We start from the raw sequence: 1,138,831 nt of genomic DNA, 5'->3' as shown, positions 1-1,138,831 counted from the left end.
TTTGTCCACCAATCTTGCAAAAGCCAACATAGTCACCATTAGTGACTATGGCATCATTTGTCTGCTTTTGCCTGGGTTACATCATCTTGCGCTCAACTGTTGATGTTCATCCCTGGGGACTTCTGAACAGAGGCACAGGGTTGAAAGTTTGAAAGAAGCAGCCCCCTCCACTTCACCTGTGTGCTTTTGCCACTGGTCTCTCCCATCAGAAACCAAAGGCCACCCTTCAACACACACTTCTTGCCCTCTGCTGAAGTCACATGAGGGCTTTACAGGTAAGTACACTATGTCCAACTCTTACACTTCAAGTGTTGAAATAATGTATTTTCTGATGCTTGAAAGGGCCTCTAGCGAAAGATTGCTTTTCCAGTTCACATGCTTTTCTTTGAATATTGCAAATTAATCAGGGTGCTTGTACCCACCAATCTGAGTATAAGGGCCTAACACAACAACCAGCGCTGCTCATGAGTACCAGCCGGTAATACACACATCTAATAGAAGTGACAAGGCACAGTTCTAACCATACCTAATCTGACAAATCAAAGGCATTTTATTCTTTATGCTACGACCCCCCCTATTAACAACTGAGAAATGTAATGTTCCACATTTTAATCTGTATTGGGGGGTGCAGGCCCTAAAATTAGCTTTTTGGGAAACAACCTCACGGCAGCTGGTGCTGTTAGGTCTGTGACAATGGAAATACCTTTCAATCCCTATTTGTTCTGTATAGCCATTGTGCAAGGTATTTACCTTGAATTATCACAGTGAAAATTACCCAGCTGTATAAATGGGTTGTTGTAAGTAGCTTAGTATATAAATATAACATTTTAAGTCACTCTGGAGATGTTAGCTAATTGAACAGCAATTTTCATACTATTTCACACTGCTTCCAAGATATGGTCACCTGGTTGGTTTGTTGAGTTGGACCTTGTGCTACATGGTAAACACAAATCAGTGCCTCTGTTGTGTAGTGGTGAATTGTGTAGTGGAAAGAATTCACCTTTCTGAGCCACACAGTGGAATTCAAGGACTGTGGAACAGGTGTATTAGTTATGTGACACTGTAACTGGTTTTGACCTCACTATAGACAGCAGATTAAAGGGTGTGGCAGGGTGCCCAGTGCTCAAAAACCAAAATACCTACTTCTGGTGTTTACTGCCTTCAGCATGTCTGATGATGTGTCAAGGAAGTGGGGGGATAGGTAAAGCTTTTCATTTTTTGCCAGTAAAGCATCTTTCAAGATAAAGTTATAAGAAGTATAAGGAGAAGCAACTGTATAAACCTGTAAATTTCCAAATATTTCCCCCCCATGGGGAAGACCAGCTCCAGTCACGATTTTGTTTCACAAACCTTTGAATCTGAGAGGCTCCACAGCCTGTGCAGGGGCACCAGAGAGGGTCTCCGTCTGGGTCAACCAAGCAATCATCCCACATTGTCTTTTCTGTTTCATTTTGATGTCAAGCTGTTTTGGGACAAGAGAACCTCTTGCTGCGAGTGGCCTCTTTTTAAATACATAGGGCATTATGTGCACTTGGAACTGGAACTGGAACTGGAGCTGGAGTGGTAAGGAGGACCGGGTGTAGGCGTGAAATGATGTGGTTTCGGCCATGACCGCCAAAAACGCACTGATTGCAAGAAAGGGGAGAGGTGGAAGAACAAAGTCCTAAAATAACATCATACCCGTATTTGGAAAAATTTAAGGAGGAAAAGATGACTTTTTTGAGTTGATTATTGGTTGTTTTAATGACATTTTAATCAGTTTCTTGCTTTCAATTGAAGAGGAAGAGGCACTCTGTTTCTGAAGAAATCAGTAAGGGGGAAGAATAGAGATGCAAACAAACAATGAACCACATGCAGCACCCTTAAGAGAACCACAATTAACATTTTTCCCATAATTCCCAACAAGTATGTATTGTTCCTGAGAAACTGCATTTATTTCATTACTAAATGAAGTGTTCTCATTCTTGATTCTGCTATCAGGTAAATGGCAAGGAAGAGACTGGGGGGCATGTCTTGCAATGGGCAGGATGAAGCTTCACATCTCAGCTGGATCTTTCACCAGCATTGACTGCTGTACAGGAGAGCCTGTCAGACATGTGAAAAGATCTGTATAGACAAAACAGAAACCAGAACAACAGTACTGATGTTAATTCTGACAGGTTTTAGAACAGTAGCTGCCTTGCATCTTCAAACAATATGCTTCTAGAAGGAAAGCAAAAAAGTTCATTTGACAAGAATCAGTCTCCCATCATCAAAGCACATATGCAGGTAAGAAAACAGAGCTGCCAGCAGAGAAAAAAACAGAAATTATCAATATTTTCTATGGCTTAAAAAGTCGGAAAGTCTTCGAGGCACGGACAGAGTGCAGGAGAGCATTCAGAATTGTGGGACTGGAGAGAGGGAGCAGGGCCAATGGAAGTTATGTCAAGGCCATGGATTTGGGGTCTGGTTAGCCTCATGGAGAGAGAAAGTCCTGTCTGATCCCAAGGTCTGGCAGGTTTGCGTGAAGGATGTGATTTTCTCACTTGCACCACTACACCCACATCCAGAGCTTAGATGTACAGCTTGCTTTAATTGCTTCCCTGAAAATCCCTGCTGCAGCATCCATTCCCGGAGACACGTTCAGACAGTAGCAGGGTTCGTCTCTTGTGGCGAGTGCAAGGTTGACATCACGGCACCAAACGAAACCGTACACCACGCTCATCGTCCAAGTTTGCTGCAGAATGTCCTCTATCATCCTCATCAGTGAATTTTTCTTAATTGACTGTGAAAGAGGGTCACAACGGTTTACCAAGAAACTGCGCACATGCACACACTTAATACAACAGAAAAGTAAAAGGTACAGTGGGTGGGAGGGATGAACATGTAGTCCTGTCCTAGAAGGTTCCAGAACGATAACCAAGTAATGCAGAGTTCCTCTGAATAGTCGAGCAGGTTGAATATCACTATGCTAGTACAAGTATTACTATATATGACATGATAATGGCAATGAAGGAAACAAATTTGGGGGTTAGGCTAATAAAACAATCCTAAAAGTTTCTTGTATGTTACATTTACTAAAGAAACTTGTTGCCCCTAAGCAAACCAAATCAAAAGTTATTGAATTACTCTTAAAAGGTACTTTAACTTTTCCCAGGAAAAAAATCTTCAGTGAAAATCTGGCGGAAACACGAATGATGTGCATCTGAGCGCGCGCTCAAAATGCGATAAAGTTTTCTCGCGCGCGCTTGCGGGACTGTCGCGAGTACTGCGGGAGTCCACAGATGTGATGCTCACTAACTGTCCCGCCGCGACGAGCTCGAGGGAGGCACGAGACGAACTGCACCCACCCACTCGCTCGCTCGCTCGCTCTCCCGCTCGTTCACGCGAGCCTCTTTCCTCGTGGCCGCCGGGTCGTCGTCAGGGCACAGTGCCCCAGCTGACACCGTGCGGGACCGGGGCGACACTTCGACTTGAGCTCCCAGTGGTCTCCTCAGGCGTGCGTGTCACTGCAGCACTGCGAATATCGACGTGAAAAAAAGCCTTAAAAGGGATAAAAGTGGGGGGGAAAAAGGAAGAGAAAGGAGACAGTTGTTGAAGTTTCGCGGGAGAGAGTTTGACTCACTGAGGAGGCGAGTCGTCAGTCTGAGGTGAAGTTCATTACAGACTCGCTTTTGTCGCGGTGTTTTTGGCTTTTCCTGTTGTTTTCAACTCAAAGTTTATACTTTTACTGGTTCAAAATGACTGAAACGTAAATCCGTTTGACAAATCGACTGCTCGCTCGACCAGAGTTACCGGCGACAAAGTCCCAGAGTTTCACACACGGAGCTGCACGAGGAGAGACACCCAGTGTGACTGAGACACCTGTTGCTTTCTGGAAAAGTCTCTCCGGGGTGGAAAAGTCACAGGTCGGAAATGATGAGCCACTGAGATGTGTGATAAGGAAACGAGTGGCTCCGCACCCCGGACATGATGATCATGGACGCGGCAGCTCTTCTGAGAGCCTCTTCCTAAATTATTAACCAAACAGAAACACACCGTCTCTGACTGAGAGACTTTGCGGCGTCACACTGGCTCCTTGTGGATGTAGTGTTTTTGTGCTGAAGAAACTCGTACCGACTTGAGAAACTCGGGCGGACAGAGGACCGAGCGGACGCGTCGGGTCCCTGCAGCTGGGAGTGAAGAGCTCCGTGTGTGTGGCGCCCGGCACCGGCGCGCAAGTAAGGCTCCTCTTCTTCTTAAACACTCGCACTGATTGCACGAGTCCGGCCTGCTGCCGTAGTAAAAGTACTTTCTTAAGTTAACGTGTATTTTAGAGTCGCACTGATCCTCCTGACACGGAGAGCCTACATTTCCGGACACTTGGTACTTTATTGCTGAAGTGTGTGTGTGTGTGTGTGGCTCATCACTGAAGTGGTCCTGGAAAGCAGGGGGGGAGGCCGAGTGAGACGCGCACAGAAGTGAACAGCTAACAATGTGTGAGGCACCACGGTCACGCAGGGAGATGGCTTTTAAACTTGTCCCATGATTCTGTTAAGATGCAGAAAATATTAAACATCTCAAGTGTCACGGGCTCCTCTGTCTCAAAATTCTGTCCTGCAAGCCTCCTTTGTTTGTCTTCACAATATAATTTTGTGTGTATAACTCCATCGAGTGCTTGCGGTAGTGTGTTGGTACCCAGTATGAGACAATTTGTTAGACCCCCTGTAAGGCGACAATAAGATGATCAAATTGTGACATGAGTCTCTTCCACTCGGTGATCGCAAACGACAAGACTCGACCCAGTGTCCCGGACTCCTGGTCTGCGAGAACGCCGGTATATATGCGCTCATCATAGCGGGGCTGAATTGCATTAAAACACCGCATTTCTTACGCACGCTGCCCCAGATTTAATTAACTTGCTGACTAACTGGTGTAATCGTGGTGTCGGATCACATCATCTCTTTGTTTTTTTTACGTGAACCATGTATAAGAGCCAATGCTTGCATCGCCATGCTTAACACTTTTCTCTGTAAGCACTGTTTTCTTTTTGCCAAAATACAGTAATCAATGCCTTCACATGACATGCACTCTGGCAAATGTTTCTAAACATTTTAGGAGATATTTGTGTTTGTTAGATGTAAAATACATACAGTAGAAATTTTACTCATACATCCAAATTGTCTTAATTACAGAACTATTTTTCCTTAAAATTGTATGTCGTTTTTTTTTATATAACTTAAGTAACAAACTATGGCGGTTACAAATTTGGGTAATTCATTCTGACCGTGTTTGAATTTGAATATTTTAGTTGTATTTCTGGATATCCTATCTATGAATATTCTAGAGAAGTTCAACTCGAAAAAATTCTGCTAATATTTCTAGACAAATTTATCTCCGTTCCGGCGGAAAAACTGCCTTTTTCCTCTGCGTTCGCTTACGCATTGTGACGTTAACTTTCTCCAGCGAAAATATAAAGTTTAATGCAATCCACAGCAAATTAAAATGTTACCGAAAGAGAATTTAAATAGTCACGTTCGATATGAGTCAAGTCAGTCTTTTCCAAACACATGCACACTGAGTGTTTGCTTTTTGTTGGAATTTTGAATATCCGTTTGTTTATTCACTGATTTACACGCATTTCTGACTTTGGCGGATCTTGTTGCGTTAAGCCGCTTGAAGAAGAGAGTAGAGGAAACCTGGAAATGTTCCTAGGACAGCAGTGTGACCCAGTCCCACTTGAAGACACACTGCACATCTCACAGTGATCCATGAACTTGAAAGGCTGATTATAATAAAGTACCTCCTCCTCTTAAACGAATATTGCCTGAGAAAACAATAAACAAACCTTAAAAAAGCTGATTTACCAAAACATAGACAATGTGGCAATGTATTACTTCAGAATAGTGGTAGTATTCCCAGAGATCTTGCTGTAGAGCACTTCACAGAAGGATTGCCTTCTGGCAGGAGTGTGTCAGGATCTTAAGCCATGCTCTTTCAGCAAGGGCAGCAGTTTGGTTTACATAAGTGTATGTTTTAGAGTCCCAACAGGCAGATTAAGTATCTGTTTGATTTTTTTTTTTTTTTTAAAGATATACACCTGAAGAAGAGTTTCTCTCCTTAACCCTCTTTAAGAAAACAGTTTGTGACCTAAAGAGACTTTTGGGAGTTTGAATAAACCTTCTCAGATCTGAGGGGTAGAGTCATTTCTGAGCTGCTGTCAGTAGCTGGTTCATGTTCTGAGCTCATAGCTGATGATGGCATGCATGATGTCCCCTGGGCAACTTATCACCTCCCTGCCTTTGGTCGGATTGCACTGGGGCAAAACTAGTGCCTTTTCCAGCATGAGAGCCTTGGCCCAGGACAAGCATTCTCAAAGAGTTCCAGCACAGCCTACCTCCTTCATTAGCTGGGCTCACAAATAGAGCCCTCAACCCCCTTCTAGACCTCATAGCAGCAAAGCCCACTCTTTTGCAGCAGAACCAGAGAACAAGGAAGATGGGTTCAGACATGTGTCCCAGTTAGTGTGATACCCTTTACCTTGACCCCAAGCTTAGAGCAGCTTCCAGTTAGCTCATCTTTACCAGAGTCTTGAACCTGAGAAACTTGGTCAGGTGGACAGGGGTCCTGGTCAGTTTGTGTTCACAAGCAAATGCTGTCACAGGTGGTGATTTGTGTGTTTGTGAGTTTCTTTTGCTACTCTAATAATATTATTATTAAGAAAATGTCCCCCACAAGGAAGTGAACACTTCACAACAGAAATTTTGGGAACATGTTTGTGGGAAAAACATAATCTGTGTACACATTCTTTATATCAATTTCCATGTTTTGAAGTTTTGTTGTTGTTGGGGTAAAAATTCTTTAGTGATAATGGGAGTTAGTGTGTAGTCCCCAGAAAGGTGTGCTTGAGATTTTGTGGGGAGAGGACAGGTATGGTATATCTGGACTCCAGTATGAAAGACTGATGTTGGTGGATCACATAGTGTCTCTGTCAACCTGAAAAAGAGAACCAGAAGCCACTGTAACAGACATGAAAGTGTGAGGCTTCACGGTGCGACTGCATGTAGAGGGTCATTAGTGGTGCACAGTGAGTGAGCTTTCCAGGGGCTATGTTTCCTCTTCAGGAGTAGGAGGCCTGTGAACAGTACTGATGCATGGAGAAAAACTCATCACAGCACACCTGCAGCACTGGATCTGCAGTAACCACACACACACACACACACACACACACACACACACACACACCTCATTCTCTTTCAGTGACAAACACACACATCCTCACACACAGAGGTGCTTGACCCTGTCATACACTGTCAGTCTGTTGTCACAGCGTGTAGGGATACATTTCTTAGATTATAGGGGATCTGCATACATCATCAAATTTTCATCATTTGTTTATGAAACTTAATTTTTTAGGGTGTTAATCCAAATTGGTTTATATCCTCATAGTTTTATTCAACATGTTTTTTTCTCTGTATTGTTGTAGGTGTAGTTAACTAGTCTCTTTGGAAACCTGAGTCTCTTGCCAATTAGGATTCCTCATTCTTCTCAGCAGTGACAGACACTGTGTAACCTTTGAACCATTTCACTGGAGCCTTTCTTCCCTGGGTTAATACCAATGTGAACGCTGTCAGGGTGTCTCCCTGAAGCCTGGGCGTGACCACGGAGGGGTTCAGGGAGCACGCACACTAGTTAAAGAGCTCTCCACAGTGGACCCACAGAGCTGCGAGTCCTTTATGCAGACTGGGCCTTTTCTTTAAAGTGCTAATCAAGCTCTTGCCCCAAGAGCCTGAAGCTGCAGGACCACACAGCCTCCTAGATGGGTCACTTTGAGAGCTGCTGGCTCCTGCTGCCAGCAGGACCAATAGGCCCTTTGAGTCTGTCTTGCTGTTCCTTGTAGTCTATTGTATCAGGAACAGGGCAAACAGCCCAAGGCACCATGGTGTTGACTGATTTTAGTTTCCACTTTGCTCTCGAGTCTTTAATAGACAGTTCTGAGATAGTTAATGTGCACATTGCATTTAGGGTATGCACCATTTGCCAAGTGATGTGAAGGTCAGTACCTCTGAAATCTTCAGGACAGTAGTCCTTGGACTGGACTTATCTAACCCTGTGTGATGGTGAATCATCTGATGCTGTGTACTCACAGAAAGCCTCATGTCACTCCCCTAGCAGTTTGTGAGTCACTGAATAACCTGAGTGTGAGGGGTAGCCTGTCCATCCAGGCCCCAGCCCAGACTTTGAAGCACAAGGCTCAAAGGCTGTCTCATCCCAGCAACCGTAAAACTAGTAGTTGCTGCGTTTTGGTCCCACCAAGCATGGCCTTCAGGAGAACCTGCCCACGTAGGTTGTGTACTTTGCCATGCCTGTGCCTTATATGTGTCATGCTTGGAATCTGCCAAGGAGCATTCTGGTTGCACCTCCATTACTGCTACGGAATGCCTGTTTGGATCATCTGATGCAATACGACAGAAATTCTCTTTTCCTCCGGGGTGGCTTAATGATTGAATTCTGCCAGACAGAAACGAGTTGGACCTCAGATCCGGCAAAACTGTGGTTGAAAACCGTTTGCACTGACAAAGGCTCATGAGGAAGTAGCTTCTGTGCACCCCCACCCATTGTGTCATAGTGTTGTGTCTGTGTTTGAAGTAGGCTCAGTGCTTCATGCCATTTCTCTTGAAAGGTCCTTGTTCCTGGCCAGCAGAGTGGGCTACACATAGTGAACTTCTGTGTAGTAAAATCAAAAATAAATAAGTGATTTTCAAGTTGCAAGACTGAAGATTTCCACGGTACTCCCAGTGAAACAGTGTTGTGTTGGCCCAGGTTGTCTATTATTCATTTTCTGAAGTATCAAGTCAGCAGATTTCCAAGGGCTGTGACGTCATTTATGTTTGTCTCTTGCCAATGACAGTGGTTCACTGACAGCTCTGTGATACCGATTAATCTGGAAAAAAAACATGCACCATTACTGATATGGGCATATAGAGGCATCACATCTTCCCCCGAAATACAACAAATCTGGTTGCATATACCTGACACCCTATGTCAAGTGATGAAGGCCCTTAGTCACAGTTCCCTTCAGTTGCCTTCTTCTTCCAAGTGGTGTGCCTCTGTTTTGCTAATGTTTTGTGACACTTTGGGTTTACACAATGCTATTGGTTATGTCAGTGAAAAGTGAATCTCCTCAGACATGCAGATAAAATTTGCTTTTGAGCTCTTGTTCCCCCTCTGCTCTCCCTCATTCTTTTTTACTCTTTCCCGTTCTGTTCCCGTCTCTCCCTCCCTCCTCTCTCTTGCAGGTTTGGATGGTGTAGTCCCGGGGCGATGAAGCTTGGGCCCAAAGCTTTTGCCTCCAGCGTGTTTTCTGACTGATTAGTCCCTCTTTGTGTGCTCGTTTACAAAAACATGCCGACTCCAACACACTGAAAAGGGCTGTGTGATGTGGGGGTAAGGGGGTTGGGTGAGAGGTGGATGTGGATGAGAGTGGGTGAGGAGGGCTGGTAGTGGATTATTTAGCAGTGTTGAAAATTCACTCCCTCCCCCCGAGTCATCTTATTTTTGTCTGTTGTCACTACCCCTGACCAAGCACTCTCCTTGATGAAGAGGGGGACGCTATTAGAATAAATATAGGCACACAGTCTTCAGAAAAACAGGCTGTGATGTCTGTAGCGCAGGTGTAAAAAACACATGCTGCAATGGGTCTCTGCTCTCGAAGCCTGTCTCAGGCCTATCTGTTATTTCCAGGGTATTTGTGCATGTGTATGCAGATTTTAGGTATTTCTATTCAGAAGATACCTGTCTATTTCACATGTTACAGACTTGCTTAGTTGTTGGTTTACTGAGACAATCTAGATTAAAGTACCTTTGTTAATGATACAACAGTAGGCTTTTTTCTGAGCCTGGAACCTGTAACCTTTTCCTTAAATGTTCACATCCTTAACCTTTCTGTGATCTGCATTTGATTCAATTCAATTTATATTTATGTTCTTCTCTTCTCAGCAAAGTCATAATATACTGTGTTGTGTGTGTTTGTATGTGCATGCATACAAGTGCATGTTTTGGAAACCCAGTAGCTATTTTTCTGACACATCAAAGTAGAATGCTGCCTGATTGTTGGCTGAAAATTCTATCTTAAATTGAACTGTAGTGTGATTTATTCCACCAGTAATTGCCTGATATTATCTCTGGAAGTTAAAACATCCCAAAAAATTAATTTGAATGGCATTTTACCATTGGTGCGGCTTTTCCTGCATTGGTTTTAGTGGGGTTCATTAGTCGAGCTAGGGCAAGGATATGATACAGTAAAACTCTACATAAATGTGCTGTGTTGAACACAAAGCACTCTCCTTTTTCAAACACTTAGTACTCAGTACTCAGTAGTTAACATGTAATCTGTATGGCTCTTTTCCCAACACTTTCAGGCTATTGGGATTTGCATGTGGGCTCTGTGAGCTGTGGTCAAGCTGGAAAAGTGAGAGCTGAACTGACTTGTGGCTGGTTAGTTTGCCCAGATTTGTTTTTCTGTAACATTTGCTGGAAATAATGACATTGAAATTATATTAGTTTGCACTTCACTGTTGGTGGCTTATGGTCTTGGTCTGGCTCTAGACCCAGTGCCCTTTTTTTTTTTTTTTTAGAACAATGAGGGATTTTAGTAGTACGAAGACATAATGACCAGGTGTGAGAATTGCCTATCGTTCCTGAGAAAAGCTTGATGCAAGGCTTACTCAATCTTTCTTTGAGGAGCAAGCAAACATACAGAATAGATGCTTTCTGTTTTACACAGATACTTTAGTGCCTGTCCAATTTAAATATGAAGAGTTTGATCTAATACATTTACGCATTTAGCTGATGCTTTTCTCCAAAGTGACTTGCGATGATAAGCTACCTATAATTTTTTGTCCATTTATACAGCTGAATTATTTACTGGAGCAATGTAGGGTAAATACTTTGCTTGAGGGTATACTTTGTGTTCTCTGAGCTGACAACAGGATGCTGAAGAACCAAACCTTTTCCTCCAAGAATTCATTTTAACCTGCATTTAAAAGACTTCAACAGGTGGATATGGGTGGTGGTGGTGATGATGTTACCTGCCAATGCATCCCTTCCTGCAGCATTTAAGTATCCCCAACATGACATGTACAGCCACAGGTGTGGTGTTTGATCACACTTAAGTCACTATGTGTGGCTCTGTCACAAGGCCAAACAAAACACTGCCCTTCTGCCTCTTGCTGTTTGTTTACCTTTGGATCAATTTTATTATATAGCCCTACCTAGCAAGTACTCCACAGAAAATCCATGTATCTGTGGGGAAACAGATACTGCTGACTGCTGAAGGAAACGAGAGTGCTGATGTTGGGTATCTAACCACATGTAACTATATAAGCACTGGTAGTTGTGTATGTAGGTGTGCACAGACATGACCTCATAATACTGTAGCTCCTCATGTAGGGCTCCCACTGACCCTTACCTCTCTGACTTTGATGAACCAATGAGGGAACTGTGGGGATCCCATTGCAACCATTCCTTCCTGCATCCTGTCTGGCCTGCACATACTACGGAAGGAAGTTGTGCCTTGGGGCAGTCGCCGTGGTTACTGGCAGCAGAGGGAGTGTGTGTGCCCTGACTTTGCAGCTCCACTTTACTGAAATTCTGGGACATTCTGTTGGACAAGGGGGGCTGGGGTGGGTTGCCTGAAGTAGGGGTGAGAGGGAGAGGGGGAGATGAACATATCAAGTACAATCCAGCAGGAAAGGTTGCCCCTCTCTGGTCAGTTTCTGCTATTACAGTATGTGTGCATTTGTTGTGTTTTGGGCTGTAAAGCAGTGAAAAAACAGAGTGAAAGATGCTTGAGTTTCCAGAAAAGGTACATTGCTGAGTTGATGAACTTTGAGTGGATGTGCATATGTTGTAGCTCATTAAGAGTCCAAATCACAGACTCTCTAAATGTAGTTTGAAATTATTACCAGGGTTGCTTTTGCTATTTTCAGATGTTAAACAAAAGATAGAGATGATAAAGGAACAACATGTGGAGGGGCTTAGCTTTACACACAGGATTTGAGTCATATGGATCAAAGCCAGAAAGATTTTATAAGCAAAAATGAGCATATGTGTGTCCTTACAAGCAGTGCTTGAAGCACACAGGTTAGACACTGCTCACATTCTGCTGTCTCTGCACTAGACAGCTTACTGTTACTTTTGGTGACTGTGTTTGTGATAGTGTGGCACCTACTCTAAAAATTATATTTTTTTATCTACTAGACAGTTTTTGTTCATGTTAAAAAAAAAAAATGTTCTTTTATTTAATTTCTTTTGATCTTTTATATGTTCTTTTAGTTCTTTTGTATAAGCAAAATATATTATACATTTGTCAAGTTTTGAAAAAATAAATGCGTATAGGAAACTACTCAAAACATGGGACTTCTTAAATAGTATTACATGTGTGAAATAAAGTAATGAGTGAATGACCGAGCTAACAAATAGGTAAGTGAATAAGTGAATGAGCTTGTCCTTCAGGTGAAAGTAGACAGAGGAGCTAAAAGGACTGAAGAGATCAAGGTGCAGGATGGATTTTGTATAAACTATCATAATTCCATCCTTCATCTAGGGGATGGAATACATCAGAGTTTGAGGATAGAGCTTCGAATGTAATTTTGCTCTTAGTGCTTCTAAAAGATAACCATATCTTTTTTACCCTTGTCATGGCTGGGGTTTCTTCATTGCTGATCTTTGCTTAGTGAGATGTTATACTCAAATTCAGCCCCCACCCCCACAACCCCTCCCCAGTGCCCTTACGCTCTGGTTCTCATTTGAAGATGAATTAAATTTATTCAAGCTATCTGACAAATCTATAACAAACTGCCAGTGCCTTCTATCAGCCCTGTCCTACCTCTGTCATCTGCTGCTGCTGCCCTTTAGGAGCACATGCAGGACCATCCAGCCATTGTGGATCCAAGTGTTCAGGGCTGTGGGACGAGCACGCTGACCATGCTGCCAAACTCCACAGAGGGCCACTCAAGGAGCACAGACGTACACTCTGTGATTAAAAAGTCAGATATTGTAAATAAACAAATAATATAATAACTGCCTATCCAACCAGAATGTACATGAGAAAACTAGAGCATGTTCAGTTGATAAAGTGGGGATAGTGTATAGGTTTCTGCACAAAGTACTGTACATGTAGTGTCAAAGACAATGGCTCCTGTATGTGATGCAGTGGCAGACAGAGGGTGCTCTTTCCCAGCCTTTGGAGTGCACTGCATGGTGGGAGCTGTGAGGGGAGTCCACAGGAGAGTTGATGAGTGGGGCCATTCGTAGGGAACATGGGCCTCCTTCCTCCTCCCGGGTTGTCTCACTCAGCGTGGCACACATCCCACCCTAGGTGCTGCTACTCTCCTGCACATACCACTCCACTGTAATTTATAGCTTGACTCAGTACTGATACATGCATTAGCTCTGTGGTCATTTTGGTAATAGTACATGTCATATCTGGATTTCACAGCCCCTGCCACCAACGCTTGAAGGGAATATCTACACCCACAGCAGTTAGACTGATGGGGAGGGGCTGTTGTAGCATGATGCTAAGAGCTAGAGGGCAGAGACACAAGCAGACTCTCAGATAACGATGAACAGATTGTAGCAGTGATCTCACCATGAGATCTGCACCAGGTTTGCATCCTGTGCTTCAAACACTGTGTTCTCATCACAGGTTGATGTTTTCCGTAAGAGCAGCCATTCTCTCTCTACTGATCTTCATCAAGACACTCCTCTTCTCTGATGTTTCCTCTCTCCTCTATTGTTCCTATTGCTCTGACAGTTTCTCCATTGAAGCTTTGGAACTTACGGCTATTAGTCACAATTTTTCTTATTGTACTAAGTCTTATTTTTTTTCCCCTGTCGTCCAATTACCTACTTGAATTGGTAGAGCACTTCTCCATATCTTCATAGTCTTATTTAATTGTCTTATCTAGTTCTTTGACTTATAAATGGTTGTCTTATAGAAAAATCCTGTCCAGTGGCTTTCTGCCTCCTCATTTAACATGCACATTGAATGGAAATAGTTCACGTCACTCTCGAGTTTTGTTTCACCTCAGTATTTTTTATTGTGCCTTGGTTTGCTAATTGCCAGAGGTGTTGTAATTTTCTGTCTTAATTTTTAACACACATAGTTGTTTCCCCATTGAAGCTATTAAAAATTTTCTTCCCTGTCTTCTCTCCCTCATGTAACATGTACAAGGTGTACAACCTGAAAGAAAGTAAGTTATTTTAGGCAACATCGTTTGGTGAACGAGAGAGAAACCCACATGAAGGAGTGGGGGCTGATTTTTTGTGCTTGGCCTGGGTCCACCAGGTGGCTCATGTGTGCAGTGACGCTTTTGTGCTGATGCCTGAAGCAGAGATGCATAGTTACAGGAGGGTACAGGGTCTACACGAGGAACAGATGCCTTGGTGGAGGGTGCTGTAGTATGCAGCACTAAGAAACACTAAAAAAATGCTTTGCTTTGACTAGCCAATCTAAATGGAAACGGTGAAAATCATTGTCTTTGTCAGCACATGACTGACCATGCTGGTGTGTAAGTGCATGTCAAATGATGTGTGTGTTGGAGAGCCAACAAACCACTGTGGAGGAGACAGATACGGACTTGGTGCAGGTGAAGAGAACAGAGATAGTGGATAGATAACGTGCAGTCATCTCAGGTTAAAAAAATAAGCTTTCAGCTGTGTATGAGCAGGTCAGAAATTATCCAGTTTACGTGTGATGCGTGTTTATATGTGTTTTTGAATATGTGTACCTACGTATTTGTCAGGAACAGAGATGCTTGGGCAGAAATGTGTGAGAATGGTAGAGGTAAGCTGGGCTGCTGGAGGAGTTAGTTCACACTGTGAACTGAATGTGCTGAAGAGTGAGCAAGCAGAAATGTGTGGTGAGAGAGTGAAGAGGAGGGAGGAGAAAGGGAGGGTGAGGGACAGAGCACCAGGAAGAAGAGACAGGCACTGAGGGTAACTGTCATTATTAAAGTCTCTTGTCACTTAACTCACCCAAGTTATATCTTTGCTTCTGCTTTTATCTCCTACTTGATTGTGTTCACACACAGACACACACATGCACCTGAAGGAAGAAGTAGTATAGCTAATATGGTCCATGTAAACTCGTTCACACGTAACTGAAACATGTGTATAGCAAGAGCATTTAATCAGACACCATGTGCTAACCTCACTGTAACAGTGTTGTTCATCACGGGCCGTTCCTCAGTCAAGTCTGCAGACTGGATTGCAGATGTCTAGCAACAAAAGAGTCCATCCAGGACTGTCTTCCTCTGTCCTACTATCACTGTTACTATTCCCTGTTTGTACTGGATGCTTTGCATATCCCTGGTGTGTTTGTTCCTTCATACACCCCCAACACACACTGGCTACACATGGAGGCATGGGGTGGAGGAGATAAAGTTGCCATTAAAGGCCCAGTTGGTATCTTGGATGTGGGCCAAAATGGGCAGAAGAGGGGGGTTAGGAAACTGATGCACATGGATCACAGTTTTGTCTTGCTTTCATGTGGATGCTGTCAGGTAGACCCAGGTATTCTGATCACAAATGTTAATCTGAACTCTACACATCCCCCAGACTGGTATATGGGCAGCAGAAGATCTGCCAATGAAGCAATAGGACATATGACAGGTAGGCTTCTAGAAGGAGTTGTTCCCTGAAAGTATTTCAGCTAGAGTTGTTTCATGGAGAATGTCCTGCTGTGTGAATGGATTTTAGTGCCACATAGGGGGATTGTGCTTTTATTGTCTCTGATTCTAAGTTATGGAATTCCTTCCTAATACACACAGTGCCTTCAGAAAGTATTCAGACTCCCTCCACTTTTTCCACACTTTTTGTGCAGAATTTTTTTTTTTTTTTTTCCTCCCTTCAGTTGGCATGTAGGACTCCATAATGATAAATATATTTTTAGAATTTTCTGCAAATTGATTAAAAATAACTGATTAAAATCTTCCATTTACATAAGACTCATATCCTTTACTATGATGCTTTAAATTGAGATTAGATACATCCTATTTCTTTTGAACATCTTTGATTTTTCTCTAAAACTTGATGATAGTCCATCTGTTTTCAACTCAATTCAATTGAATGGACATGATTTAGAAAGGCACACACCTGTCCATATAAGTTCCCAAAGTTTGTAGTGCATGAAAGGAAAAAAAAAAAAACAAGCCATTAAGTTCAAGAAACTCTTCATAGACCTCAAAGATAGAACTGTGTCAATGCATATATCCAGAAGAGGATATATAAAAGTCGCAATGCATTGAAGGTTCCTCAGGTGCATTGTGGCCTCCATCATTGTTGAATGGAAGAAATTTTTAACCAGTAAGACTTTTCTTAGAGCTGGACTTCCAGCCAAACTGGGTATTTGGGTAACAAGGGCATTGGTCAGTGAAGTGAAAAGTACCCAATGGCCAGTCTCGCAGAGCTTCAGAGTTCCTGAGTACAGATAGAAGATCCTGCCATCTCCGGATTAATTTATCAATCACGTCTCTATTGATTCTGGTGGAGTGGTTAGACAGAAGTTTGGAGTTTCCCAAATGCCACTTACAGGGCTCTGAGAGCATGAGAAAAAATAGATAATCTGATCTGATGAGACAAATACCAAAACAAATGCTCAATGTCCAATGTCATGTTTTGCAAAAACCAGGTACTGCTGATCACCTGGTTAATACCATACATATTGTCAAGCATGGTGGTGGCAGCATCATGTTGTTGGGATAGGAGACTGCTCTGGATTGGGGGAAAGATGAACAGAGCCAAACACAAAGAGGTCCTTATAGAAAATCTGCTCCAGAGTGCACACAACCTTGGACTAGGGAAAAGATTCACCTTTCAGCCTGACAACAATCCAAAGCACATAGTCAAGACAACACTGGAATGTCTTCTGAAGAAGTCTCTGAATCTCCTTGTCTAACTTAGCTAGAGCCTGGACATGAACCCCATAGAAAATCTGTAGCGGTACCTGAAGATTATAGTTCATTGACACCCCCACCCACCTTGACAGAGCTTGAGAAAATATGCAAGAAAGAGTTGGAGAAACTGCCCAAATCCACGTGGGCAAAGCTGGTAGAAAACTCAGTTCCAATTGCTGTTTAAAGATGGTCCTACAAAGTATTAAACAAAGGGTCTGAATACATATGTAAATTGGAGATTTTACTTCTTTATTTTTAATAAATTTGCAAAAGTTCCTAAAAATGTGTTTTCACTTTGCTCTTATTGGGTATTGTGCTTCAACTGATAGCAAAAAAAATCAATATATTTTGAAATAAGTCTACAAAACAAAGTGTAGAGAATACAGAGGGGTCTGAATACTTTTTGACGGCATTGCATCTGTGATTCATCCTCATTACATTAAATCTAATCTCAAGACATTTTACCTGACAGGTTTTATCCTAAAAACGGATTCATTTTCTTCATTTATCTTTATTTATTTTCCTTTTTTTTGTTGTTTTGTGTATTTATATTCATTTGAATGTTTCTTAAAGGGTCATTGAGAATTTTGAAATGCAATTTTGAATAAAATTTTTAATGATTTTTGCATATCAGGTTATTTGCTTTTGTACTTATTTGTATTAGTTATTGTAGTAGAAGGTGGCTATCACTATAACACAATTAGTGAAAATGGTATTTGTAACAGTAAAATTTTGTTACACTGCCACAATTGTTTATTCTCAGCTGGTTTGTAGCAATATTGTAGAATCATGTAGCAGATATGCATGCAGGAAAGAGGATGATTGGGGAGGAACTGCATTATTGAAGGAGAGTGAGGGTGGACCCTGTAACCAGGGACTCTCATTAGGAAGCACTGCTCCAAATGGACCCTGATTAAACGTTGTTCAGTATGATGAATGCATGTCAGAGTTTCAGTGTCCACCAAGCTAAGCAGTTCACTTCATCAGGGGTGAGGTAGCAGGGATGTTATGTTAGTGAGACTCAACCTGTCATATAAGGCTGTTATGGGGTAGCCTACCTGTTAGTGAGACTCGGCCTGTCATTCTGGTATCATGAAATATTCCTGCTTTCACTGAAACCACCAATTCAGTGCTGCCCCTTTCACTGTTCCTCCCTTAATGTGGGTTTGGGGACAGGAACAGCCAACTGCAAAATCCAGATCGTCATCTCTTTTGGGGTTAATTTTTGGAGGACTGGGTGCTGCTGCAGAAGAAAGCACCCTGAAGGAGCCCTTCGGAGATTGTGAAGCCCTGGAAGAAATGTTTTCATTTTATACATACATCATAATGTACTGGAAAACAATAAGAACAGCTAGTGTCATTGCAGGAAAAGTCATAGAAATGGCTACATCAGACATCATATCCCGAAGACCTTGCCAATTGTGCAGCCTGAATTTAATTATTTGTGTGAGACAAGCTCGATCTTAACAGTAGGAAGCACAAGTGTCCTTGTTTCGCTGTTGCTGCAGCCCGTTGGCTGTGAACCCAGCAGGAGCCCAGTTCTTGTAATTGCTGCTGAGTGCAACCCAGAGAACCAACTGCCTGTCCAAGACCCGGGGGGTCTGTTGCCCGTGTCTGTCACTGCTGCTAATCCCAGCCTACCGAAAACAAGCGTGCTATGGATTATGTTGGCAAGAGGTGAATCCACAGAGTCCACATACTGTTTGGTCTTGGGCTATGGCTCCTCAGGTTCTAGCAAGGCATGCTGATGGGATCTTTAAAAGGCTTTAGATAAAGCCCTCAGGACTCAGGGCTGGGTGTGACCAGATGGACTCCTCCTGAATTCTGTATGCCCAGTGTCATTTGGTGGACGCATCTATCACTGGGAGATCAGGGGGATTTGTTCCACCTTTGGGTCAAAGGTGTACTGTCTGCTGTAGAATGTCCCAGCACCCTAGAGTTCAGGGACACGTGTAGTGTGTTTTATGGTGCCTTCTCTGGACATGTATGTAAAGGCAGGGGTTGGGGACAGTTGATTGATGACAGCCAAGAGTGAGATATGTGTGCCTCATGGTTATCTCTGATATGGTTGCATCTGTCTGCCTGGCTGCTGGGGGCAGACTGTGGGCTCTTTGACGTTTTTTCAGCTGCCCTCCCCTCAAGAGGCACAAGGCCTGTCACTGAAGTCCAAGCGATAGGGTTTCCCCAGGTCAGAGACAGGGAACAGGTGGGCAGCCTCCTCCTTCTGACTCACATGCCTCAACTGTGGAGGAGTGTTACAAAATGAGTTGAGATTTTGCCCCAGTATTGAGGCCTGTCAGGTTCTCTGCTAGTGCCTGGAGAACTGGCCAAGCCACTGCTGACTGCACTGGACTTCTGCTCACTAGACATGCCAGGAAAGACATCAGGAGAACTGAAGGCTGAACTAATTGGTTCAGTCCTGGTTTCACAGGTTCTCACATGCTGCAGATGCTCTGTATAGATCCCTAAACAATCGCCTCTTTTCTACTTCTCTGGGGTCTTCACACACTTAACTGCACCATCTGCAATTCTGAATTCACTGGAACTAAATAGTTGTGGGGGGATGCGGTACACAGTGAGTAAATCTGGTGCCTCACAGCTCCTGAAGTGCTTGGTAGGTGTGTGGTTCCTGTTCTGCTCAGGGTGCGGGAAGTTTCCATGTTTTTTTCCCCAGGTTTGCCCCCCCCCCCCAGACATGCGTGGTTTGCCAGTGCCTTCTTCCGTGCAAGTGGTCATTATGGGTTGGGATCAACTCAATGGCATGTCCATTATCAAACAGTTGTAGGTCTGCTTCTTAAACATTGTTTACAGTTCCACTGTTCATTGTAAAACTGCTATAGCCTAGATGTCACTGGAAAGCAGGGAAGGCCGTATGAAGCATAACTAAGATGAGAAGTTTATGCAAAACTAGAATAATCTGACAATTATGAAACATAGAAACAGAAGAGTTGCAATCGCAGGTTCACCATTTATGCAAGAAAATTTATTCAAAATTAATAGTTTTCACTGCATGTTAAAGGCAGGTAAGGCTCAAAGATACACTAGTTAAACTTATACAAACCTGGTAATATATCACCCCATTTTATCATAAACCCGAAGATTTAGCCACAAATAGACTGTGCTCTTTGATGTGCAGTCATAGATTAGGACTCATGAGCGCCCTTCTTTCTTCAGGTGTGATAACTGCCCCTGTGGGATTGATTGTATTTCCTGTAGCTGAGGAAACATAGGATGTAACCACTATAAAATGAATCACACACACACACACACACACACACACACACACTTTCTGAACCGCTCGTCCCATACGGGGTCGCGGGGAACCGGAGCCTACCCGGCAACGCAGGGCGTAAGGCCGGAGGGGGAGGGGACACACCCAGGACGGGACGCCAATCCGTCGCAAGGCACCCCAAGCAGGACTCAAACCCCAAACCCACTGGAGAGCAGGACCGTGGTCCAACCCACTGCGCCACCCTAAAATGAATCAGTAGTTCCGAAAACTTGATGAGTGAAACTCATCTAGAGGGATTTTTTTTTCTGCATTCAGGGACCCCCTTGGGCCAGCACAAAGACCGTTCTGCCTCACTGTTGCACTGCTTACTCTTATACCCTGACCAAAATACTCTGTCAGAACACACTCACAGGTTACACTGTATGAGTTTCATCATGCTTTAAGTTTGGAGAAACAGGGTTAATTTGCCCTGAGCTCAGCAATGCAGCCAGCATGACCAGATATGACAGGTTGATTTATGGCAGGCTATAAGTAGCCACGTTGCCTGCAGCTCTGAGGAGGGGGTGGAGTCTTAGTGACACCGTGGTGAGAATGGATTGTGGGTGGCTGCGGGCTGAATCTCAGTTGCGATGGGACTGAGATGCCCGGTCTTCATATTTGTTTGGACCAGGTCCAGCAGACAACAAGCATGGTTCAGTAAGTCCATGCTGAGAGAACAGGGAACTGTCCAAGCTGCAACGGTGCTATGCAGAGGGGAACAAGGGGACAGAGACCAGTCTGCTTTGCCAACCTCTGCATTTGACCACTCTTACAAACTCTAAAGTGGAACAGCCTCACAGTTGTCTTACTTTTCTAAATATACTTCTCAACAATGGTCAAGCATGGCAGTTTCTTCACTGCCTACTAAATTTGCATGCTGCAGTTCTTTGCCTTCTCTGCTAAGGGGTTTTGTGCACAGACCCAAAGCCAGGGACCACAATTTGGCCTTGATAACTGAATGTGGAGTATTTCCCATCAGAGACTGGAGCCCTCTGGGGGGGTGGGGGTGGTGAATAAGAAGGTGTCTCTGAGAGCTGTGTGAGACAGTGGAACTGGGCCCAGGGGAGGGATACTGACAGCAGGAACAGAGGCCCACTGTTCTATGGGAAGTCCCGTGAAGAGCTGCACTGGTCTGAGTGACAGACACCTCATTGGCTGTCGGTTGTCATGGGGATGATTGTTGTACAAGGTAGCAGCCGGGCAGGGAGCTAGCACAGGTGGTTGGGTTGGCCTGAACAACATTCAGTCGAAAGCTGGGGGTGACATCATTCATCTGATTATACTTTTTAAAAATCTTGAAAGCTTTTTTCCCCCTCCCCCCTTGAAAATTTTCGGTAATCACTCTTTCCTCAAAAAAGTGTTGAGGCGGAGGAGAAGGCAGCTGACTTTGATCTAAGAGAAGCTCCTGCAGGGACAGGCCTGGGACTGAGCCAGATTCTCTCCTGGCTGGCAGCTTGCAGGCTTTGGTGATTAATTCTGCTGGGAGGATGAAAGGCCCTTCATCCACCGCTCCTCCTCCTCCTCTGGGGACCGAGGGACATGTTTGGTACCACCTCTTTGGCCAGCTGCCGTTCGGGTGCTAGGGGTAGGTGGAACTGGACTGGGCATCATAGATGACTGGCCTGACAGGTAGAAGAAGAGAAGTGATGGGTGTGTACCCAATTTTTTTGATTCTGGTTTGTTTGTTTTCTACTCTGCCAGTTTTCCCATGAGACAGGGCACCTTGTTTTGAGCTGGATCCAGCCTGCATCTATGTGGACAGATTACAGCATAAGAAATAGGAGTGAGTGTGCCCCCTCACATACAGAGAGAGAGAGAGAGAGAGAGAGAGAGAGAGAGAGAGCGCGCGCAAGTGTGGACACTAACATATAGAAAGAGAGAGAGAGCATGCACACTCACATACAGTACATGGAGAGAGAGAGCATGAGCATTAACATAGAAGAAAAGAGAGACTATGCCCACTCGCACGGAGATGAAGAAAGAAAGCATGCCAACTCACATACACAGAGATAGGAGAGAGAAAAGTAGAAAAAAAACACTGGTGATGAAAAAAGGTGGCCTAGCTGCTGTTATTCTAAGTACTGAAAGCTTGGTATTATTATACTATGTGCCTGTTAGCAGAGGTGCTGTTCACCTGGATGTTGTCAATGCGGCTGATGTTAACCTCTCTGCGCACAATTAGCTTGGGACTATTGGCATGAGTAGGGTTGGCCTGTGGCTTGTAACCTGGGTGTTACCTGTATGACTCCCTCAGACAGTGTGTGACTACACCACATATCCTTACTGATCAGTCTGCCTATAGAAGGCATGTCAGATTTAGTTTGTAATGGACAACAGTTATGTTCCTGTTTATTATAAACTACTGTTCACCATCTTAAATAGGATGGCAAGTCTGAATTGGTAACTGAACCTTTGAGAGGAAACTTTTAAGTCACAGAATGGGAAAGTGCAGTTGGACTCTTGAGACAAGTGCTTAACCTTAATTGTTTAAGTAAAAGAAATCCAGTTACATAAACTGCATGAACTATAAAACATTTCATTTTGAAAAAAGTCTCCTGAGCAATTAATTAACTTTTTTGATTATAAATACTCAGGGTAGCTTAGAACAAAAAATAAAATGGTCCCAGTGCAGCTAACAAATATATACTGGCTTCAGATAAATATAAAATTTACGGCAAATAACACATATGATATGCATATAAATAGTTTTAATAATTTTAATGTGACTGGTAAGTATGTAATTGAGCTAATTATATTGTTTTTTTTAAAACCCTACATGCTAACCCTTCTCCAAGTTTTAACAGTACTGATGACCTGTTGCATTTCTACAAGCTCCTGTGGATACAGAATAGATGCTTCCAAGGTCATTGAAGGGTTTAATTTATAATATTATTTTCCTTTTAAAAAGTAACATAATAAATTGGTTTTAGAGTAGAACAATTTCACACTGCACGCAGCCAAAATATATCATATGCTATGGTCGTCTAAATTAGCATAGAAGCCTTTTCAAACGAATGGCCCATTCAGAAGGGGTTCTTTTTGTTTCAACATAGAATACTGTGATGGTTCCATACTTGAAATGAATAAGCATCAGATTTCTTCATCATGCACTTATTCCTGGAAATGACAAGCAGCATGTTAGCCTGCAGATATCTGCTCAGATTACCCTATTCGACTTTAAATTGGAGGAATTTAAGAACGCTGCTAATAGAAAAGGAGTAATATGATAATTGGAAAAGCACCTAAAGTTAAATTTAGTCACTCTTGCTTGTCTTAATTTGCTGTAGTTAAAAGCTGTTATGTCCTGAAACTGTTAAAGACAACTTATGGCTAGAACTTGTCTGTATGATACACGTAAGAGAAACAAATATAAAGGACTACCCAAATCTATGCAGTTGTTTCCTGGATTCGAACCGCACTTAGTTGCCTTTAGTGAGACACTCCCCCATGGGAAGGCAGAGGCCAACTGAGCTCTCTGTCGTCTTAAGCCTCCAAGGGTGACTGAAGAAAGTGGGGGCAATAAGGTGAAAGCAGAGCTGGAATGTGCGAGGAATGTGTGGAATGTGGGCTTTTCCCTGCTGGGAGCCAGAGAGCAGTACAAGGAACACAGCACTCTTCGTTATTGTCCTTGGGGCTGACCACCACGGGCTCCTGGGGCTCCTTCACATGTTTCTTTTACAGCTTCTGCTGCTGGCATTGTTTCTTTTTTGTAATTTCTCTTCACTATCTATTCATTCCTACTGATTCCGTGTCCTTGAGAGATGCAGCTCTGTTGCTCTTCTTGTGTGACTATTTGCCTGACTTTGTTGGTTAACATTTAATGCATATTTCTAAAGTATCTTGTCTGTGGTTCTAATAGAATTGTTGCCAGTTCTAACTATACAAAGACAAATATAGTTGTAGCTTTGAGCAAGGTTTTTAGTTTATGTTAACTAAAAATCTTGCTCAAAGCTACATTTTGTGTGATGCAAGTTATCACTCAATAATGCTTTGTGTTTTGAAGTTCCTTATGTTCGCCTGCTTTTTCTAGGTCTTTTCACCTTGCACTTCTGCTGTTTTCAATATGTTCTCAATGAAGCTGTAGAATTACGGCTTGGCAAGGGTTCAGAAGAAAGTGGACTTGGTACTGCTCTTGGGTAGGTAGGTCAAAAGTGAACTAGAGCAAGATTTGCACTCTCACTATTAGGAATATTAATTGTTCCTTCTCAGCCACTCACTTTGCATTCATGATGGTCATTGACAAATGTCATGTCAATGGGTTAAATTTTTTTTGTTAATGTTCTGCCTTCAGTTGCATTAAACTATAAAATTAATTGGGTGTGATTCAATATGCAAGCTGCTTTCACTTATTGCAGTGAGGTCTGATGTCTGCTCCTTTAAATATGAATAAGATGGTCGAACAAAACCATCCGGGTCAACTGCAGCCTGTATTCTTTGAATTAAAACCAGGGAGACTGGGTACTGCTCTGTGCCCCCCCAAACATATTTCTTCTGAGTTCTGAACACTTTCGCATACAATATTAAAACTGTCGTTTCTGTCCACCAACCCCCAAATTTTTTTTGTCTGAGGCATTCCTCTCCATCTCATAGGAATAGTCTAAAAGCACTTAATGCTAATGTCTTCCTTAGAATTACTCAGTATTTGTGAACCAACATCTACAAAATCCTTAATCGCTGTTTTAATTTGTGCAGAGACTGCATTTTAATCTTGGATACTGAAGTCAGTGTGATGCCTGTGAATCTTCTCTGTGAGGAAAGTCATTGGTCTTTTTTTTTTTTTTTTTTGTCTCTTGGGGTACAATGTGAATTTCCTAGTATGCCTTTAAGTGAAATCTTATGTCGCTATTGGAGCTTACAGCAGAAAATATGGGAATGTCAGATGCACCCCCATTAATGTGAGAACACAATCAGTTGAAGTCATGTTTTTCTTCCTAAGCATGTATCCCTCTTGGAAAAATACACAGTTCTATCTCTATTACCAGCTCTCTACACACCTGCGATATTGATTGTAGGCTCTTGTTATTGTCTTACCTTTTGCACTTTGACTGCTGTTTATATTGACTGTCTCAACACACATAGATAGACACAGTCTGAAACCGCTTGTCCCAAGCGGGGTCGCGGCGAACCGGAGCCTAACCCGGCAACACAGGGCACAAGGCTGGAGGGGGAGGGGGAGGGAACGCACCCAGGACGGGACGCCAGTCCATCGCAAGGCGCCCCAAGCAGGACTCGAACCCCAGACCCATCGGAGAGCAGGCACAGGCCAGGCCCGCTGTGCCACCGCACCCCCCCTCTGAACATAATCATCTTTCATTGTTTACTTGATGCTTTTATCCAAAGCAATTAGGTTTACTTGTTCTATTTGCAAGTGACTGACCTACTTAAAGCATGGGTGTTTGAGTAGATGAGACCGTCATTCGAACTTCACTGGAACCTCTACTTTGCTAAGAGTAAATTCTATGGGATTTCAGACTCAGTGAGAAGAAACAATTGTTGAAAAATAAAATCTACTTTTAAAGTGAATGAATGACTACAGTCACCAGCCACTTCATTAGGTACATGTAGCTAGTAACAGGTGCCACCTACTTGTCTCAGAACATTTACATTTATTCATTTAGCAGACGCTTTTGTCCAAAGCAACGTACATCTCAGCAAAAGTACAATTTATGCATTACATTAAGAGTAAGAGACATAGCTGCAGACATGTGACTCAGTAAACCTAGTTTGTTACCTACCAGTTGCTGCACCGAGGTTCATCGTTCAAGTAAGTGCATAAAACACAGGATAGACAAATGGTGATACCCTCCTACCATTTTTTTTAAAAATAATATTAAGATACGCAAGCAAATACAATGCCGGAGTAGTGGCTGATAAAAAGCTTTATCTGCTAATGCTCATGAAGTTACGGTGCATGAACATTTACACCGTAGGTTAGCTGGAGAGATCTTGGATGAAATGGGTTCAGAAAAGGTGAGTTTTCAGACCCTTCTTGAATGTAAACAGTTTCTGCAGTTCTGAGTGAGAGGGGAAGGTTGTTCCACCACAACAGAGCCAGAACCGAGAACCTCCATGCCTTACCTTTCATGCGTGGGACCACCAAGTGAGCAGAAGTAGCCAAGCGAAGGGGTCTAGCTGGGGTGTAGCAGTTGATCAAGAGCAACATGAATTCAGCAACAAGGTGCTAGACACATTTTACATTGTCTTTGGTCGATGCTGGTATGACGTCTTTATAGAGTTGCTGCAGGTTTTTGGTCTCACGTTAATTTTGGTAACATCACATTCCACTTCATCCCAAACATGCAGTGCTCCGCTGGCTTGAGAGGTTGGCACTGTGCACATTGGGGGGTGAGGTAAAGGCACCATCATGTTTGTGAAACCACACTGAGATTGTGTGTTTTAGGACATGCCACGTTATCCTGCTGGACGTATCAAACTCAGAAAGGCTAGACTAACTCTGAAGGAATGCACCTAGTCAGCAAAAAAGTTTTGGTAGCTTGTGGCATTCAAACAATCCAGTTAGTACTAGAGAAGCTGATGTGCCAGGAAAATATTCCCCACAGCTTTTCACAATCACCATCAATTTGTACCACGGACATCAGGTAGGATGGGTCCACAAATTCATTATTACACCAACTCCTGGCATACCAGCAGAATGTCACAACAGAAAATGGGATTTGACAGACTAAGCACCATTTTTCCACACTTCAATCATGTAGTTTTGGTGACTGCATGTCCACAGAAACTTCATCTTCTTGTTATGAGCTCCCAGGAGAGGAACCCAGCATGGCCTCCTGCTACTATAGCCGGTCTGCTTCAAGGTTTGATGAGTTGTGCATTCTGGAGATAGGCTTCTGTTTACCACTTGTACAAAGACATTATTTGCTTACTTGTGGCATGTTAGCCTCGCAGAGTCTTTCCATTTTTGTCTGAGCTCTATTATCAGTGAGACTTTTTCAGCCATAGGAATTTAGTGGTGTGCATATATTTCACACCATGGTTTTTTTTTTTTTTTTATGGTTGCCTTACAGCTTTCAGTCACAAATTTGCTATAATTCACCTGATCTAACTGGAGTACAGAAAAAACTATCCACAGAGCAGTACTATTTTTAATTTACTAAAAAATGGCAACTGTCAACTAGACCTACCTAAGAGACCCCCTTTTAGCTTTATCAAGAGGTCTGCAGAAGGGAGTCAAGACACTAAACTTGATCCAACTGGTCTATTTATCTTAATGCTCCAGAGACTGGCTCGTTTCCTGTTGTGAAATGTTGCTTTATCCATGCTTCAGCTCCCCCACTAGGACAACAACAAAAACATTTTGTTGGCACAATCCACATTCCTCTCTTTTAAATAGTGCTTCTGTCCAGTATTAATTCCCTTGCTTCATAGGGTACTTTTATGTAAAACTGAATGCTTTTGTTTCCCCTAGATGTCAACTAAAATGAGTATGGTTATGCAACTGAATCCTTAACTGTCAAGCTTGCCATTTTTGCTTCCTGGCTCCAGTTTTTGCATTGTGTATACCAAATGCAGGCCTAAGGTATGTCCAGGATATTTTAATAAAGGTAGCACATGCAGCATTCTTCACATCTGTAAAATGCAATATTTTAAGTTGGAAAAAAGTTGAGACATTTGAGAATGATATAAGTATGTGTGATTTGCCACTTAAGGTTCAATGTGCTTTATGCAGGAGCGAAGGTGGTCATCATATTCACCTGGTAGGAATGGTAAGTCAGTACAAAAAGAGGAACTAGGTCTTTATGAAGATTAGACACATGTGCAGTAGAACGCCACCCTCCTCTTGTCGTCATCCATCACCCTGCCCTTCTTTCTCTTGCTCATCATTTCTCTCTTCTTTTATAAGTTTGTAAAGATCAAGTCCCTTAACACACCCGTAGATTCAACAGCCCTCCTAACCCATGCGCGCACACGCAAAACCATTCAGTCCTAATCCCACTTTACCACACACACACATATACCACCCAACCCCCCCCCCAAAAATTAACCACTCCTTATACATACAGAGCCATACACTCCTAATCCTTCTACTAACCAAATATGCATTTTGCCAGAACTGTTGCCCTAGTCTTCCCCTCCAAACACATACAAGCTCCTATAAGTGTACACATCACATTACATAGCTCAGTCACATTTTTCTTACCGTTTATAATTCTTTCTTTGCATCACTTTTTACCACACAGCAACTAATCCCAACGCCACCCCTCACACAGCGTGAACACTGACACCTCCCTACCGTACACGCTGCAGGCAACTCGCACTCCTGGCATGGGCCTGGTGTGCAACATACGGACTGAGTCCATGCACTCCTCTGTGCCCCTGCTGCACACTTAGCTCCTTTAGTGCAGAGAGCTCCTAGCACCTGGACAAGCAGGGAGAAACCTGACTGGGGTCAGCTACCAGAGAGAGTGATAACGAGAAGCAGGCTAACCGAGAGTGCGCTTACAGTGATCGTACTAACAGGAAACAGGCTAACAGAGTGCAACAACAGTGATCGTGCTAACGGGCAACAGTGTAACAGAGTGCGCTTACATCAACTGCACTAACAAGGAGAGTGTTAGTGTCTTTTTACAGCAAGCATGCTATCAGAAAGGAGACTGACAGGGTCTGTTTACAGCACTCGCACTAACAAGAAGCAAGCTAAGGAAGAGCAGTGATCATGCAGTGATGCTTTACAGATACTCTGGTAATGACCTAGCTAGGAATACACTGAAGGCAGAAACCTGCTCCCCCTGTTCTCTGCTTCAAACAGCCTGAGCAGAACAGATGACAGTGGATCACAATCTGACCTTGTCAGCAGTTTGACAATTCTTTAAAATTCTGTTGTGATACACATACATGTATATAGCATAATTCAGAATTTGTGCTAGTGTTTAAGTAACAAGGAAGGTTACATTTTTAAATGGTTTTTTGCACGTGTCCAATGTGAGAAGGCAAATAAAATTGTATTTTGCATACATGTTGTAAACTTCTATTCTCAACCTTGCTCACATGCAACACCACTTGTGAAAGTAATGCACAACAAAGAAAGTTCACAATGACAAGTTAAGCAGAGGGGGGTGGAAGCATATATACAGTCATATCACCCCTCCAGTGAGAATGGCCTACTTGTAAAACTGATGCCTATATCAGCCAGTCCAATAAGAGATATTTCCTTCTGCTTTTTTCCTTTTTTCTCCATGCTGGGTGTTTTGACAGCTTGGAGCAGTTGAGCAGCCTGGCAGCAGGCCTCCTCCCTGTGTGTGAAACAAGGGGGATGAGGTGAGCTCCAGCCAGACCCTAGGAGCTCACACTCCAAGCAGGGGCATCACATGATTTAAGTCCAACAGGCCCTCTTGACCTATCAAGGATGGGAGGTGATTGGGTAGGAAAGTAGGCCCTTCAAGCACAATACCACAATTATTAGTTCAAAAATGAATGTGCCACCCACAATTCAGAGCCAGAGAAAAATCTTGGTTCTAATGTACACAACATGCTGTTGGTCCTCAAAGTTTCCCCGAGTCATTATTTCATATGTGTTGCCCATTTCCTCTAGGTGAAGGACAGTGTTGGCAGAAAATTGGTGACGTAAATGTCAGAGATCGACTCGAGCAGCACCCTGCTCCTGCTGATGCCCATTTTTGTACCAACAGTATTGTCCCAAGTCACTGTTCACACAACCTTCCAAATCAATTTAGCCATCTACATAGGTTGCATTACCAACAAAAGCAGCATATTTTAAAAATACTGATGCAGAATTACATCTATAAGGAAAGCCAAACCATAAGGGCCTTGTAAACTGCAACGCGAAGATGAAGGACAGTCTGTAAAACAAAACCCATTAGCTGTCTTCTCATGCACTCAGCTGTAGCATGCATGCAAATCCAAGTTAAGGAATATGGGTTATCCACTTCAGGTTTTCAGAGGTGGATGACTTGATAAGCAACAAGAATGGTCCATTAACAAGTAAACTGACAGGGCTTACCCTTTCCATGGAAATTTACCAAAAACAAAAAAAAAAAAAAAAAAAAATTAGTAACCTATATTCTCTTGCCTTTCCAAAAAAAAAAAAAAAAAACTTGCTTGGAAAAAGGGTTTCATACTCAGATCCCTATGACAGTAGCTGTGGATTTTACCGAGTACTTGCTAAATGTTAGGTATGTCTGAAAGAAGGAAGCATCCACCCTATCAGCATTTGTGGCAAAATGCCAAACCAGTGTGGGCATTAAGCACCTTCATAAACATTTTATATATTAATACAACCTTTGAGTAGCATTCTAGTGTATACCTAACAACACTGATATGACATATATTCAGCATTAATACATTTATAACTGGTGACTGATAAGTTTACATTATATTTGTTAAAGATTTTCTCTGTAGAATAAATGCTATTTCTTGTTTATTTTGCCTGCTTTTATTTTTCAGCCCATTGTGCTACATAGACTTAGTCCATGCTTAAATAAAAGTGCAGAGTTCATCTGAGCCAGTAAGAGTCTGTAAGACCCTTAAACAGAAGCAGGCCTCTATAAGGATACACAATAGGAGCCACAGCTTCCCGCTTTCTGTGTCAGGCGCAGTTTTAACACTGCCTACTCAGTTTTTGCAGTTCAAAGTCAAACAGTGACTCACAAATTCCTTGGAATTTTCCAGGAATATGTGGCAGCCAATAAGGGAAAAAGCAGAAAGTTTCATTTAGTACCATTTCATTTTTAAGTCACGGTTTCACTGAACAGCTTTATTGCAGTTGTAGCATCCTTTCATGTCAATGTATGTGCAGTGGAGACAACAATCAATTGAACTCAAAGGCACCTAAAACTTCAAAGGACTATACTGTAACTTTGTAACACCTTTCAGCTACTGAAGCTGTAAAAATCCTCTGCAAGGAAAACTCACATGTTGTTGCTAGTATTCTAACCACTTTCAGAAAAAACAGATAGAGGTCAGATTCCTGGTGTAAACTGTCAATTGCTGATCTTCTACAGCTACCCAAATGTGATCATCCACAAACATTTAAAATCAATTAAAGCACACATGGGCCATCCCTTATAGCTTTCAGTTGTGCTGCATTTTTTCCCCTCCAAACATTATTCTAAACTTGATTTGAGAACTGACATTTCCCATATAGAATAAGAGTTTGATAAGGCCGTCCGGAGAACGATTTGTCAATATGACTAAAGACGTTTCAAAACGTATTTCTTAATCCATTTAAATTAATTGCTTTACTGTACATCGATTCATCACAGTATACCCAAGAGCATAAAATGCTTCAAGATTTGTGAGGCTGAACTTTACCGTCATGAATGTACAAATCTACAATTTAGAGGTAAGGACGAAAATTCGGCCAATATATATAAAAAAGCCGGTTCCTTTCTTTAGCCTATTTATGATGAGGAACCCCCTCCCTCCCTCCACAGACACAGACACACACACACACACACACACTCACACACACTCACCCACCTCCTTTTTATTCCTCCGTCCCGCTGGATGAAAGGAGAGAGAAAAGGGGGGGGGGAAGCTTAAATGGTTTGAATGATGGTGAGGAATGTTAAAAAGTGTCTGCGTTGAGATGGAAGGGGAGGGAAAGGGGTTTGGCGGGTTGGTATAAGAGGGAAGGGGGTCCCAGGGGAGCCCCCCTGGTCCACAGATCTGGTATGCGTGACTGGGCAAGGAGAAGAAAACCTGAACCTGGCTTCTTAACTTCGGGAAACAATGGCAACTCAGGGGGACGCACGCTTTTCAACACTGGGAGCGCTTCGATCTGGCACCGAACACACACTCACTAGTGACTAGGCTGACAGAACCGAGCACATTAAAACTTCATATTGAAACAAACAAACACACACACACACACGCACACCCCGGGAAGCATGCACGGCCGGCGTTGCCAGCCTTTCGAAGGGAGCACTTCGGTAACAACTCTTCTTGGGAATTTTGGGACAGCCTCCGAACGCCACACACACACACACACACACACACACACACACGCACACACGACACAAATATCAGTTCTGGCATTTTCACAAAACACAAAGAGCTCACAGGAAGCAACCATTTTGGATCGCCTGGTAAATAATACAACACGCCTGCAGACGCACATCGTCGTCGACGGTCAGTTCGCTCGCTCGCTCGCTCGATCGCCGGTGCGGACTGCCGACTGTCCACAGCGAAACATTTACCGTGTATGAACGTTACACACGGCGAACGCAGGGGAAACATCTCTTGTATAAAAATGAGAGAAATGAGCGTTGGAGGGAAATGAGGCGTCGGCGTGTTTCAATAACAGCGCGAAGACATGACGATGAGATGAGCCCCACTAAACAATAGACTTCAAATTAAATAAACACTTTTTATGAACATACTTGATATTATCGGTCTTTATTATATAAATATCAACTTTAATGTTTACTGTAAGAATATAAAACAATTTAAATTCAGATTTCTTTTTTACAAATACATATACAGTACATTTTAACACAGTAGCTTTTCAGCAGGACGTAGATGTCGAAGTGGACACATCATGTTACACAGGCCCGACACACACTGGCTTGTTAACCGAGAACAAAAATATTATCTTTCGTAGTCGCCAGCCCCAGATGCCCAATTTAGACGATTTTTAAAGGGGGGGTCGACGTTTTTACCGTATTATGCATGTGATGTGTTGTTGCATTGAGAAGAGCAAATCAGATGTTCAATTCAGTGAAATTACTCGAACGATAAACCGATTTGCGAAGAATTTTTTTTTTTTCTTAAAAAAGGAAATCACTTCAATTTGAAGTACGATGCTCTGAATTACAGCTATTAATTTTAAGATCTGCTTACATAAGCATAAATACATCAGCTGAAGGGACCCCTTATTCAAAGCTTCAATTCAAGGCTTCGCGGCCTGTAAGTTGTGCTAAACAAAACAAAACAAAAAAGGCTTTTTGTATTCAAAAATCTGTATTTTATCCAAATTTGCATAAACTTGCTATTGTCTAGATTAAGCAGGCTGTGCTTTGAAACTTTCGTTTCTATTATTGGTAAGTATTCGAACGAAAACAACAAAGGTAGTTAAAGATTCATTCTTTTTGTATTCTCCAGAGACGCGGTGGGGGGAGGGGATTATTTTTCTAGGCACAAAATTGTCTCCACTTTTTTTTTTTTTTTCTCTCTTCTTCTTTTAAAGAATACAAGGTTTGCAGTAAATAACCGAGGTAGCCAAAATGTTTTAGACGTGATACTCGGGGGAGGAGGAAAATAACTTTAATATTGTGACTTCTGCAAAGTGGAAAAGTTTGAAACAACGTCTGTACCACAGCAGGAATAGTTAATGATACTGATCTTTTTTTTTTTTTTGTAAATCTACTAGGCGGAATTTTAAAGTCACAGTTATGCAGTTTTAATACATTAAAAATACTTAATTTTGAACAACAGGGTTTTTGAATAAAGAATTCCCCCGCCCACTCGCCCCTCCCCCCTCCCCTACCGTCGCCCGCCCCAAGTCTTACAAGTTTCACCTCACTTTTTCACTTTCCGTCATCTGCCACAGTCCAAGGTTTAAAACTTTAAGGCAGGGGAGCTGCGTTATCCTCTCTAGCCCCCTCTTCGTGATTTTTGTACATCCATAGAGGTCGATCCCGGTGAGCTGCGTGAGGTGGTCAGCGATGAGCTCCAGTCCTTTGTCTGTAATCCGCACGCACTGGCCGATGTTCAGGGTCCTTAGCTCGTGCATCTGCCGCACCATCCGGTTTATGCCGTCGTCGCTGATGTGGCACGAGCACAGCGACAGCGACTTGAGCTGGTAAAGGCCTTGGGCGATGTACGCCAGGCTCTGGTCGCCGATCTTGTCGCAGAAGGACACGTCCAGCCCCAGGAGCCGCAGGGTCCCCATGGCCAGGTGCATAATGCCCGTGTCGCTTATGTTGTCACACGAGCGCAGGTTCAGGCTCCACAGGCTCGTCATGTGGGACAGGTGAATCATGCCGGCATCCGAGATCCCCCCGCAGAAGCTCAAGTTGAGAACTTTGAGCTTGGTCAGGCCTTTGGAGATGTGCTTGAGGGACAGGTCCGTCAACTTCTGACAGTCCTGCAGAGTCAGGTACTCGAGGCTGAGGCAGCCCTCGGCGGCGCTGCGGGTCATCCCGGCCAGGTGTCCGATCCCGACGTCTGACACATGTCTGCAGCTGCGCAGGTTGAGGCTCTTGAGTCTGTGCAGACCCCAGGCGATGAGCAGCAGACCCGTGTTGGTGATGTTGCTGCAGCCGCCGAGCTCCAGCACCTCCAGGTTCTTCAGATATTGCGCGATTCTGCCCAGGCTGGAGTCCGTGATCTGCTTGCAGAGGCTCAGGTTGAGCACCCGCAGAGACGGGATCTCTTGCACGAACGCGTGTCCGAGGCCATTGTCGGTCAGGTTGTAGCAGCCGCTGAGGTTGAGGCTCTCGATGTTCGGCATCCCCTGGATCACGTAGCTGAGGCTGCGCCTCAAGCTGAGGATCTGCACCCTCCGGATGCCCCGGGCCTGGAGGCTGGGGAAGAGGGACGGGTTGGCCCGCCGCAGATGCAGCTTCGCCTCCACCCCCCGCCACACAGACTTGTGGTAGGACGCGTCCCTCCACGCCGTGCACACTTGGGCCACCCTGCCTTTGTCCCTCACGTCCAAGTAACTGAAAATCATCGCTAGAATCTCTGGGAAGAGGCACGAGATGTGCGTCTCCATTTTAGCCTAACATACAAGAAAAATCTCGGTCAACCCAACCGCGGTCGCTGGTACGGCAGGCTATCGTTCTTTATCCTGGGGAAGAAAAAATGTTTTAACACCCTTTTCCCGTTTCTTTTTTTTTTTTTTTAAACAATTATTTAAACAAATCGATCAACTCCACGTCCCACGTGACCTGTCTGGGTTGCGCAGTAGGATTCAAATGCAAAAAAAAAAAAAAAAAGAAAAAAAAGAAAAAAAAAATCCAGTTCCGATACAAACCTCAACCGAAGGAGGAGGGAAGAGCGGAGCGCTCGCTCACACGGCGGCGCAACCCGATGTGTGTTCCGAAGAGCCTTCTGCTTCCTGCCGGGGATCCAGGCGGTCGTACATTTTCAAAAAATGCGTGTAAAAATCCGAACAAGAGACAGAGAAGAGCGGGGCACGTCGGTCGGAGTGTGTGTGTTCCGAGCGCGGCGCTCAAAGAGAGAGAAGGTCTCGCCTCGCCTTGGCGCTCCGCTCGCACGCCTTGCCGAGCCCAGGGGCTTCCTGCTGCCTTTGTCTGATCTTTTCAAACTGACTTGGCAGGGCCGCCAGCACCGCGAGGCCGCGGGGGAAACGCGCGCGCCGCCGCGCCGAAAACGCCGCTCCGCGCGCCACGAAACACGCGTGAAACGCACGACACACGCGAGCCCCTCGCGCTTTATACACACTCTTTAAATGACGGAAGCGGAGTGTATTTGAACGGATTTCGTTTTGTGTAACTGGGCTCCCCCTTCCCCTCGGAGGCTCTTGGTTCGACCCAGCTCAGCTGGAACAGTAAGAATAGTTCCCCTGGAAACCAACTTCTTACAATTCAGTTCACTTTACCCTTAACCCATTAGCTGTCGACGTGTAGCAGTCGGCTGTTTTGTTTGCTTGCTGTTGTTAATTCGACGGCGAACCGCGGATCAAAATGCCATTCTTGCCATTTCTCGGTTAAATTGGCGCTGCGGCTTAAAAATCTGCTGAAGATCATGACATGATGTTGTTGTGTAGTTGCGACGTCGGGTTTTTTTTGTAGCATCAGATCAGTCGAGTAACACAGACACAGTTTCAGAACAGTTACCCCTAACATGATGAGCAAATATTATTATAGACGTGAGCTGGAAAAACTGTGTGTAACTAAACCTTTATTTATTTGCATTTAGTTGTTTTTGTTTTGCGTTATTTCTTATGATCGGGTGTAAAATTGAATTATACAAACAAAAAATGTAATATATTATATGGGCTTACTGCTGGTAACTTACAGTAGTATGTCTGCTCACGCGCGCTATTAGTTAGTTAATAATTATCATTGAGAGATATTCTGCCTTTGATGTAAAATTAGATATTTTTGACACTCTCAATTGTATTTTTAGTCCTGGCAACATTTCAGTAAAATGCTTCAAGTAAGAGTGGTCAAATGTTTCTGCAGGCTTTGCAGCTTTATTTAAACCACTAACAAGCTTAGTATTGAGAGGGAAGGTTAAATTAATTTAATCAGGATAACAGTTTAGTCAAGTGCTTATGTGTGCACAGATACACTACTAACTACTGTGCTGCACTGAAAGCTGGCACTGGCTCTGCATCCCTTTGGAAATAGTCACATGTGGTGATACCTAATAACAATTAAGGAAAAAGGTGGTTTCCTGTTACTTTTATTATGTCAGTAATACACTGTTTCAACGTGAGCAGCTCCTGAAGGAAAATGTTCTCATGTGAGTAGGAAAGACACACTCCTGCTGTCGCTACCTAAGACGATTTTAAGGCGGTTCAAGAAGGGAACGAGTCGTAGCCGATCCGTTGGCGTAAGTCAAGAAAAAACATGAGTGCCACGTGAAATTTGAAGGAGTCTGTTTTCTTAACAGGGGTGCGGTGGCGCAGTGGGTTGGACCGCAGTCCTGCTCTCCGGTGGGTCTGGGGTTCGAGTCCCGCTTGGGGTGCCTTGTGATGGACTGGCGTCCCGTCCTGGGTGTGTCCCCTTCCCCCTCTGGCCTTACGCCCTGTGTTGCCGGGTAGGCTCCGGTTCCCCGTGACCCCGTAAGGGACAAGCGGTTCTGAAAATGTGTGTGTGTGTGTGTATGTTTTCTTAACATCAGAAGTATTGTCTTGGTGCATTTTCCCAATTTGGCAACATTTTGTTGTGTAACACTCTACACATTACTATTGTGATAATCTGTGTGGTTTTATATTTGCATATTGGTTTTTCTCCCCCCCTACCCAAAAGGTAGGTTTTTTTTTTTTTTTTTTTTTTTTTTTTTTTTTTTTTTTTTTTCAAGCTTCCGAGTCTTTTTACTTCCTTTCCTGTGGGAGGAACCCGGTAAAGGGTTTATTCCTGGTTGTGAGTTCACCAAAGATTAATTATTCCAAGAAGCCTCGTGTCCTAAACTTCCACACTGACCTCAAGCAGGGAGTTTTAGTTGTTACTTGTTCTAATGACAGTGTGGATGCCATACGAAGGAAATATTACTTTTAAGTTTCGTAGTTGTCTAGATTTTTTTATATAACACATTTAAAACAGCCCTTAAGTCTTTGCCCAACACGTCCTAAAAATGCTGTATTTTCTTACACGTATCTCTGAATTCACTTAACTTCCAGTGTCAAAGAAAAATGTCAAAGCTAAAAAAAGTATAACCTTGGTAGGCCTGGTTCTCTTTTTCCTTCCCAGCTTTCAAAGAACAGAATTGGATGCGTTTCCTCTGACATTGAGAGAGCATAAATCCTCACCGTGGAGGAGGGTTTTATTCCAAGGCCCTCTCTCCCCACAGCTGTCGTATGGGCAAGTGCTAGTTAATATGACAGGAAAGCGTTTGCAGAAACTGCTGGAGTGTGGCAGAGCGGCCAAGGAGAGGAAGTGAAGAGCTGCACAAACATGTTGATGTTTACAGGGGAAAATGCAACGCAGCATAACTGACAGCGCACCCGCCTCATGCCCCCCTTTAACAGCCAAAGAGGGCGGTGGGGTGGGGGGTAAATAACCATAGGTAAAAGATTCACCCTGTTACACAGCATGAGAATAAAATCAGAACTGTCTACAGCTAGTATTTTCACTCCTGAGATGCTGGATGGGAATACACCTTTAATTTCTTTGTGTCTTTTTTCGGTCCTCCTACACAGTGCTGGCAGAGTGAGCTGCTGCAGGCTGACAGCTGGGCCTCTGGCGCCGGAGTGTGCGGTGGGTCCTGACACCCCTCGCGCATGAGGCTGAGGGCTCGGTGACAGCGCCGGGTCGCTGGGGGGTCCTCACACCGACCTGTCTGACAGAAAGTGCCCCACCCCCAGTTCAGCTCAGCTCTTTGCCGCCGCATGTCAGGCCCACCGCTTCCAGCTTTCCGCCAAAAATAATGAAATCATGGGTGGGGTGGGAAGGGGTGGGGAACTGGATAGACAAGTGCGACATGCAAATCTGAAGGTGCAGGGAGGATAAAAAGCTCCTGGGATGCTGATCATGTGATGTGGAGTACAGATTCAGGCGAGGGTGATAATTGGATAATTGTGTGCCACAGAGTTCAGCTGAGAGCACCGCTCGGGCTTTCGGTTTCCTAGGTGACGCGCATACCTTCTGGTGCGCAGGTGAGAGCGTCGACTAGTTCTCGGTTTTCTTACCTCTTGGTTTCCAGAGGCCGAAAACCTTGTTCATCAAAAAAAGTTTGAACGGTTATGTACTCATTGCCACAGATGTTGGGCGGTGGGGTAGCTGTGTACTTCGTGTCATGGTCAAACTAAGGAGCACGGTTTAAATGTCTCCAGATGTGTCCCCAGACAAATATAACCTGAAAGTCCTGGAAGTAACTTATACACTGGGAGAAGTACCATACCAAGTCTCTTTACAAAGCGGTCGAGCAGCAGTTTGTTCTATTAAGTCAAGTACATGCATTATGCCCAGTCCAGTGTCCAACATACAGCATCCTCATTGTCTCAGTGAGGAAATGAGAAACTTTCAGTTCTGGTTTTACCTGGGCAGGGGAATCAGTTGCACCTGCATTTAGAGAACTAAGTGTGCAAAAACGATGGAGTCTGTAGTCATAAGAATACAGCTAATATGGATTTTAATAGGTAAAGCTTTCTGGAATTGTCCTTTTTTTTCCTATTTATGTTTACCGCTTTTGTCCGAATCCTTAAAAATTGTTTTTCTTTCCCCCAAACCTTACATAAATCAGTTGATAACCTCAACGAGGGACCGAATATAACAAAAACATAGAAAATCATACCAAAATAAAACACATTTTTGTAAAGAATATAATAAATGTTTCAAGACATTACATTTCTTCATTTAGCTGACACTTTTCCCCAAAGCCACTTACGGTGTTAAGGTACCTACAATTGTTTACCTGTTTATACAGCTGGGTAATTTTACTGCAGCAATTTAGGTTAAGTACCTTGTTCAAGGGTAGTACAGCGGGAGATGGATTCTAACCTGCGATCTTTGGGTCCAAAGGCAGCAGCACCGCACACACATAAACACAGTACAGTCATAGCCTGAAATACACCCATTCGAGTTCGGAGAATTCCGCTTAAATTTCATTGAATACCTCAGCTTCAGCTCATGAGGCATTTCTTTCTATTTACACACACTTTCTGAACCGCTTGTCCCAGGCAGGGTCGCGGGGAGCCGGAGCCTAACCCGGCAACACAGGGCGTAAGGCCGGAGGGGGAGGGGAGAGACCCAGGACGGGACGCCAGTCCATTGCAAGGCACCCCGGGCAGGACTCAAACCCCAGACCCACCGGAGAGCAGGACCCGATTCAACCCACTGCGCCACTGCTCCACCGCGCCCCCCTCTCTTTCTATTTATGTGTTCCTAATTTGGATTTTGTGCACCTTTCGACAGCTGAGCAGCTGGAGACATTTACACTTACATTTACATTACAGGTGTTTTTCTCCAAAGCGACATACATGTCAGAGAAATACAATTTGTACATTTATTCATTTAGCAGACACTTTTCTCCAAATCAACTTACAATGATTACTAACATTTAGTTGACACATTTTTTCCAAGGTGACTTACATTGCTAGGTACATTAAACTCCCTACAGTTATTCCATCTATACTACATGTATATTCTATCTATACTCCATCTACACAGTGGAGCAATGTAATACGCACAATTTAGAATCGCCAATTTGCCTGAAACATGTCTTTGAGAGGAAATCCACAAATACGCAGGGAAAACATGCCAACTCCATAAACTGAAAGGGGATTGAACCGTTATCGAATCTCAGGGCCCATGTGCTGAGATACACCATGTTTCACTTGTTTGGTAATTAATATCTTTATTGGTCTCGTTAGGTTTGCATGGTTTCCCCATGTTTGGGTAGGATTTCTCTAGATACCCTGCCCCCCCCCCCACACACACACACATTCCAAAGATGTGTAGTTCAGCTGGATTGGTGATGCTAAATAGCCCGTAGCGTGTGAATGGGTGAGTGAGTTTGTGCATGTTTGGCTACTCTGCAATGAACTGGTGAGCATTGAAGGTGTACCCCTACTCAGCCTTGCACCCATTGCCTCTGGGATAGGCTCCAGTTCATTGTGACCCTGCTCAGGACAAGCAGTTTTTTTATTCTGATGGATGAATGGAGGTTCTGTTTTGTTTTTTGCATTAAAAGTTGAATCAGTACATAAAAACTAAGTATCAGACTGGCGTACCATCCTAGGTGCGTCCCCTCCCCTCTCAGCCTCGCGCCCCGTGTTGCCGGGTAAGGCTCCGGCTTGCTGCGACCGACCCCGCTCGTGACAAGCAATTTTTGACAATGGATGGATGGAAATTGAGTATCATATGTATGCATACTTTCCTGTAAGCATTTGTTAATCGTACAGTACTTAATAGCTGCAAAAATGCATTGGCAGCCTCTGGTATCTGAGGACTATCTCTTGTGCCTGGGTCCCCTCAGGGCTGTTGTTAGTAGGGTGAATGGTGGTGGTAATTCTGTGAGCTCACAAATTTTACAGTAGTAATGATTTGATTTGAAAGGGGGGGCACATGAATATTGTTTTAGGGGGCCTACAATTCCTTGCTCCTCCACCTCTGGATGCTTGGTGATCTGACACACAAAATGTCCAGAATCAAAAGCCCAAAGTTATACATTGCGTTGGAGAAAAGTGTCTGGAAAATTACAACTCACACATCACATCATCTGAAACTGCTCGTCGCATACGGGGTCGCGGGGAGCCGGAGCCTAACCCAGCAACGCAGGGCGAAAGGCCGGAGGGGGAGGGGACACACCCGGGACGGGACGCCAGTCCGTCGCAAGGCACCCCAAGCGGGACTCGAACCCCAGACCCACCGGAGGGCAGGATCCGGTCCAACCCTCTGGAAAATTAGTAAATGTAAATATAAATAAGGACACGTAGACCTGCTGGACTCTCACTAAAGGAAATATGGTTGTGACTAAATGGTGGTTGTTTCACATAATGCTGGGGAAAAAGATACTGCCGTTGTACCCTTGCAGGAGACGGTGAACCCAACACGCTACTGTGAGCATCTAGCTATATTAACCAAGAAGCATGTAACAGTAAGCTGCAAAAGTCATTTCAAATCAAGCGTCGCTATATAGAAAATAAACATTTCGTAATCCTAGCCCAGGAGAGTCGGACATGGTCAGAAGCGGCAGAATCAACTACTCCATAGTGAGTTAAAGTGTAATCAATTAAAAAAAGTGACTGATTAGCAGTCAAAAGTAAAAAGGCTTCATAGAGCAAAAGGGGCTGAGTGGGTGAACAGACAGGGGAAGAAAGGAAGACGAGGAGGAGTTGAAGGACAGAGCGAGGGAGAGGAGCTGACATAAATGCAGGCAAGCCTGGACCTGGGGAGGGAGGTGGTAGGAACACTTTAAAGTTCCTTTTGCAAACAGGCAATGGAGCCAAAAATGAGCTGCTCTCCTGTGAAGATGCCCATCCCGGGGTCCATCGCTACCAGGCCAAGGAAAACCCCCCCATCTGAGTCCGAGCTCTTCGCGCAGAGGGGCTGTAGATGCCACCACCCTCGCGTCCTCGTGCGGGGCAGTTGTTCGGGGATCGGCCCTGCGTTCCGAGACTCGGCTCAGCGAGCTCTGCTTACGCCACCGCAAACAGATTAAAAGCTCTCGGCCTCATTTTCCTTTGTTCCAACTTCTTGTTTTAAAAAGGAAGGAAAACTAATACTCGAAGCTTACAGCATTCTTAAAATGCGAACTCATAACCTGTGTGTGTGTGTGTGTGTGTGTAAGGTTATTCCAAAGATACTGCATAGTGTTTAATTTAATCTTCATGCGTCGTGATTTTTATATTAACCCAGCCTCGTTCTCAGACTTTACACTTATTGACAATTTTTTTAAACGTTGGATCTCGAGTTGCTTGGTGAAGATGGTGGACTAACCCATTTAACCCCCCCCCCCACACACACACACACACACACACACACACACACACACACACACACTGTGATCCCAGTGGCTAACAATTAACAGCCATCATATTAGTGTCTCTGTAGTTCTGTAGCTGCAGTTTATGTTTGGCTCCACTGTAACACTGGATCTGTCAGCAAACATCCCCTTTAAAGTACCTTGATTTTCCACAGGATGAGAAAAGCAGGCAACGCAACGCTGCGGCTTGGCTGCGGTGCGTGGATGGCGAAGCGCGAGGCGGTGAACATCTGTACAGCGCTCATAATAAGACTAATGAAAACCTAAATAATTCATCCATTCTAGCTGGCATACATTGTTTGTGTCTGAATTAAACATTACAAGCTGGAACACTGTCTAAAAAAAAAAAAAAAAAATGAGTCGACATGAATCACAAAACAAGTACGAAATTAAAAAGAACAACGGCTTTTGTTTCCTTTTTATTAAACCGGGCTCGCAGTCCTCACCTCGCACACTTCTTCAGAGTTCTCCTTCGGAAGAGTTATCTGTGTCTTCTACCCGAGAGAGGACTCAATACGGGTCAGGTTAATCAATCCAGAGAGGAATCCAAGACATTCAAGGAAGTTTTAATCAGGCCAAGCCAACGGAGACACACACGGCAGCCCTGACCCCCCTTCGTAGTTTGGATTCAGCGCTCTGTACGTGGGATGTACTGTACATGTGGTCTCTGTAAGGGATGAAGAGAGTGTGTGTGTGTGTGTGCGCGCGCATCTAAGGATGCATGTCCGTGTATTCTCCTGCATTCTCGAGTGCTCTGAACTGAAATCCCAGAATGTTCGCAGCATTTTTTTTTTTTTTTTTTTTTCTTTCTTTTTCTCTTTTCCATTGTGGAAATTGCCTTTGATGTTTTTCCCACCCTTCCCTGTGGTCTTGTATTTATGGCTCACTGGTGGTTTGGGGGTGACATTGCCTCTGCATTCCCTGGGGATGGTGAGGTTCGGGGGGTAGGGGGTGGGAGACTCCTACAGCGGGGCAGCTGAGCGAAGGAGGCAGGCCCCGGAACTGATGGCTGGCCAGAAGAGAGGTGCCAGGGGTAGATTGGGCAGGATGCCCAGTCCTGCAGCCTCCTCCGCTGGCAGCCCACTGAGGGATGCATGCCCCCCCTCCATCCCCCCCGCCACCATCCAATACTTTCATGTAGCCACGATGGGAAGGGACTGCACAGAAATGGTGGCTTTTAGAACCAAATATTTACAGCAAAGTAGATGAGTAAAGCAGCATGTTACATGTGGCATTGTACACATACGCCCGCTCTAGTCAGTCCTCGCCGCATGTGGGGCTTCCACACATGGCCAGCAGGGGCAAGTTAGGTTAATAATCTGTTCTCTTTCAGCGGCTAATTTATTTTTGATTCTTTATCGTCTAACTGCGGGGAACGGGTGAGCCTCTGTGATTATGCATCGTTGGTAAATGTTATTTCCTATGGGCACGTTTAAGAAATGGCAGAATGTGACCGTCATCGTGGTTTCCTTGTCGGACGCAGAAATGAAAAGGCCGCGCAGAGCGGCTTTACCGAGCGGTTCGCTGCACGGCTAGTTCCGCCCGCCTGAGTCGACCGCCGCCGGCCCAGGAGGGCCGGAGAGAAGCGCGGGGAGAGGAGGGAGACGGACCGAGGGAGAGGCAGAGCAAGATAAAAAGGGTGAGCGAAGGCTGGACGGGAGAGAGACGGCGACCGTGCGAGAGACAGATGGGTACGGGAGACAGACACGGAGGGGTTCTCAGAAAAGAAAAGTTCTCGTCACAGAGGGAAAGAAAGCGACGCGTGCATGTGCGGTACGGTGAGACTGTGGAGTGAGTGGGAGGAAACTGGAGGAGAGAAAGAGAGCGCGAGAGAGAGGGAGAACTCAGCGCAGCTCGCGTGTCTTTGATTTGGAAGTCTGGCAGCTATCTGGGTTAGTCACAGGCAGAAGCCGGCGTAGGCCCAGACTTAATGATATACAGCAGACACCTTACCACGGAGATCTGTCAGAGCTGCCGTCCCATTGATCTCCCAGCGCCTGCCGCTAAGCACCCTGGGATATGCAGCTGGGCCCTCGCCCCAGCCCCAGCCCCAGCCCCAGCCCCAGCCCCACTTGCTGGCCCCCGCCTCCCGTCCCACTGAAAGGGGTGGGAGGGGCACGGGAGCGGGGGATTTAAATAGCCTTACGAGCATCGTAGCCCATGGTGGTTGTGCGGCCACGCAGGCAGCTGCAGTGTATTAAACGCTCAAGTTTGTTACTCTGCCGCTTTTCGTTTTGATTTTTACAGTGAGAGAGCATAACAGTGTGTGTGGGGGGGGGGGCTTATGCCTGGCTTTGTTGCGCATGATTGTTACCATTAAATTATTCACTGCGGTTTGCAGTGGCCAGGACCGCCCCCGCTAGTACCGTGCTTCCTGCTGCCCACTCGGCCTAGTTTGTCGGTGGGGTGACTTTTGCATTGATTTTCAGTTGGGGGGGGGGTATATTGTAACACTGCAGTTTCACTGTGTATGAACTGCACAAAATGTAGCGGCAACAGATGTGTTTTGTGTTTACAGAGTGACCTTTCTGTCTCTCTTGTGGGAAACGACCTCTCTGCCAAAATGCATTCTTCAGAGTTCAGACCCAAAGTGACAAGTGTGATCATTCCTGAGTGGGTTCCAGAACGCAGCCTTCAAGGGAGTGGTGGTGGGGGGGGACGACACCACAGTAAGAAGTGTCCATTCAACTATTAAGATTCCATGCGTTTCCCATCCCAAAAGCCTGAAAAATGGACAAATGTTTATACACGCGCGCGTACGCGCACACGCACGCACACGCACGCACTCATAAACACATACAGAAGGAATTAGATTCATATGTGGTTTAAGAGCGAATTTATTATTTGGTAATTTGTTAAAGTGAGCCCTCTTGCGGCAAATTCATAAATAACAGTTATTTATTAGCGCGATCCACGTTGAAGGAGGAGTACGTACTGCATGTATTTTTATGCTCTGCCTGAATAATAAATCTCTCTCACAACTTACATCCAGCTCTCTGAGTCGGGCCTCGAATTTCGTACTTCATCAAATCATGTTCCGTGTTGTAAGTCTTTGACTGTATTGCATCATTCAGGGCAACTGCTAACACTAAAAGCGTACTTTTAAGGCCGCAAACGTGACGAAAATAACCGCGTGAAAATAAAAACGCTGAGCTTTTCGCTGATAAAATACGAATCTCTGTTGAAATTTCGTTCCGGCGCCACGAATGCGACTCACTGTTCTTTGCGTGCGACGATGATGATGAAGGACAACGAACGTGAAGGTTCCGGCTCTGCTTCGGGAGTTTACGGCCACGTACGAACCCTCGTCGCGTTCAGTGACACGATGACACTGACAGAAGGTCCTCGCGAGGCGGCCGCTCTTACGCTCGTCTTTTTATACAGTATGAGCTACAGTATAATCGACGTGCCCTTCAGCGCGTGGCTGATTCAGCCACCAGGGGGCAGTGCTCACTTTCCAAGTCCAGCACCGGGGACTCATTCTTCGTCGTTACAAGTGATGAGACTTTCTGCTCTTTCATTCAAAACATGGACATTATTATAGAGCGGTTTTAATTCGCATGTAATTTTTTTTTTTTTTTTTTTTCACAAATAGGTCGCTCAAGAAATGATAATACCCAAATCTTTGCTCAGCAAAATGGCACTCGGTCGCGATCCGTAACTGCTCGTCCCGTTCGAGTCCAGGTAACCGCCACCAGCGCGGCCGAGAGCAGCGCATGAACACAAAAAAGTAACAATACAATTACAATTTTCATTAATCATAACGTCTTTCTAGAGGGTGGCGCAGTGGGTTGGACCTGGTCCTGCTCTTCGGTGGGTCTGGGGTTCGAGTCTCGCTCAGGGTGCCTTGCGACGGACTGGCATCCCGTCCTGGGTGTCCCCCCCTCCAGCCTTACGCCCTGTGTTACCGGGTTAGGCTCCGGCTCCCCGCGACCCTGTAGGGAACAAGCGGTTCGGTGTGTTTGTGTATAACGTCTTTCTTTAACAGTGAGTATAATTTTAATTTAGCGCAGCGGTCAGAGGCGCCAGCTTCGGACTCGAAAAATCCAAGGTGGAATCCGCACTCGTAATGTAGTACCCAGCAGGGTACTTACTTACCCCAACTGCTTCAGTAAAAATGATCCGACTGTATAAGTGGCTAAATCTCTTTCAGTGAAGACTATGATGACATTAAAAACAGTTTACTCTACAAACAAGGACAGATATATTGTCGGGACCATTAAATCACAGAGAAACGCATGAATCAAGTGAATGACGGTTTTAATTTTTAAAAAAATTATATATGCATTTTCTCTATCGTAAGATGATAGGCTAATAATAATTACTCGGATAATTATTTTCTACTTATTTTGTCAAAGTATCCAAATGAAATCGATTTCCAACGTATCCACACTTATTGAGTCATGGTATAATATATATAATTACCGGGAAATTTAGACACAAAATGAGTAATTGCGACTTAATTTTGGATGGTTAACTTAGGGAGACTCTCTGTCTTTCGCTGTGTGACAGTGGACGGCCACGTCGAGGCGACGGTTTCCACTGTCGCCTTGGGAGGGGGGGGGGCGTGAAAAGGCGACGACGCTAGAGAAGCTCCGCTTTGTCATGCAGAGGCAGTTCGGAAGCCGAAAGCGCGAGAGAACCACTTCCCCGATCCACGGGTGGAGGGCAAAACACAAAGAGTGTCCCGATTTTCCGCACACAACACTTTTTTTGTACGTCGCCTAGAGTCCTTTTGCTGTGCGGCTTCGTGGTTCCCACGTCCACGTTAAACCAGTTTCTCAGTTTAAGTGACTTTTTTCCTTACTGATGCATAAAAGTCAGCCTCTTTGCATTTTGTAGAAATTTTCATACAATTATCATTTTACGCAAAATGGGTTTAGTTTATACCAGTCCAGCCAGTGTGTTTTGATTACATGATTCTTTAATCGTAATACCTGTTACTGGTTTTACTGTCTTATTGTTGTCGAGAATGTCGATCCGACGAGAGGAGCGAACAAAAAACCCTTATTTTTTTTTCTCTCTCTGTGAGAGAGAGAGAGAGAGAGAGAGAGAGAGAGAGAGTCTCCGCGCACCTCTAGGAATGACTGAGTTTCTTCAGACTGGTCTTCAGTGATGAAGGAGAAGAGAGGGGGGCGGCTGGTATCGGATGCGATGTGAGGAGCGAACATCCAAACTTTCTGGGGGGGGGACGGTAGTAACGATTCTCAAAACACTCCACCCAGCATCATTCAAACACACACCGATGGACCACAGGCACACGAACTCTGCTGACTACCGATACTGACATTTTTATCATGCATCCTCCCATTCTTAGTAACTACTGCCTAGAGCAAGGTCGCGGTCAACCGGAGCCTATCCCAGTAGCAGTGCAAGAAGCAGGGTAAACTTTGCACTGAAGGCCAGTGCACTGTAAGGCAAACACGCAAACACATTCACACACACATTTACACACCAAGAGCAAATTAAAGTCACTGTTTCGACTGATCACGTGTCTTTGGACTGTGCTAGGAAACCGGAGCACAGGAGAAGAACATGCAAGCTGCACAAAGTGAACTGAATTTGGATCTACCTCCGAACCCACAGCCCAATACTGTGAGGCATCAGGGCTTCCTCATATACGTTGGCAGTATGGTTTGCATGGATGAGTTATTCTTTTCTTGCTTTTATGCGGGAGATATATTGCTTTAGAAATGAAGGTCATTAATTGAAAGGTATTTATGCCGAACTTACTTTGAATGAAATCAGTCACTGAAACCAGGACCTCACGCACACAACGAGAAACGGGAAGAGAAAGAGTGTAGAAACTAATATGTGCACAGAGACATAAAAGTTTTTTTTTCCTATCTCCAGTAAGACAAGTGTGACTTAAAAAAATATGATTTCTGAATGACGTGTGTTTCCAATATTATATCTGATTCTGCAACATTTCCTACTTCTTCCCTCGTGATACTCACCCACCTCCCCCCCCCCCCCCCGCCCAGTGTGGATCCTGTTGTACGGGATGTTTAAACAGCCCAGTATCTGTGTCCATTTGGTGGCCCCCCCACCGCCCCCGTTCTCCTCCATTGCGGTGACACTGCAGCCCCCCCCTCCCCCCCTTCACCCGTGGACAGAGAGGGGTCCTGTTCCCACCGCCGCTCCCCTCCGCCTATTGTGATCTCAGCCAAAGAGCGGGTCCGCAGGAGGGGGTGGGGGAGGGTGGGGTTGGGGGTGGAGATGAGGGACACTTGAGGGAAGAGAGACAAGTCAGATAGTCTGTGGGTGTCACTGGCCGAGGGACTGTGTTCAGGAGGCCTGGAGGAGGCAGAGGAATGCGGCCGAGTCGCGCTTATCTTTTTCTTTTACTTACCTCGGCTCGTCTTCATCTCTCGCTCTCCTCGTCAGCATCATCATACCTGCTTATTTAACCATGTTCTTACTAGGGTTTACCTGTTTTTTATTCTTCTTCGCCTTCGGACTCTGACAGTACTTTTTCCGGCAAGACCAGGTGACCTTAAACCACCTGGAGTGTCTACGAATTATTCAGGCTGAGCAACTGGCACTTAAACCCGGGCTTAAAAACACAGCAAGTAAACGGGCCCGCAGACCTCATCTCTACTTGCATATATATTTTTAATCGCCTCACGGTTTCTGAGTAAAAACTTTTCCCACTCAAGAAGGATTTTTAAAGAAAAGTTAATCATTATTTATTTTTTTTTTTCCTGACTTCAGAAGAGCACTTTTGCTTTGCCGCTTTGGCGCAAATGGACATGGATGGTGGGAGCCTCCCGGGACAGCGCTCCGGACTACAAACGCTGCTGGTGGTCGCCCTCATCACGTGCGGCTGTCAGCTGTGGGTGGATGCCAACTCCTGGTGGTAAGTCAATAGCTTCTAGTGAGGGAAACTTTAATGCATACGTCTGGATCCACTACTCCCACCGCTTGTGTCCATGCACAGGGTTGCGCACGGCAGCAAAAGGGGGGGGGGGCACCGCTATAATAGTGCAGCGTGGGACAAATGTGGAGCCTTTATCATAATATTTACCTTACAGCTTAGGAACGCAAATGGTCAGCCTCCTCGCTGAAGAATGGGCTGCGCAAAGAAAAGACATCCATGTTTACCCAGTCGGGGGTTTTCTTAAGGTTTTACCGTTCTGCACTGGAAATACCATCATTTCTGAGGTGGACGCGGGAGTCGCACGCTGGTGTTCGCATCATTCGTTTTAGCTTCCTCCGAACACCAGATATAGCATATAATTTGTGTGTGTTTATTTGTGTGTTTACATTCATTTCTGTATTTACATTCATTCAAAACTACCGGCGATCAGTCCCCTGGATTAAATGTTTTATTCCCAACCTCACATATTTGACTGCTGCGCTCAGGATACTGTGGATTTCGTGCGCCAGTTCGCTGTCGGAATTTGCCAGAATTACGACTTGCTTTTTGAAATACTTCAATGACTGAAGGAAAGGCGCAGGACGTTCGAAAAAAACACGAGCTTGATTATTCTGAGTAACTTTTCTGACGCTCTTTCTTTTCTGTACTGTAGGTCTTTAGCGATGAACCCCATCCAGAGGCCAGAGATGTACATCATAGGAGCGCAACCCCTGTGCAGTCAGTTATCAGGTCTGTCCCAGGGCCAGAGGAAGCTCTGCCAGCTCTACCAGGACCACATGGTGTACATAGGGGAGGGGGCCAAGACCGGCATCAAGGAGTGTCAGTACCAGTTCAGACAGAGGCGCTGGAACTGCAGCACCGTGGACAACACGTCTGTCTTCGGGCGGGTCATGCACATCGGTGAGTCCCGACCCGAAGGGCTGTGGAACGGCTTTGTCCCTCCGCTCTATTTATTTATTATTATTATTATGTTCTTGTTGTTGTTTATTTATTTGACACCTTTGCCCGCGGCCAGTTACGATGTTACACAATCAACCTGACAATTATTTACCCATCATGTGTACACCAGGGTTATGTGTGTGTCTCAGTTCGGGGTAAGTAACATCGATGGAGCCTTGCTTACTGTAACAGGATCGGCATTCGACCCAAGAACCGGCTTCAGACTGCGACGAAATAGCCCACATTATAATAATGATGAGGGGGTGCGGTGGTGCGGTGGGTTGGACCACGGTCCTGCTCTCCAGTGGGTCTGGGGTTCGAGTCCCGCTTGGGGTGCCTTGCGATGGACTGGCGTCCCGTCCTGGGTGTGTCCTTACGCCCTGTGTTACCGGGTTAGGCTCCGGTTCCCCGCGACCCCGAATGGGACAAGCGGTGCAGAAAATGTGTGTGTATAATAATGATTATTATTAGGACGCTGCAACCTGGTGCCCCTCTGACCACGTCTTCTTGTATGATTACTTTTTACTGCTAGTACTTCTTGTTGTCAATTTTGTATTGTCAAGGATTTAAAATTCTTTCGTGTCATTTACTGTAAGTCGGCAGCACAACAGACAGAGTTCGACGACTAATCGGACCGGTTGGACCGATTCATTGGGGGCCGCTGTCTCTCGAGTCGAGTGTCTCTAGGAATCTGAGCGAACGAAACGGACCTTTAACTATGTGCCGCGTGCCAGGATAGGCGCTGGTGCCTCGGTTTACAGCAGCCCTCAGCGGGGTGTCAGTTCCGCTCGCATTGATTGAGAAGAAACAGCGTGTAAAACAGGGTGCGAACGGGTGTTTTACCCCACTGCGGGGATAGAGCGGTCGGGACACCCCCCGCCCCACCCCCACCCCTGGCATCTCTCCAAAATAGCATGGGTCGGAGTTATTTTCAGTCAATCGTAAGGTTTATATTGAGGTGTTAGCTCGGCTATTGTCTGAGGGTGCTGTTGAAATGCAATTATAGGATGACACGAAGTCGGCAGATCCGGCCATCTATTTGAAGTCTTCCACGAAAGAGTCATAAAGTGGCGTCCTGACGGACCGGGGTGGGGGGGGGGGGGAGGGTGAAGCGCTGAGGCTGTGGGTGTGGGACGGCCGTACAGCCTTTCCTTATCAGAAATAAAAACGAGAGGAAATATAGCTGAACAGCCATGTGTCATAAAGTGCCAAATCAAGGAGTAGTACCTTTTCCAAGTGACTAGTTGCAGAATAGTTTATTGTAGAATAGCTGACAGCATTAATTGCGCAGTTGCTATAGTCTATAGACAATATAGTCTATATAATTCCCCCTAGGCTTAAAGGCCAACAAACCATCCCTACCTCCACTAATTCCTACATATGGAGAAATGTTAAAAACACAACATAGTTATGGGCAGGGAGTGAGGTACCTGGGCGCTGCGTATCGGGACCCTCCTTAGGGAAGGACCTTTGAGTCCTCGTTCGGATTTAGATTCGGATTTATCTGCGCTCCGCATGAATTCCAGTGAGCAAAGAACTCAGACGGGACTTGCAAAACAGATGGGAGGCAGCTAAGGATCATCACAAAATAAAGAATGTTGTCCCTTCGAATTCGTAACGCTGTTTTTTTTCTGAGGTAAGAGGAAGCAATTGAGACATTGTTGTGAAAGTGCTTTATACCCCACCCAGCCTGCTCTTTCCTAGCTTCGCTGCCCCATCTCACTTTTTGGTTCTTAGAGCTGATTGGATGGTTAAGTTCAGAAAGGACTCTGACTGCTGGCAAACGTCTGGTGATGGCAATGTTCCGAAGAGACCGTGGAACTAGTCACAGTACTTTAGGGGAACAACACAACCTACGCTTTTTAATGGGCTTCAACTATCTGCTGCCTATTTACTCCCGGGACACTGCTGTTATTTTCTTTTTATTGTACAGCAGAAGCATCCCAGACTCTTTGGTATTCAGGGGTTTTGAAGACAGGGGCATAGCTGAATGTTTTCTGGTTGCAGTTGTTGGCCGTTATTTTCCAGAGTTGTAGTATTTGGAAGGTATCGTGCTGATGAATTGCAAGCTAATGGTTCTTTTCCCTTTCTCCCTACCTCTCTTCGGCAGGGAGCAGGGAGACAGCTTTTACTTACGCCGTCAGCGCCGCGGGTGTGGTGAACGCGATCAGCCGGGCCTGCCGTGAGGGAGAGCTCTCCACCTGCGGCTGCAGTCGTGCTGCTCGACCCCGTGACCTGCAGCGAGACTGGCTGTGGGGCGGCTGCGGTGACAACGTCAATTACGGCTACCGCTTCGCCCGGGAATTTGTGGATGCGCGCGAGCGTGAGAAGAACCACCCGCGGGGCTCCGAGGAGCACGCACGCACGCTCATGAACCTGCAGAACAACGAGGCCGGCCGCCAGGTGAGAACGGCATGTGTTAGAACCTTCTTCTCCTGTAATAAAATCCTAGCTTGTTGGGTTCTTCTCATCTCCTCGGTTTTGGAGCGGCGTTCGCGTTCAGCCAAAAGCCCGGATTTGGACTTCCGTCGAATGGTTTCGGACAGGGATTGTGACCCAGCAGGACCCACTTTCCCGGTACCTCCCACACCGCTCACAGCCCGGCACAAAGGGTTAGGTGCTGTGGCAAGTTTGCAGGAGTTAGAGCCAAGCTCTACATTTTTTGAGAGAACCTGAGGAAGGAGTGTGGCCCTGGCTTATGATCATAGAGAGACAGCAAAGCTTTAAGCTCATCTGCAATGCGGGGAAAGGGCCACCGTCTTTGCTGTAGTCTTTGTTTGTTTGTTTATTTATTTATTTACTTACTTACTTATTTTTTTTTACAAGAAAATGGCCTAATCGTGCAGCCTAGTTCTTTTAAAGGGAATCTCACCAATGGCTGTTTGAAAGACTGCGTCAGTTTGCTCAACTTCTCATTGGCTGCTTTATTTATTACTGAGGTCAACATCTGAATCAAATCAGAATGGAAACCCAAGCCTTGGTTAAACAAACTAACTAACCGGTGCAAAGGGACAGTTACTGAAGCCAGTCAGTCGGATATGCGCTGAAAGCAACCACAGCAAAATCAACAAACATCCGACACACAGTTGAGCACTGCCCTGCGGAGAGAGGATGGGGGGGGGGATTCATCGTTTTTTCCAAGGGACCAAATGGCTGCGTTCGGAGAGTGACGCCCTTGGAGTCCGGTAGGTCACGGGGTCACAACGCATTCCTTCTGAGAAAAGAGAGCTGACCCCTGGACTTGCCATTCTGTAATTGTGGGTGGGAAGGTACAAGGAGGGGTGAAAAAGCTTTAGCTGCGGTGTACTGCCTCCACCGCTAGCGCTTAGAGTTTATGGTGAAAATAGAGTGGTTGTGTAAGGTGGGGCAGATTCCACGTTTCAGTCGTGTGGAGGACTTTGCCAGTTATACCCGCTTAGTGCAGCGAAGGTTAACAGACGTGTCCCCCGACTGCGGTGCGGCAGATTCACTGCCGCCGTAATAGTGGCGAAGTTCACAAAACCAGCGCCGTCACTAACATGTAGAAGAATGGCGCTTGTGGCCTCGGTGGGATTTCGATATCCTCTTTTCTGTGTGGAGTTTACGTGGAGGCTGGTACAACGCTTAATCTGACACAGCCCGACAGTAGCGGCCAATGTGGACATCGTCAGTCTCCTTGGGCAGCAGCTGTGGCTTTTCGGTACACGCTATCAGGCCAGCCCCTGGACTCCTGACCACCTAATTCATGCTATTGCCATGACAGTCGGTGACTCTCACATTACGCTCGCGCAGGTCTGGCGAGTGGTTCACGTGGCGCTCCGGTGCACCTTCTTATCTGGAGCTGGGATCTGTTCCAGTCACCATACCCTTTGGTGAATGGGTTTGGTAAAGGCTTTTTACGAGGGGACGTGTTCCCGGTCGTTAAAGAGTTCTGAGCAGAGACCCTCTTCCCCTGACTAGAACTTTGTCGAGGTCAGAAGGTCAAGGCCTGGACTAGAAGGCGGAGGGGAGATGTTCCCAGCTGGGAGGAGTTTGAGGGTAAGGAGATTACATCTGTACCATCAGATCAGGGAACCAATGAGCTGTGACTACTGGCAGATACCATTACAAAGAGACTTCTAAACCATTTTTGGAGGGTGGGGGGTGTTTTGTGTGTTTATTCGCCTCGGTGCACCTCCCCCGCCAACTGCGCCGTCCTCGGCCTTGTTTGCCAGGCGTTTGTTCTGCGTGCTGGGGCTTAGTGTCACGGGCCTTTGTGGAATAGGCAGAGGGGCATTCTGAAGGGATCGATTCCCGCTCTTGCTGCGTTGTGGCTTAGGGAGGTGGACCATGGAACTGGGGGTTATTGCAAGGTTCCGGTCCCATGGATCACAATGCGGCGCCCACCCCTCCCGCTTTTGTCTGCCCCAAGTGAACCCACCGGAATTGTCCGTGGCTCTGCGTCCTTTACGTACAAAGTGAATGTGCAGGTGGGGGGTGTTGTCTAACACGCACAGAACCACATAGCCAATTACAGACCCACACACGTAGGTCTAATCCCTCAGTTAGAGCCCCTGGAGGAAGGACGCTACGATTTTTTTTGGAAAACTGGTTGTTTATTGTCAACTGATCCTCCCAGCTGGTTCGTTTTAGTTCATTTTTTTGTGAGTGGTGAAGTACGGGTTGCATGGTCCTCACCTTCTCCCTTATCTCTCGTTCACCCATCCAGAGAGAGCTCCCTTGGGATGGATCAGTCTGTCCCTCAGTGGCGTCCAACAGCCAAACCAAGCAGCTGGGGGCTAACAAACTGCTGGCTGTGAAAAACTGTTATAAGTGAGCCATACTACACTTTTAACATATCTAGTTCTTACATCCAGGATGTACCATCTCATAAACACAACATTAAGACCTTCCAAGTGGCAGGATGGCATAGCGGGTGACAGTGGTTCTTCAAAGGTCCTGGGCTACGGTCTTGAACTTGGGCTTGAGTCCAGTGTCTTTTATCTTCGAATATGTGCTCTGTTGTTTGTGTTGGATGTTTGTGTTTTATTTCTGTGTTAGTGTGTGGGTTTCCTCCCCCACGTAAAAAAATGGCACTTGCCCCCTTCCCTAGGACCTTCTAGAGTTGTAGTAGATGGGTTCAACATTTTCAATCATAGGTACCGAATAGATGGGCTTTCTGGGGGGGGATGGCAAAGGGGCAATTGAGGACAAGGAAGGGAGCTGGCTTACCATATTTTTTAGGACCCTGCAGGTAGATCACATGAAAGAGGGAGGGGTGAGATTGCCTCCCAGCAGAAAACCCTAATCAGCTTTTTTCCGGCAGTCGCGTATATGGCCCACACATCAAAAGTACCTTCATGGCCATAAAGGATGGGTAATTTTTGGGGAGTGGCTGACTCAACACAGTTGACTCAGTAGGGGTCTTTAAGTGAAGGTGACACAGTCCATGTCCTGTGTGGCCAGACTTTTAGGTGCAGAGGGACAGGTATAAACATCTTTTGGGAGGGGTGAGCTGGTGGGATTGTGAGTTAGGGCTGCCATAGCCTTTGATGTGGCGGCCCCCGAGCAGTCAGAACGGTGCGGACAAAGAGGGTAGGAGACTCCTGAAAGGAAGAGGAGAGGCAGGGAACATGTGTCTGTCTGCACGGTGCTGGGGAGGGGTTAGGAAGCTGTGGTGGCAGGGGGTGGTGTAATCAAGAAAACCAATGGAAAAAACAACCTCTGGCTCAACTACATCCAGATTTAGGGCAAACTCTTTGACCCTAGCATAAATAACCGGTGTGTTATTGGTGTGTCTGGGTTTGTGTGCATATGTGTTTTAATTTTGTTTGGTCCTCCGGTTTATCTGAGTTTCTTGCTGAGCATCAATAATAAAACAGGATGTGGGGTACTACAGGATCTATTTATTGAGATAACACCAACAGGCATATTTTAACCCAGTCTTTCATCCTGTCTGAGTTCAGACTGAGATGGCTGGATAAGTAGTTCTGGTTTACTTGAAACAACCTCTTTCATTTTCTGTCTTGTTGGAATTTGTTGATGCAGTGCGCTTTTTGTATTCTCTGAGATGTATGTTGCTTTGGAGAAAAGCATCTCAAATGAATAAATGTAAAAGTCAAATTTGTTTAGCAGTTTTGAAGTTGTGGGGGGGGGGGGGGGGGGGTGATGGCGCAGCAGCTTTGGCCGGTGCCCGCTGTGTGGCGGTCCGGGGTTCGAGGCCTGCCCGGGGCGTCCTGCGATGGACTGGCATCTCCCCCAGGGTGGTTGGGGCGTGACCCTGCTTGGGACAAGTGGTTGTTGACATTGGTTGCTTTTGCAGTTAACTGCAAGGAGGGTCACTCACTCAGATCATGGAACAGATTGTCTTATAGGGGAAGCATAGCATCGCTAGTATAGCTGCGGAAGGATATTCCCTTCATAATATCATCTCCATAACCTCTACATCAAAGCACTGATGGTCTCTATGTTGGGGTACAACCGGTCTGTCAAGGTCAATAAACTTGTTACAAAACTGACCATGTAGTCAGTTATGTAGGTAGTTATAGATGTGTTGATCCAAAGTTGCTCTAAGAATCTATGTTTAAACTTGATTTATGCGGAAAATTTTTACTGAAGCAAATATTTTTATGGAAAAAAGATTTTAGCAATTCACCTCCATGCAAGGGTAGAAAACCGCTTTCCACAACTCAAACCCCCGTTCCAGAATAGGGTTCCGTAACACCCCGGCTCAGCTTCTGACCAGAGGTCTGCGCGGTTCAAATTGTGCCGAACCCGGTCCATCTCGTTGCCAAAACACTCGTGCTTGTAGTTGTTGCCCTTTCCTGACCGATGACTTCCTGTCATGAGACAGTGGAGGTGGAGCTTCGTCGACCTTCTGTTGCTCTTGCACAGGGCCGAGGGCCGAACAGTCTAAGCCCTTTACTCGCTAGTTTTATCCACACTTCCACTGGATGGATGAATACAGTCTAATTAAATGGCCAAGTTTATTTCTGCATTTAACAGAAAACAAGAGAATCGGGATACGTGGAGGATTTTCAAACGGAATAATTTTTTTCCTTTCTCACCATTTATTTGTTCTTTAGATCAAATATTTATTTCTCCAGTCAGCGTGTAATATTTGCTTAGAATGCTGCAGCTGGGTGTCAGTGAATGAAGCGGTAGGAGATCCGTGGAATTCGGCTAACTGCAGCCGTTGTGTGCATGTCGGGGACGTAGGTCCATTCGCTCCTTTGTCCTCCCAAGTGTTCACACCTTTGGTGCCACATAATGCTTTGAAAAAGAACAGAAACTCAAAGGAGCTTCTGATGTTGCTGGTCCTCCTTCCCTCACACCAAGAGCGGGAATCGTGCGCTCATGTTGAGGGCCGGACTTCAGGCTGCAGTTAACGCATTGGCCACAAGAGGTCAGCTTTGAGTCGCTTATCCATCATGGGTTAGGGTTAGGGTTAGGGTTTTTTTTTTTTTTTTTTGTAAAGCATCACCTGTATGGTACAGTACTGTACTCTGTTAAGTGGACTAGCGTGGGGAATGTTTTGAAGTGCTCGTGTTTCTGGAGACTTCCGCGTGGAGTCCTCTGCTGGTCGGCAGGGCTTTAAAGTCACAGGTGTGTCGGGATAGTGGGTTAAGGGGCTTCGCGGGGTCTAAGGGAACATAGAGCTGTCACGTTCAAACATGAATGCAGAGTTGTCAGGTGAAAAAAATAATCACCTGTTTTATATTTGCATGACCAGGAGGACAAGTTCATGCTATCGGATGTGTATTCCGAGGAAATTCCTGTCAACTGCCTCGGGTGCCATAGCAGAGGTTTGAAGCTGTGAAACTTTCCATGTTGCTAAAGTTCCTTTTGTTAACAGTATCCATACCTCTGCCCAGCTTGCTGTCTTTGTCCTTCATGTCTCTAAACAGATATCCTGTCTTCCTGTCCCTTCCGTGCAGGCGGTGTACAACCTGGCCAACGTGGCCTGCAAGTGTCACGGCGTATCGGGCTCTTGCAGCCTGAAGACCTGCTGGCTGCAGCTGGCCGACTTCCGTCGCGTGGGCGAGTTCCTTAAGGAGAAGTATGACAGCGCGGCAGCCATGCGCATCGGCCGCAAGGGCAAGCTGGAGCTGGTCAACAATCGCTTCAACGCACCCACGCCGGAGGACCTGGTATACATCGACCCCAGTCCGGACTACTGTGTGCGAAATGAGACCACTGGCTCGCTGGGCACACAGGGCCGCCTCTGCAACAAGACGTCCGAAGGCATGGATGGCTGCGAGCTCATGTGCTGCGGTCGCGGGTATGACCAGTTCAAGACCTACCAACACGAGCGCTGCCACTGCAAGTTCCACTGGTGTTGCTATGTGAAGTGCAAGCGCTGCACCGCACTGGTGGACCAGTTTGTCTGCAAGTAGCCGAGGCAGAAGGGGCACCAATCACCGCAGGGAGGGCGAATAGAATGGACGGGCACGGGTGGATGAGAGGGACGGTGGATTTTAAAAGAACAAAAATGATGGAAATGAAGGTTTATAAGTGACTAAACGGATGATAGTAATTTAATGAAAGTTTCTGACTCGAAGTTTAAAAAGAACTTTATGTTTCTGGCTTACCATCAATCTCCCTCTGTTTTTTGCTGGTCCGCAGCCTTCGTGATTGGTGGGAATTGCGGACCATCCAGCCACATTAGCTAATGTCTCAATCCTCTTTTAGTGGCTTCCTTCGATAGGAAGGTGATTTTTTTTTCTGGCTGAGCTCTCCGTATAGACTGCCCCTCAGAGAGAGCAGGTGCTGGAGGGAGGGGAAGGTAAATGAGGTGAATGATTCCCACTCGATTTCAGTCCAATTGCCGTCGCAACCGTCGCCGAACTCGTCCGCCCATTCTTCACCCTCCTGCCAGGATTTGATTTTGCGCTCCGGTTCTGTCCCGATCACCATCTCTTTCTCCTGCTGAGTACCCACCCAGTGTTTGGAAATAAACCCACCGTTCACAATTCAAGTATGTATTTTTCACCAGAGTGCGTTGTTGTGTTGGCCCTTGGTCCCCCATAAACATTGCACCGCCACGGAAACACTCAGGCCACAGCGTGAACGCACACCTCCTACTGGCAGCGCAACCCATCGCACGCTTCATGCTTCGTATGGGTGGACCGAGGTGTTGCCCCGTGCTACGGGTGACGTCGGCTGCGGGATGCGAGGATTTGCGGCGCGGTGCAAAGTGAGGTTTTTCGCGGAGCTCAACGTCGCTGAGGAAATGCTTTCAGAAAAGGTGGAAAAGGGACCCGAACTGTACTGGAGACACTGGAAATGTCTGGAAACAGAACACTGATGAAAAGCACAACCGCTCACAAATCAGTCACCCGACCCCTGCTGGCCGTGCACTGTGCACTTCGTGCTGCTGAACGCTCGGAAATCAGTACGCGACCGACGGTAAAACTATCTCTTTAACTAGGAATGTCAGGACAGCGTATGTGACTGGAAACATGCGACCGCTGCTCAGGTTCATGGGATAACTGTCATGCCAACAAACTTGACTGAACAGAAGGTACAGATACAGAGAAGCATATTAGTGCTTGTTAAAATTGGGAAAGGAACATTTGTGAGGCGAAGGATGACTGATGTTCTAAGGCATGTGGAAATCATGAACATTTTTATTCACTTCTTTTCATGTTATGCCTCTTATGTATAGTTTCTCATACCGTTATTTTGACAGACATGACTTTGTATTGTTATTGTTTAACAAGGTCTCGCTCCACGGTAACTGCTGGGAATCACAGTGACAGTCGCTTCTTCCCACAGCTTGACCAGTCACAAGTGAGTCTTTATTGTCCCCGAGTGCTATAGGGCAAACAGAGAAATCTCTCACGGGCAAATCTGACTTAAGAGACAACAGGTCGACTGTGATTCGTGAATATTTTCTCGGTGCGTGTATTTAATTCTTCCCCTTTCCAAGCGGTAACATTAAAACAAGTATTAAACTGAAATGTTTTACTACACCTGCTAATACCTGTAAGTTTACACAGGCTTTTTTTTAGCTTGTCCTGTCAATAACATAAAGGGACAAATCTGTGAAACAAATGATTTAAATCCGTCCGGATGCTTTCAACTGTACAGCCTTGAAAAAGGTACTTTAACAACATACTGCGGTACTATGTCATATACGTGTATTTATCCATGTATTATTTTTCATACAGTTAATTTGGAAAAAAACACACAAACTTAAATAAAACCAAAACAGGTAATATAAGCCATGATAAAAAGTAAAGGTGCCTTGAATTTGTCACGGTTGTGTTTTTGCTTGGGTTTTTTCATCATGTACATTTCAGCTTTCCTTCGTACTGAAAACCAAAAAGGTTGGTTATCTTGCATCTACAGCAGGATGCCATGTCTTCTGTGGTGTAAAGAGTATGTTTACCCTGTGGGTCTCCTTGCATGGCACTATGCTGCCCTTGCCATTACCAGTTGTTAAAGGAGATTTTGTATCCAAAAAGCTGAGTAAGTTAAGCAGCTGAAAACAAAAAAGTGGAATTCTGGAGATCAGTTATCTAATAAATGACCTTTGCAAAGGTGGCAATTGTGAAAGGTGTTGGAAATCCGTGCTGAAATGGTGCAAGCACGCCGAGCACCTGGTCCCGGACCTTTCGCTACGTCACAGACCGGTTATTAAGAGCTCTACAGATGGTGAAGTACTCCTGGGTAATCCTGCTAATTGGCCAAGGCAGCTCAGAAGGTTCTGCGCCTCATGACCATGTTCCTCCAGGGACTTTGCGTTACACTGTCTTCACAAACTAAGTATTTGGATAACTGAATTATCTTTCCTAGAGAGAAGATATGACACCTTTTTGGGGCAGAAGGTGGCGTAGTGGTTAGAGCTGCTCCCTTTGGACTCAGATTGCTGGTTCAAATCCTCCCTCCTGCTGTAGTATCCCTCAGCAAGGTACTCGCTCTGAATTACCCCAGCTGCAGAAACGGATAAATAACTGCAGACAACATTGCAAGTCACTTTGGAGAAATGTGACATCTAAATTAATAACTGAATCATAAAAAAGAACATGCATGTATTCTCAATGGAATATAGGTTAGGTTCTGTAAAAACTCAAAATATAAATGCTCTGTGACGCTTCCATCCATTCATTATTAATAACCGCTTGTCCAATGCAGGGTCACGGTGTCTGCAGCCTCTCCCAGAAACAGGACGCAACACAGGCTACTCGCCCCAAGGTGACACCAGTACCTGACAATGTATCAGTTAATTTTATTATTTTTCATTAACTTCAAAACGACACAAAAACTAAAACTCCTTTAAAATCACAGAAAAGAAAAATGCGTCAAGGCGACAACCTCCCGGTTCAGCACATAATCATGTCTGATATTTGCCAGCTACAGACACTACTTTCAACTTTATCATCTTCACAATCGATAAAAGTTTAACAAGACAGAGGCCCTCAATTTATTTACTGATAAGGTTCTGTATAAACCTCAGATAAAGCCATAAAATATAAAAGTATTCCATGGATATAGCCATAGAATGTAAAAAACACGTCGTAGGACTTTTCATGTTGACATTTTTATTAATTTCGAGCTATTTTAAAATGAAAATAAAAATACATTTACTCCCATTTCCCCTATTCTGTGAAGCCTGTTTACCAATTAATTCCATACAGATGTAGACTGTTCCTCATTTTCCTACTGAACACTGAAATCAGGAACACAATAAACACCATAGAACCCGGTGGAATGAAGTTGGTCTCTCACCTGTGCTGTGTTCCTGTACCTTCTGAGTGCGTTGAAAACAGGGCAGTGGAATTGCAGTTAAAAATTATGTATGGATGAGTGACCCAGTGTAAGTAGTGTATCCAGCAGTGTAAGTCACCGCGGTGAATAAGGTGTGTGGGCTCATAACACTACCTGGAGTTCATTGGAAGTTGCTTTGGAGAAAAGTGTCTGCTAAATAAATAAATGTATATGTAAAAACACTGGACAATGTTTGTATCTTCGAAAATTCGTAACTCGAATGTTCACACCACTAGAGTAAATGCTAGAGAGTACTGTGAAACACTTTTGCATGAGCTTGGTAACAGGTATTTGCCTCCATAGCTTCCCCCCCTCCCTCCCAAGTACAGGCTCAGTGTTACAAGTCAGTTTTACCTCTCTGTGACTGGGAGTTTATTGCCTCCGTTTTTCTTGGGTGATTATTTTACCGCTAGTCGATAACAGATCAAGCCGTGTTGCTGTTGTACTTTGTACAAATTTAAGTGACTGGAATGGAGTTTGCTTTGTAGGATTAGCATACACCCTATTTTTATTGTTTTTCTTATTTTTTTATGTGACACCACTGTACAGGGTGACTTACGGTGGCACTAGGATTGTTACTTTATCGTTTTTGAAATGACATGATATTTTAAGGCATCTCTGTGTTACTCGCTGCCATGACTAAGGCTATTAATTTATGTTATCGGAGCAACAAGAAGATACTGCGATTAAAAGACCTTGTGAAAGCACATTTATCAAGTAAGTTATATTTATAGCCCAGTTACTTCCATTCACACGAATCTCATTTCCGTCAAGTCAACGGCGTCATCAGGAAAGCCTATTCTCCATGTTTTTATGGCCAGTATTTGGCCCAGTTTCACTCATTTCTCAACCCAACAACCAACAAGTCTCATTCTGCTTCCCAATAATTCCTTTTTCTCACTCCAACCAAAGCTAATCTTCCTTAGTACTGGCTACAAATCCATTAGGTCATGCTTGTTTCCTAAACCACCAGTTCTGCCGTCTATGCGTAATATACTCCGTGTCTTACTCCGTTTCTCTTCTGTGTACTTTTCATTCATATGTATTAAATCACTATTTATTCAAAACCAGTTCTTATCGGTTATAAACTGGAATTGCAATTTACTGAGTCATATTTTTGAGAGTGCTCCAGTCCAGACCACAAAGAATCACTTTTTTCCCTAATACAGTCACTTGTGGTGTGTTTCACTTCATTCCATAAAATAGGTGCACTCAAATACATTACTTTCTTATGGATTTTTCAAAGTCACATACACTTTAAAACCAATCTTTGTAAAAAGTACTTAGTCATTTCATGATCTTTCCTAGATGCTCATCTTTTGGTTTTCTACTAAGAGTTTTTTCTCTAGTGCTGCTTTCTGGAACAGAGCATTAGGGTTTTGATGTTTTCCCAAAGCTAAAGAAATTGAGCGCGTAATCTTTATATATTACAGCTTCTTAGTGCTCGGAGAAGGACACACACGTAACACACACGTAACACACACCTGACCATATAATGAGAGAAGTAATGAGAGAAGGATGCAATATGTTCCCAGATGTGAGAGCAATAATTTCTGCCATGCATGACATGCTGCGTGTTTCCTCTGTTGCCTTGAAGGCAGGTAGTGGGTGTTCCCTATTGAAGCGCTAAACGGAACAGTCTTGGTTTGGGCGTGCCGTCTTGGTTTTTGTGGGAGCTCCGACCGAGTAGATAATGGATCTGCGGTATGTCTCCCTGCATGTCTCCACCTAACCGCTGTCCATTTTGCCCTCAGGTGAATGCCATGGGTATTTCTTCATTCATTTCATTATCAGTACCTTTCTATGTGGATTCTGAACCATGGATGCGACACCCAGGCGTACCTTTTCCAGGAGAGAAACCATGCAGCTGTACCTTGGTCTGAACCTCTTGTGTGAACACATGGACTTTGGACATTGCTCGGGTGACACAAGCCGGCTAAGCCAAAGCAGTGCCCCTTCTTCTGTCCTAAACAAACACGCACGCTCGTTCTTTCTCCCTCCCAGACACATACTTCTCGTTCAAACATAAGCAGGCATGGACCCACACAGAATTACACACCCACAGCTTAGATTTACTCAATCCATTAGTGTCGCACACATAGAAAGGATCACCAGATCATTTTTAATTTTCTTTCAACGGAATGGATCCAATTCATCTTATTACATCACTTTGCCAATCTGATTCTGTAACTGCCCTTTGACCCCTCACACTTCTTTTAGAGGCGTCGCACAGGAAACCTGTGTTCCGAGATCGGTGATGACTTGGCTGCGCGATCAAGTCTTTCGAGTTTTATTTCCTCATCGACAAGTCCAACCACTTCTTGCACAACAATCCCAAATCCATTTTCAGCTAAAGCTTTTAAATGTAGATGAAATGAGAAAAAGGGGTTCAGTGTAGACTTTAGACTAGTTAGGTCACTCAGACACAAGTTGTGTGTGAGGCTACCTGTAAACATGATGTTAAACCCACCAAACACAAAGAAGATCTGGACATTTCAACATCTTATTCTTATTTGAACATCTTAGGGAAACAGAGTTCCTGTTAAGACGTCATAACCAGCATGTTATCAATAATTTTTTTTTTTAAAACGATATGAATTATTGAAGGACTTCAAAAGAAGTTTGGTTCTTTAAACTTACTTAAGATTAACATTTAGCAGTGGATTTGAACAAGACAAAAATTCGACACCTCAAGAGAGGGAAGTACACGACTACACATAACGGAGTTAAATCATACAACTGATCATGATAAATAATATAATACTGTAAAATAGACCAGGCAGGCTGAAGATTTATCCGAAAAGGAAATTCTGCCAGCCAGATTATGTTAATTTGAACCGAGTAAAGAAATGATCGTTGTTTTATTGTTTTATGGGTTAAGTATATGTTAAAAAGAGTGTGAATATTAAAAACCATAAAGCTTCATACCACTCGTACAGTATATACATGCGCTTCTTTCATTGGTTTTATTCGTACCTGAAAGAACAATAACATGAAAAAACTACAACTACCGCTATGCTTTTCGTACAGGGTATTGGGTAGCGGAGCACAGGTACTGTATGTCTATGAGGGTAGCGGAGCTCTTCCCGATCCCTCAATCACGTGTGACAAGTTTTGCCTGCTCATTGGTTGGTCTGCGCTCACGCGAGGGGCGTCACATACGGCGCTACGGCATCAAAGGACTCAAGTCAAGTGAAGTCAGTTCACAGGAAAGCTTCGAGGCAGTTCGTGGAGTTGCTGGTTCCTCCTCAGCACTGGCTTCCTTTAGCTTGTACGTCACTCGGAAAGATCGGCGTTCCCCAGGCCGTGGAAACGGTAAATGTGCTTAAATTGTTATTTCGTTAAGTGTCTTCTTGTGTCTGGTGTCTGTCAGGAAAGCAGAGGAAGCTAGTAGTAGGTAGCTGCTCGGTTACTTACGGGGCTGTAGTGTAGCTTAGCGGAGGAGCTACAACAACAGAACAGTGAGTGAGAGCAGAGTCAGAGGAGTCAGGCGAGGACGACATGATTATTTCTGTTCTCTTTGTGTTCCTCGTCACCTCTAGAAGAGCAGCCCCCTACACGCCACTTAGACGGATAACAGAAACGGCGAAACAAAAAAGCTAAGGAGGTGTCCATATGAGTATGAGGACAGGACACTGGACGCGGCCGCTGTCTGACAGGGCCGGTAAACACACACACACACACACACACACACAGAGGCCCGGGAGAGTCCGCGTCCGTTGCGCGTCCCGAGTCCAGTCGCGCCGGAGCCGTTTGATTTCTTTCGCACTTAGTGACACAGAGAGAAAGTCGTCGTGTCTTGTTGTTGTTGGAACTTATTTGTCACTAGTGGTTCCACTTGTCAAGCTGTGTGTCTCGCAGTGGAAGCGCTCCGTTTGAATGAATGTCTCTGCGCGGCTCGCCTCGGGCCACGAGGTAACTTGGGTGAGAAGTGTAAGTGGTGTTTTCCCAGCACACACGGTGACGGTTACTGGGTCGAGTCCCCTCTCCGACTGGAGCGGCACTGACTGGTTGGTTGGCTGGCTGACTGATAACTCTTCTTCTTACCCTGAACCGCCGGTACAGTGAGAATACCCTGGTGTGTGTAAGTAGGTAAATCTATATCGGACAAATTCTGTTAACTTAAAGAAGATGATGATGATGATGATAATGCTGCTTTTCTGCAATTTAGCACAGCAGTTGATTGAACAGTTAGTTTACTGTGCATCTGTCATCTGACTTCTCTGACTGGGCACCTGGAGGAGGGGATGTCAAACTTTTTTTAAAATAAAAAGATAAAGGTGAAGATGTCATTTCCATTTTTGTTCATCTCTACATTGCATTGGTGTTTGTTACATGAGGCTATCGGTATAGTTTAAGCGACCAAACATCGACTTTGTCCTAAAATTTGGAAACTCCTCTATAAATGGGAAGAAAGCTTCCCCCCCCCCCCCCCCCCCTCCTCTGTAAGATCCTGATGTATGGACTTTTTTTTTTGTGTGTGTGTGTGTGTGTGTAGTCCAGCAAGGTCCTGTCCTTGCAGAAGTAGACCTCACAGTACCTACAGCACGAGCTGAACTGTGTGTGCAGTTGTGGGAGAACAAATACACCGTGGAGGAATCTGCCCCGTGTTACACACTACTACTTGCAGTAGTAATTGGCCAACACGTGACGGACGCTCCGATAACGTGCCTCGCGCGCATCTCTAGTAAATTATTCTTTCTCCGAGCAGCACGTTTGCATTTGTTCTCCTCCTAATTTGCAGGCATTGCTTCTGTTCGCTCTAAAAATAGGTTTGATACCGGTCAAGTGACTCAGCCCACAGGTAAGCATCTTAACCCTGCGAAAGAAAGTAACGTTAACTGCTAAAGCCCGTTGACGCTGCATATGGTGCCCTGCCTTACCTTCTGTTTATACAGATTTTGCCAGCGCCCGCCAAACAAATGAGTCGCAACCCCAGTCCCGCGTGTGTCGCAGTGCTCAGTGAGGAAGTTAACTCCGGAGATGAAAGAGTGGATTGTGAGGTGCTTACTAAACTTTAAAAAGAAAAAAAAACTGCTACAGGTGTTTGTGTCAGTGACTTTTTTAACCTATTAAGTTGAAAAATGCACTTAGAATTTTGCCACAGGAGGCTTTTGTTACTGGGAATTATATCGAGTGGCAAAGGGGATCTATTCTCACTTTCCTCCTCTGGTTTCATTGCTTTATGAATAAATCCAGCACATTTATTTTGGTTTGTCCTTTGGGTTAGATTCTGTAAAAACATCACGTATAGTTATTATAAGTTTTTAGTTTTTTTTTTTTTTGTGCTGCGTTACAATTTTGTCAATCCCTATAAATAAGTAAAGCCTGATTGTTGACTGATAATGCAGATGACAGCACAAACATTTATCTTATCAATATCGCTTTGTTTATTATCTCTACTTTGGTCTCCATGGTGAAAGTACACATTTTCTTTCTGGTGCTATGCAAATCACCAGCACTCAAACATCACACACTGGCCTTTCAGCGTGACAGAAGTAAGTTTGTGTTCCTACACTCCTGTTTGGTATAGATGAGTTTTTCTAACATCTGCCCAACTCAGTGAGTCATTACAGGTTGTGGTCACTCCACTGCAAAGATAAATATTAGAAACTAGAAACCTGAAGGAAGTTTACAATTTTTTTTTTTTTTTTGTAAAGGCAAGACGTTTCCATTTTATATCTTGACTGTGCTGCTGTAAGTTGTAATTGTATGCATCTCCCAGCTCTTTGACCCCATTTACACTTTGTAAATTTCAATCATGGGACTGGCCTGGCTGCTGGTTTTCAGATGCAATTCAGCACATGCTATTGACACCCGTGTGTCTTGTGTTGTGTACCTTTGGTGCGTTTCATCTGTGTGTAAAATGAGTTCTTTGTCATGGATGATAGGCACTTTCTGGGTTTGCGAGGGCAGCCAGAAGTCTGTTGAATGGTGTCATAGCACATGTGGTAGCATATTGGTTACAGATGCTGCCTTTGGAACCAGTGGTTGCAGGTTTGAAACCCACCTCCTGCTCTTGTACCCTTCAGCAGGGCACTTACATTAGATTTGTTCCAGTAAAATTACAGGTCTTTAAATGGGTGAACAGTTGTAGGTAGCTTAACATTGTAAGTTGCTTTGGAGAATAGCATGAGGTAAAGAATAAATAAATGTACAGCAGTGAATCTTGATGGCCCTGTTACTTAACTACCATTTCCTGTCACTGTACACATTAGTGTACTCTATTCAAATGCCTTACTTCAGTAGAGTGTATGTACTTATTTAAACATATGTGTGTATGTTTAACTGGTCTGTGTAAGTTCACAGGGATGATTATGGCACAGTTTTTAAAAAAAAAAAAAAAAAATGGATCATGTGATCTTTTAGGCCTGCTGTGGTTTCTATGGTGGTGTGAAGGACAAGCGAAGGGCGGCCTGGTCAGCAACCCTAAATGTAGGCTTGGGTGAGGCCAGTCGTTGCCTCACTGATCCCATGTGAATGATTACATTTTTTGGCAGGTCAGATGATGAAAGAACAAAGAGGCTAGTGTTGGGTGGGTGCGGGTGTGCGTATGGGGTGGGCACATGATCACGTGGCTGACGCACCCGGAGACGGCTCCACCAACAACTCTCTTTAGATAAGTCTTCGGTCATTCTGAAGACCGATGTTATACAGATAATTTTTAATGAAGTTTAGACTCAGAAATTGGCTACTCCTGACTTAGTCATGATTGTGCAGGATCACAGCATTTAAAACAGACTTACTAGCCAGCAGGATTTCTTAGTCTCGGTCCATATGCCAGACATCTATAGATCTCCTACATTCGGCTGATCTCTGAATTGTCTGCTCTGTGTACTTGGTAACACATCCTTCTGAACGTCTATATGCATCTACTCATGCTGGCATGTAAAATCAGTAGTTTTAATAACTGGAGCGAAGCCTGTAATTTGTTTGACATGGTAACAAACTTGAGTATGACATTCCTAAAAGTTTGCTATCCATGTTGTTGTGGTCATCCTGCTTCACCAGGTTTAACATTTTAAATTCACCCTTGCAAGTGTTTGGTCTGTGTTTGAAAGGTACATTTTGCAAGCTTCTGTAATGTGGTGTGCAAGCAGTGTGCATCACGATGCCTGTCCTGTGTTGGCTGCGAAGAGCCCTCTAATTACCATGCTGACGTACTTCAGCATTAAAACCCCACTGTATACTTAAACCAAGAGTAGCTGCTTTAACTGGGTTTTTTAAAAAAAAAAAAAAAGTGTGAATCATTTCCTCGTTTCTGTCTTCCCATGGCTGCCAGAGACCCAAGGGGTATGACTTTTAGAGACGGCAGAAACGCTGGTCTCGATGGGTTCTGTTTGTTAAACTGGTGAAGGATAATTTGATGCTGCTGTGTTTCATTAAAGGAAAGAAGTTTTGTGAGTACATTGCATCTGCTTCTTCCCACAACACAAACCAGTTTATACCACCTTGGGCTGAAACAGTCCCAACCTGCTTTTAAACATCTGATAAGGACTACTTCATTGGTTGGAAATAATGGTACACTAGATACAATTTTTTTTTAATTTTTTTTTTTTTAAATGGTTGGGTTAATGTCGTCATGTCTGTTCTCATGAGTGCTTTTTAAAAAAAAAAAAAAACCCCCACCTTGGCTGCTCTGATTGTACCCACCAGTTAAACTTTCTGCCCATGGTAGCAGAAGTGCACTTTGGGATGAATGCTTTGGCTAAAGTTCTGCCTCTGTCTGACCCATACTTTTGAAAAGTGGGTCAACGCTGGTATTCTCTGAAGATATATTTGGCAGCGGTACAAGCTGAACGATGTCATGAGGTTTTTGGTGTCATGAATCTACTGTTGATGGCATAATGAAGATGCTGCTTGAGTCATCGCAACTGAATTAGGTGATAACGTGCATACTTTAGTTTTCATAATGTAGGGCAATAAAGTGTTTGTGGACTCCCGCTATTTCGCGAGGCCCTGTGGGCTTGTGGCTGTGACTTGTTTGCAGACTAACCTGCCTGCTTGGCTCTATCGAACAGCTCTGCTTGATGGAACTGGGTCTGAGCATTTATGTGTTACTGCAGAGGCCACCCTCATCACAGTGTCCCTCAGAATGAGAACAAAGTACGTTCTTTCTCGGTGGTGGTGGTGGTGTAATGTGGGAGGAGCTGTTCGGTCCTCAATTGTTCTGCTCTGCAGGGAGTCCGCTCCATCTCGGCCACCTTGTGGGGATGCTTACCTTAGACCGAGGTACCGCTCGCTGTGCTTCGGCTGGTTCGTTGTCATGGCCCGGCCCTTTGCAACAAAACTGCGGGTACTCATTGGAATTTAGGCCCCGGGTTAACGCAGCAGGGGCTACGTGGCCTTCTTTTCCTCTGAAAGTGTGGTTCTTGCTTGGCGCTGCTCTAGTTGAACCAGAGTGCTGCTTGCCTTCTGATTTTTGAATTTAGCCCAGTTCAGGGCAAACTGTTCCTGCAGCTTTCAAGACCCTTTGTGTTTGGATTGATAAAGGCCTTAGTTATGCCTCAGTAGGGTGTGTTTTTTTTTTTTTTTTTTTTTTTGGGGGGGGGGGTCTGTACTTTGCTCTATGCTTTTGTGGCAGGCAGGTTTTACTCTACTTCATAGAGTAATGTGATCAGTTCTGTGAGACTTTGTCTAAGTACTGACATTAACCTGCTGTTGTAGTAGATGGAATTTACTTAGTGGATGCTTTTCTCCAAAGCGATGTACATTGCATGCTAAACGTGACAAGTGTGTATTGGGAGTAATGGAGAGCAGTTTTCTTCCTGTTTGGTGGATTTATTATAGAAAGCAAATTGCTTTATGTAATGTTGTGTAGACAATAGATACGCTGACATTGAAGGATGTGTTGCCGGAACTTCTCAAGCTGTGGAAGTTTTGTAGGAAAAGCATTTACCAGGTGGCATAATCAAAGTAATTTCAGCGTTTCTCTTCTGGTATCATGGATTCCAGTTGGAACCCTACTTGTAGCTGTTTGAAAGTGGGTTACTGGTTCACGTATACAGTGAGACACCCAAGTCCTTTGCTTCCACTTCCTCCTCTTGCTTTCTCCTTGCATCCTTTTCTGCAGAACTGTTCCACCACCCCTATAGGTCCAGGGTGCAAGCTTTGGACACAGCATCTTCTGTATCCATACTGTCCTGTCTATAGGGCTGCTTGTGCCATGTCTCTTCTTGATGTTGCTCTATGTAATGACATTTGCTAGGGCCACTGCAGTTGAGATGGAGGTCGTTGACATCTTCATGTGAAAATTTCGCTATTGTGATGAAACGACTCTGTCCCAGATACACTCTGTATCAGTGATCTTACTGACAAGTACTTCATGCCAAAAAAAACAACACACTGGAGAATGTTGGAGTTAATTATGGGTTATGCACCCCCAGAAATGGCTGACTCAGTAGTCCCCTAGATACAGGCTGGTGCTGAGTAAAATGGAAGATGGTGAGTGAATGAAAGGTCTCCTCAACTTGACTGGAGTTTGGGCCTGATTTCATTTCTTGTTAATGTTTGTTGCTGTCAGCACCTGCTGTAAATATCTGTATAGAGCTGTGATTGCAGAAGTATTTTGGAAATTAGCGTGGAGTTTTGGTTATGTCTCTTGCTGTACTTTGAGAGGATTCAGTGTGTGAGGTGCTCATAGGAATTGTAGTCAAGACATGGCTGACATTGAGAGAGCATTGATTGTGGAGGTGTTTGAATCATAGTCAGAAACCACCTTGCTTTTAATCCAGTTGTCCTCTTCCTAGTGACTTAGATACTGTGGGTCAAGATGCGCCCGTTTTGACAACTGTGTGGTGTGTGTTCAGTTTTAAAGAGTCAATGTAGTCCTTCATGTGTTTAACATCGTTGCTGTCATCTGCACCATCTGTTTGGTCTCTAAGATGTTGGGGGGTTTTTTTTTTTTTTTTTGCCTTCAGCAGAAGTCTTTTGGTTCTTCCTGGCACATTGAATCAGCACAAGAGGCCAATGGAAGGGTCCTCCTCACAAACCCAGCTGCCTGCACCCCTTGTCTGTTGCATGAATTATAGCTGCACAGTATTCCTGGAGTAGGAGCTGAGATTAGGTTTTTATTGTCAAAAAAATTCTTGACACAATCAAGAGTATGATCTGGAGCTTTCACCTGTTAATCCAAGGCTCTTAATGATGTTGGGTCTAGTGTTGTGGGGAATTGGTGGATATCACAGTAGAGGGGATGGGAGGAGTGAGTTCTGGACATCATAACTGTCTCTGGTGAGGCTGGCCAGGCATGACTGCTGTGTTTTCCCCTTAGCAGGTCTATATGTTTTGAAGTTCTCATTTTCTGTTCTTGTTAGATGATTCCTGTTTTGTTCCATCAGCACCTGTTTCACGCATCCTTTTTTTTTTTTTGGAAAGGACAAAGACTGCATCCTCCTCTCTTAGAGTAGGAGTTGGGATATGTAAGGTGGTTTTTGGCCGTGGCGGTTTCTAAACTGTTCATTTCGATACCCAGGCAATTAAATTTAGTGGCGAGATTCCACACTGTGTACCCTACCATGGTACAGGGCTGAGAATTGCTCCCCTTAGTGGTTTACTTGGGAGTTTGATGTGCTGGTTGTGTTCCTGACTGCACTTTTGGAGCTGCATGTGTTCTGTGAGGCAGTTCCTACCTGATGGATTGGTTTTTCTCTTGTATATAATTTTGGCTAGTTCATATTCTGAAGTCTTCTAGTGAAGCTTCTAAAGTTTTGCTGATCACATACAGAAAAGAAGCTGATCTGTCCTAAAGGTGTATTTGAAATAATTGTCAAGTGTTTTGTCCCCCCCCCTCCTGTAAATGTTGAGTCTTGTTAGATGCAGGTTTTCCACAGGTACTCGCTTTTAATTTTGTAATATGATACCAAGTGTTGTTTCTATGGCGCTTCATCGATTTTTGTTTCTGCTGGACTTCATGACCCAGGGACTTGTATTCATCTTCTCTTTGCAGACAGGACAACCCAGTGCCTTGGACCAGGAGTACCTTACCAGGGTCCCCCAGAGCAGCGAGGCCAAACATCACCCCTTCAGCCAAAGTGCCCAGAGGCCCGTTACTTTAACAGCGTGTTCCCTCGGAGGCAAGCTGGAAGGCGGGGAGGTGGAGGGAGGCGAGACCGCAGCGTTCATCCTGCGGCACAGAGGCTGTACGTTCAGGATGGGTCCCCAGGAGCCAGCAGACGCGTGTGCTACTTCCTTGGGCCGGAATCAGTCCTCCCTAGACTGTCCCACGCAAAATGGGGTAAGTGTATGTGCCATACGGGTTTGTTGGGGTCTGGTGAGTACAGGCCATTTGGATCCAAGTCTAAAAGCCTTCAGCATGTTTTACACTGAAATATGCTGGATTGTTACTGTTTCAGCATTTTGTTCTTCATCCACATCATAAGGAAGCAGGTAATTTAAAGGATGTCATTCAAGGTTTCTGCAGCAGGTCTCCAGCCCACCTTGTCAGATTAGACACTTTTAATGCCTAGTGCCTGGATGGACGATGCAATGACGGCCGTTGATCTGTCGCTCTTTAGAGCTCAGATGTTTTTGGCCTGTTGTTTGTGACGTGGGGGGACCACCCTTGAAATACCTGGAGCACCCGTTTCTCTGAATATGTTGTGCCAAAATAGACTCGGGACCCTGCATAAGGACACTTCCAGGAGCTGGAATGCTTCTGAGGGCTCATTGCAGGCAGTGATCTAAATATGGCCCTGGGGTTATAGCCAGTATTTCATGCAGTACGACAGCTAGAATGCTCTCTGCGAAGAGGATCTGAGCACTGCTGTCTTAACAGCTCAGCATTTTGTTTTCAGTTGTTGAGCCTTTGCTCTGTAATCTTTATTTCTCAGGTTTGTTGTCTTGTGAGCTATAGTGGCCGGCGTTCACATGCTAGGTTTGATTGGCCTCTGAAGAACTACCTCATGTTAGTTTTCTGTAATTTTGAGTAGCCCAATGCGGGCAGGTAGCAGTAAGAGCTTTATTTGGAGAGCTCCGCTTGCCTGCAGCACCGTGGGCCGTTTGGCAGGGTGTAAAGCTATATGAGCCATGCGTTGGTGGAAGAGGGAAAACGCACCCTTGGCTTTCAAGGCCAGGTGTACTTTCAGCAATATGGTTTGCTCATTAATTTTTAAACAGACCGGGGTCCAGTAACAGAGGCGAGGTTCTCTTAGTTTGCGTGGTAAGACTTTCAGTGGCTCCAGGTCACCCATCATCGTTATCTTTGCGGCCCATGGCTGTGTCGCCATATCTTGAAATTTCCAACATTTCCCTTTTACACAGGCTTAATTCCGCAGAAACAAATCCACCCAGCATATGTTCTTTAGCAATAATAACAAATTTGTCTGTGGCTGTGATCACTCACTGCTTTGCCCCTCATGGGAGTGTGAATCATTGTTTTTGTGTGTGTGTGTGTGTGTGAGATTTCCTTCAGTATACAGCACAGCTTCACCATTGCAGACGGCACTCTATGGCCAGAGTTCAGGGTGGAGGGTGAAACGGTAAAATATCAGTTTGGCAAGATGCTCAGATGATGTTGTAGTTATAAATGGGATCAATTTATTACAGGGTAGACTACTCTGTGGTTGTCGGAATTAGTGTTTTATATGACAATAAAACCAAATATCCTGACAGTTTTTCACAGTATAAAATGACCCTGATGCTTTTATCCCAGAGCAGCTTGGGATGTGGGTGTTTTCACTGTTTGCGTGTCACTGATCATATGGGTACTTCAAGATGACCATTAGTGGACTTGGAGTATAATGACTACATGAGAATTTACTGCATTGCTTAACCATACAACTTGTACTGGTGATTCAGAGCAAAGACTGTGGCTCCAGTCCAGAGTGTGACTGAAGGTTCTGCTTAAACATGATACTTAAAGTACAGCCTTAATGGGAAGGTACAGATATATTTCCTGTTATTTACCCCCTACTCTGATAATTTTACCTTGTTGTAAGAGATTACAATGGTTTCTCCTTGGTTTTTTGTTCTGCTTCTTTTTTATCTTGGCACCAGATTTTGGAAAATGTGCTGCTGCCCCCTTGGTTAGCATCTCTCGATGGCAAAGCGTAGAGCTGTCCTCCTAGGAGGTGGTAGGTGTGTATTTGGAGGCAACTTTCAACAGGTGTAATTTAGTTGTGCCATCTGAGAGCAGCCATACAGATACCTCTGCTGCCTGGACCTTGCCTGGTCCACAGCCTAAATCATTCAGGAAATTCTGTTTGCGCTGATGGATGTTTGTTTTGGACTAGACTTGAGCAGGTATGAGCTCTCCAGGTATCCCTTCCCTCCCCCAAATCCCCATGGGGTGACTGGGGAAAACGGCTACCCGTTGTGCCTAGAACAGTTAGAGCTACTGCCTTTGGACCTAAAGGTTGCAGGTTCGAATCCCAGCTGGACTGCCCTTGAGCATGGCACTTATTCTAAAATTACCCAGCTGTATAATGGGTAAATAATTGTGAGTAGCTCCACATTGTAAGAGAGAAAAGTATCAGCTAAATGAGTAAATGTACTTTTTGTCTAGAAAGATGCATATCTGGTGTCTTAATGTACTTCTTGAATAACTGCAGTCAGTCATCTGTACTTTATTTCCATTAGTGCTGTTTGTTTTATTAACATAGTACGCTATTACTGCATTCAAACTTGTGCTTCCTCTGAGCCTTGTACACACATACTCAGATGCTAATATTTAACATCGCTCTTCCGTGAGATCATGTCCATCGCATCTGAATTATCCAGTATAGTGCAGCTGATGAGTAATTTTGGTTGGTGAGTAAACTTGATGGTGATGTTGCTTGGGTAAAAGGGAAAAAATGAAGTTGTGGGGTTTAAAATGAGCAGAGCTGTTGTCAACTGCGTGGCGAATTGGGCGAAAGTCGGGGTGGGGTGGGGAGTTTACATGATTCATTTTTCTCAGACTGGGAAGTTTGGTGTTGCAGTTGGCCTGCATCACATGACTGCTTTTGGCTGTACGGAGGTTACGCTGTATAAAGGTCAGACGTTAACCCACACACAGAAATGTGATATTTCGCAGGGAGGTGGATTGCAAAAAAGTGGTGTGAAGGGTACGTTTCCTCAGTTGGTGACACAGCTTGTTTTATCTTGGGTTTTAAACTTTTATTTTTCTAGAAGTTTTTCTCCAAAGCAACTTCCAATGAACTCTATGTAGTGTTACTTACTTACACTGCTAGATACACTACTTACACTGGGTCAGTCATCCATATATCAGTGGAACACACACACTCTGTCACTGACACACTATGGGGGAACCTGAACAGCATGTCTTTGGACTGTGGGAGGAAACCAGAGCACCCAGAGAAGACCCACACAGACTCCACACGGACTGAACGGGGGATCGAACCCACATCCTGTCACACCACCCAGGCGCTGTGAAACAGCAGCACTACTTGCTGTGCCACCGTGCTGCAGGGTTTTAGTTGGAAAGTACTTTTTTAACACCAGTATTTAAACATTTTGAAAGGTCTGACACACCTTTATTCAGGGATCGTGCCTGAGAAGATGGTTTACAAGTGTGCAAATTGTGGAGGAGAACCTGCACTACAGGGTTATTAAAAAAACAAAAAAACTGGTTACGCAGGGTGGAGAGTAGAATGTTTTCTTTTTAAGCAACAGCAATGTAGGGCAACGATGAGTACAGAGTCTGAAAGCGGGTATGCCCAGGACGAGCACACTGCTAGTGAAACTCTTGTTTGTGTCTGCCCCCTGTGGCCTGACATGTTGACCTTTGACCCTGATGAAAGGAGGACATTTGGCTGCTTTGGGATTGGGCTGTCTGGCTTGGATGCCACTGTTTAGACCCAGCGCTGCTGAACTTGGAGAAGAGGGTTAACGTGGTTGCTAAGGCATGTGGCTTCCTCTAGCTTGAACCTTAAACGTGTGGTCATTTCTAGTAAAAAGCATCCACACCAACCGGGGTGTCTCTAAAAGAGTAGCATGGGGGGGTTGGCAATCATATTTTGAGGGGGGCCGGTGCCACCCCCAACACCATTGGACTAAAGCATTGTCAACCTGACAGTGCTCGATGTCATTGGATCAGAGCGCTGTCAATCGCTGCCTGATTTGCCGTACGGGATCACGGTATCACGTTTCTCAAACAGGAGACATGACTCGACCATAGACCACATCTCTTCATGGTATGAACACACTCAATTATATATTTTGAAATATGTGGACTGGGGTGTCGTTTTCTGCTGCAATAATATGCAGAGGTGAACGCCAGATAACGGCAACAGTAGTGAGTGATGAATCTACCGACAGCGGAAGGCTACTGAAGCCTGGATTGCCCTAGTAAAGATGACCCTTGTGGGTATAACAGCTTCAAAAGCTCCCAAGAGTCCCATTATAATGTTATGTAGCTAGTTGTTAACTTAGCTAACTGATTACTAATTCTTACAACTGGTTCTTGCCCCCCACCCCCATGCCACCTCATTTAAAAAAATTCTGGAATTGCCGTTGATTCACACACACAGTTTGTTGGTCCCTTTCACACAGCCCCTGTGGTGCCTGTCTAGGCTGTGTGTGGGGGTGGGGGTGGGTAGGGCGCTGGGCTTAAACTTCCACCAGAGCAGTGGTGGCGGTTCTCTCCCACTCTCGCCGCCCTTCGCGTAGACCTAGGATAGAGAGGCCGCAGGGTGTGTGACCGCTGTGCTGATTGCAGACCCATCTGGTCTCTGTACTTCCATGAAGTTGCTGTGATGCTGCTGATTTGTTCTTTGAATTTGTCCATGTGTCCGCCTATGCTTCAAGATTCGCTTTAGTTTCATAGTCAGTGTCTGATTTTTATTTAACCACAATCATGTCAGTATTGCCCATCACGAGAAGCCTCAGTTTGTGTTTTTATTCGCAGTACGGCACCTGTGGCAAAGCTGCTTCTCTACTTTTGGTGCCACGGACACAAAATTAGATTGGTCTCAACCGCCTTTCAGTTAAAAATATATAGCGTGTCCAGTTATGCCACCTGACGCTACACTTTCCTTCCAACCTGGCTTCTGGGCCTGGGCAGTCACCAGCCTGCTTACAGGGAGTGTTTGGCGTATGTCAGGTAATCAAAGTTATTAGGTAAATGATGCTGCCTTCAGTAAAAGACGGCAGTTTTGGAGTACTCAAGTATGAGTCTTTCATTTGGTAAATAAGATGATGAAATGATTATCCATTTGATGTGCAAGTGTTTTGTGGGTGATGCTTGGAGTTGAGACACTGCGTGGTCCTGGGAGGAAAAGGGTGTTGGATTTCACCATGTTTGTCGTCGTCATATCTTTAATGTAGGATAAGCATTGGAAAACTCCCACTGAAGATGGTTATGCATGTGTTCGGTCATCCCTATGAATAGCCCCTTCCGGTTTGTTCCGGTACACATCAGAACATTATCGACCCAGCATCCCATAACGGACAGGGAGCGAACGTGGCTCTCCGCCTTCCATACTTCCTTTTGCTTCTGTCGTCAGTCCGGCTGAGCCGGGGTAAAAGTGGCTGTCCGGAGTACGTGTCAGACGTACACAGCAGGACCATAGTCGTGTCTGCAAAGGAGCCCTGGATGCACATGGTCCAGCTCTCCCAGCATGGACTTTGTCAGGGAGTCAAGTGCACCTTCAGCTATTACCTGTTCGAACTTCAACTTGCCCTGGATGCAGGGCTTATCTGATAAAGTACTTCATATGATCTGTATGATTAATAATCAGGTGGAGGTTAATCTGTTTTAGAATTGACCCATTCTGTAATCCTGCATCCCAAACCTGGGGGGTGTGACTCATCCGGGGGTCGATACCTCCAGCAGTTCAGAGCCATGACCCTGACCATACAGACCCCCCTTGTCAGTGATCCTGTCATCCTTTTGTCTGGTTTCTAACGCTCTTGTTTTTCCAAGGTGATGTGACAATTCTGAGAATGCTAAAATTAGCCTTACTAGTTTTTCTTGACCTTTAGCATTCTTTTTAATAATTGATAAATAAAAATGTGTAAACAGTTCCTGTAACTCTATGTGCAATAAGCATTTTTGCCTATATTCACTTGTATTTCTCCGATGCATTTCACAGCATCTGTGCTTTCGTGATTCAGATGAAGCATTGTAAGCCCATGTTTTTCCCCTTCTGATTGGTTCCAGAACATTTTTAATTGGCGTTTGAATCAGATTGAGAAACGTGTCCTAATGCATATTAACGCTATTGTGATGCTTATGAAGCTCCTTTCTGGAGCAGGTGGTCAAGTGGCTTCGCCTGAATAGTAGTTTAATAAAGGAGGACCATGTGCGTTCCAAACCTCCAGCTGCTCTTTTCCACAAATTCCACTATTCCACTCAAGCATGCGAAAAGATGGGCTATCTGAAGAGATGGTTTCATATGCCTTTTGCTCCAGCAAGATGCTAAATTTTTGTCTGTGTGGAGAAGTGCTTCTTGAGTTTTTTTGGCAAAATCCTGCATTAGTCACGAAGGGCTTTATTTCTCCATTATATAAATCTATGTATGAGTGAATAATTCTAACAGAATAGTTCACGTTTCATTGTGCATGGAAGCTTCAGACCTTCAGAAGGTTCCTCGGTGATGACTAGATGTGGACGAGTCCATTTATACTTTGTTACTCCCCCTGTAATGTGTGACACAATTGTTCCACATAGTGTTGGGAACAGACGGCTCACCTCTGACCTTTTCACAACATGCTTTGGACCATCACTCCCTGTTCTCCTTCTATAAATAGCACTGTGCTGCAATCAGTAATGAATAGCTTCGGACCTGAGATGGCTGTCTAGTTCTCTTGTCCGCGTTGATTGGAAGCTTTGTTCACTCTTTTGCCCCATGTGAGCTTTATCAATATGATCGTGTGCTTTTCTGTGTTCGGGTTCATGATGGGAGTGAGAAATTGATGTGCGCTTGAAGGAACTGGAGTGCGCGCGCACACGTCTGAACCGCTTGTCCCATATGGGGTCACGGGGAGCCGAGCCTAACACGGCATAAGGCCGGAGGGGGAGGGGACACACCCAGGACGGGACGCCAGTCTGTTGCAAGGCACCCCAAGTGAGACTTGAACCCCAGACCCACCAGAGAGCAGGACCCGGTCCAACCCACTGCGCCCCCCCCCCCTCGAACTGGAGTGCTCTCTGTTGGAAATGCATCTTCCCTGTGTGAGGGCCTGGGGAAAAAGGTCAGGTGTCCATTATAAAGACAACCTGCATCTTATCTCAAGGTTGCCCTATACTGAGGGGGCAATACAATGTAAATCCGTTCAGCTAATTATCTGTCGTGCTCCCTAAATGTGATGCAAGTCCTTGTCTGTTAATGTTGCCTCATCCATCCCTTTGCTTTCATCAGTAGCCTTTGTCCTTATTGTGCTGTCCAAGTCAAACTGTCCTTGACCAAAGTACCCTAGGAAGGGCATTATCTGCTCTGCCCTTGAGATGGGTCATTATTGTGAAAGTCTAACTATTGAGGATCTGTTGCAAGTGCAGCATCCCTTTTGCCCCCCCCCTCCATGCCAGTGGCTGTCTGGTGTAGGACTCATCTGATCTCTGACCTGCAGGTGAGCAGCACAGCACCAGTAATTCTGCCACAGGGAGCCACACGTGATAAGTGTCAGCTCAGATTAGTGCTCTTACTTCTGGACCATCCTGGTCCAGTCCTGCCTTAGTAATACTTACGAACAGCTTTTATGAAGAAGTCAGCTGTAGATCTGTATTTATACATTTCCTTTTTTGTTAGGGATTTTCTATTTTGGCCTTTGTGGAAGAAGGAGCTCCCTTATCTGGTGCCACAATAAACATGGCACTCATGCTGCTTTCAACCCAACATATATTTCTTCATCACAAGGCTGCCTAAAGAAGCCTACTTGATGCTTCGGGGTTGTTTTGTTTTCAATGTCTGGGAATGGGGTGGTAACTCTGTGTAGTGCAGCCCTCTGTGTATACGCATGTCTGTTTTTGACAGTTGGGAGGATGGCACTTATGGATGGGGGTTTCATGATGATGGATGATGCTGCATTAATATTTTATTTGCTAGTACATTAATCTCCCTGTCCCTCCCACTGTTACCCTGTTTGTTGCAGCTGTAGTTTTGTGTTGTGGAAATGGCACTGCTGTGCTGCTGTTTGTCTTGCCTGAACCCTGCTTTTCATAAGTTAGTGCAGCCACTGCAAGATATTAGTTTGCATTTGTGACCACTGGCCTGGCAAGGCTGTTTCAAAGCCCTGCTTGGAATTTTGGAAGGAGGACTGTGTGACAAAACCAGCAGGAGGAACAAGGGTTTCAAAATACTGTGTGTGCTAAAGAAAATAGTTTGTGGGCACTGGAGCAAATCTCCAAATGTGAATTTCAAAAGAAAGTACAAGGTTTTTTTTTTTTTTTTTTTTTTAAAAACTTTTTATTCATTTAAAGTGTCTTTGGTATTACATTTGATGCCTGACTGTGTGTGCCTACTTTAGATGCCGGAACTTGATCAGCAGACGGAGGAAGAGGACGACACAGAGGAGCAGAAAAGTGACGAGGGCTTCATGGGCATGACACCGCTACTGCAGGCTCATCACGCCATGGAGAGGGTGGAGGAGTTTGTGCACAAGGTACCCTATGGTCTTAACTCTTTTCTGTTGCGCTGTATTGCAGGCTGTTCATGGCAGCAGATATATATTTATTTCGTCCTTCGTAAGAACTTCCTGTCCAGCATAAATAGACCAGCTTTGCTCTCACTACTTCTTGAAATAATGGTGACTCCACTTCACCCCCCAGAGTGCTCAATGTGTGTTGGTAGGAATGGAATAGGATGAGGCAGAGCACTGGTGAAGCTACCCGCTCAGTTTCCGCATGCTGAAATGGAAATTGAGCTGTTGGCAGAAGGAATGATTGGTGAGAGTGGCTATAGCAGTGGATTTGTCTGCTGAATTGTTCCCGCCATAATAGAAAATTTTAAGCAGTCCATTGCACCTTTGTGTTAGCTCAGCAAAGTGCTATCCCATGATCCTTTGCTGAGAGCAGAAGTAGCAGACTGCACTGTTAGAGCAGGAGCAGTGAGCATCCACTGTGTACTACAGGCAGCTGGATGTTGCTCCAGAAAATAGTTCTTAAAGTATTGTCTACATTTAACCCAAGTCATATGTACACTTTTTGCGTAAAGTAATAGTTTTGGAAAATGAATGGAAATGAAAGGCCTCATTGGCCACCAGGGAACCTGTTTAATTTGACAGGATATTTCCAGGTACCAGTTGTATATCGTGAGGTTTTGATATTCCTGTCTCGTCGGGCACATTCTCAGGGTCTGCAGCCATTTCCTTTAGCAAGGGCTCATAATGGCTTCTCGCTGGTGCTGTGCTTTTTCCCCATTCCCACTGAGCTCCAACAAATGTAATTGCTGACTAATTGTTTAACTGAACCTTTTATTAATTACTGTCAGCTGCTAAGTGCTTTGAAGTGGTTCATGTGAAGATTTAATGCAGTGATGAACTCCCAGCTCAACTGTAGTGAAAGTGGCAGGGCCAGGCTCATACCCTGGAGTGTGAATTGACATGAGCACAGCTGGGGGTTTGGTTAAATCTTTTTGTGCCATCTTGTTCCAGGTGTGGGAAGGCCGGTGGCGGGTGATACCCCACGACGTCCTACCCGATTGGCTGAAGGACAACGACTTCCTCTTGCATGGCCATAGACCCCCCATGCCTTCTTTCAGGGCCTGCTTCAAGAGCATCTTTAGGATCCACACAGAAACGGGCAATATCTGGACACATTTACTGGGTAAGAAGGAGCCTTTCATGGCCCTTGTCACCTAGACTGACAGCTGTCCTGTGATTTGTTTATGACTCACTGATTGAATAGCAGGACCCCGTAAGGACTTTAAAACCTGGCTTGTTCTTGGCGGAGAGGTTGTAGCTCTGCTCTTGAGAATGGTGGAATTTGCTAATTGGAGTCTCTTTAAATGAGTGTTAACTTTTGGCCTTGGCATCTACTGTGGGTGCAGGATCCTTTCTTTCTTCAGTAACTTCCTCAGGTTGCTTAACAGGAGTAAGTGCAACATCATTCTTCATATTATTTCTATGGGGAAAAACAATTTGCATTTGGTCACAGGTGACAGAAAAACTACGATGACATGTAATTAAGATGATGAATATTCTCCTGTATAGTTGTACACAACATAGTCATTCTTATTATTTTTTGGGATGAAATGGAATAACACGGTTGCCTCACTGGAGTAAGTCATGCTGGGGACTAAATGAGTCTTTATTTTTGAGCTCTGATAGGTTTCTGCTTGCAAAGGGAGCAGGACTGATGAACAGCCCTTCCACAGATACTGTTAGATTGCCATCTAGTGTAGTCTCTGCCTCTATTGAACAGAAACATGTATGTCCCTTTTTTTTTTTTTTTTTGTGTGTGTGTGCGCAATCAGAATTGGAAGTTAAACAAGACCTTTTAACACATTACTTTGAAATGTAACTTGTAAGATTTTGCAGTTCAGAGTTTCTCAGTCTTGCGCCACTTAACAGCCGACCGCACATACAACTGTGGTCCCATAAGATTATAATGGAATGAAAACTTATCGACTAGTAACATCATAGCACAGTCTGTTACGTGTTCGTGGTGATGCTGGTGTAAACAAACCTGCACTGCCAGTTGTATAAAAGTATTGCACATACAATTATGTACAGTACATATTTGATAATGATAAACAAATGTTACTGTTTATGTATTGTACTTTTTATTGTTTTAGAGTGTACGTTTTACTTATAAAAAGTCCACTGTAAAACGGTATGCTGTGTTGTGCCAGCAGCAGCGTCATAAATCTTGTTTACCGCATTTCTTGACTGCATCGAGGCTATACCATTTAGGTTTGTATACTGTAAGCACACTCTATGATGTTCGCACAACGACGAAATCGTCTAACGAACGTGGCCCTGTTAAGCAACCCATGTCTGTATGCATTACTTACACTAGCTTCCTAGCTGCCTGTGAGCTACAAGTGTATCACTGAAGTTTAAGTGGATAGTACAGTACTGCAGGCTGGTTTTTATGAAGGTTTTTCCATTCCAGTGAAACATTCAGATCTTGGTTGAACTATTTCCGTAAGTGAAGTGATACAGCTTTTGATGCTGCTGTGGCTGTTGGAGGTTTAAAGGTAGCAAAAGTTCCTGCATCAATTGCAGTTAGTATGACCTAGTATGTGCTGCAATGAATGTACTTTGAGCTGCACATTCTGAAGAACACCTTATTAGAATGTGTAATTCTCTTGAAAAGATGGCAATACTTGGAAGAATTACAGGAAAAGGAAGAGGACAATTAACCACCAGATGGATGGATTCAGTCACATCGACAATGAATCCAACCCTCTTGTGGTACTGCGTAGTCACTGAGAGCTGACATTGACTCAACGCAATCAGCACTAACGAAATTTGCAACGGTCTATGACCTTGGTTGTTCAGGTGTTTGTTCTGCTTTAAGTACCAAGGACTTGGCTGTAGAGGACCAAGTCCTTGAGCATGGCAGGAAAACTGAAGCCCATCATTGCTGAAGTGTTTAAGTGGACTGATTAAATGTCTAATAAGTCCTGCTTTCTCAAGCATGCTGTAGGCCTCTTGGTGAGTTAATGCTCTGAGTCAGCAGCCCCCCCCATCCTGCTGCAAGAGCCTTTGCTTTCAGTCAAACAGCATCCAGTGAAGCGCAGAGTTTGGTCCAGGAGGAGGACTGTCAGACCGTGACCAGAGCACTCTTCCTGCCAGCTCCCTGGCCTGCCCACTTCCTTTGATATTCATATGTTCATTCAACTGTTACAGGGGTTGGGGGGGAGGAGGGCTGATGGCTACATGCAGGATTTACCTCAGACTGTTCAAGTCAACCCCCCTGCTTTCCTCTCTCCCTAGGCTGCCTGTTCTTCCTGTGTCTGGGCATCGTCTACATGTTTCGGCCCAACATGTCATTTGTGGCCCCCTTCCAGGAAAAGATAGTCATTGGCGCCTTCTTTCTAGGGGCCATCCTCTGCCTGTCCTTCTCCTGGCTCTTCCACACTGTGTACTGCCACTCGGAAGGAGTGTCGCGCGTCTTTTCCAAGTGAGTCTAACCCTTCCCTCTCTCATATAGACATGGACAGACGCATACAGAATAGTTCAGAAGCACTGTTTTTAGCTTTATCTAGCACAGGGAGGTACACTGAACACATCTCCACAGCACTGGGTGGTTGTTTGGGACACAAACTTAAGTTGTCAGTACAAGAGGTGAGGGGGAGCCTTGCTGTAATGGTTGGTGTAAGGTGCCAACCTAAATTGGTCCAGTAACATATTGAGCTGTGTAACTGAAATAAACTGAAATTCAGCTCAGATGAGAACAATGGCAAAGCAACAAACTGGAATGCCCCTCCAAGTCTCCAGGTGTGCCCTGTCTCCTTCTGAACCTGGTTGTACCTAAGAAGTAACCAGCCCAGTATGGCCACATTGTTAGTTTGTCAGGCAATTTGAATGTATTGGCATGATGCTCAATAGTGGTATTGATTGGATACAGTTCCTCAGGGTCATTCCCATGATGCACTGCTTAGCATTGATGAAGGCTAGAGAGAAGTCAGTTGTGAGTTGTATTCCAGCTGTGAAAGTATGCCAACAATATGCTGTCTGAGTTGGGGGCTCTGTGGGGGTACTCACTTCTCTGTCTCCCAGGTTGGACTACTCTGGCATTGCCTTCTTAATCATGGGATCCTTTGTGCCCTGGCTCTACTACTCCTTCTACTGCTCACCCCAACCTTGTTTCATTTACCTGATTGTGGTGTGCATCCTGGGCCTTGCTGCCATCACCGTGTCGCAGTGCGATTTCTTCGCCACACCGCAGTACCGTGGAGTCCGAGCTGGTGAGTATTATGTAATTCTGTGAACATGTGTTCATCCCCACTGACTTCAAATTGGGAGCCGCACTTGGGAAGAACACTCCAGAACGTAGTAAAGAAAAAGAAACCCATAGATATGCATGCTCACTTTCCTCCCCAAGTGTTCTGTGTTTCATTGCAGCCTGATCCTCTGCTCCTCAGAGCTAATTGGTCTCAGACAAACTACCTAGAATATCAGTGCATGGCCCTGTACTGGGGCTTTTTAGCTCATCCTCTTCAGGTTCTACTCATGTACGAAACCTGAGAGCTAGTAGAACATTCAGAACAAACCTCACAAAAACTTCACACTGAGAAGATGTGTGCGTGTGTGTTGACAACTCTCCGTCCTCTCACCCAGGGGTGTTTGTGGGTTTGGGGCTGAGCGGTGTTGTCCCCACACTTCACTTCGTCATCTCAGAGGGGTTTCTGCGGGCAACCACCATAGGCCAGATGGGCTGGCTCTTCCTCATGGCCACGCTGTACATCACGGGTGCCTGTCTTTATGCTGCCCGCATCCCGGAGAGGTTCTTCCCTGGGAAGTGTGACATCTGGGTGAGTTAAACTGGCGTGTGTGCGCACACACAGTCTACATTTTCAGGCTGATTGACATGCTTTCTCTGAGCAATGGCTCAGACTGGAGACTCTGGTCCAGGAGATCGGTATGCAGTCTTGGAACTTAATTCAATCAATTGATGAAACTGCTGAAATGCACATTCAGTGTTCACTGATGTATTTAACAAAAGGAAAAACTTGTACACCTCATCTGGAGCTGCAGATATAAAAATATGGATAGCACTTCTTCCTCTTAACCATCCTCAGATTGTTCTCCAATCATTTTCCTCCTACAGTTCCATTCCCATCAGCTTTTCCACATCCTTGTGGTGGCTGGGGCCTTTGTCCATTTCCATGGCGTGTCCAATCTGCAGGAGTTTCGCTACACAGCTGGCGCAGGCTGTACAGAGGAAGGCGCCCTGTGAGAGACCGGTGCCTGTGGCGCCTGCGATCGCCACCAAGGGGAGATGGCAGAACAGGGAGAAATGTGTCTTTCTCATTCAACCGTGGATGAACATAAAAAGACATTTGGGGACAAGGTTTCTTTTCTTTTGGAAAACTAATTCTTGTCTTTTTTCTTCCCCTCCCCCCCCTTTTTCAGTTTTATAAAATAAACTGTACCATCAAGATGTGTTGAAATGAATTGTATGTATAGATAATAAATTATATAGTTGCAGAGTCATAATTATTATTCTCAAAACACACTATTTTACTGAATGCCATATTACAGTATGGACAGATAAAGAGCATTTAAAAGGCAAAAAAAGAAATTCTTGACTTGTGTGTGTTAAGACTTTTCTTTTTTCCCCTTCTCCTTAAAGGAGCTGGGTTAGCTGCTTTTAAAATAGTTTTTGTAAATAAGATTTCTAATTTTTGGGTTATAGATTTGTATATGTATGTATATATTATAAAAGATAAAATAGATGAAAATCAAAGTTAAAATTAAGAAGAAAAACATATGCATAAACCTTTTTTGTGTGTGAGACCTGTTGGAAATGCAAGAGTTGACGTTGGTTTTGCATAACGAGGTGAGATCTAAGTGGATGGGGTGAATCCACGAGGAGCCTGTCTGACCAATCCTGAAGGTGTTAAACCTATAGCTGGTTGGGGTGAGGCATGAGTGCAGTAATTCTCTCGCACCGCTCTATGGCCAGCCGTTAGTGATAAAATGTGCAGGTTGCTCTTTTTCGGCACTGCAGTATATTCGCATACATAAGGTGGAGAGGCTCGTCCTGCTTTAGGGTTTTGGCAGTGTGTCACGCATGGGATGTTTACTGTTCAAACCCACCTAGTCTGAGTGGACTAAGCTGCTTTTGAGGGCTTCCTTGAGTTCTCCAAGTCTTCTATCTGGGCCTCATCCTGCGTTCTGAAAGGATGCTCTGCTGTGCTCATCTGGTGCCTCAAGTTTGCGGGGCTACTTGTTACCCATCTTGAGCTCTGCCCACAGCTTAGTGGGGGAAGAATGAATCCTCCAGAAAGGTCTGGCTCACTGCACTGCTTCTCTATGAAAAATGGAACATCCTGAACTTTACAACTCCCTGGGTGGGGTGCAGAGTGGTATCTGTTTACCTGAAGCCTCACTCTTTTTATGAGCAGACATTGTAAAGCTGAGGAGGCTGAAGGGCAAATACAGAAACATGCTGTAAGAGCAGCCATTGGAATAGTTAGGTTGACTGCCCTAGGTTTGATTTGGATTGGGTCATGTTGGTGTGGGCACATTTTGATCTTGCTATCAGGGCAGCGTCTCAGTGTTCCATCAGTTTTTAAGTTTTTGTTGACTGCGTGTGCCCCCCCCCCCCCCCCCCATGTTCTTTGTGGACTTTGAAAGAAAAGGAAAAAAGCTTCTGTACTGTATTGATGGCTGACTGCAGGAAGGGATTTGAGTCTTCTGTTCAGTCTAGTCCAGCAGAGGCTGTTCTGGGAAGCTTCTCATGGGGGCATGGTGAGCCTGGAGAACTGCAGACTTGTCTCCCTTTTGTGTTTTTGTGGTGGTTTCTCATGGTGGGCTAACAGTTCGAACACAGTGCAAGTTAGGCCTGTTTTGTCGTCTGTTCAGGCCTACCTGTACCAGCCCTGAGGGGGGGGGGGGGGCTCTTCTATCACCTGGGATGGGGGACAACCATTTTTGCAGCACGTTTGTTCTTAAGACTGCGCCTCTGCAACACAAAACAAGGGAGCTGTAGCAATGACAGGGCATCCATCCCTGGTCTCAGCTGAAGTCTTCCATGTTGTAGAAAGACTCAAGCTTGACCCTATAAGCACCAGAGCTCCTCCATAGCCACCAGAGAAACTATTTTGTGTTCGAAACAGTGGTTCAAGGTGGGGTTCTTCAAACTTCTCAGTCCAAGAAGGAACCCGGAGAGCTCGGCACCCGAGAATCTGTGACAGATGTTGGAGGACCAGCGGGCTTCTCCTGAGAAAACACACTGAACTGCAGCAGGGAGCACGAGGGGGTCTGCGCTGCCTCTTCCTATGTTGTTGTCCTGGCGTTTCCTGAGAAAGGGGGACTTGGGGTTTTCTACTTTTCATCTTCCTCAGTTAAGAGGCCTTGTTTCACTGTAAACTTTCAGAGTTGGCAGATGAATCGGAGAGACTGGGTTTTTTTTTTTTTTTTTTTTTTTTTTTTTTTTTTTTTTTTTTTCTTCTCTCTCTCTCTCTCTCCCCCCCTCCCCCTTAAGTTTTTCTGTTGGGGAGTGCATAATGTTTGTTAAAGCACACATAGTTCTGGAAGAGTGTGATTGCGGTCTGAACTTTTTATCTGCTGTATTCTAATAAAAACTTTTTGAATCTGTAGACTGTGTAATCTGTCAACAAATTTAGCCAGCGACGAAAAGCTTTTTTTTTTTTTTTTGTTGCAACTCTACTGCCATCGTGTGGCATTAAAATGTTTAAATCATTGTTTGTTTGCTCCATGCCGCTGCCCCAGTGCTATAATTTTCTCAACGCTGAGTGATGATGTCTGCGATGGGAACCATCAACTTTGGCGCCATTAAAGCGAAGCCCCGGCTAGAGAACTGAACACCAAGCACCTAATAAGAGGAAAGGAATCAGAACGAGCTTTATTGCCAAGTATGTTCACACATACAAGGAATTTGTCTTGGTGACAGAAACTTCCACAGCACAGACAGAATGACAGCGATAAGACAGATAAGATAGAGTATGTGAATAAGGGATAAAAAATATAAAGTACCCAATATACAAAAATTAGTCACTAGATACAAATGCAAGGAGGTGTGAGTAAGAGATACGTGATAAATAGTTATAAATAGTGTTGTGTATTGCACTGGTTTACTCTCTGGGGGGGATTTAGCTGTTCATGAGGTAGATGGCCTGAGGAAAGAAATTTTCTTGTGCCTGGTTGTCCTGGTGCTCGGTGCTCTATAGCGCCGGCCAGATGGCAAAGGTTCGAAGAGGAAGCGGCCTGGATGCGAGGGGTCTGGAATGATTTTGCCAGCCCTTTTACTGACTCCGGACGAGTGCGGTTCTCCGAGAGCTAGGGGGGATGTGTCCGATTCCTCCAGCCGTCCGAACTATCCGCTCTAGTCTTCTGATGTCTGATTTCGTAGCCGAGCCGAACCAGACAGTTATAGCGGTGCAGAGGACAGACTGGAAGACTGCGGAGTAGAATTGCAGCAGTAGCTCCTGTGGCAGGTTGAACTTCCTCAGCTGGCGAAGGAAGTACAACCTCTGCTGGGCCTTCTGCACAATGGAGTCTATGTGGGGCTCCCACTTCAGGTCCTGTGAGATGGTGGTGCCTAGGAACCTGAATGACTCCACTGTTGCCACAGTGCTGTTCATGATGGTGAGTGGGGATAATGGTGAGGCGTTTCTCCTGAAGTCTACGATCATCTCCACTGTTTTGAGCGTGTTCAGCTCCAGGTACTGTTTCTCACAAAATGGCACGCGCTGTACCTGGGGAGGGTGTGTGTTTCTAGACTTAGCTGGTCAGGCTGCACTAGGACAGGACCCTGGGTATTGTGAGAGAAAATCTCCCCCCCGATTACTGTTGTAAACTACGCGTTTGTCTCAGCGCGCGCCTCCTTCCGCGCCGTGAGCGCGCGCGTGCCAGCAGCGAACGAGCAGAAAAGCACTGGGAGAAACCTGAGGCGATTGCTCGTAACCACATCGTCCAAGGGCCTCTCCAAAACCATCAAAACGAGCGGTAAAACACTTTGAAATTAGCATGTGTGTGATATTTCTAGCGATAGGAGACCGGAAGAGTGATTTAATTTTTGAACTCCAAATATACAGGTACTCCCCGCACCAACTGCACAACTTTGAACCTTTTTTTGTTTGAAGACAAATGGTGAAAAACTACTCCAGGTAATTTTTAAACTAAATTTTTTATTATCGGCATCATAGCTGTCTTTATCATGTGTTAGACTCGTTCGTTATGTCCTTGGAAAGAAGTCAGTAATTCGTACAAACTTTTTTTTTTTTTTTTTTACCCCCTATCATTACTTGTTTCCACACGCCGTCACGCTTCACTTAGTTTATTTGCGTTGTTATAAATTATTCTCGAAACGTGTAGCTGTTCCATTGAATGACCTGTGGTGTTTCCCGACGGCAAGTTACTGTAACTTTCGCTCCTTCATTACGTAATTTAGGTCTAGTTAACACGGTCCACTTTCGGGCGCTTTGTGACAGGAAAAAAAGACGGACCAAGCACTCATTGCTCACGGTGGCTTTTTTATTATGATGAACTCCGTTTTGAACAGGCTACAGCTCCACTGAGTCTAGTTTCACGCTTCCAAGGCCCCTTCTGGAAGTTTCTGACGTGTACGGCCCTCCACGGCCTCCGTCCGCAGCTTCACCTCTGGCTGTGGAACCACAGATGCATCGTTTCGTCCCACCAGAAGAGGGCGGTGTTATCGCTCCTGTTTCACGGAGAATCCCTGACTGGGTAAAGAAGCTACATTTTGCAGTTACGTGAGTCTCACTTGTACGTCTGTCACCTTTCCAGTATTGGTCTTCCTCTAAAACAATTGTGTGGTTGCTATAAACCCAGACACATAACTGATCAGTTATAACGAGCAGTAAACCCACAGACAACAGATTGGTTATGAAATGAGTAAAATTTATTATTAACATGAAAAGATTTGTTGGCTCAGGTGCCAGTTTGTATGCTGCTATGGAAATGTGTCCTTACAGCTCTCCTCAGTGCATTGACTGTCTCCAGGTCAACTTCCATTTCATTACATTCCACAGTTGTTCACCCTTTCCCTGCTCTCCTCCTTTTTCTGCTGAAGAATGTATGGTAAAGCTGGATGGAATAACCACAGACCATCTTTGAACCCTCTGTAGTCTATCTGCATGTGTATGTCTTTTGGGTGCAATTATATAAGAATTCTTTGGTTGCTTCAGAGATTATTATAGGACTTGGAGGGCTGTATTTGCAGTTATGGAAACCATAGGAGGTGAGGGGGTCAGGCTGATCCTTGTCACTTTTTTTGTCCTGGGATAGTGAGGTGTGATCCAACAGTGGGCGACAAGGAAGAGGACTTTGTCCTAGGTTATCCGTATCTGGATGTCTTGGTCTTCTGCTCCCTCTGTGGTCACAGGATCTGTGAGACGTGGATTCTTACTTTCCCTGTATGTGGCTGCGTGTCAGTTGGCTTGCTTGGCATGGCAGTGAGTGGCAGCAGTGGGGCCACCAGCAGGATTTGCATATTTGGAGGCTTGTTGTTTCTGTGTTCCACAGTGCCTGTCTGTGTATCCCTGTCTTTGCTTTCTCCTCTTTTGTATTATCTTTGGTTACATTTTTAACAAAAAATTAAACAACTACTCGTGTTATAAACCATTCTAACGGTTAAACATACTCAAGAGATCATTTGAACATCCTTGCTCACTTTATTATAATTCACATTTTTAACAGTTAATTCCTAAAGCACCTTGTCTTTTAATTTTAAAGATTGATTTTAAAGGGTATTTTTATTTGTATTTTGCAGAAGTAGCAATACACACAAAAAAATAGCTTGGGTTACATTTTAAGGAGGAATTTAATCATTGGTACAGTTCACAAAGGTTTATGTCTACATATGAATGTCGGATAACCAATTTACTTTGCACAACGTACTTGTGAATCAGGCTATGATACTTTCTCCATTACTGAATATTAAATTCTCCAGAAATTTCTTTTTTTAAGTGGCATGTGGAAACAATCCTCTTTTTTGATTAGACAAATTTTTGGACCAACTCACTGTAATGAAATAAGCATGTAATTGTAATTAATATTTTTGGAGGTACAGGAAAAAAAGCAGTGTTTCATTGAAGTGGATTACAGTTGCATAGACCCTTAATCAGTCAGCTACATTTTTCACTTTCCAAGCAACACCTACAAAGAGAATAAAATATAATATTAATAATAATGGACCCAAGCATATCCACAGAGGAACAGATCATCTTAGAACTTAGTTATATCAGCATATTCCAACCTCAGGAGTTTTTATTACAAAACCTTCTTTTTTGCCCTTTAGTGCTGAGGGAAATCAAACATAGCCTTTTTAACTGTAAGCACAGAACTAAAGCGGAGGAACAGAATCTTCACTCTAAGGCTGATTATGTTATCTAACAATCATGAGTGCAGTTATGTGGAACCAGAAAGCTGTTAATTGCCACCAAAAAAAGAGCCAGAAATACACTTTTTACCCAAAGTATTCTCCTGACAAGACACAGCACATGCAGAAGGTACCAACTCATTTTGTTGTTGTAAAATTTCTAGAAGTCTTTTCCTGTGGTTTGATGTTTTCTTCTGCATGTTTGAAAATTAGCGCTCTGGTACTTGAGCTCCAGGAAGCCTGTTAGACTGCATTGTGCAGCGGTGTCCAGCAGAGGGCAGCATACCTGCAGTATTGCATTGTAGCATGCGGCGATTTTCCTCCACATTGACACTATTTGAAGAAGTGTCAAGAGTCTTGCTTGCAGGATTGAAGACTTGCAACCAGAGTCACACTGCTGTGGCTCACACTTCACAGGCTTTGTGGAATGTTAACTGGATTGCATTGTGTTTTGTTATCTTGGTTCTTCTATGCCATATTTCCAAAATACAGGAGAACTGTTTAGGTTTCTGTTACACCATATCTCTTTACCCCCCCTCTAAGAGTTCTGGGGTAAAAAAGAAACAGTTTAATGACAACAAAAAGCCCTTTCATGATTTGTTTGTGAAGACTGAGAGCTGATTTGAAGTCCTGCAACAGTTTGTGCTGCTCTTAGATATGCAGGCTGTAATTATTGCTGTGGTGCCTCTTTCTGGAGTTTTCCACTGCTGTGTTGCATTGCATCCAACTTAGTTAAAAACAAACAAAAAAAGTGTCCATCCCCTGTTCAGCTACTTTAATCCTTGAGAAAATCTCATGGGGCTGGGGAGTGTGAAGTGATCTTGTCACCGCAGGACCACTGAGGCTGTGAGGGAGGCCAGGAACAAAGCCACAGACATGGAAATCTGACATGCTCCACCACAGTCTTTGGCATTTTCCTGAAATGCAGCCACAATGAAAAATTGACATTAAGGGTGAGGTAAGCCTTAGGCACACCCACTGTAAACCAAATCTGGATTCCTATATCTCCACAAATGCATGCTTATTTGTTGCTGGTGTTAATGGTAATAATGGTTAATGACAATTCATTACTAATGTTTCCAAGTGAAATGATTTCTCAGAAATACCAGAAGTGTCACTTTAACAGACTAGCAGTCAGTGTAGAGAGGTCTGACCTCAGGGTGGAAGGAGTGACAAGAGTCTGGTCTCCGACGAATTTTTTGTGATTTCATCCTGTTGCATTTGACCGAAGCATTATGTATAAAGGGGTTAAGGAGTAACAACAAAAGTATGATCAAGAGTTGCCGATCACCACCAACCAGCAGGTCTAGGCCCAGGCAAAATGAAACGACTACTAAAACGTACATTAATGTGATTTGCTGCATGGACTGTCCAGTCGTATAAATGAGCAAAGAAATGAAATTGTAAGGTTTGGAAATTCACTGTTTAACTATTTAGGTAGCTGTGGGGGGCAGGGCAGACAGGTGAGCTGCACACAGAGATGGAAAGTACTATTAAAGTGGACCCCACAGGTGGCCATTTCTAACAAATTCATTCACAGAGAGGCCAACTGACATGGCCTCTCAACAAGGATATATTTGACCTCCTTGGGCTCCAGGGTAATGGGGGGGAACCGGCGGGCGCAGTCACATTCTCCTTGGATCACCAGCATGAGAAGGTTGCTGTTGGCAATCTGCTGCATCACAAACATTCTGGAACACAAGAAACAATTGCACTTAGAACACTGGGATAGAAACACGCAATTACTCAGCTTCATCTGTTACTTCACTCCTCTGCCATTTCACACACCACATAGTGGTGCCATGACTAAAAGGGAAACAAAGTGGAGAGTGGCTTCAGTTTATTGCTTTGCCACTACCTCATCTATGTAGCATATCATTTGTGTCTGGAGAAGGAGGGGTGACAGCCTGTGGCAAAATCTCATGCAGTCAGTCAATCAAAGTTGAACTGCTGAGCTCTATATAGGGTCTTAAGTCTCTGACACAATGGACTTCAAAGAGTTCACAAACAAATGTATGAGTGACACAGTGGACAGTGAACTATATTTCCCTGGCTTAGGCACAGGAATATTTTCACTGACTTGTTTGTTTCATTCCTAGAAGTACAAAACCCCCCAACCAGTGATTCCATGCCTGGAATAGTATACATGGTGTCTTAGCCAAGACACCAAGCAGCCATTCCAGTCTGCTGGTTCCCCAGGGAAAGGGAAGGGCAATGTCAACAGCAGCCAGCAACAGCTGGGGGAGCACCAGGGGCTGGATCTCTCTGGCTAAATATTGAAGGGGTGAAATAACGATGGGGTGAAATATAATGAAATGAATTTAACCATGCTGGCAGTCAGTCAGAGATGTGGAGGAATGGGCATGTTGCTCCACAGGTGGGATTGTAAGAGACTATGGCACCCCATTGTGATGAGGTGTAAAGATGGTGTCTCTCTTTCCCAGTGGGGTACCAGCGAAGGACTAGGGTTTTGTCCAGCATAGAGGTTGCGTAGGTGTACGTTGTGGGAACAGAGAAGGAAGAGGGTTTAGTCCAACACTGAAACTGTGTGTGGGTGGATGGAGGTTGTGAGAACGGAGATGGACGAGGGTTTCGTTCAACATGGAAATTGTGTGTAGGATGTTGTGGGAATGGATACTTTAGAAAGTTTAGAACTATATGGAGACTTTGTGGGTGGAGGCTGTGATGTGGCTCTCTTGGTGCCCCTGCCCTGCCACGATAAATGTGGCACTTCCTCCTCTGTTAACAAGGCTCTCCTGATCAGAATTCATTGTTTCCTGCTTTTGCCACCCAGTATCCGTGGAGATTGGAGTGGTATACAAGAGGCCTTGATATGGTTGATAACTGTCGTCTTTGGTATTTTGTAATGCATAAAAATCTGGTATACTCTTAGGTGCTAAGAATTTTCATCACTTCTGATTAGGATTTTGTGTGGAGCATAGTTTTATAATTATGCTGTAATGTGATCAAATACTGCCCCCTGTTGGTGATAGTTAGCTGCACTAATTGCTCTGTTGCTTATTGAAGTGGATTTCCCTGTATGTAAATACAAACACCCATTCAAAACAAACAGTAGTTTTGCCTTTATCATATGTTATTATATCAACAGCTCATGAGCATATATCGATATTAACATAAGTGCCATTGAGTTGAAGCTGACTCATGATGACCACTTGCGTGGTTTCCAAGGGAAGGTAGATGAAGGTGCTTTAAGATTTTCTTCTTTCACACATTTCTTTTGACTGTAGGAGGAAACCCACATGAACAGAGAGAAAACCTACAAGCTCCACACAGATTGAGCTGGGATGAAACCTCAAATCTGGAACCACAGTCCAGGTGCAAAAAGGTGCAGCATTTTGACTGTACCTGCTGCACTACCTTTCCAATGAGCTGTGTGTTTTGTTTTCTCAAAACCTGTAATAGGCATGGAAAATCTTTTAAGTCCAAAAGTAGCAGTTGTCATGTGTGAGACATATGGATTTTTAAGATAACAATTAATCAAATTAAATACTTAGGGCTTTTAGTGACACAAACCAACATTCATTTCTAGCCATCCAAAATTGAGCTTCGGTAACCTGTGCTGCAGTATGAATTTGCCCGTTAGGTGGAGCTTCAGTTCTTATATTATGAATGTCATTCCTATTGGGTGTTGAGGTGCTTCTGTACTTAGAGCTTTGAGCTAATAATGATACATAAAGGGAGATGGTCTCCGTGTAATAACGAGTGGTTCAAGCCTGTTCCTCCTGAACTTTTCCAATGCTTTCCTGCTTACCCACTTTAATCCTATGTGGGATTTTTTCCTTCTGCCCTCAAAAGGCAAAGCAAATGTGAGTGGAGTAATGGATGAGCTAGTAGTTCATCACTGTGCTGTCTTCTGCTACACTAGTAATGAGCAGTAAGACCGGGACCAAGCAGCTGGTTTGGAAAGTATAGAATTCTGAGCCTTTCCCAGCCCCTCTGAGCACCCAGAGCTCATGGCCCCCACATTAATTTTGCATGGTAATTGATCACATTAAACCATTGAGTGTTTGAGTGCTGGGGCAAAAATGTGAAGTGTGTCTGGCATTCTCTGGGAGGGAGTGATCAGGCCTGGCAAACAGAACTGGAGGAGAGCGACAGGAGCGAAGGAGAGAGCGAGTAGCTTGCAGATGAACATGCGAGGCACAACTGTGCTGTGTCAGGGATGAAGGGATGAGCAGCAGAGTTGCAGAGGCTTGGTGAGTGCATAATCTCTTTGTGTTGCAGCACCGATTCCGTATCACTCATTCATCTTCTGAGTGTGCAGATGTAGGTTACAGCAAAGGGTAGTGAGGGGGCAGTGGCTGTACCATACTGACAGTGAGGGGTCTCTGAGGGGCAAGGGAGGAGCTCCACACACAGTGTGTTGTTGTCCTTACTTCTGGCACATTGCACACTGGACGAAGCTGTTAGTCTCTTTGACGGAGGGCTCGTAGACGAAGCTGGAGTATTCTGTATCGCACGGCTGCATCACGTCCAGCTTCTTGTGCTTGTGAGCTGGGGGCAGAGAGGTGTCTGTCAGGCCCCAGCCATTCACACCCACACATGGACCTGTGGTCCCATCCCACCCACACACAAGAGAACATGGCTCACTCATACAGTCAGTCTTGACTGTGGTACATGGTACCATGTGTCTTTTATTATGCACAGAATTTGGCTCTGCAGTGTTTGTCTCATGAGAAAATATTCAGTGACTGTAATGTGTTGTCCTCCACTGTCCTCACCACGTGCTTGGCACAAAGTCCTCCCCACAAGCCCTGCACAATGAGCAAACACGGTGTGATGGTTGTTCGGCATGCTCACATGGTGTTCTCTTGTTATGCTAGTGTCAGGACAGACTCGCTCACAGTTTCTAGGTTTGTGATTTTATGTATACGTGAGCAGCTGCCCTTATCCATAGCGACGGAGCAGTGCACAAGGTCGAGGTACAATAAGGAGCCTCCCACTCTCCTCACTCCACACAGTCACATGCACACAGGATTACGTAAGTCTCTGCCCCCCACGCTGCACAGTATCTCCAGGGGGTGTGTGTGAGTGGATCCGTCTCCATGTGTGTAGGTGAGTATGTTTGGCAATGTTTGCATGCATATACAGGTGTGTGTATGATGTGTGTGAATGCGTGTGTGGAGGTGCATGTAGAGTTCTGTGCACGAATGTATCTGTGTGTGGGTGAAACCCAACGTGTCTGTGTGAATTTAACTACTGAAAGAGAATATCTTGCCATCACCAATATCACAAACTTTGGTTGTGTTCAACAGAACTTCATCCTTGTGTGTGTGCACATGTGCTTTCCAGTGTTCCCAGTAGACATGTTTCATAGTATTTAGCTAAACTGTGCATAGTGAACTTAGCTGTAAATATCTTGGGCAGTGTTTTTTTTTGCAAACATGATTCTTCACAGGACAACCACTAACAACTATGGCAATTTTTCAGAAATTGGGGGTATTTACAGAATTTCATGTTTAGGCACTGGAAGGAGAAACCATGTGGTTTATTGGCTCTTTCTGGAGGCCTGGCAGGAACAAGACACTGAAAAAGGTATTACCCCAGTTGATGCTGTAATCTCAGTATGGCTCATGCTGATGGAAACTTGCAATACACATATTTGCTGTGGCAATTCGTATTGTTTGAGACCTACAGACCTTAAATTCTACAGAGAAATGTTCTGCTTTACCTCCACTTGCCTTGCAATGGGGTACACTGAGAAGTATTTTCACGGATCAAAATAAGGTATAAACTACTGATATGCTGTTACTGCTATGAGCATATATGGCCACAGTAAACTTTATCAGAAATAAAGGAAGCAACATGTGAAAGGTAGATCTACCTGCAGTTGATATGTATACACCTGACATGGTTGAAAACCAAGGGCACACTCACAAACATAGCATTTCCTCAATATTAAATGGGAACATCAAAAAATGGACAGCATGGAGTTCTGTGCTATTGGCAATACTTACATGCATGAAAGACAGCCTTCGCTATGAGGGAGGAGCCACAGGGAATGTGGGTAGAGTTGTTTGTGATTGGACGACAGGCCACAGTGAAAGAGGACATTAGGAAAAAAGCAGATGCCCGGTGATGATTAAATGAAATGACAAACAGATGGGATAGTGATGGGGGTGGTCAGAGATGAGAAATCCATACGTGGATGGACCATCACGTACAGCAGTAACATGAACTGAATAACGAATAGAGGCTATACGTATAAGGTTGTCGACCAGAGTGCTTGGTTTTCGTCCTCTTGACACTCATTTTGTAATCTGAGAGCAGTACACAGTCTCTTGAATTTATTCAAACTTTTCAGTAAGGACTTTATCCAACTTTATAGGCCCAAAAAAGATCTTACTTTTCAAAATAGATCTTCAGATCTGCACTTACCCTCTGCAAGATGGTCTGAGTGCCACAAGCCGCAGATGTTAAACTCTAGCAAGAACCTGCCACCATCCAAGAAAGAGAAAGTGACTGTTAAACATATCTGATAATCAGATGATGGGTTTACTGTCTTGTGGCTTTGCATATGGGGTTGGTGGCATATAGTGGGGACAAGTTTGAGAACCAGAACTGCAAACAAGGACATGGCAATCTTACAAACTGGTCAGGGACTAAAGCAGGAGGACTAGAAGCAGAAGACTTACAGCATGAAGTTAGTGAGGAACCATTTCAAGGCTGACATCAGCCCGTAGAAGGGCTATGGAGACACATGGAGAAGAGGGCAAGAAAACAATCAATCAATTTTTAATACTGCTGGCTGCATGGCCTTGAAGTGCAGTGCCATTTTTAAGACACTAATCCAGAAGTAAGGGTCTAATCTTTACCAGCCATCATCTTTATCTGTAGAGGCTTAGGAAGAATGAAGAATGCTTTAAAATGATGACAGCCCCATAGCTATCCAGTCATCTCTTTAGATGTGTACTTAGGGTTGCTGGTGCATTTGTACATAGAGGGGAGGAAGGTGATGGTTGCCGTAGGAACATCAGGCCCTTCTTGGATCACATTTTTGGTTTTGCTAATGATTGCTGTGGGTTAGGTGGGCACTCGAGCTGATCCTACGTCAGTTGATAAGAGCAGAGAGTAACCGGAGCAGAATGTTCTGACCAAAGGACAAGGGACAGATTTGTCATGGATCAAACACTCAGAACATTACTTCTGAGTCTTCCCAATTATCTGATATCAAAGATGGTAGGAGGCCTGCTGGCTGAATTGCCTGGAGGTCCATCTTTTTATACTAGGAGAATGTCATTCTCATCCATAATTTTACCAAGATACAGCTATTATATGACATTATATTATTGTTGATGTTCTTACTAAGTACTGTTTTCTGAAATCATTACATCAAAGATTCATCATCATAAGCAAAGATACTTGTGTAGAGTGGGCATAGCACTACATTAGTTTGAAAGTGCAACAGAAGAACTAGAGTCAGGAATCTACAAACACTTGGTTAGAAGTTGTCTTCTGTTGTCTGTGGATCTCCACTGTAATTTAGGTGAAACTGTATGTACCTAGAAGCAACAACATGTGCAGGTGAAGTAGCTACACAAAGGAATGACGTGACAGAAAAGGCATTGCACACTAGGGGCATGGTGGCTGGCACACATACACTGAGCAGAGGCCGCGCGCTGCTGGTGTGGTGGTGACTGCTTTTACACATGGCTTGGTAGTCATACAGTGTCACCCTGTGAAGAAAAGCACATAATTCTATGTACACAAATACATACACACAAATGGAGATGTATAAACATATGTGAACCAGTTGAGTGTTGCAGGTCTTTAGTTATGTAGTATTCAGAGTAAATGTTTCACGTGCTCAAGAAAAAATGAGTATTTTTTTAAAGTGGTATCAGTATGCATCAACTGGAATAGATAGCTTCAGGAAAACACATTTTAAAAACTGCCATTGTTCCTATGCAACAATCATTTTTAATACAGTACAAGTGAATAAAAATAGTATCTTACAGGGAAGTATCTATGGGAAGCTGACAATTGTGTACCATTAGCTGTGTCTGTATTTGGGGGTTAGTTTTTTACCTCTTGAACATGCCCATCCTGAGCAGCTGGGACATCACAGCCCCATCCACCTCACCAAAGAACTTTCCAATCTGCAGGTAGAAACAGATGGGATTGTTGTTAAGCTCACCTTTGACCTCTATAAAAAAAAATTAAGGGCTTCAGAGGTCCCAGGCTCCCACTGTGCATACTATCTTCTGCATTTGTTTGCATGCATGACTGTACATTTTTAGCCCAACCTTTGACCCCCCCAACATTAGCATATTTGATACCTCTGTTTCTTCATCAGTTTTGTCCATGTTCTGGAGTACAGTGAACAATTAGAGAGGAAAATATTTAGCAGGTCCTTGTGTGACTCCAAAAGGCTTCTGTAGCAGTGGATTAATGAGAATCATTTAATGATCGGGGGGTGCAGTGGCGCAGCGAGTTTGGCCGGGTCCTGTTCTCTGGTGGGTCTGGGGTTCAAGTCCTGCTTGGGGTACCTTGGGAAGGACTGGTGTCCCGTCCTGGGTGTGTCTCCTCCCCCTCCAGCCTTGCGCCCTATGTTGCTGGGTTCGGCTCCAGTTTGCCGCAACCCCGCTTGAGATAAGCGGTTTCAGCCAATGTGTGTGTGTGATTTAATGATCATTACTTCACAGTTCAGAGATGAACTGAGAAATCCTCTCTTTTCTGGGACCAGTTTGCATTTCTGCTTACAAAATCCATGGTTGTATCAGAAAAGATACATTTCCAAATTTTTAATGATCTAGGGCAGTATCTAAATGAGAAATTAAAGAAATCAACATGTAGCTTCTTTTCCTTCTCTTTGTATCTTCATGTTAAAAAGAGTCATTTTGCAATTTTCACATCTCATTATTCCATTCATTTAAACCTGGCATATTGTATCTGGTGTAATTATCTTGTCTAAATATTTCACCGTTTCACTATTGAGGTGAAAATAATCTCCCCTTTGGTGAAGGCTGCTCTACATGACAGACAGCAATTTTCTTCTTCAGTGACTCCCTCTCAGAGGGAGAGGGTCAGGTGACAACCTGGAGTTTAGTGCTCAACCAATTGGGCACCTAGAGAGGCATCATGTGGCCTGACAGTTTAGAGAGCTGTATTCCCCACCCAAAATGAGTCATCTTTACAGCACACACTCATACACACGCAATTCCGAGGAACACCTGCACTTACACCCACGGATGTGCACACACAAACATGCAATCTTATATGATAAATTTCTCCAGTATCATAATTGTAACATAAACTGGAGGATGAAAAGCTGTCAGAGGATGACATTTTAAATCAGTTATTCACAATTATCTACTAAATACAGTTTTACTGTGTGTGCCTGATGCATGTGTCAGTTTATATGGATTTTTTTCCCCTAAAACATGAACAGCACAGAATTTCAGAGCACATATATATATTTAAAAAAAAAAAAAAAAAAAGCAGTTTTTAAACATTCAAAATGTTCACAATCTAAGCAGAGACCTGACACCATAACTGAACCCTAAACTAGGACAAGGGTTCAAAATGAGTCAGGTCAGCTTGGACCACTTGGTTTAATTTTATACAAGATGCACAATTTTTTTTCTGATGAACCAATTCATTGCCTTTAAGTGTATTTGTCAATGGGTCCCATTTTAGTGTTGCCTAGCAACGTGTTCTTCAGCTCCTGTATTCCACAGGCTAACTGTAGTGATTGTAACAAAAAGAGAGGCAATTAATTTTTAGCTTGGTGTGCGTTGGGAATCTACATTCAATGTGTGCGTGCACCTGACTTTGGCGGACAGGGTGGTCACATGTTGGGATTTTAGCCTGTGCTCCTTTAACTATACTCCTGAAAAGAAGTACTTTTACACAGCATAGTCTTTAATTCAACCAATTCAATTACTTGTCCATATCCATATCACTCACACACACACACACACACACACACACACTGTCTGAAACTGCTTGTCCCGAGCAGGGTTGTGGCGAGCCAGAGCCTAACCCGGCAACGCAGGGCGGAGGGCCGGGGGGACACACCCAAGACGGGACGCCAGTCTATCACAAGGCACCCCAAGCAGGACTCGAATCCCAGACCCACCAGAGATCAGGCCCTGGCCAAACTCAACTGTGCCACTGCATCCCCCCATATCCATATTACTATACCCCAATTTCATTAATGGTTCTGAAAATGAGTACATTTAATGTTGTTCTCGAGGAATAAAGTTCTATCAACTTTTTGGTAAAATTCAAGTAAAATTGGCTGAAAAAACATTATTATGCCTAAATTTTTGAGTATCAAAGTACATACAGACTGTCTTTCTGCAGCTTTATTTCGTACATTGACTGCCCTACTGACTTACAGTAACATTTATTAATTTAGCTGATAGTTCTCTCTAAAGCAGCTTACAATGTTATGTTAGTTACAATTATTTACTCATTTATACATCTGAGTAATCTTTTTTAGTGGAGAATTTTTTTTTTTTTTGAGCACGTACCTTACTCAAGGGTACTACAACTGGAAGTGGGATTCAAACCTGCAACCTTAGGGTCTAAAGGTAGCAGCTCTAATTGCTACACTACCAGTTGTTCCTTTGCAGAAAGAATGATGCCATGCAGAAAGAATGATGCCATACAGAAAGATCAAGGGAGAATGAAAGGAGAGGTCACAGTTGACTAGAAGGTGTATGAGTAAACCCTGCAGGTGATGGTGGAATAGGCTTGGGGATGAAGGTGCTGCATAAGGAATGAAGTAGCAGTTGGTCCCTATTACAAATGTAGCTGTACAGGACTTATTTCACCCCCAGTGTATACAATTCCAACAGCTGGAGCAGAGCAGGTTAAATGTTTTTCTCAAGAGGGACTTGAACTTGCAACCTTTTGGAGAACCACCAGGTGGCTGAGTACAGACTGTGTCCCATTTTACAGGGTTTCACTTGTTCCTGTACCATAGGGCAGGAAGTTTGTCTTGCCTGTGTCTTCAAAGCAGAAGCTCTTGTTCCCCTCTACCTCACTACTGCAAAACTGTCAGGTGCCACTTTGTACTCAGTAAATAATTCAATTCACTCTCTTTTCTATGGCCACTTTCTGCTGTACTTCCAGCCTCCATACAAAACATAAATCTTTCCAAGCTTTTAAGTTCTTGCTGAGGTAATGTATGAGCATCCAGTGTATCTGTTTTCCAGCAAAGAGGTAATTCTGGCTTACTTTCTCAGTTCTCTTTTATACTGTAGACAATAATACAGCAACTTTACCAAATAGTCCCACATTATTGAGATGTTTAAAATATTATACTGATTAAAACTTAAACATTTAATGCTGCAGAAGAAGTACTTGGCTGTGTCTAAACATAGTAATACTTAATAATTTAAGCAGTTGTAACTATAGCACCTTTTTTTTTTTTTTTTTTTTTAAAAAAAAAAAAAAAGAGGTACTGTTTGCTTGCGTATTTCAAGCTGCAAATAGCTCACAATACTTTGTTTTATATTATGGCCTGGTTTTTAAAAGTCTTTGCAACTCAAAATGTTAAAATTATTAAATATTTATAACACACTGAGATGTAGTCATACCTGTAAATGTTTTTTCTGCCTGAAAAAGTAGCATTTGAGATTACTGTAACAGTAACACACTGGGAAAAGAGCCTTCTGTCTGTCCAGTATTGCTTCCTCTGAAATATATAGTGTTAAACCATCTGGGTTTATGATAGAATCTGAGATGATGTTTCAGGAAACTGATATGCATGTATTTATATCACACATCTTGCAGTGCACCTACATATTTCATCAGTAATGTAACCTGGTGTTGCTGGGTGTTTTGAGTCTTTCACCATCAGACAACCTCACTCAGACAACCCAAACAGAGTTGCCTGCGTCTAGGTAGTGCTTTTCTGAACCCTCGGCTCACCTCTCACGATCCAGTGCCGTCTAGATACTCTTTCTGCAACCTTGGGAACAACTTTCATGGCCTTCCTCTGGCTGCCTGTAATATCCAACATACCATAGGCTCTATACAAAGAGTTCCCTGCAAAGCCCCGACAGCCTACTGTGATGGGCACACACTTTGCCCTACAGCCTTTTGGAGAGCACTGCTCCAAGAGTTGCTTTTACTTTGCCATATTTTTTCATTTGCTCTTATATCTGTTTTTCCCCCAAGGAACTGTAAACTCCAACAATATGATTTGCTTAGAAGCTTCTGAAAGCAACAGGAACTCAAATTGTTCTCCCAAGTCAACCATCAACTGCCAGTCTTGTGCCGTTAGCAGGATTCCTGAATTGACACTGGTTACTGATGTAAATAGTACGGAGAGTAGAGTACACACACACACACACACACACACACACACACATTTTCAGAACCGCTTGTCCCTTACGGGGTCACGGGGAACCGGAGCCTACCCGGTAACACAGGGCGTAAGGCCAGAGGGGGAGGGGACACACCCAGGACGGGACGCCAGTCTGTCACAAGGCACCCCAAGCGGGACTTGAACCCCAGACCCACCGGAGAGCAGGACTGTGGTCCAACCCACTGCGCCACCGCGCCCCCCTTCAGACTGTTGAACTGTTGAACTCTAACTAATTCAATTCAATTCAATTCAATTTATTTTTACAGAGCGCTCTTCTCACGCAGTGACACAGAGCACTTTAACACAGGCATAAGAGTACTGATATTAAATTGGATCACGCAGAGCTGTTTACATTTATTCATTTAGCTGGCGCTTTTCTCCAAAGCGACTTACAATGTTAAGGTTACAATTATTTACCCATTTATACAGCTGGGTAATTTTTACTGGAGCAATTCAGGGTAAGTACCTTACTCAAGGGTACTATAGCCAGAGGTAAAGGTCAAACCTGTGACCTTTGGGTCCAAAGGCAGTCATTCTATACACTACACTACCAGGTGCTGTTATAGTTAAGAACAGTCAGCTGGGAAGAAGGGCCCCTCATGTGTATGGTTGTGTGGTTTGAGCAGGATCATGGCATGAGAGAAATTGAGAAAAGAGATCACTGCAGAATGGCATGGGTAGTTCTTGCTCATCCTCTTAGATCTCCTGCCCCCACTGGGATTTTAACAGTGATGCCAGAGGACCTGCTAAGAGCTGTAAGCTTACACTAAACATATAGCTGCTGATTTAAAAAATACTCATGTTTAAGTTGTATGTGATTCCCTTGTCCGATGCCCCCAGGAGTGGGATTAATGCTAGAAGTTTTCCCAAATCCCATGAAGGCTGCAGATGTTCTCTGGGGTGATAAGTAGGTGACAGACGGCTCAGTTCAGGGCCCTGCAGCTGTGGAGTTCCCTGGCCTGCAGTCCCACTATGCTCTCTGTTTTTAATGAGGTCTGGGGCTGGTCGTGGGTGCAGGGGAGATTACTGTAGGCTAATGTGGTTTTTTTTTATTATTTTTATATGAAAGATATTGGCTCTTAAGTAGGCATGGGTTCAGACCACCAGCATAGTCATCCATGTTTCTGGCAGATATTCACTATGTTTAATATTGTATGAGCTATGGAAACGATGCACAAATCATCATGCAATTGGAAGTTCATCATTTACCATTTAGAGAAATGCAACTGCGCTGCCGTTGGCTTCGTTATTGCTGGCCATAGCTTTCCTAACATCCCGTTATTTTTTCCTTGTATAGTTCTTTTACAGCAGTACCTTGTGGGTAAGGAGGAAACGATGCTTCCCTAATGCAGGGCTTGCACTGGACTAATTAGCCTTGTGCTATCAGATGCCCTGGTGTTCATTTGCATTGGTTGTTTATGAACCTGTTCTCTATCCCATCTAAAGCCCGTGGGGCAGGCAGGGAATTGGTCGAGGGATTAAGTATTATAAGTTTCTCAAATCCCACACACATCGCAGATGTTACTCACGTATTGCCAGACGGCTGCACCCAGCATGCTCCATCTGCGGTGTGCCCTGTTCCCCCACCCACACAGCCTGCCCACCTTCCCTGGATAGGCCTGAGAGTGTCAGTTGGGGCACAGCTATTTCTTATACAAAACAGTTGCCAATAACCTTGACCCAGAGGATACATCTGTCTGGTCTGGGGTCTGGTTTGCCCAAGGTTTCAAGTTAGTATTACTCTTTTACTCTTATTATCGTAACCAAATCCTAACTGCTACATGTGATACTGTACTGTGCTTACCTCCTTCTTTTCCTTAGAGATCAGAATGAATCCATTGCTATCCATTAGATAGCAGCTCAGTTCCTAGTGTAGAAGAGAAGATTAATGGATGATGGGCACCCGGATAGCAGTCTCCTGCCTAATGCCATGACATTGCCAGTTCTAGCTCACTGTTTCCCTCCAGCTAAATGTAACAGAGAGGAAAAACCTGAAAGTTCACACACTCTCTGACAATATTAATTACCATGTCCACTATTTAAGTAATCAAGCTTGTAATTAAATGACATTGATGCTTGAGTAACAGGCCAGATTGAGTTTGGAATCGATGGATGTCTGTTGCAGTGTTTGTAGTCCATTGTCAGAGTACTTAAGTTTGTAATAGTCAGTGTTATTTAGCCGCAGTGCAGCCCCATTACCTACATAGTGGTACACAATGTTCTGCAATAAGTACACAGGCCAGGCTTACTGGCTGAAGGGCAATGAATTACGCCAACAACAATAAGGGACCAACTCACAGGACTGTCACAGCTGATTGGACACAAGCCTTCCACTGAGCTGCACTGGGGAGCGAAAGAGAGAGAAAAGACAGAAAGAGAAGGAGAGAGAGAGATTGTATTAGTTTCCCAAAGGAGGAGAAACCCTGAAATTTTGTATGGGCTTTGGAAACAACATGGCAACAGAATACCTAAATGCACAACAGACTATATACCAGTATGTATTCAAATTACCAAGGGAAAAAAATAACACAGACTGGAGTACCCACCTGACATCATCTAATGATCTAAGGGCACTGAATGACAGCAGTTAATGTATGAGTTGCCTGTCAAGAAGGGGCTGGTCATTCTTTCATTAGTCATACTTACAGAATAAGTCTGTATACTTTGGTATGGGCCCCTGAAAAGCAATGCCCACATCATTCCCCACATGGGTTTCCAGGTGACACCCCCCCCATGTTAAATCCTGCATGACTGAGGATGACAGTGTTCCATCACAGTATTGCTAAATTTGACATGTTTTTCTTGTGCATTTGCATATTAAATACCAAAGTCATTCATGGGGCATGATTGACTTGCTCAAAACACTAGGAAATCTGTTCTCCGATGGTTTGTGTGTAGGACATGTTGCTCATAGTACTATTGAAATGGATCATTTTTGAGGGGAAGTATTTCAAAAGTCACCCTGCACCCTGTAAACTATACTGACTGTGGTGATGTGTTTCTCCAAAGCATCTTACAATTACACACACACACACACATTTTCAGAACCGCTTGTCCCAGACGGGGTCACGGGGAACCGGAGCCTAACCCGGCAACACAGGGCGTAAGGCCGGAGGGGGAAGGGGACACACCCAGGACGGGACGCCAGTCCGCCGCAAGGCACCCCAAGCGGGATTCGAACCCCAGACCCACTGGAGAGCAGGACTGTGGTCCAACCCACTGCGCCACCGCACCCCCTATCTTACAATTATTTACCCATTTATACAACTAGGTAATTTGTACTAGAGTTATGTGGGGTAAGTACCTTACTCAAAGGTTCCACAGCAGGACATGGGATCCAAATCTGAGTCCTTCAAGCAGCTCTAACCGTTACACTACCTGCTGCCCCACAATATTCAGTAACCATAAACAGCTAAAACATAATCCATACATTTTTCAGACCATGTTGTGATGTGATCACATAGCTAGGCCAGCACATCTGAGTGTGTGGTGCAGGCATGGCTGCATACTGTCTGTCCATTTTTAGTGCACTGTATGAGATGCCAACGCCTCCCCCATGTGGTCTGTACTCAGAAAGGCCCTCTTCCTGGAACCCAGCTCAGCTGTTCTTCTGTGTGATGCATGCAGTGAACTCAGATTCCAGTTGCACTGTTATAGTGCTGTAGTGTGGCAAAGTCCACATGTAGAGAAAAAGGAATGCGAGGAGTTAGCGACAGACCCACTACTGGAGGTGGTCATCAGAGCTCTATACTGTAGCGTTACCATAGTCTGTAACTGCTTACCCAGTGCGTAGTGCTGCGCTGCTTGAATGTTGACATTTCTTAGTATATCCTGCATGCTTTGCATTTTATGTAGTGTGTACTACCTCAACCTCTGCCTTAACACTGGTACATGAAGCAGTATGTCTGCCTTCCGCTGAAGGGGGATCAGTCCCCTCTACCCCAAAGAGTGAGCCACATGCAGGGGTTGGACAGATAACACTGCAATTGCATGACAGGTTCCACGATAATGCTGGCAGGGTTGTGACTCTCTGCAGGTGTGTGTATGACATATGGGGGGTGAGGGTCTCTGAGGTGTGATCCTCTCTAATCCCTTAAATCAAGAGATGAAGTACTGTAGGTGCAGATTAGTGGGCACTAAAACACCAGGCCACCAAAGAGACTGAATACATTATTTGTGGACAAAGGAAATGGAGTCGTATACGTACATCCGTGTCATTGGGCTACAAGATGGCATCAGGCAGCATACGAGCAATGGGGAGGGGGAGGGAGAGAGAGAGAGAGAGAGAGAGTAATCTGGAGACACATTTCTTAAGGTTAAACATTGTCACTGACAGAGCACTTGCTGCATCACAGAGAGAAAGACATTGTTTTCTGCCCCTTATTAAAGAGACCTACATACAGTAGAGATTCTAACTGAGATCCTGCTAACTGAGCCTTCACTGATGCCTCCAAGTGGTTAAATTTTGGACAGACTAAAAATGTGATAAAGATGTAGAGGATGGGTCTCTTGAAATGCCCAGGCCTGCTCAGGACCTTGGCCATGATCGGGTCTCACCATATAACTATACAGTCACTGTTTTCAGGGACTGAAACACACCCCTACAGTGATACAGGGGTAGAATTCCAAAGGTACTTACAGTATATATACTTTTTACATGGGTTAAAAATTGTTACAATGTGAAAATGTCAGTTTTGTGTTTCCATCCTTTAATGTTTATATTGTGAGCATATTTTACCAGTTATTTTTTAGGAACACATGTTTTTAAATCATTGCTGTCCCATTCCATATACTATCAGTGTTCATTTCTTCAGCAAACTTAATGTTCCTGGGATGACAGAAGGGGGAAAATGGTCACATCAAAAATACATTTCAATGACAAGCTTGTCCCTGAAAATGGAGACAAATTTATCTTCCAAAGCCTATTTAACAACCTAAAGATTAGAGAGGTATGATTATATAAACCATATAGTACGTCAACTTAAGCACAGATGGTTTATGGCATTAGACCACATAATGAAAGTACTTAATACTTAGACACATAACATGATTTTTTAAAAAAAATTTAAATATATTTATGAGAGATTTATCTTACAGATGTATAATTATTGCACATATACAAGCTAAAGTAGTTTCCAATTTTATTCTCAATAATCTGATTCCTCAAAACATTTTACTAAAATTCTGAGGATGTATAAAATACAAAGGGTGACTTTGTGGAAAGACTTGATGACTTATCTTTGTGTAGACATTAACAAGAAGAGGATGCATACACTACATACTGCATTCTTTAAAAAAAAAAAAAAAAAAAAGGGAATGCTGAAATGCAGAAGAAAATCATACATTCTGACTGTCATGCAGGGAATGTTTTTGCACATAATTTACCCACAGAAATATTCAGCAAACAAGGTGGTAGCAAAACAAGACATGGAATCGGCTTCACTTTGATCAGAATATGAATGTTCCCTGACCAGAACAGCAGGTTTCTGCAATGCAAACATCTACACAAGATTGCTTGTGACCTTGGACAAGTTGTTGTACACAGAGGCACAACAGGGTCTGGACACATTACTCACACAGCTAATGTGCCTTTAGGATGCACCAGAAATATGTCCTTATTCAAATGAGCCAGCACACTCATGGCGTGACGCAACTGAGGCTGAAGAATACAGCTATAGGGTTCATGCGCTTGTAGGCAGGCATCACATTAAGCTAATTCAGGAGGACATGTTGTTTGCTTGCTGTTCCTTAAATTTGCCCTTTGCTCTTGGTTGTTGATCTGCTTTAAGACTATTCAGGTGTTTACATGTGAAATTTGGAAAATTTGTATCTGCAAGGCAATCAGAATAATAGCATTTTACCATGCTCCATTTAATCAAAGCTCAGGTAAGTGATCTTAGTATCTTAACATGTGATGTTTCTAGCACTGGCAAAGGTCACATAATATGAAGGATGATACAGGTTCTTAGAGGGTACCTTCTGAGTGAGCAAGTTGTACCTGTTGTATGATTTTTCTTTAAAACTTACCTGTCTGGTCGTTTCCCAGAACCTTTTCTCCAGCATGGCCAGCGTCATCTGCACCCCGATTGCTGCGAGGCAAGAGTGGTGTAGTGGTGAGCTGTGGTTTGTCAGCCATTCTCTAACAGGCAAGGTCTGGGTGACTCCCAGGTAAACATACTTTACTAGTTCACTTTATTTTCTCTGTATGTCTTTGCTTTTTACTTGTTAACAGAAGAGTATTTTCCTTTAGCATCTTTCTAATGTCCCATTTCATAACCTAACAAATTAGACTGGGAAATTGTTCAGACAACCTCTCTGAAAGCTTGGCGTGGGTTGGGGAGTGGGGGCAAGGTCGAGGTGGTGTCGAGGCCGTAGCTTGGTTGCTGACACACAAACGTGAGTCAGTTGTCACTACGATGGGAACAGAGTGCTTTTGACTGGCCCAAGTAGCCTTCAAAGTCACAGGATGAAATGAATCTGCGGGGAATACCCAGGACAGAAACACAGTGTGCCTGGCCTCTCCTTAGCCTAATACTGTCAATTCTATTTGCAGGGGCAGAAAGCAGAAGGCCCATTATATCAAGTAAAACAAAAGGTGGGACAGAGGGTTAGCTGAACATGAGACTCCAGATAGGTGTGCAGGTACTCAGTGTGTATAGTCCCTGGCTCTTCTTCCTGCTAAAATTTGTGCAAGAGAGCCCTGCAGCAGACCACCTGATCTAGGCTACACGTAAAGGCCCATTATAATTTCTGCTGGCCACTGTGCAAAACATTTGTAGAAACAAGTGTTCTCCATGGTCTGTATTAACACTGTACTTTCCTGCAGTCATAAAAAAAAAAAAAGCTCTGCATGCCGTAAGAAGTAACGTGTTCATTCTTGTCTTCACTGCTATCATGGCCCTTGGGAGATACATTTGCTCCAATTGCTCGGCAACCGGCAATAGAGAGAAAGCTAATTAAAATGATCTGGCTGATTAGGGGAGATATTACAAGGCCTGCTGCTCCACAACGATGTCTTACTGTGCTTAATCGGAGCCTTCCATTACCAGACGAAGCGGAGGACCTGTACAAAATGGAATGGGTTTAACTGTGGGAATGTGCCAATTGGTCTTTGAACAGAGCAGAAGAAGCTGCATTCTCATGCCTGACGGTATTTATGTAACACAAACACAGGCAAATGTTATGCCATTGGCTTCTATGGGATTCCCTGTTGGCGCAACCCCGTGGAATAGCCTTCCCCCCTTTTTTTTTCTGGGAATCTTTATTTCCACCTGAGCCATTTGAAAAGAAGTTTAAAGTGTCTTCCCCTCAGAAGAACAGTGCATCTTCAGCATTCAAGGAACACATCCCATGTCCTCAGTTTACTAATATGATTTCACAGGGAAATATGGTGACTTCCACTCTCATTTGACCAGTCTACCACATGCCTTAAAGATAAAACCATCACAGTCAACCAGATGGATACTGGTTCATTAAGCTCTCTACTGACGATTTATATCTCCAGAGATTAATCACCCACAGTATTTGCCTTTCAGATTAAAACGATTATGACAGAGAAAGCAAGCTGAATTTGTTGAGCAAGTTTAATTGCGTCCCTTAATCATTCTGGCCTCATTTGTCCACTTATGCCAAGTTACGTTCTTCATTTATATATGGCCCTGCTGCATGTGTTCACAGAAAGGAGGTGTTTAGAAGTACTTTGAATGCATTACATGTCTATAGCACGTCTATGCGTCCTCCCAGTGCATGTGTTGCTTGGTGTGGAGCTGTGGCAGAGATGCATGTCTTAAACATGCAAAGAGGAACCTCTGTTTCTGTGGTGCGTGGAATGACTGCTGTGAAGTCCCTGGAGAGAAGAGGGTAGATTGTTCTCTTCAGACAGGGATGTTCATCACTGCTACTTTGGGGAGTCACTGGGCTGGTGGGGATGGGGAGCCGCAAAAATCACACAGCTTGGTAATGCAGTTCCCCAGACACAGTTTGACTCTCATTAAATGGTAATACAGAAGAACAATCTGTAGCAGTGATACCTGTGGACTTCACAGTACCTTCTTAGGATAACCTTATTATGCAAGGGCAATGTATTTACCTATAGTCCATTAGCTGACAAACTAAAATATTTGTTGTCATTTCCTGCTAATATCTTCCTATGGATCCTGTGTGGGGTTTGTATGTTCTCCCCATGTCTATGTGGGTTTCCTTCCACAGTCCAAAGACATGATATTCAGGTTCAGTCACATTGTGAGACCCATTGTAAGTAGTGTATCTAGCAGTATAAGTCCCCTTGGTGAATAGGGTGTGTGGGCTGATAACACTACGTAGTATCCATTGAAAGTCACTTTGGAGAAAAGTGCGAAATAATTAAATTAATGTAATGTAATCTTTGCTATCCCTAATCTTAATATCTGCTCTCTTGAGTAAGACAAGGCATGAAGCAATATGACGGATGAATGATCGGTCATAAATGAAAAGCTGAATCTTCTCGATGACAGCCCATCTTAAGACTAATAGCAAAGTTGGCACACCCACCTCTGCCCCTGAACATCTTGCAATCCTGGATGTAACAGAACATGATGAAACAGATGAATCTGAAAGAATGTCTAATAATGGCATGACATTCTTCAGTTGACCAGCAAAGCCTGAGTGTTTGTTTTGATAAATGTGTAGAGGGTAAAGCTGATCCACAGCAATCAGCTAGGATGAATTTAACAAAATCTTTCTGCAGGACAATGGACTTGCTTGTAGGTGCTGGACTGGCACTGTCTTGGGTTCAACGTGATGGCACTTCTATTTGAGGGCACACTGAATGCTGCTCTGGATTCCGTGATGGGTGAATAGGCCCTGTCCTGATCATTCACATGTACTACCATCCGCTGTTGAACTTGGCCACTGGATGTCATTTGTACAGAAGGGACTCTGTGTCTGGGACGTAGTGCAAGCGTGCATAAGTGTGGCATTGTTTTACTACAGCTCTCTGTATTCACACTGCAGGAACCATTACATAACACAGGGTCTGCGGTGTACATTACCCTATGAGCTTTTTTTGGAACCTGACTATTCTGGCCAGAATGTTTTAGTGGGGATGCCAATGTTGGCATCTGAAATGTCACACTGGAGCTGTCAAGTGTGCTGTGTTTCCACGTGCCGGGAGTGTTATTAATGAAATGAAGAGCCATGTATGGAAGGGCCTGCTCTTACAGAAGAGCGAGTCACTTCCAGAGTTGTGTGCTAATGAGTATTTTGGTTAGGTGATGGTGTTCTCCTCTTCCTGTAGTGGAATTCCAGGTACTTAGATGGGAAATTGCAATATCTATTCCTGGAGGGCTAGATAACATATTATATAACATAAGATTACATTACCGATGGTAAGCAATGGCTAACTACTCACCTACGGTCTTCATTAATTATGGTGACTTGTTAAATGATATTATTCTTTATGAGTTTCCACTTTCTCTGTTCAACAAGCATGATTTGGCCAGTTCCATCTGAGTTCCACTGAGAAGACAAGCTGAGGTGAATTTTAAACACACACTTGCTGAAGGGCCAAACATTCATCTGCTGTGCTGATGCCTGGGTAAGCTTTAAATATACTTTATGCCAAATCAAATACTGCTATAATGAAATTCACAATGCCAGAAAGAACTGTAAATACGCGGTGCAGTTGCTTCACTCATTTCTTACACTGGCTATTTGACAATGGTGTGACAGAAACCTGGAAATAGGCTTACAAAGTAACTTAATGTGGACCAAGTCACAAAGAACAGAATTTGAACTAAATCCAGGGTGATGGAACAAACCATACACACCGTTACTGATAGTCTTTGTCTTACTGTTAGCTCAGGGTTTTCTTTTGAATTATTAAATACAGATTATACATTTTACAGTTTGGGCCTATTTCAGAAAATGTGCCTTCACTTAGCAGAATGCAAATCAGGAAGACAGTAAAACAAGGTGCACGGTGGACAGTGATCACGGTCCCCTGCATACTGGACGGTTGGTCAAAACGTTTCTTTAAAGGTGTAGTATATCCTACACTTTCAGCAGCATCCTGAATGTAGTGAAATAACACCTAACACTGGGACAATGTCCGTTTGAGGCTGAAATTACACTCAGTGTGGCAAAAGATACCCATAGCTGTTTCAATATTGATTTGTGTTTAAATGACACTAGCAGGGGGATTTTTGGTTGACATAGCTTCTTTGAAACATCAGAGGCTGCAGGGATAAGGCCAGGTGTCTGCTGCCCTGGGCTGTAACTTGCAAACAGTGAAACTTGGCCCTGTCCTGCTCCCTGGTGCAGCACACACTGTACCCAGTTCTCTCAAGCTTGTGTGTTGGGTGCATTTGTGCCAGTCCATTTTTCACACTGGGTGCTACACATGTGCAGCATTAACATCAGGGATAAAGTTAGTGCAGGTGATGCAGCAGTTTTCAGATTTCTTAGGTGTGGTGGAAGACAAAGTGAGCCAAGACTGTGTCCTTATATCCATGTTATGAAAAGGCAATTTTTTTGTAGTTTTGAGCAGTATTAAGAAAACAAGGATATAATAAATATATGAAAATGTGTATGTATGCACTACATTTAGTCATTTGCCCATTATTGGCAAATGAATAAATGCAGTGCAGGGTCATGGTGTGCGGAGCCTGTTCCGGAAGCAGAGGGTGTGAGAGAGGGTGCACAGTGGGTGAGATGCCAATCCATTGCAAAGCAAACTCGACACAGACTGAGCTGGGCTTGAATTCATGACCAAAGTTACAGTCCAGGAGCTGCAAGACTAGCACCACCTGCCGTGTCACCACTTTATGCATCTTTGTGTATAGTTGATGATGCACAAATGGCAAAAATAGTAGCATTTTACATCAACAAAACTGAAAACCTGATATTGTTCAGTAACAATTAGAGGATTATATTAAGAATGGTAAACACTCGATCACACAAGGTGGAGACAGGGATCAGTAAACCCTCCGGTGCTGTAGTGTGTATATGACTGCCTCAGTGGCTTTAATGCTTCAGAAATCAGGGCAAAACCCTTAGCAAAACAAGAGCTGACACAGACGGGTCTGTGAATGTTCCCAAACATTGCAGCAGCATAAGGTGTAGCTACAGCATTCAACATGATTGCTGTTATCTCTGGATACCACTCTGTCTTGTGGCCTTTCGCCTGGGGGTCCCCACTATTAATCTTAGATATACAATCCTGATAGTCTATGTAGTCACAACACTTTTTCCCCAGCAGCAAGCTTCCTTTCTGCTTAGTGTGTTCTCAAAAAAACCCATCACCCCCTGCAAGAAAAAATCTCATCTGATGGCAGCACAGAACAGCAAGATTTTCCCTGTTTGCTTTAATCTCTGACCATGAGGAAAGGATTATTTTGTAGAAACCCTTCCGCCCCCTGCCCCGCTTCCATCAACTTCCTGTGTTAAAATATGCTTTCAAAATGGTGAGGTTTTACATATTCTACTGTCTTCTTATGTTACTGCAAGAGAGCATTTTGCACTATATACAGTGTATGAACAATCTGACAAATTTTGTGAATAGCCACATCTGTACTAACTCTTCACGATCAGTTAACAGGTGTTAATTGCTTGTATGAAATATCTGGAGGAAAAGACCAATTGCTTTCATGAATAAAATATTTGCTGCAATAAGAAGTGCAAAAGCTTAAAAAGTCATCAATATCAGTGTCAAGTGATATTTGAACTCATTTCTAAAGAGATGCCATTTTCAAAATTTTGAACAGCTCACTGTATAATTATCGATTTAGAGTTGTTAGCTGGGTATTCCTGCTGATTTGCTGAGAACACAGCTGCCTGATATGACGATGCTGTCTCAGTACAGTGTCATATTTTAGACAGACCCTTTAACCAGGTTGAGGGACAAGAGCATCTGAAAAAGGGGAACTGGCCTCTCTGGTTACCATGGGAATCCAGGGCCCTGCGGTAGCTGAGGCCCTCACTGCTCAGACTTACTGTACAACATAGTGAATTATTGAGAGCTCTGCTTGCATTATTTACCCTTATTTTCATTAGCAAAACTTTTGCCTTGTAAAAGTGTTGCAGGGTTTGTATGGTGACACAGCAGTCCATCCCACTATTGTCACAAGCATCACATAAAAACAGCAGGATGATTTTGAAACGTGTTTGAAACGAATTTGTGGAGATCACACTGCCTCCCTGCTCCCAGCCATAGACAAGCATCAACAGTGACTGTGCCATGTGTTGCCACACAGCCCCATACTCGAACCCCACTCCTGCTGCCTCAGCTAGAGACTCTGAATGCAAACTGCCCCCCTGGGAATTTCCTTCTGAGAACACAATGTAGCTGTAAGGAAAAAAAACTTCCCTTAAAGTGGTGCATCCATTCTTTCTCTGTCTGTACCTTTTTCTCTGTCTCTCTGCTGTACACACCAGTACACATTCCTTCCCTGCTCTTTCCTACATGTACAATGTTCCATTTAGGATGCTGCAGTGTGTGTTTTTCTGCAAAAAGATGTCCCATGTCATGTTGTTATTTTAGCTTCTGCCTCACAAACCCCCCTCATGTTCTTCCCCAGCTTGTTCCTCTACCTCTTACCCAGGCGCTGTGGTTTTTAATGGGTTCTCTCCTCAGTTTCAACCTCAGTGCCCTCAGGGGAACCCATGCTGATTTTAGCTCAGCAAAAATATAGCTGCTTTTATGCTTTTTGAGAAGCATTTCTAATTACTTTTACAGCATTTTAAGTATATTAAATATCTTCTGCCTTGTATTTAGGAATGTGACTGCATGTGAAACGAAAAATTAGAACAAAACTAAGAACCCTGCTTAACAGTTTAGTCATTCAATTGTGAAGAAGGAGAAACAGCAGAAATCTGATGGTTTTACTCATTTTTGTCATTTAAGTCAATCAACCGGATATAACTGAATGAAACCCTCAGCAAACTACAATACATCATGCCAAGCTTTACATGCCGTGGTACAAAGTGAATAACAGGAAACGGTCCACCCCATTGCACAGCTCTCTTTTCCTGTTGCTTTGGAAACAAAGGCGAATAGAACCCGAGCCTCCAGCATTCCTTCTGTGGAAGAGAAATGCTGAGTGACACTGTCATATCAACATAAGCCTGCTCTCCACAACCTGATCTTGTTTCAGCAGCATCACTGATGGGGCAGAACCTCTATAAGACAAGTACACATATTACCCAGACATGGACAGCACAGAGTATCAGAGAGGCACATGCATGTGTACTGTGTCATACTCACTGCCGCATCTTACTCTGCTCCCCGTCAGTGTGGGTAGAGATGCCTGCTTCAGGAGTCTACAGTAACCAGAGATACTAAAGTGGTTCCCATGAATTACTGCGTGAGTATGACAATATTGCTCAGCCACTGTAGAGTGAGTGCTGTAGTGCAAAATAGCAACGTATCTCCAGATGCCCCAGGTGGGAGGCAAACATCGTGGGTGGACAATTTTCAGATCCTTGAATGAAAGCCGTGTAAAAATTCAAGTCATTATTGCACGATCGTGATCCTAGACCCTGGTTTGCTGCCTTCCATCATTCATCTATAATTGAGCAAGTTTTTAGATGCACATTAAAATTTAACACAAAACCATTGACCAGATCTCCTCTGAAAATATCTATTTATAAGCTACTGAAACCTGTTAGCATGAGAACCGCAATGGATAGTTTAATCATTGCATTAGCTGTAATAGTTTCAACAGTAGTCAAGGACTGCTGAACTTAAATAACACAACGTTGTAAGAGAACACAATTCAAAAGACTATTAACCTGTACACCTGTACAATTTTTAACACATCTGTATTCCTTTAATTTTATGTATTTTTTCCCTACGCGAACTACAGACAAGGGTCCGCTATCACAAAGTTAACCAGAGCAACTTTTAACTTCTCCATTCATCACTTCCATTTTAATATAAAACCCTTTATTGAATAAAGTTAAAATTGTCATGCATTAACTGAAATGTGATAAAACCCATTTAATAAAACCAACTAATTGTAAGTACTGCATGATGGATACGTAAAACAGATTTTAAAACGGCGCTCTACCTCATTTAATTTTATATATATCTGTACATTGTACAGTTAAAACGTTTAAAGACTGGCTACCGTATCTGCTAATGAGTTGCAACTACAGCAGTGCCACATGGTGGCCTGTCTTAGAACTTGTTGACTATACCCAATAGTCCCCCAATACTGCTGTCAAAAGCTTTAGCAAGACACCTACCGTAAACTGCTACAGTAGAAAGTAAGGAGTGGTATAAATAGTTTAGTAGAGTACTGCATGCCTAAGTTGCTTTGGACAAAGGGTGAATATGTTGCAACTCCAGGACTTGTATTATTATTATCATCATCACTATTATTATGACTTAATAAAAAGCCACACTTATCTAAATTTAATCTCTGTACAACTTAGGTGAGGTCTCTAAAATATAAAGATACTGTAAGTAACTGATACTGCATCTTTAAAATGAAACATACAAAGCTCAACTGTATTCGCCTACAGAACTTGAGAGATATCAGAACCACAGGATGCTGTACACCCACTCATACTGTACCCACACACATTTAAGTAAAGATGCATGTGTGCCCGTAAAAACGTTTATGCGCGCACACACACATGCATACATTCACACACAACAGACATGCTTCACAAATGGAGGTTGACTTTACAGAAGTAGTGTCTTCTTCCAGCTGCCCATATGTGCTCCACGCAGAGGACCACTCCATGTGTGCTCTACTGCCTTTCTACTATTCAGTGGAAAGCAGGCAAGGGAGAGCAGCTACATGGTCTAAGGTATCAGGGCGATGAAAGCGTCCACAAGTTTACAGGCATGCTAGCAGAGGAGAGCTAGGGAGAACACAGTTGCCCGGTCTCCCTATAAATTTCCATTCCGCGCACAGAGCAGGCAGCCTGCAGACGCCTGCCTCCTGGGAGTGAGAAACACCATTTATATCGGAGGGCTTGCTGAGCTGGGGGGTGTGGCTGAGTAGAACCAGGGGCATGAGGGGATGGGTACTATGTTGAGCATCGGCCTGTAAGCATGTGGCTTACCACAGATGGGAACACAGGAAAATATCATGCTTATCTGTGCTTCGCTGACATCCTCTACAGAGGCCACATTAGCAGCACAAACTGTATTAGTGTTAGAAACAGAGGCTCTCTTGCACTCTCTTGTATTGGGCTTTATTTGTTCATACTGTTGTGGAGGAGCTGTTTTATTTGGAAAGCAGCTATGTTTTGAAACAACATGATTTATTTATGCAATATGCCCAAGAACTTTGATTAAAGGGTAATGAAAGTGGTCCATTTTTTCCACTTTCTTCCTCTTCTGTTTGATCAAATTCTCAGTCATTATCTTTCGAAGAGGAAAACCCCACCAAGAAATTGTTGAAATAACTGCATAAGTCTCCAAATATAGTTCATTTGCTTTCCTAACACATTAATAATCACTGACACTGTCCTGTCCGTCCCCTATTCGGGGATAACAGGAAAGCTTCAGCCACAGCCTTTGCACATGTCTGTATACTTACTGTATGTTCATGTGTGTTTCTACTCATTCTTTTGGACACATTTTGGCTGTCATCCATACTTTTCTGTACAACTAGGAATGGATAACTGTGTGTACCAAGCATCATCAAACAACAACTATGGCACCACCTTAGAAAACCAACAACAATTTTACCAACCAGTTTGCTCAATTTATATTTCTGATAATGTGACATAATCAAACTGTTTTGATACATTTCTCCAGTTTTTCACCATGAAACCTAACTTCACAGCAAGCTCACTGCAGTTCATCATAAGTAATTGGCCAGAACAGAAAGCTAAAACTGTGGCGTTGCATAGACTGTTGAACTTTAATCTGTCTTTCCCAGCCATCAGTCAGACAAATGTATAATGATTTTCCCCAGTTTCACTGACAGCATCACTTTCTCTTCTGGGGAAAAATAAATCGGTTGGAACTAGGCTTTCCCTACCTAGTACACTTAATTAGCGTGCATTTTGTGCGCTGGTATTGATACAAAAAGGTTGTTAGTTTTTACAATAATTGTACCCTATGGTAAAACATTACAAGAAGATCCAGTTATCTAGCAAAATACAAGTGTTTAATCTCTGAACAGTGGCAAGCATTTCCTGTACAATACAACAGCCATATAGTATTTTAAAAAGTAAGGATAAAGTCTTGGCTGAATTTAAGTGTTTGTTAAGTGTACATTAGCAGCTTTTCACGTCTAAAGGCTGTCTGAAGGTGAGAACAACCCCTTACTAAATGATTACTGTCAGAAGTAGGAGCCTTAGTCCATAAAACAAGAAGAGTCCAAAAACATGAGAAAAAATGATTAAGCATAAAGCTGTTATAGAAGGGACAAGCAAAAAAAAAGAATATTTCTGAGTGTGACACAGAAGTTACTTTGTACTGTGGTGAATAAACATCTAGACTGTAAATCAATACCCACTTCTAGTTTCCTGTGACATTTGTCATTCTCATGCAGTGCTTTTTAATTGTTTGATTTATTATTCTGATTAGCTGGTATACTTACAAAGGCAATTCATCTGCAATGGTTCTGTTGTGAAATTGCTCAGAGGTTACAGGCAAGTATTCTCATGTTTTTCCTTTAATTTTCAGTAGTAAGCTTAGCTAAAATGCCATTGTTTACGTTCAGTGTTTGTATGAAAGCACTTATTTAGCAGTGTTTATCACAACCTTCAACATTCTCACCTGGGGCATCTGCAAAAAGCTGTTTGTTCATTTTTCTTTTATCTCTTGGACAGCTTCTGGTCCTTGTATACTGGTTTAGAAGTTTCTGCATATTTTCATTCTACTTGAGCATGTAAGCACTATATTGCTTCAACTGTTTCAATTACGGAAATAATTTTGTAAATTTTAGCCTGTTGCTTGATTTTTAGGTCATTAGTTGTTTTAAGAAAGCTGGAAAACCTGTACACTTCATGGCCTGTAAGGATCAGGAATGAGGACCAAGGTTTTCCAGACAGCCAAAAAGGTATTTAATAAACTGGACCACAGAATCTAAATGAAATATTACTGAAAATGAGCTGAATGGTTTTTTAATTGAATAGCCACTCTGCAAGTCATGAATCATATCGATGCTACAGCAAAGACTCACACCCCGAACATGGATGGCATTATTCTTTAATCATAAAAGCAGTTATTGAAAACAAAGGCAAGAAATAAACCAATAATAACATTTTACAGATAGGACAAATTGGAATAAGAAGTATTTTATGGGGATGGATGTTCCTCAAGGCACTGAACTGGAACCTCTTCTTTTTTGTAGTACTCAATAATGAAAACACTCCCTGTACTCCCAATAAAATGTTTAAGTTGAACATTGTTTTGAAAATGGAAGACAAGACCTGCAATGGCCTATTAATGCATGACAGCTGAAAGCAGTAGTAGTCAAAATATGAATGAGTAGTACTTTGAAAATAGTGTTTATGTGTTTTTGTAGAAATGCCTGTAATCAATTTGCCCAGCCCAGACAATAAAGCATGACAGGCTGCTGAGGCAGTCATTAAGGATCCGCTGCTGCTTGTGTCAATGAACGGATGTTTGGTTGGCAGTAAAGTGATTATATGGTGTGTACAAACATAGACGGAGCGTGATTCATCCTCAGCTTCGTCTGTCTGGGGACACAGGGGGGCGGAGCTTGCCAGCCAACTGCTGTGACTAGCAAGCAGGCTTGGAACAGGCAAATATTGTATGGTTGTTCCTGAATGGGGAGCTAAATGATAGGCATATAAGAAAGATACATAACAGCCATGTGGCTCAAGACACAAATGCTCCTGCCCTAATTCTGCTTATGAATTTTCTACATCAGAATGTGCAGAACAAGAAAAGCCCACTCTTCAGTGTAATTCTAGCTGTTTCACACAACTCGCTGCAGAAACCAAGAACATACATGCACGGAATATAGAGGATTTTTAAATCCGTAATACTACTCTAATAGTACTCTGATAGAAACCAAAAAACATTTGCCTAATTCACATCTTCCTTGGGACACTGAATATGACTTGAAATGCAATCCTGCAAACAAACAGCACTTATTCATTACTGAGGTGATACTCATAGCTGATCCAAGATCAGCTGGATACCAAATCTTTAGAAGTGACAGTTGTATAAACGCATACTGTGGAAGTAATACGGTTCAACTTAATTTACCCTGAGCTTCTTGTATATCTACAGGTCATTATGGGAAAAAGTTCAATCATCCTGCTTAGCCAAGTTAATCTGAAGAAATACAGTGACATCCACTAAAAGCTAAACTTGTGTATAATTATGGCCAAAATTTTTAAGAAAATGCCTGAAAAAGGGCTGATTGGCTAGATGGATTAGTCACGGTTTTTCCCGGTGGAATCTGATGTTTCAACAACAAGGGTGTCTGAGGGCTAGTGACTTGTATCACATGGGATGAAACAGCTGTGTTGATGAGACTCCTCTCTCTTTTTTTTATTAATCCCCCTTGACATCTACTGTACATTTCTGGAAAAAAATAAAAATGATCATAAAAGGCAACAGTAACATAGTGCCACGGTCACCTCACAAAATAAGTGATAACCGTCAGGCTGTACTGCTAAAGGTTCAAAGTCACAAAGGGAGCTTAGTACCTAATGATAAACTAAGGTAATATAACTTAGTTAAAATGGAATGCTGTAGAAATTTGTACAAATGTGGAACAAGTTATTGTACATATGTGCTTACATATGTCACTGTAGCCAAAATAATATGAGCAATGGAACTGCACTCTAAATAAGAATGACACCCATTAGTACACCCAATACAGGCTGCACTGTCATGTTTCCACTTCACATCACCTGACTCCAGCAAGAAGGGACTTTCACTGGATATAAGCACCATCTCGCTGGCACGCAAATTAATGGCTCTCAGCACTAAACACCGTACTCCTGCTCCGGCGTCCTTTGTTTCCCAAAGCTACGCCAATATCATTCCTTTGTTCTCCAGCATTTCTGTCTCTCTCGCTCTGTGCTCCGAGTCCTCTCTCCTCTCCGTCTGCCACAGCCCCCGCTCCAGCAAACCAACAGTAGCGGCGATGGCGGCAAGCGAGGACACACCGACTCAGGGTTACAACGCATCCCTGCTTCTCCTCAATGACACTCTCGCTGTTTTGCTCTTTCTCTCCTTTGCAAACAGCTCAGCTTGCCCCCCATGGTGGAAGCAAAGCAGAAATGCAATGGCATGACAGCCGCCTTTTGTCATTTCCAAGCAGGAGTGCAAGAGAGAGGAGAGCGAGAAAGACTAAACAAAGGGAGCGAGAGGATCCCGCCTGTGCACTGGGTGTTCCTCATCCTCCGTAGGGTCCTGAGCTAGATCAGCTGATCCACACACACATGCACACACCCACACTCGCACACCCCTCTCTCTGTGCTCCCTCCATCTCACTCTCAGTTTACAGGCTCAGAGACCACCGTGCTCAAACATTACTATCTGTAGCCATCCCAGCTTCTTGCATGCGCACACAAAGACCACCGCACACACAGATGTATGCATGCAACATGGCTGGCTGCACATGCCAATGGAGGACAGCCCAAGAACACACAGGCATGCGCTCACTGTCAAGACTACCCTGAGGAAAACACACACACGCGCGCACACACACGCTCTGCTGCTCTCGTGCATGCTGGCACACTGGAATCACAAACAGAAGCAGAGGGGAGCTGGAGACGGCAGAGAGCATTGACAGGCGTAACGCTGGCACGAGCTACCGAACTAGAGGATTGGAAAACTGACAGTGGCACAGGACTGGGAAAATTCCACCCTACACTTCATTCTCAGAGGATTAAACTTTACCACACAACGGACTTCCTATTCTTCAATTTTTATTTCTTTAATTTTTTTAATTATTTCTGGTTGACAGCAAGATCTGTTTTCCACACCAAGCGGATTATGAAAATAGATTTTTCTTTTTCTCTTGCATTTTTTCTTTCCTTTTTTCAGTCCCCTTGGTGAACTACAAGGGGTAATCCTGTGACTGGCAACTAAAAGGTGAGTGTGTGCATGCGCGTGCGTGTGACTATTCGTGTGTGAAGGCATGTAGCTAGGAGGAAGACGAGCACGCTGGAGCCTCTGAAGTGAAAGAGTGACCTGGGGATTGTAAGGTGATGGGGCCATATCCATAAACAGCCATGTTACAAAAGGCGGAATACAGCTCCGTTGTGTCTGTTGCTTTGGTGGGACTGCAGCTAAAGCCCCCTCTTGTGCCCTTTTATATGCCCCACGGGACAGTCCATCTGTGTGGATCTCGCATTTGTGGTCGCAGGAGTGTAAGAAGTCCTACGTGGATAAATGTTAATTGGGTAGGACGGATGAAATTGTTCACAGAAGGTGATGTGGTGCTGCTGTATGTGTGTACCAGTGGGGATTCCTGCAGGCACAGCGCTCAGATGGTGGAGCTTCGGTGTCAGATAATGAGGAAAGCTGCCGTTATCTGCTGCGAGAAGGAAGATGTAACTGATGTAGCTACGCTGTGGTGTAAGTGGGAGGGGGAGTCTGGAAGATAGGGATTCTGGACCAGGCTCAACGCAAAAGGTGGTTTGTCTGTGTGGGTGCATGTGTGTGGTAGTTCCAGAAAGACACAGTGTAGTGTGTACCTCTTAGTGTGTTTGTGTCTAGGTGTATGCAGATGCATTTCTGAGAAAGATACTGCCACAGTCTATACAGCAGTCTGTTTTGTGTTGATACCTGACAAACTGATACACAGTACACCCTGCACATGTCTGTTTAATTGTGCGAGAGAGAACTTGTGCATACATACGTTTTTGACCTTGTATATGCTGTGTGTGTTGGTGTGTTGGCGAGAGTACGAGGACACGTATGTGTTCATCTGCGTACTCGTTGCAGTGTGATGGACCGGCAGCTGGTCCGCGGCTGTCAGACTCAACACATTGATCCGTGACGGATCAGAGACGTTGACCCGGATCTCAGTAGAAATTGTCTGCTCACGAAGCCGTCGGCAAGGGTGTGCGTCCAGCCTTTTGTCCTACCCAAAACGCTCTCCTGGATGCCCCATAATCATCGAAATGCACAACAAAAAAACAGCACAACTAAACAGTCACAGAGCTGCCCACCAAATCATAGTGTGCGGTACGTATCTTTGTGTAATAGTTAAGTCTAAGTGTCAGACATCGGCTGTCTGCGGGAACTCATTGAGGGTTTATGACACACACATGCATGCACACACGTACACCCAAACTGTTGCATGGCTCTGCACTGTTCCCTGCATCCTGCTTCCCTTTGTGAGGAAGGATGCTCTCAATAATTGATGCTACCGGGCCCATGCTGCTTTTGTTCTCATGCGCTGCTTTGTTCCACAGTTTACAGCCGACAGGGAGTCGTGCCCATCGCTACCTTTCGACAGTCTGTGCCCATCGCTGCCTCTTGACTGGCTTGGTGCGTCACAAAAAAATGTAATACATGAAGAGCAACGGGTAAAAAAAAAAACAAATACAAATTAATGAGTCAGAAGGCTGGCACTCCGAAATGGGAGGAGAGACTCAGGAGAGAGGTGCATTTCCAACTGTGTGATGTACCAGAAAGAGATTGCCTTCCTCGCCTTTCTCCTTCTCTGTGCGAGACACAACCTCTGTGCTGACCATGTGCGTGCTGCAGCGTGTGCGCGTGTGTATCAGAAATGAAGTATAGGGACAGCTAGTAGTATAGTGGTTAGAACTGCCTTGAGACCCAAAGGTTGCAGGTTTGAATCCCACCTTCAGCTATAGTACCCTTGAGCAAGGTACTTAGCTTGAATTGCTCCAATAAAATTACCCAGCTCTATAAATGAGTAAATAATTATAAATAGCTCAACATTGTAAGTTGCTTTGGAAAAGCGTTGGATAAATGTAAACGAAGCATTATTGTGTGTGCTGGAACAGAAGTGGGAGCAGTCCTGCATGCTTTTGCATGTGCTTATGTTTGAGATGAAAATCCATTTCTGTGTGCATGCCCTGTAAGACCAAAGCCCTGCAAGAGAGAATTTTAGACAGCAGAGCTGAAGAAGATCACATGACTCCCTGGCAAGGAAAAGACTTTGACATTGCTGTATTTACACTGACACTTTGACTGACACCAGAGTGTCTGTGTCCAATGGATGCACACCATATACAGAGTGCGTGATGCAGAAGAGCTGGGGGTGGATTGTGAGAATGTTGCATGTCAGCGCTGCAGCCAGTCGCTGAGAAATATCAGAGAGAAGCAAAAAAAAAATAACTCAAAGATTTTTTTTTTTTCTGTTCCACTGTTGATCACACAATAAAGCTAGGTCACTGGCCTCAGATGGTGCTAGAACAAAAGGCCATTTTACATGCTGTACTCAGTCTGTGGAAGTTTCATTAACCAGCACAAGAACAACTCTAAAGTAGGAGAGTGGATGCCAGTAAAAGCTCAGGAACAAGCAGCAAAGAGGAAAAAAGGGGGATGTGGGGTGAGGGACAAGCATGGGCAATATGTGAGATTTCACTTTGCTACCTCTAGGTAAAACAGAGGACAATAAAAAGAGATGAGTCACTGAAGAAGTGGCCAACATCATGGAGCGCAGTGATGGAATGCCAATCACACATACAGCACTGTCATGTCGTGCAGGTCTGGACACTTCGGCAAGCAAAGAAAGGAGCGGGCGTGTGGGAACGAGAGGCTCTCTCACATGGGTCATTATGCGCGGGCTGAGCCTCCGCTGTACAGGCCTGCCAAGTTCCCACACTTCTAATAATACGTAAACACTTGTAAGACGACAGCTGAGGGGTGTTGCTAACGGAAGCTACTCGTGCTAATGCAGTCATATTACCTTTTCCCTCAGCCTCCCCCCACATTTCTTTATGGACATGTATGCATGGTAAAAACGTATCACGATGTCTTGCAACATGTCCTTAAGCGGCAGAAATGGTTGACAGCATCCAACAGCAGAAAGTCAGGAGTGTCAGCACTCTAGACATCAACACAGGAAAAAATGTTTTCTCTCATGGCCTGTCGGTCGTCACATCCTCCTACTTCCTTATAGCTCACTCCCTGTCTCCTCTCACATAGCTTGTGTACTTTTAAGATTGGCAAGCATCACAGGTCCCTGCCATCAACAATGAGAGGAAGACAGAGATGTACGTCGCTTTGGAGAAAAGCCTCTGCTAAACGAACAAATGTAAATGTAAGACAGATATCATTAATTTCTACGTATTCAATATCAATGGTATTTAAAAGCATGCTCAGCTTCTCTAGATGTTGCTGGAGATGGGCTAGAATTTCTCACCTTCTTACTCCAAGATAAATTAGGCAAAACTAGACAAAATTAAGGAAATAGGCCCCAGGATTATTGATATGTGGCTCCAAGCTCTTTGTAACAAGTAACCTCTGACCCTTGTATGTCACTGCGCTGCTGCCCACTGACCCTGAACCACACTATTTCGACTCTGCTGACATGCCTTAAGCAATGTTACCCGAACTGCTCCAGCAGAGGAACATCTCTCCATATAAAAAGGTAAAACTGTAAAGCATTCCAAATACAATTTCTGGCAAGGAAACAAAATAATGTAATATGTTATCACAGAGAGGCCTATGTACCTCTCCTGCAGCCTGTCACATGGGCCAAGACACAGACCAACGTGGAAGCTTTCTCATCAGCCTTCGCCTGGCTGAGCAGAGATCCTCACTGTTGATGGCAGCCAGCGGCAAACAAATGGTGAAGTGCAACTGAGCACTCCCCCCCCCCCCCACTCGCAACCCACCACCCCCGTCCAACCAAAAATACCCTGCATTGCTGACCAAATGCATTGGGAGGAGGTGCACAGGATGTTACATCACCTCAGTGGGATTTCAAGGGGTCCCAGAGTGAAGGACCAGTTGAGGCGAAGAGTGCAAATCGAGACCTTTGACTACCACAAGAAACACAGGGGCTGCATGGCTGCCCCCCTCACTGCACCTGTTGTGTGGTCTATTCTATGTCATGTCTTCCACATACAATCCATAGCAATGGCTGGGATATCTCTTTGAGATACAAAGATGTCACCCGGAGAAATTCAACTTGTGTACCGATCGGGAAATCAGAGACGGTGGTCTGGCTATGTGGACTGGGACTGAGGGACAGCCAGTCCAGCGTGACACCCCACTGTACATGTAAAAAGGTACAGCATGCCTGAACCACATGGTAGTGCTGAACAAACAGCTAATGGGGCAGCAGATGGTGTAGTAGTTGAAGCGTTTGCCTTGTAATTGTAGGCCCTGGGTTTGAATTCCTGCTGCTGTGTAGTGTCCTTGATGAAGGTACTTGTCATGAATTTGCTGTTACAGATCCAGCTGTAAAGATTGGTAAATATTTATACCTTTACATTTATTCATTTACCTGATGCTCTTCTCCAAAGCGACTAACAACAGTGATCAGTGTTAGTCACATTTTTAAGTAGTTATAATACAAACCAAACATTGTAAGTCGTTTTGGGGAACGGTGTCAGCTAAGAACAATACTAGATGTAGCTGAGAAGCAGTGAGAAAAGTGGTACTGTGCATGTCAGATGGGGGACAGGACATCAGCATTGCAAAGAGTCATACATTTCTTGTCTCTTGTAACCCTCCCTCCTGCACAGACCATGCTGGGCTGTCAGTTCAAACCACAGGAAATGAAATTCAGAGATGGACTCAGTGGGAGTCACCCCATGTAGGAGTGTGGTTGTGTGTCCTGGGGAGCAGGTTGTGTATGAGCACGTTTGCTTTTGAGCACTGCCAGGAGAGATAATTACATGTTTTTCAAATTTTTCAAAATGCCACCTTTTCTGTTTCTGATGGACCTGTGAAAGACAAATTCCTCATTTCAGGGGGTGCATGTGAGTGACTGTGTGGGTCCACTCACCGGTGTCTCCCACCTGAACTGCTCCACTAGAAGGAAATTGCAGTGCAGCGAGGCTAGTCTCTGGGGGGACTCACAGTAGGGTTCCTCCTTTTGTTGAGGAAGGCCACAAAGAGAAAATCATAAAAGACTAACCACTGGGTCCAAAAACAGCAGCAACATTAACAACACCTGTTACAGACAATACTTCTCTTATGTCCCTTCTTTGTTTCAACAGGGCTTGCCAGTGCTGCTGCCTCATTAGCCTGTTCCCTCAGCGAGGAGTCCGGCGACTGGGCAGAGCCGTGACAGCCAGATGCCACTGCTAAACTAAAGGTGGAGCCAAGTAGGTTCGACATGTGCCTCCTCAACGGGCCCACCCAGAGACACCAGGGAAAAGTGCCTCAAAGCAGCCCAGGTGAGCCTGACAGTACTGTCTGCTGCGCTACGGTGAGCATAGTGCTCTAATGACAAAGTTTGGAGATCAAATCCAGATAAAATGGGAAGGGTTCTAAACCCACATTTCTTTAGTACTATGTTCAGCTTTGGGTAAAAAATGGGAGCGTCATAAGCTACTTTAGGTAAAAATGTTATAAATAAATAATAAATAATGCTATGCAAAGCTTCATCTGACAGTTCAGCAGCGGATTAGTTCTGTGCCAAGCAATCTTGGTTGAGTCCAATGAGAGCAGTGCCTGAGTATTTAAGACTAGTGTTAAAGTAAGACTGGGTGGGCAGGGTGAGTGCCTAGGACTCAGAGCCGATTCCTAGCGATCACTAGGCTGACATGGTTGTCAGGAAAAAGGAAAGTATGGAAGTGGTTTACCACTGTTTTCATCCACATTTTTTGGCTATAAGTTCACACAAACACATGGAGAACATGCAAACCCTGCACAGACTGAGCAGTGATTGAACACTGGAACCAAACATCAGCCCAGGTGCTGTGGGGCTCCAGAGTTGTCTCCAGTGCCACTGTGCAGCTATAAAGTCAGATACCTTTAGTAAATCTTGATCCTCAGTGATACAGTATTGGACTCCATCTAACAGATCACCTAAACCACTCCTGTACACCTCTGCATGCAGCTCCTGATCCCTTCTGTCAAATATTAAGAGTGTTTTGTGTCATGGTATGTCAGTATTCTTGATCAGAGTGAACAACTAGTCAAGGATGCAACTGGCTAAGAGGCCAAGCTGGGACAGGCAACTTGCTGATCCTGGCTTTTTAGGGTGCACAATAGGTCAAGCTGCAGAATTTGAAGGATGCAAACAGCTGAGCCAGCACATTGTTGAGGAGAACTTTGTGCAAGGCTTCCTGTGTGTTCAAATTGAGTGGGAAGATGAAAACAGTATTTTCTAAAAAAGTGCAGAGCAAGAGAAAGAGGATTAATAAACTTCCATTTTTAATCACATTGCCTTTTCCTTAATCCCTAAATATTCTTCAGGTATATGAACATTCTCAAGAAAGAGAATAAAAATAAGGACATGAAATCAGCCACCATAGTGATGACTGAGGTGTTGACAGATGAATGCTGATATGGCAAAGGTATGAAAGTGGTAGGGGTGGAACAGGGCTAGGTACCCTGTTTACACAATGAGTGCTCTGATTCCTGCAGTTGTACTTGTCAGCATGAATAACATTCAATTCAATTCAATTCAATTTATTTTTATAGGGCGGTCTTCTCACCAGAGTGACACATAACAGTGAAAAAAGTTTCAGGGAGTGGTATAATAGAGAAAGGAAATGGTACAGTGCAGATTTTCCTTTTCTAAAGCAACAGGTATACATAACTATCTGGATAAGCCAGCTGACAACCGTGGAAAGGAAAACAAAGAACTCAGGCTTGCAAAGGGGAGAAAACTAAACCCCCGTAGGTCTAAATCTCAATGTCTGAACACCTTTCTTCTGTAGATACTGACACTGTAGATGCTGACATTGCTGTCACATGGCGTGGAATGCAAACCTGTTCCTAACACCACCATGCATACACTATGCTCTACCCTATCACACGTGTCCCCTTCTACCTTCTCCAGTTTGTAGCTCCGCTTCTATTGATACAGCTGTCTCACCCAAACACTCACGCAATACTTGCAGTATTTAACGCACATGAAAACACACGTGATTCAAAATGTGAGAAATCACATCCAGCTCACCAGCCTCCACTGAACAGAACGTTGGCGTTCTCATTCCAGCAGCCCATGAGCAGAACAGCAGAACAGCACGCTCACAAGGCAGTCCTCTCACCCAGACTGCTCTGAGAGCTGTTTATGTGTGCTGTACTCAGACCCAGATACCATCCTCATAATGTGAGTGCAGATGTCCCTGGTCAAGCAGAGGATGCAAAAGCAAAGGACTTGAGCTCGAGAACCATATGGCACATACACACTCACACACCCATGCGCACCTGTCACCTTGCCCTTCCCTGCTTTTTCCAGGTCTGAGCTTTTTTTTTTTCTGGTAAAGCCACCCAGATACACAGATACACATGCACACAAGAGATTATACAGACAAGTATGGATCATGCTAGTCTGCCAGTCTGCCAGACATCCTGTTGTCTAGGGTGCTACTGTGGTGTGTGAAACCCATTCACACGAACCAAAGCTGGCTAGTCCTAGAGTATTCGTCTTCTAATGAGTGTTAGAACTTTAGAAATCAGTGGATTCTCGTTGCATTAAGCAGAAAAGGATAAGACTTCAATTTAAAATGAAAAAAGGTGAAGGCCTACATCTTTGGTGCTTTGGTTGTCCTAGGTGGGTAGACATCATCATAAAATTCAGCAGAACAGAAAAAAATAATAATTTGGGAATTAAAATTGAACCAACACAGCCATCTTACAGCTGAGACCAAAGACAGAAAACAGGAAGCCCAAGGGAACTGAGCAGGAGCTGAGACCCGAGAGCACTGAAAATACGTCTGGCTACATTTGGTAACACGTTTGCGCTTCTTTGACAACACTTATCAAAGGTATAATTAACTTACAAACCAGTGCCAGTATGTTAATAACACCTTTTCTGCTCTGCATTCTAAAACAGGAGGCTTTCAGATTTTAAATATACCTTCCATAAATTAGCAATCTGTTTCCTTCCGTTTCTTTCATGGCTTTAATATTCATCTTCAACACTCACATCCCTTAATCAAGCTCTCACTATCTCACACACGCACAGGCTGATATAGAACAGTCTACTTACAGCTTATGGTTTCTTAGTTGCTCTTAAAGAACAATATCTGTACCAACGCATGTTCAACACAGCAAAAGAGTTGAAGCGAGATGTGAGAAAGCCCTGTTGGGGTAATTCTCTTACTTGCAAAATATGTCCATGTAGTTTGGGCTGATTATATCATGGAACCTACATGACTCAGCTCCTGTGTTTCAGTGGGTAATAAAGGGTGTTAGATTTAGGCTGTCCCTGAGAAAGTGAGCCACTGCCCCATGTAGAGAAGGACACTGCTGTGCAGTAGCTTGAATCTGGGTTTAGGATTGCAGGCAGTTTACCTCAGCCTTTCCTGCCTCTGCTTCACTTGGCCCTGTTTCTCATACTTCCCCAGCACAGCTCCTCTGCTGGAGCGTGCTAAGCAGAGAGCATGCAGCAGCAGGCAATGGGGTAAGGGAGGGGGATGATAAACTGTGAGAAACAGAGCAAAGAGAAATCAACACCCCACCCCCCCACAGCACCTCAAAGAATATTTCCAAAGAAAAATTAGTATTATGTTGCTGGCAGCATCCCAAACAGACCCTGGTCCTATCGGGGTCCACAAATGCTCCAGACCCTATTGTGGCCTGAAGTAGGCCAGTGTCCGCAGGGGCTTGTAGGCTAACATTGGCCTTATTATCCATAGTGGAGGATTTTTACCAGTTAAAACTGCTGATGTACCCTCCCCCTGGTTTGCTTTATAACCCCCCTGATGGCACACTCTAAAGGAGAGAAATAGGAATAGCTGCGGGACGGAAGAGCGAGCTGGGAAAGAGCCTTAACCTTCAGCAGACGGTACGAAACATTACCCCAAATTCGTTCCTTGTGATGTGATAATGGGGCAAGAAGAGCTTGGTGGCCAGCTGTTCAAACCTTTGGAGGTGACAAGGGTGAATGTGATGTAATGGCTCTGTGTAAAGCCACCTAGGCCACCTATGTTTCCATGCACCGACAAGACCATGTCCAGGGAAACCTGATAGTCATCAGTGCCTGTGGATTCAGGTTCCAGTGCCCTCGTCATGGAGCGTCGTCGCTCACCATCTAATTAGCCTGCCTCATGGATTATTAATCTCTCTCACACACGCGGTGTATCTAAGCATTGCCAGGTTTATTAAGAAAATATGAAGCACAGAGTAACTGATCTCCACATATTGTAAGCTGTGATGTGTCAAAGCATGGGCTAAAAGGACAGGTTCTTGGTTTGTGACAGGGTTCCATGTTGAGGACCCCATTGTAAATTGACTTTGTCCTAAGTCAAAAATCATCTTATACGACCAATAATGACATACAAACAATTAAGATACGTGAACATTACATTATATAATAGGCTTTGTAATATAAATATATATATATATTTTTTTAAACAAATTACACACATTTTTCATGTTAAAATGATACTAATATAGTAATAATGTGTGTGTATGGAAGTGCCATCCAGTCAGACCCATCTCCCTGTAAACACTCGAGTGGTCTTCTAGGCAAGGGACAAAGGGGAGTGGTTTGTCGATGCCTTCCACACATCCTTGGGGTGCATAAACACAGCGAAAAACATGCAAAACTCTGCTCATCTTCAGCTGGAGTCAAACCCATATCTACCAAGCAGCTCAGGAGCTGCGAGGCACCAGCTTTACCTGCAGTGCCATTGAATCCCAATAACAACATATAGTGGTATGAATACAGTACAGTATTATGATGACCTGTTCATGTGTCTCTGTTGTTTTCTGGGTGGCACAGTGGTGCAGTGGATAGCACTGCTGCTTCACAGCACTTGGCCTGTTTGGATGCAAGTTCAAATCCATCACAGTCTGGGTGGAGTTTGCGTGTTCTCCCTGTATCTGTGTGGGTTTCCTCCCACAGTTCAAAAACTTGCAGTTCTGGGGACCTGATGATGCTAAGTTGTCCTTAGTGAGTGAGTGTGTGCATGTGTCGCTACCGTTCAATGGAATGGCATCCCATCCATGGTGTACCCACTAACCTTGTGCCGAGTCATTCTGGGATACGCTCCCGACTGCCGCAACCCTGACCAAGGCAAGTAGTTAGCAGAAGTGAGTGACTATCATTTTCACTTTCTTACTCTTTTTCTTTTCAGCATCACCAAAACACTCACTTTTTGTTTGCTAGTCATTTTAAAGAAAAAGTAACTTGAAGGGAATCAGAAACTAAAAATTCTGTAAACAAAATGTAGTTGCTGGTAAACACTGACCAAGACCCAAAAAAACAAAGACAGGTGCCTTGCAGCAATTCAGCCAGCAAGTATTATTGTACAGCAGATAAAGCAGTCATTGTTAAATGTTATGACCAAATGTCGAGACTCAGAAACAATATAAGGTTAACAGGGTGGCTGCTGTAAGTCCGGGTAGTTGTAAGTCAAATATGTCTTAACTTAAAGACTACCTGTACAGCACACACTAATTAACAGTCCACTACATTTTGGAAGATGACCAGTACAACCCATACTGGAAATTAGGTATAAGAGGCATATGATTTAGGATGAAAAACTGCCTAGTCACAATCCACACCCTTTTCCCTCCTACAGCTCCAGCTGCCACACACACACACACGTATACACACACCTCAACTCTATAAGCTGGCTCTGCCTGACAGCTCAAACATAGAAATGTTCATGCAGCCACCTCACGGCTCCCCTGCTGCCCACTGAATACTTCACTGTGTGCCCACCTTCGGATCTAATTTTGAAATGGCACCAGCGAAGCCTCACCCTCCCCTACCCCAACCCCACACACACACACACACACACACACACTCCCTCTGAGAGCTCACTTCCCAGCTGACAAGTTGTGTTTCTTCATGTTTCTCAGTGTGAAAGCATTCAGTGACAGTCTGACTATCAGCAGTGCAGTAGGGGTGTGGCAAAATGCTTCGTGACATCAGCTCTATTTGTGGCTGTCCTTGCCGTAATCGAATTGTCCTTCGAACAGAGTCTAGAATAGAAACTCCTGATGCAAAGGTCATAAGCCTAATGTTCTGCATCACATAGACACTGATCTGGCCTTGGCTGATATTGCTCCTTCACTCCCATAGCTTATGTAAGAACTCGCCCCTCCTGAGGTTTGACAAACAGTTGCCAAGGACCTGCTCACTTACTTGCCATCTCACCCTCATGATGGGCCTTCTTGTCTACACATACTGTATCAGCTTCGACCATAGATGGTCCTGTGACTCATGACAGCTCACTGACTCTCTCTCTCTTCCTGTGCACACAGCTTTAATCTGGTTGCTGTGTGTGGTGGCTGGCCAGCTGGGCATGGGGGTTGGCTGCCCGTCAGTATGTATCTGCAATGGCACGAAAGTGGACTGTAGTGGTCGTGGCCTGGTCACCCTACCCACTCTCAACTTACCAGCCGGCACCCGTACCCTCCTACTGTCCAACAACCGACTGGCGTCGTTGCTGCCTGGCTCCTTCGCAAACCACAGTGGCTTGGAGCATCTGGACCTCTCCAACAACTACCTGGATGGCCTTCCAGCAGCCCTCTTTGAAGGACTTGGCAACCTAACAGAGCTGGAGTTACGCAACAACAGCCTGACCATGCTGGACCGTGACCTCCTGAGGGGCCTGGGCCGCCTGCAGCGCCTCGACCTGTCGCTCAATGGGCTGTCCTCTGTGCCCCTTGGTCTGCTGGACGAGCTTCCAGGCTTGGCCTGGCTCTCACTGGCTGGAAACCGGCTGCACGCACTGGAGAGGGCTGCTTTTGAGCCGCTGGCCGGCCTGCAGCAGCTCCACCTAGGTGGCAACCCTTGGGAATGCGACTGCAACCTAAGGGACTTCAAGCACTGGATGGAGTGGTTGCTGTATAGAGGTGAGCTTCAGGCAGAAGCTGGGGGTCCGGTGGTGGGAATCAAAGGTTAGACTGATGTGCAAATACAGAGGGGTGCATAAAAGAGTGCTGCAGTTCTCATGTCTGTTTTTTCCATCATCCAAAACACATAAGTTCTGAAGCTAATAAAGTGGGCTCCTCCCCTTAAGTGAGATGCTCTGTCAACATGGGAATGCCAGACAAATGGTGCAGAGGGGCAAGGAGTGGTATCAGACAATGAATGACACCAATCAGTCTGCTTGAAGCAGCGATCATTATGCATCCCACCCTAGGTTTGCCATTGTCCTTCACCCTAACTCCCACCCACCCTATATTCTGCACGCCGTCCAATTCCCTGGCCTCTAGTCTATCTGTCATTGCTGTCTCTTTTGAAGCTGTAATTGGGATTGACTGAATTTGTCTGTTTAAAACTGTTTATGCGTGTGCAATTGTGTGCATGTACACGTGTGAGCACACTCCTCTACGGATTTATTCATTCTGTACATCTGTTCTTTTTTAATCACTGAGGGGAAAAAAAACACATTTTTGCCTCACTGAGTTTGCCTCCCTTATAATCATCCTCAGAGGATTTTATGAGGAAATAAGCCTTTTTAGTTTTTCCAGTTTTAACCACTTGCTCTCCACCTTTGGTTCACTGTGGCCTCAACATCTTCTACTGTCACCACTAGGCCAGACCCCCCCCCCCGAGAAACATGCTAAGAAACATTCTTACTACTATTTCATTAACTTTCACTTAGTTGACATCAAGTAACACTATAAAGCAGTTTATTCTTGCTGTTTTAATTTGTCGTAAATACCTTGGTAATACAGGGCAATACAGCAAGAATGCGATTTAATCTGAGAACCTTCAGATAGTCTTCAGTCGCTATGCTACCTTCTGTTGCTAGGCATGACACGTGAAATACTGTTGTCCTCCACAAGCTGACAGATGAGCCACAGTGACAACAGTGATTCACACATTCACTCACATACCACCAGTGTTACTTTACAATAACTGCACACTCCTGTATCTAGTAACCGAAGCTGCCTCTAACATCAATTACAGGAACACGGGATTGAGTTCTAACTCAAGAATCCTAGGTGTCCATTACCACCTAATCCATATATCAAATTCTTCGTTTTTATGACTGATCGCAAAGAGCAATAAGACAAATGACTCTTCACAGCAACTGTAATGAACACTGGACAAAGTGCATCGGTGATGCATTTTTCCTTATCACGATGCCTGATGTGTGCTTTATGTGACATGGTGACCTTGGAGTTCATCATCTTTCTCCCTCCCACCCCTCTCTGGGGGGAGCAGGTGGGAGGGTGGATGCTGTCGAGTGCACCCTCCCCAAGGACCTGCGTGGGCGGGACATCAGGGGTGTACCAGTGGAGATGTTCAACTACTGCCTCCAGCTGGAGGATGAGAATGGGGGGACACGAGGGGGCACGCCACCCTGCGGTAGGGCCAGCCCCCCAACTGCTGCCCAGCCCTCGGAGGGCCCACCCCCAGCGACAGCGGACTGTGTGCGACAGCGGTACCGGCCGGTAAGCGTAAGGCGGGCCATCGGCACGGTGGTCATTGCCGGTGTCGTGTGCGGCATCGTGTGCATCATGATGGTGGCAGCGGCTGCCTACGGCTGCATCTATGCATCACTCATGGCGAAGTACCAGCGCGAGCTGAAGAAGAGGCAGCCATTGATGGGGGACGGTGATGGTGATGGTGACCAGGAGGAGAAGCAGATCTCCTCAGTGGCTTAGAGCAGAGGTGTATTGAGAAGCCACATGGATGTCTCCTATGATGCGATCCTGTTGGTCTTTTCTGTCTTGTCTTATTCCATGTTTGGAGGATTACTTCCTTGCTCAGTCACTGGGCCGACTCCTGTCCTCCAGTCAACTCCCTGCCTAAAATCTCTGTAAGGGGGTTCCTCCTCCTGTAACCAGCTTTCTGAAAGCCCGGTACCACTAGGCACATTGGAGGGTCAGAAACAGACATCAGTTTATGCACTCGAATTTTAACTGCTATGAACCCCTTTAACATGACAACACAGAGAACTGTGAATGAAAACAAAGAAACCATGACCCTCCGTACCCCTCACATGTCTTCTGTTCGAAGCTCCTTGGCGGAAATTTAATAAAGGGAGGATTAGAGGACCCCACTGTTTTCTTCTACTCTCCAGCTCGTCCCCTTTCGGAGAAGCGCAGTGTCAGGGAACTAGAAATTTGTCCTCCATCTTGAAGGCATTACTGCAGCCTGAGCAGTTCCAGGCAGGTCTGCACTGGACCGCCATGTCTCTCTGTCTCTGCATCTGGAGCATCTCATCAGTGACAATAATACAGATGAGCTTGTATTTCGGAGATCACCTCTATACTGTACAGTATAATACCATATTCTCTGCCATGTGATATGACCTCCATTTCTTCTGTACAATTTTCATTTTCATATTTCATCATTAATTTCTAAACTTTTTCATCAAGGAGGATTAATTATTGTCATTAGTTTTTTAGCATTTGGACAGATCTTCATAAGAAAAATTATATACAGTAAATGCTAATGACATTAGCAGTTCATAGGTGAATGCTGTTTTGTTTGTTACATGTGTATTAGAGCTGTATTAAGCTAGATCTCAGTCCAGTGGATGGTATTTCCAGTCACTCTTCCAGGTCACCTGACTAGAACAGGAGAAGCGGAATACGCCTCCTGGGTATTCTGTCACCACGGAGACAGGCTAGAATTGGGGAGATGGCTGAGGTTTTAAGAGAAATGCTTCCTGTTCTGGAGGACATGCAGGTCAGTCAAAAGACCCTCCTTTTTGCCACACACACACACACCCTGTTATTTTGTGTTTTTTGTTCCTTTTTTTGAGATTAGAGGTGTTGCAGCCTTTTAGAGGTTGAACAATCAAGTCAGATGTTTGTCTTGTGTTATTGGACCACTTAGAACCACTGGAGTAGACAAGAGTTTCTTTTTGATGTTCTTGATATGAGCAGCTTCCATTCAGCCTCTCTCAGAGCACGCAACTCATCTCACGTAGTTCCAGCAGCCCTACAGTTCTCTCTCCTCTTAACAGGCAGACATTTTTAACTAAGTAACATCAGTGACTGGTACATTTTATTAAATGGTCTCTCAACCTACAGAAGGTACTAGAAATTTACTCCTCTGTAAAGGTCTGTTATTAATAAATAAAATATAGAATAAAGCAGGTTTTCAACCCAGAACACTCCAACATAAGGGATGTAATCAGGTCCGAGATGTATTTTTTATGCCCTTCAGTGCTGACGATGCTGCAGAGGGGACTAGACGTGGAATTCTTGACCTGAATCTGTCCTGATTCTGTGTAATACAAATGGTCCCTGCAGCTGTCTGCACACATCAAACACAAGTGGGACAAGGGATGGACTGGGGCACAGGAGAAAAGAAAAAGAACTTGTGCAGGTAAATCAGAGCTGGCCTATTGGGCTTCACTATCAGTCTTCCTGTGATGCTGCTTGCTGCTAGCTCCAGCCACATAGGTGCTGGCTCTGTACTGTATTTAAAGAGTCCTCTGACAGAACCTCTCAGCATGGGTGAAACTCTACCCACAACACTTGCACCCTATCTTGTTCTACTTCAACACTCAGTCCCCTTCTGCCACTGTTATACACACACACACACACACACACACACACACACACACAGAGGGTCTCTACACAGCCGCTGACCGTCTGACGGCAGAAGGAGGGAATGACTTGGACACGAGAGGCACTTGTTTCAGAATTTCTCATGGTCTTGGCTGTAAGTGTTGTGATTTACGCCAGCAAAATTGTTTTTTTTTGTCTCAGAGTGGTGCATTTTGGAATCATTATTCAAAAGGCATTTTTTTATTTGACTGTATGCTATGCAAACCTGTGAAGCTCCTGGAATAGGGCTGGGATGTTTGGAAGGAGTGGCAGTTGGATAGACTTGAGATGTAATTAAAACAATAATACATTTAGAAAAATTTGCCTAATGCTGACCATGTTAGGGTCATATCTCACAGAGGTTGTGATGTGCTATGAGACATATTTTATTAATAATATTGTTTGTTTAATACCAAGAAACCATAGGCCTGAAAACAGACGCTTTAAAAAAATAAAATATTGATGTCTATCGTGCATTCAACAAATTTTTTTTTCCCTGATTCAGAATAATTGTAACTCTCACTTCAAATGGTGCTCTAGTACTGTCGATTTCATGCGGGAGAAAACCTCACAAAAAAAACAAGGACCTGATCAACACTGGACACGCATTTGGGATTTACAAAGTGGAAAGCAGCTCCTTTCAAGAAACTACAGCGCCACCTGCAGGCACCAATGAGAACAGCACACAGAGCAGCAGTGCAAAGCAGACACAATATTCAGGAAACTTTAGAATCGTCAATGTGTTGCTAACTACATCTTGCTTGGAAAACATGAATAAACCACTAATCCGATTTGAAAAATAATGGCCCATAAGACATCAGTGAGATTCACAAACTATGTATTGTAACAGGGTGTTTGGTCAGTATTCAGTCTATTTGCATTTCTTACCAAAGAAAATGCCAGAATAATACAACATGTAACCTTTTACAGCTGAAGTGTGTTATGTTTCTGTGAATAGTGTGTCTTTGTGTCTGTTGTTATTTCATAAATTATCCTAAAATTACATTTACCAGTTAACCTTGAGCGTGTAGAAATATCTTGAGCGGTATATTTAAAAAATCTATAAAACCTATAGAATAATCTAAAACCTCAGAGTGACTCTGTGCTAAACCCAGTGTTACTTGTATTGTTTGTGAAATAACAATCGTAGAAAATACTAAGATGATTGTTGTTACTGAAATGGCCCCTCCCTGTGTACAGCCCATGTTGAGAAGGCTTTAATTTGCAGCTTTTTAGAAACGTAAAGGACGAGGATAAGCACTGAATTATTGGTGATTTGTTTTGAGGCCACAAAATGCACTTTATGGATGCTTAACACGCTAACAGTCATGTAAAACAAGACTATTTAGCATTCAGCAAGAGAGCAGCCAACTGTATAACAACAAAGCACTTTTAGTGTTTGCAAGTATTGCTGTAAAGATAAACTTTAAAACCAGATACTTAAGCTAGAAGTTATGGAGCAAATAGCACAGAATTTTTTCTCAGCCTCCTCTTTGTTATGGTTGCATCTTTCTTCCCCTTTGCCACATCTCCCAATGTTGACCTCTTAGCGGTTACTGAGCGCCATATCACGCTCCAATCCATGACTAACTATGATTCACTGTGTGTGGCCAGTTGGAGAAGGATAGCTTCTCCATTTCTGCTCTCGTGTGTTTAGACAGAGGGAGCTTCCCTGTGAAACAGGCTCTGTGCATCTCCTTCCAGTTTAATCATGTGTTTGATTATTTATTAGGTTTATCTTCTTCCGTTATTTTTTCTAAAGATGTTATAAAGAAGTTATATGGGATGAAACAAATTGCCTCTTTATTTTTTGCTCAATATTAAAACTTGTTTGAAATACTGTTTGTTGGTTGTGGAAATAGACATGTTGATAATAAAGAATGTATTTCCTTAAATCATGGTGTCACATATGTACTGGCTGCACATGTAACATCACCTACTAGCTGGAATCCTTCAGTATCACAGTGAGTAGCACTGGTGCCTTACTGTGCCTGAGCTGAGGATTTGGATATGGGTTCAAATGCAGCTCAGTCTGTGTGTAGTTTGCTTTTTCATTATGTCAATGTAGGCTTCCTCAGGATGCTCTAGTTTCCTCCCATAGTCCAAAGACATGTTTCAGATGACCTGGAGACTCTAAACTGCCCATAGCGTTGGAATGTGTAAGTGAACGAGTGTGTGTTCAAAGTGTACCCTGTGCTTCTGAGATGGGCTCTGGTCCACCATGACCTTGCAGCAGACAAGCAGTTATTGATTATGGCTGCATGGATGGATATTATTACATTGCTTAGTCAACACTTTGATCCAAAGCAATTACAATTCAGAACAGCAGAATTCTTCCAAGGACTGAGACAAGTAGTAGCCATATGAACAGTCCTAATGACAACTTTGCACAGAACTGCAGATGACAGCTGGGCTCACTACAACCACGCTGTTATAGAAAGCAAGAGGCCTTTTCTGAACCCTAGTGAACCACAGAAATAGGTCTCTTATAGTGTTGCCCCCCCTCCTTAAAACACTGTTTCGGTGGACCTACACACATGTGCTTGACACTCTCTATTTTGTCCACAGACAGACAGTAATGAGCAGAAGAATTACAGGTTGTCTACAAGTGAGACTAATGACAGTTCATATCTTCCCCCCTACAGGTATAATTACACATAGAATTAGAAAATTATAGCCTGCAATTAAATTTTTAAGAGATGTATTTTATAGCTACAACTGAAAGGTAATAACACATTGCAAATTATACCACTTTACTTGAAGTTACTACTAAAAAAATGTAGTCTGCAGCACATTTAAAGTTGATCACATTCTCCCATAATCAGACATATATATCATTTGCTGCTTCACCCAAAGTTTCAACAACTCAATCTATCATACACACCTTTCTCTGTCATTCGTATCTATATCCATCACACAGCCACAACCCAGAGTCAAAGTGTGAAATTCAGCACTGATGCAGCCATTGCTGTGAGGGGTGCAGAGATGAAGGGTAAGTTCAGTCATGACTTCGGGTTAACATTGTGCTGACCTTGCTCAGGAGTATAATGCAGATTTTGCCATCTCCCAATTACAGCTCATTGCTAACCCCAACCCAACAACCTGTGTCACTCCTTGATTTCTATGTTGCATCTGAAATCTTCCTCTCTGTTAGAGGCCCCTTTTAATTAATCCATAGTTGGTAGCTTTTTGGCACCATTATGTGTGATACTAGGGTATGAGGCATGAAAGAGTGACAAAAAGCCAACCTAGGTATAGCTCCCAGGAGGGTATTTGCTTTTGAACCTTTTATAAAAGGTACCTATTCTTAATTGCCTTTATAAATTCCCAGGTGTATACAATCTTGAAAAAAATATATTGTAATATAATAGTAGATACAGTGCTGTGAAAAAGTATTTGCCCCTTCCTTATTTTTTTGCATATTTGTCACAGTTAAATGTTTGAGATCATCAAACAAATTTTAATATTACACAAACATAACCCGAGTAAATACAAAATGCAGTTTTTAAATGATGTTTTCATTTATTTAGGGAAAAAAGCTGTTCAAACCTACCTGGCCCTATGTGAAAAAGTAATTGCCCCCTAAACCTAATAACTGGTTGTGCCACCCTTGGCGGCAACAACTGCAATCAAGCGTTTGCGATAACTGGCAATGAGTCTTTCACATCGCTGTGGAGGAATTTTGGCCCACTCTTCTTTGCAGAATTGTTTTAATTCAGCCACATTGGAGGGTTTTCGAGCATGAACGGCCTGTTTAAGGTCATGCCACAGCATCTCAATCGGATTTAAGTCCGGACTTTGACTAGGCCACTCCAAAACCTTAATTTTGGAGCCATTCAGAGGTGGACTTGCTGGTGTGTGTGTGTCCTGCTGCATAACCCAAGTGCGCTTGAGCTTGAGATTGCGAACTGATGGCCGGACATTCTCCTTCAGGATTTTCTGGTAGAGCGCAGAATTCATGGTTCCATCAATTATGGCAAGTCGTCCAGGTCCTGAAGCTGCAAAGCAGCCCCAGACCATCACACTACCACCACCATGTTTGACTGTTAGTTTTACACCAGATGTAACGGGACGCACACCTTCCAAAAAGTTCAACTTTTCTCTCATCAGTCCACAGAATATTTGCCCAAAAGTCTTGGGGATAATCAAGATGTTTGGCAAATGTGAGACGAGCCTTTGTGTTCGTTTTGGTCAGCAGTGGCTTTTGCCTTGGAACTCTCCCATGGATGCCATTTTTGCCCAGTCTCTTTCTTACTGTTGAATCATGAACACTGACCTTAACTAAGGCAAATGAGGCCTGCAGTTCTTTAGATGTTGTTCTGGGTTCTTTTATGAGCTCCTGGATGAGTTGTCGTTGCGCTCTTGGAGTAATTTTGGTAGGCCGGCCACTCCTGGGAAGGTTCACCACTGTTCCAAGTTTTCTCCATTTGTGGATAATGGCTCTCACTATGGTTCGCTGGAGTCCCAAAGCCTTAGAAATGGCTTTGTAACCCTTTCCAGACTGATACATGTCAATTACTTTGTTTCTCATCTGTTCTTAAATTTCTTTAGATCGCAGCATGATGTGTTGCTTTTTGAGATCTTTTAGCATGCTTCACTTTGTCAGACAGGTTCTGTTTAAGTGATTTCTTGATTCAACAGGTCTGGCAGTAATCAGGCCTGGGTGTGGCAAGTGAAATTTAACTCAGCTTTCCAAAAAGGGGGGGGGGGGGGCAATTGCTTTTTCACATAGGGCCAGATAGATTTGGACAGCTTTTTTCCCTTAATAAATGAAATCATCATTTAAAACTGAATTTTGTATTTACTCGAGTTATCTTTGTGTAATATTAAAATTTGTTTGATGATCTCAATCATTTAACTGTGACAAATATGGGGGAGGGGGGGGGGGCAAATACTTTTTTCACAGCACTGTATTGTATGGATATAAGGGGGGGGGGGTGTGATGGCACAGGGGGTTTAGCCAGAGCTCATTGTATCGCGGGTCTGTCGTTCAAATCCTGCTTGGGGTGCTTCGCATGGGATGCCCGTCTGCCGCGGAGTGTGTCCCCTTCCCCCTTTGGCCTTGTGTTGCTGAGTTAGGCTCCCGTTTGCCCCGACCTTGCACAGGACAAGCGGTTGTGGACATTGTGTGTGTGTGTAATATTATATATATATACAGTATATAATATGTTATATATCTTGCTTTGTGGGGGTGCAGTGGGTTGGACCTGGTCCTGCTCTCTGGTGGGTCTGGGGTTCGAGTCCGGCTTGGGGTGCCTTGTGACGGACTGGCGTCCCGTCCTGGGTATGTCCCCCCTCCCTACAGCCTTACGCCCTGTGTTGCCAGGTTAGGCTCCGGCTCCCCGCAACCCTGTATGGGACAAGTGGTTCAGATGATTGTGTGTGTGTGTGTGTGTGTGTGTGTGTATCTTGCTTTGTGACAGTTTGGGTTCTTTTTGTTTCCTGTATACTGCATCTGAACAGACATACTGTACATTTGCTTGATTAGACGGCATTATTATGTCATTTGAGGGGGGCGCGGTGGCACAGTGGGTTGGACCGGGTCCTGCTCTTTGGTGGGTCTGGGGTTTGAGTCCTGCTTGGGGTGCCTTGCGGCGGACTGGCGTCCCGTCCTGGGTGTGTCCCCTCCCCCTCCGGCCTTACGCCCTGTATTGCCGGGTAGGCTCCGGTTCCCCGCGACCCCATATGGGACAAGCGGTTCAGACGATGTGTGTGTGTGTGTATTATGTCATTTGGTTTGCATATTTTATCATTACAGGAAAGAAAAAGTCATGTAAACCCACCCCCCACTGTTCTGCAACTGGTTGCTCCCAAAACCTGGCACACCCTTGCATGCTTCAACAATTCAATCAGAAAGCTTGCACACAATTCACCATTTTGTGTTCTCAAAAGCCTACATAATTGAATGCAAAAAGACAAGTGGATGTCACAGCTGTATTTCTGAAACTTAACTATTTCTTCATTAAAATAACTGCCATACATGGGCAAGAGGAATACATTGCATAATGTAGCCAGCACTCCACACAGAAACAGTGAGTTTACAGGACAAATGTAACTTGAAAATATGGCTGACAGCAGTGTCAGGAGCGGAATCTGACCCATAGGGTGCCTTACCTGCAGCAACAGCCACCTTCTTGTTGACTGTCACGGTCACGACAGTACTGGCAATGACTATCTTTCCATCTGTTGAGAAGAGACAGAAGTTTGATCACAGGACAAACTATGTGTACCAACTGACTCTGTGCTATATATATTTCAGCCTAAGACACGAGGTAAAGACAATTAAGGGTCATTCGGGCTCATAGGCAGGGATATTTTCAGGGAGCTCCATTTATGAATCCACATAATTGTGAAGAGCATTCTCACAGGGAACAACCTGGTAATACAGTATTCCAGAGTCATTGTAACTGACCAGAAACAAGTGTTACATGGTTACTCTGATTTGTTCTGAAAATGTAGGCCTGTAATGCTTTCTTGAAGCAAAAAAGTTAGGGTACTTTGAGTTTGAAACTACTGCTTTAGAATGTAATAATATAATAATCCACTGTTGATTACTGGGAACTCTTGGGAATCTTAAGCAGTGTTGCTAATGATGAGAAACTTCTAGGTGACATTAGACATTACCTATGCCTCCATGGCTCTGAAACACATCAATTCTCACAAAGAATGCATGGTGTGATGAACAGCAAAGAAATGATATGGTAGCTATCACCATGTTGCCCCTGTGATGGGACTGATTCTGAAGAAGTCTCAAACTGATTTTGTCAACAGGATTACTCCAAGGATTTGTATTGAGGCACATAAGTTTTCACGGGTGTCTTGTGAGCAAGGCACATAACTGCTGAGCTTCATAGAGAAGAATACTGAATAATGGCTAAGAAAGACAGGAATGAAGATATGATAAAGCAGAGACTGGACAAGGATTTTTTAACAAGACACCAGGTATGAAATACAATGGAACACCCATGCTGTACGCTCAAGACTGTACGTGGAGGGTTGTAAACCTGGCTAAGATATGAATACAGAGTGGAGTGAAGAGGCTGATAAATCTTTTGTGTCTGTATGTCCACACCCATAAAGCAGCAACTTGGAGACTTCAAAGCAAGACATCCCTTCTCCGTCTCTAAACCTGCAGTTGCCTGACAGGTAGATAAGTGACTCCTGTATCAGAAGCTTGAGATGATAACAGCTGGGCCATGCAGCGTAGCCATGAGGTAGTGCAAAGAGTGTAGGCCTATGCAGAGATGCAAGAGCATGCTACAGCACCAGTGGAGCTGCTTAAATACCGTCCTTGTACTCCTGCTCAAGGTCCTCTGTTCTGAGGGAATCATTATAGTCGTACTCATAGTCCTTGAAAACATCTGAGGAGAGTTGGAACCCTTTCAGTGCCCTTTATGAACAGGGTACACAGAGCTGACACACCAAGACAGAAATGCACTGTATTAATGAGTTAAATTAACAAAGCACTGAATATATCACAAGATCCTCTTGTGTCTTAAGGATTATAGCTGTGCAGAATATAGTTACTATTATGAAATTACAGGATGTCTACAGCAAGGCAGCACCACCACTGTTACCATGGTGACTGCCATGAAGGGATTTGCTGGCTGGTACCTCGGGTGTCCTCTCTGGGAATGTAGAAGAGGAAGTTGCCAGGGGGGTTCTCTGCTGCCCGACGATACCACAAGGGAAAATGGTCCATGGTGAAGATACTCTCCTTGTCTGAATTGGTCAGGAACTTCCTGAAGAGCCAGAAAATCACGGGGAGAAAGGGGGAGGCAAGATCAATTGGCTAACAGCATAACTTAAAGGCTCACTGTAAGTTTACTTTTTGTATTACATCTCCAGTGACCAATACTATAGAAAAGCTTTGTTTTCTCATTAACACCAAGTCTGTTTTTAGCCAAATATTAAGCACAGGTTATTTTTACCCACATTATTAGTGCCATTTTCTTCCTCAGCCATACTTTGCGTTAAACATGAAATATACAATTTGTACAATTTGTACAATATATAATTTGTATTAGCATGCAGTTTCAGTTAACCCCATCTACAGCTCCTAGAATCAGGGTTCTACACCATGAATGAATCCACACTAACAATAACCCATTCATGACAGATGACCTGAACCTCACTCTGTAGCATCAAGAGCTTACCCATTTCTTCAGGAGTGGCCTGATAACAACCATTAATTTCCTCACTCAGATTACAGTCTCGGCAGGCCCATTAGGGTCAACTGTTCCCAACTCACAGGAGGATAGTGGCATAATGGGATATATGTAATCAGATTAGACAAGGTGGACAGTTAACAGCCACAGTGGGGCACTAACAGCTCAGAGCAGTGCTGCTTTGGCAATGCCACTGGCCCCTGGCCCTCGGCCCCGAGCAACGTGTGAAGAGATGACTGTCCATGAGTTCATCCATAAGCAACCAGTACTGCGATTGCTGTTTCTGAAGACATTGTTTAAACAGAGTTCCATGCAGCAAGAGTCACCTACAATGTTTTTAGCACACATTCTAGTTGAAAATAAATGTGTATGGATCACAGTTCTGCAATAACCTGACAGCTGCATTGGTAGAGGAAGCTAGGCTATTTGAAATTTATTATTTACTGTCCTTAATATTATTTTGTAAGACAGAGATTGCCTATCAAGTTGTCAACAACATACAGTGCCTCCAGAAACGTGTGTCCTTAGTGTTGACAGGGGTGTGTCCACTGTTGCTGTGACTGAGCTCATTTATTTGGTTTCTCATCATCCTGTAGGTTGTTTTCCTTCACTTTTGCAAGGATTAAAGTCTTTTTGACAGAATCAAATCTTTGTACGTGTTCAGAATATGATGCTCAAATGATGAAACTTAGGTTTTCTAATGAAAAGTTTTGGCTTGATCCAAACATTTTCCTGGCTATCTACTGTATCCTTAAACTGCTCATCCAGCACCACAATTTAAAAGCAAAATTTTCTGATCTTGTTTTTGAAAACTCCATCTTTCATATCCATATAGCGCTATAGAAAATGCTAATGCAAGAAGCACACACACACACACACTTTCAGAACCGCTCATCCCATACAGGGTCACAGGGAAAGGGAGCCAACCCGGTAACACAGGGCATAAGGCCGGAGGGGACACACCCAGGACAGGACGCCAGTCCGTCGCAAGGCACCCCAAGCAGGACTCGAACCCCAGACCCACCGGAGAGCAGGACTGTGGTCCAACCCACCGCGCCACCACACCTCCTATGCAAGAAGCATTTCAATCTTAATTTTGTGGATACATCAGCACATCTCAGGATCTTTTCCCAGAACATAGCACTACCCGTGCTTATATTTTCCTTATACAGTATTGTTATTTAATGGGGGTGCGGTGGCGCAGTGGGTTGGACCACAGTCCTGCTCTCCGGTGGGTCTGGGGTTCGAGTCCTGCTTGGGGTGCCTTGCGACGGACTGGCGTCCCGTCCTGGGTGTGTCCCCTCCCCCTCCGGCCTTGCGCCCTGTGTTACCGGGTAGGCTCCGGTTCCCCGTGACCCCGTATGGGACAAGCGGTTCTGAAAATGTGTGTGTGTGTATTGTTATTTATTTAGCTGTAAATCTTAAACTTCCAAAATGATCATGTTTTACACACCTGATTCTACTGACCTACTTGGTTTAATCAGTCTAACTTGGGGGTTCACTTATTTTTGCACCAGCACTACTTCTGTTTTTCCTAATACAGACATCATTTCCAGTAAACCAAAACATGAAATTGGTAATTACACACCTATATGTGATGAGAAAGACTAGTTCTGAATAAATGACTTTTTGGTAAAACTAAGGGACACAAGCGGTTCACATAATATAGCCTGGTACTTAGTACCAGAGCAATTAAGGGTACCTTAATTGTAGTACCTTGCTCAAGGGTACTACATCAATAGGTGAAATTCAAACACTGGTCCTTCAAGTGCAGGAGGCAGCTCTACCCACTATGCTACCAGCTGCCCCTGCTGTATTGTGATTACTTTATTACCAGGCTAGTTTAATTAAGTAAGGCTATGAAGCTTGCTTACTTTAATTAATCTGTTAATTAAAAGTAGTATTAATAGTGCTTTCTCAGTTGCTTAAAGGACACATATCCCAAACATCTTAACTTACAGATAACTACTGTGGTACCTCCTGTCTGTAGTAGCTGATACCACTGTGCAAGTCACTAAGGTGGGCTGCTGGGTAACTATGGATAAATGTGTCTGGCACTACTTTCAGGTCCCATCTGTGGAGTTAATTAGCAGTCCATGTGTAAAGAGTGTGTAAATATGGCCCCTCAGCACTCATTCCAGGTTGCCTACCTGGAAAAGAATGAATGGCTAATGAGTGTTGGGACAGCTGATACAGAATGCCTGAAATTAAGCTACCTTATCAGTCCTCAGTGTTGCATGTGTGGAATAATGTAAAATGTAACAATTTTAAAGTCCCAGCTAAAGTTGCTTAAGGCTTAGCTGAAACTGTACCAGTTATCTCAGGACACAGTTTTTTGTTCATTTTGGGATGTTTTTCAGTCAGTGTCCCAAACATAGGATATGACATTGATTCATTTGGCCATGCTGTTCCTTTCTATCCTATGAACACCCAAGGTATTTTCCTGTTTTGTTCTGTTAAAGCTATGAAATTGCATACTTCAGCAGTACATTGCCAAACTGAGCCAGATACAATGATTATGTTCTACTGGTCAGTTTGCTATTGGCTTGTGTTTACAATATCACAATATTACTGGGTTTTAGTATCTGTACATGTGGAGATTATACTTCTATGGTGTACAAGCCTAAAACATTTACCCATTTTTGCTGAAGATATTTCAAATTGCTTATTGCATGCAATAATGCTGCTCGACTGAATAAGGAGATTAACCTTTAAATCGAAAGTGTCTTGCTGAGTTGTTCTTGCAGTTTCTTGGCATGAAACAGGATTGCAATACATGTGATTGTTTTGTTAAAAACAATAACTACTACAGGAAATATACATAAACATTACAGCTGTTAATTTTGCTTGTTTGTAGTTTGCTGAAGTATGTCACGTTTCTCCTGTCTAGAGTGCCTATATTCCGAGGCAGCTTACAATGTAGCAAAAAGGAAGTAGTTATGCCAAAACACAAGAATTACTGCTAGATATTTTGTCATTCTTGGGTAGCAGGTGGTGCAGTGATTAGGATGTATCTGCCAAGAAACAAATGTATTATGATGTCACTCACTTTGCAACTCTCTTCTCTGTGCCAACAAATCTGGTGATACGCATGAGGCCTGCTCGTGTCCCTAGGAATGATGTCTCTATGCCTTCCTCCACACTGAAGCCAAAGACAGGGGGTGAAGATACGTTAGAGCCAATTAATTTTCTAGGTACAGAACACACAACGTATGAAACTGATTAACAACATTTTTTTTAAAGTACCCAGTCTCATTGAGCAATAATGCTGTCCAATAAGCTTCCAATGGGGCAGTTACCACAGCATCAAAAAGGACTTCTTGCAAAAGTTCTTCATCACCTAGGATACAGTCACAACAATCACAAGCATTACACCACAGCCCTCAGTGTGATTTTCTCAAAAAAAAAAAAAAAAAAAAAAGTTCACAAACTCACATTCTAGATCTGGTTCCTTCCCTGTCAGGTAGCGGATGACAGCCTGCAGCTGGGTGTATTTGCGGTGTTGCGGGTCAATATCAGTCTCGCAGTAAGTCCTGCAGAAAATTCATGGGTTAGAAATTAATTTGGCTGGGAAAACCAGCTCTCCAGGTGGGTACCTCCACTCGCCAATCGGGAGTACCATGAAGTACTCCCTGTGATGACACATAAGAGAAACTACATGGAGTGGAGGTCTGCTGAAGAGGGCACTTGCAGCTTCTCTTTCACTTTTACAACCCAAGAGTAGTACGCTTGGTAATAGAACAAGCACAAAACAGCTCCCAAAGATACTGTTATAATGTGAGTAAGCTATTTTAGATAACGAAATTTGTTCCCACATTTTTAACCTACCTTAATGCCACATGATTACTATATGCATTCAACCATGCCTTTTAGTGATAATTATTCTTTTTATTCTAGCCCTATGCTGCAGACGGAAACCTTCCCAGACATACACAAAAAGAACCACCAGTAACTCACCATTCATGAGACAAAGTGACATCAGGCTGCATCAGGTCATGGAGGCCTGTGGGGTAGGGGAGACATCATAATCAATGGCTAGCAGAGGTATGGAACACTAAATACAGTAAGACTTGATCCTGTAACCTTATGGCTACAAATTCAGGCTCTTTAACAGGATTAAACCAACTACAAGCAAGGATGTGGGTGACAATGAATGCCTGCTGGCAGTCATCACGATACAGTTGCATTGAGCTGAAGGCCGCAGACATACCTTCCTCTATGGACACATTGCCCAGCAAGATGTATTTCCCATGGCCTCGTGTCAGAACTATGCCCAGGCTGCAAACACATAACGTATAAGTGGAAAATATTGGGGATTGCACATTGTAAACAGAGCTAAGTGATAGACATGAAATCCCAGGGCAGTAATGTATGGCTGAAAATGTTTTATAAATTGCATTTGTGCATTTTGGCTTTTATAAATGTTTGATACACTGCAGAACTACGATACCTGAATGGAGTTTCATTGATGGAAGTGTAGAAATAGTCATTTTTCAGAAAAAGAACCCTCCTCTGTTAGAAAAAAGAAAAGACCAGTGTAACACTGTGCCGTTCAGGGTTTTAATTCTCCACTTTGATTTAAAGATTTACACACAAATTCTTGTTCGTGATTAAATAATAGAAAAATCCATTCCCCAGACACCCAAGTTACTGCAGCCCTGTAGATACCTGATGGAAGGAGACTGTAGTGGGATGGGTCACTTACCCCTTTCTCCACTGTGGCTCTCACATCCAGGGATAGCGAGCCTGTCTCACCTTTCACCATGGCTGTCCTCAGCTGGGTAGCCAGCACACACACACACACACACACACACACACACACACACACACACACACACACACACACACAATATGGTAACAAATGCAAGTATACAAATACAGGCACAACAATAAAACAATACATTTTCTATCAAAAAGGCAAGTGGGAAGAACGTCAACAGCTGTTTCACCTTAAGGGTCGTACACTAGCATGGTCTCTTGCTACAGTTCAATGTTCCTGTAGAGAAATAAAACCAAACTATGGCCCACACACCATGGATGATGAATATCTCCACATAGGCACAGAAATCAGAGAAACATTGCAGCAGCATCTCTCTGTGACCACATTTCTCTCCACTAATTTAACAAGTACATGTTTATATAACAAAGAATTTATTGTATCCCCAAAATCAAACACCCACTCACCCACTGGAAATCTGGACCAGTTCTAATTAGTGTGGGCAGACAATGATCTAATCACCAACCAATTGCTATCTGTCAATGTGTGTGTATGTGTGAAAGGTATATTTATGTATGAACATATTGATGAGTTCAAGTATGCCTGTGTGTATGTGCATACACACACACACACACACACACACTTTACTGATGTGTATCTGTGGGTCTCCTCCTCACACTCACAATTTCATCAGTGTCCTCCCACTCCACCTCAGACAGGTCCACACTGTTGTAGTTAGGTTTTGGTTTCAGCTTCTTTCCTTCCTTGTACTACAAGTAGAAGAGGGCCACAGGACAAAGGTCAAAAAGAAGGTCAATCATCCCTCAGCTTTACACAGCTGACCTATCTGAAACATGTGTAACAGTTTGCACTATCTTTACTGTGTTAGAGAAACCTAGATGGTTTTACCAGTGGTCGGAGGTCAGGATGAGAGAGGATATAGCCATTGTTGGTGTTCAGGAAGGCGTAGCCATGTACTCCAAGCTGGAAAATTTAAGTGAAAAGGAAACATGAAAAGAAATGACAAAACACACACCTCATTTACTATTAGCAGTTCACAAAAATGGTTTAACATGACTATATTTTTCTGTAATAAAAGCAAAAGAGTAAACAGTGAGATGTGGAACCTTGTAACGGGGGGCCAGCTTCATGAGTTCCCTAAGTGGAACGTCTGTCCCCACCACTCCCAGGAGAATACCGTGAGATCGCTGAACACATACAAAGAAAAAAAAAAAAAACATGTAGGGTAACCAGAGTCTCCAGAGACACACAAGACAGCTGCTTGGCCACAAGGTTGAAACCTGAATTACTCTATGGAAACTATATTACTGTGTTCATCAGTAACTATGCAAGCCGAGTGAGTTAATTGAAATAATTGTGCTAGAGAATGAAAACAGGGCAACAGGTCTGAGGCTCTATTGTGAGCTAATGCCTCTTCACCCACCGTTTCATTCTTCTTGCTGAAGACAGGCATGGCCACAGTGGTCATTAGCAGCAGGCTCTGTGCTTGTGTGTTGAACAGCTGTGGGTAGGTTAGAAGACAGTACAGTTAGATAGAATCCTCTTTTTTTCTTTAAAAAAAAAAAAAAAAAAAAAAAAAAAGCCATGTAAAATCTAAGAGACATTTTTTGAAACCAGACTCTATGAAACAAACACATACTATTTAAAGCAAATCCTCTGTACATCTGTTGTACCTACAGGGGGCACCACTACACTCCAAGGCTGGAAGACTCAGCCTGGGTAGCTGTGATTGAGTTTACCTCTGCTGTGTTGGGAAGCTGTCGTCAGTGAGTGACAGGTGACATAAGATGCAGACAGGAGGTCAGCGGGGAAGGTCATGTGACAAAAACAATGGAAAGCTCAGACAGAGACAGAAGATGAGTGCTAACCAAATGTGGGGAAGAACATTACAGACAGCCATCCAGTGCTGCCAGACATATGGCAGAAAAATCAAAAATGCACATAAAGTGAGAACATTAAACAAACATCAGACACAGAATATAAGTGGAAATGAGGGAGGAAATTAGAGTGATAAAACAATGTCAAATAGGTAAGTGGTCACTCATGGTTGATATGATCTGACAAGCATGAAGTGGACTCCTTGTGTCTACTGATTACAGTACGAATAAAGTTGCCTAGCTCACCACACTGTCCATGTATGCTTCGGTCCATATGATGTCATGGTCATGGTTTATGACCATTGGCCGGCTCAGGACGTGCAGGTACTCCATGACATTTTCTTGCACATCAGCTAATGTTGAAATATGAGTGTAATAACCTGCAGAGCAAAGACAGACAAACACACCACTGAAATGCAGCCATCCACTAGTTTTCAATGATTATTATTAGCATGTACAACTGCAATAGTAGTAATTGAATTGATAATTTTGTCAAAAGTGACTTGCAGTCACCAAGGTGAAAGGCATCAGTTCAATAAAATTATGTTTAAAATTCTGTAATTTTTTTTCTTGGTCAGTTTTAGTTGAGCTCAGTATATGTTTGACTACACAGTTACAAAATATTACTTTATAAAACTTGGAACTGTTGAAAATAATTGTTTAAAACATATTGCTGAAGGACCCCGAATGTCCACTAGGTGACAGAACACCTCCCCAATAACTGTTTCTCATGTTTTCAATGCAAAAGACTGTTAATTGCACCAGAATTTCTAAATAGGATTAATATAGTATATACCACATACTATATTATATATTAATAAATACACACATCAAGATTTCTGCAGCAGCACCAGAAAGAAAACAACAAACTAATACAGCCTATATGAGTACAAATGAGCAAAACAGAATCTCAGATTTTTTACACTCTAGTTTCTACAGTCTGAGTAAATAATAAAACCCTTTGTTGCATCAAACACAATGTGATAAAACCGTAAGAGAATTCTCTATACCATTTAGCCAAGAAAAGAGTACAACAGAGCTGCGGAACCTTTGTTTACCTTTGTTGTTGCAGGCAATCCACTTGACGTTGTCTGCAAAGGTCATTTCCCGGCCAATCAGGTAAGTAAATACACGTACCTAAAAGTCAATTAGATATGGATTTCAAAACTTTAACACTAGGACATTCAGGAAAGCATCAGTAGCTATCATGATCATGAGTGACATAATATCTAACAGAAACAAAGTCAGTAATAACAGTTTAGCACATTAATAGCATCAAGACGTTTAAAAGCATAAGAAAAAAATACACATATAGTCAAAGGCAAAGAAAATAATTTTGCCACACACATTGCAATGAAAGGAAGATTGAGAACAATACAGTATCAAAAGTACTTCTATAGGCTCTTTGTCACATTACTGGAAGACACAGTCCTAAATTGGAGACAGTCAGTCAGATGGTCATTAACACTAGTTAAAATTTGACAGAATAATTATATGACTGAAATCCTGCCATTGGACCCATGGCAATGTTCATTTTCTAAGATCAGTATTCAGACCCTTTTTTCTGGCCAATTGTAGTCCTCGAACACTTGTTGGAAGTCCTCCATGGCACCATCTGTAATGAGCATGATTGCTTGATTGCAAAGGCTGCCCTGACCATTTGCTGTTGCCTGGAAAACATGACAGGGAATGAGACCATTGCCTCCCCATAATGAAAACTGCTTCATGTTTAGAATAAAAGTTCAAGTAACTGGCCTGAATAATGTGCATGTGTTGGTTTTTGTTCTGGTTCTTAATTACTGATTATTCTGTTTTTCAGTGCAGATTCCAAATATTGGTGACAGAAACCAATTACACATCAATATCTTTTTTGTTGTGGTAAATTTCATGGTATTAATAGAATATTTGCAGTGAATATATAAAAAAGATTTTTCAAGCTGAATTACACAAGGGCCATTATTTCAGTTACACAATTATTACAGTGCTTACAAAGTACTTTGTTGTGAATCAAGTAACTAAGGGATTAAGTCATCAAAAGTGAGCTACATTTCTAACTTATTCAGTTCTGCTTAAGTAGCAACGGTCAAAAAAATTAAACAAGTATATAGAGTACTCCAGTTATTAGATTTAAAATGATTTGAAGCATACAAATAACTACTAGCTAAACCTTGCCAACTTAGATTAAGTAAGCTGCAATAAGAATGAGCACACGCAGGGGTTTTCAGGACCAAGGTTGAAGGCCTCTGCCATAGACTAACTGCTGTAGAGGCAAGAGACACACACCTCATTCAAAATACGGAAAGACTCCTTCAAAGCCTTTTTCACCTTTCCCTCCCCCTTGGCATGGAGTTCATCCACCAACAGCTTGAAGTGCTTAGGCAAAAAAAAAGTGACTGATAAGCACCACATACAGAGCACAGAATCAGCACCATGGACAGAGCACACAATCAGACAAATCACACAGCCCAGCAACAACGTCAAGAAGACAGCTAATCACCCACTGTATTACTACGTAGCACTGGATACCAAGAGCCATTTAAAATACACGGCTACACCCTAATATTTCCTTATTTTGCCTAAAAGTGAGTATTACACTCTAGAAAGAAAAACATTTATATGGCTTACTGTTTGGTCAAAATACACATGAAATTTTAGGGCCACAGATTTGCCTTGGATACTGCAGCACTAAGCACCTGCATATTACTAATGCTAATTTAAAGACCTTGTCAGCCCTGTAGTATACTTGTAGAGGAAAAAAACTGGTGTCACTCTTCATACATGATTTACCTCACACAGTAAGATAATTTTATAATTAAAATAAAATACCTTTTGCTTTAAGACTTGAATCCTATTAAATATTCTCCTTTAAAGATACAAGTCTGCCTTTAATATTCTGCACCATGTAAAAAGAGTTCTCTTTACTAGAAAAGCCAGCTCACCTTACTGAGTAACAGACAGATGTTTTCCATGTTTCTACAGAGCTGCCACATTACACAGCCACTACTCTTGTATTGTACATAAATGCTTGTGATCAGGAATTGTCTATTCTGAGTTTTTTGCAGCTACTCATGTGAACATTGGTGTATATAGTGGAAACACACTAACTTTACTTAAGAATCACATGTCTGCAACTATGTCTCTCTTTCTCCTAATGTAATGCAGAAATTGCATCCTCTGAGATTTACATCACTTTGGAAAAAAACGTCTGCTAAATGAATGTAAATGTACAGGCAGAAATTGGCATGATGAGGGTGGCTGCCACACAGCTAATCCGGCCTATTTGTCTGGACCCACCTAAAGCGGCTGATTGCAGAACCCAATCATTTGTGACAAAAGTTACAGTCAGGAAACATCATTGCCACAAGCGATGGACACTTGGACTTGACAAGCAGAGTTACTGATACCAGGAGTGACTAAGCCTGGCATCTTTATTTTGAAGGATATTTAAGAAAACCCTCTGTCAGTTAGCAAGGCACAGCCAATCTGAACCATATGGGTAAGTTTCCCAGCAACCTTTTGAAAAAAAAAATCCAAATTTTTAGTGAATCCTGTGACTGTAAAGTTGATCCCACCTGCCAGATGCAAAATAAGTCACAGGGCTGACTGAGTGACTCAGATGTGGTTCCTCATGATAGGTTGATGTTCACACATGCACTCACACAGACACTGGGCGTGGCCAGGAAGGTGGGATTAGACAGTGTAACCCACACCCTGTGCACTGACTGCTTCTGCCCCACTGTAATTGCCCTATGCTTCCTAATTCAGCTGTCAGCTGACATTCTGAGCTATCCAGACTTTGAGGTTCAGCCATCGCTGGCTCCAAGCCTATAAATTAATTAGACAATTGTATTACCTCACGATTGTCCAGATCGGCCTGTACTAGAGTGCCTTTGAAGCAGGGCTCCACATAATGGACATAGTCACTGTACTGGAGAGATGAAACACAGAAGAAGGTCTTACAGTGTACATTAGTCAAACTACATCACATAGAACCTTAGTGTAATAGCTAATTCAGCTGTGAAGAAACCTAAAGAGGCAAGAGAGGTGCACTCACTGCAATGATGTTGACAAAGTCATTTTCCCCTAGAGTGTCGAGGATGGTGTTGATGGTGTGCTTGGCAATGGTGAGACGCAGTCCCTTCATGCTGCCACTGATATCAACAACAATCACCAGGTCCTTGGGTGAGGTGGCTGCCTGAATGTACCTGCATGAGTGAGAGTGCATCATCACATAGCCAGTCCAGCATGAGCCCTCATTACATTTAATACATTTGAGAACAGCAGTATCAATGGAAGCACTGAAGCAAAAGCATACACTACATTTATCAAATATGACCAAGGTAGTTTTAACTAAAACAAATTATTTTTTGGTTAAATGAAACACCACTTACGGAATCTTAACATGCTTTTGCTTTTAATGGTAGCACTTGCCCCATTTTATCCGCCTTGTGGCCTAGTGACTTAGCTAACAAGCAGCTAATGGCTTATGACTTAGAATAAAGTGCTTCCTGGATCAAGAATTACTGTCTGTGCCACTGCTGACATGCTCCACATACTTGAGTATCCCTGAAGTTAATCTCATTTGGAGCACGCCAGGCATCTGCTGTAACGCAGACGTCTGCTTGCCTAATGACAACTAACGTACACTACCAATCCTTTAACGTGTAAAGTATTGGAGTGTGAACTTACTGACTTCAATCCCCTGAAAGATTATTTGCAATGCTGCTTGAATGTATGTGAACACCTTCTGTCCCTTAGTTTTAGCACAAAAATCACAATTTAATCAGAGATAAACCATCTGAGATAACAGCTGTATAACTACCAATTCCATATGCTTGATTAGGGGTACAGTACATACAGTAGTAGAAAAACAGAAGTAGTACAGGTGCAAAAATAAATGAACCCCAAGTTGCATTGAATAAACCAAGTAGGTAAGTGGAAACAGGTGGGTAATAGTCATTTGTTAATTTTATGAGTTCACTTTAAGATTTTGATTTTATAAGTTTATTTTAATATTCTATACAACAATAATGACCATCCCTATAGGATTCACATACTTTCAAGCAGCACTGTACACTGGACTACTGATAATCAGGAATGGGACTTAAACCAAGTGATAAAGACTCACCAGTTTCGATTCCTACAGTCAAAGGAGATGACGCCATTTGCGTCTGGGGTCCATTTTATCCCTTAAATTGAACAATTATTATATTGTTAACTCAATACAATTGTAATAGTTTGTAATTAACAGTCATATTACTGCTATCAATTACATTAATGAAAATGTAGAAAAAAACAGCAGCACACTGATGTTATTCCATATGTGATGCCATTGGCTTCCCTTGGTGAAATTATTATAGGTGTGAGAGTAAAGACTGCTCAAAGGCTAAGATGCTGTACAACCCGAGCCCCCTAGGGAGCCTCCCTCAATCTAGCTGACATGGCCAGCATGCAAACCTAATTAACCTCCCTGATTTTCAGGGTCTCTGCAGTTTGTGCCACGCTGATGGATGGTCTCTAAGTCAATTTTAGGCAAGCTGAGTCACTCTTCCCTGCTAATTGCCCCTCACCACACCTGCTGCCAGTCATCCTCATGCTGACTTGGCCCGCTGACTAGCCATGCTTTTCTGCACCTCATATTCCTTCAGATTGAAAATGCACAGTGCCAGCATTGTAGAACACATTAAACTGTGGCCACTGTAGATAATTCCGTGCTGAATGTCAGCTGTATTCGACCTGAAAAATGGGTGGACTTGAGATGCAGTGCATATGGATCAGCCTGCTACTTCTCCACTAGGCAGACAGTGTGTCTGAGGGTACCTGGGTAGATTCTGAAAAAGCCAGTGGAACTGCCGAAAAACTGCCAGGTAAGGGTGGGGTCCTTCTCGAAGTTCTCAACAAAGACCTCATTCAAAGCTTCTGACATGTATACTCCATTGAGGATGTCAGGATCTTTGGATAGAGGGAAATTCAGATTGAGAGAGAATGAAAGACAGAAAAATTAAATTCTTCAAGGGAAAAAAATGAAACAGACTACTGATGGAACCATTAATAAAATCAGTAAAGAAACAATGTTCAGATTCACTTGGTGTTTGCGCGCACATGCACACACACAGATTTTCTGAACCGCTTGTCCCATACAGGGTCGCGGGGAACCAGAGCCCACCCGGCAACGCAGGGCGTAAGGCCAGAGGGGGAGGGGACACACCCAGGACGGGACGCCAGTCCGCCACAAGGCACCCCAAGTGGGACTCGAACCTCAGACCCACTGGAGAGTAGGACCCAGTCCAACCCACTGCGCCACCATACCCCCCTTGGTCTTTGCAACAACAGACAAATAACATTGACATTACACCACATGGTCACTCCCAAATTAACTGTAAAGTGTAGCATCATTAAGAGTTTGAAGTTTGGTTGCAGCAGGATGGTTTTTAAAAAACTGGCCAAACATGAATGAAGTTGACGGGGTACCCTAACCTTAAAAATCACCCTCATTGTTTGCCACTCACAACAAATGCAGAGGATTGTGGGCAGGTGTCTAATCCACAGACAGATTCACATATGCCTGTATGTTTCCATGTAATTTCTTGTATGGATGTAATCCAAATGGTGAAAGAACATCTTACTTCAAATCACATTTTAGATTTATTTTTTTTGCGATACAGGTTGCATTTAGGAACCTATATCACAGGAAACCTCAATGCCGTATGTAATAAGAGTAATAACAAATGCTCACTGAGACAGGCAGACACACAATGTGAAAGAAGAAACTTGTAAAATACATTGGCCACGCAATGAAAATGGTACTGAAAAAATGTATTTATTTTTGCCACATAAACAGATTGTTGAATAAATGCCTTGTTCAAAAAAACCTTGTACTAGTCACCTCAACTCTGAGTCAATGAAGATTAGCGTTTCAGAAAGCTTGCCAGAATAGTTGTTTTATCCTGCCTCACCTTTGTTGTAAACGTTAGTGGGAACCTGTATATTACTCAGGGATGTGTTGACTGGGAGATTGTTGAAATGTTCATTTTCTTCAAGGATGAACTCCTTGCCCAGCTCTACATAGTTTCCATCTTCATCCATTGTGTTCACCAGCACTGAGTTGAAGTAATCAAACTAAGGAATGTACAGTAGTCAGTGATTTATACATGAAAACCCGGTAAGTAAATAGAAAGGAAATGTTCAGATTAGAGTTACAATTGATGCAGTCATTATGACCACTCTTACAACCTCCCTCATTCCACCATAAGAACTTGCATGCAATTTATTTTAAGTAATTTAGTTTTATATTTACATTTATTAATTTAGTATACACTTTTCTCCAAAATGACTTAGAATGTTAAGCGACTTAGAGCATTTTAACCATTTTATACATTTATACTTCGTTACCTTGGGGGGCAATATACTTAATCTCAGTTGGTTCCATAGAAATATATGACTTGTAAAATTCTAGAATTATTCTACATGAATGATATAGGATAAAGCATTTAGTACACAATTAAACAACAAACTGTTGATCTGTCCTGTCCTTACCTGCAAAGATGCGTTGTAATCATGGTATAAATCTGCATCCTCTGCATTCTCTGCCAAGCTCTGGAGGAAATGTAAAACAAAATGAAAACAGTTTATACAAAAAGGAACTATATCTACTGAAATAACAAAGCAGTATTTTCTATACAAAACTGAGCAAAAAGAGTTCATGACAAATGTGTAAAATTTTTAAATGAACACTAATTTCTAAGATTTTATGCACTCGTTTTCATTTTTACAAATTATATAAAGGTACTGACAACTGTAGTACATTTGTAAAGGAAAAAATGTACTTATATGAAATATTAACGTTTTAATATGATAAAACATTGTGCAAACATGTAGTGTATAGGTATACAATATACATATAGTATGTGTATGCACAATGTTTTATATTAAACTGTTAATAAATATGTAAAATGTGTGTTCCTGGGAAAAACTATGCAACTCAAGAAACGAAGAGTATATAACGAATGCTTAAAAACACATGCATAAGAATAGCCTGTTTAGCAAACTTTGGAAGAGGCAGGTACTGAACCGGGGCCATGTGCTAGGCTTGCTCTGATTGGCTGGTACATCATGCGAGCTGTGAATGATGAATAGACATGACTCTCCTGAAAGCGAAAATGTTTCAGTGCACTCACACGCAAGCATGTGCCTATGTACATATGTATGCATTTATACTTTTATGTTTTTAATGCTTATTTTGTGTTTTTTTACTTAATTTTTCTCATTTATTTTTACATTTATTCATTTAGCAGACCTTTTTCTCCAAAGTGACATACAATATTGATCTACCTACAGTTATTTACCTATTTATACCAGCTGGGTAATTTTGCTGGAGCAATTCAGGGTAAGTACCTTGCTCAAGAATACTACAGGTGGGATTCAAACTTGTGAACTAACCAGAGGGCTACCAGCTGTCCCTAAATAAATATACAATGAGGGCATTATATCAGTAGGACAAAAAAATTAATAAAATACATTGTTTGACTGTTACAAAATCTTTTGTTCCAGTGTTCGTTGTTCTGCAGATGGACTGTATCAATGTCAGCATAAGTAATGGAACATCACTTAAATCTCTAAATAAAATAATAAGTGCTATGGTAGGCCTGCTGTCTCCTAGTGCCTTGGCTATTCAGACATAGGTTTGAATCCAGCTGAATCTGTGTTTGCATGTTCCCCATTTGTCTGGATGGGTTTCCTCCAAGTGCAACGCCATGCGGTTCAGGTGAACCGGTCACTCAAATGCTTTTTGTGTTTGTGTGGCTGGCTATCATGTAATAGACTAACATCATACCCAGGGTATATGCCTCACCTTGTCCCCAGTAATTGTAACAGATTGGATCTGAACTGCTATGACCCTGACCAGCACAAGTGGTTAAAAGTGAATATCTAAATTAGAAATTTTGTGAGCCGCAGTCAACATGTGACATGCCTTGTATTCAAGCCAGTGCTTCCTCCTGTCTAATTTTAATGACCTAGGCAAACCATTTTCCAACCATATTGCCTAACTAAGTAAAGGAAGTTTAGAGAATGTAACAAACCATACAGGGTTTTACATTTGGAGCATAACAACTGACTGCTCCATTTCAGTTGTTAGTTATTTCAGCAGTTACTTTGCAGCTGTGTTTTCTTATAATTGGACAGCCAATAGTCTAACAGTTACAAATAATGACTTGTAACCTAAAAGTTGTCTATTCTAATCCCATTCCTCCCACTGTCTTATTCTGAACTCCTCTAGTGCAAACAACTTTCAATTTAAATTGGTAAACAGTTGTAAATCACTTTGGTTAAAGGTGTTGGCTAAATGGCAAATGGATGATAACTTCATCTGGGGGAGCAGGTAATGTAATTGTTAGCGCTGTCACCCTGCAGTGACAGGTCATGACTTTGAATGCCTGCTCCTGCTGTACTGCTGTATTTATCTTGAATTGACTCATTAAGGATATCCGCTGTATAGATGGGTAAATTGTAATCTTTGTTAATACAATTTTAGGTGTGTATACTAAGGTAAGTCACCTTGGAAAAAAGGAGGTGCTAAATAATGGTTAATAATACACTCCTCAAAAAAATTAAAGGAACACTTTTTAATCAGAGTATAGCATCAAGTCAATTAAACTCCTGGGATATTGATCTGGTCAGTTAAGTAGCAGAGGGGGTTGTTAATCAGTTTCAGCTGCTTTGGTGTTAATGAAATTAACAACACGTGCACTAGAGGGGCAACAATGAGACGACCCCCAAAACAGGAATGGTTTTACAGGTGGAGGCCACTGACATTTTTTCCCTCCTCATCTTCTATGACTGTTTTTCACTAGTTTTGCATTTGGCTAGGGTCAGTGTCACTACTGGTAGCATGAGGCGATACCTGGACCCTACAGAGGTTGCATAGGCAGTCCAACTCCTCCAGGATGGCACATCAATATGTGCCATTGCCAGAAGGTTTGCTGTGTCTCCCAGCACAGTCTCAAGAGCATGGAGGAGATTCCAGGAGACAGGCAGTTACTCTAGGAGAGCCGGACAGGGCCGTGGAAGGTCCTTAACCCATCAGCAGGACCGGTATCTGCTCCTTTGTGCAAGGAGGAACAGGATGAGCACTGCCAGAGCCCTACAAAATGACCTCCAGCAGACCACTGGTGTGAATGTCTCTGACCAAACAATCAGAAACAGACTTTGTGAGGGTGGCCTGAGGGCCCGACATCCTCTAGCGGGCCCTGTGCTCACTGCCCGGCACTGTGGAGCTCAATTGGCATTTGCCATAAAACACCAGAATTGGCAGGTCCACCACTGGCGCCCTGTGCTTTTCACAGATGAGAGCAGGTTCACCCTGAGCACATGTGACGGACGTGAAAAGGTCTGGAGAAGCTGTGGAGAATGTTATGCTGCCTGTAACATCGTTCAGCATGACCGGTTTGGTGGTGGGTCAGTGATGGTCTGGGGAGGTATATCCATGGAGGGACACACAGACCTCTACAGGCTAGATAATGGCACCCTGACTGCCATTAGGTATCGGGATGAAATCCTTGGACCCATTGTCAGACCCTTCGTTGGTGCAGTGGGTCCTGGGTTCTTCCTGGTGCGCGACAATGCCCGGCCTCATGTGGAGAGAGTATGCAGGCAGTTCCTGGAGGATGAAGGAATTGATACCATTGAATGGCCCCCACGCTCGCCTGACCTAATCCAATAGAACACCTCTGGGACATTATGTTTCGGTCCATCTAACGTCACCAGGTTGCACCTCAGACTGTCCAGGAGCTCAGTGATGCCCTGGTCCAGATCTGGGAGGGAATACCCCAGGACACCATCCGTCGTCTCATTAGGAGCATGCCCCGACGTTGTCAGGAATGCATACAAGCACGTGAGGGCCATACAAACTACTGAGTACCATTTTGAGTTGCTGCAATGAAATTTCAGCAAAATGGACTAGCCTGCCGCATCATTTTTTCACTTTGATTTTCGGGGTGTCCTTGAATTCAGCCCTCTGTAGGTTGATAATTTTCATTTCCATCAAACGATGTGGCATCCTTTCGTTCCTAACACATTACCCAGTCCATATCAGTATAGATATCCAGCATGATTTTTTTCCCCATTGAGATCTGATATGTTTTCAAAGTGTTCCTTTAATTTTTTTGAGCAGTTTACTTAGAAGATTGTGGTCTTTGTTTTCTCTTTGGGGGTGCAGTGGCGCAGCGGGTTTGGCTGGGTTCTGCTCTCTGGTGGGTCTGGGGTTTGAGTCCTGCTTGGGGTGCCTTGTGATGGACTGGTGTCCTGTCCTGGATGTGTCCCCTCCCCATCCAGCCTTAAGCCCTGTGTTGACGGGTTAGGCTCCGGTTTGCCGTGACCCTGCCTGGGACGACTGGCTTCAGCCTGTGTGTGTGTGTGTGTGTGTGTGTGTGGTTAGTTTGACTATTTTTATTTGCAAAACATATTTGTTTCATTGAAAATGTGAGTTAAAACAACATATCATAAATGTTTAAGCTCAATTTGAATCAAAGTAACTTCAGTTCATGGGTAGTTTTTTGACCTGACTTTTTTTTTTCCTTTTACTCTTGTAAATTTTTGGAGGAATACTTTTACTTCAATAATTATTTACTCTACCCACCTCTGCATGCTAATATTTGTAATACAGGGCATTTAGACAGTGACAAGTATTTATTGCACCATATTTGGATTGTGATTTCAATAGCGGTCAATCCATTCTGTTTCTGACACTTAATGAAAGACAGGTTTCTTTTGTTTGCCATTCTCAGCCTGGGTGGTGGATTTAATGTGACTGTGGGAACCCTGCCAGAGCCTGAGCCTAATGGTAGCTTTTAAACAAGCAGATCTGTTGGCTGGCATGGTGAGAGATGCCTGGGAGTTTGAGAACACATATAGAGCAGTGCTGCATTTCTGATCAAATAAAATGCTTAAAGCATTCCCTTGATGACTAAAGATTAATAATTTTTCCTTCGTACACTCACACAAACTGAAAAGTTGTCAAAATTACCATAAATTATGAAACCACTCCTAAGTTAAGCACTCTTACCTTAACTGATTTCATCTTCCTTCCCAGCATGCGCTCCATCTCCTCTGCAAACTTCAGGACAAGTTCTGAACCATCCACCTCCTCAATCTTGATGATTGGCTCCACATCTTTGAATTTCTGAAAATAAGAGTTGTATCTCGAAGCAAGTGATTCTCAAACAAAACTTAATTAAAAACGAAAGAACAGATTATACACAAAGACGGTGGATGACAGGGAAAATAGTTAATAGTGAAGTAAAGGATGCACAAACAGAACATACCATATTATTGCACATTTTCTCGTAGCTAGTAACACTACAGCATCTGGAAGAGAAGGGAATGCCCTTCGTGGCTGCTTTTGGTGTGAGAGCATTCATTTCGTTTATTGAGCGCTCGTCTCGGTGAACAACCACTACTGACTACATGATCATTACTGCAAAGTAACCGTCACGTCAACTTATAAAACAAATTCAAAACACATAAACATCACACATATCAATGAGAAACAGCGAGGCTGCTGCTGTTGGTTTCAAGCTGGAAGGAGGCCACTACAAATTCTATATATTCTGTTTTTGAGAGAGAATTCCGCATTTTTCATTCTCCTTGTTTGTTGTTGGGTTTTCCAATCGTTACAGCTTTCCTGAGGCGAGAGCGCCAAAGTGTTTCCCGCTTTTTCGCACAGCACCACGCGCCGAACCCTGCGCGCTGAGGCGAAAAGTGGACGGCGCGAGATTTCCTTCAGATGACCTTTGTCGGATGGTATTATATCTTGTTGGGAAGGCTTGGTTGTATTTTTCGCTAAAATGTCGTCTCTTGTGTTTAAGTAAATCTCTATCCCTTTCCGACGTAACAGCAGTTTTCCATTGAAAACTTCTAGTATGGGCGTCTAATGAAACAAGTGTACCGCAGGTTAGTACATCGAAGGTATTTTATATCTTTACTATGGTAACAATTTATTTGTAACACGGTTAATCATTAACTTATTCATAAGACAAGCAAATAATTAATTTATAAACATCCATATCGATATACAGTTTATGGTCATAACCTTCGTATCGCAATCAGCACACTGCAGTAAAAACTGAAACCAAAACTGTCCAGTTTTAATTACTGTATAAAAAGTAAACTTATTAAATTATAACTATTTTACAGTCATCTTTAAAAAGACCATATTATTATCACAGTGTTAGGCTCTCGGAAATAATTAAATATGCTGGTAAACGTGAAACACGAGGTATCGTGTGGCAATAGTGCTCAGTGGAGTTGTAAAAATTGGCGGGAAACGTTAGTCTAGGCTTCGAGTGAGTTGCCCTTTATAGATATTGTACGAAAACAAATTTTAAATGTAAACCTTTCTCACCCATTTCATGTAAGACATAAAACACTAGTGAAAAAGCAGGAATAACCACTATTTCTGAGCATAGCTGATAATATATTCAAGGCTAACTTTGCATGTTGAATTTATTTATTCAAGTAGCTAGCGCTTTTCTTCAAAAAAAAAATTACGAAATTAAAGTTTACCTTTTGCTGTTTTAAACGCTCATGCATACTGCTATAGTTTTATTCCAACTAAAAAGTTTATGGAAACATTACACATTCATTTGAAAAATCAGATTTGCCATTTATTTTTTATTGGAACATCTTGGAACAAAGGGATGAGGAAGCAGTTTTCTGTCAAAAGGAAAGTTTAATGTCTTTAGCAGCGTGATTGACAATGTGTAACATGTAGTGTTATCATCTTAATCCCAATTCAAAAATTGTACATGTCAATATTGGAGTCAAGTCTGAACTGTCGAGTATGGTGGCTAGACTAAAGCCATTCCTTGGAAAAAACCAACCTTGTTTCTCCCAAAGCTGGGATAAGGGCTCTGGTTAAGACAGAGGGCAAAGTTAATAGTACCAAATATAAAGTTATTTTGGCACAAAACCTGTTACATACAGTTATGTAGCTCAACCAATGAAAGCATTAGGAAAAAACAGATCAAAGCCTTCTAACCCTGGAATGGCCCAGCCAGTGCCTAGACCTCACTGCTATTGAAAATATTTGGATTGCCCTAAAGATGGCCATTCACAAGAGATAATCTCAAAATTTAACTGAACCCGAACTGTACTGCAACATAGAATGGAATAATACTGCAAGATACTGGTGTGCAAATAGACTTACAATTTTAGTCAGAGCAAAAGGTGATTCCATAAATTAGTGGTTAAATGGTGTGCATTGGAAGTTTTTTTAAATTAGTTTTCTTAAACGTCAGCCTTTTATTTTTCATTTAAATATTGTTGGAGCAGCACAGTGCCACAGCAAGTAGTGCTGTTGCTTCACAGAGCCTGAGCTGTTTAGATATACTGTAGCTTCTAATCCAGCTCTGTCCGTCTCATATTTGCATGCTGTCCCTGTGTCTGTGTGGGTTTTCTCTGGGTGGTCTGGTTTCCTCCCACAGTTCAAAGACATACAGGTCAGATAGATTGGTGACGTTAAATCGGCTGTAGCGTGTGAATGGGGGAGTCTGTGTGGCAACCCTACAATAGGTTGGTGTCCTGTCCAATGTGTACGCCCCCTGCCTTGCACCCAGTGATTCCAAGATTGTTTCAGGACCCCTGCAACCCTGACCAGGACAAGTGGTTAATGAAAAGGGATGGATGAGTTAAATATTGTTTGTTTTCAAGATCTTCTTAAATGTGAAAAAGGTCTGGCATGATTTGTCTTGATTTCAGTCTTTACATCAACAAAATCTGAAGTTTCAATGATGGTATGTAGACTTTTGATATTCACTTTATCTATGGGATTGGAAATGAGCCCAGTCCTGTACCAGGGGCTACCAGAATTATCCTCTAAGTATGTCTAGTGTCATGTATAGGAAGTCTAAAAGAAAAATTAAGAAACGTATGACCTGAAGATGGCTCACTGGAAACCATGGGCTTGACATTAATTTTTATGTGTATAGCATTTCCTTCTTTCTGTTTGTGGCCTGCTTGTGTGTGCTTAACTATTATGCTTACACCAGGTCAGTACATTTCTAAATGATTTACATTTTTTGTCTGAGCTTTTGTGTTAAGCGTATTTTCTGTCCATCAAGGACTGTTTTTCTCAGCAAGGGATGAAAATGGTATTCCTACGGAAATAAGCTGCAGGGTTGGCCTGGGATAATCCATTTCTAGATGAAAGACTACAGTTGTAACAGGTGACAAATGGGAGACAATCTGCAGAACAGCAGCCGTACTTTCCAGTTGAAATGTCAAATATGACTGTCTTCTTAATATTTAGGAAGAGAACTATTGCTGAGTACTTTTAGTTAAATAAAAACATAAGGCTAAGGAAGTATGATGTTGCAGCAAGTAGCACTGCTGCCTCACAGTGCCGGCCTGTTCACATGTAGGTTTGAATCCAGCTCGGGTTGTGTGGAGTTTGCATGTTCCCCCTGTGTCTGCATGGGTTCCTCCCTCATTCCAAAGGCATACAGCTCTGTTGAATTGGTGAAGCTAAATTGCCAGCTGTGTGTGAATGGGTAAGGGTGTGTGGCTACTCTGTGATATACTAGCATCCCATCCAGGGTTTATCCCTCCCCAGCATTTATGCCCAGTGCTTTCAGGATAGACATAGACTGCCATGATCCTGACCAGGACAAGCAGGTAGCAAAAATGAGTGAGTGAATACATAAGATTAAGCGATGCTTTACTTGTATAGTTAAGTGTAAGCAAAATCTAGGTCATAAAAAATGACTGCTTTTATTGCTGTCAGGCATGAATGTGAGCTAAAGTCTGAAGTGAAACTTAGTAATTATTTATTAGTCCTGGATTTTTTAATTCACATTTTACTCAAACTTTTGCATTTAGTTAAGAAGCCTTCACTATCATTTTCTTTATTGAATGAAACAGTTATGACAATGACTTGACTAGAGATTTTTTGTAGGTAAAAGATGACACACGTGAACAAAGAGTTGCCTCACTTGGCTGAATCACAGATGGTGGGAGTGAAAAAACCCGTAGGGTGCCTGGAAGGGCAGCAGGAAGGACTGGGTGAGTACTAATTACCAATTACCTACAAGGAATTAGGTCAGAACAAAGTTGTAGTAAAATATTATAAGCACAGGCAGTGCTCAACATTTTACCCTGGCTTTTCATGTTGTAAATGTTCAGGTTACAAGCGTATGAGATGTACATTTCTAAACCTAACTCTTGGTTGCCAGTAAAACACAAGCAGAATTGCAGTATGGTGAAGTGGTAATACTAGTGGTTTAGCTGGGCTGAGGTGCCTATTCAAGTGTACGTTTGAATCTGGCTCATGGTGTGTAGAGTTTGGTCATCACTAACAAGATGGACATTATGCATGTTTATGGAAAGAACTAATTTATAAACTGCATCGAAAAGTAGTTTGCGGAGGGAAGTTTTTTATTTTCATTTTCACTTTCAGCCATTTTAAATTACTTTTAATTTTAATGTATCTTTTATAAAACTAAAAAAATACACCATATTTTTATTTAGTATAGTTATGTCTGAGATTTTCACAGAATGAAATCAACAAATAAATTGTGCATCTCTTTTAATGCTTTTATTGATTGCATATGTAACAAAGTTGAAAATGACCAGAAGGTGATGGACATTGCATATGCATATGCATATGATGATTTGTCAACAATCAAGACTGACTCTGGAGATTGCGTATTTTTTCTGTAAAATTAATTTATTCACTCACTTTTAGTAACCATCTTATCCTTGGCTTACAGCCTATTGTAGAAGTACTGGGTGTTAGGTTAGGAGCAGTACACCTTGGAAAGGGCTCTTGTTCATTGCAAGAGATTTCAAAACAATTTCTAAATTAGAATTCATTTTAAATTCAAGTTAACAATAAAATATAAGTCATATAGAGTATTCCTATTTATTCCAGCTTTATCTGAACAAAACCCCTAGAAAAAATTATTGATGCCTCTATTATTAATTGATCTAAAATTAAATTCCCTAACTGCAGCTATGAACAGACTTCTTGTCCAGATTGCATTTATGAGTTGAGGAGCCAGTGTATTTGTCAAAAAATTTTAGGTATGCTTTCTATTAATCCGTTTAATATTTGTCATTATTATATTTTTACATCATTCTGTTAGACATGAAAGAGATATCAGAAGAGATTCAGATGAGTCACTTGGTCTTGTTGTTGCCAGTGTTTGTTTAACCTGTGTTATTTGTCATGTTTACATGTGGGCATCAGTGAGGTACATATCATCTGCGAGGTTCATTCTCATTGGCAGACAATGCAGTTTTACCTTAGTGCTGTTTGTTTGCTGTAGCATAGTGTTGTGATGCTGTCATCTAAATCAGGTTAATCCTACGTACATATCCAATGTCTGTACCTAGTACTGCACTGTGAGAGACAACCAACAAATACACTGAAAAACAAATAAGCTGACCTTTGGCTTTTATTGTGTTACAGAAGGCTTTTAAAAGGCCTAAAGATGCTCATATCTAATCTACTGTTTACATGTGTAATCAAAGGTTATTGACAGCTCTTTCTTCTATAATGCACCACTTAAGAAGATGCCAGCAAAGACATCTGCCCATGCTGGTGTACAAAGATTGCCCACATACCTAATTGTGGGTTTTGAGGCCAGCGGGGAGGCATAAACAGTACTTTGTCAAGATGAGCAGAACTTGAGGCCAGTCACTGTGAGACATAAAGCAGGACTATGTGCTGTTCCCAAGAGTTACCATAGAGACAAGCCTTCTCGCAGAATGACAGGTGCAGCTTTAGTGATAAACGACCTGAGCCCTGTCATTAAGTCAGGATGTTGGTGAAAATCATTATTTTGTTACTGGGAAATTTACTGTGGCGATGTCTCATTAGTTATGACTAATTTAAGTTCTCTGTAAGTTAAAGGAATTAAAAAGTTTTACTTTAAAATATTTTACTGGATAATATCCTCTGTGGTATTAAAGTATGATTCAACTATAATTTGTTTGAAATGAAAGAAAAAGCTTCACATAGTGAAGCTCCTGTTTATAAAACTGACCTACATGGAGGTGTGAGGTAGATTCAGATTAAGGTTGGTAAACAGACTGGAGCTGTTCTTTCACAGGCTTTCCAAGCCCAGATTGCCCCTTGATTCCTTTAGGTTCTCTTGCTGATATCCATACACATCTCTGATCAGTGGGGTTTATCCTAGGAACTGCACCAATTGGAGCCCCTGCTGTCCCATCATTATCAGTCAGTGAAAATAGTGTGACAGCTAGGCCCAAACAGGGCTCTGCTTATCTTATATATGAGACATACAGCATAACAGATTGCACAGCAAGTAAACCACCTTCTCCACAACAGCTACCACCATATGCTCTCTTTTTATATATATTTTTTCTTGCATTGCATGTTACTGCAGGCTATAGAACTATCATTCTCAACACACCTAGTACACGCACATTAGTGGGGTTTTCAAGAGCTGTGTTTTTTGTAGTAGTTGAGGAATCCTTAATAAACCTCACTGCTGGTTTGGCCAGCAGCAGAAAAACAAATTGCTGCTACTGTTGATTTTAGCCATGCACCCGACCACCAGCCATTCATACCACAGCCACAAACGGTTCTGATTTTTCAGTAAACAGAGCACCACTTGGAGGGGTGCCAGTCCATTAAAAGACAATGGATTTGTAGTTTACCTTTTGCAACAGAAGTGATCCAGAATACTTTGTTACGATGGAGTAGATCTGATTTCCGAAGTCATTCGCCCACTGCTGGACCCTGGAAAATTTAAAAAATCATTTAACTGAAAATGGAATCTGTAGTTACCTATTTTTTCCACATCTGTCAGAAACCTTCACTGAAGATTTTGCCAGATTTCTGTTAAAAGGCATGGTCTGGAACATAAAAACATGGGATTGTATGTAATATACTAAAAGAATGAATTCATCCAGATTCATTATCACTAATAAATAGATATTGCCAGAGGTGGGAAGAGTAGCCAAAGTAAAAGTGGTTACTCTCAAAAACAAAATTACTCAAGTAAAAGTACTTATCCAAAAACGTACTTGACTTAAAAGAAACTACATGTGCACTGAAGTTACTTTGTCTCAAATTAAGCTTTTTAATTAGCAATGTCAACAGCTACACTATACAGTTTTAACTCAACTTTTCAGTAAATTTTATCTGCTGGTAAAGTTAAAGCAGATATTGTCAATTAGACTACAGACACTGTCTGAAACCACATGTGCTAAACAGGATTGCTGTGAAGCAGAGCCTCACCTGGGAACACACGATACAAGGCTGGAGGGGACACACCCAGGACAGGATGCCAACCTGTTGCAAGGCAACCCAAGCAGGACTTGAACCCCAGAGCCACCAGAGAGCAGACTGAGGCCAAACCTGCTGTGCCACCATGCCCCAATGTGCAATTAGACTACTTAAACAAATATAAAACAAACACCACAGTCTGCCTGGTGTTATTGTTAACCGTTATTTAGCTGACCCCTTTGTCCCAGGTTACTTAAAATTTTACATTTAAATACTCAGCTACTTAAAATTATAACTTTTGCATTGATACTGCAGGCTAACTTTAATGGGGCAATTCAAATTAAGTACCTTGATCAAATATACTACAGCATGAACTGGGACTGAGACTCATAACCTTGATCTTGGCTGCAAGATGACAGCTTTAACTACTCTGCTATCCACAAATAAAGTTTATCATTGATTTTCAATTTACCTGCTGCCTTCATCCAAAGTGATTTACAGCTGTGTACCAATTTACAGGTGGGATGAAACTCAACTCCAGCTCTGATTGGTCAACCCTAAACACACACACCATCTGAAACCGCTTGTCCCAGATGGGGGTCACGGGGAGCCAGAGCCTAACCCAGCAACACAGGGCAAAAGGCTGGAGGGGGAGGGGACACACCCAGGATGGGATGACAGTCCTTTGCAAGGCACCCCAAGCAGGACTCGAACCCCAGACCCACCAGAGAGCAGGACCCATCCCAACCTGCTGCACCACCATGCACCTCCATAGTGAAATTGACCAATGAAATCAACAAAAGAAGTCATCTGACTGTCAAAACACATTTTTAATGGTTTATCATGAGTGACTGTGACTGACAGCCAACCAGGGCTAATGAAATCCACAGAATAAGTCTGGGTTCGTACACATTGAGACTTATTAGTTTTGGAAGTTCCAATGTTAAGTGGGAAAAGTTAAAAAATAATATAAAGAGGGTGACAGAAATGTAACAAAGGAAAAGTACATTTTTTTCTTTACAAATGTACTCAAGTAAAAGCAAAAAATACCCATGGCAAAAATTACTCTGAAAAATACAACTTCTCCAAAAATTTACTTGAGTACATGTAACGGAAAAAATGTAACTCATTACTACCCACCACTGGGTATCCCACTGATTTAAAATGGGATTCTCGGAGTCTGACTTTCACTGCTGGCCATATTTCTCTTCGAATGGAAAGATGGTATGCAAATATTTGAGTGTTGCCCTCCTATCCTTTGTTAAGTTGAATTACGTTGTTTCAAGAAAGGATCTAGTGGTCTTGGAGGATATATGATGTCTAATCCAATGTCAGAAACATTGCACAGGGAGGAAGCTGAGGAGTGGCAAGTGTTTGGGACAAAGCGATGGAGCAGATGTCACCACAAAGGGGAACATTAGGTTTACCACAGCTTGCATGTAGATGCCCTGTAGGGTGTGTGTGGTGTTAGAAAAGGATTATAACACCCCACATCCATCTCCCTGTGTCTTCCAAGCTGAGAACCATATGGGAAATACTTTCTACTCCAGGCTTTTCCCACGGGTCTCAGTGGTAGCCATCACGTAGAATAACGGTGATACTGTCACCTGTTTAGCACCAACATGAAGGGGATGGATGGTACCACAGAGAAATTTTCTTGTTCTGGCACTGAGTGACACAGCTGGGGTCCAGCATGTGTCATCTGGTGAAAAGTGAGGACCAGAATGCTCTCCTCATTGCTGTTGGTGAGACTAAGAGGATCTAAATAAACCTACGTGATATGAGTCTTTGTGATTAAAGGCCAGAATGATGATGGTTGTAGGCTGAACAAATATCATAAACTGTTAAAAATTAAGCTGTTTTCTAAGTTGCAAAATGAATACAGAGCCTTTGATTCAATGTAATAAAATCTAGAGTCAACATCATTGCGTTTCTCGTGGAAGCTCAAATTGCAAAAACAGCATGTTTGTGTAAATCAACCTGGCACCAGTGTATCTGTGGGGGAGGGTAAGTGACTCAGGTAGTAAGTGGTCAGCAATCTGGCCCTGTATTGTCTTACCAGACATCCAGGACCATAAGATAGAGACATTTCCCTTGGCGATTCCCTGTGCTGTGAAGACTACCTGTGGTCAAACATGCCAAGAGAAGCCTTAGAATTTCCCACTATTACTGGACAGAGGAAGTAACTCAGAAAAGTTCAGTAGGTACTCCATGTAGTCACTGTGCCTCTGGTGTTTGGATTGGTGGAACGCTTGTGTAGCGCTCAGGCTTATGATTGCAGAGATTTCTTTGGGGAATTTGAAAGTACTGTACTTAAACAGAATGTAATGAATACTCCTCTTCTGCCTGGCAGCCACCAGAAATGGTCTTGCAGCCTCACTGGATCTTTCTCGGTGGATCACAGCAAAATGCTACCTTCATCAAGCACGTGACATGGCTCTTGAATTAGTGCGGTGTCTTGCAGTTACAGTAGGAGGTGTCAGCAGCAGGATCAGACCAGATTGTGGTAGTACAAGGCCTTATATGAACAACTTGCAAGTGAATCCAAGGAAGTCAGGAAGTAAGTGTGGAAATCTCTTCCCCAAGCCTAGTGAGAAGTCTCTATAAGGGCTCAGATCAGTCTTACTCAACAGAGATCAAATGGCATTTCAGTGTGGTCTATTACACTTTTCTCTGTCACAGAACAACAGTAGGGCTCCAGTGGTCGCAGTCTGCTACTGAAAATTTAGAAGGGAGGACCCTTTGATTGTGAATGCTTTATCCCCCTGAAGTAACCCACTGCATAACCATTTTCTGTTTTTAAACCATGCCTGATTGCAGAATTCTACAGGGATTATAGGATTTTGAGGAAAAAAATTATAGCCCTGCTGAAATTGTGCTCCCCATGCTGTCCACCTGCTGAATGTCAGAGCCCAGCCTCCTGAAGGCAAACCCCCATGCAATTAATCTCTCCGTTGCATCAGCATTTCCCAACACAGTCCTGAACACGATTAATCTGCGGATTGTGTCAGCGTTTTTGGCCATATTTTTTTGTGGCTCTAGTTCTTCAGATTCAGACAGGAGATAACGAGGGAACAGGGTCAGTCTTTAAATAGGCATATAGTTCCAAGGATAAGAGGCCAGTTTCAGTTACTAAAGTTAGACGTGAGAAAACCAAGGAGTGTGCTTAGCAGATCTGCAGCAGTCTGCTTGAAGTAGAGTCTTACTTGTTTGTGAGATGTGTGAGGGGGTTCCAGATTCCTACTTTGAAGTTTATGTGACGAGGGGTGCAATAAAATGGCACAAATATAATTCCTTTAAAGCACAGAGATGTAAGGTGGAGAAAATTATATTATTTTGTAGTGAACCTGGTTTGCAAATTTCCATATTAACCACTTCCAGCTAGCAGATTGCAACACTTTGTGTATCATACAGTGTAACACACCATAATGTGATACACGTAATGAGACTCTAAGAAAAAGGCAGTACTAAATGCCCATGCAGAGAGATGGAGCTCTGCTTGGTCTTTGCTCTGGATGGAGTTGTTATTGAGATCAGTTGCAAACAGCACTAAGCATTCCCCGCATCATGAAGTCTTGATGAAACTGTGCATTAATTATGTGCCCTGCACAGCCGCAGGCCTGGCCTATAGTCATTATTACAGCTCTGTATTGCACTGCAATACCTGTGTCTGTGGAACAATCTAGAACTTTGTGGAAAAGGGCACTCAGCTGACATTTACTGTTCATTTAATTTCTACTTAATGTCTAATAGTAGCGTATAATAGTAGTAATAGTAGCCTAACTTGTTTTTTTCTGGAATAAGTACTTTGTAAAAAGCTACTTGTGCTTATTTCTAATTTGTGATTAATATTTCTTTAGATCAGTGCCAGTTATGTCCACCTTCGCTGGACTGTGGTAGTTGCTCTGTTCCAAACAGGACCTGAAGGTGAATGCATACTAATATACACTGAAGGAAGTATGTGTTTTGGGAGCAGGGATGGAGGTTTGGTGTTGCAGGACGCTTACTTACGTTTCTGGTGGCAGCAACAGCTTCTCTGCATCGGCAGAGAAACAGAGACAGCTGGAGAAGATAATCCACAGGGCGATCTGGGGGCCTGTCCGTCCCAGCCCTGTGCTCCTGTCATCAGGATGTTGCATCTCTCCTGCAATACTAGCTGGAAAAATAAAAATTAAAAAAAAAATGTGTCTGATGGGTTTGTGCTAGTATATGACCCAGTGTACAAATATGGTGCAGTTCTTGGGTCTCTGTGAAGAAATCCTAAAGGGTCATGTGCACGAGAGGTGGGTCATCCGCAGTCGCTTGCAGAGTGTTCGCCAAAGCTTGTTCATGGCTGGCTCAATGCCGTTGTAAACCTCGAGCTTCGGGCAACCCTGATAGACATGCCACTGGCTGGAGTGGGCAGGGGGGTTGGCCTATGCCCTGCTGTACTGTCTTCCTCTTCCTGTAGCAGCTTCTCTGGCTCCTGTTGATTTCCTCTTCGTTCTGCTCATCCTCCCATCCCTCGTACACCTCTGAGATGAGGTTGACTCCTTCCGATGCTGCCCTATGGGTCTGGCACCCAACTGGGCAGAAGTTGGTTGGAAGATCTCAGCGATAATGGATAGCAAGCCTGCCTCTTCCTCCCAGGCTCAAACACAGTGTACACAAGGAGTACTTCCAAGTCAAAGTCAAAAAATTAGAATAATCTTTAAAAAATCCATGCAAAAGTACTCTTTATTATCACTCTGTCGTCCTTTCCCTGGTGCAATTCCTGCTTCAAGTTTCTCCCTGACTGAGCTGACCTGGTTTATTCCCTGTTCAGGGAGTGAGTGCTGAGAGAGGGTGTCCCAGGACGGCAGGGGGCGGCCATTGGGTTCCTGCAGCGCAGTACCGCCTGTTCCGTCACCCAGTTCACAGCCTAATCCACTTGGATTTAGCCCTCCCTCCCCTCGCTATGTGCGTTTATGGAGGTGGTGCTGAGAGAGACACGGTCATAGAGAGAGAGAGAGAGAGAGAGAGAGCGAGAGAAAGAGAGAGAGAGAGAGAGAGAGCGATAGGGCAGAGTAAAGTAGCGGGCAGGATTGGGGGGAGTAGGGTGAGGTGGTGTGGAAGGGGTGGGGCAGAGTGCTATATCAAAGAGGATTATTGTGATTTCTGGAGACAGGCTACCATCTATCCTATCAGCATTAGAGAAACACAGGCCCTGAGGGGCTTTGCTTTGTAAACACATAGAGACACCTTGTGGGGCCCCAGTGGTTCCGCCTTCATAATGACATACTGTCCCTTTGGTCCATAAACATGCTAAATACACACTCACACACACTGAGGTAGACCAGGGCACTGCAACCTAGAGGCCCAATTTGTCCCGTAGATACAAAGCCACACTGACCTCACAAGTCCACAGGCAAGGTCTGTCCAGCTGTGTGAATGGTCCTGGTCGAGTGTGTGACCAGGAGATTTGTATCCGCCTTGATCCTTAGGTATTAGACCCAGTTCTGCGACTTTAGCAGCTTGAATGGAATATGAGTTTGTGAGTAAATATCCAGGTGTAGTATAGTGACCTTCCTCTATTCGGTTTGGCTCTACCTGCACGTGATGACTGTATGTAAAAAATCACCATCACATATTTCGATTTCAGTTATACAGAATGCTCTAAATAGGACCTGTAGCATAAGTAATGTTTACTATACTTCTGCATACTGAATCTTTTAGGCTATTTTAGGATTGTAATACTCCCTGTATGATAGTAATGTAATGTGCAGCAAAGTGACCTCTTAGTTACACATGTGCATAGGTGCACATACCCAAGTGTTTGTACATTCATCCTCCTTTTCCAGATGTGGTAGTGGTCAGTTCTGGGGATTTGTTCTCCCACTGACCCAGTTACTTCCCCCACACACGTACTGTGGATCAGCCCTGATTACCGGAGTGACTCAGGACAAATGACCAGCGTGAGCTGAGACTGGGACACACCTGGTGTGACACATGGACACTGCCATTGCAGTCATGTGCTGAGCCTTCATGAGGTCTTTACTGTATACCCCTAACTGTCCAACACAAATTTTTGTAGCTAAGTTATAAGAGAGGGTTCATGGTGATCCAGAGTCTGCCCTTCAAGTACAGGGTGCAAGGTTCCATAGGGTACACCTGGATGGGATACCAGTCCATTGCAGTACAGCTATGCACGCACATAGTCACAGAGTAATTCAGAGTCACCAGCAAACCTGAAATGAATATGGAGGAAATTGGAGCACCCAGAGCAACCCCATGCTCTTGATTCAAACCTACACCCAAGCAGCTCAGGTACTGAGGCTGCAGCACTGCCCACTGTACTGTCCCTCATCTCGCACTTCTACTTATTTGTACATGTAATACTGCCAATGGGTATATTCTAACAAACAGACTAATTCTTCGCATGTTCTCTCTCAATATATAGAAAATTCTGAAAATGGATAAAGGAAGAGAGTTAAATAAACAAAATGTGGAGAATGTATCTTTAAAAATGTATAACTTATGTTTATAAGTCTGTGTAGTTATTAAACATTGGTAGTAGTAGCAGTATATTAGTAAGAAATGCTGTAGATGTATTCTGTAGAAGATTTTCTTTTTACTTTTCTTTCTTTCACTCAGTTTTGCCTGTGTTCCTGATACCCCGCAACTTACATGTTTTGTCTCAGGTTCCTCTTTCTGCAATTGAAGTCCACTGGACTGGAATCCCCCAACCAATCTAGGGGAGTTAAAGGTGTTAAGTCTAATTGTGTACAATATTTCAGGAAACTGGGGTTTGACTGGGAGTGGAGTGTTCCCATCGTGGAAACCTGACCAGAATAGGAATGTTGATCCCTCAACATGTATAACTCAACCATAACATCAGAAGCAATGATCAAGCGTGTTAACCCAGCCATGAGCCAGATTCCTGGAGCAACTTCAGTAAACATTTAACAGGGACTGTTCTCAGATCATTATCATCATCCAAAATGACGATGGCTGTTTTCGTCAGAATGAAAAGGGTCTCAATTCTGAGAGAATTTCTTTGGAAATTTTTTCTGCCTTCTGTTTCCACCTGGTCCTCCTGTACAAATCATCTGTTCTTTCTGTTTGTGATCCATTGCTTAAAGGTTTAGTCAAACAAAGCCAGTGATAATGCCTTGGATACCAAAGATGCAGAAATCTCAATGTTAGCCAATCTAAGGTGAATTTGTTAAAAGGCACTGGAGGTGCAGCAGTCTAAGCGAGTGTGGTGTCTGTCAGACTATGTTTAGAAGTCTCATGTGGACAGTGGAGCAGCTAGTGTGACACCCCACATTAATCACGTGGAGTACTCTGGGAAACAGTGGAATCCACAATGTTGATCAGATGCATTACAGCTTAAAAGGTTCCCAGCTGTTTTGTAATGTGAAAGATTGTCTTCTCATGTTCTTGCTATGGATTTCTATTTTCGCCTGTGTGTATTTATGTTCACACGACAGTAGAGTTGTCAAATTATACTTGTACTTTTATTTATGCTATAAATGGCAAATTTATCCATGGGCATTCAGGTGTTTACACATCTAATCTAAAATCTAAAATTTTTAAAAAATTAAAATTGATTTTTGCTTTGGAAAAGGGAATGCTGCCTACATGTCTAAACTGACACAGTCTGTGTATAAGAGAGAAGTTTTATTTTCATATTGGGCAATGAACTAGGCTCTCTTCCTTATTATGGTCACTTGATTTCATAGGGGTTTGGCCGGGTCCTGCTCCATGGTGGGTCTGAGGTTCGAGTCCTGCTTGGGGTGCCTTGTGACGGACTGGTGTCCTGTCCTAGGTCTGTCCCCTCCCCCTCCAGCCCTGCGTTGCCGGGTTAGGCTCCGGTTCGCCGTGACCCCGCTAGGGAGTCAATGGATGTTTATGTGTGTGATTTCATAGGAAACAACAGTAATCCTTATGGGATCACTTTGCTTTCGTTAGCAACTTGTGACAAATGTCCACTTATAACAATTCCTGTTATCAGTGTTTTCTCTGAAAACTTACTGACTTTATTACACTAAGAATTGCTTGAAATATAAATATAACCCGGAGGTTTTACACAGCACAGGTTTCCTTCACTTACGAGTGTAATTCATTTTTGATCATCTGCAAGTGAAGACAAATATTACGAAAATAACTTATTACTACAAAAAATAGATGCATTCTAGAGGCACGGGAGTTTGGGTTCTGTTTAAAAAAAAAAAAAAAAGATCAGGCAGGAAAAACAAATACAAACTGAAGTCCAGAATATCTGAACACATTTGAACCCAGGCTTAAGAACCACATGTACAAAATCACTTATATAAAACTCTTTGGTAGGAGTCTGGCTCAGTTTCTGCATACTTTGCATGTTCTCTCCTATATGAATGAATGAGTGCAAGTGACAGCTCTGATTTGATACTTGCCAGCAGGTAGACTACTACCAAAAAACAGAGATGCACAGATGCTGTGCCCAGCAGGGAGATGGATGTTTTGAACTGAAATTCTTGTTCTCATTTCAGTTGTCACAAGGGTGACGTGTCATATCATTATGAAAAAATTTGATGGTACAAATTACATTACTCATAACATGGAATTCTCATAAACAGAGCTCTCATGTACAAGAGAAGCCTGTATGTATAACTTGATGCTAGTTTTAAAAGACAGTCCATAAATAAACTAATGGAAATACACATTAACAATATATATTAATAGTATAAACAAACAAGAAACATGATTCTAATATGGCAGTTTGGCTACTTGAACTACTGTAGTGATTAAACCAAGTATTATGGTATTAAGACAGACCAAACTACACACATACACACATTTTCAGACCAAACTAATTATCCAAAAAAGAAAATAAATGCTTTCCTTCAATTTTAATGTTCTACTCCTTACAAGAGATACAAAATGGACATAAGATATAACTAAGAAGTTAGAGTGAGAGACCATGCTGGATTTCTGGTTTCCTGTACAACACATTGCAACCAAACAGCACAGTACAAAAATATGTTCTCTATTTCATTCATTCTTTTAAAATATATTTTCTTAATCATTAATTTGTCAGATGGAAAAATATGTGGAAATGGAATTGCACAGAGAGCAGCCAGTAGCCAGCAAAGAGTGGTTTTGTTTCTAAGATAGCGTGCACTGTACACAAACCCATGTTTCTATAGGCTCAGTGTTTTCCATAGCAAAGGCATCCACTTTCTGCTATACTTGTGAGACTGGAAACAGGAGCACTTGCCATGGTACATCTCCACAAGGGCAGAATCAATTTCAAACCATGAACCTGCCTACCACTGTGTCATATTTTGACATGTAGTCAAAGGGACAGTTAAGAATCAGACCTTAAAGATGTGATCTGAATTGTAAAATTCCATAACGTTGCCTTATAATATTAATTGCCTATTAATACAGAGAACCAAGTTCAACACAACAGCCAGTTTTTGAAGGGCAGCAGTGGTTATTCTCTTACTGTAGGTGACACAAAAGGAAATTTTAGTTGATACGATTATTAATACAAACTGTCCTAAACATCATGGAAGATCCATAATGGATCCCTAAAGCTGGAGTATAATTAGAGAGGTGACCAAAATACAAGTGTGTGGTGAAAAATAGTAGCCATGCTCTAAATCATACTGGTCTTGTTAAAATTTGAAAAGTGAACCAAATGGAAAATATTCTACAAGGCATCAGTGAAAATTTGAGCCTTGCCATCATTTGTTTAAATGCGACTGTTGGCTACACTTGCCAGTTTTATGATTATGGATTATTAATCTTGGGAACTGCATTTTCATTTATTCTTTCAGTAAAAACCATCATCCGTTTAAAAAAAAAAAAAAAAAAAAAAAAAAAAAACTTATAAAACCCCGCTCTAAAATACAAAGGTACAATAGTCCACGTGCGTACGGATACACATGAAAAAGCTTTTTCTAAGATAAGAGAGTAAACTGATTTAAAAATGATTGTACTCGTGTCTGTTCTTCCATTCCCCAGATTTAGAAGTTTTTTGCTGTGCTGTCTTTGGTGATGGAGGACACGTACGCTTCGTAGATGGTATCCAGGAAGGCAGCATCATTCTGAAAATCGGTACAAGAACAAGTTTCAGTCATTAGTTTGACTAATTTTAAACATTTCCGTAAGTAGTTTATCACAAGACCAATTCATTTGCATCAAAGATCAATCATTGTTTTACTGCACTATGCACTCATGAATAAGAAGTTGGGGTCATTGTTCAGAACAAGCCACTCTAGCTCTATTGGTTAATGTAGTCTTTAAATGTGTTGGCTACATTTTACACTCACTCTCCTTCCACCAACTCCAAATCTCTCTTGACATAATGAGGTCTTTTAGTTTTCAGAAGTTTAAGTCTAGCATTTAGTTTGGGAAGTACTCATTTCAGCTGTCTGCACATCAGAAAATTTAAACTTGAGAAATGAGCTAGGTAGACAACAAGTGCTTTACCCTTTCACAATGAATACGATACAGTTAAATAAAGTACAAGGCCAAACCAGAGCAAGCTTGTCTCAATGTTCAGTAATTTAGGATGTTTACATTTGGCTAGGGGGCGCAGTGGGTTGGACCGGGTCCTGCTCTCCGGTGGGTCTGGGGTTCGAGTCCCGCTTGGGGTGCCTTGCGACAGACTGGCGTCCCGTCCTGGGTGTGTCCCCTCCCCCTCCGGCCTTACGCCCTGTGTTGCCGGGCAGGCTCCGGTTCCCCGCGACCCCGTATGGGACAAGCGGTTCAGAAAATATGTGTGTGTGTGTGTGTGTGTGTGTGTGTGTGTGTGTGTGTGTGTGTATACATTTGGCTATAGATTAAGTGTCTGTATCTGAGCATTGACATTATTTGAGCGAAGTCAACTACTACGATATAACAAACAGCTGTGTGTGTAAAATTATGAACTTTGGGGATATTTAACATGTCTTCAATATCAGCCTCTGTTATCGAGACAAATGGTAAAGAGCAGTGCTCAAGACACTATTTCATAAACAAATTTTGTCTGTTACCCCCTCCCTGCCTTGCTTTGCCGACCAGACACATACTCACCTGTATGAGATGCAGGAGCGTGGCCTGGAGCTGGCTTCTGGTTAGAACCCTCTGCTCTTCTGTGACCCTTGGAGTGAGTAAGGAAGCTGAAGGGAAGCATGTTTCTGGCCCCCCCTTGGTTGACTTGGTCTGCGTGAATACCATGGGTGAGAGCAGCAGGCTAGGAGCAACAGTGGCAGGAATGCGCTGGGGGGAGATCACCTGGGGGAGCAAATACTCTTACACTATTGGAAAGATATCACAAATAACTTTAACCAAGTGAATTTAAAGGTTTTATGATCAAGAGGCTAAAAGGTTGCATGCTGCAGTCTCATGGGTGTTATTCTTCTACCAGCTGCATTACCTGAAACAGCAAGTTTGATCTGTGAAGTCCAGAGGTGGGAGCCTTGTCAGGCCAGGTGGGTAGCTCCTGGAAGCGTGGTGCAAGAGCAGGCCGAGGGGGGTCTGTACTCAGGTTCTGCTCCTGCTGCACCAACTGCAGCCGCTGGAGAAGCTCTTGGGGGGAAACCTGGGACGGCTTGCCAGGACTGAAGAACACTGGCTGTGCCAGGTCAGACTGGGTTAGGTCAGGCTGGGCTGGCCGGAGGCTGGGCAGGAGAGGAGGAGGCTGAGAAGTAGCAGGGGTGGGTCCAGGTACAGGAAGTGTTACAGGATGGGAACAACAGGTGGTGGTGGAGTCTGGGAATAGTCTCTGGAGCGGGTTTCTGCTATGACACTGGTGGGCCTGTGGTGCCCCGTCATTCTCACTCAGGCGGTTCTCGGGAGACTCAGACACAGGCTGTAGCAAGTCTCCCCCAACCCGCCCAGGAGGGGCCACCATCAGCTTCTGGATTGCCAAGCAAGGCTCTGGGAGGGCAGCAGGTGCTGGGTTCATCCCGCCCTGCTGGGCAGACTCCTCATATGACAGGGAGCGGGCCACTGAAGGTCGTCCTCCACTCCCTTTGACTCCCAAACCTGTCTGAGAGGAAAGGAGATCCGATCCAGACTGGCTACCAAAAAGAGCTGCTAAGGAGAGCTGCTTGGGCTTCATGTCACTGTCCTGTGGAGAAAAGAGATAAAGAGGCTGCCAGTCACTTCTATCCTGAATAACAGAGACTAGAGCAGTAAAAAGTTATGCACTCTGCTTTATTGGATATCAATAAAGGAACTGCCCACTTGATAACCTCAATGAAATACTGATGTTGGTACCCAGTTGGTGTGGTTTGTTAGTGTGGTTGGTGAGTTAGGCTTAGTTGGTTGATTTGGCTTTGTTGGGTTTGGTTGGTGGTTAGCCTTGGTTTGGTTTTTTTTTTGGTGATGGATCAGATGTGGTTTGTTGGTTTGGTTTTGTTGGTGGGTGTGGTTCAATGGTGGGTTGTTAGGCTTGGTTTTGCTAGTGGTATGGGTTGATGGTGCTGAGTTGATGTGTTAGACTTGGTCTGTTTGGTTTGAGGGTTAATTTTTGTGGTGGTGGGAGTAGGCTTGGTTGGTTTCTGTTGGTGGTTGTGACTTGGTCTGTAGGTTTGGCTTTGTTGGGTGTGGTTTGTTGGTTGGTTATTGTTAGTGGATTGGCTGGATGGGTGGTTTGTTGGGTTAGGCTTGCTTTTGGTGTTTTGTTGGTGGGTGTGGTTTGGTGTTTGTATTTGTGGGTTAGGCTTGGTTTGGTTATTTGGTAGGTTAGATCTGGTTTGTTGGTTTGGTCTTTGTTGGCGGGATTAGTTTCGGTTTGGTGGGTGGGCTAGGTCAGTTAAGCGTCTTGGTTTCAGGGCACGAAGATGTATGTTGGCTATGCTGGGTGTTGTTCTCTGTGACTTCAGGTTGGTGGTTGGACTGGGTCCTTCTGTACAGCCGTTGGAAAATACGCACGGGGTATAACATCTTTTCCTGCATATCTTGAATGTAGGTGCTGCTTGCTCGGGCTATGCACAGCGTGATTGCTGATTTTCTCGGGAATAAGCACATAAGGCACCATAAATCACCATTCTCAAAAGGTTATGTATTTGTGCAGGATCTCAACAAGGACAAAAAATCTCCCAAAAGTACAGAGACCTTTAGTGTCTCTCTGAAGCTGTAGTATGGGTATGACACAGAAGAGCCTGAAGCTAGCCTGCCATTCCAATCTCTTCAGAAGATGAACCCAACTTGGCATGACTAATGAGCCACATGAAGCTAAAATACTCCTATTGTCCCCACAGACTCCACCAAGGGATTAAAGCAGTATACTTAAATCTGAGGAGAATGTGAAGTTGCCTCCTTAATTTATTGAATGTGTGGTGTATGTGATGAATGGAATGTGAGTTGAGTGTGCAGGGTGTGTGAGAGCAGGACAGAAGTACCTGATGGGGCTGCTGGTGAACAGGTGCTTGCCTTTCCAGGGGTTTGACAGGGATGGGCTTGATCAGGTTAGGGTTGTCATGGATCATACTCCCACTGGCTATTTCCTTTGGCTCTGAGCCAGGCTTAGCCTGAAGGACCACACAGGGTGTGAAGGGCCAGAAAGGCAGAAGTAGTGGATGACAGGGAGAAAGCAGCCACAAAAAAAAAAAAAAAAAAAGAGCACCGTACTCTGAAGGCGGCCGATTCACGTTCCAGGTCAGGCCATATTGTACCCTTAAACGAGATACATTTACCTTATCGGGAGCTAAATCCTTAACTATGCAAAGTCACAGTAACTTATTTCAGATACCACAGTTTCAGCAATATTAAAAGCAAACAAATTAAGGATAATAAGAGTAACGACATTTCAAGAAATAAAACATGGAATAAAAATATTTTAAGACTTCTTTTCTGCTAGCTCAGCTAAGAGTTTATTTGTATGCTACATATGATTTGACCTTATCCAGGTTTGCCTCAAGACCAGTGCCTTATTTTCGACTAGTGGAGCCATCCTTCAGTGCCACCCAGTGGCAACCATGTGCACAGGCACCCACACCTTGTCATACTCATCACGGGCTTTAGTCAGCATCTGTAGAATATCGACTGCTTTGCCATCGCTGGCTGGAACAGCTCCTGGAGGTGTTTGTCCACCCTGCTGGGCGAGGTGCTGTTCCTGCCTCGTCAGACTAGGAAAATATGAAGCGGGGGGAGGAAAGGGCAGTAGAGAAATGCTAATGAGAGTTGCCTTTAACCACTGAGCAAGAAATATACTAGCTGGGGAAAGCTTATTGCAGCAGCCTTAAATAAATATTCCAATACTGTAAATATTCCAGTCTGTAAGAGAAAACAATTACAGTACAAGTATGTTGCCAGAACCAAAGTTCTACAGTGTTACTAAGATGGACACTAGCTGATATTAATATGATCCATTTGCAATGTGATGTTCCCATAGAGGCTGTATATGTGTATATGTGTGTGGGTTTCCTTTTCTGTATCTTTAAAAGAACCTACAGTACTGTGAGAGCAAAAAGTGCTGATGTGAGACCGATGTGTATATGGCCCTCAGAGAAAGCAGCAATGCAATGGCCACTTGCAGGTTCACAGCAGTGGTTGGGCCTTGGGTGAGAGGTATTTAGCAATGGGCTGTGCGTTGGGAAGTTACCCTACTACCAGGGTTATAAATTCAAAGCTAGCTGTAAGCTGCTCTAAGACATGCAAGTTGTGCTGAACATTGCAGTCTAGTAGCATATAGCAATGTAGTCTACGGTACACATACTTCTTCATGAGCTCTGCTATGCGCTGGCAGTCCTCCTTGTCATAGAACCAGATTCCGTAGATAGACACTGTGGGGAAAGGGATTAAATGTTATTGAATTTTGCAAGATAAATTAAAACAATTTCCTAGGGGGTTAATTTTTTTTTAAACGATATCTAAACATAACCATTTTAAGTCAACATGAATATTTTATTACTTTGATGAAATAAACCAGAAGACAGAATGATGAAAGAAGGGAAAGAGCTATTAAATTAATGTGTGCTGGTTAGTTTTAAAACAATCTAGAGATCCTTCCTCATAGCCTTCATAACTACTGAGGAGGATCTGTGCAATACATGCTTCCATGGTACCAAGCAAGGTTGGGATGGACCTAGCAAGTATCCAGTTAAACCCCAGAGCACAGGGTCCATGCAAACTGTTATCCTGTAGCAGTTCTGTAGACAATAGTGTCAACAATGTACACCACCACCATCCAATTGTAAAAGCAAGTTAACTACTTTGGTTTAAAATTGATTAAATCAGGTGCATGGGTGGACCAAATATGTATTGGACCCACAGTGCCCAACAGACTATGACACACACAACCTCTAACCAACGGCTACTTTCCATGTAATGGCATTCATCATCATGGGAAGTCTGGATGCGCAAATAGCAGTGGCTGTGTCAGTTTAAATGTACACAGCACACAGCAGAGAATGACTAAGTTATTTCGGTTAGGATTTATTTTTCAGCTAAATCCTCATCGGATCCTAAATAAAGTAGAAAAAAATATAGCTGGGAAAAACTGTCTGAAAATGAAGTGCCATGGGACCTATGATGCCAAAAAAGTAACAGTTGATCTGTTTTCCATGACAACCTTAAGTTCCCAAATGTACGCATAGGTTCTCATAGATGGCATATTTTGGCTATTATTTCTGGGAAAACAAGGCCATGAAAATAAAATTCTGCCTTCAAGACCACAACAATGTTTAATGAAATCTGCAGCTAAAGTCTCCTTTATAAACAAAGGAAAACAAAATGGATCAATACACAAAAAGCACGTAACGACATAAGTTAGTTTAATACTTTTTATTCAAGTTTATTTTGAATTAACAGCAAAAAAAGTTTGTTGCTTCTAATCTCTCTGACTTGCATGGGGAAGGCAGTTCTAGAGTGCACACACACACACACACACACATTTTCAGAACCGCTTGTCCCTCACGGGGTCACGGGGAACCGGAGCCTACCCGGTAACACAGGGCGTAAGGCCGGAGGGGGAGGGGACACACCCAGGACGGGACGCCAGTCCGTCGCAAGGTACCCCAAGCGGGACTTGAACCCCAGACCCACCGGAGAGCAGGACTGCGGTCCAACCCACTGCGCCACCGCACCCCCCTTCTAGAGTGTATATCGTGACAAATTTCTAATCACTTTTGTGTCAATGTAAAAGTTACAGGCTTATCTTAGGATAAGACCAATGGTTTTAGAGGAAAAGGGGAAGGCTAGAGGAAATGGGGAACAGCGGAGCTGTGGGAGAAGCAGCCTTGCAGTCCAGAGAGAGAGAAGGAAAGAGGGCGGGGGTTGTAGGGGGTGGTTGCAAACTGGAGGCAAATACTCTGCGTGACTGAGCTAAGAGCCATGCTGACAGTCGCACTGAACACTTCTCCTAACCTCCACTGGACTCTCACAAAGATAACAACTCAAAAAAAGAGAGGGGAGGAAGATAAGAGGGGATAGAACGGACGGAGCAACAAAAAAAGTGGACTATGAAAAGATCACCGAGCACAGAATGCTTATCTTCCAGAGCGGGCAACAAGAAGTGAGACTCGGAGCAGCTAAACTTTACTGATCATTCTTGAAGCCCTAAAGCAGTGCACTCAGCATCAGAAAGGACCTCCAGCACAACACACTAGGAAAAAGGAGCATCCGACCAACCTTGTGAAGCCGCAGGTGACAAGGGGCAGCAGGAGGGTAGAAGTTGTTTTTTTTTTTTTTCCCTTTCTTTTTGGCTCTTTGCAAAGCATCGTCTTTTTTATTGTGGGGAAAGCAAGCGTTACCACCTTACCCCCCGACTTTGGGAGACAATGTTCAGGGGGCTGTTCCGCCGCAGACAGAGGCATGAGCGCCTGGAGGAGGAGCCTGAGCTGAAGTTCAAAGGGAAGCTCATTTCTGAGACCCATCTAGACTGCAAATACGTTCGGCCCGGAGGTAAGCGCTTGTGTTAGCGTCACTGAGTACCGTCTGTGAGCTGTCAGCCTAGAGCTATTTTAAACTCCCCAGTGTGGCTCCAGCTTTGCTCGTTTGAGGGAAAGATGACCTAATCTTCTGGAAAAGTTTCCAGTGTAAAAATGCCAGTTTAGTTGAATGTATATTTATAATGTGCTGATTGACCCATGGGAAATTCAGGCTTTTGTTTGCCATCATCTTTTCTGGACATGAATGAGATGCTACTTAAGACACAGCTCTTGATTTCTGAACAGTACTAAACACTTCTGTGTAAAACCACACAAAACTATAGTCTCTGGTTTATATGTTGAATTCATTAGTCAAGATAAATGATTAATAACCCAGTCTATGAACAGAAGAACACAATATGCTAATATTCTAATTTTTCCATTCAACATAACATCCCTTAAATTTAAATGTATTGAGTTAACCATTCCAGGCAATAGTAACTCTTAAAAGAAAAAAGTCAAAAGAAACTTCAAAGCCCCATTTCTCTGGACATCTTTTCAATGCAAATAGTATAAAGCACTGAGTACACCTTGTTAAATCATGGAACTTCCACCTTTTTGTGTGAGAAAACAGAGCTTCTCTGTGACTATGATGTGAACTCATGATAGCAAGGCACTAAGATTCTTCAAGTGATTTAGTACAGAGGAGACTCATGGGGGTTTCATGTACCACTAAAACCCAAAGAAACTCCTCTGTTTGCATGAATGGGTTGGTGTTTGTGTTAATAACTACACATTTGCTTACTTGTGCTGCTACCCAAGGGATATTTTATCTTATCTGACTTGACTGGATGGGTCCCCTAGTGCTGGCAGAACACTCAGAGCAAACCAGCACAGACACACTCAAACTGGGGCCTGCAGCCACTGAAATACCTCTGCACCATAAAAGGAGACGTGCACCCTTAAGTGCAGGAACAGTCTGCTCCTCTCTCAAGGCGCTCTCTAGGACCGTTCAGTTTAAATTAAACGATTAAATTAGGGACTCAGGAGCTACCAAGGAATTTTAACCCTGTTGTAAAAAGTGGACTTTGCTTATTTGTTCCATATGATTCTCTTTCGGCTTCACCTATGAAAGGTCAAAAGAATTACTGTATTAAAAGTACTGTGTCAAAGGGATTACTGTTCCAAAATATTAGCATTTAAATGTTATACAACATTTGTACACATACACACAGACATGACCTTGAGGGAAGCCGTAGTAATTTCAAAGCAGGCACTTACATCGGGCATTCCTGTAGAGCAGAAAGGGGTCTTGCAGCTGAAAATCTAGTTCCTTCGTGATTGGTTCTGTTTGGTTGTCCATGCTCAGACGATTCATAATGGTAAAACCATGTCTGGGTGAGGCCAGTCTAAAGCAAGAAAGAAGTCAAACACACAACCAGCATTCAAACGTATACATCTGCTGCTTGCAGATGCAGTGGCTGGTGTAGTGTTAAAATATGTTACTTGGCAATCTTAAGACCTGGGTTTAAATACTTGCTCTGACTGCTGTTCTCTTGAGCAAGGCACTTATCCTCCACTGCGCCAGTAAAATAATAAATAATATGTAGCTAATAACAGAATGTAACACTATGTCAACTAAATAATGGTTGCATAAGGGTAATTTCACTGTATATTTTAAAAAAATAAATGGTCATTACTGCATCTTTCAGGAATGAAATATTTCATTTAGGAAGAGTAATTTTAATAAAAAAAGTCACAAAAACACTGGACAGTTATATTTAATGTATAAAAATATTGCACACTGATGTGTCAGTGTCGACTCAGTTCTTGAGGTCTGTATGTACATCATACACGTTTAGAACATGTGAAAGCCATAGAACTTCCAGAAATTGGAAAATAGTCAAGCGTAGTGCTTTACTTTCACCTGAAGTCAGCCCATTGGTTCTTTGTTGTGACTGGTAAATAGGCTATTGATGGAGTGGTCACTATGGGGTAACACTAGCTAAGGAGGCTTCACAAAACCACATCGAGGACAAGCTCACAACTTCCAGCTGGTAACAAAAATATGCTTTCCCTAGCCCTGTGTACCTGGTGTACACAAAGAGGGTTCCTTCCACATCTGTCTTCTCCTGTAAAACAAAAAACAAAAACAGCATCATGCTCCGGTTACTTAGTTTAAAGACAAGTCCGACATGGTCATGGACAGCGTCACTACGCCACTCTGCCTCAATGAAAGGGCAAACACTGAAGTGTTTTCCTTCTACATGTTGTCTCGTGATGAATGTTCTCAAGTTAATAAAAGGCTACAAGGGAAGTCCATTTTCTTGGTGTGTGAGACAACTGGCAAGATCTCTTCGCTGTTACACTAGATAGTATAAACTTTATGGCGCTCCAGACAGATGACACACTGCAGCCCTGAAGACTGGGGGGGGGGGAGGGGGGAAATTTAGAACGCCAAAATAACCTAATCCAGCACAGGTACAGTAAGTCTATTTATATTAAAATGTCTCAGGGCATGATGAATTGTTTTATTTAAATATAATAATCTAAAGCAAGGTAATTTTCATGGAAGTGCATGATTAATTAAATTACAGAAACTGGGAAGAGGGTCACATTGTGCTGGTGCTAACTGACATGCCCTAGTCCTTTAAAAAAAAACACCCTTAAACACGTGGCAATGAAGCGATACGTAACTTAAGAGTAGCAAAGAAAAAGCTGGAAACGCCAACGCCGGTGTCTCTTCGTGTTTACTACTGCGCGCGCCACGCTCCTCGAGTCCTCCTGCCGCTTACCCACTCATTTGCTTTATTACTGAAGGTGTAGAGCGCCACCTGACTGGCCACGTCTACGATGTTGTTGATGTAGGGGTCTTGTCTCTGCAAAGCGGCCAGGCTGATGTCCAGGCCTTTAGCCAGGAGCGCGGGGCCAGTGCCGCTCGTGCTGGCGGTCATCGTCCTGCCGTCTCTCCACGACAACAACGTCAACGCGACGGACGGATAACTAACACTCACAAAGACCCGGCAGAGCCGTAACGAACCTGTCACTCCCGCACCCTTCTAAACTAAAGCGCAAAAAATCGGGGAAGCCAGGAGAATATGCACGAACTGAACTCTTTACGTTACTGACTAACTATTGTTGTGGTATGCATTGCAACCTGTTCCTTCGAGAGGAGCCATGTTTCCTTTGAGTGATTATCAATAATCCAGGCATTACTAGCCGCGCGCAGCCGAACGATACAGGACCGTCAGTCGATGTCAGAGATACAGATGAGGGAGTTCGAATGGCAATCGATAGAAACGTACCCGAAGGAAGGGACTTCCTCATAGCACGTGTCCTCGTTAAAACATGTTTGTAAACGATTTTATTATTTGTTCCCCAAGCAGTCTCTACTAGACCAGACGTTATTTTACTGGTACTCAGTTCCAATATTTCACTTCCTGAAGTATTTCCCATTAAAACACAGTCAGGACTGAAATCAGAAATGGCAGAGTGTCGTTGCTGTCCTTGGAATGGAATGGCTGTTCCGTTGCTCTTGCAGAACTTTAATGTGGGTAAGATTTGTGTAAAACCCATTATTCTGTTAGGATCTTGCAATACTTGATTTTGGGCTAAAGAGGGCAGCACTATCTTCTTCAGTCGAGTCGTTCCACGCCGAGCCGAATTTGAACCGGGCAACATGCCTTAATCTGGCCTTCTTGAAATGGATGGGTTTTTTTTTTTTTTTTTTTTTTTTTTTTTTTTTTTTTTTTTTTTGCATTTCTAGCAATGACTGTTCTAAAACGTTTCTGAAAACTTCCTAAAACAACTGATTATTGCACTTTTTGGAAATGTGCGTTCTTTTAAGTTAGCTAATAATTTAGCTTTAACTTTCCCAGGCCAAGGTCCCTCAGGTCACCTCAAGGGACACTTTATCAAAATAACTATAAAAAAGAGCCTTTAAACATGGACTTTTCAGTGTTGGTATTAAAACTTGCCTGATAATATAGAAATATATATTCTGTTGAAATGGAATCAGAACATCTGAACTTGTCTGACATGTATGGTAGTAGACTGTAGAGGCGCTTTCCTGTTTTAAAGCTTTAGGAGCAAAAAATTCTTATTTTGGTCACAACACATAAAGTGTGATCATTCTGAAGAGGCCGTGACTATTCTGACTTTTCAAATTGTATACTCTTGTTTTACTGGAAAACAAAGCACTTGATTTGAAGCACTTTTTGTGGATATGAGGTGAGACGTTCAACTCTACTTCTTTCTGGACTGCAGCGCACAGAATAATAAGGCAAATTATTGGTGACAGGGATTCTGTGTGACAGGGTGATGGACTGCAGTTACCCTGAACTGCTTATGATTTTTGATTTTGTGTCTCAGAGCATGGTAATACTTTACTATGTTGAGTGGGCACAACAAATTTATAAGGTTAACACTGCTGCACATGTAATTTCTACATTTCCGATGGAGGGATAACATCTGATGGATTCCTCTGAGCAGGTAGAGGAATATCTTTGAGTACTTTGAACACCAAACACATAACCTCAGTTGCTTTTGTGATGCACTAATGAGAGCTCCCGGGCATCAATATCTCACGGTCTTTGTAGTTTTTCCTGTTTTGTTTTTAACAACAGCATAAAAGAAGTGGATCGCAACAGACAGAATCGGTATATTGGAAAATATATACAGGTGCAGTTCAATAGATTACAATGGCAAAAGGCTACAATGTTCTAATGTGGCAGTTTCTTAAAATTTCCAAAAAGGTGGCCAAACCTTCCAAAACATGTTAACGTTATGATGCAGTTAACATTAGCTTTTCCAGTGGCACTGAGTTATACAAATCTTCAAGAGTCAAGAGAGGCTTTAGGCTTCATTGTCATTTCAACCATTTACAGTTGGTACAGTATACAGTGAAACGAAACAATGTTCCTCCAGGACTATGGTGCTACAGTACATAAAACAACAGAGTTACCATACACAGACTACAAAAAGTGCACATGTGCAAGACTTGTGCAAACAGCACTAGGCATTACTCTTACATACATCTTGTATGTTTTGTTAAATGTTTTAGAGAGCACTGCTGTTTAAATTGTGGTCCAGGACTTAAATGTTTCATTACAGTTCCTCTTTAAATCAACCAAATCCATGAAATATAAGTATTGCTCTAAATCTGTAAATATTATCTGTATATTTCATCACATTATATATTTATGTAGGTAACTTATTCGTATACACTGTCTATACACAAATGTATATATGTGTGTGTGTTTATAGTTCATAAATTATACTGTGATTACATCCTTGGGACTACAGAAAGTTTAAACAGAGAAAGAAAAACAAAAACGAAAGAAGGCAGTCCAGTGAAGGAAATTAATGCACTATTCAATTTCTGGGACGTACATTCCTCGAGAATATCTAACCGCAGCTACAAACAAACTTGTGATTTCACTGAGTCACTGAAGACAAGCATGAGCAACTTTATAAACATTTTTAACTGGCGTCTTAGATTATGTCTTATTTTGGTGACATTATCCACAGAGTTTAGAGATGCAGTAAGTCCCCCCCTTAAGTGTTTGGGTGCCAGTGTTTTGAGAACCATGTGTTTGGTGGAGGGACTGGAGTGGCTCAGAGCGTCGAAGAGGATCAGCAAATGGAGGACCAAAGTGAGGGTATGACCGCAGAGGGTAAACAGATGCAGAAACACAACCCGGGTGAGAAAGCCACATTAGGCACGGAGAGGCTTCCATGCATGCAAGAGACAAAGGGGACCTAGAAATGCAAAATGTGTCCCCTCCCCCTCCGGCCTTACGCCCTGTGTTGCCGGGTAGGCTCCGGTTCCCCGTGACCCCATATGGGACAAGCGGTTCTGAAGATGTGTGTGGATACTACACCTATAGGAGGGAAAATTCATATAGAACAACATAACGATAACCTGCCCTTATATATAAAAAGGAACCCATCCATGACCATGCTGCTAAAGGTACCATTTTTAAGGGCAATTTGATCTTTCCTATGAAAACATTAAAGAGCAGTGCCTCCACATACTGGACTGCATTAGCTGTTCTACAGGGTTATGGGAAGTAGAAAAGAAAAAGGAAAATGGGAGATAAGACATATAAAGAAAACACAAGTCAAGAGTGAAAGATTGGAACACGCACAGATCATGCACGAGGGAAAGGAGTGTGTTATTTGAGAATGAAGTGCACACACACCTCTTCAATCACACCGTAGGTGAGCGCTTACGTGAAGCGCACGTGTCCGTCAAGAAAAGTCGGACGTTGGCACCTTTCAAGTAAGGAAGTGCGTTATTTGAGAAGTCTGCCTTTTTTTCTGGTTCCACTGACATGAGCCTTACACAAGGGGTCATATCTCATGGTACGTTTAGTTTCGGAACCTGTCAAGATCCTACTTTATAACAGACATCTGCCACATTTAGGCAAAACTATGGTTTAGACATGTTGCTCTTCTTTCGTGGAGAATGAAGTTTCTTCGTTTTCCTTACGTTATGAGTTTCCGAATAAGGGGAGAAAAGTTGAGAGTTTTCCTGTTGGTCCGGCCGGGGATGTGACTCGAGGGACGTTCGAGCGCGGTGTGCTGTGGAAAGGAGAAGCGAGACGATCATCCAGGACAGGTTCACGTCTTAGTTGTGTGGCCTCCTCCTCCTCCTCCTCCTCCTCCTTCTTCTTCCCCGGCTGCCAATGGGCGAAGGAATGGAGCGCTCGGCGCGAGCACCTCTCCTTTTCCTGCGCGCGCTGGAGACGGCGGGGCTGCAAACCGCCGAGCGTTTATATCGCATTTCGTAGCGCAGTAACATCTGGAAGGAGTCAGGGAGTCTACAGGGGAGGGGGCTCGGTCGTCAGCCCCTCTCCCTCCTCCACCCACCCAGCCACCCACCCTCTCCTCCAGCAGACAAGTATCACTGCAGAGAGACGAGCCTCCGCGCTCCTCCATCCGCCGAGAAGCCCCCACTCACTCGCTCTTCTGGTGTGGAATTGCCACGATCTGGATCTCCCCATGAGGCACGACGAGAATTCGCCCCTTTTTGGACACCGCTGGTGGGATCATTTATAAAGGAAGATTTAACCCATTGAGAGCAGTTCTGGAATATATAATATATAATCTTTATATTTTCTTGAGCCGACAGCATCTGTCTTCTCCTCCTGGTTCTGCGGCGCCGGCGCCCCGATTTCTGTCCTTCTGAAGGTTTCCAGTAGAGCCGTTCGAGCCCAAATCGGAGGCGCTTCGGTACCACTGTGATTACTGCTAGCAGCAAGTGGTGCTGGTATCATGTTTCTTAGGTAGGGCCCGGATGTACCGAGGGATGCGCTGCTCCGTTTTATTAGGTGGTTCCAGCGAATGTCTCTTTCTCTTTTTTAACTCCATAATGGGGATCAGGTAATATTAACTGAAAACGCCAAGAGGGATATCTCAAGATTTCCGCTGTTCATTTTATTATTTTTTTTCTTTGATTTTCTCCCCCTCCTTTCTTTATTTTTTCCCCCCTTCCCTTCTTCCTTTTACAACCTTTTCCTTCATTTACCAACGGATAAGCTGGACCACATTTATGGTAAATGAAAGCAAAAACATGTACATACCGGAGGAAAACCTTGAAAACCATCAAGGTAAGGTTAATACCGGTGTCATCTGCGATTATTCGTGGCGGCACTGATTTGAGAGAGATGCTGTGTGTTTTTTAATTATGTGTACAGAGGTGGGGGTCGGGTGGTGGGGGTGGAGGTGTAACCATTCCATCTTGAACTGTTTCGTTTAACACTAAAACATTAGTATTAACACTGGCATGTACCAAACCTCCGTAGTCATGCATGATGTCCTACCGTGTCACACAGCCTTACTGTTTTCATTGCATACCTGTGAAAACATGGGCGCTGTGCGAATGTTGAATGAAAGGGTTAAGCTGGATGTGTGGCAGAGAGAAGGCGCTGCATTTTGATCTTTTTTGTCACCGCGAGCGATATCATACGGTTATGATGGGATCGTGGTGCCGCGGCGGAGGAAGGCAGCCTCAGTCACCTGCGGAGCCCGAGGATGGGCGAGCGGTCACACACACACACTGTGACAGTCCCCGGGGCGTTCATTAGCGCGCGCGCGCGCGGTGGACGCACACGACTTACTAACTTACTGTGAATGTTACACACCTCCAGCTGCAGGGTCTTCGCGGCCGGGGGCTTTCATTCGGTGTTACTGATCCCCGGCGTGCGCGGCCCGTGGGCGGCACGCAGGCACACGCGCACACACAGTCACAGGCGCACGCGCACACACACACACACACACACACACTCACGCCGAAACAGACACGCACGCTCCAGTCTTGCTCTCCAACAACACGCTGTTCGTCGTTACGCCAACACATGCGTGTTTGTTTTATACCCGTGTTGCCGCGTACAGGCGCCACTCGATCACTGGCTAAGGACGCGCGGTTTTGGCGCTTTTTCCCGGCATGTGCCGTTAGCCACCGTGCCGCGGGGCCTAGACCGTACGCACACCGGGCCGGCGGCGAGCCGCTGCGCGCTCTGCTGCATCACTTGGATCGTGTGTGTTTTTTTCGGACTCAGAGTCGGAGTGAGATGTGTGGTTAAAGGTAACCGCCCACCCTTCTGATGCGACCAGCCGGCACGAGCCGTGGACGGAGCCTGACGCCCCTCCCGCTCCGTCTCTCATCAAGCGCTTCATTTGACTTTGACTCTACAGTAATTCGAATCTTCAGTTTATATGCCGCCTGACAGCGGGCGTTTCTCCCGGTCTCTGGGAGAAATGAGCTGTTGCACCACGCCGTGGTCTCCCAAAGTGGGTCGGCGGTGAAGCGTGGGTAGGAGGACGGGGGGTCGGGAGCGACTGGAGCAGAACCGTCTGGGCTCGGTTTGCTCCCCAGCTCCAGTCATGACCAGACGGTTATGTCGCTGTGATCAGCACTCAAAGCACGCTCAGTGCGAAGCACAAGGCCAAGGTTTCGTGTAGTTCAGACGGAGTTTGGTTCCCCTTGAGCCCATCGTCCAGACAGCCGCGGCACACTCTCTACAGGGCGACGTGGACACGCAGTCCGCTGTGGGTTCGCTGTGGGTCTGCTCTGCTCATTCTCTTGCGCTGGCGAGCTGAGAAATATTTAGTGATGAGGACGGTATGGTACACGGACAAGAAACAGAGAAAACACAGTACTTGATGTAAAGCCGTGGAAGACGGACAGAGTTTCTCTACAATGAATCCCCGCTACATAATGATTACGACTTGATTCTTTGGAAATCATGATGTCCTGGAACTACTGACTGGGCATCGGTGATAACGGGCATAAACACACAGTGACATTAAAAATCCTTTGTTGTTCCCCAATCACACACAGTTTGTTTTTTTTTTTATGTAAACGAAGTTTTATTTAAGATTTCGAAGCAGAAATATTATGGTTCTTTTTCAGCACCGTGGACAGTTTCACTTTTCCAACGTGCGGACGTCAGAAGTCATTTATAGATCGATTAATTGAATCCATCGCGGCAGTTTGTCAATTATTCAATTCACTTACATTTATTCACTTAGCAGATACTTTTCTCCAAGGCGACTTACAATGGATACTATGTAGTGTTATCAGCCCACACACCTTATCCACCAAAGCCAAAGGTGACTTGCACTGCTAGATACACTACTTACAGTGGGTCACTCATCCATACATCAGTGGAACAGACTCTCTCTGACACTCACACACTATGGGGGAACCTAAACAGCATGTCTTTGGATTGGGGGAGGAAACCAGAGCACCCAGAGGAAACCCACACACACAGGGAGAACATGTAAACTCCACATAGACTGAGGGGGGATCAAACCCACATCCTCTCGCATTACCCAGGCTCTGCGAGGCAGCAGTGCTACTCACTGTGCCACTGTGCCGTCCACATCGTGTCCTGCTTGTGCACGTGCCATTGTCACGTTTGCCTGCTGCCACAGTTGTTGTTTTATCTTAATTACAGGAATGCTGCGGGTTTCATTGCTACACCTGGTCTGTTAGAAAACCTGTTGGACGCTGCCTGGCAGTGATTTATGCTGGAACTAAGTGGGTTTTGATACAATAACAGACTGCCTACCACACGGACAGCAGGCAGTCCACTAGTCAGGGCCATTCCGTTTCATCTGAAGATTCCTGGTTTGAATTCCCACTCCTGTTGCAGTAGCCAATCAAAGTACTTCTCCTGAAGTGGTACAGTAAGGATACCCTGCAGTAGTGTAAATGGGCAAATCAGTGCAGAGTTCATTACCTAACTCTTTCTTACTTTGGAGAAAGGTGCAAGGTAAATAAAAGTTAATAATAAGTGCATATTTAATAGCTGTATGTAAGCTGGGTCTGCCAGGATAAAAGACACTTCCCCAGTTTAATTGCTTTGGGAGCTTCATGTTTTAGACATCTTCAGAGGGACGGCTCTGCTAAGTTTGTTACATCTACGCAATTGGTTTGAATTAGCTTTCCTGTCTGTTATTTCATAAGAAGAGGACACCTATTTAAGCGGAAATGTCTAGAACCCAGACCGTGGATGTTGTAACTGGAGACGGAAATGGTGATGAAAAAAAAAAATGAATGCAAGATTTCGAGCCACCCACTTATCCATGCCCCTTTGCTTTTTAGCCACATGGCCGTAACAGCTTACTTTTATCTGTGGCACCAGTCACCCTTAACCATTATCACAGGATGAAACCACATCCAGGCTGCCGACTTGTGGCTCAGGGAGTCAGCAGCAGTTGGTAACGATACCACTTTTTCACTTTAGGCAGAGATAATTTAGAGAGGCTGAGCATGATGAAAAGCTCTGTGTTTATAAATGTACAAACTGCAGAGTATACATGTCACGTAGTTAGGCTGGGGCTTCATAAAGCTACGTTTCAATGTTTATTCTGAAAGAATTAGTAAAAGAACAATAAGGCAATATGCAACAGGAAATTGAAAAAGACAAAGAACATGTGAAAACGAACATGCATTAAGGATTTCTTGCAAAGTAGTGTTTCAGAATTGTTCTTTTAATGTTAAAGACAATGCAACCAAGATGTCTCATGCCACCACTTCAATGGGCAAGCCCATGGTTAAAAATAAAGCACATCTATGTGAAGGTAGAAAGAGAATCAATGCTCATATGCACATAATTTTTTTTTCTGGATTTTTAAATGCTTTTCTTTAACAGGAAGCTACCTGGGCTCCATGGTAAGAAATAAAAGATGCAACATTTTATTTGTTATGGGTACCCCCTTTAAAAATGATGCATGACCCCATGTGTCTTTACAGAATTATCTGGTAGCCCAGTGAGGAGTCAGCCCACATCATCCACAATACCAAATGTGCAAAAAAGTATGTGGATTTACTCCTTAACAATCTCACAACGTCTCCTTCACTGGCTCTGTCAGCCACACAGAATTTTGGCTTGGACCCTAGTCACCTCTGAAATAGAAGCAGAATTTTTTTGTGTGCGCATCTATTAAGCTTCCTGTCAAGTATCATTGTTTAGGAAAAGGGAGAGACTCCTTCAGCTTCTGTCATCACAGCCCCTTCCCAGTCACATGTTCTTCAAAGTTGTTGACTCAGCACCATTCTTCTTTATAGTTCTTTCAAATACGGACGCAGTTGTAGCCGAAATCCTGGTGGTATTTGGCCTATTCAAACGCCCTGAAGGAGAACTCAGCTGTGGTTGACTGTAAAACATAATCTCTTTTGTACAAGAGACAGTTTGCAACAGGCAGCTTCCGTGTTTACTGATTGTGTTGGTCTGGCTCTAGGGGACTATTAAGAGTCACTGTTAAGTAGGTGATCAATTGAAAATGCAGCATTGAATATGTGCAGTCTAGCATTACCTTTCTTTCTCTTCAATGTTTTGCACAAGAGGTCTTGGTCAAAAGGCTGAATGCAGGAGAGAAAAGATACAGACCTTATTTTCTCTCAGGACAAAATTCATTTGGAAAGAGTGAGTGGGCTCAGATTACCCACAGTTCTGTCTGGCTTAAGCTAGATGTTCGGCATTGGAAATCTATCCAAAGACCTCCTCCACTACCAACTGCTTTGGGCCTTCAGCTTAATTCTTGTTGTGACAAGCCTGTGGTTTTAGCATACCGTTTGGTTTGTATTGTACAGGTGTCAGTTTTTTTTTTAACCTTGCATAAAGGGACATTGGGGTGGTGATTTTAGCATTGCAGCCAACCTTTCAGACTGCAGTGCTTTAGGTCCAGTCAGTCATTAAAAATAATGTCTGTGATGCTTTACGGTTTGTGACTCCTGCTCGCGTTTAAACTGCAGTACTCAAGAACCGAGTGTCTGACCTGTGCTGCTGCCACCATCTCCTGCTCTGCTGTGTTAAATGTAGGGCCATCGTTGCCATTCCATTTTTTTGGAGTAGATTTTTGATAATGAACGTGAATTTACTGGCAGGTTCCCAGATCACATCCCGTTGAACTAAGACAGCAAATTTTGTGAAGTTGCATTTACTTTTAGTTGGGATGCTTGCTGATTTAGTACAGAAAATTGAAAAATACTCTAATTAGGCCTAAGTGTCGAAAGGAACAGCACTTGAACTTGTGAAATGAAACAGCACAGAAACTAATTTTCCAATATTTGTTAATGTTCTCGATGTAGTGTTGCTTTTTATAGTTGCACTCCCCTCTCCTTCTTATGCTTCTAACAGCCTATTTTATATTTCCAGGCTTTCATTTTTTTCACTGCTACTGTCACTGCTGCACTATTTTGGTTTGATCATCTTCTGGTTTGATGGAAACAATGAAAGCTGAAATGATTTGTGTAGACATGTTTTAAAATTTTAAAGGTCCAAGAAATTACTTGAAATTCATCTACGTATACCCTTCTTCACCCTAATATTACTGTAGCTATTCCATTGCAACTGCCATTTTACATGTGTACAGGCTTACTGGCTGAAAAGCAGAAGCAGATTACATCACTGCTTGCAAATGAGTGACATCAGGTGTTGGTGAGCAGGTGGAACTTTGAAGGACATCTTGCTGAGTAATACATGGGAGGCAGTGTCAGAGGGCACATCCTGTCCATATAAGGAAGAGGTCCAGAATTTTGTATGCGCAGTTGTATGTTTTATACAGCAACTGTAGACTAAAAAAGATGAACCCTCACCTCCAAAATAGACAACAATTACAGTGTCTTTGTTGCAGTCGCTCCTGGAATGCTGATCCGTTTGAATCTTTTCCTGCTGTCTCAAGTTTAAGCAGTGCTTCGCAACCTTGTACATGAGCTGTACAACGTCAGGATGGACATCTTCTAAGTAACCATTGACAACCAAAAGTGAGAGTAATAATTGCAAAAATGTTTTCTGATGCACAAAAAAAACCAAGCCAGAAAAAATAGAACGGGGCGGGGGGGAGGCTTAACTAAGTGTTAATTTAACTTCTTGCCTTAAAAGTGCCGAGAAGTTCCGTTACTTGTGCATAACCCATTTCTGCTGATAACGTAGCACATTTTTTGAAGATCCTGCATTATTATGTTTCAATTAACATCTTTTAAAAGCAATGCAAATCAGTTTTACAAAGATTCAGACTATTTGATTCTCCACAGGAATCAGAAAACGTGGCTACAATATACTTGACATTGCTCGATACCTTCGTTTTTTTTTTTATGCCTTGTCGTTAGAGTTGAAGAAAAGGTGGGATGTCTGTTTTTCAGTACCAGAAAAAAGTTTGCAGTGGCTCAGTAGTTGTGGTGCTGGAAGGGCACTGACAGCACAGCCATAATCCCCCTACACTGTTTGATTCGCCCCCAGACTCGCAGGTCTCTTTATAATTATCTCAGTGGCAATATGCTGCTAAACTAACAGCAGGAAGCCACTGATCAAAACATGGGCCACAGAAGAAGAGCGAGAACTTAGGACTCCTGCAGCTGCTCAAATGGTGGGTGTTACCTCAGTATGTAAGCACAGGTCTGTTAGGCCTTTTTTCGGACCCTCTTGCATTAAACAAGCCTTTTAAAGACGTGTTCTAGGACAAAAGCTCTAATCATCTAGCAGATGTGTTGGCTGTGGAATTCTGCTCTTGTTTCTGATCTCTGGAGATCATGCAGGACAGTGCGTTCAGTAAGGATTGCAAAGAGCCTCACAGTTAGTGGCGTTCTTCCTATATGTCAAGTGGACATGTGTTTGCTGGGTTTTGCCAAGTTTAATTTGCTCCACAGCATCACTAACCGCTTTCAGAGATCAGGCTGAACTCCAACGCATGGCTCATGTTTGTCATTCATGACAGGCTGTAGAGACCAACAAGAAAATGGCCCCTTTGCTCAGGGCCGTTGGCACTCATCCTCTTTGATGCACAACATTACACTTTCTGTCAGATGCAGGGCAGGATGGATGAATGAAAGGGCGGATAAATAAATTAGCTGATTTGGTAATTATCTTTGTGTTGGGGTGGAGGAGGGACAGCTGTGTGTGGCAGGAGCTTTCAGCACCTAGGGTGTCAGTAGATACAAGGGTGGCAGACAACAGGAGGGCGAGAAGAGGCTTTGTTCTTATGGCCAACCAAGTGTCCGACCAAGCGTAGACCACTCTGGCCCCACTTGTCGCCTCTGCTTGTAGGAGTCACTGGCATGATTACAACACCTTGACCCTTGGTACCTGAGCCGCAGCCCACGCAGAGGGTCAGACGCCCTTTCCACTGGCACAGTAGAATCTGGGTTAAGAGAAGGTCATAATATAGGTGCTCACTGGTTTTCGAGCAACTAGACCTGTACTCTAAGCTGTCCTTTTTATAACTTCATTACACACAGTGTAATCTACAGCCTGGAAAATACTTAAACTTGTTTTCTGTCAAATGGCAAAAAAGAGGCTTCATTTTGATATCTGTAGTGCTCTGATGATGTGTGGTGTTTTCAGTCATTTTTACTGATGGGGTTAGGATAACTGCTATGTATAGAATCTTGCATATGTTCACGCAGGATTTTTAGCAGCCATGAGTACACAGTAGAGCAATGCAATGTCTATAACCACTCATCCCAAGTGGAGTCGCAGCAAGCCGGAGCCTACCCGGCAACGTACCCTGGATGGGGCACCAGTCCGCACCCCAAGCGGGGCTCAAACCTCAAACTCACCACACAGGAGGCACAGGCCAAACCCACTGTGCCACTGCATCACCATGCCCTCCACTACATGGCAGAGCATGATTTTCAAACCTCAATCAATGAAGCTCTTGCTGGATAAACCACATGTTACCATCTTGAATTGATTTGAATCTGGTTGGCAAAAGCTGTAAGTTCTGCAGTGAAGTATAAGGCCTTTATGGACAACGTCTCCAGGTATTGCAGGCAGTTTAGATCAGGGCAGTTAGAGTTCAGTGAGTTTCTTTTGCCACATTTCTTCATCAGTGAATTGACTGAACACCCTCTTAGGATTTTAGTGGACCACGATACTGCCTTCAACTGCGTTGTCAGTCAACTTGGTGGATGATGATGGTAATATTAGTGGTGTGGGGGTTGAGGTGGCAGGTGATTTGGAAGGCTGGACCTCGCTGAAAAGAGCACTCCAGTGCAATGGAGACCCCCTGCCTAGACAGTATTTCAGGTGGTTCCTAGGCCATGAGTCACCAGGCTCCTAGGAGGCCCCAATAGCCCCATCAGAAGATGTAATCAGAGGCTGGAGGGCTGATGAGGGCTTTGGTGGAACGCTGGAATGCTGGGGGCAGAGCCATGTATGGTCCACAATGGTAAACACACACACACACACACACACTTTCAGAACCGCTTGTCCCATACGGGGTCACGGGGAACCGGAGCCTACCCGGGAACACAGGGGCGTAAGGCCAGAGGAGGAGGGAACACACCCAGGACGGGACGCCAGTCCGTCGCAAGGCACCCCAAGCGGGACTTGAACCCCAGACCCACCGGACAGCAGGACTGTGGTCCAACCCACTGCGCCACTGCACCCCCCCTCAATGGTAAACACCTCTCTCTTTTTCTTTGGATAAGGAGTACCCCCTGCCATGTGGTTAAGATCAGCTGATCTATGTCTTAGGGTAAGCACTGAATCTGTTATTGTGTGTAAGCTCTGTCTTCCTTAGTGCAAAGCATTGCCCATCCTTATGTGGCCCTAAAGTGTTGTTTTCATAGTGGGTAAAAGCTGTACTTCTCCTTTGCTGTAAACACTACCTCTCCTAACGTGGTTAAGACCCATCACTGTTTTTTATGGTTAGACATTTAGTCTCCTTTCCTACAAGCATTGTATTTGCATAAGTGCTGCTCTCTTCACATTTGCTGGATACCATTCCTCTGTTTGTACTAGTGTGCTGTCTGTCTCAGTCAGAGGCGCTGATTGCGGAACGTCACACAAGCCGCTGGCCAGCATTTGGTTGTGAGGGAGTTTTAGACAGGAGTGTAGCTAGTGGCATAGGGACAGCCAGCTTTGAAGGGGGGGGTCCCTCGTCACACATCCTCTCTGCATCCAGCTTTCCCCACAGCTGTAGTTTGAATGGAAACCCTCTGACACACTATTCTCAAATCTCAAACAAACCACTGCTTCCAGTTAAATGCCACTTTTTGGGATTTTCACATCATAGCATTTTATGCTGGAACATAGAGAGACAAACTTTCAGTACAGACCAAGTCATTTCTTGAGAGGACAAAGTGAATATCTCTGCTTCCCAAGCTTACTGCATGGAATGAGTATATTGCAGATCGCATCTGCATAGGTTAGGCATGGTGGGTGATCATAACCTACGATGGCCATAGGGTCTGTCTTTTCTATTTCATTTTCCACTTTTAATCAGCTGCTCATTCTATCTGCAAGAGGCAGGTGATAATAATGTTTTTTATTCAAATAAATCGACCCGCGATCGCAGTCTGCATAGATACTTTCCATTTGAATAGTGGGGTATTTTCGTACCTTTCTTCCAGTTACAATGGTACAGTCCTTTGCTTGGGCTGTTCAGAAGTTGACCTCCTTGCACTATGCACATTTTTTCCTTCTTAAACACCACATTCCATTTATTTCGATGATTTGATTAAACTTCTGAGACACGTGCAGTATCCTCGATAGTTTCATGGATTCCATGCCAAGGAGCCTTCTAGGTTTTTTGCAAGTGAGACTGCAGTTGTAAGTTGTCAGCATGAGTGTCTAGAATACTTTTGTGTTTCACTCCATTTCTTTAAATTTCTTTTTTGGGTTTTGTATGCATTTCAAATTTTCAGTGCTGTCATCATTGATTTAGATGCCTGATCATCTCCTTTTTGATGTGCACTGATTTTCTACTGTGAGGTGGTGGAAAAAAAAACAATGTACTTTATTTACTACCCCTGTAGTGTTGCTGGCTGCTCAGTCATGTTGTTTTAAACAAATTCACAGAGTGAAAACCTATTTCCATCAAAGGGCTTTTCAACCCCAGAAGCATTATGTCAGCGAAAGACAATTATTGTAATTTCATCGGAAGGCTGACGCCCCACACCAAGAGAACTTCTTCACTGTAGTAATCCCACAGTTCCCATTTCTTTGGTAAGGACCTTGATTTAGATTTCTCATATTCTCCCTTCCCTGACCACAAATGCAGAAAAAATGTTACATAGTTCTGCAGTTGGACCGAGTTTTCTGCTTCCCATTGTCAGTCATCCAGTTAACCAAAGAATTAAAGACGTCCCACAATTTGCATAACTAATGAACCATGTTCAGAGATTTTAATTATCCATTGGCAATGCACTAGTACCGGATTGCTTTTCTTTCTGAAGTTAATCAGGTGATAACTAATGCTTGGCTCCTGACACTTACAGAAGGTTGGAAGAATGGGCAACTAAGTCAAGTTAGGAAGCTTTATTTACCATCACTGTAGCGGTCAGCCACACACATCACGTGTACACGCTGTGAACCACTCGTACCCAAATGTGTTGATTTGTTTTGAAAAAAAAAATATTTGGCTGACACCCAGGTTTGTCTGCTGATGCTAATTTCCAAGATTTCCTTCCAAGTAGCAGATTAGATAGTGGATGAGAACCACCCACTCCCTTATTCCCCAATATAGGTATGAGGCCGAATTTCGGACTAACAGCTTTGTTACAGAAGTTACCTTGGTGGTTAATAACACAAACTTTTAACCTGAGGGTTTTCCCAAGGGGACAGTCTTGGAAAAGACACTGAATTGCTGCAGCAAAATATCAAGCTATATAAATGGATAAGATTATATGTCACTGGATCAAAGCATTAGCTGAGCAATATAATATCTGCGGTGCAATCACTCTCAAAGGTTTATGAAACTTTCGGAGACCCTCCTCTGCCCCTATATCGCTGGCTCTTTTTTTTGGCTTTAACTGTTGCTTGGAACTGATTGTGTGATGGGGCAAGAGCTTCAAGGTCGCCCTGCTCCTTGATTTAAATCCAGGCTGTGACTCTGTTCCATTGCTTACGCTTGAGGGGGAGTTGGTTCTACAGCGACGCCAGTCCTCTACATTTTCACTCAAATGAATGACAGACTGTCACTGCAGCTGGTGCCCTCCAGCTCTGCTTCACCCAAAGTATATGCTGAAGCATTGTTGCGTCTTCGTCCTCAGCATCTTGTTTGTTTGCTGGACGGCACATGAAGCGGAATTGAGCTGTCAGGAATCAGCAGCATCAAAGTTCTTTCCTGTCCTGCTTGTTCCGTGGATCAAATGCGGTTGGAATTTAATGTTCTTGGAAGTTGTACACAAATAAATGATGCTGCCATGCATGAAATGCGATAAGACTTTCTTTTCAGACGTTAGTTAGTCCTCTTTCCATGCTCATCATTTGTTTGGTGGACTGAGAAGGTCCTCATTAGCCTTTAGATTTCTGTCAGTTTTGCTTTAGTATTTTCAGCTGGATAGTCTTCAGACAAGTCATAGAAACTTTATTATTTATTCGTTGGCTTTAGCAGATGTCTGGATAGTTTACATTGCTGTACTTTTATTCGGTCAGGCTTTAAGGTAATGGTAGCAAACATGACCGGTAAAAATATGTACAGGAGACCTGTCCAGGTGGATGATGTCTGAATAACGCTGGTGTCGATGCAGATTTCCTCAGGAGGCTTCTGGTGACAGTGATCAACATCTGGAAAAGAAAACAAGCATAGCCTAAGAAGGGGGCCATGTATTGGTGGGAGGCTGTGAGTTCCAGGGAAGGAAAATTAATGGTCAATGATGGTTAACAATCCCTTCTCAGAGCTTCATTCTGTTTTGTGTACGACAGGCATTTTGAGAGCCGGGGAGTGTCCCAGGTCCAGTTTTTCCCATGTTCTTTTTTTTTCTAAACAGCACAACAGTATCCAGTGGCGTGAAAACCGTGACGGGAATGAAGTTGATTTGCTAATTGACTTCCTGCCCCCCACATTCCTTCATTTTCCATTTTGTTCTTATTCAGTGCTTGGACTTCAGTTTCTCCTAAGCACAGTGTTACAGGCTTAAGGCAATTTTCCCTAATCAATATTAAATGGAAATTACACAGTCCTTGTTATTATTGCTGAGGCTTAAAGGAATGTTTTACTGCGGAATCACCTTAATGCTGAGGGTTTTTATCATCTAAGCTTAGTTGATAAGGTCTCGTGTGCATTGTTCGTTTGATCTAGGCTATTTCCTCTCATTTACTGTGCTACAAAAAAAACCTCTAAATCTTTTGTCCTGCTGGGGTTTAGGAGCTAGGTAGAGCAGATGCTCCTGTGACGTGTTTTTGCTGAAAACTGCAGATCAGAATGTATTAATAGATTGCCCTTTATTAAATGGCTGGTCTCTTACACATTAAACAACTGGCTGGTGCTGTGAGAAATGCTTGTGAAGGCTTTCGAGTCTCTGCCAGCACGAAAATATCTGATATCATGGCTAGGACATAAGAATGTTCCCACAATCAACGTTATCGTGACCACAGACTGTGAGACTTTGGTAACTGTTCTTCGGCCAGTCTCAAAGTTAGAGATATCCTGCTTTAGAATCATGGGCAAACACGCTGACTTGTGGGTTGGCCAGCAATCCAAAACATAAACAAAAAACCAAAAAGGGGGTTTCCAAGGAGACTTCATGACCAAGGACTGACATTGTCCTGTTGGCCATTCGCGGGACGCAGTCTTAGGATCCCTACAGCAATGATTTGGAGGAAAAAGGTGGGACCGTCTTTACACAGTGCATTTGAATTGCAGGGTCAGTGTGCAGTGCTGTCTGACATATGGTGGTGATCAGTGTTAATCACCCAGCTCTCCCATAATTCCCCCTGACAGCACACAATGGCACATAAACCCCAGTGCTGGTACGAGTAGCGTTTTGCCCGAGAGCAGCTTTTTCCTTTGGAGGCTGTGCTATCCTTGTGGGAACTAGTGCTCTTAGATTGCCACCAGCAGAACCTACCCCCAAGACCTGTTCTTCACAGGAAATGCTTCCCTCATGCCTGACCTTAAAGGGGAACGGCAATTACACGTAGTGAAATCGAATGCATACACATTGAGTCAATCGGAATGCAAAATAGATTGTATGAGAGAAGTGCATATGAGTCAGCGACAGCAGAGTTCTGGTGATGCTGGCTTGTAAGGGCAGCCTTGATTTTTTTTTTGGTCTGTGAGGGAGGGCAAGTCGCAAAAAGGCCCAGATCTTGAGAAGGCCCGGAAAATGAAAAAAGGCATAAAGGTCTGTGATGTCATTGAATTCTCAGACGCACAGGGAGACGGAGTGGAGAGCGCTTTTAAAGGCCCTTTACTGAACTTTTCCTTCCACTTTTGAGTTGCAAGGGTAACTGGTGCTGCTTTGTGTGCGGCTCTTGAGCAAGATGCTGACTCCACAGTACGTCTCCTCCAGTACAATTCACAGATGGTTCTTATCTAAACAGTTTACTGGAGCTGGTACCCGGTGGCACAGTGGCCATGACACGAACCTGAGTGGTCCAGCGCCACTTGCAGGAACAAAGGGCTCAGGGCAGCCTGCAGTGCTGCAGGCCTATAAACTACTAGACCAGCTTGGACCCGGGTTCCGAGGTCTTGCAGGTACTGTGTAGACAGCAGGCGCGTGCCTCCTGTCCACTCCGCCTGTTTGCTGGTTTTTTGGCCGAATCCAGGTTTGCGTGACCCTGCTACCTGGCAGTGCTCCAGGCTTCGGGGGGGTTCAAGCCCGGTCTGCATATGATTGCCATTATTTCCAGTGCCGTCTGCTCCCAGGGTTCACGTAAAGGCCCACAGCTGATGCGATGATAAAACCCTAGTCTCTGTAGTAAACCCATCTGTGTGGTCACTATTGGGTTTCATGAAGTGAAATTATCCCCTGAGCCACTCCTGTTTTAGTTACTACAAACTGTGAGCTAAAATATCCCGTGGCATTGCCATGGGAACTGAATTATATGTACATAAGAAGATGTTTGCAGTAGACGTTCTCCTCTCCACACACAGCCTGTTGCTCTTCCTGATGAAAAACCCAAAGGCAGGAAAACTGCATTTCCCTCACCTCAGGCGTAGTGCAATAAAACCACCTTCGCTCCCACTGTCGTAGTGAGGCATGACATTTGACCATTAACTACAACTCAAATGGTCTTATCTCTTGTTAGATGCCAGTTTACCATCTGGCAGAGAGGCGGTTGCCGATGGTGACCACCTGGAGACTCTTCTGCGCTGTTTGTCATATCCATGGAGGCTCTGGCTTCTCCCCTCACTATAAAACTATTAAATCTGAGTTGCATCTTATCCTGAAAGGGGTTAGTTCACATTATGGATCAATGAACTGTGAGAGTCAAGCTAATGAAAGATTACGTTTCAGAAACATTTATACGTGATCCAGTTAAATGGGAAATCAATACTTTGTGCAGAACAGCGTTTTCTTTGTAATAACCCGTGTTTGGAACGCTTGAATTCAGAGGGTGTAGATAAGTAGACCAGCCTGTCTGGAGTTCTCGGGGAAATAGTTTAAGGCACTGTGACCTCTTGTTTTTGTGTCGATTGTTACAGTTTTTTGTGGCGTATCTCTTCTAAAAAAGCAGACTTTTTATTGAAATCGTCTGCCGTGAGAGATGAAAATTAAGGGCAGGCAGGATAGAAAACATTCAGCTCAGCTGCTTTTTTCATGTCAGCCTTAACCTGCAACAATGGACCCCATGTCCTTGGTGTTGTTTGTTGCACCTTTTGTTTCTAAACGTGCATCGTTTGTCACCTGATACGGCCATATTTGTATGGCGCCCACCTTTTTCAGCTGCTGTTGCTGTTATGCTTACTCACAGCTCATCTGCAAAAGGGATAAAATCCAGAGAAAAAGGAAAACAGGAAGTGGAGCGTCAGAGGTGACTTGCATTTGCGTTAGTGTTAACATCGCAGTGTCACACAGCCTGTTGGTCTCCCATCTCTTCTGCATGTAAAAGCGGGGCACCCGTCTGCTGCCGTTACACCGCCAATTGCCTTGGATGAACGGAAGCAGATTATCTGCAATCCCCTGGGCTCGCTGTGGGCCTGCAACAGAGAGGAGGGACGGTGATATAACCTCTGCATGGAGGCCTGATGGATTAATGCACTAATTGGGAGGGACCCTGTGTATTCCCTGTGATGGAAAACGATTGCTAAACCAAACATGCTGTAGCGTAAGACAGACACGGAGAGAAAGAGAGAAGCCCATTCAGCTGCAGCTCAAGCACTCGAAATGCATACGCTGTAATACCTTTTCGAAGTGTTTATACGTTTCATACAAGTACCCACTTCAAATAGCACGTATGCAGCCATAATTAGATGCGAGTCGGCACTGGTTAAATCAAAATGCAATTAATTGTCTAATTTTCTGTAAATGCATTGTCTTAAAGTGTACCTGAAATTGCAAACTGCAGCCATGTAGAAGCACACTGGCTGATCCCGACTGACCCGCACTTTACGACATGTCTGCGTTTGTCAAGGTGACTGTGGTGATGGAGGAGTTCACCCTCCCAGATTGGAAATACCCTAATATTCCTGCCGAACTTGAAACAGTTCTACCAGTCGGCAGTGTCTTCCACAACATTTGTGAAATTACGTGCCCCCACAATACCAACCAACCAACCAACCAATGTCTACAACCGCACAGCCAAACTTTAGTGGAAATGTTGTGGTCATGTGGTCATGCTTCTACACAGTGCAGTGAACTGTATTCAGAGCAGCTCTTCTATACAATCTGGTTGGTCAGTTGGACATCTTATGCTAAGATGGCTTTTTTACTCATATTTTTACTCTACTTAATATGCTCAGTCCTGGAAACGTGAAACTGATACAGTCGTGATAAAGTGTAAGGAAACGGTGAAGTTGCATTGTTCACCTCCATATGCTGAATGTATAATGATAAATGAGTCCAATTTGATAGAATCAGGGCTGTCAGCTGGCGCAAGGCAAGTGAAGCAAGACAACTTACCAATGATTTAGCAGTAATGTCTTCATTCTGTTAAAAAAAAAATCATTTCCCAGCAGCTCCCCCTCTTAGGGTGTGTCTCTAGGTCCTCCCAGGGTATGACATGTTCATGGCAAACCTAACTTACCCGTCTCTAAGCAGCGTATCAGGGTACAGCATGAGTGGTCAGCAAAAATTCCTGGCAAGAGTCAGTGTTACTGCGACTACCTAGTTTTTTGTACATATTCTGTCGAGAAGGGAAGATTATAATGTGTCCATTAAATGTCAGATCTTTCCTCCATATCCATAGCTGGCTGTATACGCCAGATGCTGTTGTTATGTATGTGTGGTGATCCACTTGCTCCCCCCCATATTGGAGTGAAAATTGTTCAAGCTATTACATAACATTAGGTCCCGTGTGCTGTGTACATTTCATAGCCCTTACTTAAATAATAACTGGGCTTTTGCTGTGGTTTAACTGCCGCCATGTACTCGAAGGAGCCAAGTTAAAATCCCTTGACCTGCTGTAGCACCCTTCAGCTATGTACTTACCTTGAAATGCTCCAAACGAAATACTTGCTATAAATCAGTAAATCATTGTAAGTTCCCTTTGATATAAGCAGCAGCTAAATAAGCAAATGAGCAACATAAAAATGTAATCATTTGCTGAGAGAAATGAAACTGGAGCCAGAGGTATCAAACACTGTGTCTTAAACATCTTTACAGATTTAAACTTTACCTAATATATAATCATGACTCAATCAATGAATGACATATAATTTGGGTATGCCTTAATGGAAGAACAGGTGATGGCTACGCTCAAGAGTGTAATACAGCAGTTCCCTTCCCTTCTTTGGTCACATTCTAAGTCTTTAACCACAGGGCCACCTAGTGACACATGTTGTTTCAGCAGACCCCTGTCCTGGCTTTCAGTGCTGTGTGAGTATTAAAATTGCATTGGTTATAAATATTGAGTATTGACTCCTCTTAGCCTTTAATGGATCAGTTTGGTTTCTCCACATTTTTCTTTAAAAACATTTTAAATTACAGTAATACAAACATTTAAGTAATTTGGGTAATAAAATGTAACTGATTTGTTTTCTTTTGTTTCATTCTGTTACTTGCTGTTTCGGATTCAGTGTTTAACAAGTTCTTACTCCGTTGTGGTGTAGAGTGAAACATAAAGCATTTCAAATATGTTATGAAATATTCATATTTACTATTAAGCTTACTGATATGGTTTGTAAAATTATATGTTTTATCGTACCATAAGAAACTTAATAGCTTAGCCTCATGGATCACACAACTAGCAAAATTAATTGAATCATTCACTAAGAGTAGAATCCAAATACTAATGTTTAAAAAAGCCAACAACCACAGCTGTAAACACATATTTCCAGTTTATGACACTTACCATAAATGGCAAGCCTGTTCTCCAGCAAATATCAGAACAAGGTGGTTTCATGTTTTCGGAAAGAGCGCTCTATCAAAAGACGGTACGGTTAAATTATTTAATGGTGCTCAGATTGGCTGTAATTTTCCCCATATTTAGCGTGAAAAAGTATGACGAGAAATTTTCTGATGGCAACATTTCCTCTGCTTCCGAGGCTGAATCCGTAATCCTATTTCATGTCCAAATTATAAAACGGAGCTGGGCTTTGGGGTTTAACCTCCTGCAGTATGCGGACTGGTCAGAACCACAGTAAGAGTAGCAAGGCAGTCGGGAACAAACTCCTTCTTCTTGTAGTGTTAATCTAAGTCCACAGTTGAATGGAGCTTTCAGAATCGGCAAAGCTGTGGATTTGTCTGCTGAATCGAACAGATTAATGTTCTGGGTGGCTGTATTGCCTGCACTCTTAATAGGAATCGGATCTTGCAAATCAGCTTTCCCCTCTATACACAGTATGCCTGTCTGCCTCGTCTCCGATTGAGACATTTGTTTCAGTTCGATTTGGCTCAGCCCAAAGCGGGACCTCACACCCCTCCACCTGCGTGCGTGTATCCGAGTGGATGTCTTGCCCATGTGTACTACCTGCGCCCTCCACGCAGCTGTGTGCAACATGTGAACCGCATGCATCCATGTGACAATACGTTTAGGACACACATACGCACCCGTGCGATAGCCCAGTACTACAGTGCATGCACCTAAGTACCGCATTAACGTGTGCCACCGTGTATCACATGTATCCGTGCTGTGTGTGTACAACATGAATGGCATACGTCAGGAGTCAGAAGAGCACATTCTTTGAATTTCTGAACGGGCTGAGCAGTGATAACCTGCCATCCAGATCAGCGGGACGTAAATTAAACCTGACAACCAGTCAGTTCTGGTGACCATGGGTAGAATCCATGTACATCCAGTTCTCTGTCAGAATGGAGTTCAAAAACCTGCTGCTTGCACAACTACCAACAGCTCAGCCAAGTTTTTTTTATTTTTTTTTATTTTTAAAATCTAAAAGGACTTTGGCAGCCTATAAGTTTTTTCCCTTACATAGGGAAGGCTGGGCTCATGTATCTAAACCTAACATAAAGAACAATGGCGCAGGCAGTGCCGTCACAGTACACTGTTTAACAGAGAACGATCCCTCCAAATCCACGCTCAGCATCTCCATCCCTACCATGCACAGACTGGGATGCAAGGCACATCGACTTGACCTGGGCCTAATGCAGCATCTTCACCTGCAACTGTCACCACCCCCCCGACACACACTGTTTTCCGTGCTCTTTCCAGACAGACAACTGGGATGTGCTCACAGTGCTGCTTGTGTGTCTTAAAGGGCCAGTATGGCAATAAAGTGCACCTCTGCACAGTGCGTACTGTGTCAGCTTTCTGGTTAAGAGTGTATGAGCAATGAGCATCTTGCTGATGAGACGTGATGCCTGAAGCATTTGACAAAAATGAGACCTCTGACTGAAGACAAAGAAGGAATGATACATCAATACACCAATCAGACACATCAATGTACCAGAAACAGTTTGAGTTTCTTAAAAAGATTCTTTTGCTGTTAGATGACAGCAGCAAACTTTTTGAATAATAAACACATTCAATTAGTGTTGTTTTCCTAGCTATTTAAAACAAGCACAGAAGAATTTGAAGCAGTGGTTTAAAATGGATCTTTTAGTCCCTAGCGTTCTAGATCCTGTATAATTAAAATGTGCGTGTATGTGTCTGCGTGTCTCTGTGTTTGATCTTTATTGAGATATGTCTTCTGACATGTGCAGACAGCGAGTTCTCATAAGTACACGAGGCTGTTTTGTCTCTTTAAATGACAAAACAGTTGACAGTTTTTGTGACGGGCAAAACATTAATTCACTTTTTCTTACCAGATGATTCTATCCAATGCAGATTGAATGACGTCCTGTGTTAAAAGGTACAAAAGCACCGTGATCATTTCTCTTCTCCCGTCTCACTCCGTAAAATAAAATACAAATCCGTTCTTCGCTGATGAGAAGAAGCTGGGGGTGGGGTGGAGGTGTCACCACCGAGGTTGCCACCTGCTGGATGGGGATGAGTCCAACACACCGTTACACACCTTGCTACCCCTTCCAGGCCGTTCACAGCCCAAAATAGGACTGAACTAATTAACGTAATTAATTTCACTTTTAGCAGTTAATTATTTCATGATGCCAAAAAAATAGGAATGAGAATCCTTGAAGAAGTCTTGGGTCTCTTGGGTGTCCTAATCTTAGTCGAGGACAGTGGAGTCAGATAACAAGGGGACACTTTCACCCAAAGCTGGCCCATCCTCCTCTGAAATTGTTATGAGTGAGCCCAATTAAACTTCTTCTGTGATCAGAGGTTTTGTTCCCTCGGTGGTGTCAAATGCTCTCAACCGTCCCCCCTTTTTTGTTGCAAGAGCATCATGATCTGATCCCTTGAGTCATCTGATGATCCGGAGAGTTCTAGGACTGGTCCTCCTGAGCTCTTTGTTCTGCTATGTGGTTGGTCACATGATGGTGAACTGTAGATGGGGGACCTGGTCATCCAGGGCTTTCTGACACCTTTCCAAACAGTAGCCTGCAGGCTTTCTGGGTGAGTTTTGTTGTTCAAGGCACTTCATATTTGGAGGCTTTGGACGGGCGTGGCGAAAGAGGATAGAAAAAAAAACTGTGCAGTCCATGTGTGCTTGTCTAGAGGACCCTCCACAGGAAGCCCCCTCTGGTAGATGTCACTGAAGGTGTAGTATCGGGGATGTTGTACTAACTTGGTTGCTTTCTTTATAGTAAATGATGGTAGTAAAATCTGATAACCCAGCTGCCCATGTTCTCTTGTCTCATTGCACGGGTTGCACTGCATACTGTGAGTAAATAAGAGATACATCGCACACATCGTCTGAACCGCTTGTCCCAGACAGGGTTGCAGGGAGCCGGAGCCTAACCCGGTAACACAGGGCGTAAGGCTGGAGGGGAAGGGGACATACCCACGATGGGACGCCAGTCCATCACAAGGCACCCCAAGCGGGACATGAACCCCAGACCCACCAGAGAGCAGGACCAGGTCGAACCCACTGCGCCACCACACCCCCCAAGAGATACATTTTATGTAATGATAATAATAATAATAGTAAACGATAACTTTGGTGCAACTATTTTTACATTTACATTTACAATCCGCTGAATAATCCAGCATGTCATTAGGTTCAAGCCATTAAAGTTGTCTTAAGTCAATTAATTAAGCCACAAAATCTTTGACATACACTGTTAAATTTAGTTAATGAAAAAGTCTATCCTTAATCACTTTGGTTTGAAGTGGGTGTAGTATTTAAAAATAATTATAAACAAAAATTTGAAGGCATCAGCAGTTAGAATTAGGCTCATCACTAATGAAGCTATGTTAAAGAGAATGTCTATGACTGATTGATTCCATTGGAACTTGACACGTGAACAGAAAAAAGTCTGATTGATGTGGTAGTCAAAGACCCAGATGGTCTAATACGAAAAGCACTAAGCCCTGTGTTTCAGAGATGATTAAATTTAATAATTAAAAAGGAATGGGAGGGGTAAGAGAGAGAGAGCTGGAGCAGTAACACCTCTGTGCCTCCTTCCCTTGCCATTCCCTCCTCTTTTCAAATTCAGCTGGAAACAGGACGGTCTGCACTCAGTGACCGCACTTTAGTCTTTTATGGCGGAAGGCTTTACGTTGGGTGTGCTGACATTAACTGTACAATAAATACATGGGGACAGCAGGTAGCTGGTCGCAGGTTTGGTCCCCCATCCGGCTGTCAAGCTGAGCAAGGTACTTATCCTGAAATCGCTCTAGTAAAATTACGCAGCTGTATAAATGGGTAAATAATTGTAGGTAGACTAACATTGTAAGTTGCTTTGGAGGAAAGCATCAGCTACATGAACAGATGTAAATGCAAACAGGTGTACAAATGGACTGGTGAAGGGGTGCTATGTGCATCTCCCCCACAGAGTACAGCGAAGGCCACAGCCAAACTAACTGGCTTAATTTTGTCCAGTTACTCCATTATTTTGTCACATGTACAGTATATTCATTTGCAGCCCTATCTGTACCTTTCCAGAGGTATTCCAACAATCTGTTGTCCTCACTTCTATATAATTTTTGAAGAAAAGCTGGTGATTAGAGCTTACGCACAGCAGCTTAATGAAAAACTAGCGCATGAACTGGCCCCTGCACAGAAATATCCAAGTGGCTCCTTTGTGTGCAGTGTGAAGTACGGTGACAAATCAGCAGTGTGAAGGCACCTGAAGCAATGCTGAAGGGGACAAGATGGCAAAGGACAGGGGTTAGTGGATTTTGTTGCAGGGTTAATACTTCCTAATACTGAAATTTTACTTTTTTTGCTGGTCACTGGGTTGCTAATTAATTCATTAATATTAATTAATATGAATTAATTAGGAGGCACTTGAAAATGTGAATAACTTAATTAACAGGGGGTAGCTTTGATGAAAAGTGCACCTCCACTGAAACGCAGAAGATAGACTCAGAAGATCTGCCTGTTGCGGAGAGGCATGAAGGGTAGGTAAGCAACATGTCAGGCCTCATTGTCCAGCCAACAGGACAGAGACAAATTCTCTCGCCTTGAGGTCTCTGCAGCCAACCTCGGCAGGTATGACTCTTCTCCGCCCCACTCTTCATGGGTACTGTTCAGAATTAAAGCAAAGCTACCCTGAGGAATTTGTCTGGCTGAACCCGTAGCTACTTAAAATAACATGGACATGATGGTGGACGCAATGGCATTCATATCCAAATATTTATGCTGAAGCTGTTTGGGGACATAGTAATGGATGTTGAAATGTTTAGGGAAGGGAAGATACTTGTTGTAATTCATTTTCGGTATAGATCTGCTGCACATCTGCCTGGGTAGAGGAAGAAGAGAAGCAGAGCCATCGGCCAGTCGCTGAAACGGAGCCAACTACCTGGCTGTGGCACTGTGATTTATCTACCCACAGAGAGCCCTTTCCTTGGGACGGGCTGCGAAATAAGTTCAGTGCAGGGCTCTTTCTCATTATCTTCCATTACAAGGTCAGAATTCTCTTTTTTGACAGATGTTTTTTTATGCTTCTTGAACGTTTGCAGAGAAGGAAAGAACGCATCCGCTCTCAGTGTACCCTCCAAACCCACATCTACGCACGTTAAGAGCATTAGACCCCATATGCGAGTGTAATCAGGCGTGACACTTTCTTTCTTTTTCCTCCCCTCCTTGAAGTGATGGTATCATGAGAGCTTTTCATTCAATTACTCCCACCCCCAGGGGGGTACTGGCTACCAGCAGAGGGTGGATATGCCCGCATGTGCACATGTTGTAAACATTGCCAAAGAAGACCCTGCCCATTACCATGCAAAGGTTCGTAGAAACAGTCCTAGACTTCACAGCACCTCTGTGCATGTTTACATTTCACTGTGGGAAGACAAAGTGAAATGGCTTCCCTCTGTGCTTACATTTTTCTCCGCATTTGTGTACAGTTTTATATGCAAATATAGGTTTGCATTTATTCGGCATCCAGCGAGATCCATCGTTCGCTGCTGCTTCCAAGCCTGAAGCCAAGCCGACTCACTCACAGGCCTAACTGGGTTGGGCAGACAGGCGGGGGCTTGTGTACGACCCATCATTTTACAGCCGTGTTCTCAAATTCACACTACAGCCTTATAGTGAGAAGAAGAGGGAGGAAGAGACCAGTGACACCTGTCTGTGAGAGATGGTGCTGACCCACCCTCTCCTCGACACACATACGCCCCACAGCCTTGGTGCGATTACCTACCTGGAGCAAAGCAGGCACACCCTGGATAAGGCGCTTACCCTGAAATGTCTGTTGGGTTACAGCTCCAAGGTGTGCAGCAGAAGGGAAGATATGACTGCAGGAGGATTCATTGTGTGATGGTGAATGACAGCGCAACGCTTGAAAAGCCCTTCATATTTACACTTGCATTGCATTACCAGCTTATTGGTGTTGGCTTCAGCCAGGCAAGGCACACCTATAATCATATGCTTTATAATTTTTTATGCTTAGCTAAACAGCTTACTTTTGTATTTCATGTAATTTTCTTTAGGGGGGTGCAGTGGCACAGTGAGTTTGGCTGGGGCCTGCTCTTGGGGGGGTCTGGGGTTCGAGTCCTGCTTAGGGTGCCTTGTGATGGACCGGTGTCCTGACTTGGGTGTGTCCCCTCCCCCTCCAGCCATGGGCCCTGTGTTGCTGGGTTAGGATCTGGTTTGCTGCGACCCTGCCTGGGAAAAGTTTGTTTGTGTGTGTGTGTGTGTGTGTGTGTGTGTGTGTGTGTGTGTGTGTGTGTAAGTAATTTTCTTTAGGTCCAACAACAGAATCCCTTAGTACCTTAAATCAGTAAAGGTTTTGGTCACAAGGTCAGGTTTATGATATGATGTGATTACACTATGATAAAGCTCGGAGGTTCTTGGTTGTGAGTCTGTTGTGGTGGAATGACCTTCCCCTGTCATTCAGAACTGCGGAAACTGTCTATTTTCAAGAAGGGTCTTAAAACTCACCTTTTCCACATCCACTTCACCCAAGATCTCTCCAAGCTCATTTACGGTGTAACTGTTCACACATCGTAACTTCATAAGCATCCCCAGATACAACCTTTATTCAGCCATTACTCTGGCATTGTACTTGCTTATTTGTGTATCTTATAATATTTTAAAAAAGATTGGTGGGAGGGTATCACCATTTGTCTATCCTGTGTTTTATGCACCTACTTGAACGATGAACCTCGGTGCAGCAAGCGGTAGGTAACAAACTAGGTTTACTTGAGAGTCACATGTCTGCAGCCATGTCTCTTTCTCTTAATGTAATGCATAAATTGTACTTTTGCTGAGATATACTATGTCGCTTTGGACAAAAGCGTCTGCTAAATGAATAAATGTAAATGTAATGTAAATGATAACTTGCAGCATGTACTTTATGCTGGGTTGTACAAAAATTAGAGTTTCCATATCACTCAATTCTCCTTCATTCCCACTCATATCTGAAGCCATTCTACTATTCTGCGTAATTGGCGGGAATCATGTCAGAACTATTTCAATGTTATTACCAAATCTTGGCAAAACGTTAGTCGCACAAATGGAAGTAATCGGCTCTCTCTTTTTCTTAGGGTGTTTATATGAAGTGCAAAAGAATGGTTTCGACGAGACACGCTGTAAATATTTAACCTGGCTGACAACATGAATTGGCGTGTGTGTGTCTTACGGCACAAAGCAGAGACATTATGACCAACTGAGCTGTTGTTCGGCTTCTCTGTGGGTCTATGTATGTATCATTTGTGTACAGCATTACTATGTGTATGTGTCTACTAGTGTGTGTTCTCTATGTCTTGTTAAAGTCGTGGCACATTTTGCAGGAAAAACTGCCAAAAAAGCAAAACAGAAGTTTAGCTGATGTCATCTCAATACTGAATACCGAATGTCTTTTTCAAAAGCCAGACTGCTTTTTAAAACTTTTTGCTTGTTACCAACTTTCACATTTTGAAATTTAGTTGGATTGGGTTTGGGAATCTGTTTGGCAGATGGGAGTAAATTTGAAGGTCTCACAGTGACAAAATAAACAGAGATGTGTGTGTGTGTGCGTGTGTGTGTGTGTGCGTGTACTGTATGTGTGCATGTGTGTGAGCTTCTTACCACTGAGTCCTCCTGCTGGCTGTGACCATGAGGTGGTTCCGGCCTCCCCTGGACCAGCATTGGGTGAGTGGTCCTAGACCATGGTCCATGACTGGTCCAGAGCAGAGGGGGGCCAGAGAGGCTGTGCTGTGATTAGCAGATGGTGTGGTGGGGGTGGTGCCCCACTAGGGGACGGCACCTCAAATGGCCCACCGCCCACTCAACATATGCATACGGGCACCCTAAAAATCAGTCCTCCTCTCGTATTACACTCACTGGGATAGACGTACAAAGCAATTGGCTGACATTTTGCATTACAGAAATCTTTTTAGGCTATTCCAACATCTCAAAAAGGCTTTAAAATGTCAGAATTCATTCTTGTTTTAGTCAATTCTTATTTTGCCAGTAATTTGACATTTTTACATTTCAGAGCTTTTGAGAATTTTATAAAAACGGTCTGTAATATGTGTCTTCCTGGGTATGCTTTATAAATCAAGTCATCCGGAATCCTTCTCTGTTGGTCGGTCTGTCTGTCTGTATTTTTGTGTCTGAGAGTGATGTAAAGAGAGCTTTATTTTTGTGACAGACTTTTTTTTTTTAATAAATGCAAGCTGCTTTTACTCATCATATTTTAGTTTCTTTGTTGTCAGTGCATCACAATGTTTTCTTAATGTGACTTTTCCTATGAATTAACATGTGATGACATGATTTATTCTGTCAATTGAACATTTTGTGTGTTTTTTCTAATAGTACTTGGATATTTTATTGCATATTTTTAAATTTCCTGCAACTGATTTTAATCTAAATTCCATCTGGTATCTTATCATCGACTCAACCAAAAAAAAAAAACATATAATATTAATAATTTTCCAGTAAGATAAAAATGCATGTTCACTTTTCAGTTTTTTACTTTTTCCAAGTCCAGGAGTGAGCAAAACGGTTTTGTCAAATATTTTACCTGCACAGGGCATTTTTTTACAGAACTGGCAATGTAGAGCTTTGTGTTTAAGATTTTGAAAAGCACCTGACATTTAACTCTTAACAAATGTGCTTCTGATAATGTCCAGCCATATAAATGGGGGAATAATGAGAATGTATAGTGTAATATGGTAAGCTGTGGTGTAGTGTAGTATAGTATGTCTCGTGCACCGGCCTTGTATGTTTTTTAAGCATACTTTTGGCAAAGATGAATGATCTCTGTGTATCGTGGGAATTCTTTTCTTCGGTTTGGGAATGGCATGCTTGTGATCAGTCAATTATTCCAAATTCTCAATTGATTAAGTTAGACTGGGAGCACTATAAATAAGTACTTTGACTAAGCAGTTATCAGCCAAGGTGCAATAGGAGCTACCAGATGATTTCCACATTCTTCTTTGCCCTGCGTGTTGTATTTCTGTTTAGTACTGGGTCAGCCACAGCCAGAGGAGGGGGGCTTTTTTCTTCCCGTCTCATCAGAGAACGTTATTGCCACGAAACAGCCGACTCTGTGGGGAAATATTATTGATCAGGATTGTCAGCAGCATCTGGTACCGGGTGTTGTGTCCTTGGGGTTGTTGGCAGCTCTGTGGTGGAGAGCTCATTCCCTCTTGATACTGTTCTTCTCAGACCTGTATCAATCTTAGTAGCGTGGTTGAAATGGGCTGTCACCCTTCTCCTGCATAACTGTCCTTCTTCCCCACCAATACTAGGTACTACAAAATAGAGTTCCTTTCATTCTATCTTTACTGGCTGTCACACTCTGCTTGCTTTCCAAGCACTTGCAGCCTCATTTGGCTGGAAATGAATCATTCAGATGGATAACACTAAATCATAGCTGTTCATATCCTGTTAAATATCTGATAGTGCTTGATTGAAAAGAGATACCCAAAGACTTTCATGAATGAATATAGGTTCATAATTGGCACATACGTTTGACAACACAAGTCCCAATGATTGTGAAGCAGTCATTTTTCTCATCGACACATGTGATGTGTTTGATAATGTTTCTGTGTTGGTGAAGTTTCGATGATATTACGTTTATGAGAGATAATAGAAAGTAACTATCACTGGTTGTATTAAATTGCCAATATTACCATTCCATTTATTACTGCTCTAATAGATTTAAATGAATGCATTCAAATCTCTCTCTGTGGCTTATGCAAGAGTGTCTCATCGTCGGAAAGGTAAATGGCTCTTGTTTACTCATTGCTCTGTGAATCTGCGATGCAAAGTGAACACATTTATGAATTATATGTTTTGAACTTTAGAAAATTGGCAGTGCAGGGCTTCCCTTCTTCCCTCCCATTTTGCTTTATCCTCTCTGTAGCCTTCATTCAGGCTCCGTGATGAGCTGAACTTGGAAAACTGCAAACAGAAGTGGACGCGCAGAAGAATGCGCATTCCAGCTCAGCCCACTAAGAGTTGCGTTCTGCCCTAGGGGGCTCAGTTACCACACCCCTTCTCCCAACTTGTTTTCATTTGACTTCTAGCTTGTTCTTTTCACTGTTGGTGCATCAACTGGAGCTCTGCACTGTTGTGCCAGATGTGGTGTTTGGCTTGGAGAGGTGAGTGGACTTGTCGTAAGATAAAAATCTGCGTGTCCCTCATCCTATTGTCCCTCTAGCATTTTCTCAGTCTTTCCCTAGTGCACTCCCAGAATTCTCAGTATATATCTTATCCCATTTGATGGTAATGACCGAGGCGATAAGATATTGAGATACTGGCCGCGATAAGATAAAATAAATTTGCGCTCGCATTTATTTACGCTTGGTCAAGTCATGACAGTCAACGCAACTATCAAGGAGCGTCTATGAGCCTGGTCTGGCCTAGGCCAGGACAGCAGAATTAGAGGGGTTGGTGACTGCCATGTTCCTAGCCCTGAAGTAGAGGGTTGGGCACAATTGCAGAGCACCGGATTTTATGGCGGGGAATCCAGGAATCGTGGTCTCAAGACAGGCAAGGTCGTCGATGTGCGAACGTGGCTATAGGGATAATCCAAAGTCATTGTCAAAGTACAGGCACTGGTCAAAACACACTAAGCAATGAAGGGTTGGTCAGGACTTAGGCGAAGGAACAGGGGCGAAGACGGGAGAACGGGAAAGGTAAGCAACAGAGCACACAGTAGGGAGTAGAATGGCTGAACGAGGTTCCGCAGTGGCTACTGCTCTTCTGTAGCCTTTTGTGCCTCTCCCCTTGCTGTTCCCTCAGGTGTTCTGCATTGTGTCGATGGCATGAGTGTGGCAGTGACATCCCCACTGCTGTTTTGGTGGCCTTTCTAATTTTATCAAACTAAATAAAGCTGTAATGAAAACATTAATTTGGAAAGGTGGAGGAATTTGGGCCATTTCTTTACATCTAGAGAACAACGTTAAGGAGTTAAAGGAGTGGAAGCTTGTGTACATTTCTGGTCTTTCTAAGAGTAACTAAAAATCATTCAGTAAATCTTGCACGCCTTACATCATTTTCTTGGGGTCTGAACCATTTGACAAACAGTGGCCCACAAGGAGGTTTTCTTGGGCGAGGCAGCTTGTCTTTCCTGCTGACAGCCAGCTGCCCCTGAGCTCTGCCAGACATGAGCCTTGCACCCCTGCCTGACATTTTCTGGCTGAAGGGTAACAAGTGTCATACAGCTGAGTTTAGTTAGGAGGTTTTCACCTCATTCTGTTAAACATAAATCTCCCGCAGAGAAGTGAGAGAAAGCATCTAGGGGTCCGTCCTTAACAGTGAAAGGTATAGGACAGCAGGTGGCATAGCTGTTAAGGATGTTGATGTTCAGTCAAAAGCAATGCTTGCTCAGGTTGCAGAACTTGACCCTGCTGTCATGTCCTTGAGCAAAATATGTAACAGGAATGAATTTGTTGAAAAAAATAATATGAAAACTGCAAGCAAATCGAAGCATCCGTACCGGGGCCTCTCTTAGCATCTTATTGTCTTGTTTAGTCCCTGTCATATCTGCAGGTCTTTCTCCAGCCTCAGTGTTTTGTGTGTCCACTGCCTTTTGATTTTAACACGGAATTTCGGACCGCAAATTTGCTGAAATTGTTCCTCAGTCTAAATATATATAGTATTCCAGCTACATCATAAACTGCTTATAGACACTGCTTGTTACATGATGATTTTTATGAGGCGGTACAGTACATCCTCCTGAAGCACCAATACACCTGTTTTGTTTTGATACAACTGTTCACCCTCTACTGCGCAGGCTGCGTACAATTTAATTTCTCAAATTCATTAGGCAAAGTCCCGTTTGTTTGTCTGTGGTAGAACACATCAAGTGGGGAATTAATTCAACCTGAACGTCGCCACTGGAATTAAAATGTGCTTAAAGTAGTATCCGTTCCTCACGAGAATATTCGCAATTATTTGCGCAAAAACAAAACAGGTCAACATGAAATTCTGAAAAGTAATTTGGAAACTTCCTAGACCAGAACCCAATTCTGTTTATCTCATTACAGATGACACCAAAACAAGGCTCCATTACTGTTACTGTTAAAAATAAATGGCTGCTTTTAGTCCAGTCATCTGTATATGTACGTACGCATGGTGCCATTAATGGGGTACAGACGTTTCTAACTGGCCACTAAATAACCACACTGCTTAAATGCAGTTTTATTTTCGGTAATCAGAGAAGGGTGTATGCGGCACATGAACTCATCTTACATTCCACCAGCAGAGAAATTGAAAGCTGAGCATAAATAAAAGCACCTGAAACTCGTACCAGAACAGACACAAAATTAAATTACAATGGTCATCTTGTGAATGTAGCCTTGAAAAGAAAAAGAGCAAAGTTAGTTCCATTTGATCCATAGTCTGCATGCCTTATTGAGGGGAACGCCACATTACTGTAGCAGCATGGTGAATTGTAGGGTGAGGTGCATCGCTGCACTTGTTCTTCTTTGCCTGCTGTGTAGTGGGTCTGGGGTTCAAGTCCTGCTTGGGGTGCCTTGCGGTGGGCTGGCGTCCCATCCGGAGTGTGTCCCCTTCCCCTTCGGCCTTATGCTCTGTGCTGTCGGGTTAGGCTCGGGTTCGCTGCAGCACCACTTGGGGACAAGCGGTTGTGGACATTGTGTGTGTGTGTGTGTGTGTGTGTGTGTGTGTGTGTGTGTGTGTGTGTTCTTCTTCACTGGTGAGGATGTCAGAGGCGTCCTTCTGAGGCACTGATTTCTCTCAAAAACCCTGTTTGTCTCCGTTCTTCCATTTTGCCCTGGGGAAATCTGGGAGGTGAACATTTCATGTCCCGGGTACCCTCTGAGTCCTAGTTGGCTTCTGTGTGCATAGTACAGTAAGGACATGTTGGGTAAAACGGACTGATAAAGTTGCTCTGATCTTGAATTGTGCCGTGTCAGCCTAGATAAAGGCAACTACTAGATCACTATGATTCACAAAAAGGTGGAATAAAGCAATGATTAATAGGACAGAGAATTTCATTTAATATATGAATAAGGTAATTGTATGGTCCAATCTGTGGATAAATAAAGGTTGGCTGAGCAACCAGGTGAGAAGAATGTCACTTAGTGTGCCTCAAAAGATATGGATTCAGAAATAATCGGACCACTTGGCTGTTTTCCTGGCAATTGGCATATCTCTCTGCCAACATTATGCAAATGCATTAATTTATGTTTCTTTTATTTTACAGTATGTACACCAAATGCACAAAAACACAGACACACACACACACACACACGACTGAAAATAACCGCCACCTCGGTGTTACTATGGTACAAATTGCTCCGTCTCCTCCCTCAGCGGTGGAGGAGGAGCGACAGGTGTTTGCACTCGTATTTGTTCCATAGGACTTCTTGTTTGGCAAAAACAATCAAAACGCAGCTGTCCATCTAAACGAGCCACAGAAGTGCCTTTGGTTTCGATGCTGGGCTGCACTGGCATGTCTTCTTCTGTGAGTTAAGGGACACCACGGTCTAAACAAGGGGGCAGTCCAGCACGGATCCCACGTTGACCGTGCTTGTGGGCTTTCTCCGTCCAGCTGAACACTTTAAGCACTCAGCTGAGCTAATTATCCTCTAACTGAACTGATGCAGCCTTCTCTCTCATCAGTGATGCTGTTTGCCTTTCAGTAAGAGCTGACAAATGTTACGCACGCTTCATCACCCCACGCAGAACTTGGGGCTGATATATCCCTGGCGTGTATGAGTTGAGGGGGGCGATGTTTGTTGCTTGACCACTCTCCCTGTGTCCCACCGCAGGCTCCAACTACTCGAGCCCGTCTCTGGCACCTCCGGCCAGCCTGAACGACCGTGAACACACGGTAGTGGGGCTGGCCCCGGAGCACGTCCCCACGCCGGGGGCCGCGCTGTCCTGGCAGGCGGCCATCGACGCGGCGCGGCAGGCCAAGCTGATGGGCAATGCTGGCGCCCCCATCTCCACAGCCAGCTCCACGCAGCGCAAGCGCCAGCACTACGGCAAGCCCAAGAAGCAGGCCAGCACGGCAGCCACACGCCCGCCCCGTGCTCTCCTCTGCCTCACCCTCAAGAACCCCATTCGGCGGGCCTGTATCAGCATCGTAGAGTGGAAGTATCCTTTTTTGTTCTGGGTCAGCGGCTGGGCCAGCCTGGGTGTCTTCAAAGCAAGTAGACTGGTTCTTTGTATCTGATGACGTTTTATGAACATTGGACATGTAGGAAGGGTTCACCTGGGGAGCTGGGTCGGGGTATATATGCAGGTGAGAATGTCCAATGATGATGAAGATCTAGAGATTGCAAGCTTTGCATCAAAGTAGCCCAGACAACATGTCAGAGCCTTGAACTAAAGGGACAGTTTCTGTTAGTCTGATAGTATAGATTGTCATGTGGCATTTGAAAATTGCAACATATTTTAATATAATTTATTGAATTATTTGTTTTTGTGAATCTCTCTCCTCTTCCATTACATATTGTACAGCATGGGACGATTGAAAGCATGTTTTTAAGCAAACAAAAAGACAGAAGACCCACAAAGGGACTGTGAGGTGGCTGGTTCGCTCAGCGTAATGAGTTTGTCAGAGGGGGGTCTGCGTCATCGTCATCCACTGCCGAGTATGTCTGAGCCCTGTGTGCCATGCCCAGCATGCGCAAGCTGCCAGTGGTGAGCGGAGGGAGAAATACAGAAGGGAATTATTTGGGAGGGAGGGGGAGCCTGTCGATGAGTCACGAAGCGGCAGATATCCCGCGTAAACCCTTTCGACATTATGCACTGCCCCCCTCACGCAAGCAAGATTGGGGACAATCTGTCTGTGTGCCGTGAACCTCTTCCACCACCACATGCCACCAAGCGTTCCTCATTTCCCGCATTTCTCGTGTCAAAGCAGATTCCAGTCCATTGAATGTAATGGCTTGGTTGTCTGGATTCTGTGCACGGTTAGGTCTAGATAATAATCAGTGGGTCGTAGATAACCACTATATCGTCTGTGAGCAACCCCCCCGTCCCACCCTGACGCATTTCCCCACTAATGAGGTGGGGTGGCTCCCAGAGATGGACCTCCCCAAGGACCAGCTGAGAAGGATGCAGACTGATTAAACGCTGCACCTTCAACCTCTAACCCCTATTCGCACCCATATTCCCACCCCCATCACCTTCAGCATTGAAAAGAGACACATAGCAAAAGAAGGTGTGTGGACATAGAATATCAGGTTGGTGGCTGTTGAATGAGTAACAGAAGGAAGTAGAATACTTCATGGATCACAAGTCAATACATGCTGAGCCAAAGAAATCTAAAATTTCCAGTAGTGCTATTTTCCCTTTTTTTTTTTTTCTAAGGCCGGCGTGTTTCCCCTCCCCTCCCAATGTCATGCAGGTTATTTTTGGAGACTAGATGTTCTATACCTTTAGTGCTGGAACAAAGAGGACCCCCCCCCCTTCCAATCCCCCTGCTGGAACAGTTCAGTCTCCAGGGACACTGGCCCCACTTTACAGCTCCTCTCCTTCCTGTCATTGTTGCCATGTCAACCAGCTTCAACAGGTCAGATGGGACCGCGTGAGAGCGCTGTGTGGTCCTGAGTCAGCACATCTCATTGCTGTTACCGGGTGGAGAAACCCAACATGGCCCATGGAAGCTTAGACTGCAGGGCACACCTTGGGCTGGACAGCCCAGACTCGCCCTCAGAGCTGACTGACAGTCTTCCCCACCCCTGTGATCTCCCCCCCCCCCCCCCGCCGCCCCCGAGGCTTTTCAGTTTACTAAAGGCTTACGTGTCATGCATAAGTGGCAATCATGTCTTTGCCAGTGAATGAGCACTGCCTGAAATGCGGAGCGAGGGGAAGGAAAGGCCATCTCCTTGCCTTATTTGTGTGAAACAACATTAGTGTAAACATGACATTTACTTATTACATTAATGGCTCCTGCAAAATGCCAAAAAGCAGATTGGTTTCAGTATGATAAGTAGCATGCTGTCATTGCTCTTTGTGACCCTTGTTTTGGCATTTCTTCTGCTACTTTTTTGGACCCTTTTTAACCCCATCAGGAGTGTTTACAGTGTAACCGTCATTTCTCCACCTGAGGGGCATAGCCATGGAAACCTGTGAAACTGAATGTAAACATGCAGTTTGCACATATGTGTTCACTATTTATAGCAGCATTTATTTAACTGGACCCACTCTTTCCATGGCCTTGTAGTTCTGTGTACAGGACTTGAACTAGCACTGGAACCAGGTTAACCAGAATACCACAGTGAGACAGAACCCCACATGAACTTTACTGCATGACATTTACTTAGCAGTCATTTTTCTCCAAAGTGACTTCCAGTGAACTCTATGTAGCATTATCAGCCCACACACCTTATTCACCAAGGTGACTTACACTGCTAGATACACAACTTACAATTGGTCACTCATCCATACATCAGTGGAACACACTGTCCCTCACACACTATGGGTGAACCTGAATAGCATGTCTTTGGACTGTGGGAGGAAACTAGAGCACCAGGGGGAAACCCACACAGACACAAGGAGAACATGCAAACTCCACACAGAGACTGAGTGGAGATTGAACCCACATCATCCTGCACCACCCAGGTGCTGTAAGACACCAGTGCTACTCACTGTGCCACTGTGCTGCCCAAACGTCACTCCAAAGAGCTGTTACTATAGGAGTATGGATCTGCTGAGTGGAAGCTGTTGGCACCCCAGAAGGCACAGGTACAGACCCAGCCACCAGCATCTGGTTTTGGTACAGAGCTGGGGAGCCAGGAATGACTCACAAAGAAAGTTACTCCAAAAGGACTAGACCAACTGGAAACACCAAAAAAATGCTAAAAAATTCCTGTTTCTGACTTTCTGCCCAGATGCAGTAGCCCAAGGTGATCTGGGGCTTTTTAATGGCTTGGACCTCTTCCTGTTGTGACCATAATAAAGGGGAATGGTTTTGAACCGCATGCATGAGAAGCAGGGGTTGCTGACATGATGAGAGCAGACACCAGTGACAAAATCTCCTTCAGCTGACTTCCTGCCAGCCACGCGACCATCCCGTGTGAACCTTGGACATACACGGGCTGATCCTGGCCTTATGACCAAGCAGATGTTTTATGTAGTATGGTTGGGAAACAGTTTGACAGGATCCTTTTGCTCAACATTTTCCATCTGTTCTTCCTTGACTTGGTGTTTCCCAGACCCTTTGAAATAATAATTTTGCTGACTATTTTTGCTAACTGTGTGGCCTTAGCTGTCTACATCCCCTTTCCTGAGGACGACTCCAATGCCACCAACTCCAACCTGGTGAGTAACTGTGGCTTTTTTCTCTTGACGGGTTTCACCTTTGCGAAAGGCTTTTTACGAGGCCATGATTTAGATGCATTCAGTATGAAAAGAGTTGCTTAATGTGGCTGTTTGTTGTGGGAGGAGGAATGATTTATGTTTCAGCATTTTCCTGCTGCTATGCATGGGATGATAAGATGGAGTTAGTGTATTTTGCTGTGTTCTCCTTAAAAGTGCTGGACAATTATTCTGAAATCAGACTTGTTGCCAAGGTTACACTTGAATGCAACATATTTTGAGGACTGGTGGAGATGCACTTAAAAAGCAGTGGCCGAGGTGCTCGTTTGTTGTGTTTTTGTGCTTGTGTGTCGATGACAATATAAATAAGCCAACGTTTTTGTGTTTTAGAGCAAACATGGCAACTCTTACAGTCTCTGGGTTAGGGTTTTTGGCCTCTGTGCTCCAGCTTCTCAGGGTGGTGTCTCACTATGGTTTATGTACAGTTATGAACAGTGGCACCAGCTGGATACATCAGGGGGTATCTGGTGAAGACAGAGTGATTTTGATCCTGCTAAATGAATAAATTTAAATACAGCCTAAATTCTTGCAGTCCAAACACGTGTGGGTTTTTTGTTTGTTAAATGTCAATGGATGAACTGCATTCTGTGTAAATGTCTGTGTGGGCAGCATTGTGGCACAGCAGGTAGTGTGGGTACCTCACAATGTTTGGGCAGCACAGCTGGATGTAGATTTGAGCCCTGCTCAGTCTGTGTGGAGTATTATGTTCTCCCTTTTTCCACGGGTTTCTTCTGACAGTCCAAAGAGCTTTATTTCAAGTTATTTCATCGCTCTAAATTTCTCATAGTGTGTGGCCATGTGTATGTGGCTTCCCCGCAATGAACATTGATGTCCCTTTTGCGGTGAACCCTACCTAGCCTAACACCCCATGATTCTGGGGTAGGTGCTGGACTGCTGCAACCCTGCCTCAGGATAAGAATTTGTGGAGAGTGAGTAATGTGTCTTTGTCGTGATGTTGATCTAATGTTGATTTGCCACCAGTTGAACCAGTTCTTATATATATAGTATGTGTGTATTTACCTCTCTCTGCCTCTGGGAATGTGAGCTGTTGCTGAGATGATGTTTCTGGTTTGATGCCTAATGCAGTGAAGCAGACCAGAGCTTATGAATCAGAGATGAAGAGTGATAGCTCAGTCTATCTCCCACTTCCTTGAATTTCATGCCACCCTTGACCCTCAGTTGGTAGGGGTTTTTCCTGGCAGTCAGGGATTCTAAGCAGCATGGTACAACATGGGAATCTCCCCATCCCTCTGTAGTCTTCCTTTTCTTCTGCCTAGTGGTTGTCTTTGTTTCTTTTCATCGGTACTGTTTTAATTTCTCAGAACACCTCCGTCCATCCAAACTCGAGTTTTTGGGGTTTTCTGCATTTTGCCAGTGAAACTGATCCAGTACAGTTTGGTTTGGATTGATATATGTGTACAATCCACAATGTGAGTAGAGAGAGAGTTTAGAAATAAAAAGTGTGTAAGTAACATCCTTTTGTGGTTATGGGTCTAATTGCGATGGCATCCCTGTTTAACTTCCCATTAAAGAACGCTTTGCACAGTTCATGTTTTGAGAAACATTTTATGGGATATTAAATGAAATCAGACAAAAATCTGGAAAATGGAACGTCTGCTCTACTTCTAGTTGGAGCTCTGGAGTAGCCAAAAACAATTAGTTTTGGGAAAGTCTGTAACATTCTCAGCTGAAGTCGAACTCACCAGCAATACCAAATGGAGGGAATCCAGTGTTATGGAACAAACTGTTTTACAGTTGGAGATTCTCCTTAATTCACCTTGGAGTATTGTGCTAAATTTCCTCTGACTGAGAGACTCAAGCAGCACCTCTCCTCTGCTCTTCAGCGAAGCCAGGGTGCACCTGAAGGACCTTCACTGTGTCCTTCTTTTCAAACCACCACAATTTCCCATGGATGTAGAGACGTAACACACAAAATTAGATGTTTGCCCCATCGCCGGAAGAGGAAACACAAGAATTATAAAAATAACACCCAGTTCCTAGTCCAACATCACAATGCAGGGTCATACTAGGAATCCTCATATTAAATGATAAATTGTGGCCACTTCTGTCCTTTAAGATATGATCTGACGTTTTCTGCTAAGACTGACGGCAGTTTGTGTCTCTCAGATAGATCCAAACAGTCCCACAGACCCTAGTAAACTGGAACCGGGAGACTGTTTGTTCTGCCAGCATTCTATTCCACTATATGTGATACACACATTTTTGCTTATATAGTCATTGTATTAAGCAAGACAGTTGAAATGAACTTCACCAAAGCTCACAGGCTACAGGATTTCTCAATTCTCTGCATACTTGTAGGTACTGAAGAAAGACTGAGGAATAGCTATGGAATGACAGTTTTACTATTTCTGTTTGGAATACACTTACTGTAGAAATATCCATCCATCCATTTTCAGAAACCATTTTTTCAGTGCAGAGTTCTATGTTGCTGAAGATCTGTTTTTGATCATACGATAAATAAATAAAATAAATAAATAAGTGCTGAGTTACAGTGCCCTATAGCTTTGGCCTGCAAGGACAGGGCATAAGGAGGTGGCACACTGGGTCAGATGCCATGTTATCACAGGCAATCAGACAAGTAAACATGAAGGATAATTTCACATTTACAGAATGACCCAAAACATCAAATGTCTTTGGACAGTGGGAGGACTCTGAAGCACCCAGATAGAGGGTGGAGCACAATGATCAGGTACAAGCTCTTGAGAATGTTCTTTTTGCTGCTGTAGCATTGACTGTGAAATTTGATAACTTATCTATTTTGATCACAGCACAGCTCCAGCTTTGCCACGACAATGGGACAGCAATTGCCTATTGGGTCCTATGGGATTCACTTTTAATGTGCCTTTGACTTAGGTTTCAGGCAGCTTTTCAGCAAAGCCAAAAGCATCATGTTATATGCTCCCCCATATGCTCCCCTTTCCCTCAGGTCTTCTCTCCTAATTTGGTCCCATTACTGTCCTCTTTGGACCGGATGTTTCCAGGCTTCAACTAATGCGCCTTCAGTTACCTTTAAAGGCAGTACTGTGGAAGACTCAAGTAGCAATTTTTGTAAATATATCCTAGAATCAGATTCTATCCTAGAATGAGAAGACTCCCAGAGATGCCTATGCAGTGCCACACCTCCGTCGCTTAAAGGATGGATGAGTGAGGGTTCATGTAGTAAAGGCAGGGAAGACATTAATGGCCTCAAGGAGAAAGGATGAAAAAAGCAAATGTGACACTCCGAAGGGTTGTCATGGATATGGCAGCAGGACAGTGCTTATATGGTCTTCTTGCGTGCAGCGTAACGAACCGCAGCGGAAAATGGACTGGTGTTTTTGATAGGGAAAGCTATCGTTTCCCCTGCTGTATTCATTCACAGCTGAGACAAGGGATGCGCTGGGGATAGCCACACACCGCTAAGAGCAGGATGGAATTTCTTCGAGACCACAGCCTCTACAGTGACTGATGAAGATCGTGATTAAGAAGCGTAGATGCACAAACCTCAGTACAGAAGCAATGGGTTAATGTAAATGTATACTAAATAAATACTACGTCTGTAGGACGTTCATCATTAACTGCAAAGGCAAGTAATTACAAAGCAATTTAAGTATTGAATCAGACCTAAGTAATAACCCTTATGTCAAGCAGTCAGGAGTTTCAGTGACAGCAGATTTATGCTGAAGCTATCAGAACGGAGGATGGATCTGATAGAGTGCATCTCCAAATGAGCAGAACATTGAGTCTCACCAAGGAGCAAATACTAAGTGAATCCCTCCTTACGAGTTTAATGGGCCCACGGGGAATTGTTCAGATCGCTATTTCTCCGATATTTAAAGATATTTACATCACTCCTCTCTGTCTACAGCAAACTGTGTGCAGAGAGCTGTAATAATGCTCGAATCCTTAGGCCATTTTACTGCAAGCCTTTTGCATCAAGATAAAAGAGACAGCCATGGACAAAGTGAACTGTTATTACTGTTTATAGAATGACGTGAGGTAATTTTACCTCTTTGGCAGAATGGCAGTGTTCAGGGGGGAGGTGGGCAGGTTCATTCGAGGCTCTGTGACATTGTCTGACTTGCCAAAGTGTAAAGTGTTTCCTGTAATGCCATATCTTACCTGAACCCCACGCCATCTCCTAGCCAGAGCCTGCAACTTCTCCTCAAACACTCTTGTACCTCCTTCACTGCAGGGCCGGTACTTCGTCCCTCTTTTGGCTGCTGCAAAGCTGACTATTTATAGTCATGGGGAGGGTTGAAATGTGGAGCAGTTCTGTATGTTCAGTACGTCCTATTACCAAAGGCTGCACGATGAGTCTGCGGACTGTATAATGCATGTAGGTTCTCTCCAGAGTGTGTGAGTACTGGAGGAGAGGGGGCGACCTGATTTAAAGTGTGTATAATATGCGGCCAGGCTGGCTGTGGTGGCCATGGTAGAATAAATCACAAACCTGCAGCCCTTCATTCTTGAACCATTGTTACTGTCGGTGCCTGTATATTTTCCATCAATGTTGTATTTATTTGATGCTATGAGATGGAAATAGGAACAGAGGGTGAGAGAGAAGAAGCTAGAACAAAGGAAAACTGAAAGAAAGGAGAAATGCGATCACTTTATGGATCGAGGATTACAGTCAGATGGAAGGGTCAGGAGACTGGATTTAACATTCTGTTCCGGCAAGGTTGCAAAGTTCCCCTGGGCTACGCTTCTGGAACATGCCTGATGTGATGAGGTGCTTCTCCAAGACAGATTTATGGATTTATACCCCCTTGTACGTGCCCTAAGAGCCTCTTAAAGTAAAGTAATGCAGACTGTGAAAAAAGGCAACTGAGTGCGGTGCACAACATAGCTTTTCTGTCTCTTCCTTTTCCTTCCCTTCCTAAACCTCCCCACCTTTCCAGTGACAAGAGAGTGATATTTCCAGTTACAATCCACAATGGCACACAGATACGGAACAAAGGCGTACTGCTGAGCTGCAGGCGGCATTGGGTCCCTGGTGTGTAGAACTAGAGGTGTACCGGCTTGGTCCAAACCAGTGAAACCATTAGCATAACTCTGAACACGGCACAAACGGAGACATCGTACTTAGAGTATATCTCACAGAAGTATGTTTCAGAACTTGAAGGTGGTGTTGGTTCTTTTACGTGACAGGATCATTGCAGCACTAAAAACCTTTCGATCGCCAACGTTTCCAGTTGTAAATGTGTGATTAATGTGTTTAAAGCTTTCAAAGACAACACTCAGTGCATGCAAGACATGAAAAGGAATAATAATTGCATAGATTATAAGGCATGTGAGGTCTGATGACTGCTGAAGGTGTACTACAGAAGACAAGCAAATCCAGTATGATGGTCTTCAAACAAAGAAGTCTAAACAGTGTTATTTTTAGCCATCTTGGTGAGAAAGATTTGCTCTGAAATACCATTCTGTTGGGCGAGTTCCATCACTGGTCTGTTCTAACGATGGGGAAACAGTCTCATATTTATACAGACCTTGGTTTGAGAAGACAGTTTACAGTGAGAATTATCTTTTAAAATATATGAATAAAAACTAGGTTCTTTTAAGCAATAACAGGTGAAAGAATATAGCCCTTGAATTTTTTTTTTAATTAAATGTCACTTATTTGCTTGGAAAAAAAATTAATCAACTCATTAATTGACATTTAGAGTCAAATCTGATTTCCAGATTTCTCAAAGTCAGCATGTGTCTTTTTTGATTTTATAGAAGTATCTCTAATCTCTGATACTGAAAACCATTGCTTTTCATTTCACTAAGCTTGCTATCCTTGAATGGTTTTTCAAAGAGATTACATAAAAGTCTGTTCGAAAGTGGTTCAGCTGAAGCATATACAGACTGCTTATAAAAGTCGGAATAACGCAGTCGTTTTTTTATTTCTCAGAAATACCTGTCCATATCTGTGTACTTTACAGTTCTTTATGTTGTTGAATTAATTACTGTTTTGTGTTTAAATCTAGAGCTTGTATGTTTGTAAAACAGTGAAAGATAATCTACATTAAGATGATGTGAGAGCTGATGTGCCTTGGGAATAACTAAGAACTTTATGTATTTGCTTTTTGGGGTTTCTTTCATAACTAAAAATAAGGGGCTGGGCACAGAGGGTAATGGGACTTTGTACGTCTTTAAGTTTTTTGGAGTCTTGCTGTCACATTTCCTATTTAAATACACATCTTTCTCTCCTGAAGAAAGGGGAAAATAACACAAAAATAAAATAATTTTACTATTAATGTTTTAGTGTTTATCATAGCTTTCATCAGCGTTCGAATAAAATTACTACCTTAATCTGTCAGTTGTACTCTTTATGAAAAAGACACTTGTCAAAATGATAGTGGATGTCAGAATGAATAGAGTTTTAGGGGAAAAGGGAAGCTGAAGATGGAAACAGAGAATTCGAGAGACAGTTAAATGTGCATTCAGTGCTGGGAAAGCCACCCGGTCTGTGTCCAGCCGTTTACTTTCACTCGAGAGCGATAAATATATTTATTAGTTTCAGCGATGATGACCCATATACAGAGCAGCATCTTTGCTGGAGCATCTGAGGTAAAGAACACCAGTCAAGGGCACCGCAGGGGTGTGCTTCTGCGCCGCCCAAACTCACACCCACAGAACGCAGGTGACCTGTGCAAAGAAAGAGAATGCCAGCATTCTGGAAGAATAGCGTGTGAGTGTGTGTGTGTGTGTGTGTGTGTGTGTGTGTGTGTGTGTTTGATGTCAGGCTAACAGAACTGATGTCTCTGTGCATGTGTGCGTGCATTTTTGATGTCATCACACAAGGATGAAAGCTTCGTGTGTGTGTGTGTGTTGCTATGTATGCATCGAGTAATGATGTTGAGTAAGGATAGAAGCTGCTGTTTGATGCGTTAAAAAGGTGTGATGTTCTGCAGCCCATTTTGTAGGGATAGGTGGGTATTTATAGGGTGCTATAAATGGGCTCTCAGTTTCAGAATGACCCAGATAATGCTTCTTCGCTGGCCGGCTGAAGTGTGACAGCCTTCTGTGTTTTATTGCATTTTCCTTGGTTATAAAGCAGTTGATCTCCCCTCTCCCCACCACCAATCTTGGTACACCACTCCAAATTTAAAGAGCACCTTTGTCAGGCCTGCTGAGAATTAACCAGTCGAAAGTTTGAGTGCTCTTTAAAGCACTCAAAAAAAAAAAAAGCAAAAGCAGGCTGACCATGATCCCTGGAATCAAAGTCTGGAAAGATCCATGTGTCCAGAGCAAAGCTTGGAGTCTTTGACTTGTGCCGGGTATTATGGGACATCAGCGCACTCCAGTAGCACAGCTGGCTGCAGTGGAGTCTGGGAATCATCCCCTTCCCTCCCTCCCTCCCTCCCCCATCCTGATGGGTCAGTTTACTGTCCCTGCTAGGATTTGGGGTAATTAAAATTTCCAGTACATTAGATTTGGCAAGTCTGCCCTTGCAGTAGTGAGAATATGGCACACAGGGGGATGTCTACACCTGGATAATTATGAGAAAACAGAGAATGTGAGTCACAATCGAGAGCCTAATATGACTGTCATATCCCTGAAACAGGACCAAAGACATTCAGAAGACGCACAAGACAAGGCTGACGGTGGCCAGAGGGGAAGGGGGCTTGAGGTGCATAAAACTGTTGTGCCTGCTGTGCAACGGACACGCTGTGTATTTGGATATTCAAACAATGGGCGGTGTCGGACCCGTGGCCCTGAATCAATACACCTGTCCTGAACAAAGCCTTTGTGTTGGACTATTGGCATGAAATTACTGGTGGTCCGCAGCCAGGGTTTTATCTCTCCACATGGGAGCTTAGGTGTAGGTGGGACGGGGTGTTAGCAGCTGGACTGTGACCTTGGCTGCCCTGCCCTGCCCTGCCCTGCCCTTGGGCCTGGTGTGTACTCCTCCCATTTCAGAGTGTGTCTCGATCCCCTCTTATCCTGTTGCTGAGAGGCGGTGCTGATAGGACCTCACAGTGCCCCCTTCCGGCTGCACAGGAGAAGCCCCTCGCGTCCCGGTTGCCGTGCACAAACAGGGAGCACAGCCCCAAATCTGTCCACTATGACTGATGGAAGGAAACATCACACAGCAGCTACAGGGTCAGTTCAACACAATACGTGTGTACCGCTCCTTATGTGCTCGCGCGCGTGTTTTGCCAACCTTGTGACGACACCCCTATGATTTGAAGAGCCTTTGTCTTTAATTGGTCAACTTTTCGAAAATATACAACCTTCACATGTTTCCAACTTTCGTTGACGTTGGGGTAGGAACCATTTATCTGAATTACAGTGAAAGAGCGGTGTCCCCATGGTGACGGGTAAACTGCCCTGTGCGCACACGCATGGACACACACAGACAGACGCACACCACAAAACGAAGCCACATGGGCTGCAGCTCCCAGTGCTCAGCCCAAGGGGAGATTTCTACAACACTGGATGACATCATTTTCGAAGAGAAGAGAAACTCTGGTTCTTCATCTGCCCGGAGCTACGGGTTTGTGTGGGAGGGGGAAGGGGATGGGGCACAGAGAGTGTCAGAGGGAGGAACAGAGAGAAGCGGCAGAAGCTCTCCCGCTGGGGTGTGGTCAGAGACAGCGTCACTGCTGACAGCATCGTCACTGGCACTGTTCCTCATTGGACTCCACTCTGTAGGGAGGCAGTGAAACGCTGAGCTCTCTGCTCCCTTAGAAATGACATAACTGCAGTCTGTCTCTCTGAAATGACCAGAGCAACCATCCGTCGTCTACGACCGCTGGTCCCAAGCAGGGTCATCTAACCCGGCAACACGGAGCACAACGGGGAGGGGACACACCCCGGACGGGATGCCCATCCATCTGAAGGCACCCTAAACAGGACTCGAACCCCAGACCCACCACACAGAGGACACTGGCTGAACCCGTCGTGCCACCACACCCCCGCAACCATCCCTCCATTTTCATTTCTGCAAGCAGGTTGTGACCTTTGCTTGTCTCTCCTGCTGGATCTACAGGTGGTTCTAGTGCTGAATAGCCAGCGCCGCCACTGTTGGGGGTCTTGAGGATGAAGTCTTGGTGCTGTAATGGTTTTTATTACAAGTTACCCATTTCTCTAGGGTACAATAGCAGGGTCCCTTTTCAGGCTCGACCCTGTAGCCCGCTATGCCGTCATTACTACTTTTTGTATTCTAAGACATAAGATACTCAAGAAGCTCAGGTTAATTTCGGACAAGTCTGAAGTCACATGGAGCGCGTGCATTTTTTCAATGCGTGGAATTAAGTTTACTGGACTATTTGTATGACACCGTGTGTATAATCTCTCCGTTACTCATTCGCTGGAGATATCTCGTATTCTTGGGGCATAATTCCGAACTGATAAGTGTGAAATCATGTGGATGAATGTGCAACACGAGTGATAAGCGAAAACGTGGACGGGACAGCCGGCGATAACGGGACGTTTTCACATCAGATAAATTCGCAGAGCATTGTGCAGCGGGAACATGCAGTCGTGCGCTCTGTCCTCCTGGCACCTTTCCCTGCTTGTGCTGTATACGTTTACACTGGAGCTGTTTAGAATTCGAGCAAGTTGAGATCACTTGCAAAGCTGGCTCTGCGGATGCCTGGGAATGGCTGTTTCGTTGTCGGAATGGAAGTAAAATGGCCTCCCGTGTGCCGATGAGCCTGGGATGGCTGCGGTCTGTCCAGCCCTCTCGTGTGTCCTAACAGGGGGCAGTGAGGAACCCTGTCGTGCTTTTTCCTCCTCCTCTGTTCCACTCCATCCCTCTTGCCGCCGCCGCCGCTGCTGCCGCCGCTATGGCAACCGCAGAACAGCATTTGTCCTGTGAGCGAACCAGGGTGGTCAGCGAATCTGGTGTGTGTCAAAGCCTATGTGTGTATGTGTGTTGGTGTGTGCGCAACAATCCTGAAATAACGTTGTTTCGATTGCCACTCTTTGATCTGTGACGTTACACTTTGCCTTCCTCCTGAAGAGGAGCGCTGGAACACGAGGAGCAGCGTAACCCTGCATATCATCCCTGCCGCGGTGTAGGTTGTGGCTCGGCATGTGATAACTCTATAAGTCACACTCTAATTCCGGTATTTTTTAATAATTGATTTTGTTAAATTTTACACTCATGTCCAGAGAGAGAGGGAGAACGACAGAGACGAAGAGAGAGAAAGAGAGGGAGAGGGGGAGAGAGAGAGAGAGAGAAATACTTTTAATTGAAGCCAGTACAGAATATCATAATCTTCTGTGATATTTTGTGACATTTAAAAATCAGCACAAATAACTCCAAAATCGATGTGTTTGATGTTCCTGAATGATGATTCATAGGCTTTGCATGGCCGCACCCAGGCACGCATGCACTGCATCAGTGTGCTGCACAGCTGTGCGCGGCTCTGTGTTACGTCGCTTTGCGTGGTGCGCCTTCGCATTCGCGCAGCACGTGTACACAGCAGCGTGCAGACACCTCGCCGCGCTGCTGCTCGCTGCTCCTCCGTACGGCTTGAAGGTGAGGTGCTTGTGAGAGCGAGAGAGAGAGAGAGAGAGAGAGAGAGAGAGAGCGCGCGAGCTCTCCACTGGGAGGGAGAAGGGCAGCGGCCCAGCTTGTGCATCATCAAAGGCCTGGTTCCCATAGCAACAGATGAGCTGCATGCGATGGGCTCGAAGTGCAGTAGGTGGTGGGGGGGACGGTGACATGTTGATGCTAACGGCTCTGCACTAGAAAGAGCAGGGAGCACGGTCTGCTGGGTTTGGGTTTTCTAGGGATATGTCCCGGTGTCCAACTCCTGCATGGGTTTCCAAGCAGTTTAAGATACATACACACATACAGACACCAGCCCTTGTCCTTGACGCTCCTGGCTGTCCGGGAGTGGACCGACCTGCAGCTGGTTTCGCGAACACACCCGTTCCTTCAGGTTCTGCATTTTTCTTTTGACCATGCATTGAATTAGAACATCTAAATATGATTTCCAGTCAATGTTTCCATTATTCTATTTGCATATGAGGCCCATTTTTGTGACCTTTTTTGATCAGCCCCCTATTGCGAATTTGCATGTCGCAGTCCAGTGTTTACCGCTCTGGTACTGAGCATTGTGGGAAGAAACGCCGTATTAGATCATCCTTTCCCTCAAGGTGGCTGTTTGTGCTGTGGGTTGTGATTATTTACTGTTAAAAAAATCAAACTAACCTGAATTGTTCACTAGATCTTTGCTCAATGAACGGTTTTGCAGGAATAAATTAGTTTCATAAACCCGGGAATGGGCGTTTATTGTTTTCATCGGTCAGGACACAGGAGCACGTTAGTGTCAGGCAGAAATATGAATTTGCTCTCATGCCGTAGGCTGAGTTCTCACTGTAACGTTTGTCATGCTCTTTGTTCAAACAAGCATTCGCACCGATATGCCTGAAATGACCCCGATTCCTACCTCCACCCTCACTCCTTCCACTCTCCAGTCTGTGCTGGAAATGCTGGAGGATCTCTTCCCCTGCCTGTAAAGAAGTGGATCATAATTACCAGGTCCGCTGGAGCTGGCACTTCATTTAGAAAAGGACCCCACTTATGCAGGTGCTTACCAGTCTTTAGAGCCCTTCCTGCAACGAGATGGCCCCTTTAGGGTGACGAACCTATACCTCATCTCCTTCTCCAGCTGGTCACATTGGGTGACGAACCTGTTCCTCATCTCCTTCACTGTCTGGCACCATTGGGTGATGAATATATGTCTTACCTCCTTTGACCAGTTGGCGACGCTAGGTAAAGAACCTATACATCATCGTTTTTACCTGGTGAACACGGCTGTGCACAGAGGGGCCTTCATATCGTACACAGACTCTAGGGGCTGATGGAACCGAGCCCAGATCAATTGAAAAAAGTCTGATGTGTTAGAATATAAATTGCCACTTTCAAATCTCAAATTCTTGGACAGCTGTGTTGAAGTTGCTATTACTGTTATTTTATTGCTTTTCTGTTGCTCTTGTTCAAAGTGACCTACCAATTCCACCCATTTATTCTTCACACTGATCTACTGGAGCAGTTCAGGTTCAGTTCCTCCATAGGAGGTCCTGCTTGAGAGCCCCTCCTCAGGCCTGTTTTCTTTAAGCACAGTGTTACCTCTTGCGCCTGTCGCAAAGTTTCTCCACCAAACGCAAACCCTGCGTTCGTTCATCAGCCAGTTTCCCAGATCTCAGCAAACCAGTGCCTAGAAATGCACTGCATTTGGCCCGGGGAGGAATATTCCATTTCATCATTGCATGAATGTCATAAAAAATGCATGTAATGGAACAATTTCTCATGGAGGTGCCAAAGCATTTCTGCTCATTAGATTTGTGTCGTTACATTGTTATGTAAATCTGACTCTGTGATTGGTTAATTAATTACCTGCAACTGAAGATGCTGTAGGTGTAGAACATTTAAGTGCTGTCCTATTTCTGTGTGAATGCACGTCTAGATGATGGAACTGGTGGTGTAGCACATTGCATTCATCCACAGGTTGTTTTGCATGCTGTACAATTATACATTCAGTGAGTGACCTGAATCATAGTAATTTTGGGTATGAACTCAGCAAGTATCAGTCATACATGAATGTGCATGGCAGGACTTGTGTCATATAGTTAATGCACAGTGGCACAGCGGGTAGTACTGGTTACTGGTTATACAATTGATTGTGGACTCAGTTCCTGATCATTCCGTGTGGAGTTTGTGTGTTCTCCCCGTGTTTGCGTGGGTTTCCTCTGGGTGCTCTGGTTTCCTCCCACAGCCCAAAGATGTGTGTCAGGAAGACTAGTGACTCTAAATTGCCCTTAGTGTGTGAATCTGTTACTTTGCTGTGCTGTATGAATGTGAGAATGATTGCAGGGGGTTTGGTGTAGTATATGCAGTACACTAAGCGCGCTTGGATAAATGCGTCAGCTGAATACTACATGTTAATCGCTATACGCTGTGAATAAATGTAAAGCATTAAGGTACTTTTATGTCTACCCATCTGAATATAGTGTAAAGTCATATTTTCCACACTAGCATTTCTTACCCTTGGTGTGATCCCTGTGACTGCGGGTGAGGCTTTAGGTAGCCAGGTGCTTTTCAGGTGGTTTTTAATTGCTGGATCACATCTGAGACAGCAGAGATGCTGGGCTATGGATGCTCTTCTACATAGGCCACTGCACTAACTGATGATGCAAGATGTACGAGCCACTTAGTCAGGAAGGGGTGAACTTTCCGAATGACTGCGCCGTCTTTGTTCAGCCATATATTTTCTTCCCTCTGAAGCGGCAGCCATTCCTTTTCCCGAGTCCTTGTGTAAAATGTGGTCATTACATGAATATTGTTTTTGACAGAGTGGTATGGGAGAAATGAAGAAGAGTATGATCCAGATGAACATGATGATAGAGGTCGTCACAGCTGGCCTGGTCTTGGAGCTCTGTAGGGGGTTGTTTGTTGGGTGCCAACCACATGTGATAGTGTGACTTAGAGCAGCCTTCCCAGGTGGAGCACACTTTGTGCCTTTACACCCTGTGATCTCGCTCCTGGTTTTGACCCTTCTGTCGCACGCAACTGCCCAAAAATAGTTTCTTTTCTTTTTCCTCTGCGGTACATGTTTCATTTCTGCTGTATATGCCTGTTTATGCTACCTTTCGTTAAAGTGCCCCCACGTCGAACCGGTGAAATATGCATAGAAACATACAAAATAAAAATCCGCTTGTCCTCTATGTAGACAATTTAGGTGTTTTCGCAAGCTAGCCAGCTTTCAATGTGGATCAATCAGCTAACAGCCTGAGAAATCTCGAGGCATCAGCACCTTCCCATCACTCATCATTCCACATTCTAACACCTCTGGGAATGCCTCTGCCAATGAGCACAGTTCATGGGTTTAAAGCTCACCTGTTTTGCCCCTCAGACAGCATCCATTTCACATATTTGCTTAAGACAAGCCTTTTCCCTCATGGTGCTCCCAGTTGCGGCTGCATGTCTTTGGTTTCTTCAGTCTGCAGTGAGTACGTTTACAATGCTGGTGATGCGCATCGATCAAGCATCGGTGAGGACTCACGAAAGGAATGGGCCCTGCTGTAGGAGTGTAGGTGTATTTGTGGTGGTGTGGCTTCTCAGAGGTCACGAATGCTTTATACCGTGGGTAGGCAAATGGGTTTATAGCATTTGGTGACAGCAGAGAAAAAGCCATGATCTAGAGGATGACAAAAGTCATTATTGTGGTGGGTATCTCAGAAGATTTTCTGTGTTTGTTTCATCTATTAAAATGGAGAAGTGTCAGCCTGCCAAGACTTCTCTATTGACGCATGGATTTCCAGACAATGTAAGATACATGTGTTCTGATTCATCCGAATGCAAAAATGAAAATATCGTGTGATGAACATTACATGTTAAGTGCATTGGAGTCAGTTAAAGCAGCCGCTTGTACGAGTAACTTCATGCCACTGTAACGCCAGCGCAGGACATTTCCATTATGGAGGGCGGGACCTTTTCTTCACAGTGGAAAAATACCAGCTTTCCAGGATTGCATCACATCAGAAGACCATGTGCTATGCATATGGGGCAGACTTAGGTGAACAGCCAGGCACCAGTACTGGCCTTGGACCCCCACCCAGTCATGGGGATCCTGTGTGTTGCTCTGTCTGTCTATCCTGCTAACCCTCTCTTTTCCTTTTTCCCGTTCCCATGCAGAATAAGACATCCTTTGTTGCACTCCTGTCCTGTGTGGGTTATTATGCCCCCCGCATACACACAAATGCATACATAAACAGTACCCTCCTCCCCGTCCCTGACTGCTGGTTCAGAGAGCTCCTGGGAAGTGACCCATTTACCCATGAATTGCTGTGCTGTTCCTATCCTCTGCTAATACAGTATATGACTGCAATAAATAATGAATTGGCATATTTGACATTTGAGGATTTTTAAGGCACTGCAGCAGGTGGGACTGTACTGGAGGGAGGCTGTAGAGCACTGCGAGAGCCCCATAGTACATGTTCACCCCAAATAAAAGGACACTTTTCCTTCAAGAAAATATCTGCCTGAACACTTTCGCGATACATAATATTTATGCATTATTAGTTATGCATTTACAATGATGTTAGTAACAAGCCAAGAGGAAAGCTGGGCCACGTCCTACACCATTAACCATAGCGTGGAATCTTCTTTTGAAGGATGAGGTGGGCTTGACACTCGACATGTTACTCTTCCCTCGGGCTTTGAGATATTGGACAGCGTACCAGAAAATCAAAGTAATGTCATATACTTGACTGACTAATGTCCTCTGTTTATCTTGTGTTGAGCCCTGGTCTCCTGTTTAACTTACAGTATTCTTCATTACGCTGGGGGTGGGTGGTGAGAAAATGTGTGTGTGTGTGTGTGTATGTGTGCGTGCACGCGCACATCTGTGTGTATTGAGGGGTTGATAACGGCCATGCGGAACATGCATGCCGTCTGCCCATAATGGCTTCAATGGTAATTACACACACGTGAAAAGCCAGTAATCTGCATGTTGGGGGCTTTGGCTTCAGATCTGTGCCGCATGGACTCAAGTTCGCACGGTAATGATGCGTTCCAGCACTGGGGGCAAGCACGTGCAAATAATTCCATATTAATTCTGCCTTTTAAAGGGCAGATAATGAGCACTTTGAAGTGTGATGGTAAAACAGTCTGGCTACGCAGGGCAGGCGCTTATAACTGCTTTGTGTGTGAGGATGGGGTGACGGGGGATGAAGGGTGGAAAGAGAGGATGGAGGTGACGGAGGGATGATGAGTGTGTGGGGCCACTCCGTTAACAAATAACACTTCAAAAAAGTTAAGCCAGAGAGGTACCAGTACCAAGTCAGTGGGAAACTTGTGCAACACATCCCTATTATTATTCATGTGCACATGTTTACTATGGTTTTTGTGCTCAGATGGCAATAAGAAAGGTTGAAAAAATGTTAAATTTTGAAAAAATTCTTAAAAAAATTTCGGAGCTAGTGCTCAGTTTTTATTTAGTTGTAAACCTTTGGTGGAATTGTTAACATAGTGCAGTGTTCATCTTTGAGATGCTACATACTCTTTAGTGTTTCAACTATCCATGTCTGGGGGACTCTGAGAACTCTGTTAAGCACGGATTCTGACTGGTCAGAGGTCTTTTCCCATGTTCTTAAATGGCAGTTCAAGCTGATGAAGCGAATTTTTATTTTTGGTATAATCTATGTATAGCACTGTTGTTCTGCCCTTGCTGCTGTCTTTGAAGACAATGTCAAATCTTGGATGAAAAATATTTCTGAAAACATGATAGATACAGTGCTGTCCAATCATTTCTTTTTGAATAGTGTGGCAATTAGAGAAAAACAAATAATTAGGCAAAGATAATGAGGGACCCTATTTTCTTAAGGAGAAAAAAAAAACAAAGTTTTATGTTGCTTGGCAACTGCACTAACAAAAACTGCCATATATGGATGTATCTGTTTTTATCTCCTCTCCGTCTTCCTGTGCAAGCACATTTCTCCTAAACAAGTACTAGGAGCTTCTTATGATGTGAACAATCTGGAGACACTAGGCGTGACTTGATGTGAAATGGGGTGCCTCGGCATTTCAGCCTTCCTTTGGACTGCCCTGGTCTTTCTGATCCCTGTTTTGTGGCAGGTGGGGGATTGGTTCTCATCCCTGGCCCATATTCTGAACTAAAGTTAGCTGGCTTTGGTTGCTGCTTAGCAACTACCTCCAGAATGGGGTGTGCCTTTCACAATAATCTCTTTCGATATGATCCCTCACACTAATCCCAACACCTTTTGTTATAATTTTAAAATTTATTTAATTTCCCTAGTAAGACCTTTACATCTTACAGCAATAGACTTATCATTTATACAGCTGTGCATTTTTAATGAAAGGATTTTAGGTTAAAGGTACAGCAGTAGGACTCCATCCTGGTGTATTGATGCAAAGAGCTGTAAACATTTTTATGCTGCCTGTTCTTATTACATGAGTATAATGTTGGCTGTTGTTCAGCATAGATTATTATTATTACATTTACATTTATTCATTTAACAGATGCTTTCCTCCAAAGCGATGTACGTCTTAGAAAAACAAAACAGAAGTGCTTTACATCAACAGACGGAGAGATCTAAATGCAGACCCACGATTCTTGAAGTACAGTCAATTTGTCTCATATCACTCTATAAACCAGCATACATTACACAAGTAGTTGTGTATTGTTCTTTTTTAAACGGATAATGTAGTTCATGTTTATTGAACACATAGGAGATCAAGGGAGCAGTGAGTCTGAAAAAGATGTGTTCTGAAACCCTTATTAAATGCTGAGAAAGATTCAGCAGTTCTGAATGAGAGAGAGTGGTCATTCTACCACGTTGGAGCCAGAACCGAAAACCTTGGCCCTTCTGATGTTGGTCCTCTCATGCTTGAGACCACCAAGAGGTGGAGGAATTTAGCAGTCTGGCTGGAGCATAGCATGCAGTCACATCTTGTAGGTATTGGAAAGCAGATCCATTGAACTTGATGCGGGCAGCTACAGGAAGCCAATGGAGAGAGACGACGAGAGTAGATACATGGCAACGCATTGGCAAGTCAAGCACAAGTTGGCACTTTGTATCAGATGGAGAGGTCTATTATTATTTATTATTTACATTTATTTAGCAGAAGCTTTTCTCCAAAGCAACTTCCAACAAGCTTTACATGGTGTTATCAGCCCACACACCTTATTCACCGAGGTGACTTACACTGCTAGATACACCACTTACAATGGGTCACAGATTTGATGGCAGAGGCCAGAATACCAGGCAGGAGAGAGTTGCAGTAGTCCAGGCAGGATATCACCATGGGCTGGCCCACAAGACGCGTAGAGTTTGTGGTGAGATAACGCTGGATCCTGCGGATGTATCTGCAGGGCTGGGTTATAGCTTTGAAATGATCATAAAAGAGCAGACTTGAGCTGATTATTACTCCCAGGCTCTTAGCCAATGAAAGTTGAAATGATTAAGTTATCAAGTTTGATGGAGTTCTCAACAGGAGGACGGGCCAATAGGGAGGTGAAGAATCTCTGGTTTTGGAGAAGCTGAGTCAGAGGTGGTTAGACATCCAATCGGTGATGACCGAAAGTAGTGATATGTAAAGTAATGTCTGCCACTCCAAGACAAAAATGAGGAAGAGCTGGGCATCATCAGCATAGCACTGTTAGCAGCATCCATGGGATGGAATGACAGAGCCAATGGAAGAGGTGTAGATGAGAAAATCAGGGGGCCCAGCACCAAGCTCTGCAGAACAGCATTTGAGAGAGGTTGAGGGGATGGCAGTGAGCAATCTCCAAACCAGTTGTTAAGATCTACCAGATAAGTAGGACTCAATTTCATCTCCGTGCTTTTGATGCCATGCTATCCAAGAGGTGTAAAATATGGTAGCTGGCAGAGTCAAATGCTGTAGACAGGTTGATGAAGATGAGGACTGAGAAGAGGGAGGCCACCCAACCCAACAGGTTTGGGTAGATTATGAATTTTTTGCTGCTCATGAAGTTTGATAAATCTATATTATACTGTTCATGGGGGCGCGGTGGCACAGTGGGTTGGACCGGGTCCTGCTCTCTGGTGGGTCTGGGGTTTGAGTCCCGCTTGGGGTGCCTTGCGGCGGACTGGCGTCCCGTCCTGGGTGTGTCCCCTCCCCCTCCGGCCTTACGCCCTGAGTTGCCGGGTAGGCTCCGGTTCCCCGCGACCCCGTATGGGACAAGCGGTTCAGAAAATGTGTGTGTGTGTGTGTATACTGTTCATAAATGTTTTTAAGCATAAAATTGTCATTGTCAAACTTTTTCTGCTTGTTTTTGTTGAGTGAATTGAATGAGAAGTTTTATCATCTGGGGAGTATGGTAGCGCAGTGGGTTGGACCGGGTCCTGCTCTCTGGTGGGTCTGGGGTTTGAGTCCTGCTTGGGGTGCTTTGTGATGGACTGATGTCCTGTCCTGGGTGTGTCCCCTCCCCCTCCAGCCTTGCGCCCTGTGTTGCCGGATTAGGCTCTGGCTCCCTGCGACGCCGTAGGGGACGAGCGGTGCATGTGTGTGTGAACAGGTACATCCTTGTCAGGTGGCTCACTGGTGATCTTTTGCCTTCCAGTGGGGTTCAGATCACACCCGAGCGATGTGTGTGCGTGTTTTTTATCATTCATCCTTCATGTTATGCAGTCTACTCTATGATATAATATTGTCATTGTGGACAGTATTGGCTGAGAAGCATGACATATTTCTCATCCATTCCCATCCACTCATCCTTTCACCTAACTGGAATTTTGAGGCCATAATTTCTGTATGTGACTATTTTAAATAGTGACCCAAATATGTCAATCCGTGCTTGCGGTAACCAGCGCAATCACCAAGAGGACACCATGTTCTATCCACCATGGTTCTGATTCTCAACATGAGCTGGTGTTTGTATTCAGGCAGACCTGTTATAGTCTTCCACCCTGCACTGGCAGGTGTGCAAGGCGGCTGGGCACAGGGTTCTGGTAACCTTGACCCATTTCAGCTGCCCTTCAACACATGCTTTTAATTAAAACAAATGAGATATGAGTTATGAGCTACATTTACATGGAGATTTCTAAGAACGACATGCTATATTCCTGAACCTCCCCGCACCTTCACCTCCTACCACTCAGGTCTGGAGTCCAGCCAAAGCACTATCATTGAGCAGTCTGATTCAGATAAGTGCTTCTCGTAGAGCGAGGCTGGGTTACTGAGCACACTCATCAGTACCTGGCTTTCCGTGTCTGCAGGAACAGCGGAATGGTTACCCCAGAAGCATCAGAGTTTTTGTTGTTGTGTGAACTATTACACAATGACATGACTCTTGAAAAAAGTATAATAATCCTTTACCACACTCATGTAAGGATCTGCTTTGGGATTTTTCTTGCTTTCAGTGTAGTGAAAGGTTAGGCAAAACTGATGTCTTTGTAATGTCTTTGTCTAGAGCCATTGGTAAGGATAAAGAACCATGTATATAATAATCGAGTGAAATATGTGATAGACCTCAAAGCTCTGTGTAAAGCTACTTAATTATATTATTGTTAATATTAGATGTAGACCTTGTTAAGTTATTGATGTATTAGGCTTACATGGATCACATGTGCTCAGATGCCTGCTGTAGTGAAGTGGACAGAATTAGGATTTTACTTGATCTGGTGAAATCCAATTATGGCTGAATATGATTCTTTTTTCCCTGGCAGGGAGAGGCAGAGATTTCAAAAGCCTCTCTCTCTTTCATCTGTCTCTCGCTGCAGTGACTGCATGCTTATCTACTGTATTTTGGCCTCGCTGTCTCCAGCTGACATGTACTTCCTGTTTTGGCAAAGAGGAGAGTAGTGCATCGCCGGGAAGTACCGCGCTGGCCAGACCGGTCCCAGCTGAGCCTGCGCAGCCAATCAGCTTTAATGAACTTGTCACATGTCCCTGCCTTTTGGCCCGGACCGAGGGGCCTGGGACCCGCTGTAGCAGTGGGACATGGACAGAGGAAAAAGAAGGAAGCACAGGGCACAGGACAAGAAAGTTGCACCATGAGAGAAGAGAGAGGTGTGTGATACAGGAGCGAGAGCAGGTGGACTGAATCCAGTTGGTGTCCTTGAGCCCAGAGTGTCTCTGGTCATGCTTTTCACATCCATTTCAACTTCTTTTGCCTTTCATACACTTTTACTAGCCGGTAGTGTAGTGTTTAGAGCTACTGCCTTTGGATCCAAAGGTTGCTGGTTCGATCCCCACCTCCTCCGGCTCTAGTACCCTGAAGCAAGGTACTTACCCCAAATTGCTCCAGTAGAATTACCCAGCTGTTCTCTGGGATGTACGTTGCTTTGGAGAAGAGCATCGGCTACACGAATAAATGTAAATTATAAGAAGGACATAAAAGATCTAAAGTATACTGTTCTATATGTTAACAGCGAAGTATCAGAAATATGTCTTTTTCATATCAAGACTGCAGGCTCATACACCTGCAGGCGCAGACGACCTTCAGAAAATAACGCACACAACATTTTCAAAGCGCGATTGCCCGGCTTTGCAGGTTAGCACCACGTTTTTTCTAAAAGCCATGACTGAGTTTATACGTGAAAGGCGGGCGACGGTCTGCCGTACCGTCCTGCAGGTGTCTGTATGCATGTTTGTGAATACACATCTCGGTATGTTTCTACAAAAAGGGATGTGCGTGTGTCAGGCTATACGTGTAAGTCTTTAAGTACATGCATACTAACATCGATGAACGGTGAGCTTTTTTCCCCATTCCCACAGTAAACTAAACCTCTGAAAATTCAAATGCCCTAAAATGTCATTCTTGCTGCAATTGTTGTTACTGACCTGACCCGCATTTTCCATAACGCTTGTCTCCTGGAATATTTGCACACGGGTGATTTGTTGAAAAGAAACTGCAGTAAGATGGCCTGCTTAACAGCAGTTTATAAATACAGATAAATAAATATACATATCTATTTAAAGATTCAGGGACATGCAGATTCGTTTTGGTGGAGATGCACATAGAATGATGCTGCCTCGTTCAAAGGCTCTGGGAAAGAAAGTGGTCGAGGACAATTTCTTTTTCATGTTGCTAAAATTATCCATTCCACAACAAGCAGCATTTTTACACACCCGGGCAGTTATTGCACATAGAGGCACTTAATATAACATCGCTGCAGAGCTAAAACGGCACCGAGGAGGTAAAGTTGACACAAAATCCCACCCATTTTTGGTACACATACACTATTGTCTCTTTATCCCTTGCGTAAGGGCCTTTTTTGTTCCTGAAATGACGTCATGGTCAGAGTTCATCGGTCGGCACCGTTCTGGAGCTGCTTCTCGTGGTGTTTCTGCAGTCTTCTGGCAGCGGCGCTGTTCCACCTGTCGGACGGACCGTGGTGTGTGGAAGTGTGTGCGGCTCTACCTCTGTGTCCCTAATACGTCATGAAAGAAGAGGAAGGGGCAAAGGAGCCTCTGTGCCTGTGAATCTTGCTTGTATGTATTTGTGTTGTGGACTACCAGCTGCAACACTCTGCGTGTGTGTGTGTGTGTGTGTGTGTGTGTGTGTATGGGCAATGCCTGTATTTTATGGGCATTTTCTACAACAGCCCCTACGCCGGATGGCCGTTCAGGCCGGTACCAGGTCTCATCAGATACACCTTCCAGACTAGCGTCAGGCTGCGAATGAGTGATGCCTTCTGAGTGGACTGTGTGTTTGTCACAAAGCCCATCCTGTGGGATGGCTTAATCTGGATAAAACGTCCACTGGATTGATCGGTGTTCTGCGAACGGATGAACTGTGAGCGGATGCGGCGGTTCAGGGAGGGCTGAATCTCTCCCTTGCTCTCGTACCACATCCCCCTCATTTCTCGCACAGTGGCCGAAGGAGGAGAGGAAATGAAGAGAAATTGAATTTGTGGGCCAGTAATATCCTCACAGATCTGTCACACGTTACCCCCCTCCCGCCTCCCGCCGTCCATCGTCAAGAGCAGATCGGGCAGCTGCGGCGATGACCTTTGTGCGCCCATGCAGCCACCCTCCCTCAAGCACCCCTGCATTGTCTGTTATATTTTTAATTGGTTCTGGAACATTCTTGGTGTCGAGTCCAAGCTTCAGGACTGTCTATCAGTCAAATGTGAAAGATCTTGATGGATTTTCGTTTTTGTGCCGCTCCTCTGTTTCGCCGGCATTCAGAGGGTGGTGTCGGACGCCTTATTGCAGCTGGAACAAGCGGAAACGGAGCAAAATAAAGACACTTGATCTGTGTACCGTGTTTGACAGCAGTCTGTCTCGGGACTTCCTGTCTTACTGTGAGACCTTCCTTGTTCCCTAACTGAGAGGCTGGCTCAAAGGAGACACCCGTACATCCGGCCTTCGCCGCATTCCATGAGATGAGAATGAAACAGAGGCATGTGCGAGCACCACTAAAGCAGCAATGTTTTAAATTCTTTGTCCACTTATTTCTTTTCTGCATCTCTGCCCCTTTGCTTGCCTCCCCTCCCAACTCTCTGTGGTTCCTTGGATGAACAGCGCTACCTGGCAACCAGGCCGTTGCCAGGGTGATGTGGATACAGGACTGTGTGAGGCGGACCCACACTGACGGTGATGGCGGATGCGTGTGGCAGCTGCTTTCTCTTCTCCAAAACACCCTCGGATGAGCCGCGCCCCCCCACCCACCCCCACCGGGGCCGTCCAGGCCCTTCTCACGGTGCTGTTGCCGCTCGTCTCTTGTATCAGCTCCTCCCCAGGGAGATGAGGCCTCCTGTGACCTCCACGCTCCCACCCCCCACAACATTTGTGCTTCCGGTTGGGGAAAATTGGAAAGAGGAAGACAGGTCAGCAACACAGCAGCTTCTACACACACAAAGTTTGAGCGCAGCGGAAGACCTTCCAACGTCTTCATTTAATAATGACCAGCAGAATGAAAATAAACACGCCCAAGTGTATTCAGATGCACATCTGTTTGTGTGTGTGTGTGTGTAAAACCAGCAAGGTCTGTGGGCAGTCAGCGGGTAGGTACTTTGTCATGTTGTGAATATCGGTGGGGCGGTCCCTCTAGCACATTGGAAGAGTGAATTTCCCATCAGGAGAAAATATGACATGTTGCAGACACAGAAAGTCACCTTGTGGCGGAAAGAAGAGCGCAGGTGGAGGGAAGAAGGACGGCCACCGAACGCCGTGCCGGTTAGAGCTCTGCTCTCTCTCGAAAAAACACTCGCGCATGCATACCCAAGCACGCACACACATTTTCTTACACACAAGTACGCACATGCCACATGCTCGTCGTTTCCTAGTGAAATGCCTTTGAGGTTGACCTCTTCCTGGCCACTTCATTCACTTATCGGTTCATTATATCTCAGTGAGGCTTCTAAGAGGTTGGCCTGTAACCTGTTCTCCGTGTGCGGACACCTCAGGGTTCCCGGTGTCTACGTCCCAGCTGACTTTCTCCCATCTCCACTTGCAAATGTACCCCTGAAGACTCCAGAAGCTCTCCTGTTGAGGGGACCGGTCTTCCCATAGTGCCCCGGTGCTCATGTCTTCCCCATCCAAGGCATGCGAATGTGTTTATTCTGAACTTGCAGCCACTCTGAAATACATACACTCACCCTTGAGATTTGCGGCCCTTTTTGGCTCGCTGTTTAATTTGCCTGATGATTCCAGAGAGGGGAAACGTATTTGTTCCATGCTGCTTTTTCACTCGGGCCCTTTGGAAAGGGCAGAATCCTCTCTTGCTCTCTCTATGTCGTTAACATAAGCTGTCTGGGTGCATGGGGGGCAGGGTGTGGAGTGACATAGCACTCCTGGAGTTTCACCGAGATGTAATGCTGATCAGGTTCACCCTTCTGTGCTTTTGCATTCAGTGTCCCGCTGTGTTTTCTTCACCTCCCCTCCCTGTGATCAATAGGAAGGCGGGCAGGTGGGCAAACGGTCCTTCCGGTTGATGTTTCAATACGTATTTCGCCGGCCCTCCGGACCACTCTTGCCACGGGCTGTTGTCAGGGGGTCAGACGGACCCTGGGGGCCACGCAGCGAACGGGGCGAACTTGTGAGGGACGGGGAGCCAAAGTAGTCGAGAGGCGCCGCCAGCGTCTCCGCGCCGGGGAGGCTGTGCCTGTGACTTTCTGATTCAGATTAAAAATAGACTCCTTGAAGGCGAGGCGCTTTGTTTTGAAAGTCAGCATGGAGCGAGGTGCAGCCCTCTGCGCTGCGGGAGGCCAGGAGGTGCTGCTGATCCTAAATGTGATTAATGAGCCCGAGGTCTGGTTTACACTATCGCAGTGGCTGAAATGGCTTTCAGATAAGAGCCACCTGCAGAGGGCTTGTTTGACAACGACACAATGATGAGGAGGGTAGGGTGGGCAGGCTGGGCTGACAAGCCATGACGGATCACCCCAGGGGCTGTCTGCGGCCCAGCTGGGGGTCTGGTCACTCATGGATGGGTCCAGCGCTCCGAATCAGGTGACGTGTTCCTACAAATACCTTACTCGCAGCACGAAGCGCCCCCCGAGCCTGGAACCTGAGGCGCCCGTGAGAAGTGCGCGGTCCGCTTTTTTAGCTTCCCCTCCGAAGCAGTTTGTTTTATGTGGGTGAAAGAAGGAAAATAAACAGGGCCGAGTAAATCATTGATAGGATCAGTTGTTCCACCGCTCACATCTTTTGAAAGAGCCTGCTGGATGTGGGCTTTGTTATCGTGTGGCTTGTGTGTGTGTGTGTGTGCGTGCGTGCATGTATGCCTGCCCCTGTGTATGTCTGCTTTTTGAGAGATTTCTTATAAACAGTTATTAGTTGTCTTTATTAAATATTTTAAATGCATAGCAGGACTGCGGAATTCACTGCGATTTCACCATCTTTACAGTAGTTACAGTATGGCCAGCGGAGCAAGACAGACAAAAGAAAAATTAAGCGTCAGTGCAGTGTTCGTTTTCTCTCGTCTCTCATCAGCTCAAGGACAGCATATCTCTTTTAACATTAATTTGAGTCAGACCGTTGCGTCGACTCCAAAACACCCATTTACCAGACATGGCTTTTCAGAATTCACTGTTTCAAGCCTGCCACAAAAATGTCCTTGAGAGAAATCTTCCTGCGGGGTGAATTGTTAAGTATCTCTCAATAGCAACTCATTAGACCTGGATGAGACGCCTGGCTTGATCTGACAGCCGATCCGCACAATGATTTCAATTAGGAAATAAAGATTTGAGGTACCCTGAAGCTAAGAGGCCTTTTTTTTCCAGTTTTCAGTAGTAGTTGGGTAGTAGAGGCGGGCAGCTATTTCTGCCCCGTGTTTGTTTCAGTGGCTCTTGCGGTGAGAGCTAAAAACGCCACCGTGGACTGGATGTGATGTCGATGTCCTGCACCTTTGTCCCGCAGCACATCCCGGTCGGGGCTCCTCGACACAGTCCTGCAAAGCACGCCACCAAATTCGGGGCGGTATCGCCTGGGCAGGTCTCCAACCAAACAGGCAAAGGTGATGTCCTACAGGTAGAGTCAGAAAAGGTGGTCTTTAGTTTTCGGCGGGTGCGGTGGAGTGAAGGGGGGTGCGGTGGCACGGTGGGTTTGACTGGGTCCTGCTCTCCGGCGGGTCTGGGGTTCGAGTCCTGCTGGGGGTGCCTTGCGATGGACTAGCATCCTGTCCTGGGTGTGTACCCCTCCCCCTCCAGCCCCATGCCCTGTGCTGCTGGGTTAGGTTCCGGCTCCCTGCGACCCCGCATGGGACTAGCAGCTTCAGGTGGCATGTGGAGTGATTCAGCACTTTTAACAGAGGTTGGGAGATTGTCCTACCAGTAGGGGGCGATAGTAGAGAATGAGTGAGCACTGGAGGGGTAACTCCAGCTGGCAAGAACCATTAACCACTCGGTCAACCGGGGTGGTCTGGCAGCCGACGTGCTGTAGGTAACCAGGTCCAAAGCCCTTTCCCAGCTCCTGGCTGCAATGTACTGTACAGTTCCTGGGTGTCGTCTGTTGGACCGTCAACAAGACACAGGGTCCCTGTGTGGCGCAAACTCAGCGTTCAGTGTGTATTGACCTGCTGAGCACTATATGACTGAGAATGTGGGATTCATCTGTGGTTATTGCTTGATTTATGTGCCAAAATGTGAAATATTAAAAGCATTATAATATTTGTTTAGATTACAAAGCAGTTTGCGGTAATAATTGTTGTCCTGTGGTTATATGTGTGTTTTACAAGTCTATGCACATTAGGAAAAATAATAGGTGAATATTAGTAGAAAATACATGCATTTCCTGCTCGCATATCATTTACGATGTTTTGCGCTTGAATAAGATGCATTTCGAAAAAAATTGTTGGAAGTAAATAGATCAGACAAAACTTGCACTTTTGTTTATTCTGAAGTGCAGAATGCGGAGGCTTTGTTAAAGTAACTCTTTTTTTTTTTTTGGCTCGAGGTTGTGTGAAACTCCAAAGGGGAGAAGGAGCCTGTGAAATATGCATGAATGCTCTCGGTCCTCAGGACCCGTTTGCGTTTGCTGCACAAGTCCTGCTGGCAACTTGTACTTACTTATTTATTTATTTCTGTAGCAGAGACTTCCTGTGGTTTCCTCTCAGAGAGATCAGGAAAATGTGTTTGTTCACTCCAGTCGAAGTGAACAAACACATCTGTCACACACACTACAAACACACAATGACACATACACACGTAAATATGTAAACACGTGGGCCTTCACATACCGAACATAGACGTTTGCCATATTTTTCTTGCAAAACATTAACTGGACGATGAAAATCATAACTTATTATCCCCTTTTCAGTCTTTGTGCTTTTTCCATGAATTTCAAAGGATACAGTGTGATTTAGCAAAACAGAAATTCAAAGGGATTGAAAACTTTCTATGTGTAACTTTTAGAGCGTATGTGTTAGTTTTTCGTCCTTTTTTCTTCCGTGTAAGGGATGCACCATAATACACAAACATTATCGTTATTATTTTCCGTCATATTCTGTTCGGGACAAAAATATCATTGTGGGTTATTAATTCATGAGCGTGAAAAATGATGTGAATAATTCAGTGTACTGTGGTATGGCTGCCCTACACCAAGGACCAGGATCCTTCCCTACTGTGTGACAGCGAGATGGATTTGCTGTTGGACTTTGGGTTAAAAAGTGAACATGTGAAGAGGAAGGTGTTGGTTGTTGATGAACAAGAGTGGCGTCTACAGTTCAGTGATTGCTTGTCAGCCAGAGCTCAGGGAATAGTGTTATTCCTCAGGTCTCATGTCATGTACACATGTCTAGGAACATTTGAGCTCTGAATGTTTGAAGATCCCAGTTTGTCTGAATTGCATTTTCTTCACTTATTTATTAAAAAAAATGTGTGCTATGGGGGGGGGGGAGGATGGGTGTGGTGTGGTGTGGTGGTGCAGTGGCGCACTGGGTGGGACCGGGTCCTGCTCTCCAGGGAGTCTGGGTTCAAGTCCTGCTTGGGGTGTCTTGCGATGGACTGGCATCCCATCTTGGATGTGTCCCTTCCGCCCTGTGTTGCCAGGTTAGGTTCCGGCTCCCCACGACACCGTGTGGGTCAGGTGGTTTCAGGTGGTGTGTGTGTGTTTGCTACAGAGCAAATGACAAACCTGCATTTTTGTGACAGCTGCACATGTGTATAGGCAACAAATTAAATAGGGGTTTATGGAGTAGATGTGTCTTATTTTCATTTATTTTAAATAGTTTTAATTTTAATGTAGGTAAAATTAATAAATATGTTAATATAGTCATCTTCTGGCAAATTTTTAATTTATTGCAGCTATATCTGAGACTTTTACAGAAACTACCTTTAAAATAAATCAAGGTGTGTGTTTGTTATTATGCTTTTTTGATTGCATAGATAATGAAACAAACTGAAAATGACCAAATGCTGAATTATGTTGCATATCCTTATGTGACGAATCAGTCCCATCCTCATTATCCGTTTTTGTGTCCTCAGTTGCAAATGAGATACAAAGTTAGTATTTAATATCAAATAGTTTATAATACGTTCTCTTTATATATGTAATGTATCTCCATGACATTCTAACTTACCCTTTCTCTACTCTACTTTTTCATTCTGTTATATGTGAATTTTTAATTCATCATAGCTTATTTTGAATATTTTTCATATAATATAAATAAATTGAGGATTTTTGTATTACAGCTCTTTACATTTTGATACTTCTACTTTTGGCTTAGGTGGTGCAGTAGCACTGCTGTTTCACAGCACCTGGGTGGTGTGAGAGGACGTGGGTTCGATCCCTGCTTAGTCTGTGTGGAGTTTGCATGTTCTCCCCCTGTCTGCATGGGTTTCCTCCAGGTGCTCTGGTTTCCTCCCATACTCCAAAGACATGCTGTTCAGGTTCGCCCATAGTGTGTGAGTGAGTGAGTGACAGAGAGAGTGTGTTCTACTGATGTAGGGATGAGTGACCCAGTGTAAGTAGTGTATTTAGCAGTGTAAGTCACCACGGTGAATAAGGTGTGTGGGATGATAACACTACATAGTGGTCACTGGAAGTTGCTTTGGAGAAAAGTGTCTGCTAAATGAATAAATGTAATGTCTTGTTGTCATCATGTGTTTTTCAGGTCATTGAGCTCTGATGGACAAAGTATTCTTGTTGTGCTAGTGTTCTGATAGAATTGTTTTATTCTGAGACAGGTTTGCAGTGTTTTGAGAGCTTTAGTGCATTTTGGACATAAATTGAACAGTTGTGCCAAGCTTTGTGTTTCTGTGAACTCGGTATTAAAAGATGCTTGTTGGCCATCGTAAAAAACTATAAGGTTATACTTATTGTGATGTAGTAATTGGATCTATGAAAAAATTGAGTTATGATCAGACCTCTGGTCTTAGTTGTGTTCAAAAGCTGATGACCCAGTGTAAGTAGCTTGCTTAAGGGTACAACAGCAAATTGTTTCCACACATATGGACATTCCACATTTGAGTTCACATCCAGATCATCTGCTCCTTGGCTTTGTGCTGCCCTGTGTCTTAATGTGCCAGATTTGGTTTTTTTTTAATTTTGTTTTATTAATCCCCCAGTGTAGGATTTACCTTACATCACTCCCTGTGCTTCCAGGATAGCCTCCAGATTATTGCAGCCCTAAACTGGATAAGTGGTTAAGGATGGATGGATGGATGGATGGATGGATGGATGGATGGATGGATGGATGGGATTTTTTATTAAGTTCAGGATGTTTCTTATCATCCCATATGGATACAAATATGCGGTGTCAATGTTTCTCATGATCTCAATCCTAAAGAAAACAGTTTGACACAGTAAAAATCGTATTAGCTTGCATGTCCCTGAGGAGTACAAAACTGAAAAATGCAGTAACTGATCATGTCCAGGCTACTTGCAATTCCCCCTGGTAGTGTATCTGACTAAACATGAGAAGCGTCCCCTCTCCCTGTTAGCAGAGAAAAGCACTACATGTGGTTTGTTTCCCGGGCGACAGCTCTCTGTTGCCGTGACATTTTCGCCCATCTGCCTGAAAGCGATCCAGGCGCTGAGAGGAGCTCGTTACAGGAGCATTTGGCAGAGAGCTTCGGGTTATTGCCACCTCTGACATTATAATTTTCTGCTTAAATATATATTATTCATATGTATATAATGACACATGTTTTAAGAATCAGGAAACCATTCAGTGTTCATCTTTACAGCTCATGTTTTCACTTCTTTGTGCTGTATTGTCAACCCATCAAGTCATTCCAAATGATTTTTATCACTCGTAGAGATGAAGCTCGATGAAGAACAGTATTGAGAAAAATATTGTGTAAATGGTATTCTGTCTTTTCTGACAACAGTGAATTGACTAAACTGCCCAATATTGTTGTGACACACAGCATCATCTTACTACCTGTGGACTCTTAAAGCTCTTTGAAAAAAAATATGAATGATGCTGAATGGTGATGAATATTCATCATAACACACGGACAGCGTTGCGATATCCCAGGAGTGCAGCCTGCTGTATTTGCCCATTCTGCCGCATGTCTGTATAAACATATAGTGGGCTTATTTCAGTCATGCTAAACCCATCTGTGTGCCATCTGTTGCACTACCTGTATAGCGTTGCAGGTTTGCTTTTGGAACACAGGTGTGATTTATGCTCTGTCATGTTTGAGCCTTGTTTGCAGCCTATGGATCTGTGTGCGGTCTAGGGGCCTCTTTGCAACCTATGGACATGCCAGTGCACTGCAGCCGCTCTGAGGCCGGGTGGCCATCGCGTGTCGTTCTCTGCCTTCCAATGCATTTGTTTGTTTATGGTTTCCCCCCTAGTTCAGACATGTGGGATGTGGCACACAATGCATGGAGCTGAGCTTCAGACCATCTGTTGTTGGAGGTGACCAACTGTTTGTAGTGCTGTTCAGCCTGGGGAATGGCTTGAGTCTGTTACATTCTAACCCGAGATGTATTTGACTTATAACCTTGGGACCTGGCTGATCCAGTTACAGCTCTAACCTGGGTTTGCAGCTCATTTATTACCCAAGGAATAACCCAAGTCAGTTCCATTAAAACCCACAAGGGAGAAAGGGAGATAAGCAAAATTTTTTGAATGCCCAAAAGAACAGTGTAAGTCAAAAGGGGATACATCTATAGAGAGGTCTTAAAGGTAATTTTAATTGGAAGCTTCAGTCTTGTGCACGTGCTGTCGTTGTTGCTGTTATTTCTTGTCGTGCGTGCTTTGAGTGTCCAAATAGCAGAGGGGTTGGCTTTCCTGACGGCCTAATCATAAGTCCCATTTATCTGGCCCTGTGATTTTTGAAATGTTGCCTTCAATGAGCCGCTCCGAGTCGGTTCAAGAGGTCCTTGTTGGCCCTGCGCTGCTAAATGACAGGCGATAGAGCATCCTTTACTTCTGAGACAGTGAGTTTGTCTGTGTCTGTGCAGATCCTCAAAGTGGCCGTTAGTCGTGCTTGTCAGACGTGCCGGAAGTAGATTCCTCTCTTTGCCGCAGAAGCAGTGGCCAAGGAGAGGGCCGAGATGGCTTCTCTCCTGGCCGTTTCGCTCGTACGATACGCTGAGAAACCTTTAACATTCTGCCGGTGGGTGGTGTCCCCCATTGCCACCAGCACTCTTGCTGAGAGCTGTGACCTGAGCCACACTGCACTGGATTGTTGTCGGCTTCACTGGTTTTGCATTTTGACGAAAACAATTCGACGTTCGCGTCGGATGTACGTCGGCAACATTATGGCCCATTTGTATCATATTTTTGTGCAGCAGGAATATAATGGAAGTTGCACTGAGGCACTGCTCTAGCTTTCTCTCTTTTTTTTTTTTAAATTGCCCAGGAGTCCACTTGCAGAGGTGTGTCTGCCACCGCTGTGCCTGCACGACACGTGCGAGTCACTGATGCTGCCACCTCATCAGTGATGATACCCCCTAGGGCACAAGCAATTGCCCCCACCTCCCTGCTCGCTTGGGTTCCTAATTGCTGTCACATGGCTTACATGGAGGATGTTCTCTCTGAAAAGGGGAGGAAGCGTGTCATTAAAAGTGTTACTGCACAGTGGCTGACCTGCTCGCGTTCCCTAATTAAAAATTGCTTTGAGTTCTGATGAGGCTTTTTTTTTCCCCTCTTCTTCACCAGTCTGCTTCCGCAGTGCCATTGCCTCCCCGCAAAGTGTGTGGCCGGCATTCTTTCTGCCCGGCCTTTCTCTCCACAGATGGCTCAGAGACGGGGGCAGCCGCTGGGAATGTGTATGTGTGCATCGCATTGCCTTTTCCTCATCTCCTGCTATTCGTACAAGAACATGCAGAGGACACAAAGAGCACAAAAAAACAAAGGGCAAAACCAAATTGTCAAATTAGAGACCGACAGTTTTGTACTTTGGCTTTTAGTAATTCGGAGATGAGGGTGATAACACCAGGAATGTATTAAAACAAATGACTAAACAGACTAAATACAGTTCATGCCATATATTGTATATTTAAGCCGATATATTTCTGTTTTGTTTTTGTGGGAGTGTTACTCTTGCAAAATCGAGTGAAACTGGATGGTGGGCTGTGGTTTGTGATAGGAGTCATCCTCCTACTGAAGCTGTAGGTGGTGTATCATCGGCGGAAGCCATCAGGGTCAGAAAACTGGGTCTGAGACCAAACAAATTATATCACATACCATGTCACGGTGTCAAGCAGGGTACTGGAGAAACTGCAGGAAACGCTGTGTATTAAGCTCAAGCTATACTGGTAAAACCTGTCTGCTAAAAAAGGGCAGTGTAGAATTCAAGGTTTGTTAACCTACCGTTAATTTACCTAAGTTATCTCCTTATTTGTTCTCCTTTCTTTCTTCAGTGTGCGTATGTATGTGTGCTCATTTGTGTGTATGTATGTTGTGTGAGGTATGCTGCTACGCCCATCCCTGTGGAATGACCGAAGTTTAATTACATTCATCTGACCCTCCAAAGCGACTTACAATGTTGATCTATTCACCCATTTATAGAGTATGGTAGTTTTTTGCAAGGGGGCACAGTGGTGCGGTGGGTTTGGCCTGTGTCTGCTCTCTGGTGGGTTTGGGGTTCAAGTCCTGCTGGGGGTGCCCTGTGATGGACTGGTGTCCCGTCCTGGGTGTGTCCCCTCCCTCTCCAGCCTTATGCCCTGTGCTGCTGGGTTCGGCTCCGGCTCCCTGTGACCCTGCTCAGAAACAAGCGGTTTGTGTATGTGGGTAGTTTTCTGCAGGAGCAATTTTTTGGGTGAGTACCTTGCTCAGGGGTACTGCAGCTGGAGATGAGATTCAAAGTAGTTTGGGTCCAAAGGCAGCAGCTACCTATGCTACCAGCTGCCCTAATTCATTCATTTAGAATGAGTTTGCTCTATTTGGTTTTTGGGCAGTAATAAAAAGTGTGGTGACTCTGCCACATCGCCGTTGCCCCACCATTGACAGGAAGCGGAAGTGCGGTGAGGAGTTTAGGAGTTTCCATGCGCACCTGTACCTTCCGTAGCTGTTTCCTTTCCCTCTCCGAAGGCCGAAAGGCTGCCCAGCGAACTTCCCTCTCCCTCTCCCTCTCCCCCATATTCCCCCAATACTCGACGCTTTTTCAACTGCCTTTTCATTTTTATGGCTGCCGTGTGCGTGAGTGGAGCCAGCGCGTGAAGAGCCATTGATCTTTAGCCGATACCGCTGGAAGTCCTTTGGGACCGTGTTAGAAATGGATCGCTACAATTAGAAAGGCTAATTTAGTAGTGACATTTTAAAGGCCCAGTTTTCTGAGTGAAGGACCTGGTTTTCTTTTTATTTTTTAATTTTTTGGGAAGCGCACGTGTCGCCGGCGAGGTTTGCGGTGGACTTGAGGCTGTGTTCATTGCCCTGCTGCGCAGACTGTCTGGAGCGCCTTTCTCGTCACACTGCGGAAGTGGGACGCTTGGTGCACTTGTGCTCCCCCACCTCGTGCTCATGAAGCCTGTGCTGAAATCTATGAGAGATGAAGGTCTCCTCCCTTGGGGAGAATGTACATAGCCCACCTTTCTCAGTTACGGGTCATTGGGAGCCCTCGCTGGCATCATGCCTGAGTAGATAAGTATAACAAGGGCCTCATGCGATGTTTGTTTACTCTCAATTTGTGCTCTTCATATCCTGCGAAACTACACTTAAGAAGTTATGTAACACGAATACATCTGTTATTGCCGAGATTTGTTATGTATTGTGCCTATTTCAATATGATTTCATAAAAAGTGCTCCTTCCTATTCAGCAACGTTGCGGTGAGGTGACAGAGAGGAATTATTGCGAGGACCGGCGTGGCGCGACACAGCAGACGGTGCTAAAGCAGACCTGCTAGCGCAGCTCCTCTGTCCCTGTGCAAGAGTCTGGCTCTGGTTCAGCAAGTCCCACGATGCACCTCACTTCTCCGTGCATCTCAGCCACCTGAGGGAGGGAGGGGGAGGGGCGGCATGCGGTTCACTTAAAGGAAGAAAAAAGGTGGATTTGCACAACGTGGATAAACAGATGGATTGATAGTCTGTGAAAACTCCCACGTAGGGGTCAGAACGGGTCTCCACTGTTAACTTTGGCGCAGTTGGGGAATTGGAGAGACGGCCTTTCAGGTGCCTCCAGGTAATCTTCCGGTGCGCTAGGTCTGAGTTAAAAGGACATTGTTCATCAAAGTGGATAACTGACTGACTCATCTCCGAACAAGCTTGTTGCGACTTGTTGGAAGGATGAATGATTTCTGAGTCGGACCGTCTTCCTTTTGGCAAGGGCTGTCTCAGCCGATCTGCACCCAACTAACCTAATATGGTCAGAAATATGTTCTGGTCATGCCAGGCATCATCATCGTCATCATGACGCTTCATTTTTTTACTTTTTTCTTGCGAAGAAGATACTTCGAGACTTCGGCAATCCAGCTTTTTCTTTTCCTTTTAAACAAAAATCTGCTCATACGAGTGGATAATTTTACTGGAGCAGCTCAGGCTAAAAAGCTTTTTCAAGGGTACAGTAGCAGGACGTCTCCTAAAGCGTGAATTGGGAGTCCTTTGCTTTCAAGCCCAGGTTCACAGACTCAGCCTTACACTGCTAACATCATCGCCATCCTGACTCCTAAAGTGTCTTCTCGGCGATGAAGGTGCTGCGGACGGGACTCGGAAAGGGAATGTCGCTGTATCAGAATGAATGCGCACCTGTAGCATTGTCTGTCCGGCGTGCTGCTCAGAAAATCCTCTTCGTGAAGTCCTCCGCTTCATTTAGACGGCACGCACCGAAGCTGTATGTCGGAAGACAACGCAACCGCTCGGGTGCTCAGTCCCGCATCTGACACGGCACATTTCTGCCTTGTTTAACCTACGCTCATAGCTCATAACTCATAGCACAAAGCGCTCATACCCATCCCACCGCACAGCCTGGATTCAGATGGGTCAACCAGCACTGCCAGGGAGGAGATAGGCATGAGGAGGGATAGAGAGGACCTGTACACTGAGTTTGGTGGTGCTGACCCAGTTAAAGGCCCTGAACACATAGCAGCCTGCGTTTGGGCTGGGCGGCGATCGAGCTTCTGAGTGTTTCGGTTGGCGTGGGGGACGTGTCTGTTTTACGGTCGACGGTGTGCCTGCTGGATTTGTAGCATACAGTAGCCTCGCTTGTCCTCCTGTCTATTTATAAACTTTGTGCGTTTTGAAGAGAACGCTATAAAATGTTAGGCCGCTGTTCGCGTAGACAAGGGGAAGTCGTCACGGCGACCTCTACTGGTGCGAACTAGAAATACTTGTGTAAGAAGCCACTATGGAGATCAATGGCTCTGGACACACATTGGAGTTTGTGCGACGCTCAGGTTTTTAGCTGTTAGGTATTCTGATGTCGCCACATCAGCACATGTTAAATTATTTTGCAATGCTTGTGTTTAATTTGATCATGTTAAATATTGCATCGCTTATCTTGTTTATCACGCTCTTTGGCCATGCCTACATTTTAGCAGAATTTTGGGTTTCCGATCTGTTGAAACATAATCAGTAATGCACTGATAGAGCCCAGAGCTGCGCTAAATCCTAAATCAGGAGATTCTTCATTGGTATCTGCCTGTAGGCGAACCTGACTTGCTCCGCGGGATTATTGTATTTAAGTTTCTCTTGCCTTTCCATAAATGTTTACATTTAAAGAAAACAACTTGATTTGTGATACAAGTCATATGTGATTTTTGGCCAGTTGCCAAGTGTCTTTGTGAATGCCACAGTTTCATAGTAAAAAAAATAGTCTGGAATATGAGGTGCTCAAGTAGGAAGAAGAGTCTTAACAATGTCATTCTCATCCATGACAGAAGTGTGATCAGTGAGAGTTTGAATAACGGACTGATTCCCATTCCCATCTGGAATCTCCCTCGGATGCTCGCCGTGACCTTATCATGCCTCTAGACCTGCATCTGAAGTTATGCTCAAGAGAATCTACTTGCTGGAAGGAATTCAAAGACTGATTAATCTGATAGCCAAGAGATTCGTCCCATTTGGATAGTGTTCAAGAGCTGAGGCACCAGACAGGAAAAAAAAGGTCAGGGGTTCTCAAATTCTGAGACGCAAAGCAGTACACGGAGTGGACCAAGCATTATAGATCCACCATCAGTTCTGATCAGTGCTGCTTAATTGTATTTTTATATTTCATAACAGTGGTGCACTAGGGCTGTATTTTTCAGTACAACTATGGGGCTACATCAGCCTTCACTGTCCTTGAAAGGGAGCGCCATGGGAGCTTCTTGAGGTTACCTACAAGATAGCTTATAGTCATTTTCTCTTTGGTTCTCAGGAGTACTCGCTGGCCTGCTTTTGCTCAGCGGTGCCACGTTGTGACACAACGAGGATGTCTGTGGTCGGACAGCACTGAACACGGAACACGGGCTCCAACGCATCTTCAAGAATGCGTTAAACCAGTCAATGAAAGCAAACCAGTTGTTGATTCTGGGGCTCTGTTAATTAGTTTGTTTCATTATACCAATTGCCTTGATAGTTGAAACTTTTAAGCATAGCAAAGTAAGCAAAAGCCTAGAATAAGTAGCTATTTGACCAGATTGTTTACAACAGCTGCAAAAAAGTTCATATTTTGTACTTTTTTGTTCATGGGTGCAACTGCAGAGCTCCTCATAAGATACAAACTTTAAGGCTTCCAGGCAGTGTCATTAAGCACCATGCTACCTGTAGCTTAAAAAGGAACTGGTGCCATAGCGAGGTCTTAAAGGATGAATCTTAACGGCACCCCCTTGAACTAGCATTTCTGTTTACTCCAGTTACTGCTGTATGTATCAGCAGCATGAATACTTTGGCCCCAGAGCATCTGGCTTTAGGGAACGCCTGGCTCCCTCTCTGCCTCCCCCTTCTCCTGCCTCCTATAAATATTTTACACGATAAAACTAAAGCAAAGAATACAGTTAACCTGTGCTGATGGTCTGCCTTCTGTGTGACACATCCTGCCCACCGCCACCACACAGGATCGAAGATCTTACACCCATGACCCCAAACCTCATTTTTCATCTGCTCACTTCCTTAGCTCCAAGCTGCAGGCATGTCCCACTGGAGCCGAGGCTCTACAACCATCACTTATGCATGTCACTTTGTTGTATTTGCTCTGACTTTTAGTGGCAGGCTGCCACGTTTGACCAATCCAAGCGGAACAGTCCGGATTTGGCCATCCCGCTCAGCTGCTCACACGTCTGTGCACACATGCAGTAGCTTTAGAGTCATGCGTAAAATGATTCCCCACCACCTTCAGTGATCCCTGACTGTAGCTGTTCTGTTTTTCTTTTCTTCAGGCCTCTTAAATTTCTCTTTTTATGTCCTAAATGATGTTAAGAAGCTGATCTCAGGTCTATATGTAAAGGTGTCCACTGAAGTTCAACAGGCCTAATGACAAAAGATGTTTGGGGAAATAGTCAGTGGCCCAAATTGTCATAAAAGACTTCGATTTATCTGGTGGCACAACTGACGATATCGGTGTACACATGTTAGCAGGAAAATTATTGACACTGCTAAACTGTGGCTCTGAATGTTGAAAGCTGGCACAGCCTGCAGCATGTTATACAGATGGCTGCGAACTCCATTTTGGCTCTAGAGCTGTCCCTGCAGCCATGGAGTTGGAGCCTGAATGGCTGCTGTGACCATTCAGATGCAGCGCACTGCAATAGCCCATATGAGAGAAACTGGGCCCCTGAGGGCTTCCTGCTTTCAATTAGGAGGCAGCTGGAAGAAACGATTTGGCTCTGAACATGAAGGAGGTCATTAAAAGCTGACACAAGCTGGCCTGGAAAGCAGAAAATCCTTTTTGGCCCAGAATACCTGATGTGGCTGACCCACAGGTTAGAGAGGATGCCTCAGTACCATAGCCTACATGGGAGAGGGGAACAGCACTAGGGAGACTCTTTGAAGGATGGAACATTAATAATGAGTTGCCATCCAGGGACTGCTGGGTAAAAAAAAGAGAGGTGCTGTTTTGTCATCTCCATGTGCACATGGCCACCCCAGTCTAGCGTTTTGGCCCGAGTGCAGCACGGTGAATCAGTGTGTCTCTCAAGGTGCCATCGGGTCGTAGAAGTTATCCCACTGCCAGTAGCACTAGGGTTGTGTGTGTGTGTGTGTGTGTGTGTGTGTTTCAGTGAGACGGTCATTCTGCATAAGTGCAGGATTGCACATGGAGGCACTGAGGTTAGCTGCACCATAGTACAGTAGGAGTGATATTGACTGGCAGGTTTCCTCCCCTCTGGGGTGTGAATGTTTTTATTACTCTCTCCTTCTCTCCCTCTCTGTTTCAGGCTCTCCTTCCCTCGCTCCCTTTTTCTCCCGGGTCTCGCCAACACTGGGCTGCAAATCAGTGTGTCACCTCAGGACCAAGCCTTCTTTGTTTCAATTAGCTAAATACACCTCCACATGTTCCAATGGGTATTTTTAACTACAACCCCCCCCCACCCTCAGCCCCTCCCCGCTGCTGCCACACATGCCACCTAGTCTCAGAACTCAGTACTTGTTGCCTTGGAAACACACAGGTGTGTTGCTAGGTGCTGCAGGAGACGCAGACAGGTTTAGAGATGACAGAATGGATGGGCGTGTGATGGGATTGGGAGGGGTTGTCAGCACAGAGTTGGTCAAAGCAAAGAGGGGGAAGTGTTGCCACCCAGCCAGAGCAAGGCACCACTTAGCTTGGCAGTTAGCAGTATGCCACAGGTTGTTGGCTTTGGCCTCAGGTTAACTTCCTAGTCTGGGACCGCTACAGTGAGCCCGGTCTGCGGCTGCAGTCACCCCCCCCACCCCCCAGCAAGCCCATACGCAATGTACGACGTTCTCGGGAGGAGATGGGAAGGGATTTTTTACACAGAGTTTGCTCCACGCAGCTGCCCGGTTCAAAGCTCTTGTTAACACTGATAGTTTACAGATGTGCAACAAGGACTGCCAAGGAGACTGGGAGACACTTTGTACCTCTGGGCTTCGGACAAGGCGCCTCCGTGTGCGCCTTACGTGGACCAGACACATTCCTTTATGGACTTTTCAGGCAGAATTGTGAAAAATTTCCAAGTATGTAACGTGCAGGTCTTGGCCAATGGGGTTCATTCTTTCAATGAAATCACCCTGTTCAGTGAATTCCTATACTGAGGGGATCCAGTTAACATCTGTGGAAGACAAAGTCCAAAATGTGTCACCTAAAATTATTTAGAAAACCAAAATTCAAGGAGTTTTTAGGCATAACAATGACAACAGCAATGTATTTTGTAACATTTGTTACAAACTGGGGGGGCGCAGGGGGCTTGGCCAGGTCCTGTGTGTGTGTGTGTGTGTGTGTGTGTGTGTGTGTGTGTGTGTGTGTGTGTGTGTGTGTGTAACAAACTGTGTTATTTCAAACTATTATTCTTTAATTCACTCATTTATTGTCAATAACTTCTTGTCCAATGTGTGCTGCCATTTCACTCTGCCTGGGCTGCTTAAGCATAGATTTAAACCCAGCTCAGTCTCAGTGGAGACTCCGTGTTCTCCCCGTGTCTGCGTGGGTTTCTTCAGAGTGCTCTGGTTTCCTCCCACATTCCAAAGACAAGCAGTTCAGTTGGATTGGTGTTACCAAATGGCCCGTAGTGTGCGAATGGGTGAGTGAGTGTGGTTGTGGTTGTGGAATGTGTGGATACCTTACAATGGACTGCCGTCCACTTCAGGGTATATCAACCCAAGCCTTTCGCCCAGTGATTCCGTGATAAGCTCTGGACCACTGCAATCCTGCTCAGGACAAGCAGTTACTGAAATTTGATGGATAATAGTGATAATTAATAGCATGTCTAGCATGTTTCCTTATGCTAAACATACAGTAATTGTCTGTATGTAGTTCATTTATTACATTCTGTAACTTTATTAAAAGTTCCCAGGAATGTTTATTCCATGTTTACTTTGGTGTTTGTCTTGTTAAATGACTGCCCTGAACCTGTAGCCAGGAAGTGGAGTCATATTGTCAGGATTCACCTCTTTGGGGTTGAACGTACCCATGTGTGGTTGTACTGTCTGTTGTGTCTTTCTCAGGATTGTGCAAAGCACATGTATTGGATTAAAATAACCGCATATTGGGCAATAAGTTGTCACTGTGCTTAATTTTCTAAACCTGTTGTATGAAAAAAGGTATATCTTCCCATTATTTCCATAAGCCATCATAGAGATTTTTCATTGTATCAGGTCCTGTTATGTGAGGGATCAGTGTACCAGTGTTCAGGATTGCTTGCCATGGAATGAAGGAAAAGGCATTTTGTCTGCCACCTACACTCCATGTAATTCACCACAAGCCCACATAACACTGCTGACTACAGCAGCACTTAGGGGTTGGCATAACCATTTTTGTAAGCGTTGTGTGCCAGCATGGTTAACATGGTATGTTGTCATAGAGAGTGATGACACAAGTGGTGGCGTCCTGTCCAGTTTCTGCTAATGGACCGATGCAGCTTCCATTAAGTGGCTGCTGTGTCCATATACAGTGCAGTGTTAATTTTACCATAATGTTCTTTCAGTGTCTCTTGTGTCCCATCAGTTATGTTGCTGGGTTTTGCCTTTTTTCTGATGTCCCCAGTGGGATGTCAGTGACCTGTGGCACAGGAGAGGTGAGCACACTTGCAGTGTGAAACCATATTTTCCCATCTGTCTCCTGTAGAGCCACCCTGAGTGCAGGTTTGCCAGCCCTCTCTTTAAACGGCTAACAGCCTCGGTGCTGGGAGAGAAGGCTAAATTAGTTCAATGAGGGAATTAATTAGCTCAGTCAAGGGTTTAGCTGCTCCAGGGAATGAGAAGCAGCACACATCACACATCACACCAGCCCCAAAGGCCTTGGTCTTCACTGACCCCACTCAGACCCTCCCGATGCAGGTGTGGTGCGTAGGGAAAATGTACCTTGAGGCCTCTTCTGCCACCAACATTTCAGACTGTGGCTTTACCCTCAAAGCATGTGGTCCAGAGCACATAGTTAAGTCAGTGAGAGCCACTGCATGTATGTCCTTCTGCCTCTTAAATGTTTGAAGTGGTTTCCTGAGATACCTTCACTTTACCGAGTAAAGTCTAGGATAGGACTGAAAGGTATTTCTAAGACCTTTCTAAGAGTGTTCTATTCACCCCTGGATACGATAAAAAAAAAAAAAAAAAAAAGATTGTTAAAATCTGATTAAAGAATTAAGGTCATGAAATAAACCCAAATAAAACTGCTGCCTCTTGTGACTCTCAGCAAACATTTTTTTCTCCAGTGGATTTCTCTTCTGTTTTTTTTTTTTTAAATCTTGGCTGCTTTAGAAAATATGCATATTTTGTAAACTGATGCACCAAAATCAATAATGTGACATCAACATAAGTGGCTGGGGAGGACATCAGAAGTTTAATATTATTTCTGTTTCATAATATTTTTGGTAATCCTCGCAGAGTATGAGAACCTTGACTTTTTCAGTTCCATCATTTTATAATGTGCAGAAACAGGCCATTATTAAAAGGACAAAGTAAAACGTTGAGTGGCCAGGTGTGGGGCATGGAGGGTCAAGGACTGCATGTCTTCAGACACAAAAAGGGCTTTATTTGCAGAATTGAACCAAAGTGGGGACATGGACCCGTGAAAGCAGTAAAGCAGTAGAAACCATACGTCAGACAGTAATCCATGCCTCCATATCAGCCTTCACATTCCCTTAGTATCCTCTCCAAAAAGTCTCTCCAGTCCCTCAGACCAAATGCATGTGTTCTTCGTGATGAAGCCTCAGTTACCAGCAGCTGGTCATCATTATTCTTGCAAGAACAGCGAGAGCAGTGGAGAGCTGTCCATCAAGTTAAACCCCGCCCCTTTCCATGGCTGCACCACCCACCGGCAATATGAACTGGAATTTCGCAGGGCACCATAGGGGGAAAAAGTCCAGTGAAATAACTTATTGTTTTCTGAAATGTCTTCAAGTAAGCCCTGAAGTCAGGTACCCCAGGCAACAAAGCAGCAGGCCTTGTACCCTGTGAGGACTGCCTCTTTACTTTTGAATTGCCTCTTTATGTACTGAAACTTTTCATTTAAATACCGCAAAACGGAAAGTCGTGTCGTTCTGTGAAACTGGACAATGTGACCGACAGATTTCAGACTTCAGTCCCAAGACCTGAGAGCAGCGGAGTACCTGAGAGGACCACCTTTCAGAGCTATTCGATGAAGCTACAGGATGTGGAGACAGGGGCGTGTCTGAAGGAGCGGCATAGGGTGGCACCCCCCACCGAAATATGATTGGCCCCCGGGGTGCCTCCCCGACGCCATTGGGCTAGAGTACTGCTAATCTGACAATGCCCAACGCCATTGGATCAGAGCGCTGTCAATCGCTGCCTGAGTCGCTGTATTAGGGCACAGGGCACTGCACAAGAGCCTGAAAATCACGCCCAATGTTTTCTAAGCCAATTTTCAACACTGTATTCATTTCTGATAGAATTTTCCGATTTCCCACGGGCCTTCCTGACCGGCTCTTGGTCCCCCCTGCACCACCTCATTTAAAAAATCCTGGAATCGCCCCTGACCGGAGAGGGTGAAGCTCTGCAAACTGTGTGTCAGAACATGATCGTGCACGTCAGGTGGTCAAAAGAGATGGGGATCGGCCACTGGGGTAGAAAACCACACACAATGCCACAATAAAGCAGAAGGGTCGATAAATCTGTCATTAAATACATTTAATACTCGCAGTCAGTTTTCAAATCACAGATCAAGCCTTGCCATAAAGGATTTTCGATGGCGTATCCCTTGCTGACAGTGTAATATAGACCAAGACTGAGATTTTTTGCTCGCGTACACTTCTTGTTAACACTCTGTAGTCACTGGTAATAAACTCGAAGATTAAACTTTAAAGGCATGAGAAGTGTTTTCTGATGACTTCTAGTGTATCAGGATTCAACAAGTTAATCACCGTGGCAACACACATTAGCAGATATATTTTTATCTGCTGAGAACAGCACTCGTTGTACGGTGAGTGCTGAAACTACAACGTTTTTGACATGGCGCAGAGTGTGTCGAAGTCAGATCCAAACTTCAAAATTTGTTTATTCAAATTCAGATGTCAGGTGGGCCAAAATCCAACAGAATTACCTCCACGTTCTTTCTAAGCGGCATGGTAGTCGGAGGCAGCTACACAATGGCTTTTCTTTAAAGCAGGTGTCAGAGCAAAGCGTACGAAGTAGTTAAAGCACGGCTGCCTTTGCTACGGGGGAATCTCGCGGGTGGATCAGGTCAACGCTGATTATACGTGTCATACATGTTCGCGGCACGTTGGGCAAATGGGGCCCAACGGCGAGTCACAGGCCGACAAAGTGGCATTCTTGCTGAAATGTTCTTACAGCACGGTAATCAAAAACCCGTTCAGTATTAATTCCCTCCAGCCCACAGAGTCCTTAAGTTTAGTTCCCGTTCAACGCCTTATGAAATCAAACCACACAAAGTGTTATCTTTCTGTGTAGCTGAAGGCCTGTTTTCTTTTCAGTCTTTTCAAAAAAAGTTGGCCATGTAAAATTAAGCATGTGGAAGTCGGAATTACAATGAAGCCTTTTACGCCGCTTGCTAAAATGAAATATTTAAGACGCATGAATCCTGTCAGCAGGAAGCGCTACTGTAAAGCGTGGCGCGTTGCGCAATCGGGTGCTTCAGGAATCTTAGGAACATCCACTGGCCCACGAGTCTCGGTCCAAAGCAAACCGAATTCCCCTTTTGATGTTCGCATTGTGCGTCATGTGAACTGAAAGACAGCTCAAAATATTTTATAGTACATTACTCATTCAGTGTGATAATGAGCCATATGTGAGGCATAACTAATTTTACGATTATCATTTGCTTTTTATATTTTCCATACTTTTCGTGAGTAATACCAATGTGTTGCGAGTGTTTGCACAGTGGCATTTAAATGAATTCATATTTCAATGTATTTTAAGAATTATTGTCAGTCGTGTAGGCTTCATCCTTTTGTTTCCGTCACTGTAAACGCCGATCTGAGGGTAGAAAAAGAGCTAAATTTAGCCTGGATGTCTATTTAAAGGTGTAACAAATCCATAGTGGCTATCATTAAAGAAATGAATAATTTCTATTCGCTGTCTCTGCTATTCTGGGAATGTTTTACGTTCTCTTTACAGGAAATCTGAAGCCATGAAAAGTTTGGATGCCAGGTATTGCACTAATGGGTTCATATCCCCCCCCCCAAGGCCTGTTTCTATAAAATCCTGTAATTGTAACTGAATTGAAGTTACGGGAAAGAAAGTTCTGTTTGTTCCAGCGTCACCCTCTCTTTCCCTCGCAGATTGAAGAGGCCCAAGAATGCGGCTGTCCGCCTCTCTCGCGTATCAATGAATCATAGAGACAGGAATTTTCCAGCCTCTAGTATATTTTTTCATGACTCTGTGCGAGGCAATGAAATGACTTGTTGAATGAAAGGCACCTGGTTTTATTTATTTTTTTTTATTTGTTCCCCTCCAGTGTCTTATTGTGACTGCTTCCTCATGGGTCAGAGAGGGAGAGTGCAGCGTCAGAGCTTCCAGAGCAAACACAGATTGGCAGATGATGATGTTGGATGGTGTAACTCAACTGCCTAATTTCCTGGATGTGTTGCAGAACACGCGGGATGGAATTCCGTCCTCCTTTCAAAGCGCTTTGGCTCCTGCTTCTAATCTAAGGCCAGCGTGTTCCTCTGCACTGTGTCCTGGTCACCTTCGGCTTGAGCAGGATAACGACATTCAAAGTATAAAAGAGAAGTATCAGTTGTTACCACGCTAAAGTGAGATCTGTGAAGGCAAGGCCTTGTAGTCTGGAGTGCTGGACTGTGGGTGAAAATATTTTTTTTCTGACTCCTCTGGGTTTTTGTCCTACCTCATATCATCCAGCATGAACAAAGTCATTAAGAAGCCTTGGAAAAGTGGGACAAGGGGACACACATATGACAAGCATCAGAGATGCAATTCACACGTTGCAATTGCATTTTTGCTCCAACCCCAGTGGGTTTGGTCAGCTCCTGCTCTCTGGAGTGTCTGGGGTTCGACTCCCTCTTGGGGTCCCCTGCAATGGACTGGCATCCCTGTCCTGGATGTGTCCCCTCCAGCCCTGCACCCTATGCTGCCGGGCTAGGCTCCAGCTCGCTGTGGCACTGCTTGGAATGTGTGTGTGTGTGTGTGTGTGTGTGAACAGGTACATCCTTGTCAGGTGGCTCACTGGTGAGCTTTTGCCTTCCGCTGGGGTTCAGATCTTGTTCCTGCCGTAGTTCCCTTGAGCAAGATACTCGGTCGTGTTGCTCTGCTAAAAATACCATGCAGCTTAAATAGGTATATAATTGTATGTAACTTTATGTACAAGCCTAACTTTGTAAGTTGCCCTTGACAAAGGCTAAAGTTAAAATATAATGCTACCTGTATGACAAGATCTATTTTCGGATGAAAAATTACCCTATTTACACACTCATTCCAGAATTCGAGCAATCTGAAATTTGCATGATCCATGAAGTCCTTCATTTGTTTATTGCGTGTTGGTCACGCCGTACCTTTGCAGCAGCACCACCGATAACATCATCTTTTAGTTGTTAATTAGAAGAAGGCAGATCAGCAGTGCTTGTTTGTATTCTGCTGGTGATTTTAATAAACTGCTTTAGGATGAAAAGCATCAAGTCTGTTTATCTGAAATGATTACACAGATAGTGTTCTTTGTTGATGTGGGTGATTGTTGCTGATGTTAAAAAAAATTATAAGTACAAGAAAACAGGATGAGCGGAATATTTTTTTATGTCTGGAAAAGGTTTTGACAGCACATATGAGAGTATGGCAATCATGGAGAGGATGGACTAGTCCTGTCTGCCACATTTACACAGTACATGTGACAGATGTGTAGAGTATGGCTCAAATCTCACTGTTACTTTTCAGCAGTATAAATATTGGTCACGTAAGGTATGGGATGCTGATACAGCTTTACAGTGCATGGGCTTTTTCTTCATAGGTTCAAATCAAGTTCAGTTTGTGTGGAGGTTGTGTACTTGCGGGCAGCATGGTGGTACAATGAGTAGTACTGGCGTCTCACAGCACCTGGGTGGTGCGAGAGAACATGGGTTTGATTCCTGCTCAGTCTGTGTGGAGTTTGCATTTTCTTTCCGTGTCTGCGTGGGTTTCCTCTGGGTGTTCTGGTTTCCTCCCACACTCCAAAGACATGCTGTTCAGGTTCACCCATAGTGTGTGAGTGACAGAGAGCGAGAGAGTGTGTGTGTTCCACTGATGTATGGATGAGTGACCCAGTGTAAGTAGTGTATCTAGCAGTGTAAGTCACCACGGTGAATAAGGTGTGCGGGCTCATAACACTACATAGAGTTCATTGGAAGTCATTTTGGAGAAAACACACACATATTGTCTGAACTACTTTTCTCCATATGGGGTCGCAGGAGCCGGAGCCTAACCCGGCAACACAGGGCGAAAGGCTGGAGGGGGAGGGGACATACCCAGGGCACCAGTCCGTCGCAAGGCACCCCCTTTGAAGAAGAGTGTCTGCTAAATAAATAAATAAACTTTCCCCCTCTCTGCATGCGTTTCTTCTAGGTGCTCCCGTTTCCTCCCACAGTCCAAAGCTTTCAGTTCAGGTGAACTGCCCACTGTTGCCTATAGTGTGTGTATGTGTGGCTACCCTGAGATAGAGTGGCATCCTGTCTAGGTTGTACCTCCACTTGCTGTGTGCTCAGTGATTCCAGCATAGGCTCCCAACAGCCACAACCCAGACCAGAACAAGTGTGGGTGACAGTGTATGGAGCAAAAGCAGCTGCTGTGTTCTAACAATATGTGTTGCAGTTGTATGGAGTATCGGATGATAAAGGTTATTACAGTTCAACAGGATGTATGGCAGCTGTGTGGAGTATGGCACTAATGCAGCAGTTACAGTATAACTGCATTTAGAGGTAGTGTAGAGCAGAGTGGTGAAAGGCCTGACAAAAGCTGTAATGTTGCTCTCAAATAGGTGAGATTGATTGCTGCTGTTGAAGTGACGATGTCCCCTGAGGTGCCTCAAGGCACCAGTTTCTTGCTGGCGGAACACGAGGTCCATCAGGGCAAAATGCAGCTGGAACTAATGACGCCTTCCTGGCCCAACTTGGCCCAGTTGCATGAGCTTCCTAGTGTTCCGCTGTGTGCCTTCCAGTTCATTGTTTGTCATTTTCCCTCTGCTGGTGTGATGAGACAAAGAATACCGTTGACCATGAAGATTTCGAGACAAAATGTCTTGCATATGCACTCGACATGGTTTGGGTTCTTCGCCTGTGGTTTGAAATTCCAGGATATATGCCGTATCTTCACACCTTCCGTTCTACAATATTGTGGTGTTTCGTAATCCATAGAAAACGTTGCAGAGCCGAATAACAACAAATTACCAGCATTCTCAAAGCACCAATGAGCCTCGAGCTAACAGGTCCATGTGGGAGAAGTCACACTGTGCTCATCAGTTCAGTTCAGATTAGTTCTCGACTCTCATGCGTATTGCCTAGCGCTGTAATGGACTACGCCTGGTACCAAAATGCCCATCTGTAGCCTTCAGGGCTGCCCAGCCATTCTCCTACTTCTGTGAGTCTCCATTTCTGTATTCCACTCATGTCTGTTGTGTGTGCTCACATTGCAAACTTGTGACCCTACCAGGAATTACTTCCCTATCTTATTTTCCAGCCTTCTCCCCTTTTAGAACTAGTTGCCACATCTGGAAAGACAGTAATGAACAAGGTCAAGACTGCCGCTGATCACCGAGAGATTATCGCATCAGACCTATCAGTATAGGACAGCAGGACCCAGCAGTTATTTGTGTGCCTTGTTGGAACCGCAGTCCATGTGCCCCATAAAAAATGGGCTAACAGTAGAGACTGGGGGCTCTGAGACGGTGGATGGCATTTGAAAAAGTAAATGATTTCTTTAAAAACAATGCCACCCCCTACAGCATCTGCAGTCTACAACAGGACACTGCACACCAGACCACTGTCAGTAGGAGCAAGATGTTAGAGTTATTATCATTCCCATCGATCACCAGCCCCGACTTCCCACGCATCCCTGGCTGCCGCCCCACCTCCTCAGTCCATAATTTCACTCTTATATTAGTTTATTTAGCAGATGTTTATATAAGAATCATCTTATATACTTTTTTCACTTCTCTTCATTTCACACAGATGTTTTTCAGAAGCAATAGGTGTTTCCTTCTTACAGTTTGATCTTGAAACCTTACAGTCAGAAGTTTGTGTCCTTACCTACATTCTGCTGTCTGTACTTTGAGGGATAATTACAGGACGCTTAATATTTTCAGGACCTACTGTCTTGCAGAAGACAAATGCATTCGCGTCAATGCTTTGAATCTCATAGTTCAGTTGCCAGGGGTTACTAGTGGGTGTCTCAGAACAGGATACATGATGAGGTTTGCAGGAAGGCAAGATGGTCTAGAGAAGGATCTTGTTCAACACACTCTGCTAGGCACCGATGCCGTCCTCAACTGGACAGAATCCACAAATTGTAAATCGTTGCCAATTTGTTGCATGACAAGAACTGCCATTTTTGGTCCGTATTTGATTTTTGCAGTTCACTCCCTGCTTTGTGAACTTCACAGTGACGGCATCTTAATTTAATTTTTATGAGCAATTAATTTTCAGTCAAACTACCCAACCCTACATGGCAAATCACGTTGCATTTGATTTTAAAGGCAGAGGTTCTCTACTTGTTCGTTTAGTTGATGCTTTTCTCCAAAGCAACTTACAATGTTAAGGTCCTTACAATTATTTTCCCATTAATACAGCTGGGTAGTTTTACTGGAGCAATTTAGGGCAAACACGGTCAAGGGTACTGCAGCTGGAGGTGGGATTCAGACCTGTGACCTTTGGGCCCAAAGGCAGCTGTAACTATTACACTACCAACTATCCTATAAGTAATCTGCCCTCTCTTATGAATTCTCACATGTCTGAGATGTGATTCCCATTACTTCCAATTTGTATGCATTCCTGAGCCCCAGTTTGACCCCAGTTATGCTGAAATACTGCCAAATTCCTTCAAAATGAACACAATTACTTCAATAGATAATATTAATTTTCAAAACACACCATAACAATGCAATTTCCCTTCATTAATTATTCCGTAATACTTTATGCCTGTCTGTGCTCTTCAGCTCTTTTGAATCTATTATATGCTGTACATTTAAAAAACGCTCACAAACAAAATATACACACATACGATACTCACACACACACTGTCAGAAACTGCTTATCCCAAGCGGGGTCGCAGTGAACCGGAGCCTAACCCGGCAACACAGGGCTAATGCTGGAGGGGGAGGGGACGCACCCAGGACGGGACGCCGGTCTGTCACAAGGCACCTCAAGCAGGACTCGAACCCCAGACCCGCCAGAGAGCGGGATCCAGCCAAAGCCACTGTGTCACCGCCCCCCCTCTGTATGATACTCAATGGTCTGTATTAAATCAACCTTTAATGTAAAAAAACTAAACAGTAAAAAGATGAAAGAAATCAATGAAGACAATGCAAATGAATTTACACTCACCAAACAAGTTGACAAGCTGTCTCAAAGCACCTGGGCTGTGCGATTTGATATGGGATCAATCCCCACTTAGCGTGGGATTTCTGTGCTCACCCAGCGTTCGCACGAGACATCCTGTGGTCCAAAGATATGTGTTTCAGGTTTATTGGTGACTCTGAATTCCCTGAGATGTGTCAGTCTGTGTATGTGTGTGTTACATTGCTCTGCTGTATAAAAGGGTGAATGCAAATATGGAGTGTAGTGTATCTGGCATTGTTTGTCGTCTTGCAAAAAGACCTCAGCTGAATAGCAGTTAACGATCATCGTAAGTGGGTGGCACAGCGAGTAGTACTGCTGTCTCTGGTGCGAGAGGATGTGGGTTTGATCCCTGCTCAGTCTGTGTGTTCTCCCTGTGTTTGTGTGGGCTTCCTCTGGGTGCTCTGGTTTCTTCCCACACTCCAAAAACATGCTGTTCAGGTTCCCCTATAGTGTGTGAGTGACACAGAGAGTGTGTTCTGCCGATGTATGGATGAGGGACCCAGTGTAAGTCACCTTGGTTAATAAGGTGTGTGGGCTGATAACACTACATAGAGTTCATTGGAAGTTGCTTTGGACAAAAGTGTCTGCTAAATGAATAAATGTAAATGTCAGTCACTTTGGAGAAAGCATCTGTTAAATGGGTAAATGTCTCATACTGCTCAGTTGTCAACAGGCATGCACAATTCCCACTTGGTCCTTGAAACTGCAAAGGAATGCCTTCTAAGTCTAAGTAGCAGTATTAAATGAAACACCTTGTGAAGTCCAATTCTTGTAACTCAGATGTGCTGATCTTGGGACATGACTGTATAGCAGTTCAGCCGAACTTCATGCAAGTAGATTGATGTTATGAACAGAAGTGTATTTCCACCCAGGCTTTTACACTGTGATTCTACATTTTATATAATATAAGTATATGCTTTCATTTGACTTAGTTTCATTTGTCACCCAGAGGCAAAACAGAATAATGTGTTCCTTCGCATTTAACTCCACATATTTAGTGTTTTGAAAAGAGATGATTTTCAAAAAGTCACCTGATATTTAAAACCCCAAATTTCTATAGAACCTTTTTTGTTTTTTTTTTTAATTCTTGCAAGTTGCTGTCTTTCTGTTTAAGTGATACTGGCATGTAAGGAAATACTGCAATTGCTGGTTTAGTAATAGCAATAATTTGTAAGTTGTAAGTCTGCTGTCATTATGGACACATCCCCCTCGGTGTCATTTCAAAAGCCTCCAGGTAAGATGGGAGTAGTGACTCCATGATGCTGCTCTGTCCAAATTTGTGGTAACCATGTGGTGATTCTGGTTTGGACTGTGGTATGGCTCCACCATAGGCTATGGCCTCCAGAGGAGTCTAGTTTTTTTGTGGGCAGATTAATTTGTGTAATATGCATAACCCTGCCTTGGGGCTTGGGTCTAATGCAATCTGTTACCTGTTGAACCCTACATCTTACCATGCTTAATGGGTTCTTCCCTAGCCTGCTTGAGCAACTCTTTAACCCTTGCTGTCTTATTCTTCCACAGACTCCTCCTGTAAGCCCTCTAACTGCTGTTGTTTCCCACTGCAATATCATAGTCACAGTTGCTGCTGCTCAGTCGGCACTCCAAGGTGTGACTTGGGCAGGGGTGAGCAACTACTGAAGTCCAACCATCTTTACAGTGCCTGTAATTTTACAGTTAGCCGATCTGCCAGAGGTGACTTAAGGTTCGGGTGGTTCAGTTAGAGAATTAAATAGCTGAAGTAGATCCAAGCATATCCTGGAGTCTGAGGAGACAAAATTTGCTCACTTCTGATGCCTGCCTGTTGAATATACATTTTCTGAAGGGCATGTGCTTTGCTGATTTCAGATGAGTTTTTATGAGGAACAGATCAAGCAAAGAAAACCATGGAAATCGCCCCCAACCATGTAGATGTTGACTTGCCAAGAAGATGTTAAAGCTTAAAGATATCACTAGTGGGATGGGCTTGCTGACCAAATGTAGATTACCACAGTACATCGCTGTAGTGATTTTTCCATTGCTTCATGGCAGACACAAATACAGCTTCTTGTCTTCTTTTTTCAATTAGTATAACACAATGTTGGTTCCCTCACATGGTTCAGTCAAGGACTACATTGGTGTGATCAATTCTGTGCACAGGTGGGATACCACTGCAGCCATGTATCCCTAGCACCACAGATTAGACTTGGGCTCAGAGCTTCTCTGCTTCAAAAACTTTTCCCTTGAATTCTTAACGGTACAATATCTTTAAAATTCACCACGTTCTCTGACACCCAACTCCTTTGTCAGGCCATATTTCTCTTCAGGTATGAGTATTACCTTCTGATGGGTTTTCCTGCATGTGCTGCCTTTCCTCTCGTTTCAGATGTTGCTGCTCACTTGGTGTACAATGTATGTCTATTATACAGGCACCACCCCTCTGCTCTAATCTCTCCACTAGGTCCCCATCACAGCCAGGATCGAGTGTAAGAGACTCATCCTAACTTTCAAGTTGCTACATGGCTTTGTTCCTCCCAGCCTCCAGATTTATATTCCTCCCTACTGTCTCCAGTATAACTTCTGCTCCACCACTGCCTGGCTGCTGTCTGTTCCTCTTCTCCCCAAGCGCACACAAAAGGATCGCTCATTCTTTCTTCTTGCTCCCGAGCTCTGGAATGAACTTTCACTCATCAGATGTGCTACCAGTCTTCTGACCTTTTATTACCTTTTAAAGGCTCACCTCTTTTCTTGTTATTTTGGAGCTGTCTAAGCACCCCTTCTGTGTTACTCATCATCCTTCTCATAGTATCACACTGTATTGTTAACCCTTACTTGACTGTAGTAGCTTGCCTTTAAGTTCTTTCCTGGTTTGTCATTTCCTACTGTTAAACAAATGTGACTAGTCTAATCCTGGGCTGAGCTGGTGTTGCTGCAACACTATTTCATGCTTGACTGTCTTCATCTGATTGTTATCCTGTGACCTTGTAAACACTTTTGCTTTGTAAAAATCTCACACTGCAAGTTGCCTTGGACAAAGGCATCAGCAAAATGCAATAATAATAATAATAATAATAATAATGATAATAATAACAATGGCTGGATCTCTGGGTTGAGCTGTTCATCTTCTTGCAAATAAGCAAATGAATGGAAAAGCTCTTGTGGACATGCAGAAATCTGCAAGATGCATGAGGGCTCAGTAAAGTCACTATGACACCTACTTGGGCACTCTAGGGCTCCCATCTTGGCCTGGTGGTCTCCGTGAGGTAGTTTCACTGCTCCAACTTTTTACTAGGGCGAACTTTTCCTAACGCCTCCTGTAATGGCGTGGGCCTCTTGAACAGATTGAAGATGTTCACAAACAGATTAAATAACAGTTTGGTTTTGGCAGACATTTTGCCAACAAGGTTACTTATGTGTGACAAGCCCAGGGAGGCAAGGAAATGCAAGGTGGCAATGCTGTAAAAAACTGCTGCCAACATTTGCTGAATTGCAAATTTTATGGAAATTAAAAAAATGAAAAATAATCGAAATGGATTAAATCATTGTCCTGTGTGTCTTTATGATTAAAGAACAATATTTTTACAAGCAAGAACTGCTGTGATACTGATGGGAAACAAGCCTAACCTAAACTACTTAAATAAATATCCTGTCTTCTTGGATTAAGGCATTTCCTAGCAAATTGCTTTGTTGTGATGATGCTGTGAATCTTGTGCGGAAAGTTTTGCTTGCCAGTGGTGTTTCTCTGTGGTTTAGTGGTGGACATTTCATTTTTGCATTGAGACCATACCAGAAAATGCGTTATAACTATATATCTAAGTCGTAGAAGAGGATAGCTGAGGCACTTGGATGTGCAGCAGAAAAGACATAAATATAAGTAAGTAAGTAAACATGCAGTGTTGAGTTTCCCTTTAGGCACTGTAGGCATAGTGCCTTGGGCCAGTGAAGTGTTTGGGGCCTATAAAGGAGGGAAACCTTTTAAAAAGCAGAAAAATTCTGGAAAAATAAGGAAAATAAAGAATAACGATTGTGAGGTAAATTTAATGCAACCAAAACTTCAAAATTACCTTTCAGAAACATAAATCCAGAATTTCCAGGCATTTTCTCAAAACGTTTCTGTCTTTAGTTTTTCCATCAGTCACACGGTTTAACATCAGAATAAAGTGAATCATCTAAGCTGATATAATTCAATTGACATTTACCCCTCTTTTTTGCACGTTTCAAAGGGAAAGTGCGTAGAGCCTCCGAACACAGAAATCTGGCCTTGTAAATAAGAGTGGATTTAACAGCACATTCATCTTAATTTTAGCCCCACTCCTGAAACACGGGGTCAGATGGACCCAAAGCCTCATACTCCATATCTTCCACACCATTGCACTAAAGATATAATCTAAACATTTTCAGCGCAGCAACCAGGGTTCAACAAATGGCAGCCAAGGATCAGAGACCAGCAGTCTGCAATAACCAACCATGGGCTTCCTCTAGGGCTTCACAGTAGGTCCATCCGCTTGGGGCCATTTAGCACGTGCTGCAGCCACTCTGGATAGAATCATTGATGCTGTTCTCTGTTTCTTTCGCTCTTGTGTACCATTGCAGGAGGCCATAAGAACCCCTTGCGTTGGTCTCCACAGAACTAGGAAGTTCTTCTAATTGTAGCATACCTACGCAAAGAAGTACAATGGAGATAAAAGGCATTTTCTAGTAAGAATTAGATTTGCGGATCCCAGTGGGGAATGCACACTGGTGCTCTTTGGGGGTGCGTATGTTTCAGGAGGAAAGACACACTGGCCTTTTCTCCAAATGCATGTGGTCAGGAAACACAGGTGGATCAATTTTAGAGTCTGAGAGGACCTGTGTTTGATATTTAATTTTCAGCCCACCAGTTCCACCGGAATCCTGGTACTGTAACCGATATGTAGATTCAAAATGTATTCTGACCACCAATATGTGGAATCCGTCACTTGGAACAAACTCGGCTAAAGCTGTTAACTTGTGCATCCTAAATGGTGCATCCTGTGAGCATCATCCTGTGACAAAGAACCATCACTGCTATTGAACAACAGGCTTAATTCAATACAGACCTTCAATTCAACAATTTAAGTTCACCAACGATATGACCAAATGTAAGGTTACAATGATCACATATATCAAATATTAGAATGATCGGTCAACCACATGGCTAGATCTCACTCTCATTAGTCTGGCCATGCAAGGATGAACTGTACCCAAAACAAATACCTGGTTTTCAGGTGTGAATGAAGGGAAGAAGGGTGGTCTGGGCAGTCTTTGCGTGCAAAAGTGCACAAAGACAATAGCAACAGCTACACACTGCTGTACATTTAGAGCCAGGGCCTGGGAAAAGAAAGTGGTGGCCAAAAAGGGCAGTCGTAGCACAGATAATGACACCCTCCTCTGTCATCCATCAACTCCCAAAACCACACTGTCCGGGAATAACGCTTGGATGGTCATGTGAGGTCCCCTCGATCACTTCGAAGGTGTGTTTCTGGTCTAAGGGCAGACTGGACAGATGACTAATGAATGCAGAATGGAATGATGAGTTCTGTATAAAAAGAAGGTGCAGGAATTGACTAAGCACTTTTCCCCTTGTTCCTTTTTGCAGAGTCAGGTACTGAAATAGAATTGCATCAGTTTTCACAAAGGGAGAGGCGGGTGCCAGCAGGCTACTCTGTCAAAAGCGTAGAAAGGGAAAAGGTTTACTGCCCAGAGTACTGTACGTGATTAAAGGAATATGGTACCGTACCACAGGGGTGAGAGGACTCGGGTGTGTTGAAGACATGGCCCATCGTGCCATACCTGGAAGACCCGGGTATGAGCTGGTGACTGCATGTTCTCTTTTTTACACTGGCTACGGAAACATCAGAAACATTATTTTTGACCCTGTGCCCTTCCTTGTGATTGATGTAAGGAGTTGAGATGCATTCATGCGTGCATGCTTAGCTGCAAAATCGACCCAAGTTCCTTCTCTGTGATGTCATTACCTTCTCGCAGACCTTTGGATGTTGCTTTTATCGTTTCCCTTGCATACCTCAGCTTCAGTGTCATAAGCGCATTTCCCAGCATCTCTCCAGCTCCTGTCCCTGCTCAGGCCCCACAAAGACTATTTTCTTTGGCCACATTACCTGTAGATTCAGTGCAGTTTGGTGGAAATGAGACACGCAAGTGAGCTTGTTCTAGAATGTTTTTGTAGGTACATGTGCAGCCCATTAGTTAATCTCCTGTGTGCCGCTTTTTTCTCTTTCAGATCGTATCACTTTCTGGCCAAACGAAATGCAGACCGTTTCCCTTCTTTCCGAATCGAATCATTTTCATTTTAATTTGACAGAGATTGCTTCCACATCCCCTTCAGCTGGCCCTGCCTAAGTTGCTCAGGTTGTCTTGCTGTTGTACTGTAGATTTTTAATAGAAAGTGAGCCACTTCACGCATGCTTTACACCAAATGATTTTACATTGTTTCCTTGAAAGCTATTAAGAAAATATGCAATATATAGGTGTGACAAATGGTTTGGCAGTCTTCACAGACTCTTAGCACAAATAAATATAGCCCACACACACATTGCTACAACCATATATGGTTTGAGGGGCATCTGTAAATCTGATGTCAACACAAATTGTATTGTATTGTATTAACGCACCCACACACATTGACGGAAATCACTTGTCCCAAGTGGGGTCATGGCAAACCGGAGCCTAACTCGGCAACACAGGGCACAAGGCTGGAGGGGGAGGGGACAGACCCAGGATGGTACACCAGTCCATCACAAGGCACCCCAAGTGGGACTCGAACCCCAGACCCGCCCGAGACCAGGACCCAGTCAAACCCACTGGGCCACCACACCCACCTGTTGTATTAATGGACAATCAATACTGCAAAGTAACAGTTGCAAGTGACTAACTGAACGGTGAAGCCCACATGCACAAATCTTGGGAATGCTGCTTTTTGATGAAATATGCATTGAACTACCTTACTATTCATTCCTTCATTAATTCCTTCATTCCAACCCATTGTTCCACGTCTGATTTTGACACTAAAACACAAATACATGGAGATGCACGACCAGCCTTCTCTGTTCCTTGTCTCAGAGAACGAATTTCAGCAGTCTTTCGTTTCAGATGTTTTTGTTAAGCTTGATCCAAAGGACATGTGGATCAGCTGGTTCTGAGGAGTGTCAGGGGTTAAGGGTATCAGAAGCTGTGTGTGTAGATGAATTGGGTTCCGATGGTGCCGTTATGGTCCTTCCTTTCGGTCTCCATAATGTACCAGCAGACTGTGTGTAAACCAACCATGGAACTCTGTACTGGAAAGAGAACAACTAACAGATGTTTTTTGCCCCCTTTTGCCCCCCACCAGCCTGCCATTAGCCCCCTGGTGGTCATTTGCTCCTCTCAACCAAACCGTTTCGCTAAAAGGTGCTCGGAGAGTTGAAAGTGGGCGAGAGTGACCCCTGGCTCAGTTCTGTGCCACTGCTTTCTGTCCCTCGCACTGCCAGCTTGTTGCAAATGTCTTGTTAATGCTGGTGGATCCTCTGATATTGGTACTTGTTTATGCACAAAAACTGAAAGCCCAACAGGATTGAACGCTCATGAACGCATATGAACCCGCATACATAACTGTGTGCCCTGTAAGACGCTTGTACACGTGCACTCACACACACTCAGTTTATCAGCACTGAAATTGCAGTTGCTTTTCCCTAAAACGGGACCCTCACACACACACACACACACACACCCGCACAGTGCAACACACACATGCACTCACAGCTCTTACTCACGGAGCAGCACTCCTTCATAGACACACAGATAAACACAGCAGGCTTACACAAAGAGTGACTCTTAAGCAGATCTTCTTGGTCCTGCGGGAAGCAGCTTCCAGCCATAGAACCCATGGGCCAAATTCCAGAGTTCCGACTCCCTCGCTGACGGCCCGGGCACAGATGCTCTAGGCTCGGGCCCATCGTATAGCTGAAATTTTCCTCCTCCCCATTGCGCTTGTCCCTAGAGCAGCTGCTTTTGGCTGCTCGCTGAAGGGGCCTGCAGGACTCATTCTGGAAAGCCCTCAAAGTGAGATTCATAGCAGCAATCCAGGGGTCAGGAGACAGTGGCTCTGCCTTGCACTGCAACACTGCTCACAGCTATTTGATAAAGAGTAATCAGTAGTGGTGTCAAACAGATGTTCCTCAGGTATAGTGCATCGGTACATTGTGTACATAGTATACTGCGTTGACGTGTCCATTCGGGTCTTTTACAAATCATATATGTATAGGGTGCTACACAGAGATAAATGGACTATTGTTCATTGTTTATGTAAAAATAAAGCACACATCAAACAAATGTTTGTGACAGCCATCACTTCTGCAAGTGTCAATTTCGGGGGAGAAATTAATGTATTTTGTATTGTTTTTCCTTTTTTAGTCACTGTTGCATTCTGTTTCCATGGCAGCATGGAATGTAGCTGGATAATCCTATTAGGCTGCATCAGTACTATCACACCATGCAGCAGGCAGATATACCGTAATGGGACCGTAATACTGTTTTGCGATGTATACAGTAAGCTGGTGGCTTTACTTTTCCAGTGATATATACTGTGCACCGCTGTACCTATTGATCCCAGGATCCACTACAGTGTTTATGTTTCATTTGGTTTCCCTTCTATGCTCCACAGACCACAGACTGTAGAAAATAAACACACTATAAAGATATTATGTGCACTGAGCTGCAATAACCCCACAACAAAAAAAAGGTTGCCAGATTCGCTCTCAGGCGCGGAATGAAAAATGGCACTTGTCCTCCTCATCGAACCGCTCTCAGCGTTGGGGTCCCTCCTGGAAAGGGTGCTGTCCTACTGCTTGTTGCTTGTTACTTATTCCTGCGCTCACACTCCTCTCCTACAGTCGCATCCAAGGCCGGGCGACGGACTCCCAGAGGCAGGTTTCACTGGGTGGCCGAGTTTACATTTTCGAAATGCCATGCCGTCGATGTCTCAATCCCGATCTGTGCTTTCCCCCGCCTGGGAGGCAAATCTGCGGGCCAAAATTAGTCATTCGCCTCATTCCGGCACACTAGCCAGGCGGATTGTTTGTGAAAAAGACAATGGCTCAGAAACTCTGGAATCTTCCCATGTGCAAGCACATTCCTTGAAGCGGCAGCACGCTCAAATTTGCGACTCTGACACGTACTCACACATGCTTGTGCGACACATGCATACGTGCGCACCCACGTACGCTGAGGCACGAAGATACGTACTTGCATAGAGACACACAGACGGGGGTGCACATGCAGGGCCCACACGTAGAGGTTCCGTTTTAAGCAGGTGCTCCTATCAGGCTGGAGTGACATTACAGTGGCTCCGCTGGGCGAAGGGTCATGTTGCTCAGCTGCTGTCACATTCCTTCCTTCCATTGTGATAGCTCTCCTCTCCAACATGTCACTAGCCTCTCTCTGTTTCATCACTCCATGCCAGCTCTTATCTAGCAATGGCTGGCGCAGAGCTGAATGACGTGAGGTGGAGTGTTGCGGGAGTAAGGGCAGGAGCAGGTCCAGGAGAATGAAACCCTCCAAGACACGTACCGTACATAGCGAGGCTGCCGCACGCCCTTGGCCGAGTGACTATGGGAGCTCACAGGTCCATTGAACATCGCGACTCTTTCCTCGCCACCAAGACGTTTTTCTCACATTAAACTAAAAGCATGAGCAAAGATCAAGTCATCGTCATCATCATCATCATCATCATCATCATCTCCTGTCCGGGTGTTCCAGCTCAGATTGAGGCCGAAGCTTTGTGTCAGATGCGGAAGACTTCATGAGGTCTGTCTTCCAAGTTGCAGATGTGCTGCATTTTTCGGATCTCTGTTTGTCTCTTTCTCTGCTGATAAAACAAACGAGCCTTTTTCTCAGAACTCTTTTTCAAGGAACAAATATGTACATACCTTGTGCAAAGCAAGGACTCTAGGGGATTAAGTGAGAGGGACGGTCTGCTCGTGGAGGACTTCTAGGGGGGTCAATAACCACAAGCCTTTCATCAGTGCACAAAGGAAAGCAGGCTTGATGCCAGTCTTGAGCTAGGGGGAACAAGAATCACCCTGGCAGTTCTAGTTAGTATTTTAATTAGCAGCAGATGCAGGGAGGTTCCAGATTCCCGCATTAAAGTGGCTGATGGTGGCGACATCGCTGAGCTGCCTTTGTCCGCCACCGCTGCGAGGTGGAATGTGATAATTGTCTTGGAGAGGTGGGGGCAGGTCGGACTGTCTGAGGGGAGGAATGGACCCCGCAATCCATCCCACAGCTCAGTGTTCAGGTCACCAACGTGCAGGAAATTTAAAGGAAATTCAACATCTAACGTTATGGAAGGGTGACAGAGGGTATGAGCCTGTGCAAGGCATGTACCCTTCAGTCCCAAGCGCTCCACTTGCTGAAAGGTGTATGAACAGGTAAAGTATAGAATCAGGACATGGCGTTTAAAAGGTTCCCGGTTTCTTGCACATTGAATGCATTTTCAGGCGTCCTGGTTTTTGCCCAAAGAAATGACCTGTTGATTTGGTGAGTTGCGGCAGCGCTTCATTTGCTCTTCGAGTGCAACGGTGTATGCAGAACTTGAAGCACATAAACCAGCTCTCCATGTTCTGATATTACCAATGAACGTGATGTCTGGAAAACGCAGTCTGACGGTCACAGGGGGGTTCCGCTGTGTGGCTCTAGGACAGCAGGATCATGCCAAGTGCGAGTGTGTTTAGGCCAGAAGGGCAGGACTCCTGGAGGCTTTAGAGACGGTGTGGACGGATGTGCCCTCCTCCACACTTTGTCTTCGGCCGCATATTCTGCCATCACGCTCCCTCTGTTCTTGATTCTGGCTGCCTGGTGTCCAGCCCCCATCTTGCTTTGCACATTTGCTGTCCCCCTTGAGGTGATGGATGCAGCACTGCAGTGATCAAGCTGTTCCCTTCCATACTCAGCAACAGATTCCACTTATACATCTCCTCAGTGTTGCTGCTTCAGTCGTCCATTTGTCTAAGAAAATGGCTTGCTGGGTTGCTGTAAGAAATACGTGCGGTACTTCGCAGTGACATGTAGCACCGTCTCCTTGGAGGCCGCCTAAGGTCCAGCACACACATATTGCTGAAGAGTCTTTACTGTATACACTCATGGCTCATTGCCTCGTTCGCACCTCTTAGATGCAACACCTCTGACAGAACATAGAACGGAGGTTATGGTTGTGGTCTTGCATCCAGAAAGATGCCGCCCCAGAATCATTTCACTTTTTAAATGAATGTGTACTTGTAGTACTTGTAGGAAAAAAGGAGCAGCTCACCAACTAATTGGGGGGCGCGCTGGTGCAGTGGGTTTGGCTGGTTCCTTGCTGTGTGGCAGGTCTGAGGTTTGAGTCCTGCTTAGGGTGTGGTGGCCCTGTCTTTCTCCCTGTGTTTGCCTCCCCACCATGCAGAGGAAGGACCTGGCAACCCCCTTCTGTCACTTGCCTTGAAAACCACGCGAGCGGTCGCTATGGGTCAGCTTCGACCCGGCACTTACCATACCATCACCAACTAATTATTAAAATAACTTTCCACATGGTCAGCTAGGTCTGATTGTTGATGATGGACTCAGTAGTCAGGGTGTGACAGTCTCCTTGTGGTCCACCCCTTTCCTCGAGCACGTCACCTAGACCCACTGAGCTGAGATTCTATAGCAAGCAGACCATGTAGGCTGGTGATGAATCAGGTTGTGTACCATCAGTGTCACTGCTACTGTCAGTAAAGGAAGTAAGTATGGTCAGAAAGATGATCTATGCTTTTACGTTGGTGCACATAAATACATATGGACAAATGCATAAATATATAAATACAAGTTGTGTTGTTTTTATATGAATGACACAGGGACAGGCACTGTATTGTGCAGCACACATTTTATGATTAAAAATACTGTCTATAGGAGCAGCCTACTTGGTTAATAACTGAGGGTGTGTTCATTGTATTGACCTTTTATCATATTTACATTTATATTTACTTATTTAACAGATGCTTTTCTCCAAAGCGGCTTCCAATGAGCTCTGTGTAGTGTTATGAGCCACGCACCTTATTCACCAAGGCGACTTACACTGCTAGAATGGGTCACTCATCCATCTGTCAGTGGAACACACTCTCTCTGTCATTCACACGCTATGAACCTGAACAGCATGGCTTTGGACTGTGGGAGGAAACCAGAGCACCCAGAGGAAACCCACCCAGATTTTTAACCATTCGTGAATCCTGAAAGGGATTCAGCACTTCTTGAGGGAGAGAAAGAACTTTTAATTTTGGATCTCTTGTAAGTGGGGAAAAAGTGAGCAGCCAGAGGCTGAGGAGTGTATCAGTCCGGCTGGGGCATAGGGAGCGATCAGGCCCTGTTGTTATCGGGGCGCAGATCCATTGACCATCTCGTAGGCCGTAACTAGAGTCTTGAACTTGGTACGGGCAGCAACAGGAAGCCAATGGCAAGAGACGAGGAGGGGTGATGTTATTGATCCGTCTTGTGTTCGTGTGTACCGTAGTAACGTTAAACGGTGATTATCATGGTTTTAAAAGAACAGGAAGCCCCAGTTTCCAATACAGATCAAAGCTATGATATTTGCTCTAGTTCGCCTGGTGCATTCTGTTCATCTGTCTCAAAACTGGACAAGCAGTCTTCTTCCGGTTGCTCTGGAAGCTTTGGCTCCATGGGGCAACAGTCCACTCAGCGAGCTGAGAAGAACACTAACCTCACACTTCTGTCACTCATTTTAATAACCCCCTGGAGGAGTACATCATGTCCCGTGATATTCTGCTCCTATTTTTAAATAACCCCTTCTTTTTAAATGGCTCATTCGAAGAATTTGCACCATTAATAACGTCCAACCAAGAGGATGATTTATTGATCTTTGGCGGGCCTGGAAAAAGAAGCTCTATTTCTTGGCTCTCGGTAATGACTTGGAGGAGGGAGTGGCTGAACGCACTCAGGCAGTATGTTGTTCTGCAAAGCTATGGTTGCATCAGCTCTGTGGTGTCCCTCTTCCTCAGGTCCAGTCCAGATTAGCTGCTCAAATGAAATTCTCAAATCCACGGCACTTGTGGGGAAAAATTAAAGCCTTTTATCAGCTGGGTATTTTAATTTTAATTCTCTTGCCCAGATAATAAAGGCTTTTATATTTCCCCACATAAGGGCTTTGGACTTGGATTTTTGTTTGATTGATTTGCATCCCTCTGTGTCACATGAGCACTAGTTGAGGGTTTTCTTGTCCCTGCAATGAACTTTGTCAGTCTGTTTCTTAAATACACAGGATTACTGCTTGGTAAGTCATTTCAGAAATGGGAAGCCTCACCAAGAAAAGCCAAGAGGAAAGTACAAAACAAGCGTTTGCATCACGCTGCATGCATTGCTTTGCCAGTAAATCCCACATAGATGAGGTAGTTATTGCACAGAGGCCATTTGTCATTGTGGAGAGGTTAAAAATGTATGGTCTTTACAACTCAATGTGGCTGTGGCCGATTATGGTTAACCGGCCTGTGGCTTGCCATGTAAAGCTGTGATAATGATTCTGTACTAGTGTGGATCTCTGCTGGGAATCCATCATTTTTCCCGTAATGAATGGATTTCTACTTCTCTGCTACGCTTGGGCGCCCTTGCGGCACACTTTGGTTTTGGTAGCGCAGTTGTTGGTCATGTTCTTCACCCCGCATTCTGACTTTGCATACACTCTCTGTTTTTTTTTTTTTTGTAATATCTGTGTGTTTGAATTAACATGTGCCACTTTCCAGTGAGGAGCGAACATGTTGTAGTTTACAGCAGGGGGCTTTGTAGCGTGATGCTGGTTTCTTTGCGAGATGCGCACCTTCGTCCGTGATGGCGCAGTTCGTTGGCCTAGATACCATCACAGGAGCTGAGGAATGGACACCATTCGGAAATCTGTGATTAAACAGTCCAAAGGTGTTCGTTCTCTTGTCAGCAGGCACGCTGTGACTTCCTGAATCCTAACACCCCGTTGTTTTTCTGCTGTAGGGTACTGAGATTTGACAAGAAAAAAACCTGCATTTGTTGGGGGGTGTAAATTAGAAGATGTGAGCATGTTGTCTCCCCCCTGTTTTCACCAATTGCCCCAGTTCCTTCCTGCAAGCTTCCAGACCCCCAAGGACGGCACGGAGACTCCGGTGGTATTAATAGCCCATGGAGCCACATCAGTCTGTCTGACGGTCGGAGGGAGTCCGTGACGATCGCAGTACTGGTGACTCACTGCTCCTCCGTGACTCGGTGAGAAATGGCGAATGAGAGTGGGAGGAGGGGGGAGCGAGGAGCGAGAGGATATGACAGGGAGGCGTGGCCGCCCCCAGAGGCACACAGGGATGACTAATTAATATACAGGGCAAACAATTTATTGACGCGTGGACGAAACATATGCCTCGTGTGTGTTCCCTTATGGAAGGTCTACATGCTCTGCAGATCACTTTCAACAGGAAGGCAATACATAACCCAAGCCAATCTTAGCTCCTCCTCTTGAGTCTGACATCAACTTGTCCCCAATACACTATCATGCAAAGGTGTAGTACTGAATGTGTTTGGTGTGTATGCTGGAATCCTGGAGTAAATCTATAGTACATCATAGCAACAAATGCCTTATACTGGCAGGTCAGTAAGTGATGATGTGTGATTTTTACAGGCCCATGTTGGTGACCATTCAGCCCAGTGCTACTGATTTTGCTCACATTTTGCAGTAAATGCGTTTTTGCCCGGGGGGGTTTAGCACGGCTCAACAACCTTAGTCTTCAAGAGTCATTTGAACTACCCAGTTTTCCTGCCTCGCAGCTGTCGGTGGTTCCATTCATGCTGTTATTTACCGGTTTATCGCCTCGCCTAACATACTTCATCTGGCTGAGGTGTTCAGCGAGAGCCTTCTTTCCACCCCACAGGACACAGGTCTTTTGAGGGGATGATTCACCAGAGGCAACAGTTAAGGAGCTTACCTGGTTACCACGGTCCCGCTGTCTGAAGAGGCTTTACTGTTTCAGCCATGAGCAAGTTGCTTGGTGTTTTTTTGACACTGTGCTGGTGTATAAGGGAATGTAATAAGACTTGTTGCAATAAATGTGCTGCTTTCTTCTGCTATATATAGTGGAAGAATGTGAAAATATTCCAAAGTCTTCTGTCACTGCATTGTTGCATATATGCTGCCATAGCGTCAGGCAGTTTCGTTTAATAGATTTTATGTGTCTGCCTAAAAATTTAATAGAGGAAAGTCTTTCTAGCACTCTGGATATATGTCTCTGATTTGAAACGGCACACTTTTATGGAGCAAGTGACGTGGTGGTTAGGACTGCTCTCAGTCTGAAAGTTCCCGGCTCAAAACCCACTCCTGCTGCAGGACCCTTGTTCAAGGAACTTACCCAAAATTAATACAGTACAGGGAGAATACCCCGTTGTAAAAATGACTGACTCATTGTGAAGTCGCTTATCTGACACTAAGTCACCTTGGACAGAGCTGTCAGTTAAATGAAGAATAATTTTGGTAGGAAGCCTTGCCTAGCTCACAGGTACATTGTGCTGCAGAGCAGGGGTTCTCCTATTCTTACATGATTGCTGTGCCACTACTAACACTTTTAAATTGTTTAGGTGCTTTAATACAAAACACTTAGATGTATTCATGGAGCACACTACAAAAACTGCATTTCACAGCAGACAGAGAGCTTTAGATAGCGTGATGGGTTGTGAGGTGGAGGCAACCACACGGGCACCAGACAAAAAAAAAGACTTATTTTCGGGGACACGAAGCCGGATCACAATCTGGACATGGCCCCCATAAAAGAAGGAAACACAAAACTAACAACAGTTAAACTCAAATAACAGAAAAAGCACGAAGGTTCTGGCTCCATTGTGGTTGAACAACCTCCCTCTCTCACCCAGAACCGCTGATTCTGTCCACATTTCAAAAGGGTCTGAAAACTCACCTTTTCCAGACTCACTTCACCCATGAGTTAAGTTCATATAATGTTTAAATGTTCATGCACTGTAACTTTAAAATGATGCTCTGATAAACCTTTACACAGCTACTCCTCTAATGTCGTGCAAATGTCTATATAGCCTATATATCTCCCCCCAAAAAAATTATTACTAGGAAGGTGATGAGGAATCGCGGTTATTCACATAAAGCTTTAAGCAGCTACTGGTGTGATGAACATGGTTCATATGGTGGAAAGAAACTAACCGCACTTAAGTATCACGCATCTGCATCTAAGTTTCTCTTCCTGCTAATGTAATGAACACATTGTTTTTTCTATGAGATATACATCACTTTGGAGAAAAGCATCTGCTAATTTAATAAATGTAACTCAAGACCTACAGAACAATAAACACAGATGGGGGTTCAGGAAGCCACCCTTCTTCCCTCAATTACCCCCACCCACAAATTGGTCCCTCTATGTTCTCAGACCAGTGGCTTAAAAAGTCTTCCACAACTTGTAACAGTTGGTCCCCATCATTCCATTAGGGTAGGGTAGGAGTGAGCTGTTGGGAGCTGTCCATCAAGAAAATCCCGCCTCCTGCCCTGGGCCGTACCGCCTACCCACTCACAACTAAGCCACACAATTGTCAAAGCACTTAATTTTTCTGATATATTTTGCCAACACCCATTAAACAAGCAGCTAGTCATAGAATCAATTCAAAAGGCAAGTACAAAGATGATCCTGCCAGATGGTGTAATGCAAGTTTATACTAGTTTTTGTAGCTGTTGAATGCTGGAAGGGATTCAGCAGTCCTGAGGTACAGAGGGAGCTCATTCTACCATATCTGAGCCAAAAAAAAACTACCTGTCTTTCAATTTTACACCCTTTGTGAGGAGGAGCAATGTTTAAACCACAGTCCCAGCTCAAAGTAGTGTAACGATTAGAGCTGTTGCCTTTAGGTCCAAAGGTTGTTGGTTGAGATCTCACCTTGAGTGAGGTGTTTGCTCTGAAAATTACCCAGTTTTACAAATGGGTAAGTAGCCTAACACTGTAAGTTGCTTTGGAGAAAGGCATCAAGTAAATGTAAACCTGAGTGGGCAGGGTTCTTGGCTCAGGTCCTAAACCTCTACTCTGTCCTTAAGGATCCTTTGGCCTTATGGAACACTCCCATTACCTCCAGGTTATTCCAACAATGACTTTGCTCTGACACCATTGCCACACAAAAGGCAATAGGGAGGCAGGAGAGCGAGTGCATGGTGCGAAAGAAGAGCGAGCAAGAGGAACAGACCAGAATGCAGATAAACGGGATGATAAAATTAGAAACTCGTGAAAAATGGGAAGGGAAGCAAAGTGGGTTTTTTCCCCAACACTCTCTCTCTCCACCCAGCCCTCCCTCTGCGAATGAGGCACACCAATGGAATCACTGTCATGAGGGAGAGAGGAGACTAATGAAGCTGTCAAGCCAGGTTCCCTGGGGTCCAAACTCCCTCTCTCTCGCTCTTTTGTAACTCTACTGCTCAGGTCCAACCCCCGTCTCTTCGCAAGGGAGGAACCTACTCAACATATATGCCGGTGGGACAGGACTGTGGTTAAGGCATAGTCCTAACAGAGCTAGTGGAGAGGCTGGGGGGTTGTGGATGTGATGGTGCAGGCTGTAGGGAGCAAGTGACACATGGAGGGAGACCACCAGGTGATGGCAACAGCAGTGTAATCATGTGGGGGCTTGATGCAGAAAACATGGTGTTCCATAAATGGATAGTCCATGGATATAAATGATAGGATCACACCAAATTGCTGTAAGCAGATCTATTTGTAGGCTGAGAACAGCAGATATGCAGTCACACCCACATATATTCTCATATCAGAGCACACACATACCAAGAGTGGTCATGTACACAAATAGGCATACGATACATACGCGTGCACCCAGAGAAACACACACAGGTTCCTGGTTGGACTCTCCTGCCTCTTCTGCAGGACTACACACAACCTGGCCTCTGTGAATAATTTTATTCACTCTTTCACAGATCTATGCTTTTTTTCCTTCTTTTGGGGGGGGGGAGGCAACAATCTTCCTTGTGGAGCCCTTCTCCTTGCACTCTGTGTCCTTTTAACCCAGTCACTCCATGAATTTGTAGGTTTAATGTAAAGAAACTATGCTTTGGCGCATATGTGGGTGGCACAGCGAGTAGTGCTGCTGTCTCACAGCGCCTGGGTGGTGTGAGAGGACGTGGTTTGATCCCCTATCAGTCTGCGTGGAGTTTGCATGTTCTCCCTACGTCTGTGTGGGCTTCCTTAAGGTGCTCTGGTTTCCTCCCACAGCCCAAAGACATGCTCTTCAGATTCCCCCATAGTGTGTGAGTGACAGAGAGTGCGTTCCACTGATGTATGGATGAGTGACCCAGTGTAAGTAGTGTATCTAGCAGTGTAAGTCACCGCGGTGAATAAGGTGTGTGGGCTCATAACACTACATAGAGTTCATTGGAAGTCACTTTGGAGAAAAGCATCTGCTAAATAAATAAACATAAATGTCCCTGCAGTTGCTTTAAAGCAGATGTAGTGCTTCACTCTACGCAGGGACTGAGTGCTGCATGTTATATTCTTTTTGGGGAACTGGGTTACTGTATTATATTGTACTCTACAGACTTTCCTTGCTGGCACTATATAAAATTCCTCGTGGTAAATCCTGCGTCGGAGGCAGGCTGTCGGACAGACACAGCGCACGAGAACGTTCCAAAACATTAGCCTCTCGGTTACCGGAATGCGTTTCGAAGATGGAGACCATTCCGCAGCGCTGGAGTTGGACAAAGCCGAAATGCGCTCAAGCTACTCTGCCTTGTTACTTTGTCATGCTGGAATGTGGAAGCAGTCAGCATTAGTGGCATCGCTCTAAACGCCCAGTGGGGATTAGTGTGCTGCCCGATGCTGCTTTTACGCCTAACGGTTAACAGCTACTCTCTCCTTTTCAGTCTGAGCTTCAGCCTCGACTTCAGAGACAGTGTCAAATTACATGAGAACTTTGTTTCCTAGCAACTTACACACTGCCAGTTTGAGACAACACTGTGTAATTCATTGTACGTAAGCGCATTCAGGAATGGAAGTAATTGTATATATATGTACCAAGGAAAACGAGATATTCGGAAAGCCTTTGGAACAATGACATACACCTTCTGAGATTTTTCCATAAATCTCATTTTTTGGAATTTGTTTTGACAATGCTTTTTAAACTGAACACTACGCTGAGCTGTGTGTTTCACGATAGTGACCGTGACATCTAAACCCTGCTTCTTTTTGCAAGGAGACCTGTAGTCGACGATCACAGGCTCCGGTCCTAGATCTCGTACCTGTCGGCGAAAGGCGGCTTTTGTGACGTACAGGTGAACTGTGAAATTGGAAGTTATGCTGCTCACGTGTTTCTCGTTAAAGCTTTTTGCCATCCAAAACACTTACGTATTAAAAAAATCGTGATGCTCCCCGCAAGCGGTCTGAGGACGGCGCACTGATGGTGCCAGTACAGCTTTGACGCTTTTTGCCATTCTGGAACATTCTGAGTGACAGCAAGTGCTCTCCTTTGAGGGATTAAGTGGCAACAGGAAATAGTTAATGTGTGGGTTTCTTTTAGGATATGGAGAAAGGGGGAGGGAAGCTATCTCGTCACTTGATGCTTTACGAGAACATGTCCTACAACGTCCTACATTGTACATTATCCAAATTCTGCCAGAGGGGCCATGCTAAGGAGGGAGGAAGGGAGGAAGGAAGTGCGTGAGCATGAACGCATTCGGGTGTCTCTGCCGGCACAGGTTCATCAGCAGGTGTCAAAGATAAAGGAGAATAAAGTGGCTGCATTTTGCACCCCATTGTCCAGAGCTTTGTCAGGGCTTACATGTATTTGTCCCAGAAGAAGCATATCTCCATCGCTAGGCCTGTCGTGGCTAAAGGCAGCGGTTAGCATGTATCTTAATCTGACCTGCTGAGACTCAGGTGTATCATAGGGAAAGCTGCAGGTGTTGTGGCAGTCAGGCAGTGTGGGAGCACTGGCAGATGACTGCGCTGGTAATGGATATGCTCATACTGTGACTTTTGCTGGGTTTAATGGCTTGCGACTAAACGGCTGTCAAAACGGCACTGGCCTCTGGCCTGCACGACGCTGCCGGCGCTGGTCTTGTTTTCCTCCATGGGCCACGTGGGGTGGAGCTGGTGTCGGCTGCCCTTTTAACACCTCCTTAAATCAGCTGCCCAAACTGCCCTCGGAAGTTACACAAGTGAGAGACATAGAGCAGGGAGACAGAGGGTAAGAGAGAGCAAGAGCACTGTGGCGCTGGCTGGCCTTTTCCAGCTGGACAGAATGTGCCGGAAGCCTCCTGCTGTAGCTCTGGTTGTGTCTTTCAGGGAGTGATTCGGTGTCACACCTCGTTCTGGTCCCCGTTCGTCTTCCGCTAACTCCGGCAAACTTACCATACTGCAGAGGGCAACTGAAATGCATACATGTAAACTTCACATGCCTTAAGTACCTTTGAAACACAGTAAAATAGTTTGAGCACAGAGTAAGGAGTCAAAATGTAGCTGAAATATAGCTCTCCTCTCTCTTTTACACCTTATGTGAGTCCCTGATGTTTACCATTCCTTGTCTTGACTTGTCATGCATCCTGCAGGCCCTGCGACTTGTTATTTATTAATATTGTACCATTGTCATCGGCAGCTGCAGCAGTTTTCATGAATAATGCGTCCTGCATCATCTGCGAAACAGGAGCCTGGAAGAAGCTCAGGTGTATGTTCTCACATGCTCTCCTCTCTCCATCCCCAGGGGAAGGACGTTACAAACACAACATACAGTGCAGTGGGTGTCTCTACGCGTTGTGGTGTGGAAGAAGTGCACTCTCAGTTTGCCCCTTTACTCTTCACAGCCTCCCCAAACAAGGCATGAAGGATAGTGAGTTTGGATGTGGGTCAACTGCCCTGCTAACTCCTTTAACCCTGCTTTGGTACAAAGAAACAATATAAGAAGGTCTCCAATACTATGCTCTTGACCTGCTCTTTGCAGGAATCCAGATATGCTTTTCTGCTCTCCTTGCTGGGCTCAGCAAATTCTGTTTCTAAATTCTAATATCTTCATTACCTCATAACTTCCAGGCAGGCCTACTATGGAAAGAGAAGGCTTGTATGGGTGTGTTTGTCACTGAGAGGTCAGTATGGAGGTTCTCACTGACCTTTCACTTCTGATTACACACTAATGTTTGCATTAGTTGTCACTGGGACACTAAGGTTGTCCATATGCAGATGAAGGTACTTCAGACCCCTGGGAGCATGAATTGATACGAATGTCATGTAAGCGATTTTCAAAAAACAAAGAGTTATGTATTGCTACCCCAAATAAGTGATCCATATCCGCAGTCTATTCTAGACCAACAGAGGTAAAGGGAACAGAAATGGTGAGAATGGTACTGTGAGCAGTGAGGAAATCATCTCCAATAGCCAACTTTCATGGTCAGTGGAACTCCATTTTTCATTTGAATCACTTTCCATTTGTGCTCCCAATGCCTTCTTTATGGTTGCAGTCACTCCTCAGATGGGGTTTATTAGGAGGAGTGGCGTTTCTGTGCAGAGCAGGGTTGCAGCAGGAGTTACTCTCTCTACGTTCTTTTATAGCATCATGTCAGGTGTGGAGCCAACCAGAAAGGGAGATCAGCACTTTGGTGTGAGGAGTCTTCATAGCCATGATGTTACACAGAGAGCCCGTGTCGTACGGGAGGTTAGCTCTTATGAGTATGAAATTAGTGCATTTGTTGTGTCCTCAGGTGAAAAACTGACCACCCACTCCTTCCTCCATTACTCACATTTGTGATTTTGTGACAATTTCTCACAATTTATTCTTCAAAGATAAAGTTGAGCTGAGTTCCAAGGGACCCAAGAGGGAGAGATTGTGGGAAAATGTGAGAACAAGAAGGCGGGATGCATCATTGCCCATGAAATTCACCTGCTCTGTCAGTAATTTAAGAACCAAAAGCCAGAATCATCTCCGTAGTTGCAACAGTAGCACACTGAACACCTGGGATGACCTGTGTTCGGCAAGAACTGAACCAGGGATGCTACTGCCAGGAGAAGGCTGGAGAGAGTTGCCTAGGGGCAGGGTGTATCTAAACCTGCTGCCCTAGTTAATCTTATGCAGATTCCTTGCCCATCACTTTCTGTCACTCAGCAAAGTTATAGAGCCAGAGTTTAAAGAGTTCCTTCTACAAAATATGTTTGCATGCTTTTAGGTTGCAATTAATTATTAAAATGTATATTTATTTGATCAAGTTCAAGTTGTTTTTATTGACATTCCTCTATATAGCTTGTATACAGTGGAACGAACTGTTGTTGTTGTGAGTGTTTCAGTGTTGTTCTGTAATGGGAAAGACTCCCTAGAGCCAAAGAGATTTAATTGTCACCAAAGGAGGACACAGGAGATTCAGGATGATGTATAATTTGAGCTGGGACTTCCCTGAAGCTGGCTTGGACAACACTACCCTTAGAACTTAGTCTCAATGGCTTCTACACAATGCAAAGACTTCAACTTCTCAGTTCCTTTACTTGTCACATGCTCACAACCTTATTTTACATTTATTAAGATTCACATTATTTACGCATTGCCTCTTTCGTTCTTCTGACCGAGGTACATACCAGCCAGGTACATACCAACATGTCACCCTCACTGAGACATGAGCTTATCAGCCAGACCACTATTTTGGCCCTTGGCTAATGAGTATCTTCCCTTATCCTTTTTGGTCACCCAGCACCCTGCAGAGCTTGAGGAGAATTGTTTGCTCTCCCAGGTCTGAGTGCTCCAGGCTTCTCTACCATGTCCAAAGCTCAAACTGTCAGCTTTTGTGACCCTGCCCTAATGCATTACTTAATGAGATGTTGGCTCAAGCAGTGTAGGTGACCTGAAAACACCACACAATCTCATAGAAGTTCTGAGAGAACAAAAGGCATTGGAAAGTCTTGTGCCCTGTTTCAATCACTGGGTCAGGTGTAAGTAATCACTTTATTACAATTTTTTTTTTTTTAAGATTCTACAATTTTCCCTTTTACTCAAAAGAAAATTTTGTAAACCATTTAGTGAGCTCACAGAGGCATTAGAGTCCTTAGACATACCTAAATATTATAAAGAGAGATAGAGTTTCCTGCAGCTTCCTACTGGCCCCAGTATTCACAGGTTATGGGAATATGGACATAGGTGGTCTGCTGGCAGTGCTGAACATGTGACCTTCTTATGGGGGCTGTTTACAGGGATCAGGGCAGATCAGCAGTGTTGGTGGCCTGGTCCTAGCTAATGTTGGATTGTATTGCACCGGCTGAACATTCAGCATTGCAAAGACTTATGTTCTTTGGAGTGATGGAGCATTTTGCTGTAATGGTGTTCCAGAAGAGTTATAACATACAGAAACACAACAGAGTATGTGTCCATTCTGTCTTCGAAAGTGGTTTTGGCAAGTGCAAGCAGTCATGCCTTGTGAGAGCAACATAAAACAAAATGCCTCTTGAAGTTTGTCAGAAGCAGAAATCTGAAATATTGATTTTTTTGAGTCTACAAATCTTCCATTGATCTTATGAACACCTTGCAGAAAGAGAGAAGTAAAAGCTGTGTTTGCGTCTGTCTTTCGGTGCCTTCTGGGGAATGCTTCAGCTTTTTATAAATAAAATACTGAGAGAATATTGATAATTCAGGGCTCAAAAGAGTAGGGAAATCATTACACAGCACATTTACTATGCCTGCCCTTTAGTGCATGTCCCTCATTGCTGCTCTGTGTTGAACACATTGGCACAAACCCTTAACGATAGGACTTGCTGTATTTGCAAAAAGAAAGAAAAAAGTATTCCTTCATGTGACAATGGAAACTTTATAGTTATAACCATGTTGTCATATTTGCATGCCACTAAGGAAGAAGTCATAAAACCAAATGTAATCAAGCTTGCTCAGAAATAGCTCCTTCCAGTGCACACACTCACGTTTACTCTCAGATGGAAGCTTGGATTTTTTGGGGGGGGCTTACTGACTTCTAGTTGGAGGAAAGCAGCAATTAGCCAGTATTGTAAATGTTCTGGGTTAAACACTGATCACCATCCCACAGCCAAGGGGGCCAGACCGCCTGCTCAGTTTGCCGCATGCTGCTGTCAGTTTCCATGGCAACAGAACCCATCTTGGTCTCCATGGCAACGCCTGAGGAGCACTTACCATTACCATAGTTTAAAAAAAAACTGAGAAAGCTATGACTACAACTTTGTTTAAGTAAGTGTGTCTCTAGTGGGACCGGCAGTAGCGGATCACGTGAAATAGTATAACCAGTGTATCAAGTTGATAGACTGAGGAGATCTGTCACGGGTAACTGAGACTGGGTCTGCAGAGAACAGCTAGTTGAAAAAGGGCTATTTACACACTGTAGGTGTCCTGGGTGCTATATCTGCACAACTTGTGGCGTACTGTCAGGTGCTGTCAGACTGACCTGTGATTACTATGGTGCAGCTCGCTCCATGTGGATCAGAATAATGTCTCAGAAAGCCTGTGCGATTGCATTCTAAAGCTTTCACAAAGCTTCCAGCAAGTTCTGGATCTGGGATTCAATCAGTGCACTCAGTAGTTACTGTGGCAGAAGCTGAATTTGGCCTACAGCTGGGATTTGGGTCCTTGTTCACTGCCTCAAGTTACTCAACCAACCTGTTTTCGTTGCTGCAGAAGTGTGCAGTACTTCTCTTTATTATGAGCTGGAGCCCTATACTTTCTCTTTTTTTTTTTTACCGTGTTTTCCTGATTTTTTTGTGTTTCTGAAAGGAATTTGAGACACTCTGTCCTGGCTTGTGCTGTTTTACTTTTGTTGGAGCCAGAAGGCTTGGGGAAGTCCGAGACCCTGATTCAATAGTGAAGCTATCGCTCATGTTGTAGGAGGATTTTTCATGTGTAGCGAGTGGGTGAGTAGTTGTTACTCTTGCTGCTATGTATTTGAATATGTTTGCCTTGATGAACACATACATACACACTTTTAAATGTCATTACAATTCATTGAGTTTCCAAAGGCTGCTGGCACACATAGAGTTCCTCGTTGTATTGGCATCATGTTCAGCTGACTGGATGTCTAGTCAGTGATCTATGTGCAGCATCTGCAGTCTGAGATTAATGTTTACTTTCTCAGGGGGTGTCTGTAAGTACACAACTGCTCTCTGAGTTTTAGGATTCGATCCAGGTTATGGACCTACTCTGCAGCTTAAATTTAACCACCCATGTGAACATTTATGTGTGCCAGACCACACCATAGTTGGACTTTGACTTAATAGCAGGCACTTTTATGCAACTTGAACAGATTTCTGTGTTTACTCACTAAGACAGTCAGACATTGTGTGAGTGAAAATGTTCATTTATGTACATTAAGCACTTTGCATGAGGGTTAAATTGCACTGGTTCTACAACTAGGACCCTGCGTTTTCTTGGTCACTTACTCACTATTTCTCATAGACGAGAAGATTCTCTAGTAGTTCAAGTACTCTTCTTGAGGGTACCTTAAGATGCTTAAGTCAATAAACCACCTTGCAGTATAATTGTCTGAAGTGTAAAATCATAAGATATGTTAGTCAGTGCATAAAATTGAGCCTAAGACTTTGAGTGACTGCAGGAGGCCTTTTTGTATCCCTCTTCAAAAAAGTACTTATGCTTTCTGTGGTGCCCCCCCGCTTCACTGTTGACCCTTGGGTTTGTTGATAGTGTTATAAATCACATCAGCCCACTCTTAAGGGAGCACAGCAGAGGATGGAGGATGTTGGTTAATCTCTGCATGTCATATCTCCAGTTTGCCATTCCTAGGAGTCCTGTCTCTGGATCTCTGGGAGAAAACAGTCACACATCAATATTACAAACAGAGCATTTTGTTTCTATCTTAATTTATTTTTTCTGTATATCTCTGTCCTTTGGTCATGTAATACATATAAACACCTACTTATGCATGTTCCCCTGAGGGCCCAGAGGTAGCAGGGTGACAATCTTGGCAGGCTGGTTCATTCAGAGATGGGTCTGTGGGAAGTGAGGGGTGGCGAAATGATAGCAATGCCACGTTGGAGACCCTTCCACGCAAATTCTGCCTGTGTGACGAAACGATATTGCACGTGGACTAGCCGGGCACTGGCAGCGGGTTGTGCTTATGTGGACAGGACATTGTAATTCCCTCAGCATTGAGGCCTACCGCTGCCTCGACATATGGAAGCCAGTGTTGCCTCCTCATAGTTATTTCAGTTATAGTCAGGTTTCCTATCATTTACACTGCCAAAGTCATGAGATCCTACCGTTACCGCAATCTAGGGGTAAATTTGTGGAAAGCCAACCATTCTGTTTGCTCGGGCGCTACGGTTTTGACCATTTTCTTAGCGCAGGGGTCAAAGTCACGAGACCGTACCATTCTCTCAGCACGGGGGCGGACGTTACTAGACCTTGCCATAATCGCAGTGTAGTCGCATGCTGTTAAGAATGGTTTTAACGAGCACTGCACTTGTGAGTAGATTCATGGTGGCCTTTGCTCGTAATGAATGTGTCTCTGTGAGTTTGCAGAGCGCCAAGAAGTCTGCCTCTCAGCGGCAGATTTATGGGAGAGCCGTTTGCCATTACCCCCACTAACGTCATCCGTTTGTTCCTGCACTGTACCTGGAACAGATTTACACTCGCCTTTTAATGGAGGTGCTTAATTTTGAGTGTGTGTGTGTGTTTCTGTGGAAGTCTGAGGGTGTTTGTATTTCGTCGAAAAAGCGTGTGTCTGAAGGAGTGCATGTGTCTGTTTAAATGTGTGTTTTGTGAGTTTTCGATGAATAAGCTTGTGTTTGGTGTGAGTTTTTCAATGTTTGTGTGCGACGCGTGTGTTTGTGTATGCGGTGGAACAGTCGTGTGTGTGTGTGTGTGTGTGTGTGTGTGTATGCGCCTACTTCTCTCAGTTCATTGTAAGAGTAGACACTGCATTTCTGCTACAGGCAGAGAGTCCCATGGAGTTTAAGATGAATGACTCAACCACATCTGCACCTATCTGGTCCACCTGGCCTGGAGTAAACTGTGATGTAGCTATTATTAAGTTGTTTAACAAGGGTTTTATCCAGTATTGTTTCAGCTTCTCCACTCAGGATGGCTCACATCTGACTATCTTCGATCAGGTGAAAAGCTGCTGATGAATGATGAGTGTGAGAATTACTCTCATCTTGACAACTTCGCAGGGTAGGCGTTTGGTTTGAGAGCCACCTGAGCAAACTCCAAGAGCACCTTAATGATGACGTTTTCCATCAGTAGGTACATCGAAAACCCTTTTGTGGCAGTCTTTTGACCAGCCATAATTCCCCCAGCTGTGGCAGCATCTGCGTCTCTCTTTTCTACCTCGGTGAACATGCACCTGTTAATTAGGCTGAAGCTCCAGTGTTCCACTGCCCCCCCAGTCCATTGAGACTCAGTAACATTCTGCTGTGTTCATCATGAAATCTTAGTCCTTGCCGGCAACATGCCGGATGTCTCCCATCTCAGCACAATTACACAAATGGCTGCACCGCCGTGATTAGCAGCTGTCGCTTACCATCACGCCTCAGGTGTGGCTACTGTAAATAGAACCAGCGCCGGCATTTGAAAGTCTTGATCCTTGTGCTGTCCATTTACATTTACATTTACATTTACATTTATTTATTTAGCGGACGCTTTCGTCCGAAGCGACTTCCAATGAACTCTATGTAGTGTTATCAGCCCATACACCTTATTCACCGCGGTGACTTACACTGCTAGATACACTACTTACACTGGGCCACTTATCCATACATCAGTGACCACTTCAGCAACAACACAAATAATGTTACAAAAATCTGGTTTGGGTGTTTCCTAAATACCCTGAATTTACAATTATTTACCCATTTATACAGCTGGGTAATTTTTACTCGAGCAATTTAAGGTAAGCACCTGGCTCAAGGGTACTATAGCCAAAGGCAGGGATCAAACCTGCGACCTTTGTATCCAAACCAGTACACTACCAGCTGTCCCGGTTTTTACCCCCGGGGGCAGGATGATGCTGAAAAAGCGCTCTGGCTCCCAACAGAGGTCCTTTCATGTCCTTCAGGGAGATGCCTTCCTCAGTAGTCCAGCATTGACTTCACTGGCTTGTTCTTTAAGTATAATGGGTGTTTCCTTAAACGTAAGTTAAACTGTGTTGTCCATTTATGACTGTGTTCTCATCAGGGTAGAGTGGAGAGCAGTGGGGGAGTGTAAGGGATCGGGAGCAAAGGATGACCCCACAGGGTGAGAGAAAGACGGGAGATGTGTCCAGGAACGGCCTCCGAGCAGAGATTTAATCATTCTGTCATCATTAGTAACCGCTTGTCCTGAAGCGGGTTTGTGACAGTCCAAAACCTGTCCCAGAAGCATGGAGCATGAGGCAGGCAATGTACATCCTGGATGGGCCACCAGTCCCTCACAGAGCAAGAGCATGGATTTGTTCTGGAAAACTACCAGGATCCACTCTTGGAAAATGTTATCTTGGGCAAGACTTGGATGCCGTACCTCAGCCACTCACCTCATGTCTGACAACATTTCATTGTCCTCCCGGGTTTGGCTGAGCTAGCTGGCACCGGTCAGGCTTTATGACAACATTGCCATTGTGGTTATATGCAATGCTGGGGTATGGAATGCTTTTAGCTGAGTCCAGTGGGTTTGGGTTTGTCCGGTGGCTCGTTTGTCTTTTTTAGCAAGTAGATGAAGTCGTTTATATGTTTCCTCTCTGTCTCTCAGCCAAGGTGTCCCTTCTTGTTGGGTCTGTTCCTTATTGACTAAAGTTGATCATTTGTAAACAGTATGAATCAGGAAAACAGAGCAGACTAGAGGAGCATGGAGTATCCTGTATTCTTTTTCGACCAATGCGTTTCAACAGGGTTCTTTTGTTGTTTTGCTGTTTATCCTGCATTTCTTATTCAGTCTCGGCCCTTTTTCTGTGAAGCCTTTTTTTATGCGGCTGTGTTCCTCTATGCACTTATGCCCATGTGCTGCGATTCTCTCTGGATTAGTGGATGACACGGAAGCCAGAAAGCACAGCAAGAAGAGTTTAGTTTTAAGGATTCCTGCAAGAATAAGAAATATACTTTCACTGAGTGTAGGATGATATGTTGGTCAAGTCCAATAGTTGAAAGCAGCCTGGTGTCACCTCAAGGTGAGAACTGGCACCAGACATAGGACTTCCAACGAATGATGGAAGCACGAAAATACCTTACTGGAAACCAGGAAATGTTCCACAGTCCATCAAACATCCATTATAATGGCCTGCAATTTCTCGGAATACACAAGTCAACCTTCCTCTTTAGCTATTGATATGGCAGGCACAGTCTCCATATGTTGACTTAAGCTATGATGTTGTAGGGGGGATATTAGAAGGGTTTGGATGGACTGAGGTACTATATGTATGACCTCTTCTTATTATGTTCTCTGCTTAGCTCCTGAATTATCCCCACTCTTTCTCCCTCTGCCTCATGACTGAAACCTTCTTTGGCACATTGAGTTTATTAGTTCATTAGCCAAAGGTTTATGGACACTTCTGTCAACTTAGCAGAAGGATTTTTGCGCATTTCTTCAGTAAATATATTGTGTAGAAATATAATTTAAAATGTAGTAACTGGTGTAAATGTAAAGTGTATTCTACTGAAAATTCACCAAAGTTGTCTTCTGTTTTTTTAATTCAAATGATTACAGTTTTCACGGTCATGTCATTGTCTCTCAGTCTGTTTCATTCATCTGTGCTGTGAGAAGCGAACATCTGGATGGATGGAATGCAGTGCATCACAGCAGAGGAAGCATCGCCTATTGAGGGCTCGAATCCACTAGAGCTCTACCTGTGTCACACGCGTTGATTGTGATGGGCGTATTATGTTTCTATTTAGCAAATGGAGTGGCTGCGGCTGGCTCGCTTTTGTTGACTCGTTATGCAGCGTGGGCAGAATCTTGGGCTCGGTGAACCTCTCTTGAAAAGGTTCCTAAAGATCTGCATACCCTTTCCCTGCCTGATACGCGACAGGCAGCTCTCCTCATAACACCCTCAAATGTGCACGTTACTGCTGATTTTGTCAGCTGCTCAGGTCTCCTTCTTTTTTGTAGCTCCTTTATCACCAGCTTCTGCCAAGACTAACTGTGGTGTGCAGTCTTTGTGAAAGTCTACATCTTCCAAATAGTTCTTCACGTCAAAATGATTCCAGCCCTTATCTCTGTTGTTTTATTTCTTCCGAAAAAACTGCCGTAAAAGGTGGTACCACAGCTGCAGGAACCGTGTTTCCTGAAAAATGCCTCTGGACGGAATGTGCGCTGATAAGTGGATTAACGTTGTAAGCATGGCATGAGAGAGGACATCAGTGTAATCTGGCGAGTGTAGAGTGGCAACCAGGACAGATTGGGGAAACGTGTGGATTCAGTCCATTTTGACCAACTCGGCCGGCGAGGAGATGGTGGGGATGGGGAAGAACTTTGAGAGAGAGTTTTCAGGACACCGCAAAACAAGGAAGAGTTTAGCAGCTTCGTTTATGGCTTCCCGGAGGTGAGAATCCATGGTATGTAGCTGAGGAAGTCATACAGACAGAGCCCCACACGTCTCCGCATCAAAGCAGATTCCACAGGGTGGTGCTGGGAATTCTTCGCCAGGCATGGTGTTCCTTCTAGCTCATCAGTAGGGAATGAGACTGTTCTGTGTAATAATAATAATAATAATAACAATCTGGGGTAGGATCCAAAATGTTATGACACTAACCAGGACAAGCAGCTAGCATGAGTGAGTGAGTGAGTGAGTGAGTGAATTTATGGGGGGTCATTATAACTCTCAATAGCACTTTCTCATAATCAAGCGCAAACTGCAATGACAAGAACCTCATAAAGTTTTTTAGTTTTACCTTTGTACTGAGCCACAGAGGGAAGCCACAACTGCATGCGTGCATCAGAAGTAATGACAAAAAAAAAATTGTCTGCAAAACATTTACACTTCATGAATTTTCCTGTGCTGCAGAACTTGTTCTTTTAGAGCTGATTGTGTAACAGTAGGCACGACTCTTGGTGGTTTGGCTGCTTTTGAAACTATGCACTTCTGTGTTGTTGTTCTGCATTGCTTGTCTTGGTTCAAGCTGCGGTCTTCAGAGATATAGCATGCCTTTCCTCTTGGGGGTTTAAGTAGGAGGTGGGGGTGCTTGAGGATGGTCTCTCAGATTCCCTTGGCTGATGCTGTAAGTCTGGAATCTTCTGTCGTGGTTTTGTGTAAAGTTGTTATGCAGCTGTGTGAGGTGGATGGGGAATGTTTGGTGGTTTGATTTTGAGGTCTGGTTCATGCAGTTTTCGCTCGCTTATCCGACGAAGACCAGGCACAGAAAAATGAAGAGAAGGAAGAGAGCCAGATCCATTAGACCGAGGCCGTGCGCTGCAGCAGTGATGGTCACCTACCACGAACGCTCCCATCTGACATGATATCTGGGCTGGCAGAGCCGAGTCTTCGTATCGAATGCCCCAGGGCTACGATCAAACCGGCTCTTATGCCGATAGTATTTCCTTACTCCTCAGTCAGTGTGGACCGCAGTGCTGAGACGGCTGGCTATTCCACTTCCTGGGAGCTCATTACATAGCCTGAAATCTCCTGTGCTACAGTTAGGGGCCATTTGCCATACATCATGGTGTTTAACTAGTGGAGGCTTTCCTACAAAGCTACTCGCGTACAGTAGCTTGCAGCTTTTCGCTTTTCCTATTTCAGGCAGTTGGATGTTTGCTGTTTGCTGAAGCCTTTTGGGTCAAGCACTTCCCTCAAGTGTCCAACAGCTGTCCCTGGGTCACTTTAAGCACTCTGTTTATTGTTGCCTTTTACATGGGTTTCCCCCAGACCTCTGGACCACACAGACCTTCCAGTATGCCCAGTATGGACTTTATCCAAGCCAGTGGTCAGACAGAGCCATAAAGGGACATAGGGTCATGTCTCTGTCAACAGTGCTGTCTACCCCTTCATATGTGACAGAGTTCCCATGGCTCAAAACCAAGCGTGGGTTCTTTGATATTATCAAAAAATAAATAGAGTTGGGAGGGGCGTGGTGGCGCAACGGGTTCGGCCTGTGCCTGCTCTCTGGTGGGTCTGGCGTTCGAGTCCCACTTGGGGTGCCTTGCGGCGGACTGGCATCCCATCCTGGGTGTGACCCCTCCCCCTCCAGCCTTGTGCCCTGCGTTGGCGGGTTAGGCTCTGGCTCACCGCGACCCGCTCGGAACAAGCAGTTTCAGTCAATGTGTGTGTGTTAATAGAGTTGTTTTAGTCAAATTTGTAACACCTACAGGTATTTAATTCTCCTTTTATGTACACGCATCCAAAGCTGTGTTGATGCCTTCACATACAAATGTGGAGGAAGCCAATGAGGGAGCTCCATTTCCCAGCCTGTGGCTCATCAGCAAGGGACTTGACCTGGCTGCATTCCCAGTCCCTAGGCGGTGCGCTGGCCCTGGGAATCAGGGTCTCAGGGGACCAGAGGCCAGCAGCTGGGCTCTGGGTTCTCCAGAGGCATGCCTGAACATACTGGGCAACCTTGCTGGCCTCAGAACCGACGCAAGCGTGGGACGGTTCCCATGGCCTCCTGGGCCAGGTCGCCCTCAGGAAGACTACTGAGGAATGCTCATATAGGCAGGAAATTCTGAGAGAGGGGCTCAAATTTGACCACTGTGTGTGTGGGTGTGTTTGTTGTGGGAGCCATTACTGAAGAGGTCCGCTGTGAGGCAGGCCATGGTTCCTCCCCCAGGATATCATCCAAAAATGTCCTAAAATGGAGGATTGCAAAAATAAAGGGACACTGGAAATGTCAGAGCGATTGCCAGCGTGGTTCACACAAAGAAATGGAGCAACAAAAGCTCTGTATATAGATGCACGTCCAAGTTCTTCTGGCCTCTTCACACTGGCCTTGTCTAAGTCTTACATGATGGATACAGGGTAAGGCAGGGAGGTGACTGAAGGAACGGGGAAACATGGAGAACGTTTGTCTGACCACATATTCAGTGGATGAGCTGGAACTCACTTATTTCCATACTTAACGGGCATGAATGGGGCAGCACAGCAGAACGAAGCACTAGGGCGATCGCACAGAGTCCAGTTGGAGACACAGCTGCTGGATGAGATGCTAATTGGTTCTCATTCGGTTCTGGCTCCGTTGTGGTGGAACGACCTCCCCCTCTTGCTCAGAACTGCTGAATCTTTCTCCACATTTAAAAAGGCTTTTAAAACTCATCTCTTCCGGACTCATTTCGCCCATCACCTCTTAAGATCATGTAAGGTATAAGGTATACAGGTTCATGCCCGTAAGGTATACACGTTCATGATGATGCTCGGATCAGTCCTTTACAGAGCCACTCCTGCAATGTAACGTAAATGTTTAAATGTATCTCAAAAAAAAAAAACTAATAGGAAGGTGATTAGGAATTGTCGACAGTCTGGTTAAATTTTATGCAGCTGCTTGCGTGATGAACGTTGGTGCAGATGGTGAAGGAAACAAAGTAACTGTACTTAAGAGTCACACATCTGCAGCTATGTCTCTTTCTCCTAATGTAACGCACACATTGTATTTCTATGAGATGGACGTCGCTTTGGAGAAAAACGTCTGCTAAATGAATAAAAGTAAACGTAAATGTAATTGGCAAGAACGCTGTGCCTCAAGTTCTCCAGAACCTTTACAGACACCAGGGGAGCTCCAAACAAGTCTTTCCAAAGACCCCAGTTGGATCTGTCCCTGGTGGAAACACTGCCACCTGACTTTTATTTCGCAATTAATATGATTCATCATTTTGTATGTCTCACGAATAATTGTCTTTGGGAAATATGCACCATGCGAGCCGGTTTTCCTTATGATGAGAATACTCATTGTCTTTTAGTATGTTTTACACTAATTGCTCCTTCTGTTGGAAACTGAATTTATTGAAAGTAGTTATTGAAGCTGAATACACCACAAACTTACTGTGTCTAGTTCAGGGGAAAAAAAAGGCTTTTTCTTTGATTTCAGCAAGTGAAGAAGAAGCAATTATCCTTTCGCAAAAAAACAAATTCAATGTTCAAATAAAGCACTTTAGAAAAATTCTGCCACGTTGCTACTGTGAGGGAGAATACCAGGCTTTCTTTGAGTAATGGTGATTTGTAAAGTATAAAGGTCTGACAGATGCATGGTTTGTGTGTTTCCTCCATGGTTTCTCCCGTCGTGCTCTTTGTCCGTGTTTCTTTATGGACGCGCTGCTGCGGTCGTCAAACAGGCTCCGGCATATTTTTCTCACTGCTATGCCCACAATGGTGAGCATCCACCTTGCTTCCATCATCATCATCATCATCATCATCATCATCATCATCAGTAGTGCTGCATACAGATACAATGTTGCACCTTTGTTAGGCCGAATGTTTACAGACGTTCAAAGTTGAAGAAAGTAATTTTAGGGAAAGGGCAGTCCCTTTATAAAAACTTTATTAGTAAATTTTTTATACAATATTATTTTTAAATACACACACACACACATTTTCTGAACCGCTCGTCCCATATGGGGTAGCGGGGAACTGGAGCCTACCCGGCAACACAGGGCGTAGGGCCAGAGGGGGAGGGGACACACCCAGTACGGGACGCCAGTCCGCCGCAAGGCACCCCAAGCGGGACTCAAACCCCAGACCCACCGGAGAGCAAGACCTGGGTGTGTCCCCTCCCCCTCCGGCCTTACGCCCTGTGTTACTGGGTAGGCTCCGGTTCCCCGCGACCCCGTATGGGACAAGCGGTTCTGAAAATGTGTATGTGTGTGTGTGTGTGTGTGTGTTTCTTTTGGGAGGGTGGGTGCAGTGGTGCAGTGGGTTGGACCAGGTCCTGCTCTCTGGTGGGTCTGGGATTCAGTTCCCGCTTGGGGTGCCTTGTGATGGACTGGTGTCCTGTCCTGGGTGTGTCCCCTCCCCCTCTGCCCTTATGCCCTGTGTTGCTGGGTTAGGCTCCGGTTCCCTGTGACCCTGTATGGGACAAGCGGTTCAAACTGTGTTTCTTTTGGAGACTGTGAACAAATTGCAAGATTCTGGGTGGAGTCTTGTCATATTTTGTTGGGCACAAACGACCATCCAGTCACACTGTGGGCCGGACCAAAGCCTTCGGCAGGCCGTATGTTTGACACCCCTGGCTTAGAAGAAATATGCAGGCAGCTGCAAAGCAAGCTGGAATGGTTTTTAACCACATATGGTAACTGTTATTTGTGCAAGACAGTCATCTGATTTCTAGACTCCATGAATGCATGGTCCCTTCAATTACGAAGGAGATTTAAATACATTCAGGTGAAATGACCTCCCATGGCAGCTAGACGATTATAAAACACGTCAGTTCCGAAGGTGCACGTTCTTCCCCAGCGGCCTTCACGTAGAAGGCAACGCTCTCCTTACTTATGTGAGCTGCTTGTGCACAGACTATTGCTCGCCAGCTGAGGAGTCATCTGCTACGGACATCTGCCGAAGACCACAACGGGAGGAGTGCAATTGCGCAGCTGCATTGTTGACATCTATAGGCTGCTACGTTGTCTTTGACCCTTTTGCCTGTGTGTTGCCAGTCAAAATCCAGTGGAAGGTCAGGCTCTTTTCTTGGATGTCTGAGAGGGCAGGGTGGCGGTGAAGCTGCTTCTCTCTCTGAATGAGACAGGAGAGCATTCAGCCAATGGCTGAGAGCTCTTAGCGGTAATAATGTTTAATTGAGGTAAATTGGACTGAAGGGGTTTCTCTAGGGAGCAGCGAGGAGCTGGTGATCAGTGAAAACAGTCGTTCATGAAGGCAGACCCAGTTGGTTCAGTGAGTATCGAGCTGTCAATCACATTTTTTTTTTTTAAAGGCAGTCATGGGTTAGCTGCAAACGCTGGATAGACTGTTTCCGCTGCTGTTTTGAAGGCACAGTGTCTATAAATATATAACTACATCATGTTGTTTGTCATAAAATACACTTCCAGTCCTGACTATCCTAAAAATTTGACAAAAAGATGACAGGCTGTTGAACCAGAACCACTTAGAAATGGACAAAACAAATATGACACAGTAGTGCTGGTCATTCCGAGGGTTCCCTTTACCTTTGTGTCAGAAATGTGTCAGTTTCTGTCATTGATAAATTTGTTATCAGTGTAATGCTGACATTAATTTCATTGCAACGTATCTGTGACGTTTCAAAGACATGTCTTATACGTCCCAAGAGTGTCGTGTAACGGCAGAGTCAACCCTAATCACTCCTGTCCCTCTGTTTCAGGAACGGGTTGAGTATCTCTTCCTCATCATTTTCACCGTGGAGGCGTTCCTGAAGGTGATAGCCTACGGACTGCTCTTCCATCCCAACGCATACCTGCGCAACGGATGGAACCTGCTGGATTTCATCATTGTAGTTGTAGGGTGAGTGTCTTTCCCACCCATTTCCCATTATCCTCACACCTTCCTCACGGAGGGGGTCAGTTGGCTGAGTCTCATGCTCCTTGTCTCTCTAAAAATAAAGACATACTCCGTTGGGTTCAGGTGAGGCTCGGCACGTGTTGTTACTGTGTTTGAAAAGGCCACCGGCTATCCCAAATGATAGGTGGCTTTTGAAGCAGAACGTCTAGGCTGCACATTAGTGTGACTGTGTTTGGCTCTTATTCTTTATACATCGATCCTTTTCCCCACCTGCTGGATTCATTTGTGTTGCTCATATTGCTTGATTAATAAAAACTGGAATAATTATTGTTGCTCACGCCACGATTATCGCTGTGCTCTGAACTTACACTTTGCACTACGTTTGCATTTGATGTTGGCTTCAGTTTGGGATGGATGGTTGTGTTAATTCATTCGGTGTGAAGAGCCTCTTTTCTACATGCCATACCTTTTGGAAAACAACAGGATGCGTGAAACAAGAGGAAGTGAGACCGGAGCCCTCTCGGAAACACAAAAGAGCCGCACACGCTGGAAACTGCCCATCAGCCCAGTTCCGTGGTGGTATCGGGGGATGTACTGTGTGTTACTTCTTTGAAAGTTTTTCCTGAACAAGCACATGGTCATTGCCATCAAGGTTTCAGCATCCGCCCCATCAGGTGGAGTTTGGGTGTGTTGTGCTCCAGCCAGAGTGAATTTTGCCTGAGTGCTTTTGTTCCTGGAGTGGCCTGAAGGTCTCCTTCGAGCTCCGGTCACGTGGTTGCTGGCAGTTTCTGGGTTACTTCACGCACAGTGTGTCGCACAGCACAACACAGAGAATACAGCTAATTTGAGTGGAGTTTTATTGTAAAAATACTTTGCTTTGAGGAACTGATTGCGTTTGTCAGTTGATATGTAGATGAATGAAAGGACCGTGGAACTGGCTACAATGTGTGTGTGTGTGTGTGTGTGTGTGTGTTTCCATGCATTTGTGTGTGTGTGTGTGTATGTGCTTGCATTTATTTAGACTGAAAATGCAACTGAAAGGCAGAGGAACAGATTTGTGAATGTCTGTTAGCGTCCTTATGCATGTGCCTGCCCATGTGAGTTCACGTAGGCGTGTAAACGCATCCTTTTTGCCCGTGTGCCGTGTTGCGTGCACCAACAATTACACAACAGCTGGGAGCACGAGCTCTCGACTGACATCGGTGTTAATAGCATGAAGAGACCCTAAATGGAGCGTGCTGGCAGCACAATGAGACAGGACTCTTGTAACAAGTGTATCCTTGGGGGCCCAGTCGAGGGAAGAAGAGAAGGGCAGTGGAGAACACTCCTTTCCATCCATTTCCTATCAATGCCCTCTTGGTTGATTACCTTTAGAGCTTCCTTCTTCCTGTCACACTTGAGGTATCAATATAAAATAAAGGCTGCGCAGACGTCCACGTGCATTGCTCGGGCCAACATCAAGTAAGTTACGCTAAATTCCTCTCTGCTGCAGGAGCTTACATTCCAGTCATCTGTCAGCAAACTGTGACCACGCTGAGCTCCATCAAATGTGGTTCAAATGCAGGTCTTTGTAGAGATTAACTCAAAGTAAACCATCATTCTTTTATTGTCTCCTTGTTTCCTGTAAGTTTCCCCCTTTGGAGCAGGTTGCCATGGATTCAGTAGATATTCACAGTTCAGTCTAAAAGTCTAGTCCAATCAAATACCATGAGACCCCCTGCATCACCATACATCACTTCTTACCTTTGAGTAAATATATTTGTTTTCTTATTCTCCATGATTTTGTTTCTTATTAGCCAAGCTGCAAATTTAAGACTGTTATAGTAGCAATGTACAAAAGCATAATGAAGAAATTTCCGGAAAAAAAAAAATCTTCTTTTTAGAAAGGATAAATATAGAAATGGCTATTCTTTAAATCTTATTATGAGGACATGTTTTGGTTGTCTCCCAGCTTTTGCTTAAGCTGTTAGCTTCTGCAGTGAGAAATGAGGTGTGTTCATTGTGCTGTCATCTTTCATTTTTATTGATTTTTTTTTTTCCAGCAGCATTTTTATTGGTGAAGGAGCCTTTCATACAGAGGTCTAAAGGAAATTTTTTAAAGTCACAAGCCCTAAAAGTAATGGCCTAACAGTCAAAAGCATTAAACTGATATTTTTAAAGCTAAATCAATAGTCTCAAGATGCCATGTCAGCTCCTCCTTTCTATTGTATAAAGAATCACAAATACAAATAAATTTACTCTCAAGTGCCTTTCGTCTGAACTAGTGGGGAAAGCTGATGTTTAAATTCAGTTTAATCAAGGGTTTTATTGCCGCAATTACTCATGAACGTTGATTTGCATGTCACAGGTGCATTGAATAATCCTTGCCACCGAAAAAGGAAACATTTCATATCGCACTGTGTCAAACATGTTTCTGGAAATAACAACATTGCACAGTGTGTGCTCCACCATTAAAAGAAATTGCAGAATTACAACAAACGGGGAATGAGATTCTAAGTGTGAGATGGTTTTTAGCGTGATGGTTACCAAGACAGTGAGCTCAGCCTTTACAACTCGCAGCAGGTGTGGCGTCTATGTTATTGTAGCTATGAGGGTAGTGATTATCCCAAACATCATGCCTGTTTCACTGTACTTAGAAATACATCATAGGAAGCAGAGAAAAGCATATCTCTGTTAATCTGGGTGAAGTTTGTGCTCCAACAAGCAACACGGTAGAACATTTCAGAAGAAATTTTTTTGACTTGGTCTGCACTGATACAATCAGCTTCTTCCTCTGGCGCAGATTAAAAAAGCAGTCCTGCTGTAACATTTCATAGCCATTCTGTTAGATCACATGAAGACAGGAACAGTTTCTGTCACCTCCTGACCAGGAACATTTACATGTATTTATTTAGCAGACACTTTTCTCCAAAGAGACTTCCAATGAACTCTAGGTAGTGTTATGAGCTCACACACCTTATTCACCAAGGTGACTTACACTGCTAGATACACTACGTCACTCATCCATACATCAGTGCAACACACACACTCTCTCTCTCTCTCTCTCTCTGTGTCACTCACACACTATGGGGGAACCTGAACAGCATCTCTTTGGACTGTGAGAGGAAACCAGAGCACCCAATAGGAAACCCATGCAGATGGGGAGAACATGCAAACTCCACACAGACTGAGCAGGGATCGAACCCACATCCTCTCGCACCACCCAGGCGCTGTGAGACACCAGTGCTACTCACTGTGCCCCTGTGCCACCGAAAAAAAAAATGCTGTTTTCTAACAATTATGTGATTTCATGTTCTTAGACTGTTGAAAAGTTGACAATTACATCCAATCAGACAATAATCAAATTCCCTGCCCACAGTGAGGAGGTTTATAGATGGTAGTTAAAAAGCTCCCACTGGAAAGGCACGCTGGGTTTAAATCACAGTTTTTCCCAGCCAGGCTTGTGCTTATCGTCAGAGGTCTTTGCATTCTGGCCCAAGGTGACTCTGTCTCCTTTGCTGAGCTTCAGGGGACAGTAAGCAACTGATTGGGTGTCTTCCCACAGTTATTAGCGAAAACGCCCTTCTGCGCTTGTCTGGAAAGTGCCAGATTCACCCGCCTATCCCATTTGTTTTAGAAAGTCTCCAGATACACTTTGTTCGACGTAAGACTGAGTAAAAAGAAAAGATGGAAAAGGCTATTTTCTTTTGGAAAAAAAAAGCAGAGATACCTCTCATTTATTTTTTTTCCCCACAAATTATTTTAATTATTGACCATGACCACCACTGTGTGCTCTAATGAACATTACCTTATGTGTAGAGCGCTTGTCAGAATCTCAGATTATTGGCAGTTACCTTCACCCTCTCACACTCTCGCTCTCTCTTTCTGTCCTTTATGAAAGGAGTGCACTTTGTGCTTTCCTAACTTTTTTCATCAGCTTTTTAGATTGGACGGAATTTCTTTATCTGTGCAATTACATGTCATCTCAAATCATCTGCATCCAGAGAAGGGATGGCCGAAGGCCGCAATGGAGAGAGGATAGGGAGGGACTCGCAGGAAATTTTTTGCATAATGCCTCTGTCGACAGCTGAAATGAGCTCTTGTCTCATTGATTGAATTGTGGCTAATCCAGCCCAGAAAATGATATGAGGTGTTCAACATGTTTTTGTCTCTGCAGAAGCACATCCTGTCCTCCTGATTATAGATGACTGAGGAGAGACATGCGGTATACATCTGCTCTAGCAAACTGTTCTGCACAGTTCCTTTGGGTCTGGTACTGTTTCAGAGAAACATGCAGTTTTATTCCTCTCTGTTTTTTTGTTGTCTTCTCGAAAAGGTGAGAGAGACAAGAGACCGTCCTTGGACCAGTGTTTTTCCACTGCTTTACAGCAACTGTTTGTTCTTGTACACCCCAGGACTGTGGATCTTGGTTTCATGGCGTGACCAAACTATGAATTCTCATCACTAGAGCAGGAACAAGAATAACTATCAGACTGCTGAATGTGTACTCCACACACACCGTATGTAGTTTGATGACTTTCCATCTTGGGTAGGAACCACTCAACAGGGAAAGGGTGGAGGGGGTCATTGCCTGTCTCTACAATCAGCTGCACCGTGGTACCCCTCCATGCCACCGTTGCTTTTCACTGAGCCCAAAGAAGCAGTTCCCTTCCCGAAGATGTGATTTGGTCTCTTTCCTGTATGGCAGCACCGAGAGAACCACTGTTTGTGTAGGAGTCTGTCACTCTCAGTGACCATGGGGAAGTGCACATGCACCGTCCTGACTGTCAGGTCATCGCTGGTTTCAAGGCCTTCCAACTTCAGCACCGTAGACGTGGGCCGAGGGAATTGCCAGAGAAATCTAGATTTAGATCAGGATTAACGGTGGTCTTATGAGAAAATTCTGGCAAGGTTGATTCCTTGCCAGGTTCCTTTACTTGAACGTCCACTGTTATTGGACTAAAGGTGATATTCTTAATGCAGGACATTTTGCAGTCACTTTAGAGATTATTTTGGGATGTCAAGATTATTTTATAGCAAACTGACTTGATTGCCTTTCGAAAGTTCCCCGACACGGCAGCGTTCGCACACAGCGACACTCTGCCTGTACTATGGCCACCTGGCTTATTTAAGGATTAAGGGCTGACTTATGATGGGCTTTTATTTATTTATTTTTTTTATTTTCCCCCCTCGGACCACCTTGTTAAAGCATTCCATGACACTTGGAGGCAGTCTATCTTTGGTGCTTTTGACAGAAGGAGGAGTGAAATGTGTTCAGGCCTCAGGCTCAACGAACGTCTCTGTCGTCAAGCAGCCGCCTCGTCTGTATCGGCCGACGATCCGCCGAATGCTGAGCAGCCCTTCAGCCCTTGGCACAGAATTATCTGAAAAGTGTTGCTGCAGTTTGTTTGGGAGGATTTCAGCTGTACGATGTTTCTAATGTTTGACCTTTTTTGGTCCACAGACTTTTTAGTGCTATTTTGGAACAAGCCACCAAATGGGAAGGGGCGACGCCCATCGGAGGGAAGGCGGCAGGCTTCGACGTGAAGGCATTGCGAGCGTTCAGGGTGCTCAGGCCGCTGCGGCTGGTGTCCGGGGTGCCCAGTGAGTGTCTCTCCACTAAGGGGGGAGTGGGGGTGTTGGGAAGGGGGCACATTTTGCCTAATGAAGAGTAAATCTTCGGAACAGATGCAGAGAATCTGATTGCCTACTTTAAAACCATTCACTGCCTGAATGTATGAAGAGAAAACCTGTAAAACATGTAATTGACACTGATGTAATAATAGTGCCTAAATTCACCTGCTTTATGAACACAAAAGCATTTCCACATCATTTTTTTTTATTAGTACCTTGCAGGGAGTCAATGTTCAGGTACAACATAGCTAGAAAATGCCGGGACAGCTGGTGGTGTTCAGGTTAGAGCTGCTGAAGGTCGCAGGTTCAATCCCCACCTCCAGCTGTAGTACCCTTGAGTGAGGTACTTACCCTGAAATTGCTCCGGTAACATTACCCAGCTGTGTAACGGGGTAAATAATTGTTTCTTTGGAGAAAAATGTAAGATTCCAGCAAGTTGCCACAGCATTGTATCTGACTGGTGTTTTCAGTAACTGTTCTTCTGCTTTGGTTTCTGACGTGTGCTTTGAGAGGCAGCAGCCCACTGAAAAATGTACTGTTGATATCTATGGACATGAGTGCACAATCATATCAGTAACCGGGGCCCATTGTGCCAGTAGCCTCTACTCTTCCTTCTTCCTTCTTCTTTTTCATACCTGGGTGGCTGCTCGTTTCTGTAAGTGGAGAACTTCTGCTTTACTTTCAAAGAGAAAAGTTCCTTAAATCTTCTGGGTCATGGCACATTTTTTATAAGAATATTAAAAATATAATAGAGCTCTCTGGGCATTTGGTGCAACTTGTGTGCACATAAGAAAATTTGGAAAATTAAATATGCCTTCTATGGATTGCAAATGACCTTACTAAGGTCAAATCAATTTAAAACATGTGAGAACAATAAAACAAATATTTAATAGTTGTCTGTGTATGTATTTGTTTATGTGTTTGTGCTTGTGTCTTGTCTGTCTGTCTGCTGGTGTGTGTGTGTGTGTGTGTGTTTCCTTCTCCAGGCCTCCAGGTGGTGCTCAACTCCATCATCAAAGCCATGGTACCCCTGCTGCACATAGCCCTCCTCGTCCTCTTCGTCATCATCATCTACGCCATCATCGGCCTGGAACTGTTCATGGGCAAGATGCACCGGACGTGTTTCCATTTTCGGGACGGGGTCCTGGGTGAGTCGGGTCAGACCGACCTTTGCTCGTCCATCTGTTGTCCCTTGACCTTCTGGTTCAAGATGTTAAATGGCGAAAAGGGTGTGGGTTCAAACACCAAGGGAAGCACGGCCATCGTAATTTCGAGCAAAGCTTAAATCTGAAATGCTTCGGATGGCTTAACGCAGAATAATTGAGCCGCAACAAGTCGAACCCTGTACCTTTGTTTCAGTCTAAGAGCGTGTGGGCTAGAGAGTTTTGGCCTCTTGTGTTGACGTAACATTTGTATAGGCACCCTGGCGGAGGAGAAACCTGCCCCTTGTGCCCCCCCGCATGTCAATGGGAGACACTGCACCCCTCAAAACACCACCAAGTGTGAGATGGGCTGGGCGGGGCCCAACGATGGAATCACCAACTTCGACAACTTTGCGTTCGCCATGTTGACAGTCTTTCAGTGTATCACCATGGAAGGCTGGACTGACGTGCTCTACTGGGTGAGTCGGCACCGAGCACAGAACCCGACCCAAGACTGGATCCACTGCACTGCTGCCATAACATGCCACAAGAAAAAAGACAGCTCTATCCCATCATGTTCTGCAGCAACATGCAAACACAAACACAGCAAAAGCACACATTTCAAAACTGCTGGAACGCTTAAGGACCCTATATTTGCGAACAGAATGTAATTCATACAAAAGTAATTATTACTTTATGCTTTTATCCTGAATATATTTCCCAGGGAAGGTTGGGATAAATTAACATTTCATCTTAAAATTTCAAATAGTTATGCTGCAGTAGGATTTTAACTTCCATAAATTTTACTCTTCTCTTTCTCACTCACTTACTATCAGTAGCCTTTTGTCCAAGTCAGGATCATGATAGTCCAGACCTTATCCCAGAAACATAGGACACAAGGCTGAGGAGGGTATACCCTGGACACTGGCAGTCCATAGCAGATCTGTACACTTTACCATTGGCTAATTTGCTGATTTTCAATTTGTGTTGAACAGTAAATGATAGCAGCAGGAAGAAACTATACTCACGGGACTTTTACACAACTCGATTAGCTCCATAACATTCCGGAAATGTGAGAGCTACAGTGTAGTGCATTGAGGAACGTTGTAGGGGTGCAAACGTGCAATATGAAAACGTGGTTATAAGTGATTGTACCAAACTTTTGTAAAACTACCCTACTGTAATATGTAGTTACAGTACTACTGTATATAAACAATGTCAGGAGCATGTATGTTTTCACTTCCTTTCAAAGACAAATAAATCATCAGATGAGCTTTATGATTAACTGTACAAAGGAGAAACTGTGCTGCGTATGTTTGCCATTATCAGTACAACAATAAGCAGCCACCTGAACAGCTGTACAGATACAGAACAGGCATCAGACCCACCTGTATGTTTCATCACAACTTAATCCTTAATTTTATCAGATATAAGCATACATTTGTAGAATTTAATTTTTTAGAATTTAAACTATTTTAAGAAATAAATGTATTAATTGAGGGATGCAGTGGTGCAGTGGGTTGGACCACAGTCCTGCTCTCTGGTGGGTCTGGGGTTCGAGTCCCACTTGGGGTGCCTTGCGACGGACTGGCGTCCCGTCCTGGGTGTGTCCCCCTCTGGCCTTACGCCCTGTGTTGCTGGGTAGGCTCCGGTTCCCCGCGACCCCATATGGGACGAGCGGTTCTGAAAATGTGTGTGTGTGTGTGTGTATTAATTGAGGGGGGCGCAGCGGGATTCGCTGGGTCCTGCTCTCTGGCAGGTCTGGGGTTTGAGTCCCACTTGGGGTGCCTTGTGATGGACTGGCATCCCATCCTGGGTGTGTCCCCTCCCCCTCCAGCTTTATGCACTGCGTTGCCAGGTTAGGCTCTGGGTCACTGTGACCCCACTCGGGACAAATGGCTTCAGCCCATGTGTGTGTGTGATGTCTACATTGATTCAGCTATCATACATATGCAAATTCAGTTGGTTTAAGAGTTACTATAACCTTAAGTTTCTTTTCGCTCTTATTGACTGTGTGCAGTTTATAGTGTACATCTCAGTATAGATAATCTGAACTTCAGTACACTATAAACTCTGAAAATCAGCACTTATCAAGATCGCTGGGAGGGAAGTAAACCCAGTTATTGCATATTTAATGGACATTCCGCAACTTAAAAGGCACCTTCATGCCTGTTTTATTCCCCGTAAATCGTTTTTACATCAAAAGGTAATGAACACGGAAGGAATACGCAATAAATGGTGATGGCTGTGAGTGTGGTGCCCGCTGTGAGGTGAACATCCCAGAGAGCCTTCACTTACCTGTATTTACACTAGGCTCACTTACTTTTCTTTGGAATAAGGCCCGTTCCCTCTATTTCGCCAGGCCCCCTGGGTACCAACCCTAGACTGAGCATTCATGTTACAGCTGAGCAGAGCAGAGACAAGTTCTGACCGCAGAAATATGTGTGAACGCAGTATGCGCGAGGCTCCCGAGTCATAGGCAATGCTTGTCCCTGTCACTTCCTTTACCTTCCCCTCACCTTCGCGTCTGACTTTCACTCCATGCTGCTTCTGTCTGCTCTCCTCCCGGCAATCGGTTTGATCCGCGGACCTTGGGCCGCCAGGGCCTCGGTTGAGGAAGGATTCAGAGCGTTAGTAAGTTTGGCAGCTGGGAGCCGCCACCAGCTACTCCGGCGCTGGCTGCACGCCTGCGGTACAGCGAACTCTCCAGTGGGAAGGACAGAAAATAATGGGGTTCATTTGCATGTGTAGATAGATACTGCAGAGAGAGACTGAACTGTGACCTTTTTGTTTAATATTAACCACATTTTAATATGATTTGAACTATAGGTTAACTTTACCCAGCTGGTGTCATTTAAGGTCAGTGGCTGCCTTATGGAGACAGGCCGTCCCACCCCACACCCCCACACCAGCCCTCGCTGGAGGCCGAGCACCTCGATGTGCACGGGGCACGTGACCAGAAAGGAACCGTTGACATGGGCACTGTCCCCTTGACTCCAAGGGCTTCCTCTATTTCGACCAGGCTGTTGTTGGGACCACCTGTCACTCCGTCTGTCAGGAGGAGCAGGTGAAGGAGAAAAGGGTCATTGTGAGAGAGGGGGAGCACTCACAGGTATATTTTCGGTCTTTGTGTGTTGAAAGGGAGTCACACCAGACAATGAGCCGTGCAAAGTTTATACGTCTCCAAGGTTATGAATAAAAGGTCCTTGAGAAAGCCAAATTCCACCAGCTGATTTCTTTTTCTTTTTCATTTACTATTATTATTTTTTCCCCGAGGAACAGTCATATTTTTATGCAAATGATTGAAGCTGTTCTGGTTTGTACTTAGTGCTGCAGCAGAGTGTAGTGACCGTTTCGTTTTTTCTGTTCTATAGCATTACAGTGAAGGGCTTGTAAGAAACATTAGAAAATCATTTCCTTGCTGAGTCGCCGAAGCCCTAAATGTTTGTCCTTTCCTCCCCTTTTCACCTTGTCTTCGGCCCCTCCGCTTACCCTCCCACTTCTTTCTAACATTTTCCTCCTTTTTTTTAATGTTCCTTCCATCTTTCAGATGCAAGACGCAATGGGCTATGAGCTTCCCTGGGTGTACTTTGTCAGTTTGGTCATCTTCGGATCCTTTTTCGTACTAAATCTAGTTCTGGGGGTGTTGAGCGGGTAAGGGCGCCGTGCTTCTGTCACTGGTCATCATCCCGAACCGAACAACAAGACTCCAGAGAGCGGCACTCACGACGGGAACTGTAGGACAACTGGGCCAACAGTTGGTCTGCTGGCGCAAGCCGACCAACAAGGCATATTTCGCTTGGAAAATGAGATTTGGGGTGGGGTTGGGTATTAAATAATTGGCAATAATTTCTTTGCCAGAAGGCCCATAAAAAGCAGCAATTACCTTTAATTGCCATGGAAATTCCAACCTAGAACTTTTCCCTTTGCCATTCTTTGTTTTTGTTAGCAAGTTTATGTTCCGTGTAGAACATTGGTAATTTCACATGATGTCATGTTCATTGAATTTTATACCGATAGTTTGATTTATAGTAGTAGGGTTTGTAAATTTTCAGATTCGGTCACAGTAAGCTGCTGAACTGTGTAGTTCTTGCCCCAGAGACGGAAATAAAGCAGGCGTCAAATGATGTTAAATATGGACTCTTGCGCTCAACAGATTTATGTTGGCGCAGACCACCTTTATCATCTGCAGACGCAATGTTATGTCTTGGAGGAAGGGGATCAGTTTAAGTCTTCCTGCAGTGAGAGGTTAATCAGTGGTGTCAACCCCAGTGGGCATGTTCCAAGTAAAATACTTCTTCCGCACTGCATTGATGTCCTGGAGAAAGTCCCTGAAAAGCCCATGATCCAAGTAAATTCTTTACATTTTGACTTTATGTCCCCATACATTGTCCAGAAGATTTTTTTCAAACAGTTGAAAAGGTGGAGAGCAAATTAACATCACGAATATGGGATCATATGGAATTTTTGTGCGATTAGAGCGCTGACGCTAAGGCTGTGGCAATGGGCGACGGGGGTCTGGAGTCATGCTTGGTGGAGTCTTGTTGCTCTGGGTTGGTCATGCACACTAATTATTGCTCCATCTTCACAGGTCAACGACGCCGTAGGGAATGGGTGGCCATGGATCTATTTTGTTACTCTAATCATCATAGGGTCATTTTTTGTTCTTAACTTGGTTCTTGGGGTGCTGAGCGGGTAAGAACACAATAGGTTTTTTTAAATCTGTTTACTGCTTTTAACTTTCCTGTCTCCTGCTATAATGTCCTTTACATGTTTGTAGGGACAGTTCTACCGGCAAATTAGAACAATTAAACTGAAAAGATTAGAGCTCTTGCTTTATGTTTTTTAAAGTGACTTTCAATAAATTGAGGTAATAATTGCACGTAGGTGACAAAAAATGTGAGTTCAGAAGATTTCTTGCCGTAGCCACACCGTGCCATTGTGAAAGAGCAAATGCAGGGAACAGTTAGTGGGTTTTGCTGTTGAGTTTTACTTCTGGTGGTGAATTTTAATTTGTGGTACCGCCGTTAATGAGCAGTACACTGCACTACCCCATTTAGCGCACTGTCTCAGTGATGCGATCTGGCAGCCCTGACTGCCTGCCTACTTTGATCTCAGCGCTGCGGCGGTGGGTGTGATTCTGCCCAAATGCATCGATTTCTCCCCACACACTCCTCCTAGGATGGAGATTCTCCAGTCAACCAATCAGCACCTCCAAAGCCCTTGCATGTGCCTGCGTTACGGACCCTCATTATGCGTCAGGATAACCATAGCCTGTGGTTCACTTTGTTTTGCTTCCCCTGCACATCACCTCTTAGGAACCATCACTGCATATGTTTTAGCATAAATTAACATGCTTTCATTCATTTTAGTAAATAACACTTCCTGAGAGAATATGAGATCATGTAATTGAACTGTGACTGGTGTTTTTTTAACCTCACATACTGGATGGAGACAATGAGACAGCATTCCTTGTTGCGATGCACTGGCATGTAGATGAGCAGCAAAAGGCCGGACAGCCCGACTCCACCCAGCCCATTTCCCTGAGCTCACGGTGCAAATGAAATGGGCCGTGGTGGTGACTCGTGGGCCCGACACGAGCACACACAAACACGTGAACCACACGGTGAGGCACATTCACACACTGATATACACACACGTTAATATGTATGCTCTGCGCTCCTCACCTGTCCGCTGTGCTGCTTTTTAAAAATTCCGTGCTTTTTATCTGTAACTTGAGGATCAGTCATCCTCAAACTTTCCCTCCAAAGAGATGCACTGTCCTTCTGCTTGTTTGCAGTGGTCTGCAAACCTCTGCAATGGACTGCTTTTCAGGTTTCTTTTTCCTTCACTCTCCCCTTGCCCCTCTTCGCCATCATCTTATGGGCCACAGGGAGTTCTCCAAGGAGAGAGAGAAAGCCAAGGCACGGGGGGACTTCCAGAAACTGCGAGAGAAGCAGCAGCTTGAAGAGGACTTGAAGGGCTACCTGGACTGGATCACCCAGGCCGAGGACATCGACCCTGAGAATGAGGAGGAAGGAATGGATGAGGAGAAGCCAAGAAACCGTGAGTACCAGGGTTGGGGCACATAGCGTGTGTGTGTGCGTGTGTGTGTGTGTGTGTGTGTGTGTGTGTGTGTGTGTGTGATGAGGAAGCTGAAGACTGTGTCTGTGTGGATAGGAAGAGTGCATACAGGAGTGTTCGATGAGTTTAAAGGGTTAACGTTTGGGGTGAGGATGAGAGGAGTTGCAGACAAAGAGAAGCCCACAAACCATGAGTACTAAAGGTTGGGACACACAGTGTGTGTGTGTGTGTGTGTGTGTGTGTGTGTGTTTGTGTGTGTGCCTGAGATGAAAGGGAAGCTCTTTCAAGTTACCCACTGACTTTGTTCACGGCCATTTAGGAGCCATTTCTCCCTTGACATCTCCATCAAGTGTAGAGCTCAGTGCACTGGAGTCTACTGGAATTCATATGCCCAGTTTAACAATTGTGGGCCTCTTTCCTTCCTCTTCGGTGGGATGTCGACTTCTCCAAGTGCTCTCATGCCGACCTGCTAGTATGCCTGGGCACTGCTGGTGCCATGGACAGGTGACAGTGCTGATTTGTTAGTCAAGACAGTGAAATGTATCATGGTCGGATACCTATGGCAGACTACACCATTCAGCAGGGTAAAAACTTATACATACCAATTCAAATGTAGGCACATGCACTTGCACACAAACACGTACAAGAATATGGGAGGGTAGCATGGTGGCGCTGCTGCCTCATAGTGCCTGGGCTCTACGGGCATAGGTTCAAATCAAACTCAGTATGTGTGGAGTTTGCATGTCCTCCCTGTTTTTGCACATGCTCTGGTTTCCTCCCACAGTCCAACAACATGCAGTTCAAGTAAACAGACAACGGTAAATTGCCCGTTGTGTGTGCCTGTGTGAGTGCATGTGGGACTATCCTGCAATGAACCAGAACAGGGTCTAGACTTCCAGAGCCCTGACCGGCACAACCATTTACTGAATGTGAGTGTTTACACGTTTATAGCAAAATTTCTTTTAGCTTGACTGAACGTACACAGCAGTCCTACAGATAATATGGCTTGTGTCTCACCCCTTCAACTACGCAGAACTTTGTTTCAGCCTCAGCTGCACCTTGCATTAGACCACGTTTCCTTAACTCCTCCCGTTAATGAGTCCTTCCATGTACTGCAGGGCTAGAAGCTGAGCTATCTTGAGCAAGAGAAAATCAGACCTCAGTCTTGCAAGGAATTACCAGGAGTTCTTTCTTTCTTCTCCTGCTTAAGGTGCTACCTCTGTGGGGTTTTTTTTCTCCACTTTAATGTGATGCTTTTGATTCCAGCTTCGGTTCCCTCCTTTGTTATCAGTCATGCCTCGCCAGCGTAGGCCACGGAACGAACACATCCCCAAAGTCTCCAGCCCAGGAGGTGTCATGTTGAGTCAAGGTGCTGAGGTAGCGTGCATAAACCGTGTGAGTTTGCTGTCCCTTGGAGTGATCAGTATTGTAACTGGGTTTTGTAGCCCCGTCATCTGTCCGGCTCCTTGCGGGCCCTCTTGTGATGGAGCACGGTGCTGCCTTGACGCGGAGCAGCGGCACAAGAACAAGCCCGTCCCCTTGCTCTAGGTCCTCGAGGGCTGCAGTGTGCCAGTGTCAGTCCACACCAGTGCATGCTACTGATACTGAAGTGACAGGGGTGAAGAGTAGGTGAAGAAAAGGTGCCAGATTAGAGCACCTGATGAGGCGAAGCTCTTATGAACAGATACGCTGAAGGAACAGATACTGTATGTTGTATACCTTTTAGCTCGAGCCACTTACATTAGTGCTGAACTGCAGGTCCAGAGGTCACCTTTTGAGGTGGTTCACCATGGGTTGGTTGATATCAGTCCAAAGCAGCCTGGTTAATTCTCTCCTGATGTGATGTAGATCTGTGAGGCCAAGTAGGGGTTAAAGGAAGAGCCTGAAAGGTTGCTTCTCTCAGATGTGTTCTGTGTTTAAGTCTCTCTGTGTGGGTGTTTTCTGTGCACATACATGTCTCGGTGTGCATGCGTGTGTCTGCAAAAGCAGGTGTATGCACATATGTAAATGTATCTAGTCGAGGGCTCGTGTGTGCGCGCGCGTGTGTGCGCGCGTGTGTGCGTTCACGCTGACATCACCATGTCCTGAAGAACGGTCACTCTCACTCTTAGCCTGTTGTCCAGTTCTGTCTCATCGCTGTCTTAGGCGGCAGAGCCAGGAGAGGACATGAAAAAGTGAGAAGTGAGAAGCACGCTGGCACCTCTGAGCCATGAGGCTGAGAACAGCACTGCTGCTCTTCACTCTGTTGCTGTAGTGATGGGAAGAAATAGGGAGAGGAGACACAGACAGAAAAGAAAGAATTGGTGTAAATGGTCAAGAGCAAGACCGACTTTGTTTTTTTAATCACTTTGGTGGGGTGTAAAGGAGACCATGGAGCCTTTGCCTCCTCTGCTCTGGTGAGGAGAGATCAGGGAGATGACAGCTCAGTGCAGCTTGGTTGCCGTTTTGCTCCCTCCCCGTTGTCATGGCAATCGGCATCACTCTCTGCCTCCGTCTCCAGCTTTGCACGCTCCTTGCGTGTACAATAGCCACTCACGCATGAGTGTGAGTCAGTGACACCTCAGCGATCCTGTGGTAGCTGAGAAGGCCGGGAAAAAACTCCTGCTCTCTCTCGCATGCATGGCCTCTGCGGCCGAGCCGATCTGCCCCCCAACACGAACCTGAATGTGGCAAATTGCAGCAGGGGGCAGGTGCGGCGCTGAAGGAGAAGGAGCGCGAGACCCCATCTGCGTCTCGGTTGCTGCGATGGATGCTGATAACTGTGCTCGGGGTGTAAAGTCAGCAGCGATGTCTTAGTGAAGGATGAGGTCTTGCCTGCTGGAGCAGTATCTTCTCTACAGTGGTGTGTTACGTTCAGTGAAAACCATTGTCACTCCGCTTATGCGGTTTTTTCAGTATTTCACCGTTAAAGCTCACTTGCATAATGATACAGGTTATAAAAGCTACGGCCTGTGCATGACACACGTTTTATCGCCACCCCCCCCGACACCGTGTTGTACAATAGCGGCGAGTTATGCAGCTGTCTGCCCGTTTGAAATGAGCGTGCAGGTCCGTGGTTGCGGAGACCCCCTTCGGAGACGGCAGATTGGTGGCTCAATGTCAAGCTCGCTCCGTCGGCCCAGGGCAGCGTGTCTCAGGTGAGGTCATTCTGGTGAAAGGTGCAGTGTGCCAAGGCATGGGGGCGGAGGAGGAGGAAAGCGGAGAGGAGAAATGAGGGTGGCAGCTTCGAGAGGATGACTGAAATCCCTGGTGCGACCAGCTAATGGTGTTGGTGGAGCGCCATCTAGAGGTGGGCTGTAGTACTGTGTCGATGCCTCACCTGGCACTCAGCAATCCCTCTATCGCTTGGAAAGAAGCAAACAGCAGGCAGTGCAGGGAACTTGGCTATGGACACTGATAAAATGCATGTCTACAAATAAATGTAGATAAAGGTAGTACTGCAGCACTGATGTTCAATGAAAGTCATATATATTCTATATAGTATATCTATCTAGATGTATTAGTAACTACTGTCTCATTTTCAGGGGGGTGCGGGGGTGCGGGGGTGCAGTGGGCTGGACCGGGTCCTGCTGTGTGGTGGGTCTGGGGTTCGAGTCCTGCTTGGGGTGCCTTGCGACGGACCGGCGTCCCGTCTGGAGTGTGTCCCCTTGCGCCCTGTCTTTCCAGCTTAGGCTCCGGCATTTGCAGTTTCCAGTTTCAGTTCTCCATTGGCTCCTTTCCCTCGGCCACTAAAAACCCGCCAAACAGGACCAAGGCAATAGTCACCTTGCCTTATAGGGAGAATTTTTGATCATATTACGGTTTTGGAACAGTCATACAGTGAAATCCTTTTGCGTGGTCTACGTATGTGATGTTCACTGGGTGTATATACAGCGTCCCTTGCTGGACTCCAGAGTTCTTTTTTTCCTACAAGGCATCTGATTAAGTTTGAGCAGGAAACCAGTCGACATATTTTGCTCTTCGGCTCTTCTGCAGCAGAGATGTAGGGCACTTATTGGCTGCTTTGCTTTATCTCTTCTGTCCACTTCATCCCATGGAAGCCTTGCCCAGGTCGTCCAGGTGTACTCAGACTTTTGACTGACACTGTTTTGTAGTCAAATTTTATGTGCACTTTGCAGTGAGATCTTCGTGTGCTGTTTGTTTCTTTAGAGCTCCAAGAAGGTGCCTTGCTACAGCGTATTACCTTTTTATGAAATGCTGAACCCAGATCGGCTCTGTAAATCAGTGCAATTGTGAGTGTCATGAAATAGACACATCAGTTAAGGCATAATGTAGTAATAATGAAAGCAATAACGCTAAGGGGTGGGATCCCCAGGGTCCCACCCCTCCAGGGTTATACAGCCCTCATTTATCTTCCCCCAGAAAAATAAATCACTGCAGCTAGGAGAGCATAGGTGACAGGATTCCAACAGTTATTTTAGAATCCCCCATAACTGATAATGGGCAGCCTGCACACCACGCTGTGTGGGGGTGGGGTTGCAGTGGCTGTGTGTGTGTGTGTGTGTGTGTGTGTGTGCTGGGAGGGTGATCGGCTGTTGATTTCATTCTGTCTTCCCTCCCTCTGTCCGCTTTCTCCTGTCCACCTGCCATTGCTTTGCCAGGTGCTCTTCCTTTTTTCCACACGTTGCTGCTCTCTCCCACATCCCCACTCTTCCTCTTTCCCATTATTTTCCATGGATTCCTTCTTCAGCGGGCGGGAGAGACAGCAGCACAGGGTCTTGGAGTTATAGCAGTCGGCCTGCAGTTATATGCTTCCCAGATGTGCGCCCAGATTCCTTCTCTTTCCTACCTATTTGTCCTTGTCTCACCAGTCTGTATCAGAAGGTGTGGAACACGGCGGCTGTTTGATGTCTGAAGTTTATCTCGTGCACGGAATGACCTAGTGTGTAGGGTTTCGGGGACGTGGGTCAAAGGTCATGGATTAGTGATATGATCATCTTTTTGTCTGTGGTAGCAGCACCACATTTTTCAGTGATCAGACCCAACATAAAACACCCCTGATCCCTGTGGCTGCTTTTTTTTACTGGAAACTGTTGGCTTTGGTAAGAACTTACTTTCCTGTAACTCTGTCACTCTGTGTGTGTGTGTGTGTGTGTGTGTGTGTGTGTGTGTGTGTGTGTGTGTGTGTGTATGCGTTGCATTTGTGTGTGTGTGTTTTGAGCAGAGCTCCCGCAGGTAAGGGGTGTGTAAATAATGTCACTTCCGAGACTGTTGTATGAAAGTCTTTTTCTCCACAAAAATGCTGCAGTCTGTTTCCTGTTTGTAAATGTGTGTACGTATGTGTTAATAAAAATACATGTGGTAGTTTTTCAAATGTACTTGTGTGATGGTATCGTTCGTGTGTGTGTGTGTGTGTGTGAGAGAGAGGTTTCGCTAACAATACTGAATGACCTACCCATCTTGTTTGAGGAAGGAATCACCTTGGCCGACTTGCTTGACAAGAAGAGGGGGAAGTTTGCTTGGTTTAGTCACTCCAGTGAGACTCATGGTAAATGCCCTGTGCTGTGTGTGCGGGTGTGAGCGGGTGTGAGCGGGTGTGAGCGCACGTATTGCTAGTGTGAAGTGATGCGGTTCATTGTGGTGTTTTTTGGCTCCCGTCAGCTGTCCTGTGACTCCCTGTGATCTTGGGCTTGTCGCTCTTTGTAGGGTGTCGGCATGTGTGTGTGTGTGTGTGTGTGTGTGTGTCCGCTGTTACATCCTCTCACACCAGGGCCTAACCTGAGCTGGCTATTACTGCACCTCTCCTCCGAGCTGAACCTCGGCAGGGACGTGTTCTTATCCCAGAACTTTCTTTTTCTTTTCATGTCATTTCCTTCCTCGATATCGGACACATGCATTCAGTGCTAATAACGGTTCTGTTCGTCCGAGAAGGAACCCCGAGGCGGCGGTGAAAGCGTTTACTCGAGGTTGTCACTTTGCGCCCCCGGCTGGGCTCTTGCGGCCGTCCAGCCGAGGTGCTCGTGGCTTAACTGGCCTTCCGGGGATGGCGCCCCACGCCGCTTCCTTACCGTCTCCACGGTGCCTCCGTGGGCTTACGGCCTGCGACCGGAGCGGCGAGGACGACAGCTGCCGCTGATCCGCCCAGCAATCTGCGCCTCTCTTTCCTGACGCCGTGCATCATGGGATTCCACCACTCCACTCTGTTTGTTTGCATTGCCGCATCTCAGTTACAACCGCCAGGTGTTGTTTGTCTATTTTGTTTTAATGGAGGTCTAATGATTCACGAGGCTTTTGCCAGCCGTCGACCCCGTCGAGCGTCAGCGACCAGCCACCGATGTATCTCGAACGTCAAAAAAAATGTAACCGGGTAAATTTCTCCGAATTTTAATGAGAGGCCAAGAAAAAAAAAAAATGTGTGGCATTACGCATTTCGTTGGGTTGCAGGATCTCCAGCTGGCATCCAACTGGAATGAGTGTGAGCGGTCTTTTCTGGGGATTCGCTCAAATTCTTGGTTTTCGAGTTATTTTCGGTTTCGTCCTCGATGTCAGACAAGACGGGGCTTTCATTTTCAGCCACGTATAGTATGTTGCAGGTTCCTGCATTCAAAGTTTGCGTGTGATTGTCCGTGGGTGTAATTTTACATGCGTGTCACTATATGTCTTTTGTATTTTAAGTATTGTGTGTGTGTGTGTGTGTGTGCACATGTATTCCTGGCTCCAAGTGTACACGCGTTTTCAGAGGTACTCTCTGTTTCCAGGGAAGAGTCACCGTTTACAGTACATCCGTGGAGCGGTGAAGAGAAAAGCCGCGATCCTTCGTAAGGCGTGTGCGTCTGCATGGCTAGCGCCCCCCCAAACCTCCACCCCCCAAACCTCCACCCCCCACCAATATTATTTACCCTCCACAGAGCTGAAAGCCTCTCATTGGGTCCCTACAGTGAAAAGAACAACTCTTTTTGTGTTCAGCTTTTAAACTTGTAATGCTCTGAAAGAATATTCTGAATAGTTATGTGCATGACGAACTGATATTCTGAATATTACCAAGGAGGAGGGACGTCTGTTTGAGTTGCTCTAAATATCTGGACAATGTGCATGTTTCCTCCATCCTCCAGATATTTTAACCTTGGTCATTTTGTGTTTTTTGCTGAACTGGACTGATGCATCGGACTGGATGGTGTCGCGGTTGCAGAGCACATACAGACGCATGGCAGTCTTGCATTGGTGATTTGTCAGACAAAAAAATAAAAAACGTTATTAAAAGAAACGAACCCCAGTGATACCAGATGTTTCAGATGCTGATGTCATACTCCGTCGCTTATTACAGGTGATCGTGGAGAAAGAAGCTCTCTAGTAGTCCTAACCTGAATCAGATTCACACTTGGCTCCGCAAAGATATGTGGAAACGTCCCATAGTAACGCGTGGGATCTAGTATGAGCCATACATGGTGGCGTGTTTTTAATCCAAGGGTGCTAAAGCGCAGGGAGACATGGTTTTGGACCATGGTGTTGCTCTCTCAGCAGAAGCTGAACCCAGGCAATGAGAGGGATCGATGTGGCCTCCTTCAGGGTGATCAATAGGGCCAGCCTTGCTTCCATCGACAACACCGTCGTGTCCGTCATTTCCTCATAAATCACTGCTCTTCCCCTTCCTGCCAAATTGCACCTTTAGGCTTCTCTTTTCACAAGCTCAGGTCAAGAAATGCAGACTTTCCATTGATGGCTGAGCTGCTTTCCTTTATTAGTCTGCTGCATGTGGTCTCAGCACTAACTTTTCCCGCAGCAGACTTTGGGTTTCGGGGGTACTGACTTCCCGTCGCTTCATTTCAACGCAAATGCTCCCTTGTTTTGCTTACTAGGTCCACGCGTTCTGTTTAATTACAGAACACTAATCCTGAAAATTCGCCTTTGTTGTCACTTGCTGTCCCCACAGCGAGCGCAGTCGGTTCAGCGGGAACCTGAGATACGCAAGCGGGCGCCTTAATCTTCCGCGCCAATCTGTCGGCTTCGGCTGCGCTTTCCTGTTCCTTCCCCTCCGCTCGCCTCTGTGCTGCAGCCCAACCTTTCCTTCCGAACAAATCCCAGCACTGATCGCTGTTAATCTTTACAGCTACTAATAATAGAGATTAAACTAGTTCACTTTGACAAGGGGCGTATATTTAATGTTGTTTGCCTCTGGAGATATTTGTTCTTGAAAGTGTAGTTGGGGAGGCGGAAAAAGGCCATTGGACCTGGAAATAAAAGGCAACACGGGAAGATTTGTCACATTTTTTGAGCGTCATGAGACAGTATCTTTCTAAAAAAAAAGTTTTTTTCTGGGGTTGTGGGGACAAATATTCACACAGGTGCTGAGATTTTTTATATATATATAAAGCCACACACACACACACACACACACACAATTTTCTGAACCGCTTGTCCCATATGGGGTCGCGGGGAGCTGGAGCCTACCCGGCAACACAGGGCGTAAGGCCGGAGGGGGAGGGGACACACCCAGGACGGGACGCCAGTCCGTCGCAAGGCACCCCAAGCGGGACTCGAACCCCAGACCCACTGGAGAGCAGGACCCGGTCCAACCCACTGCACCACCGCACCCCCCTCTATATAAAGCCATTTAATGTATATTAACGATGGAATTAAAGTTCAGCTCTTACCATTTCAAGACACTGACTCTCAAAGAGACACACACACACAGGCTTGGGGTGCCTTGCGACGGACTGGCGTCCCATCCTGGGTGTGTCTCCTCCCCCTCCAGCCTTACGCCCCCCCGTAATTCACATTTATTTTTAAAAATCGTACACTATTCCCGACTCTTTCCTGTCGAAAGTTTGCCCGTGAAGTGCACGGCCACGTGCGCATTAGTGCTTTCGTGTCCTCTGACACTAGGACTAGTGCGGGGACACTATATGCGTTGGTACATGAACCAGGAATACCCGAAACCTTTCAGACAAGCGGCTCGAAAGGCCGGCTCGCAGTTTGGTATGGTGAAAACCATGTTCTTGCAGACGTTCTTTGTGATGAGTCCCACACCAGTGCTAACGCATATGGGCTCAGCGGCTGTGCGCAGAACACACATTTAAGAAAAGAAGCTGTGGGCAGATTCCTCCTTTCCACATGTAATTGGAGAATGAGGAAGACGGCATGAGGGCCTCGCTGTCCGTGATCTCTGCTGCGGCCAGAACACGGTACTACCGAAGCATGCTGTGTCTTCTGGATCCTGTCCTGCATGCATCCGGGCCAGAGTTCTGCTCTTGGTTTTTTCTGTTTTCCACCGGGAATGGTTACAGTATCAGGCTCGATGAAAATGCTTCTATAGCCTGATTTAGTTCGATTTTTAGAAAATATTATTTCTTTGTTTCGTTGTTCATAATTGTTTATTAATGTTTTGAAGGCCTTTTTATTTCTTATTTAATATCAGTTTTGCTGAATGGAAAGCGGCTTTACCATACTGTACCTTGTTTGGTATAGTATTGCATGAAACGTTCTTTGATAGATGCTTCTGAGTAGCACCTGAAACACAGACTATAGTAGCACTATAAAAGAACACGAAGGGAAGCCAAATTCATGTGGTCCAAATGGGTTTTCTTTGGTTCCCACCTCTTCCTTTTGGCATCTGCAACACAACTGCCATTTCCTGGAAGATGACTGCTCTTGTGTTTTGCCTTCTCACATTCACTTCGTGTTAATTCTTTATTACTTTTACCAGTTTGAAGTAATAACTTTCGTAATCACCAGATTTTTTTTTTTTTTTTTTTTTTTGAAATCTCGACCTACTCCGGAGCTTCGAATCAAGCCCCGTAGTCTCTCGATGAGCCGACGGAAGTTCTCCCAAGAGCATTAACTGCATAAAATTCTGCATAAAGTTCCGGAACAATTCAAAAGAATGAAATTAAATCGTTTTGTTTTTTGTTTTCATGCTTTTTGACAGTAATAGCTGCTTATGATGCAGAGGGAGCCATGTGAGCCATAATGGAAGGGTCAAAGTAATAACCAGCTTGTGAAGGGGGCTTTGTTTTCGTGGCAAGGCCCTCGTAATTCATCTGTGCTGTTGTTCCCCATCCCCTTTCTGTGCTGCTCCACCAACAGTGAGCATGCCTGCCAGCGAGAACGAGTCGGTCAACACTGACAACGCTCCAGCTGGGGACATGGAGGGAGAGACCTGCTGCACCCGTCTGGCGTAAGTCTCGCCCCCAGCTGCCCCCACCTGCTTCTTTTTCTCCTCTCACACCTTTTTATTACCACACTGGTCTCCAGGCTGTCTCTCTCCTCCTTTCTACTCAAGGCTTTCTCTCAATAGCACTTAAATCATAGAGGTGTAATCGGATTTTTTTTTCCTCTATTAAAAAAAAACAATTAAAAAACTTCTAATATGCTCTTTCCTTTTCAGTTCTCCTTTTTGCGCCCTCTCTCTTTCCCTTTCCCCTCGATTGCTTTTCACTCCTCCAGCAGTAACAGCTCAAAGGCAGGCAACCAAACTGATTAATTGGTTTATTAAATCATTACTGGTGATTATCTTAACATAATCCTACAGTGCCAGCGTATAAGACTGACGACTGTAAGAATATCGCTCACCCCCACACACAAGCCTCTCCTCCACATCTGTCATGTTCAAAGTCCTTTTGATATGATTTAGACTTTATTTACAAAGCATCTTTCATGTAATTAAGTCTACGTTGACTGAGATGACTAAGGCGACTGCCGGCCGGCACCGGATGTGCTACTGTGACTTGGACCCGCCCACTCCCCCTGACCTCAGCGGGTGCCCTTCCTGACCTTTCTGTGCACATTAAATGTGATGCACCAACAGCCATGCTGTTTTCTGTTCTCCCCTTTGTGCTTCTGTTTCTGTCACTTGTTTACGAGCTGCAGCCAGACATACTGGTAACAGGTGAACCTGTAAGCACTGGGTGTGATGGATCAGGGTGTGATGGGTCATTGTACGTCTAGGAAGGTCCACGGGATTTTCACAACTGCAGGCCTTCAAAAGTGCAGGTTGCTGGAGTGTTCACAGTGGTGGCAGTCATTGGCTGGAAAGGGGGGTTGCTTAGTCACGTCACTGTCAGGAAAGACTCATCACCAGTCATCCTGTTGCATGCCAGAACACGCCAGGGAATGTTGAGGTTTGCCCTTTGTTTTGAAACGTGGTGCAGAAGCTGAGATGATTTCAGCACAAGTCCAAAACCTGCAACCATGGCTCACATCTGCTTCTCCGTTCGCTTTAATGTTTGCAGGATGAAGCAGAACATAAGCTCACTGCATTTGGCCCATGGCGCAGTCAAACACACAGTATCACATGTGCACAGTCCCACACAGCGATCTATGGGCATATCAAAAGCTGATGAACCTACGAATGTCATTGTATCTTAACCATCTAATCATTTGAGTTTATAGTGCTGTTTGGGTGTGGGCTGTGTATCATGCGTTTTGCTTACACTCACTCTTCCCAGCTTTGAGCCCTGGACTGTATGCAGCCCTTCCTTCCATCAAGAGCATGAGGTGTGTGTATGCGTGCAAGCTCAGAAGGAAGTGTTCTTCCATTGCCTTCCATTAGAAATGAATGATGGGTATTTTGATGATCAGCAGCTCACTGTACGTGTTGTACATGTTGCACTGGAGATCCAGTCCAGAGCCACACAGGATTTTGATGGCTCTTGTTTGGCTCAGCTTTTTTCGGAGAGCTTTTTTGCATGCCATGTGTGAGACTGTGTATATCTATATATGTGTGTGTGTGTGTGTGTGTGTGTGTGTGTGTGTGTATATGTGTATGTGTTGTGTGACATTTTTCTAACTCAGCCTATGGTGGTATATGCACCCATACACACACACACATGCACACGCACCCATATTATTTGTATAATATGCCGCTGACATGTCTACAGCAACGCCCCCATCCGGAGTGTTACTGCCACTGGTATCACAGGTGTCCTTTTTGTGAAGCGCACCTGTCCTAGCTATCGTATTAGTCACGCACACAAACGGAGAAAGGGGACTGGTTGCATGCGTACGCAGTAAGAGTTCATTCTTCGCACTTGTACTGTGGGTGACCTTCCACCCTTGTCGGGTGACCTAGGCACAAGTTAATGAGGTCTCCTATGGCTCCCCACAGGGGGAGTGATGCTAATGAGGAACCGGAGGTGAGCAACTGACACAAAAAGCACTGCCCAAAATGCGTTGTGTTCATTCCCAACACACAACGAGCCTATTAATAAGATGTCGCACCAGCAAACCAAGTTTAAAAAAAAAAGCTATCCAAATTTTGGAAATAGTCTTGTTTAAATGTGTATATAGATGGGAAGAAAATATTAAAAGTGATCCAGTGCTCTGCCCGTGTTTACACTCACCCTGACGCAGCACAACTCTTCCCCTGTACTACTGCTACCATTTCCGGTCACTGTTGACATACTGTTTGCTGTCTGCTCTCTGACACGACGTCTCCCATGATGTCATGTCCTGTTTGGTATGTATAATCCATTCTGTTTTTTGTTCCAGAAATAGGATCTCCAAATCCAAATTCAGGTTAGTACATCATGTCAGAGGTGACCCCAAGTTCTGCCACGTGATCTCTGCTGTCCTCGTGTGTCTCGTGCCATGTCGTCCGTGTGTATGCAAGGATGCAGGTTTGTTTGTGTGTGTGTGTGTGTGTGTGTGTGTGCGTGTGCGTGCGCGTACACGTGCGTGTGCGTATGTGTGTGTGTGTGCGCTCTGCTGCCTTGCAAGCACAGCATGCTAGTGGCAAAACACTGAGTGTTTCTGTGACTGCAGATGTTCAGGAAGGGTCTCACTCAGGGGCTTGCCATTGTAGGGGTTCGCAGCAGAAGTGGTGATGGTAAGGCGTGGTCGGGTTGGCCGTTGGTGCTCCGTGACCTTGCTTTCTTGACCAGTTGAATAGCTCCTGCTAACCATCCCAGATGAATTTGTGCCGTATCCCTGCTCTTAACTGCATTAAGTGGTAGTTATTCTCATTTCAGGATGAAGTCCTGTCAAATAAAGGTTCCATTAGTACTGCTAAGATACCGATATTTTTCCTTCGTATTTCTTAATCCGAGCAGCATTTTCCGTAGGGAAAGTGTTCCAGTTCCAAATTAGTTGAAAGAATACGTTTAGAAATTTTTGAAAATGACACAGCCATAATAAATTTGGCTACGAACATCTCCCGTATCCATCCCCTCTTCTTAAAGTAATTTGACTTTAACGTACATCTTGTCTTAGAGGTCGGTGAAAATGTCTTCTAATTAAGCTTTTCCCACTTGTGCCCCGTATCTCTCCTGCGCTCTCTCTCTCCGGACAGCCGCTACTCGCGGCGCTGGAACCGTCTGTTCCGGCGGAAGTGCCGTGCGGCTGTCAAGTCCAACTTGTTCTACTGGCTGGTGATCTTCCTGGTCTTCCTGAACACACTCACCATCGCCTCCGAGCACCACAAACAGCCCCAGTGGCTGACGGACGTGCAAGGTGCGGCCAAGTCCAAGGGGAGGGGTTCGATCCGCTGCGGCTGAGAAAGTGAAGAGGGGAAGCCTTTCGGTTACATATGGTTTCACTGAAAATTCATAACATGAACAAGCATAAGCAAACGTGCACAGCAAAACGAATCTGGGCTAAAAGCTTATTATTCTGACTGTTCTTTCTCTGCATTGTGAGTTGAGAGGTCCAGAGTGTGTAATTGTGTCTGCTCTGGTCTTCAAGACATCGCCAACAAGGTGCTGCTGGCGCTGTTCACTGGCGAGATGCTGCTGAAGATGTACAGCCTGGGTCTGCAGGCCTATTTCGTGTCGCTCTTCAACCGCTTTGACAGCTTTGTGGTGTGCGGTGGCATTCTGGAGACCATTCTAGTGGAGACCAAGATTATGTCGCCACTTGGCATCTCCGTGCTCCGCTGTGTGCGTCTGCTGCGCATCTTCAAGATCACCAGGTACGCCTTGTCTGCCCACTCTACCTCTGTACGCTGTCGCTGTGATCCCATCACCAGTCCAGTGGCTTCACCACATCACTGATGCTTTATCACAAAATAATAACAAACAGTCGTCACTGTCAAGGACAGCCTTCAGTTCTCAGGACTACTTGGGTTACAGTATCACAGCAGCAGAATAGTCGCTGCGTGGTCCTTTTCACATGTCGTCGTGTTCCTGCCGGCAGCAGGTTGTCTTTCGTTCTAAACCAGTTGTGGCCAAACCTCACTTTGGGGTGCCAGTACCCACCAGTTCCTTGGGTATGAATTATTTAGGTAACATGTGGTCTGGGCATCACCCGATTAGCTGAAGCAGGGGTGCCAGTGGAATAGCAGGAAGTCCCTAGGGAGCCCACCCTATGGAGAGCCTTGGGAAACCTTGCTCTGCAACACTGGCACCAGAGATTTCTCTAACCACACGTTAGTGCTACATTTACGTCATGGTGCTGCAGTTTGTTTTTCAAATGCAAAATAAGGGTTCAGAAGCTGGACAGGTGAAATATTGGAAAAGAGGTTCAGCTTTTTTTGTGAATTCTGCTGTGGAATGAGGTTTAATCTCTCACAAACTCAGATCCATCACCATGGCTCACGGATTGCAGGATCTGTGTCGTCGATCAGTACAGTACAGTACTTTTTTTTTTTCTTTTTTTTTTAATTACTGCATCTTCAAACCTCAGTCAGTGGGAGAACATGCTCTTTCTCAAGTTCATTAGCAGGTGTCACACAGCAGGCCTGGGCTTCTTCCAGCCTTCATCCCACTGTGTCTGTAACATTTATTTCAGCCGCCCTCTGTGTTTAGTTCAAACCCCTGACAGAAGACATCATGACTTTTATCCAGCAGTTTTAAATGTTCTCACATAGGGAATGTACTGCACCTGGAGTCTTTGAGATTAAACATCTTCACACAAAAACTAGAAGTTTTCAGAACACCCTCATCTCCAAAACTGAAATATCCACCATATGAAAACCATCAAAATTGTACCTCTTTAAATGTTCACATGAATTTGTTTAACATTACAAGAGAATTTTGGAATTTGCCTAATTGTATGTGCTGCGGATGACTGAATGAAACCCACTATAACGATGTTCTGTCCTCTTGGAGGAATCATATGTGCTGTGTTTGTGACTTGTGACTTGTGGCTGGTGTTATAAGGGTCAGAGAGGGGTTCGATGTGCTGGGGGGCTCCCCTCTCTCACACCTCTTGTCTTGTCTTCTTCCTTCAGTGAGTTTCCAAAGCAGAGTGCCTGTTGCTTCGTCCACTATTGTATCCCTTGTAACCAGCTGGAGTGAGTCGGTTTCACCTGTCCTTTATTCAGCATGGATTTTACCTGAATGCAGGATCGCCCTCCTACAGAACCCCCTGCCGCAAGCCACGGGAGGTTTTCTGTCAGCCCTGTGCACAGCATTGCTTCTCTGGCATTCACCTTTACTACACTTGAAAGCGAAGTGTCCTACACATGAATTCTTGGGGTCTGTTTTGCCATGAGGTTCTTAGCCGAGGTCGAAAGGCTGAAAACCTGCAACATGCAAATTCTTACAAACGGGCAAAGCTTTTGCCTGCTGGACTTTCATTTTCCTCAACATTTTCTTCCTGCGTTTTCCATGGAAGCAAATTCAGACGTGAGTCGTTGATTTTGATTGAATGTGTTCGGGCTTTCTTCAGATGTGGCGCACGTTGTGCCGCAAGGCTCATGTAGGCAGTATTCCAGGAGGGAGTGCTCATCGTGGTATGCTGAAAGATACAGGTGATCAGTTCCTACTGGAAAACTGCCTCCGATGCAAGGCGAGTGCCAGTGTAGCTACTGTGCATCATGGGTAACATAGTCCAAATTCGTTGTCTCATCTGTCTTACCCAAACACTGCCTCCACTCTCTTTTGCACAGGTACTGGAACTCCCTAAGCAACCTGGTGGCCTCCCTGCTCAACTCAGTGCGCTCTATTGCCTCCCTGCTGTTGCTGCTCTTCCTCTTCATCATTATATTCTCCCTGCTGGGCATGCAGCTGTTTGGAGGAAAGTTCAACTTCGATGAGACCCGCCGCAGCACCTTCGACAACTTCCCACAGTCGTTGCTCACCGTCTTCCAGGTACCCCGTGTCGTTGAGGGGGAACGTGGCCAGCGTGCCTAATGAAGCAGCTCTGTTGACATATCACAGTTTGTAATATTCAGCAAGTTATCCTGGAGAATTATGAAATAGGGCAGCACAGTGGCACAGTGAGTAGCGCTGCTGTCTTACACTGCCTGGGTGGTGTGAGGGGACATGGGTTCGATTCCCACTCAGTCTGTGTGGAGTTTGTGTGTTCTCCCTGTGCGTGTGTGGGTTTCCTCCCACAGTCCAAATACATGCTGTTCAGGTTCACCCATAGTGTGTGAGTGACAGAGAGAGAGAGAGAGAGAGAGAGAGTGTGTTCCACTGATGTATGGATGAGTGACCCATTGTAAGCAATGTATCTAGCAGTGTAAATTACTTTGGTGAATAAGCTGTGTGGGCTGATAACACTACATAGAGTTCATTGGATGTTGCTTTGGAGAAAAGCATCTGCTAAATGAACAAATGTAAATACATGCTGTTCTGCCCAGGACATCTCCTTTGTGGTGTAGGCACTGTGTCAGGTATGTGGTGTGAGCAAACACTACCTTGCTACTCAGTGACAAAGATGTGCTTCTTTTCTCCAGATCCTGACAGGCGAGGACTGGAATTCAGTAATGTATGATGGCATCATGGCATATGGTGGCCCCTCATTCCCAGGCATGCTTGTCTGCATCTACTTCATCATCCTCTTCATTTGCGGGAACTGTATCCTTCTGGTGATTTCCATCTTTAGGTTAGGGTCATGGTGGGGAATTGGCCTTTTTGAGGTTGCTGGATTACAATCTGAATGTGAACCATGGCTTAAGAGAGGAGGTGATCTGGAAACCAAGAGGAAGCCTTTGGGAGTAGTAACATTTCTTTTTGGTCAGACGTACAAGCGTTCCTGGAGAGAAAAACGGGACAAGAGGAGTTAGAGGAAGAAAAAAATAAGCAAGTTAAAATTAGAGAGAGGCATGGCAAAGAATTAAAGGGAAAGGAGGGGGAGAAAGAGGTTCACCTTGATTCTCTCACAATGTGTGTTACTGTCAATGAGCTGACAGGTAAGAAAGGTGAAGCAAGAGGTGAAGGGTCTGTGCCAGTTAACACCATGTCCTTTAAACTTCACATGCTTCTCGGGTTCCTGCAGAGTTTCATTGCTAATTGACCTGTCCTCTCTTAAATGATTGTTCCTTTGGTGTGTTGTCGACAAAATGTGTGTTTCATGTCACCAAACAGATGACCTGCTGTTTGCGATCCCCAAACTTTACACCGTCTCTGACCTGCACAGCGTGTGCTTCCCTAACAGCTGCGCTAAACAGACATCCTGCTGAATGTCTTCTTGGCCATCGCTGTAGACAATCTTGCGGATGCAGAAAGTTTGACATCGGCTCAGAAGGAGGAAGAGGAAGAGAAAGAAAGGAAGAAGCTGGCAAGGTAACTCCAACCACCTTAAACAAGCACATTATAATATGCATAATGGCAGTATCGGGGACGTGGTGGCACGGCAAGTCAGGGGTTTGAGTCCCACTTAGAGTGACCGTGATCCTGCTATGGACAAACAGTTGTTGACATTGGTTGGTTGGTTATTGCGGTATCTTTTTGAACAAACTTTCTTGTCTTTTCTGTCCTTCTTCTGCTAAGAACTGCTAGTCCAGAAAAGCGGCAGGACAACGAGAAACAGCCAATAGAGGAGGAACAGAAAGAAGAGAAAATTGAGTTGAGATCCATTACCTCAGATGGTGAGACACCAACTGCAACCAAGGTAAGCTTGAGTGACAAATATGCAGTAGTTTGGTGCACTGAAGCTTTTTCTTACAGAAATGGAAAGTGACAATAAAAAGGATCTTACATAAATATTAAAAAAAAAAAATTATCTACATTTTTTTCCAGCTCAAAAATATAAATATTTTGATTATGAACGCTGTCTTTCTTTGGAGCTCTGAATTCATAACTAGCTATCAAGGCTGTAATGGCTGTGACTAGTTTTAAAGACTTTGCTGCTGTGTACCTTATCTTTCAGATTAACATTGATGAATTCCAAGGGGATGAGAATGAAGAAAAGAATCCATATCCTGCAAATGATTTCCCAGGTAGTGTTATACATTTGCTAAGAAGCAAAGCCATTTAAAGGGCAGATGGAATGAGATGCAAGTCAAAAACACTGTAGCGGAGGAAAACCTACGAAAATAATTTGGCTTTGTAATTCTATTCTCTTCTATTCTGCTTAAGTTTATCTTATATGTTCCTCTTTTTCCTGCACTTTGTACTTTAAAGTATTCACAGTTTAAATATGTACTGTTTTTAATATTCTTCCTTAGTTATTAGATACTCATTAGATTCCTTATGTATTCTCATTGCAGTTTAAGACCCGATTGGATCTTCTTTATATCATTTTAAATTTCTATGTAAAATAGTGTGGAGTATGCGAAGCCATTGAAATTCTCTCAGTATATTACACAATATATGTCCTTACTTTATTGTGAAAGGGTCTTCATCTTTCTTCCAACTTCCTCTTATTGCAGGAGAGGAAGATGATGAGGAGCCAGAGATGCCAGTGGGGCCCCGTCCCCGGCCACTCTCAGACATCCAGCTGAAGGAGAAGGCTGTCCCCATGCCTGAGGCTCGGGCCTTCTTCATCTTCAGCCACACCAACAAGTAAGTCTTCACAAGATGTAATAGACTACAGGGCTAGAGCTGGTTCAGTTTACAGTTATGTGAGTGGTAACAGTCAGGACTGATAGTTATTGTTTCTGTAAAACACAGAAGAGCTGAAGATAACAAATATGGGATTAGTTCAGTGTTACTGACATGAGAATAATTATTGTACCCTTAGGATGAGTTTTGATAGACTTTTCTATGATGCCTTTTTTCTCTCACTCTAAGGTTCAGGGTTTTGTGCCACAAAATTGTCAACCACAACATCTTCACAAACCTCATCTTGTTCTTCATTCTACTGAGCAGCATCTCATTGGCTGCTGAAGACCCTGTGAAGAATGATTCCTTCAGGAATAAGGTTCATCCTCAAGTTGTCCCTTCTGTTTCCACAGTCTCTATCTCTCTAGGTCTCTTATATTTGCCATGATGGCCAAGCAAGGACTAATGAGACACTTAATTTCATATATAATCAATGAATGATTTTTAACAATTACAGAGTGCTGGAGAGCAGCCATCCTGTGCAACGGTTCATCAGGCCTTACATTCATACTGTAATTACTCAGACTTAGATATTTGTACACCATAGTGAACTCTAAAGAAAATGTTACCATAACAAATATGAAAGTAGTTATGATTTTCCACATTCTGGTTTTCAGATTCTGTTTATCATCATCTGTGTTTGAAAAGTTTAACTCTTGTGTTTATACCTCCATGGCTCACAGATACTGGGCTATGCCGATTACGTCTTTACAGGACTGTTCACGATCGAGATCATCTTGAAGGTACAATCTGTTGTTCCATCCTGGATTTTGACTCACCTTGCTGTGAGCATGATCCTAGAGTAGGCATTTCATCATGGGTTCAAGACTAAAGGTTTGAATGTTTTACAGTACACGGATCAATTTTGGCCTAATTCACAAACAAACCACAGGCTTACTATCCAAATAAATACTTTATGAAGCAAAAAAGCTTTGCTTTGTCTCCATTTCCAAGAGAAAATAAAGTACAGGTTAGCTTGTGTGGTTGCGACTTCACCAGATTGTGTCTACTGATGTTGATGCTTTTCTTTGTGTGCAGATGACAGCTTATGGAGCATTCCTCCACAAAGGCTCCTTCTGCCGCAACTACTTCAACATCCTGGATCTGGTGGTGGTTAGCGTGTCCCTCATCTCCTCTGGGATCCAGTGAGTGTTCTCCTTCTCACCCTGAGGCTGATGCTTTGTTTGGGGTCTCATTGCCTTGCCAAACCCCAGCTGGCCGATAGCAATTTGCAAGATGTTGTCTTCCGGGGTATCCTTCAGGACAACACTGTGACCAGCCATGGACAGCATGGATTCGCTTCCTCATAAATCTTGTCAGTGTCTTTTCTAATAGAATAATGTCTGCTATATCCTCATCATCAGTGCTGCACAATTTATTCCCTTCCATGCCCAGATCAAGTGCCATTAATGTAGTGAAGATCCTCAGGGTACTGCGAGTGCTGAGGCCACTGAGGGCGATCAACCGAGCCAAGGGCCTCAAGGTGAGCTTGTCCCCTTTCTTCTGTGGCCTTTCTCAGTGGAGACACTTTCAACTGTTACCTTCATGCCAACCAATGTTCCTGCTGGTGTCTGCAGCACGTGGTCCAGTGTGTCTTTGTGGCGATCCGCACCATCGGGAACATAGTGATCGTCACCTCCCTCTTACAGTTCATGTTTGCCTGCATCGGAGTGCAGCTCTTCAAGGTGAGGGAATACATTCTGAGCCTGCAACAAATGTGAATGCCAGTACTTTGCATATTTTTCTAATTCTCGTATGTTATGTATTCTTTCCGTAAACAGGGCAAGTTTTACAGCTGCACTGACAACTCCAAACAGACAGAAGCTGAATGCAAGTGAGTCTGTATGTCTGTCCATCCCTCCTTCCATCTGTCTGATTGTCCTTCACTCTCCCTGTCTGCTTCAGCGTTGATCGTTTGGAGGATCGATCTCTCTGCCTGTTTATTCTTCTGTTCTTCTTCCTGTGTGTCTGCTTACTTCCATCTCTGTTTGACAGTGTGACTGTTTTAACTCAGTGTTTGTCAACATGTCTTTGTGTTGACCTGTGTATATTTAGAGGAATGAAGGACTGTTTCAAAAGACAATGTACTGAAAAATACTCTGTGTGTGCCTCACAGGGGTTCCTACATCCTCTACAAAGATGGAGATGTAGCCAAACCTGAGAAGTCTCAACGGCTCTGGGAGAACAGTGACTTCAACTTTGATGATGTGCTTCAAGGCATGATGGCACTCTTCGCAGTCTCCACCTTTGAGGGTTGGCCAGGGTATGTGACTGGACGTTTTCCACCGAGGACATGGCATTTTCACTTACTAAAGTATATTTACCAAGGTGATGGTAGCTCATATGTCTTATTCAGTTCTACAACCACAAACACTTCTGGAGACTGAACCTGGAACTCGTCAGTACAGTGTTCCTGGCTTTCACTTCACTTCTTCCTCTTCCCACAGGCTGCTGTACAGGGCTATAGACTCTCATGCGGAAGACATTGGACCCATCTACAACTATCGCGTTGTGATCTCCATCTTCTTCATCATCTACATCATCATCATCGCCTTCTTCATGATGAACATCTTTGTGGGTTTCGTCATCGTCACATTTCAGGAGCAGGGCGAGCAGGAGTACAAGAACTGTGAGCTAGATAAGAACCAGGTGAGAATTCAGCTAATATTAATTTTTAACATAAAATATATATATACACACACACACACACTTTCTGAACCGCTTGTCCCATACGGGGTCACGGGGAACTGGAGCCTAACCCGACAACTCAGGGCGTAAGGCTGGAGGGGGAGGGGACACACCCAGGACAGGACGCCAGTCCGTCGCAAGGCACCCCAAGCGGGACTCGAACCCTAGACCCACTAGAGAGCAGGACCCAGTCCAACCCACTGCGCCACCGCACCCCCCTAACATAAAATATTTGTCCTTAAACAACGTAGTATTGATTCCACTTTAATTTCAATGTGTTTTCAGGTATGGTTAGACACTGATACATGTGGGTTTTTGTACAAACATCCTTATGAATACATCTGTATCTGTGTCTGATTCTTTAAAACGTGTGGTGTGTGTGTTTTTGTGTTTGGTCTTATACGTGTGTGTGTCTCTCTCATGACTCAGCGCCAGTGTGTGGAGTATGCACTGAAAGCTCGCCCACTACGAAGGTACATTCCCAAGAACCCCTACCAGTATAAAGTGTGGTATGTGGTGAATTCCACCTACTTCGAATACCTGATGTTCATCCTCATTCTGCTCAACACCATCTGTCTGGCCATGCAGGTAAGAAGTAAGAACATCCTGCTGCCTCTTGAAACCCTGTAAAGAGACTGCTGTAGAGGAACTGTATCTTAAAAAATGCCGTTGCCCTCGTCTGTCCTGGACATACATGTGGGGCTGTATTTCACACACAGATTTATGCGAATTACTGTAAGCATCTCATCAGTTACATGTTCTGGAACAAGTTGTACCATTTGGCTTAGATCTCCATGAGAACTGATGGAGTGTGTCCAACATTTTTATTTTGAGTTTAGAGACCTCTCTGACAACTATGGTGTTTGAGATGGTGATACTGCCAGTCTGCTTGGGAAGTTCAACTATGTCCTCTGTTATGCAGCATCACGGCCAGTCTGGATCCTTCAACAAGGCCATGAACGTGCTGAACATGCTCTTCACTGGCCTCTTCACTGTGGAAATGATCCTCAAGCTCATCGCCTTCAAGCCTCGGGTACGTAGCCATACCCACTGCATGACAGCCCTTACCTACCCCTTCACATCCTGTACCACAGGATGTGTTGTCTGAATTATCAAATTTATGCTCATTATTTTATTTATAGCACATTTGCATGTTTTCTTGTCAGTATAATGACTTTAGCATGCTTTTTACAGCATGATTGTCACATGGGAACTAGGATCAGCCCAAAATAAACTTGCAGCAAACTACATGATTCTCATAAGGTCATGATTTCGTTGACATAATGAGCTTGAAAAGACTAAAAATTGCAGCCTACACTCTGGCAGAGTTTGCCTGTGGCTTGGTTCAAGGTCCTGTGCTACCGAAATTGTCATGTCATAATTAGCCAGTTCTTTTTTGTTCCAGCTGAGTTGCTGCCAGTTTGTCTTGGAACTCCAGTACAATTCTCTGTTGTATCAAATAGATGTCTGTGGCATTAGATTAAAATATTATTGCTGTAATAAATATGACAGGATTGTGTTTTTTGTGGGGGAGATTGTTGTCTTGCGTTTTTATCAGGGCGTCGCACCCAAATCAGCTTTACCGAGACTGTATAAAATGCCTTGCCTCTCAGCATTTTCGTAAATGTTTTGCTTTTAAGATGGATTATGTGTTAAGGATGGCAGTAGTCTAACATCTGTACACACTTGCAGTAAAATGTTTCCCCAGCAGGTCACTCTGATGTGTCCTGAGAGACTGATAATGGTGTGCTTCTCATTGTTTGACAAGGAGACCTCTCTGTGACTTTGCCACACTGCTTTGGCTGCCAAATGCTCTGGGTCGACCCCTTTCTGTTTAATCTCATTTACCAAAGCCCAATAAATAAGCCCAAAGACACAGCCGCCTTCTCTTGGCTGCACCCAACACTGGCTCTGTTGGGGAGTTGTGAGACAAGCCTGGTTCCTCAGCAATAATGAATTAGCTTTCCATGAAGACATCCTTTTTTCCCCCAAAGTAAACTTGTACTGTTTGTTTTGTAGACCCACAGCATTTTGAGCCTTTTTCCTTCTTTGTCATAACTCTGTTCTTTCCTTCTTCTTTGTCTTTTTTCTTCTTCCATGCTTTTACTATGATTTGTTTCTCACCTGCTAAGGTACCACTACAGTCTAAAAAGAGTAACCGTACCAGATGCTTTCAACATTGCAGGACCTGTGAGGATAACAATAAATCTGCTGTTAGAGGGCGTAGTGTGAAGCTGCAATCCTAAAGTTTTTTCGATTTTCTTCTCTTCGCAGCATGACCCTTCCTCTCCACTTTCTTTCAGATTCGGTGCATGGCAGTTCACTTGGATAAACGCTCATTACGGCATGCTTCTACACCAGTGCTTTGCCGTCACACATTTTACCTGTCCGGACAAAAATGACTGTCTTTTTCTGATGCTTGTTATGCTTAGTATTAATTGTGCTAAAACTGCAAGGGCAAGAACAAATAGTGGTGCAAATGTCAATATGTGAGCGATGATTGGCGTTAATGGGATTTTCAGCTGGATCAGAAGTTGCATAATCTCTATTTTTCTCACTCTCTCTCTCTCTCCCTCTCTTTCATCTGTTCTTATTTATGTGTGGCTGTGTATTTTGGGTCCTGGGTTTTGTTAGCATAAATAGCCATTCCTTGGTCAGGAAACGTGTCAGTTCTTCAGAACTTTGCCATTGTGTCCAACGTGTCCACCACTAGAGAGTGTCTACTCACTTTCCTCATCACTCTGAAAGACCATTATCAGCCATTGGAAAGGAGTGGACAGCCTCACTGAAGTTCTCCCACCCACATCTCTTGGCTCCTCCCATTCAAACCCCTCTCCCACTACCCCTTTGCTCTTTGGGGTGGCAGTTTGAGAGCTAGAATTTAACACCTGATGACCCCACTCAACCCTCTCCCTCCCGTGCTGCGTTTCACAAGGCCATTTGAATACAGAACAAAGCTTTCTGTACTGAGCTTTGTCCAGCCGTCAGCCACTCTTTATAGGGATTATACACAAGTATTTAGGTAGGAATTATCCACAATTCCTTCCTCTGGGGCAACAATGTCACCAATTCAATATATCTTTAACATTTCATGCTTTGGCGCTCTGACACGTTTGTTTCATATTACATTTTATAGAGACAACAACACCTGCAAAGTATTTTGCATATTCATTACATTGAGACAAAGCCTTAAGATAAAATGTAGTGTTACGCTGAGTGCAGTAATTAATCAAAACTAATCAAAGAGCTGTCTCTTTAAAACCAGAAATTGCCATCTTACATCTTTTCATATATGCATAACTTGGCTCACTGAGATTTAGTGCCTAGGTCAAGTAGAGGCTTTGCTATGAATATGACATAAGAACAATTGATGCAAGTAAAATCTGATCAGCAGGGTGTAAAAATAAGCAGTTCAAAATTTCATCCTCAGCCCAAAAGTATACTTTTCCCATTCCAGTCAGTTATAGTAAGCCTTTCATGAGGTTGACACGTTTAGACCCTCTGTTAACTGCTGTGCTCTTTTATTACAGGAATAAAATTACCTATTAGACTGTTGTAAAGAGACAGACTCTTTTGAGAAAAATTGCCCCAGCCCTTTGTGACAAACAAGTTAACAGTTCAAAGCGCTTTCACATTTAATGATGCCTGTCTAACTTGCCTTTTTACCCCCCTTCACCTACCCCCTCCATCCTGTATAGGGTTACTTTAGTGATCCTTGGAATGTATTTGACTTCCTCATCGTTATTGGCAGCATAATAGACGTCATTCTGAGTGAGATCAATGTGAGTATACCGCCACGTCTCCCAAGAGTCTCTCTCTCTCTCTCTCTCTCTCTCTCTCTCTCTCATTCTCTTTCTTTCTGTCTCTGCCTCCCTCCTGGCGTCTCTCTTTCTGCCACAGCATCATGTACCTGTCGTCCTCCCACCTGTCACTCGTTCTTTCCTTTAAACCGTCCAGTGTCCTTCAGTCTCCTTCTCGCACATCCAGAACAGCCATTATATTCTCCTCAGGTTCTCATCACATGCTGGAAGGGGGTGCTTCTGTCCCTCAACCCAATTAGAACTCAGTGGGGGTACAGGGTTCTTTTTAACGTAGGATCTGCAGGGACCTTGGGCCGAAGGGGGGGAGAGAGAGAGAGAGAGAGAGCGAGAGAGAGAGAGAGAGAGAGAGAGAGCGGAACCATGTCTCTGGAAGGCGGTGTCTTTTGTTGAGGTTTCGACGCGACTGACTGAAGACGCTGTGACTAACCAAAGAGCCCCCGCTGCCGGGCCAATGTTAAGACTGTTACTTTCTGATATTTTTGCTGTTGTTGTTGTCGCCGCCGACGCGCATGACCGATCGCCGTTCTTCCCGGTCCGTTTTTGGACTTTCTTTTGTTCTCACGTTTTTTTTTTTTCTTTTTTTTTTTTTTTTTTTTTACAATCCCCCCCTTTATTGTTACAAGTAAACATTTGTGTATAACACTTTTCTTTCTTATTTTTCTCCTCTCTCTTTTTGTTTCATTTGCCTTTCTTTTGTTTTCTTCTGTTTTTGTTTTATTTTCTTTGCCCTTATGCAGCATTATTTTGTTGATGCATGGAATACATTTGACGCCCTAATAGTTGTGGGTAGCATTGTCGATATAGCTATCACTGAGGTTAACGTAAGTAGCTCACTTTTTGTGATTGTGCTTGCTTTTCACTACATCTGTCTGAGTATCAATAGGATCTCGGCAGTTACATTGTCTTAACCCTTATTTTCTTTCGTTTCTAACTTTATTTCCTTTTTGTACGTACCATCTTAAAAGCATGAATGACACTGTATGGCAACAATACGAGGGTGATATATTCAGGCCTACTTTGCATTCATTTTTCTGTAGGAATTCAATTCTGAAAAGCAATGTTCAAATATTTAAAATCTTGAATTGTTTTTACAAGATTTTTGCTATAACATTGAAAGAGTTGATTCAGAAACGGAATTTTTTTTTGTATTTAGATGGCAGTGTTACCAATCATTCCCTTTAGGGTTTAGTTTTTATTCTTTGACTGAGCTATTCATCCTTTGGCATCTTCTTGCTTTAGTTCACTTGAAAGCCGTATGTAAGAAAACAACATCGGCTGCTCTGGTATTACATTTCTTTATGAATATACAGTATTATTTTCTATATTTACAGAATAAAGAATCTCATGCCATTTTTCCCATTTTCATAATATTTTAAACTTACTGATTCAAATTAAAACAACATATTCTCTTTGTTGGTAACATTGGCTCAGATGAAGAAGAATATGTAATTGTATCAACACCAGTTGCAAAGTGGTTTGATTCATAAACCTTTGAGCTCCATGAAATGATAGCAACAATCCCTTCCAAGCAGAGAAAAGCACCGAAATCTGAGGTCGTTTCACCTCGATTACAAAGCACATCCCTCAACGTTATGTGGGCTATTAAAATGACGCCTTTTATCTTTACTAGGTGTATTTCACCCCAGCACCTGAGATCCACCAGATCTATTATGCTATTCTGTAGCTGCATTATTTCTTCTTCGAATAAAAGAAATAACCTTTTATGCCTCTGCACACTATATTTGAAAATGTTATCGGTATGGACCTGTGAAGCAGATTTTCAAAAAAAAAGAGCACTGTGTGTGTACACCTTTCAGTCTGTTCACATAAAGCATATTTCTCCTTGTTTCTGTTTCTTCATGGAATACTTTAATGCTGCTTTCAAAAAAGGAAACCCAGCATTAGCTATTAGCCATCTTTTAGTGGTGACAGGAATGATTTTCTCTCTTTGAAAGTGGAGCTATCTGCTCAAGGGTTGTTGACAAAGGCCTTATGAACAACCACATCCATATTTGTTTGAGACGAGCGACATAATTAGTACCACAGCGTACAGGCCGGAAATATACACCCTCCACTGCCATACAGTTCACTGACTGCACTAACATTGGTTTGGGACTGATTTATTTTTTTATTATTAATATTTTTAATTTTTTTAATTATTGATTTGTTTGTCGAACTAGGCATGTCCGTGAATTCTTCCTGGTCTTTTATGAACAGTCGTTTGGCCCGCCTTGTTTTTAAGTTGAGCTTTTAAGAAACTCTCTGCACTTCTCCCTACAATAACCAGATTAACTCCAGTAAGAGTAAATCCAATTAATAGCTCTGATCATAGATATCCTGCCCCATTTTTTAATTTAATGAATGTGGGCGTGTGCTATTACTGTTTACCTGCTCTCATTCTGTGAATTTCCAAGACGATCAATTCTACATCCCCTACCATAAGCAAGTCAAAACCAACCTACTATTTTGATCAGCAGGTGCTTCTTAAAATATGATAAAATGTGTTTTTTAATGGAAGTTGGAAGGTGAAAGAAGCATATGCCAGTTCTGGTGTCTTGCTGATGATGCCATTCTGCATTTTCCTTGAATGCCGTCCCATTTCTGTCTGATCTGAAATCAGTGCACTGCTCTTTTTATGGATGTTCTCTCTCTGTCGTCTCTTTGCACAAAAGCTAGGTAACCCAGGTCCCTTATGGTTTTATAATACAGTCACTGAGCATATGGATTCAATAAACCATGTTATGTCTTGAAATAAACATGGTGTAGTTCTCATTACCTACCTGCCTGTGTTCAGCCATCAGCCAGTCTATTTCATAATCAGCCCTTAGAAGTCATCAAGGTAAGTGTATATTATGCTCCGGCTGAATGGCAGTCTTACTTTTATATTGCAATCAGCGTTAATTTTCTTTGAATGACTCTGATTTAAACGTAATACTGTAACTATGATTACTGAACTCATCAAATGCTGCCAGCTTTCGGCATAGCAGTGGCTGTAGCCATAGACGTTGGGACCTCGGCAAGGAAACCTGGGTTACCTGGGTAAAAGGAATTGCAACAACCTTATGCAGTTTGGGATAAAAGTTTCCATAACATTTACATTACAGTTTCAGGCAGATTGTGAGATGTTCCAATATGTTGTAGCTTCCACATTTTCCACAACAGTGTGAGAAATGGTTGCATAATTGAAATTCACCCACATCCTTGCCCACATTTATTAAAGCAGTAGTGTGATATGCGCCCAGCAGGTCATTCTGTGATTGGTTATGACTACCAGCCCCACCACAGTAAGCAGTCCAGAAGTTTATGGGGATAATGTAACATTATTCCCTTTTATGTTTAGTCAAACTGAAGTCTTATTAACTGGTGTCACAATTATTGTATACTGTTAGTGGGTTTGGATTCCTGTGCAAATTACCCTCCCCTTTCTATATGTCAAGCACGTCCCTAATTCACATGGGTACACACTTAAGCTTTGGCTGCACATTGGTATAGACGTATCCTTCTTGCGCACCCGTACATGTTGAACTCGGCCACCCCACTAGAACAATATATGTCACAGTTTGGCAGTATTTCAAATTGATAAGGTATCACATACTGTGTGTGCACCCATCTCTAAAGTGTTCCTTCACAGAAAAGCCCTCTGTACATGTACACACCACACCTTGTGCACCTCCCATCCCAGTTTTCCTCCACAACCCCAGTGGGAAGGCCTGTTAGGTGACAAATATAGTACGGTGGGGAACAAAGCCATGGCTGCCTTAACAGTGACCTCAGGATTCCATACAGAAGCTTAGTCAGACACAGGCTTATGGTCATAAGTCAGCCGAAAGCTTTGCTGTAGAGCAAAGTGTGTAATATTCACTGCGGTAAAGTCCCGATTAAAAACTAGCGAAACATCCTACCAAGAATGGGAGTTTGAATGCTGACTGCCCACACTGTTGATCTCTGGTGTGCTGCCATCTCACACCTTGCAGCACTTGTTTAGGCGGGTCAGGGGGGTGGTGGATGGTTCCTGCTCCTGGGGCCACGCAGGCCCACCTCCTGCCTGCTTGTGGTAGCATTGGCGGAAAGACAGAGATCACTATAGCGACGCATTTCACTCATGCCCCTTCCTCCCCATCCTGGCAACCTCAAGCTTTTTGAGGTCTCAGATGCAATTCAAGCACGCATACCACCAACCCTGCCGCTGTCCCACACAAACACACCTCTTACTTCTCCTCTAGACGGCTGTTTCTCCAGCAGCCCAGCTTTTCTCATATATCCCATTGCTAAATTCAGCACTCCTGCGCTCAGAGGAATAACACACAGTAAAAACATCTCCTCTTCATTGTTTCCTTCCTCACACTCAGTGTTGACATCGGGGCTACAAACAACGACATCCAAACCTTCCAACAATTAGCCATTGCCCTGAGACAGGGTCAACAAGTTTGGTTAGTTGTTTCCCAGCCAGTCTCCCCCTCCACCCCCCGCTACACTGCCAACATCTCTGAACCATCAATTCCTGGATTCTCCAGGCCCATTTCTGCCCCATCACACCCCTGGGCCCCATGACACCTCTGCCCTGGGCCACAAGCCCCATTTCTCTCCTCATGGCCCTCTGGAGGTGTGCGTTACTATAGCTTTGATCTGTCTGCCTTTCTTTAAAGCCAGCTGACTCCACCTCGTCTTCTCAATCCACCATGGTAAGACCAATGGTACGGACTGACGGTAACCTTCATCTACTCCCCCACCACCCCATTTGTTGTTTTACCACTCCACCCAAGCCCAAGCTGTAGCGCCTTCCCCTTCATCACCTACAGTATATAGTCTGGCATCACGCATGCTGCCCTCGCTGAGGAGGTTGTACTGTGATGTAGGCTCCGTCATGTGTACCCTGGTCACTGCCCACAATCTCCCCAGCTCCCTGCCCCCCTTTGAGTATTGTCTGTTGTTAGTGTCCTGTCGTTTGTGCCGTGGTAAGTCGTCTCTGTGATGTAGTGGCCCACCTGCTGTGCCCTGTCCTCTGCTGGTTTTCAGTCCTCTTTCACCAGAGAAGCAGGCGCCTTGATTCTAACAAGCTGGTGGCTATATGTTAAAAAAATGAAATGAGAAACAGTTCAATGCATTGTTTTTGTGTATTTATGTATACTGCTGGCTGCATTCATATTCGAATCCATATTTGATGTTTGTATTCTTTATTGTTGTGCTTGGTGATGTTGTACTTACTTGAAGAAAAAAGAAATGTTTTTTTTGCCACATTCTTTATCCATAAACTGATTTTCATTTTTATTATCATGTCCAAGTTCTTTAAATTCAAATGTTTCCTTAAATATTAATGAGCATACTAAGTCTCCTCAGTGCTGCTCAAGTTTTTATTTGTGTAAGAGCATTCTTTTCAAATGCAGTTAAGGGGTTTTGGTCTGGGAACTATGACAGTCATCCTTTAGTCCCCTTAGGCTCTAAATTGTTTTCTGATGCAAATTTTTCGTATATAAAGGCTGACATTTTTCAGCTGCTGAGTAAAGTTTACATAAAATCACATGACTCTACATGATGTCACCCCTTGCTCAGACATGTCATCATCCACAACTGTGAGATGGAAAAATAATGCATTGTAAACGATTTGTATTATTTTCTTTTTTTCATAAAGCCACCTGTGTGACTGTTAGCTCACTTCTTTCCCAAGTGCCAATGTGGGTTGGGTTTGGTGGGAATGTGGTCATTTTTCCTTCCATGACTTACTAACTTAATGCGTGTCTGTGTGTCTGTGTGTACGTGTGCAATTACGTTCTTATGTGTTTGTGTATGGGTGCATGGCTCTGCGTCTCTGTGTGTGCGCGCGTGTGTGTGTGAACTAATGAAAGGGACTGCAAAACACGGAGGACAATGCCAGGATTTCCATAACCTTCTTCCGGCTCTTCCGCGTTATGAGGCTAGTGAAGCTTCTGTCTCGAGGAGAGGGCATCCGGACCCTGCTCTGGACCTTCATCAAGTCCTTTCAGGTGGGCCTCGGTCAATACCCAGCATGCAGATTTACATTTATTACCTTATTGCAGGCAGTCATGTCTGCATTTTCACATTTCATCCATTATTATTTCTTTCTGAAGAACTAAAGCTCATTTCATGTGATGGTGGTGTCGCATCAGGTATTCGGAATCTTATCTTTTTCTATTAAATGATCTGTATCTTTTTTTATTGTGCTAAAACAGCCTGTGCACTTCTAAAAATGAGAATCATTATGAGATCTTTAACTGAATTTGGTTGCACTGATGTTGGCGTTCAGTTTTTTGTCAGAAAAGGTTTTCGGGTGTCAGGTAGCAGCTTAATCCCTGAAAGACTTCATTCGCCTTGTGGATGTACCGAATCTGAGTGAAGCAAAGGGCACTTTGAACTTGGAGACAGACCACTGATGTTAGAGCAGCAGGTGGAAGGCCCTCATTATGCTGGACTTTGTCATAGCGCCTCTTGTAGGAAAGCAAGTGGCTGGACAGCAGGATGTTCTTTTGTCCACATCAGATTGCACTGTTTTGGTTTTGCATCTACGGTATTTTGCCATCACGAATGTGACACATTTCTCCCCTTCTGTGTCCCTCCTCGCAGGCACTACCCTATGTAGCCCTGTTAATTGTCATGCTGTTCTTCATCTATGCTGTAATTGGAATGCAGGTAAGTTGAGAATGAAAATGACTTTTATTGGCCAAGTGTGCTGATGCACACAAGGAATTTGCTCTGGTTCTTGATGCTTCCAGTATTTACAGACAAACAGCTGACACACAATTACAGAATAAATAAGTAACATATTTACAGAGTATACAAACACAAGAGTGTAAATAGTAGTACAAATACAAGAAATGTAAAGAAATAAGAAGAAGTAAATTACGAAGTGGTGGGATATGCAAGTTGCATGATATACAGTCTTAAAATGGCTGTAAATTTATATATGGGGCTTCTTCTTATACCTTTTATACAGTATATTTGAGGTCAGATTCGAAACTATGAGTAACTCCCTTTTTTCTGTGGCTATCTTTGCCCTGAAAATTCTGCGTGTCCCAAATACTCCCCTGCAGATGTTTGGTAAGATTGCTCTCCGGGACAACAGCCAAATCAATCGGAACAACAACTTCCAGACATTCCCACAAGCCGTCCTCCTGCTTTTCAGGTAAACCTGTCTGCTCTGCCGCTGTTTTGGACATCCTAAAGTGCTAGAGAAAAAGTTCTCCTCTTTCTTCTGTAATGCTGTGTTCTTGTACAATTTTCGTTAGAGCTGTTCATTAAACCGAGCGACATAAGAATTTCCATTAGTCGTGCACCGTGGGTGCCCCACAGTATTTATCATATGATCATATGAATTAATGCAGATCATGTGACCCTTATCGCCCTTTTAGGTGCGCAACAGGGGAGGCGTGGCAAGAGATCATGCTTGCGTGTGCTCCAATGAGGCCGTGCGAGAACGGCTCCGAGGAGGGGCCTGCTAGCGAGGACTGCGGCAGCCACTTTGCCATCATCTATTTTGTCAGCTTCTACATGCTGTGTGCCTTTTTGGTGAGGAACGGATGGCCCGATACAAGCTCGGGCGCCTTGTCAAAATGCCAAGGTGGACCGGTCTATGTTGACCTTGGCCGATCAATATCTCGCCTCAAAATAATCAACCTGCACATGATGCATCTTCACGTGCACGTTGTAGATACGTTTTGCACCTCTTTGATAGGTCCTAACTAGGTTTATCTGTTTGGAAAGTTGGGGTTTTAGTGCCATTCTTTCAAGTGGAATCAAAAGGAAATCATTCTGCAGCAGCTAAACCCTGAGATGCTACTAACGTCTATTTACGTTCTCCCTCTTCCCAGATCATTAACCTGTTTGTGGCAGTCATTATGGATAACTTTGATTACCTGACGCGGGACTGGTCCATTCTGGGGCCGCACCACCTTGACGAGTTCAAGAGGATCTGGGCAGAATACGACCCCGAGGCCAAGTCAGTGAACTGTTTACTTGACATTCTGCTTCTCTCTGCATATGTCCTTATCCAGCCTGGTGCTACATGTAAATATTGTTCCCATGAGTAAGAGTAAGAAAAGTTGGAAGGTCTCAGCAAAACGACAAGATGCATTTCTGTAGTTTTGCACAAACATAATAGCATGCTAGCAGCATTGCAATGTTTCTGTGTGTTGTCGCCAGTTTTGTGTCCTTACTAAAGGCAGCGTTGTCTCCTGCAGGGGGAGGATTAAGCACCTGGATGTGGTGACACTGCTGCGCAGAATCCAGCCTCCCCTGGGCTTTGGCAAACTATGCCCCCATCGCGTGGCCTGCAAGGTAGGCACCCGGAGCATGTGAGTAGGGACCAGCAGAGTGAGATTGCCGATGAGTATGAAGTATCATAGTAAGTAAGTAAGTGGTTGTAATTGGGTGGTTGTGGTAAACAGGTGGGTTCATGGTACAGTAAGTCAAGGGGAATTATTGTAAGGGCCACTACTGTAATTAGAAAAAGGCAATTGCAGTTTCCTCACACTCACTTTCCACAATGAATTGTTCTGGTCAGGGCGATCAAAAGTCAGTTCCAGAATCAGTAGGTACAAGGCTGGACAGGAAGCCAGTCCATTACAGGATAGCCAGACACACTCAAAGAGCAATTTAGGGTTTCCAATCCACCTGAACTGTATGTCTTTGCACTGTGGGAGGAAACCCACATAGACACAAGGAGAACGTTCTTGTTCCACACAGACTGAGCTGGACTTGAACCGATTCCCTACAGTCTAGGCACTCTGAGGCAGTAGCGCTACCACACCTTGGAGTGTCCTACTAAACTGAAAAACACACAAGGTGTGGTTTCTGGAATAATGTCATCGTGTGACCTACTCTGCTCCGTGCAGCGACTGGTGTCCATGAATATGCCACTGAACAGTGATGGGACAGTCATGTTCAACGCTACTCTGTTTGCCCTGGTGAGAACTGCACTGCGCATCAAGACAGAAGGTAATAAAGACTGCAAGGTAGCCTTAGATCTTTCTTCATGTGAGGAACCAGTCATGGATTTTGAGTTTACTTTACTTTGGAAACAAGTGTCTGCTAGACAAATAAATGTACATGTAAATGTAAATAGATAGAAGATGGGTTCCAAATAGAACAACAGAAGAGAACATTGTGGCTAATGCTCTTATGCACTTAAAGAGGATTTAAAAAAATCCTTCAGTAAAATTATCCAGCTCTATGAATGCAGAGCACATAACACTAAGTATAAACTGGGAACATGCCAAGATACAAATAGGTACCTAAACTACAAGAAGAAGCGCTACAAGGAGGCATGATCTAATGTAATATGAGCAACTTTTAGGAAATGCAACAGGGTGCAAGAACAAGTTTCATTGGGCTCATAATTACTAACAATGAAGCAGATGTTCTCTGCATGAAGAGAGCACTTCTGTGGTGCTGACAGATAATGCTGTGACATCTACTGCATGGGAGGCCTGCTGTCACTGCACTGTTATTTCATTTAAGGTAACTTGGAGCAGGCAAATGAGGAGCTGCGGGCAATTGTGAAGAAGATCTGGAAGAGGACCAGCATGAAGCTGCTGGACCAGGTGGTTCCACCTGCAGGAGGTCAGTCCCGCAGAAGATCAGGGTTGTAGTTCAGATATCGTGTCAGGAAAGGCTCAGGACTTTGCTTTTCCTGCTATAAAAGATATGCATAAGGTCAGGATGTGAATTTTTTCATGTTATGTCTGTATCTAACTCCATAGATGATGAAGTGACCGTGGGAAAGTTCTATGCCACCTTTTTGATCCAGGAGTATTTCAGGAAGTTCAAGAAGCGCAAAGAACAGGGTCTGGTGGCCAAAGTTCCACCAAAGACAGCCCTTTCACTGCAGGTATGTAAGAATGTTCCAAACCACATACCACTGGTGATTATAAGAACTTTTAAAGCAAACACGATAAACCTTAAGGCTACATTTTACCTTCTGCTGGTTGATCTACTTTAACTTTTAAAAAGGCGGGACTGCGAACCCTTCATGACATTGGCCCAGAGATCCGCAGGGCCATCTCAGGGGACCTGACGGTGGAAGAGGAGTTGGAGAAGGCAATGAAGGAGACTGTGTGTGCTGCCTCAGAGGATGACATCTTCAGGGTAATGATTCATCACCCTCTGCAGAAAAAGCTAGCTAGAAAAAGATAGCTTGCCTTACTGTACTCAGACAAATAATCATTCCACTATACGAAGTAGTTACTCCTCTATTTTCTCCCTCCAAACAGCGGGCAGGTGGACTCTTTGGCAATCACGTTAACTACTACCATCAAACCGATGGGCGGAACACCTTTCCACAATCCTTCACCACTCAGCGGCCGCTCCACATTAGCAAGTCGGGCAGTCCTGGCGATGGAGAGTCCCCATCCCATGAGAAACTTGTGGACTCCACCTTCACGCCCAGCAGCTACTCCTCCTCGGGCTCCAATGCCAACATCAACAATGCCAACAACACTGCCATCGGCCGCTTCCCCAGCCCATCCATCAGCACCGTGGATGGCCACCGCGGGGCACCGCTCACGCCTGTGCTGCTGCCACGGCCTGCGTGGCATTTTCCCGCTAAGAGGTGACTGGACCCCAGCAGGGAGGCCTTCCTCACTCCTCATCCTCACTGCCATCTCGCTTACGGCTGACTCTTTCCGCATTGGCCAGCACCAAGTTTAACCTCTGTGCTGTTTTTAAAATGCCAGCTTCCTGACGGAGAGATCGGTAGCAATGCTAACTGTTTTTTACTGGATTTTTACTAGAAATCATCTTGGAAAGACCCGGTTTCCTGCATGAGCTGACTAAGCGATATGAGCCTGGGGAGTGCGGAACTATTTTCCCCTTTTTTTTCTGATTGATCTGATAGTATGGTCGCTAAATCCACTGCACCGTGGTGCTGATTTGCATGGGAAAGCAGGAAGCCTAATAAGATGATTTTATGGGAGTCCACTACTTTGCCAGATCTGTGCAGCGGCTTCAAGAAAATGCCCACAATAGAATACTTTAAAATCAGTGAAAAGCAGGGCGGGTAATAGCAAGCCGGGTAATTGTACCGTTATAGAGAAGTAATTACTGAAGAATAAGTTTATTGGTGTGCTGTAATAATATGCAGCACTAAAATTCTTTTGTGACATCTTCATTTTTGGGCATTTCAGGCTCAAGGCACAATGAGAGTGTGTGCTGTAGCAGCCTTGTCTCCATGGCAACTGGGCTTGGCTAACGCTGCTTCTTTTCCCGAGGCGTCAGCATGCGTGATCCGTGTTGCATCTTAGCTCTCGTTCCCTGCCTGTTTTTGGGTGCGTACAACCATCAGCACCCACCTGTTTTTGCGGACACTTCCAGTGGCTGTCGCAGAGTCTTGGAGTTAGGGAGCACAGGAATGGTGGTCCTTTGGGCCACAGGGTGGAGACCTTCTCCCTCCCATCAGCTCCTCCTTCATCCTTCATCCTCCATCCAGTTAGTGCTCCTGTAACAGTAACGGCCTCTCCTCTATCTCCACCCCCCTTTCCTTCCCTCCCCCCACTGTGGCCGACGCCATGACCAGGACGCGTTACTATGAGACCCTGTTGCGGTATGTTTCTCAAATGACGTGGTGAGGTAGTAGCGTCTGTTTTGGGGGTTGGTGTGGATCATGACGAAGGGTGCCATTTGCGCTCAGCTTCGCGTGTACGTACGTTCGCTGCATGCACCGTCTGTGGAGCATAATACTGGGAAACCATTGGTCCAGAGCTGGGGATGCCACCGTCCTGGTCCAGGTGATCTTACACATCACACCGATTCTCCTCTTTCTGAAGAAAGCAGTCACCTTGTAATGCCTGACGGGCTGAGATGATCTCAGATGTTTCTACCCGAAGAGATTCAGGGTGCGTGTGAGACTGCGGCTCTCCAGGACTGGCTTTCGGTGGACCCTCCCGCTGGTAGAGGATACTGGTGCATCGCTGCGGTTCCAAGTCCACACACACACACCGCTGCAGTGACTCGATCTGCCCTGAAAAAGCTGCCGTTATGCTGAGCTGTGTCCGACCACAGGACTCTTAGACAGTATGCCACACTTCCGAGTCCTGGCCCCAACATTGCTTTGTGCTCATCTCTGTGTTCCTGTGTATATTTGAGTGCTTTGGCTGGCTACGCTCCCTGGCTTTCTCTACAGCCCGTAGAGACCGAGGCATGGGTATCATACCCCTCATCCAAATCCCCGAGCTCACCCCCTCCCTTCTGGTGTCTCTGGCAGCTCGGACTCCAGCGACAGCCGCCTGCCCATCATCCGCAGGGAGGAGGCGTCCATAGACGAGACATACGATGAGACCTTTGTGGATGAGCGGGAGTACCACAGTAACCAAGACATGCTCTCCTCTGAAATGTACTGCACCCCTCCTCTCCCTACTCAAATTACAAACTCCATTGCATGTCAGTGCCAATGAAGAAATCAGTTGTGTCCAGCAACAAAAGAACATTCTGCATGTGCAATACATACACAATTCATATTTACGCAGAAATAATATATGACTTTCTGAAATATTTAATAGAATCCTCTATTTCTCCTGTCCTCCTATGAAGGCGATGACCAGACTGTTGAACGTATTCAGTTCTTAAAAGAAAGGAAAAACCATTTAATTTAAAATGAGCTGTAGTTCTCCAGTACAAGTTATGTAATCTGCTTATGTGTGTGTCGTGTGTGTATCAGGCTGGCATATCAGGACGAAGAGAGCAAGCAGTTAGCCCCCATGGAGGAAGGTGAGGACACGGGTGAAAGGCGGTCCTGGCAGTCCCCCAGAAGGGCCTTCTTGTGTCCCACTGCACTAGGTGAGGCTGGACATGGGGCCACAAAGGGCCTTAAGAGCCAACAGGGAACAAGGTCCCCGAGGAGGTGAACATGTGACCAAAAGGCTACGTGTTCAAAGAATTAGATTAATAATAACACGTTATACCATATAGGCCTGATGGATGAAACCACTTTCTCACTAGTCAGCACTTTTTTGAAAGCTTCAAAAAAAATTATTGGTCGTCTGTATTAAGTAACATTTCATCACATTTTTTAATTGAATTTTGTTCATGGTTCCAGACTAGCTGTACGCATTCTTCTCAATAAGAGAATCAGCTAACAAATGGAACGTAACCAGTGGTGCCGCGATGAATACACAAGACCAGTGACCGTCTTTGCCCTCTCCGTTCCCTCACGCAGCCCGACGGTCTTCCTTCCACCTGGAGTGTCTTAAGCGGCAGGCGAGAACAGACGGCTCCCAGAGGACAGCGCTGCCTCTGCACCTCGTCCACCATCAGGTGGGGGCTCTGGGTGACCGATGCGCTGTCACTGTGTCTTTTCAAGCACTTTTACTCCAGTCATCACTGCAGAACCTGCAGCACCAGCCAACGTTTTGAGTGCGCTTGCTAGTGTTTTTTTATAGCTCACAATGTTTTATGTCCAGGTCATTAGTTCAAGTTCGAGTTCCTTGTATATTCTTTCACATTAATCACATTCCTTCTTTGCAGGACGATTCTTGCACAACTTTGAGGTGTGTTTCAGGTCATTGTCTTGCTAAAGAACAAAGGAGGGCCCATCTAGCCTTAGTCCTGAATGGTATACTATGAGACCCAAGCTGGTTGAGATTGCCATGGACATGGTAAAGGTCACTAAAGGTCATCTTCTCAACTTTTCTGTGTCTTACAAGTATGGGCTTTCCTCACGTAAGGAATGCACATATTACATAGTTCAATTTGAGGAGCATGTTCATTTTTCACTTTTAAATTTGTATAATGAGTTATCAAATGACATGCCTAATGAGAAATTCAATTCAGCTTCATTCAGTTCATTCAAGTCAGATTCCAATACACATCAGAACCCCCAGCACAGGAGCTGCTACCGATACCAGATACCGGATACCAATACTACCCACAGTCCCACCATGCTACCCAAGGAAAACAAAATAAAAAGAGAAAATAATAGGAAGATAAATGATGTGAGGGAAAGGTAAAACAAGTATATGAAAAAGCAGTGGGGTTTTCCACCTGTATTTAAGAAGTTCAGATTTTCTCAGCTTGGATTTCAATTAGATTTTCTCTCTGCATTTACACATTGTATGTTTGGTGAAAAAAGGTTTGCCTCCAAAATTCCTTATTTTCCCCATTTAAATTAGTGGTAATTAATAGTTAGTTTTATTACAATTCACCTTATGGCCAGATTTTCAGGAATAATCCACACTCGTTATGTAAGGGAACCCAGTAGCTGGTCTCAGATATTTCAGACTTTGGTTCATAAATTTAGTGGACTGACTTCTACCCGTCAGATGTCAAGTTTCTGTGTTATTTTTTTCCCAGGCAAATTTGGTTTCAGGCGAGAGTACTCAGATTGTTGACCGGTACTGTACTTTATTTGGACAACGGTTTAACCAACAGAACAGCCGATGCCTGCGGAGACAACAAGGCGCAGAGGAGTGAGGGGAAGTTCATGTCTCCAGTATTTCTCTTGGCAGGCCCTAGCGGTGGCAGGCTTGAGCCCCCTGCTCCGGCGAAGTCACTCCCCAACGCTGTTCTCCCGGCTATGCTCCACTCCGCCTGACAGCCCAAGCACCCGGGGTGGCCGGCCGTACCAGCCCACGCCCACATTGCGACTGGAGGCCGATGGCTCATTTGAGAAGCTCAACAGCAGCCTCCCCTCAGTCAACTGTGGGACCTGGTACAGTGACAGCAACGGCAACGGTAGCCAGACCAGGCTGCGGCCACCACGGCCCGTCTCCCTGGCTGTGCCGTCCATGCTGGGAAAGGACTCCACGCAACTGTGCCATGGTAGTGCTGGCAGTCTGGTGGAGGCGGTGAGAGGGCTCTGTCTTCTTCATACTTCAACCAACTCATGGGCCCATTCATTTTGTCTGGCGAGAGTTGTATATGAGAGAATTTGTGAACCCTAAATTTTTATCTGCCTGCTGTCCTGCTCCTTCCAGGTGCTGATATCAGAAGGCCTCGGGCATTATGCACAAGACCCCTCCTTTATTGAGGTGACCAAGCAGGAGTTGGCTGATGCCTGCGACATGACCATAGAGGAGATGGAGACCGCCGCCGACAACATCCTTAACGGCAACAGTCAGCCCAGCCCCAACGGCAACCTTCTCCCTTTCATACACTGCAGGGACCACGGTGTCCCAGGGCCCAGCCAGACTGAAGGGCCAACGGGGGCTATTGGGGGGCAAAGGGAGGAGCTAGGTGTTGACATTATGAAGGAGGAAGAGCAAGTAGAGGAACAAGAGGTGTCACGGGACTGTGGGTTCTTGGACAATGACGAAGACATGGATTGCGTCACCAGTTTGTAGGAACGGTAGCACAGAGGCCCCTGTTTGTCTCTCTCTTTCTACCAGATGTGACCGGATATCGGATGTCGGCGGCCAATAGCTCAAATGTTTCCTTTATTAATTTATTCTGGTTTGGTATTTAATTATTGATTTCGTGTGCGTGTGTTTCTGGGTATGTTTCAAAAGTGCCTCACAGTTTTTGTGCTCTTGGTGATGGATGGAGGGCAGGATTGAGGATGAGAGATAGTTGGGTTCATTTTTTTCTTTATTCTTTTCGGTTCTGTTCTGTTTTGTTTGGATTGTGTCGCTCTGGCCACCAGGCAGACGTGCTTCCGGACAGGCGTCATGCCTGGGAGATCTGGGAGTTTGTGCTGGTCATTCTCCACAAGGTGTGTACATGTCGGCAGGGAGAAGCAGGAAGAGGAGACCGTTTCCTTCCACACCTGCGTACTCCTGTGCTTCGGAACTGCGGTGCAGTCAGCGCCTCTGGGAGCTCCCAGGATGCTGAAGCTTGCCAGCGGCATGGGAAACAGGAGAAGGATGCAGTAAACTGGGGAGAGGACATGGCTCTCATAGTGTTGTCCTTCCCCTCCAACCCTGGGCGTCGTTTATTTTTGAAATATCTTGCTAAAATTGACGCTGCACTAAGGAGAGGAGCAGCTGTGACAAGCAAGCGAAGAAATGACTGGCATGGATTTGCCCTGCCCGTGTGCCTGTTTGTCACCCCACACCATTTCCTGTCTTTCACAGGAAGAAGGAGAGGAGGCGGGATTAAGTCGGGACCTTTGGGACAGCGCCACCTGCTGCTGAGAAACCTTGGCTTTCCATCGCACCCTCCTTTCCATTGATATTTTGGTTTTTGGGGTTTAGTTGTAGCTTTAGGTTTTTCCTGGCTTTGTTCCCTCTTTGACATGGGGAGGGGCAAGGGAGGGGCAAGTGAGGGGCAAGCGAGGGGCAAGCGAGGGGCAAGGCTGGCAGCTGTTGAAGTCGATCTGCGCCAAGGCTGGAGACCGTTAGCCCTGCACTCTTCACTTGCAGAGTGAAAAAGTATGGCTTTGTAACGCAGGTGATCGCACATGCATCAAAATCAAAACGATAGGTTTGTATATTTATACAGTGCAGTGTTGTGCAAAATTTAGAGACCAGCCTATATTTTTCATGGTTTTGTTTATATTTTATGTTCCACAAATCTGGGTGTTGACCTTAATCAGTTCTTGCTTGATTTATTTAGGAGAATTAAGAAGTTAATTAACCTGTGGCTACAGGAATTTAGTGTCGTATTTAAGTGGGAAATTTTCTATCGGTATGCACCTTTCATATTGTATTTATTTATTTATTTTCCCTACCACACGGTGTATTTGGATTGGGTGAACATTGCTGTTGAAAATGCCTAAAGGTGAAAGAAGTAAGGTAGCCAAAGCCTGATGTAATTTTGATTACACAACCCACTTGAAGACCAGGAACACAGACAAACATGCTTCCACTGCTTTGTGCTCTGATGCTGCTTTCGTGTTCTGATTGTTCCTCTCAAGCGTGAACTACTGAGGTCGGCCAGACGCGCTCTGCAGCGCGGCCTGAAGTGGAAACGAAAGGATGTGTGACGGGAGCTGCGATCAGACTGCGATGTGGGCCGAGGTTCATCGTTCTGCCCGGATTTAACGTTGCTTTCGTGTCACTCGGCTGGTTCTAACGCTGGGGTTATCCCCGCTGCGAAAATCAGGCGGAGTAGCAGTGTGCTTGACACCTTGTCCGCTTCGGTGGAGCATTTTGGTTAGTCCCGGCAGGCACTCGAGAACAGCCGAAAACATGAGCGAGAATCGCATCGGAAAAAAAAATCCCAGGTCGGGTTTAATTTCGGTAGAACTTTTATGGAGTATATAGGGCTATATTAAATAAATATTATTGTTGTAATTATTATTTCTAATACACTTTTCAGTTGGATGCTCTCTTTGCTGTGTCCATCACTGTATGTACGTGTACACCATACAAAACCAAGAACCAGTGCCAGAGAGTTTCTGACTCGTAAGTACTTACAATTATGCAAGTATGACACTCCAGTATTAAATTGCCAACAATACTGTTGTGTGACTATGATATTTTATTAGGATTTTTTTTTTTCCTTGCCATCTGTAACAGAATGACAAGTTTCTTTGCAACGTGAACTTACTACCTTTTTTTTTTTTTTACTAACTTTTTTATTTACGCGGAAATTTAGGATAAGGTTGTCGTAGGTAAACGTTTCCCTAATTCTTGCACTATTGAGTGCGGTACATTGTTCGGTTCTTCATTTCCCATCAACCTGCTCGCACGACCCATTATCTTTCACTGTGGACATCATCACAAAGGTCCCCCGAATCTCTACGAGAGTTCTGTCCCGCACATTTCGCTCGCTTCTTTCCGACCACTGTGTGTATCGGGGCTCTGCTGTCTTTTTGGTAGCTCTTCAACTCTTTCTGAATGACTTCAGTTGTCACACTTGACAGATTGACAGATGTTTACATTAAGAACACACTCCACTCTCTAAAGTATATAAAATTTTCCCATGTAGCCAATTTAATTCCATCCTGTGTTTTCGTTTTTTTTTTTCTTTTTTTGTACAAAGCAGGTTGTGCCATATTTCAGGGTAAAGTGTCATCCATGACCGACTGACTGAACCGATTGTGGCTATGCGTGGTTTACGGGACGCTACCCCGTCTGCAGTGGGGTTTGGCGTGTGTGGCACTTTTGCGTGCAGGGTTTCGTGAGGAAGCATGTGTGTGCAGGGTTCCACGAGGAAGCATGTGGGTGCGCGAGCGCATTCCACAAGATATGCAAAAACAATGCAATAACGTATATATGACTGTAAATGAGTCTCACAAAAAGAACTAGCTGTATGAAAATGAATATAGAAAAAAGTGTCATAGATAATATATTCAGAATTATTGTTTATTAAGTTGCAGATCTTTAAATTGAAAAAAACCTGTTATACTTGAAATCAGGTGCATTTCAGTATTTTAAAAATATTTTGTGTCAAGCTTTTTGATTTATTTCTGTCTGCCTCTGTGACTTAATATTTTACTTATGTTAATTGAACTCACTAGTTGTATATTAATTGCATGGGATTCATTTTAGTATTTTAGTGTGCCAAGGTAAACTTTTGAAATCATATTGGTTTTTTAACTGGGGAAGGAACACAAATAAAATGAAAGAGATTATTTATTTGTTTTTATTTTTCTTTAAGGTATTCTGTAAAGTAGAGAAACCTATGGAAATGTAAATACTCTAGCTCCTTCTGTAGGCTCTATGGAGATGTAACCTGATTTTGCATATCTTGTGTCCACCACTTTTAAGATGGTTGTAAATTACTTTCACGAAGCAGTCTGGGTTATCTCTCCTTATTCTTCCTTGAAATGTTCTTCCTTCTTGTAGTGGAACAGAGCAACAATCAAACCTTTTGTCAAGACATTTGTTATTATAACTTTTATTTTCGATTTTAATGACCTCCTTGGAAATGGTGAAGAACCATGGCCTTTACACACATTGTCAAACACAAACAGAGTGCAGATGGATGAATGAAGTCCCTCCCCTGTTTCCTGGGTCCAGGGAGGCAGCCAAATGCAGTAGCTCATTCATGGGGAGCGTCAGCACGAGCCATCATTTCTCGTTCACGGCAAGGCAGCATGTGGTTTGCCTTACAGGCCAATGTAGTCATTTCGAGACCAAATGAATTTGTTGTACGATATGACACGATATAAATGACATTAGAGAATTATTTAATGCTGTTATTACCCCTGACAAAGAGAACACTTATTGTTATGTGAAACAAAGCCTGTATCAATTGCATCAGGTTTGGATCTGATGACAAATCCAGTTTTCCATTTCCTTGAAAACCCAAGATCATTTTAGTAGCAGCTGATTTGTCAGGATGAAGAAACGTGTTGTCTGTTGAGCTGTTTTACCTAGAATCTCCATGCAGCAAATGACTAACAAAGGCATAGGAGTAGACGGTGAGTGCTGTATGGCATCTTGTTACCCTGTTCTGCAGTGGTTGGTTTGTTCGTGAACTTGCCTTGTATTCTTGACCCCCGTAATGGTCGTTGGATTGTGTTTGCACTGCCCTTGAGGAGATTCAGCAAAATGGTTTTTGTTTTTGCAAGTTATGAAAATCATTATGATTAAATGACCATTTTGTGACACACCCAGAGATGTCTAAGCAATATTGTGGCCAAGCACCTACTTATAATGTAGGGTGTTAAAAAGGTGACAATCTGCTGAGAGTTTAAAGCTATAAAGAGTAGATTCATTATCAATGGAACAAAAATGTTCCTGTAATTGAAATGGGCGTCTATAAAGTGCCACACGGAGTTAAATTAATTTAACTACATTTCAGAACCTCCATATTACTATAGCATATAAATAGTTGGCTGGAAAACTGTATGTGTACGGGTCCCATTGCAATGACTGCGTCTGTCACTTTGAAGCGATCCGCCTCATTTAAATAACTAATGATTGTATGTTTTTATGGGATATATAAGGTGTTATGTATATAAATGCTTTGTATAGTGCTTGAAATGTTGAGGTATGAGGTTTGCCATCCATTTTAATGAGAATGTATTTATAATGGAAAAGACTTGATGGATCTGGAAGCGAAATGCTATACATTATAGAATCGATCACTGAAAAATCATTATTTGGTATCCCTCTCTGCTGACCTTGCCCCCCTATACATCGTGTTTGATCACTGTGGACAGGGGTGGGAAAACTACCATGGAGAGGACCTGTATGTTGAATGTGATGGACATTTTAAGGGTTTCCCACAGGGGCTTTAACGCAATGTCTTTTTACAAAAGCTAAAAGTGCGAAGACTACGTAGAATTTCCCGCTAAATCGTTGCCCTTTTACTCCTGTAGTCAGGGGGTAAATCAAAGCTCTGGAATTTGTCTGTGTTCCAGAACCTCACATATTAGGCTTGGAAGTACAGTTTGGGAACGCAAAGAATGTTCTCCAAGTGCGTGCTTTGGCAAGCTGGCATGTGCTACCTGAGGTTTGCGACCTATGAGCGTGGAGTGGGAATGTGCACAAAAAGGATGGAAGGACGCCTAAAACGGCTGCAGAGAACAGACCAAAAATGCAAAAAATAAACCATTCATTAGAGCAAAAGCCATCTCCATTCTCTTCTCCATCAACTGGAGAAAGAGAGGGAGTAACTGACAAAGACCTTTTGTTGCAGGCAGGTGTGACTTAGCTGCTTTGGGAGATATCTTCCGTTGGTTTTCAAATGCATCAGATGCCTGCTATTTCTAATCAATGTGGTACCAAAATAATGCAAGAATGTGATACTGTTTTTCCTTCTTTTCAACGATAACTTTTAGACTGCCTGAGTGACCTGTATGTTAGAATCATGGCAACATGTTTAATCAATGTAGCGCAAGATAAAAACAAGGACTAAGAGCAGTTTTATCTGATTAGTGTATTTTTATATGGACAGAGCTGAAAAAAATAGATGGCCAGTATATGCTGTGTGACATCAGTCCTTTAAGGCTTGGTTTCATTTATTTCCCATCCTTTCACTGGGTTGACAGAATAGCTTTTGAAAAGATCTGCTTGTGCTGGTGTTGATATTCCATTCATCTTTTGTTCACAGCGTTCACATCAGTCTTTTTAAAGACATTGCCTATCATAATACAAAAGGATATCTACTGACTTTTCTTGTACATGGATTATTGATCATTTTGATCAACAGTAAAATATTTTAAGATACATGTTTAAAAGATAAACTTTATTTTACTTTTATAGAATCAAAGTGCAGTAGTGATTAGAGACCCGAATTTTCCCTTTTTTGAAAAACAAAAATAACGAAAGAATCCAATTTCAAGCCATTTCCTTCACTGTCATTGCTGTATGAAAATGGTCTGCATATGAACATGTACTGAGGTACTGTGTTAAGAGAGAGCAAGGCCAATATGTTATGTATCATATTATTATTATATTGAAAAACTGGATCCCATGTCTGCATGTTGGGGCCAAGGGTGTAATACTGAAGAGGTTGTCAAGGAGCAACTTTTGATAAAGGTCAAGGAAACCCACCCTGCTGTTTGAACTCTTTTTTTCTGACAAAGAGGTGCATTTTGATGTTAGGAGTAGCGTGGGCATTTTGTATCCCAAGGGCATTATTTAAAACAATGCTTCTTCATTTATTTAAATTGAACATGAATGTTTACCATGTATAAACCTATATTTTAAAGCTATTCTGCTTTCCTTTTCCAGTGTGTTTGTGTTTGGTTTCAGTTATTTAGCTGGTGTATGGTGTTATAAAGAGGCTTGTCGGTAGACCTGCCTTAGGAAAGGGACAGAGTGGCATTTCAGAACGTTTGCATGCACTTATGAAATGAAAGCATGACATCGCTCACTTTTAAAGCTATTCTCTTTTTAAAAAATCCTGGTTGTCTGAAATGGGATAATTCCATGGCTGAGGTGAACCACTACAGGCAAAAGGTTATATTTCACAAAGCTGATATATGAGGACAATACTGGAAAAAGTTTCTGTTAGTCCTCTCCTAAACTGACTGTTAATCATGATGATGATGATGAGGATTATGACGATCGAAAGAATTACTATGATTACGTCTGTAGTGATGCAATAATTTTTTTTGGCCAAAATGGCATTTATTTACACATTAGTCACATTAATTTAATGGCTTTAAGTTTCTTTTGCTTTCATGAAACAGAAGGCATTTGGACGCAACGTGTATCTGCTCACTGGCATGTTTACTACATTTATAAAAAAATTAGGCATATTTCATAACTTCATGAGGGAAGGTCAATAAATGGCTGTATGGAAGCTTTTGTGCCAGGTTTATAATAGACACGATTTATACGTATTAGTAAGGGAATTCTCTTTAAACAGTGTCCCACAAGATTTATAAAGGAATTTCTCTAACAGCAAATGTTTATTTCACCCTTCTGTATTTGCACATGTATTTGACATCTAAAGGATTTGTGATTTTACACATTTCTCGAAAAGAAAGCATCTTTTCCAGGTTCTTAACACTGCATTCATTCCCAGTTTGTCCCACAAAAAAAGCTGCAGAAAGGACTGTTCAGGTTCCCTTTGGTTAAAAAACATAAAGGGGATTGTAACTGCTAACAAACAATAACGGCTATTTATTACTCTGTTCTTACTTTTAGTGCTAGCGCTTTCTAAACAGAATCATCATGAGAAAAAAATGTGTTTAAATGTGGTAGTTCAGCAGCTGAGGAATCTTAAGATCAGTTTTGGTAATTCAGATGACTGGGATGATTTTAAATGGTCTTGACGTTTCGTAGCCGACTCTCCAAACCCGCCGGCTTTTCTCCTTGTGGAGAAGATTCCAGGCTCTGCTGGAGATGCCCAGTCCCCTTTGAGCATCTTCCCATTCTCTTTGCTTTCTCTTTTTGTTTTTAATTTTCATTTCAATTTTAGAAAAAGGGAAAGAGTAAAATAATTAAAATCAGAATATTCAATCACTTTTCTACTCTTATTTTCAGAAAAACACTAAAAATCCAAAAAGTTTATTTGTAAATAGCAGATGTACAGTTTGTATCTGTAACTGTCAGTCTGTCTTTGGTGACAGAGTCTGTCTTGCTTATAACGCACGCTACCAGTAAATAAAAAAGGGAAAATATATTTAGACTGTATGGTCCTTGAAAGCAAGTTTTAAATTAATCTATGATGTATATTCCTGTAACATTGCATTTTTATCTAAGGAATGATGTTATTAAAATTGCAAATAAACTGAATTTCCTAATTTTCTGCGTCCTTTTCATTGTATGAACATAAATTACAGATTCTGTCTTAGTATTAGTAGCATTGATTGAGTTTTTACTCATTTCTCATTCGTTTGGGGAAGGCTTAATGAAAAACTTCAAATAAAACTGAACTTTACTCCTCTCATAATAGCTTGCAGGCAAGACGTCAGCAATAATGACAGTGCATCATATCTAAAAGTTATGTTTCGTGTTTTCTTTTTTCAGCGAAAAGAAACGTCAACGCCGTATAATGTTACGATCTAAACTACATTACCCAGTGACCTTCGCGTCCTTTTGAAACTAGGGCGTTACTGAAGGTACGGACTTCCGGTATAATTGGCGTTTGAACGAGTCTATTGAAAGTAGCCGAGAAAAGCACATAGCAAATCAGAACTATTTAAAAATAAATAAATTTTTAATTGTAACGGAAAACATTTGAACCGTGTTTGTCTATCAAAAGAAATCAGCAGCAGGTGATATACTTCTGAAACGGTAACGGTTTCATTTGTCTCAGTCTTGATCATGTGCATGCATCTAAATCTCGCAGTTCGATACTTTTGAATATGGGAATCTAACTCGCAGTTCGGTAGTAGTTTTAAAAAAAAAAAATTAATTAATTCCAAGTACAGTCACGTGCGCCAATAAAATGGAAGATTGTGGACGTAGAGTGGCGCGAGTCATTTTAAACTGCCCGCTGCTGCAAACATGGCAACGAAATTCCCGGAGCAGTAACAGACGAAAGTAGTCAAACGCCGAATCGACACATAATATATGTACTGTATTTTAATGTCGTGTTACGATTAGGTAATTGGCAGTGCAGAAATAAACTACCGATGTGATTTATGACGTGACGTGTAAAGTGTTAAAATTAATGTAATGTTTTCTCTTTAAGATTTACAACAAGATTCGCCGAACAATGCCATTGCGGTCTCCACCGACAAGAGATAGAGAGCTAAGTTTTCGCTGGTACGTGACGCGTTGAATTTACCTTTTCGTTGCTTTATCATGGTCTTAATAAAATCACATTGTGTCTCCACTTGCTAAAACTGTTTTAACACCTTTCTAAGACGACATCTAGTCTGTCAGCACTGTGCGATGGAACGACTTATCTTAGATTGTTTATTTTCTATGTGTGACCCCCCCCCAGGTGTTCAGACATTTATTATTCATGATTTAGCTGAAGCTTTAGTCTACCGACAATTATTTACTCATTTATACACCTGGTAACTTTACTGCAGCAATTTAGGCTAAGTACCTTACTCAAGGATACTACAGGCTGCTGGATGTGGGATTTGAACCTGCGACCTTTGGGTCCAAAGACAGCTGTTTTAACCGCTACGTAACCGGCTGTCCAAAGCCGTAGATTACGGATCGGATGAGCTGCCCTCGAGACAACCCTTCACCAGCAGGCCTTTTCCCCTTGCAGCGGTGATCGTACCCCTGGACAGAAGGCTGACTCCCCCTTGCCCCCGATCAGCGAGCGCCTGGCCTACCTGCGACCTTCGCGAGAACTGCTGGAGTTTTACCGGCAAAAGGTGGCACAGTTCGATGGCGAGCATGACGACCTCCTGCGGTTGCTGGAGAAGTACAGGTCCACAGCTGAAGATCAGGTACTTCGTCTTCATCGGAATTTCGCTTTGAAACTGACTTTGCTTTGTCGTTAACTGCCCACATGTTACTGCTTCTGAATCTCACCTTCCACTTTTACTTCAAAGAAACCCCACATCCAACCCATTTTGGTTTGTTCATCTGTCTTGGTTCAGCACAAGCTTCAGTGGGAGTTGAGACAACGGGAGAGTGAAATCGCCGAGCTTCAGAAGGCCCTGAGCGACATGCAGGTCTACCTCTTCCAGGAAAGGGAGCATGCGCTCAGGCTGTATGCTGAGAATGACAGGCTCAAGATCAGGTGAGTGTAGCTGTGCCAAAAAAAAAAAAAGAAATTCCTGTTTGAGTGTCATGATTATATTTCCTTGCTTGATCACAGGGAGCTGGAGGACAGGAAGAAAATCCAGCATCTTCTTGCTCTGGTGGGACCAGATGTAGAAGAGGTCACCTACTTTCACCGGGAGCCACCGCACAAGGTCACCATCGCTCAGAAGACTCTCCAGCCCAGTGTTCGGGGACAGAAAAAGACAGAAGGAGCAGGTTGATCACCCGGAACAAGCTATAAATTAAGCAGTGAAGAAGTTTCGTTAGTTGGTGACGTTATAGCTCCGTGAAAGGTTTTTCTAAATGAACTGTTTTTCTGCTTCTACTACAAAGAAACACGCCGGAAAGTTTTAAGGTCAGCAAAGGATGAAGATGCTACAGTCAGCGCTGAGCAGTACAAGAAGAATAACCAGACATTACACCTGCAGGTGCACGCATTGCCCACCCTCTGTGTAATTTACAGAATGGGTGCCTCTGTATGTAACGCATGTTGTCACACTACTCATCTGCAGGTGGAGGCATTACAGGCCCAGATGGAGGAGCAGACTCGTCTGGCCAAGGAGCAGGCGGAAACACTGCTGGAGGACCGGAGGATCCACATAGAGGAGGGGCAGGTGCAGCACCAGAGAGACCAAGATAGGATCTCTGCGCTTACAGACAAGTGTGTTCGAGACCTTGTCGAATCTCTATCTGTCATCAGGTCTGTGTGACCTAATGCAAGGTGATTCTATCTGCCAACAATGTGGCAATGTAAGTGATTTGCTTGTAGGTTGCATCACACCCAGAATCTGCTGTATGAGAGCACAAGGGACTTCCTGCAGCTCAAGTTTGAGATGAGGGCCCAGGAGAAGGGTTGGATGACAGAAAAGGACAAGCTGCTCCGTGAACTGGATGCCTGCCAGGAAAGACTGAGGGAGGGGCGTGATCCAGAGCGCAGTAGCCTACATCTCGCCACAGCTGTTTCTGAACAAGAGTCACGCCTGGTGCAGAAAGAGGAGTTGAAGGTCCCCCCCCCCCGTTTTGATTCCATGCACAAAAAATAATCTTTGTTGAATAATTCCGCTGCTTTTGAAGTTCTTCAAAAGGTGACGTTTTCACTTGATGTTAATTGTAGCTCCTCATGCGGCTCTCTGCACCCCTACCTCTACAGGCCCTTCGGGAAGAACTGAAACAGGTGCACCGACTAGCAGACATGTACAGGGAGCAGTGTGTGGGTTTGGAGTCAGAGCTGGCACAGATCAGAGAAGAGGGTGATGTGGGCAGAGAAATATTTAAGGTCTGAACCTTTGCATGTGAAGTGTCTCCAGCTGTCTCTCGCAGAGTAACATTTGACCTTCATGGCACCTATGCTCATGTTCTGTTTCGTTTCCAGGAACGCTCTGACAAGATGGCCAAGCGGCTCCATGTGATGACACAGCGTTATGAGGCCCTGGAGAAGAGGAGGGCCATGGAGGTGGAGGGCTTCAGGAATGATATCAAACAGTTGCGGCAGAAGCTGAAGGATGTAGAAAAACAGCTTTTTAAGGTGAGTACTGATGTCGCAGCCTCTGTGTTGTGTAATAATAATAATGCTATAAATGGATCATACATGTAAAGAAATGCATTAATTCATGTTTTGTTTAGGTGGCATTGAACATTGGGCCGAATCAGGACTTGGCCATTCTTCACGAGGTTCGCCAAACCAACACACGCACCAGGAAGGTGCAGGATGACTTGAAGGCACTGAAGGCCAAGATCTATGGGTTGGAGAATGAGCTGCGATACTGTTGAGAAGATGCCTCAGCACCGGTCTGAACATTTTCCACCAAATGTCCCATGTAAAGCTGCTTTGGTTAATGCATCAAGGCTCTGCCCGCATCACCCTCTTCTCAGTCTTAACTGTCCTCTGAACATTTCATTTGATGTGCAGCTTCAGCTCCTTCAGACCTCTGCAGTTTTCCAACATACACTGAATTTTTACTGTCAAGTTTAGTGGAATGGCACATGTAAGATATGACTCTTCAAAGAAAGCAACTGAGGTCAGATGTGTATTTTTGTGCCTAAATGCTAAATTTCTGGATTGTTTTTTACATTGAAGAAATAAAACTTGTTTGCTACAGAAGTGTATTATATAATAACTATCAAATATATAATTTGTTTCTCAAAAACACACAACTAAAATCCAAATATATTTTTTGAGGCCAAAAATTGTATATTTTATGTTTGAATCACTTATTACTGGTCTATGTGTATATTTCATGTACTAAGCAACTCAAAAACCCTTAGGGGAGCTGGAGATAGTGAGAACATTTACATTTATTTAGCAAATGCTTTTCTTCAAAGCAACTTCCAATGGACACTATGTAGTGTTAACCTACACACCTTACTCACCAAGGTGACTTACACAGCTAGACATACTACTTACACTGGGTCACTCATCCCTGCATCAGTGAAACACCCTCTCTCTGTGTCACTCACACACTATGGGGGAACCAGAACAGCGCTGCCTTTTGGACTGTGGGAGGAAACCGGAGTACCCCGAGGAAACCCACGATGCTACAGGGAGATGCAAACTTCTACTCCATACAAGTACCCTGGGATGCACCTGGATTTGATCTGTTCGTGTTCCCGTTCCAAAAAACGTTTCTTTCAGTGCCAGCAAAGAAAATGAAGCTCAATAGAGCTGGTCGGCAGAAATGAAAGAAGACGCTTTTTTTCCGTTTCTACTGGAACGCAAAACATTCTGGGAACTGTAGTTATCGCTCGCTCCCACCTTTTCGCCATAGTACACGCCCCTTCCTTGACGCAGGCAAGGTACCGGCATGGTTGTTTGCCGCTCAACTTGGAAACAGCTAAGAAGCACCGATCCAGGATCAGACTTATCGCCCATGTTATGATTTATGTTGGTTGAAAACTGATCCAGCGTCAGCTTCGTTACCAGGAAGACATGAAAACGGACGCATGCACGCAAGCGCAGGAACACATACATTTCTTGGCAGTGGTTCAGCATATACAGTATTATCTCGAACTCCAGCAGAAGCGGCGAGCTGTGCGGTTTCTGTTTTTTCTTTCGTTCTACAGCTAGTTCGCCAGCAGCCGGTACAGCCAACCTTGTGCTCCTCCTTCTCGCCTTTTTTTCTCTGAGAAACATGGCAGAGTTTCTTCCCAAGTTAAATCATGTTTTTAAATTTGGCTGGCAGCTGCTAAAATCCAGCACTTCCTCCCTTCCTCGCAAGTCACAACGCCTTTCGTCCGCGACTCCACGCCACTATTCTCACGTAAGTAATGATTTTTCGACATTACATACTAAATGCAGTCTGTTGTGGATTATAAACTTTTCTTATTGAATAATCAACTCGTCGTCAGCAACATCGCCGCGCGTATCCGACATACGATACGGGGTATCGTGCGTGATTTACGTCATTATACATACAAGTATTAGCACTACTTAACCAGAGAGTGCTAAGTACTTGAGGAACCTCCCGCACTGGTTTGAAAATATAATTCCTTTTAGAATCATAAATTATTATAACTTGCTCCCCACCTACTAGCTGTGGGTATCAGTTTACGGTCAAGGAGTGGAGCCCTTAGCCCGGTGGTCTGGGCTCGTGGCCCCTGTCTCTCCTCCTGTGTCCTCTGGGTCCTAAAGCGTCCCCGGTTCAAACCAGAAACAAGCTGCATGATGCAGCCTGTTCTCTTCAATATTAACTCCTCAGTGCAGCTTTTGCTGGGTTTTCAGTTATTTATTAGCACAAACCAAATATACTTTAGCAATTTAGTCTTGTTTTCTTACAGGCTGTTTTACGTAGGAAGAGAAGAGCAAAGCAGTGGATGTTTTGTGTCTCACTTTGAGGGAGACTGAGAAAGTTCCCGCCATGATGATCACATTTTTACCCTTCAGCCACAATCCGCTGGTCCGATTCTCAATGCTGGACATGAAAAAATGTGTTTGGCGTGACTTTCTGCACTCCAGAAATATATCTTTGTGTCATTCCTTGTCCCGGGTAAATATTGGCCTTTTGCTTTGACAGGGCCAGCCGTCGTTCGGGCTCCTCTTCGACATCGATGGGGTTCTGGTGCGAGGAAGGACACCGATTCCCGCTGCGAAGCAGTGCTTCAGGAATCTGGTCGACGGGAACGGGAAGTACCGGGTTCCGGTGGTCTTTGTGACAAATGCTGGGAACTGCATGAGACAGACCAAAGCGGAGCAGTTGTCCCACTTGCTGGAGGTTGAGGTAAAGAAGTGGGCGTGTCGCAGGTGTTTGGGTCACTCGTCACATGTGTTGTGTGCGGGCGACGATTCCAAAGAGTTGCTTTCTGTCGGAAGAAGAAGAAGAAAGGGGGCAAAAATGTTTGCCCAATCTGTCAGCCAACGTGCAATAGGGGGCAGAAATGTTTGCTGATACTCACATTGGTTGTTTACAGAGGCAACCTCGGCAGTGAGTGTGCAGGCGTCTTGTACAATAGTAGCTTTTCTTTGTAACCATGTGAAAAGAGAGGAAATATTTATGTCTCCTTGATCTTGTCGAAGAATACAGCCCAGGTGAGACGAAGGGCCGCTTGTGTTCCGCGGCGAGAGCGATACGTACAGAATGGCGGCACTCGCACCTGTGTACACGCCTTCTTTCTTGCGTGCAGGTGTCTCCAGACCAGGTCATGCTATCCCACAGTCCCTTGCGGATGTTCAGCCATTTCCACAGGAAGTGTGTCCTGGTGTCGGGGCAGGGTCCTGTGACAGAAGTGGCCCACAAGTATCCTTTCTGGTTGTGGCGCTTGTGACACCACCTCTGGTCCTCACATTTGAGACAAGGGACGGGTTGTAGTTTTTTTTTTTTTTTTTTTAAATTTTTATTCTAAATTTAATAAATCACTTCCCACCCCCACCATCTGCTGTTTTTACTGTGTCTGAGCTTGCCCTTAACTCACAGATGTCCCTAGTTTGGGCTTCCACAACGTGGTGACTATCGACATGCTGAGGGAGGCCTACCCGCTGCTGGATGTGGTCGACCATAATCGTAGACCAAAAGATGTGGTATGTGTTCTCTAAACTAAAATAAAGACACTTAAGTGAATAATGCCAAGGTTGTCTGATCTCATTATGCCATGCAACAAATTGAATACTCTATAGTTCATACATGTTTTTTCTTTTTTAAATGTTGCTGCTTGGTAGGTGTTGTGTTTGCGAAGTGTTGTTGTTATAATTGTTTTGCTCCTTTCAGCTGCCTCCTACCAGGGAACTACCTCTCATTGAAGGTATGGGTTTTTCCACCTTTCATTCCACCATTTAAAATTGGCAGCTTCCGCACTGTTGTGCCATTTACTGCCTTTCACCTACTTACTGATTTACACTTCTACTCCTGTTTACCTTTTTAGCGGTGATTCTGTTTGGGGAGCCAATCCGATGGGAGACAAACCTGCAGCTGATTGTAGATGTTCTTCTGACCAACGGACAGCCAGGGAACCCCGTGAGCTCACTGCATTACCCTCACATTCCTGTGCTGGCTTGCAACATGGATCTCATGTGGATGGCAGAGGCCAAAAACCCCAGGTGAGGCTGAACTTATCAATACGTGCTGAACGTCAGGAATATCAGTGGCACCTCAAATCAGTGTTACAGTAATGACAATATACAGACATCATCGGACTGAGTGGTCTGGTCTTTGTCTTTTACTTTTACCCTGGTTCCTTCTTCAGGTTTGGTCACGGCATGTTTCTAGTGTGTTTGGAGAACATCTACAAGAAGATCACTGGTCATGAATTGAAGTATGAAGCCTTGATTGGGAAGCCCAGCGTGATCACATACAACTATGCAGAGCTGCTAGTCCGCCAGCAGGCTGAGAGTTTGGGTTGGGCTGAGCCTGTCGAGAGGCTTTATGCCATTGGGTGAGTTGCGTCACAGAACCCACCCACTCAAAATGTAGCTGGCCAGTGGTCAGAATTTTAGTCGGTGGTTCGGTGGCACCTGTATAGTTATCTGACACTTTCTGTCTGTGTTTTCACACAGGGACAACCCCATGGCAGACATTTATGGCGCCAACTTATACAACCGTTACCTGCAGGCGTCACAGGAGACCCGAGCACAGGCCCAGGTGAAAGGGGGCGTGACTGAGGTGACAGAGGCATGGCAGGGGCTGTGCCTAGGGACCCCCCACGATGTAGGCTGTCTTCCAGAGGCCTGCTTGTCCATCCTCGTATGCACTGGCGTCTACAGCAGGGACGAGCAGGACCTGCCTTCAGACCCCCAGCAGACAGTGACGGAGCGCATCTTCCACGGCCATCGCGACTTCCGCTTTGACCCCAGCCTGACCCAGCCCTCCTTCGTTGTGCAGGATGTCCGTGAAGCTGTGGAGCTCATATTCCAGCAGGAGGGTTGCCCGCTGGAATAGAGATACTCAGCAAGTTGTTTTTGCTTTTCCCCAGAGAACCCATGTTTGTCTCCACAAACACAGCTACCACAGAGATGGCTGAGGAAGGTCTTCAGCTAGTCTCCTAGTTGGAACACCACTGAGCTTTCAATGTGAAATTCTCCTTGGGGAAATCTGAAAGCCTTGCTGCTTTTTAAGCTATTTTACTCATGGTTTGTTATTAGAATGTTATGCTAAGCCTACTAAAACTTGTTTTAAGCAACATACTTTTTATGAAAATTTTACACCATTTTCTATTTTTATTAGTGAAAAAGCATGGTACTGTTTGTCCTGTTACATTTTTAAACTCTATTTAGGACTATTGATTAAATCCACTTAAAGCCAAACCATGTAGGATGTTGTTTTTAATGCTATGACTTTAATACTTTAGATTGCCCCATGAACTGCATTAAGCATGGTCTCATTTTGAAAAGGGGCACTATTGTGGCAGTGTGGCTAGAGCTGTTGCCTCGCAGCACGTGGGCTGTTTGGCCATAGGTTCGAATCTGGATCAGTCCGTGTACATTTTGCACGTTGTCCTCGTATCTGCATTGTTTTTTTTCCTGCAGTCCAAAGACATGCATCTCACGTTAACTGGCGACTCTAAATTGCCCTTAGTGTCTGACTGTGTGAGAAAGTGGGAATGTGAGTGTGAGTGTCTGGCTCCACCGAAGTGGACTGGCATCTTGTCCAGGATACTCCCTCCTTAGCCTTGTAACCCATGTTTCTGAGAAAGGCTCTGGACTGCCCTGACTCTAACTGGGTTCATGGTTTTTGAGAGTGATTTCAGAAATGGGGACAGCTGATAGCAGAGTGGTTAGAGCTGCAGAGCTGCTGCTTTTGGACCAAAGGTCGCATGTTGGATCTGACTTCTGGCTGTAGTACCATTGAGCAAGGTACGTACCCTAAATTGCTCCAGTAGAATTACCCAGCTGTACAAATGGGTAAATAATTGTAGATAGAATGTTGGAAGTCACTTTGGAGAAAAGCCTCAGCTAAATGAGTAAATGTGAAAAGGGTCTGGGAGTTTTTATGACTTGCACAAAAATATCTTCTATTTTGGTATTTTCATTCATTTTCCATGACGTAATTTTGTCCAGGAACCTTTTTCCACAAAGAAAGGTGATTTGATTCCTTCACAAGGGGAATTTTGCTTGCACAGTGATTTCACGGAACAAATGAACCCCATTAGGTGAGGAATTTGTGTACCAGGTAAGTCATTCACAGGTTATTCCATCTGACCCCTTTGTTTAATTCTTGGAACCTACCGTTTTGTTTCTCTACTTCAAGCTAAGGTATTTTTCTATGAGCAAGGCCCACAGAACAACAAACTTAAAATGAATTGTAAGAATACAAAACTTTTATTTAAAATATTTCATTAGCCAAAGAATAAATTAAGTACAATGCTCATAATAAAACACAGTTAGTGTTACAAAGTAATGAATTGTTCAACAGTTGCTTTTGCGTTTTGTCACAAGTTCTAATTCTTTGCCGATACTTTAAAACATGTAGCACGTGCAATGCAGAATATCGTACATCCTGACAATACGCATGAATTACATTCACAGTTGTGTTCAGTGGCTGTAGCTGTGGCAGCGTAAAGAGGTAATTTCCCGCTCAAGTTAGTTCTTATTTCGCACAGCAGAGCCTGTTATCTTATTTGTGCTCAGGTGTCTCTCGTACCTACGACACTTGGCGGTCCGGAAAACCTACAGTGCGGTGTTTCAGCAGGAAGCTATCCTCGCTGTGAAGTCAGAATGACACTGCTAAATCTGAGCAAGTGACAGTGTTTTCAGTTCCCGTAGAGCCATAATTTTTAGAATAAAATAAAATGTCACACTAGATGATTTCATGCTGCTTCATGTTCGTAAGCAACAATGGGACTTTGGCTATGTTGTGAATTTTTGTTACTAACACATAAGTCTGAATGCACCCTAGAGTCAAATATATGTGCACAATGCACACAAGAGGCCTTTACATAATACAGTGGTTTTTCCATTCTTAGTGAATGGCCAGCTGGCTCTACAGGAGGCTCTCTGTCATGGTGGGCTTTATGGTCACGTTCTTCTCCCTTTGGAAAGATGAAAGGGTACCACAGCTTGCGCACATGTCCTTCTGGGGGCTCTTTGTCATCCACGTTCAGCACTGGCACGACTTCTTCTCTAGCGGTTCGGGACTGTTTATGGGCCGAGAGTTGGCACGCAGCAGGACGCGGGAGTCCTGCAGCGGCTGCTGTTGGACCATCATGCCATTGCGTGCCATCAGTTCCCGAGCCAACAGCAGGAAGGCCTCCTCCACATTGCGTGCTTCCTTGGCAGATGTTTCCAGGGCTGCCAGCACCCCTCTCTCCTCAGCCAACGTGCAGGCATCCTCAAAGAGCACCTGCCGCTGGGACTCCAGGTCCGATTTGTTCCCTACAGCGATGGCGGAGCAAGTAGGACACTGTACAGCAGTGGCATAAACCACAGATAACTGATTCTGAACTGCCATTGCAATAAAGACGTAAACTGTCTCACACAATGGCAGACTGACATGTAATGGAACACGTATGATTTGCTAATATCAGGTGGTTCACACAACAGTATAGACTGTTCAGTGATCTGATCCAGGGTCAGTTTTGTCACAGCTCTGTAAAATGTTTTAGGCACCTAGTTCCTGTCCTTAACCCTCACACACACGTACTGTCTGAAGCTGCTTGTCCTGAGCGGGGTGGTGGCAGGCCGGAGCCTAGCCTGGCAGCGCGGGGTGTGGGACTGGGGGGATGACGACATACACCGAGGACGGAGCGCCAGTCCATCACAGGGCAAGGGACTTGAACCCTAGACCCACCAGAGAGCAGGACCTGGCCAAGCCTGCTGCGGCAGCGCAAACCCCCCCCCCATCCTTAACCCTCAAGATGATTTCTGTAATGCCCCCTTGCCCCCCCCCCCCCCCAGACACAATGTCCCAGTCTACCACTCACCAATGAGGACCAGCAGCACATTGGCAGCTCCATATTGCTCCACCTCACGAATCCAGTGGGGGATGGAGTCGAAGGTGCTGCGACGTGTCAGGTCGTAGGTGATCATGGCTCCATGGGCACTGCGGTAGTAGCTCTGGGTAATGGTGCGGAAGCGTTCCTGCCCTGCTGTATCCCACACCTGCATCTGCTCGGGACACCACAGAGCGAGAACTCAGTTCCGCTACCAAGCGGGAGACGCCAAATACCGAATTCTGGAAACTGGGATACTGAAAGAGCGAGGGGGCGTGTTTATAGTAAACTTCTAATAAACCCAGTGGAAAGTAGATCTACTAGTGTATTGACTTTGTCAACATGCGAGGTTTTGTGTTGTAGCATTCAGGTGCGCTGCAACAGCAAAAATATCCCTCTGTCTGAATAAATAAGTTTTAGCTCAGTTTCGGTTATCAACTAGTTCCTACATTGAGCTGCAGTGTTTTCTTTTGCCTCCTCTCCTGGTTTGTTTAGGTTTACACTCTCTGAGATTCCTTTCTGGTGCACCTTAGCCTCTTTACCCCACTGTGCCTTAGCAAAGGGAGGTTGCCATAGAGACAGAATAGACCCGACACTTTTGCATGGACTTTTAACCTTGGGCTCTCCCTCTGTCTGTTTCTCCCTTCCGCGGCAGTCTGAACAGTGCACAATTAAAATTGTCATTGATTTAGATGAGACGTTTAACAGGCATGAGCAACGCAGGGGAGGGGCAGCCTGTTCTTCATTCAGTAAATTTCCACCGCTAGCCGTGTTGTCATCTCCCTGATGTGTCCCTAAACGGGCGGCAATGGAATCCTGTGCAGAAATGCACGTCATCTTACACGTCCCACTGTAAGCCACTTAAAGAACTGAACTGGTTAGTTACTTCTGCACGACAAAATTAACGGTGCCGATAATGTCGGTCTCATTAGACTTGGCGTCACACATTTATTTAGCAGACGCTTTTCTCCACAGCGACTTCCAATTAACTTTTTGTAGTGTTATGAGCCCACACACCTTATTCACCGTGGTGACTTACACTGCTAGATATACTACTTGCACTGGGTCACTCATCCATACATCAGTGGAACACACACACACTCTCTCTATCACTCATACACCATGGGTGAACCTGAACAGCACATCTTTGGACTGTGGGAGGAAACCAGAGCACCCAAAGGAAACCCACACAGGGGTAGAACGTGCAAACTCTACACAGACTGAGCTGGGATCGAACCCACGTCTCTCACACCACCCAGGCGCCGTGAGAGAGCAGCGCTACTTGCTGTGCCACCCCAAACGCTTCATGTTTATTTTCTTTAAGGTCACAATAAAGTGGCCAGACCTTCCCTATATTTAATTCCTGTAAAATGTTCCTCCCAGTCTATACGCAAAATTTTAAAACAGCAATTTCTGTTGAGAGTTGAAATACAGCACCGCATAGTAAAAGTGTCCCTAACTCCACATTTGCAGTCTGGTTGGGAAAACTCAAGATGACTGCAAATTTACATGCACGTTTAATATAATTTTATCAGTGGAATCACAAATGTGAGAAGATCAACAACTGAGAAGTTTTTAATGAAAAGCAATGTTGTGCACATTCTTCCTCTTCCACCTCACTTGTCTGGCTGGTTCTGGAACAATGCAGTCATCGGGTTAAGGAAGCAAACGCTGACGTGTCCCACGTCATTAACAACGCACAGACACTCCCCACGCAAGCTTACTAACCAGGTCTAAATTTTGCTCGTGACGGCCCATCGCGGAAACATTAGCACAGGTTTAGCAAGTCAGAGGCAAGCTGTGGAAATGCCAGGATTCATTGGCTATGCTAAACTGGTGGAACGGGTTCCCCTCGACAGGGGAGACCTGTTTCAGGTTCTACAGGCTTCCACCATCAGAATGCTGACAAAGACCATGTGAACCGGGCATGCGGTGCCTTCAGAACCAAAGCATTTACTGTTTTTTCATTTTATAACGATACAAAAAAAAACGCACGACAGTCGTTGCCAAGCTTTGACGCCTACCTTGACCCTCTTGCCCTCAATGTCCAAGGTCCGAACGGTGAAGTCCACCCCGATGGTGTTTTGCTGCTTCTCGGTGAAGGTTCCAGACTTGAAACTGTGGACCACGCAAGTCTTGCCCACGTTGGAGTCCCCGATCAGTATGATCTTAAATAAGAAGTCAAAGGAGTCGTCCTGGCCAGATCCTGCAGACTGCATAGTGAGGGTTGGAAGATGGACTGTGCAAAAGAATGATCTTGTATCCTTCAGAAGGGAGAAGGGAGTCCTCCTGTACTTGTTGCAATGAATCTTTGTGATGCTGCACTAACTGTCAGTTACCCAGCATTCTCATAGAGCACGTTTCCACCATAAAAGCAGACTGTAGAGTGTGTAAGCAGGGTTCTGCAAACTCGGAGGGTAGGAATTAAAGAGGCAAAGTGGCACAAGGGTCCTGGAAGTTTTCAGACTCGCTCCTGTATTCTATAAGCTCCCAAGATAAATTAAAAGAACTGCACATCACACCTTTGTAATCTCTAAACAAAACTGTTGCTACAACTCACAAATGTACACTTGGCTCTCCTTTCGCTCTTCTACTTTATTCGAAAAATATATTTTAAATTCATCTTATAATTTTTTTTTTTTTTTTTTTTTTTTTAAAGAAAGTTCAACTGGTCACCTGGATCGTTGTTAGACCCGTCTCAAATGTTGCCCCAGTTATTTCCTGTAAATGAATATGGAGGTGCAGATCGAGTCAAAGGCTCCTTTCAGCGCTAACAGGTTCACTTGCCAGCTCTGGAAGATCCATTTTTTAATGACGGGGATCCAGAAATTGCTGTTCTCTGAAATACCGGCTAGATGTGGCTTTTCCTTGGCTGAAGTGTCTCCTTTTTCCCTTTCAGTGCTTGTTTGCCTCTAGCAGCTTCTCCAGGCACTTGTTACCCTCACTACCTCACCCTCATGTCATTCTCTCCCCCCTTTGAGAACCTTCCGTTACAATCAAATCCCTCCCTACCTGTCCGGGCAGGTAAGACTTCCTCCTCCAGTTCTCCACCCAGCGGTACAGCTGCATGCTGGGTAATGTAGTTGTACAAAATGTGCTGCACAGCTTCAGATAATATCAGGAAAATACTGTAACTGATGAAAAGGGAAAGTAACTTCAGTTAATCAGCTGGCAATTTATTTTTTCCTCCCTTAAAAAAGCTCCTTTTTTTTCTTGAACGTCAGTCTATATATTCAGGCTTCAATTTATATGATTAAGCTTCAATGCTTATCTTAAACATCAAACAATATTCTATTTCATTCTATATTCTCTAATATCACTCTGCATTTTTAAATTTTCGTCCATATTTTCCAGCAAAAATTCAAGCTTATTTCTGATGGTTGGATTGATATTAATTGCGAACATTTTCTGTGTTCACTTAATATTTTCAGTCTTCAGTTAAACTAAAACCAGTATTCACGAAGTTTGCTCTATGCTCAGTATCATAAACCGACTGGTGAACTACTACCCAGAGGAAGTATTTATGGACAGCACCACTCCTTGCATATATGCTGTGACGTGAGTGCACACAGTTTTGCATTGTATTTTGATATCAGCAATGCCCTTTTGGACTCCAAAAGCCTGGAGGATGACAAAGGCAATCAGTGCAATTTATTTCATTCCCAAGCTCCTGCAGCAGCAAACAACAGCATCGTATACATGTGAAAAGTTTGAGTCTCTAATTTGTAGCACTGAAACTGAAATTAAAAACTACAAGCTTCGCAAATACCCTTAGCTCACCTGGGTCTCCTGGAGTGGAGCCCTCAGCAGGATGCTGAGTGATGGAAACACCTGCACGCTCCGTAAACCCACAGTGTCGCTTCAATGCAAATGTGTATGCAGATACATATGTAGAGCTCTCATCATCTCAGTCCAACAGTGCGCAGTGCACAGCTGGTCACAAAGAACAATGCATACGATTATATGGAGTTGAATGGGTGTGCTTGCTTCTGAGGGCTTTTTTGTTGGTCTCGGGGAAGGTTGGGGGGTGGGCATGAAATGAGTACTCTGGCTGTGACCAAACACTGAGGTCTGTGTTTCCAGCTTATGCATGATATTGTATTTTATTTATGTGCTCTGCAGCATGCATTGCTGTTATAACTGTACTTTATTCTGTCACCATTGAGAACTTTGCAGACAATAATCGCATGCACATATTTTCTACTGTATTTGTTCAGATTCCTGTATTTAATAAGCAAGAAAATGTCATAAATTTCACAGCATATATTTTACAAATAAACATTATTGAACGTGTACGATCTTAGAATTGTATGCACCTTATTCCAGTAAGATGTTAAGTGTTTGAATTTAATGTGAACACAGAGGAAAGAAACAATGCAAAAGCATGTAAACCTTAATTATGTTCACAGAAATTTTATCTGTAAATTTTCCCTCTTATACATAAACTCCAGAGTCGAATTATTTCAAAGACATAATGTTGTAAGCTATATTTCAATTTCAAGTAATATTTTCACAGAATTTGGTTATGCTGCCCATTAATGTGCTGCTCAACAAGTTTGGCACTTGCTTGTATATACTTAATTAGGATATGTTTATTATGTAGCTCTATGGAGTAAATATCAGGCTGGGGGGGAGCTCCCCATCACGCGACATACAAGACAAAGTATTTTTTTGTTTGAAAACTCATATTTACAGCAGCTATCACTTTTTTAATGTTAATCAGTAAGGTATTTCTTATAAAGTTTGAAAAGACGACCCTCTAGATTGGATTAGATCACAGTCGATTAGTGACACAGCGACGGCTCTGTCTCTGCTCAGACTCAGACCGCGAGTTCCTCTTCGGAACTACAACTCCCATAATGCACTGTGGACATCGACAGGAAGTCCGATGAGGCAATTTTAAAGACATATCGTAGCTGAGCGACCACTCGTTTTATGATTTACAATATTGGAGACCTTCGGCCCGGGTGAGTTACAGTCGATCGTTTTCGACACCCAGTTTATCCCCTTAATCCTCTGATATTTTAATGAAGCTCATGCTTTCTTGAAGGTGCGTCTTCTGTCATCATTCGCTAGCTACTTTAGTGAATTTTCATTATTTGAAGCCTGGGTGGGTCGGGAGTGTATGTGGTAATCTCTGTGTGACGAGGTTTACATATTTTTTTAAATATATTTGCGAATATCTGTTTTTCCGTCGCCGTTAAACTTAAGAACACTGATCATAAAACGATTCTGAGGCTCGCATGAAGACATTTATGTCTGACATGGAAATCCGGCCCCGAACAGAACATGTCATGATGACAACAAATCCTCGATCTGCTGTGTGTTTATGCTAATTATTTTGGATATGAATATTTATGAGCTTCAGTGTTTACAGTCTACTTTATACGACCGATTTAGAAAGAAAAAAAACACTTAAAGGTTGTGGAGTTATTGGTGTTCTGCTGTCAGACAGAGTGTCTCACTTAGCTCTTTGGTGGTGATTGTAATGTTTGTGTGGCCAGTGCTTTAACCATCATCTCACACACACAGTTTTTCTGTTCTCTGACCGCACAGTGATCACACAACATCAGTTGACATCCTCACTTAAATGACTTGCTCGATTATTTTGTATCATTTTACAGATCATATGGGAAACATTGTGGCCTGCCTCCTAGTAAGAACACACACAATGAATGCCCAAGTAACATCATCATTTATTCCGTCTCTTACATTTACATTTATTTATTTATTTATCAGACACTTTTCTCCAAAGCGACTTCCAATGAACTCTATGTAGTGTTATGAGCCCACACACCATATTCACCAAGGTAATTTACACTGCTAGATACACTACCTACACTGGGTCACTCATCCATACATCAGTGGGGGGGACACACTCGCTCTCTGTCACTCACACACTATGGGTGAACCTGAACAGCATGTCTTTGGAGTGTGGGAGGAAACCAGAGTACCCAAAGACTTACACTGCTAGATACACTACTTACACTGGGTCACTCATCCATACATCAGTGGAACACACACACTCACACATTATGGGTGAATCTGAACAGCATGTCTTTGGAGTGTGGGAGGAAACCAGAGCAGAGGTCCGCTCTTACCTAATACTGCATTTAATAAAGCAGCGTCGCAGCAGTCGTTTTCCACACTACTGCTGGTGTTGGACAGTGGGGATGTTTTTACAGTAACTGTACCTGTTTGTACTGTGGGGTTACTGCGAATCTCCAGCACAATGAAGGCTAGATGTAGTAACTCTTTGGTTATCAGAATAACCAGATCTTTTCAACATGCATTCAGCTGGTTTTGCGTCTAGTCATACTATTTAGTGTGAAGATTTTGCCATCATTTCTGACCACTTACTGTCATTACAAGTTATTTTTGCCAAATGGTACCATTATAAAATTTGCGCTGCTTGACTGAACAATGGAGGTTATTTTAAAAAAGTTTCCTGTATTTCTGGTTCATTGCACTGTTAAATTGATGCGTTCGGTGCTCTGCTAGGAGTTACTGTCACCTTTGACCCTCTCTGTAGGGTTAGCTGAGTATTGACGGAATCTCTGTGTGTAGTTTTCTTGCAGTGGAAGAACCCAGTGCTGATCCTGCTCGTGCTCCAGCAGCTGCCCTTTCTAACCTCGGCTTCTCTGTCCAACACCCCCACCCCACCCCACCCCACCCCCGCTTCCTGTTCCGCTGCCCTCGCCCATGAAGAGGGGCACCCGCTCCCACTCCTTGAGACCCCTGTGATGTCGCCCCCCTGCTGTGGTTTCCTGTCACAGTACACCCACCACCATCTGGTTACCTTCCTCCTCACCTTCTTTAGGTAAACCCAGATCCTCGAACCCCCAGCCAGGTAAACAGAGAACCTGGAGCAGAAAGGCAGCAGAAGAACAGCCCAGGCTACTTCTCTGTTCACCTGTTTGCACAGTGAGATTAAACACAGAAGCATGATGTTTGATAAAGCAGGATGTTTGATGTATGTTAGTGAATCAGATTACATATGACCCGACTGTACCAGTAAGAAACTTCCACACACCGCTGAGTGATTTGCAGTGTGTTTAATATGACCAATTGGTACCTTTCTCGGGGGTTAAAATGCAGGGCCTTCTCGTGGATTTGATCCAGTACCTGTACGGTCATAAGTCCTGCTCCTTAACCGTTAAGCCACGTGCAATAAGGTTTGGAGGGAATTGTGGGTTTTGCAGCCGTTACCTGAGCCTTCAGCTCTGCTGCGGAGGCAAAAGGAGGGGGAGCGAAAAGAGGAAAAAATGGAAAATTGGAAAGTGCAAACCAACTTCAAACATACCCCCCCCACTTCCCATACTCAGCCCCTGCCGTCCTCTGTCATCTGAACAACAGAGGAAAATGCCGCCCAACACTTTTGAGTGTCAGCGCCTTCCTTCCCAAAATCTGTGTGAATGACGACATACATTAAAGGGGGCAGTTTATGAGGTAGCTGGTAGCGTAGTGGTTAGCGCTGCTAGCTTTGGACCCAAAATTCACTGGTTTAAATCCCACCTCCAGCTACGTACCCTTGAGCAAGGTACTTACCTTAAATTGCTCCAGTAAAATTACCGACCAGTATAAATGGGTAACTGTATGTAGTTTAACACTGTAAGTTGCTTTGCAAAAAAGCATCAGATACATGGGTTTAGAACACTTGATCCTCCTCTACCTAGTCATGGTTTAGTACGTGGTGGCTGACACCTATAGTCTACATAAATAACAGTCGTAGTACAGTACAAAATGTATTGCCATGTGGTATTTGTTTTTACATGTAATCCCATGCTTGTCTGTTCTTTCTCCCTTGAACACTGCCGAAGCATCTTGCTGAATTAACCAGGTTGGTGCAGTCGAGATCCCCGTTGCTTGTGAATGCACTGATTCTCTCACGCATCTCCAGCTATGTCCTGCTCCATGCCTCGCGAAAAACCTTCAGCAATGTGAAAGTGAGCATCTCCGCACAGTGGACGCCGTCCGTGTTGAATGGGAGCTCTCCTGCCTACTCCCCTGGACAGGTGTGTGCAGAACGTAGTAATTACACGATGTCTGTTAACTTCCTGAAGGCACCTCCCCTATTTTTCTAAGTGCAGATTGAGATATGCAGTAATCAGCTTGATCCTAGACATCCACCATTTCATTTCTAATGCTGTATGGATATTTATATTTCACTTTTACCACTGAATCCGGGAAGTGTTGCCTGATTTGACTTGCATGAGAAGAAACCCCATCCAGAGGTTCTAGTACATCTGTAGTCCTTCAGGCATTTCTTTCTCTCAGTGCAGTGCAGAGGAATATCTGTATTATCATATGTTTTCTTTCCCATTTGCATTAGACCTGGGAGGAGAATAAGCTGTTTGAAGACTCTCAGGAGGCTACTTTGTTCCTCGGGGCTCTGGATACCATCTTCCTCTTCTCCTATGCCATAGTGAGTACTGGGAGTGAGCAGTCATTGCAGTGATCTTCTGTGTTTCAGGGCCAAACAGCATAGGAAGAAATGTCAAATCTCAGAGTCCATGTCTCTGAAACAGACACCACCGAACAGCCAATCTTCGAACCCGCACGGTTCCCCAGACCCACTCGCACACTTCTTCAGTGTGCGCTATTGCATTCAGTCTCTTCTGCTCTCTCTTCAGGGTCTCTATGTGAGCGGGGTGATCGGGGACCGTCTAAACCTGCGCTATGTGCTGTCCTTCGGGCTCTGTGGCTCTGCCATAGTGGTGAGTGGGAGCCCAGCAGTGATTCTCCCCCCCCCAATCCATCTCTCTGTGACACACATGTGTACTCCCCCCCCACCACACTGTGTGCAGGAGTTTCTGTTTGGAACTGTGACTGAGTGGCTGCACTTCTACAACATCTACTTCTACTGTTGCCTGTGGGTACTCAATGGCTTGCTGCAGTCAGCTGTGTGGCCCTGCGTGGTGGCTGTCATGGGCAACTGGTTCGGCAAGTCTGGGTGATTGTCCCTTTGTCAGTTTTCTGCATTCATGTACCGCAAACAAAAAAATGAATGTGCTCGTTTGGATTGAAACAGAAAAAAGCACAAACTTTATTAACCCGGACTCTGTCTCCTGGTCCTTCAAGCCGAGGTTTTGTGTTCGGCCTGTGGAGCGCCTGTGCCTCTGTGGGGAACATCTTGGGTGCATTCCTGGCTTCCAGTGTCCTGAAGTACGGGTACGAGGTGAGCGCACAGGTCCGCTGTCCAGTCCCACGGTATGCTGTCTGCGTTTGCCAACTAGGCTGTTCATTCTTACACTGTGTTGTGTTTTGATGATCAGTTTGAAGCAGTGAGCTTGGAACCGAGATGCAAGTTTTACTGTCGTGTGCTCGGCGAATACAATGAAATTCTTGTGCTACAGTTCTCTCACGGGGAGAGTGAAAAAAAAATCAAACAAGAAGCAAAAGCAACAGTGATGGACAAAATATAACAGGACAATAGAATTAAAAATGCTAGATGACAGTGTGTGAACTGTCAGCAAGTAGTGACTGCTAAAGAGTGAGTGGCAATAATGGTACAATGGATAACTAGTCTACAGGGGGGTGAGATCACCTGTGGTTCAATTCAACCACATGATGGTGTCACAAGTGCAGCAGAAGGGAATAAGAAAGAACAACAGCTGTAATGCAGATAGTGATGTGTTCTGTTTTGTGTTTGTGTGTGTGTGTGTGTGTGTGTGTGTATGTGTGTGTGCACGTGGCCTCTCTACAGTATGCCTTCCTGGTAACTTCTGCTGTGCAGTTTGCTGGTGGAGTTGTGGTCTTCTTCGGCCTGCTCAGCTCTCCCAAGGAAGTGGGTGAGTGAGGCTCCACCTGCGGAGCAGTCCTGGCACTGGGAAAATTGTGCAAATACACTATTCAGTGTTTTCCGTCTCTCAGTGTGTGTGTGTGTGTGTGTGTGTTAACTCACCCCGCTCTGCTTGTGCCCCTGGCCAGGACTCAGCATGACCTGTGAGTCCGCTATGAGCCCGGTGCAGAATGACTCGGACAGCCATCGGCCACTTATCAGTGATGAGGAATATGCGCAGGAGGAAGAGGGGGTGATGTGTGATGGGGGCTACTACTCTGTTCAGCGCTCGGACCAGGACCAGGACCAGGCCCCGGAGCTGGGGGACCCACCAGTCGCCATTGGATTTTTCCAGGCCTTCTGCCTTCCTGGCGTCCTCCCGGTGAGCACCTGGAATCGGACAACCTGTTTCATGATGTCTCGTTCTCCTAGGGCACTTGAGACAGGTCATTTGCTGATGTCTGCCCGCTCTAAGACACCTGAGACCATTTCAGATGGGACATTAACATCCCAGTTTTGTCTTATTGGCAAGAAGTTACACCAGGACAAATTAGCGTACAATCATATTGCCCCAGTGCTCTGCAAGGCTCACGTTTTGATGGCTGATGCTTTTTGGTGACCACATTTACCAGGCTGAAAATAGGTTTCACTGTAATGTTTCACTTTCATTTAAACTTGCTCACGTCTCTCTTTCTCGTTCCAATTCTCAAACCTCCCCACACACAGTACTCTTTGGCATACGCCTGTCTGAAGCTGGTCAACTACTCCTTCTTCTTCTGGCTGCCCTTTTACCTCAGCAGTAACTTTGGCTGGAAGGAGGCGCAGGCAGACCGGCTCTCGGTGTGGTACGACGTGGGTGGGATTGTGGGTAAGTGGCACAATGATGAAATCATTCTCGGCCCACCCGTGTCTTCAGATGCCTCGCATGACCTGCCTGGCAGTAAGACATGGCTGTTAAACTTAATGCTGTGATCTCCTGTTCCTCCCACCCCCTCCTCTGTGTGTTACAGGTGGGACTGTACAGGGCCTCATATCGGACTTCCTAGGAAAACGAGCCCCGGTGCTTGCAGTGAGCCTGCTTCTGGCCATGGGCTCCCTGGTGGGCTACAGTCGTGAGTGTTTCAGCCGTTTTTTTCCTCATCTGTCTCCACGATTTCACATTTGCAGTCCTGCTAGGCTTTTCAGTCTTTGTTGATTTCAGTGGCGGAGAGATATTTTTCAGAGGATGCCATTGTTTATGTGTTCAGCTTTATCTCTTTTTATTATTTATTTCAGACTCACCAGATAATCAGGTGATAAATGCCGTGCTCTTAGCGGTTACAGGTGGGTGACAGGGAGGGTTTGGTGTGTGTGAAACATGCTAGACAGCGTGCATTGAGCGTGTCCTGAATGCTTTCCGTTCTGTACACGCCGCAGGATTCTTCATCGGTGGCCCCTCCAACATGATCAGCTCAGCCATCTCGGCCGACTTGGGGCGCCAGGAGGTGCTCCGCGGAAGCCAGGAGGCACTTGCTACAGTCACCGGGATTGTGGATGGCACCGGCAGTATCGGCGCAGCAGGTGGACAGGTACTAGACAGAAGCACTTTTCACTCTGTTAAACTGTAGTCTTGTTGGCTTTTCCTGGGTAACTGACACCTGTGCACACACTGTTGACACCATCAGTATAGTGATCATAGGAGTCAGCGGAAGGTGTTCTAAAACATTCTTGGAATTGTGCCTTGAAACATTTGACCTCAAGTGTATGTGTGAAAGTTTAAAAGACAATTTCCCAATACAACATCATTTGCACTGAAGTGGAGTAACAGAGGGCAAGAGACAGGAAAAAAAGGCAGAGAGCAAGATGGAGAGAAAGGGGTTGATGAGGGAAGTGAGATGGGGAAGAGATCCAGTTAGGTGTGTTGAGTTCCACATTGTGCCTTGCCTCATGTATTCAGCTCTCTAAAGCTCTACTCAGATTTACTTCTTCATCAAAGTCCCACTGTGGGAAAGTCCTGCAGTACCTGGGAAAATGTGCGATGTTTCTTAAAGACACTCTTTGTTAAATAGTACCTGGTATCCCTGATCGAGAGCAGACTGAGCTGGATGCCTGTCTTCTATTTCTTCATCACCATGGTAAGTGGCGAAAAATGTCCTTTTGTGTCGGCGGACACGTGTGTGTGTGTGCGCACCTGCCCGTGTGTGTGTGTGTGTGTGTGTACATTCCTACGTGCGCGTTTAGTTTTTCTCCATTCTATCCGGACCGCTCATCATTTTCGCCTTTCACCTTTGTCCCTCGTGTCCCAGTTGGACAGGATCTTCTCGATGTCTTGTTAGGAGAGATAAATTCTGACCTTTTGTGTATTGTCATTTGAGGAAGTCCAGACATTTCTTGTCCCTTTCTTAATTGTGGGCATCAATAAAGGCGGTCAAGGTTTATGACTGTCTTCAGATGACAGCTGTTTGTCTGTCTTTCTACCTGTGCATTTATGTCATTGTTTAGTAAACCTGTTTTGGGGAAAATGGTCCTTGATTACGGGCAGGATATAAACTTGACACAAAAAGGGGCAGTTGGCCGCATAGTGGTTAGAGCTGCTGCCTTTGGACCCAAAGGTCGCAGGTTCGAATGATCTCCGGCTGTAGTTCCCGTGATCAAGGTACTTACCCTCAATTACTTCAGTAAAATTACCCAGCTGTATAAAGGAGTAGATAATTGTACGTAACTTAACATTGTATATTAAGCAATGAATAAATGTAATGCAATTCTGGAACATTCCAGGCAGCCCACAGAGGCACTAATGTATGTTGCCTATGTATGCTTGTGTCTTGCAGACGGGGGTCAGCCTGCTGTTCATTGGACCCATGATTATCAGCGAGCTGCGCTCTGTATGTCAGGAGATGCGGACACGGGTGCACCAGTTGTGACATAAGACTCTCCACAGACACACGCACGCACAGGGGCCCCCGGAACAAAGCGTGCAGCGGTACATGTCTCTAGACGTGGACTGCGCAACCAATGTCCCTGGGAGGGAATTCGTCTGCAGGAGTGTTGTGCCAAGTGGACTGCGAACCCCACTGTGAATTGGTGCAGAGGCAGGCGCAAATAGGCACTGTGTAACTGATTTGAATCCCAGTGTAAGAGTCACCGACAAGTAACAGCTTGACACAGTACGTCCCATAGTTTTTATGCTGTATATAAACGTATGTCACCTGGATTAGCATTTTTAATCAAGCCTGTCTCCCCCGTCGCAAGAGTTGCAGCCACTTTATTGTCAGTCACGCGTTCTGGACCTTCACCGTTGCGACTCGGTTCTTTCATACACTCGGGAGAGCTCTCGCATCCAATTCCACCACTCGGCTCTTGCGAGACGAGCTGTTCCTGCGCTGTAAATTCATAACGGCATTTGAGTGTGAACTGTTTGGCAGCTACGCTGAAACTTCTTGAACAAAATCATTACGCACGAGTGATGCGATTGTGACACAGTTTCGAATTAGTCTCATGTTTGTAAACGGAAGCAGGTGGGGCAGCAGGTGGCACAGTGGTTCGAGGCTCTGCCTCTGGACTCGGAGGATACAGGTTTGAATCCCACCTCCTGCCCTAATACCTTTTGAGTAAGGTACTTACCCTGAATTCCTCCAGGAAAAATTACCCCGCAGTGTATGTAGCTCTTGAAAAAAGATGTTATTTTGTTGGATACTAATGTGATTCAGAGGTGGCCGGTCAAGTGCTGTATACACTAAACCACACAATTTTGACAGACCTCAAATCTAAACCTCTTAAGAAAATGTGTTGCATTGAAATGACCACAGCAGAAAGCATCACTTGTTCTTAAAATTTAGTTAATTGCTTCACATTTGCACTTGAATGTAAAAGACTTTGTCCATTTTTCTGAAATAAAAGTAGTTTATATGTGTTTAAATGATGAGCTCAGATCAGTTTTCTTCATCTAGGGTAATAAGATTTTTGTGGGGGGGGGGGGGGGGGGAAATCATGTACACGACCCCTATTGTAGGCCAAGCTGTGGTCCATCTGTCTTAGTCCTGATGTTCTCTGTTCACAGAATGCCAGTTCACGTTCATTGAGCTTAAGCAATTTAGATTGTATTTTCTGCACCATTGTCTACTAGGTGTGTTGAAGTGTCTTATTTAGGAAAAAAATCTGTGGTATCTTTCTCTTGTCATTTTGTGACTCTTAGAATTATAATAAAAACCACAGCAGCGCTGAATGTAATTGAACCCAACTTTTCTGAAGCTGAGAGGGAGGCTTGGTGTCGAGCTTTAACATTTATGGTGACAGACAGATGTGTTGATTGCAGCTACCAGTGTTTCTGGAGTAACGGAGTTACTTCATTCCATTAGATCACTTTGTTGTGAATTCCCATTATTTATTACAGAAAAAAAGTGATCCCTGGATAAAAAATATTATTTCTAGCTGTGCTTTGGTGTATTGTATTTTAATTGTGTCCTTTTATGATTTTGTGCTCTTTTCACCGTTTTTAGGAGACATTTTGATAATTTCACAAATGTTTTTGATATAAAGAAATAAATTTCACAAAATCAATGCCTATCTTTTCCACTCTGCTAATATGCTTTAGAAAAAGCTTTGTACGTTTACTTCGTACCCAAACGGGTTCTATGGAAACAGTGTTTATGTGGCCCAAAATGTATGATGTGAGCAGCAATGCTATTTTACAGAATGGAATACATGGTGTGGAATTAAAATGACTGCATAACAAGCAGGAATGCCATTGCACAGAAGCCTCTCAAAAAAAAAAAAGGGTGTATATTTTAATAAGCCGACGGGGAAGTTTCGTGTTGTACAGGTGGTGGTGGTGTACCTGTTCGCTGTGATTCAGCTCATGGCCTGAAGAGCTGTATGGTCCCACTATGATGTCAGCAGAGAGCAGGCATTTGAAAGGTAACACCAGCATCAACAGCGCAGATGGAGCCCAACAGGAGCAAGGGCTTCAGATTCGGGCCTTTCAGGATACGGAGGCGGCGAGCGATGTAGGCAGCGTGTTAAACTGGCTGTCGGTCCTGCACTTCCATCATGAGAACGTATGCAGTTACGTCCCACGAACTTGACATACGTCTGGACGTCCACCTGCCAGCACACGGTTTCCATGCTTGCGTGACCTTTGACTGGGGGTCGTACTGCTTGTTGCCTGCTCTCTTTTGCTGACAGCCTACTGGTTGTTGTAAACTGCTCATAATGAAGAGCAACACACAAAAGCTTCAGTAAACATTTTATTTAACCATTAGCTGCTGGCAGTCTTACACAACATAAGAACATAGTGCTTTATATATGACGGAATTCAGATTTAGACCTAATGATTACAAATATATCAGCAAGCATTGCATTAAGGAAAACTGGCAGAATCTTTGTTGCCAGCAGTAATTGTCTGAAGAAAAAAAGTACACTCGTCAGTTACAGTTCCATTATTTCGCCATAAAAATGTTAGTATTACATGATCACTAATCATACTCGATGGTATTTTTTCCCATGCATATATGGTATTAAACACTACATTAATATACCTGCAGCAAGCAATTTAGAAAAGCTAAGGCTTTTTTCCTTAGTGCAGCCTGGATCCAGGCTGTTGGGTAGTTGAGATCTGAATATTCAGAAGCAAAACAGCTAATGCCACACTGTTTCATTGAGCACACTGCACTATTTCGTTTTCCTTCCGTCTTAAATTTGGGGAAATAACACAATGCAAAGGCAAAAGATACCTTATTCTTTAAGATAAGATAAAAGGTTGACAGTAATTCTTGACCAAAGTCAAAGAGGCCACAGTCTTTCTGTGTGCCCCTTGGTGGTCATCTCAATCTTACAGACTGCTATAATTCTTGGGGGGGAGGGGGCACATGGAGGAAATACATATCGCAGCAATGATGCATATAACTAGTGCAAAGATGATACAAAAATATATAATTAGTAATATCCAAAATCATTTATAATTATTTTCCTACACAAGGAAGAATGCGTAAACCGAATAAGTTAAAATATAGTTTTATGAACACACCGAGACTGGTACACATACATAGCATATGCATTAAAAACGTAATCAGAAAGCAAACCATCAGCAAAATGCAAATTTCTGTCATTTGTGAGGTGAACTTTGTTTAAACCTGCAGTGAAGTACAGCATTTTGTAAAACTCACTTCTTTGTTTCGTACAGAGACGACGTGCGCGGACACGGAGGCGCTCGACAAGATCAGGAGGAGAGTTTGTAAGGCCGAACAAAAGCAACCAAGGACATCAAGTCTCGAATCTTGCCAAGTCCCCTTTATTTAGGTGCACTAATACTACATTAAATTCTTAAAAAAAAAAAAAAAAAAAGCATGCCCCAATTTGACTCATTTTCAGGACATGTGTCAAGAGTCCAGACTTTCCCCACTGTTGAACTGTGTGAGATGCAGCACCTGTTGGACTCTTCTGAAAGAAAGCCCTCATACTGCCAAACCACCTGGGCCTCTCCTCCTGAGGCTTGCTGGAAGTCACCCAGTCTCTGGTCATTCCTCTCAACAGTAGGCTGTTGGAATGGTGAGGTAGACGGTCCAGATTATGGCTATTCATTCGAACATTCATACGACACGCCCTCCCTTCGATACGCCGCGTCTCCTTTAACCTTGGAGCTGCTATTGCCAAAGATCACCTGGATCAACTTTTCTGTCTTGACCACATCATGGAAACATGACTTTCAGCACAGCATGAAGCCCAGGACTGAATTCAGAACATGCCGGTTAGGTCAACGCAGAGGGCGATGATTATTAGGTCACCCGCTTCCGCTACCTTAGCGTACCTACTGAGAATAAACGCACCCAGGCGCACACGAGCGCCACGGAAAATGCCCGTAGCACCGTAATCTCTCTGCCTTTACGTGGTCCGAGTTCTACGGAGGTCCAGATTTCGTATCGCTCCCGTAAGGTTCCCTGTATTTACCTTTGAAACAAAACAAAAGCTTCATCTCTTACATTTACACCTTTGTTTTTTTTTTTTTGCTTTATAAAACTGCACAAAAAATAACCACACCTAAAAAAATAAATGCCATCTTCCCTTTCTGTGGTAAACTGTTCAAAACCCATAAAGGATGCTGCTAAATATCAGTATTCAATGCTACAAAGTTAAAATGATATTACTATCGAAGCTACATATAAGCCAAAAGCTATGCACCAGTATCAGTTGTGTCGTTTTTTTTTTTTTTTTTTTTTTTAATTTTTTTAAAAAAAATTCTCAAAGCTCAATTCAGACAAGGAATGCTATGGACAATATGCATGCATACTGTATGTCTTGTTGGTCAGCTAAGGTGCTATCATGGCATAATGTGTGTTTCTGCCAGGAGGAGGGTTTTACCTGGCTGCTCGAACCCTGGTCATCTCTCGGCGCAACTTCATAGCCTGAGTTCAGTGAGGCCAGTGCAGAAATGGGACTGCCACACATACTGTGTCGAGTACGTACTGACAGCAAATGGCTCAGGTTTTTGTTACGAAACATAAAATAACAGACACATATGTGTGTGTATGTAAGTGTGTATATATATATTTAATATTATATACAATATAAAATGTATGACATTATATATATATATATATAAAATACATATGTATATAATATTTATTTTTGTGCAGTTTGGTGGGGTCTCACAGTCTGAAGTATTACAGTACTAACTGCTGGAGGTTCTAAGAACAATTTTCAGTCAAATTTTGCCCCAAGACAAACCACATTCATGTTTTCTACTTTAGTATGAGGTCAAGTTCCCCAGGTTAACGGGTCAAGGGTTCAAAGGTCGATCCTATTAAGCCTGAAGAGAAAACCAGTTACGAAAAGTCTAACAAAACTTACTTAACGTCAGTAAAATAGGTGAAGTCTGGACAACGGAAGCTGTGAAAAGCAACAGACTTTCAGACACTGGAAAGGGGGGGACAGATGGTCTATTCCCACACAACTGCAGTTTGTCCTGTATTGCCAGAACTGCATTTTTTCAGAATAAAAATTCCATAAAGTAATAAAAAGGTTAACTTATTGTATGGAACAGACCCTTAATTAAATCAGGTGGTTTCAAATAAAAAAAAAAAAAATTTTTTAAAAAGTGGGCTGTTTTTAAAGCCCATATTATGTAACAAGCTTATAGCTCAAAGTTGACATAGTTACAGGTAAAGGAAGTATATACACTGGTATGTACAACGCCGATTACTCCTAGTCCGCATCTCACTGCTCACTGGAGAGCGTGGCCCTTGGGATGAAGAAGCCTCCTCTTCTTCACAGCAAAGAAGTCTGAGGAGAGTAGAAGAGCGAAAGAGAAATTATTCAAAACGGCTTAAATGAGACATCAGCAATGTCATACAGCATTTATCTGCTTTGGGGGACCTATCAACTCCGTGTGGAAGCTCTTGATTATTATTTTTTTTTTTTAAAAAAACCTCATAGTCAAATATTTGACAAGTTGCAGCAGTCAAATTCAGTACAAAATGTTGCCTGTGACGTTACCATGCTCCTGATGCTGTCCACGGTAAATGTTAGGTGCTTCTATCTACGCTACAGCCAGAGTCCACATGATGCTCTACTTTTGAGACATCTGAAATATAGAGTCAAATACTCATGTAACTGTAACCATCAGAGATATTTCACCTGTAATGATTGCCTGCCTGCGTTTGCCGGTGGCAGCGACAGACACCCGCTTCTCTTGCTCGCAGCACCTGTACGTCTCCCTGGCTGTTATCTCCAGGTACTCTCCCACAGGTGGGCTGCTTCCACCGCACCCCCTGCTCGGAGGCTCCGCCCTTGGCCCCACCCCGCTCTTCACCATGCAGCTGCGGTAGAACGCCGGAACATCCTGGCACCGCAGCTCTTCCCACTCCGTGGCGCCTGGGGTCGGCCGGTCGCTCTGGAAGTCAAAGTTCCACCTCCTGGTGGCCTCCTCCACGCTCATGCGGAGCAGCCGTTGGAAATCCTGCTGCAGCTGCTGGTGGTCCACGGGGCCAAACAGGTTCCGGCGCACCGACCCCAACCGCGGCTTCACTTCCTCCCCAGAGAAAGGCGCGATGTCCGATTCGGAGGAGATCCCCGCCATATTCCTGAGAGACGTTCCCACAAAATGGCACGGTCACTTTCAGAGTATCATACGTTCTCACACACAGAGTGCAGGCTTGTTGTGCATTTACATTTATTTGTTTAGCTGATGCTTTTCTCCAAAGTGACTTACAGTGTTAAGGTCACAATTATTATAAGCTTACAATCTCACACACACACACTTTCTGAACCACTTGTCCCATATGGGGTCGCGGGGAACCGGAGCCTAACCCGGCAACACAGGGCGTAAGGCCGGAAGGGGAGGGGACACACCCAGGACGGAACGCCAGTCTGTCGCAAGGCACCTCAAGCGGGACTCGAACCCCAGACCCACCAGAGAGAAGGACCTAGTCCAACCCGCTGCGCCACCGCACCCCCTAGCTTACAATCATTCACCCATTTATAGAGCTGGGTAATTTTACTGGGGTAATTCAGGGTAAGTACCTTGTTCAAGGATACTGTGGCTGGAGATGGGATTTGAACCTGCAACCTTCAGCAGCTCTAACCACTACACAGCCAGCAGTGCCCAGTGTGTGTGTAATAAATGGATCACCAGCCCACCAAGTATGCATAATGTTTACTCTGTTTAAGGGAGCGTGTCAAAATGTACCTCTTGGTGGTGTGTTCTAATCAAGTTACTTTCATTTCCTCAGAAGTGGAAGGACTCCTGTGCCGTTTTCACCCCCCCCCCCCGCTGTGTGGGGGTGGGGGCTGTGCACGCGCCTTCCCGCCAGTCGCGTTGAACACACTGTTAAAACCCGCGCACGGTTGGTTCAGAGGAACACAGGTGAGGAGAAGGAGAAGGAGGAGGGAGGGGGTTTCGCGCCAGAAACACGTTCTCCTCGACGTCGGGTCTAATTCCTTTCATTTCTACAACAATCGATAATAATAATAATAATAATGCGACAAAATCCAATTTGCGACGCGCAAGCCGTTACTGTCATACAGCAAACGAACTGCAGGTGGCGCCAGTGCGCCGCTGATTTTATTTTTCCTTAATTACTGCAATAAACTATTGCGCACAGGGCAGATTTTGTTCACAAACCAGTATTTGCCTGCATATGGTGAAATGTTTGCAGAACTACGAGAGTCGTTTTCACCCAATCATGTGAAAGTGGGTTATTTCACCAGCAGGTGGTGTAGCGTTCATAGCCGTTCCTGTAATTTCGTTGTATCGCACCTTCTCAAGTCTTCAATTCAATTCAAATCTGAGGGTCACGGGTTCGAATTCCACTCCCACTATACTGCAGCGATACAAGACTAAAAGCCAGGTGTATAAAGTGGTAAATAATTACCATTCTGAATGAAGCGCCTTTGTGAAAGGTGTCAGGCCAACAGAAATAGATTTTTCAGAAAAAGATTGACAATGTGTTTTCGAAACCGAAGTAGTTTAACTACCCTAAACTAAATTCTGGGTTAAAAGTAAAATTGTGCGAGGATCATACAGTAAACTAAATTCCGTCCTCTCCCGCGAGTTAAAACAGAAACGTTTTCCCTTCGTCTTACTATAGCCGGAAAATCCATTTAATAATAAGAATAATCCAGTGAATTCAAAACAATTCAGATCACAACTGTGCAAAGGATGTGCGTGTCCTACTCATTCCTGCTACGGATTTTCTGTACGACTTTCCACGGAAAGAGACCGTGAACAAGGACATTTTTTAAAAGAACCCACGTTTAGCACTGCAGGAGAGTAAACACTCCGAAAAGCTGTGAAACCAAAATAATTCAACACACCCTTGGAGTTGATACAGAACCATGATGATCCCAATCTTTTTCCAAGTGAACCTGGACCGAAGTGGAAACACTGTATCTGTTCTTCTTTGCCGAAATGCAGAGTACAAGTGCGGCAACATCTCGTAGTTTTTTTTTTTTTTTTTTTTTTTTTTTTTTGCTGCGATTGTTTTGACACACCTTACTACCCATACGCAATGCAGGCTTGTTTGTGTAGGAGAAGTGGGCGCGGTGCGGATCGGGTTACCGCCCCACTGCCCCGGTGCCCTGGTGCCTCGCGCACAGCCCGGCCCCCGTACGTAGCACTCGAGTCCCTCCGCAGCCGCATGCAAACGGCAAAGCACAAACTGTTCTGCACATCCCGATGACTACAAGAAAAGTGGGATTTTCTTGCCGGGGAGGCGGCGCACATGACCATGGCATGACGCACTACGCGCTACCTTCCTCCCTTCGTTTCACCCGTCACATCCCCGACAAACTCTACATTCTACCGCGAAATCACGGGCTCCTGCTGCTGCCACGAACCGCACGGGCAAATTAATTTCATCTTGTAAAAAAAAATGTTTACAAAACTTGTTACTCACGCAGCACGCGCTCACTCTTCGGAGTCTTCCAGCTTCTTCGCATCAAACCAAACGGTCCCGGAGGAGAACTTTGCTCGCTCGCACGCACGGCTCTCGCAGCACGCGCGCGCGCCCGGGTGTAACACGACAGGGCACCCGGAGGCGTAGTCCAGGGCTGGGCTGCGAGCGAGCCGCGCGCGCTCCCCCTGTTTGTTATGAAGCCGCGGCCGCGGGACGTCCCGCTGTTAAGTTACTCACGTGACAGCCTCCACAACAATCGGCCCTCGAGAGCTGGACGCGCGCCAAACCCAGCCTCCTCAACTGCCGAATATGGCTGCGTGCGCAGGCGACGCGCTCGGGCTGAGCGCCGCGAAGAGGAGCAGTTGGAGGGCAGCGTGCTCTCGTACGGAACCGCGCGAACTGTGCGAATGGGCGCGCTCCTTCGCAGAAGCGAGACAAGCGGCCTTGCTGTGAAGCCCGATTGGGTCATAAATTACATTAATACAGAAAATGCGCGTATCACTCCGTCACGCGCTTCGTAACTCGTTTTTCCCTTAAAAATATCGGCACTGGCGGGGGAGGGCGGGAGCGGAGCGCCGCGAGAAGAAGTAGGTCAGATTTCTTGGCAGCGCGCGCCGCTTTCCCGCGCGCGCCCCCCTGACACACATTCCCACGTTTCGCCTCGGACTCGCTTCGCGTCCGCGGTCACGTTGACTTGCAACGTGAGCGAGCGGCTCCGGCGCGCTCCATTTTACAGCTTCCCCCGGAAAAAAAAGCAACATGAATAGCGTATCTCTGAAACGGCAACCGCACAAACTAATAATAAAATGAACAGCATTAAGCAGCAGGCTGCAATTTTTACATCAAAAACTGTGATGAAAAAAAACACTGGTATGTTTAGTATAATTTGTTCATTATGGTCCTTGTTATCAATAACATTGTCTAACGTAGTAGGCCTGCTATAAGATATTAAATGTAGTTTTATGCGGTATTTCTTTTTTTAATGTGTAATATTATAGTTCGGGTTGTTGTCACTAATTTCACTTTTATGGCTACAGAAAGTGTGTTTAAGAGACATGATAATGACACATGTGGCATACGGTTTCCTGAATTAGTGTCTTAACTACTCTGTATGAAATAATTTTAGGAAAATCAGCTGCTCTTTATTTATTTAGCAGATGATTGCGTTTATAGCAGGTTCTAATTTTCCCATTTTTGCCAAAACAGACAGCGCTGAAACAGGACTCAGAACAAATACTTTCCATATAACAAATACATGGACAATGACAGCCTTTCCCTACTGCCTTTGGACCCAAAGGTCGCAGGTTCGAGTCCCACCTCCAGCTGTAGTACTGCTAGTACCCTTGGGCAAGGTACTTAACCCTAAAATTGCTCCAGGAAAATTACTCAGCTGTATAAATGGGTAAATAAGTGTGAATTCCTTAACATTGTAAGTGACTTTGGAGAAAAGCGGCAGACAAATACAAATGTTTCAACACTTCCTACTGCAGCATTGACTTTTTTAAAGGAAATATTACCTTGCTGTTGTATCCTTGTGTTGAATTACTTCAGTAAATTTTTTTTCCGCCAGATAGAACAGTTGGCTGTTCAAGTTCTTCATCTCACACACACACACACACACACACACACACACACACACACAGAGAGTCCGAAACCGCTTGTCCCGAGTGGGGTCCCGGCGAACTGGAGCCTAACAGGGCTGCAGGGGGGGAGGGTCACATTACATTTATTCATTTAGAAGCAACTTACAATGTTAAGGTTACAGTTACAGTAGAAAGTATGTGAACCACATAGGGATGGCCATAAATCTTACATTTATTTAGCAGACACTTTTCTCCAAAGAGACTTCCAATGAACTCTATGTAGTGTTATCAGCCCACACACCTTATTCACCCCGGTGACTTACACTGCTAGATACACTACTTACACTGGGTCACTCATCTATACATCAGTGGAAGACACACAGACACACACTATGGGTGAACCTGAACAGTATGTTTTCGGACTGTGGGAGGAAACCCACAGAGAAAGAACATGCAAACTCCGCACAGGCTGAGCGGGGATCGAACCCATGTCCTCTCACACCACCCAGGTGCTGTGAGACAGCAGGGCTAATCACTGTGTCACCCTAGGACAGTTCTAGGGTAAATGCAACCAATTTCAAATACCACTTTGTCCTGAGTAGGGTCATGGTTATCTGGAGTCTATCTCTGAAGCATTGGGCGCAAGGCTGAAGGGGGTACATCCCGAAAGGGAGGCCATTCCGTCGCAGAATAGTCACACACACACATACAGTGACTCACCCATTCACACACTACTGGCAATTTAGTCACCAATTCACTTGAACTGAACGTCTTTGGACGGAAACTGGAGCACCCGGAATAAACTCACCAGACGCAGAGGAACATGCCCCTTCCGCACAGACCGAGCGGAGATCGAACCCACGTTCTCTCGTACTTCCCATGCACTGTGCGATCGCTGCACCACCGTGCCGTTTTAGGGTAAAATATGTATGCTAAATTAAATGTAAGCTGAGACAAAGTGTAACAGTCACTAAATATGTTTGTTTTTTCATTGAAAAACTCCACAGTCCTGAAAAGGCTGACAGTGTTGGTTCCCCTTGGTCAGTTCCCGTCTGCGTTCCTGTTTCCACCGTCCAGGCCGCCATCGAGTGTCTCGTGTTCATAGACGTCACCCTGCATCCTCTTTTGTGCACGCACTCCAAAACAGAGGTGTGCAGAGCTGTCAAAAAGTACTGTTATTTTTTTTTAGAATCACAGGTACAAAGATTCATCCAACATTTCCTTAAGATAAAAAAAATACTCAAGTACTGAAGTCACTTTGGTTCAGATTTAGTTTTTTTTAATGTTCTGAACCACTAGCAAAGCTTAAATATTGTTCTAGCTAATGGAAGGAAATATATTTACATTCTTTTAGTTTATTCTGCGGTGCGGTGACGCAGTGGGTTGGACCAGGTCCTGCTCTTGGTGGGTCTGGGGTTCGAGTCCCGCTTGGAGTGTCTCACGACGGACTGGTGTCCCGTCCTGGGTGCGTCCCCTCCCCTCCAGCCTCACGCCCTGTGTTGCTGGGTTAGGCTCCGGCTCACCGTGACCCCCTTATGGGACAAGCGGTTCAGACTGTGTGTGTGTTTCTGTAGTTTATTCCTTTCTCCAAAGCAACTAACAGTTAAGCTCACACACATTAACTGAAACCGCTCGTCCCATACGGGGTCGTGGGGAGCCAGAGCCTAACCCGGCAACGCAGGGCGAAAGGCTGGAGGGGGAAGGGACACACCCAGGATGGGATGCCAGTCCGTCACAAGGCACCCCAACCGGGACTCGAACCCCAGACCCACCAGAGAGCAGGACTTTGTCCAACCCACTGCGCCCCCAACAGTTAAGCTACCGACAATAATTTATACAGTTAAATAATTCTTACAGAGGCAATTTAGAGTAATTACCTTGCTCAAGGATACAACAGCTGGAGGTGGGATTCAAACCTGTAATCTTAGGATCCAAAAGCAGCCGTTCTAATCACTATACTACAAACTGCCCCTATAGCTACCTATATCTACATATGTAGATATTGACATACATATCTTTTCAATAAATGATATCTGTTGTGTCAATAAAATTAGATATTGTCAATTAGACTAGTCAAAAATACAAAACAAATAAAAGACTACAGTCTGCTTGGTGTTACAAGTCACTTACTACTGATAGCTGCTTATCCAGTGCAGGGTTGCAATGGTCTGGAGCCTGTCCTTACGGCACAAGACACCCTGGATGGGACACAAACCAGTCCATCACAGCGCAGTCATACAGACAGTCATTCACTCACATATATACACACACTATGGGCAATTTAGGGTGACCAGTTCACCTTTTAAGGGCCAGTGCTACATATGAACATGGCAAAAATGGTATTTATATTAGAGTAGTTCAGGGTAAATCCAATGCTCAATAGCAACAGTAGTGGCGGGAGCAGAAATAAAACTGTTACAAGTCATGATCCCTACTGGCTACACTGTCAGTTGTCCCATAATAAGAAAACCTGAACACAAGGAAACACTCTTGAAATATCCAGGCAGTTCAGATCCTCAGAATTCAATGTAAAGTACAATCCTATATTGTTTGATACATTCTGTGAATTTGCTTTGCTCAAGTCTAGCTGATTTGATAGTTATCTAAAGTTATACTTCAATTAATAAAATATGAGTGGCACATTGAATAACTGAAAAAACAAAGATCTGTTTAATACAACTCAAATTTCACAACATGGAAATGAATATATTCTTAACATTTATGTTCATTTTTCAGCCTTTGACAGAGAGTTTTCTCAAAGGCAACCGAAAAAGATACATAAACATGACTATTGAAGTACCAATTATTTGTTCATTACAGCTGTTATTATGGTGCATGTATTCCAGTCACTGTCCATCGCAGTGGCATAAAAATAGGGAAATAGGCACATAAAAGCAGCAGGTGGTGAAGGACAAACTCAAGAAGGAAACAGGTCTGAAAGGAATGAGTTTCGAGACCCTTCTTGAAAACTCTAAGGGAATCAGCAGTTCTGAGGAACAGGGGGAGTTCATTCCACCACATCAGTGCCAAGCTTGAGATCCGATGGGCCGTCCATTTTGGGCCCCTTGTGAGGGGGTGGAGCAGGTGGTGGAGAAGTGTAGCTTTCTTGATCCACAGAAGACATCATAGGTAATATTGACCTCATTGACTGTGGGGACAAAAAGTTATTGTTTAATACTAAATGTGAAAAATTGAAAAGAAACAAGGTGAAAGAAATATTTGGGACATTTTACTGTTCACAAATGTATTGGAGGAAGAGCAAAAAAATATCGATCCCAATAACTACTGTGAAAAACGTAATCCCTCTAAACATTTACAGCAATACTGGAGTAAATGTAAAGTGTTACTACCCATCCATCGCTGCTCCCCAGTAAATAGCTCTCCTGTTAGGACTGTCCCCTGCAGTCTGAAGGTTCCTATTTACCCTGAATTGATACAGGGACAATTCCCTGCTGTGTAAAGAGGTAAATCGTTGTAAAATTGATTATGTCACCAATGTTGTGAGTAAGGTTATTAATCATAACTGCTGTTTCTTTTGATGAGACAAGAAACATGGTTAAAAAAAAATTATGCCACCATGTGCAGATGAAAAATAATAGCGTGGGGGGGGTGCGCCCCTCTCCGGGGTTTATGCTCTATGTGCCCAGTACAATACCGAGGACTGTTGCCATTTCTAATATGAATAAAGCGAAGCGTTTTGCGCGCGAAGCCGCGGTGAGAACGACACCGCCCCCCAGTGGCCAATTTGCGGAAAATTCGCGCCATCGTCGAACTGGCCAATTAGCTCGCCTGAGCTGTACGAGTCCCGTGCAAAAAAGCGGTACAAATTTCCTCTCGCCACGCAACATAGATTTGCAAAATCTGTCGCTTTATACGCGAATACAACAGAGCAGACGTGAAAACTTACCTGAGAAGTGGAAAGTGCGATACTGAGGCAGGACTGACTTCGGCTACGCCTACGGTCGCTACCAGCACGTCCTCGTCAGTGAGCCTGAGGACATCGAGGTTTAGCCGTGTAGCTTCGGGTTTCCTGCACTTTTCCTTCACAGAACGAGTTTACTTAGTGTAAGAGTTCAGTCTAAACTCGTGGCGCGGTAAAATGGGCTATCTCAAGCAGATAGTTGTCGAGAACTTCAAGTCGTGGCGGGGAAGGCAGGTGATCGGGCCCTTTCACAGGTTCAGCTGCATCATCGGCACGAACGGATCCGGTGCGTTACTTTCTGCCCGGTTCGTCTTGGGCGCTCTCTCTTCTTCCCTTATTTTTTCTTTTCTTTATCCTCTCTCTCTTCTTTTCTTTATCCTCTCTCTCTCTCTCTCTCTCTGACGCAGGCAAGTCCAACCTGATGGACGCCGTGAGCTTCGTGGTGGGCGAGCGCGCCGCCAGCCTGCGCGTGAAGCACGTGCGCGACCTGGTCCACGGCGCGCACGTGGGCCGGCCGGTGGCCCGCGCCGCCAGCGTGGCCATGCTGTACTGCGAGGACGACGGAGCGGAGCTGCTTTTCTGCAGGAGCGTCGCAGGTCCCCACCCTTTCCTAAGCATCAGTAGAACTTACAAAGGCCCGAGCTCGTGCCCCGTTGTGTGCTTGCAAAGGAAAAGGTGCCTTAAGATTGCTCTGCGGTGTAAATGGGTAGATCAGTGTAAAGTCGGTGAGCAAACACTGCAGATGACCTTGGACAAAATGCCTTTGCTGCATCATATATTTATTTATTTAGCAGGCACTTTTGTCCAAAACAGCTTCCAGTGAACTCTGTGTAGTGTTATCAGCCCACACACCTTATTCATCAAGGTGACTTACACTGCTAGATACATTACTAACAATGAGTCACTCATCCATACAGCAGTGGAACACACTCTCTCTGACACTCACACACTGCAGGTGAACCTGAACAGCACATCTTTGGACTGTGGGAGGAAACCAGAGCACCCACACAGACACAGGGAGAACATGCAGAGTCCACAAAGACTGAGTAGGGATTAACCCACATCTTCTTGCACCACCCAGGCACTGTGAGACAGGAGCACTACTCACTGTGCCACCCATTATAGTTACACACACTGTCCCAAACCACTTGTCCTATGCAGGGTCATAGGGAGCTTGAGCCTAACCCAGCAACAGAGGGCATAAGGCACAGGGGGAGGGTACACACCTAGGACAGGACACCAGTCCATCGCAGGGCACTCCAAGCAGGACTCAAACCCCAGACCCACTGGATAGCAGGACTTGGGCAAACCCACTGCACCACCATGTCCCCCATCCATTATAGTTAATAATATGCAATTTGTGTGAGCCACATCAGAACCACTTACAGTTATTCATTCAGCTGAAACTTTTCTCCAAAGTGATTTACATTGTTAAGCTACTTACATTTATACAGCTGGGCAGATCAGGGTAAGTACCCTGCTCAAGCATTCTACAGCTGGAAGTGGGGCTCAAACCTGTATGTAACCTTTGGGTCTAAAGCCAGCAGCTGTGACCCCTACAAGAGCCTCTTTGTGTGGTCTCAGATCTGGAGTACTGGAAGGGTCACACTGATCAATCATAAATCTGCCCTGAGTGGGAGGTTTGCCTTTTGGACGGTCGACGGTGTACCACGTAGTGCTGTTAGTCTTGCACTGTTAAGGCTTCTATTAAGAATGCTCTCAATTGGTAACTCACCGTAAAGCTGATCATCTAACGTTGATGTTGTCTCAGCCAAAGAGATCAACTAAGCAGAGACTAATAATATCGTCATGGTAACAACTATAGGTAACAACCAGCTTATATTGCAGTTGTGGTGAGCAGAAAAGTCCACTAGCATGTGTTGAATTTCATTTTAGGATAAAATCGAGTTTGTCACTGTAACTTTTCGCCCATGTTTTGACTTCAGGGGATTCGTCGGAGTACAGCATCAATGGCAAACAAGTCACTTTTGCCAAGTACACAGCAGAGCTGGAGAAGATTGGTGTTGTGGTTAAAGCGAGGAATTGCCTGGTGTTTCAGGTCAGTGACCATGTGGCGTCACAACACTTTGTTGTGTTCGTGCACATGGTGCAAATAATTGTCTTGATTCTTTCGCTCTCTCAGGCTTTGCTAGTATGTTTAGCACTCAGAGAAACCATTATTGTAAAAGACACTGACTTTGAATGCAGCGAGCACCCGAAAATCTGTCCTTAACTGGGATGGATCTTGAATTCTGGGACACCACAAAAACCGTTTATACCTGGACTGGGTTCTTTTCAAGAGATTTCTCCTACAGGCAGATTGCTTTGGTACGCTGTGATTCTGGGCTGTTGCTGAGACTCACTTTAGAGACAGGTGAAAAGTCACATTTCATTATTTAAGTTGAAATCAGGGCAACTTTCGAGACCATTTTCAGACCTTGTGGATTTGGTACGCGCTTCATCGCGTGTGTTCCACGGGAACATCTTGACATCTGTAATAACAGGGGGCTGTGGAGTCAATCGCCATGAAGGATGCCAAAGAGATGAGCCGCATGTTCGAGCGCATCAGCGGCTCTCTGGAGCTGGCGGAGGAGTACAACCAGAAGAAGGAGGCATTACAGAAGGCCAAAGAGGACACACAGTTCCACTACAAGAAGAAGAAGGCTGCTGCCTTGGAGAAGAAGCACATGTCACAAGTGAAGGAGGAGGTAAAAGTCAGGGCAGCTGGTGGCAGAAGCTGCAAGTGGTGGGTCGTGTCTGCCTTAGGTCAGTGGAGGAGACTTCGGCATAAGCTGCACCTTGTCAGACATCAGCAGTGATCTGAATGTCCTATAGACATAAATGGCTTATAGAAGTGGCATTTTTGGGTCCTAACTCACAAGCCGGTGGTCTGAAAGAATGCGGCCGGTCATGAGGTCATGCATCTGTATCTCCCCCCTCCTCTGGACAGACCCAGAAATACCAGTACTTGATGGATGACCTGAACCAGGCTAAGTTGCAGCTGACACTGTGCCAGCTGTACCACAGTGAGAGAGGCATCGGGGTGCAGATGGAGTCTCTGCGGCGCAGTCAGGTGGCTGTGGCCGAGAAGAGTAGCGGTGTGGCCCTGAGGGAGCAGGCTGTGAAGGTCCAGAAGAAAGAGCACGGCCGTCTGTCGCGAAGCCTGCAGCAAATAGAGAAGGAGAGCCGGTAAGTTCCCTCGGGAACTTTGCCGTGTGGACGTGCCCTGGATGATCTCTCCTCAATGTCCTCATCTCCCGCGTGCATCTCAGAACTTCTTGGTTGTTTTTTCCGCCAAATAAGTTTATCTAAAGTAACTCGAACTGTTAAAGACTTTTTTTCTTACACAGTTTTACTCGTTTGTAAAGCTGGAGATGCCAGATCGGTGTTTGTCAGGGCCTGGAACCTGCAGCCTTCTCTGCTACCCACAGGGCGGAGGAGCAGAAGCTGGCACACCACCAGCAGCTGTATGTCAAAGCCAAGGTGAACACAGCGCACCAGGAGCGCAAGGCGCAGGCGGCCCGCACAGACCTGCAGGGGGCACGGAACCTGCTGCGCAGGAAGGAGCAGGACCTGGAAGAGCTGCGCAGGGAGCTGGCCGACCTGGATCGTGCCCAGGCAGAGTTTGAGAGGGAGGTGGAGGAGGAAGGAGTCGCCCGAGGCACCTCCGTACAGCTGGAGCAGGAGCAGGTAAGGGAGTATGGCCATGTGTGGGAGGAGGGGGTTCTCACGGGGGAGCAGGGGGCTACAGTGTGTCTTGTAGTTTAGGAGCAGCTGGTACTGGAGTGGTTAGAGCTGCTGCCTTTGGACCTAAAGGTCGCAGGTTCAGATCTCACCTCCAAGTGTAGTAGTACCCTTGAGCAAGGTACTTAGCCTAAGTTGTTCCAGTAAACATTACTCTGCTGTATAAATGAGAACATTAGCATTGTAAGTGGCTTTGGAGAAAAGCATCAGCTAAATGAATAAACGTAAGAGGGAGGCACTGACCAGTCCATCACTCTGCAAATTTACTTGACATTGAAGGTAGGGGGGGGTGTCCCTGCACTTGTGCATGCTGTCCTGGGGTGGATGTATCTGGACACATGTGAGGGCCCAGGGGTTGTGGTTAGAAAGGTCACAGCAGCCAAATCAATTCCTCCTTTTCTCCTTCCTGGTGCAAGAATGTCTTCCATGGGACTCATTGGTTTTGGAGATCGAATAATGTAGAATACACACACACACACACACACAGAGTCTGAAACCACTTGTCCCAGGCAGGGTTACGGTGAACCGGAGCCTAACCCAGCAACACAGGGCACAGGGCTGGAGGGGGAGGGGGAGGGGACACACCCAGGACGGGACAGCAGTCCATCACAAGGCACCCCAAGCAGGACTCGAACCCCAGACCCACCAGAGAGCAGGACCCGGCCAAACCCGCTGCACCACCGCACCCTCTTTAATGTAGAATAGTGCTGATTTGTTTTAAAAGCCATGGGTTGAAATGATTATTCTGTCATTTGTGTCACACGGAGCAGTGGCTTTTGGCAAAGGATGTGGAACCGTGAAGTAAGAAGCCAGAAGGAACTTGACGGGGAGTTGTGTTGGAGAGCATCTCACTGTGTGTTCCTGTGCTTGGGTGCAGCTGGAGCGCTACGCAGAGCTCAAGGAAGTGTCCAGGAAACAGAGCGCCACCCTGAGGCAGCAGCTCGAGAAGCTGCGCTGGGACCACAGAGCTGATTGCGAGAAGCTTGAGTTTGACCGCAGGAGGAAGACGGAAGTGGAGGTGTTTGCGTGTGTCCTTGCGTCTCTGTCCGCCTTTGCTCTTGGACACAGGAGCTCTGTCATGTGAATCACTTAAGAGTCATAAATAAGTAGATAGTTACGAAACGCTTAGTGATCGCTCAGCTTTACGCAAAGAGAAGCCGCTACGCGCTGTGTTTCACAGCTGATGTGTACGTGCAGGTGAGCATCAAGCACACCCAAGCTCAGCTGGAGGAGTTCACGAGGAGAGCCAACAAGCTGCTGGAGTACGGCAATACGTGCAAGTGAGCGACGTCTAGAGGGCCTTTGTTAAACCATTGCGCGGGCGAATGAGCGCGTGCGTGTGGTTGATTGCGTGTTTGTGCGTGCCCCGAAGTTCAGCCCTCGAGGAGCACCGGAAGCAGGAGCAGAGTTTGTCGGCGGAGCTGGAGGAGGGCCGGGCGCGTTCCAAGGTGGCGGAGAAGGAGCTGGCAGAGGTGCTGGGCGAGCTGCAGAACGCTCGTATTGACAGCCAGGAGAGCCGGGGCCTGGAGCGGCGCAATGAGGTGCTGGAGAACCTGAGGAGACTCTACCCGGAGACCATGGTAACGTGGGTCGGCTAGCCCTGTGCGTGTCCCGGGCACGGCTGTCGGACTCTGCTTTGGCTGCATTTACGGCAGATCGGTCATCGGTAGTCGTCGGTACTCAGTCAGTGGCAGCACGGCAGCACAGCAGCACCCTGAGAGGCCTGTGGCCTGAGCAAAAATACCACCCGAACCAGCCGCCAGTAACCATGTATTACCACGCTGAGTCTAGGGTGGTGCCCTTTCGTAATTCCAGTGTCCTCCTGCCACAGTGCGAGATCACTGGAAATAAGTGGCGAATGACTTGCACCTCCGGGCCAAACGCCGAGCAGCCACTGCTTTGTCACACCATCAACGCCGGGGCAGGGACACCAAGCTGCAGGGTTAGTTTGGGTGTTTTAAACTAAGTGTTTTACCCCTCCGCTTCGCAGTATGGTCGCCTGTTTGACCTGTGCCACCCGGTGCATAAGAAGTACCAGCTGGCGGTGACGAAGGTGTTCGGCCACTATATGAATGCCATCGTCGTGGCGTCGGAGAGGGTGGCGCGCGACTGCATCAGACTCGTGAAGGAGGAGAGGGCCGAACCCGAGACCTTTCTCCCGCTCGACTACATCACTGTGAGTTTGCTTGATAACCACGCCGAAAACCCTCCGGGATTGTGTTATTCCCGGCATTTAGTTTATCTTTTTCTTCGCGCACCATCGAGTTAAGACGTATTTTAGCCCTCGCTGCACTTTGAGTCGTTTCCCCAAAGTGAAGAACAAAAACTGTGTTTGAGCTTCTGAATCAGTCACGGTAAGTGTGGAATCTTTACATGCAACCATATTCGAGAGTTTATTGTCGTGTACAGTAAACAGTTCGTTACACCATACAGTGAGATTCTTACTCTTTGAATCCTCTCAGCAGCCTATGACATAAAGTATAAGGACGTAAGGAAAGAAAAAAACACAAGGTGTAAATCACAAATTTACAAAAATTCCTATTAGTGCAAAAATCCAAGAAACGAGCTTATATACATATATAAAGTGTACAGTGTGCAATGTAAACATGGAAGTCGTACACGTGCAAAGTCCTGCAGAGGTAGATTGGGTCTATTTGCGGTCGAAGGAGGGGTGTGTATTTGTGTACGCAAGGTATGCGGAGGTAGTCTGTGGTCTCTGATGTTATTGGCTTTGTGGATGTGTACGTGTTTGTGTAGGAGGGATGGGGGGTAGCCGACACCTCTCGGGCTCAGAGGGTGAACCGTGTCTGCCGTGATGGGTGGAGAGGCAGCGGGTGGGTGTCGTTCACAAGCCTGATGGCCGGTGACTAAAAACTGTTTTTCAGCCTTGAAGTTCTGGCTTTCACACTCCTGTAGCGTCTGCCTCGTGGTAAGGGTGTGAAAAGGCTGTGCTGGGGATGACTGTTGTCCTTGATGATGTTAATGGCTCTCCTGATGGTTCTGGCCTGCTACAGGCTCTCCAGTGATGGTTCGAGCAGCTTTCACCACTCCCTGTAGCGCCTAGCGCCTTGCGAGCCTCCACGCTGTGATGGAGCTGGTGAGGACGCTCTCCGTTGCGCACCTATAGAAGCGTCTGACGATTCGGTTTGCCGTGCCAAATTTCCTCAGCCTTCTCAAGAAATGCAGATGCCGACGTGATTTCTTGACCAGATGTGTAGTGTTGTGAGACCAGGTGAGATCTTCAGTAACGTGAACACCCAGGAATCCGAAGCTGCTCACCCTCTCCGCCACTATGTTCTCCCTTCCAGCGTGACCTCGTCTCAGTACCAAACAGCTCTGGGTTTTATAGGGGAAAACACACACACACATACACACACACAGTCTGAAACCGCTTGTCCCAAGCAGGGTTGCAGCAAACCAGAGCCTAGCCCAGCAGCACAGTGCGCAGGGCTGGAGGAGGAGGGGACACACCCAGGACGGGCACCAGTCCATCATAAGGCACCCCAGGCGGGACTCGAACCCCAGACCCACCGGAGAGCAGGATCCGGCCAAACTCGCTGCTCCCCCCTAGGGGAAAATATTAAAATATTAATGGCTCTGCTGACCTGTAGTCTGCACTTGACTATGGAGAACATTTCCAAGCCCGAGATCATATGAGCTGAACTGTGACGTGTTGTGAGTGCGGGGGAGAAGAAGGGAACGGGCAATATCTCTCTGTTACACATGGCACTTGTTGTCCTTGGGCTTTAACACTTTGCCGTGACAATTCCGTTCCCCCAACACAGGTGAGTCCTCTCAACGAGCGTCTGCGGGAGCTGCCGGGGGCCAAGATGGTGGCGGACGTGATTCAGTGCGCTCTGCTGATCAGGAAAGCGGTGCAGTTCGTCTGCGGGAACGCCCTCGTCTGCGAGACCCTGAAGGAGGCCCAGCAGATCGCCTTCGGCGGGCCTGAGCGCCACAAAGTAAACGCCGCCCCCTACCGTGATGTCGGCCCTGTTGCCTCTCGGGAACAGTCAGGCTCAGGTTCAAGCGGTGGACAGTGCGAAGGCCCGCTGGCAAGACAGTGACAGTGTGGGGAAGACAATTTATTGTCATTAATCTTTACATTTATTCATTTAGCTCACACGTTTCTCCAAAGTTACTTGCACCGTTTAGCCACTTATAGTTATTTACCCCTTTATGCAGCTGAGTTATTTTACTGCAGCAATTTAGGGTAAGTACCTTGCTCAAAGGTACTATAGCTGGAGGTGGGATTTGAACCCGTGACCTTTGAGTCCAAAAGCAGCAGCTCTAACCACCTGCTGTCCCTTATTATTATTATCATTATCATTGTGGTCACCAGCACGAGTTGGTTAGTTATCGTTATTTATACTTTTGCCGCAGCGTTTGCCTTTGTACACGTTTATACAGCTAAACATTTTATTGGAGCAGCTACAGGTGAAGCGGCAGGACCCGTTTAGGGTGTTGAAACGACAACCTTGAGGTAACAGGTCCGTGTTCCTAACACTGCTGCTGCGCGTTGCCCTCGTGTGTAAAAACTGAGCGGTGCGGCGGTTCTCAGTGGGCTGTGCCCTGCCCTGGTCACGTAAGGCCCCCCCACCCGGCAGTTCACCCATACACAATCTTGAGTAGAACGAGAGAAGAGCTGAACTACAGACTTCCTGCTGCTCCACGGCCTCAGAAAGACAGAGAAAGACATCGATCTTTCGGCAGGGCAGCCGCCATGGAAATAAGGCGTTACGCTTCGTTCTGCGATGCCTCGCGCGTCACGTTTATTTCGGAGCGGCTCGAAGCGGGCGACGGGAGGCCACTCCTCGATAAGGAATCTCGCGCTCAGATTGACGTCGTGGTTTTTCCGCTGATGTCACCGGGCTGCTCGAATGACTTGAGGTTAAAGGTTGCGCTCCATCAGACTGCTGCCAGATATGCCTCGTTGAGACACTTAAGAGCTTGTGCTCTGATCACAAGTTGTACAATCCTGTGGGAGCTGTTGCTGACAGTCCCTTCCGTTCCCACCGTGATATCCAGGATCGCCATTAACGGCGCGTTCCTGTGCTCCTTTAAGGACACGGAACGAGGCTCTCACAAACAGGACTCCGGCACGCTCTTAAATTATTGCGCTCAGAGTGAAATTCTCTGTCTACACATACGAGGCAAACTAGTGTAAAAGAGAACACGTTGGATCCCGGCAGGTGATCTCGTACCCTTCGCCTCGTGGGGAATATAACGTACATGCGTTCGTGATGATGGGATCGGGGTGGAAGAGGTTTGTAGCTGAAGGCTGCAGTCCATGTTGACGCCCCACTGTTGTGTCTCTGCACAAAGCCTCCTTGGTTAGGTGTGTGTTTTACAGGTTATTATGGATATGGATGATGATCTGGAGTGGTGTCGGTCGGTGGGGCTGATGGGGCTGATGTCATGTGGCGCTCCCAGACTGTGGCACTGGACGGGACCATGTTCTTCAAGTCGGGGGTGATTTCGGGAGGCTCCAGCCACCTGCGCAGCAAGGCCCGCTGCTGGGACGAGAAGGACGTGAACAAGCTCAAGGAGCGCAAGGAGCAGCTGGCTGCCGAGTTACATGTGAGTGCGTACGCAGCTCAGGTCGCAGTTGTCTGTAAACAGCTGTAACATACAGGGGGTGAAGAAAATAAGAGAAACGCCTAACAATACATTAGTTCGAAGGCCCCGTTAAGGGTTTGGACCACCTTTAGCCTTCAGAACAGCTTCAGTCCTTCTTGTAATGCTGACATACAGGTCCCAAGCCATGTGCAGTGGGATATTGCACTATTCTTCAAGAAGAAAAGCCTCCAGGTATTTGAGGGATGGAGGAGGTGGAAATCAGCACTGCATTCTGGACTCCAGAACTTCTCATAATGGTTTAATGATGTTTAGATCTGGCGACTGGGGAGCCCACGGAGCGTATCTGACTTCATCCTAGCGTTCACGAAACCACTCTTGAGTCTGTCTAGCCGTTTTTATGGAGGCATATTCATTTTGGAAATGGGAACATCACGAGGGAACGGCGTTCGCACCTTTGGGTGCAGCCGGCCCTTCGCGATGACCTCATGTTCCTTGGCCGTTATACGACCATGCAAAGTCATCATTGGACCTAATGGCTCCCACGACATCGTTGTCCATACCGTTGCAGATCCACCACAACGTTTAAGAGTTAACAGCAGGCACTGTGAGTTGGAGGTCACGTTTTGTGCTCCTGACGCCAAGTTACGCATCGTTGTGCATTGGCCTTGGGCATGTGGTTTTCGAATGTCAGCCCTGCCATGAATTCTAACTTGGTGAAGCTCACGACATAGAGTTTTTGTTGAGACTGCATGACACCGTGGTAGTTTTTGAGGCTGTACTTCAGTAGCATTTAGCAACCGTTTTGTGAAGCGTCCATCTACCCTTGTTGGTGAGCTTTGACTTGTGACCGCTCTCCCTTTTCGCCGATGCAGGTTGTCCGTGTTTGCCATATGCTGGCATTTTTGAGACTCTTCCCACAGTAAATAATTATGCAGTTTTTGTGACTGATGCACCTGCAACTAGTTACTTACATTTACATTTAGCTCATGCTTTTCTCCAAAGCAACTTACAACTATTTACCCATTTATACAGCTGGGTAATTTTTATTGTAAATAAAGATTGTAAGTATATTTTTTTTTGCTGGAGCAATTCAGGGTATGTACCTTGCTCGGGGGGGGGGGGGCGTAGTAGTGCAGCAGTTTGGCCAGGTCCTACTCTCTGGCAGGTCTGGGGTTCAAGTCCTGCTCGGGGTGCCTTGTGACAGGCCGGTATCCCATCCAGGATGTGTCCCCTCCCCCTCCAGCCTTGCACCCTGTGTTGCCGGGTTAGGCTTCAGTTCCCCGCAACCCTGCTTGGTATAAGAAATTTCAGACAGCATGTGTGTACCTTGCTCAAGGGTACTAGAGATGAGACTTAAACCTACAATCTTTGCACCTAAAGACAGCAACTCTAACCGCTCTGCTGCTAAAGAGGCACAGAGAACTAATGACACAAATCTCTAATCCACCTACACAAAAAGCAGAATATTTATCACTGCACATTTCTAGTTCTTATAGGGATTAAGACCTTGTCTTGAGCGGTGTGCTTGACACACACAGTGTTGGGGTACTGGCCATTGGGAGATGGGTCGTGTGCGTGTGCAGGACTCGTGACAAGGTGATGTATATGTGACGCAGTGGCACGTTCCTCTCATGGGTGTGTGATATTTGACAGGCTCTGCTGAAGCTGAGGCGTAAGGAGGCGGAGTTGAAGCAAGCCCAAGCTCAGGCCAAGGGGATCCACACCCGTCTCAAGTACTCCCAGAGCGAGCTGGAGGCCATCCGCACAAAGAGCATCCCTGCCTGTCTTGCGGTAGCCCTTGAACCCAGAGTTCCTGTCCAAACCACACACTCACTGTCTCAACCGACTGCACAAATCACATTATGATCCAGTCATGTTGCTATTTATAGCCCTTAATACAAATTTAGCTCCGAACACCCCTGCAATCAAGGCATGTGAAAATGTACCACTACTTGGAGTTGAAGGTTGTGCAGAAGTGTGTATCGCAGTGTTGAATCACTCAGTCAGACAGTCAACTTTCTGCAGGAGAAGTCTAGGCTGGAGAGTGAGCTTGTTAATCTGGAGTCAGATATTAAAATGCAGAAAGAAAACATGGAAGGGAAAGAAGCAAAAATGCAGGCGATCCAGGACAATATTAATAAGGTGCCGTAAATCTTTAAAAATGTGGTATTTTTCCTGATGACTTTTTTTTGCTTGTTCAAGGTTATGGGCTCAGATCCCATTGTTGCATGGAGGGGCTACCTGCAATTTGTAAGGGGTTTTACATCTTTTAATTGCCATATAACCTTTGCATTTAGTGTTGATTGCTGTGTATCTGCCACCCTATGACCTCTGCAGATGGACGATGAGATTTTCTCTGATTTCTGCACGGAAATTGGGGTGGCAAACATCCGGGAGTATGAGCAGGAGCACCTGAAACAGCAGCAGGAGGTGGACAGAAAGAGGTGGGGGTCTCGTCGAAGGAGCACACCTTGTGTTTCCATCTTTATTCATCATCATATCAGTGTTTTTTTTTAACACTCATTGACTTTTTTAAGCATTTTCTCACCACTGTTTTATATCTTAACTGCTAATATTGTCCTTTTGTTTCTCTTTCCACTTCTGTGTCTCTCTCTCTCTCTTTCTTGTTCTCCCCACCCTGCTATCCCAATCCATCCCAGGCTGCAGTTTGGGACCCAGCGTACCCGCCTGACCACCCAGCTGGAGTACGAGAGTACTCAGCTAGAGCAGCAGATGAAAAAAATCAGGGAGCTGGAGGATGCTGTTTACAGGGCACAGAAGAGTGTGGCCCAAAAGAAGAAGGCAAAGACACTTTCAAGTCATAGCTCCTTATTAGAAAGATCCAGGGTCCTGTCAATTTTAGCAGAAGAAACATCTGTATGTGAAATGAGGACGTGATATTTCAAGTGTGTGCGTATCAGCTGTCTGATTTATCAGAAAACCACCTCATTTCCTTGCTTGGTCTGGTTGTCAACTCAGTAGGCAGTTTTTTTCTTACTTTCTTAGCCAATTTGCAAATGGTGCTTGTGAGTGGAAGTCGCGTCCTTCCCTTCCAGGAGGAGGAGCGGCTGCTGAAGGACGTGGATGAGACCATGGCGAAGCTGGAGGAACTGAGGGTTGTCTTCCTTGAGCAGAAGTCCCTCGTCGATGCCTCCAAGGAAAAGCTAGATGAAAAGCTGAAGAGACTGCAGGAAAGCTCCAAGTGAGAGGAGGGGCCTGAAGCTGGAGGTCCCAGAGGATGAAGGGCCCCATGGTGGGAGGATCATGAGTATGGAAGCACTGTGTGCCCATCGGTTTTACCAGCAGTTGGCCTTTGTCTCCACCAGGGAACTAGCAAAACTCCAGAGAGACGCCTCCTCTCTGCAGACAGCACTGGAGCAGAAGAGGCTCGAGAGACACAACCTGCTACTTGGCTGCAAAGTGCAGGGCCTCCCCATCGTGCTCCTGTCTGGCTCCCTGGACTACATCAGCGATGTTCAGGTAGAGAGTTATAGGGTGAGCAGCTTAAGAGCAGCAGTGTGAGAATGAGGAATAAGATCAACTATGGTCAGCTTTGCATTCATTGACTGATTTATTGACTTTTTGTAACCTGAAAGTTGCCGGCTCAAGTTCCATAAGTATCTGAATATACACACAACCCTTTATGTTTGGGTATTTTTTTTTACAGCTTTATTTTTGTGGCTTGTTCCCAGAAAATACTAGTTAGGAGTTGTTTGCAGAAATTTTACTTTAATGGGGGGCTGTGTGCACAACCCATGCAAACATGAAGGTTCTAGTGTGTGTGTGTGTGTGTATTAATGTAGTGTGTCTATTAGCTGTATAAACTTGCAATATTGTAAGCTTTGCCGTTTTCAGGCTGACTCAGAAATTCCGAGCACTGGCACCACGATGGACATCTATGAGCGCGAGGAGCAGATTCAAATTGACTACAGTGTGTTGCGGAGAGAGCTGAAGGTGACTTGACTCTAGGCTTTTGAATAGCACTCAAGGAGCCTGGTCTGCGATTTTTAGTGGAACTACGCTTTTAAAATCAAAGTGGGATTTTCATGTGGATCTTAAAGTAAAAAGTAGAGATATATTTTTGGTTACCCTGTTGTTTTAGGAAATTACTGTACACAACCACATTTTAGAGACAGAGTTAGGGATCTTGAAGTACACACACACAGGGAGCCTCACCTGATAACACAGGGCACAGGGACACACCCAGGACAGGATGCTAATCTGACACAGGGCAGCCCAAGCAGGACTCGAACCCCAGACCCACAAGAGAGAAGGCCCCGGGCAAACCCGCTGCACCACTGAGTCACCATTCCCCCTCACTCCTTTAAGAAGTAGTGAAAGAACAAGACTGTGCAGTACTGAAGGTTGAAGGTTGTCCCACCACTAGGGGGCGGTAGCAGTCAATGAATAAACTACACAGGCCCCTCAGTATGGTTGGACCGGGGGTCTTGTGTCTTTGCACACATGGATTTACTGCTACATTCTACAGATTTCACACTACACACAGATCTAAACCAACTGTAAAATGTTTAAAACTTGAAAATGATAAAAATGTGCTTGTTACGATGAACTGTACTGACTGTTTCTTGCTATACTGTAAGCAAAAACTGTGGTGTTTTCGGGAATGGGGGATAACGTTTAAACTACATCTGCAGTTTTGGATGTAATGAAATACTCACATATGGTGTGAAATCTAAGCAAATGTTCCAAAGTAGATCTTGGGTTTAAAAGCTCATTTTCACATTTAGAGAGGTCAAAGAGGAATGTTGGATCCATAGTTTTTCAGACACAGGGCTATAGAATCTGCATATGCATTGCTCAGGGAGCTGCATGCAGTTCATCTCACTTCATTTAGGAGTTGCAGAGTGAGGAGGAGGTGTCGGCTGAGGTAGAGCAGCTTCAGGAAGCAGTCAGTTCCCTGGAAACTGCACTCCAGCGTTCCAGTACACCCAACTTCAAGGCCCTGGAGAAGATGAGAGAGGTCAAAGAGATATTCCAGAGGGCAGTGGATGGTATGAACAGCAAGCGCTACAAAAATAACCTAAAGGCACTCAGATCAGCACAGCTGAATACAGAAATCCCTTAATTTACGAAATTAGTCCTGAAACAAATTGTTTACCAGCAGACAGCGATGAACATTACATAATTTATTTTAATACAATAAGTGCAGACAAAATAAATATAACAATTTACCATAATTAACTTACTGTTCTTACCAAGTGAAGAGAAGAACAGTTGATTTTGAGCTGGGGTGGGTGGAGGAGGGAGGAGGCTTGGCAGTCATTCTTGCACTGCCACTGCACAAATGCATCAAACCAAAATGAACGTGATACAGGAAACAGCTGATGGTTCTCTCACCAACTACGGAGCATTACTGCACTTCCGCTTCACACGAAGTGCAACTTTACATTTTTTTTTGCGCACACTTCGGATGGTTTTATGGTACAAATTTTTAGTTCTACAAATCAAGTCAATCAAGTCAAAAGCGTTATATTGAAATTTTGGCTAGTTTGTAAATCTACATGCCTGTCATTTTATGAATTATAACAAAGCTTATGTACAAACTGAACATTGTAGGTCACCTTGGATAATGACATCAACTAAATAGATGTTGATAAAATTGGAAAGTAGTGTAGTGATTGAGTTTTTTCTGTTGTAATCTGAAGCTTCGTAGTTCAAATTACATTCCTGCTGTAGGACCTTTTTTCACGATGCATACCCTAAATTTGTACAGTAAGAATGTCCTGCTGCATGAATCGGTTAATCGCTGCAAAGTTGCTAACTTTGCAGATAGCCTCAGGCAAGGACTTTAGTTATATCAAGGTTAACAAGAACTATTGAAGTAAAGATGCTGATCAGAACTATGTTGTACGTTCAGCGTCATTTTGGGAAGTACATCTTATGCAGTTTGGCCCAGTGGTGCGAGAGCAGTCCCTGCTCTTGGGTTTTCAACTGTCAACTTTGAAGTTCATGTCCATGTCACTGCTCTACCTGCTGACCAGATGTGAACTGAGGCTGTTCGTTTTGTTGTCTCACCGTGTAGCATTTGATACTAGTACCAGAGTGGCTAAGCAGCGTCACCACGAGTTCGAGCAGGTGAAGGCCAGGCGCTTCCGTCTATTCAACCAGTGCTTTGAGCATGTTGCCATCAGCATCGACCAGATCTACAAAGACCTGTGCAGGAACCCCAGCGCACAGGTAAGACAACTTCACCGTTGTGCATGCATCAATTTCACCATTGCATTACAGTGTGTTTCACTGTGACTCATTCCTCCAGAACGACATTCATACATAAAGATTTATCTGTTTGTACGGTTGGTGGTGTTCTTTATGGATACTTACTAAATATAGAAGAACAGTGCAGTGCCCTCCTGGGATTTGAGCTTGCAGCCTTTGTGTCACGAGTGTGGTTTACCACTTGCTGCTCCACACACCTGTTTGTCCCCAAGGCTATCATTAGTGTGGAGAACCCTGACGAGCCCTATCTGGAAGGTATCACCTACCACTGCGTGGCCCCTGGCAAGCGCTTCATGGCCATGGACAACCTGTCTGGGGGCGAGAAGGCCATCGCTGCGCTGTCCCTGCTGTTCGCTATTCACAGGTAGTCGATGTGTGTCATTGTACTCCACCAGTAGTTCTCTAGTGTTGCTCATTCTAGGTTGAGAGAGAGAGGACGTGTGACTAAACCAGTGTAGCTGAGTACTGAGAGCTGGGTTTATAACGGCCTGTTGTGGTACATCTTTTTGTAGTTTTCGACCTGCTCCTTTCTTTGTTTTGGATGAGGTGGACGCTGCTCTGGACAATACCAACATTGGCAAGGCAAGAAAAGCATCACGACGTTAGCGCAGATCAACGACTTTAAATTCGGGATGGCTGGATGCCCCTACTGCTTTAATCACGTACAAAGAAGTGCCGACAATACTCATTATACTGAGGCTGCTGAAGATCATGATCATAATTTCTATGTTGGTAGTGTTGAATAATTTTTAGATGGTGCACGTTGATGACAATGAAAGTAATTTTCTTAGTGACCCTGATAAGGAAATTTTGTTAGGGACTATGATGAGGATAATGTTAGTGTTGGTGTTTATGTTAGTGAAATAGAAGAACAGTCATGGCAATGACTAGGAGGGTTATGATGTCATTATGGTGGCAATGGTTATGACTGAGCTCATTCATCTACAGGTGACCAGATACATTCGAGAGCAGTCCAGGGAGCACTTCCAGGTCATCGTCATCTCCCTGAAGGAGGAGTTCTACTCCAAGGCCGATGCTCTGCTGGGTGTGTATTCTGAGGTGAGTCCCCATCCCCTATGACCACTCACACCTTTCGTTATCAGTCTGTGGAGCCATTTTATTTCACGTTGTTTTGTTCATTTGTTCATTTTCAACCTCCGTTTCTCAATTCGCAATCACTGTTGGAGGACATAGTTATAATGGTGTAGCGTATAAGATGTTGCTTTCTGCTATGTATTTTTCATGTCCATAAATATTTTATTTACGAGTCTGTTTGTGGGTGACAAAAGTTTGCTTCGTCTTGACTTGAGCCACTGTAGCATTTTAGTGTGACATGTATCGTTAAGTGTTTCAATATTTCCATTGATGTGCTGTTTAAACCTCAGAAAGCCCCTTCTGATGGGCCAGGTCTGTCATCTGCACTGATTTTCTTCCTCCTGCAGTTCAACGATTTCTCATTCAGCCGCCTCCTGACTGTTGACCTCACGCCATACCCGCTGAGCGAAGATACAAATGCGGAGCGGGAGGAAGTGTAGCCTGGAGCTCAGACACATTAGTTCAGTTTGGTTTATTAGTTCAGTTTATACTGTCAGTTTCAAAGAGAGAATGTATTAGTGAGCGGTTCATGTCAGACAGTTTCCAGCAGGACGTGTTTTCTTCATCTGATGTTCTCCTCCTTGTGGATTATAGTGCACTTATTGTCGGTGGATGTTATGATGGGCCTCTCTGTTTTACTTGAGCCCTTTTTCAGTTTGTACTTTCCAAAGTTCTCAGCTTTGTTCCTGTTCATGTATTCGATGTTCGTGTTCCTCAATAAATCTCAAGTTTTTGCCGCTGAAGTGCCAGGTGGTGAAATGTCCCTAACCGTCTACAGCACGATGACTAAACAGAACTCAAAAGCTGTTGGGAAGCAGTTCTGCCCTAACAAGAACACTTTAAAGAGCACCAAAGACCCCAAAATCACCGCAGCTTCCCTTGAGTCTCTCTGAACTCCTGGCCATTCCCACTTGAGCTTTAATACTGTGTGTCCACGTGAGTTTAATGGGTTTTGTAGCTTTTCCATTTCAGTGTTTTTACTGCAGGGTCCAGGGGTGTGGTGACTGCATTTGGTAAGTGTATATTTATGGGTGTGAAGGGGCAAGTGGAACAAAGGGCCACCCTGTTCTGGGTCAAACAGTAAAACCTTTTCACACGACAGCAGATTGTAGGAGTTGGTTTTCAGCCACAAAACTGGTTCTGTGATGTTCCTTTGCCCTTCAGCAAAAGCAGCACAAAGGCTGGCCTGGTTTGTATGAGGTGAACAAAACTTGCACCTAGTTTTTCTCCCTGGTTTCTTTTCATCAACAAAAGCGGTGACATAGAGAGATAGAAAAAATATACTGAAAAACTGTAAACACAAATATGTAAAATACAGTAAAAATGCAAAATATTTGGAAAGAAAAGGCTGTATTTTTACCCAGATACTTACTGTATGTTTACTGAATGACTTCTGAGGTCCAGCTTTTTTCAACACCACCTATTTGACCAGAGAACTTTCTTTCAATAGTTTAAAGGTAGGCTATAGCCAGGCAGGCATGAATACAGGGATTTGTGGGGGAGTGTGGGGTCTCTCCGGTGCCCTGGGCTGCTTTTGTACAGTGTTCCCTCTCACCATGTCTATAGCTCGACAAATTCCACCCCGGTTACGTAAGTGCCGCTGGGGTGCGTGGTGAGGATAACTGCTAGACTCTGTCACCAGTGCGACGCCTCTCGGGCCTGCAGGCAAAGCCCAGCAATCCAGCGTCGACGCTGATGTGTATTTGTGTGTGTGGATGAGAGCGGCCGGACACGTGAGTGCAGCACATGTGCGCTGCGTGTTGCCGCAGCGAGGCATGCGTTATATTGTCACCGTCACATCGTAAGTCCCCGACCATCTCATCGACCTCGTGGGTCCTGAGTAAAAAAGGCTCCATCCACCTTCTGCTGAAATGAAGCAAAGCGATTGAACATTGTGACAGTTACAATCAGAATTTGCCTAAGTAAACCTTTGTCATTGTGTTTCGGTTCAGGCAGAGTCACATTCCACGACGTGTTTGAGCAGGGAGCGCTGCGGGACTCTCCGAGCGACGCTCGCCTCCCGGGACGAAAGCACCTTTTCCGCGTCTCTTCTGCCCCCGCCCTTCTGTGCCGTGCTGTATGTTCGCTTTTCCGCAGCCCCCTCCCCATTTTAATGTTTCTCTTTTCCCTCGGTGTTTTTGCTCCGTTCTCCCGTCAGCCTCGCTCTGTCAATAAACCCCCCGTCGCAGCGACACGTGGAATTTTTCATTAGCCTGCCCTGCAGCTGTGTCCTCCCCGCGTTGCTTGCTTTCTCTCTCTCTCTCTCTCTCTCTCTCTCTCTCTCTCTCTCCCTCTCTCTTTTTCCCTTGCTTCGTGCACTCTCTCAGTGTGGGGCCGTGTCCTGCGCCGATCCTCAGCTTTCCTCCTGCATCCAGGTTAGGATGCCCCCATGGCCTGTCCGGGGTCCTACACCGTGGTCCTCATCCCCCTTCAGAACAGCCTGCAGAGCCTGGATGCTGTCCGCTTCTTCCTCTGGGTGAGACTGAGGGCACTGGCGGTGGGTGCGTGTGTTTTGGCTGGTTGTTTTCTTTCTGTGTGTGTGTGTGTCTGTGTGTGAGAGAGAGAGAGAGCAAGCGACGTCTGTACATGAGTGTTTTGATGCTATTATCAAGCGCTCGGCTGTGTCCAGGTATTCGGGTACCTTTCTGGTGCCACTCGATGTCCATCGGGACTGAGTTATTGAAGTAAGGATGAACACGAGCTCTGGGATCTCAGCTGGGGGCTCAGGAGGGTCAGCTTTGCAGTTACCTGTTTGAGCTTCGTGCAACTGATCGTTTTTTCAGTCCCTCAGTTGTCTCTGCCATCCTAAACTTGTTTGCAAATAACCTATTTGATGTCATAAATATTCTGTTTGTACTCATTCGCATTTATATCACTCAATACACTGCACTGTGGGCACCCAGCGTGGTACCTTTTTGTGTGTATATTGCTTGTGAACAGATACCTTTCCGCTCTGGTGCTGGATCCCTGCTTCCGGTCTCTCCCGCAGAAAAACACACGCATCTCCCAGCACTGTCCGCTACTGGTCCTAAAGGAGGAACCAGTTGAATGAGTACTTAATGGGACTTACCTATGTAAAAACACAGTAACACCTTAGCGAACCTCTTATAATAAACCATCATAACGCCTTATGCCAACGTACAATGTGCTGATGTAAACTGCTAGATGGCACACAGGTGTCCTTCAGGACTTCCCTACTTTCAAAAGCAACGAAAGGTTTAAAAAACTCGTTGGCTATAATAATAGTAATAAAAATAATAAGAAGGAAGTCATGAATAGCTTTCGGAGATGCGATCACGTGGGACTTTTTATTTAAAGCTGAGGAGGCTGAAGCAGCTGGAGCAGGAGAAGGACTGCCTGTGGACGGGGCTGCAGGTTCTGGAGCAGGTCCGGTCGTGGTACCGCCAACGGTTGGAGGAGAACAGGCAGCTGCAGGGGGGTGCTGGGCCCCGGAGCGGCCAGCTGGTGGGTACTGAGTGGACATATATGGACTCCTACAGTTAAAGGCATCTTCTATAGAGGTGTTCTTCTTTACCTTTCTATTTCGAAAGCAGCAAGGCAGGTTTTCCTGCTGAACGTCGAGAGCGTGTTTTTATTCCTTCTCCTCCAGGGACGTCCGTCCAGAGACTGTCTTATCCGGTCCTGTATCCAGCGGGTGAACAGCACTCTGGGTAAACTGATGTGTGACCCCATTGTGCTCGGCGTTCCGTCCCCAGACGAGGGTGGGGCCTCAGACTCCGGTCTTCGGTGGCAGAACACTGTCCTTATTAAGGTGAGGACGGAGCGGTCACTTCGCGTCTCGTCTCCTCCGCCTGCGTCTCCAAAGCCCTCTGCAGACGTGTCATTTCACCAGGAAATTGCTGATATGAAGAAATGTTTTAATTCAAACTCTCGCCGTCCCTCCCGCACTCCTTCTGCGTTCCTATACAACACCTCAAGTCGTGTTTAATCTCGACGAGATGAGTGCCGTTACGCTGCTCGGCCTCCGCGGTCCCGTTTAATCCTGCGCTGTGTGGTGGTGGTGGTGGTGGTGTGTGCGTCATGGCCCCTTCTGCTCTGCCTCCAGGAGGTGAGTGAGAAGAGTCGGCGGATCTCCGTCCTCGAGCAGGAGCGGGACTGGCTCCTCCGGAAACTGAGCGAGCTGCAGACAAGCTGACAGAGCATCGCGGGACGTGCCCGATGACCTCCCCTAACGTTCACACGCTCCTTCTCACGCACCTGCGCGAGCACACAAAATGATCCCGGAAGTGTGTGTGTGTGTACCACGCATACCTGGTGTTACTCACTCAGCTATGATGATTGTATGACGTTTGTCTCTTTTCCTTTGCGTGTGTTTCTTGGTTCTGTTGTGTGATGTCGGAAAGCAGCTAATGTATAGAGAATGTGGTTTAATATAACTTAAAATATGCTTAATAAAGATTTTAAATGAGCAGGAGTGTCCACGCATGAACGAGCTCAGCTGAAAAGAAAATGCCCCTGATTTCTGTTTTCTTCATCTTCTTGCTGTTCCATTTTTATGCTTCATTATTTGGCATTATGACTCCATCCATCCATTCATCCATCCATCCATCACTGGACATCAAGCCGGATCACAGTAGTACGCAGCTTATCCCACAAGCGTAGGGAATGATCTAGGGTACACCATAAACAGGATACCAGTTCATCGCAGGTGAACCACACACACTCGTTCACTCACATGTTCACACTTTCCGGGCAATACAGAGCCATCACTTCACTCGAAACGTGCCTTTTTTTTTTTGGATATTTGGACTGTGGGAGGAAACCAGAGCAAACCACATGCAAACCCCACAGGGACTGAGCTGGGCTCAAATGCGCAACCCAGAACCTGTGAGGCACAAGCACGATCCACTGCGCTGCCCTGCCTCCCCTTAGGACAGCAGTAACCCTAAAACACATTTTTCAAAGACATTTTAAAATGGAATTGCGGGACCCAAACAGCAGGTGGTAGCAGCCTCTCATCTATACCCCTCACAGACATTCAGACCCCAAAAGGAACCCAGGGAATGCTCTGGACGGTTTGGAAATGTACCAGAACAGCTCCAGGCCGAGCGCTGCCCCTTTCACCACGGTTAAATCCCCAGCTTCCATGCATCACTAAGAGCTTTGCAGTGGTGCAGATTTCTAGTAAACGCTCTCCTGCTGTGGGTAAAGTACAGGCTACCCAAGGCGGCTCAGCGTAACGCTCCTCACATCGACATCAGTGAGCTCCAGCTCGGCAGTTTTCTTCTTCATTTATTTATTTATACATGATGACAATCAGTGTGAAGAGCAGAAATGCGGAGGTACGGGACAGAGGAGCACAAGGGCCAGAGGTTACAATGTTAAGGGAGAGCGGTCATATATAAAATGCTCTGAAAAAGGCAGCCAGGTTGCCACTTCTCCAACAGCGAGAGGACCGCTGCCGCCCCCCCCGAACTCCACAACGAGCGTAAAGATAGCAAACATCCAGACAGACAGGGTACTGCAGTAATGTAAACCCTGTTTTGGAAGCACTGACATGGGTTCAAAGCCTGAAAAGGAACAGGATGCGACCCTGGAATAAACAAGGGCGTACGCAGCCGTCAGAGGTCAGTTGAACGTTTTGATTTTTCTCCAAATTCAAAAAAGGCAACAAATTTACCATCGCAAATCAGCAAAAGCAAATCCACTTCCCAGCATGACAGATTAGTAAACAAATTAATCTGTGAGCATATAAATGTCATTATCCAGTATTGATAGTGTGACAAGTGAAAAAATGGACACCTGACTAAAGTACGGCAGGAGCTGCAATGTATAACGCCTGTTTGCCTGATCTCTTTCCAAATGTGGCTGTTCTAATACACAGATGTCTGGGTTTGTAAATTATAAAGTCTGTGTCGAAAACGCAGTGTTTTTTCAATGCCATTTCAGCAAAACTGCACCCAGGTTACTGTATGTGCATCTCAGTAAAGGAGCTCAAAACCCAGTAAAACATGGATGGCAGAACTGGGGTAAAACTGCTGCGTTAAATGAAAAAAAATCATCCAAGCAACCAACTAATAATAACAACGAATAATAATAATAATAGCGGACGTAGAGATGTTTAGAGAGCAGCGCACGTGGGTGGCTGTTCGGGGTATTATTTCACGCAGCTGGACTTACACTTGGCTGGATAACTTTAGCCGAATGTCAAGATCACCGCCCTGAGGTTTCAGTGATCAAGACCGAAATCAACCTTCGTTGCTTTTCCCCCTTTCTGAGAGAGTAAGTGAGAAATCACTCCTATTCCGAATTCGACGCAAAGCCCTCCAGGTGTTGGTGCACAACGCAGGACACCTGTGCCATGGAGCCAAATCATCGCTTCGATACATTTGCCAACTGTTTTCCTTCACCGTGCTCCTCCTTTCCCGTCGCGGGTTTGTGTCACAACACGTAGCCACTTCTCCGCCGGTGGTCCTGTGCCATTCTTGCCTCACGCGATAAGCTATCTCCCCAGGCGATCGCTGACACGCAGCTGCCTCGGACATACGCCGCACCGACAGGATGTTCCCGTTCCCTTCCATCAGTCTCGAGCCTTTCTGCAGCAGAAATGTGCTTTGGAAAGTCCTGGGGGCTGTAGTCACACACACACACACACACACACACACACACACACACACACACACACACGCATCAATGGGCCGGATGCAACACACAACCTGTTGTGTGCCGTGCGGCAATTCCTGCGCCTCATTGTTTTACATTTACATTTATTTATTTAGCAAATTAATTACATACATTTATTTAGCAGATGCTCTTCTCCAAAATGACTTCCCATGAACTCTACGTAGTGTTATCAGCCCACACACCTTATTCAGCGTGGTGACTTACACTGCTAGATACACTACTTACACTGGGTCACTCATCCATACATCAGTGGAACACACTCTCTCTCTGTCACTCACACACTATGGGTGAACCTGAACAGCATGTCTTTGAAGTGTGGGAGGAAACCAGAGCACCCGGAGGAAACCCACTCAGACTCGGGGAGAACATGCAAACTCCACACAGTCTGAGCGGGGATCAAACCCACCTCCTCTCGTATCACCCAGGTGCTGTGAGACACCAGTGCTACTCACTGTGCCATTGTGGGTTTCCTCTGGGTGCTCTGGTTTCCTCCCACACTCCAAAGACATCCTGTTGAGGTTCCCCCATAGTGTGTGAGTTCCACTAATGTACGGATGAGTGACCCAGTGTAAGTAGTGTATCTAGCAGTGTAAGTCACCGGGGTGAATAAGGTGTGTGGGCTAGTAACACTACATAGAGTTCATTGGAAGTTGCTTTGGAGAAAAGCGTCTGATAAATAAATAAATGTAAATAGCTGCATAGAGAGCACTTTTTCAAACAGGTAATACACACACACACACACACACACATTTTCAGAACCGCTTGTCCCATACGGGGTTGCAGGGAACCGGAGCCAACCCGGTAACACAGGGCGCAAGGCCGGAGGGGGAGGGGACATACCCAGGACGGGACGCCAGTCCGTCGCAAGGCACCCCAAGCGGGACTCGAACCCCAGACCCACCGGAGAGAAGGACTGTGGTCCAACCCACTGCGCCACCGCACCCCCTATACAGGTAATACAATGTAACAAAAATCTGATGCTGATTGTTTTGTGTTTCCCATCCACATTCTTGAAATGAGCAAATTCTGGTGAATGTTGGCACCAGGTATTCTAGTACCTTTTAGGATCTGATGCTTTCTAGAATGTTCTGGAGCCTTCTAGAATCTTCCAACGGTTGTAAAGTACCAAACACTTTAGAAGAACTAGTGGTATTTTTGTAATCAGTAAACTTTAAGCAATCATAATCAGTGCAAAGTCAACATGACTATATACACATATACACACACACACACACACACACACACACACACACGCTTGTCCCATACGGGGTCACAGGGAACCGGAGCCAACCCGGTAACACAGGGCGCAAGGCCGGAGGGGGAGGGGACACACCCAGGACGGGGCACCAGTCCGTCGCAAGCCACCCCCAGCGGGACTCGAACCCCAGATCCACCGGAGAGCAGGACCCGGTCCAACCCACTGCGCCACCGCGCCCCCTCAACGTGACCAAAACTCTGAAAAATGTTTGTTGCATTCTGTAAATGTTTCAGTGTTTAAACAGCTTTAGGCTTCACTGTGCATGGATTCTTTGTCTTCAAAGCTGCTGCGAGTCTGTGTCTCAATGGTGCAAAAGCACAGTCCCTCCTGGGACGCTAACCAGCAGCTTTTCAACAGTAAGTCTCCGGTCTTCCGTGTGCTCTATCTGCTCTTCCATTGTTTATAGGGCCACTATGTTTGTGTCTGATTTTTTCCTACCTGCTTGTGACAGCATGATGGTGTAATTTTGCCGTAAGACACAACAGGGTTTCATTGTCCTGCTGAGGACATATTATTCTCAGTAGAATAACTCAAGAATTCTATCTAATCTTCTTTATTGTGCTTTTTCTCAGAATGAATGGGTACAATCATGAACATGTGGCTTGCTCACCTGAGATTCCACGGTGTGCGCGTGTGTGTTTGGCTGTACTGCAGGCACAGGTCTGGCATTTACATTTAACACACTGGGCTCATATAAACCCTTCTTATATCATCATATCCATTCTTCCCACCACCCTCTAACACAGTAGGTGATGTCATTTTTGACTTTGTGGTATCTCCCCAAATTTGCTAGTCTGGGACCTGCCTATATTCACTGTTTATTCTGCTTGACCCATTGAAGATCACCTGCTGACCCAACAGGGGGTGTCTGAGTGACCTCCTTCCCACACTGGTAATTGCTAAGAAAGAACCTACTAACTATCTGAGCAGCATTAGCATTTGCCACTTTGCTGTGGACCCCCAGAGGATTGTTTCCCCTGCACCACCACCGTGCTACTAAGTCAATGTCGACTCTTGCCAACCACATAAAAAGAGTGCATCCGGAAACCTGAGTCCTTAGGGATGAAAGGTTTGTGCCCATCGCTTCTGTTAAGGAACCCGTCTATCTAAACGCTGGTTGCCCTCTTCTGTTTTGTCCTTCAGCTTTCCCAAGAATTAAAGAGAATCTGATCTGTCCACAGCAGTGACCAAAGTACAGGAACATCAGTCTCATCATTTGTCCTTCTGAAGAGAATTCTGGCATCTCAGTGCCTTTTATTCCCTCTCCTTTTTTCCTCATTGACTCATGTAGCTGATGTTTTTCTCCAAAGCCATTTACCCAGGTGAGTGATTTTTCTACTGAAATAATTTAGTGTAAGTACATTGCTTAGGCATGCTATAGCTGGAGGGGGGTTTTGAACCTACAACTACTACATCCCAAGGCACCAACGCTAACAACTATACCACCAGCAGCTCCAGCTCTTTTACTATTGTTGACCTTTTTTCAAAGTCAGGGCCGCGGAGAAGTTATTTTCATATTGAAATTATTCTTAAGAGAAATGGGCCATCAAAGTGTGAATGAGAATTACGATTCTCTCAGTATGGGACAAGAGTGAAAGTTTTTACAAGGACAGAATGGGGGAAAGAAAAAAAAAGAAAGATTTTTTCAAAGCCTGAGAGACACAAAGACTTGTATTTTCAGGTCTCCCTGCTGCCAGTTTGCCTTCTCACTGACCTGTTGTGTTACTATAGACCATGTCAGGAATTTTTAAATGTTACTAAGGTGGCACAAGGTAAAAAAAAAAAAAAAAAAACACAATCCATATCACTCACAACATCCACTAGCTCACACATAACAAAAATAAAACAAGAAAGTGGGCGACCCGAGAGTTCGAGCCGAGGAATTTGGTATTTGTGCCTGATTGCAATCTGAGCGAAAACAGCCATTATGGAATGGGCTTTTATGTAAGTAGCTCCTGCTCTCTTTCCAAAGCCGCTCACTGAACCATCAAGGCCAGGGTACCTGCACAGTGTTAATTACTGGATATAATTCCCCCGTAGTAGCAAGGCCCTTCTGATGAGATGTCACGCACTTGTGACACTGAAAGGCTCTCTTCCTTACCTGCATGCTTCACGGGAAGCTCACCGTGCTGGCGGCCCACCCTCTCGCTCCTTTACCGCATTTGTTTTATAGTTATTAGGCGAATTAGGAAACAGGGGCCGTGCCTCTGCACATCCCCAGCAACCTGACGTTCCTGCAGATAAACAGGTGGAGGGGGCATTCTTGTGGTCTTTTTCAGTTTATATCTAAACTTCCTTCGGGGGGCTGAGGGATCGGTGGCGAGATGCATTCCTCACACTGTTGGGTTCCTGTTTTGAAGTTCGTGGATGAGTGTGAACTGTTTTTTTTTTTTTCCTGAAAACTTAACAGATATAGAGAACTGTAATACACCTAGGTGATGAAAGTTTAATTTTTATTTACCTATTTGAAAAACATAATTGCCTTATCTGGCCTTGAAGCTAATAGTATTTTAATGGGTTGCTTCTCAAAAGTCAGTGTCAACACTTTGTCATTATTTATGGTTAGGGTTTTTTCAGGGACACAGCAATGCGTTTTTGGTGCGTGTTTTTTTTTTACTGAAAAAATGTTGGCTGCTCTATGAAACTGCATCGTTTATCAATCCGAAAATTGTTCCTTTGATCTACAGAATCTTAAAACGAACCTATTATTGTGTCATTTTTTATCGACATAACACGCAGTTCATTTTAAAACAAACATCCTATACTAAAAATCCATACAGAAAACATGAAAATCTGCGGCCACGGTGTAAAAACGACAATTAAAATGAAACTATCTGAAATTTAAAAAAAAAAAGAAAAAAAAGAAAATACATGGATGGTGGCAGAAAAAAAGGCAACTTCGGATTTTTCAGTGAGAATTCGGGAAGAAAAGAGCGACAGCAGCTGTGAAAATACCCCCCATGGCCGACAGGGGGCGCTGCACGCGTGTCCGTGAAACACTCTCCCGTGGGTTGGAGCTCGTGAGCAGAGTTAACAAGTGATAAATATTAGGCCTGCAACATCTGAGGATACATTACTTAGGCAACTGCTACTAAGAAACAAAAACTGGAAAGAATGGGCGATAGAACGTGCAAGCGGACAATATCTATTATACGCTTAAAGTATGTGAACCCTATGGCCATAAATCATACATTTATTTATTTAAGAGGCGCTTATCCCCAAAATGACTTCCAATGAACTCTATGTAGTGTTATGAGCCCACACCCCTTATTCACCAAGGTGACTTACACCGGTAGACACACTACTTACACCGGGTCACTCATCCATACATCAGTGCAACACACACAGTCACTCACATACTATGGGTGAACCTGAACAGCATAGCTTTGGACTGTGGGAGGAAACCAGAGCACCCAGCAGAAACGGGGAGAACATGCAAACTCCACACAAACTGAGAGGGAATCGAACCCACGTTCTCTCGCACTACCCAGGCGCTGTGAAACAGCAGCGCTACTCGCTGCGCCAACCTTGAAGAAACGTCCAGAATCAGTCATCACACACCTAAGACGGCACATGGGAAAGGCTCCTTGTCAGTAAGTAACCATGTGGTGGTAAAACTAGGGGACACGAGGGTTCCAATACTTTCAAGCAGCGCCGCATGTATAAGAAAAGCGGCAGAGCCGCGAATGGAAACGACGCGGCGCTCTGACTGTCGCGCGTGCGCGCGCACTTCTCGGCACGTTGAAGCGCGTGAAGGCGAGAGGAGCGCGAGCTGTGAGCTTCGTGTTCAGGCATCCCTTCCTCGGAACGCCTCCCTCCTCCTGCCAGCCTGAAGACGCTTGGAAACGACTTACACAAGGAGAGCCAGAGGAGCGTGGTACTTCTCTTTTATTTATTTACACACCGATCTGTTCCAGTACAGATGATGATACAACAATGTTTAAGAGCAGGTAAGAAAAGTCTTCACGCTGAAGTACTGTAGGTTTCAGCGCGCGGAGCTGAATATGTCGACGCCGGCACTTCGGAAATTGGTCAGTGAATGAAATGAAAATTGACAGTTTACACTTGATGATCGATCCAGCAAATGAAAGTCACGTCTACAGCATCAACAAACTTACCAAACCCTTCCTTTTATTCCTCGAGTAAAATGAGTGATTACACCATGGCATTAACTGCAAGTAAAAGCAAAATCAATACTGTCATGAAACATTAAATAAGGGAAAAAAATCTGACCTGTTTATGACCGAATGCATCAATAGGCTGATCAGACCATAATAAACTGTGCAATATAACTACTGTAACACGGGGTCTTTTATTGTCTTACGACCGATTCCGAAGCTACACATCATGGAATTACATTTGTGTGTTTAAAGGTAACATATTTAAAATAAGTAGGCATATTATAGGAACAAATCTGCGAATATTTAATTTCTTACTGAACGACAAGTCAAGACAGGCAGATCTCCCCTCTACAGCGTGAATGTAAACCTGAAAAGTGCGTCTTAACAGATATAACGGGAATATTTTTCAAACAAGAAGTGATGGGAAACATGGTCATTGCGGACTGATGTGGCATAGAATAAATTATTTAGAGGCATTCAGGCTTATTTCGTTTTCCTATTTTTGCTTGGATTACTTGGATTCTGATTGGTTCACTTCAAAAGACACCGACTACTGGGGATGAATAAACGGAGGAAAATATAAAAAGTTCGACTGTATTTCATAAACACGCACGTTCGATGCAGTCCAGAGACAAGAGAACTGATGCTCCACGGAGGCGTAAGAAACACTTAATCGGCTACATTTCATATTCTTACCCTTCCTTCGCATGTACATAACTAGCTTTTCTACCTTTGTTTATGGTTGTTTTACCTAAAAGTTACTGAATCGGGGTAATTTTTTGGATGCTGAATACACATGATCATCATGATCGTCATCATCATCGGCAGCAAAGCAAACGCGTCGCCTCCTTCCAGCTGAAACTTACTGAAAAAGTATAGTATAGCCTCGCGCATCCTACACAGTGAGTAACTTGTTGTGGTAACACACAGGTTTAAAGTGAGGCTTGTTTTTCGTTTTGCAGCGAAAAGCCGCAGGCTGCACGGAGGCTTTGTCAGCTCACTTCCCCGCAGTCGCTGAAGCCGGAGCTGTGCTTGGACTCGCCGTCGCTGCTGCAGTCCGACTGCTGCTGCTGCGGCTCGCCGGCGTCGCGCGCGAGGGCCGCGCGCGCCCCCAGCAGACCCTGCAGGTGTTTGATGTAGCTGATGGCCGCGCGCAGCGTCTCCACTTTGCTCAGCCGCTTGTCCTCCAGCTCCTGCGGGAGATGTTCGCGCAGCCGGGCGTAGCCCTCGTTCACGCACCGAACCCGCTGCCTCTCCCGTTCGTTTCTCTTACGGATGAACGTGGGTTCGAAAGAATAGTCGTAGACGCCCAGGTGCCCGGCGGGGAAGGGCAGGTAGGAGAAGCGCCCTGTGTAAGCGTGACAGTACGCGGGGTCCAGGTACGTGGGCTCCAAGTGGAAAGGGAGGCCGAGCGCGTCCCTCAGAGATGCCGCGTGGGTCTCCTTCCCGAGACCGAGCGCCGCGGACCGAGAGTACGGCCATCGCTCCAGGAAACTGTGGTTGCGCTCGGCTGCCATGATCCTAAAAAATAAAACATTTCTTTCATCGTCTGAACAGTTCTGTTACATTTTCGGGGGACGGACGGGGACTTTTGCCTAATTATGAGATTTTGTTTGCGACTTGCAAACTTCCAGTTATTTCAGTGAGAATTATTATATTTTACAGAACTGAGACAATGACAATGTTTAACAAAAGGTTTACACGTCCCTAGGAAAAAATCCATAATAAGTAAGACTAAGCTACGAAGTCTTTAGTGACTTCACTTTTTTGCATCGATATACTCATTTACTCTTTTCTCCAAAGCGACTTATAATGTTAAGGTTACAATTATTTACCCCTTTATACACCTGGGTAATTTTTTACTGGAGCAAATCAGGGTAAGTACCTTGCTCAAAGGTACTACGGCCGTAGGTAAGACTCAAACCTGCGATCTCTGGGTCTAAAGGTAGTTGTTTTAACCATTATGCTACCAGCTGTCCCTCAACTCGATATACTCGACTCTAAAAATTACTACGATATTAGCAGTGTACCTTAGATACACTACTACTTAATAGGTCACTCATCCATACATCAGCGAAACACACTCACACAGCAATCCACCTAACAACATGTCTTTGGAGTGCAGACACGGGGAGAACATGCAAACAGTACACAGACCACGCGGGGATCGAACCCACGTCCTCTCGGACCACCCAGGCGCTGTGCCGCCCCTATTGTCTTCCAGTGTGGGGTTAATAACACTAATAGCTCTTCGTTCAGGAATTACACGCACTTCTCTTCTTTGCGAATCAGAACAGAATACTAACCAAAAAGAAGGATTAAAACCCCCACCACTTTAACACAAAGCTGGTACTCAAAGCCCCTCAATGGTCATCTTATTGATTTTAGCCAAAGGACAGAGAAAATCACTTTGATCTTACAAAAATGTCAAAACTATTAAAACAAAATGTAAATATAAAAAAAAAACTAAATAACGAGCAGCAAAGGAAGTCCCTTCTCATCCTCATCGCTACAATATACGGTTTATAATTATGACCAAAAGATTGTGTACTAATAGTCTAGAGGAAATAATGAATATTAAATGAATAGCATTTTCAAAGCAAAAATTATTCTGTGTATTTGGGCGTCTTGAGTAAAATCGCAGTGAAAACAGTGAAATTCCTCTTCCTTAGCTGTTCATTACCCGTTGCCAAAAGTACAATTTCCATCACCTAAACCGAATTTAGACACATAATTCTTACCTTAATCGCTTTTATGGTACTTCTACGTTATGGACAAATTTCTTTTGAGAACACACTCCATAAGGAGGCTGACGAATTCGCTCTTTTAAATTATTATGCGAATGATTTTGTTTGCAGCAGAATTCTACCAGTCGAAATTCATCTGCTTATCTGGGCGCGGAGAACCAGGAGGACCAGAGCTCCTCTGCCGTGGGTGGGTGTGACGCTCCCCTGTGTACCTGTGTCTCCCCGCACAAGGTGAATGTGCGTGCCTCATGTTTTTATTTTCATAAATCAGATCGTGAGGCCAAGTGTGATAACATCACTTTAAGTTTCTGGAAAGTTAACCCTTTCCCTTCCACAAGCATTGTCCACACAGATACCTGCTCACATGGGATTTGAGCGCTGCATCCATCATGCAAAATATTAAATTTAATAATAATAATTATTATTATTATTATTATTGTAAGAAAAGTTTTTTTGCATGTTACAGGTAGAAAATAATAAATAGTTTTGCTTTAATATTTCATTGTTAAATTGAAATAAATTTATACTAAGTTACAATTTAAGATACATTATAAAGGTTTGTCTTGGAAACAAGTATTAGCACTACTGCGGCTCACATCTCACTCAGTGCTCATGGAAACGAAACGAATTCCTCCGCGTATTCACTCTTCGGGCCTTAGGGATCTCCTAAAAAAGAATAATTTTTCTAAAAAAAGTTCTAAAATATCTCTTATAATATTAATTGTACTTGACGAAAGAGAAATTATAATTTTAATACGTTTGTATTTTTTACTGTGTACATACTGTCAAGCAAGCGTGTTCGATTTCTGTGCTTATGCGCCTCTTTCTGTTTTTGACCGGAATTTCGCGAGGATCCCTCCCTTTTGGCGCATGCGCAGTACAGAAAAACTATGTCTTCACCGATGGACTTTAAAGGAGAGCGAAGCAGAGGGTGATGTATATTTAAAGTAATTTTAACAGAAATGGTTATTGAGTGCCGCAAGCTGTGTGGCGTTTTGAAAATAGGACAGTAATTCTTGTGTGCAGCGCAGACCGTGTACAGTACGGCACTGCGGTGGTGGTGGTGGTATAATTAAACAGAGTCCGTTTCGCAGCCCGGCGGTGGAGGTAGTAACTGATGTTGGGCAGCTAGCTGTCAGGCTAATGTCTGCCGCGCGCGCGCTCCTCTTTTGTCTCGCTGCACGCGCGCCCTTGTCGCTCCCCTCACAAATCCGACCCGTCGTTTCGTTTGTCACTTTTCCGCGCTTCGCCTTCCGTCCTCGCGCCGGCGGCGGTTCCGTGGTTTTCTCACGACACGACGGATGACGAGGACACAGTTTATCACCCATCATGACATCTGCTGCTATATCTTCGCGGCTAAGCTACTGGTGTCGGAAAGGTGTTGTCTAAATATGTTTTCCTTCTGTTTTTCACTGGCGTAACGGCCGTGAGTAAACATGTCCAAACATAACTGTTTGTTACGTGTATCAGAATTATAATCATGGTCGATGTGCACTGAGAAGACGAGCGACGGTGGCGGTCGGCGGTTCCTGTGGCTTCGGCGCTTTTTGTTTTGGTGAATGTTTACACCGTGTGCGCGTGCGCGCTCCTTTATGGCTGAAAGTTGGGGAGAAAATTAAATGTCGAATTTGTCCGAAGTCATCATTGTGCCCCTGCACGGAAGGTTCCCGTTGAAACCTGGACGTGTACAGTAGTCGGGCAGCAGGTGGCGTGCTCTTTTACACTTACATGATTCCCCAAGTGACTTCCAATTAACTCTCTGTAGTGTTACTAGCCCACGCACCTTATTCACCGTGGTGAAACTTACACTGCTGGATACACTACTTATACTGGGTCACTCATCCATACAGCAGTGGAACACACACTCTCTCTCTCTGTCACTCACACACTAATTCTTTTCTTGCTCTCTTCCTGTGTGATGGTTCCGGGTTCGAATCCCACCCCTGCTGTAGTCCCCTTAATGTAGACACTAACCCCGCACTAACACCGTGAGGATACCCTGCTGCTGATACTGATAAATCATGCTCAAGTTGATTATATTTCATTGTAAGTCATGTTGGACAATAAAAAAAAATAAATAAATAAATGTACACATAAGGAAATCTGTAGGTAAGTAGCATGGTATCATATCAAAGTAATCAAAGTGGTGTAGTGGTTGTTTCTTATGCCTCAAACATGCTTTATAATGTGTCCTCATAGTATGTCACTAGTTAAACATGAGCAAGACATGTCTGTGACTTTGTATCTTTTGTGTCCCCTAGCGTGAAAATGACTACATATTCATCGTGCCATGACTAAGAAACACCCAAAGTCAGGTAATTTTCTCTTCCGTATGGGGTCGTATTACAGACCTCCCAGCTCTGTCATCAAGGCAATGATTTGTTGTTCTTATGCTTTCAGGATGAATGACATCAACCTGAGCCCAGTGGGAATGGAGCAGCTGAACGTGCCCCCTGTCAGCGGGAGCCACCTGGGACTGCCCACGTCGCCCACTCACAACCCCATCACCACTCCAGGTAAGACTGCCAGTGTGGATCTCTGCCTTGTTACTGGGGCTGGGAGTCAGGCACAGGATGCTGACAGCCTGAGTATCTCTTTCTTTCTGGTTAGGTATGCCTGTGGCCATACCCAACCTTGGGCCTTCTCTAGGGTCTCTGCCCTCCGCCCTCTCTCTCATGCTGCCCATGGGTCCGATAGGAGAACGGGGCATGATGTGCGGCCTGCCAGAGAGGAACTACACTTTACCCCCTCCCCCCTATCCCCACTTGGAGAGCAGCTACTTCCGACACATCCTTCCAGGTACTTCGAGATGATATGCAGCTGCTCACTTCAGTGTTGGCAGTTGAAAGACATGGCGCTGAACTCAGCGCAACCTTTTCGTTTTGTGCAGGTATACTGTCTTACCTGGCAGACCGCCCGCCACCTCAGTACATCCACCCTAGCAGCCTTAATATGGATGGGACGCTGTCCGTGCCCAGCAACAACCCTTCTGGCTTGGACCCCTACACCGGCCCTGGGGGGCCCTTGGAGCAAGGCTTGGTCACGCTAGACTCTCGACAGGTGGGCGGTCAGGGAAGCCTCCATCAGGGAGGTGCCCATGAGGTTCCTCTGGACACAGGGCTGAGCATGGAGTCACGAGTGAGCAGCCCGATGTCTCCAGATGGGATGGCCGAGGAGCTGGCCTCTATGGAAGGTGTGGTAGGGGAAGCACAGCAGCTCGCTAGCAGGGCACGTAGTCACGAGGGCCTGGGCCAGGTGGATGCATCTGTGGCAGTAATGCCTCTGCATGGCTCTGGGCTGGAATTGCCAGTGGTCATTGACCAGGATCACCTCGGGGGCAGAGTGGGTGGAGCTGGCACGAGCGGAGGGGCCACAAGCGGCCTAGGTGAGCCAATGCACCCCACGGGGGCACTGAGCACAGGAGCTGTTAGCGTGGTGCTTGCTGGCTCGCACTCCCACCCTTCTATGGCTCCACCACCTCAACTGGAGCCAGTTTCCCTCCATGGGCCCACCAGCATGGGGCTGGAGCCAGTCAGCGTGTCCCCGATCACCGCAGAGGTATCTCTGGTGCCTGACAGTAGCCTGGTGCTGGTCAACTCCTCTCTCCAGCTGGAAGACTCCACCTCGAATAAGGAGAACATGGCTACCGTCTTCACCATTTGTGAGTGCGGCTGCATTCTTGTCGGACTTGCTGTACCGTATGATCCACGCAGTTATTTTTCTGGCTGTATTGGTGGGTGCTTTTTTGTGCCCCACTTTGGTCTGTGTTTACCCAGGTTCTGCGGTGCTTTGTTGTGTCATTTACAAGAAAAAATGTCTCTTGCAATTGACATGTCTCTAAATTACATGTTAGAGTTACTGAAAACAATGTGTCATCACAAAAAAATGTCTGACTGGCGAAGCTGTGAAAATAACTTTATACCATAAATCTCTGGATTCGGTAGGTTTGTTGCTTACTTTCCTTCCATGCGCTGATGCATTTAACACTCGGGCAGTGTGACAGATATTGTGGATGTTGTACAGTTGTGTGAGCAGAGCTGCTGAAGGGTGTTTTTGGTGTATCGCTGATGGCTGGTTTCCTGGCCTCCTGTGTTTGCTGAAAGGGTGCACGCTGTGTGAGCGGTCCTACCCCTCCGACTGCCCGGAGCACGGTCCTGTCACCTTCGTGTCTGACACACCCATCGAGAGCCGTGCCCGCCTCTCCTTGCCCCGCCTCCTTTGCCTGAGGCTCTCTGTGGCTGATGAACCTCTTGGTAAGTCCTTATAGCAAGTGAGTGTCATTACTGAGTACTTGGTGACAGTACAAACAATTTTGACTTTTCCTTCCTCATGAGATATGCTGGTACAGCCTCTACTTCCAGATCATTGAAATATCAAACTGTAGTTGTTCCGTGTGCCCCTGGCAGTTCAGTTTTTCCAGACAGGTTGAACCGTGAAACTTACGTTCGTATTTTTGTTCCCTCATACCCCATGTACAGGGGTGTTTGCCCGGGAGACCATACCTGTTCGGACCTGTTTCGGGCCCCTGGTGGGCCAGCACTGCAGTAGTGTGGACCTCGCAGACTGGTCAGATAAGAACAGTCCTCATGTGTGGAAGGTAAGGAAGGGAAATTCTTGATGTTTGAATTGGACAGAGATCCTATTTTTGTCACCTCGCTGAGAGTCCTGGTTTTTCCCTTTGCTGGATTTACTGGATGTTTCATACTATAAGGCTCAGCAACTATTTTTCTAGCAGTCAGTGGCAGCATAGGAAAGCTGTTCAAGTAGCTCTTCTGTGTGCAGTGCTGAGTCTTCACCTTAAGAACGCGATAAAGACAGAAGGTCCATCGATTTGCAGATGAGTCAAAATTCATCATTTGCAATGTGTAAAATAGGTACTGAATAGCTATTTAATGTTGTGATAATATGGTGAGCCAAGCAGTTATCTGGATGCCTCACGGTGACTGAGCTGCACGACTGGACATCGGTTCAGTCTTTGTTAGCACGTTTTCCCTGTGTTTCTGTGGGGTTCCTCCAAAAGTCTAAAGACGCGTTTCAGGTGGAATGGTGACCATAAACTGTAGTGTGTGGATGTGTGTGTGGCTACAGTGGGATGGACAGGCATCCCGTGGGGTGTGTGTTCTGACTATCCTAGTGTCCTGTGTTTCCAGGATAGGCTCTGGACCTCTATGGTCCTGCCTTAGGAAAATAGAGTATGGACTGTGAGTGAACGCGTGCAAGTGAAGCGCTTCATGACAAAAACGATTGTGACGTTTTCAGTTTTCTCTTGGTCAACTTTTGTTCAATTCTCTTGAACAGCAGTTGTGTACTTTGTCTTAGAATCGTAGTAGTACATTCTGTTGAACGCTAATGTACTGTTGGAAAGAATTTATATACTGTTTGTGTTTCATGTACTCCGCCTTAGATGTTTCACAACAACGTGCTGGAGTTCTCTATTGTGACCACAGATGAAAATGTGTGTAACTGGATGATGTTTGTCCATAAGGCAAGGTAAATCTTTTTATCACTTTCATCCCCCCCCCCCAAAGTCAACATAGTGTTTGGTCCCTGGTGAAAATTAGTTTTTTTGCGTGTTAGTGTGCAATAAGTGTGTCAGTTGTGCTGTTGGCTGCACTTGGGCAGGACTGCAGAAGAACAGAACCTGGTGGCCTACTCAGATAGCGGCAAGATTTACTTCTGCTCATCAAAGGAGATTCTGCCTGACCAGGAGCTGCTGTTCTACTACAGCCGGGACTACAGCCGGCAAATGGGTGAGTTAAGAAAAAACAAAAGTTAATTGTCTTTACTGTGACTGAGAATAGTTCAGGAACAAACATGCTGTAGGTAGCATACTTGTTATAGAACCATATTTAACTTACAAATATCCTTTAGCTACATGCTTCATCCAAGAAAGGCCCCTGTGCTAGTACAGCTGAGATCTGAATTACATCACTAAAATAAAAACTTGAAATTCAGTTGTAAGGATGTGTAAAACTGTGTGCATATGTAAATAATGGCAATTTTAAAAATGTATGGTAAATATACCACTAGTACACAGTCTTCTGTGGGTTCTTTGCAACTTTTTAAGTTTTTCTTGTTGCGCAATTAAGTTTCTTACTGACAGGCCTTTTTTGTCTGTAGTGTTGAAACTTGTGCTCAGAGGCTGGTGGACAGTGTTTTTCAGCCAGCAGGGGACACCCTTAAACTAAACTATGATATGGCTTCTATTTTGAGCTGGTGTTTCTATGAAAAGATGGTAAATCTAGGTCTGGTGTTACTCTTTGCTGTTTCTGATTCTTTAACACCTGCACATTTCTGAAAGTTGATGTACATTAGTTTATTATAATAAGCTCTGGTGTGTTTGCTAGAGTGGGTTCATGCTGGTTCTTTGGTGATTCTTTTTGTTTTTTAAATAAAAAATAACAGGTGTACCCGAAGTTCCCGATTGCCAAGTGTGTCACTGTGGCAAAGAGTGTACGTCTGTTGGGGAACTCAAATCCCACCTAAGCAGACATACCCATGGACAGGCGCACAGCCCCTCCCAGAGCCACACAGTACACCATGGCCCCAGCGAGGGCAAGGCAAGTGGCGGGGGCACCTGTGCCTCCTGGACTGGCCACACTCATCCCCGGGAGAGGAAGTACAAGTGCAGCATTTGTTCCAGGGCATTTACATCCTCCACTAAACTCAATGTGCACTACATGGGTCACGTTGGCATGAAGCCACACAAGTGTGAGTACTGCAGCAAAGCCTTCAGTGACCCCAGCAACCTACGGACCCACCTCAAGATTCACACAGGTAGGAGGGGCACTTGTGCCTACCACTTGGGTGGAGTAGCGATTCTAATGATAGAGGTCCAGTGTGGAGCGGATCAGTGTTGGAATAATAGTGTTTGTTGGTTAGTTGCAGTGCTAGTGAATGTGGTAATGATACCGAACATAATACTATTTCTATATTTGTGTTAGGTCATGCCAGACAGAACTATGTGCCTTATACCCCTTCTCACTGTCACCAGGGCAAAAGAACTACAGGTGCAGTGTGTGTGAGAAATCATTCACACAAAAAGCACACCTCGCATCCCACATGGTGATACACACGGGAGCCAAGAACCTGAAGTGTGACCACTGTGACAGAATGTTCATGAGGAGACAGGATCTCAAGCATCACATGCTGACGCACACACAGTAAGGCCTAGGGTGCTGTTGTATGCATTAGAAATCTGTTTACTTGGAGGGAATTACCTAGCTTTCATGCTAATTTCTACTTTGCCGTTTCTCAGAATTTTGAACTGACTGACAAGTGTACTTTGCAGGTAAAATATTACATTTGTCAACACTTTCCTTTGGACGTTTTCCTCACGTTTCTTTGTCTCTGTTCCTTACTTCTGCACCTCTCCATCTACTGCCTCGCACCGTCAGGGAGCGGCAGATACGCTGCCCCAAATGCGACAAACTCTTCTGGAAGTCAAACCACCTAAAGAAGCACCTGAACTCCCATGAAGGCCGGCGTGATTACATCTGCGAGAAGTGCAATAAAGCCTTTCTCACAAAGTACCACCTCACACGCCACCTCAAGATCTGCAAGGGCCCCAAAGCCATCGGGGAAGCTTTTCAAGAGGAGGATGAGGAGGACGAAGATGAAGATGAAGAGGAAGGAGAGGAGGAGGAAGAAGAGGAAGGGGATGTGGAGGGGCTGATCGAACCAGTTAGCAGGGAAGACTGTGGTCTACGAGCTACAGGCTACACTTCAGACAAAACTCTCTCTCCACCTCACTGATGAGAGCAGCATAATATCAATGTACTGGGCCAGCCTGATATTTATCCTATTTATTTCTTTCTCTCTCTTTTATTTCTTTTTCATTTTTTGCCAAACTTATCTTTTTTGAACATTAGGAATTGCGACCTGCCAAAATAACTAGCTTTGCAAAAAAAATAAACAAACGCTGGATTCAAAAAGAAGTGCAAAATCACTAAGTAGAAATGAAACCGATACAGATGAGGCTAATGTCTCAGCCTTTGGCCAGCTAATATCAAAGATACTAGCCACGATATTTCCTTTAAGTCCCTTTAGACTTTATAGTACCTAAAGTTTTCCAAAAATTGCTGTCATTCCCAAATGGCTAGGAAGAACACAGCAATTGAGACAGCATATATAATTAGCTACAAACTGCATTAACTCTGCAGAGGTCTGGGCTTTTGATTTTCGTTTTCTGTCGTCTATTTGCTTTGTCCTGAAGCTCCTTCAAAGAAGTGAGCTTTAATTCCGATACATAAGTATGATCCTGAAGAAGAAGAGGGGTTATAAATGTGGTTTTCTGCAGTCTGTGTGCAGCAGATAAAATTCACATTCAGCAGCTGCATCTGTGGCCAGGTTAACCCCCGACATTCCTTCATTTCAGGACCTGTCGTGTTTTGTTGCCTTATGTTTATTTAAAGTGACAAAAACAATGAAATTGTACATTTAATTGTGATAGTGACTTTAAGGATCCTGAAAAACTGCCAAGAAGAATTTAGCTGATTACATGCCATAACTCCCTGATTAGTTTATCAGTTATTTTTATTTAAGAAACTCAATGTCTCGTGCAAATTACAGTATACTGTATAAGAATGTACTACGTAAGTACTAAGAATGTATTTTTTTAAGTGTTAACGTAACTTTAGATATAATTATGGTGTAAGATGATTTTTGTTACAGAAGGGCAAGCTACAGTTACTCTAGTGATCTTTTACGAGAGAACAGCAGGTCATAACGGTATGCAACAGGCCACCACAATACCTGGCTGGGTCAGAAAGTGGAGAACCTATAATCCACCTATCTGTAGTTTTTCTGTTCTTTTTATTAGTTAAAAGATTAACTGTCTAGCAATTGTCTGAAGTTTCTTCCTGTGGTATGTCAGTGTATTGTTAAAGCACTTTTGACCATTTAGCCACATGACTGAGACATGGACTGCTTTTGGGAGGGAAAAATGTCAGTATGATAGCAGTGAAGCCCCCCTCTCCAACTGATTCAGTGAAAACTTTTGAGCATTTTTCAGCATGCAGTTTCAAGGAACTGGCTTGTAATTTTTTTTTTTTTTTTTTAAATTTTAAACTGTCAAATGGATGTATTGATAGCCTTAGAGGGTATTTGGGTGGTATGCCATTATATACCGTGACCTAATTTATGCATTATTTCTGAGTTAAAGTCTTTGAGGGCGTTGAACCACTGCTTTATTATTGTTGGTAAACATCATTACATCATTTACAGTTCAAATATGACATTCTACAGTGGACAATTTAACAGGCTAATAAATGTAAAATATCCAAAGAACACGGAGTGGAATTCATCCCTGCAGTTATGTCTAAAATACTGTTTACCCCTTCACAACAGGATGTGCCGATTAATGTGATTCTTGTCAAAGTTGGTTAGTAAGATAGACACAGATACCTGAAATAGTGGTTAGTAAGTCAAGGATTTAAATAATGTTCTGGAAAGCACTCTCAATAACTTACCCTCCCCTCAGTTAACCATCCAGCCGCTGATTATTTATCGGTAACAATCTGTGTAATAATTTTTCCAAAGTAGTCTGTACAACAACCCCTTCACATTGTAAAATTTGACAAACACAACATATTGTATTGGAATTCAATTTCATTCCCATATATCCACAATGATGCACAGAATCTTGCGTTTAATAACAAAAAAAGGTCTCCATAGGAAAAGGTATGGAAAATTGCACAACAGCCCAGGCCCCCAAAAGCCATGGAAGGAGCCCTACTCTGGACCCTGGCCCGTGAACCCGGGTTTTAAAGGGATCCGATCAATAAGACACCTGGTCAGCATTCAGGTCACTGAAATGTTCAAGTTTTTTGCTCCTGGGCTGCGTTCAGTCACTGGGAAACGAGCGCACAAACCTAAAGTAAAGCAGTTATTATGGAGTAAAGCACTTGAAACATTTGTATCGGATTTGTACTCGAGTCTCGAGCGCGATTCTTTGTGCAAACCTACGGGTCAGTTACTCTGCCATCTGGTTCCACGTGTCTGTGGAAATATGCGTTTGTTCGATCATTTCGACGCACACACACAAGTCAGGTCCTGAACACGAACTTCGACGTGGAGCTGAACTGTGGAAAGACAAATTTCAAATGCTGGTTGCCGGGCTTCATGCTGATGTTTCTGAATTATTGAAAATCTTTCATTTTATTGCGTTCGACCAATAGAACAGAGCAACTTTTGAGCCCAACATGATGTATGAGGGAGGGAGGGAACGCAGCGGGCTTCGCTGGGTCCTGCTCTCCGGCGGGTCTGGGATTCGAGCCCTGCGCCCTGAAGTAGCCCTTCGTTACCGGGTTAAGTTCCGGTTGGCCGCGACCCCACTCGGGACAATCGGTTTCAGCCAGTGTGTGTGTGATTTATTAATTAAACGTAATCTAAACAAAGAACAGTGAATTTCACGCTTTTGTGGCCGGGCACCAACTCATCCCGAAAGGGTCAAATAATTATTAAATATTTAAAAGAAAATAAAAAAAAAAACTAACAGGATTCATCCTCTGTATTCCCGCTTTATTTTCGCTAATAAACGTTAACCGACGTTAGTAGCGCTACAGAAGTTACTTTCCAAGTCCCCACTGCCACTCCCCCTCGGCACGCGGCCGACCACTCTCGAGACGCACGTTAACGTCATTCGCCGGGTTCATCCAAGTTCACCAGACTGGACCAATCAGGAACGAGCTCCCGCGTCCGAGCCCGTCCTTCCCGATTCTGCGTTGTGCGCGATGTTTCAGGTGTTGCGTGAACACCAGAAATGGCAGATTTCGTGACGCTGAATTGCGGGATTAACATGCCAACTGTGGGCCTCGGCACATGGAAGGTTGGTGAGCAGTTAAACCGGTGAAAGTTTTTGTTTTGCACACATATGGGCGATCCAGCCCACTTCTCTAAAAATGTTCCTGCTTGGCACCTCGGCTAAAGTCAGTATACAGTATAAATATATAAACTAGCTATCATTTATACTGTACACTTCTTTAATGTTCCTTTCATATCAATACCTCATTTGCTCCACATTTTAATTTCTAAGAGTCACTTATAAGAAGCTGATGCAACTCACAGTGTTAGGTGGGTGTACTAGAGTATTTCACAGTCATTTACCTGCTTACACAAGCATGGTGTTCTTGCTGAAATCACCACGGACAAGGTACCACAGCAGGCAGGAGGGGGATTTGGACACTGAACCTTGTCAAATCAAATCAAATCAAGTCAAGGCAATGCAATAGCTGTAAGCACTATCCTGCGTATTCCCTCATGGACAGTCTGCCCCAGGAGAAGTGGCTGAAGCTGTGAAAGTGGCCATAGCGGCAGGGTACCGGCACATCGACGGAGCCTTTTCCTACCAGAACGAGAAGGAAGTGGGGGAGGGCATCGATGCCGTGATTAAGGAGGGTGTCGTGAAGAGAGAAGACCTCTTTGTGGTCAGCAAGGTGCTGAGCTGCCCGGGTTCACTGTTTTCTTCATGCAGCTGCTCATTTCTTTCCCTGTTCCTTTGCACATGTGTACTTTCAGTGCGAAGTTAACATGGGTGGATTATAACTGCAGAGCTGTCATGATTGTGTTGTTCTCGCGGGCTGGGAGGGGGGCGGATGACACATCTGAACGCTATTGTTGTTGCCGTTGGTTTCCCACAGCTGTGGTGTACCTTTCACGAGAAGTCCTTGGTGAAAGAAGCCTGTCAGAGGAGCCTGAATGACTTAAAGCTGGACTATCTGGACTTGTATCTGATCCACGCTCCATTTGGCCTGAAGGTGAGGTCAACACCTCCAGAACATTGAGCCAGACACCCCCCCCCCCCCACCCACACCTTTGTTTCTATTCCTATTGCTGTGGGGATTTCAGTTTGATTTCTGCTGTCAAAGTGAAATGAATGATCCCAATGATGGTGAATGTCAATGGTCCTAAATCATTCCTAACCTCAACCCAGTGAAAAGAGAAAAGACTAAAATTGATTACATTCAACGTACATTAATTTAGCTGAAGCTTTTCACCAAAGTGACTGACAATTATTTACATTTATAGAGCTCTGTAGGGTTAGTACCTTGCTCAGGTGTACGACAGCTAAAGGTGGGATTTGAACCTGTGGGTCCAAAGGCAGGCGCTCTAGCCAGCTGCCCCTTTTGTTTTATTAAAAGTTTAACCGTTTTGTTGGGATGTCTTTATAATGTCTTTTTTGTGGTTTAGTGTCCCGCTGCACACATTGTACACACACCTTGACTGAAACCGCTTGTCCCAAGTGGGGTCACGGCAAACCAGAGCCTAACTCGGCAACACTAGGCGTAAGGCTGGAGGGGGAGGGGACACACCCAGGACGGGATGCCAGTCCATCGCAAGGCACCAAGCGGAACTCGAGCCCCAGACCCACCAGAGAGCAGGACCCAGTCAAACCCGCTGCGCCACCGCGCACATTGTATCCAAATGTAATTCAGATCACCTTACAGTCCACACTGTAAACCACACCCAATCTGTGGACCTACTTTTGACTCAATAATTCTGAAAATTATAGAGAACATTGTCAGTCAAGTCAGCTGTGTAAAACAAAGGCACAAACTTGTCTTTACAAATGAGTGTGTTTCCAACAGAAGTCTTTTTTTTTTTAAAGTAAGAATGATTGATTCATTGTTACCTCAGGCTGGAGAGGAACTGTTACCGAAAGACGACGAGGGATTTGTAGTGCCTGGTGACACCTACTTCCTGGACACCTGGGAGGTTGGTGGAAGGGGGGTGAAGAATCCAAGATGAGGAAATTATTTAAAAACAACCCATGTCAATAGAATTGATTGAAGTCACAGGTCAATTCAGGTCCTTTTCAGTCTGCGGATACTAGTCTTTTCTCCCAGGCAATGGAGGAGCTGGTGGATGAAGGGTTGGTGAGAGCTATTGGGATCTCCAACTTTAATCGAGAGCAGATTGAGGCCATACTGAATAAGCCAGGTCTGAAGTATAAACCTGCAACAAACCAGGTACAGTGTACTATAAACAGAAAGTAGTCATTTTCCTTACTCCTTTTTCCAAGATGCCTTTCAATGTTTATTTACATTTTACATTTATTTAGCAGATGCTTTTCTCCAAAGCAACTTCCAATGAACTCTGTGTAGTGTTATCAGCCCACATACCTTATTCACTAAGGTGACTTACACTGCTAGATACACTACTTACAATGGGTCACTCATCCATACATCTTGTTAAAATAACTTTTTGTTTGCATCGCACAGAGTAACATGATAATCTTCCAGTAGTAGTCTTTCATCTATGAGTATTTTGTTTTTAGAGACCTCTATAGTGAGGGAATGTGTGTCTTGCAGACTGGTATCTTTCTGTAATGAGAATGTTTACCTTTTCCATCCAGATTGAATCCCACCCCTACCTGACTCAGGAGAAACTCATCAACTACTGTCATTCGAAGGGCATCTCTGTAACAGCTTACAGCCCCTTGGGCTCTCCAGACAGACCATGGTAAGCGCAGAGATGCTTAACGTTGGAAGCTGGAACAGCATGATAGGGTGTAAACATTAGTTTGCTTTCTGAGCTGGTTTGTGTCTTAGGGCCAAGCCAGAAGAACCCTCTTTGTTGAATGATCCCAACATCAAGGCCATAGCTGAAAAGCATAACAAGACTGTGGCTCAGGTAGGGAGGTGAACAGTTTGTAAAGAGGCAGTGTGACATCTAGCCCATCACTGGAGATAGACAGTTGATTATGGGGGTCACTTGTTCCTCACTCTTCTGTTCAGGTCTTGATCCGCTTCCAGATCCAACGGAACTTGATTGTCATTCCCAAGTCTGTTACACCACAGCGCATCCAGGAGAACATCCAGGTAAGTTCTCCCCAACTTACCTTTACCTTTATTCATTTAGAAAACATGTTTCTCCAAAGCAATGGTTATTGTACTGTTTTTAGTTGACATTGAAACCTCCAGTGTCGCCCTTGGACACTAGTGTAACCTCAAAAAATGATGGCTCCTTTTCATTGGATGGAGACCATTTCTTCAACAGTGAGGTCAAGGAGTTCTAGAACAGCCTCCGAGCAAACGGAACTTCTTTGGGAAGGCTACCATCACAGCTGTGGACTTCCTTTGGGAAGCTAAGATAACTGAAAAAGGCAATTCAATATGAAATGACTGTATCACCATGTAGGGAACAGCAATCAAGCCACCTGAAACCCTGTACCTTATGCTCCATGGGGAACCCAAAATAAAATAGAAGCCTACAATGAGACGGAGCTTCCTCTGTGAAAACCACCCACTGTCACATGTCACACATCACATATTGCATTTTGGCTCCAGGTAAAATCTCAGGTACTGCACTCTGATCTTGGCCAAAAAGACAAGAAGCTTTTGATGCAGATAGCGTTTGTGACCAGTCCAAGATTAAACTAATCCTGTTAAAAGTAATGGTGTAATCTATGGTTTATGTGTCAGTAGTGGGGAAGTGTTCGGAGAAGTGACATGAGATGTAGCTCCAAGTAATAAGCTAAGTTTCTCACTTATTTCAGGTTTTTGACTTTGACCTGACAGAGGATGAAATGAAGGCCATTCTAGGGTTCAACAGGAACTGGAGGATCTGCTCAGTTCTCTGGTACATCTTTCCACTCAGGGCACTCAGTTATTTGTCCCTGAATGCTATTGATGTTGTGACCAGAATGCTAGGCAGAAAGATTTACCATAATTCTGTTCCTGTGGCTTTCTCATAGCATGTGCTTTAAGTTAAAATTGTATGCCATTGCATTAAATTGAATAGTGTCAAGAGCTGTGTTTTTTTTTTTTTTTTTTAAATTTTTTTGCTTTTCTAAATGACCTTCTGTGATGTTGTTTGTCTTTCAGGGCATCAAAGCACAAGGACTATCCGTTCAATGCTGAATTCTAATGCAAACAGGATCTGGTGATGGTGAGCAACTGGCCAGTCTGACCAATGGAGGGGAAAAAAAATCATACAAATTCCTTGTTTAGTGTTTAAGCAGAAAGTCATATTCGTTGTGGTTCTGCATGTCTCAGAGGATATTAAAATGTAAAGGTTTTTCAGTTATTAAACTAAAAGAACAGGCATCTTTGATTACCTGTAAAAGGATTTTTGTGTACAGAAAGGTACTATGTCTGCAGTTGTACCATCACTGAACACTGTTGTCCACTGAAACATAAAATTTAGAAGAGTTCACAATATTTCCACTGCTTCTGTAATGGCCTTTGTCTCAGTTGAATTATTAAATATGTTGGACTGAAACAGAAATAACACCTTTTTCCATGTGTATGATGCATAATTATTGGCTAATTAAAAATAATGGCTGTCGAACTAACATCTGACCTCTCTGGCTATGGCCAAAACACTTTTTTTTTTTTTTCTCATGGCTCTGATCATTGGATTCCACAGATTTTTTTTAATTTTAAGAAACAGAGTTTAGGACAATTAATGATGCATTTTTATTTATCCCTGCAGTTGTGATATGTATAATGATATGCAGTGTTTATATTTTAGTTCATAGTCTGTGGAGAAGCGTTCAAGAAGAATTTCATGATACATGTACACAATATTTGTATACATATGGCAATAAACTTGAAACTTGAACCTGAACCTGTAAAACCTGAATGGTACTACATCACTCACATGGAGACAGCTGGTAGCGTAGGGGTTAGAGCTGTTGCTTTTGGACCCAAAAGTCACAGGTTTGATCCCCACTTCTGGCTGTAGTATCCCTGAGCAAAGTATTTCCCCTAAAGTAGGTTTGTAGGTAGACTGACATTGCAAGTTGCATTGGAGAAGAGTGTCAGCTAAATGAATAAATGCAAACTCAGAACCCTGAGTAGGAGTACAAAAACATAATCTCAGCCAAGGTTAGTGGCTGGTTCCCCAAAGTACAAATAAGCAAGGATATCTGTATTACCTATGGCCTTGCTTTCATTAGCTTTTTCATTTGTACGTGTTAGTCAGTGAACATCCCAGTATACAGTATGTTACACAAGTACACATCTAAAATATAAATTTCAACTTTTGATCTGGTGCAAAGCACAAGTAGTTCTTGTGTTAGTACTCTAGTATTTCTATTATTAGTCCTTGAAATTACTGCAGTGGTGGGGGGGGGTAGGCGCACATCAGCGTCAGGAGCTCAGTATTCGGCCTTAAATGGATAATCCTTGTGATTTATCCCCCTGAAACAAAAAGTTAGCAAAATAAGGTTCTATTAGAGGCACTGGTGTCCCATATCAAAACAGATGTGATCAGACTTTCATGGGCTGTTGATGTGGTTAATTGCCTAAAGTTAAACTCACCAAATCATGGAAAATGCTCTCCAGTTTCTGTTGAAGCTCAACATTGTCTTCATGTCGTCTTCACTCAGCTCAAAGTCAAAGACCTGCAATAGTGCTTCAGGTTGATTTCTCAGCTTGATCAACACCAAATGGCAGAAGAGACTTGGATAGCACACACCCTGAATATATTGTGAACATCCAGATTTAAATGAGTCTCCAATTTGCTAGTATTACTTGAGATGGGTAGCTCTTGGCAGTTTGTTCTCTGCAGGTCCTGGACATCTAAGAACATTTCACAGCATTAAGCCAAAAGAAAAGCCAACATCCCCTAAGCCTGTCCTGTTTCTCTCCGTCTCCTCATTACATAAATGTAAACAAAAAATGGCTGTAAAGGAACAAGTTTTATAGTCCACATGAAGCCTGCCATCAGAATTTACCTGAATGTTCTCCTTTATGCGATGGGGTGTGGCGGACTTTGGAATGACTACGACGTTTCTCTGGATGTGGAAACGGATCAAGACCTGTTGGAAGGATTATGGCCAAGCAAGTAATTTTTATTGCCATGTGTGCACAGTACTGTTGTTACTTGTGTGATGAAAATCGGTGTATATGGTGGAAAGAAACTAACCGCACTGAAGAATCACACGTCTACAATTGTCTCTCTTTCTCATAATGTGATGAACACGCTGTGTTTTCTATGAGATGTCGCTTTGGAGAAAAGCGTGTGCTAAATGAATACATGTAAACGTAAGTGTACTAGTGCCCATCACACAACGAAACGCTTGCATGTCTCCCACAGACTATAAAAAGTATAAATACTTACGCAATAAAGAATAATTATAGTCAGTAAATAGACCATCAATAAACACAGTATCCTGTAGTAGTGCGTGTCGAGAGTATGACTAAAACGATCACATGACAGGGTGACCAGTCTGATCTATTAAACAAGACCTTGTGATTATGAGACAGGAATGATATTCCAGACCATTAAATCCACTCACTATGTGGTTGTGCACACAATGATGTCTTGCATAATTTCCAGCATATTATAACTGTGAAGTTTGAGATTGGTAGAACATGTGCCAAAGGAGCCATGCATACTAATTACATAGTCTTGCACAACAGGAGTCAACGTAATTAATGTGGTAATCTGCAGGGGACAACAGTATTATTGTTGTTCATCTTCCCCAGAGCTCAGGTAATCCAGGAGGTCTACCTGTGAAACGGTCTTCCCATATTTGTCAGCTATGGCCTTAATCTTTGGGTCCGTCAACAGATTTGGTTCATCTGGGCATGCCCTAGGAAGTAAAGACATTGCAATAATGATAACTCTGTCATCTATCTATGTTTTATATTTAAAGGTCTCAAGAATTCTCTGATGGGATTATCTTGTTCCCATTGAGTACTAAGAGTCTGCTTTCAGACCATGATCTGCCAGGGGAACCCAGGGGGCTGAAGGCTGTCACAGAGATGCCCTTGGAGATGCAGTAGTTGATCAATTTCTCCTGGGTCAGGTAGGGGTGACACTCAATCTGGGGGCGGGGGGGGAGAGACACTGATTTGAATTCCTTTCTCATTATTGACAGATTCCACTATTAAAAATAAAAATTCCCTTGCTATGATGTGTGTATAACTGGTGCGTTTCAAAAGGTCTGCACATACAAAGAGCCCTTTAGAAATGACTGCTTCGTAGAGGTTACAGCAACATGTGATACTTCCTCTCACAGTGCTGCTACTGGGCACATGTTAAACTGTACCTGGTTGTTGGCAGGTTTATACTTGAGGCCTGGCTTATTCAGTATGGCCTCAATCTGCTCGTGGTTGAAGTTGGAGATTCCAATAGCCTTCACCATGCCTGCATCCACCAGCTCCTCCATTCCCTGTGTGTTGATCAAGACAGCTTATTTACTCTTTATAGCTTGCCATTCTGAATTTTGATAAAAATGAAAAAATAGCCTTGTTACCTCCCATGTGTCAAGAAAGTTGGTGTCATCAGCTATGATTTCCTCATTCTCCAAAGGAAACGTTTCATCCCCAGGCTGCAGTGCCAAGACAAGTTCATTAACTCAGCATTTTATTCTAAATGATCTTAGTTAAGTGTGCATTTCCTGGGCACCGTGTCTTGTCCAAATCGACTTACATTCTTTGCAGTGTTACACATCCCTTCAGACTATCGAGCCTTATCACACAGTTTTCATGCTTTTCAGATCCTACACTGACAGACTTCTTTTCCATTCAGTGACGTTTCTTACACGTTAATGCACGACACCCTTGCTGAGGTATTAAGGAATTAATGTGTTTAAAGAATTTTTTTGAGAAAATTCTCAGAATAGCATACTATATGTTGATGTCAGAGGTTGGCAAAATGCAACCTCATATGTCCCCTAAAGACATGTAAATAAAGGATGCACACTGTTGTCAGTGAATGCTACCTGGAATCCCATGGGATAGTGCATGAGGTACAAGTCCAAGTAGTCCAGTCTGAGAGCCTTCAGCGACATTTCACAGGCTCTTTTAACCATGGACTTTCCATGGAATGTGCACCACAGCTGTGGGAGAAATCACATTTAAAAAAGTTCAGTTCTCAGTTGAGATTCTCTTCAGGTGAATAAATGCACACTGATCACCTTAACATCTAGATTAAATGGAGGCTGTTGAGTGCAATACATGCGACTACATGCCCTTCTCTTAAAGGGCTCCCAGTGAGTATTGATGCAGTAAACGATCATTCGGGTGCAGGAAAAGCATGAAATGAGGCTTGTGATGTCTTGTGATGCGCCGAGATCACAATGTGTCAGTTATTCACAAAAACCACATTTTGTTGCGAGATGCCCAGAATGGGATCATAGCTAAATCTCCCCCATAGAACCCGCCCTTATCCCTACAAAATCACCTTGCTGACAATAAACAGGTCCTCTCTAGTCACCAGGCCTTCCTCAATGGCAGCATGGATACCATCCCCAACTCGTTCCTCATTCTCGTACACGTAGGCGCAGTCCATGTGCCGGTACCCTTCTTCAATGGCTACTTTCACAGCCTGTGCCTCCTGACAAGAAGTTCCCTGAAGATGGACGGAAAAGGGACCAAGATTTAAGTCTGTCATATTGTAACCACTCTTAAAATCACACTTCTGAACATGCTTCCTTAATACAGCTGTGTCCCCAGATAAGCCTTTATTCAGCCGCAACTCCGGCATCGTATGTGATTGATTGTGTATCTTATATTAAAAAAAAAAAAAGAAGAAAATTGGTGGGAGGGTATCAGGATTTGTCTATCCTGTGTTTTATGCACCTACTTGAACGAAGGTAACAAACTAGGTTTACTTGAGAATCACATGTCTGCAGCCATGTCTCTTTCTCTAATGTAATGCATAAATTGTACTTTTGCTGAGATATACTATGTCGCTTTGGACAAAAGCGTCTGCTAAATGAATAACTGTAAATGTATTTCCTTAATAGATCCCTGAAGCCACAGCAAAATGTCTTTCTGATTACTAAAAATAAAATGATGACACATAATCCACATTTATACCCAATATATGACACTGAAGGTAAAATCTGCTTCCAAAAGCTTAAAACAGAATCTTCTTTGTTCCAAAGTATACAAACTATAAAGGGATGATTAAAAAAATGCATGTTAAAAATACAGTGTTCTAGTGAGGCACAAAACAGCCATTATTCAGATACAAATTCCTGTTCGAATGCTGCATCATGTACACTGAGAAACAGTAAACCAAATGATCATTATAGTTATTATTAATTAAGAGCATTAAATTAATAGCACCACAACAGTTGGCAGACTTGGTTGATCCTGTTGGAACAGTAGGAATGCAGCTCTTACCCGATATGTTCCCAACCCAACAATGGGCATTTTTGCACCAGTCCTGAGTGTGACAGCAGTTGCCATGATATATAGGATGTGCTGCTGCTCCTGCTGCTCCTGCTGGACTGACATGAAAAGGCTCACTGTGCTCTTCTGAACGAAGGAGAGAACGCCCAGATACCAGAGCGCGCCCAGATTACCACACACAGTTTAACTATGCCATGGTGAGTGCAGAGATCTTGTTGGTCAGATTCAGTTAAATACGCCTAACTGTGAGTCACTTTGCATTTCCCAAGTGTCACGTCTCCATCAACCAGCGCATTGGCGACACATGTTTTTCCTTGATGGGAACAGTGACAAAAAGGAACGCAGCGGAGACCTGACTGCGGAACCTTGTTTAGCGACCTCGCTTTCCGTAGTGATTGTGTTACCTGTTACTCCTTCCTACCGCGACCATTGCTTTTTGTATTTTTCGACCACGCTTCTTGCCTTGTCCCTTGTACTCTGTTCACCGATCGCCCGACCTTCGCCTGTCCCTCGATTTTTCTTTTGGATTACGATTACCGGCTTTAATAAACAGCTATAGAAGAACTCTACGCTTGAGTCCGCGTTCCTTTGCAGTGAAACCGTGACACCAGGCGACACTGACGGAGTGTTTTTAAACCAAAGAATGAAGGCATCAGAAGGACATTGCAGTTCATCAGTAATTTGAAAAGTGACATCCAATCCATATTTTAATCGCGTCCTGGTAGAAACTGTTATGCAGAATCGAAAAAGTGCAACATCTTATAATAAAAAAAACAAAGGTTTATCTCTGTTTATTATTTTTGAAAGGACCGGGTGGTCTTCATAAGAACACAGTTGTGCGAAAGCTCTAATGTTGGAGGACACTCACATAAAAGCGTAATTTCTGAATCCTTGCATTCCACAGAAGCAGTGCTGTCCTGACCAGCTAAATGTCAAAACAGAGTCTGGGTTAATGGCTTTGTTAGTTTTTTTATTCATGCTCATTTTAATCTGGTCATCTGGAACATAAAAATATATGCCTGAGGTCACTTTCTTTTTAAGACAGTGTCTCAACTGTCACTGTGTGGAGTGTGTCTGTGGTAACAGATTGATAACCGTCTCTAGACTGCACTATTTAGTATTGTGTCATGGGTGGTGTCACTTGACATGCGTAATTCTTCATGGGGCAAAAGGCACAAGAAAACCATGTAGATGGAGGATACATGTTTGAATGGCGACAGGAGGAGGGGTGCTCTGCTGTGTCCTCGGTGGTGTTCAAATTTATTGGTCACAGAAATTGGAATGAGGAACAGCAGGAAGCCAAGCAGGACTGAGATGGTGGCATCGGTCCGGTAGCCCTTCCTGCAAAAATTTCATTCCACAGATACCTGACTGCTGTATACTTAAGAAGACAGCGTCTGCCTCCAAGTAAGACTACCCCTTCATAATTGTTCCTGGAACCCACAGCAATAAGCCCTGGTTTTGTGAGCTCGGTGCTGGCTTAACGTACTTCTCAAACAGTGAGGTCCACCCTGGTACGAAGCCTGGCTCTCGGGTGAACCAGAGTAGGGTCATGAGGATGAAGAAGATGCCTGTCACAATCTCGGGGTAGCTGCACAACAGGGAAAAGCACGACAAAGGTTGAAGCGGTAGCACATGTTGGGTTACATGGACAACGTGACTGGGCTCCTGGTTACACTCCCCATTCTGCTTCTTGCAGTGCCCCGTTTGCCTTTCCTGTCCTAGCTCCTGTTCCTCGACCCTCTTCCTCCTGACTCTCCTCGCTTCCTTCGACCCGTTGCCTGATTTTCGACTCACACTTTTCGGATTCTCCTCGTTATGACATCTGCTCCTCGGTGACCCTTGCTAGTTTCCTGACCACGACCTTCAGCTCATCCCATCACCTTGTGCGCCTCTGTGCTGCACTGGGTCTGATGACCCACTTTTCAGACGGAAACATTACAGCGTGTCCTTCTCTATTCTATTCTAGCCAACTGTAAAACTGGGCAGAGATTTCGGTCGGGCACTGATCTGGAGAACCTTCTGGAACATTTATTGTTTTTGTTGAATGTCAAATGCAAAACTTACCTAAAGTTAACCACCAATTTAATTTTTGATGATGACTTACAGTATTGCTAAACTGGTTCGGACAATGGCACTTATAATACTGGCACTTATAATATAATATCGTCCACAGAGACGGTCCAAATGTGCATTTGAGGCGAATCATGTCAGTGAGTGAGCAGCAGTCAGGAGGGAGAAGTAGCAAAAACACTTTCTGGAAACCTCACGGTTAGCTCAAACGTAGGAAGAACTCCAAAGTAAGCACAAGTAAGTGTTTATTTTTTCGCTCGTCACCGGTGAAAGCGCATTTCGCGTGTATTTTACACAGCGCTACATTTGAAACCTCGAACTTTTTACCCAAGCCAAACTACAACCACTCTCCGCAACTACCGCCTCACCGAAGAAGCGCCGTTTGCTAGTGACGCAATTGCTGACGTCATATCCGAATTCGGGCAGCGAACCGGTGGCGGTGCGGAGCGCGAGGCTGGGGTCGCGTGCACCGTTAGAAAATGTTTCAGGGACGGTTGGAAGAACTCGATGTGCCCGCACCACAATTCAGTGTCCTAGGAGTGACTGGCCTCACTTTTTTCCCCTCAGCATCTGTCCCGTTTTACAAACGTTTCCTCATGCTGCCAGGTGTAAAGCTGCGTTTCCAAGCCTCCCTCGTTGATCGCGTCATCCTCCGTTTTTGGAAAATTATATGCCATGAGCCTGAGGTCAAAGTAATAAAGATGAAGACTGAGACCCAAAATATGCCTTGTCCTCATTTATTAGTGTCAGTGTTTAAACCAATGTGCCTTCATTAAGTCATTTTTGTGCCGCTAAGTGCGCATCGTGGGTTATTGTGATTTTTAGAGGCGAAAGCTGACACATAAAAAAGGGAAAGGCCTTGTAGTATCTGCGCTCCTGTGCAGGGTGAAAAATACCCCTGCTGAATAAATTTAAAACATTTCTCTTTTTTTCTCCTATATATTTGTTGATATCGTGAACAAGTACAAAAGATCTCAGTTAATTCTGAGTAAAAATGTTTCAAGACAATCTTAAGCAGCTATATACATGCCACAAACATGGGAGAATTACAGGTACGCCTGGTAACCCATTTTGTACCTTGGGTATGAACTTATGTATGCACTTAAAATCATGAATGATTAAAAGGGTATCTTAGTTGTGGTCTGATATCATATTGAAATATATATTTAATACTTCTCTTGACAAAAAAAGAGGAACTGCGTGAAAGCCGTACTGTTTGGGTGCACAATTTCCAGTGGATGAAATGAAATATAAAAGACACTCCAGCTACTCTTCTACTGGTCATGCTAAGCTGACAATATATAAGAAGTTTATGTTGCTGATCGGGGTGTGGTTACCTATGGCACATGATTTCAACAAGTTAAACATGAACTGATGCAAACTATTTTCTGGCAAAAGAAGACACCAAGAGGTACAAATCATCTGTAAGCATTTCCTGTGTGACCCTGCAGCGCAATTCTGAGCAAATTAGTGTCCCCCTTCTGCTTTCTTTATTCCCTGTTCTCCTCTATTCTCCATTCCCATCCTGCCACTCGTCAGGCCTGATCAATCTGCCAACGTGACGACTGAAAGCGTTTTCAGGTTTTGAGCATTGCCAGTCCTGTTAATTATGGAGTCCTCTGTGGGAGATGCTGCCTCCGTCCCCTCTGCGCTGAGATCTGCATTCGGGTTACAAACTCCATTTCCCGTCCGTGTTCGGTCGTCCGCTTGTGGCTATAAGCTGTCGGTAACGTTTCTGACAATCGCCCAGTCCGGAAACTCGGTGAGCTGGAAGAGGGGGACGCCCCACGTCATGATGGCGAGCATCACTACCATGACTCCGATCAGGTTCACCCCGAAACCCGCCTTCACCTGAAAAGCACGAGAAACAGAAATCGAAAGTCGCGGGGTGATCGCCTGCATTGAAGACAACGTAATAAACCAGCAGCGCACAAAATGGGTGATGTTAGATGAGTGCTAATTGGAAAAATATCTGTTGTTAGAGTTTTTCAGGTGTCATATCTATTTACTCACCATGTCGCTGATCTGAACGTGCCCGTAGCTGAAGACAATGGCATTTGGGGGGTTTCCCACTGGCAGCATGACCCCAAATGACACACACATGGTGCAGGGAATCAGGGTGTGGAGGGGGTTTATTTGCAGAGTTTCTGACTGGCAGAGAGAGAGAATATGGGCTACATTACAGAGCATCATGAAGAGTCACGCTGACCAACTGCTATGGATTGTGCTTTTGGAACATCAGTGATTTCAGAACCTGGCTATGAACATGGTCAATGTTGTCATAATGGTAGAGCAGTGATTTTTACATTGGGGCACTGTAAGAAGGCATAACAAAGTATTATGTATAAAATTTATTGTCACACATGCATTTGCGGCAAGCTGGTGGCCTCTGTGGCTTCCTACCAGTGTGGACAGGATGGGCAGGAAGACTGTGAGTGTGGCGGGGTTGCTGGCAAATTCTGTGACCGTGGAGACCAGCAGGCAGGCCAGCAGGGTGACTGCCCAGGGGGGTAGGCCGTTCATAGGCTCTAGCTGCCGTCCGATCCACACCGACAGTCCTGACACCTGCGTGCGAAGAGGTGAAGAATTTTGTTACTCTTCTGAGGACTTTCCATGAGGTGATTGTTGGAGTAAATGCACTGGAACCTGTGTTAGCATTTATTCATAGAAAAAACTCAGTAATGTGTCAAAAAACTCAGTAATGTGTCCACAGTGGATGTTTCAATATTAGGTAAAAAAGGTAAAACTAGAGCCTTCGCTCTCACCTTGCAGCCAGCTGCTAGGGCGTAGCCCCCACCTACTAGGATGACAATCTCCCAGGGCATCAAACTCTGGAAGTCTTTCCATGTGATCATGGGGGCCAAGGGGTCAGGATTGCTGTCCTTCTCAGAGTTCTTTTCTGCATTAACGGAAGGACAGCTAGAGTTACTGAGCAAACCCAGCAGAAGGCAGCACTGAGACAGGACGCATAGTAAAACTAGTCAGTGTTTTTGAGTTATAGAGTGATTCAGTTTCCAGAAGTATTCCACCAGCATTGTGCAGAAAACATCTTAATTTTGTATTTTATTGTTTAAAGTTTGGGTGCGCGGTGGTGCAGCGGGCTTGGCTGGGTCCTGTTCTCTGGTGGGTCATGGGTTTGAGGCCCACTTGGGGTTCCCTGTGAAGGACTGGTGTCCCATCCTGGGTGTGTCCCCTCCCCCTCCAGCCTTGCACCCTGTGTAGTCAGGTTAGGCTCCGGCTTACCATGACCCCACTTGTGTGTGTGTGTGTGTGTGTGTGTGTGTGTGTGTGTGTTTAAAGTTTAAATATGGAGTTGATCTGCTGCTTGCTAGAGGTGTGTGAGATACCTGACCTTTGCTCCTGTCAGAAAACGCTGATGGCCAGGGCTTCCGCGCTGGAATGAGGAACAGCAGGAAGCCAAGCAGGACTGAGATGGTGGCATCGGTCCGGTAGCCCTTCCTGCAAAAATTTCATTCCACAGATACCTGACTGCTGTATACTGAAGAAGACAGTGTCTGCCTCCAAGAAAGACTACCCCTTCATAATTGTTCCTGGAACCCACAGCAATAAGCCCTGGTTTTGTGAGCTCGGTGCTGGCTTAACGTACTTCTCAAACAGTGAGGTCCACCCTGGTACGAAGCCTGGCTCTCGGGTGAACCAGAGTAGGGTCATGAGGATGAAGAAGATGCCTGTCACAATCTCGGGGTAGCTGCACAACAGGGAAAAGCACGACAAAGGTTGAAGCGGTAGCACATGTTGGGTTACATGGACAATGTGACTGGGCTCCTGGTTACACTCCCCATTCTGCCACTTGCTCTACCTGATAGGGCCCAACTTTGAGTACTCCTTCTGAATGCGCCTCTCGGACAGCTCTTCTCTCCGGGTCTTTCGCTTTTTGCTAAGGGAACACGTCTCCTTGAAACTGAAGTGCAGAAGAAGGTTGTAGGTAGAGAAATGTTTAAGTGAGTTTAAAGTCGCTTTCCAAGCCACATCTGAGAGATAGGTGTCTGCTCCTGGCCTGCTGCTGTACGTAGGACAAACTTACTTGCAGCCCAAGAAGAGGAAGTGGAGCCACACCCAGGTCAGAATTAGCATGATGATGGAGATGGGCAGGCTGAAGATGAACCAGGTACCAAAGTTGATCACTTTTGCATCAGGGTAACGACTGCAATAAAAGAGAAGAAGAAGGTTACAGAGGTCCATGAATCCACATCAAAGAAAGCAGATGGTTAGAGAAAGCTGGGCTATGATAAGATTTCCCTTGACAACAGCTCCAAGAATTCAAAGAAGGAAGTGCAATCGCTCATTGATCCAAAGGGTTTATCGTGTCAGACTTCAGGAACTGACGTAACGTGCTCAATGACTGATGATAAATCAAAATGATCAAAATGTGCAGGCTGACTTTCATGAAAAAACACGAGCCAGCAAATATCTTGCCCTTAGCCAGCACCGATCATCTGGGATAAACAGAGATTTGATAAACACAAACCAAATCCTGTCAGCTGAAAAAACAGGCCGGAAAAGTTCAAAACTAGGCCAATAAGTCCCTCCTGGCATCAGAAAAACGGTTCTTCAGTGTTGTTTTTGTTGTTGCACACATTTGAAGAGGTGTAGACCATTAATGAAGGAATCACTAAAGAAGAACCAAGATTCAGTCCTTATTAAATCAGAATAGGTCATCCTCTTGACATCAAGGATGAGCTCTGAAAAGTTGATCTGAAGCATCAAACCTCTTGAGGCAACAAAGAAGCAGGTTTGTTGTGCTGGACACCGTATGTTGAGGTAAAGTCCCTACCTGTTGAAGTGCTCAGCAAAGATGAGGTTGGTAGAAGTGCCAGTGATAGTGATTAGACCCCCAATGGTGGCAGCATAGGTGATGCTGAGAGACAGGCACTTGCAGATCATGTGGTCCCGCTTGGTTGGGTATGGTGAGTCTTTGCGGTCCAGGGGTTTCTCTGGCTCTGGGATGGTGACAGCTGTCTGTATTTATATAAGAAGCAGGCAATATGGATTCAGCGTCACTGACCAAGAGGAGAAAAAACCTGATCAGTTATCTTTGCGCAACCTCATGCTCACCTGTGGTAGATATCCGTTATTCTCTTTTAGGACCTCCTGGCTGCCACTGAGCTTCAGTGCCAGGCCATTGGAGTCCTGTGGAATGAGGCCAGAGAACAATGAGAACCAGAACAGTGATGGAGCCCACTCTTACAGTCTACGGGCATTCTTCTTTTGCAATGGCTGATGGGTCAGCGAGCATCACCCAACTTCTCCATCTTTTAGATGCTGGATACACACCTCTCCCAAGGTGCTGAGCTCTTTCTTCAGGTAGCTGCAGGAACACAAGTAAAACTCAGTCAGATGTCCATAACAGTACCTAGAAATTCATGTCCTGAATATGATGGGCGTGATGATGATGTATGGATATTTAAAGCAACTAAAAATTTTTTATTTGAAACATGATATTTTGAAATATTAAAAGGTTATTGTACATGTACATGTTTCAGTGCACCTTACCTTTCTCTGCGGTACAGAAGCTCAAGCTGATTTTTGTCCAGATTTTCTTCTTTATCTGCAAAGATGATATTTTTATCACTTTAAACTATCTAGACAAATCAATTCAGGTGTTTCGGGGACCACTGGTCAAAAAAGTACCTTTGGAACATTTCTGCCCCAGTTAATTTAGTTTTCGGCATCATTTGCCTAAAACAGCCCACAGTAGGTGCCCTTTTACATTTTTGTTTCAGTTGTGGACTCTAATCACTTATTTCCAGAGGATCTTCTCTTTTTGAAACATTGGCCAGCTCTGTGCTACTTTAAAGTCAGGAACTGAGAATTTCAGTTTAACCATATTAGACAGTGTATTGGCATGTTGACTGGCAGGTTGGGCTCGGCATGGGGACGTGACACTACCGCTGTCTTCCTCGGGGCTCTCGATGTTGTCATAGTCCTCCTGGGCGTCAGCCACTCCGGTACTGATGAGCTGCTGGAGCACGGCCTCTGCGATGGGCATCACCATGGCAGTGGTGGAGGTGTTGCTCAGCCACATGGAGAGGAAGACGGTGCAACACATGAAACCCAGAACCAGCCTGCAAAGGGGAAACACAGGCAGTGGTGGAGGGACAAAACAGGCCAGATTCCGAGAATTTAATCAGCCAGAGAAAGTCAAAAATGTCTTCATTAGACAGATTTACAACTATTGTATAAATGTTTTTGGCCACATAAAGCAAATGTCTACAAACATTAGAATCTGTCTGTCTTTTTGGGCACATCAGGTCAGCACAAGGCTGTACTTTTACCCCTCTGTAAATCATAAGTCGAAGACTAGTAAAGGAGACTGTGTATGTATTCTTGTGTGTGTGTGTGTGTGTGTGTGTTTTTCCTTCTTTACTGACATGCCAGGCTTTGCCCCAGCGATCATGACCATACGCAGGGCGATGCGCTTGTGCAGGTTCCACTTCTCAATTGATGCGGCCAGGCAGATGACCCCCATGAGAAGCAGCGTGGTGTCCTTGCAGTACTCTGCGGCCACCTGCAGCGGAACAGGAATACACACAATCCCCGAAAATCACTTAATTGGTCACAACTTGTGCTCGTTTTCTGACTTTGCTCATTTTTATTTGACCTTTATGTACCCAGAGGCTTGCATTTATTGTTATACCAAATTAAGATTTGGATTACGCACAACAAAAAATTATATCTACTTCAATATACTGAAATCTTTGAAATATGCAGATAAATGGTTAGTTTCTGGCCTTGGGTAACCATTATATATGATTATTTTTTAATGTATCTTCTCTTAGCGATCGCACCAAAACGATTTGTTTACTTTGTTATATTGTTTCAGACTAATGGTACTGGGAAGTCAGAGAGCTCATTCTGAACACTACGAAAAGATACTTGCTTCAAATGAACCAGTTCAATCGAAAACTTCTCTTTCTTTCCCCATCCACAAAAATGCTTCATTCTTTCTCTGGGGTAAAATCATGTGACTCAGAGATGTGCCACAGTGTGTGATACAGCCAAGGGCGGCAGCGGAAATTCTGCTTGGTTCCAGTGCCCGAATGATGGGTGCAGTAACACCCATTAACCATTAATAAGATCCATTCAGCAGAACCACAGCAATCCAGCTAAAATATGTAGAAAAACAAACAGTGCCCATATTTATGGGTAGAAGAAGGTTTTTAGACACAATCACAGAACATTAGGAGCTTTGTGCTGGTCATACTGCTGATAATTTTCATAATATATATTTTAAGATATTTAAGTATTAAAGCACAACAATAACATAATATCTGGATTCTGTAGCAGTCAATTGGTTTAATCGATAATACTGTATAACACTGTGGACACCTGTTGGCTGTGAGTCCCAGCTCTACGTTGCCCACGGAACCAGGTAAAGCCAAACCATGTCGGCACGCTGGGTCCAGTCACCACCGGCCAGTTGAGTTTTTGTGTGTGTGTGTGGGGTGTTATGATGTTGTACTTTTGCGCTCGGGAATTTCTCAGCTCAGCATCACAAACCAAGTCTCATCCGTTGGTGTGGCAAAGAAACGGACACAGCCAGAAGAACAAATCTGGCAGCAGATAAAACTGTACTGCAGCATAGAGAACTAGTTTTATTAATGCCTTGGTTCACATTTAGTCCTGAAGATCTGATTTAAACTGGTTTCGGAACTTCTGGGACGCTGTTGTCTTAACCAGATATTTTACAATTGGTACAAATACTGCGTATCTAGTAGACGTAGCCTAAGGCAGATACTCATTGGGGTAAATCAGGGAAACAACACCAGTATTGTTTTGATTTTTATAGCCTACAGAGCCAAGCATGACCATGGTGATTATCTAATATTGCCCCAGTGACCCCCCCGTGCCTGTCACCCCCTTGGCAGTGAGGATGGGACGGATGAACTGAGGTCCCTGTATAAACTCATTGACACCAGATAGAAGGATCCACATTCTCAATCACGAGCACACACACACACACACACACACACACACACACACACACACACACACACACACACACAAATAAAAACCATTCAGGCACCACGTCAAACTTGCCAGCATGGCTTGGGGGGGCATCCACAGTAGCCGGAGGACACAGTGGGGATTACACAGCACACGAAATTCATTTCAGCGTTTCCCTTCTGTGCAACTGGTTGTACCACATCACCTGATCTCTTCTGCTTATGGGCCACCGTGATGAAGGGAGTTGAATCGCAACAGTAAACCTCTGAAGGCTTAACACTTTAATTAAAACTGTAAAGTTGCTGGGTAAGTCGGAGGGGGGGGGTTGTTCAGAAAAACTATGCGCCTGGACCTTGCCTGACCTGTTTAATGTTGACGATTGTATGAAATGACATGTATGCGTGCAAAAAAGTGCATAGGTGTACATTTTTCTAGACACAAAACTCATTGTGACGAAGGGTACAAGTTAAAACATTATTTATTTAGCTGACACTTTTCTGCAAATCAGCTTACAATGTTAGGTTTGCATTTTAAGATACTTAGAAAGATTTACCCGTTCATTCAGCTGGGTAAATTTTACTGCAGCAATTCAGGGAAAGTACCCTTGATCAAGGGTACTACAGCAAGAGGTGGGATTCAAACCTGGGTCTTTCCAGTGCAAGGCAGTCACTGCAAGTACTTCATTACGTACATTATCATCACTGCACCATCTATGTATCCTTAGTCTAAAAAGTACTATGTTCCTTATAATCCAGTTTGAATCCAGTTTTGCTTTGTCTCTCAACAAAATCATCAGTGTAATACCGAAGTTGGATTTAGTGGATTAAAGTATTTGACACTGTACATATCAAACCTCACAGGGAGCTAAACCTCTTGCCAGTTCTGGGATATTAGTACAATTGTGTCCTCAGAGCTTTGTGTAAAAAACACCAGACTCATAATCCTGAATTATAATTCAGCCTTTGCCATGCGCTCAAAACAAAGGAAATCAGTCATATCAAAGAACAAAATATTCATTTTTGTAAATCACAAATAATCTATATCATACGATTCAAGTAACTTATGCAAACTGAAACATGGCATATTTGGGTTTGATTATACCCCTTAGACAGAGCGTGCCCTATGCACTACTCCTAATCACCTTGGCCCTGACCTATTTTACTGTAAATATTCATTTGTGTTTTGATGAGAAGAAAAATGGCAGAAAAGTTATGACTGAAATTCCAAGAAAAAGTAAGTTCTGTACTGCTGAAAGCTGCCGTGCTGTAAAACATTCAACTGCGTGAATGTGGACGAGTATAAAGTTTGCACTTATGTGTGTTTTGTCACTTTGAGGATACAGTGTTTCATGCGAACAGATGACAGTAAAGGTAATGTACTATATTCAAGATGCAAAGAGCGGTAAGGGTACAGTCAGCTCACCTCGCTGGACTTGAGAACCCCAAACAGTGGGTAGAGGAACGCGGGTACGAGTGCAGCGGCTCCCAGGGGCACGGCCTCTGACACCCAGTACACCGCTGTCACCATCAGCACATATGCGCATGACGCCTCCTGCAGGGGGGAGAGAACAAAAACTTTGCCTTCTTCGCAGGACAGCACGTTACGAAACACAGACACACAGTGTTTCAAAATCTCAGAAACAACAAATCAAGTTTACATCCGCAATAGGGCTGCATTTCAAACACTGCTGCCAGTATCATTTATCAAATTTATCTTTTATAAAGTTCCCTTTTCTGGTACTGAGTGGCTCTTCCGGATAGTGTGGTGGGCATTCCTGATTTCGATTTTTGCAGCTGTCATGTCTGTTTTTTGTTTTCTCCGTGATTTTAAATGACAAAAATCCAGAGAAGCAAAAAAAATAAAAAATTTTAAATATGTAAAATATACCCCATGTATTCAAAATAAAGACCATACTGACAACAAATACTAAATTCTAATTAATACTGTCATGTTCTGATTTATGTATTCAGTCACAGCCATTTCTTCTTCTGTAATAAAACTTGTTTTCAAATTAAGAGAAAAACTGAGCTGAAATAGTACAACGGCTGCAAATGAGAATGCGTGAAGTCGAATAAACGAGGCGACTTCGCCGAACTGCTTCTTCCTCAAACGTCATCATTCTCCCCCCTTTCTGTTCTAATCAGGGCTTGAGTAGTTCTGTGATGAAGTCAGTTATCAGTCTGGTTTTATCCTGATAATTAGTTATCAAGTAGCAGCCGGTTTACTGCGTTAACCATTGTCTGCTGAGCTCTGTCCAGAAACAACAGGGTACTATGTAGAGTACTGTTCTGGAAGTGTCACAATAAAGCAGTCTGCAGGGAACACTAACACGTGTCATTAGGGAATTCTGATAAAAATACCATAGGACTCAGCACGAGGAGCTATGTTAGAAATACCGGAATTCACGGTACGGTGAGTTACTCCATCGCACTATTAGAAACACTGCAAAGCACTCTGTGGGGTATTCGGCAAGACACCGGGCAACATCTCTCCCTTTCCGTTTTCGGTCAGGTGACCGTTTTGCTTAATCGGTCTTTCCATTTGTCTGAAAAACTTTTAAACGGGTCACACTGGAAAAACAAACAAGAGCCATTGTAAGCAAACGTGTTCTTAAAATCCTTATTAAACCTGACGACCGTTCCACGTAAAACCTCCCCTGCTCCCCATGCAGCGCACAGCTTCCAGTGATGATGGTTGCGATGGTTCCTTCAAAACAAATGCAACTTAGCCCAAGAATCCAATAAACCCATTTCGTAAGGAATCCATCCGGATCAGTCCCCCACGCAATCACAGGAGGCCAGCTGTCAAAAGCCAAAAAGATCAATGTGGAAGAAAAAAAAAGTGGGAATTTGGCTTGGCCTTGGAACATGTGCTCCTTCCAGCTGAGGTGCAGTGCTCCAGTGCCAAAAGTGTCCCCAGCAGTGCTCCCCCAGTTCCTCAGCCGCAGCTGTGTGTCCAGGGAGACGTGTCCAGACCTGAACTCCTGAACTCCTACCCACTTCCACCGCGGGGGGTCTCCCGCCTCGGTCTGTTCAGCTGAGAACCCCGCCGCTTCTCTGTCCTCGCAAACTTTATTGTTCCCGTTCAAATTTCATTTTGCGTGTTTTGTTTTCTAGAGTGGCGCGCCTGCTGAGCGAATGGTCCAGTTTCAGCACGACGAAGGTTACCAGGGGAACATCAAATGGAACATCAAAGTTTTCTGTTTGCCGGAGCTGCTGAACCAGTCCAGCAAGTAGACGATATTTTCAAATCAATTTCCAACAGTAAGCGCATACAGTAAATCAGTCTTGCACAGTATATACTGTATACTCAGTCACTGGCCATGAAACATCATGCCGTATTGAACTGTTGCAGTGTCTGCTGTGTCCTAAGAGTGGTACAAAACCGTAGTTATGAACTCAGTGTAAACTGTACCATAACATCGAAAGTTGGTTTACTAACCACCTTTAACCCACTCCAGGCATAATTTGTTTTCAGTTTAAATATCCTAACTTTTCTGGAATGTTCATGCCAACATTTCTTTGAATTGAGGTTAATACAGAGTGAATTAATTAACAACATTAGGCATTTATCCCATGTAGATGACACTTTTCCCCAGAGAAACTTACAATGCTAAGATACCTACAACTACTTACCCATTTGGAGTAATTTTTCACATAATTTTCACTGGAGCAATTTAAGTTAAGCCCTTTGAGGGTATTACAACAGTAGATGAGATTTGAACCAACTACCTTCAGATCCAAAGGCAGCAGCAAGAACCACTACATAACCAGCTGCCCTCTAAGGTAAACATACAAACACGCTGGCATCCCGTCCAGGGTGTACCTTACATAGCCTCGCACCCTTACTTCCAGTGTGGCTTCCAGACTGCCATGAGTAGCATGACAAGCGGTTAAAGAAAGTGAGTAACTGTGAGTAATTATGGTTGGATTAATATCATGGGCAACAATATTAAATTAAAACTGATATGAGCTCAAAAGATAAAAATGAGAAATTTTGGCACATTTTTCCAAATCACGAGCACAAGTCATCTATTCTGCACATCTACTGCAAGCAAGAACTTCTGGACCATAACTGCTGATAATTCTGTGAAACACACTGCAGGGAAAGCCTCACATATTATACACATTTTCCAGGTGACCGACTTAGTCTCTTATGACACTGCCATACTAAGCACATACATATTTGTTCTTGGGTCTGAAACAGTATTTCCTTTCTGTACATATCTTGTCTGGAAAAAGCTGAAAACTCCATTAAAGTGAACCTGGATATTACTGTAATTTATAAATTTAGAAGAGGATCAGCTCCGGGGTAAGAAGAGATTCCATTGCAGATATATAAGAACTGAACTTTGCTCACATTAAGGCTCTGGAAGGGGTGATGCGGTGGAAACGGGATAAAGATGCCAGACAGCAGGAGAACTGCAGAGGGGCTCATCCCAAACAAAGGGAATTCCAAAAATCTGTCACGGTTCTGGACAGTCTTTATTCTTAACAGGAAAAAGAAGACCTCTGTGGCCATAACTGCCCCTAGAACTTCTTGGCTGATGCTAAAAAATCAGTTCACAGATACAACAGTATAAAAGGGTAGAATGCCAAGGCTATCAGGCATTCTGAAATAAGTGGGTGAACCAACCCTGCTACAGAGGAAGGAAGAACATATCTGACTGGTCTAAACCTGATCAATGCATGTGGCCCCATTCCACACCACTGCACTATGAAAACACTCAGAAATGTGCTTATTGTGCTAACTTGTGAGGAACTGCTGTGACAATTCTTAGATGATGGTCACTATAGACAATTATGCAATAAAATAGCAGAGACTGTTACTAACTCGATGATTTCATTAGCTCATTAATTATTTCATCAGTCACAGGTGAAGTGTGCCAACTGATGAAGCTGATGAAGTTGAAAGTTGAGAAAAAATGCACAGAAATCTTCTTTATAGGTGAAATGGCTAAAACTGATCAGTCAACAACGGCAGGAAGCACCTCAAGGCTAAGGGAGGGCTCATTAAGTGGACCGAGGTGCTTGTCAAGGTCAACAAATCCACGAGTCCTGAGGACAGCGTCTGGTTCAGATCTGATGGCGACATGATACCGACAATTCCTGGAAAGACGATTGAAGAACCTGTTGAGGTTATTTAACCACACATGAGATGACAGAGGGAAGATGCACAGAGCAATTAAAGAATGAACTGGTTGCAGACAGTGGGAAAAAGTGGCCTCCCCAGGTTTTACAAACTTTAGTATTATGAGCGTAGGGTCCTTCTGGTAGGACCTTCTGCATTAACAGCTGGAAAGAAATACCAGCAGTTATCCAGTAGACTGAATCTCTAAAGCACATGAACTGGTTCTCAAAAGGGAAAGGAGGTTCTAGCTAAAGACCAGTAAGTTGCAGATGATGACATTTAAACCTAGTCTATTTAAAGGTGAATGTGCACATTGTTATAAAACTGGTCACTCTTCCAAATGTTACACATGATTATAAAACTAGTTACTGTTCAGGAGCGCAACTATTTGCCATTTAAATATTAATCAAGCATATAAAAAATTGCCTTCTGACACAGCTAACGGTTAGTTACAAATGCAGTCAACATTAAATATACAGGTATAAGGATGAAATGCCCTTTAATAGCCTGTTATTGCACACGCTGGCTTACTGTGCACATTTAACTAAAAGTGGGACCTAAACCTTTGCTGTCAGGCTTGTTGAAGGTCTGAGGATTAAACATAATTAATACGAAAATTCCACATTTAATTAAGGTGCGGTTATGTAACTGACAGCTTGAAAGCAAGACCGTGTGTGGACCTAGATTTGGGGGCAGAGGTCGGTATGGTTTGCTTTGCTCATGCATGAAGATCAGTTTTGTCAGGAACTTTCTTACATCTTAGTGGAATCCACAGGTGGCGACTGCTCGGTATGCGCCCACTTCTTCTGCTGATCACTGGGATCAGCTGGGTATTTGATTCAGCCTGTTCATCAGCAGTGAAAATATATTTAAATCATGGCAGACTGCGACAAATTCCTGAAATGTAAAAAACTGCTGGTCAGGTCAGTTTTGTAGGTCTTGATTCACATAATTTTACACTTTCGGCAATAGTTTCTGGTTTAGGGCTCATACAGTGAGCATTCAGAAAACATGTGGACCAATATAGATAGGAGATAGTGTTTTTATATATCTCTACTTATAGACCTGGAGTGCATCCCTGATACCTTTTTGAAAGCGAGATTATGAGACGTGGGCAGCATGTTGGTTTACAAAGGAGCGCTGGTGCCTTATAGCACCTGGGTTGTGCCTGTGGACATAGGTTTGAATACAGCTCAGTCTCTTTAGTTTACGTCTATGCAGGGGTCTATTCCAGGTGCTCTGGTTTCCTCCCAGTACAAGGTTCCTGCACCTTAATAAATGTATACACTGATGAATAACTGCTATGAAATATTCTGAAAGTTCATCAAAAGAGATGGGAAAATCAGATTTTTTTTTTTTTGTTTTCCAGTGCTTTGAATGCTTAGGGAAATTTACCTTTATGCATTTTATAGGTAATTTATGAAATTAAATTTTTTATTTATAACAGCTTTACATTTATGAAAATCGTAGGTAATGGGTAAAATTAAGGTGAGAAACACCGCACAAGAAGCAGACTTTAATGCTGAGGATACTGAGGACTGAGCAGATATAAGGGGAGCAGAGTTCAGTTTCTTATCCACAAGTTTCCTTTGGGGACATCGATCCTTACCTGTGTCACCTTTAGAAAGGTTGTGGGGTTTATGTCACATTTTTCTAAAAAGAGGTTGAAGAGTTAATGTCGGTGACAGACCGTGGTACTTTACCCTGTCTTTGGATCACATTAATAAATCACACGTGCGGTGCACATCTGATCTGAGCGAACGGAACATTTTTGCGATTTTAGCTCAAATGCAGTTTCTTGTAGTAGATAAAGCAAATAAATGATCGCAGATATGGCAAAAGAGAGCAGCTAAATGTCCCAGTAGTGCACGTGGGTGAGCGCGCTTCGCTGTCTGTAAGAACTTCCGGCTGGTAACTTGTTTCTTGAACAGAGTAAGTTACATTTTCTGTGGTAAAGGTGGTGCAAACGTCGGGAAACGCCGGCGACTTTACGCACACTTATTATGTTATTATTGAGCACGTTTATCATAAGCCTTAGTTATTTAGCTGTCTTTGCCCAACTTGGCGACTTACAATGTTGGATAAGCAACTGTACAAGGATCATTTACCCACTTACACAGCTGTCTGTACCCTGATCTACGGAGTTGCAGCAGGAGTGGGATTCGAACCTATAACTTTCATTTTGCAGCTTTTTCTCGATTATTAGAAGTTTCTTCGGCGCATGCGCGTTACCGCAGCAAAAGCCGGGAGCCCCGGACACGCGTTCCGTTACTTACACTCGTGGGATGGATGAGTGGCAGCGGGAGGAGGGACAGTGGGATGAGGACAACCAGAATGAGCTTCCGCGCGCTCCACAGCTTCTTCACGAGGTCCATTCTGTCCGATTCGAGCCTCATCGGCTTGGCGTGTTCGCTCTCTTCCCGCCTCTTCAAAGTTTTTCCAAGCAAAAAAAAAAAATGACTATGAACACCTCTACGAGCTTAGTTTGCGCTCGTTCCTCCCTTTTGAAATATTTCTTTTTTAATGAGGTATCTAGTTTAAATCCCTTTCGTTTTTGTTGTTTTTTACGTTAAAAAAAAAAAAGTTTTAAAAGTGTTTCTTCGCTGACTTCAGGGTTTTTTTTTTATTTGTTTGTTTTTGCTTTGTTGTGTATCTTTCCTCTTTTCTTTTTCAGACTTGAAAGCAGGATTTCTCTTCTTTGGTCCGTTACATGTGGATAGTTCCGAAGCTGCTGGTCGGTGGCAGATCCCACGCACGACTCCGTCCGCGTGTCCACTGGCCCCTCTTATACCAATACACAGAGGTCTCCCTTATTGACAAAGTAGATAAGGCTGTTCTTCCTCTCCTCTTCTTTTTTACTTGTCCGTAATTTACCACAAGCTAATTCAATCAATGTGTGTGCTGAGTGTTCCTCACTAGTGTGAAGAACGCGTTACACTTGTAATAAATGTGATTCCGTTGCCCTGAACACCTGTTATAAGGAGTTACTTCACCGATAAAAAAAATACCCTTTCTCCCGGCCGCACTTACAATTTATGATTTTAACAAGGATGTTAACCAAATAAGCTTCTGTAATTCCTCCCCTCCATCAGTTTCTTAGCCAATCAGAGTCCAGGAATTAGTGCCCAGGGATCTAACATATAAACACAGTTTGGACTTCTACATGAATGAATGAAAAAAAATAAACACTCGGAATGCACGAGGCTTTGAGTGATTACATGTGAAGCACTGAGAGTAATCAATGACGGCATTTAAGTAAAAATGTACCATAATAAGTGTATCAATAATTGTTTCACAGAACTTCACGTCATAAGTGGTAGTTTCCTGCGGCGTGGCGTTTCATCGGAGTACAGTATTCATTCCGAAATATAAATCCACGGTTAAGCGTGTCGCTATGGGAATTAATTAAAGTTTATGATCACTAGTTAAGATAAAGGTCTAGGCTGACGAACTCCAAGGACGTGTAAACTCTGACGGTCACATTTCTCCATCTAGCGGAATAAATTTGTAAGTCACTGAAATGTTTTCATCACCAATACTGCACTTTGTCAAATGATTCTTGTTCTGTTTAAAATCATGTATTACAAATTAGCAGCGGCGTTCAAGATTGGGGGGAGAGAACGCCACCCCCCAAAAAAATAAATTAAATGTGCACAACTCCATTGAGTGCTGTTGCTATATATTTTTTTTGTCTCCTTATCCGTCAAGTTGTAACACCTTCCCCAGGTTTTCGTTAATAAATGTGTGCTAAAATAATGATGAAATCTTAGCTTCGAACGTTTACTTGCGATGGTTGGTTAATAAAATGGATTTAAGAAGGGACAAGCAAGCATGGTGCTTAGTAACAATCACACGCGTTGAAAAATGTCCACAAAACGTGTCGCAATCGAATCGGTCCCCAAACCTGGCAAATATTTCCATCCCAGTCGTTTAGTTCTAATGCAGCCGTTTCGAAATCGCTCGTTTGTTTCATGGAGCCACAACGGGCTCGAGGCGCAGCCGGAAAAGGCAGCGCGCGCTGAGGGAGCGGGGCGGGAGCGACGCGCGCGGCTGTCACCACCTCACGGGCGCGCGGTGTTTCCTCGCGAGGACAAAGCTGACGAGGTTCTGCGTTTCAGTCAGACGCAGCGCCTTGAACGTGTAAAGGTAAAATATCGCGGCTAACAATGAAATGTTCAAATGGATACAAATGACTTTTTAAGAGCGTCGAGATTTGCGCTTCATCCCTCGCTGTAATGAAATGTCACATGATGCGCGCGACAGGGTGCCAGCTTGACCTCGCGCACAAAAAGACTTCTGAGCTTTCCCCTGCTTTTCTGTTGTGTAATTTTGGTTTAAATTAATCCCTCTAATTTGTTTTTGACGCGCTACATTTTTTATCGGAAAAATAAAACACCTAATGTGTGTGTGTGTGTGAAGTAGTATTATCAGCTTGTGATGGGACATTCTGTGCAGTTTCACTGCGCTGTAGGGGAGAAGAATTACTACTGTATCATGTTACTGGTAAGACATTGGGCCCAAACTGGGGAGGAAGAGCTTCTGTAGCCTTTGGTTCTTCACCTCATAGCCAAGGTTACAGATTTGCATCCTGCTAAACTGATACAATTACAATACCCTGCTGCTGTATAACTCTAACTCCTGGTAAATTTGATCATGTAACACAGCAAGTTGCTTTTACAAAGGTATCCATTAAACAAAAACTAATAATACTAATTGCATACATTTATTTAGCAGATGCTTTTTTTCCAGAGCGACTTCCAATGAACTCTATGTAGTGTTATCAGCCCACACACCTTATTCACCACGGTGACTTATACTGCTAGATACACTACTTACACTGTGTCACTCATCCATACATCAGTGGAACACACACTCTCTCTCTCACTCACACGCTATGGGGGAACCTGAACAGCAAGTCTTTGGACTGTGTGAGGAAACCAGAGCACACAGAGGAAACCCACGCAGACACAGGGAAAACATGCAAACTCCACATGGACTGAGTTGGGATCGAATCCACATCCTCTCGCACCACCCAGGTGTTGTGAGACAGCAGCGCTACTTGCTGTGCCACCATGCTGTCCACAATAATAATAATAATAATATTAATAATGGGGCCTCAACGGTTCCTTCCTCGGAGTGACATCCTCTGGATGAAAACGAGCACTGGAGGGGCCCATTGCATAAGTTCTCAGTTGCCTAATAGCCTTAAAGCGCTTTCAATCTTAATAGGACTTGAACTTTGGCTTCGACGCTAAAAGCTCCTTGTATGAGTGTGTTTTGTGTACTTGGGGATGTTTGAGTGTTCTGTTATAATTCTTATTTAATTTCAGATTCCTTATGTAATAAGGGGAAATGGAGGGTTAATGAAAAGGTGCTAGAATGACAAACTACAACAGTAATTATAATAACATAAACCAGGACAATTTAACTGCTCCTCTGTCCAGTCAACTTCTACCTGTTTTTCATGATTGGTCAATATTTTTTATTGTCATATTATTACCTTTTACATGCCTTTGTATAATCAAGTTGCAGTGTTAGATAATGACATTTACAATGATTTACCCAGTTATACACCAGGGTATTCTTACTGCATCATTTCAGAGTAAGCACCTTTATTTTATGTCAAGGCTGCTAGAACAGGAGTAGGATTTGAAGTGGGTACCTTGACATTGCAAGGAAACAGTTCTAAACACTGTATTACCTCCTACGGATTTTTAATATTTGAATCATATGCATATTTTAGGTATTTACAATGCTAATGTTACCTTACTGTACACTTTTTCTCAATAATTCTCTTTCTGTAACTTTGTCCCTTTGGGGTCGTGATGATCCAGAACCTACCCCAGAATCACTGCGCAAAAGCCTAGGAGGGGTACACGCTGAATGCAAGGCAGCAGCACACACACACAGAAATTTACATTTACATTTACATACACACACAAAATCACACAATACAAACAGTTGGGAGTCACCACACACACACACACACACACACATCAGCGGAAACCACTTGTCCCATGCAGGGTCGCAGGGTGCTGGAGCCTAACCTGGCAACACAGGACGAAGGGCCGGAGGGGGAGGGGACACACCCAGGACGGGATGCCAGTCCATCACAACCGGGACTCGAACCCCAGACCCACCAGAGAGCAGGACCCAGTCCAACCCACTACGCCACCACACCCCCCTCGGGAGTTACCAGTTAACCTGAATTATGTGTCCTTGGACTATGAGAGGAAATCCATGCAGACACAGGGAGAACATGGACACTTTTATAGAGATGGAGCTGGATTCAAACCTTTGTCCAAACAAGCCAAGCACCGTGAGGTGACAGTGCTACCCACAGTGCCGCCGTACAACCTTTATACAGAAATTTTTTTTTTAAAAATTTTTGATGGACTGAAGACCCAGAGATGGTCCACTCAGCAGGGATGTGAAACCTGATGGGCCTGGAAGCAGACACCAGATCGGACTCAGCTGTGAGAGGCACCTGGGGGTCAGGATTTACTTCTGTTGAGGTGGATAAAAACACTGTTAATATGAGTAGAAAGCATGCTCGCATAGAAATGTAAAAAAATAAATAAATATGATGCTAAACTGTAATTGTTTGAGATCAAAGAAACAAATATTTTTATTTTAAAAAAATACATATTGTTTGCCTACAAAAATAATTATGTTTTTCTTTTTCATTCCTGAGCTGACGGTTTTATCCAAGGTGCCTCACAATGTTAGTGTCATGATCCACGGGGACAATACCTCTAGGGGCCAGAGGAGGCGCCACTGAGTGCCACTAGCCCAGACCCCTGCACCTGTTCACAATCTGGTGATTGGTGAAGCATAAAAGGAACCAGCAACTGAGTCTGGATCGCGGGTCAGAGTCACCTGTCGATTTCTTAGTTACGGCCCATAGGTGTTTATGTTCCAGTCCCGAGTGCCTGTCCTGTCTGCTCCTGCCTTTTGTGCTCCAGTCCAGGTCCAGCGTTCCAGTCCGGAATTTCATCACACCTCTGTTTTCAAGTCCCACTTACAGATTCGTCGTTCGCATTGTGAAAACACTCCGTGTCTCTGTTCGTGTTCATCGCTCACCTCGACAATATAATTTCCAGTTTGCATTGTGCGCTTATGAATACGAGCTGCACGTGGGCTCATTATTCTTTTAGTCCGTGTTCGCACGTTACGGTAATAGTAATACGCGTTAAATACAGGTAAGTGCTTAGAAAGTCTGAAAAGTCAGAAGATAATTAATTATATGAAGACAATTCCCGGACGGGGCTGCAGTAACACAAGATCAGTCAACTTGACTGTCAAGGACTGGATTGTCCGGGACTGGGCACAAGCACGAGGATTAATAAAGAAAATTATAAATATAAATAAGAACAGCATGTTCTAGATCTTGTATTAGCTCAGTACCATGGTCCATGGTTTCATCTACAATCTGTGGTATCCGTGTGTAACTATGATCTTGGAAAGTCTATCACTCAGCACTGACGCGTGTGAAACAGTCTCTGGGAACCAGATTAGCGCGATGGGTTTAGGGCGCTGTTTTCGAGCCCGTCCGCGCGCCGCCGCCGCAGCGCGTCAGAGTAGCACGTGCCCGCACAGCGCGCGCACACCGACGGCGCGAGGTGATACGGGACATTGCAGGATGTCACCGTCCCGCACTCTTATGTAACGCAGTATAATCGTTTCCTGCGACCCCGCGCCGAGTGACTACAGTCCTGCTCACATTTATCGTCCTTAAATCAGGAAAAAACATTTATTATGAAAAATACTGATGTCGGCTCTAAATAATGCGGTACGTACATCATGTAGAGAAAAACAATTCAGAATTCATTCTGCGTGCGTTGAATTCATTTTTTTCCTGCACAAATAACATACTTTGGAATTGTTTTTTTTAAATGACATATACTAACATTTATAAATGTGGAACACAGTGTATTGTCGTAATTTCTGGTGAGATCTATAAATGACTTTTTTTTGCAGTGGCGTAACTTGTCAGGAAATGGTGTTAAGTTATACAGTACACAATGGGGAACACAGGTTTACTGAAACATTCGGAAGACTTGTCCAATTCTTATGCCTATATTATATATATATAATACGGTACATCATCATAGGCTGTCATTGGATGAAGTACAAAATGGACTTTATATACGTTTAGAACGTATTGATCAAAGATTTGCCTTAGCCTACATACATTTAAATCAGCGAGGCGTTAGATTAGTCTAGAAAAAAAAAACTTCTTGGAGTAGTTAAATGTTTAATAATGAATAGTAGCTCTAAATAAACCCAGAAGGACGAATAGCGAAGCTCCGTTCCCATGTGTCCATCGTGGAGGAGCAGAACCTGTGGGACAGTTGCGGGACTCAGCGGTTTGGAACCCGCTCCACCCCGCCGTTACCTGAGCTGAGATGAACCTGTACGCGTAGCCTACGTGTTTCACATTGTTCTTCTCGGCTACACAAAGCGCCTTTATTTATTCCGCAATAAAGACACATCTCGCTTTCGAAGCGCGTTTATGTGACGTTGTTCGCCTCGAGTCGACGATCTGCTCGCGGTTCGGGTCCCACCGGGGCGGCGCGAGACCGTGCTCTCGCGGCAGCCCGCTCCACCACACGCGTCGCCGCTCTGACGGCCGGTGTGAGTGAGTCGGGGATTTAAAAGTGCACGATTGTGCGTCGCGCGAGCTGTTACGTAAGATCCCCCCCCCCCCGAAAACCCCCCAACCCCGTCCGCCGCACCGCCGACAGCAGAGCCGCGGAGCTCCGGCGAGGGTGGGACAGCAGAGGGACACAGTCCGGCAGCATGGAGACAAGAAGGGCTCCTCACTGGAGCCTGTAGCAGCAGCGCGCTCAGGAGGAGGAGGAGGAGGAGGAGGAAGAGGGACACACACGGCACACACTGATTGAATTCTTCTTCGGGCCGGGGGCTGGAAGTGGGGGCCCCGAGGGTCCACAGAGGACCCGGCCGGCGTCTCCGGGACATGAGAGTCACCAGAGTGTGAGGGCCACTGCTGTCTGTCTCTCCGTCCCAACCCAAGCCAAGCAAGGACACTCCGCAAATCTCCTCCACCGACCCGACCGCCCCATGACTCCGTGACTCTGCGGCCGGTGGCACCCGCGGAACATGGCCCGCCAGCTCTGGCTCGTGCTGTGGACGATGTGGGGGCTGAACGTGGGGGTGGCGCTGACCTCGGGCTCTTCGCTCAGTCCGATCCTTGTGCGGACGACCACCGAGCGATGGAGCAACGCGAACGTCACCGAGACGACGAGTGGAAACTACACAGGTGAGATCATCGATTGAGAAGCGAGCCTGGCCGGTGCGTGGTCGCAACTTGAGGCCACCGCTCACTCGCTGACACTGTCGCTGCACGCCTCGCACCTCGCTTCGTGGACTTCGTAGCACAATTTACACTGATTTTACTGGGCCGCGGCTGCTGACAGACGTGGCGTGCAGCGGACGGCGCGCGCTCTCGCTCACGTGCGTGCACACAGAGCGCGGCACCGACCACCAGAACAGACCAAAACAAATCGCCTTACAGAATAACCCCGGGGTGCTTATAGATTTAAATACACACGGTCGTTTCATAACAGGAAATCTGAGTGAAAACTAGCCTAAATGCCACGCAGATAAGACCTGAGAGCTTTTGGCACAGACTAAAGTTTAAAATTTACAGCAATCAATGTCTTGTAATAGAAGTATATACATAAAAAGTAAATCCATTATATTTTGGACAAATGAGTATTTGTACTGCATTGTAGGGACATCGCAGTGTAGATTGGAAAGTTCATGGTAGATCATGTATCAGATACAATTGAAGAATGAGGTATTGAAATCTCACACACACACACACACACACACACACACACACACAATTGTCTGAAGCTGCTTGTCCCAGGTGGGGTTGCGGCGAGCCAGAGCCTAACCCTGCAACACAGGGCGCGAGGCTGGAGGGGGAGGGGACACACCCAGGACGGGACGCCAATCCGTCACAAGGCACCCAATGCTGGACTCGAACCCCAGACCTGCCAGAGAGGGGGACCCAGCCAAGCCCGCTGCACCGCTGTGCCCCCCTTAGTATTGAAATCCCAAATATAAATTCCTCTTTTTTGCACAGTTACTCATTAAACCCTTTAGCTGAGGTTACAGCATAGAAACTGTTAGTGTAATAGATTTGCAACAAGTTTTTGTTTGCTTAATTACAAAGTCCTTCCTGTGAACTAGTGAGATACCATATCCCTCTTGTTTGGTCTTCAGTGTGTCTGTCCTGCAGAAATGTCCTACTGGCTGCTCTCTGCGACATCTTGTTGTGTCAATGAATTATATCTAAAAAAAACTCTCACTTACTCATTAATTAATTCATTCATTTTCACTTACCGCTTGTCTTGGTTCGGGTCGCAGTGGTCCAGAGCCTATCCTGGAATCGTTGAGCGCAAGGCTGGTTGGATGGTGCACCCTGGACAGGATGCCAGTCCATTGCAGAGCTGTTGTTTAGAACCCCGCAATTACAAGGTGTTTCGTAGGAGAGCTGCACTTTGATTTTTTTTTCTCAAAAATACAGTTTTGAGCTGCTGGCTCTTGTGACCACATGTTTGTGCACAGGTGAAAGCCCTTTGAAAGTGATCTTATATCAGTAATGAATTTATTTAGGAAAGGTCAGTTGAAACTCTCCAAGTTCTAGGTTCGCATGTGAAAGATTTTAATTGCCGGGTACCGGCAGAGGACACGAGACAAAGGACCTGTCCTAATTCCTATGCTTTGGCGGAAACAATGGGAACTTTGTTCTCAAAGGCAGGTACCCTCAGAAGCCCCAACTCCGGCCTCATCTTAGCACCGGCATTAAGTTTCCAGACGTGAAACAGCACTCTTCTGGTCCGCTCTTCAAGTTTTTTTACATGTTGCAAATATTTACCTGTGTTTGGTGCTCTTGTCAGTTAGATTTACATGCATAAGGCCTCCTCTGTGGCTCAAAGTTTCATATATTTACGTGGAATACATGGATTATGCACTTTGTGCTCGGTTAAAGTAACCAGAATTCTAGGAGCAATATTAATTAAACTGCGTTGGGGAGAAAGCGGAACAGCAGGTAACCGGCCATCTCAGTCCTGTCCTGTCGCACGCTGCCGACCCTGGGAACGTTCGGGGTTAAGGGGATTACTTCATCTCCGATGTCGCAGAGCTGTGACAGGTGGGGACCGTAATAGCTGTCACCTTGCAGCCTTGGCGTGGCACACGGAAGGAGGTAGATGGTGACCGACTCAGGGTGTCCGCTGGGAAGAGTCGCTGAGCTGACATCCAAGTGTGTAAGGGGGAAACAGACCAAAAACTGCCCCCCGAACGCATCTGAAGATTTTGATTACAGGATAACCAGCAGCTGGCATCGCATTCGGTGTTTTGTGCCCTTTTTCTAGGACGTACCGTGTTTGATCCTGCAGAATTTATTGAAGTGAGGGTCTACCGATGCAGCGGGCGGGAGAAATGCTGCTATTTTACCCTGCTGTGATCGCAAGCGTTTGGAGCACCTCAAGTTCATTACCAGCTGCCGAGTTTGCCACAGAGCAGGGTAATTAATGCGAGGAGGCTGTGGGTCACGTGAGAGGGGCAATAACATCTCCGAGCACCGCCTCGGCTGTCCGTCCGCATCAGCTTCTCGGCCAGCGGCGAAGGTTTCCGCTGGGATAAATCTTTAACTGACGGCCTAATCTTTTTTTAATCACGCTCTATTCTGAGAGCCTTGCTGGCAGGCGCCTCGCGGGTAAGAGGGGGAGATAGAGAGAGAATAGGAGAAGAAAGAGATGGTTGTTGTATTGTTGAGTCAGCTTTCTTTATGCCGCCCAAGTTCTTTCGACAGTACTTAACCGCCGGTGAGGCTGCTTGAATGAACAGGCCAGACTCGCGCCGGGAACCGCACACCGAGAGAGCAGCTCTCAAAAGTACGTTATTGCAGCCTTAATATTCACACAGTATTGAATTTGTGTCTCTGAAAATGATTACTGTGTGTGGATAATACACACACGCTGTCTGAACCGCTCGTCCCGTACGGGGTCACGGGGAGCCGGAGCCTAACCCGGCAACACGGGGCAAAAGGCCGGAGGGGGAGGGGACACACCCGGGGCAGGACGCCAGTCCATTGCAAGGCTCCCCAAGCAGGACTTGAACCCCAGACCCACTGGAGAGCAGGACCTGGCCAAACCCACTGTGCCACTGCACCCCCCACATGGATAATACAGTATAAATAAAAATATTTACTGTGCATGGATAATGTAGAGAAATTTTAATCACGTGCCGATATCCAAGCGACTGGCAAAGCTTATAATAAATTACAAATGTATAAATATTAAAGTTAATAGTACAAGTTAATAGCACAATGCAAATAACATCAGAGACTACAGACTACCTCTGCATACTTTGCACACACACACACACACACACACACACCCTTTTCAAATGCGAATAACAATACGAACCCAATCTACCTCTGCAGAGCGTTGCACATGCATGTCTTCCATGTTTACATTGTGCACTGTACACTTTATACATGTACATAATTCTGTCTCTTGCTTTTGCACTAATAGTTATTTTATTTTGTAAATTTGTAATTTATGTCTTGAGTGTTTTTTTCCTTATGTCTTTATAATTTATGTCATAAGCTGCTGGGAGGATTCAGAGTAAGAATTTTATTGTATGGTGTAACAGATTGTTTACTGTACATATGACAATAAACTCTTGAATCTTGAAGAAGGACATTCATAACAAGCACAACAGCTCAAAACCTGTATCACTTTTGGATTTGAATTGTTTACCAACAGCCACGTTTTGAATAGAATAGAATAGAATAGGATAGAATAGAATATACTTTATTGTCCCTTTCCAGGGAAATTTGTCTTGGACACCATGACACGGCCAGTGCACATCTCTGGACTCACATAAAACAATACACTCTCTGCACTTACAAATCTCCAGTTGTTTGATAACTCCCGAGAAAAGGTCTTTGACTTGAACTGCTTCCCTAACTGCCCTGCGTACGGCTAAAAATGGCATAAACGGTCATGGTTGCGTGTCGCTTTGGGTACGAGGGTCCGGTAAGCAAACGGAGCCTGACAATGTAACAGGATGTCTGAAGCCGCAAGGACGGACGAGGCAGAGAGCGAGAGAAAGACGGCCGCGTGATGAACACAAATCCCGCAGGCAATGATGATGAGATGCACCCCAGGGCAGGGGTTGAGAGATGGGGGTAGGTACGTTTGCTTGGGGGTAAACATCTGTCTGGGCAGCACCGACGGTGAGGCGCGGTAGAGGTTCAGCCAAAAATGTGGGCCAAAAACGGTTTCTCCATGGGGTGATGTAGAGAACAGTTGCACGGGCGATGAAACGGGGCTCTTTGTCGATACCAGAACTGATTTCAGCCCAGAAGAACCTTAATGCACCAGAATGCAAAGCAGAAAAGAGAAAGAGAAATTCCCTCTCAGTGAAAGTACAGCTCTGTGTTGATGCTTTTGTTTTTTTTTTTTTTTCCTTGCCGCATCATAAATCTGCATCCTTTCCAAAAGGAGACGCAGCACGTGAAGGTGCCTCTGTCTTTGACAGCGTCCTGGTGTTCCTGTAACGTGCAAGAGAGCGAGAAAGAGCGAGAGAAGAAGAGCGAAGGAAAACCACTTATCCGATGATGTCATGCAATCAAGACGGAAGATTCGCTCGTGCTCATCCTCTTACGAGTGATGGTTGCGGCAGAGTTTCTAATCCCGCCAAGCCTCTGTTCAGGCTCTCCGACGAGAAAAAAGCGTGACTTCTTTCTGATCCTCCATCTGTGTCTGCAGGCCTGAGCTGCATCCCTCTGCTTCCTCCCCGGCGCGGCTCCTTCTACGTGGAGTCGGGCTCAGGGGTGTCCCTGGGCTCCGTCCTGGCCTTCTGGTGCCGGGAAGGTTACCAGCTGGTAGGCAGCGAGAAGATCACCTGCATCCTTCGGGAAGGTGAGCCTCAGTGGAGCAACTACCTCCCCGTGTGTGAAGGTAAGAAGCACAGGAGAGCTGTGCTGGTCACCAGTAATCCACCCCCCCCCCGTGTGGAGCACTCATCAGCAGAACACACTCTCTCTGTCACTCACCCACCATGGGTGAACCTGAACAGCATGTCTTTGGAGTGTGGGAGGAAACCAGAGCACCCAAAGGAAACCCACACAGACACAGGAAGAACATGCAAATTCCACACACACTGAGCAAGGATCAAACCCACATCCTCTCACACCACCGAGGCATTGTGAGACAGCAGCGCTACCCACTGTGCCACTGTGCCACCCACTTGCTCAGCTGGCCAGTGACTGAAGCCTGTATCAACCATGGGGGGGACAGGGGTCACTCTCTATATTCAGCTTGGGGAAAAGCAGAGTGGGGGGTGTCACACAAACATGCTGTCATGTCATAGCGGTTGAATGGTAACCTTTCCATGTTGAGGTGGTGACCATAAGAAATTTTTAGCATACAAGGAGGACAAATTATAGCCAATTTCAGAATTACTGTACATGGGTGCCGTTACAGCATTGTATTATACCATCAGGCATTCCAAAATATAAGTCCATATTTATGTCCAAATAAATGTGACATGTTGGAATATGTTGGACTTGGAATATGATGGATGGAGTGTTATTCTTTCACAGTGGTTTTGTTTAAGGTTGTAAGGTTATGAGAGTCATTTCAGATGCAAATGTCTGGTTTGAGAATCAATAAAGTGAGTAACCAATGCAAACTCTCTCACTGCCCCCCCTCCCCTTTGCTCCAATGCCACTCACTCCCTCAGCCATCCCCAGGCCAGAGGACAAGGGCCTGCGGGTGGCTGTACTGGTGTCTGTGGTCAGCGGAGTCATCATCTTTGCCATGTCTGCCTCCTTCATCATCTGCTGTCTGCAGGAACGTGTGGGAAAGGAGAGGGAGCATCGGCGGGACAGCAGGCACAGGTACGGGGGAGGCAAATTTGGGTACAGGAACAAACATCGGTGCGGGGGCAACAGAAGCGATTTAAAGGGTTTTTTTTTGGTCATTAGCTGATACACTTATATTTATAGACTCATACAGAAGGATCCTCTTATTAGTGGACCTTGGAATAAAAAGGGCGTTGAAGGGTACTGCAGCAGGAGCAGGCTTTCAGCCAGGGACCTTCAGAGTGTACGGCGGCGGCCGTCACCACTGCGCACACGCTGGGGCGGCAGGGTGAAATCCTCTAGGACACCACGGTACCGCACGTGTAGCTTTTGAGCCAAGATAGTTACGCTGAACAGCTTCAGTCTTTTTCTTTTTTTTTTCTCATTTCAGTAAAAACTAAATAGGAACTTTAAAGCTGTTTAGAGAAAGAGGCGTGCCAAAGAAGGCAGCAAATAATTGTGGTTAAAGAAGAGGTCAAAAAAATAATTCCAGCGCAAGTTGCAGAAAGGGGGACCTCTGTTCTGCACTTGCTGCGGACACTTAACCTGAACTGCTTCACCAAAAATACCTATTTGTGTCACCATTTTCCGCTCAGTGCGTTTTATTTCTAGTTAGATTTCGTGTCTCATCATAATGATCACAATGAAAATAGCGGAAAGAGAAAGTGAACATTATTTCTTGTGGTTGAGGGGGTGATATAATGCTGAGCAACCCTTGTGGACAGGTTTGCCAGTTCAAACTAGGCAAAGCAGGGAGAACACATGTGACTTTTGAATTTAATATAGATGAGATTTGCTATTTGGGATTAACATGGGGAGCTGTATTAAAATTATTACAATACTAGATTAGTGGAATGCACTTTATTTAAGCTTTGAAAAACATGCATTCCACTCCATCGCTCGCTGTCGGAAACTCTTCTCCAAGTCCGGCTCACGGCGGTCCGGGGAATATTTCGGAAGCTGAGGGTACGAGGCTAGTCAGGGAACACCCTGGATGGTGTGTCGGTCCATCTCAGGGTGGCAACACACGGTCAGTTTAGCGTCACCGCCCAAAAAGGAGGAGACCCACACAAAAGCGGGTTTGTGTGATCTTTCATTCATTATCTGTAGACATGTGTAGAAGAAGGCGTTGGTACAGCTGTTCCATACTCTCGTAGTGGTCACTATGTACGAAGAGTACTGTTCGGCTTGACAGCGTTGGCCCAGCTGTTACTAATCTGACCTTGCCAATGTAATTAAAAATTAATACCATATTTCACTTTTTGTTGTTTTTCCCCCCATCAAAAGTTGCACGGTTATTTATAGGAACTTCCTTTCAAAGTCCATTTTTAGATTTAGCAGACGCTTTTCTCCAAAGTGACATACACACATTTCCTGAACCGCTTTTCCCATATGGGGTCAGAGGGAGCCAGAGCCTAACCCGGCAACACAGGGCGCAAGGCCGGAGGGGGAAGGGACACACCCAGGACGGGACACCAGTCCATCGCAAGGCACCCCAAGTGGGACTCGAACCCCAGACCCACCAGAGAGCAGGATGCGGGCCAACCCACTTCACCACCGCACCCCCTACGCAACATACATCTCAGCAAAAATACAATTTCTACATGACATTAGGAGAAAGCGACATAGTTGCAGGCATGCGATTCTTAAGTAAACCTAGTTTGTTACTTTCCACGTGATGCACCGATGTTCATCGCTCAAGCAGGTGCATTAAACACAGGATAGATAAATCCTGATCACCTTCCTACAATTTTTTTTTTTTTAAGGTGCACAAACATTTACATACAATGCAGGGGTAGTGGCTGGTTCAAGGCTTTCCTAATAATTTCTGAGGAAAGTATTGCCACAAGGCGAGTAAAACATGTCCTCATATACGTGTAAAACAATTACATTGTCACTTTGGTCAGTGTTTTTTTTTTTTTTTTTTTTTTTTTTGCAGACGTTGCACCAATTATACTTACGTCTTTCTAGCTGCGGGATTAGAGGATCAGCGCGAGCTCAGGGTTCACGTTAGTCCACTTGCTGTGGCACTGCTGGATGAGCGGGACACTGCGCCGGGTGCAATCCCGTGCGTCTTTTCCGCCCGCAAATTAAAGTGCACGGCACAATCTGTTCCACGTTTCACGGAGCACTGAACTCTCAGTACCGGGGCAAAAAAGCAAACAGACAAACATTCAGTGCTTAAATGTGAATTCGTTTATTTGTCCACATGCGCTTATTTGAATGCAGTAGGGTGAGTATGTGACGGCGTGTGCAGACAGTAGCACGTTCAGATAGCTGCAGTATGACGGTATTTATAGGAGAATGGTGGGCAAAGGTGTGTGCATGCAAATAGTGGGCCAAAAAAGTCAGAACACCTGAATGCAAAAGCTTTGCAACATACATGCAAAACGTAGCACCGCCGCGGGTACGTCACCTGTGGCTCAAACATGGAAATCTCTTCTGCGCTGCGTCGCATGAGCAGCCCGTGTGTTTTGGTGGAAAGGGCGTCTTGTGATGGGGAAACTTATCCGGTCATAGCATGAGTCTGTGGACAAGAAGGAAAGGCGATCAGAGTACTGAAAAGCATGGGCTGTAGTAGGTGGAATTTTCCAGAAATAATAAAAATAAGCAGAAAGTGCAAAGACGGGATGGGCCGTTACGAGTCTGGACTTTAACAACATTTAACACACTTATCATTCGCAGATGGAACAGTGGATCTTTGAGCGAAGGGTAGGGGACAGATGGTGGTGCAGTGATTAGAGATGTTGCCTTTGGCCCAAAAGGTTGCAGGTTTAATCCCCATTGTTGGCTATAGTACCCTTCAGTAAGGTATTTACCCTGAACTATTCTAGTAAAGTTACCCTGCTGTATAAGTGGGTAAATAACTGTAAGCTTGTAATAATCATTACCTAACATCATAAGTCACTTTAGAGAAAAGCATCAACTACATGAGTAAATGTACCTTCATAGTCAGAGGAACATGGGCACCATTGAGAAAATGATCAATTTAAAATAAAACTAAAAGCACACTGACTGTTAATATCCTGAAGTACCTGAAAAAGAAATACGTGAGACTCGTTGCACCGATCAGGTTGGATGCTTTTTACTGATCCTCCTTATCTCGTAACGGACCTGTTCTCTTCTCCCTTCGCTCTGAGGAGGTGAAGTACACTGGAGAAACCAGAGCGATCGTTCATTGATCATCATCTCTTCATGATGTTTTTTCCATATTCTCTCCATCCCGTGCTTCCATGGGCGGTACATGCAGCACAGTGCGACTTATAAGGTTGGAGTAAATTTATAACGGGCAACATGCTTTGACCCTTGTTGTCACACAGTAAATTAGCGTTCTTCCGCTCAGCCCGTTGGCACCGAGTTTGATTCGGACATCCTGAGGAGCGATCCTTTCTAATGTGCGCTTGTGTTTAAAAAAAAAAAAAAGGTTCTGATAATTCCATACTTCCCATCCAGTCAGCAGAGCTCAGTCCCACAAATAGTTTATTGGTCCATCTAATAACGTGCTTATAGCTACGGGGGGCGAACTGGAGGAACGATGCCGTCTGCATCCTTGCAGAGTTTCCCCCTGAGCGTTTCTGCTGTCGGTCCACAGGAAAAGGGTGAAGAAGCGATCCACGTCACGGAGGGGTGAGTGCTGGCTGGAGCGGGAAGAGGGAGACTGGGATGCCTTCCCCCCGCCCAAAGTATTCCATGTGTCGCACAAATTGGACCACCGGCCCCCATCCAGCAGCCCTCTCTACATGGGGGGGCTCAACGGCTTCGAGAACCGTGGATATCAGAGGTAGTCTTATCTCCACTGCATCTCACTGGCCATGATGGAAGGAAGGGGATGTAGGTGATGTACTGTTCACTCCGATCATGGGAGATACGCAATGTTGTGCTTGTCCTGAAAACTCATTTACATTTGTTTGTTTAGCAGATCAGAGTTGAATTGCTGCTGTTATAAAATTTGTTTCTTGTTTTCTTAGCAGTCAGCACAAGCAGCTCGTTGGTCGCACAAGTGCTTTTAACCACTGCAGTTTGTGAGATGATCATTGCGGTGTGGAGGAAGTTCTTGCTGTGATGTAGTCGATGCCTCGTTCTCAGGAGCCAGGAGAGCCTGCTCAAGACCCCCCTCCCAGGGCTGTACTGCACGGAGAGCCAGGTGTACCCGCACATGGTACTGCAGCGGGTGCCTACACCTACTGCACCGGTCTACCTGCACCTCCCAGCGCAGGCCACTGAGCCCCATCACCTGCCGCAAGTCCCCTCTGCCTATGGAAAACCGGACTACCATAGCAGCCCGCAAGACACCCCACAGAAGCCTTGGCCGTAGTAACCTTCCGGACCCTTCCTTCCTCCTCTTACCCTCCCTCTCCGTGTCTCTCTTTATTGCCTGGACTTGGGTAGATGCGGTGAGTGCTGTTAGTGCAGAGAGCCTCAAACCGGCATCATGCACTTCTCCTCTAGAATTGATGACACAACCAAAGCGTTCCTGTTTTTCTCTTTTTTTTGTATACCACATGGTGGAATGTGGGTAACTTTTACCGGGTTAGGCCGCAGTTATACTAGCACCTTTATAGATTTATTCAAATGATAAGTACATGCTTTATGAATGAGTTATGATTAAGCTTTACGACCTAATAATGAACTGATACACTGTAGAGCTGATTTAACGCGGACGGCGGGGTCCAAACTTTCATGCCGCGTTAAAGCGAGTCCGCGTCGTAGCGAAGGTCGAGGAAAATTTAACTCTCGTTTTGTTGCTGAGAGAAGGTTAACGTTAGTAGAAGCAACCGTCCGCACACGTGTTTGAGCAAAAATAAGCCATGCGTCCATATTTCGTAATTACTAATAACACTGAATAAAGTGCAGTTCAACAATTCTTGTTGTTATTGATGAACCACAATGTAATGAACCAATGTGATAAGTTCTGTAACATTAAATGCACTTCCTCACAAATTGTATAATTACAGAAATTTACAACAGAAATAGACTGATGTTGATATCGTGGAAAGAACTAAACAGGATTTTACAAAGTTGTTTTATACGAATATATGAAGTAAGCTTACTGATCACGTTGCAGCGAGTAAAGAAAAAAAAAGAGTCTAGGGTGGACGGTTTGGTTCTCTCATGTTTCTTCGTTTTGGCGATTTCAATGATGGACTTCAGATGTAGGGTGTCGCTCCTGTCTATATTTTCAGACTCTTGCCATTGAAGTGCGGCGGCCTTGGCTGCTGGAGCCTCAGTCACTTTAGGTGGTGGAGGAGGTGGAGCATCATCTTCATCACTGCTATCATGAACTTCAGTTGGAACTTGAAGACTTAATGTATTTGCTGCAATGGTCTCATCCCCTAAACGTTCATCTGTCGGACACTCGTCATCGGTGTGAATCCGTTCTTCAGAGTCCATACAGTCGATGAAAATTAGTCTCCCAACATGTGAGCAGTTTAAAGCCATACTGCTGGAGCAAGAGAGCAAAGTTACACCAAAAGATTGTGGAAATAAAACACTTTACAACATGAGTGACAGAAACAACATAGATCTACTAGGCATCGTTCGAAAGGTTTTTCACAAAATGCCAACGTTTTTTCATCGTAGGTCGCCGGTGGGGTAATAATCGCTAAACTGCATAACTTTACCTTTGGACTTTTGGAAAAATTTGGGGTCCAAGCTTTGACTGCATTATTTTCGATCCCGCGTCGTGTCGAGTCGCGATAAATCGGGCCTACAGTGTATTTCCGTTTTTGTTGCTATGTTTTCAAGTTTCAGTTTTCCAAATTCCTTCCTGATTATTTATAGGGGTTTTTGTGAATTCATTTGTTTTCCGTTTTCTGGCATTTTTTTCAAATAGCCTACACCTGCTGGCAAACACACAACAAAAGGAAATTATGAAATGAAAGATGGAGCAGAAGTGTCGTCACCCACAAATGTGTACGTGTTATATGTGTAATTTGTAGAAATGTACATTTTCAAACTGAAATAAACAGTTTTTCCATGTAATTATTTATATTTTATTATCTATTTAATATTTGCATAGTTGTTCCTAGATTATAATCAAGGATATGCCTCACTGAACATGCACAAAGACTGACTGAAATTTTGTGAAATGCACCTGGTTCATTGTCTCCCTCCCGTTTCACTGGAGGACTACAGCACGCAAACACGAGCTGTGAAAGAGGGCCGTTCTCATTACTAATACCAACAGGAGCGAGTGTTGCGCTACATGTGGAAATTATGCAGCACAGAATACTTATTTCAGAAACTGAGCGAAAACTTTTAAAATTAAATTACTACATATGAAATTAATTTAACAGCTTTTAAACACTAGTACTTTTTGATGTACAGGTGGTTAGGGTTAGGGCTAACCCTAACCCTAACCCCGATTTACGATGGGGTTACGTTCCGTGAAATCTATCATAAATCGAAAATATCGCAAGTCGAAAATTCATTTAATACACCTAATACACACCTCTGCGTGATGGAATGGAAGATACGGATCGCTGCCGCTGCCCAGCATCACGAGAGAGTATCGCACCGTGTATCGCTTGCCCGGGAAAAAACTCGAAACTCAAAATTCTAAGTAGTTTCTACTGAATGTCTATCGCCAGCTCACCATCATAAGGTTGAAAAAATTGGCAGTCGAACCATCGTAAATCAGGGACCACCTGTATTTCTGTGTTATGGAGAGGTTAATTTTTTCTTAGTACTCTTACTTGCCCATGTTTACATTTACATTTATTCATTTAGCTGATGCTTTTCTCCAAAGTAACTTACAATGTTAAGCTACTTAGTTATTTACCCATTTACAGAGCTGGGTAATTTTACTAGAGCAATTTTGGGTCAGTACCTTGCTCAAGAGTACTACAGCTGGAAGCAGCAGCTGTAACCACTATGCTGTGAGCTGCCTCAGTTAGGCCCCTGTTACATTATTTTATTATTGATCCTCAAGTGAGAGAAAGCAGTTATCCATCTTAGCCTGATATTTTATGGTTATGGTCCTCAGCCAGTTTTGATGCAATCTCTTGATGCAGTATCTCCAAAGTGTTTTTGTTCTAGGGGGAGCTTTGGACCTAAAGGTTGCAGGTTCTAATCCTACTTCCAGCTGTACTATTACTACCCTTAATTACTCTACTTCAGAATTACCCAGCTGTATAAATACGCAAATAATTGTAGGTAGCTTAAGACTCTAAGTTGCTTTAGGAAAAAGTGTCAGCTAGATGGATAAATGTAAGTATTTGGCCATTGACTGACATATGGAGAGAACAAGGGAGGTGCAGTCAAGGTCCACGGAAGAGATGAGTAAATGTCTGTGCTGGGAATGTTCCTCCTGTCCCCGTCCGGTGCCTCCTTTCTCCTGTTGTCTGTGTATCCTGCTTAAACCAACTGCTGCTTTACTGGCGACAAGAGAAAGTGGTTCATCTCAGTAAAAAAAAAAAAAAAATATCCAGCTGAACGAAGAGATATGAAAAAGCAAATCTGGATATAAAACACTCCACAGGTATTTTTGTTGCTTGATTCTGCGGAGAGGTGCTGCTCAACCTCTCACTTTCTAGTATTTGCATGTCATCCACGGATTTAATTTGCTACATGCTTGCTGGGATCATTATACTCTCTCATGCAATTAAAATACTTCCTGGCCATTATTACAAGTTTCTACATTTATTCATTTAGCTGATGCTTTTCTCCAAAGCAACTTACAATTGTTTACGCATTTATACATCTGGGTAATTTTACTAGAGCAATTTTACGGTAAATACCTTGCTCAAGGGTACTACAGCTGGAGATGGGATTTGAACATGTGACCTGGGGCTCTGAAGGCACCAGCTCTCCCAATTTAATCAGAATTTGAGCGTAAGGAAGGATGTGTAACTGCAGTGCTGTCAACCATTTAGTTTTACAGATTTCAGACAACAGTAGGCAAGTGAAAAAGGTAAGTGTGCAGGTATCCCATGTGCACACACTCACATGCGATATACATCCATACAGTCAGGTGTTTTTCATTGAAAATACCCCCAAACACAGCAAGCCTTGTTAGCAGATGACCTACTGAACACCATTATTATTTGGAATCCTTTTCAGCTGATACTTTTGTTCAAGGTGATTTACCATGTTAGGCAAGCAATTTCACAGTGATTTTACTCATTCATATGGCTTGGTAGTCTTACTGGAGCAATTCAGGGTAAAGTACATTGCACAAAGGGACTTACAGCAGCACCAGGGTTCCAGTGAGAGATCTTAACACAAAACACAGCCTGAACCACAACAGAACTTGAGAGAAATGCAAATATTTCATTTTCTATCAAACATGCAAGAACTTGGGGAGTTTTTTGTGGGCTAATACATGTTGCATGTTACATGTGGTGTCAAAGCCATGACATCTGTGTTCAAAAGAACCGGCTGAAATAGCAAACTATCCATAAGTATAGATTTTTTAAAAAAAATATTTCACAAGAAAGATGTAATGAGTATTTTTGATTGCTAGAGAGAAGAAAACTAAATAATTAGGGAGGAAAGACCACGGACCATGTACAGAACCCTGATATCCCTTGAAAACAGTAGCAAAAGTAGTGAAACTGATAAGCTGTGGGTTTCTATGTATGTCATTTTTCCAGGGGAAAAAATATTTGAGTACATGCAAAGACTCTCACTTGCGTGCTGCATCCCATCGATTGTACAATGTTCTTTTGTCTAGTGGCTCAACAAGGGTTTTCAGTAGTCAAATTCAATGAAGATAAAAGGCTGCCAAGTGGACATGTAATGCTGGGAGTGTGAAAAGAACTCAAGCCAGTGCCTGGTCAACTCATCATCTGTCTTGGTAAGTATAATCAAATACATTATGATTCAGAGTAGAGCAGCCAGCCAGGAATTGATATTCATCAGTTGGCATTTACTTTATTATTTCTTTTCGGGAACTGTCAGCACATGCATACACTGTGACTTCAATAAATTCCAAAAGCTCTGCTGCATTAAAAGAAAAACCAATGTTTGACCGGCACAGAGTGATGTTATTGTGATCATTTCTTCATTTCACTCTTCTGGGTTAATTTTTGTTCACACCGGTGATCATGGGTGACCGCTGTAATAATAGTGAGCTGTGCTGTGTTACAATTTTAATTTGCTTGCCTTTGTGTTAAAACATCACAGTTTTCAGCTTGTGTTGCAATGTAGAATAACCATGCTGGCCTTGTCTTCCTGGCAGGTTTTGGAAAAAAGGAATCTTTCCTGTACACAATTGTGCATTTTCTTATGGATTCCTTCAATGAAACATATGACTACTACTACTACTATGACTTCAGCTTTTGGGAAGATTATTTGGGGGAAAATGCTACTGACGATATTGATGTTGGTCAGCTCAATTACAAGTGTCGGGCGTACGGTGGTTCCATTGCATGGGTCGCCCTTAAGATCTTGATCCTACTGACAGCTCTCCCAGCCAACCTTGTCGTCCTCTTGCTGCTGGTTAGTGGCAAGATGGGGAAATTGTCCTCCCAAGCTCTGGGCCTCAGTCTTGCAATTTTGGATCTCTTGTACTGTATTTTTCTGCCCCTTGACATCTGCAGCTCCTTCCTAAAGCTCTCAGAGCAATTGTTTTCCTTAGATGAAGCCTTCTCCATTTTAAATCTTATAGGCTGCCCTTTGCTGGTCACTGGCATGTGTTTTGAGCGCTGCATGGCTGTGATGTGGCCGATCCTGTACATGAAACTGAAGGACTCTAACTATCGGTGGATAGCCTCGGCCCTGATCTGGGTGGTCACACTGACCCTAGCATTGCTGGCTTACTTTAAGGGGATAATTTACATCTCATGGCCCGTGACCGTGGGCATCTCTGTCCTGTTCTTCCTGATGCTCCTGTGTCTCGGGGTGATTATCTTCATTCTGTGCAAAAAGGGCCCAAGCGACAATGAAAGGGACAGACCTCAGAAAAGGAAGGCACTGAAGAACGTTCTAATTCTGCTGTGCCCCTTTACTGTAGCCTACTTGCCCATCCTCGCTCTCGTCCCATTCCAAACATTGGTCATGTTGAAAAAGCAACGGATGGATGCCAGCAACTGCTTGATCTTCCAGACATTCATCTCCTTCCCCAGCTTTGGCACGTACATCAACCCTATGTTTTACATGTTGCGCATTAAGCACCTGTTCTACCAGGGAAATCGGAGGTCGGAACGGGACCACACAGAAGGGAGGACCACTGAAAGATTTTCCCGCTCTTCTTTTGCAGCCAATCATAACATAACTAGCACAAATCCAGCTTCGTAGGTGTTTTTGAACATCTCTGCGAAAAAAGATTTCACACGGGATCCCCACCATTTGATACGGCTACAAATACAAAGAAGAGTAAGGTCCACTTTTTTGCTCTCTTTTCAGTTCACCAGTCTGTCAGTGTGTCTGTTCAGTTTTATTAGCTGGGCAGAATATTTCAGAATTTCCTGATGAAAGAAAATTCTCTTCCCAAATATCAGCCCTCACTTTGGTGGTGGAATGTAATTCAAGTAAACAATTACCCTGTAGTTCATGAAGTTGTGCTTCTGTTCCTACAGTTATACATACCAATAACTACATATGTCTAACTTGGTTTTTTAAGCAATAAAGCTGAAAGACTACTAGTGTTGTAGAGATTGTATGATCTGAATGATCTAAATAATACAGTTAAAAAAAAAACATGTTTAAAACTTGTTTTTAAAGTTATGTAATTGTCCATTTAAGTTGTGGTTTCTTGACTTGGACATTGTATCAGGAGTAGGGAATGTACTGTAATGAGCTGGATTGCAGAGACAAGTGTGGCTGCTTTAATAAACTGCTTTAAACAGCTGTCTGTCTGCCATTTGAAAGAAAGGAATCCGAGCACCATGTGCACGAAGGAATAACTTCAGAAAAAATGTTTGCGTTAAATACACTGATCGGGGCCTATCCTTATAAATATGTCAAGGTTCATGTATAGTAAATAAAAGTCATAGTGATAGAGGGATAGGGGATTGCGTGAAACCATACCTCTTTGCAGTGTGGAATTTGGGCTGCTTTAAAATCACATCGAACAAGTGGTTTCACCCCCCCCCACAATGGACCTCCTCCCATACCAGACCATCCTTAGTAATGTTTTTTGTACTGTTACTCGTAAATCGCAATTCCCTTATATCACTCAGTGCGATGGCAATAATAGTGACATAAACAACTAGCAAAATTAAAATTACAATACGCATAGCCTAATGTATTTGCATGATGACATAGTTTCATGTGGTTAAAGTGAAAATTCTGTAAGAAAACCATAGAATTCAAGGTAAAAACTTTTAAGAACCACATCAAAATTAGGTTTATTCTAACGTTATTGATACGGGTTCACAAATACTTAATTACCACAATATTGTAGCTAAAATGCCAGAAAACGTGAGAAAATGAGCGACTATAAAAACAACAGCGCGTGCTTGTTAGCGCGCGCAGACGAAACCACGTGATTCTGAGCGTCACTGTTACTGGGTGATAATGAGACTCATTATTAGAGCTCTGGGCGGAGCGCAGTAGAAGGTTGAAAAAGTAAATTAGCACAGGGTTTTACCCTTGTAGTATAGTGATACATGTAAACTGGGATTACGAAAAATGTTTTTGTTGTTATAACTAACTACAGGGATATTTTTCGAAAAAAATAGTACATTTCTACTGAAACACTTTACAAAAATTGTATAGACAATCAGTTTGGTGTCGCCCCCTCCGCACCGAGCCCCAGTCGTAGTTTCTAGACCTGCGGAAACTTCACAGTGTTTTGCTCAGCTTTTAAATCCCCCAGACACGTTAGAGGATGTTGTGACTCCTTCTCTGGCTCTTATTTCAATCGCACTGAACATTCAGTGCGTCTTTCTGTCTCGTGACAACATTAAAACACTGCCCAGGTGTGTGTGAGCTGCCGACACGATGCGAAGTGGTTGCACGGCCACAGCAAAGGGCAAAACAGGAACGCAGGAAAGCGCCGAGCAATAAAGTCATTCATTTATAAAGACATGCATCGTTGTTGCGCTCGAATAACATGTCAGAAGCGCATCGGATTCAATGATTTGGTTTTGGAAATGGCAAATAAAGCTGGCAGCAGGTGTCCCTTAGTGAAATCTCCACGTGGTTGCCTGAAGACGGAGGGCTCCCGAAGCTCCCGAACGTTGAGTTCACGGATGACGTCACACGTGTCTCTAGCTGTGAGAAATGCGCGACGCGTTACGCGCGGGAACGAGAAGGTACGCGAAGAAGTGTGCTCTGTATTTTATTCTTAAAATAAAACCAAATAAAATGAATAAATAAATTCAGTTCTTTTTATGATTGTAAGCGCTTTCGCAAAATATGCTAAATAGTCCCGTTAGTTCCGCGCGTTTCCCACCGCGACGCGGAGCGCGTTTTGTTTGTTTTTGTCACGTGCGTTCGATTTGCTGTGTGTTTAGCACAACGTCCTTGCAGCCTCTTTAAATAACTATATTCTTCATTTATCAAAATGACTAAAAATACATGATTTTGTTGCATAGTTTTGTGTTTAGGGTGCCGACGGACAAGGCGGTTAACTACAGATGGGGAAGTTAGCGACGTTTCTTCCCCATCAACGACGTTTTATTTCATTTCTTGCACAGAAAACTAAGGGAAAATTACACCCGGGACACGTTGATCTGCTATAAAACGACGCAGATTTCTGGTCCATAGTAGCTTCGCATAATAGCCCTTGTGTGTGCACCGATGCGGTTGTGTATTTCATTTTCAAATGTGCAACACAGCTTTTTTTGGCGGTCAAGTGTTTTTCTAAACAATTTGTGCAACGAACCAGAATGCGAAGAGTATTTGTATTATAATATTGTCACACCTGCCGTGCCGTTAGGACAGATGGCCCTCTTTCTCCAATGAACACGTTGTATTTGCCATGAGATGTACGTCGCTTTGGAGAAAAGCGTCTTGCTAATGAATAAATGTAAATGTAAAATGAGAAGCTCAGAAACATGGTAAAGTTGCGATGTTTAAGTCTCTGTACGCGCAACTGATGTAACTGAAAAGCTCCGCGTCCTTTTGATGCTTTTAGGTCTTCGCGCAGCAGGGGGCGTAGTGGTTAGGACACCTACAGTGCAGTGTCAGTGTTGTGTTCATGAGAGAGTTTAAGAACGCTGTCGGGAGTAAAGAAATGGAAATGTGTCTTTCGTTGCAGTCTCAGTCAAACCGAGGACTGATGACTGATTTGCGCGAAGCACGAAGAGGCGCAGGGTGATCAATGAACCTATACATTAAAAAATGAAAACGGAGTATTTACGTCTAAAATAGGAATTATCAGAATTAAGACATTTAATTGAACAAAGTTTTATCAAAGACTCGGACGGAATGAAAAATTAGTGCAAAATTAGCATGGAGTACTTTTCATTTTCATCCTAAATTATAGCGACTGCGACCAGTTAAGATAAACGGTTCAATGAACCTTTCGATAAAACCGGAATAGATAAATCAAAGATTCAGACACAGTTCTCATGTCAGTGTTTCGGTATTCATTTCAGTCGAATGACCATAAGGGATCCAGGCTGGACTGGTAGGGGGGGAAAAAAAAAAAAATTCCCTCACGTAGCTACTTTTCAAAGTCACTTCAAAGATGTTATGGATCATGAGTGACCCAGTGTAAGTAGTGTATCTAGCAGTGTAAGTCACCACGGTGAATAAGGTGTGTGGGCTCATAACACTACGTAGAGTTCATTGGAAGCTGTCTGAAGAAAAATGTTTGCTAAATAAATAAATATAAATATCTCGCCAGTCCGGTAGTGTGCGCATGTTGGCCCCAAGGTCTCTCTTTGCCTTCTTTCTTCACCGGTCCTCGGTTCCACATCCTTTGTGTCGCGGCAACCCGTCCGATCGCCCTGTGTGCGCGCACCTCACCTGCACCGCGCGTGACGGCGACACGTGGGAACACAAAGCGTCACCTTTCGGCGTGCAAGCAAGGGCTCTTTCAGCTACCGCTCGCTTTGGATATTTCTCCATTTCAGAAAAGGCTCACTTAAGAAACTATGTATGACAAAGGACGACACGTGAATGTGTAGTTGATCTTCATCCAGCCTAAGCGCACGACGCGGAAATGTTACATCCGGCGGCGTTTAGTGTCACCGACACCTGCGCTTTTCCCGGATCCTTGGTCGCAGCGACCGAAAGTACGTTTTCCTTTCGATGGTGAAGGACCTCGGCGCGTCAGGACACGTTTCCTTCTTTACAGTCGGACACGAGACGCGGATTACGGTACCGCGGCGACGCGCCTTTGGCTTTGCGCGTGACCACAGCGGTCATTTGTCACGAAAGAATTTGAGCGTCGATCCCTCGTCGATCCATCGTCGATCCCGGGATAATCAGCCTGCTTTGTGTCTGTGGGATCGTCCGAGCCGGTGGCTCTCAGCCCGTGCGACGCGGATCTGTCTGTGTGGGCACTCAGAGACCCCCCACGAGAGCGACGAGGCGCGTTCACACTGCCGCACAACGCCCGGCGCGCATGTTAAAGTAGTTTTTACGTGAGCAGCGGGTCCTCTGTTTCGGTGTCACGTCCACGCCCGCGAAGACAGGTGTCAGCAGCCCGGAGAGAAGACCGGCGTCCTCGCCGCCGCGTGAGCGCGCGCTCCCCGTGACCGCCCACGTGTGTGTCCCCGCCACGCGTCGGCGTTCATGGCCACAGCTGACTCGGGCGGTCTGCTGTGCGGACGGAACAGTAAACTGGACTCCTTCCTCAAGAGGAACACGGAGCGAAGCCTGTACGAGCGGATCCGCGCGTACGAGCCGTGCGTGGTGCTGTCGGAGAGCGTCAGCAAGGTGTTCATGTACGTGGTGCTGAGCGACGACTCGATCCACCTGGTCGAGTTCCCGCCGCGCACCGTCCGACGAGTCGTCGGGTTCGGGGACGTGATCGACATCGACTTGGTGAGGAGCGCGCGCGCTCATAACTTATTGATCGTGGCGCATTAATCTTTCAAAGTCGTCATTCGTTCTCTGGATCCGGCAGAGTGGTAGTAATACTTCCACGCGGGGTGGGTCAGATCACCGGGGAAAATAGACACGGCGGCGCGTGTCAAGTTCTGCATCATCATGATCATGACATGTACAGTGTGAATAATAGTTACTTTGTTGTATATTTTAAAAAATGTGTCCTTTTCGAGGGAGCGCATGCGGAGAGCTGTGGCGTGGCACGGGAGTGTCCCGAAATTTGGGTCACACACACGTGTGGGAACGTGCGGCTCAGATAAAAAACCTAAAATCGTTCATGATGATGGACACGCTCGTGGGCTCCGAGTGTCCGGCCGTCATGCAGCTTCACAAGTCCGCTTTTTCCGAGCGGGCTAAAGCTGGCAAGTGGACCAGGAAAAATCTTAATCGGTCCTGTTCCTGCATTTCTTATTCTGGGCGACCTAAACCAATTAAACAGATTATGGAAGAAAAGATTTGTTAATCCTCACCTACACACTTCCTACCTTGGATGATTGAAACTTTTAGCATCAGTGAGAGTTTTCCAGAGAGGGCAGCTTTGCACGTCCCAAAAAGTCCTGCCATCAAAAATGATATTTTTATCGTTATTTGGACACTACTTCTTCAGTAAAAGAAATACCAACAAGATATATTGTTTTTAAATGGCATTTCCCACACCTTTTCAGAAAGCACTTGTGCAGATCAGGGTCACAGTGGTCCAGAGCCTATCCCAGAATCACTGGGCACAAGGCTGAGGGAAGGTACACTTTGGACAGGACACCTGTCCCTCACAGACTCATCACATGCACACACACTTACTCATCCATTTGCTCACCAATTGACCTGAGCTGCCTGTCTTTGGACTGCGTGAGGAAACCAGAGCATCTGGAGGAAACCTCTGCAGGCACAGGCAAGACGTGGAAACCTCGCACAGACGGAGCTGGAGTTGAACCTGTGCCCGAACAACTCAGGCACTGTGGTGACAGCGCTACTCGCTGCGCCTCACCGTTGTGCTTAATACCTGAGTGGAAATAGGCAAACCACATACAAATTTCAATATGTTGATTTTAAGAGCAGATAAAGGGAAATTGTTTATGGTTTTAAATGAACCTTAAAACCACAAACTCGAGGACTAGACAACCGAGGCACCGAATGCTGAAAGTTGTGTCAGTGCCCTGTTTTGGGAAAAGTAGCCATCCGTGGGCCTACGTGGCACTCACTAAAAGGCCAGCATGCGTCTCATTGATAATCATCCAGGTGGAGCATCAGGAAGCGACTAAACATCTGCATCCCAGAACTATACCCATTGCAGAGTAATCTGGGCTTTTCTCTCCAACAGTGATTATGCATATCTGAAGGCATGCATACATATATGAGGTCATGCAGATATTTACAGCCATTATGGACAGCGTAAACTCATGTGACGTATTTAACCCATGTGCATATTTTCTCTTTCCCAGATCAATGATTTACCGGATTTTCTCAGCGGCCGTGACCGTGAACGTTCGCAGCATATCCGTGTTGTCCACATCTCTGCGAAGCATCTTGGGGAAAAAGATGCTTGGCACCGAGGAGAAAAAGCCAAACCGTGCCCACCTGAATCTCCTTCCCAGCAAAAGAATTTGACCACTTCTCCATCTCGTGATGGTAAGGCGGGTGCCAACTGGCACATGCATTGCAGATACATTGTGCCAGTGTTCAGCAGTGCCTGTCCTAAAAGCTCATACTCTAATAGAGAGGGCAGCCTTCTCTTCCTTAGAACAGTGTTTTTTTTTTTTTTTATGCTTCCTGGACTTGGAGCTCAGTACGTATGAAGCAGTTCGCACCTGGTCACACCAATGAACCAGGCACACATGGTGTGGCGCACAGGTTTTTCCAGTGGATTGTGGGGCTCACCCTCAATGACAGAATATCCTCACTGGGTGGTAAATGAAGGAACGTCCCTGGAATTTAAAAGGCTGTAGGGCCAGATACTGACAGGTGATATGAGCATTGGTGTCTTTCATGATATGTGGCCAAGAGAGGGGGGATGTGGTCAGTGCACAGGCAGCCACCAGTGCTGGGTTCTGGAAAAGGGATCTCACTATGAGAAGGCTTGTTTCCAACCAGCTGCAGTTCATGAAAGTGTAAAGTGATGTTATGAAAGATTAGCTGTAGTTGGAATCTGCTTATTGAGTGCTGTGATTTTAACTTGCTTCCCTTTTTTCGCTTTCTTCCAGGGCTCGGCAGCATCTTGCTGTCCACCCATTCTGCGCCACCAGGGTTCAACAGCTGGAAGCCCACTTCACCCTCCAGGAGGTAACATCCCCATTCTGGGTTCTTAATCGGAGCCCCCGACAGCCCACTGGAGTTCCTTTTGTTTTCGGGGGTCTGTCCACCCAATAGCAGTCAGAGCCATGCGAGGACCTCAAACTGTCACATGTGCTGCGGTGTCCGGTTTAACCGTGTCTTCGTACCAGCTCCTGACAGTGGAGCTTTCGGAGCAAATGACTGAAAACTCTATTCTGTGACTAAGATTTGGTGACACCCACCCTGTCATTCAGACGTGTTTATCAGCGCCCGCCAGGCACATCTGATGACATGGGACGTCTGACATCTGGAACAAAGTGCTTTGTCACAAAAACATCATGAGATACAGGACTGAAGAGATCCCTAGTCAATAGCACAAAGGCTCCTCGATGGCCGGCACCACTGGATACTTGATATTCCAACATTTATGTCAGACTCTTGTGCAACAGGGCAACAGGTCACTCATGTTCCCTCGCTCACTTGCTCCCTCTCCTTGTCCCCCCCCCCACAAGTACACTAATGCAGGCACCAGCTCATCTGCTGGAAATGTGTCACAGAACAATGGTCTTCTCCTGGGTTGATCCAGGGATGGAGCCCAAGAGAGAAAGTTTTTACATTTTTGAAAGAGACATAAGACTTAAGGGCAATGGATAACATCGTCCACATTTATATATACATTTATTAATTTAGCAGATGCTTTTCCCCAAAGCGACGTACATCTCAGAGGACGCAATTTGTGCATTACATAAGGAGAAAGAGAGACATAGTTGCAGACGTGTGATTCTTAAGTAAAGTTAGTTTCTTTCCACTATATGCACTGATGTTCCTCACACGAGTATGTGGATAAAACTCAGACTAGACGATTCCTGATCACTTTTTTACGATTTTTTATTATTTTTTTTAAAGGTACACAAACATTTACGTACAATACAGGAGTAGCGGCTGTGTAAGGGCTTATCTGGGCATGATCATAAAGTTATGCTGCATGAACATGCATGCCTTACATGATTTTAAGAGAATATGGGCCAAGTGAGTAAGGAATAGGTGAGTTTTCAGACCGTTTTTAAATGTGGACAGAGTTCCAGCAGTTCTGAACAAGAGGAGGAGGTTGTTCCACCACAATGGCACAAGAAACGAAAACGTCCGCGCTTTACCTTTCGCGCACAGGATCACCAAGCGGGCCAAAGTGGAGGAGCGAAGCGGTCTGGTTGGGGTGTGGCCATTACATTTACATTTATTCGTTTAGCAGACGCTTTTCTCCCAAGCGATGTACATCTCAGAGAGATGGTTGATCAAGTCTTATGAATAGCTAGGAACAGTTCTATTGATGCATTTGCAGGCGATAACCAGGGTCTCGAATTTGATCCGAGCAGCTATAGGAAGCCAGTGCAGAGAAACGAGTAGAGGAGATACATGGGAACGCTTTGGCAAGTCAAACACAACTCTTGTATCAGCTCTAGAGGTTTTGATGGCAGTAGCAGGAAGGCCACGCAAGAGAGTCCACAATCTCCAGTGAGCATTGGTTTATGTGCAGGATAATTCAGAGCTACGCTGTTGTCACTTGGGCTGCCTTGGAATATGGCATGAGGTCAAATGTCAGGCTGGAGATGCCATGATAGCGAGTGGGGGTGGTGTTCCTTTTTTGTTTAAACGTCAGTGCGTAACAGGAGTAGGGCTCCTCACGTTGCCCATGAGTCTTTAATGTGGATCGGACTCTTGGAGAGGAGGGAGGGAAGAAGGAGCTGGGTTCAGGTTTGCCGTACATACCTGTTCTTACTTGCGCAGAAGACGTTCTGGAGCTCTAAGTGCATTCCACCAAGGGTTTCCAGGAGTGGGCCAGCAATGCTCCCCTTTCCAACTGCTGCCATAATTTCTGCCCACTGGACAATATGAGCTAAGAGCTCCAGAAATAGAGCTAATCGTTTTGATGCTCCGTTACAAACGGTTTTCGTTTTTTTTCTCAAGTTGGCCTGTAAGATCTTACGTGTTCGGGTCGCTGCACAGACATCGTTTCGTTTCCCCGTGTCAGGTGAGAGGGGATTGCTTTTAGCCCTCCCGTTTTCTGTCACAGGTGTCCATTAGCTCTCAAACGTGGCTGGCAAGCGAATCCTTCCTCTGGTTGCTAGGGTATAAGACGAGGCAGAAAGCTCCCAGGCTCTAAATGTCTCATTAAAATGTGCCGGAGCGCCGTATCCATTGCTCCGTGAGCGGAAGGAGCAGCAAAGCAGCTGTCGGGTGCGAGGGTGTGTGTGTGTGTGTGTGAGGGAGAGCCATTTTCACTGAAGAGCACTGTCCCGAAACCCCTGTGCTGTCGGTACCGCTGAGTTCACGCAACCCTTCTTGACGTCAAGCTCCGACCTTTGGGACGTCATTAACGCTTGCTAACTAGACACATATTTGTGAAGACTGTTCCCTCGGGGTGGGTGTACTGTATGTTGTCAGTGTAATTCAATTGTGTGTTTTCTCATTTGTACTAATAAAGGGTAAATATCTGCCTTATGAGGGGGTGTGGTGGTGCTGCGGTTGCTTTGACCAGGTCCTGATCTCCGGTGGGTCTGGGATTCGAGTCCCACTTGGGGTGCCTTGCGATGGACTGGCGTCCCGTCCTGGGTGCATCCCCTCCCCCTCCGGCCTTACGCCCTGTGTTGCCGGGTTAGGCTCCGGCTCCTTGCGACCCTGCTTGGGACAAGCAGTTTCAGACTCTGTGTGTGTGTGTGTGTGTGTGTGTGTGTGTGTGTGTGTGTGTGTGTGTGTGTGTGTGTGTGTGTGTGTGTGTATCTGCCTTATTCTTTGAAATGACCATAAACCATATTCACCCCCTTCAGACTGCGCTGTACCATATGGGTAGTTACGCATGAGCAGCTCCTCCACTCTTAAATGGGGGGCTCACACATGATAAGCCTGACTTTGAAAATCATTCCTCGTGCAAAATCCAGCTGCAGATTTAGTGAGAAGGACCTCACGTTGCACGCTTAAGTTGTGCTGTTGTGACGCATAGTTAACATTTCTGGAACTGCTGTTGGCATGGATGGCATGTGTGTTTGTTGCGGGTGGCAGAGGGAGCGAGTCTGTTACTGATGTGCTGTCGTTCCAGAGGAAGAGGAGAAGAGGAGGAGGAGCTGAAGGTGAAGCAGAGAAGGTCTGCGTCCTGCCACAGCACTTACCTGAAGGAACTCCGGGTCCTTCCCTCCCAGCCCCTGCCTTTGTCTCATCCTTCCTCGCCAAGGTTGTCTTCCTGCATTCCCCTATCAGCTCCCTCAGGGAGCGGTGGCACGGGAAGAAAGCTGAAGCCAGACAGGAGGGGATCCATCCTGGCCAGGCTGATGAAGAAATCACCACTGGAGGGGAACAGCGTGAAGGAGGAGGCCAAGAGGACGGAGCTACACCTTTACGCAGTGTCTCCGACCTCACGGATATACCTGCACCTGCTGAGCTCCTGGAAGAGCTATATCATCGTGAGGAGCCGGATCATCTTTTCCACGCGAAGATCCCGTCTCCCAGGTGGCTGTCAGTCGCTAATAAGCGTGCTTGTTATCTTGTGGTCACAGAGGTCCACCCTCCTGTTGGATCCTCGGTTCAGGAAGAGGTGCAGCATTTCATCAAGCTCCGGCCCTCAAGACCGGCATCGGACGAGGTAACCGTGGCTTTGGTTTAATCGGAGTAAAAATTAATTATTGAAACCGACATGAATTGTGTAAAATACAAGTTTTCTGCATTACCGTGGTCGTCGGTTTGACTGTGCGAGTACGTGCTGTTCGGCGCACGTGGGTTACGAGCGCCCGTTTGCGTGCGTCCGCGAGTCTCAGTGAGCGTATGGTAATGTAACTAAGCCCGCCGTCCACTTCCGCACCTTCCGTGCTCCCGCAGCTGGGAACGCACGGCCTACCTGTTTGGGCAGCTGAGCCGGGAGCTGCTGCAAGAGAACATCACCCTGGAAGCGCTGTACCTGCTGCTGCAGGAGCTGCACGCCGCCGCGCACCGCAACACCGCCATCCGCAGGCTCTTCTGGAGGGTGAGCCGCACCCTCTCGACCCCCCCCGGCTGTCCCAGAACCGCTGTCGAATGCAGGGCCGCCCTGCGCGGTCCGCCCTCCGCGCTGAATCGCACCGCCTGCCTCTGCGCTCGTTCATTCCCGTAATCCCATTCTGATCTTTTCTTCATCAGTCTAGCGACCTTTGCCCCTTCCTGGTGAGAACCCTCGAAGACACTCTGCAAGACCACTGGAAAAGTTGTGGAGAGTACAGCGGGGTCCACAGAGCAGATAAACTTATGTAAGTGGCAGGGAGGGAGCTCAAACCCGGGGTGTCCTGGGTGCGTCAGGCGACATTTGAGATTTCGACTGAACAGGAGAAAGGCAGCGGCTGAAAGATAACCGCAGCAAGGGGTTTAATGTTTGTAAGTAGCTTTTGCTTTTACACAACTGGATTATGGGTCAGGGATTAATGATGACCTCTGATACTACATTTCTCAGGGGTAGGGTAGGGTACACCTGTTTTGTGACAGTGACATTACAGCGGCCTCTGCTGGTAACGCTGATGTACAGATTTACCGCGGAGATCACTTCTTAGTGGTTAGTTACCATCTTTGGACCCGAAGGTTGTGGGTTCAATCCTCACCTTCGGCTGTAGTACCCTTGAGCAAGGTACTTACCCTAAATTGCTCTAGTAAAATGACCCAGCTGTATAAATGGGTGAATAATTGTAACCATTACATTTTAAGTCACTTTGGAGAAGAGTGTCAGCTAAATGAATAAATGTAAAATGCTGCATATCTGACCACCACCCCATCCCCACCCCGCACAGGCTGGCCACTCTCGTGGTCCAGACGCTGGGCCTGATGTTTCGGGAGACAGAGGTGGAGTCTGCACGCTTTGCCTTGCTGACAGCAAAAAGGTGAAAAGCTTTGAATGGATCATTTGGTGTAACGTGCTTAAATGCAAATCTATAGAGTTGTCCTCTGGTACCTGGAGGGTCCAATCACTCACTGCACACAGACTTTCATGTTCCTTCACCTCTGGACACTTTGTGGTCCCACATGCTCAAGAGGTCTAAATTCAAAACCCCAGTGGTTCTCAGTTCTGGCTTCCATGTGGTGGAATGAGCTCCCTCTCTCCCTCAGCACTGCTGAATCCTTTTAGTCATTCACAAAGGGTCTCTTTCAGACCCAGATATCTCCTGATCTCCAGTGAGTTCCATAAACGTGCATTGTCATGTCACAAATACCTTTGTGGTCCATGTCAGTACTACATTTGGGTATTTGTGTAAGGTGCAAAAAATGGTGGTGTTGAACAAATGGTCTGTTCCTCAAGAATCGCATATCTGCATGTGTATCTCTTCATGTGTTGCTGGAATTCAGTTTTGCATTTTACCAAATCTGTTTACTTGCAGATGCAAATTGGAGTTGCAAATCTTAAACTATAGCTGTTATGCTGGTCTTTACTCGTGGTTTAGGGGAGCACTGACTGAAAGACTGCTGTTGGCACTGGTCTGTGATCCAGAGCTGGATCTCCGGGATGCAGCAAATGGACCTGTGGTCCCCAACCAGGACCCCCTTCAGGCACAGGTGATTTGGGGGTGTGGGACATAAAGATGGGGAAGGGCAGGTGCAGTTGAGGGAAGATTTGGGGGGTTCCTTACTCTCCTTTTCCAGCAGAGGTCTTTTGGCTGGATCTCCTGCTGGTGGCTTGGAAGCAGTGGGTTCAGAGGAAGAGATGGGGCCTTATGGTGGGGTCTCAAAGCTCAGTCAAATCGCTTTTCAGCCTTATAGAATCATCTTTTGTCATTACTTTAATCTCCTTTTTGAGCTTTATGTTGTGGCCTTGATCCCTTAACTTCTCAATATATTAAGGATGAAGATAATGATGACCACCTTACTCTGCTGAGAAGTCCAGATGAACCTGTAATTTTAACTCATTTTGAGTCCTTAGAAATTTGGCTTTAAACTGCAGGCTCTCTTGGTGGAGTACCTGGATGCAGCCTCTGCCCTCCTGTTCGAGGCGGTGGTGATGTCCCAGCAGGTGAGTAGCCGGGTCTCTCCGTGGCAGCTTCTTCTGCTCCATTACAATGTGATTGAGATGTATTCTTTGCCTCCCACTAGGCTACATATACCCCAGGACTGGAGCACTTTGTGACTGTGGGCTGGGCTCTGAAGACACTGCAAACCCATCGCTTCGCTGTGAGTCTGCATTTGTGTGGCTTCTCGTGTTACGAGCGTTCGAGCTGGGAGCGTCCAAACAGCTTTTTCCACTTTATTCTAATTATTTTTAATGGCATTTCCGTGACTGTTCTGTTTTCGACAATTTCTGCGCGTTGAGTAAAAGCCAGCGGTGTTTCTACCTCCACGTGTTAGTTGGCTCGACACTCGGACAGGTCGGAAACGGTAGCCTGGGTCCTTGCGTCACGAACTGTTGGGTTACAGATTTTCAAAAACATATTTGCATTCGGTTATAAAAACGTTTCCTTATTCATTGATTCGCTTGTTTATAATCGCACTTTCTTCACGTGTCTATTTCCAATAAATTTCTTGCGGAGCGATCGCTGCCTACGTTTCTTCGCTCAGGCGCTAGTTGGCAGTCAAGTTTTCCCAGACAACAGAAAATCGACGACTGGTTTTATTTGATCTCCCACCCCGCGCTGTTTACAGCTTGGTCATCAGTGATAAAATGATGAATGTTGCACATGATCATACGATAAATAGGTCAGCATTAAAGAGCAATTTGGGGAGATGATGTATTTTATTGCATTTTAAATTATGTTTTAATTTTACTCTACAGTAACTCAAAGTTAATTAAAATGATAAGTCTTATAATGTATTTCTCATTTATTATAGCTATATCCAAGACTTTTGCAGAATATGTACAGCAAATACACACACACACAGAGGTTGAAACTGCTTAACCCGAGCGGGATCATGGCGAACTGGAGCCAACCCAGCAACACAGGGCCCAAGGGACACGCCCAGGATGGGACGCCAGTCCATTGCAGGATAGCCAAAGCGGGACTTGAACCCCAGACCCACCCAAGAGGAGGACCTGGTCAAACCCACTGTGCCACTGCACCTGCCCCCGCAAATAACCAAGGATACATTCCTGTTGCTGCATTACTGATTGATAGATAGTAAAGTAAAATGAAAGAACAGACCAACATTAAACATTTCAAATCAAAGACAGATAAATCAAGGAATTTCTGTATTAATTTTTCACGAATTGTGATTTAGCGATTATATTTACAGTGAAATCGGGTTTCGGACTTATCTCCGGTTCCTGGATCCAGCATACAGGAGGATCCAGCCCCTTTCATTGAACTCGCTTCGCAGTGTTAACAGCTTGTGGCTCGTTTTCCTGAGCGACACTGATCAATAACATGATGAGGTGTGTTTATGGGATGAAATGGTTGGCAATCTTCGTAGAGTAGGAGTTTGCGGCGAGAATATATTTTTATTTTCAGTCATTTTAAATAAACTTTCATTTTAATGGTGCTTGAGGTTAATAAAAATATTAATGAAAAGTCTTACCAACTTTTTATTTGCTATAACTGTATCCAAGATTTTAACGTAACTTTACCTGTAAATAGAGGAACATCTGTTTGATTAAGCTTTTGTTCTTTTTATAGACAGATGTGTCCCAAAACTGACAAACGCAGAACGTGCTTATGTGAACTGGTCAATTGAATGGGATAGGGGATTGTAGAAATAACGTGTTCTTTATTTTCAGAACTTTTATTGTAGTTTGAAGTAAAGAAAAAAATAATAGAAAGGTTACACTGTTATGCAGTGGCATCACATCCGAGGTGCACTTTGAATAATGCGCTACGCTTGCAGGATAGTTTTTAGACACTATTAGCACTGCACTGAACAAGCGCTGATTTTCTGAAGTGTGTGACTAGTGTACTGGCTCATGAGACGGGAGGACACCGATTCGGTGCTTCTGGATTCACGGGTATTTTTGCTGGACCTCTCATGCTGGGTGAGGTGTCAGGGAGAAGGGGACGAGGACAGTGTCAAGCAGGGGCATGAACAAGAAAGTCATTTCAACTCTATTAATGGTAACTAGGTGTATGTGTTAGGGTGGCACGGTTACCAGCACAGCAAGCAGATGCCGGCCTTGGTGTGGCCTCTTTGTCCAAGAACCGATTTCCATCCCCCCAATAAAAAATAATATGAATTTGATTCCATAGAAAGGGGAATTTCCCCAACAGTGATTTCATGGAATGAATTAAACCCATTAATTCAGGAATAGGTGTATTTGATCAATAATCAATCATTTATTTGGTGTAATAATATTTTTTGCTTCTCTCTGCACAGTTGCCTTTCATCAGTTACATGGCCCGGGAGGTGCTGTTCACGCTGTCCCAATCGATTCTGAGCCCAGCGCAAGCAGTCTTGCTGTACCAGAGGTGCCAGATTCTCCTGGCCTGTCTTCAGTACAGCGCTGATCTGTCTTGGCACATTAAAACCACATTCCGTGAGGAGTTCAGGTAAAAAGAAAAAAAACATCACTAAGCCGTAACTGTTCTCTAGACATCCTCTGGTTGCTGTGCTGAACTTTGGTGGTGTGCTTCCTTCCAGGTACTATGTAAAGGTTTCCTGGGTAGAGGATAAGATACCGCCACACTACCCCATTAGCCAGCCCACCATCAGGCTCCTCTCCCGGCTCCTGCACTTGGTGCTCCAACGCAGCTGAGATGGACCCTGCATCCTACTGCCGCAGATCACAGCTTGTGCTTCACTCAAGGGCACAGGCACACACATGAATATGCAGTCAGACAGGCATGTGATCACACACAGACAGGCTTTATTTTTAAGTGAAACGGTGCGTTGTTGCAGCATGTGCCACTGTGTATAACTGCGTTTTCATCGGGATGTTGTGTTATTCCTCAGTAGAGGCACTGTGATCATAACAGTCAACATGAGGAATTTACATCAGTAAGCATTAGGACAGATTGTAATATTCTGATTAGTGTGGTATAGGTTTTGGATGAATGCTCACGCACACATTTTCTGAAACTGCTTGTCTCACGTGGGGTCATGGGGAGCTGGAGCCTAACCCAGCAACACAGGGCGTAAGACTAGAGGGAGAGGAGACACTCAGGACAGGACGCCAGTCCATCACAAGGCACCCCAAGCAGAGCTTGAACCCCAGACCCACTGGAGAGCAGGACCCGGTCAAACCCACTGCACCACCACACCCTGTGTTTTGGGATGAATGTCCCTGCAATATTCCATGACTTATGAAAAACATTAGGAGTACCGAGAGAGTAATCGTTGGTGAGTGTTGCTGCATTATAACTATTCACTTAGAACTTCTAAGTTCTGGACATTTTGTAACCATGTGTACACAAGCACTTTACCTTGAATGATGGTAAAAACACTAATGACTGCAACATTGCTCTAAGATGCAAAAAACGGTCGAGTACCTGTGTCTTTCTGGGAATAAAATGTATCTTTTTCCATCCAGGACAAAGCTTGGAGGATTATTAAGGAGTCCTCTCTCCATCAGTCTCAAGTAATAAATTGCAGTAAGCATTATCAGGGTTGATTGCAATTAACTATAGTGCAATGCAAATGTAAATATTATAACACTGGAAAAACTTGAAGGACTGCAACATGTTTGTGTATATAATGAAACCCATGGTGCACTTAAAATGTAACGCCTCTAAACTAAAATTGGGTAATGCAGAAGCACTACTGCAGACATGAATAGGTGTCATAGTGTCTGTAACTTTATAGCAAGCCCAAAATTGACAAATTTGCACATTCTGGAAACAATGTGAATGTACTGACTGTAGACAAATATAAGTTATAAACTGTTCAGGAGCTTGTCTGCTCTCAGCAGTCAAATATAATAAAAAATTGATACACGCTGTCTTGTCCTTTCGTTTGCATATGAAAAGCAACAACTTGGAAGTTTTTCAGATATGGACAAAAATATTTATTTGTACATATAAGTGTAAGAAAACCCATAAACTACAGATGTACACAGCACATTAAAACTGTAATTACAGGAGAATTTAGCAGTAAGCAAAATGGTAATCATGAATTAGATTATTAAACTGGGATATTTCACAGGTTAGATACATTTGCAAGCCGTACATCATTTGTGGTTCTTTTAAATAACGTAAAGGATATTATTACAGTATTTGTTTATTTTTATGCTCCCTCTGAACCAACTTACAATTTTAGGTTTGTACACCAAGTAACTGACAATTATTTACCCATTTAGACAGCTGGATAATTTTTGGTAGAGAAATTCAGGGTAAGTACTTTTCTTAAGGGTACTACAGGTTGGATTCAAACCCAGGACTTTCCCATTGCAAAAAAGCAACACTAACCACTACTGTCTATCCCTGTATATACACCAGGTCCCCATGTTATAAGTATTTCAGCTGAGTTTTTCAGTTTAAAACTAAAAATTACCCAAAAACTGAACATGGGACATCACTTGTGTTTCAAAAAACAAATAAGTTGGAAACAAAATACAGCAAAAACAGCAGCAATGAGGAGTTCAGTAGGAATTTGCGGACAATGCAGTATTTCAGTCATTTTAATTCAGCTCAAATTTAATTAAAATATTACAAGAATTAGTGTATTTATATTTATTACAGCTATAATCCAAGACTTTTGCAAAACCTACATCAATAACCTACAGCATTGTAAACAAACATGCATACAACTCCAGTTACATGCTTTTTTCCTTTTTTGGTCAGGGTTTACAACTACAATGTTATATATTCTGGACACATTATGCAATTCAAACAACCATGTGTCTCTCTTATTCTTTACATGTTGTAAAGTTTTAACATATTTTTCCAATTCAGTTTTGAAGAGGGAAACAATAATAGGTTTAGTATCAGTATCATTTTTGCTTGTAGATATATTTACCAAAGATTATAAACAAATCTATTTAAATGACATCTATTTTGAGCAAAGTCTTGACGCTTAAACACAATTAAAATCTGTGAAATCCACTATTACTTTCAGGTTTCCACACAGAAAACTGTTCATTTCACACCAGAATTGTACTGTAAAATACAAGGAACAGATCATGTGTCATGATTCTCGTTCAAAAACACAGTTTACATGGATCTTCTATAGGTATTTGAAATCTAGTTAGCACTTGTTGTTTTGTGAGAGATATCAAATGGGTAATATTAAAGGAAACCTCTTTTATTTTATTAGACAGTTGATTTCCTACGTTCCTGTCCCCAAGTCACGTGTTGAAGATCCCGCGTAAAACACGCAGAAAAATAAACCTTTAAATTAAAAAATGAGCAAATTAACCCTAAATAGAAAAGCAAAATATAAACTGTTATTGTAATGCTACACATTAAATGATTACCTGTATAGAACACAAAATAAAGAATGTGTGCCAAAAAAAAAAAAAACCCCACACCATATTCCTTACGTTGACGCCATACAGACGTACACTAGATGGCGGTGAAAACCACATTTCCGATTATAAAGCAAGGGGAACAGTTAGAGGAAGGGACCGGAAATACGTCACTTTACCGGAGTCCGTTCCGGAGAGTCGCAGGACAGGTAATGTGAAAGTGGTATGTGAAACGTGCTCATATATTTTAAATTTACTGTAGGGGGGTTAATATGGTGCGGAGCCACAAATAAGTCTGGCTTTTCCAGTTTTATCTTGCTGGCTTTCCCTGGAAGCACAAGAGGATGAGCATCATCATGCTGTACTGCGGAGTTGATGTGTGTTCTCGCACCACTAGCGAATTTTAATTAAAATTGTGTCAGTCACAGGAAAATGCTGTAACCTTTGTTTTTCTTCTCTTGTCTTGAAGAACAATTAATTTGCAAATTTGATTTGCAGTAAAGAAAATGTCGATATAATTTAGTGCTACGCGCGTACGAGAAGTTTGAAGGCACGTGTCGGTGTCGTGACGTGACTGCCTTACTTACCGCGTGTGCAGTAGTAGCGCACTTAGCTACTGCCTTCAAGTTCTTCCTTCTTTGGACCCAAAGGTTGTAGGTTCGATTCCCACCTCTAGCTGTAGTAGTACCCTTGAAGGTACTTACCCTAAAATTGCTTTGGAAAATTCCCCAACTGTATTAAATAAATGGGTAAATCTCAATGCAAGTAGCTTGTAGGCACTAGTTTGGTTGGAGCTAAAATGATTTTAATAAACGTAGCCCCCTGTTTTGTTTTCTGTTTATTGACTTTGTTTTTACTTAAGCCCTTGCCTCTCTTCAGACCTCTGTGATACCATAATTTCCCTCAAATATCTCAAATCCAGCGACACGATGCTGAGGACAGCATCAGCACAGGTAAAGCTGAACGGAACCAGTAAGCTACTTTCCAAAAATACTTGATACGTATGTTAGTTAACTCTGCATGCAATTTCGTTCTAGGTATTCAGACAGCTGGTTAGACATGTAACAACAGACTCGAGTCTCGTCCTTGAGCGATGTAGGTACCATACTGACCCACACGATGTACCATTATCTGTGTTGAAATTTTACCACTGTTGATGAATGTGATTCCATGTGTATCTTCCCACTTCCTGATCTATTTCTTCCTGTCAGCAATAAACAGGGTTCAAATTTTGGGTCGGGTTGGGCAAGATCCTCTGATGCGACAGGTGGATGGCCGGAACCCTGTCACCATTTTTTCAGTGGCAACCAATGAGATGTGGCGGTCAGGAGAGGGAGAGGCCACACAAGGTAGGAACACTGCTTTTGTGGTCATATACACTTTGCTGTGCTTCTTTAATTTACCTTGAGTAAACGTAGACTAAGTAAGCACACTTCAGATGGGGAAATTTATGCTTTATAGAATGCAATTTCCTGTATGTAAATTATTAGAGGACATGTGACTGGTTGTACATAGAAATTAAAAATGAAAACTTTTTTTGCTGTGAAGTAGGTTTATAATTACTGTATGTCAGATGCATGAGGAGACAGTTAACATGAAAACTTAGTGGTCTCAGGGCTGTCTTTGTCTTACAGGAGATGTTAGTCAAAAGACTACATGGCACCGAATTTCAGTGTTCAAACCAGGCCTGAGGGATATTGCCTACCAGTATGTGAAAAAAGGGTGGGTGACTGGTGCATGGTTGATAAAACAGGGCCCCAAAACATTATTACTTGCTGCATCTATTGTCTGATTTCTGTTTACTTGGTAATAAGATTTGTGTGTAAACAGTTGTTTTGTGTTTGTTATTTGCTTCTCTTTTTATTACTTGGTGACCTTTGCTACTCATCACGGTGATTTCTGTCCAAGGTCCCGGGTACTTGTAGAGGGAAAGCTCGACTATGGGGAGTATGTGGACAAAAACAATGTTCGGCGACAAGCTACCACCATTATAGCAGGTATCTAAATCTGGGATGTAGTTGCATGTAATCTAGAGTTAGCACAGTGAAACACTTCACAAATTGTAGAAGGAGAATCTAAATCTATCCTGTTTCACAGTATATGCTGTAAAATATATATATATTTTTAAAGACACTAAAGTCCTACCTACAGTTTTCATCTCAATTAGATGTGTGTGTTTGTTTTTTCCTTCCACAGACAACATTATCTTTCTAAGTGAGAACATTCGAGAAAGAATATAATAGAAGTTCTATTTCTGTAGAAAAACAGAAGACAGAAGATTGATTTCCATGTCTTTTCTGTAATTTAACTGACCTTGACACTTTGTGTCTGTCTAGTCCTCTGATGGCAAGAAGATCAGTCTTGCTGTGATGTTTGGAACATGCCCATGTAATCTCTCACAATTAGTATTTAGTTTAACTTTTTGTCTTTTGTTAATTGAATTGTCTAATTTCAAGAGTAGTGCACAGCTAAAAGTATCAAAAGCTGATCTTTTAAGTGCAGCCTTGACAGCTGCCCTTATTAATCATAACATTTGTATGTCACAGTTGCTTTTGAAGGAAATGGTTAATTCGATTTAAAAATCAGTGTACCAAAACAGTTTTTAGGGTTTTTTTTTTTTTTTTTTTTTGTGTTCATTAGCACATCCTTTCCCTGAAAGAGAGAAAAAAACATGTTATGTTTGTTATTCATACATTCTTTATTGGTATTAGCAAAAGTTTGTACTTTTCTATTAAAGTTGTATGGTTTAATAATCTTAAGTTTTTAGTAGCCATTCCTTTGCTTGTACATGACAGAACATTAAAAAGTATTTACATTAAAAATGTTTTTTTTTTTTTTTTTAAGGAACTGGGCCAAATCTGTGAAGGGTTTTAAAGAAGGGGCCTGATGTTGGACCCTTCGGTGAAATATTTCTGAATTGTTAGAGTAATTTATTACGCTCAATAAATGAGTCTGTGTCCATTGTGAGTCTCTGTACAATCGCATTTGAGGGGAAACCAGCCTAAATGATACAATGTACAAAGAAGTACCGCAATCTAAACATACTTTGTTTTGGATATTTGTACAAACTTTCTTTGTTTTCATAAAGAATATGGGTGGGTTGTTTTGGTTGTGTCGATCGCTGATTGGTCAACTGCCTTAAGTGAGCACGTTAGATGTAGGCGGGATCTTGAGCGAGGTATTCTTGTCGCTATCCGATTCGTTACAAGAACAGAGACGTTTGCTCCTGATTGGTTTTTAGTTTCTTCGTCTTGCTAAATCGAGGTAGGCGGCCTCTCCTGTTATCCCATTGGCTTTTCATCGTGTCAATCTTCACGATCCCGTTTAAAGCCAGACTTGTTTTGACTTAATGAGGTGATAGCGATTTTATTTTCTTTCGCTGTAATCAGTCGAAATAACCCAAATATACAACGTAAAAATAATTCTGACACAAAATACTGCGACTGTACGAACAGATGTGGATGTAAAAGGCGACCGCTGTTTCTCACGGCGTAACTTTTGCGTGTTCAGTACTCGCCATCTCCTATTGGACAATGGTGCCGTTCAGGCCCCCCCCCCCAAGTGTCTCCGCCCCCGAATTCCTCGGTGTCTGGATGTGCGCGAGACGGGGAAGAGGAAAAAAAAAAAAGTCTAAAACAGAGCGAACAGTCGTGTAACGTTCGACCCGCGCGCGACACGGTGCCACACTGGCCGCGAGGCGACGAGCGCCTGACGAGCGAGAGCTGCGTCTCAAAGTCACGTCGCTCAGCTGTACGGAGGTCTCTGCTCAGAGAGTTTGTGGCACTTTCTTTGCGCTCCTTCTCCTCCTCCTCCTCCTCCTCCTCTGTCCGCGCTCTTCGGAAACGTCGCAGCGGTTCGATCCGTGCGGAGCGGCGGCCGTTGAACATGGAGGTCCTGGACGGAGGAGAGCAGGTCCTGCATTGGGACCGGACCCTCAGCGAGCTGTCGGAGCCCGGGGACACGGACGGCCTGCTCTACACCTCCGTGAGTGTCACTCTTATAAATGGCCAGCAGTGTTAGTGTTGAGTTGGGTCAAAAGTGCCGAGTTGAGGACTCGAGCTGCTGTGTGTTGCGCGTGCAGGCATGATTGACAGCCTTCCCCGCGAGACAGGCGCGAAACGAACCTCTTAATGCACTTGGCTGCTCTCTCTCTCTTTCTACACTATGGCCGCCCCGTGTTAACGCCTTACTGCCAGTAATACTGGCGCTTCTGAACAAGCCACAAGGCCTTTAACTTACCGACCCCCCCCCGTGGTTGTTATGGTAACAGGTCAGTTGCCCTGCGCTCACACTGCTCATCTCCCCCTCTCCGTCCCTGTGTCCACAGTAACGGTTAGAAGTGAAATCTTAGGTATGAGCGGGTTCTGTTGTCATTAAACCTTCATTTATCTGATGCTTTGCACCAGGGTAAAGAACTGTACAGCCGCTTGTGATTTGTGCACAGCAGGGTATTCTTACTGTATCAGTTCAGGGTAAGTACTTGGATCAAAGGTGCTGCAGTAGGAGAGGGGTTTGAAACGGTAATCTGAAGATTGCAACGTGACAGTCGTAAACACTGCATCACCTTCTGCCACCTAAGTAATGCAGAGAAAGTGCAGTGATCAGCAGTACACTATCCCACTATCTAGGAGTTCTTGCTCACGTCACATGTGGCATTCCATTATCCACAATAAGCCTTAAGTGATTTTAGTGTTTAGATAGCATTTCACCCGTCAAAGCCCCCCTCCTCCCCCCCCAAGACCCTTCTCACACTTTCCATCTCTCCACTCTATCCTATGTGTACGTGAAATTCCACATGACTCCGCCAACCCCTCGCAGGTGCTGTTCCTGAACATCAACCTTCGCCTGGCGATAAGATCCAGAGCAGTGTATCCGGAGGTGACACTGTGGTTCTTAATCGGTTAGATGAGGCAATAAATGAAATCAGTAGTGTGTTCAGGACACACCTCTCTTTGGTACATGCCAATCATGCTTTCATATTTAGAGCTGGTATCTTCAGCCTTTCTAGTTATGCCTTATTGTTGGAAAGGGTGTCGCAATAATAACTAATAAGTGACTTGCTCAGCCAGTTTTTTTTTTTTTTTGTCTCTTGGAGAATGTGCCACCATTCATGGTTATATGTTATCTTATAAAGATGGCCTTGCATGTGCTGACCGCTGCAGTGTAAACGGGAAGTGATGTGCAAAAGGAGGCTGATGGTAAGCTGTCTTGCTACAGGGCCCCATCAGAGTTGTTAGCTTTTGATAAATTGGGCGTTTTTGACCAATTGACGTTGTTGATTAACCCAAGTAAACATACCAATGTTTATATATGTCAGTGGAGAGTACTGTCATAACCCTTTACCTAACCCTCCTGGTCTGGTGTAAACTATTATTTTACAGTGATAGTGTTTCCTTCCATGGTGCTGCTCAGGAGACTGGTCAAAAAATAATTTGTGCTAGGTCCTGTTTTCACATCCCTTTTAAACTCTTTGAGATAACAGTAAAGATTTTGTTGCCCCCCACCCCAAGAGAATGCACATCTTTGACCCTGAGGCCTAATAAAAAAAAAAAAAAAAAAAACAATTTCTTAATCAGAGTTGCTTTTTGTGAGTTTAGGTGATAAGTTCTAAGTGATTCAGGTTTCCTGGTTACACAGAAGGCTCCAGGGGGCCTTAGGGGCCTTCTGGATCAGGCCAGACACCAGGGATGTGGTCAGAAGAGTGCTGGGATTGTTTCTTTTCTTGCCTTTGCTCTATGCGGGAAGGAGAGTGTTAGAAATGTAGACCTCACTCAGATGCCTTATAAGAGCTGTTGTGTGTCTTTGCTGTAGCACATATTAGGCTGTGCTTTTCAGGGCTCTCCAGTGGAGTTTTACCAGGCCAGGGTGGAGATTCGTTGGACAAGTATGATGAAAGCCGGGTCCCATATACGTCACTTTTTTGGAATTTTGCCTGATGCTGACTTGTATAACTTGTTCTCATGCTGGGCATTATTCAATCCATTATCCTTTTCAAGTTTGCATCGTAAGTTGTGTGAAAACTACACATTTTTGCTGTTTTTATTTTTTCAGAAAGTGTATATGGTAATTAATTCTCCCCAAAGACAGCTCTGTTTGTGCCTCTTGAGGTGACACAGCTGCATGGCCTTTCAAATTGTTCATATTGTCTGTAAAAATGTCCATAAAAGTTCTCCTCTGTTTCTCTGAGACACGAAACAGGTATTAAAACTCCCACTGAGAAACACAAGGGATACATTCTTGCTTTAGATGTGAAACTGTTCTTCATTTGCATTTTTAGGCAAAATAATATTTCAGCACTTTTTCTCAGTTCCATATCTTAAGTTTATTCTAGAATTGCTGTGGTCAAAAAGGTTGATCTTTGACTGGTAGCTTCCTTTCAAGTAATTAAAATCAGGTGATGTGAGATCCTGAAATGTCTCATGGTCCTATGCATGCAGTGGTGCAGCTTTTCTTTTTGTGATCACACAGGAACAGCTGGTAGCATAGCGGTTAGAGCTGTTGCCTTTCGACCCAAAGGTTGCAGGTTTGTCTCTGTGGTCTGTCGCCTTGGTGGCTGACAGTAGAACGTTCCTGCACGGGTCAATGTCACAGCTGCTTTATCTATTTAAAAAAAAAAAAAAAAGAGTAGTATTCCCAACTTGCTGTGTATAAGAACACCGTTCAGCATGACATTTTCACTTAACCTGAACTTCAAGAGAGTTTCTGGTCACCAGCTTATCGCTGTCCTTTTTTTGTCAGTGTGAATGGACCCTGGTGGTCACAGATATGTGGTTTCAGGCTGTGAGCAAGGGGACTGAGTTGGCTTTTCACAGACGCATAGTTCCTCATGCTGTCAGCCTGTCAGTGCAAGGCTAGGCCTGTGGGATGGGGGGGTGGGGGTGGGGGTGGTGTGGGCTTGAAACAGAGCTGGCCTTCTTCTCTCGTTGGATCCTCACAGAGCTAGGGCCTGTTCTTCGCCAGGAACGGGGGTCCGTTCTTGAGCAAGTACCCTCCCCCAGTGCTCTCTCCACCCCAGGCCTTAAAGGCTCTGTCTGTCCTACTGCAACCTGAGAGGAAGTGAGGATAGTAACACCTACGTGTGTTTCTCTTCCTCACTCTGTCATTGTCTTCCCTTTTCCTTCACCTCATGTCTGCACTGTGCCTGAAGCTGACTGGTGCTGATTGTCTGCATTTGTTAAAGTGACTGGGGCCCCTTTGGATCTACCGGTATGCTGTTTTTCCTCAGACATGATGTGACAGTCTTTCAGACAGTCGCTGGGAGTGCGAAAGACGCCCAGCAAACAGCTCCAGCCCCTAGGGCTTGGCATGCTACACAGCTGCCCATGCCCGAACACCACATCTTTGCTATCCTAACAGTGCTGTACTGTGGTGTGTCAATGTGGAGAGGCACACTTTGCGTGAAACAAAGGGAGCTGCTGGGAGAATGATAAAATGAAGCCTGTGATTTGAATTATCTTGGCTACTCAGAGGCTGTGCTCCAGGTGTAGGCTTTGATAGGTGTCTGCAATTTCCGTCTGAGAAAATAAAGTGATTCTTTTGAACCTCAGTAGTGGGTTGTGAAAATGGATAGTTGCCCTTGAAGAAGCTCGAGCCTAGCCCCCAGGATGTGACCAACCTGAAATAAGCATTCCCTTCATCTACTTCTGCAGGAAACCCAGCTGGGATTCTCCGAGCTCTGCTCCTCAGAGTGGGTAAATTTAGACGTCTTGGATGACCTGAGCCTTTTGCACTGGCCTGTACTAAATGAGGCTTAACTGTACCACTGCCTAAAGGAAGCAGGGTGACTAACTTAGAAACATGCTGTGATGTGACCGAGTTGCCAATTCCTCTCTGTCATACACCTTTGATTAGCTCTTCTTGATGTGAGTGGCTGCTGCCCCACGCCAAGCTCATAGTAACTTGTGGCAGTCAAGGTTCCAAACAGTGAACTGCTCTGCAGTATCTCTTTTGTTTAGACTACCTCTGTTTATCAGGAACCATCGACTCGACATATTTGGCTGTCCGAACAGTATGATGTCTGGCGCAGAAGAGCCTGCTTTCTTTTCTGGCACCTCCAACACAGTGGGTGGATAGTGTTGGGGGTTTCATGGCAGGGAATAGAGCATATTTGTCAGAGCTCAGGTACTTGCGCACACAAACTGAGGTTTGCTTGATTCTTGGATTGTGCAGTGAGTCTTGCTGTTGTAGCCAGGCACACGCACTCTGAGCAATAGCTTGGTTGGTTTCACAGGGCAGTGGAATATGATGGTGGAGCATCTGGGTGTTGAAGTGAACAGCTAATTTGGCCAGTGAGAAAACAAAGTTGAGAGGAAGCATTTGGTTCTTCCTTCTGTGGTCGTAGGCTGTCAGGGGAAGCGTTTACAGGCTTGGTGTGTTCAGTGAGGAGAGGATGAAAATCATTTCATTATCTCACACTGCTGTTTTCATACCTCTTTGCCGATGGAGCAGCAGAGATGTCAGTGGGCATGTTTACGTTCTACCAGTTTTGTTAAGTATATGCGTATAATGCGAATTCAGTGCTTTACAAGGGATGATTCAGTTGCTTTGGGAAGCACTCCTGTTTTTTCTTGTTTGTGTGGTAGGATGCTGGCATGTTCCTGTGCAATATGGCATACGCTTCTTTATTTATATGTTGCTGTTAAAATACTAAAACAGTATCACTTGCTCTGTTGAAAAATCCCCAGCCCACTTGAAGCATGTAGAAGCTTCCTGTCTTTTCCCAGAAGCTCACATCAGTACCAGCTTGACTAAGCCCTGCTGGCCCCTATCCTTCCTAAACTGGGAGAACTGCGTCATCATGGCAGCAAGGATTGCTTCAAGCTGTCGCTCTTTTTTTTTTCTTTTTGTTTCCAGCCCCTATTGGAGATGGTGGTGGGGAGGGTGCCCCTTGTCTAGGTGACAGGGGAATTCTGCATACTTTCAGATAACACCAGATGGGCTCCAGGCTCATTTGTTGGACAGCTCCATCGGAGTGGATAAAACTGTCAATCAACTCAAGGAAGAGGAGTGGGTCTAAGGGATTATGAGTTCCTGTTTGAACGCTATGGGTTTAGCTGCTGGGCTGTTTTGAAGCTCTGTTCTGCCGGCAACACTAGACACAGAAGTTTTAAATAAGACTAGCAGCTCTTAAGACGGTTTTCAGCAGATGATGCAATAGAAACAGGGCTCACATGGTTCCTGTCCTGAACTATTTTTTTTTTTTTTTTGGTGGACAGAATCCAAAAGAAACATCTGGGTTTCACATTTGTCCCCCCAGCTTTGCACCTCCCAGTCCTGTCTGTGAAAGAAGCCCAATATCTGAGCCAGTCCAAGCTGGTGCAGGGAGGTGAAAATAGGAGCCCCATGGGGGTCTGGGGGTTGTCCAAACACAAGCTTTAAACATTTGTTTGTTTCCTAGTGTGTCTGCATAAAGCAGAGTCAATTTCTGTGACTGTGGAGCTTTTTGGGTTTTAGGGTGGGGGTGTGGAGGTTGTTTCAAGTATAGAGAGCACAGTGCCTGCTGTTCTGCATCCCCCCTGCTACAAATTCCTGTTACAGCCCCCTTAGGCTTACCTTGCACCATTGCCTAGACATGTTGGTCCTTGAGGGCACCTTTGGAAGCACAAAGCCTCCTCGAAATTTCTTCAAATCCGTCATCGCCCTAATAGTGATTGGAGAACGGCTCGGAGAAGGCGGAGCAATGCGTGGGAGGAGGAGCATTGAGTTGCAGAGCTCTGCTCCGCTTACAACACCCACATCCAGAGCCTGGAGACAAAGAGGCATTTAACCCCAGGCAATGACGAGCCAAAACCCAAGCCCCAGTGCTGCACTTTCCCCTCCAGAGGCAGCCGCTGTAGAAACTCCCTGTTCTGTGTGGAAATAGTGAAGATGTAGTGCCACTCGCTCAAAGCTGTGTCTACAGTTTACATTTACATGCCTCTGTGTGTACTTTGCCTGATGCTTTTGTGTAGCCAATATGACAAAAATGTAAATCCAGACCAGGTGGACACTGGGAGATTAATGGAGCCTTCCCTACACTGAATAGAGAGATGGTGTTGATCCACCTTTATTTGTAGGTGTTTTGAGGGGGTCTAACTGAAAAGCCTAACTAAGGGGTCAGCGGATGAGATGGGGGACCTCAGTCTTATCCTTGTTCTTATCTTTCTTATCCCTTCCTTTTCTTTGTATGCACTTAACTGTCATCAGCCTTGCAGGAGGAACATCTCCGACCCGCTGAAGTAGCAATACTCAGTTCTGTAGGTAGCGGTGCTCTAGTTGGAGCTTTCGCTTCGCAATCGGAAAACCCGGGTTCGAATCCTACCTCCTGCTGACGTACCTTTTAAAGGGTTCTTGTGGTGAATTACTTCATTGAAAATTAACTACGTGTAAAAATTAAGAAACTGTAAGTACCTTAGTATGCAAACCTGGACTCATTTGATTTGGAGGAAACCATCAAATTAAAATAAATGTTACAAAAGGCCCTTTACCTGAAGGTGTCTCGGATTGCTTGCCTTTTACACTTTGGCATTCTACATAGCTTTGTTTACTGAAAGTTTCAGCCAAACGGCTTTTCCTTTTAACTTAAAACTGCACCACTCTAGTATCACGTCCAGGTTCTGAAGGACTAGGCTGCCTGGTGGCCTCTATTGTCATCACTGCATGAATAGTTTAGTTGTAGGGCCCAGTGCTTGACATTCCATAAATACGACAGACATATTCACAAGTTGCTGCAAGACTGAAGTCCCTTCCCTTTGGTCCTGTTTGCCTGCACATGTCAGGTGTTGCTAGGATACGGCTCAGTGCTGTTGATGGAGTCTAGCATTGCATATATCGAAGTGACTGCTGCCTCATCATCATTTGTTGTCCTTAGCTCTTGACTGAGGGCTTCTACCGTGCTCAAGAGGACTGTTAGGTATCATAAAGTCGTTAAAATATAATTACATACATTTACATATCTAGCAGATGCTTTTCTCCAAAGCAGTTTCCAATGAACTCCATGTAGTGTTATCAGCCCACACACCTTATCCACCAAGGTGACTTGCACTGCTAGATATACTACTTATAATGGGTTACTCATCCATACATCAGTAGAACACACTCTCTCTGTGTCACTCACGCACTATGGGGAGCCTGAACAGCATGTCTTTGGACTATGGGAGGAAACTGGAGCATCTGGAGGAAACCCACGCAGACATGGGGAAAACATGCAAACTCCACACACACTGAGCGGGGCTCGAACCTACATCCTGTCACACCACCCAGGTGCTGTGAGACAGCAGCGCTACTTGCTGTGCCAGTGTGCATCTGTGTAAATAATTCCTAGATGTGACAGCATGGAAGGAATGTTTTAGAGTATTTTTAGTTTTGTCGTATGTTTCTTAATGGCAGGTTTATTAGCTGGGTTATGTAAATGCCTCATTTCTGTAGAATCCTTGACGGTATACAATATAATGTGCCAGGGTATCACGTATGGGGTTTGGGCACATGTTGAAAAACAGGAGTGGCGGTATATTGGTGAACAGAATGTTCCAGAAGGAAGCGGTCAGTCTCGGTGTCTGCTTGGGTTTCCTCCCTCTTGAAGTCTCTGTTTCCAGGCCTGTAATTGAATCCACATGTTCCCCCCCCCATTCTCCCAGCCGCTCCACGCAGCCCCACCCGTTCTGCTTACTCATTCCCTTCAGCCGTGCATCCAAAATAATCCATCACGTCTCTGGATGGTGTTTGCGTTCTCCCACCCACCACAGCCCTCCCTTGTATTAAACTCACATCTGTGAGGTTCCATTGGCTTCACTCCCCATAGAGTACTTAACGCCAACCCTTAACACTACTCGCCACGTGTATTTTCCTTTTCTCTTGGTTTTTAGCCCACTTTTAACGACTTCACTTTATGTTCTTGGTATGTGTGGTGTTCCCTTCCCTGAGTTCCTTCTCTCCAGCTCTGTGAATGGCTGTTCTGTGAGCTCGTTGGTGACAGTTGAATCGCGGTTGCACCGAAATCTATAAGCGTTGCTTGGCTGATGTGTTCTGATTTGCACTTTCTCGTTTTGCTACCAGTGCCATGTTCTGCACAGTTTTTCCTCTGTGCCTTTGAGGTTTAGGTGGATTTACTTGCAGGGTACAGTGAAAGAGCCATTGTTAGTCCAATCCCCCCCTCCCCAGCTGCTGTAAATAGGCTCCGTACTCTGTCAACTTGCTCTGAGAGACCCTTCAGCGTGCTGGTTCACCCCACCCTGCATTTTTTTCTTTTGGTCATTTTGGCTGTGCATTCCTCATGGAATCCTTCCCCACAGAAGACCCTTCTTCATAGGTCTGAATTGCTGTAGCCTATAGGTATGGCTCATGTGCTTGGGGAATCCAAGTAGAGTTTCTTCAGCTGTGTGGATTTTCTAGTGTTTTTCTCCGGAAAATGCAGTGTGACCAAGTAGCACAGACATGGTCAACCATTTATTTGAGAGACTTCCTCAGCAGTGTTACTGCTTTGATACGTGGGCTTTTCAGGTCTAATTGGAGTTCTTACTGGACATTTTTGCCCTTTCCTGTGTGGTGGACCTTGCTAGATGGCATAACTTCTTTCACATCTTAGTACTGCATAGGAAGGAGGCTGCAGTGCTGCCTTGTACAGGAGGCACAACTCTTGATCGTGCGGAAATCCAGACAGCCAGAGTGCTGTTGTGCATTCAAGGGAAAGATTAAAACTGTCTGATGCTGATAAAATTTGCTGACACTTGTGAAAGTATGCATGTGTGAACATGTTGTGCTGTGGAGACACATCTTTAGGTCTGGAGTGAAGGGAGTTGTTTTGGAATGAAGAGTGCTGAGGGAGAGGAGTCAAGTATAAAGCATGTGTGCAGACCACTGGTAGCATAGTGGTTAGAGGTACTGCCTTTGGATCCACAGGTTCAGTTCCCACCTCTGGCTGTATTACCTTTGAGCAAAGTACTTACCGTGAATTGCTCCAGTAAAAATACCCAGCTGTATAAATGGGCAAGTACTGTAATTCTAAGTAGCTTAACATTGTAAATTACTTTGGCAAAAAACATCAGCTCAGTGAATGAATGTGTGTATTTGCTTGGAATCGTTAATTTATAGACCATCAGATATAGCTTTAGAATTTTTTTTGTTTTTATCTGTGTGCAATATGAGCACATTGTTTCAATGTGCTCGTGTTGTACATGTTCAAGTCTTATTGCGCATTACACTATGTGCAATAAGACTTGAACCTTTCATCCTTTGTTAACCTATTCTTGCACTCCTTTGCTGCCCACTGTTAGTTTTTTGACATGCGGATGGTTCTCTGTCTCATTGCAGCACTTCACGGGCCTGCTCGACGATCTTTCCCAGGAAGCTTTGCTGGGTCAGCTACTGAGTGACCTGAGTGACCCTTTTCTGTCAGGCAGGGGTGAGGCTATGAATGTGGAGGAGGAGCTGACCCCTGCCTCCCCAATGCCTCCCCCGATCCAGGCAGAGCACAGCTACTCCCTGAGTGGTGATTCACGGCCCCAGTCACCGCTGTCACATCTGCCCAGCCAGGGGAGCGATGTGGGTGAGTGAAGGAGGTGGATTGGTGAATGAAAAAAATGCTGGAGGACGAGAGTGCTAGTTAAGGAAGAAAGAAAACACAAGATTCATGGAGGGGTGGTGGTTGGCAGATGAAGGAAGGATTGTAGTTGTGCACATAAAACCTCTTTACTTCACCCCTGTAATAAAGCATAATGAGCCTTAATGTTAGTGTAGCATATGGGCTTGAGTAAGTTGGAGGGAACAGAGACACTGCATGTGTTTTGACTGTGAATAACAGAGCCATGTAAACACAAAATGACACTCAATAGATGGTTTCTGACCAGTGGCAAGCAAAGGCCAACTGTCATGGTTGCCCTCTGCCATAACCCACCCCTACCCGACAGGGAATTAGACAGGCCCATGGCCAGGCGAACAGCTTGACTACTTGTGCCAGCTGACTGTGGGCGAGCCGTCTGGTCCTGGGGGGTCGCTGTGATCTGGCACCATTCTGCCCAGCTCACGAGCATGATCACACTGAGGGCACAGTGAGGGTAAAAAGGTTGCAATTAGTGGCATGGAGAGAGCGGTGTGCATGCCTTGGTGTTTTCGGGTGTGTCTGTCTGTGTGCTTCATGGTAAAATGCATGCACTACAATGTCTTGGAAGAGATGCAGAGTTAAATATGCACTTTCTCAGAATGAAAGACTTGAGCATCCTTCCTGTTGTGCTTAATAAAGATTTATGTGGCACATTTGATTGGAGTGACAGTTCTTGCTTCTGACCAGAAAAGACCATTCTTGGTTAAACTCTTAACCTTTGTTGATTGGACAGGGTCTGTGGTTCCTTAGTCAAAGATGCAAATGCATTCAGTTGTGCTCATTTCATTCCAGAGTTAAAATCTCAGTGTATGAACTCTGGCCACACAAGCTGAAAATGCACAACAAAATGTTGCTTCTCTTAGCTTTATTGATCTTGAGTCCATTATCCAGCATTTGAAAATAATTGCGTGAACATTTCTCAAATGGAGAAAATGATAATGGCAGGAAAAGCTGTAAAATTTTTAATCTGATTTGTTTTTGGTGGTGCTATCCCTGCTTTTCTTACTGTTCCTGCTGTTCCCAGGAGATTCAGAGCCTGAGGACTGGCCCATGGAGGCAGAGGAAAAAGGCCTGAAGATTGAGCCACTGCTGGCAGACCCACCCACGCTTCTGCCACCACTGTCCCTCAGTCTATCCACTGAAAGCCCTGATGGCCCCTCCAGCCCAGCTACAACCAGCCCCACTGTCTCCGTCCCAGTTGTGGTCTCCCAGGCCACGCATGTCAAGATTATTAAGGTGACAATTCTGGGCTGCAGGGGATGTTGCAGTTAAGAAGTTTGATGAACAAGTGAAAGTGTCCTTGACACCAGTGTACTTCTTGTGAATTGCATAACTTCATTATTCATCTTTAAAACTGAGTATAATATTAGGCATAATCAAACTTTGTAGCTTGTACACCGTAGTATGGTGGTGCTCACTGATGAACATTCTAGATGAGCCACAGCTGGTACAGATGCTGTTCCTCCTCCCTGGACAGGTTAAAGAGGACAGTGGATGCCTCAGCCCTCAAATCAAGCTGGAGCCCCATGAGGTGGACCAGTTCCTTAACTTGTCCCCTAAAAGTGAGTGCTCTTGGGTGGAAGATGCTTCTGGAATCTGGATTAGCTTGTTTCACCTAAAGCAGCTTGAGTCCCCCTGGTGGACATGTTCAGTATTGACCGGCACCTCAAAATGCTGAACTGACGCACGAACTTCAGTTGTATGGTACCTGGTTTTAAATATGAGCAAATAGTGAAGATATAAGAAAATGATTGTCTGTACCATTGTGTACTACTTTTAATTCCATAGTTTGTGATGCTTGTTTCTATAGGAGTACCTTCTTAGTCTTTGTGCAGCAGGTTGAGAAATAATGGTCTTTGCTTCTAGGCCTAGAGTCCCTGCAGCTACCCCCGACACCCCCAAGCTCACACGGCAGTGACTCGGAGGGCAGCCTGAGCCCCACGAGGCCCAGTGTCCCCTCCAGCCCCTCCCAGGCACAGTCACAGTCTGTCCTGAAGGTGACACAACGAGCCTCCTCATCACTTGCCAGCTCGCCCTTGCTGACAGCACCCCACGTAAGTACCTGCCAAAATATCACCCTCAGTACTCAACTGGGCATCAGTCTGCTTGTAATTTATCTGGTTGCTCTTGAGTCTGCAGTTTAATGTGTTTTATCCCTCTTTTGTGATTTCAGAGTTCATTTATGTTGCTCATAAGTATGTTGAATTGCTGAATCTAAAAAGATAATGATCACTCTCAAAGCTGACCCCTGTATCTCGTATTTCTGTGGTCTGTTTTGGTCCGTGGGACCCATTCCTATACACCTCAATCCCAGAAGCTACAAGGCTCAGGGCCTCTTCTGCTGACTGAGGAAGAGAGGCGCACACTGATTGCAGAGGGATACCCCGTGCCCACAAAGCTGCCCCTGTCTAAAGCTGAGGAGAAAGCCCTGAAGAAGATTCGCAGAAAGATCAAGAACAAAGTAACTAGCTCACTCTGCGGTCCCTTTTTAGCCCCACCACAGTAGCAGACTAGAGAGACAGCCACTAGTTGAGCTCCGAAAGGTGTGTTTTACATTGAAGTTTTAAATGGATCGTTTCTTGATAGATCTCTGCTCAGGAAAGCCGAAGGAAGAAGAAAGAATACATGGATGCACTTGAAAAGAAGTAAGTTGACACAATATGGTATAGCCCTAGATTATCTTTGGCTGTCTCATGGGTTTGCTGTTAATCCTTAAATTGGAATCGTGGTAATTGTTGTCTAGCGATGGCTTGAAGGGTCTGAGATTCTTCTCTTGTCCACAGGGTGGAGACCTGCTCCAATGAGAACAATGAGTTGCGCAGGAAAGTGGAAACCCTGGAGTGTACCAACAAGTGAGTGGGCCAAGCAGCCAGGCCTCTTGCGCTTCTTGTCAGATCTACTTCATATATGAACACACGTATGTGTGTATATGCGTTTCCCTGCGCACACGCGTGCTGAAGGTTGGATATCATTGGTGCTCTGAGACACCTTGCAGTGCGATGGAAACGTGAAGTGTTAGAACTGTGAAAGCATGACGGAAACCATTGTATGTGCTCCTGCACTTCATTGAAGGATTCAGCAATACTTGGGAGCAAAATAAAGTTGGTGTGCATTATAAAAACACCTGTGTGCTCTGGCAGTACCCTCTGTTATGGAAGATATGGGCTGTGTGTCAAATTTATTCACCAGCAGTGTGGGAAAAAATCAAAAATTGAGAACATCAGTGTTGTGCATTGTATGAGCTGTACGTTGCACTGGAGAAAAGCTTCTGCTAAATGAATAAATGTAGATGTAAATTATATGAGTAATTACATGAATAAATGTGGATAGATAATTATATGAAGAAAATAGCTCTGTGTTTGTCTGTGTGCATGCGTATGTGTGTATATATTTTTAACTCTCTCAGTCACTTACAAATCTGAATCTTTTATTAAAGCAACCACCTGAAAACCTTTCTGAGCAGCAGAAACAACAGAAGGTCCCTTCCTAGGGCATTGAACCTGTGACCTTTTTGTCCATTTCATTACTTTGTACAGACTCTGTAAATTAACACACACACACTTTGGACCAAACTTATAAAAACATTTGCTTTTGTAAGGCTAACAATTGTGTTATCTGTGGTCATGGAAGAAAATGTAACTTCTTCTCTTGTGATGGTTTGTAATTCTGTGTTGTGTGCTGATGCTACCCTCACCTTCCAGATCTCTGCTGCAGCAGCTGCACTCTCTGCAGGCAGTGGTAGCTGGGAAGGTACCCCGCTCCTGCAAGGTCGCCGGCACCCAGACCTCAACTTGTCTCATGGTGAGTATGTTGTTCGCACCCCGTCTTCTGCCCTTCTGTCCAGTCATCCCATCAGTATAATGCCAGCACAGCACATTGAAGTAGTACTACAGGAAGTACTGTTTGAAAAAACTGCAGTAAAAGCTGAAAGGGTAATATTTGTAATAACGGTTGATGTCGGTTCAGAAAGATTAGTAAGAGAAACTCCTGCAGTGCATCTTTCAGAATTTACATAAAAAATGCAGTGTTTGGAATATGAAAAGTCATGCATGTCTGCGACGGTGAGAGATGGCTGTCGATCCTTCTCATTTCATCCGCTGTGTTTTTATCTCGGGTTTCACACAGACATCAGGGATCCGGCCTTGATGCTGACCCTGCTGTCTTGTGTTACTGTTTTGTCTGCCGTGGCACTGTGTGCTGCTCTAGGTGCTGGTGCTGTGTTTCGCTGTGTTCCTGGGCAGTTTTTACCAGGGTCTGGGGCCCTGCTCTACCATAACCAGCACGAGCCTGCCTGTGAAGAGTGCCATGCAGGAGTCCTACACAACTACAGGTGGGGAAAGGCCAGCAAAGAGTGTAAGAGAGCGAGATAAAAGTGGAGACTTGGGAGTGAACATTGAATGTCAGTTGGAGAAATGGAGTCCTGTGAGCGAGTGAGTAACTGTGAGAGTAGGCATGAGAGACTGAGTCAAAATCCAGAGTAAATTGAACAAATCTAGGTGCACAAAGGACACATGGCAGGAACGAACACTGAATTGTTTCAAATACTTCAGTGAAAATAGCACCTTTCTTCCTTCTGATTGTCAGAACTGGATTTTGGTTTGTTAGCATCCAGCAAGCTTTGGTTATATCGCGAGTGAATGTTGACACATAGCAAGCGGCTCTGCACATCTGTTCCTGCCACAACCAAAAAAGAAATGGCTCAAATGAAAGATGCACTTTTTCTATTTGCATTTATTCATGTGTAAATGTTGTATATGAGAACTGGTTTAGCAATAAGTAATGGATACTTGTTATGCAAATAAAACATTTTAGAAATTGAATTGGAGAGAAATAAGAGAATCCAGGAGAGAGGGAATCAGTGTGTTCGTGCTGATGCCTTCTTTAGAGCACTTGAATTTTAAAAGGGCTGTTTTCTACAATAGCTTTAGAGGTGGGTCTGTACTTAAACGCAGAACACCGACCGTCCTGTAATATACGCGTTTCAGATTCCATTTGCCTCCATCCTGCCCTCCACACACCCTGGGCTTTCAGACTGTCACGACTCAGTTGCCTATACCTCCTGTGGCATATGCTGGGGTGGGCGTGGCATGAGTGTAAGGCTCCTCTAGTTTTCCTCTGAGTCAGCCACAGTCCCTGCCACCACCCCCTCCGCCTTCCCTCAGCTGGTGTCCAGTCTCTTGTTCTGTCCTCCTCCTGCTGGCCAGTCAAATGTGTTTATTCCCTCGGCTTGTTCTGGTGCACTCCCTGACCCCTGCTGCTGCTGGTTTAGCTGTATTTTTACCCCATTGTTAATTCCCCCCCCCCCTCCATGCAGCAGGGATGGCAGACTTTAAATAGGTATTTAGTTGTGAATAATGTTTTTCTGTAAAGAGTGATCCACCATCTCTCTCTTGGTCATTCTCTTCTGTCTTCTTTCTCTTCAAATCTGTTAAACAACAGCAATGAAGAGGACTGCTTTGAACTCATAAACAGATGAATAGCCCTACAATTAACTGGCTGTGCCACTAAAGTGTTTGCTCTCAAAAGTCATTATCTGTCATTTGGCGTGATTATCGTTGTCATGATCAGAAACCAAGTGCCCTGATATCATTACCGCTGATCTGAGCTCTCACTTGTGTGTACATCCTACTCAGTCAGTGTCTCCGTGTGGATCATAAGATTGCCGTGTTAGTCTTCTCTAGCGAGCGAGTGTGTGTATGTAGGCTGCCTGATGTGTAGTGGATAAAGGTTTAGACTTGTGTGTGTAGCTGACGGGTAATTGTGTGCCTTCGGGTAAAAGCATCTGCTGAGCAGCGGATTGATGTGATAGTGCGGGTCTGTGCCTCTGTCCACAGTGAAGTCGAGGAGCCTGCTGGGGTACGAGGAGTTACCAGCAGAGTACTTGGAGCAGTGGGATAGACAGACTGATGTCATGGTAACCTGGCGGTCCCAACAACAGCAGGAGCAGGAGGGAGTGGAGGATGCAGAAAGACACAGAGCAGAATCCCACCAGTTACAGCCGTTAGCCCACAGCAATGACACACATGTCCAGAAGCCCATCCTCATAGACCTGCACTCACACAGGTGAGAGAATGGTGTATCATGTCTGAGCAATTGCTCACAGTAGGGAGCTGATTCTGGTAAAAACTATACACATATATTAACAATGTTTATGCGTTTGGCAGAAGCTTTTCTTCAGAAGAATATGCTAGTAAAGGTTGGACAAAATGACTGTAAACGGAAAGGACTGCACTGTTTCGGTTTCCTTTAAGTAAATGCCTCTTTTCTACGTCCCTCTCCCAGGTCTCTGGAACTGCGGATGAATGAGAGCACAAAAGTAATACATCTGGAGAGGACAGTGAATGAGACTTCCTGAGGTCTACCTGGCCCCTCCGCCTTGCATGCAGGCCCCAGTCCTTGCCCTGAAACCCTGCCCAGTGCAGTGTCAAGGCTTGGAAAGTCACTTTGTATTTATATATTCTGTTCAAGTATTGTAGTTATACTTTTATATGTATTTTTATTCCATTCCAGCATTAGGCAGTAACGCACATTACTACATAGTTGATTTGTGTTCATGCTTTTGTTTTTATGATTTGCTTTCAGCACTGTTCTCTCATTTAAGGAGTGTGTGGGTTTTTTTTTTTTTTTTTTTTTTTTTTAAAAATTTAATTTAATTTACAAGGTTGTATTAAACATCTCCCCTACCGCGTTGCTGTGGTGAAGGACCGCCCCTCCACAATAAACAGCCTTAGTTTTACATTGAGCAGATTTGATGAGGGCAAATTGTGCATGTTCAATTTCCTGCGTTTCCATTGAAAACCCTCCAGACCATGTGACACTCACAGTTGATTCCTTGTTCAAATAATGAATCAAATTATGTTCCATTGGAAGGGTTGCAAATGAAGCCAAAAAGCCCCTACCCCCCATAAAGGCATCACTGTAGAACTGATTTATTTTGTTATGAAACACACATGGACCAGTTTAGAAAAAAAAAGGTACTCTATACAGTCATTTTGACAGTGCTATTATTAGTTAGTGTTTCCTTGTGCTGGTCAGGTTTCCTGTGACAGTGGATGAATACATTAGTAACACAGCAGAATACGACTGTCTGATTGTGGGGATGCTAACATGAACTGTTGCCTTTAATTACATTTGTGGCAACCCTGTGAGAGAGTGGGGGGAGCGTTGACAGGATCTGGTTTGCTTTATGTTCTTCAAAACCTTCCAGTATCTAATTTGAGGTCTTAACATTATGCTTGGGTGAAAAAAAACATCTAATTTCAATATTTCCAAATACTAGAGACATGATATAATGGGAACTGGTTGTTGATGTGTACCATTTCTTTATTACATTATTTTTATTTAATTTTTAATAATTGTAACAGTTACGTGGGAGATGTATAATGACTCATGTTTAGAAGCAGTTTAAATGGAACATCTCTGATTGAAGGTGGATGTGGCATCTTGACCTTATAGGAGTGACACCTGAGCAGAGAGGTTCATATCCCATCCTTTTATGATGTCATTTGCGTGGGACAGAGGGAAATCTTGTAGCAGACATTGGATCTTGGCTTCGGTCATACCATTACAGGTGTTAGCTCCTCTGTGTTTCTATGCTACTGGTTGTCTCTAAAATCCTTGTGTGTTTTTCAGTACAACTCTGAAATGCCCCTCCTTTTTTGGATTCCTGTTAGTTGCCTGTGATTGGATCAATGAGGATTCTGAATGTTAGGGTGGGTGAGATCACATTGTGCCATCAGTCAACCACTGACTACAAACATGGACACTCTGATGGATTCTGTAACCAAAAATAATGACTGCCAGTGGATGATGATTCAAAGGCATCATTCCTGCTGTCACTAGTAGTGTCATACCAGGTTCATCTCTGGTTCCCTTCAGTGGAACAATCCAAAAAATAAACCTGCTGTGAATTAACTTGCACTGCTTCCCAAACCAATGATTTATTTATTCTTGTTGTAAATGTAGCATTTCTTTTTGAGAACAAAATAATAAATTTGAAGTGTGATTTGCATGTCTTCATTCTGCCTACCTAAAAGCTCTGTTTTTAATGTTGTCCAAAATGTATTCTTGCAACGAGAGGTGTCCATGCCTATGTGTGTTTTACTTCATATCAACATGTAGTACTTTGGTGCATGAAGACTTGTGTGTTTTTCCTTTCTCTTGTTGCTTCCTGATTCTGAAATGAAACAATTAATATGTTTGTGCTTTTTTTTTTTTTTTTTTTTTTCTTTTTTTGAACCAAATAAATATTTTCCTTAGTAAAAGTACCCTTTCTGGTGAATTTTTGTGTGTTGTCCTACTTTTGTACCAAACGGGATGAGCTGGTGACCATTGAGGACCTGCTTTTACCACTGGCGATTTTGATCAAGGACTTCTGAGAGGAAAAAACCAGAACACGCAGCTGGTTTCCTTAACACACTGGAATATTATACTAGTGCATTATTTAGTCACCATGTGCTTTCAAGGAACCTTCTGGTAAAACTCACAATGTCAAAGCTCAAAGATTTACAGGTTTTGCAGCAGGATAACATTCCCCCTCTGTGTGCATGACTGAACTGACAGACCCGAGTCCCCTCTGTCTGGGAGAATGTGGGCAAGATGATACTTGTTGCACTGCGTTACTGGTCTCTCTTCGGTCCCAGGCACGTCTCCTTCCCGGAGGTTGAGTGTTAGCCTGCCTGCTTTTCCAGTTCGCTAAAATCCAGTGGCAAGACAAGTTCTTCCATCTCTTCGAAAAACAAACTTTCATATAAAGTTACTATATCACACTGCTTCATAAGAAAAAAGACAAATCAAAGTTCTTGAAAGCTCCTTTGTGTATTTTAATCTGCATTTATGACCCCATTTAGGCCTGTGAAAATTCCAGTATTTGTGTCTGTGACTTGAGTGTGTGACCTCATTCGCAATGCCAGGTAGATCTAGTTCTGTCTATGAAGTTGTGTTATTTCACCTGTGTGGGTCAGCTCAACACTCCAGGTAGGTAAAAATACAAAACACACTTCCGTTGGCAGCTTCATCACCTGCCTGTCCAAAGCAGGGTCGCGGTGTTCCGGATCCTATCCCAGAGGCCTTGGGCACAGGGCAGAGTCCACGCTGGATGCGACACACCATCTTTAGGCAAAATCAAAATGCAAGAATGGATAAAAATGTAGTCGTGCAGATGTGTTTAAACAAATGTATCCATTTAAAAAGAAAGGAGCGCAGCCAGCTACAGTGAGGGAGCACAGGATACACACTTCCACACGAATCACTGCTGATCTCACACACTTTGACCATAGTGCCACATACTGAAGACGTGTTGACTCCTGTATGCCCGGCTCATAGACTAAAATCAAACAAAACAGTAATGTAATATAAATATTTCGCCATGTAATAAATAATAGCCTCGGACAATTCCGTACATCCTTTCGAAGCCGTTAATGGAATGAGTTAATATCGAATGAGGGGCCTGATTGATATACTCACGCTGCAATAAGAATAAATGCTCTTACTTACATTAAATTGTTTATCATCATGGTTATTATTTTGGAGTGTACTGGTAACCGGCAGCGTTTCTCATTCGTTGTCCTACATAACGACGTGGCACGCGCCGGCGAGGTCAGGGCATTCTGTCACTTAATAGTAGTGGGGGGCTGGTTGCTCGCGCCGGTTAAATTGAGCGTCGCAGCGCTTCCTCGCGCACACCTTCGAGGTAAATCCCTCCGAGCGGCGCGAGAGCGGCGCGCGCTATTCAGCCGGACGACGAACACGGCGGCAGAGAGGGCGCGTGCGTGTTTCTGCGTGTGAGCGTGAGCGTGTATATGTGTACGTGTGTGTATGTGTGCGCGCGTGTGCGCGTGTGTGAGAGCGCTCTCAGCAACCCCTTGCCCTACTTATCCACAATGATGCTGCGCGGAGAGGAGCGGGAGTATCCCAGAATGCCCTTGTAGCCGGAGCCCGAGCCCGACCGACACAGGGACGGAGACGGAGGTGGGGACGATGGAGATGGATGTCTGCGGTGCTCTTCCTGCCGCCGCCACCGCGGCTCGTCGCTCCTCGAACCGCTCGCGCTGCCTTGTTGTTCTGTCGTCAGCCGCCGTCTCGGCTCCAGCAGTTGGGCCGCGCGCGTGAGGGTCGCGCGGCTCCCGCCCCGGGGTCCCGCTCCACCACTGCCACTGCGGCGCTCGTGCCGTCCTCCGGCTCCGGCGTCGACCGCGCTTCCCCGCAACCACTCGGCCGTCCGACCAGCGTTGAGAAGGGAGGTGGGGCGGGGGGGGGGAGGTGTCCCCCGCGCCCAAGCATGGACCCTGTGGCCAAGCCGTGCGCGTCCCCGGCGGACAGGAGCGCTCAGCCCGCGGGCGGCAGACCCAGCTCGTTGGGGGCCACCGGCGGGGACGCGACCGAGCGCAGCAGCGCCAGAGACGAGGCGACGAGCGGCGGGGACACGCTGAGCAGCTTCACGGACACGGAGGAGTCGCTGGAGGACAAGCTGAGGGGTCTGGCGTTCAGGAAGCAGACCTCGTACAGGTAGGCGGCCGGGGGCGCAGCGCGCGGACGCCGGCGTCTCGCCGGCCGGGGCTGTTCGAATCACGGCACGCGCAGCTGCGCGCAGAGGCGGCGCGTGGCTTCTGCTAGCGCGGACGCTGCCAGCGCTGGGTTGACACGGGGCGGGCGGTGGGTGACTGGGTCTGCGCGCACTTCGGTTCGGCGCCGCCGGCTCGTCCGTGCGGATTTTGCTCCTTTGTCCCCTAAGGCGCGTGTACCGTGGCGTGTGCGCGGAAAAGCCCTGGCGAGGTGCGCAGCTCTTGGGACCCTGTCGGTGGCAGATGATGGCGAAGGACCACGGAGGGACAGGGTGCTTCGGTGGGCCTGCCCTGCAGACCGCGCCGCCCCCGCCACGGCTCGGTCTTCACTGACACACAGCTGTCAGGGCCTCTTGGCTTCTGTTGTTTGCGGCGCTCCCGCTACCCGAAGGTCCCAGGTTCGAATGCCACTCCTGAAGTGCTGCTGTCGCACGTGCACCCGCTGTATAAATAGGTAGATGGCTGCCAAGTGGATTATCTAACGTTGCAGGAGGCCTTAGAGGAAGGTGTCAGGTAAACGAATAATTGTAGCTGACTACATACAATTCTTCTCTCTCTGTCCAAAGGCCAGTTGTGATTTGTCTAGAAATCCTCTGAAATGATCATACGGGAGGGTGAGGAGGTATTCTTTAAATTGTACTTAATCAAAAGGTTCCCCGTTAAAATATGTGTCCTAAGCTGTTCCTTTGCCACCTGAAGGTTGCAGGGTTACAATCCGGCTCGGTTGTCCTCGATGGATGTGGTGCTTGTCGTCCCGAATTGGTCCGGTACAAATACCCTGCTCTGTCAACGGTAAATCGACCTAAGTTGGCCATCCTGTATTTTAACTAAACTAAATCACGTCGCTGGACACGGGCACCAGCTAAGCGAAGGTTGGTAATTGGGAAACGGGGCGCACCGGAAAGAGCTGCGCTTCTTACTCTACTGGTTGTTGTCGGGTCCCGGGAGGTGGGGTCACCCTCCCTCACCTGTTTGGCAGAAGCACAGCAATGACCGCTTAAAACCTGAAAACTGAGCGTGCTTAGGTGGCACGTGCGGTGCGCATTATTCGGGTCTTTTACAATGAAAGGCACCGGAGGAAGTGTGCGGCGAGCGCAGGGATCGCGTATCTGTGGAGCAGATCAGGGTTGCGATGTATGTCAGTGGCCCCGAGGGTCCTGGGTTCAAGCCCTGAGGTCGGTCACACGGCGGTGGAGCGCCAGAAAGTGTTTTCCTTCCAGCTATTTTTGGAGATCCTCGGTGTGACAGGACAAAGCATGCTTTTTTGCAGAGTCTCCGTTCGGTCATCCTGCCCGACTCGTTGCATATTGAGCGTGGTGCTGTGTGTGTGTGTGTGTGTGTGTGTGTGTGTGTGTGTGTGTGTGTGGGTGTGGGTGGGAGAGTTGCCGTCCGCACGGTTGGCCAATCGCTCCTCGGCCCAAAAGCCTTACCGGCAGCAGAAGTGCACTGTGTTGTCAAGCATGGATTAATCTGGGAGCTCCAGCTTCTTCACTACTCTACTGAAGTGATTTTTCTCTCTTTTTTTTCTTTTTTTTTTTGCTGACTACATAAATACTGTTGAAGCGGGTAAACCGGTAAACGAGAGGGGCGGCAGTGAAAAGGGCAATAATAAACGGTATCTTACATCGTTCTGACAATAATATACCGTGTGTCGTTCTTTGGATGCACCAGGAAAGAGAGAGAGAGAGAGAGAGAGAGAATAAAAAAGAGGTGCTGTGTGGGGGAATAAGAAAAAAAAAAAAACTGGATCGCATTGGATGCATACAGCGAAAGTGACGCTTTGAAGTCCGCTCCGTCACGCGGAGAGCGATGCGCGCGGCGTTTGTCGGTCGAAAAGCCGACGTCTCCCCGTCCCGTGTCCCCCCACTCCACTCCACTCCCGCGCGAGACATTTTTGCCCGGCACAAGTTCGTGTTTTCAAGGGCGACACTCGTGCTCCACGCCCTCCGAACACTCCGCCCTCGCGATTAAATGTAGCAAACGAACGGGGGAACAGGTATTATTATTATTATTATTATTATTATTATTATTATTATTATTATATAAATGCTCGGTTAGGAAAGGCGTGCGGCTGAGATCACATGGAGGAGGGAGGCCAGACCGACGAAGCCGTAAACGGGAGCAGCGAGGCCCCGTCGGGTATGAGAGGCGCCGATGAATTTTTAAACATGTGACGATAATCCTGATTGTGAATTTTGCATCGCTGACACATTTTCCTGCTCGTCCGCGCAGAGCTGATGAAAAGTTAACCGCCCATGTTTCTACAGCTCTGCCTGGGGGGCTGGGGGTTGGGGGGGGATGTGTCACATTCCAGTCCTTGGCAGCACCTTGACCACATCTTCACTCTGCCTTTGGTGAACCGCACCGGGGCGGTTTAGGGGGCTTTGGGAAGTAGACTTGCTTGCTAGAAAGGAGACACCTTCATCATCTGCTGTACTGAATTAAGAAGCACCTGCTCTGCCTACAGCTTAATTCCCTGCATGCAGGTGGAGACCAGCAAAGCCCGGTGGAGACCCATCTAGGACACTTTCTTCATGGCCTTGGATGCGGTGCTCTCCGCCACCCCTTGGTGAACACGTAACATGTATGAACATATCACAGTTCAGCATCCTTTTGTTCCGCTTTTGTTTTCATCATCTAATAATATAGTGGACTGGACGTGGATGCGTAAATGGGTACGTTGTAAAAATGTGAAATGTTCACATACATTAAATCCATTTGCATTTGTTAAAATAGCGCTGTGACACTGGACTTGCGAATGGATGCGAATCAATGTAACACGCCGACACTTTCAGGAAAGAATCGGTGGGGAAGTTTTTTTTTTTTTTTTTAAGCATCCCGATGTAATTTACGCTGCAACAAAGCTCGAAAATCTTTGCGCCCCTTCTCAGCTGTTTATAACATACCCACCCCCATTCTTTTTCCACCTTTATTGACTTTGTATGATGTCCTAATGGAGGGATGGACCACACATCCACACGGTCAGGCGCAGTGTCACCTAGCCAACCCAGAACCCTGGAACATAACCAAGCAGTCCTGCACTTAGCAACGGCCAGATCGCTCCATTTGTTTCGAGATCTTCCGTCTACTTTTGCTTCCGACCGTTTTCTTTCTTCGTTTAAATGTGTTGTCCGGAACGTTTTTAATTATTTAATTGCAGCTAAAATGCTTTTTTATCGTCTTACTTCTGTTGATGTTTTTGTGTACATTTTAGGCACAGAGGAAAAGATAAATCCAGCGGGTCACATTTTGAAATAATTCCAGACCTGTGAAAATCAGAGGGAAACAATGGATATGTAAATCAGGTCTGGGGTTTGTCATTTGTATTATGAAGAGATTATTGTTTTTTGTCATTTTTAGCTGTAAGAGTGGATTATATTCAAACTTTGACTCTGCGGGATCAAGGGCAGGTTCCGCACGTATTGTGTGTGTGATCGACACAGGAACTTCGCGTGTGTGCCTCCGTGTGTGTGCGACGGGCACGGACAGCACTGCCATGATTGTGGGAGTGGAAGTGTGTGATGCGGTGCGTGGGCCCTCGCTGTATGACTCACATGGAAGCCAGCCAAGGTAATTCTGAGGCTGACACATCCCTCCCCGTGCACCCCTCTCGCTTATTGTACCTCCTGTTCAATGTATGCGAGGACTTACGTGCAGGTAGCCGCACGGCCCATTATGAAGCGGTCCCTGCTGGCGAGGAACTGTCCCCTGGCACCGAGAGGTCCAGATTGGTGGTGCAGCACACCTTCCGCCCTGTCATTCATCCCTGCATCTGGCGCATCAAGATCTTTGGGTGCCAGCTGCAGCGAAAGGTATCCGAGCCCCAGGGCACCGGAACTGCCAAAGTCCCAACGTGGAGAGCTGGCCTCTGATTGTACCTTACGGTCAGCCCCTACACTTGGCTGCTATCTGAAATTCTCTTACTTTTGTCCTTACGTTGTGCGAATCACAGTCATTTTGTTTGTTCAAGAATTTTTTTTATTACCAAATACCATTAAAGGCCACTATTGTACTCTAATTGCTGGGACATTCGTTTTTTTTTATGTTTAATGTCACGCTCAAAGGTTTGCGAGGGCCTCCCGGTTGGGTTTAGATCAGCTGTCTCGGAAGCTAGTTTTGCAGATCGTTTAAACCTTAATTTACCCTGCATAGGCCTTCGGATGTACATGACTAAGCTGTATCGCTGTGACGCCGCTGATAATTTGGTCCATTTCAGGGAGAAGGGTTAGAGCAGTCTGAGATCCAGTTTGGGTCAACGGTTCTTCCTGCATATCGCTGAATTCCTGGATGGACAGCGGTAATCCGGTGTGGTTCGCTATTTGGGAACTCAGAAGATTAGCGGCGATGAAGTGCGTTCTCTCTCCCGTTTACCGTGGCCCTCCCTTTGCTGGGAAATGCAGTCCCATGGTGTACATTACTGTGATTGACTTCTCAGGCTGTGCCAGAAGCAATAATGTCTTACTAGGTGTATATCTATAAGTGGCTTTCCTCTCTCCCTTCTTTATTTGCCATAGTCTCCAAGTGTGTGGGTTGCTCCATCTCCCCATGTGTTCCTTAAACCCACACGAACACTGACTGAAGCCCCCTGTCCCAAGGAGGGTCGCAGCGAGCCGGAGCCTAGCCTGGCAACACAGGACACAAGGCCGGAGGGGGAGGGGACACAGCCAGGGCGGGACGCCAGTCCGTCGCAGGGCACCCCAAGCGGGATTCAAACCCCACACCCACCCGAGAGCAGGCACAGGCCAAACCCGCTGCTCCACCATGCCCCCCTGTCCCTTGAACCTTTGACGTCTTATGGGTTGCATGTGAACTGCAGCAGCGGCTAAGAGGCCGAAGCAAACGGTTGCCGATTGAAGTGTGACTCCGTTATCCGGCATCATACTCTTGAGAAAGTACTTTGCTGAGTTGCTCCAGTAACAATTTCTGTGTCGCTCTACTAATTGTACGTGGTATAAGTGAATAGAATGAAAACATAAATACAGTGTATTGCAGTAGCAGTGATTGCGCTTTTGCTTTATACTTGTTAGTGCGTCTCATTACCATGAAATGAACCCGTACAAACGGAACATTTGCATCTCGGCTGAACGCATTTGCACGCCTGCAGAGTAACATTTCTCGCGTCAGAATGAAAAGTAAGACTTTTTAAGTACGATAACACAGACGTTTTTTTGCACCTCGGTATAGCCGCGGGTTAATGAGACGACGGTTCAGACAACGCTAGGAAAGAAAGGATGCCTGATATCCTCAGTGTTGTATTTGTTTATCTGATGCTTTTCTCCAAAGCGACTTAAAATGTGAGGTTCGTTGCTTAGGAATTTAAACAGCGGTGTCATTTTTGCTGGAGCGATCCAGGTTAAGTACTTTTCTCAGGGGTACTACGGTAGGAGTGGGCTTCAAACCACAGTCCTTCAAATTCAGGGCAACAGCTCTAACCGCAGCAGTACCTGCCACCCCCGTGGTTATTTGTGAAAGAGGAGTGTAGCAAATCTACTTATTTTTTTTGTTTTCTTTTAAAATGTGTTCAGACAGAAAGGTCCCATGAGTTTTCCTTCAAACTGTAATTGGGTGACAGGATGGATGCTTCAGGTCAGCAGGTTCACGGCAGACGGCTGGAAGTGTGACGCAGAGTAGACCGCCAGGCTCGTCTCTCGGGTCAGCGGCAGGGTAACATGGAGGAGAGGAGATGGCACCGCCGTACCCCCACCCCAGCGGCACATCTCAGCTGGACCTGGACAAATAGGCGGTCAAGCAGGCGCCTACATGCCATCTCCAGGGTTTCACTTTCAGGACCTTTGTTTAGTCAAATTCCCAGCATTGCTCTGAGGGAGGGGGTGCGGTGGCGCGGTGGCGCGGTGGCGTGGTGGCACGGTGGGTTGGACCGGGTCCTGCTCTCCGGTGGGTCTGGGGTTTGAGTCCCACTTGGGGTGCCTTGCGACAGACTGGCGTCCCGTCCTGGGTGTGTCCCCCCCCCTCCGGCCTTACGCCCTGTGTTGCCGGGTTAGGCTCTGGCTCCCTGCGACCCCGTATGGGACAAGTAGTTCAGATGTGTGTGTGTGTGTGTGTGTGTGTGTGTGTGTGCTTTGAAGGCAGGGGGTGGCCCAAAGCTATGCCTCACCTCACCCCAAGGGTGGGAAACAGCTCCTTTGGTGGAGCTTTGGACAATAGTCACAACACTGGGCTGCTTGTGTTGGCTGGACCTGTCATTGGTGTCGTGTCGACATGTGTCCGCGTGAGAAAATCAGCCAGATGGGCGGCGCGTGTCATTTTTCTTTTCCTACTTAAGACACTCGGTGTTTGCTCAGCCCGCCGCATAAATAATTTGCGTCAATGCGTTTGTCCAAAGCAGCTGAAATATCTCCGTTCTCTTCTGCAGCTGGATACTTACCGATGATTTGGATGCGAAGATCCACCTGCTGGATTCAGCAGCGGCTCCTGTTGCTGGGGTTGGTTCGGCAAAGCTTCGGTCACGAGTCCGATTTCGCGCTCGCCGGACCACAAGCCGTCCCGAATGATGGCGTTCGCGATCTCGGCCGCTCCGGGCCGCCTGGCCACCCGACCGATAATTGTCCGACATCCCAAGGACAGGTGGCACTGTGAACAGAAAGGCTTCGCGTAAATGCTGCTTGAAGCCGGGAAGCAGGAGGGACGTGAACTTGTATTGCTTTGTTAACGGCGTATTCCGTGCGGCGCGCTGCCGTCAGTAACCTCGGAACCGATCGGCATCTCTTGCCTCGAGCCGATCGCTCTGCGAGTTACCCTGCTGCTGCTGTTGATATCGTTCGTAATTGTTGCGGTTATCCGACGACTGCGGCCTCCTGGCGGAACGGGGCCACGGGAGGGACCGGGACGTAGATCTGCGATTCGCCACCGGAGGGTAGATGATAGTCAGCCACAGGGGACCGGCCCCCCTGGCTCTGTTTCGTTCTGGACCCGTTAGCGGGTTCTGTTTCCAATCAGGGCCGGCGCGCTGGGGCCGACACGGCCTGTTCTCTTTCGCTCGGTAGAAGTTAATACGGTCTGTAAGTAATTGAGTACGGAGAAGGGCAGGGGCTGGTGGGGGTTGGCGGTTGGGGGGGGCAGATGAGGTGTTCACATTTTTCACTCTAATCCCACGTTTGCGCAGCCGCAGCTCCCGGCGCCCATACCTAGGCAAGCGTGCGTCTCTCCCTCGGGTAATCCTACCAAATGCGGGCTATTATTTTATTCTTAATCTGTTCTCCACATGCAGCACTAGATTGGAGTGCAGTGTAATTTGACTGATGGGAAAGTGGTACAGGGATGTAACCCCACCTGCCTGTGCCCCCCGGAGTCAGGAGCGCACTCAGCACCCCCCCCCCCCCCCCCCACCCCCCGTGTGCTGGAAAAGCCTCTGAAATCTCCTCTGTAAGGGGCAAGCCTGGCTGACACTGATACACTGATTTAGTGCAGCCTTCTATCATAATTGTAGTTTTAAGCCAAGCTCCTGGGGGGTAAATTTCGAAGTACGCCCCGGAGACATCGATGGAAAGGTAAACCGAATTCGTGGTTCTCCGGCCCCTAAGCCTACGTACGCCGGTTAACGGCGGCGGGCGCGGGAGGTGCGCGTGGGTCTTCCTCCGGACTCGCGGCGAAGCGTGCCCACGTTCACGTGTCACGGGTAGCTCTCCCGGCTCCCGGAGAAACGCGCGCATTAGCGCGGCGCTTAATATAGATATGAACTAAAGACCGCAGAACGAGATCACCTGAGCTGAGCGAGTGGTGTGGAAAGTCCCACTGCGCTCCAAAATTGAGCAATTAATCTTGGCAAACGATTTGTCAGGAATCATTTTCAAATGAATCCTCATTAGTCCCACGCTTCCCCCCGCCGTGGATTTGGGGGAGGGGGGGGTGCGTTATATCAAGGCCTTTCTTTCGCTCTCCCTGCCTCCCTATTGTATCTGGTTAATAGCTGTGCGTTGCAGCAGACTCACTGAGCGGATAATTCGCACAATTAGGCAGCAGGGACCTCAGGTGGAAATGGAGACCGGGAGACCCTCTGGCGGGCCCGGCGATGCGGGAGCCAGCGCGCTTTAACCCTTCCGTCGCCGTGGTGGGGACTTGGCCGAATACGCAGGCAGCGCGGGGTGGCGAAAAATCTCCAGGGTCCATTTTTCCGAAGAAAGGGTCATTCTTTCATTAGCGGAGGAAAGTAATTATAAATGTAATTACAGTTAAAAGACATTTCGGAATTGCTTCCTACCCCGTTTTCCAATATGTAACATTTGTCAGATATCGGTCGGAGCTTTGGAAGAGCAAATATGTGCCACGTTTGTCCATTTTTTGACGGGTAGGCCGAATTAGCGCATCTTTACGCAAGTTACTGCAAACTTATGGCATTTAATGCTTACCTGCGGGATTCCTCCAAATCGCGGTAAACCGCATCGGTCGGGCTTACTTACTACGAGAGACCGGAGCAGAACTCGGTGGGCATTTTGCTATCGGGTTAGTCCGCCTTCTCTCTGGGTGACGAGCCGAGCCGCATGTTTATTGCGTAAACGCAGCGTGGAGCGTCGCCTAACGCTCAGCACCCCCTCTGGTCCCGTGGAGGTTGCGTAAGGATCTCGTACGTGGAGCGGTTGCCCTTCTCCGCGCGGGGGGTGTCGGAAACACCGGGAAGCAGATCTTAAATAGAAACACGCCAGGCTTCGTCTCCACCTTTCTCCTTTTCTTTTTTTGTGAAAGCCGAGCTATTTCGAGCTGACGGAAGGTCGGATGCGGGCGACACGCGCACTTCCGATGTCTCCCCTGCATTGCGGGCAGATGCTGGGGTTAATTAGGGAGGTGCGGGCAGGGTGCGTGGGAGGTGGGCCGTCTCATGCGGGCCGATGCACGGCCACCTTGGCTGAGAAGCGCTGATGCACGCTAATGCACGTTTGTTCGGGGACTTGTACTGCGGTGCACACGCACTTTGGCACAGAGGCACCGACGCAAACTGAACGGCACGCGTGAAAGCGGTACTCCGGTAAGACCCCCACTGACTTCGTGGTGTCGCGACGCACATCACGGGACGGAAGCCCACGTGACATTGAGCGGCGCGTACTACAGAAGCCTAGGCCGTCGGCGTGGCGTTAACCGGGGCGCGCGGTAACCTGGGGTCCGGTGGCAGCGATACGATCGGATCGGATGCCGGATCGCGGTTTCCGGCGATTGCCGCGGCCGCGCGTTCCGCCGGGGCGAAAGAGCCGGCGGATCGGGCGAACGCGTCTGTTTAATAACGATCAAATTCACGACGCCCGCAGCTCTGTTTCTGTCCCGCTCGTTCGCGTTCCTCCAACGCCTGCGATGAAAGGAAGGCTTAAGAGTGGGATGCCGCGCAGAATGCGCTCCTTTATTCCCCCTTAATGCCCGTAGCGCCGAATGGAGAGAGGGAGCGTTTCTCTCAAACGAGACCGTGAGCGCCGGGTGCCAGAGAAGGGCCGCGGTGGGAAGCCAAACGCCCACGGGTGCCCGCCTTTCGGAGGAGCCTGAACCAAGGCCAGCAAGGAGATGCGGAGGCACGGAACCGAAGAACCCTTCTCTTTGGGAGCCCTGCAAATGGAACTGTGGTTAAGGGGCTGGGCCTTGGACCAAGAGGTTGCGTTGTTTGTTCTCAGGAGCTAAGCAGCGGAGTGCCACGTGCCCAAAGAGCTGCTCTGCTCTCCGAGAAGCTCCGGCACCGTACGAGCGGTCGATGCCGATTTGTTGCCTTCATTTAGGTCACGCTGTCTCCGATGGTGAGAGCGGCACAGTGGGTTTGGCCCGTGCCTGCTCTCCGCTGGGTGGGTCTGGGGTTCGAGTCCTGCTTGGGGTGCCCACTGATGGACTGGTGTCCTGCCCTGGGTGTGTCCCCAGCCCTATGCTCTGTGTTGCTGCGTTAGCCTCCAGCTCGCCGCAACCCTGCTTGGGACGAGCAGTCTCTGTGCGTGTCTCTGACGGCCATGTGGTTGATGTTGCTCTTGGTTACATGTCACTTTGTGGAAAAGCATCTACTAATTGAGTAAGCATTTGCATTTAGCTGACGCTTCTCTCCAAAGCAACTTGCAATGTTCACATTACAATTATTTACCTATTTATATAGCAGGGTAATTTTACTGGAGCAATTTAGGGTAAATAGCTTGCTCAAGGGTACTATAACCAGAGGTTGGGTTCAAACCTAGAACCTTTAGAGCCAAATGCAGCAGCTCTAACCACTGGACTACCAGCTGTCCCCGTAGATGTAACGTAATGTAAGTCAGCACTCTCTTAAATCTCCAGTAAATCTGTGCCTCTCTCTCACGGTCGCTCTGTCCTTTTAGCGCCGCTCCGCCCCTTACTGGACGGTTGCTGGTAAACTGGAGGCAGTGATTGTCACAGGAGGAAATTAGTGCAGCGGCGGAACGGGAAGGAGACGTCCTCGGGTGGAGAGCCACGGGCGGAGCGATTTGTCACCAACCCAGGTGCCGCGTAACGGAGGTCAGGCCGACCTCTTCGCCGCGGCGAAGCCGTAACGCTCTCGCTTCCCCCGAGCCGAGGCGGCCCTTCCCCGCGCTGCCAGGGTGTGCTCTGTATGAACGGAATGCTGTTTCCTGACCTCAGCTAGCGGGCAGGAAACGCCACACATTGTCATCTTTGGGTTTTGAGCCACATTACGGTTTATTTTTGTCGTAATTGCCGGTGTATTCCGTCCGCGAGAGCCGCCAGCCGAGGCTGGCCGCGGGTCTCGCGGGATGACAAAGTACGAACCTGTCCTAGAAGAGGAGCGAAGACGCAAAATCGTGACTCGGCAGCGCCGACACGGAAGGGAGGACGTCTCCCTCTTCGCGTTACGCTGATGCGTTCTCTTTGTTTCTGTTTACGTTTGGCGTAACGGTCTTGAATTTAGCCACCGATGATCCCACCGCGCTTTGTCGTGTGTGTGTGTGTGTGTGTGCGCGCGTGAGTTCACAGGGCGGATGCGTGACCGACGGCACGCTGCGTCTTAGAAGCGCCGCTTAACTGCGTGGAGCTTTGCGTTGGACGTGCGACTCAGTTGTGACTGTAGTTAAGGAAAGTTGAGAAATGGAGAGAGAAAGATGCTAAATTTAAATAAGTGGGAAGGAAGTTGGAACGACGTTGCCATGACAACCCTTTCCTGACCCTCTCCCCCCAACATGCGCGCGCCCATGTGTCTTCCTCCCTCTGTTCCTTCTCCTCCTCCTCCTCCTCCTCCTCCTCCTACTCATCTCCGTGCTGCTTCGGCCGCTGTCGTGTTGTGTGTGTTTAGTGAACTTTGGCGCTGAGATGTGCCTTTGCTCTCTCGTGTGAGTGCGTGTTTGTGAGTCTCTGTTTACCCGCCATGTTGCAAAGCTTCACTGTACTTACGTTACTGCTGCGAATGCACCTGTGTGTGTGTCCGTGTGTGCGTAGCTGTGTTTGTCGGACTGTGAGAGTGTCTGTGTTGTCTGTGTGTGTGTGTGCGCACGCACGGGAGGAGGGTCCTGTTGTGCTGGGCGTCTTCCTGCCATTGTCAGCAGCTCTCTGCTGTCGTACTCGGAGCTCTGCAGCTGTGGAGGTGGTGCGGGGGTTCTGGGGGGGTTGTTCCCTGTGCTCGTCCCATCCTGTTCGGTGTCCAGCCCCCGCCGTCAGCTGCAGCGCGAGGGCCTCGCGACCCCGGCCTCCCACCGAACACACACCCCGCCGTTTCCCCCTGTTATTATCAGAATTAAGCGCTGAAGTGACTCACGACCTCTGCTGCTCTTTTCCCTGATTGCTCTGTTTTTGCCAGGGCAGAGCGCGAACGGCGAGGTGCGGGGCCGGCGTTTTACGCAGACCTCGAACAGAGAAGGACGCGGAGCGCGCGTTCGCAACATCGGTCGCGGACGAAAGGCGGACGGCACCTCGAGGAGCGGACGAGTGACGCGCGCCGGACGGGCTGGGACCGCCCGCTCTCGGCGCGTCTCCCCGCCGCGGGCCGGCCGACGTTCGACCCCGCGGGGCGAAGCGCACCTGTCCCTGGTCCGCCGAGCTCCGGCGTCGCAAACGCGACGCCTTTCAAAGGCGCGCGGGCTGCGCGGGGCGTATACAGAATAGCCAGCTGCTTCCCCGCCGCCTCCCGCCCCCGTCCGACATGAAAGCACGCTGTGTCCTCTGCTTTGTCCCCCGACGGTATGGAGCGCAGAGCCTCTGTTCCTCCTCAGCTGTTCCCCGCCGAGCCGATCGCTTCCCCCGTGGTCAGTTTGTTCCGTAGCAAATGGACTCGCTCTTTCCGTCCACGCACTCGGCGCACGCTGTTAATAGGCACTCCGTTTCACGGCATTTACATCTTTTTGTTTCTCTGACACTTTTCTCCAAAGCGATTCACAATGATAACCTACCTACGATTATCTACCCATTTATAGAGCTGGGTAATTTTACTGGAGCAGTTTAGGGTAAGTACCTTGCTCAAGGGTACTACAGCAGGAGGTGAGATTCGAACCCATGACCTTTCGCTACACAGGTAACAGCGCTACCCATTATGTAAAGCTCAGGGTAGGGCGTGGCCCTTTTCGGGGGGTTTGTCGGAGGGACCCCTTGGCTGCCGGTGTCTATCAGGGTGTCGGGTCAGGCCTGTCGCCAAGGCCGCCCCTCGTTCGGTGCTAGCGGCGGCTTTAAGGCAGGTCAGCCTTGAAAACGTCCAAAGGGAGACAAAAAAATTCCAGCTCGTACCGGAAACAGCGTTCGGTTATTAGCATGAGACAGGATATATGGAAGAGAAACAAGATTAGACAGAGTGGGATTGATTATTACATTATGTGACATGACTCAAAACTGCCACAGTGCCAGACTGCAGGACTTTGATTCATCTTCTGGGTGATTAATGCATTGTGACATTTTAAAATGACCTCTGCATTGGAGTGGTGTGTGTGTGAGATGTTATGCTGTTAGGTGTGTCCTGAATAACACTGTCTTGGGCTCAGTGGTAAATGTGGACATGCTGCCCCAAACCCTGTCGCCTCTCCAGTCTCGGTGGTCTGAGAGGCAGATGTCGCCGTGCTGATTCATTGGATGCGAGAGTCCCGTTCCCTGTGGATTCGTGCGAGCTTCAGGGTCCGCGTCGCGCAGCAGGGGAGCCGAGTGTCCCCGCGCCCGCCTTCGGCACGCGCTCACGCCTCGACGTGGTCGGGGTCCCCGCACGCATCGGCATGGACGTGCAGACACGGGGGAGGGTTGCGGGTGGAGAGAGGCGCTGTGCGTGTTGACGCGCCCCCAGGTGAGCATCTGCGTGGACACGATGTCGCCGACCGCTTTGACGCACCCCGGCGAGCGGGCCTCGCTCGCCGATTGGCGGCAGGGGGCGAGACCGAGACGTCCGCCACGCTGTCCGTCAGAGCGAATGGCTCCCGCTGCGGAGCCTTGAAAAACAGTAAAGAGACGCTGAAGTGTTTTACGGCTCGAAAGGAGCGATGAAATAAAACCGGTCGCGCTACGTGAGCGGACGGTCTTTAACTCACCCCCTCTGTCTCACATTTACCCCGTAAATGACTCAGCTGAGCGCACGCTAGAACACGGTATGTCCTCCTCCTTGTTCAGACAGGCTGGTGGTTGAGCAACAGGTGTTGCCCAATGCAACTGTCACAGCCCTTCCCCGTCCTCCCAGCACGCTCCTCGAGAACACACGTGTTCTTCATCTGTGCCTCTGTACCTCTGTTTTGCCCCTTACTGCTACTCCGATGAAGTGTTTATAGATTATTCAACGGGAACCGTTACTGCTGGATCGTTGCTCCGGTTCCCCCCACAGCAGGCTGTGTCAACAGGTGAACAATCACTGCCGTCGTCCTGAGCGGAAAAGCCTCGGCGCGGTTAAAGTGGAGACCGCGGCCGTACCGACAGGAGACGGAGGGAGGTTTTGGCACGGCGTGCAGAGCTGCCGCCGTGAAAGCGAGTCCGACCGGGTTCCGTCCAACCGCGCGCCGGGCTTTCGTCGTTCCCCCCGTCGCGCACGCCGCATCTCGCCTGCGTGGTCGGAGAAGCGAGGAACGGAGAAGCCTTATACTGGAGCACCTCTTATTGTCGGTCGGCGTGTTGGGCGCAGCTCCCGTCGAGGAGATTACGCAGCCGTCGCCGGTGAGGTGTCCCCTCGTTGGCCACGATGTGGAAATGATGTGTAATCACGCCCGTGTTGAATAAAACCTGCAATCAGAGGCGAAATTGCGAAACGCCGGCAGCGTCTCGTCGATGCTTGTGTCCGCAGCGCCGTAATCTCTGACCTTCTGAATTTTAAATCATTGTAAATCCGTCGCTATTAATAGATCCGGTCTGGACTGCGTGGGATCCCACATCAAAGGCAGGGTTTTCTGCTCTCGGTGGGAGCGCGAACGCAACGCGCCGCCCGGTGCACGGAGGAGCTCGCGGTCCCGTGGTCTGCTCGGACCACCTGGGGCGGCGCCTGGCTGTCAGAAGGAAGCCTGGTCCCGGATGGAACTGACCGTCGAGCCTCTGTCTCCAAAGCCTGGGGTCACTGGCGTTTCATTGTTGATTTTGTCCAGATGTACTGGTTCCAGACGGCATGCGGACGGAAGCTCTCTCGCATCTTGGCCGGTCGCATGCGTGAGGGATTAGGTGCGGAGGAGCGTCAGCAGGGGGCACTTGGTTCAGCGTTGCTTTGGCGAGTCCCGCGAAGGGACCACGCCACGAGGTCTTAGAGAGACGAGGCTCCGAGAAGCCCGCGCACTTGTGCCGGAGTCTCTTGGCCTGAGGAGTGTGCGGAGCAGGAGGGGAGGTATGTCGCGCGGTGCTACGGGCCCCCCGGCTCCCTTTCTAGGACAGGTGTACCGATGGTGTACCAGGTGTCGGTGGTGGGTGGGTGCGGGGTGGCTGCTAAATACGCAATCACACATGTTTGGGCACATCTGCAAATTCTTTTATGCAGATTTCCCTCATACACCATGTACAAAAGCCACTTTTGTATATAAAAGCACAATTTTATTATATCAGTTTCTTTTACTTTTTTGTTCATCCTCCAACTCACCACGTTATGGCTGTAGCCTTGGACATTTAGTGAGTATAAAAGCCAGTTAATCCCTGAAATTCTTCTTATCTTTTTTTTTTTTTTCCTGGGGATCACTCTCAGTATGTCTTCCGAGACCAACTTTTTGGATGACGACGGAGTGTTCGATTATTCATGGAGCGTGTGCAAATAAATAGGAGGCAAGGCTGCGAGACGACGGGAGCATTAATGAGGTGGAAGATTATAGTTTTACAGTCCTGGTTTTGTTGGCTGAAGCTGGTAAAAAGCTTTAAATACATGGCTGAAGCTGTATATGTCAGCAGGTTTCCATGGAAACGCTGGAAGGGTGACATTAATAACCAGGTGTCGGCGGTGGTGCCGGTGGGGGGGGCTGCTAAATTAAACACGCAATCGCACATGTTCGGTCCGCAAGCGAACGGTCATCTCGCTGCTTTCTTGGAGAGCCGAAATTTACTGAAGAATCGCGAAGTCGTGGGCAGATGCTTCCTTGGTAGTTATGCGCTGGTTAAGCATGCGTCTCGCGAACTGTTTTTCCTCCTCGCTTTGGCGTTCGGAGGACTTTGATCTCGGCGAGAATGCTGCCTCCGATCGTGCGTCGGCCCTCCTCTTCGTTGGCGGAAACGCGCGACGCGAGACGCGGCGCCTGTCCGGACGCCCGGCACGAGAGCCGCAGGCGAACGAGCGCTCCGCGAGGTCTCGTCCCCGGCCCCGTGCCGACTCCGAAGCGGCACGGCAGGCGGCAGCCAGCGTGTCGAAGCCCTGACGCGTGGGCCATTCCGGCAAGTACTCGGAGCGCTAAATTGTAGGGTGACGTTACCTTGGTGTCCGGTCCAGTTTGTTAAGGGGTTGTAATAATGGGACGGCTGGTAGAGCGTAGCGGTTAGAGCCGCTGCCTTTGGAACGGAAGCTCGCAGGTCTGGCCGTTGTACCTTTAAGCAAGGTACTTAGCCTAAATAACAGGGGGTGCGGTGGCGCGGTGGTGCGGTCCTGGTCCTGCTCTTCGGTGGGTTTGGGGTTCGAGTTCCGCTCGGGGTGCCCTGCCGTGGACCGGCGTCCCGTCCCGGGTGCGTCCCCTCCCCCTCCGGCCTTGCGCCCTGCGTGCCGGGTTAGGCTCCGGCTCCCCGTGTCCCGTATGGGGCGAGCGGTTCGGACGGACGGACGGATGGACGGACTTAGCCTAAATTGCTCCGGTGAAGTTACCCAGTTGGATACCTGGGCACGTAGGTATAAGGCAGCTTAATGTCGTACGTTGCTTTCGAGAAGAGAGCCAGCTAAATGATTACACGTCACGATTTTCACCTGTTTTATTTATTTCAGTAGACGTGCTCCGCAGGGCTCACGCGCACCCTGAAGTTCGGCGCGGTCGATTGTTGTCTTCGGTGGGTTTGCCCGACCGACGAGTCCGCCGCGACCGGCTCTGCTGTTACCCGCCCTTTCCGTATTTCTCTCGAAAGGTGAGAGGCGCTTGAGCGACGGGTCGTGGCACCAGGCCTGTAACGTGACGCCCGCTCTCTTTCCTCAAGGCGATCCAGTTCGGAAAGGCTGAAACTTTCATTAGGGTGTCAGGTGAACACAGGCTGCACTGTTTCCACTTTGTTTTCTTTCCTCCTCGTCTTTCTTTATTTAAACTCTGCCTCCTGCTTAAGGTTTTAAAGCCCCCCCCCCCTCCCCGAGGCAATACGGATGGAATGTACGTCAGGTACTTGGCGTTGATACAAATGTGTAAATATTGAATTGAGGAAATACGTCCATTCAACTATCCAGCCAACCGACGTCTACGACCGCTTGTCCCGAGCGGGGTGGCAGTGAGCCGGAGCCTAACCCGGTAACACGGCGCAAGGCTGAAGGAGGAGGGGACACACCCAGGACGGGATGCCAGTCCACCGCAAGGGACCTCACGCACGGCTCGAACCCCAGACCCGCCACACGGGAAAATAAAAACATATATCATGCGGTTACACAATTAACTGTATGTTCTGTAACGTGTCAGTCATGTGAGCGTTACGGTTTTACCTGGTTCTCATTATTAGTGGCTGAGTGGGTCTTTCGGGTGTGAGCGGGGCCTTTTGCCCTTGAGGCCTCGAGGTCATAGAATTTGGGTCTCTGGTCTGGACGGCGAGTAGTAGGGTAGTAAAAAAAAAAAAAAACATGACTGAAGGGGGACGATGCAGTTTTTTTTTTTTTTTACTCTTTAGCGAGATGCTGAACCTTTATTGCGTCCCTAACAATAGCTGTTTTTGAACTGTGTTGAGCTCAAGGGGTCAAGGGTCAGCAGGAGCTGCTTGCTATGGCAGGATTCTGGAGGAGAGTGGAAGGTTGGCCTCCAGCCCCGCTAGCAGCGGTCCGAGGGGGCGTTACGTCAGCTTCAGTGGGACCGGGACTCCGGACAGGTCCTTCTTCTCCCGGTGGGGCATTTTGCACAGGAGGGCACCCGCGGAGCCGGGTACGGCCTCGGCTTCTGTCCCGGCTCGCTGCCGAAGGGCCGGTTGGGGAGCCGCGGGACGGAATCTCGTTCCCGGATTTGCAAAGGTCCATCCGCTGCCCCCCCTCGCCGTGCCGGAGGAGCGAACTCTGTGGCTTTTTTACTGCCCTTCCGCTCATGTTTCCTTCGCTCCGCAGGAAGGCGATCTCACGGTCCGGCTTGCAACACCTGGCGCCGATCCAGAGTGCCTACCCAGCGCTGAGTAACGGGCCCACCAAGGAGCTGCGCACCACCGTGGACTGGAGCGTGAGTGTCCCTCCGGACGGGCGGGGCGCACCGGCGCTCGTCCGTACTCCCGGTGTTCAACTCTTCCGCGCCGCCGTTCCGCCTCTAGACCTCTAGACGCCAACGTCGACAGCTACGGGAACGGAGTCAACGCGCGAGCCCATCGCGTACGACCTACACGACCTGACCCCCCTCCCATGGGGTTCGGAGATTCGGTCACGGGTTTAGGACCCCTTGCGGATCGGCGGCCGTGATTTGTTGCATTTACAGTGGTTTGGAGAATTAAAAACACGGTGCAGCGTACACTTGACAGCCGGTCTACTAAACCCGGCCACCTCATCGCTGCGATGACTCCGCATACGCGCCTGGCAGCGACGAGGGGTTATTAATCGTTTTCTGCAGACGTTAGCAGGATTCTGTGCCCAGCTCTGGAGGAAGGGAGGGGCAGGGATGTCTCCCCGGGCAACGGAGAGGCTCCTCGGCGCTTCTCATTAGCGCAGGTGTCGTGCGGTCGGGGACGGGCGTTCGCCTGCCAAGCGGGGCGCTTCCTGAACGTCATCGCTGGCCTTTCGCCGCGTCCCAGCGGGGCCGCGGCTCGCAGCGCGACGTGATTAAAATTTAATGCGCCCCTATTAAAAACCAGAAATGCCTTTGAACACACAGCTGGATTGTCCGTTCCTCCATCCGCGTCGGTGTCCGTTTCTTAGCGTGTGCTTCGCTCTCTGCGCGCGTGCGCGCGTGTGTGTGTGTGAGCGTGTCTCTTTGTTTGTAAGCGTGCCTCCTCTTTCAGGCCCATCACTACGTTCGGCATCAATATGGTGCCGCGTCATAATGGCTCGAGTTCGGTACTCGAGCGTATTCGTCGTCGCGTCGGCACCTCATTACTGCTCTGTGTTTTTGCTGTCTGCGTTTACCACGGCGTGCCCGCTATTTGCAGGAGAATGCTGTAAACGGGGACCACCTGTGGCTGGAAACCAACTGCTCCGGGGAGCTGTGCTACCTGGGAGAGGAGACGTGCGTGGCGAAGATCGCGGTGAGTCCGCCGCACGGCGAGGCGGGGAAGGAGGCCTTTCGCGTTGCGCCAGGAAAGAGAGAGCGGGGCGAAGGATCCGCGTCGACGATAAAGCGTCTCGACGGCGGAGTCATCTTCCAAATCTGCGCCGCCCATTTCGGTTAAACCGAGAGAAGCACGGAAACGGAGGGAATGCAGTTTGATTGTATTGCGAGCCGATTCTTTCTTTATCGTTTGGGCTCAATGAAGTGCTTTTAGGGTTATCTGAGCATCTAGTACGTCTGATATTTCTGCTTCATGGGCTCACGCAGCAGATCAGTTGCTGAGATTGAAAAAATGACAGAGACGCCTTAATTCTGTAAAGAGTAGGAGGAGACGGGGAGGCAGACGTTGGGAGAGGGAGAGCGATGAGGGCAGACGATCGATGACAGATTGAATAGCGCGCAGCTGATGGGAAGTGAGCTAATTGGCACCGCGTGCCCAGCTGTTAACCCCGCGTGTGTCTTTGCCTTTAAGAAGTCGGCACCCCGGAGGAAGTGTGCGGCGTGTAAAATCGTGGTCCACACGGCCTGCATGGAGCAGCTGGAGAAGGTAGGGCCCCTTTCCCTGCGGCGGACACGGAAGCGCGCGGACGCTCACCCGGAAGGCCGCCGAGGCGCTTGTTACTCGACTTCGCTTCTCGTGCCGCCGGCCCCCGATACGTGGGGAAAATGATGGTGGGCGACACCTGCGCTCTCTGTCCTGTTCCGCAGATTAACTTCCGCTGCAAGCCCACTTTCAGGGAGGGAGGCTCTCGCTGTGCGCTGAGGGATGTAAGTGTGTGTGTCTGTATCTCCGTATACGGTGTGACTTTGTCTTCCTATCATTTTACGGGACCTTCCCCCCCCCCCAGTGATTTCCCCACACAGATAGTAAACCTTAAAAAAAATGCTGCTGGACATCCGTACAAGTGAAAATACCCTTTGAAAAAATTGTCGGCTTTAAAAAAAAAAAAAAAAAAACAGTCGGAGATATTTGTTATACATTTTTAAGTTTCTTCGGGGCACAGTTGCTAAGTTTTTTTTTTTTTTTTTTTTTTTGCATTAAAGTGGGAGTCAGCGTAAACTCCGCACGCAGGAAAACCTGCGTGTGTGTTGCGCGCCTCTGTTTTTACAGTGTGTATACCGCATTTCCCTTTGTGTGTGCGCTGTGTTCTTTGTCTATGTGTGTTTTTGTGTGTCTGCGTTTGAAAAAAGACATGTTCCTCTGTTGCTGCCCTTGTTTTCCTGCTGGGGTGTTTGGTTGGTGGTGGAGGGCGCCGGGATCAGCAGTGTGTGTGACTGTTGTGCCTTGCAGCAGAACATCCTGCGTCATCACTGGGTACATCGGCGCCGCCAGGAGGGCAAGTGCCGTCAGTGCGGAAAGGTACGGCCGGCACCGTGCCCGTACACACGAACGACGACGATGAGACCGAATCGCGCCCGGAGGGAGGGGCTAAGAACGAAAAGCTCCCGCTTAAACGGTTCCTCACGCGCTTCCCGTCTTCCCTCTTCAGGGCTTCGTCCAGAAACTCTTCCACAGCAAAGAGATCGTGGCCATCAGCTGCTCCTGGTGCAAGCAGGCGGTGAGTGTGCCCGTCGTTACCCGTCGTGCTCCGCCCTGCCCGGCGCTGTCCCGGCTTAACGGAGGCGTGGCGGAGGGCTAACCTGCTCCTCTGCGATGCCCTGTCTTCATCCAGTTCCACAACAAGGTGACGTGCTTCATGCTGCACCAGATCGAAGAGCCCTGCTCCCTGGGAGCGCACGCCGGCGTCATCGTGCCGCCGTCCTGGATCGTTAAAGTCAGAAAGCCGCAGGTGCGCACCCCCCGCCCCGCCCCGCCCCATTACGCCGATCAACACGCATCGGTACACGGAGGTTCGAGTCTTTCTCTTTCACACGTTCTGTAGGAGGGCCGGAGCCGTGGGTACGGATGTGTGACGGTGTGCAAGGCACTTTTTGTGCACGTGTGTTTGCGCGCAGCAGAGGGCGAGTTTTTCCTCTCTGCCAGAAAGACCGAGTCTGCCGGCCGGGAGCGCTGGCCTTGTGTCTATTTCGGAGCGCTGACTTCACCGCGAGTGACCGTAACGCGCTCTGACACCGGGCTCCGAAAGGGTGGGCTTTTTGGCGGCAGGGCCCTGTCCTCAGCCTCTCTGTGTGAGCACATTACTCCAGCTCTGTTTTGTTCCCCGCTTGGCACAGTGTATCGCGTCACCTTTATCTGTGGCACAGTCTCTACCATTACCTGCGTTATTTGTACGCGCCCTTCGCAAACACAGGCCCCCCCGCAGCAGCTGTGCTCATTGCCTACGTCGCAGCATTGCATCGTGGAGAACGCTGGGCCGCGCCAAACGTCGGATCGCCCGCCGATCGCCTCGATTCGGTGCGCCTCGCCACGTACGCGGAGGGGTGGGGAAAGGCGGTTCGATCGGCAGGTGAGCTCAGCGTGTCGGCGTGTCGCTTCCGCACGGAAACCAAGAGACGGGAGGGTGTCTCGGGTCGTTCGGCCCACGCTTCGATACCGCGGCGAGGGACGGGCCGATACGGACCGAGTGACGGCGACCTCGGACAGACGCCCTTTCGATATTCGTTTTGTTCAGAGCCCTTTATCCGTAAATCTACCGCAGCTCCGTACATATTACTAGGTTATGCTGGCATTGCAAATCACTTAGTTTTGCCCTGTGTGGCAAACGCTCTCGAGCGGCTAGGAACTAGGGCTAGAAGTCCGAGTGCAGCAGTACAGCCAAAGCCCTGTATCCGTGCCCACCATGTGGCCCCGCCCCACGTATCCGCCCATGGTTGTGGCTTTGCAGGCTGAGCTCTCGTGTGTCACAAGACTCAGCACCTCATCTTTCTCCTGTCTTCAGAGCTCTTTTAAAAACTCGAGCCGGAGGAAAAAACGGACGTCGTTCAAAAGAAGGACCAGCAAAAAGGGGACCGATGTGAGTAAACCTGTTTCCCCCCTTCCCTACTGGAGACAGATGGACGCATTCAGGCGGGTAGGTGGTGAGGAACTGGCCGGTTGTGTAGCGTAAGAGCAGTCTGCTTCTTTTCCTCGTGCCCATCCTGTGTCCGTTTGGCCACGCCCTCTTTTCCCTGTATCCATCTTGTGTCCATTAGACCACGCCCCTTTCTGCTTTGTCACAGGAGAAGCTTCCCTAAACCCCATAGGGGCGTGGTGTGAAGGCTGCAGCCTTGGTCTTTGCCAAAAAAAAAAACAAAAAACAAAAAAAAACAACCAGCCCATGTCCAGGTTTCTTTCCCCGAGGGGCCAGAAACCATGTGTGACTCGCTCTTGTCTCTTCTCGCAGGACTCCAAGTGGCGTCCATTTATAATCAAACCCCTGCCATCTCCACTCATGAAGCCCGTGCTGGTCTTCGTCAACCCCAAGAGTGGCGGGAACCAGGTAAACGGGGTGGGAGCTCCTAACCCCGACCCCCCCAGCTCCCATCGCAGCTGACTGCTCTTGTCTAACTCCTCCACCTACAGGGGACTAAGGTGCTGCAGATGTTCATGTGGATCCTGAACCCGCGACAGGTGTTCGATCTCTCTCAGGGAGGGCCGAGGGAGGCGTAAGTACCCTTCCCTTCTCCTCTTCATCCCCTTCATCCTGACCACCCTTTCTTTTTCTTCTCCCAGGCCATGTTCTCCCCAGGACCACCATCACTTTTCTAACAAATAGAAACTGCTCTGCATCTCTCAAAGCACTTGAATTTTCACACATTGTTCGCATGATTAAGTGGCGTTGATTCTCCAGTTAGCGCTGCCAATAAGGCTGCGGAACCTCCTGTCATCAGGAATCGGGCTCATCGCCACTGGTCTGCATCACCTGCGGTGTCCGTAACAACTGTCAGCTGTCAAGTGGAGCTGTTGTTGCTTTTTCAGTTTGGAGCTGTACAGGAAAGTGCCAAATCTACGAATCCTTGCCTGTGGAGGAGACGGGACGGTAAGATCTCAGACGGCTTGCGACGCTGCACCTCCTCGGGAGCCGCGCGGTGCGGATGGTCTTCCGCTTTTGAGCGTAACACCCCCTAGCGACAAATCTGAACGGAAGCTGCCGGAAAAGAAGAGGAATTTAGTTGAAATTATTACGCGAGCTCGTAACTGTTTAAAATAAAATGAACACGCAAAAGATACGTGTGCATTATAGGGTTCTTATGTTCGCAAGCAAGTTGGGGGGGGGGGGGGGGGGTCCGGCGGTGCAGTGGGTTGGCCCGGGTCCTGCTCTCTGGTGGGTCTGGGGTTCGAGTCCCACTTGGGGTGCCTTGCGACAGACTGGCGTCCCATCCTGGGTGTGTCCCCTCCCCCTCCAGCCCTATGCCCTGTGTTGCCGGGTTAGGCTCCAGCCCTCCGCGACCCCATATGGGACAAGCGGTTCTGAAAGTGTGTGTGTGTGTGTGTGTGTGTGTGTGTGTTTGCGAGCAGCAGGCTGTTGACGACGCATAGATGTAACTTAAAGGGTGATGGTCTCAGTTTCGTGTCCTCCCTCTACTGTGGTACCGCTGAGCAAGGTGCTCATACTGAATTGCACCCGTCAGTACCCAGTTTTATAAACCGCTCGCATACTGCAAGTTACTTTGAATAAAGGTGTAAGTGAAAATGACAACTGTAATGTTTGTCCTACGTTGTGTTGGCAGTGTATTTGTGTTTGCCTAAGGTTTTTGTGTTGTTGGAGGGCAGGAGGCAGCTTTCTGACTGCAGTCCGGTCCGTGCAGACATGTTGGTGTGCTCTGTGCCCCCCTCAGGTGGGCTGGATCCTGTCAGCCCTGGATGAGCTGCAGCTGAACCCCCAGCCCCCGGTGGCCGTACTTCCTCTTGGGACAGGAAATGACCTTGCACGCACATTGAACTGGGGAGGGGTGAGTAGTGCTGGGATCAGCTATACAACAGTAGGATACTTGTAGCAAGTCCTGTTAAAGACACCCCCCCCCCCGACCCTAATTGACACCGGTGCTATGCTTAGCCTCAGCTTCTCCACGCTTTTGGCACCGCTCTTCAAAGTAGAGCACGGTGGAGCGTGCCCGACCCCTGGCCACGTTGAGAGCCACGAAATTTGGCACCATTTACTTTGATTGCAGGGGGTCGCGGTGACGTGGCGGGTTTGGCCGGGTCCTGCTCTCCGGCGGGTCCGGGGTTCGAGTCCCGCTTGGGGTGCCATGTGATGGACTGGCGTCCCGTCCTGGGTGTGTCCCCTCCCCCTCCAGCCTTGCGCCCTGTGTTATTGGGTTAGGCTCCAGTTTGCCGTGACCCTGCTTGGGACAGGCGGTTTCAGCCAGTGTGTGTGTGTGCACTTTGATTGCGTTAGCAACTGAGCGACGCATGGGTCCTTTTTGAAAATCTGATCACTTCCGCTGTTTTCAGAGGCGGAGTATGGAATTAAGTGTTCCCTTGCATGCTTTTTATGCGGGAGATGAAACGCGGGTCGGGGGTTTAGCCGCGGCAGCTTAGGATTTTTCCGGCTCTTTTTTCTTCATAACACGAGCCTGTTAAAAAAAAAAAAAAAAAACATGATATGCATGTCGTTGGTTGGACTCTTTGCCATTATAATAATTTTCAGTTAGTGCCTTTTAAATGGAGGCTTTTTGAAATGCCCTTTATTATGCTCTCTCAGTTCCCGTATTACTCCTCATTGTGGGGGCGGAAATCGGAGGTCTTGATGTCTACAGCCTTGCGTGTCTCTCTTTCTCCCTCTCAAGTTCAAGCTGAATTGCTCTTCCAGGCACAGTAGTGTCAGGGAGCTCTATCCATTTTTCCCTTTGAAACTGAAATGCAGCTTTGCTGCATTATATAGGATTAATGCACAGTGCCATAATTTTCAAATTATGGAACGAAACGGTGTCATTATCCTTTTAAATGTTGTTGTGACTTTAGGTGCAAGTCACTCCTTTGTTCGGCATATTCGTTCCAGTTCAGATCAGCCGCCGGGATTTCCTGTAGACGATGCTCAGCCGCTGGTCTCGTGGCTCACCTTCCTCTCTTCTCCATCGTTTGACCGGCCGCTTCGTCTCCCGCTGCAGGGGTACGCCGACGAGCCGGTGTCCAAGATCCTGTGTCAGGTGGAGGAAGGAAGCGTGGTGCAGCTGGACCGCTGGAACCTCCAGGTGGAGAGCAGCCCGTCCCAGTGTGACGAGGGCACTCACAAGGTAACCCCGCACCCTGGCACCGGAGACTTGATAAGGCGAAGAGTGCCAGAGGGCGCGGAAGAAAAAGTGACATTTTTACTAAATGTATCTTTCACCTGTTTGGCTCTTTTAATTTGACCGTGTGCTGGTTTCCAGCTTCCTCTTAACGTGTTCAATAACTACTTCAGCCTGGGGTTCGATGCCCACGTCACACTGGAATTCCATGAGTCCAGAGGTAAGAAACGGAAACCGGACAGCCAAAAGCCCAATTCCAGTCGTTTTTTCATCCTTTTTCCCTGCCAGAGAACTGGTAACTAACAGTTTACCGGCAGAAAAAGGAATCTGGAAGGTCACCCGTGCGCAAGACCTTCTGGGATCTTCTTCCCTGCCGGTGAGTCGTTGGTTACCAGTGCCGTTAGCGAGCGCTTTGACTTTTGCGTCTCTCCCTCGGTGCAGAAGCCAACCCTGAGAAATTCAACAGCCGCTTTCGCAACAAGATGTTCTATGCAGGGGTGAGTAGGCCGTGAATCAGCACAGATGTCCCGCTTGATTGAGTTGTAGTTCCAGCGTGTCGGTGCCAGCGCCGCAGAATCACAGCACGGCGAACACGGCGCCGCCTGTCCTTTCTCCACAGGCAGCCTTCTCTGACTTCCTGCAGAGGAGCTCCAGGGACTTGTCCAAGCATGTCAGAGTGGTGGTGAGTGCAGGGCCCGGGGTGGGGTGGGGGGGTCACCGCGCAAACGTTCGGTTAGCGCACGCCCTCGGAAGGTCATTATGGAGAAATGGAACCGCCATCGAAACCACAGATGTTTTCAAAATGGGTTCGTTTTCATGGCGTCACAACGGCATGACTTGCACAAGCACCTCTGTAATATTCATCCGATATTACACATTTTGGGATGTCAGCTGTCGTCGTTTACATTACATTTACATTTATTCATTTAGCGGATGCTTTTCTCCAAACCAACGTGCATCTCGCAGAAATTAAATGTATACATAACTTTAGAAGAAAGATACATAGTTGCAGATGTATGACTCTTAAGTACAATTAGTTTGTTTCCTTCACCAGATGCACCGACGTTCATCACACAAGTAGCTGCGTAAAACTTTTCCAGAATATCGATGATTCCTAATCACCTTCCTAGTGGGTTTTTTTTTTTTTTTTTTGGCATACATATCAACATTTACGTTACATTGCAGGAGCGGCTCTGTAAAGGATTGATCCGAGCACGACCGTGAACATGTATACCTTACGTGAACATAAGAGATGATGGGCGAAATGAGTCCGGAAGAGATGAGTTTTAAGACCCTTTTTAAATGTGGACGAAGATTCAGCAGTTCTGAGCGACAGGGGGAGGTCGTTCCGCCACAACGGAGCCAGACCCGAGAACCTCCGTGCTTTACCTTTCGTGCGTGGGACCACCAAGCAGGCAGAAGTAGAAGAGCGTAGCAGTTTGGTTGGGGTGTAGCGGACGATCGAATGTTGTCGATCGCTGGGAGCAGTTCTGTTGATGCCTTTGTAGGCCATAACCAGGGTCTTAAATTTGATCCAGGATCAGTTCAGTTGCAACAGGTACAGTCCAGCTCTTCCATAAACATCTTCTAATGCCTTTTCTCTTATCTTTCTTAACATTTTTCCATTATAAAAAAATGGAAAAAAGTTGGAATTCGCTATAAAAGCTGACAAAAAAAACCATAACAGTTCAGTACTGCGATGTCACACTGCACGCAAGGAACACATGTTTCTGTTCCAACTGAGCCCATAAATAATTAAAAATTTTGCTTTGATTAAGCTGGTTGGATAAATTGCAAGACTAAATTCACTTTGATCCAAACATATTGCCAGAAAACTAATATTTTACATTTTATATTGAATTATCCACCAACTTTCACGTGCAGTTGTCTTTCTCTGTTCTACGCTTATCCCCGTTAACTTATCCTAGTTTTATCCTGGAAAATTGTCAGAATATTGAAAAATCTTTATTCCATTATTTTTTATGGGGGGAAAAATTACAACAATTACAACGAGTGATTCGTTGAAAGCAAACAGTGCAAGTAAGAGTTAATTTGGAACAAAAACGAGCCTGTCCCGGGACAGTCGGTTCCTGAGTGTGATGCTCCAGGTCTTACTGACATTTATTCGTTTAGCTGCCTTTTCCCAAAGTGAGTTACAGCGTTCAGCTACTTACAGTTATTTAGCTATTTGTACAGCTGGGTAATTTTACTGGAGCAATTCAGTGTAAGTACCTTGCTCAAGGGTCCTGCAGCTGGAGGTGGGACTCAAACCTGTGACCTTTAGGTCCGAAGGCAGCAGCTCTAACCACTGTAGTTGCTGCCTCTTTTCATCTAAGTTCCCCCCCCCCGTTGTTCCCATGTTCCCCAGTGTGACGGCACAGATCTCACACCCAAAATCCAGGAGCTCAAGTTCCAGTGCATTGTCTTCTTAAACATTCCCAGGTATGTGGCGCGCGCTAACCGAACTGCTGTAAGGCCTGTTCCTTAACCACTATGCCATCTGCTGGCGCAGCAGTCCAGTACTGCGGTAATGTGTTTCTTCGCTCCAGGTACTGCGCAGGTACCATGCCTTGGGGCAACACGGGAGATCACCGCGACTTTGAGCCTCAGCGCCACGACGACGGCTGCATCGAGGTCATCGGCTTCACCGTGGCGTCTCTGGTAAGTCGGACGACGGCGCCGCCCTGCGACCCGGCGCGGCCGCCGTCGCGTCACACGCCCGCTCCGCGTCCCTCAGGCGGCGCTGCAGGTGGGAGGGCACGGCGAGAGGCTGCACCAATGCCGCGAGGTGACCCTGACGACCTTCAAGACGGTACCCGTGCAAGTGGATGGGGAGCCGTGCCGCCTGGCCCCCTCGACGCTGCGCATCACCCTCAGAAACCAGGCCAACATGGTGCAGAAGAGCAAGAGACGCACCTCCGTCCCGCTGCTCAACGAGTGAGTATGTTTTCCGAGACGCCCGTGCGCCTACGCAGGCGGGTACGCTCGGGCACGTAAACGGGTGCCGTCGAGTCGCACAGAAACAAAGAGGCACCGCGTAAAGCGCGGTCACGCGAAGTCGCACGTAAACGTTCACGCCGAGCAGACACGGAAAAGCAGAGAAGCACCCACACGGACTCACGCATACACATGAACACGCGTGCCCTCCCGTTGTAATACGTAACCGCGGTCGCACTTTCCACCCGCACGGACTGCTTCTCGCACAAAGCATGCGTAAGCGGAGATACGCGATACGTAACGAGTGAACGAAAAGTTCAGACTCACAAACCTTTGGAGGAAGTGCGGCATCCTTAAAAAAGAAGCAAGCATGCACACGCAACACACGTGGCGCCGCCGGCCGTAAAACGGCGGATGGAATTGAATGTTTCGTACCTTGGGCAGAACTTGTGACCTTATAATCTTTTCTCTTCTGCTTTGGTAACCACCCGTGGCCCGGCACCCCCCGTGGTTCCGATCTCCGCTTGCGGGTTGTACTCGTGTCACGAGATGCTGCAGGTCTGGGTGTGGTGTTGGGCAGCTACCACAATGTTACTCTCTCTGTCCCTCCTCATCTCTTGCTCTCCACCTCCACATCTGTCTCAATCCCTCCGTCCACCTCTCTCCTCCCGCCCCTCCTTCACCCGCTCCTCTTCTCCTCGCTCCCGTCCATTTGCGTGCTGCGCTCTCATCGCCTTGCCTGTGCTGGTTGTGACTCTGTGCCGCTGGCCTGCGCAGCATTCAGAAAGTGTGCGCGGCTGACCTACGCCGCCTCTCCGCCCCCCCAGACTCCTTCTCCGTGTAAGTATATCTCTCGGCCTGGCCTCGCATCCGCTCCTCCCGCACCAATTATAGGGTGCAGGGCTTGGGCGTTCCTCCCCGAGTTGTCCTGCGTGTCGCCCGTTATAATGCAAGACGAACAGCACGTTGCTTGTATAACTGAGCCATTAAAAAAAGGTGTGCAGAGATGAGTCAGGCGGTGTGTTTAAGAGTCTGACCGTTCCCTTATTGCGGCTGCCATGTGTTTCGTTTCTTTTTTTTTTTCTTTTTTTTTTTAATAAGGCTCACCGTGGCGCTCTAAAAATGCATGGTGTTCTGCTGGCTGTTGGCCGCAACCTACACGAAACGATGAGCTGTGCTGCACTGATACGCTGTTCTCAGTCGCCCTTTTAGGGTCGGGGGAGTGATTCAATATTACACTGACAAGTAATTTTAAGGCGTGCAGATCGATTTTATGGAGGCCAAATGGCATAATGGTTTTGACCTCTGTCTTCCCACTATGTCCCCCTGTTCGGAAGACACACATTTGCGAAGTGTAAATGTGTGTGTGTGTGTGTGTGTGTGTGTGTGTGTGTGTGTGTGTGTGTGTGTGTGTGTGTGTGTGTACACACTCCCGGTCTGCTGCATGCTCCAGCTAGCTTCCTCCTCTGTGTGCAGTGCATGACTTGCTCGTGCGTTGGTTGGGTGGTCGAGGGGAAGCCCCGTTTCGGAAGATGGTGAGGCTCCAGTTGGGTTCCGTCTCGTACAGGAATCGCATGTGAACGGGGTGTGATTAATACTTGGCGCTTCACCCCCCCCCCCCCAGCAGATCCACGTCTGTGCCAGACTTTGCATTCCCGCACATTTGGTTGTGGGCCAATGGAAATGGTCTTTTCAAGTCTTCAAGCTCAAATCACAGGGGATGGGGGGTGTTGCAGGTGTTTTGTCCTTATAATAAATACCTGCAAAAAGTTCCAGAAGCTGCTGATTGAGGAACCCGTAATCCCTTGTAGTCACTTTGTACAAAAGCATGTTGTACCAAAGGGATATTGCAGCATTTGCAGCTTTCCCTCCTGCCTTCAGTAGATGTACTGGAGTGGCATCGTTTTTGCAATAGCGGTGGTGATAGTGGTACCGCAGTAGCAGCTTGTGCTCGTCTGTCTGTTTGTCTGCCCAGCCCACACTCCGTCCCAGACCGGCTGCGTCTCCGGGTCAATCGCATCGGTCTGCAGGAGTACGAGAAGCTGCAGTTCGACAAGGAGCGACTCCGAGACGTCTGTGAGCATCCGTCTGGCGTTGTTCTCGTGAAGCCTCCTCGGTTTATTCAGACTTCCGTCCCTGTCATTATGAAGGTCTTTTACATTTCAGATGATGCTAATTGTATTTTTTTGGGTTATAATGATCTTTAGTAAAACAGACAAGGTTCAAGGTTGAAAATAAAGAGAAGTTTTCAAACCGCAAAGTCTGTGTTCCTCACAGTCTTTTCCAGATTACAGTATCACCAGTGTAATATGAGAGTAAGTGTCTGTGAGGCATTGATAAACTGAGTTTTTTTTTTTTTTTTCTACAGCCATCCCTGTCGGCATCGTGGTGGTTAGGGGCGACTGTGACCTCGAGACCTGCCGGCTATATATCGACCGCCTGCAGGAGGTGAGACTCCCTTCCGGCGTGGTCTGGGTCGGTTCACCTTCAAGCCTCGTCCTGCAAGCTGGTAGCAAACCTTGTCGCTCATGTCATTTGACTGCAGTAACTGATGCACGTTTTGTTTTGCACACTAGGATTCATACATTTTTTCCCTCCTGACTTTGATCACCTTGTTCCGACTTGCTGAATTGCATTCAAGCGTTCAAGCAGTCAGTTCTTTCATATTTACATTTGTTCATTTAGCAGACACTTTTGTCCAAAGTGACACAAGGCTCAGGGTAAACGAAAGTCCACATCCCAACAAAGAGCTTTAGAGACAAACACTTGATTATTGACCACACCTTGTTTCTGCAGTACCACTGTTTTGGCCAGTGCTTCTTACACAAGTAGTGACTTATAGAGTTGAGTCTGGAAATACACGAACAGGGAATACAAAGATGATCTTGTCAGATGGTGCGATGCAAATTTATGCAAATTTTTGTAGCTGTTATGAGATCAGAACAGATGTGGATTTGAAGGAAAGGTGTTTTGAGACCCTTCTTGGATTCTGAAAAGGATTCAGCACTTCTGAGGGAGAAGGGGGGCTCACTCTAGCACATCGAAGCCAGAACTGAGAACCTTCAGTGTTTAGATTTTGAACCTCTCGTGAAAGGGACCACCAAGTGGCTGTAGATGGAAGGGCATAGCTGTGGTGTAGCTGGGAATGCAGAGAATGGTCTTGTAGGTATTAGGGTGCAAATACTTTGTCGGTCTTGTAGGCTATAATGAAGGTCTTGATATGGGCTGCCGCAGGAAGCCGATAGAGAGGGACGCAGAGGGGAGACACATGAAAACACTTGGTCAAGTCAAGCACAATTCCTGCTGATACGTTCTGGCCCAGCTGGAGAGGTTTGATGGCAGAGGCCAGAAGACTAGACAAGAGGGGCTTGCAGTAGTTCAGAGGGGACATCACCATGGCCTGGACAAGGAACTATGCGGAGGGAGTTGTGAGATATGGATGGATCGTGCAAATGTAATACAGGAGGTATCTGTGGGATCGGGTCATCGTTTCAGCGTGGTGGGAGCAGAGAAGCAGAGACTTGAATAGCTGCTTCTCCCAAGCTCTGGACAAGTGAAGCAGATGAAATGAGCAAATTGTGCAGTTTGATGGAGGTCCTCACAGGTTCCTGGACCTGCTGGGAGATGAAGGATCTCAGTCTTGGACAGCGATGGTGGTCGGTCATGCAAGCAGAGATGTTGAGAGTCAAGCTGTGGTGGGAGAAGATACATCTTGGGCGATTTAGTTCTCAGGAGATCATCTTAACTGTTAGTTAAGGACTTGCACTTTGGGACTCTCCAGACTTTCAAGTGACTCAAGTTCATTATCGTGTTGCAGCTCGTTGCACCATGTTCCAATTTTGGCTCCAGCTTAATTGTTTTACTGTGGAAAATTCCCTCATTAGTCAGTGTGACGCTGAAACATTAATAACATATTCCAAACATATACAGTGTATCCTTCAAAGTGACTGATACATGATATTTACATGTATTCATTTAGCAGACGCTTTTCTCCGAAGCGACGTACATCTCATACTGATACCACATCAGTTTTTGTATCCAAAATACAGTTTGCCTGAGATTTCTGAGAAATGTGTATTTGTAGTTGTATGCCAGTTGCATGGACACCGTGGTTCTTTGGTTTAACTCTGTGCTCCCCACACCCCTGCCCTGACCTTCACCTTTCTTCACAGGACCTTCCTCAGGGCCCAGCTGGAGCCCACAGAGTGCACTACCAGGTGACCTCTTCTTTCGGCATCCTGCCTGCCCGTTATCCTGTGAACTCGGGGTGAAAGGGGACAGTAAAGCTGACTGCCCTTCCCTTCACCACTCATCTTTCAGGATGAGCCCAGAAGTCTCCGTCGACCCGGTTCAGCTCGCCGGCTGTCCCCCAACTGGAGCTTCCTCGACTGTGAGTTGGGCGGCACCTTAATTTTAATACATTTCTCTAGTTGCTCGACTTTATGAGAGCACCTTAAAGACGCATTTTGCGTTGAACTGTCACGTTCACGCCCACAACCCAATTGACAGCACCCGACTCCAGTTCCTGACTAACTGCTCACCCTTTAAAAGACCCTCCTCAGCGCCCATACCTTTGCGGAACCTCGTCAGAGACAACCGCCCTCCTTCGTGACGCGCAGTCCACACACAACCCTTGTTCTCAACTCTCATCCTCTGGTTTTTGTCCCTTCGCTTTGTTCCCCGACCACGTCCGTGGATCTTTGTTTCAACGCCGACCGCCGATCGACCGACTCTTCGCTTCGTCTCCTGACCTCGCCCGTGGATCCCCGCTCTGACTCCGACCGCCAATCGACCAACCGTTCGCCTGTCCCCGACACTGAGAACTTGCCCGATCCCCGAATCCAGGCGAACGACTCCGCGCTTGGGTCCAGCCGCCCCGGTTCCTTCGGTTCCGCATGACATGAACAGCTTTACGTTGCACAGTTAATTTCTGAGCCCGGTTGTTCTCTGTGTTTTTTTTCAGCAACTTCCGCTGACCGTTTTTATCGCATAGACAAAGCTCAGGTAATCAGGCTTTGCGTATTTTGTATAGTTTTACATGAAGATGATGACTTCATCGTGCGATATTTTCCATAATTTTAAGGAAGTGCTTGAACAGCTCCGATCCATTGCGTTTACTTACTAGTGTGTTTAAATGCTTGTCTGCACTTCCAGGAGCACCTGCACTTTGTGACGGAGATCTGTCAGGAAGAGGTGTTCATCCTGGATCACGAGGCACCGTCGAGCGAGCAGGGGAGCGGTCCGGGAATGCCCGACGTGGTTGTGGAACCCAGGTCCGTAGGCCCTCGCGTCCTTGTGAAGGGCTGATCCGTTTGTGAACTGGAGGTCAAATGGTACCGCGCCGTCATCTGTACGCGGCGTACAGGTCCGCGACGTCCGACGTAAAGCACGTGTCTCTCGGAAGTCCGTTTTGCTGAAAGCGAATTACAGTTCGGCGGTGTTCCCATTTGGTCAGTGCGGTACATGTATGAAAAAGTTCAGAGCAGGTGCCTTGCTCGAAGGTGGGGGGGGGGAATCCTGTCTGAAACTAGCAGTCTTGTAGGTATTAGTCCAGGATATCGTCCACTATGCTACCTGCTGTCATTTTAACAGACGTCGCGTCGGGATAACACGAGTGTTGGAGCAGAAGCCGGGAAGTTCTAGGCAGAGTAACTAATTCTTCAAAACAGATTTTAACCAGTTATTGGGTTCTCGCACTAGCGCTCAGCCACGATGTCCTGCCACGTAAATGACGAGGCCGATATAAATCGTACTTGCGAATGAGCGTTACTGTTGATGACTAAGAAGCGCAATATTTCCGACACCCCCTGGCCCCGTCTCACGATCACCTTTCTTAAGGGCCCACATAGCTTGCAGCTTGCGTCAGTGTGCGTCTTTCTACGTATTCACACATTTTATCCATTTCATTGTGCTGGTCGTTCACTGAAGCAGTTTGCGTTTTGTACTGCATACAAAAGGATGTGAATTAGAACCTGCAGCCTTCTGGGTCCAGATATTTCTCAGAATGCCTTCTGTTTCCCAGTATGACCCCATTGCAAACCCTGTCCTTGCATGGATTGTATAATGTACAGTAAAAGTGTCTGTATGGAATTCCTGTAGGATCAAATCAATTCCCTCAAATGCTGAGGACTGTTTCCCTTTTGGTACAGACGTAAGCAAATACGAGCGACGTGTCATTTCTCAATATTATAAGCAGTGCTCATCTTTTTTTTTTTTTTTTTTTTTTTTTTTTAAGTAAAACCTTGATTTAATGTCTGTTACCAGAAATATTATTTATTTTTCTCTCCTGCTCTGCAGAATTCCTCTGACTGCAGAAGAACAAGGTACACTTTCCCTCAGTCCTCCCTAAGCCTGCCTAAACAGTTGATATAATAATGATGATTGGTGGGGACGTTTTTTTTTTTTCCTTTTTTTTAAGACATCTACAAAAGCCTAGTGGAAAAACAAGGCGACGGTAAAATGTCTTGATCGTAGATTCGTCGGGACAAAGTTAGCGATTGATGTCAGAGGTAGCGGTTTTACAGCAGAACAGTGTTGTGCAGGTTCATGATACAACTTGTCAGTGATTCATAGGGTCTAGATCAGGTTCCTAACATTCAGCTCTCTGTGTCGCAGCCCTGCTGAATGCTGCGTCCTGCGGAGACCTCTCAACGGTACTCTTCCTGCCTTTTCCTCTCCTCTCCTCTCCCGTCACGCTTCTCCGCTCCTTCTTCCCCATTACTGTCTGCTTGTTCTCTCTTCCTGCCCCCACGTTTGCCCTTCTTTGCTCCGCTCCTGCCCTGCTACTACACAGCTCCTACCAAATATGTCACTTTGGTGACAAGCATGCTTGCAGCTGCTGCTATTCTCCCTGGTAAGTTTAAAACAGGGGTGCTTGTAGGAAATTCAGACACTCCCTTGTATAGTTGAACATACAGTGGCTGGGTAGGGCAGTTTTTTTTTAAACCTGTTTCAAGCCAAAAATAAATTGGTCTGAGTATCTGCTTTGAAGGGGGGGGCGTGGTGACATAGTGGGTTTGACCGGGTCCTGCTCTCCAGTGGGTCTGGGGTTCGAGTCCCGCTTGGGGTGCCCTGTGACGGACTGGCGTCCCGTCCTCGCGCCCTGCGTTGCCGGGTCAGGCTCCGACTCCCCGCAACCCCACATGGGACAAGCGGTTTCAGACGATGTATCTGCTTTGATAAGATGCGTTTGGAAATACACAAATCCTGTGCGTGAACATGTGACTAAAACAAACAAAAGGATCTGTATTCGCATCTGTGGGAGTGCCTGACTGCATGGAGTAGCGCAGGGGAATACCTGGTGAGCAACTCTGGAATCCTGCTGTCCGCTGATGGCTTTGCTGTTGGTCATGTGGAGCTTATCCCATGAGGTTGTGGATGCTTTTGTAAACAATTCTCCTCCAACCCCTGCCTCCCTCAACACTTACATACGCATACGCTGACATACCCACAAAAACATACATAAATTGAAATAACACACTGACATCCATACAATAAACAAACACACACACGCATATGTATACATACACATAACCAACACGCACACAGTTTTCCAGCTCCTGGAGCAGCGGGGTCAACCTGTTGGTGAGGAACTCGGGAGGTTGCTCAGCGCTGCACCTGGCCTCGCAGCATGGCCACGCTGCTGTGGTGCGCTTCATTCTGGAGCATGGTGAGTGTCCTCCTTTCCCGCAATCTGTGCTCTGCTACTGCAGACCTCACGCAGCTTCCAGTCCCGAGAAAGACAGAGCTCACGGCTTGAGGAAAGTACCCACGGAAGCTGTGTAAGAGTTCACCGAAAGCCCCCACAATTATTCTCAGGAGGAAAACACAGGTGCAGGAATAATAAAAAAAAAGTACTGGATGTGTGGGAACAAAACTATTGGTTAACAAGTGAAAGGGTGATACTGAGCTGATTAGATATTTATAGTAACACTTCAAACATCTATATAAATAGCAGCAAAAGCAAGTAAATTTGTTTTCTTTTCATTTTTCAGGCTCAAAGTTTGTCCTGGACTTAACAGACAGTGAAACGTAAGTAAATCTCACACACACACACACACACACACACACACACACACACACACACACACACACTGACTGAAACTGCTTGACCCAGGAAGGGTCATGGCAACACAGGGCCTAAGGCTGGAGAGGGAGGGGACACACTCAGGATGGGATCTCAGTCTATCACAAGGCACCCCAAGCGGGACTTGAACCCCAGACCCACTAGAGAGCAGGCACAGGCCAAACCTGCCACACCCCCCTTAAGTAAATTGTGTTTTTGTTTACTTAAAGAAGGGGGGGGGGGGGGCATGAAGGTGGGAATAAAAAAAGACCAAATAACTTTAAAATTCGTGAACATGTGTAAAATGAATGGGCTCTCTAGGCATTTGCGGAGCAATTAAGTATTTAAAGCATAAATGTAAACAATTGCACAGTCAAATGGAAACTGTCTCACTGGCATTGTTACATTATGAGTTACCTAAGATGTTGCTCTGCGTGTGTGTGTGTGTGTGTGTGTGTTTTCAGGGGGGAAACGGCTCTGCACAAAGCAGCCTCCCAGCGCCAACACACTGTGTGCCGACTGCTGGTGGAAGCTGGGGCTTCCCTTAAAAAGGTCAACTTACAGGTTGGAAAGTTCATTCTCCTTTTTTTAACTGGGCTGCAGAACTTGTTCTTCAGGGAGCAGTTGGGTACTTTTTCAGGGAAAATACACTGCGCTGATTGGGTATAGTACCATATTTGCCTAAAGGCTGGTTTTGGCACAATAAACTGAGGTGTGCTGACATGCCCGGTGTCATCCTGTGTCTGCTGACACTGAGTAAAAACACGTGTTGCAGGGAAAGACGCCAAAAGACAAGGCCCAGGAATCTGGCGACGTGGAGTTGGCTTCCTACCTGGAGAGCCAGCAACAGTACCAGACCATCTCGCACGAGGACCTGGAGACAGCGGTATGAGGGCCTGGCTTCCTCCTCCTCACCCCCCACAGTACCGGCATGACAGATGGAGGCCCGCAGGGGACGAGCCCGCCGTCCTGGCCTTGGACTGCGACGCTGGAGGTGGACACGATTCGCTGGAGGCCGAGCGTGGCCGCTCCGGAGCAAGGGCGCGCTGTTGTCCGGGGCACTCGTCGTGCTGGGACACGTTGTCCACGGCTGCAGGAAGGGCCGTTTCCGGTCTCCGGTCGCTTTCGTAAAAGCCAGCAGCCCGGAGAGGCCCGTGCTTCACTGACATTTCCTTTGACTTTTTTTTTTTGTTGCTATGGGAATGTTTACCTCTGTTTTGTCGGATATTTATTTATTTATGGACTTCTTATTTATTGATTTATTTATTGAATGAATGATTGTAGCAGGATTGTGGTGGCTGAGGACCATTGGTCAGATGTTAGGGGTTGAAAATCTCTGAATTGCCTTGGTCTGAGGACAGAAGCTCGGATCTTGAGAAGCTAAAGGGTGGCCCATCAACAAGAGGGAACTGCTGGTAAAGGGTGACTAAAATGTATAAAACGTAGTGGTGAAGAAGTTTGCGTGCCAAAGACGTAGTAAGCATGTAAAGGCTGGGACGATGCCTTTGACACTCCTACTGCACGACCACTTGACCGATTTTACATAAGACATATATTGCACTGCAGCACATTCTTAATTGCTAAAAAGAAAAAAGAAAAAAAAAAGAAAGAAACCCTCGCATATCACCGATCTCCTCTGCTTGTTAACTTTTTATCCATCATTCTCTTTTTCACAGGCTGAGGATTTAGGGCCCTGCCAGACACCACAACAGCAGCAGTAACGAGAGTTTCTAATAATTTCTGGAACCAGTCTCCATGGTGTTCAATTTTTTTACCTGATAAATGACGTGGGTTCTCTGGCAACACTGGACACTTTCTGCTATTTCGAGGTTTTCAAAGTGACGTATTAACATTCCTTTATATTATAGCAGTCCTTGATGGAGGTTTACATTAGCATTTTACATGAAAATACCTGTCTGAGGTCCCATGGCTTCCACTCCTGGTCCACAGATAGACTGAGCCCAGTGTATTCCAGTGTAAATCCTCCAGTGTTTTCTCTTCGCTGGAGGACCTGAGGTGGTGAGACTGCACTGCCACCTGGACCATGAACACATCGCTAGTCTGGCCTCCCAGGGTGACCATGTGGTTTTTGTTTCAAAGTTTTAAGGAGAAAATCTAATCCAAATGTCTTTTAGTAAAAAAAAAAACACTCCACTCTGCTACAGACTTTCCTCCTTTTCTTTTAAAATGCTACGATGAGTGTGGTGGTGTTTTATTGTGCATATTTATCCGATGAGAAGAAAAAAAAATCTGAGCCATATTCAATGCAATAGGAATGGAGTATATTTGAGTATTTTTACATTACATTAATTTTTTTATAGTGGTTGTTTGCAACACCACTTAACTTTGTGGTGGAATGTGCATTTTTTTAAAAGGTGAAAATATCTGATTTTTGTATATTTTTGTCTTTTTTTTTTTTCTTTTAAAGTAAAGAGTTATTTGGCTTTTTTTGTTTTTCGGACAAAGAGGGTAGTACTTGTGATTCTGTGAAAATCATTGGCTTGTGGTAAAGAATTTTGCTGTCATTTGTGACACCATTACCAACCTGAAGTGTAGTACCTTATTGGCCAGTTGTTTTGGGCATCACAGTCTAACCCTAAATCCAAGGTCAACCTTCTGGAGTAAAATCCTAAAATTCTTCCACTTTCCAAGATATTGTAACATGTTTGTCAAACCTAAGGTAATATTTGCATGCAGAGATACCAGCTAATGAGAAAAAAAAAAATCATCAAAATTTCCAAGTTTTATTTGTACAGATACAAGATATTAATTTATATTATTTTTGTGTTTTTTTTTTTTTTTTTTAAACATTGTGGTGCATGGGTATTTATTATCTCTTAGGTTGTTTGTTCCCCAAAAACACAACGTATGAAGTTTTACTATCGTTTCATGAATCTTGGCTATGGCTTGATAACTTTTCCCTTTTAGTCATTATTTCCTAATGTAATTTTTTTAAAATATGAGATTACTTGAATGTCTGATATGTCAGTAGATGATGTTTTGGTGGTAAAAATTCTTTGTACCATTTCAGTCACAGCCATCCCTGGGCACTGTCACATGTAGATGTGGTGCCATTGCTCAGTCCTAATAACATGGGTTTAATGAGAGCTGCAGATCAGTAATTAAGTAATTTAGCACTGGTCCGTAAGACTGAGAAGTGACACAGCAGTTCAGCCGATGGCACACAATTTGCTGGTTTTCTATAGACAGTAGTAGACTGCCAGGCAGAAATGACCTCTAAAGATCATTTTACTGTATTTATACAATAGTTGCAAAAGTGATTCCATACCTGGTGAAACATGTTTTCCATACTTTAAGTGTGGTAGTTGAAATGTCACATTTTGGAGCCGAGCAACAGAAATTCCCACAAAATCCCTACCACACATATCAGGCGCATTTGTAAAGACTGGTGTGTACAGCAGCGGATACCTGATCTGTCCCTGATCCCATGTATGGAAGGTGTACAAACTGAAAAGGTGAGCAGAGGCATGTCAGAAATACGTGTCATGGAAAATACTTTCATTACAGACACTATTAAAGAGAAAATGAAAAATTAAGGGGCGTGTCTTTATTTGGTCACGTCGACGTGACGTCACCCGCGCGATGACGCAGGCGGGCGAAGGGGGTACAAAATTTCCGGACTTCGGCGCCGCCCAGATTCGAAGTGAAGTCGCCTGAGTGGGAGGTTTTATGCGGGAACGAGCACAAAACAAGCGAAAAAAGCACTTATTAATGTAAGTGTTTCAATGTTGTCGTTAATTTTGCAAGTATATTTTAGTTTATATTTTAATTCATGGTAAAGTATTACGAAGACAGTACTAAGACTTACCTCAGTACTACTAGCTAGCTAAGCTAAGTAGTAAGTAGCTAGTAGAAGTGTGTAATGGGTGATGTCGAAGTGTTTTTTAATAAACGAGCGAAAACATTGTTTTCTAGAGAAAGTTTCGAAGTATGAATGTGATTATTTTTGTGAAGTGCTATCGGTACAGTTGTTCATTTGACTGTGTGTGTCATGATTCATGACATGAATCGAAAATGAAAGCTGATGAGGCTCATGTCGCCGGTATCAGGAGGTTACCATCACATGATGTGTGTGTATTTTAAACTGTTGTTAACTGACACTTCGCCCAGGATCACTTGCCCTGTGCATAATCAACTTTAACATGATTTAATGTATACTTTATTGTGTCTATTAAGAGTAGTACGTTGATCTAGGGTACTATACTAATACTAGTACAAGCCTGTAGGAAAACCACCCTCAGCAGGTCACTACCTGCTGCCCCAGGAATAAATCTCTATAGTACTGCCACATCTGAATCAATCTGCTCAGTCTGTATGTGAGAATTTTTTTGATCACAAAAATGTTTACTTGCTCTCACACACCTCCAGTTTTACACCAGTATCTGCCACAGGATGTCAAACCATGTGTTGATGGCTTTGATTTTTTTTTTTTTTTTTTAAACAAGGATGTACATTTTACATCTGTGCATGTGTATGTTTGGTAAATGTCTTTGGTTTTTTTTTTCCATTTACACTAATTTGGTTTTTGACTGTCGGCAGCAGCTGTTGCAGTGCGTATGGCTTATGCATGATATTCTGAAAGTTAATGGTTTGAATTCCCCACTCCTGCTGCAGTACCCTTGATCAAGGTACTTACCTTGAATTGAAATGGTAGGAATAACCAGCTACATTAACTGGTACATCATGTTAAAGATAATTAATATTGTAAGTCACTTTGGACAAAGGCGTTGGGTAGTTATATCAATAATATATGTTGGTTTAATGGTCTTAGTCCTATTGTTATTTTGGTATTTGATTTTAATGCTAGGTTTTGCTTGGAAAACAACCTTTGCAAAGTTTAGAGTGATTGGCTCATTGTTAGAGTACTATAGTATTTCACTGCAGAATTTGGGACACGTGACTTTACTGCAAGTTATTAGACGATGTACAATTTGGACCAGTAAGTCCAGTGAATGACACAGCCTTGGCACCCCAGCAGGAGACCTTAGTTGTGAGGTGTCGAAGTGGAGTCATTTGTGCTCTGCAATGTCTGATACCGGTCTGGAGACAGATGACGTACACATAACAGATGGCACGAGTTGCGGTTCTGCACTTGGACTGCACTGACATGCTGTAACATGCCCTGTGCCGCTGTCTACGATTTCTGTACCATGATCTTACTGATAGTGTTTACTCCATCTCCTATCAGTTCAGGTGTACTTCCTGCTTCTCTCAAACAAGAATTCCTGGCATTCACCTTGTAGCAGTCAATCTCTTAATATACATAGTAAGTTGCTCCTTTAAAGTGTTTGATTACATTTTAACATTTGTGTATAAATAATTTGTAGAATTGTACCATGGATATTGTGACTGAAGGTGGTAGAAATAAATGTACAGTATATACATGTATATAGGATAGTACAAGTAGTGAAATTAGCTGAACATGAAGCAGATAAGGAAGTTGTTTGTGCAAATGTTTTGTAAAAATGGAGGGGTTCCAGTAAAGGTCCTGATTTCTGAGAAAGTTATTTTTAGCTCTAACAGCAATTGTAAAAGTTGTTTTTATGTTTAGGCCACTTTTTATTCAACTGACACCTTGGTATTAGGGTGGCTTACAGTGTTAAGAACACAAGAGTAGCGTGATTGGAAAATGTTTTTCACCGCAGAAGTGTTTTGGAATTTTAAGTTGCAGTCTGTCGCTGCAGTTGCGGCACGATGGAGAACGGGGGCGGGAGATGCGCAGTGGCTCTAGAGGATTCGGAGGAGTTCCAGCTCCTCGTGAACTACGCGTCAAGGAGGAACATTGTCAGAGCACCTGCCAGCAAGTCTATCATGTTCATTAAAGATAAGGAGGAGGAGAAGAAAAAGAAGAAGAAGAAGGGTAAGCTGAAGAAGATATTCACTTGCGTTCTTTCACAGACTGACACATCAGACCAGCCTGATGGGAAGAGTGGCAGGTTGGAGAGTAGGTGCAGGAAGGGTAAGTGCTCCAGGTAGTGAGGATGTAGCAGAAGAAGTGGCTTGTCTTCCTCTGTGTAACTCCCTTCTGCTGTCTTTCATAATAGATGTGGTGGATACACTGATGAGGATTGTGGACTCTATGCATATTGCCCCTTCAGACATTGAGTGTGATGGTGAAGATGGTAGGCTTTCACTTTATCTACATGTTCTTTGGGGTTGCAAAGTAACATAGTGGAGCAACACATTTATGTCTGTGTTTAAAAGCATGAAGAGATGGACGTTATTATGTGTTCCCGTTAGGCCATACAGTTGAAACTTTATATAAAAGTGAATGAAAATGTGTATTTTTTTTTTTTTTAGCTGGATACTTTAATGTAGTAATTTAGCTGGTTTGTTGCTCACAGGAACTGCAGCAGGACCTCTGTTAGAACTTAAAACTACTATATATATTTCAGCATTTTTACATTAATTTCATCAGCTGAGTTTTATCAACATGAACTGCTTGAAAGGGCAAAAATGGTTAGCATGTAAATGTAGCTTTTAATGGCTTTACTGTCACAGATGTTATCCAGACAATCGTGGAACTGCTAAAAGAATCTGGTGACCGCCTCAACGAGAAAGTGAGTGCATAAGATATTCTGTCGATCTTTTTCTACTTAAAATTATACATTTTCTCTGGGTTATATGCAAAGTTCAATAACTCAGCCCCCCCCCCCTTTTTTTTTTTTTGGGTTTCTTAATTTTCCCTGCCTGGCCAGATGAAGAATGACAAGACTCTATTTCAGAAACTCCAGAACTTTAACTATGCAGTCTTTGCAGAAGTGACCAAGCTATTTGTCGAGAGCGCAAAACCCTCTAGAACTTCAGACTCAGAAAAACTTGAATGTGCCGAGATTGCCTTGACCTTCGAGGTCACTCGCAGACTGACAGCCATGCAAAACCACCCCATGAACTTACTGATGGGCTTTGGTGCCAGGTACCTGAAGGAGCATTTTTCCACCTGGGCACAGCAGCATGGTGGATGGGTGAGTGTGGCTACAGCTTCTGGCTACAGTTGTGAGGATGAGTCATGGAAAAATTAATGAAATTAATTTTTTTTAACCTATAGAATGACATTTATTATCGTTAATAAGCCACATATTAAGGCCAATTTAACTCTGATTTGGAGTGCAGTAAATGAAGTGAATGTTAATGTTCTCACTTTGCTATTTTGCTTTTTCTAGGAGAAAGCCTTTGACATTGAGGACAATGATGAAGTCCAATGAAGATTTTATTTTTCTTCCCTCAAATGTAGTTCCTTTTTGCTGTAACTTCACACTTGTGATGCAGCTTAATGGACCTGTACTGTTGATTCTGTCAAGGGTTTCATTTGTATTGATTCCCACCACTTTCGCATCAATGAATTTGCAATGAAAAGTTCAATGCTCAATTTGCTCCACAGTTGAGGAATAATGAAAACAAGTTACAGTTTTGTGTTGTAATGAATCCTTTTAGTTTTGACAGTCATGTGGCAGGAATTGAACAAGAGTTCACATTTCTAAAACTTTTTTAAAGGGTAAACTGTGCAATGTTGATAGCTTTCAGTACAGATTTTTCTCAACTGCCTGGCTTTGCTTTTAGTTCTAGTAACAGTAGTGTCGAAATACTTTAGATACTCTGTGTGAATGACCAGTGTTTTCTAAAATTCATAAATGGCTACAACAAAAAATTCTACAAAAATGTTAACTTTAATGACTAAGTCAATGTTATAATGGGTTTGAAAGCAATATTTGGAGCATTCAGTGCAGCAGTTTTTTTTAACCTCTTAGTGAAAGGATGCCATCTTGATTCCTAATTGGTAAAGTAAGAGCAACGTTATCAAGAGTATTAGCATGTTGATTCAGTGTTGTCTGCTACAGTAAGCAGAAAATGAGTAAAAATATCTGCTTAAAGCTGTACTAAAATAGCATCATCTGGTTTGGCTATCAAACTAGATGTTCTTACTGTAGGTTCTGACACCTGTCTGCGTGGGCTGAACCTGGTCAAGCATCATGCTCGAGCAGCCATATTTTACTTTGTGGCTTGTAGAATTAGCAGTAGTCCATTCTGCAAAATTGTTAGAGGATGCATCTGAAGTTGTCATAGGAAATGAGTGTCATGTCTGTACTGAGAACAGACTTCAAGTGAAGCGATCCAGTCAGGTTGCTAGCATTTGTGCAGTCATATTTTCCGTTACCCTGTGTTTGCACTTTGTGGGTGGGTGTATCTAAAGTTATTCCAGTTTCTAATCTGCATGTTGCACAATAGTTGTAACATGTCAAACCAAATGATGAAATTAAGTATCTCAGTGTAATTTTGAAAACAAGAAATGGGTGCTTTGGACCCATAGCAGTGGTTTCTACCTCCATGATGTGCCACTGTTTACTTGATTTAATCTCTACAATTGTACTGTAACATCTTAATTTGTAGGAACTTGAAATTTTACATTATGCAACATTTTCTTAATCTGTTATACTGTATCATTAGTATGTCTTTACAGTAGCCTTTATCTTTCTGTATGCGATGGGTTTCAGTGTGTCTCGTTGGGGCAGTCAGTCAGGCCCAATGGTTTGTAAGCCCTTGTTTTGGCTGCCTACCGTTTTCTAGCTCTAAAGTACTAAGAGCTGCATCATTTAGGGGTTTTGCTAAATTCTTCCACCTAAGCTACAACCCACTTCAGTCCTGTGCTTAACACTTGAAGCTTGTACAGCAGATTGTTACAGTGCAGGTGTGAACCACTGAGCTCACAGTTGACTACTGTGATCAACAAACATTAAGGACCCATAACTGATGTGTGGAAACCAAATTTTGATAATTGGCAACACTTAAAACTGGGTTGAAAAGTGTGGGATTAAAAAATTGAAAGCTTGTCACCTAGGAGAGTGGTTTAAATTAAATGTTTTGAAAGGAAAATGACTTTTGCTTTCTGAATTGCTTGAAATGTTTTATTTCAAATATGATGTATGTGCTATGTACAAATGGGTGAATACAGTTTTTCAAACAAACCTTGTCTTAATTTTCCTCTTACAAATGAGGCCTGTTTTAATTGTCTCAACTTGCAACACATACCTATGTTTTTTTTTTTTATATATAATTTGCATTCTGCTTAAATGATTACCAGATTATTTTGAGGAAATTGATAAAGTTGTCCTGTCTCTGGAAACCAAACATTGCTCTTCAAGGTGCCTTTCAAAATTTGCATATTTGGTACCCAGATTGTGTATTACTTGAGTAGTATGCAATAGATACAGTAGGTGTAAACTGCTTGATTAAAGTTTCATAAAACTTATAGAACTGAGCACAATTTACCACCCCATGTGAATTTCCCCCCAACTATACCAACCTTTATAGCCCTTGGACCCTCTAAGCTAATAGTGTAGAATCTTCTTGATCATTACTGCTCTTACAGGCCCATTTAGAAAGAACCTGTCAATTTATACTACAGTCATCTGACCAGAGGTCCATGGACTCTGAGGGCTGTGACACTGGTCCACACTGCAGTGTTCAGAGTCATTTATGCCCAGCAACGCAACTATATTGAAACTGCTTCTGATTGTTTTCTTCTGTTTGGGATGCCTACCTTACAGGCATGACTGCTGTCGTTTCAGGCAGAACCTGTGATCGCACTAGACTTAGTTCATCATGTATTTCACATAGTACACTGGAGAAGCAGACAATTCCTGCTCAGCCCACCTGCAAGGTACTTACCCTGAATGATGATGCATAAAAAGGCAGAACATCAAAGTTGTTACAGTAAGTCGGCTTGGGGGAAAAGGAGTCGGCTGAAGGAGGATTCATTAAATTTTATTTTTTTGTCTCATTACTAATATAACCACGGATGTGTGTTACTTGTAAACATGTAATAAGATGCATTTTCATGTTCAGGCTCGAGCGCCAAGTGAGCGCGCGCTTCTCGAAAAACTGAAACATCATCGGTACCTGTTTGACAAGGTTGTGGGTGGAAAATTGGGTTTTACCTCGGGTGTGTGCGTGTGAGAGAGAGAGAGAGAGATCAGAGCCACAGCACCGTTCCGAAGCCTCACAGCGACAGGCATCGACACTTAAGCAGCCCGTACCCTCCCTTGTATGGTTGGCGCGTGCAGAAGAGCGGGCGGGCGTTCCGTTCGCGCGCGTCCGTCGCGATGTTCGCGGTGATGCACCCGGCCAGGAAGTACTCACCTGCGCGCTACCTGTCCGCCGGCAGCCCGGCCGTCACGGTGCTGGTGCTGGAGCAGCCGAAGCAGGCAGTCGGCGACGAGCGGGAGGAAGGAGCCCCGCAAATAATGTTCCCGCCTTCAAACGCCAAGATTCGGCACTCGAAGGCGAAGGGGGTGAAGGCGATTCGGAAGCAACACTCGCCCCCGAAGCGCAGCCTCGACGTGTTCGCCGCCGCCGCCGCCGCCGCCCCTCCTCCCGCCGAGAGTCAGGGCGCGCGGCCGGACAGAGGCGCCGAGGGCGACGGAGCGGCCCCCCGCAGCAGGAAGCGGGCCTACCGGCCCCCCGACGTACGCACCATATTCGAGTCCCGCAGAGACCCCCGGGTGAAGGAGGAGAAGGGCGAAGGACACGTGTTCCGCGCGGAGGAGGAGAGCGGCGTCGGCTGGTGCGACGTGTGCTGCCAGTTCATCCTGCAAGGGCGCCTCACCTGTACAGGTGGGCCACCGGGAGCCAAGGCGTTGTTTCAATCAGTGCTGTGGGCGCCGCGCGTTCCTTGTTCGCCACGTTTTGCTTTCTTTTGGTGTCTTTCGATGCACTACAGAAAAAGGGGGCTGGTCGGTCGGAGCGGCTCGCGCTGGCGGCACTCGGTCGGTGTCTGTCTGTCTGTCTCTCTCTCTGTGTGTGTGTGTGTGTGTGTGTGTCCCCGCACGTTTGGGCTTCGAACGCAGCAGCTACTCAACTCATTCGAGGTTTTCGACGCCTCGGCACCGACATACGTGAATATGAGCAGATTTGCCAAATCAAGTCTTCATTTTGACGTAAGGATCCAAGGCGACGTGCAGCAGCGGTGCGCAATTTGACGGTCTGCGCTTTTCTACAGCCCGGGCGGGCGGTATCCTCTCTATATAGTAGGGATCGGTATTTCCAAAGGGGAGTGGGGCTCTCTCGCGTGTCATTCGAACCCGCAACCTGAAGGTACAAGCGAGGCGATGACGCTCCGCACTATAGTAAGTATGTACCTGTGTGATGTGCGCTTTACTGCACTTCCAAGGAGCCTGATTGTTCGCCGCTAAATGTCCGTTTCACACCAGTAAGAACAGTGTACTAAATCGAGGTCACGCGCGTGCACGCACGCACTGAGCCGGTTCGACCAGAACTCATATGATAGAGGAACCCTGAGGCTAAGCGAGTGCGCGCGCACACACACACACTCTCACTCTCCCCGCGCTACGCCTCTGCCCCCGCACACATGATTCTGCGAGCTCTCCGCGTCCGCCGCCCATCTACGTGGAGGACAGAATCCGGGCTCTCGCCAGACCCTCAGGTCGCGGCTGTCGCGCTCCGTTTCCATGGCGACGGCGTCCGCTTTTCCGCTTCCCTACTTCTTCTCACCGACCGGCGCAGCCGCACGTGGGCCCGGTGGCGCGCGCCCGCGGAACGCTCACGTGTGAAGGTGCTTGGACAGACCGGTTCCGCGGGCGAAGTGCTTTGCATATTTAGCCTGAAATGGTTTCTCAAATAGTTTCTCCAGGTTCACGTAGTTTCCCACAACCTTCTCATGGCCTCTCTGTTGCTTATTAGAAAACAGCCTTCTGTGAAAATGAGTGGGACTTTGGTGTCCGTGTATATAAACGCACTATAAACCAAACATATTCCCTCTATCTAAAAATAAGCAGTTGTTAGATTAAGAAATATGCAAAGTAACCCCTTCGTGACATCAATGCCAAGGACGGTCGTTTCCCGCCTGTTGCTTTGGGGATGGTCGGTGCGGTCAGCGCACCTTGACGTGCGGTCTTGGGAGAGCGGAGCGGACGAGGAGCTGTCGGTTTCGGCCTCGTGGCGCACGGGTCGGCTCGGACGCCCCGGAATCCGGCGTGACCGACCGTTGAACCCTCGCGCTCGGCGCTTGCTGCTCGCCCGGCCGAGGCCTCGGCTGCTCGGTCATTCGGAAAGCAGACGTCCTAAACCAAACCGCACCGAACCGGCCAGGGGGACAAAGTTGACGCGTACCGCTGTTGTCCAAAGCAGGACCCGTGGTGACGACATATCGCCCGTCGCACGGTCGGTCTCTGTACCGGCTCTCGTGGCTTCTTTAGCGCGGAAGGAAACTGCAGCGAAGGCCGCGGCAACGCGCACGCGTCACACATGGCCACGCGAGCCTGACTTGGGAAAGCGGTTGGCGATGGTGAGTGACTGCGAAAGGGTCAAAGTACTGAAATCAGAAGTAGTTCAGTGGCAATAATCGCTCCGCATCCCTTCAACCGTAGGAGGTTCATGCACTTCATCCACTGACTTTTTTTACTGTTACAGACCAAAATATGAGTTCCCAGGCTGGTGAGGGTTATTACATTTCATGGCACGAGTGCAAAGGTTCTTGGTTCTGGCTTTGATGTGGTGGAATGACCTCCCACTCTCACTCAGAACTGCTGAATCTGTCTACATTTAAAAATCCATCCATCCATCTTCCTCCGCTTTTATCCGGGGCCGGGTCGCGGGGGCAGCAGTCCGAGCAGAGTACTCCAGACCTCCCTCTCCCCGCACACCTCCTCCAGTTCCTCTGGGGGAACCCCAAGGCGTTCCCAGGCCAGCCGGGAGACATAGTCTCTCCAACGTGTCCTGGGTCTGCCCCGAGGCCTCCTCCCAGTGGGACAAGCCCGGAGCACCTCCCCAGGGAGGCGTCCAGGAGGCATCCGGAACAGATGCCCGAGCCACCTCAACTGGCTCCTCTCGATGCGGAGGAGCAGCGGCTCTACTCCGAGCTCCTCCCGGGTGACTGAGCTCCTCACCCTATCCCTAAGGGTGCGCCCAGCCACTCTGCGGAGGAAACTCATTTCTGCCACTTGTATCCGCGATCTCATTCTTTCGGTCATGATCCAGAGTTCATGACCATAGGTGAGGGTAGGAACGTAGATCGACCGGTAAATTGAGAGCTTCGCCTTACGACTCAGCTCCCTCTTCACCACAACAGACCGGTACAATGACCGCATTACTGCGGACGCCGCACCGATCCGTCTGTCGACCTGCCGCTCCATTTTTCCCTCACTCGTGAACAAGACCCCGAGATACTTAAACTCCTCCACTTGAGGGAGCAACTCCCCCCTAACCCGGAGGGAGCAATCCACCTTTTTCCAACTGAGAACCATGGCCTCGGATTTGGAGGTGCTGATTCTCATCCCCGCCGCTTCGCACTCGGCTGCAAACCTCCCCAGTGCACGCTGCAAGTCTTGACTTGATGAAGCCAACAGGACCACATCGTCCGCAAAAAGCAGAGACGAGATCTCGCGGCCACCAAAACAGACACCCTCCGTTCCCTGACTGCGCCTAGAAATTCTGTCCATAAAAATAATGAACAGAATCGGTGACAAAGGGCAGCCCTGGCGGAGTCCAACATGCACCGGGAACAGGTCTGACTTACTGCCGGCAATGCGAACCAAGCTCCTGCTCCGGTCATACAGGGAACGAACAGCCCGTAGCAACGAGCCCCGAACCCCATAATCCCGAAGCACCCCCCACAGGATGCCACGAGGGACACGGTCGAATGCCTTCTCCAGGTCCACAAAACACATATGGACTGGTTGGGCAAACTCCCACGAACCCTCCAACACCCTAGTGAGGGTATAGAGCTGGTCCAGTGTTCCACGGCCAGGGCGAAAACCGCATTGCTCCTCCTGAATCCGAGGTTCGACTATCGGTCGGATTCTCCTTTCCAGTACCCTGGCATAGACTTTCCCAGGGAGGCTAAGGAGTGTGATCCCCCTGTAGTTGGAACACAATCTCCGGTCCCCCTTCTTAAAAAGAGGGACCACCACCCCGGTCTGCCAGTCCAGAGGCACCGTTCCCGAACTCCACGCGATGCTGCAGAGGCGTATCAGCCAAGACAGCCCCACAACATCCAGAGACTTGAGAAACTCGGGGCGGATCTCATCCACCCCCGGAGCCTTGCCACCGAGGAGTTTTTTGACTACCTCAGCAACTTCAGCCAGGGTAATGGACGAGTCCCCCTCCGAGTCCCCAGCCTCAGCTTCCTCTACGGAAGGCGTGTCGGAGGGATTGAGGAGATCCTCAAAGTACTCCTTCCACCGCCCGAGAACATCCTCAGCTGAGGTCAGCAGCGCACCACTTCCACTGTAAACAGTGTTCGTGGAACACCGCTTCCCCCCTCTGAGTCGCCGGACGGTTTGCCAGAATCTCTTTGAGGCCGACCGAAAGTCTTCCTCCATGGCCTCACCGAACTCCTCCCAAGCCCGAGTTTTTGCCGCGGCGACTGCCAGAGCCGCGCTCCGTTTGGCCCGTTGGTACCCGTCAGCTGCTTCAGGATTCCCATGAGCCAGCCAGGCCCGATAGAACTCCTTCTTCAGCTTGACGGCACCCCTTACTTCCGGTGTCCACCACCGTGTTCGGGGATTGCCGCCGCGACAGGCACCGGAGACCTTATGGCCGCAGCTCCGAACAGCCGCACCGACAATGGAGGAGCGGAACATAGTCCATTCAGACTCAATGTCCCCCACCTCCCTCGGGACCTGGTTGAAGCTCTGTCGGAGGTGGGAGTTGAAGACCTCTCTGACAGGGGCCTCCGCCAAACGTTCCCAACAGACCCTCACTATGCGTTTGGGCCTGCCAGGTCTGTCCAGCTTTTTCCCCCGCCATCGAATCCAACTCGCCACCAGGTGGTGATCAGTTGACAGCTCAGCCCCTCTCTTCACCCGAGTGTCCAAGACATATGGCCAAAGGTCAGAAGAAACGACTACAAAGTCGATCATCGACCTCCGACCTAGGGTGTCCTGGTGCCAAGTGCACTGGTGGACACCCTTATGCATGAACATGGTGTTCGTTATGGATAAACCGCGACTAGCACAGAAATCCAATAAATCCAATACATTTAAAAAGAGTCTTAAAACTCACTTCTCCCATGATCTCTAAATTTCGTGTAACGTATAAACGTTCATACCCTATGACTTTGAGATCACACCTGTTAAACAATGGATAAACATTCACGCAGCTACTCCTGTAATGTAACAAATGTTTATATATATATATATAAAAGCTACTCATGTGATTATAAATTAGTTCCTATGGTGGAAAGAAACTAGCTGTACTTAAAAATCACACGTCTGTATCTAAGTGTCTCTTTCTCCTAATGAAATGAACACATTGTATTTTCTATGAGATATATGTCGCTTTGGAGAAAAGCGTCTCATAAATGGACAAATGTAAATCACTAATAATGTCCATCTTCAGCTGCCTGCGGGTTCTGAACCGCTCTGCTATCACACGTTACATTAGCGTTTTCCACATGCATCTTTATTCCACTTCTGTGGCTCTGCCAAAGACATTGCTCCATACCTGGAGTTTCTCAGAACTTGTCTCCGTTGTGAAACGGCGGCATTCCGCACTTTTCACCTGCATTGCCTGGCACGAGTCTCGCGTCACTTCCCGGTAAGGGCTCTGCTCACGTCCGCACGCTCCTCCAGTAAGGATGTCAACGTGACGTCCAGCCTACGGGCGGCCAGCAGCATAGTGGTTAGAGTTGCTGCCTTCGGCCCCCAATTTTGCAGGTTTGATCCCCACCTCTGGCTGTAGTACCCTGGAGCAAGGTACACACACACACACTTTCTGAACTGCTTGTCCCACACGGGGTCATGGGGAACCGGAGCCTAACCCGGCAACACAGGACGTAAGACCGGAGGGGGAGGGGACACACCCAGGACGGGACGCCAGTCCCTCGCAAGGCACCCCAAGTGGGGACTCGAACCCCAGACCCACCGGAGAGCAGGACCCGGTCCAATCCACTGCACCACCGCACCCCCTGGAGCAAGATACTTACCTTAAATTGCTCCAGTAAAATTACCCAGCTGTAGAAAGGGCTAAATAATCGTAACCCTAACACTCTAAGTCACTTTGGAGAAAAGCATCAGCTGAATGAGTAAATGTACTTTCTCCTGTAACCAAGCAAAAGCTCCGTTTCGCTTTTGGATTCCGTATCTACGTTTTTCGACGTTGACCAACATTTCCTTTCACTGTGGCGCATCTCCTTCCGAGGTGTAAGGAGAAATTGTAGCGTAACAGTTATATGTTCGGACAAGAGACTAAAGCCCAGCAATTCTGGTACAAGATGCGACCTCGTGAGACATGAGACGCGAGACCTGCTGCTCAAAGAGGACGAGTCACAAAGGCCCCCTGGACTTGTCTGCCCAGTCTTGGGGTTTTGCACTTGATCTCTTGTCCAGTTCCCAAACGCCTAAGGAAGAACGCTGATGCTGCAACACGTATCCACGACTGTCCGGTTTGACCTTTGATGCTCGACACCCGTCCGTCTTTGTCTCTAATGTCCAGCCGCTTGTTCGCACGGCGGCAGTGATGGCGCGGCAAGAGAAAACGCACTGCTGTGTCACAGCTTAGTGGCCCAGAGCAGAGGCCAGGTTGGCCTATGGAGAGTGCAGGCAACCGTGTCCTCATCTCACACACACACAGGATTGGACTCATTAAACGGACTGGGGGCTGGGCCATCCTGCTGGTCCACTGTCAGTGCAGGAACCCAGGATTGGGGTTGACGAGTTCTGCTCGGACCCCTTTCGGCGTCACGTCCGACGACTCTCCGCGAACCGACGAGCGTTTGCGTACCGGACCTTTGCCCGGTCTTTCGTTCTTAATGCATTAACTCGGAGTCTTCGGCGAGTTTCGCGCGAAACGCCACGTGCACCCTTTGTCGCCTCGGTGCGGCGGCGTTGCGAGCCGTGCGCGTGTTTGTAGCACTAGACCCCAAGGGGAGCCGCACCGTTGTAATGATTGTCCAGCAGGGTAAATGAGTAGAAGCTTTCCATTAGTATGTCATTAACGTACTAACGTACTCAGGCTCCAATGAATTTAGCCAGTTAATGTTTCAGCCAGTGGGTTGGACCGGGTCCTGCTCTCCGGTGGGTCTGGGGTTCGAGTCCCGCTTGGGGTGCCTTGCGACGGACCGGCGTCCCGTCCTGGGTGTGTCCCCTCCCCCTCCGGCCTTACGCCCTGTGTTGCTGGGTTAGGCTCTGGCTCCCTGTGACCCTGTATGGGACAAGTGGTTTCAGATGGTGTGTGTGTGTGTGTGTGTGTGTGTGTGTGTGCGCGCGCGTTTCAGCCACTTCAGTGAAAAGCTTAGGCGGGGTCTGTGAGCATGTGGTGTGCAGTGTCTCTGGTGCTGTGACCTCCAGCGTTCCACGCAAAGACTGCAGGAGACCCCAGGTGCGCAGGGTCCGCGTGAGGCCGAACGCCGCTGGTCAGAAGAAAGCTGGTATTCTGCGCCCCGCCGCATTATTTACCTCCTTTTCACTGTGTTTGACAGCGTGACCCCAGCGAGCGACCCGCAGGGAGATGTCGCTGTTTCTCAGAAGAGTGCAGTCGCTGCAGCGCTCGGGTCAAACCGCGACCGTGTGCAGGGAGCGGAACGCGACCCCCCCCCCCCCAGTGCAAGGAGCCCTGTGTCGCAGCAGCACTCGGACGCTGCGCTCGTTCCCTCTAGAAACAGGAGCCCTTTCGTGACAACTTCCCAAAAGCGTCACCTTTGTTCGTTAGTCTGTGCGGACGCTCCGGAGCGCAGTGACGCACGCGTCCTTTCTGCTACTTGCTGCTTAAGTCTAATAAAGTAAAACAAATTCTTCAATAGTTGACGCGGTCCTGCAGAGCAGCTTACAGTGGTAAACTCGAGCCGTTCGTCCATTTGTACAGCTGCGTTGTTTTCCCTGCGTCGGCTCAGGGTGAGAAGCTCACTCGTGCGCCGCAGCGGGAGGCAGGGTTCGAACCCGAGTCTTTGAGGTACGCAGCAGTAGCTGTAACCGCCACGCTGCCCGCTTCGCAAACGCTTTGAGCAGGAAGGAGGGACCGTGTTTACCGCACCCCGGGGGCAGGGGGTCTTGCCGTACATTAAGAGCTGTGCAGATGTAGAGGGTGGGGTCCCACAGCGCCTGGAGTACACAGTGGGTGAGTGACGGGGGGGCAGTGAGAGCCAAACTGTCTGTCACCCCCCCCCCCCCCCTTAATGCCCGACACCTGTTGGCCTTGGGATGGGGCGACAACCCGGAGCTCTGGGTCTGAAACCAGGGACCAGGTGGCGGTCCCGGTCAGGGTCGCGGGGGTATGGAGCCTATCGCTCCCTTCGCTCGGCACGTGGACCCCCCGCTGAAGAGAAGCCGTGAGTCTGGGACGGGAGGAAAAGCGTGCTCTGGTAACCCAGGAGGTACAGGTGTGGTTTGTACCGCGTCTTGCGCACTTCGTGTTGGTTCGCACCGTGGGCCGAAGGGTTAGGGTTAAGGTTAGGGTTAGGTACGCACCGGGTTCTAAATGCGCAGCAGCCCGGTGTGTCGCAGCTCCCCGCCGTGTTGGCGTTTCCGTGCCGAAGGGACGGGTGTCGAGCCGAAAACCAGACTTGTAACGGCAAACTCTCCGTAGAAAAATATTATTCTCGAATAAATCTTCGTTACAGGGAATTTCAGTTTGTACCCCAGACTATAACATCAATTATTATTTTGGTGAACTTCTGCTGCTCCACTTTTAATGAAAGGAGATCAGTTACTCCAGTATTTTCCACTTACTGATGAACGTGAATTTGCCGACATGAATTTAACAACTGCGCCACCTGCTGGCACATCGGTGTAGCTCGTACACTGGTTCCTCAACTACGCGCGCACACACATACACGGTGGACCTCCCTCAGTTTATTCTATTCAGCCAAAGTCGTAACAGATAACGAAATGAATCTTAAAAGTATTATTTATTTTTAACTTCAGTTAATATTAAAATTAATTGTAATAATTAAAAAAGCCATGATTTTCGCAACGTCCTGATCAATCCCAGTGACTGCCTGATTCATATCATGAGCCTGTACCTTGTTTTTCACCAACTTTATTATCAATCAAAATCAATCACAGTCAGAAAGTTTGCAATACACACATCCAATTTATTAGTTACTTTGCTTTATAATGTATTAAAAATACGTTGACTTTTGAACATTTTTGTTGTCATCAATAAAATTAAAACTAATTTCTGACTGAAAATAAAAACACATCCGTTCCTCACACATCAGGGTTGCTTTGTTCCCCTGTTAGGTGAATTTTCTTTGTAAATGAGGTCAAATTTCCATTGTATTAATTGGAAAAATATTGGTTTTTGGACAAAAAAATATTTCATCCAAAATGAAAATCCCAAAATAAATGGTTTTTGTGAAATGACAATAATGACAGCAATATATTTTATTTTTGTAACAAAATTTATATATTTTTTTGCTTGTCTTTTAATCGATGCTAAATTGCCTGTAGAGTGTGTGTGTGTGTGTGTGTGTGTGGCTACACTGCAATGGACTGGTGTCCCGTCCAGGGTGTACCTCTCTTCAGCCTTGCGTCCAGTGATTCCAGGATAGGCTCCGGACCCCCGTGACCCTGACCAGGACAAGCAGATGATGGAACTGGATGGATGGTGTATTACCATGAATTAATTATCAATAACCGCTTGTCCAGAATGGGATCAGGGTGGCCCAGATTTATCAAAGAAGTTTGAGCACCATTGTGTACATCTGTATTTTACCACGGGACGAAGGCTTCATCTGCACCACTGGGGGGGGGGGGTTGTTATTGTTGTTATAGGTGTTTAAACTATTTCTCTGTTTTAAATAAATAGGGGGGTGCGGTGGCGCAGCGGGTTGGACCACAGTCCTGCTGTCCGGTGGGTCTGGGGTTCAAGTCCCGCTTGGGGTGCCTTGTGACGGACTGGCGTCCCGTCCTGGGTGTGTTCCTTCCCCCTCTGGCCTTACGCCCCTGTGTTGCCGGGTAGGCTCCGGTTCCCCGTGACCCCGTATGGGACAAGTGGTTCTGAAAGTGTGCGTGTGTGTGTGTGTTAAATAATTAAGCTAATAGTTGCATGTTCATTCCCGGAGGGACCCGGGTACCCCATGAGCACGGTACTTACCTGTATTTCACCACTAAATATTAGTCGGCTGTATAAACAGGTAAATCACTGTAAAAAAACCAACAAATATCTGGGAAAAGTGTTTGCATCTAGAAAAAAGCCTTCAGTCGAACACCGAGTGCTGCTTTTCATTCCTGTTTAAATGAGCACCTTCTCTCAGTGGAGAGTGAGACCGGTGGAGGCCGTGGTTCCCCGGGGGGGAGCGGTGCGCAAAGTGTGCGTCGCCGTCGATGTCGCCGCGAGACGCCGAACAGAATCGCTCCTTTCGCTGTGGGCTTTGCTCCGAGGCTCCGAGGCTCTGCAGGCCGGCGCTGATGCGAGGGTACGAGGTGGAGCACGGCACGAAATGGGACTTATGGGAAGCAGACGGATGCTCAAATGGTCGTTGGTTCAAATCTCGGGAAGGTACTTAGGGAGAGCCGCTCTGCTTGAAATGCTTCCAGAAGCATGCGGGTGCAAACGCACAGCTACGAGACATTATTATCCAGAGCGTTGAAAGTGGACGGCTGGCGCGATGCAAAGCGGAGGAGGTGCGGCGCGCTGCTGGTGAGCTCGGTTCCCCGGCTGCTCTCGCGCTGCCGGATCGATGGTGCCGGAAGCGTCCTGGCAGCGGGAGCCCGGGGGGCCGGAGCTCTTAGGGCAGAGACGAGCTCACCCGCCACAGGGCAAACATCTCCCTAATTCTGTCTCTCGGCTTCTCATCGGTGCGGCACCGGGGATACGGAGCGCTGCGGTTCTCGTGTAGCGCGGTAAAGCGGGGTAACCCTCACGTTAGTACCGTACGCCTTCGTTCGGCAGGACCCGAGATGTCCGGGAAGGTCTGAACGCCGGGACTCAACTTTGGCGTCATTATCAGTGTGACAGCAGCTGCACTGCGTAAGCATAACAAGTGTGGCAGGGTGTGTGTGTGTGTGTGTGTGTGTGTGTGTGTGTGTGTGTGTGAGAATGCAGTATTTCCTCTTCCCTCTGCTCATGCTGAGTGTGTCCACACTGCTGCTGGACTCACTGTCTCCTCTTCCTCCTAATAAGTACAGTAGCAGGTCATTGTCCCCAATGTCCCTCCCTCCCTCCCGTGTGTCTCTTCTGAAGGTCTTGTTGTCTTGCTGTTTCTGAGTGCACTCCTCCCCACACACACACACACACTGTGTATGTGTGTGTGCCCCTCCCATCCTGCTCTGCCCGTCCATCACGGCGCAGGAATGAACCCGTCGTTTGACAGTCAAATTACCCCCCCCCCCCCCCCCATTCCCTCAGTGGGGGGGGGGGGTGTTGGCAGTTTGTCTCTGTAGCCAAATGGGCTGCAGATACTTTGAAGGAGCAGGGAGGGGCGTTACTGCGAGTGTGATCCATCAGTCAATTAATGTAAGTGAGTGTGTGCGAGCGCACGACTCTGTCAGTCTGAGCTCTGCGAGAGGCGGCCGGGCAGCCAGCAAGGCGGGGTCGGGGAGCGTTGGTCGGTCGGCGCTCTGGGAATGGGCACAGCCGTCTGTAAGCTGTCGGACAAGATCTCGAAGCAGGTGAAGAGGAGGTCCTCAGGTAACTCGGCCGTGGGGGGTCGGGGGGGCCGTTAGGGCGCCGAGACGTAGAGCGGAGCGTCGACGGCGTCGCGTCGGTAGCCGTGTGTGTCGGTGGGCTATTTGGAAGCGACTCTCGGGGGACGGGCTGCAGGTGGGCTGTGGGCGGCGGACAGGCCGCGGAAACACGTTTCGGTAACGAGTCACCGGGGCCGTCGTCGGGACGCACTGAGACTGCGGGGACTGCGAGGCCCGCCTCTCTCCTTGTTCTCAGATGGTGTCTCAATGTGGAGTGGAGCGGAGCGCGGTGGTTCGAGCTGCTGCCTTCGAACCCAAAGGTCACGGGTTCGATTCCCCCTTGAGCGAGGTACTTACCCCCAAATTGCTCCAGTAAAGTTACCCAGCTGCATAAATGGGTAAATAATTACAAGTCCTTTTGGAGAAAAGTGTCGGATCAACGTAGCGTCGACGTTCTCTCCCGTGATGCGGTGCACTTCCTGCTCGAGGGGTTTCTGACTTTCGCGCCGCCGGTGTGTTTGCATCTGTTATTGTCCCGTTTGCATATCCTGCCTTTCAGAGCGTTATGCGATGCCAGCTTTGCGTGTCGTTTGGCACCGAAGGACCCTCCCGTCTGCATCCTTGTCCGGTGTCTGAATGAGCGACGTCCTGTGTGCGTGTGCATGCGTGGGAGCTTAAAGTGCTGAAGAACCTGGATCCTCGAACCGGGACGATGCTTCATTGATCGTAAGATGGGAGGCGCAGTAATGACTGACCCATTAATTGAGTCCCCCGTGCAGTGATTTCAGTCTCATAAAAGTGACTCTCGATGACACTTAGTCTTTCGGTGTATGGAACCCCTGCGGAGTTACTGTATCGCACCTGCCTTTCCGTTACATTGTAGCCAAGACTTTCCTCCTAAACAACTTTCAACTATTTACACAGCTGGGTAATTTCAGGTAAGTACCTTGCTCAAGGGTCCTATAGCCTGAGGTGGGATTCGAACCCACAACCTCTCGCTCCAAAGGCAGCAACTGTAACTGTTACACTACCAGCTGTTCTATTGTTGGTGCTGATCACCTGTCCTCTTGCGTGTACAGAAAACGCTTGCGTGTCCTTGGCTGACCAGTCCTCTTGTCTCCCGTCCTCCACGCCACAGGGTGTAAGTACACCTGTCACACACAGTGCCGAGACAAGGTGTCCCTGGACTGCCACCAGAGTGGACCAGCAGCCGACCCGCCTCCCGTGCCCGGCGCCCTCAACCATCTGAACAACAACAATGCCCCCCTGCTGTCTGTGAGTGATGCCCAGGTCGAGTGTGTGTGTGTCAGAGTGAGATTTCCTTGAGTTCCTACAATACACTGTAACACAAGGGGGTTCTGTGTTTGTATTGCAATTAGTCACAAACCTGCATGGATGAATCTCATATATTTGTACACGTACAGGTCGCCACGCATATATGATGTGCAGACGTATTGTGTCCTTTCTTGTTTGCCCCCACTCTTATGGGGGACAGCTGATAGTGCAGTGGTTAGCACTGCTGCTTTTGCATCTAAAGGTTGTAGGTTTGAATCCCAGCTGTAGTACCCCTGAGTAAGACACTTACCCTAAGTTGCTCCAGTAAAACGTTGTATAAATGGATAAGTAAATTAGCATTGTAAGTCACTTTGGTAAAATGTCAAATAAGCGATTAAGTGCAATGTTTTACTCTGGGTTTTTTCAAGGGGGGGACAAATTACTACTTGTATTTCTACTGATGTCCACAAGGGGGCGTGAGAGTAGAGGTGATGGTGGGTGGAGGGGCAATAACAGCAGCAGCACAATGTAGGAGCACATTCACTTACAGTAAGTAATATCTGTAGAAACCATGGTTCTTGTTGTGTGTGTTGTGCCTTCTCAGCTTATCCAGTCAGCGCTAATATAGTGTCTATAGAGTGAAGGATGAGCCTCAGAGTGTGACTCAGACTTTTACTCGGCGTACCGTCATGTGTGTGTCTGCTTCTGACATAATGTTAATATACCTACGGTTATTGCCCTACTTATATATTTGGGTAATTTTACTGCAACAATTTAGGCTAAGTACCTTGCTCAAGGGTACTACAGCCGGAGGTAGAAATTCGAACCTGCGACCTTGGGGTCTGAACCTTGGGCACCTCTAACCGCTACAGTACCAGCTGTCCCTTCGCACCCACTCACACGCACACTGCAGTTATGGAGTGTCGCCTACAATTAAGCGGCGCTTCCCCCTTTCGTGATCTCTTATGATCTCTCAGTACTGTCCATCCGTCCGTCCAAACCGCTCGCCCTATACGGGGCACCGGAGCCTAACCCGGCACACGGCGCGAGGGGGGAGGGGACATACCCAGGACGGGACACCAGTCCGTCACAAGGCACCCCAAGCGGGACTTGAACCCCAGACCCACCGAAGAGCAGGATCCAGAGCACCCCGCCGCGCCACCGCACCCCCCATCTCTCATACTGTGGGACACAGTAATTTTGCTACTTCAGAATTTCATGGTTTTTTTCAGTTCTTATTAATGCAATTAGTTTTGGGGAAAAAAACATACATGCTTGGGTGGAAAAAGGAAACGAGTTGAGTTGAGAGGTGTGGAACTTTTTCCCGGAGTAGGTGCACTTTCGCTTCACGGCATTAAGTCTTCTGCTGAGTTTTTGTCCCTGATATTTGCCGTTATTGGACGTCGGCGTCCACTCGAGGGAATAAATCGATCTGCTTCGCAGCAACTCGGGGTCAGCGAGTTTCAGCGAGACGGCGGGAACACCCCCACGTTGGGTCATCGGTCACAAATGCGTCAAGATGTCCATCAGCAGGAGGAAAGAGCAGTGAACCGCTGAGCAGTGGACATGTGTCTCACTCGGTCCCTCTCAGTCCTGTCCACCAGCTGCTGACAGACACCTTCTCTCTCTCTCTCTCTCTCTCTCTCTCTCGGCCCCTCTTGATGGGGGCGTCCTTCGGTGACCCCAGGAGGGTCTACAAAGTGAACAGGGCGCATGATGTACTTCCACGCACCGGTGTGTGTTTCACGTGGGACTGACCCCATCGCGACCCTCGGTATCAATCTCCTCCGCCCCGGGCGACGACGTGGCAGGAATGAATCCGTCATCGAAACGCCAGGCGCCTGGGGTCAGCCTTCCGAAACAATGGCGGCTCTGAAAGCCGTGACCGCCCCCCGCCCCAAGGGAGGACGACAGCGGCCCGCGAGGTCCCGTTGACCCCGAAGGCCCTCGACCCTTCGCCTCCTGGGTACGATGTGAGGCTAAATCCAGCAGCACATCATCTAACCTGCATCTGGAGCTTCCTGCCGTGATCTCAGGGCTCTTATCGCTGCGCTGCCACACTGCAGATAACTTGGGTATTTACATTCTTCGGTTTACAAAGCGCTGGGGAGGGGTTGAAGAGGACAGCATAATCCGTTTTCGCCGCGGTCTTTACGGTCTCAAACTCTTCTCACGTGCGCGGTGCGGCTCGTGTCCGACGTCCGTCTGCGTTCTGGCCCGGCTCATGCGGTTAAGCGGTGTCCTGCGCTCACCTCTGTACCGCAGTAATTCGCTTTTCCGAAATAAATAAAGAAGCCCTTGAGGCGCAGGACGGATCCTCGCACGCATGCAGATGGGCTGCGTCCAAAGACCGTACGCACCGAAACGCGACCCCGATTTCAGCCTTGTTTTTGGGCTTCTTGGGAAGTGCGGTAAAAGCCATTAAATGACAATGTCAATGAGGGCGTTGAATGTTCTATTTATAAATACAGGAGGATGCTGGGACAGTGGCGTCGCTGAGAGTGTCATGGCAATTTGTTTTGGGCCCCCAACAGTCAGCAGACTTCCCATAATGCACCAGGCAAGTGCACTCATTCATGATAGTTAGCCACTTGGACACTGTCAGGGTCATGGTGGTCCAGTGCCTGTCCTGGAAACCCAGAGTGGTAGACTAGCGAAGGTACACCCCTGGACAGGATTCTAGGCCGTCGTAGGGTAGCCCCCCCCACTCTCACACACACTCACGCTCCCTGTGGGCAATTTAGAGTCCTCAGTTGAACTGAAATGCATCCCTTTTGAAAGTGGGAGGAAACCAGAGCACTGAGAAGAAACCCATGGGAACACAACGAGGAACACACAAACTCAGCACCTCCTGAGCTGGATTCAAACCTATGCCCAGTTGGCCCAGGTGCTGTGAGACAGCAGTGCCACCTGCTGCACCACCGTGCTGACCCCCCCGATATCCACGCTCATGTTGCAGTTTATGATTAAGGCTGGAGAGACCGGGAGGGCGCCCAGTTGCTCGGATCTGTCGTGCCTGCGGATCCCCAAGCTGTCGCTGGGAGAAATATGACCTGCCGAGGTCTCGACATTCCAGCCTCGCGATGGGGCGGGGAGTACTGGGCGGGCGGGGGGGGGGGGGGGTTGAGACATTGTGGCCAGGTCACAGGACCTGCCGCACACCTCGGTCTGTGGGGCTTTGTGGAAGTGCACTGGTTGCCACGGTTATGCGTGAGGATCCCAGACAGGGTATGTGTGATTAAAACCCCTTTGGACAGAGGAGCGCGATCCCACGTCACACCGAAACAAAAACGCAGCCTTTTTTTCGGAGGCCTCCGACTGATTCCTCATCAAAGGCTCTTCATGAGCCATGTTTTCTCCCCCTGCAGAAGTTGGGCGACTTGCTGCACCAAAGTCCCAGGAGAGGAGCAGAAGCCCCGGGTGTAAAAGTGCTTCTGAAATGAGGTTGGGGGGGGGGGTGGATTTCCTTACAGGAAATGAAGAGAGGATGTGTGGAATGGCAGATCCCCTTTTGGCAGGCAGGACTGTGTACAAACTTGAACGCGCACACACATTCTGGCACGATTACGCACATGTACGCACCCGCACACCCGCTGCGTGCAATCGACTGCATTTGCGTGGATGTGTCCCGAGACACAAACGCACACGCTCGGGCGCCACCGTGACACATATACAAACGCGCTTTCGCACACGCGCGTTCAGCGGCTTCCCCGGAAGGGCTCGTCTCTGAAGCGACACACACACACACGTTCGAGAGACACGGGCTGAAACGCGGAGTCGGGCAGGAAGATGTGCTCCCAAAACCGCCCGCTCCCCCCGTCCCAGTCTGCGGAGAGGCAGCGTAAATCGCCGAGAACAACAGCGCTGGGCCGCGGCGGATCTGCGGTGGGGTCCAGGGAACGTCGGCATTTCGGTGTTTGTTGCGTCGAGGAGATACTTTGTCTCGCCTTGCGAGTGATCGGTTGGGAAGAACTGAGCAAATCCTTTATAGGGCACTTTAATTTATTCACCTCCGTCCTTCTTACCGTTTTTGCGACGGCGGCCGTGTGCGATTCTCCTCTGCCCTCCCTTTCAGTTCTGCGCTAAGGCCTTTTTACGTGCGGCCGCTCTGCGAAGGGGCCGAATTCATACTCGCGCAGTTCTGATGCAGAAAAGATGTAAGAGGTTTGAAGTGTTAGAAAATGACATCACTGTTTTTTTTTTTTTTTTAATCCTGCTATGCAATTTGTTGGCAACCAGCACAGATTGAGCAGTTTTCATCCCACCTACACTGCCAATTTACTGTCAGGACATCACAGACGTAAGGGGGGGAGGGCACTGACAGCGGGCACCCGCACACCCCCACCCCCCCACAGCTGCCCTTACGCGTCATGGGGAGACAAAGGGCTCCCTGTGGAACTTGGACTCTTTCTCCCTTGGAGAAAGTCCTTCCCCAGGAATGTGCAGGGCAGCTGAGCTCCCCCAGGGAGGACGTTTACATTTACTCATGTGACTGATGCTTTTCTCCAAAGTGACTTAAAATGTTAAGGTACTTACCCCTTTAAACAGCGGGGTGATTTTACTGGAGCAATTTAGGATAAGTACCTTTCTCAAGGGAACTACGGCCAGAAGCGGGATTCAAACCCGCGACCTTTGGGGCCGAAGGCGGCACCACCAACCGCTACGCTACCGGCTGTCCCCGTGGGGGATGGGGGATTTCATCAGGGCGCCGCACGCAGACATGTGTGACGCCTTCCTGCGCCCCTGGACGTGTGATAAAACAACATTAGTGCTCGTGTGCGTCCAAGAATGACACCGATAACATGGCATTTCAAAATGTCCCCATTAGGGATTTAGATCTGTTTATGAAAACTACATATATTTTCTCGCAGGACCCCACGGCTTCGGCATATTTGCTCATCAGTCACTATCCAAACGTATCTGCTGCTTTGTGCGATGGTAAGATTAGTTTAGAAACCCCACGTCAGGTTAATCATTATCCCTGGTGATCCTGCCCACTGATGATCGTAATGTCAGAAATGCTGAGTGTAAAGATTTTTTTTCCCCCATCGCCTTCTTTACATCCTCGGTGATTTGGAATCCAAGCGATGGCAGCGATAAACCCATAATGAAGCAAGAGCTGTCAGCGCTGGGCTTCTTTTTATACGTCCGTCACAGAACGCGATGCGCCCGCCGACCCGTGAGAGCTTTGTTTGTTTGTCCCTGTTGTTCGGTGCATCTGGTTACTTAGGCGTGTGCGGTACGTCCAGGGGCAGGAAAACGCGGCGCTGTGTACCACACCTCAGTTCAGAGTCCATTACTGATAATGCAGCCCGTTGCTGATTGTCTAAGCAAAACACTGACGTGAAAAACATGAGTACCGCAGCTGGCGACGCTTAGCTGTGTTCCCGAGTAAATCGTTCGTGTTGGGAGATCTTTGCAGATATCATGTGAAAAGTGCAGGGCTCACGCTAGGTCCTGACCTACACGGGTTTCCGAACAGCTCTAGTACTGTAGCGTGTATTAAAATTAAGTGATGTCACGTAAAAAACTGGTAGTTACTGTTTGTAAGCAGCCAGCGTTAAGCAGTAACATAAGAACCCATGATAATCATCTCAGTTGCAGCATTTCGAACCCGAGTCACGTACATGGTATACCGGAGCCAAGCCATGGTACCTGCAGTGTTTTACATTGTTTATTCATTTAACAGATACTTTTCTCCAAAAGCAACTTCCAACAAACTCACTGTAGTGTTATGAGCCCACACACCTTATTCACCGCAGTGACTTACACTACTAGGTACACTACTTACACTGGGTCACTCATCCATACATCAGTGGAACACACACACTATGGGGGAACCTAAACAGCATGTCTTTGGAGTGTGGGAGGAAACCAGAGCATACAGAGGAACCCCACACACGCTCTGTGGGGATCAAACCCACGTCCTGTCACACCATCCAGGCGCCGTGAGACAGCAGCGCTGCCCGCTGTGCCACCCTGTTTTAAAAATCCATCAGTGTGAGGGTTTGACCTTTGGCCTGCAGCTGTCTGTACCTTTGTTCCAGTGTGAAAGCTGGTCCAGCGATAGCCTGATGCCCTGGAGATCTCAGGCACCTTTTGAAAGGCTGGGTTTACAGTGTGGAGTCAGCGGGAGGGCGGCGGTCCCGATGCGCCGCTCTCCATTGTGTGCACGTGGCCGCAGGCCGTTCCAGACGCCCGTCTCCTTTACAGCCTGTTCGCCGAGGCACGGCGTGAACCCCTGCGGGCTGAAGCCTGATCTCTACAGGGCAGCACACAGGCGCTCAGGCCACATGTAATCTGTTTGCTGAAAAGAGTCCTAATGTCAGCAAATACCCGTGTGCAGCTCTTTGCAAACCGGGACGCAGCCCCACCTCCAGCGCTCACACACAGGTGCTGAAGCTGTAGGTACTCGTTCCCCAGCCAGAGTTTCGGGTGCCTAGAAAGCCTCTCCTGCAATAATCTTTGACAGGAGTGTGACGGGACCCATTCTGCTTCCCGAGCGCTGGTCCCGAAATATTTCATATACATTCCCTGAGAAAGGCCGTCGTTGCGGGAATAGTCCCACATCTCTGTGTGTGTGTGTGTGTGTGTGTGTGTGTGTGTGTGTGTGTGTGTGTGTGTGCGCGCGTTTAGGACGGTGGGGTCCTCCAAGGAACAGGCAGTGAACATCGAACCCTTCTCATCTCCCCGACTGCCCTGCCGCATGACCCGACCTGCGGAACGTCAGGCGACGCGATCGTGACGCTTCTCGCGTTCTTCTGAAATGCAAACACCTCTATGAACAGGATCTCTTCTTCTGTATGTGGACCGTGGGCTTACCAGGTGGTACGACCAGTATGGGGGGGGGTCAAACAAAAAAAAGGCAGCTTTAACATTTTTCCCATCACACCAAATACAAACACGCACATTGACCGAGATCCCTCGGGTCATCGCGAACCGGAGCCTAACCCGGCAACGCAGGGCGTAGGGCTGGAGGGGGAGGGGACGCACCCAGGACGGGATGCCAGTCCATCGCAAGGCACCGCAAGCAGGGCTCGAACCCCGGACCTGCCAGAGAGCAGGACCCGGCCAAACCCCCTGCGCTGCTGTGCCACCGTGCCCCCCCACCAAATATTTATGATTTAATACACTCTGAATATAACAAGGAAAACCACATGAGGCTGTAAAATAAATACGGTTCTTGCCTGCTGTTTGTGTGTGTGTGTGTGTGCCTGCTGTTACCTAGGAATTAAGCGTCACGTTAAGCTGCAGCGCTCAGGTGCGTGCGTCTCGATGTCGCGCTCCGCGTGAAGGTGCGAGTCTTTCCAGTGAGTCCGAGTGCGGAAGGAGAAAATGGGCCGCGGCTCCCTTCCCGCGCGCCCAGATTAGCGGCCGCCACCGAGGCTAATCCCCGCCGCCCGCTCTCTGCCTTCCCCCATATTTGGCTCGTTTTTGCCCTCCATAAGGTCGCATCATCGCGTTTTCTGCGCGCTGTCATCTTTCTGGAAGATTAATTTTTATCTCATGCCTTCAAATCTCGGTCGTAACGGCAGTTATTCCGTAGACCCTTCCTAGCGCCGTCTGGTTAACGGCGACGAAGGGAAAGCCTGAGGTCCGGCGAGCCTGAAACCGAAATGTTTGACTCGCGTCAACAGCCCTTTTAGCATCGCTCTCTCCAGCAACGCTGCACATGCTGCGAAAGTGCTGTTTTTAATCGGAGGAGGAGAAGCGCCTCGGCTGCTTTAATGAAGGCTGTATCTCCGGGAGATGAAGATTCCCGGCAAACCGTTGCTCTAGTGACCGTCTGACTCGCGCCGCTGGAGAAAATAAATAAAGCACAATAAAATAAATGAAGCGCATAAAATACGCCTGCTGGCGTTCTGAGAGAAGCGGCGCCGGGGCTGCGTGTGAAGTGCGACGGTTTTATTTGGACTCGAGAGTTTCTGGAGGAAGAGTGCCGAGGAGAGCCGCGCTACTAGCGCTAGTAGGCGCCCGGGTTGGGTCGGCCGGCCCAACGCAGAGGAAGGGCTGAATAAGTTTGTGGGCTTTTCTGCTGAACCTGGTCGTTAAACCCCATCTTGAACCTCAGCTACATCACCTTTGGGGGATTTAATTTGAACTTCTGCAGAAGTACACTTATGTAGGTAGCTGCGTAGCTAGGCAACGGGTAGCGTAGCGGTTAGCGCTGCCGCCTTTGGACTCAAAGGTTAGGGTTGGGGTCCGCTTTCCAGCTGTAGCGGCCTTGGACAAGGTACTTACTCTAAATTGCTCCGGTAAAAATATCGGGCTGGGTAAAAACGTTGTAAATAGCTTAAAATTATGAATGGCTTTGGAGAAAAGTGTCTGGTTAATGTATGAAAGAAGAAATCATCTGATGCAGGTTAGATGGAACAGTTTTGTCTCCCTACTTCTTTTCCTTTCATCAAAGATTATTATTATTAAGAATTTGAAAACAAAGCACGTATAGCAAGTACATTACGCCACGTTAATATGCTAGTTGATGGACGCATGGATGCGGTTTAACGTGATCTTGACGCGAAGACCACCTCAAGAAGGAAAAAGCCCAGACCTTTGCTTGACCCTTCATGAACATCCATCTGGGTATTTGGATACGGCATATGATTGGACCGTGAAAGAAAGCACAGCTGTGTGGCACCGCGGTTAGGGAGCTGAGGTTACTGTTGAGCAGGATGTCTTATCCGCAGGGACGCAATCAAAGTGGATCAGATACTGACCGGACAAGAAGCCCTCTGTTCAGTTTTGACACTGGCTAAGCAGAAGAGGGGGGAAGGGGAGCGATTTTCAAATGCGCTCGAATACAGCCTTGCTGGTGGCCTTCAGGCCAGGTATGACATCTAACAGTGATCGCATGTTATTTATGGGCTGTCCACCCCAGACTAACTGTCCAGGAAAAGGCCGAGAGCTGTACTTGCAAATAGGGAAGAATGATCTGCTACATTCACGGAGCGCTGGTTTGATCTAGAAAGGCTGAAGTTTCTCTACCTGATGTTTTTCTTTTGAGATAAGGGATCAGATGATCGGGGCTGCTTGTTTCCTCATGATTACATGGACACGGGGAGCCTGTGAGCCCTGAGGTCTGTCTGCGCTGGTGAATCATGGGATTGACAGGAAGAGTCTGCTGAAGATTAGAGCCTTCAGCACAAAGCTGCCTTTGAATACGACTCTCAGACCATTGCTTGAACGCGGCCGGCGTTGCGACCATGTGGTCCTGTAGCAGCAACAGCCAGGCCCCGGTTCTGTCTACTTCCTATTTAGTCTTCAAACTCAGTAATTCGCTTGTCTCCGTGCCCCCAGGCCCAGATGGGTTATGGTAAAAATCTGAACCGATAAATTGATAAGAAGCCTGGTGGAGTGTGTGTTTGGGCTGGACTGCGTCGTCATCTTCCCAGTCATGTATGTTTCAAAACTTGACAGATGTGTTTATAAACAGCATATAATCATAGCTTAGAATGAACTTTCAAAGGGCAACTGTTCGTGAGATTTGACCAAAAAAGACCGAATGGATATATTATTGTTGGGAATCAGTTTCAAAAAGCAAACAGAAAATATGTGGCCATTGCATCAAGTGGGACAATATGGATTTTAATGCATCGTTAGATGGTGTTACCATCATTTCCAGTAAAGTCACTGGAATGTGTTCAGGTGTGTTAGTGGGTAAGCTCATGAAAATGTACACTTGAGCCTCAAACTATATGTTCAATACTTTACTAGACCTGGGGGTGTGGTGGCACAGCGGGCTTGACTGGGTCCTGCTGTCTGGCACGTCTGAGGTTTGAGCCCTGGTTGGGGTGCCCTGTGATGGACTGAATGAATGAATGAATTAATGAATGAATGAATGAATGAGCTTTATTGCCAAGTATGTTTGCACATACAAGGAATTTGTCTTGGTGACAGAAACTTCCACAGCACAGACAGAATGACAGTGACAAGACACAGATAATAAAAGTAGAGTGGGCTGATTAAAAAAGAAAAATATATAGAGTATAAAGTACAAAACAGACACTAGGCATTATATGTACAAGTATGTTATATACAATGCAATGGAAAGTAAATAAGAGATATGATGTGAAAAATAAATATAAATAGCATTGTTTATTGCACCAGTTTACTCCCTTGGGGGCATTTAGCTGTTCATGAGGTAGATGGCCTGAGGAAAGAAATTTTCTTGTGCCTGGCTGTCCTGGTGCTCGGTGCTCTATAGCGCCGGCCAGATGGCAAAGGTTCGAAGAGGAAGCGGCCTGGATGCGAGGGGTCTAGAATGATTTTGCCAGCCCTTTTACTGACTCCGGACGAGTGCGGTTCTCCGAGAGCTAGGGGGGATGTGTCCGATTCCTCCAGCCGTCCGAACTATCCGCTCTAGTCTTCTGATGTCTGATTTCGTAGCCGAGCCGAACCAGACAGTTATAGCGGTACAGAGGACAGACTGGAAGACTGCGGAGTAGAATTGCAGCAGTAGCTCCTGTGGCAGGTTGAACTTCCTCAGCTGGTGAAGGAAGTACAACCTCTGCTGGGCCTTCTGCACAATGGAGTCTATGTGGGGCTCCCACTTCAGGTCCTGTGAGATGGTGGTGCCCAGTCTCAGGTGCGTCCCCTCCCCCTCCAGCCTTACGCCTTGTGTTGCTGGGTTAGGCTCCGGCTTGCCGTGACCCCGCTTGGGACAAGCGGCTTCAGCGAATGTGTGTGTAGACTGGCGAGGGGCATTTAAAAAACATGAAAAAGTAGTATATTACCGCACAACACATTCCAGTCCCTTTGATCATTTCCTCTTGCGTCTACAGCGTCAAGGCCCTGTGAATTATGATGACCCGGGGATGGCTATACGGTTACATCTTTCACGGGTCTCATCCCACGTTACACAACTGAAGCAGAGGGATTGAGGACTGTGTGTCGTAATGATTGGCTAAGGGCTTGGAATTATAAAAGTCTGCAGCATTGACTTCCTGAAAGGCAAACCTTGATGGCTAAAAGGAGAATTTATATTTAGAAACACTATTTGAGAGGGATCTCAGGGGTTTTGGTCCCGGTCCGATAACGTTTCCGTTGTTGTGGATATCTTGTGCCACCTGTGGAAACCACCACACGATTCCAGTGCTCGCTTTGCTTCCTCCTCTCACCCTCCCCGATGAGAAATGTTTTTTTTTTTTTTTTTTTTTTTACACAGCTGCGAAGGTGAAACTAAATGTTTTGGCCGCTATCTCGGTTAAGAGGTGGTTTACGCGGGGATTTTCACACGCTGCCTCGCCTAAGAGAAGGTGGACGCTGGCATCTTCACCGCTAGGAGAAGGTCTTGGCAGGGTTTTCACAAAGCCCAAGCGATTGCAACACAGCAATGTAGTTTGCCACTCAGTTTTGTGGCTAAATGTCTGCAGTTAATGACACCAGTGCATAATAGGACACCCCCCCCCCCCCCAACCCCATAAGGAAACACATATTCAGTCCAAAATCTTGCTGTCAACCAGGATGCGGTGACCTGCCACCTTTTCTTAGCTCTCATTGCTTTTTGAGGTGTGTTCTCATTGCGAGGCTAAATGTGTGTGCAGCTGTAAGTGTGTAAGGTGTTTTGAACCCCTGCAGAGGAAGTAGTAAGTGTAATGTGAGATTTTGTCTTATTTCACAGTCTAAGATCCCTAGCAGTTGTGTAATTGGCTAGAAATCAATTATCACTCATTTCTGATGTTTACAGTATTGCTTGAAAGGATGGGTAAATACCGGTGGAATTCCCTTGACCACAAAACCTGTGTAAATTGACCAAAGATGAATGTCCGTTCTTTGTGTCAGCAGAACTGGTGTGAATTTGAGAGCTAATATGAGATTTGTGTTTAGCATACAAGGGGTGTGTGGTGGCACGGTGGTGCAGTGGGTTGGACCGGGTCCTGCTCTCTGGTGGGTCTGGGGTTCAAGTCCCGCTTGGGGTGCCTTGCGGTGGACTGGCGTCCCGTCCTGGGTGTGTCCCCTCCCCCTCCGGCCTTATGTCCCGAGTTGCCGGGTTAGGCTCTGGCTCCCCACGACCCCGTATGGAACAAGCGGTTCAGACAGTGTGTGTGTGTGTGTTTTTAGCATACACCCCATGCTCTCTGCTCCTGGGTTTGTAGGATTCCTGCTGGCTGACTATTTTTAGGGCTTGGTTTAAAAAAAGTGCTCACCCTCCTTCCACAAACCCCCGGAAAGCCTCGTGCGGTTTGTGCTTTCTCTCATTCTCTGCAGATGTTACACACATTTGACCTTGTGTCCCTAGTGTCTGTATTTACAGTATGTATCTGAAGCGCTATCCTTCACACACAGCTTATGAATCTATGAATGAATCCCGAACTAAAAGGGCAACACATGGAAATGTGACAGTGAAGAGCTTCTGGGCTTTTGGAGTCATAAACTGTTTTAGTATTTAAGCATTGAGCAGTTTGTGTTTTGCCAAACTAAGCAGGATAGACTAAGAAAACTACAGTACACAATGTCTGCAACTGCTTATCCCGAGCGGGGTCATGACAAACTGGGAACACAGGACGCAAGGGGGAGGGAACACACCCCGGATGAGACGCCAGTCTGCACAAAGCGGCCCAAGCAGGACTCGAACCCCAGACCCGCCACACAGCAGGCACCGGCCAAACCCGCTGTGCCCCCCTCTGAAAACTACAGTAGAGAAACTAAATCTTTTTGTTTTACTTTTGCTGTTGCATTTGGGGTGGTATGATGGGTAGTGCCACTGCTGCTTCACAGCTCCAGGGATGCTCTTTCTGTGTTTCATCCCACAGTATGATGAAATTGCGACTCTGAATTGCCCTTTGGCTACTTGTGTGAATGTTCTGCCATGGACTGGTGTCCTACCCAGGGTGTACCCTGCTTAGCCTTCCACCCTCTGTTTCAGGGATCGGCTCCGGAGCACTGTGACCCTCACTTGGACCAGCAGTGAATGATACTTAGCAAATACTTGAGTGAGTGAGTGAGTGCGAGAGAGAGAGAGAGAGAGAGAGAGAGAGAGAGAGAAAATCTTCTCATAAGCAGCAGAGCAGAGCTGACTACACAGGAGGATAGTGACCCAAATGCAGCATCTGTCAAGTGGTCAGCTTGCAATTCCACAAGTAGAAAGGAACCCAGCAGCCACAAGTTAATTACAAAGTTGCCTCTGTAGGCTGGTGGTTATTAGCAGGTTAGAAAAGAACACTGCCAGCAAGTGCAGGCCTTGTAATTTGGGATTAGTTCTGGATTCTTCCCACTCATTTCCTTCACACAAGGCAACTCCAACTTCTTCTCTCATGGCCTTGGACAAACCTGTCAAAAATGAATGCTTTGTTTAAAATGATGTTTTTTCTCGTAATAAGAAATGTAAACGTGTCATAAACTTGGTGGAAACCGTTGGCTGCATTTTTTTGGTCCTGGCATTTTGCGAGGTCTGGTAAATTGGAGAAATGCTGGCTTTAAAGGCGGCCACAAATTAAAGGGTTCCAGAGAGTGTGCGCGCATGCCTTCGTGACTCAGTAAAGCTGCCCATTTTTCAGTGAGCATGTGCAGGTATGATGGAGGTTTCTGAGCCTGGTTACAACAATCCACCTGTACCAGCTGGGGAGATTTAGAGTTAATTCCATCCTAAATATAAAATGGGATTTTAGTACTCGAGAACATATTAGTACATTCTCACTCCCACCTCCCAACACATCCTGCACTGGCATTTTTAAAAGCTTGGTTTGAGTATTTTTAGTTTGAGTTTTTCCCCCCCAGTACTTCAGTTACACCCTTAGGATGGGCGGATTTTACATCTTTTTCCCACTTGCTTTTGATTCTAGATTTTATTTTGGTTGGTCTGTGCTCAAGGGCTGCGACAGTATGCATAAAAGAAGGAAAATAAGCAGATTAACTTTGGTGTGCTGCATATTTATCGAGGTAAGTGAGAAAATGAGATTGTTTGCTTAGTTAGTGTACTTTGGACTGTAGAGTACAGTGACCTGTACCTTGTGTCCGAGTGACAGCTCGTGTAAAACTGTCTTCTGCTTGTGCATGTGACAATGCTGTACTTTTTAAAAAAAAAAAAAACCCTGACGCCGTCCACAAACTTTGCATTACTCGAGCCGATTATTTTTATCTTACATGATGATCTAACTCTGGTACAATTCTGTGACACACAGTGTATGTAAATTATCTCTGGCGACAATGATTTTGAATTATATCATCACCCTCACTCCAGCTCTCCCAAGAAAATACGAGACGTTCTTCTAAAAAGTGACTCTCAACATGCGTCCCGGTACAGTGAGAATGAAAAGTTAAGTGTCCCTCTTCTCTTGGCAACAACGTGCAACTTCCGCGTTACTCGACGCACATTTTGACTGGTTCGCATCTGACGTCAGAGGTATTGTTATTTGTTACCTTTCCGACTGAGAAACTGTACCTGCACGGCGATTGGAGGATAAAATGATGACCTCATGGTGTGTGTGTGTGTGTGCGCGCCACTGTGGGTGTGCTCTCCGGTGAGGTTCGGTGGCTCAGCCGTGAGAGCGAGAGAAAAAAAAGGGCTTCGCCGCTGTGTGTCTCGGACCCCGACTCGAGGTTGTCGGTTAGAGCGGAAACGGCTTCAAATAAATAAATAAATAAATAAATAAATACATACATACATAATCTGTTACTGTAGGGGTGCGGGTAAACGCCGGCTTCAGGAACTTAAGTTTCGGAAAGCTTGTCAGATTCAGAACAAGACAAGAATATAAAACTGTCGCCTAATTTCCAGACTGCGAGGGAGTGAGAAGGACACGCGTCGGAGCGGTAAAGTACTGTACAGTATACTTAGTTTACTGTAGTCGGTGTACTGTGCGCGCTGTCTCCTCAAGTTAGACGCGGCGGGTTTGTCGAACTTCACGTCGCGGCACAGAGAACTTTCTAGTAGCTCTGCCGCTCGTGACTGACTGTCCAACAGGTAATCGCCGCGGCTCGGAAAACTTTTTGTTTAGTGCTTATTTTTTATTAATGTGGCAAAATCCGGAGTTGCCCGGCGTTGAAAGCGAGCGCGGGCGTTTTTTCCTCGACAAATGACGTGGACGAGCACGATGAGCAGTGGCTACAGCAGTCTGGAGGAAGACTCCGAGGAGTTCTTCTTCACCGCCAGAACGTCCTTCTTCAGGAAGCCGCAGGGGAAGCAGCCCGAGCTCCAGGTGAGGAGCCCCCGCCGGCGAGCCGGGAGGGCCTTGCGCGGTCACGCACGGCGGCGGCAGCAGCCGAGGGGGGTCCGGGTCCGGGGGGGGTTTCCGCGGTCAAACTGATGAGGTTGAACGTGTCGTTCGGCCGAAATTGGTGCCGATTCGTGTCAGTAACCAAACTCGTCGCTCTGGTAGTTTCCACCCCACTCCGGTTTCTTCCTCTGCCAAAGCAGGTTTTTTTTTTTTTTTTTTTTGTAGTAAAAGTGAAAATGATATTTCAGCGGAACAGTGTAATTTTGTTATGTATATTACTGTATATGTATTTCATGGCGAAGTGTTTTTTTTTTTTTTTTTTTTTTTTTTTTTTTTTCCCCCCCCTCTCTTTTTTTCTTTTTCCCCTCTTGCTCCCCGCCCCGCGCCGCACGTTTCATTAACGCAGGTGGGGGCCGCGAGACTCCGCTGTTTTACACCTGCTTTTGTGGGCGACGATGGATCTTTTTGAGCACAATGAGTCATTTAACATGAGTAAACGGGAAGGGAGACGTCAGGGTCGCGTATAGTCGTTGCAGAAGCTGCTTTTGTTACGAGTCAATCTGGCCATGATCACTAAAAGAGCTCAGCTGTACCTTGACACAGACGACGTTGTGTGTGTGTGTGTGTGTGTGTGTGTGTGTGTGTGTGTGTGTGTGTGTGTGTGTGTGTGTCACCTGGAAATTGCTGTGTGTCCAGATAATGGGAAGCTTTAATTATGGAGTTAGGAGTTTGCCACATCATTGGGGAAGATTCCCTCTTAACTTTATGTAAGTGGAGGGTCCTTCTCATCCCTTCCTACTTAGTACTTGTGACCGAACCTCTAAGATGAACACATTTTTGTGTACATGACAAGTTACTTTAAAGTTCACTGATTTTGCTGTGTGTCAGAGAAGTGCGCGCGCGCACACACACACACACAGACAGACAGGAGTGTTTCGTGTGCTTGAAGTGGCTCATGGGAGCTGCAAGGCACATTTTGCTGAGGAGGCATTTATGGTTTACCCCCCACCCCCAGCTCTGCTCAGAGTAGTTGGTCAATGGGCTGTATTGTTTATGAAATATCAGCATAAGAGAGAAAGTCCCTTTGCCACTGTGCTTATGGAAAATTATGAAAATTCACCTTAAACCATGCAAATGTTTAATTGGTCATTGTTCAGAACAGAATGAATTGCTGATGTTACAGTTCTTCTACTTGAATGATAATTCTGGAATTTGAAACTACCCCCCCTTAGTAAAATGGTTTCCTTAAACTTCAGTTGCATGTCTCTAAATTGTCAGCTGAGCAGTTAAGATCGTTCCCCTTTCATCATTCCTCTGTCTTTTAAGGTCAAAAGGCCTTTACAGTGTGTGCTTCTTAAACACAAGATGAAATGTCTACATTCTTACTTTCCTGCTGTTGTCATACTGCTGCTCATTTCCTTTTGTTCAATATACGTCGTCAGCGCGGAAGCCTTTTAGCTGCTGTCTTAGAGCAGGTGCTACATTGACTCAGTTTTTGCCGTACTTTAAATTTGCATGACTTTTTTTTTTTTTTTTTTTTTTTTTTCTCCCCCCTTGAATTCTTCGACTCCTTTGTTTCCCATTTGTGAAACGTTGTCTGAAGTTAAGACTTATGAGTGGATATGTAGTAGAATTTTTTTTTATTATTTTTTTTTTATTTTTTTTTATTTTTTTTAAACACAGAGTGGCCTGGTGGTTTTGTGCTGTTGTGGTGCTGAAGGAGTGCTTTGTTTGCCAATGAAAACCACTGGTGTTCACTTTGTGTCTGTGTGCATATAATGGTTAGAGAATGCAAACATGTCTACGCTAAGCATGTTTTAATTCCCGCCTAGCCAGGGCGGTAGGTGTCCGTGTAGAAGCACCTGAAACGATCTTGTTCGCTTGGTGTGTATGAGTGTTTTCAAGGTGGTAAGAAGGTCATTGGTGGTTCTTCCAAATATACGTGCAACAGTTGCTGTTGCTGCGTTTTGGAAATTGCAGGAACATCTCTTTATAGGGGAAGAAAACTTCCATATATCGTTGCAATTACCTTTTCTATATTCAGATACTGTGCATTAACATTGATGCTTTGGGGACATTCACTTTTTTTTTTTTTTTTTAACTCATCAGTGTGCAAGGATTTTTGGCTTTAATCTGGTCGTTCGTATTCCAGTCAAACTAGTTCCTGTAGCGCATCTGGACAAACCACAAGTGTGCTTGTTCTCCTATCTCATTGTGTTTGCGGTGGTGCAAGGAACCAGTTTTATGCGGAGAATGCAGAGCTACGGTGCACCTGTAGTTGCCCTTTGTACAGTCTGGTGGGTGATGATACTGTCCATTTTTACCCACCCTGCATTCCAGTCTCCTGTCAGTATTCCTGGGTATTTCGTAATCTTTCTCTGCTCCGATTTCAGTCCTGAGCTGCAGTTGCTCAGTGCGATCTTCAAGTTCAATGTTTTTTAAAATGACTGCTGTCTGATAGTGTAAATTATATAACATTGGCAGCTGTATATATTTATGTCCTATAAGTAACTTTTCTGGCCTTGTTGAAGTTATGTCTTACTCAGATGTGGGGTTATGCTTTGTTTGCTCCCCTCCATTTTTTCTTTTCTGTGTGAGAACATGAAAGACAGAATGTTTAGTAATTTGAGTCTTTAAAATAAGTACACCATGTGGATCCAGAAAGATGTTATTTTTGTCAGCAGATTTAAACTTCTGCACCTATCTAATGTTTCAAAGGAGCCCGATAGCCCCCCCCTTATTATGAGACAGATTTTTTTTTCCTAATTTTTTTTCTGTGCAGCAGTAAAATGTAAATGCCTACAGCCCTTCAGAAACCTGTTAGTTCTTATTGTTGTTTGCTGAAACAGGCCGTGCTATGCGGGCATCCTTTAGATTGGCAGTGGTTCAGTCACGGTTCTGCCCCATTTTCATTGCTGTGAGACAGTCATTGAATCTTTTGGAAAGAAGTTCAGCTTATACAGAGTTCACATTTTCACTTGGTTGACATCAGAAGAGCTGCAGGAACTGAAAGTGTAGACACACCCTTCGTTCAAAGTGGGAAACAGGCGCTATAGATTGATGCAGTCGAGTCATTTTCAATGGTTTCTCTTCGTGTTGTTGGGTGAAGAAAGAACAGTGTTTAAATGGACTGGTGTCTGTGTACCGGACAGTGAGGGTTTATTACTGGGAGGTCTTTGAAGTCTTAATTTGGTGGTAACCGGTGGTTACCATTTAATGTTTTTGGGGAGCACATTGTTGATTTGATGAAAATGGTAAGGCATGAGGAAATGTTAAGTGTGTGGGTGGCAGAGTGGGCTGCGCTGGCGTCGAGAGCTTTGAAGACGGATCCCCGGCGGGCCTCGCGTGTTTACAGTCGGCCAACCGGAGGGAATGGAGCCGACGTTAAGCAAAGCCATAGAGCATGGGCCTTTTCCCTTACTTCTGTTGGAAAGGCTGAAACTGCAATTCACAAAACTGTTGGAGACAGAGAACAAGCACAATGTCAGCAAGTGCTGCGAACACTGTTGGTTTGAAAAGTGAGCTCCACGACGCTGTGCCTGCTCTGTTCACTCAGCAGAGCTTAATATGGCTTTGCAAACAAAGGCATGGCAGGCAGTCCTGTCCCTGAAAGCTGGTTAGGCCTTTAGAGTTCCTGCTGATAATCTTGTCATAGCAGCTATTGGAACAACACAGAATCTGGGCTTTTGTAATAGAAAGCACTTTGTAGGAGTCATTTGTTCCAAAACACATTGAATTCCTCTGTTCCTGCAGTCCGAGCCCACCATTGTTTCTAGCAAGACTTGTTGTGGTTTTTTTTTTTTTTTTTTTAAATGCCTTGTTGTTCTGACTTTTTGCACCGAATAGTAAATGTTCAAGGATTCTCTGTGGATTTCATAAACCTGTGTGTACATGCCTCTGATTCAGAATCTCAGCATATTAATAGAGTGCTGCCATATTCCAGATGATTTTCCCACGTTCTTCAGTTAAATAAGGGGTTGCATTTAAGCATGTAATGGTACACTTTGGAAGGGAGTATCAGTCGGTGCAAAGCCTTGGAGCAGATTTAAAAAAAAAAAAAAACCTGTTGGTCCTCATTGCTCCAAGTGTGCCAAAACACTCCAGCAATCTCTGTGCAAAGCCTCTCAGCTGTGGCATCGAGACGGACTTAATGATGGCAGTTCTTAGGAATTGCCAAAAAAAGAAAATGCTGTCTGATCTGATCACCCACAGTCTTTTCATGCAATTTTAGGCATGCAATTTGGCGTTCTTGCGTACGAGATCAGAAGATGGACAAAAAGTTGTTGAAGCCACTGTGATTTTAATTTTGAACAGCCACTGAAAACCCAACCCCTCAACATCTGCTCTTCAGACAAGGTAATGGTATGCTTTCATCCAGGGTGAAGACTTAAGATGTTCAGCCCCAACTGGTGATCAGTTGAGAGTAAAACATTTCCCCCACTGTGGGAATTTCTGCAAGAGTCATCTGTGTAGGATTTGTATTTAGGGCCTGTGGCTTTGAAGAGGTGCAGGCTTGATCAGGGTTGCGGCATTTCGGACACCTCCGGTTCAGGGTTTGGCTTTAGGTGCTTTCCCCACATCAAACGTTGCCTTGTTTACGGTACGTTTTTAAGCAGCTTTTCTTGATTGTTACTTTGCATTGGTCTACCAGATGTTTTACTTCTCTACATGAGAATCTGTGTGAGCTATGGTGCCCAGAAACACCTGGCTCTCTTAGAGTATGTAATTAGAGGGAAAGGGTCTCCTTTAAACATTTTTCAGGTAACCCAAAGTGAATGGTGGGGAATCCCAAGTTCTGAAGCCTGCTGGTTTCCGAGATTGTTTTCGATGACTCTGCAGCTCTACCTCAGGAGGCGAGTTACGGCACAATACATGTCATCAGTACCGGGGGGGGAGTGGAGCCCCTTCATCTGTAGGCTTAATTTATGGGTCCTCTTTCGGAGAGCTAATGGAAAGAGTTCCAGAAGTTGAACTGACTTATGAGTATACCATTTTGGCATTTTGAGAGAAGGAGCGCTTGCAGTCGGCAAAGGTCATGCCCACCTCGTTCAGGTCAGCCATGGATTTTAGTAGGTTAATGATGCACGACCATGTCTAAGATGATAACACATGGCAGGCATATAGCTAATCTGATTCCCTTTTAAAAAAAAAAAAGGCTAATCGCTGCCATGAGTGTAGCCTGTTGGCTCTGAATTGGAGCCCTGGCTTGTCTTTGATGCCATTGAGGGGGAAAGGATGAGAAATGGCATGTGGTGAGATGGTGCAGGTCTTCCTAATGGTGTGTGTGTAGTTAATTCATGTCAAGACTGAGTACAGCACAGTTCATAGCCCTCAACAAATGGTGCACTGACGTAGAGAAGGCTACCTGAGTACAGTTGTTTCTCAGGTGTCGTTGGCGCACACACGCACACGCCCGTGTTTGTGTGTGTGAGGTGAACCTGTACTAAGTTCTTCCATATGTTGAACAAAGGAAATGTTTCACACGTGACCTGTATTTTAGATATGTTCTCAACTGTTGATGTTCACCATATATTTTAACCACACAGTTAATGGTTATGGAAGTTTTAGCAGTGCTGTGTTGTATTTGAGTTATGTCTTAAGAGGATGATTCACAAGCATGGAGTACTGCTTTGTTACCAATGGTCTTACAGGGCCTTATGTCATCCAGATTTTCACAGGATCAGACTTAACCTGATGTCCCAGCATCTCGTCGTAAAATTTCCAGAAACCTGGTTCCGAGCACCTTTAGTGAAATATTTAAGACCCCAGAAAGCAGAACTTGGTTATAACAGCATCTCTACTCACTGCACCACCTCCCACCAAAGGTGTACCTGTGTACTGGAGCAACACAAATGTTTATCATTTAAAGACACCTAAGAATTTGATGTGCTGGTGCCTTCGGAAGCATTTCTGAGATGTGACAAATGTGGAGTTCTGATATGTGCAACATTTCAAATGGATTTCATTTGGGTCACAGACTTGTGAGTTTTGAAATTGTGGCTGCAAAGGCCAAGAAATTGAACAGCTTTAGGAGCTTGTGAAATGATGTCGAACTCCACGCATGAACTTCAACATAATACTGATGGATTAGGGTGACAAAATAGCAGTGAATCAGCTTATTGCATAAATTCAGCAGATGGAGAAGTAGACAAATGTGGCTGGTTGAGTTCATCAGAAGTCAGAGGCGCGAAGATGGAGGCAGGTTTGATGAATGCAGTTTCTGCCTCTGATAGGTGATGTCATTGTTAAAGCAGGGACCCGTAATTTTGTTTAAATACAGGCAGTCAAGCGACCTGCAAACACTCCTCTAATTATGGGTGTGTTTGTATTTGTGTCTTCCCCTTTGGTATCATTTGTGGTCCACTTTGGTCTTCTGCAACATTTGGATAATGTGATAATTTGTTTATCTGGATTTCTTAAGTGACACTTGGAGAAGATGATTACAGGAAGGAGGGAAGGTAAAGTGCGAGAGGCTTTGGAGACGATTAACCTCTTAAAGGCTCCATTGACTCCATAGCATCGCTGTCCTTGAGTCTGGCACAGGCTTTGTCACAATGAGGTTAATGAAAAGCATTCTCTGTAAAAGTGGGGCACCCGATAGAGCAGTGGTTAGAGCTGCTGCCCTTAAACCCAAAAGGTTGCAGGTTCAAGCCTCTCCTCCAGCTGTAGTACCCTTGAGCAGTGTACTCACCTTAAAATTGCCCAGGTGTATAACTGGGTGAATAGTTTAAGTACTTTAACATTGTAAGTCATTTGGGAGAAAAGCATCAGCTAAATAAATGAATGTAAATGAAGGGTTTTGTTGAAAGGTGCCACTGGATGGACCCGTTTGTCCCTCCCAAGATTCCAGAATTTATACAAGCAGAGATTGACTTGTGATATGAAGATGGTTGCTAATAGACCTGCTGACAGTCTCCTTTTATTTTGCTTTGTTCACGCTTGGTTTGAGTCGTTCTGTATCTCTTGCTTGTGTGTTGCCGCCGCTGCTGGTTTTCACCCGGCAATGTATGTCCGTTCCAGATTCATCACCGGAAACAGGACTTACCTCTGTCCTAGACACGATTGTACAGGAACGACACTGGGCTATGCGCTGTATTTTCTGTTCTGCTAATTTCTACCAATATGTTTTGGCTTCATAGAGTTTGTTTGTGTGTGGAACAACAAGCCTGCTTGCCCTGCCGGTTGTGTGTATGTGTACAATTTGGTAAGGAATTCTAACAATGGAGGAAAAGGTGTGGCCCTGGGCAACTTCCTCTGGCTTTTTAAGAGGAAGCTGTGGGGTTTGACTTGCTACATCAGGCCAAATTTGAGCTTTGCAACAGCAGACCATCGCATTGTAGGTTATTTAAAACGGCCAAGCGCAACCGCTGCTCACACGCTAACCTGTCTGAACGGTCAAATCTGTTCTGAGCCATGTGGATTAATTTTGCTGTGTTGTGCAACGATGAGGAGTATGGCTGCCTCCTTTATGCCCCCCTGGCTGTAGTGAGGAACGGGCCGTTCTTTCCAGAGGATGGCCCCCTTCGGCAAGCCACCTGCTCTTGCATCAGATCTTGTGGAGCTGAGAAGGACAGCAGAAGCCCTCTTGGTGCGCGATCGCTGAACCTACAGTGTCAGAGTAGCGCCTAAGGCGTAGGGCCTTCGTGTGACAAAGCACCTCAGCGGCACACGTTAGCCCCGTTAAGGCCTTTGGGCAGCGCTTTGTATCTAGTGTTGCTTTGCATACTTTTGTGCACTTTAATCATACTTAGGCACATAACCCCTTAAAATGACCTGCACCTAGTTGTCTTGGTTTTCTGACCATCAAACTTGCTGTGCACTGCACATTTTGTAAAGGGTAACGATGACAAAAAGTGATCAGAGGAAGTAGCCGCGAGTCCCTTCCCCCCTCCGGTACATTACCTCATCGGCTATGTTTGTGTTGCCTCCCGTCACGCACTGCCTGTTAACACCTTCCTTGCTCACCCTGTTTTTCCTTTTGCCGCTTTGCAAGCACCCACTGCTTCAAAATGATTTCCCTCGATCATATTTGTTGGTGGCTCATAAAAACGCCTAAAAATACAACTGTTTTGTGCTCTGCTAACCGATGCTTGGAGCTGCTGTTCTTCCAGTGAAACAGTTCTTAGCTGCTCTGTCAGACCATGTATCTGTTTGCGAGTGAGAGAGTTTGGTCATTAAAAAGTTCATTACTTGGAGGCCATTGCCCTGTGAATTGTGAAAGGCCCTTTTGATGTGTATGCGGAGTAAGTTTGCTTCTGTCTGCATGCTGGGTGGAGCCTCGTGCCTTGTAAATTGACTTTTTATATGAGCAGCATTTTTACAGCAAGACAGAAATGACCACAATATGTAATGAAGACATTGCGCTTTACCAGCGTGCCCTCAACTGCTTTCTTGCAAGGGTTGGCATGCAGAACTTTTTAGTTGCATGCCTTGAAACGTATGCTTAGATATGTGCTGTGAATGAACTGGCCATCATGGGGTCTTGCTCAATGGGTACTTGGAGCACAAAGTCTACATCATCCTTTTGGATGAGTCAGTCAAAAGAGGAAGTGCACTTTTTCAATGAAAACGTGTGTGCATTCATTTTACCGCAGAGGAAAGAAGCCAAGAGTCATAGTATGCATTGTAGTTTTTACCTTGTTTGTTGGGTGAAGAGATGGCGAATGAATGTTTAATGTGTTCTGAAGATCAGGCCTGTCCAGAGTATGGGGCTGTTTTAATGGAATGTGGTTGACTGGTTTGCAGGTCCTTTAATATTTTAAAAAAAAAAAAAAAAGGTGCCGTTTGGTGTTTTCTTTTTGTCTGGGAAATGTTGGGGAAGCGCTTCAATCTGTTAACAGTGCTTAAGCAACACTGCAGAGCAGGTCTGTTGGCCTCTTCCTACAGATTATCTGTTGTGGATCAGTGGTTTCAGCGACAAGGACATTTGAAAATGTAGTTTAGAAACTTAATTTAGGACTATAGTTTATTTGCTTAGAAATAAATGCAAAAGGTTTTTTTATTGAACATGAATAACTTGCTCAAATGTCTGAAGCCCATTGTGCCAGGGTTTGCACTAATGAAGAACTTCTTTCTGGGAACTTCGCTGCAAGAATGCCCATAATTGTGCAGCAAGTTTCCATTTAAGGTGGTTTCTAGAAGGGGTTGGCGGAAGGTGAGATTCATGGGAGATGAGCCCTAATTAAGGATTGAGTGAATAGGGCTAGAGATTTTCATAATCCTTTCAGGATCTTCCTACTATCATGTACTGCCCTTGACATGTCTGTACCGTTTCGGTTTGCCGCCTCGGCAACCTTTTGCTTTTTCCTCTGCTGGAAATGGTTCAAAGCATGTGTGTTGGTCTAGCAGCAGTGTTGTTGTAGTGTTCACATGCAGCATGAAAAGTGTGCCATCATTACTGTAAAAATGAGTCCAAAGATGATAAAAGCACTACAGCACTTCTAGTCCTTGCTTGATTTTATTAAAATTAGAATAACTAAATTTAAAATAACATCCAGATTTTTTTTTCTTTCTCCCTTCCCCCCACAATGGGGAAAGAGGTATTTGTAACTGTGCACACAGTGGAAGACTTGTGTTTTTAAAAAAAAAAAAAAAAAGTACAGAAGTGTCATTTTGTATTGTAGGATTGACTTTTTTTCTGTTACCGTGGTACTGAGAAGGTACTCGGCATGTCTGAGCGCATTACTTGTGCTGCTCTAATCTGGTGATGAGTCACACAGTAAAATAAGCTTTTGGAGGTCAGGGGTCAACATGAGCACACAGCTCCTTGAGCTTCATAGCTTTCCATGATGCATGGCAAAAAACAAGGATGTGAATGAGTACAAACATCACATGTTCAGTCAGAGAATGACACCGTTACAGCCATTTATTTTGATGGGGAGTACGATTGTTTTACTGTGTTCTGGAACCTGAATGCAATAATCGTTTTCAAAAGTTAGTTTACAGTCTGAAACAGATGTGAGATTCCTGGTGCGTGTTGTCATAAAGGTGGTATGTACATCATGGCTTTTCCCTTAACAAGGAATACTGCTTTTTGTGATACCGGCATCCCAGAGACGGGTGTTTGGTTTGCTAGTCCTGCAGATGGTGGCACCTGCTCTGCTGACATCTCCTGTTTGTTCTTCGGTGGGATGTGACGTGGCAAAGTGGATCTGAAATGTTGCTGATGGGCTCTCGAACCGTTTTCAACATGCTAAGGGAGACCCCTCTTCTCAGTCAGACGTTTCCATGGACTAAATGACATCTAAAGTGTGTCTGTCAACTTCCAGGTTTTCAGGAATTTCTCAGATCTGCAGGGATTCCCAGACAAGAGGGAGAGAAATGACTGTTCTTTCAAACAAGTCTCCACTCAGCTCTGTTATTGTAAGGACGTTGCGAGACTGTGCCTGCGTGTCAGCATGTTGGCACCTCAAAGCGGGCAAAGCTTTGCCGTATATGGGGGGAGTCACTGGCTTGTGTGTACCCAGTGAGTGCTTTGGGATAGCTTCAACTGCCTCTCCTCCTCATGTAGGCGGGGTGTAAGCCTAGGACATGACCATGTAAGAGCAGAGTACAGCAGGGCCTCAAGCCTCTCCTGAGCGAGTGAGGACGGGTGTTTCAAAAACACTCATCAGAAGAGTGTGTGTGTTTGTGTGGTATTTTGGTGGAGATGTAGAAGTGGTTTCCTGTGTGCAGTCTTGTTTTTTGACCCATCCTTTTCGGACTCTTTCTTCAGCTTGTCTGTCTGCCATGAGGTCCTCCCTGGTGTTCTGCTTATGTTTAACGATGCCTGACAGATCAGAAGTCCCGTGGTTAGTGTGGCAGCTACCGGTGTTGCTTGATGATGCGTGTAACTCATGCCCAACAGCTGCATTCATAATACCACAAAATATTAATAGCAGGTTAAAGAGAATGTTTAGTTTTATTTGAAGTGCCCAGCATAAAGTTGGATCTACCTCAAAGAATGTGTCATGGCAGTATGTGTGGAATGTATTCCAATTAGAGAAATGGACCTTGTACAATTGTATAAGCAGTCAAATCTATAGAAAGCAAAGTAAAATGATTAGCCTTCCTTTTGGTGCATAAGATTTTTCTCTTGCAGTGGTGGCTTGCTGTCCATAACGCCTGTTTTCCTCCATATTTGTGCAGGATGTGGAGAAGGAGAAGGAACTGCGTACTCAATTCAGCAAGGAAGAGGTTCGACACAAAATTGAACTGTACAATTCCTCCGTCAAGGACCATCTTAAAATGACCCTGGTGTGTAACCATTTCGATTTATCCTTTTTGGCAGAGTTTTGGGGCATGTTGATTTAACAGCCTAGCTCACTTGGATCAGCTTTGTGAAATTGTTTTCAGAACAAATGATCTCAGCAGTAATACACACACAGACAAGTTTCATTAATGTCTGTGTATATGTATTTGTCTAGTTGTGTTTTCAAACTTTGGGAACGGCTAGTCAAATTACATAGTTTGTTGATTTGATGCTTTCCTCAGTAAAAAGAAGTTAAAACAACCTCTACACAACCGTACTGAAAGTATGTGGGTTGATGTCAGAAGGTGCATGCGACACAACTTTAGAATATTTCTGAAATAGAAGACCTCTGCAGGAACGAGTGGTTAAAAGAAATCCTAAAACAAGAATAGAAAGACTGTTAGCTGGCTACAAGAAATGTTTGGAGGCAGAGATTTTTGATCTGATCGCCCCTAAGTACTCACTGACAGGGTGCCCAAACTTTTGCACATGGTTGTACTGGGAGTAGAGCTCAACTGTTTGAGATTTTCCTTTGGTGTTCATTGGAGTCTCTTGCTTTTAATCCATAAATGGAATACATTTGTATTTTACTAATTTACTAACAGAATTTGGACCAAAGGTCTCCTTGTAACTCAGAATTGTCCTCAATTAAGTGACTGATTCAACACAAACAGTATTGTCAGCATCTTGCTACCTTAACTAAAGCAACAGGTGATGATGATAGACCCATATCCCTGTTTATTTGTTGGGAAGAGCTTCTCAAAATTTTGGATGTATGTAATATTATTAAAAACATGCTGAATAAAATGCATGTGCAAAATCCATTGTATGGTGATTTCCCCCCCCCCCCCCCGTTTTGACTGTGTTTTACTGCCTGTTAGTGGCAGAAAATAAAATGCAGGCCACCTTTACTTGGCAGCAGAGAAATTTTGTATAGCTCATGGTTTAAAGCATATGAATCGAATCTTTTTTTAAAAAACTCATTCAGATGACGCTTTATTCCAAAGCAACTTAAAATGTTAAGCTACCAGCTGTTCCTGTTGTAAATTTTAAAACTATTTCTACAAACAGAATGCACTTGGGGGCACAACTTCAGGCTTTTTCAGATGGATTACATTGATCTTATTTTTTTTTTTTTAAATTATTTTCATTACGTGTGAGACTTATGAAAACTACCTACCAAATATAGAGGCACTGAGTCACAAATGAGACAAGCAGTCGATATTTCAGGTCAAATATAGTATTTAATCTCCAACTTGCTATCCTTTCTCAATTTCACTGTTTTGTTTCTCTTTTGGCATGTGATACGCAGAAGAACATGACACTGTGTCATATAAAGGGGACAGCTTTCAGTTGACCCCCCCCCATAGGTTCACCTTTCAAAAAGGCTTTGATTTTCTTGATCAATGTTCTGACAGTTTGAAATTTGACGCTAGAGTCAATTCTTTGTACATCTTGGGTTTTACTTCCATAGCCTTAAAAACCTTAAGATATTTAAATTATCATGAGCAATAAGTATTATTATTACTAGTACAGCATAGCACTTTGTGCAGTTTGAAGATTTTTAGTAATTACCTGTAGCTAATGATTGTGATCAGACTAGCTATTTACTGCCCATGTTCCATCTGCATTATGCTGAAGTAAGTCTGAATATTGTTTTTCTGCATGAAGACAATGTCACATCTCTTTTTGATCTAATAACTACCCTAGTAAAATCAGTCTTATCTCTCTGTATCCCATAGAACCCAAGTGGTGTTTACACCGGCTTCATCAAGGTTCAGCTGGAGTTACGGCGGCCCATAACTGTGCGGAGTGGGACCGGGGGCCCTGGTGCCGAGGAGGCTTTCTACCTGCCCCGGGGGGCCGTGAACACGCTACACATCAGCAGCACCCACACAGTCCGACAGGTCATTGAAGCCCTGCTGCACAAATTCACTGTGGCAGACAACCCTGCCAAGTTTGCCCTCTTCAAGCGCTGTCGGCGAGAGGACCAGGGTGAGGCTTGATGTTGTAATTTTTGGGAGAGCGATACTACTTCTGTCAGTTCCTGAGGGCTACAACCCTTCACTAATTCAAATCTTAACTTTGCAGTCATCCTGTAAGAGAAGTTCTAAGGTATCGTCCATGTGCGATCATTTCTGACACATGAACTTGTTTCCTGTGGGTGTGAAATTGTCTTGTCTGCTTGGTAGGGTAAGGTTGGGGTTACCCCTACAGCACGATGGCAGAGTGCCACAGGGATCCCGAGGGGACAGGTCCGGGAAATATGTGTGTGCTTGGTTGGGGGCACGTGGGAATCCCAGCCACTTGCTGCTGGCTGTCACCACATTCCTCTTCCCCACCCTTCCCCTCACACATGGTGAAATACTCTGTCCCACACCCACATTTAAAGATTAATCTTTTTTTTTTTTTTTTTTTTATTTTAAATACATGCACACATTGCAACAGTCACCAGTTGCTCTCCTGCTGCATGTAAAACAATATTATCAAGTTTCCACCCATGTTGTCTCCCTGACAGCATGAGTGGAAACTTGATGATAATGGTTGAAATGCAGCAGCCATATGGTGAGACATACAGCAGCAGAGGCTCTCTCTGTTGTAGTGTTATGTTGATACCTAATAAAGATTTTTATATTTCAAAGAAAAATCTGGGAACACACTACTATTTTAAGCACTGGCAGTTTTTCTTATACTGCATGCTCCATATCCAAATATGTCTCAAAACTAAGGAAAATAACGGAAGACATCAAGGATTATACTTTTGGATTAGAGTCTTTCTGGATGAACTTTTATGGTGCTGGGCTATAGCACACGCCACAGTATGTGGCAGGTGCTTGGCAAGAAAGTCGGTCAGAAAATGGCACACCAGCCCCCACCATCTGTCAACAATGCAGCTCAGCTGTTGTACACCAATATCTGGAGTGAAGCAATGATATAGTAAAAGCGATGGGGGGCAGTGAGGTTGACGGGAACAGACGGGACGTTTGTTAGACGCGTTGCTCGGTAACAGGGCTTATAAGCTCCCTAATTAAATGTGCTGTCTAGACGGGCTGAGCAGATTTTGGGAGAAATTTTATAGTAATGTACTTACTGAGAGATGCCTGCTGCCTTGCCCCCAACCACAGGGAGTCAACATTCGGCATTCTTCAAACCCCGAACGTAATGTGTACGTGTATAAAAGCGAGGAAGCATACATGTGGTATCAACGTTGTAATGTAGTGCAACTTGAATTGTTCTGTTTCCATTGCAAATCTCAAAATGCAGAGAAGCTATGACTGATCTTGTGTGTTAGCTGATGGAGGCAAAAATCAGCTGTTTGCATACTGTTGTTTGTCCTCACATGTATGTGCACCCCCCCTGGTGTGTGTGTGTGTGTGTGTGTGTGTGTGTGTGAGAGAGAGAGAGAGAGACACACAAAACACAGCTGTATGTCTCTGTGTCTGCAGTATACATATGCAAGCTGGCAGAGGGGGAGCAGCCCCTGTTCCTGCGTCTCCTGGCAGGACCGAGCGTGGAGAGCTTAAGCTTCGTCCTGCGGGAGCAGCCCACCGGAGAGGTCATAGTAAGCGTCTCACTTTCAGTGTCTTGTAAGACGAGGCCCTCAATTTTCATATTGATGAGTAGCATGTGATCATTTAGTTTAAACAGATTATTGTAATAACAGAATAAGCTACAGTCATGCACCGTACAGCAGTATCAGTTTGACTGGTGGTGGTTTCATTTTCTTGCCCTGTTCCCCTTCTCTGCAGTGGGATGCCTTCTCGATCCCAGAGCTACACAATTTCCTGAGGATCCTGGACAGGGAGGAGGAAGAGCAGGTGCAGCTCTTGACCAGTCGCTATGACTCCTACAGGCAGAAGCTCGAGGAGGCGCTAAGGGCAGCGGGACACCCCGGGTAGAAGTGGTGGGGGTAGCGACAGGACCGGACTGCAGTACGAGTCACCCCGAAATTGGTTTGTGGAGCCTCGATTCCTGCTGCTTCGACGTCCCATAAGTTGTATGCAGCACGCAGGGTGAACACAAGGGCACTTTGCTGCAAACCTTGTTAACTCTGTTAATACTCTTTGAAAGTGACAGTGGTAGGAGACCTCTGGAGCGACACATTCTGAAACTTCCCATACTGCACCATGGCTGCAGTGGTCACACATTTGCTCTCTCACTCACATTTTCTGCCTGTCTTATGTTCTTATCATTTACTGTTGTTTTAAGTTTTTTTTTTTTTAAAAAAACGTGAAGAATTTTAAACACTGAGTCTTTTATATTTTTATTTAATTGGTGTATGCAATGGTTTGTAAATATTTTTCTCATTTTAATTTATGTGGTTGAGGCTTTTTTTTTTTTTTTTTTTTTTATTTAAAAGTTCAAGGGGAATTGGCAAATAGTTAGTTATTTTTAAATTCTTCCATCATGGTTGATGTTGAAAGTTGGCTTTGAACATCAAAAGGACAAATGGGAACAAAAGCAGTTTTTTCTTTTTTTTTTTAATTGAACACTGAGATTCAGCCTTTTTTCTGTGACGCTTTTAGGGCTGCTACAGATGTGTTGTCGCTTTGCCCGTGAATAGCTTTAGAAATGACACTCGGTAAAGTTTGCAGGAAGTTGCATAAAATTTGGGACCGTGTTCGAGGGAATGTGACAGATTAAACTTGAGAGACTAAGCAGGGTGCAAGGACTTAATTAGTGCACAGGCAAACGTCGAACCACCTTAGAGTGGTTTTACTACGCTGTGACAATAAGTTGTTTGATCAGTAAGTGGGCAAGTTAAGTGGAATTATCATTTAAGCCTGTCCTTGTGGAGGCGATGGGGTGCAAGTGGTTGAATGGATGGAAGGAATAGTGAAAAGTTTGGCAAGTGGGTACAGGAGAAAGTTGGAAAGAAAAGAGGGCAGTATCAGAGCCAAAGTACTGTGGAGTCCAGTGTTGCATGTTTGCCTTAATATCTGTGTTGCTCATGAGTGCTGGCTGCAGGGGCCCAGAGGGCTAGTGAGTGTTTGTCTGGGGCATTCTCATTAATGAAGTAGTAAGACCTATTCCTGGCATCTCTTGAAGGGGTGTAAGACACCTTGGTTACCAAGAGAACTGTGACACCCAGCTTGCTCATTTATGGGTGTATTCAGCTTCGGTGTCAAAACTTTCCATAAACAGCCTGTATTTTACCAGTGGGTCGGACTGAGACCGAGTAGATGCTGGTATCGAGTGTACGTTGAGGGTTACTGAAATTGGAAAGTTGAGTTTCTGCTTTCAAGGTGACTTCTTAAATTTGGTTGACCACTTTTGATGGAAGCTGAACACCAGTGCGTTGCACTCTGCGGACACATGGACGTCCTGCATGTGAACTGCGTGCCATGTGATAGCTGTTGCTTTCTCAGTATTGCAGCAATAAGTGAGAGGGCACAAAACCCCATAATTTTCTGTATGCCGCCCACCCCAGCAACACGCATCCTACGAACCAGTTGGCAGTATATTCTGCCTTGACACCTCGTAATGAAGACTTTCAGTAATAACAGTAGCCTTGATGGCGAGAAATGCACTTTTGCAGTTCATCTTACCCTGTACAAAGCTTAGGTGGTCCCCATTAATTCGGACCATTTTATTTACTGCGGAAACAGAAGAAAACGTGGTAATTGACAATCGTGTTATGAAACCCATTTTACGATATGAAAAAACATGAGTGCAGTGAAGTAGCCACGTTCCCCCAAGTTTCATATGTTTGATAGTACTGCATGATGATTTTTCTGATGGGTACTGCAATGCAATATAAAATGTGCGAACGGGACATTGTTCAGTCCTGAGGATGTGTAAAATGGCTACAGAGACATCTGCTGGGATATCTGCTGTAAGTGCATTTTCAGTTTTGTCTTACATATGCATAGCTGACGACAGATTGTGAGCACGTACTGTTTTCCCTTTAGTTTCTTTCTACGGCTGTAACCAAAGACTTTATAAAATTGCAGATTAATTTGCAATTGTAAGTTTTGCCTGGTGCAAGCAGTTATATGCCTACTTAAAACTCAGAAGCTGGGCTCTTTTATAATACCACAATAAACAGCTTTATTTTAGAATTGTGGCTAATGCTGTTTTAGATGATGAGAGACGATTGCCTAGATTTTATTTTTTCCAGTTACAGGAGGTGTGTCGAATTACACACACACACACACACACACACACACACATCATGACTGAAAACCTGCTGCAAGAGGTCTGTGCAGCTTGTTTAAAAGAGCAGCACGTTGTAGGCAAAGCACGGTGCCCCCGCTGTGGAGGGTGGGCAGCGTCACTGCAGTTGTGAGCAACTTTCCTTAGAGAAATAGCCTTAATATAGAAAAAGCTTGTGTTTGGACACTATTCAGGGATTTTTTTTTTTTCCTCCTGTTTTATCAGTTACCTGTATCTTGACTAGCAACATAATTATATTACATATATTTATGTAACTTATAATTGATGTGGATGGTAAATGTACACTGTCACTCATATCTAAATTGAGTTATTGCAACCATCTCTTGTTTAGCCAAGCAAAAGTTGCACTGTGAAAGGGCGTCGGTGTCACTAATGTACAGCAAGTAGTATCTATGGTTCCGAAATGAAAGTAGCAACTGAAATGTGCATATTATATGGTGCATGCGTTGCATTTACTAATGCATTTTCTGTAGGGCTGTTCAGCAACAATTGGGCCAGTATTGCTCGGATTGGGGGGGGGGGAGATTGAGTATGTTTCTGATCCTTGATTTGCCAAAAAAAACCTCTCCAGATATAATGTGTGGAGGAAAAGCACTGCTTGAAGAGTCTGCGGGGGGGATGTGGACGCTGCGCCACGGCCAGGCCTCGCTCCCACGGAAGGCGACGGGCACGCTCAGTGGCACCTTGTCTCTGGTGCTGCGGGTGATGGGAGAGCGATGGGCACAAAGGAAGCAGTTTGAAAGAGGAGGGATTGATTGCAAAGTGAGGTGCAGAGACCCTCAGTGCTCTCTCTTTTGCTCATGCGCATTCATTTTTCTACGTCACTGCTATTTCTTTGGAGATTACCAAATGTGGCTTTGTGTGAAAAAGGCCCACGTTCCTGTATTAAAGCTGAGATTAAACTGTTTCTCGTGTCCTTCGTGTTGTGTTTTTATTTTTTTTTAAAGGCACAATGCTGAATGCATCGTCCTGTTCGCTGTTGTTGCTCGCGCAGGTTGCAGCACGCGCGCGGTCCGTCGTTCAGCGCGTGAGTCGCATTGACCTACGGGACAGACTCGAGACTGGCACTGCAGGTGTGCGAGGAGGACACATGCGCGCGCACACACACACCGCAGGATCCGCACCAAGGGGCTCCGCTGTGGAAGAGCGCGAAACGTTCCTGACCTTTGGGTGAACCCGTCCTTGGAAGCGCGAGACGACACAGCCCCCCCCTCCTTCCATATTACAGAATCGCACCCTGCCGCGCCGTGGAGACCGAGAGCCAGGCTGTCATCACATGCGCGCGCGCACACACACACACACACACACCCACCCTGGAGGGGAGTGAAAATGCTCCGTACGCCGGTGAGCCCCTGAAAGCAAAGGTTTCAGTGAAAAAGTGGAGGAAAAGCGGCCGTAGTCGGTGTCTAGTATTGGAGTAAAAGCCGCGCGCTGTTCGACGTCGCCGCTGAAGTGAAGTTAACGAAAGTGTTGTTCTTTCAGCTGGAGGAAGGAAACTGCGTCTGAGGTAAGATTACATTTCACATTTTTTCTGCACCGCGTGTGTCGTCTTCCCGCACTTGTGTGTGGCCACAGGGCAGGATGATTCTTGAATTTCCCTCTGCTGGAACTTCTTGAAATGTAACGCACGCTTTTTTTTTTTAAATAAAACCGAACGATACAAAGACGACACCAAAATGCGTTCTGTCACGCGCCATCAGCGATTGGGTCTGAAGTGAAATACAGAAAATGCTGGAACGAAGGCGGGTTCGCGTGAAGCGAATCCGGCGGAGGGGTCCGAGTGAAGGGCGTTTGTCGCTCTCCGGACAAGAAGGACGGGGACACACACACACACACCCACACCTGAGCGCCGGGACCATCTGCGCACGCGCGGTCACAGGGAGCGGCTCACGAGCGCGGAAGGAGGCCTACCGGGGGGAGCGAACCGAGCCGTTCGGGGTCCCACCAGTAAGAAGAGGCAGTGAGGAGTGTGTGTTTACCTACCAGTTAGTGTGGTGAGTCTTATAAAGTCATAGCGTTCTTACAAGTCAAGTCCTGTAATCTTGCAGGTGAGATCATCTACTGCGGTTCGGGGAGTGACTGCAGTGGAGTGTCTGAGAACATAACCTGGTGACCTGAAGGTTGTGGCTTCGAGTCCCATCCCTGCTGCACTAGCAGTTGAGCCCAGCACTGTAAACCACTTTGGATAAAAAGCTTCAGATGACAAACAAATGAATAGTTTCAGGTCACTAATCATGACACACGGGAGTTTTGCGCACTTACTCATGCATGGATGCAGGAGTCCTCAGCATGTGCATTAAAATGTTCCCATTTTTCTTCCACGTTTGGTGTGTTGCTCAACCCTGTTGGTTGTAGAGGAGGAGGAAGAGGAGGAACTGTTTGCCTTTCTTCATGATGAGCAGGAGCTACGCACCACAAGGGGGAGAGCGACAGCTGTGTGGGGGTGAGCTGCTGGCTGGAGGACCCGACCTATTACATAACGACATTTTTGTGGACGAGTTACCAAATTGACGCTGCTGCGGAGCACTCCGCGAAGAGTGTGTGGTGCTCTGTGGCTGCCAGAAGACATGTAGCCCCTCGCTGGTTATTAGGCCCAGACCTCGTTGGTGTAAAGAGTTGTGTATTTCCAAGGTTTGCACTTACCTGTGGTAATGTGACAGAGCCCCACCCCCATCCCCCAACATCTAAGAGCAGTGTAGTTCTCCAGTCATCCCAAGTGGCCAAAGTTTGATACTGTATCAACCATTTTTTCCCTGTGACAAGGCAGTGAAACAGAGTAAACAAGGTTATCTTGCACCCCTTCACCTTCCCTTGCAATGTCTCAGGATTTGCAGAGGAGGTAAGAGATGGTAAAGTAAGAATGGATTCCCAGTTTGGACCGCTTGACAGAAGTTTCAGAAATTCAAGCCTACAAACTTTGTCCTAATTCGTATTCCGTCTGGCCACAGTTAGGAGCTTAAATGAAAACACACTACTGCGGTGACTTTAACCACTCTGATGTCACCAGCGTCAGCAGCTGCAGTGAGTGACTACCTAACCTAACATAACAAAAAAAAACCACTTGAAAATGCAGACAAGCGATGAGATGAGGTTTAGTTGGTTAGAGGGGTGTGAGCTTTTAGAGCACCCAGGGGTCATTCCCTGCAGGGACCATCTGTCATGGTCATTGGGCTTGACGCGTAATGTGGTGTAAAAAAAAAAAAAAGATTTAGCGTATAAGCACTGTTTTGCGATTCCCGTATGAGTTTCCTCTCATAATTCCAAGATGTGTTTCTGGTGAATTGGTTGCTCTTAAGTTCAGTGTGTGAATGTGTACATGAAGGTTATTGATGATGCGTGAATGAATTTACCTGTCAAATGGAAGGGTAGTTCTTATATGCAAGTTGCAAAATGGAAATATTTTGGAAGGGGACCAGTTGGCTTATTTGGAATCCTCTGACTGTGTTCATGAACACGGAGTTTGCATGGTCTCCCTGTGTTTTGTGTAGGTTTCCTTTGGGTGCTCTGGTTTTCTCCACCTGTCCAAAGATCTGATGACCCTGAAGCTGCCCACAGTATTTGGATGTGTGAGTGAATGTGTGTATGATTGCTATGTGATGTCACTGCCATGTCCAGTGTACACCCTGCCTCATACCCTATTCTTTCAGGATAGGCTCCAAACCACCATGATCCTGCAGAGGACAAGAGGTTGATGAAAATGGGAGGAAAAGATGTACCAGAAGAAATACCCATGGGTGGATTTCTTCTATGCAAATATATGAAAGGTGTCATGGAAAGATTCATGACTATATATAGCTGAGTGGACAGAGTACTGGATTCACTCACTGTGTACATTTACACAGCTCACCAACTCTGAGATGCTCTCCCTTTTGCTCAGGATGAGAAAGAGTGCTGTGGCCATCGTTGTGGTTGCTGCGGCCATAGGCGTGTACCTCCTGCCCTCTCCTATTGATCCAGAGCCATTCATGTGAGTACAGTTCAGGGAGTGGCTGCTTTACCGGGGTACACACTCTAGTGGACTGTGCGTGTCTTCCAAGTTACCCATCAGCATGAACTGGTTTCCTATCACATTTACCATCAGTGGTGTATGACATGCTTAAGGTAATATGATTTATTTTTTTTCCCCTCAATACTGATATGAACATACATGTGCTGGGTCTCAGCCACAAGGAGTGCGGCTTCTCACGGTGGAGAGCATTTGGCATGAGAGTCGGGGTCAGAAGGGTGTGTTCACAGGGCTGCGACTGGACTTCTTGCAGAGTTGAGGGACCCCCGCCGGCTCTGGAGGGCCCACTGGCTGTCAACAGCAGACTCCAGCAGGGAAGGAGGCTCTTTGTTGGGCAGCTCAAAGGGCCAGAATCCTTCACAGCAGACCAGGAAGGTGAGCTCTTTCCTGGGCCCGTTTCTTCCCAGCTTGCTTTGCTCAAGAGGATTCCAAATTCAGTCAGCAAACAGTGATTTTTTTTTTTTTTCCCCCCACCTAGTTACTCACTAGGTGTCAAAACTAAGTCAGTTTGGGATTTGGTTGTCCTGAAGGGGCTGCAGGGTATTTTATTTTTCTTTTTTCAATACACTGGAACAAAATCTGGAAAAGGGATGGAAACAGCTGCTTATTTTACACGTGTGGCGCCTCCTTATTCACACTTTGTCACTCGTTGGTATTCCCACAGGAAATGTGTACACAGGTACTGTAGATGGGAAGCTCTGGAGAATCCACGAGGACACTCTTCACTTCATCACCCAGATGGGGGAGAACATTCCAGAATGCGGTCAGTGTCAATGCCCAGGAAGCTATTGGGCTGTAAACTCAGCTGGGAGAGGATCGGCTGGATGATGTTCTATACAGACGTTAACTGTCCTTGTTTGACTTGAAGTCTCTGCTGTGCACTTGCAGACATGGCATCATGCAGTATGAAAATGAACTCAATGACTTGCTCTCACATATTAACTATTCAATGTAACAGGCAGTTGGTAACTGAGGCACAGTGTTACTTTCTCAGATGCTATTTTACATGTTACACCAAGTTTAGCGTGGTCAAAGCTGGATTGCTTTGCTCACATTCACACTGGCAGGATTCTTCCTAAATCCTGGAAGACGCTTGATACGAGTGGACATCTGTAGCAGTGGGGCCTGAACAGCCAAAATGGTCTTTGTGCCAACATGCCAGCTTACATTACGCATGGTTAAGAGCTTTTCAGGTGGTGGGGTGTTGTTTTTTTGCAATGATTGTCATTTCAATAGATGGAAGGGTGCAGATGTATTCATTAGAAATGGAGAATTTTAAAAACAGCATTTCTAACAGTTAACGCACAAATCGGAAGGTTCGGAAATTTAGTGTTGGAATCAGCATTTAGCCAAATTTAAGAGTTTGTGCTTTGCTGATTGTTCATTTGTTTAGACAATGCCTTCAGTGAAAGAAGCCGAGTATTTCATAGGAGCTACAAAAGTATCATGTTGGGAAACATCAATTTATTACTGCGATCTTACAACAGCTGTGGTGGATATAAGGTGCTCTCTTCTCACTGCTTGGGACCTAGAGAGGAAAAGAATAGAGGCAGAAAGCAGGGGGTTTGAAATGGGCAACCATGTGACGGGCAGAAGAGGAGAGGAAAGGTGCAGGAAGGAATATAGGGAAATATTACGGTAGGCAGGGTTACAACATTGGAGAGCATGTTATGTGAGCACCAGAGATCTGAAATAAAGTGTGGTTGTGTATCAGAGGCAGGCAGTTCCAGCAGCCTTCAGCACTTCAGGCACCTTCACAAGGAATGAGGTAGTCCTGTATAAAACTGCTTGTTCTGTGGGTAACTGTTGAACTGCTGTGTGCCTTCATATATGCCTAGGTTCCAGCCAGGACTTTGAGCCAGTCTGCGGCCGTCCGCACGGACTGAGACTGGATCGGCACGGGCAGCTCATTGTGGCTGACTCATACTTGGGTCTGTTCCAGGTCAATCCATGGACTGGGGAGAAGACCCTCCTACTATCAAGCAAGGAAGGTCTGTTGATTGGTTTTGCATCGATCCGTGTCTCTGGCATGCAGTCTCCGTGTGGACTCTGCTGACCCTGACCAGACTGATTGACTGTTCTGATTGATCACCGATTTGTTGCTCTGGACTTCAGGTGCTGATGGGATTCCGTTCGGGTTCCTGAATGGTCTGGAGATCTCTCGCAATGGCACTGTGTTCTTCACAGATTCCAGCAGCCGATGGGGTAGGAGGCATGTCCGCTACGAGGTGAGAAGCGATGCTTCTGGTCCCGCGCTCTGTGTAGAACACAGAAGTGGACCCCATTGGGTGTAGAAAATCTGTTTCAAGCTCTGTTGCATAGCCCTCTAAGCACTGAGTCTGTGATCTTTATTCTTGAGGAGTGAAAGGAAGAGTCTGTTACATTAACTGTCTTGTTTTCTTATGATTTCTATAATTTTAAATGAATTCTCTTTCAGGTTATTGAGACCAATCATCTTGGCCGTCTGCTGGCCTACAACCCAGAGACAGGTGATGTGTCAACCCTGCTGGATTCTTTGTACATGCCCAATGGCATTGCCTTCTCTCCGGATGAAGACTTTGTGCTTGTTGCTGAGACCAGCATCGGCCGTATCCTCAGGTATGGTGACTAACTTTTGACAGATGAGCTTGTTCTCTTCACATCTTTCTGTTCTAGTATTTCACGGTGATGGCCTTTTTGATTATTGCGGGTTTCTGCACCTTACGCCGTTTCCCATTGCCTGCTCATTGTTGAACATGCAGATCCATTCTGCTGATCAGCTGAAGATAAAACAGGTTGTGCAGACATCAGCATAGCAACATTACCCATAATTTAACGCAAGGATCCAAAATGTACAAAATTTAAAAAATCCCTAAAGTCAAACTAGCTTCAGCACATGGAGTCATTAATAGTGACATTATAAAGCCAGTGCCTTTGTTATGCTTTCATCACAAATGCTGATGTTAGGGTTATATTCCACCATCAGCACCTCTTCCCTTTATTAAGGTTCTGGCTGAAGGGGCCCAAAGCGGGAACTAAAGAGATCCTGATGAATAACATGCCCGGCTACCCCGACAACATCCGTGTGAGTGACCGTGGTACATTTCTTGTTGGCATTACCACCATCCGCTTCCCTGGCCGTCTGTTGCCACCTTTCCTGGACCTCATAGGGCCTTACCCGGCCTTCAAGCGCTTCATGATGAAGGTTGGTGCTCAGCTTTGACACAGCAAAGTATTGAGGACTTTAAACATTTAGCCAAGTTTTCATTTATCAAACATGAAAAAAATAACAAGCATAGTACATTTAACAGAATATATTTCTTCAGTTTTACTTCAATTCATTAGGATTAACAATAGTTTTTAAATTGTGTAATGCTTTGTCACTTTGACTTGCATTTTTGGGAGAAGTGGTGATGAATAGTCCCGTTGTTGTTGTGTGCGTCCCAGGTGGTTCCTGTGAACTGGTATAGCATTCTGCTGCCAAAATACGGCCTGGTTCTGGAGCTAGGCCCAAACGGTGAACTTCTGGGCAGCCTGCATGACCCGGATGGCAGCCTGACCTGGGCAGTCAGCGATGTCTTCCAGCATGGTGAGCGCATATACCTGGGCAGCACTGACCTGCCTTTCCTCCCAGTCTTGGAGGGCTGGAGATAGCCGGGGGTCTACTGCCCCATCAGTGAAGGACTGGTAAAGCTGGTGTCACCTAGTACCAAACCACTATCACATGTTTACCTCTGACTCATGGATGTTGTGTGCTCGAGTCCTTGACTGTCGTGAAAATGAAGGGAAGCAGCTTTGATTTGACCTTGGCTTTTCAACTGATAATTTTCCAGTATGCTTAACAGTAAAGTAGTAATAGTACTTAACATATCAACTAAATAATGTAAATACCCAACTTTAACACTTGACATGCTTACCCTCCAATTTGTCAACACCAAGTAAAAAGTTTAGTGGAGCCTCAATGTCAAAAGCAATTTTAAAATAAATAAGATTTTTATAAATTTCCACTGTTCTGCTCTCAACCTGGTCGCTATACAAAACCACCTTGACACAGCCAAGGAACACGAAGCTCTCCGTACACCACACTTGAAAAGCTGCCCACGTAAATGTAAAATGGAAGGTACTGCTTCTACTTGTCTATTTGACAGCATTGACCTGGGTTTTAGAAGGAGAATTTAAGGTGGTGCATTGGGGTCACTCTTGAAACCTCACCCATTGTACACATCTCAAGTGACATGTAGAATACGGCACTCAGCGTAAGCCCGACGAAACGACTTGTTAACTGCCATTGATGGGGAGAGAACAATGAAGCACTGAATATATATTCAGTAGTGCTGCTTGGACAACACCACATACACAGGAGAAAGGGTAGCCTTGTGAGTCAATTTAAAATGCTTTTATTTTCAGCAAGCAGGCAAGCAAGACCAGTAGATTTACCCTGTAACAAATGCACTACTGCTGAAAAAGAGTGGGGGACATTGTGCAATAATTCAGTGGGTCATGACATCTGAGAAGTGCATCGGTGAAGAAACTTCACGAAGGGCTTGGCTTACAGAAAGGAGACTGCAAACTGTGTGTGTGTATATACGGTGCAAGTCCTGTTCACCATTGTCGCTGCCTGTTCCCTCATGGTTGATTCTAGAATCCTCGCAAACATACAGAAGCATTCAGAGTGGTCAGCGGTGGATCTGTTTTCAGTCACATCTGTGACACTGCTAGATAAAGCACTTCAGTCATTTTGACATATAAATGAGCCCATAATAATGGTTGAGCAGATCGTTACTGTGTCAGATAATTAAATCCTTCAATGTTCTGAGTAAAGGTAACCTTAAATTTACAAAATCTAATACATTTAAATTTTGCCAACTAGCAAATTTGAGTTTTTTATATAATCATTGTAAATTGTTCAAAGTCATAGCCTTTGTGATTTCCTTATTTCCTTAACTTATTTTTGTCTTGCCTGTAAGCTCAGTAGTGTTCAGTCCCTTTAAGAACCCATCACCCAAAAATAGCAAAATTACATTATACATTGAGGAAATACAAGACAATGTCAAATTCCAGAAAAGTTAGGGCTCCCATACAACAAAAATACTTCTAAAAAGGAGCACTATGTTATGCAGTGTAAAGAAGCCTAGAGTTTGTCTCATTGTGGCTCATTCTAGTCCTTGGTGCTAGTATGACTGCACTCAGGACAGTTACAGTGGCTAGTGCTCATTTACAAATATTATAGAGATGCTTGCGTGCAGCGGGGGAAGGGGTTCAGTGCAATTTCTGACACGAGATCTGCCCTTTTTAGCAGAAAGCCCAGACTGCACATACTAGTGTTTCGCACCAGCATGAAACCCCAGTTGTAGGTGGTTGTCTTTGTTCTACACACTCCCTGTATTCAGTGTGACCTTGAAGAGGTGAAGAATTATACACTGTGTGGCTGTGTTTAAGGAACATCCACTGTTTGCAAGTAGTAGTTTCATTTATAATTTAATAACATTTGTCAGTATTTAACGTGGTACCTCTGAACCCTCTGGAAAAGTCAGATTCAAAAATATTTCCCTAGTATAAATAACTCCAAATCTCTGTATCAAAACTTACTTCAGTGGCAAAAAGTCAGTTTCCTTTCTAAATAATTCCTCTCAGTATTTAGGTATATTTTCTTAGAAAACAGTGGTAATAAAGCATAAGAGCTCATCTAGCAATTGTTACATGCATGTTGTCTTGTTGCAGCTGTAAATGACCTCACCAGTTGCCCACAAAGTTACTATTTTAGGTGCAAAGACAAATATGTTCAAATGTCACAAAAACAAGGGATGCTGTCATTCCCCCAATAAATGATAATCATCAAATACTAACCTACAGGTAAGTATAACAACATTTTGGGACATTTTTGGGGGCTTCAGAGGAATATTGCTCACACATACAAAGGCAACCAAGTTTAAAAGTGGCTGTAGTGATGGCTGGGGTTGCCCACGTGTATAAAATCCCACCCCACCCCACGGTAGCCTGCCACCCCCAACCCCTTACCCGTCTTGGGAAAAGAAGGGTTCATGGCAGCTACAGGGCACTCCACAGGACACAAGGCAACAAAAGAGACTGGCTGTGCTCCTCCTCTTACTCCCGTCCCACTTCTTACTTGAGCGCTTGACGCAGCTTTCTCCTTCGAAGGCTGTGGCTTCCAAACATCATGCGTGGGTCAAACTTGTACCTACAGCCAGAGAGGGGGCTCTGAAATCTGTCTGGCATTGGTGTGATGGAGCCGTTTCGGTAACGTTTGTGCATTCTAAATCTCCAACCCAATATTTTTCAGTCTTTCCCAACTGCCTGATCGGAACTGACACATCAAAACATGCAAAGAGCCACATGTTGAAGTCAACGGCCAATGATCCCCTTTATTCTACTTCTACTTGTGACACCTGATTGCTGCGAGCCTGGACACTGAACGCTCACCCCGAATCGTAGACTCCTGGTGTGCGACAGGAAGCCCCAGAGCAGGACTGTAGCATCATCAGCCGATGGTTCATCTTTTCCAGTACCTCCTGGTCAATGCTCTTGGCAATGTTGTTAAGCTGGAAAGGGTCGGCCGTCAGGTTGTACACCTCTACGAACACCTGGGAGACAAATTTCATGAGTTGTCAGCTTAGCATCATCTTTTTAAAGGGGCTAGCATCTGAAGTAAGTGAAACCTCCTCAGTATTTTTTTTGCTCAAGAATCACAAAAGACATGCTGTCGACATTCAGCACAACCACATTATGTGGCTGTTTACGTCACAATGCATTTCTTTACCTCACTGTCATCAAATTCGCAGTATTGCAGGTTTCCAGAGGGGGACATTGTGCGCACACAGGCGTATGTGTTGTTGTAGGAATCCTCACAGACGCAGTCAGGAAAGCACTCCTAAGGGGGACATAAAGGCAATAAGGACCCCTTAAGAAAGCTCTGTTAGATGGGGACAGCGAACACGGTCAATGGGTTCCTTCTGCATACCGAGACTCCAGGACCCAGAAGGGGGCAGGAGGGGTCTGTAATGTTCTGCCCTTCCCCCTCATATTCCACCAAGATGTCTGTCCTCCAGGTGCCGTTTCCACGGTTACCATTCTGGGAAGAGAAGGCCAGGCACCACACTTACTGATAGCATTTGTACACTCCCAGTTTAACTCCAGGAGTAACACCACTACACACTTGTATACACCCAACAGAACACAGTGTACCCCCAGTCCATCTTTTGGACGCCTACCATGAGAGGCAGAAAGGACATGCCATCCATCTGAGTCTTGCTGACATTGTACCTCGCAATGTCCAGTATGGTCGGCCCCAGGTCCACGTTGGCCACAAGCATCTGTCCAGGGAGTAACGCAGCGTTAATGACACAATGAACATCTACATGCAAAGATGACAAGGATGTTTGAAAGCTTGCAACAGGACCCAACCTGGCATGTCTGGTTGGGCTTCACATCAGGCCCTCTCACAAGCAGAGGCACCCTGATGTCAAACTCATACAGCTGGCGCTTGTCCATGGGCAGCGAGAACTGTCCTGAGGGAGGGAGTGAACAGAGACATGAGTCAATATAAATATCATTCGGTTATTTCCTGTTCTTTGAGCCGCCATTTGGGGCAATTTCAGTTCAGGATGGATGCTGCACCAGGACTTCAGATCCTGTAGCATTCATTTCACAAGTGATTCTTGGGTTTATAAAGGTGCTTGTTTGAAAATTAACATATGGAAATGCAACTTTATGTTCCTACAGTCTCAGGGATGCACCTGTGTGGTAGCCGTTGTCAGAGGTGAAGATGATGTATGTGTTATCCAGCTCCCCAGTGCTCTCCAGCTTCTTGACCACTTTCTCTACCAGGTCGTCTACTGACAGCAAAGTGCGCCATCTAGAGGGGGGGGGACATAGCGCCAAAGGGTTTGTACATCAGTCGATATGTATTGTACTCCACAGGCAGCACGGGCACCGCTACATTACCGCTTCCGAAAGGCATCATCCAGGAACTTCACGGAGGAGTTTGACATGGGTGTCTTTGCCTGTCTGATCAACCAGTGCTTGTCCTGTAGGAAGAATTGAAAAAACAAGCAATCCGTTTGCTCTTGCGACGGCATCCTCGTACCACCACAATTTTGTTCAATCCCACCCTGACCTTGCCGTGCACATTGAAGCTGGGGTCCCGTGGGGCTCGGACACTGGCAAAGCTATTTTCGTACTGTGGAGCGGCAGTCCAGGGGGAGTGTGGAGCAGGTGTGGACACCATCATGAAGAAGGGCTTGCTGGACCTGTGCTGCAGGAACTCCAGTGACACGTTGGCCTGGGAGGACAGAAACCAAAGGTGAAGACTGTGGAAGGACAGATCTGCTGCTAGTGAAGGTCTGAAAGTGGCCTTGCAAGAGTCATTGCCAAGCACTTACCAGCACATCAGTCAAGTAGTCCTCACTGTAGTTCTGTCCATGTTTCTCTGGCCTCCCATTCACAGATAGAGTGTAGTTATAGTACTTAGAATTCTTCTCCTGGAAGCAAAATCAAACCTCATCACATTTCAGTTCAGCTCAGTCTTTTTTTTTTTTTATTATAAACATTGCAAATGTGAGGCTACTTTTTTGCTATTTATTCATTTAACTGATGCTTACTCCAAAGCACCTTACCCCATTTACCATGCAAAAGCTACAGCGACAAGCAGCAAGTCATGAAGTTAATGATGATACAGAATTAAAAAATAACTGAGGGGGAAGTACACAGGAGGAGGTGGAACAAAGCATGCAAACTTTAAAAATGTAGTTTTATGAACAAACAACTTATCATAAACAATCTTTATAATTGGAAACTCTTCAGATTCTCATCTCCACCAGCCTAACAGTTCTAGAACGGGGAGCAAACTCAGGTCTCTGGGGCCTCTCCGTTTCTCACTCCAGAGGGAGGCTGCACCATTGCAAAGATTTTTTGTGGTACAGGAGCCTGTTATGGGAGGGCTCAGTGTACAATACCATCAGGAACACTGTAGGATACAATCAGTTAAATGTTAAAATGCAGCCCAGATGCTTGTAGGTACACATACTACAAGCATGTCTTGCTTTTCATGTGATTTCAGTTTTTTGTTTATTTTTCCTTGCCTAAAATGCTACACAAATAGTAGTAAAAATAAAGTCCTGGCATTTTCTCCTTTTATGGACTGATATGTCATCTGCAATCCACTGTCCTCACTTTGTCAGATGATTTACTGTGATTTCCCTCCAACAGAGGGGTGGAAAAAACTGCAAAACTAGAAGTTATCAACAGTGCGACTGTTTATAAAACTAAGGCATTGAAGGTTTTTTAATCATTTTTCCTGAAAGTCGTCCTTGTATTTTTCACTTAAATGTTGTTTCCAGGTCTTATCATAGGTGGGGAAAAACATCTGGCATGGCTTGTCCTGATTTCAGTCTTTACATCAACAAAATGTAAACTTAAATATTGTGTGTAGACTTTTGACATCCATCCACTGTATATAAGTGCGGATAAAAGGAGGCTCATCTGTTCAGGACACATACATCAATAAATTTGGGTAGAATCTTTTTTCCCCCCCAACCGTCTCAAAGTCTCAATCATAGCCAGTTCGGAAACTGATATTTCACGCTGCTGTTTGGCAATTCACGTCTACCCATCAAGGCTGGTGTGGATAAACAATGACAGTATCATGGAAGATATATGTGCCAAGGGTGCCTACCAGTGCAAACCAGTAGTCCCAGCCTGGGGGCACATGCTCCACACCTCCAGCCTCCGAAGCACCGTACTAAAATATCCAGAAAGAGAGGGAGAGGCCTTAAGCACACTATAGCTCCCAAAGCACAACCTGCTACATTATTTCTTTAATAAACAGCACATCTATAAAACATTAAAATACTTATTTGTGATCAAATATGTAGATGAAGCTACCAATAGCACAGGCTGGAGAACAAACATGCAAAATTTATCCTTTTGCCATTTACTAAGCCAAAAGGAAATAAGCTACTGTGTTGTAGCTATAAACACACAAGAATGTAGCAGAGCACTATTTCAATGAGTATTAATGATGATTTTTTTTTTTATGTGATAAATTACTGTAGAAAAATAAAGCTGATACACATTTTTTTCCAGACTAATACTCTCATAACAATCACAGGGGGAATGAAACTTCTACTTTTAAAACAAGCTATTTAACTTTCAATTCATAGTAGTTTTCCTTTGTGGAAGCTAGTGGTATAAAGAATTTTAAGATCAATGAACTGGCAATGTGCTCTGTTACACAAAACACCCATTAAGAGTAAACAGAATCTCTGAAATTTTGGGATAAGAAATATCTGTGTTTAGCAAAGCCAGACAAGAGCCTCTACTTGTCACTCAGCAATGGTGATCAAATGAGTTCCAATTGCTGGATGGGGACACACAAACAGAAAAAAAGGACGCAAAGACATTTCCACCTCATTGAGGTACTTCCCAGCGAAGAAGGTTTGGTAGCCATGCTCCTGTAACAGGGCGGGGAATGCTCCGGGCTCTTCGCTCTTCTGCCAGGCCTGACTGCTGCAGTTGCCCTCGAGGGTGTTGTTGATCACATGGTGATTATGGGGGTACTTCCCAGTCAATATGCTGGCACGACTGGGGCAACAGAGGGGGCTGGCCACAAACTGGGAGGGGGAATTGCAGTTAGAGCACAACACCATTTGTATTTAGTGCTTCACAATTTTTTTTTTTTTTTTTTTAAATTTTCACTGACTGTATGATTCATGTCACTGGATTCTTCCTTTTTTTCCTGTTTTTTTTTTTTTAATATATATAAAATATATAGACACACACACAGAGGCAGGACAAGTAAATTTCAATTAGACCCCTATCATGATTTGCTAAGACATTTTAGTCTTATTCTGCAAGTGACCAAGAGTTCCAAAGCAAACAAGATTTATGCATTTCCTAAAACTGCAATAATGCTTACATGCACTTACTGTATTAGTAAATGATATTCCTGCATCACCAATTAGCCTCTTTGTCTTGTTTAATGGAATCTGCAAGTTCCAAAAAAAAAAAAAAAAAACTATTACAGAATCAACACTTCAATGTACAGCAATTCCCACCAGGGAGCCTAAAAGCTACACACACAAATGTGCATTATATTTATTAGAATAATCCAGCAAGTCAGTCTGACTCACTGTAGCTGGGAAAACAAAAGCGCATCGTAATTCACATGATAAAGGTACAATAACGCAGCAGTAAATCACAACATTAACAACTTTCTTTTATGTACCAGTTTATATAAATGAGACGCACCCAAACCCACCCTCATGAGTACACTTGTATTTTAAGAGAGGTAACAGTCCACACGCACAAGAAGAAAAGAGGAGCCGCAATCTCACCATGCCGCCAATGGCAACATCCAAATCATCAGCGAGGATCAAAACAACATTGGGTCTCCTATACTCCGCAAGCGCCGCGTCCACTAAAGTGGCGCAGATGATGAGGACGAAACTCAGCGGCGATCGGAGGCTTAACCGAATCGCGCCCATCGTTGCAGCGGATCGGCGAACGTCGGAGCAGGCTGCGTTCGCGCCGAAAGGCCGCCGAGTTTATAAGAGCGAGAACCGCAGTTCAAGAAACGAGCAGCGGCGCAAACGCGCACACCGGAGCGCTTAGCTGTCACGTGCGCCTTCGGGGCGGAAGAGGCGGTCAGCTGATCAAGGCCGGTCCGCGCGGCCCAGCTCAACTATTACGTCATTCTACGTGTGATTGGTGGGACGATTTCGGAGGGATGACGTGGCAAAGTGCGTGTTGTCTTTGGAAATGACGTGGTCCAGCTCGGCGTAAGGGTGGGCCTGGGGCTGGATTCATAAAGCTCGTACCTAAGCGTGCTATATTACTAATATTAGCGTGTATAAAATGATGAAGCTGCGTTAAGCTCGGGCCGTTACTCCTCTGGGACCCAGTGGTTCTCCGGAGTAACTGTAGTTGTAGAGACGCCCCCCCCCCCCAAGTGCGTCTTATTTTGAGACGTCGACCATAAAAGGGGGAAAATCTAAAGTTAGTGAAAATAAGTAGATTGGTGGATGAGCTATATTTTAAATATCGACTGATGTAGTGTGTTCTTGACTGGACTGTACTTTTCTACAAGTGAGCTGCTTAGGAATTATGCAAACAGCCAGAGCCCCTTCGATGCTGTACACAGACAGCGATGTTTGTGAAACTCAAACTGGCGCTCCACTCAACTCGTTTGTGTGTTCATTTGGCCAAATTTAAACTGTATGAATAATTAGAACTAAACATTTTTTTGTGTGTCAAAGTTTGCCTCTCAAGTCCGCGTTTACTAAATTTCTTCGAAATTCCAAGGATAAGAGGGAAGCGGTATTGACTTGTCAAACGAGTGGGGCACTATACTGTATTCAGAGCTCACAGAATGAGAAAAAAAACTACTTGTTTCCAAAAACATTCAACAAGTACAATGTTTCTGTTACTTTTCAGTTGTGGGACGGGTAAGGGGCTGTTATTGTGACTTTAGGCTAAACTTAAGTGCCCCCTGTTGCTCTCAGTGGGAACGACGGGCAAAGTAGCCCGTTGCCTCGTTTCAGTGTCACCTCAGTCCAACCAGTCGTGAGAAGGAAGCGCAAGTGAAGTTATTCCCCGTGGCCGGGCGCCTCAGGTGAGGTGAGGTGAGGCTCGGCTCGGCTCGGCTCGGGAAGGTGAGCAGACGCTTCGGCGCGGACGAGCCGAACTACCGAGCGCAGCAGGGGAGCCGCAGGAAGGAAATTCCGGACGGGACGCACCCGGAATTGGGCCGTTCCTCTCCGCTTCCTCGCAGCCTCCACGCGGCCACCTGCTCGCTCGCCTCGCCTCGCGCAGAAATGCGTGCAGCCACGGCGCTGGAAACACGGAGGAAATGGCGTCTGAGGTAGAACTCGGGCGAAACGAACTTCTGGAAATTGACATATGCGAAGGGGACGTCTGCTCCGAGGAAGAGAGCGGAGTTTTTGTGAACTCGGGCGGCGCGTCTCACACCGACTCGGTGAGCGAGGGCTTCTTCTCCTCGGCGTTTGGCCAGTCACAGTGCTGGGCTGCCCCGGGGCTCGGCGGTGCGCGGGACGACAGCCCTGGTTCTGAGGCGTCGTCGTTCGAGACTGGGAGCGCGGCTCCCGGCCATGGCCGCGTCGGCGGGGGGGGAGAGGAGGAACCTAGGAGCGTGTCCAGAGCATCCATCGTGGACTGCCTCCTGGTCGAGCTCTACGACACGTACACGAGCGGACACCGGCACAGCGTGGACAGCTCCACGGAAGCGTCGAGCTCGGACGCCTTCTTCGGGAGAAGCTCGTCAGGCTCGGGGTTCCTGCAGGAGCTGCAGGCGAGGCACACGCGGCGCCACCAGATGAAGTACCTGGCGCAGAAAGGTGCTGCGCTTCTCTTCCATTCCACCTCCTCGTCCCTTTTGCTCACCTAACTGTCCCCAAAACGACGCGGCCAAGTGTGGGGCCACTTTGTCGTCGCAGTTTCGCGCTCAAAAAGTCCCGCACCCGTGGCCGTGTCCTTCAGCCGAACATGGCTGGTGCTCCGATAAGACATGCAAAGTGGAGCAGCTCTCCTCGGGGAACCGTGTCCTTCTCCCGAACGAGCGAACGAACGACACCTTGTCGCCCTGTTCTGTTGTCGCTTTATGTGGCACCGCTGAAGCCCTTTTTTACCTTGCGCGCTTCTCACTTAATGCAACGCAAGAGCTGCACACGTTAACGTAACACCACACAGAACAGACGTGTGGTATTGGGTTACAATGGGCAGTTCTTAATTCTAATTTCAGAAATTTAAAAAAAAAAAAAAAATCTTGCCTACTATTAGTAACATTTCCTACTGCTATTATTACTTTGGCCTGAGAGGCTTAAACTGTACATGAAAACATGTAGAACTGTATCTTTTTGGGGACATTATGGTTGTGGAAAGATTGCCCAAAATGCTATTGGTTTTTCAATTTTTTTCCCCCCAATTTTTCAAAAAACGAGACTGGAAGACCTCTTCCCGTTAGGCCTTTCTGACCTGTCATGTACACAGCAGGTCGATTTCATTCCCTCCGTATATCCCAACCCCAGATCCCGAGGAGCTCAAGTGGATCATCCAGGAGGTGAACTATCGCATCGGGATCCAGTCGGCCAAGCTGCTCCGGCAGCTGAAGAGGAAGGACCGCTTGTACAACAAGATGCAAAAGAACTGTGACATTGTGACGGCCTGCCTGCAAGCAGTGTCCCAGAAAAGACGTAAGAATGACGCTTTACCTTTGTCTTGTTCTCTGCGTGGATAAAGGTTCTCGTTCGCTCGCGTCAGTCCGTACTTGCGATATAGTAGTCAGGGAAAGTGTGATGGAGTCAAGTGGAGACTGAAGTCATTTCTCTCTTGTGATTTTGTCCATCTAAGCGTTAGTATAAGCTTGACGGTAATCTGTTTGTCAGGTGTCGGTGCTGTTGGCGTGAGTTTAGATGTGCAGCATCAGTGAGAAAGGGCTTAGAATAAAATGTTATCATCTGTGGTTAACAGCAATTTATGCGAATGGATTCCTGGTGAGAGTAAGGCTTTTGTCCGTGTTGTAAAGTCCATCGTTTTACAGTTCCCAGTCTTGCTTAATGTGGCCTAGTCCTCTGTTTTTTAGCTGACTGACACAATTATTCAACTGGAGCAACTGAACGAGTTTGATTAAAAGCTGAAGTCTGTAAAAACATCAGTATAGTTAAAAAGGTAAAATGTTTGGTTGATTTTAATAGCCATATCATATTTCATGTAATCTAGCTAAGACCTTGCCTGAGGTCACTTGTTCTCTGCTGTTTGATCCTCAGGAAGAGCTATAAATACTTTTAACATTGTGCACAAAATCTCTGTTAAAGGGAGCTGATAAATTAAAATTACAATGCTGTAATTATATAGCATGCAAACATTGAGGATCAATCAGTTGTTTACATCAACACTGATGAACATTGGTGCATATGGTGGAAACAAACTAACTGTACTTGAGAATCACATGTCTGCAACTATTTCTCTTTCTCCTAATGAAATGCACAAATTGTATCCTCTGAGATGTACGTCGCTTTGGAGAAAAGCATCTGCTAAATGAATACATGTAAATGTAAATGATTGCATACATTGTGGGGCAGTCATTCTGCCACTTTATTCCATCCCAGTACTACAGGTCTTGTTTGGGCATTTGGCACTTTGATACAGTTTACACCATGGTGGGACATTGTTGTGTGTGTCTCTTTGGAGGTGGCAATGCAGACCTACTCCTTAGTGGCACTAGCACGGATCCTTCAGTCCTGCCTGGTGGACCCTGTGCTTTCAGTTACAGTGAAAGAGACAGTCTCTTCACATTTGCTTTCTAAGGCATAAGTGCTGTGCCCCAATTGGTTTCCACTCTCAAAGTTTTATATAACAGAAGGCTAACAAATATCACAGAATGGTAATAGAAACTACTTTGTAACAGGAGATTTTAGTGGAGACTGTATAGTGGTTGAAGGCTGCAGAGAGTTAAACGAAGCTGTGGAAAATGGCTTAATGCAACATCCCTCCATCCATATCAATAGCCTCTTATTCAGTTCATGGTCAGGGTAGTCTGGAGCGTATCCTGGAAGCTTACGGTATCAGGCAGAGTGCGTAATGGATGGGATGCCAATCCGTCACAGGGAAATCAATCAATCAATCAATCAATCAATCAATCCAGGAAGTGTAGTGTAACCAGTTCACCTGAAACACTTACCTTTGAACTGTGAGAGACAACAGGAGCACCTGGGGGCAACCCATGTGAGCATGGCAAGAAGATGCAAACTGCCCACATACTCAGCTGAATTCAAACCCATGTCTGAATCCACAGCACAGGATCTGTCAAGTACCACCTTTACCTGTTGCACAAAGTCACAACGATGCAAAATATAATAAAATTGTCTATTATTATTTACATTTTATTTAGCAGATACTTTTCTCCAGAGCGACTTCCAGTGAACTCTATGTAGTGTTATCAGCCCACACACCTTATTCACCAAGGTGACTTGCACTGCTAGATACATTACTAACAATGAGTCACTCATCCATACAGCAGTGGAACACACACACTCTTTGTCATTCATACACTATGGGGAAACTGAACAGCATGTCTTTGGAGTGTGGGAGGAAACCAGAGCACCCGGAGGAAACCCATGCAGATGGGGGAACACACAAACTCCACACAGGCTGAGTGGGGATTGAACCCACATCCTCTCGCATCACCCAGATGCTGTGAGACAGCAGTGTTACTCGCTGTGCCACTGTCATCCCACAGTTAAATTATGCAGTTAATGTTTTTCTTTACTTACATTGACTGATTTGAATCCATTTACATTTATGTATTTAGCAGATGGTTTTCTCCAAAGCAACTTCCAATGAACTCTGTGTAGTGTTATCAGCCAACACACACCTTATTTACCGAGGTGACTTACACTACTTGCACTATTTAAATACATTTGCTCTAGCAGAAGACTTAGTCAACAGTTTCTACTTCTGCCAGGACTTTGCCATTTAAAACACCTGTTCAGTTACAGCACTACAGAGAGTGAGAGAGACGACGTGTAGACTTTCTGTACAATATGAGTTTTAGCTTGGAGGAACAATTGTTCTTTTTGTTAGAACTTGCTGTTTTTCTGTATGACGTGTTGAGCTGTGTCCTTGACAGGAAGTGTTTTGCATGTATTTTATAAAATTCCATCATGCTGAAGTATACGGTCGACCATACTAAGCTGAAGGTCATACAGTTTTATTCGGTTAAATGATTTTCCCCCCTAATTTTCATCCACATGCAGCCTGGTAGCAGCAATCAAGCAGGTACGGTATGTTCAACCACCCCATTCCCTTCATCGTTAAGCTTTAGTGTTCAACATGCTGTCTGTCTTCATTCTGAAGTGAAGACAGTGCTGTATGTGTGATAAGTGCAGCATGAGTTTACTGCCTTACTTCATCCAGAAGAGGAATGATGTATGACTTGGGTGTTGTGTTTAGACTGTAGTCACTTGGAGCAACAGTGCATGCTGTTTGTATTTGCATGTTTATACTAATGCTAAACTCGGTCAAAGGGCATAACTTTACATAAACTAATATACCGTAAGAACCGTTTTCTTAGTACACCATGCATGAGACAAAGACTATAAACTAAAACAGAAGTCTGTTGACATTAAATCTTTCATAGCAAGACTGAAGGTGGAGTGATCTTTTGAATGTAGGACCATATTTTTACACCAAATCAAAGACTTTGATACATGATTGTGTGTCTTTCCGGGACGCAGCAAGTGTCCATTGTGAGTTTGTGGAGTGCGTTGATAATGAATAGCAAAGAGGAAGTATTTGTGAATGTCTTGCTCCGTGTCATTTCGTACCTGTGGTTTTCAGACTTGTTCACAGGCTTCAGGGTCACGTTTTGGTTTTATCTCGTTGCCCCCCTCCCATCTCTGAATATTTTTACTGCTAAATATTCACCTTCGGCTTGTGACAGAAGAAATATGAGGCATGTCTGGGTAATAAGAAGTGTTTTTTTTTTTTGTTTTTTTTTTGTGTGTGTGTCAGTGTCTTTCTGTGAAACCTTCTCTCGCATGTTCGGCTTGTCGTGACGCCGCGCGTTCGCGCAAGTGCTGTCTGTGCGCGCACGCGTGGGTGCGCGCGAGGGGAGTGCCGCGGGACCCCGCCGCCGCAGCAGCGCCACTGCAGAGCGCGCATCTCCGGGACGCGCAGATGTTCGCTTCGTAGGGCGGCGTTAAGTGTCCTCGTGTATTCAAGCGTTAGGCTGCGCACGACTGCTTTCGGCAGAAGTCAAAGGACATAAACGAAGAGCGTCTTGGAAGGATTTGTTAGTTTTGTTTAATCTTTTTTTTTTTTTTTCTTTTTTTGTGCCGATGAGCTGAGAAGGAGCCGTGGATTCGATTGGTCGGCTGATGAGGGAGTCTTGCCAGTTACTCTCCGTCCTTTCTAGAACCGCTCTGCAGCTCATCGTATGAGCGCGAAGGAGGGAAGCCGCGCGGGCTCCTCGCAGACAAACGCAGCCTTACGGACAGTCCTCGGCTTTGTTGTTCCGCCCCCGCGCTGGCTCTTCTTGCTCTTCCTCCATGAAGCAGGAGAGGCTGTCCGCCTGTAAGAGGTCCAGGGCGTGCGCGAGGCGCCAGAGCTCGGGGGGCGTCGGCAGCATCATCAGCAATGTCCTCAGGAAGCGGAGCTGCATCTCCCGGAGCGCGCCTCGGCTGCTGTGCACGCTGGAGCCAGGTGCGGAAGGCGGCGGCCGTCGGCGTCATTGTTCTCGGGGCGAACAGCGAAAGATGGGCGGCGGAGCGCCTTCTGTCCCGCGTCGTCAATTATTCATGACCGCCGCTTCGTTCGCTAGAAGAGCAAGAGGCGCTGCGTGTGGAAGCGGTTCTGCTGCTTCCAAGGGCAGCTCTAATATTTAATTGTTGTTACCAGGCTTTGCGGTAACTTTTAACATGCCCACGAAATAAATACTGTCATAAATCGATACGGGCTGCAGGCGCCGTCCTACCTTGATGTATGATTTAAGTGTGCGTGTGGGTTTTTTTTTTTTTTTTTGTGTTAATCTTTAGGGGAAGCGTGAGGACAACACACACACACACTCGCGCGCGCTCTCGCGGGGTAATCGTTTAATCCCTTTCAGGCCGCACACACACGACACGGACACAGGCACATACAGAAAGGAGCGAGGCTGAAAGGCTCCGCTAGGGAACATGGTGGAGAGGCCGACCGGTGACACACACTGTCCGTGCAGCAGCATGAGCGACACGCGCACAGGTTGTATCTCGTTCCCAGTTCACTTTAAGACCCTTTCATTTGCCTGTTAACGTCGGGACGTATTAACGTGTGTGTTGGACAGAAGCGCGGTGGTGCGGCAGCGGTGCGATGTGTGTGGAGGAGAGAGAGCCGTGCGCGCAATGGCCGCTGCGGAGCACCAGACACTCGCGTTAATGTGCATCTCTTCTTTCGCTCAGGCGTGTCTTGTTCTCATCCGTCTCCAAAGGTTGCGAACGTGTGAGAGGATTCGGTGGATTTGATTTAACCGCCTTTTTTACACTAAACGTGGTATTTGCGTTAATGGGAGGGGGGTGGATGCAATCAGCACCAGGATGCGTGGAACAGCGACGTAGATGTGAGCGGGAGCGGCGCGATGTGGCGTCACGTGACACAAGGCACTTTTCAGCATTACCTCGCATCTTATTGTGAACATAGTGTGGGGTCGGCACGTGGCGCTGTGTCTTTCCACCTGGTTTAGTGCAGGTGGCAGGAAGCAGTGTGTTTCACCAAAAGAGTGAGGTGTGTGTGCTGACGGTCCCTCCGAGCAAGAGGAGCTCCTTCATCATCATGTATGTTTATGGGGCGGCCCCTTTCTCACAGCCTTTTCACAGCCCCGAGAGCCACCTTCAGAGCCGAAAGTCCGGTTGTAGTTCCGAACATCCGTTCCATCGGCCTTCCTGTAGGACCCCGAGTTGGGGGTTTGTGAGCAACAGCTGATTTGGTCAGATGGGGTATTTGCTGGGCAAAGATATATGAATATGTGCTGTGGTGTCTGGTTTGATGTCAAGGGGGAGGGACTACGGCGATGGTTCCAGTTTTTTGGATCGAATACAATAGAGATATGTTAACCTTCCATTTGAAGGAAAACACTTAATGACCATTAAAAAAAAAAAAAAACACAGAACATGAATTGATGTTTTTTTAATATATTTCAGAATTTCCTTGTTTGTGTGCCACCTGATTCTTTTCTCTCGGAACTCTAGGTGTGGACACAAGGTTGAAGTTCACCCTTGAGCCCTCCCTGGGTAAAAATGGATTCCAGCAGGTAATCAGTAGTCCTGAAATCATATGCTGTACGTTGAGTGTAGCAGCTGCTGTTGTTTCACTGTAGAAAGAACCAAACAATTTACAGGCTGTGGAATGTTACACTGGGGTCATTGTGTTGTTTTGTTGGTAACCGTTTTGTTACTTGTGTTTTTTGGTAGTGGTATGATGCCCTCAAGGCAGTGGCACGACTGCCCACTGGAATCCCCAAGGAGTGGAGGAAAAGGGTATGTTACTCAGCAGTCGTTTTTTTAAGCTTTAATCCTATGTGGAAAGTGCAGCCTTATTTTTTTGATGGCATGAGTTATTAGAGCCTGTTTAGTTTCCGCAGAAGTACATTCTCTTATGAACCCACCTGAGACCAGAAGTCGGTCTGTAATTAGATATTTTTGTAAATCAAAAGTTTAGCTACGAAGTCTTGATCAATGAAAGCTTAGTGATACAAATTTTCCTTGATTTACTTACAAGTGTTAAGTCTTATATATTTATAAAACACCAGTACTTTAAAACCTTTTAATAAGCTAGTGACATTAAAACTAATCTTAAAAAAAAAAAAAAACAGGTTTCCATTACTCTTGATTGTTGAATTTCTCATCTGATTGTCAACAATCACATGCAAGCGGTATTTGAATTAAGGAGGTTCAGCACCACTATTGTTTGGGTACATTTCACTATTTGTTGGCTCGTTGTGTAAATACAGGTTTTGTTCGCTGTATATCAAACTGAAATTTCAGGAAACAGATTTATGAGGAAGATGCAATTAAAAATAAATTGGAAAATGTTTATCTTTGAAAATTCTTAACAGATAACAATTATGCTAGCTCCTCGTGTTACATTATTCACTGCCTGAAACCATGCCTGACACGTTGACATGCTTATGCTGCTACACTGGAATATGGTGCTTGGAGACTGTGGTCAGAGCCCACCTATGTGTTTCCTTCTTCAGGTGTGGCTGACCTTGGCTGATCAGTACCTCCACAGCATCTCTATTGACTGGGAGAAGACACTGAGGTTTGCCTTCAATGATCGCAGCAACCCAGATGACGACTCGCTAGGCATCCAAATTGTCAAGGTGGGATTTCAGGAGAGGATAAGTAGTGACATGCTTAAAAAGATGTCAGAGTATATCAAAGACCCCCAATTGAGAGAATTTGACTTTTCTTACTCATTTTGAACCAATGTGTCTGCTTCAGGCCTAACACAAATGTGCATAATGAGCTAAGAAATGGGAAACTGTCCTGTTTGCCTGTGGCCACACTCCCTTAATAGAGATTGCATTATGGGAAAGGTAGTAGCTTTGAGGCACTTTAGATTGCTGGCTGAATTTAGTCTTCCCTTGCCTTGCAAAGGTAATGTGTTCAAGGAAAACCCTTTACAACACAAACTTTAGTAACTGGTAGATGTAATTATAATTTGTTTCAATAGCAAAAGTTATTTGTTCACGAGCCTCCAAATGTGACATTCTTGCACACCAAAATATCACCGAATCCCATTAAAATGGGCAGTTATTTCAATAATTATCACAATACAGCATTATCACCAAAGAGATGCTGGCCAAACATGTGCCATACTGTAAGTGCTGAAATTACTGCCTAGTGCACTCCTGTGTGTGTGTGTGTGTGTGTGTGTGTGTGTGTGTGTGTTGTACTGCCTATCTGGAGCTTTTCATAATTACATATTTTTTCCATTGAAAAACAAATTGCATTTGTATTTTTTTGTCAAAGCGGTGTTAAATAATGTTTTGTATAAACGCAAATATTCCTATAGCAAACATTCACATCTCAAGGGAGGACCATGAAGTTCCTGGAGCAAAGCGCAATTATTTTATCCAAAGCAGAATGCTTTCAGGTTTTTACAATGTATTTTTTTTTACTACTTTTATTTTTACATTTCACTAAAGCAATTTAGGCAGCAGAAACATTTTGAGTCTCTAACACTTGAAGATTTATGGTGAAAAGGCCATGTTCCTACCTGCTGCACTCTGTCTTCTGTAATGGGCCGAGTGTGCTGATTCGGGCAGCCGTGTGTGTGTGTGTGTGTGGACAATAGAGGATCTCTCCAACAGGATGTTTGCTCGAGGTACTGTGTCAACAGTGCGCGGATAATGGAAAAGAGGCCCGAGTTGTTTTTCTGCCATGCTTGCACATACACACAGTGATTCAACTCCATATGTGTGTCAGGGATTGAGAGTCTTCTGGTTCATCTGTGCCTTTGGTCTTACTGCTCCTTGTCACGTGACACTTCTCTGGCCGCCATCTTGACAAATGGGGGAAAAAAAACAGGATTTTGAGCGCAGCACTGCGATAACAAGTAGCTGCATTCACAGGATCTAAATATGGGAAGTGAGAGATGCCACTTAATTCCTTTATACTAAGGGACTTTGAGAAACCTTGGACTTTTTTTTGCCTTCCCTCCATTTTTTTTAGGACCTTCACAGGACAGGGTGCAGTTCCTACTGTGGCCAGGAGGGGGAGATGGACAGAGTAGTGCTCAAACGAGTGCTGCTGGCATATGCGCGTTGGAACAAGGCCGTGGGCTACTGCCAGGGTTTCAACGTACTGGCTGCCCTTATTTTGAAAGTCACTGAAGGAAATGAGGGGGATGCACTGAAGGTAAAGACACTTTACAGCAATAAACTTAGAATTTATGTATTGGCCTAGATTAGGTTTAATGACCATGGTTATTTTGTGGTATTTGTGCAGGTGATGATCTACCTAATTGACAAGGTGCTTCCTGACAGCTACTTTGCAAACAACCTGCGCGCGCTGTCCGTGGACATGGCCGTCTTCAGAGACCTGCTGCGGTTCAAACTGCCGGAGTTGTCTCAACACCTGCACTACCTCCAAAGGGCAGCCAATCGTGAGGGGGGTGGTGCGTGTCACCTCGCTTCCACTTTTTATGTTGGCGAGAGCAAATTAAATAATGTGAAAAAAGCTGGTAGCGTAGTGGTTAGAGCTACTGTCTTTGGACCCAAAGGTTGCAGGTTCGATCCCCACCTCCTGCTGTAGTACCCTTGAGCGAGGTACTTACTCTAAATTGCTTCAGTAAAATTACCCAGCTGTATAAATGGGTAAATGATTGGAAGCATGTAATAATTGTGACCTTAACATTATAAGTCGCTTTGGAGAAAAGCGTCAACGCTAAATGAGTAAATGTAATGTGAATTTCAGCACATTTCACATTTGCGGTTTTCTTTGTTATTCTAAACAAAGTGAGCCGTAACGCTTTTCAGAAACTCTGCATGTTACTTACGTTCAGTGGAGTAAAGTTATCGCTACTTGTTTTTTCCAGCCACGGAGGATTCATATTCAACACAACCTGCTGTGGCTCATTGGCGATGTTGTAACCTTCTGTGTGTTGCAGGGAGCTACGAGCCTCCGCTTACCAACGTCTTCACTATGCAGTGGTTTCTGACCTTGTTTGCCACTTGCCTGCCCCATCACACCGTGCTCAAGATCTGGGACTCTGTATTCTTTGAAGGTTCTGAGGTCCTTCTGAGGGTGGCCCTGGCCATCTGGGCCAAGCTGGCTGAGTGAGTACACCTATTCTCCTTACACAGCCACATAGGTTAAGGCAGTACAGGTGGTCCCTGATTTACGATGGTTCGACTAGCGATTTTTTTGAGTTGTTATGGTGAGCTGGTGATAGACATTCAGTAGAAACGGTACTTCGACTTTTGATTCCGCCCCCCCCCCCCCCCCCCCCCCCCCCCAGTCAAGCGATACGCGGAGCGATACTCTCTAGCGATGCTTTGCAGCGACAGCAATCCGCATCTCCCAGTCTGCCACACAGAGGTGTGTATTAGATGTATTAAATGCATTTTCGACTTATGATAGGTTTCGGGGAACATAACCCCATCGTAAATCGGTGATCACCTGTACAGAGCCAGCAGCGTGAGCATCATCTCATCCCGTTTGATCGTGGCTCAGCAATAAAGGTCTTTGTCTGGGAAAACCTTTTTTAGTGGTCAAATTGTATGAATTTGAATTGGTGAATTAAATGAAACCAGAGAATACAGGTTGGTCTCTACCTCTTATAGAAGGTCCTAACTCTTAGTGTCAAATGATCTACCTCTGAATGCAGTAACATCCCTGGACCTTTAATGTTCAGTGTTTGTCTGTGTGGATTTTTGATGCTATGCATCTTGATGCATTCCCCCAGTCACATTTTAAAAAGCCATTACCCTTCCTTCACTGGTTTCACCATGGTAACAAGGTGTTCACTGCTACTTTATGCAGGAGAATACATATTACCAAGGGGGAGACAAGCCAAAAATAAGAATGGAGAGTATAAAATGGGGTCTTATATTGCCTTAGGTTTGGACCCATGGGTGAGTGGGTTGGGAGCTTCCTGCCAAGTAACTCTAAAAATAATTTCTACTTTTGCATCTGTCTTAATAAATTCAGATTTCAGTGTCTCTTTCCTCTTCTCCAACAGCCGCATTGAGTACTGCCAGAGTGCAGATGAGTTCTATAGCACCATGGGCTACCTGACCCAGGAGATGCTGGAGCATGAGCTGATTGACTCCAATGAGCTCATGCAGGTGGGTTGGGGTTACGGTTGTTGTTATTATTGTGCTGAGAACAAGTGCAGGGCATTCTGTTATAGGATTTAGTACATAGTCTCATAAACAGGAAATGTGATGGCTACCTGACCAGTTCAGGTACAGTGAATATTTCCTATCCAGCTGTGCTGTAAAGATAAGATGTCCAGGTGTCCTTCCACACAGTAACTCTCACTCAGGTGTAGGACAGGTGTACCTAGTGAGCTCACATCCAGATGCAGAAGATCATGTTGAGTGACATGAGTCCTGCTCTTCTGTGTTCTCCCCGTTGCTGTACGCAGACAGTATACTCGATGGCTGCCTTCCCTTTTCCACAACTGGCAGAGCTGCGTGAGAAGTACACCTACAACATCACCCCTTTTCCTGCCCACGTCAAGGCCAGCAGCAGGTAGAGCATCCAACCATGTGAACAGTTGAAGGGCTTCATGGCTGAAATTCAAGTGTGTTGTAAAATGGGCTTAAAGAGAAAGCTGAGATTTTGTCTCACTCTCCCAGCAAAGATGAGGCCTCAGTATGAATATCCGCCCGCAAAAATTAATACTGCTTTAGCAGAAAATGGCAAATTAAATACACCGGATTCAAAAGTGTGTCTTTTAAGCGATGTGAATTTGAGCTACTGGATGCTGCTGTTCCCCGTCTGAGTTTCTACTGGGAAAGTAAATGTGCGTCCCAGCAGAACGAACCCATGTGGATATAGGATAGGATAGGAGTTCACGCTTACCGCATTTTGCCGCAGTTCACCTCTGCGTGCAAATGTTTCCTAATGTGAGGCTGTGTTGTGAGCCCAGTGGTGATGCTGGTGACTTTGGTGTGGCCATTTAGCTGACATGATAATGTGAAGCCAAAACCAGTGTGGGAGACCTACTGGGGAGTGTAACCATCCCCCCACCGGCCAGTTCCTTCTGGCTGTTTGGTGAGCACTTCTGTAATGTTTGTCTGCAGTTGTGTCAGTCTTTAAAACACCGTTTGCTTTAGAAGTGGAGTGACACTGCATGAGCACTAACCTCACAGCTCATCAGTAGGCTGTGTCTTACTAATCCTTATCTAAGGGGATTAAGTAAACACAGAATGGGGTGTTATGATCGTGACCTCAAACGGGTTCCACTTGTCACATTATCATTCCCCGCTAAAGCGCTTGTGCCAGGTGTGTTCACTGCTAGTTTGGTCAGTACTTTAAACATCATTGGCCGTGCTTGGATTCATCAGTGCCTCTCTGCAATATTAAGAATGGGTTTCTGGAAGTACCATTTGAGGAGGGAACAAAGGTAAAATGTTTCTTTTATAAAAAAAAAAAAAGAACTTGTAAGGTGCAGTCTCAAACTCAGATGTAATTACCATTCCTTTCAATGATACATTTTTATGTGTTCCTGAGCCTGAAAGTGTATGCTGTAATATCACCAAATTCCATTAAAATGAACATAGTTACTGTAGTAAACTTTATAATACAACATAAGACACTTTCCCTTCATGGATTATTGTATAATACTGTATGGCTGTCTGTCTGTACCTTTCAGCTCTTTCCTGGCTATTACATAACCCACACACAACATTCACAAACAAAATGTACATACATGTGATATTCAGAGTTTATGTAAAGATGAAAGAAATTGAAAACGATGCAAACGAATTCACACTCACTGTATGAATCGACGTGGTATCTTATAGCACCCGCGCTATGCGATTGGACAGTCTTGCTCGGTCTCTCCATGTTCACGCCATGTTCGTGTGGATTTCTTTCAAAGACGTGTTGCAGGCAAACATTCCCCCGTGTTTGTGTTACACAGTGAGTGAAAATAGTTTATCTGGCACTGTAAGTCATCTTGGAAAAAGGCATCAGCTAATACTAAATAATAATCACTATACAACATTTTTGACTGTTCTGCTGTTCCTGGCTGGTGGGAAAAGTAGCTCATGATACAGCATCTTTTTTGTGAATTTGATTACAAACTTTCCCATTCTGGGGGGGGGGAGGGTATAGAATCCACTACCAGCCATAGTCTGAGACACTAGTGTACTGTATACTGTTGTTCATGGATGATGGCCTGTGTGTGTGCGTGTGTGTGTGTGTGCGCGCACGCAGCCAGGGGGTCCATGGACAAGACAGCGATGAGGAGGCAGACATGGATGATGAGGACACGCTGGCCAGTGCCCTGGGCTGCCTTGGGCCAATTGGGGGTCTGCTGGCCCCCGAGCTGCAGAGGTACCAGAAACACCTTAAAGGTACATCAGGTGCTCTGTCTTCCTCACCTCCTCGCCAATTTCATGGTTTTGCTAATTGTACAGCTGAATACATTTTTTTTTTTTTTTTTTTAAATAAATAAAAACAGCTGTAAAACTTAAGTGTGAGGGCATCGTGAGTCTTAACTCAGCTGCTTGGCTATAACTTCTGCGAGCTTCATATCTTGTACTCATGAGGCCCCTCCTAGACGTGCTTCCTGTTCCCATTCCCCCTTCCTACAAAACAGGAAGTGCCATCTTGCTATCGCCACCCACCACTTAGTTTATGTGCAGAAGCTTCTTAATGGAAGTGTAGCCTATTAACAATTATTGTCAGATAGGTGGCTTTAAAAATAGCTTTTTGAGTGCAACCGAATGATTTCTTGTAAGTTGTCGAAGACTGCGCGTGTCCGACAGACTGTTAAAAAACAAAGTTTTTCATACTTTCACATTCTTGGTGCCATGTGTATCAAGGTTTTTAGCTGAAAGGCAGTGTACCACTGTTACTACGTGAAAATATATGTTCAGTCGTGCCTCAAACAAGGAAGTAAAACACTTCAATTCAAACTTCCTGCCCACCCCCTTTCTTTACACCCACCCACACTATCCCCCCCAGACCAGCGTGGGGAGCAGAGCCAACCAAGCAGTAACATAGCCGAGCTGAGTCCTGGCGCTGTGGGTACGGGCCGGGCCGAGCACCAGGCCGCCATCAACAGTATGATGATGGAGCGAATGAGCACGGACATCAGCGCCCTGAAGAAGCAGTACTCCCGCATTAAGATGAGGCAGCAGCAGCAAGCCGGCCTGGTCTTCGTCCGTGCAGGTGCTGGATGGGGCTCCAGGGGACCGTTTCTCACCAGTAGAACTCGCTCATCAGTAGTCATATCAAGTTCCCTGATTCGCAGCTAACGTGGCGGTGACACTTACTACTAGTACCGTAAGGGTGGTTGTCAGCAGAGAGAAGCCATCGGTACTCACAGCAGTGTCACTAGCATTTTCAGTAATTTCTCGTGCCCTCGCACTCCCACTGGTTCTAAGCCCTGGAGTGTCATCTTCCCCCTCCAGGTCCCGACGTAGCCACAGATACTTCTGACGAACAGCCAAACCAGGGTACTCTCCCACGTTTGCAGTGCTTCTTTGGTGCTTCGTTTGGGCTTTACTGGGGCTTTGCTGGGGCTCCACTGGGACTGGGACCAGTGTCATCTAATCACTTTGGGCTGTGCTGTCATGGGCTTTGGGATGTCCACTGCAGGCAGCGCTATGCAAATTGTGTGGACACAGGTAGATAACTTGCAAGTGCACTAGTTCCAGATTCACAGTAGGAGCCTCTGACACTGGGCTGTCAGTTTCATAAAGCACCGGGGACATAATTTATACATACAACTTCATGGAACCCTTTTTAGTCATATTTAACAAAACTGGGTGTACAGTTAAACTGTTTCACATTCATATATTCATGCATACAAAATCTACATAGCTGTCTTTAGGGATCTGGATTTCTCCTGCTTGTGGGCAACTTAACGCTCCAACTTTCATTCAACTGCAAGTGCTGCTGATTTTACCTTACTGAACAAATCCATTCTTCATCTGTTCCAGGTAAATGTCCGGTCAGCAGCCTCCTGGCCTCCCAGGTCCACCCGTCCCCTGTGGTCAACCACCTTCTTCTGGGGAAGAGACTGAAAGGAGCGAGGGGTTCCAGGAATGGCTTGATCCCAGGCCCCCTCCCTCAGGCACAGTCCAGTCCCAGCCGGGATGGTAGTCCTAGGGGCCGGATGAACTCGCCGTGGCGCGCCCATGTCCGGACGCACCGGCAGAACTTGGCCCGCGCCCAGCTGGGCTTCAGGAATACAGTCGAGTTGGTGGATGACGATGAGCTGACCGAGGAAACGCAGGCAGAAAGTACAGCGACGGAGCAGGACCCAGAGGACAAAGTCACTACCCTGGAGCTGGTAGACAGCGACCCCCAAATTGTACCCGAGGAGGGGCTGGAGCAGGTGGAGCAGCAACTGGCCTCCCTGGATTTGCAGCACAGCTCTGAGCCACAGTCTCCAGCCACAGCGGAACCAACCCAGGACCCTGAGCCTCCGGTCCCTACCCTGCCACCGCCACCACCACCCCAGCCCTCACGTCGCAAAGAGTCGGACTCCTCCAGTTCAGAGAGCGGCGGCTCCCTTCAACGAAGCCCCTCCAGCCTGACAGTACCTCCCAAGGGCCGACAGACGGCCTTCTCCCCTTTCCCCAGCGTGAAGCCCCTCCGCAAATCTGCTGCTGCCAGGAACTTGGGACTGTATGGTCCAACGGAGCGAACCCCCACCGTTCACTTCCCGCAGATGAGCAAAACTGTGAATCGCGTGGCTGGCAGTACTGTCAGCACCACTAGAAGGCGATGATGAGGGAGACACTTCAGGATGGCTTTTCCTTTCCCTTGCTGCATGATCTAGCACAAATCCCCAAGGAAATGCTACATGGCAGCACCTGAGATGGAGGTACTCAAGAGTGGGTCTGGGCAGGTTTCCACTTGCACTTGATGAGAGCACTGTGTGGGAAAGGTGTAACTTGGCACTTCAGAATCCACACGTCTTTTGGCTAATTCTTGTTTTCATCACTTGTTAATCTCTTTGTCTTTAAATCCCAGACTGGGTGAAGATATGTATACTCACCTGTGTCAGTGGACCATTGTTTTGGTGGGGAGGTCAGAGTTCTGCGTGATGTAAATGTCAGTCATTCTGGTAGTGTATTGAAGTTCCCCTTAAATGCCATCATGGTGTGTGTCCCCCCATGCTCCCAATATGTAACCTCATAGAAAAGCACAATGTATTCAAGAGGCGATGTTTGGCACTTCTCGAGCATGTGAATTTACTCCTGCCTTGAATTTGATACCTACAGTAATGTAAACAAGAAAAACAATGTGTGCCTTAGATCCCTCCAGCGTAACTGGACATTTATGATGGACACGAAATCTGCAGTTTTGCTTTCCAGTAGGACTTTTGTTCATTTCCACAGAGCACACTGAAGGTTTTCGCTCTGCCTCCTGCATTCAGTGTGCCATCACATTGTCATCAGGAAGCCAACTCCATTTCATTGTCCGCACCAAGCTGTGACTGTACTTGGAGAAATGAAGTGCTCGTTCTGAGGTACTGTAGCAGGAGAGACAACCACCATCAGCTGTCACACTATTTCACGTATTGGAAAGGTTGCACTCGTGTGAATTGTTTCATACATTACTCCTTGTATATGTTGAACAGTGCAGGTCCACCTTGTGTGACGGTATAATAAATCCTTTTCCCAGCAGCCACTGCTGGCACCACAGTTCTACTGCGACTGTTGACTAACTGAAGCAAACGCACCCTACGCCATGTGAGGTGCAATTTGTTGGCCCTCCGACTAAACTGCAACTAATTAAAACATGAAGGAATTGCACTCATTTTCTTCACGTGTGTGACTTCTTGAATTTATGGAAGCTCATTGTTAATGTAGTCTTCAATCGCCGTTTTTCTTCAGAATACGACAGAGTCCTGCATGTATATACTGATGAGAAATGGTCCCCTAATAACGATAGCTGGGTAGTGCAACAACTGGTAGTGCAGTGGTCAGAGCTACCGCCTCTGGACATAAAGGTCCCCGGTTCGATTCTCACCTTCAGCTGTAGTTCTCTTGCGCACGGTACTTATGCTGCATTGCGCCAGTAAAATTACCCAGTTGTATAAATGGGTAAATAATTGTAAGTAGCTTAATGTTATAAGTTGCTTTGGAGAAAAAGTGTCAGCTAAATGAATAAATATGTAAGCTGCACAACTGTAACAATATCATTACTTGCTTGAAAACAAAGTTCTTATATTTTAATCTTTTATTCCAAATTTTAATTGACTAAAGTCCTGGAAGGCTTATGTGGTTTGTTGAAAAAAGTCAGGGTGCTCCAGACTTTGGCAGGTTTGCAGAAGTGATGAGTTTTTGCTTGAACTAGTCCCAGAAGAAGCTGCTAGGAGCCTAGAACTGTGTCACTAGTCAACATGGTTAAACGTATATGGGCCACTGAACAGCACTGAGGATTTCAGTCATACAGCAGGTATACAGTATAACCCCTCTATAGGCACTGCTGTCAGTGGGCAGTCATCATGACATTCATACTTTCCTTGTGCAGTTAGATATTTGAGAATGAATTGTACAAAAATACAAAATGTAGTTATTTTAACTGAACTGTAATGCAAGTATCCAGTTTTTACATGGTTGACTATGTATCTTTGCTGTTAATTCTTCTGTAGTTACCACCTCTGTCCACAGAGGGGAGCAAAGGGCCCGAAGCGCCTTGGATGGATTAAGTTTAAAGTCTGAAACAGTATTGTGCCAAAGGTAAACTGTGAACTCCCTTTACCTCTTAGTTTCCTTGTTTCCCACCATGCTTTGAGGTATGTGCTGAGTGGTATGATGAGCCCTGGCCTGAGGTGACCTTACAGAGCTGCTGCTGGCATGCTGGTCTGTGGCAATCCATCTCCCCTCCCAGCCTTGACTTACGTAAGAGTGCTACTGACAGGAAAGGAATCAAGCGCTGGTAAGCATGGTAAGATTGGGATTAATGTGGCCGGGGCAGCGCTTGGGTATGGGGCCGAGGTACGGGCCTTTGATAAAGGACACGGTTAAAGGAGTAAGAATAGTTCCAGGGTCACACAGGGCCTAGGCAGTCAAAATGAGATCAGGATTATGTGTGTCCAAGGAACTGAGAAGGTGGGGTTTTAAGTACTGTACTGGACAGACCACATCCTGCCTCCCACTACAAAATCTGAAACCTAACGTGCAGAAGCTGAATTGAACATGGTATTTCGGTTTTAAACAGCAATCCCATTATGTCAGTAGGCTTATGAAGTGCATTGGTGGGGAGGGGGTGAGGGTTGGTGCAAGAGGGACTGCATCACTGATGGTGAAACCAGACAGACCAAAGCACGACGAGTGCCACTGACCCTTTCTTCAGCCCACAGCATTGAACAAGATGCATGTTCCTGCTACAGGGTGGCCCTGCTGATCATGCCATATACACTATCATTCTGAGAAACTCAGGTGCTGTGATGATCTCAACGGTAGCTGGTGTGCAGAAGCATCCGGTTGCCTCACGATCAAGAGGCAGTAGCAGAGGAGTGCTGTGGAAGAGTTTGTCCTCACCTGTAAGATGTGGGGTTAGTCTAGGGCTGGTCCTCAAAATTTCTCTAAGAAGGACCCTGGTCGTGGGGAAGAGGTACATTTGAATAAGAGAACTCTCCAAGTATCAAGTTGAAATGATCCAATCTCACAGCTGCTGTCACACGAGTGGCTCTTACTATGAACACTAGGTGGCGGAACAGGACCAATAGGAGTGTACGCTGTTCCGCTGTCCAACTTTTTATCATATGAAAGAAGGTCATTGTATGTTAAATATGCATGATGACCTCTATTTGAACGTGTTCTCTAGTGTTGAATTGTAGTTACTGTACATTCCCTGTGTATGTGTACAAATACTTTGCATCGCTGAGCACATCATATACACAGTGTGAAATTAGATTTTTTTAAAGACTAAGTATAGTGGTTCTAAAATGCATTAGACATAAGCTTTGTTCACTAGGTGTTTAACATGGTACAAACCCCATGGAGTGTTACCGTCAGAGCTGGTACAGTGAGTTTGAAATGTGTCCGTTACAGATATTACAGCTGAGTGCATTTTTCATAAGGAACTGTCACATTTCTCAGAGGCCAACAGCAACCAGTCTTAACAGGAGTAGTTGTGCAAGGGTGTCTTCTGGATAGCTTGTGTAATGAAGAGTATGAAAGGATGTGAGCCTAATTTAAATGGAATAACATGCAATAGAGTATATCCGGGGTGCAGTTTAAAAGCGTGAGGATCATATAAATGTTTAAATTAATAACTTAAAGGTGGCTTCATTTTCCATAGTGCTTTCTGCTTATTAGAGATGGGAAATCTAGGATTAAAAATCTTTTAATATAGGTAATATTCATTAAAATGCTAAATGTTGCATTTGTTACCTTTCCAAGTTACTGAAAGTTCTGATGTCTGTAGGCTGCAGACAAAGGAGAAACGGTGACAAAGTCAGAACAAAGTGTTGTGCTTTTGGTGGTTTTACATTTACATTTATTCATTTAGCAGATGCTTTCCTCCAAAGTGACATACATCTCATAGAAAATACATGTGCATTATCTTAGCAGAAAGAGACATAGTTGCAGATGTGTGATTAAGTGCAGTTATTTTCACTATATACACCAATATTCATCACATGAGTAGCTGCATAAAACTTGTTTTACACTCGTGGTGAGTAGTATTAGCCGCTCTCGTTTCCATTCCCGCTAGTCCATTTGTTTGCGTTCACTAACAAAACGGTGAGAGGACTGCTTCTCTATCAGGTGAAATGTCTGTTGTTTACTAAATAGTATGTGCTCCTATTGCTTTAGCTTCCCTCCTTATTCCTGTTTTTTGGAAGTGAGAGACTGTACCATATTAGCCTACTGAATTCTCACACACAGGAACTGCGGACGACAGAAGAGTCGCTGGCTGCAACGAAAAAGAAAATCTGAAACCATTTCAGACATTTTTAGAAAAGAATTCCAAGTGTACTTTTATTTCCTGGGTAAGGAGAAGCCTCTTGTGTGACGCTGGGGGACAATGTCAAAAAGGGACACCTTGTGACCTGACACTTTGAGAATCTAGAGATTTTCTAGCATTTCCTGCCCAACATCAGCTGTGATGGCACAGTAACATCTGTATTATTAAACTTTCATTCAATGTGCAGATGATAATGAAACCTGAAAGCAGCCAGAAGCAGAAAAAAAGTGGGCAAATGTTTCTGTTGAATGAGCCAGGAATCAGCATTGAGGATTATTTTAATTCTGAATGTTTTAATGTTAATGTAGTTTGAAGTGAACATAAAACAATAAAAATGAAACACTATAATGGACTGGTAAGGTATGGTGCCTCAAGTCCTGTATTCTAGGAAAGGCTACAGACCTGCATTGGACAAGTGTTTACTGATGATGGACCTATGGAGAGAAGCGTTGGGTTTTTTTAATTTTAGTATAGCTTTACTAGTAATAAAGATATTGATTTCCTCTCAGGTGTTAGGTTGTTTAAAAGCAAGAAAATGTATTTGGTTTTAATACAATTTTTTTGCTAATGTATAGTATTTTAAGTTAAAATTTAATTTACAAAACAGATATTTTGTAGATGTCATGAATGACATGAGCACATTTGACATAATTCCATGTGTTGTACACTTGATAATTCTACTGGAGCTGAATATTTAAGTGAAATTTATGTGTAGCAAAGGTCTTTATGAAATTATTCATCACCCTGCTGGTTCCAAGGTAATGACTTTTTCCCCCTCAGAACTTTCTGAAGAAAATACAGTATATAGCTCATATGTCCACAACAGCCAGATAAACGTGTACAATAAGTAATCACATTTTCTACTGGCATTTTTTTTTAACACAAAAACACAAGTTTTATGTTTAAATAATATGAAAAATGATATCTGTAGCATTGTAGGTATCTGAAAATCAAGTCTGCTTTTTGTTCTTTATATCTTAGTAGTTTCTGTACTTTGTAAACAAAACCAATTAAACTTAACTAGTTCATTGCTCTCATGTGATACTCATCCTTCACTCTCACACACACACACACACACACAGGCTGAAACCGCTTGACCCAAGCGGGGTCACAGTGAACCAGAGCCTAACACGGCGCAAGGCTGGAGAGGGAAGGGACGCACCCAGAACGGGATGCCAGTCCATCGCAAGGTACCCCAAGCAGGGCTTGAACCCCAGACTTGCCAAAGAGACACAGGCCGAATCCGCCGCGCCACCGCACCCCCCTACTCATCTTTCATCTTGTCATAATATTATGTTCTTACTCACTCCAATGTCATTACTGATTAGTTCACTTCATTCAGGATGAAGGGAAAACCATTAAGGATCCTTTGGCGCGGGTTCAAGTGACCTGGACTTGGGGACAAGAGGTGACGCACCAGATAGCAGTAAGTAGATGCATGGCAATAACCATATTATGCTCTTTGGTCAGTCTCAAAACACTTTCATCCAAAGTGAATTTACATGCCTGACAATTAAACACTGTGACCCCTTTGCACAGCCACAACGTTCCTGAAGAAAACTGAGTTTAGCGGGTTTAGCCTTGCTTGCAGGAGAGAATAGCAATGCACTTCATGAATTGTGGTCACTGGGCCAGTTAGACTTCTTGCTGTGTTTTGGGAGAGCAGGGCCAGCAAGAGAAGTGCTGCTTCATAACCACAGCTAAAAGGAGAGCCTGTAGTACCTCCGCCGGGTGGCTGGGGATGGTGGCTGGGGGCCAGCTTTCCACAGCTAATCCCAGTTTGGCCACCACACAGGAGGAGCCAAACTTACCCAGTGGACCTCACGTTACCTGACCCAGTGTGCTCCCATCTACAGTTAGGTGTGCTCTCTGCAAATGATCATATCAACTATTACATTGTATTAGTAGTAAAACATTACGGATATGGAATTTAAAGTATATGTGATTTGGTCCGTTTAAAAAAAATACAAAAATATCGTACAAGATTTCTCTCCGTGACGGGAACGTTGGACATGCGCGATCCATTATTAGCTATCAATTCCAAGAGCTGCAGCGCATGACAGCAGCTGCTTGCCAACACACTATCTTAAGACAAGAGCTACTGCGTTATGTGGTCACTTCGCTTAGTGGTCCAGCAAATGCTAGGAGGAACACGGGTAGTGCACGGGACATACGGATAAAGACAATTCTAGTCCAGCCACAAGAGGTCAGCATGTGGACTGTGGATTGTGCCTCAGTGTTCTACATGTTTCATGGTCATGTAATTATTAAGGAAACGTTTCAGATATTCACCTCCATACATAGCTCTGTACAGATAGCGGTGTGTTACTTCATAATATCAGTGCTGCTAATACACTCATCCCTCACATAACGAGGTCCTGCAAAACAAGAGATTGCAGAAAGGGCTTGTGAAAATATATACCCTTTTTTTTTTGGCTGCACAACAGGCTTGCATACTCAGCACAGCGGCATTTTTGTCCATTATGCAGTCATTTTACTTCCACAAACATGCCTCATAGAAGCAATTCCCAACAACAAACAAAACCCCTGTACCCAGTTATGGGTTCATAGCAGTGATTGAACACAAAATAAACATTTGTGGGAACACTTGAGAAAACTGGGGAACACAAATCCATTCAACTATGTACACAGTCTTAATTATGCTAAGTGCAAGACAACACAGCAGAACAATGTCCATTCGCACTGACAGTCTCAACCTCATCTCAGTTTAAACAGAAGTTCATTATTATTATTATTATTGTATTTCACTTTTAATTTTTCCCAAAGAAAGTGGCTCTCACACCTTTATTTCTTTAAATGATAAACGTGAGCCAAATGATCAGTGCGTGCACTACGTACCTTGTGTCACATTCTAATGCTTGTGGGATAGACGTGTATAGCAGAGGAGTATTTTAATAAGTTACATGGGTTTAAATGAGCAACATTTCTAATTGCTCTACAAAAGTATGGAGTTTGGCTGTTGCATGTGCAGCACCCAGAAGCTTGGGAGGGAAACTCCAAATTGAGCGGAACCAGGCCATTCCGTGCTCACGACAGACAGGAAGCACTGAGGCCACCAATTTGCCCATACTGAACACTTGGCACAAATACAGAGAATTTCAGTTTGCATTTGAACATGAATTGAGTTATGATTATGCTGAAAATAGTGCAGGTGTGTAATGCAATAATTGAGGAACATTGGTTCCTTCTTTTCCTTATAAACTGACTAATGAAGTTAAGTGGTGAATCTAACGATGGAATCAAATCAAGACAATATTAGACTTGTGTAAACTCAAAAGAAAGACAGAAGTATAATTACAGTCCAAACATGCAGCTGGATTTAAAAGTTCTATTTCTTCAGCTACCTTTCCAAAATTATTTAAATCAATCATTTCTTCACTCGGTATATATTTTTATCATATACGCCGGCTCCTTGTGTTATGAATGTATCCTTGGAAATTCATAACTGGAACAAACATTTTTCCCATTATTTCATTTTCTTCACTGATCTGTTTTCTATAATTTATGTCTGTTGCAGATGAAAATAGACCTGAGTTGGCAGTAAAACACACTTAAAGAGAATAGGAGACTGGGACTGACTTCTACAGTGTTTTCAGCTCATGTCTGCTGTACATGGTATTGGTATCAATAGATAACATTGCACCTATGGGATGATTTGGTCAGCAACTGGCAATGAGTATTTTTATTTGTCATGTATATCTGAGACATAAGTAAATGAAGGGATGTTTATTATTGTAATTAATAATGAAATGTTATTCCAAATGTTTTCATTTTAATGTTTGAAATTAATAAAAATGAATTAAAAGTCTTACAGTGTTAATTTACTATAACTTCACCCAAGTTTAAACAGAACCTAAATCTTGGGATGTCTATATTATTAAGATTTAATTGATTAGGCCTTAGTGCTGAAAGTAATTTTGGATCTGCAAATAAATCATGTTTCGAATGGACTTCTGGTCTAGATTGTGAGCTTAAGGTGAGGAGCTACTGCAGCATTACATTTCAAAACACCTAAGGACTACAAGTGGATAATATAAACAGTCACCGTTAACATTAATGACATACCGCTTTCACAGAACAAATGACGACTAAACAGAAAGAGTAGACAACAGAAATTGAGCCTTCCTCAAAGTTGTGTTGAAGAGGGCAGTGAGCAGGACAATGCAAACACATGGGTTAACAACGGTTTACCAGTGCTTCTCTATGAAACCTTCTCCCCACACAGTAAGAGCGGTTGTGAGAAGAGAAAGCAAAGCACTGCTCACCTCAGACATCTGACCTGTGCGCACCTTTTTGCTACCCTTCCACTCTCCGTGCTGCACCTGTTCTTCCAAACCCATTCCACAATGCGTGTCCGCCCACTGACAAAAAGTTCCTATTCACCCAGGATGACTCTTCTCTCATCCTATTTGTCAACCAAACACTTTTTTGCTAAAGACGTATTTCTCCAAAAAAATTCTGACATAAATTACTACCCTGAAAGCAAAAATCCTGTACACCATCTGTACAATCATTCCACAAAGTATAAAAAGTATCAGCAAAGACCTTCCCACATGAGAAGACATACTCTAAATGTAAAACAGTCTTTATTTTAAAAACAAGCCCCTAAAGTGGTCATCAGAAATAGCATTTCTATTGGAAGGCATATCCAGCGTGACCATCTTTTGCCAGATGACTTAAAGAGAGCAATGAGATTGCAGCGTGTGGCCCCATCATCCAATGACGACACATGCGATGTTGGAGATACCTGCTGTTAAGCTTCCTAAACTGAGATACTAGATCAATCGTCATATTGTGCTCTTGAAGTAAAAAGCAGGTAAGCAAAAAAAAAAAAAAAACGGTATTATATAACATGCAAGAAAAATAACCTGGAGCAACAGAACAATCCACTGGGTGTTTGACTAAAAAGGTTGCAGTGTCACAGCTTTTTTGAGAAAAACAACAACAAAATGCCACAAGGTATAAACACAATAAAAGTATTGTATGAGTAACACCAAACACATGATTTTTAATATCTTTTATCTCCATATGTGTATAATGTTATAAAATAAAACTCTGGTCATGCGACAGAACAACAGACACAAATCTTATATGCAGGTATACTGTATTCTCTGCAATGGCTTTAAATTGATCCACTTCACTGTAATAAAATTTATTTAAAAAACCTTCAATGAGTACTCCAGTCCAACAATAACTAAATTTAACTAAATTTAGATCCTTACTGACTTATGCAATACAAAACAAAGTCATTGCTTGCTACATCAAGGTCTTTTTGATCAGAACATTTAAACCCAATTAACTGCTAGACAGGCTAGGATCTGCTGGTGACTCACAGCTCTGGGGCTGTGGGTTCGGATATGGTTTTGAACCCAGCTCTGTCTGTGAAGTTTGCATTTTCCCTGTTAACACGGGCTTCCTCTGGGTGCTCCAGCTTCCTCCTACAGCTCAAAGACATGTGTTTCTCGTGAAACGGACACTAAATTGCCTGTTGCGTGTGACTGTGTGAATGAGTGTGCGACTCTGACTGGCATCCCATCCACTGTGTAGCTGTGCTTCCCAAACTCTGGACTGCTGTGACTCTTCACCGGATAACAAGTTATTGATTATGGATGGAAAATGACTATATGATGTTGTACACATATCCAATATATAGTTAATGCAACAGACTCACTTTTAATATAGCTTCTGTGTGTTTCTACACTGCCAGCCAGTGAACTTATTATATTTCATAGTTTTTGTGTGTTCCACATATTCGTTTTTAATGGTTACTTTAGGATATTAAAACTTCAAATATACACATATATACAATTCACATATACATCTCAATATTGCCAAGTACCCAGTATCTAATTTCACACATTTCTCTTAAGTGAGAAAAAGATTTACAGTTACGGAAGGCTTCCTTTTATGGCCTCAATACACATGGCTAAATCCATACCTGCATTCATAAATTCAGACCTGACTCCGTACATTACTGAACCTCCAGAAGAATTTGTAACTGATTCCATTACTGACTCGATGAATTATTCTGTAACTGACGCTGCATTTGAATCCATAACTACACTCATGACTCCATCCATAGCTCAGCCCAGAGCAGAATCCATAGCTATCCCCGCCACCCAGATTTGGACCAGCCCCAGGTTGTGGTGTGTCTATGTCATAGCACCAATTTCCCAGCTTACTAAGGAATCCCTTTTGGCAAAAGCCACTGTGGTGAATTTGCACTGGGGGATATTTATATTTAACTTTATATTCTTGACAATGTACATTCATTCTCTTTCTCACACTGATTATTTTAATCCCTGATAAAGACCACCAGAAACATATTACTTTGCTTAAAAATAAAAAAAAAAAATCTAACCCCCAAAATCAAGTAATCTCCTGTTACAGAGGTCTGTGCTATAGATCTAAAACAGACTCAAGAGCATTCCCTTAAGAAGCAACTACTTGGCATATCACAGAAGATGTACCAGCACACAGCTAGTGGCGTAGCGGTTAGAGTCACTACCTTTGGACTCAAAGGTTACAGGCTTGTTTCCCACCTCCAGCTGCAGTATCCTTGAGCAAGATACTTACCCTAAATTGCTCCAGTAAAATTACCCAGTTGTATAAATGGGTAAATAACTGTAAGTACCTTAATGCTTCAAGATGCTTTGGAGAAAAGCATCAGCTAAAAGATTAAATGTGACTATACTCCCAGTCACTGGCCTGGCTGCCATATGCTCCATGATGATTGGCCAGGGTACACCCCAACCTCCCATCCTACACCCCTTTCGCTGTGGGTTTTATTGCACAGAGGCCAGACAACAGCTCCCTGTCCTGTGTTAGTCTCAACTCATCAGTATGTATAATCAAATTGGAATCGCAGAGGTGCAGCTACTCCCCCTTTCATTGAACCTAGGAATGTGATGAGCAGAGAATAAACTAGCCCAGCACTCTTCAATCTAACCAGCCAGGCCATTCAAAAGGGTTATTGACGGTGTTCCCTGTACCGTTGGTGACATCACATGTTGAGGTGAATGGACAGCATGATGCAAAAATGTCTCCCCATGGTTCAGGACAGCTGAGGAGGTCAAGCCAAAACAGATCAAAAGAGGTGAATCTGCATTTTGAGGTTTACATCAGTGATGCTTTCACATGTTTTTGGACAAAAAAGAAAAAAAAAAAAAAGACCTGTTGCTGGCCGGACGAGATGCACTATCAGCTCTAGTCACTGAAATATTTTTAGCAGTATTACCATGTTTGGTTAGGCCCTATTGCCAAGTGGTTACATCACCATCACTACCACTATACTTAAGATGCTGTGGCACTGTGATACATACTGCAAAATGCATATAAACAGGCATGAAATGTACAACAGCTATATAAATTCCAACAGGTTCTCAAAAAAAAAGAAAAGGAACGAAAAAGTAATCCTCATTATACATGAAGAGAAGTATTTTCATCAATGATCCTTTGCTGTTTCTCCTTTGAACGCCAAAGGACATCAAACACATGAGTGAAAAGCAGGTCTGGACAACTCTAGGTGCTTTTGGATGATCTGAATGACTTGGTCACGTGTTCACACTGATGTTCGCCTGCAGTTTGCTTCACAGCTCACTAAACAAAAGGAAAGTCAACAGGCATTTCCCGGGAACATTTCTGTGGGACGCCAATGCCAAGGCACTGCTCCTGAGACTGTTACCACTTAAGAAAGCAAAATGGAATTAGATTAAGTTTGATTTTATTGGTCTTGGTGGAAATGCATCATAATCATTTAAACTGGGAGACTGAGCAAGAGTAAAAAAAAAAAAGAAAAAAAAAAAACAAGGAATGTTGGGTATGAAAAGAGCCACTGGAAATGCCATAACAGGAATAGAGCCCCAGGCAAAGCAAGTCTAATCTTTAAATGGCCTTCTTCTCACCGCAGCTTTGAGGAGTGAAAACTGAACTGTGTGTGAGTGTGGATCCTTTCTGGACATGTTTCTGACATGCTCTATAGTCAAATTAAGGATTCCACCACACCATTTTTTTTTTTTTTTTTTTTTTTTAACAGTACTTTCTGACAAGTATGGTCGGTGACTTCGAAACTACTGTTTAATCACTTGTAGTAAAAGGACAAATATTCCAGTGAAGTATCTGTTCCTAGTAAACATGGTTATTGAGTTTCTAGAAGATTAATTTCTGCATGACCAGTATTTTAGTCACAAAATGGCCTCTGCCTTCAGTAAATTATGTAAAAGAAGGGACCATATGAGGAAATTAGTATCAGTATCATTTTTTAAATCCAAGAATTTGGATTAAACAATTAAAGCACTTGTGATAAAACAGATTAGTATTATTAGATAATTTTTATGTTAAGAGGGTACATTTCTGTGTATTTCATGTAATTCTCACTGAATACAGAGTTTTGCAGGAACATAACGTACGTACCGTGCTGAGCTGGGGATTCAAGATACCATATAGCAATGATATCATTATTACTTGTTAACTGGCTTAGAATTGTTACTTAATCTAGAATGCCCAGGAGGGGTGGGCAACCGCTGGCCCCTGGACCCCCAGAGGTTTGTTTCTCCCTCGATTTTCAGCTGGGACCTTTTGTTCCTTTCCTCCGTGGCCAGTAGGTATACTTATAGCTCTATAAAAGTACTATATTATGATAGTCGGTAGTCAGCTGTCTTCTTTGTTTCTCATCTGAAATATTTGTTTTCCTTGCCTTATGCCTGTGTTAAAGCGCTCTGTGTCACTGTGTGAGGAGAGCGCTCTATAAAAATAAATTGAATTGAACATAAATATAGAGCAACATTTCTCAGCACAGACTGTATTTTGATAACAAGGTTTCTTCCATTTCTGTAGACCAGAGATATACCAAACAGTTTCCCTAAGCCAGGTATGAAGGCCTAGCAGCTTAAAGCAAGGGCATCTACATTTCTGTTGACAAGTGCTATACCTGTGGGAACAGGGTTGGCCATGGGGGTCAAAGGGTAAACTCCAGTTAAATGTTTCTCTGGAGCAAAGGACAACCACAGAGGGGTTCCCTTTTCTCGTCTCTGTCTCTCTGCCATTGTGTTTGCTTTTGGTCTCCAAGCTGCCACCATGCTCACGCACCTGCCGTTCTTCCACAGTCTTACCAGTTGTTTTGCCAATAACTTCTTTTCATAAATACTTTGCACCTCTGCATAATTCCCAGACAATGAAAAACTGAACTGAAAGAATGCCAAAACTCACTGCAAATCATGGTACCCCATTAACTTGCTGACATCTTGACCAAAACTTCAGTGACCACAAGCTTGGCTACTAGGGATCTCCCCCTGCTTGCGGTTTCCCAACCAGCCGTTGGGACGCTTCCAAGGAAACATGCACTGCAGGGCCAAGTGCCAGTCATAACAACAACGTCTGCCCAGCAGAACAGGGGCTATCTGGGCATCTTCAGTCTCAGGAGAAATGTACATCCCACAGTTTCTCACAAGCACACAGCAATAAATAAAAGGTTCATAAATGACACTTGGTTATTTCTTCCCAACATTGTCTCTTGGGAGAGACCAACACTTTGTGACTCATAAGGATGGCAAATGAGCCTGAAACATCTGCAGCATTTTCGGGCATTTAGATCCAGTGAATATGTAGTTTGTATTAGTATTTCTGTAGCTATTTGCGAAAATATTTGCTTATGACGAATGACATTTCCTGACGCACATCAAGCACAATATTAACCATGTTGACTAGGCACCAACATAAAATTCCCAACTTTAGACTATTTTTAAGAAGAGAATTTCCAAGTAACATCAGTAAAATCAAAATATGCTTTATAAAATGATCCTGTGTTTTCGAGTATCTTTTCTTTTACCCCAAAAAATTAAATGATTTGACACAGAAAAATTATTGGACTCACACAAACACACTCCATATTGGTTTACCAGGGCAACTGTACTCCAGATCTTGAGATTAACAAGTAAAAACTTTATCAGGTCAACCCAGAATTTGCAGAGATAAGTAATGGTATTGTCTATGTTTCACACACATATCAGCTGAAACTGTGGTCTTTACAAGCCTATAAATTACTTTTCATAAATGACTAATACAGTGAGACCACAGCAAACAACATGACATTTAACGTTCATTCCTTCTGTGAGTGAGCATTAGCATCAGAGCACCAGAATGAACCAGAAATAACTTACTGTTCAGTGATGCTGATGTCACACAGGCCTTATAACAAACACGTGTCATTTCGACACTAACATGGAGCTTCTTTACTGAAAAATCAAGACAATTCATGTATTGTTTGTTTAAAAGAAATCAAGTATGTCCCTGTTCTTTCACTATGTATGTACTGTAAATAGCACCTCACTATGCCAAGCTTCTGCAGCAGACTCACCAGTTTGCACACGAGGACACACCGAAACTTAAGAACAGTAAACATAAAATCTGCCACATTTTCCTCTTACAAACTAGCAAAACCGTACACAGCGGTTATGATATTAATGTTCCTCGTGGATCCAGGGTGAATTTTGAGAGAGTTTCCATGCTCTCCTGGGAGTCATTCGCTAGTCAGCAAGGTCACATAATCTCCCATAACCTCCCACATGGCCGGCAGTGCACTCAAATCAATTTAATTTAGTTACATTAACAAATTTACTTGTTTAGCAGATACTTCACGGCAAATCAAAATACCATTCTCAAAGATCCTATGACAGCACACCTCCTAGCACTTAAACTGACCATTTTTGTTGGTCTGAAGTTGAGTTCTGTCTCCACAATATTACCTGCTGCCCTAGGTATACACAACCTTGATAAATTCCCATGATTCCTGTGCCAGTCACCCTTGCCCCCAGACATTCTTATTTGGAGCCTCTATTTAGTTTTGTTTCAGTCTCAAAAGCCTCTCCAGGTCGTAACTCTTCATTTGGAGGCAAGAGGGAAGGGTTATGGTATCCAACTCCTCATTTCTGCATATTGGGTGGAGGGATTTAGAATCAGCATAGAAAACATCTGGTGTTTCCATTAGAACCAGTGTGTACTTAGGAGGGAACAGGGATGTTAGCCAGGATCACATTACCCTACGCAAAAAGGCTTGGCGGACAGCAACTTCATTAGATGATATGCTCATGAGCTACTCCAGGAAGAGAGAAATAAAGAATTCAAATGAAAGCAAAAAAGAACATCAATTTCTGATTTTAGGAAATTCTTTGGCTGGGAACAAAATTCAACCCGACATTCTTTACTGAAGGCTGAAATAATCCTTCAGGAAAAAAAGAGAATGTGTCTTTTGATCACCAACAGCAATCTTGAAAATGTATTTTCCAGCCACATCTATTTGGTAATGCAGATTATACATTTGAATGCTTAGTATTTGCTCATTGCAGGATAGTGACCTGCAGGTCAGCTGCTCAGTTGGAAGGGATGCAATCTGCATTTATGTCTCCAGCTGGTTGGCTGACGTTACCTAGGAAGAGAAGACACTTCACGAATTGAATTTAATTGTTTAAATGCCGATGTTAATTATTCTGCTTGTCAATGTGATCTTCCCTTTTTTGGTTACTTCATTGACAAAACCAGACACTGCAAAGTACAAACTTCAGTTAACCTGTTACAGGATGACAAGGTTGCACTGTAATAATCCACCTCTCCTACATAAGCTGCCCTGCACAACTACGGCTGCTCTGCATTTTCAGGCAGCTTATTTGTAGTTCTTACGGAAGTGCGTGGGAAATTTACGGTGAAAGTTCCCAGTTATGAGATTCTCTGCAGGGACAGACACCCTGATCTCAGATATGTGTATGATACATGATGACAGAAGCTCTTGGAACAGCAGTGTACGCGCTTCCTGTCCTTAATCAATGCAGTGCAATACAGTCTACGGTACACAAGTATCCCGAAAAATGTAGCGTAGAAACTGCAACAGCAGTAATGAAGAAGACAATCAAGATGAAGATGATGACAACGGTCATAGTGATGGCACCATCCCATTGGATGTGTCAGCTGTTGGGTTTCCTCATATCACAGCACTGACCATCATTGCTGTCCGTTTACAATCTGTCCCCTCCATAGGACCTACAGAACCACTGATACGATGGAATACACACAGGCAAAAACATGTCCATTACGCAGCTATAAATTGTTCTGTCTGCATCAACAATCACTCCCACTTCTCCTAGTCGACAGCCGTGTCAATAACTAAAAATAAGATCCACACTCAACAGTTAGATTTGAGCTGCTTTTTAAATAAACAATTTGGAAACCCTAACCAAACAAGCATGAAATGATAAGTGATATTTATCAGCTGGGTATGCTATCACAAAAAAAATAACACAAAACACACAATACTGAGTGCAACTTTGAAAGAATATGGAGTGTAAGCAGCAATAAAAAAAAGTGTAGTTCTAACTTTTTTTTTTTTTAAACTTAATTTTAATAGTACCTGCAGAAATAGTTTTAGATATTCGATAGAACATACCAGTAAATAAAAGAGTTGGCAGTTAAAAAATTATTTCTTAAATTCTGAAGTTTGCACCCAGTTATTTCAAAGTTCTGATGTGTGCACATTTTCCATGAAAAAAGAAAAATTAAAGTGGCTTAATAAATGACTCAGGGTCTAACTCCTGTTCTCCTACCGCTGCTCCTGAGTCATTACTTTGGAAGTAGATGGATTACATTCCTGACACTGAAAAAGACAGCCCACTATCAACTTGTTTTCAATATTTTACATGTGCTCAGAGTCAGCGGCAAAATATTAAAATACTGTACTGCTTTCCAATTTAATTTTTTCCTCATCCTTAAGGCCTCTGTTGCATTTAAGAGTTTTCAGCAATATACTCAGCGTATCAGTTGATATGCTTCTATGGGATATAGCAATGAAGCACCATGGGCTTGCCACAGCACACATGCCCATACACACGCGCACACACACACATACAGTACACACACACTCGCCTGCTTTACTCTGCAAAGTGGATCATGGACAAGTTCTTCTTGAGACCCTGGAGCACACCTGTATACTTCTGACTCTCTCTACAGAATGACAGAGTGATGACTCATCTAGTACTAGTAGTACCAGTAGTTATTTTTGTTTATTTAAAGACAGGGAATATACCGAAGAATCTGAGCCAGCACAGTTATGAAGTGTGATACAAAAGTGATATCACTGTCCAGACCACTGCAGGCCACAGAAAAAAAAACATCATTATTAATGGGTGAAAATATGACTAGAAGCACTTTCAGATGTGACTCAGCAACATTTTGACAGAGTCGGTCTTTGCCAGCTCTTACTGCACTGTACAACTATGTTGTTGAATCCTAATTCCTGCGTCAAACACTCCATGATATGCACACCACTTAAACTGTGTGAGAGCACAAACGCCTTGCAGTCCAGGATCATAATCATCGCACCCATTCTGCAGCCAAACCCTCCAAGATTCTAATGACTCCCCAGGGGTTTGGTAGGACTCAAAAGGGAATCCAAGTGTGCCACCAGCGACGGTTCACAGCCTGCAAGCCTGCATGAGAAAATTTGGTGTCAGAAGGAAAAAACACCAGAGAGTAATGCAGAAACTCAGCTAAGCAAACACTGGTAGCTTGGTGATGTGCTAAAAGACTTGAATGCATGACTTTGTCAACATCTCCAATGTACAAGAAAATTAAAGTAGATCTGTGGGTAGTGTATATAGGGAAGGGTGCTGTGTAACAAAGGGAAGGAAACTGACTACCTGACATTCTGAAGAGCCAATTCATGCATATGATATATTCATGAAAACAGACAAAAGAGTAAACGGAAAAAGTAATACACAACTCCGACTTTCATGACCTTGCAGAACAACAATGGAATTGTGAGAGTGATCGGATTAAAGAACATTTACATTTATTCACTTAGCAGACGCTTTTCTCCAAAGCGACTTACAACGGACACTATGTAGTGTTACCAGCCCACACATCTTATTCACCAAGGTGATTTACACTGCTAGATACACTACATACAATGGGTCACTCATCCATACATCAGTGAAACACACTCTCTCTGTGACACTCACACACTATGGGGGAACCTGAACAGCATAGCTTTGGACTGTGGGAAGAAACCGGAGCACCCGGAGGAAACCCACGCAGACACGGGGAAAACATGCAAACTCCACACAGACTGAGCAGGGATCAAACCCACGTCCTCTCGCACCATCCAGGCGCTGTGATAGAGCAGCGCTACTACCTGTGCCACCGTGCCGCCACCCCCCAAAAGAAGAATAAATGTAGAGTAAGTCTGACTGTTATAATTTAACAGCATCGGACTGACTGAAACACACACACACACACACACACACACACACACACACACACATTTTCCGAACCACTTTTCCCATTTGGGGGTCGCGGGGAGCCAGAGCCTAACCTGGCAAGACAGGGCGTAAGGCTGGAGGGGGAGGGAACACACCCAGGACAGGACGCTAGTCTGTTGCAAGGCACCCCAAGCGGGACTCAAACCCCAGACCCACCGGAGAGCAGGACCCGGTCCAACCCACTGCGCCACCGCACCCCCCGACTGAAACACATTCATTAATTTCCAACGCTGTAGCCCATGACCCAATGTTGTACAAATGGTATTGATATCAGAGTAAAAAGGTATTTGATTTTAGTTTTAAATCTTGCTTCCTTATTCTCACCACTCTGACTTTGTTGTGCTCTTCTTGAAGGTACTTCACTGAGGGCCATTCAGAAAACAGAAGATAAACAGAGCTTAAGTAAAAAGAGGGCTTGGAGCAATTCTGGAAATCACCTGAAAATGCTCTGGGTGTGGGCAGTTTACTATGGTTCTACCCACAACAGTGCTATTTAGCTGTGTTGATATCTACTGGAGGAAGACATACAGCTTCTCTTATTGTTTCCATGGATCAGCTGTTTTAAATTTTGCATTTAGGTTCCTCAAAAACAAATGACTAAGGATTTTATAAATAGATTTAATATCCACAAAAATAATTCACTTCTAGTCTGTTAAGTTTCATTTTACAGTTGTGCACTAAAATTATTGATGCAATCATTTCTAGTGAACAGATAAAAAGGGCACTCAAATCCAATATCTTCCATTTGAGCAGTTCTGGATATTTTAGGAAACTGTAAAGCATTCATTTATAAGTATTTGTCAGGATGTGTTATTATGCAGGCCTTTCAGTTAATGTAGTGCAAATGAGGCTTGCTCAGGAAAAAAGTCATCCGACAGCCAGGATCAATTTGATTATTAAAGTATAACAAAATGGAGCCCGGAAACTGGACCTCAGCTTCTCTGTGAATTCATTCATCTGTCTCTCTCTCCCTCCATAATGGGATACAGGTATCGTTGCCAGTTCTGTCCACTTATAACACAATGGCTCCAGTGAGATACTTGTTCATCCTAAGTAAGTATACAGGAAGGAAGTGGATCATTGGGGCTTTGCAACAGCATCAAAATTCAGTCAATATTGGTTCCTTAATCAGCCTTTGTAATGGTGAAAAATAAACCACTTCCATACTGCCCCAAAAGCTCTGTGAGGCTGCCTGTAAAGTTAATAGGACGTGCCAACGGGAATCAAACGGAGGGCGTCCCTCTCCTATTTACTCTCTACAAAGTGGGGCACGGACAAGTCCTACATGACATCCAAGAGTGCAAGCTACATCTCAACTCTCCCTGTCTCCTAAGCAGGGTCCTCTGAGATCAGTCCCCTTTCTCTCCTTCTAGACGGAGAACCTCGGGAACAGCAGAGACACCCTGATGAATAATTTGCACTTTTTGGCCCTGGACGGAAGAACAGTAAGTAAGTAAGTACATGTGTTGTTTTATTTTTAATGGGAGGGGCTCAGCGGGATGGAAGAGCAGGCCAGTACACATTGAGGTAGAGCTCATCTCAGATCACAGACCTGTCACAATTTTTCAATGTCCTCTTATGTCGTCCTGCAGCTGCACTGTCACTCTGTCCCACCACACCCATCAATAGATATCCAGCCAAGTGACTCTGGGTGGCGATGGTGTGGGTGGACTTGCGGTGCTATCACTGTGGTTCAGTGTGCACATTGCCCCAAGAGTAAACCCAAGGGCTCAGTGGCTGTGAGGATGACCCAGGTACTGTGACCCCATCTGTCTAAACTGTAGGGCTATGTCTGAAGGTCCTGAGGATTTGACCATCACACTGTGTGAAATAATGCACTGATGACTTTGCTTGTAAGATGAAGTTTTGAACTCATTGTTTAATGAGCATTCCTGTTAAAAGGAATGTCCCACTGAGAGACTTTGAGCAAAAAAAAAAAAATTCTGGAAATATTTTTAGGCATAGCATTAGCTACAGACTTAGCTCATGGCTCTACCTATTGCTGGCTACCAATTTGGCTCTTGACAGATGGGCATCCTTTTCTCTGCAGTCTTGAAAGGGTTTCAATGGTCTGTAGAACATCACTGAAAGACCTACAAGAGAGTCAAAAATCACCCATGCTACTCTAGTATTCCAAAGAGAGAAATGTAAGAAGAGATGAATAAGAGTTTATTGTACAAATGGTAGGTGGCAAACTGTCAGAGCAGATTAGGTAGAGTGGAAATCTATTGAAAATGTGCCCAGGTCTTAACTTCTGCCCATTTAATAATGTTTTCCATCTGTCTGGAACACCCACATCCCTTCATCTTCTCCAATTAGACTGCTCACACCAAACAGTTATGAGTTTAAGTTTAATGGTCTATGAGGTTGTGCTGTGCTGCAGATGCAGAGTTTATCCACTCATATATGAATAGACAAATAAAACCCAAATGAAAATGAATTATTATTCCCAGCTAAAAAACCACCAGGCCATATAATGTAGCTGTGGGCCTTTGATTCGTGCAGAGAGGATGACTTCTGGTTATAGAGAAAGAGAGCATGTCAAAGAGGGACAGTGGTCCTTGTTCAGTACCCACTAAACACTGCCTTTTCAATTTCGCTGAAGCAGTCAAATAGAGTGCAATCTCACTGCGAGGAATCACAAAAGTCTACTACACAAAAACACAAAAATATCCTTAAAATAAAGTCAAAACTCCCCACTTACAGTTGCACCTGTGAATCCAAACATTGTATGTACTGAGGGGACTCAACCATAGACAGGTGACTCACCAGAGTTCAGCTCCCTCAGAGTGAATATGACTTATGGGTAACTTTTACAGGGCAGCTGGTGGTGCAACAATTAAGGCCATGGACATGTAGGGCTTGAACCAGCAACCATCAAATTACAACTGCTATAGCAACCTTGATCAAGGTACTTGCCCTCCAGTAAGATAAGGTAAAATACTTTCAGTTGCTTTGGATACAGGTGTATAAATGGTAAGAAGTAACATTCTAAAGTTACGTTGGATAGAAGTTAAGCAACTAAATCATAATGAATCAACTTTTCACATGTTTAACTACAGCAATACACTAAAAATACTTCTGAAGCAACTGTAGCAATACCAGTAAAATACTTTGCAGAAAAAAAAACAAAGACAGAGAGACCGAGAACAAGAAAAAGAAAACTGTTGTGTTGTTAACAGCAGAGGACAATGGCATCTGATCTCAGCCTGTCTGTCTATTTGTTGACGAGAGCTCTACACATCGGTGGTTATCCATTGAGGTCTAATGGGCTAGATGGCCCCCATCTCTGAGAACTAAATGCAAATAATGTAAGCAATACCAGCAGAGACTCCTGGGATACAGCCCAGTCGTTGTTCAGCCCCCAAGCCTGTGTAAGGGTAAGAAGGGTCATGGGCAAACACGAGGAGAGACTACAGAGGCATTCTTCAGTCAGCGACAAGCAGTGAGAGAAAGTGAGAGAAGGAGATATAGAGATGCACAGAAAGAAAGACAGACATAGAGACAGACTTGCCAAGATCCAGAATTTCCATTTTTGGAAATTTAGAGTCACCAATTTACCTGAAATGCATGTGTTTGGACTATAGAAGGAAAGAAACACAAACACTTGGATAGAACATGCAAGCTCCACACAGACCGAACCAAATTTATAGCCAAAAGTGAAACCACAGTCCTGGAGCTGTGAGGCATCGGTGCTACCCACTGTGCCACCATGGCACCCAGGTGCTAAACATGTGCAAGTAAATTGGCTAAAATGGTTAAAACTTCTACAACAGATGGAAAGAACAAGCATAACCCAGTCTAGCCACACCTCCAAAACAGCAGAAGAGAACAGCAATATTGAAAATCAAAGTCAAATAAAAAAGTGACTCAAATGCACCAGAACACCCAGGAATACAAGAACAATTGACTAATGAGTGCTAATGTCTACTAAAATGGCACCATATTTGTCCAAGCCAAGGAAGCAATTGTAAAAAGTTTAAAGAATTTTTGGTGCCCTGAAATGTCTGGCAGAGACTGAAAAAGTACAAAATCTCCAGTCTGCCCATAACTTGTAACCCCACAGTTCAGTGGAAACATGCATTTTTTTCCAAAAGCATGCTGCTGTAGAAGGAGGTGGAGCTAGTGGAAAAAGACAGATGTAATGGTGTGTCACACCACCCGCAAAGACAACAACCACCACCTCAGTAAACGGGTCCATGAGCCCAGAGAGTCAGAGGAGGAGCTGAGATGAGAGATCAACCATCTGCTGCAGGACACTGCAAAGGCAGCTGACAGAAGTGCAGCATATGGTAAAAAGAGCACTTAGCAGAAACAAGAAAGGACTGAACTGAAAGGACTCAAGGATCTGAAACAGAGAGTCAGTCCCGCTATATGGAAATTGTTATTGTGTTGTTCACATATCTTGGCTAAAATTCTGCTAAATGCAAAGATAGAGAAAAAAGATTACATTATCCTGCAAGAAACAAGATGGAAAATAGTCGCTGTCCCTCCCAAAACAATGCATTAAGACAGTGGCTCAGAAGGACTAATAATATGGCCCAGATCAGTACTACACAACCTTTTGGGTGTATTAAAAAGCAGCAAAGCACATGTGGCTAGAAATCAGAAAAGAGTTTGTTTCTTTGCAGAGCGATGTGCTCCTCCATGTCATTTCTTATGGAGAAAAATTATTTACTGCACTTTGACTTTTCACTTAAATGGCTATGAGTTAATGGCAATACACAATTCATTTACATTAAGAGATGACAGGTTTAGACACTGACCTTTGAAGTTCAGGTTCTTGGAGATTCTGAAAATAGAGAACAGATTCCTGCCTTTCAGGAATCTAAAAGTAGGTTTCCATGGTCAGGCTAAGAACTTCTCACCTGGCTTTGATCAACACTCAGCAGTATGACCATGCACTTCAAGTACTTCAAGCAGAAGGTAAAGGTGTTCACAGATTAAAGATATATTGTACACATGGACAGACACCGAATCTGTAAAGTGAAATGAGTTCAAGAAATTGGGTTAAAGCCAACCAAGCACTCTTTTCTAAGACTGAGTCACTGTGAGGGACCCCCACCCCCATCCCCCACCCACATCCCCAGCCCCAGCCCAGTCTAAACATCCCTCTGGTGAACATCAGGGTTTCATTTGACCACCATGGCATGGTGAAAACCTCGACTGGGCAAACAAAAACTATGCTCATTTTTGCAGGCAGGAGTAAGGCCAAACCTGCCTGTATCTCAAGCACGAGCTAATTACCTTATTTCACTGGCCTTTCACTAATGAACACGAGGTTGTATAACACACAGGATACATTGGTAGTGAAACTGGCTGAATTTTCAGTCTGAACAGTTTCTTTATCTACTGTAAGCACATAATGCAAAGAAGTTTAAATGAACAAAAAGTCCATCAGTGCCAGTTATGGCCAAAAGCCTGCTTTGAAACCCTTACAAGTTCATTTTAATATTATGTACTGTGTCTCTTATAAAGAAAGGGCTTTGTTTGTGTTAATTGAGATAACATATTGCAAAGTAACAGCAGCCAAAAACCAAACTCAAACATATTAATAAAGACAACATTGGAACTGCTCTTAGTTTTGCTATTGACTTTTATAGTCTTTAAAGAAGAATTATAGCCTGAGAAGACGGTAATAAATGATTGGTCTGTGGCAGAAATTTGAAACTGGTTACTGGCTTTGACAGATTTTTACATAATGTTTTAAACCCTGTTTAAAAAGATAAATACTTTCTGCTTTTGTTTTTCTTTGCAAGTTTTGATAAGACACTTTCTCTTCATCACATTTTGGATGCTGCCCAGGTACACAATGAGATAAGCGGCAGTTAAAAACAAACTCTGAGATGAGTCTCATGCCAATGTAAGTACTCTGGGTAAGGCTGTGTGCTACAATCGCACTCAGAAGGAACACTTGTGCACTGCGGTGAAAATTAAACCAAATACCTCCAAACTCTTCACAGGTACTCAAGCAGAACAAATATGCAGTAAAAATCTCTGGTGCAAAATACTCTCTATACAAATACATCCACTGTCTTAGTTTCTAAAAACGTAATAAAATAAGATCATGCTTGGTGTTCTTGGCACTGTGTTGTGATCGGGAGAAAAGGGACATCTATATATCAGGCTGAGAACATATAAATAAATAAAATGGTAATACATTTAGATTAATGCCTAATCGCTTATGAATCCAAAAATGCCAACAAAATTTAAGGTGTCTGTGTTTGTACACTGTTGTAAACATAAAATATCAGTATTAGTTTCTTAATAATGGGACGCGAATGCACTACGTGCATTTTGAAGCCTCACAATACCCTCAGGGATTGAGCAAAGTTATTTGTAACTATGTATGCATTCCAGTCTCTCTCTCTCTGGACCTCCCTGTTACTGTCAATCACATATCTCCTTTAGTACACTTTGCAGGAAACTTTCCCTTGTCACTGGCTGACAGACCAGAATGAAATGGCACAAAGAAACTAAAGCTAGACAAAGTTAGGCTACGCAGGCTCCCCCTGACCTCTCTGCAACCCCTGACAGCAGACCCCTGACCCCCAGTAGATGTTCCTGAACAACACGGAAGCAGCCAAGGCCCAGGGCAAGGAGCAGAGTGTGTGACAGCCACACTAAAGAATGCAGCTTACCTCAGGTGCAGGGCAACTGAAGAGGAGGGAACAAAATACTCGTAGGAAACCTGGAGGGAGAAACAGAGGGCAAGAAAGAGAAAGCTCTGCACACAATGTTGATGGGGGTTGTTGACCCTGGGGCTGAGCCACCCCCATCCCCAACCAGTTAATACAAAGTGGAAATATACCTGCAAGGCAGACAACCTGACATATTGGATTTCCACCACCTAGGGACCCTCTCATTAACTAGACTGCGACCCCAAGCACTTCAAGTTAACCAATCGTGTTAACCCATCACTTCTGCATACCGAGCTAGTGCTCTAGACCGCATGAAAACAGTTTGGTGAAGATTCATCTTTCCAGAACTATGGGCAGAAATGTCCTCATTATTATTGGTTCTCCAGGGCAATACGACTCTGTGATTCATCCTTTGAGTCTAGCTTGATTTGCATTGCTTTGAGTTGATACTGGAGGTTAATCCAAGAACATGAAATCCAAAATGTACTGCTGTAGGGATGGCGATATGTGAAATCATAGCCATTAAATAGCACTTAATTTCATTCACTGATTATCTCTGGGTTTGAGTGGCAATAAGTTACCATGGTGAAGTAACATTCTGAAGAGTTCATTACAGCTCACCTGTATGTAGTAACAGTGAAGTGCTGTGATGACTCTCACTGTACATGACTCTACAGAATAACAGCACAGAATTATTAAGAAAAGATTAAAACCACTCTGCCATGTTGTTCATACTTCTTTTCATCATTGCATTGTCTTTCAAATGTTTTCACTGACAGGGTTTTTTTACTTCTCTAGTTAAAACCTGTTATTGAAAGTGCTTTTAAATAACTTTATTCTTCTTCTTCCTCTTCTTATTATTATTAATAACAACAACAATAATTAAAACAATGACATATATACATCAGACTGAATGCTCTTTCTGACTCCACATTTCATTTATGCAATAACTGAAACAATTTCACACTCAAATGTATGCACTCTTGCTAAAACAAATAAATCAGATTTTATCCTGAAAATGAAACAGAAGGTGCAAACTGACTGTTGATGTCACATTCTTGCTTAGTTAAACAGTTTCCTCTCAGGTTGCAGACCCTCACAGGTTGTCATGTTGATGGTTCAAGAAGACTCTCCAAAGCAATATTTGTTTTGTAGGAACTCTGACAGCCTAATTCACATGAACTCTTTCTCCCACCATACCAGTTACTGGTATCCTACAAAAACTTGGCTTCTAATGTCCTGTAGTCAGTCACACACAGGCCAGTTCATTTTGCTTGACGGCACAGACGTGGTACTAGCTCTACATTACTACGTGATCTTAAGTCAGTTTGTTTTTTCAAAGTGTTTACAAATGTCAAAGATCAGATCACTGTCAAGTACTCACAGTGTTGACCAGCACTCTATGAAATAGAAATGTGATTCAATCATTTAGTTCACAAAACAGCTGCCACATGTCTGGGAAAACAGTAACCTTTCTGAACTTAACAGAAGAGGAAAAAAAATAACCAGTGAGAAGGTACAGACTTGTGCCTGACTCAGTAGTACGACCACCTCCCATCCAGCTGTTGAGATCCTGAATCTCCCACAACCATCACTGGACTGTGCTTCATTTTCCCACTAAACACACAATTTGTCTTTAATTTAATTTTTCATTTGTTGTGAGTGAGAGGGAATTCATTTTTTTCCTCAATTGCTGGTGATTGGTCAGTTTACAGTCACATATTGTATTTATACTCTTCAGTCCAAGATAAATACTGGAATGATTAGTTTGTAGCAAACTCACACCCCTCTGCCCACTCTATTCCCATATCAAGCCATAGCAGTTCCGTCCCAGATTTTGATTGCGTGCCCAGTCCGTGAAACACATTTGGTTTTGTCAGTCTATCCTTCTTCACTCATATTGCACCTTCCATCAATTGCAATTTTTGTCAACAGGATGTAACAGTGAAAAGCTGTGCAAGAAAAGAGTGAAAGTGAGCTTGGTAATACTGCAAAAAACACAGCTCACTTAAATACCTAACCCAGAAAACCCATATTTAAGCCTTCGCTTCCATACCTAGTTAACTGCAGCTACATTCACAGCACTCAAACACAATAATTATAGCATATGAAAACACACACACACACACACACTATCTGAACCGCTTGTCCCATATGGGGTCGCGGGGAACCGGAGCCAACCCGGCAACACAGGGCGTAAGGCCAGAGGGGGAGGGGACACACCCAGGACAGGACACCAGTCCATCGCAAGGCACCCCAAGCGGGACTCGAACCCCAGACCCACTGGAAAGCAGGACCCAGTCCAACCCACTGCGCCACCGCGCCCCCCATATGAAAACAATTAGAGTCTATTAAAAAAGGAGAGGTAAATAAGATGGAATCCAGAAACCGCTACAGTTTCCCTTGTTTTTATTGCCACTGTTCTGGTTGAGTCTACCCAGCTAAGCGTAGTGCCATCAACTGCAGGATGAAGCTGGCACATGATGTGCTGGAACCACTTTGTCAACCTATTACTGATCACACCCAGAACAACCTCTGGCCTCGGGCATCCTAGCTCTGTAGATGGGGTGAAATTCAAGACTGCTGAGTGAAACCTGCTTCAAATCACAATTCCCATCTTTGGTTGCAACTTCATGACAAGCCAAGTTAGTAGCACACTTTGTAACATGCAATAGATCTAATAGTTCATAGAAAGGAGCTGGACCATGCTCGAGATTTACTTATAATACAATCCACTTTCTCATGAAGACCCAAAAGAGACTAGCTAAGTAACAGCCACAAAATGCTCCAAGGCAACTGAAATTTTTGCCGAACTTATGACGATAAAATTGTAGATTCAAATTCTAGAAACAGTCATGGCTACTGAGCCTCACAACTAAAACTTCAACATTAACACTACATTTATTTATTTAGCAGAAGCCCTTCCCCCCCCCCCAAAAGCGTACCTTGACTACTGAGTAGCTGGCACCTTTATCCAAGGCAATTTGTGAGGACTTAGGTTAAAACCTAGATACATTTATTCATTTAGCTGATGCTTTTCTCCAGAGCAACTTACAGTGTTAAACTACCTACAATTATATACCCATTTATACAGCTGGCTAACTTTCACTGGAATAATTTAGGGTAAGCACCTTGCTCAAGGGCACTACAGCTAGAGGTGGGATTCAAACCTGCAACCTTTGAGTCCAAAGGCAGCAGCTCCAACCACAATGCTACCTGCTGTCACCATATGCAAAAAAAAAAAAAAAAAAGAAAAAAAAAAGCATATTATTACTACCACTAATAAAGAAAAAAGACAACATCCTGGGCGAAGCTTGCTGTGTATGCAAAGTTCTGCACTTATAGAACTGTCACCCTGGTTGTTCTCTAAAGTCCATTTTCTTACCATCTCTGCATATAGCTGCAGCTGATAGGTTGTATGACTCATGAAAGTGAGAACACACCCTGTGAACATGGCGACTGCTTACCCCTGTGAAACAGATGCAATGAATAATTCAGCCTAATGGTGAGCGGTGTGGGGGCGAGGGGTAAAAGGGACTCTGCGTGTTTAGGTGACACAAAACCAGAGTCCTGGAAACTGTGACTCATCCTCCTAATTGGTGCCGCACTTTGGCTCTTGGTGTTTGGAGCTTTGTTCCTGAGGAATCACTTTCAATGCCTTTCAACAGCTCTCTGCAAAAAGCTGTGAAAACCGTCATTGGCCCCTTGGTCACAGTATGACACAGACGGAGGCTCTGGGCTCATTTTTGGACTGTGATCTACGTGTATACATGTGTCTGCATTCTGGTGTGCTTTTGACTTTCCAAATCCTCTGTAAAGGTTTCAGAAAATACGTTTTCTATCTAAATGATTGTTGTAGCCATGCCATTTATCCCACAAGAGCTTGTAAAACCTCAGAGCCCTTCCTCACTGAACCTTTGGGTTCCATCTGGAGGAACAAGAGCATGCAAACGGTCAAATCCTCCTATGATGCAGCTAGGGATGCGATGAAGTTTGACAGTTTTTGGCAGATCCGAAACCCGTCAAGTTGTATCATCACTTTTTCAGCTGATACGAATTCAATGTGGGGGGGAAAAAGTAGTCAAAGCAATGCAGCTTATTATAAGTTTATTTTATATGTATATGCATTACTCTCCGCAAGTCTAGGCATACTTGAGAGACTGTGGTAATTAATGATTGTACAGTACAGTACTACATGCACAGCAGTATACACCTTTATATGCCAATCACTACTCACTGATTTGAGCGTATATTCACATATCGATTACACAGTGAAATGCATTAGGCCTCCTTTGTAAGACTTTGCATACCATGTATGTCATCACAGTCTTTTGCATAGCGTAAGAAGGTTTGTTCAAGTTCACGCATATGCAACTTGATTCGAGTTTTTAACTGGAAATACTCATACTGAGGTAAATGAATGCTTCTATTCTTACTAACATTTAGTAAAACCAATGTTTTTAAATTGCTGAAAAGGAAAAATTACTATTGTGTGTAAAGCTGAAACCAAATACAGTGGAAACTCGGTTTACGAATTTAATTCGTTCCATGTATTCATTCGCCCTCTGAAATTTTTGTACACCGAAAAGAATTTCCCCATAAGAAATAATGTATAACAGAATAATAAGTACTACGCCCCCAAAAATATTACTAAAAAAAAATCACTTTCCTAACCAAATCACACAAAATAACCATAATTTAGCCTACTTAACACAATGTTAAATAATATAAAAGACAAATAAATACAATGAATGAACAATACAATAGAATAAAATGAACATTTGACTGCACTTTATGAGATCGGTGTATAACTGCCTTGCCTTCTCGCAAATGATAGCTTCGGACACGCTATCACCCGCTAACTGCCTCTCGTTTATCCAGATAAGCAACAACTTCTCTACGCCCTCAATGGCCTGAGACCGTTGCTTTGTTAACACTGTCACTCCTTTGCTTAGGGTATGCAGAATACGTACGCATGCTAAAGAAAATCACAAAGAATTTCTCGAACGCGTGCGCTAGAGCTTTGGATACGAGATGTTCACAACGTGAGGCTGCGTATACAACTGATGCTTAGCACAGGGTATTCGTTGTCTCCCTACTCGCCCGATGCATCCCGAAGCATACCGACGCGTACAGGTTCAAACAGGATGTTTGTGCTCGGAGGCAACCTTTCGAAAACCGAAGAAGTTTACGAATACATTTATTCATAAACAGAATCATACGTACTGAATGTTCGAATACCGAATTCGACGGCCTTGGCTGTTCGCGTGCTGTTCGTATTCCGAGCCACCATTCATATACAGAAACATTTTTTTCGTATTTGCACTTCATACTCTGAATTATTTGTAAAAAGAGACGTTCGCCAACCAAGGTTCCACTGTAAATATTTCTTTGTATCTTTTAATTGATACGTGCATGCGGATTAGTGAAAATTATACTTTCCATTTTCTTAAAAAACTGCATCAGCATTTGACGGATGCGAATTTTGATCAGCTCCACCACATCTTTACTATGGACGGAAGCACGCATCCCCACCACAATTAACCATTATGATCTAATTTGACCCAACTGAGCATTTTCTTTAGGGCACACCGTTCTCAACACCTTGCATTTTTTTCTCTTCCGTTCATTGTTGAAACAGCTGTTTTACAACTCTTGAGATCTGTGAGCAACGAAGCATGCTTTCTGACCTGTGAAAGGAGGACATGGTCTTCCAGGTGGGAGTGCTGATGTTCACAGCTCTTGTCATGGAACCCCAGCTTCTCGACAGCTGGCCTGCCAGGAACTACGGAGCCCAGAGCCACACAGGAACCATGTAAACCTCTCAAAACAATGTCTTTGGCCTTCCTGTGAAATGTATGTATTTCCTATATTTTAACAGTCCCTTCCCTTCTCCAACATGAAAGAGAATCACAAGGTCCTTTCATGACGTGAATTTGGAGTTATGAAACCATGGGAGGGGAGGATACAGAGAGGAAGACAGCTTCTTCTCTGGGTGAATGATTTTATTTATTATTCCCCACAGACTAATCAACCAGTGGGGCACATAATCTCACTTCAGGGATTTGATGACTCTGGTTAAATAAGTGTGGCAACTCACAGTTCACAGAGTCCAGTCCTTTGGTAGTTTTAAACAAAGACCGGCAGAACGGCTCAAACTACTCTTCATTGGCACCGAACAACTATTGGAGAACTTCCAAAAAAAGTTCCCGAGTCAATGATATAGGAGCAGGACCTCTCTGGAACCACTGACTTGGGAACTGACAAATCCTGGATTAGAAGGCTGTGTACTTAACAGCTATTCTCCCTGCTGCTACTGCTGGTGAATAATTCTACATTATTAAAAGCCCAAATTCCAAAATCAAGTACATGTGGACTTCCCTGAAGTCCCAGAAGTAGAGTTCCCACTATTCCTACACTGAAAATTCAGCAGAAGTAATGGCACAGGAGACTTGCCACAAAACTGGCTGAATGTCTCATATAGCTTCTTTTTTTTTTTTTTATAATCGTGGCCAAACGCAAAACGAGAGGCTTGATCACACAACAAAATAAAGGCCATTTCACAGTTTTCCACACCAAGTCTGCCTTCTCTCTCTTAAATATTCACTTTATTTCCTCCCATCTCTCTTATCTGCCCTTTCCCCCTTAAAACATGCAATCTAACTCCAGGGGATTGAGTGTTAGCGTTCAGCTCTCCCAGAGTCCCTGAAGCCAGCAGGTTTTGTTCATGGCAAACAGCAGTCAGATCAGGTAAGCTGAACCCCAGTCCTTGAATTACCCTGCAGCGCCTCAGGTCAGTAGGTTTTGCCGTCAACCCGTCTTTCTGCCGTCTTGCATTCAGCAATGGGACAAAGAGCACAAGGAGGACCCTGTCCGGGGTGGGGGGTGGGCTGGCACAGGGATGTCAGAAGAGCCCTTCCAGTTGGCTCCGTCACTGGGTCGTGTGCTCATTGCAATGGCACAATGAAGTGGACTTAGAGGGAATACTAACATTCTGAGGTGAAGCGTGAGGCAGGTGGGGAGGGGCAGTGGCAGGTTCATCAGGTTTGGTAAACTGACAGACCCTTGGAGGGCTTAAAGACCACCCCCGAGTGTCTGTGACATGTCAAATAAACATAGTGGAGAAAGGTCAGGCGCAACGGGGGTCTGCGGGAAAGGCTCATTCACAATTCAGCTCAATTCCCTCAGGAGTGCCAGTGTTTTCAGTGGGATATAGCACGTTTTCCTCAGACTAAACGAGTGAGGGGGTTCGACAGAGCCACTCTGCTCTCCTGGGCTTGTGTGACCCTGACAAAAAGGAGCTTATTGCTGCAGTCCAAGCCAGTTTGTTTGTCTGTCTGTCTTGAGTAAGCGAGTGCAAACAGGAGGACACTGCAAACACGCCTCACTGAGATCAACCATGTGTGTGTGAGAGAGAGACAGTGCATTGAACAATGTGTTTTGCATGTGTGTTTGTGTGTGTATGCATGACCCAGACAGTGTGTGTATCTGGAAGAGCATCTAAAATAAATATTGTTTGCATGAGTATTTGTGTGTGCAGAAGACCAAACTAAATTCCAAGCACTGGCCAATAAGAGTGTGTGGAAATATGATCCAGCCAACAGGCTTCTCTGGAGGATCCCTGGACAACTCACACGTGTGGCTACCCCACGCTCTGCAACAGGGCTGGGGAACAGCTGTGGGTGGAGGCCTGTCACACACTGAATAGCCTGAGGCACAGCCAGCTAATGGGCCAACATCTGTAGCATAATTATATGTTTGAGGGCCTATACAGATAGTGTACTCACTTTTCCATTTCCCCAACTGATTACCAAAACACACCCAGACTCAGTGTGCACTCTCATACTTGTACACATATAGACATACATTCAAGAAATGTACACACACACCCAGAAACACAAGACAGCGAGTGCACAAATAAAAACTGACAAACTGATTCATCAGCTGTTATGCAATGCTGACCTAAACAAAGGCTAAAAACTGCGAAAAGTTCAAAAGCCTTATAGAAGCAAACTATGGCTGCTCATTAAGAGTAATGAATGGTTTTCCCTCGTAACACACAGCAGGAATCAGTTTCCGGGTTAAGAAGCTGGTCTCAATGTGAAAAAGACTGCAGGTTGAAATTCCAGGAGATGAACAGCTGTTGGACCCTTGAGACTTTGTATAACACCCAGCTGTATCATGCTGAAGAAATAGTTATAAAAGTGTGTGGTTTTGAACTGTGTGTGTTCCCACCGGGTAAAAGCAGCTGTTGAGAAAACAAGCATAGTGACGATAATAAGACAACTGGCCACAGTACTGGATCACAGAAACCGAGGCATGAAAGTCCCACTTTTCAGCTAGAAGAATAAAAAGTTTATAAAAGCATCTGCTCAGATAATAGACTTAGCTTTCTTCATCTTCTTTCCTTCACAATTCCAACAGGTACAAGCAAATATTGTAAGTGCATTTACATAGAAAATTAATCTGTAGAAGCCCTTACTCCTAACAAGTAAATGGTATTTGTAATGCCCTTGTCCCAAGGCTTTTGTTTGTTTATGACACTCAGGTAGTTACCTGGCAGGACTGTTGACAGTTAGATTTACTAAACCCATAGAAAGCAAAATAAAAAGACAACAAAGGGGGAAGGCAGGAGGAAAAACCTGCCATGCTTGACTGACAGGGGCACGGAAACCAGAAACAGCCAAAAAAACAACTGACAGGGAGGTTCTGTGCAGCCAACAGCTGTGTTCATTGTCCCACACCTTCAACACTCCTTCCTGTGCTCTCTAGGCTGTGGGAGATGGCTGAGAACTCTGATGAACCACAAAGTCAGGGTCCCAAAACCTGTGCATTCAGCAGACCCTCCACAAGGTGTGTCTCTCATTCCACGGTTTGTAGCAATAAACCACCTAAACACACTTAATCTCACTATGTTTAGACCTCTTCCTTCCATACTTACTTCCCTTCGATCCACCTACTTTCCTCCTGAAGAACATGTAATGTGCTTCCCACCAACATATCAGGCAATGACAGTTTGGTTTGGGCCAGAAGCATCAAGATGGCCCCCTGTGAAGCAGTTTTAAATGTTTTGTGCATCTGAAAAGAGCACAAACGGGTACTGCTTATAAAGAAGACACATAGAAATTATAAATGTTTAACAAATTTACTGCACAGGGAGAGGATGAGAAGGAAGAGTTCTGGCTCCTTGTGCAACATGATCTACAGCGCTACTTGAACTTATCTAAACCCTGAAGGGATGATTATTATTCTTGTATAAAATATTGAAATAAACTTTTAAAATAAATAGATTATGATTTATACACCTGATTCTACTTACCTATTTGGTTTAATCAATGCACCTTGGGCTTCACTTATTTTTGCACCTGTACTACTTCCGTTTTTCTACTATACGCATGATTTCCTCTAAAGCAACATGTGGAATTGGTCACAAATATTATGTCAAACAAAAGAGACTGCCTGTCATTAAATAACTATTTTGTAGTCAAACTACAGGAAACGAGGGGTTCACATACTTTCAAGCAGCACTGTATGTATAGACAAAAGTCAGTGGGGATTAGACAGCCACAGTTACTGAAAAGTCTGGACACTAGATATGTCTTTCAGCTCTGGTGCAGTGTACAAAATATTCCAAAGCAAAAACATAAATTGGGGAATCATACAGAAAAGCTACAGCTCTGATTAAATATCAAACATAACTTCACATGTCAACATTAGTGAGCTACACAGTTAATTTTATTCCAAAATGTAAAATTTAACAGTCTGAAAATGGAAGCTATATATATATATATCCTGATATAAAAAAGACAACATATTTCAGCAGTTATGTTGCATTACAGCAATACTTCTTGAAGGGAAACTGCCTAAAGGACACATTGTTCTAATTAGCAGAATTAAAATGTAAAACAAAATGCATTTTCCCCTTACTCTGAAATAAAACCACAGCAAAACCTAACAAAATGGCACTCATGAAATATTAAATTAAGTCTAAATTTCAGAGAGCACAGTGGCACAGTGGGTAGTGCTGCTGCCTCATAGCACCTGTACTGTTCAGGCACGACTTTGAATCCAGCTCAGTTTGTGTGCAGATTGCATATTCCCCTCGTGTTTATGTGGGTTTCATCTGGTTGCTCTAGTGTCCTCCCAAAGACATGTGTTTCAGGTTAACTGGTGACTCTAAATTGCCTGTAGTGTGTGTGTGGCTACATTGTGATGGAATGACACCCCTCCTAGTCTAGTACCCCGATTCCAGGATAGGCTTCAGACACCCATGACAAGGACAAGCAGTTAACGAAAGTGAGTGAGAGAAGTTTAAAATCCAAGTTAAAAGGTTTCACATCTGACATGCAATGAGAAGAGCTTCTCCTCACAACAGATTGTGCTGTTCCAGCTACGACGTCAACGCACATGAAATCCACACATCTATTGTCATTTGCCACCTGACATATTTTGCAAACTGATTACTGCAATATTACTCAGCTGGGTACAAATTCTCCATGACACATCGCAAAATGAAGGGGTTACTGAGTAATCGGTATGGCACAGATCCCTCTTTATTTTGCATTCCAACATTAGCATTCTAGCAGCCTACAACTGCTGCCACTGCCTCTTTTCACAGTGGATGGCCTCTGACAGACCCGTTAACTTCAATAAGAATGGCAGCTGCCATCACGATAAGTTTGAACTGGCATTTTTGCTCCATTAAGGTACTCAGACCATCGTGACGGTCAAAACGCTAACTTTCAAAGTTTAATAAAGCCAGAAGTATTGTAGGAAAAACTTTCAGAGCATTTGCTGTGTACTGAATGTCAAGAGTGACTGTTCATTTTTGAAAACTAAAAGTTTAAACCCTTATGTGTCTCAGTGTGACGTTTCCCCTGACAAATCTGTCCCACTGTAAAATGGCAGCAATACCTAACCTTTCCACCTCCACAAGTCCTGAAAACTATCCCCATCTGTGAATGATTCACATTGCACCCATGAGGCTTCTACCGCCTGTGCAGAGATGATGGCGATGCTGATGTCATTCGGTGGCATTACACCGTGTGCCTTGTGAATTCCAGGACTAGATGAGATCAGTGGGCTCAGCTAGTGGGGCGGGGGACAAACTAGAAGAACAAAGATCTGAGAGGGACTAAACCAGCAGCTGGAGCTGAGTTTGGTGTCATCTGCTGAGACCTCACGACGAAACCTACTGAAGTTGCCCAACTTTTCTTGCTATCACCAATAACCAGTGGTGGTGGCAGTTGCTTGAGAAGTTATGATCCATGATTCAGACATCTGACCAGAAAATATGATGGCAGATGGCACTCTGTGTTCACCAGGGGGAAAAGAATACTCTCATCTGCATGCTCGAGAATCTCTCTCCCTTGGCCAAGATGTTTCAAAGATGAATTAGCATAGCACAGTCCCTGTTTATCACAGGTACTGTTTGGCTGTTCTGCACCTGCATCTGTTTACTCATCATCTGAGGAGCAGCGGCACGCTGGAATGACGTCTTTCTGTGTCTACCTTCAAGTGTGTTCCTTCATTTCCTGTTTACATTCCCCTTAAAAGCAGAAGACCCTCTTGCAGTTAGTTGACCACAACAACATGTGACAAGCCCTCTTCTGAAAGTGGTTGTCTGGAGAGCCGCACATGGGGCTTGGGAACTGTAACCATGGACAGGTTTGGCTGACTGTCACTGCAAGTCACACATGTTCTACACTCATGCTTACCGCCTGCAATCTGGACTTTTCACCTTTACCTAACACCTTTTCCACTGGCCAACATCCAGGCCAAACAGCCTAGTGGCACCTTCTTCAAGTCTGTACTCCAGATGCTAACCGGATGCTGGATTAGAAAGATATGTCGATACATTCATACTAGTTCTTTACACCACATCCTTATTGTAAGTTTAGAGACACAGTTGCCATGCGGCACATGGGCTTGGGCTGTTCTACATCATACAGCCACACAGGGGCAGCCCACGGGGATTAGCTGTCGCTCCGACCAGAACAAGGAACATTCAAATAACCAGCACTGGCCCACCCAGGGGCACAGTGAGATCACGCGACTGAGTGACCCCACCTGGGTCGCAGGACCAGTCAAGAGCAAGAGAAAACAGGTCTGTCCCTTTCCCCTTCATGTTTTAGGAAATACCTTCTCCGAACTTCCCTCGTAAATGGTGAATTATTTCTGACTTTATCCAGAGATTTGTCAAGAGCACAAACCATTGTCAGGTACAGATCTTCCTGAGAGCATCTGTTAATGCATGCCAGCTGCGTGATTATGGATTTACATTTCAAAATAATACATTTACATATGCTTGGTGGGTGGCAAAACAAAGTTATCAACAGTAACTATTCACACTAAGATGATGAAAAACACATGATTTCCTAATAGCATGCAAGTAGATAAACAGCTTAATATAGAAATGGCACAACCCTAACAGTGCTTGAGAAGAAAAAAACAATCATAACTGAGTTAATCATATGACAAGTAATTTCTAAGCCAAAAGAACCAACAGACCATATTTTAATTTATTTATCAAAATCATTTAATATTTAAAATTAACAGCACAAACAAATGTGAACCCTTGCCTTAAAATGTAACTCCAGTGCTACCAAGGGAACGCTAAAAAATTTTGTTTTGTCATATTTGTCCTTTTGGACAGCCCATAGTTTATTTGTTGGCTATTTTCAAGTATTTTAATCTAAAATAAATCAGTGCATCATTAAACAAAGAAAAACAAAGCTGAGTGCAAAACTAAGTTATAAACTTAAGAACAAGGCGTCACCATCAGAATAGGGCACCCACATATTTCCTCAAATAAACATGATTAAAAAACTTTAAACAGTTACTCAAACTTAGAATGCACAACAATGTCAAGCAATGTCTGTACCTAGATCAAATGTAATATTTGCTGTTACAGTGGACTACATTATACACTTTTATTTGAATTGTGATATTGAGATCATCATAAAGACAAAAGCAATCACTACAGAAGAGAAGCAGCAGCACCAATAGTAAAATCCGTGGTGCTACAAAGTGTGTTTTAGAGCAGCCACAGATAGCTGCACAGAAAGCTAAATCTGTGGCGCCTGTTTCGGAGGTGCAATAACCCTGAAAACCATCTGGCTCAGATGGATGGACGTAAGAGAAGAGCAGATTAGGGCTGCTGAAAAACCAAGAGTGTCGGACAGAGAGAGAGAAGAGAGAGGAAGACAGACAGAGAGAGAGCGAAAAAGAAGAAGACAGAGAAAGAGTTGGGGAAAACAGAGAGAGAGAGAGAGAGAGAGAGAGGCACAGAGAGGGAGGGGGAAAGGGGAGATTGCCGTGCAGCGCGCGCGCTAGTTAGAGTGGCAGCACAGTGCGGTCCGAAGTGGGAAGTTTCGAAAGGAGCCTTTACTACCTTATCACCTTCATGTCGGCACTGCTGGATATTTTCACACCGATGCTATGGTTACCTTTATCACGGTAAGACACTGTTCTCCCGCGAAGACACTTTCGCGTGCGTGTCCCGCGCTTTTGTTTTGGAGTTGTTGTTGCTGTGTGAGTGAGTGAACTCGAGCCTGGCTGACACCTCGGCACGCGCCACAGCTGTGCTTCTGGAAGGGGGCAGAAAGTGCAGCTCCGGCGAGATCCTCGGTCGGGATAGCCGATGGGCAGCACGTGCATGTGCGCGAGCTCCTTCGGGACAGTGGGCGACGGGGGCTCCCGTGGGATGCCTGTTTGCGGCGGCCCGCGCGCAGCGTCGAATATTGAAGCATAATAGAGGTGCGTTCGGGCCGCCGTCCACGGAGGACGTGAGCGAGCAGAGCCACGTCCCCACGCACACGGAACGCATTCCTCCTGTTCAGGTACACAAAACACGCAGAACCGTCTGCACGCGGCCCGCCCCATTGCTCGTGGTTTTACTGGAACTTCTACCTCACAGACGTGGTGAATCAGTGTAGTTCGCAAACTCGTGCAGGTTTTCACGGCTGCGCATGACAATTAAAAAAAGCGACCAAAAGAAATTATAAAAACGATCACTTGCGCGAAAATGTGTCATCTAACGTTTCGTTTCGCAGCTGGCTCTGCGAAGAATGTAGCCATGTGTATGACTTGTTATACATTCGCACACTTAGCGCGCGACCATCATGATGATCATCACGCCTCAACACTGCATACTGTAACTCTTGAATCCCGTCACTTCAGCTCACCGCCCCCTACTACTCTTACTAATTATTATGCGCATAATGACAATCATCATCTTTACTACATTGCGGGAGGGCGAACACGTCATTATTTCCTCCCCTGTGCGCGTGGGCTCGGCTCCTGAACCGTGTCGTGTCCGAGATTCGCAGACAATCCCTAAACTGGATAATCCTCGGCAATCTGCGGTGTGGACGCGCTGGGGAACTTCTCCGGCCCCGCGCCTCCCTTTGCGTTTACTTTCCTCGACGTGCTGTGCGCAGCCCTGCAAGAAATCATGTGCCGCTCGATTCTGTGCGCTTGTCCAGGTGATACATCAGTCTCACTTTGGAGGCCTTTCCTCCCATCGCAAGCATCTGCCAAATAATAGACTTGACCAAGACGGTAAACGCTTCTGCTGCAGGAAAAGGAATTAACTTTAGTGATTCTGCGGGCTGCACGAACCATTTGCCAGGTACTCGATGTCAACCACCACCACCACCACCACCGCACTTCGCCACTGTTTTATTCTACTTGCCATTCCTGTTCAACCTGTGTAATTTAAGTTAAATGCAAGTATACTTCATTTGGTGACATTTGATCGCTTTCATATGCTAAAGTTAAACTACAAACAGTATAGCCGTACTGTTTTGGCGAAAAAATAACCAATCATAAAAAGCTACCTGAGCGTGCGTGTTATAACAATGTATATACTAAATTACATATAATTTATCTTAATGCATCGAGGTGTTTTGACACAATACATTTAACAACAATGATGTCATGTCATATACTATTAAAGCTGTTCTCGTATGAAATATTTGACTGCACCCTGCTGCCATAAATGCGTGAAGATGTCAATGTACCCGTGGACTTCTCCTGAGGGAGACGCGTGTGGAGCGGAGGGCGGGTCGGAGGCATCTAGTGCGAAGAACTGACGCGGTTCTTCACGTCGGACAGCGGCGTCGCGTTGACTTCAAACCCCTGACCTCTAGGGCACATCACAAACTCCCCGACACATACATATTCAAATTGATCGTATAGCGTATTCAAAAAACAAAACATGTATTTACTGTCAACCCATTTAATATCTTGCTTTGGCTTACATTTTGACACGTCGCAGGATGGATGCATGCCGCTGACAAATTGAAATGAAAGGAGGAGACGAGCTGCACATGAAGGGAATACAGAACGGTTTGGAAAAACTGGGGGTGGCACAGAGCTGTTGAGCTCCGAGTCCGTTTCGCAACAACAGGTGGGACGGAGTGCTGCGCTAGAGACCGATTCCCGCCGCATTCCGCAAGCGTCCCTTTCCGATTCTTTCCCTTTTCACTGAATGCCTGCGCATCCTGCTTTGCAGTGGTCATCCTCCTACAGATTGACACCGAGTTCGCGGCTTAATCTCTGGGATTATACACTACGTGCATTTTGACAGCCGGCGGTGTATGAAAGAGGTCGTTTCTTTGCACGTGAAGCTTCTCTTTTCTCGGAAATTTGACACGCTGATAATTAGATTAAATGACTTAGGTGTGTTCTGTACTGTAACCTGCTATTATATACGATAATGCTGAGTTCCTGCTAATGCTAGCTGCTGTCTGAAGTAAATTTTATACAACACAAATACAACTGTTGGCAAAAAGATAGACTTGTGGTCCAATTTAAATTTCTCTGCATTCCAGTGGTCATTGAGCAGCACGGTTAGCATTGCATCCGCTACCAAAAAGAATAACCCTTTAGAGTAGCAGACAGGCTATGGGTGCTTTCCACAGTGCTCAAAGTTTGACCTCTTTCTCAGGAACAAGCCTTAATCCGTGATGCCTCATGCGTTTTCACTAATGTGTGAGCCCAAGTGTAAATCGAAATCGGACTTGTCTCGGAACCTGATGAAGTGATTCTCCCACAAACCCCTTAATCCAGCTCTTGTGTTTTGGGGTAAGGGGCAGGGGGACGGTGAAGCGTGGCACTGGTTCTGCCGTGCGGGTTACACTTCAGCCTGAAACCAGGCTACATGGACTTATGCATGAACTGGTTTATAAAATGACATTTCGTTTAATAATCAAAGTATGCACAGCTGTCTAAACGCATTGATGAACAGTCCATGAAGTGTGACAAGCAGTGCAGTGGCTGTAGAAGTGCATTGAGCAGTTAGTTAACCCTAACAGAGTGTCAAGCAGTAAGGGGACTTTACCTGTGAGACAAAAAATGAGTGATTCTAGTAGTGCACCACGCAGTGTAGTAACAGCAGAGCAGTTGGACATGCAGAGGAGTGGCTGTAGTACTGTGAAAAGCAATGAAGTGATCCTAACTAGCATGTGACAAGCAATGTGATGTGACTCCATGTGTTATGCCTATAAAGTTTTAAATGAGCTACATACCATGTGTAATTTAAAAATGTGCAGAAGTATTCTCTTTAGAGTAAATGACAAGTTCACACATAAAAGGGTATTTTTCAGCCACACATCTTTTAAGTCAAATACCATCCATGGAATTGCAAAGAGAGAGACAAGGGGTCTCCAATGAAGCTCTCCCATATGGAAGAAAACAATGTTTTGGACTTGGACAGTATTATTACATATCATAACTCACACAGGTCTACAGAAAACTTGTATTTGTTATGAATGATTTGAATTATTCAGAGAAGGCTCAAAGCATCAAGTTAGATTTTACTATACAAGATGTTCCATGTTCATGGATTATGATATCAGAAGAGAATTTAGCTCCCTTCCTGACAAATGCAAGGGTTTGAATTAGAACAGGTCAGAAACTAATTACACGAAGTAGTAATTGTACCACCTTGTCCAGTTCATTTTCTTTTCCTCAACCAGAAAACTAATAAAATAGGATACTATATCTTCGAGAAGGGGGGTGGGTATTAAGATGGTGAAATCAACTGAAACAATGCATGTTTTATATATAGATACATAAAACCTTAAAAGCAAGTTGTACATGCTTAAACTCTGACCACCACTGTAAGTGGAAACACATGTAACCAGCTGCCTATTTATTTGTCTTTCTGACTTTTTATTCAGCTATTCATTTTGTAGGAGTCAAACAAAGTAATGGCTCTGAGAAGGTTCCGGCCTCATCCTCAGTGGAATGGCAGAACTTATGGTCTGACTCAGTGTCAAACTAAGTATAACATTTGTTTGCATTATTCAGTTGCCTAGGAGACATTTCTATCTGAAACTCTGGCTGCTGAGAGTTCAAATATATTCTGAAACCTACAGAACTCTTGAGTGTTATGTGCCACAATTTGGCATCAGTGACCTAAAGCAAGTTTTGTCACCCATCTAGTGTGTCCTGAAAGCTGTCAGGCTTGCATGGTAAAGTATCTGGCACTACATGGTTTTGCTAGCTCAGTGACATGTCCCATCACACCTTGACAGGGTGACACTCGATAAACTTATTCAGTAGGAGGAAGAGAAACTTACCATATTTTGGCTTTGGTTTAGGGCATTTAGGCCAAGGATGACAGTATAATTTTGATGCTAAAGCAAAGATAACATGTGACATCACTTTCCTCATAGATAACCTGAAGGAGCACTGTCCATTGTACATGTCAAAACTGGCTTTTAATGGTCATAGCTCATGCCTCAATAACAAGGGTTGAGCAACAAGGCCCCAAGAAAGTTTAGGATTCAAATCTGAATGCCAACAGCAAGGAAAATTTTGATTCTCCTTCCTGCAAATTCCTGCCTTTTGCAGGTATTTTAGTGTGTTCAGGGTTTCAGCAGTGGTACAACACATTACATGAGTGTCTAAAAGCTTGTTTGGCTTTTCCTAAGAAACACATACTATGAAGACAGACATTGTTTAACTCAAGGTGTTAAAACTGCAGTGTGGAAAGGTTTTCTAGAATGCTTTGCCTTTGAACATTACCTTTCACGTTAATCACAGCGACACCTCCCAGACTGAGTTTCCTCAAAGGAAAAGGGAATGATGCAGCACTTACTGTTCACATCCCCTGTGCAGTATTGATCACATGGTTGCATGTTCACAGTAATGCTTAAAGCATGCCTACAGTCCATTGAAAACTGGAAGAAAAAAAAAAAAAAAAAGTAGAACTATGTAAGTGTCTACCATCTCCATCTGTCTTATAATATGCGGTTGGGCAAATACAGCTAACTCAATCCAATCAGCACAAATGTTTCTCAGAGAACCGGTCCTCTGCTTCTGGGGACCGTCTTATCTGCTGGTCATTGCCCAGAGGGCTTCTCTGGCCCTGATCTCAGCCTGTCCTCAGAAAGGGTAATGTGCTTATCGCACGCCTGGCCTATTTGAGGCCTTAGGGCTCTTTCTATTTATGTCAGGCGTTTGTGCGTTTAGAACACCCGGAAAGATGTAGGACTTCACCCTGTGTGATGCTGCGCTTTTAGGAAACACCAGTAGACCGCTAGGATTCTCATGAACTTTTCCAACATAACATGATCTCAAAAAAGGAAGTAGACATCTGATGGGAAGCTTTTTGCAAGACTGGGGACTGGTGGAAAGGTTTGCACAATGAAAAGTAGCTAAGTGGGCTTGTTTTACAGGTAGAAAAAGTGATGTGTGAGTTTCTGCTTTTGTTCCTCAGCCCACCCTTTTATCCAAAGATGGATGCACCTTGCTTGGAAGTGTCTCCCGCCTTTGAATTGTTTCCGAGTTCTGTTCTGAAGGGTTAATGAAATGTTCACTTTTTCCCAAATGTGCTTTTAGTGATTAAGTCTCTGGAGTCCTCATAATGTACAGATGCAACGCACACTTTCACACTGCTGCTCTTACGTCTGGGCCCCCGGTGAAAGTGAAGCACATCCTTGTAAAAATCCAAAGAAAATATGCATGTCAGAGAGTGGCCCCTTCCTACCTGCAATGCAGCCCTGCTTTGCCGTGCGATGAACCCCCCATCCCAGGGGAACGGAGTTGTCCGTGCTCAACCTGGACAACAACATGGTATGTCAGGGTGCATAATACCACACACAGAAGAGCTCCCGACTGCATACATAGGCCTGCATGTAACATAGAATTTATCTAATGGAAACATGGATCATTCTGTACCACACAGTTTGCATATAAAAGAATGAACAAAACAGTACAGCTTGGTACATTTTGTCTAATTTTTAAAAAAAAAAAAAATTTTGTTTCTCTCTGCCCAGCATCTGGGGAAATGCAACATTTATTTTGTTTACAAAAAGATTGGCTGACATCCCGTTTTGGCTTGAGAAAGAACTTTCAGAAGAACCAGCGTAGTCATTCACGGCCTTGAAGACTACAGTATTACCAAGTCTTTCTCTCGACGAGCAGGCGTATTTCGGAACCTTACACCCGCTGTCAGAACTCAACCATATCCACAAGGAAATCGTAAGCTCGAAAGAGATGCGTTTCACTAATAGAAAAGCAGTTGGAAAAATAAAAACAGCCAGGAGGGGGAAGCATAATAAATAACGTGAAGTCACACTTGAGGTTCAGGGTTAAAACACACTCACTGCCACTTCGGCAGCGTTCCCTACATTTATTAAGGCTTTTTTTAAGCGTTTTCGGTCGCTTTAAGGTCATCACTTCTTATATTCATAACATTTATTCGTTGGGTTTTTTTGCTCTTAAATGTTACCTGAACGCAGTTTCTCGTCAGGACGCTTCCCGCGCGAACCAGCCGCTCTAACGCCTGCATTCGTGAGGCGGCGCTTTGTTTGAGGTGGGCGCGCGAAAAGCGCGGTGGCTTCTGGGAACGTTAATAATGAAGGGCGCGAGTTCCTACCGAGTGACGTGGCGGGACGAGTTAAAAATGCAGTTCATCGTGAAATGTTTGTTACATCGTGTAACTGTAATAAAACAACAGATTTTAACTCATTGAACATGTCGTCAACCACAAGAATAAGAAAGAAAAAAATGACGTCATATATTAGTCGTTCGAATTGGGAAAACTGAATATGTTCTATGTGTAGGGCGAAGGGTGTAGAAAGAGCACTTAGACGTGTTTTGTTAGAATAGCACATTGGGAAATTACTTTATCTCCCAGTGTATTGACATCATCTGAGATATTAGGGACATCAACATAATACACACTCATTTCAGAGTGATTGAGCAGCTTAAAGTTCATGGACCCGTAAGTCTTACTGTAGAGTCTTAGGCAACGCCTGGGAGTATTGAAAATCATTCCATCCACCGGCTCATCAGTCTGTGCATTTTGTAGATTTACAGTATTTTGAGCAGTTAATTCCACCAGTGGAGGTGTGGTGACGCAGCAAGTTTGTCCTGTGCCTGCTCTCTGGTGGATCTGGGCTTCAAATGCTGCTTGGGATGCCCTCCGATGGATTGGCATCCCCTCCTGGGTGTGTCCCGTCCCCCTCTGGCCTCGCGCCCTGTGTTGCGGGGTTAAGCTCCGGCTCGCTGCAACCCTGCTCGGGTCAAGCGGTTTCAGTCAGCGTGTGTGAATTCCACCAGTATTAATTTATACATGAAAACCCCTTTTGTAATATGACTGAACAATTCTGAGTGCTTGACTTTAGTTTTGCTTTGTATCACACCTCTAAAATTATCTTCAGAATGGACTAAATAGAAGATAAAAAACAACAAAACCATTGATAGAAATCACAAGGCTAGGTTATATAAAAAGTCAACCAAACCAGAATTCCTCCTTCAAATTATGACGGTTATGAGGAACAACGCGCTGGGAGCAATGCTGAATTGTAGGTATGTTGTTCGTCAGAAGACAAGGCTTTGGGGCCTATAAATGTCCTAACAAAGCTCAGTTGTGCTTTGGGAAAACCGCAGTGTGTTTGGTTCCAAACTCCTGCCAGGCCGTTCACAGTTCGAGGTGTCGCACAAGCAGCTGTGGGTGTGTGTTCAAGCCCTGTGGCACTTAAAGAGCTGTTCTCAGATCCCCTGATGATCAGTCCCTTCCTCCGGCTACCGCCGTCCGACCCCCCCCTCCACCTTAGTGTCAGTGATGACATGGCGTTATCAGATAGATGGCCATCTTCTTCATTGCATAATTCTCGTACAGTCTCTGTAAAGATGGAATTTTGTTGCTTTGCTTATCTTCGGGGCTCGCGAGATGCAATAGCGCTGCTTTCCAACCAAAAGTTCAGCTGAAATAAAAAACGTTTCCTACGTCTCTTTCTCCGATGAGCGGCGGTGATTTGTCAGTCCGAGATGACAGTTGCTCCGGTACCCAATTTGAACAGATTAGACCCAACATTTAATTTGAGGTTTCAGTGGAAATCACTTCAGGGAGCCCCCAGTCAGCCGGACAATCACGTTGCTTCTGTGATGTCGGTTATTTTGGGCCCTTAAAACTGTCTGCAGCCTACTGACTGGGTTGTGCTATTTGTGCAGAGCTGGAGGCTAATAGCAGCCTTTTGAGTTTGTCAGTAATTTAAACCAGCACGTGATCCTGCTGTGTTAGAATGCCTCCATGCGACACAAGGGCTTCTGAAGACCGCGTCCCAAGTCGCCCTCCAACAGAACATAGAAGTGGAGGACAAGAGCTTCCTGCAAAGATGCGCAACCACAGGCATCTGTTATTAATGAAGGCATCGATCGCTGTCTTTCACCGCCAGATGTCTTCCTGTCACAAATCAGATCGGGTTTAACACAATTCTTCAATTATCCTTCAGTTATTAGCGGACTGGAAAATGCAACACATTTGATTTGAGAGTTGCTCATTTCCATTGCTCTAACTTAAACAGTACCTCTCTTACATCTCAGTGACCTTTGAGGGCAATGTTTTGGCAAAGAAATGTACAACTGCACGTTATGGACATTTTCCACCTGGCACGCTCAACTCAAGTTTTCTAAGATGACTAGGATCAGCATTTTCAAACAGAAGTCTGCGTACCCATTTTGTACTGTAAAACAAGCTATTAGGCAGGTAGTTACAGCACACTGTGAGAAGCGGCCACTTTGTAAACGTGATTTTGCATTGAGAGGCTCTCTGTATTGCATGCCTTGAACGGTCTCCTAATGCTGATCACCCACAGCGCTCAGCCTGGGTTTGGTTCACGCCTCTGTGCTAAGTGAAAGTGTGTTTGAGGGCAGTGGAATGTGTCTGGCAGTGAGGTGCTGAAGTAGTGCTTTTTCTCCCTGTACGGTGACTTTGCCCCAAGTGCTGCGATTCTTCCAAAGCCAAAACCTTGCGATTTTAATGAGGTTGCCAGTTTCAGCCGTGCCAAAAACGCTAAATTAGCAGTGATTATTGATTGTTAACGGCGTCGGTGTATGTAATTACACGAACGTCCTCTATCCGCCAAGGGCCGTTGTTCAGACTGTCGGGTAAAGCTGACAAGAGTGGGGGCTGGGGATGAATGAAGAAAAACAAACCCTAATTTTGTTCCAAGACTGAACGTTTTCCGTGCTTGTGTGCGCAGAAGGTCTTTCTAAACATCTTTGATCCTTGCCAAATAAATCATTTAAGACTAACATTTCTTGGGTTTTACTGCAGAATTTCTAATGCTGCCTCTTTGTAACATTTCCAGTGTTTGTGGCCATAAACTGTGTGAGTTCCTTGTTAAATGGCATATTTGCAGTCTTATTTTGTGATTAAACATAATGAAGGCATGCAAGAGGCATTAAACATTACACAACAGCAGCTCGTACAAGAATATTCTCGTTATACCTAATTATCAACAGTATACTACTACACTTGCAATACATTTACATTTATTCATTTAACATATGCTTTTCTCTGAAGCAATGTACATCTCAGAGAAAATACAATTTGTGCATTACATTAGGAGAAGGAGAGACATAGTTGCAGACATGTGATTCTTAAGTAAACCTAGTTTGTTTCTTTCCACTTTATGCACCGATGTTTATCGCTCGAGTAGGTGCACAAAACTCAGGATAGACAATTCCTAATCACCTTCCTACATTTTCTTTTTTTAAAAAAAAAAAAAGGTACACAAACATTTACATACAATACAGGGGTAGCGGCTGTGTAAAAGCTTATCTAAGCATGATCATAAAGTTTATACCGTTCATTAGCTGGAGAGATCATGAGCGAAGTGAGTCCGGAAGAGGTGAGTTTTCAGACCCTTCTTGAATGCAGACGGAATTTCAGCAGTTCTGAGTGAGAGTGGGAGGTCATTCCACCACAATGCAAAAGTAGACGAGTGAAGTGGTTTAGTTGGGGTGTAGCGGTTGATCAAGTCTTGTAAACAGCTAGGAGCAGTTCTTTTGACGCATTTAGACAATAACCAGGGTCTTGAATTTGATCCGGGCAGCTATTGGAAGCCAGTGCGGAGAAATGAGTAGGGGAGCTACATGGGAATACAATACAATACATTATACAGTATGACTGCAATATTAAGATCAAAATTATTCCGTTATATATTTACATTTCTTCATTTACCGGATTGTTTTCTCCAAAGTGACTTAAAATGTTAGGCTACCAATAAATATTTACCCATTTATTCAGGTGGATAATTTTAACAGGTAATTACCTTGCTCAGTGTTATTACAACAATAAGTGAGATTCGATTTATGACGGAATGTATTTTTAAGATTCTCAGGGCTGCCTTTCGGATGTCCGCAGGTGGTTTGCCCAATAACATGAACATCACAGACTGACTGCACTCCCAAAGGTGGGTAGGTAGGTGCCATAACCAGGAAATTGGACTGCAGCACATATGTCTTTTAACCTGCTAAAACACGGATATCTCTGGGAGAAAACACTCACAGTGGAAGGCCAGTACACATGATACCCTGCTTTCCCTCCCTGTCAGACTCGCCATTAGCCCTGCACAGCATGATGTGGGTATGAGACATCACTTCGGACCTCTCCCCGACAGGTCAGATTTGTAGGCACAGTGCCTAGAGCTTACAAAATTTTGAGGGCCTGTGAAAGGGGACGACTTTAAAAACCAAAAAAAGCAAAAATAAGCAAATGAGGCAAAAAGTGTGACACAGAAATCTATTGCAACTGAAACTTAAATCTCAAAAGCATAATTCCAGAAATTCTAGACATTTCCTTAGAAATTTTTTTTCTTTGGCGTCTCCATCAATCACATGCTTTAACATTAGAATAGTTTCAAATGCATCATGTCAATCGACATCGCTCTTTCTGCACATTTCCCTCTTTTTTCCCCTTCTTTTTGCACATTTTGAAGCGAGTGTCCAGAGCTTGAACACCAAAATCCCGCCCTGTCCCTGACTTTTAGTATGTGTTGGAGAAGGGGATATACAAACGCACTGGCAAGACTAATTTTAAAGTTGAGGTTTATATCTTCACATTGCTGCATGGTATCTGTCACTGGGGTCAGACCACCCCTCTCACAAGGCTGATACAACCCAATAGGGTCTTATAAGTCCAGTCAAGGTCCTTCTACTGAAACTGTTGAAAATGTCCTAGAGTTTTCCAGGAGAGCCACCTTTGGGAGAGGGTTACTGTGGTGGTGAGGTGAACCGAAAGCAGGTCTCCCTTCTTCTTAGCCCCACATGGGTGAGGAGGACAAGTGAGATGGGCCACAGTCCAGACTGCCATCGTGACTTTCACGGCGTACGTGAAGCTGCCATCCTCGGTCACCTTCAGGTCCGGTCACTGCTGCCCTCAGGCCATGTTCTCGACTGCAAAGAGTCACTCCATCCAGGACCCACTGACCTGGAATTTGGTGCTGAATGATTTATGTCTGCCTTTGTTTTATTTATAACAGTTTTATATGCGTGCACCGACAATGATCAGTAGAACTTGAACAAAAGCACTGACTCCCACTGGCTCTGTTCTTAAGTGTATTTAAGTGTGGGACTCTTGCTGTGCTTTGTCACCTTTGGCTTGTGCAGTGCTGCTCTTCCTGTAGGCCGTACATCGCAGTGCCAAGAGCTTCCTCCAGGAACCCAATTGCTATATGAAATCAAAAGAACTTCAGATTTTATCTGTAGGCTGTATTACATACAAATACACACACACACTGTCTGAAGCCGCTTGTGGCGAGCCAGAGCCAAATCCGGCATCACAGGGCGTAAGGCTGGAGGGGGAGCGGACACACCCAGGACGGGACGCCAGTCCGTCACAAGGCACCCCAAGCGGGACTTGAACCCCAGACCCACCAGAGGGCAGGACCCGGCCAAACCCGCTGCACCCCATCGTACAAATACAATATATATGTACAATACATTTGTAACTGTTGGCTTTTATTAGTATGTACTGCAGTCCCTAAAGACAAGCTTTGGCAGAAATGTACTTGGTAACGCACAAAACATGAGACATGTACAACCCCTTCCCTGTTACTCTGGCCTCCAGTAACTATGTCAACATTTAGGAACACAGCACAACAAATAAAGAAGTCATAAAATCAGTTTCTAGGACGCTGAGAGATGGTTGTAACAGGGGCAGATTTAAAAAATACAGTAGCTGGTCAAGGTGTTATTTAGTCTTCTGTGGGCTTTGTAGATGTGTAGCATCTACAATACCTTGGCACCCAGAGTACTCTTGTCCTGCACTTGAAAGGCCGCTGGGGTCTCCATGAGCTCCGGCAGCCTGATTAAGCCCAACAAGAGCAGTTAAGGAGTTAGGAAAGGATAATAAACAGAGAACAAGTGCTTCACATTTTCATTGTGATCAAGGTCAGGAAGCTGACAGGCAGCCCTGAATAATAAACACAATGGTGCGGCTTGATAGAAGGCACCAGCTATCAGCCCCTCCGGCTCCATGCACCCTCTGCGTACCGCATGGGGCATGAGGCTGAATGGGAAGAGGAATGATGCTCAGGCACACTTAGGCTCAATAGCTTTTGTTTCTCTTTGAGACGGCTGACGTCGTTGCGGACGCTAAGCCCAGGCTAAACACGTGTAGTTCAAGAAATCAAGCTAAATAGCGTTGTGAGACATGTGCAAAACAAAGACTGCCTGGTCTTCCTCCGCTTCCTCACCCCATGTGATTTATTGCTTTACTGCTACCATTGAAAGACATCTAAAGGATATTAACCTGGCAAATGTAAGAAAGGTTAATGTACGCAGCAGCAGTGTGGGGTGGCGTTTTTCTAAAAGAGCTGAAGTCAGTTTGGACTGTAACTCGAAGGTTGCTGGGGGGTATCTCGAGCTTTATGGTGATGGATGATGAGGAATATTGTTAAGGTAGGTTTTATTCATTATATATATATATATATATATATTATATATGTCATTTTATCTGCCTAGATACTCTTTTCAAGTTGACTTAAAATTTGTTACTCAATATGGCTTATTTAGTGAAGCAACTGAGGTTGAGTATTTGTTCCGAGAAGCAGGAGGAATATTTCTGACTTTGTTAATGTCCACTTTGCAAGCCCATATAATATAAATGAATTTAGATCACTGATTTGCGGTCCTGGTCCAACTGGACGCCTGTCTATTTTTGCTCTTGTTTATGCTTCTGTCTCAAATTAAGATGAATACATTGCAGGGTTCATATATTGCTCAACTGAATGCAGCTGTGAAATGAGTTTTTAGTCACATCATACAACATCTTTGCAATTAGTGGGAAGAAAAATGTTTCTTTATTTTCTCCCTTTAAATGAATCAACCATCATTTTTCAGTCAATTGTCTTTTTACCAGGAGCGAACGGCATTTTGGCTTTCAGCAAAGAACACTAAATGACTGAGGGTTCGAGTAATAATATAGCAGCTTATGTGATTAAAAAGAAAAAAAAAAATTCAACGTTTAAGTCTGATCAAAGCAATGATCAAAGAAACGAAAAATATTTTATGGTTCTGCAAGTTATTCACTTCAATATAATTTGAATAGCTGCATTCACTCAGTAAACATACAAATAAAGAAAAATCTAACTGAGCACAGGAACCAGAATACGCAAGGGTTGAAAACAAGAGTGCACATGCTTTCTTGGTTGAGATAGTTGCCCAAAATAAAAAAATCCATTAGCCTGTATGCTTATATCCATTACGACTGATGCCAACGTTGCTGTCGTTTCTTCTGTATAGATTATACAGGTGAATCTAGTGATGTCCATCCTGCTGTACGTGATGTTCCTCGCATACCTCTGCGGTATCCAGGCCACGTCGATGGACAGACGAAAGCCCACCCCGGACCCTGTCAATTCCCTCATTATTAGGCTTCTGCAGACGGACATCATGAGGAGTAGACACAGACACGACGAGATGCGGAACGACCAGCCCCAGGAATTGCTCAGCTCTCCCCAGAGCCTGGATTATGGACAGGTGGTGCCGACGGGTCTAGACTACCCAGAGAGGAGGCCGGTGTCCCTCCCCCCCGCGCTGGACGTGGGCGCCGAACTGCTCCGGCAGCACAAACGCTACAACTCGCCTAGGGTGGTCCTGAGCGAAAAGCCACCCCTGCAGCCTCCACCCATGTACCTGGCGGACGACTACGTGGGAGGCCCTGAGGCGGCCAACAGAACGCGCAGGAAGCGCTACGCCAAGCACAGGAGCTACAGGGGCGAGTACTCGGTATGCGACAGCGAGAGCCAGTGGGTGACGGACAAGACCAGCGCCGTGGACATCCAGGGCCGGCAGGTCACTGTCCTGGGCACCATCAAGACCAGCACCTCGGAAGTGAAGCAGTACTTTTACGAGACCAAATGCATGAGCACCAAGCGCAGCTGCCGAGGGATTGACGAGAAACACTGGAACTCGCAGTGCAAGACATCGCAAACGTACGTGCGGGCCTTGACCTTCGGCGGCTGGACCTGGATCAGGATAGACACGTCCTGTGTGTGCGCGCTCTCCCGCAAACGCCGCAGGACATAGCGTCGCAGAGCAGCCCTCTTCGAAGGTTCGCCGTTGGCCAGAGAGTTGTTGGGGGCGGGGGGTGGGGGTGGGGGGGGCACTGTAAATATAAGTTATTTAAGTTAAATGAATTGCATGTAGTGTATAAACCGTGTACATATAATGTGTAGATGTGTGTGTTATTTATTGAAGTGTTCATCTACGGAAAACTGAGAACAGTTAAGCTCATGGAACATGCAAGAGAAGGAGCATTCCGCGGTGGGACTATGTGCCTTTGCTTGAGCATCGCTTCAGCTGCCGGCGAACGTCGAGTCCATTCGGAGCGGCCCGCGTCAGGGACGGCCGCGACGGGAGGTGGTCGCTCACCGCAGTCAACAGTGTAGTGTTTCACAACAGTATTGATGGCTCATTACCATGCTCAGTCTGTACTGATAAAACTGCAGTGCCAGTTTTTGATAAAAAGAACTCATTATTTATATGGTTGTCCAAACTAAGTCTAGCATATAAACCGTAACACTTAATGCATGGAACTCGTTACGTATAAGTTAACTTATTTTTCGATACGGTTCATGGTTGGTCTTATTGTCAAAGTACAAAATGTGCGGTTTTGATATTTAAACACCCATCTTTCCGTTGAATAGACTCAAGCGCACAGAACCCAACGTGTAGAAGTAACCGAGGTTGCGTTCATTCCTTAGCCTCCGTCTGTGTGAGAAAGCTGTTATTTAGAAAACGATTCGCGCCGTTTCCTGCAATTTACTCCATTGCTCTATTTACGAGCCGTCGAAAGCAAGGAAAGCAAAACGAATTTCGTGAACTCGGTACCATCCGCATGCTGTTTCCGTGCCACTGTTTTGAACTTTTCACCAGACGAAACGAGATTCTCTTTCCACGTAGCCGGGAGATGAACGTGCGAAGCAAAAGGAGTAGAATTTGATTCGAACGACTGTGGAGTCCGTCTAAAATGGGCCGGTGCTCATATATTCGTACTGAATTACCAAAAAAAAAGTGAACGTCATCGCTTCCAGAGGAAAATAAGACAGCGATGTCACACCACTGGTCGAATCGATGACAGCTCGAGACAGAACCAGTATGACTTGCCAAATATTTTTCAACTGCGAGCAGAAAAACGGCTTCAGATGCTGAGTATTTGCATACTAAAGGCAAACATATGAAGTATGAAGATATGCACGGTAGCTATGATCCAGCACAGTGAAGGGTTTTAAAGATCGCATTTATTGCATTGATTTCGTTCTGGGACATGTGATTTTGTATCATTTGAAATATATATATAGCATAGCGTGTAATTCTTGAATCGGAAGAGAAAGTGTGGCAATACGCAGGCGTACGGCGAGGAGAGCGGGAAATGCAAATGCTCAGCGCCAGCTGCGGACTGGTCCATGTGGCGTCCCGATGACAGCGAGCTGCTGGGAGAGCGGCAGACGGGCCTCTGTAAGGACTGGCGCTCTGATGCCTCCTTCTGAACAAAGCCTCTCTCTCAAACTCCAGCTTTGACTCCTACCCTCCCCTCCCCTCCCCTCCCCCGCACTCTCTGAACCCTTGTCCAGCCACACCCGGTGTCCGCACCACGGGAAACCACCAGGCCCAGCGCAGGAACCTGGAGGGGCCGGCAGGAACTCGGCTTCAGCGATAGAACTCAGGGGAAGTTGCGACCGAAACCCCCCCCCCAAAAAAAAACAAAAAAAAAAAAACAAAGATTTTCGGCCTCGAGGCCCAACAGAAGGAGAGCGGAACGGTAATGCCATTACTAATGGCACCGCAGTCTTATTGAGGTAAAAGCTGCCTTAAGAAGATGTACATACATGCAGAGCTAGGATTTGAACACATAATCTCCCCTTTAAGAGGGTTTACCACTTGCCAGGCTGATCTTAGGAGATAAGCATTGTACCGGCGAGCCTTGGATATAAAAAGGTGTAGATTACTTCACCGTGCAACTTTATATTAGTGGTCCTTTCGGGCAAAGCGAGCTTTGTTCCTCAAAGTGGAGCGTATCTTTTTCGGGAAGTGGGAGTAACTTAGGCTTCATTGTTCTCACGTAATAACCTGTGTCAGCAGTTCCAGCGGCCCCTTTGACCGGGCAGGGCAGATGTGACCAAAGCGTCCTCGCTGGATTTCACATCTGGTTCGGGCTTTTTCCTCTTCCCGGAGCTTCACGAAAAAGGCCGCTCGACCATCTGGCCTCCCGCCGGCGGCGACTCCGCGCGGCCTCTCCGATCGGGGTATCGAAAGGGCGCCGGACACGTGGAAGAGAGGGAGGCGGGAAGCGTGAAAGGAGCTAACCCAAAGCACAATCGAAATCGATAAAGTAGGCTAAAGAACAGGCCCTCGGCATTGGCGCGATCGTAGCGATTCGCACAAGTGGGGCACTGATTCCACGCAGCGAGCTTGCGCTTCCAAACAAATTCTGGAAGGCGCTGCCAATCGAGGGTGGCTCCTCTCTGGAGAAGAAACAGAGGACCTTTGGTGCAGATCTTCTCCGGAGCCCTCGGTGAATCTAATTAGGTCGGTGACCCGCAGCTTAGCACGTGTATAGAACGTATTTTGTTCTGCGATTCTTCGAGGTCGACGCGTCACGTGCGAACGGCTGCGCGCGTTCGGACTCGGGAAGAAACGGAACCATTTCAGGATAACATATAGTGCTTTGTGATCAGCTGCATTCGGCCCACTTTATGATCGCAACTCATCCCCCGGGGGTGAAGGTCGGGGTTCGGGCTGCCGGCTGCACCTGCTCGTTGAAGAAGCCGACCGTAGAGCCGCGCCGCGGTCACGGGGCTCCCGAGAAAGTCCTCGTATGAAGCACATGCACAAAAAAACTAACTGTTCCACCTTGTGGGTGAAAAGGACATGCTTTTACACTGAGACTTTAAATAATGACACATTTTTAGTGTTGAGCGAAACGGGGAAATCGCCGATTGGCGAGACGTGGTTCAGGACGTCTTTGGAGGATGAGAGCGAGGGTTTTGTTGTAAGAAGGTCGCAGTAGGAGAGAATCTTGAATATTGAGAAGAATGAACGTCGACCCCCCCAATCCAAAATTAAAATCGCAACACTACGGTTACGATCATTTCCCGTGTTTTTAAGGAGAGAACTCAGATCTCGGCCGATAGGATCCGACAAAAAAAAAAACAAAAAAAAAAAAAAACGCCAAATTCTGCAAAGGAACTCGTTCTTCTCAGGACTACAACGTGCACTTCGACATATTTATTTTCATGAGTGATATCAGGTGATTCTTCGGTGCATTGCCTTTCCTGGGACAAAGCTGCAGCATTGTAAATTACTCCACGGTACCTCACGGGAATATCACGTGCTTCGGAAACGTAGGAACTCCGTCAGTCAAGATCTCCTGAATGACTCTACGTTGTTAACTTTGTGGTATTTATTTTCCAATTTACGCATTGTCTTACATGTTTGTGTTTCCATCTTTACGCCCATGCTGTTTTCTCATGTATACTGTTTACTACACCCCCCCCCCCGGTAACAGTCTTATTTCTTAAGAAAGCTTTCGGCTGAACCGAACACAATTACTGTATCAAGGACATTCAGCAAGCTGACATGTTGAAAAAAAGAATGTGCCAAACAGGACGTAATTGTATTCGAAAAGTGTTGAGATTCCCGGAGAAACAAACACCCTATGAAAAAGACGTGACTAAAGCAGGAATGTCGTAGTGAGGATTTGTACTGTATGTTGGATGTATATTGCGAAGTAAAGACGTTTTCCTGCTGCCTCATGTCGTTTGCCCGCCTCTGGTCTGCAGCTTCTCCTCCAGGCGACGTTCTCATTGGCTGTCCGAAGCGAGGGGTGCGAAAACGCTCCTCCGCAGCGTGCGACGATACTCGATGAAACGCGATGAACTGTCTCGCAGAGTCGCCCTCTTCCTCCCGAACCGAAACGGGGCCTGCTGTCTGTGTGAAACATGTGAGAATAAACATAACTATGTTTTCTATAACCCAGCGACCTTTGCCGTCTCTCTGTTGTGTCTACCGCCGTCCCGAGGCTCATCCGGCGACGCTTTTCCCGAGGCGCCGCGTTACTGCCCCCTCATACATCTTCCCCCCGCATTGTTCTCTGGGAAACCTGAGCTTCGTTCGTAGAAAAGACGGCTTGTTTTTAACCTACGTTGTGCTTCTCCCTCAAAAAGTTCAGTCGCGAGAGGATGGGAGCGTCCCGCCTTCAACAAGTCATCCGCTGTGTCAACGTAGGTGCGAGGAATCCTCCGGACGAGGCGATCTACCGCTCATCTGTCCATACTGTGCGTGTACCTTGTTGACAGTGGTAAGCAGGCCCCGGGAAAGGCGCTTCTGGCTTTTTCACGGTGAAGGACGAGTGTGGGACGATGGCCGGTAACCTTAAGTTAAACGTATCGGGTGTGCTGAGCCACGCCACGGTGGTCACAAATAGCCGTGGTCAACATCAAATTAGGATGTAAGCCTCTTTCCAGGGCAGCCTTAGAGTTCAGACATTTACTTAGGGCTGAAAGTCTATTAGGACTCGAAAAAGACATCGTACCTACAGCCCGTCAGTCTACCGGGTGGGAGGAAAGGAACTGGAAATGCGGTTCTAATTCACACGACGCTTAACCCGCCGATTCCGAACCATCGGCCGCGTGTCTCTAATCCGTTGTCGATTTATTTATTTTTTTTTTACAACGTTTCTTCAAAAAAGCTGCACTGCAACGTCGGCAATTCCGTTTTTTCGGTGAAACACGCCGTGCATCAGCCTAAAGAAGCAAGAATTAAACTGACCATTAGTGAGTAAGTTACTTAGTGGGAGTTCAAATTAGCTAAACCAATTTCCCAGGACAGCGACGCATGAAAGATACAGCAGCTTTGCGTTCGAACTCATTCGCACCGAGACCCAAGCAGTGAAATTGACCAACTGCATTATTCATATTGTGGGTTTGGATGGGGCGAAGAAGGACGCGGAGGCAGCGTTCGTAACGAACGGTTTATTCGAACACCAGCACAAGGGAAATGATGCTCTCGGTCCGAGGACCCCTTTTCCTTCAGGACCTGCGCTTACAGCCAGCCCTTCTAGCCTGCCTTAGCACCCCTAGACTCTCCCCGACACACTGGGAGACACGGTCAACCCACCATTTCCCCCCGAAGTAGCCCCAGCGGTTACGGACATTAGTTACAGATTTCCCACAATGCAACTATTTACATTAAATCAGTAACGCGGGTCGTTACAATATGTTGCGTTCCTCTTTGCATCGTTTTCTCCGGCGCAGCACATCCCTACAACTCATGCGCGGCATCTTGACAGCGTGTCACATTCCATACGCCGGCTGTGACGATGCGCATCCCATGTGTCGGAACCGACTCGCTGGAGGTGGAGCCGCACTTTTGACGCTCGCCATCGCGCAGGCCCCTCCGGAACGTGTAACGGGGTTCCTGCGATCAAAAGCAGCGCTGAAAACAACGGGGTCTCTGTGCCGAACACGTTAAGATTGTCCGAGCTCTCAAAGGCATTACGTAACCGCCGTACGACTTCCAGATGCACACGGGTCCAGCCTCTGTAGCAGGGATGTCAAAATTCCTCCCGCGAAGGGCTACATCTAGAGGGGATTCCAGTGCGCTCCGTTTACGCAGCTTCGTCACCAGGCCGATGAACGCACCGATTTGTATCTGTTCGGTGCCGTTTCGAGAAGCGTTCATCCGAGCCGAAAGGTGCGAGAGCAACCCTTGAGCAGATTGCTCAAACGCAAACATGCGCTTCGGTCTAAGCGTTCCTCCGAGGGCGGGTCGCCGAAGCGGGCCGGGACCGATCCATCAAGCCGAGCGCAACGCAGATTTTTATTATCACGCAAGTGGCGTTTCTGCCACACGGCTGCCGAAAATGCCGCCGCGTTGTCGCACGGGCCTACTTTACAGACACGGGGGGCGGACGGAGCCCAGAGCACCGGCGAGAGAAGAGCCAGCAAGTCACACCGGTCACACGGCTGGAGCCTGATCGCCGCAGCCCCGCAGCCCCGCTCCAGGTGAGTGTACCTGGGGCACTTTGCATTTACCGGCATCGTCCCGCAGCTTACGATGAATGTGTCTGACCAAGTGGGAAAAGAGAGCGAGACGCTCGCAGCTGAACTACGAGACTGAATGCGTTGATTCCTAACTTTGGAAAGCAGGCCCTGCGAGTTCATTTCATTTCCTCACAGATATCTGAGAATTAGGCATATACCATAAACTGTTTGCGGGCCCATCGTTAATGCAGGGAGGATTAATAGCAGCGGTACGGTGGCGCCGCAAGTAGCGCTGCTGTCTCGCGGCGGCTGGGTGGTACGAGAGGATATGGGTTTTATCCCCGCTCGCTGTGTGGAGGTTGCATGTTCTCCCCGCGTGTGAGGGTTTCCTCTTGGTGCTCTTGTTTCCTCCCACAGCGTAAAGGACGTTTCAGGCGAACTGGCGACTCCGAATTGCCCATAGTGTGTGTATGTAAGAGAGAGCGTTAGTTGCAGCTTGCGTTGTACTTTAATAAATGCTTTATTTATTACGTAGCCACATTTTAAACGTGTATTAAACAGGGAGGATTGGAATGCAACGCACTAAACTTTGCATGTTTGCACGTCATGATAATTTTGTTGTATGTATGAAAACTGCGTTGAGCTGCAGATAAATTTACTGCGTGACTTAGCTCAATATGATAAAATAATGAACTTATTAGATTACAGTCCAATAATTATAAACGATGTTTTAATTGTATTTGCATGAAATGTTTACATCAAATTTCTTAATTTAGATGATATTTTTCTCCAACGTTTTGTCGGTTTAAACTGGAGCAAAACTTGCATGGGTTCCCTTTCAAGCTCCTTGTAGTTTAAATCACACACACACGGAGCCAGAGCCTAACCCGGCAACACAGGGCAAAGGGCTGTAGGGGGAGGGGACACACCCAGGATGGGACGCCAGTCCATCTCAAGGCACCCCAAGCGGGACTCGAACCCCAGACCCACCAGAGAGCAGGACCCAGGCTGACCTGGTCCAACCCATTGCGCCACTGCACCCCCCCAACTGGTTTAAATCACCCTTTACTATTTATATCACATAAGCTAATGTTTTTTGTTTTTCAACGATTGACTTGTTTATTAGGAACGAGGTAAACAGTGTGACCGCACTGCGTCAAAACCCCGCGCCGCCGCTGTTGCTAATTAAATTCCATTGTGAAGCGGATGCTGTCAGATTTACCGTCACATGCTCGTGAGAATTGGTCTCGTTCCTCAAGGTCTGAAGGTGTTTGTGCGCGTGGGAGTTTGTTATTTTTTCTTTGACTTGTCTCTTCCAAAACCACATTTCTAAAATCACACAAAATTCCAGCTGAAGTGCAAAATAACAGAAGCTCCTTTTACTTCTACTCGTTACCCATAACCCTATTTCTTGTTATCCACTGTGTCCTTTTAGGATGGCTCATATCAAGCGGTTTGAGAAAATCCCCATGTCTAAGGTACGTTGCACAAAACGGGACCGAATCAGGACCAGGGCAGCGCTTGACAACGTGCGCTCTTGTTTTTCCGCTCTTGAGATTAAAAGCGGGGCTCCGGCCTCCCACGACACCCTGCAGGAACGTCGAGTCATTCGCACCGCAGCAGCCAAACGGGAAGCGCTTCTTTGGAATTCGCATGGTACCCGCGGCAGTTATTGAGGAGGAGAAAGACAGGATGCGGACGATGAGCCGTCTGGGGAAGGTTAGATCAAAGTGGAGCCCAGAACGGGGCTCCTCTCCGCAGATCCTGTGTAAGACGAGAAGTTAATGTGCGTGAAGTCTCCTCTCGAGAGTTCAGTTCACAAGGCGATGACCACGACCATCGGTCTACGCAACCGGCAGACTGTTCAAACTGGTTTATGCTCCGCATTATTTCCAGTAGTTTTACTCGATTCTCTTTCCTGGGGTCAAGAAACACATTGTCCACTTTTTCTCTCCTAGTTTTGGGTTTTCCTGTTTTTTTTTAACTTTGCTCCCTCAAAAAAAAAAAAAGTTTACTGTCAGACACTTCGTGGCAAATAATGTTCGAAAATGTACTGCAGGAAATTGAACTCGGGCAGAAATGTGGACGCCGGTGCCTTTTTCACACGGAAATGTTCGTATCCGGGGAGATGAGGCAAGGTGTACTCAGATAAATTCCTGAATGTTCAGGACAAATGACTTCTGGATGTTTACTTGCTAATTAGGCTGTGCCCTATGGGTGCAATGCCTCCTTCCTCTAGGCAATGAGAGGTATTTGCAAAGAGGAGGACTACGCCTTCTTGAGCAACGCAGACCACTCTGGGAAACAGCCGGAGGACAAGCGTGTGGAGGACGACCGGAGGCAGAAGCACCAAGAAAGGGTGAATAATGAGATCAGCAGCAGCAGGAGGAACGATACAATCCACTCTGCTTTAGTGGCGTCAGAGCTGAGCCGCTGTCTGATGGCAATAATGCGTCACGTGCAGGTCCAGCGCAGGCAGGAGTGGGAGAAGAGGGAGCAGGACAGACTGAAGGAGCTGGAGGAGCTGAGAAAGGTACAGCGCTTCCATTCTCCATTTTCACCAAAGTGCCTCAGTAATGAAACAAAAAAAAGTCCCGAAAGTACGATATTAGTGCATAAATAACAGCTCACGGGAGATCTCGGCATCCTCATACACATTCTCAACTGGAGAGGTAAAATTTAGTGTTTCTTCTGCTCCCGGTTGGAATTGCATTAACATTTATTTATTTAGCAGACGCTTTTCTTCAAAGCGACTTCCAATGAACTCTATGTAGCGTTATGAGCTCACACACCTTATTCACCAAGGTGACTTACACTGCTAGATACCCTTCTTACACTGGGTCACTCATCCATACATCAGCGGAACACACTCTCTCTGTCACTCACACACTATGGGTGAACCTGAAGAGCATGTCTTTGGAGTGTGGGAGGAAACCGGAGCACCCGGAGGAAACCCACACAGACACAGAGAGAACATTCAAACTCCACACAGACAAATCTCGCACACCACCCAGGCACTGTGAGACAACAGCGCTACTCGCTGTGCCATCGTATTGGCGTAAGTATTATTATTATTATTATTATTATTATTATTGCTGCTGTTGACCTGACCTGAACTGCAGTTACACACCACTAGTTGACCTCACAGGATCGTTACTGTACCTCACAGTTGTCCAGTTAGCGAAGACCCCATCTTGCTCTTCACCAACTGCATTGCAAGCCCAAATAGGCCTACAGACCAGTTATAAAATAAAAAACATAAAGCAACAATAGCAGGCCAGAATGTCCAAAGGACAAAGAACGGAGTTAATGGAGTTCTGTTGTTCTGAATTCTGTCACTAATACTGCCCGGTAAATCGCCCTTTTCCCTGCTACGGATTAATTACGGACGTCTCTTCTGCTCGACTAACGGTAGCCATTCAAGACATGCAAACCGCACGATTTCCTTAACCGAACACGCGTGCTTGTAGGCGGAGAACACTTCCAGCGCCATGGTTAGCGTTCGTGACACGCTTTGACTTACACAGGAATTCACAAGGCCATCAGAAGCACAGCGGTTGTTGTAAAATCTCATTTCCTGAAATCCAAAATACACACCATAATGCTGCAACCCGAACCACTGTTTTACTGACAATTTGCTAAAAAATGCGAATTGACCCTATTGGTACGAGGCAGTTAGAGAGTTCATTTTGTGAAGGTCAACTTCTCACCAGTGCCTGTTTGCTTCCCGCCATTCATTCCTTGAGCTGGGAGGCCCTCGCTGTCTTCCAAACATGAGCTGCTTGCTAATTGATGACAGACAGCGCCATGGGAAGCAGCATTTGTTGGGGGCGCCTCTCTGACATGTGTATTCCATCTGAGCCCCATCATCATCAATCACGATTATCTATGAAAAAAGTGAAGAATCCCTTGCTAAAACACACACGCACACCCTCTTCTGTGCGGTAGGAGTGGATGTCAGATGAGAGTGTAGAAAAGACAGATTGCAGAGACCCGCCAGTCTTGAATCCTTCTGGAACATGGTTTGATGAGCATGTCCATAAGTTCCATATGACGTACACTCAAGGCTCAAGGCACAAACTGAAAGAACCCCTTTATACTGGACGTAGGACGAGCGTGCGGTGGGAAGTCAGCAAAAGTACACCGTAGTGGTGGTCCCAGCATGCAACCCTCGGTGTGTGTCAACAGAATTGTCCGCTACATCAACACTTCTCCTACTTGTTCTTTAAAAGCCTGACCATGCCAGCATCAGCCCGAAAGACTTTGTAAATATATTTCAGTGACATCTATCCAGATAAAGTCCTTGAGTAAGCTTTGAGGAGGACTCGTGTGTCCTCTGCAGGAGAAGGAGCAGCAGTGGAAGGACCACGTCGCAATGCTGGCTGCAGAGCGGGAGGCCACCATGAAGGAAAGGGCGGTCCGGCTTCGAGACTTCAGGGTAACGAAGTGCGCTTAGGCCACCACGAAAGAGAAAGAAATCCATTATCGAGATTCCAGGGACTTCCACACGGAGATGACCACTATTAATAAATTGTTGCTGAGTTATCCAGTTTTTTTTTTATCCAAAGAGCATTTTTAACAATTTACACAGCTGTGGGTTTTTATGGAGCAATTGAGGTTAAGTGCCATGCTCAAGGGTATAGCAAGAAGAACACTCCTCGAAACGTTCGGGTTTTTATCTGCACAGTTGGCTGGACGCAGCTCATTTTACCAGCTTTGTACAAATGGATTTGGTAGCGATGTAAGGAGAGTCAGGTGATGCAGTGGGGAGTTGTGGGTCCAGGCGGAGAGTTCCGAAGCTGCAGGGACAAAGACGTCTTGATCGCAGCATTTCTGAGTCCACCACGAGCTAGTGCAGCATCTGAAAACTCACTATTCAATTGTGAGAAACTGTCTTGTCATTCTTCTGAGACTGTCAAAATGACACATGCTTATATCGTAAAGGAAGAGAGTATTCAAGACACAGTTTGCATTTTTTAAACCAGATATTGCTTTGGATAATTAACAACGCAGGTCAGGCAAGAGTTTTTTTCAACTGGAATTGAATATAAAATAAGACATGAGAAAATCTGTACCACTTGGTCATGGAGGAAGTTAAATCCACGCTTTGGAATCTGAGGAATATTCAGTTGTTTTGGGGGCAGCATTGCAGTCTGGAGTGAATCGTTTATTAGGCAATCATCTACGGGAATAAAAAGGAAGCAGAAATTCCACATACCTCCTTTGATATTTACAACCTGTCTTCTCACTTCGCAGAACTTCCAGAGGAAGGTTTTAGAAGAAGAGATGGGAGGAGACCCAAGGATGGGGCGTGGGAAAATTGACGAACTCCTGCTTAGAATGTAATGCCAGTCAGGGAAGGGGTGAGGTTCCCCGTCAACACCTGGCTGAAAACCTAACGTACACAGAAGCAGCGTAGCTGTACCCTAAGGCAAAATTTCACTACCTTCTGTTTGTTTTTTCATATTGCTTTTCAGATGGGCTGTGGATGCAAAAAAATTCTTTTTCCCCCCACTTGATAGTAATTTAAGAATCAAGCGTACATTCTTCTGACCATGCAACATGCTCACCCTCCAAAGCATCGGCATTTTAATTGCTTATTTCACCACGGCAACAGAAAGCTATCACCCTCCCCTTTGTGAACCATTTACAACTAGGTGGAAGACACACACACACACACACACACACACACACACACACACACACACACACACACACACAGAGAGGCTGAAACCGCTTATCCCATGTGGGGTTGCGGCGAGCCGGAGCCTAACCCAGCAACACAGGGCACAAGCCCAGAGGGGGAGGGGACACACCCAGGACGGGACGCCAGTCCGTCGCAAGGCACCCCAAGCGGGACTCGAACCCCAGACCCACCAAAGAGCAGGACCTGGCTCAACCTACTGCACCCCCCCCAGCCGGAAGAACAAAAAGGGAAACCTTCACATTAAAACTCCTTAACGGAAAACCCTTTCAGTCCACAGAGGTTGGGATCTGCCTGTCTTTGTAAAACAGGTGTCTTCTGAAATGCAGCTCTGCCATTTCACACAAGCAGAGCAAAGAGAAAATCCTGTCCCAGCGTGTCCCGGCCCTCCGGGAAGGAAAATACCACAGCACACCATGGGACTCCCGTACTTCTGTTTACCAACATGCCACAAGGCAGAGCCTCAACTCCATGCCCTTTCCACACTGAAGCCTGGAACCATTATGTGTCAGTCACACACCTCCTAGAGTTAACTTTATCTTTTAAAATCTACCTGTAACATAAAATGTACTGACGAAAAGACAGGCCCAGTAGAAAAAAAAGAAACTGGAGAAACAAGACTATTCTTCCAAAGTCTTCTGCCAAGTAATTCCCCTTTATTTCTAATAATGCATTTTATAAATGGTGGCAATGCTGTTAATCATATCCTCTAGTAATAAACTAATATTGTTGGTGTTCTCTTTAAAGCCATAATGGTGTGCTTATTAATACCCAGAAAAGCCCCAGGGCACGAGCGAACAGTGTGTTTGTCTGGTGGAAAAGTAAAACAAGCAGCTGTGTGTGTGTGTTGCCAGTCTGCAGAACTAAAAAAAAAAAAACACAGTCTCATGAGCCAATACTGGAGTGCTTAGAACACACTCCTACAGCAATAAAGCACACACCTTGTTGCTACAGTATATGGGTTCACCTCAGTGCTGACATGCTGTAGGACATATTTATTTAAGTAAAAATTCCCATTACACTTGTTTTCTCTCATAACATAACAAAGTGCAAACAAAAAACAGAGGTCCTGAGATTCTGAATAAACGTTCATGATTCATCGTAACACCACCAGCACCTCTTCAAGCGCTTTCCTTCCTACAGCTTTCTTTTCCGAAGGGGTCAGTGTTATCTGCAACGTCTCGGTGACAGTGATTTGTGAATAATTCCTCCTTGGCTTTCTCCTCCCATGACCTGCTTCACTGCTCTCCTTATACCTGACAGCTATACAGCAGCAGCACATAAAAGTTCCTAATGACTTTTCCTGGCCAATTATTTTGTGATTGATCAGCGGTTTTACCCTCAGTTAACCTTCATGCATTGCACTACTGTTTCGAGATGCTCTGACCTACAGTAATCCGGAAAAAAAATTACTGTGACATTAATCTCATCGCATCATCATTGATCGAAAACCAAAAACTTCCATAATCCATTTAGTTCTGACATCTCAGATGTTTTTAGATGACCATAATGCAAACACCTGCACTAGTCTGCACCATTATTAATGCCGTGCAGTGTAAATGTACAATCGTATATGTATATAGCATTATTTGAACAATTAGCAGCAGATTCGTAGAATAGCATGGCCTCAAATGAAAGTCAAAAAGAGATTTTTCAGAAACCACCCATAAAACGGAAAATATGACAAAGCTTTCAGACTTGGAACAGAAGGAAACAGCCTAGTGACCCCTCACTCAACTCTGGGAGTTATTCCACAGCCACAGACTCACGAGTCCCCGAAGTGTCGGAAAGCGTACGACTGATACGAAGATTCAGAAGGGGACGGTGCCAATGAGGACATGGCAGGATGGCAGACCCAGTGGGACAGGGAAATATGGGTTAGGGACATCATTCTATCCACTTAGCTCATCTCCAACACTACACCCTCACACAGCCCACCTTGTCATTCATTATTTATTATTCATCAATCTATGATGCTGGTATCATTTTTAATTTACCCACAAGGTGCCTATTATTATATTTCTATGACAAAGCAACCTATGCATGCAACATTCTGGCTGATTAGGTTATACAGGCATTAAGGGCTTATAAAGTAAGGAAGTAAGAAAATAAAAAGGGAACCTGTATGTGTTAAAACCGAGTATCACTGCTGGTCTGCCAAAGCTCCAGAATTTCAGGTTTCATCATGCATCCCTCTAAATTTGAAACGTAATAAGATGAAATGTAACAACTTCTCTTTAAAGCCACCTGTACTGGATTTAAGGAGCTGAGGCTGTGAAAGACAGTGCTGAAAAGCGGTGCTGACTGACATGACATTTCCCACAGAGCATCCAGAGGACGGAAGAGAAAAAGAGGTTAAAGTCTACGAGCACAAGGCATGCTATCACTCTTCTGCTTTTTCAGCTGCTTATCTCTCGTCATCTTATGCTCTTTAAGCTGCAGGAAATGCAAATATTTATGTGCTTTATGATGAGCTTGGTTGTGTAATGTACAAATCCACACTGTAAGTCTATAGGATATTATTCATTGTATCTACTGAGTCTAAATCCTCTTACATTTCGTAGTCAAAAGCCCAGGATGAATGCAATTCTACAGCAACAGAAGAACTGGAATAATAAAGAAAAAATCAGTACTAGAAAATGTAAGAACATCAAAATGAAAACAGAAGACGAGAAGGTCAGGCCTCATTGTTGAAATCAGGTTTTGTTTGCAGTTTCCTGGTTAAGAGCGAAAAGCTTTTTGTGTCAGAAGTTCATCTTGAAGGTCACATTTTAAAGCCTTACTAGTGTGGGATTACATGCTTATAGGTGAACAATAAATGATAAATCAAAAAGACTTGTTGGCAAGGCTATGGATATGAGAAGACAGAAAAGCCTGAGCAACACACTATCGCTGGATGGTCTGAAAAGAACACAATGACGAAAATGTACCATGTCTGTGATACTGCAAACATATTGAACGGTTTATATGGAGAAACATTCCTTGGGGAGACAGTGGACTCGTAAGTATCTCCTACATAGCGGTCAGCTGCATCCAATTAGTAATAGTTTACACACACGGTTGAATCTGACACACAGCTATCCATGGAGAGCACAGGGACACCAAGGCCTGCGTTACATTATCGACATAACTGGAGAGAAATGGGAAAAAAATGATGGATAATACACTAACCAAATAGGTGTCACACGTAGCATTTCGAATACTACTAAAATAAGGGCAGACTATTTTCTGAATGCGATCACGAGTGTAACTGCATGCCTGAGTGCATTTGACCGTATTTGCAAGCACTTGAGCGTGAATTTGAGTGTAATTGGGTTTTACCTTTGTAATGCTCTCTCCATTGCATGTCTAAGCATATACAGGAGGGATTCCAAGCCAGCTGTTTACTTAGCAGGAATTTGGTCCCCATTTCCTCCTGCTTACTCTCTCAAACAGCAATCATCCGCGAATTGACGCCAAACTCACAGAAAGATTAGAGCAAACGCAGAGGACGGCCGCGCTGATGGCTATGTGGACTTTTGACAGATGCCGGCGCATCCGTTCCTTTGCATATGCAGCATCAAGCCTGCAAATTTGATGACATTTGAATATTGCCGCACAACTGAAATATGGGTCAGCCTCGTCCCTTTTTTTCCTCTGCAGAACTCTACTGCATCTGTTCTAGTCAATGACAACTAAGAAAATTCATAAATATGAGAGAGGATAGGTGGTTCACACTGCTGGTTTTAGCAGAACCTCTGTTGCCTTTCCGGGGTCCACCTGCTTCTGAATAAATGGAGCTGTCCGAGACAGAGTGGTGCTGAACTCCCGAAACACGTTACCACTGCCCACCAGTTCTCCGAAATTATGGGGAGTCACTGTATCATTGTGTACCCCACAGAACATCCTGGTATTAAAATAAAATATCTGGCCATGACATAGCATTCTCTTATCAGTGCAACAGAAGAAAAAACATTTCTGTTTCACTGAAGATCAGTATTTCAAACTCATGACTATAGGCTGATTCCTGTGGGGCAAGAAAGACTTGTGACGTCTGCTGGTAACTCTGTATTTTTATTAGAGCAGAAAATCATGCCGTTCTATGATGCCTGAGAATAAGCTACAGTATTGTTGCTTCGCATCTGCGCACCATGACATTCTCCTAGTTATTCTGTTAGCAACAATCTGTTTGTTAAATAATCTGAAGCAGCGCTTTGTATGTATATCCCTGTATCCTTGGTACCTTGCCAAAGCAGACTGTGTGCAGCCGCCAACAAACACACTAACAGACATTAGACTGAGATACTCTTTATCCTGAAGCCAGTCTGTTTCCTGACCCGTCACCCCAACCCTTGTGCATGTAGTGTCAGTGACACACAGCTGCCTCACCAGTTATTGCCTTTCTAGCGGACATTCGCCATAAACGAGCAAATAAGATTAAAAATATTAAATTAATGCTCAGTTTTATTGATGACATACATTTGGTGGTTTGTAATCACAGTTCTGCCTGCATTCGCTTATTCTAAGAGTCTCACAGACACATGTGCGAAGGCCACACCCAGAGTTAATCCACCTACATAGCCCTCAGGGTACACAATGCAGTATCAAATGTTGAGATACGGGCGCCGCTGCTCTGATCCTACACTGCATGCACGCACGTGCACACACACACTCACAGTATACAGATTTTCCCACGCACACGGACAGCTGTACATACCTACACACGGAAACAAAAATTTGTCCAACTCAACACCACATCCTCCTTTTGTGAAAGCGAAATAAAACTACGTCGTATAAACGCAGGATGATGAAATACACTTTCATAGTTGAAAAGCATTACTTATGACGTTCTTTATTTTAAAATTTATGCAGTTGTTAATTTCCTTGACCTATTGTACAAAGATGCTTTTTCAGAACAATAAACGTATATCGCAATGGCATTACCTGAGAGAATGAGAAGTGTTGCTCTGTTAAGTGAATTTATGTTCCACAGAAAAATCTTATCTGAGCAAATTAGTTTTGTAATTTTCCTTCAATTGTTAGTTGTGTACAATATAAGTGAGCCGGTACTAAACAGCACTGAATATCTGCATCAACAGCCTTTTGCCCATTTCTATCAATGGAAGTATATTGTGTGAATCTCCAAACACTAATCAGAAATAGGTTTATTTGTCGAATGAAAAAAACAATCCCATCTTGTATGTCTCCGTCCCCACATTGTCCATTCAAGGTTCATGGTGTTTGTCCTTCTTGTTTGCATTGTGCAGGGTGGAACGAACATTTCTACCAGCCCTCCCAGTGAAGATACAGTTAGAGCGAGATTAGCCAACCGCATTAGTCAACTTAAATCGTCAGTTAATGTTGGAGATGAAAGGAGGGAAGGACCCAATGCCGCTCTTTGTAACATACATTCAGACATACAGAAGAAAAGTAAATAAACATCAGCCTCAGCGATGGAGAATGCCTTTACAGATCGAGGGTGGCTGCTAGCCCCTGATCCCTAGGCCTTGTGGGCCCTCCAGGGCCCATTCACCGCTTCCCCCTCCCACCCTGTGCTGCTCTGCACTACCCAACCCTCACACCTCAGTGTGCTTCACGGTCTGCCCAGGTGATGGCTGTCGGGTAAACTGGCTGAAGCTGGCAGCACGGCAGCGCGCCCGTGGACCGGCTTCCCCCTCCTGGGCTGGGAGAGCAGCAGGTGTGGAAGCTCCGTCCTTGTCCTTGAGAAACAGGCTCTGAATGAGCTGCAGCTTATCCTTCTCCTCACGCAGGAAGACATCTACAAGCAGAGTCTTCTCCTTCTTCAGCTGCTCACTGATGTCCTTGGGCACGTCCGGGATCACCCAGTCCACCAGCGTGCTAAGCAACATCACCAAGTTCTGCAAGTGTAATTTCCAAGTTGGGTAAAGAACATAAGGACAATATGGAACATGGAGAACCAGAAGTGAACAAAAATTCAGAAACTGTCTGGCAACCAGTGTAAAAGGCATTGAGGAAAGTTTTAAAAATATCTGCAACAGAGGGTCTGGTGTCAAAAGCTGTAATTAATTGCAGCTCTAAGTTTGATTTTCAAAAATTAAAAAACCCCTGATATGAATATTGGAACAAAAACCTGCACAACAGCATACAAACTGTATGGCTACAGCCTTACAAAACAGCACAGAAATAAAATGTACTATTAATACAATCCAAATTGCCAACGTTGGGTTAACTTCAAGCACTTTTACCTTATTTAAGATTGTCCTTATTTGATGACAACCTTTTTGCTTTTAATGGCAGTGTAATATATTGTATCTATCCTGATATTTTATTTCAACTTGGACAAAGTTCTTTGCAAAAAATGTATTGCTGACAACAAGGACAACAATAATTATAGTTACAATTGAAGATTTAAAAGTTAATTCTTGTTTAGGAGCTGGATTTAGAGGGGTCTCCACAGAGCCCCCGTACCTGAAAGAGGATGATGAAGGCCAGTCTGGCAGCCAGTACAGCCCAGTATTGCTTAGAGAACTGGTAGGCCAAGGGAGACCATGGGGGCTCCCTGTAATCTTTGTACCTTTGGAGGAGAGAGGAAGAGAGTCTGAGCAAAGAGTGAGTGCAGTAAACCACTAAAGAAGGACAATGCATGTGCTTCACACAACAGTAGCTCATTTGTTGTACACTTTTATCATGAGTTGTTAAAGTGTGTTTACTAAGTGAATAAAAGAAATTAATTTTCATATCCTCACCCAAAACCTTCACAAGGTGCCATTTAATACTTAGACATGGCATGTTATAACATAAGAAGCATTGTGTGATCTCAACTTGGGCTCTTTTCACTTGCAGAAACTCATGCTACCACGGCAACCAGCATGGAACACGATGAAAAAACAAACAGAAGTCAAGCCCTTTCCCCTATCCAAGTGCCAGAAAATTCAGCCTGTTACATTTTTGATAACAAGGGCTGGCATGAAGTTTGTCAAGCCTCACATTTCAGGAAACTCAAAGTGCACTCCGAAATTAAAATGTTCCGGAAAATACCAAGTTTAATTTTGGACTTCTGCAGCCAGTCTGTCTGTCTCTCTCTGGAGCCGGCCCAATCGGCAGGCACTCCTTGGCCGCTTCCACCCATTTCTCTTATCAAAAGGAAATTTCAGGATCAAAGTGCCTATTTTTTCAAAATCTATTAAACAAGAAAAAAACTCTAGGAAAGTGGATGGGAAACAATGTCAAAAATGTAGTTGCTACAGCAGCAGAGCAACTAGTTCAATCTCAGGTATACATTAAGACTTCTGACCGCATACAAACAGGGGCTTTTTCTTCCACACATTACCACAGTGAGGATGTTTCAAAGGCGGTGAGAAAGCCTTGACTTCTACTGAAGGCGTTTTCAGGAAATTCCTTTGTAAGCATCTCCAGATGAAAGTGTTTTCTTTCATGTGTTCAGCTTCATTATTATGGCTTTCAGAGCATGTGTTTTTGCATTTTATTGCAATACTTTGAGCACAAACAACTTAAAAGGACAAACCTCTCTTTTTGTTCGATGGGCCAAAAGTCAGAGCCCTGGTGAACTGAGTAAAATCTGGATATGGTACAAAAGGACTGTATCCATGTGTCCAAATTTATACGTTAAACACCTTTTTTTTTTTTTTTAGCTGTTTTGACAGTCTAACACAGAGGCACTGACACCTGTAGTCAGCTCCCAATGTTAACATGGAAAAGGTCGTTCAGAGGTAACGGAGTTGTTTTCTATGCACCAGTGACAGTTCAATAAAGCAAATCAAACAAATGAAAACAGCCCTCATCCAGCTCCGACACAAGGCCTGCAAAGCAATAAGCCAAAAATGAAGACAGATAGGCTGTAATTTTACGAGACTCCTACAACAGATTATTGCTCCGATTGCTGGACTTTTGTTGCGCCTTCCTGAGGAGGATGTCTTAAATGGACTTTAAATGCACAATGTAGTCTTCTTAAAAAATTTAAACCTCCAGAGAAAGAAACCACAGCACAAATACTATGCAAAGTCCTGATCTGCCCTGGACCAAAAAGTATTGGGACTTGTTTCTCCATCTCAATAAACCTTTAAGCCTGATCTGTTCTAAATTCCCCAAACAAAGAAGGCATTTCATCAGTTCATTCTACACTGTACACTAAGCCATAAATGTAGGGTCTGTTGGCAACAAGAAAGCATTTTAGAGACTTCACACTGATGGATATTTCACAAAGTTAGTCAAGGCATGTTCCTTCCTCAGGGGTGTATCAGTAGGATTTTTCTGGAACTTGAGCCAGCACATTTTTGTCACAAGTTTTGCTTGATAACTACTGCACTTTGATGGTTTCTCCTACGATCAGTGAAAAGCAATCAATAATCAGGGAATGATCAGTCTATGGACACTTTTTGAGGCATCCGACCTATTTTTTAGACTAGAAGCATCACACAGCATTCATGGAAACTGTATCATTCAACAGAAACTCAGGAAGGAGCCCTAATATGCTGAGGTAACAGCCAAGATCAGACTGAAATGAGTGGCTTCCCGATTTCCATACATTGTCACATATTGCTATGAGCACTGCAAACAATAACTGTAACATCTGTGCACTGAAGATTTACTAATGGTCTCTCATGTATGGACTACTGTAGGAATCCCAGAAAGTTTGGCTGGCCATGTTGAGTATCAGCCCTCACCTACAAACCGTGACCTCTTTGTCATACTGGGATGAGATGGGCGCCGTGCCTGGCTTGAAGTTGGTGACGTTGAAGTAGGAGAGCGTGTGGTCAATAAAGCCGTACATGGTCCCCGTCTCACTGTACATGTACTGGTACACCAGTCTTGGGATGAAGTCCGACGTGAAAGAGATGACAAAGGCCTGTTTGAAGGAGAATTGGGGAGTAAGATCAAGACTGAAGCAGAACCTAGAGGCGGTGTTCACAGCCCCTCTGGGACTAACCAGGGAGGCTGCTTGTTTACAAAAGGCTTTGTGGAGTTCTGCCAAAGGGTGAAGATGTGCCTTAATCTGATCCTTTTCCAGTCCTCCAGGGATGTAGGGCCAGCTGCTTTTCAGAGAATGCTAGATCTTCGCTATTTGACTGAAGTCTCTAATTGGACAGCAGGCCACTTTGCTTCTTATCATTAACACCTTTAACAATGTGCCCTTTGAGCACCAGATCTGGCCATTCAGTGAAACAGCTCAGTGCCCACCTCATCCTGTCATTACAAACAGTTGTTAAGGTTTGTAGCATTTAAAGTAATTACACTCTGTTCGCCAAACAAAAGAAAAAGTCAGTAAAATTAAATAAGAACAGCCGGTTTTTCATAATAGGATCTCCTGGTGGGTCCTGAAAGTCAATCTGCAGTTAAAAATAACATATTCCTGGGAAATTCTCTAGGGTTCTTTTACTGACAAAGCCACAGCTTTGTCTTTTAATGAATACATGTTTTAGTTCTAAAGTGCATTGTTTTTTCTTAACATTGACAAGAGTTTACTGTCATGAATAACACTAAACCATGAAAGCTCTTGGAAAAATGGCAGAGATGTATAGCAGTTGTATCGCTAGTGCAACAACCAAGCTGACTGTTTTCATACTAAACTACAGGTAACAGTGCTGTTGAGGTAACAGCTGCCAGGTGGCAAAAGCTCAAAACTCAAATATTTTGCAGTCTGAGCCATTCAGGAGTCTAATTTAGTTTAACTGAAGTTTAATTTGTCTGTTTTGTTACACTAAAATACTGACTGAGGACAACATTAAACCAACATGCATGAAAGACTTTTGTGGCATTAGGAGTCAAGACCTGTGGATGCAAACCCAATGTGTGGAAAGGCTGCTCATGTTTATTTAGAGTTTATTGCTTACCCCTACCAGCAAACACTTACATTTATAATGACTGAGAATTTGCCCATTCCACTGAGGATGTTGTACCAGATGCCTACAGGGAGAGATGGCAAGGAGCAAAGCTGTGAAAAGGCACAAAGATCTAACAGAGTTTGTCCAAGAAGCTACAGTGAAGAGTCAAGATCCATAAAATGCAGGCCAAGGATATCCAAAAGTAAATACATTACAGAGATGCCTGCAATATGCTGTATAGCCTGAAGAAGGACCTACTTCTATGAAAACTGGAATGATGGAAATACCACTACCTCAAAGATCTAGCCTTAACCAAATATTTGTATTCAGGAGTATCAGCAAAAATAATATAAAAATGAGGCTGTATTGTACATATGAGTGGATGGATGATAATAAATCCACAAATTTTACCATACATGCTGGTAATTACAGCCCCGTGTTCAAGTGTGTTGCTAAAGGCAGGGGCTAGGACGTTAATCCAAAGGAGAATACGAGTAGCCATACAGGGGCTTCTGTGTGATGGAGCAGGCAAACTGAGGAGGGAAAGGGGCAGTGAGCAAAGCCAGAGTGCAGTACCGATGTCCCTGGCTCGCACGGCATTGGGCCGCCGCAGCTCTGTGACGAACTTCTTTGCGTCGAGGCGGATCTCGATGACGTTGTTGAGCAGAGCGAAGAGCGGGGCCAGGGGAAAGGAGGCCACAAACAGGGAGACGAAACCAAACTGGATTACTGTGGAGCGAAAGACAAACGCACAAACAAGCAAAGGTGAGAAAATTGCAGAACGGAGGAAGAAAGGGAAGCTGTTAAAATCACATAGGACTTCAGTCCTGCATCAATCCAATATGTTTTTGCTTAAGAGCACCTTTAAAAAAAAGAAGGAAAAGCAAATGTTTGGTTCCCTGCACTTTGAGGCAGAAGTAAAATAGAGGCAGAACTTGATTAAAGGGAATTTTTTAATCAGTTATTGCTGAGAATCTATAGACTGTCTTGTTATGACTTGTTATGTGCATCTCAACACTACGGAATTAAGGAAGCACCCATGTGAATTCACCTGAGAGACACATGAATAAGCATTACTAACGTCTAATAAGAATCTAAATGTATAGCTTATTGCAACATCTGACAACAACTGGCTGTGACTTCAAACTGACTTTCCACTCAGAAAAAATTAATTGCACATACTTGCTCTTGTATTTCAGTGGTATATTTTTCTCTTGAAGGAAGTTCCGGCATAAATGAGTCACACTTTACTTGTGTGTAATGAGTCATTACTTCATTATTCACACATCCGTTGATATAGAAATCTTCTGAATTATCTCCTTTTGACAGGATTTTAGAAGCCTAGTACACATACAAATTTAATTAAATTTAAACTGTCATGCCCACGACCGCATCCCCTGCTCCTGCATGGGACAAAACGGCGGTTCAGACACTCCTGAGTGCGGAACCTCCACGAGAGCAACCGCAGCGCCTCGCCCGAGTTCGTTACCCGTATGTTATCCTCCTGTTCAGCTCTTGGACCCTTTGCTCTTATTTTCCTGGTTCTGACTCCTGACTGCTCCTCTGAACGACGTTTGATGACCAGCCGACCTGTGCCTGTTCCTGACGATTCTCCTTCCTGCCCTGCTGGTTATTCCTGCTACAGCATCTGAGTCTGTCGGCTGGATTCCCGAGTTCCGCCATGACATAAATAGCCATTACCACCATCTCATCTCATGTGGAAAACTGCTTTAAATACAGTACTAAATAGAAAATTTTATTTGCAGTGTTTTTTTTCTTTTTTCGCCACAGTGAAAGTTATACTGCAAACAGGCAGGGATGGTACCGGTCCCATCAGTGAGTTGTACAGCCCTGTTCAAGCAGATTTCTAAGGAGGGCTTCCTGCCACAGTAAACATTGACACATCCATGTCAGCTCCGCAGAGGGTCAGGGCCCTCCAGCCGCTGGATGCCAAACGATTTGTGAAATCCAGAATCTGCTGGCTTGCATTTGCGTCACAACAGAGCCGTGGCGTGCCCCGGTCTCCGTGCGTGTGCTATGGGTTCCTGCGTGTGCTCGTCAGTGAAAGCTTCCTCGCTTGGATTACATTGATTACAAAACCACGATCAGTCAGAAAATATACAGACATAGAAAATCTCTGTATCCTACATAATATTAAAACAAAGTTCTAAGACAAAAGTTTTACTAATACGAACACACATACTAATACAAATAATTCACATTGCATCAGCCACATTTAAAGTCACTAATTTCACTGTCTTGACTATGAGGCTATGAAATATGATATTCCAGGCTAATATAGATGGACGGAGCTTTCACAGGAAACTTTTATTTAGTTTTAACAGTTATTCCAGATGAATATTGTTCCAGGAACAGCTGTTACAGGATACTGATGGCATACGTCATGCATGGATTTTAAGTTCAAAATTACAAGCCATGGCTTAGTCCTGTATTCAAGAAAAGAATAAGAGATATTGAGAAACAAAATTCAATGCAGGCTTAGTCAAAATAGCTGAGATTACACAGCACAAATGTCATTACAGGCAATGGAAGCGACCAGAGCATTAATAGCAAAGCCACATGGCGCAGATAAAGTACCACGGTGCTGTTCTCCTGAACTGCCCAATCCAATTGCACTGGATCGGCAATAGGATTTACATGGAATAGTGCAAGGTCCAGTATGTGGGGTACAGAAGCTGACACAGGTTCCACAAAGAGTCAAACACACACACACACACACACACACACGTGTAGTTTGATGGCTGCCAAAATTTTATCGATAATAGTGAGTATCGAAAATGCATGTCTTTCAGGGGACAGCGAAGACAGAAAAGTAATTCCATCTGGATGGAGGACATGAGTGAATGTATCATAATTTAGTACTGGCATGTTATCCCTTATTGTAAGTTTGAGTCCTCCATTCTAGGAACAACTGTGATGAGAAAGTGTGAGTGTGTCGGATGGCTATGCGGCCAACTGCTGCTCGACTGCTGACGAGGCATGAAAGCCTTGGCACTGTGTCACAGGTGACCAGTTCCATTGTCCTGCTGCATCCTTCAGGTTTGCCACTGCACCACCTCCCTGACAAGCTTGATGCTCCCTATCTCACCTCACATCACCCTGAAGATCACGTCTGCATCAGAGCCTGCTTTTCCTGCCTCGATGTTGACTCCTCATAGCTTTGTGCACCACCCCTGCACAATGAATTAAAAGCATAACCCTGAGATCAAGACAGGATGGATGTCTGGAGCACAGGGTTGAGAGGGGAAACAGGAAATTTGCAATACTGTGACTGACAGCAATTTTCTCACCAAAGGAGAAACTTGGGAGAAGTTTCTGCTCTGAACTTTTCAATGCAACACAGCATTTACATAAATTGTGGGCTCTATAAAACTGGAACTGGAAAATTAACTTTTCAATGTACACTTACATATGACTTTAGGATAATAGCATTTAAGGACCTTAACTTGCCAGTACAAGTCCTAGGCTTTGCCACTATACCCCTGAGCAAGGTGCTTAACTTTAGCAGTGGCAACAGCAAATATCTCAAGCCATACTTTTGAATTACACACACACACACACACACACACACACACACACACACACGTCTACAGCTGCTTATCCCAAGTGGGGGTCGTGACAAACCGGAGCCGAGACTGGCAGCACAGGGAACGGAGCTGGAGGGGGAGGGGACACACCGCGGGCAGGATGCCAATCCACTGCAAGGCACTCCGAGCAGGACTTGAATCCCAGACCCACCACACTGCAGGCCCCGGCCAAACCTGCAGCACCACCGCACCCCCCATTGTGAGTTATGTAAGAGACAATTATATGTTATTAGCTATAGGTTAAAAAATGTATTAGTTGTCATTATTTGCTGTACATTTTCCTTCTCCCTCACCTCAAAATGCCTGCAACCATCTCATTACTGGAATGTGATCAGAGTTACATGACATCATGTTATGATACTCCAAAGTCCTTGGGGTAACGTTTCACATCACATTCTAAAAAGACAAGTGAAAACATTAGCTATAGTTTCCTTGAAATGAGATGTTGACTAGTTTCTTACAGAAAAAAAACGTGAGTAAAATCAAATACAAAGAAAATACAAAGACTTCTGTAAGGATAATGTCATCCTGACCTGTCACATTATATGGATTTAAAACACCTGGAAATCAAAGTAGCTTTTATTGTGCATTTTAAAATGTTACTTTTAACTAGGCAGACAAGTGAGGTCTGGAGATCGGACCAGTACGCGACGGGGTCTCGAACATAACCCAGACCCTTTATCATATGTGCACTTGCTAAGAGAAAGTCACGACTCTTTCTCTCGTGGCTGAACCCAGTGGTGCATACCCACCAGTAAAAAGACTGGCTGCGGAGATTTTCGAACATACACTGTCTAAATGGACGCGTCTTAAAATGTCTTACACGCATTTGAATTTCTACGGAAAACAGGACTGCAAAACCCACTTCCACACTTAATCTTGGTCTTCTCATAAAAATTAAATCAATGACAGTGATCTGTGAAAGATGAAGAAAATTACAGGAAGAAAGGAATATCTGATTTCACTGGAATTACTGGAAACTCCAACCAGGTCTGATTTCGCAGCCCTGATTCAACTGTATACTTCTTTCCTATGATTAAGGTTGGCTCTCAACTGATAATAATGTGATTGAGAGATTAAGGAAAACAAAGCTGGAACCAAAGCACATGTGAAAATGGATTCTGAGGCTGAACAACTGAAAGTGCATAGCTTCAAAGGTGTGACATTGTACTCTTTTCAGAAGTGAAACAAGCAAAAGAGCAAACAAATTAAAGTATATGGGCAAGAATTGGCTGAGAACTCTGGGGGAGGAACTCCACATTTCTGTACCCAAGACTAAGCATCAGCAGTTCCTGCATGATCCTTTAGTCCCATTTCTGGATACAGGTAAATAAACATACAGTTTCTTACAAAGTGATATGAACAAGTATGCAGTCGGTCAAAGCCTGCTTAGCCAAGTGCCGTCCTCTCTGTTTAGGGGTTAGGTCCAGCTCATCAACATGTACCGGTAGAAAGTGGTCGCACTCACTCATTTCCATGTACTCAGGCGTCAGGCCCTCAAAAGGCTCCAGGTCATAGTCAAGGTCCCACTGCTGCGGTGTTTTGGCGAGCTGGTCATCACTCTCCTCTGGCGCTGCCCCTTTCTCCTTGAGCGTCCTATATAGCTTCTTCAACTTCCTGTAAGTAAAATTAAGAAATGGAGTCTCGGAGATGTCAGCAACATTCTGTATTACTATAAGCTAATTAAGCCACTCAGTACAGCCACTTACCACAGGAAACCCATAAGAACATGGGAGAACATGCAAGCTCTGCACAGACTGAGCTAGGAGCTGTGAGGCACCAGTATATCCCAGAACAAGATAAAAAAACAATATAAAATGAGAAAACAGTATAATGAAAAATGATGAGAGGGAGTCGGAGTAAGGGAACAGGAAAAGGGAGCACACAAATGTGTTGTGGGCTTTAAATTTTGATTTAAACATGCCCGGAGTTCTGACAGTAGTAATTATTCTGCGCTTGGTTTTGAATTATATGTGTTTAAAAATCAGGCAGGAACTTTGCATGTTTGATGAAAAAGGGCTAAAGATTTTGTGATTTTGGAAAGCATTATTTATTTTTTTCCATTTCAATTAATGGTAGTTCAGACTTCATCTTATGAGAGTTCACTTTACGAGGTTTTCATGAAGAAATTATGCACATTATGAAAGAGAAGCCTGTGTTGCTGCATTCATTTTGATAACTGGCATAGTCTGCATGTTTGACTACAATAACCATTTACAAAATTACTAATTATTGGCCAATTTATATTGCTGTATCCAAGGTCACAAAGACCGATAAACCCTGGGAATTCAAAGTGTGGGAACCCTAACTGTACTAGCTGAATGCCAAGGCATGTAAAATGTCAAGATCACTTTAATATTTATGTGCATTACAACTGCTGCTTAATTTGGACACTGACTTATGATTTGACAAGACTGTCTCTTTGATGATAGTCCCATAAAACACTCTGAATTTGAAAACAAAATTTGAGAGGTATTTGGAAAAATATGATTAAGTGTTCATGAATAATGGGCGGCTGTATTAGTGTGTTGATTTATTGTTGGCTTGAAATGAAGGGTGCAACACTTAGACTGAAAAGACTGAAAACATCCTGCACTAAATAATAAGAATAATTATTTCATAAAAGCTGTACTATAATTAGAAAAACAGTTCTTCAAAAGCCTTAGTATAAAAACTCAGATGGAAAAACATGACTGTAGACATTTTCCACTTTCATCACCTTTTCTCTTTCAAAGCTTTGTTTCGAGTTGTAATTGAGGCCCCGCTACCACATGGCATTTTTATGGCACTCTTGTGACACCAGGGTAATGTCAAAACCTCTCCACAGGCTCAGCCACAATGTTGTGGAAATGTTAGAGGAGCTGGCTGGGAACTATCAGGTTTCATTATGGGTTTATTTGATATGCCCCTGGGGGTGACAAGATCATTGTGTGGGGAGAGACTCAGGAAAGCAGTTCTGCAGACAAACATGAACCAACACAGGCCTTCAACTACACAACCTCTCTCACACACACATACACACATACTGACAAACACACCAGCCGCATTTATTACCAGATCTTATCACCTTCCATGCTTTAAGTTGGTGTCTGAGGTTCCTCTCAGTTTAAAGCAGTCTGATATTAGAGCTATTAAAACACCCAATCAACAGTAAAATTAATGAGTATTTTGTTATTTACTGTTCCATTTCTTGGCTTCTGTGAAATTTCAGTAGTATTCGGTGTCAAATGTGTTCTCCTCCATTTACAGTATGGCCCACACTTACAGTACCACATGAAGACACCCCTCAGCGGTGACTTCCAGGAAACCTATTACTTCACCATATGGTTCTCATCTGAAAAACCTTGTTTGGAGAGGGTTGGTCACCTAACAGGCCACATTTCTGCAGATTGTCTCCTGTTCCTGCAGGGGTGGACCTTTTCCCATCCTTTCCTCTTGCTCTCTGACTTGGCATTGTACGATTGAGTGTGTGTGTCGGGGGCTGACAGCAGGCCCCATATGCCACACTCCTCCAGTAAAAAAGACAAAGCGGTGCTGCTGTGAATTAACGTGTGCCCACAGTCCCTCTAATGAGTGTGATCTCTGTCTTAAAGACTCTTCAGTCAAAGACTTTCCCCTCTGGGATATTTTTTGAAAGAAAAAAGGTTTTAAACTTTTTAATGAAATTGGTTGGGAACAGTAATTATAAAAAATCAAGTAATCTTAACAGCTGTAAATAACTAAACTTGAGAAGGATTTTGATAGTCTGAGGCTGTCTGCCTTGAGCTTTAAGAGCATCGGGGTCTATGGTGTAAATGCAGATTAGCACATGAGCACAGAAAAGGGTATGCAGCACAGTCAGAATAAGAGCAGTGCCAGTTTCATCCTGTTAAACTGAGCAGCCTTGGTAAAATGTAAAAAAAAAACACCAGTAAATGTTCCACCCATGATGCTGGAACTCGCATGCTGCAATCTTTAATCATGTAATGTGTCCCAGACAATTATGATTGTGAAAAGGCATATTTAGCACACCAGGCTGCAACTTTAAAAATAAAAGAGCAAAAGAAGAGAGAATAGTTGAAGAAAGCAACAGATCGCCACTGGTAGGAATTAAATAAATCCTACTGTTCAAAAAAGGCTCAATGTACAATGAAAAGTAAAAATGTAAATTCTGCATTGTTTCACGTAGTATTAACTTCAGAGACTAAAAGCAGAGGAAGAAATGTACATTATGGGCTGCATCCCTGCAGGCTAATAATAGTGCTAATAAAACAGACTAAATGCAACCTTGCATTATTGATGGTTTAAAGTTAAAGCTCTTCTCCCAGACCATTACTTTTTAATTGGCTCCTTTGTGCTGTAAGTGCTCTCCTCCGGTCCCTGTGATACCATGCGTTTAGCAGCTGCTGAAAGAATAACAGAAAATGTGCGCACACAGGCAAACACACATTGTCCACGTCCACTGTCGGATGTGTGCTTCCGAGAAGGTATGGGCAACAGACAGGCTGTTTCCCTGCTGCAGGTCACGTCCTTGCTGTGGGTCAGGGGAGAAGACTCTTGGTGGTGAAGCTCCCGTGCATCCCGGCAAACCTCTGCAAACTCCACAGACGTCAAGGACGTGATGTTTAAAGAAGAATTAGCTTTAATCAACCCCTCATTTCGTCCAAGAACTTGTGGCATATAAAATCTTCTCCCCAATGAAGCTATTACGGAAAAACAAAAAATTCCTAAAACAATATTCATACAGCAAAAGAAAGGTAAAGGCTCAGAAGAGAAGCATGATAGGAATGGGCTAAAAACTGGAGTCAAACAAAAATTTTTCAGCTCAAGCAAGCAAATTCTCCTTAAGTTTAAACTTTTACAGAAGCAACAGAGTAACACAATAGAGTACTTAAGGTACTTGAAAAGTATGCTAACCCTGTAGGGATCATCAAAAGAATCAGCTTTTTATCATTTGGGTCAAGACATTTAACAAGGTCATCGACAAATGAGGCCATGCATGATAATGCTTTGTAAACATGGAGGTGTAGACACACACACACACACACACACACACACACACACACACACACACACACACACACACAGCTGGAGGCATCGCAATGTCACCATGGGTGTGTTTTTGGCTTTGTTCTGCTGCTCACAAGAGAGACAGAAAAAGAATGGGAGAGAGCATAAGTGAGAAGATGCCTATGAATGATTGATTGAATATGTTGTTCTCCTGTGGGGTCGTCGCCGTTAATGCTTATTGTCATAAACAGCCCTTTAAACTCTCTCAGACACACATCACAAATTCACGGATGCCAACACCAGCTGGAACATTAGCATCCCTCAAAAGCTCCCGACATTAAGTAAACTCGCTTCCTAAAGAAAGTTACTGAGGACAAAGCACCCCTAATGGTACAGCAGTATACTATACTCAGCAGCAGCTCACTATACTGAGCAGAATGTTCATCCAAAAGTGTCCAGGATAAAAGAGCGCTCAGGCATTGCTACTTCACATCATCTTACACAGTAACACGGCCCTACTTACTAACAACATCTCTTCTAAATACATTGTCTCGTGTACCAATACTGTCACACACAGACTGCACACTGTTATTTATAACATCTCTCGTAAACCCTGGACCTGAGGACCCCTGGGTATACAGTTCAGTGGATTCAGTTCAGTCTGACAGTGTAATTAATTAGCCTAAATTTAGCTGTTAATTGGATGAATGGCACGATTCAAATCATGTTAAACTAAAACAGTTGAGGGCTCACCTTAATTTGCATTGTATAGAATTCTGGTCGTAAAAAAAAAAACAAGTTTATTTCTTTTCTGCTCCATACAATATTTTGTGTTGCGCTGTGGGTGAAATCAGGCGAACGGTTGTGCCCTCTCAGTTCTGTCAGCCAATGAAGCTTGCAGAGTAAAAAGAAGCAGGCAACTCACAGCGAGGTCACTGGACGACGTGTGTGCCTGCGTTCGTCCGTTCCAAGCTGGTGTGTTGCTCTTTGAGGTAGAGACATAACTTGGTAACCGGCTATCGTGAAACTGAGAGAAGAAAGGCTTGAAAAGTGTCTGAGAATCAGTTCATGAGTGATAATGTCAAGAAGTGCATTTCCGTTTTAATTGACTATTTGAGAAGAATTCAATCTTTCTTTTCATAGAAAGAGAGCTAGCGTACAATTCAAATTGCACGCCAAAACCTCACCCGATGTGCAGACGGCGATCGAAAACAGTAAGCGCAGCTTTAAGTTTTTCAAAGCGTAGAGAAGGTGGAAAAAAAATAGCTGAACGTGAACAAGCCAGCCAGAGACCCAGTCCAATGCACCTCTCTTTTCCCATCCAAAAAAATCCTGCTGTTGCTTCTCATCCTGATGAGCTCTCTGGGTTGCTGACATTATATTTATACATTTGGAAGATGCTTTTCACCCACATAACCCACAACTGGTAGTACAGTGGTTAGAGTTACTGCCGTTAGATCCGAAGATTGCAAGTTTGATCCCGCATCTGGCTGTAGTACACTTGAGCAAGGTACTTGCTCCACTAAAATTATCCTCCTGTATAAATAGGTAAATAATTGTAATCTTAACACTGTAAGTCCCGTTGGAGAAAAGCATCAGCCAAGTATGTTAACGCAGTAAACAGATGTACGTTTCACAACAGATGAAGAGATACAGATTCAAACATGCAATTCTCATAGCAAAATCCAATACCAAAATTTTTGCCAGTACACATAACACAAGGAGTTACATACAGAACACATGAGCAGTCTCTCACTCGCGCCGTGTCACATTCAATTATGAACATTTCACGAGCGAACCAAGTCTCAGCCCCAGCGTACCGTGCAAGTAGGGGACCAACTGTACTGCTTTTTTGTTCATCTTTAGGCCTGTTATTCCAGAGGTCACTACATAAGGTACATAGAGTACAATTAGTGACATTAATTATTGTTTCTTCATTAATGTTCACAGTACCTGCTGGTTTCACCAACAAACAAAGAATTTTTTAAATGAGCAGATTAATCTGGACCAACTGTTTAAGAACATAGCTGAAACAAAAACTAGCATACACTAGAGGCCGGGACCATCGCTGAGGAGCGCTTGTCTGTTGGGCATGTACTGTACGAGAGCCAAGTAAAATTTGTGCTGGCATATATGGAAAGGCAGCTTGAGAATTCGATCACGAGCAGAGAGACACTGCATCTGCATATCTCTCTATGTGCAGGGACGTAAGCAAAACAGCCTTTTCAGAGCCAAGAACATGAAACTGCTGTGTGAGGAGAAATAAGTTAAACAGGGATTTTCAGCAAGTGGGGCCCCCTCAACGGCACTGCTCAGGGGAAACGTTGCCCCAATTCTGTGTGCTCCCACACACGCAGTCTTCACAAAAAACAACTGCCTTTCTTCCTTGATCTCAACTGTGAGCATAATTGGTCATTCACTGCCTCGAATGTCTTTGCTTTAAAAAACAAATACTGTATATAGATACTTAGCTTAGAAGAAAAGGAAAACTTGACTTTTTTTTAGCATAAATTGAAAACATCATAGATTAAGAGTTAAACCCATGCTGAAACCGTGACCTGTTAGCGGTCATGGAAAGTTTGCAACAGGGTCTTCCCACAGATGACAGTTGCGTTCTCAAAGAACTGTATGCTTTATTTTCAGACTAACCTACATGACCCTAGATGTCTGGTCTGCAGCCAGGGACCATGTACTCAAAATGCCCAGTTCTCAGATCGTGGGAGATCCTCCCCCCACCCCAAGTTTTGAGACCAGCCAAAAAGGAAACCAAGAAGACACCTTTAAAACATGTCAGTGATCTCCGTTCTTTGGCTGATAAGATCACTGAGATGTTTTGAACGGGTCTTCTTGGATTCTTTTAAGGTATGAGCAAAGAGGTCTTCCTCAATGTTCACTGCATAAAATTAGCTCAGGTCTATGCCTCTTCTTCATGCTTTTAATTTGTTTCTAAATTAGTATTTATAGCTCATAGTAACATGGGACTATTAGAATTGGGTACAATCTATGTTAGACCCCTGGTATGTCTTCAAAGTAAAAGAGCACCCTAACCCTAACCTTAACCCTCATAAATGACAGAAAACTACAGTAAGATATATCTAATGGTTCCCGAAGGTCTTGCCTAAAAATATGCCTCTGTTGTAGATGCACGACCTGGAATGCAACGTGCTTCTGCTATTGGCTTAAAGCCACAGTTCAAGCCTTGATAAAAGGTAATTAAAATTTCTCACTATGAAAAATAGCAATGTAAAAAATGCTCCATGATGTGGACTAACGGTCTCATTTTAAACAGAGACGAACGCTCTTGAGTTTTCCTAAGTCTTCTGAAGGTCAGTGGGGAAAGAGAGGTACTCACGGGATGCCGATTTCAAAGATGTTGTTCTGGATGAGTTGCTTCCCTAGCATGATGATGCTGAGCTGGATGCAGAGCTCAATCAGGCAGCCACCGGGGGCACACTAGTGGGGGGTGGATTTGAGGGGGTATGAAAGCAGAAAAGAAAAGCCACTGAATAAGTTACGTGCTCTGCTGCAATGTTCCTGTCCATACAGAAATGATTTATCATCCTGTCATGTGGCTAAAAATTATTAAGTGAAATATGATTACCACAAACCAAATTAATAGCACTGTTATTTTGGCTACTGTAGAAAATATGCTCAGAGATCAAAATTAAGCATGACAACTTGTCAGAGAAACATTATGTCAAATGACAAATGATTAGGAGACTCCTTAATCTTTAATTTGTTACATGAACATGTACTTAAAAAACTGCACAGTCAACACTGCCATAACATTATTGTAAGTGGTTCTGAAAAAAAAAAAAAAAAATTCTTGAAATTTCTGTGCAGTCTGTATTAGAATAGGAATTCATCTGTTTCTCACTTTGGTATAAAGTAATTCAGTCAGGAACTTATGACAATACTTTGTCTTTGGCTGAATGAAAGTGGGCAAAGATTCAAGTTCACACGAAGCAGGCTCACCTCCTCCATGCGGAAGCCGTTGAAAATGTAGACATAGTCCCCAGGCCGACCAGCAAATCTGCATAAAGGAGCCCGAGGCTGTAACTTTGCTATACAATCTTTAATTTTCACACAGAGTTTGAGTCAGCTGCTCTAATTTTTGCCTCTGCTACAGTGTCATATTTCTTTTTCATTTTAACAATTTTTTAAAAAACTGCCCCTTTGTTGTGGAGGCAATTACATGCTTCCATTCTACATTCTAGCGCAGCCAGTGCTTGTCTACTTATGTTTACAGTGCAGGAGGGTCTCCCTTATGGTGGGCTGTCTGTCCACTCTCTTTCCCCCTCAGGACAAAGGAAAAAAAGTGTACACGTGTAGGCCTGAGCTGGCTGCTTGTGAAGCCGCGCCAGACCGAGACAAGCAATGCAAGTGGTCGGCCTCTGTCTTACCTTGCTGACCCAGTTTTCCATTTGTGCTTTTGTTACGCTCTCGTCTCAGTCACTCTGATTGACCATAACCCAAACAAGTCTTTGCTGAAAGGCTTATCTACAAACCATCTTGTGGATAAAGTTGTTATAACCAGTATGTATGTCCCCTCCCCCTCAAGCCATACAGCCTGTGTTGCTAGGTTAGGCTCTGGCTCCCCGTGACCCTGTATGGTACAAGCAGTTTCAGACAGTGTGTGTGTGTGTGCTGCCTATATGGGTTCTTACCAAGACCCCAGAAAATGGGTTCTTAATCAGTAAGAGGATGACCTGAAACCTACATAGTTTTGAAATCCTGCACTCACACACATCATCTGAAACCACTTGTCCCATACAGGGTTGCGGGGAGCCCAACCCGGCAACACAGGGCAATAGGCTGGAGGAGGAGGGGACACACCCAGGAGGGGACGCTAGTCTGTCGCAAGGCACCCCAAGTGGGATTCAAACCCCAGACCCACCGGCAAGCAGGACCCGTTCCAACCCACTGCACCACCACACCCCCTTTTGAAATCCTGCACTTTATTTTTTAATTAGCCAAACACAAGAATTCAACAAAATAAATATATAAAAACATATTCATATCTAATGACCAGTGAGAATTTAAAATTTGGTCCACACTTCACAAAAATAGACATTTTTCTCCACAGTTCCAGATCCTGCCTACCTTCCCTTGAAAAAGGCCACATAGAAGATGGGAGCATAAGCATTCATAAACTTCAGGAGGAAAGCCTTCAGGATAAGACGCTCCTCAAATTCCGTCTCTGTTTTGGGAATCTCTGCAGAAACAGAAATAGCCAGGCAATGTTTAATCCCGGTGAAATCATGCATATAGAAATGTTCATCTGGGAACTTCTCTTGTCCATTTCCGTTGTACTCCTATGCACTCCCAGCTTGTTTCCTTCCTCTTCCATTCTATAGCCTTCAGTCAACAGTCCTTGACATTCTCCTTCCATTACTTGTCATGCATACATATGTTCCCTTTCTACTCACACTACCTCTCATTCTTTCTTCTCCTTATACTTTGGACCAAAGCCCAATTCTTCCCCCAACACATCCCACCTTTGACCTCAGCCCTGTTGCCCCCATAACTAACCCTTCTCCACAAAACCACTCCTTCCAGCAGCAACCTCTCCGGGTATTATGTCCACCCACATTTCCAGCCTGAATAACCTGGCCCACTGCCTTGATTAACATCGAACAAACATGGTAAGCCGTGGCCGGATTATGGCAGCCCTAGTCCTTAAGTGTGGCTTCTGCACACGAAATCTGCAAATGACATAGCAGCTTATTTCACTGTGCACAGGACATGCTAACGCTGCGATACACATGAATAGATTCACACTTTCAGAGCTGTAATAACTTAAACAAGAGCATCTTACGAAATCATTACTTTGACATCTTTGGTACAGGAAGCACACATGGAAGCGGTTTAAAGCATCCTTTTGTATTGATTTTTCAGCTGTGTTTTGACAGGGGAAGACTATGTTTTACATCTCACTCAGTTGTGAATAAACATATGATTATGTTCTAAATACAATGGCCTTCAATTTCAAGTAATCACTGGATGACTAGACAAAAAAGAAATGACTCGTGCACCAGTCAACTGACATTTCAGAATGTCTGTTTTTCCTGGTCTATTTCCCCCCTTGATCCACTGACTGCCCTGAAAGTTCACCTCACCCAGCTCTGTGAGCCACACTGCCACGGCACCATAGATCTCATCCAGAATGAGGATGACCACCAGGTTGATGATGACGGCTGTGGCAGTGACTGTCACACGCACGTTGGACTTGGTCTCTGGGTCAGTGCTCATGGCCATTAGCGCTGAGGTAGTGATCCGGTAGATGATGACGCCGAACACAGCGGAGAAAGTGAGGCTGAACTGAGGATGGCACACAGTTAGGGAGGGAGAGGTCAGGGTGGGACATACATCAAGTAATGCAGTAGATAAGAAGCCAGACTCCATCCTGCTAATTCTTAGCTGTACGGGATCTGCTGTTGTATCCTTGAGAAATGTATTTAAAATTCACATTTAAGTCATATGTAAAATACTAATAAAAGCTCTCTGTAAGCATAGTTTTTACCATGTGCCATGTACCAAACCACATCCCAGCTGGGGATCTACAAACAAGACAAGTTTACATTACACAGGCAGTCTTGTTAATCAGGCACATGACACTGGGTCACAACAACATGTTTACATTTACATTTATTCATTTAGCAGACGCTTCTGTCCAAAGCGACGTACATCTCAGAGAAAATACAATTTGTGCATTACATTAGGAGAAAGAGAGACATAGTTGCACACGTGATTTTTAAGTAAACCTAGTTTGTTACTTTCCACTTGATGCACCAATGTTCATCGCATGAGTAGCTGCACAAAACTCAGGATAGACTGATCCTGATCACATGTTAAGTTGAGATGGAACTGGGGGAGGGTTGAAACCTACCATGAACAAGATTGAAGAGATATTGATGATGTATCCAGGAAGCCTATCTCTCCATGTCAGCTTCTCTTGGCCTGGCTATGTTTTAGAGGTAAAAAAAACAATTAGTCTGAAAATAGAACAATCCCTGTCAGAGGACACTTCTACACTGAAGGGTTAATGGATTATGTAGGAAAGCTGAACACGATAAAAGTTTAGCATATCTCCACAGAACAAACACCATGTAATTGTAAATAAAACCAATTTTATTCACTGTAATACAAATGTAGGTAAATCTCCTCTGCAATTATCAGGTACAATCCGGTTAGAAGAACCTGAATGATCAAATATGTGAGCACACATGGCTGGCATAGTACTGCATACTGCCCCATCCCATTCCATCTTCTAAGTCTCGGATTACAGAAATTCACAGAAATTTACAGAAATTACAGAAATGAGCCAGCCTCGATCTTACTTTCCCGCCCGAATCAGGCACCCTTAGATGTAAAGCTGCAAAAGTCTCATCAAGGTTATTTTTTGGAAATTCTGCAATTGTGTCACCTTTCTCCCATGAGATCAATACACAGATTATTCCTTATATTGGAGGTACGGACATTGTACGGACTGCTCTACAATTGTACGTGATAGGAGAAGATAGCCGCAGAGTTAAAGAAATGGGCTTCATGTGAACTGGTAACTCCAAATTGCACCCTGTCCGTGTGTGTAAGTGAATATGTGTGGTTGCCCTGCAATGGACTTGTGTCCTGTCCAGGGTATAGCCTATCTCACACCATAAGCTTCAGAGAATTGGCCAGGTGGTGACTAACACGGACTGAATAAAAAGTACATGATAGTACTGCAATATGCACTAAGACAAAAAATATTTTTAAATCCTACATACAAATAGCTGGAAACAATTAACTATCTACAAGAATTTAGGTGGTAGCCTAGTGGTTAGAGATTCTGTTTTTAGACCCGAAGATTACAGGTTTGAATCTCATTTACAACACAGAGCAAGGCACTTACCCTAAATTGCTCCAGCAGAAAAAAAAAAAAAACTAAGATTTGTAAATAATTGCAAGCAGCTTAACATCGTAAGTTGTCAGAATAAATGTAAATGTCACTTATGTGTGCGAGCCAGGGGGGCGTGGGGGCGTAGTGGGTTTGGCTGGGTCCTGCTCTATGGCGGTTCAAGTCCCGCTTGGGGTGCCTTGCGATGGACTGGCGTCCTGTCCTGGGTGTGTCCCCTCCCCCTCCGGCCTTGCGCCCTGTGTTGCCGGGTTTGCCTCCAGTTTACTGCGACCCCACTTGGGACAAGCGATTTCAGACAGTGTGTGTGTGTGTGTGTGTGTGTGTGTGTGTGTGTGTGTGTGTGTGTGTAAGAGCCCAGTTTGGAGAACCAGCTGTCTGCTGAAAACTGAGAGGTACTGCCCTGGGTACAGTACAGCATGAGTGGAGCACATGAACAGCGGTTTGACATCTTCAGCAAGAGGTAGAGGGATTATAAAAGAAAATTCTCCCAGTGTGTTGGATGTCAGGAGAAAAGAGTGAGCAGGAGCTGTCCTGAGCTAAATGGCATGACAGCGCCCTTGGTCTTTGAGAACCCTCGAAAGGGCACCTGGTTTTGAAATAAGACTAATCTGGAAGGCAACAGTGCCACCTAGCACACAGACAAGAGCTCAGTCCAATACAAAACAGAACATCTTCATTTGCAGAGCTCCCAATGCAGCAAAAACAACCAAATATCAATACTTGTCATATACTGGTATGTTAGTTAATATCACAATACCAAAAATGAAAACAATTATTCCAAAGATTGAACAACAACTTTATCCAAATTATGAAAAAAGCCTTACATGGTATCAGATAATGTTAAGATTTGCTGACTCTAGGAGGTCTATAGGAGCAAAACAGAGAGGTCATGAGTCACCATCCATCTGGTCTCTTGTGTCTCACTTTAATACATACATTTATTTCTCATACTTTTAACTATTTAGCAGATGCTTTTCTCCAAAGCAACTTCCAGTGAACTCTACGTAGTGTTATCAGCCCACACACCTTATTCACCACAGTGACTTACACTGCTAGATACACTACTTACACTGGGTTACTCATCCATACATCAGTGGAACACGCACTCTCTCTCTCGCTCACACACTATAGGGGTATCTGAACAGCAAGTCTTTGGACTGTGTGAGGAAACCCACACAGACATGGGGAGAACATGCCAACTCAACACAGAGTGAGTGGGGATTAAACCTATGCTCTTTCGCACCATGAGGTGCTGTGAGAGAGCAGCGCTACTTGCTGTGCTACCATGCCACCCTGCCATACGGCTCTTCATCATGACTGTCAGTTTGATTTACAATAGTGTGCATGTCAGCATCATGATCACGGTACCAGAAAGGATCGACTCAGAGTTGCCATCCAGTCGCAGGAACAGTTCAACGTAAAATATTAACATTCCGGAAGACATCGCAGAAAAACGCATGATGATCAGGCAACATGTCTAGCCCGCTGCTGAAAGCAGGGAAGTCAGAGCTCAGCCTTCATTCCTATTCTCTTTCCCCAGTGAAAAAGCCGCTGAAACAGGGCACAGCAGGAGGACACTGCTTTTCACACTGTGTCTGTAGTGCCTTGATGGATTCCAGAAAGAGGACACCGCAACCCAGTTGATGTCACTCGGAGTCCTACGCAGAGATAATGCTGGCACATCTGGGTATGTCCGTAAACATGCCTGCGTGCCCCAGTCAGAGAAGGGTCCACAGCACAAGGGTTATATAGTAGATGGAGTTTAGCCTCTTCATCCCCCAGGCCACCGTAGGCCATGCTGGGTCAAGGGCCGGCTAATGGAAGGCCACTTGCCCCGCGTGTGTGTGTTCGTGTGTGCGCGCGTGTGGGTGTCTATGCTTCGGGAGTGTGCCAGTGACAGGAACACTGGTGCCAAGCTAAAACCCCTAATGAGGCAGTTGCGTGTCTCCAGGCTTGCGGGGGGGAAAAAAATCCTGTGACGCTCACGCTCACATGTGTGGGTTTTCGTCCCCCCAAAGGTGTTCAGCGTAGTTCTTTGCCTCACGTTGTGTTTGCAGACGCCAGCAGCACTCGGAAAGACCTTGACATGGAAAGTAAATGGGTCGCGGCGCAGACTCTGCCAGCTGGTTTATTAAAGACATGCCATTCTAACGAGGTAATTATCTCCTGTAACGGCCTGGCTCACGTTCTGCCTCCAGGACCCAGTAAGTTCCTCATCTCTGGCTCCCACCGGCCAGGCCGGGGAATTAGGATCTAAAAAAATTCTTCTATGAGTTTTCTATTTCAGAAAAGATAATTAATTCAGACCTTGACAAAAGACGGTTTGAGTTCATTATCTACTATAATTTAGCAGTCCCTCAGTTCTTGCTGTTAGAATCTTTTTGTGCTACAATACTGTTGATCTTAGGTGGGCGTTAAGCATTTTTTAGCATTTTAGCAAGAATATTTTTTTTCTCCTTGCATGACATTGCCCTTATGTCCTTCACACAGACCAGAGTGTTTGCTGTAATCTGTCCACCATTCTCCGTGCACGTCCTCTCTTAGGCACACTAAGCCTTTTGGGAAATTAGTGTCAGGATAACCATAGTCGGGATTTCCTACTGACCATATGGAGAGAGACTGCGGACCAGGACTGACGTCACTGCTGTCACCCGCCCACCTCTTTCCAGCTGCCTGCACTTTGTACTTGAACATAGCAGGATACAGGAGACCCACAAACACTGTTACTGTTAATATGATAACAGTGTCATCAATATCATCAAAATTAGCCTTACACAGACTGTGTTCACCCCTAAAGTATATCACAAAAACCAATTCTGACTGTATACGATCAATACTATCTACACACCAGATGGTGCACGCAGGAGGGGGGACTACAGCAGCTGTTATGGTCCAACAACCAAGCTATACATGCACCTCGCATAATACTCAAAAGCTGATCCAATTATAATGTAATGGTTCAGCTGCCATTTTTGCAAAGGCATCAGGGACGTGAATTTCTAAGCTGACTGACCTGCACGGTAAGGCTATGGACGTTGTAACTTCTAACCTACCACAACAACCTACAAGTGACATGGTCATAACACACAGACCAGAGCTAAAAGGGCAATTATATATCTCTAAGCTATTCTCCTCTGGGGGGGCGTGTGGTGACACGGCAAGTTTGGTTGTGTGGCAGGTCTGGGGTTCAAGCGTATATTTCCCTCCAACTTTCTTCCAAATAGTTAATCCCCACAGCAAAATATTTTGGGATGTAGATGGAATTGATACAAATTGCATGTGCAGTTTTCTGGGTCCGTCTTCTATGGGGGAGAATGTGGATCTGTCTGGTTTCAAGCAGTTATGTGATCACTCATGATCTGGGAGGGAAGAGACCTCCTTGAAGATGGGTGCAGCCTTGGCTAAGCTGCTATGAGCCTCATTTGACACACATTGTAATCCTTCCCATGCAAGCACACACATAGTGTATACATGGACACAAGCACATGCATGCACCTTCAGATATACACACAAATACACACAAACACACGTGCACATGAAAGGTAAATACAGAGACACACAAACTGCATGTATACATAGTGCATGCATACTACTACTGTGTACACACACACACACACACACACACACACACACACCCTGAACTGCACCAAGTCATCAACCCACTCAAGCATTTGACACTTGCCTTACAGCAGTAAATGTTCAACGAGATACTACAGATTCATGGAGCTACAGCATTTGAAGACCTACCTGCCAACACTCTGACAAAACAGGCCCCGACAGCAACCACCCCTAACCCCTGAGACTGAACTCAGAAAGGAACTGCTGTGACACCAGCTAAGAGAATTCGATGGCCTTTGATTGAAAGCCTGGAAGTCAGCATTCACTCACAGTTCCATGAGAAGGGAAATGCTCCTTATCCCAGTGCCATGCTTCAGTAATCAGTCTCCCATGTGGCGTTTAAAGGTTGGGTCATGCTCGCACAACCCTCAATCACCACTGACTCATCACACTGCATGTGGGAGTTTATCACAATGGTCTACAATTAGGAATGGGGATAATTACCCAGTGCTGAATTTTCCACAAAAAGTAATCAAGACTGTCTGTGCTCCTTCTGTCTTTATTATTTTCACTATTATTATTTTAAAGGTGAAACTTTTGGTAAAATCAAGAAACGGATTTGTCAATTCCAATGTTATTTAACGAGTGTCAGCCTTAGTTACGGACGAGCCTGTGTCTCCGGTGAGAAGTGGAGGAGGCTGGTGGACAGGTGGAAAGGTCACACACTCACGGTTTCAGACCTCTCACTTTCAGACACATATCTTGGCTGTGCCTTCCTGCTCCGCCCGTACCACTAAAGGTATAATCTGGGAACTCGGAGATTGAGAAAGATCACCCAAGACCTAGCACTGAAAAACATCTGACTTATTCCCATTAAGAAATTTTTAAGATTTAGTCTCCGGCTTATAGCAGGCACTGCTCTCACTGCTGGTTGAAGCAAAAAACACAGTTAACTCGAAACGTAGGTCTGGTATGAGGCTAAACTAATGGTAGCTATGACTCCTCGACTGTTGTACTTGTGCATCCAGGCGAAAAGTGTGTGTGTTCCAGGTCTCCATGGTGATACTGCGGGAGGTGCAATTATTACCGTGGTCTGACCCCTCCCTCTTCAGGGAGCTCAGCACAGCATGGTGTGTGGCCCTAGCAACTAACGTGCAGCGACAGCTCCTCCTACAGTCCGCCTGGAGCTCGCATGAGTCGCTTCCGGAGTCTTCATGGATGTTGTAACATTATGTCACAATTCTCGTGTTTTACAGGGAGGTGCAAATCTTAGAATGCTGCAAGACACCATCATTAGTGCACTTACATGATGAACGCCAAACAAGGAGATACAGTCCGCCATGAATTACCACACTGCCAACTGAACTCTCAACACATGAGTCTTGTACACACTCCTTCAACTGCTACTCACAGCACCACTGTGCCAACCCAGGTAGTACCTTTTGTAACAAATAAACAATAAGCAAACAATCTTTTTAAAATTTTGTTGCTTGTGACCATCGGTGAGGATTTGGGGCGTAAAGAGGCCAGCAAACCACAAGTTTGTAGCTCACACTACTTCACCACTATAGTCCTGTAGAGCATGTGGGATACTGCAGCTGCCACATCGAGCAGGTGATAAAACTCAGAATACCCCTGCCCCTATTTGTGAGAAGAATCCCAAGGTACCTAAACAATGATCAGTTATTTTCAGATTTGTCCATCCAAGACAACTAAACGTTAAAATGATTTACCCATTCATACTGCAGGGTATTCTTACGCCATGCCATCAACTCAGGGTAAATAACCTCATCAAGGATACTGCAGCAGGAGTGGTAATTCAAACTAGGGACTTTCAGATTTCAAAGTAATGGCCTTAAACATTGTATTTCCTGCTGCCCTTAGGGATGCAAGTACAGGTGCATCACATTAAACTCCCAGACTAATGAGGAAAAGAGAAATCAGCAATGCCATTGAGAAACATCTGAGAAAGCCATCAGTGTCTTTCATTGAGCTAAAATCATAATGTGTGTGATGGGGTTCACAGTAGTCTGTCTCTAAGTTGTCAATATACAATTAACTGTTCTTATGAGTACAGGCAAAATCCCATTAGGGTTCCTCTATAAACAATTTGTCCCGATCCACACATACATTCACATAAATTCTAGGCATTTGTCAAACTGAATCCATAAGACATCTTGAACAAGGGTAGATTCCAACTCTGTGCACCCAGCCTATTCTGGGATCCTGAAGAAACCAGAGAAGGGAACCAAAGTCATTAAAAACCAGGCGTGTTGCTCAGTCTCCTCAGCCACCTGATCCAACTCACCACCAGGTGGTGATCAATACTTAGCTTAGTACCTCTTTTCTTCAGAATGTCTGCAGCATACGGCCTCATCTCAGTCAAAACTCCAAGGTGCTTCTCTTCCAAGATCTCTTATGCCTTGTATTCAGAAATGGAGATCTTTCTTTACGGCTCATCTTTGACCAGCACAGATATCAATAACAACTTGCCACTTAGGTTCAAATCCTCCGTCAGGCTCGTCTAGCTATCTTCTCAATTATTGACGTAAGCACTGAGGTCTCCTAGGCCGTGGAGCCAGAAGGCAGAACTCTCTTAAGCACCACATCAAACGTCTCCAGAAAGGCTCTACACTCCGCACAGATATCAGAGTTTTCCTTGAGGAACTTGCATCAAAGCAACATTCTCATAAATGATGTGTACTCCAGATGGGGTAGTGAGGATCCCCAAACACGCCTGGGGACTCTGACACAGGACAGCTCCAAAAGAGGAGGGAGAAGACCTTTGATCCAAAAGTCCGGTTCTCTTCCTGATATTGCGTGAATAGGTAAGAGAGATGTGACAGAACAAGGCATGTCTTGACCCAGAAGTATCCAGCTGTTAGGTGGCAATGAGTAGAATTACCACTTTTATTATCACGGATATGAAAATCAACAATCAGCAAAAAATCAACGCTAAAAAACTATCCAGAAAAAAATTCCCCATTAGGTCAAATGGCAACCCATCAGGTGCCAACAAAACTGAAAAGTAAAACATCAGTGGATAACTCACAGTTCCAGACTTCAGTTCCAGAAACCGCAACAAGTAAAATAATCAGACTTCTAAAACCTACTCAGTCCTCTCAGTTCTGGACTCAGTATGGAATGAGGTTTTAGTTAATGCCTACCAAACTGCCTATTGTGTCCCAGCCTTTACCACAGGCACGTCTGGTACTACACAAGCCACCCAACAACTGAACACTCACTACTGAACATCTCAGCTCTGGTGTGGAACCACTGCACTCTGGCTGATATAAAGACTTCCCTCGCATAACAACTGCAATGTTTTCCCCAAGAATCTGTCCTGAAAGAGAATTTCTGTGAAAAGAATCTTCATTACCACACACACACCACACCACCATGGTAATGTGTTCCTCAGACATATTTTTGCACCAAACATGCAAAATTCTTGCCTTATCCTTTAAACACTGAGAAAACCAAATTCAAAACCAAGTGCAGAATATCAGAACAGTTCTGAACAACTTTAACTGAGGCTCAAGACACACACGTTCAAAATCGCTTACATACAGCACACTTGCGTGCTCCCTTATATCCCTCTTTGATCTCATTTATGTTACTGTTAGTCTCCAATGCAGGAATTTTTGAATAACAAAATTTTTGTCAATATCAACTTTGAATATTTAGTATTTACTTTCAATTAAAAATCCAGCTATTATACTAATTCAAATGTGTGCCAAAGCACCACCCGATGAGCAGAAAGATAGTGATCATGAAAGTGAGCACTGCTTTAAGTTTCTGCGAAGGGTACAGAAGGTGGAAAGAATCATACGGAAGATGACAAGCTGCAGATGATCCTGTGTCTTCTGCATCTAATGGTTTTGAGCCCGTCACTGAAGCACTGCTTCTCTGAAATGAATGTTAATGATCCATGTATACCTCTGGCTCTGAGCTGATGTACTGTTTTTCTCACTACATCAAGGTAAATAAGGTAAACTTATATTTTAAAAAATTCTTATAATTATGCTTGCATTTCTTATTATGATGCTTGTATTGGTTATTAGTGAATTTTGTGTTGTGTGTGAGGAAAACGAAGGGTTTAAAGAGCTGCGTGTGAGCAGCAACATGCGAGTCTAGTTCTTTATTGGGCTTTCTTATTTATACTGTGTCATAAATACTCAAAACACCTAGGCACATGCACAAGGCATCCTGGCTCACCAGAGGGAGGGGCTGTCCACTGAATCTGCTAATGGGCGAGAGAGAGAGAGAGAGAGAGAGAGAGAAACGGACACTGGCCCGTCACATCCCTTTCGCATCCAAAAAACCCCGGTGTTGCCTCCTGCCCTGTGGAACTGTCCAGGTTGCTCATATTTACAGTAAACGTATTCATTTACATTTATTCATTTAGCAGATGCTTTTCACAGAACCTACGTACAACTCAGAGTACTAACAAAAATGACCCAAATGACACGGTCTGGTCACTGGAAGCAAGCCCAAGGCAGAACCATGTTCATGTTCACATTAAAATGTTTGTTCTGCGAAGGTCTATGACACCATTGATTGAAAAAAACCCTTGAACACAGACCACTGCCCTAACAGGACAAATATTCTGAGGTGCAGTTTTATAATGAAAATACCCAAGAGCTGTTACTAGAAACTTTATGAATAAGGCAGCCAGAGGATAGAAGCCCAGAAGTCTGCATATGGATGAAATGAGGTTCAGTCAAAGTAAGTGACAGATAGGCAAATGGGGATGGAAGTTCCAATAACTGAAAATGGAACCTGGGACATTACTCAGGTAAAGTAATATGATCTCAATCAAATATTTTCCAGTACAACTGTGAATGGTTTCTGGGCGACAGGTAAGGAACGACAAAGTTTCTTCAGTGAGCAGAGCCCACCACCGCAACAAAGACAACATCACATTTAATAAACTGCGTATATACTTTCCATGTAAAATGTTTACTTCGCATCGCCAGGGGAATGAGCTGTAGATGTGTCTATACAAACATTGCTTGCATATTCACCAAACAAACTTGAGGATGCGGATCACGAATGTGCTGGATGTGAAAATATGCTGACCGGTCACGTCTGTCCATCCCCCTCCTTAAAAATATTACTGTATGAAGGGCACAAGACACACCTCACCTGGAGTCCAGACCTAATGATAATCCCAGATTACCAGCAATGTGGGATACCCGGGAGGCTTAATCAGCTTTGAGAGAGAGTGCAGCAAGTTAATGTGAACCAATCAACACCGATGAACATCTCTTGTGCTAACAAAAGCTTCTGCAACAGAGGTGTGGCAAACTACCAGGGAGAGAGAGTACCAGCAGCATGAAAAATTGTTGAATACTGCCTGTCACTGACTACACTGTACCCAGGGAGAAAAAAAGATTGCCAGATGAAAAATTTTCAATAAGGCAGTTTTTGCATGACTGACTTTTTTAAACTGTGGCTTGGGTGTCATTAAAGTAATATGAACAGGAATGATGTTGCTGCATAATTGAAGAGATGTAGCAGATGATCAGTCTCCCCTAGACATCTCCCCTTGCCGAAGCCTTCTGCGATGCCCCCCGGCCTCTCAATCAGGCCTGTTCCATGCGGCGGATGGAATGGCTCTGCAGAGCTGCCACGGAAGACAAAGGGAGAGGCTGCTATTCTCGCTCAGTGAGAACCCAAAAAAACCTTCTAGTTCCATTCAAGTTAATAAGAGTCCATAAGGCTTCACACATGTAGAGTGCGTAACTCCAGAGAGGTGGCGCGTCTAATGGCATTATCCTGGTGTGAACTGCCTGGCTTGTCTTGGGTTAAGAAGATTATTTCAGAAAGGTGTCCATGTCCCATTTCCCAACCCCCATACCCCTTACAGTCAACACTTGACCCTGACAGTCCATCAAAATGATGGCTTAAAAGCTCTGCCTGTATTTCTCTCATCAAGCATGGCTACTAACACAGATCCATCACGTTTTATGCAGAATTCTACTTTCAGCGCATGTTTGCTGGACCTCATTTATAACTGAGCAAGCGAGCAATCCCTACTCGTCAGAAATTGGTCATTTCTAAAGATCGCTTTGCTGGCTAATGCACTAACTACAGCGCATGTGTGGGCAAGCAAGTCACCTCCCAGCACCAGCTACTCCCAGTGTGCATTCGCTATCGGGGAACTTCTCTTTGGTGGTGTGCTGTCATAGCTGGGCCAACAAATCGCTCCTCCTCTCAATCAGAACACATGGGGCACCCCGATCCATGAGAGCGACAGGCCTTACTGTCAATTAGAGACTGCTAGAAAACATGAGCTCTGGAAGGCTACGGCATGTAAAGCCAGACTAGAGAAAGGAAGAAAGAGCGAGTGAGCATGAGAGAGCACAGGACAAATATCGCTCATTGTGAGGGACAGCGAACGTGCGGGCAAAGTATAGAAAAATGGCGGCTTAGCATGCGAAAGGAAGCACAGCAGGCAAGCTCAATTACCGGCATCTCTCTGCCCAGGACAGACATTATTCTCTGTCGCCATTTTCCCTTGCCCCCGTCCACTCTCTCCTCCGCACTTTTGCTGGGCTGAAACACATAGAACAGTCCAATCACATACATTATGGATCTCTAGCACTCAGCAAGCACCCAGAAGGCCAATATTAGCCGAGTCTTTTTTCCAAAGTGACTTACAATGTTATGTTTGTGTATTAATTTTCTCATAATGACCCATTGATATAGCTGGCTAATTTTTCACTCAAGCAGCTCAGGGTGAGTACCTTACTCAAGGGTACTAGAGTTTGAGCATAGATTCAGACCTAAGTCCTTCAAGTAGAAAGTAGTGGGTTCTATGACGGTGCTCCCGGTGCTCAACAGAAAAGATGATAAAGTAGGATCTACATGCATGGAACATGGGATAAATGAGGAAATACAAGCAAAACACTGGTGCTTTGCTCCAAGAAAGAGATGTGGTGCTATGGTGAATCCGTCAACCGACAAAAATGCGAAGCTGAGTATATAGTGTCTTGTATGTCACTTCGGTAAAATTTGTAGCCTTCTGAAAATAAGAATGGCAGCCCCAAAACAACTGCGTAGGCTATACAAAGCAGGTGCATGAAATGACACGACATCTTATGTGTGACATAACATATGGGCCTCTTTCTTCCTTGCTAAATTTAGTCCATAGTGAAGCCTAGATTCCTAGATAGTTTTCTCGCCTAACTTAAATCTTCACACAGCCTTCACTGAAAACTTGAAGCTTTGGAAAATCTCTCAATAGCTATTAACCAGTAGAATATAATAATAGCGTTATAGCAAGTACAAGGGTGCGGTGGCGCGGCAGGCTTGGCCGGGTCCTGCTCTCTGGCGAGTCTGAAGTTTGAGTCCCGCTTGGGGTGCCTTGTGATAGACTGGCGTCCCGTCCTGGGTGTGTCCCCTTACACCCTGTGTTGCCGGGTTAGGCTCCGGATCGCCGCGACCCGGCTTGGGACAAGTGGCTTCGGCCTGTGTGTGTGCATTATAGTAAGTACTAAATAAATTCACATGGCCATACTTAACTGGATAACATTTTCAGATGCATGCATCATACTACGAATATGATATGCAGCATTCTGAACTGGTTGATACAAGTACCAGTATTTGGCAGCATTGTTTTTTTAGATGCAGGCCATGTTCATAGAGTGATGACATACAAAGTTGTCCAAGTGCAGATGTCTGGCCAGAAGCCATATCATTTAATTTTCTGCTGAGATTTGTTCATATTCACAATTCATAAAACCTATCAACCACCATCACGAGCACATGATGGTTTTGGGGCAGTTCAGCATTATGATGTTGACCATCTGTCTCATTGCAGTACGTCATGCAAAACTAGCATGAAAACATTCGATAAAAGTCAATTGCTAAAGACCAGCCAGACAACATACCATTACTGCTCTTAACTGCATGTGAGAATCATGAGATATAATTCAGGACTAGGTTGAGGAATAATTGTCTTTCAGGGCAGATAGTATAATAATGATTACTACTGAAGCCCTGCTATTGTACATTTGAATGAGACCCTAACCCTCAATTTATTCAGTAAGACATTCAGCGATATCAGCGGATGAGCTCTGAAAGGACATTTACCTGTGCCATTTTTTGTAAGCTATAGCCTGCCACTATATTTTCTGTCCAAAATTCCACTTCTTCTCTTTGAGAATAGCCCAAAACTAGGAGAGCAATCTGTCTCCATGTGCATGGGTTGAGTGGCCTCAAGCCAGAGCAGTGTATGATGGGAAGGGCTACCCCCAGTCTTTGGCACCAAGTTCCTGTGCCTAAAGCCAGGCACTCATGGAAGCTTCCAAGGATATAACAACAAATAACAACAGCAACAACAATGCACAAAATGTAAAACCACAGAAATCACCCTGTGTATTTCAGTAAATGCTGTTGTAAGTAAAAAAACTAAACCAAACTGATAGCAAAAATACAAAATAAGAAATTTAAACTGTATATTTGACATACCCATTAAAAAAAAATTCCATTAGCCTTTATTTTAATGAACAAGATTCGTGTCCTATTATGTAAATCATTTAGCTGGGCACTGCCTCCAAGTAAAGCTGTCCTTACTTCATTTTTCTTCTTCTTTTTGATCTTCTTGATCTTTTTTTTCTCCCGTTTCTTCAGCAGGATGCTTTCGTATTTTGGCCGTGGGTGCTCCTGTGAGGACAGAGCAAAGGTCACTTGTCGGGGTTTCAGTGGGCAGGTCACCAAGTGTTTGAGGCTATGGTCCTACCGAAAACAAACAATGGGAATGAGATTGTACGTTTCACAGAGGAAGGCAGGCTCACCTACTAGGAAATCTAAGTCTTAAAATGACAAATCAAACCTTAGCTCGGTCCTTGTGGGGATAGCAATTTAAAAGAAACAATAAAACATTTAAAGAAAAATTTGAAAAACAACAACATCAATTTAAAGGAGGCATTAAACCCAGCAATAAAAAAATGCATCCTTTTCCTCCAGCAATTAATATTGACAGCTTATTGATACAAAAGTAACAGACTGGCTCACAGGCTGTCATGCAGATTTACGTAACAGAGTGTGTCTTAAGCAATTATTTTATAAAATAAAAATAAAAATCTGTAGCACTCCTAACAGGCAGAGAACATATTCACTATGGTTGCTACATAATGGTGCGATGGCATAGTTTCTGTGCGTCACGTCTCCAAACTAATGTTCAGCCACCTCTGACCCCTTCACCTGTACGCTCAGGCTCATGGGACACTTGAAAAAAGTTCAGGCTCTGGTGGACAGCTCCACTCACCTCCTCGTCCTCCAGCCCTGACAAGTCCCAGCTATAGGTGAGACTCATCTGCCGCCGCTTCCAGTGCTCCATAAACATGGCAGCTGGCAGAGAAAAGGGACATGCGAAGAAGCATCACACCCACACGTCCACCTCTGATCACAGGATGTAATTTCCTGGACATGTACATTCTGTAACATTCTTTATACAACCATACATTGTTCACACACAAATATTCTACACACTTGGCACATGCAGTAATGTACGTTCACTCAGCTACTAAATAGCCCTACTGTATATAACATCTTTTGCCTGGGAGTTCTATGTTTGCCACTTGACAGAGTGTGATGGATCATGAATATATTATGCTCTATCTGCCCCGGTCTGCCCTGGTGGAAGTGCATAAGCTTCATCTCACACACCCCGCACCGCACTTGGGGGGCTGTAAGCCAAGCCAGTGTTGTCAGCGTGGACACAAAGGGGCATAGGTTAGGCAAGTCATCGCCTAGGCAGTGGCCCTACAAGCAAAGTTGCCAGCGGTGACTCAGCGCAACATGACACCTGGCCATTAACACTGGGGAGCTGCGGTCAACCATGAGTAGGGGTGTGGGGGGGTGTCAGCCTGCTCATCAGTTGGCTGCCAACAGAGAGCCTGGCAGGCAGCTTACTTTGGCACACCAATAGCATTGTCCGTCCATCATCTGTCGCTTACAAAAATACCAGCAGCAGTCCATGGAAGTGCAATGCTGGCAAACACACAATGCTCCCTCCACCTCCCACAACAGAATGATGCCAATTACACTCCACTGCTGGGGAACTTCCAGACACCATCACTAGATGAATTAGGTCACATTTGATCTTCAATCTGAGCTAAAGGACTCTAGCAATGAGATCCTTCACCAGCTGAGCAACTAAGGAGTCCAAAAAGTACAGTTTTACCACAGCTACACTGTACCACACCACACACAACACAGTATTTCATTTTGAAACACACAATGGCTGGGCAGAGAGGAAGCCAATGGAAAAACGGGCCACATGGGCTGTAGGCCTTGGGCCTACCCCAGAGAGACATGAAGATGGCGAAGAAGACAGTGGCGGGGTTGTCAAAGAGGTGGCTGGCCCGGGCTGTGCTGCAGGCTGTGCTCAGGTGCCAGTAGTCACATGCTCCATCGCACAGCGGGCACATGGTGAAGTTCTGCCTCTCGTCACACATCTCCAGGCTAGAGGGGAGTAGACAGGGTCACGTAAGACACCCGATGCATCTGTCCTGCCACTCACACGCTCATTTTGTGATTCTCTTCTGCAGCAGTCGCCAGTGTGACGAAAAGCACTAAGCTCACTGGTTTTAATGTAACTGTAGGTGTCTCAATGTCTGTCAACATATTTTACACAGTAGGCCTCACTGTATCACAGGCATCCAGCTGGCACACAAAACTATGTAACAGGTCTTACTTCAAACACAAATATGTGCTAATCTTATTTGGGCTTGCACTATATGGCTCCGTTTTGCACACTACAAGAAAAGCACTGGGGGGAAAAAAAAAGACATTTTCTCTTTCATCATAGTGACTCTATAAGGGTTGTAGGCAATGGCATATACATGTATGCACATAAACAATCACGCCTGTGTAGAAACACACAGACCCGTACACAAGTGTGTGCGCACATTCAAGCATCTGAAAACACACATACACACACAAAAATATGACCCAAGGAAATATCAGGGTACCTGGGTACATTGGTATCCACAGTGGCACAGCCGTAAAAGAATACGATGATGCCCACCAAGGAGGCTGGGATGAGCAACTGAGTATAGACCCCCAGCCAGGCGAAGTACAAGCCAATCTTTTCCCCAAAGTACTTCCTGAAACCCACAGCCACCAAGTCCCAGTCATAACCACATCATCTCCAAATCCATATGTAAAAAAAAAAAAAAAAATCTAAAAGAACTTAAAATTGCTATATGGTACCTAATAAGATCAATGGGCTGGTACTTGTAAAAGGCTCCATATCTTGCCCATTCATCATGTAGGAGCTGAAAAGACATAAAAGAGTGTCATTTAAAAATAATCTGTCAGTGGTTTCATGTACCCGAATGAAGCAGAGCTGTAAGTGGTATTCAAGCCTTAAAAATGGCATGCTGTGGGAGAAAATGAATCTGCCTTATAGAAATACCTTTTTCTTAAAAAGTGAAACGTAAAACAATGGGAAGAAATGCTATACATGGTGCACACGTAAGCCTTGAAGTACTGACTACATACAGTCCTTACTGAATGGATGATTTTTATACAGTTGGACGACTTATACTGTTTTCAGCTGAGGGAGACACTCACCTGTCTGTCATTCCTTTCCTCCTCCTTTCCAGTGCTCTTAAAGTCTCCCTGTTTTGTGGATGACATCATAATAAACACACAACAGCACTATATGACAGCACGAACAAGCATTACAGTTTCCTTGTTTTTCTAAGCTTTGCTGTAGATGTCAAATATTGTGAAACAGAAGTACCAAAGGTGTCTATTTTAGATGGTTTGGGAGCAATAATAAAAAAGAAACTCACATCATGCAAGGGGAAGGCGGAGTCATAGACACCATTAGCTATTAGTGTTGTGATACCTGGAAGACAGGGAGTGAACATCAGTGTTTGTCCAGTGTTCAGAAATGTTTGTATTGTGTTGTGTTTCTCTTGTGCGCACTGACAAGAGCGAGCAAGCACGTTTGCGATCCATTTCCAAAGCACTACTTGTCTTGGAAAGTGAAGCGCGTAAGTACGGCAGGGTGCATCACGGACAGCACACAAGTCCAGTTGCACACACAATAAAAAAGCAAGGCTTTCACAGATTCCAAGGTACAAGTCCAGCCAGATAATCATGGCTACGGGTCACGGTTTCTGCTAAGGAGGGTTTATAAGATGCACACAACTTGAGCTTAAGCTTCATTCAACGTAATTAAATCAGTCCTCTTAGGGAAAACAGCTTGAGTGATTAACCCACAATAATGAGGATAATTCATAACTAGAGCTGTAGGGACATTACTCCCGTTGGACTCCATTTCAGTCTGAGGGTAAGCCTGGAACTCATTGACCCATTTTGTGCAATGCAGAGCAGAGACTGTACCTTCAGTCCACTCACCAAGCATGGCCTCATTCATCATTAGCTTGTGACTCTACTGCATATAAAGCTAGAATACAACTTATCTTGCAATAACTTTTCTAACTTCTCACACATCACTAACGTGTGCCACTAAAAATGACCCCCATACATAATTAACATATACTGTAGTTCATATTGGAGAGGGGGCGCGATGGTGCAGCGGGTTGGACCGGGTCCTGCTCTCTGGTGGGTCTGGGGTTCGAGTCCCGCTTGGGGTGCCTTGTGACGGACTTGCGTCCCGTCCTGGGTGTGTCCCCCCCCCCCCCCGGACTTACGCCCTGTGTTGCTGGGTTAGGCTATGGCTCGGAAAAGCGGTTGTAGACATTTTGTGTGTGTGTGTGTGTGTGTGTGTGTGTGTGTGTGTGTGTGTAGTAAATATTATGTCTCATACATCTATAACATCTCATTCTCATTTCATCCTTATTTGCGGGTAGTCAAAATAAAAATAATCATTATACTTTCATTTTTGTAGTCACGTCACTGTCATTGCTAGCCATACCAAAAAAACTGCACCAGCTACAGGTACCAAGGAAACTGATAATTTCTAATCAGGAAAATCTTTTCACAAAACTGTAGACATGCAAACACATACAAGCATATGGCCATATCAGTGTAAAGAAACAATGCAAATAATCAAACAGGCAAGAAAGGCTGTGAGAAATTTTATACCACCATGATGATAAATCATTAAAAAATATGTGGTTTCTGTAAAGCAATGAATCGGTAACAGTACTTAAGTGAATAAAAAGGATTGCTAAAATTTAATTAGTTGATGCCTCTATCTAAGGCGACTTAGAATGATAAATTTGTATACTACGCTACTTACAATGACTTCCCCATTTATACAGCTTTTCTGTTTTTACTGGAGCAATTCAGAGAAAGGAAGGTGATCAGGACTAATCTCTTCATATTGCAAGGCTACAGGTGTTACCACTGCTGTGCCCCTAAGAGACGCAACAGCCGAATTGGGTTATTACAGAAACGTTTGTAGCCTATACATTACTTTAAATGAGTCTGCTGCAAAACTCTGATCCCCAAAATGCGAACCAACATGTTTGAGTAGAAGACAAATGCATTACCTTTCCACAGCCTCTCTGCTGGTGCAGTGATGGGCAGATAGCATTTAGCTATGCATGCCGTCTTCTTGTATCTCGTTTCTTATCCAATATCACTCACTGTAAGCAGTTTAGTAACATTGTACGCTTTCTTAATCGGAACATTAAGGATACAGAAAAATATTATGTGATTTTTGATAGCCTGGTTTTAACTTTGACATGCATACTCATGACTAACCTTACATCCCTAGCTGGCAGTGTAGAATACCCGTTTGCAGAGCGCCGCTGATGCGGACACAGAATACATTTTGGAGATGAAAGGCTACCTTATGTTCATCCACTTCAACTGCTAGCATGTGACTCTAGAAATGATTTTTCCTATTCATGTTTACCATGTGTCTAATCTTCCTTCTCCTGGTATAGAGCAAGAATACGACTCAGCAAACAACAACTATTCTCTGTTACGAAACTTCCACATGCCGTCAACGTGAAACTCAGTAACCAAACCTCTTACAGGGCTATCATGTCACTCAACAAACCGGAGCTCAAACAATGCTAGGGAGTCATTTAGAAAACCTGACCTTATATATCCCGATCACGCAACAGAGCAGACCGGACTTCATGCAGAGATGTTACACAGTCTGTAAACAGAGCCAGCTGTACGGACAGTCAGTAGCACCAGCTGCCATTTCTCCACTTGGCTGCTATGTCCAAAGCGCCATATGGCAGGAGCCCCCCCCAGCTTGTTGTGTCCCCATCACACCGAAGCATCACAACCGGGATTCCAGGGATTTTCCTAGGAAAGGTCACCCTCGTGCAGGAAACACCGCTCACCCATAGACTGGCAGGTCCGTGTGCAGGAAGTGCGCCTCAGTATCTCGTATACCTGGGAGGACAAACACATTTCCCTATAAGGGGACATACTACAGCAGCCCACCGAGACTCGTTACCTGACTCACTGTCTCCTTGAAAATGGACTAGCCCAGAGCAGGATGTTTATTTTTATTAACGGCAATTACAGTATACAACAGAAGTGAGTACAGGCATGCAGATAGACACAGCCCTTAGGTCCAAAACTGAAAAAGTTCTGGTGTTTACAGGAAATGAGGATTGAGTCTGTCATCAAAAATTAAGGTGGACATACGAAGTAGTGAAAAAATAAAAAATTTGAATCGCACTAATGAAAGGTGAACTGAGTTTTGTTGCATTGAGTTCCTATTGTGGGGCCTGTATTTTGAATATAGCAAATCTAAACTGTTAGTTTTTAATTTTGCACAAGAGCAAATACCCTATTGTTCAACTCAGAAGTAATTCAGTTACTGTAAGGTGATACAATTTTGAATCATTTGACATTTAAGTGACATTGCACAGGGGTGTACTCACTTCTGCTGTATACTGTATATCATGGAGACTCTGGTTTCTTTGAAGTTACATGTAATGTTACAAACAGTATTCTTATCTGGTCTTCGGTAACCAGAAAATCTTACAATTTTAATGAAAACATGCACATACTAGAAGAATCAATGAAAGGAGATATCTGGCATTTGTGTCACATACAGTATATTCAAGTTCAGGAGTCATTCAGAGTAACTAAAAGCAGAACATAATTAAATACAACTGTATTTATGTGACATCGTTAATTACGGAATGCAGTGAGCCATGAATCGGAGAGGGACACAATCTGTTTTATGGGCAGACTTACTATTCGACTGCGTGTTGCGTTGTCAAAAAAAGTGTCCTTCTGTTTGATGTTGTAGCTGTAAAAAAGTGGAGACTATGAAAACTACAGCTTCGACCTCCTAAAGACCATTTATATTTATTCATTTAGAAGTCATTTTTCTCCAAAGCCCCCTACAATATCAAGCTACTTACAATTATTTACCCATTTACACAACCAGGTAACTTTACTGGGGCAATTCAGGGTAAGTACCTTGTTCAGGGGTACTACAGCTGGAGGTGAGAGTTGAATCGGCAACCTTCGGCTCCAAAGGCAGCAGCTTTAACCACTACACTACCAGCTGCTCTTTTGGAAAGCTAATATAGAGCTTGTAACACGAAATCCTGCATTCAGCAGACATGTACTCACACAAAATGTGTGTTAAAAAGCAATTTGCTGTATCCCATACTCCAGTACATCAAACCCCATGCTAAATCACCATCCAGCAGGGAATTCTGAGATACCTCCTCCAACATGCACACACACACCTCCCTTCCACTCACAGGTGCAACTTGTCTCTGGAGAAGGAGTGGGAGAGGAACTTAGTCCGACTCTGGCTTAACATTTGTGGCACTTTAGGCTGGAAAGGCTGGTTGAGTTTGCGCCACATAGCGTTCATCTTGCCTGAAAAACCCTTAACTTCTTTCAGCTCATAGCTCTGAAGGAGACAAAATACCTTTGTCAATTTTTAAAGCAGAACAAAGTGAAAAAGACAAGACAGAAAATTAACTTTGTGCACCATTTTAAATAATCATGATGCTACCATTTATGACAAATAGAGCATTGCAATGATGAATAAATTTGACAGAGTAGGAATGCAGGAACACTCAGAACCTCAAGAGCTAAACATAGAGTAAAGTCTTACCTTCTTTGTGGGCAGCTTGATCTTCAGGAACTCAGCTTCCCTGCTCAGGACCTGCCAAGGTGCATGGAGCCTGACAAACCCCACTCCATGGACCTTGTGCTAAGGAGAGGCAACATGGGACAAGATTGGAAAGGGGAAAAAAATTAAAAAAGAAAACACCTTGCTGCCAAAACCACCTCTTTCCACTTCAAAGCACCCCAGTCAAACCTGTGAGCTGAAATATCTTTCAGGGGCTTCGACTATTGAGGTAATGGCAGAAGGGAGAGCATCAAAGAGAAAGATAGACAGTATGCAAAAAAGACAAAACTCTTTTTTTTTCCTCCCATTAATTATTATTATTATCACATCATCATCTGAACCGCTTGTCCCATACAGGGGTGAGGGGAGCCGGAGCCTAACCTGGCAACACAGGGCATAAGGCTGGAGGGGGAGGGGACACATCCAGGACGGGATGCCAGTCCATCGCAAGGCACCCCAAGCAGGACTTGAACCCTACACCCACCGGAGAGCAGAACCCGGTCCAACCCACTGTGCCATCGTGCCCCCCTATTATTATTATTATTATTATTATTATTATTATTATTATATGGATTATCGAAGGTTAAATAGGAGAAAATATTCCACTTAGCATTTTGAAATCAGCAGGGGTGTGCAATTAGGTCGATGCCAGTTGAGTCTGAAGTGCAGATGGAATTGAGCATGGGTGACCTTTCAGGATCTCCCAAAGACCCAAAAGAGGATGTGCTATCACCTGCTGTGGTGAATCCTGCTCTTGACATTTTAAATAATTAACTGTACACAAGTGGAGGAGAGAGTGAAGGGGATCGTAGCATTTCACTGCTTGGGTGTGCATACGCCTCTCAGTCACCTAATCCTCAAGTCAAAACACGCATCATTTGATTATTAAAAATAAATAGTTTTAAAATTCCACTTACTGAAACACCTAGACAACTGTCCTACAAATGTAAAAGCACTAGATGTTTTCTTGACACAGCATTCAGAGTATGGAGATTATGGCAATTACATCATGGCCGTTATTATGGCCATTAAACAAGAGCAGGGCAATTGCCCACCGGGGCTCAGGTGACATGAGTAAGAAAAGTGATCGCATGCCGAGGCTCAGGCATGAGACAGACAATTACACACTGAGCCTCAGAAGTGAGACTGATGGTCACACTCTGAGCCTTTGGAGTGAGACAGGTGGTCATACACTGAACCTCGTGAGTGTAACAGGCAATTAAACACTGAGCCTCAGGAGTGAGACAAGGGTTTGAGCATTGAGGTTCTGGAGCAAGACCGATAATCACGTGTCAAGGCTCAGGAGTAAGACAGACAATTAATTGCAATGCACTATATTTTGTGTTTCATTATACTGTACAAATTGAACACTGTAAGTCAATTTGGGCAACGGTGTCATCTAAATAAACAAAATAGTAATAATAATTAAACACTGACCCTCAGAACTGATAGGTGATTTCACAAGAAGGCTCAAAAGCACGACAGGAAATTAACTGTATTGTACTGTATTTTGTGTTGCATTGTATTGTACAAACCAAACGCAATAAGTGATCTTCGGCAAAGCTAAAAGTGATGTTGGGCAAAGCTGTGGACTAAATAAAGAAAAATCGAACAGTCGTCGATCAGAAGGACTGTGACGGGTGAACGGAATGTCCACCTGAGCCACTGCTGTTACCACATGATGTGCAAGACAGACTTTCTCAATCAAACTTCAAGAGCTTATGAATAATTAAGTGACCGTGCACCAGTACATCACGCAGGTTAGCTGACACCAGCAGTTTTTTTGATACTTTATAGACCAGGACCAACTTAGAAGCTAAAGACTTTTGCATGCAAGAACAATGACCTTTAGATGGGTGTCCACACATTAGGTTTTTCAGAAATCAACAAATTATACTTTCAAGCCAACTTTGATTCAGTTGATGGTGATAAGGGCTATCGCCTACTGTCACTACTTCTGTTTATCTTCACACTTGTTCCCAGTACTACTCCACACACTACTATGAATGTGCCATATTTATATCGTAATCTATTTCCCATCATATCAAGATGCATTATTCACTATCCATATGCACCCCAAAAAAAGGGCAGCTTGCATGGAAATGCTTACAGTCACATGGGTGCTGTTTATCATTCAGCAGAAGGACAAAAGGAATTTCTCATTTAGTCACCAGCAACCCTGTCATGTTAACCACTTAATGGTACCGCTCATAACAGACAAAGTTACCACTAGAAGTATTTATTTACTATGTTACACCTCTGTGTTCCATACAAGGGCCTTGCACTAACATGCTTGGATCAAAGTTCAGATTTATTTCCAGCAACATTAGCTAGATTCTTCTTCACCTCTTCAACTGACCATCACAAGATTAATACATCAGGTCAGAGATGTGTAGAAACTCGGCTCAGCACTGTAACTGTCAAGGTTACAACTACTGCAGAAGTCGATCAGAAGCAACAAGAAACAAAGGTTTGAATACAATATGCAATACTTGTAAATGCACTAAAGATCTTAAAACCAGCACGGTGCCACAGCGAGTAGCGCTGCCGTCTCACAGCTTCTGGGTGGTGCAATTAGATGTTAGTTTGATCCTCACTCAGTCTGCATGGAGTTTGCATGTTCTGCGTGGGTTTCCACCCAGAGTTCAAAGACACGCTGTTCAGGTGGATTGGTGACTCTAAAATCTCCCATAGTGTGTGAGTGATGGATAGAAATTGTGTTTCTCTGGTGTATCAATGAGTGACTTATTGTAAGTAGTGTATACAGCAATGGATGTCCACTCTGGTGAATAAGTGTGGGCTGATAACACTACATAGTTTTCACTGGAAGTTGCTTAGGAGAAGAGTGTCTGCTAAATGAAGTAACACACACAGTCTGAAACCACTTGTCCCAAGCAGGGTTGCAGGGAACCGGAGCCTAACCCGGCAACACAGGGTGCAAGGGGAGGGGACACACCCAGGACAGGACACCAGTGAGTCACAAGGCACCCCAAGCAGGACTTGAACCCCTGACCCACCAGAGAACAGCCCCCAGCCAAGCCCGCTGCGCCACCACATCCCCCACATGAAGTAAAGTATGATTAAAAACACACACACACACACACACACACACACACACACACACACACACACACACACACACACACACACACACACACACACACTTTCTGAACTGCTTGTCCCATATGGGGTCACGGGGAACCGGAGCTCAGGGCGTAAGGCTGGAGGGGGAGGGGACACACCCAGGATGGGACACCAGTCCATCGCAAGGCACCCCAAGCAGGACTTGAACCCCAGACCCACCGGAGAGCAGGACCCGGTCCAACCCACTGCACCACCGTGCCCCCTCATGATTAAAAACATACATCCAAATATCAGAGGTGACCTGCTTTCAGAGACAAAACAATTTTTTTTTTTTTTTTACAAATATTTAAAACTTCAAGAGAAACAAAGCAATATGATATTTGGTAAAAGAAAGCCTAAACATCTATTTGGAATGTAACAACTAACGAAATGTTTACAAATTCCGACCTTCTCTTACATGATCACGTGCCTCCTGTGAAGGTTCAGAAAACACTGAGCCTCGTGCGCAGGGAACCGAACGGAGGATCACAGAAGCCTCACAGGAAGCATCTGATAGGGCAGGAGCAGCTTCTGTGTCCTCCTGTGCAATTATTGGAGCCCCAGGAAGGCGACTCTGGCAACTTGGGCAGCAAGGAGGGTGGCTATATTACCCGCGCGCATCCGGCGTGTAACCGTGCGCGGCTGGGTTGGGTTGGGCACGCGGAGCGTCGCCGCCGCGGACACCACAGCGGTGAGAAAAGCGCGTCGACCCGGGCGAACCGCGTCGCTTCCACTCACCTCTTTGTCGCGCTCGATCTCGAGGCCGGCGTCCGCCAGGTTCGCCTCGAACTCCTCTCGGATCTGCAGTTTCTCTTCCTCCGCGGGGTCCGCGGCTCCCACGTCCACCACGGCCACGTCCTGCTGCTGCTCCACTCTCACGTCCTGCGCGTCCTTCTTGGCGCCGCCGCCGCCGCCGCCGCCGGACACGGGGAAGCTGCCGTTGGAGATGATGGACAACCTGTGGTGACCCGGCGAGCCGCGGAGGGACGCGCGCCTCCTCCTGTAGTGGTACACGAGCACGTAGTCCACTTTCCTCTTGCCGTCGCCGAAGTAGAGGCCGCTGCGGGAGCCCTGCGGGGAGTCCAGGCTCTTGGGCGCCTGACACAAACACACGGCGACACACACACACTGACAGAGTCACGCCACCGACACACACACACTCGCACACTTTCAGAGCAGCGACCTGCTTGCTTGGGTGGGAAATAATTTAATAAAAAAGTGCAAAAACCACGAAATGGTCTGACTGAGGGCTTCGTGGCCGTGTGGGAACAGAATTGCTAGTCTAGACTAGTAGTAGTACTAGCTAGTATGTCGAAACGCCGGACTCGTTCTCTCTACTAGTCTCTTCTTGTCTCCAACCAGAGGCTTCACAAACACACTAAAAGTGCCCACAAAATTCAAAGCGTACTTCGTGCGCAACAGTTTAATTCAACAATTGTTTAAGACTCAGAGAGAAACGCGGCACAACAGCCTGTGCCTCAGACTAGACTAGAGCTACGCGCAGCCTGAAGTGAAGAACGAAGGAACACTTCACTCACCGGTGTTCTGTCGTCTCTCCTCATTTGCGCCATGATATTCTTCTTCAAAACGAAAAAATAAAAACAAACAAACAAACAAACAAAAAAAAAAAAAAACAAGTTTTAAAAACACACACTGTCGATATGAGCAACTGCACCGCTCTCAGCCGCGGCGGGTTCACTGTGACCGGACGCGGTCGGTAAAAAGCCACATCATCGCGCTCAGCCTAAGGAGCGGCGCGCGCTCTCTCTGCGCTGCAGCACGAGACGATCCATCTGGTCGCCGGATTTTGGCGCCGCGCTCTGCTGACGGGGCTCCTTTTGGCACGAGCGCCGCGCGGGATCGCCATAGAAACTTCGCTCGTGACTCGTCACCGCGCGGCTCGGGGAACAAAGGGGCACCTGTGGGATCTAATAGGGGAGAACCGGCGGGCTTTCTGCTGGGTTTGAAACACAGAAGCACGCGCAGGGAAACTGGCAACGCACGCACGCGCGCGCGCGCGCACACACACACACAATAACAGCACAAAAGAGAAAATGGCATCTGACGGCGGCACTTCACACCGCATACCCACATACCGTGGTGAGCGCTGTAACGTCACCAGTAACCTTGTTTCCTCCTTTCTGAGTAATTATTAACATTGTTGCGTATTTGTCAAGGCGGTTTACAACGTGAGGTGATCGAATTGAGAATCATTTTTCAATTTATCCGATTTATTCGGACCATATCAATTCAGGGTAAGAGCACTGACTTGCAGGAATGGGATTCGAACCTGGAACCTTCAGAACGCAAAGGCAACAGCGTTGAATGCTACACTTATTCGTTTCATTACACTTTGTTCATCTAGCTGACGATCACAGATTTAAGCTACTTACACTCACCCACTTGTACGGCTGGGTAATATTTACCGGGGTACTTCAGGGTAGGTACCTCGCTCGAGGGTACTGCAGGAATGGGATTGGAACCTGTTCGAATTTCCTCTAACTACTACACCCCCTTTTGCCCCATTGGCCTTCCTTAGCAGAGCAGTGCCTTCGGCGCTGTGAAACTATTGCTGTTGTTAAACACTGAAAGGATTTAAATGAGCAAATAAAAGTATAGAAAATATAGTCTTTCAGGTAGTTCGTTTTCCGCTGTCAGAAGTGATGGGGGATGCGCTGAAAGGAAATGAGGTCGGTACGGGGGCACAGCGAGCAGCGCTGCTGCCTCACAGCACCTGGGTGGTGCGAGAGGACGTGGGTTCGATCCCCGCTCAGTCTGTGTGGAGTCTGCGTGGGTTCCCTCCGGGTGCTCCGGTTTCCTCCCACAGTCCAAAGCCATGCTGTTCAGGTTCACTCGGTGTGTGAGTGACAGAGAGAGAGAGTGCGTGTTCCACTGATGTATGGATGAGTGACCCAGTGTAAGTAGTGTATCTACCAGTGTAAGTCACTGTGGTGGATAAGGTGCGTGGATTGATAATAGAGTTCATTGGAATTTGCTTTGGAGAAAAGCGTCTGCTGAAGGAACAAATGTGAACGAGGTGAGCTGCACGTGCACTCGAAGAGGGACACGGGTTCGCACCCCAGTGCACCTACACTTTCCGGACGCTCTTCGAGGTAGTCGGAGGGGTCGAACACGCCGTTGACCGTGTCCAGCTCCACGTCGGACATCTGTCTCGGCATGCCGGAGAAGCGCTCACTGTGGATGGAGGAGGACTCGCTCATGGCGGTGGCGACCATCACTCCGTCGGGAGAAGCAGGCGTCGCCCCTGTAAGGAGCGGGGAAAGTGAGCGCGCGCTCGGATCGGTGTCACGCGGGGGGGGGGGGGCATCAGGGACAAGTTCGCGGCTCCCCTGGCGACTCAGCACCATGGACAGCGAACCACAAGACAACGACGCGTCTGTTCATATGAATTTTCGCATCTCGCACCAGTTACACCAGCATGAAATATCTGCTCGCGATTCATTGTCTCTTCTATTTATTCCGAATAAACACCAATCATGTAAAAAAACTCCACCGAAAATGTTCGGACTAATGAAACTCGAAAAATTCAATCTCCCCGTACAGCCTCAAAATTCAACTTACATTTACATTTTACATTTATTCGTGTAGCAGACGCTTTTCTCCAAAGCGACGCACGTCTCAGAGAAAATACACTGTGTGCATTACATTAGGAGAAAGAGATACATAGTTGCAGACGTGATTTTTAAGTAAACCTGTTTGTTTCTTTCCACATGATGCAGCGATGTGCTGAACATGCCGTATTTTTCTATGTTTGGTTAAAAAAAAAAGAAAACTACAATTGCTAGATGGGGTATTAAGAGCCTCGTCAGTCTCTCTGGAGAACCTTACAAAGCAGACACCCCCCCCCCCCCCCCGTAAGGTGGTCTGGGATCCGAATCGTTGAAATCTTGGCTGTGACAACTTGTCAAGTTCTGACACCGCAGACATTAGCAACGGGTTCCAGTGGAATTGCACACAACTACCGGGGACGCGCCCCCCGTCCTGCGATTGACAGCATACGGGTGGTCCACGTGGGTACCGCACCTCACACGCACAGCGCATAGCAGAACTTCACTCTCTCAATTTATTTTATTTTATTTCGCAGCAAATGCCTGGGCGATTCTCGGTGCCACAAATATGCTACACGTGATTCTCGCAGGTGACCGAAAAGCCACAGAAACTCCAGATCGTGAAGATCCACAAAAAGACAGCAGGGTGAAAAGACCCCCCAGCGCGGCCCTGCCAGCCACGTGTTTAGCCGTTTCCAGCCCACAGGAAGCCTTGTTTTCCCAGAGATGGTTCCGTGGATCATACGGGATGACTAAGATTAGAGGCGAATGGCCTCCGCTCGTATGCGCGCGTACACCTTGCCCTTCCACCAAACAGCTCTACTTTACTGTTACTTGTTGGGGTAAATAAAGCGCAAGGTGCCGCTCGAGAAGCCGCCAGGCAGCGCTGAACGAACGAACGAAGGCTCGAGGCGAGCGCGAAGTGGCGCGAGCGCAACAAGTTGTGAGCGCGCATGGAGGGCCGCCGCACGTTACAGATGACGGATTACGGGTGACCGATTACCGAGCTGCCACTACGCGCCCGCGAACGCCTTCAAGCCCCCACCACCACCTCCTCCCCCCCGCCCAGAGAAAACAAAAAAAAAGGCAAAGAGAAGAAGCAGGCTTCCAGGAAGGGCTCACGAGAAAGTGACCCACTTACCGTGGCCGGGGGGTGTCCTGTCGTCTGCCATGTCGACGCGCGTGGGGGACGCGGGAGCGCGGCTGCGGTGCGGTGCGGTGCGGTGCGGTGCGCAATCCGCTTCTGGCGTCTGTTCAGGCTTAAGGTGCGGGCGGCTGCGCGCCAGGGCTTATGGTTAAGGCCCGACTTCCACTAGCTGCCCTGGACACACCTTGTGGCGGAATTTTCGCACGAGTGCAAAGGATCCCTGTTTCACCTCAACTCTTGGACACACTCTCTTCTGGTCCGGCTAATACAGAGACACATTGTACACATTCTTATTAAACAGTCCCATATGATCTATGGGGAAGTCAAATTTTAAATAACTAAACAGACAAGGGCAGCAGGTGGCGTCGTGGTTATGGTGCTCACCTTGCCATCTAAAGATTTCTAGCTGAAAACCTGCTCCTGCATAATGACCTGGATCAAGGTACACGCTCTAGTTGGATGCAATAAGAACACTGGTGGATACATTTATTTACTTAGCAGATGCTTTTCTCCAAAGCAACTTCCACCAAACTACGTGGTGTTATCAGCCCACACACCCCAGTGACTTACACTGGTCACTCATCCATATCTCAGTGAAACACACTCTCTCTGTTACTCACACACTAGGGGTGAACCTGAACAGCATGTCTTTGGACTGTGGGAGGGAACCAGAGCACCTGGAGGGAATCCACGCAGACACAGGGAGAACATGCAAACTACACGTGGACTGAGTGGGGATCGAACCCATCTTCTCTCCCACCACCTAGGCACTGTGAGACAGCAGCGCCACTGTGCCACCTGACGTATCCCGCTAGATAATGGGTCACTCATCCACACAGCATAAAGAGCAAATAAAGGGAGCCGTGAAGTGAATTATCTAACATTATAAGTCACCTTGGACAAAGAGTGAGACAAATAAATAATAAGCAGTAATCTAATGAGACATCTTCCTTCCTATGATAAATTTCCATTATTAACTCAGAATGCAGGAACACACACACACACACATTTTCTGAACCGCTTGTCCCATACGGGGTCGCGGGGAACCAGAGCCTAACCCGGCAACTCAGGGCGTAAGGGACGCACCCAGGATGGGACGCCAGTCCGTCGCAAGGCACCCCAAGTGGGACTCGAACCCCTGACCCACCGGCGAGCAGGACCCGGTCCAACCCACTGCGCCACCGCACCCCCTGCCAATGCAGGAACAGTTAAATTAAATTATTCTCGCCACAAAATGTGTCTTTAAGCTCCGCATGTGTTCGGAGTGTGAAATGCAGCTTCGGGTTTCTCGCCTGCCTCTCTCCTTAAGTGTATCTCGTGTGAAACACTGACCCCGGTGAACCGCAGCGAGCCCAGTTGCACACACCTGCCTTGGCCCACTCCTTCCCCTATGTCTCCGGTTTCCTTCCCGGCCGTATACATCCACCGCATCAAATATTAAAGTGGCCATCTTGTAATCGAGGTAACCGTTACTCCTTCTAAACCCAGGCCGCTGTGCTGCTTAGGCCTGTAATGTTTTACCTGCACAGGTGACCCAGGTGATGTTACCTTGTTAAAGAGACAAATCCTTTAGCTGTGACTTTGTTGATTTTTTTTGAGAAGCTGACGATAAGAAGGGTACGTAACCCTTAAGCGGTCATCGAATACCACTTATACATGTTTAAATCCCAGAGACCGCAGATCGAATGTAAACTTGCTGTGTTAACATTACAAGGCTCTTATCCGGCAGGTGTTTGACCTTTTCTCCGCGAGACACTACCGACACCACATGGCGTTCATAGGGTTCAGGTGGGACGGTGCTGTGTACCTGTGCACCTGGTGCTGGGTAAAGTGGCCGCAACACACACACACATTGTCTGAACAGCTTGTCCCATAGAGGGTCGCGGGGAGCCAGAGCCTAAACCGGCAACACAGGGCGTAAGGCCGGAGGGGGAGGGGACACACCCAGGACGGGACGCCAGTCCATCGCAAGGCACCCCGAGCGGGACTCGAATAAAAAATGTGAACAAATGGACACAAAAACACAGGTGTTTTCAGTTTAATGGAGTAAAGGATCCTTCTCTCTCATGCATCTGCTTCAATATTTACAAAGGACATCACACGATGGACAGACACGAATCAACGGACAAAACAGTGTAAAAACCAGGGTTAAAATAATGCTGACTGGCGTTTCAGTACAAACTGTTTTGTTCTCCACCCTGAAATACATGAGTCTCTCTTGGATACTGTGAGAAATAGTGTAATATGTGCTGAAAGTGGGCAGAGCAGAAATATGACAGCGGTCCCATAACTATGCAGCCTGTTTTGCCTGGAATGTAGGGGTGGACAGCAGACATCTAGAGACCCTCTGCCCCGCTGCTGCTTCTCCATCTCGTCCTCCCTCATTGCTCCGGGCAGCGCTGGGCCGTGCAGTCGCAGCCGGTGACGGACAGGACCTGGTGGCGAACCAGGGTGCCGTTGGCGCAGCGCAGCGGCACGCTCAGGGGCGCCGTGTCCGTGGCGGAGCAGCACACGCACTGCCTCTCCACCATGTTCCGCTCCAGCGAGAACATAGACTTACTCTTGCATTTCCCCTACGAGGACGAGGACAGAGGGGGAGAGGGACGAGGTGAGGAGGAAGGACGAAGGGAGAGAAGCAGAGATGGACGAGTTAAAAACGGCGCTGTTGAAGGAAGAAGGGGAGGCTGTCGGGTGAATGTATTTAAAGCTCTTTCTTCAGAGAGAACCTAATGAGACTTATAGAGAGGATTTATATTTTTAGAGACGCCCGTGTTCCCGTTCCTTCTGACCTTGCGCCATCTTCCCGGTTTGAACTTTTAGCACAGAGTAGAATGCAGGTCGGTGCCCTCAGCTCACCCTCTCGAGCAGAGGTCAGAGTCGAGATCTGCTCCCCTCCCGCACGTCAAACAGCTCGGCGGGCGCTTCCGCGCCTTCGCCGCCGCGCGTGTTTACGGAGCCCCGCGTGCGACGCGCGTCCTCGAGTTACGCGAGAATCGAGGGCCGGGGTTCGAGGGCGCCGCGGCCCGTGCACGTACCTCGCAGTAGTGCAGCTCCAGCCTCTGCTCAGACAGGCAGTCGTCCACTTTAATGTAGTTCAGAACCCCAGTGGTTTTCCTGCATTCTGGCTCCGTGCCTGAGGACAGAGAGAGCGACGCTCATCCTCCGCTCCCCAGAAGCGGGTGGAGGAGCCCTCGTCCTAGTAAAACGCGGGCCGCCGTAATAGGGGGCCTGCGGGGAGCAGACACACATTCGCAGGCGCGATCACCGGCGTCCCGGAGCACGTCTTACCGCCTCCACCGAGGGTTTAGACAGCGGCGCTGCGCCACGGCCGTGTGCCACGGGTCTTATGAGCGAGGCGCTTTGCCAACACGCTGCAACATCGGTAGATACCGCCGCCGAGGTCATACTCACACGTCTCGCAGCAGGTGTCACCGATCCGATCGATTTTCCCCTGACAAAGACACACGTGGCAGCATTAAGCCTTTTACAACCCCAGGGGCTGTGAAATAAGCAACTAGCACCCCACTCATTAAACGCATCCCCGTTCCACCTCGTTTTTTTTCTTTTTTTTTTTTTTTTTTTTTAAATGGTAAAATGAGCCCAAAAAAGCAGCAGAATGACTTCCATACAGAGATATCCGCCCACTGCAGCAGACTGGCCTGTTTCTGCGCTGGTCCGGATCCAAGCAAACTGTGCTCCTCACCACGAAAGAACTCCCACTTGACGCGTAAACCCCCACGCCGAGAGGCGCTTGTGATGTGCGGATGTGCCGAAAGCCCGAGCCCTCGTTCCTCTGAATGATGGAGAGTCATCTGAATGTGGTGATGCCATAGCGAAGGAGGAGGGCAAGAGCTGCCTCCGAGCCGGGCTTCGCAGAGCACTCGCGTTGCGAACCGAACGTGAGCTATTGCCATTTTATCTGCTTTTCATATTGCTTTCCCTTTATTCATTTCTTCCTATCTACTGCTTGTTATTATTGCGTGCAGTTGTAATTTTCTGTGCGACTGTTAGCTTTCATTGTCCAAGTGTTACATTTTTATTTTTCTTTAAATTTTTCTTTGTTCGCTTTGCGCTTTACATACATTTGTGTTAACGCTGCTGTTATATTTTACTGAGAATTTTAGAAAGCACTTGGAGATGCTACTGTTGTGCGAAATTGCTAAACAATTTTTTTTTATTGTTACTTTCATTTATTCAAGCGGCTGCTTTTCTCCAAAGCGACTTCCAACGAACTCTATGTGTCACTATCAGCCCACAAACCTTATTCACCGCGGTGACTTACACTGCTAGATACACTACTTACACTGGGCCACTCATCCATACATCAGTGGAACACACACACTCTCTCTCTCTGTCACTCACACACCATGAACCTGAACAGCATGTCTTTGGAGTGTGGGAGGAAACCAGAGCACCCGGAGAAAACTCACAGCAGACGACATGCAAACTCCGCACAGACTGAGTGGGGATCAAACCCGCATTCTCTCGCACCGCCCAGGCACCGTGAGACAGCAGCGCTACTATTTTGCCTATTACGGTCGAAAGAACATAGCTTACCCCCTCGTCCAAGCAGCGGTTTCGATCAAATGGGGGACAGGTGGTGGTCCGAATGCCCAGAACCAGGTCCCCTTTGGCATTCGCGCCACAGGTGTGGCGGGTGCAGCCGTCCTCGTACGTCTGGTTGGCCTGGAATTGTACACCCAAGAGCGAGAGCGAGGAGCATATTGTTTCCAAGAACACGGGTAAAAAGACATAGGAAAGACCCTGCAAGAAAGAAATTGTCTTCATGCGGTTTTTGAGAGACCCCTCGGGATGTTTATAATTCAGCGCTCCGCACCTTGAGAAACATGCGCGTTCCATCTGGCAGCTTGATCCTGCAGGCCGTGGCAACGCAGGTGCCGCAACACGAGTCTGGTAGGGTCTCCCGGGTGTAGCCCTGCGGGAGGGCGGTCGCAGAAGGTCAGACCGTGTATGCGGTAACGACGGAGAGCGCGATGAGAATAATGGCAGCGATAATGACCTTGACGGATGACGGATATGACGATGAGTCACGGCCAGCTTCAGCTAGAGGGAGGCGAGTGTGGGGCAACCCCAGTGAAAACTGCTGTGTTTTCCAGCGGAAGTCTGAATGACCACAACATCGCAGAGATGATGATGATGACGATGATGAAGATGACGGCAATGACAGAGGAGAGCAAATGAGGTGGATTTACCTCAGGACAGTCTATACAGGTGGTCGTCCTACAGGACAGATGATAGTTCCTCATGGCTCCCTGCTGCATTGTGCACTCGCAGTGTGTGCACGGGTCCACCATCACCTTCTCCCCAGCCTGCACAATGCATCATGGGTAATGTTACCGTAAGTAACCGCTTAGCCGTGTAATAGTGCCCTGGTCTTTTTCACCTGTTGTACCATGTTTCTATCCTTATAATTACTGTATGTAATGTGCAAAAGTTTAAGGCACTTAAACTGTAAAGCAAGAATGCTTCCAAAAATAATGCTCTTAATTAATAAACTTCCTACAAAGCTTAGCGACCATCCATCGTCAACAACCGCCTGCCCCGAGCGGGGTCGCGGCAGGTTTGGCCGGGTCCCGCTCTCTGGGGAGTCCGGGGGGTCGAGCCCTGCTTGGGGTGCCTTGCGATGGACTGGCGTCCCGCCCTGGGTGCGTCCCCTCCCCCTCCATCTTTCTTTAACGACATACAAAACCCTTACTGTAATCCTGTAACTTTTTGCAAGAGCAATGCTTGGAAATCTAAAATATGCTCTCTCCCATTGACGTTACTGTAGAAAACGTTAAATAACCGTCTAGAAGAAATATTTTTGTGAAACATCTAAGCGCCTAAGACTTTTGCGCAGTACCGTACACGGTGACGGCTATTCTTTTCGCAGCTCGAACGAGCGAGGTCGCAGTTCCGGCCCTAACGGCTGTCCTGCAATCGGCTCGGTTTTAAAGCGGTGGCGCAAAGGTGCTGAGCGCATGCGGACGGCGGCAAAAGGCCGAATGCCAGCGATACGGGCATCTCGCTCCGTGATGTAATTTACCTTCGCCGGTTTGTTCGGCTGTTTCGGGAACCCTGTGTTCTCCAGCAGGTGTAAAATTACCTCGTCAGCAATTAGTACTAATCGGGCTCGCCGACAGTAAGCGGAGACGGCTATGATGACGACAAAGGGCAAGGCTTTCATTGTGCGGCTCTTACCCCGATAACGGTGTGGTTCCTCACGCACGCTTCCAGAGGCACTGGAGCAGGATGGCAAACAGCGAGAGGTTATTGCTTTTGCAATAATTTATTTACGTAACAGGAGCTCATAAATGTCACCGTCGTACCGCACTGGCAGGTGGGGCAACAGTCGTCCCTGTCGCACTTCAGCTCGGTCCCCAGGGGGCAGCGCGGGGTCTCCAGCTCACGGCACGTGATGTTGGAGCGGGAGACGAACACCTCATCGTTCACCCTCACGCACTCGCTGATTACGCACTTGTCCTTCGGGGAGCGCCACCTCTCACCCACCTGCAAGGCCCACACACAGCTGCGGTCAGCCAGAGCCGCGTGGCCGTGCCCGCCGGAGACCGTCTTCGTCAGCGGCTCGTTTCTGGTGTACGTCCGCCCCACTTGGGACCTTGTTAGATGTCCCTCGTGAAACGAGCGCGAATGTTTTTGCCGGACGGGGAGCTAACCGGGCGCAGGCGGCCGCCGGCGTCACTGTCACCCCTGGGTCCACCCTTGGTCTCCTCCACGCAGCTGGATCTCCGGCACCTTCCACAGCACTCGCCCTCTGACCGGGAATAGCTGGAGCCCTGGAGCCGGAAAGCATGGGAAGGTTCACCGACGTGCGGCGGTCCACGGAGCGGCGCCTCGGAGAGGGAGCGGGCGCGGCGATGGAAGGACGTGCGATGAGCCTTACCGGCGGGCAGATCTCGTCGCAGACTTTGTCCGCGCACTCCGCAACGTGCAGCCCGGTCACCTCGTCCCTGTGCTCCGTGCACCTGCAGGCCTTGCAGGACTTTTCCCATTCGTTTCCCACCTGGTACACGACTCCGGAAACCACGCACACCTGGGGAGGGGCAGACGGCTGTGACCACGTGTGCCCCACCAGGGTTAAAGGGGCGGCGGCGCTGCAACCGGAAACGACGGCGATGGATACCTGGTTGGGGATGCAGGTGACCTCAGTGCAGCCGCAGTCATTGATGGTGGAGGAGGTGCTATAGCCCAGAGGGCAGGAGCGCGTGGAGTTCTGGCAACCGCACACACACTCGTAGGCCTCGCAACACTTCGTCGGCTTCGCCGTGAGCCGTCGATGGGGCGGGCACGAGGGCCGAGTCTGCAGGGGGCACGTTTCCCTCTTACAGGCTGGGGGTGCGGTGGTGGAGGCACAGAGCGACGAAAAGCAGGGCTTAAAACCACGGGACAGGGTTTCTCAGAAATGAGGGCGGCGCCTTCCGAACGCTCCGCCGACGACGCCCGGCCGGCTTCGTACTCACCACACTCATAGGTGGGCCTGCACTCCCCTGGGTTGGCCAGCACCAGAACGAGCCCGTCTTCGCAGCTTGGGATCTCAGGAATGTCACAGTTCACCAGGTCGCACGCTACGGGAGCAGAGTCCACAAGCTTATTGGTCAGCTTTCCGGCGGACGAGGCGAGAGCGGGGCGCAGCGGGAAAAAACAGCGAGAGGGAAGCGACACGGGGACAGCGCTGAGGACGTCGGGGGGGACGTACCGCACTCGTATTCTGGACAGCACTGGGACTCCTTCTTCTGCCTCAGGACCTCGCAGGGACCACAATCAGGGACTGGGGGGAAACACCCACCGCAACATGACTTGAGAGGTTTTAAGGAAAGCTCGTCTCTTGTACGGGCTGATTTTATTAAATAGGGCTCAAATACAGCCTTAAGCAGGTTACGGAAATATAATATAAATAAAGGTGGAACGAGGCAGGTCCGCAGCCTTTTCGTCGGAACGCACAAAGTCAGAGATGTGGGCAATTTTTCGGTTTAAACTATGCAGCGGGGAGTACGGCAGGTTGGGGAACTTTATCTTAGGGTGTACTTCTGTGAGAAGTGACTCAGATTTTGGATGCGGGTCTGAAATATACACTGAAGAAAGGTTTTTGGCGACATGTGTCCTCACGCTTCTTTCTGTTGCAGGGCTGTGCAGTGCAGTTGATCTGCTGGTTGTCCAGACACATGCAGATCTGACAGGGGTTCTCGGGTGAAACCCAGCTCTCCAGGTGCTGCTCACAAGAGAGGAAAACAGCAAAAGAGCAGGTGGGATCATCAGTAAAGGGTGTAAATGCGATGTTTCTGAAACAGTACCACTGCTGACCACCGGAGGGCGCCACATCTCCAAGAATGGCTCTTCTAGTGCTGGAATGGTACATTCTTAGATCTTACTGTACATCTCCAGCCCACTTTCGAATGAGAATCTTTATATCGGTTTAGTTGTTACGGCTGTAGTGCCAGCTGCTGACCTGGTGGGCTGTGCCGTGTCGGTCAAGGCACTGGGAGCAGGTGTCTGGTCTCACACAGAGCCCTTTATGCAGCACCAGACCCGGTGGGCAGAAGCAGCCCTCTGTGGGTGTGTCCATGCACTGGGTGCCATTCCTGGGGGTCCCCTGACTGCCGCCACACTCTTCCACACATCCTGTCCGGCAGCTGTCAAACACCATGGAGCCGGGGCAGGGCAGGGCTGCAGTGGGGGGGGGGAGTTGAACGTACAGCGGCTGATGCACTGACATCCGTGACCACGCTGTTCACGGCCGACGGCTTTTTCTCTTGATCAGGCCGGCATTTTTGACACATTAAACACATTACTGAGTTGTCTTTGCGTGTGTGTGTGTGTGTGTGTGTGTGTGTGTGTGTGTGTGTGTGTGTGTGGCTCGTTCTGTAGCGACAGCACATCTGACATGGTTTTTTTCTCGGCTGGCGGCGCTCTTACGGCAGAAGTCCCTGTTCCTCCAGTTGACGCAGACACCCTGCATGCGACAGAGGCGGCTGTACGCGGACACCAGGTCGCACATCTCGCCGCTGTGGCACGCATTCTGCTGGCACAGGGCCACAAAGGGCTCTGGCGGCACAGCAGCGTGGCAGGGTGCGAAGGCAGCCGAGCGCAGGACCTGGCACTGCTCCGTGGCCGGGTGCAAGCAGAACTCGCTCTTCCGGGGCCGGCAGGGGCTTCCGTCGTCTTGGGGCAGCGTCCATTCCCGGATGAACGCCCCGGAATCCGCGGTCACGCTCCCATCGCGCAGAGTCAAGTCATTCTGCTCATCCTGGTCACACTGACCTGTTGGGTGGTGAGGGCAGGGGTTTGCTTCCAAAGCGATGCTAGTTTATATTCAGGAGGTGAATCGCCAAACGCTCGGACTAATAAAAAACCTGGGCAGAATTAAGAAAAATGCAGCGGAATATAACGTACGGAAGCACAGACACAATGCAAGTGAAAAAGTTTGCGTAAAGGAGCATACAGAAGCGCGGCAAGGATTTGTGCTGCCGGGGAAGGTCGAAAAGGAATCACAGCTGCGAGAGGACGGAGAGCGCTTGCGATCGGTTGCCATGGAGACGCACCACAGAGGCCAAGGGTTTTGTTGGACGCCATAGTGGGACTCAGCTGAATGGTGAACTCGTTGTTCTGGGGGGTGAAAGCCACTACCCAGCCCAGGCCCTCCAGCCTCAGTTGGTGTATCACTGCCCCATACTGGGTGACCTCCATAGCTTTGGTCCTCAGAGGAACAGGCACCTCAACCCCATCAACAGTCACCTGAAATACGGACACGGACAACGACCACATCGTCTCTTGGCAAGAATAATATCAGCAATAACGGAGGAGCAAGTGATCATTTCACAAAATTATGGTTCGTATGTCTCCATCTGTTCTTCACTTCTGTGAGGCTCAGACGTAGACTCGCTCTCCGCCGTACCCCTTGCTAGTTATACCGTGCAGCTGTGGTTACTCACCGTCATGTCATCCTTCAGGAGCACCACCTGGCCCTCAGTTTTCACCTCCATGTATTTCATGCAGATCTGGTTGGGGGCGACCTGACAGGGGCCGCTGTGGAGCAGGACCTCCGCCCCCGCTGGCCCCTCCACCCACACCAGCCTATACGAGCAGAAGCCGTCCAGCTTGAGGGCCAGTCCGTCAAACGTCACAACGTGATTGGTGGAGCTTCCCATGCACATGCCTGAAGCATCGTGGGGATTGCGGGACATACAAAAGAAACACATTGAAGAATGAGTGAAAGGTGGTGGACAGGATGGCACGTAACTTCCATTCGAATCAAAGTCCATGAAACGTCCTTCGGCACTAACCTCAGGATGAGGCGTTCCACAGTGTTTACGGCGGTCGTGCAAACCGACAGGACTGCACTTCTCTATATGGCTTCATACGAAGGCACACACTCTCCGCTGCAACCCCCCGTGCCGATCCCGACTCCACTACACACAGCCCACCTACCTGGCCGCCCTCCCCAGGTCTGCACACCCACCACCCCTAGCATTCTGTGAGCCCCGGGCCAGTCGGAGAAGGGTCGCGGTCATACTCACAGGGGCAGGCCCAGCGGCAGCCGCACGGCTCCGGAACCTTGACGCTGCGCAGGTTGTTCTTGCAGGCGGGCTGCTCCAGCCGATCGCAGTTCACGAGGTGGCTCTGCACCGTCACAACCCCGTTGGGGTGGCACAGCAGACTGTGGCAGCCATCGGCCATGGTCCACGTCTCCCCGGGCTGCGACGCACGCAAATACACACAAAAACACACACGTGGAGCACTAAGCTCTGCAGGACTGCGAGGCTCCGTGGTGGTACATCGAAAATGAAACTGCCAAAGGTATGACATACGAAAATACGGGAGTGTAAACTAAAGCTGGTCCACATGTGGCATGATAAAAGGAGGAGTTTAAGACCAACAGCTTGGACTCACGTTGCGTCTAGGGAAGAGTTACACTCACCTTCCTCTGACTTCCGTTATCGTCCACACACACCCCCGGGGGACCCGCTTGCAGAGAGGGACACACAGAAAGACACACAGCATGCATCATTACCACTGCCCGCACTCCCCCGCCCACCCACGGGACCGGGTAACGGTGTCTCGATGCTCACACCTCTGCAGAGCTTGTCGATGAAGGTGTGGCCCAGAGCAGCCATCACCTGCAGGTCCTCCGCGCTGCTGAAACGCATGATGTTGTCCCGCATGCCGTGACCGGCCAGGGCGGCCAGCTGGGTGAGGTCGTACCGTGAGCCGATGCCAATGGGGAACACAGAAACGCCTGCAGAGGTGGCAAAGGCCGTGTGTGTGACAGTATCCGTAGTGCCAGTGGAAACCCGAAGGGCAGAAACAGTACTTTTATGCAACTGATATAAATTTAGTCCTTCTTTGCAAGGGTCTCATATATCTGTCAAATCTTTGCTTAATTATGCTGGATTAATTAGAAATAAAAAAAACAGTACAAGCCAAGAAAATATGGACTTGTCTCATTGCTCATGTAAGCATGAATACAGAGATGCCACCTGTTCTGGCTCTAATGCTTCCAGGTAGGAGGTATTATCCCTATTATCACGAGGAGGCGTTACCAGCGGTCAGGGCTTCGTTGGTGGCCTCCAGCACAGAATCCGTCGACTTCTCCGTCACCAGCATCACCACGATCTTGACCACGCCCGGGCGACCCCCGCTGGCCGACGAGATGGCCCTCTGCACAGCAAAGCGAAGGGCGGCCCCTGCGTGCCGCAAAATACACACAAGCGCCGGTTGCGCGCGTACTGTCTGCGGAGGTGAATCCGTAAAAGTGTAACGTTTTACGGTCTGACTCTGCGCGCAGGTGTGTTCTTTCACCTTGAGGAGCCCGTGTGTACCGGCGTGTCGACTCACCCCTTGTGATTGTGTGTACAGGTCTGCTGAATTACCTAGACTGGCAGGAGTGGCTCTCCTTTTCTCCATGGCATCTACCAGGTGGAGCAGGTTTCCCCTGGTCTGCTCTGCCCTCCAGGACACATCAGCTGTGTTTTTGTCTCCGTACTGAATGACAGACACCTGCGTGTCTTTAGGCCCTGGAAGGGAAGGTGACACGCGATCATTCGATGCTTGGATGGTCGCACGCTAATTTCACCCCTCTGGTGCAAATACACCTTCCTACCGATGTTTGCGCTGTTGATGAAGGTCTTGACGAACGTCCTCATGTCTTCAAACTGGCTCGATCCTTCATCAAAACCCTCCTTCAGCAGAAAGATGATATCCATAGGCTTGTCACAAGGAACTGCGGGCAACAGATGGTGCGTTAGGTCGGCGTCGCATTGTTCAGCTTGGTCGAGGGCAAGGTAACGGGAAACTGTCGGTATCATGTCAGCTTGCGCTGGCAGATCCAGTAAGTTCACTAAACACGGTATCATTTTATAATATGAGATTATTGCACGTATGTTGAGTAAGTTACGTTTATTAATTTAGTCGACCCTTTTCTGCAAAGTGTTAGTAAAAGGAGAGAAAGTAAAGAGAAGGATGTAGTCAAGAACAAGCGTTTGTTGCCCGGAGCATTACCTGAAGGGGGCAGTGTGGGATTCGGGGCTAGAGTTGCTTGCTTGGGAGGGAGGGTGGGACTTAATGGCCTCTGAACCTTGGTGTATCTGGTGATGTTCACAACATTTTTGATGATGGAGTGAAGATTGTTATAGCTGTCCACCATGATGGGCCTCTCTGGGAAGCTGATAGGCTCCAGGTCCACCATCTTGACCTTAGGCCCAACCCCGATTGGATAGATGATGGTCCTGGAGGTCTCTGAGGGTCTCTGGATTCGGTCTGTGGGTGGATTGCTGGTCACCATAAACACCATGTTCAGCTTCTGTTGCTGGGCAGGCTGTGTCTGGGTGGAGATGCTCTGGGTGACAGCGCGCACGGCAGTGCCTGTGTTGGTGGCCGCACCACCCCGCCATCGAATTTGCCTAATCCTCTCCAGTACAACACGTCTCTGCTCTGTGTCCATCTGGGTGAACTCCACCGTGATGGTGACCGAATACTGGATCACCGTGATACGGATCCTCTCTTCTTTTGTTGACAGCTCTGAGATGACCTCCTCCAAGAAGTCCTTGGTCTTGTTGAAATCTTTCTCCCCAACCTTGTCTGAGCCCTCAATGACAAAGGTGATGTCCTTAACGACCCGCGATGATGGGATTGTGGATACGTGATTGACATTTGGATAGGCAGTGGTGGTGAACAGCACGGGTTGAGGAACCATCTCGGTGGAGGTAGTGGGTTGGATGGTTCCAGGTGCGGTGCTCTTCGGAGGCGCAATAGCGGCCTTGGTGGACTTTGGCTTTGGGACTTCAGGCTCCAGACCGAGGGTGCAGAGGTAGTCTGTGACCTCAACAGCCCGGTCGTTCAGCTCCTGAACGCTGCTGAGAACATAGGCCTTGCTGTTGGGATTGGCCTTGGTGATCTCACTGATTTGGGCCATGCTGACTTCAGGCCCCAGAGCGATGGTGATTGTGGTGATGTCCTTCTTCTTCAGCAGACGCTGAGTGGCCCTCATGGGTCGTGGGTTGGAGCTGGCAGTCAGAAGAACTGCCACACGTCCAGCATGTGCCCTTTTGTCCTTGTCGTAGATGTAAACGGACAGGTACTTGATGGCCTCATCCATGAAAGCCACATCTCCACCGCTGTACCTCATCTCCCGCACCATTTTCCTGAAGATCCACTTCTGCACCTGCATTTCATAACTCTTCACACCCGAGTGGAAGATCAAGATGGTGGCCCGTGTATGGGCAGAGCCCATGCGGAAGCGCTCTACCACACCCAGGATGAAAACTTTTACCAGCTCAAACTCCTCCTCCGTGAGCGCTGAGGAGCCATCCACCAGGAAGGCCAAGTCCATAGCCCGGTCACAGGTGCCCTCAGGGACAGCAGTTGAGAAGGGAAGTGGGGTGAGGGTGGTGGTGGGAACAGTGGGGGACAGCGTGGTAGCCAAGTCAATGGGGCATGCCTCACAAGTCAGGTTGTTGTACTCACAAAGACTGTTCGGAAAGAAGGAGAGCGCACATGTCACTGCCCTACCAGAGCTGAACTGAAAACGAGTGATATTTTCCTCATTTTAATGAATCCAGCAAATTAGGTCTCCTTTCAGATAGAATTCCCCCACGATCACTACAGCGGAAATGTAGGTATAGCTTTGACCTTGGCTACAGCACTCTTGGGAAACAGTCCACAGGGACTGGACATAGAGATTGCACCTAAACCTGTTCTCCAGCTCCCCAGGTAAGACCATGCAAATCACCTGCACTCAAGTGTCCCGTGGCTTGGCCCTTACCAGATCTGGCACAACTCTGGACGGTCATGGTTGACAATGATCTTCTTGCCATGCGAGACACGGTGGCCATCGTGCATGCACACATGGCACTGTGTGGGGTCCACGCATTGCATGGCCACCTCGTCTAGGATTTTACCTGGGAGGACGGGTCAACATTACACTTTGTGCATCGCAAAATTTAATATTCATATACATCCCCAGCAATAACTCCAGCGTGAAATACATTCCAGCTATTTTACATTTACGTTTATTCATTTAGGTGACACTTTTCTCCAAAGTGACTTACAATGTTTGCATACCTAAGCTAAGCAATGATCCTTTTAACACTCTGAGTGTGTTGGTAATAGGCTTAGACCTCGCCCGCTTTTCGTCACAGCCCCAGTTCCTCACTTGTTTCGTGACCTCTGACACATTGACGCAGGTTGCATTTTAACACGGACTGATAAGGCACACAGCACTGACCTGGGGGACAACTGGCATGGCAACCCTCCAGGCACCCCTGAGGGCACTGCAGTGGTTCGGGGTGCTGGCAGGTAACGGGACAGGTGCTGGCACAAGCATTGTACCGCCACTGGCACTCAAATTCTGGCTCAGCCTTGTTTAGGTCCTGGCAGCTCATGGCTAAAATGGCAAATCACAAAACACACTGAGGTTTTACATGTGTGTACTTACAGTAGCTTTTTGAGTCAAAATTTAAACACTTTTCTGCCAAGCATCTTCCTTCTTCCTATCACATTGACAAGTTCGACCAACGGCAACCCTCAATTAAGGCACCTCTAATATTGGAAGTACAACGGCAGATTTCCTGCTTTTATCATTATTCATTCATTTACGTGCCACTTTTCTCAAACGCGAGAAAAACTTTGTTAAGCTTGATGATTTTTACTGGAGCAATTCAGAGTAGGAGCACTGCTAAAGAATACGACAGCAGGAGGTGGGATTAAAATGTGGGTCCTTAGAATGCAAGGCGGCAGCTCGAACCACTGCCTACCGCGCTGCCTATTAGTTATTAGGTACTGCTCTTGTTATTGTTTTATTAATTTACACCAATGAAGGTGTGGAATCCATGTGTAACATCAGTAGAGGGCATTATCATGCCGGCATGGTGAACTTACGGCACAGGTCGTTGGATCTCCAGTTCACCGCGATACCCTTCTGGGCACACTCATGGGCGTAGGCTGCTATGGCATCACAGAAACAGACACAGTCCCCAACTGAGGCACAAGAGCAGGTGTCATGGGTGCAGATCTCCCAGTAGGGTTCTGGGTTCACCTGTAAGGGGTACATGACATGGACTCCACCAAACAGCCATACCTACCGATGGACTTCTGACCCTGACGAAGATGCAGAAAGGTGCAGAGTCATGAAGAAGGAGCACTTACCACGCTGTTGCACTCCAAGAAGAGGGCGCTCGTGAGCACACGACAGGACTGTTCCACTGTAACCAGCTTCAGGATATTATCAGTGCACTGGGAGGGCAGCTGGATGCAAAGTAAAATGAGCACAGATTCGAGATGCGAGCATTTACAATTTGTCCATATAAAATGTAATGCTCGCTCAAATCTCCTCTTTCTGGTGAGCGAGCAGATCTCATTTAAAAATGAGCGCACCGTGCCTTCCCAGCCAGAGGTTGGCTCAGCTTTCCTTCTTACCTGCACAGCATCCGCGCAGCTGGGGTTCACCTTCCAGGAGTTCCCAAAGTCGGCAGCATCCACCTCCAGTTGATTGTTACTGCCGATCAAGTCGTTGTTCTGGTTTCCATCAAAATTCCCACACAGACCACAAACCCTCTCCTGGGGGTGAGATCATGAAGTCGAAGCATAAATGGCACAAATCTGCGTTGCTGTATCCATGCACGTAGGTGGGCTTCGATGCAAACTTGAGGACTGCTTTTTGCTTCCCCGAAGCTCTGCACATACCTTGTAGTGACCCTTGAGCTGGACTATGAGTCTGGTCCCACGGTCCCAGGTAATGGTAATGTCCTGGCCAAGGAGCACTATGTAGTACAATCCTGAGCGCACAATCTCCAAGTCCGTCTCCCGCAACACGGGTCTCTTCATCTTCACCTGTGGAAAGAGACACGGTAGCGCAGAGTGAAATGGCTGGAGCCCGCGTCCACCAGAAGGGACAAGCCACGTTGCAGCACCTTCCACGTCACCGACCTCTCCTTGCTCCAGGGATATCAGCCCCCCATGGTACAACACAGTGACTGTCTTTGCACACTTGTTTCCCAGCACCCCGCACGCCGTGTTCTCCACCAGCACTCTGAACGTGCCGTGGTTTCCATTACAGTAATCCTGAGACAAGGGAAGACGGCAAGAGGTTCAGATAAATCGCAGTGGGTAGAAGCATGACACTTCCTGTAGCGCCACAGTCCCAGAAGGCTCACCTGGACCAGCACGTACTGACACAACCCAGGGAAGGTGAACTTAAGGCCATCAAAGGTGATGTAGTGGGACTCTCCAACTGTCTTGCAGGAACCGTCACATACATTCTGAGTGCACTCCCACTTACGATTGCGACAAATGCTGTAAGAACGGACAGAGTTTTCCTTGTTACGTCTTTCTGTCATACCTACCCATATACGGGTCACAGTATGGCCTTCTGGGCAAACAGTGGGTCGGACTTGTAAATCCCGCACCGAGATTCAGATATAACAGCGGCAGCAGCCTGCGCAGGAGTTTGCCGACATTCACGCTGAAACGGGACAAGTGCAAACAACAATGGAGCCTCCATCATTTCCAGAAACACTCCTACCAAGAGTTGCAGTCCATGGTGATTGTCTGCCCCGAAGCATATGCCTTGTTGTTGTGGAAACAGGGGCATTGATCTGGAGGAATACAGTCTCTTCTGTGGCGGACCTAGACGTACATAAAACCATTAAGCCATAAAATCCACGATCATTTCCACTAAAATGTGGCAAGACCTTTGTCGTTCATTTTGATCCTTTCGCTACAGCTTGAAGAGTTATTAGATGTTGACACCTAGTCTTGAGCAGAACAACCCCAGAATGAGATCCTCACCGTGCCTGGGGGACACGTGCAGCCAGAGAAGCAACCCTGGCTCACGCACTGCAGGTCATAATTCTGACATGTCTTGGCGCATTCCAGACCCTCATCCTGGGGACTCTCACATACCAATTTCTGCAGAGGGGGCTGGCAGGAGACGGCACGGCGTGCTGGGGTGTTGAATTAAAAGACACACGTATTAGGGCCAGGAGGTGGATAGACAGTAAGGGTGCTTAGCCTGTGGCATGACAGTTGGGAGCTGCAAATCAACTCTTTTACCCTACAGCAAAATAGCATACATCTCAGAACTGGACAATCAAAAAAAAAAAAGCAAGTGTGGAAGGGCATCATACCTCTCTTTTGTGGGAGATCATTGAAAAAGAGGTCAGACAGCATGGCTGCAGGCATCTCACTGGAGCTGCAGCGCATCGCGCCATTTTCACAGTAACTATTGATGCGGAGGGAGAAAAGGACTGTCATAATGCCGGAGAAAAATCTATGAAAGGACTTCATCCACAGCACTGTCCACAGCTAAATGGACGCAAGCACAGATGCTGATGATGCAGGTGAGGCCGGTTGCATCAAAGCATGCACATCCTAACACAATCAGGGTGTGTGACATGGGTTTGCAGCTTCTCACCAGATGGACTGATGGTTGGAGAAGATGTCGTTGGGCTGGTAGATCTCGCCATCATAGTGGCAGGAACACTGTTCACGGGGCACACACTTGCCCTCATCACTTAGGAAGAGCCCGTGTGGGCAGTAGCAGCCCTCCATGCAGAGCTCCTGGCAGCCCGAGTCCGGAAAGGAAAGGGATCGGCAGGTCTGGTTGCAGGGGCTACCGCACTGCTCATACACCTGGCTCTCGGGGCATCTCATCTCTGGAACCAAGGAGCATGCTGTCAGCATGTAGCGTTGCCTCTCAAAAAACAAACAGGCTGCATTGCTTGTAGCTTAACCTGGATAAAACCAGAACCAGAACATCCCGGCCCAGAAACAAGAGCAGCCTGAGCATTGCATATGTATCCTTCCTATTAGTATCTCATTTGCAAAACTCAAGAACTTGAACCAATTCAAGATAAGGACGTCTTGAGAATGTCTCTTGACCGCAACCCCAGTTCCTGAGAATCCAAGTCTTCTGCTTTTTTCGTGGGTCAGTTTCAGTGGGGCAGAGCTTTAGCTGTCAAGAAATGCTTACCACAGAATTTGGGGCTCCGCCAGTTGACGAGCACCCCCTTGCCAGCGCAGACAGCGGCATAGCTGGCCACTGCAGAGCAAAGGCACTCCTGACCGTCGGCGCAGGAGCAAACATCGTAGCGGCAGTTTCGTAGGAACGGGCTTGGGTTCACCTCCAGGTGGCATGGCTCAAACTGCACGGAGAGCAGAACCGAGCACGACTCCTCTGCGAAACGCACTGCAAAGTGCGGGGGTAGCGGCCCAGGGATAGGGAGGAGGGCGATGCACAGCAAACATTAGAAGGAGTGATGGGCTTACAGGAAATACCAAGAACAACAGAGTGACCAGTTCACAACCGCAGATCATTTAATGCATATGCAAGTGCAACGAGTCAGTGTGAAGTAGATTGACTGATTGTGAACCTCTCTTGGGGTTGAGGACACAGGGGTCAGGATCCTGCTTCACTACGTTGTCACAGGCTCCATTCATCTTCCAGGAATTCCCAAACCCAGTTGCCTGGGTCTCCACCAGGCCGGCGGGAGTCAGGAAGTCGTCTCCCTGGTTCCCGTTGTAGTTCCCGCAAAGTCCACATGTCTTCCCTATGAATGTGGGCCCAAGCTATGGAAACACAAGAGCAATAACCATGCTAGTGAGCATGACAAACAGGGTATAACATGAGCATAAATCTTTATCAACACCTGTTAGTCTTCAGCAGCCACATCCACGCTTAGAAGAAGAACAGGTCAACAGGCTAATCCATACCTTTCCCCAACACCGAAACCACTTCATGAATGACAATAGATGCAACAGGTCTGCAATGGAGCGAAAGCTGGAGCAACTAGTGTCCCTCACCTTCAGCAGGACTTTGCCCCTCCCATCCCAATCCAGCTGGAAATCTTGATCATAGGACAAGCGCACTGAGGACATCACAGTCTTCTGAATGCGAAGTGGTTCTGCAATGATCGAAAAACGTCAAATGACGCGCTTAAGTTACATTGATAGTGCTTAGTGTGCATTTCAATTTAAAAAAAATGAAATGATTATTGTGTATCAAGCTTGCCTCATGTAACCAACATAATCTGTTTTTGAAAATCTGCTCGTATATTGAATGTTCATAAAACAAACTCTTGGTAGAGAGGCTGCCTAAAAGCTCCAGGCCTGAGGGTTTCAATAAGGCTTTGAACCCGGCTCAGTCTGTGAGGAGTCTGCACGTAATCTGTGTTTCGATGGGTTTCCTCTGGGTGTTCCAGTTTCCTCCCGTGGTCCCGAGATGTGATCCAGGTGAAGTGCTGATTATAAGCTGACTGACTGTAAAAACCTCCCCCACCTCTCGTTGCCTGATGGTCCCACACATCAAGTTCCTTAGGTTCTCAGTTCTGACTCCAGTGTGATGGAATGAGCTTCCTTTCTCCCTCAGAACTGCTGAACCCCTTTCAACACTCAAGGATCTCAAAATTTCTTTCAGATCCACTTCTACCTCCTAAAAACACCACAAAGTTGCTTTACTTAGTCTATTTTGATCGACTTTGTATTTCCTTATCAATTTTACGGACAACTACTCACGTAACGTTCACCAGCAAAACTCGCAGTGTTGGACAAAGTGACTGCGCTATGAAAATCACGTTTCTGCAACTATATGCTGTGAAATGTACTTTACTTTACTGAGTTACACATCACTCAATACAGGAATGTGCTAAATGAATAAATGCAAGTGTAAATTGTCCTCGGTGTGCACTGACACACTAAGTACCCTGTACTTACTGCATTGTACAATGACTTGGTGTCCCGTCCAGGGTACACCTTGCCCTATGACCTATACTTCTGGGATAGGATCCGGACCACCGCGAGCCTGTATCGCACAAGCAGTTACAAATAATTGATGGATTCTGTCATTCTTTTACTGAGATTTTTCAAATTCTGATATTTACTGTAAATTGCTTTAGAGCTATAAGCCATGTACCTTTCTTCTATATGTCTAAAGCACTTTGAGAAGCTGAATAGCTGTGGCACATAAAATGAATATTATTATTAGTAGGAGTAATAGTAGTAGTATAACACAACTGAATAAGGTTATTCTGGGTATCACTCATAATGCTCTTATCCACTGTACTGAGATGTTCATGTCATTTGCAATAAACGAATAGTAAATCAAATCACACAAAGTCATTCATACTGATACTGTCTTTCAAGAGACTTTGCTACTTCAAGTTTTAAACTAATAGGTAAGCCTTTTCAGCTTTAGTAATTTTTTTTAAAACTGCGTGTATGTGGCTACCCTTGCGATGGACTGGCATCCTATCCCTCACCCTTGCGCTCAGTGAGTCCAGGATAGGTGCTGGGCTATCACGACCCTGTTCGGAAGAGGCGACGAATGAAAACTGACGGATGCATCGACCTGGTACGTGTTTCCAATAAGGAAGAAGACAGTCAACCTGGGAGGTGCGCCATGCAGAGTGAAACATTTACTAGAGAATTTTTTGCACAATATTAGCAGGATTTGATGAGTGAATGTAATTGACAGTGCACCTCTGTCAGGGAGAGGGATAGAGTATGTTTGTTGGTCTACTTCTGTTTGAAGAGTGCTCCTTCACACACCGTGGATCAGAGGCATCTGGATGTCCATACTGTCCACCGAGACCACCCCGCCATGCTTCAGTTTGACTGTCATGTTGCCCAGGCGGTGGAAGCGCACCAAGGCGGAGCGTGTACAGACAGCATCCTGGTCATCAGCACACTGGAAAGAGAGAAAGCAATCAGCCAGTTTCTCAGCAGCGTGCGCCTTGCTGCAAACCCTTTGCCTTACTCAGTTTCTTGATTTCCACTGCTGCCTCGCATTGCTTTGATTATGCTTCATTTACGTCAACGCGCCTTCATTATCGTCATCAGCATCCGATTTTCTTACATTAATTCCTCTTACAAATAGGGGGTGTGGTGGCGCAGTGGGTTGGACCACAGTCCTCCTCTCCGATGGGTCTGGGGTTTGAGTCCCGCTTGGGGTGCCTTGCGGCGGACTGGCGTCCCGTCCTGGGTGTGTCCCCTCCCCCTCTGGCCTTACGCCCTGTGTTACTGGGTAGGCTCCGGTTCCCCGTGACCCCGTATGGGACAAGCGGTTCAGAAAATGTGTGTGTGTGTGTGTGTGTGTGTGTGTGTGTGTGTGTGTGTGTATGTATAATTCCTCTTACGTCATTAATCCTGTTTAAATTTCCTGTTAACGTTCTGATTATTGCCGCTCTCACGCTACGGATCTGTTCCGCTGCTTCCTTTTCCCGTTTGCGTCAATTCGCCCGTCGTTAGATGATTCAGCCTTCTAACGCGTTTCGCGATTCGTTCCGTATTTTAAATGTGTCGGGTTTGTGTCTGGACGCCGGTCTGTCGGCAGTGCCGCGCGAAACATTTGGTAGCTCAGTTCCGGTTGTTTCGCATTTCCTGAAAAAATCTTGGCCGAAGTGCTCAGCGACAACCACATTTTTTAAGACGAAAGAATGCTGCATCGATTAATAACACAATACACGGAAAACTTTGGACAATAAACTGGATCGCTAGTTGCTACACTGAACTGACTTGCTCTTTACCATAAGAATTGCTTTATGACTCTGTTTCTCAACGGATGCATCTATTCGAAGGCCCATCATAGGTTCATTTGTGGTATTTTACCTGTACGGTCTCAATGATGGCAGTGAACAGGTTATCCTGGCAGTCTTTGGCCAACAGGTATTGACAGGTCCCGCTGAAGGTGAAGAACTTGTTGTCGAATGTTTTGAAGTGGGACTGTCCGGTGACGAAGCACTCCCCTGGTAAGAGCGGAACGTGGAGGTTAAGCCATTTCATTGGAGCCATTCGGCGACACCGGATTGTGCCGAATAAATCAAGAAGGAGTCGAGAAAGAACATCACCGGAGACTATCAGCGCCTCCACGATGCGGCGAGCCATAAATTATTCTTTGATCCACCATAAAAAGAGAGCCGGTCTAAAATGGATGTTTGTCGGCGGGCCGAAGCAACGAGCCACAATGTTCTTATGGTTTCCATCCGCTAAAATAAAGGCTTGAGCATCCCTCTGAAACTGGGTCCAATTTCCCCTGCTGCTGGGACATGATTAGATCAAATCAGAGCCTGCATTGATTGCCCTTTTTTTAAAGCTGCTGTGTGGCAAAACAAGATAATGGCGCAGGCAAGCGGCATGTGCCGTTCCTCCTGTCTCGGTGCAGTTCTGCATGGTTCCGACTGTGCCCAATAAAGCGGGGGGGGGGGGGACCGAGAGGGAGGAGGCCCAGCAAACCCGGCAGGCCCGAAATACTGCACGCCACCAGCTCGGCATCGTCACAGACTGTTAAAAAAAAAAAAAACAGCCAGTCTTTAGACAGATGCTAGTCTCACAAAATTCCTCTAATAACCCCCTACATACGTTATCGCAAACGTACGGAGATCTGGCAGGCCACAAATCGGCTGTGCACTGTAAATCAAAGGTTAGAAGCCTGCGGTGGAAATGGATGAAAAAGCTGATTTTTCAAAAGGATTTTTGTATTTTTCATAAGAGAAAGAAGGTCTGAGCTGCAGAAATGGAAAAACGGAAGACAAATGACCTGGGACAGTCATGTCAGCCACACTTCAAGAGGAACAACCACGACCAATTGCACACACACACACACACACACATCTGAACCGCTTGTCCCATACGGGGTCACGGCAAACCGGAGCCTAACCTGGCAACACAGGGTGCAAGGCTGAAGGGGACACAAGTCCATCATAAGGTGCCCCAAGCGGGACTCGAACCCCAGACCCACCGGAGGGCTGGACTGCGCCACCGCGCCCCTCACTCATGTGATACTGGTTTTGGAAAACAATGTATTATTGAGGGGGGGGTGCAGTGGCGTGGTGGCGCGGTGGCGCAGCAGGTTGGACCGGGTCTGGGGTTCGAGTCCCGCTTGGGGTGCCTTGTGGCGGACTGGCGTCCCGTCCTGGGTGTGTCCCCTCCCCCTCCGGCCTTATGCCCTGAGTTGCCAGGTAGGCTCCTGTTCCCCGCGACCCCGTATGGGACAAGCGGTTCAGACAGTGTGTGTGTGTGTTATTGAGCTGCATACAGGGGTAAAGAATGGTTAAGTACCTTATTTTAACTTCATAGAAAAGAGTCTATTATCACTACAGGTGGTCCCCGACTTACGATGGAGTTACATTCCGCGAAACCCATCGTAAGTCGAAAATGCATTTAATACCCTAATACACCTCTGCGTGACAGACTGGGAGATGCGGATCGCTGCCGCTGCCCAGGATCTCAAGAGAGTATCGCTCCACGTATCGCTTGCCTGGGGAAAAATCTAAATTCAAAATTCAAAGTAAGGTTTCTACTACATGTCTATTGCCAGCTCACCATCGTGAAGTCGAACCATCGTAAATCGGGGACCGCCTGTACTCAGTGTTACAGTATGTTTTTCCAAGAGAACCCCGGTCTGGCCTTTTACGTACAAGTGCCAAAGCATATAGAGGTATGCTTGGGGCAGATATTTCACGACCCGATGCCCACCCTCATCATTTACCGAGGCCTGGGAACGACACTAACTAACCTAATGGCTGGGCCTCCCGGCAATTTAGCATCACCAATTCACATGAACCAAATCCCTTTGGACTGCAGGAGGAAACCCACGCAAGTATGGGGAGAACACGTAAACTCCACACAGGCTGGGGGGGGGGGGGCACCGTGCCGCCCCCAAACGCATAACTGTAACTGAAATGTAAATGAGTATCAGCAGAGTTACTCTACCTGCCAAAATGTATTCTATAAAGTTGTTTGTACAACTACTTGTAAACTATGTCGCAATGTTCAAACGCATCTTCGAAACTTTTAAGCGCAAAGCATTCATGCATGGGGTTACTGCAGGTGCTCCAGGTATGGCGACTCACCTGGGCAGCCCTCATTCGTGCATTCCCACGAGCCGTGACGGCACACGCTGTTAGAGGCAAAAGGACACAGAAACACATCGCTGGTCAGTAAAACTGAAGCGACTATCCAGTTATGAGCCGCGGATGTGTGACGTCGGGCTCCGTGCGCGTCTCCGGGTCGTGTGTGAGCACAGGGGTCAGCGTATGAGGTCTCAGGTTACTGTATGGGGTTTAGGGTCAATGTGTCCTCATTCTTCTCAGGGAGAACTGCTGCCCACCAGGTGTTGCAGTCCTGAGGAATGCTAGATCCAGGGGGGTAGCGCCGGCCTGCGTGCATGCATGAGCACTGGGACACGTCCACGCAGCGAGTCCCATCAAGAACCTTCCCCGCTGCCATTGGAACAGAGAGACGGGTGCTGAGTCACTGAGTCACACACACATAGGATTCACCAAACGTCCACCGTGTCAGCGCTTATGGGATGTACCTCACCTGGGCAAGTGCAGCCGTCCGCACAGTCCTCTTTGCATACCTCGTGGATGTTGAGGCTTTGGCATGTGGGGAAGCAGGGGCTGGCACACTCACTGTACTGCATCCCCACAGGGCACTTGGGGACTGGAGAAAGAAGCGACATCCCAACAGTTACTAACCCAGTACAACACAGATGGGCCAGCTACACTCTAGCACTACATGTGTGATGATACATCAGTGTCTGACTATACAACACCTGACTCTATGGTACCCTTACATAGGCCATTCAGGTCAGCAAGGACTACAGAACCCCCTGTATTATGTAAAAAAAAAATGCAGGTCTGCGGTCACAAACCTGCTGTCAACAGGGAATCTGACTGTTAACTTTTCTGGGAATGGCGAATTTGGCTTGGCTGTTGTTATTATACAGGGGAATCACAACTGACATGGATAACTACTGCTGTAAGAAAAGAGCCGTGCAAAAGATTAGATTACTGAGCGACAAGGTCACCAGACCTGGAGTAAAGGACCAGCTGACTCACTGATAAAATCAATGAACAAGGCATAAAATGCCAGGTAATCCCAGTGTAAAAGAATCAGATCACTTTTTAGCAGCATCAGTAAAGTGCGTATCAGAAGGCAGTTAAACACCTTGCCATTCTTACACAAATCGTCGAACAGCTGTGTGACGCACTTAAGGTATGCACAAACAAGTCAGGCTGGCAACAGGACCGGCGGCGTGGTAGAGCATCCTAGGGTACCGCACGACGGTGCGCTGGAGGGGACTCACCACACTGGCTCTCCCCTGGCCAGGAATGCAGAGCGATGCCATGGGACGCGCAGGTGCGGGCGTATTCCAGCATGGCCTGGCAACGGCAGGCTTCATCCGCGCCGCAGTGACACGCATCCTCCTCGCAGAGCGCTGCGAATGCCTCGGGGGCCACAAGGTGAGCGCAGCGCAGGAAGGATGAGGAGTGCTGCAGCGAGTCACACCTGGACATGAGGTCCTGCACAAAGCAGGTGGGGGGGGACACAAGGCAGACAGAGAGGAACAGCAACAGAAAGTCATTATCGCAAGGTTTGCTATAGTACGGCAGCGGATTAGAGGCCACCGAGAGAAGCTCGCCAGACACTTATATCCTGCGCAACCTTTTCTAGTCGGTGCTTGACTGAGTCGGCCTTGAGATCTTGTCGCCTTGAGCGTCACGTTTCAGTATGATATAATACAGAATGGACTGGTATGACATGGGCTGATAGGCTTTGGTATGACTGGCGTGCGTTGCTTCCCTTTGGTAAAATATGGTATGGTAGGGCCAGGTAACGGCTTACCGCTGCAGCGCCACTGGAAATGTTGCAGGTCTTGCTCGGCGGAGACACGCGTGTGCAGAGTTCGCCGGTTCCGTGCAGGGCCCAGGAATTGGCAAAGTCGTAGCTGTTCTCAGTAAGGAAACCTGGGGAAAAAAATTTCCCGTCAACAAGAACGATCCAAGAACCGTAGGCATCTGCCACCGTGCCAGACATTTCTGACCTGCGTAATATTGCGGGGCTGAGATAAATGCTGAGTGAATCAGAGGAAACGAAAGGCATGCGGCACGTTAACCGCTGGGTAACTAATCTTAATAGAGTCCTGTCACTGTCAGAGAAGAATGGGTGCCGAAAAATGGATTTATATTAAATCTTTCCTGTTATTCTCTGCGTCCGAGCAAGGTCATTCTCCCAGTGTTGAAAGGGCAGCTCCGGTTCTTTCCTACAGCTAGGATCTGCCCATTCCAGATGAATTGAGGGAAACAGAATCCAAGCCGCAAGACAGAAAACTCCAGGGAAAGATCAGTGAGCGAAAAGCGCGAGTTTTTAACCTGTTTCTCTGATTCTGGACGGACCCCCATGACTTCGGTAGGTGAACCCATCTACTTCCCGGTAACCCTACTTGTACTGTATCTCTACAGCAAGGTGGCCTTAAGGCAGGTGTGAATAAGGGAATAAAAACATTATATTGCACAGCTCTACCAGCTTGCTTCCTCTTTAGACTGTAAACGGGCTACAGACCCTCCTGCGCAGTGTAATCGTCCTCCGGGACGCCGTTGAAGTTTCCACACAGCCCACAGGTCCTGTTGGAGTTGGGCTTGGAGAGCGTAATGTCCACGTTGCCGCTGCTGTCGATCTTCACCGCGAAGCCCAACTCGTCGCTCCAGAGCTTGTAGTAGCCCAGCTCGGCACCGGCAAAGATGGTGTTGGCGGCGTAGGGCAGGGGTAGCCTGAGAGGGAAAAGGGTGGTGGTCGGCCTCGAAACCGCCGACCGCGTGGTCCTCCGGGTGCAGGCGCGGGATTTCAGCGCGCGGCACGAAGCGGGAGCAGATGCGCGAGGTGCTTTTTTTCTTTTCTACATCCGAGAACGTGTTCGCAGCCTTTTTTTGGCAACCTTAATAATCAGCAAGCAGCACGCAGGAAACATCCCACCTGTCATTCAGAAACTCACCGAACAGAAACGCTAAGACATTTCTAGTGTTTTTTCAGCGTTTACAGCTCAGTATTTTAGTAACTCCACCACACACAGTCCAGACCCTTCACAGGACTGGTAGTGTAGTGGTTAAGTCTAAAGGTTGTAGGTTTGAACCCCAGGCTCCAGCTGTAGTACCCTGGAGCAAGGTACTTACTCTGACTTGCTCCGGTAAAACTACACTGCTGTATAAATGGGTAACTGTCGGTAACTTGACGCTGTAAATCCCTTTGCAGGAAAGCATCAGCTAAAAACGCAAATGCGCATGTTCTGCACGTTACGCCCAAAGTTTACCCAAGGTGTAAGGAGGTGTATACCTGGTGTCCCCCTGGGTGAGCCTGCCATCAACAGAAAGGTGAAGTTCATACAGCTCTCCCAGGTACACGGTCACACCTCTCCTCTTCCCGTGCTGGAAGTCACCTGAGGAGCAACAGGTCTCCGGTGAGGACTCTTGCACGGCACTCAACAAGGCTGGACGGGGGATCTCGGAATTTCGTTCTCCATACCCAGCAGGGTGAAAGATCGGAGGTGGCAGTCGCCTGCTAGCATGTAACTGCAGTCCCCGGGGAAATCGTACAGAACCCCATCGAAGGTGTGGATGTGGTACCGGCCAAACAGGCTGCAGCGGCCCGCCAGTTCTCTTCCTTCAAACCCAGGCGGCCATAACATAGCTGCCCATGCTGCCCCGCAGAGGGATGGGAGAGCAGAGATGAGATGCCGTATTAAATCATACGTCCGACTTACATTCGATCATCTGCTCCTTTTCACTTTAAGGTCTGCGCAGTTTCCCTGCTCTGGAGAAGCACAGTGAACATAAATGCTCGTTTATTCATGCTTTTAGCGATATTTCTCACTGGGAATATGTAGGCGTTTTAGATCAAAGCACCCATGTAGAGGATTCATAATTAGCAACAAACCGTGTAAACAAAAGTACAAATCCAACACAGTGCCATCTGGTAAAATGTCAGCTTCTCGGGACAGCGTGCAATGAGAATTATGATTTGCGCCCTGCGGACGGCGTCTCCGAGGTGACGCACAGGTACGGATAACACGCCCTCGGCGGGGACCATTATCCGCTTCATACGCACCGGTTATCTGGAAGAGCCGGGTCCATTTCAGCCCAACCTGCCTGCGTCTTTCCATCTATAAGACGGGAGCACAAACACAGCGGATCAATGCATTATGGGAGAGCGTGCAGTCGCCGTGCGGGCACGCAGATGCACGCATGCACGCAAACAGACGACGACCCGCTCTGACCTGCAGTTCGTTCGCATTCGCATTGACACCAATTCCTTTAGCAGACGTAGTGTTGTCCTTTTCCTTTTTTATTTGAACCAACAATATACTACTAGTTTGGCACTCGGGCCTTTTCTTTGACTTGGCGTATATACACAATTCCTAATCACGTTCCTGGTAATTTTTTTTTAAACAATTACATTACACAAGTAGCAGCATAAAGGTTTGCATTAATTTATTTAGCTGATGCTTTTTTTTCCCCCCAAAGCAACTTACAAAGTTAAGCTACTTACAATTTTTTACCCATTTATAAAGTTGGGTAGCGTTTCTGGTTAAGCATCTTGCTCAAGGATACGACAGCAAGCAGTGGGACCTGAACCTACAACTACTGGGTCCATAGGCAACAGCTCTAACCACCATCCCACCCCGTTGATTTGTTGCAAAGAGTTACAATCTCAGAGTTACGGAGCACGAACATTTACACGTTAAATGAGTCCGGAAGAAGTGAGGTTTAAGACCCTTTTAAATGTAGGCAGGGATTCAGCAGTTCTGAGTGGGAGGGGGAGGTCGTTCCGCGACATCACGCAAAATGAGCACTTGCCAAGAACAATACGGAAACAATGGATTATATACGCCAAAAAAGGCATGAGTGCCAAACCAGTAGTATATTGTCGGTTCATATAAAATAGAAAAAAAGACAAGACTATGACAGTCATTATACGGTTTCAACGATACCTATACATTGTCACGCTTCCCTCCGGTGTTTCATAAGTAAATAAAGCGCATGAGATTTATGTGAAGGTAAACAATCCATAATTCATCGACTACTCATAGCGCGTAGATCCATCACATCCGTCAAGCGCCGTCACATTTTGCCACGATGCCCCAGTTAGTCGCTGCGAGATAGGAAATCTCGAAAGCGAATTAATGTCAATGTAATTGCGGTCTCGCCGCTGTGGCGGCAGATGCGTTCGCAGCGAGCTGCATTTTTAAAGACCCGTTTCCTAACGGCTTCGGTGAAGGAGCAAGAAGCGTCCCAGGAGAACGTTGCCACGTTAACTCGCAATCAAGCCAAGACTCAGGAGAGCCAAGCAATCTCACACTTTCAGAGCCACCGAGGCAGCCCAGGATGCCTTCCGCACGCGCCCCGCCGTACCTCTGCAATCCGCACGCCCCCGGGTCGGAACCCGCGTTCGGTGGTTCTCGCCAGCGGTCCCTGAAAGCTTCGGCTACCGCCAGCCACCGGACGGCCTTCGCGGGACTCTGGGCCCGTAAGGCCCACGCGGCGGTCTTATACCGGACAGGCACGCCCACCCCATCCCATCCCGACCCGATCCCTTGCCCCTGCTGCCGAGAACACGCTAAAGGAATGATAATATGAGCGCGTTACATCCGTTCCCTCAAGGCGTGGGCACCGGCGCAGACAAGTGGCCTGCAGGAATGCCTTGTTGGACTAATTGCCAGGTTGGAACAATGGCAGGAAATAGTGGATTTAGGCAAACTGACAGATTTGTCTGGGCGCAAGGAGATAAGCGCGGACCATTTTCTTCATTAGTGCCAAAAGAAACATTTCCTTCAAACATGAAATAGCTTTCTGTAGTGGAAAGAACAGGAGGGAAGTGCAAGCCTTGTAATTTATTTGTGTCGCTAATTGTGTTTCGGCACCGAGTAAAAAAATTATATATTTCTGAAATATTCTTAAAGTGTTAAAAGCAGCATTTTGCTAAGTGACTGAGTGTTTTTTCAGGTTTAAACGGGCAGTGATTTCTCAGGGCCCTACCCCGTGTATCCATTTTGAACTTACTCCAGAGGAAAATTCCTTGTGATAAGGACTCTGGTATTTCCAGTACACGAACACATGCAGGGGAAATTATTATTATTATTATTATCATTATTATCATTGTTAAAGACTTTATTGTCATTGTAATGCTGTGCGAAGCAACAAAATTCTAATGATGCTCCCTGAGATCTTCAGACAACATAAAAGAACAAAAAAAACAAAAACAATATAAAAACCAACCATAAGTATAAAAATAAAAAAATTAAACACACACACACACACACACACACTTTCAGAACCGCTTGTCCCAGACAGGGTCACAGGGAAAGGGAGCCAACCCGGTAACACAGGGCATAAGGCCGGAGGGGACACACCCAGGACGGGACGCCAGTCCGTCGCAAGGCACCCCAAGCAGGACTCAAACCCCAGACCCACTGGAGAGCAGGACATGGTCCAACCCACTGCGCCCCCCAGGGAAAAATTAAACAATTTAAAGAAAATAATACAATGAAGCAGTAAAACAATAGAACAGACAATAAAACAAACTTTTATTATTATTATTATTATTATTATTATTATTATTATTATTATTATTATTATTATTATTATTATTATTATTATTATTATTATTATTACGGGGGTGCAGTGGCGCAGTGGGTTGGACCACGGTCCTGCTCTCCGGTGGGTCTGGGGTTCAAGTCCCGCTTGGGGTGCCTTGCGACGGACTGGCGTCCCGTTCTGGGTGCGTCCCCTCCCCCTCCGGCCTTACGCCCTGTGTTGCCGGGTAGGCTCCAGTTCCCCGCAACCCCGTATGGGACAAGCAGTTCCGAAAAAATGTATTATTATTATTGCTAATCTTTACATAGCTGATGCCTTTGTCTATGATGATTTTCAGGGTCACATCAAAATTTTGACCCAAAGTGAGCAGCTGTAATGACGAAGGGAGTTAAAAATACTGCAGATATACAGTATAAGTGATTTTTAAAAGAGCATGTAGGTTTGTGGGAGGCAGGAAGTCACTGAGATGCAGCCCCCTATATGGAGAAGTTTCCTTTGATTCCTGTTTACTGCTCTTTGTCATTAAATATGACTAAGAGCCAAGACACTTGTTTTCAAGGAAAACAAAAGCGTGACAATATTTCTAACGCCGCCAACCGAAAGCTGCAGCACTCCAGTTCCCGGCAAGCGGAGCAGCTTCCGTCACGAGTCCCAATCCAACAGCCACCGGCACGGTGTGGTACGTGACCTCACCTTAAATTACGCAGAAGCACGCGCGCAAAAGCTGTGTCGTGGCCGGACGTAGCGAGGCACGACACGCACGTGGACACGAAGCGTTTCTCGCCCCGTCGGCCGAGCCTGATCGCTGCCGTTGCCGGCGGCACTAAACCCGATACCCAGACGCCCAGCAGAGCGGTGCACGCTTGCTGCGTTTGCAGCCAAGTAGAGCAGAATAAACCCAACTTCCCTGTCTTTCCAGGTCAACCCGCGGAAAGCCCGGGCGCGTCCCTCCATCACCTCAGCCTCACCCTCGGGGAAAAAAAGCACTGCAGCCTGCAAACAAACTGACTCTGTGACAGGAGGACAGCAGCCCCTTCAGGAGGGGGGACAAACGTGAGCTTGAAGGGCATCTTTGTGTCGGACAGACAGGGCGCCGAGACTAAAGCTGTGTTGTTCGGAAAAGGAAAACATAAAGGCTTTTATTGAGGCTTTAAAAAGAGCATTATATGCAGGTTTTGCAATTAAAGGGTCACTTCTCATGTAGTTTAAAGGCTCAGATTTGCAGCAGCACTGGCGAAATTTACAGTTCCAGCTGCAGGGGTGGGGTGGGGTGCGGGGGAGGGGGTGCTTAGAGGCCAAGTTTGTTTGCTCGTGAAAGACCACACTGTTAAACCCAATCACAAAATATTGCTTGTCTCTTGAGGAAATATACACGTTCGTCATACAAACATGACGTGCGCGCGAATGCAACGCGGTGAGGACGCGAGTCGGATTTTAAGGACAACGAATGAAGCGGCTCGAGAAAATTACTTAGAAGCGCGTACGACTTTCAGGTGGAGTAAGTATGGAGCTGGCTTCGTACTTGTGTTTTAAGTCCACGCACGTGAAAAGAAGGAGTATCCTGTCTGATCGGAAGGAGGTGTAGTTAAACACCAAACACGCTCGGAGTGTTTGTTTGACAGAGGTTTTGTTAGCAGGGAGAAATCCTGGAGCGGGTTTCGGTGCCCACACCTACGACATTCCTTTCGTCCCACCGGTGCCAAGTTAAACGTCTCTCTCTAATCGAGGCTGGAGGAGCAGTTTATTCTTGTTTAACTACAGCCCCTTTTATCTTATACGCGGTAACATATGTTCCGAAGATCCAAACTCAGCGAATCAGAATCGTACTCGGCACTATGCGACACCTAAGAATTCTGGACTCGTTGTACGATCTGTTTATTTTTTCCCAGATCTTCTAGTTGGAATGTTGAAAAAAAGTCAATCCGGACAAGACGCAACGGTAATAATTTAATATTGCGACGACAGGTAGGTCAACGGGATCTTTGTCCAGCTCTTAGTCCACCTTATCAGTGCCTGTTTACATAATAACAGGCCACAGGAACTCCATTAACAATTCACCACGTTGAGCAGTTCCCAAACAGAGCAGAACAAGTGTTTGGCCCAAGGCTAACATTCCCTGCACTAGCTGACCTCTCAGCCATGCAACTCCGACTGGCCGCAATCTGTTCCACGGGGAGTGGTTTCTCGGCGCTGAGCTCGGACCATGGCATCGCACTCCGAAACCCTTTAAGTCCTGGAAAAAGAATGCACAAAAATCAGTGCGACTTACAAAAATTAAGACAGGATCATAAGAGGAACGATGAGCTCTGAAGAAACAATAACGCTAACATTCCCGTTAGCCCAGAAAATGGAAGGTGTGTAAGGTTGGCATGTTAGGAATCTCAGAATTTTTTAATCTATTCTTTCAGGCTACCTCTGACAAGAAAACAATAATAATAACGCAGCACGGGCACACCGACTGCACCTCACGTAGTACGTAGTACGGCAAATGTACTTTTGGAGGGAAACCGCAAGAGCACGGGTCCTCCCGTTTTCAAAAAGACATCATGCTTCCTTCTGGTTATTTTCAGTGTGGATGAGCACCCTGCCTCACTTGGTTTTACACCACTCTTGATAAGACACCTCCATCCTCTCTTCAGCAGTTTTCAGAAGGATTTGGTTTTTGATTCATAGTCAATAGCTATATACCTACATTCCAGTATAATGTAGAGAAGGTTACAATGGACACAGCAGTTCATGCTATGCTGCTATGCTGGCCACCAGAAATACTCAATAATTAAAAATAACACTCCTCAGTACCCGCTAGCATGTGTATTGGTTTGGTTTACAATGCAACTTGTGAGCAGTCATCTAAAGACCCTTCATGTAGACTGCGATGGCTCTGGATCTTCGCCTTTTAACCCCCGAGGAAGCTACGGCAGAGTTCCAGGAAGGGTAGGTTGCCTAGGACAGTTCAGTCAGCTCTCAAAGGGTACTTTAAAGAACCAAGACTCATGACTAAATAAGATCTATTTCTAGGCACAGGAGGAGCCCTGCTGTTATACCTCCGAACAAGGGACTTCTGTGTAGAAAAGAACAGACAAAAACCAGAGCCATGGTAAATTGCTTCCAATAAGCAACCCCACTGAGCAATTCAATAATCTAATGCTGGGTTACTAAAAGTCACCGTTTTAAATTAGTCTCTGAAACCTGTCCACTGTCTGCTTGAAAGCTCTTTACCTGCTGGTGGAATACAGCACAGGAAATGGAAGCATCAGACTCATTTTCACATTGCTGTATATTTTCATATTTCTCCTGCTGCCATCCCATCTTCATGAATCCTAATTGTGTCAAATGGGAAATTTCTTTCCACAGATCAATGTTATCAGCTGGCCGGACAGACTGAAACAATGATTAACTCGTGAGTGCAAATCTAAACTGCTGCTGTCATGGCGTATTTGGACGACCATCGAGTTTTACCGGGAAAGAACAGAAATGCTACCAGCAATTTATCTTGTGCAGCATGTAGTGCGCAAGGAGGACTGAGGCCACCATAACCAAAAATGGAAATGTTGAGAGTATAGGGGACAAAAATAGACATCCTTCAAACATCTTTTCATATAAACATGGCAAACCCCACCCCACCGGCAAGCTGCTTTGACATATAAATGCTCCTGTTTTTGAATTCAGAAACATTGCAGAGGCCTAAAAAGTTTTTTCCTCCCAACAAACTCGATTATTATTTACAATAGTTTTGCCGAAGGACACCTGTCCCTTACCCGAATGACAAGCTGTCTAGTCCCAGATTTCCAAGATCTATACTGAATTTATTTAAAAGCTGCACCTTTGGTTAAAAAATATCTGTATGTCTCGTTCTCATTAATACGTGGCAGTTTCTTTAAAAAACACCAAGCTGGGTCCACAAATCAACATAATCAGCAGACTGGACAGACCGAAACAATGGTTAAGACGTCGATGCACAGCAGCTGGGGGACCGTAGTAGTTAGAGCTGCTGCTACCTTTGTACCCAAAGGTTGCAGGTTTGAGTCTCACCTCCAGCTGTAGTACTCTTACTCTGGTAAAATTACCCAGCTGTGCATGTGGGGAGGGAGCTGTAAGTCGCTTTGGAGAAAAGCACCAGCTAAAAAAATACACGCAAGTTGCTGCTGCTATGCATCATAATGACCAACGGATCAAGTTAGAAGCCCACACTATACTGCTGCTGTCTCAGATGACAGCACAAATAAGATCTGAGACAAATTTTTGTGATTTTCCAGCTGAGACCATTCACCAACACTGTGTAAACACTGTTGCACGCAACAGATTTCAGAGATTATCCAGCAATCAAGACGTATCTGAGGTCCTCATCCTCTCTTTCTAACTTGATTTACTGTATATAAGTTTGGCCACACAAGCACAACATAAGTCCATGTTTTGTTTCATAAAATATTTGGTTTAGTTAATTAAAGATTTCGCAAGCTTGTCAATATCTGACCTACGCGATTATAAATAAGACATTTTACAGAGCACAAACGATCTTGTTCATTTACACACAAAATACATGAATATTCTCAGTTTAAATATGTCTGGGCACTTGTCCAGAACTCCAAGCTCTTCTGCAGGATGGCAATGCTGTACTTGAGAAAAAGATTCTGAAAACACTGGCCATCTGTACATTATGTTAAAACACCAACACTTAAAAAATAACAATTGACATAATTAGCCAGATGGCACGCCACTCCCCCCCTCCCTTTTTTATAGGCATCGTCTGTCTTTACGGATCAGCATCCAGAGCACGGTAGCTGTTTTCAAGCACGCTCGAAGAGCTTGATGGTGACAACTGAAAGTGTTCCTACTGACAATGCCATCCAAACAGTTCCTTGGAGCAGCTGTAAGTTCAAGGTAGGCCAAAAAGATGAACCATCTTGAAGACCATAAGATAAAAACTGAAGAATGATCTCAAAAGCTCAGCCATCATGTACTCTGATCTAACAAGGAATAAGTGTTACCCTCACTTGTTTTCTCAGACAGTGGCTAGAGAGCAAAGGCCTGCTTGCTGTGTTTGTTTTGTCCGGTGAAGCATCCAGCTATGATAGCACCACTGGATGACTCAATCGGAGCGCTGCGCGAACTCAGCTTAGGCAAACACATCGAGAACAATGTGGTCTGTCATTATCAGAAGATCATTACACTCCGTTTGAAAACCAGGGGTGCTTTTCTCCTAAACGGCGGAACGGCACAACAGAGCGAGAGGTGAGGCAGCGGTCGCCCTACTGCACAATCATGATATGATATTCATGTGGGAGCTGAAAATGCCAGCTGCATTCCAGGGCAGCCACAAGGCCATTTTGACAAGGAAAGCAACAGAACAGAATGGAACAGAAATCTTTGACATAACTGTTGGGGGAAATACACTGCAACCTAATTCTCTAAATGCATACTGAAAAATCATAACAGCTGGTGAGGTAGTGGTTAGAGGTGTTTGCATTTGGACCAAAAGGCCACAAGTTCTCAGACTCTCACCTCCTGCTGTAGTATCCTAGAGCGAGGTACTTACCCTGAATTGCTCCAGTAAAATTACCCAGCTGTATTAAGGAGTTTTAGAAAAAAGTGTCAGCTAAATGAATACATGTAAAATTAATGCCCCTGTAGTACCAGCCTCAGCTTTCAGCTCTGATGGAAGATTAGTCACTCTCATGTTCATTCTTGTATTTTTTGTTGATTTTTCTGCACAGTGAACGACATGAACAAGCACAAAAATATATCATATAGAAAGGGCTAATTGATATCAGTAGATTCGGGGGAAATATGACGCTTATTTTGGCAAAGCAAGGAAAGGAAAACCAAATGAAAAGGTGACCGCAGAGAGGAAATATACAGTATTTAGTACATGAATTAGAAAAATAACTTTACTGATACAGACACCTTCAAGAGTGATTGCACTGGCAGAGAGGTGTAGAAGATGGTCAGTGTCATGGAGAGCTGGAACACAACGGTTGATGCTAAATGGCTGGGGGCTCTTGCTTCAGCACAGACAATGGCCTTCATTGTTCTATACAGTCAAGCAAAGAATGGGTGCATTCTCTCAAAGTCCTTATCATTCTCAGTGTCACACTCTGACACCGAAGGGATTAAAGGAAAACAAAACCCAAAACAGACCAGAAATGGGTGCTTTCTCAGCCCTGCCAAGTTGTGTGGCATACATACACAAGACATATAATACATACATGCAATCTGTGGGTTAGACGAGAACGATCATTAGAGAAGGACGTCATGACAGGAAAGATTGAAGGAACAAGGAGAAGAGGAAAACCCGCAATGAGATGGCTCGATACGATAACAACAACAATGGGGGCGACACTGGAAGAGCTCGCCAAACTAGCGCAAAACCGATTTCTTTTTAGATCTTTAATTCAAGTCACTATGACTCGAACCCGAGTAGATGGCACTTAACCAACTACTAACTAATCTGTAGGTTAGCAACGTAATACAATTCTGACTCTACCAAGAGTCCTCTTTTGCGACACGGGTCTATTTTAGGGCAGCATTTTTCCACTTAAAGGGACTAAGAAACATTTTACAGAGACTACGATCCCTTGCTACAGTAAATGGGGACAATTTTCTTGGTAAGAAGATGGCTGCTTTCACACTGCCTCTTGAACTCAATAAGTCCTTTGAGGTGCCAATAATTTTGCGACATCTTCTGTCTGTTAAACAGGATACTACACTGAGGTTATGGTGCCGTTATCTCTTTTCCAGTCTTGGCCAGGAAATGGCTAACTGACATATACACACTTCCCCTAAACATCTGTGACAGAATGAATTTTGGGGAAGGTGAGGGCCAAAATGAGAGTACTCTTACATGCAAAAGAGATCTTTGTTTGAAGGGGGATCAGTTTGTTGAAGTGGGCTTGCTTGTGTGTGGTGAGCTGGACCACAAACCTGCACTGGCCTCTATCTGCATGCACAAACTGAGTAACAATGCTTGAATTTACAAGTGGAGTACATTAAAAGTTCATCACCTTGCACACAAACCAGCTCATCATTTCAAGAGATGCCTGTTATTTAGAGAACTGATAGTTTTGACTAGGGGGTGGGGTGGGGTGGGGTGGGGTGGGGTGGTGCAGTGGGTTGGACTGGGTCCTGCTCTCCAGTGGGTCTGGGGTTCAAGTCCCGCTTGGGGTGCCTTGTGACAGACTGGCATCCTGTCCTGGGTGTGTCCCCTCCCCCCGAGCCTTATGCCCTGTGTTGCCAGGTTAGGCTCTGGCTCCCCTCAACCCCATTGGGGACAAGCGGTTCAGAAAGTGTGTGTGTGTGTGTGAGATAGTTTCAAACTTGATCCTGAAGGAAAATTCACTAATGTGACCCAGGATCCTTACAATTGGTCCAAGAGCATAGCAGCAGAGCCTAGACTAAAATATTTTGATCATAAGTCCAGTTCCATACTGTCTGCATACATATGTGAGGCATCATTTACATTTATTCACTCAGGAGACACACAAGACACAGAGTTTGGGTGTCCAGCACAGTAGATGGCCTTCTTATCTGCTGCCCCAACCCGCCCTCTCTGGGAGACTGTACTTAACCTCAACCACACTGTGTCATTAAGCAGCATTACAGCCCAGCAGGGCCGGTTGTGAGTGAGCAGATTAAACGGTGAGAGGCCGCTGCAGCTTCTAATTACAGGGCCGCCTTGATGGAGACCATCATGGAGAAAGAGCTCAACCCGTGACCTGTGGGGTGTCGTCGGGGATTGAAGCATAACCACAGGCCTCTCTTTGCTGGGAGGGGCATCCTATGCTGACCTTTACCACAGCATCCAGCATCGACCAACCAGGCTGCCTTCAGCCTCCTGCTGTCTGTAAAAGAAGTTGTTGCTAAGATCTAAACACAACATGGAACCTCATATTAACTGTACTTCCTGCACATGAAGGGACAATATTTAAAACTAAACAGATGAAGCACTTATAGCCAAATATCCCAAATACACCATAAATCAGGTGTATACATATATAGGTAAAGCTGTGTGCTGTGAAGTTGTACATCTGATTCCCTATGGTGCCCATGCTGTGTGGTCTTAGAGGGAAGGGGTAATTGCAGCTTCGGGACGTTATATGATTATTATCCATTTACCCCCTTTTTTAATCTATTATACAGCATGTAGTTGAACACTGGATGTGTAGGTGAAGTATTTATTTTTTGAAGTATTTAGTAGTTCAGAAGCATTTACTCCTTTGAAGGACTTAAAAAGCTTTAGACCTTACAACGTTTCAGTCTGGAATTGGTGTTCCTAATCCCAGTCGTTCCAGTGCTCCGTCCATCACCAAAACACCAAAAAAGCACAAAAACAGTCATTACAGGTACAGTAAGCAACACGAAGCAGCAAAAATCATGAAGGGATTATTGTCCCAGAGCATCCAGTGGTGTTGTACACACCCAGTTTGCTGAATGACTTTGCCACACGAATTCACAATGTTGCGAACATGAAATTCTGAAATTGTTTTCTCTTACGTTTAAAAACAAACACAAATGTAAACGCTAATATTTAAAAAATTTTCAGCTTTAATGCGGTGTTTACAAAAAGTGCATTTCGGTCACTTTTCAGCGTCACTGCGGAGCTGCGGAATGTAGGGAGAGCAATTTGTGCTCCCTGAGCTTTTTGCACCAGCTCACATGGACTGCATTGCTTTTGCTGAGCCAGGGACTTGGTGCTCTGTACTATAAGTCCTTGAAAATAACATGTTTCCGATGAAGGCAGATTTAGAAACCAGATGTAATTACATATTGCATAAAAATACATGTTTTTGGAAGGGGACCGCATGCTGTTATTTATTGCGCACGTCAGGACACTTTTGTAGAATGTACAGCAGCAGCTGGTTGGGACGAGGAGTTTTTCGATGGAATCGCATGGACCCACGGAACCTGGGCCTCTTTTGGGCATCGATTGTCGAAATCTGGTAAAAGCAAAAGAATTTACGGTGAAAAATGTAACAGAATGGATATTTCACATCCAAGATGCACTGTATTCAGTCGCTTTCTAAAATAATTCCGTGAGTTCTGCTTGCGGGGGCCGACAATCCCACAGCGGCGTTGAGGGTATTGTCTCTGCCTGGAACTGATGCCCTTATTCCCTTGTGTGTGTGTCTCTGTGTGTATGACAAACTGTGAAATGCTGTTCACACAGCGACAGCTGTGACTATTGGATAAAAGTACAAAGTATTATAAATAAGTCTATGCAAGCGCCCCTATAAGCGGACTGAAAAAGGCCAGTTAACTGCGAATCAACGGCTTACTTGAAACTTCAACGTCATTATTGCCCGTCGGACGCCTTTCTCTAAGGTGACTTGCAATGTTAGATGGTCAACGTTACAATGACTTAGTACCTATTCTTGCTGTGTCAATTTAGAGTAGATTCCTTGCTCAAAGGTACTACAGAAGGAACAGTGATTCAAAGCAGGAATCCCAGGTTACAAGGCGACGGCTCCCAGGACTAAACTGCCCCCAACTCCGAATATGAGCAGCACAGAGTACGCGTTATACGAATAGAATATAGAGACACCCCTCTACTTACGTACATTCGACTTACGTAAATCCGGATTTGCGTCAAAAATTCCCGGCATACGCATTATTTACGGAAAGCGCTTTTATTTTACACGAAACACCTGAAATATGTTAAACTCCAGCCATACATGGCATTTTTCGCATATTTTCTACTCTTTTCGTTATTTACAACGCCTGGTGGTAAACGCGCACTCGAGGAAAGACGAGAACCGTCTCGCAAGCGCGCAGCAGTTGATTCGGAGATGAAATTAAACATAATAATACGGAAGTATGAAGGTGGACAAAGATTATCGTCTGTAGCACGGGAACCAGGTTTAGCCGCATCGACTGCGAATACAATAGCAAAGGATGCGGCACGTAACAGGAGCACGTGAAAAGGAACAGCTAGCGTGAAAACAACAATAATAATGTGACGGACATTTGACATGTCTGAAATTTACTGGAGAATTACATTGTGGAATTTGTTTATACCTGCGTTTGCAGCAAATGCCAAGGAAATGAGAAGGGTTGGCTCCGGAACGGAGGGGGAGGGGGAATCCGACATACGTAAATTCTGACTTACGTAAGCGGTTAAAGAACTGACTATTTGCGTAAGTCGAGGGGCGTCTGCATGCTTCGCGGCATCACCCGCTCATACATTTAGACGTTTTACCATAGCGATACAGGTAAAGTACTGTAAGTGTAATGCACTACAGTCACAGTGGGGCTCCTTTCAGAACCTTTAGGTTCAAGTCCTTGTCTGTGAACCACTACACCAGGTTACCTGCTACCAAGGGTATTTTTATCCCCCTTGGGCCACAAAAGGCTAGTCAGGAGAAGGGTTCCAGCAAACCCTGAAATATTTACATTTAAACTAAACTGATGATCCAGCAATGATCTGGACGCCACCAGACACCTAAATTCCACACAACACTCTTTTAACCGGGGCTGTAGTGTAGCTATAATCGGGCAAATGGCGGTGACAGGTGAGGGCCCACAAAAATGTCAGAAGTAATTAATTATTTTTTTTTTTAAATAAGAGCAAGGGGGGCAGCAGTATTCTTTCGGGTGGGGGAGGGGGGGAATTCCTGAATTCCTGAAGCCTTCGACGGTCAGAAAGAATTTGTCGCCGGCGGTGGGCTAGTGGTGGTGCTGTCGCTGGCTCAATACGGCCCGGACTTGCTGGGGCACTTTACTGTTACACGTATGTTTCTGGAAAAGAGGCGTCCAGCAGAAGTACCGCTTAAAAGTTTCATAAGCGGGTCTTTGAGCAACAGAAGAGGCTGCCAAATGAGGAGGTGGTGCTGCTCGAGCGCCCTGTAGCCGCCTGACGAGACGTGGTCAGCAAGTCAATCGGAGGGGTGAATAGAGGAGCCCGTGTGTGAGCGCGCGACGAACGCGCGCGCGGCCAAGTGGGAGTGAGCGCTTATATACAGCGGCGGAGCGGCAGAGGGGCACGAGGCGAGCACAAGAACGAAGAGGAGCGCGAGAGCAGCAGGAGGACTCTTCGCAGGGGGGGGGACACACGCAGAGCACCGCGCCCACCCCTCGGCAGCGCCGCGCCGGCACGCGCTCTCCCGTCCGTCCCGCGCGATCCGCAGTTGTTCCGAAGCGTAGCGTCGCGAGGCACATAAACAGCCCGTCTTCTTTCTCTCTCCCCCCCTCCGCCCCTCGTCGCTGAGACCACGCCATGGCGGTGCTGACAGGGGGTGACAAATGCATCAAATACCTGCTGTTCACGTTCAACTTCATCTTCTGGGTAAGTGCCGCGCGCGCGCGCCCGCGAGGTAGGTGCCGTTATACGGGGGGGGAGCCGCCGTCAGCGCGTGACAGCAGGTGCCGCTCCGCCGCGCTCCGTCTCTCGTCATTTCTGCCGCGCGTCGTCGTGCCTCGTTTCGCTCCGTTCCGTTTTCGCGTCGAGACGGAGCGGAGCAACATATTTTGAAAGGGCCCTAATTTGAGGTTGCGGGGCGCCGTGTTCGTATAATCGGCACCATTACTGATTGGCGGGCTTTTCTCGCACCGCGCGCGCGCTGTGCGGGACGCGGGACGCTGTGCTGGAATGTGTCACGCGGGAAACTGGGGACATCGTGATCATGTCCCTCCACATCGCAGCCTCGGTCGGTGTTAATCACCGGCTGAACTCTTAGTCTGTGCCCGAGTGACCTCATTCCTCAGTGTGTGAAACTGCCACCCCCCCCCACCCCGCAGGGGAGTCTGGGCAGAACCGCATTAGGTGAAGCCCCAGGCTTTGGATGTGTCTTATGGGGCATGATGACATGTGTGGGATATGAGCTGTGTGCTGTTGGATCTGATGCCTGCAGTGGGATACGAACTTTGTCCTGCGATGTAACGTGCATCCCGTTAGATATGATGTGTGTTGGGATACGAACTTTGCTGGGCAGTGTGATGCGCATGTTTACACACACACACACACACACACACACACACACACACACACACACACACACACACACACACACATTTTCAGAACCGCTTATCCCATACGGGGTCACGGGGAACCGGAGCCCAACCCGGCAACACAGGGCGTAAGGCCGGAGAGGGAGGGGACACACCCAGGACGGGACGCCAGTCCGTCTCAAGGCACCCCAAGCGGGACTCGAACCCCAGACCCACCGGAGAGAAGGACTGTGGTCCAATCCACTGCGCCACCGCACCCCCTCTATTTAGCAGACACTTTTGTCCAAAGTGACCTCCAATGAACTCTATCTAGTGTTATCAGCCCACACACCTTATTCACCAAGGTGACTTACACTGCTAGATACACTACTTACACTGGGTCACTCATCCATACATCAGTGGAACACGCACTCTCTCTCTCTCGCTCACACAGTATAGGGGTATCTGAACAGCAAGTCTTTGGACTGTGTGAGGAAACCAGAGCACACAGAGGAAACCCACGCAGACATGGGGAGAACATGCAAACTCCACACAGACTGAGCGGGGATCGAACCCACATCCTCTCGCACCACCCTGGCGCTGTGAGACAGCAGCTCTAAACACTTTACGTGTATGTTTCTGGAAAAGTGGCATCCAAAAATACCGCTTAAAAGTTACATTCTCTTTTCTAGAAACATACATGTGAAGCGTGTTGTGGGGTACCATGTATGTTGATGGATGTAACTTGTGTTGTGAGATATAAACTTTGTTCTGTGTTATGACATAAGTGCTGCTGTGTGGTATTTTGACAGCTGGTAGCATAGTGGTGACAGGTTCAAATCCCCACCTCCAGCTGTCATACCATTGAGCAAAGTACTTACCTGGAATTACACACATTGCCTGAAGCCACTTGTCCCAACCAGGGTCACGGCAAACCGGAGCCTAACCCAGCAACACAGGGCATAAGGCTGTAGGGGACACACCCAGGACAGGATGGGATGCCAGTCCGTCACAAGGCACCCCAAGCGGGACTCGAACCCCAGACCGACAGGAGAGCAGGCCCTGGACAAACCCACTGCACCACTGTGCCACCACACCCCCCTACCTGGAAATACACACACACACATACACACACACCATCTGAACCGTTTGTCCCAGGCGGGGTTGCGGGGAGCCGGAGCCTAACCCAGCAATACAGGGCAAAAAGCCAGAGGGGACATACCCAGGAGGGGACACCAGGCCATCGCAAGGCACCCCAAGCAGGACTCGAATCCTAGGCCCACCAGAGAATAGGACCCGGTCCAACCCACTGTGCCACTGCGCCACCACACCCCGTGGTACCTGGAAATACTCCAGTAAAATTACCCATCTGTATAAATGTGCAAATAATTGTAAGTAGCTTAACGTTGTACGTCACTTTGGAGAAAAGCATAAAGCTAAATGAATAAATGTAAACGGAATGGGATATGACGTGTATCATGGGATGTAACGTGTGTTGCGCAATAATGACACTTATGTTACGGGATATGACGTGTGCTATGGGATATGGCATTTGTTGTGGGACAGGAACTCTTGTGCGATATGATCCGTGCTGTGAGACATGACCCTTGATGTGTCGTAGACCATGGTGTGCGTTACAGGATATGACGTTTGTTGTGCAGCACGAAACGTGAGATATTACATGTACATTATGCCATACGACCTCTGTTGCAGGACACGACGCGTGTCGTGTGATACAATGTGTGTTGCGGAATTTAGTGTGTTAATACGTGTGTATGTGCTAGGCAGTGATTTCCTTGAGACACTCGTGGTGTCCCACCAGTGGGCGTGGAACTCAGGTGGCGCACAGGCCTCCTATACAGTTCCTTCTAATCTGAGTTTCTCTAAATAGACCCAGGCTAATCCCTCGCACAAATTTAGATTGCAGGGCGTTTCTCGTAGCGTGGGTGTCTTTCTTGTGGTTGGACACATGAGGAAATGACGGCTTGGCCCGTCAAACATCTGATGAACGTGTAATTAAGACAGCATGAGAAGTAGCCCAGATCTTTATGTATGCCGACCGTTTGTGCCGAACACATGGCACGTTGCAAATGTTATCGAGTATATTTTTAGTCTCCACTGTTTTGTAAAATTTATTGCATTGTTCTACTTACCCATATCCAGTCTGAAGCACTTCGTGACTTTGTGTCAGTCAAACAGATGTTCATTCAAGGTGGTCCGGAAAATGCGCCGTGGCCATAATAACGCCCATAATAATCATCAGCTACACTTGTCAGCAGGGGCTGTAGTCCCTCTTAAGGGATTGTGGAAAGATGTAATTTAAGCAGGTGTGAACATACATCATACCGTGATTTACTCATAGAGTATATGCGGTAGCACAAACAGTTTGCGCTGTTTGCTACAGTTCAGCAGATGTTTCGTTTAAGATCCAGAAGAACGTAATGGAACCCTAGAGGGATGTTTATGGTGGCACCGTTCAGCAAAGTGAACGAACCCCAGTTCCTTCACTGAATCCCAGCTGGGTAAATGAAAACTCGCAGGAGTGTAAACGACGTGACTCGATTCAAGAGTACTATAGTTCAGTATGATGGCGGTAAGTCTAAAGAGCAGTTCCATTGATGTGCTTGTTGCCTAACCTCTGGTGTTGACTATGTCCTCCCCAAGCGTGTGTCCCCCTAATGGTCAAACCCTAAAATGTTGTGTACATGTGTAGGGGACAGCTGGTAGTGTAGTGGTTGGAGCTGCTGCTTTTAGACCCAAAAGTCACAGGTTTGAATCCCGCCTCCAGCCATAGCACCCCTTAGCAAGGTACTTACCCTAAATTGTTCCAGTAAAACACCACCCAGCTGTAAATAACTGTAAGATGCTGTGGATAAAAGCCTCAGCTGAGGACCAGTGGCTTTTTGATGCGATGCTATTGTTCTCCTCTTACATCACTTCTGACAACCGCTGGACGAGGGGGAGGCTGTTACATAATGGCCAGCTGACAGATCCACAGCTGCTTCATTATTGAAATAATAGAAAAAGCATGATTTGTTTTAAGTATTTAACTGAATAAATTGTCTACTGCCGTGGGTTTTCAATACGGATGCTCTTCTCGGCTCAGTTGCCCGAAATAGGTGGTTTAACTAAGTTTCAAATAGAAGCAATTCCCCTTGGCAGACTCCTTCGTGCACTGTAACGCGGTTTTCCTTCGAATGATGTTTTAAATAAAAGAACGCAAATTCTTGTATTATCTAATCTAAGCCAGATAACGCCCATGTGTGTCATATCCCTGCGAGATCCACCGACGTTGCCTGCACTTCCCGACTGCAGGCTGTTGCCTAAGAAACCTCAGAGACTTGCCAGAATTATGCAGCGCGTGGTTCACTCATCGTTTTTGCATACCGTGATGCATCTTGTGCAACTCAACTGACCCAGATGTTATTTAAATTTAAGTGGTTCGCTTTTTCAGGCAAAAGTGTACATTTGTTGAGCAAGACGTTCTGAGACATCGTACGCAACAGCGCGGGAGGTTGTGAAATTATGTTTCGGGGTCGTTGAGGGTTTGTTGCCGGACGTGTGACAATGACAGGTATCGTGGTGAATGTATGGTAACGGTCTTAAGACTTTAAAGAGACAGTGGTAAGTGAAATGTGGTCAAGATATTCTAAGTTGGTCCAAGGGTGCCGACAACACTGTACACAGGAGGTACATACCTTGCACCGGGGTACTATCGTAGTAATCTTGGTCCTTTGATCGGAGGCCCTAACCTCCAAGCTTCCTGTTGCCCCATATCCTGGTTATGATGGTACAGTTGCAAAGTTGCAAAGGTAGTATAGTTATAGAGACGTAGTATGTGTGTAGGTCCAGTGCGGCCGCACAGCTCCTGGGCCGCGGGTTCGAATACGTGTTTGATTCCGACTCACTTTGCGTGTTCTCCCTGTGAATTTAGCCCAGGTGCTCTGGTTTCCTCCCACCGTCCAAAGGCACGTGCTTCAGGTGAACTGGTGATGCCATTGGTGTTTGACTCAGAGGGTGTGTGTGTTTGCATTTCTCTGCCGTACAAACAGCTGAGCAATTGTTCCCGGGGAAAACGTGTCAGGTAGTTAATTATTCATAAAGAACAATATGAATAAATGTAAATGTGATGGTGTAATGGTTAAGGTAATGGTGGCAATGGTAAGACTGAGGTATAGTAGTAAAGGTGTGGCATTAAAGGTAGGAATAGTGGTAAGATGGCTATCGTGGTGAGAGTATGGCAGGCTGCCGAATTTCCTATTGCACGTATTTCCGTGAGCGATGTTTTCCGACACATCGCCGCGTTCTGTTGGAGCGTTTCACGGCTCTGTCGAGCGTGTGTTTGTTGCTAATTGGCTCCGGTGTCTGGGAGGCCTGTTACGGCCTGCCTCGGCGTCGACGACGGTGCGTTCTGTGTCCGACTTCCTCGCTCTTACACACGGCCCTTGCGCGCACCGGTCTCTGCTGCCGGACCTCATATTGGACTTTGCGGGTCTTTACTACACAGAACGCGCACGTCAGACGCCTCGATCCTCGAAGCGGCTCGTCTCCTCGCTATTTAACCTTTTCCCCTGCGCTGCCTTTCGATGGAAATTGATTTATCTCCATTGCGAGGAAGCGAACGAGTCAAAGGGTGACGAAGCTGATGAATCAGTGCCGCACACCCTAGAAACTAGATACACGCAGACTTAAATAAACTTGCTGTGGCCCGTTTCTCCTTTTTTGGCCGCTCCTCATCGTCTCGTCCCGGTCGGAGCCTTCGGATCCGCTCTAGGAGGAAAGACGCAGAGCTCCGGGAACAAAGCGCGTGCTGTCGGTTAGAAGCGCCTTTGTCCTTAGGGGCGACAGCTTGAGTTACCAGCTTTTGCAAAGCAAAGGATCCGTCGGGACTCCGAACTTCCCACCAAACCTCCAGGCCGCAGAGGGCCTCGCTGCTGGACCGTTCCCGACCGTTTCTCTTAACCTCCCATCTTAAAGATAGAGGTAGGAGCTGCAGGTAAACACTGCACGCATGCGGTTGCCCCAAGGCACAGCAGATTGACATTATCGAGGACAGAAGCACATGTAGGGTGAGACAACACAAGCAGGAACTGCTTTTTTTTAGCTGCCTGTGTCTTTTATTCTGCTCCCGCCCATTGCTTTAAGCCCAACCTTCTCCACACCCTGGCTGACTAACAGGCCAGGTCAAGTATTCACAGGTGTGTATCCCTGGAATTCTCGCAGTCCAGGGAAGGATAAGGACGTGCCGTCTGGGGCGGAAAGCTCTCTTGTTTTTTCTTTTCTCGCGTTACGAGCTTTCGGAACAGGGTCCAACATGGGAGTCGGAGGGGGGATTCAGTGCGTCAAATACCTGATGTTTGCCTTTAACTTCCTCTTCTGGGTAGGTTTTGTTTTCTTTCTTTCGCATTCTGCGTGTGTTTGTGTCTGTTAGGACAGCCTTTGCAGCAAAGCGGCGCGTGTTCTGCCGAGCTTCCTGGGGTGCGGTAAGAACAGGTGGCCTCTCTTTCCATAAAGCAGAGCTTCTCACACACTGCTGAGGAACATTTGTCAGCACACACACACACACACACACACACACACACGTGTTAAGACATGCTGATGTATTTGCATTTTCTGGAGGGTGGTAAAAATGAGAAAATATTCTCACTTCCAGCAGTCGGTGGTAACTTTTGGTTTGGGTGGTGGAATCGGCACAGAGGACAGATATGTTATTTCACCACCTAAACCGAAAGGTGACACTCGCGAACTTAATGCCGTTTCATGCGGCGTTATGAACGAGTTGGTTTCTTTAACCCGTTTAATGTTGTTGCTTTATTATCCATTGGTGTTTCTCGACGTGCATTTTGAAGAGACTGCGCGTGTGCCCGCTGATGTGTGTGTCCCTGCAAGTTGAATCTCAAATTATTCCGTTTGCTCTTCACACACACCTCATGTTGTCAGTTTCCAACACTGCACGCTTGTAAATGAAATTGACATCTTTTCATGTTGCACATACACACGCTTAGCGACAGGGAATGGATTTTGTTGTGTGTAAAATGAGCAGAACCGTATAAGTGAACCAGGAAGCCAGTAGTGCGCGTTGTTTTTGGGACTCGAGTTATTTCCTGCTCCTTTCGGTTACGTGAGGCTGGACGGGGGTCACTGTTTTTGAAGGTTGTGTGTTTTAAGTGTAACTTGGACACCAGTGGACAGGGTTCCAGTCTGGATTGGCTGAGCTGCTCTTCCTTGAGGGACAGAGTGGGACAGCGTGGAGTCTGGGATGTGAGGTTGCCCTCATGCGTAGAAGCATTAAGACTTGAGTGGTGTGACATGAGTACGCACGCACGCACGCACCAGGGTCGGCCAACAAGTTAAACAGCAAACGGGCTGATTTTGAAATCTGGAGGGAACAAAAGGAACCGAAAGGCTGAATAAAAGAGACGTGGCGTGGGCCACGTCTTCCGTGGCCTCTCCGTAAGACCGTGTGATACACTTCTGCTCATGACCTCAGCAATCTCACACAGTTTTCTTTTTCAAGGGAAATTATTTGCTCTTTCTTCTGAAACTGCAGTTGTAAAACTCTGGGCGAGAGTGCTCTTAATTGCGTTTCATTGCTGCGAAATGGGGGCTGGTGTGCTTGCGGAGGAGTGCATGGAGGAGTAGTCATGAGGCTGGAGTCTCTCTCTCTCACACACACACACACACACACACACACACACACACACTGCAGTTTGCCTTCAGGCTGCCACTTGATGCTTCAGTGAGAATTCCAGCAAATGCCATTAGGCTGTAGGGATTCCATTCTTTATTCAATCAACTACATTCCCCTCGGGGTCAAGAGGACAGATTTAGGTCAGACTGAATGGTGTTTTACTCTGCAGTGAAGTCCACCCTGGCTCACATATACAAATATTATTACATGGCTATAATACACACTATTATCACTGATAGTTATCGCTCTATGCAGGGCATTTACGGGTTTAATTTTGAATAGTATGCATTTAGCTGAATGGAAAGGAAGGGGTGTAGCGACACTGTTGTCACGGCGACAACTTGCTGTTTGTTTCAGCGATGACCGACCAACACACACACATTGTCTGAAACTGCTCAACCCAAGCAGGGTTGCGACAAACCAGAGCCTAACCCGGCGACACGGGGCACAAGGCTGGGGGGGGGGGAACACCCAGGATGAGACACCAGTCTGTCGCAAGGCACCCCAAGCAGGACTCAAACCCCCAGACCCACCAGAGAGCAGGCACAGGCCAAGCCTGCTGCGCTACTGCACTGCCCTACATCGACCAACCCTTTTGACGGTAAATTAGCTGTAGATACATATGCCTGGCACAGACTTCAAGAGTAAATGTTTGTTTAGCAGACTCTTATGTAAGGAGAAAAATACTGCTTAATCAGCTGGGCATTATTTTTTAACAGAGGTAAAGGTTTTTGCCCAAGGGTAGGGATTCCCCCCCCCCCCCGATTTTGTGGTAGATTCCTGCAACCTGTTTACATATTCAATATTGAAATTAGAATTAAAATGAAATACAGAAACAATCGTACCCTGGAGGCTGCCGAGCAGTCTCCATGTTTTCAATAAGCTCTATTTGAAATGCTGTATCTTACAGATGAGATGGGGTGGAAGGAAAAATGACCATGAGATAGGATGTTGTAAGGAAGCTCGGAAATTCAAAAGCGCAATCTCACTTCTGCTATCTAGGAACGAAAGCAAGCGCAGGGGTGTCTAAAGGCGCGAAGTGACAACCATATTATGGTACTTACCTTGATTTATTGTCGTTAAATATTGCACTGTTTGAATAAGGGCAGCGGTCCGTTTCTCTGGATGAAAGTAGGAAGCAATAAATGCAGTTGAGGGGGCATTCAGTTTGTGTGAAGGAGTCCTTGTTAGCTTGGGTTCCTTGTTCAAAAGTGCATAGCCAAAAAGTTACACCCCCCCCCCCCCCACTAAATTATTTCAGTGGCTTCCACACCAGTGTAGTTTGGAAGATATAACCTCACTTTATACGGTAACTGGGGTTTTCATTCCTACCACATTCTGTAGGATGCATTTCTGTAACAAAACTGCCACACTCCTGCGCCAGTAAACACTGTAACAGTGTTACTTTGTTCAATGTTTGTGCGCAACAACATTTTAAAAATGCTGAACTTCCAAGCGAATCTTTCGGACTGGATTTGTGACCAGTCACTGTGCTGCAAAAGAACTCGGGCTGATTAGCTGAAACGTGTGTGTGTGTGTGTGTGTGTGTGTGTGTGTGTGTGTGTGTGTGAGAGAGAGAGAGAGAGACGGGGGGGAGAGGGCAAAAAGTGGTGTTAACCCGGAGGCGCCCAGCTGCACGGGGGATGCTTTAGAAACTCCCAACTGTCAGCGCTGCCGTTTATCTTGCTTTACACAGAATCAACTTTGTGCCTCGCTTAGGAGATGCTCTTTTAGTAAATGTTATGAAGTGTAGCTTTCAACATCTGCCCCTTTTGTGGATTATCCAGGTTCCCTCCCCACCCCGCACTGCAAGTTCCACCAGAACCTGTTTATCGGTCGTGGCAGCATTACATAAAGATCATTAGACAACTGATGGACTCAAGGCAGGCTGTGGACCTGGACGCTTGCGATGTATCTAATTTTGTATATTTGTCTTTAAGAGCACTAAAGAAAGGATTAGCCACAAGTCATAAAAGGACCCGCAGCTCATATCCGTGAAAAGTAGGTTTGCTCCCAAATGAGGAGGTTTATCTCATAGCAGTAGAACAATTGGAAGGTGACAAACACACCTTGGCTCTGGCCAGAGGCTCGAGACTCTGCTCCAGAGGCCGTGAGGAGAGCGGAGCGGAGTCCTGTGCCACATTGTTCCGTGCATAAAGGGGCTTTTGTTGAGCTTCTGGAATGTTCTCTTTCACAGCGTATCTGTGACATGCAAAGATGCTGCAAATAGACAGGTTTGAACAAACAGGTTTGGTGAAACACTGTGCAGGAGTGGAATCGGGGAAAGGGAGCTTCGGTAGAGAGAGGCCCAGGATAACCGGGTCACTGTGATTTGTGTCCAGCTTGCAGGGACGGCGGTGCTGGCCATCGGCCTGTGGCTACGCTTCGACTCCAAGACCAAGGGCTTGTTTGAAGGAAATGAGTCTCCCACTGTGTTCTTCACAGGTAAGGGTGCGGTGTTCGCGGCAACAGGCCGCTACGCGAATGAGTGTTTCCGTGTGCGCGCAAGAAGGGTGCGGCACCAGCTCTGAACAGCTCAATATGAATCCCACCAGTGTAAACAGTCCTGCTCCGGCGATGCCAAACCGAGGCTTAACCCGTGTTTGAACTGCCGGCGCTGCTGTGTACTTTCCTTCCTGGCAGCATTCGTAATCGCATGCAAAAAAGATGCATGCAAGTGTTCATAACTTTCGATGTTTGTAAGCCAGCACGAGACCGCGGTTTCATTTTAAAGTGTGACTGATGCAGCTTTGCAAAGGACTCTGGGAGAGCCGAGCCCTTCAACCTGCTCCTCTGTCGCACAGTTCTTTATGCCTAAATGTTGAAGGGATTACGTGCAGCAGAGTGCTCAACTGTTCCTCCCAGACCAGCAGTAACCCGAGTGCTTTTTCGGTATTGCGCACACACCACCTATCACAGTCGAACCCTAAGGAACACTGAACGTTGCAGTCAATGGCCAAGGGCCGTAGCTAACTGAGAAGATGCGAGTGCTGGGCTGAAGGGTTGGGGGGTGGTTAATGAATCCAGTGTCTTTGGGTGGGATGTGTCCTCGGGTGATATAATGGGGATGCTGTTGACTAGGGAGGGGGTGCGATGAGGGCAGCTGGGGCCATGCCGACCCATCCAAGGGCTGGGCCTCAGACCTGGCAACGGAGCGCTTCAGAAGCCGATACAGAGAGCATCCATTGACATCAGGAACAGGGCACCTATTGTTTCTCGTCCGCTTTTTTTGTCTCCTGTCCGAATGGTGCAAAAAGGCCCCTTTTAAAGTTTGATTATTTCATCAAAACGATAACTTCTGTGGGAGGACGGCAACGCCGTGGGAGCGTGCAGCGGCAACAAAGCCGGGGAACAGTGCAAGAGGGGCGCGCTGCTATGACAAACATCTTAATTGCAGGCTGTCCGCTAGAATAGCTGGTGGGTGGTGCTATTTCTGTGTGTTGCTCCGTTGACATCAGTAACGTGCTAAAATGTTCATTGTCACGCAGTCGCTCGCCGTTCGTCACTGTTGACGCCGAGTACCTCCACATATTTCCACACTCAGCAAAAAGCAAACCTATATGGCACATCCGTCTTGGAAATTGTTGACAAGATGCACTGATCAGTCAGCCAGAAACAACAAACGCACAGAACTCCCATCATGCTTCAGTGTTATATACCAGCACACCGTACAAAGTACCCCCCCCGCTACTGTAATTCTAAACCAGCAGATCGTCATTCTCGATTTGACGACTGGCTGTTTTCCCCCATAGGAGTCTACATTCTCATTGCTGCCGGTGCCCTCATGATGGTTGTAGGGTTTCTGGGCTGCTGTGGGGCTATCCAAGAGTCACCGTGCATGCTGGGACTGGTGAGTCGATCCTGATCTGATTTGCCTGTCTCATTTGCTCCATATTTTTCTAATAATGTAGTATGTACATAAAATGTATGCCCAGCGCCAAGGTCACCCTTCTAAGTTACATAAAAAAAAATCATGGGGAAATGGAAACTCACGGGGCATCCAGTCCATTGAAAAGAGGAACATGGGATATAACCGTGCACCATCTGCTGTTAATGTACTGACTAGATTGGGGCTTAGCTTACTACCCAGAGTCCTTGCCTTCTGTACCCGCTGTTACTGCTAATTATGCAAAGTAGGCAAGACATCTAGGAGATTAAAGATAAAAGCTGCTTGTCCCGTGATCCTGCTGGAAACTGCTTTGTGACGTGGACAGCTGTCACACTTTGACCACCAACATGGCCCACCCCCCAAAGCTGCAGTCCTGCTGCTGTCGAGGAAACGTGTGATTGGCTTTGATATATGGGGGGTTTGACACTGCACCCCACTGTCTGCTGCCTGATTCAATGAGATGAAGTTCAAAGCTGAGGATGACCTACTTCCTTTCTTCTAGTTCTTCTTCTTCCTGCTCCTAATATTCGCAGTGGAGGTTGCTGCTGGAATTTGGGGTTTCTCCAATCAAGACAAGGTCAGTTTTCTTCTTTAGCTTACCCTATTGAGGCCCAAACCTCTCCCTTGGATCCAAGCCCCATGTTCTACTCATCCACAGTGGTTGCTCGGTGGTCTTTGATGTGACATTTCAGAGGTATTAAGGTATTGAAAATGGCAAAGGGCTGTTGCTGCATCTCTTTCTCTCTCTCTCTCTGGCCTGAGCAGGTAGTCAATGAAATAATTGAGTTTTACAAGCAGACCTTCCAGAACTACAAAGACACCAAACAGGAGGCACTGAAGGAGACGTTGCGTCTAATTCAATATGGGGTGAGTCTGTTTGTGTGGAAAGTCAACAACTGTAGGCACTTTGTTGTCAAGGTGCTCAAGCTCAACATCAGTGGAGGGCGACATGGTTGTACGCTCATGGACTGTCCTGCTGAAACCACCTAGCTCTGTCGATCGACTGGAATGACCAGTCAAATGGGTGTCTTACGGTACAATTCGTCCACTTGCTTTTGCTTCAGCTCAACTGCTGTGGCCCTACTGGCACCCCATTTGATGGAGCCAAAGACACCTGTCCCAGAAAGGATGGCCTAGACCAGTTCATCACAACGGTAAACTCACTTTCCTCTCTTTCTGCAAGGCTTATTTGCAAAAATGAACAACTGTTACTGAAGTATGTTAAGGGATGCCCAGTCTCAGGGAGATGCCTGTTTTGCCATGATCATCTTTTTAAATAGCTGCAGAACTTTAATTTTTACTTTTTTGATTAGAGCTGTCCCAGCGCAATTGAGGAACTCTTCAGCTCCAAGCTACACATCATCGGAGGGGTAGGGATCGGCATTGGGATCATCATGGTGAGAATCACACCTTTTGCTAAATAAACCACTTGTCTTCAACATACAAAGAGATGGTACACAAACCGTCATTCAATTTGTGTTTTGATTTGACTGAGTGATAGATGATGGGCTCACTGGAGGGTACTTCTACCCATGATGCATAACCTTCCTCCTGGTCACTTTCCCCACAGATCTTTGGTATGATCTTCAGCATGATGCTCTGCTGTGCCATCAGAAGAACTCAGGAAGTGGTGTAGCAACATTGTTGTCACGACAACGCCTTGCTGTTTAGTAATGTCTGTCCCAGATCACAGCTTCGACTACCCATATAACCTCTAATCGTCTCATCAACAAAGAGCCAGTTAAAAATTTCATCCAATCCCTAATGAGAAATTCAGCACTCGATGGACATCGTGTACTCATATTTGTGAGATGGCCTGTTTTCTCAAACAAAAGCTAGACAATTAATAGTTTGTAATTAGTGATTAGCAAAGCAGCTTTATTTCTCTTTATATACAGCCCATGTTTGAGATGAAAAAGCCTTTAAGTCTTTGACTTTATTTTATATTTTTTAAACATTTTGTTCTGCACTATGGTATTTGTGGTTTTTTCTTAAGCTGCGATTAATATGTACTTTTTTAATGCTTCATTGAGTAACATGATTTATAGTTGATTTTTAATGTACTTCACTGAACACAAAAGATGTAACATTTTAAAATGCCAAATAAAATTGTGATAACCAGTTTAGATGCTGAGTCCATGTTCTAGATGTTAAATATTAAATTTCCCATTAAAGCAGCCTTTTGGATTCAAGCAAGGTGCTGTGCACTTCTGTTGTACAGGACAGAAAACAAAATGGAAAAATTAATTAATCCTGTAGGCTTTTGTGTATAATTGCAAGTTTCACAAAAGCTGAGCTAGAGGCCTATGACACCAATAATGTATTGCTGTTTTGCATATTCATTTCACAGCATTTTAACATGTCCAGGAAATAAATTCAAAACTTGTCTGCTCCCTTGTACACTCTGGAACAAATGTTTAAGGTTCTTAATGTAGCTATAAAGTGAACTAATTTAATTGTAAGGTGCACACTTTTTCCCCACTGTTAAACCTTAGTTTGGATAAACTATAAGGCACCACTGCACTGTACCTCACACTCTGTTGCAATGCCCAACAACGCTGTCTGTGTGTCTGCGCACCTGTGCCGAGGTGTACCCTGCCTCAGCTACACTGGTGCCAGGACAATGCATCAGTATTCATTACTGAAAATCCAAAATATCCCATTTAAACCAATTTTTCCATGGATGGATGTTGCACTCAAAAGCTCTCTTTCAGATTGTCATGTCAATGTTCAGCAATGCTCTTTCGTTTATGAGAGGAAATGGAAGCAGAGCAAATGATGGTCGTCTGTTATGAATCTGAGTGCTGCAGGGGGTAGGCTTAGCCAAAGGCAGTGAGCTAGTGGTGGTTAGCTGGTTTCTAGCTATCACTGCTTTCATGTCAGTGACACTTTAACCATAGCGATCTATCAGAAGGTACCTGGCCCAAACTTTTGGTTTCAGCAGAACAAAGAAGTGCTGCACAAAGAAGAAGTATAACTCATAATATGGAAATATTATGGTTTGCTAAGCAATCGGGTACAGAGAGACACACAGACAACTACCTATGAGATCGCCGGCAGAGCTGCTGGTTCCACTAGCTGTTCAGGTGCTGTATTGCTGTGAAGACTCGACCCACACAGGAATAACACTTGTCCACTTGAGTCACTGTGTAGATTTACTTTTGACATGGAGTATTTAAGACATTCAATTAAAAGTGGCTGGCCCTCTTAAGTTCATGCTTTACATACATTTATTAATGTAGCGGATGCTTTTCTCCAAAGCAACTTCCAATGTTAAGGTTACAATTGTTTATCCATTTATACAGCTGGGTAATTTTACTGGCACACTTTAGGGTAAGTACCTTGCTCAAGAGTACCATTACCGGAGATGGGGATCAAACATGCAACCTTTAGGTCCAAAGGCAGTAGCTCTAACCACTATGCTACCAGATGTCTCCAAAAGCTTGTCCAAAGGCTCTCCGTACACTTTGGAGACAATGGCAATGACTCAGATAAACAGGAAAGGCTTCACTAATTGGGCCAAGCGAGACCCTGGACCTTGGTTTTGTTGGGTCAACGCCCAACCCTGTCAACAGAAAAGCTGATATTTCAATAAAGATGATTAATCAAATTAGTTACTCACCCCTTGGAGGGTTCCCTTAAATACCCTCTGATAAAGGATTCTGAAAACAACCAAAAAAAGCACCACCGATTCTCTATGGACATCAAAGTGGTATTAGTTGCTCATTAAGGCAAGCAGCAAATGATTAACAGGAAAAATGTTGGCCCACACCCACAGGCCCTGCCGAGCTCCAGTGTGACGTGTCACTGTGTGCTCAGAGCTGGCTCCGCTGAGCAGTCGTGTAAACAGGTGTACAGCAGTCACAGAACAGTCGTTTGAGTTGCAGGGGAAAGTATTTAGATTCCTGGAAAGTGATCTTCAGTAAGCCTACAACAGGCTCACGAGTAAAAAAAGGGAAGTTTTGCAGTTATTTTGAAAGGCAACCTGCCCCTGAATAAATTTCTATATTGAGGAAACATGGCTAAGGCAGTCTGTCAAGGCCACTGTGAGAGATACAGTGGCAGAAAGCTGTCCTTGGACACATTTTTGGAAACAAAACAAGCGATTCTGTGCACGTTGTTAACTCACAAGGGACTTGCAACTTAACTTTAATTGTCCTCTATTCCACTTGTACCAAGCAGCTGATAAAATTGAGAAGTGCAACAACATGCAAAAATATACCAGGGACAGGATTAAATGTGTCATTTAAAAAGTCAAACATTATTCAGATACACTCTAGGGAACAGTATTCTGAGTTTATTCACCACTCTCACATCTTCATCCTACGACTCCGTATATTTATAAATTAGCACGACACTGAAAAACTGCGTGTGCCTGTGTTTATAGGAAACCAGCAACATTTGTTAAATGGCACATAAATCATTCTCCTTTCTCACCAGTCGTCCTTAGTATATCAGATTACAGTTGGACGTTCCGTTTTCCTCTGGCAGTCAATTCACAGAGTTGTAACTCACCAGCGTGAAAAGTGTGTGTGTGTGTGTGTGTGTGTGTGTGTGTGTTCGTTCATTCCCTAGAGGGTGCCAGAGCTCCGCTCACCGTCAAGAAGGTCAGAGATCTTTGCACCGAAGGACCACTGATGCCAATGGACACATCTGCAATGCTGCTACAAGGTGCACCAGCCTCAGAGCCCAGCGGAACAGGATGTCACACCTGTCTGTGAAGCACCCACAGTATCAAAAGTAAAGTCATTTTTGTTGAGTTGCTGTTGAATTTATCACTTTGAGTACCTGATGAGTATGCTGACATCAGTAGAAGTAAGTGGTGAGCTGGGGTTGGCTCCAGTCGCTGAGAGACAAAACAAAAATGTACAGGACTGTGATTAAAAGGCTTCTGCTGAGGAACTGGAGAGGCTCCTCCTGGGATTTTCCTTCCTTCCCCCCAGAGCTGCTGTTCACTTCCCATCACACACCGTGCCGATAGCGTACTGTTGTGGAGGGAGTTTCTCAAACCCAACTAAACTACGTCATCTCAGCCAGGCTGCTCAAGCTTTTTTTGAACAGGGGCTGCAAAACATTCTCCTTTTCTGACACCCAGGACATGAAAGCTGTTCAGCGGCAGACGTTTAAGGTTCACGAGACCCCTCGACTTACCAGAAGAACACTAAGCATGGGAGGAGAAAACTCAAAATCACTTCTCATACCACAAAATACAGACAGAGGGCAGAAGAAAAATGGCCAAAGATTATTTTAATCAGCCACTCATTGTAAAAGAAAACACCAAGTTCTTTTTCATCTGTAATATACAAACATTAGAAAGTAGGGATGTGACTGGCGGATGACAACGCAAGGCTGGTAGAATGGAAAGTTAGATTGGCAGGATCTCTACAAAATCACCTGCTTTCACTTATGACCCATGATCATTGATCTTGGGAAAATGCACACTCAACACCTCGAGGCAGGAGGGCCTGCAACATGGCCTGGGGCTGTCAGTGGAGCAAGAGTACGTGCACGCACGCACGCACAGAGTCAGTCCTCAAGGCCAGTGGACAAGGAACCTGCGGCCATCATTCTAGCAGGGAGAAGTCAAAAGGGCTGAAGGCTTGTCGGAAGCTCAGGGCCTGGGCCTCCTCCTCCTCCCGTGTGCTCTTGCACTCCCTCCAATCAGCGCGGGTTGGTGTGTTTAGCACCGCCTCACTGGCAAGCACCTCCCTGGTGCACATAAACACACACAGAGAGGTCACAAATGAGTTCAGTCCACTGGTCCATGTGACTAGTCTAAGACATGAGTCATAGCAAACACTACACTCAGGTCTCATGATACTCTGGACAACAGGTCTCCATGTTGGTCCCAGAGACCCCACTATGCATGCAGGGTTAGAAAATGTTGACTATTCTGCTGAGCTAATTAAATGAAAAGTATGATTTTAACCTTCTTAAAGAAAATACATTGAGGGCTCCCAAATATATACTTTCCATCAAGTTAATGATGAAGAACATCTGTTATAACAAACACCTGAAAACTTGATTTAGTGTTTGTGATAACATCTATCATTTGATTTTTTGGGAAACTAAAAAAATAAAACAAGGTGAATTTATAGGACAGAGTCCATTCAATCAAGGAAAACGTGAAAACTGAAGAACATGCATGCATTAATAATTAAACCATAAGCAATGTTGCAGGGCAAAACATTTACACATCATAAACATTCCTTGATTAGTATAAATCAAAGCTAGTGCTAAAAAAGAAGCTTCAACAATTTGAAAATTCAAAATTCACAAGAGACAGACTATTAACCTGCACAAATGATGTAATGGATATAAAAAATTATTTAAGCAGCTGAAAATATCATTAAGCACAACCAGGGCTAGAATATATTTAAAAAAATTAAAAAGCTGAAAATTTGCTAGGAAGGGAATGCTCGAATATACTGCCTGCACACACAGAGGGGAGGATGGACAGGGAAGCAAAGAACCCAAAGGTCAGAGTTAAAGAACTGCACAGTTCAGTTGAACCTAGTTGAGGGTAACAAGTTTCCTGGGGTGGGAGGGACCATTAGATGCCATGGCAATAAACGGTTTGAACATGTACGAAAGCAGCCCTTCCTGAGAGAAACCCACAAATTGTGTGCTGTCGTCAGATTAGACCAAAATTTTACTTTTCTGCGGTGCACCGTTTCCTTGGAAATGCACCAAGCAGGGAAGCACTCAAACACAGGTGTATTTATTCTGAACTCATGTGAAACACCAGTCGAGTAATCATGTGACTTGAAGAAAGCTGGTTACTTCATTCAACGCAACGGGGCGAATACTTATGCATTCAATCATTTTGTTTTTTTTTTTTTTTAATTTTTAATCCACTTAGTAAAATGTCTGTATTGATGTTATAGAGCACTTAGTGTTGATGAGTGGCAAAAATTCTCAAATTCACCACAGTTCCATGATAAACAAAATGGGGGGGCAGGGGGTAAATCCAAGGATGATTAAAACTTCATTGGCCCTGTAATTATTAAAATATATATATATATATATATACACACACACACACACACACACACACACACACACACACACTTCACTGGTCATATATTTAAAAAAAAATTGTTTTTCTGTATACTATATCAGCTGTATATGGTTGAAATGACAATAAAGCCACTTTGAATTAGGTAAAGCTAGCTGATTACATACTCCGGTTGAAAATAAACCAAAATATGCAAGGGTTAGTTATGAGGAAGATTCTGCCCAAGTCCCCCGTCAGGGAACACAACTGTACCTTCCAAACTGCAGTGGGAAATTCTTCTTGATCCGATGAAAGAGTTTCTCTCCCGTGTCCAGCTCCACGTAGAAGTATGGCGTCCCAGGCTGGGCAATCTGGAGCGCAGACAACAACATTATACTCCTGGTTCTGGGCCTTGCTTCAGACCAAAGACAAGGTACATTCAAGTCATCCAGGTATACAATTACATGAAATCGCACCCACAGACTTGCTAGTTTTTATACCATGTTTGGACCAGGCACTATACACTTAATAAGCTAGTCACCCTGCACTCAGTCACTTTCATCATTCAGAAGTGATTTTAAATTTTGTTTTTTTTTTTTTTATATATAAAAAGGTTTCTTGTTCAAATTGTGAGCCGGCTGAACCAAGGATATAACTGTTCTGGAACATCAGAAGAGAAATCTCTCAAGTTTATATCAGACTAGTTTTCAGATACAGAAACAAAACAGTGCCAGATGTCACTAGTTTATGTCATGTTTCTGCCTATGAAATGAGTCATTCTGCTGGAATTTGTCCTCTGGTCTCTTCCAGGTTGTTTAATAGACTTGACTACAGTAATTAAACTGGTTATAGCTCCACTGCTGACTCTTGAAGGCTGCTGTGTCGGACACAGCAAACCGTGCTGCAACACACATGCATTTAAAAAAAAAAAAAAAAGGGGGGGGGGGGGGGGGGGCAGAATGCATTCCTGTTCTCTCTTGAGGAGGTCAAACAGTTCTTCAAATTTGTTTAGTGAAATTGCAAAGGACATTTGAAAAATCTACTGAACGATAAACTCTTAAGATATCATACAGGAAGCTTGTGAACCTGCTTAACTGTTCTTTTCTATAGAAACCTGCAACTTTTTCCATGCTGACATACTAAATTTGTTCAGTCTGCATCATGTCAATCATACTCATGAATCCCTTACAGTCTGAGAATGACGGTTTTTCATGCTTTTTGAAACTACTTTACAAAATGAAACCACCATTGTATTCACTCCACCTGAAGATGACCTAAAAAGAAAAACAAGAGCTAGGTGGAGGTCATATGGCAAACAAATTAAGATAGCGACATTTTTCCATGGCAAAAGTCCTAGGGCATGCACTAGAGAGGCAGGTCTGACTCATCGCGAAAAACAAACAGGAAGCACAGCAACTGAGACAGTCACGGAATTTCCATTACAATGATAAGAAGGGACTGGTACAGAGAGAAACGCTCTAAGAGAGAGCCTCGCGAAAACGGTGGCAGGTGGAGAGCCGACAAATGAGAAAACGATAAGTTGTTCGCAACACAAACGCGAATTCTCCCATATTCTCCTCCTATTATCGCCCGAGAAGAAATTAACAGACTTAAGAAACTGAAAGTGAGTCAAAGAGAAATTCTCCACAGAAAGCCAAAGGAGAAGTCAGGGCACCGCATGGGGTACCGGTGGAGCCCCACCTGTTTGAGATCCGTGTGCTCTGGGATCTCTAGTAATTCTATCTGCTGCTCTTGAGCCTGGACCACAAATGCTTCCTTAATGTCCTCGGTTGTGCACTTGTCAAGGGGCACTGGTACCACCTGGAGATGGGGTTAGGAATCACACACAGTTACTAGAAGAGGATGAAAGGGTCCAAACACACAGTCGTCCTAAACATCCTGACTAGGTAACCAAAAGAACACAACTGCTCACTGAGATGGAGGTCATCACTGGGAAACGAATCCCTCAGACATTATGGTCTCATCACCACAGGTAGAGAGCACAAAGCCCCACCTTGTTCAGACTTAAACTGATGATACAGTGACAATGGGTTGGATTCAGGACAGGAAGGGCTGGGGTCTCTATGCTCCTCCCACCTTGACACTGCCAGGCCCATCACGGTTCGTCTATGTGGAGCTGCTGGCCTGATCCAGAACTTGACAGGGTCAGACATGAAGGGCAGCAGCCACAGTAATCTCTCTCTCTCTCTCACACACACACACACACACACACACACACAAAACCTGTAGCTGCAGGTGCTGGCTGCGGTAGTTCCTCTCAAAGATGACGCAGCGGCAGCCGCGGCTCCTGTAGAACTCCTTGACGGCACCCTTGTACCTCTCCATCTCAGCCACTACCTCTGTACCCAGGTCCACCACAGACTGGTAGTGTCCAACAGGTAGCACCAGAACATGGTCAACCGTCAGGCCGCCCTTGGCCAGGGCCACGTAGCACTGAGGACACAGAGAAGCACCCATTTCAATACATCAAAATGGCTTGAGAAAGAAAAACATGCTGCAGTGTGCAGCCGGCAATTTTGTGTACTTAACGTCTGACAGGTTTGCAGTTCAATGGTTTGTCGGTGCCGTTAAGATCTTTGAGCAGTCATTCGGAACAAATCAGTACATCAGAAGCCATACTGGTGTCTATATTGAGACAAAATGACAGGCTCCATTTCTACTATGTTTGTTTTGCTCCCAATCTACCTTTTCTGCATTTTCCCCACATTTCTTAACCTTCTCAAGGGGAAAACTGCAGGAATACTAGTCCAGCAACCAAAGTAGAACCCAGAACCACTGAGGCCAGATGGAGACCAACTTTCCCAATTGCACGTACGAGCACCAACACCACACATAATAATACACTGGTTGCCCAGCTTATAAACAGCTGGAAATAGAACTCATCAACACAAAAGGAAGTCCATTTGTAACTCGATTTTCATTTTCAGAACCGCCTAATGGATCCAATGGCTGACCGATTCATCACATGACTATCCTAACACAGTAAAAAGGTTAATAATAGAGATGTCCCTTGATTTCTCTATGGGTTAGGTTCTATAAATGTCTCAGATGAAACAATTTTCATATATCAAGTTCTTTAAATTATTAATTTTGAACTATGTCAAAATTAAAACTAAATTCAAGTCACTGAACACAAAAAACCTCCACAGCTGCTATTTAGTGTTAATTGCTGACCAACTCATGCAGACTGTTATTGATTACAGATGCTCATTAACACCAGACAGGAGCTGTAAATATATTTCAGTGAAGATGGTCCCACACCCCTATCCTGTGTGTTTTACTGCCAACTAATGGCCGGATGTGGAAATGCAGGTACTTTTTTCTCCACAAACGGGAAAAGTTCAGAAAACGAGGAAGTCGGTACATGCAAACTAATCTGTAAAATGTTTGCATCTTCAAAAATGAACTCCAATGGTCATAAATTCAGGAGCAACCATAATAAAGACGAGCAAGTAATTTTTAACAATTAATTCAATACTTTCAGAGTCACTTAATGAACTGTCAACTGCACGTGGAGATTAAAGAAAAATGCTGAGTAACATCAAACAGACAATGAGAGAAAGAGGTCGACTTTACTGTTTTAAAATAAACACCAAGCAAAGCAGATTTACTCAAATTCAATAAAATATCACCATTTAAACAATGACATGGGTTATAAGACACTATGTAGAGCTACTTAATAATGCATGAAGTCAAAGTGTTGAAATTTTGCAAGTGTTTATCCACCTAGTGCTCAACATTTCTGTCAAGGAAATGTCAAGTGCACAACAAATAAAAGATTGTGCTCAAAGGACACAGATGGATACTTTGTAGATGGATAACATCTTAGGCAGGGTGCCAAATCATATAATTTCCTGGGAAATCTGTTTTTTTTGTCATTTCTCCTAATATAAATAATTTCCAGCTTGGGAACCAACATCAAAGACCTTTACACAAAGACACAACACCATCAACATGCTTGGAGGATGGCCAGATCACACTTCTTGGCAATGAGAGGGAGTTTACCGAAACCACTGCTTTTGTGCGTCACTGCAAACATCAAGGCAGCAATGAAAGCAATTTCCTCCAATCCTTAAATACATTCATAGGTACAATGCAATAAGAACAGAAATGCACTGTGTTTATTAATGTGCCATTTGAAAACAGGATCATGCCCAAAACAATTAACACCTTATGGAAAAATTTTCCAGTAAAAAGAGTGCAACACAGAGGTAAATATCACTGGATCCCGATGCCCTCTGTAAGTTAACTACAAACCACACCTCTCCAGTAACCCTTTTGGACTCACATGAGTTCCAATGCTGACCACCAGGTGCTTCTCCACCTCTGGGCTTGCCAGGCAGAACCAGCAGGGTCCAGTGGGCTGAGCTGAGGGGAGAAGGAAGATCCTATTTGATTTGACAGTTGGAGCACAATTTACCACTGCAGGTGTTGTAATCCACAGACATGCTGACCCACTGTTATAAAACATATGTTGGAAAATAAAAATTTGACAGTGTGAGAGATGGAAGGAAACCCATCAACATATATCCAGAAGGTTTTTCCAAAGAAAAGACTCCAAAATGGTTAGCATCAGTTGGAAAAGATCTAAGGATTTAAGTGTTTTAGGCAAGGAGTAACAGTGATCCACCACACGAGAGAATATTCTGGAGCAGTGTAAGAGCTGTCCCTGATTTACTGTTACCTAGATAAATGCTTAGAAATGACATGAACAGTGTTTAGAACAAGGCTCAGTGTGCATAATCAGGTTTCGTTTTCCTCTTGACAAAGTGTCACGGCATTTATCTAAACCCCATGTCTATGCATTGAAAAAGAACCAACAGACCGGTTGTGTCATGATTCCACAAACAAAAGGACTTCTGAAAGATAACATTAATGACAAGACTATGGAAATATTCTTCATTTTCTTGGCCCCTAGGTCTCTGCTCTCAGAGGACAAGTGGGAGAATGAGAGGGACAGGGAGACTCACGGGGTTTGCGGGGCTGCTTGTGTTGGATGGGTCTATCACCGTCTGAATGCCTCTTCCTCCCAGGACCCTGCCCTGCATGGGGCTTTTTCCCCAAGTCAAAAAAGAACTGGGAAGCAGGCTCCTCCTGTGCCAGAGACAAAGTCATGTGGTGACATAAAATGTGGGGATGGGTGGGATACTGTACCGTACTCACACTGTGGCTCTCTGCTCCACCTAGTGGACTCCAGTGGATTCACAAAAAAAAAAACCACCAACAACAACAAGATCATGATTACCCTGCTGACCAATAGGATCGGTTATATTCTCAGTGTACAATTGGACAAACAGTTCTGCTTTCTCCATTCCAAAAATGCTCAATAGGAATTCCAAAACATGCCAAGAAAAAACAATTGTGATCACAGGTTCCAAAAAAAAAAAAAAAAAAAAAAAAATTCCACCAATTTGTGCAAATTAACATTTCTGCAAAGCATGACCACTGGACTAATTCCATAGACATTATGACTGAGTGGAACATCCCACCTCCGCATAGGCCACGGCAGCAAGTCTGTCCTTCTGACTCTCTCTGGCTGATTTTCTATAGGGATTTTCTGTCACATCCTGTGGCTGCTTCACCAACTCTGTGGGGTCCATGTTTTTCAAAGGCACGATGCTGAAAGCATACAAGTACTAGGGAAAGAAAAATAACCAATAGCACCTTCAATGATTTTCTACTCTGCATGAAAAATGTATGTATGCCCAGACCACATGGCACATGCCTGAACACTGCTGAATTTCTGAAAAAAGGAAGATGAACTCTACCTTTTTCTTTGCAAGGTTACCAACGTTGGCCAAAGCAATGAACCTGCTGACATGCCGGGCATTTTCTTGGAGGACCATGTGGTTCCTAACACCATCCAAGGAAGACAAAAGGTCAACAAAGCCAAAGGAACACACAGACTTTGACACCCTCTCTACAGAAATGCCAGAGGTGTGCTGAAGAATGACAGTTCCTGGAGGCCATGTGGAATCACGCTTTTGATCGAGGCACTTCTCAGCATTCTGTATTGTGTACAGACCTGTATGGCAGTCGCTCGTAATATGTCCCCTCCAAACCGCTGAAGTGGTACCGAGGCCTCAGGCTTTCGGCCAGATGGGCCAGCAAAGGTGCTCCACAAGATTTTGTGTCGATGTCCTGCAAGAGAAAGATTTTCAGAGCATGGATGCATTGTCTTGTATGGTGTAACACAGTAGTGAATAAGCAAGCATGAGACCACAGGGTCTAGTTCAATATTTGCTTCCTAAATGATCAGACACTGTTGGTCTGTAAACTAGTTTATGTGACAAGAAACTAAAAAAATGAAGCAGTTGTCACTGTTATTACACTGTAAAATTCAAGAAACTATACTGCTTAACTGAAAACACAGCAAAATGTTACGGTTAGTAGCCTGTAGAAAAAAGCATTTAATACAGTTAGTCATTTCTTTCTAAGGGCAAGGAAGCTGCGCAAGAACAGAATGATCACATGTAGCTTTACCGGATTGTTGCCGTACTGCCAGACGCCGCGAGGCCACTGTGAGGTGAGCAAGATGTCCACACCTTTGAACTTAGTGTTGGACACCAGTGGGGCCACCAGGGAGGTGACATCCTTGGGGGTGAAGCAATGAGCTGGAGCAGGCTCCTGATGCCCACCTCTGCCGCTGATATAGGCAATCTGGAGCCCTGAGGCACCAGTGAAGATACCCTTGCGACCTGACAAAGACAGATGCCCCCTAGAGGTTGAAGTCTGAAAATCCATTGAAGCTTCAAAGTATTGCTTCCATCAAAGTAAATTATAGTGCAAATTACCACTGAACAGATCAACTTCCACTTTAAGTCTTACATCAGGCTGCATAAAAAGTTAAGCCATTTGTCACACGTTAAATAAATTCAGAATTTACATACCCAGATATGTGATATTTTCAGCCAGTTCACAACCATCTGAACTGGGAAAATACTTCACCGTCTCCTGGCTCGCAGCTCCTAAAATGTACGTGTGGATGGGAGCTAAAATTTAAAGGGGAGGAAAACTGTCACACAGATTTGCCTCGTTATTAAACGAGTACAACCACCAAGCAGTAGTGTAAATTACCACAGCGACGTGTCTGCTCACACTACCTTTCTTCGCCCCGGATTTGTACTCCTTCCACTCCGCCTCGTCTGCAGGGGAAGGACCAAAAAACTCTCCAACACAAAGCAACAGCTACACGGAAAGGGGGGGGGGGGAGGAAAACATACATCTTAAATAAAACATACGAAACCAACAGTCTTTCAAAAGAATTGCAGCGAATCAAGTTCTCATCTCCAAACGGTTCAACACTTACATCAAACTGCCCGCTCTTCTTCTGAACTGATGTCACACGGTTAAATAAAACATTTATCTTCCCTTCCACGTCGCCACAAACCAGACTGCAACACAGTATGGAAATCATGTTTCTCGGCATATTCTTAAATATTCTAAGTTAAAGGGGTTCAAAAAGGTTAACTTTCGAACTGGATGGATCATGTGTAGGGAAGGTGAAAAAGTGGATAAGAGTTTGAGATGAAATATCATCATGCTGGAAAAAACAACAAGCTCTCCTGCTGGTGTTTTACAAGAACACATGATGATTGATACTGGGTGGAATCATTTCAGGTACATTTTCCACTGAATTTACAAATTTTTCAACTTACAGTACAGATACACACGTGTACATTGTGTATTTACGAAGCTTTTTAGCCACACACTCCTCCAATGACTTTACTTCTTCGTTGCAGTTAGTTGTATAAAACTATTTGTGTGTGTAAATGATAAGTCAGGTGTGGCAGGTCCACGCTGTGTGTAGAGTCACACACGACGAACCAGACAACTACAGCTTAAAACTACTGCGTGCATTACCCTCCTGGTGATAACATAACTCACACTCTTAGCGGCTTGTCTCCCATATCGTCAGATAAAACCAAAAAGCTGTTTAAAAACGCCTAAAAGTCGAGCTCACGGAACACAGCCTTGCTTTCTACATTTAAAAACGACAGACAGACCTCCTGTCCGTCCCTAATATACGCCCCCCCCCCCGCAAAAATCACACTTTAAGCGCCCTCACTTTTACACCCTTTTAAAAAATGTGTGCAATATTTAAAATCGTTGTTGCAGTATAATGAAATGTAATAATTAAATAAATGCATGGAATAAATTAAAAGCTGACTTTAATATGTCACAATGTTAGGGAAACAGATATCCACGCGAAGACCCTGTTTCTACACGGACGGTTTATAGAACAACTACAATTAAAGGAACAGTTACAGTAATTAAACCTATAAAATGTGTAGGTTACATAAGACGTGCTTTTACACACACACACACACACACACACACACACACAATACCTTGAAAATGAGTTCAAATAAATCATGCAAAACTAAGTATAGGACGTGGGCGAACAGCGTAGAATACCACGGTCATGTTTGTAATAACAACTGTCATTGTGATTAAATATTTTTTAATCTGACGCCTTTGCCCAAAGCGACTAACATGGTTAGATAACCATGGTTACAAAGGGTTATTTGCTTGCGTTAAGGGTCGTTTCCATGTTTTAATATGTGGCACATTTCGCTACTCCCGCATCGTGCTGCGTTTAAGATTTGCAAGGCACTGGAATGATTGGTCTCTCCGCGCGGCACAAAGACGGAAGCGGAAGTGACGTACCGCAGATTGACGAAACATCTGACAGAGAGCCAGTGGGAACTGTTTAGCTGAGGATGTTTACGAAAGATAATGGGAGCGCCGGTGGCGGTTTCCGCGACGACAGTCTCGGGAGCGGGGTTTATTGATTCCAGGTTTCGCAGCGCAATGTTACCGAGAGAACGAATGGAGTAAAAAAAAAAAACATTGAAGAAAGAAAACTGTTGAAAAAACTCGTTCTTGACTGTATTGTGGAAACAGCTGAGGGAGCCTGCCTGCCTGCCTGCCCGCCTGCCTGCCCTGGCCCTATGGCATGAAGGTGGCTGCAGCTGTGCTGGCGCCGTTCGGCGGTCCCTCCAGCGGGCTCCGCTCTCATGCCCTTATATAGAGGTGCTCGCTGAGAAACCGCGCGCCCGGGCGCAGGCAGGGCATGCGGGAGCTCGCGGACGCGGCTCCGCGGCAGTCGAGCCCCGCCATCATCATGTCCGCGTCGGAGCAGACGGTCGCCATCACGATGGACGACAGGACGTACAACGTGAGCAAGAGCAAGCTGATCGAGAAGAGCGACTACTTCCGCGCGCTCTATCGCTCGGGCATGCGCGAGTCGGGCCAGGACTCGGTGCGGCTGCAGGGGCTCAGCGTGCCGGGGCTCGAGCTCGTGCTCGAGTTCATCAACACGTCCAAGGTGCAGGTGGCGGACGACACGCTGGAGGACCTGGTGGAGACGGCCTCCTTCCTGCAGGTCACCTCCATCCTCAAGCTGCTCGTGGCCGAGACCCGCCTCGAGAACTGCGTGGAGCTCTACAACCTGGCGGAGGTGTACGGCGCGCACGAGCTGCGCGGCGCGTGCCTGCGCTTCATGAGCGCCCACTACCACGCGGTGCTGCGCAGAGCCGCGTTCCGGAGCCTGCCGTGCGCGCTGCGCGCTCACGTGCGGGACATGCGCATGCGCGGCGCGCCCACGCTGGTGGCCATCGGGGACTTCATGGGCACCTGCCTGGAGCTGGCGGAGGAGCAGGAGGAGCCCTGGTCCATGCTGCGCTACGGCGAGCCGGAGCAGCGCTGGAAGCCGCTGGCCAACAACCTGCCCGCGGACATGGTGAACGTGCGCGGCTACGGCTCGGCCGTGCTCGACAACTACCTCTTCATCGTGGGCGGCTACAGGCTCACCAGCCAGGAGATCTCTGCGGCGCACTGCTACAACCCGTGTCGCAACGAGTGGAGCCAGGTGGCACCCCTGAACCAGAAGAGGTACCCCGCCCTGTGGTTTGGGGCTCCTGCGAGGAGATGCTGCCGAGTAGCTCGGGCCGCTTGAAAGCTTTGTGCTTCTGCTGTCCGGGCCGCTCTTAGCTGCGTCAGCCATTCTGGGATGGGCCCGGTTTCTTTCAGCTCATCGTTATTCACCTGTGTTCGGTGACACCTTTGCCGAGGTGACTTGCAGTGCTGAACTGCATTGTCCCTTTTACCGCAGAGGGGTGGAATTTGAACCTGGATCCTTCAGATTACAAGGGAGCAGCTCTCAGCATTTACATGTATCCATTAAGCAGATGCTTTTCTCCAAAGCAGCGTCCAACTCGGAGTAAACAAAGTTGCGCTTCGCTGGCAGGCACACGTTTTCCGATGCAGACGTGCGATTGTTCTTCAGCGATCGGTTTGTCCGGTGCTGGTTTGGCCGACGCACGTTAGTCGGGTAGCTGCTTGAAGCGTTGACCCGTACGTCATGCAGAGGTTGTCCTGAAAGCGTGATGCAACTTAAAGGATCGAAAGAGACAGAGATGACTTTCTGAATGCTGGAAGGGATTCAGCAGTTCTGAGGCAGAGAGGGCACTTATTTCACTGCACTGGAGCCAAAACCAAGAACTTGCTGACTTCAGGTTTCGGACCCCTTTGTGAGTCTAGATGTGGAGGGGTGTAGTGCTCTTCCTGCAATACCTTCTACCCCTGAGGGGAGCTGAAGGAATGGGGCGACACAGTGGACCTTGTCACTAATACGGTTCAGGATCAGGCCTCTTGAAATCACTGTATCTCTGCAAGGTGTTTCATAGTTTCACAGTACATCACAGTGCTCTTGATCCTGTCTGTCCCCAGGTCCAATTTCAAGCTGCTGGCGGTGAGTGGGAAGCTGTATGCCGTTGGGGGTCAGACGTTAGGCACCGTGGAGTGCTACAACCCCGAGCAGGACTGGTGGACCTGTGTTTCGTCTCTCCCCAACCCCCTGGCCGAGTTCTCAGCCTGCGAGTGCCAGGGCATGATCTACGTCATAGGTGGCTACACAACCAGAGGTCAGAGTGTGTTTTTGTAGAGTCGCGGTGTTTGGCCTCTATGTCTACCTGCAGACACAGTAGGATGGGGCAGTAAGACTGACAGCTCCTTTGTACACATTGAAACAGAGTTTTGCTGCCAAAATATTGCCGGGTCATTTAATAGCTCATGTAATGTAGTGATGTGAACAACGAAGTTGTTCCAAAGGTGCACGAGTACCCAAGGAAACCGTTCTGTGGTTTTGCTTTCTTTCCCGTTGACTTTCATTGGTTTTTCTTTGCTTGCGACTTTCTCTTTATGCCTCAGTTTTTCTCCCCAGTGCACCTGTGAGCTGCTTTGTCCCTTGATGTTTGTCCTTATGTTCCTGCCAAGTCTCTGTATCCACCTCTGTGTCTCGTCTTTGTGTGACTGCTAGACAGGAACACCAGCGTGCTGCGCTACTGCCCCACCTCTGACACCTGGACAGTGTTCAGCTCCTGCCCGGTTCACGTACGCAAGCAACAGATGCTCTCGGTGGAGGACACCATCTACCTGGTAGGAGGGTACACCCATGAGCTGCGTCCAGAGCGACGCAGGGCAGGGCACACGGAAGACATGCTGACTGTGCAGTCCTACAACGTCACCTCGGGAGAGTGGCTGTGCCTGAAGGAGAACACCTCTAAGTCTGGCTTGAATCTCACATGCACGTTGCACAACGATGGCATCTACATCATGAGCCGTGATGTGAGCCTCCCCACTAGTTTGGAGCACAGGGTCTTCCTTAAGTACAACATCTTCTCCGATGCTTGGGAGGCCTTTCGGCGCTTCCCGGCGCTGGGCCAAAATATGCTCCTCTGCTCGCTCTATCTGCCCACTGGTCTGTGAGCCTGCGCAGAGCTGCTGCTCAGGACTTTCCTGGGCTCGGGTCTATAGGGGTCTCAAGCCTCATTGCTGCAGCGGGGTTGCAGCAGCCTGGAAGTGGTCACGCATGTGGCCTACTGCACTTGATGGCCCTGTCACCAGCAGCAGAGGGGCCACACTAATAAGTGTTGAGGGAACGCACTACACTTTGGGTCCAGAGCCGATGGACCACACGGTACTTCATTTCGGACGCTATTACAGTTCAAAACACGGCCGTTTTTTGTTCTGTGGGGCACGTGTCAATCCCAGCGCTGCCCTCAGTGCACAACCACACCCACGTGTGCTTTCACGGGGCAGGAGGAGACGGCTTTCATTCCTTCAGGTCCTGCCACAGCTCCATAAGGCGTGCAGGGGACTGTCCAGAGGGACGGCCTCCTTTGCAGCACCTGTGAAACTGACAGGAACCAGAGAGGATCCTGGTAAAAGGGTAGGGCAGCATTCCTAAAGATCCTCGGTGGTCCTCTGCAGCGTTGTACCCAGTCCTCTTCCTGCTGCACAGGGCCCTCCTGCCCCCACACCCTGCAGATTAACTTTGTTTTCATGTTTACATTTGTGCAATGTTACTATTGTAGAGTACTAGGATATACCATGCAGGTTAGTCCAATCATAACCTAAGACGAGCAATGCAGTGAATGACTAATTAATAGTACCCCGCTAAGCTGTACTGCAACAGAATCTTACTGCGTATGAGGAAGCATTGCTTGGAAATGCATCTGCTACCCTCAGCATCTAGGGAACTCTAAGCTTTCCAGCTCTTTCTGCTACAAACAGGTGTTTCTGTTCAACACTCAACACTACATTGTAAGCACTTTTAAACTTGAAGCAAAAAAAACCTCAGCACTCATATAAATTTACATATATACAGATATGTACTTTTTTTTGTTACATAGGGATCGAGATGCATACGCACAGTGTGTTTATAAGGAGGCTTTGGTTTTACAACGCCGGTTTTGCAGAAATGAGGTGGAAAGTCTTACCCTCAGGCAGTCTGTGTAAGGCTGGCTCGTCATTTCGTCGGTTAAATCGTTGTAAAGTAAATAGTTTCAGCTCTCATAAAAGAGGTCTTCCTGTAATCTGTCCCCGTGCTGTGTCTCTACGGTTCTTGTCCTGTTGAAGAAGGAAAGAATGATTAATTTCAAGTTACTCGAGATGTATTACGGAGGTTAAAAAATTCTTTTTTTTTTTTTTTTTAAAGGGCAGGAGTCTGCATAATTTTGTGAGTACCTACCGTTGACATACAGAAGTCATTAATTGAACTAAATTATAGAGGTAAATCAAGAACAGCTTTTGAAAACCATTATTTCATTAGTCTTTGGCTCCCTGACAGTAAAACTGTTGCACAGAACGTAATGAACAATTCAGAAGTAAAACAGGCCTTTGTTTTCAGACCAGCTACTGACCAGCTACTGACCAAAACTGCTGTTTTCTTCTGGAAAATATATTGGGTTATGAACAGAGGCCTTTTAAGGACAAGTTTATGTAAATAAACATTATATATGTTGCAATTCGTTATGTTGGCAAACTCTTCTGATGAATCAACTTTTTCAAGGCTGAATGTAGGGGAAAGTTTTTGTTTAAACGGTTTTCTTTATCTCTCCCTGTTTAATAATGCTTTTTTCCCCCTCCAGTTCCTTGCCATACCCAATGATGCCTTCAAAATGTGAATTAAAAAAAAAAAAAAAAAAAAAAAAAAAAATTCAGGGAATGTACTGCTTTTGTGGCTTTATTTCAAGGTTTGAAAATATCTTTTGATGGTTTAGGCCTTGTTTTGAACTGGGCCTGTTGTTTTTGTCCATGGCATTGTCCCCTGTGCAAATATCCACAGTCGCAGATACCACATACTTTTCATAGGGTGTGTAACCTGTGCTCCTGCCCGCCATGCCCGCTGCCTTTTCTGTGTAGACACCTGGGAACAGGAACCTGTGGAACTCTGATGTCCGCATGGATCCTGACTCTGGCTGTTGGGTCACCTCAGGTACAAAAGGTGCTGCACTGCATCTTGTCTGAAGGTTTGGCCCTGCTGTCTCCAGAGGACATGCTGGGTAGGGTTGCAATGTGAGGAGAGGGTTTGTATGTAGGGTATCGGGGTGTGTGTGTGTGTGTGTGTGTGTGTGTGTGTGTGTGTGTGGTCAGCACCATGAGTTCATCTGGAGGACAATAAACAAGGATGAAAAACAGACCCGGCATCATATAGTAATGCTGTTTGCTATAATTATGGCTCTAATTATACTAAATAGAATTAGTGTGTAATGTGTGTTCTGTGGCCAACGGACTGGCAAAGATCAGCTCACCTCCCAGTTCCCAAAGGAGGAGATACAACAGTATGCAAACCACCAGTTTCTCAAATTGCAATGGCAACAAGGTCGCGCTCAAGGCCCCGTGACACCCAGAGTGGAACCACACGCCGAAGCAGAACTGCAGGATTCTGAGAAGGATGGGGACTCGGGACATCACTGCTCTTGAGAGATGGATAGTTGAAAAAGCCAGAGAAAACCGAAACGGCGTGGACCGTGCTAAAACATGGAACGTATCCAGGAAAAAGTGGGTTCCACAACACCCGATTACCATCATGAAGAACTTATGCGGTGGATAAGAGGTGACAGTTAAAACAGGAGAAAACCGACATTTGTACCTGTTGAAGGTGAAGTTGGACAAGAAGGGAAAGGTTGATTCGGGGGGTGTTTCACTCCCAGGCACCAGTTGAGCTGCCTGTCTCTACTTCACTGTGGTCTTCAGATACTCAGAAACTGAGATGTTTCTCACAGGCCATGCCAGAGGTTGCAAGCTGAAGATCTGAAGTCCAAAACCGTGGACCGTCTGTTCCAGCACGTTCCGGGATGCGCTGTCCTGCTCTCTTTGCTCCTCGTAACTTTCTCCAGTCACATTTGACCGTGTCCTTTGCCAAAAGTCTCTTTGTGTACAGCAGTATTCTGGGAGCTGGACTCCCACATGTTCTCGCTGGATTCTGAGTCACAGTCTCTCCGTCTCTCTGCAACGATTTCTGTACTTCCGTAATACCACCGCGTTTCGTACTCCTTTGTGATTCCGTTTCTTCCTGCTGGACACCCTGTCTCCTCTGCTTCTGTCCCAGGGTCTAGACAAGCCCTCCCACCTGCTGTGCTAAGCAGCCTGGGACCTTGAGTCCATCCCAGTCCTGCCCGCACTTCTGCACCCATCCAAGACCATAGATGGCCTCCTTGGTCTGGACAGAGATACAGGATAATAGTCGATAATAATATAATAGTAATGGTCATATAATATCAGTTTTTTTTTCCTTTCTGCTTGAAGCTGAACAGAATAAAATATATAAAGTGGGGAGTAAGAATGCTGAGGTTGTGTGACAGTGGGAGAGCACACACACACACGCACACATTCGTGGCACAGCTCAGGGTGCAGATGAACTCATGCGTTGGCTGTCGCCTGGCCTGTGTGTGGCGCTGTTTGCTCAGCTGTAGATCCACCCGCTCCTAGCGACCAGCCCGACACGAGGTGCCCAAGCTTTGCTGGACACGCACGTCAGCGTACCGCCTCTCGGGGCACCCAGACCCCGGGTTTGTAAGAGGACGCCCCCCTCACCTCACAGCTCATTCATTACAGTAATTAACTGTGTAGAAATTCAACTCTTTGCTGTTTCAGGTGTAAATATTGCAGCGTTTAAATTTTTTTTAAAGATGTTGCCGGCTGCTCGGAGTGATGAGAGGCAATAGGAGCGTCACTGTTTCAGCCACGAATGGGAATAATGTGCCAGTGAATTCTGAGCTTAGCGTTCCTGCCATTACCAGTAGGTGGCGACACCTCTCCTTTCACAGTCAAAGACATAACCCCATACCGAAGGTACGATTGATACGCTGGGGTGGTCAGGCTGATCGCTATACAATGAAGGGCACAAACAGCATGGTAATCCCTGGAGTACCGTATCCTGAAACATACGTGATGGAATCAATACACTGCAGATGGTGCTATGCTTCTGACGGCAAGGTTTCGCTGTAAGATCGAGCTACTTCTTTTGCAGTCATTTCTTCTTTCTGCTTGAACTCGGGGTATCATGAAGCGAAAGATACATTGTATCCAGAATAAATTATTTGATCTATTCAAGTTAAAAGCTCACCCCCCATATCAGTGACCATAACTATATTTAAAAGAGACAAAACCATTACCCTCCATGACTTGCCGGGCTACTCAGCCCTGCCTTCGTGCCACACGCACAGGTGTCGGCGGGCCAACCCAGGAGTCCTGCCCGGCGTCGGAACGCTGAAATGGGGAGGATGAGGCCCTAATGGGCCAGATCTAAATTCCTACTTATACTTTGGTCCCAGCCCCGTTTCCGCGCTCTGCTTCCGGACGCACACAGGTGTTGCTCATGCCGTAGGTGCCGCCTGTCTTTGACGCAAACAGGTGAGCTCAACGCATCGAGCCCCCCACCCTTCCGCACACGCGCTGACGGGGGGGGCAGGAGATCCGCGGCGTATTAGGCCATCTGCCAGCTCTTGGAAGGAGAAGCAGTGGACTGGAAAGAGAAAGAATCCCCAACGGCAACTCTGAGCAGGGAATAGGAAAGGGCCTGTGCCCACGTCTGGGGCACCTCTGGGGAGGGGGGGGGACACGGCGAAGGCGAAAGACTCATGAAGGCTGCGGCAGGTGGAGAGGAAGTCCCCTGAAAAGAGCTGGAATGTTTGTTTCCCGAGATGCAGCAGTGCTATTAGCTTTAGCAGAAGTGAGGGCCACCGGTTTGACTGCAGAGAGGAAGGCGGTGGAGGTTGTTTTTAATCCATTCGTGCTCTCGCACCTCGCACCTGGTGGAAGAAGGTGAGGGCTGAGCGATCGGGGTGTGTGTGTGTGTGAGTGTATGGTGAGCGGAGGGGGGCCCGAGGCGGAGGAGGTGGTGGGGGAAGAGGACGGCTGCAATGAGAGGAACGAGCGAGCGAGAGAGAGAGAGAGAGAGAGAGAGAGAGAGAGAGGGAAGGGACAGTGTGTATGCTCAGTGCTGCAAGGACAAACAGTGCAGGCGAAGCAGGGACAGGAGGGGGAACTGGGCACCATCTGAACTGCTGTGCTCTTCAACACTCTCTCCGGCAGCGGCAGCAGCAGCAGCAGCAGCAGAACATCCCTCCACTGCAGCAGAGCAGAAACGGGGCCATGGAATAGGAATAGGAAGAGGTAGAAGAGGAGGAAGAGGTCACCGCGACGGTGTGACACCCAGCTGGAGCGAGAGACCGAGGGACAGCCCATGTGCGAGGACTCGTCTCGGGGAAGAGCAACGCTGCACTTGGTGTCTCTGCCCCGTAGAGCTGAGGCTGCACTGGAATGAAGTGGAGTGGACTCTGTGCATTAGCGAACTGGTCATCCGTCCCCCCCCTGGGTGCTGTGCACAGCGCGCTGTCCTCTGGTGTGGTGTAGCGGAGCTCGGTCTCTGGTGCCGACCGCGTACCGTTACGCCAGACTCTGGTACGACAGGGTACCGCCAGGTACGACCGGGTACGACCGGGTACGCCTAGAGCTCACTCTTCTGCGGAGTACGTACCGGTCCGCCGAACTGACCTCTGTCCGTTCGGTCGCTGCGAGCCCTTACTCCGTTCCGACTGCGTTCGGGGACCGGAGCAGCCATGAGCGAGGCCAAGAAGAGCGAGCTGCACATGCGGGACAAGGCCATCCTCCACCAGCAACGACGCCTCAAGCAGGCCACTCAGTTCACCCACAAGGACTCGGCCGACCTGCTGCCCCTCGACGGACTCAAGAGGCTCGGCACTTCCAAAGACCTGGTGAGCGCCCCCTGCTGGCGGCCTTCCTTTCCCTTCCGTCGGTGCCGCAAAGAGGCGCAACTCAGTCACAACTAAGTCCGCCGCCAAAAGATGACGGCTGAACAAAAAGAGCTTCCTAGAGCGTTATGTAGCCTTGAGCGCGCAGCTGACACGCAAATCGGAATGTGTTATTTATGACAGCGTAGAACCTTGAAGTGGAAGTGCGGTGGTGCAGCGGGTTTGACCGGGTCCTGCTCTCTGGGGGGGTCTGGGGTTCGAGTCTCGCTTAGGGTGCCTTGTGATGGACTGGCATCCCGTCCTGGGTGTGTTCCCTCCCCCTCCAGCCTTTCGCCCTGTGTTGCTGGGTTAGGCTCAGGCTCACCGCGACCCCACTTGGGACAAGCAGTTTCAGTGTGTGTGTGTGTGTGTAACATCAATAAATTAGATGACTGCTACTATGCGTCACGCATGTGTGCTTTTGTTAATTTTGCAGGCACACACTGTGCAGTGTTGGCTGTGGCCCATTAAAGCTCGTCAGTGCAGCACAGGCAGGTGATGACGGCACGCTGTGGTTGACTGTACCGCATTAAAATGACGAATTTTTAGCATTTCGTCAGCGTCTATCACCGTCGCCTTCTGATAGACGGCTCCTTCATTTAACACCCCCTCCATCCCCGACCCCCCGATGCCGAGGGCAGGAGGTAGCAGCTGGAGACGGAGAAACGGAGGGAGAGCGTGTGAGAAAAGGAGATGAGAGAGAAAGCCTTGAGCCTTGAAGTTGCTTTCCTTGCAGTGTTAAGCAATAAGAGAGTGGGGGGGTGGGGGGTGGGGGGAGGCTCGTCTCATTATCTCACGTTATCCCACAAGCCTCTCAAGCTCCGGACCGCTCCATTACCGCCGTGCTCAGTTGCCGCCGTCGTTTTTAGCTAATCCACTAATGCAGTAGCACAGAAACTTGCGGGCTGATGTTGGTCTACTACCCTGGTCACTACAGTAATATTATTAGTAACATTATTATATTCGTCTTTCATACGTCTTCAGCACGCTTCCTGATGTGCCGCGTATGTTTTCAGTTAATTCTCCTCGTCGCAGAATAAATAATGAAAGAAATGAGCTTAGAATAAGCAACAATTGTATTCAACAATTGTATGTGTCCAAAGGCTAATAGGTATTAAACACGGAGGGCAAAAGAGGCACACACACACATATAAATATAAATAAACATATATATATATATATATATGTGGAAAAAATATACATATGTTGTAATAAATATATATTGGTTTCTGCTTATTGAGGTTCCCCTTATTAAATGCATTTAATACCTATTTAACCTTCAGGAAACCTGAAGTGCAATGTTTTTTGTCAGTTATTGCTGGCATTTTGTCCTGAGATCGCCACGGTCCCAGGGGTAACAGACCTTGATCCTTCCTCCGTCAATCATTTGACAGGAGGGGCATCAGCGCTGAGAGAAGTGTGAGAATAATGGCGCGCGCGCGCGCGCGCACACACACACACGCATACAGGCACTCGCATGCACTGCCCAATCCAGTACCCACCACCCACCGTACATTCGCTGTTGAGCTCAGCACCGCAGGGTCTGCATTATATTTTCAAAACCACGTCTCCTCTCAGTATTCCAGTAGTGCCACGTTGTGAGAAGTTGTTCTAACAGGCAACGTGCGGCGCTGACGCTAATGAAGGTGTTCCATTTGTATGCGCCGACGGCACCGGCTTCCTGGCCGTTGATAAACAGACACGTGTTTAGCATTCGTTGTTTGCACAGCCCGCGAATACGAAATCGAACCGCGGAGAAGCTCAAGTCGTCCGAAAGGGCACCGCAGAGAGAGCAACTTAGAGGGATCAAGAACGTGGAGTCGGCCAGCGAAGCTTCACCCTCGTCTGCTACCCTGGGACAAGGCGCTTATCCTCGGTTGCTCCGGTAAAAAATACCCTGCTGTATAAACAGGTCAAGTGCTGGAAGTCGCTTTGGCTTGGAACGCATCAGCTAAGCAACATGTCGGAGGAGAGAAGCCTTGAGAGAAGAACCAGAGCTTCTGTCAGACGTCCCCTTCCCCCCCACTTGCGTGAGCAGATGGATCTTCTGCTGAGGCAACATCACATCATCGCTCATGGTACCCGGCGTACCCGTGATGGGTCCTCAACCTGTGTTTGCCTTGGTCCTCTGTGTCAGATAAGGTGGCTCAACTGTCACCTGTGTGTCAGCGCAGCCCCGGAATCGCAAACGGCCCGGACGGCACGCCAACATTGCGGCGGAGGATTGTTCCGGAATCACGGAGCAATAAGTGCCTGTGGGGCACGGACGCCCTCAGGCAGACAAGCACGACAAGAGCCTTTCCATCTCTAATCTTTATGTTACCAAACTAAAACGGCAGAAATGTCCGAAGAGTTGTTCTCGCACCTTCTCCGTCCGTGGGAGCGCGGTATTTTAGCGACGAGGGTTTGAAACTGTGACATAACAACGTTACGTAATGATAGCACCGGCAGCTATTGAAGGGCACGGAGGAGCATGATGGGTATGGACCTCGATTTGTAACCTGAAGGTTTCGAGTCCAGGAGGAACCCTACTGTAGGCCCCTTGGTTAAGGTACAAAACTGGAACTGGGTAAGAATTTAAATTGTTTTAGACCAAAGCATCAACTAATCAATGTATCAATAATATTTTGGAAATGCAACCCCACTGAACCAGTCAAAAGTGGCAGCACATTTGCTAGATTTTCAGGAAATGAGTCCACGTCCCATACAGGCATTGCCCAAGTTATCCAGTCGCACTCAAACCTTTGACTGCTGCTGTACCTTATTAATAATGTAACAGTCAGTGACTGTGGGGTGAGTCTGGACCGTGACAGAGCATCGTAACTAACACCTGCAAACTCCCATCATGGGCTGATCAAGAAAGCTGGGAGGTACAATAATCCTTTTTCCTTTCCACTCCAGGGGATGATGTCACTGGAATCAGGTCACGGTTTCAAAACGGTCCCTCTTATGTAACTGACAGCGTTGTTGGTTGGTTTCTGCCTCAGGGCTGCTGCTCTGTTAGTAGCCACCTCTCCATTCATAGCGAACAAAAGCTTTTTCTCAGGAAGAAAAAGAGAAACTAGACCTGCCATTTGGCATTTTCGCCAGATACCCATAATGCCTGAGTCTCCTGCCATGGCTGTCTTTTGAGCCATGATATGACACCCTTCATACCTTCCTGTCTCCACCTGGTTCAGTTTAACTGCTCACCCTCTCTTCAGCTGGACCACGTCCACCACTGCTTATACATACTTGCGATAACCCTCCATCTGTCCTTGTCCGGCTCCGGAGCAGGACTCCTTGAACCCCCACCCTACAAGAGCACTATCTATGCCGGTGATGGTTTCACTGAAAGGGTCTCTCTCTGCTAATGAGACCTGAAGTTTCGGCCTCTCTTAAGAGACCTTGAAAGTGTCCCTCTTCCCAGTAAGACAAATTACATTGAAAGGGTCTCTCTTTACTAATGAAACTGGTTACCTTGAAGGGTCTTTCTCCACTAAAGAGAAGAGTCACACTAAAAGTGTCTCTTTCCACCAATAACACAAGTTACACTGAAGGGCCTCTTTCTACTCTTGAGACCAGTTGCACCGAAACGGTCTCCCCCACCAGCGAGATGGCCTCGACTGAAGGCCAATATAATATGTAACCAATCATCCCAACCTTGGCTTCTCATTACCAATGACATTACCGTACAGGGTTACTCTATAGGACCCTCTCTTTACCTGTACGACAGGTAACACTGAAAGGTTTGCTTGTGAAGAGACGCACTGAACAGAGTGGCGGCAGCAGCAGGACCCCAGCGCACACGGACAAAGCACCAGAGCTGCTCTTGGACTGAACACACTCAGGGAAGTCCATCGACTTACAAATGCCACCTAATCTCAGCATCAGGGCTGTTATGCACTATGGGCAGCTGATCCTGGAGAACCAGCAGAGTGGGCAGAGAGAGCACTGTCTTACACACACAGACAGTCTGAGACCACTTTTTCCAAGCGGGGTCGTGGCAAACCGAAGCCTAACCCAGGGCACAAGCGTTGTGACAGGATACAGCTTGCCACAAGACACCCAAGCAGGACTCGAACCCCAGGCCCACCAGAGAGCAGGACCTGACCAAACCCACTGCACCACCGTGCCCCCCTCTTCCAGGCAGACATCTTAAAATAACACTAAACAGTAAGAATTAATGCAAAAAATTTTTTTAAATTGGCAGATAACACCCAGGCAGTAGAGGAGGCTCAACGCAGCTGTGTCAAAATATTGGGGGAGGATTTGGGGTCCGATGAAGCTCCACTCTGCTTATCAGAGGCACACAAATGTTGCTGCTGAGGGTGATGCTCTGAATGGAAAACCAGCCTTCATCTCCACCGCGTGAAAGGATGAGGACAGAGAGCAGGTGGAGAGGCAGAGAATCAGTCTGCGCTGCAGTAAGGCTGAGGAGAGAGGAAAGGATGGGCGATGAGAACGTTAGACAAGAGGAAGAAGAGAGGAGAAGAGCGGAGAGGAGGAGAAAGCGACAGAATGGGCCTCCTTCTTGTGCCTCAACCTGGTGAGGAGAGCAGTGAAGAGGGAGAGTGGAATCTCAGTCCTACAGTGCAGCTCCAGGGTATCGTTGGGTTAGCAGAGCCGCCTCTGTCCCAACGCCGTGATCTCAATGACGGGACACGTATGGTTATGGGGAGGGGTTCAGAAAACCTCTCAGCTGAACATCACACTAATGTGGGGTACAGTAATTAAATCCTGACTGTATGATGGGGTTTGGATACTTATCTTTCAAATGCAATCTTGGACAAGACTTTTTCAAAGCTTGAGCACAACAAGAACAAACAGTTCTTTTTGATAAAAATGCGCAGCTGACGCATACTTTGAACAAAAATCCCAGGTTTCCTAACTTCAGTTGGTCACATTTTGTCTAAATGACGGAGAGGATTCTGTCGGACACATGAAAATAAATAATTATCCAAACCAGTTATGTCAGTGTAAGAGAACTATGCCCCATCTACACACACATGCATTGACTGAAACTGCTTATCCCAAGCGGGGTCGCGGTGAGCCGGAGCCTAACCCGGCAACACAGGGCGCAAGGCTGGAGAGGGAAGGGACACACCCAGGATGGGACGCCAGTCTGTCACAAGGCACCCCAAATGGGACTTGAACTCTAGACCCACCGGAGAGCCATGGACGTAGACAAGGAAGCAAATTTTTATTTCCAGCTGTCACACCTACCTCATTATTCAGGTCCCTCAACCTCTGCCTCTGGTAAAAAGTTATCTTGCTACAAACTGGTTTCATTCTTCTTCACTTCTATGTAGGATGAGGAAAGAGAACGTTTTGGTCATTGTGTCCAGTATCTGATTCGCTTCACGTCGGCCTCCAGGAAAGACATTTAATTCCATTCCATTCTGTTTTTTTATAATGTGCTCTTCAAAACCAGAGTACAGACAATAGGAGCTCTGCTGCTCTGCTAAAGGTCTGGGGTCATGTTGAACTGCAGCCTGGTGTAGCTCTCTGTAGGTCTTGGCCACCATTCTCCAAAGTCTACTTTATTTTATTCCCAATTAAAAGTGTGTGAAATGGACCACGTAGATGTAACTCTGAGGAAACAGCTGAGCTCATGTGGACCTGTGGACCCTTCGGAGCTGCTCGTTGGTCACGTTCTTGGCACGAGAAGGCTCTTCAGAGGGACCGAAAGAGGGACCAGTGACCACAAAGGGCCCGAATTTCTGTTCAAAGCCCATTTGTGAGAGCTGAGCGGTGCTTCAGGTGTCCAAACGCAGAGGAAAAGAGACTCTGTGAAAGGTTTTTGGCTGGAGAAGAATAATTGGACGACCAAGGGGAAGATGTCATTTTTGAATAGGGAGAAAGGCGTTTCTCTTTTCGCACTCATGTATCCTGTCTCATGTGCGCTCATAGCGCATGTGACTTACTGGCCACGTCCTGTAATATGTGTGCAGGGTTGGCTGTACGTTGCATGCGAAATTAAATTCGAAGGCACAGATGAAAGAGTGTATCCTGAGAATGAAGGTGCGTGATGAAGCTGGTCCGTGGGCTTACCCCGCAGCACAGCAAAAGGGCAAATTCAGCTCTAGTGCGCATCAGAAACGGGCAAATCCGCATCTCCGTGACCCTTTCCTCTCTCTGTCTTCGTCTCCGATCTCACCTGCGTTCCTCTCTCCAGACAGCTCTAGCAGACGTAGCCCGTGCTGTCGCACCTCTATTGCGGAGACCTTTTCTTCTCTTTTCACCTCTCCCTCACTTTTAGTCATCACACACTCCCCGGATTGCCTGACCCCTCCCTTTCGTACGTGGACGTGGTCCCCTGCACCCCTCTCCGTGCACCCATCCTCAGGATGCGAGCGTCATCCGCCGGCAGCTCTGCGGGCTCCATCTACGAGGTGAGGTGCACGGCTGCAGAGCTGGGGCGGTGCAGGGCGAGCGCACCCGCCGCGGGGGAGCTGGGGGCGGGAGTCCGACTGCTCTCCGCTGGATTTCCGGGAAACGGAACTCATTAAACTGCTCTCATTTCAGGCCAAAATACCCAACTGCACCCCACCCTTCCCATCCTCGATTAGGAATAACAATAACTACTGTTAATCAGCTCTTCGCTTACATAACGAGAGGAATAATTACATCACTAAGAAAACAGATCATAAATAATGACAATCACATTCCCTCATCGGTTTGTCTCCTCTGCTGTTGTTTATCTGTCATTTCCTATTAAAGGGTACTGTGGTAAGAGGGTAAAAATGCGGTACTGCGGTTAACCTGGCTGTTGCAGTACATCTGTTTGAGAGACAGTACAGCTCAGTGCCGTGACGTGCCATGTAGGGAGAGCTCTCTCCAGCCTTGGCCTTGGTCGCCTTTGCGCACTTAGCGCTCCGAGAAGGTCCTGTTCAGTACTCACGTTGCTCATTCAAAACCACGATCGCTAATTCAGAGCGACATGAGGTCCTACGACAGAGAAGCGGCGAGGACGACGGTCTCTGTGCCATACCACGGTATGTGTGGGATGACAAATGGGTCGGTGGAGCACGAAGATGACTCTTCCCAAAGCGGTGACGGTCATGGTCATTTAGGGGGCTGGGACGGCAAGTCATACGGATGAGCACGCGGTGGGAAGTCGTGACAAGCAGTCATCGCTGTGTCATCATCACAAAGTCCCCCTTTCTTCCTTCCTATTGTCTCCATTCAACGTGTCGCCGTACGGATAGGGTGATACTTCAGCGTGAAGGAAGTTTAGTAATACGCTGCTGAGATAATGTAACATCATAGAACGTAAAGTCAACATCCGCCCATTCCCACACCATCCTGCTCTGCTAGCTGTTCCCCACCCCCTCAGTTCCTCGTTCTTCACATTTTCACTCAGCCTGCGGAGCTTCAGTTCTTATATTCTTCTGTAAGAGCGCTCAGGCCAGAGCCCTTGGCATTCTTCTGGTAATGACTTCCCATTTTCGAGGGATGCTTATCTGCTCTCTGAAAAACACCATGACATTTCCAGCACTTTTTATTCCCCCCCCCCCATCTTATCTGAATTTATTACATCTCTCGGAGCTGAACTGCTCCAAGGTCTGCGTTTGTGGAGGTTTATGTAATTCAAGCCCCTCTAAGCATGATTCTGTCTTACCCACAATGCACCTCTGTGAAAATGAATTCGATTCATGTCTGAAGTATTTTGCTGTATAAAGGCACAGGATTTGAGTGATTTTTCTGTATTTCATTTGTATTCTCATCTTGCATAGTACATATTTTTTGGTGAAAGGCAGAAAAAAGGACATGATGAAACAATGTAGAAAAAGCAAGGTTTTTGAATATGTTCAGGTGTCCTGATTATAAGGTACTAACAGTGACAAGCAATATAATGGGATTTAAAAAGTCTAATATGTTCATGAGCTCCATTTCCTGGTCTGGAAGGGCAGAAAAAAACCCACATCTTCTCCAAACAACCACCCAGTATCTACCGGCTGATCTTTACTCTCAACAGGAGCTCAAGCAACCACTATGATCATGGATGAGCCTTCATTCTGTCCATTGTAGGGTTTGTGGGAACAGGACTGTGGTTTTTTCCAAATGCTGGTCCTCTCTTTTCTTCCTAACTTGTGGACATGGTTAAAGCCTTGACTGAATTACAAAGCAGGTATAGAAAGAAGAGAGTGGGAGAAAGGGACGTTGACCATACCGAGCCCCCCTAGTGTGAAATGGACAGTATTTGGGGAAGAAAGGCACTGATGTGAGAGGCAGGTTTGAATAAGCAATGGCACAGAAGCTCAGGACTCATATGACCAGGCTGGGTAGAGTTAACTGGGCTCTCGTTGAGCTTGTCTCAATCTTTCGGATCAGGTTCTCAGCCCATTCCTAAAAGGATGTCAACGCACGTTGATTTTCCTCTTTTTGCATGTGGACTAGAATGTGTGTGTGTGAGTGTGTCCATGTACGTACTGTATGATTGCCAGCATATACTTGTGTGTCTCCATAATATTTTCTCAGCGTTCATGCATTACTTGCTCATCAAACTTATCTTCTGCTCGTGGTGTGCCCTCATTGCCCTGTATGCTCAAAGCTCAAGTAAAGAGAGCAGTTAAGGACTTTTGTTAGTATTCATTACAACTTGAAACTGTATAGAAGCAGTTGGAAGGGGCCAGAGTGGGTAGTCATCATTCTTGGGAGCTGTTAGGCAGAGATGGGGCCATCAGACTGATGGGCTGTCGAGGCTGTGAGTCTCCCATCTGCTTTGAGGGGTTCCCTTCTCACCTCTGACCTTGTGGAGAAACATTTGTCTATGTGAACTCCCTCTGGGGATTAGTCTTAGGAGTAATCTCCAGCAGCCCATTTTCAGAAACCATGGGTGTTACACAGGATTTAAAGAAACCTTATGGGTGAAAGTGCCATGGAGTGACAGTGAGCACTTGTGTGGTCTCCAAGGCACAGGAGCAATGGAAGCGGTTTACTGGTGCCTTCTTCTGCGCACATCTGGTGGGTACAAACACAGGGATGGACACGTAACCCCGCAGCAATACTTGAACCCTGCACCCTGAAGCATCATGACCCTAATTGAACTGCTGACAAGCGCAACTCATGAATGGCTGTCAAATCTTCTGTCTGCTTGCTTTTTGTGTTCGGTAGAACTTCTATCGTTGCATGGCTACAAGTCACTAAATTAATTAGAGCAATAATTAAATTTCTCAGAGTGACGCTGGCGTCTTGCTGCGGTTTTATTGATGTTTCTGACATTGCTGCCGTTGGCTGACCTTGTTTCACACTTAAAGCTCATTGACTCCCTGTCTGAGAAATAAATTACTCTTTTTGGGTGCCCGATTCCCAATAGATGACCATTTCAATCTCAATGAAGCCCGACAGCATAACATCTTTGGCTTACATGACTTGATTTCTTTTTAAAAAATCTTACAACAGTCCTACTGAGGTGCCGCCGTCGATCGAGCAATCGAAGCAGAGATAAATAGATTCTTCGATGAAGCTTTGTCGTTTTGCTGAATAAATGACATGCTTAAGTACTTGAGTACACCTCAAGATTCAATGTCCCTAGACCTTGAAAAATCTAACTAGTATAATTTAACTAATTCCTTTATCAAAGTGTATGCGTCTAGCCTGTGATGACTTTAGTCCTACTATGCAAAAATGAGCAGACTCCTTGTTAATACCAGTCAATTTATTATTATTATTATTATTATTATTATTATTATGTCTTAGCTGCTGACATTGTCCACCCTCTCTGAGATCTTCTGTACCACCTGTCCCTCGTAGCAACCGCACTGCATTGTGCAACGGCGCCTCCTCGAGAGCAACGTGACGCGGCTGCGGGGGGAGACGCGAGACACCGGAGCCAGGGTGCGCTCCCCACTGGCGGATAACAAGGAGGGCGCTGAGGCCGAGGAAAAAAGCGAGAGTACACCGGACGACTCCACGGAGGACAGCGAGAAGAGCCTGAAGTCCGAGGAAGAGGAGGAGGCGGAGGAAGAGACCAGCGAGGCAACAAGCAAGGTTGAGGAGCATCGGCGGAGGGAGAGCACAGAGAATAATAAATGTGACACAGAGAGGATGGAGGAGGGACCCGGAAGAGATGACAGCACAAAATCCCTTCCTCTCGCCGCCTTGGTGGTCCGATGCAAGGTAAGGACACCGTGACATTTTACCCTCTGGATGAGGATCAGCTGTGTTCCCCTAGTGCGGTTAAGGGAATTTCATGATATACCAGGGCTTACTCTTCATCTGTGCCGAGTTCTACACAGTTTAACGATGATGGCTATGAAGCTGCCCCACGTTACTCAGCGGTGAATGAAGCGGGGTAGCTTTGCCAACAGACTATGTGCTATGATTGATGGGCGGAGTGATGTCTTCAGAACCTACAGTTCTGTGGACCTCTCTGCACCACTTAACATGCGGCACATAATGGAGAGAGGCTTATAACTTTGTTGTGACTCATCCATGTTGAGCGAAGCAAGAGGGAGCCCGTCTCGCTGCGGCGGAACACTTGTCGGCGTTCACGAGTTCATTAGGAAACGGCGCGAACGCGCAGCAGACACACGAAAAGAGAGGACCGCGAGGCTGCCAACGGAGAGAAGAATGTGAAAAACGTCTTAAAATTACAGAAAGCCGCTGCTGTCGCTTAGTCTTTACACGAGAAAATGTTGTCGCTCTGCTCATAGAATCAGAATCAGAATGAGTTGTACTGCGAAAGTGTGCTGATGCACACAAGGAATTTGCTGTGGTTCTAGTCTAGTCTAGTCTAGTCAGTTTGTAAGATCTACAAACTGAGGGTTCACTTGGGTCTTGCTACACTTCATTTTCATCCAGGGCCTGTGCGCTGCCAGTGCAGTTTGCATGTGCTGCCCACTCAATCCACGGTTACAATTGCTGCGGACGCGAGGACCGTTATGTTCCGATTCCTGCAGAACCGTGGCCCAGATGGCTCTTAGTTTTGTTGCTGACTGATGGACATAAAAGCAGTCCTTGTCATTGACTGTATGACTTTGGGTTATCTGTGATTAATCAACCAACCAACCAACCAACGTCCCGATTGGGGTCACGGTGAGCCAGAGCCTATCCCGGAAGCACAGGGAACAAGGTTGGAGGGGGAGGGGAAACACCCTGGGCGGGGCGCCAGTCCATTGCAAAGCACCCCAGGCAGGCTCGAACCCCAGACCCGCCACACAGCGGGCACCGGCCAATCATCTGCGATTAATTGATAGTTAATTTAACTGGCAGACCTGCTCGAAGCACTGGACAACATTATAAAGAAAGATAACACCTTCTTTTTATCGTCGGAACGAAACGAACGGTGCACGACTATCCATTCCCATCATTCTATACCCATCGATGAATGAAGCAAACTATTCCACACACTGAAGGATTGCCCTACTGAATCTGCAGCATAGCCGTCTTGAAATAATTTGTTCCTCGGTATTTAAAAAAAGCACAACGTGTGAACGCGAACGTTTTCCCAGTTAATCCCCCTGATGCTATTGTTGCACTTGACCAAGCGGCGATGAAAGGCATGGCTTCACCAGGCATCCGGGCAGAAACTGTTCCCCATACGATGTGTAGGACGGACCCTGTGGCCCATCGGCATAACTTCGTTATTAAAGGGTCTCGCTGGGAGCTGTGGGAAAAGGCTTCAGAGCTGAGGAGAATGGCATTGTGGGATGTAAACAGCAGATGACGGCGAGGAGAAACAGGCCTTAGGTGCCGCTTTCATGTCATACTTCTCGTGGCCCAGATTTCTTTCTTCTCCGGCGCCGCGTGAGGTCAGGCTGCAGCCGTGCACTCGAAGGGAAACGGACACCTCGGTGCCAGTCCAGCCGCTGGATAGTTTGATTAAAACCCCTCCCGTGGAGAATCGGAGTGGAAAGTCCAAAGCCGTCGATGCGCGACAGCGACGGAAATTTCACCGTATTAGGGGCGCGCCGAGAGCGGTGTGTAAACACTAATGGGAAGGCATGCGACGATCCCCAGGGATTACAGCACGCCATATGAAATTGAGATCGGAAGCAGCGGCGGAGCAGAGGCAAAGTCCGTGTATCCGCATAACTAATTACCGAAGGAGGTCCGCTTTCGTTGTTTTTAGAAACGCGAGCCGCCAGTAATGCATGAAATGGATTAACGTGGTTCCGTTTCTCTGAACGATATTTAATGAGTGACATTTTTTTTTTTTTTTTTTTTGCAGAAATTTATTACATCTAATTTTACATAAATGGAATTTCCGTTGTTCCTGCAAATGCTCTATTTATATCATTCGTATGTGACATTTTTGGGACGGAGTCTTCCAGATATGCGTCCGACATGTTCTCGATACGATTGCATTTAGTGCTGTTTGCTTTCTTTGATGCTCCGTTTAATTAAACACACACACACACACACACACACACACACACACACACACACACACACACACACACACACACACACACACTCTTATCCCAAGCAGGGTCGCGGTGAGCTGGAACCTAACCTGGCAACACAGGGCGCAAAGCTGGAGGGGGAGGGACACACCCAGGACGGGATGCCAGCCTGTTGCAAGGCACCCCAAGCGGGACTTGAACCCCAGACCCACTGGAGAGCAGGACCCAGCCAAACCCACTGCGCCACCGCACCCCCCTTAATTAAAAAAACAATTGTCATAATTTAACGACAGGTTTCTCAGATATTACAATGCACTCACTTCTGCTTGGTCAAGATCACGGTGGTCCAGAGCCTATCTCTTGGTGCATGGCCTGGGGGGGTACACCCTGGACGGGATGCCGCATCGCAGGGTAGCCGCAGATGCCCACCCTACAGGCAGTTTAACACCACCAGTTGAAATGACCTGCATGTCTTTACAATGTGGGAGGAAACCAATGCAGACATGGGGAAAACAAACTGCACACATACCGAGTCAGATTCAAAGCCGCACCCAAAGAACCGAAGCGATGCGAGGTGACACCACCGCCCGCTGCGCCGCCGTGCTGCCCTTACTACAACACAACATTACAATATTGCAAAGGACATCGAGCTGCCAGTAACGTCTCGGCATGTTTTTTTTTTTTTTTTATTTTACGCCAAATCAACAGAGTTACTAAGAAGATTTTTTTTAAATACTGAGGGTTTCATGAATTTTTCTCTTTTGTAGCATTAAATGTTGTTTAAAGCGTGTGGGGAGAACAATGTTTGTCCTTTTCGCCCCAAGTTACACTTGCACATCAGTATTTTCTTTTACATTTATTTATCAGACTCTTTCGTCCAAAGCGACTTCCACTGAACTCTACGTAATGTTATGAGCCCACACACCTTATTCACCGCGGTGACTTACGCTGCTAGATACACTACTTACACTGGGTCACTCATCCATACATCATATAAAAAAAATTTCACAAGTTCCAACACAATTTTCTGCGCCCCTGAGGCTGCTGTCATTGCGCTAATTAATTGTCAGTTTCGGGAAACAAAACACGTTGATGCCAAACTCACAAAAGGGCCGCGTGCATGATCAAGTGCCTCTCGCTGTTTGGACACCTGCCTGTTCAGTGCTCCGCGTCACAGTGTTTACATAGCGCTCAGTTACGGTACATCCTTCCCTGGCAGTGCTGCGAGAAGGACGTGAAGGCCTCCATCAACACGGGCCGGCAGCGCAACCGCATCTCCCTCACCTGCTGCAGGAGACTTGGGTGAGAGTGCCGCCGACCGACAAGAAGGAAGACACGCACTTTCTGAACCACTTGTCCCATACGGGGTCGCGGGGAACCGGAGCCTAACCCGGCAACACAGGGCGTAAGGCTGGAGGGGAGGGGACACGCCCAGGACGGGACGCCAGTCCGTCGCAAGGCACCTCAAGCGGGATTCGAACCCCAGACCCACCGGAGAGCAGGACCCGGTCCAACCCGCCGCGCCCCCCCGACACACAGACAGAGGGCTAATATGGCTCACATCCAGCAATGACACATATGTGCTGATGCTTTTCCCTAAAGTGACTTCCAACATTAATCCCTCCACAATTATTTACCCATTTATACAGCAGGGTAATTTCAGAATAAGTACATTGCTCAAGGGTACTACAGTCAGAGGTGATGCTCAAACCTGCAACCTCTGGGTCCAAAGGCAGTAGCTCTAACCACCACACTACCAGCTCTCTATTACAGAAACACACCCCTTCCCATATCCCTGTAACATCTTCCAGCAGGGCTGTGGTGTTTATTCCAGCTCTAAACCCAATGGAAATCGCTCAGAACTGAGACCGGCTTCATTTGTGGAAACATCTCGCTTAATAAGCCATGCTGTTATTGACCGATGTCACTACGAGATCCCCTCTTTCTCTGACCCTCCGCATCACTTCCCCCGTGCGTTTCCCTTCCGTCTGTGAATTCGGCGTCGCTCCGCCGTGCGTGTTCCCCTTCCCCTGGGTGTGAACGGGCCCTTTCTGTGCGTGTTGGTGGCGCTGAGCACGTGTGTGTAATCTGAGTATCTGTTCCTCTGCGTACTTGTGCCATTGTGTGTGCGTGTGTGTGTTTTCTTTCCATGTGGCGCGTCAGCCCTTCTCTTTCGCGTGTCCGTGCTGGCAGGCTCCAGCCCGCTCCGGAGGCTCAGCCGTGCGGACGGGGCGCAGAGGACCGCCGGCTCTCCGCCACGCTGCCCCACACGGTGACAGACCTGCAGCTTCAGCTGGGTGGGGAGCGGATTCGATGCTCTGCCCATGTGGTCGGTAAGGGCGTCGCAAGGTTGCTGCGTCACACGCGGCTGAAACCCACGCGTGACAGAGCAGAAATGAATAAAAAAATTAACAGCCAAAAATTTTCAGTAAGGTATCACTAGAACGCATGCACATGGACAGGCGCAACGTTTCCACGCAAACTCACGTGACTTTTTATTCATTTAGCCAACGCTTCTCGGAGTGTTAAGATTACAATTATTTACCCATTTATACCGCTGGGTAATTTTACTGGAGCAATTTAGGGTAAATACCTTGCTTAAGGGTTCTACAGCCAGAGGTGGGGATCAAACCCGTAACGTTTGGATCCAAACCCAGGAGTTTTTTCCCCCACACGTCTTCATATCGGCAGCGAAAAGAACTCAGAATTCAGTGGAAAACAGAGTAAACAAATGAACACGTGTCTAGTAAAGTGAAAGGAGTAGCATTCTTTTAATTATAGGCTTGGCCTTGTTTTGCTCCACTATTATTCTATGCATCGTCGCTTTGGAGAGGAGGACGCGCGTCGCCCTCGTGCCACAGCGGTACTTAAAACTTGACTGCAATAGCTGCGCATTCAAGCTGTGAATTTGACCTTCAGTTTTTAAGAGCACCTTGGAAACCACAATTACGGAGCACACAAAACCATGCAACAAAGGCCTCCTGCAAAGCTCCCGAGCCTCAGGCAAGCGCTAGGCTTGGATGACACTCAATTTAGTGAGCGTGCCCGAATTATCTGGACGCAAGAGGCAAATGACGTCTGTGACGAGCGAAGCCCTTCAAGCGGTTCGCACGCGAAGCCGAGTCTACGGCCTCCACAAGTTGCTTTCTCCCCTTTTTCTTCCCAGAGGACGAGGGGTTTGAGCTGTGCCTGGGCCTTCAGACTCTGCTGGAACTCAAAGTAAGCCTTTGCACACTTTAAGCATCCTCCCATTTCTAAGCTTTATCTGTGCCGTGCGCAGTCCCACACTGCGATCGATTTCCTCCAGCCCTATGGAATGATGAAGCCCTAGTTCTGAAATGCGGTGGTAAATACACAGTGAAAATTCATATGTACAGTAATACTTCGCCCTACGTCGTTAACTGGATCCAAAGGGCGCGACTTAAATCGAAAAATGACGGAAAACGAAATAACCCCTAAAAAACCGATTTAGATCCACTTTAAACCCCTAATAAGCATTCCCCTTAAGCGTATATACTTCAATTAATGTAAAAGTAAAAAAAAAATGGCAGGTAAATAAGACAATTTTTTTAAATTTTTTTATTTTTAAGCTTTTAATTGATTTTATAGACTAAAATAAAATATATAAAATAATGTAATGTTGAGGGGTATAGTGGCGCAGTGGGTTAGACCGGGTCCTGCTCTCTGGTGGGCTTGGGGTTTGAGTCCTGCTTGGGGTACCTTGCAATGGACTGGCATCCCATCCTGGGTGTGTCCCCTCCCCCTCCAGCCCTATGCCCTGTGTTGCTGGGTTAGGCTCTGGCTTCCTGCAACCCCGTATGGGACAAGAGGTTCTGACAAAGTGTGCATTTTAACTTTTTTATTTGATTTTACACTTTTTTATTGTTTTTAAGTGATTTTTAAGTTAACAAGTTTCAATATTTTCAGCTAATTGACGTGAAGTCGCATCAGCCTACTGAAGACAAATTGTATTTTTCCATATATATTAAACAACAAACCAACATAAAGTCGAAATCGACGCAACACGAAACGACATAGGGCGAGGTATTACTGTACTTCTCAAAGACAGGATACTTAAAAGTATCAAGGTATAATATCGTTTGAGATTTGCGCTGTGTTAATTACACAAGTCAAAGAAGAAACGTGTCCATTGCACTAAACTGACACCTTGGAGAACATAATTTAAAAAAAAAAAAAAGTGAAGGTATATTTCCAGTGTATACAAACTTAAAGCCATGTGTTTAATTTGACCTTTAGTACTGCAACCCTGATTAAGTCACATTTACAGTCAATAGATCTGCCATCTCTGAAGTTGGTTTACGTCAAAGTGTGAGAAAATAGGTACAGAAGCTCACAGAGTTCCCTGAGCAATGGTGTAATCCCTTCGTTTTTCAAAGTAATTCTGAAGAACATCCCGCTAGTCAGAATGGAACCAAATATGGAGGCAAACTGGAGGGAAATCTGAGAACAAATCAAGACACTGACCATCTGCCGTAGACAGGAATCCATTAACAGAACAAAGCTGAATCAAGAACATGAAATGAAATACATTAAAATCGGTATTTGTCCAAGTAATAAACCCAAATCTGGACACATTTAAGTGGAGCTTTCAGTTCCTTCGAAGGGCTCGCCTCATTAGACCTCGACCGCTCTAAGCGGATCCTTTGGGGAATTTAATCTAATTTAGTTGTGGACACAGTGCTTTTCAGGCATTGCTAAAATAGGCTGGCCGCTTTGAGAAAGCAATCCGATTGCATGAGCGCACGCTTGCAGGAGACGAAGAGCAACGCGGTGGTTCCGCCGACTCTCGGATGCAGAACGAGACTCTTGGTCCTCGCTAGATGCCCAGTGACCTGAGAGGAATGCGCTGGTTTCACGTGCTTTCTCTAGGGCTGCCTCACTTCCCGATGATGCACATGGCAACCATGCCTGTGCATCAGTGTATGAACCCAAACTTTGTGCATTCACGGTAGGGGTCGTGCCATAACGCTCATGGGGTCTTCAAACAAAAGACATCAGCGCTTTGATTCTCCCGTTGACATCCATGCGACTGCAACAGCTTTCAGTGCCAGCTTTTGTAATATACTTCTTCATGTGAACTGCCAGTTCTGATAGGTCAGTTGAGCATGATGCAAAACACATGCTTTTAATAGACAGCAGACAGACATTCTCTCCTCAAATGGTAGATAGTCGAAAGGTATATTTAAGGTAACCCGTACAGCCACTCAACTGCAACGTTCAGGTTGAAAGCATTTGCAGACCGTATACATTATTTAACACATTTATTTATTGAGGATGGCTTTTATCCCAAGTGCACATGGCTTATAGATCAACAGTACATACTCCTGTATGTGTTCTCCTGAAGCTGGTCAGCTTCAACACTAACTTGGAAGATAAAACAGTTGGGTTCTTCTCTTTAGGTTACAAGTCCATTTGGCGTAACCATGACATTGCCTCCAGTCTCTACGTTCTTTGTCAATGGCTCTCATCTCTCTCCTTCTCCCCACTCCTGACACTGACCTCAGTGTTGCGTAGACCTTGACAGCAGGGTGCTGAGGCTCCATGGCTCCAAGGAAGAGCTGGCCTTCTTGGAGACATCTGCAGAGAGCTTGTGTCACCAAGACAACAACAAGAACACCACCATATGAAGCCCCCAATCTACTTCCACCACCTACTGCCAATCACCCTTCAAATCCTCCCCTTACCCACCAACACCTCCCTTCACCCAACCACCAACCATTACCACGTACCACCACCCTCTTCGACCCACTATCACTGCCACCTGTGCCAAAGATGCAATGGCGCAGTCTTGACCGTCCCTTCACCTGATGACCCAACTGCCTGGTCTTCAAGAGGTTCTTATTCAGTTTTGACTAAGTGTCTTGATGGGATAGTACTCTTTCAACGTTCTTGTATTTTTATTATATTTCACCTGATGTTTATGGACAGAACCGATAAATTTGACCAGCTCTGGAATCGTTACAGGAATGTTTTGGGAAAAGGCCATTAGCTGCGTTTGCTGAGGCTCCGTACCACACCATCTCATCTTTTTCGCTTTTGCTTCTACCCATGTTATCGATGTGCTTGCGCTGTAATGAGCACTTTGAGCAGGGACTCATTGACCGTACTCTCTGTTGGACATTAAATTGTATTCCATTACTGAGTGGCTCTCTATGTTGGTAGTGATTTCCAGAGATCTAAGAATGCTTGTCTCGCCAGACTGCAGAGCAGATTATTCCAATTTATTGCCATGGTGACGTTACTGATTATGCGCCCAGTGGACGATAATTGTTTCTTGTTTTCCCCACACAGTTTACGTGTTATTGGCTCTTGTGTGTTCGTGCGTGCGCCCGCGTGATGCGCAAGGTGCCATTTCTGGCTGAAAATCATCCGTGTTTCACATGGGAAAGTGGAAAATGCTGCACAGGCCAAAAAGCGAAGGCTGCCAACACGTGATCCCAGCTGCCTCCCTTCTCGCTCTTCAGGGGACATCAATCACTGCAAACAGTGCCGAGGTCCTGGCAAATTTTTGTATAAATATATCTCCGCATCCGGGCTAAAAAAAAAAAAGATCTATTTTATACCTTGGCTTGTCTTAATATTTTTTCTCGGTTAATCTAGCTAGCATTCACATGGTGTGCTTCATTTATTTCTCATTGCACTTGGTGAGAACAGCGACCATTCTTGTCACGTCCTTATATCTTGTCCATCCAGAGAGGGACCACTTGATCCTTGAGTAATCTTCACCTAAAGTGTCTGACCTGCTTTCTGGATTTTTTTTTTTTTTTTTTTACTTAATGTGTGGATAAACAGTTATCATTCCAGCTGACTTACTGTAACCTCCTGGAGCTTGTTCTGTACAGTAGTATTTAGAGGACCACCTACTCCCCTGGACATTTGCTCCTACTCCCATGTAACAACTCTATTTGACTCTGAAGTTCTCTATACATCATAATACGCTGGACTCTTAAAAGATGTTTGCTGGTTGTGTTTTATAAAGCATTTTTTTTTTTTCCTCTGCCTAATTAAAAAACGTGTATTCTGGCTAAAAAGAAACTTGTTTTAATTTTGTTGCGTGCTTGTGCAGTGGATGTCATCGGGGTGTTGGAGGAGAGAACGCATACCCGAGAGTGCTGCTGAAAGTGGCACCCAGGGGCTGCCCGTAGCGAACTGTGAATTTCCCAGAATTCTCCTCCCTGCGGCTGAGCGATGGGATAACGGCATCAGATCCTAAGTGCTTTCATATTACACCACCCCATGAGCCATGAGAAGTGGATGACTTGAGTGTGGCTACTTTTTCTTCTGCAGCATGGAATTCCTACGTGAAGAGCCAAACTCCCACGACCACACCTACAGTTCCTCTCTGGCACCCCTGCCCATGGAAAGGGTTAGAGTTAGGGATGGATTTAGGATTACAGTTAGGGTTTAGGTTTCATTTTCAGTTTAGGGTTTGGATTAGGGTTAATTCTTAGGAGGGTTCCTTCCATAAATCCTGCTGGCCGCTTTAACCTACCGTAGAATGACTGACGCGGCCCTATTCAGCGCTTGGCAGGACACAGCTGTGAAAAGCAGACATACGCGTTTGTGAAAGATTCTGCAAATATTACCTGTTTCTAAGTGGTCCGAGATGCCTCTCGTCAAAGCTCGTTGGAGTCAAAGGCACTGGTCCCTTTCGCAGGTCGCTCTGTACCAGAGGTCAGCAATAAGCGGTCATCACGGAACTTGTGACACAGCCGACGGGATTGTTGGTGGCTGTCGTGTCGTTCAAGGGTTCATACATCTCATCAGTGATTGTTGGAAGGCCTTGCGAGAAACCCCAGGTCCATCCAGGTGTTGGTAAGAAAGCTGAAGAGCACCATTTATCTGTTGTGTCTGCGCGCATCGCTTCATGTGTGCTGGTAGTGACGGTTGGCACTGGGAGGGCGGCCGTTCCTTTCCCTCTCAGCGCACACGTCATATTCAATTGCAGCTCAAACTGTGGTGCTCAGTCACCTCTCTCCTCACGTTCTCAGCACTGCCTTTTGCTGCTGTGGCCCAGGCTGCCCCTATCCAGAGTCACTGCCCTCCTCCCTACTCCCATCTCCACCCTACTCCTTCCACAGAGTCCCTCTCCTCCCGCTGAGTGCCCAACATCCTCAGCTGTCTCTCCACCCTGCTGTCTTCCTCCGCCTCTCCATCCTTCTCTGGAAACTCACTGTCCAGCTTCCAAAGTCTACTCGTTACCCATCTCCTCGCTCTTCTCCGTCTTCAGTGTGGAATCGTAATTCAGATGCTGCCCGGGCCCTTCGGTTCCTCTCATTTGTCACTTTCAGGTAAGAGAACCAACACCCTGACCCCCCCCCCCACCCACCCCACATCTCAGATGGACAGAAGGTGGAAAAAGACTTACAAGATTGCAGGAGCTGAACCACCGTGTGCGGAATAACACGCCAGGATATCGGCGATGTAACTGACAGCACCTCGCATCAGAGGGATGTTTGACTGGTGCCTGTGGTCGCTGGTGAGAAGACCAGGTCCACGACATCTACTGGGGCTTTGGAGATGTCAGCCAGTTTCATACATTGATGAGAAAACAGCCGATGCTTATGTGGCATGATGCTCTACAGGGCTTGTGAGAGGCTAATGCTGGGATTTCACTCATGAACCAAGTTCTGAAGGAGGAAGAATAAGACGCTCATTTACACCATGCCATATGCCACAGAAGACGAAAATGAGCTTCCGTTGCTAAATTGGGCAAAATCCTGCTGTAGCTAATTCTGGCACAATGCATTGGATTTAAGTCATTTTATATATGTTCTAAAACTGCTGTTAAATTGGAACGGAAACGGTCTTAAATATCCCGTTGAAGTATATAATAGAATTTAAGCTAAAGCCAGTGAGACGCTACAGGAAATTTAGCGTCACCAAGTCACCTGGACTGCATGACTTTGGACTGTGGGAGGAAACCCACGCACACACAGGGACGACCTGCACGCTCCACACGGACCGAGTCGGAGTCAAACCTTCAACCGAAGGGCTCAGGTGCCGAGAGTGCGTCCGCCTAGATCAGCATCATACCTACATTAATACAGCGTATTAACTGTACAAAATGCAGCGCTGCACTGTCATTTTCATTTCTTCCCTGGCGTGATTTGCCATCTCTGTCTAAGAGCCTCCAGGTGAAGATGGCGTGAGCAGGAGCTTCGCGGCCCTCATTGAGCGCTCTCCTCCTGCTTTTCAGCAGGCTCACTGATCACTCCACCTACCGCATGACCACGTTCAAATCACGCGCCTCCAAAGCATCAGGCCCCAGTGGGTGTGCCTGCTCAACTCAGAGGTCCGCATCGCTTAGACCTTATGTCCTCAGGTCTTAGATGTCCAGCAGAAGGAGTGACTCAGCCGTGGGGAGGCGGTTCTCGCAGGGTTCTGGATCAGCGGAGAGCCTTCCGGTGAAGAGCACGTCTGGGGCGCGGACTCCATGCAGCTCACTTACTTCACCTAGCAAGACACTTCTCCAAAGCAGCTTCCAGTGAACACCATGTAGTGTCATCAGCCCATATCATACTCACCAAAGTGACTTACACTGCTAAATACACTACTTACAATGAGTTAGTCCTCCGTACAGTGAAACACTTGTCGCACACTGGGAGTGACTGAGTCACAAATCCACCTGAACGGCATGTCTTTGGAGTGGGGAGGAAACCAGAGCACCCAGAGGAACCCCATGCAGACACAGGGACAACATGCAAACTCCAGACTGAGCAGGGATCAAACCCACATCTCATCACACCACACACACAGCAGCGCTACACACTGTCACCGTGCCTCCTGTAGGACTGAGGTCTCTACTGCCCAACGAATGATTTCACATGGGAGTCAGCTAAAATGCATGGTTTTCTCCAACCCTTAAAGCAACACTAAGCGCTGGATCACTGCAAAATATAGAAACCCGATCCACACCTCTTCGACACGTCCGGTGCTCGCAAAGCAAACATGGTTGCGGTATAAAATACCAAATCTCATGGCAGCAAAATAACCTCCCCTGCAGGAAATTGCAAGTGACAAAACAGCCCTCGACTGCATCAAGAGAGGATGAAGGGGGAAGTATTAAGTTTGACAGCGGTGGAATTGGATGCCATTAATCAGTTGTGTCAACTGCAGAGCGAAGCAGCAAATGAGTGATTAAGTCCACTGCGCAAACAAGGTCCTTCGCAGGCTACAGGCCGAGGATTGACAGTTGGAATCAGCGCTGCTCGTTCTGCATCAGGCCAAATGACAAGTCTGGTCTGCTGTCACTGCTGAGAGGAACTGAGTATTTTCACCAATTCGGGATACACATTTACATTCATTTAGCAGATGCATTTCTCCAAAGTGACCTCCAATGAACTCTAGTGTTATGAGCCCACACACCTTATTCACCAAGGTGAATTACACTGCTAGATACACTACCTACACTGGGTCACTCATCCATACAGCAGTGGAACACACAGCCATTCACACACCATGGATGAACCTGAACAGCATGTCTTTGGACTGTGGGAGGAAACCAGAGCACCCAGAGGAAGCCCACACAGGCATAGGGAGAACATGCAAACTCCACACAGACTGAGCAGGGATTGAACCCACATCCTCTCACACCACCCAGGTGCTGTGAGACAGCAGCACTACTCGCTGAGTCACCATACACCAATACCAAAGACTACTGACACCTGGAAAACACCTCCACTACAGTCCCACCTATAACTCAATATAACAAAAATGTTGTGTTGATTTTTTTTTTTTTTTTTTTGCATTTTCCATTTAGTTTTGTACTGTCAGTTTCTATAAAAATATTTGATTGAAATGAGCAAATTTTGACATCAGGTTCCAAGTACCAAATATTCCAGTACCTTTAGAATGATGAGTTCTAGAATCTTCCAATGGTTGTCAAGGTGTCACATAAAAAGGGGGGGGGGGGGGGGGGGGGGGGGGGGGGGGGCAACACAGACCAGGTCCAGACCCACCTGTGGAAGAAACCATGAGGACCAGGTGCATAACTAAGAACCCACAATCCAGCCTCCCTTCTTGGTTCCTTTTATGCTTCACCAATCACCAGATTGTGAACAGGTGCAGGGGTCTGGGATAGTGGCACTCAGTGGCGCCTCCTCTGGTCCCTAGAGGTATTGTCCCTGTGGGAACCAGTAGTATTTTTATAATCAGTAAACTTTAATTAATCATAATCAATGTCAAAATCAACATAACTAAGAACTTTGAAAAAATCTGTAGCGTTGTGCTATCGTTTAAATATCGCTTCGGAGGTACCTTTCCTTAGCTGACCCGGATTTCGGGCTGCGTTTGTCAGACAGGTGAACGGGAACGAGGGGCTGTCATTTTGAAAAATGGGGCCAAGACCGGGAGTCTGTTCTCAACAAAGACGGTTTGGGAGGGAAGGGACGGACAGGACAGTTAGGATCTCCGACACAAACAACCTCGAAGCGACGCTCAGCGCTGAAGATGGAATATAAACCCGCTCTGAGCTTCGAGGGGAGGCTACGAGGCCGACAGCCTTGAAGACGCTGCCTTCGACAGTTGAGAAGGTTCCAGCAGCAGACTATGAGCCTCAGCCGATGTTATGGATGTGCTTTTCGGGGTGAGAGCCGCACACAGCCCTGCAACATACCCTCTGCTTCAAGCACCCAGAGGAAAACCTGCTATTCACGGCACATTTATTTATCGATTAATTGACTCTCATTTGCATACCGTTCTTCCGAAGGGTCCGGCGAGGTTTCTAAGCGTTCCGAGATTGCGTTAATAACGTTAATGGAGCGTTCGATCGTGCTTTTCGGCTCAGTTCGGTTTCGGTTCGGCGCTCAACGAAACGTAGTAGGAGAACGGAAGCTCCGGCTTACATAATTACCCTGGAAAATAAAAAAAAAAAAGAAAAATCATTGCACATGGCATGTAAGCTGTGGGGTAAATAGGCCGAACGGCTGGGTGAGCATTTAGTTTGGGGCTGTCAGTTGCCATAGACCCAGCGCCAGTGACAAGAACGAAGCTTAGGACTTTTCTGTTGCTCCTTTTTCTCATCGTTTCCTTTCTGCCCATGCAAGCACTGCCCAAGTAGGGCAACTCAGCGGCATCCCGTGTGCGCAGCGTCACAGAAACAGCCACGGCTCTTCCTGATGCTCTTTCGAACCCCAAGCGGCACGGAGGTAGGGACGGTCAGAAATGATTGCCGGTTTTATCGGAGAATGCTGGGTTTTGGCAGAGACAATTTGCTCCCGAGATCAGCGCTCTCTTGGCTGCATGTTATCGTCAGTCCGGCAGCAGCGGGCAAAAATGAGGGCGGAAGCTGGAAAAGCGACATCGGTCACGGTGTATCAGTGATCGATATCAGCCAACAGGGATTTCGCCTGCTGTGGGAAAAGACTGTGACTGTCAGACGCTCGCTCACACGCAGAGCGGTCAAATCTCCAGGCACAGAGGGGGGTTGTGTGTTGTGGGTTAGTTCCAGGGCGATGCTGCGTGAGAACGTGTCCGGCGTAGCCAGACGGGTGGCTCTGGAAATAGGCCGTGGAAAAAGGGCAGCGAGGACTGACTCGCTGCCAGGCAGGTCCTGGGAATCGATGTGATTTGCTGCCATGGAGCACAGGCCTGACCGTTGAGAGTGAAAAGAAAGTAGGGGAACCGAGCAATGCGGGCTTTGGGTTCACCGTAGTTCAATGCCCCACGATGGTTTCTCAGCCTCCACGAAAAATAGTTCCGAACCAGCTTCGCGAGCACTGAAGACCCCAAAACAAATCTCCGCCTCTCCATCATGAAGTACTAAACTTGATGTACTCCCCCACATGCTAAAATCCCACATACATGCCCTCCTCATGCTTTCATAATCCCGCCCATCCCATCTTCTCCATTCCATGAACTTCCCTTCGCCTGAAATCACACGATGCGGCGGTGGTACAACATGCTAGACCGGACACACGGTGTACCCGCTGAGATGAGTACGCTTCAGCTAAAGGACAAGATGCTGCTGTGAGGTCAGAAACTATGAAGAAGAAGAAGGGATGTTCCCATGAGGACCTGTGATCCAAAACCAGAAGATGGTACCAACACAGATGCACATGGTCACTGCTCCATAAATTGGTTCTGCCACTAATTACACACAGACCGTCTGGCTCTACTGACTGAAAAAAAGCACCATCTAACACTCAGTGAAGCCACAAATTACACAAATAATATGACTAAGCTCTGAAATACATGAAGAAACACCACCTTCAAAGCCTATAAAGAGATGATCCATTCATCGATCCAATATGCAGGGATAGCAGTCCTTCACAGGATAATGACACACACACACACACACGTGTGAGCATTTGCTCACAGTCATAAATAAATAGAAATTTCGAGTCACCAGTTCACTTGAAACATGTCTTTGGACTGTGGGAGGAAACCAGAGCATCCATAGGACACCCACATGTATGCTAAAAGAAAAGGCAAACCATATATAATAAAGAATGACATTATGAAATATACACACACACATTGTCTGAACCGCTTGTCCCATATGGGGTCGCAGGGAGCCGGCGCCTAACCCGACAACACAGGGCGTAGGGCTGGAAGGGAAGGGGAGACACCCAGGACGGGACGCCAGTCCATTGCAAGGCACCCCAAGCGGGACTCAAACCCCAGACCCACCGGAGAGCAGGACCCGGTCTAACCCACTGCACCACGGCACCCCCGCATTATGAAATAGTATGACACATTTCTGAGACGTGAGATGAACATGGCGTGTCTTGGACCACACACCTTCTCCTTTCCAGAAACGCTGTTTTTTCAGACTGAGTTTAATTTTGAAAAATGCTCCCGGAAAGCCATTAAGAGAGGTCCCCCTCATGCTGCACGCCAGGTTCGCCTGCGATAAAGAGACCTGAGACCAGAGAAGCTGTTCCTTTCCCTTCGTAAAAACTAGTAAAAGATGTGGTTAAGGAGCCCAGAACCACCATGGCCTCATGACTCCTGGGTGAAAACTACATTCTGAGCGAGACGGCACCGCCGGACATCGCTGGACATGAGTGCATGAGTCTCCTTCCCACGATTGCCTCAAAGTAAAGTGCCCGACGGCACGCGTGGTGCAGTTTGAGATGGAGGTGACCACTGGGGACATTTCTAAAACACACAGACGCATCCTGGTACCTGTTGCGAGGTCCTGAGACCCCAGGGAGTAGCACTGGTGATGTGGGGGACACCGGAATAAGAGATTCCATAGCGTCACCAATGGTCCCTGTGGTTTGGGTCTTTGCTGCAAGCGGAAATGTATGGAAGGCCACATCTCAACCCCAGACGTCTATGTTATCCAGCACTGTGGTCCTCTCCGCTTCAGCGCCACCCCTTTAGGAAAAATAAGAGCGGTACTCCTGTTTTTCTGCATGTTTATCAGGATATTTCCTCTATTTACAGTACTCCCTTCACAATGGGTAGCAGGGTGGTGCAGCGGGTAGCGCTGGTGCCTCACAGAGCCTGCGTTACGCATTTGGAAGAGGGATCAAACCCAACTCAGTCTGCGCAGAGTTTGCATGTTCTCTCCATGTACGTGTGGGCTTCCTCTGGGTGCTCTGGTTTCCTCCCACAGTGCAAAGAATGGGCGACTCAATATTGTCATAGAGTATGAATAACTTAACGTGTTCTGCGTTCTGATCGCCCTGCGACGGACCGTCCGGGGGGGTACCCTGCCTCACATCCCGTGCTTTCCGGATAGGCTCCTGACCACCGCGACCTTTCGGGTCGTTGCGACTGCATTAGGACAAGCAGTTATCGACAATGATACCGTTCGACTCCGGTGTTCTTCGATTTGGCAAATACCCACAATCCAAACAGCAAAAAGAACGACAAGCGCATTCAGCGAGTAACCCGGGAACGTGCCAAAGTCCTTCGGTCCAAATGTGCTGAGGAGAGGAACAGAGGAGAAGAAGAGCGTGATCGTTTCCTGCCAACTATTCTGCCCGCCAGCATTACCGCTTCCTAACATGAAACGGTTTGACAGCTTGTCTGCTCTGCAGCAGGACGGTGGTCCTTAATCCGGGTTCCCGACTCCATCTGTCAGTCCGGCGCTCGCTGCCGAGGAGGAGACGCGGGTCATACACCAGCGAGCGCAAGAGAAGAGCGCTAGAGACACACGCTGCGAGCAGCACCTGGAGGAGGGGGAAGGTAGCGACCAAGTTATAGGAGAGGAGAGCGCGCAGGAGCACGTGCACACTTTCATTCGCGCGCGGAGTCACGAGCCGGGAGGGGCGGTGCCACACGGGACGCTACACACGTAAACGGTCGCAAGGTCGTCGCCGTCAAGGCCGCGCCTTCCCCGACAAACACGCAAGCGGACGATGATCTGCAGGATCCGGCGGGACCCCTAGAACCAGAGCATGCGGTGCCGGGGCCAAGTCCACGGAGGAGAGAGCGGAGTGAGTGTCTGAAGGCCACAAGGGAGATCAGAGGTTCACCGCACCACCAGTGCCACCCCCTACTTCTGCCCCCTGCCTTCTTGAAAGCCTTGGACCTTCTGGGCCCCTGACCAGTTCACCGCGTGCTCCTGGTAACCGAGCGGAGGTCCAGTACCCACCCCAGGATGACCCTTCTGTTGCTTTGCCCAGTACGCCTCATTAGCATGTATTTCTATAATGAGCTTCACAGAAGCGTTTCTGCTATAAAAGCGGAAGCGAAAGAAAAATTGCGAGAGCAGGAAGAAGAGAGAGATCCTAGTTGAGATGGTTGATTTGGCACAAGGATCCCATCAATCACACCCCCTACTGGGCAGGGGACACACCAAGAGGGACAGGAAAAGGTCAATGTGATCACGCCTGCTGCTTCGTCCCGCACAAGAAGTGCAGCTCAAACACACACACACACACACACACACACTGACTGACACTTGTCCTGAGGGGGGGGTCACGGCAAGCTGGAGCCTAACGGGGCAGCACAGGGCGTAAGGCTGGAGGGGGAGGGGACGCACCCAGGGCGCAAGGTACCCCGAGTGGGACTCGAACCCCAGACCCACCCGAGAGCGGGCACAGGCCAAACCCTCGTTCCGAACCCCAACGTAACCGGCGCTCATCGATGCCCCCGGAAACACGAAATCCCCGATCTGTCCCAGGACTCCACAACAGGACAGGAACGCAGATTCGCCGCGTGGATTTGCTGACGACTGATGATAACTGAGGAGCCATCTGGGGAGGCGGCTACTGACTGAGAGATGCCAGGTCTACATGCGGGCCCTCGGCCAGTGGGAACTTTCCGGCCGGAGAATTCCCCAGGCCGGCGTGACGGCAGCGGCTCCACGACGGAGCAGTCTGGGGTTAGAGCCCGGCTATAAATACTCCGCTCGCCGCTGCTGGCGTGGAGCTGCACGAAGAGTGCCGCACATTTGCATACGTTCATTGGAGCGGAGGACATTTACTCATCTTTTTGAACGGAGCACTTCGCTCCTTCCTCTTTCTCGTCTAAAGCGCTCGGAGTTTGCAAGCGAACGTGCATTTCCGCAGGGTGCGCACCCCCCGCTCAGCCCCCGGCGACGCGAGCTCAGGGCTTTGCTTTAGCGTGGCAGCGCAACGCGTCGCTGCCGTACGCGCATCGTGTCCGTGGACTGTGGGCGGAAACCTGAGCACCCGGGAGAAGCCCATCAACGCGGGAAGAATGTGCACGCTACGAAAGCAGAGGAATTGAAAATATGACTCCAGCGCAGCGCTTGTACAGATGTGGAGAAATGTACAAGGCGATACTGGAACTCTGTAGAGTGTATGTGGAGCATAACAAACAGTTGTGAAAAGGTGTTTATGAACCCTGTGGAAGTATCTGTGTTTCTGTATGAGGGGCTCCTGAAATGTGATCCATCCATCCATCCATCCGTCCATCCACTTTCAAAAACTGCTTCTTCTGAGCAGGGTCACGGTGATCTGAGCATATCCTTGAATCACTGGACGCAAGGGTGGGGGGAGATCCACCTGGATGGGACGCCGGTCCATTCCAGGGTGCTGATCGGATCATCCAAGCCATAGCAACGAGTAAAGAGACGTCTTTTACAAACACGCACGCAACATTCACATACGTATTACTTGGCGTCGCAGGTGAAAATCCTGCTGCTAGGATGGAGCCGCACGGAGCCACACACCTTCTGACCTGTGTCTGTGATCCGTGTCTGACTTCCCCCAGGACTCACTGAGTCCACACTAAGAGGGACAGTGTGATAATTAGCGCGGGACACGGTAGAGGGGTGACGGGAGACACGGCCGGACGACGCGCCGCAGAGCGGATTAGTGCGGGCCGGGGGGCGCCGGGGTGCTCTCCTGCCCCTCGCCCTCTTATTGCCACCTCTAATAAGATGTCTCACTTAGGAGCGACAGGAGCTTCGACACGGAGAGACGGAGAGCGCGGATGTGAGAGCGGGGGGGGTGTGCGGCGAGAGAAAGAACGTGTGGCAACCAGAGGCGTGCGAACAGGATGAAAGAGGCACGGGAGGAGCGGGAGCGTGTGGACGGCTTCTCGATCTCTCCCGCACCAAATAATTGTTTCCATTTATAAACGCACCAACCTGACACATTTGGAAATTAATTCATTGCTAAAAAAGACTTTTTAGGACTGAACCGAGGGCTGTCTGTCTTCCTCTGGGGCCCCCGCGAGTCAGGGCGTCCCGGCCGCGAGGAGCGCTACCGCCCCCTCGTGGCGCGTCTTCCCAACCGATCAAATCCCCAGCGTGCCGTGGAAACCGGCTGCTTCTTCACCGTACTGTTCCAAACACGACAGCGTAACAGCCTTGCGTGCTATTATTTTACATTCCGTTTCGTACGGAGGAGCTCATTTCACACCTTACAGGAGACAGTAGTCAGCGAACAAAAGCAGACAACGCAGTACGTAGGAGATCAGGCCAGAAGTGAGTCCGAAAGAGATGAGTTTTGAGACCCTTCCTAAATGTAGAGAGGGATTCAGCAGTTCTGAGTGACAGGGGGAGGTCATTCCACCACACTGGAGCCGGAACCAAAAATCTTTGCGCTTTTGATTTCGGACCTCTTGTGCGTCGGACCGCCAAAGCAGGCATGGGTGGAGGAGCGTAGCAGTCCGGTTGGGTGTAGCGAGTGACCAGATCTTGTGGCTATTGGGTAGCAGTTCTGTTGATGGTTTTGTTAGCTGTAACCAGAGTCTTGAATTTTATCCAGGCAGCTGTTGGAAGCCAATGCAGAGAGACGGCAGGTTTCTAAAAAAACCGTCTGCTTGAGAAAAATTTCAGTCCTCTGCCAAAACCCCTGTGCTTTTCCAAAGGTGGGGGTGGCAGAGACTGCGGAAGACGTTGGTTCCCCATTAAACCGCAGCGATCGGGCTCCACTGCCACACGCTTGGGCAACCAAATTACACATCAAGGAGAGAATGGCTGATGAAAAATAATTTACAAGCGCAGCTGAGCCCACCGTGGGAGGGAGGTGCGGCCGATGAGCAGATGGCAGGCCCCCTGCCTTTTCCACACGCACACAAACACACACAAACACACACACACACACACAATTATTCCCATCGATTGGTCTCCCCCAGCCCCTTGCTCACGCTCAGTATAAAAGGTGGGGGTGGGGATGGGGGCGCGAGCTTCCCGTCGCTCGGCACGACTGTGATCTGGTCTCTAAGAAAATTCTCTACAACCTGACTTGAAAACGTCGGCGGTCATTAGAGTCGCGCTCATTTACGTTCCCCATATTTCAAGCCGCGCTGGAAAGAGAGGCGAACGCCAACACTGGGCTTCACCATTTCATCGTCGATGACTTCATTCCAACGATAAACCGGCGATTTCTCTCCGTGGGAGCAAAGGGAAAACCGAACTCACGCTGCGCGTACGCACAAACAATACACTTCTTTTTCAGGACCACCGTGGACAGCGTGTGGCCCCGTGACCGCCAGCACGCGGCGAACGGCGATGGGGCTGAACTCCGTGCCGTAAAACCCCTCCTACTCCTCGAGCGGCGCGCTGCTAATCCTCAGGTGAGCCATTCTGCTCCACAAACCCCGCTTCCTGCCCCGATGCTCCCCGCTGCTCCCCCTTCCCCACTAATCGGGCCTTTCAAAGCGCCAGGGATGCGCGCGACGAGCGCCGCGGCTAATTTAAGGGCCCCCGGCTTCCGCCTCCCCCCCAGCCTCTCCAGCTGACAAAGTGAGCTAATTACATCCCTGGCCCTGGGATGAAAGCGGAGGGGCGGAGATGCCGCCACCGGATCGTCACGGAGCTGACGAAGGCGCGCCGCTGTCCTTGGGGGGGGTCGTGGTTCGCCGTACTTCAAAAGGCGGGATCTGGACAAATCGCACGCCGGTACGGACCGGCATCGCAGGGATCGAGCGCCCCCCCCGCGCACGGCCATCCGAAGGTCCCGACCAGAGGACACCCGCTTGTCCCCACCCGGTATCGCGGGACCCCCACGGGTCCAGCCCCGTCCAGCGCACATAAAGCTCCCGCCTCGCTGTCTTGACCCCAGGAATGGAATTACCACCGATCTCCACGTTAAAGGCGACTTCTTGCAGAACGGATTTGTCACCGTGCCATTGGTCAGTCCTGTGGGGGCCTTTAGGCCCTAAAGCTCAAGCCGCACTGGAGCGGACCCTCATACACTGTCTGCGGACCCTCATACACTGTCTGCGGACCCTACACTCGCATCTCTTTATCTGGACCCGGAGGACAAGATCAGCAAGCCCCGTCGGAGGACAGAATGTTCACCGTGCGGATGTTTCACACTCCTCGTTATTGCACAGGCACATTTCCGCACCTCGGCCAAACACTCTGAAGGAGGGACAATTTATTTATTTATTTTTTTTTTTACGGAAATTCTCGTTTCGCTTCCCCGCTCGGGATAAGCGGTTTCAGACAATGTGTGTGTGTCTGTGTGTGTTTCACTTTGTTTTTTGTGCTCCTCTTTTACTGCACTCCGTACTTCCAGGCGATAAATACTAAAATAATAAGCACTTCTCACTTATCTCAACATTAATATGAATATATTTGAAAGCAGACCAGTATATTTTAGGTGTAGAAAAGTGGGCCAGTTTGAGACTGAGCAAGAATTCAAATCTTATCACTGATGCTAAAATGAGCTACTTTGGGATTAAGAGGTGAGGATAAGTGCTGATCCTCTTACAGTGATTACAGGCGTGCTGCTTCATAGAGTTTTCTCTGGCAGGAAAGCACATGGACATCATTAGCTGAAGATGAATTATTACGGCTCTTTAATATTAAGTATAAGCATAAAGCGAAGGGCCTCAGGTGGAGTGGCGCCCTCTAGTGTCCACAATGCCCAAGAGCGGAAGCTCAGAAAGAGGGTTATTTGTCTTTACCTCAATCTGCTGTTTTTCTCTAAAGCAACTTACAATGTTAGGGTTACTTTTATTACAAGCTTACAATTATCAACCCATGTACACAGCTGGTTTATTTTCAGTGGATTTTTTTTTTTTTAGGGTAAACACCTTGTTTAAGAAGACAACAGCAAGGGAGACGGGGGTAGAATTGAACCTACAACCTTTGGAGTCAAACACAGTAACTCTAACCACTATGCAAAGCTGCACCTTGGCTGTTTAGCTTATTTTTTTAACTGATGCTTTTGTGTGCAGCAACTTACGTTCCAACATCACAGTAGTGCTGCTCTTTCTCAGCGCCTGAGTGGTGTGAGAGGACGTGGGTTCGATCCCCACTCAGTCTGTATGGAGTTTGCATGTTCTGTCTGTGTGGGTTACCGCTGGGTGCTCTGGTTTCCTCCCACAGTCCCAAGACATGCTGTTCAGGATCACCCATAGTGTGTGAGTGACAGAGAGCGAGTGTGTCGGCCCCACTGATGTATGGATGAGTGACCCAGTGTAAGTAGTATATCTAGCAGTGTAAGTCTTGGGTGCTCTGGTTTCCTCCCACACTTCAAAGACATACTGTTCAGCTTCACCCATAGTGTGTGTGTTCCACTGATGTATGGATGAGTGACCCAGTATAAGTAGTGTGTTTAGCAGCGTAAATCACCTTGGTGAATAGGGTGTGTGGGCTGGTAACACTACATAGAGTTCATTGGAAGTCGCTTTGGAGAAAAGTGTCTCCTAAATAAATAAATGTAAATGTCAATAACAGTTTGTCCACTGCTAGGGCACTTCAGTCCAGAACCGCTCTCAGGTGCTCCTTCATCTGCACCCACCTTTCTTCTTCCCAGAATCATATGACAACGAACTTCCATATTTCTCCTCTATCGGTGATCTTGCCTAAGAGAGCCTTTGAGCGACTCGAAGCGACAGCATGTTTTATTTCTGTTTCAGCTGTTTGCATTTCTGCATATTTGTCTAGGTTTTGTTTGTGGAGTTAAGGCGATGCTGTTTCGAACCTTCCTGGCTGCGGAGACGCGACAGCTGGAAAAACATGGCACATCTGAGGGAGGCAATAAAGGGGTTGTTTGCGTTCCCAAATGCACCCATTTCTGTTGTTCCCTTTTCAGTCTCTCCATGTGGCCCCTCTGTACTGGAGCTGTAAACACATCTGTTCAGCCCCCATTTATCGCTTCTTCTCCCCAGACTGCGATTACTTTATGTATCACTCACACGAAGACCGTCATCCTTTCAGTCATCATTCCAAACTCATCCCCAATTCATCACTGAGAACATAAATAGGACACACATGGGGCAGCTGATAGTGCTGTTGCTTTTGGACCCAAAGGTTGCAGGTTTGTATCCCCCATCCAACTGTAGTACCCTTGAGCAAAGTATTTACCTTAAATTGCACCAATAAAATTACCCAGCTGAGTAAATTATTGTAAGTGGCTTTGGAGAAAAGAATCAGCTAAATGTGTTAATAGAACTGGAGATAATGAATTTACTTTTTCTATTATTAATTAGGGGGAAAACTCAGAAAGTGATCCAAACCCATCCCATTGACTTACAGGATGTACAGTAGAGGTGGGAAGCAAGAAGCAGCCCAGTGCTCTGAACATCAATGTACAGGTCCCTAGTTCAAGTGGATAAAACTTTCCTTCCGCCATCAGTTTGTTTCTAGTCAAGCAGTTCGTAGCAGAGTTGAAGTGAATAGAGGCGTTTTTGTTGCTCTGCAGGTCAAATGGAGGCTGAGGTCATGGGAGCTGGAAGATGCAATGACTGGTGTAGAAAGAAGAGCTGGGAACGCTTTTAGGAGATAGAGATTTCTTAGGAAATGACAAAGCAGAACATTTCAAGTGTCTGATTGAGGAATTTATTGAGAGCTGCAGAAATCTCAGGTGCAGAATATCACTCATGGTCCACAATTTACACTCCTGATTTGGATTGTTTTAGCACAAACTCTGGTGCTGTCAGTGAAGAATATGGAGCGTTTCCATGTGGATATTCAAGCGATGGAAAGGAGATAGCAGGGAAGACAGGACAAAGGCCTACTACATTACATTTATTTAGGAGACACTTTTGTCCAAAGTGACTTCCAAGAAACTCTATGTGCTGCCATCAGCCCACACACCTTATTCGCCGTGGTGACTTACACTGCTAGATACACTACTTACACTGGGTCACTCATCCATACATCAGTGGAACATACACACTCTCTGTCACTCACACACTATGGGGGACCTGAACAGCATGTCTTTGGAGTGTGAGAGGAAACCAGAGCACCCAGAGGAAACCCTCACAGACACGGGGAGAACATGCAAACTCCACACAAACTGAGCGGCGATCAAACCCACACCCTCTTGCACCAGCCGGACGCTGTAAGACAGCAATGCTACTCGCTGTGCTTCCCTACTATAGTCCTTGGTTAGGGTTAGAGACTTGAGTCACAAAGCAAAAACATTGTACTCTTCTGAAGATAAAAATTCGGTGCTGGAGTATTGACTTCAGATAACCGCATTAATAACATAAACTCGCTTTCATGTGGTATTTTTACTGCACGTGTTGCTATCGTCGATTAACCAATATGGTAAATCCACATAGCGGCAGAAATTTAATTCGTAATTTTCTTTTTTAGTTCTTTTGAAGCTATGATAAAAAAAAAACACTTTTCTGGAATCAGCATGCCAAATTTCATGAAAAAAAAAACACAAACAATGCAGCCAAACGGAACTTTAGCAAAGATTTGTTACATGGTGTCATGGATGGATGGAATTTCCTTTTTTAACTGCGGTCCAGAAAAATGGTCTTTCGCACCTCTCTTGTACGGACAACGGAGAAGCCGGATTCTTCTTTGGTTGTTGTCTAACTCGGAGGAGCTGGAAACCAGGGAGCCCTGCGTACGTCTGGATCCCACAGCTGCGCCTGCAGTGAACGGGGTAAAAGGCGAGGGTTCTGTCCCGTGTTGGACTTCCGTCAAGCTGCGTATGAACGCTCTGGCCTTGACTCCATGAGCAACACCAATCAGGAGTGCTAGCGGGACCTCGGAAGAGCGCGCCCTTTGTTTTGCCACTTGGCACCGGATGACAAGTCACCGTGGTTACCGCACAGACCCTCAGGAGCCCGAGAGAAGAAAAGCGGGGCAGTTCATTTCGGCGAGAAGCTGCGAGAACCCCAGCTAGAGGCGTTACCTCCTCAACAATAATCCCACTCAATCCAGACCTGCAAGCTGGAAAAGTAAGTCGGAGTGCCGAGAGCCTGCTTATCTCTTTTGCATTTTACTTGAAGTGCTTGTACAATTAATTCTTTCATAAGTTCTTTTAGGTTCAAAGTGACTTTTAACTTTTTATATGCAACATGCACAGCTGCATGAATAGGGCATTGAGTTAGATGTTCAATTAGATGTTCTGCTGGAGCACTTCTGGTTAGACACCTTTCTCAACGGTACAACAGCAGGATTCCTTCTAGTATCCCTTGGATGCCGGACTGTGTTTTGTTCATGCGTCTGCCTCACGTGCAGGCATGAAGGCGCGTGTTCCGGCGTAAGTGGTACCAAGAGTCCGAGATCCGGCGGCGCGTGCCTGCGGCGATGGGCAAAACCATGAAAAACGACGGAGTCGAGCAGAGGACGACAGGAGCATTGGGTCCCACCGAGGACGCGGTGTACCTACGGCGGAGGATTGGCCTGCTGGCCGCCACCTCCCTCATTGTGGGCACAGTGGTGGGTAGCGGCATCTTCATCGCACCCAAGGGCGTCCTGGTGAACACCGGCAGCGTGGGCCTGTCCCTCGTGATCTGGATCCTGTGCGGCGTGCTCTCCACGTTTGGTGAGTGTGTACACACCTCAGATCAAATTGACTTGTGTTACAGAGATTGGAGTCACAGCAGTACTTTTCGTACCTTGCTTTGCTATTAAAGGAAAATTATGTGAAAAGAACAGAACATTACACCATGTAGTGAGGTAGCTATATACATATATATTTAAAATATCTGGAATAGTTTAAAAGTCCAGCAGGGGACCAGACGTCCAGCTGCCAAACCAAAGTCTCACGGGGGACCAGGTGTCTGTTGAGGCCTCGTCGGGTAGGGGTATATACACCTGTGGCTGGAGCTGCCAAAGGCACAAGCCATATATATACACACACATATATATATAGCTACCTCATTATATATGAATATATAATGATACTGTATATATGAAGAGTGCAACCCTAGGAACATCTACGATACTGCGCAGAACCCTCAAACTCCAAGGTCTTTGGTGGAGGACCCGAGCTTGAAGAAGACACACACTCCACCCCATGTGGGGGTATAAATATTGTATTTATTATTTAAATAATATATAATACATACATATATATGTATGTGTGTGTATATATACACACACACACACACACACACACACACACACACACACACACATACATATACATATACATATAATAAAGAAAGCAATGCCAGCCAAATGATGGTTTCAGATCTTATTTTCAAGCTTGGCCTTCACATATTCCATATGACAATGGGAGTTGGGTTGGGAAGCGTGACAGATATAGGAGTGACTTCACGAAATGAAACAGACCGATGAGGGCTGTTTGCACCCTGAAACAAGGGATTTCTTGGACACTTTCCCACCTCCGATACACTGACAAGACATTCTTCTCGAGAAGAAACAAGTATGGGACTTACGGCCTACAGAATGTGATTTTCTAAGTTTGGGCAGGGTGCAGGTGCAAATACAGAACAGCTGTTGTTTTTGGGCCCTTCTCTGCTTGTCTGACCCAGGTGCTCTATGCTACGCTGAGCTAGGAACCAGCTTCAAGAAATCGGGAGGCCATTACACGTATCTTCTAGAAACCCTGGGCCCTCTGCCTGCCTTCCTGCGCCTCTGGGTTGAGTTCATCATGGTCAGGTCAGCTTTGTGTGTGTGTGTGCGCGCAGTGAGCAGTACCGCACTGCACCGAGCACAGTAAGGTGTGTGTCTATATTCGGAGGTTACCAATAATAGCCGTTGACTGGGAGAACTTGCCGGAAGTAAGAAAACGTCCAACAAGAACTGTGTAAATGGCGAATAAACTGTAGCGGAAAAGTACAGTGCAGGGACCGCTACGAATGGCCATCAACGAAAAAGTAAGTAGAAATCGTCAATGTGTGTCACCCTGGGTCCCCCAGACCGGCTGTGGCCTCTGTGGTGTCGCTGGCCTTCGGCCGCTACGTGGTGGAGCCCTTCTTTACCCCCTGCCCTGCACCCCCGGCCCTGGTCAAGCTGGTTGGCATCCTGGGAGTGTGTAAGTGCAGTCCTCCCCGCATGCTCACGGACCTGTGGATAGGCGGCACATCATCGCTTTCATTCAGCAAGCACAGTTTCATGAGCAAGTTCTCACTAAGTGCTGTTCAGATACAGAGATGTTGGAAATAATTTGTACTTCTCAGCATCTCACCTCTTGTCCCCCAGCATTTGTTGTGGCGGTGAACTGCTGGAGTGTAAAACTAGCCTCCCGCACTCAGATCACCCTCACCTTCATCAAGATGTTTGCCCTCATCCTCATCATTGTCCCGGGCGTCATGGCCCTGACCAGAGGTGAGGGTCCTGCTCGGGACACGGAGGAACGGACGCATGCGCTGTCCGCACATGGCTCCATCACAAAGGATATGGAGCCAGGCATCATGCCCCACGTGTCCTTCATCTCTTGCCAGGGCAAACACACAACTTCCAAAACGCTTTCGACTCCACCTCCTCAACCCTGGAAAAGCTCCCTCTCGCCTTCTACTCTGGCCTCTATGCCTACGGGGGGTGGTAAGTCCAAAAAAAGTTTGTTTTCCATGTTCTGAGCAAATAAATTCCTTACCGTGCAGCTGATCCCAGCCTCTCCGCAGGTTCTATTTGAACTTTGTGACGGAAGAGGTCATCGATCCGAACAGGTACGGAAGCCGCGTTTGCGAAATGTCTCCGGACTTCGACGTACAAGGGCTGCGCAAATATTTGACGGCCTAGTAAACTGGCCTTCTTGCTTTCGCTGACACCAGAAACATCCCGCTTTCAATCATCTTCTCCATGGTGACGGTGACCGTGTGCTACGTACTCGTCAACGTGTCCTACTACACGGTGATGACTGCGGAGGAGGTGCTCATGTCGGAGGCTGTGGCCGTGGTCTGTAGCGCTCTGCCGAATTCTACATTTTCAGCTGACACCTTTACACCTTTTTACCCAGTGCCGGATACAGTGCAGCGCACCGGCTAGTCAACCATTCACGTAATCCTTCACCTAATCAAGACAAATTTGTTGAGCGGTAATGACGAAATGTTTCGGTTTTTATTTAAGCGTTGCAATCTGTGAAGAACTGCAATCTGGGGGTGGTGTTGCAACCTCTTGCAGACTTTCGCCAGCCGTGCTCTGAAGGGCGTGGCCTCCTTGGTCCCCGTGCTGGTGGCGGTGTCCTGCCTGGGGGCGCTCAATGGCGGCTTCTTCGTGGCGCCCAGGTGAAGGACCTTCACCCCGTATTGAGCCATCTAGCCTGCAACACTTCCTCCGTCTGTTCCCAAAGGTTGGGTTGACCCTCCCACCTTTCCTCCGTGATTCAGGATGCTGTTTGTGGGATCCAGGGAGGGTCACTGGCCGGCTCTCTTCTCCATGATACACATTCGCCGACAGACACCCATGCCTGCAATCCTCCTCTTGGTACGCTGCTCCTCCAAGAGCCCTTGGTTTGTACGTTGTGGTTCTGCTTTATCCCACCACGTGTCCTCCTCTTCCCTTCCCTACCCTACCCTCCAGTTCCCACTGGTGGTGCTGATGCTGGCCAGAGGTGAGCTCTTCCAACTGGTCAACTTTGCTTCTTTCTCCCGCTGGCTTTTCATCGCCATGGCTACCTTGGGGATGCTGATCCATCGCTACCGGTTCCCCAGCCACCCCAGACCCTTCAAGGTCACTATGATCACGAGTATTTAGTTTTCGCTGCTTTATCCATCCCCTTTGGTTAGAATTGAGCAGAAAGCAAATAAGAAACCCCAGATTCGTTCACGATGAAGCGTTTTGAAAGTGTAAAAGAGTGATTACTGGCAGTACCGTAACACCTCGTCAAGTCTTCGCTGAGCAGAAATATTACCAATAGTCTTCAGCGGTATTACACACAAATCCTGGGGGCACAGACTTTATAGGACATCAGAGGGACCTGTACATAATTGTCCTACTCGTTCATGGTTCCGTCTCTCCTGCTTCCCTATGGCTGTTCGGGCAGGTGCCGCTGGTCATCGCGGTTAGCTTCACGGCAGTGTGCTTCTTCATCGTTGGCCTGTCCCTGTATTCAGACCCATGGAACACTGGGGTCAGCTGTGCCATCACCCTGTCTGGCATGCCCGTGTACTACCTGACCATCCATCGGCAGCTCCTGCCTCTTCGTTGGACTAAGGCTTTACGTGAGTGACGCGGGCTTATCTAGATTTACCTGTAACTGCCAACCACACGCCCCCAGCTAGCAGCATGGGCGGTCCATAAAATCACACGTGGCCCCTCATAGTTCACTGTCACGAATGACTGCAAAAGTTGGCCAATGAACGAGTCGTACGTGTTGTTCTAGACTCTTTCAGCAGGCAGCTCCAGATTCTGATGGAGGTCACTCAGCAGGAGGTCCAGACCTACTGATGCCTTCAGAGATCTTGACAGAAACCTGAACTAGGAGACCTCCAGCTTTGGGTTTGTTCTTCATGTAGCTCTTCCTTACTGCCAGCATGATCCCACCTCCCTTAAAAAGGAAAGAAACATGACAATCTTTTAGGACTTTGTACTGGGATTTATACACAAAAAAAATATGTCAAAATATTCACTAAATACGGGAAGATGGCTGCAGTAGTGAATTTCAGTTGAACAGAGATCTTCTCTTCGAACTGATGTCTGTAAGTACACAGTATTTTTTTTTTTTTACCTGTCACTTTTACAATAAACAATACTCACTTGCTACATGAATGTAAAATAGAACTAGATGATTTAAATCTGCAGTAATATAAACACTGTCTATATGTTATTCTCGTAAAAGAAACGGTACAAAACACCTATTTTGACCTTTCAGGATCTATTGAAAAAGTCCTTTTCGATAAGACTCTTGAATGAGCCTCTGTATATAGAGCCCTCTCCAAGTGATTTTACATAATTTTGAAAATTAGTCATAACTGGTTCTGTTAAGTACATTACAAAAGCAAAAAAAAAAAAAAAAAAAATTCACTGTAACCAGACCCTTGTCGAATCTGTTTCCTAGCCAAAATTTTCTTATAAATCAGAATTAAAAAAAGCAATAAGTGATCTTCCTAATCTATTTCATAATCTGTTTTTCTCCCCCCCTTTTCGAAATTATACATCCCAAAATTGAGATATTGCAATGTTGTATGACTGCTGGTTTTACACTTTCATTCAAATATGACAGAAGTTTGTCTCAGTACATAATCGGCTTCGACACATGACAATTTCAATATGTCACAGCAACACACCTTTCTGATGGATTTCCCTTTATTAGAAATAATGTAGATACAGGAAATTCCACAAAATAACCAGAAAATTCAAATACTGATCGAGGCTGATGGATTACACAGCAAAGCCGATCCTGGTCCGGGTTTGAGTAACCGATGTGGTAAAATAAATACTCCAACACACATTCTATGGGGCAAGTGAAAAAGGATCAAACTAAAAGAAGGTTATTGCAAATGCTTTTAGACTTACTCTCGCACATGGAGTCATTCACTTTAGGTGGTTTCTGTCCTTAAGTACAGAAGAAAAACAGCTTACAGAGGGCGGATATATATATGCAAAGCATCACCGAACATGACTGAAGTTCTCTAATGCAAATTTATCTAGCCATGGTGTTTAGTTCTGAAATACATGCAAAGCTGCAGGACATGAGAAATATCGCGCTTTTGCATACAGACTGCTGCTATTTTCATGAACAATATATGAAATTCGGCATGGTCGCGGGTTTCGGCGTTTGTTTCACTGATGGTGCTTACAAAAAGCCCAGAAGGCAAGTATGGAAGAGCTGCTCCCGGTGGCAGACACACACACCAATGCCTTCCGAACAAACTTCTAGTCAAATGGGATGGATTTACTACGAGCATCTCACTCTCTCTCTAGAACTGACCATTAATTACAATTAACAAAAAACCTACTTTAATGCCACATAGTAAAAATATCAAACAGCGGGAAATTTCAAAGTTTTAAAGGAATTTTGTCACAGAACTTTTTTTTTTTTTTTTTTTTTTGGAAAACTAAAACCTGAACATTTGAGTCCTGGTCTACAGAAGTGCTATAATCACGCGCAGTAAATCCATTCCAGTTATATCATGTAAACTACGACCTCCTTTACCATCTACTCCTTTTACTACACATTAGGTTTCATTGCAATTTCTTTACCTGGCCATTAATAAAATTATACAATTATGCATAGAAAAACAGAGCCACGCCCAAAGGTCCAATAAACGGCAGATCTTCTTCTGGTTCAAGGATCTGGTGTCCAAGCATGTTAGTGTCTCACTGGTGTTTAGGCAATGAAATGCATCATATTACACGTCTAAGTAAATAACATATACAGGAGTGTGCAAATTCAAGCCACGGCCTATGTGCAGTCATAAAGGGAAAGACAAAATATGCAGGTCGCTTCTACGCGTTTCTTCAGGACTATGTGAGGACCGAGCAAGACGGGGACAAACAGCTTCCTGGATAGGGAGACACACGGGCAAAGTCAACAAGCAAGGGATGACAGGTTAGAGACAAGCTAAAGAAATTGGTGCTGTTGACATGCACAACAATGGGGGAAGCAAATTAATAATTATGAATGTACATCAGTGGGGGAGGATATATCAGATGTGTGTGCAGCTTGGCAACTCCCTCTTAGAGCTGGGCAAAGCCAAGCTGCACATGTATCCATTTCTTTTTTCAGTCACTTTTCCATTTCTCAGTCACTTCAGTTCGGGAATTAACTGTGACCAGCTGATGTTGCCCATGCCCAGCTCCTCATCCTCCAGCCCTGGGAAGCTGATGTCCACCAGGATTTTGCTCAGGCTGTCACTCATGGTATCCAGGACGAGTCCCTCGGTCAGGGAGCGGTTGGCAGGGGCGGCGCTCCCCACCTGGAGTTTGCGAGAACAGGAACGGGTGAGCGGGGACGTGCGCGCTATAGTCAGGAGCTCTCGGGGAGAGCTGAAGAGGGGAAGCTCCTTGAAGGGTGTGCTGCTGAAGCTGAAGGGGGTGTGGTCCTGCCGCTGCGGGGTTAGCATGGTGCCGCAAGGCGTGCGGATGGGGCTGAAGTCCGGCAGGCTGTGGGCACCGGGGCCTTGGGGCGTCACCTTCCCGAGCTCCGGCAGCGCGCCGGGGGGCTTGCTGGGGGTGGAGGAGGCCGGAGGCCGTCCTTTGATGGGCGTCTTGAAATCGTACTCCTGACCCGGGGTTCTCGGATCTGGGCGCGGCTCGGGATCAGCCTCCGCGTCGTGGAACGTGGACAGGTCGGAGGCCACGCCCGAGTCAAAAAAAGGGCTTTCGGGGAAGAGCAGCACGGGCTCCTCGCTGGAGGGCCGCACTAGGCGTTGCTTGCGGCGGGAGCTGCTCGCCTCTCTCCTGGGTTGGGCCGGCAGGCCCCTCGCGCCCTCGCCCGTCGGGGGAACGTGCGCAGAGTCCTCTTTACACGCATCCATCGCCGGCAGGGCTGACTGCGGAACCTGCCCAACGACAGCCAACGCAGAAGGGTGAAATTTCATACTGACACTCAAGGCACCCCGGTCTTCGTGAGATTCAACTGTTAAGTCGGCGAGTGCAGCTGGTATAGCGGGACAACCGTTAGCGTAGTGGTTAGAGCTGCTGCCTTTATACCCAAAGGTTGCAGGTTCCAATCCCACCTAGTGCCGCAGTACCCTTGAGCAAGGTACTTACCCTAAATTGCTCCAGCAAAAATTAGCCAGCTGTATAAATTAGTAAATAACTATGTAGTTTAACAGTATAAGTTGCTTTGAAGAAAAGTTCCAGCTAAATGAGTAAATGTAATGTAAATAAAATGGATCCTGAGGAAGCCTGGAGGAGCTCCCGAGGGGGGCAATCATCCTTCGTTACAAAAACGAACAGCACGAGATTCAGCCTCACCTTGGGGGCAATGCGGACCCTCTTCCCCCCACCCACAGCGCTGGGGGTTAAGGGGCTGCAGTTCTGCTGTGGGGCAGCAGCAGCAGGGGACAGGTTTGTGGAGGAAAGGAACAGGGAGGGGTTTAAGGGAAGCTGGATGGGGACCAGGTAGGAGTCGGTACGAGGCAGAAGGCGCTTCATCTTCCTTTCTGAAGATCAAGTACAGGAGAAAAAGGTCAGAGGAGAAAGAGCCCCAAGCAGCATCTAGCGTAAGCAGGGCTCAACATTTGTTTTTATTTGAGTTTTCTTATGTTCCTTTCCTCCGTGGCCAGTAGGCATACTTATGGCTTTAATAACTGTACCTATAATGTATTACACTAGTCTATCCTCAAATGTCTTATTTGTGTCATCCCTTTGCTCAGTGCTCTGTGTCACTGTGTGAGAAGAGCACTCTATGCAAATAAAATTGGATTTTACTGAATTGAATCTGTAGGACAGGTGCATTTTACCTGTACCAAAATATTTTGCATCTGTCAACTTCTGGAATATGTTGACAAGATAAAAATGAGAAATTATCTGGATTTAAAACATCCTTGTAATTCTAATCAAAGCGACGCAATCGGTATCACATGAAGGTGAGCACATTTTATTAAGAAAAATTTTTTTTAAGAAAAAAAAAGCTCCAGCATAAGGAAATCACCCAAAATTTTTGGTCTGTTTCAGTACACACACACACACACACACACACACACACACACACATTTTCAGAACCGCTTGTCCCATACGGGGTTGCGGGGGAACCGGAGCCTGCCCGGCAACACAGGGCGTAAGGCCGGAGGGGGAGGGGACACACCCAGGACGGGACGCCAGTCCGTCGCAAGGCACCCCAAGCGGGACTCGAACCCCAGACCCACCGGAGAGCAGGACTGTGGTCCAACCCACTGCGCCACCGCGCCCCCTCTGTTTCAGTATTTTTGACAAATTTTGTTGCTCTCTACAAGAAAAAAATTCCTAAGCAACTAAAAGGCTGAGCTCACATGGTTTTGTTATTGACACCGGTCGTTGTTTTGCACAGAATTTCTTTATATTCTTACCTTAAATTATTACACACTGGACTGATACAGGAACGAATGTACCTGTCTGACTATGAAAATTTAACCGCGTTACCCGTCCCAGACAGTAAGAGGAACCATTAACGTGGAGTCCTGGTAAAGAATCAGTGCACAGACGTGCCAGCTGAAGGCTCATCGAGGAAGGAGCTCAAAAATCTCCGCCGTGTCCCCAGTAACCGTCGCCTTCCCACCCGTCACTCACCGAAACCGCAGCTGACGGGTTTCTTAACTTCTGGAGCAGCTTGCTTCTGGTTCTGTGGAAGGATATCAAAACGTTAGTGTGTGACTGACTGAGACTTTATAAGCAAAACCTTCCCTGTCCTTTCCAAGGATTCTGGTAGCTTGCAAAGACACCCTGGTCCGATGGGGCAAAACTCCTCTGAGCCCATACGTTATATAGGGGTAAAAAACGCGATGGCTGCTACTCTCCCTGAATCCTGCATCTCTCGATGAAACGGCGCCTGCAGAGTGACGGGAACGGAAAGGAACACACGCACGAGCGCTGTCTGACCGTCTTGGAAAGCAATGGAAGAAGGCCTTACTTGTTGCCCAGAAACTTGTGTGGGTGGAGGGGATGGAGAAAAACCTGGATCCACCATGGGCTAAACACCAACATTAGAGAGAGAATATAAAATATGAAAACAGGATCCTTACAAGTCACATAAACAACTGCATGTCATGCACAGGATTTCCTGCAGAAATCTTGTTTGCTCAGGTGTCGCAGCGATTGGTTTTCTGGCAAGCTGCTGAGCGCAGGGGACCGCAAACCCCATGAAGTCCTGATTCTGGGATCAGAGCAGCTCACTGTGAATTATCTGGCGTTCTGCCGAAACACACACCTTGTACACCTGGTCCAGGGTCAGGCAGCGGTTGGACTCAGGACGAATGGTCCAGTAAGACGTCTTGCCGTCAGAAGACGACTCGCGAAGAAACATGTCGTGCAGGGAGAGGTTGTGCCGAATGGAATTCTGGGTACCATAAAATAGTAGTACGTTAGCATCCGTGTTAAAACATACATGTGCTATGAGATGTTAATGTGAAGTGCAACCTGATGATGGCAAGATGACATGCCACCCAGGATCACGTTGTGCAACACGTGTTTACCTTCCAGCCCGGCTTGGCCACATTTCGGAAGTAGGGAAAGTGATTCTCAATCCAGGTGTAGATCTCTTTCAAAGTCATCCTCCTGTTCTTCTTACTGTTGATGGCAAACTGGATCATGGCCATGTAGGAGTAGGGCGGTCTCTCTGACAGCGGGTCTTTGACAGCGCAATGTGCTTCCTCAGAGTCGCCAAGGGGCTGAGGGAAACGTTAGATGCAACTTTAGTTAGAAAGTATTTAAACATCCACAGCTTAATGTGCAGAAAGCCCATGTGATTATCTTAAGATAAATGCAAAGTTCTGTTGACGGCTGCTGTGCATCACAATAATTTCTGCAAACGCTGGGGTCTCGGTGGTACCTGGACGAGCTGCGGGGCCAAATCCTCGTTCTCCTTGTTACAGTCTTTCCTCGCGGATGCGGGGCCGAGCCCATCCGTGTTCATCCTCCCGAGCCACTGGATGTTTGTCAGACTGTCATCCAGGAGGCTGCAGTCCGAATCCCTTTTCGCTACACAAGCGGAGAAGTTTAAAAAAAAAAAAAAAAAAAAAAAAAAAAAGGCATTCCTGATGAGAAATGAGCCATGGCACTTTCAAGGATACCGACATGTGCGGGTAAATCAGCGTGTTTTTCGAAAAGGCATCTAGGAAGTTCTTGTTTGTTTCATTGCACTCTAAGACACTGCTAAGAAGAGGACTCACAAGGTTTAACTGCAGAGACGGGCTTGACTTCCATTGGACCGCGGGTCCTGTCCTTCAGACCGTCTCCTTCAGCTGCCACTCTGCCAACAGTCACTGTCTTCCCGCAGCTGCTTCCACCACCGAAGGAGGACAGACACAGAGACTCTGCCCCGTTCTCTAAGCTGCTGCCAAGTAGGATGAACTTGTTTGGTCCTTCCGGGCCGCATTCCTTGCCTTTGGCTGTGAGGGCGTCGATGACGCTTTGGAGGTCGGCAGATTTAGGGATGATCACCAGCGGAGTGTCTGGCACGGAGGGGTGGTCAATGATGCGGACGCTCTCGGTGACGCGATGACCTCCGGAATCCGGCGGCGTCTTCGCGCAAGGCCCTCTGTTGGGGTCACCGAGCAGCACGTTGGTCTCCTTTTTCCTCAAGGGCAGCTTCCTCCGCTTGAGGATGAGTGGCCGTCTGGGGCTCTCCTTCATCCTGCTTAGATCTCAGTCGTTGGCCGTCTGCGGTCCGTGCCGATGGACTGACTGGAGGGAAGGAAGAGGGACAGACGCTGAGCCGAAACGCCTCAAAACCCGCTGCTCTTCCAACGTGCCAGAGACCTACATTTACATTCATTTAGCTGAAAGTTTCCTCCAGTCACCTAGGCTGAAATGCAGTTTAAGATCATTTACCGAAAAGCAGCCGACGGCATACTGGTTTCAACCCAATTCAAAGGACCCAAGTTCAAATCCCACTCCTGTTGTAATACAAAGTACTTACCCTGAACTGCTCCAGTAGAAACGAAGCAACTGAATAAATGATGTTTGTTGGTAGATCAGTATTAAGACACAACACTGTAACAGTGTTTAAGTATAGTTATCACTGAGCTGTACTGCAGTGCTGTGCAACGCTATATAATAAAAAAATAATAATAAAAAAAAAATCAGCTGAAGTGAATTGAGAAACTGGATAAGGAATTTTAAAGATACCAACAATGGATGTTATTAATTAGTAAGAACAGTGCTTACATTTATTTATTTAGCCAGCGCTTTTCTCCAAAGTCACTTACAATGTGAAGTTACTTACAGTTACTTACTCATTTATACAAATGGGTAATTTTACTGGAGCATTTTAGGGTAAGTACCTTGCGCACGAGTACGACAACTGGGGGTGGGGTTTGAACCTGTGAATTCTAACGACTACGGTACCAGACGTCCACAGCAGGTTCTGCGTCGGGAACTGTTACCAATTTAAATAGTCAATGACTAGAGATTTAGCAATGGTAGAGAAGATTGGTGGCGTTCGTAGCTCAGGTCGTTGGTTCAGATGTTCAGGTGTTCACCGCGCTTGGCATTCGGACTGCAAACAGTTCATCGCCAGTCGAGGTGGCATCATCGGCGCTTAAGATAAGACCCTGATATGACAAGAGTAAACGTTAAATTTCACTAAGCATAACATCAGGAATGCAACACTTCACATTCATTATACTAAGGACAGAGACATCAACATATTTACATTTATTCATTTAACTGATGCTTTTCTCCAAAGCTCATTACAATGTTAATCTACCTACAATTACCTACTACCTATTTGTTCAGCTGGGTGATTTTTACCGGAGCAATTTAGGGTAAGTACCTTGCTCAAAGGTACTGCAGCCGGAGGTGGGGATGAACCTGCGACATTCGGGTCCAAAGGCTCTAACTACAATATCCGATACAGCCAGGTCCTTCATCAGGGGTACTAGAGCAAAAATGGGATTCGAACCTCAATACTACAGGGATGCGGTGGACTGGCCGGATGAACCCGCGACCTTCGGGTCCAAAGGCTCTAACCACTACGCCACCAGCTGTCCGAACTTTTACTAAAACCTTTATGCGGATGCTGCTGTCTGTAAATCCCACAAGGTGTGTGTGTCGCCGTTACGGGCTGTTGCGAGGAAACGCGCGCTGTCACACACCTGTTCGCGCGCCTCCCTCAGCTCACGCCGCTAACGGACTTTTCTGGAACAAACGCGGCGCGGCGACTGGAAGCCGTTGGAAGGATTTCACGCGAACGTTCTTCCCTCGGTCAAATAAAAGTACAGTACTACAGTAAAGTACCGTACACCAGTACACCGTTACATTGTAACTCACTGCACACCGACGTTTCATCGGGCCAGTCCACCAGCCCACACAGGGTTACTGTACTATTGAGGTTCGAATCCCATCCCATCATGTACCCTGGCCTGATCAAGGTCCTGTCTGTAAACTGAAGAATTCTCCGCTGTATAATAAAGAAGGTAAATCGTTGTAACGAATATTTAACACTTTAGTTTAAATAAGTCACCTTGTTGGACATGAGTTCAACAATAATAATAACAATAATAACAATAATAATAATACAATGGCCACCTTACTCGGTCAGTCACCATCCATCTATCCATCCACCCCAGGGCAGGGGGTCAAGTCAAGACTGAACTAACACCGGACACACGGGTCCCACCGACGCGACACCCGACACACACACACGTCACTCCGCGTTTTCACCAGGGTCGCACGCGATAGCGCGCGCTCTGTTGTCACCTGCAAAAGCGGCGATGCTGCTGCTAAAGTAACTACAGAGCTCAGCGGGTGGATCAGACCTAATTAGATTGCAAAGAACAAGTGCGATTCGAGTGTGAACAGGAGAACGTTATATAAGCCAGGGCACTTCGATCGGCGATGTCCCTAGGCTAAAGGGGGACACTGGGCAGCTCGGCTGCGGAGCGGCTGGCGCTAAACCTGGCTGGATTGGGCCTGACCGCGAAAGATCTAGTTAAAAAGCAGCTCACAAATTCCCAACAAAGCATACCTTCATATTAGTAGACTGTCCTTTTCGCAGCAGCAATTTCTCGAGTCCGTTAAGCGTCGCTTCTGAAATAAATTATCAACGCTCATTCGCAGAAGGAGACGGTCGCTGCCGACATTCGCTTACGTCCAGTAAGAGGGTTTGAATTTTGGCGCAGTCTTCGTCGCTCGGCCCACGTGATCGTTGTTGGGCCAATAGGAGCCGGAGCCCGCGCTTCCTCGTCCACGCGCGACCAATCAGAGGAGAAATGCCGGGCGGAGGGCAAATTGAAAGGAAAAGTTGTGGCAATCTTTAGGCGCTTTAAAAACATAAAATCCCCGAAATCGGGAGAAAGGAAAGATGTAAACTTTAACGCTCCTGTCTCGGCTGGTATCATATTACTGAGATGAGCTGAGGAGGAAAAAAAAAACTGTTATGACGAGCGGTATTTGGAGAGGAGGAGTCCGAAGACGCCGTCGCCGCGCTGCTTGCGGTTGGTTTACTTACTAATAAGGTGATAAATGGTGTGTGGAATTTCTGACCTCGATTCACCGTCGACGGTTTGCTCGCTAAAAGTGCTGCGCAGTCGATGAGACCCCGAAACGCGATCCCCTGTCACGGTCATGTTGTCGGTGTCTGATGCCCCGTACAACACGCAAGGGACCACCGCTGAACCCCCGCAAGGCGCCGCTGCTCTTTGTCGAAGCGCCGCTGAACGGAGCTAAACACCACTATGTGCCTGAAGGTCCAAGATCTGTCAACCCCAAACCGGTCACGTCAGAACAGCAGCAACGTGAGAGTCGCTCCTCCAGCACGACCTGGGTAACAACACTCATTCACTCAACGCGAAAATCTCACACGCGTGTCGTGCGATTGAACGTTTCATTTCCCGTCAGTCACTGAGTGTTCACATCACTACACTGATTCAGTGTACATCTTCTCATTGCATCTGTCATGATTTCATTCTCGATGCGCTGCATGTGTATCTTTCTTGGTTCTAACGCTTGGCAGTGCAGCAGAAAAGCGTGATTCCTCACTTTTGCCCTCTCTCAGGTAACCCCGCAGTTTGATGACACCATGCATGGCATGCAGCTGCAGGTCCCAGCGTGCAGAAGAGGAAGGGGGAAAAGCAGTCGTTCTGGGAGAAGTGTTCTGGATAGAAGTTCACCGCTCATTCTGCCCCATCTCAAGAAAACCTCTGTGTGCAAGTTCCCTGCACTCACCTTTGAGAGCAGCACTTCATCGCCAACACGGTGTCCTGTCCCGAAACGTCGTTTTAAAGATCCTCGCCCTGCCGCTGGTGCACCAGAGTACAAAAGGGTACCGGGTTGTGCCCAGAATGCAGTTTCTCCCAGTATTCAGAGTGGTGGGGACACAGAGACACCAAAGTGCTTTAACCGTTTCTGGAGTGGCTACAAAAGGGATCGGGGAGCACATGGAGTACCATCTCCTGAAAAAACAAGCTGCACTGTGGTTCCGGGAGAACAAAGCGTTCTGCTGACTGTTGCTGGTGCAGCAAATGTTTGCCCGATACGTACTGTTACTCCTCTTGCTCCAAGAGGTGATCATTCTGACGGCATGGACAGCGTCTTCAGTCCTCCCAACATAGGGACCCCTGAAACTCAAAGGAATCCGATTAGCACCAAACCCTCACCATCTTTCAGACTCCAACCTCCCTTGACTCAAACACAGTTGACACCAGAAAATCAGACTTCTAACATTTTGGCAAATGACACACCAGAAGAGGACTATGGGCTGAAAGTTACTTGGAGGAGAAGGAAGCGACTGATGAAGCTTCTCATAGAACAAGGTCAACTGTCGTGCGCTGACATAACCATTAACTTCTAATGTTGGATAGTAGTAGTGGAAATAATTTTTTCTGATGTCTTTGTAAATCTCATTTTGGAGTTTATGAACTCATGGTGGCAAACACTGTATCCTACTGACAATAAACGGTAAAATAATTATTCTGAGTCCAAAGAATGAATTTTAAGAATATTAATAGTAGTATAACTAATAATACTTATTTAGCATCTGCTAAATAAATAAATGTAAGTGTAATAGTATTTATTGCATCTCTTCTGGTTGCTTGCAGTCTGCCTTTAAAACTGCCCACCAGTATTGCTTAAAGAAGCCTTCTCTGGGTACAAACTCAGTCCAGTATTACAAACCCTGGAAAATGCAGCTTAAAGGGTCTTCAATCTTACATCTATAGGCAGCTACTGGAGTAATATGGGCCAGACAAAATACTTTAGTAACTGTGCCTAGCTCAAGCTCTTCTGTTGTGAAATGCACTTTTGTGTACCCTGAGTTGTAAGTTGCTTTGGATAAAAGTGTCTGCTAAATGATGTGTAAATTTAAAGGTCATCCACTGACAATGCCATTAATGGTTAGCTTGTAAATTGGCTGGAAGTTGTAGTGCTCATAGCTGCTGCCTTTGGACTCGGAGATTGTGGGTTTGAATCCCACATCCTGCTGTAGTACCCTTAAGAGAGGTTCTTGCCCTAAATTGTTTCACTAAAACTTACCCAGCTGTATAAATAATTTGATGTATCTTAACACTGCAAGTTGCTTTGGAGAAAAGAGACAGGTAAATGTTACGTATTCAGATTTCACAATGGTTAAAAACACTTGAAATATTTTATGCTGGAGTGAAAATTATATAAATGTGTAGTTCCTGATGATAAAAGCAATAAAATACATAAAAGTATAAAATCAGGAATCGGTGTTGACTGTGTAATGCATCATCCACTTTTTTAAAACGGGAGTTCATGTTTTACTTAAAGGATTTAACAGTGTGATGCGAGGGCAATGTACGTTCATGCGAAAACGTTGCCATGGAAACGCAAACGTCATTAACCTGCGACCACATTACAGTTTTATGTCCGCTTGAAGTCCGCCTGTAAGAAGAGGCCGAGTGACTCGTTGTTTAGTTTCTACAATATGCCAATTCTTGTTTTGCAGTAATGTACTGTGTTCTTGGGAACACTAGCCTACCAGTGAACTCAACCCACCCAGCTGTCTTTCTGTGAGAAAGAAAGTCTCACGACCAAAGTTTGGAATTTGTCATCATGTACTTCAGTCTTTACCTTTCACACCTACCTAACAATGGTTACCTAACCAAGAAGAAGCAAACGTGCTAAACCGAGTGGCTCCGCATGTTTCTCTTTTGCGGCGCTTAGTTAGTTTGTGATCCACCCTGCGAATTCGGAATTCAATTCGTAGTACTTAGTTGGTACAGTACTTTTACTAAAAATCATACAAATACGTCGGTGTATCAAAAGCTGATTTTCGAACTTCTTTTTTTGTTGGTCAAATCTGCCGGGAACTCGCGTCGTAAACATTATTAATTGTGTAAGCGTTTCCTAACGCCAGAAAACCCCAAGAGAGTCCAACTAGCAGAAGTTCCTTCTTCGCCTACGCTGCAAAACCACTGCGCATGCGCCCCCTTCAACGGCGTGTGAACTTTCGCAACCAATCACAACGCGACTACAAAAAAAGTGCCACCCAATGGCGTGGCCTGGTACAAGTTGGTCACGGTTACCACGGCTGAGGAGCCCTTGCGTTCTCAGTCAGGCCAACAGCTGTGGGCTCCATAGCAACCGCACATAAACATTTGTGTTTATTCATTTAACTGGCGCCTACAGTCAAGGCGATTTACAATGTTAAGGACAGTATACTAAGTGCCTTGATCTGTTTGTACCGCAGTGTAAGTTTTACTAGACTAATTAAGGAAAAGTTTTGGTCGAGGGTACGGCACCAGGAGCGGGGAACCGAATTCAGCTCCATCTCTCTCTCTCTCTCTCTCTCTCTCTCTGTCCGTCCAGCAGCCGGCGAGGGCTCATCCAGCGCGCTACCCGCTGCCCCCTGGTACCATGAGTTACTCCAGCGCCAGGTAAGCTAATGGGAGTGTGGGAGTACAAAAGAGATCTCGTGAAATCAGTTTAAGAGCAAAGCGAATGCTGGACACGTGCGTGGAAGCGTCGCCAGAGAGAGTGTCGCGGTCTCCGCGGTCGCTCACTTTCATCGCGGGGGGGGGGGGCGCTGAGGGCGAGCCGCTGCCGCACGCGCGTCCGATGAGCTGCCTTCATCACCACCGCGCAAAACCAAATGTGTAAAAGCGCAGTACTAGTTGGCAGTATAAGTATTTCAGATGATGAGTGGAAGAGCACTGGTCCATCCCCACATGATGATGGGGTGGAATTTAGAAAGATGAACCCAACATCTTTCCTCCTCGTGATCAAACCATAGAAGAACATTTACTGGACTCTCGTGTTTAGTTCTATAAACGTGTAGATAAAGGATCACGGTCAGACCCCCCATTGTGAACTGTGGCTCCGGGTTCCAGTGCCTGTCCATTTCCGTGAAGCTCCTTCCAGTGTCCTTCTTCCACGCAGGTTAATATTTAAACGACACAGTGCTGAATGGAGCCTGCATCCAGTAGCTGTGATCAATAATCCATTTGACCGCGCAGCCCAGATACACGTTGTGTGAGAGAGGAGATATCATGGCTCCTATTCGCATTCATTCATTTTGCTGATGCTCCTCTCCAGAGCAGCTTATAATGTTAAGATGCCTACGGTTATTTACCCTTTTATACAGCTGGGTAATTTTATTGAAGAAATTCAGGGTAAGTACCTACTCAAGGGGGGAGGCGGTGCAGTGGCGCAGTGGGTTGGACCACAGTCCTGTTCTCCGGTGGGTCTGGGGTTTGAGTCCCGCTTGGGGTGCCTTGCGACGGACTGGCGTCCCGTCCTGGGTGTGTCCCCTCCCTCTCCGGCCTTGCACCCTGTGTTACCGGGTAGGCTTTGGTTCCCTGTGACCCTGTATGGGACAAGTGGTTCTGAAAGTGTGTGTGTACCTGCACCTGCTCAAGGGTATGAAAGCTGGAGGTGGGCTTCAAACTTGTAACATTTAAGGAGCTCTAACCTGTACACTACCAGCTACCTCCTCTTGTAACATTACAAACAGGTAAATAAATAGGTAAATGGGAACTTTCACAGCCTTTCTATAGTAACAACTGGTAGCATTGGGGTTAGACCTCTTGCCTTTGGACCCATAGGTTGCTAGTTCAAGCCCCACCTCTAACTGTAGTGTAGTGCCCTTGAGCAAGATGCTTACTGTAAAATTGCTCTAGTAAAATTACCCAGCTGTGTAAATGGGTAAGAACTATAACCTTAACATTGTAAGTTGCTTTGGAGAAAAGTATCAGCTAAATGAATGACTAAAATCTGTATGAGCATATCTTACTTTTTTGGTTGATTCATTTCTTGTTATTTTTCCATTTTCTTCTTCGCTAACTGCTTGTCGCTTATGAAATGGATTTTTTTCCCTGCTGTTTCATTGCTTTCACATGCATTTTATTGAATGTCATGTGCTACTGTGTTAGTTTTATATGGCTGTTAAATCTGAACAGAAAGATGGTAGAAGCAAGGTAGCGATGTGCAGGAGTAAGTTTCAGACAACGGTGTTCTGTTGAGATGCTGCAAATTTTACTAATGCGGTCGAGTAAATGATGCTGCCGGTGATCAGTGGTCCAGTTTTCAACTAGGAGGAGTCATTGTGGATGAGATATTCCTTTTGTCATATTTGTCTCCTCTTTTTGCATTAGCAGCACCTTTTTGTAGCACAGCTGTGCCTTTGCCAAGCATACAAATTCCAGTGAGCCATTGAAGAGTGAGAGAAGGTGGGAAGGGTGCCTTCTTCACCCCCCAGTTGAACAGTTTCTTCCATCAGTTCCAAAAACACTGCTGTACACCTGGGACTCCTCAAGCATAATATGGAAAAGTTTGAGGTCTCAGATGCTTATTTTTTTGGGTTATTTTGCGCTTTACCCTGTCATAGACTCAAATCCTACTGAAAAACTGAGAATCAAAGGCCAGTTAAAAGGCCCACTCTTTACGATAGTGGACTGGAATGTAGAGCTGTGGAAGAGTTATGTAAATAGTTGGAAGCAGATGGCGGATTGTGTGTTGCTGCGCAAATCTATTTATTCTGGAGTAGAGGTGTATTTTAGTTTACAGGACTTGCTGCCTAAGTTCAGCTCATTTGCAGTTTTACATCCCTTTCGCTGTGGGGTTCGTACAGTTATCGCACCATAGTCCTGGGGGAGAACTATTGATCCTTCTCGTAGGATGATGCTTGGACTCAGATTCGTTGAACTTACTGGCAGATTTTATTTGGGACAGGACAGGCAGGCATGTGGTAGAAAACTAAACTTGAGAACTATGGTCTGTGGTTGCCTTGTTCCTTCTCTCCTTGCAGCAACGAATAAATTCTCACTATGAAGTGGGGGGGTTCGGTGGGAAAACCGGAGACGTGACAGCGAGCGGTTTGCTTCCTGTAACGTGATCCGTCCCTGAAGTCTGGAAGGGGGCAGATTTACATTTATTTATTCAGCAAACATTTTTCTTCAAAGCGACTTCTAATGAACTCTGTGTAGGGTTATGAGCCCACACATCTTATTCATCAAGGTAACTTACACTGCTAGATACACTACTTACACTGGGTCACTCATCCATGCATCAGTTAACCTAAACAGCATGTCTTTGGAGTGTGGGAGGAAACCAGAGCACCCAGAGAAAACCCACACAGACATGAGAACATGCAAACGCCACAGAGACTGAGTGGGGACCAAACCCACATCCTCTCACACCACCCAGGTGCTGTGAGACAGCAGTGCTACTCACTGTGCCATCATGCCACCAATATCTGGCCACATACTTTGCACTGTACACATTTTTTTATTCCTGTATCACCAGCAAATAATCCGCTGCACTCAGATTTCCTCTGAAAAGGGAGGCATGTTTGACGTTTGGCTTCGGGAAAATAAATTTTCCCAAGAGGCTTTGTTGGTCCTTTATCAGCGTATACTGTGACACGGATTGAGTTCGGGTGGCGTCCAGAGCGGAGGCTTTGCCTTCAGGCAACCGTGACAGCGGACCAACGTGGATTTGGAGGGGGAGTGAAAGTGCGCTACTTGTAAAATGGGGAGTGCCAGTTTTCAGTGACCCGATGCCCTTCCTGTGCGTGTGGAGCCGGACAACATCGCCTTTGATTATTTTGTCCGCTGCCGGAAATGCATTCCTGCCTAGTCGTTCCCGGACTCCTTGGCTGCTGGAATGAGACTGAGCTCTGTGCTGCAGTACTTCAGTTTAACAGTCGTTTCTTAAATCTGTCCTTGAGGTTTTATTTGTAAATTAAATGAGAAACGACCGGGATGAAGTCCTTGTACAACTTGGATTTTCGTAAACATCAGTGGCGCTGCAGAGTTTTATTCTCGATCTTAATGAAAAAAAAAAAGCATTGTCTTCAGTCGTGTGGGCGGATGTAGATAATTTAAGACAATTTACAAATTAATCGGAAACCCAGACACGGGTACCCCAGTTAATTATTTCCAGAGAGAAAATGCAGGCATTTTCCATGTTTAATAACTTGTATTTTCCATAGAATGCATTTTTGTAGTGTTTTTTTCCCACCCAGGTCCCAAAGTGCTTTCCACTGTCCTTTTGGGGTGATCAGGGTGACCACATACCTCATCTCACAGTAATGAGTAGCATCTGACTGCTTGACTGGGTCGGTCAGGGTGTCGCATTCAACCGTCACGGTGAATTGCGGTCATACGTGGTCACCGGGGAGAGGCAGGGCCTCTGGTCACTTTGGTCCGTGGTCATTTTGCTTTCAGAATGATTCATACAGCGGGCCCTCGGGGCTCCGAATGACCGTGACTCCTTTGAAAGCCGGCAAACGTTGTCACAGCGCGACCTTAGGATAACAGCGCTCACAGCGGGGTCCGAGTACCGTGCAGCACATTTACTAAAAACCCACTGACGGCTGATTTTTTATGAGCTGTTTTGTTTGCCAAATGCATCTGGGAACACGAGTGGTTATGTAAGCATTTCTTAATCTAAGAAACGTCTTTGCATCAGTGCGACGCTGAGGTCTCCCAGGTTTCAGAAGTTACTTCTGTGGCCAGTGACCAGTTCCGTAAAGCCCTCTATTTGTGAGGGAGGCCAGCAGCCATAGCAACCACATCTAAACACGTTTCTTTTCTTGGGCGATGCCGTCATTCAGAGCAATTTAGAGTTTAAGATGTGACCCGGGACGTTTCGGATTGTGATGGCTCTAACTGCCGCTCTTCTTGCTGTCCCAGTGCCACGAGTTACTTGATCGCCAGGTAACCCAATAGAAGCACAGAGTGTTACTCCAGCGTGGCCTCCAGAGTCGGTGCGAGTGTAAAAGAGGTCGTGGATGTTATGCGGGAAGCGCTCCTTGCGTTAGAGGCGGGGTTGGCTGACCTTCGCATCTTTTAGCGGACACTTGCTCGACAGTCCCCAAGCGTGAGCGCCGAAAAGCCGGGAGACCGCAGCAGCGCTTTTCCGGCGCATGTGAACCCGCCCGACGACTTGCGTTTTATAGCTGTTTGTGGGAATTTGCTCTTGGAATCTGGATTCTTCGATTGCCTCAAAGGAATTTCGGTTTACCTCTGTCCCTAAGAAGCACTCCAAGTACTGAAGGCACGACAAGCGAATTTTCTGGCCCCTCTTCGGAGAGGTCACCACTGGCTCCACTCGCTGGGCCCAGTTCATTTACACTAGGCTGTTGATGCCTTGTGTTTTTTCCACTGTAGCTCTGACATCCCGTGGCGTCGTTTCATCACGATATCGGTTGCACCATGGTGTCCGATACCAACTAGAATGTCTCAATCTCTCTCTTTCCAGCCCTTTGAGTCCTGCTGTTTCTTTTTCAGATTAGCTGAATCATGGATTTCCTGGAACTTCAACATTTCGTGGAACTTAAAATAACTACGCGTTGACTTGTGGCTTGAAAAGCATGGCATTCATGTTCTGCACACACTTCCCACTGCCTGTCCTGCTCCGAGTTTGCGGTTAACATCTTTCCCAGAGGCTCTTGGGCATCTCAGCCAGCACAGCGGTCGAGTAATGTCGCTGGTATCAAAGTTCGGATCAACTATTAATGTTTTTCGAAAGTTAAACATTTAGCTTTTTTCGTTCGTACGGTGGAATGTGCCACGTGTGGAATGTAGCCTCTCTTTCTGTTGATGTCATGCGTTCATTGTATTTTTCTGCGAGATGTACGTCGCATTGGAGAAAAGCCCGGATAAATAAAGCTTTACGCGGCTACTCCTGTAATGTACGTAAATGTTTGTGTACCAAAGAAAAAACATTGTAGGAAGGTGATTAGGAATCGTCTATTTCGAGTTTTATGCAGCTACTCGTGTGACGAACGTTGGTGTATATGGTGGTGAGAAACAAACTAACTGTACTTAAGCATCTACACGTCTGCAACTTTGCCTCTCTTTCTCCTAATGTAATGCACACTTTGTATTTTCTATAAGATGGACGTCGCTTTGGAGAAAAGCTTCTGCTAAATGAATACGTGTAGATGTCTCAGACAGCCTCGGTACGCAATAATGATGTCATGTCTTGCTGCGGTTCACTGGTAGCCTGTTGCAAAATAAATACTTAATCATCTCCTTCCTGTCTAAGTTGCTGGTGGTGGTCTGCAGGAGTTAAGTGTTGGGTGGCCAGTCAACGTTGAACAACACTGAGTGTTAATTGCTAATCAGCTGAGATGCTACAGCTTTACTGCGTTATATCCCACATTCTGAGTTTTAGGAATTCAGTTTAGCCATGAAATTAATCTTGAGTCAACAGCGGCAGTATGGGGCATGCGTCAGTACCATACAGCACCAGTACGTACCGGAAAGAGCCAAATTTGAGCAAACTAGGGACACAACATGGAATGTTCTTTTGCATCATGTATCCTTTGACTTATCCACTTCTCCTATATATTTTTTTGTATTTAAAGGCATCCTCTATGCTATATTTATCATGGATAGATGCAGTATGTCAAATGTAGGGCTTGGCCACACAGCAGAGTGTTTGTCCTTGTGCTGAGAGAGAGTGTGTACTCAACTTGGTGTGGTGTGAGTTATAGTGGAAGTGCTCCTCTCTCCAGACTGTGGTCACACTGACTCATCTGTGGGCCGGAGGCTTTCTTTTCTCCACCGACCTGTGTTGTCCTCCTTCCCCTTGTCTGCCTGCCGTGAAGCCGCTAGTGGACCGGTTCTTCTGTATGCTTTACAAGTGTTGCTCAGGAGCTGTATCTTCAATCAGGGTTCTTATGTGACATGTAATGAGAGGCTGGTTTTAATACATATCCCCCTGCACGGCAGAAACTAATACAGGTTACATCAAGGATTACCGAAGGTACCCAGTGTGATGTTATATTTAATTTTTGTCTGAAATAGTCATGTTTCGCTAGTGTACGAAGGCAGCTTCAGGAGCTCGTGTTTGGTACTGATGGAAAGAGCTTCTCTGCAGGGACAGATTACTACAAAATGAGGGATCCTTCGTTTGCCAATTTGTTTTGAAAGTGATGTAATTGCTTCCATCTGAGATGGGCGTGTACCGTACCCGCCGATCCACTCCTGAAAATGAAGTCTGTAGGCCTTCTCAAAACTGTCATCCAAGATGGGGCTTCAAGGTTTTCAAGGTCCTGGTCTCCTTTCCTGTGGCTTGAACACATAATTTTTGCAGTATACTTTCCTGGGGCAAATATGTCAGCATGGTTGCTGAGAAATTTTTCTTGGAATAAAAAGGGGGACTCTGGCAGTTAACAGAGAATGAGAGGAATTTAAAACGGGGGGGACCACAAGAGCTAAATGTGAGCTGGAAAATGTTTCGCACAGTAATGTGTCCAGCTTTGTCCTTCAGCCGGAACAACTATGGTATAATTAATTTTATTCAGCATTCGTGAGCCATGAAGAATTACAGACATGCGTTGCTTAACGACGGGGATGCGTTCTGAGAAATGCGTCGTTGGGCGATTTTGTCGTGCGAACATCATAGAGTACGTATACAAACGTAGATAGTATAGCCTTGATCATAGAGTGTACTCATACAAACCTAGATGGTATAGCCTCAATGCCGTCAAGAAATGTGGTAAACACGAGATTTATGGTGCTGCTGCCGGCGTAACCCAACATACTGTTTCACAGTAAACTTTTTTTATAGATAGAAAGAGTACACTCTAAAATAATGATAAAAAGGACAGTGTAGTAAATACACAAACCAGTAACATAAGTGTTTATTATCATTATCAAGTACTACTACATAACTGTACGTGCTATACTTTCATGCGACTGGCAGTGCAGTAGGTTTGTTTACAGCAGCACCACCACAAATAACACGTTGCGCTACGACGTTACGATGGCTACGATGTCGCTAGTCCATAAGAATTTTCCAGCTCCATTATAATCTTATGGGACTACCAGCGTATATGCGGTCAGTCGTTAAGCGAAACGTCGTTAAGCGGCACATGACTGCAATGGGCTGCTGATTTTACTTCTCAACGTCTTTCCCAAAGTTATGTACATGGCGATGGGTGAGCTTTCCCCCAGAATTTAAAGTGCGTAGGTCCGAATCCAAGCAAGTTGCATTTGTGAGGTTGTGTGGAAATCCAAGTTTGCCCGACCACTGTGCTATTGGTGGATGGAGGAAAAGCTAAGTAATGCTTGGCATTTGTAGTTGCTCTAGATGTACTGCCAGTCCTTACACATCCTGCACTCTTCATTTGCTTTACCAGACCATAGGGAACCCAGGGCTTAAATAGACCCAAAAAGTCTGATCCCATTTGAAACGGCACTGGTGCTTTCAGAGGGACTATAATTCATTCATCTCCCTCTTTTTTGAAGCACATGCAAAGCTTAATAAGGTATTCTGAAAGGGAGCCTTCTTTCACACGTGGAAAGCATGCTCTTGGTATGTGAAAGCACCTTCAGCGCCCGTGCAGGTGAATAGACTCCCATGTCCTTACGGGGGAATGCGTTATTAGTGTGTCGTCATGGTCACGGCGTGCGGCTACGGTTTCGGCGACTCCCGTAGGGGAGCCCTGCTCGTTCCAGCGCTCCGAGGGGCGGTCCCTTGTAGGCAATTTGGAAAGTCCATTCAGACTCGGGCTACAGTGCAGAAGCTTTGCTTAGCATGGATGCCGCGAAGAGGCCCTCCCAACCCGCCTATAGCCGCTGGTCCTACAGGTGATGGCTCACGGAAGCGGCCGCCTCTACCATTTCCGTCTCATTCAAAGTAGAGTGCCGGTGAGATGTTCCATGTGTTCCCAACTTAGGTTTGTTGGTCGGAGTGTCGGGTTTGAGCCTGCTGGGTGGAGGTGATCCTGTGTGGTGAACTGCTGGTTGTCATCTAATCTTACACCGAGTTCCTCTCACCAGGTTTGGGTTCCGCTGTGTGCGCAAGTGCCCTGCAGAAGGAGATCTTATCACTTCTTCTGGTGAAACTCGCTGTTTATTTATGTGCGGTGCTGAAAGCTGAGCAGGATGGACCTCGTTGTTTATACGTTTCAAGCCAGCGTTCCGTTGCGTGGGGCGTGTGGCACAAACTGGGAACGCTTGGAGGATTATTTAGTTCGCACACTCCTAGCAACTGGAGGGGGCTGACCTGCGGTTCGCTCCATACGGTTAAGAAACGTGTCGGTTTCCCAACCCACCGTGCTGATGAACAACTTCATCTTTTTGTCTTGGAGATTTATGTTCTTTCTCGGTCTAAAATACGTCAACTTGATCTCGGCGTGCTTCCCGTAAGTGTGTCGAGCTGGTGCGAAGTGGCCTCCTCGCAGACGTTTGGGCTGGGCTGTGGGCTGACAGCTTTCGCTGCTTTTATTTCCTCTGCAGACATAATTTCGCCGTGCTTGGCTCACGCTGTCCATTTTCCACATATCTTTCCACCTCACTTCCTGAACTTGTCACTGCTGATTTCCTACGGAAACTTGAGGCACCTTAACCTCTGGAATATTTCCAGCGCGTTTGAAACGACCGGCTTCCAAATTTCAGATGGTTCGTTCTTCCGTGACTTGGAAAAAAAAAAAAAAAAGAACGTTTCATTTAGCTCCAGCTGAAACTGCTTTCTTCTGCCGGAAAGATTTGGGGCTCTAATTGCCTTTCTGCTGCACTTGGAGCACAGCTCACTGTGACAGAAATCAGAGGTTTTTTTTGATCTGTGCTAATTAATTAAAAAGTGCAACGCGTTTTATTTTGGAGGAGGGATGTGGATTTCTAAAATACTTTCTAGCACTTTGTTAGCCCTCTGCGGTGCATACTAAAAATTAATGAGCCTAAACTGCATCCTTATTGTGCCAAGTGTCTCATTTTACCGACGTCTTCCTAGTACCGGAACAGCGTGAGCCAATTACACAGACTTGAATAAAGATGAATCTGTCATGAATGAGAGTCAAGACGTGACTGATGTTTTTTAATTTAGCCTAAATGTTGTGATTGCTTAGTTAAAACATTTTACTTTAATTCAGCTTAATTTATGAATTAAAATGCCGCGGTTTGCTTTGCGGAGGGGTTTGGCGGTTTTTAGACGACGACCCCAAAGGTGCAGTGTTGATGGTCTCCATGACGACTCCATGGCGACAGTGTCACCGCGGGCCGATGCCACGTCTTGACTCTACCTTCTGGTCACTGGGAAATGAAGCATCCGTGAGCCACTTCCCGCACAATGGGGCGATGGGGCCGGGGGTTGATCGGGAGGCAGCTGCGTGTTAAGACACGGTGGAGCTCTGCTGGGCTTTAGTGGGACCCAGCCCGTGTAATTAAACATGACTCCTGGTCTCAGACGATTGTCTCTGTGGGATCGTGTGACAAGCCCCCGTTTCCACAACACACCACACGCTGATTGTTGGCAAGAGGAGCCCTGTCGCATGTATTTGTATAGCAGGACTGTCAAACATATCGATGGAAAGCGCTACGTAACCGGGGTTCTTGCTTTAACTCCCTCAGCAGGTCTAAAGTTTTTCTAAAGTTTTTCTTTCTCTTGTTTGGTTCCCAAAAAAAAAAATAAAAAAAAAAATTACAGCCTAAAGTCAACATATGTATAACCAGGTAATAGCTTCTTTGGACCAGTTAAGGAGTTGGAGTGAGAAATACACACTGGCCCTGAGCTGAATTTGAAAACCCTACTCTGTTGGATCATTTTGAATTTATTTCATTTTTGGTAGATTCGATGTTTTAAAGCCTTGAACGGACTAAACCTTTATTTTATCTTTTTTGTCCCCCTTTTCTACCCATATTTATAACATCTCTGGCTCAACACGGTGACTCTGAAGACCCCCCAGTTCCAACAGCTTCTCTTCTACCTCATCAACAAGGTAATGTGCACCAACCTCTCCTCACACAGGGGTCTAATCTGTCCTTATTTGAAACAAAAGACTGTTTTTTCTGAAATAAGAGCGTTTAAGTCTGGATTTCACAGCTCTGGCTCACAGTGCAGGACAACCGTCTTGAAAGTATGCACCAGGGGCTAAGAATAACCCATCCAACTGCAAATAATTGTATAAGGCGATGCACGAATTGAGTAGATTGCAGCCTAGACTCTGTCCAGTCCCTCTGGAAGACAGCGGTGCTCCCCACGTCGTTCTTGGCTGCCCGGCAATCAAAGACCTCGTCGGCACCACACCTGGCAGCCGAATTACTGCATCACTGTCGCACTTCGGGCCGGTAACCAAGCAACGGAGTCCTGCACTGCTGCGATGAGTGACAGGTGAAATGGTATGGAATGGAACTTCTGCGACACTTTTTGTCCAGAAGGTTCTGGGGTTCAAATCCCAGGAGACAGCCCAGGTATCCTGAGTTGCTTCATTAAATAAAAATGTAAAGCAGGGTATGTTTTAAACCCCTGCAAAGGGGCAGAAATCACCCGTGTTGTGGGGGACCGTACGGTGACTGAGCCCGTTATGGCTGTATTGGTGCCTAATGAGCTTATTATCATCTTATTGCTTTGCTAAGCTGACACATGTCATCAAAAGTGATTTGCAGTGTTTGACATATACACACAGTAGGTGATTCGATTTTACTAGAGTGCTTCAGTGTAACAGCCCGACTCAAGGGTACCACAGCATTACTGGGGAGTGGGGTTTGATTCAGCAGCCTTCCGCTTCACGCCTTCCGGATTTGGGCTCAGGTTTGGATTCTGTGATTTAGGATTTAGTTCCTCCCAAGCAGCTGCCTACCCATACTCCCTCAGTGGGCGGCACCTGAGGGGAGCCCTGCATCTCACCAATGGAAGCCACCCTATGTTGGGTGGTGTGGTTTTTGAAGTCAGGTGTGGTGGAGTGGTCCAGTTGTGACCTGGCTCTATGACCAGTTTACAGCAGTGCTGTTGCTTAGCAACATGGCCATAGAGATGGAGATGGACCCCGTGGAACTGGGGAGCGACCCCACTGACACCATGCTGTGACAAGTGCTTTTACCCTGCTGCATGTAGTTGTGTGTGTTGTTACTGCCATCACCGTTTCTTGTATCTCTGTTGGTGTTATAAAAATGACTATTTTGGCCAGTTTAGACGTTTATTGCTTCATATAAGTAAACTTGTAATAGCGAGAAAACATGGAACATGAATAGCTCGGATGAAGAAACACACCATGGCAAAATAGATTTTGATGTAGGTGTAGGGCTTTTTAATTTCTACTTTTTGCTCTGCCTCTACTTATATTGCACTTTGCTGTGTCTAACTGTTTGTGCAGGATAAACACATCCACCTGGCATAATGGCTGTACCCGACTGATCGGAAATATAAATAGCAACCCTTCCAAGTACAGGTGGCATCCGCGGTGTAAGGATTCGGGTTGCATGAGTCTCACTCGAAACTAATATCCTAAGATGAGATTCTAATAATTATATGGGCTCAAACCGGTAAAGTTGGACAGATGAGAAATATTGACATTTTGGTGTACGCCCCCTGGTGAACGTGTCCAGAACTGCATTCCTGTCCAGTAGGATTTTGCTGAATTTTAGCTACGGGCGGTCCCCGATTTACAATGGTTTGACTTGCGATTTTCTCGACTTTACGATGGTGAGCTGGCGACAGACATTCAGTAGAAAGTATACTTTGAATTTTGATTTTTTTTTCCTGGGCAAGCGATATGCGGAGCTATACTCTCGCGATGCTGGACAGCAGCAGCGATTGGCATCTCCCATTCTGTCACGCAGAGGTGTGTATTAGGTGTTTAATTACATTTTCGACTTATGATGGATTTCGGGGAACGTAACCCCATCGTAAATCCGGGGCCACCTGTACTTTCATTATTTTTTAAGCTAGTTTGTCTGTTATGTGAAAATAAGTAGGAGGTGACATTTATAAATAGATGTCACATTTGGGATGTCTAACTGGCTGAAGGTAAAGAAAACAATGTTCTTCAGTAATAAATAGTTTTAGTGGAAGTTGCGGGAAGAGTCTACGTACAGCTTGTTTAACAGCTCTGTGTCGCGGCAGTGAAGGGCAGGTGAAGAGGTCTCAGGTCTCTGAAGCTTGATGGATGCTGCATTTCTGGTTGAAGAGAGGTTCCGTGCAAGTGTAAATAACCATCTTGCTGTCTCTCGTCGTCTCCTTCTAGCACCCTGGAAGATGAGAACAGCAGCCTTAGACAGCAGAAGCTGGAAAAGCAGGTAGGAACTCAAGAGACCTCACACTGGAGTAAACCTTGGGGTGCAAAGTGATTCGCGAACTGCACTCGAACTCATAGTGCCTGTCTATGAAGAGAAACCTCAAACCAGCTGGTATGCAAGTATGAGCACTCCTATGGTGGACTGGGGGCCCAGTCATGTCCTCTGTGTCCCCAGGCATGGCTTTTCATTTGTAGTCTTATCTGAGCTGGGACCAGCTGTTTCCTGTGTGTGTGTGTGTGTGTGTGTGTGTGTGTGTGTGTGAGTGAGCATGGTGCTCTGCGGTGGGTGTCTTTTCCACAGGTCCGTGCTAATCGTTCTGCTCGGGGGTCGTTTTGCTCTCCGTGCTTCACCATCCATGGTTTGCCTGAACGGTTCTCTAAGACTACGAAGCATGGTCTGCCAGCGGAGGGGGAACAGTCCTCAGCTCCCAACAAGCCAGGAGACCAAATGGAATGAATGAAATTCATGTACAAATAAGTGAATGGGTGAATGCATGAATGAATAATGGGGCAGTGATGCATTGACTGCGACCGGGGCGGCGACCTCTGAAACTGCAGGAGTTTCTGGTTTTGGCCAGGGCCCACAAGGGGCCTCCCATCCGGGGTCCCGTGGCGGGTCTGAAGGCGACTTGGTTGCGTAACCAGCGTGCAGGGGTTGCAAATGGATTTGGAGAATGGAGGAGATCTGTCTCTCCGTTCCCTCGTTTTAAAAGCCATTTTTTGGAATACTATTTAGTTCACTTGATCGGGGTTGAGTTGCGTTTCCCTCCTACGTATAAATGGTACCGTCTGTCTCCAGGAGTTCTTTTTCCACTTCCGAGATCCCCTCTCTTTCAGTATCCCTCTCTCCCCATCGCTGCCCCGTTCTCTCAAGGAGAAGGACAGAGACCCCCCCACACGCACAGACACACAGAGGATTGCACTTGCTTGTTGAACAGAAAGTGTGTGGTTGCAGTTTTCCTGTGGATTGTCGGGGGGGTACAGGTTGACAGACGCAGAGTGTACAGGGTTGAGTACGCCCCGAGCGTCTCTCTCTTGTTCTCTCTCCCTCTCCCCCCCCCTCCCGTCTCCCTCTCGGTCTCACACACGGCGCTGCGAGCCTCCGATCCAGACGAACACTCTTTGCCCGTCCTGCCGGCGTGTGTCTCAGGATGTCCACGGAAAGGGTGGGTGACTCTGCTTCTGCACATGACCCAGGCATTCGATTGGCACATGCTGTGTTTGAGGAGAAGCACAGCTGGCATGGTCTCTCCTGTTTGCGTTTCAGATATTGTTTTGATGCAGGATATCTCAGTGCAGTGGATGCCTTATGGTGTGTGTTTTTGTATGTCCCTTTTGTCTGAGAGTGTGTTATCTAATGTCTTCAGAGCAGCACATGCTTCCTGGGATGTGCGGTTCTCCTCATGGCAGCTCCTGTCATGTGCTCTTGCTATTAGCCGTGTCTTCCCTCCATTTCAGTGGATTGAGGCAGTTTTATGATGGGGGCTCCGGCAGTGGGTCGGTCTCTCTGGTTTTTTTTCTCTGTCGGTTTTTTTTTGGAGCATTAGTGACTGCTCTCGTACTGCAAATTGTTACCACGTAGATTAGCTTCATAGTACTTAGCAGGCTGGCGAAGGGTCTATCATAACCTTACAGTTGTATATCTTCGTTTCACCGTCTGTCACTGGGAATTAAATGTCGCTGACTGTTGTGCACCTGGTCTAAGGAAATGAACTGTATTCATGTAAGTGTATTGTACATGAGTATAGCTTATGGGCACATTTTCATAACTTTTATGTGAATTAAAATCTATTTGATTCACCAGGTGACCTCTTAAAAGTGTTGATGTGGAATTTTTTTTAAGGATGACCTCTTTCAGACTTGTGTAAGACTTCTCTGCTCTGATTATCTTAGCTCTGTATGAAAAAGGAAATAGCTGCTATCACTTCCAGGGAAGCGATGTAATTAATTTAATTTAAGCGAAGTCTGTCCTCATTTAGACACCTATGTGACTTCTGTGCTTGCACATGAATGGGGAGGGGACCGCTGTAACTTTACAGGATGGATTCCATATTTCAGTGTGCCCTACGCATGGAGGTGTGCACTTTTAGGGCTTGACGGGGGTTAGCCGGACAGTTTTGTCATGTGGGGGAGGTGCCTCACTCACCTGGATTGAGTGAACAGCCAATCACAGACAAGGCATCTGTTCTGCGCAACATAGTTGCTGACATCGTCAGAGGGGGCGAAAGGTACATTTCACAAATGTGAAAGGAAAATGTAATTTTGCTGTGTGACCTTTCGGCCACGTATGTGCACCGTACAACTGTTTTTCTTTGATTTCACAAAGCAATATGACCAGCGTGTTATTGTTACCATAATGAATTGCATCGTCGCATCGTCTCACATCGTCTGAACCGCTTGTCCCATACGGGGTCGCGGGGAGCCGGAGCCTAACCCGGCAACACAGGGCGAAAGGTTGGAAGGGGAGAGGACACACTCAGGACGGGATGCCAGTCCGTCGCAAGGCACCCCAAGCGGGACTTGAACCCCAGACGCACCGGAGAGCAGGACCTGGTGCAACCCACTGCGCCACCGCACCCCCTATAATGAATTGCTTTTTGAAAAATATTTCAATGTGCCCTTGTACAGAGATGCACTTTTAGGGATTGACTGGGGTTATCTGAAGACACACAATGTTTTGTCGTCGTTGGGGGGGGGGCGTTTGCCTCAATCACTTGCATTGAGTGAACAGCCAGTCACAGACAAGGGATCTGTTCTGCACAACACAGTTGCTGACATCGTCAGAGGGGACGAAACGTACATTTCGCGTTGGTAAATATGAAAGGAAAATGTAATTTTGTTGTGTTACCGTTCGGCCGTGTATGTGTACCGCAGAACTCTTTTCCTTTGATTTCACAAAACAATATGACCAGCGGATTATCGTTACCATAATGAAATGCTTTAATCCACTTGTACATGTTTTATTCATAGAGGTCCTATTTTTGGACCGTAAGGCAAATCAGAGACATCCCTTTGATCGCTGGCTCATTTACATGTCATGGGAATAAGTGTCTGTATGTCATGCAGGACAATCCAGCTACTAGAATCTGACCCATGGTTAGAGCTGGATGGTGCTGAGTGATGTACTTGCGATCATCAGGGTCCTACGGGTACAATGAGGTCCACTCTGACACTTCACCACTATCTTGTGTTACCTTTCGCTTGAGTTATTAAGGTATTTTCTAATGCTATCCTCCTGTTACCAGAAGTCGGTAAAAACGAGAATCTTTGATGTAGTATTGGCTAATTGAGGCAGTTGCATAATCAATATCTTGGACAGGGCTTTTAAAAGGCTCTTTTACGGGCTCTCCGACTTTAAACAAATGTTGACACGTTCCACCTGGGTGCGCCTTTATGCAGGAAGCCTCTGTTGTTCGAGTCGCTGCAGTCAGATGGGATGTTTGCTTACTGCGGTAATCGATGATGTCACGGTCAGGATTTAATAGTTTTTTTAAGCTCCTCGTTCTTGTCAGGTAAAGATTTGTTCTTGGGCGCGGTGCCTGATGGCAGCACGAACAGCACGAAAGAGCTTCACATGACTCCGGACACTGGACTCATTAGCGCTAATGAGGCCGCTGCTCTAATGTCGGGGCTGTGTACGGACAGTAGCCGGACTGGTCCTGCGACTCGATGCCAGGGCACCACACGGGATGCGTTCAGCCTCTCCAAAGAAGCCTCGGACCCCGTGAAGCTTAACTGAACGTCAAGAACGTCGATTTTGTGCAGTCGCCAGCAAACGCGGCAAGGTCCACTGGGCCTCCAGTGCAACATAAAACCCATCTCAAGGACTGGCCACTTCATACTGTCACCAGCTTGCTGTTTCCATAGTAACACTTCCTTTCTTTTCATCCCTTTCCTTTCTTTTTCTCCTTTGGAACTGGGGAAATGGCGAGTCACGTGTCGTGTTTTTTTTTTTTTTTTAACGGGGATGGACTAGCTCAACGCACAGTCCATGAGCTGTCAGTGAACTCAAAGTGAGTGAATATTTTTTTATGATGCTAAAAAAAGAAAAATAACAGTTTGCAAGCTTTTTTTTCTGCTGGTGCCAGGATGAACACCTTCGTACCTTTCGTTAGATGAAAATTGGATTGGACGCGTTCTTTCACGTTTGAACACCTTTTCTTTATATAACCGTCCCGTTCATGGAACACCGCTGCAGTGATTTGTGGAAATAACGCACCATTTTTCATATTACAGGCTTATTATTCAGTGCAATTGGATTTTTCTCCAGATTTGCTGCTATTTTACTTCCACAGTGAATATTTTATTGATTCCCTCTTTTTACTCTTTGAAGCACACGGATGCTATGCGTCTTAATAAAACCAACTACTGTAAATAACTCCCAAGTTCCTATTACTTTGACAACCTCAGGTAATCACAATATCAATTTTGGTAAATCTAATGAAAAAGAAGAGTCAATATTAACTTTTAGAAATTGTATAAACATGTAAATTCATCCATTTTCAGTAACCACTTGTCATGAGCAGGGTCGCGGTGGTCCAGAATCTGTTCTGGAATCACTGGGTCCAAGGCTGAGGAGGGTATGCCCTGGATGGGATGTAAATGTGTAAATATTAAATTAGTTATTTAAATCATATAAACAGCTTTTTACCATGAATGCCCGTCCACTAACGTTACACAGACATTACATAGAGCCCGTCGTCTGTGCAGTGGCAGATATAGCCAGCCAGTTGTCTTGCGATTTTATAAACATCCATAAGAAAAATGAGAAAAATATCTCCTGTAAAATTTGCGAAGGCAAAGAATGCTAAGTCGAACAGTAAAAAACGTGACAATAAAGGACAAGTTAGAAATCATTTAAGTGCACTGAATGCAGCGAGAAGCCGAAAGACGATATTGCAGTTTAGCTGGTTCTGCTATTTAAGCAATTTTTCAGAATAAACCAAAAATAAAAGCGCAGAAACTAATTGGTGGCGACATATTGTTGAAGGTTTATTGTTCTCAGCATGAGACAAAAAAAGATGAAAGAAAAAAAAGTGAAGAAAGTGGAGGAAGGAAAGCATGAGAAAGAGAGCATGCTGCAGAAAAAGGGAAAAGAAATAAAATCTGGCTGTGACCCTGCGCTCGCTCTGATCTGTCCCCTCCAGAGCTCAGAATGCGTTTCTCGAGTCGGGGTCTGAAGGTGGTACAACACAGACAAAAAAAATCTCTCCTGCACACTTCATTATTCCTGTTTCAAAAATTTGCATAGTAAGTATTTGAATGTACAGTATATATAACATGTTGGTGTACCTTTTACATTTATTCACGTGGCTGACGCTTTGTTAAGCTACGAAATAATGGTAATTTCATTCCCTCACTTTGGGAATTCACCTAACGGGGTGATTTCACTAAAAGTATTAAACCCCAGGGGGATGCGGTGGCGCAGTGGGTTGGACCACAGTCCTGCTCTCCGGTGGGTCTGGGGTTCGAGTCCCACTTGGAGTGCCTTGCGACGGACTGGCGTCCCGTCCTGGGTGTGTCCCCTCCCCCTCCGGCCTTACGCCCTGTGTTACCGGGTTGGCTCCGGTTCCCCGCGACCCTGTATGGGACAAGCGGTTCTGAAAATGTGTGTGTGTATTAAACCCCATTAAGCGAGGGATGGGTGTGTGTGTGTGTGTGTGTGTGTGTGTGTGTGTGTGTGTGTGTGTCTGTCTATGCTTTTTACCTGCTAACGTGGTGAGCCCCGCTGAGGTTTCACCCCCCTGTTCCACAGAGGGCGTTGCTGGAGCAGAAGCAGCGGCGGAAGAGGCAGGAGCCTCTGATGGTGCAGCCCAACCCCGAGGCACGGCCCCGGCGCTCCCGGGTGCGCCGCAATGAGGAACAAGCCCCCCTGGTGGAGTCGCGGCACAGCAACACCAGCGATATCATTCTGGATGGTGAGATGGGGATGGTGGGATGGAGGAATGCAGGAGAGGGGAAGAAGTATGAGTCTAGGTAGCAAGAAGGAAAGGGCAGACAAGACCAAGGGAGGGTGAGATGGAGGTATGGCACGTGAATCAAACTGACAGGTAAGGCACAGCTACAGGAAGGGAAACGTGGTCAACTACAAGTCTTCCCCCACTTTACGAAGGCAATGTGTTCCCTGAAAACCCTTCATGAGCTGAATTCCTGTAACTTGAAGATGCAATTATCATTAATTTCAACACTAAAATTGTTTGGGCATCTCCAAGCCCCACACATTTACATTTATTCGCTTTGCAGACACTTTTGTCCAAAGCAACTTACAATGGATACTATGTAGTGTTTCTAGCCCACACACCTTATTCACCAAGGTGACTTACACTGCTAGATACACTACTCACAAGGAGTTACTCATCCATGTATCAGTGAAACAGACTCACTCCATGACACTCACACCCTATGGGGGAACCTGAACAGCATGTCTTTGGACTGTGGGAGGAAACCAGAGCACCTGGAGGAAACCCACACAGACACAGGGAGAACATGCAAACTCCACACACACACTGAGCAGGGATCAAACCCACGTTCTCTCATACCACCCAGGCACTATGAGACAGCAGCGCTACTCGCTGTGCCACCATGCTGCCCCACCATGCTGCCCCACGCAAACTGCTTCTCCCGAGCGGGGTCACGGCGAACTGGAGCCTGACCTGGCAGCACAGGGCGCAAGGCTGGAGCACACCCAGAATGGGATGCCACTCCATCGCAAGGCACCCCAAGCAGGACTCAAATCCCAGACCCACCATAGAGCAGGCCCCGGCCAAACCCGCTGCGCCATCGCGCCCCCCAAGTAATGCCTATGGACAATAAAATATCACCAAATACTATTAAAATGGACACAATTACTTCAGTGGTTAACAACACTTATAAAAAGTAATTCTCCCTTAATTACTAATGATGTTGCATGGCTCTCCACCTTCACCCTCGAGCTCTTCTCTAGCTGTTTCGTACCGTACCCTCAGCAAAGCGTGGGTTCCGCTCGGTGCTCCCGTTTACTCCCACACTCTAAAGGAATGGTCCAGGTGACTTGGAGTATGTGTGTGTTGCTTTGCTTTATAGATCAGAAGGTGACTGTAGGGAGTTCAGAGCAGTGTATCTAGGATTGTAAGTAATTTTTGATGAAAGCAACTGCTAAATACCAGTTCATCATCATTATTAATGATTACACATTTACATTCATTCATTTAGCAGCTGCTTTTCTCCAAAGTGACTTACTATATCAAGCTGCATACAATTATTTTGCCCATTTATACAGCTGGGTATTTTTACTGGAGCAATTTAGGGTAAGTACCTTGCTTAGGGGTACTACAGCTGTAGGTGGGATTTGAACCTGCAGCCTTTGGGTATAAAGGCAGCAGGTCTAACACCACTACCAGCTGTCCTGTACACAATTAACCTATTGTGATTATTAATCAATAATCATTGTACTTTGGAGAGAAGCATGTGCTAGATGAGAATGTCGATGTCTCGGTGTTTGGCTGAAGCTTTTCTGCGAGTTGCTCAAAGTGAGTACTCGTGTTGTTGTACCGGCAGGTATCGATGGGCCAGCGGCGTTCCTGAACTCAGAGACCTCTGATCTGGTCAACAAGGTCCAGATCCTGTCTGTCAGTCAGCCGCAGTCCCCTGTGGCAGAGGAACCAGACGGGGATGGGGACACGGAGCAGCTGCTGGAGACCAAGACGGACGTCCACGAGCTGTTGAAGAGGCAAGGTGAGCGGGGCCAGGCGTGCGGACAGCTGGGCCGGTGGTACGCACCGTATGCCGCTCTTCATTCCAGCCGAGCTCTTGGGGAATTTGCTACGACTGAGATTTCATCCATCCCTCCAGATCATCATTTTCAGAATTATTCATTAAACCACAGGCTTCCCTCATATCAAAGGTACAGTGAAGGAAAAAATGGGTGAACCTATTGTGGCTCAGGGACACATTAATTTTGCCATTGAAACGGTTTGTTTTAAGAGTTCACGCTTGTGTGGGGAAGCATGTATTTCCTTCATGTGCTGGTTAAGAATAATCATTCCTTTTTTATTTTGCTTTTTTCTTTTTACCTGGTACAGGTATTTACTACAGTGGATTTACAACTCTTGTAGATGAGCAAGTGAAAGAAACACAAGTTCTGTTTTCTAAAAGGGCATTTTACTTTAACCTATGAAATTAAATAGTGTAAAAACCCAGTGAAGTGCTGTTAATTTGAAGGTAGACCGGGTAAAAACCCAGGACAAGGGCTGGGTGTACTTTGCCCCCAGTTGTTCTGTAGGATAGTTCCTGTATCCTGTCACATGGGCCCAGAAGTTCTCCTTCAGCTTCCTTTGGGTGGAAACCTGTACATCCCAACCATCCCTCATGTGTCACTGATTTTGGAGTGTCCTTCCGTGGGCTCGGGTCCCAGTGAAGACAGCGGCTGACATTGCAATTGGTCCCCAACTTGGGAAATTTCTAGTAACCAACTCTTTGCTGACAAGTACTTACAGTAGCACTTATGTTTTCATAAAAAGATGGCTGGCGTACCAGTTCCAGTCGCCCGATGTGCTGGCAGACAGCGGTCGCGAACAGTAGGCGCAGACTTCGGTTTTTCAGAAGAGTGGAGGAGGTGGAAAGACGCAAACAGAAGGTGAACCAGCTGTAGATGATCCCATGCCCTCGACATGTATCGGTTTTGAGCCCATCGGTGATGTGTCGCCTCTGTCAAACTCCACATCCATGTAACACCTCCAGCTCTGAGTTTATTGTGCACTTGTCTGATGTGTGGAGTAAAAGAAGGGATGGAGGTCCATTTCAAAAGTGCATTTCACTGACTGGAGGGTGGATACAGGTGCACACGTCACCGTCAAAGCAGTCATGCAGTCCCAATACTGCAGTTTCTGCCCATCCGCGTAACACAAGTGGCTCCGTACAAAACTGATGACGAGCCCCTCGTCCACACTGTTTGAACATTTTGAGTAACAGTGCAACTCTAGATCCTAAAGAAGTTTGTAAGGAGGGGACCAATTGTACTGGCTTTACTCTTTGAGTGAGGGTAGTTGGCAACGGGGTGGGGACACGGGTGGTATGGTGGCACAGCGAGTAGTGTTGCTGCCTTGCTGTGCTTGAGTGGTGTGAGAGGACGTGGGTTTTATCCTCGCTCAGTCTGTGTGGATTTTACATGTTCTCCCCGTGTCTGTATGGGTTTCCTCTGGGTGCTCTGGTTTCCTCCCACAGTCAAAAGACATGCAGTTCAGGTTCACCCATAGTGTGTGTGTTCCACTGATGTATGGATGAGTGACCCAGTGTTAAGTAGTGTATCTAGCAGTGTAAGTCACCTTGGTGAATAAGGTCTGTGGGCTGGTAACACTACATAGAGTTCATTGGAAGTCACTTTGGAGAAAAGCATCTGGTAAACAAACTGATGGGAGGACACACACACTGGATGACTGAAGTTTACCTCCTGTTCTCTGGATTAATATGCAGGTGGGAATTGGAGTCCAGGAGCCCTTGAGCTTTAACTCCATCTGGGATTTCCAACTTTCCCACACTTTCGTGATTCCCTTCCTTTCCCCGTTTTGATCATTTCCACACTAAACCTTTGCATTCTAGAGTTGCTTAGTTTTAACACAGGTGAGGGACTCTGTCTCTCTGGGTTGAGGCTGGTGATGTTCCTGCTGGAGTCAGTGTCCCACCAGCATGCCGTAAGCACCCCTTCGAGTTGTGTTTGTGCCCCAGTGACGTGTCTCTCCCCGCAGTAGCGCGGGACACCCCTCACAGCCCCGCCGAGCACAGCTCCTCCCCTGCTCTGTCCGTCCAGGAGCAGGTGGACGAGGGGCAGGAGAAGGCTCCCGCGGAAGCTGCACAGCGCCCCCTGTCTGCCAGGGAGAAACTGCTCCAATCAGGTAGCGAGTTGCCCCTCTAACGGACGTGGAGACTTGGGTGCTGGGGGTCCTTGCTGCTGTCTCACCTGTAGTCTCCGGGGCCTCCTTTGGCGTGCGCGCTGCGGTCGTCCCATGGCTCGCGGAAGGAGGCCTTGCGCCGCACGTTTCCTTGCGCCCTCCCCTTTCTGCATGCGAGGTGCCGATGCAAAGTATTTCAGTGTTCTTACCTCATGGGATTCCTTCCAGCTTGCATGCCCTTCCCAAATTAGAAAAACAGCCTGGATGGGAGCGATTAGTTTTTGCCGAAGGAACGTGGAACGGCTTTGCGTGGCTTCAGCTGTCGTTTATCTGTTGAAACGTGCGTGTTGGGTGATGACAAAACTCTTTCTTTGCTAACTTTTTCTTGGTTTGCTGAACAATGTTAGCGGAGCTGAAAAAAGGCAAAAATTCTGTGGTTTTCTTGATCTGGTTCTGCTGTCAGCGGATGTATGGGGGGGACTGATGAGGGTTTGTTGGGTCGCATCCCTTCCCACCTGCCTGCCTTCACCCGTCCTTTCCACATACGCAGGGCTCTCTGGCAGCCTGAAGTACGACGAGGCCAGTGATGATGAGGAGGAGGAGGAGGAGGAGGAGGAAGACCGTGCCCAGTCCCAGTCTCCAAGCACAGAGACTCCCCGACCTGCGTCTGCCTCCAGTGCCAAGTCCAACACTGTGAGCCCGCACCCCCTCCAGCCCCTCCCCACCACCAGCCTATTTGAACAGTAGTTAATAAAAGAAGTTTATTTAAATAAGAGCCTTGGTAAATGTAGAGAAAATCTCCTACAGTCATTTAGTACCAAAGATGCTGTGGGACTGGGCTTTGTACAAACGTTGGATTCATTTCACTGTCATGCTTGACCCACCCCCTGCTCCCTGATGAACATGAACCCCTTAGGAATGCACAGACCCTGGGTCCCCCACTGCGGAGGCCCTCGCCATCGAGGTGGACAACCTGGAGGAGTTTGTGCTGCAACCCGCACCCCGTGGAGTGACGGTGAAATGCCGCATTACACGAGACAAAAAGGGCATGGACCGCGGCTTGTACCCCACCTACTTCATGCACATGGAGAAGGAGGACGGCAGGAGGGTAACGGACTTGTTTCAGGGGCCGGGGGAAGACCCGTTTATGCTTAAGAACATACTGTGTTTTCACAGAGCACCGCTTTTCCACCGCAGGTGTTCTTGCTCGCGGGAAGGAAGAGGAAGAAGAGCAAGACGTCCAATTATCTGATCTCGGTGGACGCGACGGACCTGTCCCGTGAGGGCGAGAGCTTTGTTGGGAAACTGAGGTAGGCCGGCGTCCTTCTCCATGTTGGTCCCAATGCGATCAAGAGCACAGAGCAAAAAGCTGATTTATGGGTGATCTCTGCAGGACCTGGAAATGTTATCTTCTGATTGGCTTTCATCCCTCCACCGCCCTTCCCTCATCCTGTCCAGGTCCAATCTGATGGGGACCAGGTTCACAGTGTATGACAATGGCATCAACCCCAACAAGAACCCTGGGTCTCTGCTCGAGGAGTCCAACAGGCGGCAGGAACTGGCCGCCATCTGCTATGTGAGTCCCACATGGGACCGGCGAATTGCTGCTGTACCCATGCAGGTGGTCAACTAACCAGCTGGGTGTGATGCTTCTTCTGCAGGAAACCAATGTTCTGGGATTTAAAGGTCCCCGCAAGATGACCGTGATCATCCCAGGCATGAATATGAACTTTGAGCGGGTCCCAGTGCGACCAACCAGTGTGAGTCTGCAACACTTTCCACACACATAAGGTACCTTTCAAGGGATGGTTCTGGTCCCAGGATGGTCACCAGAAGCAGCTTCCAGTGGCTTCCTTCCCTTGTGTGTTTACTGACTACATCGAGAGACTCTGCTCTCCAAGGGCTCTGAAGTTGTCTTAATTTCATCCTTGTCTCCCCTAATTATTTAATGTTAGTAAGTAGCACCATTATTTGGCTCACCACTCCCTGAGTCCTAGGAGTGAATCGATTGCTAACTGAGAGGCACCATGGAAACCTTGTGGCCCTCAGGACCCTCCAGAACGAGTTCACATGGTTGACCATACTTGACCATTACGCAGTTATCCTTGATGGCTGACGGAGGATAAGGGTGAAACATAGAGTTACAAAAACTTGCACTGCCCAACAGAGGGTGGAGTGTGTGCATTTTGGAGTCTCCCATCATAACCGCCCGGACCTGTTTCTGCAGGAGCAGGAGAGCCTGCTGTCCAAGTGGCAGAACCGTGCCCTGGACAGCCTCATCGAGCTGCACAACAAAGCCCCGGTATGGAATGACGACACGCAGTCTTACGTGCTCAACTTCCACGGCCGCGTCACGCAGGCGTCTGTCAAGAACTTTCAGATCGTCCACGACAACGACCGTAAGCAGCCGCCCGTTTCCCGTGTCTGACCCGTTTGCGAGCCAGTTGTTTGTAGGCGTGGGTTCATCTGTCTCTGAAATGACTTTGAAACGTTCTGCCCCCTTGTGTTTGACAGCGGACTACATCGTGATGCAGTTTGGCCGTGTGGCGGAGGACATTTTCACCCTGGACTACAACTACCCGATGTGTGCCCTGCAGGCCTTTGCCATTGGCCTGTCCAGTTTCGACAGCAAGCTGGCCTGTGAATGAGGACGACCCAGCTTGCCTTTAGCATCCCGTGTCCCCTCCACCATAGCACCCTGTCTGGTGTCCTCTGGCCCAGCCCCACAAACTTATGACTTTCCCTTGAAATAAACCCTCTCCTGCAAAGCCCTTCCCCTGGTTTCCTTTTTACCCCAGGGCCTTCTGTTGGCAGTGACACTCCAGTTTGCTACTGTGGTCATCATGAGCCCTTGTGTTCAGTCTGCTGCATGCAACTCAAAAAGGGACTTGTAATTATAATGAGAGGATGGAGACATTCGCATCCATATTTTTTGTAGAAAAATTAAAAACAAGTAAAAATGATGGTAATGAGGGGTAAGCTGTCTAATCATTATGCCTCTTGTGAAATGTCAACCTTGAACTTAAATATTGTTTTCTTATGTTTTCTGTGTTTCTGTGGTGTCAGCTGTGTCAGCTGGCATGTTTCTCTACATGGTCTTCATACGAGCAGAAAGAAAACCTGAACACTGCTGCTTCAGTGTCTGGGCTGTTTTGGCCGTGGGTTTGAATCTAGCTCAGTTTGTGTGGAGTTTGCATGTTCTCGTGTTCACGTGGGTTTTCTCCAGGTGCTCTGGTTTCCTCCCAGAGCCCAAAGACATGCAGTTCAGGTGAAATGGAAACACTAACTTTCCTGCAATGGACTGGCACCCTGTCCAGGGTGTTCCCTTGCTTTACGCCCAGTGACTGGGATGGACAAAGGACAGTTGCAGCCCTGACCAGGACAAGTGGCTAACGAAAGTGAATGAGTGAGAGAAACTCCTTCATATTTACAGGTTGAAACTGGTGGTTAAGGATCCATTGTCATCTCGGGGGTCAAGAACCACAGGGCTTGTAGGCTGGGCCTGTCTACTGGATCAGAGGTCTTTTAGTTAGGTCTTTTAATTTCAGTTAACAGTTCTTTGTTGATGTATAGTCTTAAAATTAGTTTCAACAGTTTTTTTTCTTCTTGGATGTTAATGATAGTTTTGTTGCATCAAATTGGTCAGTGGTTTCAGTGGTCCTCTTTGCTGGAAATACCTGTCACACCTTTTTGACTAACCTCGGAAGCTTTATCTAAAAAAACTTTGATACCAAATTCCGTTTATCTTGTAGTGGATTACAGGATGTTTTGTCGGATTTGTGTGGTCCTAGATCACGTTGAGTGCCTAAAAGTGAATTGATCCAACAGAACGGCAAGCGTTTTCTCGGAGTACACCTTGCTTTTTTGCATTAACTGGAGTTATAACTCTAAATATATAAAATCTCCCTGCTTGGCCATAAAAGCACTTTTTCTGTTATTGTTTCGCACAGGAGAGACTTAGGAGCGTTTAACATTCACTGTTTTAAGAGGTTATGCATGGTCAAGGAAAGTGTTTGCTTTTAGTCGATTTAAACGTTTGGCTAAAAATCCCACATGCCCTTTTACAGTGTCTCAACTCATTTTTAAGTGCAATATGCTCAACTGGAAGGTCAGTTTCAAGGAGAAGATCCTACTTGCTGGGTTTTAAATGTGCTTTGGGAAAGAAAATCCCATTTATTCCACACAAGGAAAACTTTGTAATGTCACCATCTCCTCGTGTCTGTTTTTCCTTATACTCTCCACCTACCCTTCCACAGAATATTTGAATACTGCCATGTCACATTAAAACGGTGGAAATTGTTTATACGGCCTTAAAGACAATGTTTAATTTAAACAGAACAGCTTTGTTCAAGTACTTGAAACATTTTGATGTTTGAGATCCAGTTATACTTTTTATAAATAGATGTTGTTTGCAGTCATGTTGAGAAGTGTCCAGTTTTGCTCTTTGTTCTTTTGCTGCTGTATGTTCTATAGAATAAAACTTATTTTCTGGGTTGACAGGCTTGATCTTAGGTGGGCTTGGATTTTTTTAAAAACCTGTAACGTAGATGCAGGGAAAATGTCTATAGAAATGGAAGGAAAGTTCTGAACTGAAATGTTCAGTTTCAGAGATTTGCACAAATTATCAAGTGTCCAGTATGAAAACCAATGACTGAGTCAATTGCTAAGAATGTCCTCATCTGAAGTAGAGTGGAAATATGAAGGAGGATCTGCAGCATGTTGCATTTGAACCCTGCCTCTGGGCAATACCAAAGTGGTTTCTTTTTAGAAATGGATAAGATGAAAACAAACACTTTAAATAATTTAAAAACATTTTATGATAAACCCCCCTTCTTTCAGTAACATTGTAAATGAAAAATACAGTACTGAGAATTTCAATACAATATATTAAGTCAACATAATTTACCATAATATAATTTGGTGGGATACTCTTCCCTCATGATAAAGTGGTGCCTAACATATAACTCTCTGTCTGAAGCTTTGGCAATGTGTGGTTTCATGCCCACTAGGAGCAGGCTGGAGATCCTTTTCCTTCACTGCAGAAACATCGGCTGCGCTCTTCAGTGCATCGGAGGAGCACGGAAAAGGAGCTCTAGACTGTAGCCAGTAGGTGGCAGGAAATGGAAACTTTTTACTTCATGCTGGGTATGCACAAAAGCACGAGACTGCACGTAACGTATCAGAATCAGATCCTTTTGCTATATAGCTTTACATAAGGATTAGTTACCAGTTTATTGCAATATTCACTTGAAAGCATCAAGAGAATCAGATAGTGGCTTGTACTTTATGAGGTAGTAGGGGTAACACTGGCAATTGTCAAACACCACGAAGACGGTGGGATCGTTGAGGTGGTTCACACAAGTGTCATAGGCCTCGTACCTGCCCACTTTGCCCTCGAGTGGTGGCGGACGGCAATACTTTCTTTTCCCTAGGCTCATGTTTCCCACCAGCACCTTGGCTAAGAACATGTGCTTGTAAGGGCTTTTGGTTGACGCCTGGGCATAGGAGTCGGAGTAGCTGGCATCACGGGCAAAGTAGCTGCCATGGCCGTACACTACGCCATTCTTCCCTGAAACCCGCGGGTCGAAGTTGTTCCAGCAAATGTCCTTGGCGGCATCTTCGGTGGTGCCATGGAAGAGGTATCTCTCTAGGGTGTCTCTCAGATGTGGGTGGCGGTTCAGCATGTGTTCCTTCTGCCTAGAATGACAGTGAATCTCCTAGTAAACTATCAATGCTCGGCATAAAGAGGAGGATTGCATCTCACTCTAAAACGCTCCAAGTCCATCTTGCATGTAGTCATTTAGCTGATGCTTTTCCCCAGAGCCACTTTGAATATTAAACTACCTACAATTATTTACCCATTTATATCACCGGGTATTTTTACTGGAGCAATTCAGTGCAAGTACCATACTCAACAGTACTGCAGCAGGAGGTGGGATTCAAAAGGGTAGACAGTCTAAAGGTGGCTGCTTTAACCACTATGCTATCTGCTGCCCCTGCTTTCAGGATAGAGAGCTATAAAATAATAAATTTTATTGCACTGTATTCTAAAACAGGCCTGGTGAGCACCTGAGCCTTGCTAATAAGGTGCTTGGCTGACACTAACTCAGACCAGCATTATATACATTTAAAATTCCTTCTTTCACACAGCTCTGCATTAAATGGCAAAAGCCTCCACTTACACTTTGACCTACAAATGTTCCTGCTATTGGAGCCCCCTCACCTCCGATACTTGTCCCACTGGAAGATGTTCTGGACCTGCTGTATGCTGACTATCTCCACCTTGGTCTCCAACATGGTGCTGTGAAATGAGCCATGAACTTTCTGGTACACCTCTGTCCCGAACGGCACCTCCACCAGGCTAAAATCCTTGTTGTGAACTGGAGTCCACACAGGTGGGTACCAGCTGAGGAATTCTGCCAGGGGGTCTAAGTTGAAGTTGGGGTGGACTTGGCAGCTGGACTGGGACGCTTCACTAAGGATGACCGTTCTACAGCAGATGGACAGACCAAACAGACAGAATTTTTGAAAATTAATATCTTCACTTAATGAGTGAATACTGTTTTGGTTCTGTCCTCATTTGCAGGAAAGCTTCTATAATTTACATAAGTCATAATTATGTGAATAGAGGACATTGAATTGGGAAGCCAGAAAAAGTCAGGAAACAGGATATCAGGAATACCTTAGGTGTGATTTGATAGACAGAGGCGAGCGGAAGGTGGGCCTGCATCGTACTTTGCGCTCGTATCCTGTGGAGAGATTCCTCTGGGTCAGGTTGGTCAAGTCCACCTCGTACTCTTGTTGCCCAATGAAGAAGCGACACCATGTCTCTCCAGCTTCCATTTTGGTCAGCAGCTCTTTGGACACATCCTGCAGGTGAGACAGCAGCCCTGTAGACCCCATATTAATGTTGACCCTGACCTCAGTTCACTGTCGATACCTGCTCATCCTATGGTAGGAAAAGGGTGGTCTAGAGCATATACTGGAAGCACAGGGTACTAAGCTAGACAGGATACACCCTGGACAGGATTCCAGGCCACTGCAAAGCAGACACAAAGATTCATTGACAACAAGCAATGTGGAGTCAAACCCTTAAGAGACCATGGAAACTCCACACAGACTGAACAAGGATCGAACATCTGACCAAACAAACAACCCGCTGCACCACCATGCCTCAGTTCTACCCATACCAAGAACACTATAGAGGCTGTGCTTTGGATATTTGATTAGCCTTTACCTGCAGATTGATATATTTTCACTTTAATGCTTAAAAATGTTAATCTGAAGCAACTTAATTTCATTATTTATCTGACACTGTCCTCCAATGTGACTTCTAAGATTAGTTTGTATGCTAAGATTCTTATTTATACGGGGAAATTCTTACTGTATCAACTCAGAGTACCGGGATGGAGGGTACTATAGTAGGGTTCTAGCTCATGCCCCGTGATTGCAGAAAACGGATTTAAGCACCGTTTTCCCTGCTGCACTGATACCAATTTATGCACCTGGACATTTCATATTTCAGATATTCCTGCTGACCTGATTGCTTGGTGGTGTTAATAGCAGGGACCTGTGTGCAATTTTCTCTAGGAGGAAGCATTTATGCATCTACCTGTTTTTCTGTCTAAATTTAAAGCACCAACCATTAAAAATTGCCAGTGTGTGTCCTTAACCACTAGTTGACATTAACACAGACTGCGGTACATAAGAGTTTAAAGGGTGTACATTTCGGTAGCACTGCCAGGTGAAGCAGTCCCTCCAGCAGAACTTCCACTCAGTGGGAAAGTGGGGGTTCCTCTTTGGGTCACTGGTGTTGGAGAGTCTTCTGGCTGCATCGTACCGCTCTGAGTTCTTTATCATCATCGTGTCAAAGTGCAGCGTGAATTCTTTTGTCCTGAAGAAACATCAACAAATCCAAATCTTCATGAATATTAACATTTATTAATTTTGCTGATACTTTTCTCCAGAGCAGCTTACAACGTGAAGCTACTTACAATTACTTACCCATTTATACAGCTCGGTAATTTTACTGGAGTAATTCAGGGTAAGTACGTTTCTCAAGGGTACTATACTTGGGGGTGGGATTCAAATCTATGAGCTTTTGCGTCCAAAAGAAGCAGCTCTAATTACTAGACTACCCATTGTGGCCCTAAAATGCACATTGTGTTCCACAATTCACTACTACTACAAAAAAAAAAAAAAAAAAAAAACAGTAAAAGTGTAATTGTATTTCAGTTGCTTAGCAGATGCTTGTATTTAAAGTGACTTGTACATTTTACACTTTTACATTCTCTCCAAAACAGTGATCCTGCTGCAATTATGACACTAGGTTACAACAGCAGCATCCATCTTGGACCTCGAATCAGCATCCTTTCCATCCCTAGTATTTAGTCCCAGCACTACACCACACGCAGGACCTGGAACGCGCTGGGCTGGACAGGCACTTTACGTGAACTTGAAGAACTGTCCCAAGCCCACGGTTGCACTCACGTGTCACTAAGCCGGGCGTGGTCCCGCTCTACGTCACAGTACAGCCTCTCCAGCTTGAGCTGGGCTGTGTGCGAGGTGCTGATCCACTGGTGGGTGTCGTGGCGCCGCAGCTGCCAGTGAAATGGATATGGCGTGTGGTGCTGGGCGCAATCGGACCGGTTCGGGCAGCAACCCAAGAGGAAATCGTCACAGATGCTCACGCGCTCCATGGATCGGGTGTGGAAGTAGGCCTGCTGAACCCACTCCGCCTTGGGCACTGGTTGGATCAGTGCGACGGGGGGTCCACCGGCTGGCTTGGCCCCGCTTTTTGGTGCGGGGGCATCACCGCTGCCTGGAACTAAGGGCAGGTCCTGGGGGCGGGGCAGCAAGTGGCCCATATTTAGAGGCTGGACCAGGGCCACCGAGCACAGAGAGTGAGGCGATAGCACGGTTATGGTCTGGGAGTGGGACAACACCGCTGGCTGTGGATGATCATCTGTGATCCTCTGAGCTTCTGCCCCTTTGTGCGGCATGGCTGGTGGCGCACTACTCAGCGGGCCCGGAGGCTGGTCCCGCAGGGGGGGCCGTACGGGGGGCACGGCGAGAGGGGTGATACAGATGTTGATGCTGTACGGCGTCTCGTTCCACGCCACTTTGACCTGGCCCCTACGCATGCACTGCCACACGGGGAGGCTAGAGTTGCAGTGGGGGGGGATGTGGAGCAGCAGATTGGAGGTGCTGAATAAGGAGCAAGAAATGTGGTCCTCTGTGCCTCCCATGCTCAGGCTATCAAACTTTCTTTTCTTCAGAGGCACCTCGCTGGCCATAGCCGCTGCCATCATGCTAGATCTACAGGACAAAAAAAAATACAGCGTTATGAAATATATTTATATCGTGCTCTTTATAATTCATTTTCTGGGTGTAAAGCCCTTTCACTTTCACATTACATCAAAGTATGCCAGCTCATACTGTGCATGGAAAAATACTACAATAGCAGCCTGTACCAGCAACATCCTACACAAGAGACAACAGATTGTGTCCTCACTTTCTGAAGGCTACAGGTTCAAATCCCTCTCTTGCTGCAGTCCCCCAACATCACAGTACTAACCCTGCTTCAATACAGTAAGAATATCTACTCTACTGTATGGTTAAATCACCTGATGTACCTGGGCAGCTGTTAACCAAAAAAGGTTGCAGGTTCAAATCCCACCTGCAATGGCAATACCCCTTGAGCAAGGTACTTACCCTGAATTTCTCCAGTACAATTAGTAATTACCCAGGTGCATAAGCAGGTAAATAACTGTAGGTAGATTAACACTGTACATCATCGCTGGAGAAAAGCTACAGCTGAATCATGAGTGGTAAACTGCTGTAAAGTCCACCGTGTAGCAGTGTAAGTCGCCTTGGTGAAAGAAGAGGCCGGAAAAAGAAGGTAAATAAGAAGGTAGTGGCTATACCTGCGCACTTGGCTTGGAGTCGAAGCAGGGCACAGGTGAGGTGAGGTGAGGTGAAGTGAAGTGAAGTGAAGTTCCCAATTCCTCCACCTCAGGCTGCTGCAGTACCTGAACAAAACTTACTCTAAATCGCTCTGGTAAAAAGTACCCAGCCGCATTGGGTAAATAAACGTGGGCAGCTTAAACAAGTTTAAGTTAAAGCTGAACGACGTCGAAGAGAAGTTGGGGGGGGGAAAGGCGTCGAGCAAATGAATAAATCATGTAAGAGCAGCAAATCATTTCGAGTTCGACACACGCTTCCTGTTGCAGTGCGTCTGAAGAGACACAAACCAAAAGTGTCGGTGGGGATTTTTCCCCACATCACACTGACAGAATTACCCCCCGAGTACGAGCCAAGCTCCCCTTCGCTTCAGCGAACAGGCGACGAGTCGAGCGACAAGCGGTGGAACGAACAAGCACTTTCTATTTTTTTTTTCCTCACGCAAATTAAACGGAAGCTGTGGAAGCGACACCCGGCCTGTGCGTGCGTGCGCGCGCACGTAAATGTGTGCGCGCGCGCGTCGTTCGCGAACACGGGAGAGAAGACGAGTCTTTGCGCGAGACGCGCACCTGCGCTGCGCCTGCACCGCGGCGCGCGCTGGAGCTCGACCGTTGTCGCGGGGGGGTTCCGTCGCCGCTGTCACCGCGAGAGCACAGGGACACACACACACACGGACTCTCACTGCGGTTGCTCTTTTTTTCGCTTTCAGTTTCATGCTGTCAGTATGCGCGCGCGCGCGCCACATAACACAGGGGCTCGAGACGAGCTCTGCACCACTGAGCAGCGTATGCAGGAGCAGAAAATTATAATTATTAGGTGTGCTAATCGCACAAATCCCAGGTTTGAATCCCACTTCTTGCTGCAGTGCCCTTGAGCAAGAAACTTACCCTAAATTGCCTCAGTAAAATTACCCCGCTCTAGGTAAATAATTGTAGCTAGTGTATGTTACATTGTAAGTCAGTCAATGGTAAGTAAAATGAATAAATGTAATTTCCCTGGAACAAGAAGCACAACTTTATTTGGTGGCACGGTGTGTCTCGACCCCTGGGCGGTGCGAGAGGATGTGGGTTCGATCCCTGCTCCGCCCGTGCGGAGTTTGCATGTTCTGCCTGCGTCTGTGTGGGTCTCCTCCTCCCAAAGGCATGTTGTTCAGAGGGATTGGTGACTCACTCATTGTACACACACAAACACACACAAATGCCCCAGTGGTGGATTGCCGAGTCACCCAGAGTGTGTGTGTGTTCTACTGAGGTATGCATGAGTGACCCAGTGGAAGTAGTGTATCTAGCAGTGTAAGTCACCGCGGTGACTAAGGTGTGTTGGCTAGTAACACTATCCTTAGAAGTTGTTTTGAGGAAAATCATCTGCTAGATGAATACATGTAAAAATCACAATCTTATTAAGAAGAGGGTGTGGGGCATGTCCCCAATACTCAAACATGCCTGCCTTTGTCATCACATTATTTGTGTATAATTGCTGTGACTGCTATTGATAATGTTTGGTCCTCCAGTAACTGATGACCGATACAAATTAATTCCTTAAAAGTAGTCTAGATCTAGTGTTCTTCTACACTGATTGATTACCCAGTGCTATTCAATTATTATGCAATGTTATGAGTTCATTGTAAGTCATTTTGGAGAAAGTGTCTGCTAAATAAATACATATATTCTCATTGCCGGGTACTAGAACTACTCACATTTAAATCCACCATATGTTTATTTCTTACATTCACTCTGAGGAAGGAAGGGAAAAAAAAAAAAAAAAAAAAAAAAACACAAAAGTGACACAGATATATGTTGTACGTCTGCTGCAGCTACCAAATAAGCACTAGTCATCTCAGATTTTGTCAAAGTTATACTGCATTGTCATAACACACAAAAATATTCAATTTAAATTTTTTGATATTTTCCATTTGACTTTACCCCCCCTACCACGGTTTTGCGTTCTCAGATAATCACAGCAGGACTAACGTGACGTCTAGAAATACCGATTGGAGATCATAATGATTTAAGTAGTGGTTCATTTCAGGTTTTTAAGCGTTGTTAGGCTGCACTGGTACTATGGTCGTGGCCACGGGCAGTATACGTAAAGGGCACTGCTTACAGCCCACCCACAGGTAGGGGAACACACTCTCCGAGAACGTGTGTTTGAACGTGTAGAGGTGTGTGTTGTCCCCGCTGTCGAAGAAAGACACGCGACCACGGTTGCAGTCCAGATGCACCCGTAGCCTCTGCGGTTTCTTTCTCGGAGTGAGCCGCGTCAGGGGGGACGTCCCTGCGAAGTACATCTTCTGATAGAAGAAGAGGGTGAGGTAACCGTTCTTCAGCACGGAAGCCAGCTTCTCCTTCCTTTGGACAGACTCCTTGGCCACGCCCACCACCCATGTAGAACTGTCCCCCACCTCCACCTCCCAGCAGTGTGTGCCGGAGCGGAAGGCCTCCGCGCCCAGCACTCCGGCGTCCAGGTCGAACCTCTCGGGGTTGTTGGGGAACATCTGCTTCTCCTCTCCCTCGATCACGCTGACCAGGTCATCAGACAGGATGAGCCAAGGAGCGGCAGTATTAGGGTCCAGGACTATGGGCGCTGCAGAGAAAGAGGATGCAGGTGCCACACGTTCCAATCCAGGTGGGTTTAATATCATGGTGGTTAGAGCCGTCACTGTGCATTTGAAGAAATCGGTTCAAAGGTACTTGGCCTAAATTGCTCTAGTAAAATTTGTCCTGCTGTGTGAATGGGTAAATCATCATCATCAATAGCTTAACGTGGTAATTTGCTTTGAAGGGGAAAAAAAAGCTACATCGATAAATGCACGATGACTAGAATCTATACAGTGATTTACTCTCACTTCAACACACCTTGGTAAATACCTCACATGTGCTCTACGAGCCTTAGGTTACACCACACCTACTGCTCCCATTTTCCAGAAACAAGAGTTGCAACACTCACTGTTCTGCACGATCCCCAGCATCTTCTTCCACACTCGGAAGTTCAGGGAACCCAGGTGCGAGGCCACCTTCACCAGCGATCATCTCGCCCGAGGTCTCCGCCTCCTGTGCCGCGCACCGAGTCCTGCAGCCACGTGGAGATGGCATCACGTTTCACAGCAGGTGTTCCAGTCTTGGATATGTACAGAAACTATTTGAAGTTGGGGCGAGGTGTATACCTGTGCATCGTCATCCTGTAGTCCTGAAAGACAAAATGTTTCCAGGAGCGTGACAATAACATCCAAAGTGACTACAGCTAAGCAATTACAAAAGAATGACATTCGTCTCTGATGGAAACGACGACGAGAACTTGTCCAAGGTGATCAGCACTCACGTGGAGGAGAGAGATGTCCTCTGCTCTCAGCTGCTCCTCTATCGCTGCGATGGAATCCGAGAGGGAGGATATGGTTCTTGTCAACTCCTCGAGGCTCTCGTTCACTCTCTGACTTTTCTCCTCTCCTTCGGCCTTCAAAGCTGCAACCCTGGACTCCTCCTCAGCCTCCAGGAAGGCACGGAGCTTCCGGAACTCCTCTTTGATCAGCCTCTCCGAGCTCCGCACCTGGTTCTGCAATGGGACGCCCGGAACCCGTCAGAACATGGGTCAGCCTTGGAGGAAGGTGTAACGGGTTCTTGGTGGACACACCTGATCTTGACAGTTAAAGCAGAGGCGAGTCTTTGTGACCACGACCAAGAGATCATATGAGGTTCAGGTGCTTGATTTACGATGCAAATACTCCGCCTCTTCATTGTGTCCGAACGGATATTTACATTATCCTGTGTCAGTTCACGATAAAGTTTAAAAACTGGGCCAGTGTTCACTTCCATTTAAGAGGACGATAAATGTGAGCACGATACATTTTTTGCCCAAGATTCACGCTGGAATATGCGTGCCATAATGATGAATATGCGCAACAATCCATCTGGATGCGAAATGAGACCAAGAAGAAACACCACCAGCCAGGACAGAAAGATGTTTGATGACCGGAGCAGGTCACAATGTCTGTTACATAACGTTCTTGATGATCGCACAATGGATGATTTATACGCACTCGAGCGTCTTGCCACGCGTGGTTCAGCAACCATTTGCGCACGGCTCGGAGGGAACACGGACCGTGACCGAGCGACACCGTACCTTTATGTGAAGCGTGGCCTTTTCACAGTTCTCTTTCACCTTGTCAAAGGCCACCCGCTTCTCCTGCAAGACGTCCAGGAGAGCCCGGAGCTCCTCCTGAACAGAAATGACACATTCTTGGTTGATGACTAGAGGTCACTGTGTCTGCCCATTTGGCCAGTCTCTCCGTCACTGAGCATTACAGCAATTTCACTGCTGACATTTCTACTCGAAGGGACTTATGATTTTTGCTCATTAAACACCTGAGCATTTGGTGCAATAATTCAGATCAAGTACTTCTAGGAGGGCCCTTGTCCTCAACTACCATACTTTCTCATTAGTACTTGCTCCTCAAACTTCCATAAATGAGACCATGCCCATAACCAAGAGCTGGTCTTGGTTCTAGACAGGTACTTCATGTACTGATATCAGACAAATGGAGGGGAGGGAGAAGGGAGAAAAAAGTATTGATTCTCTTATCTGGCTATGAGTAATGATGCCATCACGTGCCGTTCACACCCCCGTGCCATGTACGAGGTGCGGGAAAAGCGCGTGCAAGCATCGGTCTCCGGCCCCCCGCCCAAGCGGCTCCACCGTTCGGGTCACCTTCCACTGCAGGGCGGCCTCTCCCACAGGGCTGCACTCGTGCCCTTTGTGCTTCCGGGAGCTGTGGCACACCACGCAGATGGGCACCTTGTCCTCTGCGCAGAAGAGCTTCAGGGGCTCGCTGTGCTCGTGGCAGAGAGGCCCGCTGCCTCGCCCCTGCCCCGAGGCGCTCGGGTTCTCATCCTCCTGAAGGTAGCTTTCGCAGAGGTTCTTCAGGCTCAGGTTCAGCACGGGATCCTCCTGCGGGGAGAACTCCTGGCGGCACAGGGGACAGTCGCGCCGGGCGGACCGCTTCCCTGCCCAGTAGTCCTGCACGCAGGTCCGACAGAAGCTGTGGCTGCAGCGCAGCAGCACGGGGTCGCGGAACACGTCGTAGCACACCGAGCAGCACAGATCGCTCTCCGTCAGACTGAACTTGGCAGCCATGGCTCCTCGGGGGGGGGGGGAGGGAAACGGCAGATCCGGGGCCACGTAGGCCGAGGCCGACCGTCAGCGTCCTGCCAGAGTCACGCGCGCTGACGAAGCTCGAGTTCTCAAAAACCCGCAGCTTTCCTCAGCATTTCCTCCTCTGTGGCGAACTTTGTGGCAACGCGAAGGCCCAACTCACTGCCGCCCTTTGCTCTCCTGCTTCCTCCTGGAGACAGACCGCCCACAGGGTGGGACTGCAACAGCTCATCTTAACCCTTTACAAACACCACTAGTGTACCTCCATGTCTATAGCTTTGGTTACCATAGACAGGGTCCTAGATGGTGCTTTACTGCCACTTTGACACCAGCGGTAATTTTTTAACAGCATAGCGAATCGGTTAATACCGACAGTGAATTAATTCGAAAAAAAAAAGTTGACTAGAACTGTTTCACACTTATTTTAAACCTCTGCTCCAAACACAGGCCTGGACTGCTAAAGGCTGAAACTCATGATTCGTATTGATTCCTGAAAGAGGTAAACAACCGTATCTGCCGCCATCTCTGGGCTCTGTCTTTAAACGGGCGGCACCACCTAGCGGCACAACAGCGCTCTGTTTTCGGTATGGACGTCATCTCTGGGGATAAAACGAACTCGCCGACCCGCGTTTGCCAGCGTGTCCTGATAAAACTTGTGGAACGAGTTCACGTTTTTTTCCCTCTCATGCATTCTAATGCACATACGGGGTTTATTTATTATTAACCTTCATAAAGCAGGTGCTTTTGTTGGCAGAAACCTTGAATGTTATATGAAGAAGTTTACAATGGTTTACCCTGGTGTAAAGCAGGGTATTCTTACAGCCTCAATCCAGCACAAGTACCTTGAGCAACAGAAGTGGGATTCAGAACTACCTAATAAATCATGGAATGTGCAGAACTATGTGCAGCTGATCACCCTGTTTTGCTTTGCGTTCGTACCGCTGCTAGCGAGCTCATGGGTAGAGATTTTTAGCGAGAAAGAGTTACTAGATCGAAACAAGCAAACCTCAGTTCTGCACTCATGTAGGCTACATGACACTGCAATATGAAACCAGACCGGGGGGGGGGAAGAAAAAAAAAAAAAAAAGAAAAAAAAAAAAAAAATTCTACAAGGAATCAGTTAAAAAGGCCCATATCTGGGAAAGTAAATAATTTAAAGCTCATCCTCTCAATCAATGTCATTCAGTTGGGCCAACAGACAAAATCCAGCACTGATGCACACACACACACGCCACATGAGATTAAAATGCATAGCTAAGGAAGACAAGGTAAGTAATGTAAATTAGTGTTTAATGACATTCACTCACACATAAGATACACAGAGCCACTTTCTATTTCAGCATCTGAAATTACAGATGAATGTCACTAGATGGAAGTAAAGGCTAATCCAGCGCTGAGCTCCAGCACCATCTCATCTCACACAATAGTTTCTTTGTACAGTACCACAGCTGTGCACAGTGTGTCCTTCCTATATGTGTGAAGCCTCCCAATGTCCCACAGTGCATCCCAGGGCAGAACACACGTGAATAAAACCTGCACCAGTCAAGGTTCTCAGCATCGCAGATGCAAAGTGAGCTTTTGACACAGCTGCTGAAAGTAGGGGAACTCAAGTTGGAGCAGCTGAAGGCACTCTAGCAATCAGTGCTTACCTGAGTAACTTTTGGGAGAAAGGTCTCTGGCTGGGTGCAATAATGTCTTTCCTGGTTGTTGTGATGCTGGAGGGTAGTTTTAGTGGTTGGGTCATTCAGAATTAACCTTGTCTTGTTCAGATCAGGTGCTGTTTGTTACATGCTTTTGAGCACCTGCTCCTCTTGAGCTACCTGTTGGGGAGGGCTCCTTCCTTGCAAAATAAATGGTACTCAATTCAAGCCCTCAGCCTCAGAAACCTCAACAGCTCTTCACCTTGGTTATTATGCCACCGTTCATTCATTCTCTTCTCCTGTGGTCCTTATGCCCCATAGGAGTGTTAACAGGGTCTCCACACCTGCACCAGCTGGCAGCGACCCATCATGGTTACCCATGACCCTCTCATGGGCCTCCTGGGCAGCTGTCAGCATTTTGGCGACTAATTTCCTAGAACAATGTTGCAGCCAATGAAATGAGCCGTCAGCGGTATTCTGCTGTTTGTGGAATGCTCAAATCCACTCCTTGTAACTTTTATAAATGAACTACTGAAGTACTTATGACTGTAAGGAGACCCAGATCCCAGAGTGTGCACTTCCTGAAAAATTCTCAAACAGGGGAGAAAGCCAGCGTGCGAAAAAGAAAAGCCATTACATACCTTCAGTGGAGGAAAGAAACCAGGGAGGAGGGCGGTGTGCAAAGGCAGCCTAGTCTGGGGTATGAGGTCTGCAAAAGGTCTATCTCTGTGACCATCCACATATTAGCCTGTCATATTGGACTTGCATGGCTGGCTCCCGGACAAACTTCCCCATTAAAAGCATTTATAATGGAGGTGTTCAGAGGCTCCAGCTGGTTCACCCTGGGGATAGAGTGTATCAAGTCTCTCAGTGCAGCATGTGCCTTGCTGTCTTCATAGGAAGGTGTAGGGTGTCACGCCCTCCCAACTTACTGCACCTGCAGCTAATCAGGAAGCAAGGTATAAAAAGGCAGCTCAGGCCCCTCTGAATGGGGGACTTTATCTGAGCAAATTGTGGTGTGCCATGGGTATTGTGTGGATCCTCCCTAGCCCTTCTTTGGCTCCTTGACCTTCTGCTTCTGGCCTCCTGGTTTCTTCCTTTGCCTGTCCCTCAGAATGATGTTTGCCACTCGATTGACCCTTACGTGTCCCTTCGACTAAATAAGTAGCTGCGATTAGGTCCATTGGCTGGGTTCCTGTGTTTGCTAGGACATAGGGGTGGCTGGGAGGGTAACGAAAGTGTTGCGTCTCATTTTTGCTAAGCTTAGGTGCACACAAAGGTGGGTACGAGTATGTTTGGACCTTGTGAGTGTTTAAGGAGAGCACTTTGGAACAGCAAGTTCAGCAAGTATGACTATAACACATTGATGTTGTTTGCTGAATCCCCCTTTAAAGAAAGATCTGGAAAGGGGGGTGGATTTTCTGGCAAATGTAATCTCCGCCAGTTCGTTTGCTACTTCACCTGTCTTTAAAGCATAGTCTCAGTGGAAGGAAGTGGTGTGAGAATGTGGAAAAGCAGCCAGCATGAAGCCTGCCCACAATGATTAATTATTTCTCATGCTGTCAATTACCTTCCCTGCAGCCTTATGGGAGTTCAGCAAAGCCATCAATCCCCCCGCTTATAATGAGGTTTGACAGCTTGACACATGCTTACTGAGCAGACTGTTTTGGGACTTATATTAAGGCCTTGGAACTTTGGGACTTATGGGATATTAAAGGATGGAAAATTCCACAAAGTTTATTGAACATTTTGGCAGTTGGGATAAAGGGAAAAGTCCAGGAGGATTGTGTGCGTCTGCATGAGCTATGGCAGTGAACAATATAGGTGGGATGTACATCTGTGAATGCAATGTCTCACATAGTCGAGTTTTGCCACAGTGTAAACCCTACTACATACAACGTTGACTGTACTCTGCAGCCGGACCACTGCGCCCCTCCATCTCTGCCTACCTCGTGGTCCCCCACACAGCAGGTTAAAAATCTCGAAGGTTCTCAGTTTTCCCTCTAAGGTCAAGGACTCGACTCACTCAGAACTGGTGAATCCCTCTCAGCACTCAACAAGACTCTCAAAACCCATCTCTTTCAGGACCCACTTCTCTTCTGGTCTCCCATCTGCTCCATCACTGCATTATCATAAACAAATCAATTCTTTGTTCAATTATAGGTATACATTTATTCATTGAGCTAACTCTTGGGGTAAAAATGTGGTGTATTGGTTACAGCTTCTACTTCCAGACTTGAAGATTGTAGGTTTAAATCCTACCTCTTGCTATAGTGTCCTTGAACACCTTACCCTAAATTGTTCCAATGCATGAATTGCTCGGGTGTATAAACAGATAAGTAATTGTAAGCTGCCTTAGAGAAAACTGGTTTGCCACCACCTCTGACGTTTGGACAGACAGGCTGCGTTTGAGTGTAAGTGCTGAAAAAAATCTCATCTCTCGATGTTGCTGTGTCTTGAGCTTTAAGTCATACAAAACCACTTAATAAACCTCTTGAACGTATCACATATCTGTATCCAGCTGTGCTGTTATATGGCCGAGTGTTGTTTTGAAAGCAAAGGCTCATGGCTAATGTGTGCGTTTTCTGCTGGAGACCTTCGGAGTCTCTTGGGGCGGAGCAGAAGCCATCTGTCTGAGGGTGACGAGAAACAACCCTTCGCATTAAGGGAAAAAGATGCGAAGGACAAATGGTTCTGAGGACACCAGATGTGCTCTTTGCTGTCTTTAGTGTTGCCCAAGCTGCCTTATTACATGAGCGGTTTCTGTACTGTCAACGCAGCCCATCGAGGTGGTGGGGTGGGGGGACTGAGTGGTTTGTGTCGTGGGTCAGTAAATTAATTCTTCAACTGCCCAGCGCTCTGCACTGACTGTGAATTCTCAATCATGCACATTTAATTTACATTAATTTCGCAATCGCTCTGATCCTGAGCAAATTCAGTTTGTTAAGAAATTATTCAACTAATTAATTCTCTCCAAAGCCACTTATGTAGCTTATAATTTATCCATTTACATAGCACCTTGTTCAAGCACACAGGAGAAGAAGCCTCTCCTGGGACTTGAATCCACAACCTTTCCAAGTGCACATCTTCATCAAGTATTCGTTCTGTTGCCCCTTAAATCTCTATTATAGGAAGGTATTAATAGGAGCAGGACGGGCGTTGGCTAGCGCTGCTGCTTTTGTACTAAGAGGTGGATCGGAATCCTTCCTCTTGCTCTAGTCCCCCCGAGTGAGGCGCTTACCTTGAATTGCTCTAATAAGAAAACACTCCAGTAGCTTAATATTGTAAATCGCTTTGGAGAAAAGCATCAGCTGGATGACTAAATGTAATGTAAATTCAGGTCTGCTCTACAAACCTTTGAAAGAGCTTCTCTAGAGATGGCTTTCTGCGCTGTCAGTGAGGAGACCATGCACGTCTCTCGCTGTGCCTCAGATACCAGCGGCGCTGAATGTCTCCGGTCAGTTCCAATCTGCTTGGTCGGGATCTCAAAAGCTGTTAACTGAGAATGTCAATTTCACGTTCCTTCTGGTGCATTTTCCACACCTGGCCCTAACTTTCCCCACAAAATTTGAGTGTAATTTAGGTCCGGAGGTTTCTGCATTACACCCTTTCCCATTTTCCCCAGCCTTTGCAAATTACACCCCACGAGCGAACAGCCGTCCAGAACACACTGATCCGAGAGCTTGCTGAGGACAGAATGTCTCATACTTGGACCTGACTTGTACCGGCCGGCCGAATTGTGGCGTTTTTCACCAGCGGTGCATCGCATCCGAAGGATCCGAAAAAGCACACAACCACCTATCCCCGGAACAGGCTCTGAGTCTCATGCAGGTACTGAAGATGAAGCACTTTATTCAGAGCACACACTTCCAGTCGGCTTCACAGAGACATTAAAAAAGAGAATATGAACTAAAGGAAAAGAAGCCAAATAATGTGTCTGCATCCAGTGATGAAAAGGAAAAGTTATTTGTTAAGGATATAGAACCCTTAGCAGCCAAAAACAATTCCTGGGGCTTGAGGTCAGAGAGTCTGCTCCCTCAGATGGGGGTTAAGCCCAAGTTTACTTTGCTGTTTGACTGCAGGTATCCAACCAACCGATGTCGACAACCGCTTGATTTACGGCCTTACCTGGCAACACAGGGCACAAGGCCGAAGGGGGAGGGGACACACCCAGGACAGGACGCCACTCCGTCACAAGGCACCCCAAACAGGGCTCAAACCTCAGCCCTGCCACACTGCAGGCACTAGCCAAACCTGTTGCGCAACCACGCCCCACCGCAGGTATCCATCACTGCTCAAATAAGAGTGCTGAGTTCCAATACTGCGAAGATAGGCGTGTGCCAAGGTGGACAGACCTTGTCCTCCAATGCTGCAGGATCGCCTGTCATGTCACCTGCTGTTTCAGCTGTGAAATGGTTCGGGATTTATAAGTAACTAGAACATCTCGTTCCAATGGGCTTCGCGACTGTAGGGTTGTGCTCCGAGGATGGCAAAACTTCCCTCGGCTTTTATGGAATCATCGCAAATACTGATGTCTCTTAATCTTAGCCAAGAGCACGCTGACTGTGAGATCTAGAACGATGGTGTACAAGATATGCCATGCGGTGTTGCTGGAAGCTTGCAGGGAATCTCATTGTGAGCAACGGGGTGCTAAGTATCCAACACAGCATCCTCCTCTAGGGTTAGGAAGGATGTGTAGGTGTTCAATTGCAAAAGGGAGTAGAGTGTTCCTGGTGATCATATGGTTACATACCTCCCCGTCCCAAATGAAATTTTAGAGGCAGCATCATTTCCATGGCAGGGAAGAGACAATTCAGACCTTACATTTATTCATTTAGCTGATGCTTTTCTCCAAGGCAGCTTAGAGAGCTAAGCTACTTCCAGTTACATAGCTGGGTAACTTTTGGTTGAGGGAGCTACAGCAGAAGGTGGGACATGAACCCACATCCAACCAACGTCTACAACCACTTGTCCCGAGCAGGGTCGTGGAGAGCCGGAGCCTACTCGGCAACACAGGGCCCAAGGGGGAGGGGACACACCCAGGACGGGATGCCAGTCTGCCGCAAGGCACCCCAAGCAGAGCTCAAACCCCAGACCCGCCACACAACCTTTGAATCCAAAGGCAAATGAGCTCAACTACTGCCCTACCTATGGGCTGTTAGCTTCCTAGGGTTTCTTCTTCATCCTGTTTCTGTTCATGCTTAGACAGTATGATTACATTTGGTCTCCCAAAGAGGAACAAAGGTGTACTTGTCATACAGTCACATATTCAAGATTTTTTTGCGGTATTGAATTTAACAGGCAACTATTTTTGGTGGCGGGTTAGAAAGGAGCGTCTTCTCCAAGAGTTTTTCTTCCATCCCCGCCCCCCAAGATATTTTACTCAGAGTGGAAGCATTATTTGCAAGGCTGATGCTAAGGGAACTGGAAAAGTGTAACACGGAAATTGGCGGTGAGACGCAAGCTAGCTTGAGATGCAGACAGTTTGCTCAGAGCGTGAATCTGAATGTGTGTCGTGGGTTTACCTCAAAACCAATCCTTTCAGAACAAATCTTGGTATAAATCCTTGCGGTGTGAAGCAACAGCCTCAAGCGAGAGACAAAGCAGATCCATTAGCGTGAAGGGTTGTGACCAACATGTACTGTGTCACCCAGCCTTAAGATAAAATCAAGTCATTGTGTAAAAATAGCATAATCTAGCGTTGTGCTTAAGAGACCACGGGGATGCAGATTCACGTCCCAGGATGGCACCTCCTGCTTTATTCCTAAGCAAGATGAATGCATAAATTATACATACTTCACATTTTCAAGTTATTACAATGGACAGAGCATGAAAATTGTAATTTTGAGCGTGAGATTCTTATAGGCTACTAAGTAGTGCCTGTTCACTTTCTCCTTGCGTTGGATATTTGTGCTTATTTGTGAGTGAAGGCGTTCTAGGATCAGCTGGTGAGGCCTCGGATCTCGACCGCCCCATTTCTCCGCCTGAGGAGGGTGGACAGCATCCCTAACTGCGGGTGCTGGAGTTTGGTGTCGGTGTGGCAATAGACAACGGGGAGGTGGTTGGGTGCTGGGACGGAGGCCTAGCAACCTTCTGCCAAACTTCACACTCTCAAGTAAGAGGCTACCAAAGCAAACAGAGTGAATGCTAACGACCGTTTTGGCTGAGCATCCTGCAGGTTCTCCCCCAGTCCCATCCTAAAGCTCTGAAATGACACAGTGGCAGACAGGATAAGATGCTTAGGGAACAGGACACCATGCTCCGCCCCCTCCAACTGTGATTTAGATACATGACTCCACCTAAAGCTGCCTTTGTCCTCTCTGAAGCAGTAATGAGGACTGCTGCTTTTGTAAACCTGGGAAGGCATAGGAATAAAAAGAGAAGGAGAAAAGAGAAGTTCCTTTAGCAGCGACGCCAGCAACGGCAGCTCCATGCGGAGGGTCTGTTTAAGAGGCTTATGAGCGTATGCAGCTGCTTTGTCTCCGCTGGTGTCGGGGGGCCGAAAGAGGAACCCAAAATGAAATAGCGACCCATCGCTCCGGGTTACCGAAGACCTTCTCGCTGTCCCCTGCCCGTGGTGGGACAAAGCCCGGCCTCTCGGATACAGCAGGGGAATGCGAGGCTGCCGCCTCTGCCTGGGATGCGCGTGCGTGTCTGTCTGAGCGATAATAACCTCTACTGGCAGGGAGGCCTTGAGCGACTTAGTCCTCTCTGCGTCTCTTATACCGCAGCCCAGGGGAAGGGTTCCGAAAGAGAGGAATGAAGCAATGGGTGAGGCTCGTAAAGCTCGGCATTTTCAGAGTAATTAAAAGACCTGATGCCTTCGTAAAATCCAGGGCCTCTGAGAGCATCTCCACTCAGTGGTTTTGGTTATGTTTAACGTTTATTCAGTTCAACGTCTGATCCCTTAAATTCAGGCCTTACCCCAGTTAAGGGAACCAGAACTTCCACGGCGTACAGAAATCACAGTTTTTTTTTTTCCCTCCATCAAAATGCGGTATTTAAATGAGAGCCATCGAAGCGGAGGGATTTTGAGTACAGCGCTGCCGCGTCCAGGAGCGTTCACAGTTGAAGCGCTGTCGTCCTGTGGAGCGTGCAGAGTATTTTGACACCTCAGAAGGCCCGCCTGAGCAGAACCCGGGGGGGGAGGGAGGTGCAGGGTGCTGGGTTGTTGCTGCATTTAATCGATCATTAGATCTGGACAATGGACTCTTTTTTTTCCTGGGTGGCTCGCCACACCGCTGAGATTTCCATTCTGATAAACAAAGATAAACGGGAAGCGTAGAGATGAGAGGAAGCGAGCTGAGATAATTGTCTAGTTGCGGAGCGTTCTTAATCCGTCAGCCCGGTGAAGGTCACGCTTTATTGAATGTGTGCCAGGGCTTTTATCCATAACCGTGTCATTATGGATAGTAGAGGTATTGATTATAGCCATTGCCCAAGCCATATTTTATATGGTCTTTCAGCGTAGCCCATAAAGACTAAAGCTTTAAATGGATTTGTACAGTCAGGGTGATTTAGAGACCTGCTCTCTGTGCGCTGTTATGCTTTTAATGGCTGTCAAACATCCCTATCTGAGAACAATAAGGAGAAATGCCAAGTCGGACCTCTGGTGACAGAATTGACATCACATATACCTCCAGCGGCGAGTCGGTGTGCTGACTTTGCTGCCGTCCTTCGTTGCTGTTGCGGAACATGGATCTGAGTGCGTTTTTATGCCGCGCAGCATTTTTCGACAGCACCTTTGTGTCAAGAGGTCTCGTTTTATGATGTTTCACGAAGATGGCTTCATTCTGCCACCATGAATTATTTCAATTAAAAAAAAAACAGAACACAAAGTGTAGTAGGTTAGACACTTGTTAAGACACTGAATAGAGCCAACATTGTACTGGTTACAGACCTAAATGGATCCTCGCTACTTGGGTACAGGTACTTGACCAGTCTGGGCACCTGGGCGGGACTGATGAAGCGGTGAATGACCTTCAGATTCCTACTTTATAGGTAGTCTTGATTTTGCTCCATAGTCTTAAAGGTCTTGTTGCTCCTGTGCCCTAATACTTAAATTTCACTTAATTGTATTTGCTAGTAATGCATTACTAATTTCCACAATGCTAATATAAAATGATAAAAATAAAAATGTACTTTGTTACTTTTAATCAGTTTGGGGATTAGATTAATCCTTTTCTTATTTTCTTATATGGTTTAATAAATCTGCACTGTTTCGTTATCATTTGAAAATGTCATGTCCCTTGTTGCCATAGAAATTAAAGCATCATGTGTGCAAAGTATCCAGTTTTAATATTGCCGGTATATTACATGAATATTGCATTTAAATTCTGACAAACTCTCCGAATTTGAGTCTAAATCCATCTTTAGTGTGAGCTTCAACATTTTATCATTCCTAATTACGCTGGATTACGGAGCATAATAAGCAAGAATTACCGAGAAGATTAAATATTACATAAACTAGACCACAATTAAAAGTCTGCTGTAACTGAAAAAAGCCTACGGATAAATGAAAAACTAATGCATGTGAGCGTCAAGACCAAAACACAGGCAAAATGTGCATGTAAACATATGATGCATAACAATACCCCATAATTGCTTTGCTATATTCCACTTTTGGATAAACAATTTTTTAGAAAATACCCTGTAATATTTACATAAGCTATTATACAAGAAGGGAGCAAATACATATGTAAAAATATACATGAACTCAGCAGTTCTGCTGAAAGTAAATCTATTATGATGGCCTATTTCTAAAAGCATTTTTGACACATGTGACATTAAGCATGACACCTATGAGAGAACACTCCTTGTCTTGATGTTCAAATAGACACATGAGCGAAGAGCCTTTTGCTGTTAATATACAGGAGGGCTTCTAGTAAACTGGCAAACATCCCCCTGTGTCTTTTATTCTGTTGCATCCTCATCTCATGTAATGTTGTATCAATTTATACATTTGCACATACTTACCATCTTATGCAGATTTTACATGAAAATGCTGAGTGTAAAATGTGGTACCTTTTTTCAGTGGCACAAGTTTCGAATACAAAAGTTAACCGAGCCGTATAAATTCATATCTGGAAGCAATAAAACATTTGCTCAATTCATGTAAAACCAAACAGCATAGATGATTGATGGTTCTGATGTTTTGCTTTCACTCTGGTATAAGCTGATGAGCGTCCACCAACCCTACCAGAGAGCTAGCACGACCTGAACTGATGCCTTCACACGCTCCACTGAGCTACTTGATTTCTAGATGGGTGAGTCCAGGCAATAGCTGCCAACTGGGGAAGCGGTGGCCGTTACCGTGATCCTGCACGGCAAGTGAATTGAGAACGTCCAAGAAGGGATGCGGCAACAGCATTTTGTTCAACGCGTCAACTTCGCACGTACTGATGAGCGACATCAATATCTCTGTGTTGACACTGGGCTCAGCAGCTCAGCCTTTCTGACTCTTACTGAGACTTGAGCTCTGGTACTAATGAGCGTTCCATTGATTCTACCTCAGTACCTTCTTTAAAGCTTAAAGGTGTGTGGAAGAGACAAAAAGATGTTTTTCTGGAGATATGTAAATTGTCCTAAGGGTCATGGAAAATGTTTCTCTCGAGAGTTTATGGAGGCCATGAGAGCGCAGTGGAAGAAGTGAACAGCTCTCAGTTGCTCTCAGTTGATCAACCAGCTATCATCCAGGCTATAATCTGTCTCCAGTCTCCATCCTGGGTCCCATACAGCCCATTGCTTCAGAAAGGTTGGAACCAAATGCTTATGGAGCAATCCTTTGCTTCTACTGCCCGGTATCTATTTCAGGCTATTCAATACAAATCTCATCTCAGCCTGTTCCGATCCTTCTGCTAGTTAGGAGGAATTGTTCTATCTGCTGCTATCATCTGTGTTTATTAAAAACATTTTTTCTGCAGTATTTTCTCTGGCATAGAGCTCAGATGCAGCAGTTGTTCAAGGACGACTAGGAGAGCTGTTTTTATTTATACCTCCATCTCCTCTACCCAGAGAAGCTCAAAGTGGGGTCACTGTGAGTTATATTCGTCAACTGGAGGTTTACATCAAGAAGTTTACCCTGGCATTACGGGTAGAGGTTCTCTCTCAGTAGCATGGAGCTGTTGCTCACACTGTTAGGAGAGAAGAGAATTCGGTGAACCTTGCCTTTCCCAGGCAAAAAAAAGAAAACTACTTTAACATTTAAGAGAATCAAGAACGAGTGAGTTCAAGAAAGGCTAACTTTACAAGCTTGGTTTTCGTGCTGTTTTTATGTGTTAAACAACGCAGACCGGTGTTTTAGCAGATTTTTTTTAGTCCGAGCCAGATTCTTCAAACATCACAGGAGAAAAGAGGATCAATAATTCCAAGAACAATCTTGAGAGAAGTATTGACCGGTGTCTATCTGTCCAGCCCTATGTACTTTTCTTTTCCATATTTCATGTCTTTGGTGAGAGAAAATCTGTGTTTTTGTTTTCATACACAGCAAAATTGTCAAGTTAACTGAGCTCTGAGACGATTCATTTCATTCCACCAACACTGTGTAGGTTCTCAGTAGCTCCACCATCCGCACCTGCTATTCAAAACAAAGAAAGAAAATGTTGTTATTCACATGACCATGCAAGTATGGGTGGCCATAGGTGGCCATGGGTGGCACAATGGCACAGCAAGTAGCGCTGCTGTCTCACAGTGCTTGCAGGGTGCGAGAGAACGAGAGTTCGATCCCTGCTCAGTCTGTGTACAGCTTGCATGTTCAACCTGTGTCTGTGTGGGTTTCCTTTGGGCGCTCTGGTTTCCTCTCACAGTCCAAAGACATGCTGTTCAGGTTCTCCTGTAAGGTGTAAGTGACAGAGAGAGTGTGTTCCACTGATGTATGGATGAGTTACCCAGTGTAAGTAGTGTATCTACCAGTGTAAGTCCCTGTGGTGAATAAGGTGTGTGGGCTCCTAACACTACATGGAGTTCATTGGAAGTCGCTTTGGAGAAAAGCATCTGCTAAGTAAATAAATTCAAATATAAGTGATTTAGAATGTTTTTTTCTTCAAAGATGCCGTACAGACGTACTGGGCCTTGACGTCTAGATTGAAGACTTCAGACACATTGTCCTCTAGAACAGATAGAAAGACAGATAGGTAGATATAAAGATCGCTTTTAATCAACATGTTAATAAACCTCTATGTTACGATTTTTTTCTCTCTCACATTTTCTTTTCCCTTCAACCAAACAGCGTGTTAAGTTTTTCTGAAAGAAGACCATCTCTGCCAGGGCGCAGGCCAAAGGGATAAGGCGGGAGTCTTGCAGCTGTCAAACAGTGCGATGCTGCAACGTCTCCTTGGAAGCGACAGCCTTTCCGGCTTCAGCAGATTAATTGTCGGCGGCAGATTAGGTTCGCTCTCATCCTGTCGCAACCGGGAACACTGTTCGGGGCACACGGAGCGGGTAGAAAATCACCAGCAGAACTGTCAGCCTCAGTATGTATGAGAAATTAATTCACTAGTGAGACGATTCATTTCATCTGCAAGCGAACGGTGAGTGAGCAGCTTCAATTAAATTCAAATCAGATACACTTAGTGGAGACAACGCTTTAGAAAAAAATTTAATTGACCTGGCACATAAATAAAAAACAAACACTGGCATTTTAAGAACTTGACAAATGGCACACAATTATGTACCGAATTGGAGAACATGTATATGGAACTGAATAAGAGCACTACATGAAAAAACCTGATATGTAATTAAAATGCCCTCTCGCTGTTTTTAAGGCATCTTGTAATTCCATCTGACAGGAAATTCATTAGTGGGACATATCTGCCTGCTTCTTGTGAATATTTTCGATTAGTTTTGACTCGTGTTTGTCACATTTCGAGGTTTCAGGAGGATCTTATCTCCACGCCTGCCGCTGAGCTGAAGGCTCGTGAGTGGTGCGGATTGAGCTGCTGGATAATAAATCACAGTAATAATAGAAAATAATAGCGCATTCTATACACATCCCGTGTTTGTGAGATTTCGCTCGGGTTCGAGGAGGCGACGGCCCTGCCCGAGAGTCGTTTGCACCAGCGAGTCGTAGCCGTGGTCCTCGGAGGAGACTCTAAGTGATTTGGGTGCCATTTCATCTGTGAGGAGGAGGCAACCGTATCGGCGTTGCGTGACCGAAGGGAACCTGATTACACCCACCTGCGTCTGTCTGCAGCTCGGCCTGTCAGTCACCACAGGAAGACGTCTTCTGTGGCTGGGGCGTAAAACAGAGAAGAGAAACAATTATGAATGGGGTCACTGGGGCTGTAACGGCAACTCGTGGCCACAAATCTCTGGCCGTTGTCTATAATACGGTGTGGCATCTGTTTATTTCTTCTGCAAAATGTGACTATTATTGACAGTCAAAATTACTCTATTTATTTAGCAGACACTTTTCTCCAAAGCAACTTCTAATGACCACTATGTAGTGTTATGAGCCCACACACCTTATTCGCCGTGGTGAACACACACACTCTCTCTGTCACTCACACACTATGGGGGAACATGAACAGCATGTCTTTGGAGTGTGGGAGGAAACCAGAGCACCCAGAGGAACTCTACGTACTGTAGATTCTGTCTGTGTATCGTCAACAGTAACAAAAACCATTATGACTCTGGTCAGTGAAGCATTAAAAACTAACAGTCCAGATGCTGCATTGCTACAATACACTGCTTTACCATTCGAAATTTTTGACGACACATTAAAGCTCATAACGGTGATGAACTTGGATGGTGGCTTTGGTGGGGGTGAGGGGATTTCTTTACTTTTATTGGCTTCGTCAGAGACATTAAAAATTTAATTTTTAACTAAGAGTTGATGATTTATTAATGAACCTCAACTTCTGGTGAAGTAAAATTTATATAAAGGAATTTCTTTCATCACTTCATGTTGAATTAATGAGAGCCATAAAAATAAAAAGAAAACAGCACGACAGCTGACGATATGCATTCAAGATCTACGTTTGAACCAAGAAGCCATAAAGGTTTATTACTTCCATTATCGATATGACTTTCTAGGGAGAACTTGAGAAATTAAATGATTCTGGCAAATCTAGAACTTCAGGCAAAAAGAACACTACATAACATATTCATGCTCAAGTGGCTACAAGTTAAATGTTGAAAAAGGAAGAATTTGGTTGCTAGTGCCATGGAAAACGCATGCCTCCAATCGTAAATGACCGTAACAGAACTGGTATTACAACATATCTTTATAAGACAGCCCATCTACGCTATTCTACAACTCAACCAAAAGTAAAAGTACAAGAGCCATGAGAACGACTCACATTTTCTGCCTTTGTTGACCTACTTTCATTTTATGGTTTTTTTAAAAATCTATCAAATTTGTTTGAAAATAGAAGGAAACAAAAATGCCATTTTAGGCACCAAGCACAAAGGGACTCAGTCTTTTCTGAGCACCAAACAGCAAGTGTATCTTTCAGGCCTGTGACTTGAAGAGCTTTTTTAAATACATCTCAATGTTTTCAACTTGCTACGGTTGCCTTACCAAGCCCGCGTTGTGGTGTATGAGCTGATGGCTGTTTTTTAAGTACATCCCCCATGTAGGGCTTTACGTTCCCTGGAACCAAGAGCTCAGCTGTCTCAGGTCATGGAAAAACGAGTGACTGGTGTCCTGGTGACCTAACATCGTTGAAATCTGAGCTTTGCCTAGAGACCTAGAGACCCAGAGACCCTTCTCATTATTCACCCAGAGACTCATCATAAATAAACCATTCATTGCAAAGTAATCAGTTCAGTGCTGTGGCTCCATTGTAATGGAAGGACCCCTCGGTTACCTTGTGCTGGGGCTACTCACCCTCAGCAACCTTCAGTCTCCAATTTGCTTTTATCCATAAGACTTGAAGAAGGGATTCGTTCTATGATTGATGTAGGACCTTTCTCAAGAGTTCTGTTGCCTTCCCTGTCAAATCCCAGCACACCTGTCATCCCTCCCAATTCCTTTCGTTCTTTTTGGTGCTTCTTTCACCCTTTCTTTCCTCCTCACATGCTCCAACAAAATCATGACCTCACCATTTACAGGACTCACTTCACGCCCCCAGATGTTCTGACAGATGTCCCCCAGGGGGAAAGGAACAAGTAAAGGGCAAAATGGGTAGACGGGGATATTTTTAAGTGAGCTGTAAATTGTTGGCTCATGGCTGTCATGTTGAGCTCCGGCTTTAATCCAAACAAAAGCTAAGGCACCCTTCCAAGCGCCTCACTCTCTCTCCTTTGTTATGTGGATGTAGTGCTATATCTGAACCCTGAAGCCACCCGTCGGCTGATGGGGGATCCATGAGGCCGGCTGTCTGATCCACCTGTTTTAATTGCAGCGTTGTGGCATAAACACATCAGTACCACACTGTGTAAGCAGTGTGTAAGCAGAGTCAATGTGGACCACATTCCCACTGTGACACCCAAGGTTGATATCTTTCTAAAAGCGAGGTCCTTGGCTTCAGGAGCTGTACAATTCAAATTTTCCTCTCTGCTTCTCCCATTGTGGGAGTTTGGGGAGTCTAATCTTTTCTCTTGTAATAACTGCAACTGGAAATTCACCACAACACTTCAAGGGTATGTGAACCTTTTTTTAACAATACAGGCTAGACTAAGACTATTTTTGAGCCAGTCATTTTCCAGAGAAGTGTATGATTTGCAGCTCAGATTGATTGAGCTGAAAATTAGGGGTTACCTGGGCTGTAAGTCACCACACGCGTAAGACATGTGGTGTTGCAAGTTCACGAGGTTTCCTTTAGTCAATGCATCTCATCTCAAGAACCAGGCTGACAGCCGTGGTAGTCGGTCGATAGGGATGGGGAACAGTGCTGCATGACTCATAAAGGGAAGTGTCTCCAGTGCATGCATCGGGTCCCGTTTGGACAATTATGAGCGTGGAAGAATGTCACGACTACAGAACCTTCACTGAAACATAAAATGCAAATATGACGCTTCCTACTGCTCTGCTCTCAAGCCCACCATTCTAGTTAATGACACAAGTAAATTGTTAAAAGTTCAGCAGTTAATTTTTTAAAAATGTAATACTAACATAAGAAAGAAAATCCTAGGCGGTGGCACAGACCCATACTGTTTAAGTGCAGGCCAGACCAAAGAGATGGATGGATTTCTAATGAAAGAAGCAGATGGACGAAGTTAATAATTCATGGAGAGAATATGAGAAAGTAAAGCAAGACTTGCAGGCCCCCACTAGAGAACATGAGTCATGGTGGCAAGTAACCATTACAGATCCCTCTCCTCAAACTAATGTTTGAAATCTACTGGAAACTCTTATCTATCCCAAATGTACATGACATCAGCCAGTGTTTCGAGCTGTCGACAATGTATGACAATTGAAAAGAGAAAGATTATGGTAACACACATTTCTCACACACACACATTTTCTGAACCGCTTGTCCCATTCGGGGTCACGGGGAGCCGGAGCCTAACCCGGCAACTCAGGGCATAAGGCTGGAGGGGGAGGGGACACACCCAGAACGGGACGCCAGTCCATCGCAAGGCACCCCAAGCGAGACTCGAACCCCAGACCCACCGGAGAGCAGGACCCGGTCCAACCCACGTAGTAATAGTATTTCCTACTATTTCTTTTTACTTAATTAATTCATATAGCTAATAAATGACACATGATCAGGATGTCCTGTGATATTTAAACATACAAATGTTCCTTTTGTTAACAACAAATTTTTCACTAAATAATAAATAATTTTGATATTTTATTTTTCCTTTTTCTTCTCTTTGCACATGCACTGCTAAGTACTGTTCTGGTAAAGGAGAAGACTGTACATAACTGCTCTGTGGGAGGATATGAGAGGCATCCAAAGGGAATTTGCCAGTGACATCAGCATCACATATTAACAGCCTGTAATGGAACAGCCTATTGATCCATTGAGCCGTTTGCAGTCGCTGTCTGATGAACTGGTCCGTAATGTGTGTGGGAATAATATCTCGTGCAAATTTGTCTTCAGCTGAGGGAGCACAGCTCACTTTTGGCTGGTGATCCAGCCCCCTTAATGGAGCAAGTGAGAGTGAGTAGTGGGCACAATGTTGTTGCTTTTTAATAAGTTATTATCACTCCCTTTACAAGTCTCTCTTGGCCGGTAGCAACACCGAGCCAGGTGGACACAACAAACACACCCTCTAATCCAGATCATCCCAACAAGAAGGTTTCCATTCATTCATTGTGAGCCTCATGCTGCCTTTTCTTACTTCCACTTTCTTCCATGTCTGTCCCACTCCCACCCCCTCCTTCTTGGTCCTCCTGCCCCAACCCCATGTTCATCCTTGTCCCTCCCTGCATGCGTTCCCGCCCCTGCTCTGTCCCCCCCTCGTCCCTGGAGTGACCTTGCGGTAATGAGCTTCTGGTCACGAGTCGGGGGTGGGGGAGAGAAGAGAGCTCTCTGCACATTGCACATCGCACCCTCACCGCCAAAACAGCCGAGTGTGCGTCCAGAGACCTGTGGAACTGCAGCCGTGAAGCAGACAGCGTTCCGGGGGTCAGAGAGGAAAGAGATAACTAACTGCAAGCAAAGTGCCCCTTCCGCTCCTCCTTCCCAGAGTAAGTTCCTGCAAGCGGGGGTACATCTGGCCTGGGGAAGGGGAGGCTGGAGCGGGTGGCTGTAAGATCTCGCTGAGCTTCACACTGTGCGCTAATGGGAAAGTGGACATGAGGCAGTCCTAGATTTGGCAAGAGGCACGCGTGGGGTGATGCCGGGAGGGAGAGACGGGTCGATTCGGCCCAATCATCGCTCGCTGTTGGGGAACAGGAGGAGAAACGTGGGGTGTCCGTAGCGTGGTCTCAGGGTACTGTAAGTTAGAGCCATGTTGGCGGGGTAGCGCCCCCACACATATTGTGTTTCCAGACACACTTCTTTCTGAGTATTATGCTGTTTCCCACGTTGTGAAGAGAGGAGGAAGCTGAGATATAAAAAGTGTAAAACTTTGTTTTCCTCTTCACTTGCAGTCTTGCATCATATTTTTCTATAATTACGACACAAAACCAATGGGTTGAGTGCGGAACTTCCCAAATACAACTCTGCTAACTGTGTAGTCAAGGTAGATATATTTATTTATTTTGTGAGGATCCCACTAAAAGAATATTGAGTTATTTTGCCATTGCATGCTTTTTAATGACTGTGGTATGTTGTATCCGGAATATTCTGCTTTGCTCAGTGAACTGTGATGTACCCAGCTGAGGTTAGCTGATATTCGTGAAAGCAGTGGACACCTGGCAGGAGCAGTTAATAAAAATCAAATCCCATCTTTTGAAGGCAATTGACTCAGAAACCTTTGCATTTTAGCTCTTGATGCATATTCTGTCAGGAAGTGTATTAATACATAGGAATATCTCATCTGCACGTTAGAAGCCCTCTAACCACTCATGTTCGTACTTTCATGACATCCTTTATTCATATATTGTCCGTTATATGAAAATTAAGAGCAAAATTAAGGGGCTTCAGATCATCTGTTGTTCTCCGAAAGCTTGTTTTTGTGACTCATACTAAGAAGCTTTGCTTATAGTAACATATTCAAAAATATACAGTACACAACTTACCAGAATAAGAGAGAGCAGTGGTGATGAGAACTGCTGCAACAGGAGGGTGGCCTGAAAAACAGTGGCGCAAATCTTCGTTTCTGAAAACGATGGTTAAATTGGACTCAGGGAACTTAAACCTTCTGACCTTTGCTTGGAAAGAGTCACTACCTGTGAACATAATCTGAAAGGTTTCATGAAATCATACATACTAGGTTGCACCAAAAGTCCAGTTCACCACATGCCCTTAAAAGTAAAAGTTCTCATGACTTCAATCTTACGGTTCCATTCAGTACCTGGGGTCGTGTGTGTGATCATATGCTTACATAGGGCTCCTTGTGTACACCAATATTTCACAGAAAAGGAAAAAGTGCTAACTCTACCAGAAGAAGCATAATTTGGGTCAAACCTGACTGGAATGAGAAACTAAGAGGACTCTTATTCTCACATTGCTTAGGTTGGGAAGACCTGCAGTTGTGTTGCCATAGTTATACCCACCCCGGGTGCAACAACTCAACCCTGACCAACAGTTCCCGTTGCGACTGTGTTCCTACAGTGCACCAAATAGCCTCAGTGCATTCCGGCATTAACTACGATGGGAACGACTTCATTTCTATAGCTCAATGCACTCTGGGCCAGCGTGTAAAGGAGATTAGGAGCTGGCAATTAAGCAAAGACGTGAACTGTAGAGTCAACCTCCATCTGAAAGAGGTTCCCACTTCCAGTTCCTAGCAGACACTGCTGACTGAAACAGAAAGTGATGCTTTGGCCAAATCCAGAGACACCAGTTTTTGTGTTTAAAGATGATGAGGCTGACCTTTAATGTCAGGTGTTCGCTGAAAGTTAAAAAGCCTTATTAGGTGGAAAAATGCAGAAGAGATCCCTAACAGGTTTGGAAGTGATGGCCAAAAGAGGTTTAGAGCCTCTGAGCTCTCCATTCTCCACAGTCGCTTTTCATTCATAAAGTCCATAAATTCTTGCCTGCTTTACAATTACATGTTTTTTGGAAACTGCAAAAGGGATTAGAATGACATGGAGCTGATGTCTAAGTGTATGACAGCTTTTGAAAGCAAACAAAGAGCCAGTTGTTTCTTTAGTGAGACGTCAGCTACAGTGAGGACTTTTTCCAATCGCAAGTTTTCAAGTAACTGTCAACAAAAGCCCTCTCCCCGTTGCCTCTTTGAAGCGTGAAGTCAACAGATCCTGTGTATGGACCTGAATGGAATCCAGCAGCAGATACAAAGCTGGACATTGCCCCTGTCTGTGCATGAGAGAGGAAAAACTGTGGTAGTGGGATAGTGGCCCCAAGGAAACAGTGGGAGGCACTGTCAGTGTGGGCAGTTCTGAGTGCGGGGCAAATAAAGGGGGGAACGAAAGAGAGGGAGAGTGGTGCTGGGGCTGCGGAGGGAAAGCATACAAAGACATCCACACTGAATCGGTGGCTTATTCTTGTGGGGGAAACATTGACCCTCTCTCATGTGTCCGGAACAGAGAGGTCCTTGATGGCACTCGGGCCCCACGATGGAGGCCGGCCAGCGGGGGAGGGCTGCCAGGGGGCCGGCAGAGCCAGGCCGCAGGGAGCATAATGGAGACACAGGGACCCCGAGAGAAACAGAGAGGTTTAGGCTACGGGAAACACGGGACACACAGAAGGAGTTAGTCTAGGCACACAGTTGAGTCCCGTTCAGTTACAGGGAACACAGAAGAGGAAACTGTTAGGCTTATAAGAAACACAGTGAAACCAGATTAAGTTAGAGTACCGGAAAGAGCCTAGACAGATTAGATGGTGTTAGGTACCTGCAAACAGTAGACAGGTACCAGTAAGCTAGAGAAGACATTTGAATTAGATGGATTTACAACTAAATGCGTCTTACGATCACCCAGATTTACAGTGGCAATAGCATTGTTGTATTATTTGCAAGTCCCAAAAGTTGGATGGTGATGTCTAACGACGGCTGCTCCATCTGCTGTACGATAACATTGCCCGATCCTGCTGCCGCAAGGCATCATATTGCTTGTTGACTCAGTCGGTCCATCGGTGACTCTCTTTTATTCACAAAAAAATGCGGCTTCATTAACGGAACACTTTGTGATCCCATTCCAGTTACTTAAAAAAAGGCTTACCTGAGTGTTTCTGCACTGATGGTGCAGAAAAGGAAAGTGAAAGAAATTAATTGAAAGTGTAATTCCGATACGGGGGGGGTGGTGCACCGGGTTTGCCTGGGTCCTGCTCTCTGGTGGGTCTGGGTTTGAGTCCCGCTTGGGGTGCCCTGTGATGGACTGGCACCCCATCCTGGGTGCGTCCCCTCCTCCTCCAGCCTTACGTCCTGCGCTGCCAGGTGAGGCTCCGGCTCCTCGCAACCCCGCTCGGGACAAGCGGCTTCAGGAAACGCGTGTGTAATTCCAATACTGTACATTATTATCCTGTATTAGTATTATTTTAACATGAATAATCAGTGAAATTGGTAAAAAGATAAAAGTCCTTTTATACAACACAGCGTTCATTTACATTATTTCACGTAGCTGATGCTTTTCTCCAAAGCAACTTATAATGTTAAGCTTACAGTTACTACAAGCTTACAACTAATTACTCATTTATACAGCTGGGTAATTTTACTGGAGGAATTTAGGGTAAGTACCTTACTCAAGGGTACTGCAGCCCAAGGTGGGGATTAAACCTGCAACCTTCAGATCCAAAGGCAGCATCAGTAACCACTACGCCTCCAGGTGTCGCCGCATTCTGTATGGTTTATATATTACAGTCCAAGGGGATATTATGAATTATGGCAAAGCTGATGGCGTCACTGGAACGAAACCCTTTTACAGAAAACACAGCAGGAAGAGACAAAATTAAGCTACAGGGAACAGCACAGAGACAGAATGACGTGCGATACAGGAAACATGGCAGAATAAGATGGTGTTCAGTTACAGGAAACAGTCAAGACCGGGAGTCGTGGGACAGGTGTTGCAGGAGCTAGATGGAATTGGGCAGCCGGAGACAAGTAGGGGAGATACACAGTATGGTAACAGGGCAGAACATCGCAAAATCACCGTAACAGAAGCCTGAGAAAGCCAATGACACACATAATGAGACAGGATTTATGATTCACAACACACCATTTTGGTGCGTACATTAGGGTTAGATGACGGATTTTGCCCGCACGCATTCATTGCACTCGGTTCGGATCCCTTCTGGAGTTATTGACTCAAAGAAATTATATGTGGCTCGTCACTGTAAAAACTCCCACACGTTCAACAGTCGATTAGCAGTTTTGGTGAAAGAAGGGTGCATCTAGCATTGTCTGCAGCCCCCAAGTCATGATCCCCCTCCCGAACCCTCACGAGACAAAGGCTCACACGATGTCATCGGGAGGAATTGAGCTCCAACAACGACGGAGGAGCCCGGATCCGCAGTCAGGTGGACACCACATTTCCAGGTCCAAAGCAATCAAACACGTTAAGTGAGGACCAGGTAGCTGGCGGCAACCGTTTTGTCTAATGACTGTAGGTAGGTACTTCAGTTGCTCCTTGGTCTGCTTCTGCCTGTTTATGTGTGCTCTGGAATAGTTGCAGTTTTATCGAAGTGCCGCATTTTCTCTTCTCACTATTATTCTCTTACAGGGTGTTTTGACTCACAGTGACTTTGTGGCTCAGTCAGTATTTACCGGGATATTTTTACGCTGCAAAATGAGGTTCTCCGCTGTACTTTTACACCTAGAAATGTCCCAGCTGTCTCCATAATGGCTGCTTTTCTTGAATAATATCTGAAATACGATGATTTTGGAATTATTTTTCAGCAATAGGTCTTTCCAATGGTTATGTCAGTTCTGTCTAATCACATTATTCATTTCTGCCAACCGGACTGAGTGGTCAACAGAACAGGTGTCTTCGCTGCTCTGGACTGATCCCATGTTCCTTACCAGTGGCCAAGTCTGAAACTACCAAAATGAATGTTTTTAAAAGAGTCAAGCCTATTATGAAAAATCCTTGTCCACTGTTACTGCATATTGTGCGATTTTGGTAGAGCTCTTAATCAACTTCATTGGCTTGCTCATATTCCCGAACATAGCAAGTATTGACCTTTTAGCCAGTCGAAATGATTCCCCTGGAGGTGCACATCCTGGACCTGTGCTGAGGTGTGCAAATGGCATTCCCAAGCGCGTGCTTCTGCCAGGTCAAAGGGCAGCAGGATGGACGCCGTCTTGGCTTCATGAATCGGTAGAGTAGAAGCAAGGAGAGACAGGGAGTCTAAATAACGTAGAAAGTAACAATAAAGAATAACATAGTCATGATCTGTGAAAAAAATGCAGCTTTGTTGGGATGTGAATGAGAAGTTGGCCTTAGCAGATCGTGGAAAGCAGAGGAACAGCAGGTCAGGCGATGGCATGAGAGTGGAACAGGAGCACGGAGACGGAGAAACCGGAATAAAGAGACAGAGTGACACGGACAGACAGACAGGTTGCAACAAGCAACGCTTCCGTGCTTTGGCTTTTACCATCATGATTCGCAAGACACCGAGGTTGAAAAAGTTGGGAGAATTTCTGAGAAAATGCTGGTTTTGTTTCTGTATTGGAGGCGTCTGGAGAGGATGCGAGATATTCCCTAGCGAGGTAAGATTTTAGATCATTTAAATATTTTAGAAACACTTACTTTCAGCACTCAAGATCCATTTAAAGGGAACCAGCTGACATGGTGTACTGACCACATTTGTAACGGTATTACACCGGGGATTACTGGCCGCGTTGCGGGGATAACAAGAGATATTACATGTTCACAGATACTTTCATGCACGGTAATGGATTAAAGTTTGCATTTACAAGTACATTAATATCTCTGTTAAAGAAGATTATTCATCTCACTTTTTTTTTTTTTTTTGATTTTACGGGTTCGGTTTACTCATTCATTATTCAGTCGTGTAACTGCACATTTCTGTTGGTAGCACTAAGTGATCGAAAAACCATAAAGGGTATCTGGCCTTGGCCTAGACAATTAAACACCCACTGACTGAAGCAATCAATATACTATATTATGCTCAACCAAACAGTAATAAATAAAAATTCTCATCTCTTTCCAACCACTTGTAGAATCACACATCTCCTTCTGCTGCTGAGTTGTGTATTAATTTATAAAAAATGCAGTGTGCAGCCTTGGCCAAGACAAGAAAATTCTTGCTGATTTCAGCAGGCAATGTCATGCGTTGTTTTGAAGTGAATTAAAATATAGAATGACAAATGTAATTTAAATAAATGTCATCAACTAGAAAAAATATGAACCACGTAGTATACCACTTTTTAGGATAAAAAACCACATACAGACTACAGCAAATATCCTGCGAGGTGGAGAAGCAGCTCGGCTCTTCCAAAAGCATATGAGCAATATAGCAAAAATCTATGAAGGTGGTCAATGACATCCAAGTTTTAATTCAATGACCCATTAGCTGCACCGAGGCAGCAGGAGTGTTCGATCCAGCAGAAAGAGCAGGCTGCATTATAGTATTGACTTTGTTGTTTGGGAATAATATAGAGCTGCCTGCTAATCAGCAAGACAGGGGACAAATGGTCAAGAAACATATCTTAAAAAAGGAAGCAGATAAACTGTCTACCATTTTTTAAAACTGAAAACGAAAGCTACAAAACCCTAATTCGGTTTATTACTGCCATACTCAAAGCAGCGTTCAGTTATTTATTTATTTTTTTCACATTTCAAAAGTCGCATTCTTCCGTGAATTTGAAGGCAAGAAACAATGCAAAATACTGTTCTGCTGCTGTTCCTGTCCAGAGGGCATAAGCAACCCAAAATTGGTGCGAAAAAAAAAATGGCATAACAGCATCTGTTCTTGCTTAATGTAGCATGAGGGACTGGAGATGCCTGGCAATTAGACACAGGGCATAATTCGCCGGTTCGCTTGGCGGGGGGGGTGACGGCCGCAAGAATATGCGTTCGGATTTTACCTGAACAGACGCGACGCAAAGTAACGACGTTTTACTGCAGGATCGCTGCTTACGATCACGTAAAACTGAAATGAGCGCAAGCGATCTCGCAACGGGCCTGTGCTGCTTAGATCATAAATGGACGACCTTTGTCGTAATGGGCTCGGTAATTTGAAATGGCTGGCGTAATGGTATGGAATAATCCGGTAATGGGAGTGCGGAGCTCAGCTGCGTACTGCTAGGCGGCGTTACCTTTGCCGGCACGTTCAGATCGCCGAACGGCTCGTCTTACAGATGCCTCTTAAAGTAAACTTCTGAATGCTTAAAACCCCAGTCAACTTCGAGGATCAGTAAGAGTGCCACGGGGGAGGCTTAGATGATGTGAGCCTGCAAGTGGGTCTTCAATTCGAGCCGAGCGGGGAGGCTCGGCCCACCGGTTCTTAGGCTCCGTTCAAAGCCCGCGGCTACGATCTGCTAGGCAAGCTTCGCAACTTCTCCTCCCTCTAAAACCAGCAGAGAATCCCTGTCGAAATCCTGTGTTTACATCTGTTTGCTCACCTGGTAAATGGTTATGACCTGGACTGCTTAATGTCTCGAGGCTCAAACGGACGTTCACAGCTTGGACCCCACGGGAGCGCTAATGTTGCTCGTCTGCTTTGACAGGATCCAGTGTGTTTCTTCACCAGTGGTTTGTGCCTTAGGCAATGTGTGTTTACCATCTGACAAACACGAAGAGGCAAGCGCAAGCAAACACTTACACATACACACTGTGGAAACACATCCATCATCTATTGACATTCAGCCCACGGAACGCTCTGAAAAGCGGCAGGTCCAACGAAATGCTAGTACGGCGGATAAAACGTCTCGGCATATTTTTATGTTGAATTTCTTCCCGCCCTGAACGGCGGCTTGTGCGGATTACACACGCGTTGTCCGAAACCGCTCGTCCCGCACGGGGTCGCGGGGAGCCGGAGCCGTCGCAAGGCACCCCAAGCGGGACTCAAACCCCAGACCCGCTGGAGAGCAGGACGCGGTCCAACCCAGTGCACTACTGCACCACCACACCCCCTTGGCTTGTCCAGATTACATCCTGTTCTATTTTTGTCTCCATGTGCAATGCAAGCTTTTCGCATTCATTAAACAGGAGGCGAGGTGGGACTTCAAATAAACTTAGACATCCGAGTGAAAAAGTGCTTTTCGTGCACAAATTTGGTTGTTAACGTGCCTGCATATCTCTTGCCTGGTCCAAGTAAATTATGCATTTACGTGTCTCCTGGGCCTCTCAGTTTCTTGTTCAAGTATGAATCCAGCATTGTAACTCATCTTGGACCAAAGGGTGTCAGCTAAATACCACAGAGCATTTATTGTGAGTCGCTTTGGAGTGAAGCATCTGCTAAAGGAATAAATGTAAATGTAAAGGAATCGGGGGGCGCGGCAGGTTTAGCTGGGTCCCGCTGTCTGGTGGGTCTGGGGTTCAAGTCCAGCTTGGGGTGCCCTGCGATGGACTGATGTCCCGTCCTGGGTGTGTCCCCTTTCCTTCCAGCCTTGTGCCCTGTGTTGGCAGCTTAGGCTCTGGTTCACCGCGACCCTGCTTGGGACGAGCGGCTTCAGACTGTGTGTGTGTGTGTGTGTAAAGGAATCAGTGAAGACTGTGGATTTCTCCTGGATTTCCACTCTTGTTCTCCGATCATAAGATGCAGGGTTACACACTTCGATGTGCCCTCCTGCAGGAGGATGGGAGTCGTTCGACACGTCCTATAGAAAAATCCTGACTCGTGCCAGCGACAATACAAATGCATGTTAAGATGAGTTCTGTTTTGCGGCGATAAGTGCTTCTGCAAATATTTCGAAGCAAGAATGAGTTTTTCGATAACTAGGTATTGACCGAAGCGACCACGGTTAAGAGAATACTAACAGTGAGAGATCTCATCTCGAAGCTTTCTGTCAACCAGTCACCTCTCTTTGCCCCCAGCACCTGTCCTCGGCTTGCTGTGGCACAGGTAGGGGCTCACGGCAATGCTGACACGCCAGTAATTAATGTCACGCCGCTCAGATGAGCGTGGCAGTCTTCCACAGGTGCGGAGGGAGCTGAAGAAATGGAGAAACGTCAGGGCTGAGTACAGGGAGGCAGGACTTTCTGACTCAGCGCGCTTGACGGGCGGCCTCAACACCCGTCAGCCGAAATCCCTTCAGGAGCACTTAGCGGGGTGCAGAATGGGAGGGAATGAAAGCGAATTTAGCTCCTGTGTCCTGGCTGATGGGCTTATCACAATCCCCGGGGAATCCCATTAGGCCTCACGCCACAGCTAAATGGGAGGCTCTTTATTTACGGGCCGATTGCATGTCACACTGACATTAATGAAGAAATCAACGGAAAAAGCTCATTCCGCGTGCGCATAAATAGCTCCGCGTAAAAAAAGCGACGGCAACAACATCAAGCGAAATGCACGGAGAGGAGCACGCGGCGACGGGTAATCGAATTAGCGGAGTGTGTTTTTAATTCTGGGGGCAGACGGTGTTCCAGTTTTGATAAATGGGGACAGGAAGGAGTGCGGTGTGCAGAAGCACGTTGGATGCGTCAGGTCCACGTACGCCTGGCAGCGCCAGACCTCGGCGCTGAATTTAATTCACGGCGCGTTTCTAGGGGCGACGTCGCTCGGTGCCTTGTAAACGAAACGGGCAGGTAAATTTCTGAGCTAAGAGCGGTACGGTGGGGTCTGTGAGCATCCAAATACTCCAAACTGTTGCTTTTTTGTCAGGATAACGTACTGAGAGGAAATGGATATGTTCCCAACAAAAACAAAAAAAAAAAAAACGGAAAATTGTTGGAAAAAACAATGAAAATGCAAAACAAAATATAGGAAATCTTAAATTAACGTGCCGCTCTGAAATAAGGGTGCACTTACTGACGTGGACAATCACATGTGCGACAGTGACTCTGGGTAAGAATCAGGGATGGTTTGAAGGTCCAGGAACAAGATCTGTTCAGCAGCAACTCCCTTGTTGCTGCTTTTCTTCATTGTTATGAGTGTTTGTAATGAGTGAGGGTGAATATAATGAGAGGGTGTCTCTCTACCATGCTTCTGGGTCCTCAAAGTGAACCAGATGAACAGATTAAGAAAATCATGCATTTTTTTCAGCGTTGCTGTTGTGCAGAACCAAGCCGGACGTTTGCCTCCCTCCCCCCCATGGTGACTCACGGGCATCTTTCAGACCACACTACTTTAGCTCGCCCTTATTACGCATTTAGCAGGGAAAGGAAACAAAGAAATCAACGGAAGACTGAATCAAGCAAAAAAAAAAAAAAAAAAGAAAAGAGAAAAGAAAAGGAATTAAATTTGTGAACGAGCCCACTGTAGTGACAAATGGGATTTTACAGGAAGCTGATTGCGCAAAAATATTTAATCTTGTGTGTTTCTCTTTCAGCAAATTACCATTTTCATGAGCAGAATCTACTGTTCATATGCGATAAAATTATGATTCCTCATGCCACAGACTCCATGAACGTGCACATGAAGGCGCTGCTTTCTGCTGAAGGTTTTGAACGAAATTACATTAAATTAATGTGCGTTGTCAAGCTGTTTTGCATTTTAAGTATGTGCTCTTATGTTCACTGGCTGGTGATGATTTATATTAATGACCGGTTGCAGCAGTATTCTCACAGGAAAAGAACAGTTGTACTCTAGCTCACCATTTTTCATATGTATAAGTCCTGAGCCATCTTGAGCAGATATTACCGGCGTTCTTTCAAACTACATTAGACGCACATTGGATATTATCACGCAGGGTCAAGATGTCAGAGATCCTATCATCTCAGACCATTCGTTGCCTCCAACCACATTACAACTTGTTATTCAATGATAACATAATAACAGATGTTTTATGTGAGCCGTACTTTCGGAGAGGGCATATTTTACATCTACTGGAAGAATAAATGTTTCCATAGAATTGTACGGCTACACATCTTCTGAAGTAATTAAGTTGGATTGAAAGACGGCAGCGTTGGAAATCCTTTGTTCAGTGATGCTCCTCTCTCCTCTGTATCTGGCCTGGCTTGATAACATGGCCTTGCACTGGGCCTATCTTTCTTCAAGCTCTTGAGAGAAAATGAGATAATAGAGATGAATATGTTGTGGCCAGAATTGTCCTTGTTCTATCGAGGCATTTTAATCTGCTGCCGCAGACACACTTCCATAAATTGCCCTCAGCATTGCTGCACGTAGAACACGGGGTATATCGCATTTCCATCTGGCCTTCGGGGAAGGACGTTTCATCCAGGGCTTTGCTTGCAAGCTGGTCAAATTTATTAGCTCGATAAAACCATCAAAACAGAACTTAAGAGAGCGCCTCGTCTTCATTCTCCGCACCAACACAAGTGCTTTTGTTTACGTCTGCTCGTGCGTGAAAGAGGGAAATGTCACCAGTATTGGCCAGCGCTATATGACAGAAGGTAGGAGAATGCTGTTGCCAGCAGGACTGGTGCAAACTCCGAAATAATCCGCTTGAGCACCTGTGTATTTACCACTCTTTGCACTCAACTTTTCCCCCAACTGACTACCGGCAGAGGGCACTGTGTTTCAACAACTGACCACATGGAGGGTTTCTCAGCCTTGACCAGTCACTATCATCAGATCATACTCTGCAGAAAACCAACATACGTACCACATATTCAAACATAGCACCACGTCACATATGTGAACAAGATGGATGAGCTACTGGGGTTTGATCAGTCGTTAAAAAACCTGGAAGTACACTCCAGATTAACACCAACTTACATTTACATTTATTTATTTAGCAGAAGCTTTTCTCCAAAGCGACTTCCACTGAACTCTATGTAGTGTTATCAGCCCAGACACCTTATTCACCACAGTGACTTACACTGCTAGATACACAACTTACAATTGGTCACTCATCCATACATCAGTGGAACACACTCTCTCTATCACTCACACACTGAGTGAACCTGAGCAGCATGACTTTGGACTGTGGGAGGAAACCAGAGCACTCAGGGGAAAGCCACCCAGACACGGGGGAGAACATGCAAACTCCACACATGCAAACTTCATGGGCACATATTCACTACCATTCATGCTTCTATAAGTTTCCAACATAAGACCAGAAATTCATAAGAGACGGCAACCAGCAGTTATTTAAAATCTATTCTGCAACACATTAAAAGTTTGAAAGGTTTAAGGAGGTCACAGATTAAAAATAGGATATGACAGAAAAGCAAAAATCTTTTGAAATGAAGAGAGCAGAGCTGAAGGACTGGCTCACATTTCCATTACGACTGATATTAATCATGAAGGTTGTAAGAGTTCCTCAATTAATTAAGTGCAGAGTCTTGCTAATCAGTGGTTTTCATGGCTCTTTGTTGAGTTGTAATAAGTAATTCGGAAGTGGAGATTAGATAAGTAGCCATGATTTAAAAAAATAAAAAAATTACGAAATTCCGAAGTTGTTGCCCTACCTATGTGAGAACATTCGTGGGGGATAAAAATGAGGCATGCCGATGTGCTACACACAGCGCCAAATGTAGAACCTGATGGATAGAAATGTAAGCTGTTGTAGCTGTCAGACCCCTTATACACACATTTATTAGATAAAGATGGTGGGCCTGACAAGAAAGCAATACTCTCACCTTCCTTGCACCAAGCAGCTTATTGCGAGGGCCTGACAGCTGCTACATGTCTCAAGGTGTCTCTCGTAATGAAGCGGCGTCTCTGCCTGCAAAGCAGTGTGGGAAGAGTATGTGTTCTGGGGGACAATTAAGGCGTTTGGTGGCAGGGTTGCTGGTTTTGCCCAGACTGAAAGATTCATACACCAGGAGGTAATTAATGGCGGGCTGGAACGAGGCTTTTCTGGGAAAGAAAAGCTGCGGCTGCGAGGGGGTGCGTGAGTGTCCGACTGAACCTCAGAACTGGGTCGGGGTGTTGGAGTGGTAGATTTTGATTAGAGGGTTATGAGATGCCCTGTTTCTTCTTTTCTCTCCGAGTTCAGCCCAGCAGCGTGGCTGTCAACAGCTCAGTGAACTCCAATTCTATTATGAGGGTCTGTGGATGTCCAAAACATCTCCGACCCCCTCTCCGCTTCCCATCGTCCAACGCAAGCGTCCAATTGATCTCCCAGATCCCCTAGGCAAATAAGAGGAGAACGGAACTGAGATGCTGATCACGCAAAGATGAGTTGCCTTGTGAGGGTATTGCAGACAAACCCTTGGCTGAAGAGAAAGGGTCGCAGGAGCGAACCGCATGGCTGTGTGTGTGTTCCACCACCTGTCCCTGAAGGAACTGGCTTCCTGTCCCACGCTATGCTGGTACACCAGAGATGTCAATCAATCACATGAGCTTGAGAGCTGGACCAGTCAGTCACCCATCCTCATTCGACGCCACTGAAAAGCATAGAGGGCAGCGGTCTACCTTAGGCTGCACACCTGGCTGAGACAGGAGGTGGTGTGTGTTTTCACGTGGCAGGAGCCTCACATCTGGACTAATGAGATGTGCGATGCGGCACGGAAGCATGATGAGCTTGAGAAATCAATGTGGAACACCAGGCCTTGCGCTCAGCAGGAAACTCTCAAGACAAATTGGAACCGGAGAACTTTCCATGGGGAACTAGTGTCCCTCCGTGGATAGAGGAGCGTGTCCTTGCATTTGGTATTCGCACTTTATTGGCAAGATACTTCCAGGAAAGTCTAAGGTGAAAGGAAAGGGTGGTTAATATTTAATGCACCTTATTTTATACGGCGGTGGGACGAGGAATTTATTTATTACAATATACTACATTTCATATCATAAATATTTAGATGTGGCGCTGCTTTCTTTGCTTCCTTTCCCGAAGCTCTGAGGTTTTAGTTCAGCAGCTGCTTTGAACAGTCTAAGCTCAGCACGTGCCTGATCAGCCGGTAAAAATAAATGTGAAAATGCTTTGGGATTAGAGGTTACTGGGAGTTTTACCGTGCCGGTCACAGCGTGCACTACTGCTGAAAACACAGGTGGCTAGAAGTCCTGGTGTGATGCATAATGGGTACGCTTGGGCGGGTAAAGGTAACGAAAGCATCCTCGGTAGTCCAACGGGCGTGCAGAAAATCCACGCCGCTGGCTCGCTCTGCTGAGTCTACCCTTAGGTGAGACCTTCTCAGTGAGCTCAGAAGAAGGAGCACTGGTGACCACATTTCAAAATCCAACGCAACAGAGATGGAGAGGAGAGGAGAGGAGAGGAGACGTGCTGCTTTAGGCCTCGAGGCTTTGAATGAGATGACTCTACTGCACATTTTACATTCAGAAAAAATACTCCACGAGTGACTCCGACTTTCCTGCAGATAACATTTTGACATCTTGTCAATGGTCGACGCAGCAGTAAGAAATATCCGCGTAAATCGAACCGTCGTAATAACATCGTATCATAATCAATTTAAAGCAGCCCGAGTCTTATTAAATCGAATGTATTTTTCTCCACATTTATTTACTAAATATCCGTGTTTAGAATGTTTAATAGCCAGTGCTTACAATTCTTCATAGTGACATTTTGCCCAGCTTTTTTCCATCTCTCTGAGTGATACACTTTGCCTTAAAGTGCAGGGGTTAATTGGGAACGTTTTCACTCGGATTGCCTTCCTCTGTTTCTCTGCTCAGTTTTCTTTGCCCATATTTTTGGTTTTTCTCTCCCTTCTTCATCTCACTTCTCCTGCCAGAAGGATTCTTTTTCTTCCCCTGATGAGGTGAAGCTCCGCTGCGGAGAGAACGTGGACATGGCTGGTGTATATTTTTCAAGTTGTCTTCATTTCTGACGCGCTTCCTGGAAGGTTTATTTTACAAATCGTCTCGGACTGCAGCTTCAGAGATCCTTGTCGCTCTCTTGGAACAAATGTATGCTGGTAGCTGCCATTCTTTCATGTGAATCCTGTTTTTATTGTTAGTATTTAGTTTCCTTTTCAAAAAATACACACACACACACACATTTTCAGAACCGCGTGTCCCATACGGGGTCACGGGGAACCGGAGCCAACCCGGTAACACAGGGCGTAAAGCCGGAGGGGGAGGGGACACACCCAGGACGGGACGCCAGTCCATCACAAGGAACCCCAAGTGGGACTCGAACCCCAGACCCACCGGACAGCAGGACTGTGGTCCAACCCACTGCGCCACTGCACCCCCCTTTTCAAAAAATAATAGCCATGTTTTTGGTTGCTAAAAGTTCTGTTGCACATGTAAAAAAAAATAAACATATACATTAGTGAAGGATGAACACATCACTTTATTCCTGTAATACTTTGTCAATCAGATTGGATTGTGTTACTTTTATCTTTTCACTGATGCCTTGACTACCTTCTTCCCGTCGGAGGGCAAGATCTTTTTTCTGGAGTTCTGTAAATGTCCTAAAAGTGTGGTTGGAGAATTTAACTTGTATAAATATTATGCCCAATTACTGGGTTTTCTCAGCTGTAAATGTGAGTATGTGCTACCAGTGTATGTGCTACACAGAGATGCCCCCCCCCCCCCCACACGTGACTAATTCCGCTAAGGGCACCATATTGAACAAGTATCCTGTACAGTGTTCCCCGACTTACGATGGGGTTACGTCCCGCGAAACCTATCGTAAGCTGAAAAATTCGTAAGTCGAAAATATTCGATGCACCTAATAGACAACTCTGCGAGACAGACTGGGAGATGCGGATCACTGCCGCTGCCCAGCATCGCGAGAGGGTATCGCACTGCGTATCACTTGCCCAGCAAAAAAATCAAAATTCAAAATCTGAACTGCGGTTTCAACTGAATGTCTATCGCCAGCTAACCATCGTAAAGTTGAAAAAAATCGTAAGTCGAACCAAGTGTATAAATTTTTTGCACGTGACAAAGTGCATTGAATTTTGAATGTGTTTTCCTGCCACTTACTCTACCCTTGTACGGTACGTATAGATAAATCATTTTCTGTGTTGGAAGACGCACTGAATACATTTTGCAATGAAGTTGTCTGTGGTAACTGGACTAAGCGCCAACGCTGTCATTACGGACTCAAACGTTTTCACTGTAGCAATAACCTGGTATATCCTCCTCTTTCATCTTATCATCCTGCTTCAATTTGTTGTAAAGTAGGCTGGCTTAATCCTAGACTATCCTTCCAAGCGCTCACTTGACCTTCTGGCCCTCGCTGAAATATGGATTACCGTTCAAAACACAGCCACACCTGTGGCCCTTTCCACCAAGTATTCCAACCAAACACCAGGGGTGGAGGTACAGGCAAGCTTGTTTATCTTCAGTGAGAATATTCAGTTCTCCATTTCCACTGTCTTTGTCCTCATATGAGAGCTATACTGTCAGTACTCTCTGTGGTTCTCCTTCTTGCCCTTCTTGGATGACCTTGACATTCTGTTGAGTTTCCACCGAGTGGAAAACACTCCGTCAATTGTTTTGGGTGACTTTACCGTTTTCAGAACAAAACTCTGCTGCCGAACAGAAATGAGGAAATCTGAAAATCACAGCCTTAACATCTTATAAGGATCCCTTTTCATGCTTTCATTTTGACAAAGCTGATTCCATTACTAGCTGGTTCTTGGCAACCACTTCCCCCATCCATTCCCGGACTGCCAGCAAAAATCTTGTTCCCTGCATTTAAACCCCTTTTGTAAAGCGCCCTCAGGGAAAGTGCCCTGACCTTTGCTCTCTCACCGAGCCACTACATGCTTCCATGGTCTCAACACTTCTCTGGTGTTCCGCAGGGCTGGGCGTCTTATTATTCTCCATCTACGCTGCTTCCGTTGGCTCTGTCATTCCCTCTCATGGATTCCTCTATCGCTGCTACCCTGTGTCTCCCCTCTGTGTTCCTCTCCATTGACTTTCTGTGGCTGTCTAACTAACTTCCTGTCTAGCTAATTTAAGACTAGTTATAGCCTACAAGATAGATCTGCAAGGTGGTGCCTACAAGACTCAATCGCTTCCTATGCCCCAACAAGAGTGCTGAAGCTTTTCCATCTCTGGCCACGCTGTGGTCCAAAATTGGAAGTCCGCAGCTTGTTGTATTCCTTTCAGCATTTAAGAAGGGTCTCAAAATGAGTTTCATTTGCACCTTCGTGTCTCCTGGTACTCTGTAACAGCTCTGCAAGTTTGCATCAAACTGTCTGCCACCTTTGTATTTCCTGTCAATTTTATAGGCAACTACTCGTGTGATGGGCACTGGAAGAATGGTGGGATTGGACAAAGCAATCGTGCTATTTCACTCCCTGTCATTACAAAGGGTTAGGAAGTACGATTATGGTTTTCTAATCTAGCGTTCCGCCCAGTGTTTTTAACAGCCCGTAAGAATGTGTGGTATTTGTTATATTAGATAAAACTTAATTAGTATTCAAGGGGCTGGAAAAGGAAGTCAGAAAGATCAGAGTATAACTGTTAGTAAGCGTAGAAAACAGAGAAGACACAGCAAGCACAGAAAACATTATTTTAACAAATGAATGTAAAAAGATATGCCTACGTTAGATAATGTGGATGTATGCAATTTTTTATCCATGCTTCTTTGCATTTCCTTCTCTTGTTGATGCAAAGAGAGAGCAAGGGAAGAGAGAGGATTTTAAAGAGAGACACTTTTAATTAAATTAAATTAATTAAAAAACAGCCAAAACCATGTACTGCGCATGCAAATGCTTTTCCTGGACGTACTTTAATGAAGCAGCATCCCGCAGCGCTTTCAACAGCATTTTTGCTTGAAAAAAAAAACGAAATAAGAAGCCTAACTTATTTAAACAGCTTGTTAGAATTAAAGATGTCAAAATAAGTGCTGAAAAGCCATGGAGGCAGAAACGGAAAAAAATACATGAGTATTCAGACCGAACGAACACGAGACCCACTGACCCGTCATTGTGTAGATTTGGGACACAACGATTTCCAAGCTGTGATAAATCCAAGATTTAAAAAGGAGTGATTAAAAAAGCAGAATATGGTCACACTTCAGCACCTACACAGTGTTACACTGTTCAGGTTTCATTCACTCACTTATTCATGTAATATTTTTCGAATCTATGTGTCAGCGAGAGTCAGTCTGTTGGGTAAAATAAGTTTGAAAGTAATCACTTCAGAGGAAAGCTCAAATCTAACACCTTACTGTCTTTAATATGCCTTATTTTGTTCAGCATACTATCTCATCAAGCTGAAGTTGTAAATTTGTTTGACCGTTCTAGGATGCTGCAGTCAAACTAAAAGCAAATGAGAACTTTTTCGAAGATTTAAAGACAAATGAACATAGTGTTCATTGCTTTCCCGTTTTATAATCATGTTACAGGCCCCCTGTGGCAGCCCTGCTTGGGGGTGATGTGGGTGTCTGACTGCAATCAACCACATTTAACCTGGTGCATTAATAAATTAATAAAGCTTCCTTGACTGATGGAATTCAAGACGACCTCTGAGTCATCCAGTTGCGCACATTCATTACCTCTCGTCAGATTAGTCCCACATGGTTTATTTGGTATGTGCTTCCATGCGGAAAGCAGGTGACAGAGCCGAGATCCTGAGAAGGAGCAGAAGGCATGGAGAAGATTGCTTTTCTCTGCCAGAGGTCCCGCTGTCAATGGGATGGCTGAAAAGGTGCCGGGTCCTTTTGAGGGTTAACCTCAGAGTCAGAGGAGAAATCCCGTGGGGGCAATGTTTCGTTTGTTTTGGAAGAGGTGTCAGGTGTGGTGAAGGTGTAGGTATGATCTAGTTAGTCTGTCAATGCTTTTGATCCCCCTGCTCCAATATGCTACCACCCCAGGATCAAATTTGCTCCCCAGCAGAACCGATTCAGGAGCTGGCTCTTGCTGTCTCAGAATTCCTTGGACAGAATAACTGTTGAAAAGCTGCCACTGTTTCTTCCAACTTTCTCCCACTCGCTAACTCCGTCTTCTTCCTTCCCTCACGCTTTCCGGTTTTTAATACCTTGCCTCACACTTGACCTTACTCTTTGTATATGATTTCCTCATGAAGTGGTGTTACTCACCCATACTAACCTATTCGCTCTTTCCCTCCCTTTGGCTGATCTTGGAGGTTTGGTTCTCAGAGCCCTGACTGAGACACTGTCTTTACATATAGCTCAGATCTTTAAAATGGCGTTTGAAAGAGCTGCTAGAGTTCACTGAAAAGCTTTGGTACAATGGACAGTGACACGAATCATTACTTCTTTCAGAAATGGTAAAGAAGATTGATGGTATTTGTAGCTCGGGTTGTTGACTCGGATGTTCAGGTGTTCTCCGAGCTTAATGCGCTTTACTCATTAAGCACCCATGATGTCACCTCGACTGGTGATGAAACATCTGCAGTCTGAATGCGAAGCTCGGCGAACACCTGAACATCCGAATTACTTGTTTTCCCTAAAATGATAGTTCCATATCCTGATGCTTCAAGGCACCATTTGTTTGGTCTTGTAGTCTATAAATGTTTCTATTTACATCTGTGGTTTTACATGAGCTCCAAGAGGTGTACTTTGTATGGATGATTGATATAGGTGAGTGAGGCAGCCAAAGTCTGGCTACACCCAACCCATGAGACTGACAACGGCACATGGGCACAGTCTGATAATGGGATTATGAGGCCAGGTGCAGGCAATAATTCAAAAGACTCAATAAAATCACAGACAGACCGGGATGTAAAGGAGAGGAAGCTGTGGTCTGATGGTCCTGGTGATGAAATTTGGTGACTTAAGTGGTTTAAGGTTTGCCTTGCATTTTTGTAATGTTCTATGGTTTTCCCCATTATGGTTATACCCCTGTTTGTTATATTTTATTTAAATATGGCAAGAAGGAATAAAAGGGACCGTACATTTTCCCAGTGTTGTTCCCCGCCTGGTCACATCCTGGACTTGCCACATCCTAGCATACTACAATCACATATAATAGAAGAGACATCTCAGATGCGATGAGGGTTATCAATGAAACAGAATTTATCAAAGAACAGGAAACATTAAAAGAGCAAAAGTGGTGACTTGGCCACTGACAGCAGCCACTGCTCCTACTTGTGGCATGAGGCAGGTCTGACATGTTGACATGTTACAAGAGCCAAAATTGTTGATTTTGTCCAGACCATTTGGCCAAAGTAAAGTAATTATAGTATCTGACAGTCCTGCTCAGCTAATAAAAACCACCAATTATATCATTTGTGATGATTCCCAAAGACCTCTTTTCCTTAGTGCTCCGCTATGGTTTGGGGCAACAATTGTAACTGAGTGATAAAGATAAATCACAATGGCTTTCTGACTTCTGTGCTTCAAGAATGTAATCTGATAGAATAACCAAATAATACTGTTGAGAAATGGGAGAAAAATAAAAACTGACTGATTATTTGAAGGCCAGTAGTGATGTTTTTCATGGGGAGATTATAATGATAGTGTGGTTTCATTCTGCGGTTCAGGACTGCCTACTAAATGTAAATGATAGGTACCTTAAAAGTATCAGTGTGTGATGACAGAAGAAATAAAATTGCAGCGACATTGTGGCACCAATGCCTTGTTACCATAAACTGAGCAGAAATCTGTAAACCTTGTAGTTGCAGGTTGCAGGGTTAGTTTCCAGACGGATCGCTATTGTTGTATCATGTAATTATGCACTGAGTCTGAATTATTTCAGTTAAAATGATTTTCCTCGATATTGCTTTGGATGAAGCAAGCTGAGCACTTGAAAAATGTATTGCTCGCTATGGTACTATTTCGTCCTCTAGGAGGAGGGTTTCTCTTTTTTAAATTACGATGTGCTCTCTAATAGCTTATACCTTAAAGTCCCCTTAAGGGCAGTAAAAAGAAATAAAAAAGGTTTGTTGACCTCTAGAAGATGAATGAGCTATATCTAAAACTACCTCAAATTCTTAAAGGCTTTTTTTTTCTGTTTCCTGTGAATCTTGCTCTAACCTCATTTTTGTTTGCAACGAGGACACCAGTGTTAGAATTAGAATTTTTCGGGCGTACATTTTTATCACAAATCTGAAATTTATTTCAGCAGCAGCAGAGATTGGTAAGCTACAGAAAATACCCCAAAATATCACTGCTTGGTGTAGAAAAGAGGTTATATTTGTTCAGGTTTTTCCCGCTTTAACACAATTTGACTAAGAACTTGCTATGATAAAAACTTAGGAGAGAACATAAAAAAAAATACAGCAAAGAAGAGTAAGACTTACTGTTCTAGTTTTTTTTTTTTACCATAACGCCCTTAGTCAAATTTACTCTTTTCCTCGAACATCCTGACTACAAAGAGATATCTTGCCAAGTCAAATAAGTTAAAGCTCACCATAAATCATTTCCCCCATTTTTTTTTTCCAGTTTGAGAAGCTGCCACAAGCTAGATTGAAATATTTGAAAGACTGGAATATAAATTTTCATCCTGCAAATTGAAATAGGAGTAAAAAAATAAGGTTTGTATTACCTCAGAGCGAAGAAATTAAAAAGATTGGTTTTGTACTTTGTAATATTCTGCTGAAAAACACAAAGACGGCATTAAATAGTTTAAAAGATTTGAATATAAGTAGCAACCACTTATTTAATGCAGATGAACACATATGTAGGAAGTAGCTTTGCACAGCTGTTGAGAGGAATATTGTATCGCTGCTTTCCCATCGTTCTCTTCTCCCATAGCCTGATGAAATTCCCTTAACCACCTTTTTCAGAAGCTGAAACAATATAGGGTAAATACCAGAGAGGCCAGGGAGCGGAGTCTGTTCTTGAGATTTGAAGTCCAGCTCCTAATCATCACCGCGTAAGATGAGCAAATGGAAGAGGATCCGATTTCAAAGCATATTTTAAATTTGCTGTGGAAAAAAGACAGAACCGCCTGCGGAGGGACAGCTAACGTTTCCAAAAATTTGCATGAATCCAGTTTTGATCTCGCAGTTACCAGCTTCAGCCAGAAAAGGAAAATGCAGGAAGAGCTAAATTATGCAAGCCTTAAACAAAGTTTACAAAGCTTAATTTATCTTCTTTTGCAATCTGTTCATTTATGGTGTAATCCATGTTTTTTGATTAAAAAAATGATTTGTTCTTGAAACTAATTTGTTATTGGCTCTCTTTCATTCCCTGAAGAAAAGTATACATGGTGTTCATACAAATGTGAACTAGCTATTAACCACAGCCACATTTCAAAAGACATGGTTCTTATTATTAATTTCTTTTGCTTTGTTATTTCTAGACATTCTGACCAAAATAATATTATCTGTATACTACGAATCTCTCACATATAGACCTCAGTACCAGCAATGAGGGTTTGAAGAGAATCAAATGCAAAAACAGTGGCCTAAAACAGCCACCACTGTTATAAAATGCTTTATATTATTACAATTTAATTTTTGTCATGCTTTTTAGACTGCTGCTAGGGCTACAATGCCAGGTGACAAGCGACTGGTTGTGAATGTGATGCGTGATAAAGCAACGCCATGTCCTTTGTGAAAGAGGTTGTCATTATTTGCCAGCATTGCCATGGAATTATGCTGCCCATCAGTTCTGACTTTGAAATTTGCATCATCACAGAAACCTACTCTGTTCCCTGACATTGTAATGCCCCCGTGCCCCTTTCGAGCTGCCAGGCACGTCACTGTTTTGACTCGCTTTGGAATAATCTATGATGCGGACAGACCCCATGAAGTACTGGTTCTCAGTGCTCCCGAACATGCTTCGATACACAAACGGGAAGAACACATCAGTATGCAACATTTTTGCATAAATATTGCGACAGCTGTACGTGACAAGATGGCATGGGCTCAGGTTTCATCTTTCGTGGTTTGGTTATATTTGGTTGGGTAACTTCTCGGAAAGAACGAGATAAGGACCCTAGGCAGGGTGTAGAACACGTCTCATTGTGGGCAGAAGGGCTTAAACAGGGAAGTCATGGCAACTCAGCTTTTTGTGAGTTGTTACCGAGGCAGGGTACCAGGTGCATGTTTGTGTTGGCTGTGTGTTGTTGCACCTGCGTTTGTGTGTACGTTTGTTGTGGGGGGGGGGGGGGGGGGGGGGGTCGTGTATGCTGCAGTTGTCTTTAATGTTGAACTAAAATAGGGTTTGAAGCACATTAGTATTGGGAAGATACAGGTTGTTCATCTTCCTACCCTTTGGATAAAGACTCCAAATGAGTTTTTCTTCCAGATGTCACGTGAAACATTTGTCTTCCCTTTACTTCCCAGACATAGGTATGAGGTAAACGCTCTGCTTCTTGAAACGGAGCCAAGCGCCTTTTTGCATTTTATTTTTGGAACAGGTAATATCACTCGCCGTGAACTTGTTGACAGCGTGTGTGCGATTCATTTTGATGATGAGCAGCCCATTGTTGTTGCATGTCTGCGGCTGATTTCATAACATTCCTTGCTGTGAACGATCGCTGAGACCAAGCAGACTCGGGGCACTTCTGCACAGCCGGTAAATTAGATTGGTATAACTCATAGAGTGCCGCTTTGACATTCATTTAACGGGGTCTGCGAACAAGTGCCACCAAAGGTAGACTATTGAAGCTGAAGTCTGGGGTTTGAGGGAAGTTCTAATAGCTTTCCTTGCTCGATATGGCCTGGCCCTGCAGCACACTCATTATACATACATGGGTGAAGGTGTGTCACGGAGAAATCACAGAACTTGAAAGGGGATATTTATAAACCCCGGAGAATCGCAAGGTTGAGTACCTTTTCCAGGCTGTTCTGCCTCCTCTACATTACATGAATATTGGGAGCATAGACTAAAGTGTAAAGTTTCGAACTCGCAGACTGAAAATCCCGAGATCGGGCGAGGAGGAAACTGGAGGCTGGAAATTAATTGAAATTGTCAAATGGAAATCATCCCGCCGGTAGGCTGCGCCTTAATGGTAATCACGGCACAGCAGACCGTTGGGTAACAGGAAGGCTCATAACTGATTAGGCATTTCACTGATTTCTCCATGGTGTGCGTGGTGTTCCTGCGGATATCTCTGAAATGCGGAGGGAGGTGGACTGCTCGCTCATGCGTCAAGATGCCTCTCGCTTCCCAGTTCCCACAACGAGGGCTGTGATTAAAAACAAGTGCAATGTTTGGTTTCCATGGGACCGCTGTGGCAAAGCAGAGCAAAAGACACCAAAGCAGGGTTCTAAGCATTCCTACTTATACTTAGCCTGTAATGCCACTCAGGACATCAGCCACCATGGGGATCTATCGAAAAATGAGAAATGACAACCAGCCTGTCGATATATTCCCATGCTGGCGTATTCAGCTTCACCACGGGATGATTGTGGCTCAGTCGGTCTGTCCATCCAAAGTAGCTTCTACCGCTCTGAGACTTCCCAGAGGAGGTTCTCAAGCTGGACCAGCTAAGTGTTCGTGATTGACATCAGACATCAACATATCAGTCAGGCTCCTAGGGTGCTGAGTAATTCTGCTAAAGCATCTCAGCAGAGGCAAAATGTTGGATCTGACCTTAGGGTGCAACTCAGTGTGTGTCTCTTCACTTCCTAACAGCATGTACAGATTACAGCACTGGACTGTGGCAGCAGTGATGGCCCTTCTGGTTGTCACAGCAGCTGCCCCTGATGGGAGCAAAGTAGAAAAACAAGGTGAGATGCCCGGCATCAATGACAGACAACACGAAGGCTGATCAGTCAAATCCATAGTGTTGAAAACATGACGAGTTGGGCTGTGAATGACTATTAGCTGTAAAATTCCATCATCCATTTCCAGTTACAACAGAACTATAACATTACCTATTGCATACTATTACATGCTTGTGTCTTCGCTATAGACAATGCCTAATTAAACCCTTTTCTGTATACTTTTAGTTCTGTATTTTCCTTTTTACCTCTAAATGCCATGAATGCATCTCAAATTAGGTAAAGAGCTTTGCAAAACCACTGCAAAATGGTAGCGTGGTATACCATGAAGAGAGAAGTCTGTGCTGAAATGCATGGTGCCGAGTGTCCATCCATCTGTGCAGGGAAGAAGGAGCGCAAGGCGGACTGTGGCGAGTGGCAGTGGAGCGTATGTGTGGCCAACGTGGGCGACTGTGGCCTGGGCACTCGGGAGGGCACACGCAGCGGCACCAACTGCAAGCAGATCATCAAGACCCAGCGGTGCAAAATCCCCTGCAACTGGAAGAAGCAGTTTGGAGGTGAGGCATGCTGCTGATGATGGAAGGGTGGGAAGAAGTGGAGGCTGTTTTGGGAGAGCATAATTGACTCAGGAACTTGGTTTCTGCCTTCCGTGATCTCTTCTCAATGGCACATATCGCCTGTGGGGACTTTAAATATGGTCACAAAAGCACGGTAACAGGTCTGCAGCCAGTCTGCAGGCTTGGTTGCCCATGCTGAGCTCAATGCCAACGACAGGATGCTTGGAATAAGGTTCTAGTCTGTATTTTCCTTCTGCAGTTTTCTCCCTGCCCACCCTTGGCCATTCCACATCCCTGCTCAACCCCCTGCCAGCTTGGAAATTACAGAGCAGCAGGACTGCCTGTCAATACTAGACAGAAGCAGCAGCAAGAGCTTTTAGCCAGGGCCAGTGTGTGTGTGCGCGCGTGTGTGTGTGCGTGTGTGTGTGGGTGTGTGTGGAAAGACAAAGGGTACACAAAGGTTCTTTTAACATGACACTAAATCTGACAATGTGGCGCGTAGACAAGGCAGAAAATCATCTTACAGCACACAGCAGATTCGTGTGTGTTCAAGTGTTAAAGAGGGCTGTTTGTCCGAAGTGGGGTCTCACGGCCATCTTAAACATCTCTAAAGAGTGGGATGGTTATCTTTGGGTCATCGGCTACGCAGACTGATGAAGCATAATTGATGATAACTTTTCATCTCGTGCATAATGACTTCAACACCTTACTGGGATTCAACGAGACTTTTTTTGAGCTCCATTATTCAGCCTATGGAAACGTCTTGACAGACATAAATTTAAAAGACTAACTTTGATGAATTATCATATGCCTTTTGTCTTTTGTCACTCTGAATAAAGAACCTGAGCTCAAACCCCCTCATTTTTTGGAAACCTATCAATGCCAAGCAGGACCAGCTAGTTGTTTGATTAGATTTATTTGACCCTTTTTCTCTGCTGATGATTGATGTTTAATTCATGTTGTGATATATGCTCTGTTTCTCTCAGTCTTTAGTTAGACTGCAGAGAGTGAGGGGATGGACCTGAAGGTTGACCATTGTCGCATGCTGTCCCCAAAAGGTGAATGCAAGTACGATTTTGAGGAGTGGGGTGAGTGCGACCTATCGACGGGGATGAAGAACCGTACAGGGATCCTGAAGAGGGCCCTGATGGATGCCACATGCCCCAACACCGTCAGCGCCACCAAGCCCTGCGGCAAAGTCGTCAAGACTAAGCTTCATGGTAAGAAAGAGGGTTTCAAACCCTTATGGGATAGCTGAGTTGCAGGGAATAAAAAATAGGGAAATGGAAATATCGAGGGTTACATAACTCAGCCCAGCTTATTGCATCAAGATAATAATACTAACTTTACGTTCCATTTCCTGAGCTGCCTACACTTTTCTTTTCAGTAGATACAGATATCTTAGTTTTTTAACTTATCGAAGTTACATTACATTATACTCCATATAGTATGTTGTTATCTTCTGTAGACAATAAAACTAAGTAAGATGTTGACGAAAAAGTTTTTAGAAATCTCTGCTTTTTTCAAAGACCCAAGAACAAATTATTATGCTTTGTTTATTATTATTCTTTATCTAGCTGACCCCTTTCTCCGAGGCGACTTCCAGAGTTAGGTATGCAGAGTACAAAAGGGCTGGAAAGGTCAGAACATAACAATGAGTAGATAATGGTCCAGGATGAAACATTGTGCTGCAGTACCGCAAGATCAGCCCAGAACTTGAATAATCACCTTTATTTGGAGCGAACAAAGGAAAATTACAAACAAATTGAAAACTTTCAAGACTTTAGCTTTGCTCGTAGACAAAGTTAAGGCATTACAAAGAAGCTGGGGAGAACAGCACAGTGAGATACTCTGGGAAAGATCATTAGCGAGGCAAAAGAAATGCTTAGAATGTCCCAAAATAGCAAGAGGTGAGTCCTTAGAAGGTAGCGAAAGGTCAGAAGGCTGGTAGCACATCTGATGAGTGGAAGCTCATCCCTCATCTCAGGAGCAAGAAGAAAGACCGAGCGATCCTTTGGTGTGCTTGGGGAGAAGAAGAACACACAGCAGCCAGGTGGAGGTGGAGCAGTGGTTACGCCGTGGACCTGCATTTCACCTTTCTACACAACATCGGCGAAGTGAATAGAAGCTTTAAATGCATCAAAAGCACTACAACTTCTGTTATTTCTATGAAGTAAAATTGGATGTGGGTTTGCTCCCCGCTCAGTCTTTGTAGAGTTTGCATGTTCTCCCCGTGTCTGCGTGGGTTTCCTCCGGGTGCTCCTTTTTCCTCCCACACTCCAAAGACGTGCTGTTCAGGTTCACTCATAGTGCGTGAGTGACAGACAGAGTGCGTGTGTCCCACTGATGTATGGATGAGTGACCCAGTGTAAGTAGTGTATCTAGCAGTGTAAGTCACCACGGTGAATAAGGTGTGTGGGCTGGTAACACTACGTAGAGTTCATTGGAAGTCGCTTTGGAGAAAAGTGTCTGCTAAATATGCAAATGATTTATTGATGGTGTATTATGGCACATCGTTGCCACTGAAACACTTTTAACAGTCAAAAATCTGGGTGGCAACGGCATGATGGAAATAAAGTTTAAGGCTATTAACGAGCTAAATACTCTCTTTACTTTATCTCTCAACTGTGAGAAAAAGTTGTTGATTTATTTGTTGATACAGTTAAAGCTCCAGGTGTATATTTTTATAGCAGGAACCAGTAGAGAACCTGCTGTGAGAGGGTTTACTGGATGACTGTGCCTGAGACTTGTTGACATTCAGGAGGAAGATGGAGGGGGAAGGCAGTGGTGCCCTGGAGGACTGACAGTAATCCATTCTTAGACGCTAAGGAGGGATTTGGAGTTGTGCTTCAGAGCTGTGTCTCCGAGCTTGACTGGACACAAATCGCTGTTTACAGGGAGTGGGAACACCAAAGCCCCTAAAAACTGATCGGATAAAATTTCCTCTTCGCTCTCGTTTTAATCGCTGCCTCTGAGTTTAACCCAAGTTGGTCCCTCATCCTGTTTGACCACGGACGGCCGAGATCGAGAATCCACAGCTGACAGGCCAAATCTCTCGAAAGAAATGATGTGGCAGAGTGAATTCTATAGATACAGCAACCCGCAGTGCCGCAGTCGACTCCCGGTAGGACATTTTATTGAGTTAATAAATCCCTGCTCTGTACTCAAACAAAGGTTCTGCAGAAATCCTTTCCTTTATTCAGTATAGCAAAAATGTTATACCTAAAAAAGGGAGAAGTAGAGTATGCAGAGTTCAGAATACAGTAAGTACAGGGTACATCATTACGTACAACAAAGACATAGTTAATAATAATTACTCTTAACTAATACTATACTACTATGCTATAGTTTACAATAGTTAAATGTAATACTAATATTATATACTATTATATCTTTACTATAAATTAATATTATTAACTATTATATAATAATAATAATAACAACACATATATATGTATTTTTTTTTAGAAATTTCCAGCACACATTTTTGTTTTAAGACTAATAGAGGGACCTGTGCTTGCATCACTCTGTGTGGAAAATGATTGAAACACCAGTGGAAAGAGCAGTAAGTTAAGAGGAGATGAAAGAGATGGAGGTCAGAGGTCGGGGGGGGGGGGGGTTGAGCAATAAAAATGAGACAGAAGGCCAGAATATTATGAACTGCTGAAGGAGAGCAGCAAGACAGCGAAGGCACGGATGGGTCGGGGGTGGGGGTTGCAGTGCCGTGTGCCTGCTAGTGCGATGATAAGCACAGGTAGGCAAAGGTGCGTGATTTGAGTGAGAGGGGAAGGCAGTCAGGGGAGGCAGCAGAGTTACACCATGGTGAGCAGATTGTTCCCCAACACCAGGTGGAAGGAAAAAAATCCTTCTCCGATTCCGGGCTGGGAATACAGACGGCTCCACTGCCAGGATTCCTCCAGGAATGGATAGACTAAACATTTGCAAGAGCAGTAGGAACTATAGGAGCCATGGAACTTAGTGTATCACTGTAACCAAGCTGAAAATACCAGTCGAGAAGTTAGACCATCATATACCAAGACACTTCTGTGGAGCTCCTCTAATGAAGTGGCAAAGGTTGAAACTGCAAGTTATGCAAGTTGCTATGGAGAACATTTTTTTTTTAAAGTAAGACGTAATTAAGTCAGAGACAATAGATGCAGGAAGTGTGAAAATGCGAAGGCAGGATCAGGGGATCCTTCTTTTTTTAAATGTCTCGTTATAAATGTTACGTGGTGAAAAAGAGCCTAGACTCAGAGACATAAGATACATAATACTGGGATGGTTATAGATTTAGGGGGGTATGGTGGCGCAGCGGGCTTGGCCTGGGCCTCCTGTGTACAAGGTCTGGGGTTTGAGTCTTGCTTGGGGTGCCCTGTGGTGGACTGGCGTCCTGCCCGGGGCTTGCTCCCTTGCACCCTGTGTTGCTGGGTTAGTGTGTGGTTTGAGTTTGTGAAGGTGGTGCATTGCATTGCATACAAGCGCTCATCCCAAGTGGGGTTGGGGTCGAGGCTGAAGGGGGAGGGGACGCACCCTGGGTGGGATGCCAGTCTGCCGCAAGGCACCCCAAGCAGGGGTCAAACCCCAGACCTGCCACACAGCAGGCACAGAGCAAACCTGCTGCGACACCGTGCCCCCCAGAGGTGGTGCATTTGAAGGTATTTATGGAGGTGCGGCTTATTTGACATAGTTGAGTTTGCGGAGTTGCTGTATTTATTGAGGGTGAAGGGCATCTAACATGTGTGTGGAGGGGGGTGGATCTGGGAAGCCAGACAGCACTGTTGAGCTTTCCGGAAGTATCGTGGGTCTAATTCAAGGAAACACAGACGAAGGGAGGTGTCCACTTAACAACCTCAAGGAAATTCTCATGTACTCAAGTCAAGTGCAAATGGGAAGTTAAGCTGCTTGGTCTTGAGTCATGAAGATATATGTTGGCAGTGCTGCATGATTTTCTCTGTGGCTTCGTTGTGAGATTGGTTGGATTATGTCCTTGTGTACAGCTGTTGTAATATATATATGGGGTGTAGCATTTTGTCCTTTGTATCTTAAATGAATGAATACTACCACTACTAATAATAATGATAATACTAATAATAATAGCTGGTGGCATGGTGATACCGGGAGTAACGCTAGTGCCCAAGAACCCTTGGGATGTGCATTCGGATGATGGTTCGAATTTGGCTCAGTCTGTGCAGATGTTGCATTTTGTCCCTGCGTTCACATTGTTTGCTGTCAGGTACTCTGGTTTCCTTCCATAGTGTATCGATGTGATTCGTGTGAACCGGTCACTCGAAACCGCCCATTGCATGCGTATGTGACAGCGAACGAATGCCTAATGCGCGTGGTAACCCTGTGATGGACTGGCATTCCTTCTAGGGTGCACCCCATCTCATGCCCTATGCTTCTGAGGCAGACTCCAGACCACCACAACCATTCATTGGGACAAGTACTTAATTAAATGCCGCAGAATGAATAAATGAACAAATAAAATGATCGTTTCTGTTTATTTTTTATATGTACACTGGTTTACATGACTCAGCGATAACTGGCTAAAATGCATCCGCATGAATTTACACCATGGGACAAATCTTGTGAAACTGCAGGTGGGATCAGATTTGAGAAATGGATTTAGTAGGAAATAAACAGGTGTGAATCAAGTCTTTGTGACACCTTCAAATATCTGCATATCTCATGACACCGAGACTCTCCTCTCATCCCTCCGACGGCAGCGTAATTGAACCACCGCTCGCGGGCCTCTCTAAAAATGGTGCGGCTCCATCCCATTATTGCCCTCTCGTCCTGGATAATCAGGTGTCTCCTCTGCTGGAAGGGAATGCAGCCACACACTGATGAGCACACCTGCCAACTGCAGGACCTTCGCTGTGTGGTGTCTGTCATCGGGTTGGGGGTGGTGGGGGACGCAGTACTTTGGGGAGGGTGTGTGGGGAGGGGGGGCACGCGGGACAGATAACAAAGATCCACCCCTCCCTTGTCTTCTGTCACAACGTACAGGAAAAGCTGATAGTATCGCACAACGCGGCACTGCAGCCGAGCCAAAGCTGTTTTAAATAGCCACCCCCCCCCCGAAAAAAACCAGCCTACAGCTGTACTTCAACTTATCAGAATGAATGAAGAACACAGGTTCTTCACGTACAGTTAAAGACATGCTGTCTTGCTTTTAATATCCATCCTTAATTATTTCAGTTTATATGTGCACATGTATATATACAGTAATATTACAGGATAAAGAGGGGCGTGGTGGCGCAGTGGGTTGGACCGCAGTCCTGTTCTCCGGTGGGTCTGGGGTTCAAGTCCCGCTTGGGGTGCCTTGCGACGGACTGGCGTCCCGTCCTGGGTGTGTCCCCTCCCTCTCTCCAGCCTTATGCCCTGTGTTGCCGGGTAGGCTCCGGTTTCCCGTGACCCCGTATGGGACAAGCGGTTCTGAAAATGTGTGTGTGTGTGTGTATTACAGGATACAAGTGAGTGTTCATGCACACACACACACACACACACACACACACACACACAATCTGAAACCACTTGTCCCAGGGAGCCGAAGCCTAACCCGGCAACACAGGGCGTAAGGCTGGAGAGGGGAGGAGACACATCCAGGACGGGACGCCAGTCCATCACAAGGCACCCCAAGCGAGACTCGAACCCCAGACCCAGCGGAGAGCAGGAGCCAATCAAACCCACTGTGCTACAACGTTCCCGTTGTGTTTATGTACTATAGTGCAAAATGGAGTTGCCATTAACATTCTCAGTAAGTGCTGGCATTCTGCCTTGTACTTAGACGTAAGTTCAAACAAGTCTGATGTGTCACCCCAGTACTAGTGAGTAACTCCACAGAGTACTGTTGCTTACAGTGCTGCTTGAAATTTACCACAAAATTGTTATTTAATAAGAACCATTTTACATTTATTTATTTAGCTGGCACTTCTCTCCAAAACAGCTGACAACCTTAAACTTCTTACAATTATCTATCCATTTGAACATAATTTTACTGGACCAATTCAGGGTAAGTACCTTGCTGAAGGGTACTACAGCTAGAGGTGGGATTCAAACCTGCGACCTATGGGTAGGTGTGTACTTACCAGAAGTTGTCTAATTACCACACCTGGTAGCTGTGCAATGACCAGTTCAATTGTTGGTTTAGAGGAAATCATATGTGTAGTCGAAAAACAGAAGTAGAGCAAGTGCAAAATTAAGTGAACCCCAAGTTACACTAGTTAAAGTAGATAAGTAGAATCAGCAGTGTAAATCATAATCACTTATCAATTTTTTAAGTTTGTTTTAAGATTTAGATTTTGTAAGTTTGTTTTAATATTTTACATTTATCTGACACTTTTTCTAAAGTGAAGGACAAAGTTAAGGTTCTTATAATTATTTACCAATTTACACAGCTGGGTAATTTTACTGGAGTAATTTATGGTAAGTGCTGCGTGTTGCTCGAGGGTTCTACAGCTGGAGGTGGGAATCAGATCTGCGATCTTTGGGTCCAATACTTTCAAGCAACACTCTGTATCTGCTGGTCCCCCACTAGTCCCCGAGAACCTGTCGCACTCCCTGGTGTTGTATAGTTATATAGAATAAGTGTAATAAAATAACAGACATTAACAGCTTCACACACCTGTGGTGAGAACCACGCACGGAGAGCTAAGAGAAAGGACCGGAACAAGTCCCTCGGCGTTTGTTTGAGTGAACGAGAGAGCGATAAGGAGAAGGGCTTTACCATCAGCAGATGATTAGTAGATTGGACCATCCGAACAGAGTAGTCGCTCTCTGGGTGACCGCAGCAGCCGAGATCGATATTTGTGTGTTCATAGCCACCAACCGTGAGTCTTACCGTGAAGACGAAACTCATTTTTGACATTCTCTAGTTTATGTTCTCATTACTGAAATCCTTACATCCTGCTAGTGACCATATAGGTTTTACCTAATATCTGATTGCATATATCTGACAATATATCTATATCTGATTGCCTAATCATATATCATCTACCATGCATATCATAATATATCTAATATCTGATTGCCTAATATCTGGCTGCGAAAGGTTTAGTCCTTTAGCTATGACATCATGTAGAATCACGATTTTCATGGACCGGTACCTTTTGCTTCATTTTCTTAATCATCTGTGTAATAACTCCCAGAATTATATTTATTGGATTCCAAGCAAGCTAAAGAGGGAACTAGATGCGATGAAAATGAATGAAGAGCACACCCTTTCGCACGCCCTCTCGGGGAAGGTTTTGCATCATCGCCAGCGTCTCCGTGTTTCACGAAATAACAAAGACGCTTAAACGATTCCTTAAATACGACCCAGAGACTCCCCGTTTCCTTGCAGACTCCAAGAAGCCGAAGCGGGAGGGGAAGAAGAAGGACCGTACACTGATGGACTAGCAGTGTGGTTTCAAAAGTCCAGCACACCCGTCCGGGCTCCGGCGTCTGCTCGGCCCACCAACAGGTCACCGGCTCGGCGGTACCACAAGAGGAGAGGGGTGCATTTCAGTGAAACTGTATGATGTGATTTATTCGTTCTCCTACTATCTGATAGCGAGACAACAGTAGCTTCTTTTAATTGCTTTCTTACTGAACCATATAAAGGGATCGGGCCAGTACTAAACCACTCTTAATAATCTTCCGGTAACATAAATATTGTAAATTATGTATGTACGCTCTGCCTAGGTGGTGGTTTGTGAACAGCTTCCGTAGTTAGTCAGACGTAGAATTGTCAAGTCGTCCTTGTGGTCTACGCGATCTTTGCTATCTGTGGTGTTCTTAGCGGTTCCATGTACTGTACCTAAACTGCAGGCTTTTCAAAACTATAATGTTAACTCAGGAGTTTCTGAAAAGCTTTTTGAGTTTCTTTGATATCACACGATGTTTCGTTTTCGTCCTTCTGCTGCCCCCATCCTCATATTGATCATTCATCGTGTTCGCGGCTTCCGAAACACGCGTCGCGATTCCCACGCCACGCGTGCGCTGGTGTCACGTCTGCGGACCCTTGCGAGTGTTTTATGATGATAGGATCGTTTCCACATTTCTCATTTTCATAGTGTCCAGGTGCAAGAGTCTCAGTTTTACTTACCATCACTGTTCTGACTTTTCATGCATTTTCCTCCTTTCTTAGCTTTTTGGCAATAAATATGCGGTGGAAGGCGTTTAGAAAATGAAATAATTTTGCAAAATAAAGTTCAATGTTAAGTCATTTCAAAGGATTATAATTATTTTAAGGTTTTAACTCATACAACCTTGTGTATGAAGTTATGATTTCATTTTAACTGACTAGAAATATGTGCATATGCTTTGCTGTTATGTCCAAAATAAGTAGCCTTTTTAGTTTGGTTTATGTAACACCTCACATACAGTATGTCACCTCTACCACTGAAGGGTGTAAAACAAGGAAGCAGGAACTGTGGTTTTACCTGGAGTCTGTACCCATTTTATTACATCACACTTTTGCTAATAAATTTGTTGTTGAAATACATATGCTATTTGTGTTTATTTTTAACCTTTATTACATTTTTATTACAAATGTAGCAATGAAGTTCATGCAAAAGTTTAGATTTTTTGATGCGTGTCATTTTTAAGATGCATTCTTTCAGGCTGGTAATATATAAAATTAAAAAGTCATGTCAAGTGTTCTATTTATTACGTGTGACACTGCATTGTCTATCATTGTATAACAAATCACAGCATATGATGAATCATTAGCTTTCGTAAATCAGATGAGTTATTCAGATATTCTTTATTTACACAGAAAGCAATTTTTTTGAATCAGTCTTTTAATTTTCAACCTTATGCTTATTTACAAATCAACTGGCGATTTTTTAATGGAAAGCCTACCAAATAATCATTCATGATTTCTTTATTGAGATTTTTTAGTTATTGCGACTTGCTGACAAAACTGGACATCCTAACCGACATACGGGTGCGCATATACTGGAAAAACACCCACAAATACACTGTGATTTAATTTCAGCTGACTGAATCTGTTTTTAAAGAATATGGTACAACGTATCCATTGAATATATCATTTTACAGGATCATAAGAAGTCTGATAAAATACCCCAGAAGGCAAAAAAAAAAAAAGAAAACAAAAACGTTAAAAAGCTTGAGAAAAAAAAAAAAAAAAATCAGAGTATTGTGCATGAGGATGATATGGTAGTGGGTGAGAAGGCTGAGAAAGCGTGGGAAAGGGCACATTGCAGTTACTACTGAACACATGTATTTACATTTTAACTGTAGCTTTTAAGCATTACATGTAATGCGTGCTCTATTTACAATGAAAATAATGTGCTGTCAAGAGGTTTTCTATGCAGGAGCCACAAGTCACTGGATGACAGCATGGCGGGTGACGATCTAGAGGCTGTAGGTGGCTCACGACACACGTCCTGTACACGTGTGACGGAAGGCAAAGTTCATCGCCGCACCCCCTATCCGGTGACAGATTTTTGAAAATCCAGGATGTGGAGTAAGTGGGAATTCTCCTTGAGTGCTCTTCCTCCGAGGTCATTTGCTGTTCTCATTGGTGCTCTCTCTACATTTCTTAGCTGCGTGTAAAACGCCTGCCCTCTCTTTCTTTAAGAGCACTTGATCCGCTTCCAGACGCGAAATCTTTCACGCTAGATGCCGCAGTTTTTACCGGTGGTCTTCGTCCCTCGTTCATCCGAAAGGACACCGGTGGAGAACTTCTGTACTTATGTGGCCAAGCATGAGCTCAGATACCCGATTTACCTCTGGTTTGCTCGCAGGATTACTTTCTAAGTGCACGCAGGGTATACATATTTGAGCTTTGCCACTCCATGACGGAGCATGGTTTTTGGATTCCGTACATGAGCGAAATCGAAAAGTAAACATATAGGCAGAAGAAATACAAAAGTCTGCTTTGAGTTTCAATGTTAAGTCCAGACAATTGTTTGTCCAGTTAGGACTTCTTTAGGCTGTCTGTCCCTTTGGTTACACTCCCATCCTCTCCTGGTCCATCATCAGAAAGTCCAGCCTCTTGGTTTGTGCCACGACACTGTAAGTTAGGATGTAACTTCGATTCTTTCGGAATGGCCTCTGAGATGAAACGAGACCTTTGCTCCTCGATTCCAAATATTTCACACTTTCGAATCCTTACAGTTTTTTCCCACTGAAAGTTACATCAAATTTCATCATGTACAAGTAAACTTAATATATACAGTACATTTGTGCAACATAACATTGTCGACATACGCAGGTGAAATTCCGTACAAAAACATGAACTGTTTGCTCTCATCATGTATCTTTGAGTGCTTATTGTCGTTGACTGATGAGTCTCGGACAGTATGATATCGAGTGTCTCTGTATGAGATGCTGTCTATTTTGGGGATGGGAGTAAATCTGTCTCACCGCTTGGAATCCTGGGAGGAGATATTTATTGTGTTGTGTCTTCCTCGTCATAAAGTTGTCTTCACATGTGTTTTAATTTACAGTTTGTGAAATTAAGTTACAAACAGTACCTGTTCATGCTTAACAGGTTTCATACTCACACACAAAGACTCTTTCCCTCTCTCTCTCTCACTCTTACACACACACACACACACACACACACACACACAGACACACACAAGATATCGGTCTATGTGATTCTATATCAGACAGCAGCACATCACCGCTGTATGTGCTGCAAAAGTGTCACAGATAGCCTCCAGGGATGGATCACAAGCATTTTAAACACACTGAACATGATGCTTTGTGACAGTAGATACATAGTTCTATTAATTATGTACAAGTTGTAACACATGTATATGCATACATAATGATTCGTATAATCAGAACTGCATGTACCTGCATAAAACAAATCTTTCAGAATAATTGATGAACAAATATTCTTTTTGACAGCAATACATAATTCTGGCTTCATTATATGTCATGTACAGCAGGTTCTTAAATCAAAGCACTAACAGTTCGGATGGGTTTCCATAAATAAAACATTTATATTACCTCATAATGTATTATGAACACATGAATTATGAATTATGCACATGTTCAAAAGAAAAATTGCCATGACAATCTGAATTGCTTTTTGTGGTCAGTAGCACGTAATTCCCAAGCAGTGATCACAGTTGATATAATGTGCTTTAGGTAATTCTTTGGCAATGGGGGCAAGTCTTTGTCCGTAACCACACTATTGCCCAGACCCACAGACTTGCCATATTAAAAAAGAAATATGGACTATTTACATATATTTACATAACTAACCCCCCTCCACAATAATTATAATAATTCCTGCAACAAATAATGTGGAATTCATAACTTGTCTAAAAATGCATTTCATAGTAAACTGTCAAACTACATTTAAAGTCAAAAGCAATAAAAAGATATATTTTAAAACTGCACACATTACAACCAAAAATTACTTGTGTATATGAAGACGGCGTTGGCTGAATTTACATATGTATATGTTATAAGGCACTTGCTCAGTTGCGCACTGCAAGCTCTTACCAAGGCATCGAAGACTCTTTTCTGAGCCAATAAGAGGAGCAGGACTGGGTAAATTGGGAAAGAGGGCCACTGCTATAGAAGAAGGAAATAGTTGGCGTACAGGAAAGTCAAGCCCCATAAAAAAAAAACATTTAGAGGAAGTATATTCAGAAATGCCTTGATGGATTTCAGATATTAAATTAAATCTTCATGAAGGCTCAGTCAGCAAACTGGGTCATGACAAAGTGTCCCACTGCTGCTCACTTTCCTTTCATTGCTGACAAATAAGCGAGTCTCTTGTTTTCATCGAAGAATTGAACACAGATTAAAAACATTTAATATTATAAGTGGAGAATTTTTGATCATAACTCCCAAATGTTCAGCAAAGGCCACTGCCTTGTCTCTGAGCATTCGACAGGTGTTCCTCATCTTCTAGAAACAGGTAGTTAGGAGCGGCATAGAAAACTGACCAGGCAGTGGCTGTCCAGGAGCAGGGCTGCCCACAACCGTCCTAAAATAAGTGAACCAATTTCTTCCCGAAGCGGTATGTTTAAATGGTAGAAAATTATGATCGTTATAGTTTGCACATAAGAAATATGATTTTTAGCCCTTTGGAAGCCGTCATTTAACCCAACCACCATCACTCAGATGATGCGAACAAAATGTCGATTTTGGACAATATTTTCCACTGACAAGGGGTGTTTCACACATCAAAGTAATGTCTGTAAAAGCAGAGTTTTTAACTATGTAAAGAAATAATATGTCTTCCATAATTATGAGCATGGAGGGAACTTATGGAATTCCTCTGAATGATCACCGACTCAGCTACACTTCATGAAAGAAGGTCAGAGGACATGCTTCCATGCTCTCTGTACAGCTACCAAGGCAGACATGCAACACCCTCCTCGCACGCCAACATATGCCCACCAAGAGTGACCCCCATCATCTACTTTTTAATGAAATCGCTCACAGCCCACCTGGGGTTTTGCTTATGGGATGAGGGGCTTTACCGTGCAAACTTCGGGCCCCTCGTCATTGCGTGCGTGCGTGTGTGTGCGTGAGAGAGAGAATTGGCATGAGTTTGTGTACATCGCAAAATCTATAAATGGCAACGGCACCACTTAAGACCGAGAAGGCCTGTAATTAGGTGCTTAAGGGATACATGGGTCACTGAGAGTGTGCGCCCTCCTCCTTTCTCCTGTCATCCAACACTGAGTTATCAATGTTTGGCCCAGGACACCCTGCTGCAGCCATCCTAGAGTGCAATTATATTCCTTTGGTAGCACTCATGCAACAGCTTAGTCGGAGATTAATCAAAAATTTGAGAAAGCTCGGAGGCTGTTGCCAGCTGCTCAGACGTATGACAGATGATACCCAGAGACAGGTCCACTTATCACGGTGACAAATGCCTGGATTGTGTACTTGGATAAATGCCTCCCAAGTGCTGCTGGGACCATGGGCCAGGCCGAAGGCCCTTGGCATGTGCTGAGACTGAGTGGCACGCCCAGTGGCTACCTACTGCCACCCAGCTGCGTGGACCATGCATTCATCTGCATTAGCGACTTCATGTGTTCGTTATTTAAAATCACAGCGCGAGTAATTAACGCCACACTGTTTCCTACATTAATTCCTCTTTCCCCTCGTGGCGCGTTTTTAATTAATTAATTAATTAATTAATTAATACTTACATTTCATTACTGATTCTGTTGCTTCACAAGTCTTATTATAGAGAGCAGTTCAAAGTGTCGCCATTTGTATTTATTTTTCATGCGTGCCTGAACACGAACACATTAGCAGAGGGTAGGAAAAATAACCGAATCAGCGAGACAGTGAGAAGTGAATGATGTGGTTTTCTCGCCGAACCGCTCATGCTGGTTCCATCAGTGGTTCAGCGGCACAGTCGTAATAAAATGGACCATCCAATGTGGTATATGGACATGCCCGGTAAATGATGCTTTAATCCGTGAGACCCAAGGTCTGGCAGGCCTTCATTCTGTATCTTCAGCCAAAAAACTAAAATTATGGAACCCCTTATTGGATTTATTTTTGATTCTGTTATTACTATTATTATTATTATTATTATTTATTATTATTTATGTGTATTTTTTAAAAAAAATAAATGATCAATTTACACAATGATTTTAAGAGACTATGAAAGGACTGGATGGATGTTCCATGAGTGTTGCATACGGGTGCCCTTATACAACAGTATTGGTATGATGGTTTAAGGGTTTCTATCTGAACTGAGAACAAAATTGTACGGTTAAAAGATGATGCAGCGCCTGTTGGATATTTGTGATGACAACTTACATACACATTTATAACATAAACTAGCCCTTTGAATCACTAGGCAGTTACCTGTGATTAAGTTATAGTCCCCATTCAAGGGTGATAACATAAGAAATCTAAAACACGATTGAGCAAGTGCGTTCATATCAAGCCATCAACAGTGTCCTTTGTGCCCAGAAGATGTCTGATATCTGAGGAACAGTATCCTAACTCACAGTCCCGCTTCCCTCCGCTTTTACATCTGCACGCCGGACAGACTGCATGGATTAACTGAATATTTCCATCCATAGGGCAAATACGTGTGCAGCCATGCGTCTCCAATTTTTATTTTTTTTTAAAAAAACTTTTAGACGCTTAAAAGTCAGTAGAGGAACATGCCTTAAATCAAAAAGGCATGAACTGGTGGCATTAGGGTCTGACACCTTCAGTCCTGTCGTTTTACTGAAAACAATCCACTGCGATATTTTCTCACAGTTCCTAACAAAGGTACATGTTTATTGATGTGGTATTAATAGTAACAGCAAGTAGGGTACATTTCTGTAGTTTTTACCATGAAGCTGTACCCTGTTTTGATCCTTAACTGGACATGGATAATATATATTGCTGCAATGTATAACCTCAGACACCCAACTGTAATCGCTCCTTCTTCAAGGAAAAAATCCTTCAAGGGAAAGATTCACCCAGGACACACTGAAAATGGGCTGTTTCGGTAACAGATTGTATCCCTTCGACTCTGTTTGTTTTTTCTTTTTTTTATTGCTAGACACTTCCGAGGGTTTGGCGTGAAGAACAAGATTTGTCGGTATGAGGATCGTAATTCCTCTCTCTGACACTGAAAGTGAAGCTGAGGGGCTTTTATCTGTCTGTCACTGGTGGTCCCTTTGAAGGATGTGAATGAGCCATCCCTGGAGGTGTCTCACCGTTAGAGGCCCCTGGACATCAGTACGCCATCAGGGCTCCTTCTATTCTGCTGTCGGGCGCTTCGGTGGAAACATCACGCCGTGAGGACCAACAACTTGGAGCGTGTGCTGAGGTTCTGCTGAAACAGTGCTGTGAGTTTGCTTTTGGTATAGTGTTCCATCACTCCCCACACCACTCATACCCACACATGCACTTGCACACAGTCGCATCATGTAATTATATATGTACACATATATACAGGTGTAGTGTTTACTGAATTACAAACACAAGGTTTGTATATCCAGTCAGCCCTATATTCCCATAGAATAGGTGAAGTATTTAACAGTGCAGAAGTTCCAAAGCTAGATCCTTCACTCTCTTGACTGATCCTATTGTCCCAAGGTGTCCCAGTGTGCCTTTAATTCTGATTTGTTGTGTTTGTGCGTGCTGCCAATATGCACGTCGCATCCATCTCTGCACATTTTCAAGCAAATGAAGCCAACCGCGTTTCGGTACATCGTAATTTTAGTAATTTTGTCTCCGTTGAAAATCAGTATCCAATTCAATAACGGTTGTGTTGTTCTTTTGTTATTCAAGACATGTGCTTTTTTTGTTTTATACCAGACATTTCCATTTTCTTCACGCCTCATAATTTTTTCACTGTTTCAATGACCCTATTGCTGCATTCCAGAATCTTCTGTGCACTGTAGTAAAAGAGCAGGCAATGCGTTACTCCTCACCTGTTTGAATGTCTATAAAGTGCTAGACGAGGTTATAGAAAAAATAAAGAAAAATGAAGAAAATGTCACAAAACTAAATGCCATACTTGTGTTCATCTAGTGGATCTAATGTTCTTGTACTGGCAGAGAAGGAGGTGTTTAAAAGTCTTTTTGAAAGTGACGTTGCAGAGGGCGTAGCAGGCAGGGTTGATCGTGCTGTTGATGTAGCAGAGCCAGTAGCCAATGGTCCACACCGTAGTGGGAATGCAGCTGGAGCAGAATGTGTTGATGAGCACCATGACGTTGTAGGGCGTCCAGGTAACCACGAAGGCCACCAAGATGGCCATGATGGTCCGTGTGACCTTCTTCTCACGCGAAGGTGCTGACTTCTTCTTCTTGTGGGGCGGCTGCTTAGTCATCTTCACAATCTTCCTCGTCACCAGATTCTGCTTTTCTGCACCAGGTACAATCTCCACGGTGGTGCTGGATGCTGTGTAGCAGTCTCCCTTTGGCGACTTGGTCACGATCTTGATGCAGGTGAGCTTGGAGGCACCGCTCTTGGCCCGAAGGCGTGGTGGAGGCTGACTTGGGCTGGCGCTGCAGTTCTCCTTCTGCAGCACCGTTTCGTCATCTTTCAGGTTAGATGCCCCTGCACTGACAGAAGAAGAGTCGTTGGAGCTCTCCTTCTCCTCGCTCTGCCCGAAGACTACCGTCGTGCCTTCGTCCACCTCACCGTTTCCATCTCCTGAAGTTGTGGATGGGCCTCTGCCATTCTGCAGCTTGCTGTCAGTTTTATTGGTGGTTTTCTCTGCGTTTTGACTTTGGTTTCTCTCTATGTCCCCTGATGCCAGGTTATTGTTGTTGGGCTTGGAGACATGACTCTGCACCTGACCGGGTGATAGCAGGGCCTCTTGCTGGGCACCAGAGGGCTTGCGAGTGTCCTTCTTCACACGGCTCTTGCTGGCCCGGGAGATCTGCCAGTACAGAACTGTCATAATGATGACAGGCAGGTAGAAGGCAGCAATGGCAGTGCCAAAGGTGACCGCAGCGTTGGAAAAGAACTGGATGTAGCACTCCCTTTCAGGCACGGTCCGTCCCCCTACGATGAACTGCCAGAAGAGAATGGCTGGTGCCCACAGGATAAAGGACAGAACCCAGGCTGCTGCAATCATCATTCCTGCCATCTTGGTTGTCCTTTTCACAGGGTAGCTCAGTGGCTTGGTTACGCAGAAGTATCTGTCAAAGCTGATAATTAGCAGGTTCATGACAGAGGCATTACTTACGACATAGTCTAATGCCAGCCACAGATCACACACTACTGGCCCCAGTGGCCAGTAGCCAATCACGATGTAGACAGTGTACAAGTTCATGGAGCAAAGCCCAATAATGAGGTCTGCACATGCAAGGCTGAACAGGAAGTAGTTATTGACAGTCTGCAGGCTCCTGTTGACCTTAATGGAGAGCATCACCAAGATGTTCCCAATCACTGTGACAAGGCTGAGAGACCCAGCCACCAGGACGATGAACACCACCTCCACTGTCTTGTACGGACTCTCCGGCAACAGGGTGCCTGCGTTGTCCTCTTCAGAGCCATTGGAATTCGAAATGTTGGACATCTCCATTTCATAGAATCAGCAGTGTTCTTCCACAGATTGCTGGGTCAAGGCTTCAGAACCTTCTACACCTAGAGACGAAGCAGAAGGAGTTTCCATAGTTAATTCGTTATGTGCCAGCTTAGCACTTCAAAAATAAAAGAAGAGGAGAACTTTAGATGTTTCACTGGAATTTCTCTCTAGCTGCAACAGTTACAGAGTTCAGTCACAGTGACCAGCAGGCTCAAAACCCTCACAGTTACTTTACCGCTTTAAATCGCACAACCCATGTTCCAAAGGGATAATATGATGATAATACATGAACAGGAGCAGAACGAGTTTAAATCAGTCTAATCCTGTAAGATGTGTCTGCTGTGTTGCATTCATTGACCCGTCAGCGCTTATACCCTACAGTTATTTTACATAAAGCAAACGGAGCACTTTTGACCTCAGATGCTGTCCTTTTGCATACCACTTGTTATCTTTGCATATAACCTTTTCCATATTCCTTTTGTGTAAACATCCAATGTCATTGGTTACAGAACGATAATACGAAACTGCAATGAAATGGGTTTAACTGTGAGAGAAGCAACCTCGGCTTGACTCACAGCTTGCACTCCTTTTCTGTTGTTATACAACTGATGGGCTAGCTCTTCTTAGTGACAGGCTGTGAGGACATCTCTGGAGCAGGGAAGCGGGGTGAAAAGATGACAAAGCTTGGGTTCTCGTCGGCACATCAGCCGAGCACACGGTGTGCCGATGCCTGCGCCTGGGTGTACGTCCAATCCGTTTCCGTGATGAGCATTCTGTCTGCTGATCTTGTCATATGATCGAGGCGTGGGCACTAGATCAGAAGATCATGGGTGTGTGCGCATGCCATGCGCTCCTGCGCCACCCCGCACCCCCACTGTCTACAGGGGCATTGACTCCAGATGCCACACGCTCAGTGAGTTGAATCACAGAAAGCAGCCACCTCAGGAGGCCTGCCAGCACCGTGCGGGGCTGCAGCTGCTCATCTGCAGATAAACGTCCCCGCTCACGCGCTTAAATTGGAGGTGCCAAGAATGGCGACGCGATTGCGGTGCTACGGGGGCAGCTCCCGCTCTTGGAAAACCACTGGCTTCCTTTCAATCACCTTGGGTGGTCCTCACTGACCTAGACAAGCCTGCCCTGAAGGCCACGGCAACATTGGCCAACTCCTAACATCTCAAGAAATAATAAAAAAGCATGCATCTTATCTGACGCCATCACTTCACACAACGTTGGAGGCAGTGAGGGCCTCCAGTACGGCGCCTGTCGCACCACTTTCATGTGGACTACACACCTGCGGGTTAGAACACGTTCTCTGATGTTTCACTCTCAACTTGGAGAGTGCAGACCAGATGCGTTTGGGGCTGGAGTTTGAAGTGGTGAAAATCGATAGTCGGATTACCTTCTTCCTCGCGCCCGCTGTCACAAAGCTTCTGGCTGTGCTATCTTTCCCTGGGAGGAAAGTACCCACCGCGTTGCAGAGATGGACCATTTACTTCCGAAAGGAATAAAGATTGTTTGAACTCTGCTCCTGACTTCAGTCCAGCAAAACACGCAATTTACCGGCGCTGTCGATGTATCCAAGTCAGCTTGAAAGTGCCACTAACTTCCTGTAACTCCCCTTCTTTTCATTGTCACTTCTTCCTTCTTCCTCGGTTTAAACAGCAGTTCTTGCATACCAACCTTTTTCAAGCTATAGTTACCAAATTCTGCAAGGAGCTTCAGTTCGTTGGACGGTATCTTATCTTACATATACATAATTTACAGGGCACATATTTGATTTGAACATTAAATCAGATTTTGACAATTCAGGCCTCATGAATGCTGCTGAGCTTCACTGGGATGGCATGTTCAGAAGAAGCTCTGGCTCCATCGGGTGGCCAAGCACCGATACTGCCGCCCCTACGACCATGACTTTGTCTTCCATTGGGTTGTTTCTTTTGTCCCCAGACATCGAGAAATGGTTCGCACGTTACTGACAAGCCGTTTGACCGCTGGTAGGCTGCTGCGCATTCAAGATAGATGCAATGGCTTGAGAACTCTCCAGTCACTGCAACAGTCATTTCACCTAGCCTCACTAATCCCCGGTGAAAAAAGACATAACAAGAGGCACCTGGGTGGAGGCCACAGTAACAATGGCAGAAACAGGAATCACTTATGGCTACTGCTGAAGTGGTTGATGGTACCAGTGCAGCAATTTACCCACTGACTGCTCTCTGGACGTTTGGTCTTTGAAAGGTCTCCGTGTTCCCCATCTACCTTCAAAACCCAAGAAAAGTCAAAGGTTTTCCACACCCACAAGGCCAAGCTGCCCTCTCTTACTGGAGGTATCGAGTTTTCCGCTAAGATGAAAGATTCTACTGACCTAAGAAGAGGTTTACTCTACTACTATGCTTTCACAAAATAGGCAGATGGAAGACATTCCCCACTAGACAAAGAGTTCAGGTAGCTATCTGATTGTACAACAGCTGCAACGATTTGTTATGAAAGAAGATAAAGAAATATATATATCATGCCCCTATTCCAGAGAAGAGGGCCAGCTGTCAAGAGACTCTTGGCCGTGCCGTGAAGATACCCTCCTGCTCGAGTTCCACACCTTCGTAATTAGTTTGCTTTTGATAAATTTTTTTAGGAGGACATCTCAAACAGTCAGTGGCAGACAGCTGTGAGAGCAGGGATTTAGCACAGGATCAGATGAAGCCCTTTCTACAACGTGTCACTGCTTCCTCTGCTAACAATACAGTATTTCCCCAGCGACCCTCTGTGACAAGAGCTCAGCACCGAGACATTGGTTCCATCAAGTGTTTTTCTATGATAGGAGCAGCAGAGACTTCCAATATCCTTCCACCCAGGCAGAGCGGTACCACGGGTCTGATTAGTGGCACAGGACGAATGGGATCTTAAGTTAAATTAAGGTGATCTCAACAAAATTACCACAAGGGTGCCATACATTCCAGGCTGTGAAACTCAGGGTGCCAGGTAAAAAGTACATCGGAGCTAGAGTGAGACTTTGGGTTAATTTGCAGATAATATACAATGAGGACTAATGGCCCAGATGACAGGATTTTGGATCGACTTGAGTACAGTTAAGAAAAATCCTATTTGTACCGAACATATTATATAGTCAGTAATTAAGTTCCTGTACAAAGGTTTCAGTGTTCATATTTTATTTCTTTGGATCCCTTTTACAGTTGCACCTTTTAAGAGAGCCCTCTTCATTTTTCGCTCTTTAGATCCTAAGACGAATGGTGTGAGGAGTCAACGGCATGTACTTTGCTGCGTATAGTGGTAAAAAAACTCAGCGAACTGACTCACCAGAGCTGAAAATGGAGCCTTGAGGGAGCTGGGCTGTTCCTGCGACATGTCCTTACGTCACAGCTTTTAAAAAAAATACAGTATATACAGGTGGTCCTCAATTTATGATGTTTCAACTTACGATTTTTCGACTTTACCATGGTGAGCTGGCGATAGACATTCAGTAGAAACCGTACTTCGAATTTTGATTTTTTTTCCCTGAAAAGCGATATGAGGTTCGATACTCTCTCATGACGCTGGGCAGCGGCAGCGGTTCGCATCTCCCAGTCTGACACGCAGAGGCGTGCATTAGGTGTATTAAACGTATTTTCGAATTACGATATTTCCGACTTACGAAGGATTTTGCAGAACATAACCCCTTTGTAAATCGGGGACCACCTGTATATAAATATATATATATGTATACGAACACACACTAACTGTACTCAAGCGCAATTTAACAGACTAAACAACAACAATGTTTAGGTGATTCGAGTGTTAGTGGAGAATCATATCGACGCACTTGGGGCAACCATCATGCCATGCTGGTCCTACTGCACTGTTGGCTGCAAGGCACGCCTGGAATACACAGAACTACAGGACTCCCCGGACCAAGTTGGAGACCGAGTCCACTCAACGGCTTTTTAATGTGTCATACCAGGCAGCAGTTCTCTACCCTGGGGATGCCTGCATAGTCCATTAATGGAATATAGCCAGTATTTAAATGCATATTAAAATGCTAGGGTAATGGTAAGGTGTGTAAAAAGAACATTAGCATTTTATACATTTAGAATAATAAATCCTTGCGACAAAAAGGAGCGAGGTCTTGAAGACTGGCACATTTTTTTTTTCTATTTTTCAAATTTTGATCATATCATTATCAGTTGTAATTACCAATAATTACAGGACAACTTCATTCCTGACAGATGTTTGGTAGACTTCTCACATGGAAGCTGAAACCCATTCAACTTGCCCTGGTTTCTGGGAATGGATGTGTGCGTGCATAGTTAACACCTGGCATGCAAAGAGCTCTCCTTTCGTTTGCTCCTTGGGGCTTCAGCTCTCGCTCTGTTTTTCAGCTGTTCAAATATTGGCTCTCCCCCTACCCCCCCCCGTCTCACCCCCTGGAGCATGTACTGAGCATGCTCTTTTTTCAGCATCCTGCAAGCAGCAAGACGTTGGAACCTCAATCTCCCTCTTCTGGGTCTGGAGTCAACAAGCTGCCTACATCCAGACCATTTATTTTTTACACCTTCTTGTTGTTCCCCAAATAACCTCTCACCAGCATAGCCTTACTGAAATTTCTAACAAACAGTTCACTTCAACATGTGGTGACAAAGGTATGATGCTGAGATCGTGTAATAGATATAGCAGATCTATAATAGGACTGTCAAAATGTGTCTATGACAATGTATCACATTCGAGTGACTTCAATAAATGGGAACAGTCTTGGATTTTGAAAATCCTTTCAGACAGAATTGGTTTAGTGTGCATCCAAGAATTTGTGTCTGAGATGGATGTCCAGGTGCAGCCTGGCCTAAAATAAGGGCTGGAGCTCATTGATCATCTATGACACAGCCAGTCTTTTTCAAAGAGACAGTACCGTGATGCCGGATATTAAAAAGTCTCCCAACAGGAAGCGGCAAACCGATGCGTTATCAACATTAGCAACATCAACATCAACAACAACTAATGCATCACATTTGTGCTGATGAGCTCTTTGCTACGATTCCAGTCCATAGTCCAGGTCTTTAGAACATTCTGGTTTACTCAGAATGTGTCTGTTCATTTCCTCTCAATCTCTTTCGATTATTCAGACTGAATGAAACGGAAACGGAAGTCATGGCGCGCACCCTGTGTGCTCAGGGAATTGTTGCAAGCGGCCTGAACTTGGCCCAGTTGGTGAAGCTGTGTCTACCCTGTCCACAGAAGATCAGCGACAGCAAGCCTTCATTTTGGAAGTGGCTGAGTTGATGTTTGTTGGCCAGTTCAATTTGGGAGTGAAAAAATAGGGAGGTTGACAGATAATAATTTGCACGTTCTGATCCATGTCTGGAAAGGCACTAGTGTAGGGGTTGGAGTTGCTGCCTTGGGACCCAAAGGTTGTAGGTTCCAATCTCATCTCTGGCTATAATACCCTTGAGTGAGGTATTTACCCTAAATTGCTCCAGTAAAATTACCCTGCTGTATAAATGAGTCAATACACACACTTTCTGAACCGCTTGTCCCATACTGGGTTGCGGGGAACTGGAGCCTAACCCCGCAGCACAGGGCGTAGGGCCGGAGGGGGAGGGGACACACCCAGGACAGGATGCCAGTCCATTGCAAGGCACCCCAAGCAGGACTCGAACCCCAGACCCACTGGAGAGCAGGACCTGGTCCAACCCACTGTGCCACCACACCCCCTATAAATGAGTCAATAATTGTAAGTATTTTAAGCCTATAAGTTGCTTTGGAAAAAGTATCAGCTAAATAAATAAATGTGACGCTGTCCATCAGGAAATCCCAGCCTCCACTATGGTAATTCCAGCAGGCTCCATACATGAGTAAAAGTAGAGACATGCACCCAAGGGTGCAAATCTGAGCTGCAAAACACATTCCAGTAACATCAAACCGATTGAAAGATTACAGAGGAGATGTGATTGCTGTGTGTAAATGAATTGAAAATGGAGGGAGAAGTTGTCTGTTACCAAGCCAGCCCCAGAAGCATGCCTGGTTGCTGGTATTGGTCTAGCTGACATGTCACTGGCTGGTGTCATTCCACCTTCCTTCACAAGCACACACTCTTAACACCCAAACTGGTGTTCAACTTTGACTTCAGCCCTACTGCTGGGCCAGAAAAAGTACTCACTCTGAGTTCAAAGCCAACTCTGTTTGTGTCTGAGCATGACAAGGAGCTCGACAGCGGTCAGGGGAAAGTAGTGCGGATGCTCGCAAGTGGAGACTTCCTAAGCGCACTTCATTAAAAAACTCAAAGACATATTGGGTTTCAGCGAGTTGGCAGCTGCCTGCACGATGTGTGACGTGCCACTTCTCGCATCACCGCAGTACTTTGTGACTCACAGTATGACAAATAGCCACGGGCAGATAGGGCTATTCACACACTCCATTCGTTATGCGTCTTAGCCTGTCCATGGGGTTGTTGATGAATGGAAAATGAGTTTACAAATATAAAACAAATGGAGACAACTAAATTGGGATGAAAAAAGGGTAAAAATATATCCAATACAATTGCAGCATGTATATATATATATATATATATATATATGTGTATACATATTGCAATATATATAATGAAAGTAGCATGTTAGCTGATTCCATTTTAACTTTCAGGGTTGCATGTATCAGCCATTAAATTTACACTGAGTTTATTATGTTTGAAGGATAATTCCAAGCTGATGTCAGAGTCTCTTTCAGATTTCAACAAGTGAGCTATATAGTGTTTACCCCTAAGGCTTCTAAACCATGGAATGACCTACCATCACTGGTGAAAACTCAGTCCTCCTTCGTCCTTTCAGAGATTAATTTTTTATCTTTCCTACTCAAAAATTCACGGTTGTTTAGGATATCCACACCAGCTGTGGGTGGCCATATGAAGATTATTATGTCTTTTATACCAAACATTCAGTATGTGTTGGAGTGCAAAGAAATGGCTTGGCTGTCATATAGTCTTTTGCTGTCAGTTGCTCCTATGATGGGAATGTAATGTCATCTCCTCTGATGGTTCATCTCTTTGAAATTTCTGTGTAAGCTCCAAGTTGCTAAATAAAGACACCTGCCAAATGAATTCCAAACTATAAAACCACAGAGACCATTCCAGTTTGTGTTCATGGGCTGGTTGGACACCCACTTGGTGCTGAAAACTTCCAAACTAGATATGGATGTGCTTCATATGCCACGTGGAGAAGCACTTCCATGTTTTTTACAATGCAGTCTGATTTCATTGGCTACTCTGTATTGTCCTTGTTTTATCAATACATTTCTGGTGAGTTTGTGATCACTGGTATATCATTAATCTTACCATCTGACACATTTTTATCTATCATCTACTTAGATGTTCACTAAACCACCCAAGTGAAAACACACTGAGGCTGCGAGTGGTGATGGGTGCTACATCAAAAATAAAAACAATTTGATTTTGCAGGTTTTCTCTATCCCATATTGATCCCAGTTGTTATTCAGTCCAGGTTTCACTACATGCAAATCTCAAAGCTGTCAGGCGAAATCTGTATTTTCCTTCTCCTGAAATTGTACTCAGTTCCTTAAATATGAACCTCAAAATGTGGGCTCAGATGTATTTATGTTGATGGATATCAAACTCTCAATAAAAAGAAAAATAAGCATCAAGACATATGAGGTGCAATACATTTCAAGTTTTCACTCTGCTTGACATGAGAATTTAGTTTTTTTCCTTTGCTTTCAATACAAGACATGCTGGGAGAAAAAATAAAGAAGAGGAAAGGAGAGACCTCACTAGGATGCTGGATGACAACCCATAAAACCATATGGTAGACACATATCAGTACATAATCTGGCAACTGTTATATAAAGACATATAGAAGGTAAACAGCAATGCCCTCAAGGTGATTTACATGGTGCATGGCACTCTATCCATTGTCAATAACTTTTTACCCATGTCAAAAAAGTCCTCTTTGCACACTGAATAAATGTAAAAGTGATATTAATCTGCACCTATTGAGCAATCCACTTTTTATATTTTGTCTTCATTTACTCTATTCTTCATGATTATGAGTAGCTACAAGCTGAAGTCACAAACTACTTCAAAAAAATTGTATTTTACCAACATATTTGCTACAGTGGGTAACATATTTTAGATACAAGGTCATTGCTTCGTCATCTGAAAGTTCTCAGTTCAGTCCTCACTTCTGGCTTAGCATCCTTCCTCAAGGCGCTTAGTATTTATGCAGTAAGAATACCTAGCTATATAAGAGAGTAAATCCTTTTAAATTATCTAACATTGTAAAATGCATACTTAATCATTAGTAGTGGATAAAATGAAAAGTAATAGCCAATAGTGGTAATAATAATACGGAACTTGTCGCATGTGTACATGGCAATGATAATTTAAGAGTAAGACCAGAATAGAAAGGAATGTTAAACAAGGCTTCAATTTACTGGGCAACTCTAAATGCAGTTGTAGTATGGTGGATTTTTTGGGAATCACACCATGTAAAGATACATCGGTTACTGGGGTGTAATTCCCATGTCTTTAATTAGCATGTGCCTGGCGCCTGCTGCCTTTCATCCACACGCCTGGATGCTCGCCGGCGGCAGAGTGCATGGAAAGGTGTGAACTTTGGCGTGTGGGCTTGGTAACCCAGCACCCTCATTGCCCATGAAAATAGCCCCATTATCAAGTGAGAAACACATTAAGAGTTACATGTGGCAGTGGGGTCATCGCTCACGGCTGACGGCTGAGGTCGAACGGCACAAGTGCCGTCGTGGCGTCTGTCAGGCTCTAATGGCAGTGAAATATCTCACGCTGTGGAGCCCGCAAATCGTGCCCTCAATATCGCTCCGAGCAAAAGTTAATATTCACTGAGCAAAGAGGATCAAAAAACGAGAAAAAAGTAATCTGTTTAACTCACGATACCCTCAAGAGATATTCTGCAGCACACAGCAGTTGAGTTTGAAACATCCGTTTTCCTGTTTTCTTGACATTGTGCAACCCCTCTTCTTGCACGGCACACAGCGTACAGTATTTTTAACACATTATACATTGTCAGACATTGAACATGGTATCCAGCAATAATAAATAATTTGTGGCTTTCATATAACAAAGAAAATGAATGTACAAGTTGCTGCTTTTGATGACTCTGCTGTTCCTTAATATTAGACAATTTAATGTTTGATTAACAGGGAATAATTCAGTGACCATGAACAAAAGAAGGGTGTTTTAGACCTGAGCTTAATACAGAGAAAGTCTGCCTTGCAGCTTGTTAATTTTTCAGTGAAATTTGGTCAAGGTAGCACAGTTTATTTCAAATCCTCAAAAACTAATTTTAATAAAAGAGAATAATATTTTTTAATAAAAGTATCAGAGAAGATGTGGGTGGGAAACACAACGGGTTTCTCGGCGAAATCGGAACGTCTACGGCCTTTGTCCGCGGCTACTTTAACCAAGATGACTTACAACGTCAGATAACCAACATCACAAAGATTCGCCTATTTATATAGCAGGGTATTATTACTGTGTCAATTCACGTTAAGTACCATGATCAAGGCTACTGCAGTAGGAGCAGCATTCAGACCAGGGACTTTCAGATTACAATGGAAGACCACAACGATAACTGCTGCCCCAATTGTCCAAATTTACGGGGTCAGTATGGTTTTGAACAGACCTACTGCTTCCTGTTCGTACTGAGCTATAATTTTCTAACCATGTACAGTGAAATTTGCCAGTACTGCATTTTATTTTGCAGTTTATTTTTATTTGATATTCCAAATACGAATGGTACAATAAAAAGAATTCAGGATCTGTACTGACGCCTTAGTTTTGTGAATCCTTGATCTACAGTAGGTGTCTACAGGTTGCCTGACCTCTGCTGTAACAGACATTTAACTGCAAAATGGTTTATTGTAGTAAAGGCACAAGCAAGAAAAGGTCCCTGAGTTGTTTGTTAAAGTTATGTTCAAATTAAAGTGCGGCTTAACTGAAATGAGATGAGATGACAGAATAAAATGAGATGACACATACCCGTGTTTTCCTTAGAGATGTTTTTTACAGTCTTAACTGTTGAACGCAGAGAAAATATGCATTAATGTGCCAGAATTTTGCTTTCTCTTAAGTGCACTCTCTTGGTGTGCAACCTGTGCAGTTATGAGTGCTCCGCATTTATGCCAATATTTCATACTTGAGTCACCAATGAGTGCTGCATGCCGAATGTTGCCTCCTTATTACAAGGTTGTGCAGTTTTGATGTGATGACATAATAAAGTACAATTTCCGGAGATTGAACATACAAGAATAATCGAGGGTAATACAGACACGGAGGGAGTCCGGTTGTCAGCTGAAGGTCATGCACAGACATACGGGGCTTCGCTCATGGTCAAACAAACTCATAAATATGTAAGTAAAACCCAGCCATGTAGTTGGCAACAGCGACACGCCGGTCCCAAGCCTGGATAAATGGGGAGGGGTGGCGAAAGCAATGGCAAACTACTCCACTATCTTTGCCAAAATACTTTATGGATCACAACCAAAAATGATGATCCAAAAAGTAACCGAAAGTCGGCCTCGACCGAACGGTTAAATCATCATCATACTAATGTAATATAATAAGTATTTCTCTCTCGCTTGAGTCGGTGTCACGCAAACCGCCGGAGAGAGAGTTCACCTTTACTTCAGCGATACTGGGAACGGTCACAGCAATGAACTATAATGTACAGGAGAATAAACATGTGCTAAGTGAAGGCTGCATATATGTGACAGTACGTGGCCACGCTGTGTCACGTTCCTTTTAATAACCTGCGGATTTATCATGCGGCTTCTACTTGGTGACATTCAGATGACACCGCTCTTCCTGGACGTCCTTGCAAAATTGGCACGTGGATTGAAGCTGCTCTGCCGTGCTCCCTTTCAAGACGAGGCTCTCCGCGAATCTGCAGCTGTCTGCTCCATCTTAATAGCGCAGGACAGTGTGCTGCCAGAGATACGGATGCCACACCGCTGTCCCTGCCATCTCCCCACCCTCAAACAAGGCGCCTGTGATGTATGGCTTCTGTACTCTCCATAGATGGAATGCCATGGTACTCATTAAGATGTAGAAAGATAGCAAAAATTGGGAGGGCGAAGAAATGCTGAGAGAGAGAGCGAGAGAGAGAGAGAGAGAGAGAGAGAGAGAGAGAGTGAGTGACAGAGAGAACTCGAAATAAAACGTTTGCCCCTTGGATTTGTTCCGCTTCATTGTTTTGGCATTTTTCAGACATTTGAATCAGCCTTTTTAGTTTTTTCCTTCCTCTCTGTTGCAACATGCTGAAATGAGCTTTGCACCAAAAAACCCACAGTGTATTTGAATAGGTCATTATTATTATTATTATTATTATTATTATTATTATTATTATTTTATTATTATGGACCTATTATACTCTTGCACAAGTTATTCCTTTGGCTTCCTCCTTTCAGACACATACAAGCCCAGCAACTACCTCACGATTTAACATTTCTTCTCTTTATAAAGGGCTGCCTGACATTTTTTTAGCTATACACTGTCCACAAGTAAGTTTAACTTCCTGCTAGTCACTGGATTGTACTTTTTCAGGCACATTGAAGCCAGGGGTGTTAGCTGGTGTACTTTTTCTTCTCCTTACCTGCCACTTGCTGAGCTGAAGTTGGACTTTTTGCCTAGTCCTTTTTCACATTGGATCTAGCCTGAGACTTTAAATAAATTCAATCTGAGCTCTTTTAAGTGAGGGGGAGAATCCTAGCTGATGGTAATCCATTGAATGCAACTGGGATCCATATTGACTAGGGTTTTCAAACTTTTTGAAGGGTTAGTTCCCACCAGAAAGGTGGCAATGCAGGGGTGGGGCTCAAGTCCTGACAGGGGTGCCATGTGAACAGCTGGTGTCACATCCTGGATGTGTCCCCTCTCCCTCGCTCCCCGGTTTGCCACAACTCTGCTCAGCACAAATGGTTTCAGACTGTGTGTGTATGTAGTTCCCACCAAGGCAGAAACTCACAGGTCCACACACACACACTTTCTGAACTGCTTGTCCCACACAGGGTTGCGGAGAACCAGAGCCTACCTGGCAACACAGGGCATAAGGCCGGAGGGGGAGGGGACACACCCAGGACAGGACACGAGTCCATCACAAGGCACCGCAAGCAGGACTCGAACCCCAGACCCACTGGAGAGCAGGACCCAGTCCAACCCACTGCACCACTGCGCCACCGCACCCCCTCTTACACAGGTCTATTTAAGTGCTTATAACAGGATTACATTGTCTTTGCCCATAATTGTCAAGCCCACGCCTGCACCTCAGTTGACAGCACCTGACAATCACCAAGCACCTGACTCACCACACACCCTTCAAAAGATCCTCCTCAGCTCCTATGCCTTTGCAGAATCTCGTCTGAGACAACCGTCCCTTTGCGCCATGTCCTGCTCTTCCTCATCCCTTGCTTCCTGTCTCCATTCTCTGGTTTTCGACTCTTCGCTCTGTCCCCTCACCACGTCCTTGGATCCTCGCTCTCACTCTGTCCGCCGATCTTCCGACCCTTCGCCTGTCCCCGACAACAATAACTCGTCTGACTCCTTGATTCCTGACGAACGATCCTGCACTTGGGTCCAGCCGTCCCGGCTCCGTTGGTTCCGCGTGACTATAATGAGTTTGAGAGCCAGAAGCTATAATTTGTGATAGTGAACCCCAAGTACATGGTGGCATGGCAGGTTCAGCCACTATCTGCTGTGTGGTGGGTCTGGGGTTTGAGCACTGCTTGTGGTGCCTTGTGATGGAGTCGTGTCCCATCCTGGGTGTAACCCCTTCAGCCTTGAGCCCTGTGTTACCAGGTTAGGCTCCGGCTCACTACGACTTCAATTGGGACAAGTGGTTGTTGACAATGGACTGGAATGAAATGAACCCCAAGTAGGATATCTAACAGTGATGAATCATTGCTACTGGTTGCAGGTCTGAATTAGATTGGATCATGTGATTTTTATCCAGTCACACTTGTTTGTCAGCTGTTTTGTTGACGTACTGTGAGCACATCCTTTATTCTCATGATTCCCCATCTTCACAGTGACATAACCCCCAGTTTGTTCAGTTGTACCCACAAATCCTCCTCAGTGATGTATTCTGCCCGAAACCTCACTTCATGTTGCTGAGTGTAAACCCTTCACTCAAGCCGAAAATCAACCGTGCGTCAGGTTTCCTCATCATCAGCAGTTTTGGAGTAACTTAATAATGTTCTGAGCAGCTTCAGATCGCAGTCATGCTGAATAGGAATAAAATGATAGCAATGTTCGAAGACTGTTTTCGTGTTATGATCGCTCCATCGCTAGGCTCCTGCATGGCCTTGAGTGGCACAGAAGAGCTTAATTGCCTACAGTTACATATTGATGCCAAAATTGGAGTGGTGGAAAGGTGCTGGAAGCAAATTCAGCTCAATTGTCTGTGACTGATGCACTGTCCACTGAATGTTGGAAGTGAAATTTCCATTACAATTTCAGGTGCTCACCCCGCTCACTGCTCCCAAGTAAGTAGTTTTTTTTTATTGGTTGGCTTAATTTATACGTGCCTGGACCTTGTAGTTAAACGGTTGGGTTTCTATGTCAGTTCAGCTGAACCAAAAAGAACAATAGACATGAGCAAATTATCTTCCAAACCCAGTAAAAGCACCCCACCAATCTGCTATCATATGTTAAGAAAATAAATTATGCATATGGTGTATTATACACCAACGGCTTTGGGGACTCTGGGGTTCTATTTGCATAAATACGAGAGGAGTTCCCAGCATGGCTGCCATCCGGAGCCATGGCTGTCTTTTCATCCCATCATCACAGAGTTCAGTCATCAAACATGAGGGGGAAATGTGGGGAGAACAAGGAGAATATTTCCATGCTGGGTCCTAATTCCACAAAAAAAAAACCACATCGTACATCTAGGATGTATGGTAGGGTTTTAGATTATTTTGAAAGTGACATGAGTCAAGACCGTTCCTGCAGATTTTGCTACTTCATGCTTACCCACCGCACAACCTGCTGGGAGGCTGTAAAAGGTGCCACTAAGAATCTCAAAAGACAGATACTGTCTGGACTACAGTTTTATATGTATTTTTTCAACTCACCATCGTGTCTGGCTTGTTTTGTTTGCCTGGCTTGTTGTGTCATTTGCCTAATTTGTCATTACCATTTAGAAGACCTCTTTCCCAAAACATATGACGAAAAGTGCCGATCGTTGGCAAAATTACTGATTTGAGATCTCAGTCTGACTTACAGCAACTTGATTTCCGTTAATTGGGAGCTAGGCCACTGTGAACACGGAAGTAAAAATGTCAGGAAACACAACAGCATTTTCTGCGCTACCCAAGGGTAAGGCCAAGGTCCAGTCATACCCAGGTAACCTCCTCAACCATTATTATTCATTTGGCTGACACATCAAAACTTTCCAGTCTTTTTCATCTGCTGTGCCCCATTAATTCATGGACTTTGCATATTGCACTAAGGTGCCCCGGAGGTGGCGATGCCACCATAGTTTGAACTGACTTGGTTGCCCCTCTGTTGAAGGGTCGTGGTTGGTTCCCCGCAAGAGTTTCCCATTTGTGTTACGTTTACTCTTCCTGGCAGGTGCCGGGGGGGTTTTGCTGTTGAGCTGTGCTTTACTGCGTGTTCAAGGACATGTGCGACAACGTCCCTGTGTGGACATCATGCGTCCTTGTGTAACACTGATCGCACCGTATTTCTGTGCGCTTATGCCTGTGGTGGGTAACATTCCCGGCCTCATAACAATCGAAGCTTTTGACAGCATCATCTGTTGTAGTAGATACTGGTTGCTCAACAGTACAGGTGGTCCCCAATTTATGATGGTTTGATTTACGATTTTTTTTTTACTTTACAATGGTGAGCTGGTGATAGACATTCAGTAGAAAGCGTAGTTTGAATTTTGAATTTTTCCCAGGCAAGCGATATGTAATGCCATACTCTCTTGTGATGCTGGGCAGCGACAGTGATCCGCATCTCACAGTCTGTCACGCAGAACTGTGTATTAAGTGTATTAAATGCATTTTTGACTTACGATATTTTTGACTTACGATGGGTTTCGCGGAACGTAACCCCATCATAAGTCGGGGACCACCTGTGTGTTGGTTAAGGATCTGGATCCACCAACAGAATGTGAAAAATTGCAAACCCCAGGAGAGGCATGCCTTGAGAAAGTTTAACATTTAGAAAGTCTTAACCCAAACCGCCTCATCACGTATTCAAATGTCTAAATACTTCAAATAAGGAAAACTGCGAACCATGAAAGTTGCTGTGGAAAAGGGTGAGTGCTAAGCCAATACATAGTGATGAATACAGCTGCCAATTTAAAAGCGCTGTTCAGCGAGCACGATAGCTAAAGCTCTTGGCGATTGCTGTGTTTCGGTGGAACAAAAGAGGATTCTTTCAGGTGAGATGGTTACATCTGCCACTTACAAGGCCAGTCACGAGGGGAACCTGTCTCGCTTTTAAACTCCAATTACACACAACAATGCTGACAATTGCAGCGACAATATAAAATGGCAAATTAATACCATCGAGCTGTGAGGGGATTACGAGCTGCGTTTAGTGTAAAATTAAACTCCCTTTTCAGGACAGAGAGATTAAAGTTGTCTAATCGGATTGGAAAACAATCAAGCACAGCTGAAATGTTGGGCAGATGATCCTCCAAAATAGTATGTATTCCTATTGTGCTGTTTACAACACACAGAAGGTATGCTTATGTTTCAAAGCTCATGGATTGTGAAAGAGAATGTCTTCTATGGTGCTATATTTCTGAAAGTTTTGGTGAAACTCTGTCTCTTGAGATTGACTTTGATGAATTAACAGACAAGCAAACAAAAATAGCTAATCCATGATCCAGAAAGCTTGATGTCTTAAAAATTTAATTGGCTTCGTTCGACCAGCGAGCGGATCCTTCTTAGAGTATTAAAAGTGAAAGCAAGTGCTCCTGGTGGTCTGATAGGACCATCACTTTTTCATGGCTTATCCCCCTGTGTTGGCGTGAAAATCCTCTGATTCACCTCACTGAGATGGTAAAGAAAAAAGGCAAACAAGATAGTGACAAGTGCTTGAGAATTTGTGGAGCTTGTGCAGCGGAGCAGAGAAAGTAGGAGGCCACAATTTTTTCCTAAAAAAAGACTCTATTAAACGAGTCATGTTGAAATAAAACCCTGACAGTGAAGAAAAGCAGAGGAAAGGAAACAGTTAAGGTGAAAGGTGCTGCCTAGTGTGACAGAAGCAGAAAAATGCTGCACTGTTGATTTTTCACAGAAGGAAATGGTTGGTTCTTGTACAGTTACGAATGTCACAGGAAATCTGATTTTTGTAACATAATCCTTTTTCAGATATAGCTTAATGGGGTGTTTTATAGAGGATATCCAGGTCATACATATCTTTTTATAGGGTACAACAGCAGGATCTGTGCTTTTCGTTACAAGTCTTCTATTTACAAGACTTGATCATTCGCTATACCCCAACCAGACTGCTACGCTCTTCCACATCTGCTCACTTGGTGGTTCCATGCACAAAAGGTCAAGCACGGAGGTTTTCATTTCTGGCTCCGTAGTGGTGGAACGACCTCCCCCTCTCGCTCAGAACTGCTGAATCTTTGTTCACATTTAAAAAGGGCCTTAAAACTCATCTCTTCCAGACTCACTTCACCCATCATCTCTTACGTTCGCACAAGGTATAAATGTTCATGATCATGCTCGGATCTATTCTTTACAGAGCCGCTCCTGCAATCTAACTTTAATGTTTACATCTATCTCAAAAAAAAAAAAAAAAACTACTAGGAAGGTGATTAGGAATCATCGATATTCTGGTTAAGTTTTATACAGCTACTTGGTTGATGAATGTCGGTGCATCTGGTGAAGGAAACAAACAAACAAACTGTACTTAAGAGTCATACTTCTGCAACTATGTCTCTTTCTTCTAAAGTGATGTAAACACTGTTATTTTCTATGAGATGTATGTTGCTTTAGAGAAAAGCGTCTGCTATTTGTATAGAACATATCTGTACATACATATAATGTCTAATGACTATTTTTGTATACTCTGTACTTTACATTTTTTATATATTTTTTATCCTTTATTCACATATTCTATTTTCTCATCTGTGTCTTGTCACTGTCATTCTGTCTGTGCTGTGGAAGTTTCTGTCACCAAGACAAATTCCTTGTATGTGCGAACATACTTGGCAATAAAGCTCGTTCTGATTCTGATTCTGATTCTAAATGAATAAATGTAAATGTAAGTCAGCATCTTCAATTACTGTGCAACCTGATCCTCTCGCGATGCAGTTGTGCCTTCTGAGGGACAATTGTATTTGAGCCAGAGCATCGGAGAGGAAGCAGCCGGTACACGTAAGATCCGGGGCGAGCTCTTGCTCAACCATGGGTATTACACACCAGGCAAATCACATGAATGCACAAGACAGACAGTGTTATTTAAACAAAATCAGACCTTTAGTTAACCCCAAGAAAGGAAAAAAGTAGGATCTACAGGAACATGTCAGCAAAAGCGATGTGAAATGTCTTAATTCATAGTCAGATGTCTATATCCAGTTTCTTTAGGAATTATTCTTCTAATTATAAATATATGCCTGAGCCATTCCAACTCATTAGAGCTGTAGAGGGCTAATTCTTGGCCAATTCTCCCTGAAATTAAGCAGTATTCAGTGACCCCTTCCACTGTGATGGGTGAAGTGCTGCACTGAGTAAGAGAAAATGATTTATACCTCACAAGTGCTGAAGGAAGACGGAGCCAGTGTGGCCAGCTGACCAAAAGACCTCCATTCTGAAGTGTGTTAAATGACAATTAATTGTTAATAACAGTTTTTCTGTATCCCATGCCTGGCTTCCAGAAAATGTTCTTTTCAAACGCTCTTTCTCTAGCCAGGAGGACGGCAGCATGTCTACTGCCCAATGGAACGCACTACAGTGAATCTGACAAGAGTGGTGTACACCTCCTCTGTAGACCCTACACCTGTCATTTACAACCAAGGTACCAGTCAATATACTTCATCACCTCAGGTCTTGTTTTTAGATTTCTGTCTGTTCCAGAGTGCTACAGATTACGAACTGAGGAGTGAGACGAACTTTGAAAAAATGTAAATTGGAATTTGGTTTCCTTGTAGATGGAAATGAATAAAAATGAAAACAAAAGTGACAGCAAGGCAGCGTTGGGTTAATCAAGCAACTCTACTCCGGGGTAGTTGACACTCAGTGTGTGTGCTGTATTACATTCCCTCAAGTGCAGAAAAAAGATTTTAAAAATACTCTGAGTAAACGTTTTAAAGATGCTTTTTTTGTAAATAACTGGCTTTCTGAAAGGGAATATATAGTTGTTGACATCAGTGTCTGTCTGCAAATGCGATGGTGCAATTAAACTTTCAGCTATTCACGTTTAGCCATTCTAAGCCGAACTGTTAGCAGTTCTTGCTCCTACTGAGACAGAGGATTGTTGCTAAGACCAGGCAAATTTGGAAAGGAAAGAGAGCGATTAATCAGAAAATGAACATAACTTTTCAACTGTGCACAAATCTGAAGTGAAATACAGAGAGGATTTCCAGGTTTGTGAAGTCTGTGCCGAACCCCTTATCACTTAGCAGAAATTCAGTATGAAGTCATTTAAGTGTCACTTCTGCTATTCTGTGGAAGTAACTTAATAACTTACAGCAGTATTACTGGGGATGGATCTTTTCTCTAAGCATTCAAAGACTTAAGCACAAATGTTTTTGTCTCTAATAATTGTTGATCTTTTGAAAAGTACAGGATGTGGAAAAGGTAAATTTGAACAAACCGGTTCAAAAAATTTACTGAGCATGTGTCTTGTATTTGGGGTTTGGCCGCTTCCCACTGGGTGGTGGGTCTGGGGCTCAATTCCTGTTTGGGGTGCCTTGCAGCAGACTGGCATCCCAAGCAGGGTGTGTCCCCTCCTCCCTGTACCCCACATTGCCAGGTAGGCTCTGGTTCGCGGTGACCCTGCTCGGGACAATCGGTTGTAGACGTTGGTTGGTGTCTTGTATTGCCAATAAGTCAGGTCCCATATGCCTTGTGGGAGTGATCCAATTTATTAGTTTTTTGAAAATGTCATGTAAAACCATGTAGTATGTGTGCCATGAACTTCACATTGCTAAACATGTCCCCATCCTTAGGACTTTCTGGAATTATGTCAGCAGGTAAATGTACTAAACCCATGTACTGACCCTTGGCTGCCAGTAGGCCATGATGACCCTTTCCCATACAATAACCTTAGGCAAGGTACAAGTTCTATCATACCTGGAACAGGCCTCAGCACATTGCAAATGACCCCCATCACTGTTGGAATCAACCCAAGTAAACAATTTGCTGATAAAAACAGGTTATTCATAAAGATGGCAATTAATCTGTGGGGTAGGTTAAGGACTAGAGCTCCCAAGATCCATCAGTTGTGCTCTGAATGTTGTCTGTTATTTGTTTGTTTTTTTGTCATTAAGCTTCTGTGCCTTGTTCGCCGGCCCCTCGCAGTGTGGTGCCGGACTGAACGCGCATGCCCGGAAGATTCTTATGCATTGACGTCTCCTGCAGGCAAAGCATCTTGCTCTGTTGGTTGGTCATCCAGAAAAATCCTACGGTTTACTTTGGAGAAGGAGGAGTGTGTAAAAGCATTGCCCTTGAGCCATGCCAGTGCCACCAGGCTGACTGCTGTTCCCTTCTGAGGCATAGCCAAAGACACAGTGTGGGAAATCATTAAGACTGGGTCACAATTTCTAAACAAACAGTGAATCAAAAAATTGTCTATGTTGAGGTGAACATTTATTTTAATTTAAAAAAAATGATATGCTGTGCGAGGGTGCGGTGGTGCAGTGGGTTGGACCGGGTCCTGCTCTCCAGTGGGTCTGGGGTTCGAGTCCCGCTTGGGGTGCCTTGCGGCGGACTGGCGTCCCGTCCTGGGTGTGTCCCCTTACGCCCTGTGTTGCCGGGTAGGCTCCGGTTCCCCGCAACCCCGTATGAGACAAGCGGTTCCGAAAATGTGTGTGTGTATATGCTGTGCTTTATTGAAATTTTGTTTAAAAGTTGAGCTAAGACACATTTTCGGTGTCATATTCAAAAATTTGAAGTTAGATACAATCTATTGTTGAGGAGTGATACACAATACATTTATAATTAATAGAGTTTGTGGTTGATATGGATTCATTTTCTCTGTATTTATTGCTTTTAGTTAGGGGTTCCTACAATGAATGCCCTAAAAGCACCCAGCTCCTACGGAACACCCGGGACAGCCGGTAGCATAGTGGTTAACGCTACTGTCTTTGGCCCCAAGTGTTGTAGCTTTGAGCTTCACCTCTGGCTATAGTAACCTTGAGCAAGGTCCTGACCCTAAATTATCCCAGTAAAATTACCCAGCTGTATAAAAGAATAAATAATTGTAACCTCAACACTCTAAGTTGCTTTTGGAGAAAAGCACCACATAATTGTACCTCGTTAAAATCTTGCTCTTTTTATTAAAAAAAAAGGAAATCCAGTTGTTTGTCTTTCCAAGCTTTCCAGCTTGGGCAGACCTCTAATCTCTTCGGCTGGGTCACAAACGCTCTTCGTGTGCTGCGAACCCCTCTTCTGCTCAGTGAGACGGAAAAGCATTTTCGAGACTCGGATTAAACCCCACGGTGGTTTTTTTCTGAGTGCTGGTCAGCCTGTTCGCTTCATGTACGTGCGCCACAAGCTCGTGGAATCAGAACTGAAAATATGGCCGTTTCAGATGACTGACACAACATCCATTTTGGAGGGAGAACCTGTGTATTTTTCACCAGTGAGTCTTGAAGATTTATTTCACAGCAAACCATCTCCAGTCTTTCTCAGGCCCTCCTGTACCAAGGTTAGTGAGAGCTTTCCTGTAATCTGATTAGGAAATCACATTTTAACTTTGACTAATCAGCATAATAAAGGGCTTTTTCCATTTTCCATTCCCATTAGGAGATTAGTATCAAAACCTGGCTCTGAGAAGGGCATCAGCGGAACGTAGCGCAGGAATCGCCGGCCACAACTGCAGGGATGGGAGCAGGCGCCAACCACTTTTATCGTATTGCAAATCTGTTTGCTTACACAAATGAGCCAAACGGGGTGGCACATAATAAACAAGCAGAATGCACAGATCTGACTTTGTTGATCCCAACGCATAGCGCATTCCGTGAAAATAAACTGTTGTAATTGCTGGTCCACAGATATAATATTTGAGTCCAGATTGAATGTGTTGTGCTTAGGCTGGTCTTGAAGAAACATGCACAAAAACTGACAGGAGTTCAGCTGTAAGAGATTAGAGGTCTGCCCAAGCTGGGTGACATGGTGGCACAGCGGGCATTGCTGTTCTCTCCTAGCACCTGAGTAGTGTGAGAGAACATGGGTTCAATTCTGAGTGTGTGTGTGTGTGTGTGTGTGTGTGTGTGTGTGTGTGTGTGTGTGTGTGTGTGTGTGTGTGTGTGTGTGCGCTCTGGTTTCCTCCCATAGTCAAAAGACATGCTGTTGAGTTTCACCCATAGTGTGTGAGTGACAGAGGGAGTGTGTTCCACTGATATATGGATTGAGTGACCCATTGTAAGTAGTGTATCTAGCAGTGTAAGTCACCATGGTGAATAAGGTGTGTGGGCTGATAGTGACACTACATAGAGTTCATTAGAAGTTGCTTTGGAGAAAAGTGTCTTAAAAAATAAATCAGGAGACAGATGAAAACTGTAGCATAGGAAATACAGGGGAAAGAACTGATCCTCTGACTGGTATTTGTATTAATGGTAAATGTGTGCAAATACCAAACCCATGACATGCTGGAGGGGTGTTGCTGAGGGAAGAGTTATTGAGCTGAGGTGCGAGGAAATGAAATTATTCTAACTCCGGTTCTGGCCTTGCGATGTTTATCATGTTCCTTATTGAATTCTGAAGGCGTGCTCGCCCTGGCAGTGATGGAGCTAGGGATGGTTTAATCTCTGGGCATCATGCTGTCATGCTGCCTTGAGCTCTGTTAAGATCAGTGCTAAACACACCCACTACTGCAGCCCCCATTGCAGTTTCCCTCCTCCGAGCTCCATTTCGGTGGAAGTGTGGGCATCAACCACTCTAAGGGGAAGTTAATAGGCAGGATGGACAACTCCATCCATTGGGTACTGTTGGTACATGCAAGTCTGGTATTGTTTTGGGATACAGTAGAACCAATCTCCTCCCCCAAAGCAAAACTGTCTCCTTTCTTCAACCCCCATCGTCAGGGATGTGGCCGGGCTGCCGTCTCCTTCCGTACCCTCATATACCGCCATAAATGGCCCATTATCGCTGACTCCTAAGGCAATGAAAGCCCCGGGCTACATGTAGCGGGATCGAGGAGGTTGTGCTGAGCAAACACGGCAGGTTAGGCGTTTTCAATGGGTCACTGAACTCTGAACACTTTTCAGAGCTTTTCTTCCCTTTATGTACAGTCAGGGCTTTTTTCTATTTTTTTTTCCTCCCTGCCTGCTACTGCTGTCACATATTTTCATTTGAGTAACTGAGAAAATTTAGAATTAAAAATGTTGCAAATTGTAACGACGGTGCGCAGAAGGAGCTGGAAGCAGCAATTTCCCCTTTCTGCTTCAGCAGCTTGAAAAAAAAAGTTCTCTCTCATTCCCAGAATGTGCGGATAGAGTTTTAAAATTGGATTCCTTTTAGAAACCTTCTACCGTCTGAGTTTAATAGGTCCTTTTCAACTACATTCCATAACAGAAAATTGTGTTCCTAAAATTCATTCAGCTTGATAAAATGCATTGTATTATTAAATTTTGAAGCACCAGCTTGGTGTATATGCACGTGCACGCACCTCCCATGCGCACTCAAATTTTTTGTGCGTGTATGAAATAGAGAAACTAAACTATGTATTTTAAATTCTACACCTGTCGTACCAGGTAAAAAAAGGAAATGGGATTGACTAAAACTGCATGTGGCCACATCCGCAATTTTATTGCCAGCGTTTCTTACACCATGTGTAGTACCTCAAAATCCACATAGTGATTTTAGTTTTGCCAGTTTCAGCGGGAGGGGAAAATTGGGAATTATTGGTAGTTTTTAAAGCAGTTTTACTCTCAAAGTCTGTAGCAGGAGTGTCAGGAAGCTCTACTCTTGATTAAAGTCAGCGTTCACCTCCTCCGTCTAATTTATGCCCAACACTGACAGCCACATTAGAAAAAGAAATAGGAGATGTCTAAGAGATTTATTCTGTTTTTCTGTTGCACTTGTAATAAGTCTATCAGGCAACAAAGGAAAACACCCTTCCTAGAATGTTTGTATAGGAAATGGATGGGTGGGTATCCTTCATTGGTATAAAAGACAAGTACGTGAACATGAACACCAGAAATTACAGTTGGGTTGAAAATGCTTTTGGAACCAAGTTTCTGAATGTGGTTTTGTACTGAAAGCCCATTTATAGGTTGCAATATAAAATTAGATTTATTGTAATTTCCAGTAAAATCAATGTCAATATGGTAGTTAAACCTTCAGAGAAACTTAGTACAGGTGGTCCCCAACTTACGATGGGGTTACGTTCCGCGAAACCCATCGTAAGTCAGAAATATTGTAAGTGGAAAATGCATTTAATACACTTAATACACAGTTCTGCGTGACAGACTGGGAGATGCAGACTGCTGTTGCTGCCCAGCACCGCAAGAGTATCGCTCTGCATATTGCTTGCCCAGGAAAAAATCAAAATTCAAAATTTGAAGTACAGTTTCTACTGAATGTCTATCGCCAGCTCACCATCGTAAAGTCGCAAAAATCGTAAGTCGAACCATCGTAAATCGAGGACCACCTGTATATAGCTATGAATGTTGGCAACACAATCAAATGACATCATAAAGTGATTGTTTTCTGTACACAACGGTATGTGCAACATCATGAAGAACCAAAGCATTGTCAAAATTGTGTTGCTAAGAATCAAAGAATAAGCTAAGAATCCCAGCTCATGGTAACCTGAAGCTGACTGATAAACTTGAGATCATCACACTAGAAATCAGAGACGCCCAAAAGAGCCAATTTCGCTAATTTGTCCTCAAGTCATCAGTGTAGCACGACTAGGAAAAGGGTTGTAATACCGCACCTCGGTTCATACATTATCTACAGGCAAATGCAATATCAACAGAAAAAAATAGAACAGAATAAGAGAAAGCCGTTACACTAGAGGAGAAAAAAATAATTTTTGGCACACATCCGTCCTAAGCGGTCAAGCATCACTCCTCTACAGTGTCACTACAGATCCATTCAGCAACGGGATTACCTAATGCGATTACCAGAGTTGCCAAATCAACCGTGAGGAGAAGCCGTGTACAATTACAGAATGGCAATAAAATGGTGTCTGGCAGCGATTAAGGCAGGTGGAGAGCTCTCACTGAGAGAAACTTGGCAGCGAGACTCCAGAGGAGCCAAACCACACCTTCATGGAAAGAACCGAAACAGAAGAGTCCCTTTTCGGAGAATGTTGTAAGGTCTCAGTGATTATGAAGTTATTATTATTATTATTATTATTACGTTTGGTGGAAAAAAGTTGGAAAAATAGAGTTATATGACATGGCAAAGCTTTATTTCCCATCTAACAGGCTCTTCTTCACTGTTTGTGTCCCAAAGGGGGAGATACTATATGCGGATATTCCATATACTGTACGTGTCTTTCCCATGTCACATGGACACTGTCATTCATTTTTGGAAGAACTGCTGCATATCAACCTGAAATACAAGGACATGGTGCTTTCCTTTAATGTAATCTGGGAAAATGACTTGCTCTGAGGAGAACTTATTCCCTTTTTAATTAATGAGCTATTCCCTTTTGCCGTTCTGGAATACGAACACATTTAATTATCCTTGCCGACATATATTCAACACTTCATGGATGTTTCCATTTCAAAAGAAAAAAAAAACACAGAACTCATTTCAGTTATGTTTTATAGAAAGCAAATTTAATTTTTGAAAGATATACTGTTATTTTAATTATCTAGTCATAAGTAACTTTCATACAATTGTTGGACAGTGGGGTAATGTGTGTCCAAAACAGCTATGCTATCTCATCACTTAATAAGGTCATCTAACCTGTGAAAGCAAGGAGAAAATTACAGGAAAAAAAGGCACAGAGCCAGTATGGTCTGGTTATAAAGAGATTTGCAGTTACTTTGTACCAGATATTTACTGGAGGCAGTTTATAACCTGTTTAGATGGTAGAGTCGATGGTACAAGATTCCATACCGCTCAAATCATTGCCTCCCTGAACCCTTATCAGAATAGTACTGTCCTTCCAAAGCACATCAGAAATTCCAGGTGACCAGAACATGGCAGCTCAACTTTTAATAATAGGATGCTACACAAGATGTTCACATTGAGGTCCATTGCTAAGCAATGTTTATCAAAGCTCTATGATCTCCACTGAGATAAAGCGAAGCCCAATTTAAGCCATTTGCAGCAACAAATTAGGATTTTTTTGTAGATGTCCCCTGACCTGAGGTTGATAAATTGCTGAGGAAAGGCGCAGAGCGAGACATTAATTGTGTAGGACAGATCAATAAATTGGGAGGGAGGTGCTTCACAATGACTGACAGCCCGGGGTTATGCACGTGGGTGCTGTGAGATGGCAACCCGGCTGTCATACTGTGACCTCACTTTCTCACCATTCCTGGAAGTTCGACAAGTTCGACATGGTGCTGCTCCATAGTGTTGAAACTGCCAACGCCTCTCCTCGTCAGCCACGAGCCATATTGCATATTTGTGGAATGTGCCGGGGTATCATTTGGTTTCCGAGTATAGGCCACGTGCCATGACTTTGTTATCACTTGAAGACATCATAGACATCCTGCTTATATTGCTTTTTACAGACTCCCACTAGGCTGTGACTTTAGAGTACGTACAGTGTGAGGCAGCCACGAACATCCATATGATCCAGATTTTTCTTTTTAAGGCTCTGTAAAGTTTGCAGGAACGCAATGGGAAAAAGCGCAAAGACTGGCTCAATATCTGTGGGAGTAGCAGGTTTTCAAACACTCTTTATTTTGCTCAAAGTCACGATCGTGTTGGTGCACAGAGAAGGCTTTTGTTGCATCAGAGGACACTGTATTGGCAAATTCTACTTCGTATTGCTGCAAGTGATAAAAAATGTACTTCCAAGTTTGTTTTTGTTCTGAAAGACACAGAGCGTACAGTTATTGCCAGAAAAGAATCCAATGACAGAAGTGCAAAACCCTTGAAAACAACAAGGGAACAATAGGAGATGTGGAAAGAGCAGTGTCACATTCACAAGAATCCCCGATAAACATCTTTCATTTCTCTATCTGCTGCCTGAGTGAAGGAAGAGAAACGAGCTCTATCATATAAACAGTCCGTAATCCATCAGTGCACTGTTTGGTTTATTAGCCTGCCAAACCATCGTTCACATAGAAGTGATGTCAGGCATTAATCAAGCAGTGACAAGTCACATTCGGAACTTCAGCACGTCCCTTCGGCTACTGACCATCCTAGCAGTTTCTTCAGTGGTTTCCTAAACCACATTCCATTTGATAGCAGTAGTGAACCGATGTGCTTCTTCTAAGTGATAAGGCTTCCCGGCAGCCTCCTATTGCTCCACCAGCCTGCTAGTTTGCACCATAGTTCAAGGGGGTCATCCACTGGAACATCTGCAGAAGCATTCATGTTTTTTTTTTTTTCCCCCCCATCATTCTTTCTATGTCTTTTCCTTCCAATAGAGTTTTGGTTATTCATTCAATTTGCATCCCTTTTTATCACTGTATAACTTTGATAAACTTCAGGCTATAGCAGACTGTGGAACAGGATTGGAGAAGACCACTATTTGCCCAAAACATGCCCCAGTACCACAAATAGATCCAGCCACCTCGTACTCGAAAGGTACTCTGAAGAGTAAATGGTGTGGTAGGGTGGAAGTTAAACTGATGTTAAACTGTGAGCTTTACCAAACTAACTTGTGATTGTGGAGTGGAGAAGGACAGCAGTACAGCCAAATGGCCTCAGATATTGTATCATTGGCTACAGTTTTAGTTTGAGGTTCAAAAATGGGGAGACCTGGGCCATTATTACAGGGAATGTGACACCATAGGAACATATAAAGAGTGCCTCATATTTTTGCGGGAAGGATGAAAACACGTCCAGTGTAAGGATAAGGATGGAGCTGAGGCAAGAGATACGAGGGCAACCCATCGCCCCAATGACAATAACAGTACAGCTGCAGCCACGGGTTTTTGGCCTGGAATAATCCTCTTTACTGTGGAAAATAGTGGCATGTAAATGACAGAGTTTGTGTTTGGGCTGGGTTGGGGGTAGGGGTGTTGGCGAAGGGAACTGGCCGATTTTATTTTTAGTCTCCTATCCTATTGTTCATTCTGTAGTATGCATCATCGGAACAACTTGTGCCAATGTAATAGTGCAATCAATGCAGTCTTTCTATGAAATAAAAGGTTAACCATAAATTAGCATCTTGTAGGCTACCCCGCCGGCAACAGCGTCTCGAGACTGTTCACCTGAGCACATTGATGAGGTTCTAGCAAATGCGATGTCCCACGAATGAGCACCCTGCACTGTTGAGAGTGTTTTTGCTTGGACTTTCCGTTGGGGTCTGAATTATTCCTCCGGAGAGGTCAGCTCATGCCCTTAGCGAGGGAATCACAGTGCCATGTGTGTCCAAAGGGCAGTTTGTATTTGAGGCAACTCTTCACGCCGCCGTGACGAAAGCTGTCACTGGCATCCTGCCCGATGTCCAAGCTTTGTTGGGCCTTTCCACACTGTTGTGAGTAAATCTGATTGGTCACAGTGTTGCACTCCAACGAAAGAAAGGATTAACTATGGTAATGACAGATCCTAGGCTTAGGTTGAATAACTATAAACTAAGAATTTATGTTTAACTTCGCTCTGCTTTGAATTCACTTAAGAGGTTTCATTTATCTGTTTTATATTGGAAAAAAAAATCCAAACTAAAACCTCTCATCTATTAAACTTGTTAAATGGCAGAAAAACCAAGTTTCTTCTCAGCTATAGAGAATTCTGTGCTTTGCATTTTATAGAATATTCGGTACAATAATGTGGGAAATTTTCTAAGGGCTGTAGAAATGTAACTTTGGCAACAGTCTATGTGAGATTTGAAGAGGTGGTGTTTGGGTCAGCGAGAGGACACCCTGCACCCATAGGTTAGCATCTTCATCAAAAGATTCTCTAAAAGGATGCTTAAGTGGTGTTACGTAAAAAGCCGCAGGAGCACACAGGCCCTAACAGCCCTCTCCCAAGCAGTGAATTTGTACATTCATCCCTTTATTAAAAAAGATGACAGCAAGTGACAGCATGCATAATTCCCCAATTGTCTCCGAATAAACCGATTCATCATCATAAAATCAAAACTTGCCATATGGCTGGTTTGATGGTAGAGTACTGCACTGAATGCGAAATAACCCCCACGAACCTAAAAGCATGCCAGTCATAGAATGTTAGGCCACTTCAGAAAATAACATACGAAGGAAAGACCTATACTGAAAAATATTAATAATAAAAATTAAAGCTGCCTTTATAAAATTTCTCAGTAAATACCTTCCAATAATCCTTATAACGCGATCGTAGGGATTGATTCGGATCGGGCTTTTCGGGATGACAACAAGAATGAGAAAATCGTCTGCCGCTGGTAATTATAGTTTGTTAAACTGTGGTTCTTTCCCTCACGAGAAACAGGCAGCCTAATCGGCTGTCGCCCGGACTTGGACATCTTAACACCTTCGAAGATTAATTTTATTAAGGAAAGCAGAAAGACATCCACATCTCTGCCAGGTGCCCCATAGACTTGCACCTTTTTGCCTGGCTCTGTCTTTTAATTGCTCGTAGGGGTCAATGTTGACAAGAGATGAGCATCATTTCCGTTGGCAGAAGGCAGAGCGGCAAATTACTAGACACCCAAGCAGTCCTGGAGGATTTCACATCTTGGCATTTTAAACCTTGTTGAGAATGAGAGGGAAAATGGTCAAAACCGGAAACTCACAGACACACACGCACACACACGCACACACACGCGCGCACACGCAGCTCTGCTAAGCCTTGCAGGGACTCCATCGCACTTATCTTGCGGAAACACGTTTGGCAGCCACTTGTTTCAGTCACAAACAAACGGATCTCAGCAGCCTGAACTGGCTTCCTGGCGCTGGCAGCTGTTCCTTTCTGCGGAGATAACCTGAGCTCCTCCATGAGAATAGATGCACAAACAAGTCGCAATTCGCTTTCTGTGTCTGACGCTGATAACTGCGAGAAGACGACGGCTGGGTATAGGCCCATGCGGAAAAGAGAATACTCTCACATTACATTTCCCACAGTATGTAAATGCAGAGAAAATACAACAAATCCTAAAGTAGCAAGAGGATGCATTGAAAATGAAGGCAGAAAAATAAACTACGGCAGGTGACACCAGTGCCTAGGAATGACATTAAAAGATGCTCAAGTGGATCGCGAGGGAAAAGGCAGAGGATTTACGTGCCACTGTCTCAGAGAGCGGGTGTCTCGCCACCACGGAGGGCTGACCCAATCCCAGGAGAGCCCAGAGTGGCTTCCGAAGGGTGTAGCGAGTGACCTTTCAATTAGCTACTAATTATAACCTGAAAGAAGCAAGCTCTAAACTGCGCAGCATCTCAAACTGAGTCATAAAGACTTCACTCAAGGCACCGCAGAGATGTAAGAAACCAAGAATCCACAGCGACTGCAGGAGTCTGGGCGACGGCTGGAGCCGAGTTGGATTCCCACGGCCCGTGCGCCTTCCCACACTTTAGTTGTGTCAGCTCTTCCTTCACAAGCAGTCTTGGTGAGTCTGCTTTGGGAGTGGACCAAGCCAAACCTGCTCCCCCGTTCATCCTACACGTACCTTTTTATTAGCCTGTGCACTACTAAAACAGCTGATGCCGAAAAAAATGTTTTCCAGGCCTGGAGCAGAATCTGCCGTTTGCCACCTGATAGACCTCGGGGTCTTGGCTGTTTTCTGTCAAAGGGCAGGCGGGCCACTGTAACAGCATTTCTCCATATAAACACCACCTTGTTGCCTTGGACCCGACATTGAACTCATAAAAACAGGAAAGTCATTTATCCATCCGCTTTAAGGGAATAATCAGGATGATTATGAAAACTGTGTTGTAGAAACCCCCAGAACAAGTGCTTCAGGATCACACCGCAGTTCTCCGTACGCTAACAGGGCACCTTTTTTCGATGATTTTTTTGATTTTGTGCACTGTCACAAGTAAAAATGATGAGAATGACTCCAATATCAAATTAATTGTCACGTAATTTCAAACATCTATCGGAAGCGTTGCGCAGGTTTTGTCCGGATAAACATGAATATAGTATATTCACCTAATCACTGTTGTTCCGTAAAATCCGATAATGATTCCTATTAATTAAAATATATGTCATTTGTCTGCGGAGCTCACTTGGAAGAAGGCCTGCTTGGCAATCCCAGAAAGAAATGTTTGAGATTATTGATTATTACAGCATAGGCCACAGCTCATTTAATCTCTGGCATTTGTAGCTGTGAAGGTGACACTTGGCCAAATGGGATTTAAAACCTCCCATCGGTAGTTTCGGCAATACCGAGCTCTAGAAAAAGAGGAAGGCTGTGTGTATGAACAATTTCTGCACCTCAGTGCACCCCAACCTCGCCTCTCAGTCTCCCTCCATTTCTCCCCAACTTTCTTAGCTGTTCCTGCATTCCTTTGGGCTCTATATTTCAGCTAGAAGGAATGCAGATAGGCTCTCTTCTTAAGATTAAAGCGAAGGATAACCAATCCAACATCAACATGGAGGCTGAGTGGGCGCAAATGGGATGATATGTGGCGTCGTGTGGTTTTGGGGAATGGCCGTGGAAGGGGGCCGGGCTGCTATTGGATACTGCTTTGCATTCAGGGAACGCAAGCAGACGCAAATACAGAGCACCGAAGCCGTACACCGAGACATTTAAACAGCCGTTTCTTCAACGTGAATAATGTCTTCAATTTTGCATCTCTGAGTGCTTCGGAAAAAAAAAAAAAAATCTAATTTTACATCAGCTGCCACAATGAAGGTTCTGATTCATACAGCAAGGGCAATTCAGAATCAGATCTTGATGTATGCGTGAACAAGGTCCATCAGTGTAGGTCGTGAGTAGGGAGGCACCATGACTGCCGCACAAAAAACTGATAATGGGATATCACAGTCATCAGCTTGGTAGGACTTTCTTGTTCCCTTGGCCACGTAGACTGTTAGTCTCCTAAGCCATGTCTGTTTTCCTCAACTTTGGCCCTTTTGGCCCTTAGCCTTCTCCACCGACGGACAGTCTTTGCAAGCTGAAAGAACAGTAACTTTAGACTTTTCCCACAAGGGGCAGTTTGAACACCCTCGCTCCACAACTTTACCACAATGATCTCAATGGCATTTCCACACACTCATGGGTGCATGTACAATCTGGGCTGTTTTTCTGGATTCTGGCGGGGGGGCTCCCCTTGGCTTTGTAATAGCTCATTGTATGATTCACTGGTAACAAGTGGGCTATTGAAATACTTAAAAAAAAAAAAAAAAAAAAAAAATTAAACATGTAAGTACCTACTGATCCATTACATTTGCTCCACTCATCTTTGAGCCTCTGTGCGCATGAGCCGGAGCAAATCTCTTTGGTGTTGCTGCCTTGGACGCCATCAGCGCTACCTGCCCCTCCACCTGTAAGCACATGGGTGTGAAAATATCTGCTTTTCTCATATGTTTGCTCAAACCTTCCTGTTGACCCAGAAATTCCACAGGTAAGGGGAGGTATGAGAATGTAGTGTGCGTGTGGATAGCTTGATGGGCGGAATGTGATGAAATGCAGTGCTGTTCAAATTATTCTTTTGCACGAGAGAAGGAAATTGCGTTTTTGTTTAATGACCAGACCAGCCCAGTCAGTGGACAGCGGGAATTAACTAAACTGATGTTTTCTGCGCTGCTTCGTTAAAATGCAAAAATGTGCTATAGCACCCCTCCCGCCGAATGCCCTGCTCCTCCCTCCGTGATTTACAATGCATACCAAATATTTTTTTTCCCACTTTTTTAAAAACTTTTTTTTTTCAGCAATGCAGGGATAAGTAAAAGCTTTTGCTGTCAGAAATGCAGAGTAGGATAAATGAAGGGTTTTCATTTGCCACTCCATTAACAGGCCTCTCCAGCGACCAGCTGAACTACATCGAAAGCTGCAAAATTTCAGGTGTTCTCGGGATGAATGATGAAGGATGACGAATAAAGAACTGGGTCTTACCCACGATCCTCAGGCTATCTCAACCAAGCTACATTCATTTACACTTTCATTTGCAGCCTGTCAATGGGATGAGAACGATAGAAGGAGTGTAGCACTGTCCTTTGGGATTTCCTCCCCATAATTAATATGTTTAAAGTAGGGAAAATTGCGCTATACACGGAGTGCAAGCAAAGCTTGCCAAACCCGTTTTCTTGCCCCTGAATAGACGTGATACGCATCATCGCATTTGTCATAGTTTTTGCTTAGGCAGGCAGTGTGATTTCAGGGGGTACCTCTCTATTTATTTTGTAATTTTCACACTACAAGGTGAGTACCTGGAAGGAGATACTATCTCAGCAGCATGTCAGTATAAGCCTTTGGTAAATTGCTGGTGTTGGAGCCAGGCTGACAGTCTTTATTGTACAATTTGCTATGTTGTACAGTACGGATATACGGCTCTTTGCTTATTAGAAAAAATAAACCGCTCTGTAACTGTGGTATCACACGCAGTGATGTCACTGCCAACATCATCATCAACCTGCTCGCTCATCAGCCCGTTCTCCATGACAATAAAATGTGCCTTTTTACATGATGATAATCCTAAAGACCAGCTGATTATTTTTCCTTTATGGAAATTTGATGCCAATTGGTAGCCCGGAAAAGCCTTGCTTTAACCTAGAAGGCCCACTGTGTCAGAATAAAATTTCCTTTTCTTACGGCATCTGTGAGCGCTTGACATACATGAACGAAAGCCAGTCCTCCTGCTGTGCCTTGGAGAGGGATGCCAGGGTCATGCTGCCATGTGTTGATTCTGATACTGCTCTGGATCAGGCGACAGAGCCGAGTTCACCCCTGAGCACGGTCTAGACTGCCAGAGGTGTCATCGTCTCCATCGCCATCGTCATCCCCAACGGATGTGCTCAGGTGTTCAGCTGCTCTCAAAATCCATTTGTCAACAGGACAATTAGAACTACATTCAGAAAGAACCAGGGGAGAGATGCGCCACGAAATCAATTTCGCGAAAGCAGTTAAATAGCAGGGTTTGCGTTCGTATGTGTTACTGCGGCACTTGTGTGGTTGCGCTTAAAGCTGCCAAATGCAGCAAAATACATTTTACCGATTGCTTAAAATTAAATTAGCTGCCACAACAGGGCTCACCAGGAATCGCTCGGACTCAAATTTGGCTATAGGGTGCGAGCATGTCCACCCCCTTAACTCTGGCATCGGCAGGGCTGAGTGACGTCACAGCTGTGCGGTAGCTTGACACCTGCCTCCTGGCTCTGGCAGAGCTCTTTGCAGCACTTCGACAGCTCAGGCGAACCCATGAAATACTGAGCCAGCTCTCTAACGAGGGAGAGCCGCAGGCGGGAGGAACATTTGGGAGCCCCTCGCTCCCCGCCTGAGTACAATAATGGCGCCACATGGCTGTATTGGAAATCTGGGCACCTCCTGCCAGAGCAACTCCCTCCTGCAGCTGTAGCGATGCCTGTTTGTGTACTGTAAACAAACACAGAAGAGCAGCCCTCGGTGACCTGGCTCGCAGTAACAGTAGCTATACACTCCATTAGGCTACGTATCATTATGCAAACCACTGCTGCTGTAAACACACCGTACTGACAAACAGCAGAGCCAAATAACGGTGTGCAATTCAATAAAACCCAAAGAGCAAGAATAAACACGATGTGCTGCAAAAAGAGTAAACCGCGCAAAATATCAAAGGATTGTGTTTTTAGTTCAGTCTTAAAATGTGTGAGCACATTCGACAGAAGCACTAAATATGTAATCAAAAGGTCCGTATTAAATTGCATATTAATAGAGTTCCCACACATGGGATATTAATTCATTATGATGGCTGGAAAGATTTGAAAGGAACCTTTTGGTCGGTCTCCATCAACCTGTGTGTTACCTAAATATTTGATACCGTTAACTTTTTTCGCGGGTTTTGCCTTGGCCGTTCGGGGGACCGTTGAGGCCCTTTTTCTTGCTTTGGGCATTTTGGTTGACAAAGCAATGGCAAAGTCATGCGGTTTTTTCAGTGGATAAAGGAGGTACTTGGAGAGAAGTTGTGTCCAGGTCCAAGTTTACTCATACATTTTGCAAGCCCATGCCAAATACTGCACTACAGAGGGTACGCGGCGGAGAAAGGAGACACTTGGTGTTACTGGAAGGCTCTCCGGAGCATAAAGGTGCGCCAGTGGGTTTTAACAAGGCGGCTGAGGAATGTTATATAGACGTAATGTTTGGAATCTTGTTTCACAAACTGTAAACGTGGTTGAATACAGAGTTCCTCCTGTTAAAACTCTGGTCACTGACAAAGCTGCCATAGAAAGTCGATCCAGGTGTGAGTCACTCCTCTGCTAAGCCCATCCTAACTCCCATGAAGAAGAAAGTGGTTTGCGTGTGTTCATCCCGACTATGAAATTTGCCTTTCCCTTTGTAAATGAAAATGCACTCATTCACTCTTCAATGTTTCGCAACATGGTAAGAGCACTGAGGCTGTCTTATCAGAATGCTATTCTTCATATTCCCATCTTGTCTCTGTTAAATGTGTTCCAGGCTTTGGGAGAGGCTCTCAAAGCTGTTTATCTGACCGACATCAGGACTTTTTCGTGACTGACCTTTTCATAAAGCCGTACCCTTCTTGTGGTCAAACGTGTAGGGTGAGAAGGAAAAAGGAAAAATAAAGAACTAGAAAATTCCCCGAGGCTGCAGTCATGCACTGTAAACATTGTGTCATTCTTAAAGGGAAGAGATGGCCTCTTTAGATAGTATTCTTAGTTAATCGCACTTGATGTTGCAACGCACTGTGAGGGAGTTCGCCTGCCGTTGTTATTGTTTGGCTCTGCCAAACGAGACTGAATAGATTATAATTCAGATAGAAGATGCACGTGCAAGGGCAGGACACTGGGAAGGTATCAGAGATGGAACCCACCCGGGACAGGATGCTGGCTGGCAGGTAGGTAGCGTAGAGCAAAACTTGAAGCTTGCAGATGAGAGATGGTATATCTTTGTATGGGTGGGTCACGGCAACCCATTGTTTGCAAGACATTTATATCAGGCTTGCAGAAAATATCTAGTCAAGGTCGCAAAACGAAGGATTGACGCACATGCCAAAGGCCAGAAGTGCTGAGAAGTACACTTCTTTGGACGAACGGAGGGACGTGGGTCGAAGGTCATTGACAAGAAGTAGAAAACATCGGGCTATTGTATGTGAAAGAAGAAGAGGAGACAGGAAAGGAAACCGGGTGAAAGATCATGTGAGTGAGAAGGAACTAAGCTGGGGAAATACTGTGTAAACACCTACTGATGGATATGTAAATGCTTGAATGAATAAAAAGAACGGCCAAAGGACCAATGGGGAGACTCCCTCCAGTTGGGGCTCTCCCGTCGGCCGGCACTGCGCTGAGAAAAGTACTTTGTCTCTGAGTGAGTTCTTGTCTCCTACAGGGTGACCGGGATGAAAATTCCACACTAAATATCTCATCACCCAAATGATTTCTCCCATGATGAAGCTCTGCTAAATGATATCTCGTCTCTAGGGCCACGGTGCATTCATTTCTATAATAGGAGCAGTTGTTAGTCCAAACATGAGTGCGATATGTCAGTTGCTAGCTGGCTGGTCTACAAGTGTTGGCCTGAAAATGCCCTCAGGAGGGCTCCCAGAGTGTCCAAATGAGTCTTCAACGTGTGGTTGAATGTGAGGACAGGCATTTCAGTTGTCACTGCCAGGCCTAGGGCGGTAGACTGATCTAACGGTGGTTGTTTATAGTATCCTGAGCGGAAGAAATAAAACATGATCACTGGGTCCGGGGTGGCGGGGCTCTGCGTGGGTGTATTTGGCTGCTCAAGTTGTCCTGAAATGCTGGTTGTGTTTGAAAATACTGGATAGTTGCATGGAAATTAACTTACGAATGCATATGAACACAAGGAGGACGAGACGGTGAGGCTTTGTCGACCTTCGCTGTGGGTAACTTTCCCCTTCTCTTGCGTCGGGAGTTATATCCACCAGCCTAAAGCCCAACAGGGCTGTAAACTCAGCGCTGCTCCAGCAAGAACCGCTGTCTCCCTCCAAACTCCATCACATTAATCTCCCCTTGCACATTATACTGCCCACGGGCATTCATTTCACTGAGCTGCTGTTCTGTCCAGCAGCCAACCAGCCATCCAGCCACCAGTTATTTTCAAGACTTTCGGTGTGTTTGTGTGTGTTTGGGCATGCCAATTTGGAGTCAAGTGTGTATCATGGAAGACCAGATATTGTGCGAAATCTGAGAGGGAGCAGCAGCGCAAAAGTTTACTTATTCGGCAGAAACATTATTCTTTAGCTGATGAGCGTATGTGGGCGTGTCCTTTCGAATTTCTACTCCTTTTAGGTATGGTTTTATATAATCTGAATGAGTATATTCAGTTAATTATTTATATAATTAACTGAAAAGTTGAAGAATGGTGTGGTGGCACAGCAGGGTTCGAGTCCTGCCTTGGGTGCCTTGTGATGGACTGGTGTCCCGTCCTGGGTGTGTCCCCTATGCCCTGTGTTGCCAGGTTAGGCTCCAGCTTGCCACCACCCCGCTTGGGACAAGCAGCTTCAGCCAATGTATGTGTGAAAACTTGAACAGTGCATAATTCCTATTCAGGTCAGATTAATCTCTTTATGCAAATATTTTTTGTGAAAAGGTGAACGAGAGGTACATTTTTCTGTACTTTTTACTCTTCTTTAAAGCTCATTCAGATGTTTTACATTAAAGTGTGTTTACTGGTCGCCAGCATCATCTTCTGGAGCCTAAAAGCTTCCAAGATAAATGTACTGTTTTCAACACGCTATTTTCTCTCCACCCTTTTACTTGAGCAGAACGAGAAGGACGAGAGAAGCCATTCCTCCGTTCCGTACCGATGCAGAAATGTCCTCATCAATCCTTCATGAAGACGAAAAGCACGCAGAGCGGGTACCTCACAGCCCCGGAGACATTTCTGTACTACTGAAGAGAATCTAACCAGGATGCAACCAGTCCCCTGAGTGGCACTACTCAAGGCCTGGGGCAGGAGCCTTGGCAGCTGCCTGTTCCACACGCAGCCAGCCTGCCCAAGAGCGCCCGGGTCCCTCTGGACAAAATGGGCGACCGCATAGGCCGTGCAAAAGATTGGCTGCTCAAAGCGGTACCAGCTCTGCCCGAGTGGACAGCCTTTCCATGTCGGCATGCTGAGAACTGCTGCTATGCCCAAGTCGGGGGGCTACGGCGCAGCTTGGTTCCTTTAATACATGTACAGTATTTGACCCTTCTAAATGACAATTGTCCTTATTCATTACATTTACTCCTTTAGCTGCCACTTTTCTCCAAAGCAACTTACAATGATTTACTTAATTGCACAACTGCGTAATGTTATTTACTGGAACAATTGAGGGTAAGTAGGGTATTACAACCAGAGGTAGGAATCGAAGGAGCAACCTGTGGGTCCAAAGCCAGTAGCTCTAACCACTGGGCTGGAAGCTGTCCTTCATCGCATGCATGAAGGATGTTGAACTCAAGTACAGCATGGACTTCCTTTGACGGTTTTCTTTTTTTTGGCAGATTTTTTGACCAAGCAGCATTTTCTATTCCCATCAGTGATGCAGATGCTTCCTGTAGAACCCTGGACTGAAAAATATGTCACTGCACCCACAACTAAGTATCTAGTAAATGCAAGTCTCTTGGCAGAAGATACAGGCATTTGCGTATGAGTAGTGGATGACCTGCTTCTCCGGAGCTCTTTCTCATACCTCTTTCTCAAACAATGTCTGTACATTAATTATTCAATTGAAAGACACGTCTATAGTCCAGTGCCCTCCTAAGTGCTTAGCACATACCTCCAAAAAGAGGAAAAACACCAAAAGATTTTTTTTTTTTTTTTAGTTTTGGACACACTGGATGGTATGTAATATACTTCAACTATGGCTGCAAGGGGGGTGCGGTGGTGCGGTGGTGCAGTGGGTTTGGCCTCCGCCTGCTTTCTGGTGGGTCTGGGGTTTGAGTCCTACTTAAGGTGCCTTGTGATGGACTGATGCCCCATCCTGGGTGTGTCTCCAGCCCTGCGTTGCCAGGTTAGGCTCTTTCTCACCGCAACCCTGCTTGGGATAAGCAATTTCAGACATTGTGTTTGTATTGTTTTACACCTTTGCTGTTCCCATTATTAATATGAAATAGAATGGAAGGTAAAAAAAGGGGAAGGTATTACAAGGGATGCAGTGTTTAACAAACTGGGAAGGTGAAAATGAGGTTGACGGTTTATAGCTTCGAAGAGGAACTTCGTGTGTGGTTAATTGAAAATATTTGCACTATGAACTGGTGAAGTTTCAATCTGTATGCTGTAATGGTTGGCAGTAGAGAGGAAAGCTTTCACGGGCTGTGATGGAACAGCCTGACTCCATCCAGCAGGATGTGACAGCAGACTAGGGGGATGTGAACCCGTTCTCCCTGCTGGTCATGAGCAACACTCCGGGCCAAAAACCCCAAAACCCTCCTCTCATCTCAGTTGAGAGGAGGACGGAAGCTCTGGGGAAATATGATTATCCATCAGAGAAGGCGCGTTTATTACAAACCGCCTCGCACGGCCATTTATTGTGATTTGTGGCTGTGTAAACGTGGGAGGAAATTGTGTGCTGAAGGAGATCCAGAGCTCACTGTTGACTACTGCCGACTACTGCTTCAAAAAATATTATTCCATAATGCCTTTGTCAACGTAATTGATATTTGTCAGGGGAAGAGAAATCGCCTGGAAAGTTTCACGCATGTCCTATCGTAGATGCCTGTTTGAACAGACGGAATGTCACAGCGTAGTCTAAAAATCTGCTTTGCCAAAATATTCATCGTACGGAAACAAATTGCAAAGCATAATTGCTTGTGCAAGAAACTCCAAGTTTTGAGATGAATTTGTACGAGGTAATGGAAAGTAATTAAAGAGAACGAACTGCTAGTTGTTCCATTGAGCGACTTCATTTTATCGCACGAGCGTAAAACATGGCAACGTGTAATTTCCTACCTCTCTGGATGTTTGCAGGAGAACGTATTCCCCCACTGCTTACTTAATGTGTCGTAACCTTAAGTGGATCCAACAACACGCACCTCTGTGGCCCTGCCAGTGTTGCCACTGTTGTCACTGTCACTGCCCATATCCCTCAGTGGACTTGCTGATGTAACAAAGGAGCGCGGATGTTGGGGCAACGTGACCCCTAAATTGTTCAAGCAATGCTGTGTATAAATCTGCTGAATACTACTCTTAATGCATAAGGAGCAGCTGGTAGCATAGTAGTTAAACGTGCTGCCTTTGGACCCAAAGGTTGTGGGTTCTCATTTCACCTCCTGCTGTAGTACCCTTGAGCAAGGTACTCACCCTAAGTTGCTCCAGTAAAATTACCTGGCTGTATAACTGTAAATAGATTAAGAAGATGCTTTGGGGAATAGTACGAGCTGAATTACAGCTATTTATTTGGCAGATGCTTTCCTCCAAAGCAACTTCCATTGAACTCTAGGTAGTGTTATCAGCCCATACACCTTAGTCAGCAAGGTTACTTACACTGCTAGCTACACTACTTACACTGGCTCACTCATCCATACTTCAGTGGAACACAGTCTCTCTGCTACTCACACACTGAGTGAACCTGAACAGCATCTCTTTGGACTGTGGGAGGAAACCAGAGCACCCAGAGGAAACTCACACAGAGAGAACATGCAAACTCCACAAAGATTGTGTAGGGATCGAACCCACGTTCTCGCACACCACCCAGGCGCTGTGAGACAGCAGCGCTTCGCCACCGTGCCGCTCATTCTACCCCTGCTACCATCAATAGTTATGACTTCATCTTCTTGCTTGAGAGGCTCTTATGATATATATACCATCTTTTAGCGTCATTTCCCTCCTATCACTCAGTCATTTGGCTGATGGATATCACGACCTTATTACAGGACAGCTGGTAGTGCGATGGTTAGAGCTACTACCTTTGGATCCGCATGTTTGATCCCCCCCTTCCAGCTGTAGTACCCTTGAGCAAGGTACTTACCCTAAATTGCTCCACTGAAATTACCCAGCTATATAAATAGGTAAATAATTGTAACCTCTACACTGTAAGCTGCTTCGGAAGAAAGTGTCAGATAAACGTAAATATGTTTTAGTATTGCTCATATTCATTCAGAGATCAAACTTCCTTATCCACAGTGGCCCTTTTGATAAATGCTACATGTTAGAATGGTCCTTATACGGCTCTCGCTATGGCTGTTAATGAAAAACTAAGGCTGGCAAGTTATCAGAACCTGATTAGCTACATTGCTTGCTCAGAGCTTGGTGTCATAGCCAGTCATTCTATATTTATTTACAGCCACCCACTCAAAATTAAGAAGCTTTTACCTACCTCATCCTCCTGTACCAGGAAGCCTTTCTACATCAGTTCCAGACTTTACACAGGGATCAACAGATTTCTGCTCTCAGGTCAGGAGCGTACCTCTGAGAGGACTAAGGTGAGGATGAGGCAGGCGGAGGTGAGTGATAAGACACAAATAAACGCATAATATTCGGTGGCGCAGGCTCGAGGTTTCCAAAATGTCCAGGATGGGACCAAATCAAAATCCTTGACCTTTCAAGTCAAAGCATGTCTAATAGCAGGATTCTGATGTTGGACCTGTTGCGGCCCGTGTCCAATCACTGAGCTTTGACTGATCTTGGCTCATGGGCAATCATAACTTGTACAATAATAGTATTCTGCAATGTGGAGAGAGTTTAATATGGAAACTAGTCCATATTCTGGAAGCATCAAGGGGTGAGAAATGAGTATCGGTTGGTGAAAACGGGATTCTGGGTAAAGACTACATGTACAGTTAAGGATTTCTGAAGAGTACCATCCCCTGATTCCCCACATAATGTGACGCGGCACAGCAGCTGAACCTCCGGGGGCGAGGAAATCTGGGATTAGCGACGGTTACAGAATTGGAAAGCTGCCTTTTTTATTGCTTTCAGCGCTGACACATTCTGGTTTGTAGTCAACAGGGATTTCATGCCTGCGATATTTACAGATAAATCTAAGCGTATTTACGTTGAGGTATTGCCGTTCGCCAGCACCTGCAGTGACCCACCCCTAAAGCAACTTCTTCCCAAAATGTTGTCTAGGTAAACAGTATTCCTTGGCATGTATTAAACACGAACCAGTGGATGGAAATGCTCCACCTCCTACCGCTTTCTAGGCCTCCGTATGATAAAGCCAAGTTTATTGCTGACATTAATACTATTTAAAAACAGAAAATAATATTTTGCTTGCACAAAAAGCCTTATTGCTTCATATCAGCCACATCATCAAATAAAACTGTCATTTGGTAAGTCTGGTCTTTGGGCAGCCTTATTTCTGTGAAAAAAGAACAGTTTATATACAGTAGAGTATGTCAGTATTGGGCCTTGTATTTCAGTTCAGTGAAGATTCTTCTCGGTCCACGTACGTTGCGGTCACCCGTTGTTTGATTCGAAATTGAAAAACAAAATTACGATGCCTTCATTCATTTTTTTTGTTTTAAAGATGAAAAACAAATTATGAATTAACTATGTTTAAAAACCATTTTTGCTCAGAATGTGAAATATTTAAAATATGCCACATTTATAGTTTCTTGGTCCACGTATGTTGCATTCACTCATTTTTTTATTCGAAATTGAAAAACAAAATGCGAATTACGATGCCTTCATTCATTTTTTTGTTTTAAAAATGTAAAATACTTAAAATATGTCCCATTTATAGTTTCTTGGATCACTGGATGCTTTTCAAAAGCAGGAAGAGAGTGACAGTAAGGGAGGATAACATGTCCACCGAGAAAATCGGCAGGATTTTTCAGGTGCTACTTCTTAAGAATCTTATTACTAATTAAGCGCGGCTGTTAAAAGCACCCTGAAGTTCTAGGTTCTTGTTCTAGGTTAGGCTGCTCGTTAGACTGGAAATATTGCTCACTTTAGGGCATCCATCATATTTGGTATTGTGAGATTTTCTCTGCACTGTATGATTAAACAGAAAGAGAAAATTAATAAACGAATCCTTTTCTTTTTTGTGTGTGTGCGCTCAGAAACAATAAAAAGTTCTTTTTTTTCTCCTTTAATACTGAATGAAAGAACGAATGAACGCAACGCACACGCACCCTGCTCTGCCCAAAAGGACCAGATTGCAGATGGAAAATGCCCTCAATAAAACCAGCAATTTGGTCAACTGTCATTCTGCCAACTGAATATGAAACACCTCCCTTTCCTAATGAATGCATATTTCCCACCCCAGATGAATATGCATACAGCTTTATATATATATATATATATATATATAGATCTATATTTGTGGCATTTTCAGTGTGACATTTATCTTGGCCTTACAGAGCTGTTTCTTCATGTCACACAGCCCGAGGCAGTAAATTGCGTTCTCCGGTGAGGGATCGAAGGGCAGACGCTGAGAGGTGGGTCCACACTACTCCTGTGCGAGGCTGATAAGTGCTTACTTTGACCGTGGATTGTTTAGAGAAAGAAGCGTCGTCAACAAGGACTCTGCAGGTCTTGCGAAGGCTCACGACAGACTCAGACTGAGCACCGCAGTGTGTTAAGGGGCTCTTATATCTTTCAGCCTTAGTTCGATGCTTTTTCTGCACCATCGCATATAGTACAGATTAAAATTTCAGCTCTGAAATATGCTATAACAAAAAGAACAACGATTTTGAAAATAGAATGCATAATGTATTGCCAAAGAACTATGACAGAGTTTGGGAAATATTTCCCAAGCTCAGCAGTTTGTTTGCTTTTTTTTTTTTCCTCTCCTGAAGAAATGAAGTAGAGAAGAATTAATTTCGGCTCTTTAATTGGATGGCAATAATTCAGATGGGCTAGCACGTCAAATAAACCTGAAGGAAGCTCTCTGCCGGCGGGATGAATCTAGAATCAAGAACGTTTCAGAAAGCATTTAACCCTCAGGAACTCTGGGATAAGTAAAATGCTGCTCTCATTATATTTTTTAAGAGTGTAAAATGTGAGAGGAAAGGAGCTCGAGAGGTGCGGATGCTCGTCACTTTGCTTGACGGTGTCACGGCTTCAGCCGTCTCCTGCGGGGCCTCGAAAAAGGCTCATTTCGAACGGCTGTCAAAAAGGCCCAACTGCACTAGGGGACAAAACGCGCCCACTGCCCCTCCTGTCTGGTGCCACTACCATTCTTTTGTTCACCCGTCCCCTGTTGGCTTTTTTTTGCGGCACCAATTTCTGTGGATAATGGCACTCACAAATCACTCGCAGGCCGACAGCAGCGGCGAAATTGATGTCCCTTCGTTTTAAAACAATGGAGACACCTTACGAGCTGCTGATGATGTCATAATTTCAGTCGGCTGACAGGTTTTGATAGGAAAGGGATCCAGGGCCTGAAGTTTGGAAGCCTGCCTTTTCGATACTCTTACACATCACAGTAAATTCGCTAAACAAGTCAGCTGCACACCACAGTTTGTCGGAGCCTCGCTCGGGAAATCTCGCTCTCCGCTGGGCAGGCGCGTTGTTTCTTTGCAGATGGCAAAACACCTGCTTTGCACACTAACTTCATCTCAGTCACTCAAAAAAGGGAACTATGAAAAAATAAACTCTTTCTTCCTTTTACAATGCAATTACACTTCTTAAAATCTTGAGCAACATCACTATGCTTCACATGGTCACATGAGGAGGAAATATTTCAGTGGGGAAACTGATTTTCTTTCCTTCCACAGTGGATGCACAGGAGCGCTAAAATGGGCATGGATTAGAGGGCTGCTCTGTTTGGCGAGGTAGAGATTGAATAATAAATAATTCATGCAGCCTGGTGCAGGAAGACCATAAATTGTTGCGCTACGCAAAACCAAGAAGTATGGATTCCGAGTCCAGAAAGTCGCTGGCAGTGACTAAATGCGTGAATCAGATGGGAAAAAAGGGAACTTTTTAGAGGTCTCGATCTTTAAGAACCCCACATCTCCAGCTGTCGTCTTCTAAAAATCTCAGCAGCAAACAAAAACAGGAGCTGGTGATGCCGTGACAGAAAAACTTTCCCATTTTGCCATTTAGCAGATGCTTTTTTCTCCAAAGTGATCTACAATGATTATTATGCAGTACTCAGTCGACACCTTTGTCCGAGGTGACTTACAGCGTTTGATACACTGCAGTGAAGCCCTTACAAATCATTTACCCGTGTATTCACCAGAGCAATGTACAGTTAAAGGGATGTTTTCAAAGTGAGAGGCAATACACATGGCCTTCAGATTTGATGGTATGATAGCGAAAGAAATACAGTTTAGGGTACTCTGATTCCAGGGAGAGGGGGACGTGGTGGGCCTTGGGTTCGATCCCTACTTGGGGTGCCTTCCGATGGACTGGCGTCCCATCTTGGGTGCGTCCCCTCTGCATTCGGCCATGCTCCCTGTGTTGCCGGGTTAGGTTTGCCTTGACCCCGTTTGGGAGAAGCGATTCTTGACAACGGATGGATGATTCCAGGGAGCACTTCAACTTTTGAAAGGTAGCTTCTGGTAGTTTTTAAAAATGGTCACAGAGGAAACTCCACAGATGTGGAGAACACTCGTATATGCAGCACGCTGATTTAAGCAAATACAGCGTTACTGCACAATGTCAGCACGCCTGCCTGCCTGCCCGCCCACACACATTCTAGTACAGTTCCCTCATGGACCGAGACGCCTCCTCTCTGTCAGTCTGGGCCAGGGAGGTGAAGGCAGGTCGGAGCAGCGGAGCGGGAGCAAACCAAAAGCTTGTCAGAATGTCTGACAATGAGAAGGATGTGGTGCGCCTCTCGGGAACATTCTGGCCCTGTTTATTAACAATAAATAAATAATAAATATTTAAGAAAATAAATAAATAAACCTTCACGTCAGGCCTGGGAAGCCCCTTCGAGCCTGCAGCCCCAAGCCAACGCTACCGACAACCCATGTTCGCCTGCAGCTGGACCAGCTCTGTTTCCTGTTAGCAGGAGTGTAAGAGCACTGTCATCAACCCCTTATTTTCTCCATGGCCCCGATCCGAGAGCTGCGTTCAACAAAAACAAGGACAAGAGTCACTGTAGATCCCAGAACAGACATTGCTGTAGTCCCTTGGTCAAGGTACGATTGTGAGAAAACATTAGTGAACTCTTTGGAATTATCTGGATTTCTGCATGAACGGTTCTTGAAATGTCATCTGATATTCATCCAAGTCATAATAAAGGCAGTCTTTGTTTAACACACACACACACACACACACACACACACACACACACACACACACACACATTTTTATTGAACAGATGTGGTTGTTCAGTAAACAATGAAGGAATATTTTAATCCTTATATTTAGTAACTAATGGAACCTCCTTTGCTGGCAATAACTTCAACCAAATGATTTCTGCAGCTACTGATCAGACTTCCTCAGAAGTGAGGAGGTCTTTGGCCAGATCCTCTATACTGTAACGACCCGCATTACTGATTTAATGTAAATAGTTGCATTGTGGGAAATCTGTAAATAATGTCTGTAACCGCTGGGGCCACTTCGGGGGGAAATGGTGGGTTGACTGTGTCTGCCACGGTGTTAGGGAGAGCTTAGGGGTGCTAAGGCAGGCTGGCTGCAAGTGCAGGTCCTGGAGGAGAAGGGGTCCTCAGACCGAGAGCATTATTTCCCTTATGCTGGTGTTTGAATAAATTGTTTGTTATGAACGCTGCCTCCGCGTCCTTCTTCTCCCCATCCAAACCCACGGTGCTGCACGCCACAATACAAAAAAGCTTGAGTTCATATATAATGTTAGAATTTCTTATTTAAATGGCAAAGATCAGGTCACACCACAGCATTCCAATGAGACTGAGGTTAGGACTCTTACTCTGAAATATGGAATGTCTTCTGTTTAAGGCACTCTGTTGTTCATTTATTGCTGTGTTTTGGATCCTTGTCACGTTATACAACTTCTTTTGAAATTTAGATCATAGACAGATGCCCTGATATTCTTCTGTAAAATATCGTGATACAAATTGGAAATCATTGGTCCCTCAATGATTGCAAGCAATCCAGACTATGAGGTAGCAAAGCAGCCCCACAGCATTATACTCCCTCCACCATGCTTCACAGTCTGGAGTTGCGATGAAGTTTTGGTGTTGCTATCCAATGTTTTCTGCCAAACATAACTCATCTGTCCACAAAATATTGTTTTGATGACACTGTGGAACATACAGGTTGTCTTTAGCAAACCTAAGACAGGCAACAATGTTTTTCGAAGAAAAGTGGTTTCCTCCATAATAACCTCCAACGAATGCCACTCTTTAGTATTTTTGTTACAGTCGACATACAAACAGACATTATGAAGTGCAAGAAATGCCTGCATATGCCTATTGTCACCTTAGGAGTCTTTGAAAGTTGTCTGAGATTTCTACGGCAGGCTCCTGAACTGATCATTGTAGGATACCTGCTCCTAGGGAGAGTAGAAACTGTGCTGAATTTCCTTGATTTGTAAACTAACTGCCTGTGTACTGATGGAGGCTCAAGTCTTTAGACATCATTTCCAGTCTTACAAGCTTCAACAACTTTTCGTCTGAGATCCTCCAAAATGTCTTTTGATGAGGCCATATTGCACTTCAATTCAGTTCTGTTGTGAAGAGCAGGTAACCAAAATTGTATGGTTTTAGTGTGGTAGGGTAGCTCAAATCCACATGTGAACAGATTGGAACACCTGGTTGATTGTTTGGACATCTGACTTCAATTACCCTCTTCTCAGGATGTCATTACACTAAAGGTTTACATGCTTTTTCCCGGAATGACCTTGACTATTAAAACCATGTGTTTAGTAGACAGGGAAATGTAAAATTTGTGTGTGTTAAATAAAACTACTTATTTCTTATGATCTTTATGAAGATCAAATAACATTGAGCCATTCATACAGAATTCAGATCACCCAATAAGGTTTTCTCACAACTGCATTTAATCTGAATTTCCAGAGTAATATATGCAGCTGTATAGTAAACTTTTCAAAGACTTCAATAGTCACAAAAGCAATGAAATAACTGATGCAGGGGAGAATGACAGTAAGCATAATGGAAAGAGAAGCTGACAGAGCAAATACAGGAAGGAGGGTGGGATTGAGAAAAATGAGAAAACAAATGAAATAAACAGGGATCAAACAAAACAGTTATGGAAACCTCAGGAGGTCCTTTAAGAATCAGGGAAGCACCAAAATCTTTTATAGCAATTATTCATTGACAATGTGTATCGATCCCTCTAGATTTATCTCCAAAACGCATCACCTAGTGTATCTACTGAAAGGACAGGATGAAATGGGCCTGAGCTGCTTCTGAAGTTCTCAATTTCAAATGAAATTCTGTTTCCATTAAGTCTTCATAGACAAAAATTAAAATTAGTTCTCTAAATCCAGACTGGGCCCGGAGTCATTTGAGTCTTTTTTCCTGCCACTGCAGATAGCATAGTAGAGCCTGATGGCTTGCTTAAATAATTTAACACATGCATGTTTCTCTTATATAATGTTTATATATGTATATATACCCATATGTACAATAGAGCATTTTTCTCTGGTTCTCACTCCTCTGTTGCCTTTGGGATTTTGTTCCAATATTATGCCATTTTTACTAATGTTACAGGTACATGTCACTTCATAATTTCACACTATTCCATTTGTAGGACATTTAAAATCGCCGTGTTGTACTCCATTTGGCATACCTCTGTCGATCCTCCGTTTTATCCAAACGCAAAGCATGGCGATTGACTGACTGTATGGGTGAAACGTTCTTTGGACAGAAATAGTAATGAATGTTTTCTCAATTAGCTGTGCGCCAGAATGAGTCATTGGACTTTGTGGTAGGCAAAAGCGCTAGCCATCTGTACACACGTATCCACTTCTGTACAACCAGGGCTCTTTAAGCGAGGTGCTTTTGTATAGAAATAATTTTAGGCATAATATACCTTCTTTTTCACCCTATTGTCAAGGTCATTAGAGCATACACAGGAATTTTCTTTAGAGGAAATTCCCAACTGGTGTAAGTAACATGTTTTGGCTGCTAAAATAACGTGCATGATATTTTAATGAGGAACATGGGTATTCAAAATGGTCAAACTTCGTGGTGTGACGGCTAATGACTGTCACAGGCTCGTGCAGCACATGTTCACCCTCCATCATGCATTGTAGTCATGGGCTAAAGAGTGCGGCAGAGTGGAAAACTAGAATCGAGAAGGACAACGGGGCAGGGGGGTCAAGAGGGAGAAAGACAGATCAAGCGGATGAGTAAAGTTCCATTCTACCTGCTTCCTTTAGAAGCTGTCTGGGAGCAGAGCTGCTCTTCATTGGGTTGCTTCACAGGATATGAATAACCTTACAGCATCTCATGCTCCACAATATGATGGAAAAGGTGGGGGGCAGAAGATGCGTTGTTACCGGCCAAAGCTCATTACCTTCTGCTCTGTCAGAGGGCAAAAACAATTGTTGGCTTCTGCATGTTACTTTGCCATCTAGACAGACCTCTTGTGAACCTGTGTGATAAAAGTAAGAACTGTAATACCATCCAACTCCCATACCTTTATCTGTCAGCTTTGTTTATTCATGCGATTCTCAGCGGGATTTATATTGCCACAGGGTGTTATATGAGCAATAAGCTCCAAATTAATGCTATACTTTGACTCATAAAATATGCAGTCTTCATATTTTATTTGCCATGCAGTGTTAACGCTTGGCAAATACCTTTATCCAGATGCAGCATACACTAACCATTCTACCCTGTAAGAGCTGGATTTGATGTAAGTATCGTACACAACTGCATAAATTTTCTGGGAACTGAAGTGTGGAACATTCACTGATGTCCACTAATGTCTATGGTGGACCTGTACACGGAAAAGCACGGGCCACACACCGAGACGCTGAACTTTTTCTGTGTTCCACAGTGAATATTTTTCTCCCTTGCTTTTCCCTTTTGCGGTTTTTCACATTTCTTGGTGTTTAAACTGACAAGCACAATTGGCAAACATCTGTGAAAACTGCATTTCATCTTTGTGTCGGATGGAAATAGTTCGTGAGAACTACATTTGGGGTGGATGTTCCTTGATTGAAGCCTCCAGACTTGCTTTTGTGCCACAAAGCACCTCATTCCCTCCGTTTTGTTCAAAACGACCACCTTCAAGAGTGGCTCTCTGTCTCAGAAGACTTATCAAGAGCATTGTAGCCAAAGAAATAAATAAAAACAAATAAAATGGACAGCAACAAGCAACAGAACGCCTATAGATTACTTAAATGGCAGGTAAAAGCACAGAGTCAATACATAGCTACAAACAACCAAATAAATGGACCTTCTGCGTGGCATTTGTTGCAAATGTCAAGGCATTCACCATGAAAAGATCTTGTAGTGAACGGAGTGCACAATGGAGCATTCTTGAATGTCAAGAATTGAAACTAGACTTGTCTTCCAGCATTCTCTCCGTGCGTTGTATTAAGTCCCTTTTTGGGAGCAAAGTAAAATAACCTCAACACAAACTTTTGAAATGCCAGTGAGGAAAATAATTTCTTGAGAAACATCTAAGTGGCCCATCTCTGTTCAAAATTTAACAGATTTTTTTTTTTTTTTTGACGAAAGCACGCATTTAAAGGCTATTCAAAACAAAACTATGAAATCTGTGAAGACTTCAAAGATTAGGATGCAAAAAACAGATATGGAGGGAGAAAATAAATAATGCAATATTGCAAGACAAAACTGTCAGGTGCGGCACAAGTTTTAGTCACGGACAGTCGTACTTTGGGGAACACAGGAATTTGACAAGAGCCATGCTAACTTGGAAGCAGTGAACGCAAGTAGACATGCATGACACGGCAACACAAAGCCATCATCAGCTGTTGCCACCTTCCCCCCTCCACACCAGTCCCGACGATGGACTCGTCCAGCTGCCAACAATGGTAGTCTTCCCCACATCACATCATCGCATAACAGACACGAGTGCCGTTACCCGCTGACCCCAGCCTTCATAAGGCTCACAGTCCGTGTTTAAATGCAAAGAGTGCAGATGGATTGAGCTCCCATTGAAGGTACTCGGCCCTCAGCTCTAATTTCCATTGCGCTCTTCTCAGACGCAGCCTCTCGACACACCAGCCATACAGGGAGGACAATTGCTTTTCGAAAACCCTCCCAGCCGAGGAGAACACGCATGCTGTGTGTTAGAGGAGTAATTTTCCGCACAGGCAGTTTGACTGCACAAAAGAAGCGGCAAAAAAACCTTTAGCTTGCAAGAGATGTAACGTGATTGCCTTCAAAGATCAACATAGCTTGATGGTGCCGCAACTCAAAAATAAGGTAATGGTGTAATCATTTCCGGAGTTTCTCAGCGGAGAGTTTATGACTTAATGCTCATTTATCTTGGAAGTGTGAGGAACATTACTGGACTGGGAAGAAACCACTACCAAGTTGCAATGTGCTCTTACAATGGACTCTAAATTAAATTGATAATGCCCCGACCTTTTAATAAGAGGGTTCCTTTAAGAATCTGACTACAGTAACATCCTCCACATCTTCCCAAACCCGCTACATCACCATAAAGACAAATACAATGCCTGTTTGGAGATACTGAAAACACACACACATTGTCTGAACCGCTTGTCCCATACGGGGTCACGGGGAGCCGGAGCCTAACCCGGCAACACAGGGCATAAAGCTGGAGAGGGAGGGGACACACCCAGGACAGGACGCCAGTCTGTCACAAGGCACCCCAGCGGGACTCGAACCCCAGACCTACCGGAGAGCAGGACCCAGTCCAACCCACTGCACCACTACACCCGCCCCCCCCCCGACAAACACTGCACAGGATCATTTCTGGATAGTGTTACCATCTTGGCACCAGGGCTGTGCTGACTGCGCACGTGGGATGGGCATGGAGGGTGGAAGCTGCAATGCATGAAAGAGACACTCTGGTGAGTGAGAGCACAATAAGTGGATGAATGAAAGCAGAAGTGTGAACACCCAGGACATCTACTTTCAGTCTGAGTCCAGACAAATCCTCTAAAATGTCTCTGATGGAGGCTCCAAGCTGAGAGGTCAACCACTAGATGACATGGGTCTGCAAAACAACGTTATTCATCTAATTATCTTTCTAGTTATTCTTCACTTCTCCCAGTAGGTTTATTCCTTCTTATTGTTAAATTGTCCAAAAAAAAAGCTCCCATTCTGAATGGGGAACTTAAAATGTCTCAGCTTTTTGAGAACAATAAAATTATTCCTGCTGTCACTATGATCTAGGATGGCATTTCCTTGTAGCTACTTAAACTATCCATAAAGCAATAATGGGGCAGAAGGTAGCACTGTAGTTTAAGACAGACTTGTAACCTAGAGGCTGCCAGTATATGTTCCAGAACCAGTCCCTAGTATAAAGCTCTTATGCAACTTATTCTCTCCAGTGAGATTTCAATTTAAATTTATATTTTAGCAGATGCTTCTCTCCAAAGTGGCATACAAATAAAAGTAAACAAAAATGTGCATGTCTCAACAGGTGAAGAACTGAAGATGCAGACACCATCGTTGAAGCACAGTTTGTCCGGTATCCTAGCTGTCCAGAGAATTGAGTCTGACAGGATACAGGTTATTGACAGACATCTGATATGAATTTATGTAGCTGTTAGGCAATCAAGAGAGAAATTATTCCGAAACAGATGCATTGAGTCCTTTCATGGAAGCTGGCAGGGATTCAGCAGTTCTGAGGGAGAGAGGGAGCTCATACCAGCACATCAAAGACAAAAGAGAAACGACTGATTTCATTTTTGACCTCTTGTGAACAGGACCACCAAGCAGCCAAAGGCGAAAGAAAGTACCAGTCTAGCTAGCGTTTAGGGACTGACCAGGTTTTATAGATATCGACATGCAGATCCTTTGACTGCCCTGTGGGCTATGCCCATTTACATAGATGCATCCTTATAAATGGGTAAATATTTTAATGCATCTTGAATAAATCCAAGTAATTTACAAAATTATAATCAGAACATGTACAACCTTATGAGCAATAAGCTTTTTTCTAACTTTTGTGAAGTGAACATGAAAATATCTTCCCTCTTTGCAAGTTCCACTCCTAAAACTGCTTCTCCGTACTGGAGCGCAGGACTGTTGTGCGTGCAGGTCTTCGGGATGCTGCACCTCCTTCACCCATCAGGCTTACGTCTAACCCTTCATGGACCAGTAATGAAGAGGATTCGTTTTGCTGTTAAGGGAGGAACTGGCCGTCACCTCAAGTAAGAGTTATGCAGTGACACATAGGAACACCTGGGGCTACCTTAGCGCTACCTTACCTAACCCACCTGTTGTAGTTACACAACAATCGTTACAGCGCTCTCATTTGTCACTGATGGCAATGCCAATAAAAACTGCCGTATTCTGCACAGCTGATGCCACACCAGCTGACGTAGCATTAACATAGACCACACTTCCAACAGCGCTTTATGTCCATATGAGCCACATTAGCCATCTCCTAGAAACATACAGACTTGGTTGGCAAAGGATTGAGTCCATAGGTGAGAGAACCAGTCAAACTTCCATCTTGAACCAGGAGACGTGACATCAGCTACTGGAGCTCCACTCGAGCATCAGCAATTACAAATTCCACGAAGTTACATCGTGCTCTGACACGGTTGGCAGAATATCAATTTGACATATTTTATGTATACCTTACATCTTTTATTGATAGAGATACGTCATTGTAGTATCTCATCGACAGAAATTGTTCATTCAGGTTTGAATTTCCACACAGTGGTGAAATGCTAGATGATTCAATGTCCAGTTTGGATGCTTATTTTCAGCCCCTTGCTTATTGCTACCACTGACAACTTCAGTATCTTACTCCTCCTCTGGATGCTGAATAAATTTTGCATTCATAACACGTGTGGACACTTTGTCCACGCATAATATCCTTGGTTTACAAATTTATGGACTAATTTCTTCACTCACATCTTTAAGAAAGTCTACATATGGCTAGGGGGTTTGCCTAATAAAAACATTTGTGTCACCATGTGATATGTGCTGCAATCAACTTTTATAGAGATTACATGGATAAAATAAGGGACAATGATATACATAAGTACTGACTTTAAAGACAGGAACATACTGTGTGAAACATAACCAATTTGTTTAACCACTGCTCATGAGTAACCCCAATCTGAACTGTACTAGAATGAATCCTTCAACATCCCAGATGTATAGAGATGTATCTCAGAGAAAATGATCTTCATGTTTCCATGGTGCTGACAGAGTTTTACTGAAATTTTCAAAAGAGAACAATAAACCTCACATAAGAAACATGACATGTAGAGATGAAAGGGAAGTGTGAGTGAAGCATCACTGTGACCAGACTTCCATCACTATTTGTCTCATCACTGGCTACAAGTGACCCCACTCTGCTAGGAAGGGGTAAGAGGGCATCTACTACCACCACAATGATACCTAGAAGCTTTTATGAAACACCACCACATTTGGCAACTCAGTACTTGCTGCAACTCACACATACCAGTTCAGATACACCATGTATTTTGAAAAAGTCCACATCCATCTCATCTGCTCAAATCTTTGGAAAAAAGAAATACGTGTTCTGACAACCCTACTGTATCTATGCTGCCCGCATCTCAAGGTTGTGCCCATCGCCTGCTTCCATGTCATCCTACACTAAGTAACCAGGGAATGTGAGAGATCTTGACTTTCCCTACAGAGCCTGGCCATGCAGCCCAAGAGGTTTTCCTCCTCTGGGTGCAACAAAGATGTTTTATAACCAAAGACAGTAAGCGCACACATAAGGCGGGTATGCAGAAAATGGCTTGGAGCACAATTCTTGTTGTTATAAGGACTGGAGGTTTGCTCTACACCGACAGGTTCTAGAAAGGCACAGCCTGGGAATCCGTCCAGGGTGAGCGCAATAACCCCTTTGGGCTTGAGGGACAGTGCTGGCTTTCGGATGTGTGGAGGTGCTTAACTCACAGCCAACAAAATGACTTCAAACTCACTCTGCACTTGGATCAAAGATTTCAAACAAACTTAGAGCTCTTGCTCTCTGGCAGCACTGAGTCTGGGGACTTGTATCACTGAACCAGAAGAATGGAGTCAAAGTATTGGACATGTATGGAAATTTAAGTGAGCTACTGAGCTAATTAAAGAATTTAAAACATCAGCAATTTGTAAGCACAAACTGTAACTCTAGAAAGTGTTTATTCAGGGCTTTTCCCCCCAAAAAATTTGAAAATACTAAATTGCAGTTTAGTTACAAAGAAGTTAATTCTAGGTTTATTGCCCTATTTCACTTCTGTTGCTATGAGTTTTGTAACAAATATATGTGACAGATATACCTGGGGTAAGAATGACTGCCCTGACGAAAAACAGCCTTCCTTTTCAGGAAATCAAACACCACTAAACCATCAAACTGCACGAAAGAAGCGTCACTGCAGAAATAAAACAGAAGTAAAGAGGATCCCAGTGTGCTTTTTTTGGGGCATTTTATATGTTTACATTACATTTATTTATTTAGCAGACACTTTTCTCCAAAGCGACTAACAATGAACTCTATGTAGTGTTATCAGCCCACACAGCTTATTCACCAAGGTGACTTACACTGCTAGATACACTGCTTACAATGGGTCACTCATATGGTGTTCACAGGTGTCACTGATGCCCACTGTGGAAAACTTATATTGGGATCATGTGTTCCCATATTCCTTTTTATGAATCTCTTCACTCACATATTTCAGTGAGTCTACATGCGGCTGTTTGAAAACCCAGTCTTCCAGGAATCCTACTAACCAAGGAGATGGATGTGAGCCGTACGCCAGCAAACTACATATTCTTCAAGCTCTTCTCAAACAGCTCTGCTGCTCTCCAGAACGTATCTCAACATAATACATCATATTGTAATGCTCTTTTACTGAAATGTTTATGTATTACCCAACAATATGGTTTTGGGTTAATGTGAACCTAAATAGGGGGTGTGGTGGTGCAGTAGGTTAGACCACAGTCCTGCTCTCCGGTGGGTCTGGGGTTCAAGTCCCGCTTGGGGTGCCTTGCGACGGACTGGCGTCCCATCCTGGGTGTGTCCCCTCCCCCTTAGGCCCTGTGTTAACGGGTTGGCTCCGGTTCCCCGTGAATCCGTATGGGACAAGTGGTTCTGAAAGTGTGTGTGTGTGTGTGTGTGAGTGAACCTAAATACAGTTGGGGTTGATTTACAGTGAAATTAAAATCCAGATCAACACCAGTTTGTTAACACTAAATTAGTGTTATTTTATCCTTGGGTTCTGATTGCTGCAAAGTTAGGACACGGTGTTCGTGGTGTTGTAATACTATCTCTACACGGCCTTACATGAAATTAAACGGTTTAAATGTCTTAACGTCGGCACTTGATACAATGCTTTGGTTATTTGGAAAGTTCTAGAAAAGCTGAAGGTGAAGCACCGTGCTTTGGACGCAACGTAAAGAGGAATGCAAGGCACAGACGGGTTTTTACCTGGAGGAGAGCGCGGGTGCAAGGATTGTTCTTTGGGCACGAGGGGACAGGTGAGACTCGCACGTGCGGATGCTCTATGAAGAGACGCACTGTACTCTGACGAGTGGACGCGCAGGTCGCGTTGAAAGGTGTGTGTGTCTGTGTGTCACTGTATGTGTGTGTGTGTGTGTGTGGCCGGAGCTCTGATGTCGTTGCCGCGCGCTCCTAAGTGAATGAAGCACCCGATCCTTCGCCCCCACCTCTCAGCCTTGTCCCCCATCCCTCTTCATTAAGGCCGAGGAACCCGCAACACCGTGACGCTAAGAACTATGGATCTCGTCCCTCTCTCGAGCCCTGAGTCCTCGCGAACGCAGAGCAGCGCGCGCCTCCCATCGTCGAGCGCAGCGATGACACCTGACCGTCCAAGTGTTAAGCAGATGCGGGAAACATCCAGGCGCGCCGACGTCTCTGCTTTCCCATTCCACTCCGAATTTCTCCGTTCGTAAGCCCACAGTGTTCGTAAGCGGATTGCGAAGAGACGAAAGACGAGGACTTTAAAGAGCAATCGGACTCGGAGTGCCTCTCCGTCGAGGTGTCCTGCTGTGAACGACCAGCGATGGACCTCACCGCAGATGAGATGTGCGGGACACGATAGAAGAATCATTCCGCACTCGGTGACCTGATTTTTTTTCCTGAAAACGATAATTGTGTGTGTCGGAGAACCACGCACACGAGACACCGCACGCGCGCCCATATTTATGCTATTATATACTAGGATATGAGACACGCAGACGTTCGCACACACCTGTTCACACACATCCTTGGCGTGATATATACATACACACACACACACACATATAACTGCTCTGTCATTTTGCAGACTATATAGCATCACTGAATATCTCCATTAGCGCGCACAAAAATCCAGCGACAGAGTTTTATCCAAGCATCATGCAGTTCTCCATTGAGAAAGGACATGCTGACAAGTTATTTTGCGACTGCATAAATTAAATTATGGTAACGGTCTTATGGCACGAATGTGGACCCGTGGGAGTGTCGCACACGCAATATTCCTTAGGGCTAAAGGTTTTATTTCCTGTTAATCCGGCAGAAGCAACACTGACTAACTAACAAGCTGCGACATTCATAAGTCAGATGTGATTTGAAGACCAAGTTTACAAAAAAATGTCTACTAAAGCTTGTCTGGTTAAGGGACTTTCCTACAGTACAACAGCAGCGGTCAGGTCTTTACGAGCCGAATACCATCAATATTAAGGACAGCTGATAGCCACTGCTTCTGCCTTTGGACCCAAAGGTAGGTTCGAGTCCCACCTTCGGCTATAATACCTTTGAGTAAGGTACTTGCCCAAAATTACTCAGCTGTTTAAAAGCAGCAGCTAAACGAAAAAGTGTAATGAATAAGGTTGCTTTTTCAATTTAATTTGCCATAAATTTCAACCCAAAACTCGTTAAGTGATGCAATTATAAATATATATTGGATTATTGATGTCGCCTTGTTCTACGACGGATCCTGGTTCGAATCCCACTCCTGCTGTCGTACCCTCGATCAGGGGCTTTTCCTGAATTGAAACAGTAAGCAGAAGCCTGGCTGGTGTATAAACGGGTAAATCACTGTGAAGCTGATTATATAACACAGTTAGTGGCCTTGGACAAATAAAGCGACAGCGGAATGGAAATTAATAATAAGGCAGAGCGCGGTGCCCCTCAGTGGGGGTGTGTTCGCCTGCCATTTATCTATTTGGGCCACGCACACGGAGCTGGAACTGTTCTTATGTCACCTGCCAAGTCTTCCAGAGCATCACCACTCTGCTATACAAGCATGCGAAGACCATCAAGAACCATCCAGTGCTCGCTGATACGTCCTAAGGTTCAGCGACTGTGCGTCACGTGCAGAATGAACGAACAATATCATATTAGGGGCTGGATTCTGGCAGAAACAACGAGGAAACTCGCAGCGCCAATGTAGGGCACGCAGATGTGAACCAAGAGTGTTGGCTCAAAAGAAAAAAAAAGACAAAAAAACGTGCGTTTTCACAAAGGAGACGCAGACGTGGAGCTCAGAGATGGAGTTGAAGGGAGGTGTGAAGAACCGCTGCAGAACCAAACATCATGAATTGGGTTTAGAGGCGAAATTACGCACAGAAAAACGCAGAGCTATTACGTCTGTCACACGGAAAACGATCAAATCCTTTCCTTTCCAGTGTGATACCATGTACACCTCTAGCGCTCGTCTGCTCTCCTAGGAGGATCCTTCTGTGGCTCGCACCCCCCCCCCCCCCGCTTTGACATAATTTCTGTAACAGCTGCGTCTGTCACACACCGCAATCAGCCTGAAGGCGGCAAGACGCGCCTTTCGCGTACGAACGCGCATGTTTAAAGGGGTAGGACAGCATCCTCTGCGGTACCCTCGCGCTCATTTCTTCCTTTTGGCACAGAATGCAGTACCAGAATAGATTATATGTGATAAAACACACACTGAGTCCTTGGGGATGTGTTTTCCTCCTATCTTGACCATGCGATTGGGTTTAAGGAATTCGCCGTTACATGAAAGGAAACTGCAGTCCCACCCCTGTATAGCAGCGCTTTTTGCACCGTTACCCCCTCATTTAAATGCGTAACACAAACCTGCGCCACCTCCTCATTTTACTGGACAAAGAGCAACAAGCAGCTCATTGCATAGTAGCTTCCTTCTCAAAGGACCGCGTGCGTAAAATCCAAACGGCCCAAACACGTCCAGCCATTAAATGTTCAGTTGCGCTATGAACGCGTGCTTTAAAGTGTTAATTCAGAATCCCAGGGCCGTTTTCAGTTAAGGAGAATCTGCAGTTCAACTGACTGAGGGGAGGTGATGGGAGTTCGGTAAGGATTTCGTTTGCGAAGCACTGTATGTTATACAACGGTTATGTATCCACGTAGCTCCAGCCCGGAGGTGACACCTGTCGCAGGTGAGCAGCTGAGCGCCTCCACCTTCCTACACAAAACTGACAAACCGAGAACTTGCCAAGCTCGAGAAAAGATGCCGAAAGCCAAAGGAGCTGCAACCAATGCTCCAGTGATCCGGAGGGATTCACCATCAGACACACACGTGTAAACCCCCTTTTAAAGCTATTCTGTAACCGATGTACTTTAATGGCATCCACACGCAGTTCAGATGGATTACATTCGGTGTTTGTTTGTTAAGTCATTCTAGTCAAGTAATTAAACGTTAATTAACTAATTAATGATGGCCGCTGGGATTTTTTTTTTTATCTAACGCGGGGCAACGCAACAAAATCTTTGCAGCTGCCACCGAAAGGGGGATAAAAACCGTTTTAAGGACGCGATGTTGAGGGAAATCGAACCTGGAGCCGCTAACATGTCTATGTCTCAGAGCTCAGAAAATGCGCCATATGTATATAAAGATTACAGCAGTTACCCAAACTCTTCTCATCCTGTTATCTCTCATCGGTTCAGAGATGTAGCAGACAACATCAGAGCAGAACAGATAAAACCAAAATATTAAATGCAATATCTGAATGCGTAAACTGCACCGTATCACATATTTTAGGCATGTCACATCACTGTAAAATACGCATTAGATGAGCAATAAAAATATGCTTTAGATCAACATATGGACGCCGCATAGTTAATTTTACTCTTTAAAAAACTGTCATGATATTTGTATCAATTAAAAAAGATTGTGCGAAGACACCCCCCCCCACCCCCCCCCCCACCCCCACCCGATCCTTTCCCGTTTGAAATCAAAAGTCTCCCCCTCCAGTATTCCAGCAGTGCAGCGCGGTCCTGGGGCAAAATGATCTCTGTCTGAATGAAGCGAATGATTAATCTGGTTATCAGCTTTTACCGGTTTAATTGGAGGGGATGAAAGTAATTGAGCGGTATCTGGAAGGATTTTTAGATTATTGTCTCGCTCGGAAGTCGATTTTAGGTTAATAACCGAACGAAAACATGAGATGCGCTGCAGGGTCTCAAACAAAACTACGGGCAGATTTGTTTAAGAAGGAAAAACGCGCAAAGGAAGGTGAACGCAGTTACATTCGTATCACTCAGTGATTCACTGCCCTACTTGAAGAAGTAAACCGCGCCACACCGAGGCATGCAATGGCCAAACAGATAATTAAAAATACATAATGACTGTTTGTCGTTTCTATTGAGTTTTTCTTCCCCTGAAGGGTGAGTCAATATTGTAGGACAAAAGAAGAAGGAGGACTGAAAACCATGAGAGCAAAATAAACATTTGCAGTGCGAAGCGGTTCGTGCAGCGATCCTGTCAATCGTCTTTCCCTTTAATTATGATCAATAACTTTATTTCCTCGCGAACGTCGTGAAAACAGGAGGAGACTGCGAGGACCGTTCCCAGCATCACCAGGAGCCCACTCCACGGTACCCGTGGATCCACAACCGCAAACCTCCTCATCTACAGCCACGGACGTAGCGGGAGTGGAGAGATTCGCTGGTGGGTTTTTACCGACGCAAAAACGCAGTAACGGCGCGTGGATTAACCACTCAGTCATTAAATGACGGGATTCCCGCTCTTCTATCTTTTGCGCGTGTATTTTTAGTGATTGTAAAATCTCTGCGTTTGATTACTAACAAAGCAGCTCCGACTTGGCTGAGCCAAACTTGGTGGAGAAATGATCCAAGTGTCGCCCGTTTCCTTTCTCACGTTAAAACATGGTACCGTTTACTGTGACGAACCGCACTGAAACGTGCAAACGCTCCGCGCGCGCGCGCGCACACATATGGAAAGTTTCACGGCGCAAAACTTATGAATCGTCCGTGGACGACAAGTGATCGCGAGGAGGACGCCTCGCGCTGTCGCGTCGTCGCGAGCCGATTTACCTGCGGTCGGACTTGCGCGCTCCCGCTCCTCTCACTTTCAGCGAAGCAGTCGGTTCGTCCGCCTCATCGCGCCGCTGCTCTTCTGAGGACATGTTTGTGGAGTGAAGCCTGCTGGAGATGGGCACGGCTCCTCTTAGCTGGAGAAGGGCGAGGCGTGGGGTGGGGTGGGATGGGGTGGAGTGGGGGGTGAGAGAGCCGCTGAGGGAGGGACGGAGGGACGGAGGGAGGGAGGCAGGGTGGGTGGACCGAGGGAGGCTCAGGAGAACCCACGCAGAATCGCAAAGCGTCTTTTCAGGGCATCGCCGAGTAACCACGTCCTCGCTTCATTGTTGCGCGATGTTGACAGAATTAAAAATTAAACCGGTGGGAACAAAGCTCATTTGGCACGAGGTCGACCTTTCCGTTATAGATAAGCCGCTACACAAAACGGGGCAGATGCTATCGTTATTCGTGATCGACACACACAGGTACACATGTGTAGAGCTAATTTGTGGGATATAACGCGACGAACACAAACACGACGCCTCTGTCCATGGTTATTGTGTTCGGACCGTGGGCAGTTAAAGGACCACGGGCCGGTGGCGCTGCTCACTGCCTGCTCCGATTTCAGCACCACGGACAGCGAGCGCAGACTTGGGGCGCTTGGCTTTGCTGGGCTCCCCTTAAAGAGAATGGTGGTCCATGTGGTGATCAGAGCTGGCTTTTGGTGTTCGCGGTCCTGAGCACTTGGATTTGAAACGTGCAAAAAAAGAGGGGTAAACACCAGCGGAATGACGTCGATTGATATCACGCCCTTTAAACTGTTCTAATACTAAACCATGCGACTGATGAAGAAGCCAAATAAATTAACTGTTTTAGACAATACCAACTGCCATGATGGACGAGATGTACCTTCTTCAACTGAGAAATCACGCTACCATACAGCGACAATGACTTACATTTATTTAGCAGACGCTTTTCTCCGAAGCGACTTGCAACGAACTCTATGTAGTGTTATCAGCCCACGCACCTTATTCACCAAGGTGACTTACACAGCTAGATACACTGGGTCACACATACACTACGGGTGAACCTGAACAGAATGTCTTTGGAGTGCGGGAGGAAACCAGAGCACCCGGAGAAAATCTATGGAGACACAAGGAGGACATGCAAACTCCACACAGAATGAGCAGGGATCAAACCCACACCCTCTCACACCACCCAGGCACTATAAGACAGCAGTGCTACTCACTGTGCCACCATGCTGCCTGACTTGCCACTGACTTGCCACTGACTTAGAAGTCCCATTTCATCTAGAATTCCCAGGAGGGTTGGGCAGTCCCTGGCACTTGTACCCACAGAGTTTTTTTCTCCTTCGACTTTGAGTTGAGACCTTCTGTTCCTTTCCTATAGCTTTATAAAAGCATTGCTAATGTATTACGCTAGTTCTGTAGTTTCTTTGTTTCTTTGTCGGATGTATTTGTTTCTTTGCCTTATGCCTGTGTTCGAGTGCTCTGTGTCATTGCGTGACAAGAGTGCTCTATAAAAATGAATTGAATTGACTGGGGGTGTGGTGGCGTGCTATGGCGTGGTGTGGCATGGCTGGGTCCTGCTCTGCGGGGGGTCTGGGGTTCAAGCCCTGCTTGGGGTGCCTTGTGATGGACTGGCGTTCTGTCCTGGGTGTGTCCCTTCCCCCTCTAGCCTCGCGCCCTGTATTGCCGAGTTAGACTCCGGTTTGCCTCTACCATGCTCGGGACAAGCTATTTCAGACTGCGTGTGAATTGAAATACCTTGAATTTCTGGAAAATTGTTTTTGAAATGTAATTGTAAAGTTTTAGTTGCATTACACGAATGTCTCTTGTCTTCTCCCTTATTTTTTCCTTATTTTTCTCCTTTTGAAAAATTTTCCCTCCTTTCTTGGCCCTAGAAATTCCATAGGCCTTAGGCACTGTGCCTACAGGGCCTAACGGGAAGTTCGGCACTGCTGGTGATGCACATTTCAAGCGGGAGAACAGAGCGGGTTCACTTTGCCACAGAGCTCTTTGGCCGACACGCTTTTCCTGATGCAACGTCTGGCTCCTGGTTACACTGCTCTACCTGAGCAGAAAACAGTGTCCCTGAAGGTGTGTTGCTTTCAGCCTTGACTGAAACACAAGCTAATGGGCCACGAGAAGCCAGCCAGCTGTGCTTATTCTAATCTGACAACAGCTCAGCCACCAGAAAATGGATGGATATAATTAACGTCTGGAAACACCAACATCTAGTCATATTTACTCTCAAATATTTTGTTCTACTGCCTTGCACGTGTCAGTCTGAACAGTTTTAGACTCTGCCTGTTAAAAAGCAGGCACATGGCAGTAATTTTGGTTTTTTGGGGTTTTCAGCAGATCACTCAGTAAATCAAGTAAGGTAATGGCATTGTACTTTACACAGAGGGTGTTGTTTCATCCTCTGAGAAGTGATACGAATACTGATCACGAAAAGGCGAGCGATTCGGGTTCTGCAACTGCCAATTTATGATCATGTTTTATACAAAATAATGTACATGAGCTTTAGCTTCTTAAAAATTTGGCAAGAGAGAGTGCTTTTAGCAGAACTTAAGGACAATGCTCTTAACTTAATCACGGAGGATAATTCTAAGACTGGAAGAAGAAATTTATTGCTCGGTGAGATGGTTGTAACTATTTTGTTTACAGAGTAATGAGTTTTGGTCTTTGCCTGCTATTATGCACAAAGCATCAAATGCCCAAACACATACATTATCTGAAATTGCTTGTCCCGAGCGGGGTCGCGGTGAACTGGAGCCTAACCCAGCAACACAGGGTGTAAGGCTGGAGGGGAAACACCCAGGACAGGATGCCGGTCCCTTGCAAGGCACCCCAAGCAGGACTCGAACCCCAGACCCACCAGAGAGCAGGACATGGCCAAACCCATTGTGCCACCACACCCCCTATGCATAAAAAGCAGCTGCATTTAAACAAGCCTGTTGCCCATGTCAAACACAGACTTCTGTTTCTTTGCTTGAATGATGTGGTGGAGGTTTTGCAATGATTTCATTTGCTGAAAAAGTGCATTGAATTGATCTTCCAGGAATGTTCTGCTGACATCTGCTGGGGACGTGTCCTGGAATGAAGTTTGTTCAGCCATTTCTATTTCCTCCCTGTTACTTGCACCGAATGTATGAAAACTGTTGAATTCATTAAAACAAAACAGAGTGCACAAGCGAGGCAAATAGAGACACGCGCACATAGCGATACGCTCTGCGCTGACTGGCTTTTATAAATGTTTCATGTCTCGCTGTTTCGCAGAATACAATGCAAAACTTTATATTTAGAATATTTTATTGTTTTTGTTTACGAATTGCTTTGCAGCAGATAAAAGTGCAGCATCGTCTACTGATGCTTTAATATACCTTTGACAGTAGTTAATTTTAGAAGACATCACATGTATTTCTGAACTGCGGATTGCTTTGCAAAGTCTCTTAGTGGAATTCCACTGGGTCAGCTAAACATAGTATTATAAGCATTATATACATACTGTGTATATATATATATATATATATTCAGAAGCTTCATTACTTCATCCTGTCTATCTGCAGTTGCAAGGAAAGGGTGGAAAGAGCTGTATAAATAGAAGCCCTCTCTACTAGAGCTGTCAATTAAAATAGTGGAATGGTGGGCTGTAATGGTGTTTTGGTCTTTGGAAAGTATATGTTGACATTAACTCAGAATGCTGTCTCTCAACTGCTAGGATTGCTCAGAGACCAGTCACATCGCAGTTGCAGTTCAGTAATTGGCTTGCGAGTTGTGGACTCCTCGTTGCATATAAATGCAAATAACGGTGGCAGAACTCTATATGTCCGCAACAAAGAAAGAAACAATTGCGTGGTCATAATGATTATGACATTGCTGTTAAGTATTTCTCATCGGAATGTCGAGGTAATTACCCTTTCTTTATTCTCCCGAACTATCACCTTAACAAAACACTCGACAATATTGTAGACGCGGCAATTCATGAGTCGTAACAAAAGTTAATTGAATTGAAATTGAGAAAACAATGCGCACAAACAAGTGTCACAATAGCAAATGTATGCGTGTCATAAATGCACTGCTAGCAGAAGTGTTCCCTCTCTCACGCACACACACACACACACACACACACACACACACACACACGCGCGCGCGCACACAAATGAGATTATGTGCATCTTGTAGTAACGGCTGTCACAGCAGAGAGATGCTCAGATGAAAAGGGAGCAAGATCAAGAACCGCATATTAAAGAGGGAGGCCCAGGGACACTTGTGGAGGAGCTGTTATGAGCACAACTCAGCTAGAGAGGAAACAGAGGAAAACATGTTGGGACTGTCAAGCATGTGGTTATTTTGTGTGTTTCTGTCTGGAACATACAAGGACATTTGGAGTTCTGCGCACACTGCCGCAGTGCCTGCCTTAATCTGCTAATAATTCCTGCTTTTCCTGAATTTTAAGTGCAAGTTTTATAGCCCTTTGTGATTAATTGAGCTCTTACAATGCATTTTAACAAGGCTCCATCTTTGCTGAGACACTGGGGACTAAAGACTTCGCTTCCGTGTTAATATTCTCCATAATGTTTCAGTCTGGGTTTGAGCTGCAGCGCTGAGCATTTTGCTTCCCGTTCACAGTGCGGATTGTTTAAGGTGTATTCCTCCGATTCCCTTTGTCCTCACTAAGTGTGGCCTGTTGAATAATTAGTTCCCTTCTCAAATAAATAAATAAATAAGTGTAATAGTATGTTGATATCTAATCTCATGACTGGTCTTGATCAGCCAGAAGCCCCTTCGTGTTGTGTGGCTAATACCTACTGGACACGTTAAACGTGTATGTTTTGGATATAAGAGGAACGTGTTGCTTTCACCTGATCCTCCAGACAGGGAGGCTTAAGGAACCGCCAGGGCCGCGCCAGACGTTGAATAAAGCAGCAGAGCAAGGCACAAAGCAAAAGTTCAACAGGCTGGAGTTCAGTCGCCAACAGCTAACACCTATGGACAGCTTGGAGGTTTGTAGTTGGCAGCAGCAGAAAGATCTTCAATGAAATGTGAGGTGAAGTTGCTAACTGCAGTAGAGAGGAAAAGTTTCAAAGAATCTAGAGACTTGATATTTGATCATTGTGAAGGCAAGTCAGGAGTGAGCAAAGTCTGACTCCCTGCCTGCAGTTTATGTGGAGCTCTGATGGAGTCGTGCCTTCACCTCCTCTATCTCTGGCTCTTTGCGGTCTGCTCTGTTGGTGCTCTAGCTGTGACAGCACCGCTATCCCTGTTGCCCAGGTACACACATTACAGTTCAATTCAGCTCCTTGACGACCGGCTCCAGTAGACTTTACAGCTTACCTTACACCACCAAGAGGTTAGACAGAGATTTAAGACAAGGAACTGAATCAGGAGGTTCACTGACAACAACCTCCTGGGTCCCAAAGGCTGTGGCTGAACAGCAATGCTTCGAAAGGGGGATACATAGTTATGAGCAGTCACCTTATCCTTCTTAGTCTCAGAATCAGAACCAGAGGGTCAGCATCAGTGTTCTGAAAATTCTGCTTATCTGCCTTGTCTGTTTGTTTGTACACTATGCAGTGTTTGCTTAATTCCAGCATCAGTAAAACAAGGTCTGGAATTAGACTCATAATGCTTTTTTTAGTTCACTAAAGGTAAAAGCACTGATTGATAATAATGGTATTCAAAATTAATCAGTTAGCCGGTCATTTCACATCTGATACCTAAAAACAGGGATCGAAGTAAAGGTTCATGATGAGGCGCTTTAGGCAGGGAGAAGTTTAATGGGCAAACCTTTATTGACTTCTCAATATATATGTCCTCACACTACATGTAACAATAATTCAAATTAGCTGTTGAATAAATGAAGTATTCAATTAAACAAGCAGTGAAATATATCTCTCTCCGTGTATCTGAAGCATGCATTTTTACTTAAAACACACACAACTGCATCGCGACAGACATTTCTGGAGCAACCGTTAGTTCAACCTCTTCAGAAATGGGACCAGTTTTCTACATATTCATCACGAGTCACACAAAGGAATCCACCATTTATTTAAAATTTATCAGGTTATACGCTGCTTGCAGGTGCCAGAATTGATGGAATCGAGAAGTTTGGCTTTTGCTTCTCGGCTTGGCCGACTGAAGCATGACTGCATTTGACAAGCGGTGAAGGGAAAGATTCTTATTAAAACATTAAATGTTCTCTGTCCAGAGCACTGAGTTTGTTGTGAAAATGAGGCTCGTTCTTAAAAGTGTAGTAGTGTATAATAAAAGGAGATACAGAAGGATATAGGACTACACAACACAAAACAATGCTCTTACTCTATTTATTGTTGCATTTAAAGTTATACTTTTGTAAGCTGTTCTCCAAGAAGTAATTGTCCATTTGGTCAACACCGTCAAAATGCCTTAACTCTTCCGGAACATGATATATTAAGTTGTGGATTGACAGAATTACTGGGAAAAGTGGACACAAAATAGACAAAATATTCCATGTGTCAGGATGCCAATATTTAGCTGAATTAGTCAATCTTTCGGCGATAATATATAGTGTATTGAACATACATGGATTTTTATTGCACTGTATAAATCATACTGAAGTGTACTTTTTACCTTCATTCATTCATTCATTCATTCATTCATTCATTCATTTAATTTTCTTTAAATGATGGTCCTAAAGCTTCATGAAGTCCTGTTATTCTGTGTTGAACATATGAAATGTTTTAATTAATGGTGCAGCAGATCTGAATCCAAAGGATTTATTCCCCAGGGAACATTTAAACAACCTATTGGCTTGCGGAAGATAATCTTATGCTGCTGCGTTATCTCTCAGTGAAGTAATTCACTTTCTTATTAAGTCTGACGTATCTGTAATAAAACTGAGAGGAGGCGTGTTATCTGGGGGCAGAAGTTTAAAAACAGGTTAAGACATTTTTTCTTAAATTCCAGGACATTTGTGTGAATGCGCATGTTTTGTTCTGCAGCTCGGAGATGATCTGAGAAATTCTGAGACGCTACAACTATCAGCTTTATAACTTTGGTTGTTACAAAAGCTTCTTCCTTAAAGATGGTCTAGAGCAAAAGTGTATGTGAAGGCATCCCTCCTGTGGCCGTTGATCTACATTGCTAAAGAGTGATTTCAGTTGAGGGTCCAGCTACGCGGCCATGATCATATCCCTTTGCAGAACCCTCAGACATCACAAGTGTCATATTCTCGCTCAACCCCCTTCCCAAAAACATTTGAATATAAGAGCAGTTCATGTTCACGAATCTACACTAACCCTTTGTCTTAATCAGGAAGGACTCCCTCATGCCATTGGCTGGTGGAAGGACAGCTTTTCCCATCTCCTCACTGACCATGAAGTCCATCAGGTTTTCTGAAGCATGTTTACAAACAGCAGGAAGTATTACATCCTTCGCTACGCTTGACATATTTGTCGGCAGGGTAGCAGATCACACAGTAGTTAGAGCTGGTCTCAGGTTTTCAACCAACCTCTTGCTATGGTACCCTTGATCAAGGTACTTGCTTTGCAGTGCCCCAGCAAAAAGAGCTGTATAAATGCCTAAACTCCTGTGATGTGCTTAACACTGCAAGTAACTTTGAAGAAAAGAGTCAACTAAATGAAATTATTGGGTTATGCAAAGGACTTGTACATATTGTGATGGCACAAATGGAGCAATCAGCCCCATCTCAACATTCTTGCGTGGGATGCTGAACGTTGTATCCCTTGTCCGTGGGACCTACTGCTTTTTACCAGTTGCCTGATTCCTGTCTGCTCAGTGGATGAAGTGACCTCTTGCCTCCAAAAGGGCTACAAAGTTTCAAAAGAGCAATCTGAGGTCTAAAAAGACGGAGAACCGGCTATTTTTTTCCCATGACAAGCTATTATTTTTGGATTTTGTCTTGATCTGGCTTCCAGTAAGCTGCCTTGCACCCTGACAATAGGACGATGCGAATGTATTATTACTAATCCTTATTTTCATACTCCCCACAGATATTTAGTGGCAGAAATTATGCATTTGTGTATATGCCAAGTGTTCTATTTGCCATATTAAAGTTTGCAGTGATAAGGATTATAAACTCCATTTTGTCCCTGAGTCAGAGGGCCGGTGGCGCAGAGTCACGCTAGTGCCTCATGTTTGGGTATGGGTTTGAATCAGCCTCTGAGTATGCAAGGGCTGCACGTTATCCCCATGTTCGCCATCCTAACAGATGTATGGAAGAAAACAATGGTAAACTACTTCTGTACCCTCCGTACCATGAAAACCACTCAAGTGATTGCTGTTGAATTCTGCGTCACTTATCGTACCCTCATCCCTGTATGCCGGTTATGTAGGGTTTGCTTCACAACCATTGAGATAACACACTGGATTGGCATCGTCTCGTTTGAGTGTTTTTACCAGCGTTAGCCATATACGGTGAATTAGACTGAGAAATACAGTATCTGTCACACGGAACCGAGGAGGCAGGGGCAGTTGGACCCAAGTGCAGGATCATTCGTCAGGAACCAAGGGGTCAGGCGAATTCTCGTTGTCGGGAACGGGTGAAGAATCGGTCGATCGGCGGTCAGAGTGAGAGCGAGGATCCATGGACGTGGTCAACGGACGATGCAAAGGGTCGAAAACTGGAGAACGGAGACAGGAAGCAAGGAACGAGGAAGAACAGGACATAGCACGGAGGGACGGTTGTCTCAGCGAGATTCTGCAAGGGAACGGGAGCTGAGGAGGCTCTTTCAAGGGTGCGTGTACTGATTGGTGTCTGATGCTCGATCTGTGTTAGGTGCTGTCGAATGTGATGTGGGCGTGGATGTGACAGTAACAGAAAAAATATTTTGTTTTTGGAATTGTTCCTGGCCTGTCGATGCACAGATCACAGGGCTCGATGAAAGCGTCCACGGAATTCTCCTTTTTGCTGATGGTACTTTTCAGAGATCAACCTGATTGTTGGACATCCCGCTGTAGAAATCCTAGTATTGAAATTCCAGATTAGGACTCCTTGTGTAGGCGTCCCTTTTTGGGTCCTGGGCTGCCGACGAATTCACGTTCAAGTTGTTCAAGCTGTTTTTATTGTCAATCCTTTATATAGCTTGTATACAGGGGAACGAAATGTTGTTTCTCCGGAGACCATAGTGCAACACAGAACAGGAGTACAAGACAGTAAATAAATACACAGGACATGGATGTGGACATGGGTCCATTCCACACCACCACCAGATTTTTGATCTATTTACTTGGCGCCATCTGGCCACAAACACGGTATGTTTTTGCTCTTGGTAAGGCCAAGGTTTATTACTCTGTTTTGTCTTTTACTGAGAAGCTCAGATCTAGTGCCTGTCTTGCCTGTTTCCACAGCACGAGCCTGTTCAGCACTACAAACTGCTAATAGGCACATTGGGGAATTTCGTTTCAGCCATACATCCGTTTTGTCAGGAGGATCGTTTTACATATTCTTTTTTCGGTACGGGAGGTGGAATTTGTGTCATGTACGGAATTATGTATAAAAAGCACCTAATCTTGATCAATGACACATTTTCTTATGTTTGCAAATACTAATGTCTTACATTCATAAGCATGCTTGCCCTTGACACGTTATCCGAGAATGATATGATCTTGTAGTGCTGTGTGGGAAGTTATTTTGTAACAGTCTTGATTAAAATTGCTATATCCAGCATGCTTGTATGAAGGCATTCATAGAGTATGTTCCTTTATTCTTTGACGGTCTCTTTTGATGCGATTATTTTAGTGGATGTTAGTTTGGGTACAGGGAGATCTCTCACACACGTGGGGTCGCAGCCTAACCCAGCAACACAGGGCGTAAGGCTGAAGGGGGAGGGGACACACCCAGGACGGGACACTGGTCCATCGCAAGGCACCCCAAGCAGGACTCAAACCCCAGACCCACCAGAGAGCAGGACCCGGTCCAACCCACTGCACCACCGCATCCCCCACCTGATGTTCCCATTTTATTATTTTTAAAAATTTTCCAAGACTGCAGAATTAGCAATTTCTTAGATTGAATGTCAGTTTATTGCATCTTAATTGAAACTAATTCACCTTAAAAGTAAAGTGCCAAAGCAGAATTCTGTGCCTCATCAAAACTGCTGAGTGAGAATTAATTGTTTAATTAGCTCTTCCTTTGTACTGTCACAAAATCGTGTGTTCTGCATGAAGACATTCAACCTGAAGGTTGTCTGTTCAAATCCCAGCATGTGTCTTACTGTAGAAATCTTGAACGACACATTTAGTCTCAATTGTTCCAATAGAAATACAGCTGCGAAACAGACAAAAGTTGTAAGTCACTTTTGACGAAAGGATTCGCTGAGAAAATAATCAACTTTTTGTTCTTTACATTTACATTTACATTTATTCATTCAGTGGGTGCTTTTTTCCAAAGCGACATACATCTCAGAGAAAATACAGTTTGTCCATTTCATTAGGAGAAAGAGACAAAATTGCAAACGCGTGATCCTTTGGTACAGTTAGTTTGTTTCTTTCCACCATATGCACCAATGTTCAATATTAGAATTTGATTTTATTATTATTGTTATGCTATTATTAGAATGCAAAGGTGTCTCAGTGTCCACAGGCATCATTTGCTCTTGAAATTTATTTCATACATGTCAGTTTAATCTAAGTTGACTTCTCTGCACATGCCCTGCTCGCTGGCCATCTATAAAAACCATTCATTCAGAACAATTTCAGCCATGATATTGGCAGTCTAGTGTGTTCGCTGATCGCACCGTGGATCTCCAAGGGGGAGTCTGGCTGTAAGGAGGGAGGGCACTAAGTGAAAACCGAACGTTCAAAATGCATGCAGTGATAATGTTATCTCCAACATTCAGGGAGCTGAATGCATTACGCTCCTTTTACCACAAAGTTGTGTCCTTACAACTGAGAACTTTGCAGCGCTTCGTGTTTGATGCTTTAGGTACCAACTTAGGGGCTGCAGTTTTGTCTCTTAAAACAAGCAGGTGTCGTAGTGGTTATGCTTGCGAAAGTTGTGGCCAAACGGTTTTAGGTTCAAGTCCCAGCTCTGATGATTTTATCAGGTCCATGACCTGAACTGATCTTGTCAATGCTTAAGTGTATAAATAACCAAAAATCCTGAAATTAGAATAGAACTTTATTATTCTCTGCACGGAAATTCACACCAAGCAGCTCAACATGACGCATAACAAGGCGCGCAATTATACCAACAAAATCATTAATAGAGATAGTGGCAATCTTTTTTCTTAATAACAAACTAAACAATGCATAATAAAAGTAGCATTTACAAGGCACGGTCATACTAGAACTAAACGGATTAAACCAGAAATTGTACTCTATGTCAGTTATTTATTGTAACTCTTCTATAATATAACATATAGCCAAGCTATAAAGGGGTGGTACAGTGGCACAGTGAGTAGCGCTGCCGTCTCACAGCACTTGGGTTCTGTCAGAGGGTGTGGGTTCAATCCCTGCTCAATATGTGTGCTGCCTGCATGGATTTCCTGTGGGTGCTCTGGTTTCCTCCCCCAGTTCAAAGACCTGCCATTCAGGTTCACCCATAGTGTGTGAGTGACAGAGAGAGCGTGTGTTCCGAGGGTGTATTTATGAGTGACCCAGTGTAAGTAGTGTATCTAGCAGTGTAAGTCACCGCGGTGAATAAGGTGTGTGGGCTAATAACACTACATAGAGCTTGCTGAAAGTTGCTTTGGAGGAAAGTGTCTGCTAAGTAAATAAGTGTAAATGTGAATCTATGGGATGATGGTTCATTTATACATTTGGACTCTGTGGTGGGTTGGTGAGTAAATGTTTGAAGATGACACAAAAGGGCTGAACGAGAAATTCCGGAACCTACTGCAATGCTCTGTGCTCTGTCCAGAGTATTCTTTTCTACTATCCTTGGCTGTGCCCATAGTTTCTCATAGTTCCTCCCATTGCCTGTTCTCTTGCTACCAGGGAATGCAATCATTTACCACTGAGGTCTCAGAACTTCAGCATCCTGGAGCTGTGACAGCGGGACTTGAACCAGTATCTGCACACTGTCTTCCATTGAGCTTGTCAGCATCTTCATTTACTGACCAGGACGAGTGGGAGAAAAGACTATAAACAAATGCGGCAGGGGTCCTCCAGCTGGTGGTAAAGTACCGTTTGGGTGCTGGAGAAGCCTTTGCTTCTTTTTTCTCAGTATTAGTTCAAACATCAAACATTTAGTTCTCACAGTTCCCCAAATGCATTTAGAAGATGAATCAATAAGACATCAAAAATTTGAATAAAATTTTGTTTATCACACCTTGAAATGTCATTTTCTTGTCTGTGGGCAAGAAATCGAGTTCTTGAGATTGTCGAAACGATCATTTCAAGTCGTCTACACGTTGAGAATATGAAAGTTCGGCCAAAATTTATTCCTGTGTATAAAGCATGTCTACGAATTCGTTGTGAATTCGTGAGGATTCTTAGCGACGTCGACGTGGATTTTGCACACTTTGTGCATGAATTAACTGTACGTCAGTGATCGCGGTGGCAGGAGAACCTGAACATTTAGGGTGAAACGGAGGTGAAAAATCCAGGAGGTCCTAATAATTTCATGTAGACTGTTAGTGTGTCTCAGTGGAACATGGCAGTGCTACTATTGCGAAATTGATTCATTGGACACGCCAAAGGACCCTGAGACTCCTTGTCCACGACCGAACAGAGCATTTCCAGTGAGAGTTGTGTATGGGATTTCGGGGCCTCATAGAGCCCTGTATTTCTTTTCCTCCTCCTTACCTCAGTTATGAAAGAGCTTTATTTTCTGTAACGGAGCATGATTGCTTTGTCCACTTCTTCATTCTGTGAGAATTCTCCTGCGGTGCCTGAGCTCTGCTGCCCTTCCACAAAACATACGGCATAACACCCCGAGAGAATAACATTTCAACAACTTTGCGTTTCGAATTCCTGCCGTTCTCTGTATACAGGACACCTTGACTGCAGCGCTGTTGCTGTCGTTCGTCTGGATACTAATGTTCCGCAGCATTAATGCAGACTGTGGCAGACTTTGCAAAGACAAGGCCCACAGGACTCATGTACTTTGCACAGAGGCTCAGACCACCAGGCCCGGATCTGGGAACAGGGTCCACGTTATTGCCTCTTATGCATTTCGCAGAGCCTTGGACTCACCCTTCCCTCCGTCTCCACCTTTGCATATTTATGTCAGCAAAACTGCGGCTCCCTAGCCGGAGTCATGCGTGCATCCTGCCGAACAGAGCGGACAGCTGTCGGACTGCAGAGGAGAGTTTCTCTGCTCCCCAGCCAATTAGGAGGTAGGCCTGTACTGTCACTTTATAGCTTTGCTTACTCCACATGCACAAATCTGTCTAGAAATTAAATATGCGCAACTCCGTTGTAACCGTTTCCACGGCGAAAGGTGCCCCCAACAAGTTATATGGCTGATTATGTGTTTGACAGTCCTAAAAGCAAACATCTTTTGTACTTATGGTAAATCTTTTGACATAATGGAAATTTCCAGAGGGTTTGGTTTCTGAAGATTACAGTTATGGCTTGAAACGGGACAGCTGGTAGCGTAGTGGTTTGTGCTATTGCCTTGGGCTCCAGCAGTTGCAGGTTCAATCACCACCTCTGTGTATAATACCCTTGAGTGATGCACTTACTCTAAATTGCTCCAGTGAAATTACCCACCTATATAAATGGTTGAATAACTGTAGCCTTAACACTGTCAGTTGCTTTGGAGAAATGCATCAGCCAAGTAAGGAAATGTACACACACCATCCGAAATGCCTTGTTTCGTGCAGCGTGGTGGGGAGCAGGAGCCTAACCCAGCAACACAGGGTGCAAGGCTGGAGGGGGAGGAAACACATCCCAGGATGGGGTGCCAGTCTATTGCAAGGCACCCCCAGCAGGATTCAAACCCAGACCCACTGAAGAGCAGGACTCGGTCAAACCCACTGCACCAGCATTTCCCCCTTAAGTAAATATAAGTGATTACTAAGACTGTCTTCTCATTAGGAAGTGTTTTTTTTTTTTTTGGTGACTATGTGTGGAAGTTCAGAAACTATTTAAAATTCAAGACTTTTATTGAAGCATTTCTAAGTGAAGGATAAAGCTGGCGTGAAGATGTAGAAGATTATGTTGTTTACTCTTCCAGTCCCACTTATCAAAGATGATTGAAAACACATATTTGCCTGACGGCAGCTCCGGGCTTGGGGTCGCTCGTGCTGAAGTTATTTCAGAAGAAGCCTGACAGCTGGTGAAGGCCAATCAGAAGGAGGCCAAAGGATGGTAGGAAGAGTTCTGCACAGCAGTGATTTGTCAACCCATCATGGTGACTTTTCCTCATACTTATGCTAATTAGTGGGTTGTTCATTGATGGCATTGACTGACCGGTCAAGTTCGCTTTGCTAAACCCTACCGTCGCTCCAATTACAACTGCAGTTGCACGTCCTTATTTTTGCACTTTGTAACGTGTTCCTTCGCAAATCGATTTTTTCCTATCCAGCTGCCTTTTGCACACAGTGACAAGATGTATGCGTAAGGCAGCTTGTTAGGAAAAGATCGATAGCTTGTATACAGTGACAAGTAATGTTCACGGTTTGCCGGGTGTGTTTGCTGAATTCATCCCTGTCTTCTCTTTTCCGAAAGTTTTAAAGAAGGTCTGAATCTAAACTAGGGCTTACTGCTGACAGGAGAAAGAAATAGAAATGACAACGACCGAGAGACAATGAATAATTTAAGTTTTGAGCGAAGACTGAGTTATACTGAACTTTCTGCAGCCTAATTTGACTCAATGGGTTTTTAACACCTCTCCAAATATCAACATGGTTCTAATGGCTGAAATACCAGGAAAAGCTGAGATGTTTTGCTTTCAGCGGGCGTTTTCTCTCACTGGGGACGGACTGGTTTGTGTTCTGCAGCTTGACCTTGAAGTTTGTTCTACTTGAAGGACTCGTAGAAATGCAACACAGGAAAGGTACCCATCAGCTGCCTTAAGTTGCTCCAATAAGCTGACAAATTGTGACCCACTCAATTTTCTTTTAAATACAAGCAGAGTGTCATGTAGCTGTGAAGGACGTACTCCACCATGTCTTCATCTGCGTGTGGTCATAAATTTAACAAAAAGATAAAAAACAGTGATGAAAACAAGCATTTCTAATGGATGAAGCGTCTTATTTTTACAGATAAATTGCTACATTATTGAGGAAAGACTTTTCCTTAACGTTAGCCTACAAACTGTAATGAACCGACCAAAAACTGGGCAGTAGCTCCGAATAAACCCTTTTTGGGGCAGGACAGGGCAACGTTTTAGCTCGTTTCCGCAGGACGCTTTTACGCTCCACCAGTTTTCGATTTTAAACTGCAACAGCATTTTGCCCCTTGGCAGGTCCTCGTGGTTTTTTACCATTTGCAAGCCATTGTGTAAACCTACATGCACACTCTTTAGTAAGATAGCCTTAGAGGACCCTTTCGGCAGTGAGATTACTTTCTTTCTTATTCCCATTTTTCTAGGCTTATGAGGAGAATTGCCTCATGACACAGAGTATCGAATGACTTCAAGAGTCTGATCATCCATGGTAACATTTTTTTTTTATCTTGGAATGTCAGGTTTTTAAATACTAACATTGCCTCAAATGAGAATGCAAATATAAGCAGGAAGGTGGGGCCGAAAGGTACCGGTCGCTCAGCATTCCGATTATATCTATTTCAAAAATGCAATATGGAGTATAGATTATTTTGGAGGCAAAGATTGATTTCAGGTTAGTCCAGGGCAAATCCTAGCTTCTCCAAAAAAAATTGCGTTTTTTTTTTTTTTTTTACAAAGAAGCCTCTTTGATTTGAGCTCTAACATTCGAGTCTCTCCAGCCAAATTTCCCTTCACGAGGTCTCTGTTTCCAAACAGTTTGTAACCCAGATCCCGTGGGTCATCGCTGTTGCTTTGCGAACGTGCAGATTTGCAGAACAATATCGACACGCGTTCATTCGATTGCGGATAAATTATTTAGTCATCATCGTGCATATTTCTTCATAAGACAGCGGAAGGAGAGAAATGGAGAGCGACTGCTCACAAAAATGCAAATTCCCTTAGTTAATTATTATTATTATTTTTTTTTTTTAACCTCCAGTGACTGAAATTGTGTGAAAACAGTCTGCTGAAGCAATTAATGCTTTTGTGCAAAATCACATCTTTTTGGAACATGCTGTGTACTTGTTTTAGAAGACAACTCAACTGTTGAGCGGCCTCTTTGGACGGCGCCGCACCCAGCAGCGGCCAACAGCACGCAGGAGCTCATCTGAATACCGCCGGTTGCATGAGCAAGAGAAAGCGATTCATCACCGATCTATCCCAGATACACAGGACCTGCATCGAAAGAGAAAGTAAATTAAGGGGCAGGGCTGGAATAGATCAAAGCACTTCAACCAGCTGAGGTCCCCGTCGTCTGAAAATACAGTACGTAAGGAACGGCAATCGATCGTGCCAAGGAGAGCAAGACAGCCGTAAGGAAACTGGAAATTATTCATGTTTTTTTTTTTTTTTTGTCTTGAAGCCATCTTCAGATTCACCAGCCCTGCTTATCGTGATCTTAGAATGCGGAATGCACCTACCGCTGAGCGTGAGCGGGCCTCTCTCTCCGCCATCGTCGAACGACCAGGTGAATCTCGTGGGGAACAAACTCGAGCATCGCTCAGCTCTGCTCACAGTATCACGCATCAGTACTAAACACTTCACGCACAGTGTTGGTCATAAACTTCAACGTGATCATTCAGCGGAGGAAAAAAAATACGGCACGGTTCATCACCCCATTTGTACGATATTGCATTCGTCAGTTGGAAATGCGTCATTGATCAGCTGGTAATAATTCATGTAAATAGTAACTTAAGGTACCCTTTACCCCGCAATTTCAAGCCAGGCTGCTGTGCAAGAACTTATCCGTGTTTTCCCATTTCAAAAGCATCACGATGAGCGTAAACAAGGACGTTCTCCAACATTCGGTTTATGCTTTGGCCAGAACTGAAATATGACTGCGCATAAAAAAGTGACGGAAAGAAGGTGGGAGCTTCGGCTGCCGGCAGACACAGGAGACACAGAGAATCGGACAGGTAGGCCCGGGCACCGGGATGCCGGGGGTGTGAGTCTAATTCCGAAACTCCGTTTCGAAAGCAATCCGACCTGAGCGGTGAGCGTTAATCACGGGCATTGAGGAGCGCCTCCAGGAGCCACTGGAGGGAGGAAGACTAATGAGAACCTCTTTTATTTTATGTTAATTACATCCTAAGCCTCAACGGTACCATCGGAAACCTCAAACAAAATATAAAGGAAACTTCCACGGCAGTTGATGAGCCAGTCAGTACTTTGTTTTTTTTTTTTTTTTTTTTTTTTAATGATTTTCTGTTTTTTGGTGAGAGCAATATGTGGTCCAAGTAGGAGACAGGAACTAGAAAGTATATTCAGAAACAATCCAGGGGGTAAAAAGGCTCCCCCCCCCCCCCCCCCGACGCAAGCGCGACACCCTCCCTTAAGTGTGAAACGGGTTCAGCGAGTCTCATGAACCAGTTCAGGCGTTCTGATGTGGGCGTCGGTCCCACCACTTAGCAGCGGTCCTGTCCTCAGCACCAGAGGCATTTATAAACACTGACCATGGCACAGTGCACATGAAACAAAGTGTCTAAAATTGCACTTATTTATTCAGCTGTGGTTTCGGGTTAGTTATGATAGCGGGGCCTCTCTTGCGACTTGGACCGGCAACATTCAAAGCGTCACCTTGTGTACTTTAACATTGCACTGCTTTACAGCTGGACTTTAAGAGCACTGTTGTGTCCACATGGCTGTGCAGATGGATCACCATAACAAGGGGCTCTTGGCAGCGAGTCCCATCGCAGTTAGTGAAGTCATCCATACATCAGCGGAAGACATGGTGGCGCAGCAAGTAGAGCTGCCGTCTCACAGCGCCTGGGTGGCGTGAGAGGATGTGGGTTTGATCCCCGCTCAGTCTGTGTGGAGTTTGCATGTTCTGTCTGTGTGGGTTTCCTCTGGGTGCTCTGGTTTCCTCCCACACTCCAAAGCTATGCTGTTTAGGTTCACCCATAGTGTGTGAGTAAGAGAGTATGTTCCACTGATGTATGGATGAGTGACCCAGTGTAAGTAGTGTATCTAGCAGTGTAATTCACTGTGGTGAATAAGGTGTGTGGGCTGATAACACTGCATAGAGTTCATTGGAAGTCGCTTTGGAGAAAAGTGTCTGCTAAATGAATCAATGTAAATGTAAGTCAACCATGTAGAGCTGGTTTGCAGCCAGTGTGAGTGAGAACACTCAGGAATGTCTACAGCCCAGCTGAGCCAAGCGGTGTGGGATTTGGACTCTGAGGACTTTAGCAATCCTCCCCAGTGCACATCCAATACAGCAGCCAAAGCCCTTTGCAAGGAAACTACATGGAAAATGTCACAAAGCAGCACTAAGCCAAGCAATCAACACTCATATGAAGAGTCATTCCTGAATTTTTACAAACTTATAACTTAGTATATCATTCAGAGGTAATCATTTTAAAATTTTTAGAACTATACTGTATTTTCATTATTTTTCAGATGGTAAAAATCAAACTGAAAAATAGAGTACGGTGGTCCTCCCTTTATCCGCGGTTCCACTTTCCACGGTTTCAGTTACCCGCAGTGAGCCGCAGTCTGAAAACATAAAATGGAAATTTCCAGAAATAAACAGCGATGAGCATTGCTGTTAATCATAGGGGGGTGCGGTGGTGCAGCAGTGCAGCAGGTTTGACCGGGTCCTGCTCTCCGGTGAGTTTAGGGTTCGAGTCCTGCTTGGGGTGCTATGTGATTGACTGGTGCCCTGTCCTGGGTGTGTCCCCTCCAGCCTTGCGCCCTGTGTTGCCGGATTAGGCTCCGGTTCGCCGTGACCCCGCTTGGGACAAACGGTTTTGGACAGTGTGTGTGTGTTATTAATCTCTTATTGTGACTAATTTATCAATTCAACTTCACTATAGGAATGTATTTATAGGAAAAAACATAGAGTATATATAGGGTCCTGTACTATCTGTGATTTCAGGCATCCGCTGGGGGTCTTGGAACATATCCCCTGTGGGTAAGGGGGGACTACGGTACAAGTGATATGCATGTTGCCCCTTTTTAGTTCTGTGAACCATTTTGGATTATTCAGTGAGAGGAAGGGAGAGAACCTTGTTGCCTCAGTGTTGTGTTTCCATTTTCAAAATCGTTGGCGGTTTCTTATGCCGTTACTCTGCCGTGTTTATCTTCGGAACCTGGCAACACGCGCAGTCACCTCCACAGGTTGTGACTAATTCACATTAGGGTTGCGCTCCAAGACGGAGCAGCGTAAACCTTCACGCCGTACCTGCTTGACGGGGAAGAACGCAACGACGGCGTAATGAGAGGAGAAAGACTGTAATAACATCTGCATGTGTTTTGTCCACCTTTCGCAGCTGCCTAAGTTCTAAATCAAGACCAGAGCAGTGTGGGAACTGCTCAGATAATGATGGATATCGCTTTATTTCTGCTTGAGTCATAGACTGGAAGGTAATATTTTTCAAACACATTAATGCATATTAGGAGGTAATGTGAACAGCTGCTTATCTTAGAAAAAATAATACAACCACCAAACATTTACAGTAGTGGCAGAGGCAGTGAAAGGGTTGCCGTACAACTCCGTTGGTGCAGAAAGAGCTGGTGATTTAGATCAGATTCAGAAGATGGAGGTGGTCACCCAGAACCTGCAGCGGCGACGAACATGGACTCTCGGAGGGGTTTCCTGACGGCCGCAGAGTACCGGGTGGGGAGCAGCGAGGGAAGAGTAAGGAAATCTGGAGGGGAGAGAGATGGGGGAGAGCAATGAGAGGCAGGGAGAGATGAGGGAATGGCAAGAGGTCGAGAGTGATGAGCGCTCAACAAGAGCAGGGGGGCGACGGGGGTTTTGAAAAAGTTGGAGAAGGGCAGGGGAGCAATGAGATCTGGAGAGTTATGAGGGAGCGCCGAAACTCGGCGAGCAATCGGGGAACATTGCGGTGCAGGAGAAACTCGGAGAGGTGGAGAGTGATGAGGTAACAACGACAGGAGGCAAACGGTGAGCCAGCAATGAAATGTGGAAAGTGGTGAAGGAATAAGAAGGAGAAGAAAACAATGAAGGAATGAATAGAGAAGAGAGGCGAATGAGCGATGACAGAATGACTAGAGGAAGTAAGAGGTGGGGAATTTGCTCCATTGTGGTGATCATTGGTTCAGATCCCACCTCCTGCTCTAGTACCTTTGAGCAAGGTGTTTACTATGAATGGCTCCTGTAAAAATTCCCCAGATGGATAAATGGGCAAATAGTTGTAGGTACCTTAACATGGTAAGTCACAGTGGAGAAAAACAACAGCTAAAGGTGCAGTATGATGGCATGGTGAGAAGTGCTCCTGTCTCATGGTGGGGGGGTGATGCGAGAGAATGCGAGTTCGATCCCCTCTCAGTCTGTGTGAAGTTTCCATGTTTTTCCCTGTGTCTGTGTGGGTTTCCTCTGGGTGCTCTGGTTTCCTCCCACAGTTCAAAGACATGCTGTTCAGGTTCACCCATGGTGTATGAGTGATAGAGAGAGTGTGTGTGTGTTCCACTGATGTATAGATGAGTGACCCAGTGTAAGTAGTGTATCTAGCAGTGTAAGTCACCGCGGTGAATAAGGTGTGTGGGCTGATAACACTGCATAGAGTTCATTGGAAGTTGCTTTGGAGAAAAGCATCTGCTAAATAAATAATGAAGTGACTGTTGTCACTTGCTTGTCTGCCAGTACGACCAAGGGCAGGGGTGTGTAGGTGGATTTTGTTATAAAACTTTGTGTCTCTGCCATCAGGGGCTAGGAAGCTGCCTGCAGCACATAGGATTATTATCTATGGGAAGATTACTTATCTAATATTGATTTGTCATTCATTACTATTAATATTTCGTGCACCTGCTCCAGAAATTGGTTCCAAGGTTCCAGGTGTCACACAAAGGGAGAGTACTAAGTGGGGACTGGCGCATGATGTAAACAGCACCGAAGGTCAATACCAGACACATCACCGTGGGCACAATGTGGAAATCAAGGTCAGGTTATCAGAATGAAGCTCATGAGCCACCATCAAGGACACCGTTCCAGACACCGTGTCTCTGGATCTGACCGCCCGATAAGCCATTCGAGGTACGTTGAAAATTCTTCCACCCCTTTATTTACCGATAGGGTACAGTGGTCCTAGTTTATTTATACTGAGGACCATGGAAGTGACACCTGTTGTGGCACAGTTGGCTCCATAGCTCATTTTCATCTTCAGTCCCCGGGCAGAAAAAACAATTAAAACAAAACACTGCATTGACCGTTTTCTTTGTGTCGTTAACCCCACTTTCTTTGTAATCGCTTGACTTACCCGATGTTGTTCCCACCAGATTTTCTTTTGTTTAAACCCAATGACTGTGTCCTGGGGTGATGTTCATCCTGGACTGGTGGTTATTTTGTGACCTTTTAAGCACTTGCTTTTTATACGAAGCTGACATTACAATCGCCTCGGACGCAGGGATCAGCAACATAAAGAATAATAATAAATACATGAATTCATCTGACATTTTTTCTGCAAAGCAACATTCAGCGTTAAGCTACTTAACATTTTTTTACCCATTTATACAGCAGAGTAATTTTCACTTCAGCCATTCAGGGAGGGTGAGTACCATGCTCAAGGGTACCTTACAAAGAGGTGGGGTCTTCAAAACCAAGGACGCTGTACTACCATCATAATTAAAAATATGTATGTATGCATCAAAATAACATTAGTTCCAATAAGCCCGAGATGACGTGTTGAGCCAGGTCCTGCTCTCTGGTGGGCCTGGGGTTCGAGTCCCGCTTGGGGTGCCTTGTGATGGACTGGCATCCTGTCCTGGGTGTGTCCCCTCCCCCTCCAGCCTTATGCCCTGTGTTGACAGGTTAGGCTCTGGCTTGCTGTGACCCTGCTTGGGACAATTGGTGTGTGTGTGTGTGTGTGTGTGTGTGTGTGTGTGTGTGATTATACTTACATTTCATCATTTCAAGTTCCAAACACTGCATGAAATAACATGATCATCTTATACTGAGCCATTTTTTGTAGTCTTGCAGCAAAAGCTAATACACGTTAAAATGTTTACTATTAAGTTTCAAAAAGGTTGAGGTATCTAAAGGATGATTTCTTAAACTTTACCCTCTATGCTTCATTCTAGTGATTAGTCATCTCAGTATGAATTTTAAATGCATGTACAGGATGTACAGGATTTAATACAATATTTTTTCTGTTACATGAACTAAGTGATTTTATTTTGTTTATGTTGCAAAAACATGCCTTTCTGTACCTCTGAAGGTACAAGAATGTTTTGCCTCTTGCTCTCGGTTTATGGGAGCTGATGGTTCAGTCAACGGAGAGTTCACACACTCAGACAGGTTGGTTAGTTCTATTTAAAACGCGGTCATGGAAAAGAAGAGGTTTTTTTTTATAATGTTGAGCAAAAGCTAGTTTGGCTTCACTTTCATTCACGCTGTCGAAACACTAAATGTGCTCAGCATACTCCGAGGGATGTGCAAATGATGGGGGCAGCAAGAACGAACACTGACGAGCAAATGTGTTGAGATGAAGAGGCCAGTTTCTGAAGAGGGGGATGTCACGGAGTGGGTGGCACAGCGACAAAGCGAGTAGCGCTTCCGTTCTCCCAGTGCCTGGGTGGTGCGAGAGGACGTGGGTTTGATCCCCTCTCAGTCTGTGTGGAGTTTGCATCTTCTCCCTGTGTCTGCGTGGGTTTCCTCCGGGTGCTCTGGTTTCCTCCCACACTCCAAAGACATGTTGTTCAGGTTCACCCATAGCATGTGTGTGAATGACAGTGTGTTCCACTGATGTATGGATGAGTGACCCAGTGTAAGTAATGTATCTAGCAGTGTAAGTCACCGCGGTGAAGAAGGTGTGTGAGCTCATAACACTACATAGAGTTCATTGGAAGTCGCTTTGGAGAAAAGCGTCTGTTAAATAAATGTAAAAACACAGAGGATGTGAAACCTCAGAGTACTGGAGACTAACAGGTGATGGTTAAAATGATGTGAAATAGTTTGGTGCTTTTTCAATAAGTGCAAGATTGAAATCATGGGAACACGGTGTTCTTGAGCACCTCGTTGTCGGACATCAACGTGAATCAGCACAGAGCTGAGGTTTAGGGATCGCGGTGCTGCTCTGGGCAACAGTTGAACTGGATTGGTCTTGCGTGAGAATAGGGACTAGATGAACGTACAGAGTAATATATGGCCGTTCTAATGCCGAGAGTGTGGAAAGTGGGCGTCTGCAGACGTAGGATTTCACAGTCCTCTAATGACACCTCATCTGTGCGGAGTTCAGGATAGCCCCTCCCATGCCAGGCTCTGCCCTGCGCCACCACTTAGTAGGTTTCCCTCCCCAGATGAGGAGATGTGGGGAAGGGGACCTTGTTATCAGCAGTCACACACTCGACCGCAACAAGGATTAGAAGGCGATGCGGCCGATAGCGGCCACGCTGCCGACGCGGATTCCGCACCCCCGCCTTGCCATGGCACGGGAGACGCTCGTCAGAGCGGGAGCCAGGGGGAAGAAGGAAAAAAAAAACAAATAACAAATAATCACACTGGCATTAAAGCTCCTAAAATTTCAGTGAGAAGGAGCTCGCAGCCCAGGAGCCAAAAAATTTGAATCCCACTGATGGCTTTTCATTCCTCTGATCTTTCCTTTAGGTTGTATAAAATGTGTGTGTGTGTGTGTTGCCAGCTCCATTGTCTCAGCTTTACTGTTCTTGTTGGACCTCTGCTTTATGCGCTATCGCTCATTGTTGCTTAAATCGGCACAAAGACCACAAAGACAACCTGATTATTCCTGCAGAAGAAAAAAAAAAAAAAAAAATGTGTGATATAAGAGAGGCTGACATTAATTTATATTTTAATAAGACAAAACAGGGCAAAGGGAGAGATATTTATACACCAATTATTATAAGACTTCAACCAGGAGTCTCCTTTAGAACCTCGAAATGGGACGGGTGGGTGCAAGGAGAGCAGGTTTCTTGTCTGAGATTATTATTTTAGCTCTTCTTTTCGCTGACACCCCCCTCCAAGGCAGCTTACAGTATCAGGTTTTAATACTAGGAATTTATTCCGCTGGGTGGTTTTTACTGTGTCGCTTTTGGGTAAATTCAGGCTATCTTGCGCGAAGGTACTACGGTAAGAGAGTCTGGGTCACAACTCCTGTCCCTCACTATTCTACACTGCCCACCTGCACTACATTCCACTCCCATCACGTCCGCTTTCTTCTCTATCATTTTTACATCCTTTGTTTCACCTTCTTCCTCAATCTGCTCCTCCCACTCCCATTAGCTTCACTTTCACAGCCCGAGACACATCTGATCAATAGTGTGAGCAGCCCAACCCCCCCAACCCAGCGACGCAGCGCACACACACACCAAAACACACGCGCGCAACGAGAAAGCGGCCACGCCGCAACGAGTAGCGTTTGTCCGCGCTGCACGATGGCGAATTATTTCCAGCTTTCCGCACGCTTACGCAACAACGGTGCGGCGCAGCCACTCCTCCACAGTATATTAGGGTGCGACATGATGGATTGCCCACCGTCTGCAACCACGCGCAATTCGGTGACAGGAGCTTCAGTTCGGAGCATCACTGTGTATAAAGCCGCATCGTCCTGCTGGGGGTAACACTTCGTTAGGCGAATGTGTGTTAAATCTCAGCGATGCGGTGCGCTGCGGCTCGGCACGCAACCAAATGCCACGCCGGTGCCCTTAACACACTTGCGCACATGTCCAGATTGCCACTCGAATAACCTCTCTTCCATTGGCCCATCAGGCCTCCCTTTTCCCACTTGAGCGCGTGATTGTTGTTTCGAAACTGACCCCTGTGCTCCGAAGTCAATCAGCTTGTTAAGGGAGAAGCCCTCTCAATTCACATGCATTTACTTCAGGGGATAGTCCTTCACAGCGAGTGCCAGGCAGCGGGCGGCGTGTTTTGGAGCGCTCGCTCTCCTTTGCCTTCTCTCGCTCGCCCGCCCGCCCGCCCTCGCGTTCCCTCAGTCTCCCCGTGAGCAGCGCCTGCGCTCGATGCTTGATCAGTAGGATACATACATTATGCGAATAAATGAAAAAATCCATAACGTTATCGCAACGGCTTTTATTGCAGCTGTTTATGAGGAGCGCACACCCCTCCCCCCTCCCCGGGCTGCCCTCCGTATTCTGCCGTGGTATCGGTTTGATAAGCGCTGGTCTGTGGGGGAAATCGAAGCTGTCGGCCGCACGTGCCCGGACTCGGCGAGCGCAGCGGGCTTGGCAGGAGCATCCGCCAGGCCCCCCGAGGTCCTTGGGGTTTTCTTTGGCTTTGCGCAGTCGGGGAGGGTTTATTACGGGTCCATCCCACGGGGATCCCTCCGAGACGTCTAGCCGACAGCAGCCCCAGCCTTTAATGCGGACACATCGCCGCGCGTCACGAGGCCCTGACCCGTGCCCGATGAGGCTGCCCTGTCTGAGGGAGGAAAGCGCACAGAGGTAGGCGTGTGTCCTGCAAAGCCGTTTACCTTAGAGCACGAGGGGACAGCTGGTAGCGTAGTGCTTAAAGTTACTCCCTTTGGACCCGAAGGTTGCAGGTTGGATTCCCGCATCTGGCTGTAGTGCCTTTGAGTGAGGTACTTACCGTAAAGTTGCTCCAGTAAAAGTTACCTGGCTCTGTAAAAGAGTAAATAGTTGTAAACTGCTTTGGAGAAAAGCCTCAGATTTGTGCGAAAGGTGACTGCGGTAACTCTTTTACCCTTCAGCCTCTCATCCCTGTCCCTTACCGTAGTTCTCCCTGTCCTTATGCAGACAGCGTTCAGATGGAAATCACACACACACACACGCTGTCTGAAATCACTTGACCGAGTGGGGTCACGGCGAGCCGGAGCCTAACCCGGCAACACAGGGCACAGGGCTGGAGGGGGAGGGGACACACCCAGGACAGGACACCAGTCCATCGCAAGGCACCCCACGTGGGACTCAAACCCCAGACCCGCTGGAGAGCAGGACCCAGCCAAACCTGCTGTGCCACCGTGCCCCCTGTTCAGATGGAAATATCAAGTAAACTCATTAGCATGATAAAGGACTCTTTTTTTTTTTGACCATAACCTGCATTCATTCGCTCAGCAGACACTTTTTTCCAAAGTAACTTACGATGTCAAGATGACAATTTTTACAGTCATTTAACTATTCATACAGCTGGGTAATTTCACTGGAGCAATTGTAGGGTAGGTACACCGGTCAAGAGCACTACAGTCAGAAGCGGGGATCAAGCTCGCGACTTTCAGAGCCCAAGGGAACGGTTTTAACCACTATACTACCAGCTGCCCCGTTCGGCAGTGGATGTATTTTTTTCTTGCTCATCGACATCGCGCTTGAAAACCTGAGCAGGGGAAAAGGGCGAGAGAGCGGAGCAGGTCCAGCTCTGTTCTTCAGCCAAGCCGGGGATGCTCCTTCGGCCGGTTGCGCCAGGGAGACACGCTTATGATAATGGTATCGACAGCCCGTTTACACAGCGCATTCCCAGCGCCCGTCACCGACAGCTTCGACGGCACGGTACACAACGTGATTACCGCATCGTTTACCGTGCATCAATCCTCCTGACTGACAGCACAAATGGAAAAAAAAAAAAAAGGACAAAAGTGGAATTGAAGCTGTTTTTCCTCCTGCTCTTTTTTGCTTGTGCCTGATGATAAGACCACATAGCGTAATTATAACCTCGAGTCACTGGTCGAACATCAATAGCGCCTCAGCGCTCAATGAAAGAAGAATGAGAACATGTTTTTCAGCTGATTAAAATTCCGCTTAGGACTCATACTTGGTTTTTCCACTCGGCGCAAGCCATGTTGTTCGGCCCTTGTTGATCTTGTGTAAGGCATTTCGGAGCAAAGGAAAGGAATACAAATATCACGGCAACTTCTGTCTCTCGGGGGAAGGAGAAACCATCATGCCATGCTTTAAATGCTGCCAGCACGCTTTAGTTTTTTTTTTTTTTCTTTTTTTACCGCGTGCACAAATTACTGCAATCGCTTCTGAAAACCCGCCCACGTATAATATTTTAGTACATGGCTTTAATTTGGTTTATCCAAATACACACACACACACACACATTTTCAGAACCGCTTGTCCCATACGGGGTCGCGGGGAACCGGAGCCAACCCGGTAACACAGGGCGTAAGGCCGGAGGGGGAGGGGACACACCCAGGACGGGACGCCAGTCCGTCGCAAGGCACCCCAAGCGGGACTCGAACCCCAGACCCACCGGAGAGCAGGACTGTGGTTCAACCCACTGCGCCACCGCACCCCTTTTCCAAATAGACTTGTAATTTTTGTATTTTACTCTGTGCACCTCCTAGCCACCTGCATATGGAGCTTTTGTGTGTGTGTGTGTGTGTGTGTTGGAGCCCTTGTGCTCATTCACAGTGGGTGGAACAAGAAGCAAGAAAAAGACTTTTTTTATACTCTGGGGGTTTTTACTGTGGTCCCTACACCACTCTACCCATCCATGGAAACAGTCACACCAGAGGCTGGTGTGGATTCTCACTTCTATGAGTCTCTGACCCCATACGCTTCTCAACGTTTGTTCTAGAGGTCTCAGCAAAGAAGTATGCATCAGTAATTTACTTGCCCATTTTTTTAAAAATATGTGTAATATAGCTGTAACAAGAGAGCCTCCATATAGCAGCTGGTGTGGTGCTACAACAAGTAGCACTGCTGTCTCACAGCACCTGGGTTGTATGAGAGGATGTGGGTTCGATCCCCGCTCGGTCTGTGGGGAGTGTGCATGTTCTCCCTGTGTCTGTGTGGATTCCCTTTGGGTGCTCTGGTTTCCTCCCACACTCCGAAGCCATGCTGTTCCGGTTCACAGTGTGTGAGTGACAGAGAGCAGCGTAAGTCACCTTGGTGAATAAGGTGTGTGGGCTGGTAACATCATGTAGTGTTCATTGGAAGTTGCTTTGGAGGAAAGCATCTGCTAAAGCAATAATTGTACATATTCTGAGGATAAAACAAATGAATGCCATACATGCAAATGAAAGTAAACCTGCCTGTGTATTTGTGAGATGGCCTGAGTTTCGTGTAATTGCTTGTTCACTTCTATCTTCATCAAAAATGGGACGCAGCAGTAATGTGTCTGGTTTGTAGAAAGTAATTCAGAGTCAAAAAAGGGTGTGATGAAAATGCTGTACTTCTTACATGCCACACTTTATCGCATTCACTGTTGAAGACCTTTCTACAGCAAAAACCTCAACATTTGATGTAACAGTGAGAAAAGATGATGCAAGTTTCCATACCTAAAACTTCAGATTTAAACCCTTCTTGAAATCCATTGAGCTCAGCGCATGGATTGTCCACACTCAGCAGGGCGGCTTTATGTATGACCTACCATTCCAAGGAACGCAGCCCGAATATCCAGCTTCATTTCCCTGTGCAAGTCAGTTCTGGGAAAAATGTTCCGTCTGACTTTAGATGATGATGATGATGATGATGACTATTAGTTCTTATTATTGTCATTGCTCATCTGCTACTTTCAAAACAACTTACAACGGTGGGGGTGATAAGTAGCTCAGTGCTTAGCTCTGCTGCCTTGCACTTAATAGCTCTAGGTTCAAATCCCCATCCTACACTCGTACCTTTCAGCAAGGTACTTACCCTAAATTTAACCAGTTGCATTAATGGATAATTTAATGCTGTAAGTTGCCTTGGAGAAAAGCAGCAAAAAAACGAGACCTTGCCAACTGGTGAAATTACTCTATCATTTCAGGCCAAGCAGCTCACTCCAAGGCCCTACACAAGGTTACCTAGTAGCACCTGACCAGCCAACCTTCATCTTTCATGGCCAAGCCATACACATTATTATTATTATTATTATTATTATTATTATATGGTGGCACTATGGGTTTGGCCAGGTCCTGCTCTCTGGTAGGTCTGGGGTTCAAGTCCTGCTTGGGGTGCCTTGGAATGCACTGGCATCCCATCCTGGGTGTGTCCCCTCCCCCTCCAGCCTTACGCCCAGTGTTGCTGGGTTATTATTATTATCATCATCATCATCATCAATTGTTTTTATTATCATTAATAATAACAAGAAGTAGAATAATAATTATTATTATTAGTAATAGTATTATTATCATCTAAAAAGATATTTTTCCTTTAAAATCATGTAAGATGAGTCTTTATCTGCCTTGCTGGTCTGCTATAAGCCTTAAAGTCACCCTTTCTAAATGACTGCAAACGAAATGCCACAGATTGTGTGTCTCAGCCTTTTACAGCCTCTTTTAAGCTCTTATCACACCAATTAAGCTGCAACAGTGATTTAAGGACCTTGTCAAACACCGACAAGATGTCACTGCTTCTGCACCCCCTCCCCCGTCCGCCCGCGGCCGGATTGTAACTCACTCCGGTAAAAGCTTTCAACGGCCACATTAAACGGTCACCTTCGACCTCGGGAACAGAACGTTCTCTTGCGCACATCGTCCCAGGGACACCGCTCAGGCATTTTGTTAGTATACGCGGCGCTCAAAAAGTCGATCGCGCCACACGATCCAGGCCCGTCACCTTCCGTCGCCATTTGTTTCGTGACAGATCCCCGCTCGCTGTCACGACCACGCCCGCACCTCAACCAGCAGCATCCGACTCCAGTTAACCGCCTGACTCCAGCTGAAAAACTCGGCTATAAAACCACCGCTCGACCACGTTCCGGTTGTGGAATCTCATCGAGACAATCGTCCCCTCTGCGCTCACATCCTGGTCCCCTTCGTCCCTGGTTCCTGTTCTTCGTTCCCTGGCTTCTGACCGTTCGCCGGGCCCCCCGACTTCGTCCGCGGATCTTCGCTCTCACCCCGACCGCCGATCGACCGACTCTTCGCCCGACAACGAGAACTCGCCTGACCCCTCGGTTCCAAATAAATGGTCCTGCGCTTGGGTCAAGCCATCCACCTCTCTATTCCGCATGACACCCGTGAGCTACCTCTCCTGGCTTCCAGCTGCCGTCACCTTCCATTTGAAACTCCCAGCATAACGTGGCATTAGCCGCGTCATCTAAGCGTTCCCAGGCGCGCCCTTCACCGCTCGGACGCACGTAGACACGCTCGTCCATCAGTCGCTCTCTCCTGCTCCTACCAGAGCTTCCCGCATCCTGCGGCGACATGACTTCCTAATCGAAGAGCTGCTCCCTACTGTTCCTCCTCGTCCTCCTATCTTGCATGCCTATGTGCCGCTGTGCCAGCTGATGCACTATTTGTCTTACTGCAAGGAGCGCGAGGCATGACAAAACCATAAGCGTACGAGCTGCATTTTCATTGCAGACATCAAACATGTTTCGGGCGTGTCGCTTTGCACAATATATCTGTATAAGCAAATACGAAAGATTCATGCCTCACAGACAAACTCAGTACGCCGGTGCGGATATATCCTCCCATTATCAGTATTTTACAGACTACAATGAACGTTCGCGCCGTACTTCATCGCGAATGACAGAGGAGCCAAGTCATGCGAATGATTACTCCGCAGGTCTTTATTTCTATTCATTTGGAATTGCGATAGCCCATTTAAGTCATTTGCACTCTGTCATTGTTGCTCTGCTGGGCCACAATGCGTGGTGACTAACCCTGGAGAGAGGTAAAGCAAGGAGGCAGTGAACGCCGCATGCTGATGGGCTGCCGAGAAGCCCCTCCGGCAGCGGGAGCGAACCCGCTCTTTCCGAGTGTCCCTTTGTAACACCGAGCAACCGAAAGCACCGCTTCCATATCCTGCTCGCTTCTCTTATCGATCTTTTTATACATCTTCTTCTGAAAGCACTAACAATGCCCCCCCACCTCCGTGCCTCCCGGAGGAAGTGAATTAATCCGGCAAAGCCCGGGTCGTTGAATTAACGATGTGTGTTTGCTGGGAGAGGCGGCGGTATATATGCATGTCTCATTACCGGAGAGTAATGAAAACAAAGAGGCGTGTTGGAGACAGTAATGTCACCGATAGGTTCCGAGAGAAGGAGTGGTGTGATATATGGAGTGGACCTTCTCTTTTAATGCGCCGTGAAAGTGCCGTTCACATTCCGAATAAAGCTGAAATTCATACACTCGTCAAGACGTTAACTTTTTTCCATATTTTCCTTAATTGCTTAATAGGTTTATTAATTATGAATGGCCTTCACCGAAAAATGTGTCCATCTTGCTCTCTTGTCCTGTGTCATACGTGCATTCATAGCTGCAGGTCCACAATAGTTAGAGCTGCTGACTTTGGACCCGAAGGTTGCTGGTTTGAGTCCCACCTCTGACTGTAGTAGCCTTGAGCAAAATACTTACCCTGTAAAAATGCCCAGCTGCATAAATGGGTAAAATAATTGTAAAAACTGCTTAATATCATGGGTGCGGTGGCGCAGTGGGTTGGACCGGGTCCTGCGCTCCGGTGGGTCTGGGGTTTGAGTCCCACTTGAGGTGCCTTGCAACAGACTGGCGTCCCGTCCTGGATGTGTTCCCACCCCCTCCAGCCTCACGCCCTGTATTGCCGGGTAGGCTCCGGTTCCCCGCGACCTCGTATGGGACAAGCGGTTCAGAAAATGCGTGTGTGCTTAACATTGTAAGTTGCTTTGGAGGAAAGCATCAGCTAAATGTAAAAACATGCATGTGATTTTTTGCATTCATATGTCCTTCATCTGTATAACAAATCAAATGGATGTGTCACAAAATCTGAAAGTGACATTTCTTCACTTCAGTGTGCAGAAACCACCAAAAAATTGCGGCAATGTCCTGCTGGGACCCCAAGCGGCTGTCCCAGTGGTGCAGGGGGCCTCAGCGGGGTATCCAAGGGGGGAGAAACATCTGAGGTGCTGTGGTGTGGTGCCGCATATGAGTTGGGACTTTGTGTTTGTGTTCGTTGTGCTTTCAATTCCAGTGCAGCGCGGGGAAACTGTCACGCATCGGGACCGAGGGATGCTGGGATTGTTCTTGTTGCATCGGCTCCTTCAGGACAAGTAAAAAAGCCCTCCGAAAAGAGGAAATGGGTCGTTTCTCCACATTCTTGAGAAAGAGTCGCCCCTGATTTTCGTGTTCTAGAGCGGTGTAAAGAGTGAAGATGGGGTACACTTCAAGGCCGTGATGTGGGTTAATTTACCTGACTCTTTTCTCCAAAGGGGAGTGCAGTGGTGCTGCAGGTTTGACCAGGGTCCTGCTCTCTGGTGGGTCTGGGGTTTGAGTCCCGCTTGGGGTGTGCTGCCACGGACTGGCGTCCCATCCTGGGTGTGTCCCCTCCCCCTCCAGCCCTATGCCCTGTGTTAGGCTCTGGTTTGCTGCAACCCTGCTTGGGGCAAGCAGTTTCAGCCTGTGTGTGTCTTTTCTCCACATCAACTGGTAATGTAACACAACTTACAAACACCCATTATTAAGGGAGGCATTTTTTATTGGAATACACACACACACATTGTCTGAGCTGCTTGTCCCATACGGGGTCACGGGGAGCCGGAGCCTAACCTGGCAACACAGGGGGTAAGGTCGGAGGGGGAGGGGACACACCCAGGATGGGACGCCAAGCAAGACTCGAACCCCAGACCCACCGGAGAGAAGGACCCGATCCCACCCACTGCGCCACCGCACCCCCTTATTTTAACACTTCAGGGTCGATACCTTGCTCAAGGGTACTACAGCAAGAGGAGGGATTCACTTTATTTATTCTTTTTTTTTTTTTGCCTGTATGGATTTGTGTTTTGTAATGAAATGAAAACAACCTCGTAAAGGCGGCAAAGAACGTTTCCATAAAGAGTAAAGCACACAGACAATAAGAAAAACTGCAGAGATACATTGCTTGCTGGGGCACAAAGATATATGTATGGGTGTACGGGGCCAGAGGCTCACAAAGGTGTGTAACACACCGGCTTCTGATTGGGCTGCTGTCCTGGACAGATGGAATACTTTGAGTCCCATGTGAAGAGCGTTGAGTGTAAACAAGTCTTTGGCATCGTTCCTGCCCTGTCCACTGTGAACTGAGAGTCCCTCAGGGGTGAGCGAAGCTCAGAGGGCGGGCAGCTGGGATCAGCGTGAAGCAAAGCACAGGAACGGGGGAAACCCTCTCGGCCATAATGAGCTACCTGCCTTCTGCGCCTGGGACTTTTTTTTTTTTTTTTTTTACAAGACCCATCGGAGCCTTTTAAGTTACTGCTAGGTCCAGAAAAACAGAAGCCTCGGTTCTGAAAGGCAGACGGCGAGAGAGATTAAAGATTAAAAGACCGAGGCACTGGCAGGGTTTAGCACTGGGGTCCCTCTCTTCTGAGGCCACATGCAGAACATCCCTCGGCTGCTCGGAGCAGGAAGAGCCCGGCATTGAGCTGTCATTTAGAAACACGCGTAATACAAACGGACGGGGATTTCTGGAAGTCAGCGGCTGGAAAGAAATATTCCCCCGACTTGGGCGGGTTTCCATAAGATATATCAACGTTTAATGAAACAAAGAAAGAAATAAGAGCGAAGGTAACCGGCAACAGTAGTAACCTCTTAGGATCATGTGGGGTCATAGTGGCTAAGTACATGCAGTAATACAGTCGGCCCTCGCGGAAAATTGGAAAATAATTTTTTGACCCCCTAAATCTCAACTCCCGTTATCCCTAAAACGTACCTAGGCTATCTTTACTACGCCACCCAACACACAAACCTGAATTCATTAACTAATAACTAGAGCATCTGTACTGTATACAATATACAGGTAATTGTACAGTATGTATGTACAGGTATACGGTCATACAAGCCTAGCGCAATAAGCGAACAAGTAAGATGCTTTTATGATTTATTGAATATTTTAAGTTTTGTTCACATTTTGCTATGCGCGTGTTGTCTGCAGTTTTCCACACGAGGCAGCAAAGCTCAGAAATATCGTTTTCTAAGAAATTTTTGTACTGTATGTTGTACGTATGGAAATCACACACACACACAAGCACTGTATGAAACCGCTTGTCCCGAGTGGGGTCGCGGCGAACCGGAGCGCAACACAGGGTGCGAGGCTGGAGCGGACACACCCAGGACGGGATGTCAGTCCATCGCAAGGCACCCCAAGCGGGACTCGAACCCCAGGCCTGCCAGAGAGTGACTAGCCTGTGAGAGTCATCTGCGTTTTTCCCAGTAGGCAGCAAAATTTAAAAAAATGTCTTTCTGTAATAATTTTTTTGTACTGTTCACAGTGTTGTATACATAAAAATAGAATAATAATACACGTTATAAGCTTTTATGAACTTCTGAACGTTTGACTGGGGATTTAACTCTTCTGGATTCGACCGCGTCGCATCTGGGCGAATCCAGAAGACTTGATCCCGTCAGTTGACACCAGCAACGGAAGCCTACGGGTTTTGATTCCGAACGTTTCTTTGCATTTTATAGCCTGCTAGCCTGCTAGTGTCTTATCCGAGGTCGCAAAAGTCGAAAAATATATTCCCGTTTAATTGCTGAAGACCAACTCACGAATAATCAAACTCGCGAATCTGGAGGGCCGTGTCACTCCCACGACCACGTGCCTAACAATCGCACCTACGAGCACTCGAGGAGACAAGGCGTAAAAGGGCAGCTTGGACACTTCTGGGTGTGGAACCGCCTTTTGAGAAGACGCAACTTGTAACGATCACCCGGTAGCTTCCTTCCCTCCCCTTCCCTGTCCTGCGCTCCCTCGGTTTTGGTTTCCCGGTTCTTCGACTCTCGGCTCCGTGACCTCAACTCTTGTTCTTGTCTACTCCTCGGAACAACGTACGACGATCCATCGACCCCTGCCTGTCCTCGACTATTCCCTCGCCTACCGCACTGAGCCAACACGCACCAGCATTTGAGTCCGTCGGCCGGATCCCCGAGTGCAACACGACAGTCCGCCTCCAGTCACCGCTTAAAATTATGTTGCCTTTGCTAAATACACTAAATGTGACATGTTTCCTTCCACTCGAAGGTCCCACGTTTGAATCCCCACTCCAGCTGTATTCCTCTTGTTGAATCTACCTACGCTGAACTGAAACGTTACGAAATACCCAGCAGTCTAAATGGGTAAATCACTGTTAGTAACTTAGTAGACAAATTTAAAATTCCAAGTCACCTCAGACAAAGGCGTCAGTTAAACCATTTTCTTTCAAATGTGTCTTCTCAAACTTTTTTAATTACGAAAAGTTGGTTTCAGACGCTTAGCCAGACGTAACTTGCTTGGAGAGTTGCTTCATTATAACAGTCTCATTAGCCGCAGCCCTTCGCTTAAATCAATCACTGAGGATTGTTCATTAAATAAGCTGATCATAAAGTGTGATCAGCAGAACCCTGTTCGGCATTTCCAGTGTGCTGGCATCATGTGCTCTCCCCGCGAGGAGCTCTAATGCATATGCTAATATGGCTTCATTAAATTTAAATGTTGCGACAATGGCAACTGGATTACTTACATTGCTTTACGTGATTTTCACACACCACTGTGCCCAGAGCTGGTCCCATCTATCAGAGGGGGAAGCCGAGGGAGCTGTCAGTTCAGCTCCGTCTCTGCCTGAATGGTGCTCGGCACAGGGGACAGAAGCACATCTCACTCGGGTCCACACACCCGAGACTGGTCGAGCGGCACCTCGGACAGGGTTGCATATAGATCGGTGGCGGCACGGTGACGCAGCGAGCCTGGGTGATGCAAGAGGACGCGGGCTTGATCCCCGCTCAATCTGTGCAGAGTTTTCATGTTCTCCCCGTGTCTGTGTGGGTTTCTCTGGGTGCTCTGGTTTCCTCCCACACTCCAAAGACATGCTGTTCAGGTTCACCCATGGTGTATGAGTGATAGAGAGAGTGTGTGTGTGTTCCACTGATGTATGGATGAGTGACCCAGTGTAAGTAGTGTATCTAGCAGTGTAAGTCACCGCAGTGAATAAGGTGTGTGGCTGATAACACTGCATAGAGTTCACTGGAAGTTGCTTTGGAGAAAAGTGTCTGATAGGTAAATGTAGCAGGAAAGGAGGCTGCAAGAGCACCTGGGAATGGGGGGGCTGTACCCTCCCTTTTACCGAAGAACCGCTAATCCCAGACTGAGGCTGAAAACCAGCGGTTCTTTGTTTCCGCTGTGCATGCCCTTCCCCACAGAATCCCAGACATGATCACAGGTCCAGAGAGCTTGCTTGTCTTGTCCGCCTGCCTCACACACCTGGGCATCGCCCACTCTGCACGCGCTCACCTCTGTCCCGCACGGACGCGAGAACACGCCAGGTCTGCAGCGCCAGGGAACGCTGGGTAGCCAGAGGAGCCTTTCTGATGAAACACAGTGCAAACGAGCCCATTAAAAGCCAGTGATTAGAATGCAGCCCCTCTCCAAGCTCACCGGTGCCATTCTCTGTTTATATTCACATCTGCATGGGTTGTTTTATTCACCAAGGGACCTTTGCATACAGTACAACCTGCTTTTAACTTCTTATATCCTCCTCTTTGCAGAGGTTTTTTGAGGACACAAATTTTTGAGGACATTCGTTTCGTTCATTTCAAACGGCAAATTTCCTCCCGCAAGAGGATCGGCACCTGCTACCGCTTCGGCGTGACAAGAACCAAGTGCAAGAAAACACACGCGCACTTTCTGAGCCGCTCGTCCCATACGGGGTTGTGGGGAACCGGAGCCTAACCCAGCAACACAGGGCATGGGGGCAGAGGGGGAGGGGACACACCCAGGACTGGACGCCAGTCCATCGCAAGACACCCCAAGCGGGACTTGAACCCCAGACTGAACCCCAGGCCCACCAGAGAGCAGGACCTGGTCCAACCCACTGCACCACTGTACCACTGCACCACCGCCCCCGCCCCCCCTTGCAAGAAAACAACAACAATAATAATAACAAGCTTGTGAAATTAATAATAGAGTCCATGCAACTGATTATGAATAGTAGGCAAAGATTCGAACCGAATCGTCCAAATTGTGTGACTGTTGTTGATCAGAAGGAGCAGAAGCAGCCGCAGGTCATATGCTGCGAGTCCAGAGGGGTAGTGTCTGTAAATCGCAAAGTCTTTTCGTTTCAAATCCCCTTCTGCCACTTTTCCGCACTGTCAAAACAATCAAGGGCGCTGCCTGGCCAGCAAGGTGTCGTTGGCCCCAGGCTGTCCCCCTTGCCTCTTCAAGAACTTCAGATGTAGCTGTCATGATTTAATCAAAGAACGGTCTTCATCTTTTAATGATGTGGACGCACCTCCCCCTATTGAAGTCATCCCTCATTTGTGCTCAGTGCTACTGATGTCAGACCTTAAGTGAAGGGCCTGTGTGTGAAAGCACTGTCCACATGGAGGAGCCCGGTCCAGTGTGCGCCCTGTCACCACCAGTCTATCTCAAACCACCAGAACCTGAGGTTCGAGACCTTGCGTCTGAGGTGGAGGTGGTGTTTATTTATACCCTTCACATGCCCCAAGTGTCCAAAGACATTCTGTTCAGGTTGATGTATGGATGAGTGACCCAGTGTAAGTAGTGTATCTAGCAGTGTAAGTCTTTGGGTGCTCTGGTTTCCTCCCGCACTCCAAAGACATACTGTTCAGGTTCCTCATAGTGTGTGAGTGACAGAGAGAGTGTGTTCCACTGCTGTATGGATGAGTGACACAGTGTAAGTAGTGTATCTAGCAGTGTGCGTCACCATGGTGAATAAGGTGTGTGGGCTCATAACACTACATAGAGTTCATTGGAAGTCGCTTTGGACAAAAGAGTCTGCTAAATAAATGAATGTAAATGTAAAAAATGTAAAGACTCATCCTTCCAGCAGAGCTCTTTAATAATCTCAGCAGCCCCTTCGCAAGGCTTGCACCATTGATTAGTTCCACCATTGCTCTCAGTGCAAACACCATGTTGTCAGATCGGTGTCATTGCTGGTCATTTAAGATTCTGCGTAACACAGATGTTCTGGAACATTTTTTTCCTAGTTTTCTTTTCCATGGATCATAAACCTTCCACTGTACTGCTATGGTGGTTTGATTAAATACATTCTCTGGCTACTTTTCTACGGCAGTAGCACAAAATCTGAATTTTTGCCAGACCTGCCTTTGCACTGAAATGAAATCAGAGCCCACACTTTTATCAAGTATGAAAAGTCATTGTAAATGGTAGTTTTTTTTTTTAGCCATGTCATTTTGGGGTAAAATCAATATCGAAATGCTCGGTAACTGCCGTTTTTATCAAAGCTATATATTTTTAAACTTTTTGTCATCGCGTTTGTGTATTAAACATTTATCAGCGTCTACGTCTTGCCGAGGTAATATACTGCACAGAAACTCTCCACGGTAAAGGAATCCCCAGGCAGAGATTAGCTTTTATTCAACGGATTCAGGTTTGTCTAGTATTAGATTTTTTTGCTTAAATTAAGTCTCAGATGTATTCAGTTTCTATAAAAATGATATTTCCTGAGGCAGAAAACAACAAGAAAAATAAATAAAGAAATAAGCCACAGTCTTGTGCATGGAGACTTGTAAATACCGACATACTTTGCCCTTATGGTCATATGCTGTATCTTGCCGTCAAGTACAAAAGCATGTTTGTTTTTACTTTTTATTACTTATGCTCATCATTACTATGCTTGTAATAAACAGACAATTTCATTATTTCTCTTGGCTCCTTCTGCATCTTTATAGGGAGCTACAGTACTCTTCTGGACCTGTCACATCAGTCATCTGGGAAGCCTCTGGACATTAACGTCCACTGGATTGGCTGCCTGATGAGTGAATTATGGCTTTTCTCTTTGCTGATGCCATCTCAGAATCGCCTAAAAGCTGGACTTTTTAGTGACTGATACTCTCTACGCAGCCATATTGTAATTCAGTGGACCCCAAGGGTTAATTTTTTCCCCCATTTCTATGATTTAGGAGTTTTCTTGTTTTCATCTCCTCGCTTGCCAATTGGCTTACTTTTGAACTGATTGCTACCAAATCGTTGCCTATGTTTGTCTCTTTTTTTCTTTTGTGTGTTACTGTATGTGCTGTTTTTCAGTGCCCTGCATCACTTCAATGCGAAGAGTGCTTTATAAATACACACACACACACACACACACACACACACACACACACACACACACACACATTTTCAGAACCGCTTGTCCCATACAGGGTCACGGGGAACCGGAGCCTAACCCAGCAACACAGGGCGTAAGGCCGGAGGGGGAGGGGACACACCCAGGACGGGACGCCAGTCCGTCACAAGGCACCCCAAGTGGGGCTTGAACCCCAGACCCACCGAAGAGCAAGACTGTGGTCCAACCCACTGCGCCACCGCACCCCCTATTATAAATATACAGTAAATTGAATTAAACCTCTCTGAACTGAACTGAATTGAACTGTTTAAGTGAAAGGTGTAACAAGGAGAGGAATGTGCCCCCAATGCAAACTTAATTTATATCCCATTATTTGTGCATAGCTCCGTTGAGCACTGTTGATTTTTTTTGGCATTACTCAATACCTAACAAGTTGTTACGCCCCTGGCTTGGGCATGAGAGACACTGAATGCCCTGTTAAAAGAAACTCTAAACAAAAGGAAGCCGACTGGTTAGATGGTTTACTCTGTCAGCAGATGGATTTATGGGGTTCAGACTGTGCTCAATAGACTTTCATGAACAGACTGACTGCATGTTGTGTACAAGGAAAGGAATAAGGATGGATTAACATACCTCGATAGCACTGCTAAACATCATTGAATGGAAGTCTTGTTTCAGGCAATCCTCCAAGGGACATATATACATGGAATGCATACTTTGAGGTGAGGGAAGAGTGAGGGAGAGGTGAGAGAGGGGTGAGGGAGGGCTCACAGCAGGCTTGCTCAGTGCAGCAGGTGTGGGGTTCAAGTCCCGCTTTGGGTGCCTTGCAGCAGACTGGCGTCCTGCCCTGGGCGTGTCCCCTCCCTGCGCCCCGCGTTGCTGGATTAGGCTTCAGTTTGCTATGACCCTGCTCGGGACAAGCAGTTTCAGAGAGTGTGTGTGTTGTTTACAGTGATGAAAATAATCCAGAATGTGACATTCAATCTGGATTTCTGTGCAGTTAATTTACCAGTTATTATTACTTGTTCAGCGGGTGTGGTGGTGCAGTGGGTCGGACTGGGTCCTGCTCTCCGGTGGGTCTAGGGTTCGAGTCCCCCTTGGGGTGCCTTGCGACGGACTGGCGTCCCGTCCTGGGTGTTTCCCCTCCCCCTCCAGCCTTGCGCCCTGTGTTGCCGGGTTAGGCTCCGGCTCCCCGCAACCCTGTATGGAACAAGCGGTTTCAGATGATATATGTGTTACTTGTTAATCACCCCATTCCCATTAATCATAAATCCTCAGAGCCAATTTTACTTTTAGCATTTTCAGAAATCTGGTTTAGTTTTACCCAAGATGTACAGTACTTGTATGATTATTTTTTATTATCCTTTTTAAATTATAGTTACAATAACTCTTTGGGAATGTGGGTGCAGTTGGAAACTCTCTCCGAGAAATAGCACATGGCACGTCGCTGGTTGCTGAGCGAATACCTGGAGACAGAACAGCTTGTCTGATTAAAGAACATCAAAGATTGTGCAACGTGCTATCGTGATACCCATGTGCATCGTCTTGTTTTGTTTTAACATTGTCAGTGCAGAACGTTTCCTCCGCGAGTGAACATTCCCACCGGCAGGCACAAAGCATGCTGGGAGCTGGCGAGGATAAATCAGGGTCGTATAGAAGCTCTCATGAAGGGTTTACTCTTGTGCTGAAAGGGGGTTTGTCACTGTTTGTCATTTGGAGCTCTGCAAACACTCCTTCCCGGGCATCTTTGCCTGGACAGGGTTTTTCCAACAAGACTACAAGACGGTAATATGGCATGAGCTGTTAATTACTTTCTTCCCTAAAACAAGTGTTTAATAGTTGAACGACCTCCCGCTCTCACTCAGAACTGCTGAAACTCTGTCCACATTTAAAAAGGGTCTTAAAACTCACCTCTTCCAGAATCACTTGGCCCATCATCTCTAAACTTCATGTAAGGTGTAAATTTCCAAGCGCCATAACTTTATGATCGTGCCCAGATAAACCTGTACACACCTACTCCTGTATTGTATGTAAATGTTTGTGTATCTCAAAAGAAAAAATAGTAGGGAGGCGATCAGGGATCGTCGATATTCTGAGTTCTATGCAGCTACTCGCGCGATGGACTTTGGTGCATATGGTGGAAAGAAACTAACTTTACTTAAGAGTCACACGACTGCAACTATGTCTCTCTTTCTTCCAACGTAATGCACATGTTGTATTTCTCAGATGTACGTCGCTTTGGAGAAAAGCGTCTACTAAGTGGATAAATGTAAATTAATGTAATAGTTTGTTGACCACTTAAATGCACGGGTTTTTAATTTAAGTTTATTCTTCTGTTTTTCGATTAGTCATTGTGCCGGTGCAATCCTTCAGGAAGTAATGGCATAATGCGCTGCTGAATATTCTGGAGAACACCAGGCTGGAAATAACGATTTTGCTCGATCCAGGTGCTATGCTGAGTTAACTGTTCTTGGTTCTGACTCTGAGATATATTCTAAGGGTAATTATATTATTTTGTTTACAGCAATTTGCAAAGCAACACAATGTCCCGAAAGTCAGCAGCACATTTTACAGTGTCGCTGGAAAAGGAATGTTTTTTAATGAGGTCGTTCTTTATGCTCAAATCCCGAGGACCGTAGGCGCCGGGCTACTTTATGGGTTCCTGGTCTGTCATGCTGGCTTGCTGCGTATGTTCACTCAAGTAGATGTTTGGACTTTATCTTAATTATCTGTGCCAAACAGTGCCCTTTCATGTCACACAAGGCTGGTTGGAGATAAGTCGCGACTGCAGTCCGCTACGCCAGGCGCCCTGCAGGATGTGGGAACAGATTGTGGGCACGTTTGTCCAATCGGATCAAAGTGGAAACTCTATAGCTCATCACCCTGTTATAACCAGAGGAGAAACACCATGTCATTTAGCCCTAGGAAATTTCCCTGAAACAGTCTTAGTCAGCAGCTAATTAATTACCAATGACTTGTAATGTTCCTCATTTAAAAAGTAAAGAAACGTCAAAACATACAACGCAATCACCGCTTTTAAATGTAATCTTGCATCAGTGACTCTTCCATGCTTCAGTTATTCATGAATATTACACAGTTATGGAAATAGGGGCGGCATGGTGGCACAGAGGGTCGCACTACTGGCGAAGAGTTTGCTTGCTGAGGGTTTAGACAGGGGTTCGAATCTGGCTCAGTCTGTGCGCAGTTTTCATGTTCTCCTTGTGTATGTTGGTTTTTCCAGGTGGTACTATCATAGTGCAAAGACATGGTAACTCTAAATAGGCAGTAGTGTGTCTATGTGTGAGTGAATGAGTGTGGGTGATTCCAATGGACTGGCACCCCATCCAGGGTGTATTCTGCCTTGCACCCTATGCTTCTATGATAGGCTCCAGGCCGCTGTGACCTTACATGGGACGATATGTAGAGTGTAATGCTACAAAGTAGTGCCGTACAGTGGTGAATGTTGTTGGGAAACTCTTATTCACAATAAGGGGGGGGGGGGGGGCGCAGCAGGTTTGGCCGAGTCCTGCTCTCCAGGTGGGTCTGGGGTTTGAGTCCTGCTTGGGGTGCCTTGTGATGGACTGGTGTTCCGTCCTCGGTGTGTCCCCTCCCCCTCCATCCCCACGCCCTGTGTTGCCAGGTAAGGCCCCAGCTTGCCGCGACCCCCCACTTGAGATGAGCGGTTTCAGACAGTGTGTGTGTGTGTGTGTGTCTTATTCACGACAATACATTTAAACTGATTATCTGAAAAATTCATATTTATGAACTCTATTGGGGGGGGGGGGCGTGGTGGCACAGTGGGTTGGACCGGGTCCTGCTCTCCGGTGGGTCTGGGGTTCGAGTCTCGCTTGGGGTGCCTTGCGACAGGCTGGCGTCCTGTCCTGGGTGTGTCCTCTGCCCCTCCAGCCTTCTGCCCTGTGTTGCCGGGTTAGGCTCTGGCTCCCCCCGACCCCAAATGGGACAAGCAGTTCAGAGAATGTGAGAGAGAATGTGTACTCTATCAGCTGTAATGCAACGCAGATATACGTCCCTGATAGGCTCCTGAAAGTGTATAACACCACGGAATGAGCATAAGGGATATTACATGGGTTTCATTTTGCAGCTGTAATTATGAACTGATTGCAGTTGTTGAAAGACTGATTTTAAGGCCCAGAAGGTGTATTCTGGGAGAAACAGCCTCCATCCCTCTGTGACTTCACTCTCAAAAAAAAAAAAAAAAAAATCCTCTTTATTCAGTTTGCACCCCTCACATTCTTGGCAGCTAAGCTTCAGTGTGCAAATGGTGTCTAGTGTTCTTGATGATGATTCATAACTTTGAGGAAACATACAAAAATGAAGAAAAAAATGTTCTAATGGTTTTGATGCATCGCGGAGATAATTTTCTAAGCATAATGTATGATGCGTTTATCGGTACTGACTGAGCTTGTTTCGACTGCCAACATCAACAGCAGCAACGAGAAAATAAACACTTCCATGTTTGAGGGCTAGGATGCTGGAAGTAAAACAACAGTAATTTTCCTTAATGTCTTTGTACTCTAGTTCATTTACAATGTCATGCAATAGAAACAATCAAGAGTACACTGATGTACATTTTTCTGGTTTCGGTGATTCTGGTTGACGTTGCCGCATGCAAATGGGGGTTAAGGCAGAACAAAGAACAGTGTCGCCATTCTTGCCGTGCGCTCCCAAAATTTACGGACCTTTGTTTAGCATGGGGGTTAAGGGGATGCTATTATAACCCAAAAGCTCTTGATTTAAGATTTAAAAAGTGCCATGTCGCTGTTGCCTCGAGCAAGGTACTTAACCTTAATCGCTCCGGCAAATATCAGGCTATACTTTAAGAGGTTAATTATGTATCACACACACACATTGACTGAAACCGCTTGTCCCAAGTGGGGTTGCGGCGAGCCGGAGTCTAACCTGGCAACACAAGATGTAGGTTTGGACGGGAAGGGGACACACCCAGGACGGGATGCCAGCCCGTTGCAAGGCACCCAAGCAGGACTCGAACCCCAGACCCACCGGAGAGCAGAACCCGGTCCAACCCACTGCGCTGTAGCACCCCCCATAATAATAATAATGCTGTTATAACAACAGTGTTAACTAGTAATAAGAGCTAACTGTATGGAGTGCATCATGCGAGCAAAAGCTTTACTTATAAGACATTGAGAAGACGGAGCTGCCCAGTCACGTCTGGAATGTTTCCTCGGGCATCCACACAGGAGAGACTCGCTGAGGAGGGTCTATGGTGGAGACACAGAGTAATAAGAGTCAATGTGCAAATTAGAGCCTCAAACCAGGTACCGCTGTACTGCGCCGAGTGCCGAGTTGCCATAAGAGGACTTAATCTGCCTGGGGGTCCAACAGATAGCTGTGGGTTGTGAGTAACAAGAGCAGGAGCCTATTAGTTTATGCTTCTCCACACCTGCTGCTCAGCTTCACAGAGCAGTCCCTTTTGGCCTAGCCTGGAGGAGGAGCACATACAACATGAGATGGAGGCACAGAGGTCATCAGTCCAGATGTATTCCACAGGGAGCCCGCAACAGATTTTTACATAAGCGGGAAGCACGACACAGGGTCCGTGGGGGCAGGTGGGGGGCGGTATGGTGGGGCTTTCATATTTCCGCCGGTCGCATCACGCAACACAACAAGAGAGTCGCTGCTGCTACTCCACTCTGTCGTTTCAAAGCTGGTCACACACAGTCAAACACGCCCGCATGCTGAGGTGCGTTTAGTCCTGATTTGATAAAAAGACATTAAAAAAACAAAACAAAACAAAACAATGCGCCTTATTATGAAGTCTCGAGAACGCAACACGTTCATTAGCCCGGCCAGTCAGTGAGAAACAACACGACTTTATTTGCAGTTCTGTACTCGTTTAACATCTCTTTCAGAGCACGAGCATAATACAGAGGCAAGAACAAAAACATCAGAAGGTAAATTTGCTTAAGCAGTCAACCGTCTTCATGGAACATCATCAGGGGAATGATGGTAATCTTGCCTGGATATTATTGAGGGTTTTTTTTTTTTTTTTTCTTTTTTTTCCAGAGCTCATGCTTCAGAGAAGTGTTCAGATGAAAACTCATCTGTATTAATAAAGTAAAGTCTGTCAGGGCGAAATGAAGAAGGGCATGGGGAAGAACTTGAAGCACAAAGCATTTCCTCCGCCGAAGACTCTGCCCGGAGGAATTTGACGCTTACAGCAGATAATGCCATGCCGAACATTTAAACTTTTTTCCCGGTTACTTCTAAGAGCTGTCAGACTTTGTGGTCGATAGCACCACGTGACAGCTCATATTCAGCTTGTTTCCCAACCCTTCATGCCTAATGCATGTTCTGCACAGCCCCTGGAGTTGGCTCCTAGATGTTACGAGAACATCGCACACCACCACTTTTTCAAACGTTTCACTAAGTGTGTGCCTTTTCAAAATAGGCTATGCTATTACATGACTATATAATATTACCTTTTAGCTCATATTAGCTCACTTTGTTAGTGCCAATCCACTGTTTTTGCATTTTAATAGTGTCTGCTGTGGATAATGAAACAGCAATTAATTTTGTATCTGCGCTCATCAGCTCTGAGATGGAAAGTCATTATCTCTGCACTCATACAGAAAAGGCCTACGTATCTGTCTGTCAGATTGTGTCTCCCTATGTATCTGTCTCCAACTCCCTATCTCTACGTCCTTCTAGCTCTCATCATTCTCATCAGCTCTATGTCTGTGAGGTGCTCACCAGGGGCTGGAGGTCTGCAGTTGTTCCAGTTCTCTATGAGGCCCCCCGCCGCTGCAGACATGATCTGCTGTGTGTCCCGGATGGAACTGAGACCTGTTTCCTTCAGGGGGACTCTCACCCAAATTAACAGTACCTCTAACACTTAGACAGAGAGGGTAAAGGCTATGTTCGAGAAGTTTGAAGGTCAAAGCTAGCAACTTACACTGGCGAAGGAAATAATTGTTCGTAAGCAACCGATAGAGTAGGGTCCATTTCAACCGGTTCATTGGAAGAACTCTTCTTTCATCGGCGCAGGGATGACGTTTCCTTGTTGGGTATGCTGAAAGTTTCTTCACACCTGGCTGAGATTGAGGTCACCTGCTTTCGCGCTGCGTCACCGAGGGTACAGCCAGCGGGAGAGGTTTGTGGGGAGGCTCATCTGCCATTCTAAGCAGGTCCATCAATTCTGCAACAAGCTCAGCTGAGTCATATTAACCTTCCACAGTCAAAACTCTTTCTTATTGCATCCAATGTGATTTAGATTAATATACATTTAATTACATTTATCCAAAGTGCTCAGTGTGAATGGAGATCAAGGGACAAAGCACATATAAAGTATTACTTAGTTCAGTGCTTTGTGTACCTTTATGTAATTAATCAACCGATATGTCCTGACACAGCATGCAAACATATTCAAAGGTCACGCTTAAAATGTCGCTTTTAGAACTTTTATTATTGATGTTGACATTTAATGGAATATAACCTTGGCTCTTTGAAGTTCAGTGATGCACAGCTGTAGAGACGAAACGTGGACACCCTTGGAAACAAACTGTTGCAGATCATATCGAACAGATGGGTGAGTACACAAGAGTGGCTCAGTTAACAGAAAGTTAAGATGTTTTTTTGTTTGATGAGATCTTTCTAACATGCCTTGGTCTTCAAGTTAGACTTTGGATCAGGTTCATGTGGTACCCTGCCAGAACTTGTCCCATCTGTTCCTCCCACACCTCCAAGCTTCATGAGTGGACACTGAAGGAACATCTAGATGTTCCAAGGCAGTGGCACCATGCCCAGCAAGGCATTTTTCAGTATTCATGCCATTCTTAGAAATACTTACACTCAACGACTTGAGCTTTGTGCCAGCCAGATTCTCCTTGTGAACTTCCTGATGGAAAAGGGAGGTGTTGTGCTCTGTCGTGCATCCTGGCCAGCTATGCTATGTTCGGGAAGTTTGAAGGTCACAGCTGGCAACTTACACTGGCAAAGGAAATATTGTTCAACCAATAGATTAGGTTCCATTTCAACCGGTTCATTGGAAGAGCTCTGCTTTTATCAGAGCAGGGATGACGTTTCCTTGTCTTGTAAATGAATGATGTTGGACAGCAGAAAAAAAAGCCTTTTTTATCATATGTTAAAGGTACGGGAAGGTTTGGGTGTTCCACAGCAAATGTGTAGAAGAAGGTTGCGAAGTGTGAGGTACAGAAATTCTTTCGCATGAAACCTGAACTAAATGGTCATCATAGCTAGAATTCCTCCTGTTGGTCAAGCAAAAAATCCCATCGATTGCAAGAACAAGACACCATGATCTTCTGCAAACACTTCTCTGAATGCTGAAAGATCCCTTTTTTTACCATTGACAGTAGAATTGATTAACAGACACAGCTATACTAAAACCTCATAAATATAAAATCATAGCAAGGAGGATTCGTGAAAATATGGAGAAAGTCAAACTCGAAAAAAAAATAGATTTATCAGGTGCTGTACCGAACCTTATGTTGCCTTTTGCTTTGTACTGAAAAGCTGTCCCTGCTATTGATTCCTTTTGCTCATGCAGGCAGTGGCTGAAATGTACCCAAGGACATGTTATGTGACAGAAAAGCAGGTATATTTTAACTACTGTAACTATTTTTAATTTGAAAATTACAAAATTTATGAGTTTATGTTGTGACCTTTGTTAAGTGGACAGGAAGGATGAGAAGCTGGTCATTTTTTCCTTACAAAAATTATTTTAAACTGGCAGAACTGCGGGAATATGGTTACTGGACTGATAAAATACTGTCAAAAAGACATATTTCCGATGGTTTCTTTTGACTTTTTCTTTCAGTTAGTGAATATGATACACGGTCAGTTCTACATACAATCCTTAGTTGCACAAATGATGGAATGGATGGAAAAGATTTTAAAGGTCATTGTTTTAGTTCTAAGGGGGTGCAGTGGCGCAGTGGGTTGGACCACAGTCCTGCTGTCCGGTGGGTCTGGGGTTCAAGTCCCGCTTGGGGTGCCTTGTGACGGACTGGCGTCCTGTCCTGCGTGTGTCCCCTCCCCCTCCGGCCTTACGCCCTGTGTTGCCGGGTAGGCTCCGGTTTCCCGTGACCCTGTATGGGACAAGCGGTTCTGAAAATGTGTGTGTGTGTGTGTGTGTGTGTGTGTGTGAGTTCTACTTTTTACATATTGTAACTGCACTTCAGGCACTTGAATAAAAGCAGCATGGTTGTGCAATGGGTAGCACTGCTGCCTCTCAGCACTTAGACCATTCACATTTATGAATTTAGTTTTTCTCCAAAGCAACTTGCTCATTTCTACAGCTGGGTAGCTTAACTAGAGTAATTTAGGGTAAGTACCTTACTCATAGGAACTACAGCCTGAGGTGAGATTCAAACCTGCAACCTTTTCAGCCAAAGGCAGCAGCTCTAATCACTACACTACCAGCTGTCCCAGCTGTAAGATGTAAGTTGGAATCTGGCTCAGTGTGAGTGGAGTTTGCAAGTTCTCCTCACATCTGTGTGGGTTTCCTCCCATAGCCTAAAGACATGCAGTTCAGCTGAATTGGTTATACTAAATTACCTGTGGTGCGTGAATGGGTGAGCTAGTGTCTGTTGCTTCCATGATGGACTGGTATCCTAACCAGGGTTTCCCTAGTCTACCATCCAAATTCTAGATGGGCTTTGGACTGCCCTGATAGGGTTAGTGAAAGTGAGTGTGACTACTTTAATAATTCAGAGATTTAATTATTTTTCCTCAGTTCTTAAAAAAGAACATGAATTTAAATTCAGGAGATGAAATATAAAGACAGATTGGCAAAGGGGCCTTTGTGACAAATGATACTATTGTTGTTACCCAAGCAATCTATTCTTCCAGGAAGGTCCACTTTAAATTGCTGAACTCTTCACAAAGCGCTAAATAGTCCACTATTGAATGATAACATGAGCAGAGACAGGTGAGCAGTCATTAAGGCACTGATTAGTGTCAGTGGTAATAAGATGACAATGATGGTCATGGTGTGCATGTGTGTGCCTGTGTATGTGCATAACATCTGTTTCAAGTACAGTCATGCGTCGCTTGATCGAGGCTATACCATCTAGGTTTGTATAAGTACATGCTATGATTGAGGCTATACCATCTAGGTGTGTGTAAGTACACTCTATGATCAAGGCTATACCATCTAGGTTTGTATAAGCACACTCTATAATCGAGGCTATACTATCTAGGTTTGTATACGTACTCTATGGTGTTTGCACGACGACGAAATCGCCTAACAATGCATTTCTTCAAACATATCCCTGTCGTTAAGCGAGGCGTGTCTGTATTAACAAAACAAATGTCTAAAACTGGACCGATAGATGCATCAAACTCCACACCCACCGAGGTGGATTTGAACCACTACCTGAACAATGGAGATGGTGTGAAGCAGTAACACTACCTGCTGTGCCACCAGGGCTAAACTCACTATAGCTCTAGTTCAGAGAGTGACCGCCATGCCTGGCATTGTGGTTGAGTAGGGAGTGGAGGTTGTTCACCGCTGTGGCCTTCTTGTCTCTTTTTTCCCTTTTGCCAGTCACAAGAAAGGAGTAGGGGAAAGCGAGATGGAGCAATAAAGGAAGAAACAGAGAATTTAGAAGTCTCTTTGGAGAAAAGTGTCTGCTAAATACGTAAATGTAAATGTAAACAGAGACCAAAAGCAAGGTAGGAGGGGTGGAAAAGGAAAACGGCACAACATGGATCTTCTTCTGTTTTGCTCTGTTCTGTGCAACATATAGTCAAGCCTACTAAAGCACTATTTATTTGCGTGGGTGTAATGCTCTGCTCTCGATGCAGTTCCATGCAATAGGCTGAGGGCCGTCTCGCATTTAGCAGGTGTTTGGAAATACCCTCGGGACTGAAAATCACATCTGATTGGCAAAAGAAAAGTTATGGATATGATCCAAACAGCTGTTTTTAGCCATATCAAAATTTTACAGCAAGTGCTTGAAGTCCCTCATAAGCAGCATCTCGTGCACTGTTCTTCTGCAGCAATATGTTGTTGCGCTGCATGTTTCCTTGTGGTAAAAATTATAATCGTTGTCAAAGACAGCTTATTTGTTCAAGGTCTGTAATTTCAGGTGTAGCTTGTTTGTGCGTAGGTGTGTGTGTTTCACAGTTTACTCAAATTTACTGAAACTAAAACACTAGCTGCCAAGTCCTCCTGCATCCCTAATCATAGTGCCTTCGCTCAGCAGCAGAGGAAATATTACATTTATTCATTTAGCGGATGCTTTTCTACAAATACAACGTGTACATTACATTAGGAGAAAGAGACATAGTTGCAGATGTATGACTCTTAAGTACAATTAGTTTGTTTCCTTCACCAGATGCACCGACGTTCATCACACAAGTAGCTGCATAAAACTTAACCAGAATATCGATGATTCCTAATCACCTTCCTAGTGGGTTTTTTTTTTTTTTTTTTTTTTTTTTTTTGACCTACATTTCAACATTTACGTTACATTGCAGGAGCGGCTCTGTAAAGGATTGATCCGAGCACGAGCGTGAACATGTATACCTTACGTGAACATAAGAGATGATGGGCGAAATGAGTCCGGAAGAGATGAGTTTTAAGACCCTTTTTAAATGTGGACAAAGATTCAGCAGTTCTGAGCGACAGGGGGAGGTCGTTCCGCCACAGCGGAGCCAGAACCGAAAACCTCCGTGCTTTACCTTTCATGCGTGGGACCACCAAGCGAGCAGATAGTGTAACGGCCTGGTAGGGGTGTATCGAATGATCGATTGTTGTAAGTAGCTGGGAGCAGTTCTATTGATGCATACAAATGCTCGTGCTGCAGCGTCTGTATCAGCTGTAGAGGTTTAATGGCAATAGCAGGAAGGCCACACAGGAGAGAGTTGCAGTATCCAGACAGGATATCACCATGGCCCGGACGAGTAGTTGCGCAGAGTCGGTTGGTCGTCCAAATATCCGAAAGTGAAGCGTTGCAGTCGTCTGCAGAAGCTCCTACTATGTTTGTTCCCCCAGGAAAAGTATGCGATGTCAGATGTCTATCCATGGCTAAGAGCAACCCCACCATCTGAGCCCTAACATGCACCTGCTTTTCACAAGGGGCCACAGGTTACCTGCTGCTGTGTTCTCTCTGATGACTAGTACTGCTCACTCCCTCCCACCTATCTCCTCTTCTTGGTAGGTATTGAGAGAGATCCCTTCCTACCCAGCCTCCAGCTGTATGACCTCCTCATACAGGTGAGCAAACAAACATAGATCCGAGCGAAAATAGCCGCGGGAAACAGGCGTAGGCAGTCCATTGAGGCGCCCACACGTGTCGCGAGCCACACAATGCAGGCAACAGCCGAGCCACGGACAATGCTGACAAATTGTGAAAGTCCAGCATGGGTCACCCTGCAGGGCTGCTTATGAAAAGGCACTGGATTAGCCACACCCTTTCTCTCCCCACTGTGCTGATAAACACGCGCACAACGCACATGCACGTTCAGTTACGCGTGGTGTTCGCTCAGCTCTGATCCTCACGCCCACTGAGGCTCAATCCAGCCTCTAGAGGTCTGTGTAAGCTGCGCACAAGGTGTCTCGCCAGGCAGAGGAGTGATGAGCAAATACCCAATGAGACCGGCGCTCTTCAACACCCCCCCCCCCCCCAGCTCCCTCCTCATCCCCTCAGGAAGGCCGATGCTAATTACGCAAAACGTGGAAAGATTAATTATACCCCTCTGGACAGCTGCGAATCTGACATTGCTCGCCTGGAGCTCTTTAGCCGTTCTTCAGCCATTCCTCATCTCGCATTGTGTGGGTGAGCCCCAAACACAGAGATCCATCACACCCAGCCTTTTGATCACGCTGTCTTTTGATGAGCTCCAAGTGTTACATGAAGGAATAGTCAGCTCTGGTTTTCCCCATCGGCAAGAACTGGGAAGATGGGCTGTGCGCCGAAGGAAGCGAGTGGTTTTGATGTCCGTGTATATAAAAGCAGAGCGTGCTGCCCATCTCCGGCCAGCAGAGAAGGACACCTCCAGCATTTATGCGCTTTTCATACATGAATTGAACACGGATGTGCAACAGTTCCTCATCCCGTCTGAGCGGAACTTTCATCCGCTTTCCCGTGTAGCTCCTTTAGGTTGCGGAAGTTTGGCATCTCTTTTCTGCCCATCTCTTACACTGTCTCGTTTCCATATAATGAGCACCAGCAGGTCTTAATTTTCTTTTCCATTTTTTTATTCAATTGGTTCCTTATGCTATTGTTAGGTTTCTGTCAACGTAAATTCTGCATATGGTCTCATGGAGCTGTCTTTCTGCTGCTCAGTTGGACACAGGCCTGGTGGGCTTAGACCTGTTGGTTCCATGTTATTGTCTTGGTCTGTGGACAGTCTAAGGCTCGGTCTTACTCCCTCAATCTCCCATGAAGCAGGATTTGTCCCTGTCTGCCACCACCATAAAGATCAACACTTGACCATGACTGTAAAACTGTTTACAACTTATTACCCAGATCTACACACAAATGCAGTCTACAGAAATGTATGTCTGTGCCATTCTAAGTGGTGTTCGGTATGCATATTTCATTCTTTGACACGGATTT

General features: G+C 45.4%; 45 protein-coding genes and 2 long non-coding RNA genes across 94 annotated transcripts; 30 read left to right on the top strand and 17 right to left on the bottom strand.

Moving 5' to 3' along the window:
- Positions 1-33,321: 33,321 nt before the first annotated feature.
- fbxl14b (F-box and leucine-rich repeat protein 14b) lies at positions 33,322-35,504 on the bottom strand. Its single transcript, XM_018729804.2, has 2 exons — positions 35,147-35,504; positions 33,322-34,960 (listed from the first exon to the last, which is right to left on the bottom strand). The coding sequence occupies exon 2, from the start codon at positions 34,883-34,885 to the stop codon at positions 33,683-33,685; it is 1,203 nt and encodes a 400-aa protein (XP_018585320.1). The 5' UTR covers positions 34,886-34,960; positions 35,147-35,504; the 3' UTR covers positions 33,322-33,682.
- Positions 35,505-49,028: 13,524 nt separating this feature from the next.
- On the top strand, positions 49,029-58,475 carry wnt5b (wingless-type MMTV integration site family, member 5b). Its single transcript, XM_018730089.1, has 4 exons — positions 49,029-49,147; positions 49,821-50,068; positions 52,218-52,510; positions 58,003-58,475. The coding sequence occupies exons 1-4, from the start codon at positions 49,035-49,037 to the stop codon at positions 58,459-58,461; spliced, it is 1,113 nt and encodes a 370-aa protein (XP_018585605.1). The 5' UTR covers positions 49,029-49,034; the 3' UTR covers positions 58,462-58,475.
- Positions 58,476-65,006: 6,531 nt separating this feature from the next.
- On the top strand, positions 65,007-88,820 carry adipor2 (adiponectin receptor 2). Its single transcript, XM_018730090.2, has 8 exons — positions 65,007-65,152; positions 72,786-73,073; positions 81,245-81,379; positions 82,370-82,541; positions 84,659-84,845; positions 85,445-85,632; positions 86,006-86,199; positions 86,496-88,820. Exons 2-8 carry the CDS (start codon positions 72,990-72,992, stop codon positions 86,622-86,624), a joined length of 1,089 nt encoding a protein of 362 aa, XP_018585606.1. The 5' UTR covers positions 65,007-65,152; positions 72,786-72,989; the 3' UTR covers positions 86,625-88,820.
- A 1,442-nt stretch (positions 88,821-90,262) lies between these two features.
- Positions 90,263-142,460, top strand: lrtm2a (leucine-rich repeats and transmembrane domains 2a). 2 transcript variants are annotated; one of them, XM_029247463.1, is made up of 6 exons: positions 90,263-90,361; positions 90,451-90,522; positions 90,918-91,102; positions 130,180-130,359; positions 136,355-136,948; positions 138,270-142,460. In XM_029247463.1, the coding sequence occupies exons 4-6, from the start codon at positions 130,299-130,301 to the stop codon at positions 138,710-138,712; spliced, it is 1,098 nt and encodes a 365-aa protein (XP_029103296.1). In that variant the 5' UTR covers positions 90,263-90,361; positions 90,451-90,522; positions 90,918-91,102; positions 130,180-130,298; the 3' UTR covers positions 138,713-142,460. The 2 variants fall into 2 exon arrangements, with proteins under 2 accessions (XP_029103296.1, XP_018585723.1); XM_018730207.1 differs by lacking the exons at positions 90,263-90,361; positions 90,451-90,522; positions 90,918-91,102 and adding an exon at positions 97,809-97,832.
- On the bottom strand, positions 93,444-178,782 carry cacna2d4a (calcium channel, voltage-dependent, alpha 2/delta subunit 4a). Its single transcript, XM_029247497.1, has 41 exons — positions 178,655-178,782; positions 174,073-174,154; positions 167,456-167,572; positions 162,931-162,990; positions 162,351-162,513; positions 161,215-161,346; positions 160,523-160,583; positions 159,449-159,599; positions 159,248-159,322; positions 157,678-157,767; positions 156,951-157,064; positions 156,453-156,531; positions 155,641-155,774; positions 155,257-155,274; positions 154,941-155,018; positions 154,624-154,704; positions 154,406-154,480; positions 154,180-154,266; positions 153,485-153,556; positions 153,230-153,291; positions 152,990-153,057; positions 152,737-152,782; positions 152,215-152,312; positions 152,026-152,119; positions 151,829-151,921; positions 148,226-148,353; positions 147,898-147,972; positions 146,726-146,794; positions 111,127-111,188; positions 109,307-109,321; positions 107,398-107,442; positions 106,904-106,966; positions 100,806-100,876; positions 100,378-100,453; positions 99,413-99,465; positions 99,156-99,211; positions 98,735-98,755; positions 97,154-97,271; positions 94,332-94,447; positions 93,911-93,993; positions 93,444-93,673 (listed from the first exon to the last, which is right to left on the bottom strand). Exons 1-41 carry the CDS (start codon positions 178,780-178,782, stop codon positions 93,581-93,583), a joined length of 3,402 nt encoding a protein of 1,133 aa, XP_029103330.1. The 3' UTR covers positions 93,444-93,580.
- Positions 178,783-183,488: 4,706 nt separating this feature from the next.
- dcp1b (decapping mRNA 1B) lies at positions 183,489-194,678 on the bottom strand. 2 transcript variants are annotated; one of them, XM_018729769.2, is made up of 9 exons: positions 194,247-194,678; positions 193,543-193,583; positions 192,733-192,860; positions 189,300-189,366; positions 188,580-188,709; positions 187,984-188,112; positions 186,012-186,707; positions 185,669-185,869; positions 183,489-184,698 (listed from the first exon to the last, which is right to left on the bottom strand). In XM_018729769.2, the coding sequence occupies exons 1-9, from the start codon at positions 194,403-194,405 to the stop codon at positions 184,618-184,620; spliced, it is 1,632 nt and encodes a 543-aa protein (XP_018585285.1). In that variant the 5' UTR covers positions 194,406-194,678; the 3' UTR covers positions 183,489-184,617. The 2 variants fall into 2 exon arrangements, with proteins under 2 accessions (XP_018585285.1, XP_018585286.1); XM_018729770.2 differs by having other exon boundaries at positions 185,669-185,797.
- Positions 191,243-375,963, top strand: cacna1c (calcium channel, voltage-dependent, L type, alpha 1C subunit). 4 transcript variants are annotated; one of them, XM_029247299.1, is made up of 47 exons: positions 191,243-191,485; positions 229,989-230,316; positions 233,385-233,490; positions 319,612-319,751; positions 325,192-325,331; positions 326,348-326,509; positions 326,780-326,982; positions 330,054-330,157; positions 332,397-332,569; positions 342,611-342,701; positions 345,014-345,040; positions 345,813-345,973; positions 346,205-346,430; positions 348,351-348,552; positions 349,143-349,263; positions 349,857-349,971; positions 350,179-350,299; positions 350,558-350,627; positions 351,060-351,192; positions 351,421-351,550; positions 351,915-351,974; positions 352,270-352,376; positions 352,627-352,714; positions 352,809-352,916; positions 353,013-353,065; positions 353,348-353,494; positions 353,679-353,880; positions 354,349-354,507; positions 354,842-354,952; positions 357,618-357,701; positions 362,387-362,434; positions 363,584-363,721; positions 364,320-364,385; positions 364,787-364,878; positions 365,105-365,261; positions 365,564-365,691; positions 365,933-366,029; positions 366,587-366,689; positions 367,212-367,313; positions 367,454-367,581; positions 367,704-367,838; positions 367,964-368,301; positions 369,952-370,080; positions 370,405-370,523; positions 370,903-371,000; positions 372,191-372,529; positions 372,659-375,963. In XM_029247299.1, the coding sequence occupies exons 1-47, from the start codon at positions 191,362-191,364 to the stop codon at positions 373,022-373,024; spliced, it is 6,579 nt and encodes a 2,192-aa protein (XP_029103132.1). In that variant the 5' UTR covers positions 191,243-191,361; the 3' UTR covers positions 373,025-375,963. The 4 variants fall into 4 exon arrangements, with proteins under 4 accessions (XP_029103132.1, XP_018585504.1, XP_018585503.1 ...); XM_018729988.2 differs by lacking the exons at positions 191,243-191,485; positions 357,618-357,701 and adding exons at positions 198,002-199,064; positions 358,478-358,561 and having other exon boundaries at positions 372,659-375,962; XM_018729987.2 differs by lacking the exon at positions 191,243-191,485 and adding an exon at positions 198,002-199,064 and having other exon boundaries at positions 372,659-375,962.
- Positions 375,964-381,686: 5,723 nt separating this feature from the next.
- On the top strand, positions 381,687-384,791 carry ccdc77 (coiled-coil domain containing 77). Its single transcript, XM_018730047.2, has 10 exons — positions 381,687-381,736; positions 382,197-382,380; positions 382,534-382,676; positions 382,755-382,915; positions 383,033-383,127; positions 383,212-383,360; positions 383,469-383,703; positions 383,850-383,975; positions 384,072-384,224; positions 384,323-384,791. The coding sequence occupies exons 1-10, from the start codon at positions 381,687-381,689 to the stop codon at positions 384,467-384,469; spliced, it is 1,443 nt and encodes a 480-aa protein (XP_018585563.2). The 3' UTR covers positions 384,470-384,791.
- An 831-nt stretch (positions 384,792-385,622) lies between these two features.
- On the top strand, positions 385,623-389,357 carry hdhd5 (haloacid dehalogenase like hydrolase domain containing 5). Its single transcript, XM_018730048.2, has 8 exons — positions 385,623-385,956; positions 386,710-386,913; positions 387,317-387,429; positions 387,617-387,710; positions 387,898-387,931; positions 388,052-388,226; positions 388,373-388,561; positions 388,683-389,357. The coding sequence occupies exons 1-8, from the start codon at positions 385,828-385,830 to the stop codon at positions 389,062-389,064; spliced, it is 1,320 nt and encodes a 439-aa protein (XP_018585564.2). The 5' UTR covers positions 385,623-385,827; the 3' UTR covers positions 389,065-389,357.
- A 1,137-nt stretch (positions 389,358-390,494) lies between these two features.
- On the bottom strand, positions 390,495-395,943 carry rab19 (RAB19, member RAS oncogene family). Its single transcript, XM_018730050.1, has 5 exons — positions 395,834-395,943; positions 395,066-395,187; positions 394,078-394,266; positions 392,045-392,228; positions 390,495-391,496 (listed from the first exon to the last, which is right to left on the bottom strand). The coding sequence occupies exons 2-5, from the start codon at positions 395,120-395,122 to the stop codon at positions 391,222-391,224; spliced, it is 705 nt and encodes a 234-aa protein (XP_018585566.1). The 5' UTR covers positions 395,123-395,187; positions 395,834-395,943; the 3' UTR covers positions 390,495-391,221.
- Positions 395,944-396,936: 993 nt separating this feature from the next.
- slc37a3 (solute carrier family 37 member 3) lies at positions 396,937-405,753 on the top strand. 2 transcript variants are annotated; one of them, XM_018730046.2, is made up of 15 exons: positions 396,937-397,020; positions 398,762-398,873; positions 399,954-400,068; positions 400,386-400,478; positions 400,687-400,770; positions 400,861-401,006; positions 401,135-401,231; positions 401,760-401,844; positions 401,984-402,216; positions 402,561-402,702; positions 402,845-402,946; positions 403,110-403,157; positions 403,251-403,402; positions 403,883-403,948; positions 404,645-405,753. In XM_018730046.2, exons 2-15 carry the CDS (start codon positions 398,797-398,799, stop codon positions 404,735-404,737), a joined length of 1,533 nt encoding a protein of 510 aa, XP_018585562.1. In that variant the 5' UTR covers positions 396,937-397,020; positions 398,762-398,796; the 3' UTR covers positions 404,738-405,753. The 2 variants fall into 2 exon arrangements, with proteins under 2 accessions (XP_018585562.1, XP_029103057.1); XM_029247224.1 differs by lacking the exon at positions 396,937-397,020 and having other exon boundaries at positions 398,622-398,873.
- Positions 405,754-409,729: 3,976 nt separating this feature from the next.
- cdkn1d (cyclin-dependent kinase inhibitor 1D) lies at positions 409,730-413,793 on the bottom strand. 2 transcript variants are annotated; one of them, XM_018729746.2, is made up of 3 exons: positions 413,204-413,793; positions 410,445-410,890; positions 409,730-410,090 (listed from the first exon to the last, which is right to left on the bottom strand). In XM_018729746.2, the coding sequence occupies exons 2-3, from the start codon at positions 410,884-410,886 to the stop codon at positions 410,032-410,034; spliced, it is 501 nt and encodes a 166-aa protein (XP_018585262.1). In that variant the 5' UTR covers positions 410,887-410,890; positions 413,204-413,793; the 3' UTR covers positions 409,730-410,031. The 2 variants fall into 2 exon arrangements, with proteins under 2 accessions (XP_018585262.1, XP_018585261.2); XM_018729745.2 differs by lacking the exon at positions 413,204-413,793 and adding an exon at positions 412,623-412,764.
- Positions 413,794-418,863: 5,070 nt separating this feature from the next.
- smc1b (structural maintenance of chromosomes 1B) lies at positions 418,864-436,226 on the top strand. 3 transcript variants are annotated; one of them, XM_029247577.1, is made up of 25 exons: positions 418,864-418,994; positions 419,116-419,304; positions 420,655-420,767; positions 421,213-421,416; positions 421,659-421,897; positions 422,140-422,398; positions 423,330-423,470; positions 423,650-423,732; positions 423,825-424,032; positions 424,443-424,628; positions 426,238-426,414; positions 427,886-428,032; positions 429,686-429,823; positions 430,058-430,174; positions 430,370-430,476; positions 430,693-430,834; positions 431,089-431,234; positions 431,359-431,512; positions 431,888-431,986; positions 432,888-433,044; positions 434,076-434,230; positions 434,482-434,633; positions 434,782-434,851; positions 435,218-435,328; positions 435,712-436,226. In XM_029247577.1, exons 1-25 carry the CDS (start codon positions 418,886-418,888, stop codon positions 435,802-435,804), a joined length of 3,696 nt encoding a protein of 1,231 aa, XP_029103410.1. In that variant the 5' UTR covers positions 418,864-418,885; the 3' UTR covers positions 435,805-436,226. The 3 variants fall into 3 exon arrangements, with proteins under 3 accessions (XP_029103410.1, XP_018585277.2, XP_018585278.2); XM_018729761.2 differs by having other exon boundaries at positions 431,359-431,527; XM_018729762.2 differs by lacking the exons at positions 418,864-418,994; positions 419,116-419,304; positions 420,655-420,767 and adding an exon at positions 421,061-421,082 and having other exon boundaries at positions 431,359-431,527.
- Positions 436,227-437,323: 1,097 nt separating this feature from the next.
- On the top strand, positions 437,324-439,816 carry sapcd1 (suppressor APC domain containing 1). The gene is made up of 4 exons (XM_018729938.2): positions 437,324-437,840; positions 438,683-438,829; positions 438,975-439,136; positions 439,431-439,816. The coding sequence occupies exons 1-4, from the start codon at positions 437,754-437,756 to the stop codon at positions 439,518-439,520; spliced, it is 486 nt and encodes a 161-aa protein (XP_018585454.1). The 5' UTR covers positions 437,324-437,753; the 3' UTR covers positions 439,521-439,816.
- Positions 439,817-448,066: 8,250 nt separating this feature from the next.
- On the bottom strand, positions 448,067-450,495 carry LOC108920805 (achaete-scute homolog 4-like). The gene is made up of 2 exons (XM_029247501.1): positions 450,130-450,495; positions 448,067-448,909 (listed from the first exon to the last, which is right to left on the bottom strand). Exon 2 carries the CDS (start codon positions 448,903-448,905, stop codon positions 448,381-448,383), a length of 525 nt encoding a protein of 174 aa, XP_029103334.1. The 5' UTR covers positions 448,906-448,909; positions 450,130-450,495; the 3' UTR covers positions 448,067-448,380.
- Positions 450,496-451,006: 511 nt separating this feature from the next.
- Positions 451,007-459,423, top strand: prdm4 (PR domain containing 4). Of its 2 annotated transcripts, none has more exons than XM_018729737.2 (12): positions 451,007-451,066; positions 452,397-452,450; positions 452,536-452,651; positions 452,746-452,934; positions 453,026-453,796; positions 454,239-454,388; positions 454,614-454,732; positions 455,540-455,625; positions 455,758-455,885; positions 456,541-456,912; positions 457,130-457,298; positions 457,533-459,423. In XM_018729737.2, the coding sequence occupies exons 3-12, from the start codon at positions 452,537-452,539 to the stop codon at positions 457,888-457,890; spliced, it is 2,457 nt and encodes an 818-aa protein (XP_018585253.1). In that variant the 5' UTR covers positions 451,007-451,066; positions 452,397-452,450; position 452,536; the 3' UTR covers positions 457,891-459,423. The 2 variants fall into 2 exon arrangements, with proteins under 2 accessions (XP_018585253.1, XP_018585255.1); XM_018729739.2 differs by having other exon boundaries at positions 451,018-451,082.
- Positions 459,424-460,651: 1,228 nt separating this feature from the next.
- Positions 460,652-465,802, top strand: LOC108920995 (aldo-keto reductase family 1 member B1-like). The gene is made up of 10 exons (XM_018730176.2): positions 460,652-460,963; positions 461,403-461,570; positions 461,775-461,891; positions 462,772-462,849; positions 462,981-463,103; positions 463,490-463,596; positions 463,686-463,767; positions 463,872-463,955; positions 464,633-464,715; positions 464,961-465,802. The coding sequence occupies exons 1-10, from the start codon at positions 460,898-460,900 to the stop codon at positions 465,001-465,003; spliced, it is 951 nt and encodes a 316-aa protein (XP_018585692.1). The 5' UTR covers positions 460,652-460,897; the 3' UTR covers positions 465,004-465,802.
- On the bottom strand, positions 465,796-470,579 carry LOC108920994 (aldo-keto reductase family 1 member B10-like). Of its 2 annotated transcripts, XM_018730173.1 has the most exons (10): positions 470,220-470,579; positions 469,273-469,440; positions 468,812-468,928; positions 468,344-468,418; positions 468,137-468,259; positions 467,805-467,911; positions 467,596-467,677; positions 466,817-466,900; positions 466,401-466,483; positions 465,796-466,280 (listed from the first exon to the last, which is right to left on the bottom strand). In XM_018730173.1, exons 1-10 carry the CDS (start codon positions 470,331-470,333, stop codon positions 466,238-466,240), a joined length of 996 nt encoding a protein of 331 aa, XP_018585689.1. In that variant the 5' UTR covers positions 470,334-470,579; the 3' UTR covers positions 465,796-466,237. The 2 variants fall into 2 exon arrangements, with proteins under 2 accessions (XP_018585689.1, XP_018585691.1); XM_018730175.1 differs by lacking the exons at positions 468,812-468,928; positions 469,273-469,440; positions 470,220-470,579 and having other exon boundaries at positions 468,137-468,279; positions 468,344-468,349.
- Positions 470,580-473,036: 2,457 nt separating this feature from the next.
- slc13a4 (solute carrier family 13 member 4) lies at positions 473,037-487,932 on the bottom strand. The gene is made up of 16 exons (XM_018729891.2): positions 487,676-487,932; positions 481,692-481,820; positions 478,694-478,830; positions 478,212-478,387; positions 477,816-477,870; positions 477,597-477,630; positions 477,378-477,452; positions 477,097-477,281; positions 476,347-476,466; positions 476,122-476,223; positions 475,909-476,010; positions 475,654-475,760; positions 475,067-475,200; positions 474,705-474,866; positions 474,315-474,452; positions 473,037-474,152 (listed from the first exon to the last, which is right to left on the bottom strand). Exons 1-16 carry the CDS (start codon positions 487,793-487,795, stop codon positions 474,015-474,017), a joined length of 1,914 nt encoding a protein of 637 aa, XP_018585407.2. The 5' UTR covers positions 487,796-487,932; the 3' UTR covers positions 473,037-474,014.
- Positions 487,933-494,185: 6,253 nt separating this feature from the next.
- LOC108920861 (sushi domain-containing protein 3) lies at positions 494,186-506,237 on the top strand. Of its 2 annotated transcripts, none has more exons than XM_018729919.2 (5): positions 494,186-494,682; positions 499,214-499,405; positions 500,190-500,346; positions 503,903-503,937; positions 504,397-506,237. In XM_018729919.2, the coding sequence occupies exons 1-5, from the start codon at positions 494,523-494,525 to the stop codon at positions 504,828-504,830; spliced, it is 978 nt and encodes a 325-aa protein (XP_018585435.2). In that variant the 5' UTR covers positions 494,186-494,522; the 3' UTR covers positions 504,831-506,237. The 2 variants fall into 2 exon arrangements, with proteins under 2 accessions (XP_018585435.2, XP_018585436.2); XM_018729920.2 differs by having other exon boundaries at positions 503,903-504,091; positions 504,397-504,708.
- Positions 506,238-514,752: 8,515 nt separating this feature from the next.
- Positions 514,753-526,574, top strand: c21h12orf56 (chromosome 21 C12orf56 homolog). Its single transcript, XM_029247441.1, has 13 exons — positions 514,753-515,193; positions 516,696-516,882; positions 517,455-517,533; positions 520,619-520,979; positions 521,073-521,158; positions 521,392-521,536; positions 521,689-521,795; positions 522,327-522,416; positions 522,975-523,086; positions 523,472-523,540; positions 523,621-523,698; positions 525,826-525,998; positions 526,090-526,574. The coding sequence occupies exons 1-13, from the start codon at positions 514,942-514,944 to the stop codon at positions 526,202-526,204; spliced, it is 1,854 nt and encodes a 617-aa protein (XP_029103274.1). The 5' UTR covers positions 514,753-514,941; the 3' UTR covers positions 526,205-526,574.
- A 75-nt stretch (positions 526,575-526,649) lies between these two features.
- On the top strand, positions 526,650-527,384 carry LOC108920883 (uncharacterized). Its single transcript, XR_001965006.1, has 2 exons — positions 526,650-526,788; positions 526,979-527,384. It is a non-coding gene; the product is annotated as an uncharacterized LOC108920883 (long non-coding RNA).
- A 1,626-nt stretch (positions 527,385-529,010) lies between these two features.
- ssbp1 (single-stranded DNA binding protein 1) lies at positions 529,011-531,778 on the top strand. Of its 4 annotated transcripts, none has more exons than XM_018729908.2 (7): positions 529,011-529,073; positions 529,730-529,803; positions 529,888-529,945; positions 530,062-530,199; positions 530,485-530,572; positions 530,759-530,847; positions 531,047-531,778. In XM_018729908.2, the coding sequence occupies exons 2-7, from the start codon at positions 529,780-529,782 to the stop codon at positions 531,088-531,090; spliced, it is 441 nt and encodes a 146-aa protein (XP_018585424.1). In that variant the 5' UTR covers positions 529,011-529,073; positions 529,730-529,779; the 3' UTR covers positions 531,091-531,778. The 4 variants fall into 4 exon arrangements, with proteins under 4 accessions (XP_018585424.1, XP_018585423.1, XP_018585425.1 ...); XM_018729907.2 differs by having other exon boundaries at positions 529,016-529,059; XM_018729909.2 differs by lacking the exon at positions 529,011-529,073 and adding an exon at positions 529,094-529,227.
- Positions 531,779-532,428: 650 nt separating this feature from the next.
- On the top strand, positions 532,429-550,630 carry creb3l2 (cAMP responsive element binding protein 3-like 2). 2 transcript variants are annotated; one of them, XM_018730144.2, is made up of 12 exons: positions 532,429-532,834; positions 542,138-542,372; positions 543,451-543,662; positions 543,904-543,988; positions 544,293-544,480; positions 544,744-544,887; positions 545,013-545,071; positions 545,210-545,278; positions 546,128-546,227; positions 546,633-546,756; positions 548,261-548,489; positions 548,709-550,630. In XM_018730144.2, the coding sequence occupies exons 1-12, from the start codon at positions 532,736-532,738 to the stop codon at positions 548,779-548,781; spliced, it is 1,617 nt and encodes a 538-aa protein (XP_018585660.1). In that variant the 5' UTR covers positions 532,429-532,735; the 3' UTR covers positions 548,782-550,630. The 2 variants fall into 2 exon arrangements, with proteins under 2 accessions (XP_018585660.1, XP_018585659.1); XM_018730143.2 differs by having other exon boundaries at positions 544,741-544,887.
- Positions 550,631-552,383: 1,753 nt separating this feature from the next.
- Positions 552,384-594,609, top strand: dgki (diacylglycerol kinase, iota). 12 transcript variants are annotated; one of them, XM_029247180.1, is made up of 35 exons: positions 552,384-552,932; positions 570,570-570,678; positions 571,595-571,690; positions 572,189-572,260; positions 572,422-572,481; positions 573,005-573,073; positions 573,204-573,272; positions 573,387-573,503; positions 574,554-574,628; positions 574,998-575,093; positions 575,177-575,259; positions 575,573-575,633; positions 576,433-576,546; positions 577,705-577,830; positions 577,966-578,044; positions 578,266-578,321; positions 578,444-578,506; positions 580,193-580,266; positions 580,374-580,485; positions 580,562-580,761; positions 581,539-581,601; positions 582,737-582,837; positions 583,130-583,209; positions 584,934-584,978; positions 585,082-585,151; positions 585,725-585,765; positions 585,916-586,034; positions 587,059-587,084; positions 587,377-587,414; positions 588,310-588,430; positions 588,756-588,792; positions 589,291-589,390; positions 589,602-592,560; positions 594,036-594,113; positions 594,532-594,547. In XM_029247180.1, the coding sequence occupies exons 1-33, from the start codon at positions 552,415-552,417 to the stop codon at positions 589,716-589,718; spliced, it is 3,207 nt and encodes a 1,068-aa protein (XP_029103013.1). In that variant the 5' UTR covers positions 552,384-552,414; the 3' UTR covers positions 589,719-592,560; positions 594,036-594,113; positions 594,532-594,547. The 12 variants fall into 12 exon arrangements, with proteins under 12 accessions (XP_029103013.1, XP_029103012.1, XP_029103010.1 ...); XM_029247179.1 differs by having other exon boundaries at positions 572,186-572,260; positions 594,041-594,113; XM_029247177.1 differs by having other exon boundaries at positions 572,186-572,260; positions 594,519-594,534.
- LOC108920891 (apoptosis facilitator Bcl-2-like protein 14) lies at positions 594,123-597,785 on the top strand. The gene is made up of 5 exons (XM_018729954.2): positions 594,123-594,806; positions 594,892-594,969; positions 595,349-595,407; positions 595,546-595,812; positions 596,011-597,785. The coding sequence occupies exons 1-5, from the start codon at positions 594,542-594,544 to the stop codon at positions 596,050-596,052; spliced, it is 711 nt and encodes a 236-aa protein (XP_018585470.1). The 5' UTR covers positions 594,123-594,541; the 3' UTR covers positions 596,053-597,785.
- A 1,006-nt stretch (positions 597,786-598,791) lies between these two features.
- rassf3 (Ras association domain family member 3) lies at positions 598,792-642,316 on the top strand. Of its 2 annotated transcripts, XM_029247572.1 has the most exons (6): positions 598,792-599,458; positions 611,567-611,703; positions 637,986-638,093; positions 639,831-640,083; positions 641,535-641,650; positions 641,838-642,316. In XM_029247572.1, exons 1-6 carry the CDS (start codon positions 598,948-598,950, stop codon positions 641,985-641,987), a joined length of 1,275 nt encoding a protein of 424 aa, XP_029103405.1. In that variant the 5' UTR covers positions 598,792-598,947; the 3' UTR covers positions 641,988-642,316. The 2 variants fall into 2 exon arrangements, with proteins under 2 accessions (XP_029103405.1, XP_029103406.1); XM_029247573.1 differs by lacking the exons at positions 598,792-599,458; positions 611,567-611,703 and adding an exon at positions 626,150-626,840 and having other exon boundaries at positions 641,838-642,310.
- A 3,014-nt stretch (positions 642,317-645,330) lies between these two features.
- LOC108920983 (adipocyte plasma membrane-associated protein) lies at positions 645,331-656,272 on the top strand. Of its 6 annotated transcripts, XM_018730148.1 has the most exons (12): positions 646,186-646,259; positions 646,621-646,708; positions 647,913-648,029; positions 648,143-648,232; positions 648,525-648,646; positions 648,936-649,034; positions 650,110-650,262; positions 650,387-650,499; positions 650,709-650,869; positions 651,257-651,455; positions 651,698-651,839; positions 656,189-656,272. In XM_018730148.1, exons 3-12 carry the CDS (start codon positions 648,013-648,015, stop codon positions 656,254-656,256), a joined length of 1,164 nt encoding a protein of 387 aa, XP_018585664.1. In that variant the 5' UTR covers positions 646,186-646,259; positions 646,621-646,708; positions 647,913-648,012; the 3' UTR covers positions 656,257-656,272. The 6 variants fall into 6 exon arrangements, with proteins under 6 accessions (XP_018585665.1, XP_018585666.1, XP_018585663.1 ...); XM_018730149.1 differs by lacking the exons at positions 646,186-646,259; positions 646,621-646,708 and adding an exon at positions 645,331-645,772; XM_018730150.2 differs by lacking the exons at positions 646,186-646,259; positions 646,621-646,708 and adding an exon at positions 645,331-645,772 and having other exon boundaries at positions 647,754-648,029.
- On the bottom strand, positions 652,632-659,897 carry gnsa (glucosamine (N-acetyl)-6-sulfatase a). The gene is made up of 14 exons (XM_018730146.2): positions 659,602-659,897; positions 659,194-659,253; positions 658,675-658,878; positions 657,942-658,007; positions 656,650-656,748; positions 656,385-656,549; positions 656,213-656,295; positions 656,005-656,123; positions 655,673-655,776; positions 655,480-655,581; positions 655,230-655,340; positions 655,029-655,139; positions 654,692-654,852; positions 652,632-654,449 (listed from the first exon to the last, which is right to left on the bottom strand). The coding sequence occupies exons 1-14, from the start codon at positions 659,749-659,751 to the stop codon at positions 654,374-654,376; spliced, it is 1,611 nt and encodes a 536-aa protein (XP_018585662.1). The 5' UTR covers positions 659,752-659,897; the 3' UTR covers positions 652,632-654,373.
- An 845-nt stretch (positions 659,898-660,742) lies between these two features.
- On the top strand, positions 660,743-665,760 carry LOC108920947 (TBC1 domain family member 30-like). 2 transcript variants are annotated; one of them, XM_018730088.2, is made up of 3 exons: positions 660,744-661,620; positions 662,311-662,475; positions 665,038-665,760. In XM_018730088.2, exons 1-3 carry the CDS (start codon positions 661,116-661,118, stop codon positions 665,043-665,045), a joined length of 678 nt encoding a protein of 225 aa, XP_018585604.1. In that variant the 5' UTR covers positions 660,744-661,115; the 3' UTR covers positions 665,046-665,760. The 2 variants fall into 2 exon arrangements, with proteins under 2 accessions (XP_029103099.1, XP_018585604.1); XM_029247266.1 differs by lacking the exon at positions 665,038-665,760 and having other exon boundaries at positions 660,743-661,620; positions 662,311-662,589.
- A 367-nt stretch (positions 665,761-666,127) lies between these two features.
- On the top strand, positions 666,128-678,394 carry LOC108920945 (TBC1 domain family member 30-like). The gene is made up of 12 exons (XM_018730086.2): positions 666,128-666,484; positions 668,005-668,066; positions 668,227-668,292; positions 669,012-669,137; positions 670,492-670,677; positions 670,768-670,936; positions 671,429-671,597; positions 672,503-672,608; positions 672,911-673,017; positions 674,710-674,849; positions 675,463-675,669; positions 676,443-678,394. The coding sequence occupies exons 1-12, from the start codon at positions 666,331-666,333 to the stop codon at positions 677,234-677,236; spliced, it is 2,286 nt and encodes a 761-aa protein (XP_018585602.2). The 5' UTR covers positions 666,128-666,330; the 3' UTR covers positions 677,237-678,394.
- LOC108920948 (uncharacterized) lies at positions 670,136-722,209 on the bottom strand. The gene is made up of 3 exons (XR_001965017.1): positions 722,139-722,209; positions 721,395-721,465; positions 670,136-670,321 (listed from the first exon to the last, which is right to left on the bottom strand). It is a non-coding gene; the product is annotated as an uncharacterized LOC108920948 (long non-coding RNA).
- Positions 715,708-730,237, top strand: ntf3 (neurotrophin 3). The gene is made up of 2 exons (XM_018730087.1): positions 715,708-715,852; positions 729,443-730,237. The coding sequence occupies exons 1-2, from the start codon at positions 715,835-715,837 to the stop codon at positions 730,226-730,228; spliced, it is 804 nt and encodes a 267-aa protein (XP_018585603.1). The 5' UTR covers positions 715,708-715,834; the 3' UTR covers positions 730,229-730,237.
- A 16,123-nt stretch (positions 730,238-746,360) lies between these two features.
- ano2b (anoctamin 2b) lies at positions 746,361-793,288 on the bottom strand. Of its 2 annotated transcripts, none has more exons than XM_029247556.1 (24): positions 792,463-793,288; positions 791,663-792,022; positions 787,784-787,882; positions 787,422-787,576; positions 786,904-786,958; positions 786,036-786,087; positions 783,555-783,610; positions 783,331-783,378; positions 782,968-783,032; positions 782,727-782,861; positions 782,057-782,217; positions 781,019-781,101; positions 780,325-780,414; positions 767,179-767,253; positions 766,409-766,610; positions 765,393-765,504; positions 764,265-764,322; positions 763,642-763,742; positions 756,769-756,917; positions 752,269-752,421; positions 751,722-751,774; positions 750,535-750,716; positions 748,319-748,424; positions 746,361-747,747 (listed from the first exon to the last, which is right to left on the bottom strand). In XM_029247556.1, exons 1-24 carry the CDS (start codon positions 792,493-792,495, stop codon positions 747,445-747,447), a joined length of 2,886 nt encoding a protein of 961 aa, XP_029103389.1. In that variant the 5' UTR covers positions 792,496-793,288; the 3' UTR covers positions 746,361-747,444. The 2 variants fall into 2 exon arrangements, with proteins under 2 accessions (XP_029103389.1, XP_029103390.1); XM_029247557.1 differs by having other exon boundaries at positions 791,663-791,995.
- Positions 793,289-797,668: 4,380 nt separating this feature from the next.
- On the bottom strand, positions 797,669-829,855 carry vwf (von Willebrand factor). Of its 3 annotated transcripts, XM_018730057.2 has the most exons (53): positions 829,738-829,855; positions 828,649-828,751; positions 824,033-824,087; positions 823,451-823,624; positions 823,262-823,364; positions 822,494-822,702; positions 821,777-821,898; positions 821,238-821,454; positions 820,469-820,591; positions 820,257-820,368; positions 820,000-820,046; positions 817,757-817,893; positions 816,698-816,836; positions 814,955-815,055; positions 814,525-814,720; positions 814,125-814,340; positions 813,567-813,807; positions 813,280-813,374; positions 812,942-813,096; positions 812,676-812,779; positions 812,308-812,446; positions 812,081-812,215; positions 811,838-811,984; positions 811,571-811,711; positions 811,301-811,399; positions 811,034-811,190; positions 810,381-810,539; positions 809,919-810,054; positions 808,157-809,625; positions 807,759-807,878; positions 807,529-807,672; positions 807,199-807,342; positions 806,730-806,894; positions 806,577-806,623; positions 806,176-806,353; positions 805,591-805,814; positions 805,201-805,393; positions 804,575-804,919; positions 804,108-804,325; positions 803,768-803,870; positions 803,358-803,429; positions 803,122-803,226; positions 802,785-802,990; positions 802,545-802,694; positions 802,318-802,437; positions 801,970-802,150; positions 801,842-801,882; positions 800,854-800,970; positions 800,478-800,576; positions 800,198-800,326; positions 799,052-799,091; positions 798,676-798,773; positions 797,669-798,213 (listed from the first exon to the last, which is right to left on the bottom strand). In XM_018730057.2, the coding sequence occupies exons 3-53, from the start codon at positions 824,085-824,087 to the stop codon at positions 798,022-798,024; spliced, it is 8,559 nt and encodes a 2,852-aa protein (XP_018585573.2). In that variant the 5' UTR covers positions 828,649-828,751; positions 829,738-829,855; the 3' UTR covers positions 797,669-798,021. The 3 variants fall into 3 exon arrangements, with proteins under 3 accessions (XP_018585573.2, XP_018585572.2, XP_018585575.2); XM_018730056.2 differs by lacking the exons at positions 828,649-828,751; positions 829,738-829,855 and adding an exon at positions 825,337-825,454; XM_018730059.2 differs by lacking the exons at positions 797,669-798,213; positions 798,676-798,773; positions 799,052-799,091; ... (1 more) ...; positions 828,649-828,751; positions 829,738-829,855 and adding exons at positions 800,661-800,764; positions 825,337-825,454 and having other exon boundaries at positions 800,500-800,576.
- A 7,366-nt stretch (positions 829,856-837,221) lies between these two features.
- cd9b (CD9 molecule b) lies at positions 837,222-851,143 on the top strand. 2 transcript variants are annotated; one of them, XM_018730170.2, is made up of 8 exons: positions 837,222-837,796; positions 847,471-847,573; positions 848,881-848,978; positions 849,520-849,594; positions 849,783-849,884; positions 850,082-850,171; positions 850,331-850,414; positions 850,588-851,143. In XM_018730170.2, the coding sequence occupies exons 1-8, from the start codon at positions 837,728-837,730 to the stop codon at positions 850,651-850,653; spliced, it is 687 nt and encodes a 228-aa protein (XP_018585686.1). In that variant the 5' UTR covers positions 837,222-837,727; the 3' UTR covers positions 850,654-851,143. The 2 variants fall into 2 exon arrangements, with proteins under 2 accessions (XP_018585686.1, XP_018585687.1); XM_018730171.2 differs by lacking the exon at positions 837,222-837,796 and adding an exon at positions 843,628-843,817.
- A 3,116-nt stretch (positions 851,144-854,259) lies between these two features.
- On the bottom strand, positions 854,260-864,062 carry cwf19l1 (CWF19 like cell cycle control factor 1). The gene is made up of 14 exons (XM_029247366.1): positions 863,923-864,062; positions 863,345-863,429; positions 863,139-863,223; positions 862,926-863,027; positions 862,519-862,733; positions 862,061-862,176; positions 861,804-861,888; positions 861,525-861,671; positions 861,006-861,129; positions 860,324-860,403; positions 858,259-858,468; positions 857,716-857,835; positions 856,288-856,385; positions 854,260-854,726 (listed from the first exon to the last, which is right to left on the bottom strand). Exons 1-14 carry the CDS (start codon positions 863,943-863,945, stop codon positions 854,582-854,584), a joined length of 1,635 nt encoding a protein of 544 aa, XP_029103199.1. The 5' UTR covers positions 863,946-864,062; the 3' UTR covers positions 854,260-854,581.
- Positions 864,063-864,562: 500 nt separating this feature from the next.
- klhl42 (kelch-like family, member 42) lies at positions 864,563-867,822 on the top strand. The gene is made up of 3 exons (XM_029247108.1): positions 864,563-865,932; positions 866,770-866,963; positions 867,359-867,822. Exons 1-3 carry the CDS (start codon positions 865,112-865,114, stop codon positions 867,805-867,807), a joined length of 1,464 nt encoding a protein of 487 aa, XP_029102941.1. The 5' UTR covers positions 864,563-865,111; the 3' UTR covers positions 867,808-867,822.
- Positions 867,823-872,788: 4,966 nt separating this feature from the next.
- Positions 872,789-893,010, top strand: nrip2 (nuclear receptor interacting protein 2). The gene is made up of 6 exons (XM_018729741.2): positions 872,789-873,602; positions 883,377-883,742; positions 887,190-887,272; positions 888,164-888,303; positions 889,137-889,189; positions 891,496-893,010. The coding sequence occupies exons 1-6, from the start codon at positions 873,447-873,449 to the stop codon at positions 891,616-891,618; spliced, it is 921 nt and encodes a 306-aa protein (XP_018585257.2). The 5' UTR covers positions 872,789-873,446; the 3' UTR covers positions 891,619-893,010.
- A 16,006-nt stretch (positions 893,011-909,016) lies between these two features.
- LOC108920843 (cystine/glutamate transporter) lies at positions 909,017-914,234 on the top strand. The gene is made up of 13 exons (XM_018729892.1): positions 909,017-909,517; positions 909,801-910,107; positions 911,063-911,189; positions 911,450-911,565; positions 911,733-911,858; positions 911,975-912,074; positions 912,155-912,199; positions 912,305-912,428; positions 912,654-912,757; positions 912,860-912,956; positions 913,053-913,202; positions 913,516-913,693; positions 913,855-914,234. The coding sequence occupies exons 2-13, from the start codon at positions 909,870-909,872 to the stop codon at positions 913,917-913,919; spliced, it is 1,470 nt and encodes a 489-aa protein (XP_018585408.1). The 5' UTR covers positions 909,017-909,517; positions 909,801-909,869; the 3' UTR covers positions 913,920-914,234.
- A 1,299-nt stretch (positions 914,235-915,533) lies between these two features.
- foxm1 (forkhead box M1) lies at positions 915,534-924,355 on the bottom strand. Of its 7 annotated transcripts, none has more exons than XM_018729730.2 (10): positions 924,282-924,355; positions 921,500-921,667; positions 920,285-920,798; positions 919,945-920,093; positions 919,589-919,783; positions 919,324-919,452; positions 919,027-919,086; positions 918,687-918,738; positions 917,394-917,581; positions 915,534-916,975 (listed from the first exon to the last, which is right to left on the bottom strand). In XM_018729730.2, the coding sequence occupies exons 3-10, from the start codon at positions 920,745-920,747 to the stop codon at positions 916,220-916,222; spliced, it is 1,992 nt and encodes a 663-aa protein (XP_018585246.1). In that variant the 5' UTR covers positions 920,748-920,798; positions 921,500-921,667; positions 924,282-924,355; the 3' UTR covers positions 915,534-916,219. The 7 variants fall into 7 exon arrangements, with proteins under 7 accessions (XP_018585246.1, XP_018585249.1, XP_029103403.1 ...); XM_018729733.2 differs by lacking the exon at positions 924,282-924,355 and adding an exon at positions 923,083-923,300; XM_029247570.1 differs by lacking the exon at positions 924,282-924,355 and adding an exon at positions 921,889-922,359.
- On the top strand, positions 923,314-925,204 carry rhno1 (RAD9-HUS1-RAD1 interacting nuclear orphan 1). The gene is made up of 2 exons (XM_018729736.2): positions 923,314-923,880; positions 924,112-925,204. The coding sequence occupies exons 1-2, from the start codon at positions 923,698-923,700 to the stop codon at positions 924,904-924,906; spliced, it is 978 nt and encodes a 325-aa protein (XP_018585252.1). The 5' UTR covers positions 923,314-923,697; the 3' UTR covers positions 924,907-925,204.
- A 1,384-nt stretch (positions 925,205-926,588) lies between these two features.
- On the top strand, positions 926,589-952,643 carry tulp3 (TUB like protein 3). Of its 4 annotated transcripts, none has more exons than XM_018730064.2 (14): positions 926,589-926,767; positions 926,889-926,953; positions 937,207-937,248; positions 939,493-939,544; positions 945,299-945,461; positions 947,080-947,256; positions 949,266-949,412; positions 949,960-950,102; positions 950,326-950,517; positions 950,607-950,719; positions 950,868-950,985; positions 951,071-951,169; positions 951,637-951,808; positions 951,924-952,643. In XM_018730064.2, the coding sequence occupies exons 2-14, from the start codon at positions 926,934-926,936 to the stop codon at positions 952,055-952,057; spliced, it is 1,572 nt and encodes a 523-aa protein (XP_018585580.1). In that variant the 5' UTR covers positions 926,589-926,767; positions 926,889-926,933; the 3' UTR covers positions 952,058-952,643. The 4 variants fall into 4 exon arrangements, with proteins under 4 accessions (XP_018585580.1, XP_018585581.1, XP_018585579.1 ...); XM_018730065.2 differs by having other exon boundaries at positions 926,886-926,953; positions 949,269-949,412; XM_018730063.2 differs by having other exon boundaries at positions 926,886-926,953.
- Positions 952,644-954,239: 1,596 nt separating this feature from the next.
- Positions 954,240-959,931, bottom strand: LOC108920844 (protein mono-ADP-ribosyltransferase TIPARP-like). Its single transcript, XM_018729893.2, has 6 exons — positions 959,336-959,931; positions 957,900-958,727; positions 957,135-957,303; positions 956,092-956,279; positions 955,633-955,899; positions 954,240-955,106 (listed from the first exon to the last, which is right to left on the bottom strand). The coding sequence occupies exons 2-6, from the start codon at positions 958,718-958,720 to the stop codon at positions 954,653-954,655; spliced, it is 1,899 nt and encodes a 632-aa protein (XP_018585409.1). The 5' UTR covers positions 958,721-958,727; positions 959,336-959,931; the 3' UTR covers positions 954,240-954,652.
- Positions 959,932-961,515: 1,584 nt separating this feature from the next.
- Positions 961,516-964,713, bottom strand: LOC108920802 (tripartite motif-containing protein 35-like). Its single transcript, XM_018729850.2, has 6 exons — positions 964,074-964,713; positions 963,489-963,584; positions 962,691-962,921; positions 962,536-962,558; positions 962,319-962,441; positions 961,516-961,955 (listed from the first exon to the last, which is right to left on the bottom strand). Exons 1-6 carry the CDS (start codon positions 964,497-964,499, stop codon positions 961,934-961,936), a joined length of 921 nt encoding a protein of 306 aa, XP_018585366.2. The 5' UTR covers positions 964,500-964,713; the 3' UTR covers positions 961,516-961,933.
- Positions 964,714-982,563: 17,850 nt separating this feature from the next.
- On the top strand, positions 982,564-1,017,184 carry ptn (pleiotrophin). Its single transcript, XM_018729932.2, has 5 exons — positions 982,564-982,736; positions 1,007,057-1,007,151; positions 1,007,529-1,007,702; positions 1,008,761-1,008,922; positions 1,016,047-1,017,184. The coding sequence occupies exons 2-5, from the start codon at positions 1,007,058-1,007,060 to the stop codon at positions 1,016,100-1,016,102; spliced, it is 486 nt and encodes a 161-aa protein (XP_018585448.1). The 5' UTR covers positions 982,564-982,736; position 1,007,057; the 3' UTR covers positions 1,016,103-1,017,184.
- A 5,073-nt stretch (positions 1,017,185-1,022,257) lies between these two features.
- On the bottom strand, positions 1,022,258-1,086,343 carry chrm2a (cholinergic receptor, muscarinic 2a). Its single transcript, XM_018729787.1, has 2 exons — positions 1,086,251-1,086,343; positions 1,022,258-1,025,744 (listed from the first exon to the last, which is right to left on the bottom strand). Exon 2 carries the CDS (start codon positions 1,025,680-1,025,682, stop codon positions 1,024,174-1,024,176), a length of 1,509 nt encoding a protein of 502 aa, XP_018585303.1. The 5' UTR covers positions 1,025,683-1,025,744; positions 1,086,251-1,086,343; the 3' UTR covers positions 1,022,258-1,024,173.
- Positions 1,086,344-1,138,831: the final 52,488 nt, after the last annotated feature.

This window comes from Scleropages formosus, chromosome 21 (genome assembly GCF_900964775.1).
Source record: "Scleropages formosus chromosome 21, fSclFor1.1, whole genome shotgun sequence".
NCBI classification, from domain to species: domain Eukaryota; kingdom Metazoa; phylum Chordata; class Actinopteri; order Osteoglossiformes; family Osteoglossidae; genus Scleropages; species Scleropages formosus.
Note: the sequence above shows the minus strand (reverse complement) of the source record. Positions and strands in the feature narration are given on the sequence as shown.

Coding starts and splice junctions, on each gene's coding strand:
- lrtm2a (XM_029247463.1), top strand. CDS start 130,299: ATGTGCCTCCTCAACGGGCCCACCCAGAGACACCAGGGAAAAGTGCCT. Junction 130,360..136,354: donor AGTGCCTCAAAGCAGCCCAG/GTGAGCCTGACA, acceptor CTGTGCACACAG/CTTTAATCTGGTTGCTGTGT. Junction 136,949..138,269: donor GGAGTGGTTGCTGTATAGAG/GTGAGCTTCAGG, acceptor TGGGGGGAGCAG/GTGGGAGGGTGGATGCTGTC.
- prdm4 (XM_018729737.2), top strand. CDS start 452,537: ATGAATGACATCAACCTGAGCCCAGTGGGAATGGAGCAGCTGAACGTG. Junction 456,913..457,129: donor CCACCTCAAGATTCACACAG/GTAGGAGGGGCA, acceptor CACTGTCACCAG/GGCAAAAGAACTACAGGTGC. Junction 457,299..457,532: donor CACATGCTGACGCACACACA/GTAAGGCCTAGG, acceptor TCGCACCGTCAG/GGAGCGGCAGATACGCTGCC.
- LOC108920994 (XM_018730173.1), bottom strand. CDS start 470,333: ATGTCAGTCCAGCAGGAGCAGCAGGAGCAGCAGCACATCCTATATATC. Junction 469,441..470,219: donor TTGGGTTGGGAACATATCGG/GTAAGAGCTGCA, acceptor GTCCATCTTCAG/GGAACTTCTTGTCAGGAGGC. Junction 466,281..466,400: donor AGAGCATTTTCCATGATTTG/GTGAGTTTAACT, acceptor TTTTTGTTTCAG/GGGGATAAATCACAAGGATT.
- nrip2 (XM_018729741.2), top strand. CDS start 873,447: ATGAGCGAGGCCAAGAAGAGCGAGCTGCACATGCGGGACAAGGCCATC. Junction 873,603..883,376: donor TCGGCACTTCCAAAGACCTG/GTGAGCGCCCCC, acceptor TGTCCCTCGTAG/CAACCGCACTGCATTGTGCA. Junction 883,743..887,189: donor CCTTGGTGGTCCGATGCAAG/GTAAGGACACCG, acceptor CTTCCCTGGCAG/TGCTGCGAGAAGGACGTGAA.
- LOC108920995 (XM_018730176.2), top strand. CDS start 460,898: ATGGCAGATTTCGTGACGCTGAATTGCGGGATTAACATGCCAACTGTG. Junction 461,571..461,774: donor ACCTCTTTGTGGTCAGCAAG/GTGCTGAGCTGC, acceptor GGTTTCCCACAG/CTGTGGTGTACCTTTCACGA. Junction 463,104..463,489: donor ATAAACCTGCAACAAACCAG/GTACAGTGTACT, acceptor TTTTCCATCCAG/ATTGAATCCCACCCCTACCT.
- LOC108920861 (XM_018729919.2), top strand. CDS start 494,523: ATGGCCCGCCAGCTCTGGCTCGTGCTGTGGACGATGTGGGGGCTGAAC. Junction 494,683..499,213: donor GACGAGTGGAAACTACACAG/GTGAGATCATCG, acceptor CTGTGTCTGCAG/GCCTGAGCTGCATCCCTCTG. Junction 500,347..503,902: donor CGGCGGGACAGCAGGCACAG/GTACGGGGGAGG, acceptor GTCGGTCCACAG/GAAAAGGGTGAAGAAGCGAT.
- LOC108920891 (XM_018729954.2), top strand. CDS start 594,542: ATGGAGAACGGGGGCGGGAGATGCGCAGTGGCTCTAGAGGATTCGGAG. Junction 595,408..595,545: donor GTGACCGCCTCAACGAGAAA/GTGAGTGCATAA, acceptor CTGCCTGGCCAG/ATGAAGAATGACAAGACTCT. Junction 595,813..596,010: donor CACAGCAGCATGGTGGATGG/GTGAGTGTGGCT, acceptor TGCTTTTTCTAG/GAGAAAGCCTTTGACATTGA.
- ccdc77 (XM_018730047.2), top strand. CDS start 381,687: ATGCCATTGCGGTCTCCACCGACAAGAGATAGAGAGCTAAGTTTTCGC. Junction 383,128..383,211: donor ACCAGACATTACACCTGCAG/GTGCACGCATTG, acceptor ACTCATCTGCAG/GTGGAGGCATTACAGGCCCA. Junction 383,704..383,849: donor TGCAGAAAGAGGAGTTGAAG/GTCCCCCCCCCC, acceptor CTACCTCTACAG/GCCCTTCGGGAAGAACTGAA.
- dgki (XM_029247178.1), top strand. CDS start 552,415: ATGTCTGCGGTGCTCTTCCTGCCGCCGCCACCGCGGCTCGTCGCTCCT. Junction 583,210..584,933: donor ATATCGACCGCCTGCAGGAG/GTGAGACTCCCT, acceptor CTTTCTTCACAG/GACCTTCCTCAGGGCCCAGC. Junction 587,415..588,309: donor CCTGCGGAGACCTCTCAACG/GTACTCTTCCTG, acceptor ACACGCACACAG/TTTTCCAGCTCCTGGAGCAG.
- smc1b (XM_018729761.2), top strand. CDS start 418,886: ATGGGCTATCTCAAGCAGATAGTTGTCGAGAACTTCAAGTCGTGGCGG. Junction 423,733..423,824: donor GAGTACGGCAATACGTGCAA/GTGAGCGACGTC, acceptor CGTGCCCCGAAG/TTCAGCCCTCGAGGAGCACC. Junction 426,415..427,885: donor GCGGGCCTGAGCGCCACAAA/GTAAACGCCGCC, acceptor TGGCGCTCCCAG/ACTGTGGCACTGGACGGGAC.
- slc37a3 (XM_018730046.2), top strand. CDS start 398,797: ATGTCGCCCCCCTGCTGTGGTTTCCTGTCACAGTACACCCACCACCAT. Junction 401,007..401,134: donor AACTGGTTCGGCAAGTCTGG/GTGATTGTCCCT, acceptor TGGTCCTTCAAG/CCGAGGTTTTGTGTTCGGCC. Junction 403,403..403,882: donor TCGGCGCAGCAGGTGGACAG/GTACTAGACAGA, acceptor TTTGTTAAATAG/TACCTGGTATCCCTGATCGA.
- cwf19l1 (XM_029247366.1), bottom strand. CDS start 863,945: ATGGGAGACAAGCCGCTAAGAGT. Junction 862,734..862,925: donor TGAAAATATCACATATCTGG/GTATGTAAATTC, acceptor TGTCTTTGTCAG/GTCGCAAGGGTATCTTCACT. Junction 858,469..860,323: donor TGGTCAGCATTGGAACTCAT/GTGAGTCCAAAA, acceptor CTGTGTCCTCAG/TGCTACGTGGCCCTGGCCAA.
- LOC108920945 (XM_018730086.2), top strand. CDS start 666,331: ATGAAGCAGGAGAGGCTGTCCGCCTGTAAGAGGTCCAGGGCGTGCGCG. Junction 668,293..669,011: donor CCAAGGAGTGGAGGAAAAGG/GTATGTTACTCA, acceptor TTCCTTCTTCAG/GTGTGGCTGACCTTGGCTGA. Junction 672,609..672,910: donor ACTCCAATGAGCTCATGCAG/GTGGGTTGGGGT, acceptor TGCTGTACGCAG/ACAGTATACTCGATGGCTGC.
- fbxl14b (XM_018729804.2), bottom strand. CDS start 34,885: ATGGAGACGCACATCTCGTGCCTCTTCCCAGAGATTCTAGCGATGATT.
- creb3l2 (XM_018730143.2), top strand. CDS start 532,736: ATGGAGGTCCTGGACGGAGGAGAGCAGGTCCTGCATTGGGACCGGACC. Junction 532,835..542,137: donor ACGGCCTGCTCTACACCTCC/GTGAGTGTCACT, acceptor GTCTCATTGCAG/CACTTCACGGGCCTGCTCGA. Junction 548,490..548,708: donor ATAGACCTGCACTCACACAG/GTGAGAGAATGG, acceptor TCCCTCTCCCAG/GTCTCTGGAACTGCGGATGA.
- klhl42 (XM_029247108.1), top strand. CDS start 865,112: ATGCGGGAGCTCGCGGACGCGGCTCCGCGGCAGTCGAGCCCCGCCATC. Junction 865,933..866,769: donor GCACCCCTGAACCAGAAGAG/GTACCCCGCCCT, acceptor GTCTGTCCCCAG/GTCCAATTTCAAGCTGCTGG. Junction 866,964..867,358: donor AGGTGGCTACACAACCAGAG/GTCAGAGTGTGT, acceptor TGTGACTGCTAG/ACAGGAACACCAGCGTGCTG.
- foxm1 (XM_018729730.2), bottom strand. CDS start 920,747: ATGAAGGAGAGCCCCAGACGGCCACTCATCCTCAAGCGGAGGAAGCTG. Junction 919,784..919,944: donor TGGCCCCGCAGCTCGTCCAG/GTACCACCGAGA, acceptor CGTTTCCCTCAG/CCCCTTGGCGACTCTGAGGA. Junction 919,453..919,588: donor TGGCCAAGCCGGGCTGGAAG/GTAAACACGTGT, acceptor TATGGTACCCAG/AATTCCATTCGGCACAACCT.
- cd9b (XM_018730170.2), top strand. CDS start 837,728: ATGGCGGTGCTGACAGGGGGTGACAAATGCATCAAATACCTGCTGTTC. Junction 848,979..849,519: donor CACCGTGCATGCTGGGACTG/GTGAGTCGATCC, acceptor CCTTTCTTCTAG/TTCTTCTTCTTCCTGCTCCT. Junction 849,885..850,081: donor TGCGTCTAATTCAATATGGG/GTGAGTCTGTTT, acceptor CTTTTGCTTCAG/CTCAACTGCTGTGGCCCTAC.
- slc13a4 (XM_018729891.2), bottom strand. CDS start 487,795: ATGAGGCTCGAATCGGACAGAATGGACCTCGTGAAGAAGCTGTGGAGC. Junction 477,282..477,377: donor ATAACGGATATCTACCACAG/GTGAGCATGAGG, acceptor ATATAAATACAG/ACAGCTGTCACCATCCCAGA. Junction 475,201..475,653: donor GTTTTCTGACAGGAGCAAAG/GTCAGGTATCTC, acceptor CCGTTAATGCAG/AAAAGAACTCTGAGAAGGAC.
- hdhd5 (XM_018730048.2), top strand. CDS start 385,828: ATGGCAGAGTTTCTTCCCAAGTTAAATCATGTTTTTAAATTTGGCTGG. Junction 386,914..387,316: donor CCCACTTGCTGGAGGTTGAG/GTAAAGAAGTGG, acceptor TCTTGCGTGCAG/GTGTCTCCAGACCAGGTCAT. Junction 387,932..388,051: donor GGAACTACCTCTCATTGAAG/GTATGGGTTTTT, acceptor TTACCTTTTTAG/CGGTGATTCTGTTTGGGGAG.
- rhno1 (XM_018729736.2), top strand. CDS start 923,698: ATGCCCCGTACAACACGCAAGGGACCACCGCTGAACCCCCGCAAGGCG. Junction 923,881..924,111: donor GCTCCTCCAGCACGACCTGG/GTAACAACACTC, acceptor GCCCTCTCTCAG/GTAACCCCGCAGTTTGATGA.
- c21h12orf56 (XM_029247441.1), top strand. CDS start 514,942: ATGGCCACAGCTGACTCGGGCGGTCTGCTGTGCGGACGGAACAGTAAA. Junction 523,541..523,620: donor CGGTGGTGATGTCCCAGCAG/GTGAGTAGCCGG, acceptor GCCTCCCACTAG/GCTACATATACCCCAGGACT. Junction 525,999..526,089: donor ACATTCCGTGAGGAGTTCAG/GTAAAAAGAAAA, acceptor GCTTCCTTCCAG/GTACTATGTAAAGGTTTCCT.
- cacna2d4a (XM_029247497.1), bottom strand. CDS start 178,782: ATGCAACATCCTGATGACAGGAGCACAGGGCTGGGACGGACAGGCCCC. Junction 174,155..178,654: donor CTGTTGCTGCCACCAGAAAC/GTAAGTAAGCGT, acceptor TAAATTTTCCAG/GGTCCAGCAGTGGGCGAATG. Junction 155,775..156,452: donor GATTGCCTGCAACAACAAAG/GTAAACAAAGGT, acceptor TTTGCTCTGCAG/GTTATTACACTCATATTTCA.
- gnsa (XM_018730146.2), bottom strand. CDS start 659,751: ATGGGCGCGATTCGGTTAAGCCTCCGATCGCCGCTGAGTTTCGTCCTC. Junction 656,124..656,212: donor GATGATGCCTTTCGGAAGCG/GTAATGTAGCGG, acceptor CCCCCCCTCTAG/ATGGCGCACTTTGCTGTCAG. Junction 655,582..655,672: donor AGCCCAACCAGACATGCCAG/GTTGGGTCCTGT, acceptor CTCCCTGGACAG/ATGCTTGTGGCCAACGTGGA.
- LOC108920947 (XM_029247266.1), top strand. CDS start 661,116: ATGGCGTCTGAGGTAGAACTCGGGCGAAACGAACTTCTGGAAATTGAC. Junction 661,621..662,310: donor GAAGTACCTGGCGCAGAAAG/GTGCTGCGCTTC, acceptor TCCCAACCCCAG/ATCCCGAGGAGCTCAAGTGG.
- adipor2 (XM_018730090.2), top strand. CDS start 72,990: ATGGGTCCCCAGGAGCCAGCAGACGCGTGTGCTACTTCCTTGGGCCGG. Junction 85,633..86,005: donor GTACCGTGGAGTCCGAGCTG/GTGAGTATTATG, acceptor CCTCTCACCCAG/GGGTGTTTGTGGGTTTGGGG. Junction 86,200..86,495: donor CTGGGAAGTGTGACATCTGG/GTGAGTTAAACT, acceptor TTCCTCCTACAG/TTCCATTCCCATCAGCTTTT.
- LOC108920983 (XM_018730147.1), top strand. CDS start 645,994: ATGCTGGAACGAAGGCGGGTTCGCGTGAAGCGAATCCGGCGGAGGGGT. Junction 648,233..648,524: donor ATTGATCCAGAGCCATTCAT/GTGAGTACAGTT, acceptor GACTTCTTGCAG/AGTTGAGGGACCCCCGCCGG. Junction 648,647..648,935: donor CTTCACAGCAGACCAGGAAG/GTGAGCTCTTTC, acceptor GTATTCCCACAG/GAAATGTGTACACAGGTACT.
- LOC108920802 (XM_018729850.2), bottom strand. CDS start 964,499: ATGGCTGCCAAGTTCAGTCTGACGGAGAGCGATCTGTGCTGCTCGGTG. Junction 963,585..964,073: donor AGGCCGCCCTGCAGTGGAAG/GTGACCCGAACG, acceptor ATTTCTGTTCAG/GAGGAGCTCCGGGCTCTCCT. Junction 962,922..963,488: donor AGGCCACGCTTCACATAAAG/GTACGGTGTCGC, acceptor GTCCCATTGCAG/AACCAGGTGCGGAGCTCGGA.
- ano2b (XM_029247556.1), bottom strand. CDS start 792,495: ATGGCGCAAATGAGGAGAGACGACAGAACACCG. Junction 783,033..783,330: donor AGGAAAGGAATGACAGACAG/GTGAGTGTCTCC, acceptor ATGTCTTTTCAG/CTCCTACATGATGAATGGGC. Junction 763,743..764,264: donor ACGGCTTCCGCATGGAGGAG/GTGAGCCTGCTT, acceptor ACCCCCCACTAG/TGTGCCCCCGGTGGCTGCCT.
- chrm2a (XM_018729787.1), bottom strand. CDS start 1,025,682: ATGGAGATGTCCAACATTTCGAATTCCAATGGCTCTGAAGAGGACAAC.
- LOC108920844 (XM_018729893.2), bottom strand. CDS start 958,720: ATGATGGCAGCGGCTATGGCCAGCGAGGTGCCTCTGAAGAAAAGAAAG. Junction 957,304..957,899: donor CACGCCCGGCTTAGTGACAC/GTGAGTGCAACC, acceptor ATGTTTCTTCAG/GACAAAAGAATTCACGCTGC. Junction 955,107..955,632: donor CAGTGGGACAAGTATCGGAG/GTGAGGGGGCTC, acceptor CTGTCATTCTAG/GCAGAAGGAACACATGCTGA.
- wnt5b (XM_018730089.1), top strand. CDS start 49,035: ATGGACATGGATGGTGGGAGCCTCCCGGGACAGCGCTCCGGACTACAA. Junction 49,148..49,820: donor GTGGATGCCAACTCCTGGTG/GTAAGTCAATAG, acceptor TCTGTACTGTAG/GTCTTTAGCGATGAACCCCA. Junction 50,069..52,217: donor CGGGCGGGTCATGCACATCG/GTGAGTCCCGAC, acceptor TCTCTTCGGCAG/GGAGCAGGGAGACAGCTTTT.
- vwf (XM_018730057.2), bottom strand. CDS start 824,087: ATGGAAAGACGCAGGCAGGTTGGGCTGAAATGGACCCGGCTCTTCCAG. Junction 813,808..814,124: donor GCGGAGCCCCAAATTCTGTG/GTAAGCATTTCT, acceptor CCTTGGTTCCAG/AGATGAGATGCCCCGAGAGC. Junction 812,447..812,675: donor ACCATGGACTGCAACTCTTG/GTAGGAGTGTTT, acceptor CCGTTCTTACAG/CATTTGTCGCAATCGTAAGT.
- ptn (XM_018729932.2), top strand. CDS start 1,007,058: ATGTACAGATTACAGCACTGGACTGTGGCAGCAGTGATGGCCCTTCTG. Junction 1,007,152..1,007,528: donor GAGCAAAGTAGAAAAACAAG/GTGAGATGCCCG, acceptor CCATCTGTGCAG/GGAAGAAGGAGCGCAAGGCG. Junction 1,008,923..1,016,046: donor CGTCAAGACTAAGCTTCATG/GTAAGAAAGAGG, acceptor GTTTCCTTGCAG/ACTCCAAGAAGCCGAAGCGG.
- LOC108920843 (XM_018729892.1), top strand. CDS start 909,870: ATGGGCAAAACCATGAAAAACGACGGAGTCGAGCAGAGGACGACAGGA. Junction 911,190..911,449: donor GTTGAGTTCATCATGGTCAG/GTCAGCTTTGTG, acceptor TGGGTCCCCCAG/ACCGGCTGTGGCCTCTGTGG. Junction 911,859..911,974: donor CGTCATGGCCCTGACCAGAG/GTGAGGGTCCTG, acceptor ATCTCTTGCCAG/GGCAAACACACAACTTCCAA.
- cdkn1d (XM_018729745.2), bottom strand. CDS start 412,741: ATGTTGCCGCACTTGTACTCTGCATTTCGGCAAAGAAGAACAGATACA. Junction 410,891..412,622: donor GTTCTGTATCAACTCCAAGG/GTGTGTTGAATT, acceptor AACGTCTCTCAG/GAATATGGCGGGGATCTCCT. Junction 410,091..410,444: donor CAGGCAGGCAATCATTACAG/GTGAAATATCTC, acceptor TACTCTCCTCAG/ACTTCTTTGCTGTGAAGAAG.
- dcp1b (XM_018729769.2), bottom strand. CDS start 194,405: ATGACCGCCAGCACGAGCGGCACTGGCCCCGCGCTCCTGGCTAAAGGC. Junction 193,584..194,246: donor GTAATAAAGCAAATGAGTGG/GTAAGCGGCAGG, acceptor TTTGTTTTACAG/GAGAAGACAGATGTGGAAGG. Junction 189,367..192,732: donor GCTCTACAGGAATGCCCGAT/GTAAGTGCCTGC, acceptor CTTTCCCCACAG/TGTCTATCTACGGAATCTGG.
- LOC108920805 (XM_029247501.1), bottom strand. CDS start 448,905: ATGGCAGCCGAGCGCAACCACAGTTTCCTGGAGCGATGGCCGTACTCT.
- tulp3 (XM_018730064.2), top strand. CDS start 926,934: ATGAGTTACTCCAGCGCCAG. Junction 937,249..939,492: donor TCTTCTACCTCATCAACAAG/GTAATGTGCACC, acceptor GTCTCCTTCTAG/CACCCTGGAAGATGAGAACA. Junction 950,720..950,867: donor AGCTTTGTTGGGAAACTGAG/GTAGGCCGGCGT, acceptor CATCCTGTCCAG/GTCCAATCTGATGGGGACCA.
- cacna1c (XM_029247299.1), top strand. CDS start 191,362: ATGTTCAGGGGGCTGTTCCGCCGCAGACAGAGGCATGAGCGCCTGGAG. Junction 350,628..351,059: donor TCCTGCAAATGATTTCCCAG/GTAGTGTTATAC, acceptor CTCTTATTGCAG/GAGAGGAAGATGATGAGGAG. Junction 367,582..367,703: donor AGACAGCCCTTTCACTGCAG/GTATGTAAGAAT, acceptor ACTTTTAAAAAG/GCGGGACTGCGAACCCTTCA.
- ssbp1 (XM_018729908.2), top strand. CDS start 529,780: ATGCTGAGGACAGCATCAGCACAG. Junction 529,804..529,887: donor TGAGGACAGCATCAGCACAG/GTAAAGCTGAAC, acceptor ATTTCGTTCTAG/GTATTCAGACAGCTGGTTAG. Junction 529,946..530,061: donor GAGTCTCGTCCTTGAGCGAT/GTAGGTACCATA, acceptor TCTTCCTGTCAG/CAATAAACAGGGTTCAAATT.
- rassf3 (XM_029247572.1), top strand. CDS start 598,948: ATGTTCGCGGTGATGCACCCGGCCAGGAAGTACTCACCTGCGCGCTAC. Junction 599,459..611,566: donor AGGGCGCCTCACCTGTACAG/GTGGGCCACCGG, acceptor TCCACGCCACAG/GGTGTAAGTACACCTGTCAC. Junction 641,651..641,837: donor AGCCCACCGGAGAGGTCATA/GTAAGCGTCTCA, acceptor CCTTCTCTGCAG/TGGGATGCCTTCTCGATCCC.
- sapcd1 (XM_018729938.2), top strand. CDS start 437,754: ATGGCCTGTCCGGGGTCCTACACCGTGGTCCTCATCCCCCTTCAGAAC. Junction 437,841..438,682: donor CTGTCCGCTTCTTCCTCTGG/GTGAGACTGAGG, acceptor TTTTATTTAAAG/CTGAGGAGGCTGAAGCAGCT. Junction 438,830..438,974: donor GGCCCCGGAGCGGCCAGCTG/GTGGGTACTGAG, acceptor CTTCTCCTCCAG/GGACGTCCGTCCAGAGACTG.
- rab19 (XM_018730050.1), bottom strand. CDS start 395,122: ATGCAGCTGTACCGCTGGGTGGAGAACTGGAGGAGGAAGTCTTACCTG. Junction 394,267..395,065: donor AGTCTTACCTGCCCGGACAG/GTAGGGAGGGAT, acceptor CTCACTATGCAG/TCTGCAGGATCTGGCCAGGA. Junction 392,229..394,077: donor TTGAGGGCAAGAGGGTCAAG/GTAGGCGTCAAA, acceptor TGTCCCGAGCAG/ATGCAGGTGTGGGATACAGC.